Here is a 1,153,433-nt window from a genome sequence, read left to right as displayed (position 1 = left end):
CTGCACAAATTACTGTGACATCAGATTTGATCCTTGGCTCTATTAGCGATCTGCTCATTATACTGAATCAATACAAAGATCAGGGCTTGATAGCAACAGGAAATACAGAGGTGGTAGAGTTGACATCACTTTCTGTAATGTTAGCTCATCACAGAAGACAATAAAAGACAATGAAAATTCTTTCAAAAAATTGCAATAACATTGTGGTGTTAACGTGTTATGTCTGTTAACCCACTGCAGGCATTTTTCAAACTTCATTTTGACTCCCCGTCTTCCAAAAGCCATTACTTGTTTACTTTTACATTCACACAGACAAATAAGGTCTTAATTTTTGGAAGACAAATTGTAGTTCACAATGGTACCATTTAATATTCCATGTGAAGTATTGGGAAGCTGGAAAAAAATAATTCAGAATAGGGTAGAATTGGAGAAGAACTGAGTTTGATGCAACTTTCTTACTTTCTATACATCCTGTAATAGAAGTGTATGCCAGACAAGCCTGAGAGCCTTGAATAGACTTCCATCTGTAATGGCAATGGATCAGCAGCCCCGGCTTTCAATATGGGGCCAATGATGCACCACGAAATTGCCGCACCCATGCGACTCTGGGAAAATGGAATCCTGATCAACTTTGTCCAAGGTGTGGGGGATGGGGGGTAGCGTGTTAATGCCTGTGATGTGTGGCCAACATATTTAAATACCTCATATCCTTGATGCTATAATGGCAGATGTTGGGAAAGGATTAAAGGAAACAGGTTTACTGAAGGACTGAGCCCATGCCAGAGTACAAGAGCTGGGAAAGTATAATTTTTTTAAATTTTATTTTTATCATGGGTCAGGATCACCAGATGGCGATGAAAGAGGGATATTTGGCAAACAACCAGTCATAGGTCCGTATGGACCAAGGGTTTAAAGTGGTTTAGATCAGCAAGATAGGTTCCTATTAAACTTTGCTACATCTGTAGTTGACTACCTTGAATTAATGCAGTCTATAGATGCCATTGAAGTAACATATTTACTTAAATATAGGAAGAATATGCAAATATGTTTCCCAAGATGTAAATAGGGAAACAGTGTCTCTGTATTCTGCCCTCTATGGGAAGCTCCCTTGAACATCATGCCCAACTTTTCCACAAGCCTTTGCTGCAATGATGCGGGATTTTGCCAAGTCAGTATCTCGCATCATTGCAGCAAAGGCTTTGGGAAAGTCGGGCATGATGTTCAAGGGAGCTTCCCATAGAGGGCAGTATACAGAGGCAATGTTTACCTATTTACATCTTGGGAAACATATTTGTATATCCTTTCCATAATCCCCCACAGTGGAGCGAAAATGACTTTGTAAGACTCCTCACACCTACAAGGAGGTCTCTTCCTAAGGAGTGACAATATCTCCCTAATCTACTTAAATATATTTATATTTACACAGCAGTCTCTTAATTTATTTAGTCCCTTAGCTTATTTTTTTTCCTAGAAACAATGCTTCTATGGTAGACTAACCCCAAAGTATGGCATCTCATATAGGATGCTCCAAGTCCAACACAATTAACTTCTTTACGCCTCCTTTAAAATTAGAGCCATGGATTTGTCCTCCTTTACATTTCCTCGAGCTAGAAAACAACATAGTTTACAGTCAATACACACATCATTTAAAGAAATGTAATGAACCAAAATAAACAAGTGACAAAGACATGATGTTGCATTCTTGACTTGCTAGAAGATGAGGTGCATATAGATAAGCTGCTGTGCCCAGACTGAATACGGTATATCAAGAATCACTACAGCACACTTATTTTAGTAGCTGGTGCAAATCTTTTCTAAGTGTCCAGTTTATGTGATAAGTAGCTTCAACCAATTTGTTTGTTCGAAACACACAGTCCATATGTACCTAGCTTCTACATTATGTGCTACATATTGAATATACAGTCCTATGAAAATGTTTGGGCACCCCTATTAATCTTAATCATTTTTAGTTCTAAATATTTTGGTGTTTGCAGCAGCCATTTCAGTTTGATATATCTAATAACTGATGGACACAGTAATAGTTCAGGATTGAAATGAGGTTTATTGTACTAACAGAAAATGTGCAATATGCATTAAACCAAAATTTGACCGGTGCAAAAATATGGGCACCTCAACAGAAAAGTGACATTAATATTTAGTACATCCTCCTTTTGCAAAGATAACAGCCTCTAGTTGCTTCCTGTAGCTTTTAATCAGTTCCTGGATCCTGGATGAAGGTATTTTGGACCATTTCTTTCTACAAAACAATTCAAGTTCAGTTCAGTTTGATGGTCGCCGAACATGGACAGCCTGCTCTCAAATGATCTGAAAACAAAGATTGTTCGACATAGTTGTTCAGGGGAAGGATACAAAACGTTGTCTCAGAGATTTAACCTGTCAGTTTCCACTGTGAGGAACATAGTAAGGAAATGGAAGACCACAGGGACAGTTCTTGTTAAGCCCAGAAGTGGCAGGCCAAGAAAAATATCAGAAAGGCAGAGAAGAAGAATGGTGAGAACAGTCAAGGACAATCCACAGACACCTCCAAAGAGCTGCAGAATCATCTTGCTGCAGATGGTGTCACTGTGCATCGGTCAACTATACAGCGCACTTTGCACAAATAGAAGCTGTATGGGAGAGTGATGAGAAAGAAGCCGTTTCTGCACGTACGCCACAAATAGAGTTGCCTGAGGTATGCAAAAGCACATTTGGAGAAGCCAACTTCATTTTGGAAACAAAGATTGAGTTGTTTGGTTATAAAAAAAGGCGTTATGCATGGCGTCCAAAAAGAAACAGCATTCCAAGAAAAACACATGCTACCCACTGTAAAATTTGGTGGAGGTTCCATCATGCTTTGGGGCTGTGTGGCCAATGCCGGCATCGGGAATCTTGTTAAAGTTGAGAGTCGCATGGATTCCACTCAGTATCAGCAGATTCTTGAGAATAATGTTCAAGAATTAGTGACGAAGTTGAAGTTACGCCGGGGATGGAGATTTCAGCAAGACAATGATCCAAAACACCGCTCCAAATCAACTCAGGCATTCATGCAGAGGAACAATTACAATGTTCTGGAATGGCCATCCCAGTCCCCAGACCTGAATATCATTGAACATCTGTGGGATGATTTGAAGCGGGCTGTCCATGCTCGGCGACCATCTAACTTAACTGAACTTGAATTGTTTGTCCAAAATACCTTTATCCAGGATCCAGGAACTGATTAAAAGCTACAGGAAGCGACTAGAGGCTGTTATCTTTGCAAAAGGAGGATGTACTAAATATTAATGTCACTTTTCTGTTGAGGTGCCCATACTTTTGCACCGGTCAAATTTTGGTTTAATGCATATTGCACATTTTCTGTTAGTACAATAAACCTCATTTCAATCCTGAAAAATTACTGTGTCCATCAGTTATTAGATATATCAAACTGAAATGGCTGTTGCAAATACCAAAATATTTAGAACTAAAAATGATTAAGATTAATAGGGGTGCCCAAACTTTTTCATAGGACTGTACACTTTGATCTTTGATTTTATTAATGAAATCATTTGTCAATTATGATTTATTTATAAGACTTAGATGTGTTCTTATTTCTATGTATTATTCTTGTATTCATCTACATCATTCATTTTAATCATTTGCTTTCATTTATTTTGTAGCGACCCTGATAGAGGCCAGACATAGGACAAAGCGTAAAATTGGTCGCAGCCACTGATTATACACATTAAGGATTCGCACCAGCCAAAAAAAATGTGATTTTTCATATGAAGCAAAATAATCAGAATCACTATAGAAAAGATGATTTTCTGTCAAGAAAACTACATCCACTCTTTAGCCTATTCACATTGCACCTTGGATGAACACCTTGTCCATCTTTTATTCGATAACTAACAGCGCAGGTTCCAATTTCCATATTTAAAAGAAAATGACATAAACGAAAAAAAGAATCTTGTGAATCGCTATAGAAAAGAAAACTTTTACATCTTTTACATTCACTTTCATTTCAGATCAGATAACCTCACATGTGCTTAGACCTCAATAACTGGGATCAGACTGGTCTCCTGGAAAATATGCACCAAATAGATTTTTTTCGGTCACTAGGAAATTGCAGGTCACTCTAACTTTTCCACTTCTATATCCTTTTGTGCTTCATCCTTTGGAATATACAGGCACTTAGTCTTTTTTCTTAGTGCTCTCTTCCTCACCATACCCTTGGATGTTTCATCATTCCAATCTTCTAGGACACAGGAGATCAGGAGAGATCACCACAGCAAATTATTCTATTGCTCCTAAAGAAGTATTCCTATCACAAAGATTCTTTCTATACTGCTAGTTCCTTAAATTCAAGAGTTCGCCTAAATACATTGCTTTAGCAATGCTGCTTCGTTTGCCTGATATGTGAAATTAATCCTCCCACTGTTTACACATTATTTTCTTGGTCCCCAGCCTACATCTTTAACATAGGTAGTAGGATGACCCACTGCTTTCTGGAGGTCCTGAGTTCCCTCCCTGCTCTGTAGGGCTGTGTGGTCAGGGCAATTAGGTCAGCTAATTGCAGTTTATGATGAAGGTTCGGACAGTAAAAAGAAAGAAAACTTTGAGTTTACTGCAAGTGTAACCCCCTCACAGGAGTTACTAATGGTTATTTGGCCATAGAAGTGCCTTACATGTTATGATAGATTGTATATGTTGCCATGTTTATTCTGTATTCATTTGTGTAATGTTGTTAAGCTATTGTTCTCTGGTTTCACTTGTCCTAGTGAGCTGTGGTCTCCATAGCAACACACACTATGGTGAGTGGATCTGTAGCTGGAACAGGAAATAGTCATAGCAGGGAGAGGAAGTAGTATTCTGTAATCAGCCAGGGAAGGAGAAGGGTGGCAGTGGCCATCTTGTGTTTCAGACACTGTGCTGTGAGGATTTCCACAGCAGTAGCAGGACAGAGAAGCTGTGTGACAGAGCCCTGCATCACCATCAGTAAGAGGACAGGCTTATATCAGGCTAAGCAGAGCTATAACCCCGGCAGCCTGCACCTACCTCTACTAGGTAACTGAGCCCCTGCAGTAGACCAGAAGCTGGATCTGCAGACATCTTAGACTCTCTGCTAATACAGGGGAAGGTGTCAGCCAGCTACAAGCCACTGTGCCACAGCTCACTGCTACAGGACAAGTGACCAGCAGATGCCTGTTACAATAAAGCAGTGAGGACTTCTACCGATCCTGGCCTGGACATTGCCTTCCTTGCAGCTAAGCCCTGGGCAAATGCTCTTTGTTGGAGTAGAGCACTGGCACCCACATCACCATCTCAGCCCAGGGACCAGCGGGTGTCTCAATACTCCAACTGGCGTCACAACTAACTGACTCTGCCTATTTCCCTGTGCACCTCTCCTGGGAGTTCTGGTGCCTATAAGGTCACCGTGACAGTCCAGCCTCCTGCACGGTTCTCCCGGGGTGGTCGCAGTTGGCGTCACGCACAGGATTGCTGTGCCATTGAAAAAGAAGGGAGGCACTTGAGCTGCTGGCAGGAAAAAAAGAATCTGTGACTGCGACACTGTGCAATATCGCCATCTTGGCCCTGCATCGCACGCTATACCTGAATCTACAGCACAGGCAACAGCAGGTGAGCCACGTACTGCCAGTATGTTTAGGAACAAAGTAAAAAAGGATTTTGTCAGTTTTAAACACCAAGGGTCCAGTAATGAAGATGAGGAAGAGGGGTGTAGTGTTTCAACCCCCACAGCTGCAGTAATGCCAATCACAATGCCTTATTACCCAGGCGTGCCATGGCTGCCACTCTATGTAGGCGAGCCAAATACCCTAAAGGACTTTAAAGAAAAGATACAAGCAACTTTCAAAGTTTATCCCCTCACTGCTGAGCAGAAGGTTGCTATGTTAATGGGTCAGATGGGAGGAGCAGCCCTCCGTGAAGTTAAGTCCTGGGATGTTAAGGAGAAACAAACTGTTAAGCAAATATTTGATAAACTGCGCGCCATATTTGAAACTAAGACTCTGTCAGAACTAAAAGCTCGGTTCTTTAGCCGCAAGCAGAATGCAGGTGAAAGTCTTAGAGACTATGCTCTGAGCTTGGATGAAGCTCTCCGCCAGGTTGCGCAACTAGATCCTCACGAGCTTCACAATTATGATTGCACGCTGAAGGAGCAATTCATCGAGGGTGCTACACCTGATGCAGTTAAAATGCAACTACGTATGCTTAACTCTCAAGACCCTGACCGACCCTTCAACCTATTTAAAGAGACAGCCATCCAAATCCTTAAAGTGGACACAATGCCAGTGGAGCAGCATAATGTGCCCTCAGCTTCTATAGCACCTCTGCCCTGTGTAATCCAACAACCCATTGCTCAGTGCGCACAGATCCAACCTTCTGACTCCAACATTGAACTCCAAGGACAAATCGCTGAACTTTCAAAGAATCTAATTAAGCTTTGCAAAAAAGTGGATGACCTTCAGCTGACACCACCGAGGTCTCCCTCATCCCGGCACTGGCAGCGACCTTCGCCACGTCAGTATTCACGCAGACCGTTATTCCGACCTGGTCGCAGGGTCATGGACCAGTTTGATTCATCCGGAAGGCCCATCTGTCGAAGTTGTCATTTACCAGGACACGTTGAACGAGAATGCCAGCCTTTAAACTAGGCCGTCCTGGGGCAGAGGACCTACCCCCAGGAGACAACCACCACCATGGTCCACTATCACCTGAATGGGGCCGACGCTTCATTGGAGACCGTCCTATCCTTTCCATCAATATGAACAACATCCCACTGACTGCTCTCTTGGATACGGGATCACAGACGACCACCATGCCCCTTGCCCAGTTTGAAAAATATTGGTCTCGAGATCAGCTACAACCATGCAATCCTCATGAGCATGTGACTCTAATTGCCAGCAATGGACAAGAACTTAAACAGGTAGGATACTTCCTAGCCACCCTTAAGATTGGCAAAACCGAACTGAAGGATCAAGGGATTGTCATTGTGGACGTTGCCAAAGACAGAGACACTCCCTCCATCATTATTGGGACCAATGTCCTAGTTAATTGTTTTGATGAAGCCATTGCTGCCTTGTCTGACACTCTTCAAATAGCCGCTCCAAAAGAGAGACACATCTACCATAAGGCCATTAAGGTTTTGGTCCAACAACAACAGGTCCAACTTTCCCAAGGTGAGATCGGAAAAGCTAGGGTGACTGACGCTAGACCCATCATCTTACCACCTGGTCATGTGATGATGGTCTGGTGCCGGGCCAGGTTTGGTGTCAAAGGCAGGGATTACTCCGTGCTCATCGAGTCAATGCCTACGGATCGTACAGTTATTGCTGCCCGTAGTTTGGCTAAGGTGACCCATGGACGAGTCCCTGTACAATTGTTGAATTTTGGGGATTCTGAAGTTACACTACCACGGTATACAGTGGTTGCCAAATTATCCAGAGTTCAGGATGCTGATTGCCTCCAGAGAGTCCATTGTGGAGCTCAGACCACCAATTCACAACCCACATGTAACCCCACTGGGGAGCAAAAAGAATGGTGGCAAGAGATTCACCTTGGAACCCCTGAGACGCCTTCATCTCAGCTGCAAGGGGTATTGCGGGTAGTTCACGAATTCGAACACATTTTCAGCAAGTCCCCTATGGACTTTGGGCATGTCACTGCAGTGGAACACACAATTCAAACTGGTGATCATCCTCCCATCAAGGAAAGACATAGGCCCATTTCCCCAGCACAATACCAACAAGTAAAAGGCTTACTCCAAAACATGAAGGATTCTGGTGTCATAAGGGACAGCCGAAGCCCTTGGGCTGCTCCCTTAGTACTTGTCAAAAAGAAGGACGGTACCATTCGCCTTTGCGTGGATTACCGCAAATTGAATGATATCACCCACAAGGATGCGTATCCGCTGCCCCGGATAGAGGAGTCCCTTGCAGCCCTTCAGTCTGCAGCCTACTTCTCTGTCCTGGACCTTACCAGTGGATACTGGCAGGTCCCTATGTCCCCAGCTGATGCTGAAAAAACTGCCTTCACAACACCAATGGGTCTGTTTGAATTTGACTGGATGCCATTTGGGTTGTGCAATGCGCCTGCCACATTCCAACGGCTCATGGAGTTCTGTTTAGGTCATCTAAACTTTGAGTCTGTCCTGTTATATCTGGATGATATAATTGTTTACTCCAGAACATATGCAGAGCATTTGGATCACCTTGCGAGAGTGTTTGAGTCTTTGGATCGCTATGGTCTGAAACTCAAACCTTCCAAATGCCATCTCCTAAAATCTGAAATCCAATACCTGGGACACATTGTGAGCGCTGATGGGGTGTCGCCAGATCCTCAGTACACTGAACGGATACGCGACTGGCCAACTCCTGAAACGGTAAAAGACATCCGTAGATTCCTTGGGTTCGCCGGTTATTACCGCCGATTTGTAAAAAACTTTGCCCGGATTGCTGCACCCTTACAGGCTGTACTGGTAGGTCAGTCTACCACCCGATCTGGTAAGAGTCCAACTATCCAATGGACCCCTGAAATGCAAAAAGCATTTGATGAGTTAAAAGCGGCCTTAGTCGGTCCAAATGTCCTTGCTTATCCTGATTACAGTAAACCGTTCATTCTGCAAACAGACGCAAGTAAAACTGGACTTGGTGCTGTCCTTTCCCAGAAACAAGAAGGTTTGATTAGACCCATTGCATTTGCCAGTCGTTCGCTTCGGGCAACTGAACGTAATGACTCTAACTATAGCTCCTTTAAGTTGGAGTTTCTGGCCTTGGTTTGGGCGGTTACCGAAAAATTCCATCATTATCTCACCGCCACTCCTTTTGTTGCATACACAGATAATAATCCTCTGACCCATCTTAGCACTGCCAAATTGGGAGCAATTGAGCAGCGTTGGGCTTCACGTCTTGCCAATTATCAGTTTACCTTAAAATTCCGTGCAGGGAGGGAGAATGTTAATGCTGACATTTTATCTCGGTTACCCCAAGAGTCAACTAATGACCTAGATGACCCTGACATATGGGAAGAAGTTGAACTCCCTGACTTCTATGACAAAGTCACTCAACGTGTTAATCAAAATGTCCGGACCAAATATTGTACCCTTCAGACCGTGCAAGTTGAGTCCCTCCATCATATGGATTGGGAACAAGTCCAAAAACAAGATCCAACATTGCAAAGATTAAAAGACCTTTTAAAAGATTCTAATTCAATAGGTCCAGATAACAATGCAAGCCCTGAACTTCAAAATCTTTGGCGAGAGCGCGGTCGTTTAACCTATCTGCAGGGAAAACTGGTCCGCCGTTATGTAAATCCTCGTACCCATGAGCGAGTGTTTCAGATTGTGATACCAAGACAAGACGCTCCTTTGATCTTGGATGCGTATCATAATCAGTCAGGACATTTCAATGCCCAAAAGACAGAACAAACCATTAAGGATCGTTTCTACTGGGTGGGAATGCGCCCTCAAATTGAACAGTGGTGCCGGGATTGTGCACAATGTGCTTTGCGGAGAGGATCTAACCAACGGGCCCCTCTACAGGGCATTGTCACAGTCAGACCACTAGAGTTGGTAGCGCTTGACCACGTCAAGTTGACACCAAGTCGGTCAGGTTACAATTATGCACTAACAATGATTGATCATTTTTCAAAATTCATGGTTGTAGTCCCAGTAAAAGATCTCACTGGTAAAACAGCAGCTCGGGAATTCCAAAGACATTTTGGGCGACCCTACGGTTATCCTGAAAAGATCCTTACTGATCAAGGTCCTGCATTTGAATCAGAGCTTTTTCAAGAGTTCTGCAATCTCTATGGGTGTCAAAAGATCCGCACTACAGCCTACCATCCCCAGGGTAATGGGCTTTGTGAAAAAGCCAATCAAATCATTATCAACATGCTGAGAACAGTTGCCCGTGAAAAACGATCTGAGTGGCCAGAGCTATTGCCAGAGATCACTGAGATCTATAATAACACCAGACAGGATTCCACAGGGTACACTCCTGCATACCTCCTTAGAGGACAGATAGGACAGTTCCCCGCTGATCACCAAATGGGAGTGATTACAGAGGTTAGGTCCCCACCTTTACCAAATGACACTTGGGTAGCAGAAAGACTAAGGGTTAGTAGAGAACTTCAGGAACTTGTGTGTAAATCTCTGGACCAGGCTAGACACAAACAGGCTCTCCAGTATGACAACGGAGCAAATGCTCAACCCTTGCAACCTGGAGATAAGGTCCTAAAAAAACGACATGTTAGGCATCATAAGTTAGAGGATCGTTGGGAAGACAACGCCTATGTTGTCCAAGAGGCACCACATGATAACCCTAAAGTGTGTAAAATTGTTCCAGAGGATGGAGAAGGTCCATCCCAGTTAGTGTCTAGAGATGATCTCAAAGTCTGTCCCTCCTCTTATACAAGTCCTAGAGTGACCCGTCGGTTACCAGCTACTCCACACGCTCTGTCACAACCAAGACGGACATTACCCTGTATACCCATTCCTGGCCAACATGGTACAGAATTAGGACTTGCTCTGGCTTCCCCTAACTTATACTTCTTTGTGAGACCTACGGTTACACCGTTGCAAAGAGAGACTCCTTCTGTGTCAAGGGAAACAAGTGACTCCATTTCCTTAGAGGACTTTGTATCAGAGACTCCGGATACTCAGGTACTCCCTGTTGAGAGAGAGGAGGCCTCAGAGTCTGAAACAATTTCTCAAAGGAGATCCCAAAGGGTAAACAAGGGTAAACCATCAGCTCGCTACAGCCCTTAAAGGAACTTGCCAAGATCAGCCATAGTAGACTGTGCATTTCAGCTGATCATCTGCCTTGGAGACTGTTGTTTATCTTCACTTCAACAAATAAGCCATATACCTGGTGCCATAGTGGCGACACCATGCTTGGACTGCCCAAAGTTCTACCTCTATGTTTATTATTTGTTCCTAACCCATTTAATGTTTATTCCATTTACTTTGTACTATGGGATATTTAAGCCATTGACTGTTTTCTGTGTTATTGGTAGCCCGAGGACGTGCTACATTCAAGAAGGGAGGGATGTAACCCCCTCACAGGAGTTACTAATGGTTATTTGGCCATAGAAGTGCCTTACATGTTATGATAGTTTGTATATGTTGCCATGTTTATTCTGTATTCATTTGTGTAATGTTGTTAAGCTATTGTTCTCTGGTTTCACTTGTCCTAGTGAGCTGTGGTCTCCATAGCAACACACACTATGGTGAGTGGATCTGTAGCTGGAACAGGAAATAGTCATAGCAGAGAGAGGAAGTAGTATTCTGTAAGCAGCCAGGGAAGGAGAAGTGTGGCAGCGGCCATCTTGTGTTTCAGACACTGTGCTGTGAGGATTCCCATAGCAGCAGTAGGACAGAGAAGCTGTGTGACAGCGCCCCCATCACTATCAGTAAGAGGACAGGATTACATCAGGCTGAGCAAAGCTATAACCCCGGCAGCCTGCACCTACCTCTACTAGGTAACTGAGCCCCTGCAGTAGACCAGAAGCTGGATCTGCAGACATCTTAGACTCTCTGCTAATACATGGGAAGGTGTCATCCAGCTACAAGCCACTGTGCCACAGCTCACTGCTACAGGACAAGTGACCAGCAGATGCCTGTTACAATAAAGCAGTGAGCACTTGTACCGATCCTGGCCTGGACATTGCCTTCCTTGCAGCTAAGCCCTGGGCAAATGCTCTTTGTTGGAGTAGAGCACTGGCACCCACATCACCATCTCAGCCCAGGGACCAGCGGGTGTCTCAATACTCCAACTGGCGTCACAACTAACTGACTCTGCCTATTTCCCTGTGCACCTCTCCTGGGAGTTCTGGTGCCTATAAGGTCACCGTGACAGTCCAGCCTCCTGCACGTTTCTCCCGGGGTGGTCGCACAAGTATGTTCTGTCCTCTACAGTATCTAAGTTCCCCCCCCCCCCAAGCCTGTGTAATGTAATATACATTTACTGTGAATATTATTTGATCTGTACTTATTTTAGATGTCTGGTAATAATAATAAATAATTTCTCATGGTAAAGGTAATGTCTATTGCTAGTGAGATACTTCATAGTGTCTTGTCTATCAAATAGCCTGCCTACCAGCTTGCTGAAGTATACAGGAAGTGAGAAGAAGGGAAAGGAGGGACTCACACAGGGTATTTTGGTCAGGATTTTGAGACCAAATCTGCCTCAAAATCCTGACAAAAAAAATGGCTTACATTGAAATCAATGGGAGCCGGTTAGTTCTTTTTTTCCGGTAGCCGTTTGTTCCGGTTCCCGGAAAAAAGAAGCGACATGCTCATTCTTCAGGTGGATTCGCGAGGCGAATTTGTCTGAAGACACTCCAGACTAGGCCCATTAATTTGGGCCTAATCCAGATTGGAGTGCCACGACTGGATGCCGGTGTACTGCACCAATATCCAGTCACGGCTACCTGTATTTTGGACCGGATCCTGAGGCGGCCTCCGCATCAAATTCCAGTCCAAAATACCCCGTGTGAACCAGGCCTTAGCCTTCAGCAGGTTTCTCCCTTTGAACTTCCCTGAGGATCCCATCCTCTGCTTGTCTGGTGTACTTGATCTGTACTGCGTACTTTATTTGATGTGTAAGGTATTTGCAATGATACTTTCAATACCTTATCATGACACTGCACAGACCTAAACCCCACATTACAAGAACCACTAGTTTTGTAGCACCAGTCTAAGGTTTTAGAACTAATTTCTTAACTTCACCATAAAATATTGAAAAAAATACAAGTAAAACAAATACTTGTAGTGTCTCTTACTGTCTAATGGATTTTCTAAAAAATGTGTGACTAAAATACAATAGCTTTAAATTTTTTTTCAGTTTTCGAAATTTACCCTCAATCTCACAACAGGTAATATGTCATTATTTTCCATAATCCGCTACATTTCATATATAGATCTGCCCTCCCGCAGTACTTCTGTAGAAATGTATCCTGCGTGCCAAAGCAGTTTTCTACGCATTGCAGTAATTATCAACCTCGCATTGTGTTGTGTTATAAGAGCATCCGCACATCACAAAACCTACCTATCTACTGCATGATTTCTTTCAGAGAGGGGAGACAAAAATAAGTTAGTGTTCAAAATGAATTCAGGTGAAACACTGCCTCCAAATTTACATCCAGTATACAGAACTTCCTTATTAGCGTAAATGGGTTTCCTTTTTTCCATTCCTCAGTATTATTTCCTCTTCTGTTATTGTATCTCCAATAAACTTCTGTCTTAATAGTGCCACTATTCTAGAAAGATATGCATGACGTACAGATATAGCAAAGTTTAACTTGACCATTGACTACCATGGTGTTTGCAATGAATAGGGTTGAGTGATCGGGATCGGAAAAGATCGGATTCCGATCGGCGATCGAGTAAATTTCACGATAGCGATCGGAATTCCGATCCCGATCTTTTTAAGGGGGATCGAGGTCGGAGGTTATTTCCCACAATGCTTTGCTACTGGCCAAGCATTGTGGGAAAAGCTAACAATGTTAGCTAGGCCCCATAGGAATGAATGGATGCAGCTGACACACAGCCTGTGCTGGCGTCTGGCCGCTTAACCCCTTGCGGGCCGGCTGCGTCCATTCATTCTAATGGGAAACTAGCTAACATCTCTAGTAGCTAACACTTACCTGCACGTTTCCCCGCCTTGTACCCGCCCACACTCTCCTAAGCCACAAGCCCCGCCTTCTTCCTATGTCTGTAACACTAACCTGGGAGGCGGGGGCAGCGAGGCGAGAAGAGGACCAAGAACAGTGGGGACTGTTCCAGTGATCTCTGCAGGTAAGTGGACTAAGTAGTCAGAGAATTTTTTTTAATCACTACACAGCGTGGATTCTAACAATTAAAGCATTCAATTTTTAGACTCCATGCTGTGTAGTGAATAGGATCGTTTTTAAAATCCAATCTCCGATTATTAAAAAAATCCCATTGACTTGCATTGGGATCGGAATCGGGTTCGAATGGAAAATGATAGGAAATCAGATTTTAAAGACAATCCTGAAATCTCAGGATCGGCTCAACCCTAGCCATGAACGAATGTAAAAAAAAATAAAAATGACTTGATATGCGACATGATGTTATGTGCCACGGGTTAGCAGTAGAATGAGCCCACCCATAGGAAAAGATCAATTATTTGGTACTTTTAGTAACTGGTTAGGGAGATCATTAAATGTTAGATTTTCCAATAACTGCTCCTATTGAAATGTGCTCTGCTGGCGATCAACGCATTCCCATTCCCGATCACAGTATGATTTTATATGTGGTTGGCTAGGCTACAGATTCAAGGTACACCGCCTGGGACACTTACACGTTACACCTATACAAGCTTTTATGATATCCCATTCTAATAAATAGACTTGGGCTAAGGCCCCACAGGACGACCCGCAGCAATAAACAGAAAGTTTGCTGTGTTTTCCTCCTTGGACTTTCTGTCACCATTATATCTATGGTGAAACCACCAGCAGTTCCGTAAATATAATTGACATACTGCGATTTCCAAAACTGCACCTTTTGGAAATCGCTTTGTGTCTGCACCACGGTTTTTACCGCAAAGTGACCATTGGATTTGCTAGACTCCCATCCACTTTGATCTTACTGTAAAACTCCACAATTTTCCTGCGGTGTTTGTGGCATTTCCGACCCGTGGGGTCCCAGCCTTAAAGGAGTTTTCCACATCTTATGTAATTGATCCAATGAACATGTCCCAATGAATGTGAATGTTTCTGCGCTGGGTGGATGAGATTACACAACATTTCATTCAAGTTGCTGGTTCTTTGATGGTTTTATACCTTAGCAGAAAAAGATTGTCTGATATTAGTGTTAAGAAATGTGAGCCATGGACAAAAATAATCCAGGGAAAGGAAAGTCAGACTCTACTAAAAGGATCAGATCAGAATGTTGAAGGATAAAAAACAAACTCTGCTCAAATAATGCGGAGAGAAAAAACAGAATGTGGGACAGAATCCCCGAAAGAACAAAAATGCAAGAATTGGATGCAATCTGGATGAAGCAAATAAAGAAATAAACCCAGATGATATACCGCTGCAGCATTGATGACCTACTGATTGTATATTGTCCACAATATGGCCATTTGGAGGATCCGTATTACACACATTTATCAATACTCTCTTGTGAAACTGACCTTACTCTGCAAGATATGTCTTGAAACTTTATAGCCAGGTGATTATAATTGGCCATCTGCGGAGATGTATTTCCTTGAGCTCTGCAAGGGAAGGGCCGGCTATTCCCTACAGTAGTCACGGATTTCTGCACATAAAGGTTTAACGGTTCCCTAGAGACTCGCCCGTTAAAAATTTAAGAAGCAATGTAAATATGCAAGGCGGGAGCTGAGCTGCAATTGAGATATTGATGGAGCTTATTCTAGAAGAAATTCTATGTGTGATGTTTCTTAGAAGAGAATGGGTGTTTAAACCAGGAAGGGTAATGGTCACACAAGCGAGAACAACTCATTTTAAAGACAATCTAATGTTTCTCTATAATCACATTTGCACAGCGCTGTCCTGCGCCGCGGCAAATTATTCAGAAAGCTATTTATGTAGATTACATTATATATTTGCAAAAGTACAAGCCGTGCAAGTATTCAGAAATTGAAATGACCTTGACAGGTGCCGTCAGCCTTTAATCCTCACCTCTCTAGGAGAGATAAAAATGTAACACAGCAATAGTATGTGTCCAAAATGCAGAATGCAAAGCCCGCACCGAGCAGACTCTCAGGCATTCAGCTGAGTAATACAGTAGCCATGCGTAGTGACTACGTATTATTGCCCAGGCTACCTCGCTGTTATCAGCTCCTCTCATTATCTGCAACTCTCATCTTTCAGAAAGGTTATCAGACACACATTGCTCGGGCTTCAAACAGAATAAAAGAAGCCAAACCTTTGCGCGCAATTGTTCGGAAATGAACAGTATTCTTTCAGAGGAAAAGTGGAGCTGTTAGCAGCAGTGAAGACAAGCCTCAGACATCACCAAGGAGACAGGCAGAATGGATTCGCATCTTTTGACAAGGAATTGGATACAGGAAAAAAAATCTCAGCAATGTGGAAGATGCGCGCAATCTGTTGGGAAGAGTCAATGCTGAAATGTCAGTATTATATAGGAAACCAATGATAGAAATAAACTGTAATATTTAACAAATATAACGCTCTTTACCAATGAAATTAGTTACATGGCAGCAAATGTAAAAGTACTGGCCTCCTTGGGATATCTGTGGATCAGGGGCCCTGTAGCTGAGATGTGTTCTTCTTTTGTTAAAGGAAAAAGATAGAGGAACTAGAGATGAGCGTAGTATTCGATTGAGTAGGTATTCAATAGAATACTATGGTATTCGAAATACTTGTACTCATTTGAATTCTACTCCTATTCGCAGTAAAGACTCGATTCAGATGCAGCGTTGATTGACCGAATGCTATACAGTGTACAGCATTTGGCTAATCAACGCTGGTTCTGCAGCAGGCTCGTTTGTGGGGAGGCGGAGTCTAAGATCAGACCACAATGGAGACTGCTGTTGTCCGATCTTAGACTCCGCCTCCTCACAGACGAGCCTCTGGCAGAACCAGTGTTGATTGGCCGAATGCTGTACACTGTATAGCATTCGGCCAATCAACGCTGGTCAATGCATTCCTATGAGAAAAAGTCAGTTCCCGCATAACCGCAAGCTGCCAGCTCTCCAGACTAACAAAGACGAGCCTGCTGCAGAACCAGCGTTGATTGGCCGTATGCTGTACACTGTATACAATTCGGCCAATCAACGCAGGACGAGTAAGGGCCGGTTCACATTAGCGCTTGCCTCCCGTCCGGAAGGAGCCCGCAGGAGGACCCCCCAAGTGGAATATCAGCGCAACTGCAAGCGCTGTGCAGTTAAAGCGCACGGATCCCATAGACTATAATGGGGTTCGTGTGCTTGCCGTGCACTGCCCGCATGAATCATTCGTGCGGGCAGTGCGCTGCTGCACACGGACCCGTTATAATCTATGGGGTCCGTGCACTTTAACTGCACAGCGCTCCTCCTAAACACTCTCCTCCTGCTACTCGTGGACTTGGTGACTCTCCTTTAGTCGAATAGTGGTCTCCCCTGAAACAAGCATTTTTTCCCATCGACTATAATTGGATTCGATATTCGATCGAGCAGTCAAATATTGAGGCTCTACTTGAAATGAAATCGAATCTTGAATATTTCACTACTCGCTCATCTCTAACAGTAACATAATCATCATCAGAGCTTTTCCTATTCCTGGATTCACTCTGGTTCTAGTGAAGTATGGTTCATTGCACGTTTTGCAGTGGGACCCCCTGGTAACTTGTTCTGCCTCTGCTGTTGAGTAATGAGCTGTAAAGCTGCCATAGACATACAGTAAATAGCTGCCCCCTACTGGGCCAGCATTCCAAACATTGATATACGCTTGTGTTGATTTTCCATCAGGAACATTGTTGCAAATAACATTGATATACATAACTGTACATTTCTTCTTCTTGTTCACATTACAAGGCTGAAAATCTGACCTGGTCGTGTTCTGCTCTCGCAGGTGCATTGCACATTACAGCGTATTGCAGATCTGGGATCTGACAGCCTTTGTATGTGACCATGGATGTTCCCATTCAAAAATGTGCGAATTGCAATGCAAAGAACAGTAGTACATAGCTTGAATTTTTATTATACAACGAATAAGCTCAAGATTCCTTTAAGGCAATATAAACACCTCGTGGGTCAGAAATAAACGTGTGATGCCAGATCTGCATTAAACGCTTCCGGTCTGCACAGATGTGATGTACTGAGTCATTTCATTCATTACTGAAATAGACTGTTCTACCATATTTACTATTACTAATACGAATGGTGTACATGTATTATAATATCATACTAAAGATTAGAGGGGGTGTACAGGATTAGGGGAATAGAGAGCCTATGATGTACACATACAAGCTCTGTTCACACCACCAAGTAGCTAAGCTGTGCGCTGTCCATGATCTGTGAAAAGCAGTGCCTGGGCTATTTGCATTTCGAGGTGAATGGGTCCTGGAAAATTGGCTCAGTCATGTGAATATAGACTGACTTTAATGGAACGAAAGGCTTAATCCATATATAATTAAACAGTAATACACATCACTGCATATATATAACACCCCCTCTCATACACACACAAGCATACACTATAAGGGTGCATTCAGACTACGTAACGCCGGGCGTGTATGAGAGCCGTACACGCCGGCATTACGGCAGACTGCCGAGCACTTCCCATTCACTTCAATGGGAGCGCTCGTAAACGCCGCTGTTACGAGCGCTCCCATTGAAGTGAATGGGAAGTGTTCGGCAGTCTGCCGTAATGCCGGCGTGTACGGCTCTCATACACGCCCGGCGTTACGTAGTCTGAATGCACCCTAAGACCTATACCGTACATTGGACAAGGCACAATGTCACAGGTTTGCAGCTACATAGAAATGATCAAGTCACTATACTCACTGAGGAGCTCATGGAAGGTTTACTTGCCATGTGAGATTTGTTAGAACATTTGGTTACAAATATTCCAGAATTCTTCTTTGTAAAAATGGTCACCATTAGGATGAGAATATGTGTATAGGAAACATTTGCAGTTTTTTAATGCGCTCCTTAGGCCTCGTTCACATCTGCGTCAGTGATCTGTACGGGGGGAGTTTGCATGGGATTCCCCGAACGGAATACAGAACGTATTGGCAAGTGGTGTACAGGGAAAGCACACGGACCCCATAGACTATAATGGGGTCCATATGCTTTCCGCATGAGTCATGTGGACAGGAAAGTAGATCGGATTACCAACACAGATGTGAACGAGGCCTTAGGGCCCGTGAACACGGAGTTAACGCGAGTGCATTTTAGCATAATTCATGTAAAAATAAGATTCCCATTGACTTCAATGACATTTTTACACGTGTAAAAACCGCACCAAAAACCGCACCAAAAAACGTGTAAAAAATGTCATTGAAGTGAATGGGATTGTTATTCTTACACATATATTCTTTACACGTGTCTTTCGCTAAAATGAGCACGCGTTTACTCCGTGTGAATGCACCCTTAGGACCCGTTCCCACAGAGTAACGCGCCGCTCATTTGGACACGTGTCAGAGTGAGGGGCTTCTAAACAGATCCCATTGACTTCGATGGATGCTGGCTTCTGCGCGCTACACATTGATATCAATGGGAGGCTTTATAACCTATTGATTTCAAAGTGTAGCACGCATAAGACCGGCACCAATTGAAGTCAATGGGATCTGTTTAGAAGTGCCTCACTCTGACACGTGTATATGTGTCTAAAAGAGTGGCGCGTTACTCCATGGGAACGGGGCCTTAGGCTAAGGCCCCACATTGCGGAAACGCAGCTTTTTTTGTTGCAGATTTTGCTGCGTTTTTTTTTTTTAGCCAAAGTCTGGACTGAAAAGGAATGGAATATATAAAGGAAGCTCTTAGATGTTTCCCTTCTTTTGAATCCACTCCTGACTTTGGCTCAAAAAACCACAGCAAAATCTGCAACAAAAAAAGCTGCTTTTCCGCAATGTGGGGCCTCAGCCTTAGAGTAGGTTTCGGGTGGGGTTGCCGTTATCAGTGAAGTACCATCATCAGCGCTACAATAGTTTTAGTTGTCACCCATGTAGGATGCCCGTACATACACTTTTTGTGCTTGTGAATAGCAGCCTATCAAGAGTAACATGTAGTAATATTGTATTAAATTGATTAAGTGACAAATTGGAGTCCTTTAAAAAAAATCAAGTTTTTGTATGTGCTGACGATAAAACTAGGAATTGTGATTTCCCTTGTATTACTGAGAATTGAAACAGATTCGGAATTGTCTCAAGAAACTCATGGAAACTATGGAAACTCAAACTCAAACGCTAGTGTGAACCTAGTATTGGGGGGCACATACGGAGAGATTAAGAAACATTGTCGCAAACGAATATGTAGATCCAAGATTCTGAAAGAATATACATACAACATAGGTGCACATCACCACCAAATTTACCAATTGAAACTGAGAAACGCAAAAATGTATAAAAGTATATAGGGAAAGTATAGACAATGAATATGCAACAAGGTTTTGGCTAACTAGAGGAATGTGGGGATTACAGGGAGTTGGGGGGCAATTGGGATTCACATGGAAAGTGATGTAGGTGAGGACAATAGGGAGTGTAGTCACAAAAAAGTAGATCCATGTAGTTCATCTTATACTCTACTTAGTTGGACAGGGACATTCAATATCATTTCTAGAGATGAGCGAACAGTGTTCTATCGAACTCATGTTCGATCGGATATTAGGCTGTTCGGCATGTTCGAATCGAATCGAACACCGCGTGGTAAAGTGCGCCATTACTCGATTCCCCTCCCACCTTCCCTGGCGCCTTTTTTGCTCCAATAACAGCGCAGGGTAGGTGGGACAGGAACTACGACACCGGTGACGTTGAAAAAAGTAGGCAAAACCCATTGGCTGCCGAAAACATGTGACCTCTAATTTAAAAGAACAGCGCCGCCCAGCTTCGCGTCATTCTGAGCTTGCAATTCACCGAGGACGGAGGTTTCCGTCCAGCTAGCTAGGGCTTAGATTCTGGGTAGGCAGGGACAGGCTAGGATAGGAAGGAGAAGACAACCAACAGCTCTTGTAAGAGCTAAATTCCAGGGAGAAGCTTGTCAGTGTAACGTGGCACTGACGGGCTCAATCGCCGCAACCCAGCTTTCCCAGGATCCTGAATGGAATACACTGTCAGTGTATTCCCGTATACCCGATATATACCCCGATACCCGTTCCAACGGTGTGCCCCCCCACCTTCACCCCAGAAATACCCTGCAAGTCCCCTAGCAATAGAATTGGGGCTATATACACCCACAATTTTTACTACTGGTATACAGTGCCATTGTCTGACTGGGAATTCAAAGAATATATTGGGAATACAAATACCCTCATTTCTTGCTACTGCCATATAGTGCCAGTTTCTGACTGGTAATTCAAAGAATATATTGGGGTTACGTGCACCCACAATTTTTACTACTGGTATACAGTGCCATTGTCTGACTGGGAATTCAAAGAATATATTGGGAATACAAATACCCTCATTTCTTGCTACTGCCATATAGTGCCAGTGTCTGACTGGGAATTCAAAGAATATATTGGGGTTACGTGCACCCACAATTTTTACTACTGGTATACAGTGCCATTGTCTGACTGGGAATTCAAAGAGTATATTGGGAATACAAATACCCTCATTTCTTGCTACTGCCATATAGTGCCAGTTTCTGACTGGGAATTCAAAGAATATATTGGGGTTACGTGCACCCCCAATTTTTACTACTGGTATACAGTGCCATTGTCTGACTGGGAATTCAAAGAATATATTGGGGTTATAAATACCCTCATTTCTTGCTACTGCCATATAGTGCCAGTTTCTGACTGGTAATTCAAAGAATATATTGGGGTTATGTGCACCCACAATTTTTACTACTGGTATACAGTGCCATTGTCTGACTGGGAATTCAAAGAATATATTGGGAATACAAATACCCTCATTTCTTGCTACTGCCATATAGTGCCAGTGTCTGACTGGTAATTCAAAGAATATATTGGGGTTACGTGCACCCACAATTTTTACTACTGGTATACAGTGCCATTGTCTGACTGGGAATTCAAAGAGTATATTGGGAATACAAATACCCTCATTTCTTGCTACTGCCATATAGTGCCAGTTTCTGACTGGTAATTCAAAGAATATATTGGGGTTACGTGCACCCACAATTTTTACTACTGGTATACAGTGCCATTGTCTGACTGGGAATTCAAAGAATATATTGGGAATACAAATACCCTCATTTCTTGCTACTGCCATATAGTGCCAGTTTCTGACTGGTAATTCAAAGAATATATTGGGGTTACGTGCACCCACAATTTTTACTACTGGTATACAGTGCCATTGTCTGACTGGGAATTCAAAGAATATATTGGGAATACAAATACCCTCATTTCTTGCTACTGCCATATAGTGCCAGTGTCTGACTGGGAATTCAAAGAATATATTGGGGTTACGTGCACCCACAATTTTTACTACTGGTATACAGTGCCATTGTCTGACTGGGAATTCAAAGAGTATATTGGGAATACAAATACCCTCATTTCTTGCTACTGCCATATAGTGCCAGTTTCTGACTGGGAATTCAAAGAATATATTGGGGTTACGTGCACCCCCAATTTTTACTACTGGTATACAGTGCCATTGTCTGACTGGGAATTCAAAGAATATATTGGGGTTATAAATACCCTCATTTCTTGCTACTGCCATATAGTGCCAGTTTCTGACTGGTAATTCAAAGAATATATTGGGGTTACGTGCACCCACAATTTTTACTACTGGTATACAGTGCCATTGTCTGACTGGGAATTCAAAGAGTATATTGGGAATACAAATACCCTCATTTCTTGCTACTGCCATATAGTGCCAGTTTCTGACTGGTAATTCAAAGAATATATTGGGGTTACGTGCACCCACAATTTTTACTACTGGTATACAGTGCCATTGTCTGACTGGGAATTCAAAGAGTATATTGGGAATACAAATACCCTCATTTCTTGCTACTGCCATATAGTGCCAGTTTCTGACTGGGAATTCAAAGAATATATTGGGGTGACGTGCACCCACAATTTTTACTACTGGTATACAGTGCCATTGTCTGACTGGGAATTCAAAGAATATATTGGGAATACAAATACCCTCATTTCTTGCTACTGCCATATAGTGCCAGTGTCTGACTGGTAATTCAAAGAATATATTGGGGTTACGTGCACCCACAATTTTTACTACTGGTATACAGTGCCATTGTCTGACTGGGAATTCAAAGAGTATATTGGGAATACAAATACCCTCATTTCTTGCTACTGCCATATAGTGCCAGTTTCTGACTGGTAATTCAAAGAATATATTGGGGTTACGTGCACCCACAATTTTTACTACTGGTATACAGTGCCATTGTCTGACTGGGAATTCAAAGAGTATATTGGGAATACAAATACCCTCATTTCTTGCTACTGCCATATAGTGCCAGTTTCTGACTGGGAATTCAAAGAATATATTGGGGTTACGTGCACCCACAATTTTTACTACTGGTATACAGTGCCATTGTCTGACTGGGAATTCAAAGAATATATTGGGGTTATAAATACCCTCATTTCTTGCTACTGCCATATAGTGCCAGTTTCTGACTGGTAATTCAAAGAATATATTGGGGTTACGTGCACCCACAATTTTTACTACTGGTATACAGTGCCATTGTCTGACTGGGAATTCAAAGAGTATATTGGGAATACAAATACCCTCATTTCTTGCTACTGCCATATAGTGCCAATTTCTGACTGGGAAATCAAAGAATATATTGGGGTTACGTGCACCCACAATTTTTACTACTGGTATACAGTGCCATTGTCTGACTGGGAATTCAAAGAGTATATTGGGAATACAAATACCCTCATTTCTTGCTACTGCCATATAGTGCCAGTTTCTGACTGGGAATTCAAAGAATATATTGGGGTTACGTGCACCCACAATTTTTACTACTGGTATACAGTGCCATTGTCTGACTGGGAATTCAAAGAGTATATTGGGAATACAAATACCCTCATTTCTTGCTACTGCCATATAGTGCCAGTTTCTGACTGGGAATTCAAAGAATATATTGGGGTTACGTGCACCCACAATTTTTACTACTGGTATACAGTGCCATTGTCTGACTGGGAATTCAAAGAGTATATTGGGAATACAAATACCCTCATTTCTTGCTACTGCCATATAGTGCCAGTTTCTGACTGGGAATTCAAAGAATATATTGGGGTTACGTGCACCCACAATTTTTACTACTGGTATACAGTGCCATTGTCTGACTGGGAATTCAAAGAATATATTGGGGTTATAAATACCCTCATTTCTTGCTACTGCCATATAGTGCCAGTTTCTGACTGGTAATTCAAAGAATATATTGGGGTTACGTGCACCCACAATTTTTACTACTGGTATACAGTGCCATTGTCTGACTGGGAATTCAAAGAGTATATTGGGAATACAAATACCCTCATTTCTTGCTACTGCCATATAGTGCCAGTTTCTGACTGGGAATTCAAAGAATATATTGGGGTTACGTGCACCCCCAATTTTTACTACTGGTATACAGTGCCATTGTCTGACTGGGAATTCAAAGAATATATTGGGGTTATAAATACCCTCATTTCTTGCTACTGCCATATAGTGCCAGTTTCTGACTGGTAATTCAAAGAATATATTGGGGTTACGTGCACCCACAATTTTTACTACTGGTATACAGTGCCATTGTCTGACTGGGAATTCAAAGAGTATATTGGGAATACAAATACCCTCATTTCTTGCTACTGCCATATAGTGCCAGTTTCTGACTGGGAATTCAAAGAATATATTGGGGTTACGTGCACCCACAATTTTTACTACTGGTATACAGTGCCATTGTCTGACTGGGAATTCAAAGAATATATTGGGGTTATAAATACCCTCATTTCTTGCTACTGCCATATAGTGCCAGTTTCTGACTGGTAATTCAAAGAATATATTGGGGTTACGTGCACCCACAATTTTTACTACTGGTATACAGTGCCATTGTCTGACTGGGAATTCAAAGAGTATATTGGGAATACAAATACCCTCATTTCTTGCTACTGCCATATAGTGCCAGTTTCTGACTGGGAATTCAAAGAATATATTGGGGTTACGTGCACCCACAATTTTTACTACTGGTATACAGTGCCATTGTCTGACTGGGAATTCAAAGAATATATTGGGAATACAAATACCCTCATTTCTTGCTACTGCCATATAGTGCCAGTGTCTGACTGGTAATTCAAAGAATATATTGGGGTTACGTGCACCCACAATTTTTACTACTGGTATACAGTGCCATTGTCTGACTGGGAATTCAAAGAGTATATTGGGAATACAAATACCCTCATTTCTTGCTACTGCCATATAGTGCCAGTTTCTGACTGGGAATTCAAAGAATATATTGGGGTTACGTGCACCCACAATTTTTACTACTGGTATACAGTGCCAATTTCTAACTAGGAATTCAAAATGCGCAAGGCTCCCGGAAAGGGACGTGGACGAGGCCGTGGGCGAGGTCGGGGGAATGGTTCTGGGGAGCAAGGTAGCAGTGAAGCCACAGGGCGTCCCGTGCCTACTCCTGTGGGGCAGCAAGCATTGCGCCACTCCACAGTGCCAGGGTTGCTTGCCACATTAACTAAACTGCAGGGTACAAACCTTAGTAGGCCCGAGAACCAGGAACAGGTCTTGCAATGGCTGTCAGAGAACGCTTACAGCACATTGTCCAGCAGCCAGTCAGACTCTGCCTCCTCTCCTCCTATTACCCAACAGTCTTGTCTTCCTTCCTCCCAAAATTCCGAAGCTTTACAGAACAATAACCCAAACTGTCCCTGCTCCCCAGAGCTGTTCTCCGCTCCTTTCATTGTCCCTCAACCTGCCTCTCCACGTCACGATTCCACGAACCTAACAGAGGAGCATCTGTGTCCAGATGCTCAAACACTAGAGTCTCCTCCATCTCCGTTCGATTTGGTGGTGGATGACCAGCAACCCACCCTCATCGACGATGATGTGACGCAGTTGCCGTCAGGGCATCCAGTTGACCGGCGCATTGTGCGGGAGGAGGAGATGAGACAGGAGTTGGAAGAGGAAGTGGTGGATGATGAGGACACTGACCCGACCTGGACAGGGGGGATGTCAAGCGGGGAAAGTAGTGTGGATGTTGAGGCAGGTGCAGCACCAAAAAGGGTAGCTAGAGGCAGAGGCAGAGGTCAGCAGCTTAGGCGAAGCCAGGCCACACCCGGAATCTCCCAAGATGTTCCAGTTCGTACCCAGCCCCGAAAAACTCCCACCTCGAGGGCACGTTTCTCGAAGGTGTGGAGTTTTTTCAAGGAATGCGCCGAGGACAGATATAGTGTTGTCTGCACAATTTGCCTCTCGAAATTGATTAGGGGCTCTGAGAAGAGCAACCTGTCCACCACTTCAATGCGCCGTCATTTGGAATCCAAGCACTGGAATCAGTGGCAGGCAGCAACGGCAGGACAAAGGCCGCCTGCCGTTCACGCCACTGCCACTGCCTCTGCCTCTGCCTCTGCCACTGCCACTGCTGACTGTGCTGGCGATGCACTCCAGAGGACGAGCCAGGACACCACTTCATCTGCCTCCGCCACTTTGTTGACTTCTACCTCATCCTCCCCTGGTCCTGTCTTATCTCCTTCTCCTGCACCATCAAAGGCACCATCAGGCGTTTCTTTACAACAACCCACCATCTCTCAGACATTGGAGCGGCGGCAGAAATACACTGCTAACCACCCACACGCGCAAGCCTTGAACGCCAACATCGCTAAACTGCTGGCCCAGGAGATGTTGGCGTTCCGGCTTGTTGAAACTCCCGCCTTCCTGGACCTGATGGCAACTGCAGCACCTCGCTATGCCGTCCCTAGCCGTCACTACTTCTCCCGGTGTGCCGTCCCCGCCTTGCACCAGCACGTGTCACTCAACATCAGGCGGGCCCTTAGTTCCGCGCTTTGCACAAAGGTCCACTTGACCACCGACGCGTGGACAAGTGCATGCGGACAGGGACGCTACATTTCACTGACGGCACACTGGGTGAATGTAGTTGAGGCTGGGACTGCTTCCCAAACTGGCCCGGTGTACCTCGTCTCCCCGCCTAACATTCCTGGCAGGGACACGAGAAGAACACCCCCCTCCTCCTCCTCCTCTACCGCCTCCTCCTCCGCCACCGCCTCCTCCTCCGCCACCGCCTCCTCCTCCGCTGTTAGATTGACCCCAGCTACGAGTTGGAAACGTTGCAGCACTGGCGTTGGTAGACGTCAGCAGGCTGTGCTGAAGCTGATCAGCTTGGGGGACAGACAGCACACTGCCTCCGAGGTGAGGGATGCCCTCCTCGATGAGACGGCAATATGGTTTGAGCCGCTGCACCTGGGCCCAGGCATGGTCGTTTGTGATAACGGCCGGAACCTGGTAGCAGCTCTGGAGCTTGCCGGACTCCAACATGTTCCATGCCTGGCCCACGTCTTCAACCTAGTGGTGCAACGTTTCCTAAAGAGCTACCCCAATGTTCCAGAGCTACTGGTGAAAGTGCGGCGCATGTGCGCCCACTTTCGCTAGTCGACAGTAGCCGCTGCTAGCTTAAAATCTCTCCAGCAACGCCTGCATGTGCCACAACACCGGCTTTTGTGCGACGTCCCCACACGCTGGAACTCAACGTTTCAGATGTTGAATAGAGTGGTTGAGCAGCAGAGACCTTTGATGGAATACCAGCTACAAAACCCTAGGGTGCCACAAAGTCAGCTGCCTCAGTTTCACATCCATGAGTGGCCATGGATGAGAGACCTTTGTGACATCCTACGGGTCTTTGAGGAGTCCACAAGGAGGGTGAGCTCTGAGGATGCGATGGTGAGCCTTACAATCCCGCTCTTGTGTGTTCTGAGAGAATCCCTGATTGACATCAGGGATAACTCAGATCACACAGAGGAGTTAGGGATAGCATCCGATCCGTCACAGCTGGAGAGTAGGTCCACACATCTGTCCGCTTCACTGCGTTTAATGGAGGAGGAGGAGGAGGAGGAGGAGGAAGAAGAGTTGTCCGATGATGTGATGGTGATACAGGAGGCTTCCGGGCAACTTCGAATCGTCCCATTGTTGCAGCGCGGATGGGTAGACATGGAGGATGAGGAGGAAATGGAGATTGAACTTTCCGGTGGGGCCAGAGGAGTCATGCCAACTAACACTGTGGCAGACATGGCTGAGTTCATGTTGGGGTGCTTTACAACCGACAAGCGTATTGTCAAAATCATGGAGGACAACCAGTACTGGATCTTTGCTATCCTTGACCCCCGGTATAAAAACAACATCTCGTCTTTTATTCCGGTAGAGGGGAGGGCCAATCGCATCAATGCTTGCCACAGGCAATTGGTGCAGAATATGATGGAGATGTTTCCAGCATGTGACGTTGGCGGCAGGGAGGGCAGTTCCTCCAGTAGGCAACCAAGTTCTCACCGGTCCACACAAACGAGGGGCACACTGTCTAAGGTCTGGGACACCTTGATGGCACCCCCTCGCCAAAGTGCCGCCACGGAGGGTCCTAGTGTCACCAGGCGTGAGAAGTATAGGCGCATGTTGCGGGAATACCTTTCCGACCACAGCCCTGTCCTCTCCGACCCCTCTGCGCCCTACACGTATTGGGTGTCGAAGTTGGACCTGTGGCTTGAACTTGCCCTATATGCCTTGGAGGTGCTGTCCTGTCCTGCCGCCAGCGTCCTATCTGAGAGGGTGTTCAGTGCAGCCGGTGGCATCATCACTGACAAGCGCACCCGTCTGTCAGCTGAGAGTGCCGACCGGCTCACTTTGATAAAAATGAACCACCACTGGATAGAGCCTTCATTTTTGTGCCCACCTGTGTAAAGCACCCCAACATGAAACTCCATGTCTGTACTCAACCTCTCCAATTCCTCCGCATCCTCATACTCATCCACCATAAGCGTTGCACAATTCTGCTAATACTAGGCTCCCTCCAACATGATTTCCCCCAACTCTGCTGGTTAGAGGCTCCCTCCACCCTGATTTCCACCAACTCTGCTGGTTAGAGGCTCCCTCCACCCTGCTTTCCCACAACTCTGCTGGTTAGAGGCTCCTTCCACCATGAATTTGCCCAAACTGGGCTGTTTAGAGGCTCCCTCCACCATGAATTGGTCCAAACTGGGTTTTTTAGAGGCTCCCTCCACCATGAATTGGTCCAAACTGGGCTGGTTAGAGGCTCCCTCCACCATGAATTGGTCCAAACTGGGCTGGTTAGAGGCTCCCTCCACCATGAATTTGCCCAAACTGGGCTGTTTAGAGGCTCCCTCCACCATGAATTTGCCCAAACTGGGCTGGTTAGAGGCTCCCTCCACCATGAATTGGTCCAAACTGGGCTGGTTAGAGGCTCCCTCCACCATGAATTTGCCCAAACTGGGCTGTTTAGAGGCTCCCTCCACCATGAATTTGCCCAAACTGGGCTGGTTAGAGGCTCCCTCCACCATGAATTGGTCCAAACGGGTTTTTAGAGGCTCCCTTCACCATGAATTGGTCCAAACTTGGCTGTTTAGAGGCTCCCTCCACCATGAATTGGTCCAAACTGGGGTGGTTAGAGGCTCCCTCCACCATGAATTTGCCCAAACTGGGCTGTTTAGAGGCTCCCTCCACCATGAATTTGCCCAAACTGGGCTGGTTAGAGGCTCCCTCCACCATGAATTGGTCCAAACTGGGCTGGTTAGAGGCTCCCTCCACCATGAATTGGTCCAAACTGGGGTGGTTAGAGGCTCCCTCCACCATGAATTTGCCCAAACTGGGCTGTTTAGAGGCTCCCTCCACCATGAATTGGTCCAAACTGGGTTTTTTAGAGGCTCCCTCCACCATGAATTGGCCCAAACTGGGCTGGTTAGAGGCTCCCTCCACCATGAATTGGTCCAAACTGGGCTGGTTAGAGGCTCCCTCCACCATGAATTGGTCCAAACTGGGCTGGTTAGAGGCTCCCTCCACCATGAATTGGTCCAAACTGGGCTGGTTAGAGGCTCCCTCCACCATGAATTTCCCAAAACTTGGCTGTTTAGAGGCTCCCTCCACCATTAATTGGTCCAAACTGGGCTGGTTAGAGGCTCCCTCCACCATGAATTTGCCCAAACTGGGCTGTTTAGAGGCTCCCTCCACCATGAATTTGCCCAAACTGGGCTGGTTAGAGGCTCCCTCCACCATGAATTGGTCCAAACTGGGGTTTTTAGAGGCTCCCTCCACCATGAATTGGTCCAAACTTGGCTGTTTAGAGGCTCCCTCCACCATGAATTGGTCCAAACTGGGGTGGTTAGAGGCTCCCTCCACCATTAATTGGTCCAAACTGGGCTGGTTAGAGGCTCCCTCCACAATTAATTGGTCCAAACTGGGCTAATTAGAGGCTCCCTCCACCATGAATTGGTCCAAACTGGGTTTTTTAGAGGCTCCCTCCACCATGAATTTGCCCAAACTGGGCTGTTTAGAGGCTCCCTCCACCATGAATTGGTCCAAACTGGGCTGGTTAGAGGCTCCCTCCACCATGAATTTCCCAAAACTTGGCTGTTTAGAGGCTCCCTCCACCATTAATTGGTCCAAACTGGGCTGGTTAGAGGCTCCCTCCACCATTAATTGGTCCAAACTGGGCTGGTTAGAGGCTCCCTCCACCATGAATTTCCCAAAACTTGGCTGTTTAGAGGCTCCCTCCACCATTAATTGGTCCAAACTGGGCTGGTTAGAGGCTCCCTCCACCATGAATTTGCCCAAACTGGGCTGTTTAGAGGCTCCCTCCACCATGAATTGGTCCAAACTGGGCTGGTTAGAGGCTCCCTCCACCATGAATTGGTCCAAACTGGGCTGGTTAGAGGCTCCCTCCACCATGAATTTCCCAAAACTTGGCTGTTTAGAGGCTCCCTCCACCATTAATTGGTCCAAACTGGGCTGGTTAGAGGCTCCCTCCACCATGAATTTGCCCAAACTGGGCTGTTTAGAGGCTCCCTCCACCATGAATTTGCCCAAACTGGGCTGGTTAGAGGCTCCCTCCACCATGAATTGGTCCAAACTGGGGTTTTTAGAGGCTCCCTCCACCATGAATTGGTCCAAACTTGGCTGTTTAGAGGCTCCCTCCACCATGAATTGGTCCAAACTGGGGTGGTTAGAGGCTCCCTCCACCATTAATTGGTCCAAACTGGGCTGGTTAGAGGCTCCCTCCACCATGAATTTCCCAAAACTTGGCTGTTTAGAGGCTCCCTCCACCATTAATTGGTCCAAACTGGGCTGGTTAGAGGCTCCCTCCACCATGAATTTGCCCAAACTGGGCTGTTTAGAGGCTCCCTCCACCATGAATTTGCCCAAACTGGGCTGGTTAGAGGCTCCCTCCACCATGAATTGGTCCAAACTGGGCTGGTTAGAGGCTCCCTCCACCATGAATTTGCCCAAACTGGGCTGTTTAGAGGCTCCCTCCACCATGAATTTGCCCAAACTGGGCTGGTTAGAGGCTCCCTCCACCATGAATTGGTCCAAACGGGTTTTTAGAGGCTCCCTTCACCATGAATTGGTCCAAACTTGGCTGTTTAGAGGCTCCCTCCACCATGAATTGGTCCAAACTGGGGTGGTTAGAGGCTCCCTCCACCATGAATTTGCCCAAACTGGGCTGTTTAGAGGCTCCCTCCACCATGAATTGGTCCAAACTGGGTTTTTTAGAGGCTCCCTCCACCATGAATTGGTCCAAACTGGGCTGGTTAGAGGCTCCCTCCACCATGAATTGGTCCAAACTGGGGTGGTTAGAGGCTCCCTCCACCATTAATTGGTCCAAACTGGGCTGGTTAGAGGCTCCCTCCACCATTAATTGGTCCAAACTGGGCTGGTTAGAGGCTCCCTCCACCATGAATTTGCCCAAACTGGGCTGGTTAGAGGCTCCCTCCACCATGAATTGGTCCAAACTGGGGTTTTTAGAGGCTCCCTCCACCATGAATTGGTCCAAACGGGTTTTTAGAGGCTCCCTTCACCATGAATTGGTCCAAACTTGGCTGTTTAGAGGCTCCCTCCACCATGAATTGGTCCAAACTGGGGTGGTTAGAGGCTCCCTCCACCATTAATTGGTCCAAACTGGGCTGGTTAGAGGCTCCCTCCACAATTAATTGGTCCAAACTGGGCTAATTAGAGGCTCCCTCCACCATGAATTGGTCCAAACTGGGTTTTTTAGAGGCTCCCTCCACCATGAATTTGCCCAAACTGGGCTGTTTAGAGGCTCCCTCCACCATGAATTGGTCCAAACTGGGCTGGTTAGAGGCTCCCTCCACCATGAATTGGTCCAAACTGGGGTTTTTAGAGGCTCCCTCCACCATGAATTGGTCCAAACGGGTTTTTAGAGGCTCCCTTCACCATGAATTGGTCCAAACTTGGCTGTTTAGAGGCTCCCTCCACCATGAATTGGTCCAAACTGGGGTGGTTAGAGGCTCCCTCCACCATGAATTTGCCCAAACTGGGCTGTTTAGAGGCTCCCTCCACCATGAATTGGTCCAAACTGGGTTTTTTAGAGGCTCCCTCCACCATGAATTGGTCCAAACTGGGCTGGTTAGAGGCTCCCTCCACCATGAATTGGTCCAAACTGGGGTGGTTAGAGGCTCCCTCCACCATTAATTGGTCCAAACTGGGCTGGTTAGAGGCTCCCTCCACCATTAATTGGTCCAAACTGGGCTGGTTAGAGGCTCCCTCCACCATGAATTTGCCCAAACTGGGCTGGTTAGAGGCTCCCTCCACCATGAATTGGTCCAAACTGGGGTTTTTAGAGGCTCCCTCCACCATGAATTGGTCCAAACTGGGGTTTTTAGAGTCTCCCTCCACCATGAATTGGTCCAAACTGGGGTTTTTAGAGGCTCCCTCCACCATGAATTTGCCCAAACTCTGCTGGTTAGAGGCTCAATCCACCCTGATTTTCAAAACAAATGTTGGTGCCAACCTCAACTTACTACAAGGGCCAAATTCACTGCTGGTGACAAGCTCTCCTCACTGCAAGTGCCAAATACACATGTTTCAAGGTGTTTTCCTACTGTCAGAGAGGTGGTATTGAGTGTGTAAAGTGTGTAGTTGTTAGGCTGTGATGTTGGGGTAATAGAGGGTCTTTGGTGTGTTAGATGCCCCCAGACATGCTTCCCCTGCTGTCCCAGTGTCATTCCAGAGGTGTTGGCATCATTTCCTGGGGTGTCATAGTGGACTTGGTGACCCTCCAGACACGGATTTGGGTTTCCCCCTTAACGAGTATCTGTTCCCCATAGACTATAATGGGGTTCGAAACCCGTTCGAACACACGAACATTGAGCGGCTGTTCGAATCGAATTTCGAACCTCGAACATTTTAGTGTTCGCTCATCTCTAATCATTTCCTCTAATCTGTATACTTGGTCACATCTTTTGACCTACCTAGCCTTGCTCGGTGTGAAGAGATGGTGGCTAGTAGACTTCTAATGAGTTTCATACGAAATGTGGTGAAAAGCAGGCCAAAACAGAAGTAGGGGTTTGGTCTTACCTGGGGATAAGGGAAATTACATATAATAATCCTTTTATATACTGCTTTAATGAAACTTAGGTCTGCACGTTATGCTTACAAACTTACCTGTGGGAGTAGGCTATAGAGCAGAAGAAGAAGAAGAGCATATTGATAGAAAGTCTTCATGCTCATTCTAGACTTGGGAGTTTCATTGGAGATTCCAGTTCATTTCTAGTATGCATACAGAGAGATCTGTCAAATACTGATATGACTACCCACTCAACCACTATATACCATTAGTGATGAGCGAGTAGTATTCAATCGAATACCTCGCCTGCATAGAATTTGTGTAATTGTCCGAACACCAATATTCGATGTGTTTAACGCCTTGGTGTTCGGCCGATTACACGCATTCCCATGCCATGAGGTATTCGATCGAATACTACTCGCTCATCTCTATATACCATTGCATATCATTCTTCTCCTCTTCCCTAGCGTTTTACAATTCTGACCACATATCAGGCAGGTTCTCTTTAATATTTTCTGAGATGTGAAAATGTAATCATTCATCACTATATAACATGGACATTCAGTACCATTAATAGTTTGTACACCGTACTATCTGCATTTATAACATTGACTACAGACTATCATGTAGCAAGAAATAGTCCAATAGTTGTGCAGTCTGTTTGTGAATTGTTCATAGTACAATTCCCTAATATTATAGTGAGCATACTCTTTACATTTTAACCCCTTCCCAGGTTTTTAAACATGGTGGCCACTTGGGAATTGGGTGGATGCCATAGCTACCGGGTGTCTGCTGTTTTATACAGCAGACACTCAGCACTAATGCCCACGATCGGTGCTTGGTCAAAGCTGACCAAGGCACCATTCTGCCGGTGTCACCATTTTTCCAGGGATCGCTGGCACCCCAGAGCAAGCGATCCAGGTGCGGCTTCCCATGGCTATGACAGCCGGGAGCCTTGTGAAGGCTCCCTGACCTGTCATTGAATAGGTTCTATTGCATACTACTTCATGTAGCTTGCAATAAAACTGCCATATGCAAAAAAAAATAAAAAATAAAAAATATAAAAAAATAAAAATAATGAAAAATTCAAATCACCCCCCTTTCCCTAGAACAGATAAAAAAAAAGTACTTAAATACCATGAAACATATAAACCTTAGATATCCCTGTGTCTGAAAATACCCGAAAAATATTTTACCCATACGGTAAAACTCCGTAGAGGGAAGAAAAATCTAAAGTGCCAAACCGTCGTTTTTTTCACTCTTTCGCCTCTGATAAAAATTTGAACAAAAAGTGATCAAAGCCTTAGCAATTCCCCAAAATGGTATAAATAAAAAGTACTCCTGGTCCTGCAAAAAAAGACATCCCCATACAGAAAAGTATAAAAAATTACGGATGTCAGAATATGGCGACTTGTAGAAAAAATTTTTTTAGCACAGCTTTGGATTTTTGTTAAGGGGTTAAACTGTAAATAAAACCATATAAATTTGGTATCCCCAGAGTCGTACCGAAACATAGAATACAGGTGAAATGTCATTTTGGCTGCACAGTGAACGCCGTAAAAACGAACTCTGTAGAAAAAAAGTCACACAAATGCACTTTTTCTTCAAATCCACCCCATTCTGAATTTTTTTCCAGCTTCCCAGTACATTGTACAGAATACTTAATCGTGGCATGATGAAAAAAAAAATTGTCCTGCAAACATTAAGACCTCATATGGCTCTGAGAGCGGAAAAATAAAATAGTTATCGAGTTTGGAAGGGGAGGGGGGTGTCAAAAAACGAAAATCGGTGGGAAGGGGTTTAAGAAAACGTTTTCTTCTCTGAGCATTCGACACTCTGTTCAATTGCGGCAGATATAGTGAAAGTTAAAGGCTTTTTTTTTCTTTACTTTCTACGAACAAAGGGTGAAAGATGACTCATTGAGTGACATTATGTTTTACATTGCTCAGGGACCTGTGTATTGTGCTCCTTACACCAGGTTATGCAGGATTGTGCATTGTCCTTGAGCCCAAGCGATTTCCAAATTGCAGTCCTGCCATAAATTTCTGTTTTATGGAACACACAATGTGCAGTTTTTCTGTACAGAGGTTTCTGTTTGCACTTTCTGCTTCGCATCATTTTCCTTCCAACATCAAGATGAAGAACACTTCCATTTATAACTGAGACTACAGAGCAGTGTCGGATCCATCCTATGACAGATACCGCAGCACCCAACAGGCTCCATTGACTTACAGTACAATGACCTTGTTGGTTATTAAGATTCTTGTCATTGTGGTGGAAACAGTAGTAATGCATGCCATTCTATTCTCTCAATCCAATGTTATAGAATTTGTCTTGGGCTCTAACACAAACGTTAGGTCAAGTTCACACTGGGTTTTTTGATCCAAGGTGGAGGCCGCCTCAGGTTCCGGACCAAAATACGGGTAACTGCGATTGGATGCGGGTGCACTGCATTGGCATCCAGTCGCGTACTTCACTCCGGATTAGGCCCAAATGAATGGGCCTAGTTGGGAGGGAGGTGTCTTCAGGCGGATGTCGTGAAAGAATGAGCATGTCGCTTCTTTTTCCGGGAACCAGAACAAACGGCTCCCGGAAAAAAAGAACTGACCGGCTCCCATTGATTTCAATGGGAGCCGTCTTTTTGGTCAGGATTTGGAGACGGATATGGCCTGAAAATCCTGACCAAAATACCCCGTGTGAACTTACCCTTAACATAGCCGAAAGCAGTAGACCAGAGTAAAGTCCATACAATTGGCGAACTTAACGCACACATAACTAATTTTATTGAGCTTCAGAACAGGTTCCAGGCTGGCCATGTGATCTGCAGAGTGGCCTACCAATTCCCAAATCAGTAAGAAATCCCTGTGTGCTGTGTAATCTTAGATTCACACAGTGTGCAGATTTATCAATGATGCAACATACTGCCTTAGGGTAAGTTCACATGTAGTTTTTTGGTTCAGAACCTGAGGCGGCCTCCAAAAACCAGGTAGCCATGACTGAAAGCCGGTGCACTGTACCGGCATCCAGCCACGCACTCCGCTCCGGATTAGGCCCAATGAATAGGACTAGTCCGGAGGAGGGAGTGTCTTCAGGCTGAATGAGCACCTCGCTTCTTTTTTCCGGGAGCGGCTCCCATTGATTTCAATGGGAGCCGTCTTTTTGGTCAGGATTTTGAGGCAGTTACGACCTCAAAATCCTGACCAAAAAACTATGTGTGAACTTAACTTCATAGTACGTAGTACGGCACAATATCTTGCTGGGAATCAGGGATTCCTAGAAGTCGATCTCCCTGCACACTCTTCAGGCTGTGAAATCCAGGAACTCACGTGGACCGAGTTTTTACGGGTGAAACTTGGTCATGTGAATCTAGGATACATCTTTGAACATCCAGACTCTCGCAGGCATACATAGAAAATATGACTTCCATCTGGTGTGTGAATTGGCAGCTCAGTCTGCGCATCGTGACCACCCAACAACCTGTTCTGCAGCACAATAAAGGGAACCGTACAAGTACTATAGACAGATTTTTTCATAGCTGTAAAGGTTTTATTCAATCAATTTCTAGCATTTAGAGAGTGTACATATTTTATATTAAGATATTTTTGGTTTTGAAGATGTACATATTACAATATCAGTAAAGTGACATGCTAACTAGAGCTGTATACATCTTCATGGAAAGTAATAGAAGCTGTCTCGCCCTCTCCTTCCACTGCCTTGTATTATGTTTGCATTATGTTGTCCACTCCATGAATACAACCTTTTACTAGGATTGAGCGATCGGGATCGGGAGAGATCGGATTCCAATCGGCGATCGAGTAAATCTCATGATCACGATCGGAATTCCAATCCCGATCTTTTCCAGCGGGATCGAGGTCGGAGTTATCTCAAGATTGGCTCAACCCTAAAAGTGACTTTTCTCATAGAGAAGCATTGATTAGGGTTGAGGATTGGGATCGGAAAAGATCGGATTCCTATCGGCTATCGAGCAAATTTCACGATCAAGATCAGCTGGAAAATGATCGGAAATCGGATTTTAAAATCGATCTTGAAATCTCAAGTTCGGCTCAACCCTACCTTTTACCTTTTTAACATACAGTATCATTGGGTTTCTTTGCTGTCAGTCCATTGCTGCTCTTTAGGGGGCATTCACACAGCACTGATTCTGGCACGATAACTCGCGTACGAATCAGCGCTGCAAAACGGAATCCCATTGACTTCAATGGGTTCCATTTAACACGCAGAACACATTGAAATCAATGGTTTAAAAAGCATTCTCTGGCAGGGTAGCTTATAGCTCTTAGATTTTTTGGTACTATGGGGGTTAAAGTTTATATTTTAACATATACCTAGCTGCCTCGGGCTTTCTAAAATCCAACACCTAGTCTTGAAAGCCAGCCATCAGTGAAGACGCAGCAGACCACAAATAATTTATCCATCTGTCGACAGAAAGAGCAATGTACATGAAGGTTATAGGTGAAGAGCTTACTGATTTGGAGAACTCTGCCTGCAGAAATTCCATCACCGCTGCTAACATTCTGCCCACTTCATTGTGACATTTTAAACCTCAGTATTTAGAGCTCTGGTACCTGGAGATGCAGACAATAAGAGCGATGTGAGGGCACCCACTAAATCAGATTTATCTCGGGAGAGGCAAACCGGGGAGGTCAAAGAAATATTACTGCATAGTGGCACGCATTGTAATACTACCGCTTCTCCAGTACTGTAAGTTGGGTAAAGTCAGATTTATAGGGAAGCGAACAAAGAATGAACCCACAGCCTCCCTGCTGTGAACGGGAGATAGTACACTTGTCAATATTAAAGATTGATGTTTCCTTTCGACTACTTTTTACAATCCAATTTAAGGTGGTTTGGACAAGAATCAAATAATTCTCTTATAGATTATACTCCACCGGTGCCCCTTCTTATGTCTTCCTTGAAAGATGTGTTATGAGATACCACTTTTCCTCGCAGACAGTGATGGTTAAATCCATACTTTGACAGTACACAGCAGGAGTTTCCTTTTGGGCTCTAAAATTTGATACAGAATGAACAGGAATTGAAAAAAATTCAATTTGCGACTAAATATTTGCAAAACACCTTGCATTATATTATCCTATTGCTGTATATTAAGAAGACAAACTTTCTATAACAATGTGTTCTGAGGACAATAACTTGCACAATCCAGCCATCGATTGTACTAGCTGTCTTCCCTAGAAGGGCTAGTGGTGTATCATTAATGCACTTTCTGGCATGTCTGTTTTAAGGCAATGGACCAAATGTATTTGGGTTAGATACTGCTTAGGAATGAGCACAAAATATTCTCTAGGGTGCGGAATCCAACTATTCATCATGAAGACCGAATGACTATAATAAATAAATACAATAGTAATCTGACTTTTTTTTTCTCTCCTAGCTTTCATTTAATGAGATCATTTTTAATATTTCATATTACACAACAGATTGACTTTGTGACTTGGGTTCTAACCTCTGTCTGAGTCATAAATGGGACTAGATCATCTTCAATATCTAATAAACAGGGCTCATTTGCTCTAAAAGGCAATGTTTAATATATTACAAATATACTTTGGGGGAACTTATAATTAAGGAATTGTTTGGGGTCAGTTATGCTCGAGTTTGTGTTGGTATAATCTTCATCAAATGTATCAAATTCTCCATGTTGTTTGATAAATTTGGTGCACATTTAAGCCTAAGGTCCCATGCACACCACAGTGGAAAACAGACATGTATGTTTTCTTAACATCCACTCTACATCTTTTTAACCACTTCCGTACCGCCCATAGACTATATACGTCCGGGAAGTGGTTGCCTTGTTCTGACAGGACGTGCTGGTACGTCCTGTCAGAACACAGCTATTGCACGAGATCGTGCAATTGCTGAAACTGAGAGCTGTAACTTCAGTCGGAGTTCCCAGAGAGATGGCAGGGAAGGTGTATACACAGCTATGGGCACCACCATCATGCGGCTGCCCTCTAACCCGGGGGTCACGTGATCCGCCAGGATCAGTGTCTTGCAAGAGCTGCTGGATCCTACAGGACCCAGATCATCTCTGTATATTGTGTATAGCAGGGGTGCCCAATAGGTTGATCGCAATCTACCGGTCGATCGCAATGGACATATGGGTCGATCGCGGGATGCAGCCAGGGATCCCCGGTGTCTGCTTGTTCACAGTGCAGGCTGAGAGTCGACTCTCAGCCTGCGCTGTGAACAAGCACTCCGGACACTTGCAGGCCGCTCTTAGGGATGGAGGGGGCCGGGGTGCTGCTTGTTCACAGCGCAGGCTGAGATTCCTCTACGGACACTGGCAGGCTGGGGCTGCGGCAGTTTTTCAGTGTCCAGAGATAACTCTCAGCCTGCGCTGTGAACAAGCAGACATCGGGGATCCCTGGGCAGCCACAGAGGACCACTGTCTCCTGCTCTCACGTTCTGCATGGCCCTGCCCACATGCCCAGCCCCGCCCAAAGACACTCCCCACCCACAGGCCCGTCCTGGCCCCACCCACAAGAAGTGGGTAGTAGATCTTTTGACTTGGTCATGTAATAAAGTAGCTCACATGCTGACAAAGTGTGAGCACCCCTGGTGTATAGCAACGTGCAGGAGGCTGTATTCCTCCTGCAACTGGGGCTAAATGTACCAGCTCCAGTTGCAGGGGAAATCAGCCACTCCAACAAAGAAAAAAGTGATCAGATGTCCCCAAAGGTCTCTTATGACCTTATGGGGACACCATCTGAAAAATAAAAATATATAAAAAAATTAATAAAAAAGTTTTTAAAAAATTAAATAAAAAAATTAAAAAAATAAGTAAAATAATATGCCAATAATACGCCGTTATTAAAGGTTATAGCCCCACCCCTGATGTCACCATGTACAATAAAAATTAACGTAATGGAGAGGAAAAACTATTTTATAAAGTTTTTCGGTAGCAATTTGTGTTATTAAAGAAAAAAAGAAAAGTGAAAACCAGACACAATTTCCCTCCTATTTTCCCGGATATATAAAAAAAACTAAACACATTCAAAAATAAAAACAACATAAAAATAAAGCCCTATGTGTCCCCGAAAAAAAGACACAAAAATTAGTTGAATGAGACGTATGAGAAAAATATTACAGCCCTCAAAACCGCACATACAAAATAAACCTAAAACGTGTCTGGTCCTGGACCACAAATTGGCCCGGTACTGAAATGGTTAAAGAACAATGGGACTTAATGGGAACATTCACATGTCCTATTTTTTTACCATTTTAATAGACAGACCAATACAGGTCAATGGGTCCATTTTTAATGTTTGATAAAAATGAATGAATGGAAAGGTGACGAACTGATGCAAAATGGACATTAAAAACAGAAGGCAAAAAAACAAACAAAAAAAACCCGAAAGTAAAATAACCGATTACAACAAACATTAAGAACAGACAGTTTCATCTATTTTAATGTCCGTTTTTGTCTTGTATGTATGTAATAGGCTTATGCTTAATCTTACATTCACACAACAGTGAGAGTCCGCATATTAACCCATTTATGCCAGAGGTTATATTGGTTTTGAGTTCCAATAATGGAACACTAGGCATAAAAGGGTTAATATCACTGTAAAACGCCACAGGAAAAAAAAATCGCAGCGTTTTACAGTACTTGCAAAGTTGATGGGATTCATGCAAATTCCATACCTACTTTGGGGTAAATCCGCAGCGCGGACAGGCTGCGATTTGCAAAACCAGCATGGTTTTGGAGCATGTCAATTATATCTACGAAAACACCGGTGGCTTTCCTGTAGAATAATGGTAAGGGTAAGTTCACACAGAGATTTTTGAAAAAGACGGCTCCCTTTGAAATCAATGGGAGCTGCTCAGGTCTTTTTTCCAGGAGCCGTTTCTTCCGGCTCCCGGAAAAAGAAGCGAGGTGCTCACTCTTCAGGCCATTTCATCTCGCTATTCGGCCTGAAGACACTCCCTCCTCCCAACTAGGCCCATTCCTTTGGCCGAATCCGGAGCAGAGTGCGCGGCTGGATGCTGGTGCAGTGCACTGGCTGTCACTCGCAGCTACCCGGTTTATGGTCCGGAAACCTGAGGGGGCCTCTGCCTCACATTCCAGACCCAAAAACTCTGTCTGAACTTACCCTAACAGAAGGTCTGTGGAGGAAAACTTTGTGAACTTTATGTTCAAAGTGCTTCGGGAAGAAGCATTCCCGCTGCGGTTTTTCCCACAGCGCTTTAGAGCTGCGGAACGTCCCGTGGGGCTTTAGCCTCAAAATGTAATGTTTTTCACAAATAAGCTCAAGAAGTTGCACTTTATAATTCTTTTATATCAGAGTTCTGGAGTTCAGGGCTTAATAAATTCCCGAAATGATGGTAAAACTTCCAGAATCCATAAACAATAACTTTTAATCTTCTTTGTTAAAACATGTATAAAATACCTTCACATGCAAGGATCCATTGACAACAGAAAGTATGGAAGTTGGCTGACATGTTTCAGGACAGAGCGCCCCTTATGGGAGCCTTCACACAAGTAAACACGCGTATATTTTTGCAAAATAAGGGCCCCTTCACACGGCGTAAGTGCTCGGCTCATTCGGAGCCGTACGCGCAAGCGCTTCTAAACACTTCCCATTCACTTCAATGGAGCGCTCGTAAAGCCGGCTTTATCATGTGTATCATGTGACTTTTTGCTCACAGGTTCACTTTTTGCAGTTACTACAGGTCTATAGGATAGGGTGATCATATTGGGATCTGAGTAAGTTGTGTATTATATGCTACATTACAACAAGCTTTGCAGGTGTAATATGCTCACTATGGGGGACTATGCAATGTTGTTCTATTTTTGCATTGATAAGCTCTATGTTTTGTTCTGCTATATGAAGGGTTAATCTGTGCTCCGTATCTTTGGGTGTGACTGTGTGCACTCAGCCTAAATGTTTGAGGTTTCTTCATTCAGTCATGCTATGAGTAAGGGGCTACTGCCCTGAAACACGTCAGCCAAACTTCCATACTTTCTGCTGTCGATGGATCCTTGTACGTGAAGGTGTTTTATACATGTTTTAACAAAGGAGATAAGTTATTTTTTATGGATTCCGGAAGTTTTACCATCACTTTGAGGCATTGGTTTCCCAGCTGCTAATCTGGGCTCTTCCCTGTATCTGCATTGGCTCATACTCCTGTATATTGCACAGTGATATATCAGTGTATGGTTGAGCGGTGGTTTTTGTTTTGGGCGATCTTACATTGGATTCAATTTTCTATATAATTTTTACAGAACAATATTCAGCATGATTATCTACCCAATCAGAATATACAGAGAATTGTCTATAGTGTATGAGTACCTCCAGTTTTAAGCAACTTTTCATAAATGAATTCTGCCTTTCATTATAAGAAACTTTGTAATGAATTTTATTAAACTAAGGTGGCAACACATTGTGGTTTTTCACCTGCGCTTTGCACAGAACATCTACAGAGGTTTTCTCTGAGGACTTTTTGCATCCATTATACTTATAAGGAACCCACCAGAGTTTCCGTAGCTATAATTGACATGCTGCGATTCCCAAAACTGCAATGGTTTTGGAAATCGCAATGTTTCCGCTGCACAGATTTTTGTGCATTTTGTGGATGGGATTTGCCCTGGCCTTAAGGAGATTCATCTTATTATTCAGAGTGCCCATAGGATGTTTTAGGGATCTCTTTATATGAAAGTCCTTATATGGGTAAGTTCACACAGGGGGTTTTGACATGGAGGCCGCCCCAGAATCTGTTCCAAAAAATGGCTTGCCAAGAATGGATGCTGGTGTGCTGCGGCATTCCGCTCCGGATTAGCCCCAAATGAATGGGCGTAGTCAGGAAAGAGGTGTCGCACCGCAGCAAATTCCACTGTGGAATCCGTGACAAGAAAGGGCAGGCCGCTTCTTTTTTCCGCGAGCGGCACAAAACCGTTTGCAGAAAGAAGTGAGCGTCTCCCATTGAAGTCAATGGGAGGCATTTTTTGTAGTGTTTTTTTTTGTTGTTGTTGTTGTGTATTAACCCATAGTGAAGAAATGAAAAGTGCAGTGTGTCATATTATAGAAGTTATCATACTATTGTATTCGTACATTCATTTCTATATAAGTACAGATCCAATTAGAACAATTTTGGGAAGACTATGGAAAATATGTTGGGTTATTGTACATGGCGGACATAATGGTATGGACAAAATTGTCTTGTCATTACTTGTTGGCCACTCAGCTAGCCACTACTGAGGCCTCAAAATTAGGGTTGAGCGATTGGGATCATATTCCGATCAGCGATCGAGTAAATTTCACGATCGCGATCAGAATTCCGATCCCCATCTTTTCTGGCGGGATCGAGGTCAGAGGTTATCTCAAGATCGGCTCAACTCTATTCATGTATATATCCTTAATAGGGTTGAGTGATCGGGATTGGGAAAGAGCGGATCCTGATTGAGCAAATTTCATGATCGGGATCGGCTGGAAAATGATCGGAAATTGGATTTTAAAATCGATCCTGAAATCTCAAGATCGGCTCAACCCTAGTTAAAATACCACTCTATATTCGTTTTGTAAGGTGTAGATGGCCCATCATTGTAGGTAGTAAGAAAAACCTACACAAAGGTATCGCAGCAAGTCTTTTCCACTGTATTTACCTGACATTTAGTTGCCATCCCATTATTTTTATTCATTATATTCTTTACATTTTCCGATTTTTCCTCCACAAGCACAAAGACCTTTTAAGCTTCTCCCTTGAGAGTGTGTGTGATAAGTGCAGAGGGAGTGGAAACAAGGTTGTGTCTTTAGCAGATCTGTAAGGATGTGACGGTTCCCTGTCTTTAATCAATTTGTTCTGCGGCACTGACTGAACTTGCCAGCCCTTGCTAACTTGCTTCTTGTTCAGATGGTTTTACCGACAATCAGGTTTTACTTATAAATGAGGCCTCAAGTTTCAGCTCGTTTGCTGCCTGAGAATCCTTAAGTTTAGAATCTACAAGAGCTTTGATGGAAAGTAAGCAAGTGCAATTTAGTCCTATTGCTGCAAGACTTTCATTGGAAGTCTCTCGTGGTTTTTCCTCTTTACTATCCTAATTTAAGGACTACTGGTTTCTATACGTAATGGACAGAAAATGAAAGAGCACCCAAAAAGTTTTGAAGATCTGCTGCCATATGTAGGTACTAGAGATGAGCGAGTACTATTCGAAATGGCAGTTTCGAATAGCACACACCCATAGGAATGAATGGACGCAGCCGGCACGCAGGGAGTTAAGCGGCAGGACGCCAGCCCCATCTGCGTCCCGGTCGGCTCCATTCATTGCTATGGGTGCGTGCTATTCGAAACTGCCGTTTCAAATAGTACTCGCTCATCTCTAGTAGGTAAATGAATAGTAATAGTATTTCTGGCCATAATATTATATTGTGTATTGTTTTCAGTTCTCCCTTGTGGGCAGAGACTAGTTGCCATATATTTCACAGAGTAAATACAGGGGAATCTGTTCCCAAACGTTATTCCTATCACTTAAAAAGAGAACAATGAAGCAGGACATATATACAGAAGTACCGACTTCATTTGATGTAAATAGAGCACTTGCGTGTGTGATAAATTGACTATACACATTAGATTTTGGAAGAAAGTGATAAAGCCATCTGATCAAAACAATCATACATAAAAAAAAAAATATCGCCATAAACCATTACCAAAGCACAATGCGTTTTCACAAAATGGCCCATAATTGTCAACCACCAGCCAAAAATATCCAGCACAGACTAGGTATTATTGTCAGATTTCCATAGATGTGTTATGATGCATATGACCAGCAGTACTCTACATCTTGAAGTGGACACTATAGAGATTTCAGAGTGAATGTCAGTTTAACAGAGACAGAGGTGAGCCAGATAAGAAGACCCAGCTAGTAGTCACCAGTGGACGCATCTCATGTGAACATACCCTAAAGCTACAACAGTCAATCCATTTCATCCTGATATGCACATGATGTATAAGTCCAGTGTAAAGTATCATATGAAATACACATACTAATGGGTAATGTATTAACACTTAAACAGGTTTTCCCATCTCCCTGTTTTAGCAGTTTTGCCTGCTGTCTCTCCTTCTCACTCCCTGTATTTTTCAGCAAGCTGAGGGTAGGGATTTGCCTGATGAGCAGGAAACTATTATGCATCACAATATAGACTTTGCCTCTACCAGATTATTTATTAGGATTACTAGAAATCTAATATAATTACAGATCAAATAATATGCACTGTGAATGTCTATTACATTACACAGGTAGAACATTTACCATGCTTCTACAGAGACTTAGTGTTATCTTTGAATTTACATAGAGAGATAACATCCCATTGAAATGAATGGAAATTGCAAACAAACCAGCTAGTGTCTGTTGCTAATCCCTTGTACGGACAGTAGCTACGGACACTGCAAAGTGGATACCAATGGTAGTGTGAACGCCCCCTTAGGTTACTCTCTTTTTTTTGTTCATTATAAAACGTTACATTGTAATGTTTTATATTTGTATTAATAAAAGTTCCTGCTTGCAGTTGACTCCATTAAATGGGTCTACATTCTCCACCCATAAGGCTGAAACAACACATTGCAGAAAAATGGGGTTGTGTTGTTTTAAATTTTGCTGTGATTTTTTTTTTTTGAGCCAAAGCCAAGACTGCATTTAGTATAAAGGAGACACATAAGTGCTTCCTTATATATTTCCCAATTCTTCTTGTCTTTGGCTAAAAAAACCCCCCAAATGCCACAAAATCTGCAACTTGTCCTCAGACTTAAGCTGAAATCACACATGCCATTTTTGATGCAGTTTGCAGCTTATATTTCCTTCCGATTTGACTTCAAACCACTTTTGACTTTGGCACAAAAATACCTGTATCAAAACTGCCCAACATACTGCCTGTATGGAGGCCACACAGTGGCTCAGTGGTTAGCACAGTAGCCTTGCAGCGCTGGAGTCCTCGGTTCGAATCCCACCAAGGGCAAAAACCATCTGCAAAGAGTTTATGTTCTCCCCGTGTTTGCATTGATTTCCATCCCACACTCCAAAGACATACTGATAGGGAAAAATGTACATTGCAAGCCCTATGTGAGCTACATAAAGAAAATAAAAAACAAAACAAAAACCAAAAAACATACTGCCTGTATGATCCGAGTCTTAGGGCATATTCATATGGTTCAGTTATATTGCATTTTTTTTTGTGACAGTGAAAACATGACCACGAACTTTCAAAATGACTAAACCGTGTAAACAAGCCCTTAACCCTTTCCCGACATCCGCCGTAATAATATGGCGTATGCTGGGTGTGTAACTATGGCGGCCACCCAGCTCTCGGGCTTTACGCAGTAGACAACCGGCGCTAATGTCTCCGATTGGTTCCCGGAGGCGCCATTTTCCCGGCGGCGCATTTTGCCGGTGATCACCGGCGCACGGAGCAAGCTCCAGCCGACGTCACATTTCCATGACATCCGGGAGCCTTGTAAAAGCTCCCGGGCCGGTCTACATTCACTTTCTTTTGCAGGCTGGTCTATATATATAAAATGGTAGCACTAAAAAGTACGTCCGGCCCCGCAAAAAGAGACTCCCTATACATTCCCCATACATTGACGTATAAAAAAAAGTTACGGCTGTCAGAATATGGCGACTTTTAGAAAAAAAATTTTTAACACAATTTTGGAATTTTTTTTTAAGGTGTTGTAAAATGTAAATAAAACCATATAAATTTGGTATCCCTGGAACTGTATCGAAACACAGAATATAGGGGACATGTCATTTTGGCTGCCCAGTGAACGCCGTAAAACTGAAGCCTGTAAGAGAGTCGCAGAAATGCACTTTTTCTTCAAATTCACCCCATTCTGAATTTTTTTTGCAGCTTCCCAGTACATTGTACAGAATAATTAATGGCGGCATCATGAAGAAATATTTGTCATATGGCTCTGGGAGCGGAGAAATAAAAAAGTTATGGGGTTTAAAAGGAGGGGAGTCAAAAACGAAAATCAAAAAATGGCATCGGCGGGAAGGGGTTAAAGCAAAACCAGAGCTGGGGTAAGGCTCGCCACCGGCGCACATATTCTCTTCTGCCAGGGAAAATTCGGTGGTGCAGAAACACTTTGCGTGCAGAGATACTTTGTTAGTCTGGGACCTATTTTTATAGTTTGACCTAGATCCATCAGTTCCATAGATGTGATTTTCTTGGAAGTAACATGAAAATCTTTAGGGCATTACTTAAGAGGAAAAGCCAGGCACAAATAAAAATCTTAACCGTGTCAAATCGCTTTGGGGTGAATTGGAACATCAAGTATGAATAAGGCCCTATAACTTAACCTCAGTGACAACCCCACTAATGATGTTTTGGCTGAATAATCACCCAAAGCCGTATTCTGAGAACAGCGGCATGTGTAAAGGCAAGTTCACATATGGTAGATTTGCTTCATTTATCTCAAGGGTTGTATCTAATGTTTACATTTTTTTAATTACGGTATATAGTGACGGATATCTAAATCTGCACAGTCCAAAGCTTGTTTCTCCTTGGAAATAACTAAATACTGTAGATCCGAAGCCTCAAAGATAATAGACCTCTGCCAGCAGATGGCGCTCTTCCTTTACATATAACAACTTGTTTATCATCCTGTTGTATCTGCAATGTCTGCGTCAGATCTCAGAAGCATGCAATTTCTCTCTGCCAGACATACAAATATTATAGACAGACCTATATTCCATAAGGTCTGAAATAAATCAGTATCAAACAATCATTTCTGTATTACGTATTGGAATAGGGTATGTTTTATGTATAACTTAATGTAATGTAACAGTAAATCAATACTTAACAGTGAGACAGAAAATCATTACGACCATGCTGAATATGTATATACTGTGTATATACATGATAGGTATGTATCTGCATTTAAATCATGCAATGCAAATATAGAGGAATACAACATTTCTGACTTGGTATGAAATTTGCTTTTTCGATAGATTGAAGAAAATACCTGGAAATTGTTGTTTAAAACAAAATGTCACATGTGCCCATTATATACTGGTAAGAACAATAACCTATAACTGCTTAGGATGATGCCCATAGAATAGCTGATTCCTTCCCCATGCAAGAATAAGCAAACATTTTTAGCTGGATATGCCCAGATATGTGTATCAGGAGATATTAGGTTTTCAAGATAATATTGGTTTGCAAAAACAGTACTATAACAAGACCTCTAAGGGTCTCGGAGCAAATTTTGGATTGCAATCCCCCTACCCTTCCATCCTTTGCACTGTCCCTATCCCCTTGCTGGCAGGCTGTATGAGACATCAAAATAAAGAGCAGCCCCAGGATGTCAAACCTATATTAGAGAACAGTCACATCATGTATTTTACATCCATTTGGCAGATTTGTTTAAAGGAAGCAATAACCAGAAGCAAACAGTTGGTCATATGCATTCTACAATATACACCATATACATACAACATATACACACTGCATAGAAAAATACACCATTCATTAGACCAGGGGTGAGCAATTCATTTTCCCACAGGGCCACTCGAGAAATTGAAACGGGCTATGCGTGCCACTGCAAATTTAGCTCCACCCACTTCTACGTTGACTCATTCTCATCCATTTTTCCATGTACCCCCACAGCTCCTACAGTCACCCTAACATTATATGCCCCCACATTATGATGTTCCCCTCCAAATGTCCCACAGTATTAACTCCCTCTCCTGGTGCTCCAGTTTAAACTGTTGGAAACTAGAGGGGGACATTGAACTGGGGCAGCTGGAGGGGGACATTAAACTGTGGGCAAATAGAGGCAGACATGTCCCCCTCCAGCTACCCCCCACGGTTTAATATGCTCCTCCAGCTGCCCCAGTTTAATGTCCCCCTTCATCTGCTTTCAGTTTAACTGCCCCTCTACATCTACCTCCAGTTCCCCCCTCTTGCTCACACATACTATCTCTTCTCTCCTCCATTCCCGGCAGCTTGATTTTTCTGCGTAACAGCAACCACACTGTCCTGTATGGCTCTACCCACTATGGAATCTTAGCCTATCCTAGTGAGCTAAAGGACCTGTAATGACATCATCACAGGTCCTTTAGCAGACTTCCCATTCAGCATGTACTTTTATCCCACAAGCTATGCGGGCCAGACAGAACCAGTCAGAGGGCCGGATGTGGGCCGTACATTACCCAGGTCTGCGTTAGACTATATATACATACATACACATACAGTACATAAGGAAAGTCAAACATATATTCAGCTTATATATGCTTTATACTTGCATCTATATCTCAAGACCAGTTGTGGTGGGAACTGGTGCATTGTGCGCTGATACATAACACATTAGCCTGATAACTGTGATCGATCTAGTTCAACGAAGGAGAAGACATCAGTAAAGATGGAAGGTGCTCTGTACAGCTTTCAGTGATTGACAGCCATACAGATCACTGGAACTGGAAACAGTAGTCCTGCTACTAGTAGCTACAATGTCATGCCTTGTGCAGTGACCGTGCCGGACCCCCTACATCTCCAGGGCTTGGTCGTAGTCACATTCTGCCTCCACAATTGTGATGCTCCTAGTCACAAAATAATCTTATATATGTCTGTGTCGCCATCCAGTGGTTATTTAGTGGCTTGCAGACTTTCAATGACATTAGTAGCATGTGGCAATATTGTATCCAATTAATAGTAAAAGAAACTGGACTCCTTAACCAATCTCATGCTACTGAAAGTCTTTTATTTTTTATTTTTTTGTTCAATTCCATGACCTTTCCCTTTAAGAAATATTTGCATTAAATCTTAATAAACCCACATACAGTAAGTGCTATATTTTAGTTAGTGACGGATTCAGAACATATCATAGCATACTTAGATATTCTTGTGTTAAATTGACTCATTCATCAGGACTTTGGAGATGAAATGAAACCTGGGAACCCCTACTGACATTAATGAGTGCATGGAAACTTCTATTGACTGGGCTTTCTGCCCCTTGAATCTTTCTATTACAATGCAATTTCTTCGGTAGCAGCATCCTTTCCTTAGTTATTGATCAGGATTTAAATGGCGGTGCACAATGGAGAGAATGCTAATAGTGTTTCATGCCTGAGCGCTTTCATGGCATTACAATTCCAACCTGGTTCTCGCGAACTGTGACACAAAGAGCAACATATGTGATGCCAAAGATTAGGTTTGTAAAGTAATCAGTTCTTAACCACCTATACCGGATAAAACAAGGATCTGTCATTGGGATGTACTTTCTGGCAACAGGATTGATAACTAGGGATGTGTAAAGTCAATGATTAGCTCGGCGCATCACGATAATGATTAGCGCGGAGTCAGAAGAAAGCGGTGAGCAATGTCATTAGGAAAGATGTCAGATTATTGTGGTTCAGATAGTATAGAAAAGGGTCGACACAAATAATCTAGTAAATATACATAGAGAGAGAAGGGCAGGCAGCACTCCAAGTAATGTGAACACAAATCCTGATAAAGGATCCAGATTGTGAGACAAAATGTAGGTGAATAAGAAGAAGTGCGGAGGCGAACTATAAACCTATAATCCAATGAGTACACGCTACAGTATATAGAATGTAAGTAGACCATAATAAAAATAAGCTGATGAATATAATATCAAAATGTATGAATAAAATGACTCCCTAAACAAATATCTTATGAATGATCTAAGATCACATTTAGAGATGAGCGAGTACTGTTTGGATCAGCCGATCCGAACAGCACGCTCCATTGAAATGAATGGATGCACCTGGTACTTCCGCTTTGACGGCGGCCGGCCGCTTAACCCCCCGCGTGCTGGCTACGTCCATTCATTTCTATACGAGCGTGCTGTTCGGATTGGCTGATTCGAACAGTACTCGCTCATCTCTAATCACATTCACTACATTCCTATAATTACAAGTGGACCACTGGATGGTGTCGCCCTGTCTCATATTTCTACCGTTGGTTCCCTCGGTAGAATATCTTTCAGAAGAGGATCATGTGATGTTGTGGTAATCTTTGTGTTCTGGTGACCCTGTAGCTGTTTATGTGCATGTATGTGTATATATGGGTGTGTCTGTATATATATATATATATATATATATATATATATATCTCTTATGCATTTTTACATGTATATGTACCATGGATTATGGATTTTTTTTTTGAGTAGAATTTTATTGTAGTCTTATGTTCACTTGAAGGTATTTATTGTTGCCGATCCCAAAACACGTTGTGCCCTGTTCGTAGCAAATAAAGAGACGCATATTGCCACCTTGGCATCCCCCGGATTTGTTTTCACCTTTGTTTCTGTGAGTGCAATTGGGGTCCCTTCTCTTCTGGTTTTCCTGATTTGTAACGTCTTCCAGAAGACGCTGACACTGGTTGCTGCCACCTCTCACCACTTGTGCTCAATTTGTTATGACGTATTCACAGCAAGTACAGGGGAGGGGCTAGACAGGATTTTTCCATTGTAATTATTGTTATTCTGATGTAAATACAAACGGATCTGGACTATGGTTGGTCGCTCGGTGTCCTCTCTATTTTTCTGCCATTGACTTCAATCGGAGCTGTTCACTTTTTTCCGCTAGTGTTTTTTTGTCACTTGGGGGAGAAAAGTGACCTGCACCTTCTTGCCACAGCGTCTGTGGTGCGAAGACTTTCTCCCGACTAGGCATATTTATTTGGGCCTTATCTGGAGTGGAATGCCACGACTGGATGCCACATGAAAACTGCTGTGGTCCGATCTTAGACTCCGCCTCACCACAGACGAGCCTCCGGCAGAACCAATATTTATTGGCTGAATGCTGTACACTGTATAGCATTCAGCCAATCAACGCTGGTCAATACATTCCTATGAGAAAAAGTCAGCTCCCTCATAACTGCAAGCTGCCAGCTCTCCCGACTAGCAAGGATGAGCCTGCTGCAGAACCAGCATTGATTGGCCGAATGCTATACAGTGTTTAGCATTCGGCCAATCAACGCTGGCTCTGAATCGAATCTTTACTGAGAATAGCAAGTAGTATTCGATCGAGTATGAGTATTTCGAATACCATCGTATTTGATCGAATACTACTCGCTGATCTCTATTTATAACTGTATGGTCCCCCTGGCAATAAATTTAGAAACTGCTTATTGTGATATAATTATACTTCTGTTATTTTTCATATTTGTATTCATCTCCCAACTCCACCTACTTTACATGCCAGCCTTCACCCCCTCCTACAACCCTTTCCTAAATACCCATTTCCCCACTCCGATTCCCTGCAATATCCCAATATAGATCTACCATAGAGTGACACATTTTGATTTTCCATGTGCCCCATTTGAGCACTCCCATGAATTTTTTCGTCATGCCAACAGTACATTATCCTAAAGCTATTCATGTGTGGAGTTGCTTCTCTTCCATGGGAGTGGGCTCACACCCAATCATTTCACCGAATTGTGCCATGAATAAAGAATGGTATCCAATCCTCGTGGATCAGTTTGGTGATGAGCAATGCTTTTCCCAGCATGATGCAGCTCATATCATAAGACGAACATTGTCCTGGATTTAGAGATACAGTTTTGCATATTGTACTATACCGTGTAGGGGCACTAATGATGCATTTTGATTTGGAAGGGGAACAAGAAGGGCACTAAGGGGAAATTATATGGTGGAACATGCTAAGAGGGTATCATACAGTGCGGGGACACTAAAAGGGCATTGCACTGTGGGACAAACTAAAGGGAAATCTTACTGTGTGAGGGGACTAATGGGCCATTATACTGTGTGGTGGGTACTAAGGGGGCATTATACTTTGTTGGAGCACATAATAGGATTAGCACTAAGGGAATATTATACTATGTGTGAGTCACTAGGAGTGTTATACTATGTAGGGCCACTAAAGTGGCATTGTACTATGTAGAAGTAAGGGGGACTATACTGCATTGGGGCCCTAAATGAGGGGATTTATACCGTGTGAGAGCAATAGTACTATGTGGAGCGAGCAAAGTAAACATCATGACTGTGTTACATAAAAAGGGGTCTATTACTGTGTGGGGGTACAATGGGACTGTCAGGGTCAAAGGAGATTTGGGTAGTACTGGGGCTAGGGTTAGGGACACACTATATAAGTTGTGCCTTTGAGTGTCCTCTGATATTTGGGAGGTATGTTACTATTACTATTATGTCTATGCCATGCATGATGGGAAGTCAGGGATAAAAAGTTCTTGCACCTATGTTGATGTTGGGCTTCTAACACTGAAGACACACAGCCCACCAAAGAAGAAGTGCAGCAATATTGGGGCGCTCCTTGGAGGGAAAGGGCGATAGGTGCCATAAAACTATGACTATAACTATGAATACAATCAGTAATGTAAATAATAAGCCCAAGCCTTTGTCGTAGAACTGAGCAAAATGACAGCTACAGTATACTTTAAGGGTGAACACATCTATCTGTATAGATCTTAGAAATTCAGGGTGTTCTCATCCTGTCATATCTTACAGGTGACTGATATTTCCAAATGTAGAGTATGCAGGGATCTCGTTATCTATACAAGCTAAATGCCCTATGTCAGGTTCATTTTTCTAGTTGTTTTTATCATATTACAGATCTGCCCATACATTGTCTTGAGTTGTAAGTGTCCTTTTACACAGTCCAGTCACATTAATGTAACCACCTGTCAAAATCCAGAATAACCACCTTTGGCAGAGCGGACCGCTGCGAGACATGCAGGAAGAGAGGGGATGTTGTGATGTTCACTGGAATGTTGAGCCATGCCGACTCCAGTGCCGTGGCCAGCTGCACTAGGTTACGTGGTTGAGCATCCAGGGTGCGAACAACCCGATCGAGGTGGTCCCAAAGATTCTAGATTGGGTTCAAGTCTGGGGAATTGGCTGGCCAAGGGAGTACGGTAAACTCATCCTGGTGGTCCACGAACCACACACTTACACTGCGAGCTTTATGACACGTCGCATTGTCCTGCTGGTAGATGCCATCATCCTGAGGAAAAACAATTCACATGTAGGGGAGAACATGGTCCGCAAGGATATATGCATACTTGTGTTGATCCATCGTGCCTTCCACAATGATGAGTGCACCCAGATGACACGTGCCTTCTGCGATTGGTTATTTAACATTGACGTCAATAATAGGCGGCGTCACATTAATAGGACTGGACTGTGTAGGTTTTTTCCTTTTAATAACCTTGCCAATAATCCGAGACAGACAAAAGACATCCTAAAGCCTAGTTCACACACATGCAGATTCATGTGACCATGTCTATATCTGTATCACATCACAGCATGTATTTAGCAAGTTGAGTAGCTACAGGTAATGTAAGATTTTTTTTTTTTTGGAAGATACGTTCATCAAACAAATCTGCCGCTGCTCGGTATTAAGCTTTGCCTTACATATTACATTTTAGACTGACATTGTTTCAAGACACAAACGACCTCTAACCTTCCGACAAATGTTTATCTACCCCAGACACATTCTAAATTGTGTTGTTTACCTAAAATAAGCCTTGGCGCTTATGAACAAACTTTCAAGGATACTTCAAGATTATTGAGTGTAAATGAATAAATGAGAATAGTCCATATTGACCGAATTCAGCGCCCCCAGTCCACAGCATCCATCTGAGAATTTTTTTCCTATTGCTTTCTGTCAGTACATCATAAAGCCGATTCCGGCCAAGTGTTTCCTTGAGTACAATATTACAGTGAGACATTTAGGATTTAGAGGTCAGACAGTGACCACTAAGTAACATGTTCAGCTCTCTGCCTTCTGTGACACAGTATCACTAGGCTCGATGTAACATTAGGACTCCGACAGCAGATCCATCACCACGGCTTTCTGAGGACAGCTAAAACACAATGTTACTTGTACAGTGTTTGTTCAATATGAACTAGCAAATATTTCAGTATCGTATGCTAAAATCACATGCAATCAATAAGTGACTAGAGGCAAGCCGAAAGCTTGGAGTCATTCATATAGAACAATGTTTTCACATTCATTATTTCTGTCTTTATTCATCTGAAAATGTACATAGCTGGAGAGGCAAAACAACAGTATCATTAGATGTGCGGTAAAACCCATTGATAAGAACCAAAAAAAAAATTTAAAACGTGAAATAAAAACTGCACAAGCTTATGTTATATACAGTATACACAATTATACATGTCATATACAGTATACACAATTATACACGTCATATACAGTATACACAATTATACACGTCATATACAGTATACACAATTATACACGTCATATACAGTATACACAATTATACACGTCATATACAGTATACACAATTAGTGAAACAGTATAATTCCAAATAAACAATATAGGCTTTAAGGGTCCTAATTAGGGATGAGCAAAACTTGAGATTTCAAGATCGATTTTAAAACTCGATTTCATTTTCCAGCCGTTCCATTCATTTTCCAGCCGATCCCAATTGTGAAATTTGCTCGATCGCCGATCGGGATCTGATCTTTCTCGATCCCGATCGCTCAACCCTATTAATGATATACTGTATACATTAATAGGGTTGAGCTGATCTTGAGATAACCACCGACCTCAATCCCGCCGGAAAAGATCAGGATCGGAATTCCAATCGTGATCGTCAAATTTACCCGTGATCCCGGTCATTCAACCCCAGTCCTAATTACCTTAAAGGGGCTCTATCAGCAAAATCATGCTAATAGAGCCCCACATATGTGTGAATAGCCTTTAAAAAGGCTATTCAGGCACCGTAAATCTTATATTAACCCCCGATCCTGTTTTTAAATAAAAGGATAAAAACATATATGCAAAACTTACTTGAACGTGCACCCTGGGCGGGGGTGCACAGTGTGACGTTATCTTCGGGCACGCCTGCCTCTTCTGTCTTCTTGGAGTAACGCCCTCTTCTCCGTGTCTTCTTCCGGCTTCTTCTCGTGAAATCCCGCGCCTGCGTAGTAGCGCTTCCCTCCGAATTGCTACTGCGCAGGCTCACTTGCCATTTCACTTAATGGCAGTTCGCGATTGTACTGCGCATGCGCAGTACGTCTGTGGGGATTGAGCCTGTGCAGAAGCGATTCGGAGGGAAGCGCTACTACGCAGGCGCGGGATTTCACGAGAAGAAGCCGGAAGAAGTCACGGAGCAAGAGGGCGTTACTCCAAGAAGACAGAAGAGGCAGGCGTGCCTGAAGCTGACGTCGCATCGTATATCCCCGCCCTGGATGCACGTTCAGGTAAGTTTTGCATATATGTTTTTATCCTTTTATTTAAAAACGGGATCGGGGGTTAATATAAGATTTACGGTGCCTGAATAGCCTTTTTAAAGGCTATTCACACATATGTGGGGCTCTATTAGCATGATTTTGCTGATAGAGCCCCTTTAAGGGTAACTACCCTAAGGACATGTTCATAACTTTGTAGTACATTTTATGGTATTACCAATAACTATAGGAAGACCAAAGACAGATACTAAAGCTTGGTTCAGATATATACAGATGTGTCTTTCCTTACCCATCCTCTTGGCTAGATAGGTTCAGATATGTATCACAAATTAAAAACCCAGCATACCTACCAAACCCTAATGGTCTGCTAGATTAGGGTCACTTGCTTGGACAGTGTTTTTCTCTTGTAAGTTGGTGCTTCTGTTAAGATGATATAACTTTTTTGCAACATTTGCTTCTTCCTCAATGGTCCAGTTGTCTGGAATGTGGTACAGGCATCTCTGGTCCATGGGGGACAAAGGGGTGATGGGAGGTTTGGGTAAACAACCTTTTTCTTCTTTGACACTGCCATGCCTTTTGAGCACTTTGTCTATGGGGTCCATGTGCTTTCACTGCACACCACTTGCCAATGCGTTTGGTAGTCCATTCGTGGGGGGTCCCCATGCGGACTTCTCGAAAGGATTACAGACGCAGATGTAAACCAGGCCTTAAAGGGGTCCTACCATTAAAACTCTTTTTTTTTTTCTGCCTACCACGTACAAATAGCCTTAAGGGCTATTCTTCTGGAGAGTTCTCTCACACCCCCAGTGCTGCGAGAGAACTCATTTGCATACCGACGAAAACCGGATTATATGCTGAACAGCAGCGCGGAGATGACATCTAAAGGTAGAAGAATAGCCTTTCTTAAGGCTATTTCTACGTGGTAGGCAGAAAAAATTAAGTTTTAATCATAGGATCCCTTTAAGTACATCTGTATTAGATATGTCTAACCACATGCCTTCAGTCTCTCAGACATGAATACAAGTACTGCTACATATTTTTTATTATGGAAACCTAACCAACTCTCCAATTTTTATGGACTATCTGAATTGAGAGAGATGGCAAACCTAATCATGTCTATGTCCAGGAAATACAACTAAGTATGCTTATTACCATCCATGTGTATAATTTTGTCTTGTGCAGAGCTAGATGTTCCCATCCCTAGATATTAATACATGTGCATTTTGTTTCCTTCTATCACTTGTTCCTTGTCACTGAATCTTTAAATAAAGGCAGATACTAGACTAGGGACGAAGTCTGTGCAGACAATGTTTTTTCTTGTTTTCTTTCTACTGGATTGCACACTGTGCCTGCAAATATATTCTGATTCTAATAGATGATATCATTGTTATTTTTTTTCTGGTAGCAGATCACAAAAGAGGTGGCTTTATTCTAAATTATGTTTACAAAGGTGCATCATTTCTGTTTTTCAACTCTTTTGTTCGCATGTTGTTGTTTTGCGTTGAATTTGTTTAATCAAAAATTACATTATTTTAAGGGAAAGTTTTAAAGAATTTTTGGAGATGATCTATTTAATTTTCCATGTTATTTTGCAAACTCAACTCTTGCCACCAAGCGTTTTAAAAAAAATTGGTGATTCATTATCTCACTTCTGCCAGCACCTGTGCAATATTTATTGTACAGTCGCCGGCAGAAGTGAAGCGCGCATACCACGCATGCGCAAGAAGTCCACAGAAGAAGATAAGGAAGGCTTAGACACCTTGAGCCCATTGTTCCGGCCGAAGATATTAGCAAGAAAATTTTCAGACTTCCTGAAAGGTCTTGTGCGCTGAAGGTAGACACCTCACCAGATCTAGAGGTCTACCTAGGTAATACTGGCACCTTAGGAGTGAATCTAAGGAGGAATCTTAGCTGAACTCTATCTGAAAAGAAGGAAATGTAAGGCTCTTCTGATGAGAAGATCTGTACTTTTCCCCACTCTCTTCACAGAAGTGATGGCCAACAAGAAGGTAGCCTTCTAGGCAAATAGATTTAGCTCAATGTCCTTTAATGGTTCAAAGGGAGGACTGCATAGTCCAGTAAGGACAGTAGGAATGGTAACTGTAACAGAAGATCTTTGTATCATAGCTACTTTCAGGAACCTACTGTTTAGGGCATCCTGTGACACATTGCTACCTAAACAGGCAGAAAGTGCTTCAACCTGCACCTTCAAGGTGGTCTTTTGGTCTTCTGCTATAGGAAAAAGGGTCTTAAACCTTCTAGACATCACAAAGGCCTTCTCGGGTTTCATCCACTTGGTTGATATGGCTTTTCAAGTGTACTGTGAACTTGGACGGTCCTAGGCCCGCTATTGGTGAAACATGAGGCTTCCTCAGGGTCAACATCAGTCATCTGCAGTTTTTGCATCTTCTCTAAAGGAGAGAGGTCTGCCAAACCCCTCAGAGGAATGTGTCTCGTCCAGTATGTGGAACTCTTCATCAGATTGTACTATTGACTGAGACTGTCTAATTTCTGGATTAGGTTTCTTGGTAATATGAATCTCCTTCATGAAGTCTTCAACGTACTCCTTAACCCATACTATAACATCCAGTATAGATAGTTCTTCAGGAGGGGTCAACAGAACTGGCAACAACGATTGTAGTCATAACCATCAGGAAGAGGGATGTCACATTCTCTGCAAGCCAGCTGTTAATGCTTGGAGTAAATAAAACTATTGTTAGAAAAGATGAACGGGAGCCAGACGAAGAGGAACAGCTTAAAGTGACATCATCATGGAAGTGCATCTGCAAAAGAATCTGTCCGGAACCAAAAAAAACATTGACATGAGTTCCGGAAGTGACAACAAAAACGTCACTTCCAGCAGTAGCGTACACAAAGATGATCAGATGAAGTGACAGACTAGAGGAAACAAGCACCAAAGTAAGGGTGCATACAGCAAGTAGAGGATTAAAGGAACCCCCTAAAAACAAAAAAAACTCATCTCCAAGGTGGCTGCAACAAAAGGCCAAAAACCCACAGGAAGACAGAAAAAAAAAAAAAAGTGGTCAGTATATATTGGAGGACAAAGAAGGCCTCCCTCCATCTGTCCCACCACACAGGACAGAAAAAAACACAATGGGCGGAGGTCTCCTTTGGCCTCTTATAGGATGGGAATTATTTAATTATTTAAATTGAAACTTCTGCCTGTCCTACCAGCACACAGGGGCCAAAATACCCCATATTGTGCTGCTGGTAGGATGTAAGGGAATACTTCTTTTTAACATGGGAACCAATGTATGGCATCTGTTGGACGAATACTCTTTTTTTAATCTTGTTCTCTACAGTACGTCTCACTTAAGGGATAGGATAAGGTAGGAGTAGGGTTGAGCAATCGAGATCAGATCCCGATCGGCGATCGAGTAAATTTCACGATCGCGATTGGAATTCTGATCCTGATCTTTTCTGGCGGGATCGAGGTTGGAGGTTATCTCCAGATCGGCTCAACCCGTATCAAGTATATATCATTAATTGGGTGAGCGATTGGGGAAGATCAGATCCAGATCGGCGATCGAGCAAATTTCACGATCAGGATGAAAATGATCGAAAATTGGATTTTAAAAACGATCCTGAAATCTCAAGATCTGCTCAACCCTAGGTAGGACACATCTGTACTATTTCACCACAGGCTTACTGGGATATCTTATAGCCAAAGGAATAAAGTATAAGGGATATAAATCTCATTGTTGTGGTGAAATTTGAGTTGTGTCAAAAACAGATTAATGTCACAGTAAAGAGAAGTAATAGAGTGTGAAAATCTTGAGATCTATGACTCATCATAGGCAATGCACAATGATCCATGACCTGTAATATTACCACCATGGAGACAGTCAGAGAAGGACACTGAAAAAACATGTATATTGTGACATCTTTACATCACATGCAATTTAGATCTTAGAAATAGAGGGCTCTGAAGTTGAACCCTAGATATCGGTATAGTATAAATAGGAGTGAACACTTCTGATCTCTTTGACCTTATTGAAAGCTACTCATGTGGAAAATCCATTTTCCATTCTTTCGCTCGTAAGTTTAATTATCATCACTATTGATTTAAAAGGATTTCCAGGCCAGACTAACATTTCTTTCAAGTACATGATGCACTGGAGTCGAGTAATTGAGAGCATGTGATATAATAACCAAATCATCGCTTTCACTGTATTCCCAAGTCCGAGACGGAATGAGAGCTTAGACGCATAAGCCTTTGATACAAACCTATCACCAGGAAGAGATCCGCTGCCATCTTCTGGTTTCCATATTTGAAAATAATACAGTATATGCCATGAAAAACTACTTTAACTTGTTGTAGTATTTGTTTCCCTTGCAGTTTAACTTTGAAGGACATGTTAACCTTTGAAACAGTGGTTTTTTTTTTTCCCCTTTCCAGCTAATATTTTGCAAATCTAGTACATGACTCTATCTTGAATTTTTTATAAGAAATTTTGTTTAGCGTGAGAACACAGAGAATGATTACACAAGCAAAGTCAGTTACTAGAAACGGGGACATGACGAAAACAAGCCATGAGAATGAATATGGATTATCTTGTGGCAATTGCACCTGTCGAGAGATCTGAATGACATTGAAGGTGCTAAACGGTGATGGTTAGATGACTAGGTCATAATCTCTCCACGTCAGCAGGTGACAGGTGTTCACAGTGTACATAGTTAGTGCTGTACCTACATAAAATGGCCCAAGGAAGAACGAGTGGTGGACTCACAGCAGGGTCATGGGTACCTGAAAGTCATAAAGTCGCAATTGTTGTTGCAAATTATATTTTTAGCCAAAAATTGTGACTTAGTTTTTTGACCCACATGTTACTATCCTTAAAGGTGGCCTGGTTGGGTGTTTGCCCTGTCTGGTATTATTGTTGACACCAGTTTTCTGGAGCCGGTGGAGATTTCTTCTTAGGCACACACACTGTGGAGGATTCACCTAATATACAGTGTTGGCCAAAAGTATTGGCCCCCTGCAATTCTGTCAGATAATACTCAGTGTCTTCCAGAAAATGATTGCAAGCACAAACTCTTTGGTATTAATATCTTCATTTATTTTGCTTGCAATGAAAAAACACAAAAGAGAATGAAAAAAAAAGTCAAATCATTGATCATTTTACACAAAACTCCAAAAATAGGCCGGACAAAAGTATTGGCCCCCTCAGCCTAATACTTGGTAGCACAACCTTTAGACAAAATAACTGTGCACAATCGCTTCTGGTAACCAGCAATGAGTTTCTTACAAGGCTCTGCTGGAATTTTAGACCATTCTTCTTTGGCAAACTGCTCCAGGTCCCTGAGATGTGAAGGGGGGCCTTCTCCAAACTGCCATTTTGAGATCTTTCTACAGGTGTTCTATGGGATTCAGGTCTGGACTCATTGCTGGCCACTTTAGAAGTCTCCAGTGCTTTCTCTCAAACCATTTTCTAGTGCATTACAATGCTATTGCATTGCAAAATACTGGCACTTCTATTTCAGGCTATGTAGTATAGCCTGCAATAGAAGCAATGTAATGACAAGCCGGGGAGCCTTTACAAGGCTCCCGGCTGTCATAGTAATGTGACGTCGGACCCGGAGCTTACTCCAGGAAAATGGCGCCTCGGTCAGCTTTGACCGAGGTGCCGGAAGAGTTAATGCCTCCAATTGGTCCCCAGACATTAGCGCCGGTTGTCTACTGCGTACCACTAAGGTGGATATCGGGAAAGAGTTAATATAGAGACGGTGAGGAATGCCCCGCAGTACTCTGCTATGGACGAGTACTATCAGGGGTAGGGGAGGGGGCTTTCTCACCACTCAACGTCATGGCTGGGTGGTAAGTAAGTAAGCGGCCGTTTTTCTTGTGGTCACAGGCATGCGCAATAGGCTCTGCCCAAGGCCAGAAGAAGACACAAGAAGAGGACGTTCCTGAAGAAGATGGAGGAGGCGCTGGAGAGTTCTCTTGCAACATTGGGGACGCCACCCAGTGCTGTTTGAACGCTGGGGCCCGCCCCCAGTGCTGCGAGAGAACTCTTTTGCATACCAGCGAAAACCAGGATTTCTACAGAACAGCGGTGTGGAGAAGACATCTAAAGTTAGGAGACTAATAGCCTTTCTTAAGGTTATTCCGACGTGTTAGGTACAAAAAATTCCATCTGAGTGATAGGATCCCCTTAAGGTAGCTAGTAGGTTGATAAACTCAAATATGGGTGTTATGATGAGAGATACAGTCCTATGAAAAAGTTTGGGCACCCCTATTAATCTTAATCATTTTTAGTTCTAAATATTTTGGTGTTTGCAGCAGCCATGTCAGTTTGATATATCTAATAACTGATGGACACAGTAATATTTCAGGATTGGAATGAGGTTTATTGTACTAACAGAAAATGTGCAATATGCATTAAACCAAAATTTGACCAGTGCAAAAGTATGGGCACCTCAACAGAAAAGTGACATTAATATTTAGTAGATCCTCCTTTTGCAAAGATAACAGCCTCTAGTCGCTTCCTGTAGCTTTTAATCAGTTCCTGGATCCTGGATGAAGGGATTTTGGACCATTCCTCTTTACAAAACAATTCAAGTTCAGTTAAGTTAGATGGTCGCCGAGCATGGACAGCCCGCTTCAAATCATCCCACAGATGTTCAATGATATTCAGGTCTGGGGACTGGGATGGCCATTCCAGAACATTGTACTTGTTCCTCTGCATGAATGCCTGAGGATTTGGAGCGGTGTTTTGGATCATTGTCTTGCTGAAATATCTATCCCTGGCGTAACTTCAACTTCGTCACTGATTCTTGAACATTATTCTCAAGAATCTGCTGATACTGAGTGGAATCCATGCGACCCTCAACTTTAACAAGATTCCCGGTGCCGGCATTGGCCACACAGCCCCAAAGCATGATGGAACCTCCACCAAATTTTACAGTGGGTAGCATGTGTTTTTCTTGGAATGCTGTTTTTTTTTTGGACACCATGCATAACGCCTTTTTGTATGACCAAACAACTCAATCTTTGTTTCAACAGTCCACAGGCTTGTCCAAATGTGCTTTTTCATACCTCAGGCGACTCTGTTTGTGGCGTGCTTGCAGAAACGGCTTCTTTCTCATCACTCTCCCATACAGCTTCTCCTTGTGCAAAGTGCGCTGTATAGTTGACCGATGCACAGTGACACCATCTGCAGCAAGATGATGCTGCAGCTCTTTGGAGGTGGTCTGTGGATTGTCCTTGACTCTTCTCACCATTCTTCTTCTCTGCCTTTCTGATATTTTTCTTGGCCTGCCACTTCTGGGCTTAACAAGAACTGTCCCTGTGGTCTTCCATTTCCTTACTATGTTCCTCACAGTTGAAACTGACAGGTTAAATCTCTGAGACAACTTTTTGTATTCTGCCCATGAACAACTATGTTGAAAAATCTTTGTTTTCAGATCATTTGAGAGCGGGCTGTCCATGCTCGGTGACCATCAAACTTAACTGAACTTGAATTGTTTTGTAAAGAGGAATGGTCCAAAATACCTTCATCCAGGAACTGATTAAAAGCTACAGGAAGCGACTAGAGGCTGTTATCTCTGCAAAAGGAGGATCCACTAAATATTAATGTCACTTTTCTGTTGAGGTGCCCATACTTTTGCACTGGTCAAATTTTGGTTTAATGCATATTGCACATTTTCTGTTAGTACAATAAACCTCATTTCAATCCTGAAATATTACTGTGTCCATCAGTTATTAGATATATCAAACTGAAATGGCTGCTGCAAACACCAAAATATTTAGAACTAAAAATGATTAAAATTAATAGGGGTGCCCAAACTTTTTCATAGGACTGTACTACTGTGGTTGCTGGTTACTGTTTTAGTGCGGTTTTAGCTAGACTGTGTTATCCTGAGGTTACTAAGGCAGGAATATGTAGCCTGTCTATCAGTCTTATATAGTTTACAGGTATGAATTATACAAGCTAGGCAACAATTTTAAATGGACACGATCATTTTTTCATTTTTTTTTTCCAGATTTATTCAGATTTTCAGTACCGGCAACTATAAACTTTCCTGTCTCTTCACAATGTAAATATGACTATACGGAAGAACACTGAATGATAATACCTCTACTCATCCATTCTACCAATTTTTATTCATTCACATCTTATGTTTTTTTTTCTTCATACGGAAACATGTTGAAGATTTGTCGATGGCTACTATGTAGATAATCCAGAATTTAGGATTAAATGTGTACGTTTGCACAGCGCTGTACGGAGAGTTCCTGCTTCTTACATTACAGCTCTCATCTGCTCATCAAATAGATCTTGGAAATAAGTGTTGGAAAAGTCAAAGCCCACGGGATTACACAAGGCCTGCATGATTGTAGCGATAAGAAAACTTTGATTACATTTTGATACAAAGGCAAAGTATATACATTATATGAGCTTGTAAAATATACATGCATCTATTATATATATACCTGCCGCCTAAGAGAGTCAAAACGCCTTCAGCCTTTCTTTCCAATTTTTGAAACAAAGAATAGTTTCCTTACTTTGGCTTTTAATTTTATTAAGTTTCAACATTAAATACAGTACCATTAGTCTAGTACCAGGGGTGGAAAGGTCCATTAGTTTGGTTGTAGGGGGCAGCCATTTTTGATATGCTTTGGAATTTATTTATTATGCTTACTTATATAGCGCCATCATATGGACAGTCATTGTCCCTATATAGGGCTCACAATCTACATTCCCTATTAGTACTGTGTGTCTTTGGTGTGTGGGAGGAAATCCACACAAACACAGGGAAAACCTACAAACTCCTTGCAAATGTTGTCATTGGCAGGATTCAAACCCAGGACTCCAGCGGTGCAAGGTTGCAGTGCTAACCACTGAGCCACCGTGTAAAGGGCTTCATTCATTCATTCATTCATTCATTTATTCATTCTTTCTTTATTAGAGTTAAAAGGATACATTAGTTCAACCATAGGGTGCTGCGATTTGTGCGTGTGCTGAGATATAGTGTGACCCTAATAATCCCAATTTGAGGACATGGGGGAAAAAAAAAAGTTCAGTCTGCATTTTGGATCTGAGCTTTAGAAGGAAGCAAGGTTTATAATTTTCATTAGCTTAAAACCTATTGTTTCATGGTAATTTCCATTGATTGTATCCATTTATCTTTCTTGCAGTTTTTTTCCTGTAGTGTTGAGGCTTCTGTATTTCCCATAGTACGTGTCTTGTGAAACACCAATCTTGGGTTTCTAGGGAATAATTATTTTACTGTTTTATCCTGGCAACGGATTGGTGATATCGGAAAATGTGTCTTATGGTCTGAGCTATACTTACTGGAGAGGTGAGCACACATGCTGGAAAGGAGAGAAGACTTGCTGGAGAGGAGAGAAGACTTGCTGGAGAGGAGAGAAGACTTGCTGGAGAGGAGAGAAGACTTGCTGGAGAGGAGAGAAGACTTGCTGGAGAGGAGAGAAGACTTGCTGGAGAGGAGAGAAGACTTGCTGGAGAGGAGAGAAGACTTGCTGGAGAGGAGAGAAGACTTGCTGGAGAGGAGAGAAGACTTGCTGGAGAGGAGAGAAGACTTGCTGGAGAGGAGAGAAGACTTGCTGGAGAGGAGAGAAGACTTGCTGGAGAGGAGAGAAGACTTGCTGGAGAGGAGAGAAGACTTGCTGGAGAGGAGAGAAGACTTGCTGGAGAGGAGAGAAGACTTGCTGGAGAGGAGAGAAGACTTGCTGGAGAGGAGAGAAGACTTGCTGGAGAGGAGAGAAGACTTGCTGGAGAGGAGAGAAGACTTGCTGGAGAGGAGAGAAGACTTGCTGGAGAGGAGAGAAGACTTGCTGGAGAGGAGAGAAGACTTGCTGGAGAGGAGAGAAGACTTGCTGGAGAGGAGAGAAGACTTGCTGGAGAGGAGAGAAGACTTGCTGGAGAGGAGAGAAGACTTGCTGGAGAGGAGAGAAGACTTGCTGGAGAGGAGAGAAGACTTGCTGGAGAGGAGAGAAGACTTGCTGGAGAGGAGAGAAGACTTGCTGGAGAGGAGAGAAGACTTGCTGGAGAGGAGAGAAGACTTGCTGGAGAGGAGAGAAGACCTGCTGGAGAGGAGAGAAAACTGGAGAGGTGAGTACACTTACTGGATGGGTGAGAATACTTACTGGAGAGGTGAGTACACTTAATGGAGAGCTGCATTTGTTTTCAACTACCTAAAAAGGGATTACCTGGCTACCATCCTACTCCTCCCACCTATTAAAAATAACATAGCAGATGCCATTTCTATGTACAAGGATGATGCAACAGAATTGGAATGGCATTTCTGCTTCTAAAAACACAGTAACAAACCAGAACATTTTAAAAACCACATTCAAATAGGCTAAAAATGTCAACATTTTGCTAGAAGGAGCATCCTTGCATCATTTGGTGTACCACTCAGTACATTATTATAACATCCCTCTGTTTCAGCTATGTATGAATAAATTGACAGTTACTATTCCTTTTGTCAACAGAAATTGTGCCTGCACTGTCAGACATCTGTAAGGACACATTGTATCAACAAGGAAGATGCTTTAGAATTGCTATCTTATGGAGAATACAGGGATTTACTAAAGCAGACCGATCAGGAGCGCTCACACCACCTCTTCTTTTTAGTTAGTTCTTCATAGTGCATATCTTTAATGGACTAATCTCATGTTAAGAACCCCCAAAAGTTTAAAAGTTCTATCCACGGATCAGAGGAAAACAAATAAATTACAGTAAACAAGAAAATGCCAATAATAAGATAAGAAATGAAAAACAGAGTCTCGCAGTGCGCGGTGATGGCAGCTTAGCTCAGAGCTTTTACATTCTCAAAGGTGCTTAATCCCTATCGAAATAAGCTTCAGTTTAATATGAGAACAATTGCGTCTTACAAAATCAGCGTGACCTGACCAAATCTGGCAACGTGAAAGATTGTAACAAATTGAGATTACTTGCAAGTTAAACCATAAACCTCCCCTAACTACTTTCATTGCCTGAGGACCTTACAATCTTCCCAGATGTAGGGGCAATACGGTGGCTTGGTGGTTAGCACTGCAGCCTTGCAGCGCTTGAGTCCTGGGTTCGAATCCCGCCAGGAACAACAACTGCAAGAAGTTTGTATGTTCTCCCCGTGTTTGCGTGGATTTCCTCCCATTCTGCAAAGACATACTGATAGGAAAATAAATGTACATTGTGATCCCTATATGGGGCTCGCAATCTGCAAAAAAAAAAAAAAAAAAATTCCCCCCCCCCTTCCCCAGATGTGTGCTTTGCATCTAAAAAAAAATATCTAGTAGCTAACTCAACATGTATTTATTCAGTACTAGCAGGAGGACTTGGCTTTGCATGGGTATATTACATTTTCTGTTTGTGTAGTGACCCCATAAGAACTGTCCAATTTTGCACTGGTGTATTTTGTATGTCATTTGTGTGTGTCCATGAGCGTCACGTGATCATGTGTGTAACTCATTTTGGATATCAGTGAAAAACCTGTGATCAGTTGTTATGGATACCTGGAGTAAAGCTGTGTGTATGTGACCTTGTGTAACAGTGTCATCCACAGTGCCCTGCTTCTTTAAAGCTGACATACAGCAGTGAAGAAAAATGGCTGGGTTGCTATAGAAACCTGGAGTAAAACTGTAATGTGTGGTACTCTGTGCAGAGCTGTCTATGTAATCTTCCAGTGTATGGTACTGTGTGCAGATGTGCGTATCTAATCCTCTCCTATGTAGTACTGTATATAAATGTAGGTATCTAATCCTCCGGCGTGTGGTACTGTGTGCAGAGACACATATCTAATCATCCTCCATGTGGCATTGTGTGCAGTGGTGTGTATCTAATCCTCCGGTGTGTGGAATTGTGTGAAGACGAGCATATCTAATCCTCTGGCATGTTGTACTGTGTGCAGATGCGCGTATATAATCCTTCCCCGTGTAGTACTGTGTGTAAATGCACATAACTAATCTTTCCCCATGTGGTATTGTGTGAAGAGGCGCTTATCTAATCCTCTGGCAAGTGAAACTGTGTGCAGACGTGCGTATCTAATCCTATGGCATGTGGTACTGTGTGCTGAGATGCGTATGTAATTCTCCGGCGTGTGGTATTGTGTACAGAGGCAAGTATCTAATCCTGCCCAGTGTGGTACTGTGTGCAGATGCAGGTATCTAATCCTCACCTATGTGGTATTGTGTGCAGTGGCGCATATCTAATCATCCAGCATGTGTTATTGTGTGGAGAGGCGCGTATCTAATCCTCTGGCATTTGGAACTATGTGCAGAGGCACGTATATAATCCTCCCCCATGTGGTATCATGTGCTGTGGCGTGTATCTAATCACCCGGTGTGTGGTATTGTGTAAAGACGAATGTATCCAATCCCCCAGCGGGTGGTAATGTGTGCAGACATGCGTATCTAATCCTCTGGCGTGTGGAACTGTGTGCAGATCCGCGGATCCAATCCTCTGGCATGTGGTACTGTGTGCAGACGCGTATATCTAATCCTACAGTGTGTGGAACTGTGAGCAGACATGTTTATCTAATCCTCTGGCGTGTGATACTGTGTGCTGATCTGTGTATCTAATCCTCTTATGTGTGTATCTCAGATTCTCTGCTCATCAAGGGAGCTTAAGAAGTCAGCTCCAGCAGCAGACTTTGGGCAGAACTTGGCTGGAGAGCTGACAGAGAGGTCCTATTTTTGGAGCTGTGTCCTGAATGATTCTACTGGTTTTGGATTTCTGTTATTCTAGGTGAGGTAACTTATTCTATGTTTAGTTAGAGCCTAGCTGGGCAGGTATTTATTTTTGTATTCTTTCCTTTTGTTGCTGCACTGTATTTTTGAGTAAAAATAAAACTCTACCTTTGTTTTGGACTAAAAGAAACGGGACTTGTGTGTCTCTGCCACCCCACCGAGCAACCCCAGACCCTGACACTACATATACAGTGTAAGTTTCCATTTAATGCATTAAAAACATAGTTAGCTCAGACTAAAAAGTAAGTGACAGCACAACCAAATTATGCGATAACAGACGTGGGGAGGAGATATTTCACCCCAGTATTCTTTATTCTGACGGAAACATCTGGCTATCTTCAAGTCCAAATCGAAAACTGGCAGGCAAATATGATCAAATCCCATCACACCAGCTTTTGTGATGCTAAGGCACTCATTAGAATTAAAATATAAGCAAATTCTGGAAACTATAGCACAATAAGTCGACTTTTTAGCAGTAGTTTTATAAACATTTGGGAGTCCTACCAGAATAATTTCCATCTGTTATGTATCAAATTACAATATCTTAACATTCAGTCTTTAAGGGAAATCATATCTGAAAGGAATAATTAAATCCCACCAGTAGTGTACAGTACGGTATGTCATGTGCGATGCCAAATCTCCAAAATATTAACTCGTAAAGTATTTGTATAGACTCTGGACCTTTTACAGAACAGAAGGACTAGAATTCGCTAGGCAAGAAATGTTGACAGCAAATAAATATGTCACTATATTTTGGGACATTCTTTACATAGAGCAAATCTGTTATTTGTTCTCAAAATGGAGAAAGAGCCAATGACTTGTCTTATTGGCTTAAAGGGAATGTAGAAAAAAGAAATTACAAGGTATCCAAAATAATATCATTTACATTCCTTTAATCCTTCCGTTTCCTAGTATTGCAGCTCTTTTGATGTGCAACTACTGAATGTCTACACATTGAAATTGTTGATATATTTGTCGAAATGTATATCTGAAAGGTTGGTTGCTCTAGGGCCAACTTTTGAAAGGTAGCTCCCTATAGATCAATACTAGAGATGAGCGAACAGTGTTCTATCGAACACATGTTCGATCGGATATCAGGGTGTTCGCCATGTTCGAATCGAATCGAACACCGCGTGGTAAAGTGCGCCAAAATTCGATTCCCCTCCCACCTTCCCTGGCGCCTTTTTTGCACCAATAACAGCGCAGGGGAGGTGGGACAGGAACTACGACACCGGGGGCATTGAAAAAAATTGGAAAAAGTCATTGGCTGCCGAAATCAGGTGACCTCCATTTTAGACGAATAGTGGATTTCAAATCCGGGTCATATGAGAATGTGAACTTTGTGACTAAGAGACAGGGATAGCTATACAGGCAGGGATAGCTAGGGAGAACCTTTATTTAGGGGGGAATGTTATTAAAAATAACTTTTTGGGGCTCTATTGGGTGTGTAATTGTGATTTTTGTGAGATAAACTTTTTCCCATAGGGATGCATTGGCCAGCGCTGATTGGCCGAATTCCGTACTCTGGCCAATCAGCGCTGGCCAATGCATTCTATTAGCTTGATGAAGCAGAGTGTGCACAAGGGTTCAAGCGCACCCTCGGCTCTGATGTAGCAGAGCCGAGGCTGCACAAGGGTTCAAGCGCACCCTCGGCTCTGATGTAGGAGAGCCAAGGGTGCACTTGAACCCTTGTGCACCCTCAGCTCTGCTACATCAGAGCCGAGGGTGCGCTTGAACCCTTGTGCACACTCTGCTTCATCAAGCTAATAGAATGCATTGGCCAGCGCTGATTGGCCAATGTATTCTATTAGCCTGATGAAGTAGAGCTGAATGTGTGTGCTAAGCACACACATTCAGCACTGCTTCATCACGCCAATACAATGCATTAGCCAGTGCTGATTGGCCAGAGTACGGAATTCGGCCAATCAGCGCTGGCTCTGCCGGAGGAGGCGGAGTCTAAGGTCGGACCTGAATGGAGACTGGTGTGGAGCGATCTTAGACTCCGCCTCCTCCAGCAGAGCCAGCGCTGATTGGCCGAATTCCGTACTCTGGCCAATCAGCACTGGCTAATGCATTGTATTGGCGTGATGAAGCAGTGCTGAATGTGTGTGCTTAGCACACACATTCAGCTCTACTTCATCGGGCTAATAGAATGCATTGGCCAGTGCTGATTGGCCAGAGTACGGAATTCGGCCAATCAGCGCTGGCCAATGCATTCTATTAGCCCGATGAAGCAGTGCTGAATGTGTGTGCTTAGCACACACATTCAGCTCTACTTCATCGGGCTAATAGAATGCATTGGCCAGCGCTGATTGGCCAGAGTACGGAATTCGGCCAATCAGCGCTGGCTCTGCTGGAGGAGGCGGAGTCTAAGGTCGGACCTGAATGGAGACTGGTGTGGAGCGATCTTAGACTCCGCCTCCTCCAGCAGAGCCAGCGCTGATTGGTCGAGTTCCGTACTCTGGCCAATCAGCACTGGCCAATGCATTTCTATGGGGAAAAGTTAGCTTGCGAAAATCGCAAACTGACAGGGATTTCCATGAAATAAAGTGACTTTTATGCCCCCAGACATGCTTCCCCTGCTGTCCCAGTGTCATTCCAGGGTGTTGGTATCATTTCCTGGGGTGTCATAGTGGACTTGGTGACCCTCCAGACACGGATTTGGGTTTCCCCCTTAACGAGTATATGTTCCCCATAGACTATAATGGGGTTCGAAACCCATTCGAACACTCGAACAGTGAGCGGCTGTTCGAATCGAATTTCGAACCTCGAACATTTTAGTGTTCGCTCATCTCTAGTCAATACCTTATTTTCCAGAAATGTAGTTGTATTATATGAGATTAAAGCCAACTCAGAATATCAGATCCAAAAGTAATGGGGATAATGTCACTTCCTAAGGAGAGACCACCTTCTCAGGTGTGTGGAGTCTTACAAAAAACCTTTTAGCTCCACTGGGGGGATTGTAGGAAAAATATGCAAATCTGTTTCCCAAGATGTAAATAGGGATACGGTGCCTCTGTTTGCTGCCCTGCCCTTGAACATCATGCCCAACTTTCCAACAAGCCTTTGCTGCAATGATCCGGGATTTTGCCAAATCAGTATCCCAGCTGTGGACAGCGCTGTTTCAACCTGGTTGGATCTCTTCAGCACAGCGTAGGGAAAATTGACTTGGCAGAGGTGAGAGACTTCTAGACCGGGTTATGGGGATAATGTCACTCCCTCACACGCCTGAGAAGGTGGTCTCAAGGGCTTTTTGTAAGACTTCAATGGGAGGTTTTTTTTCAGCGCTGAAATTCCACACCAAATTCCTCACCATTTTCCTCCGTGTGAATGGACCATAAGACCCAGCAACCCATGGAGTTCCCAGGCCCCCCCAGTCATCATGTGACTACCAGGTCTGAGGGCAGCTGCATCATGGTGTTACTCATAACTGTGCACACAGCAATCGGGAAGGCGGGAATGGTAATCAATAGAGATGAGCGAGTAGTACTCGATCGAGTAGGTGTTCGATCGAATACTACGGTATTCGAAATACTCGTACTCTATCGAATACTACTAGCTGTTTGAAGTTAAGATTCGATGCAGAACCAGCGTTGATTGGCAGAATGCTATACATTGCCAATCAACGCTGGTTCTTCTCTTACCTTTAGAAGTCTTCTCCCTGCGCAGTGTCCCCGCGTCCTCTTCCGGCTCTGCATTCACTCTGCTTAGGCATCGGGCCTGGGCAGAGCCGACTGCACATGTCCGCACGGGCGTGGGCATGCGCAGTCGGCTCTGCCTAGGCCCGATGCCTAGCAGAGTGAATTCAAGGCCGGAAGAGGATGCGGGGACGCTGCACAGGGAAAAGAATCCAGCCCGACCCTCATTCATGGACTTGGTAAGTAGAATTTGATTGAATGTTGCGTACCCCTGAAACGAACATTTCCCCCCATAGACTATAATGGGGTTCGAAACCCGTTCGAACAGTGTGCGGATGTTCGAATCAGATTTCGAACCTCGAACATTTTAGTGTTCGCTCATCTCTAGTAATTAACAGTCCTTGCCTTCTCTATGGGCTGTCGGGCTGTAGTAACAACTAACGTCCTGATCCTAATGCCCCACAATATTGTGTAGAATCCTAACCTGTACGTCCTTGCGGGTTAACCAAGGACTGTCCGGATGTATATATTCTGTGGGCGGTTCGGAACTGATTACTAAAACTCGATATGGAAGGGCAGAGAGACATAATTATTATAGAGAGATGGTTTTAAAAATTTTTTTTATTATATTTTAAACTTTTGTTTATATTAAGGTTACAAATAGCCATTGTGGAGCGTTTAAGAGACGCCCTAAGGGACAAACAATATTGTTAAAAAAAAAATAAATTGTAAAACAGTAAATTAAAAATAAAATAAATCAAAATGTGAGGGAGGCCGTAAATAAATGAACTAAAGCTTTTAAACTATTAAAACTGCATGACAGTGAAATGGCACTAAAACCCTTTAAGGAAAGGAATAAATTATCTAAAAAGCAAATTGAACCACGAAAGACAGAAAAGTTCATCGTCAAAGAAAGTAAGGCCGATTTAGCATAGATCATCAATCATGAGCTATGGCTGACGTATCTTAGCTATTTCCTGGAATTGGTACTATCACTAGTTGGCATATAAAGTAATAGAACTTTTTTGAAGGTATATTATTTTTGCAGTTTTTTTATGCTTTATCTTTGTAATGGTCTGGGTCTGGTTCGGAGTATAAAGTTGCTACTACTTGGAAAGGGACTTCACTGCAAGGCTGGTAGTGTAGTCAGGAGGAAGCCAGTGGTCAATGCACAAGATGAGCGTCAGTGTTGGAGGAGAAGGCAAATGCCGTAGTCAGGAGGAAGCCAGTGGTCAATGCACAAGATGAACATCAGTGTTGGAGGAGAAGGCAAATGCCGTAGTCAGGAGCAAGCCAGTGGTCAGTGCACAAAATAAGAATCAGTGTTTGCAGCAGATCTGGAGAGGCTAACTAGATTACAGGCTGGAAGCTCAATAATCTGACAAGGCAGGAAGTGCAGGGCTGGGTTTATATAGGAAGTTCAATTAGAGAACAGGGTGGAGCAAACCAGAGAGGTGGGAACTGAAACTAGAAGTACTGGGAATTAGGCTCAGATCAGCACAGGAGCTGTCCAGGAGGCTGAATAGCTCAGTTGGAAGAGCTGCAGCCTCGGACACTGAAGTCCCTGGTTCAAGTCCTGACAATCATTTACTTACATTATTTACTTGAATACTAAATACTAGTCCACTGGTTGAACTCAAACACATAAATGTCAAGTCCATTCCGGGGATAAGTGATTGTGATCCTATTAGAATATCTCTCTCAAACTGAATATTCCGATAGCCTTTGGGTGTCCTTATCGACTAATTGCCATTCCGAGACAACCGGGTCCCTGGCTGCCAAGGTGAATCTAAACCATGACAAAGATTTCCAGTGAATTACATTATTAAGTATGTTTTCCTGCAATGGTTTTTGGCAGCCGCGTTTGGTCAAGGAAAGTATATCTCGCTAACATTTGGCAGAGCTCCAATATTCACATATCAAGCTGAAACAAACCATACAATTTTTTTTTTTTTTTTTTTTTTTTTTTACTCCTAACTATCCACTGAGATTTTGAGAAGTAACTAACAGTTAATGGAATTATTTCTGAAGAAACACTAGCGCCTGGAAAGCCTAGGTGCACAACAGTATCAGCTCTAGGGCAGAAATCTAACTTGCTAAAGTAATCCCTGAAGAATAGGTCTAACACAAGTTGGCACTTTCCAGATCAAAGCAGTTAACTTATTTATCAAGTCTAGGGCAAAAACCTTTGGGAATTCTAAGACTACGATAACATGGCCTGGAGACACTAAAATAGGATACAGGATTTAACTGTTGTTCATGTCACAAATTAATTCCCTGGAGATGTCCCACTGCAGAACAAAGGTCTTTATTTACAATATGATCTAAATTGTTATAGGCTGGTGTTGCCGCTATAGTATGTTCGACAACAAGAGTAAGCCATGAGTTATAGAAATAAGCTACGCTCTTATGCACTTTTCAGAATGTTGGGCCATTGGTTTTTCTTTCTTTCTTTAGTTATACATATATAGATACAATTGATAAGTAAAATCCTATCCTACTAAGTTTGTGGGTTTGGATGTTTGTTCCTCAATCACGCAAAAACGGCTGCAGGGATTCGGCTCAAATTTGGAACATACATACCTTGGAACCTGGAAAGATACATAGGCTACATATTAAGCCACTAAATGCCCACACAACGCCACCGTAAGCCCCGAATTTGCCGTTCCGCAAGGCTAATGGAGCCGAGATGATGTCATCCGCTCTGCTTCAGCAGCTTTCCAATTGGCCCACGGCATTGTGTGGGCGGCGCTGAGAACGCTGTGCACACTGTAGCACATGCCTCCCGCTGCAAGCTCCGGACCATCTGGAGCGAGCGTCCGTGCTGTAGGTGCGTAAGAAGTCTCTCCGCTGTGCTGACAGTGCGCGCACGCTGGGGGACTCAACAATTCAACCACTGCTGTGGAGGGGTTGCTTGCCCCACTGTCAACACACCTGCAAATACTGCACAGCACGGTGGCATGAGTGGGGGGCAGTGGGCAAGGGGGGGGCCATTTGGGGTGGGGAGCAGGGGGTCCCAGGGTGGGTAAATGGGGGGGGGCACGTGGGAGGGGCTAAAGAGTGAGAAATGGTACCAGGGACACACGGTACTACGAGGGATTCCGGTGATGGTGGTCACACGTACGCGCAAGGGTGCTTGGGGGTTCCCGGACCACACCTGCAAATACGGTGGTGGGCGCCAGGGACGAAGTTGCGGGAAATGCTAGTCATTTAAAAATACAAGTAGTGTAATTATTGGTAATGATGCCAACCTAGATCTTAAAATCAGGGCAAAGGAACATCAGCGGTCTCCAACTGGTTCCATTTACTCGTGACTGGAGCATGAACGCCATTTATGAACAAAACTGTACTAATACCAAGTTTAGGGGTGGTTAAGGGATATCCTTGGTTGGATTTTGTATATTAGCTAGGGCCACTTTCCAAGTTTCTTTGTGCCAGGTAGCCTATCACCTCTAGCCTAAATATTTGCAGAACCTTGTATATCTTCCTTGTATCATTGCATCTGTATCCAAAACCATTGTCTGTCATAGAGGTTTTACAAATTAGACTTGAATAGAGAGAATTAGTCAAGGTCATGAGTTCTGGTGTTAATTAACATATTAATGTATTAGATGAGGTTGGAGAAAGACACAAATCCATCAAGTCAAATCAATAAATCCAACAAGTTGAAGGACTTGTGGGCAAAGAGACTTGCATTGTGTGGGCGGCACTGAGGATGCTGTACACACTGTAGCACATGCCACCCGCTGCAAGATACACCTCTCCAGCTAGAGACATTGCTATTTCTGCCTCTGCACCCCCTATTGCTGGCCCTGGAGCCTCAGGGACCCAAAGTCCTCTTTATAACATAAGATGGCACTAGTATTACAGATAGCACATGGTAAATGGGGGCCCTGTTACATATTTTGCCGAAAGCTGTGATATAAAGGTGGGGGGTGTCCTTTTGGTTAGTAGTGGGCACATATTCTGTGCAGTGGTATCTGATGGAGTCTCATCTTAAAATCTAGCAAAATCGGAGCTCTTCCTCCCTCACAGAGTAGCAGTTTAGTGTAGCCGCAGCTGATATTTGTGTGTCCTTTTCAGCAGCCTTCTCCACTCCCTCAACTCTCCTTAGACTTCTATGTTGAAAAAAAAAAAAAAAAAAAAAAAGGGTAGGGATTATAGATTGATATAACGTCTCTGCCTGTTTGGGTCTCTGCACTACCCTCCACTGCGGCGCAGGAGGCAAGTTGAGTTTGATTCTTTGCTTGATGTTTTTTGTTGCACTGTGTGGACATTGCTCTGTCAGTCCTCTGTGGTTGAAGTCCCAGCACACCCTTATCCTGCACCTTTTTTCCATCTGTTCATAAATTGGTTAATTCTAGTCTGGCCTGTGTTATTGACAGCCTGTCTACCAATCAAGCCTAAGGCAGGTCTTGGGCTTCCTATGTACTGGAGATCAGCCGTCAGTCTTGCTGGCTATTGTGACTCTGTCCTTAGACTTTGTCCCTACTAAGCTCCTCTTCTGCTACTTCTGTATTGCTGACCTCTGGCTAACCCTTTGACTATTATCTTGGCTTTTGATTCTGTACTGTGTTGCTCGACTGTTACTGGACCCTTGGCTTGATGACCTCCCTTTGCTTTTGTTTGTCTTGTCTTCGTTCTGTGTTGTTACAGAAGGAAGACAAGACAAACAACAGCAAAGAGAGATCAGCTAGCCAAGGGTCCAGTAAGAGTCGAGCAACGCAGTACAGAATCAAAAGCCAAGATAATAGTCATAGGGTTGTTATATAAGAAGGGCCCGTCGACCAGTTGCCACCTATTGCTTAGGATAGGACCGGAAAGCACGAAGGGACAGTGGGGGATTTGGCTTATGGCTCACTGTTATTGTGCACTCCCCCAGGGTTCACCAGCAGCTACTGGGGAATTGCTCCTATTGCAATTCCCTTACAATTGATTATGAAGTTTCTTATGTTCATCTGCACCGTTACCTCAAGAAAAGTAAACAATTCTGTTTCTGCTCCTGTTTTTTGCAGGAAAACAATGTGTGCAGTATCTCTATGTTAACTTCAAAATATTACTGGATTTCACTAATAGACTTGCAATAACGCTGTGAACACACAGAGAGTGTTACCCTATGAACATTTTCCTGATCTTTAAAACAGCATAAGATCCCATATATTTAAAATTCCATTGGTATTTAATTTCATCCTACTGTGGTGGGATTGTAATACCATATAATGCAATGTTAGCTGGCTCCCCAATAGAACCACTGGTATTGTTGTAAACTTTAAGAAACGAGACAGCTTAAACTGTGGGACTGCGTTGTGTTGCGGCGTAGCTAAAGAACACCTTTGTGGGCTCTAATTGTAACAGTACAAGACTTTCATCAAGAAAAAAGCCGAGAATGGCGAAGATAAAGTCTGGAGATTGCTCACTTCATAGTGCAGTAAGCCAGTAAACTTCAATCCTACTCGGCAAATGTGTTTCTTCATAAACCTTGGTCATTAAAAATCTCCATCTGTTCAGCTTCCTTTAGATCTCTTGGACAGGCTTTTCCCATTAGGATCGTAACATCCACTTCACACCTGCATGTGAACCAATACGACTGTCTGGTATTACAGCTCTGCAGTCCCTCTGCACCATGCTAAGGATGTGCTGATCAACACATGCATGCCTTAAAATATGTTTATATGCCTCCATCTTAATGATTTTAGGCTGTTGAATAGGAGAATCTCTAGGAAATGCATAATCACGCTCTTTATTCACAGGTGGGGGTATAGTTTGCATTCTAGGCTGGAATAATGAGTAGAAAAGCATATAGTGTAGGTTTATTAAAACTGAATGTTTTTGAGAAAATGTTGCATCTTCGGGTCATGGAGAATAAATATGTAGGGTAATACTATTGCATCCTTACAAGGAAAGAGGATTTTATGAATGTTCATTTCACATGTTGTCAGGACCATTAACAGGAGATAGAAAGGTTCCAAAAAATGGCAGATGTGCCTGTTGCAAATCCACAAAATTATTTTTCGAAGCAACTTATTTTTTGGTATCTTTACAGCCAAAAGCTTAACAACCACCACCGTTATAAGCACCATGATATAAAGCATTAAAATTCCCTTGCCGCATGTAAATGTACAATGCTTTGATTCGAGTGGTTGGCCTTTCAAGATGCCCCTCTTATTATATACAGATTACATTGATTGTTTTTGATCCTAAAGGGGTTTGCTCAGATGCTGCATATTTTCATTGTGGATCCTATGCCAAAAATATGTAACAAATGATAGTACAATACCCCAAAGTGATTAGGGCTTCATAAAGCCTCATATACTGCTGAAAATTGTGCACGGAAATTCTCACAAATATCTGCAACCTAACAGACATAGACTATATCTTTAGTAATTGATAGGGTTGTGCAATCGAGTAAATTTCACGATCGCAATCGGGTTCTGATCCTGCTTAAAAAGGATTGGGAACGGAATTCCGATCCCGATTGCTCAACTTACCTGCACAGATCCGCTGTTGCTCCCCATTCTTCTCGCTCCTCTTCTCTCTCATTCACAGGCCTTCAGAGCACCATGTGTGCTCTGCTCCCGCCTCTCTAGGCTAGTGTCAGAGATGCTGGGAGAAGGTAGGACTTGTGGCTTAGAGTGTGGGCGGGTACTGGGAGGGGAGACGTGAGTGATGCACTCACGTCTCCTCGCCCTGTACCCACCCACACTCTCCTAAGTCACAACAAGCCCCGCCTACTCCCAGCATCTCTAACACTAGCCTAGGAAGGCGCCCCCGCGCACAGTGCTCTGAAGGCCTGTGAATGAGAGAGGAACGAGAAGAACGGGGAGCGGCAGCGGATCTGTGCAGGTAAAAGGACATCAATTTTTGGACTCCATGCTGTGTAATGAATAGGATCATTTTTAAAATCCGATCTTCGATCATTAAAAAAAATCCCATTGACTTGCATTAGGATCGGAATTGGGATCAGGATCAGGTTCGGATGGAAAATGATCGGAAATCGTATTTTAAAAACGATCCTGAAATCTCAACATCGGCTCAACCCTAGTAATTAACCTAAAGGGAATGATAAACCATATACTTTTTGTTCTGTATTTCATTGACACAATATGCAGATGAAACAGTTGGGGCACTTGGAGTAAGAGCAGTGCTGCTTGTATGCCATCCAGGTTGTGCCACATGAGTCTATCCTTCCACTGCCATGATGCCACCCATCCTACTCACCAAAATCTTTGGCAGAAGAGGGGAATTGAAACTGGTAGTTCAGGAACTGAAGTTCTGAATATACCAACTCCTTTGTTTGCGTATCACCAATCTTACAACAGTACTGTAGATAACAAAAGTTTGTTGTATGTAAGTGTAATGTGTGGATGTAATGTGAGTAGTGTGAGTTGAATATGCTGGGGCAGGGTGGGAGACTCCCTTTAGAAACCTCACTCTTACAGACTTTATTAATTTTACTATGGGGCAGAGTAGGAGGATGTCTTATGATCCAAACTGCATTGGCACTGATTCAAGCAGGCAAGTTGGACTTTCTTGGCGCCATAAGAAGGGGAAAGTAAAGTAACGCAGACATATAGCTGGAGGGAACCAGACCAGGATGCAGCTACACTGTATATGCAACATAGCTCAGATGTGAATTAAAATGTTTTACATTTATGCTGTATTCAAATCACATTTAATGGATGTAAGAAAATAATGAAAATACTAACGTTATTTGTATAGCGCCAACATATTCTGTAGCACTTTACAAATCAGAGGACACATGAACAGACAATATGACACTTTACAATGTGACAAAGAAACACTGGCGTAACTACCGCCGCAGCAGCAGAGGCAGCTGCCACAGGGCCCGGGACATTAGAGGCCCAGTGGCAGCCGCTTCTGCTGCTGTCATTGTACTTGGGGTGGGGAAGGGGGGGGGTGTCTTTTCAGACCCCCGAGTATAATGATCGGCGGCCCGGGAGAGGTAAGAAACATAAAAAACACTGTTACTTATCTCTCCACGATCCGGGCAGGCTTCGGCCTAGTCGTCTGACGTCTCATGACCCCAGCCTGCGTCCTGGGTCATGTGATGTCTGATGTCATTGAAGATGGACTACTTTGGAGGCCGACAGCGTAGGAGCCGGGAGATAGGTGAGTAACAGAGTTTTTAAAATGTTTTTCTCTCCCTGGGTCTCCGATTATTATTCTCTGAGGACTGAAACGACCCCAGAGTATAATAATTGTTTATGGGTGTCCACAGTGGGACATAATACTGTGTGCAGGGGCCACTATGGGGGATAATACTGTGTGGAGGGGCCACTAATGGACATAATACTGTGTGCAGGGGCCACTATGGGCTATAATACTGTGTGAAGGGGCTACTATGGGCTATAATACTGTGTGAGGGGGCCACTATGGGGGATAATACTGTGTGGAGGGGCCACTAATGGACATAATACTGTGTGCAGGGGCCACTATGGGCTATAATACTGTGTGCAGGGGCCACTATGGGGCATAATGGAGCGCGCAGGAATGCGTAGGAGGGGGTCGGTCAAGGTCGTCGGTGTTGGTTGGGGGTGGGGGGGGGCCCATGCCAAGGGTTCGCCACAGGGCCCCGCCATTTCTTTTTTTTTTTTTTTATTTTTTTTTATTTTTTATTTTATGTAGATTGTGAGCCCCACATAGAGCTCACAATGCACTTTTTTTTCCCTATCAGTATGTCTTTGGAATATGGGATGGAAATCCATGCAAACACGGGGAGAACATACAAACTCCTTGCAGATGGTTTTATGCCCTTGGCGGGATTTGAACACCAGGACTCCAGTGCTGCAAGGCTGCAGTGCTAACCACTGAGCCACCGTGTTTTTGAGGCAGTCCACCAGCCCAAGAAAGGACTCTCTGCTGGAGAAACCAGGGTTGGCACAATGTTGGAGATGCCATGAGCGGGGACATATTGCTGCCCAGTGCCCATTCACCTCTGAGCCAATGGATTGTGATGCTGGTAGGCGTCAATCATTATTTGCCAGACCTGTCTGTGCCGCGCCACCGGGACTAGAGACTGGGCCTCAGGTCTGCCAAGTTGTGGTGAATGGCCATTCTGTCCTGGCGTTGTTGGACTCTGGTAGCCTGGTCACTCTAAGTTTCACCAGAAACATAGAAGGGGATTCTTCACAGTAAGAACAGTGAGGCTCTGGAACTCTCTGCCCCAGGAAGTGGTGATGGCGGATTCATTAAAGAGGACCTTTCACCACTTTTGGGCACATGCAGTGTTATATACTGCCAGAAAGCCTCGCGGCGCCAATCGCGCTGTGCTGTGGAGCGGGGAGGAACGCCCCCCTCCCTCTGCTCGCAGCGCTCGTCCATAGACGAGCATTATCAGGAGCAAGAGGGGGCGTTCCTCCCCACTCCACAGCACAGCGCGATTGGCGCCGCGAGGCAGAAGGACGTCTCTGGCTAATGGTCAGAAACGCCCTTCTGACCATAGAGCACTACGGTACTGGCACCGTAAGCTCTTTACACCGGGCACAGATCGGGAAAGCTGACTGTGCGCTGAAATCAGCGCACTGTCGGCTTTCTGGCAGTATATAACACTGCATGTGCCCAAAAGTGGTGAAAGGTCCTCTTTAAACAAGTTCAAAGAGGGCCTGAATGCCTTTCTTGAAGAGAAAAGTATAACAGATTATGGACTCTAGATTTTAAGGACTCGTTGATCCAGGATTTTTATACTTACTGCCAGATTTGGAGTCGGGCGTTTTTTGCCTTCCCCTGTAGGGATTGTAGGGTTATAGGTTGGACTTGATGGACTAATGTCTTTATCCAACCTCCTCTACTATGTACTATGTGATAACATCAAACAGAATACCAAACAATCAGAACTTAGGTATTCTCCTTCAAATGTTTGCAACATTTACTATTAGTGATAGAGATGAGCGAGTAGTATTCGATCGAATACCTCGCCGCCATAGGAATGCGTGTAAGCGGTCGATCACCAAGGGGTTAAGCGCAAAGAATATTCGATGCTCTTAACCCCTTGGTGATCGGCCGCTTACACGCATTCCTATGGCAGCAAGGTATTCGATCGAACACTACTCAATCATCTCTAATTACTGATAAAAAAAATTGTGTGATTAAATGACAAATGAACCATATTCATATCTTATCTTGTGCCATTCCCTTGTCTAGCCATCATCTTAATTTTTTTCCACGTTTCTTCATTTTAAATTCAACCGCACTTAGTTTTTTTTTTTTCAATATCTAACTATAACAAGCATGTGTACGAAATTCACTTCATTGGTAAATGAAATCCCAAGCCGCATTAATATGTGTCAATGCCTAACAGAAATTTCCAGCAAGAAAAACAATGTTGACCTTCATAGTTATTACATTTTACTTAAAATAAACAAAAAAATCCACGCGCTCAGTTCATTTAATCTGAATTTATGAAGGAGTTACCAGTGAGAATGCATTTATGCAAATGCTGATGAAACCACTGGAATTATGGAATTAAGGCTCCGGCGAATATCATGTATCTGATTAGATTACCTTTCATCGATTTTTGTTTTCCTCCTGCCGTTTTGTGCAACTTCCTAATATTTTATATGAAATCTAAATGTAGATGATATTACGTGGATTTAATAGACAGATAAAACATGCTGTATTTCTCAATAGCTTTATGTAGAGGTTCAGGTTTTATTATGTCATTTTTAATCCAAAATTGTGTGCTGATAAATTTTGTAATATATCTTTAGGCATGATAGCAGCATGAAATCACCCGCCGCTAGCCAACTGCGATCTTCCGTAGCAGCGTTGTAGACGTGATTTAAAGAAATGTCATCCACATGCTGTGACCGAAACCCACCGTGCAAAGTGACTACCAGTCAATGGCCTTAGCAGTGATGTTGGCACAGGAGGTAGGTAATCCAGCGGGAGCCACCAGAGCATGGGCACTGGAACAGCCAGGAATTTAGCAGTTTTTAAATTTTTTTAGATTTTTTTATTTTTAATGTAGATTGTGAGCCCCATATAGGGATCACAAATCACAATGTACATTTTTTCCCCTTATCAGTATGTCTTTGTAGAATGGGAGGAAATCCACGCAAATACAAGGAGAACATACAAACTCCTTGCAGATAATGTTCCTGGTGGGATTTGAACCCAGGTCTCCAGCGCTGCAAGGCTGCAGTGCTAACCACTGAGCCACCGTGTTGCCCATTATTATTATTATTATTATTATTATTATTATTATTATTATTATTATTATTATTATTTATATATATATATATATATATATATATATATATATATAAATTATTTTTTTTATTTTTTTTTTTTTACTTTAGTCCAGTTTATTACATTTTAGACAATTTCTTTAAAGCTTTGTGCCAGAAAAAAAAAACACAGGTTATAGTAAGGGGGCATTCACATGGAGTTTCCGTGCCCTGATTTGAGGCGGAATTTGCGTCAACATCCGTGTGGAAATAAAGCCTCCCCTGTTTTCTGCTCAGAACCCATTGTAATCAATGGAAAAGAAAAAAATCTCCTATTGATTTTTTTTTTTTTTTTTTAATGTAGATTGTGAGCCCCACATAGAGCTCACAATGTACATTTTTCCCTATCAGATTGTCTTTTTTGGAATATGGGATGGAAATCCATGCAAACACGGGAAGAACATACAAACTCCTTGCAGATGGTTTTTTGTCCTTGGCGGGATTTGAACACCAGGACTCCAGCGCTGCAAGGCTGCAGTGCTAACCACTGAGCCACCGTGTGGCCCAAAATCTCCTATTGATTTTGATGGGTTCCACGTGTAAAACGCTTTTTTTTTTTTTTTTCCGCGTCAGAATCCGTGCCAAAATACTCAGTATGAATGCCCCCTTATAGTGCGAAATTACCTAGCACAGATTTTTCCACCTAGAAAGTTATGATCAAGAGTGCACATCCATTTAGACAATAAAAATAAATTAAAAATTGTTGTTTAATTCTGAGCCATAACAATCTCTCTACCTGTCTGTAGTGGTAAATAGTACATATACATACGACAGTACTATATATAGACCAGGTCAGATGACTTCCTTTCTGATGTTCTCCGTCGTTTCCTCTAGGGTATAGATATTGGCTCATTATTGGAATAAAGATGGCTGTTTTCCATTTTGATTGTCCTTTCTTGTCAACTAATTGATACCAAGGAAAATATCAAACTACTTAGACTTGAAAAGAGTATATCCACATCCAATATCTTCATGACCGACTTGTCAATAAAAGCTCAGTGTCATTATTGTTGTTGTAGGATATTGCTTGTATTGACTGAAGGAAACCTTCACATTCATGCTCCTATGCATCTCTTTTCTTCTGTATGTTGTACATGAAAATCATCCTGCACACAGGGAGGGATATGTAAAAAATTCATGTTAGTAATATTATTATTAGATTGTATGTTTAAATGGATCCTATCATTAAAACGCAATTTTATGTGACTAACAGGTAGTAATAGCCTTAAAGGCTATTCTTCTCCTTCCTTTAGCTGTCTTCTCTGTTCAGTAGAAATCCCGTTTTTTGTCGGTATGCAAATGAGTTCTCTCGCAGCACTGGGGGCGGGCCCCAGCGCTCAAACAGCACTGGGGGTGTCCCCAATGCTGCGAGAGAACTCTCCAGCGCCGCCTCCATCTACTTCTGGAATAGCCTCTTCATGCGTCTTCTTCCGACACTTGGGGTCATACTTCTAGGCCTCAAGCAGAGCCGACTGCGCATGCCCACAGGCCACAAGAAAATGGGCGCTTACTTACTGTTTAAGTGGCCATTTTTCTTGTGGCCGCGGGCATGTGCACTCGGCTCTGCCCGAGTCCTAGAAGTTTGACTCCCAGATATCGTTGGATGTCATCAAATAAAATGGGTGTATATTAGAGCAACCTGCAATGGGGCTCACCATTTTATTCTGGGAAACAACTGCTCATCTTCTGTAACATCTGTAATTGCAACTTTTTTAAAATTATTTATTAAACACCTTTTAGTTTATTATAATCTGGTGCGATTGTAGTCATTCTTTGACCATCTTAGAAATATCTATTACAAAATATTGTTTGCTTACAACATCCATACATTATACACATGCACAACCTTCAAGGGACACTTTAACTGTGTGCTGCCCCAAGACCTCGACACCTTGTGATCAATAAGTGAACAGTTAGTGTATATCTAAGCATTTCACTGTAAGAACACCAGTCCATGACCTCAAACCATAGAGAGGTGTCAGAAGACAATGACTCAATGAATGGTTGAAACAGAAAGATATGTGTTTGGGAATGTCCAAGTCAGACTCATGATCTTAACCCTAAATGATGTGTTATGATCTGAAGAAGGCTTGTGTATGCAAGACATTCCAGAAATACTGAAGAACTAAAACATATTAGGTTGGACTTGATGGACTGATGTCTTCATCCAACCTCATCTACTATGTAACTATATTAGCAAGAGAAATAGTCCGTAATCCCTCCTCGACATTTTACAAATCTCATTTCCAGCAATTGATAATGTAAGTGCAAGACCATATTTATAATTTACAACATTATAATTTTATAATATATTTATTAGTAATTGATACAGAAATCTAGCTAATTCCAAAGGGTTCAGTTACTTTTTTGTATTTCATGTTATGAGTATTGAGCATTGGGAAGATGGTGTCATAGGACAAGCACAGTTCTCAACAAAAAGATTCTGGCTAGAGATGAGTGAATAGTATTTGTTGAATCCCTCGCTCCCATAGGAATGCGTGCAAGCGGCCGAACACCAAGAGGTTAAGAGCAGTGAATATTTGATGCGCTTAACCCCTTGGTGTTCGGCCACTTACACGCATTCCTATGGGAGTGAGGTATTTGACGAATACTATTCGCTCAACACTAATCCTAGCCTATAATACTCCCAAAGAATCTATTTAGGGTGGTAGGTTGACTTCAGAGCAACTTTCTTTGATAATCTTCTTGTTGTTCTTGTTTTACTTGAATAGACTTTTGGGATTGTGTTCTCTGTGCTTCAGACTCTCACAGGATCACAGTTTTCCTCTATTATTCGGATGATTCACCGGTGAGTCCAAGTCCCATTGGAACAGATTCTTTAAATTACAAAACACAAGTACAAACATTCCAAAACACATAGGTATGTTTCATATATATGCATCGTGGTATAATGGGACTGTAACAAAGCTAAGAGATTGTATCAAGAGATACTATTGCTATACAATGTTTTCCCTTGAGTCAATTTGAAGTCTACCTTGGCCTTGGCAGTCTCTAGCTGTGAATGATCTTTTGTTTTGGTTTCTTGACTACAAGCAGATTTGCACTTCAATTGGATATATCCTCAAAAGACAAAGTGACATTTCCCTCTGTCTATATCTAAATCCCTCGGAGATTCTTTGTTGTAAGAAAATGTTTTAATATTTTAGTTTCACCCTCAAACAAATAACCTTTATCAATGGAACTATTCAAAGAGACCCCTGGTTGCAGTGCAACTCAACCCGTAAACTCCTTTCTTCTTTAGATTATCAAAAAGACGTATTCCACTGAAAAAAATAACCAAAATCAGATTCTTGTTTGTGGGAAATATTTAACCCCTTAGTGACCAGCCTGTTTTGGACCTTAATGACCAAGCAAAATTTTTGAAATTTGCCCTGTGTGACTTTATCAATGAATAATTCTGTAACAGTATATTGCATCCAAGCGATTCTGATATTGTTTTTTCGTGACATGTTGTACTTTACTGAGAAGGTAAAATTAGACTGATATAACTTGTGTAAATTTATTAAAAAACTCGCAAATGCTGAAAATTTTGAAAATTTTTCAATGTTTTCCATTTTTAGCTGCGATATCTCACATATACACAATAATACAGGGCAAAAAAGTTAGTAGTTATATATTTCCAAATGTTCCTTTTGTGTTTCAAGCATATTTGAGATAATTTTAGCATATTTGAGTAACTTAGACAATTTACAAGTTTATCAAGTTTATAAGCAAATTTTAGAAATTTTGAGTGTGTGATTTTTTTCCTGTACCAAGCTATGTTTGCAGACAGGAATAGGTGGCATAATGACAGAAACTCCCATTAAATGACCCAATTTGGAAAACTAGACCCCTTCAGGTATTCTTTGAGGGGTATAGTGAGCATTTTGATCAAACAAATATTGTTTTGCAAGAATTATTACAAATGATGAAAAAAATTTCATTTTCATTTTCTTCAAATATGCGTCATATTAAAGCCAGTTTTTTTTGCACACAACACATCAAAAAGAAGAAACACACCCCAAAATATATCACCCCACTTCTCCCGTGTTAAAAAATGTTCACTTTGTGGCCTTAGTCCTATATACGCACGTACAGTAGGGCCTAAGAGGTAGGGAGGGCCAAATGGATTTCAAAGCACAAATTTTGCTTGCAGATATTTTATGTCCATTGCACATTCAAACAAGATTTGAGTTACCAAAGCAATTGAAAACACCCATAAATGACACCATTTTATAAACTAGACCCCTTAGGGTATTCATTGAGGGGTATAGAGAGTACTTTGACCCTATAAGTTTTGAGAAAATTTGCGTCAAACAAAAAAAATTTCATATTTTTTACACAAGTGTCATTTTATAGGCCGTTTTTTTTTGCACATAACACAAGAAAATGAAGAAAAACACCCCAAAATAGATGACCCCATTTCTCCCGTGGTCAAAAATGTACACTTTGTGGCCTTAATCCCATGTACGGACGCACAGTAGGGCCCAAAAAGAAGGGAGCACCAACTGGATTTCAAGACACAATTTTTGCTTCTAAATGTTTCAGGCCCATTGCGCATTCAAACAAGATTTGAGTTACCAAAACAATTGAAAACCCCAATAAATGACACAATTTTATAAACTAGACCCCTTGAGGTATTCATTGAGGGGTATAGTGAGTATTTTGACCCCATAGGTTTTAAAAGAATTTGCGTCAAACAAAAAATTCTCATATTTTTTACACAAAAGAGTAATTTTAAAGGCAGTTTTTTTGCACATAACACATGAAAATGAAGAAAAACACCCCAAAATAGATGGCCCCATTTCTCCCGTGTTCAAAAATGTACACTTTGTGGCCTTAATTCTATGTACGGACGCACGGTAGGGCCCAAAAAGAAGGGATCACCAACTGGATTTCAAGACTCAAATTTTGCTTGCAGATATTTCAAGCCCATTGCACATTCAAACAAGATTTGAGATACCAAAACAATTGAAACCCCCCATAAATGACCCCATTTTATAAACTAGACCCCTTAAGGTATTCATTGAGGGGTATAGTGAACATTTTGACCCTATAGCCGTTTCACAGATTTTACTAACTTAGGGATGTGTAGGTTAAAAATTAGTAAAATGTCCCTTTATCCCCAAAGTTTTCATTTTCACAAGGGGTTAAAGGAGAGAAAGCCCCCCACAGTTTGTTACACAATTTCTCCTGAACACGGCAATACCCCATATGTGGCCATAATCTGCTGTATGGGGACATGGTGGGGCTCAGAATGGAATGAGCGCTATTTGGATTTTTGAGGGCAGATGTTGCTGGAATAGTTTTCAGGTGCCATGTCGCATTTGCTGAGCCCCTAAAGTACCAATACAATGGAAACCCCTCAAATGTGACTCCATTTTAAAAACTACACCCATCAAGGAATGTATCAAGGGGTATTATCATTTTGAGCCTAAAAATGCTTCCCAAAAATTAATGTACAAAATGAAAATTCAAATTTTTAAAGAAATATGCCATTTCGGTGCCCAATACGTTGCACCCACTTTGTGTTGTCAGAGACCTGCACTCCTAAAACTATTAAGGGGCCATCCCGAGGGTCAAAAAATTATATATGTGGGTGTAAACTGCCGCTTGGGCACACAGCAGGGCTCAGAAGAGAAGGAGCAGTGCGCTTTTTAGCTATTGGGGTACAGTGTTAGAGGGACTTTCGGGGCGCCATGTTGCTTTTGCAGAGCCCTGAAGGTGCCAGTAAACTGGAATTCGCCAAGAAGTGACCCCATTTTGTAGGGGAAATTTTAGGGTCTCGGCAAATATGACATGGTGTCCAAAAACCAACAATCTAAATCTGCACTCCAAAAGCACATATTGCTCCTTCACATCTGCGCCCTGCTGTGTACCCAAATGGCGGTGTATGCCCACATGTATGACACTGGTGTACCCCGGATAACAGACTTAATGCCATATGTAGGTAGAAAGGCTGTTTGGACACAGCCGGGCACAGAAGGAAAGGAGCGCTATATTGGTTTTTGTAGCACAGTTTGGTTTTAGGACACCATGCCACTTTTGCAAAGCCCCTGAAGTGGAATCTGCAGACATCTCACCCCATTTTGGACACTACCCCACTGATGGCATTTATCAAGCGGTGTAGCGAGCATTTTAACCCTTGAGGGTTGCATTTATTTGGTTTCCAGAAATGAAATTGCGGCTGATAATGAGAAGTTAAAAATGAAGTTTTCCAGAGATTCGCCATTTCAGTATCTGATATGTTGTGCCCAACTTATGTCAGCAGAGATACACACTCCAAAAACTGGTAAGTGGGTATCCCGGGCATAACAGCTTTCAGAGCATTCATCTCTGATACGAGTCGGACACAACATATTACGCACTGAAATGACCGATTCTTGGAAAAATTGTCATTTTCACTTCTCACAATCAGCTTTGTATTCATTTATGGATAATATGTTATAGCAACACTTGGGGGTTAAAAATGCTCTCTGTACCCCTGGATAAATCCTTCAGGGGTGTAGTTTCCAAAATAAGGTCACATATCAGGGGATTCCACTTTACTGGCGTTTCAGCTCTGCAAAAGTGTCATGGCATCCAAAAACCAAACCGTCTGCGCTCCAAAAACCCAATAACTAGAGATGAGCGAACACTAAAATGTTCGAGGTTCGAAATTCGATTCGAACAGCCGCTCACTGTTCGAGTGTTCGAATGGGTTTCGAACCCCATTATAGTCTATGGGGAACATAAACTCGTTAAGGGGGAAACCCAAATTCGTGTCTGGAGGGTCACCAAGTCCACTATGACACCCCAGGAAATGATACCAACACCCTGGAATGACACTGGGACAGCAGGGGAAGCATGTCTGGGGGCATAAAAGTCACTTTATTTCATGGAAATCCCTGTCAGTTTGCGATTTTCGCAAGCTAACTTTTCCCCATAGAAATGCATTGGCCAGTGCTGATTGGCCAGAGTACGGAACTCGACCAATCAGCGCTGGCTCTGCTGGAGGAGGCGGAGTCTAAGATAGCTCCACACCAGTCTCCATTCAGGTCCGACCTTAGACTCCGCCTCCTCCGGCAGAGCCAGCGCTGATTGGCCGAAGGCTGGCCAATGCATTCCTATGCGAATGCAGACTTAGCAGTGCTGAGTCAGTTTTGCTCAACTACACATCTGATGCACACTCGGCACTGCTACATCAGATGTAGCAATCTGATGTAGCAGAGCCGAGGGTGCACTAGAACCCCTGTGCAAACTCAGTTCACGCTAATAGAATGCATTGGCCAGCGCTGATTGGCCAATGCATTCTATTAGCCCGATGAAGTAGAGCTGAATGTGTGTGCTAAGCACACACATTCAGCACTGCTTCATCAAGCCAATACAATGCATTAGCCAGTGCTGATTGGCCAGAGTACGGAATTCGGCCAATCAGCGCTGGCTCTGCTGGAGGAGGCGGAGTCTAAGATCGCTCCACACCAGTCTCCATTCAGGTCCGACCTTAGACTCCGCCTCCTCCGGCAGAGCCAGCGCTGATTGGCCGAAGGCTGGCCAATGCATTCCTATGCGAATGCAGACTTAGCAGTGCTGAGTCAGTTTTGCTCAACTACACATCTGATGCACACTCGGCACTGCTACATCAGATGTAGCAATCTGATGTAGCAGAGCCGAGGGTGCACTAGAACCCCTGTGCAAACTCAGTTCACACTAATAGAATGCATTGGCCAGCGCTGATTGGCCAATGCATTCTATTAGCCCGATGAAGTAGAGCTGAATGTGTGTGCTAAGCACACACATTCAGCACTGCTTCATCAAGCCAATACAATGCATTAGCCAGTGCTGATTGGCCAGAGTACGGAATTCGGCCAATCAGCGCTGGCTCTGCTGGAGGAGGCGGAGTCTAAGGTCGGACCTGAATGGAGACTGGTGTGGAGCGATCTTAGACTCCGCCTCCTCCAGCAGAGCCAGCGCTGATTGGCCGAATTCCGTACTCTGGCCAATCAGCACTGGCTAATGCATTATTGTATTGGCGTGATGAAGCAGTGCTGAATGTGTGTGCTTAGCACACACATTCAGCTCTACTTCATCGGGCTAATAGAATGCATTGGCCAGCGCTGATTGGCCGAATTCCGTACTCTGGCCAATCAGTGCTGGCCAATGCATTCTATTAGCTTGATGAAGCAGAGTGTGCACAAGGGTTCAAGCGCACCCTCGGCTCTGATGTAGCAGAGCCGAGGCTGCACAAGGGTTCAAGCGCACCCTCGGCTCTGATGTAGGAGAGCCGAGGGTGCACTTGAACCCTTGTGCAGCCTCGGCTCTGCTACATCAGAGCCGAGGGTGCGCTTGAACCCTTGTGCACACTCTGCTTCATCAAGCTAATAGAATGCATTGGCCAGCGCTGATTGGCCAATGTATTCTATTAGCCTGATGAAGTAGAGCTGAATGTGTGTGCTAAGCACACACATTCAGCTCTACTTCATCGGGCTAATAGAATGCATTGGCCAGCGCTGATTGGCCAGAGTACGGAACTCGACCAATCAGCGCTGGCTCTGCTGGAGGAGGCGGAGTCTAAGATCGCTCCACACCAGTCTCCATTCAGGTCCGACCTTAGACTCCGCCTCCTCCAGCAGAGCCAGCGCTGATTGGCCGAATTCCGTACTCTGGCCAATCAGCACTGGCTAATGCATTGTATTGGCTTGATGAAGCAGTGCTGAATGTGTGTGCTTAGCACACACATTCAGCTCTACTTCATCGGGCTAATAGAATGCATTGGCCAATCAGCGCTGGCCAATGCATTCTATTAGTGTGAACTGAGTTTGCACAGGGGTTCTAGTGCACCCTCGGCTCTGCTACATCAGATTGCTGCATCTGATGTAGCAGTGCCGAGTGTGCATCAGATGTGTAGTTGAGCAAAACTGACTCAGCACTGCTAAGTCTGCATTCGCATAGGAATGCATTGGCCAGCCTTCGGCCAATCAGCGCTGGCTCTGCCGGAGGAGGCGGAGTCTAAGGTCGGACCTGAATGGAGACTGGTGTGGAGCGATCTTAGACTCCGCCTCCTCCAGCAGAGCCAGCGCTGATTGGTCGAGTTCCGTACTCTGGCCAATCAGCGCTGGCCAATGCATTCTATTAGCTTGATGAAGCAGAGTGTGCACAAGGGTTCAAGCGCACCCTCGGCTCTGATGTAGCAGAGCTGAGGGTGCACAAGGGTTCAAGTGCACCCTCGGCTCTCCTACATCAGAGCCGAGGGTGCGCTTGAACCCTTGTGCAGCCTCGGCTCTGCTACATCAGAGCCGAGGGTGCGCTTGAACCCTTGTGCACACTCTGCTTCATCAAGCTAATAGAATGCATTGGCCAGCGCTGATTGGCCAGAGTACGGAATTCGGCCAATCAGCGCTGGCCAATGCATCCCTATGGGAAAAAGTTTATCTCACAAAAATCACAATTACACACCCGATAGAGCCCCAAAAAGTTATTTTTAATAACATTCCCCCCTAAATAAAGGTTATCCCTAGCTATCCCTGCCTGTACAGCTATCCCTGTCTCATAGTCACAAAGTTCACATTCTCATATGACCCGGATTTGAAATCCACTATTCGTCTAAAATGGAGGTCACCTGATTTCGGCAGCCAATGACTTTTTCCAATTTTTTTCAATGCCCCCAGTGTCGTAGTTCCTGTCCCACCTCCCCTGCGCTGTTATTGGTGCAAAAAAGGCGCCAGGGAAGGTGGGAGGGGAATCGAATTTTGGCGCACTTTACCACGTGGTGTTCGATTCGATTCGAACATGGCGAACACCCTGATATCCGATCGAACATGTGTTCGATAGAACACTGTTCGCTCATCTCTACCAATAACCCTTCTTTTCCCTTCTGTGTCCGGCTGTGCCCTAATATCAGTTTATACCCACATATGACATTACGTCCGTTATCCCGGGTACACCAGTGTCATACATGTGTCATACATGGGGCATAATCTGCAGTTGGGGTACACAGCAGGGAGCAGAAGGGAAGGAGCGCTATGCGACTTTTAGAGTACAGATTCAGATGTTTGGTATCCGGACGCCATGTCATGTTTGTAGAGCCTATAACGTACCAGAAAACTGGATTCCCCAAAGGAGTCACCCCATTTTGAAAACTGCACCCCTGAAAGAATATATCAGGGGGTGTAGTGAGTATTAGTATCCCGGACGTGATTGCACAGCAGATGGCGAAGAGGGAATATATAAGCTGTGCGGAGGACATTGCAAACACCAAATTCCCTACTATGTCCCATGATTGGGGGAGTCACTCTGGGGTCACTTAGGGGGTCACTTCCAGTGTCTTTTCCCTCGTAAGCTGTAAATCTGGGGTGTCCCCTGATATCCGCTTGCACAGCTTATATATTCCCTACCTGACGCAGCCAGTTGTATTCTAATGATTTGGCGATTTTGGGGTTGTTTGTCTTCACATTACTAGATGCTATATTTTCTTTATTTTTCTGGTGACATGGCCATATAAGGGCTTGTTGTTTGCGGGATGAGATGCATTTTGTAATGACACCATTTTTGGGTGCCTACAACTTATTGAATACATTTTATTAACCCTTTTTTGCAGGATTTTTTAAAGAAAAATCAATCCTGGCATTGCATTCTACCTTTTAAATTTTTCGCCATGCAGCGTACAGTATAAGTAACATGTTCCCTTTATTCTGCGGGTCGGTACGGTTACGGCGATACCTCATTTATAGTATTTTTTTTATGCGATACTAATTCTGTAGAATAAAAACACATTTAGGGACATAAATCAATGTTTTTTGCATCGCCATCTTCTGAGAAGTGTAACATTTTTATTTTTCGGTTGACAGTGTTGGTTGTGGGCTTATTTTTTGCGGGACAATGTGCGCTTTTTATTGGTACTGTTGTGGGGTGTATATGACTTTTTGATCACTTTTTATAGCATATTTTGTAAGGTGAGATGGCGAAAAATCACTACTTCCGGCGGGTTTTTTCCGGGTTTTTTTTTCGACGTTCACCATATACATTAAATATTGTTGGAGTTTTATTGTTCAGATTGTTACGGACGCGATGATACCAAATATGTATTGTTTTTATTAAGTTTTAGGTTTTTTTTAATATAATTCATTTTTTATAGAAAAAAGGAAATTTTGGGGCTTTATAAGTTTATTCATTTTTATCAGACACTTTATTTATTTATTTTTCACTTTTTATTTTTTACTTTTACACTTTTTACTTTAGGACACTTGGATTAGTGATGCTTTGATAAAAGCATCACTAATTCTCTATCAGACGCTGCAGGACACAGCTGTCAGTGTCTTGCAGCGTCTGGAGGAAGTCAGACGCAGGGGCTGCCTGCGTCTGACTTCCTCTTAAAGCAGCAGGATCAACCAGGTATTGGGGGTCTTTTGGAGCTTGGGGTCACTGGCCAGACCCCAGGCTCCATGTTAGAGACATCGGCACCCCTCGATCTCGCCGCGGGGGGTGCAGATTCGGCCGGCACCGTCACGGAACCGCTTCAGTTCCGTGATCATGTTTGATCACGGAACTGAAGGGGTTAAAACCTTCCGATCGGAGCCCCCTCCGATGGGGGGTAATGGAGCAGGGTCTTAGCTGTCAGATACAGCTAAGATCCGCTCCAATTACATCGGCACTGACAGGGAATCCTTCCCTGACTGCCCGACGTAATTTTACTATAGGGCAGTCAGGAAGGACCTGTCAGTGCCGACGTAATTTTACTATGGGCCGGTCGTTAAGGGGTTAAAGGATTTTCGATCATGGTGCACAAGTTAAAGCTAATCTTTGTACTGTATGTAATGAAGAGGTTAACAATGACTTTACCTATTCTAGGCGGCAATAATAAAGTGGCATAAATTCACATGTCCAAAAAATTAATGGATAATTTAAAGGTTTTGCCCTACAATCACACGTTCTATTTGTGACCCCAGTGGCATAACTAGCAGAATGGAATCTGCCCTGGGCCCACTAACTCTGTGGGGGCCAACTCTGGGACTTCAATTAATACAAACTTTTACCTATAAGTAGAGATGAGCGAACACTAAAATGTCTGAGATTCGAACAGCCGCACACTGTTCGACTGTTCGAACGGATTTCGAACCCCATTATAGTCTATGGGGGGAAATGCTCGTTTCAGGGGTAGGCAAAATTAGATAAAATTATACTTACCAAGTCCACGAGTGACAGTCGGGCTGGATTCTCCTTGAAGTCTTCTCCCGGCGCAGCGTCCCCGCGTCTTCTTCTGGCTGGAATTCACTCTGCCTAGGCATCAGGGCCTAGGTAGAGCCGACTGTGCATGCGCGGACATGCGCAGTCGGCTCTGCCCGGCCCGATGCCTGAGCAGAGCCGACTGCGCATGCGAGGGCATGCCCGCGCACGCGCAGTCGGCTCTGCCTAGGCCGGATACCTAGGCAGAGTGAATTCCAGCCGGAAGACGCCGCGGGGACGCTGCACAGAGAAGACTTCTAAAGGTAAGAGAAGAACAAGTGTTGATTGGCAGAATGTATAGCATTCTGCCAATCAACGCTGGTTCTGCATCGAACCTTAAACTTCGAACAGCTAGTAGTGTTCGATCAAGTACGAGTATTTCGAATACCGTAGTATTTGATCGAACACCTACTCGATCGAACACTACTGGCTCATCTCTACCTATAAGTAGATTGGTGTCTGTAGGACACCAATTTAGTTAATATGCATTCTGCAACGGTCTTGCAAACTACAAGCCTTCAAGTGGCCCCAGAGGTAGAAGTCCAAGGGAGTGAGATCCGGAGACCTTGGGTGTACTTATGGCCCACTTGGGTGTATCCATACTTATGGCCCACCCTGTATACGCCTGACCTTTCTCTTCACCAACATCTAAGTCATCGCATTTGTTGGAATATCATGAGTTCAATTTAATAACAAAATGTTCATTTTCATCAACACAGTTATTAGAGATAGGTGACAGATTCCAATATGTACAACATAAAAGAATGCAAAAGCTTCTCTAGAATATTGTTCCTTGCACGAGCTTTTAAACTTGGTTCCAACCCGATGATCAAACACTGGCAGATTTTAGTATATATTAGAATTTTCTATCTTGCCATGTAAAACAATCAAGGTATTATTTATACTCTGCAGTAGCTATTTTGTATCTAGTGTTCTATTGAATGCTGCTTGACAATGAACCCACACCTCATTAAATATGGGATATCATGTACTGTCACCCAACAAGATTTATCAGCCTCTCTTATTGCTGTTTCCTGGCTGTAGTCTGCATCTTATTTTTTCACTTGTGCAATAATGTCAGTCTTTGCTTTGAGTTGTTAGTGCTATTAATACTGTTTAAGCTGACTCCTGATAATAGCTATTTAGCTGGAATATTAATGCTGGCTAGAATAAATATTAATGGCTAGCAGCAGGATATGAAGCTTTGCTCATAACAGACAATCCTGCTCCTGTAGGTTAATCCACGCTCCGGTGAGGATTGTTGTCTTTCCAGCCTTGTGTTCCTATTGACTTTACATTCATCAAATGCATCAACAGTAGACTGTTTCATTATGCAACATTAACAGTATAAAAGCCCCATGCCCTTAGAGACGTTCTATCATTTACTCTGTAAGCAAAAATTAAATGTAAATAGCAGAGGCCTTCAAAGGACATTACTCCGTTTACCTTGACTCTTCCTGGGCAGGATTGTGTGTATTGTGTGTCTATATGTGCAAGGTGGGGTCATTACATATCATCAACAATACTAATAAAGGTGAAGCTCACCTCATACATGGCAGAACATGCTACATGAACCTGCCCTTAACCTGTAATTACCCACAAAGGGGATTTATTTGTGAACTCCAATGAAAACAGTATTTGACTCTTTCATGACCAGAATTGTGACTGAATACAGAAATTCTGCAAAGAAGTCATCTGCATAACAGTGGTATTGAAAACCATTAGAGATGAGCGAGTAGTATTCGATTGAATACCTCGCTGCCAGAGGAATGCGTGTAAGCGGCCGATCACCAACAGGTTAAGCGCATTGAATATTGGTTGGTGATCAGCCGCTTACACGCATTCCTATAGCAACAAGGTATTTGATCGAATACTACTCGCTCAGCTCTAAAAACCATGGGATTACATGAGTGAGTTGGCCAAGGCTGGAGATGGGAAAACAGGAAGGATACCAGGACAGAGCTTGAGGGACAGCTACACAACATAGGGGTGGTGAGCGAGATGCTGAATGTGCAGTTGTTGATGTATGAAAAGATCCAGGAGAAGACCAGGTCTGTGATGCCAAAGAATTAGAGCATTTGTAGAAAGAGGGAGTGGTCAACCATGTCGAAGGAAGAGGAAAAGTCTAGGAGAAGGAGAACAGAGTAGTTCTTTTGAGCTTTGGGAGTGATGGGTAGAGATGAGAGAACACTGTTCGGAACAGCCGTTCCGAACAGCACGCTAACAGCACGCTCCCATAGAAATGAATGGAAGTGGCCGGCATGCGGGGGTTAAGCGGCCGGCCGCCGGCAAAGTCTGTGTGCCAGGTGCTTCCATTCATTTTTATGGGAGCGTGCTGTTCGGATCGGCTGATCCGAACAGTGTTCACTCATCTCTAGTGATGGGGTTGAAAGTCAGATTGTAGTCTGTCAAAGAGTAAGTTGGATCATAGGTAGGAGGATAGTTCAAAGTGGATTTGTGTCAGAATCTGTGTGTGTTAGAACCTGTGAAGATACTGTTCCAAGGATCTCCACTAGTGGCTGCTGTTCTCAAGTTTCATTTTTACTCCCACCACTGGAGGCTGCTGTTCCCTGACTCTTGCCCACTCTTCCTGTTTTAAGTCTATATAAACCCAGAACACATTATGGCCAATTCTTAAGTATTGTGTCTATGCCCAGTCCTTTAGCTCTGAGGTACATCTTGCTCAGATTACCTTGGCTCCGTTTACCTGCTCTGTGTATCGACCCCTGGCTTTGTCTGACTACTTGCTCTGTGCACCGACCCCTGGCTATCCATCTACCAAGTCTCCTACTCCACAGCATCTGCCATCCCTCCTAGCTATTTGGTGTAGCAGAACTCAGCGCACACTCAGCTCTGCTACATCTCAGGTGTAACAGAGCTGTGCGCTTAACACTGCTACATCTGAGATCGGACTGTGGACCGATCTTAGACTCCGCCTCCTCCGGCACTCAGTTCTGCTACATCTCTGGTGTAGCAGAGCTCAGTGCACACTCAGTTCTGCTACATCTCGGGTGTAGCAGAGCTCAGCGCACGACCAGCTCTGCTACATCTCAGGTGTAGCAGAGCTGTGCGCTCAACACTACTACATCTGAGATCGGACCACAATGGAGACTGCTGTGGACCGCCTCAAAACCCTGACCAAAAAGACAGCTCCCATTGAAATCAATGGGAGATGCTCAGGTCTTTTTATTGGGAGCCGTTTCTTCCGGCTCCCGGAAAAAAAGAAGCGAGATGCTCATTCCTCAGGCTGAGTTACATCGCAATTCAGCCTGAAGACACCCCACCTCTGGACTTAGGCCTAATCCGGAGCAGAGTGCGCGGTTGGATGCCAGTGCAGGGCACCGGCTTTCAGTCGCAGCTACCCAGTTTTTGGATCGGAACCTCAGGTGGCCTCCACCTCAGGTTCCGATCCAAGTAACCCCATGTGAACTTACCCAAAATGTGGAACATTGCTTTTTTCCTCCACGCATTTCTGACGCATTTCCATCCTTTGCGTGTCCCCAGACTTGCAGTCATTTACTAATAAGCCTTCTGATGTGTGGCTTTATAATCTAATTTATAATCAGTATACTCAAGTTTTCCTCTGTCATTTCTTTAGGTGATTACCATTTTTAATCTGATCCCTTCATAAATTTCTGCCAAGATATTATATCAAAATTTCCACCAGGAGGCATGACATTTCTAAGCATAGGATTTATCAGCAGGTGCCGTATAGAATAGCCTGAAACCTAGGGGTCTTGCTTACAAATGTGGTGTGTTTATTCTAAGCAGGCCAACAATACATGCCTGTTTTTCAGATATCACTAATGTCACATATTTATGCTCCAAGTCACGTTACCTATTGACAGATTCTGCCTGCATATTCATGGTCAAGTACAGCTGGCTGTGAACTGTTAATGAAATTTCCCTATTTTTACCGGCGCCATTGGGACTTCAACACCCCTTATTAGAGCAACAAATATGTGTATAGTGTAGTGCCTTTGTTTGCTATGTGTTGTTTTTCCCCAATTGGTACTATAACCATTGCCTGGGCATTGTCGGAAGCAGTGCAGTATCTAGAATTAATTTATTAGACTGAAGGCATTCTCTGTTTTATAGGAGATAAAGGACCACATTTCTTCCACCTGCTGTTACTTGCTTTGCAATCATTAAAATGGTATAATGGTGCTGTGGGAATCTTCTTGGTAGAATGAGCCAGCTTGATCTGGCACATCTGCATAATGCATTTCTGTGGACAAACACCAATGAAGGCTCGGTAAACCTTCACAAGAGATGAAACACGTGCAGGAGATTTCCAGTCCCTAAATATAGCATTATAACAATGTTACGAAACAATATTGCCTTGAAAAACTGGTCATCTGGTGACACATATATCTGAACAAGTCTAGCTAAGAGGAAAGATGAGGAAGGATATATCTATATATTGACTTTCTGAACCAGGTGAAGGGAAATGATTTACAGTGGACCTAAAGTGAATAAATAGGATTTAGGCAAAATGCACTCTATACCTTGGTGGACCTCCAATTTTACACATTTTTTTCTAATATTCCAATGTATAGCTAAAATATAATTACTGGTTAAAGAGGTACCAAATTATCGTACAACATAGTGACTCCATAAGCCTCTGTACATGTTTGAAACATGACTCTGGTCCCCGGTGCTCAAACAGCACTGAAGACATCCCCAATGCTGCGAGAGAACTCTCCAGCGCTGCCTCCATCTTCTTCAGGAACGTCCTCTTCACACATCTTCTTCCAGCACAGGCGGTGAAACTTGTAGGTCTCGGGCCTTGGGCAGAGCCGACTGTGCATGCCTGCAGCCACAAGAAAAATGGCCTTTTACACAGTGCATAAGCGGCCATTTTCTTGGGGCCTTTGAAGCAGTGCTGGAGAGTTCTCTCGCAGCATTGGGGACACCCCCAGTGCTGTTTGAGCGCTGGGGCCCGCCCCAGTGCTGCGATAGAACTCATTTGCATACTGAAGAAAACCTGGATTTCTACCAAACGGCGGCGCAGAGAAGACATCTAAAGGTAGAAGAAGAATAGCCTTTCTTAAGGCTATTCCTACGTGTTAGGGACAAAAAATTTGATCTGAATGATAGGATCTATTTAATGCCAATAGCTTCCTATTGCACATGCATTTTTATTTTCCTTTCGTATTTCCATAATTCAACATTGTAATAGTGCAGCATTCGACCTGACAAAAAAAGCGTGTTTGTTTATCCTGTCCGAATTGATCTGGAATAAGAGGAGCGCTATTGCAAACCTTCAATTTTCGATTTTATAATTAAGATGTTGTTTTACAATCCTAATTGGTTTGATCATATTGCATCAACATCTTAAAAGGTAGTTATGCTTAGCTGAGGCTCAGTGAAGTGATGTGTAATGATATGAGGAAAAAACAATTACTGTCGCTCATGACCGAGACCCAGATATATGTTTAGCAGTTTTGAAGTAGGGCACATGTTGGGTGAGTTAAGAATGGGAAAAAAAATTGTTGGCGAGCGCCCTGGCCTTCAAAGAACAAAGCAAGTAAAGCTTGGACAATAAATGGTTAGACGTGAAACGATGACTACATTTCTTTTTTGACATTAGGTATTCGAAATGTAAAATGGATTTGGCTGGCCGTATATTCCAACATTAAGCTGGATGCGTCTGATACTTATGTGTCATTTTAGAGCAATTAATTAAGCCACACGGTGGCTCAGTGGTTAGCATTGCAGCACTGGGGTCCTCGGTTCGAATCCCACCAAGGGCAAAAATCCATCTGCAAGGAGTTTGTATGTTCTTCCCATGTTTGCATGGATTTCCATCCCACACTCCAAAAGACATACTGATAGGGAATATGTACATTGCGAGTCCTATGTGGGGCTCACAATCTACATAAAAAAAAGGCAAAAAATTATATAGATGGCTAAAACTGTGAGCTATCTGCACCTTCTAATAAGTTAAATCTCAACATGTGCAGAGTTCATATCTATCATTTTGTCCTACGTCTACATGAACGTATCTTTATAAATCACTTAGGCTCCTTTCAGATCATGTATTTTTGTTTTTTTAACACGGAAATTGATGGTTATTAGAGATGAGCGAGTAGTAGTCGATAGAATACTACGGTATTCGAAATATTCGTACTCGATCGAATACTAATAGGAAAAGGTTTTAGTTCCTTTGTCATCACTGTAATCCGCAAAATGTTACTTTTAAAGCCATGCTGAATATAAAACCATATGATGTCTAATTGTAGTCTAATGGAATTAGGAAATAAGTCTACATCGTCTGCCACTGGCTATAAAAAGCCGCAGCAGGCCACAGTTGGTTGGTGCCTCTAGAAATCCTAATATGTTGAAGGAACCAGATGACATTGTGGAGTTATGGCTCAGTAATCATCTCACAGCATATTTTAAGGGTAAGTTCACACGGGGTTTTATGGTCAGGATTTTGAGGCCGTATCTGCCTCAAAATCCTGACCAAAAAGATGGCTCCCATTGAAATCAATGGGAGCCAGTCAGTTCTTTTTTCTGGGAGCCGTTTGTTCCAGCTCCCAGAGAAAAGAAGCGACATGCTCATTCTTTCAGGCGGATTCGTGACACTCCCTCCTGACTAGCCCCATTTATTTGGGCCTAATCCAGAGCGGAGTGCGTGACTGGATGTCGGTGCACTGCACTGGCATCCAGTCGCAGCTACCAGTATTTTGGTCCAGAACCTCAAAAACCCAGTGTGAACTTATCCTAAGCCAGTTTTCATCAACTTAAGCTCATTACTCTTCTTCTTCTTCACTGATCGAGAGTGATTCTCCATTTTTCTCAGAAGTGCATGCCAGAAATGTTCATTGTAGCCATCTATATAGCTATGTCTACTGTCCTACATAGGAAGAAGGAGATTAAGACCCTTCCAAGGAAATATGAATGTGACTACATGATCTGGCCATATTTGATGTTTTAAATGCCTTCAGAATGCGTCATCTTGGCTCCTACTGCAGATTGGTGATATAAAGAGAATTAGAAAGCGGACACGGGTTAATGTGTGGAAATTTATCAAATCAATAAATAAAAAGCTGATTATCAAGTAAAATACTGTACAATGCAAAGTATAAGCAGAAAATCTCAAGAACACGCAAGATCTCAAAAACACAGATGTAACAAAATATGCACAACTCGATGCACAGTAATACATATTGGAATAATGAATCTAATGAAGTAATGACATTTTCATAACATGTATTAATCCCATGTATCTTCTTGCCTTGTTATTTCGGATTGTACTGTGCTTCATTTGTACTGTTCTTTATGTTAGAGACTCCTTGTTATGCCATACTGTAATATCTCTGTCTGTTCAGGTCACTGCGCCACCCTCTGATCGCATGCGGCGGTGCAGGAGGCGTGTTTAGTAGAGATGAGCGAACACTATTCGAAACAGCCGTTTCGAATAGCATGCTCCCATAGAAATGAATGGATGTAGCCGTCACGCAGGGGTTAAGCGGCCGGCCGCCAGCAAATTCTGCGTGCCGGCCGCTTCCATTCATTTCTATAGGAGCATGCTGTTTGAAATGGCTGTTTCGAATAGTGTTCGCTCATCTCTAGTGTGTAGTGTAGTTTAGTTCCTTGCTTAGAGTTTTTGGTTGCACTGTGTGAACATGGCTCTAGTTCTTTAATTGAACTTGCACCACATTCGTCTTCTGCCCTTGTCTGCCTCTGTCCATGAAGTAGTTAAATTTGGTCTTGCCCTGTGATTGACAGCCTGACTTCCTGTCAGGTCCAGGGCGGGTTCATCCTCACCTATTTAGTCTTTGCTCACATTCACACTGGTGCCTGTTATTGCCTCGTGCTTGCTGGCTTTCTCTTCCTGTTTTGTTACTTGTGTTCTTAATCCTGACCTTGGCGTTTCCTACTAACTATTCTTTTGGACTTCGATTTGGCACTGCATTGCTCGACTGTTACCGAACCCTGGCTAGCTGACCTCCCTTTGTTGTTGTTTGTCTTTTTGCGTTTTGTGTTTCACGTATATAGGAAGGGATCGTCTCCAAGTTGCCGCCTATTACCTAGAATAGGACTGGAAAGAGGAAGGGAGAGTGGGGGGCTTCAGCTTAGGGCTCACTGTCTCTTGTACCCCTTTCTCCAGGGTTCTCCAGCAGCTATGGAGGAATTGTCATCAAAGCAACTTCCTAACACATACAGTTAACAAACAGAGTAGCGACTGTCTGAACAGGGTTATTAAACTACAGTCCAGTAAACTGAAGAATAGCTCACGTCCTCCCTAGGATTTTGCCCCCAGAGATTGTACGTAGTGTTTCTACTTTTTTCTTTTCTAAAATCTTTTTATAGGTATGATCTATCGATTGTTTTTCTTTTCTTTTTTCAAGTGGGAACAAAATTCCAATCCAAGAAACTCTTGTTGTTCTGTGATCTTCCAATTGACTGTTTTCGTAGCTACTGTATCAGTGTTACATCTTTTTTTTTATTTTATCACAGTTCATCCCTCCAGATTAAAGGGTTTTAAGGAAAGAAATTCTGTTCTTTTTTTGTTTTACTTCAAGTTTTGTTTTGTCCATTATAAGAGTAAGGTCATTTTCATCTACAGCGCCATATATTTCCACCGCCGTTACGCAGTGTTTTAACTTAAAAGGATGTCCATTAGAGAGCGCTTATGCGCGTTCATTTTCATAATGGGACCGGGAAACACATTTGGGTGATTTACACAGACACTTTAATATTGTTCCAATAATTGTTTTTATCCAATTTCTGTGTCCTTGTTATTTCCAGAAGAAAGGGATGCATGCTGTTTCCAAAATTGAGTTTCTCTAATTCCCCATGCTCTTTGTGATTGGGACAGGTGATGAAGCTGAAGGCATGTATTTGAACGTAATCTTTCTTTGGAATCTAAAAATATTGCTGTATGAATTATCTATTCGCTGTTTGATGTACTTCATGCAGTCTTTTGAATTGACATGAAAGGTCCATGTGAAATGAAGAGCCGGTGTTGTTTTGGTTATGTTTGTTCTGGACAGAAAAAAAAAAAAAAATGTTCACGTGTATATACTCCATCTTAAAGTCTTAGCACTGTCTGTACAGGAAAAATATGGGATGCCCATCGGAGTCAGATGGCCTCAGCTAAACTTAGGCTTTTTTATCCTGAAATCCTATTGTGTTCCATCAACGCTGGAAGAGGATCAAGGCCAACAGTGGACTTGGACTTCCAAATATTGCATGTCTCTAAGGGTAAGTTCACACAGGGTTTTTTGGATCGGAACCTGAGGCGGAACTGGGTAGCCGAGACTAAAAGCCGGTGCACTGCACCAGCATCCACCTGCGCACTCTGCTCCGGATTAGGCCAAATGAATGGGCCTAGTCCGGAGGAGGGAGTGTCTTCAGGCCGAATCGCGAGGCGAGTCGGCCTGAAGAATGAACATCTCGCTTCTTTTTACCAGGAGCCGGAAGAAACTGCTCCCGAGAAAAAAGACCTGAGTGGCTCCTATTGAAATCAATGGGAGCGTCTTTTTTTTTTTTTTTTTTTTTTTTTTTTTATGTAGATTGTGAGCCCCACATAGAGCTCACAATGTACATTTTTCCCTATCAGTATGTCTTTTTTGGAATATGGGATGGAAATCCATGCAAACACAGGGAGAACATACAAACTCCTTGCAGATGGTTTTTTGCCCTTGGTGGGATTTGAACACCAGGACCCCAGCGCTGCAAGGCTGCAGTGCTAACCACTAAGCCACCGTGTGGCCCCTGGGAGTGTCTTTTTTGTCAGGGTTTTGAAGCGGATATGGCCTCAAAACCCTGACCAAAAAACTCTGTGTGAAATTACCCTTAGGCTCAATTTTGGAAACAGCATGCATCCCTTTCTTCTGGAAATAACAAGGACACAGAAATTGGATAAAAACAATTGCCCTTAAGCTACATGTACATGAGCAAGAGTATAGGCTGATGACCGTGTCATCTGATTGACTTAAGTCCCCCGTTCTGTTGTGTAGTCATGGATAGGATCATCGTTATAATCATCAGAATTGAGCATCAGACTTCCACGACCTGCATAATTGATCGTGTGCATGAAGTCTTGGGTTACATACACTTAGAAAAAATGTAATTACTAAAATCTGTAAGAAAATGGTACAATTTCATTGTTTTGCAACTTCTCCCCATTTCAGAATTTTTTTTTCGGGTTCCCGGTGCATTTAACAGGCAATTTAAACATGTCCACAACGGGTTAATTTATGTGCCGTAACAAAAACTTTAGAATTTCATGTACGATCATTTAGAATGATTTCCACTCCCACAGAATACTGCCATAGTTGAGATAGTGACACATTTTTGTTACTCAGCACTGTATTACACTACTTTCAAGTGAGAGTCGGAATAACTTTTGGAAAGCAGCCGTTACATTTTTACGATGCTGTTAACTTGGTAAAGTTTCCAGTGACAGAAGCCGTATCACAGTGTTAGGAGTAGAACATAGGCCAACAGATATGTGTTTGTTGAGACATTGATGAGTATCTTGGTCTCCTAACAGCAGAATACCAACATGACGTGCATTTTGCAGTGAACATGGACAAAACCTGTGGGTACCATCTGTCTAATGTCAAATTCGCCAAGCACTAGCAAAGAGTCACATAAACTGGACAAAATGGAACATTGATATTCTCTTAGTGATCGATGTGCAGTGCATAAAGCATATACTTATTTACAGAGAACATGTGAAAAAATCATTATCCATCTGTTAACACCTTAAGGAATTGGTCCAAGGAATTACTTTACTTAGGATCAGTGGCGTAACTACCATGGTAGCAGTGGTAGCAGCTGCCACAGGGCCTGACACCTTAGGGGGCCTGGGCCCCCTCACTAGTTAGAATGCCAAAAAAAGAAATAAAAAATACATTTTAATTTTTGAGGCCCGAGGCCACCTAAGGTGTCGGATTCCAGGCAGGGAGGGCCTCAGAGTGCGTCCTGACAATGGGGGAGAGGTTGAGACATCGTGCAGGAAGAAGATACCCATGCAGAGAATTCATTTTATGGAGTGAGGAGAGCAGTGCTGAAGCCTTGTGGAGAGTGAGTGGAGACTGGTGAGGTTAACCCATGTATGCAGGGCAGGTTGTAAATCACACAGTACAGTGTTGGCAGCTGCCTGCTGCAGTTTCTCCTTTCCAAATAATAATAAGTTTGCTGCCTGGGAAGAAGGGGTTACAAGTGCCACATTCAGTGTCTGTCAAGTGTGATTTAAGGGAGAACTATGAGAACACTCTTCACTGACACTGAATGTGGCACTTGTAACCCCTTCTTCCCGAGGCAAAAAACTTATTACAGTATTATGTATTACAGTACATAATACTGTGTGCAGGGGCCACTATAGGGCATAATAGTGTGTCCAGGGGCCACTAAGGGGCGTAATAGTGCATGCAGGAATGGGGGGATTGGTGGTTGCTGGGGGTCTTTGAGGTGGGGGGGGGGCTGCCATTCCTAGTTACGCAACTGCTTAGGATAGGCCATATATATCTGATCAGTGGAGAGTCAGAGGGAGCTGCCATGTACATCTGATTGGTGGAGGGTTGAAACACATCCCCTATATCAATCAGATATTTTTGGCTTATACTGAAAAGGGTATGTTCACATGGTGCAAAATGAAGAGAGATTCCTTTTCCAACTCTATATTCAGCCATGGTCATGTCACAAGTCCCGATGCAGGGCTTCGTTTACCATATAGCGTAAATTGCATATTATTCTGATTCTATGGGTCAGTACAAATATGGCAATAACAAAGTTACATTGTTTTATGGGGGGTTATTTATTTTACACAATATGAATAGTTTTAGAAAATAAACATTTGCTTTGTGTCGCCATGTTCGTTTTTTGACGACATGAACTTGGGGTACATGTGACTTTTTTATCACTTTTTTATTCCATTTTTTGTGCAGCAAGATCCTCAAACAACAGCACTTATAACTAGAGATGAGCGAACACTAAAATGTTCGAGGTTCGAAATTCGAATCGAACAGCCGCTCACTGTTCGTGTGTTCGAACGGGTTTCGAACCCCATTATAGTCTATGGGGAACATATACTCGTTAAGGGGGAAACCCAAATCCGTGTCTGGAGGGTCACCAAGTCCACTATGACACCCCAGGAAATGATGCCAACACCTCTGGAATGACACTGGGACAGCAGGGGAAGCATGTCTGGGGGCATCTAACACACCAAAGACCCTCTATTACCCCAACATCACAGCCTAACAACTACACACTTTCCACATTCCAAAAAACCTCTATCAAAGTGGGAAAATCCCTGGAAACCTTCTTTACTCCCCAAATGGATGAACACAAACCCCAATTTAAGCTCAACAAACAGTAACAACCACCCCTTTAAATCACGTTCCCCATGACAACCACGGATGGAATAGACAATGGGAAATGGGAGCCCTCACCCTTAACTGTCATTTTGAGTGTGTGTGTGTGATGTGGTAAGACCTTCCAAAATTCACTTTTCTAGCCCTTAACATGAGCCCTTCCAAACAAAGTTACAGGACCTTAAGCTGAGCTACCAGCAGAGATTGAGGCCCTTGGCATGAGTAGAGCCTTGCACCATGGACCGGGTCGCAAAATGTGGTGGACTGACTTGTCTCCCCACACAACATTCCTGGGAGGAGGGCTGTAACACCACCCTCCTCCTCCGCTGTTAGATTGACCCCAGCTACGAGCTGGAAACGCTGCAACACTGGTGTGGGGAGACGTCAGCAGGCTGGGCTGAAGCTCATCAGCTTGGGAGACGGACAGCACACTGCCTCTGAGGTCAGGGATGCCATCCTGGATGAGATGGCAATTTGTTTATCCCCGCTGCCCCTGGGGCCAGGCTTTTTTTGTCTTGTTGGAGGGCTCTGGAGCTTGCCAGACTCCAACACGTTCCATGCCTGGCCCACGTGTTCAATGTAGTGGTGCAACGATTTTTAAAAACATACCCCAAATTAGCTGAGCTAAGGGTGAAAGTGCGGCACTTGGACACCCACTTTCCCAAGTCTACAGTACCTGGAGCTAGCCGCAATACACTCCAGCAAGGCCTACATCTGCCTGAAGCACCTACTGTTGTGCGAGGTCACCACACGCTCTAACCCTAGATACCGTATGTTGAGCAGGGTGTGTGAGCAGCAGAGACCTTTGATGGAGTACCAGCTACAAAACCCAAGGGTTCCTCAGAGTCAGCTCCCTCACTTTCTGCACCATGAGTTTCCATGGGTGGCAGACTTATGGCTAGAGGCACAGGCATGGATAGGGGTGATGTGTAGGGGCAAAAGCAGTGTGGATGTGGAGGCAAGCTAAGCAGCAAAAACTGGGGGTACAAGCAGCCGGTGGCATCATCACTGATAAGCACAGCTGTCTGTCAGCTGACAGGCTGACTTTCACCAAAATGAACAGACAATGGATAGACTCATCATATACATGTCAGTTACATGACAAATTTAGTGCAATTTGCAAGTCCAAGATGGGTTGGAGATCTGCAGAGAGGAATCTCACCACCTCTTGCAGGTGCCATCATTTGGAAGGCAAGCCCTGGGCTCAGTGGGTGAGAGCAAGCGCAGGATAATCGTCGTTTGGCCCTCCACATCTGCCTCTGACACTTTGGGGAGTTCACCCTCATCCTCACCTTTTCCTGCCATTTCTCCTTTTGCCCGCGCCATCATGCGCCTCTTCCCAGCAACTCCCCATCTCCCAAGCCTTTCATTTCATGCTAAAGTACAGCGCAACCCACCCACATGCCCAAGGCTTCAACGGCCTCATCTCAAGAAATCTGGCCCAGGAGATGTTTGAATCCCGGCTGGGGGACACTCTGCCCTTTTTGGGCAGAGTGTCTACTGCGCCACCGCACTGTGCCGTCCACACCAGCACTTTCCCCCAAACATGAGGCGGTCCCTAAATTCAGCGCTTAGCCCTAAAGTTCCACGTGACCAGTTACGAATGGACAAGTGCATGCGGACAGGGACGCTACCTTTCAATTTGGGCACAGTGGTTGAATGTAGTTGAGGCGTGGACCGGGTCGCAAAATGTGGTGGCCTGACTTGTCTCCCCACACAACATTCCTGGGAGGAGGGCTGAAACACCACCCTTCTCCGCTGTTAAATTGACCCCAGCTACGAGCTGGAAACGCTGCAACACTGGTGTGGGGAGACGTCAGCGGGCCGTGCTGAAGCTCATCAGCTTGGGGGCCAGACAGCACACTGCCTACAAAGTGAGTCATGCCATCCTCGATGAGACGGCAATGTGGTTTTTGCCACTGCACCTGGGCCCAGGCATGTTGTCATGTGTGATAATGGCCGTAACCTGGGATTGGCTCTGTAGCTTGGCAGCCTGCAACATATTCCATGCCTGGGCCACGTTTTTAACTCATTGCTGCTAATCATTTTAAAAAGGTACCCCAATGTTCCTGAGCTACTGGTGAAAGTGTGGCGCTTGTGCGGATAGTTTTTAAAGTCTATAGTTGCCGCTGCTAGCCTCTATGCACTCCTACAATGCCGGTATCTGCCCGAACAACGACTGTTGTGCGACGTCTCCACACTGCTGGCACTAAACATATCATGTGTTGAGCAGAGTGTGTGAGCAGCACAGACCTTTGATGTAGTTCCAACTCCAAAACCCTCGGGTTCGTCAAAGTCAACTCCCTCAGTTGCTCAACCATGAGTGGCCATGGGTGGCAGACTTATGTGAAATCCCATCCCATCCCATCCATTGCACTGGACACGAAACATTAGCATGCGCTCAGCACAACTTCGGATATGGCAGCTGCGTTAAGCAGGGTGCAGGGTATAACACAGACCAGGCCCGAGCACCAGGAACAGGTGTTAGAAATACTGCAGCATCCGCCATTTCCTTCCAATTTTGGGGTTTTGGACCCGCCACCGACTTGTCTGGACCTAAGTGGGGATCATGAGACACAGTTGCCATCAGGGCAAGCTGTGGTCATGTGCGGTTTGCAGTAAGGGGGCAGTGCGCAATTGGAAGAGGAGTTGGTGCATGACGAGGCCACCGACCCCACATGGACAGGGGTGATGTCTAGGGGCTAAAGCAGTGTAGATGTAGAGGGAAGCTAATTCAACAAAAAAAACAGGGTAGAAGCAAAGGCATAAACTGGGGTGATGTTTAGGGGTGAAAGCAGTGTAGATGTGGAGGGAAGCTAAGCAGCAAAAACAGTGGGTAGAAGCAAAGGCATGCAAAACTCTACCCTGTTGGAAGACTTATTCCTAGGTCTGGAACACGTTAATGGCCCCCCTGGACAAATTACTGCCACTCAGGGGCCTAGTGTCACCAGGAGGGACAAGTATAGGCGCATGTTGTGGGAATACCTGGCCGACACCAGCTCTGTCCTCTCCGATCCCTCTGTGCTCTACAGCCTACACTTATTTTCTCATCTTTTTTTCTGCACTGCACATCTCTTGCCTGCTTCCTTTGGGATCTTACAAGTGGTGGTCCACTTCCACAGATGGTAGCTTCAATAGACAGTGTAACGGGAGTAGCTGAGGGATCGCTGTCTTAACCACTTTTTGGCACAAAATTAACTTCCAAAGCCAAATATGGTGCAAGTATATGATGCAAGGACACCTACACACCTATCTCTGACACATTGGGGAGTTCACCCTCATGCGCCCTTTTGGCCTGCACCATCATGCGCCTCTTCCCAGCCACTCCACATTTCCCAAGCTTTTCATTGCAGGCAGAAGTACAACACAACCCACCCCCATGCCCAAGCCTTTAACAGCCTCATCGATAAACTGCTGGCCCTGGAGATGTTGGTGTTTGTTTATGCTTCTGGATACCCAGGCCTTCCGTCATCAGATGGCAGCTGGGGCACCTCCCTATGCTGGGCCTAGCCGTTACTACTTCTCTTGGTGTGCTGTCCCTGCCTTGCGCCTGCATGTGTCCCATAACATCAGTCGGGCCCAGAGCTCTGCGCTTTGCTGCAAGGTCCACTTGACCACCGACACATGGACAAGCGCCTGTGGTCAGGGATGCTGCAGTGCTTATCTTTAATGACAGGCAGGGTGAATGTGGTGGAGTCTGGTCCCCGGGTGCAAACTGGGGTGGCCTATCTCCTCTCCCAGGCCAAAATTCATGGCAGGAGTAGACTGAAACCCTACGATGCTGCAACCTCCACCCCAGCTACTAGCGGCAAACACTGTAACACTGGCGTGGGGAGATGTCAGCAGGCCGTGCTGAAATTGATCAGCTTGGGGGACAGACAGCACAGTGCCTCCGAGGTCAGGGATGCCATCCTGGCTGAGATGGCATTTTTTTTTCCCTGCTACACCTGGGGCCTGGCATTTTTGTGCCTGTGATAATGGCTGGAACCTGGTAGCAGATCTGGAGCTTGCCAGACTCAAACACGGTCCACGCATGGCCCACGTTTTTCAACTTGTTGGTGCCATGTTTCTTTGAAACCTACACCATTGTGCCTGATATACAGGTCAAAGTGGGGCCATTTTCGTAAGTGAGAACTAGCCTCTGCTAGGCAGAAAACATTCAGAGCACACTCCTCTCATCTTCGCACCGTTGGCTGGCGGAGGAAGACGAGGGGGTTGGAGTGGCATCTGATGTCCCTGTCCCACACGAGGCTAGAGGGTGCACTTCAGTGCATCTCATTGCTTCACCACAAATGGTGTGAAGGGGAGTGGAAAATGGAGAAAATGGAGAGTGACCCTTACAGTTGGGGCCAGCAAAGGCATGCCAAGTAACACACTGGCACACATGGCTGACTTCATCTTGGGTTGCTTTTCAACACATATTTCACATCATGAAGAACAAATAATACTGGATTACCGGTCTAGGTCTAATGTCTGTTCCTTTCTTATATTAGGGGAGAGGGAAAAAAAATTACTTCAGTGATACGTTTAGCGTACATAGACTGACTATTAATGTGTATCCCACTTAGTGTTGTTAGGGTTACACACCGTCACAACCTGGCTAAAGCTTCTATAGCTGTTAATAAAGTCAACACAACTTTACGGTATCCAAAAAGACAGCTGGTACCGACAGAGAGCAAGACAAATGTCAACCTAAGCTGTGAGCTCTAAACACCCACAGTGACTTTGGCGTCATCATCATTATAAGGGAGCGGGTGGTAATAAATAACTTGGCAGTGCCTAAAACCCAAAAAGCTTTTACAACTATATTTACATTAAGATACACAAATGACACTTTTTAGTAGCATGTCATGAGACAAGCTGATAAGATCTTCCTTTGTGCAGTGCTATTTGAAAGTTAAACGCTGCCTTTATTTTAATTCTGGAGAAGGTACAGACATTAGATTTAGAACATGTCTTCATTGTCCAAATCCTCTATATAGGTAATGTGTTTTTCGGGCTGTCTGGGAACGAGCTGGTGCAGCACTGACAACCTGGGTGAATATGGCAAGAGCCTGAGATGTAGGGTGAATGAATCCCCAAATTATTTGGGGAATTTCCACTCAGAAACTGGCACTATATAGCAGTAGCAAAAATTGTGGGTTCACATAACCCCAATATATTCTTTGAATTCCCAGTGAGACAATGGCACTATATAGCAGTAGCAAAAATTGTGGGTGCACGTAACCCCAATATATTCTTTGAATTCCCAGTCAGAAACTGGCACTATATACCAGTAGCAAAAATTGTGGGTGCACGTAACCCCAATATATTCTTTGAATTCCCAGTGAGACAATGGCACTATATAGCAGTAGCAAAAATTGTGGGTGCACGTAACCCCAATATATTCTTTGAATTCCCAGTCAGAAACTGGCACTATATACCAGTAGCAAAAATTGTGGGTGCACATAACCCCAATATATTCTTTGAATTCCCAGTCAGAAACTGGCACTATATAGCAGTAGCAAAAATTGTGGGTGCACATAACCCCAATATATTCTTTGAATTCCCAGTCAGACAATGGCACTATATAGCAGTAGCAAAAATTGTGGGTGCACGTAACCCCAATATATTCTTTGAATTACCAGTCAGACAATGGCACTATATACCAGTAGCAAAAATTGTGGGTGCACGTAACCCCAATATATTCTTTGAATTCCCAGTGAGACAATGGCACTATATACCAGTAGCAAAAATTGTGGGTGCACATAACCCCAATATATTCTTTGAATTCCCAGTCAGAAACTGGCACTATATACCAGTAGCAAAAATTGTGGGTGCACATAACCCCAATATATTCTTTGAATTCCCAGTCAGAAACTGGCACTATATAGCAGTAGCAAAAATTGTGGGTGCACATAACCCCAATATATTCTTTGAATTCCCAGTCAGACAATGGCACTATATACCAGTAGCAAAAATTGTGGGTGCACGTAACCCCAATATATTCTTTGAATTCCCAGTCAGACAATGGCACTATATAGCAGTAGCAAAAATTGTGGGTGCACATAACCCCAATATATTCTTTGAATTCCCAGTGAGACAATGGCACTATATAGCAGTAGCAAAAATTGTGGGTGCACGTAACCCCAATATATTCTTTGAATTCCCAGTCAGAAACTGGCACTATATACCAGTAGCAAAAATTGTGGGTGCACGTAACCACAATATATTCTTTGAATTCCCAGTGAGACAATGGTACTATATAGCAGTAGCAAAAATTGTGGGTGCACGTAACCCCAATATATTCTTTGAATTCCCAGTCAGAAACTGGCACTATATACCAGTAGCAAAAATTGTGGGTGCACATAACCCCAATATATTCTTTGAATTCCCAGTCAGAAACTGGCACTATATACCAGTAGCAAAAATTGTGGGTGCACATAACCCCAATATATTCTTTGAATTCCCAGTCAGAAACTGGCACTATATACCAGTAGCAAAAATTGTGGGTGCACATAACCCCAATATATTCTTTGAATTCCCAGTCAGAAACTGGCACTATATAGCAGTAGCAAAAATTGTGGGTGCACATAACCCCAATATATTCTTTGAATTCCCAGTGAGGCAATGGCACTATATAGCAGTAGCAAAAATTGTGGGTGCACGTAACCCCAATATATTCTTTGAATTACCAGTGAGACAATGGCACTATATAGCAGTAGCAAAAATTGTGGGTGCACGTAACCCCAATATATTCTTTGAATTCCCAGTCAGAAACTGGCACTATATACCAGTAGCAAAAATTGTGGGTGTATATAGCCCCAATTCTATTGCTAGGGGACTTGCAGTGTATTTCTGAGGTGAAGGTGGGGGGGGGGGCACACCGTTGGAACAGGGATTTGGGGTGTATATATGGGGTATACGGGAATACACTGTCAGTGTATTCCATTCAGGATCCTGGGAAAGCTGGGTTGCGGCGATTGAGCCCGTCAGTGCCACGTTACACTGACAAGCTTCTCCCTGGAATTGAAGTGATATGTAACCCCAATATATTCTTTGAATTCCCAGTCAGACAATGGCACTATATGGCAGTAGCAAAAATAGTGGGTGTATATAGCCCCAATCCTATTGCTAGGGGACTTGCAGGGTATTTCTGGGGTGAAGGTGGGGGGGCACACCGTTGGAACGGGTATCGGGGGTATATATAGGGTATACGGGAATACACTGACAGTGTATTCCATTCAGGATCCTGGGAAAGCTCTCCTACATCAGAGCCGAGGGTGCGCTTGAACCCTTGTGCACACTCTGCTTCATCAAGCTAATAGAATGCATTGGCCAGCACTGATTGGCCAGAGTACAGAATTCGGCCAATCAGCGCTGGCCAATGCATCCCTATGGGAAAAAGTTTATCTCACAAAAATCACAATTACACACCCGATAGAGCCCCAAAAAGTTATTTTTAATAACATTCCCCCCTAAATAAAGGTTATCCCTAGCTATCCCTGCCTGTACAGCTATCCCTGTCTCATAGTCACAAAGTTCACATTCTCATATGACCCGGATTTGAAATCCACTATTCGTCTAAAATGGAGGTCACCTGATTTCGGCAGCCAATGACTTTTTCCAATTTTTTTCAATGCCCCCGGTGTCGTAGTTCCTGTCCCACCTCCCCTGCGCTGTTATTGGTGCAAAAAAGGCGCCAGGGAAGGTGGGAGGGGAATCGAATTTTGGCGCACTTTACCACGCGGTGTTCGATTCGATTCGAACATGGCGAACACCCTGATATCCGATCGAACATGTGTTCGATAGAACACTGTTCGCTCATCTCTATTCTTTAACAATTTTTTTTTTAGTCCCAATAGGGGACTAGATAATGGAAACTTGTTATCCCTGACTTAATACATATGGCTAAAAGCCAGCAAATCAGGTCTGTTCTTGGGCTGGACCTCATGGTCAAATAACGGCGGATCAGGGATCATTGATCAACCCCCATGTTGCCATAGCAGGATATCACCTTCATTACCATGGCACAGGAGTTGCATTTCCTATAGATCACAGTACAGTGGTGTAACCACCACCGTAGCGGCTACTTCAGGCCGATCCTCATTCCTGCTCATAGAGGCCTTCACTTCCCCTTCTCCTCTCTGCTGTGGGACATCATACTATGTGTGGAGGGGCCTCTATGGGAAATGATACTGTCTGGAGGCCACTTTGGGACATTATAGTATGCTTAAATGGGGCATAATAAACATATTGAGGCCAGGAAAGGGGGCATTGTGTCATTTGGGAGTAGGGGGCCCAAGCCAAAAGTTTGATATGGGGCCCAGTCTTTGCTAGTTACGCCCCTGCCACAGTACCTAAGGGGTTAAATACCCACAATTAAAGTTATCTGCAATCGTGTATGCCTCAACCAGGTTTAACTCCAAGTTACACATGTATTGCAGTCTATGGAGAACCCCAGTGCTGCGAGAGAACTGCTGCGAAACCGGAATTTCTACGGAACGGCAGTGCGCAGAAGACATCTTAAGGTAGGAGACAAATAGCTTTCTTAAGGCTATTCCTACGTGTTAGGGACAAAAATTTTTTATCTGAATGGTGGGATCCCTTTAATTATATGTGGTCAGATCTCTAATACCAAAATATTTGCAGTATACATCCACCAAATTATATAATTACAAACATACTAATGTTTTCTGTGTACGCTTCGTATGCAACCCTATCCATGATCACTAGTAGACCACAAATAAACCCTGCTTACAGTGTTCAGATACTATAGGATTAAAAAGTATCCGTAAGGCTGGGTTTATCTGCGCCAAGTGAGCGCTCAGGGATTACGGTCCCCACTCCTTTTGAAAAACGCAGACTTTTCTCTCTGCATTTTTCAGGCAGAAACCTGGCTAACTACATTATAGTTTATTGGGTCCAGGTAACCGCTTTATAAGTGGATTAGGTTTCCGTTTTTCGGGTTCCTAAGTGGACTGGAAACCCGAACGCAAGTGTGAACCTCGAGTCATTTGGATGCCTAAAATGGTGAAAACTCTTTTGTTATACTTCAGATCGCGTTAGTTAGTTCTTATGGCTCTCTTTCCCAGGACTAGCAAAAACACAATGAAAAACACTGCGGAAAAAAAATGTGGTTCTTTCTGCAGTGGTTTTTAGCCATGTTCTGCAATGTTGGGCTTTAATCTTAACACATTTTTTACTGACCAAAAAGACGACTCCCATTGAAATCAATGGGAGCCGGTCAGTTTTTTTTCCCAGGAACCGTTTGTTCCGGCTCCCGGGAAAAAAGAAGCGACATGCTCATTCTTTCAGGCAAATTCAGGTGGACCCTATGTTATACCACAATTAAACACCTGTTCCTGACTACTGTAGGTTTGAGATCAGGCCCATCTGCATATCCAAGATTTACTAAGAGGCTGGAGCCTCTTAATACTGGCATGCATTGCACCTGTTGAGAAATGTAGACGGGCAAAAATTGCCAGTCTTAATAAATCTTCCCCTGTATGTTGTTCCCTAATTTTGGCATATTATATTTTGTTTAAGGGAATATTGTCACTCCTTAGGGAGAGACCACCATTTAGGTGTGTGGAGTGGTGTGTGATGTTAAAGGGAGCGCCCTCTATTGGGCTGCATGACTGAGGCACTGTCTTCCTAATTACATCATGGAAGACAGATTTACATATTCTTCCCATGTTCCTTTACACAGTGGAGCGCAAAATGGCTTAATAAGGCTCCACACACCTAAATGGTGGTCTCTCCCTAAGGAGTGACGATATCCCCTTAACCCTGTCTAGAAGCCTCTCACCTCTGCCAAGTCAGTCTTCTCTGCGCCGGGCTGAAGAGATCCAATCGAAACAGCTGTCCTCGGCTGAGAGACTGTACTTGGTAAAATCCCACATTGTTGCAGCAAAGGCCTCTGAGAAGGTCGGGCATGATGTTAAAGCAGGGGTAGGGAACGTACGGCTCTCCAGCTGTTGCAAAAATACAACTCCCAGCATGCCTACTTGCTCTGATGTTCTTGGAACTCCCATGGAAGTGAATGGAGCATGCTGGGAGTTGTAGTTTCACAGCAGCTGGAGAGCCGAAGGTTCCCTATCCCTGTGTTAAAGGGAGCGCTCTCTATTGGGCTGCATGACTGAGGCACTGTCTTCCTAATTACATCATGGAAGATATATTTGCATATTCTTCCCATGTATATTTTGTTTAACATTAAAATCAATTAATGCAGTATTCTGGTAAAGACAAGTTATCTATACAGCAGACAGGGTTAAATGCTAGACTGGTGTGGTCCCTCCACTTATCACAAGAACAGGGATTCTGAGACCCTTATTTGAATAAAACAATGGTTGAGCATGTGCACTACCATGGTCTACATCACTCTTTAAAAAATGTGTGGGGGTCATGTAATGCCTTTCAGAGGGGCCATGAATCATGAGCTAATTACAGATATGCAGTATTGTATTCCCATTACTGCTACTGATGGATGGTGTGGGTCACATGACCCTCCATCAACGGTCATAGTGAGACCACCCAGAGGGCAGCAAACAGAGGCACTGTTTTCCTATTTATATCTTGGAAACAGATTTGCATATTTTTCCCATAATCCCCCAGTGGTTGCAGGGGCTATTTTTAAAATTGGGAAACGTTTGGGAATCACTGGTCAATGGGAAAGAGAACCAAGTATAGTGTAACAATAAGAACAATACAAAAAACCCCACTAAATATTCTAATACATTCTTGAACATTAAAGTGTTTCTTTGATGTACTTGACCAGTTGTAACTTTAATGGACCTATACTTAAGTGACTGGAGAAATGTGGATGGTACCTATCTGAATCTTAGATCATTCTAGATTTCCGGAGACAATCGACCCTATATCCATAGGATAATACAATAGACTGTTACATGGAGTGACATGGTGTATCTAACTCAAGAAACAGATCAGCTATCTGCTCCTATCACTTGCTGAGACGTGTTTGTGTGACTGCCAGATTGCTAGAACTAGAGAGACAATGACTGAGCTCATGCAAAACCCATCTTTAAGCCTCAGCTTCAGCCCAGTAGTTACTAAGGTTGTGCGTCCATTTTATGGAAGATTGCTGTTTTGTTGGAAACTTCAATAAAACCATAAGTAGTCTGCGCCATTCCTCATTGTCTCTCATGGGCATCCCAACCACCATAAGTCAGGAGTCTTACTGCAGGCAGTACCCCAGAGGAAAATGCTACCACAAGCTTCCACATCGCTGGACTTTGTTCAGCATAAGCCCCTATGGAGTCCCAGAAGCTTAATGGAGCTGACAACAGCCCCCATAAGTTTTTAGGGAGTCCTCAATGGAATTGTGAAACCAAATTGTGCTGCCTGTCTGTCCAGTACATATGAGATAATGTGTTGATACTGCAATAGGCAGAATTGAAGAAATCATGACAAACACTTTTGCACAGTACTGTATATTAAAGGGATTCTATCATTAATAATGCAATTTTTTGTGACGAACACGTAGGAATAGCCTTAAGAAAGGCTATTCTTCTCCTACCTTTAGATGTCTTCTCCGCACCGCCGTTCAGTAGAAATCCTGATTTTCTTCAGTATGCAAATGAGTTCTCTCGCAGCACTGGGGGAGGCCCAGCGCTCAAACAGCACTGGGGGCGTCCCCAATGCTGCGAGAGAACTCTCCAGCGATGCTTCCATCTTCTTCTGGAACGACCTCTTGTTGTGTCTTCTTCCGGCTTACCCCGTTTACTGTGTAAGCGGCCACAAGAAAATGGCCGCTTACACCAGGTGGGCATGTGCATTCGGCTCTGCCCGAGGACTGACGGCAGAGCCGACTTGCACATGTGTAGAAGTTTCAAGCCAAGTCCAGAAGAAGACTCATGAGGAGGCCGTTCCAGAAGAAGATGGAGGTGTCGCTGGAGAGTTCTCTCACAGCATTGGGGATGCCCCCAGTGCTGTTTGAGTGCTGGGACCCGCCCCCCAGTGCTGTGAGAGAACTCATTTGCATACCGAAGAAAAACAGGAGTTCTACCGAACGGCGGAGTGGAGAAGACATCTAAAGGTAGGAGAAGAATAGCCTTTCTTAAGGCTATTCCTACGTGTTAGTCACAAAGAATTGCATTTTAATGATCGGCTCCCTTTAATTAACACAACACTATTTAATAAACATAAAAAAACTTCCTGGCCTTGACTCTGCCATTGAAATCTCAATTCTCACTGTATCTCCATATAATTACTGCTCCTTTTATTCACTTGAACAGTTGACATAACATGTGCAAAGTATTTGTACGAAATAATTCAACTCTTAAATACAAAGTTACTGTAGAATTTCACTAAAGAGCGTGAAAAAAAATCTTACATCCAAAAATTAGGCAAAATACCAAAAACTTCTCGAATAAGCGAAATGAAAACGATTACGCCGCTTGTCTCTAATGTTTCCTAACATTACTAAAGTGATGAAGTCATTAAGAAAAGAATCCGCACGCGTTCCAAAAAATCCGATAATGGCAAGCACCGGTTTGAGCTCTTAACTTCACATGGGTTTTACATTTATCTTCTGCAGTTGTGCAATCAAATATTAATCACGCGACCAAAGGCCCATCAAAGAGAATAGGAAGGTTTTCGAAAGAGGCTACATCTGGAACTCTCTTATGTTATCCTCTAAATTACAGTAGACGCTCCATGTTCTATTCAACGACAGAGATATTGGGCGCCGGTTCAGAATGCATAATGTTGTTCTATACAGCAGTGTGTCCAGCTGGGACTGAGAGTGGTTACATCTAATATTCAGAGCCTAGAACCACGAAGGCATGGAAAAAATGGCAAGGAATACATTGCTGTGACAACTTGAATTTGCAAGTCAATCCGTGAGCTTTCCTTGTACACATTTATTCCGTTTTCTTCCTTCCTACCGCAACCCTACAAGGTAAAGGTGAACTCCTTTCATCTAACGTATTCTAGCAAAATCACAGACACTTCCACAATACTGTTTTTCAAGGAACACAAATGCAATTAAGAATCCTTAAATCTTTAATGCTGCTGAATATTTATTGAATTACAAATGTTCGCTCTTAATGTCAAAGCTTGTGCGTTTTTTTTGGAACTTTTTTTTTTTTTTTGCTCTCTGCAGGCATTTGAAATCGAACTCAAAAGGAAAGGCCTCAAACTACTATTACATTTCCATAGCAACGATCAGAGCGGATTTATGTCAAGATGACAGCCATTTTAAAGAGCTGAGCCATAAACTCTATAGTCTCTAGATCATTCACAAAGAAGAGAAGAAAGAAAAAAAAGAAGAAAAACTTCAATATGGTTCAGTCGTTCATCATGAGCGTTAGTTAGAGAAAAATAACGGAAAAGGTGTCAGCCAAAAGTAGGCAAAATTGGTAATGATTGTTTAGGTATGTAGGCATATAACTGGGCACGTCCCAAATGTTATGCCCACAGACTCACTTTCCAAAGCAGAGGTATTTAGATAATGGGGGGGGCAGCAAACTTGACCTTTGTTTAGGGTAAAGGAATCACTCACGTCTCCCTGTCCTGTACCTGCCTAAAGCACAACAAGCCCCGCCTTTTCCCAGCATCTGTAACACTAGCCAAGGGAGGCGGGGGCACGTACGGCGCTCTACTGGCGTATGAATGACAGAGGAGAAGACGGAGAACAACGGCTGGGAGCTCCGGAGAGCGGCAGTGGTTCTGTGCAGGTAAGTTTGAGCAATCGGGATTGGAATTCCATTCCCGATCTTTTTTTAGGCGGGATCAGAACCCGATTGCAATCGTGAAATTTTCTCCGATCTCGATTGCTCAACAAGTTGTGGCTCTTAGATCAGGTGATCGATTACTGTCCAGATCCCTGCACCTCCTTTCATGTCTTATTCGAAGTGTTCTTGGAAGTAGCTAAGAGACAGACCATAACACAATAAATGTTGACAGCCTAAATTCTCAAAAACTTTAATTCAACAGTGATCTAATCTTTAACCAGCCTAGGTTGTGTACACGTACAAATTCAGGTAGAACTCTGCTGCTTCTGTTTTCAGGAATAAGAGACCATTGGTCACTTGAAACCGCTTTTAAATAGAACCTGTTCAATCTTCTTCGTGTCAAAGATTAGCAGACTTAGAAAAAGTAATAAAGTATTTGAGTGAAATATGTCATGTATCTCAAGATCTAAATAACATATGTACCGTATATCCTTCTGCTAAGCAGATTCACCTTGGCATTTCAAATCTTCTTTACATTATTCGCTGTCTTCACAACACAATTTTTATCAACTTTTTTTTTTTTTTTTTTTGCTTGAGAAAGATTCATAGCGATAAACTACAATAATAAACGTGATCCAAGAAATAACAATGGGGCATTTACGTGGAATTTTAATAATGGGAAACTTAGAATTCCAACTATACTTCGGGATTTATTTGATCTTAGAAAAACATTCTTACATTTTTTCTTTTTTTTTTTTTTTTTTTTTTTCCCCTCTCATTCCCTGATCATTGTGAAATACCATTTTAAAGGGGCTCTATCAGCAAAATTTTGCTGTATGAGCCCCACATATGCGTGAATAGCCTTTAAAAAAGCCCACGTGCCGGATTTGAACCAATGGGATTTGAACCGTCGGAAGAAGATGACAATGAAGCCGGGACCGGAGGGCGTCGCCACAAGAAGAAGAAAGAAGAGGAAGGCGTGCCAGAAGATGACGTTGGATCATGCACGACCGCCCAGCGTGCACGCTAAGGTATGATTTACATCTATGTTTTTATAGTTTTATTTTAAAACAATGGGGAGGTTTAAAATAACATTAGCGGTGCCTGAATAGGCTTTTTAAAGGCTATTCATGCATATGTGGGGCTCATACAGCATAATTTTGCTGATAGAGCCCCTTTAACCACTTAAAGGAGTATTCCCACGTCGCATATTCACCTGTCTTCGTTGCTGTAAAATCTTCTGTCTTCCTGCTTTGTTGCGTCATTGGTGGGCGGGGTTACATATGCAAAGCGGCGAGATGCCGCTGGCCCTGCGTGCTTGCTCATAGATGGTGAGACCAGTCTAGCCTTCACAATGCGAATACAGATCCGGCATCTGCTGTAATAGAGAGGCGGAAGCCGGGGAGTGTAGACGCAGACACAGGTGCCTGCAACATCGCTATGCTCCTGCCCTGCATGAAGCCAGCAGCGGCAGGAGTGATGCTGCTATTCCGCTCTGCACTGTGCAGTAAAAGCACACAGACCCCATAGGATCCATGTGCTTGCCGCGCACTGCCCGCACAAATCATGCAGACAGAAAAGTAGATTGTGAACTACTTTCCTGTCCACATGATCCCTGCAGAGATCTGGCGGCAAGCACGCGGACCCAATTATAATCTATGGGGATCCGTGTGCTTTTACTCCACAGTGCTTGTAATTGTGTTTGGTATTCCATTTGGGGAGGTTCCCATGTGGACTCCTCCGGACGGAATCCAAACGCAGATGTGAATGAGGCCTAGATTATTAAGAAGCTCCACCCTCTTAGTATTTCAGGCTCAATCATGTGTGGCAGAATCGATATCTACTCTTGCCAGGAACTGGCGTAAATTTCAAGTATAACTCAAGCTTTTTGGCATTAGTTATAGTAAATTTATTGGGCTTGGCTCACCTTGGTCTTGGCCCCAGTCTGCCCACTTTCGTAAAAAATTGTTAGAGGAGCATATAAAGGCGCGTTCACACATGGCAAGAGGGGGCGGATTTTGGAGTTGAATCCACGTCAGAATCCGCCCCCTCACAATAGAGGTCTATACAGACCGCTTGCTTCCTTTTTTCTGTTATCAGTATGTTCCCGCTCACTGAAAAAAGTGAGCTGCCCTTTCTCCAGGCGGATTTCGCGGCTGATTCAGCCCCAGATTCCACCTCACGGCAGCACCCTCTGGACTAGGCCCATTCATTTGGGCCTACTCCGGAGGAGGAAGCCGCGACTGTCGGAAGCCACGACAGTTGTGGCAGTTGCATTTTGGTCCTATTCTGACGTGTCAAAATCAGGACCAAAATACACCATCCCGTGCCCCATGTGAACTAGCCCTAAGGAACAATATGGCACATTTTTGCCAACGAAGATGGACCATACCAGAAAACTACTGTAGATAGATTAGTAAATCCTCCCAAGAATGGGAAAGGGCAGCAAAGAAAGAAAGCGGATTAATCTACGGTATGTACAGTAATACAGATCTTACATCGCACTCGGCAAGCATGAAGACAGAATATTGTATGTGCATTTATAGAAACCAGCAGAGTGGGGGGAAAATAACCAAAATATTCAGGTTAGACACATTTCTGCTATCATTTTAAACCTCTACGTCCGACAAGAGGTTGGGATTTTTTTTATTCCAGTCTATTAAATAACCGCTATACATTACCAACGAGAAGCAAAGAGGATATTTAAAACTTAAAAAAAAGGACTTGGCATCGGAGCACAAGGAAATATCTGCTCGTTTCCATTTTCTTCTTGACATTTTCAAGCTAACAGCAGAGAGACATTTAAATTCTTCTCAGCAGGGTTGTCTATGGAGAAGAGAGGGTGATAATGCAAAAAGTGCTATTTTGACCTTCATCATAGCACATTCTCCTCAGAAATAATCAGTCTTGTTTGTTTACCATGACTTGAGAAAATGGAAGTCAAATGAGATTGAAAGATCAGATGATGTCATTAACATGCTGTCATAGCGAGATGTTGAGCTTCAAACCTTCACTTTGCACCATCGTTTATGGACTAAATGCCTTGTAAAGAAACATCAGCAACAGATTTTATGTTCTCTCCATGCACTTCAAGTGCGTATGTTATGGGTAATGCTAGAAATGTGGATACGCTTATGTATGCACAGTTACTGATTGTAAATGCTCGTGTATTGTTAGAATGATACATTTTTGTTTTACCATAAAATGAAACTGTTAAAAATGGAAACAGTTCAGATATCATACACCATAGGAATATTAGCGGTTACTAGGTAAAAGTATCAAGGGCATCATTTTGGGGGGTGCGGAAGTTGCTGTCTCAGTTAGGGTTCTGGTGCACAAAGCAGCTCTTCTGCCTCATAAGAGGACAACAACAAAAGGGTTTTCTTTTGGGATAAAACAATTAAAGGGGCTCTATCTAAGACCCTAAAAATGAATATTCAAATCATACTTACCGTGCATGGTGGGCGGTTCGTGCACTGGTGGACGTCATCTTTCGGTCACGTCCTACTCTGGTGTCTTCTTCCAGCGACGTCCTACTGGGCTCTTTCTTCCACACCTTCATCTTCTTTTCTTCCGGCAGGTTGTGTTGAAATCCTGTGCATGCGCAGTAGCGCATGCCTGTCAATGGAAATTTGCGACCGTACTGCACATGTGCAAGATTTCACCACAACCCGCCGGAAGAAAAGAAGATGAAGGTGTGGAAGAAAAAGCCAAAGTAGGATGTTGCTGGAAGAAGACAGCAGAGGAAGGAGTGACCAAAAGGTGACGTCCACCAGTGCACGAACCGCCCACCGTGTACGGTAAGTACGATTTGAATGTTCGTTTTTAGGTTCCTAATTTAAAAAGGGGGTCTTTAACAATACGATTAGCGATGCCTGAATAGCCTTTTTAAAGGCTATTCAGGGATATGTGGGGCTCATAGGCCATAAATATGGTGATAGAGCCCCTTAAAGAAAAAAAAAAAAGGTATCCGCCTCAAAATCCTGACCAAAAAGATGGCTCCCATTGAAATAAAGAAGCAAAAAGAAGCGAGATACTCATTCTTATGACCAATTCGCCTCGTGATTCGACCTGAAGACACACCCTCCAGCTGACTAGGCCCATTCATTGGGCCTAATCCGAAGCGAAGTGCGCAACTGGATGCCATCAAGTCGAAGCTACCCGGTTTTTTTTGGTCTGATAACTGAGGCGGCCTCTGCCTCCCTTTCCAGGCACAAAGCACCCCATGTGGACCCGGCCTTAAGGTCATGTGTATGGGCCCATAAAAAAGAATGGATTATTGTGCTATCCATGAAATACACAGATAGCACACTGACCCACGCAACAGTCATCTGCAAGGGTTCTAAGGAAGGGATGTCCATCTGAAACATGTCTTCTGCCCCTCAATGAATACTGTTATATCATGTTTTTCACTGCAAGTGGAAGAGTTCTTGTTTTCTAGCACTGGAGATTTGTTCTTTTTGAATCTGTATCTGAAATCCACATTCAGGTTGGTGATCTGGATCTTGGTTGTTATTTGGTAAATTCCTTCTATTGATACATAGATGGTGTTTACAACTTCTTTTATCTCTCTTAATTCTTTTTTTATAGAGTTATGGACTGGATTTACAACACCTTCAACTTATAAATAACCAAGTAACCACTGTTTTGCATTGCTGGCTTACCAGAGGAAAAGCGGGTAGCGACTTTGTCTGAAACCTGCTAGGACTAAAACCACATGAAACGGGGTGAGTTCTTTTTGCAATGTAATTCTATGGTAATCCCATGTATTACAAAGGATGAAAGCTACAATACATAGCACCAGTATTAATGGACATGGCGTTGGTTGGGATTTGGTTAAAATCTCATCTACATTGTTGCTACTGTAAAGAACAGTGGATCAATTGCTGGAAACTCTGCAGAGTACAATCTGCCATGAATATGGGAACCAGCATGCATACTAGCTCTACTGTTCTTGGAACTCCTATGGATGTGAATGGAGCATGTTGGGAGTTGTAGTTTCACTGAAGCTGAAGGTTGCTGAGCCCTGTTCTAGTGGATAAACTTCTGACCATGGTCATGTGACAGTGGCGTAACTACCGCCATAGCAGCAGAGGCAGCTGCCACAGGGTCTGGGACATTAGGGGGCCCGATGACAGCCGCTACCGTTGCTATCATTATACTCGGGGGGTCTTTTCGGATCCCTTAGTATAATGATTGGTGGACCGGGAGAGGTAAGAAACATAAAAATCACTGTTACTTACCTCTCCACGATCCTGCCAGGCCTCCTTCCTGACGTACTTTCTGACGTCTCTGATGTCACATGAACCCGGCCTGCGTCCCGGGTCATTTGACGTCCAACGTCATTGAACAAGGACGGAAGTGGAGGCCGACGGCGTAGGAGCCAGGGACAGGTAAGAAACAGTAGTTTTTTATGTTTTTATTCCCCCGGGTCTCCGATTATTATACTCTGGGGTCTGTTTATGGGTGTCCACAGTGGGACATAATACTGTGTGCAGGGGCCACTATGGGGGATAATACTGTGTGCAGGGGCCACTATTGGGGATAATACTGTGTGCAGGGGCCACTATGGGGGATAATACTGTGTGCAGGGGCCACTATGGGGCATAATACTGTGTGCAGGGGCCACTATGGGGATAATACTGTGTGCAGGGGCCACTATGGGGGATAATACTGTGTGCAGGGGCCACTATGGGGGATAATACTGTGTGCAGGAGCCACTATGGGAGATAATACTGTGTGCAGGGGCCACTATGGGGGATAATACTGTGTGAAGGTGCCATATGGGGCATAATAGAATGCGCAGGAATGCGTAGGTGGGGGTCGGTCGAGGTCTTTGGTGTCGGTCAGGGGGGCCCATATCAAAAGTTTGCCACGGGGTCCCGCCATTCCTAGTTACGCCACTGTCATGTGATATACACACACAGGTGCACAGATTGTTGTAGTCACAGTCATAATAATCAGACATCTGTCTGGTAATGAGCATGACCATGGTCAGAGTTTTATCCACTAGAACAGGGATCGGCAACCTTTCGGCTCTCCAGCTGTTGTGAAACTACGACTCCCAACATACTCCATTCACTTCCATGGGAGTTCTAAGAACAACAGAGCAAGTATGCATGCTGGGAGATGTAGTTTTACAACGGCTGTATTGCCGAAGGTTGCCTACCCCTGCACTAGAAGAAACAGAATGAATGACAGCAAGCAGAGATCTAGAAAACCACAAAGAACTGGAATATTATATGTATCTTTTTATTCTACTAACAATAACATTTGTCTCTCGATATTAGTCTGACAGCGGCCAACCCCTATAATTGGATTTTCTATGCATTCACAGAACACAAATCCGCCATGTGAATGCAAACGTTAACTACTCCTCAAATATGTTATTCCAATGTAAGCGGATAGACAATTGTACTGCTGAAAGAAATGTATTTTCTGAAAAATATTGTCTCCATCAAACAGTGTTGTTTAGTTTTTTGCAAAACTGGAATGAACTTTTTCTTTATTGATTTAACCTGTAAAAAATAGTGTGCTGATAGTTGTAAAAATGTAATCCTTGAGCTAGTACTACTCACATTGTGTCTGACCTTAGGAGAAAGCAAATCCTTTCTGTTACAGTGTGTGCCTATATTTTAACGTCAGACAAAGTGAGATTATGCTCTAGGTTCAAATACTGCTGTTTTAAAAGCATTCTCGGTGTGTTTTCGAGCACAGAACAATTCCTTACATGTACTGACAGTAGACTTTTACCTCTATCCTGTTACATTGTTACATTCTACCTTGGCAGAACCTGGCCTCTGCAAATTGACTTTGTCTGGTGTAAAATGCCTGCTCGTGTTGATAAGGGAGCTGGAAGCAAAAGAAGTTGCAAAGGTAAGCCGGGAGCATCTGCTGATGGTTTGTCCTGTTTACATGGTCTATTACAGCATTTGGACAAGGGAATCCCACTTTGGACACCCTCTATGAAGAAAACCAGATAAGTTTTCCATAGAATGGCTCCCATGATGGCAAACCTAGCTCCTATACGAAATACATGGACAATCATTCAAATCTCAAAACTTTCAGATACTCACATTTTGCTTGCCAGTTATTGGCTATGGATAGAACTTATTACTCACAATAATATATTAAACTAAACCTCTAACGAGCCTTGTTTTCTTAGCTGCAGTGAGGACATCAGCCTTGGCTACCCCTCCTCCACATAATATTATTCCTGCATGCCAACAGGCCACAAGAAAATGGCCGCTTACTAGAGATGAGCGAACAATAAAATGTTTGAGATTCGATATTCCTTTCGAGTAGCCCCTCAATATTCGACTACTCGAATCGAATATCGAACCCTATTATAGTCTATGGGGGGAGAATGCTTGTTTCAGGAGTAGGCAACATTTGATCAAATTATACTTACCAAGTCCATGAGTGAGGGTCGGGCTGGATCCTCCGTGCAGTCTTCTCCGTGCAGCTTCCCCGCGGCATCTTCCGGATCTGAATTCACTCTGCCAGGCATCGGGTCTAGGCAGAGCCGACTGCGCATGTCCGCACTACAAGCGGGCATGGCCCGATGCCTGGCAATGTGAATTCAGAGCTGGAAGACGCCGCGGGGAAGCTGCACGGAGAAGACTTCTAAAGGTAGGAGAAGAACCAGCGTTGATTGGCCGACTGTATAGCATTCGGCCAATCAATGCTGGTTCTGCATCGAACTTTTCCATTCGAATAGTGAGTGGTACTCGATCGAGTATGAGTATTTCGAATACCGTACTACAGTACTACTCGCTCATCTCTACCGCTTACTTACTGTGTAAGTGGCCATTTTTCTTGTGGCCGCGGGCATGTGCCTGTGCCGGAAGAAAACGTGTGAAGAGGATGTTCCTTAAGAAGATGGAGGCATCGCTGGAGAGTTTCCTCACAGCATTGGGGACGCCCCAGTGCTGCGAGAAAACTCATTTGCATACCGACGAAAACTGGGATTTCTACGGAATGGCAGCTCGGAGAAGACATTGAAAGGTAGGGGAAGAATAGCCTTTCTTAAGGCTATTCCTACGTGGTAGGCAGAAAAAAATGTGTTTTAATGATAGGATCCCTTTAATGCATATAGATTTCTGTTCGGGCGGACACCCTGACCAGAAACCAAAACGCAAATGTGAATTGGGCCTAAGACCATAAGTTCACATCATCCCTGCCGCTAAATGAACAAGGCCCAGGCAGGAAGAACCAAGAGGTAGGGAATTAAAGGGATGCATATGTCCCAGTTCACACTGTGGAATCTGCACCGATTTTTGAAGCTGATTCCACCCCAAAATCAGTGGCAAATTCCACCCTGATTCTACATTAGCGTTGCGACACGGAGCGTTGGGGGTGGAAAATTAATAGGAATCCGAGGTGTGTTACCCTCAAATTTCTCTCCATTTTCTGCCATGTGAATATACCCTATTGTATCACAACTCCTTGCTTTGTGTTAATTTCTATAATCTTGGAAAACCCCTTTTAATAATTGAAACTTGGTCTTATTTATTTTCTAAGCCTTTGCCTCAATCAGGTATGAGCACATTACCAGAACAGTTTTGTTCCTAAAACTGAACATAATTTATTCTATCATAAAATTTTCCGAACAACTTGTTCCACCAAAAGTCTTAATAAGCTTCAATTACACCTAAACCTCTGGGATACAATTTATCCCCATTTTTTCTTGAAGATAGAGTTGTTCCATTGTAATTTTATGCCAGCATATGGCTTGAGGTAGCTTTAGCTGAACCTGAAACATTAGGGAGGATTATAAAGCAAATTTCTGAGCTGCATTTTCATAGTAAGCTTCTATCTTGGACGTTTTATTTCATCTGACTGCCAAAAGGTAATATAGCGGCGGAGGTATTTTAAAAAGTCTTTGTGTTGGTAAACAATGCATTTTTCATTTTCAGAATCAAAGAGACCAACTCGCTGCCAATTTGCAAATCCTAATAAGCAAAAGGAAAAAATTGCCTGTGTTTTAATCACTTTAGGTTTACTCAATCTGAATTTCAATATTTTAGTTTTTGAGCATATTTTTATTTTTGAAAATTTGGAGTTAGCACAAATGTTCTAGTGTCTTGTCACTGGGGTTGAGCCGATCTTGAGATTTCAGGATACGATTTTCAATCATTTTCCAGCTGATCGCGAAATTTGCTCGATCACCGATCGGAATCCGATCTTTTAAGATCCCAATCGCTCAACCCTACTTGTCACTTTATCTACTATATATGCTTTAAAGGCATTCTACCATTAAAACATCTTTTTTTTGTGGATAAGACGTTTTAATAGCCTTTAGAAAGGCTATTCGTCTCTTACCTTTAGATGTGATCTCCGCCGAGCCGTTCCTTAGAAATACCGTTTTTTACTGGTATGTAAATTAGTTCTCTGGCAGTGATGTGGGCAGGCCCCAGTGCTGAAAATGCGATGGGGGCGTCCCCACTGCTGCTCGAGAACATGATCCTGTGACGCCTCTATCTTCGGCTGGATCCTCCCCTTCTCTGTCATCTTCCTCCTGCATCACCTCCGACGCCTGTGCAGTTGGCTCTGCCAGTGAGACACTAGTAGAGCCTACTGTGCATGCCGGCCGGCGCCCATTTTTGGGAAGCCGCTCTTGCTCTTGAAGTTCAATTGAAGTCCGGATCTGTAGCTTGTACCAAAATTGTTTGACCGCAAGCAAATCTTGGTCCTGAAACACCAAACCTGCAGCTGCAGCCTCCCCATTGAGATGCAGACCATCCCTCATCCATCATAGAACCTGTTTCTCCCCGCAAAGTCAGCCATTTTTATTCCCCAAACCCCTACTTCCTATACCAGACCTTTAATCATTTGTTTACTTCCATAATCTCCAACTGCCTTTGTGGTACAAGAAGTATTTAAGGTCCTTGACTTCATCTTAAAGGGGTTTCCCATCTCTCTGTCTCAGCAGCTTTGCCTGCTCTCTTCTTTGCACTTCCTGTATTAGTCAGAAACCTGCAGGGAGGCGGCTTTGACTGTTTGATGAACAGAACTCTATGAAGTATCACAATATAGACAAATGTTCGGCTGTCTGTTTTTTGTCCCTGATACAGATACATCAAGCCAATGTAAGTCTATAGATCCAGGAAAAATGATTGCATATGTTCATCCATTTTTCCTGGACTCAAAGACGTTTACAATTGTAGTAGTATATAGAATAATAAAAATAAATTTTTTTGCAGCGCAGACATTTTCTGGTTTATTCTGGGTCATCTCTGTTTTCCAATAAAAGTTTAGTGTTTTTTATTTTTTAATTGACAAAGCGGATTCTCTTCCCCTAGCACCTTATATAATGAAGCCGTTCTGCGGACTTTCCTCCATGCTATACTTAGCAATACTGGAAACCATCCACTTCACGATAATATGTATTTTTTTTAAATCCAGGTCTTGTCTAATTGTTGATCCATTAAAAATGGCATTGTCAGCTGTTGCTTGAGCGTTTCTTGCCAAATCTGTCTACTAATGAGCCTGCTATACTATCAAGAGTAATAATTAGTCGAAATCCTTAGTTCAGTCCTTATACAGAGGTCATCAATTCCACCGAGCAATACAGCAAAAGTGCTAATGAAACCCAGCAGAGATGCCAAGCGATGATGTTCTCGTAACCTTATGTATAGGTGATAATTTGTAAGCTAGAATTTATTCTGGGTGACAGTGTTATGCTGAATCAATATGGGCCAGCCAATATTTTAGCTTGTGAAAGAAGTTCAGGAAACCTAAATCTAATGTGCATTTTTAGTTTGTGCTTCAGACTCTTTTTACCTGTGTCAGGCCGGAGCCCCACGTTGCGAAAACATAGCGATCACGGTACCTGCAAAGTGGATGGGATTCCGGCTACTCCAAAAAAATCCCTGCAATGCCAATTTTCAAAAAGCATCACATATTTATAAATTATGTCAATGATACCTATAGACACATGGAAACGCTGGTGTTTTCTGTATAGGTAGAGTAGGGCCAGAAAGTCCACAGTGGAAAAGTGTTGCGAAAAAACACTCAACGCATTTTCGCTGTCGTTATTTCTGCAGCGCTTTTTGGCTATGGCTTGCTACTTGAAGCCTAAGGGTTTATACATTTTATATTGTGGAATTAAATTCTCAGCAATTATAATATATTTTTTTTTAATATAACACTAGAATGAATAATTTCGGAAGGGGTTGTCATGATCCTGAAGGGCCATGAGGAGTTTTGATAATCGATTCAGCAGAATACAGATGCTATTTAGGGGCGGAGGTTTCCTTTCTGTGCTGGTAATAGAAATCACCGCAGGACAGTACTCTTATGTTGCATCAACTGATATATGTGTCATCTAACAGTATTGAGGCCGCCTCAGGTTCCGATCTAAAAACCAGGTAGCCGCGAATGAAAGCCAGTGAATGGGCCTAGTCCGGAGAAGGGAGTGTCTTCAGGCCGAATCGCGAGGCAACTTGGCCTGAAGAATGAGCATCTCACTTTTTTTCCAGAAGCCGGAAGAAACGGCTCCCGGAAAAAGACCTGAGCGGCTCCCATTGGAGCCGTCTTTTTGGTCAGGATTTTGAGACGGGTACGGCCTCAAAAAACTCTGTGTGAACTTACCCTAAGCATTCACAAAACTTGAGAGGTTGCAAATCTTCCAGGCTTTCTGATGTTCATGCAGTGCAACAAAGTGATAGAATGCATAGGCTTGTTGTAACCATCTTAAAAGGATTTACCTGTTTATATGTTATACTTACAGAATCCGTGTTAGAATCATTACTTATCCTTTCTTAACTGTTAGACTGTTTCAAGATATTTAGAGATTACTACCATGAAGTGACTAACCATAAAGCCCAATGCACATGTGGGAATCTGGGTTAAAAAATCCCCTGTGCACTGACTAGCTTTCCCAGCTTGAACCCAGTTAGGAGACCAGTACCCTGTACTGTATATAATATGGACAGTAGCATCATGGGGAGGCACGGACCACCATCATTATCGATCACTATGATGTAATGAGTCACAGTTTCCTGACTGTTTAGTCCGGGTACTATGGCCATTTCCCACGGATGGGACTTCTATGCAAGGACCCTTATATTATAGCCATTAATACTTGTCTCTTGTTGGAATAAAGTTGAAATTCGAAGTTACAGCTGCAAGTCTGTATATAGATCAGGTCTGCCGTAGAAAGTAATTGTAATAAGTAACCCACATCTACTTCTCTACGTGTTATTTGACATATAGGTGTTAAAAATATTATTATTGTGATAGCTGCCTATGGAGATGTAAGAGCAGGTCAGGAAAACTTGTGTGGTCTTAAATACAGATGCTTAAATACCGTTACTATTTTTTTTTTTTTCACTTAGAAAAATCCAGAAAGCAATGACTAATAATTCCCATTATATAAATAGTCATATTGTCTGAAATATTAGAATACGCTCACCACTGTCTATAAGTGCAGATCTATAGATGACCTTGCTCACTCTTAGACTCTTATGCCTGTACTAAATCAAATGTCATTCATGTCCAGGGCCGTTTTTTCTTGGCAAGCTTGGCTACAACATACAAGGGCCTTCTGCCTTAAGCATTATTGGTGATGAATCAGCACCCGGGGCGCCAATCTGCTGAGAGGTCCCACTGGGGTAGCGGGTGCTGACTATCTCTCTCCCCCCTCTCTCACTTACCAAGTGTCTGCACAGGCTGATGGCTCTCTTCTCCTCTTCCCAGAGTCTTGTTTTTTTTCTCCAATTCCACCTCATTCAGAATTTTTTTTTTCGCCAGCTTCCCAGTACATTGCACAGCATATTGAATGGAGCCATTACAAAGTACAATTTCTTTCGCAAACTCTCTATCAGTCAGATCTGCCAGAGTAGCCAGACCACTGTTTCAGAGGTTACACACAGACACCGGCGGACCCCATTGACTACAATGTTGTCCGCTGTTTGAAAACTGAAAGAGGAGCTTTCACTTCCTTTGGCACCCGTGGTTTTACAGTTTGGAGGAGCAAAACCACCGGGCAAACAGTTCTTTCTATAAATACATATTTTTATTTATTTATTTTAGTCCTGAGCTTTATTATTCCTATTCATTACTTAATTTACAGTACCAGATTCTAATTAGGGAATGTAAGAGAGAAGCTGGAGAATATAATTGGCATCCATTTGATCAATCCATGTTTACATGTAGAGACTGACATTGGTAACAACGGGTCTACAAAATTAGTGTTCAGATGTTTAACAGTTTCGTTGCGTTCTATGATTCTGAGGCACTTATTACACTGCGGTGTAAAGATTGAATACAAATATGCCCATAGCTTTGGTGACAATGAGCGCACAGATGACATTGTTCATTTTATGGATTACTCTAATGCTTCTGTTCCCTCTCTTTTGTGAAATGTATTTGTGCAGCCGCATTAATCAGCAAACATTGCTCAGACATTAGCGGGCTTTATCAGAAAAGTAAGTAATCCAATAGTCATTTATAAAGGAACTTATTCATTCTGCATGTTTATCAGACACCATTGCAACATTTATCTGGGAAAACCAAACCAGATCATCACCCCTTTTAGAAGACCCCATCCCTTTTCAGACTATTTGATTTTTTTTTTCTAATTTCTATTATATGGAATATAAGCAAACCAATGGGAACTCCATTGAATGGATGACCCATTGAACTCACGTGGTTCTACACTGCATCACGTTACTGGATTACTGTGAGTAGGAGCACAAAATTTCTAGGGGACTTTAGGGAATGGAAACTGCCACTATTGTGCAGTCAAAGGAGCACAGAGGGCAAGGTAAGGACCATTAAGGGTAAGTTCACACTGAGTTTTTTGGTCAGGATTTTGAGGCCGTATCCGTCTCAAAATACTGACCAAAATGATGGCTCCCATTGAATTCAATGGGAGCCGCTCAGGTCTTTTTTTCCAGGAGCCGTTTCTTCTGGCTCCTGGAAAAAAGAAGCGAGATGTTCATTCTTCAGGCCGTTTTGCCTCGCGATTCGGCCTGAAGACACTCTCTCCTCTGGACTAGGCCCATTCATTGGGCCTAATCTGGAGCGGAGTGCTTGGCTGGATGCTAGTGTAGTGCACTGGCTTTCAGTCGCGGCTACCTGGCTTCTGGTCCGGAACATGAGGCGGCCTCTGCCTCAGGATCTGGACCAAAAAAGCCCCATATGAACTTACCCTAATGGCCAAAACTTTTTATTTTGTATACAATTATAGAATAGTAGTCAATTTTTACACAGTAAAATTCATTGTTATCCACATTGGTTTTCTCTTAGTTCTGGCCCCACGTTGCGGAAATGCAACTTTTTCTGTTGCAGATTTTGCTGTGTTTTTTTGAGCCAATATCAAGAGTGGCTACAAAAGGAATGAGACATATATAGGAAGTCCTTATACTTCTACCTTCTTCTCAATCCACTCCTGACTTTGGCTCAAAAAACTGCAGCAAATTTTGCAACAAAAAAAAACTGTGTTTCTGCAAAGTGGGGCCTTAGCCTAAAGTCCAGTGTTGCAGAAAAGCAGCGTTTTTCTAGCTACACAAAAGCACAGAAAAGCGCTGCAATTTACAGTACTAGCAAAGTGAATGAGATTTCGGCTAAACCTTTCTACATGTTGCAGAATGACACCGTGGAGAAACTGAGTTTTCCGTATAGGTTTAGTAAGGGAAGAATATCTACAGCAAAAAACTTGCTGCATTTTGCAAAAAGGTCTTTAGTCTTATTCTCATGTCTGTCAAGGAAATTTAGCAGTGGGTGAAACTCGCCTCAATAATGGTCATGCTATTGGTTTACAACCTGCACAGCAAGCCGCCTTGTTCTGCAGGTTTTATATGCAGCAGTGATTGATAGTTTCTAGTGTTGAGCGAATAGTATTCATCAAATACCTCGCTCCCATAGGAATGCGTGTAAGTGGCCGACCACCAAGGGGTTAAGCGCAGTGAATATTTGCCAGCCGCTTACACGCATTCCTATGAGAGCGAGGTATTCGACGAATACTATTCGCTTAACATTAATAGTTTCCTAGTTTGTGGTGGCCTCTGCCATCCCTTCAGGTATGTCCCCAGCCTAATACAGGATTTAGGTTGCAGAAATTATGAAAATGGACCCTTTAACATAATTTCATATACAGATCCAACCGTTCTGTAACGCCGCGACATGGTAGCAGCGCCCTTATACAATGGAGTAGGTCTATTTTACGGGATCCATATTCCCAGTCCCTCCGATTCTAAAATAGAACCATCCCTTTCAATTACAGTCTGTTTACTGCCTGAGAGAGATGATAAAGTTATTTCTTTGTATTTCTAGTTCGTCAAGGAGAACTATTGTACCCTAGAGAGCTCAACATCAAGAGCGCAAAGCTTAATGAAAAAATACAGAACTGTCATTTGGAAGATGAAGAATTTCACCTCATTAAAATGCAGAGTTTCAGAAAACAATGCACAGTGACTTCACAAAGAACTGAAGCAAACTGGGCCCTAATGACAAGGAAAACATTTGTTTCTAAGTCTTTATGGAAAAAGCTCAAACCGGGATCAGACAGCGAAACCTTCCCCTTACACATCAGTTCATTCTTCCGTAACTTTGTCTCCATTTGGTAAAGTTTTATATGTTTAGATTTCACTATAAAAAATGATTTTATGTTAGATAGATTTAAATATTTTTTTTTTTTTAGAAAAAATATCTATCTATCCTATCTATCTATCTAACTATATATCTATTAGAGATGAGCGAACAGTAAAATATTCGATATTCGTTTCGAAAAGCCGCTCAATATTCGACTATTCAATCGAATATAGAACCCTATTATAGTCTATGGGGAAAAATGCTTTGTTTCAGGGGAACCCACCATTCGACTCAGGAGGGTCACCAAGTCCACTATGACACCTCAGCAAATGATCAAATGATGCCAACACCTCTGCAATGCAACTGGAACAGCAGGGGAAACATGTCTGGGGGCATCTAACAAGCCCAAGTCACAGTTTTACCCCACCGTCACAGTCTATCAACTACACACTTTCTACACTCAAAAGAACCTCTATCAAAGTGGGAAAATACCTGGAAACCTTCTTTCTTCCCCAATTGGATGGACAGAAAGCCAAATTCAAGATAAAGAAACATTACCAAGCACCCCTTTAAATCACGTTCCCTGACAACCACAGATGGAATAGGCAATGGGAAATCCAACAGTACCCAGCCTGAACTGTCATTGTGGATATGTGTGTGTGTGTGTGTGTGTGTGTGTGTGTGTGTGATGTGGTAAGACCTTCCAAAATTCACTTTTATGGCCCTTAATGTGAACCCTTCCAAATTAAGTTAGAGTCCCTTAAGCTGAGCTACCAGCAGAGTTTTAGGCCCTTTAACTTAGTTCAGCCTTGCACCAGCAAAGTATTTTGCCCTTTGGGTGAGTTGAGCCTTGCACCAGCAGAGTGTTAGCCCCTTTAAAATTCTTAGCCCCTAAAACGGTGGCTCCAGAACCATCACTCTCATTGTGTTGGATTGATCCAGTAGATTGGACTGAGGACCCAGACATTGACCTTGATTTTGATTGGGAATTTGATAACATTTTGGCATAAAGTCCTGGGGTAACTTTTATTTAGAGGACCGCAAAGGTGGAGAATTGGCTGAAACCACTACTAGCGGCAATGGTCCTTTAATATCGGACTCTACATTACCTCTACAAGGTTCTGATCAGGTGTTAATAGTCCAAACAACATGCTCCAGTACTTCAGATGTAGATCAGAAACCCCTTTCCCTTCCGGCACCAGATTTAACCAAGCTTCACCATCATCATCCTACTGAGATGGAGCCACTAAAGGAAACCTTGCCTTCAAAGGTATGTTCTGGAGCTGCAACTGAGCCAAATCTAAACAGTGTCCACAGTCCTTTGGAACTGAACAAAATTCACCAGCAGTGTTTTTTGCCCTTTGGGTGAGTTGAGCCTTGCACCAGCACATGTCCTGTAACATCAGGTGGGCCCTAAGTTCTGCACTAAGTTGCACAAAGTTCCACTTGACCACCGATGCGTGGACAAGTGCATGCAGCCAGAGACGCTGCATCTCAATTGCGGCACACTGGCTGAATGTAGTTGAGGCTGGGACCGGGTCGCAAACTGTGGTGGCGTGTCTTGTCTCCCTGCCCAATATTCCTGGCAGGACTGCTGAAACACCACCCTCCTTCTCCTCCATGGTTAAATCGACCCCAGCTGGAAACGCTCCAACACTGGCATGGGGAGACGTCAGCAGGCCGTGCTGAAGCTCATCAGCCTGGGGGACAGACAGCACAGTGCCTCTGAGGTCAGGGATGCCATCCTGGATGAGATGGCAATATTTTTTGCCCCGCTTCACCTGGGCCCAGGTGCAGGTTGGCGTATGTGATAATGGCCGGAACCTGGTAGCAGATCTGGATCTCAACAGACTCAAACATGGTCCACACATGGCCTACGTTTTCAAATTATTGGTGAAATGTTTTCTAACAACTTACCCCAATTTACACAAGCTACTGGTTAAAGTGCGGCGCTTGTGGTCCCACTTTGGAAAGTCTGCAGTACCTGGTGCTAGCCTCAATACACTCCAGCAACGCCTACATCTGCCTGAAGCACTGGCTGTTGTGTGAGGTCACCACACGCTGAAAACCCTAGATACTGTATGTTGAGCAGGGTGTGTGAGCAGCAGAGACCTTTGATGAACCTTTGGGTTTTGTAGATGGAACTCCATCAAAGTCAGCTCCTCAGTCTCTGCACCATGAGTTTCCATGGGTGGCAGACTTATGTGAAATCCTATCGCATCCTTTCCACTGGGCAAGAAACATTAGCATGCGTTCATCACAATTGCTGATATGACAGCTGCGTTAAGCAGGGTGCAGGGTACAACGCAGACCAGGCCCGAGCACCAGGAGCAGGTGTTACAATGGCTAGCGTATAATGCTTCCAGCTGCTTTTCCAGCAGCCAGTCAGCCACTACCTGCAGTCGTGTTCATACCCAAGAGCCTGCACCTTATTCCTCCCAACATGCCCAATCTTCCCAACAGTCATCTCACCCTTTCCCCCTCCCAGGATCTCTTTTCGGGTCCTTTTACTGTCTCTCCCTCTGTTGAACCAATTCCCGAATTCCAGGAGCTACCAGACGACTTTGTGTGTACTGATTCCCAAACACTGGATCATCCGCCATCATCTGGAAATGTTGTGGTTGTGGACCTGCAACCAGCATTTTCCGTCCTCAGTGATGATGATGATGATGATGATACACAGTTGCCATCAGGGCATGCTGTTGTCATGTGCAGTTTGAAGTAAGAGGAGAGTGAGCAATTGGAAGAGGAGTTGGTGGACGACGAGGCCTCCGACCCTAAATGGACAGGGGTGATGTATAGCAGGGAAAGCAGTGTAGATGTGGAGGCAAGCTAAGCAGGAAAAAAGGTGGCTACAGGCAGAGGCATGTCCAGAGGCAGCAAGGCCAAAGATTTTCCATGTACTAGCCACTCATGCAAAACTCGCCCATGTTGCCAGACTAATTCCTCCAACAGGCTAACAACTGCCATCCAGTTCACACCCACCAGGGGCAAACTCTCCAAGGTCTGGGACACGTTAATGGCACCCCCTGGACAAACTACCACCACTGAGGGGCCTATTGTCACCAGGAGGGACAAGTATAGGTGCATGTTGCTGGAGTACCTGGCCAACCCCAGCCCTGTCCTCTCCGATCCCTCTGCGCCCTACATTTAGTGGGTCTCCAAGTTGAATTTGTGGCTGGAACTTGTGCTCTACGCATTGGAGATCCTTTCCTGCCTTGACGTCAGCGTGCCATCGGAAAATGTCTTCAGCGCAGCCGGTGGCATCATCAGTTATTGGTGCAAAAAACGCGCCAGAGAAGGTGGGAGGGGATACGAATTTTTACTGCATTTGCCTCGTGGTATTCCATTGGAACACATTATGATTTATTCCAGTGTTTTTCATTGCATTTTTGCTGTTTTTCTCTGGATTTTTTTCATCTTATTAAATCCATATGGAAAATGCGTTAGCTCCCAAAGGTAAAATTGATATGTTGCATTTTTCAAAACACCAGTACGTCTTTATTTTTTCCAGTAGTTAAAAATTACAACACTCAGTAAGTGTTCTCTTTAATATTGTATTATCTATTAAAGCTTATTTTAGATGTTTTAGTATAGCCATTATCTCTAATTCTTACATGTGCTGTAAATCAGAGCTTTCTTTAATAAACTTTTGCTCAAGAGAGTTCTTGTGCGTTGCTCGTAAGCACTTGCCCTTCAAAATGTCCCCTTTTTAGATGACTTTCATGATAACTATTCCAAGTCCGTAAATCGTTGGTGTAGGTAGACTTATGGTGCATTGAATCTGTACAATACACTTGGATCAAAGAAATAGATATCGGTACTGTGTATTTTATATAAGAATCCTAACAAAATTAAAATAACCATGATCGCTGCGTTAATCACGTTTTCATTATCATTATGATTATTTTAGAATTCACTCTTCGCTTTTTCACCTTTTCACTTATTCACTTTATTTTTGTTTACATATATGTAACATTTTTGTCATCTATGTGATTTTTCAAAATAGGAGTTTCGTTTGTATCTGGTACATGCGCATGCGTGTTCTCCGCTGCTGGGATGTGGGTCCTATGTTCTATTCTCTGGACTTCACACATTCGCATTATGGTATTACGATCAGAATCCCGCGATGTACGTATGCAAGAGATAATAGCGAGGTCTCGTGATGTGCGGAGATTGGTAATGTGCATGCGTGGCATTCATTACGAGCAGAAGCACTTTTTCTCTATGTAAAACTCTGCGCATGCGCTGTATTTTTTGTATTGACTGTATTGTCAAGTTGCGCTCTTGTGAGGTGTGAGATTCCCACGGCTTCCTGCGATGGTGAGATATTGGGCTGATGTGACACTCTGCCATAGCGTTTTCTATGCAATTTACATTACTCAGGTGTGTCTTATACATGTGACCTTTTTGTCATCTCTGATTGGAGCTATGTGCACATTTAAACTGATAATTCTGACCATGCCACACGCTCCCTTGATGAAGCCTTAGGGCGAAACCTTTCCCACTTTTCCAACCACATTAGGATTGAGCTGATCTTGAGATTTCAGGATCGTTTTTAAAATCAGATTTCCAATCATTTTCCATTCGAACCCGATCCCAATTCCGATCCTAATGCAAGTCAATGGGATTTTTTTTAATGATCGAAGATCGGATTTTAAAAACGATCCTATTCGTGCATCACTCATATTTCCTCTCCCAATACCCGCCCACACTCTCCTAAGCCACAAGCCCCACCTTCTCCCAGCATCTCTAACACTAGGCTAGAGAGGCGGGGGCACGCACGGCGCTCTGAAGGCATGTGAATGAAAGAGAAGAGGAGCGAGAAGAACGGGGAGTGGCAGCGGCAGTGGATCTGTGCAGGTAAGTTGAGCGATTGGGATTGGAATTCAGTTCCTGATCTTTTTTAAGCGGGATCAGAACCCGATCGCGATTGTGAAATTTACTCGTTCGCCGATCGGGATCCAATCTTTTCCAATCCCGATCGCTCAACCCTAACCCACATGCATTCAAAATTGTAGTGTATTGCATAAAATGTATAAACATATATAAAGTCTCAATTTTTTTTGTGCTAAAGATTCTGTCTCTACGTTTCTGGGTAGGCTTGAAAGTTTCACCAACGTAAGCTACAATATATAGTGTGTTTTTAAGACGCTACATGCATAGTATTTCCCCACTTGGACAATCAGTATCAAATAACCGAACCTGAACATTTTAATTGCTTCTTGAATGCTATGTAGTGTAGTAAATTTATGTTGGCACATTTTTCTTGAAATAAAATATATATTTTGTTTTTACGTTAAAATTTATATAGACAAAAGCATATTTAGAAAAGTACAAACAAGATGCATGACCTGGTTGCCACGGAGGTCTAGGTAGTATTCCTTCAGGGGGTCCCTTGTATGTTTACAAATGGTCTATATGTGGGTTTTTGTATTCATCTATTGATTGCATTAGTATATATGTGTGTGTGTGTGTGAGTGTATATGTATATATATATATATATATATATATATATATATATATATATATATATATATATATATATATATATAAATTTTATTTTACCCACCTACTGTATCTGTATGTTTACATATATACTACTAGGACTCACCATTACCTATGTATATGTCCTTATACCTCCTACCATCTGGTCCGGGTATTGTTTGGTTCCCTCTTGTCTGTTATTTATTTCATTTCATTTCATTTTTTGGTTATTTTTAGTTTTGTCATACTTATTATTTTAATAGTACTAATAAAAATCATAGTTTTATTATATATATTGCTGGGTGTTTTCTTTTGGTATGTTTATTGGTAATACACACCTGCATATCATTATATGTTTTGTGTTATATATTTTAATATATAGGCCTCACTCAGACTCCTATTTGCATGTAGCCGAGCTCTGTTGAATAGTGCGTTCAGCATATGACATCTATGTGCAATCTTTGCCTCCACAGCCCTATTCACTGCTCTCAGTGACCCGGTGAAACAGGCCAGAGTAATCCTGTCCCAGATTAACCCTGGGTATTATTTGACCTAGACCAGAATATACCCCGGGGTATAAACTGGCCTAGGCTAAACTATACCCCGGGGTGTAAAATAGCCTAGGCCAAACTATACCCCTCCAGGCCAGATTATACCTATCTAACATGGAATCTGGGGTTAAAGTGGCCTAGGCCAATTCATACCTTTCAGGTCATATTATACCCCAATGAAATCATTAGCATTGAGGGATTTGGGGTATCATTGCCCTTAATTTCTGCAACTGGCCTAAGCTATTTTACACCCACGGTGTGAGTGTATCACCAGGGGTATACTATGGACCGGGCCAGACTATAACAAGGTTTCACATTTTTGCACACATATTTGCGCAAACTGTGAATTTAAAATGGCCTTGGCTAATTTATACTCTGGGGTATAAATTAGCCTAGGCCGATTTGATCACAGGTGGGTATAATATGACCTGAGAGGTATGAATTGACCTAAGCTCATTTATACTCCGAGATATAAATTGTCCTAGGCCAAAATAAACCCAGGGTTTATTCTAGCCTAGGCCAAGTTAACCCTGGTTATAGTCTGGCCTGATGGTATACTCTGGCCTGTTAGTTTGACCTAGGCTATTTTACACCCCGGGGTATAGTTTGGCTATTTAACTCCGGGGGGTATAATCTGGCCTGGAGGGGTATACTTTGGCCTAGGCTATTTTATACCCCGGGGCATAATTTGGCCTAGGCCAAAGTATACCCGGGGTATAATCTAGCCTAGGCCACTTTAACCCCGGGTATAGTCTGTCCTGAGGGTATGATCTGGCCTGTTACACCGGGTCATAAAACAAACTGGATCAGTCCTGAGTGTTGCCCAGAGTTGACACTGCTATAGATGGGCCTTGTGGTACTTGTGGGTCTTGTGTATGAGGCTATAGAAATGAATGGATCAGTATGGTAGCCATGAAAAACATGAGGCCTAAGACCTATTATCAGCTTGAATACAATTTGATACAAAATTGCAAAATGCTTTCAGTACCATTGATACAGTAGAATCACGAGGTAACCACACATAGACATCTCATGACGGAATATTTTGAGAACATATTTTGGAAAACGTGACACATGTTTGGATATACCCGCCTAAGATAAAAGTTGTGGAAGGATCTAGCCATATAGTTCAATATAAAATGTAATATACAAATTTACTCCAATTTGTATGCACAGTAGACATAATCTTTATGTATAAACTGCAAAATGGTGCGCAGACCTTCAAGGCACTCTCCCCAGTCTTGACTAGTTTGTAATACAAGTACAGGGAAATTCTGTATGTTGTCTATCTGAGCAAGTTTTCGGTAGTTTTTAAAACAGCACAGGCATATTTATTAGCAGAAAATATGTTTCATACTTTTAGACACTTTCAATTTAAGCTTTGATGGCAATGACCTTTACTTTTGGTAACAGTGGATTTGATAAGATACTCAGCGGCTTGCTCATAAAGCAAAATTCTTTTCCATACAAGAAAAATGGGAGCGCTTCAAAGATTCAGACATGTAACCTTTAAAATGGTTTGGGATGTTTTAATTTGCAGTTGAACTGTTTTTCCCCAAAATAGTGCGAACATGGAAGAAAATAGCTTTTGTTTTTTACAGTTTGGATACCAATCAAGCCTATGGAGAATAAATGTTTTACATAATTGGCAAAAATCTGTAAGTGGGTATTGTTGAATTGCCGTTTCAAGATTCTCCGTTTTATGGCTATGAATTCACTAAATTAAAAATAAATAAATAAATGTGTGTATATACACTCACGCTCTTATTTCATTTTTTGGAGTGTCAAATTATTTGAACCATATGACGAGACTCATTGGCATAACTACCGGGGTAGCAGGGGTAGCAGCTGCCACAGGGCCCGGGACATTAGGCTACCACTGCATTTCTTATTTTTTTTCCTAATAGGCCATTACCAGCTGAAGTTACTCCAGCCGGTAACGGGCCCTACTTACTTAAGCACCATTATACTCAGGGGTCTTTTCGGACCCCCGAGTATAATGATCGGAGGCCCAGGAGAGGTAACGGAACATAACAAACTGTGTTACTTGCCTCTCTGAGTTCTGGGCATGCTTGAGGCCTACTTGCGTGATGTCACATGACTGGGCCTGCATCCTTATTCATTGCGACTTGGTCACATGACGTCCCGGCCGTCATTGAAGATGGCCGACAGAGGCGTAGAATGCAGCAGAGCCAGGAGATAGTTAAGTAATTGTTTTTTTTATGTTTTATGCCCCCTGGGTCTGAATAATAATAATAATTGTTTATGGGTGTCCACAATGGGGCATAATACTGTGTGCAGGGGCCACTATGGGGAATTATAGTGTGCGCAGAAATGCGGAGGTAGTAGTCAGTTGGTCAAGATCACTGGTGTTGGTCGGGGCATGTCAAAAGTTCGACTTGGACCCCGCCATTCCTAGTTACGCCACTGAGGAGACTGACATGGGTACAGTGCAAGATAATAATGGCATTCATTTGGAGCAAATCATGAACCAGCCAGCCGCTCGGTCACGTAGGCTGGTCCTGTTTTTGGCTTCAAGAGATCGCCGCTCCCAAACTTTCATCACAAGTCACTTTTGGTTGCACCTTGGCAAAGTTGCTTAAGTGCTGAGTTTATAGGAATGCTATGGTGTCAGTCAATGGAAGCAAGTTCAAAGCCTATGGTGTTTTCCTTACTTATAGGGGTTTTCCTGTGGACACCTAGTGTCTCCTGCTTTTGTTTACAACCTTCTGCTTCCTGCTATTTATATTCCTAACTCCTCTCTCCTCTATCCCCCCTCCTTCCACATTACTCACCCTCGTATAAACCCCCTCCCTGTCTGTCTAGCTATCCTTCCTATGCTAGCTATCCTATATGTCCATCCCTACCTACTCTGATCAAACATTGACCTATATTACTTAGCCTCCATGCTTCTTCCTGCGAGATGGCCCCTCTTTCTTCCTGTACTGGGTGCATGCTTCTGGGAGCCGCCCGAGACCACCATGGGGATTTTACGGACAGAAGTTAGATTAGTACAAGTTCAGAGAACCTAACCTCTCATCCATGCAAATTTTTTGGCGGCTTTAGTCTGAGATGACTTCAACTAGCGCCAAGGTACGTCAAATACGGTGAAGAGATCCCTATGGCTGAGTGGCTTAGTGTTTACATGGCAAGCTGGGAAGGCTATCTTGTGGATGTAGGATCGAATCCCATGGGGATTTTCTCGCTACTTATGCAAGCTTGCTGCCTCTGCCTAAAGATGCCATGGGATTACTTGGATGATTTTTATAAAATGTGATGTTGCCTCGGATCTTGTCTTTGAAAAAGGATGCTGTGTGATGACTGAAGCTCAGTGGCAGACTTCCCAATTCGGGATGTGAGGGTAGAGGTGTCAGGGTGGAGAGATGTGGGCAGAGAAAGTGGAGATACAAGGAGAGAGCATGGTTATGAGACAAAGACATGAGAAAGGAGAGAGACTGAGGATAGAACACAACATCTACACAAACTCTCAGAAGCTGAAACTTACCGGCAGTGCACATTACCTTTGGGCTACGTCAAGAGGCAGCTGCCTGCAGCCATTTCTACTCCCCAAGACATGTTCTCCAACTCTTAGAAGTGGATTTAGCCACATGAGAGAGTTCCGAAAAGTCCTGAGTCACTCCTGAGCTGTTGGCAAGGTGCGTAAGGGCTCTGCAAGTAAGGTGCTAAGCTGTGCATCTCCTCTGTCTGACGATGACTCTCAGTTTAAATCCCAGTGTGTGGCCTTGCCCAAAAAGCTGCCTTGATGAGAGAGCCTATGTGGTGGTTCAGATAGGCCCGAGGGTGTGGTGAAAATGTTGCGGCGTCAAGAGGGAAAGAATGTAAGTTACTTATGGATCAGCTGTCTCTTTATGAGACAGCTGAATTTGTATAGTAGAATACTTCGTATTCCAGCAATAATCTCTTCACTCAGTCACCATCATTACAATCCAACACTCCATAGGTAGGACACACAGGAAGGGGGGAGCTGCCCAAGGCCACCCGGAGGCCACCTTGGGGATTTGAACCCACAGCAGACGGAAGCTTTGTTAGTACAAGCTCAGAGAACCTAACCTGCCATCCATGCAAGTTTTTTGGCTGCTTTAGGTGCTCACATATTTTGCCTTATGAAAGTGCACAACTGGACTTTTGTCAGAGATTACTTCAACTAGCGCCATGGTACACCAAAGAAGGCAAAGAGATCCCTGTGGCTGAGTGGCTTGTTGTTTACATGCCAAGTTGGGAAGGCTATCCAGCGGACGTAGTATCGAATCCCATGGGGATTGTCTTGTTACTTAAGCTTGCTGCCTGTGCCTAAAGATGACATGGTACTTGGATGATTTTTATAAAGCATGTTGCCTCGGACCTTCTCTTTGAAAAAGGATGCTGTGTGCTGAGAACAGACTGAAGCTCAGTAGCAGACTTCCCAGGCGTAGATGTGAGGGTAGAGGTATGCGGGCAGAGGAGGTGGAGATGCGAGGAAGAGACATGAGAAAGAAAGAGAGAATGGGTCTAGAACACAACATCTACACAAACTCTCAGAAGCTCAAACTTACCGGCAGAGCACATTACCATTGGGCTACGTTCCAAGGCAGCTGCTGGCAGCAATTTCTACTCCCTATGACATGTTCTTCCAACTCTTAGAAGTGAACTTAGCCCCATTAGAGAGTTCTGAAAAGCCTCTGATCCACTTTTTTTTAGTAGAATTCCTGCCGAGAGTCACCCTGTTGACTCTCTATATGCAATATTTTCAAATAATCTTTTTGGAGCATTGTGGCTTTTGGCTTAGCTTTAAAATATGAATCGGCAACCCCCTTATTGCATGTATTACACATATTGTCAAAAACATTGTCTTATATTTACAGGCATTACTTTTCAAGAGTTAATCATTAATTATGATAATCTGTTTTCTCTTATTTTTACAACATTACAATTCCTGGAATTGCTTCCTCTGTGTGCTGGTAGGACAGTCAAAATTTTGAATTAATATACTATCAAAGTGACCTTTCCCTCCCCACTCCCTCATCCCCTCCTCCCCTATAAGCTTCCCTTCTCTTTTAGGGAGGGAAGCTTGTGCTGCTGTTAGGACTAAGGGAAAACTGATTAACATCATAATCTTTGATTCCCTTACATCCTACCAGCAGTACAATGTGGGGATGCAGCAAGTAATTCCCTTAGGGAGGATTTCCTCTCTTAACAGAATTTAAGACAGTATGTGCAAAGGCAATTGCCTCTGAACCATGAGAAGTGAATCTATAATGCTTCACGAACGTGAGCTGAGAAGACTAAGAGGTGGCACAGCAAATTTGGTCTAAGAGCAGTGCCTGATTCTTAGCCCAAGACGTACATACAGTCATGGTAGAATCTTCTGTTAGAATTTCGGGGAAGATAACGCCTGAGCAGTAAATAAGTCTTGATGGCTTCCTTAAACAATTTATAAATGATAGGCTTGGGATTCTCTAAGACCCTTGAGCCTACCATACATATTAATAAGTTCTCAGATCTCCTGAAAGAACGAGTATGAGAAAGATAAATTCGTAGGCACATCTACAGTATGGAGCATTTCTTGCTCCTCAGAGGAAGGAGATGGAAAGAAGACAGGTAAGGAACCCCCTTGATGTTGGAAGAAGATGGTACTTTGGGATTGAACTCAGGGAGAAATCTGAGCTGGACCCTGTCTTCAAAGAAAGGTATGTAGGGTTCCTGTGAAGAGAAAGCCTGGAGCGCACTCACCATCTTTGCTGAGGTGATTGCCAACAAAATGGTGGTTTTGTAGACCAAAAACTTCACATCCACCTCTTCCAAGGGCTCAAAGGGAGGATCACATCGCTTCCAATTGCAACTGTATTCCGTCTATGCGGACTCCTTCCGAACAGAATTCAAGCGCTAGTGTAAACCAACCCTTAAACAGCCGCCACCTAGATGTGTAAAGTCAACGGAGTTCATCAAGAGGTAGAAGACAAAAGTTTAACAGTGTGTTAATTCCAACAAAATTACATTTAATAATTGGAAATTTGGAAAAAATTTCTAATTAAAAAAACTTGGAAATATCTATATATATATTTTATATTTCAGAATTTCAGTATTCTAGTCTTATTTTCAATTAAACAACATTAAGCATTTGGAAATTATGATTAATTCATGAAAAGTGTCAACAGATTCATTAGTGTAATTTGGTTTTTTCCCTCTTACTTTGCATGATTAGCAAATATTAGACAGGTGCATCCTGTCTGTATTGGGGGAGGGCTTAAATTATCTCTGATTAAAGCAATGATGCATTTCCTTTTCACATTAGTCTCTCATTATTCCAATTCAGATTCCTTAAGCAAGCAGCCGGTTATACATGTGAAAGGACTCTACTTGTTTTAGAAAGCTACAAGTGAGATCATTTGATTTTATTTACAGCTACTGTCTGGTTAATTGGATGAAGAGACAGCTGAAGGTATGTTGCTTAAGAAGAACCGCCATCCTGTACTATCCTTAGCATATGGTCAGCAAAGGCATTGAGGAGACTGCAGAGTATAAAAAAAAGCCTACACAAGATGGCTGATCTGATTTAATTCCTCTCTTTTCTGTTGATTACTCCCTACAGACCTTCCCTAATTTCAGCACATGGATATGCTCAGAGTTCTAACTACATCATTCACAACCGCCCAACAGTTTGACAAACAGTCCTTGAAATGTGTTACGTATTACTCGTGTATGGCCGAGCTCTGTCTTTCTAACGTTCCAAGTGTTCCAGCGTCGTGGAATTTCAATGTTTTTGTCTGTCTATGTGGCTCTTTGAATTTTTCAGAGGACTCTTTAATAACAGAGCAACCCGGAGCTCCTGGGAGGAGAGTTGAGTTTTCACCTGAATATCGCTTAGACCAGGGTTGAACAGATGGACAAAAAAAAATTTGGAGTCATCTCCCCGAATGAGGAAACCTACTTTCATACTGGGGAAGGGAAGGGGTATGGAGTGAAATAAATAACAGGGACAATTAAAATTCATGGGTATCCTTATTACGGTAATGTACTGTCCAGGTGCCCACAAAGGATTTGAATAATGAACCAGAAGGCTAGCTTTAAAACCTGAAGCAACAGCTACCCTTATAAAATTCATGGTGACCAGAGGAACATTGTCACACATGTGGGGTCAGTCATGCTTTATGTGTGACCATCTTATATTGCTCAGCCCCACGGGATCAGAAAGACTGTAGCTGTAAGTTAAGTTTTCAGTTTTTTCTCTCTTTTTTTTATAACTGCTTGTTTATGTCATTTTTAATTTGTCTCTTTTTGTAAGCACTGAAGCTTTTATATTAAAGTATTAATATTAGTCCATCTGCTAGCCTATACCACTGGTCCTGTTCTGCTATACTATAGACCAGGGATAGACAACCTTTTTATATGGCGTGCTAATTTAAATAAAAAAATCCAAGATGAGGTACTTGGAGTTCTGTACAATAATTGTAAAGCTGAGGACCTCTATACTAAAGTCATATAGCACAAACCATAACACAGAAATGCTGCCGCAAGATGCTTCGGTGAATGCTACACGTACATTTATTTCTCGAGATGCAACTGTACTATCCCATTAGAAGCAAAGAAAATAAACGTGCAGCCCTCAATGGGAGGTACATGTAAGCATCCAGAAGCACCATATGGCAGCACAGCAGTGATACACTATGTACCTGGATGAAGCTATAGCTGCATCCAGTCCTAGGACACTGGTACTTTCAATTCACTGTAAAGCTTCATTCACAAGGTGTGTTTTTGTAAAAAATGTCACAGTTCTGTCAATTCCCAACAACTGTGGTACTGAATGGTACTAGCACTTCTAGGGAAATGGGGTAGGTAAGCTGTCCCTGGTGCTATGATGGCTGACTAGGCCCTGCCTGAGGGTGTTGGTCAGCTGTTCCCGAGCTAAGTTCAGCCCCAACAACTACTGGCTCTCTAAACACGAAGACCTAACAGACAGGTAGGGTGAGAGCTGAAAGAGACTAGGGACTAGGAAACTAGAGGTAGTCACCCCTAGCGAAAGGATAAGTGCAGCTGCAAACAGTAACAACTAGGATGGGAGGTGCTGGAGAACTAACAGGCGCAGCACAACCACTAACACACAACAGGAAATGAGGAGAGGAAGAGTGGAGTAGTGAGGAAAGGGTATCACAGGACAGGGGCAAAACAAACCTGAAACCCAAAACAAAAACTCACTAATACCAAAACAGTGCCATGCAACCAGAAATGCAGGACAGGGGTTGAGTAGGAATGTATGAGGGAAAGCAGACTCTCACACAGAACAAAACTCACACCACTTCCAATTCAGCTCCAGAAACTGTACAACTCCAGTAGACACTGAGGCAGATACCCAACCACTAACTCAACAGCTCAATGGCGAAGAGAACTGACCAAAGAACCATGGGACACCGGCTCAAATCCCCAGACGAACACCACCAAAAAAACACAACCGTTTTATAAACAAATCAGATCCTGACAAAATTTGGATTTGCATTGCATTTTTATGGGAAAACTGCCAGTATTTTTTTTGAGCAAAAACACACTGTTGTACAGAATAATGTCCCATAGGGTAGGTATAATGTCCAATAGCAGCCTCCAACACAGTATAATAATCCATAGTGGTCCCTCCACACTGTCTAATGTTCCATAGTGGTCCATTCACATAGTATAATGTCCCATAGCTATGCTATACCACTGGTTCAGTTCCTTTACACCACAAACTTCACTATGCTATATCACTGATTTAGTCCTGCTATAATACAGACACACCTCTGCTATACTGCTGGCCTACTACAAGTACTCCTCTGGTCCAAGTCAGCACCTCTACATCAAGTGTGTCTAGCTCCACTTCATTGTGTTTTCCAATCTGCCATTTTCTATATCATTGCTACATAGAAGTGGGATACCTGGAATGCTGTAGTATCACTGACTATTAGAGATGAGCGAACAGTGTTCTATCGAACTCATGTTCGATCGGATATTAGGCTGTTCGGCATGTTCGAATCGAATCGAACACCGCGTGGTAAAGTGCGCCATTACTCGATTCCCCTCCCACCTTCCCTGGCGCCTTTTTTGCTCCAATAACAGCGCAGGGTAGGTGGGACAGGAACTACGACACCGGTGACGTTGAAAAAAGTAGGCAAAACCCATTGGCTGCCGAAAACATGTGACCTCTAATTTAAAAGAACAGCGCCGCCCAGCTTCGCGTCATTCTGAGCTTGCAATTCACCGGGGACGGAGGTTTCCGTCCAGTTAGCTAGGGGTTAGATTCTGGGTAGGCAGGGACAGGCTAGATAGGAAGGAGAAGACAACCAACAGCTCTTATAAGAGCTAAATTCCAGGGAGAAGCTTGTCAGTGTAACGTGGCACTGACGGGCTCAATCGCCGCAACCCAGCTTTCCCAGGATCCTGAATGGAATACACTGTCAGTGTATTCCCGTATACCCGATATATACCCCCGATACCCGTTCCAACGGTGTGCCCCCCCACCTTCACCCCAGAAATACCCTGCAAGTCCCCTAGCAATAGGATTGGGGCTATATACACCCACTATTTTTGCTACTGCCATATAGTGCCATTGTCTCACTGGGAATTCAAAGAATATATTGGGCTTACATATAACTTCAATTCCAGGGAGAAGCTTGTCAGTGTAACGTGGCACTGACGGGCTCAATCGCCGCAACCCAGCTTTCCCAGGATCCTGAATGGAACACACTGACAGTGTATTCCCGTATACCCCATATATACACCCCAAATCCCCGTTCCAACGGTGTGCCCCCCCACCTTCACCTCAGAAATACCCTGCAAGTCCCCTAGCAATAGAATTGGGGCTATATACACCCACAATTTTTGCTACTGGTATATAGTGCCATTGTCTGACTGGGAATTCAAAGAAAATATGGGGGTTATGTGCACCCACAATTTTTAATACTGGTATACAGTGCCATTGTCTGACTGGGAATTCAAAGAATATATGGGGGTTATGTGCACCCACAATTTTTACTACTGGTATACAGTGCCATTGTCTGACTGGGAATTCAAAGAATATATGGGGGTTACGTGCACCCACAATTTTTGCTACTGCTATACAGTTCCATTGTCTGACTGGGAATTCAAAGAATATATGGGGGTTATGTGCACCCACAATTTTTAATACTGGTATACAGTGCCATTGTCTGACTGGGAATTCAAAGAATATATGGGGGTTACGTGCACCCACAATTTTTGCTACTGCTATACAGTTCCATTGTCTGACTGGGAATTCAAAGAATATATGGGGGTTATGTGCACCCACAATTTTTACTACTGGTATATAGTGCCATTGTCTGACTGGGAATTCAAAGAATATATGGGGGTTATGTGCACCCACAATTTTTACTACTGGTATATAGTGCCATTGTCTGACTGGGAATTCAAAGAATATATGGGGGTTATGTGCACCCACAATTTTTAATACTGGTATACAGTGCCATTGTCTGACTGGGAATTCAAAGAATATATGGGGGTTATGTGCACCCACAATTTTTACTACTGGTATACAGTGCCATTGTCTGACTGGGAATTCAAAGAATATATGGGGGTTATGTGCACCCACAATTTTTACTACTGGTATACAGTGCCATTGTCTGACTGGGAATTCAAAGAATATATGGGGGTTATGTGCACCCACAATTTTTACTACTGGTATATAGTGCCATTGTCTGACTGGGAATTCAAAGAATATATGGGGGTTATGTGCACCCACAATTTTTAATACTGGTATACAGTGCCATTGTCTGACTGGGAATTCAAAGAATATATTGGGGTTATGTGCACCCACAATTTTTACTACTGGTATACAGTGCCATTGTCTGACTGGGAATTCAAAGAATATATGGGGGTTACGTGCACCCACAATTTTTGCTACTGCTATACAGTTCCATTGTCTGACTGGGAATTCAAAGAATATATGGGGGTTATGTGCACCCACAATTTTTACTACTGGTATATAGTGCCATTGTCTGACTGGGAATTCAAAGAATATATGGGGGTTATGTGCACCCACAATTTTTACTACTGGTATATAGTGCCATTGTCTGACTGGGAATTCAAAGAATATATGGGGGTTATGTGCACCCACAATTTTTAATACTGGTATACAGTGCCATTGTCTGACTGGGAATTCAAAGAATATATTGGGGTTATGTGCACCCACAATTTTTACTACTGGTATACAGTGCCATTGTCTGACTGGGAATTCAAAGAATATATGGGGGTTACGTGCACCCACAATTTTTGCTACTGCTATACAGTTCCATTGTCTGACTGGGAATTCAAAGAATATATGGGGGTTATGTGCACCCACAATTTTTAATACTGGTATACAGTGCCATTGTCTGACTGGGAATTCAAAGAATATATGGGGGTTATGTGCACCCACAATTTTTACTACTGGTATATAGTGCCATTGTCTGACTGGGAATTCAAAGAATATATGGGGGTTATGTGCACCCACAATTTTTACTACTGGTATACAGTGCCATTGTCTGACTGGGAATTCAAAGAATATATGGGGGTTATGTGCACCCACAATTTTTACTACTGGTATATAGTACCATTGTCTGACTGGGAATTCAAAGAATATATGGGGGTTATGTGCACCCACAATTTTTACTACTGGTATACAGTGCCATTGTCTGACTGGGAATTCAAAGAATATATGGGGGTTATGTGCACCCACAATTTTTACTACTGGTATACAGTGCCATTGTCTGACTGGGAATTCAAAGAATATATGGGGGTTACGTGCACCCACAATTTTTGCTACTGCTATACAGTTCCATTGTCTGACTGGGAATTCAAAGAATATATGGGGGTTACGTGCACCCACAATTTTTAATACTGGTATACAGTGCCATTGTCTGACTGGGAATTCAAAGAATATATGGGGGTTATGTGCACCCACAATTTTTACTACTGGTATACAGTGCCATTGTCTGACTGGGAATTCAAAGAATATATGGGGGTTATGTGCACCCACAATTTTTACTACTGGTATACAGTGCCATTGTCTGACTGGGAATTCAAAGAATATATGGGGGTTACGTGCACCCACAATTTTTGCTACTGGTATACAGTGCCATTGTCTCACTGGGAATTCCACAAATAATTTGGGGATTCATTCACCCTACATCTCAGGCTCTTGCCATATTCACCCAGGTTGTCAGTGCTGCACCAGCTCGTTCCCAGACAGCTCGGCCCGAAAAACACGTTACCTATATAGAGGATTTGGACAATGAAGACAACATGTTCTAAATCTAATGTCTGCACCTTCTCCAGAATTAAAATAAAGGCAGCGTTTAACTTTCAAATAGCACTGCACAAAGGAAGAGCTTATCAGCTTGTCTCATGACATGCTACTGAAAAGTTTCATTTGTGTATCTTAATGTAAATATAGTTGTATAAGCTTTTTGGGTTTTAGGCACTGCCAAGTTATTTATTACCACCCGCTCCCTTATAATGATGATGACGCCAAAGTCACTGTGGGTGTTCAGAGCTCACAGCTTTGGGTGACATTTGTCTTGCTCTCTGTCGGTACCAGCTGTCTTTTTGGATACCGTAAAGTTATGTTGACTTTATTAACAGCTATAGAAGCTTTAGCCAGGTTGTGACGGTGTGTAACCCTAACAACACTAAGTGGGATACACATTAATAGTCAGTCTATGTACGCTAAACGTATCACTGAAGTAATTTTTTTTCCCTCTCCCCTAATATAAGAAAGGAACAGACATTAGACCTAGACCGGGGTTCGAGGCTTGAAAAAATCCAGTATTATTTGTTCTTCATGATGTGAAATATGTGTTGAAAAGCAACCCAAGATGAAGTCAGCCATGTGTGCCAGTGTGTTACTTGGCATGCCTTTGCTGGCCCCAACTGTAAGGGTCACTCTCCATTTCCTCCATTTTCCACTCCCCTTCACACCATTTGTGGTGAAGCAATGGGATGCACTGAAGTGCACCCTCTAGCCTCGTGTGGGATAGGGACATCAGATGCCACTCCAACCCCCTCGTCTTCCTCCGCCAGCCAACGGTGCGAAGATGAGAGGAGTGTGCTCTGAATGTTTTCTGCCTAGCAGAGGCTAGTTCTCACTTACGAAAATGGCCCCACTTTGACCTGTATATCAGGCACAATGGTGTAGGTTTCAAAGAAACATGGCACCAACAAGTTGGAAAACGTGGGCCATGCGTGGACCGTGTTTGAGTCTGGCAAGCTCCAGATCTGCTACCAGGTTCCAGCCATTATCACAGGCGCAAAAATGCCAGGCCCCAGGTGTAGCAGGGAAAAAAAAATGCCATCTCAGCCAGGATGGCATCCCTGACCTCGGAGGCACTGTGCTGTCTGTCCCCCAAGCTGATGAGCTTCAGCACCGCCTGCTGACGTCTCCCCACACCAGTGTTTTAGCGTTTGCCGCTAGTAGCTGTGGTGGAGGTTGCAGCGTCGTAGGGTTTCAGTCTACTCCTGCCATGAATTTTGGCCTGGGAGAGGAGATAGGCCACCCCAGTTTGCACCCGGGGAACAGACTCCACCACATTCACCCTGCCTGTCATTAAAGATAAGCACTGCAGCATCCCTGACCACAGGCGCTTGTCCAAGTGTCGGTGGTCAAGTGGACCTTGCAGCAAAGCGCGGAACTAAGGGCCCACCTGATGTTGAGTGACACGTGCTGGTGCAAGGCGGGGACGCCACACCGGGAGAAGTTGAGACGGCTAGGGACGGCATAGTGAGGTGCCACAGTTGCCATCAGGTCCGGGAAGGCGGGAGTTTCAACAAGCCGGAACGCCAACCTCTCCTGGGCCAGCAGTTTAGCGATGTTGGCGTTCTAGGCTTGCGTGGGTGGGTGGTTAGCGGTGTATTTCTGCCGGCGCTCCAATGTCTGAGAGATGGTGGGTTGTTGTAAAGAAGCGCCTGATGGTGCCTTTGATGGTGCAGGAGAAGGAGATAAGACAGAAACAGGGGAGGATGAGGGAGAAGTCAACAAAGTGGCGGAGGCAGATGAAGTGATGTCCTGGCTCGTCCTCTGGAGTGCATCGCCAGCACTGTGAGCAGAGGCAGTGGCATGAACGGCGGGCGACGTTTGTCCTGCCGTTGCTGCCTGCCACTGATTCCATTGCTTGGATTCCAAATGACGGTGCATTGAAGTGGTGGACAGGTTGCTCTTCTCAGGGCCCCTACTCGATTTCGAGAGGCAAATTGTGTAGACGACACTATATCTGTCCTCGGCGCATTCCTTGAAAAAACTCTACACCTTCAAGAAACGTGCCCTCGATGGGGGAGTTTTTCTGGGCTGGGTACAAAAGGGAACATCTTCGGACATTCCGGGTCTGGCCTGGCTTCGGCAAAGCAGCTGACCTCTGCCTCTGGACATGTCTCTGCCTCTAGCTACCCTTTTTGGTGCTGCACCTGCCTCAACATCCACACTACTTTCCCAGCTTGACATCTGCCTTGTCCAGGTGGGGTCGGTGTCCTCGTCGTCCACCACCTCCTCTTCCAACTCCTGTCTCGCCTCCTCCTCCTGCACAATGCGCATGTCAACTGGCTGCCCTGACAGCAACTGCGTCTCATCGTCGTCGATGAGGGTGGGTTGCTGGTCATCCGCCACCAAATCGACCGGAGATGGAATGGAGGAGACTCTAGTGTTTGAGCATCTGGACACAGATACTCGTCTGTTAGGTCCGTGGAATCGCGAAATGGAGGGGCAGGTTGCGGTACAGTCAAAGGAAGGGAGAACAGCTCTGGGGAGCAGGGACAGTTGGGGTTATTGTTCTGGGAAGATTGGGAATTTTGGGTGGAAGGAGGACAAGACTGTTGGGTAAGAGGAGGTAGAGGCTGACTGGCTGGTGGACAATGTGCTTTAAGCGTTATCTGACAGCCATTGCAAGATCTGTTCCTGGTTCTCGGGCCTACTAATCTTTGTACCATTCAGCCTAGTTAATGTGGAACTTTTGTGCAAAGCGCAGAACTTAGGGCCCGCCTGATGTTAAGGGACACACGCTGGTACAAGGCTCAACTCACCCTAAGTGCCAAAAACACTGCTGGTGCAAGGCTCTACTCATGCCAAGGGCCTCAATCTCTGCTGGTAGCTCAGCTTAAGGTCATGTAACTTTGTTTGGAAGGGCTCATGTTAAGGGCTAGAAAAGTGAATTTTGGAAGGTCTTACCACATCACACACACACACACACACACACACACACTCAAAATGACAGTTAAGGGTGAGGGCTTTTGGAATTCCCATTGCCTATTCCATTTGTGGTTGTCATGGGGAACGTGATTTAAAGGGGTGGTTGTTACTGTTTGTTGAGCTTAAATTGGGGTTTGTGTCCATCCATTTGGGGAGTAAAGAAGGTTTCCAGGTATTTTCCCACTTTGATAGAGGTTTTTTTGAATGTGGAAAGTGTGTAGTTGTTAGGCAGTGATGTTGGGGTAATAGAGGGTCTTTGGTGTGTTAGATGCCCCCAGACATGCTTCCCCTGCTGTCCCAGTGTCATTCCAGAGGTGTTGGCATCATTTCCTGGGGTGTCATAGTGGACTTGGTGACCCTCCAGACACGGATTTGGGTTTCCCCCTTAACGAGTATCTGTTCCCCATAGACTATAATGGGGTTCGAAACCCGTTCGAACACACGAACATTGAGCGGCTGTTCGAATCGAATTTCGAACCTCGAACATTTTAGTGTTCGCTCATCTCTACTGACTATGTCTTTAGTAGGGTTGAGCCGATCTTGAGATTTCAGGATCGATTTTAAAATCCAATTTCCGATCATTTTCCAGCCGATCCCGATGGCGATCGTGAAATTTGCTCGATTGGCAATTGGAATCTGACCATTTCTGATCCTGATCCTCAACCCTAGTCAATGCTTCTGTATGGGAAAAGTCACTTTTAGGGTTGAGCCAATCTTGAGATAACCTCCGACCTTGATCCCGCTGGAAAAGCTCGGGGTCGGAATTCTGATCGTGATCGTGAAATTTACTCGATTGCCGATCGGAATCCGATCTTTTCTGATCCCGATCGCTCAACCTTAGTCTTTAGGCTTTGCCAGAGTCATCATAAAATGGCTTAGCAATTGTAACACACTGAGTGTGAACATAACTCGCTGTATTGGTCACAAGGCATGATAACTCTACAATATTGCACAATAAATATAGACAGCATAAGTAATAGCACACTTTTGGGGGCCACACGGTGGCTCAGTGGTTAAGACTGGAGTCCTCGATTCGAATCCTGCCAAAGGCAAAAAAAAAATATCTGCAAGGAGTTTGTATGTTCTCCCCATTAGAGATGAGCGAACAGTGTTCTATCGAACACATGTTCGATCGGATATCAGGGTGTTCGCCATGTTCGAATCGAATCGAACACCGCGTGGTAAAGTGCGCCAAAATTCGATTCCCCTCCCACCTTCCCTGGCGCCTTTTTTGCACCAATAACAGCGCAGGGGAGGTGGGACAGGAACTACGACACCGGGGGCATTGAAAAAAATTGGAAAAAGTCATTGGCTGCCGAAATCAGGTGACCTCCATTTTAGACGAATAGTGGATTTCAAATCCGGGTCATATGAGAATGTGAACTTTGTGACTATGAGACAGGGATAGCTGTACAGGCAGGGATAGCTAGGGATAACCTTTATTTAGGGGGGAATGTTATTAAAAATAACTTTTTGGGGCTCTATCGGGTGTGTAATTGTGATTTTTGTGAGATAAACTTTTTCCCATAGGGATGCATTGGCCAGCGCTGATTGGCCGAATTCCGTACTCTGGCCAATCAGTGCTGGCCAATGCATTCTATTAGCTTGATGAAGCAGAGTGTGCACAAGGGTTCAAGCGCACCCTCGGCTCTGATGTAGCAGAGCCGAGGCTGCACAAGGGTTCAAGCGCACCCTCGGCTCTGATGTAGGAGAGCCGAGGGTGCACTTGAACCCTTGTGCACCCTCAGCTCTGCTACATCAGAGCCGAGGGTGCGCTTGAACCCTTGTACACACTCTGCTTCATCAAGCTAATAGAATGCATTGGCCAGCGCTGATTGGCCAATGTATTCTATTAGCCTGATGAAGTAGAGCTGAATGTGTGTGCTAAGCACACACATTCAGCTCTACTTCATCGGGCTAATAGAATGCATTGGCCAGCGCTGATTGGCCAGAGTACGGAACTCGACCAATCAGCGCTGGCTCTGCTGGAGGAGGCGGAGTCTAAGATCGCTCCACACCAGTCTCCATTCAGGTCCGACCTTAGACTCCGCCTCCTCCAGCAGAGCCAGCGCTGATTGGCCAGAGTACGGAATTCGGCCAATCAGCACTGGCTAATGCATTGTATTGGCGTGATGAAGCAGTGCTGAATGTGTGTGCTTAGCACACACATTCAGCTCTACTTCATCGGGCTAATAGAATGCATTGGCCAGCGCTGATTGGCCAGAGTACGGAATTCGGCCAATCAGCGCTGGCTCTGCTGGAGGAGGCGGAGTCTAAGATCGCTCCACACCAGTCTCCATTCAGGTCCGACCTTAGACTCCGCCTCCTCCAGCAGAGCCAGCGCTGATTGGCCAGAGTACGGAATTCGGCCAATCAGCACTGGCTAATGCATTGTATTGGCGTGATGAAGCAGTGCTGAATGTGTGTGCTTAGCACACACATTCAGCTCTACTTCATCGGGCTAATAGAATGCATTGGCCAGCGCTGATTGGCCGAATTCCGTACTCTGGCCAATCAGCACTGGCTAATGCATTGTATTGGCGTGATGAAGCAGTGCTGAATGTGTGTGCTTAGCACACACATTCAGCTCTACTTCATCGGGCTAATAGAATGCATTGGCCAGCGCTGATTGGCCGAATTCCGTACTCTGGCCAATCAGCACTGGCTAATGCATTGTATTGGCGTGATGAAGCAGTGCTGAATGAGTGTGCTTAGCACACACATTCAGCTCTACTTCATCGGGCTAATAGAATGCATTGGCCAATCAGCGCTGGCCAATGCATTCTATTAGCGTGAACTGAGTTTGCACAGGGGTTCTAGTGCACCCTCGGCTCTGCTACATCAGATTGCTACATCTGATGTAGCAGTGCCGAGTGTGCATCAGATGTGTAGTTGAGCAAAACTGACTCAGCACTGCTAAGTCTCTGCATTCGCATAGGAATGCATTGGCCAGCCTTCGGCCAATCAGCGCTGGCTCTGCCGGAGGAGGTGGAGTCTAAGGTCGGACCTGAATGGAGACTGGTGTGGAGCGATCTTAGACTCCGCCTCCTCCAGCAGAGCCAGCGCTGTTTGGCCGAATTCCGTACTCTGGCCAATCAGCACTGGCTAATGCATTGTATTGGCGTGATGAAGCAGTGCTGAATGTGTGTGCTTAGCACACACATTCAGCTCTACTTCATCGGGCTAATAGAATGCATTGGCCAGCGCTGATTGGCCGAATTCCGTACTCTGGCCAATCAGCACTGGCTAATGCATTGTATTGGCGTGATGAAGCAGTGCTGAATGTGTGTGCTTAGCACACACATTCAGCTCTACTTCATCGGGCTAATAGAATGCATTGGCCAGCGCTGATTGGCCGAATTCCGTACTCTGGCCAATCAGCACTGGCTAATGCATTGTATTGGCGTGATGAAGCAGTGCTGAATGAGTGTGCTTAGCACACACATTCAGCTCTACTTCATCGGGCTAATAGAATGCATTGGCCAATCAGCGCTGGCCAATGCATTCTATTAGCGTGAACTGAGTTTGCACAGGGGTTCTAGTGCACCCTCGGCTCTGCTACATCAGATTGCTACATCTGATGTAGCAGTGCCGAGTGTGCATCAGATGTGTAGTTGAGCAAAACTGACTCAGCACTGCTAAGTCTCTGCATTCGCATAGGAATGCATTGGCCAGCCTTCGGCCAATCAGCGCTGGCTCTGCCGGAGGAGGCGGAGTCTAAGGTCGGACCTGAATGGAGACTGGTGTGGAGCGATCTTAGACTCCGCCTCCTCCAGCAGAGCCAGCGCTGATTGGTCGAGTTCCGTACTCTGGCCAATCAGCACTGGCCAATGCATTTCTATGGGGAAAAGTTAGCTTGCGAAAATCGCAAACTGACAGGGATTTCCATGAAATAAAGTGACTTTTATGCCCCCAGACATGCTTCCCCTGCTGTCCCAGTGTCATTCCAGGGTGTTGGTATCATTTCCTGGGGTGTCATAGTGGACTTGGTGACCCTCCAGACACGGATTTGGGTTTCCCCCTTAACGAGTATATGTTCCCCATAGACTATAATGGGGTTCGAAACCCATTCGAACACTCGAACAGTGAGCGGCTGTTCGAATCGAATTTCGAACCTCGAACATTTTAGTGTTCGCTCATCTCTACTCCCCATGTTTGCGTGGATTTGCATCCCATACTCCAAAGACATACTGATAGGGAAAAAAATGTAAATTGTGAGCCCTATGTGAGGCTCACAATCTACAAAAAAAAAAGTAATATCACACTTTCTCCACTAACAATGACATTAAATTTATAATATTACAGCCACAATAAACTGCACTCTATAGTAGAGCAATTTTATAAAATAGTAACAATAGAGTAGATAAATAATATGTTGTAGCCAAAATGCCTATATTAATAATATAAATGACTATAAACCTCTTTCTGGTTTTTTTTTCTCCTGATTCTTCCCTTCCCTAAAATGATTTTCACTCTAAAATATCTTACAGAGAGTTACAAATATTTGACAAAGTTACAGTCACAGATAGCAATACTACACAGATAAACAGTGTTGTAATTCTGGGGAAGTGTATCGCATTTAGGTGGTCTGCAGAAAAAGATTAGGGACTAGAGTCAATCTGTCATTCACAAAATAAACAGCGATCAATACTGCTGCAGGCACCGACTGTTGTCTCCGTGTCTGTCTGTGCAAATCTGCAGCAGCTGCATCAATTTATCACAATTCTCAAAGACAAATTATGCAAAAAATGTTATCTCTACCGTTTGTGTCCAAAACAAATAATGGTACTAAAACCAAACATAGTATCTGTATTAGAGATGAGCGAGTAGTATTCGATCAAGTACCATATATACTCAAGTATAAGTGACCCGAGTATAAGCCGAGGCCCCTAATTTTACCATAAAAAACTGGGAAAACTTATTGACTCGAGTATAAGCCTAGGGCGGAAATGCAGCAGCTGCTGGAGAATTTCAAAAATTAAAACGGTGGGAGTTTTTGGGTGCAGTAGTTGCTGGGTGCTGGGGAAGGGGAGGGGGTGTTTTGGTTGCCTGTCTGCCCCTTCCCTGAGCTTGAGGACTGTTTTTTTTTCCCCCCACTTGGAATTCAGTCTGGCTAAATATAGGATATCTGCAGTGCTCCTACTAACCCCTTCCCAACGGAACGGGAGCACTGCAGATACCCTATATTCAGTAGACCGGGCACTTTCAGACACAGGGATACCTAATGTGTATGTGGTTCACAGTCATTTTCTATTTTTGCATGTATTCTAGGGAAAGGAGGGATTTAGAACTTTTTTTTTCTTTTTAAAGTTTCTTTCTTTACCCACTTTCATATGGGAGATTCTATACATTGATATTGCAGCTGGTCATAGACCCCCCCCCCCTTAAAAAAAAAATTAAAAAAAAATAATTTTTTTTTGCTGACTCGAGTATAAGCCGAGGGGGGTCTTTTTCAGTACAAAACCTACGTATACACGCATATCACATCACATTGAAACCAATAGGGAAAAAAGCAGCCCATTCATTTCAATGGGGAGCGCTCGTATGCCGGCTCCCACTGAAATGAATGGGATCTGCTTTGTACGCGCTGATTCTGAACATGTTTTACGTTCAGAATCAGCTCAGCGTATACTTAGTGTGAATGCACCCTTATGACAGAAACCTTTTAGGGTGGCTTCTACAATTTCCAAACACGCCTTTCTCTTTATGCCACAGTAAGAACATACAGAAATGGAGATATCAGGTTTAGGACAGTTTTAATTAAACTAGACAACCCCTTTAGGCTTGAGGTCCCAACTTGTGAGAAAGCAGCTTTTGAGCCAAAGCCAAGAGTGGGTTGGGCAGAAGGGAGAAGTATTAGTGCTTCCTATTTTTCCCATTTCTATTGTAGTCACTATTGGTTTTTGTTCCAATTTGGAGTCCAAAAATTGAAGTGTTCAATTTTTGGACTCCACGCTGTGTAGTGAATAGGATCATTTTAAAAATCTGATTTTCGATCATTAAAAAATCCCATTGACTTGCATTGGGATCGGAATTGGGATTGGGATCAGGTTCAGATGGAAAATGAAATCTCAAGATCAGCTCAACCCTACTTTCAGGCCTCCTCATGGAGTTCAGTACTCCACCGGTGATGTCATGTGCCCAGGATCAGGACTGAACTATGTGATTGGGCCACCAGTGGTCATATGGCAATGCTAACTGTGATGTCATGACTCTCAGCATGCCCATGTCACTGCTGAGGTGCAATGACATATGAGGCCATATGACATCACCAAGGAAGCAGAGACGGGGTGCCAGACACCATGAGGAGGCCCAAAAGAGAAAAAAGAAGGTGCGTGTGAAAGTTTTTCTTATTTTTGTCACCTTCCCTGGGCCTCCGCCTATTACACTCTGGAGTCTTAACAGACCCCTGAGTATAATGTGGCGGCTATTTAAGTTCACCCGAGATAAATCTCCATATGTTTGTTTTCTGGGTAAAAACTGAACTATTTGGAATATTCAGGTCGAAACCGGCTTGGTACAAATCAGTTTAATAGTAATGTCATTTTCATTTTGACATAACTTCAGATGTGTATGCCTTAGGGGTGCTCACTGTCTCAGGCTGCAAAACTGCCAACCCTCCTTTTACTAGGCTTCCTTCCCCAGTAATGAATATCAGGAAGCTTCACCTGGGACCAGGGAAAAACCCATATTGGACTAAAAGTGACTGGAAGACTCCCACTGCCACCTTGTCCTCCAGTCCAGGAAATCCAACTCATGTAACTTAAGTAAAGAGTCCTAGAAGACGAATTCCTGCCAAAGCAACATGTATCCTTCTGGTTAAGGAAACCAGGTGAGTTGTCCACACAAACCTTACCTACAATTTATTATATATATATATATATATATATATATATATATACATTCAAAGTCCAATCATATTAATGTGACCACGGCCTACTTTTGACGTCATCGTTAAATATCCAATCGCAGAAGTCACGTGTCATCAGCCATCTGGGTGCACTCATCATTGTGGAAGGCACGATGGATCAACACAAGTATGTATCTATCCTTGCGGACCATGTTCACCCCTACATGCGAAATATTTATCCTCAGGATGATGGCATCTACCAGCAGGACAATGCGACATGTCATAAAGCTCGCAGTGTACGTGCGTGGTCTGAGGAGCAGCAGGATGAGTTTACCGTACTCCCTTGGCCAGCAAATTTCCCAGACTTGAACCCAACCGATAATCTGTGGGACCACCTCAATCGGGTTGTTCGCACCATGGATGCTCAACCGCATAACCTAATGCAGCTGGACACGACACTGGAGTCGGCATGGCTCAACATCCCAGTGACCATCATCACAACATCCCCTCTCTGCCTGAACGTCTTGCAGCAGTCCAGCTCTGCCAAAGGTGGTTATTCTGGATTTTGACATGTGGTCACATTAATGTGACTGGACTATGTACATACTGTATATATAATATATATATATATATATATATATATATATAGACATACATTAGTATATACTTAATAATACATATACAGAATTGGAAAAGTATTAATAAAGAGAGATAAAATTACCCTTATAAAATTACTGTAGAAAAATCCTTTTCTATAGCTGTTAAAAAATTGTGATATGTCATTTTCTTATTGGTCATGTTGACCTCAAAACAAGATTTTGGCAGAAAGGAGAAAGGACTAAGATATGAATGATTGCGTATTACATGCCCCTTAAAAGCATTTTTTGTTTCCTTCTTCGATGAGCCTTCTTTCAACCTCATATTAAAGTGGATTTCATTGAACAGAACCATTAATGTGCCAAAAATGACTCTCACTCTCAGCGAGATTGGAAAGGATTAGGTAATGGGATTGGCCTATACTTAATTTCTTTGTCTGTGAGAAAAAAAGCAACTGAAGTGGAATAGGGTAGAACAGTCCTGACAAAAACATTTTATATAAACACATTCAAGTCCCTGCAAACAATTGTGGTCTGATACAAAGGACTATACATTGCTTCCTGTTTCAATGGTTTTTATATATGATACATATTCATAAAAGTAATGCTTGGTTCACACTAGTTCCGGAAGGAGTCCTCATGAGGAACCCCACCCCCCCTCCCGGACGCAATACAATCGCAACTGCATGTGCTGAACAGTTAAAGCACACGGACCCCATAGACTATTATGGGGTCCTTGTGCTTGCCGCACACTGCCCACACGAATCACCGTGCGGGCAGTGTGCGGCAAGCACACGGACCCCATTATAGTCTATGGGGTCTGTGTGCTTAGCTGTCTAGCGCTTGCAGTTGCGCTGGTATTCTGTTTGGGGGGGCCCTCATGTGGACTCCTTCCGGATGGAAGCCAAGCGCTAATGTGAACCGACCCTTATATTCAAGACAATATGCATACCTCCCTACTTCAAGAGGATTGAAAGAGGAACAAAAACTGCGGACATGGTACGCCTTTAATTCCTACTATGTCTACTTTTGGTATGCCAATTCCCATCTCATCCCTTTTCTTCCACCATGCAGAATATTGCCTCTTTAGTTGTCCCAGTACAGTATAATACCCTTTTAGTGTTCTAATACAGTATCATGTTCCCCAAAACAATATAAAACCCCCTTGTGTCTACCACACTGCATATTCTCCCTCTTTTGAATCCCACATATTATAATGTCCACCTTGCTTCCTCCCAGTATAATTATCCCAACTGGTGCCCCCTCCACTATAATGTCCTCCTTGCAGCTGCAAGCATATAAAAAAATAATACTGAGAGCTGCATGCTTTAGGAAACCGCTGATCTGCAGGTCTCTAACAGTCTAAGAGATATAAAGATCAGTGGGCGTCCAACACCTGGGGCCCCTGCTGATCAATTCTATGAAGTCACTGTGGTGCTTTTGTGAGCGCCCTGACTCCTTCTCTATTCACATTGCAAAGCATCAGTTTTATGATCACCAAACAATGTTATTACATCTTGTAGTAATAGTGCATGGCTACTATAAAACAGATGGCGTGTGATTTGAATAGTAAAGGGGCCCAACACAGTATTATACGCTCCACAATGGTTCCCATACAATGCACAGTGGCTCCCACACAGTATTATATGCTCAGCAGTGTCCCCGACACTGTCCCCACATAGAACTATATGCTCCACAGTGGGCCCCTACACAGTACTATACACTACACGGTGGGCCCACACACAGTATTATATGCTCGACAGTGACCCCCACACAGCATTTATTTGCCCAGCGGTGGACCCTACACAAAGTATAATAATTAGAGGCCCAGAGAAGGGGAATAAAAATAACAAACACTAATACTCACCTTTTCTGGGAATCCTCGATCCGGCTGTTTTCAGCATGTTCCGACATCCCTGTTGAAGTCTGTGATTGATACACTGGGGTACTGGGGACGTCATTACGCCACTGCGCCCCATGTGACCACTAGGGCCTAATAACAGGCCTCAGTCACATGATAGAAGAGCGCCGAAGAGGAAAGGTCAGAAGAGTAGAGCATAACTATTTATTATTTTAAGTCACTTCCCCTGGGCTAGCATTAATTGAAAAGGGACACAGCGGCATGCCCAGCTGGCTGTGAGCCACGGACCCCAGGCGCCACTGGGCCCAGTCACAGTTTTACTCCTTGTGACCACAATTGTTATGCCACTGCGGCAATGCGTCAAGGCATTATGTGGTGAACCAGATTGCAGGACATGTCAGCCTGCGTAATGGCAGCTGTGGTAACGTGTGGCAGTGCTGTAGGACTTTACATGATGAACTACGCCACAGGGCATTTCAGTAGGACAGTGGCAGTGGTGGTACGGTAAGTAAGTTTGGTAACATGTGCGGCAGTTGAGCAGTTGAGCATAACATGATGGACTAAGCCGCAGGACATGTCTGTGGTGACAATGGTGGTAGTTGCAACAGTGCAGCAGGGTTTAATATGACCAGGCTGGAAAACATGTTTGGCTGAGTGGTGGCAGTGGTGTTAGTAGCTGTACAGCAACAGATGTACAGTAAATGGAAGATGATGAAAAAGGGAGATGGTGACACTACTATGTGGAGGCATCATGCAGATGTGTTTGAAAATCCTCAAGGATCCATGTCCGATTAATTTTGACAAAATTAATTTTTTCACACTATGTCTTGTACTTGCAGGTGCAGCCAGTGGGTGTCAGTTGCCTGTTGTCACTCTGATTGGAGCTGCAAGTTGAAAAATGTATGGTCCATCAACTTCCACATTCTGTACTGAGCCTGTCTGCTGCTGCTTTTACTCCTCCTGACACTTTATCAAAAACCAAAGACTACTGTCCACACACAAGGAGTAATAAACTATAATACATTTTATTAATATCCACCAAAAGCAGAATACACATAAAGGACAAATAACTGACAATAAATATGGGGATAAATGTACCAGTATTACCAAGACAGTGTAAGCGCTAATGTGGAGAGTAGAGATGAGCGAGTAGTATTCGATTGAAAACCTCCCCGCCAAAAGGATGCGTGTAAGCGGCCGAACACCAAGGGGTTACGCGCATCGAATATTCGATGCGTTTAATCCCTTGGTGTTCGGCCGCTTACACGCATCCCTATGGTGGGGAGGTATTCGATCGAATACTACTCACTCATCTCTAGTGGAGAGTCAAAAAATACAGTATATATCATAATAATGCAAAGTGGTATACAGTGGTAATCACAAATCTATTTAAAGTATAAGTGCCTGAACACAGTCATACAGTAATAAGTAGCACCACTCCTAGACTACATACATGTACATATGACTCAACACATACCCACACTGTCAGGAAGGTCCGACGTGCGTTTCACCCATGAACATGGGCTTCGGCAGGGGACGCTGATGATGATTCAGTTAGACTATACATAGCTAAAGATCTGATGAAGGGCTACATTGTTCTGAACATTGTAAATGCCGAAACGCATTATCCAATAGAGCTTGAATTATTTATATTCCTTGGAAATCCAGTAGTTTGGTATTGAGGAGCTCAGATCCTGAGGTTTTCTAGGAACTATAAGTTCTGTCTGCAAAAATAAAAGTAGTTAATAAAATTATAGATGTAAAAAAGATTATACTCAACAAGTTAAATTAACAGTTGGAATACATTTTAACTTGACCCTTTTCACTGGTTTTCAAATGTATTTGTTGAGTTTTCAGAGAAAATAAACATATAATTCTGAACGATTGTTTTTTAGAGGTCCAGTTACTAAAACTTTTTGTTTGCGAAGACTCATAGAGAAAACATGTTTACAGCAAGCACATGGATATTTATAAACATGGGACATTTGCCGAAATATTTGCAACAAATCTGCCATGTGGAAGTATACTCCGATGCAACATTTAGTTGCTTGCCTTATCTTAGGGTTGAGTGATCGGGATTGGAAAAGATCGTATCCCGATCGGCGATTAAGTAAATTTCACGATTGCGATCGGGTTACGATCCCGCCTAGAATAGATGGTGAACGGAATACCGATCCCGATCACGCAACTTCTGGCTACTCAGTGCCCCCTGGTGTCCACTCACCTGCATAGATCGCTGCCGCTTTCGCTCCTTGTTCTTCTCTGTCCGGTTCTCTCTCATTTACAGACCTTCAGAGTGCCGTGCGCACCCCTGCCTCCTAGGTTAGTGTTACAGACCTAGGAAGAAGGCGGGGCTTGTAGCTTAGGAGAGTGTGGGCGGGTCCTGGGAGAGGAGACGTGAGTGATGCACTCACATCTCCCCGCCCACACTCTCCTAAGCGACAACAAGCCCCACCTACTCCCAGCATCTCTAACACTAGCCTAGGGAGGCGGGGGCGCACACGGGGCTCTGAAGGCATGTGAATCAGAGAGAAGAGGAGCGAGAAGAATGAGGATCAGCAGCAGCAGCGATCTGTGCAGGTAAGTGGACACCAGGGAGGACTAAGTAGCCAGAGGATTTTTTTTAATCACTACACAGCATGGAGTCTAAAAATTTAAACGTTCAATTTTTGGACTCCATGCTGTGTAGTGAATAGGATCGTTTTTAAAATCTGATCTTCGATTATTAAAAAAAATCCCATTGACTTGCATTAGGATTGGAATTGGGATTGGGATCGGGTTCGAATGGAAAATGATTGGAAATCGGATTTTAAAAACGATCATAACCCTACTTATGCTGTGTAACTTTCTAAGAAAGAAAATTCTTGTGCCCTTTATATTCTCTTAAAATATCTATCCTTTCCTGCTGAAACACATAACAGTGTGCAACTAAGTTAGAATGTGTGTATTCAATTACTATTCATGAAGCAATAGGCAAAGCTTCCTGGGCTGCATGAGTAAAGAACAATTTAAATGATGATAAATTGTACTCATATTGTTTTAATCTTTTAGTATCTAAAAGCTTTACTGCTTCCTAGCTGCTTTATGTTCTAATTCCGTAGTGATGGTAATGAGGCTCTTTGCTTCTTAATGTAATTGAATGTCACAATTAGAGATGAGCGAACACTAAAATGTTCGAGGTTCGAAATTCGATTCGAACAGCCGCTCACTGTTCGAGTGTTCGAATGGGTTTCGAACCCCATTATAGTCTATGGGGAACATAAACTCGTTAAGGGGGAAACCCAAATTCGTGTCTGGAGGGTCACCAAGTCCACTATGACACCCCAGGAAATGATACCAACACCCTGGAATGACACTGGGACAGCAGGGGAAGCATGTCTGGGGGCATAAAAGTCACTTTATTTCATGGAAATCCCTGTCAGTTTGCGATTTTCGCAAGCTAACTTTTCCCCATAGAAATGCATTGGCCAGTGCTGATTGGCCAGAGTACGGAACTCGACCAATCAGCGCTGGCTCTGCTGGAGGAGGCGGAGTCTAAGATAGCTCCACACCAGTCTCCATTCAGGTCCGACCTTAGACTCCGCCTCCTCCGGCAGAGCCAGCGCTGATTGGCCGAAGGCTGGCCAATGCATTCCTATGCGAATGCAGACTTAGCAGTGCTGAGTCAGTTTTGCTCAACTACACATCTGATGCACACTCGGCACTGCTACATCAGATGTAGCAATCTGATGTAGCAGAGCCGAGGGTGCACTAGAACCCCTGTGCAAACTCAGTTCACGCTAATAGAATGCATTGGCCAGCGCTGATTGGCCAATGCATTCTATTAGCCCGATGAAGTAGAGCTGAATGTGTGTGCTAAGCACACACATTCAGCACTGCTTCATCAAGCCAATACAATGCATTAGCCAGTGCTGATTGGCCAGAGTACGGAATTCGGCCAATCAGCGCTGGCCAATGCATTCTATTAGCCCGATGAAGTAGAGCTGAATGTGTGTGCTAAGCACACACATTCAGCACTGCTTCATCAAGCCAATACAATGCATTAGCCAGTGCTGATTGGCCAGAGTACGGAATTCGGCCAATCAGCGCTGGCCAATGCATTCTATTAGCCCGATGAAGTAGAGCTGAATGTGTGTGCTAAGCACACACATTCAGCACTGCTTCATCAAGCCAATACAATGCATTAGCCAGTGCTGATTGGCCAGAGTACGGAATTCGGCCAATCAGCGCTGGCTCTGCTGGAGGAGGCGGAGTCTAAGATCGCTCCACACCAGTCTCCATTCAGGTCCGACCTTAGACTCCGCCTCCTCCGGCAGAGCCAGCGCTGATTGGCCGAAGGCTGGCCAATGCATTCCTATGCGAATGCAGACTTAGCAGTGCTGAGTCAGTTTTGCTCAACTACACATCTGATGCACACTCGGCACTGCTACATCAGATGTAGCAATCTGATGTAGCAGAGCCGAGGGTGCACTAGAACCCCTGTGCAAACTCAGTTCACGCTAATAGAATGCATTGGCCAGCGCTGATTGGCCAATGCATTCTATTAGCCCAATGAAGTAGAGCTGAATGTGTGTGCTAAGCACACACATTCAGCACTGCTTCATCAAGCCAATACAATGCATTAGCCAGTGCTGATTGGCCAGAGTACGGAATTCGGCCAATCAGCGCTGGCTCTGCCGGAGGAGGCGGAGTCTAAGGTCGGACCTGAATGGAGACTGGTGTGGAGCGATCTTAGACTCCGCCTCCTCCAGCAGAGCCAGCGCTGATTGGTCGAGTTCCGTACTCTGGCCAATCAGCGCTGGCCAATGCATTCTATTAGCCCGATGAAGTAGAGCTGAATGTGTGTGCTTAGCACACACATTCAGCTCTACTTCATCAGGCTAATAGAATACATTGGCCAATCAGCGCTGGCCAATGCATTCTATTAGCTTGATGAAGCAGAGTGTGCACAAGGGTTCAAGCGCACCCTCGGCTCTGATGTAGCAGAGCTGAGGGTGCACAAGGGTTCAAGTGCACCCTCGGCTCTCCTACATCAGAGCCGAGGGTGCGCTTGAACCCTTGTGCAGCCTCGGCTCTGCTACATCAGAGCCGAGGGTGCGCTTGAACCCTTGTGCACACTCTGCTTCATCAAGCTAATAGAATGCATTGGCCAGCACTGATTGGCCAGAGTACGGAATTCGGCCAATCAGCGCTGGCCAATGCATCCCTATGGGAAAAAGTTTATCTCACAAAAATCACAATTACACACCCGATAGAGCCCCAAAAAGTTATTTTTAATAACATTCCCCCCTAAATAAAGGTTATCCCTAGCTATCCCTGCCTGTACAGCTATCCCTGTCTCATAGTCACAAAGTTCACATTCTCATATGACCCGGATTTGAAATCCACTATTCGTCTAAAATGGAGGTCACCTGATTTCGGCAGCCAATGACTTTTTCCAATTTTTTTCAATGCCCCCAGTGTCGTAGTTCCTGTCCCACCTCCCCTGCGCTGTTATTGGTGCAAAAAAGGCGCCAGGGAAGGTGGGAGGGGAATCGAATTTTGGCGCACTTTACCACGTGGTGTTCGATTCGATTCGAACATGGCGAACACCCTGATATCCGATCGAACATGTGTTCGATAGAACACTGTTCGCTCATCTCTAGTCACAATCATTTGTTTATATAAAATTAGTCACTTTCTTGGCTTTTTCAAGTTATCGGTGACCCCTGTATGTGTTGAAATTTCAAAAGAGTGTTAGGTTGGCAAAATGTGATTTAAAATTATGATTCAAACTGAACACTATAATGTACTTTTGGGGTTGCTAATGGTAAAGTTGAAAGGCTCTTTGCGCACTTACCTTTCTTAAAACTTCCAAACAGCAGCTAAAATAAACTCGGAACAAACAAAAAAATTATCAAAAATAGATCTAGATAAAGTATTTTAAAAATCCATCAAGAATTCCTAAGACACATTCATGAAAATTTTCAAGCAAGCGAAAGAATAAAAGAAAGAGGGTAAAACTTTAAATCTACCAATCCACTCTATAGAGGTAATTTTCTTGCCTAAAAGCAAGCTGTACTTGGAGTGGATGAAAGTTCATAAAAAAATTCGATACAATTTATATAAAATTTATTTTCTAGAATAGACCATCAATATCAGATCAATGGGGATAAAGTTCCTGACACTCTACAACCCAATCAATCAGTCGATTATTGGATGAAATATAAGCTACTATAATCTAATATAGATGGCCAATCCTTAGGATAGATGCTGACTGCCAAAGTCCCTGAGCACCTCTTTAATGGGATTCTACCATTAAAACACATTTTTTTTTTCTCATTGACACATAGGAATAGCATTAAGAAAGGCTATTCGTCTCCTACCTTTAGATGTCTTCTCCACGCCACCGTTCGGTAGAAATCCTGGTGTTCTTCGGTATGCAAATGAGTTCTTGGGGCGTCCCCAATGCTGCGAGAAAACTCTCCAGTGCCGCCTCCATCTTCTTCAGGAACGTCCTCTTCACGAGTCTTCTTCCGGTGCAGGTGGCCAAACTTGTAGGCCAGAGCCGACTGCGCATGCCCACAGGCCACAAGAAAATGGCAACTTACTGTGTTAGTAGCCATTTTTCTTGTGGTCACGGGCATGCACAGTCCGCTCTGCCTGAGGCCTACAAGTTTGACCACCTGCGCCGGAAGAAGACGCATGGCAATGCCCCCAGTGCTGTTCGAGCGCTGGTGCCCACCCCCAGTGCTGTGAAATAATTCATTTGCATACCAATGAAAAGGATTTCTACGGAACGGCGGTGCGGAGAAGACATCTAAAAGGAGAAGAATAGCCTTTCTTAAGGCTATTCCTACCTGCCAACAAGAAAAAAAAATGTGTTTTACTGGTAGAATCCCTTTAAGAACTGGAGAGATTCAAAGAAACAATAGCAAAGCACTACAGAGATATAGGTGATGTAGAGACTAACACATTACTTTTCCAAAGATGATAGGTAGCAGTACTGTGGTCAAACCCAATTCGTTAGGTCTAAAATTCCTCCAAACCAATAATAGTAACATGTAGAGGCCGTTTAATAGGAGTAGAAACATACCTTTGTGGCCATAAACCAATGAAATAATGTAAAAATAAGCATTTTTTCTGAATTTGCCTCAAGTGCACGGGGGGTGGCCCTCATTTACCAGATTTGCCTAAAGACAATTAGAATTTCTCCTTTGAAATTGTTGCCCAATGTCTCCCCTTTCACTATGATGGACATTTTCAGTCTTTGTTGGAATATTACTGCTATCTGTAGGCAAATTTGGTAATGGCTTGAAGAATTTGTAGGCCAATTTGCACAAAAGTAAAAAAAAGATGATTATTAGAGATGAGCGAACACCGTTCGATCGAATAGGTATTCAATCAAATATCAGGCTCGAGGTATTTGTTCCCAATCGAATACTACGCGGCATAGGCAGTAAAAACTCGTATCCCCTCCCACCTTCCCTGGCGCATTTTTTTGCACCAATAACTGTGCAGGGGAGGTGGGACAGGAACTACGACAACGGAGGCAGTGAAAAACATTGAAAAAACCCATTGGCTGCCGAAAACATGTGACCTCCCATTTATAAGAACGGCCGCCGCCATATTCGCCAATTTTGCGGTCAGAGATAAGGAGAGAAACATATCTGCTGGGGGCTAGATAGGCATTAGCTTCAGATAGGCAGGGAAAAACCGAGGCTATGATTAAGGGGCTACAATAACGCCCCGAAACGCGTCAGTCAGACGCCATTTCATCTCTGCCATCATGCATACTTGTATTTGATTTTATGGAGCGGCTTATGCTCCGGAAAACTTTTTCATAATAAAAGTTACGTTTTATATAAAGGAATAGATGCTGGATTTTTTCAATTCATGGACGCTTGTATTAGCTTCAGATAGGCAGGGAAAAACAGAAGAACAACAACACCTCTTCTCAGAGTTATATACTGCAGGGACATCAGTCCAACCTTCCACGGACGCTGGAAAACAGGGATACAGAACAGTTACTTGTTGCTATATACGTGCACACCAGCTTTTGTTAGGGGTGTCCCCACACAAAATAGCAGGAATCCACAGCAGTTACTTCTTGCTATATACGTGACAAACAGCTTTTATTAGGGGTGTCCCCCCAAAAAATAGCAGGAATCCACAGCAGTTACTTCTTGCTATATATGTGACAAACAGCTTTTCTCAGGGGTGTCCCCCCCAAAAATAGCAGGAATCCACAGCAGTTGCTTCTTGCTATATACGTGGCAAACAGCTTTTCAGGCAGTGTGTAACCCCAAAACAGGGATACAGAGCAACTAGGTCCGGCTATGTACGCTCAATCCAGATATCCAGGGTGTGTACCCCCAAAACCTAGGTGGGAGACACTGAAATTCAGTCAAGCTGTGTACGCTCAATCCAGGTTTTCACGGTGTGTACCCCCAAAACCTAGGTGGGAGACACAGAAATTCAGTCAGGCCATGTATGATCAATCCAATTTTTAAGGGTCTACCCCCCAAAAGTTAAGTGTCATACACAGCAATTCACTCACGCTATATCAGCTCAATCCAATTTTTTGTTCAATCCAGTATCGTTTGCTCTCCATGATCTGAACTATGCCTTTGTCTCTTGAAAAGCGACCCAACATGAAGTCAGCCATGTGTGCCAGTGTGTTACTTGGCATGACTTCACTGCCCCCAACTGTATGGGTCACTCTCCATTTCCTCCATTTTCCACTCCCCTTCACACCATCTGTGCTGAAGCAATGGGATGCACTGAACTTCACCCTCAAGCCTCGTATGGGACAGTGACATGAAATGCCACTTGATCCCCCTCGTCTTCCTTAAGGGCCTCTAACTTAATTTTGAAGGGCTCACGATAAGGGCCATAAAAGTGAATTTTGGAAGGTCTTACCACATCACACACACACACACACACACACACACACACATCCACAATGACAGTTCAGGGTGGGTACTGTTGGATTTCCCATTGCCTATTCCATCTGTGGTTGTCACGGGCAAGGTGATTTAAAGGGGTGCTTGTTAATGTTTCTTTAGCTTGAATTTGGGTTTCTGTCCATCCAATTGGGGAAGAAAGAAGGTTTCCAGGTATTTTCCCACTTTGATAGAGGTTTTTTTGAGTGTGGAAAGTGTGTAGTTGATAGACTGTGACGGTGGGGTAAAACTGTGACTTGGGCTTGTTATATGCCCCCAGGCATGCTTCCCCTGCTGTCCCAGTTGCATTGCAGAGGTGTTGGCATCATTTCCTGGGGTTTGATAGTGGACTTGGTGACCCTCCTGAGTCGAATGGTGGGTTCCCCTGAAATGAAGCATTTTTCCCCATAGACTATAATAGGGTTCGATATTCGATCGAATAGTTGAATATTGAGCGGCTATTCGAAACGAATAACAAATATCGAATATTTTACTGTTCGCTCATCTCAAATGATTATCTCTTCATTGCATCATCAGTTTTTGGATGCAAAGAAATATTTCTTCTCCTATTAAAGGCCTCTATGTTTCATTATTATTTGTTTGGAAGACATTTTAGACCAGACCGACCCCTTTAAGTGAGTGTGAGTATGAGTGGGGCCTGTAGCAATCAATAGTCAGTTTGCAATCAATTAATTTGCAACTATAATAAGCTGTGGCTCTTAACCATCATGACCACATTTTAGCTTTGCCTCATATATTGGTCAATTTTAGGGTTGAGCCGATTTCGGGATCGATTTTAAAATCCGATCATTTTCCAGACGATCCCGATTGTGAAATTTGCTCGATCACCGATCAGGATCTGATCTTTCCCGATCCTGATCGCTCAACCCTATTAATGATAAATACATTGAGATAACCTCTGACCTCGATTCCCCCGGAAAAGATCGGGATCGGAATTCCGATCATGAAATTTACTCGATCGCCGATCGGAGTCCGATCTTTTCCGATCCTGATCGCTCAACCCTAGTCAATTTGCTAATTCATTTGATTCTATAGCAGATTTACAAAGGTAACATATTTTATTTTATGCAACATGCCTGTACAGTTGGAATATAAATTCAGACATAACTTTTATGGAATTATTACGCAACTTAAAGCTCCGTACTTCTCTGTACTTAATTTGACTTCCTTGCATATAAAAAGACTGGTAAGAACTCATGTACAAAAGAAAATTACAAGGACAGACTGTTACAGTTTATTTTTCTTGCTGGATAAATGGCAGAGACCCATGAAGGTTCATAAATTCCAATAAGCTCCTATATAATCTTGAGTAATTTACTGTATTTTTCTTTTGAAGGTCAAATTTGCCACTGAATGTACTAACAAAGTCTATAATATAGCCTGGTCTATGCAGACTATTCCTTCCAATGCATTTTATTGTGAAAATGATTGTTAAATTTTCATAGGCTATTAAAATCACTTACCATTCATGGTGCAAGCGAGCAGTGAAAAGAATAATTGACTATTTGCACATCTGTCGTGTATAATCATCTCATGTTACAGAGATCCACGAAACTCCAGGAGAATGAACGTTTGATTATGAATACATTATCCTAAGATTTCCGGTCCAAAAGTCTTATACTGGGCAAAAAAAAATTTCATGATCCTGACGGAGAAAAGTGAGACAAGTCAATTTTAAAGTGTGTCGTTTCTCCGCATTCAGGTGTTAATAGATAATTTTCACTCATTTATCTAGGTTTAATGGATTTCCACATGTGTTCTTTGAACTACGGCTTTCACTACTAAAGTTAAGGTCACGAAACAATTTACAATGTTGAAACAAAGGCAACTTCTATTTTAATACCATTTCACACTGGCTGCATTCTATTTTATAATCTTCAGATTATCAAGAAATTGCAGTCAAAAATTACAATAATTGGTTTCTTTAATTCTTAAAGGGGTTGTCTTGTAAGGACATACCATCTATCTTAGCATACTCAGCTGTCTTAACTCGTGTTCTCATGTTGTAGTTCCTGACTTCCTTTTGAAGTTGCTATGTATCACCCCCTCCTGCTGTTGCTTCTGATACAGCCCATAGGGTGAACACACCCTCCCTCTTTGAAAATCGAGGGTCAACTTGCCTTTCCAGGAGGAAGCCCTGGTCTATTTATATTGCTCAGTCCTCACTACAGTGCCCCCAAAACGGTTCCCTAATCTCCAGTTCCTGTAAATGTTTTTTATTTGCTCCCGTCTGATATTTTGCTTTGAGACCTTGTCTTGAGTCCCAATTCTGCCTCTGTTACTTTTCTTCCTGTATTTCCATGTATAACCTGTTAGTGGCCCATGACCCTGCATCTCTACTGCCTGCCCCTGACTTTTAGACCGGACTCAACCATGATTTTTTTCTGCCCAATGGTGCTTCGCACCCATATCTCTCTTGTTTTTTGAGCAGCTAAGGGCGGATTCACATCTGCGCCAAGTCTCCAATTTAGCCATTGCGGTCAGTATCCGGCTTCTGCTCCATGAAACTGGACAGGAGACAGAACTTGAATGGGTTTGCAAAGTGACCGCCCATGTGCACCTTCTGCCTGTCCATGGGGAAACCATTTTTTTTAGCCGGACACAAAGTCGGATATGCAGGACTTTGTTTCTGGTTAAAAGAAAAAACGGTTTCCCTGTGGACAGACAGAAGACACACATGGGCAGTCACCTTTACTGACCGCCGGTTTTCCGTCTCCTGTCCAGTTTCGTGGGAAAGAAGACAGAAACCGGACCGATTGGCTAAAGCGGAGACCGGGCACAGATGTGAACCGCCCTAAGCAATACTGCTGCATCAGCGACAAGCAACTTCTCATGACTTGCGGAGTTTGTCGGAAGCATGGCGAGCCAAATCATCTGCAATCTCAAAGAGGTTGTCTTTGATAGGACAACTCCTGTAGACTGGTTTCATAATGCCAAGTTCAAGCACAGAAATTTGGTCTATGTATCAGGTAAAAATACCGATCTGCACACAGGTCAGTTGAAGTGTGCATGTAAGTTGAGTTGAGCTGAGCTGGGTTTTGGCATGTAAATTTGGATGATACATAGACTAACGTTACTTAAACATGGTGGTTTTAAACCAGCCTAAAACTAAAAATTGTCATTTCAAATTCTAATGGTTTCGTATATATGGATATAGCATACATCAGTATAGTATTAGTGTCCTATAGGGAACCCATTGATTTAAATGTATGTAATAAGAGGTGTTTCTTTAGCTGACAAAAATGAGAGACAAGAATATAAATCCGATACAGAAAACTTATCTGCTGTAAGTAAAGATCTTGCTCTGAAACGTTGAGTGTTTTGGCAAATTAAACACAAGTCAGTGAGATGAATTTTCTAAATTTTTTTACAGACAACTCTCACCAAGGTACTGTAATTGTCTTTAGAAAAAAGGAAAAAGTCAGTTGCCACTCACCATATCCAAGAAGTTTCTTCGGGGTGCGCAATTCCAACCTCGGGACTTGTCGAGGTAAGTATTAGATAAATAGGAAGAAGGTGTGGATGCACAGCCTGGCTTCTTAAAAAATAACTTTTAATCCATATTCAATTAAAAATAAACAGTGTACAAAAAGTAGGAAAACATGGTGCGAACAGAGAATAAAACAACCGCAGACGCGTTTCGGGTTTAGTATACCCTTAGTCTTAGCATCTCTAATGAAAAGATGTTCTCCATCTCCATCATGTTCAACATCTTTTCATTAGAGATGCTAAGACTAAGGGTATACTAAACCCGAAACGCGTCTGTGGTTGTTTTATTCTCTGTTCGCACCATGTTTTCCTACTTTTTGTACACTGTTTATTTTTAATTGAATATGGATTAAAAGTTATTTTTTAAGAAGCCGGGCTGTGCATCCGCACCTTCTTCCTATTTATCTAATATTGTAATTGTCTACAAAGAATGACTGAGAGACAGAAGTAGGAGGTAAATGGTAAGGAAACATTGTTGTCAAGTGGACATCTGCAAACAGTCAGTACATGGAAGTAAATTATTTACTGCGTATAAATATTACTTCTACCAAAAACATTGATCAGGTTAATGATGGGGTTGAGAAATTGGGATCGGAAAAGATCGGATTCTGATCGGCGATCGATTAAATTTCATGATCGCGATCAGGTTCCGATCCCGCCTAAAATAGATCGGGAACGGAATTCCGATCCCAATTGCTAAACTTATCTGCTTTGATCCACTGCCGCTGTCGCTCCACGTTCTTCTTGCTCCTCTTCTCTCTCATTTACAGGCCTTCAGAGTGCCGTGCGCGCCCCTGCCTCCCAGGTTAGTGTTACAGACCTAGGAAAAATTTGAGGCTTGTGGTTTAGGAGAATGTGGGCGGGTACTGGGAGGGGAGACGTGAGTGATGCACTCACGTCTCTCTGTCCTGTACCTGCCCACGCTGTTCTGAAGGCATGTGAATGAGAGAGAAGAGGAGCGAGAAGAACGGGTAGCGGCAACAATCTGTGCAGGTAAGTGAACACCAGGGGGGACTAAGTAGCCAGAGAATTTTTTTTAATCACTACACAGCGTGGAGTCTAAAAATTAAAGCGTTCAATTTTTGGAATCCACGCTGTGTAGTGAATAGGATCGTTATTAAAATCCGATCTTCTATTATTAAAAAAATCCCATTGACTTGCATTAAGATCTGAATTGGGATCGGGATCCAGTTCGAATGGAAAATTATCAGAAATCAGATTTTAAAAACGATCCTGAAATCTCAAGATCGGCTCAACCCTAGTTAATGATGTTGAATTGATAACGCCATTGTAATTATATGATTTTGATTCTTGCCTTTCCACTTGTTATATGTTTAATTTTTTTTTTTTTTTTTTACATAAAACCTTGCATAGAGCACAAAAATTCAGACAATAAAATATCCAGGAAGAAGTAATGAGAAACTCCCAGCTCTCATTTTAGCCATATTCATACGAAGAATCCAGGCAGCTTTGCCAGTCCACCTTTTTATCTCTCTCTTTTGGGAATATCTATCAAATGGCAGAGGCTTTGAACTTATGCATGAGCCTCTTTCATCTAAAGCTTTGCTGTTGATTTCAAGGAATACAAACTGCTTTTGTATGAAAAACAGAGAAATAAAACATTTTCGCCTCTTTTATTAGGCCAAGAAATCAGAATGACTAGATTGTATTAACTTTAGAAAAAAAGTTTTCAAATGCAAAATGTTAAAAATAGATTATAAGGAAATAGGTATGTTGACCAGTGCTATGGCTTCATAAACTTGCTTTGGTATGACTGCTCGAATGGATTATGAACGTTTTTAATAACTTAAAAAAAAAAATAGTATTTGCCCAATGACTAGGGTTGAGCCGATCTTGAGATTTCAAGATCAATTTTAAAATCCGATTTCTGATCATTTCCCAGCTAATCTCGATCGTGAAATTTGCTCGATCGCCAATCGGAATCCGATCTTCTCCGATCCTCAACCCTAGTCAATGCTTCTCTTCTGGGAAAATTCACTTTTAGGGTTGAGCTGATCTTGAGATAACCTCTGATCTCGATCCCGCTGGAAAAGATCGGGTCGGAATTCCGATCGCGATTGTGAAATTTACTCGATCGCCGATCGGAATCCGATCTTTTCCAATCTCGATCGCTCAATCCTACCGATGACATCACTGTCACAAAGAAGTATTTTGGTCACTAGTCTTCACCACTAGTGGTTAGTAGAGATGAGCGAGTAGTATTAGATCAAATACCTCGCTGCCATAGGAATGTGTGTAAGCGGCCGAACACCAAAGGGTTAAGTGCATTTGAATATTCAATGCGCTTAACCCCTTGGTGTTCATCCGCTCATTCCTATAAGGAGTTATTAGGGGGCATTATGAGCATAAGGGAGTGTTCATTATGAGGACAGTATTTATATCAGGAGGCCATTGATTTCAATGGGAGGACGTGTTTTTGAGCCAGATTTTGATGTGGATTCCAAGCTATGATTGAGCTATAGTGGTCACATAGTCATGCCGAAATTCACGACACTTGGAGTGCCCATGTGACTACTGAAACCCAATCATAGGCCTCAAGGGTGGTACGTGATGTCCCTGAGAAGACTGAATAAGTGCTCTGGATGCCGCGAGGAGGCCTAAAAGAAGAGAAGGAAATTTAGCATAAATGTTTTTTATTTTTTTCATTTATTTTTTAATTATAAAACTAAATGCTCTGGAATTTTTTTAATTTATGAGAACTAGAAGTATTTGTTAGAATAGAGAAGTCAGAAGAGCTGAGAGGTCCTTTTTAATGCAGGCTATCTATCATAGAGAGTCATTATTTGCAACAGAAAAAAAAAAAGTAAGAATAAAACTGTCTTTTTATATCAGCCAACATTAATCATGCTAACCGGTGTGCTTTGGAACTGTACAACTCCCTTTTCCAAAGACAGCTAAGCTCTCAAATGAATCACTTATTGGATTTCAAGTACATCTAACACACTCTGGCTACCCTTTGCCTTGATCCCAGATGAATATTTCAGTAGCAACTATTAAAAATAGAAGTCGAAGTAATGACTTTCATTGGAAACAAAACATCATGCAAAATAAATGGCGGCTGAGTTATAGAAAAGGCAATTGTTTTCTGCAACAAATTAATAAAGGCAAAGTGAAATGAAGCAGAAATTAATTTGGTTCAATCAGATAATCGGGTACATTTTAGCTTGAATATTACAAGTAGATATTTAATAGAGCTGAGTTGCTAGAAGTGAATTCCTTGTGCACATGGAACAGTACTACTACTGTACAGACCTTATGCCGAACACCAAGGGGTTAAGCGCATCAAATATTCACTGCGCTTAACCCCTTGGTGTTGGGCCGCTTACACGCATTCCTATGGGAGCGAGGTATTCGATCGAATACTACTCGCTCATCTCTACTTCTCCTTTATGTTTTACTCCTACTGGTATGTATGTTTATATTCTGTGAAACTTAATAAAAACTTATCGAAAGAGAATAAAAATTTTCCGAGTCACTTGAGTGTATTAAATATCAAAGAACTGGCAGACAGGGGCGGTGACGAATACGTCTTTTCATTTCTCTACATAACGCCGAAGACGGGAGTAAATTGTTAATAGTTGTGTCGGGAAAAAAGCAAGGCTATAAAGAAGGGAAATATTTAACAACCACTCCCTATCATTTGCATAGCAGACAATTAAAATCAGAATTGTTGTAAAAAGGATAAGTTTAGTGTCAAACCAAACAAAATATAACTGCGCAATATGAGAGTGGTAATGACCCAGAGAGTATGTGTCAATTTGAGATAGAGGCATATGTCTTGGAAAGTACACGCTTACGGCATCAAATGATGTTTTTACCATTTCATAAGCTATATATTCCTTTTTCCCCGTTATTGCTATGTGGAAATAAATGGGCATAGTGGCACCAGCATTCATTTATAGTCTTACATTTTCTTCTGGTGCCACTGCGGTTTATTGCAGTATTTACAGTAATCATAATATGTCATATTCAGAGCATTATTGTGAGCGCAACACCACAATGAAACCTTCAAGATGATCATATTCAAAAGTGTTGCCATAGCAATAGATGCTGGAAGTCCTGTGGGAGACAGTTCCCATCAGTATCAAATACACGTTATGCATGTTTACAGACTCCTAGCAAGTCCTGTGGCAGCTTTGTTTCATCAAATCAATGGCTTTTTCCATATTTGCCTATATACGTTTATGCCGTAAATTTTTAGATGAAATTAATAGTTAACGGTATACCATGACATGCTTGGACATAGGGTTAACATTCAAGAGTACCAACGGTTTCAGAAGAAAAATGATTATATTGCAGGTAGGGTTGAGCGATCGGGACCGGAAAAGATCGGATTCTGATCGGTGATTGAGTAAATTTCACAATCACGATCGGAATTCCGATCCTGATCTTTTCCAGCGGGTTTGAGGTCGGAGGTTATCTCAAGATCGGCTAAACCCTAAAAGTGACTTTTCTCATAGAGAAGCATTGACTAGGGTTGAGCGATCGGGATCTGAAAGGATCGGATTTCGATCGGTGATAGAGCAAATTTTACCATCGGGATCGGCTCAAAAATTATTGGAAATCGGATTTTAAAATCGATCCTGAAATCTCAAGATCGGCTCAACCCTAATTGCAGGGCTTTTCACTATAATCATTGTATTAACCAATTGTGCCGTGAAGCTGCACCATGCACAGGACGAAGTGTTTGCTGCCGTCTACAGTAAGCGCCGCATTGTACTTGCTAGACAACCTTCCTTAGTGCATGAGGCGATGCCATAGAGATTCCCAAGATGTTAACCATTTGGATCACCATGAGGATCACCACTGGATCACCAAAGGAGCACAAACTTCAACCAGTCTGTGCTGCACTATGAAATGTAAAGATTGAGAGTCCTCGGTAGTTGATACCTTTTTTAATGGCTAGCAAAAATTTCTGACAGATTGCAAGCTTTCTACTCAGGTCCCTTCTTCAGGCATGGTATAACACAATTCCTGAAGGCAAGCACTTTTAGGCTGGTTTCACACGGAGTTACGCTCCGCTCATTCAGACATGTAAACACGTGTCAAAGTGACCGCTGTAAAACATAATCCCATAGACTTCAATGTGTGCCAGTCTTACGCGTGCCACATATTGAAATCAATGGGAGGCTTTTAAACCCATTGATTTCAATGTGTAGCACGTGTAAGACCGGCACACATTAAGGCTATGGGATTGTGTTTTATAACGGTCACTTGGACACGTGTTTACATTTCTGAATGAGCGGAGCGTAACTCCATGTGAAACCCGCCTTATACAGGAATAGAGTGTTAAGTGCACAATTGATGGAAAGCAGTACAAGCAAATAAACATAAAATACTGCTTTCCATCAATTGTGCACCAAACACTCTATTCCTGTATAAATGTGCTTGCCTTCAGAAATTGTGTCATACCATGCCGATGAAGTGACCTGAGTAGTCTCGAAAGCTTCCCAGAGCCAAAGTGATTGTATGAATATAGCCTTAGAGAGGTTGCAAAGCCTCAAGATATATTGAGTTATGACACAAAGAGCTCCTGAATGGCAGGATCATTGCTGCCCATCAAGTAATAACACTGATAGTATTGTTCTGCCTATAATAATAATATAGTGTAGAATCACTAATCCATTCGAATGGTTCCAAGTTTGTCCTAATGTTTTGAGGTTTTGGTCTCATACTTGGCAATCTCAGTCCCATCTGTCCTTCCATTTTTGTGTTTAATAACTTTTAATTTGCCATAGAGGAGTCAAAGATAGGGTTGAGCCAATCTTGAGGTTTCAAGATCGATTTTAAAATCCAATGTCTGATAATTTTCCAGCCAATCCCGATCGTGAAATTTGCTCAATCGCCGATCAGGATCCGATCATTCCCGATCCCGATCACTCAACCCTATTCATGATATATATATGAATAGGGTTGAGCCGATCTTGAGATAACCTCTGACCTTGTTCCCGCCGGAAAAGATCGGGATCGGAATTGTGATCACGATCGTGAAATTTACTCGATCACCAATCGGAATCCAATCTTTTTCCGATCCCGATCACTCAACCCTAGTCCCAGACTAATCTTTGGTGGCCTTGGATAATAAAGATGGGTGTAATCTCCTCGACTGCAACAATGCAATTTACATGTATGGGAAGCCAAAGAGGAGTCTGGTATTGAAGTGGAGGGACAGACAGGGCTACGATTTCCAGGTTTGGGACCCTACAACCCGGTACCATAAGGACATGCTGGAGATTTAAGGGCCCTAAACCTGTGGACGGATTCTCTTTACATGAAATAAATTTACTTTAGATGGCATTGAAGATTCAAGGCTTGTTTTCAGTTGAGAAACTAATTTAGTAGATGCAATAAATAAGAATGCAAGTCTAAGAGCCATATTTATTCAGAAAAGCTGTCACACGTATGTGAAATGAAGGACAATTGGCAGCCTTTATACCATAGGCCTGCTGGGTTCTGCTCTGTATCTATATCTCAGATTTTTCCTACTATAAAAACAGTCACTAATTTTAGCTGCAGTGAAACGTACGATATACTGCCGGATTGTCATGCATTACATGAGTGTTCATAAATAAAGAAGGCTTGAAACATGTTGCAGTATAGCTCATAAACAATCTGCTACCTTGACATGTAATGTGGTTATGTACACGGCACAAGCAGCTGTTGTGAAATACATTATGGCTTGACTACTAATCATGAAAATGGCTCACCTTACATGAATAATTTAATATATAAGTAAAAATAGGAAGTTTCATTAAAGGATAGATACAATATGACATAATGGAATTTGACTTTTAATACCATAACTCTTATACAAGCTACTTTCCTATGCATGTGGAGAACCAAGTGAAATGGCCTGCCATTGATACACATGGGGGTGTCCAGAGGTATACATAAATACAACGGCTGAGAATCACAACCCTGCCCAAGAGAAGCACTCACAGGCATCATACATACCTTAAGACTACAATGAGTACTTCTATTCAGTACTGATAGAGCCATTGATTCCAGGGGAGTAAGTGGTGGGCTTCATTCATTATTCACCTCTGGTCTTCACTGTCTCTCTGCTTCAGATACTAAGCATTGATGTCATGAAAGCAAGAAGCACAGTGGTGAGTAATGAATGCAGTTCACCACTTACTGCTTAGTAGGGTTGAGCGATCGGGATCGGAAAATATTGGATTCTGATCGATGATCGATTAAATTTCACAATCGCGAACGGAATTCTGATCCCGAGCTTTTCCGGCAGGATCAAGGTCAGAGGTTATCTCAAGACCAGCTCAATTCTATTCATGTATATATCATTAATAGGGTTGAGCGATCGGGCTCGGGAAAGATCGGATCCCGATCGGCGATTGAGCAAATTTCATGATCAGGATAGGGTTCAGATTTTAAAATCGATCCTGAAATCTCAAGATCGGCTCAACCCTACTGCTTAGACATCATCGGGTGTGAGGGCCATTATGTTACATGTGGGGGCTTAGATGGGGTCATTAGGTTACATGCAGGGGCGCTGAGTGGATCATTTTATTATAGCAATATATACCTATATATAATAAAATGGTCCGCTCAGTGCCCCTGCATGTAACATAATGACTAGAGATGAGCGAACAGTGTTCTATCGAACACATGTTCGATCGGATATCAGGGTGTTCGCAATGTTCGAATCGAATCGAACACCACGTGGTAAAGTGCGCCAAAATTCGATTCCCCTCCCACCTTCCCTGGCGCCTTTTTTGCACCAATAACAGCGCAGGGGAGGTGGGACAGGAACTACGACACTGGGGGCATTGAAAAAAATTGGAAAAAGTCATTGGCTGCCGAAATCAGGTGACCTCCATTTTAGACGAATAGTGGATTTCAAATCCGGGTCATATGAGAATGTGAACTTTGTGACTATGAGACAGGGATAGCTGTACAGGCAGGGATAGCTAGGGATAACCTTTATTTAGGGGGGAATGTTATTAAAAATAACTTTTTGGGGCTCTATCGGGTGTGTAATTGTGATTTTTGTGAGATAAACTTTTTCCCATAGGGATGCATTGGCCAGCGCTGATTGGCCGAATTCCGTACTCTGGCCAATCAGTGCTGGCCAATGCATTCTATTAGCTTGATGAAGCAGAGTGTGCACAAGGGTTCAAGCGCACCCTCGGCTCTGATGTAGCAGAGCCGAGGCTGCACAAGGGTTCAAGCGCACCCTCGGCTCTGATGTAGGAGAGCCGAGGGTGCACTTGAACCCTTGTGCACCCTCAGCTCTGCTACATCAGAGCCGAGGGTGCGCTTGAACCCTTGTGCACACTCTGCTTCATCAAGCTAATAGAATGCATTGGCCAGCGCTGATTGGCCAATGTATTCTATTAGCCTGATGAAGTAGAGCTGAATGTGTGTGCTAAGCACACACATTCAGCTCTACTTCATCGGGCTAATAGAATGCATTGGCCAGCGCTGATTGGCCAGAGTACGGAACTCGACCAATCAGCGCTGGCTCTGCTGGAGGAGGCGGAGTCTAAGATCGCTCCACACCAGTCTCCATTCAGGTCCGACCTTAGACTCCGCCTCCTCCGGCAGAGCCAGCGCTGATTGGCCGAAGGCTGGCCAATGCATTCCTATGCGAATGCAGAGACTTAGCAGTGCTGAGTCAGTTTTGCTCAACTACACATCTGATGCACACTCGGCACTGCTACATCAGATGTAGCAATCTGATGTAGCAGAGCCGAGGGTGCACTAGAACCCCTGTGCAAACTCAGTTCACGCTAATAGAATGCATTGGCCAGCGCTGATTGGCCAATGCATTCTATTAGCCCGATGAAGTAGAGCTGAATGTGTGTGCTAAGCACACACATTCAGCACTGCTTCATCAAGCCAATACAATGCATTAGCCAGTGCTGATTGGCCAGAGTACGGAATTCGGCCAATCAGCGCTGGCTCTGCTGGAGGAGGCGGAGTCTAAGGTCGGACCTGAATGGAGACTGGTGTGGAGCGATCTTAGACTCCGCCTCCTCCAGCAGAGCCAGCGCTGATTGGTCGAGTTCCGTACTCTGGCCAATCAGCGCTGGCCAATGCATTCTATTAGCCCGATGAAGTAGAGCTGAATGTGTGTGCTTAGCACACACATTCAGCTCTACTTCATCAGGCTAATAGAATACATTGGCCAATCAACGCTGGCCAATGCATTCTATTAGCTTGATGAAGCAGAGTGTGCACAAGGGTTCAAGCGCACCCTCGGCTCTGATGTAGCAGAGCCGAGGCTGCACAAGGGTTCAAGTGCACCCTCGGCTCTCCTACATCAGAGCCGAGGGTGCGCTTGAACCCTTGTGCAGCCTCGGCTCTGCTACATCAGAGCCGAGGGTGCGCTTGAACCCTTGTGCACACTCTGCTTCATCAAGCTAATAGAATGCATTGGCCAGCACTGATTGGCCAGAGTACGGAATTCGGCCAATCAGCGCTGGCCAATGCATTCTATTAGCCCGATGAAGTAGAGCTGAATGTGTGTGCTTAGCACACACATTCAGCTCTACTTCATCAGGCTAATAGAATACATTGGCCAATCAACGCTGGCCAATGCATTCTATTAGCTTGATGAAGCAGAGTGTGCACAAGGGTTCAAGCGCACCCTCGGCTCTGATGTAGCAGAGCCGAGGCTGCACAAGGGTTCAAGTGCACCCTCGGCTCTCCTACATCAGAGCCGAGGGTGCGCTTGAACCCTTGTGCAGCCTCGGCTCTGCTACATCAGAGCCGAGGGTGCGCTTGAACCCTTGTGCACACTCTGCTTCATCAAGCTAATAGAATGCATTGGCCAGCACTGATTGGCCAGAGTACGGAATTCGGCCAATCAGCGCTGGCCAATGCATTCTATTAGCCCGATGAAGTAGAGCTGAATGTGTGTGCTAAGCACACACATTCAGCACTGCTTCATCACGCCAATACAATGCATTAGCCAGTGCTGATTGGCCAGAGTACGGAATTCGGCCAATCAGCGCTGGCTCTGCTGGAGGAGGCGGAGTCTAAGATCGCTCCACACCAGTCTCCATTCAGGTCCGACCTTAGACTCCGCCTCCTCCAGCAGAGCCAGCGCTGATTGGCCGAATTCCGTACTCTGGCCAATCAGCACTGGCTAATGCATTGTATTGGCTTGATGAAGCAGTGCTGAATGTGTGTGCTTAGCACACACATTCAGCTCTACTTCATCGGGCTAATAGAATGCATTGGCCAATCAGCGCTGGCCAATGCATTCTATTAGCGTGAACTGAGTTTGCACAGGGGTTCTAGTGCACCCTCGGCTCTGCTACATCAGATTGCTACATCTGATGTAGCAGTGCCGAGTGTGCATCAGATGTGTAGTTGAGCAAAACTGACTCAGCACTGCTAAGTCTGCATTCGCATAGGAATGCATTGGCCAGCCTTCGGCCAATCAGCGCTGGCTCTGCCGGAGGAGGCGGAGTCTAAGGTCGGACCTGAATGGAGACTGGTGTGGAGCGACCTTAGACTCCGCCTCCTCCAGCAGAGCCAGCGCTGATTGGCCGAATTCCGTACTCTGGCCAATCAGCACTGGCTAATGCATTGTATTGGCTTGATGAAGCAGTGCTGAATGTGTGTGCTTAGCACACACATTCAGCTCTACTTCATCGGGCTAATAGAATGCATTGGCCAATCAGCGCTGGCCAATGCATTCTATTAGCGTGAACTGAGTTTGCACAGGGGTTCTAGTGCACCCTCGGCTCTGCTACATCAGATTGCTACATCTGATGTAGCAGTGCCGAGTGTGCATCAGATGTGTAGTTGAGCAAAACTGACTCAGCACTGCTAAGTCTGCATTCGCATAGGAATGCATTGGCCAGCCTTCGGCCAATCAGCGCTGGCTCTGCCGGAGGAGGCGGAGTCTAAGGTCGGACCTGAATGGAGACTGGTGTGGAGCTATCTTAGACTCCGCCTCCTCCAGCAGAGCCAGCGCTGATTGGTCGAGTTCCGTACTCTGGCCAATCAGCACTGGCCAATGCATTTCTATGGGGAAAAGTTAGCTTGCGAAAATCGCAAACTGACAGGGATTTCCATGAAATAAAGTGACTTTTATGCCCCCAGACATGCTTCCCCTGCTGTCCCAGTGTCATTCCAGGGTGTTGGTATCATTTCCTGGGGTGTCATAGTGGACTTGGTGACCCTCCAGACACGAATTTGGGTTTCCCCCTTAACGAGTTTATGTTCCCCATAGACTATAATGGGGTTCGAAACCCATTCGAACACTCGAACAGTGAGCGGCTGTTCGAATCGAATTTCGAACCTCGAACATTTTAGTGTTCGCTCATCTCTAATAATGACCCCATCTAAGCCCCCACATGTAATATAATGGCCCTCACACCCGATGATGTCTAGGCAGTAGGGTTGAGCCGATCTTGAGATTTCAGGATCGATTTTAAAATCCAATTTCCGATCAGTTTCCAGCCGATCCTGATTGTGAAATTTGCTCAATCGCCGATCGGGATCCGATCTTTCCCTATCTGGATCGCTCAACCCCATTACTGATATATACATGAGTGGGGTTGAGCCGGTCTTGAGATAACCTCTGACCTTGATCCCGCCAGAAAAGATTGGGATAGGAATTCCGATACAGAGGTACAGAGAAAGCCATTACACTACATGTGGAGGCACTGTGTGGGGGCAATTTTACTACAATTTTACTACACTGAGGCAGCCAACATACAGTATTACACTAAAAGTACGATTATACTGAGTGTGTGGTCCATTATATGAAATGTGATGGACTATTGTGCTATATACGGGGGCACGGAGTGGATCATTATACTCCACTATATCATTGTTGACAGAGGTTGAAAATGAAGTCTTGTTTTGTTAACATTTAGAAATGATCTCTATTTTGGGGGTCCTCATTTAGGACTCTTTCTCACTATGGGGTATTTCGCATAAAAAAGGTTCAGAGTCATTCCTGTGACATGCCCAGTGCTCTTATATTGTGAAAAACACTTAGGAATTAATTCCTGTTAACAAAGATACCTCGATTTTCTGAATAAAAAAGCTGCTATTAGGGTTGAACGATCGGGATTCCTATCCCGATCTTTTCCAGCAGGAACGAGGTCAGAGGTTATCTCAAGATCGGCTCAACCCTATTCACGTATATATCATTAATAGGGTTGAGCGATCGGGCTCGGGAAAGATCGGATCCTGATCATTTGATTCACAGCTACGAATAAGGAACACTTTCCGAAACGCATCAGCTGCCTTTCTTCCTCTGTATCAAAGGAGTACTGCCTGAGAGATTCTGCCGTGTATTTTTTAATTTGGTCTTTCAATAAACAATAGATTTTTAAGAAGCCGCTGGTTGCTGGATTTCACTTTGAAATATTGTATGCATAGGCACAGAATGCCCTACATCCTAATACATGATAAGGCCAACATACTCTTAAATGGTGCCATTTGAGACCCTTATGGTGACCACTGAGCAAACTTTTTCGAAGATCTTTGCCGGATTTTCCGATATGATTCGATTTGAATTAATTTGCAGCGGATCGCATTAAAAAATAGCTATTTTCTGGCTGCAGAGAGCTTGTATAGTGATGTAGAACACTGTGTCTTGTAGCGGGTGTTAGTGGTGTCCCACTAAGGGACCTGAACCAGCAGTGAACTGATTGCAGGTTCAGCACTTCTATGCAGATGCATAGGCTGACTTTCTAAATTCTGGGCAGAATCAACAAGGTACTGGGGTTTACTAGCAGCCCCCGATGTTACTGGCCTGACCCCGGGATGCAGAACATGTCTATCGCCCCCCCCCCCCCCATGCTACATGTCCCCATGCTACATGTCCCCATGCTACATGCTGTGTAGTGAATATGATCGTTTTAAAAATCCTATCCTTGATCTTTTAAAAAATCCCATTGACTTGCATTAGGATTGGAATTGGGATCGAATGGAAAATGATCGCAAATCGGATTTCAAAAATGATCCTGAAATCTCAAGATCGTCTCAACCCTAGTTCCGACTCATCAGAGCAATCGACATTAAACATTCTAGGTTGATGGATACAAATCAAATACTTCCCCTTTGTATCCTTATGGATTGTTTGCAATGGGAAATTCACCATAAGAAAAATTATATGAGTTACAAACAAAAACCACAAAGTAGTAATAAGAAAGTCTACGGACTGATGTGAGAGATGAATCTTTTTATAGCCCTGTTGGCACTTTATAAATAAAAAAAACACAAACATTTTCCCCGCATGTCGGTTTTAATGAATATTTGCATTCCATATACAAAAACAATACAGGGGCATCTTTCCAAAGAACTCTTCTGTTACTAAGAAAGGATGTGATTAAAATCCGGTTCTTACCATTATCCTTCTTAATGGAGCATGTGCCTACACAGTCTATCTGTCCAGACATTGCTGCCAGTATCAGTCTGTGTAGGGTCACAGTCTATTGACAAGGAGAATGGTAACACCTAGTTCCCGGATAAATAAAATAGGAATGACACAAGTGACTTCTGTGCAAAAATCCACAGTAGATTCTGCCCTAATTGTTTGCAATGGGAGACAGAGATTGGAGCAGGATGCTGAGAGCACACACTTGCATATATACATGCACACATCCAGAAGACAGAACATGTGTGTTTATATATATATATATATATATAATCTCAAGCCTATGGCTGGTCAGGTAATGAAGGGGGTGTACATCTCAGACTACTAAGGTGGGTGAGATGAGAAAACTCCAGAAAAATGTTTCTCAGCAGATAACTATTATCTGCTGAGGGTTATTTCAAAGTTCCAGTTACTGGGCTGGATTTTTAGGAATGGCAGGTAGGTTGGTAGTGGGACCTGTCATTTCACCCCCCTACAGTCCACACTTTGGGGATGTTCTGGCAGCAACTCAGCTGCAGAGAATCTGCTCATCAAGGGAGCTTAAGAAGTCAGCTCCAGCAGCAGACTTTGGGACAGAACTTGGCTGGAGAGCCAACAAAGAGGTCATATTTTTGTAGCTGTGTCCTGAATGATTCTACTGGCTTTGAATTTCTGTGATTCTAGGTGAGGAACCTATTCTATGTTTAGTTAGAGCCTAGCTGGGCAGGTATTTATTTTTGTATTGTTTCCTTTTGTTGCTGAACTATATTTTTGAGTGAAAATAAACTCTACCTTTGTTTTAGACTAAATAAACTGGACTTGTGTGTCTATGCCACCCCACCTAGCAACTCCAGATCCTGACAGTATAAATACATGAGTATAAGCATCCTTCTTGATCTTGCTGTGGATTCTGCAGCTGATTCAACCACAGAGGCCCCAGCATGAGACTCCCCACTTATTTGGGCCTAATCAGCAGTGGAAAGGCGTAACGTGAGCTGAGGAGCAGACAATAACAAGGAATGTGAGGCAGAAGTCCACCTTAAATTGCTCTTTCCTTTACAGTCCACTCCACTAGGTCAACCTTAGAGTTTTTGCTCCAATGCATATGATTTGCTCCAGAAGGGACCCAATGAGGCCATTCAAGGGCCTACACAAACCTTGAGCCAGAGGGGGTAGACTCCCATTCATAAAATAGACATGTATGGGGAATTGGCAGGACCAAAAGACTTTTTGTTAAAGATGCCTTTCACGTTCTCAAGCACAAGTGGTTTTATATACCACTAGAAAGCAGACAGTGCTCTGAATTCAGTGCACTCTCGGCTTTCCCGTTATCTGCCCCGGGGCTGGAGATATCAGTGCCATTACTGATCTCTGCCCACTCTCATGTGGGCATTTCTGACAGTCTAGCTGGGCTGTGTGGAACGCCCTCCCCTTCCCCCCTCGACAGTACCCGTCCATAGCCCTGTACTGTCTTAGGAGGCGTTCCTTACCACCCAACGATGATGCTGATTTGTAAAGAATGCCCCTTAGTACCAGTCTATGGATGAGCACTCTCAGGGGAGGGGTTGTTCCTTAGAGCTTAGCATCATCACTGGGAGGTAAGGAACGCCCCCTCTGACAGTATAGAGCTATGGATGAGTACTGTCAGGGGCCCAGCTAGACTGTCAGGAACGCCCTTCTGCCAGTGGGCAGAGATCGGTGCAGTTATAAAGGCATCCATATCTCTTGCCCCAAGGCACATAACGTGAAAGCCAACAGTGTACAGAATTCAGTGCACTGTCGGGTGTCTAGCAGTATATAAAACCACATGTGCCCGAAGACATGAAAGGTCCTCTTTAAGCAATGCCACCATAAGTAAACAAAAATAAAAGTCGTCCGATTATATTAATTAAAAGAGAGTTAGTGTAAGGTACGGATCTGTCCTAGTGTATGAACTACCGGTAGTCTCGTGGAGTATTTCAGATATTGAGGCACCACTGTCTTGTCACAGACGTGTTGATAGCACTCAGCCCATTCTAACTGGATTGCACTATGCGTTGAGCTGCAGGGCATCGACACTTGAAAGGAATGGTTTCATTCTAAGGCTAAAGTTATAATCTGTTTTCTGATGAGATTGCTAATGCTGCAGAATTGAGTGTCCCTTCCCCAAGGGCTTAAGGCTTTCTAGCACAGTAACTGACACATCCCTCTAAAACAAATCTCTTATTTGTAGATATAGAAATGGAAAAGTGTATTATCTTTTTATTTCTTATTGAAAATTCTTTTGTAGAGAAAGTCCTGCTTGTAATAATAGCTACAAACAAAGAGCAAACATTACTAATATAAAAAGATGGGGGCTTTATGCTCACTGGATTATAGCATTCTATTATAAATCCCATCGCAACATCCTGTACTTTAAATACTTTTAGAACAGGAAAGCTGATAAAAATTCTATGGTGTGACATTAGATTACACGGAGAATTGACTGGAGGAAACACAAGTGCTCTAATATATATATTTTAGGATTTTATTATAGTGCTGTCTTATTTCAGTTACAATGTCATCAGAATGATAATGAAAAAAGAACAGAGTCAATGCATTTAAGGCTATTTTGCACCATATTTGAAAAGAAAACGATACACAGGATAATTCTGCAGTTCCTCTATTGTCCAGTAGAGATCTTCATAGGAATTCCTTGTGCATCTATGATCATGTACAGTACGCTTGGTTAGATTCCCTATTGGATGCAAATATGTACTATGTATAGATGAGAAATAGTGTATTTGTTCTGTCATTATTTCTTCTATCTATAGTCTAGCCCCATATACACACAGTGTAGCAAGATATACAGTTTGGACCATACATATTTGGACAGTGACACGTTTTGGCATTTTAGCTGTTTACTAGACATGAGCGAGTAGTATTCGATCGAATACCTAGTTCCCATAGGAATGCGTGTAAGCAGCCGAACACCAAGGAGTTAAGTGCATCAAATATTCATTGTGCTTAACCCCTTGGTGTTCGGCCGCTTACACACATTCCTATGGGAGCGAGGTATTTGATCGAATACTACTCGCTTTTACCAAAACATATTCAAGATGCAGTTATATAATCAATATAGGATTAAAGTGACAACTGTAAGCTTTCATTTAAGGGTATTCACATTCTAATTAGAGGAAGGGTTTAGGACCTACAGCTCTCTAATATATGACTGCCTCTTTTTCACGGGTCCAAATGGACAATTCATTCAAAACCTATGTCATAGACTGCATGGGTTACTCCCTTGTCAATACATCAACAATTAAGAAGGTACAAAGGTCTTCTGGAGTTTATTCCAGGTGTGGCATTTACATTTGGAAGCTGTTGCTGTGAACCCACAACATATGGTCAAGTGAGCACTCATTGGAAATGAAACAGACCATCATTCAAGAAGAAATCCATCAGAGAGTGACAGAGAGTGGTGGTAAAATGGCATGGTAACATTTTTAAAAAAAGCACAATGATGAGCTCAAGAATAGGATTGAGCAATCGGGAACAGAAAATATCGGATCTCGAATGGAGATCGAGTAAATTTCACAATCACGATCGGGTTCCGATCCCACCTAAAAAGATTGGGGATGGAATTCCAATCCTGATTGCTCAACCCACTTACCTGCACAGAACCACTGCTGCTCCCCGGAGCTCCGGGCCATTGTTCTCTTCTCTGTCTCTTTGTACGCCGACAGAGTGCTGTGCGTGCCCCCGCCTCCCTAGGCTAGTGTTACTGCTTGGAGTAGGCTGGGCTTGTTGTGGCTTAGGAGAATGTGGGTGGGTACAGGGAGGGGAGACGTAAGTGATGCACTCACGTCTCCCCGCCCTGTACCTGCCCACACTCTCCTTAGCCACTACAAGCCCCGCCTTCTCCCAGCATCAATCACAACAGCCTAGAGAGGCAGGGGCACACGGAGCAGTGTACACACCGGGAGAGGAGGCAGCAGGAGTTCTGTGCAGGTAAGTCAGGGGGACTAAGTTGCCGGAAGATTTTTTAATCACTACACAGTGTGGAGTCCAACATTTTTGGACTCCACGCTGTGTAATGAACAGGATCATTTATAAAATCCGATTTTCGATCAATAAAAAAAATCCCATTGACTTACATTAGAATTGGAATTGGGTTCGAATGGAAAATGAAAATCGGATTTTAAAATCGATTCCTGTAATCTCAAGATCGGCTCAACCCTACTCGAGAACTGATGGACAACCACAGAAGACACAGTGTTGGATGATCACAGAGTGAATTTTGCAAGTATCCATCAAGTCTATAATGAACACAAGAAATCTTTCGAAATAAAAAAGTCATGTCAACTAATGCGAAAACAAAAGTTCTTTTCAATAGTTTCGAAGATAAACACTGTATTACAAAATGTAAGAGACAAAACCACAGCGGTTTATCTTCATTTAGATAAACAATTGGCAACCAATACAGAACTAGACACTGTTCAGAAATACCATTAGAAAAACCTTTTTATTTTCTGAGTGAACGGTTATTGGATTGTACAGTAGATGAAAATGCCCCAAGGTGTTACAATACCCTTATAGAGTAATGAAAATACTGTTAAAATTGCAACTTTTCTGTTTGTTTTGACAGTCTAATGTGAGATAAACATTTTCATTGCTTTCCATCTACAATTTTTGTGTGTTTTCATCTTCATGTTCAATCTCACCAGCGATTTATTTCTGATCTTTTAAATTGAAATTTCTACTGAAAATTGTCCACCGTCCTCTGTTATCATTTAGATAAGTCATCTGAATAGCTCTTTGATCTTCTCGTGAACCTGGTTAACCTCAACGTTTATTCAGAAATGAGGTATAATCGAGACTTATCTTTGGAGAGACATTAGACTAAAGCCACTGGTCTCAGCTGGGATTCCAAGAGACTGCAGCATATAGTGCACATATAAATATATAACAAGTGTAATAATGTCACTTATCGAAAATATATAGTCCAAGGTTTTCAAAATAACAATATTTTTGCAATTATTATTCAAGTGATGTCCTTAGATATTTGAATAATATTGCTATTTGTTATATGTGACTTTTCGTCATATAGTTCTGACCACTGAATTTAGGGATCAGTCGCGGTGTAAAATGAAATAGTCAATGTCATTTCAGACTTTGCACAAATCAATATGACAAGTGAATACAAGAAACTTGATTATATATTTTATAGGAGAAAAGTGCTTCTTTCTCTTATCATGCTGATTTTATCATGCTCTTAAACATACTTTATTCTGACATCTCTGCTATATTCATCTTGAGATGGATGGCAGACAACATTATGGAAAGTTACTTGATGAATATTTTAATTCCTGTAATTCTTAAAGGGGTTGTCCCATCTCAAGGATCCTATCTGATAGCTTATGTAAATTGAAACCTTTTCCTAAATATATTGCTTTAGAAATTCTGCTTTCTTTGCCTTCAGTGTGAGATTATATCTCCCATTGTTTACACTGCGTTGCTATAACCACAGACCTGGGAGATAGGACACGTGACGTCACTTACTCAGTCCTGGCAGGACAATCCGTTCAGCTAATTGCACTTACTGATAACACTGAGTCTGATATCCCTGTAAGTAAACACACAGATAACACTGAGTCTGTTCTGTACAAAAATCTGTAGATTATCTGACCTGCAGAAGTGTTGTTTGTCCCATTCAGCAGGAGGGAGAGAAATACAGGAAGTGAGAAGCTGACACTGCATACAGCCTGGCTGAGAGGCTGAGATGGGAGAACCCCTTTAAGCTCTTCAGTGTCAGAAGAGTGTTTCTGACAGTCTTTAAGTACGCCCTTCTTCACAGTGGTTTCTATTGGGATGTACTATGACAGGTAGCGATCCTTACGCTGAGCGATGAGTAATGCCTCCCCTACATCTGATAGTACTCATCCATAGACTAGTACTGGAGGTGGGCGCTCTTCACTGATGAGCATCATTGCTAGGTGGTGAGGAACGTCCCCTGTTACAGTACAGCCCAATAGAAACTACTGTGAAGAAGGGCACTCCTGAGAGACTATCTGAAAAGCTACGGTACCGGCACCGATAGCTCTTCAGTGGGGACACAGAATGGGAAAGCCAATCTGAGCTGAATTGAGTGCACTGTCGGCTTTCTAGTGCACTGCATGTACAACATGTCACAATCAAACATTTATTTGGCATGGGGCTGTCTTTGGACTACAGGAAACACAAATTTTATTAAGTAAATTTCTATATTCCTAGATGTCGTTCAGAAAGAACCAAAGGGACTTGAGAAGCAATACGATATTAAGAGTGGGGATTGAGTATAGATACCTTTCTAAGCACTCCTTTGCCAGAGGTTGAGCCTACCAAGGTGCAGACATTCATATGAGAGTGCCTAACATCTTTGGCCTAGACTATATAGCTACTTTAATTTGGTTTCCTTGAAAGAACACATATTTAATCTGGTTGGATGGGCTGATCTGGTGGCAATGAAAAATGATGCTTCTGATCCACCTACCTAATGTGGTCTGGCTTGCTTTTCACCCTTGTTAGGACCATGGTATTGGATGGGAGGTCTTATGATTGGCAGAAATGCTTAACTCTGTCTAAGAAAGAAATAACAACTCTCCTTACTTCCAACACATTTAGTCTTTTTTCTTCTTCTGAATGAGAATCAGTGCATAGAACCAGCATAAAGATACCTTCCCTTTTTCAATAGCCTATTGAGAGGGAACAAAAGGAAGGAGCCCTAGTATAGTCTTGAAAATAAAATCAGAAAGATCTACAAAGTATGGTTTACTTTAATTGAGAAGTATTGAATTTTATTATCTTGTAAGTCAAAGCAAGCGTCACCAGAAAGAAAATCTTCCAGGAGATGCCCTGTAGAGGTTACAACTTGGCCAGATGTTTAGAGTTTCAAAATTATTTATTGAATGAAGGCACAGATATAGCATACGAGCACAATAATAGTGTTCAAGTCATTCGGAAAACATTAACACATATCAGTGGTAGAAAAGTCAACGAGAAATATAAACAGAGAAAAATAAAGAAAAAAAGACAACAATATTTTATTAAGTATAAAAGTATAGTGATGAAATAACAGCGGCAGATTCTGTTAATACGAATAAAAGGGTAAAGAACCAAAAACAAAAAAAGGATAATAAGTGCAATAATTGGACGTGAGGAGGGAACCACTGCTGGGGGAAGGGGGTACACACGTGGTCCGATCAAAAACAAAAATCACAATTGGAGGCAGTACGACAGACTTGGGACATTAGACCTACTAATCCATGGAGACCATAGCTTGTCAAAACGTGGAAGAGTATCTGAAATGTTAAGATTGATCTTCTTGCATAATATGATCCTGTCTACCCAGCTATTGCCCACCAAAAGAGAGAGGTTCATTTTTTTTTCAAGATTGGGGAAACCATCAGAATATATTGTAATGGATTATACTGCACATGACTCTAACTCTATCTGCCCTAGGGACAAGAAGAAATATCAGCACAGTGAGTGGGATTGACTGGTCTATAAGTCGCTGGACCATCCAAGGTATTGATAACCATAAACAGTGGACTGGGGAGCAGGCCCACCAGATATGGAGAGTATCTCCTATGGCTTTGCATCCCCAAAAAAGCAAAGGGGAGAATCCAAAGGGAAGAAGCTATGTAATCTAGATGGGACTATGTAGGTTCTGTGAAGAATTTTAGGGAGGATTCCATAAAGGTGACCTGCCAGCTGCCTTTGCTAATGAATGTGCAGCAATCCATCCATTGGGCCAGGGTAAGTTCACACTAGGTTTTTTGGATCAGAACCTGAGGAGGAGGCTGCCTCAGGTTCCGATCCAAGAACTGGGTAGCCGCGACTGAAAGCCTAGTCAGCCAATGAATGGGCCTAGTCAGGAGGAGGGAGTGTCTTCAGGCCAAATTGCGAGGTGACTCGGCCTGAAGAATGAGCGTCTCGCTTCTTGTTTCTGGGAGCTGGAAGAAACGGCTCCCGGAAAAAAGACCTGAGCAGCTCCCATTGATTTCAATGGGAGCCGTCTTTTTGGTCATGGTTTTGAGGCGAATACGGCAATCACCAGATCTTATTCCCAGGCACTCATAAAGTCCAACTGCCAGAATTTAAATATTTTTTATTGCCTTGAAGAATCTTTTCACAAGGCGATTTTTGGAGAATAGCCCAATGAAACAGAAATATATGGCTGTAAAATGCACCTAGGGTTATAGGTTAGACTTGATGGACTAATGTCTTTATCCAACCTCATCAACTATGTAATTATATATTTAGGACCTTGAACACCTTCTGCATAAATTGTAGTAACACAAGAGTAAAGATGGGTGAACCGATTTGTTTGCACCCAACATGTGCCATATTTATGCTACAAGCTAATAGTAACCACAAAACTAACAGTAATACTGTAGGACTCAACAATGACTGGGACTTCCATAAAACATAGCAGAAACAAAACAGGATGATACAAGTGAAACAAGTTCTTTGCCTCCCATTTCCTCCAGACTAAATTCAAGAAAAACAACCTACTTTACGCTGTTTACAGTTCTTCAGTGCCGTTTCTAACTAAGAGAGCCTTGTATTTGTCGCACTCGATAGTGGATTAGAGACTGGAAGCAGGGACACTACAATCCAGCAGCTGGGAAAGTTGAATAATAAGCAATTATCGCTGTCATGAAGCTCTTGTTGTGGAGTAACCTACTTGAGATAAAAGCTGCAACTCAGACATTACTCTGGTAGCCGAGTTTTTTTTTCATTGTGTACATTTGCTAGTAAAGCATCCAAGACCAGTGCAACTCTTCCTTCATTCATGGCACGCCTCCCACATCAACATCAATAAACTACAGAGAAAGAGATGCCTGATCCTCTCGCAGCCAGTGCTGCAAGCACAAGCAATTTATCCCGAATGAAAAAGACAGGGCGCTCTGCTTAGCTTGAAAATGTTATTGATACCTGGCATGGCGCATTGGACGCAAACCAATTATAAGGGACAAAGACGGTACAGCAGATGCAGACTGTTAATTATCTGATGTTTGTCATGTTTGTGATAATAATCCAGTCCACCATTATAATTCATTTTACATGGTCAGCGGTCACCTTGAACTCGGGTGCACTGAGAACAATAGAAATACAGCTTACTAATTGAAAGAAATGCCCACATTGAAGCACAGTCACACTTGTTCATTTTAATGGATCTGTGTGCCAATAGTGTCTTGGGCAAACGGCAAACAGAAATATATGACCTGGAATTGCAGGTGAAATGAGATGCAGTCGGCACCAAGCAATACTACCAAGCCACGGTTCACTGCGAAGAACTGAAGTTAAATTAAGTACCGAGCCCTCTGTTGTTGTCTGCAACAAATCTTCATTATTGCCACTAGATCACATACTGAGCTCATCCCATGCACCTGATCATTTCCTAGGAGATATTGCCATCTGCTATAGACCAGCCTGTTCAGGTAGGCGTTATTTCCTCCACGACTCCTTCCAATTCATTACCTGGAAATATTATTGAACTGTCAGTTCGCATTCTCATTTGCATTAGGCAGATGTGTGTCGGAATTTAACGGGAATTAGTTCAATGTGGAAGCGGTCTTGGCGTACTGTAAATTGTGCTGCACATCTTTGAAGTTAGATGGATAGGACTGCAGGAATTTATAGAGGACATTTATAATAAAAAAATAAAAAAAAGTACAATAGAGATGAGCGAACAGTAAAATGTTCGAGGTTCAATATTCGTTTCGAGTAGCCGCTCAATATTCGACTACTGGAATCGAATATCGAACCCCATTATAGTCTATGGGGGGAAAATGCTCGTTTCAGGGGTAGGCAACGTTCGATCAAATTACACTTACCAAGTCCACGAGTGAGGGTCGGGCTGGATCCTCCGAGAAGTCTTCTCCGTGCAGCATCCCCACGGCATCTTCCGGCTCTGAATTCACTCTGCCAGGCATCGGGACTGGGCAGAGGCGACTGCGCATGCCCGCACTACAAGAAAATGGCTGCTTACAGAAAAAGCGGCCATTTTCTTGTAGCGCGGGCATGCGCAGTCAGCTCTGCCCAGGCCCAATGCCTGGCAGAGTGAATTCAGAGCCGGAAGACGCTGCGGGGAAGCTGCACGGAGAAGACTTCTAAAGGTAGGAGAAGTATGAGTATTTCAAATACCGCTCATCTCTAAAGTACAAGCATCCAAAAATACCTGTTTGTGTTATGGGTGTTCTTGTTAAAAATTGAGTAACTAATCATGTCCTGCTGACTAAAAGGCTAGGACTGATGGATTTCCGTGCAACTGCATTAACTAATAATTGGCGACGCAACATTGGTCATTGCAGTGATGGTCAAAAGTCGCTGTGTAGCTCTTGGAGTTCTGGGGAATGGCCAGATGGAACCTGGAAAGGCTCACATGACCACTGCGGCCAAACACGCACACTGGTGATGTCGCCATTGCTGCAACAGTGACTGCTGAGGCCAGTGATTGGCCCCATTCGTTAGGTGAGCTTCTTCACTTTTAGGGTCCATTCACATGGAGTAACTTGTTGCATGATGTGGCACGTATACGACGTGTGAGACTGTGCGCGCCGTAAAAGCTCCCACTGATTTCAATGGGAGCCTGGATCGTATACGCCGCTTTATTTTGTGGACGTAATTTTATTTTTTTATTTAACGGGAAAACACTCACTTTTCCGCAGGTAAAATTAATGTGTTGATGGGATTAACTCAAGCTTGGATCCAATCCTCCTCTTTATGCCAAAGTTTCCTAAGACAGAATAATGTCCTAATGTACCATAATGGCCCCTCCCCACAGTATGATGTCCCACATTGACCCCTCCACACAGTATAATGGTACATAAATAGAGTTGATTGAACAAGTTCTTGTTCCAAATTTTCTAAAAATGTTGGGTTTAAATTTTTGGGGTTCATCAACCACAAATTTCTATTATACTGTAAGGTTTCTTCACAAACCAGATTATAATAAGGGGAGGTGAGAAAACATAACGGATAGAGTTACTTATATCTGCAACTCATCTTCAGGCCTCCAGAATGACGTCAGGGACTTCTGGGGCCTACAATTGGGTGACATGGGTCACGACGGTTTAGTGACGCAAAAATGCAAGCATTTTCTAATCCACCCTGGGCCTTTCCTTTTTACAATCTGGAGTCTGAAGAGTCCCCAGAGTTTAATAATGACAATTCTGATATGGACATATTTGGTCCTAACTAAGCTGCCGGGAGAACTGCCCAAGTATTTTCAAGACTAATATTGTAAGGTTCGCCCAACACATTCTCACGTCCAGTAGACTCCCACGTCCCGGTGGATGCTGTTACAGCTGATTACAAGGGATTATAATGAGGTATATGTGCAATGACTTGCCACTGAGCCCCCTTACTACCTCCGGCAACCAAACATGATACACATATTATAATGCACCCTTGTCTATAATACATATGGGCCCCTGTAGATGCTAACTGTAAACTGTAGGGTATTTTTAATCAAGAATTTTTGTAAAGTTGTTTCTTTTTTTATTTTAGACCTTGTAAAAGGGAAATGGCAGACAATGTCAACGCAACCTTTAACATAGTCACAATGCAGTTGCACAAGAGGAAATTATAAATTGCCAAAAACAGAAGTGCCACTATGTATTTCCCATCATATTCTTTGTTTTCTTCTGCAGCATCCTCTAATCCTGCTGTTATATGATACAAGGATTAAAAGTACCTGTAATTTCAGTCTAGTTATGATAATTTGAGACTAAAATATCTTTCTCCTATTTTGACACATAGTGGTAGAAAAACGAGCTAATGACATCATCAAACGATCTGCAGTTAATTAGTTCTAGGTCCATGTACTGGTAATTGCTTTAAGAAACTCAACAAATCAGTCTCTTTTTTTAAAGTGTTTGCAGTTCTTAAAACCCTCTGGTTCATTAGGTTATATCTGAAATTAATTACTTTATTTCCATCCCGCTTCATTTTATTCAATTAAGTCCTATTTTATAAACATTGGTAACTAATTAGTTATTGTTTACTAATGACTGAATATAACATAGAAACAAATGTATAGCTATTGTTCATATGCAAAACTTTGACTGGAAAATGTCAACAAGCAAGCTAGTTACAGCACAGTCCACAGATATTCCTATTCTTACAAAGTGACTTTATAAGGCATTAAACTTAAGACGGGGGCCCCACAGGACGTAAACGCCACGGGAAAAATTGTGGCGTTTTACAGGAACGGAATGGATGGAATTCCCTTCTATGGAATCCCATGCACACTTTAAGGTAAAAACCGCAGTGTGGACTCACCATGATTACCAAAACTGTCTCGGTTATGGAAATCGCAACTTGTCAATTATACCTACGGAAAACCTGGTGGTTTCCCCATAGGTATAATTGTAACAGAAATTCCACAGAGGAAAAGTCTGTGGGAAGAACCGAGATGCATTGCCGCCATGGTTTTTCCCACAGCTCTTTTTTTGCTGTGGGACAACCCGTGGGGCCCGAGCCTTAAGATGTTTTCTACTATGGACACTTATCTTCTACTTATCCGGTCAAGAAAGCCTCATAGAGGGGAATGATGTGCCAGTCATTAGGGTTGAGCCGATCTTGAGATTTCAGGATCGTTTTTAAAATCCTATTTTCAATCATTTTCCAGCTGATCCCGATCATGAAATTTGCTCAATTGCCGATTGGGATTCGATCTTTCCCGATCGCTCAACCCTACCAGTCACACAAGTACATTATTGCTTCACCCACAGGGGTATTCAGGGGAACTTTTGGGCTCCCATTCTCTTGATGCGGATAGGAAATAATTGCCTTTAAAAGAAAAGCCTTTTCAGCTAAGGTCCCACATTGCTGAAGGCTGCTTATTTGTTATAGATTTTGCTGTGGTTTTTTTTTAACCAAAGTCAGGTGGGGATTGAGCAGAAGGGACATGTATAAGTCTTTCTTTTATGTTTCACATTCCCTTTGAAGCCATATCAGAGTGTGGCTTGGGGGCCTTAGTCTAAAGATGTTCTTCAAGAGTCAAAATTGATGGCTTCTGCCTAGAACAGGGCATCAATTTTGGACTGGTGAGGACCTGATGTCTGGTACTCTCATATATCAGCTGTTTTAAGCAATTAGTTCTTTACACTGTTGGAGTATCGCTAGGTCATTATTGTCTACAATGTAATATGTCTTTAAGGGTGATACAATTTATTTTCCTTTCACAGGCTAGATGATTCAGATTAAAGGGGTTGTCCCATGAAAAGCATCCTATCTATACTGCTAGTTTATGTGGATTTAAGACTTTTCCTAAATGCATTGCTTTATCAAAACTGCTTTGTTTGGCCTCTATCTTAATTTATTCACTTCATTGTTTACACTCCGTTTCTATGGCCCTTGGGATTATCATCTCATTTGTCAAGTGATGTAGCTGCCTGCTCTCAGGGGGGGGGGGGGGGGAGGGTCTGGGAGTAGCTCTGAGCTGTTTGTGTCTGATAAGTAGCAGAGCTTCTCAGATAGGGGAGGTGAGAGCTCCGGGATTTCTGAGCTCTTATCAGTCGGTTTAATTGAATTTGGCTGATAAGGGCTGAGATAGGGAGTCCGTTATCTCTGTATGTAATGCAAGCTGACTCAAATGCAGCTCTGCTACATCAGCTTCACACTGTGGTAATTCATTTACAACCAATCCCGTGCAAGTGAAACCCCGCCCACCTATGTGCTGAGAAAAGCAGGAAGTGAAGAGAGCACAACAGCCTGCAGGTTAGTGAACAAGCGTCATGGGAATACCCCTTTAAGGATTACTTCACATGTGACACTTTTTATGTACTCTATATGATCAAATGGCCCTGTAATGTAGTGTATATGGGAGAAACCGCCAAGGCAATCCATGAGCTGATTTTGAGACTTAATCGATGATCCGTACAATTCCTCATCATTTTCACCAGACCAAACATTCAGATACACAACTTCAAGTTATAGACCAAATCCCCGTACCTAAACGGGTGGGGGTGAAGGAGTGATTGGATACAAGGGCTTAAGCTACGGGAAGCATTTGGCTATTCATAAGCATCATCCCAATAGAGTAATACAAGTTCCTACCATCAACAATTGCCTCTTTACCTGGCATCCTCAGCAACACTTGGCATTGTATCAAGTCCACTTTACTGAAGGTCACACATCCGCAGGTATGATGAGCGTAAGAGGAAAGGAGACATAGAGTAATATAATGAATGTAAACAATGTAGCTCTGTGCACAGCGGGGAGAAAGGAAGCAGAAAGCAATGGGGTTGTTAGGATACAGAGGGTGGTAAAGTAATTTTCTGATTAATGCACTTTCACAGTTACATTTAGTTTGCAGAAATTACCAAGGTCAAGGATAAATGACCTCTAGACTGTATTGCAAGTCCCTCACGTAGTGAGTAAAGATAGTCATGAATTGCTTGCATTACTTAAGCATACCGTCCATAACAATTATACATTACCATTCTGTATTACATTCCACTTAGCTTTGCTTGAACATCTATTCCACTTGAAAGTTTTCGGAAATGTTTAGAACGACTTGTGACTCACACTGCGGATATTTCTATAGCAACTTTAACACGTACGTATAGAACAAGTATTTTAGAAATGTAGCTGCTTGATGAGAAATATAAACTTTAGGTCAAATGGGAAAAATAATCTGTTCTGCAGTTTTCTGTTCCATTTACCTTCTGGAGTGGTTCCTTAGATCACAAAATAGATCTGTGCTACTTATTGCACAGGAGAAAGCGGTTGAAGTGTTTTCGGATCCAGGCGCCACGGATCCCTGCAGGAAAACAAACAAAACGTATTTGTGTTGGTAAAAAAAACATGATTTGTTGTCATGTCCTGATTTTTTACAGATCTCTACAGGACTTTATTCCGAGACCTCACACATAGACTATTTTAAGAATCAATTCTAGGTTGGTCTATTCTATTCTAAGATGGTAGAGTGTTTTTTTTTTTCATTTTTTTTTTGTTCCTGTGATAATTCCCTTGGAGATATATTGAGAGACATTTATGGGTTGTAGAGCATATTGTGTTTTAGACAGAAACGGGTCGCAGAGCTTTTCACAGAAAGTCGGACTTTCTGATTCAATTATACCTAAAGGGAAACCGCTGGCATTTCCGTTGGTATCATTGAAGCATCTGCGCCTATTCCGTGCGTTTTCTGTTGCGTGTATTTTCCTGTGATGTGTGGTTGGGACTATAAAGCACTGCAGTTTTCGCTGTTTTTTTAGTTGCAGATTTTGTTGCGGTTTGATGAGCCAAAGCCAGGCATGGATTGAGCAGAAGGTAGAACTATAAGAACTTCTTATATATTCCCATTCCTTTTGTAGCCATTCTTGGCTTTGGCTCAAAAAAACGCAACAAAATCTGCAACAAAAAAAAGCTGCGTTTCCGCAATGTGAGGTTTGTGAGGTTTGCCCTAACACAGCAGAATTTGAGGGGCTCACTATGTTGTTTTTGACTTGGTGTCTACTGTTGTTGCCCCTGCTATTGCAGATGAGGTACATATGTGTTTCACCTGCAGTGTTGCAGGAAGGTGGATCTGCTTAGCACAGGTTGGTATCTGTATGCACCAAATCCTTCTCCAGATATGTCCTGTTGACACCTCACAGGTAAACTTCATCGATTTATATTGCCTGTGCAAAATTACCACTAATAGATATTTGGATTCAACTGACCAGTGTGACAGGAAAAATGGAAAAGTTTTAGAAGGAGTATACTTTCTCCCAGGTTCTTGTCATATTCCTTCTAAAACCACCTGGGAAAGCTGTGTTCTTTGCTGGAGGGTTTTACCTAAATTAAGTTAAAAGGTCTGGCTGCTGGAGTAGGGAGAGTTGGATGTGTCTTTACTCCATTAAGCCATTTCAGGTTTTGGGATGACTAGGGTTAATTTATGGTATCCTGAAATGTGTGTGCACATAAGACCAGACAGTAGGGTTGAGTCGATATTGAGATTTCAGGATCATTTTTAAAATCCGATTTTCGGTAATTTTCCAGTCGATCTCGATCACGATCGTGAAATTTGCTCGATCTTCGATTGGTATCCGATCTTTCCTGATCCCGATCGCTCAACCCTAGTTACTTTATGTTTATGGAGTAGGGCTGAGCCGATCTTGAGATTTCAGGATCATTTTTTAAATCTGATTTTCGATCATTTTCCAGCCGATCCCAATCGTGATCTTGAAATTTGCTCGATCGCCGATCGGGATCCGATCTTTCCCGATCGCTCAACCATACCAGACAGCACACAGGTAAATGGCTCTCTAGTCCTGGAAAAATAATGTGTGAGTAACACTGCTGTGAAATGTGTTTAGGGAGCTGTGCAGTAGGCCCAGCTCTCAATAGATAGGTTCCTGTGTTGTAGGTAGTGGCCAGACTGCTAGGATTTTATTTTGTATTGTAATTGTTTTGTTTGACCTGAAAACCACTAATAAAACTGGTTGGGGCCAGTTGAATGATAAAATAAAATAAGGTAGGGTAAAATAATATAAGCTAAAATAAAGGATAAGCTAGAATAAGAGAAGATACCAATGTAAGATAAGATGATATAAGATAAGATAAGACAATCATTTAATAGTCCGACATCAATTTAGTAACTTTTTACATTCTGGATTTTTTGCTACTTCCCCAAAAAAGGGGCATTAGCATGTTGGGAGTGGGTAGAAAACTGGTGTAAATAATGATGGAAATAAGCTGGCATAGGTTTAATTTCCAACCACTGCCCAGTGCAGGGGATAAAAAAAATTCTAGGTACACCCTCTGCAGAGGCAATAGATATGAAGATGGGCATTGAAAACTCCAGTCTTAATATATCTCCCCTACGTTGCCTAATGGTAAATACATTCTCTTGTGACAAGTGGGTTGGTCTCCCAACAGTTTTAACAATCTCCACAAATAAAGTTCATTCATGATGAAAAGACAAGTTATCCAACTTTTCAATAGAAGGTATCAAATCCTCTTCTTCAACTTGCAGTCACAGAATAGGAACTCTCAGACATGATTGGCTCAGCTCTGTCCTGTAACAATTAATGCACATTAGTGTTTATTATTAATATTTTTGGAAAAGCTTTTTATCCACTGAAATTAAGGAATAACTAGTCAGATATCTTGTAAAGTGGGAGAAATTCTTAAACATTTTAGAAACTTTCATTACGCAATTAATAAGCTTAATTAGCTAAAGTAAGAATGCATTTCATTAATTACAGTCATTCCATTGCTATGATATCTTCCTGATAATTTTAGTTTCATATATTTTGCAATAAATGTGTTAAGTGGAAATGTCCCTAATTAGAAGTAACACTATTAACCTCTTCCCGACACATGACAAAATAGAATATGATCCATTTCCATACACTGGAGGAATCCATTCTTGACAGACACAACCGTAATTGTGTGTCTTAACCCCTTAGATATCATCTTAACCGGTTAAGGACCGCCGTACGTAAAATTACGGCCTGCGGTCCAGGTACCTAAAGACCGGACTATTGTAAAAATACGTCCTGTCTTTAGGTACCTATTTCGCGGGGGGATGGGTGCGGGGAGGACGGGGGTTAGGTGTTACTAACACCTAACCCCTTCCTCAATAACGTCCAGTCGGAACTGAGTCCGACTGGACGTTTTAACCCTTTCGATCGCGCCGTGAAACATCACGGCGCGATCGAAAGGCATCCGCCGACAATTGAATCAGATCGGCACCCCCCGCGGCGAGATCGGAGGGTGCCGATAGCAGTAAAAGGTAGTCTGGGGTCTGGCCAGTGACCCCAGACTGCCCGAAGCCCCCACATACCTGGTGATCCTGCCAGGACCTTCTGATGTCAGGCTGTGCGTCTACACAGCCTGACATCCTGCTACGGAATGCCATGTGGGACACCTGCATGCTGTGTCTCACATGGCATTCTATATCAGCAAAGTATTGCTGATTGAAGTGTCCTAAATGGACACATGAAAAAGTAAAAAAAAATGTAAAAAAAATAAAATGAAGTGTATGAAAAAAATTAATAAAGTTATAAAGCCCAAAAATCCCTTTTTCTCAATAGAAAATTAATTATATAAAAAAAGAACTAAAAAGTAATAAAAACAATGCATATTTGGTATTGTCGTGTCCGTAACAATCTGTACAATAAAACTGAAATAATATTTAATGTACACGGCAAACGCCGGAAAAAAAAAACGGAAAAAACTCGCCGGAAGTAATGATTTTTCGCCATCTCACCATACAAAATATGCTATAAAAAGTGATAAAAAAGTCATATGCATCCGACAACAGTACCAATAAAAAGCGCAGGTTGTCCCGCAAAAAATAAGCCCTCAACCAACTCTGTCAACCGAAAAATAAAAATGTTACGCCTCTTAGAAGATGCGATGCAAAAAACATTGATTTATGTCCCCAAATGTGTTTTTCCTCTGCAGAACTAGTAACACATAAAAAAATACTATAAATGAGGTATCGCCGTAACCGTACCGACCCGCAGAATAAAGGGAACATGTTACTTATACTGTACGCTGCATGGCGCAAAATTAAAAAAGTAAAACTCAATGCCAGGATTGATTTTTTTTTTTTAAATCCAGCAAAAAAGGGTTAATAAAATGTATTCAATAAGATGTAGACACCCAAAAATGGTGTCATTACGAAATGCATCTCATCCCGCAAAGAATAAGCCCTTATATGGCCGCGTCACCAGAAACATAAAGAAAATATAGCATCTCACAATGTGAAGACAAAAACCCTCAAAAATCGCCAAATTATTAGAACACAACTGGGTGCGTCATGTAGGGAATATATAAGCTGTGTGAGCGGATATCAGGGGACACCCCAGATTTACAGCTTATGAGGGAACAGACACCAGAAGTGACCCCTAAAGTGACCCCCAGAGTGACTCCCCCAATCATAGGAGCTACGGGGACATAGTAGGGAATTTGGGATTTGCAATGTTCTCCGCACAGCTTATACATTCCCTCTTCGCCATCCGCTGTGCAGTCACGTCCGGGATACTAATACTCACTACACCCCCTGATAAATTCTTTGAGGGGTGCAGTTTTCAAAATGGGGTCACTCCTGGTACCCCATGGAATCCACTTTTCTGGTACCTTAAGGCTCTACAAACATGACATGGCGTCCAGATACCAAACATCTGAATCTGTGCTCCAAAAGCCGCATAGCGCTCCTTCCCTTCTGCACCCTGCTGTACGTCCAAACTGCAGTTTATGACACATGTATGACACATGTATGACACTGGTGTACCCCCGGATAACGGACATAATGTCATATGTGGGTATAAACTGATACTAGGGCACAGCCAGACACAGAAGGGAAGAAGGGTCATTTGGTTTTTGGAGCACAGACGGTTTGGTTTTTGGATGCCATGACACTTTTGTAGAGCTGAAACGCCAGTAATTTGGAATCCCCTGATAAATTACCTTATTTTGGAAACTACACCCCTGAAGGATTTATCCAGGGGTACAGACAGCATTTTCAACCCCCAAGTGTTGCTATAACTTTATATATATAACTATAACTGTAGTGGATTGTGAGAGGTGAAAATGACCATTTTTCCAGGAATACGTCCTTTCAGTGCCTAATATATTGTGCCCGACTTGTATCAGAGATGAACGCTCTAAAAGCTGTTGTGCCTGGGATACCCGTTTAACAGTTTTTGGAGTGTCTCTGCTGACATAAGTCGGGCACAACATGTTGCACACTGAAATGGCAAATCTGTAAAATTTTCATTTTTAACTTCTCTATCAGTTGCGATTTCATTTCTGGAAACTAAATAAATGCAACACTCAAGGGTTAAAAATTCTCGCTACACCACTTGATAAATCCCATCAGTGGGGTAGTGTCCAAAATAGGGTGACATGTCTGCGGATTCCACTTTATTGGCAATTCAGGGGCTTTGCAAAAGTGGCAAAAAAAACCAAACTGTGCTCCAAAAACCAAAATAGCGCTCCTTCCCTTCTGTCCCCGGTTGTGCCCAAACAGCCGATTCTACCCACATATGGCATTAAGTACGTTATCCGGGGTACACCAGTGTCATACATGTGGGCATACACTGCTATTTGGGTACCCAGCAGGGTGCAGATGTGAAGGAGCAATATGTGCTTTTGGAGTGCAGATTTAGATTCTTCGTTTTTGGACACCACGTCACATTTGCAGAGACCCTAAAATTGCCCCTAAAAAATGGGGTCACTTCTTGGTGAATTCCAGTTTACTGGAACCTCCAGGGCTCTGCAAAAACATCATGGCGCCCAGAGGGTCCCTCTAAATCTGTATCCCAAAAGCTAAAACGCACAGTGGTCCTTCCCTTCTGAGCCCTGCTGTGTGCCCAAGCAGCAGTTTACACCCACATATATAATTTTTTGACCCCCGGGATGGCCCACTTAATAGTTTTAGGAGTGCAGGTCTCTGACAACACAAAGTGGGTGCAACGTATTGGGCACCGAAATGGCATATTTTTAAAAATTTCAATTTTCATTTTGTACATTAATTTTTGGGAAGCATTTTAGGCTCAAAATGATAATACCCCTTGATACATTCCTTGACAGGTGTAGTTTCTAAAATGGGGTCACTTTTGAGGGGTTTCCATTGTATTGATACTTTAGGGGCTCTGCAAATGCGACATGGCACCTGAAAACTATTCCAGCAACATCTGCCCTCCAAAATCCAAATAGCGCTCTTTCCATTCTGAGCCCCAGCATGTACCCATACAGCAGATTTTGGCCACATATGGGGTATTGCCGTGTTCAGAAGAAATTGTGTAACAAACTGTGGGGGGCTTTTAATTCTTAAACTATTTGCAAAATTAAAACTATGGCGCTAAATGGACAATTTATTGGGAAAAAAAGTAATTTTTCATTTTCACGTCCCAATGTTAATAAAATCTGTGAAACACCTGTGAGGCCAAAATACTCACTCTACCCCTAGACAAATTCTATGAGGGGTGTAGTTTCCGAAATGGGGTCACTTATAGGGGGTTTCCACTGTATTGGTACTTTAGGGGCTCTGCAAATGCGACATGGGACCTGAAAAATATTCCAGCAAAATCTGCCCTCCAAAAGCCAAATAGCCCTCTTTCCATTCTGAGCCCCGCCATGTTCCCATACAGCAGATTATGACCACATATGGGGCATTTCTGTGTTCAGCAGAATTTGTGTAACGAACTTTATGGAGCTTTTTCTCCTTTATCCTCTTGTGAAAATTAAAAATTTGGGGCTAAATTGACAGTTTGTTGAAAAAAAAGTAATTTTTCATTTTCATGGCCCAATGTTAATAAAATCTGTGAAACAGCTGTAGGGTCAAAATGCTCACTCTACCCTTTAATATGTTCTGTGGGGGGTATAGTTTCCCAAATGGGGTCACTTTTAGGGGGTTTCCACTGTATTGGTACTCTAGGGGCTCTGCTAATGCGACATGGCACCTAAAATTATTCCAGCAAAATCTGCCATCCAAAAGCCAAATAGCGCTCCTTCCATTCTGAGCTCCGCCATGTTCCCATACAGCAGATTATAGCCACATATGGGGTATTGCCGTGTTCAGGAGAAATTGTTTAACAAACTGTGGGGGGCTTTTACTCCTTTAACCCTTTGTGAAAATGAAAATTTTGGAGATAAAGTGACATTTTAGTAATTTCTCATTTACACATCCCAATGTTAGTAAAATCTGTGAAACAACTGTAGGGTCTAAATGCTGACTATACCCCTTGATGAATTCTGTGAGGGGTGTGGATTCTAAAATGGGGTCACTTTTGGGGGGTTTCCATTGTTTTGGTACTCTAGGGTCTCTGCAAATAAGGCATGGCGCTGAAAATTATTCCAGCAAAATCTGCTGTTCAAACACCCAGTGTCGCTCCTTCCCTTCCATGCACTGCCATGTGCCCAAAAATCAGTTTACACCCACATGTGGGGTATTTCTGTGCACGGGAGAAATTGCACAATAAACTGTCAGATGCATTTTCTCCTTCAACCCTTTGTGAATGTGTTAATTTTGGGTCTAAATGAATGTATTAGTGAAAAAAAATGAAATGTCTAAATTTCACTGCCATATTATTTTTATTCTTATGAAATGCTTAAAGGGTTAACAAACATCCCAAATGCTGTTTTGAATAATTTGAGGGGTGCAGTTTTGAAAATGGGGTAATTTATGGGGGTTTCTATTATACAGGCCTTTATAATTACTTTCAGAACTGAAGTGGTCCCTAAAAAATTGGTTTGGAGAATTTTCTTGTAAATCTGGAAAATTGCTGTTACACTTGTAAGCCTTGTGACGTCCAAAATAAATTAAAATACAATCAAAAGATGATGCCAATATAAAGCAGAGATATGGGAGATAATATTAATTCATGTATTTGGATGGTATGACTATCCGCCTGAAAAGCAGAGAATTTCACATTTTGAAAATTGCAATTTTTTTCAAATTTCCATCAAATTTCCTAGTTTTTTTATAAATAAATGCAAAAATATTGATTAGTGTTTACCACTAACATGAAGTATAATGTGTTACGAGAAAACCATCTCAAATTCATTTGTGTAAGTTAAAGCGTCTCAAAGTTATTGCCATTTAAAGTGACACATGTCAGTTTTGAAAAAAGAGGCCTGGTCTTTAACATACTTTTGGGCCTGGTCCTTAACCGGTTAATTTGTGACAACAGCATCTAAACCCTTGTGGCACATGACCACCGACATGTTAGAAGGAATGCTACATCACAGAACAGCATAGAGACCGGTGATGTCTCATGATGACAGCTGGGAACATATCAAAGGCTCCGAGATGTGTCATTGCATAGCTTGCGTTACACCCTGCCAGAAGCAGTGTGAGGTTAGTGCGGTAAATTAGAAACAGAAGTATTTCATTACATTGCATGGGTGATCAGGCCCCTAGGGTTCAAACCATCTAGGGCGACTAAAAATAGATATATAAAAAATAAAATGAAAGTAAACATTCAATTCACCTTTATTCCCTAGACCACACATAAAAATGAATAAAAATGATGTTTCAGGATATCAAGACATTTGTATTCTTCCAACATTTTTGGGAAGGACCTTTTCTGTACCAAATGACTATGTCCCAGTACAAAGTATGGTTGGTTTAGTGTGGAAAAATTGGACTGGCCCTCACAGAGCCCTGACCCCACGTTCCCTGGTGTTCTACAGCCTCTGCAGAGTTGCGAAACAAAAAAAAAAAAAAACAGTGGATGTGCTGTGATTTCCAAAAACCATTGCGGTTTTGGGAATCGCAGCATGTCAATTATACCTACGGAAATGCCGACGGTACAATGGAAGAAGTAAGTCTGCGAAAAGTGCTGAGGGAAAAGCTACAATATGTTGCGGCCATGGTGTTTCCAGCAGTGACCTGCTACGTGGGTCGTGAACCTTAAACACAAATAGGATATGCTATCACAAGGAACTGCAAGAAAGGCAAATATTTTGACCAATAGAATATATCTCTGAAAACAAGCAAGACATCACCATCTGCAATTATGCAATCCACTAATGGCTCTGATTTCTTGCCTAGAAACTTGACCCGCAAAAAACTTAAAAGAAATGAGATGATAAAACTGCAGAAGTCCTGCTGTTTGTAAGAGTGTATTCTCCACCTTAAGGGCCCGTTCACACGGGCACAGAGGAGGCAGATTATGGTGCAGAATCCACGTCATAATCCGCCCCCTCACAATGGTGGTCTATGGCGACCGCTAGTGTTTTTTTTTCCGCTAGCGAGCTGCCCTTTCTTCAGGGCATCAACCTCCGGAGTCGGCCTATTCATTTGAGCCTGCTCCAGAGGAAGAAGCCACGATAGTCGTGGCAGGTGGATTTTGGCCCGAGAGTAACATGGCTCCCCACATCACACTTGGTGCCAAAATTCGCCCTTACACCCAAAATCTGCCTTATGCCCCCAGTGTGAACGGGGCCTAATAGGTAGTATTGTCACTAATGTTATTCAGTGTACCTGTGATTAGTTTTAATGTAGAGGAGTAAAGGACCAGAGGTCCGTTATGGGAGAACCGCACTCTCTGGTGTACAGAAGAGGATGATGAACCAGGATCCAAACTCAAACGATTTATTATAAAATATACAGTACAGCATACATCACGATGCGTTTTGGCTTGAAGTGTCTGACCCAATGGGACCTGCTCTCCTTTTTGCACTTGAGAAAGGGCCAGTGTAAGGAACAAAACGTGTCGTACTGTATACTGTTCTGTATATGTTATAACAAATCGTTTGAGTTTGGATCTTGGTTCATCATCCTCTTCTGTACACCAGAGGGCGCGGTTCTCCCATAACAGGCCTCTTGTCCTTTACTCCTCTCCATTACCTTCCCGGTCCTCCGGTGATGGATTGAACTGCTGCCACTCTCACCCCAATACCGTAAGGTTCACAACCCCATAAGGTGAGAGGCCATCTGGTCTATGTCAACATTTACTTGGCCTTAAATCTATTTTTTCACTCTCAGTACTACACTTCATGCTCTAGGTGTCCACTAGAACTCTAGAAGATCCTGGCTATACATGTCTAGATATAGAAGATACATTTTAGATTTTGGTGTAGTCTTCTAGTCCATTACAAAAGGTTCTCAAGCATGTAGGTAGTAAGCAACGAGAAGTATTTTTCTTAACCAGCTTTGACAGGGACTCTATGAATAATAATAATACTTGTTTCCTTTTGAAGAATTTTCAGCTTTTGTAAATAATAGAAGAAGCAAATTCTCCTTTCTTCCTGTCTTAAGCTGTCTTTTACTTTACCGTTTTTTGTTACCGACTCTGTTGATAAAACGATTAAAACGGCATTAAACATTACACAAAATAATAAAATAATAAATTATGTCAACATTGTTAATTCTTTCTCATGTATAATTAATTCATAAGCCTTTAACAATACTCAGGAGACTATCCATAGAAAGAAAAATGGAAACAAACATGAACTTATCTTTAAGGTGGAAAAGAATGAAGAAATCATATACCTTACAAGTCCGCTAAAAACCAACCGATGAAAGAGCTAAAGACAATGACCTTGATTATATTAGGATATCAGAATTACAAAAGGAAACAGCGAATGACATGGACAAGAAAAAAACTACGCGTATGTCACATCTATTTCAAATTTACATGACATTGACATAAAAAGCATGTCATCTTGATAGCAAGAACAGCTGGTGTAGTAAAGGACAAATTCTAAAGACTGAAGGTTTTATAGCACTGCAAAAGAAAAACTTAAAGGATATGTATAAAGGAAAAAGTTAAAGTGGTAGAGTGAATTTTCTAAACTCTAACCTACTATGCATACACTCAATGTGTACCCATACACATTGAAGTCAATGGGGACAGGTTTTGGCAAGGGATTTTGAGGTGGATTCTGTGTCAAAATCCGCTTCCAAAAAACTTGGAGTGAACTGACCCTAAGGCTAAGTTCACATGGGGGGCAGATTTTGGCACCGAGAGTGACGGGGTGAGCCACGTCACTCTCGGGTCAAAACCCGCCTCCAACGACTGTCGCGCCTTCCCCCTCCGGAGTCGGCTCAGATGAATGGGCTGACTTTGGAAGTTGCTGCCGCCAGGCAGACGCCACAGCTCACTGAGCTGCAGAATCCACCTGAAGAAAGTGCAGCCCGCTTCTTAATTCTGCCGCTCATGGAAAAAAGCCCAGCTGCCCAATCCGAGCGTCCATTGGTCGACACACCAGTCCATCAATGAGTCGACCACACCCGGCTGTTGCAAGGCAGGTTAACCCCTGCAACACTGGATTGTGCAGAGGAACAGACAGCGACGCCCATATCATGGCCGCAGTTACTGCACAATCCTAACAGGGGGCGGATTATGACGTGGATTAGGCGCCATAATCCGACACCTCTGTGCCCGTGTGAACAGGCCCTAACTTGACAGTATCTTTGTGCATTGTGGCACGTTCAAGCCACAGCTCCTTTTTTTTGAGAATCCACGCTCACATGTCGATTAATGTTAACCCAAGTTTGATGCGCCACGGGTACGCCACATGTTGTTTATGTCGGTGTCAACAATAGTAAATCTGGGGTTTTTTGACGTACCAATGCAGTTCTTGGTGCAAAAACTAATGAAGCAGAAATAAATAATCCTTCCCTTATGTTTGTTATTACTTTTAGAAATCACTTTTGAAATAATTATTATCAAAATAATAGAAACATAGAAGATTGATGGCAGAAAAAGAATGCATGCTCCATCTAGACTGCTTTTATATCCATATTATTTCTATTTTTATTTTAGGATTAGGGTTGAGCGTTCGGGATTGGAAAAGATCAAATTCTGATCGGCGATTGAGTAAGTTTCACGATCCCGATCTTTTCCGGCGGGATCGAGGTTGGAGGTTATTTCCCACAATGCTTGGCTACTGGCCAATCATTGTGAGAAAAGCCATTAGGCTTGAGCGATCGGCAAAGATCGGATTCCGATCGGCGATCGAGAAAATTTCATGATCGCTATCGGGATTGGCTGGAAAATGATCGCAAATTAGATTTTAAAAACGATCCTGAAGTCTCTATATTAGCTCAACCCTACTTAGGATGAATATGTTTTTATCTCAGGCATGCTAAATTTCACTTACTGTAGATTTCCCAAATACTTCTGCTAGAAGTGTGGTCCAAGCCACAAGTACTCTTTCAGTAAAATAATAATAATAGTCCTGCATTGAAGCCTCAAAATTGAGATCACCTCACTGAGACCCGGTTCACATCTACGCATGGGCCTGAGTGAGGAAAATTCAGGAAGTCCGCTTGGGGACCCCCCAAATGCAAACCTAATCTGCATAAAAAAATGGTTACCTAAGGAAACCTGTGCATTCCATAGACTATAATCAGCAGCCAGCCCTGTGATGTCACAGCCCTTTAACACCTTTGAGACCACCCACAGCATCGGGAGAGGGCGTTAGCTGTAATTGTGGGTGACAACTAACACCCTGGTCAATAACCCTGGTCAGAGCACAGCTCCGATCATGGGATTTAACCCCTTGGATGCCATGGTCAAACATGACCCCGGTTAGAGCACAGCTCCGATCACAAGATTTAACCCCTTAGATGTCGTGGTCAAACATGACCATGGCATCCAAGGGGTTACACCATGCTGTATGTCCCCCTCGGTGAAACCGGGGAGTGCAGATATGCATCTTCTGCAGCCCGTGGTCTAGCCAGTGACCCCAGGTGGCTAGCAGCCCCCAGTACCTATTTGATCCTGCCCAGAAGTGAGGAAGTCAGCCTAAGCATCTGCATAGACTGAATTCCTCTATAGACTGCAATTTAAGTGTATTGTAGTCTATAGTGCTGAACCAGCGATCACTGCGTTGCTGGTTCAGGTCCCCTAGTGGGTCCTCACTAAAAAACACTGCAAAGAATAGTTTTTTACACCACTATACAGGCTCTCTGCAGCCAGGAAATAGCTGTTTTTTTAATGTGATTCGCCTTGAATAATGTGATTCGCCTTGAACCAACTACCTACTACCTACATACTTATATTGACTCTAACTTCTACTTAATTTAACCTGCCTGCGTGAGGCCACTTTTAGATTTTTTTTTTTCCAGGGCCATGTAGGAGAAGCAGGAGTTATATCATGTATAGATATTGAAATTCCTAACACCGCCCCTACAAACAGGATACAGTCATCCGTGTGCAATGTAGATACCCCAACAAGTACCCTGACCTTCCCTAACCAGCAAGAATAAATAGATAAAAATATGCCTAGAGAACATTTTGCCATTGAGAAGAACATATGAAGAAGAAAACTATCAAATTTATATTAACATTATGTAAAGATTTTATAGACGTTGGCTTGATGGTGGGCCAGATATGTAAATGTTAAAACGTAACAGGATTTTATAGTTTTCCATTTTCAAAGCTTTAGAAGTTGGTTGAGCAAGAAAATAATTAATAAATCACCAACACAATTTTCCGAACATGACCCAGGGTTATTGATATGTAATTGTTAATGAACAGTGTTAATATTAAGGTCAATAGAGAGTACAACACAATGTCCACATAGTAAAAGTGAATGATGAATCCAAACCTCTGCAGAATTATACCACTTAACCTTGAATTATCATACATGGAAAAGCTTTTCGTTTACTGTATTTAACTTTTTAAACTAACCTTCCATTTATTTTTTACAAAAAAGCAATTAGAAATTATTTCTGAATATATTTTATCTGAAATTATTTGCAGTTTCTGGAATCTACTGTTCATACTATATACAGGTCCACAGGTATGAAGACTAGAGATGAGCGAATAGTATTCAATTGAATACCTCGCTCCCATAAGAATGCGTGTAAGCGGCCGAACACCAAGGGGTTAAGTGCAGTGAATATTTGATGCGCTTAAACCCTTGGTGTTCGGCCGCTTACACGCATTCCTATGGGAGTGAGGTATTCGATCGAATACTATTCGCTCAACACTAATGAAGACATGTAAATAAATGGAAAACAGTGGTTGAGAGTGCTATTCCGAGTGATGTGTGTTACTAATGCTATGTATGTATCTCTGTCAGCTACATATATCACATGTACACCTTAACATTTGAAAGAAAATGGTTTTGTTCCAAGATAGTGTTTTCAAAAATAGCCACCTTGTTAAACAACACCCATACAGATTTACCCCCTCCGACTCCTACAGCTTAAAATGGTGCTCACTACTAAAGAAAAACTCGGATATGCTTAGAGGAATCCAAACAGCATATAAATAGAGAAAAAACACCCACCTGCTATTTTTTTTTATTTGGGATCACTAAGTTAAAAATGGCTGATAGATTACCTTTAAATCCTCTGACAACTTGGCTAAAGCCTAGAACAAGATTGGAATACAACATCTGGAACTTCATGTCTGTTCTTAAGGAAAACAAGCCACCAACTCTACCAGAATTGAAGACTTGGCCAGTGTCAAGCAAAGTTAAATCACCCAAGCAGATAAAGAAAATAGATGGACCACCAGCTGAACACTTGACCTGCCGGTGGCCCCCCAACAGAGTCATCACGCATTCTATGAACATAGTTATGCAAGTCTGTATCTTTGCCAAAGTTAAGTCTTTTGTCAATGTTATATCAAGTCTCTGTTCTTTTTGTTAATCAATGTGTTTACATGTAGGGACTCATACATACCCAGGCAGGCGTTGCATATTTATCAAGGGCACTATCATGGACTTAAAACTTACTATAGTGAATATTTTTTCCTATGCAAAACTGTCCACAATTGGGGGAAACTATGCTAATAAACCATGTCTCTAGTTGGAAAGGTAGCTATTAGAAATGAGCGAGTAGTACTCGATTGAGTAGGTATTTGATCGAATACTACGGTATTCGAAATACTCGTACTCGATCAAGTACCACTCGCTATTCGAATGTAAAAGTTTGATGCAGAACCAGCATTGATTGGCCGAATGCTATACAGTTGGCCAATCAACGCTGGTTCTTCTCCTACCGCGGGGATGCTGCAAGGAGAAGACTTCTCGGAGGATCCAGCACGACCCTCACTCGTGGACTTGGTAAGTATAATTTGATTGAATGTTGCCTACCCCTGAAACGAGCATTTCCCCCCCATAGACTATAATAGGGTTCGATATTCGATTCGAGTAGTCGAATATTGAGGGACTACTCGAAACGAATATCGAATCTCGAACATTTTACTGTTTGCTCATCTCTAATGCCTATGCATAAATCTTTTTTCCTATGCAAAACTGTCCACAATTGGCAGAAAACTATGCTAATAAACCATGTCTCTAGTTGGAAAGGTAGCTCTCCTATGATTCAAGATCTGACCCTTCAACAGTCCCTGTAAGTCATGATGTAAACCAAACCAGGCACTCATCTGTAGACAGCTGTTTCGGGGTGCTTGCCTTTCATTAGTACAGGGCTGAGTCCTGGTTGGCTGAATGTGAGACCTTTCACATGTTTCGGGGGGTATATTATTTCACCTTTGGTAGGATGATAATTTCTTCTTGATTATACGGTATAAACTTTTACCTTGGAGGTTTTTTTTTCAAGGCTAATATATCTAAGATACATTGCCACCTGCATGTCCATTACTTGACAATAAAGTTGTATTCTTTACCTTACCTTATTCTATTATCATCTTTAACATGCGGTGCCCAGAAGATGATGCTTTCCAAATGATGATCACATTTCTGTTTTTTTTTTTCCCTTCTAGCGATTCAAATTCATCCCGAATTCTGCACCAGTCTCCTGTGAGCAAATATGAAGCAACCAGATAAGAGGAAAGAGACTCGATTTCCATTCAATACCTCATCTTGCTATCTACAGAGGAAATGGCACTGCTTAAGAAATAAAACTGCACTAGCTAACACCTTTGCAGCCTCAGGCCATTGCTCTACTTTACCTTGCAATGAATGGCAGTACCCTCTGGCAGGAGAGGAATATAAAAAGTTTTTTTTTTTTTAATTCTTCTCAATAAAGGGCATTCTAATAATATCCAGCTAGAAATCTACCTCTGTCTTTATTGGATTGTACTGAGAATGTGAATACGAAACTTCCTTTTATTATATCTTTTTCAAAAGTAAAGATAAAGAACAAAGTATAACATAGCAAAATGAAATAGTACCCAATCTACTTGTAGTTTTGCATTGTTTGCCCTCGCTATGTTCACACGCACTGGAAATTTGCAGTTATGGAAATAGACTACAATGTGCTGCTGATTTCTCTGTACAATTTATGCCTTAGGCCTGGTTCTCACCTGCGTTCGGGTTTCCGTTCAGGGGGTCCACTTGAGAACCCCTTAGGGTAAGTTCACACGGGGTTTCTTGGATCAGAACCTGAGGCGGAGGCTGCCTCAGGTTCCGATCCAAAAACCGGGTAGCCACGACTGAAAGCCAGTGCACTGCACCGGCATCCAGCCACGTACTCTGCTCCGGATTAGGCCCAATGAATGGTGTATCTTCATGCCGAATCGCGAGGCGACTTGGCCTGAAGAATGAACATCTCACTTCTTTTTTTCCGAGAGCCAGAAGAAACAGCTCCCAGAAAAAAGACCTAAGCGGCTCCCACAATGGGACCCGTCTTTTTGGTCAGGGTTTTGAGGCAGATATGGCTCAAATCCATTCTGCTCCTAGAATGGATCTCTCAGCACTCTGAGCCACCAACTTTTTCTCAATTCTCTCCACTCTGTTGACCTCACAAACAGTGCTCTCTTTCGGCTTTCTTCCTAACTTTCTGACCATCCATTTAGTGCAGTGATTCCCAAAGTGGTCCAGATGAATTCCCAAAGTGGTCCAGGTGGACCCCCAGGGGTCCACGGGAGACTCGACGGGGGTCATCATTAGATCCAATCCTCACATTTTTTGATGAGTTTTGGGAATATGGTAGAAATGTAGCAGCAGGGGGTCCACTGAAACCAGCAAAATTTTGAAAGTGGTCTATGAGAAAAAAAAGTTTGGGAACCTCTAGTGTATCATTGGTTTGTGCTACTTCTCGTCCTCTTCCTCTTGCTTTTGGGGTTCTTTAGGGCTCAGTCTAGGTTCTCCCCTCTTTTCTACAAAAAAACAACAAACAACCCTCTTTAGTTCAAATATACACCACATATGGGTACAAAGTGGAGAGAGAAAATGTTGCTCTCTGTACACAAAGAGAAAATTATCCATAAAGACAAAAATTCCACAGTTCTGCAACATTGACTATCATCAAAATAAAATGATTTCCATTTACTTTCCATCTTGCGGAAGTCTTAATATATTCACCTACAGTGTACATCATAATCCAAGTATCAAAAAGAGTCTCTGAGGCTTCACCAGATGTCGGCATCTCTAGCCAAGTTCACAAAAGCTGTAGGCTACGGCATCTCCAGATAAATCGAAACATTCACAGGGCAGAGAGGAAGGGCACATTGCTAAGTCACGCTTCTCCTCATCTTCCTGTACGCAGACCAATTTGGAAAATTTACTAGTTGCTCCATTGCTCTGGAATGCTTTACTCTGGACAATAAGGTTAATACCCAACTATGGCAGCTTCAGATGTGCCCCAAAAACATATTATAGGAAGTCTTATCATACTACCTCCTTATATGTTTCTACATTTCCTGAACATTTATTATCATAAGCTATCCTTTCTACTTTATTTCTTAGAACCTGACCCCACCTTATAGAATTTACCCTGCACCCTATGAATTTATTGGGGGTTATTTATCATCTGCCCCTTGTTTGGACATAATTTTCGCGGGTGCACCTTTTTTAGACTAGTTTTACTGTGGTGCTTATTAGAGATGAGCGAGTAGTATTCGATCGAATACCTCCCCGCCATAGGTATGTGTGTCATCGGCCGAACACCAAGGGGGTAAACGCGCTTAACCCCTTGGTGTTCGACCGCTTACACGCATACCTATGGCGGGGAGGTATTCGATCGAATACTACACGCTCATCTCTAATGCTTATTTAAGATGTAGGTATACCTCCTTGTTAAATGTTGTATGCACTTTATAAACCATGCGAATGTTGCCTCTTTTTATTCAAAAAGGTGCAATTGCCCTGTTTTAATGCATTCTGACCAGACAGGATCTTTTACACTTCCCAAAACAAACCTTCACATGGATCATCATTTATGCCATCATTGTCTCAAGTAAAAGGTCCTTTAATAAACATAGCTTAAGGGCTCACAGCAGAGCCATGCAAACCCATGTACAGCAGCCTTACGCAATACACACAGTTGAAAATGCTTCAACCTTCTTATATACAACATCCAATGAAACAAGCCATGATGCAGGTATTGCATGATGTTACCACTGAGGTCAGTGATGTGCTACAGAGGTCAATGCAGAATCAGCTGACACACGAGTGGCGGCACATTTAACGTTTATTTTTACAGTCCTATGAAAAAGTTTGGGCACCCCTATTAATCTTAATCATTTTTAGTCCTAAATATTTTGGTGTTTGCAGCAGCCATTTCAGTTTGATATATCTAATAACTGATGGACACAGTAATATTTCAGGATTGAAATGAGGTTTATTGTACTAACAGAAAATGCGCAATATGCATTAAACCAAAATTTGACCGGTGCAAAAATATGGGCACCTCAACAGAAAAGTGACATTAATATTTAGTACATCCTCCTTTTGCAAAGATAACAGCCTCTAGTCACTTCCTGTAGCTTTTAATCAGTTCCTGGATCCTGGATAAAGGTATTTTGGACCATTTCTTTCTACAAAACAATTCAAGTTCAGTTAAGTTTGATGGTGGCCGAACATGGACAGCCCGCTCTCAAATGATCTGAAAACAAAGATTGTTCAACATAGTTGTTCAGGGGAAGGATACAAAACGTTGTCTCAGAGATTTAACCTGTCAGTTTCCACTGTGAGGAACATAGTAAGGAAATGGAAGACCACAGGGACAGTTCTTGTTAAGCCCAGAAGTGGCAGGCCAAGAAAAATATCAGAAAGGCAGAGAAGAAGAATGGTGAGAACAGTCAAGGACAATCCACAGACCACCTCCAAAGAGCTGCAGCATCATCTTGCTGCAGATGGTGTCACTGTGCATCGGTCAACTATACAGCGCACTTTGCACAAATAGAAGCTGTATGGGAGAGAGATGAGAAAGAAGCCGTTTCTGCACGTACGCCACAAATAGAGTTGCCTGAGGTATGAAAAAGCACATTTGGACAAGGCAGCTTCATTTTGGAAACAAAAATTGAGTTGTTTGGTTATAAAAAAAGGCGTTATGCATGGCGTCCAAAAAGAAACAGCATTCCAAGAAAAACACATGCTACCCACTGTAAAATTTGGTGGAGGTTCCATCATGCTTTGGAGCTGTGTGGCCAATGCCGGCATCGGGAATCTTGTTAAAGTTGAGGGTCGCATGGATCCCACTCAGTATCAGCAGATTCTTGAGAATAATGTTCAAGAATCAGTGACGAAGTTGAAGTTACGCCGGGGATGGAGATTTCAGCAAGACAATGATCCAAAACACCGCTCCAAATCCTCAGGCATTCATGCAGAGGAACAATTACAATGTTCTGGAATGGCCATCCCAGTCCCCAGACCTGAATATCATTGAACATCTGTGGGATGATTTGAAGCGGGCTGTCCATGCTCGGCGACCATCTAACTTAACTGAACTTGAATTGTTTGTCCAAAATACCTTTATCCAGGATCCAGGAACTGATTAAAAGCTACAGGAAGCGACTAGAGGCTGTTATCTTTGCAAAAGGAGGATGTACTAAATATTAATGTCACTTTTCTGTTGAGGTGCCCATACTTTTGCATCGGTCAAATTTTGGTTTAATGCATATTGCGCATTTTCTGTTAGTACAATAAACCTCATTTCAATCCTGAAATATTACTGTGTCCATCAGTTATTAGATATATCAAACTGAAATGGCTGCTGCAAACACCAAAATATTTAGAACTAAAAATGATTAAGATTAATAGGGGTGCCCAAACTTTTTCATAGGACTGTATTTATTTTATGTAGTTTCCAACCTCTTTAATTTATTTAGTTTTTATAAAAGGTATCAGAGTGTTGTATTCAGTAAGGCATACATCTATATGGTGCACAAAGTACCATGGATTCATAGAGTGAAACTTGAGCTGTACCTTTTCTCAACTATAGTTAACCTATTGGGGATAGAATCCCCACTTTGGGCTAGTTCACACAGAGTTTTTTGGCATTGGATTTTGACGCGGAATCTGCCTCAAAATCCACCTGCCAAAACGGCTCTCATAGACTTCAATGGAAGCCGCTTGCTTCTTTTTTCCTTTAGCTAGTAGCCGAAAAAAGAAGCGAGATAAACTTTCTTGCCATGGATTCCGCAGGTGACTCAACCGCGGCGTCCGTAGGGCGAGATTCCCTCCCGATTATGCCCATTCATTTGGGCCTAATCCGGAGCATAACTCTGCGATGGGATGCAGTGCACTGCATCGGTATTCTGTCGCGGCTAGCCACATGGTATGCTAACACGCGTAATTCATTTTCCGCCATCTGAACATACCCTGCTACTTCTACATAGTAAAATAGACAAAAATAAACATATATAGTATGTGAAGTACAAATAAGTTCTTTTCCGTTTCTATAAAGCAATAGTTGTACTATTGCTGAACACTGTTAAAAGAATGAAGCACTAAGATACACTATGTGATCAAAGTATCCAGACACCCCCCAAAACATAAGTCTTTCATATTAGGTGCATTGTGCTGCCACCTACTGCCAGGTACTCCATATCAGACATTAGACATCGTGAGAGAGCAGAATGGGGCGCTCTGCAGAACTCACGGATTTCGAACGTGGTCAGGTGATTGGGAGCCACACATCATGCAGGTCAATGCCAAACGACGCCTCGCTTGGTGTAAGGAGCGTAAACATTGGACGATTGAACAGTACACAATGTGGCGATCCGATGGCAGGGTGTGGGTATGGCGAATGCCGGTGAACGTCATCTGCCAGCATGTGTAGTGCCAAGAGTAAAATTCGGAGGCGGTGGTGTTATGGTGTGGTCGTGTTTTTCATGGAGGGGGCTTGCACTCCTTGTTGTTTTGCGTGACACTATCACAGCACAGACCTGCATTGATGTTTTAAACACCTTCTTGCTTCCCACTGTTGAAGAGCAATTCGGGGATGGCGATTGCATCTTTCAACACGTTCGAGCACCTGTTCATACTGCACGGCCTGTGGCGAAGTGGTTACACGACAATAACATCTCTGTAATGGACTGGCCTTTGGGATGTTTTGGAACCCCGACTTCGTGCCAGGCCTCACCGACCTACATCGATACCTCTCCTCAGTGCAGCACTCCATGAAGAATGGGCTGCCTTTCCCCAAGAAACCTTCCAGCACCTGATTGAACATATGACTGCGAGAGTGGAAGCTGTCATCAAGGCGAAGGGTGGGACAACACCATATTGAATTCCAGCATTACCTATGGAGGGCGCCATGAACTTGTAAGTCATTTTCAGCCAGGTGTCCGGATACTTTTAATCACATAGTGTATATGAAAAGTTAAGCTGGTGTAGGAGGCAACACATCATACTTAGAAAGAGAACAAACAGAAAACCACCATAGGAAATGGAAATAATTGTTGCACTGTCGCTGCATAGCTTGAGATGTGTGTTCTTTAGACAAAACAATATTAAATATTCTAAAAGGATCAGAAGGTCAAACACTCAGTATGCATACAATAATCTACAAAAGTACAAAGATATTTCACTTACAGTAGGCGATGCGATCAAATATTACGACAATACAAAATAATGAAATTTCCATACAATGCTATTATTCTAACATTACATTCTTAACCAAATGATATTGTACTGTGAATGGCACAAAGAGCAATAAATCATTTTATCAAGATCTAGCAAACTTCATTTATAAAGTTTGGAAAGCCTTTCAAAAATATTTATTATAAAATATGTCATGAAATGGTATTAAAGTGGCACTCCTATCTCCAGAATCAAATTAAAACTTTTAGCTTATGCGAAGTGAAGTGTTTTTCCAACTATATTGCTTTAGTTATCTTGCTCCACTTGTCAGATACTGTTCATGATGTCTCTTCAGTGTTTACATCTGTTTTGCTAGGCTTCTGACCACCTCTGCTATCTAGTAGCAGTGGCCAATGACATCAGTCCCTGTTTGCTGCCACCTCTATTCTCCTCTCTTTACAGTGACTAAATCTAATGGAACCTTCTGTCAGTTTTTTAAAGTGAACTTAGCTGCAGAGCCCTGATAAGGGATGGACCCAGGGGTGAACCTAGGGTTTGTGCTGCCTGAGGCAGACATCAGAGACTGCCTGAGGCGGCCGAGCAGAGGGGGCGGGGCTGAGCAGAGGGGGCGGGGCGAGCGTCGATAGCAGGCAGAGAGAGGACCTGCTCTCTGCTAAGCGTGAGGGTGGCCGCTGGAGCAGCGCTGCGTCCACAGGGCCACCCCAATCCACGGCTCGCTTCTCATACTGGGCTGCCGAGACGGTGATGCTAAGCCAGTCCAGGACAGCTTGTCCTGGACTGGCTTAGGTCAGCAAAAATGCAGCCCTCCCCCGGGACCCCGGCATAGCGCCGCCTGAAGCAGTCGCCTCATGGGAGGTCTTACAATTACTCTTGCCCTCACAAGGGCAGTCCCAATCTGAACCCTCAATCAAAAAAGTGATCCCTATCAGTCCCCTATGCATTTCAAGGTGTATTCACACCACTCTTCACGGGACCTAACTGACGTTTTCTAAAAGAGTACAATCAAAAAAACATATACCCAACACAGTGGTGATTGGGAGGTCCTGCACAAAAACACACAGACCCAGGTACATGTACCTCCAATGGTAAGCATTTCCATGGTCTGCTGGGGTGTGGATGGTGCAGATTTGAAGAGATATGGGGGAAAATTCATTGAGAGACTATCTTTTGGGACAAGTACTAAAGCCAATAAATATCACTGATAGATACATACCACCATTTTCATGTGGTTTACTCCTCAAATTTTATTTTTCTAAAGGGGCTCTATCAGCAAAATTATGCTGTATGAGCCCCACATATGCATGAATAACCTTTAAAAAGGCTATTCAGGCAACGCTAATGTTATTTTAACCCCCCCTCCCCCTGATTTAAAATAAAACCATAAAAACATATATGCAAATTATACTTATTGTGCACGCTGGGCAGTCATGCACGGTCCGACATCATCTTCTGGCATGCCTTCCTCTTCTTTCTTCTTCTTTCGGTGACGCCCTCCGGTCCTGGCTCTTCCCCGGCTTCATCGTCCTCTTCTTCTGGTGAGATTGGTTCAAGTCTGGCGCATGTGCAGTATCTCTTGCCTCAAGGACGTGAGCATACTACCATTGAGAAAAATAGCGCCAGAGCTTATGCAGTAGAGGGAGCGCTACAGCTCACATGCCGGATTTGAACCAATACCGCCGGAAGAAGAAGACGATGAAGCTGGGGAAGAGCCAGGACCAGAGGGCGTCGCCGAAAGAAGAAGAAAGAAGAGGAAGGCGTGCCAGAAGATGACGTCGAGTAGTGCAGGACCACCCACCATGCATGATAAGTATAATTTGCATATATGTTTTTATGGTTTTTAAAGGCTATTCACGCATATGTGGGGCTCATACAGAATAATTTTGCTGATAGAGCCCCTTTAAAAAATGCAATAATATTATGTCTAGCAAAGATGAAGAATATGATGTTTTATTCTACGTGGTGTAGTCAATATATACTGTAACTAACATTATGTTGCAAACAGTTTTCCATTTTCATGAAACATTATATTATATCATAACTTATGAGATTTCATCATGGATCTAATTATTTTTGGTAATGCATTCTCACACTAAACATTTAAGAAAGTTCTAATCATAAATTGGCAGACCCGCGCAGGCTAAACTAGCTCAAGTATTTACTGGGAGAGATAACAATGCAATCTTACAGGAAATTAAATATACAGCGATATTTTGATAATCCAGCATGCTCAGGACCATCAGGGTGTTTGTTAGAAACGGTAAACTATTAAAACTTTGGATAGATAAAAATCGATATAAAGATTGTGCCTTGCAAATATTCAGCCTGCAACAAGTCAAGAGTCAAGACAAATACATTTTCAAAATCCTAATTTAATATTTGTCAGCAGATACCATTATGAACATAAATGGATTCTTGCACAGGCATTCACCCAATGAGTTTCCAATGGCACAGTGACAATGAGTAGTAGGAAGTCTGACAGGTCTTGACCCTCCCCTGAAAATTCTTCAGTGTTTTTATACCAACCATTAGATTAGTACAAGTGCAAATAATATCCAACAGATATCCATGGAGCGTATGTAGTCCCAACATAGTTGGCTTTATAGATGTCATCTAAAATCCTGATCAGTATGTCGATGAATTATGGGATGAATATCCAAGTCCACTTAAGGGGAGGGGTAAGTTTGAAGGCTGAATCGTGAGGCGAAACGGCCTGAAGAATGAGTATCTCGCTTCTTTTTTATGGGAGCTGGAAGAAACGGCTCCCGGAAAAAAAGACCTGAGCGGCTTCCATTGATTTCAATGGGAGCCGTCTTTTTGGTCCGGATTTTGAGGCGGTTATGGCCGCAAAATCCTGGCCAAAAACCCTGTGTGAACTTACCCTAAGAATGCAGCCTTCTTGGTCTTCAATAAGTGTGAATGCCTCATGGAAGTACTTCTGACGTGCTGCAAATTTAGATCAGGTTACCTTACTAAAGTTGTGAGAAACTTCTTATGAGGCCTCGAACGTGCCCATCCTATCGTCAGTGTACTTCACCTCTACCTTTATCTCCAGTAACTCTTATCACAGGTGTCAAAGCTTTAAGGAAGAAATATATGTGATAACTTAAAATATATAAATAGGGTTGAACGATCGTATTTGGAAAAGATCGGATTCACGATCGCGATCGAAATTCCGAACACAATCTTTTTAGGTGGGATTGAGATCGGTACTATTTCCCACAATGCTTTGCTTAGCCTTCACACTGAGTATACGCTCCGCTCATTCTGAGTGGAGTGTATACTGAGTGTGAAGGCTCCGCTGCGGTTCCATAGGAATGAATGGAAGCAGCCGGCACACAGCCTTAACCCCCTGCGCGCCGGCTGGCTCCATTCATTCTAATGGGAGACTAAACTAACATCTCTAGTAGCTACTTACCTCCAGAGATGGCTGCTCCGCTGCCCGGTGTTCTCCTTCTTCTTCGCCTCTCTGCCGCTCCACGCTGCTCTTCTCGCCTCGCTGCCGCCGCCTTCCAGGTCAGTGTTTAAAGAGCTAGGAAGGAGGGGCTTGTGACGTGGGCGGGTACAGGGCAGGGAGACGTGATGTCTCTCCTCCCATTACCCACCCACACTCTCCTAACCCACCCACACTCTCCTAATCTGGGAGGCAGGGGGCAGCGAGGCGAGAAGAGCAGCGTGGAGCGGCAGCAAGGCGAAGAAGAACACCGGGCACCGGACCAGCCATCTCCGAAGGTAAGTGGACACCAGGGGGGTCTAAGTAGCCAGAGGATTAAAAAAATAAATCCTCCGGCTACTTAGTGATTCACTACACAGCATGGATTCTAACAATTGTTAGATTCCATGCTGTATAGTGAATAGGATTGCTTTTAAAATCCGATCTCCTATTAATAAAAAAAAAATCCCATTGACTTGCATTGGGATCAGAATTGGGATCGAGATCGGGTTCGAATGAAAAATGATTGGAAATCGGATTTTAAAATCGATCCTGAAAAGTCAGGATTGGCTCAACCCTATATATAAACAATAAATAAACCTTATGTCAAATATGAAAATTCCTGAATTTGCTATTGATTTCAATACACTTCCATGTGAAGAGGTAAAATGTTTTGCTTTGTGTTTACAACCGGTTTCTTCTTTGTAACCTCAGGTCTGGTAAAACCTCCGTGTGAATGTTCTATTACTGTTTCTCATTCCTTTGTTCTCTCATTAGCCCGGCCACCTAACGTTCTATTTTTCTACTCTTTATGACCTTGCCATTTGGAAACATTGTACCAAAACTAAGGAAACGCCGACAACAATATGGATTAATATAGAAGTGTTTTGATTTACAAACCTGCAGTAGTGGAGCTGCAGGGGGCCATGTCTGCTCTGACCTTATAAGAGGCAAGTCTGCTGCAACTCTAGTGTTTTATAGAGAAAAACTCCATAGGGTTATAGGAACTTTCTATGGTATAAAAGCACTCAATCAGACAGCAAACAGGGTTGGTGTTGTTATTTTTACTTGTTGGAGTTAACATAGTGGAAATCCGTGGGACTGTAAAAGCCTGACACGTAAGGATTTTGTTGTGCACAGTACGAATAATTTCTGAGGAATTTTTTTTTTTTTTTGGCTAAAATTGGACTTCCTAAAATAAGCTCTTTTGGATTTCTTTTCATCAATTAAGGTCTTCTTTTTTTTTTTTACATTTCTTACTTCACACTCCACTAAACAAATGTTTCATCAATATAACTGCCTTGCTAACAAAAGTCCCTATGAGGAAATTAAATACCTCCTTTTTATGTAGAGTGTGAGCCCCATATAGGGATCACAATGTACATTTTTTCCCCCTATCAGTATGTCTTTGTAGTATGGGAGGAAATCCATGCAAACACGGGGAGAACATACAAACTCCTTGCAGATGTTGTTCCTGGCGGGATTCAAACCTAGGACTCTGGTGCTGCAAGGCTGTAGTGCTAACCACTGAGCCACTGTGTTGCCCCAAAATTAAATACCTCCTTAAAGCCATATTATTCCAGAAAGGTGAGCTTGGTGCCATTTTCCTACCCTTATATCCTTCACTATACTCCGGACTCTTTGTGCCAAGCCAGTTACAGATAATGAGTTATATTCTTATGAGTCAAAATGAGTAGATTAAAGAGGACAGCTAGGATTTTTTTTTTTTTGTATTGACTATCCTCAGGATGGGGTGCCATGTCTCCTTAAGGAGTCTACCTTTACAGACCACCTTATGGTTTGTAGAGTCTAACAAACCATTCATTCTCTACAATTTTTTCTTGATGGAAAATGTAAATTCACTCTAGCTGTAACATCCGGCCGCATGCTGCGGCGCAGGAGATGTGTTCGGTTGTGATTTTTTTCCGTTTGGTTCTCCTTGCTCTGTCTGAACACTGCCCTATTCTTTCACCTTGGTGATTGATTTTCCACCACACCCATCTCCTTCACCTTCAGTTTGCTCTGATCCTCTAGAGGTTAATCTGGCCTTGCCCTGTGATTGACAGCTGCCTTTCTGTCAACTCCATGGGCGGGTTCTTCCTCCCTATTTAACCTTGATTCCTATTCACACCAATGCTTGCTATTGCCGTGCGCATACCTGCTCTGACTTCGCTGTTTTTGATTACTCACTGACTTCTCTTTTTGGACTCCGATTTGGTACTGTATTGCCGGACTGTTACTGACCCTTGGCTAAGTTGACTTCCCATTGTTGTTGTTCGTTTTGTCTGCGTTTTGTGTGTCACATACTCAGGGAGGGACTGTCCTCGTGGTTGCCGCCTATTACGTAGGATAGGGCCTGGCAATAGGAAGGGAGAGCGGGGGGGCATAAGCCTAGGGCTCACTGTCTCTTGTGTCCCCGTTCCAGGGTTCCCTAACACTAGCATCACATTTTGGTATGCAGTTCTCTATAGATACCTGTTTCTATGAAATGTAGAGACATTGTGGAAAATGTATCATTTCCTCTATGCCAAAAATCTGGAATAGAGGGATGATATTGAGGTACATATTTGGTGCAAGGCCCTTTCTTGCACTAAAAGCCTCAATTACTGACTTGCCCACCACGTTGTGTGAATGTGGGCAGAGCGAGATCTTGGAGAGTCGAGGTGTCCACACTTCAGTCCAACAGATTTATCATAACTCATACCAGTTTTCTAGCCAGTTAGGAAATGGCGTAGGGCTTCCATTCTGATGCAGCGATGAGTGACAGATTTATGAGGTTTCTAAGCAATTTGTCAACCCCATGCATTCTTTCCCAGGAATTCCTAAAATTAATCCTTTTGTCATGATCTTCTCCCTGGCTATGTCAACAAATGGGATAAGAAAAAGGATAAGAGAAATTTCTGCCTTATATCCCTCTGAAGCAAGACAAAACGAACACATCTCCATTAAGATCCATTCCACACATCAAAAGCATTTGAGGTATCTTCTCCTACCTTTAAATGTCTTCTCCGCGCCGCCGTTTGGTATATAATCCGTTTTTCATCGGTATGCAAATGAGTTCTATCGCAGCACTGGGGACGGGCCCCAGCGCTTAAACAGCACTGGGGGTGTCCCCAATGCTGCGAGAGAACACTCCAGTGCCTCCTCCATCTTCTTTAGGAACGGGTCTTCTTCGTGTCTTCTTCTGGCGGTGGCTTCAAAATTGTAGGCTTCGGGCAGCCGACTGCACATGCCTACCAGCCACATGAAAATGGCCGCTTACAATACTGTGTAAGCGGTCATTTTCTTTTGGCCGGCCGGCATGCACAATTGGCTTTGCCCTAGGCCTGAGGCCTAGAAGCCTCCGCCGAAAGAAGACGTGAACCCGTTCCTGAAGAGGATGGAGGCAGTGCTGGAGATTTCTCTTGCAGTATTGGGGACTCTCCCAGTGCTGTTTGAGCACTGAGGACTGCCCCCAGTGCTGCGAGAGAACTCATTTGCATACCGATGAATACTGGATTATATACCGAATGGCGGCCTGGAGAAGACATTTAAAGGTAGGAGAAGAATAGCCTTTATTAAGGCTATTCCTACGTGCTAGGCAGAAAAAAATGAGTTTTAATGATAGGATCCCTTTAACCACGTAAAAGCTGTGCAAAGTACATGGACATCATAAAATACAAGGATGGAATAAACGCATATTACATACTGACACATACAAACCACAACTGCGAGCCCAAAACATATGTTTCACTCCCACGCTTGTTCTGGGGAAAAAATGTATATGGTATACTGACACATACAGACCACAACTGCCTACCCCAACATATGTTTTGTTCCAACGCTTCTTCAAAAATCAAAAACAAGACCAAGTGTGAATATGGTGCAATAATAATGTATACTATTTATACATAAATGAATCTATATAGCAGTCTAGGGGCTAAAGCAAAGATCCAGGACAGAAAGATGAAAGAACACGTTGATCCATGCTTTCTATACTGACTGCCAGATTGGAGTCGGGAAGGAATTTTTTCCCCTGAAATGGGGAAATTGGCATGAGCCTCATGGTTTTTTTTTTTTTTTGCCTTCCTCTGGATTAACACTGTAAGGACTGTAGGGTTATAGGTTGGACTTGATGGACTGATGTCTTTAGCCAACCTCATCTACTATGTAACTATGTGTGTGTGTATGTGTGTGTGTGTGTGTGTGTCTATGTGTATGTGAAGGACGAGTTGCGGTGAGACTAGGACCAAAAGCAGGTCAAGTATAAATACAAATTAATATTGATATATAATATCTAGCTTTATATGATTATGACTTAAAAGTGATATTTTCTTTATGAATGTGTATTCATTACAAGGAACTCTAGGCTCATATATCACACAGTAAACCAAACAGAAGGGTCGGCATGCACTAAACATAGTAAGAAGTTTAAGCTAAAGTGTTTGTTACAAAATATCCCAAGGCAGTGTGCGATTCCCGTCCCGTATCAAGCTTCATGTAGAACGCTTCCTTCTTCTTCACAGTCTGATATCTGAGGTGGTGAACAAGCTCACAGATAAGCTAAGTCAAGCAGACTTTTATCTTCAGCTGTCAGAGCAGCAGGAGCAGGAAATCTTGGTGGGTGGCTTCTAAAACGAGAATTCTGATGCATCCCACAAGCAAATAGTTGTCGAGATTTTTCATTTTAAACTACCAAAAAGTGATATACATTTTTGATGTATAAACGTGACAACCGCCATGGCCTTAGGACCTAAGGAGAGCTCTACATTTGCTAAAGATGTGATCTGGGAAACAAAAACAACTTTAAAAGAGTCCTTTTGTTTAAGGTCACTTTTTTGTTGTAGGTACCTGAGGAGTAACACTATTTCTGGACATTACAAGTATTATATTCTTCAGTTTTTAGCAGTTTCTGCTGCATAATATATATGCCGTTTTTATTCACCTTTAAACTGGCAAGGAACAGATAGGACATTTATAGACCGGGGATTTTCTGCCCTTCTTCTCTGTAGATCTCAAGTCCTATTAGGTTGGATGGGGACAGTCCTTTTGGGGGTTTTCTAGAGATATTCAAAAGGGTTCAAGTCAGGGCCATATATTTTCCAATAAACACCCTTGTGGTCTTGAGCATAAAGTGTTACTATGTATTTGCTACAATTTTCATAAATTTGGGGCAATGGCCACTGCACGGCTGTGATGTATCAATAAATCCTAAAACTATTAGAAATTAAAACTAGTAAAGACTAGAGATGAGAGAACACTAAAATGTCCGAGGTTCGAAATCCGATTCGAACAGCCGCACACTGTTCGACTGTTCGAACGGATTTCGAACCCCATTATAGTCTATGGGGGGAAATGCTCGTTTCAGGGGTACGCAAAATTCAATAAAATCATACTTACCAAGTCCACGAGTGACGGTCGGGCTGGATTCTGCTTGAAGTCTTCTCCCGGCGCAGGGTCTCCACATCCTCTTCCGGGTGGAATTCACTCTGCCTAGGCATCCGGCCTAGGCAGAGTGAATTCCACCCGGAAGAAGACGCGGGGATGCAGCGCGGAGAAGACTTTGTAAAGGTAAGAGAAGAACCAGCGTTGATTGGCAGAATGTATAGCATTCTGCCAATCAACGCTGGTTCTGCATTGAACCTTAAACTTCGAACAGCTAGTAGTGTTCGATCGAGTACGAGTATCTCGAATACCGTAGTATTCGATTGAACACCTACTCGATCGAACACTACTCGCTCATTTCTAGTAAAGACCAATAAGCTGGGACATGCCGTACATTAATTCCCTGAACTTGGACATAGATTAAGGGCAAATACTATCTATCTATACAGTAGGTACACTTTCCTTCCCTACACCACCACCAATAACTTCTTCAGCATTCAAAACTTCTATGTTAAATATATTACTAGAATATATTAAATATATTGCTATATTGCTAGAATAGGCCAGCAGCATCTGATTGGGGGGGTCCGACACCCAGATCCTGCATTGATCAGCTAATTTAGCATCCAAAAGCTGTATATAATATAATACTGGAAGGAGCAAGAAGCAAATCTGTTTCTATTCAAGTAGTAGGCACAGAATTGCAGAGCCTTGATTCCACTGCTATGAAATGGACAGGGCCGCCATTCTAGGCTTATTTCTTAAATTTTCTTCCAGTTCCAGTAGTTTCCATACCCTGAAGCAGCTCTACCCATTAATCATTATGGATTCAGGTGTCCACACCAATGAGTTAAATACTGATGGCCTATCCTAGCCTACTAAGACCAACTCTAGGAGCCCAGAAATACCACAGGAATACTATTACTAACTTCTAACAACACTGCACTATAATATGTAAAATTGTATGGCATCTCAAACCTGGCCCTTCCTTGGATCTCCTCATACCTCATCAACTGCACATTCAACATCTCCCACTCGCATACCACCTCCTCGCCACGCCCTGTCTCCGTAGGTGTCCCCCAAGAAAGAGGAAGACCTCATGGTCATCGTCATAATCATTAGTTCTCTGTGCGGAGTGATCTTCGCTTGGTCTGATGTAGATTATACAGCCTGGTCGCAGTTGGAAGGAAGGACCTGTGATAGCGCTCCTTCTCACACTTGGGGTGAAGCAGACAGTCACTTACAGTGCTGCCAAGTCCCATCAGGGTCCCATACATGGGGTGGGATTTGTTCTCCCGCATGGAGGTCACCACAGACAGTATCCTTCTGTCACCCACCACCTGTACTGGGTCCAAAGGGCTCCCCAGGACAGAGCTGGCCCTCCTGATCAGCCTGTCAAGTCTATTTCTGTCCCTGGTTGATATACTGCTCCCCCAGCAGGCCACACCAAAAAAGATGGCTGTGGCAACCACAGAGTTGAAGAAGGCCCTAAGAAGTGTCCCCTGGACTCCGAAGGCCCTCAGCCTCCTGAGCAGGTAGAGTCTGCTGTGGCCCTTTCTGTGCAGCGCCTCCAGGTGATCAGCCCAGTCTAGTTTATTGCTGAGGATCACGCCCAGATACTTATAGATCCTGACTATCTCAATACATGTTCCTTGGATCTCCACTGGGGTCGGAACACCTCTTAGACTGGTCCTGGGAAGCTCTTAGTAGTAAGTGGGATAGCTTAGCTAGAGAGACAGGAGGGCGGATGCTAGTAGGGGGCTGGAAAACTTAGCTAAGCAGACAGTGAGGGGTAGTGTGGAATGTAGAACAGAAAGCCGCATAGCAGGAAGCTAACACCTGTAAACAAATGCAGAAGATGCCAAGAGCTCCTACAGAAACCCAGAAGTCACTCAAAACACTGCTAAAAGTATATGGATTCACTTTTAACCCATTAATAGAACAGTCCTTTAAAAAAACATTTGCCCAGAAATCCTATTAAAATTATATACATGAAATATACAGTACAAGTATATACAAGTAGTGGAAGCAGCTGAGCATATTCTGAGCATCACACGTGATATTGTCTAATACTATGATAGTACACATTATATACAGCTTTTCTCATTCACAGTTTTTGAATAAAATGTACTTTCTATACTATTCCTTTTAGGATTACAGAGTTTGCTTTAGCAGGGCAATGGAGCACAGAGGGTCCCTGGTAAGGGCTGTAGTGTCTCCAGTTTACAAGTACTGTGAAAACAGATAAGATCTGATAAAATGACTCCCCAATGCTTTCAGCACACTCTGTTCTTTTAAAGTTTAGTAGTTACGAGTTTCAGGTTGTTATATGAGAACAATAACTGTAAAGTACTCTATGATTTTGGTGTCTTATTCTCTGTGACATTCACTAAGTGCTCATACTCTATCATAACTCTTCACCCAGCTGATTCTCGGTTACACCTGCCCATTTACTGATGAACTCTCAGCCAGGCCATACTGCAAGTAATCAAGATACCTGTGAGCTCAATGACCCATATAAAAGGCCCTACAAAGAACTCACAAAGTAGTAAACACTTCTTCTGCCGGTGATCGCATCTCTAAAGAGGAACAAAATATCATCTCTGTCTGCAGCACATGTCCACATGTCTATCATTATACAGCAGAATTAGCCAGGGCTGCATTCATCTGCAACATCAGCACTCCTTTTTTGATCATTTAGGGGAGTCATAAGTCATTGGACCCTGTATTATCCAGCTATTCATCCTTTTATATCTGTTATGCTTACCTTAATGCTGTGTTTACATAGCTCCCAACCATCCCGGATTCTGCAGGACAGTCCCGGATTGTACTTCCTGTCCCACGGTGCCATTCAGCGGGAGGTATGTCCCGGTATGTCCGGAGGATGCAGATGAGTTGAATGCAATAGTGAATGAAGCAGGAGCTGTCTGCAGACGGCTCTTGCTTCACCACTATACTCCATGTGTGCTCCAACCCCAGGAGCTGAAGGTGCGATGTGATAACAGCTCCTGTGATACCTTAATGCTGTGTTTACATAGCTCCCAACCATCCCGGATTCTGCAGGACAGTCCCGGAATGTAGGTCCTGTCCCATGGTGCCATTCAGCGGGAAGTATGTCCCGGTATGTCCGGAGGATGCAGATGAGTTAAATGCAATAGTGAATGAAGCAGGAGCTGTCCGCAGACGGCTCTTGCTTCACCGCTGTACTCCATGTGTGCTCCAACCCCAGGACCTGAAAGTATGTCCCGGTATGTCCGGAGGATGCAGATGAGTTGAATGCAATAGTGAATGAAGCAGGAGCTGTCTGCAGACGGCTCTTGCTTCACCACTGTACTCCATGTGTGCTCCAACCCCAGGAGCTGAAGGTGTGATGTGATAACATCACCCACATCGCGCCTGATGATACCAGCACTCTCCATGACCGAGACTGCAGACATAACAGCAGGAGAGCAAGGAGAGATGAGTACAAGCATTTTTTTGTTAAACTTTGGATGCAAACTGAGGGGAACATGATGAAACTAGGGGCAGATGAAGTGGGGAGCAGATGGAGGAGGACATTAAACTGGTGGCAGATGAAGGGGGATATGAAATTGTGGCAGAAATGGAGGGGGAACATGAAACTGGGGGCAGATGAAGGGGGGATTTAAACTGGGAGCAGATAAAGGGGCGGATATGAAACTGCAGGCCCTAAGTTACAGATCTTCCAATAATGCCACCTCATCAAGTTTACCTTAACGAGAGTCTGTCAATAGTAAATTGGTTATAAACTTCATCATGATACCTTCTACTGATTCAAAAATAAAATTGGAAACTGTAGCATCTGTAAGAAGGTGACAGGCAGTGTGCTGTATTCACAGTATATCTCCCCCAGTTTCCTGACATATGTGTGGTCCAGGGCAGATCTTGAATAAGCTGCAGCCCTGGTGTGGGTTATAGACTTGAGTTATAGAGCCTGCACTTCATGGCAGATCCTGGGAAGAGGAGAAGTGACTGGGTCTGTCTTGAAACCCTGAGAGTCTGGTGAGATGATACTGTACTACTGTTTTGGTTAATTTGTGTGGCTGGTAGTAAGTCACATGTACAGTTAGTATTTTCTATTTAGTTAGCGCTCAGACGAGCAGGTTTTGTGTTACCTTTTTGCCTGAAGTTAAGGTTGTATTTTATTTTGTTTATCCTGTGCCTGACATAAAGGTTTATTTTGCTGGTTTTTACTGCAAGATTTGTGTCTTTGTCTCTAACTGGTTGGGTCTGCACCACTGCTTCTACCGAGCTACCTTCCCCACACACCACAAAGTACCTTGATTAGGTTTATAAATAATTTACTGCTGACATACTGCCTTTAAACCATAGCAAACTGAAAACATGGCCAGTACTGAACTGAAGTTAACCTGACAGGTGAGAACAGCAATTTAATAATTAAAATAGCTGTTATGATACTGGTGATATACAGCTGGAATCCGATAGCTAGGAAGGACAGCAGATGTCGCGGAGTAGGAGACTTGGTCGGTGGATAGCCAGGGGTTGGTACACAAGCGAGTAGTCATACGGAGCCAAAGGTCGGTACACAAGTGGGTAGTCAGACGGAGCCAAGGTCGGTACACAAGCGGGTAGTCAGACGGAGCCAAGGTTGGTACACAAGCGGGTAAGCAGACAGAGCCAAGGTCGGTACACAAGCAGGTAATCAGATGGAGCCAAGGTAATCTGAGCAAGATATACCTCAGAGCTAGAGGACTGAGAATAAACACAATACTCAAGTGTGGGTCATAATGTGCTCTGGGTTTATATAGGCCTAAAACAGGAAGCAAGATGGCCATGGACATGAAACAATACTCACCATCTTGATTGTGGGCAAAAGCCAGAGAACACTAGCCTCTAGTGGTGGGAATAAAAATGACACTTGAGAACAGCGGCCACTAGTGGAGATTCTTGAAACAATATCTTCACATGATGATAAAACACAGCTTCTAGCACACAGCTTCTGACAATAACTTAGTTACACAATTGGGCAAATATATGACAAGATTTCAAGATGACTTTGGGAGAACCGATTTAACCACTCCCTATTAACTGTTACTCTGTAAAAAAATTCATAAAATGTCGTGAAATTGATACAATGGAATAATGAAGTGGTCTACAAAACAGCACTGATGAATTTCTTCTCGTGTCTCAACCTCTGATGACACATTCACTAATAAAACTCATTAGCAAATAGAAAATGAGCAAAATAATTAACAGCATTAATAGAAAATATGCTGTAAGTTTTCTAGGAGGTGGAGGCACCGGGAGTCTATAAATGTGCAGTAATTATTTTAGAGTTTAGTTTGTACATGAAATAGGCATTTAAATTGAATTCAAGGCAACAGGAGATAAGGATATAATAAGGTGAAGATAGCAGTAAGAATTAAATTGAAAGGTCAGGGCTTCATAAAACTGATAATTCAGAGGGATTAGCCAATATCCAATCAAAATGACTTAATGAGTGAGATCAGATATTGGGCTCCCTCACAAGTTTTATTAACTTATTCAAATTTATGGTTTGGTATTGGTATGCACCACTTTAGTGACTTGAAATCCTAAGATGAAAAAGTTATTAACATATGCCTTTGAAACACTGGCGGAATAAAAATTTAGATAATTAGAATAGTAAAGCTTGTAGAAACGAAAACCAAATTAAGTTCTAGTTGAATTAAATAGCGTGCCCATTCTATCAATGGCAATTTAATTGTATGTATGTTTGATTCTTTTTGGCAGATTTTAACATATTTAATTAATTTACAATTCTTATCATCTGCACAAAAGGGCAATAGCCCCAGTATTTAGGAAAGAAATATCCCCATGCGTAAGACAAGCGAACATTACTAAAAGGCACAGTCAAAAAATGGTATTATGGTTGTTCATGTACAATGTACTGCACTTTTTGTATAATCAGCCGGGATTTAACGTTCAACTAGGGTTGAGCGATCAGGATCGGAAAAGATCGGATTCCGATCGGCGATAGAGTAAATTTCACGATCGGAACTCCGATCCCGGTCTTTTTAGGTGGGATCGAGGTCGGAGGTTATTTCCCACAATGCTTTGCTACTGGCCAAGCATTGTGGAAAAAGCTAACCATGTTAAAAACTACTATTACTCCAATGTACAGTAATGCAGATGTAGCAGAGTCCAGAGTCTACTCTTCTGTTCCCTCTCTGCTATGCCATATACTGGACTCTGCTACACCTGTATTACTGTATATTGACTTGTCTATCTACTCTTCTGCTTCGTCCCTGCTTTACCGTATACTCCGCTCTGCTACATCTGAGATGTAGCAGAACTGAGTATACGGTAAAGCAGGGACAAAGCAGAAGAGTAGATAGACAAGTCAATATGTACAGTAGTATCTATCTACTTGCGAACTTCAGCCATGACTACTTATATGGTGAGTGCCTTGTCGTCCTCACAAAGTGATTAAAAAACAATGTTTCATGGCCATTTAAATGTTTACTTGCTCTTTCTATGCATTCTAAGAACTTGTATGTATTTTTGGTAACTTTTTATAGCTTTTGAAAATGATCTTAGAAAAAAAAAATCCCATTGACTTGGATTAGGATCAGAATTGGGATAGAGATCGGGTTCGAATGGAAAATGATTGGAAATCGGATTTCAAAATCGATCCTAAAATCTCAAGACTGGCTCAACCCTACGTTCAATGTATTGCACTTTTTGTATATTCATCCGGGATTTAAACTTGGTTGAACAAGTATCTATTTAGTGTTACCCTTTGTTATTCCATTCTAAGAATCTTGTCAAGCAAACAAAAAAATATGGAATATTCATGTGTTCAGCAAACTGTATTTTTACATTTAGTAAGCCTTATGGTTGTTACCTTAGTGGGAAAATTAGTTATTTAATATGAAATTTGTATTTCAGTCTCTCTGCCTCTTAGGCAAGGTTCATTCCGTTATGAAGGTGTCCGTTAAAAAAAAATAAAAAATAATAATAATGGACACTTATCATAACAGATATTAACGGACACTAAATGATGTTAATGTGTCCATTTTTTTAACTGATGCATTTAATGGATCAATTAAAAAAACAGACACACTAGCATCATTAGTGTCAGTTAGTATCAGTTACTGTCCATTATAAGTCTACTGCCTATTGTTAGTAGCTGTGTTTATTATCTGGTAAAGTGCAGTTTCAAGTGTCTCCACTAGTGGCCGCTGTTTTCAAGGACTTTATACTCCCACCACTAGGGGCCACCAATCTCTAAACTTGCCCTCAAACAAGATGGCCAGTATGGTCTCAGATCAGCGGCCATCTTGCTTCCTGTTTATGGCCATCTTGTTTCTGGTTGGGGCCCATTTAAACCCAGAGAACATTCAGTTCCACGCTTGAGTATTGTGTTAACTCCGGTCTCTAACTCAGAGGTATATCTTTTCCAGATTGCTTCTACTTACTGCTTACCCGCTTGTGCATCGACCTCGGCTCCGTCTGACTACCCATCTTGTATACCAACCTCGGCTCCGTCTGACTACCCATCTTGTATACCAACCTTGGCTCCATCTGACTACCCATCTTGTGTACCGACCTCGGTTTCGTCTGACCACCCACCTCTGTGTACTGATCCCAAGCCTTCTACTGTGTTTCCTGCTGCTCCTCCCAGATCTTGGATTCCAGTTGTGTATCATCAGAATTGTAACACCTATAGACTTCAATGTTAAAAAAATAAAGGACATTTGCTGTTGTGTGAACGCCCCCTTACTCACTGATATTACAAATTGTCATCCCTTCCTTACTTTTACCAATCCACCTTCTCTTTTAGAGTATATTCTTTGATTATCAGTATACTTAGGTCCAATATTCTCTGTTGATTATTTTCATAGTTCCATTCAACTCAGGCAAAAGCTCCAAATCCCTTACATAGAAACCAACCAGTCCCACTTATCATTAAATTCTATTATTCTACGAGATTATATGTGACAGTCGAACAGCTGGGAGACGCACTTCCACATCCGCTACAAATAAGACATGTGGGTGGTGTGGGGTACAAGCTTAAGATCTGTTATGGAATAACATATCTGCATAAAAGATGACCAGACTTTTATAATTGTGTTAGATCAAAAACATATGAATAATACATGACACTCACATTTAATAAAGATACGCGTGACTAATAGTAACTTAAAGTTGATCTAAAAATGTTTTAGCAACTTTGACCCCTTGGCAGCTGCTTAGTCACTGACTACAAGCTGTGCCTTTCCTTCTGTGTGTGTGAGTAACTCATCACATCGATAAAATAGAACTCAAGGTAATACACATCATTACGTTTCAATTTCAAGCATCATGTTTTTATCTTTAGATGACTATTAATATCATTTTATCTGATAAGATCTTCTGAAGGTACCCGAGTAGTTCCTACATTTAGAAATTATAGCGAGCGAAACGGTCTCTTTTTTTTGTTTTCTCCTTGCAATATGCTCAGGCACTCATTAAAAGAAACAGTATGGCCTTCAGTTTAACTACCTATGAGATAATTAACTTTGCAGATTTACTTAGGTGAAGAGGTTGGATGAGCATCTAGATCAGAATCAGAGAGGAAGCGAAATAAAACACTGCGCTCCGACTAGAACTACTTGGGCATGTCCCATGTTAAATGGTTTGTTTTAAATGTTTTCCCCTTTGGCATGCTGCTATTTAGATTCCTTTTGGCATCCCTGAACTTTTTTTGTCAGGTAATTAATTAAAGGAGCATCTAATTAACCCAACACTGAACTTACGTAAAATCATTAGCCGCTGTAGAAAGCCCTATGGGTGCCGCGGCTTTCATATTTGAAGAGGAAGTGAAATGGAAACATTGTATTTTTTAATCAAAGAACATATATTGTGGCTAAAGCTCAAAGTTATTGACAAATACGTTATGTTTTGACAATTTATAAATAAATTAATGTAACATTAAGTTTAACGACTTCCCAACGGATTTTCGATTTTTAATTTTTTCCTATCTGCCTTCCAAACGCTATTATTTTTAGATTTTCTCACTCATGTAGCTATGTAAAGGCTTCTGGGGACAAACTGTATTTCCTATCCGTGTCTTTTAATGTTGCATTACATGAACCACAAAGTCAAAAATAAATTTAAATGAGACAGAGGGGATGGATGGGCTTGCACTATTTTCTAAAGTCTCATACAGACCACAGTAAAAAATAAAATAAAATCAGGAGCGCAGGAGAGGTGAGTAACACTGGTTTTTATGCTCACTCACCTCTCCTTGGCCTCCGATTACTAGGGATCCTACAAATGCTTTTTTTTCTGAGTAACATGTCGGAATAGCCTTAGGAAAGGTTATTCTTTTCCTACCTTTCGTTGTTTTCTCCGCGCCGCCATTCGCCTGAAATCCCAGTTTTTGATGGTATGCAAATGAGTTCTCTCACAGCACTGGGGGCGGTCCTCAGTGCTCAAACAGCACTAGGGGTGTCCCCAATGCTGCCAGAGAACTCTCCAACAATGCCCCCATCTTCGTCAGCAACGTCCTCTTCATCCTCTTCTTCCGGCGCAGGTTTTAGACTTCTAGGCCTCAGGCAGAGAAGACTGCGCATGCCCACAGGCCAAGAGAAAATTGCCACTTACAATACTGTGTAAGCAGACATTTTCTCATGGCCTGTGCGCATGCGCAGTCTGCCTTGCCCGAGGCCCAAGGCCTAGAAGTCTGAAACCTGCGCCGGAAGAAAAGGACGTTGCTGATGAAGATGGAGGCGGCGCTGGAGAGAGTTCTCTCGCAGCATTAGGGACACCCCCACTGCTGTTTGAGTGCACCGCCCCCAGTGCTGCGAGAGAACTCATTTGCATAACAAAAAAATTGGGATTTCAGGTGAACGGCAGCACGGAGAAGACAACGAAAGGTAGGAAAAGAATAGCCTTTATTAAGGCTATTCCCATGTGTTACTCAGAAAAAAAAGCGTTTGTATGATAGGATCTCTTTAAGAATTTGGAGAGAATTAAAAAACAACAATGGAATCCAATGGAATTATTTTAATGAATGTTATTAGTCAAAAGTACATCATAAAGACAAAAAAGCCATATACTGAAGAAGGTACTTAAACTATGAAGACAAGCCACACGCTAAGAGATATAAGACAACTTACTAATTACAGGCAGACATTTTATTGATTTCACAGATATATATGTTTCATTACAAATCTTGCGAGACAACGGAGCACATAAATAGAAACGGAAAACCTATAATTGTGCATATCATTAGGCCAGCAGCAAAGACACATATTCTGAAACAATAGTTGCACATACATAACTTCTTTTACTTTTACAAAGTCCATGATATATCACATCATGTCCAGAGCATTCTATGTTTTGTTTTTTAACACAATGTGCTGAAGTTAAGGGTAAGCATAGTTAGAAAGTAAGTGGATAGAAACCAACACTCAAAATCAAAGAAAAACTTGTGACCCTATATGTGTAATAAACGGCATCAGTAGGAAAGATGGTTCCAAACCTCTGCCAAGTATAACAGATATCTGAAGAGAAGCTACAACACCTGCATTGTGCTCATTTTCCACCAAGGACAGCATGGCTAGTAGAAGGGGCACAACGATCGCAGTTCCAAGGGGGTGTAACTACTACTGGGCCCATGGCCACCATGATAGCAGTTGGGGAAAACCTGGTGATCCTGACTGCCCTACAAATTATTAATGGAAAGTCCCCTTTCCAATAGATGCTTAACCATGTATTGGACCCCCCAAACGAAATACCAAACGCAATTGCAAGTGCTGTGCAGTAAAAGCACATGGACCCCATAGACTATAATGGGGTCCATGTGCTTGCTGCCAGATCTCCGCAGGGATCATTCGGACAAGAAAGTAGTTCACAATCTACTTTCTTGTCCGGATGATTTGTGCGGGCAGTGAGCGGAAAGCACACAGACCCCATTATAGTCTATGGGGTCCGTGTGCTTTTACTACACAGCGATTGCAATTGCGTTTGGTATTCCATTCGGGGGTCCCCATGCGGACTCTCCCCAGACAGAATACAAAAGCAGATGTGAACGAGGGTAAGCGTGTCTGCCCTTTTCAGTGGTGAAATAGGAAAAGTCAACACCCCAGCAGAGGGTTGGGCATTTTGGAGTCCAACAGTTTTGTCCTTTTCTAATTCCCCGAGAGAGCTAAGATAATACTGTTTTTGCTTCCTTTTATTTAGCAAAGGATTTTTTACAGCAATGTCTGAATTAGTAGTTAGCATTCACTAATCACTAACCATATTTTAAAGTATTCCCATGTACATTACTAAAACATATGCACATTTTTGTAAGAATTGCAGTCATGCAGAACATCTCCGTTTTTCTGAATTCTTGCGAACCCAACATTGACAGTATATCTAGAGATATCTTTATTCCTGTGCCAATAGCTTATCACTGTTTCACTGACAATCCAGAATCTGGGTTGATGTTGGAAACCAAGTCTATAAACTCGCTGTCCTTGAAATTTCATGCTGAGCTACTGACATCTGCATTGTTTCTGTCTCAGGATGCTTGCAATAACACGATTCAAACAACTACTTATACCAACTTCCAGTGACATGTACATCTAAACATTACTATCTATATTTGAAAAAAAAAAATCAATGCTGCAATGGCCACTAAACCCAATAATAGGGGGAGTTCACACGGAGTAACATGCCGCGTGATGTGGCACGTATACGGCGTGTGAGACTTTGTGCGCCGTATACGCTCCCATTGATTTCAATGGGAGCCTGGATCGTATACGCCACGTTATTTTGCAGCCGTGATTTTGCGGCGTATATGATCCAGGCTCCCATTGAAATCAATGGGAGCGTATACGGCGCTCAAAGTCTCACACGTCGTATACGTGCCACATCACGCGGCACGTTACTCCATGTGAACTCCCCCATAGACAGACACTTGCCAAATCTATAAGTATTTTCTTACAAAGTAGACAGAATTACAATAAAAGATAACGCCAATGGCCCATCATTACATCCACTACTGATAATAAGCAATTTATTTACTTCCCACACAAGCATGCCTAAACTATAGAGATGAGCGAGTAGTACTCGATCGAGTAGGTATTACTCTACGGTATTCAAAATACTCGCACTCGATCGAGTACCACTCACTATTCAAATGGAAAAGTTCGATGCAGAACCAGCATTGATTGGCCGAATGCTATACAGTCGGCCAATCAACGCTGGTTCTTCTCCTACCTTTAGAAGTCTTCTCCGTGCAGCATCCCCGTGGCGTCTTCCAGCTCTGAATTTACTCTGCCAGGCATCGGGTCTTGTAGTGCGGGCATGCGCAGTCGGCTCTGCCCAGGCCCGATGCCTGGCAGAGTGAATTCAGAGCCAGAAGATGCCGCGGGGACGCTGCACGGAGAAGACTTCTCGGAGGAACCAGCCTGACCCTCACTCGTGGACTTGGTAAGTATAATTTGATTGAACGTTGCCTACCCCTGAAACGAGCATTTTCCCCCCATAGACTATAATAGGGTTCGATATTCGATTCGAGTAGTCGAATATTGAGGGGCTACTCAAAACGAATATCGAATCTCGAACATTTTACTGTTCTCTCATCTCTACTAAACAAGTCTGCCACAGATCTCAATGAGTCAGTTCCAGTCTACTGCTTCCCCATAATCAGGGAATAGCGATAATCAGAAAGCGCTATTAGTAGGGTTGAGCCCATCTTGAGATTTCAGGATCGTTTTTAAAATCCAATTTTCAATCATTTTCCAGCTGATCCCAATCGTTAAATTTGCTCGATCGCCGATCGGGAACCGATCCCGATCGCTCAACCCTAGTTACTTTGTTTATGGAGTAGGGTTGAGCCGATCATGAGATTTCAGGATTGTTTTATAAAATCTCATTTTCGATCATTTTTCAGCCGATCCAGCTCGCGATCATGAAATTTGCTCGATCGCAATCCGATCTTTCCCAATCCCGAGCGCTCAATCCTAACTATTAGAAAAAGTGATATATTTCACTATCCAGTTTTAACAAATTCATTTAAAAAACTGGCAACATGTTCCATCTAAAGTTTGTTCCCAAACATTTCCCAGTATTTTGCTGCATTGACATTTAACAGATCATCATTACTGTATGAGGATGAACAAAGCTTTTTCCATATACAGTTTGCATCTCTTGGCAGCACCACACTCTGTTGATAGAGGGAGATGTACTGATGATGATCTAGCATCTTTCACGTTACATTAATCCCTTGCTACTGTAGCCATTTTTCAATTTTTATTCCCACCTTCCAAAAGCCAGTAGCAGAGCCAAATGAGGACTTATCTTTTGCAAGACAAATTGTACTTAAATAAAAAGTAAAAAAAATTTCTGAGTTGCCAGCTGTAACTTTTTTATACTTCGGTATACAGAGCTATAGAAGGCATTTTTTATTGTGACATCATTATTCATACAATTTTGACAAATGTCTGATGCTTTGATGTAATGTAATTCAAATTTGTATGGGAGACTATAATGAAAATTATTTTCTTTCCCAATACGGTGTTCACTGCATCACTTATACAATACACTGCAATATTAATGCATTGCAATGTATTATAAAATTCCTATATCCCTGTTATAGTTATGGACTGCTGACAATGGCGCCCATACACCACCAGCAAAATGCTGCCTCAGTCAGGTTTGACTGAGAAATCAGAAGGGTTAATGTCTGTGATCAGTGTGGGTACTGATCGTGGGCATTGTTTCTGGGTCTCTGTTGTAGAATACTTAATATTTGAAGTCCCGCCACCACCATAATAGTACAGTAGATGTCAGGAATGGGTAAAGTAGAGACCACTCAACAACTAAGAGAGAGATAACCGAACCAATTCAACCTGAATATTCAAAATTATCACTTTTTACCAAAAAATTCCCCCCAAAAAATAGAAGATAAAATCACCCCCTTTTCATTAGGTATGAGGTAAAACTGCACAAAAACAAATAAATGATGCATCCCCACGTGTGAAAATGCCCAAGCTACAAACATATACAAATACACAAAACATCAGACCTTCCTCAAAATGGTATAAATGAAAGGTATACTTGCCTCTGTAAAATAAGACACTTTTTTGCATATATTTCAGAATATGGTCACTCCAAGAATTTTGTTTTTTCAAAGTTTTGAATTTTTTTAAGGCCGTAAAAAAAAAAAAAAAATCCTATATATATTTGATCTTCCCATAATTGTACTGATTAATTTAATTCAGGTGATACATCATTGTAGCTGCATGGTGAACCTTGTAAACGCAAAGTCCTTAGGGTAAGTTCACATGGGGGTTTTTTGGTCAGGATTTTGAGGCGGATACAGCCTCAAAATCCTGACCAAAAAGATGGCTCCCATTGAAATCAATGGGAGCCGGGCAGTTCTTTTTTCTGGGAGCCAGTTTGTACCGGCTCCCGGAAAAAGAAGTGAGGTGCTCATTCTTCAGGCCATTTTGCCTCGCGATTCGGCCTGAAGACACTCCCTCCTCCCGACTAGGCCCATTCACTGGGCCTAATCCAGAGCAGACTGCACCGGCATTCAGTCACGGATACCCATGTTTTGGTCCGGAACTGGAGACGGCCTCCGCCAAAAAACCCTGTGTGAACTTACCCTTAAGAATGTCACGCAAATGCAGTTTTTCTCTAATTCCACCTCCTTCTAATTTTTTTTTTTTTAGAGCTTCCAAGTACATTGTATGGAATATTAAATGGGACTGTGAATGAAAAGATAAAAAACTTATGGGTTTTGGAAGCCAGAGAGTAAAAAAAAAATAAAATTGAAAAATGGCGGGGACCATTAAGAGGTTAAATAATAAAGAGATGAACTAGACAACCCCTTTAAGTTACGATACATCTATACTACCATATATAGAGCTTTGTTCTTCTGGTTTAAAGACTCTACAGAAAAGGCGCTTCAAGAAAGAATGATGTAACAAACAGCATAGGATGTTTATGAAGGCTACACAAAATTATCTGCAACAACGTAAAGCAAATTATATATCGAGTAGAGATGAGCGAATAGTATTCGTCTAATACCTCGCTCCCATAGGAATGCGTGTACCAAGGGGTTAAGCGCAGTGAATATTTGATGCCCATAACCCCTTGGTGTTCGGCCGCTTACATGCATTCCTATGGGAGCGAAGTATTCGATCGAATACTATTCTCCCAACATTAACATCGAGCACTAAGAGCTTTGGCCATTATCGGCTACAATGATGCATTCCTTCTGTTTCCTTAAAGTAATAAGTAAAATATTTCAATTATTATTATTATTTATTTATTAATAAAGTTAATGATTGTTACACAGGAAGACATTTTTATAACAATATATTCATATTCTTCGCTGTCTTTGATAGATCTCAATAATTCACATGGTAGCAGGTGTTGATACTATTTCGGTAGAGGATATTTAATTTTTAATTACAGTCGTTGACCTGCCCAAGGAAGGTTGTTTGTTTTCCTCTTCTTAAAGCAAAATATCTTTATGTCTACATCTTTAGTCTGCTGTCTTTAAACTGGCAACCAGTGCTTACAAGAGAGAGACCTCAAGTTTATACGTCTTCTAGGTACAACATCCCAGTCAAGTTAGGAGTTAGAAAGTGTATGGTGATGGATATCCCAGAAGCCACACACTAGGAGGCAAAAACACAAGTCCATTACTAAGAAAGTTATCTATTCTAAAACAACCAAACATCTACGGACCACAACATTTTTGTTACTCTCACCGCCTATCCCGCAAATTTGTAGCGCTTTTATCCAACAAAGCAATGATCGCCAATCAAGTTTAAGTTATAACTTTTGACATCGTACGATAGCATAGACATGTAGATCTGGTTGGAAAAGTCTAAACTTTAGACTTTCTTAGTTATTCTCATGGATGCAAAACTCTGAGTGTTTTTAGTAAACTAATGCTCTGTGCACACAGGTTTAGGATCTCAACAACTATATCATCTACAAAACTTCTGATAGAGGATTCGAATATATTCTACCATGTAGACCTTGGAATAAATCCTTCATAGAGGAAAATAAGCATGTATGGTATGTGCATAATATATATTTTTAATGGTAGGATTTTGTCTAAGTTAGGCTCTGTTCCCACGGAGTAACGTGACGCTCATTCTGACACATAAACACGTGTCAGAGTGAGCGCTTCAAAAGAGAATCCCATTGACTTCAATGGGTTCTGTCTTACATGCGTTACACATAAAAATCAATAGGAGGCTTTTTAACTTATTGATTTCAATGTGTTACATGCGTAAGACGGAACCCATCGAAGTCAATGGAATTCTGTTTTGAAGTGCTCACTCTGACACGTGTTTACTCAGTGGGAACGGAGCCTTGAGTCTTATCTTTTTTAAAGGGATTCTATCATTAGAAACCCTTTTTAAACTAAATACACGTAGGCAAAGCCTTAAGAACGGCTATTCTTCTCTTACCTTTATTGTACTGATCCGTGCTGCTGTTCCTTAGAAATATCTTCTTTATGTAAATGAGTTTTATTCAAGCACTGGGGGCGTCCCCAGTGCTGTTTGAAACCTCTGCAACAACGTGACACATGGATCACACGTGTGCACAAACACACACATACATGCGCACACACGCATACATGGACCACACACGTTCATGCACACACACATACATACAAATGGATCACACACATGCACGCACGCACTGACAAAACACATCTGGTATCCTTAGTGGCTGCTTGCAAACTACACTATTTTTCACGGGGCTCCAGGCCATGGATTTGGTGGTACCATAGACTTCTTTGTGCGCAATGCTGTGAATTTTGCAAGCTCCATAGAAGTCTATGGAGCTGTAGAATCCACGGCTCAGAGAGGCACAAAGAAGATATTTCTAAGGAACGGTCGGGAGGTTCAGAATAATAAAGGTAAGAGAAGAATAGCCTTTCTTAAGGCTATTCCTATGTGTATTTAGTTTAAAAAGGAATTCTAATGAGAATCCCCTTAACCATATATTAAAGAGCCACAGTCTGTACATTAATATACGGTGGACCAACATGGTGGATATTCTTTGGGCCCCTGCTTAGTAAATTGAGCCCTATGGATACCTTTAACATATAGAGAACTTAGGGATCAGTTTTTTTAGCCCAAATTTGGCTCCTTAAAAACCAATTAGAACCTAATACTTTCATGTGAACCCTAAAATGTGACTGTCTGAAAGCAACTTAATTGGAATAAAACTTAACTACATAAAAAGACAAGTCACATAACCTAATGAACTAATGGACAGCGAAGAACGTGTCCCATAGACTTTCCATCTGTTTAGAATTTTCACACTTGTCTTAAATGCAGACAAGGCTTCGTTATTGAAAGCTAATCCAGAAAACAAATTCAGAGTACTCAATAACAATTCATTAGAGAAGATTGTGCCAATGAATGCAATGACAGCAGCGGACTTAAACAGCGGAGCCTCATAATTATTTCTACAGCCCTGCTCTGCCATAGACGTGACAATTATGAAACAATTGCATGCGCGTCAATGATAATTGTTAGGTCTGTGGCATTAAAAAGGTTCGACACTGATCGATAGGAACCGGCTTTGGTGGTTGAAGCATTTATTGCTCATATTCCAAATATTGTTATTGGTAAATACTAGTCATAGTATTCAGTCTGTCAAAGACAAAATATGTATGGGGCTAAGAACAATGTGCACAATGTTCTCAAGACACAAGAGGTTTTTCGTGAAATAAATAGTTTAAGTAATGGATTATGTGTTCTTTATGTATATCTTCTTTTTCCATAAACCTATAATAGAAGAAACATGGACCCAGACTAGGACTCAGGTAAGTATATACTCAGGGTGAAACAAATCACAAAACAAACATATTAGCAAGAATACAAAACATAACCTATAATAGTTGTTCTTACACCCTTAAATGCTCATGCCACGATTCTCCCACACATGCATGATCAGTAAACTGAAGTTTGCATGTGTTTTCATGGAAAAAGGAGAACAAACTGTTGCCAGACACCTCTGGTAGCCATTTATCTCCAAGGGGAAATACACAGTCCAGTTACATTAATGTGACCACCTGTTAAAATCCAGAATAACCAACTTTTGAAGAGCGGACCGCTGCGAGACGTGCAGGAAAAGAGGGGATGTTGTGATGATGGTCACTGGGATGTTGAGAAGGGTTGAGCGATCGTGTTCAGAAAAAATCAGATTCCGATCGTCGATCGAGAAAATTCCGAATTCCGAACACGATCTGTTTATGTGGGATCGAGATCGGTGATCTTTTCCCACAATGCCTTCACACTGAGTATATAGTGTATACTCAGTGTGAAGGCTCCGCTGAAGTTCCATAGGAATGAATGGAAGCAGCCGGCACACAGCCTTAACCCCCTGCGCGCCGGCTGCCTCCATTCATTGTAATGGAAGACTAAAGCTACTTACCTCCAGAGATGACTGGTCCGCTGCTCCGCTGCTCTTCGCTTCGCTGCCGGTCCAGCTGCTGTCTTCTTCTACTCGTTGCCCCCTCCCTGCCAGGTTAGGAGAGTGTAGCAGGGAGGGGGCAGCGAGGTGGAGAAGACGGCAGCTGGACCGGCAGCGAAGCGAAGAGCAGCTGACCAGCCATCTCTGGAGGTAAGTGGACACCAGGGGGGACTAAGTAGCCAGAGGATTCCAAAATCCTCTGGCTACTTAGTGATTCACTACACAGCATGGATTCTAACAATTGTTAGATTCCATGCTGTATAGTGAATAGGATTGTTTTTAAATCCGATCTCCAATTAATAAAAAAATCCCATTGACTTGCATTAGGATCGGAATTGGGATCGAGATCGGGTTCGAATGAAAAATGATCGGAAATCGGATTTTAAAATCGATCCTGAAAAGTCAGGATTGGCTCAACCCCAATGTTGAGCCATGCCGACTCCAGTGCCGTGGCCAGCTGCGCTAGGTTACACGGTTGAGCACCCATGGCACGAACAACCCGATTGGGGTGGTCTCACAGATTCTCGATTGGGTTCAAGTCCGGGTAATTTGCTGGCCAAGGGAGTACAGTAAACTCACCCTGGTGCTCCTTGAACCACGCACGTATACTGTGAGCTTTATGACACGTCGCATTGTCCTGCTGGTAGATGCCATCATCCTGAGGAAAAACAATTCACATGTAGGGGTGAACATGGTCCGCAAGGATAGATGCATACATGTGTTGATCCATCATGCCTTCCACAATGATAGGTGCACCCAGATGGCTGATGACACGTGCCTTCTGTGGCTAGTTATTTAACGTTGATGTCAATAGTAGGCGGCGGTAACATTAATGTGACTGGACTGTGTAGGATCAGACTTGACAAAATTCAACATGGTTGATGCTGCTGACTACCTGTGAATATTTGATGCGCTTAACCCCTTGGTGTTCGGCCACTTACACGCTTTCCTATGGCGGCGAGGTGTTCGATCGAATACACTCATCTCTAATGACCAACCATGTCAAGTATAGACTGGCTGGGCCCACCAAGGAAACTCAAGAGTTGGGGATCCCTCTTTGTAAGTTACCCAAAGCATAGGGAATCGAATACCAGAGAGTTTAAGGAAGAATTATAATTCAGCTATATTTTTGTGTCAAGTATCTGTAAGCACAAGACATTACGCAAAATAACAATGAAGATGGTTTTAGAAGTTATAAAGCCGCGGTAAGACTGTGACGGTATTCAAAATAATTATTTTTATTTCTGAAGCTAAACTTAAAAGCGTTGCCGTCAGAATATACCGAACCATTTTTCCAAGCGCATTTTCTTCTCCCGTGCATTATCAACTGCGAACAGATGGAAGTTAAATCTTAAATAAGAGAACTTATTACAAAATCTAACTGTAAGATTTGTACTCTATGTGTAATTTTCCTGTGTGAGTCTGGTTGTATTAAGATCTTGGGTCTGATAGAAAAGAGACAGGTTCATAATATGAGCTCTTGCTTACCGGTAGACATTCTGTTATAGAAAAAAGTTATTACACTACCAGAATGGATATATTTAACCCTAACAGACCCATCTCGAAATCCTAATTTTTTTACCACATTTTAATCCATACAGTTTTGCATTAAAATAATTGTTCAAGATTAGAGATGAACGAGTAGTATTCTATCGAGCAGGTATTCGATCGAATACTATGGTATTCGAAATACTCGTACTCTGTTGAATACCATGCGGTAAACACAGTAAAATTTGATTCCCCTTCCACCTTCCCTGGCGCTTTTTTTTACACCAATAACTATGCAGAGGAGGTGGGACAGGAACTAGGCATTAAAAAAACGTATACAGTAGAGATGAGCGAGTAGTGAAATATTCAAATTTCGATTTGAGTAGACCTCAATATTCGACTATTCGATAAAATACCGACTCGATCGAATACTACTCGCTAGTGATGAGCAAGTAGTGTTCGATTAGTAGCAAGTAGCAAGTAGGTGTTCGATCGAATACTACAGTATTCGAAATACTCGTACTCGATCGAACACTACTAGCTGTTCGAAGTTTAAGGTTCGATGCAGAACCAGCGTTGATTGGCGGAATGCTATACATTCTGCCAATCAATGCTGGTTCTTCTCTTACCTTCAGAAGTCTTCTCCGTGCAGCGTCCTCGCGGTGTCTTCCGGCTGGAATTCACTCTGCCTAGGCATCCGGCCTAGGCAGAACCGACTGCGCATGCGCGGGCATGCCCTCGCATGCGCAGTCGGCTCTGCTCAGGCGTCGGGCTGGGCAGAGCTGACCGCGCATGCGGAGTCGGCTCTGCCTAGGCCCCGATGCCTAGGCAGAGTGAATTCCAGCCGGAAGACGCCGCGGGGGCGCTGCGCCGGGAGAAGACTTCAAGGGGAATCCAGCCCGACCGTCACTCGTGGACTTGGTAAGTATAATTTGATCGAATTTTGCATACCCCTGAAACGAGCATTTCCACCCATAGACTATAATGGGGTTCGAAATCCGTTCGAACAGCCGAACAGTGTGCGGCTGTTCGAATCAGATTTCGAACCTCGGACATTTTAGTGTTTGCTCATCTCTACTACTCGCTCATCTCTATTCAAGATTTCAAAAAAAAAAAAAAAAAAAAAAAAAGAAAATGGTATGAAATAAAATAAAAAATAAAATAAATGCTGTTAAGGCTTAAGCCACATGCAGCAAAAAAAAAAAAAAATTCTGTGGGAAAAACTGCAGTAGCAATACATTGCGTTTGCGCACAAGAAAAATGAAGTTGTGAAATAGACTCAAATAGAATAATAGTGAACAATCATCAGATCAAATATGGGCAATTCATATATTATGCACAAAAATTCATAAATAGTATAACAATCAGTGTTGAGCGAGTAGTATTCGATCAAATACCTCGCCGGCATAGGAATGCGTGTAATCAGTCGAACATCAAGGGGTTAAATGCTTTGAATAGTCAATGCATTTAACCCCTTGGTGTTTGGCCGATTACACGCATTCCTATGCCGGCGAGGTATTTGATCGAATACTACTCGCTCATCTCTAATAACAATTAATAATAAATATGCCAAGTTCAAATCTGTTAAACGCTGTTAGTGGTAAACAATATGTGGTCAATATGCAAATGTGCTCTTGAGCAATGAATGAATTGTTTCTTTGGAGAAATAGAAACACTTTCACTAAGAGGAGCACAGAGGAGGTCAGCGCTCCAGAGGGGAGCACCAAATTTAATAAACCTAGCTATCGCTGTCTGTAAGTTATTCAGTAACAATACACCACAACACACCAGAAAATTATTTACTGAAGTGCTTCTTCCGCAATCTGTTCATACATTATCTTCTATTATGTTTGGCACATGTTCTGAGGAAATGACATGACAGTAGGAGTTAATAGTAATGCTAAGAAATGCAACTACCTAGAAAACAATGGCATACACATTCTACAGGTTCTACAGGTTGTGTGGTTAGTAGGTATCATGTGCAATCTATATCCTAGTAGGTTTGAGCTGTAGGGTTAATATTCCACAGACCCCCATTGTAATAAAAACAAAGCAAACAAAAACACTGGGTGAGATTTACCAAGACTGGCATTTTAAACTATACACTGGTTTTGATTTTTGTCCTCGGCACTAGACGATGCCTAATTTATTACAAAGCACTTGCACATCTCTTGCCCTCTGTGTACCAGAAAGTGAAATCTACTGTACACAGTATTATGTCCCTTAGTGGCCCCTGCACACAGTATTATCCCCGATAGTGGCCCCTGCACACAGTACTATCCCCCATAGTGGCCCCTGCACACAGTATTATGTCCCACTGTGGACACCCATAAACAATTATTATACTCTGGGGTCTTTTCAGACCCCAGAGTATAATAATCGGAGACCCAGGGGAATAAAATCATAAAAAACTACTGTTTCTTACCTGTCCCCCGGCTCCTACACTGTCGGCCTCTGCTGCCGTCCTTCTTCAATGATGTCGGACTTCACATGACCCGGGACGCAGGCCGGGTTCATGTGATGTTAGAGATGTCAGAAAGGATATCAGGAAGGAGGCCTGGCCAGGATCGTGGAGAGGAAAGTAACAATGTTTTTTATGTTTCTTACCTCTCCCAGTCCACCAATCATTATACTCGGGGGTCCGAAAAGACCCCCCGAGTATAATGATAGCAGCGGTAGCGGCTGTCACCGGGCCCCTAATGTCCCAGGCCCTGTGGCAGCTGCCTCATCACTCTAAGGCTAAGGCCTCACTTTGCAGAAACGCAGCATCTTTTGTCGCAGATTTTGTTGCGGTTTTTTTAGCCAAAGCCAAGAATGGCTACAAAAGGAATGGGGGATATATAGGAAGCTCTGATGCTTCTAACTTATACTCAATCCACTTTTGTCTATGGCTCAAAAAAAGCTGCGTTTCCGCAACATGGGGCCTTAGCCCAAGGAAACGCAGCAATTTTTGTTGCAGATTTTGTTGCTTTTTTTTATTTTTTTTATTTTTTTTGAGCCAAAACCAAGAATGGCTACAAATAGAATCAGAATATATAGAAAGCACTTACAATTCTAACTTCTGCTCAATCTAGTCCTGGCTTTGGCTCAAAAAAATGCAACAAAATCTGCAACAAAAAAAAAACTGCGTTTCCGCAAGGTGGAACATAGCAGACAACAGTAGCTTCCAATTAATGAATGAGAAATAAGACGACACCTGTAGAACAAACTCTTGGACTTTAAAAAGAGAGGCTCAAGAAAAGTACGGTACATGCGGATCCGAGAGCATTGTGAATTTTTGACTATTTTTTTCTGTGAAACTAGTAAACCTATCTAAATAATAGTCTTCCTTATTGCGAGCTCTACTAGTCCAAGACTAAGGCAAGGCACGCATCCCTTACCTATTTCTAGCCTTTAGATATTTGTCTCATTTTTATTTAGCAGCATGTAGAATTCAGAACATTTTACATTTTGCAAACAGATAATTTTTTTTTCTCTTTCAGTAGACTAATTTATCTAAAAGATTTGTGTACTTGTATTTTCTGGCAGAAAAAAAATGAAGTATATTAATCAGATTGATTCTATCTCATCTGAAATACTATCTTTTGTGATAAATAGTTAGATTGAACTTATTCATCAATGCTGAAAATGCCTTAAAGCATCATGAATCAATGCAAACATATAATCATTGGAGGTCTGCACAATATTATAGTCTACAGCAGTTTTACAAGTTCTGCTGTAATATTCCTTTATCAGCCAAGGGCTTGGTATCTTACACAATGCTCCTTCTCACTAATCATTGCTTCACCTCGCTGCTCAAATGGAAGAAAAAGAAGAAAATAGAGAAAAGTATTTTACAGAACGGCCATGGACTCCATTTTGTTTGATATGGTGCAATAATATATCACCTGCACTGGCCTATAGGGAGGTGGGTCATGTGCCCCAGATGGGGGATGTCAGTGGGGTCAAAAAGCCATGGTTACACTATTATATATTTAGATGGAGAGTAAGAGCAGTTAACTGAACCTTTGGCCTGGGTGAAGGAACGTCACCTGACCTGAGTTTACAACTATCTGTGAAAAGTGCTGCGGAAAAAAAAACGCGTCAGCAGTACAACAGGAACCGCCAACATTTCTGTAGGTGTAATTGACATGCTGTGATTAGAAATTCCCAACGTTTCTACTGTGCATATTTTTCTGCAATGTGTGGATAGAATTTTTCAGAATCCCATCCACTTTGAAGTGGATAAGATAGGATAATCCTTTAATAGTCCCACAGTGGGGAAATGTCAGTATGTTACAGCAGCATAGTAATACAGATACAGGATGATAAATAGAGATGAGCGAGTACGTATTCGATCGAATACTACGGTATTCCAAATACCCATACTCGATCGAGTACCACTCGCTATTCAAATGTAAAAGTTCGATGCAGAACCAGCATTGATTGGCCAAATGCTATACAGTCGGCCAATCAACGCTGGTTCTTCTCCTACCTTTAGAAGTCTTCTCCGTGCAGCTTCCCCGCGGCGTCTTCCGGCTCTTCATTCAATCTGCCAGGCATCGGGCCTGGGCAGAGCCGACTGCGCATGTTGCCTACCCCTGAAACGGGCATTTTCCCCCCATAGATTATAATAGGGTTCGATATTCGATTCGAGTAGTCGAATATTAAGGGGCTACTCAAAACGAATATCGAACCTCGAACATTTTACTGTTCGCTCATCTCTAATAATAAACAGTAATCTATTACAGAAGTAGACATATGTTTAGAAAAATAAGATATACTAGAATCCATAGCAGCTAAGGAAGAGAAGAAAGAAAGAAGACTTCAGGGTCATTTATTTCTCTGTGCGGCGTGATGTAGATTATACAGCCTGATCACGGTTGGGAGGAAAGATCTCCAATAACGCTCCTTCTCACACTTAGGTTGAAGCAGACAGTTACATACAATGCTGCCAAGGTCTCATACATGGATGGGATTTATTCTCCCGCATGGAGCTTATCACAGACAGTATCCTTCTGTCACCCAGGCTGGCCTAAACCTATCTGTGACAGAGGACTTCTACTCTCATCCTCATGTCTCACTTGGTTTCTACACCAAACTACACCTTCTTAGCCACAGTCCAGCCAAAAATAAGAACAACTTAAGGAGATAAACCCCTGTATTCTCATCTGAATTTCCACAAGACGGTTTCAGAAACGTGCGTACAGTAGGGATCAGAACATCTCTGGTTTACTTTACATTTCAATGATTTCTAGATATATTGTTTCTTAATTCTATATTATGGATCAGATTAAGCTGGGTACATGATCATATGTGAATATTTTTTCAGTTTAACTAAAAATTGGGAGAAATGGCATGATGACAATTCACCAGGCTCTGGAGAAGACCTCCTACTACCGACTCGTTAATTGGAAGAAATGTAGCAAAATAAAGCTCGACTTTTTTTTACCGTTCTTGCAATTTATTTTAAATACCTGTGAGGATAGCTTGACATTTACTTGCAAAACAAGTGAAAGATTTGACTATTTTCTCTCCCTCATTAAGAAACGAGTAGCAGGATTTCAGCGCTTTGCTCTCTCTCTGGTCCCATATTAACCTGAGGCCTAGACAATTGGAAGATCCTAAAACCCAACATTTTTTTTTTTTTTTACTAATGAAACATTTCTAGAATCTCCTGGTTGGAGTTTTGCACTTCAATCAATTCTTATTTTTAATAATATTTAGCCAAAGTCTCTAAAGATCTAATTACTTGAATTGTGTCTCAGATTGACTAGTGGCAACATAAATAAACATAATTGCATACTTCGGGTTTCCTTTCAGGAATAACAACCTGATCTTACACTACTGTTTTATGGGGTTTATTTAAATATTGTTTCAGGCAGGAAAATACTCATTATGGTGAACAGCCTTCTCATTGCCACATGTAAGACATTTGCATACTACAAAAGTTTATGGGATAATGTCGAATGTTCTCAAGGAAACCTAGGAACTATTAACAATGTTCAATAGTAATAGAAAGTGATGATAAATTATCAAGAGATGGATCAAAATGCTAAACAAATACAAAACGGCAAGACAGACGGGGAAAGTAAAGAACCTCAATGCAGTTTCGCAGTAACAATAAACATCTCCTTAAGTGTTCTTTAATATTAAACAATGAATGTAATATTTTCAAGAACTTAAAGGGGTTTACTGTGAATTTTTTTCATTGTGTTACTGCAGTTCTTCTCCATTGAAGTGAATGGGAGATGAGCAATAATAGTGTAGCTCAGCAACTGTACAATGAACAAAGCATTCCAGATTATCCCAGCTAATCGGTGTGGGTACTTGGTGTTGGCTCCCCTCTGATCAGATATATATATGGCCTATACTAAAGAAAGTTTTAAAAAAATCCTGGAAAAAAACAAAATTGTTTATTTCACTATTAGAGATGAGTGAACAGTAAAATGTTTGAGATTTGATATTCGTTTCGAGTAGCCCCTCAATATTCGACTACTCGAATCGAATATCGAACCCCATTATAGTCTATGGAGGGAAAATGCTCGTTTCAGGGGTAGGCAACGTTCGATCAAATTATAATTACCAAGTCCACGAGTGAGGGTCGGGCTGGATCCTCCGAGAAGTCTTCTCCGTGCCGCACTACAAGCGGGCATGTGCAGTCGGCTCTGCCCAGGCCCGATGCCTGGCAGAGTGAATTCAGAGCCAGAAGATGCCGTGGGGAAGCTGCACGGAGAAGACTTCTAAAGGTAGGAGAAGAACCAGCGTTGATTGGCCGACTGTACAGCATTCGGCCAATCAATGCTGGTTCTGCATTGAACTTTTCCATTCGAATAGTGAGTGGTACTCGATCGATTACGAGTATTTAGAATACCGTAGTATTCGTTCGAATACCTACTCGATCGAATACTACTCGCTCATCTCTATTCATTATATATTTATTTACACCATTGTTCCTATTTAATTTTCACTCTTCAGGCATTGCAAATTGGGCCATTCCAAAAGAGATTGTAGTGACAAAGTATCTATCTAGACAGGGGCGTAGCTAAGAAAGACAGGGCCCCATAGCAAGCTTTTGACTACAGACCCACTCCCCAAATGGTATAAAACCTCCCTACAGGGAAAACATTTAAACATAGAGAAGAGGTCCAGCGCTGTCTTCAGTTATTTAAAAAACTTTCTTTATTGAATCCACATATTAAAATTATATCCACAGGGATGATTGGAAAAAGATGTTAGGATACATAGCAATTGTTGCCAAAAACTGACGCGTTTCGAATGGAACGCGTCAGTTACGTAGTTACTTAGTAGACGAGGATGGATGTAGACACAGGTCCATCAAGTTCAACCGATTACCCTACAGTGTTGATCCAGAAGAAAGAGAAAAAAAACTCATGAAGTTTATGTCAATTTCTTCATGTTAGGGAAATAAATTCCTTCCCAACTCCAATCTGGCTGTGAGTATAAAACCCTGGATCAACTTGTCCTTACTGAAATCTAAAACCCATAACCGAAAATATTTTCTGTTGGAGAAAGGCATGCAGTTCCTCTATGAACAGTCTATGTTACTGGTGAAATTTTCTCTTCTTTAGACATTATTAGTAGGTCTTCCTGTAGACGTCTTCTAAATTGAATAACCCCAAGTTTGTCAATCTGTCATGGGACTCCAATCCACCCATTCCCCTAATAATTTTGGCTGCTGCTTTCTAGTTCACTTATGTCTTTCTTGTATACTTGGGCTTAAAATTGTATGTAATTATCTAAGTATGGCCGTCTTACCCTGTAATTTACTATTAAGTACATAATCAGACATATTATTTCTTCAACCAAAATGTGTAAACTTACATTTGTCTACATTATACTTCATTTGCCAAGTCTCCGCCCATGCTTTCAGCTTCCTTAGATCTCGTTGTAATATTCTACTATCCTCCTAATTTTTGATTACCTTACAGAGTTTAGTATCATCTGCAAGTATGGACACCCTCGTTTGTTAACCCTCTATCAGGTCATTAATAAACATAATAAGTAGGAGAGGACCCAATACTGCCCCCTGTGGAACCCCACTGGTGACTTTGACCCATTATGAGTAGAGATGAGCGAACACTGTTCGGATCAGCCGTTCCGAACAGCACGCTCCCATAGAAATGAATGGAAGCACCTGTCACGGCGACCGGCCTCCGGCAAAGTGTACATACCAGGTGCTTCCATTCATTTCTATGGGAGCGTGCTGTTCGGAACGGCTGATCCGAACAGTGTTCGCTCATCTCTAATTATGAGTATTTATCATTAACAAGCACCCTGAGCCAGTCGTGAACCCAAACTTTATATGTGGTACAGTATCAAAGCCTTTGAGAAGTCCAGTTACACCACATTACCCATGTCCAGTCTAGAACTGATCTCTTTATAGAAGTTGATCAGATTAGTCCAAAAAATTCTTTAAAAATCCATGCTGATTGCTTTATATCCGAGGCAGGAATGAAACACTGATGCTAAGACTTGCTTGGAAAAACCTGACCATGGTCAAAACCGAAACAGAACCTGGAATTGTCACCAAAGATGACACAGTCCATAGCAGTCCAGATTTCTCATTCATGACGGCACTTAAAACAAACACACCAATGACTGACTGCCAAAGTCAGGACACATACAGTAATGGGCACCATGACACTAAATTTCCTTCCGTAATAGTATGGCAAGTGTTGGGATATTTCAATATGGCAGCCACTAAGGAGTGGAGAATTATCCTTCCCTGATGTCAACCGGCAAAATATCTTTGATCATATTGTAAAGCCATGGCTAATCAATGATCGATCTCCAAGATGTAAACTACCCAAAAGTAACTTCTGTTTCCTTTTTGTTATAGGGCATTGAAGCGAGCACTTTCGGTAAGATCCCGTGCTGGATTAGCCCATACCTGCAATTATTTACACATCTGCCTGCCATATTTGCAGAAATTCAAAATTTCTAACTTGGCGTATAAATTACATCATGACCATCTAATAGGCACACAACCTTTATGCTAACTTAATATCTGTTGGTCAGAACAGGCTAATGTAATAAAGTGAAGTTGTATTAAAGATGTAACGGTTTTGAAGTGGACGCTTTAAAACATACTTCAGTGATCACGTTTCACTGCCCACACGCATCAAATTTTAATTGAACACTTGACCTTATTAGCTTAACGATACTCAACTGGCTTGTAAAATTGTAACACAGGCACTAATGACAGTCGCCTCTTGTTGGCTGAATGATTTGGATAAAAGATGGTTGCAGTCTCAGGTTAGATCAATGGATAAATGGGCAGAGGTGGACAAAAAAAGGACAGTGGAATGGCAAATACAATCGATTGGAATTTGCTAATATTTTTTCAGTATAAGCATCGTATTAGAATGCAAACATATTAACTTCATACCCGAAATGAAGGTAAATCTATGTGAATATCTTATAATCAATTAATTGATGATGCTGTTAGTTGATCAAGGCCATCTCCAAATTTACTGACAACGGGGCCTTGGGCAAAAGAGTCACAGAGGGCTTCTTTATGTCTGAATATCTTTAACTATATGTCAAGAATGACACGAGTAGTGTTTTTGTCACTGTCTTAATTTTTTGGTATTGTAAAAATATATTTACTTTCCTGACAAAGAATAGGAAAAAATGGAGGAAAATTATGTTTGCATATGGGATTGAGCCGATCTTGAGATTTCAGGATCATTTTTAAAATCCGATTTCCGATCATTTTCCATCTGAACCCGATCCCAATTCCTATCCTAATGTAAGTCAATGGGATTTTTTAATGATCGAAAATTTGATTTTTGAACTGTAGTTTTTATTAAATTTTTAAAATAAGATATACAACCATAAAAAATAGACAGGCAAAATACAATAAAACAAAGGAAAAGCCTGAAACAGTAATGGCCTTCCACAACCGCATAAAACAATTAACACATTACAAAGAGCAGACAAAAGAGACTGACAGAACAGACAAGACGGGGGGGGGGGGGGGGCCACAAGGAACGAAAGGATGGGCAGGGAAGGGGAGGGGATATGAACAGGTGTGAGAGAAGAAGGGAAGGTCAGAAACCATGTGTTATACAGTAAGCATCCCAGGACGACCAGATGGAATCGAAACCCTCCACTGAATGATTCAGCGTGGCTGTCATATATTCGAGGCTACGCACATCCTTGAGACGTGCAATCAATTCAGGTTTGGTAGAAAATTGGATTTTAAAAATGATCCTGTTCACTACAATGCGTGGAATCCAAAAATTGAAGATCTCAATTTTTGGACACCACGTTGTGTAGCGATTAAAAAAATCCCTCGGCTACTTAGTCTCCCCCTCTTACCTGCACAGAACCGCTGCCGCTCCCAGTTGTTTTTGCTCCTCTTCTCTCTAACATGCCTGCAGAGCGCCGTGCGTGTCCCCCACCTCCCAGGCTGCATCACTCACGTCTCTCCTCCCAGGACCCGCCCACACTCTCCTAAGCCACAAGCCCCGCCTTCTCCCAGCATCTGTAACAGTAGCCTGGGAGGCAGGGGTGCGCACGGCGCTCTGCAGGCATGCGGAGTAGAGAGCAGAGGAGCAAGAACAACGGGGAGCGGCACCGCTTCTGTGCAGGTAAGTTGAGCAATCGGGATTGGAATTCCGTTCCCGATCTTTTTTAGGCGGGATCGTAATCCGACCGCAATCGTGAAATTTACTCAATTTCCAATTGGGATCCGATCTTTTCCAATCGCTCAACCCTAGTTGTATACTTATTCAGAAAGACGGATTTTTTTTTGTAGTCATAATGGCGATAACCTTTTCTTTATTTTTTACATTACTATATGAGGCCCTGTTTTTGTCTAGCTTTTGTCTCTTTGGAAGCTATTTTGTCACGTACATTACTATTGACAATATATCACCATTTGTTATGAGGTAAATCTGAATGCAGTTGTGCAGTTTGGACTTATATTTACCCCCAACATAAATGGTTTACTCACTGTACAGGTTGACAAAGATACTGTTGTGTGACATTGATTAATAAAGTGTGTTATAAAAAATGTGTTCTATAGGGGCCACATGATGGCTCAGTGGTTACCAATGGAAACAGTGTAGCTCAGCTGTGCTTGGCTCTTTTCATAGCTCCCATTCTCAATTATGGGAGTTATGGGAACATCATAGAGCAGCACTACGCTACTATTCCTTTAATTCCCAGTAATATGGGATGAGGGGCTATTAATTTTTTTGTATAATAGTAACAGGACATGTTTTTCCATAAAATCATAGTGTATTATTGATGTTATATGACAGGGTTAACATCTTACTGAGCAATCTGTATGTATTTCTTGTGCATGTGTAGGATGTTCACGCTGTAGCTTTTGCCTGTATGCTATGCTGGTCGCTTTATATTGCAGCAGATAATAATTTCTTCAAATACCTGTACCATGAATGGACATGTTATAAGCTGACCAATCAGACCATAAGTTCATCCTCTCACACTCCCCAAAGGCACTATAAGAACCATATGCCTATTGTTTTGGAAGTCATTGAACGATGGGCATGATATATAATGGGGCTCCCCATCCAGTGAGCTATTACATTATTTGTAACCACAGCTATTTTTTCTTTTCATTTATTAAACATTTATTATTTTATTATATTCTGGTACGATTATAGTCATTCTTAGGAAAACCTGTTTGCCTACACCTATCTCATCAGCAATTGGCTGAGAAGGGAATAAACTTTCAATGTCTGAAATCTAACCCTTCATTCACATCTGCGTTTGGTGTTCCGTTGGGGGAGTCCTCATGGGGACCCCTCAAACGGAATACCAAACTCAACTGCAAGTGCTGTGCAGTAAAAGCACATGGACCCCATAGACTATAATGGGGTCCGTGTGCTTGCCACGAGTCATGTGGACAGGAAAGTAGATTGTGAACTACTTTCCTATCCGCATGATCCCTGCGGAGATCTGGTGGCAAGCACACAGACCCCATTATAGTCTATGGGGTCTGTGTGCTGTCACTGGCACACTGCTTGTAGTTGCGTTTGGTATTTCGTTTGGGAGGATCCTCATGTGGCCTCCCCTGGATGGAATACCAATGCAGATGTGAACCAGGCCTTACTGGCGTAGATTTCAATTTCTGACGCATGGGTCACCTGAGATAGGCCAACATTCTTAACTGGTGTATGCCATTGAATAATTTTGGTGCACTTCACTCTGATATACAGTAGCTGTTCATTAAGACTGGCATTATAAAATCAACCCATGATGCTCAAAATGATCCCCCTATTTATGAAGCCTCTAGGTGATATGGAATTTAGGAATGGAACCCTGGAGGAGCCTGTAGTGGGAGTAAAGGTTTTAAAATTTTTACATATGTTTCTTGGCTTCTATTCTGAAGAAACCCCAGAGAATATTAATCAATTTCACCTTACACTTCCATAAACAAATATTTCTGGTGAACCCATATGAATATTATCAAAATGAATTCTGCAACGTTATTGATTACCTATTCCTAGTATAGGATTGTGGGTGTCGTATCCCTACAAATCAGTTGCTCGAGTTGAAGAGACTTCAATGTTTGGGAGAGCACCTTCTGCTTCTTCATTGAATGGGGCTAAGCTGCAAACAAGTAATGTAACAAATTAATACAATGTCACGGGCCTGTGAGCCTTTGAACAGATGATCTATGGAGTCCCAGTTGTTGGACCCCATACAGATCAGATATTGTATCGATAACCTATTGTTACGGTTCAGTGTGTTTATATAAAAATAATAATGAACACAACCAGAACTGCTAAGCTGCAAAGCACTGCAGCGAGGTCCACAAGCTCAGATGGGCAGCCGTATGTCTGAATATGAACCACCAGTTAAACTGCACTGGCAGTGATGTTGTGCGGCACCAATGTGAACAGGCTGCAACAGACTCTCTCCAGTTAACTTCAGTTAACTTCACTGGGAAGTTCGTGCCTATGTATAGCAGTTGAGTGAAGTCAAATGAAGCCTTGCCAGAAGCACCTGCTAATTACAGCAGGGGATCCAGGCCCTAGCATATGCTTCACTCTGCTGCACCAACAAGACTGCCAGGGGTTAAATTCACTCCAGGTCAGTCACACAAAAACTCCTTAACCTGCTAGGAGGTACACAGCGGTTACACAAGGAATAGGCTTATTGATTCCCACTGGCAGAGCCAAGGAATTCTAATTTGGTTCCTAGACAGCTCCTGCCATTGACTGGAACCTAGCCCTAACCTCCTGTCTCAATGTATTTGTAGTCAAAGTGTGAGCACCGGGCGGGCGTCGGCTCACACTATTTAAAGGCTAGTCCCCGCCCAACAGGGGCAGTGGCATGAGGTCACCGATTATGCTCAGTATGGCCAAAATGGGACTTAGCCTCTGAGTGGACCCAAAATGTCTGAGCATGCTCAGTAGGGAGAGAATGGCACTTAGCCTCTGAGCGGCTCCAAAATGTCTGAGCATGCTCAGTGGGCCGAAAGCTGGACTTAGACTCCAGACACCTCACTGTACAACGCCGAGGGCGAGGTTTGGATTTGCCCGCAGGTGGCACTATGCGCTGGACGGGAAGCCTGCGGGACCCAATCCTAACACCTATCCTTTAGATAAGTTTGCAATATTCAACTCCTAGAAAACCGCTTAGTGATCTGGACATAACTTACTGAAAGGTTATTTATATATCCTATGTTTTTCACACTGCAATGGCCCACGTTCAACTCCAATGTCAACTAACTTTACTATTAGTTACTTGTCTTGAAATGTAGGGCTGACCTTTACCTCAAGTTCTAATACATACATTATTTATGTACTCAATTCTCTTCTCTGTTCTGCATTGAGCAAGTCAGAGATAAAATATCCAGCAAATGATAAAGAATATCTTACAGCTAATAGTACTGGTCTTTCAAGGGGGAGAAAAGTCAATATTTAGTTTGCAGGACTATAAAGAATGTCAATTACCTTCTGCTATTCTGCAGATACTGCGGGTAATTCAGAACAGACTATTCTGTAAATAATCCATTTATAGAGTTAACTAGAATACTTCAAAATTTTCCTTAATATAGTATTTAAAGAGGACTTGTGGCTGCCTTACATTAGTGAAGCTAGCAGTGTACTGTATACTCGCAGCCGCTGTTTTACTGATGCCAATGGGGTTTTCTTTAACTTGTACGCTGTGATCAGTGCAGTTCATTAAAAAGAAATCAGCCATGTTTTCTAGTCCCACACATCCCCTTTAAATTTAGACACCAATGATAGCAAATAGCCAAGTATAATCTGCAAAATTTCAAAATTAAGTGTATAAAATTTACAAAATGTCTTACGTCACATAAAATTTTGAGTTAAAAATACATAGATTTCGGATGACACATATCCCATACAGTGCTAAAATGGAAAGTAATTGTGAGAGAGTAGAAATGAGTCAATCACATGTCCTATTAGCCACCCAACACTGAGCTGCAGACATGACTTCTGCGACCACTGAATGACTGAAATGGTCACATGGAATCTGCATGTAAACAGACCATCAATGAGCAGTGCTGGGTCATTAGGGGAGTGGGCAGGCAAGTAACTCTGTTTCGACTTTGCAACAAATTTTAACATTTTTCATAACCCCTTCATCCCAATTACACCCAATAAATGTTTCTGATAACAGAGCCACACTTACTATGTATCTTATTACAAATATATGGTAACATAACCAACTAGAAATAGTAGTAACAGAATACAGAACCAAGCTTACTGAATAGGGAAGGTAACTGAACTATACAGTATGTTCTACAAAGATATAGCATAACCTTATACAGAACATTGATATGGAACCAGAACCAATACCAGTACAGATAAATGGTACCAGAGATGTTGTGAATCTATTCTCTTGTCTTTAGTTACAAGGATAGTCAGCAATTTTTGAACTTATGGAACTAAAATTTTAGTGCATTGGAGTGTCCACAAGTACACATACACTTACCCCTGTATTCTCATAATCTTATCTCAAATATATCTCTTTGGACCACACATAACCTCTCTATTGTCCAGACATCGACAATGTTTAACAGCTGTAGCCTCTTTTTTCTCCTCCTCTAATTTATGGTGCTCTATAAATAAACAATAATAATAATAATCTTCTCTCTTCAGATCTGTCAGTTCTGTATTATATGTCATTACCCTAGTCATAGCACTAGGTCATAATGATATTTTTGCTTCCAAACAATGGCACAAGCTGAGAATAAAAAGAAAACTTCTGCAGCATTCTACCTATGTTTAAGTCTATTATAAGACTGAGAGTTGTGTCTACACTCATACCGCATAAAGGAAACACACTATATTGTCTGTTTTCTACATGGCACCCTCACAGCACTGACCAATTAGTGCCATGCACCTGCCATGTGTGTTGTTCCCAATGTGCCAAATGATTGTGAAAGGCGATGAAATAAAAGCAACTTGACCTGTCAGCAGAGAGTCCAAAAAGCAAATCAGATGTGAAAACCACTGCAAGGTAGCAGAGAAAACAATTACACGGAAGGACATAACGGCCAGATATGTAAATAACATGTAAATAATGCCAACTGAGGCCAAACTAATATAGATTCAGAGATTTACTAATATACACATGTACAGTATATATGTAGTCATATCAGGACATTAAAAATAAAAAACATTTGGCCCTTCAGAGGCCTAAAAATTAGTAAATACAACCTCAGAGGAGCAGCAGCATGTGACACTGATGTGGTATCATGTTTTATTCATCTGTTTGGCCCAAGGTAGATATGAGTAAATTAGTTGTGATTCTCTAAAAGAAAATAAAAGGTTACTACCCACTGGATGAACAAGAACTAATTTACATATAACTTACAGGAGGCCAGATTTTTTGAACATGTGAATGGACTTAAAGGGATTCTACCTTTAAAACAACTTTTTTTCTAATTACCACGTCAGTATAGCCTTAAGAAAGGCTATACGTCTCCTACCTTTAGATGTGGTCTCCGTCGCGCCGTTCCTTAGAAATACCGGTACTTACCGGTATGCTAATGAGGTCTCGGCAGCAATGGGAGTGTCCTTCTTCTTCATCTGCCTCCTCCCCTTGTCTGTAGTCTTCTTTCTTCGTCATGTCTGACGCCTGCGCAGTCGGCTCTGACAGCAGAGTGTTACACTATGTGTGAATGCTCTGTGGACACCTATGGCTGATAGGGGAAATGCACAGCAGACAATAGTTACAGCAAAGAAGAGACGAACTTACAGTCAGTTGCAGCACAGCTGGGTAGCGTTCGGCCGGTAGTAAAAGGCAGGTTGTGTAGCACTAGAGGTTTTCCTGATGAGAGACTGAATCAATCAGGGGGAGCTCATGTGCAGCTGAGGGGATAAGCTGAAGGGCAACAGCCGGGAGGAAGACAGGTATCTAGATGCAGGTATGGTAGGAAATGGCAGAACTCTGGAACAAGAGAACCACAGGACTCTTCACAATAGAGGCGGAGAGCTAGAGGCAGCCGAGACAAAGATCTGACTGATACTCAAGCAGGGAGGAACACAGGTGCATTCATTAATATAGCCTCAAGAGCAGGCAAGATGGCCACCGAAGCTATAGCGGCCATCTTACAACGAGGCAGACTTGCCCACAGACAGGTGAAACGTAAAAACAGAACTGGATCCTTACACTACCCCCACCTTAGGAGTGGCCTCCGGACACCCTATGGGCAGGCTTACCGGGATGTCTTCGGTGGAACCTGGACACCAGACGGGGAGCATTTATATTATCAACAGGTTCCCAAGAATTTTCTTCAGGCGGGTACCCTTCCCACTTGACCAGATACTGTAATTGGTTCCTATGGATTCTAGAATCCAGAATCTCTTCCACCAAAAATTGTTCCTCACCATCAATCAATACTGAATCGGGTGGTTGGGCAGCGCGTCCCGGGAACGGATTAGGGATAGCAGCCTTCAATAGGGAAACATGGAATACTGGATGGATTTTCATGGTGTTGGGGAGCTTTAATCTAACGGCCACTGCACTGATGATGGCACTTATCTTAAATGGTCCTACAAATCTTTGCCCCAGCTTCGGGGAGGGTACTCTCAGTTTTAAATTTTTTGTAGAAAGCCAGACTAAGTCTCCAACTTTGAATATGGGTTCTGGTCTGCGGGACTGATCCGCTGATCTCTTATATCTCTCCTGAGCTGCAGTCAAGGTTTCCTTCAACACTTCCAAGTTTTGCTGAATGATTGCCACACGTTCCGTAACTGCCGGTATGGTGACATCACTTGGCAGCCTGGGAAAAACTTTGGGGTGGAACCCCAGATTGGCATAGAAGGGTGACACCTTTGTAGAAGCACTCTGGGAATTGTTATAGGAGAATTCTGCCAGAGGAAGGAGATCCAGCCAATCATCCTGCAAATGACTGATGAAACAACGCAGGTACTGTTCCAAAGTCTGATTGGTCCTCTCGGTCTGGCCGTTTGACTGCGGATGGTAGGCAGAGGACAAGCGGACTTTAATGTCTAATGCTGAACAAAATCCTTGCCAGAATCTCGCCATGAATTGCGCTCCTCGATCTGAAATGACTTCGTCGGGGACCCCGTGCAGCCGAAAGACATTTTGAATAATTAATTCCACAGTGTCTTTAGCAGTTGGTAGTCTGGGGTAAGGTATAAAGTGGGCAGCCTTCGTTAATCGATCAACCACAACTAGAATGGTATTCATACCCTTAGAGATAGGTAATTCGACAATAAAGTCCATAGATATGGATCCCCATGGACGAGAAGGCACTGGCAGAGGTTGTAGCAATCCAGTCGGAGCAGACCGAGGTGTCTTACATCTGGCACAGATGACACAAGAACGGACATAGTCTTTAACATCCCTCTGATACCCAGGCCACCAGAAGAATCGTGAGAGGAACTCCTGAGTCTTCTGCACCCCTTTATGACCTGCCACCTTGGAGTCATGCATCAGTCTTAGTACTCTTAGTTTGGCAGACTTAGGCACGTAGAGGCATTGGCCTTGGAACCATACTCCATTTTTAAAGGTCAGATGAACGTCATTAGCCGGCTGGGACAAGAGAGGATCAGTGACATAGGCTTCCTTAAAGGCGTTAATTAAGTCTTCATTCTGTATCACTCCCACCACATTGGCGTCGGGTACTATAGTCTCAAATGAGGGAGCCGAATCCGATTCGGTAGAGAACATCCGGGAAAGGGCGTCAGCCTTGCCATTACGGGAGCCCGGTCGATAGGAGATGATAAAATTAAATTGGTTTAGAAATAGGCTCCAGCGAACCTGTCGGGGAGAAAGACATCTTGCGGATCGGACAAACTCCAAATTACGGTGATCGGTGAGTACGACAATCTGCTGAGAAGCCCCCTGCAAATGATGCCTCCATTCTTTGAACGCGGAGATGATCGCCAACAGTTCCTTGTTTCCGACATCGTAATTCCTCTCAGCAGAAGATAACTTTCGGGAGAAGTATGCACAAGGGTGCAAGAGACCCTTCTCTCCTGTTCTCTGAGATAAGACAGCTCCCACGGCACTGTCTGAAGCGTCCACCTCTATTATAAATGCCAACTCCGGATCAGGATGTATTAATACTGGGGCGGATGTGAACCTTGACTTAAGGCGAGTAAATGCCTCCTGGGCTTGGGGTGTCCAACGGAACACTGTCCCCTTCTTGGTAAGTTGGGTAATGGGACTGACAATCTCTGAGAAGTGCTTAATAAAGCGCCGGTAAAAGTTGGCAAAGCCTATGAAACGTTGTACCTCTCGGGTATTCTTCGGGACCGGCCAATCCATGATTGCTTGGATCTTACTGATATCCATATACAATCCTTGTTGTGAGATTACATAGCCCAAAAACTGGATCTCAGTCTTGTGGAACTCGCATTTTTCGAGTTTAATGTAAAGTTGGTTTACTCGTAGGCGGTCCAGAACGATCTTCACATGTTCCTCATGTTCTTGTAGAGAGCTGGAAAAAATAAGGATATCGTCCAAATACACCACCATGAACTGATCCAAGAGATCCCGGAAGATGTCATTAACCAAATGTTGGAAAGCAGCTGGGGCATTGCATAGACCAAACGGCATGACCAGATATTCAAAGTGTCCGTACCGACACCGAAAGGCAGTTTTCCACTCGTCTCCTTTTCTAATCCGCAGTAAGTTGTATGCTCCTCGAAGATCTAATTTGGAAAAAATCTTGGCATGGCGAACTCGTTCCAGAAGTTCGGGGATTAGAGGAAGTGGATAACGGTTTTTAACAGTGATTTTGTTGAGTTCCCGATAATCTATGCAGGGTCTGAGGGACCCGTCCTTCTTTTTCACAAAAAAAGATTGGAGCACCTGCTGGAGATGAGGAAGGACGAATAAACCCCTTTGCCAGGTTTTCATCAACGTAGTCCTTGAGGGCCTTTAACTCCGGCCCGGCTAGAGGATAGATGTGGCCAAACGGTATTGCTGCACCGGGCAAAAGCTCAATTGGACAGTCATATGGCCGGTGTGGTGGAAGTTTATCTGCATTCTTCTTGTCACTCACGTCCAAGAAGTCAGAATAGACTGATGAAAAAAGGTTAGAAGGATTGTCAGGAACAGATGTGACCGGGCAAATGGCTGACTTCTTCTTTGCAGGGAAGCGTAACTCTCTAGTTTCCCAGTTGATAGCTGGGTTCTGCTTTTTCAACCATGGGAGGCCTAGGATTACTGGAAAATGAGGAGAGGAGATAAGCATGAAGGATAGTTCTTCCTGATGATCAGGCGGCATGGATACCCTTAGGGGTCTGGTTTCCTGATCTATTGGCCCCGATACCAGGGGGGAACCATCCACAGTCTCCATAAGCACGGGTGAGGCCCTATGTTGGGTTGCGATACCATGTTCTTTAGCAAAGGCCAGATCCATGAAGTTGCCACTAGCTCCGGAATCCACCATTGCTGAGGTGGAAATCCAACGAGTGTTGGTCCAAATCTGAATTGGCAGGAGGCAATGGGTCTCCTTCTTCCTCTTCTCCAGGTGTGAAGCCACCGACGACAGGGTCTGAATAACTGCATTCAAAGGCTGTGACGCTTCTGAGGCTTCTGATTCACAGTCAGACAAATCTCCTTCGGCCACGGCTGCGACAGTCCTGCGAGGTCGATTCGGGCAATTTATGAGGAAGTGACCGGACTCCCCACAATAGAGACATAGACCGTCACGCAGCCGGCGTTCCCTACGAGCATTACTCTCAGACCTCTGTACAACATCTAGTTGCATTGGCTCAGTCTCCTGTGGGGGCCTATTAGAAGGTTCCTTGGGAAATGCAGGAGAAAATGCTGGTGGGCTGTCCCTGCGATTCATTGCTGCCCATCTCTCTTGTCTTCGTTCGGATAAGCGGATATCAATCCGTATGCAATGGTGTACATACTCTTCAAACTTGGAGGGAGCCTCAGAACGGGCCAGTTCGTCCTTAATGGCGCTGGATAATCCTCTCCTGAACAACGGTAGTTGCGCCTCAGATTTCCAAGTCGTGTCCACTGCCCATCTCTTAAATTCCATGGCATACTCTGTGACCGTACGTCGGCCCTGTCGAAGCGCCAGTAAGTTGGTCTCTGCAGTGGCGCGACGATTAGGATCATCAAACATCAGGGCCATGCCATCAAGGAACTGAGTCAGACTATCTAGACAAGGATCAGCGGTCTCAATTAGCGGGTTTGCCCATGCTAGAGCCTTGTGTGTCAGAAGCATGATGATGCAGAGTACCTTGGCGCGATCATTTGGAAATTGACCGATATGTGCATCAAAATAGAGTTTACACTGGTTTACAAAGCCACGGTACTTGTCGCGGTCTCCACCAAACCTAAATGGTGGCAATTTTGGGGGGCTCAGTACTACGGGGGGAGCTGACTTCAAAGCCTCAACCGCGGTTGTCCGTGTATGCAAGTCCTGCATCGCTTTGCCAAGATCCTGCACATTTTTGTTAGCTTGTATCTCTAGAGAATTTATCTTGGACTTTAGCGACTGCAACTCTGTATACAAAGAAGTTGTGTATTGCTGTATTCTCTTAACACGGGTCTCCAAGTCCCCAGACTCAGCGGCCTCCATCTTGTGGGCTTGAGTATCCTGTTACACTATGTGTGAATGCTCTGTGGACACCTATGGCTGATAGGGGAAATGCACAGCAGACAATAGTTACAGCAAAGAAGAGACGAACTTACAGTCAGTTGCAGCACAGCTGGGTAGCGTTCGGCCGGTAGTAAAAGGCAGGTTGTGTAGCACTAGAGGTTTTCCTGATGAGAGACTGAATCAATCAGGGGGAGCTCATGTGCAGCTGAGGGGATAAGCTGAAGGGCAACAGCCGGGAGGAAGACAGGTATCTAGATGCAGGTATGGTAGGAAATGGCAGAACTCTGGAACAAGAGAACCACAGGACTCTTCACAATAGAGGCGGAGAGCTAGAGGCAGCCGAGACAAAGATCTGACTGATACTCAAGCAGGGAGGAACACAGGTGCATTCATTAATATAGCCTCAAGAGCAGGCAAGATGGCCACCGAAGCTATAGCGGCCATCTTACAACGAGGCAGACTTGCCCACAGACAGGTGAAACGTAAAAACAGAACTGGATCCTTACACAGAGACCCTGTTAGAGCCGACTGCGCATGCTCAGTAATGTCTGTACAGCCCTCTGACACGCGAGTGAACTCATCCAGGCGTCGGATGGATGAGTTCATTCGCGCGTCAGAGGGCTGTACGGACCTTACTGAGCATGTGCAGTCGGCTCTAACAGGGTCTCAGAGCCGACTGCGCAGGCGTCAGACATGACGAAGAAAGAAGACGACAGACAAGGGGAGGAGGCAGATGAAGAAGAAGGACACTCCCATTGCTGCCGAGACCTCATTAGCATACCGGTAAGTATTTCTAAGGAATGGAGCGATGGAGACCACATCTAAAGGTAGGAGACGAATAGCCTTTCTTAAGGCTATTCCGACGTGGTAATTAGAAAAAAAGTTGTTCTAATGGTAGAATCACTTTAAGAAGTAAAATATAATTGCTCAGGGACAAAGCAGCAACCAAATGGATTCTGTAATGTGCAGCATTCCAGAGTGAGCTGCTAAACATTTTTGTGTTTGTCATTGGTACCTGCAGGTTGTCTTGTCTTTTATATGTTTATGGTATATGCAATATACCATACCTTCAAGGTACCCGGGATTCCCTAACAGGACTCTTAGCCTTGCTACAGCTCTTATCTGCTGATTTAGGGAGTGGTATGAGAGGAGAAAAATACGTTTAGTACTGCAGAGTCTAAATTACCCTTGGCGAGTCTCTTAAGTCTAAGTCACTGCATGTTGAACTGTATGCTGTCACCCATCTTGCAAAGCTGCTGAAGAATCTGTTGGCATTGTTAAATAAAGACTTATTTGGTTTACCCTGCACCCCTGGACTCCTGAGTCGTTGCCTGCATCACCATCACGGCAGCTCCTGTACAATACCACACTGGCTCACTACTGAGAGGTCTCCTCTCCAACAGGGAACACCCAGGGGGAAAGCAAGGTCTCTACCGAATCCAACAGGTAGAGCTGCAGGACCCCCTCATCTGTACACAGCCCTGGGGATAGTTCGGAGTGTGTGAGCAGCGTACCAGGCCTAGCAGGTGGCACAGCCCATATTGTTTTTACATGCACTCTCTGAACTCCTCCACTAGGTTGCCACAAATTTAGCATTTTGGACTTGGTTCTCCATAACGCAATCCTTTTCTGGGTCCTTCTTACCATCCCTCGAAGCAGTGACACTTGTGTCGTGCTGGCCTCGCTTCTAGTGTGCCACCACAACTACTGCCACCATGACTACTGCCACCATCATTATCTGCACTTATCCAATCTACAATCTTCACAACCTCCTGTTCTTTTACCTGTAGTTTCTACAGGTCTCCCAAGCATAGTCATTGTCCTGTCCATCCTATCTATGCTCTGTTTTCTCCTGGATCACAGCTTCCTCTTTTACTTGCATAATATTGGATTTTGTAAACTATGCAACCCATTTATCAGGCAGCACCAGATTTACATACTTTTACAACATTCCTTTAGGCAGCTTTCCCCTTGTCCATGCTGCCTCCGCTACCCAAATGATTCCTCCACTACCAGGTTAAGGGAACAATGAGGAATCCATAGATAAGAAGACCCTTCCTCTTACCTGCTTCAGTTAATAACAGAGAACCTTATGGATGCAAAAGACAATTTAACACACAAATAGTACATCATGGACATCACAATGGTAGATTACAGAACACTAAGCAGGACAAAAGTTTTATATGCATATTCAAAGTCAATAACATAGGTTCAGCATCCATTGGGAGGACGGCCAGGAGGATGGGAGTAGTAACATGTAACTAATAGTATGTCTACCTGACCCTGATGGTAATTGTAGTGCCCATGATGGTAGGTGCAGGAATGAGACTGAGCCGACAAGGTTGCAAGTGTAGTAACTCAATTTTTTTTTAGGATTGAAAAAATAACAGCTTCTGGATACTGAAGGTTCCAATCATAGGAGCTTTCCACTGGGACTGAACTTATAGATAGCACTTCCAAAGTGGCAGTGTATAACTCCTTTGCTTTATCAGTGATCTAGATCCACCAAAACCACACATCTGTAATTCCATTCATCCTATTGGCCAGGTGTTTCCGCACCACATAGCCAGAATGCTCTGTGCCCCACGATGTCTGATATGTAGGTTAGGAAAAGGAGAGAGTAGACCTCGCCCTTGAAATACTCACAGCTGAAAAGTGAGTCAATCCTGCTCACCTGTTCCCACTGAAAGACAATGGAAGATCACATGGGGAGAGAATTTAGTCCCAAGAGTGCGGAATGACATGGGGTTCAGCCCGGGAACCTCATTCACTGTACAGACCTCCCAGCACAACCAGACACCATGGATAACTCCCATCGTTACTGGCACTAGCATAGCACAGAAAGAACTGAAGGTAGGTGGGGGCTGTCTCTAAGGGGCGGTATGGGGTAAATGTCTAATTAATATATACTTACATACATTTTCATTTTCTTTAGGTGTCCATGTGGCCCTTCTGCAGGTACAGAACTACTTTGTAGGTAAATGTGACCCTATTGACAGGTAGGCTAGTGAAAGTAACATGTTACAAAGGAAGTCTATGGAATTAACTTGAGTGAGGCTTCTATATAACACCTTAAAGTTTTACTTCCGTCAACATCTAAAATTTTGTAGATCACCACCGTCATTGTGATAGGTGGTATCTAACTGAGGATGCAAGTTGCCACAATGATAACTACACCAGTTACAGTATAATGTATGTAAAGCAATTATTTACCAATGGAGCCGTTAGAAACATCTTTAGCAAAGACAAGTAATACATTTTCCTTACTTTGTGTTGTTTTCCATCATGGGTATCAAGTTTCATTAGTGTAAAGTGTATTTCATTAGGTCTCAAACAGGTGCCTCATTATTATAGTGACAATAGTCATCTGAGTAAAAGTGATTAATTTGTCAGGAATAATAAATACAATTAGCCAGTGAAGCTTTAAGTGGATGATTGTCCAAATGGCTAATTATATCCTAATGTGAACCAAGTCAAAGAAACTGACTTATCTAATATTCAGAGTCCATGGGATGTAGCAACCCTGATGTCCTACCGATAGAAAAGATTAACAGATCACTAGGCAGGGTGATATTTAGGGATATACAGGTAAGATACAATTACTATTCTTTATAATAGCAAAGTCACGCTGAACCTGTGTGCATAGAGAGATTATATTTTTAAGAGGATAGACCTTTCACCATCTCTAGGTCTTATTTTTTTTAACAATCTCTGCTCCTTGATTCCAATGCAGTTGTTTTTTCCATTGCTCCCACAGTTCCTGAGTAACCAGTGCAGTTAGTTTAGGCGCCTGATATACTCATTAGGCTGTAGTGTCAGATGGCCCATGATAAAGGGGTGTGATTCTCAACTCCAATGAAAGGTGAACAGTGTCAGAGCTCAGAATTACACCACTACTCTTGGCCGATTCCACTTTCCTGACAATAGGGAGACTAAGTGGCTTATAAGGTACCAAAACTAACAGGACTTATTGCTCAGGAATGGTGGTGGCTAGAGAAAAAATTCCAACTGTGCCTGAATCAGTGGAGCAGTGTCCTTATTAAATGAAGAAAAGAGATGGACTTGACAGTGGTGGTGAAAGATCCTATTTAAAGGGGTCGGAGCTTGACCGTCTAGCGAGGTGGACGCATGAGCCTGTAGCTCCACGTCGTAGAGGCAGAAAGAGAGCCCAGCAGCCGTTTTTCTGTCGCCAGCATGGTCCGAACGGGCAAAGATAAAGGTGGTGAAGCACTTGCCACCCCGAAAATGGCACGCCAGCAGCTAGATTTACAGCGGTTCGCCCGCAAACAGAGCCCGCACCACAGCGCGAATCCTCACAAGATGGCGCCGGATGGCGCGAACACGGGATCAGCCGCGATGTCAGACCAGGAGAGTGGAGGTGAGGAAGACAGTGATGTGAGCCAGGCTGCATCAATTTCTAGGTCTTTCTTGAAAAAGGCATTAAATCGCGCCCTAACCCAAGCTTTACAGCCAGTGAGAGCTGATCTGGCTGACATAAAAGCCGAACTGACTACTGTGAATACTAGAGTGGATACAGTAGAGGAGGCCTGCTCAACTCTATCAAAACATGCCACGCTTATGGCTTCTACCCTCTCCTCACAGAAAGAACAGATTGATAGGACCCTTACTCTCCTGGAGGACCAGGAGAATAGGGGGAGACGGAGAAATGTCCGTATTAAAGGATTGCCGGAGGATGTAGAACAGACAGACCTGAAGGACAAGGTAACCGCCATCTTTACTGAATTACTAGGCCCCGATCGAGCCTCCTCGATGGTGATTGAGAGAGCACACAGGGCCCTCAGACCTAAGCCGAGACCCACAGATCCCCCTAGGGACGTAATCTGCAGTTTGCTTTCCTTTCTGGATGCCCAGGACATCCTTGCTGCAGCCAGAGCTAAAAATGATTATACATTTGAGACTTATAAGCTTACCTTTTTCCAAGATTTAGCACCTTCCACCCTGGCAAAACGCCGACAACTCCGCCCGCTGCTGGATACTCTTCGCCAGATGAATATTCCCTATGCTTGTCTATACCCCTTTGGACTCTCGATCCACCATAAGGGTAGGAGACTGACGATCCAGACACCAGCTGATTTGCCTTATGTTTAGGAACAACTAAATATTGCCCCGCTGGACATCCCGTCCTGGATGCCTACTCCTGATCTTGCAGACTTGCCAGACTTACCTCCCGCTGCGACCTGGAAGAAACCCAGAAGGGCTAAGTCCCCGAAGTCCAAGAGGGCCCTCCATCATGCCTTGCTTTCCCCGTGAAGACCATTTCCTCGCCTTGGGTGTACCACCCTCCCCTTCTCCTGAATTCTCTACCTGCAATGTGGCCACCGTGATGTTTTTATGTTGGCGGCCTTCTTGTTGGATGGCCGTGGGCTTTACTTCCTTGCATAGTTTGCTTAGTTAGCTTATGACGGTATGGCTAGTATCTAGAGTTATATTGTTGCTGTTATTCTTGGTAGGGGGAGGCCGGGTGACTCAAATGTTATTCATATTGTTATTTTGAGGAAAAGCGTCACTTTAATTTTTCATTTGAATTTATGTGGGCGTTCTTTTTCCTTCTGCCTTATGTTATCAAGTTCTTTTTTCTCCCCAAGTGGTCAATATCCTGGTACACTATTGTGATACCTCTCTGTTGACCTGGTCCCCTCTTACTAGGGAACCTTTCTTTTTGTAGCAGTGTCCTTACAGGCTCGGACACTTATAGCATTCATTGGATTGGTTCTTACCTCTCCAAACCAAAAGTCTAATTGTTTAGCTGTGTGTATATTTGTTACTAATTATCCTTGTGTCTTCTTTCCCAGTGTTCTTTTCTCTCCCATTCACCCGTCTGTTTTTCCCCTACCCCTCTTTCTCTCTTCTGCTCTCTCTTTCTTCTCTGGCTGGCTGCGGGTAGTTCTCCTGGAGTCCACCACAAGATGGCAGTGGCAACGATATCTACTCTCAATGCTCATGGCCTCAATTCCCCGGAGAAGAGGCATGAAGTTCAGATTCTGCTTCGGAAAGCACAGACCAAGATCCTCTTCCTGCAGGAAACCCACTTCAAAAGAGGTAAAATTCCTAAACTTCCAACCAACTATTTTGCTCAGTGGTTTCATAATCCCAGTGATTCCGGTGCCTCTAGAGGCATATCCATAGCACTACATCACTCTATTCCATTTAAGTGTGAACACCGTTTCACAGACTCAGAGGGTAGAGTCTTGTTCCTAAAAGGAAAAATTGCTTCGGATGTTTATACTTTCGTAAATCTGTATGTACCCACCACAGGCCAAGTGAACTGGTTGGTCAAGACCTTTGAATCTTTACGACTATTTGCAGAAGGGGTGATTGTGCTGGGGACAGATTTAAATTTGACCTTGAACCCCCTCTTGGACTCCTCTTCTAAGAGATCTCAGACCTCGCAAAGAGCCCTACGCAGAGTATATAGCCTATTGCAATCTATGTCTCTGGTAGACGTATGGAGAACGCAACACCCTACGACAAAGGACTTCACCTTTTACTCGAACCCTAGAGCTTCATATCAGAGGCTAGACTATATTTTTGTTTCAAAGAAACTTCTGAATTTTTGCAGAAAATCCGTCATTGGCCAGATATCCATATCAGACCATGCCCCAGTACATTGTAATCTACAGTTAGCGCCGATTCCCCGAACAGATATGACATGGAGACTAAATGAAAGATTACTAGACTCCGGAGAGACTAGGGAATACATTTCTAAGCACCTTACTGAATTTTTCCAAATCAATTCAACTCCTGATGTGAGCCCGACGGTAGTGTGGGAGACACACAAACACTACATTAGAGGCCTTCTAATTTCCCAAGGCGCCAAACAAAAAAGGCAACAACAACAACATATAGACTCCCTGCTCCAACAGATAGAGAGTATAGAGAGTCTACACAAGAGATCACAGTTGGAGCTCTATCATAGTAAGTTACTAGCCCTTAGGTTAGAGCTTAGAGATATTCTATCCGTGAAGGCCTCAAAACACTTGTTAAATTACAAGCAGATGCTATACGCCCATGGAAACAAAGGGGGCCGCATGATGACTTCCCTCATAAAAAAGGCACAATCCAGAACGTTCATATCTTCTATTAAAGACAGCTCGGGTAATGTAGTCTCCTCAACTCCAAAAATTGCAGAAGCTTTTAGAACCTTTTATACGAACCTGTATAACCTTAATGCTGCTGCTCCCGATCACACTCCTGAGTCTAGACGGTCAGCTATAAAAGAATTCTTAGCTCCACTTAAACTACCTAGTTTAGAACCAGATAAGGCGGAAGAATTGCTTGACCCGATATCTGAAGTAAAGTCTGTGATTAACACTTTTCCCATGCATAAGAGCCCTGGACCTGATGGTTATTCATTGATATATTATAAGTCGTTCTTACAAAATCTTCTCTCCCCTCTCACGCGATCCTTGAATACTACCCTACAAGGTTGTAGTCTTCCATCACAGGCTCTGGAGGCACACGTTACTTTGATTGCCAAGGAGGGAAGGGACCCACAGTGTTGCAAAAATTACCGTCCGATATCGCTCCTGAACTTAGATTTGAAGTTCTGGGCAAAATTGCTTTCCTTACGCCTTAAACCCCTCCTACCGTCTTTGATCCATGATGAACAGGTAGGATTTATTAAATCGAGAGAAGGTAGATAAAAGTCAACTCGATTATTGCATGCTTTACGGTTTGCAACAGCCTCCTCTATCCCACTAGTCCTTCTCGGCTTAGATGCCGAGAAGGCGTTTGATAGAATTAACTGGGCCTTCATGACACTGACCCTAGAGAAGTTCGGCTTCCCACCGGTTTTCATTTCGGCCGTTTTGTCCCTATATGACGGACCGAGCGCATGTATTAAAGTGAATGGTACCTTGTCTTCTCCCTTCCAAATCTCAAACGGAACTCGGCAGGGTTGCCCCCTCTCACCCGCCCTGTTCATCTTGTCCCTTGAACCTTTTCTACAGACTATTAGGGAACACCCTTCAATCCATGGCCTCCAATTTGATAGATGCTCCCTTCACTCCTTGGCATTCGCCGACGATGTGCTGCTACTCCTAACTAAGCCTGAATAAAGCCTCCTCTCAGTTTTGCATGTCATTGAGATTTATGGCGAGTTGTCTCACTATAAAGTGAATCTGGATAAATGTGATATTCTTAACGTCTCCCTCCCAATACAACAAGTAGTCTTCCTGAAGAGGTCCCTTCCTTTTTCTTGGTCTGATTCTCATATTAAATACCTAGGGGTCAACATCCCGAGTTTGCTTAAAGATGTTTTCAAGCTTAATTACGAAACGCTTATACAGGAGATACGCAAACTTTTGAAGAAATATGACATACCATGCATCTCATGGTTTGGGAGACGCAGTTTGTTGAATACCTATATTACCCCAAAGATAACCTACGTCCTCCGGATGCTACCTATCAAACTCCCCACCTCGTTCTTTAGAACCATACGGTCCATTTTCTCTAAATTTCTGTGGAGAGGAAAGAGGCCACAATTAGCTTATTCAGCACTCTCTAGAAGGAAATCTGAGGGTGGCATAAATCTCCCAGACATACAGAAACTGTACGAGACCATTCAACTCCAGTTTTGGATGGAAATGACATCTGCACCTCTGGAGTCTACACTCAGAGATATACTGCACTCCACTTATGGCAATACTTTGCTCAAGGCGTTGTGGCTTCCATCTAGTTGTTCGACCGCTAGAGATATGGTGCTTAATAAGACTGATTTGCTGCTGGGGGGTGCCATTCATGCATGGGACTTAGTACAACCGACAGCTGCACCTCCTCCATCCCTATGCCTTCCTGCAGGCCTGATACCTCATCTGATTCCAGATATCCTTTACCCTATTGCGGATTTTTGGGACCTGCTTCTACATATCCCGTTAGCAGATTTCTTTGACGGAGAAGGTTTACCCACGCCTGAAGCGGTTGCAAACCTAGCAGCTCTTTCCCAGCATAAAGGATCGCTTACTTTTTTGCACTTCTCCCACTATGCGAACTGCAAACAGAAGTTTGAGAGTCTCTTTGAGTGGAAACGCAGTCCTACTTACCTTGAACAGCTCCACTTTCAGGCGGATTCTTCTAAATTCAAGATGTCTCTTCTTCTAAACAAGGTTGTTCGTCCTCCGTCTGTAGCGAAGCCTTTTTTCCTCATTAGTTGGGAGAAGGATCTTGAGTTAACGCTGACCTCTGAACAGCTTAAAATTGTGATGGACAGATCGTGTGGTACCTCAACGTGTGTTCGAATACAAGAGACACACTACAAGCTTCTCACACGCTGGTACCGGTCACCGGTGTGGTTAAAAGCTGATAAATTGATTGATTCTGCAGTCTGCTGGAGATGTAAAAGAGACACAGGCACGCTGCTGCACATTTGGTGGACTTGCTCAAATATTCGATCGTTTTGGGAGGAGGTTGAAGTCAAGATAAGATCCTTAGGTTTTCAGGACTTTAGAATTACACCTGCCCTTGTCGTTCTCTTGCTCCCAATTCCAAACATACCAGCTAAGTCGCAACGTTTGATTTATCACCTGCTCTCGGCTGCAAAGGCACTAATACCCCCCCTGTGGAAACAGACTGAATCCCCCTCTCTCTCACTGGCTCGCTAAAGTGGATCAAATAGCTAAGTTTGAAGAACTCTTGAGCTGGTCCCGTAGAAACAGAAAGTCATACCTTTCCCTCTGGTCGCCATGGCTGGACAATAGATGATTACACCACGCCAGATCCTGAACGCCCGCAGCCATCCATTCTACTTCGCTATTCTGCCATTCCTTTCTGCCTCCTTCTTTCCTTCCTCTCTTTCTTCTCTTGTCCATGTATTTGTGATGTCTTTATTTGTGTAACCCCCCCTCCCCCTCCCCCTCCCCCCCCCTCTTCTTGTCCTTCCCCTACCTAACCCTACCTTCACCCTCCCCCTCCCCCCCTTCACTATCCTCTTCAAAACCAAAAAACATGTAAAAATTGTTTATTGACATTTACGGTGATGTTTGCTTTGACGTTCAAAATTTGTATCTCCGCATCATCTTGCTTTCTGGAGCTGCGACTCCACTGAACCTAATGTACTATTGCTTTTGTTTATTTTTCTGCTATTTTGTCAATAAACTTAAAATTAAAAAAAAAAAAAAAAAAAAAAAAAGAAAGATCCTATTTAAAAAGCCAGGTCAGTACTACTATTTTTTATTTTTTTTTAATGTAGATTGTGAGCTCCATATAGGGATCACAATGTACATTTTTTCCTATCAGTATGTCTTTGTAGAATGGGAGGAAATCCACACAAACACAGGGAGAACATACAAACTCCTTGCAGATATTGTTCCTGGCAAGATTCGAACCCAGGACTCCAGCGCTGCAAGGCTGCAGTGCTAACCACTGAGCCACCATGTTGTCCCGTATTTTATTAAATTCTTTGTCATCCCCTTAATTCCATAATAATAACATTAAAACTGTAAAAACCCTCCACAAAATGTCCCTTTTTTTAATGACAGATTTTGAAACATTTCAAGCATCTGAATTATTAAGGTTCATGGCGATTATCATATATAATAAATAACATACTAGTTTTATTTCAGGGGTAATTATTTTTGTGGTTCTATCAATTGTGTTTTTAATTTACTTTTATCATTAACAATGGGAAAAAGTCTATTTTTACATTTTTTTTCCGTGTAAAATAATTAGGTCCTATAGCATTGACCACAGCATATAAGAGGTTAAATGACAAGTATCCTTCTGATTGATAATGGGTGAGATCATATCATTAACTAAAGTCCATGGATGTATTTGAAGTGACAGGAGCGTGAGAAAAAAAAAACTAGATTTTCCTCTCCCTGCAGACTGTAGCTACGTGTGTTCTCCTGCAGACTGGTTAAAGTGAAAGCTGTGATTATACAAAGCCTCGCTTTAACCGATGGTATCTTAAAATCCAAAAATCCAGGTGGGTTACAGACATGTTCATTAAACAAATCTTGCTCAAACCTCAAGCAGGGTTCATAACTGTGTATGTGTGTGAGTTGGGGGTTAATATAATAATTCTGGATCATCTTAGAACTCTGTACTGTAATAGATGGAGGTTCCTACACACTCTCACACTGTCCATTTAGTGCTTCCAGTATCAGACTGTTTAGGAGAACACCTAAGGACAAGGGGAATGGTACCACCCAGTTGCCAAATTATTTCTACATCTCTAGCTGGAATATTATAAGAATAGCACAATACAGAATCATAAGAAACGGTTATCTAGAATTTTTTTTTGTGTACCTAATTTGTCAGATTCATATATAAGTCACTAGCCTCTGCCCATGACTTTGTCTGCGTGTTGTTGGCGTTGATGATCCGCCAATATTCAGCAAATTGCTGCCGTTGATGGTTTGCCTGCTCCAGCATTTTGACAGCTCTTAAGCTGTCCTGTGCCTGTGATTGTTCCGGCATCTCAGCAGCTCGCTGGGACGCCATACAATGAGCGTGTTGTTGGCATTGATAATCTGCCTGCTCCAACATTTCTGCTGTCAAGCTGGCCTTCTGCTTAATTTTTTCCTCTCACTGTGCCCATGATAGTTCCGGCATCTCAGCAGCTCACTGGGATTCCATATAATGATCGCGTTGTTGGCATTGATGATCCACCTGCTCCGGCATTTCCTCAGCTGTCAAGCTGGACTGCCTATGAACTCATTCCTCGTGCTTTGCCTGTGATTGTTATGGCATCTCAGCAGCTAGCTGGGACCCAATATAATGAGTGTGTTGTTGGCGCCGATGATCCCCCTCAGCTCTGCTTGAGGAGAACTCTGTGACTTATGGCTTCCTTCATAGCTCTTGTTGTTTTAGAATTTTGCAAACAAATTAGATTTTCTTTTTCCCAGCATATTTAAAGATAGCAAACTGCCAATTTGAATTAAAGGTATTTTCTCATCCAGTGTGTCAACTCTGCCTGGAGCATTTCAGATAATATACAAAAGAATGTACACAATGTACTGAGAGTTAGCTGAGTGTTTACACAGAGAGATAACAGACCTGGCTTTATCAGAACCTGAGATAAGCTGCAGCCAAGAGCAGTGTAATATAGTATGTGAACATAAATTCATAACAGTCATGAAGCCATGTCATTTACCAGGATAAAAAAGTAGCCTATGTTTTAATCGAGGTTGCAATCTATCTATGTGCCACATTTCATCCAAATTCGTTAAGTCGTTTTTGCGTGATTAACAAACAAACGTGTGTATGTATTCTCCTCACTGCAGTACTGCTTGCTACTGTTACTTCAACGTTTCCCATGCCAACATATGCAGTGGTCTCTGATTCTGTAGCTACTCATTACTCTGTGATGCCGAACCAATATTGAAGGTCTGCCTGCTATTTAGTTAATTGCTGTAGTTAGGGTCTAGCATACATGTTTATTGACTGTTATACTGACCTTGGCTTGTGTACCGGATATTCCCTTGTCTTCTGATTTTGACATTGACTGTGAACTCAGGAATTGACCTCGGCCTGGATATGTTTACTCTCTTGATTTTGCTCTCCTGCACGGTTTATTTCTGTGGATTCTGGCAATAACCTGGGCCTATGATCTTGGATTAATGAGAGAATAGCTCATACAGTCCATAAAATTGCTTTGGAGATACTGGTCCAAATATATTTGAGACCTTGAATAAGAGGCAGCTACATATTACAGAGCTATAATTTATAAATCCTTCCTCCAATTAGGATGTGAATACTCAAACTAAAGCGGACAGTCTAAACTTTAAGCCCATATTGATTGTAGCTTGAATATGTTTTGACAGGGGCAACATAGTGGCTCAGTGGTTAGCACTGCAGCCTTGCAGTGCTGGAGTCCTGGGTTCGACTCCCGCTAGGAACAACACCTGCAAGGAGTTTGTATGTTTTCCCCATGTTTGCATGGGTTTCCTCCCATTTGACAAAAGACACACTGATGGGAAAAAAAATGTACATTGGGATCGCAATATGGGGCTGACAATCTACAAATAAAAAAAGAATATGTTTTGATAAATAGCTAAAAGACCAAAACTCGTCGCTGTTCAAATATTTCTGGACCGAACTGTATTCCTAAATGGGACTCAAGACAACAGTAATCCAGTTATATCAATAGATAAGGCTGCATTTGACGCCATTGCCGCACAAATATAGCCTACAGGTACTTGACAAAGGTTATGTCTAGGGTAAAGGAGTTTTCCAGAAGTTGAAATTTATAAATTAGTGCTCTTGTGATGTCATCTTACGCTTCGCCGGTCAGTGTGGTGGCATTCATTCATCACATGGCATGTACGCAGCTTAGTCCCAATCAAGTATGCTATACCAATCATAGACTATGTATGATGTTGGGCTTGGTATTCAGTAAAGAGGCTGCAATGTTCACCTGTATACTGCAATCTATTAAAACAACCATGCAGCGGGGGACCCTGGTGTTGAACTGCCACCAATCTGATACGGATGACTTACTCCAAGGATAGGTCATTAATATTCAACTTCCAGAAAGAGTGAGCCATAAAACATGACCATAAACAAATTCCTGTATTGACCTTGAGCAGAAATGGCCTGAGTAACACCAACCTCTCCATAGGAAAATAAACTTTTCATTGAAGAGAAAATTGTTGTTTGCTCAAGATACAGTATGGCCCGGCAACATCACTCAATGACTGCAAATACCCACAGGCCACAAGAAAATGGCTTAAGCGGCCATTTTCTTGTGGCCTGTGGGCATGCGCAGTTGGCTCTTCCCAAGGCCTGAGGCCTACAAGTTTCACCGCCTGCGCCGGAAGAAGACGCATGAAGAGGACGTTGCAAGAGAAGATGGAGGTGGCACTGGAGAGTCCTCTTGCAGCATTGGGGACGCCCCCAGTGCTTTTGGAGCACTGGAGCCCGCCCCCAGTGCTGCAAGAGAACTCATTTGCACACAGACGGAAAACAGAATTTTAACCAAACGACGGGGCGAAGAAGACATATAAAGGAAGGAGAAGAATAGCCTTTCTTAAGGTTATTCCGACGTGTCAACGACAAAGAAAAAAGTTTTCAATGGTAGAATCCCTTTAATAACTGGTGATACCTAAGTAATAGGTGGACAGATGCATAACTAGATAGATAGATAGATAGATAGATAGATAGATAGATAGATAGATAGATAGATAGATCTTACCTTTTTGATCTAACTTTTTAATGTATAAAAGCCTTAAAGTTAAAATTAGAGTCTTATATATTTAACATTTATTTTCCTTTGACTGTTTTATGGCGCAGCATAAAAAAATCAATATGTGGCGATTTCGATTTTGTTGAGAAATAAATATTGCAGAAGATGCATTAATTCCACTGGGGACAGTGTAAGCTGCACTAAGGGAATCAAATTACAATTCTGTCTAATACTATGTTCCTATAACATGATGGTTGACCTTGTCAAAATGACTCCCCTTGCCTTGGGTGTAGAATGGTATCAAATTGAAATGCATGCATTTCATCTTTGTGCGTACTTAAGGGTTTTCTCTTATATAATAAAGAGACTGCTGAAAATGACGGTGTTCTGGAAAATGAAAATGTATTTGTTGGGAGAAAAGCAAATAAAATCTGTTTCTAGTAGCTGTGCATTTTATATAGTTATTTATTCCAAGTAATATTAAATAGAGAGGTAGGAAAAATATTTAGAGTGCAAAAGAAAAACTCAATATTATTTCTTCAATAGTCACTAAAGCATAAACAAGTACATGTGGTAATAAATATAATATAATATAATTAATATAATTAACAAATAGAAATATTTATTCAGTCATTAAAATACAATTTTCTTCAATATAAAATTCTTATGTGATGTCCACATGAGAGCAACCTCATGCATAGCTATATACAATATATATATATATATATATATATATATATATATATATATATATATATATATATATATATATATCCTACTAATATTATAAAGGTGAAAGTTTGTGTGTTTGGATGTTTGTTCCTCAATCACGCAAAAACCGCTCAAACGATTCACGTGAAATCTTCCACAAACATAGTTCATAGGCAGGGTTGAAAGATAGGCTACTTTTTGGAACAATCACGGACATACGTTCTTGGCAGGGGCTGCCGAAAACCAGAACTCATAGCAGCAGGTCTGCAATCCCACACACTTCTTAGCACAGCAAGCCACAAACTCCCTATTGCCGCCTCCGGGCTAGCCCCTAACCCCAGGCAATAACATTTACATATGCTTTCACGCTTCCCCGCTCACGTTAAGGTTACTCCAGCGGCCTACCTCTTCCATGCTCCAGACGCGGCATCTTTGCCAAATACCAGTGCAATCGGGATCCACGACACTACCCGGCCTGCCACAGCAACTACACTGTATTTGCATTGCTGATGTACACAACTTCTTCTGCTACCACTTTGCGGCTGTAGCCTAGGCTACAGCGCCAGAAGTCCTCGGCAGCCCTCAACAGTCCCCGACGCCGCACTCAGCTTACTGGTCTTGCGCCTTCCCAACCCTCCAGCTTAGTTATGATGAGTGTCATTCGGCAGTGGGACAGTGCATGTGCTGGTAGGGGAGTTAGGGAGTTTTACGGACGGGGCTAAACAGGGGGCTACCCGACAGGTGGGGGCCATAGGAAGGGGGGTCTGCAGAAAAAGGGGGGGTGGGGAAGTTGACCCGGGGTGCCACGTGCCAAGGTAGAGGGGGTCTGGGGCGCTGCAGGGGGCCACAAAGAGGATGGGGGACAGGGGGTGCCGCGGGGGTGTGGCCGGGGCCATGGGAGAGAGAGGACAGCTGGGAGCGCCAGGGCATGAAGGGGCATGAGTGTGGGGACGAAGGTGGCTGCGGGGAGCCAGGAGCAGCCGGTAGGTAAAAAGTCTGTGGGAACAGGCAAGGAGCAAATAGGACAGGGGCGCGCAGGAGTGAACGTGACAGCACACGGCGGATCATAACCAACGGCGAATGCCAAAATATCAGTTCATATCAGCTCAGTGCCAACTCCAACCCACAGACAAAGTCTTGGGCAGATGCTAATATATATTAGCATTACCCGCTCACCCCCTGCGCGACCCACCTCCAGTGCAGCCCGAGCCCCCTCGGCGACCCTGGCCTCTTACCCATGCGCCTCCTGCACCCATGCCGTTCCTCCACCATGGCTCCCCATCTGCTGCCACTACTGCCTGCGCGCCCCACCGGGCCCCCCTCCACGGCACACAACAATGGCCCCCGCCGACTCAACACACACAAACCCCCATGGGGCCCCCACCCCACTCCCCCACGGGCCAACCCCTGAACCCCAAAAGCCCCTCCCTCCCTGAGGTTGTCCTCAGCTGTTTTATTTTTTTGCGGTATGTGGATGGGATTAGCCAGAATGTCATGCACTCTTTGGGTATATTAAAGCAAAGCTTTTTTTTTTTTTTTTTTCTGTTTCTACAGCAGGAAAGGCATTGTTTTTCTGCATTGTGAGACTTAGCCTAAAGGGGTTACGCTTCAACTAATATTTATGCTCTATCAGTAGTATAGAGGATGAATTGCTGATTGGTGGGAGTAGTTACCCGGTAATATACAGATGATGTCTATTATGATGTAGGTAGTGGTCTAACATATCACGGTGTGGGGGCCAAGGAAAAAGGAGGTTATAAAATGTGTGGGGGCCAGAAAAAAGGGCACCATATACTGTATAGTGGCCAAAAAAATGGGTCCATAATATGTTTTGACCAAGGAGGCCAGTAAAGGGGGCATTATACTGGATGTGTGCAAATTAAGGAATTTTTTTGATCTGTAAATAGGGTCATGGCCTACAATTTTAATTAGGGGGTTCCTAGATTACCAGATTGGGTGTTTTTTTATTTTTTGGTGGTGGTCCTTTCTATAGTGCACCTCAGGCTGCAGAGATGTTCGGTTCACTCCTGCCTGCGTCTTTTCATGATTGTATCATTTGTGAACAAATTACTGCAGAGATTTTCTAGTGTTTAGAGATTAACTGGCAGTACATGCTTAATATCATGACAAAGGAAGCTGAAAACCACAAAACAGATGTAGGTTATGCTGCAGAGTTATATCCTATCTTGCGGTTTACCAGCTCGTGTCAGCTTTAATTGGATAGATAGCGACTGCTGCAGCTACTACAGTGTATCTGTTCTAATAAGACATGCTAAAGGGAGGCGCACACCAATCTAATTTTTCAAAATCAAAATTTTCTTCTATATTCTTAATCTTTAATTATGTCATACTGTTTTATTTCATGACTGCCTTTAAAAGACTTTTAGTGTATTCCTTTTCCATGCTTGACCTTGTTTCTCTAAACTTTTCTTGAACTGATTCTTAAAATCCTTTCACACGCGAATGGTTCATTTAATTAAATTCAAGCTCCAGATTGTTAATGATTTTGTACCAACTGCTATTGCCAACTGTACTGTTGACTTAGTACCAATATACAAAAACCATGTTCTAATAAGTATCAATTGGAAAAATTTTAAAAATGCATATAAATTACCCAATGGTTACTATTGCTTAAAATTTGATGATACAGATATTATGGCTGTACATATGTCATGCAATATAATAATAAAAAATGCTGTAAAGCAATATGTAGAATCCATTTTTGCATTGTTTTGTTTCAAGGTAGATTGAAAAAATGTGATTCACATAAAATTTTTTTTTTTGCTGAAAATTTACACTTTAGCTTTTGATATTTTTTTTTTTTTTGAGCCATAAGTGGATCTAGCAGAAAGAAGCATAAGTCCTTCAATTATACTCCACATTCCTTCTGAATTTGGCAAAAAAAATAAAATAAATAAAATTGCATCAAATAGAAGTGTGTTGTTTCATCCAAAATCTGCCGTGTGTGACACCTCAGAGCATTTTTTTTTAACCTAATGTAACATCTCTGCCTGTTCGGGTCACTGCACCACCCTCTACTCGCGTGCTGCGGCGCAGGAGGCAGGTGCAGTTTGGTTCTTGGCTTAAAGTTTTTGGTCGCACTGTGTGAACTCGGCTCTAGTTCTGTGATTGTATTTGCACCACACCCGTCTTCTGCCCTTTTGCCTCTGTCCATTAAGTGGTAAATTTTGTCTTGCCTGTGATTGACAGCCTGCCTTCCTGTCAACTCCAGGGGAGGGTTCTTCCTCCCTATTTAGTCTTGGCTCTCATTCACAGCAGTGCTTGCTATTGCCTTGTGCATACTTGCTCCTTACTGTCCCTATTTTTGCTTGCATTCTAATCCTTGACCTCTGGCTTTCCCTACTGACTATTCTTTGGACTCCAATTTGGCACTGCATCGCTTGACTGTTTACTGACCCTTGGCTAGTTGACCTCCCTTTGTTGTTGTCTGTCTTGTCTGCGTTTTGTGTCTCACATATCCAGGAAGGGACGGTCTTCGTGGTTGCCACCTATTACGTAGGATAGGGCCTGGCAATAGGAAGGGTCAGTTGGGGGCTTCAGCTTAGGGCTCACTGTCTCTTGTGTCCCGTCCCAGGGTTGAACAGCTACCGGGGAATTGCTGTCCTAGCAATTCCCTAGCACCTAATCTAATACATTCAGAGAATTTTTACTTCACATCTCAGAAAACTGCAAGACATACACACTATCACAAAAACAATAGTTTTTTTTGTTTGTTTGCTTGTTTTTAGCAATACACTGGGGTAGATTAAGGAATTTTTTTTAAAAAAAGTGTCTGATTTTTGTGCACATTCTTAAAATACATTACATGCAAGGAGTAGGGTTCAACATCATTAACTAGGGTTGAACCGATCTTGAGATTTTAGGATCGTTCTTAAAATCCGATTTCCGATCATTTTCCAGCCGATCCCGATCCCAATTCCGATCCTAATGCAAGTCAATGGGATTTTCTTAATGATCGGAAATTGGATTTTAAAAAGGACCCTATTCACTACATAGCGTGCATTCCCAAAATTGAACGCTTCAATTTTTGGACTCCACACTGTGTAGTGATTAAAAAATCCCCCCTGCTGTCCGGTTACCTACACAGAACCGCTGCCGCTCCCTGTTGTTCTTGGTCCTCTCCTCTCTCATTCATACGCCTGCATATCGCCGTGCACGCCCCCGCCTCCCTAGGCTAGTGTTACCGATGCTGGGTGTAGGCAGGGCTTGTTGTGGCTTAGAGTGTGGGTGGGTACAGGGCGGGGAGACGTTATGAGCACCTCCTGGAAAAAACTCCTATTGATTTCAATGGGAGCCATCTTTTTGGTCGGGATTTTGAGGCAGATACGGCCTCAAAATCCTGACCAAAAAAACTATGTGATAACTTACTCTCAGCCTTCTCCTACCCCTATAGAGTTCTTTGAGACAAGTATGGAGATGGACTTTATATAAAAAGTGAAGATAAGGAGGAGGGCAGCCTAATAACTGAAGAAGTAAAGAGATTTCTTTAATAAGATATTTTACAAAAGTTTCTCATATTCACATGTACTATTCATTTGTGCTACTCAACTGGTAACATTTTATATCAATCAGAATTCCTATCATGCATTGCAAGTTCCCTTTAAACTTAAGGCAGAGACTGAGGCTTAGTCTCTCAAGAGAGCTATAATAGCACTCTGCTCTGCAAAGACTCTTACTTACTCTCACTTACTTACTCTTTAATGAGTTGTAAATTGTTAGATTTATATCAAAGTGCTCTTAAAATTCTTAATTTTAGCATACAGTATTCTTTCCAAGAAGTTATAAATGCCTCAGTCAGTGAAATCATGCTGCATATAGGGAACATTTTCTAGAATATTAACCACGTTGTGGGAACGGTAGAAATCCTTTTGTGTTCTTAAAGTATTTTAGAAGCATCAAAAATGTAGCAAAGTAGTAGCATCCCACATTGTGTGTCTCCAGCCCCAAAAGGAGTGTTAGGGTTGAGCGATCCCAATCCTGATCTTTTCCAGTGGGATCGAGGTCAAAGGTTAGCTCAAGATTGGCTCAACCCTATTCATGTATATATCATGAATAGGGTTGAGTGATTGGGAAAGATCGGATCCCGATCGGCGATCGAGCAAATTTCACGATCGCGATTGGCTGGAAAGTGATCGGAAATCGGATTTTAAAATCGATCCTGAAATCTCAAGATCAGCTCAACCATAGCAGTTATCATTCATATGATAAAAAGGTGATAAATGTAAGATTGCATCCATTATTGTATAGACAAATGCCACCTACACTAGGACCACTCTGAGAAGTAGCAACCTGGTAGTCTCCCTACACCAAAGACAAGATCCTAGTACAGAATTTAAAGGGTAAAAACCAGGGCAGCTACTTAGATAATGTCCTGAGAGTGTCTAGGTGGCATGGTGGGTCCAAATCCTGCTGCCCAAATTACACATTAAGTAATAACATATTTTTGCTAAATTAAAGTATCTAAAATCCAAAGATAATGACACATTGCAATTTACAGCTTAGGTCTAGTTTTTTTTTTTCCCTTTGTAAATTTTTGGTCTTTGATATGTTTCTTCCAAAGAAAGTAAAAGATTAAGCTCTCAAAAATTCATATAAATCTGTATTAGCGCTATTTGGAAATTAGCTTTGATTTTAGGATTATTGAATACTTTAAAAACCGTAAACTCGGCTGTATTAATCTTCTTAAAATTGGTTTCTGATTATTATCTTAAAAGCTAATACAGTGTTACGTCCAGATTCCAAATGAGACATTGAGTTTTGTTTAAACTGCTTACTCTGCATCTATATTAACATTAAAAACATACTTTATGAAATACACGGATACTTTATTTTACATAACCTTATTTTGTAACGAATGAACATGCAGTTTATATCAACATTTAGATATCATGTATTTAAAATAGTTACTATCTTTTCTGACAACTTAGTCTCATTTCATAAGGCATGTGATCTGAACCAAGATGGTATACACTTCAATTAAATATGTGATCGGTTTCTGCCTGAAAATCTCTCTAAACTTCCTCTACGTGTCTCTATTCTAGCTAATTTGCTGATCAATCCCTATTACTAGGGGAGATCCATCCATAGATACCATTCAAAAGCATGTCTTCACAGTGAGTGGAGAGGGAGGTTCTGTTCTACCTTCACACAATGAATGGAGAGTAGAGATGAGCGAACACTAAAATGTCCGAGGTTCGAAATTCGATTCGAACAGCCGCACACTGTTCGGCTGTTCGAACGGATTTCGAACCCCATTATAGTCTATGGGGGGAAATGCTCATTTCAGGGGTAGGCAAAATTCGATACAATTATACTTACCAAGTCCACGAGTGACAATCAGGCTGCATTCCCCTTGAAGTCTTCTCACGGCGCAGCGCCCCTGCGGCGTCTTCCGGCTGGAATTCACTCTGCCTAGGCATTGGGGCCTAGACAGAGCCGACTGCGCATGCGCGGTCGGCTCTGCCCGGCCCGATGCCTGAGCAGAGCCGACTGCGCATGCGCGGTCGGCTCTGCCCGGCCCGATGCCTGAGCAGAGCCGACTGCGCATGCGAGGGCATGCCCGCGCATGCGAGGGCATGCCCGCACACGCGCAGTCAGCTCTGCCTAGGCCGGATGCCTAGGTAGAGTGAATTCCACCCGGAAGAAGACGCGGGGACGCAGCGCGGAGAAGACTTTGGAAAGGTAAGAGAAAAACCAGCATTGATTGGCAGAATGTATAGCATTCTGCCAATCAACACTGGTTCTGCATCGAACCTTAAACTTCGAACAGCTAGTAGTGTTCGATCGAGTACGAGTATGTTGAATACCTACTCGATCGAACACTACTCGCTCATCTCTAATGGAGAGGGGTTGATTTTCCTCACAACCGCCACACATCTGCAAACTGCGTGCTCTGTGCAAAGGTCAGCACATTCTGCAAATCTCACAGTTTACAATGTAAAAAAAAGTCTCCTATATACTTGTGGTTGCTTGTAGGGCTACAAAATAGAGAATACTCATAGGTTGAAAGAAGCTTTCCTGACTGTGATAACAGTTTGTTTTCCCCCTCTGTTTTAGCGACATATCTGCATATATTTACTCTGTATGTACAGTTCAATTTTCCTGGATCTCCTATAGTATGGTCCCTTGGGCTTTTCTAAGCTATTTGTTGATATTGTACAGTTAGTCTTGCAGAATTATATATTCAGAAAGTAGATTAACCAAAACAATAGGAAACAGATTGTATAGGTATACCTCCAATCTAGGAAATACACTACTCCTACGCAGCTGCATCTTCAAGCAAAGATTCAAACCAAATCAGACAAACAATGCAAAAAGCCTGACAATGTAAAAATCCAATATATTTTATTTAAATACTTGTCAAAAATACAAGTCACACAACAAAAAATCCAAAGAAAGAGGATTCATAGCACTATAATGCAGAGTGTAAAAACATTAATTCTGTAGCATTGAATACAATAGTGCGATTGCACAGCTTCCCAAATGAACCTAATAAATACAGCAGTATCACAAATATATAATTAAGAATACATCAATATATGTAACAGTATTACATGAATGTAGCAAAGTCTCAATGACATATGTGTACATAATCCCCCCCCCCCAAAAAAAAAAAAAAAAAAACAATGAACAATTGATGAACTGTCAGATCATAAATCCCCAGTTGCTGTTGTCACTTCAGGAGACAGCACACATTTACAGTATATGTTGCTGTGGAAGGATGGCCATGGAATTGAATAATTTACTGACAGTTTTATTGTATGTCATTCTTTTTGTAAATCATGTGCTGGTCTGAATCATTGACCACTTCTCTGCTCCTCTAATGCACATTGTGTTTCCTGTGTGGACACGAGGTCACAGTCACAATTTAAGTCCATTAGAGCCTCGGACTACCCTAGACCTGTATATCGAGTTTCACCTCCAGTTTATGTATGCAACACTGTGTGCTCTAGAGCAGAGGATCCCAAGCTTTTTTTTTCTTGTAGACCACTTAGAAAATTTTACTGGTTTTGGTGGACCCCTGCTGCTACTTTTCTACCATATTCCCAAAACTCATCAAAAAATGTGAAGAATAGATCTAATGTAGAGCCCCGTCGAGTCTCCTGTGGACCTCTGGGGTACACCTGAACCACTTTGGGAATCACTGCTCTAGAGGGAAGCTTTCAAACAGAGAGGACTTATTATTTTTACTTTAGTGTTTCTTAAAGAGGACGTCTATGTTTTCTTAAGATAGGGCACGTTAAGTTCCATTACTAAGCTGATGATGTCCTGAATTCAGCACACTTTCAATTTTGCTGATATCTTTCCCATTCCAGGGACATCAGCGCAGTTCATTTTGGATATCTATATTATATCAGGGAGCTAACCTTACAGTCTCGAATCATCACTGAACAGTACAAGACTATAGAAGTATACTGTCAGCAATGATGCTGAGCTGTAAGGTCTACACCAACCCGTACCAACAGTACAGATGTATAGGTAGTCAAAACTAATGGCACCAATATCTCTAGAAAGAAGGATGATACAAGCAAAACAGAAAGTATACTAAATTCATCACACCACAGGTTTGTAATAGTATATAACATGCTCAGTCTTAGAGGACAGGAATGGCCATTTTAAAAGGAAATGCATATGTGCCTTTGTTAGCAACTTTGGAATCCTATTTCTAGAACATAGGACACTTTATATCAAATGACACTGTGCATACTTTTCTTTCTCCCATATACTATATTGGAGTTTTTACTGTAGTATTGCTATGCAATTGTATTTGTCTATCTACAGAATCAACTTGACTTGGTACCCACTGAAGAAGGTGGCAAATCACCAAAATGTCTGGGAGATCCTACCAAGCTTTTCCAGGTAAAATAACATCATTTCATAACATGTTTAGTGTTGTACCTCAGCTTCATGGTAGACAATGGAAATGAGCTGCAATGCCACATGAAAACGGAAGACGGTGGAATAGCTTTTGGATTGAAGTAGTCATGAATTTCTAATCCTAGATAAACCCCTTAAGGCCAGGGTCCTAGTGGATAGAATTCTGGCTAATCCCATCCATACAATGCAGAAAAATATCTGCAGTGGAAATGCCACGATTTCAAAAATCTTCAATTGTTAGGGCTCAGCCGATCTTGAGATAACCTCCAACCTTGATCCTGCTGGAAAAGATCGGGATCGAAATTCTGATTGTGATCATGAAATTTACTCGATCTCCGATCGGAATCCGATCTTTTCCGATTCCATTCACTCAACCCTAGTATAGGTATAATAGCAGCAGAAAGTCCACAGAGGAAAACTCTGCAGAAAAAAACCCAATGTGTTTCCGCCACGGTTTTCTGCTGTAGCTCGCAATGTGGTAGCCTAAAGTGGTGGTGTTAGCAGTGCAAATCCAGTATTATATGCATGCAGCGCTTTGTGTATAGAACAATCCCGATTACATATTGCCTAATGAATTCTTAGAAAAAATAATTAATTTGTTTCTTTGTCCTGGCTAAATATATTTGATCTACAAAATAGCTGGCACCAAGAAACGGTATTCTATTTTCTAAAATATTGCAGAATGTATTGTGCATTAAAAATGACACATGAAAAGATTAATATGCAAATAAGCCTACTACGTAGACTTTTAAAAAGTTCCTTACCAGGTTTTCCTTGCAAAAGCATTTCACTTCATACTTCAATAATTTAGTTCTTTAGAGAGTCTATTAACTTTACTCAATTAAGCAATGATGTATGAGTGTGTATGTATAGTCCCTAAGCCTTCTCCCCAGCTGAGAACACACATCTATTCATTTTCTTGCTGCTTTTAATACTAATGTGTCTAACAGTGAAGACAATTTCAGCTGGTAAATTTATTTCAAAGTAATTTTAAGAATAAAAGCTGAAATCAGTTTTGTCTCATTTGCATAAATTTGGCTAGGGTACAGGGTGAAACGGGGATTTTCATTTTGCTCTCAATGAACAAAACAATCTAATGCATAGCGCTTTCTGAAAAAACAAAAAAAACAAAAAAAAACATTTGTATGGGGCGCTAGAAATGAACAGTTACCCTCATTTTGCAAGAGTTTTTGCCTGATTACGTTCAATATAATCTTTTAATAAAATTGAAATTAGATGCGGTCAATTTATAGTGTTTATCTTTAGTAGAATTGAGCCGATCTTGAGATTTCAGGATCAATTTTAAAATCCGATTTCCGATCATTTTCCATTCAATCCCGGTCCCAATCCTAATGTAAGTCAATGGGATTTTTTAATGATCTAAAATCAGATTTTAAAAACTATCCTGTTCACTGCACAGCATGGAGTCCAAAAATTGAAGGTTTCAATTTTTGGACTTCACGCTGTGTAGAGATTAAAAAATCCGCCAGCTACTTAGTCCCCCCCACTTACCTGCACAGAACCACTGCCGCCTCCTCTCCCGGTGTATACGCCACTCCCCGAAGCTCCGGGTGCCCCCGCCTCCCTAGGCTGGTGTGACTGATGCTGGGAGAAGGTGGGGCTTGTTGTGGCTAAGGAGAGTGTGGGTGGGTGCGTCACTCAAGTCTCCCCTCCCTGTACCCGCCCACACTCTACTAATTCACAACAAGCCCCGCCTATTCCCAGGAGTAACACTAGCCTAGGAAGGTGGGGGCATGCACAGCGCTCAACCGGCATGCAAAGAGAGAGAGGAGAGAACAACGGCCAGGAGCTTCAGGGAGCGGCAGTGGTTCTGTGCAGGTAAGTGTGTTGAGCGATCGGGATCAGAATTTCATTCCCGATCTTTTTTTTTTTTTTAGGTGGGATCGGAACCCGATCTCAATCGTGAAATTTACATGATCGATGATCGGGAATCGATCTTTTCCGATCGCTCAGCCCTAATCTTTAGATACATAATTCTATATAGATAGTATTAGAGTAAATAATATCATGTAAAATGTTCACTCATATTACAATTCTGAAAAGTTTCATTGAGCCATAAAACCAAATACAATGTGACAGTGTGATTACAATTTTTGCCTTATTTTTTATTACTATTATTTCCCCTAATAGACACTTAACAATACATTTTTTATTCTATTTCTATTAATCTCTGATAGTACTGATATATACGGCATAAAAAAAAATCCTTATCAGCCGATAAGTATTATTGATCAGAAAAAAATATATACACAAATTATTGATTGGTGTTTGATTGTTGGACATCTTCATAAGAAGCAATGATCAAAAACATTTCTAAGGTCGGGGCCCCATGGGTCGGAAATGTCGTGATTTGAGGCGTTTTACAGTAAGGGTAAAGTGGATGGGATTTCAGCGAATCCCATGCCCGCTTTGCAGGAAAAATGTGGAGACTCCCTAAAGCAAAGACTAGATCCCCATATGGGAGGGTTAAAGTGGAGTTTGATTGGACAACACCATGGCCAATCCATTTGGGGAGGACAGGAAGTCCAACATCTGCTGTTCTTTATGTATAACATGCATCAATTCAAGTTTTTCTATTATGAAAAGGTCAAAATTTGACAATTTTATAATTTAATACAAGTTACTATTAAGAATGTAAATCTTTAATGCAAAGTGCTGAGCTTCTCCCTAGCTCCTATTCTCTATCTTCTTTTATGTACATTTCGCTAACATCATAGCTGGGGATCGCTGTGACTTCTCCAAACAGTACTCAAGATTAGCTGGAAATGCTGCGAGGTGTTTATGCTTGAAGCTCACCTAGGCATCCTGAATCATCTTTCTCTATGGTCTTCTACCTCTTTTATGTTGCCAGTTAGTCCAAGATGAATCACACAAATTTCAGGTCAAATTTGGTTTGTTATGAATTGGTTTACTCATCTCTAATAAAAATAGATAAGAATCATCCATTATAGGGTCTCACCATTTATGGTCCACAAGTTAAAAAACTTCTTCAAGAAAATTCACTATATATCTTTAACCATAGGGATAGGAACAGACCCAAACACAACAACAATATACTAAAAATGATACATAAAAAATTCAGCCAACATATGATAGTACCAATTAAAGATTCATGCCCGTCGTCTTTAACATTTGTTTGTGTTACTTACTTGCAGAGATAAGTCTTCTGCCATTTTGATAGACATTGAAACCAGTGGGCTTGTCAACAACTTGATTAATTGCGGTGTTGCCCTTTTAGATTTCATGGACATTGAAGCATTGGATGGTTTCATGATTTGACGTGTTTGAGCTGTCTCGGAATAAGCTAACAAGAAAGCCTAGAAACCTGGCATTATCTTTCATAGGAGTCTATCAAGATGGAAACTGCTTAGTCTAGAAGTAGAAAGGTCAAGATATACAGAGACAGAACATGGGGACAGACTTGTCAGTTCCTCTCTTATAAAAATCGTGTCCATGCTTATGCCGCTGTCCTATGAATCCATTTTCTTTCAAAGTCTCTCACTGTCAATGAGCAGATCCTTATTTTAACAAAGTGAGATAAGGAATTGTTTTGAATTATATGGCAAAAGAGATTACCATCAGCCTTAGCTTTGTGCATTAAAATTAGTTTAAACTTTAGGATGTAGCTGGAGAAATGAATGAGACAAGCATACAAAAGTTCACACTGAAATCTCTTTAAAGATACAAATTGCAAATACATATTTAACATTTACGTAAATCTTTTTCTTTCCATATCAGTATGCCTTTAGAGCATGGGAGGAAATCCGTGCAAACACGAGGAGAACATACAAACTCCTTGCAAATGTTCTCCTTGGTTGGATTCGAACCCAGGACTCCAGCGCTGCAAGGCTGCAGTGCTAACCACTGAGACATCGTGCCGCCTACATTTAAGTAAATCTATTTATTGATTTATGCTCTAAATATTTGTGATCTACTGTATATGTCACAGTTGAGTCAATATATTAATCTTGTTATACACAGGAAGGAATACATATGCAGAGGAACCCTGGCAGTCTTGTATTAGTGGAACAGACATGGTAAGAGAGACAATGCTGGATGAGTTCTGGTCCACGTCTAGAATTTCTAGTCTATGTTTATACCACCAATTACCGTTTTAGTTTGTAAAAATTTGGGCACATTTCTGCAACAGATTCTTGCAACTGAACCATCACCCATTTCCTGCTAAACTAAACCCCAGCCCCTTGTTGGGCAAGTGAAAGTCCAAAATACTCGAGTGGGCAACACAACATGCAGGAATGTTTTCTGGTGTGATTTAAGCCAGAATTCCAACATATTAAGCTTAAAGGGGTTGTCCCATCACAAGGATCCTATCTATACTGCTTGTTAATGTGGATGTAAGACTTTTTCTAAGTACATTTTTCAGCAAAACTGCTTTGTTTGTCCACTATCTTACTTTATTCATCTCTTTGTTGACACATCCCTTGACTTATCTGGTCATAAGTCAAGTGATGTATCTGCTGCTCTCAGGGGGGAGGGAGGAGGGGCTAAGTGCGCGGGAGCAAGCCTGGAGGGGGGGGGTAGTTTATACTTTGGGGGAAGGGGCAGCCAATACAGACCTGGCCTGTAATAGAGGGGCGGATGCCGGGGAGGGTTAGACGCCGACACAGCAATGACGCAACAAAGCCAGAAGAAAGAAGATTTTACAGCAGCGAAGACTGGTGAGTATGCGACATGGGAATACCCCTTTAAATCTTTCTCAATGTGTTTTCAAATTTTCCAAGTCTGAGTAAGCATTAGACCGGCTCCAAGTAGGCCACTATGCATTTGTGAAGATCCCTATACACCTTTGAGATGCTACAGTTTCAGACTAACTGGAGAAGTATCATTAGTTGAGGCTTTCAGAAACGTCAAGTAATCTAACTCTCTGTTAAATGCATTTCAATCTATCCTTTTACTACAGTGTATCAGATGAGCAAACCTCCACCTATATATTTTTACTTTTGTTTGGATTTTCTTTACTTTCATCACATTTTAGCATATTAGGATTATATAACTGCAGCAGTTTGGGGTAAATAAATGACTGACTGGCAGAATTATTTGCATATTTGTCAAATGAAGAGCAACCACTTTTGAGTCCAGTTGTTTGAAGACTAAGATTTTCACCTAGGGCATTTGTCAACTGTTTTTTTTTTCTGAAAATTAATGGTCTATTAAGTAAATATTAGTTCTATTTAGAATAATAACCATAATTTTTTTTTTTTTTTTTGTCCCACAGTGACAGTTATCACTGGATCATAGATCAAAAAAATTGCAGGATGCGGAGAGTGACAGAATAAAGTATCTAAATCTCACACAGTGCTGAGAGATAGATCCTGGGCATCCGAAGACCAAAACTAGACTTCATCAAAAGACAGATGGACTCGTGCTGAATTTGCACCCAAGATCTCACCACAGTTAATAATGTCAGAAATAAACGCTCTACAAACTGAAGTCAAACCAGAACCCACAACAACTTCAGAAGGCAGATGTGTCAGTAAAACAGCCTGAACAGAGTTCAGAGCCTATAAGGAGAGTCCAAACTAATAGCAGGCACCTGGGTGGGCAGGAACACAGCTTAAATATTCCTCCTGAGCTACTGATTGGATTGCACAACAGAACTTTGAAAACTGAAAAAGCTTCATATGATGGAATGGTAACCTTAAAGGAACAGCAGATAGCTGCTTATCACACTGAGATTCCTAACAACAGGGTTGTAGTCTGGGAGCCATAATGAGCCATATTCAATACCGCAGGTATGGCAGGGAATTCAAACTGTGTAAGAACTGTGGGGTCTGTGTAAGAACTAATACACACTCATGCATGTTTTATCTGTACACATTTTTCATGGATAGACAACTAACCCATTCAAACGTATTGGGTAATGCATACATCTGTCTTTTTTTGTGTGTTTTTTTAACTGATCCATGTGCCTTTTACATTTATTCCACATTATGCCAATTCCTGCCCACTAGAGCCTAAGGGATCTGTAAAAACAAGCAGACCAAAACTCGAAGGTTAATAATGGATGCACAAATGTAACATAGTGTTACGGTTCTGTGTGTATATATAAAAATAATAATTAACACAAACAGAACCACTAAACTGCAGAGCACTGCAGCAAGGTCCACAAGCCCAGATGGGCAGCCGTATGCCTGAATATGAACCACCAGTTAAAACTGCACTGGCAGTGATGGTGGGCAGCACCAATGTGAACAGGCTGCAAAAGACTCTCTCCAGTTAACTTCACTGGAAAGTGTGCCTGTGTATAGCAGTTTTGAGTGAAGCCAAATGAAGCCTTGCAAGAAGCACCTGCTAATTACAGCAGAAGAACCAGGCCCTAGCATATGCTTCACTCTGCTACACAAACAAGACTGTCAGGAGTTAACTTCACTCCTGGTCAGTAACAAAAAGAACTACTTAACCCATTAGGAGCTATAATGCAATTAGACAGTGAATAGACTTACTGATTCTCACTGGCAGAGCCAAGGAATTCTAACTTGGTCCCTAGACAGCTCCTACCATTCACAGGAACCTAGCCCTAACCTCCTGTCTCAAAGTATTTCCAGTCAAAGCGTGAGCACCAGGCGGGTGTTGGCTCACACTATATAAAGGCTAGTCCCCACCCAACACGGGCGGTGGCATGACGTCACTGATCATGATCAGTACGGCAAAAATGGGACAGCCTCTGAGCGGCCCCAAAATGTCTGAACATGCTCAGTAGGGAAAGGATGGCACTTAGCCTCTGAGCGGCTCCAAAATGTCTGATAATGCTCAGTGGGCCGAAAGCTGGACTTAGACTCCAGACACCTCACTGCACAATGCCGAGGGCGAGGTTCGGATTAGCCCACAGGTGGCGCTAGGCGCTGGACGGGAAGCCTGCGGGTCCCCATCCTAACACATAGACAGGTAAAAAAAAACAGATGCGTGCATGAAATCTCGATATTTTATACATGATGAAAACAGGCAGAACAGTAAAGATTAAATAATTCGAACACATGTTGGGCCAAGTTGGTGCAGTGACAAATAGACAGTACATTGTGTCCATCTACACTACGGTTTGTACAACTGCAAAAGTCTACAAAAAAAAGAGACTTTTGATAACAGTTCCTATCGTTTAATTAATTTATCATATTGATGTTTATCATGCACGTTCACAAAGGGACAAAAGGGGAAAAAAGCCAAAACTAAAAAAAATAATAATAATTGCACAGTAAAACATAAAAGCAATAAATGTAATTCACAATAATTAATTTCTTTGAAACAATTGTAATTTGTAATTACATTTCGCATTCATAATGCTGACACATACTCCGCGTTGAACAGGTACTGCACTTGCTTTCAGTTTTAATTACGAATCTGTGGGTTTCGACGTCTGTGAAATGCTACCGTTCAGCCAGTAAAAGACAGTTAAACAATGTCTGCTGAAAATCATGGAACAATTACTTCGGTTTAACCTTTGCTGCACAATAGTTTTAAAGTGTACAAGGTTAATCACTACAAAAGAACACTCAGAACAGATTTGTTTTGCAGATGATATATCATATAGACAAGTGAGTCAAATAATCCAACAGGTCTGACATTTAAACATTTTTTTTTTTCTAAAAGTTAAAGCTTATTATCACGTACACACTAAGTTATGCCAATAGGACCCCCGACCTATGTCACATACTGCCATTGTTTTTTAAATTTTTTTTAACCTACTCTATATTGTTTGCATAACAAGTTTCTACTATTGTACTGTTTATTCAGGTTTGAAGTGCGAAAAAACTAAAAATTGTATAGAGCGCTACTGTGGAGGGATGAAACCTAATAAGTAACTTTAGGCTGGAAGGCCGTGTTTATTCAGTTCTAGAGATGAGCGAGTAGTGTTCAATCGAGTAGGTGTTCGATCGAATACTACGGTATTCGAGATACTCGTACTCGATCGAACACTACTAGCTGTTGAAAGTTTAAGGTTTGATGCAGAACCAGCCTTGATTGGCAGAATGCTATACATTCTGCCAATCAATGCTGGTACGTCTCTTACCTTTAGAAGTCTTCTCCGTGCAGCGTCCCCGCGGCGTCTTCCAGCTGGAATTCACTCTGCCTAGGCATCCGGCCTAGGCAGAGCCGACTGCGCATGCAAGGGCATGCCCGCGCATGCGCAGTCGGCTCTGCTCAGGCGTCAGGCCGGGCAGAGCCGACCGCGCATGTGCAGTCGGCTCTGCCTAGGCCCCGATGCCTAGGCAGAGTGAATTCCAGCCGGAAGACGCCGCGGGGGCGCTGCGCTGGGAGAAGACTTCAAGGGGAATCCAGCCCGACCGTCACTCGTGGACTTGGTAAGTATAATTTTATCGAATGTTGCCTACCCCTGAAACTAGCATTTCTCCCCATAGACTATAATGGGCTTTGAAATCCATTCGAACAGCCGAACAGTGTGCGGCTGTTCGAATCAGATTTCGAACCTCGGACATTTTAGTGTTCGCTCATCTCTATTCAGTTCCAATGACAGTGGAGACAAGGCTACGAATTTCGACACCGGGCGGTGTCTTTTTCAAGCCAAGCAGGAGGTGTCCAGCAATAGCCTTAGAACCAATAAAAGCTATTGGTTCTAAGGCTATTGCTGGACACCTCCTGTTTGGCTTGAAAAAGACACCGCCCGGTTTCGAAACGCATAGCCTTGTCTCCACTGTCATTGGAACTGAATAAACACGACCTTCCAGCCTAAAGTTACTTTTTGTGTTGGATCCTTCCACAGTAGCGCTCTATACAATTTCCGGTTTTTTTCACAACTCATTTTCTGTTTCCACCACCCTTCTTGGCTGGTGTCTGGGTAGGAACTGCAACTTTCACCATTGGGTCCACACCAGAACCCCCCTACAGGTGCCAGGTTTTCTTTTTATTGGTTTATTCAGGTTTGTCATTCCATTTAGAATTTTATTCCATATTATATTTTTTTACAATGTGGTCCACAGTTTTACATCAACCTTCATCTCTTCCTTCTTCTTCACGTTCTATCCTACCCAAGATCAACATTACACAGTCTAAAAATAACATCTTCCAAAAATTATTTAAGGAGGCCTATTATATTCTCTTTATTATGATCTATTCATTCAGCAATATTACACAGTTGTGATGCCTTTGTCGTTCTGCTCAGAACTGTGCTCATGCATCTGTACTGGTATATATGATGGCTGAATAATTGCACCCAGGTAAGGCTTCAATAAACATGCATCATACTAGCTTACCTGGCTTACATCCTATTTGCATCACACCGTATAGCACCCCATTCTCTCCAACATAACAAGGCATGGGTGTATTATACATGAATGGGAAACATGTGGTACTAGTTGTTATTTTGGCCAAATTACTTTATTGTAAGTTATGGGTCCTCAATATTTTCAAGTTCCTACACTAACATTACAAATGGTGATGAAGCAGATGTGCCAGGAAAAGTTATTATACTCTGAGGCATCTTCAAGTCCCAGCACATAATAGCTGGAGGCCAAAAAAAACCTTCAACTTTGTGTTCCGTTGTGGCAATTTTAGGCATTACAATCCTCTTCCTAGGCCATCCACCATCTTAGTAAGCATCCTATTAAAGGGATCATATCATTATAATCCTTTTTTTCTAACTAACACGTAGGAATAGCCGTAAGAAAGGCTATTCTTATCCAACCTTAAGATGTCTTCCCTGCGTCGCCGTTCGGTAGATATTCTGTTTTCTGTCTTTATGCAAATGAGTTCTTTGGCAGCACTAAGGATGGGCTCCAGTGCTCAAGCAGCACTGGGGGCATCCCCAATGCTGCGAGAGAACTCTCCAGCATGCTGCTTTCAACCTTCTATGCATGTGCAATAGAAGACTGAATGCCAATGCATAGAAGATTGAAAGCCAGGCCGGAAGAAGATGGAGACGGCGCTGGAGAGTTCTCTCACAACACTGGAGACTCCCCCAGTGCTGTTTGAGCGCTGGGGCCCAGCCCCAAGTCCTGTGAGAGAACTCCTTTGCAGACGGAAAACTGAATATTTACCAAACGGCGGGGTGGAGAAGACATCTAAAGGTAGGGGAAGAATAGCCTTTCTTAAGGCTATTCCTACGTGTTAGTTTAAAAAAAAAAAGATTCTAATGATTGGATCCCTTTAAGCAGTCACGTGGATGAGGGAGGGGAAACATCATCGCAGTTTAATGTAACAGCGTCATCTTATATGTTGTAATGTGAAAGCATCAATGGCACATTTAATGCAACAACTAGGCCAGGCCAAATAAAATGGCAGGTAGCACAGAAAAAGATAATGATGGAATCACCGGTTTCCTACTAGCGAGCCCACAAATACATTAACAAAAATCAACAAAAAATATTATGTACCACAAAATTGTGCCATCAATAACTGCAATTCAACAAACTGATATAGCCTTACATGGTTATATCAACTGAAAATGAAAATTGAAAAACAAAAATGTTACCTTAGCTTTAACACCCAAAGTAGTCTTTGACGTTAAGGGGTTAAAGTTCCATTTATCGGTTCAGCGCTACTCTTGCCATCAAAAATAAGGAAAGCGTGACGCGACTCATTGAAATCAATAGGGTTAGTCAAGATTCAATTGTATTCAAGGATCAATTTTACATGTCATTAGATGCTACTGTGAACAGAGTCTTAATAGCACAATTCATTGGGAAATGTGGATCAATGTTCTAAGGTATAGATAAGAAAAACAGTCCCATTCCAAGACTGTCTACAAGATCAAAGTGTTCCTATCATATATAGATATTCCTAATACAAAAATCTTAAAGATGGAGATGGATGGGATACAGTCTTCGAGTTTTTTTTGAGAATATACGTTATAGAAAGGCTGACAATTAATCAGTTATCCTGTAATTGAGGACGATGAGATTTTGATTAGTCAATCAATAATTTACTTCCTGAGCTGTCCATAAAACTATTCTCTGATAGAGCTTAAATGAATTTTGATATTGCTCATGTTAATTAAATTTCTCTTTCATGCAGTGTTCTGTAAAACCATAATTCTCTGTTCTTGTAACAAATTGAAGTCTGGTTAAAGGGAAAGAGCTGCAGTTCATAACCAGACAAAGCTAATGGGTTGTACAGAATGTGATTAATTGCTCTTAATAAAGAAAGGTTGAAACAGTATAAATATTAAATATGACTTTAATGGAACGCATCAGAGTTTAATGGAATATTTTTAGATGTTTGTTGGTTTAGCCAGAAACAAAGTAGATCTGACCGAGTTTCACCTCTAATACTGCAGAAGATAAAATATTCTTCACGCTTGCAATCTTCGTACATTGTATACCATCTACCACACTAGCTTTTGGAGTTTCTAAAATCACTGACCATTCTTATGTGTTGCCAATAAATCCCATAAATAATTAGGTACAATTTTACATGATGTACAATATCAATCAACCTAAATACTAGTGTTGAGCAAATAGAATTCGTTGAATAGCTAACTCCCATAGGAATGTGTGTAAGCGGCCAAACACTAAGGGTTTAAGGGCAGTGAATATTTAGGGTTAAGTGCAGTGTATAGAGATGAGCGAGTAGTATTCGATCGAGTAGGTATTCGATCGAATACTACGGTATTCGAAATACTCGTACTCGATCGAGTACCACTCGCTGTTCGAATGTAAAAGTTTGATGCAGAACCAGCATTGATTGGCCGAATGCTATACAGTCGGCCAATCAATGCTGGTTCTTCTCCTACCTTTAGAAGTCTTCTCCGTGCAGCTTCCCCGCAGCGTCTTCCGGCTCTGAATTCACTCTGCCAGGCATCGGGCCTGGGCAGAGCCGACTGCGCATGTCCGCTTGTAGTGCGGACATGCGGGGACGCTGCACGGAGAAGACTTCTCGGAGGATCCAGCCCAACCCTCACTCGTGAACTTGGTAAGTATAATTTGATCAAACGTTGCCTACCCCTGAAACGAGCATTTTCCCCCCTATAGACTATAATAGGGTTCGATATTCGATTCGAGTAGTCGAATATTGAGGGGCTACTCGAAATGAATATCGAACCTCGAACATTTTACTGTTTGCTCATCTCTAGCAGTGAATATTCCTTGGTTTCGGCCGCTTACACACATTCCTATGGGAGCGAGGTATTCGATTGCATACTACTCGCTCATCTCTACTAAATACAATACAAGATCACCGTTAAATACTTCACTTATACATTCACAAGTACAGATGGCTGAACTTCTCAAAATTTGTCTCAAGTTAGGGTTCAAGAATTGTTTTGGGTTGAGCAAATTTGGCACAAACTACAAGTTAAAATGACTTGAAAACATAGTGTACAAACAGTGTCAGGCCTCCTAGGAACCTACTGATCCAATTTCTAGCCCAAACCAAAAGTGGCAAGTCCTAACCTAGTCCTAAGTGGCAAATGGTACAGGTTTGTTATTCTTGAACGGAGTGTGGGCGCAGATGTGAACGAGCCCTGATATTATAGAGATGTTACATTCAATTGTAATATCTCTGTTTACAAAACAAATCAAACATTAGAAATAATTGTACTGTATGACTACATTCATGCAGTATGCAAGTCATTTTCAGCTAAAGATTAACACAACATACTTACAGTCTAATCTTTTTCCTCTTCAACATCTCCTCAATCCAGAAACTAAATGGGTCCTATTTGCTTACCGATCCTGGCAGTGGCCGGGTAAGTAAGTGATGCCGTGGGCCCACAAGCACCATTATTATACTCGGGGATCTTTTCAGAAAGGTAAAGGAACATAATAAACGTGTTACTTACCTTTCCACGCTCCTGGCAGGCTTTGGCCTAGTTGTGTGACGTCCCTGCGTCCCGGGTCCTGTGACGTCAGTACGTCATTAAAGATGGCCGACACCGCTGAAGACTGCAGCCGGGGATAGGTAAGTGACAGTGTTTTTTTTATGTTTGTATCTTCCGGGGTCTCCGATTATTATACTCGGGGGTCTGAAAAGCCCCCAGAGTATAATAATTGTTCATGGGTGTTCATAATGAGGCATAATACCATGTGCAGGGGCAGTTTGTGCAGGGGCCACTATGGAGCATAATACTGTGTGCACAGGCCACTATGGAGCATAATACTATGTGCAGGGGCCACTATGGGGCATAATACTGTGTGCATGGGCCACTATGGGGCATAATACTGTGTACTGGGGCCATTATGGGGCATAATACTGTGTACTGGGGCCACTATGGGGGATAATACTGTGTGCAGGGGCCACTATGGGGTATAATACTGTGTGCAGGAATGCGGGGGGGGGGGGGGGGGTCGGTCGGTCGAGGTCTACGGTGTCGATCAGGAAGGGGGAGGCATGTCAAAAGTTCACCACGGGACCCCGCCATTCCTAGTTACACCACTGCCCAAGACTTTGACTATTCAATAGGCAACCCTGGTATGCATTCCTCTTTTAGCAGGTAGCAACTTCATCTAGTCATCTAGTTATTGCATGACAACATAATATAACATCAACCTGATATCAGACAACGAGGGACAGGGCAATCCTGCCTCATAGGTGCAATGACTACATGACTAGATGAAGCCCTTCCCATCTACCATTTACTAAATAAGGTCATTTTCCATATGTACAGGTAAGGATTTAATAGCTTATTATTTGACGTAACTTACTTGATGCAAATTACTTGATCATTTTAGGAAGGAAAAAATCCCTTTACAGTTCACCATTTCCAACTATCAAAATCCTAATCTGGTTAGTATTTAAGTGTACACATACTGACTTTACAAAGATGTTCTAGAATTATCTGCTATCCAGATAACCATCAGACACTCTTCTATGAGTCTGTCCACCTTACTTTGCCCTTGCTGGTGGGAACCATTTCTTTTGGTGTAATTACCGGCCTCGAAGAAGGTTTTCCTACAAATGACTCCATTTGATATAAGCTTTGCCAGGGGCTATGGCAGGTATGGACATCTGGTGTGTCACTTTTAGATACTGTTAATTCTAAATGACTCTGATGACATTTTATGCATGTTAATAAGCAGAATAAATTTTGGTGAACAAGACAGCAAAATAGCAAAAGGAGTCATTCTGGTAGATGCTGCAAAGTTCTCAACATATTGGAGCAAATATCAGGTTTTCATCAAATACTTCTCTGTCTCTACATATAAAATATCACCTTGTTTTTGCATTACATTTTTAGCAAAAATAATCCTAAACCACAAGTATATTTAATTAATTGAATGGTTTCCCAATGATAAATATGTATTCCATTGTATTTAAATAAAACACTCGTGAATTATTTTTTATGCATCAAATCTGTACCTCTTGTGCTATATCAGAACCTCTCTCATGGGTTTTGAAAGTCCACTTTTGATGTAGGCCTTGCAAAGATCGTTAGCTTACCTCCCTGCCTTTGTCATTGAAGGGAGAGTCTTCCAAATATTGACCAATGGCCTTGTCTAGAGATGAGCGAATCGAAGCTGACGAAGTGGAATTCGATCTGAATTTCAGGAAACATTCGATTCACATCGAATCCAGATTTCCTCACGCTTCGTGGTAATGAATTGCATTTCATCATAAATTGGCTGTTGCACATGTTAGGACATGGGGCAAGGAACTCTGGGAATCTGTGATCACCCACAATGTCATACGTTTAGCCAGTCATCAGCTACCCAGCCCTGTGATGTCACAGCTTTTTAACCCCTTCGCCACTGCCCATGGTATCAGGAGCGGGTGTTAGCTGTACACTACTCCATATCCCTGGTCTGATTAGGGGTCTTAACCCCTTGGATACTGCGGTCAAACAAGGGGTTCTGCCATGCTACATGTTCCCTTCCCCTAGGCACCCCCCACGTTGAGATTAGGGGGGTGCAGATATGCATCTTCTGAAGCCCAGTGTCTGGTCAGCGACCCCAGGCTGCTAGTAGCCCCCAGAACTTGGATGATCCTACCCAGAAGTGAGGAACTCAGCCTAGCATCTGTATAGGCTGACTTCCTCTGTAGACTGCAATGCAAGTGTATTGCAGTCTATAGTGCTGAACCAGCGATCAGTGCATCACTGGTTCAGGTCCCTTAGTGGGACATCACTAAAAACCACTACAAGGCACAGTGTTCTACACCACTATATAAACTCTCTGCAGCCAGGAAATAGCTGTTGTTTTTTTTTTTTAACTTGACTCAATGCAAAATAATTTCCATTGAATAGAATCAGAAAATTTGATGAAGTTGCCGAATCTAATTTTTGAAAAATTCGCTCATCTGTAGCCCTGTTCTTTATGCACCTGGATTTTTTGATAATATTATGTGGTATATTAAAAGTATCTGTAAATTTACATTAAGGAATAGAGATGAGCGAACAGTAAAATGTTCGAGATTCGATATTCGTTTCGAGTAGCCCCTCAATATTCGACTACTCGAATCGAATATCGAACCCTATTATAGTCTATGGGGGGAAAATGCTCGTTTCAGGGGTAGGCAACATTCGATCAAATTATACTTACCAAGTCCACGAGTGAGGGTCGGGCTGGATCCTCCGAGAAGTCTTCTCCTTGCAGCGACCCTGCGGCATCTTCCGGCTCTTCATTCACTCTGCCAGGCATCGGGCCTGGGCAGAGCCGACTGCGCATGCCGGCACTACAAGCGGACATGCGCAGTCGGCTCTGCCCAGGCCCGATGCCTGGCAGAGTGAATTCAGAACCGGAAGACGCTGCGGGGAAGCTGCACGGAGAAGACTTCTAAAGGTAGGAGAAGAACCAGCGTTGATTGACCGACTTTCATAGCTTGGTGAACATGTGACCATCTTTGCTTCTTATATACAATCATGTGGCATAGTTCAAAAAAAATCTTCAAGCTGTCCACTATAGGACTTTATACTTGGTGAAGGGACATTGCGAAACATTCTACCTGTGTGTAATTGGAGCATTATACCATGTGGCAGCCAGCAAAAGGAGCATTTTACTGTATGGGGCCAGTAAAGGGGTACTATGCCATTTGGGGGGGTGGGGCCCACGTTACACATTTTCTATGGGACCCAGTATTTGCATGTGCCACTTTTATGTCTCAATTTCAGCTATAAAATTCTAGTGCATGTTTAGTCTATTTAGATTGCCTTTTTAATATCTTCTAAGTACTGTTTATACATTCTAGACATACTATGCTACAGAAAAATAAGCTATTTAGCATATTCTTAGCACACTAAAGACGCATGGCCTTTGCTAGATTATTAGCATATCATATTGACTTAAATTCTTTTTAGATCTTGTTCTTTAACTTTCACAAGAGATATGTAGACACAGAAAGTAGACAAGAGCTTCTTGACCCAGATAGAACACTCATTAAAACACTGAAAGAGTAGCATGAAATATCTGTGAAATCATTACAATTGCAAACATAAAACGAACACCACATTTGTAAGTTAAACATGTTTTGGATTTCTCTAAAACTTAAAATATGGAAATTGATTTCCATATTGTGCGGCTTTTTCATGTAATGTGCGTCTACATATACATAACAAGTCAAAAGAAAGCTCTAAAACGGAAATAACTTACACAAAGTGAAATAAAATCATAAAATATTCATCCCTTTAATGTATTGGATACTAGAGATGAGAGAGTAGTACTCGATCGAGTAGGTATTCGATCGAATACTACGGTATTTGAAATACTCGTACTCGATCGAGTACCACTCGCTGTTCGAATGGAAAAGTTCGATGCAGAACCAGCATTGATTGGCCGAATGCTATACAGTCGGCCAATCAACGCTGGTTCTTCTCCTACCTTTAGAAGTCTTCTCCGTGCAGCTTTCCCGCGGCGTCTTCCGGCTCTGAATTCACTTTGCCAGGCATCGGGCCTGAGCAGAGCCGACTGTGCATGTCCGCTTGTAGTGCGGGCATGCGCAGTCGGCTCTGCCCAGGCCCGATGCCTGGCAGAGTGAAAGAAGAGCCGGAAGACGCCGCGGGGAAGCTGCACGGAGAAGACTGCTCGGAGGATCCAGCCCGACGCTCACTCGTGGACTTGGTAAGTATAATTTGATCGAACGTTGCCTACCCCTGAAACAAGCATTTTCCCCCCATAGACTATAATAGGGATCGATATTCGATTTGAGTAGTCGAATATTGAGGGGCTACTCGAAACGAACATCGAACCTCGAACATTTTACTGTTCGTTCATCTCTATTGGATACCATACCGATCCTTTGTGGAGGTCATACAGTAAAACCATAAAATCTAACCCCATTCTAGCGATCAATAGGGATCTAATCATTTGGATATTGAGCACCTATCTGGATGGATGGTAAACAGTTTTCTGGATGGGAACTAAGAACATATGTTATTCTAATCAGATCCCAATGATATGACGACCAGAAATGTGAAAACCTTTCAGTTAATAACATTCTAATAATATGAAGACAAATATTGATTATTAAAATATAATTATGCCTACATAAATGTGAACAGACCGTTGGCAATTCTTCATTGATTCCATATAAAATCCCTAATGATTTCTTACTGGGTCGTAAATTACAAGGATATTAGCATTTATTAACTATGCATTGTGTATTATTCATACATGTTAGGAATTATGTGCATATCCATGGTGATAGTTTGGGAATATTTTCTAGCGGCACAATGTATTTTAATTAAATATTTAAAGGGATTCTACCATTAAAAACTTTTTTTCTCTCTAACACGTCAGAATAACCTTAAGAGAGGCTATTTGTCTCCTACCTTTAGATGTCTTCTCCGTGCCACCATTCGGTTAAAATACCGTGAGTTCTCTCACAGCACTGGGGGCGGGCCCCAATGCTCAAACAGCACTGGGGGTGACCCAATGCTGCAAGAGAACTCTCTAGTGCTGCCTCCACTTTCTTCAGGAATGGGGTCTTGAATCGTCTTCTTCCAGGGGTTTGCTTCAAATGTCTAGGCCTCGGGCCTAGAGCAAAGCCAACTGTGCATGCCCGTGGCCACAAGAAAAATAGCCACTTACACAGTATTGTAAGCGGCCTCTCCGATGTAGCAGTGCTGGCCGTGCGCTGAGCTCGTCTGCATCTTCGGAGTAGTCAAGCTGAGCACGTAGCCAGCACTGCTTCATCTCCAATGTAGCAGTGCTGGCCATGCGCTGAGCTCGTCTGCATCTTCGGAGTAGCTGAACTGAGCATGCGGGCAGCTCTGCTACATCTTGACACAGGAATGCATTTACCAGCATTGATTGGCCGAATGCCATATAGAGTCCAACATTCGGCCAATCAACGATGGTTCTGCCGGAGGAGGCGAAGTCTAAGATCGGTCCACAGCAGGCTCCATTCTGATCCGATTTTAGACTCTGCCTCCTTACGGACAAGCCTCTGGCAGAACCAGCATTGATTGGCCAAATGCTGTCCTCTGCATGGCATTCGGCCAATCAACGCTGCTCGAATCGAACATCTCAAACAGCCTGATATCGGATCGAACATGTACTCGATCGAATACTGTTCGCTCATCTCTATTCATAACATAGCCTTCCTAAAATTGGGACTGAACCTTTAAAAAAGAAAAATAAAGAATAACAAAGGCTACTTTTTAAAGATTTCCTGCCACCTAGGCTTCTGTCCTATTATTAAAGAACTAAAATTATTACTTGTAAAGGTTAGTTTTGTCTGAATCATACTTTGCTTTGCTTTTATATATGTAGGTATCTCTACAGCTGTAGATCCTTGATGTCCAATACTATTAATTTTGGCATATACGTTATAACACGCCTTTTCCTTGCTTTCTGGTGCTCTTCCAAGAAAAGGACAATTTGTAATCCACTCTCTCCTGAATTTAGTCATATGTTTCTAAAAAGTTGCAAAGCTTTGTTGCTATTTCCCTGTTATTATGACGGAGTGGAATAAATTCTCTGCACTGCACTATTAAAAAAATAAAATAATGTACATTTTTTTCCTATCAGTATGTCTTTGTAGAATGGAGGAAATCCACGCAAACACAGGGAGAATATACAAACTCCTTGCAGATGTTGTTCCTTTCGGGATTCAAGCCCAGGACGCCAGGGCTGCAAGGCAGCAGTGCTAACCACTGAGCCACCATGTTCCCCAATTTTCCAAATAATTTGTATTGTATAGGGTGAGAAGACTTTCCTGTTCCCTTTTTGTTCCACAGGGGCTGACCTCTGTGTTAAATATGAAACCTAAGAGTCAGGTCAGAACTAGAGTCAGAATCCACCACAAAATCATTGTGAAGTTCTATTTTGTGAAAATACCCTCGGCACATGCAAAAACCTTAACATTGACATAAGTATAAAATGCATGACTTACAGATTAATGTATCAGTGGGACAGGATAACATCCTCGTGTCGTTGTTGAGAACTTCATCTTACATCAAAATATACCTTTTCTAACCTCAGATTACTTACCGGTACAAAAAAGTCAGTAAATATACATAAGCAACAGTGTACTTGCCGTTCACTTTTCTTTACAGGACTTGACACGAGTCTTGAGTCGTTGTAATGCATTAGTTGTTGTTCAATAGACAAATCTTAGTCACTGGTGTTATAGGCAGTATCGGTGATGAAAATGAATAGGACTACCTATAAACAAAGATACCATTATATGGACAATGCCAGGTGTAGTTATATGAGAATGAGTTAGAAATAGTGGGGGAGAAAAAAGGAAGCCAATAACTAGGTAAAGATGTAGAAATCTTCATATAAACAGCCATCATGCTACACTATTAATACAGGGCTCAATAGGGTTCAGCGATTGGGATTGAAAAAGATTGGTTTACAATCTGCAATCGAGTAAATTTCACGATCTCAATCAGAATTCCGATCCCGATCTTTTCCAGTGGGATCAAAGTCGGGGGTTATCTCAAGATCGGCTCAACTCTCAAAGTGACTTTTCCAATAGAGAAGCATTGACTACAGTTGAGTGATTGGGATTCAGAAAAGATCGGATTCCGATCGGCGATTGAGCAAATTTCACGATCGGGATCAGCTGGAAAATGATCGGAAATCAGATTTTAAAATCGATCCTGAAATCTTAAGATTGGCTCAAGGTGCTCAACAAGTGGTATAAGGGTTAGACTTACCATTGGTTATTCAACAGACATATTGCACTGTGCTGCCCCCACATGACCTGCTTCTGCAGAGGTCATTGTCTTATTCAATGGAGTGGATCTCAGGCTCTCAGTGCATTCTTCAGATAACCTCATTCTCAGTTGTATTGGAATACATAAGCTCTGGTTCAGAGAATAAGACAGTAACCTCTGGAAATCATAAGAAAGTTATGTAGAAGCATCACGAGGCAGTAAAGAGTAATATATCTGCTGAATAACACAACTAGTAAAATTAAACCTTACACTACTAGATATCATATTTGTCAATATGCAAATGAGCTATTTGGGGCAAAATAGTGATAACTCGGCCATGGATGCATTGATTAATAACATGAAAATGCTGTTTGATTTTGGTGACCCTAATCTATGTCCAGGGCCTGATTTTGATCCAATGCATGCCTAATGTTTTATTGGTGAGCTGTATTTAGTGTGAACAGTTTTGTGTTGTCTCTGCTGTAACATAGTCCATAAAAAGGACGGTAGAATACCTATAAAACTTTCCTATAATTTCCTCCTCCCTTCTCCTGGTAGATTACACTCACCGGCCACTTTATTAGGTACACCATGCTAGTAACGGGTTGGACCCCCTTTTGCCTTCAGAACTGCCTCAATTCTTCGTGGCATAGATTCAACAAGGTGCTGGAAGCATTCCTCAGAGATTTTGGTCCATATTGACATGATGGCATCACACAGTTGCTGCAGATTTGTCGGCTGCACATCCATGATGCGAATCTCCCGTTCCACCACATCCCAAAGATGCTCTATTGGATTGAGATCTGGTGACTGTGGAGGCCATTGGAGTACAGTGAACTCATTGTCATGTTCAAGAAACCAGTCTGAGATGATTCCAGCTTTATGACATGGCATTGCATTATCCTGCTGAAAGTAGCCATCAGATGTTGGGTACATTGTGGTCATAAAGGGATGGACATGGTCAGCAACAATACTCAGGTAGGCTTTGGCATTGCAACGATGCTCAATTGGTACCAAGGGGCCCAAAGAGTGCTAAGAAAATATTCCCCACACCATGACACCACCACCACCAGCCTGAACCGTTGATACAAGGCAGGATGGATCCATGCTTTCATGTTGTTGACGCCAAATTCTGACCCTACCATCCGAATGTCGCAGCAGAAATCGAGACTCATCAGACCAGGCAACGTTTTTCCAATCTTCAATTGTCCAATTTCGATGAGCTTGTGCAAATTGTAGCCTCAGTTTCCTGTTCTTAGCTGAAAGGAGTGGCACCCGGTGTGGTCTTCTGCTGCTGTAGCCCATCTGCCTCAAAGTTCGACGTACTGTGCGTTCAGAGATGCTCTTCTGGCTACCTTGGTTGTAACGGGTGGCTATTTGAGTCACTGTTGCCTTTCTATCAGTTTGAACCAGTCTGGCCATTCTCCTCTGACCTCTGGCATCAACAACGCATTTCCGCCCACAGAACTGCCGCTCACTGGATGTTTTTTCTTTTTCGGACCATTCTCTGTAAACCCTAGAGATGGTTGTGCGTGAAAATCCCAGTAGATCAGCAGTTTCTGAAATACTCAGACCAGCCCTTCTGGCACCAACAACCATGCCACGTTCAAAGGCACTCAAATCACCTTTCTTCCCCATACTGATGCTCGGTTTGAACTGCAGGAGATTGTCTTGACCATGTCTACATGCCTAAATGCACTGAGTTGCCGCCATGTGATTGGCTGATTAGAAATTAAGTGTTAACGAGCAGTTGGACAGGTGTACCTAATAAAGTGGCCGGTGAGTGTATATACTGCAAAACTGGCAGACATAATCCGCATTCTTTGGAGTTAGGGGTTCCAACAATTAGGTACATTATTATATAAAACAGAAAACAAACAACATTGAACATCTGAACAGTAAAGTATACTCATTTACTATGGGCCACTAATATATAAATTCTACTTTAACCTTGTAGAAAAGTTAGCCAAAACAGCTGACTTTGCGTAGGATCGGCATACGAATACATATGGGAGTTCCCAACTCTACTAACATGATGTTAATACAGAGAACGATCAGATATGTTCAGACATTCAGTATTTGATCAGAGTTGCTTGTCAACTTCAGATTCTATTGTAGGGAATCGCTCACGTAGATGCTCGGTAGCAGTGCAGGAAACAGGGACACAGAGACTGGGTTGCACTCAAGTTCAGTCTTTATTCTTCACTTGCGGTGCATAAACTCCCTTTGCAAAGGCACAAAGAATAAGAAAAAACCTTCTCAGCTGAGAACTAACTAAACATAAGAAACTGCTCCCTGACTATACAGGAGCCTGACTGCCAGACTCTCGCTCTGGTAACAACACTGAGTGGCACAGTACCTGGTTTGTGGGTTCTGATTGGACAGGTCAGCTCTGTCAGTGTGGTACCACAGCTCCTAGTTCTCACACACAGATTAATATCAGGCCTTGATTAGTCAGCTGACCTCCCTGGTGTGGATCTTTACCAAACACCCTTTAGCTACCTGGCTGGGACATACCTGTCTTCCCAGACCATACCCATCACTTTCTCACACTACATTGAGACCACATGCATGCATGACTTAACATATATACCCAGTAGTGAAAATGAGAATATCGTGTTTTGTATGACATAAAAAACACCATAAACCCCCCCCCCCCCCCCGATTCAGTTTTCCTGCTTTATTACAGTTGGCACTCACGTGTACTTCAGTAAGAAGCCAGTTAGAGAAAGTACAGTACAGTATATGAAGGCAGCCTAACACTAACAAGGCAACATATTCCCTAAGACATTGTAACGGATCAGATTTCTTTCCCTCGCCCTGTTTTATATTAGTATTAACATGATATAAAATTTGTACACTGTGATATTCTGTAATTACAATTTTCTTTACCAATATGATGTCAAAATCTTTAGCATTTAGGAAAGGCTGAACTTCACTCAGCAAAATCTATTGAATTTCTTTAATGCTTGAAAGTCTGGTGGAAATGACACTTAATCAGATGTGTGCCGTGATATGCTAATGTGTTCATTACAGTAATTTAACTTTGAAACTCCTGTGAAGCGAGGCAAGTTTGTGATGCTTTATTGATGCGCCCAAGCAGAATTTCAAAAGCGTTACAGAAAAGTTGTCAATTCTTTTAATGAGGTGCTCGAATCGACTCTTATTCTTGAGATAATACGTTTTTTTTCTCCATTAAATATCTTAATTTTTACATCAAATAACATTTTCCTAGTAATCAATATAAACGATTCTATCTGAACTGACAATTTCTACATCAGGACGCGATCAATACTGTGATATTTTAATAAAAGCATACTGGACTCTATAGAGTTCTAGGAAAAGACTGATGGTATAGCATAGTGGATTCTATAACAATTTGCATTACCGTATTTTTCAGACTATAAGACGCACTGGACTATAAGACGCACCTAGGTTTTAGAGGAGGAAAATAGGGAAAAAAAATTTTGAAGCAAAAACTGGTAAAATATTTAATATATGGGAGTTGTAGTTTTGCAACAGCTGCAAGGCCACATTGACAGGTGACCCTGCAGCTGTATGGGGACGCATAGTGTGTTTTTTTTTGCGGGGCCAGAAGTACTTTTTAGTTTACCATTTTGGGGAATGTCTATTGCTTAGATCACCTTTTATTGAAAAAAAAACCGGTGGTTTATGACATATGATCTTCTACTTTTATATATATATATTCTAGAGACAGGAGGTGATTTAGAACTTTTATTTATTTCAGATTTTTATTATATATTTTGAAAGCTTTTTTTTTTTTTTTTTTACTATTTTATTCCCCCCCCGGGGCTTGAACCTGCGGTCGCTTGATTGCAAGTCCCATAGACGGCAATACAACTGTATTGCCGTCTAAGGGACATTCTGTCTATTAGTATTACGGCTGGTCATAGAGACCAGCCGCAATACTAACACAGCAGTGACAGGCCTGGGAGCCTCATTAGGCTCCCGGCTGTCACCCGAACAGGTCGGCTCCTGCGATATCGCCGCGCAGGAGCCGGCCTGCAACTTTACAGGTACGGGGGAGGCACAGGTTCGGGGGAGAAGGGGCCGCTGATACTGACCCGGCATCCGCTGTACTAGAGAGGCGGATGCCGGGGAGGGATAGACGCCGGGGCCTGAGACATCGCTGCCCTGCCCTGCCCTGCATGAAGCCAGCTCCCGCTGCTGGCTTCATGTAGGGCAGAGAAGCGCAGCGATGTCGCAGGCCCCGGCACCTGTAATGGCGTCTATCACTTGCCGGCTTCCGCCTCTCTATTACAGCGGATGCCAGGCGCCACATTCGGCCTATAAGACGCACCCTTCTTTTCCCCCCAAATTTGGGGGAAAAAAAGTGCGTCTTATAGTCCGAAAAATACGGTACTTACTAATTGAAATATTATTGAGAAATATAAAAACAGGTTTTACCAATAATAACAAATAATTAGGAAAAGATATCTTTACTAGAGATGAGCGAACACTAAAATTTCCGAGGTTCGAAATCCGATTCAAACAGCCGCACACTGTTCGGCTGTTCGAATGGATTTCGAACCCCATTATAGTCTATGGGGGAAATGCTCATTTCAGGGGTAGGCAAAATTCGATGCAATTATACTTACCAAGTCCACGAGTGACAGTCAGGCTGCATTCCCCTTGAAGTCTTCTCCCGGCGAAGCGCCCCCGCGGCGTCTTCTGGCTGGAATTCACTCTGCTTAGGCATCGGGGCCTAGGCAGAGCCGCATGCGCAGTCAGCTCTGCCTAGGCCGGATGCCTAGGCAGAGTGAATTCCACCCAGAAGAAGACGTGGGGTTGCAGCGCGGAGAAGACTTCGGAAAGGTAAGAGAAGAGCCAGTGTTGATTGGCAGAATGTATAGCATTCTGCCAATCAACGCTGGTTCTGCATCAAACCTTAAACTTCGAACAGCTAGTACTCGATCGAACACTACTCGCTTATCTCTAATCTTTACCTAAGCCCTCAAGAAATTGTGCAGTCTTTATAGCAACCAACTAAAATCTAGATCCCATAGGATTATGGGATCTAGATATTACTATTGGTTGCTTCAGATGTGTTCACCCTTAACTTAGCTACAATTTGTTAAGAACTCTACTTTCACGTGCAACTAATTCAATACCATATTGTGACATAATAACAAAACCTTCGAGAGGCTGCAAAGCACAACATATCCACTGGGTTGCCGCATATAGACACATATAGGACAGAGCGCAGACTTTGTATGGCGCAATCATGAAAGACTGCTCACCTGAAGAAAGAAAAGTAAGGAAAGGCACATCTGTTGTTGATGTGATCCACTTTTCCTTTATACTGTACTTTTCTAAAAGACATATGTAAAATGATTTTATTATTTTCTGCAGATCTATCAAATTCATTGTATATGCACGCTTAAAGGGGTTTTTCTGACTCCTAATGCACGATTTATACTGATAATCCATCCACAGGGTAGGATGTGATCTGCACAGATCATCTACTTCCAAACACCAGAATCTATTGCCATGGACAGGGAGCCGAAGTAGTCTGCTCCTATTTAAGTAATAGGAGCTGAACTGCAGTTCTATACAGCTCTATACAGAGGATGGGACTGCTCCTATTACATGAATCAGATAACACATGCTCTACCTGTCCACTGTAGCAGTCTCCCACATGACAGACTTCCTTCTATTCAATGGACCTGTGAGCAGAGGATGGTCTGTGACATCAAAGACTCCAAGCGGCTGTATACAGGGGTGTATTTTAGTAAAAAACAAACAAAAAACAACTAAACAGTACTTGGTATCCACTGGTTATTATTCTCATTTCCCATATAACCCCTTTAATAGAAAGGAGAGCCATTATAAATACAAAAGGATATTAGGGAGCAATATTTATTTGAGGGCATTAGGGCAGTGGGCAGGCATAGGTGAATGGGTGGTGGTTTGGGGTATAATAGTCCTTGGGGTCTCATCTTCCCCTCATTGGGTGGCAGGTGGACACATGTTCGGCAATCTCTACAGTCGATGCCCTTCTCCCAGTAGGATTTAGAGTGTCCTCTTCTTATCAAACGCAATTAAATCAAATCAAATCAGAAGAGCTTTATTGTTACAAAGAGAGTGGTTGGTATGGCAGGGGTTGGGATGTATGGGGGTGGATGGGTGATTAGAGGGGGTGGTTATGTCCGGGGGTGGATAGGTGATTGAAGGGGGAAGTAATGAATTTCAACAGTCCTTGGGGTTTCATCTTCCCCTCATTTGGTTGACAGTTGGACACATTTTGGGCAACGATCTCCACAGTTGACTCCTCTACAACTCTGCAGGATAATCAGTTCAGCTAATTGCAGTTTGCAATAAAGTCAAGTCTGTTATCTATCTATGTAACAAATAGATAATGCTGAGTCCATTCTGTGCAAGCATGTGCATATTATCTGATCTGCATAAGTATTGTGATACTTCAGTGTCCTGTTCAGCAAGCTGGTGGGGGGAGAAATACAGGAACTGAGAAGAAGAGACAACAGGCAAACTGCTGAAACATCCATCATCAATGCCAGATCAGGAGAAGGGAGAGAAAGTGAAGTTTTGTTTTCCTTGCCCTTCACTGCACCTCTGCTTATTATACTCTGGTATCTGAGAAGTTCCTAGCGTATCTCAACTCTCAGGATCAGAACAACATGCTCAGTGGGAACCGGTTTGCTCATCTCTAATATTAACTACCGTTATGACACAGCAAGACCTACAGGTTTCCTCAAGCGATAAAGCTCATTAACTCATATTAGCGTATAAGAAATGGTATATTGGAAGCCATTATGGATAAGTAGATGTTGGAAGCAGTGGTGAGGTCATGGTCCTTAACCCAATTCATCACATTTTTTAAAGCATACAACAGCACTCTCCAACTAAACTAAAACTCCATTGCTGGTAACAAATTCCTTATCCAAGTGACTATACAATCCAAAGTGCCATGTATTCCCAGCATCAGCTTTTACACATCTTGTCTGTGATACCTTTCTCAACGGGTGCTACAAAACATGTAATACTCTCATTCCAGGACCTTAGAAAATAATGAAAAACAAACTCTAGACCCTGGCCAAAATGATAGCAACACACCAAGATTCAGCCATCTCTCCGGCAGCTAAACTGCGCTGGCTCATGTCCAGTTATAAATTGTGATCATTTAGAAGAAGGTTATCTGCAGAGTGAATGCTGAAAGGTCTATATTTCATGGGAAGTGCAGATGATGTCTCTTTAATTTTCAGCAATCGATACCTCTGGAAGTGCTGGCATATAATGATTTTCTATCTCACTTCTGCATCCCAATTTAAATGTTTCAAAGAAATTACAGATAACATAAAATAAGGGAATCCGAAGACAGCTGTCTGCAATGTGGAACAAAACGGGACTTAGCATGGAAAGGTTACTAGATAATTTAGCGAGATTTCTGTTAACCTTACATGGTATATAGAGAGGAATAATATCATGAGCTATAAAGTATAACAATGAATGGGGTATTCTGACAATAACAAGCTACCTAATGGGGTATAATAATGAGTGGTGTAATTCGCTTCTTTTCACCTACTTACAGCAGTTTGTGGGCATCTTCAATTGTGACAGATTCCCTGTAAGGAAAGGCGTTTATCACTGCCCTCAGCTACTTAAAGCCGCTTCCATAGTGCTGTAGATACTGTTATCATAATACAACACACACCTTTCTTATATTTCAGAGCCCCAGGGATGCAGCAAAAAAGACTTTTGATTCTATATTGTAATGAGGATCTTTGCACATTGCTGTATCATCTTTAAACACACCGATCTTGCATTCAGCTTATCCCCCTGGGCAGTATGAGTTGATCCTCCCAGTATCAGTTGGTCCTTACACTGTCTAGGGGAGGGGATGAATGTAGGATGGGTGTGTTTAGTGATGATACAGCAGTGCTCAGAGTTAAACTCCCCCTGTGCTCCAAGATCCTCATTTAAATAAAGAATATAAGTGCTTTCCTGGGATCCTGAAACTTAAGAAAGCTAATTTTTTTTTATTCTGGTAACAGCATCTACAGGACTATGGGAGTGGTTTAAAGTAGCTGGGGCAGTGATAAACTCCTTTTAAAGGGGTTTTCTGGCCCCAAATCATATTTTCATACTAATGAAATACTGTATATGGTGAACACCGCACAGATGATATGTTTTAGCAGCCTCTGGGTGCCAGGAGCTGCTAGTGGACAGGCTTGACTAGGATTACTACTACACACACCACCTTCCACTAGCAGCTTCCGGTACCCTGAGACCCCATTCACACGGGGCGCAGATGATGGATTTTGGTCTTGATTCTGATGTGGGAAGCCACGTTAGAATATGGCCAAAATCCACTTGCCGCGATTTCTGACAGTCCAGAGTAGGTCCAAATGAATGGGCCTAACCCGGAGCGTGCTGCCATGAGGCGGATGCCGAGGCTGAATCAGCCGTGGAATCTGCCTGAAGAAAGGGCAGCTCACTTCTTTTTTCCATGAGCAGCATGTTGCCGCTCATGGAAAAAAGAGCACTAGCGGTCTACATAGACCGCTATTGTTAGGGGGCGGATTATGATGTGGATTCCGCGTCAAAATCCGCCCCCTCTTGCCCCGTGACAAGGCTGCTAAAACAGATGGGGAACCGAGTGTCTGACAACGACAGATCACATACCCAATGGCCTGTTCACAGGATCGGTCATCAATGTGAAAATTCAATTTTGGGTCAGAAAACCCCTTTCATGACCCAATATGTTCTCACATTATTTATTTAGGACCATAAACTTCAGAGCTTGTCATTGCACATGCAGTCAAATATACATGATATGCAACCACAGACGGGTTAAGACGCCAAGAAGAAAACGTGCATGCATATTTTAAAAAATGTGATCCAAAATGGAGTACTTTATTTTGTCGATTTGGTAACCTAATAGGAAAAAGACATGAATTACGAGATATAAACTCTTTGGACTGTAAAATTGGAGAATATGAAACCGCATACGATTCATTGTCTTGCAAGATGTCATGGATAGTTGAACAAACCACACTCCTATTTTATGATTCATTTTGTTAAACTTGATGAATTCTTCATGAAATCCCCACTTGCTTTATGGCCACTTTGCAAAAGAGTCACATAATGCCAAGAAGCTTTTTTTTTTTTTCCTTGCAGAATTCGGTCCCAACTCTACCACTTTCAAGATATCATACTGATATAATGAAAAGGAAGACACTTTTGGAAATTACATATGACAACAGACATGCGATGGTCCCTTTATAACACAGATTAAAAGAAGAAGTAATGTCTGTTTATATTCTATGATGTAAGCTCTTAACACTTCTGTTTAAACGAAAAAATCCATGGCTAGGAAAGGAGTATTAAATTGTTTGATCACCTTTTATATGTCAAACTAGGTGTCTAATCCAATGTTGGCACAGCTCACTAATGCATTGCTAGTAACAGGTAAATTTGTAAAGATTTTACTCTCTCTTTAAACTACAATATTATTTAAACTACAATACAGCAAAAAAAAAATCTCTTTTGATATCCCCTGCAGGTCTGCCCTTATAGGAATACGGCCTGTGCATTCATGAGTCATTACTAAAAGGAGCTTCACTTCCTGGAAGTCAGACCTTCATGCTGGCCTCCTCCCCGCCAACTCAGATAGATCATTCCTGTTTGCACATAAGCTTGCGTTGCCTTGTCCCGGTGGTATCGGTGCCTTGATTTCCTCCATAGAATCTATCCTGCTGTGACTGACCGGTGTTGGCATTGTGGTACTATAAAAGGCACTCTATACCACATCTTGTGAAAATGCGACGCTCTTAGGCCCTTCTGGGATGTTTTTTTTATGTACTTTTTTTTTCCCTATCAGTATGTCTTTGGAATATGGGATGAAAATCCATGCAAACACGGGGAGAACATACAAACTCCATGCAGATGTTTTTTTGCCCTTGGAGGGATTTGAACACCAGGACTCCAGCGCTGCGAGGCTGCAGTGCTAACCACTGAGCCACCGTGTGGCCCCCTCTTCTGGGATGTTGTGTTTGCCTTGTATGCTAAGATGTGTGGTCGTTCCATTGTAATAACTCCTCAACTGGCCCTTATTTCAGTCTTCCCAGGGAGGATTTCTGCTGTGAAGAGGGACCTCCTGAGACATTTTCTTACGACCACTCGAACTGTCATTCCCAGGCATTGTGGAGCACTGGTGCACCCTCCCTTGTTGAATTCCTGCAGGAGCTTCTCTTAATTAGGAGAATGGAGGCCATGGTGGCAGAGGATTACCTTGACCCCTCCAAATTTGAAGCTCTATAGCAGCCCTGGGTGGTGTTCCAGAAATCAACCGAATTCTCTTCCTTCTTCACCTGAGTTAACATGTGAATATAATTCCACCATACCACTCCTCTTCTCCCTCTCCTAGGAGGAGGTTGCTCGCTATTCTACCCTCCTTCTGTTGCCCCTCCTCCTTCTTTTCCCACGTGTTTTCCATGACTGCAGTTCCCCTGTGTGTTTCCCCATTTGTTGGTTCGCCCCTTACTCCCCATTTTGATGTTTTTTTTTTCTTTAAACCCACACTTCTGGACCCTCGATTCCCTTATTAATATATTACATTATATTGTGCTACACAAGCTTGTTCCTTTGTCCTTTTGCTTACAGGTGCGGCCTGCGCGTCAGTGCAACATCTGTTTTTGTGCATTGTTCTCCCTCCTTTTTTTTTCTTTTGTTCTATTTGAAAAACCTTAATTAATACATAAAAGGAGCTTCACTGTCCTGGATGTCCTGTATGCGCATATCCCGAACCCACTATTCTACAATAGGTTCAGAAACGCAAATGCACACATCACAGCTCAATGCCGTAGTTTATTGAATGTCTAAACCGGCCCTGTCTGGTTGCCTAATGTAACCCCCTCACAGGAGTTACTAATGGTTATTTGGCCATATAAGTGCCTTACATGTTATAATAGTTTGTATATGTTGCCATATTCATTCTGTATTCATTTGTGTAATGTTGTTAAGCTATTGTTCTCTGGTTTCACTTGTCCTAGTGAGCTGTGGTCTCCATAGCAACACACACTATAGTGGGTGGATCTGTAGCTGGAGCAGGAAATAGTCATAGCAGAGACAGGAAGTAGTATTCTGTAAGAGCCAGGGAAGGAGAAGCAAGGAGAAGTGTGGCAGTGGCCATCTTGTGTGTCAGACACTGTGTGCTGTGAGGATTGCCACAGCAGCAGCAGGGCAGAGAAGCTGTGTGACAGCGCCCCCATCACTATCAGTAAGAGGACAGGATTATATAAGGCTAAGCAGAGCTACAACCCCGGCAGCCTGCACCTACCTCTACTAGGTAACTGAACTCCTGCAGTAAACCAGAATCTGGACCTGCAGCCATCTTAGACTCTCTGCTAATACATGGGAAGGAGCCAGCTACAAACCACAGCTCACTGCTACAGGACAAGTGACCAGCAGATGCCTGTTACAATAAAGCAGTGAGCACTTGTACCGATCCTGGCCTGGACATTGCCTTCCTTGCAGCTAAGCCCTGGGCAAATGCTCTTTGTTGGAGTAGAGCACTGGCACCCACATCACCATCTCAGCCCAGGGACCAGCGGGTGTCTCAATACTCCAACTGGCGTCACAACTAACTGACTCTGCCTATTTCCCTGTGCACCTCTCCTGGGAGTTCTGGTGCCTATAAGGTCACCGTGACAATCCAGCCTCCTGCATGGTTCTCCCGGGGTGGTCGCACTAAATAAGAGTGATCAAACTGTTTGGCCAAGGGCAAAATGTAATACTGGGCCTCAAATGCTGATATACAAACAACGCCATCATATTTACTGAACTCAGAAGGCAGTTGCAGCACTTCTAGTAGGAAACCCTTTAATAATGTCCCCTTTCTGCCTCAGAACTGTAAACCCCCACCTTTTACCCAGCCCGCACACAATTCAAATGAATACCTTTGTACCAAACAATATATTATGCAGTTAACCCCATCATGTATCTCAGCAGGTACCTGTGTGTTTTACTTTCACTTTATTCTAGCTTCCTCTCCTCGATGCAGGGCAGTGGCCTCCAGGGCTCTCATTTCTCTTACTAGAGAATTGGGAGTGTCCTATATCATTAGTTGTAGCACTAAAGGACCTCCCCCTTCGTTTAATGTATGCAGGTCTTTGCAGGACCCCGAGTTGGACCCTGACTTGAGTATAAGCCAAGGGGGGCTTATACTCGAGTATATTTATAAAGCTTCCCTCTACCCCTTATAATAGCTGTCTTACATAATGTCCACCTTATTATTGGCCTCTTATAAATAGTTCCTTGCTTATAAATAATAGCCAACTTATAAATAAATTTCCCCCTTATAATAACCCCCCTTATAAATAATAACTTTCCCATATAATAGCCCCCTTATATACAATAGTTTTCTCCCTTACAAACAGCCCCACTTTTATATAATAAAAATACCACTAGTGGAAAAAAACACTAGCAAAACCCATTAACATCAATGGGAGGCTTTTCTTTCAGTGTTGAAAACTCAGCACCAAATAATGTGCCATATTCCTCCGTTTTTCGATTTTTGTTTTTTACTCTTCGTCTTCCAAACCTCACACCTTTTTTATTTTTTGCTTTCACATTGCCACATGAGGGCTTAATGTTTGCAGTACAAATTGTTCTTCTTAGGGGGCATTCACACGGAGTAACGCCGGGCATGTATTACAGCCGTACACGCCGGCGTTACGGCAGACTGCCGAACACTTCCCATTCACTTCAATGGGAGCGCTCGTAAACGCCGCTGTTACGAGCGCTCCCATTGAAGTGAATGGGAAGTGTTCGGCAGTCTGCCGTAGCGCCGGCGTGTACGGCTGTAATACATGCCCGGCGTTACTCCGTGTGAATGCCCCCTTAATGGTACAATATAATATTCTGTAAAATGTACTGGGAAGCTGTAAAAAAGTTCAGAATTAGGTGGAATTTGAGAAAAAGTGCATTTGTGCGACTTTCTTACGGCCTTTGTTTTCACGGCATTTACTCTACAACCAAATTAACATTTCACCTGTATTCTATGTTTTGTTAGGATTCATGTTATACCAGATTTGTATAGTTTTATTTACATTTTAATCCTGTAACAAAAATCTAAAACTTTGTAAAAAAAAAAAAAATGTTTTCTCTAGGTCGCCGTATTCTTACACCCGGAACTTTTTTTTTTATATTTCTGTGTACATGGATGCCATGGATGCATAAGGGTGTGTTCACACGATGTAACGTACCGTGTGATCTGGCACGTATACGGAGTGTGAGTGTTTGTGCGCCGTATTTGCTCCCACTGAAATCAACCAGATCACGAGGCACATTACATTGTGTGAATACACCCTAAAGCATCATTTTTTGCAGGGACAGATGTACTTTTTAGCCATAGTACAATGGGGGATGTATAAGGAAATCCCAAAAGTATGGTCACTTTTTTTTTTTTTAGAAATACAAAAAAGTTTACTGATGATTTTTTTTCCTATGCATCATTATTAGAGATGAGCGAGTAGTACTCGAGTAGGTATTTGATCGAATACTACGGTATTCGAAATACTCGATCGAGTACCACTCGCTATTCGAATGTAAAAGTTCGATGCGGAACCAGCATTGATTGGCCGAATGCTATACAGTCGGCCAATCAACGCTGGTTCTTCTCCTACCTTTAGAAGTCTTCTCCTTGCAGCATCCCCGCGGCGTCTTCCGGCTCTTCATTCACTTTGCCAGGCATTGGGCCTGGGCAGAACCGACTGCGCATGTCCGCTTGTAGTGCGGGCATGCGCAGTCGGCTCTGCCCAGGCCCGATGCCTGGCAGAGTGAATGAAGAGCCGGAAGATGCCGCGGGGACGCTGCAAGGAGAAGACTTCTCGGAGGATCCAGCCCGACCCTCACTCGTGGACTTGGTAAGTATAATTTGATTGAACGTTGCCTACCCCTGAAACGAGCATTTTCCCCCCATAGACTATAATAGGATTCGATATTCAATTAGAGTAGTCGAATATTGAGGGGCTACTCGAAACGAATATCGAATCTCGAACATTTTACTGTTTGCTCATCGCTAATCATTAAACATTCCTTATTCAGAGCAGTGTAAGGACTTTCTCATATAACAGTGTAAAACTGCCATGTGATGCCAATTTTTGACACCATGAATGTCTATGGGTCTATTCATACGTCTACTTTTTTCATGGGCTATTTCTCATAGACAAAGATATAGCTGTGTGAATAGACCCATACATGTTTTTATAGCCTGGATATCTTGTGACATAAGGATGACTACCTTTTTATATGTTTATTTATTATTATTATATTATTTATCATCATTATATGTGATCTAAGGAAAAGAAAGTTATATGATCTTTTATATTTTTTATATTTTTTTTTTATTTGTTTTTAACTTTTTCTTACACCCCATCTCCTGGGATTTAAAACTTTAAGTCAAAATTAAAAAAAAAAAATCACTTCCTCTTTCAATATAATTAAAAAACAAACAAACATCTCCTTGCAAGGTCTTGAAATTACGCAAATGCCACCAAACAACAGATTCTCCTGTTTAATTACTTATTTGACAAAAGTAAATCTACACTAAATTAAGAAGCCGGGTTAAGTAAACAAAAGCACAACGTGTCAATATCTTGTAGAAACTCTTCTAGCAGGAAAAAACATGAAATAATTAGCACAACTTTATTAGTATCTCAAATCATTCTGGAAGAAGTTTGGCCCTTTCTACACAACACTGCTTCATTGCGGTTTGTTGGTATTTGTTTGTGGACTGCTCAATAGAGATGAGTGAACAGTGAAATATTCGAGATTCGATATTCGTTTCGAGTAGAGCCTCAATATTCGACTACTCGATCGAATATCGAATCCCATTATAGTCTATGGGGAATAAAAATGCTTGTTTCAGGGGAAACCACTATTCGCCTAAAGGAGCGTCACCAAGTCCACGAGTAGCAGGAGGAGAGTGTTTAGAAGGAGCGCTGTGCAGTTAAAGCGCACGGACCCCATAGACTATAACGGGTCCGTGCGCTTTAACTGCACAGTGCTTGCAGTTGCACGGATAAAAAGTAAGTGTAACGGTTCTGTTTATGTATTTAAAATAATGGTGTGAACACAGGCAGAACCTCTGGACTGCGATAATGGCGGCAGTTGAGGTCCACAGGCCCAGGGGGCAGCCGTGTGTCTGAACAAGGCAGCAGTCACAAACCACACCGCACCAGTTATTTACACAGGCACACTAGTGTGTGCGGACTGGGATACACACTATCAGTTGGCTGCACTGAGTAGGCGAGGTGGTGCGATACCATTATAAACAGATAGCAATAAGCTTCCAACAGTTAACTTCACTGGGAAAATTCTAATGTGAACTGACAGCAATAAATGTTCCCCAGTTGATCCTCACTGGGAAACCGCACCTGTGTGTGTAGATGCTGAAAGGAAACAACTGAAGCCCTGCCTGAGTCCTCGGCTTGACTTCAGCAGAGAGGCAAGGTCCACAAAGCTTCAACGTGCTACAGGCCTAGGCTGCCAGGGGTTAAACGTAGCCCCTGGTTCAGCACTAACAGGGTTCCACAACAGCATGGAGCTACAGTGTGTATCCACAGAGGTCGATGGCTCACAGACCCCTACAGGAAACAAAGGGCTAGACTGTAGAGCAGCCCAGTGAATCAGCCTGGGTCTCCAGTCTCAGAAAAGACAAGTCAGTGAGCTTGCTGGTTGCTAAACAGCAGTGCCCAGACTGGGCTAAGGTCTCCTACCCAGAAGACTAACCTGGCAACCTGCCTACCTCTGGGACCTAGCCCTAACCTCCTGACTTGACAATTTTAGTTTGAGTGCCGGACGGCAGCAACTCAAAGTATGTAAAGGCAAGTCCCTGCCCAGCAGGGCAGTGGCCTAACTCTCACTGGGCATGCTCAATAGGGGAAAAGTGGAACTTAGAATTCCAGAAGGTCTGAGCATGCTCAGTAGGTGGAAAGTGGGACTGAGCCTCCACAGACCTCTCAGCATGCCGCCGAGAGCGAGGGCTGGATAGGCCCGCAGGTGACGCTGTGCGCCGGATGGAGAACCTGCGGGGCCACATCCTAACAGTAAGCTCCCTCCTAACAGCAAGCTGCCAGCGCTTTGCCAACTAGCAAGGACGAGCCTGCTGCAGAACCAGCGCTGATTTGCCGAATGCTATACACTGTATAGCAGCCCCAGTTATAGGAGAAATCAGCCTCCAGTACAAAAAAAAAAAGTGATCAGATGTCCCCAAAGGTCTCTTATGACCTTATGGGGACACAATCTAAAAAAAATAAAAATAAAATAAAAATATAATAAAAAAAGTTTTTTTAAAAATGTAAAAAAATAAATAAAATAAAAATACACTAATAAAACGCCTTTATTAAAGGTTATAGCCCCACCCCCGACGACACCATACAAAAGGAAAAGCTAAAAATAAAGCCCTATGTGTCCCCGAAAAAAGACGCCAAAATTAGTTGACTGGGACATACGGGAAAAATGTTACAGCCCTCAAAACCGCACATACAAAAAAACCCGAAAATGTGTCTGGTCCTGGTCCACAAATTGGCCCGGTACTGAAGTGGTTAAGTATAAATGTCGGATAACCCTAGTTTAATACAAAGATACGACATAATGAAAAATGTTCAAACTATAACATATCATATAACATCACAATAGCCTTAAATTTGTTATGTTGTTTACCGAGTGGAAAAGAGACTTTGTTATTTAGACTCTGGCAATGCTGAAGACTCTGGTTTTAGTTAGACGGATGATTGACAAAAATGTATATCTATCTGCCCCCCCGTCTGTGAGTGCTTGGACTTATCTCTTGAGTCTAAACCTACAATTCAAAAATTGCTTTTATTATCACACCAGGGTCTATGCTATTTGGAAACCTTGAATCCAATTTCTCTCGAAATTACAACAAGGTTTGTTTGTTTAACGTAAGAACGAAGGTCTTTTTCGTTCTCCCTCTGCATGAGGGTTCGGTGGTGTTATATATGGGCAAGTTTCTTTTATCATAGCAACTAACTAGAGAACCTGGCGGAAGGGCATTGTGTTTACGCCTTAAAAAAAGGGGTCAGTGTAGGTAAAAAAAAGGTAACATGGTCATCCAAACTAGATGCAGATTAATGTGCGGGTCTGAGGAATGTTTGCATTTGTGCACAGTGGTATTAGATCTATAGGAACGTGGTATCAATATTCAAAAGTGGGTATAAAAGGGAGCCTGGAGACTATAGACCTGCAAGTTTAACCTCTTTTGAAGGGTTTCTAAGAGATGTGATAATACTATTATAATATTCATAAACTTATATTACAGTACCAATGGTTAATAAGGGATCAGACTAACTTGATCAGCTTTCATGAGAAATTAAAGCTAGCGGACCCCATTTTCACTTTTCTAAGCAAATTATTATTACACCATTGTGTTATGTCACATTCATTAATGTCTCATTCACACTACAGAAAAGAAAGACAAATTTGAGACAGACATCCCCGTGGTGGAATTCCAAAGCAATTTTGGCTTCAATTCACACAATGGCGACTACTAGCAAAAAATCAATCATTTTGTAGTTAGAAGTCACAGAAGTTAGAAGTCACAGATGTGGTCCCATTGAAGTCACAACGCCGCTTCATTCACCAAGCTTAGTGAAAGAGTCACAGCAATTTTTGGTTTTACAACATGAGTCGCAGCCCTAACCTTAATCTATGACAGTGAGACGTATCTGAGAATAACATGAAAAAACTAATACATTTCTTTTTTCCAAACAGTTTACCTTCCGCCAGAGCTTCTAAGCAGAGTCTCACTACTCACAAGTCCACATCTCATTCCTCTCCAGGTGTTCCTGCTGAGTTCCGGCACACCTGTTACTGAGTAGATTCATAGTCACACACTTTGGCATAGACAAGTAGTTTTACTGCAAATTACAATTTTTTTTTTGTTGCAATTCTTGTCGTAGGTGAAGTGCAAATACCTCAATTTATGCTTTTTTTTTTTTTAAAAAAAATTTTACATGCACATTTATTTGGTGCTATTGTCTTACTTATACCTTTTTGCACCAGTATTTCTTGGAAACATCCATGGAAAAATGTTTCATTTAGAATAAGACAAAGGCCCACGTAGCGAGCCGCAGCCAAAGATCGCAGTGGAAAAGAGCACAACACAAACACATTGCATTTTTTTCTCACAGCGTTTTTCATTTCAGAGTTTGCCTCTGCAGACTTTCTGAATTCACACAAGGTTTTTTGGACCAGATTTTGACGTGGGAAGCCACCTCAGAATCCGCTCCAAAAAACGCCTCCCACGGCTTTCTGCTTCGGATTAGGCCCAAATGAATGAGTGTTCAGTTCTGATTCAGCAGCGGAACGCATGACAAGAAAGGGCAGCTTGCTTCTTTTTTCCACGACCGGAAAAAGGAAGTGAACAGCTCTCATTGAAGTCAACGGGAGGCGATTTTTTGAGACGGATTCTGAGGTAGATTCCGCTTCAAAATCTGGAGCAAAAAAAACCAGTGTGAATTCAGCCTTATACTTATATGCAATACACCAGCGTTTCCTTATTGACATACTGTGATCTTCAAAAACACAAGTGTTTTTACAAATGCAGCTTTTCTGCTCCGGATATTGTTTTGTAGTGCGTAGATGGGATTAGCCAGAATCCCATCTACATCCACATTGCAGTATTGTAAACCACAGTGTCACAGTGTTTTTTGTAATGTAGGGCCCCAACCTTAAGCTATGTGAAAAAAAACTGGCCTACAGGAGCAACACGGTGGCTCAGTGGGTAGCACTGCAGTGTTGCAGCGCTGGAGTCCTGGGTTTGAATCCTGCCAAGGACAACATCTGCAAGGAGTTTGTACATTCTCCCTGTGTTTGCATTCTACAAAGACATACTGATAGGAAAAAAAATAAAAATGTACATTGCAATCCCTATATGGGGCTCAGAATCTACATAAAAAATTGGACTACATGCTGCACAACACATTTATTATGTGTTTTATGTTAAGGCCACATCTTACAAAACATATCTACTATATGGGGAGGAGTGTATAGGGTACAATATACTCTATGGGGCAATTATATCAGGTCACTATACTGCATAAGGGCCACTATATGGGGGTCAGTAAACTGTATAGGGACCAATATACCGTATTTTTCGGACTATAAGACGCACTGAGGTTTTAGAGGAGAAAAATAGGGAAAAAAAAATTTCATTCAAAAAATGGTAAAATATTTAATGTATGAGAGTTGTAGTTTTGGAACAGCTGCAAGGCCACATTGACAGGTAACCCTGCAGCTGTACGGGGATGTATAGGGCGTTTTGTTTTTGTGGGGCCAGGTGTAGTTTTTAGTTATACCATTTTGGGAAATGTTTATTGCTTAGATCACCTTTTATTTAAATCAGAGGCAAAACGGTGAGAAAAACCCAGCGGTTTAGCACTTTTGATTTTGACGTTCACTGTACATAAAAATATTAGTAGACCGGGCATTTTCAGACACAGGGATACCTAATGTATATGTTTCACAGTAATGTTATACTTTTATATGTATTCTAGGGAAAGGAGGTGAACTTTTATTTATTTTAAGTTTTTTTTTTTTTTTATTATTATTTTATTATCCCCCGCCTAGGGGGCTTGAACCTGCAATCATTTGATTGTAAGTCCCATAGACGGCAATATAAGTGTATTGCCATATATGGGAGATTCTATACATTACTATCGCGGAGTGTCATAGACCAACCGCGATAGTAATATATATCTATGACAGGCCTGGGAGCCTTCATTAGGCTCCCGGCTGTCATCGGAACAGGTCGGCTCCTGCGGCCTCGCCGTGCAGGAGCTGGCCTGCATCACTAAAGGTATGGGGCCGGTGGGGACCGGCCCTGGGGCTAACTTTAAACTGCCGGGACCTGCAGAGGAGGAGCGGATTTGCAGCATGGCCGCGCTACTGCCACCGCTGGTTTTCTGCAGCGGCAGGAGCGTGGCAATCTGCAGGCCCCGGCAGCTAAGACAGTCCCCGGCATCTGCTGTAATAGACCGGCGGATGCCGGGGAGTGTTTTAGCTGCCGGGGCCTGCAGTATTGTCACGCTCCTGCCGCTGCAGAAAACCAGCGGTGGCAGTAGTGCGGCCATGCTGTAAATCCGCTCCTCCCCCCACATTCGGACTATAAGACGCACCCTATTACTGTATGGTGGATATACTGTATGTTCTGCCTCAAAATTGGCAACAGACTCTGCCCTGATTCTGCCTCCCATTATTTTCAATGAGAGGTGGAGATAGAAGTAGAAAACTGAAATGAATGAATGAATGGGCCTAGTTCAGAGGGAGTGACAAACCTCAGTCTCCCGTGGCTGATTCCGCCGCGGAAGATAGGGCACATCGCTTCTTTTTTGTGTGAGCGGAACAAAACCACTCGCGGAAAAATGAAATGCCCAGCTCACATTGAATTCATTGGGAGGCGGTATTTTAAAATCCAGAATTTGATGCAGAATTTGCGCCAAATTCCGGACTACAATCCGCCCAACACTAATATAGTATTTACACTTGGATCTTGACAGACCCCATTGACCTCTGTGCAAGATTTTTTTCTCCGACAATTTTTGATGTATTCTGCAGTGGAGTTTCCAATGGAGACTCAGGTGCAGATGTGAACGTGGCCTTACTTTGGTGTTTCTTAAAAGTAAAGGCTGACTGCGGGCATATTTTATTTTTATTATCATTCCACATTCATTAATTGTCTTTTAGGCTAAGGGCTGGTTCACACATGCTGATGTGTTGCGTCCGGAAGGAGCCGCATGAGGACCTTCCTGGACGGAATACAAGTGCAACTGCAAGCGCTGTGCAGTTCAAGCGCACGGACCACATAGACTATAATGGGGTCTGTGTGCTTGCCGCGCACTGCCCGCACGAAAGATTCATGTGGGCAGTGCGCGGCAAACACACAGACCCCATTATAGTCTATGGGGTCTGTGCGCTTGGACTGCATAGAGCTTGCAGTTGCGCTTGTATTCTGACCAGGAGGGTCCTCATGCGGACTCCTTCTGGACGCAACACATCAGCATGTGTGAACCGGCCCTAAGGCTGCACATAGTGAAATACAGCAAAAAAAAAAAAAAAAAAAAAAAAGTATGCATAAAAAAATGCAACAGAAACACATCAAGTTTTTTTCCACAGCGTTTTTCATTGCATTTTCACAGAGTTTTCCTTGCAGACTTTCTGCCCCTATTAGACCTATACAGCATTTGTGCAGGTATAATAGACATGCTACAGTATTCAAGACCTCAGGTATCTCTTTTCTGCTGCAGATTTTCTTCTACAATGTGGGATTAGCTAGAACCCCATCCACTTCGCAGGTTCTGTAAAACACAGAGTTTTCGCAATGTGGAACTTCAGCCTGAGGGTAAGTTGACACAGGGTTTTTTGGATCGGAACCTGAGGCTTCATTTTTCCTGGAGCCGGAAGAAATGGCTCCTGGAAAAAAGACCTGAGTGGCTCCCATTGAATTCAATGGGAGCTGTCGTTTTGGTCAGGATTTGAAGCGAATACGGCCTCAAAACCCTGACCAAAAAACTCTGTGTGAAATTACCCTTAAACTTTTTTCAATGGACTAAAATTGTAAGCTCTTATATATTCTGACATCCAGCCTATTTAGTCCTGCTTTCAGCGCGATCTAGTAAAAGGGCAATGATGGAGATCTGGGAGCCTTGACTATGGGGCATATGGGAAATGGTGCCAGTTACACTATTGAGTGGTTGCTTTATAATGCTGTATATTTAAAGGGGCTCTATCAGCAAATTCGTGCTGATAGAGCCCCACATAAGCGTGAATAGCTTTTAAAAAGGCTATTCAGGCACCGTAAATGTTATATTAAACTACCCCCCAGTTTTAAAATAAAACCCTAAAAAAAGAATGTGATCTACTTATGCATCATGCACGCTGGGCGGGCATTCAGGGTGCGCCGTCTTCTTCATCCACGCCTCTTCTTCCTCTGATGTCCTCCGGTCCCGTCCTCCTCCGGCACTCGCGAGCGGACACTGATAAAAAAAATGGCCTGGGCGCCTGCGCAGTAGCCGTAGTAGAAGCCGCATGCTACTGCGCATGCGCCCAGGCCATTTTTTTATATCAGTGTCCGCTTGCGAGCGCCGGAGGAAGACTGGACCGGAGGACAATGGAGGAAGAGGAGGCGTGGATGAAGAAGAAGACACACCCTGAATGCCCGCCCACCATGCACGATCTGTAAGTAGATCATATTCTTTTTTAGGGTATTATTTTAAAATGGGGGGGGGGGGGGGTAGTTTAATATAACATTTACGGTGCCTGAATAGCCTTTCTAAAGGCTATTCACGCATATGTGGGGCTCTATCAGCATGATTTTGCTGATAGAGCCCCATAAGGTATAGTGTGTTATGTGTATACTTGCAATACCCTAAATATACGGCATGGTATATAGGTTAAACTTTTTTTTTTTTGCATTGGGTCCAAGAAATTCACATTCGACATTTTTAGAATTTGGCTGATTTTACATAATGTACGACTGAAAGCCCGATCAATAGAATACATTTTCCTATCTTAGTATTTTTTGAGTCATACAGCATACAAGAGGATTTTTTTTCTCTGCTATAATGAGGAAGAGACCTTTTCCAACTCACTTCACACATAAAATTGCAATCATTTTTTTGGGGGAAATAATCATATTCCCAAATGAAATCATGAATAAATCAAAGCCTTTTGCTCTGATTTTTATCAAAGTGATGGCTGCATGTTTGTGGCAAGTGCTAGAGGAAATTACTTGAAAAATATCACTTTAAACTGGTGATTTCCAACAACATTTCAAAGGATGTATAAATTATCTACCATACACAGTAGACCGAGAAAAACGCAAAAAAAAAAAAGAAAAATCCTCAATGCTGAAATGGTATTTGCTGTTAAGACATAGACTTTAAGTGTAGAAATACAGTTTACAGCTTCCTTCTTGTTCTTGTTAAAAGGATCCTATTAGAGATGAGCGAACAGTGAAACCCCATTATAGTTTATGGTGAAAAATACTCGTTTAGGGAGAAACCAAGGTTCGACTCAAGAGGGTCACCAAGTCCACTATGACACCTCAGCAAATGATGACAACACCTCTGGAAGGCAACTGGGACAGCAGGGGAAGCATGTCTGGGGGCATCTAACTCGCCCAAGTCACTGTTTTACCCCAACATCACAGCCTAACAACTACATACTATCCACACTCAAAAAACCCACTATGAGGGAGCCTTCACACGATGTAATGCTGCGCTCATTCTGATCGTAAAAACACATTCAGAATGAACGCCTAAAAAGCAGCTCCCATTGACTTGAATGGGAGCCGGCATATGTGCGCTCCCCATTGAAATCAATGGGAGGCTTTTTGCCCTATGCTTTCAATGTATTACGCACCCAATTGGATGGACAGAAACCCAAATTTTACTCTAATGAAACCTTAACAAGCACCCCTTTAAATCACGTTGCCCATGACAAGCACAGATGGAATAGGTGATGGGAAATCCAACAATACCCACCCTTAACTGTCATTGTGGATGTGTGTGATCAGGGTGGATTCAGCCTCTAACCAGCAGAGTTTGGGGAAATCAGGGTGGATTCAGCCTCTAACTAGCAGAGTTTGGGGAAATCAGGGTGGATTCAGCCTCTAACCAGCAGAGTTTGGGGAAAACAGGGTGGATTGAGCCTACAAGGATCAGAATTGTGCAACGCAGATGGTGGAGGAATATGAGGAGGAATTGTAGAGGTTGAGCACAGACATGACAATTCATGTTGGGGTGCTTGACACTGGTGGGCACAAAAATTATGGGTCTATACAGTGGCTGTTTCTTTTTGATGAAAGTCAGCCGGTCGGCACTCTCAGCTGGAAGCCGGCTGTGCTTATCCGTGATGATACCACCGGCTGCGCTGAAGACCCTTTCAGATAGCATGCTGGCGGCAGCACAGGACATCACCTCCAAGGCGTATAGGGCAAGTTCAAGCCACAGGTCCAACTTCGACACCTAATACGTGTAGGGAGCAGAGGGATCGGAGAGGACAGGGCTGTGGGCAGACAGGTATTCCCGCAACATGCGCCTATACTTTTCCCACCTGGTGACACTAGACCCCTCAGTGGCGGGAGTTTGGTGAGGGGGTGCCATTAACGTGTCCCAGAGCTTAGACAGTGTGCCCCTTGTGGGTGTGGACCGCATGGCACTTGTCCGCCTCATAGAGGAACTGTCCTTTCTGCTGCCAACGACACTTGATGGAAACATCTCCATCATGTTCTGCACCAATTGCTTGTGGCAGTCATTAATGCGATTGACCCTCCCCTCTACCGGAATAAAAGACGAGATGTTATTTTTATACCAGGGGTCAAGGATTGCAAATATCCAGTATTGGTTGCTCTCCATTATTTTGACTACGCGCTTGTCACTTGAAAAGCACCCCAACATGAAGTCAGCCATGTGTGCCAGAATGTTACTTGGCATGACTTCGCTGCCCCCACCAGAAAGGTCACTCTCCGTTTCCTTCTCTACCTCCTCCTCCCTTTCGCCCCATCTGCGCTGCAAGAATGGGACGCTTTGAACTTCCCCGGTAGCCTCCTGTGTCACAATAATATTGCCACGCCTTCATCCTCCTCCTCCTCCTCCTCCTCCGTCATTAAACCCTGTGAAGCGGACAGGTGTGTGGAACTACTCTCCTGCTGTGATGGTTCTACTGCTATCCCTGATTCCTCAGTGTGATCTGCATTATCCCTGATGGCAATGAGGGATTCTCACATCACACACAAGAGTGGGATTGTTACGCTCACTAGTGCGTCGTCACAGCTGACCCTCTTAGTGGACTCCTCAAACACCGTAGGATTTCACATAGGTCTCCCATCCATGGCCACTCATGGTGCAGTGGGTCAAACCATATTGCTGTGTCATCGAGGAGGGCATCCCTCGATGAGACAGCGGCTCGGAGAAGACAACGAAAGGTAGGAGATTAGCCTTTCTTTAGGCTATTCCAACGTGTTAGTCTTAAAAAAATGTGTTTGAATGATAAGATCTCTTTAAGTGTTTTAAACACTCTAGAACCAGATAGATGGATAGATAGACAGTATATAGTTAAAGCTCTCATACAGGTGAAATAACAGAGAAATCTCAGTGCTGTTGGGAAGAATCAGGTTCAGTTCTTTCATACAGGACATAAATCTTTCATGCAGTAATTGTGACTATGGCAAGTTACTGTAACATTCCAATATTAAATGACTTACCTGGTTATAAATAACTCAAACTCACACACATTGGCACACAACCAAAACGTGCATCTTAAAGAATCACTCCGCTTTTGTTTTGTATTCATTATGTAGTTATTCCACCACCATAAATAAATATCTAGTTTAATTATTATCTTATTTAGTTATCCTTTTTTCCTGAATCCTTCTCCTGTGCTAGGTTATGTGACTCTAAGGCCGGGTTCACATGGGGATTTTTTTTTTCTTTTAATGTGGATTGTGAGCCCCACATAGAGCTCACAATGTACATTTTTCCCTATCAGTATGTCTTTGGAATATGGGATGGAAATCCATGCAAACACGGGGAGAACAAACAAACTCCTTGCAGATGGTTTTTTGCCCTTGGCGGGATTTGAACACCAGGACTCCAGTGCTGCAAGGCTGCAGTGCTAACCACTGAGCCACCATGTGGCCCCTCACATGGGGGTTTTTGGACCGGGTTTTGATGTGGAGGCTGCCTCTGAACCTGGTCCAAAAATTGGCTAGCCGTGACTGGATGCCGGTGCACTGCATGTGGTACAGTCATGGCATTCCACTCCGGATTAGGCCCAAATGAATGGGCATAGTCGGGAGGTGTGTCAGACGCTGCAGCTAATTCCACCGTGGTATCCACGGCAAGAAAGGGCAGGTCGCTTCTTTTTTCCGCGAGCGGCACAAAACCGCTAGCTGAAAAAATACGTCGATTGAAGTCAATGGGAGGCGGTTTTTTTGACCGGAGTCAAAATCTGGCTAAAAAATCCCCATGTGATCCCAGCCTTACTCTTACTATATCAATTGTACAGAAGTTGAAAATCAGTTTGTGAATATCTGTATGATGAACTGTTCTGCACATATTCTCCATACGGGGGTAAACTGAAACATCTATCACTAACTAGAGATGAGCAAACAGTTCCTGTCACACAGTTATAATGATGGAGATCACAGCTCAGCATTCATTCACAGGGAGATGCCTTAGCAAAGGTTTCTAGTCTACTAACGTCTTGGTAAAGTGTCTTTACGTTTGTGCTTCTGACTTACCTGTGTTTGACTTCAGCATGTCATCTATGCGAAGGCTTTCGTCTTCATTGTTCCTCTCTGCCCATTTAATACCATACAGATTCTGTGCTGTTGGAATCACCAGCCAATATAACCAGCTTATACAAGTTCTGCTTGCCCTGACCTCAGCCTGTACCTTGAACACGTTCTTGCCTCTTCCGTCAGTACCACAGATAAATGTCTCTCTACCTGCCAGCTGCCATTGGGGTTGAGCCAATCTTGAGATTTCAGGATCAATTCTAAAATCTAATATCCGATCATTTTCCAGCCGATCGCGATCGTGAAATTTGCTCAATCGCTGATCAGGAGCCGATCTTTCCTGATCCCATCACTCAACCCTATTAATGATATATGCATGAATAGGATTGAACCGATCTTGAGATAACCTCCAACCTCGATCCTGCCGGAAAAGATTGAGTAAATTTCACAATCGCGATCAGAATTCCGATCTTTTCCAATCCCGATCGCTCGACCCTAGCTGCCATTTATACCAAAATTATAGCCCTGCATCAAACCAGTTAGGCTGACACAGTCCAAGCAACATTTTCTTGAAAGTCGAGTATTAGATTAACTATATAAAGGTATGACTTTGCTGAAAGGAATGACATGTGTATGTAGTTTAAGTCTAAGGTCCCACATTACGAAAACGTACATCATGAACCTAATGTAATAAAAATCTGGAAGTCAAGATAAAGCCATCATCAGAACTTGTTAATTTATCTATTTTGTGGGGGGAGGGGGGGGGGGGTAGTTAGGTCGAGGTGGTAACAGAATCAAGAGATAGTGTCACTCCCTTACCTTACTTGCTTACTTACCTGATAGCTGTATCGAAACCACGATTTTCAGTATCTTTAGCAGTTTCAGGTATTGGAGGAAAAGAGGATAATGGGGCTCTCTAAGTAGATTTTGTAATCTGTCATCGTGGAGGTCATCGTGATCCATATTCACACAGGTCATAGTTATCTTACTCTGGTTTAAAACATGAACATTTTCATTCATTAAAAGTGACGACTATTGTTTAAAGGTTTTAGCAGAAGGGAGCGGACAGGCATAAGAATGGAACGAAATGACATGACTACATGTCCATAGTCTCACTGACAAAGGTAATATTGCTTCCCGATGTTACACTTGTACTGCATAGCTTTCAACCACTCAGGTAAAATTTTTATTAATGCACTTACGTTAGTTCGTTGACAAGGTTCCAGTTTGTAACCATTTTTTTTTTTTTTTTGCAGAAAAAGGATCCAACTCTGCATATAATCCTAGAACATGTATCTTATTGCACCCAATCTGCAGTTCATAGGTAGTGTTTCCTATTCTGTTTTCTAAACTCTGCATAGTTGTATCCATCTATCGTTCAATTCTTTGCATTCTACTAAAAATATGTTTGCAAAAATTAGGGTCGGATAGAAAAGATTAAGACTACAGGATTAAACTATACACAAAACATACACCCCCCTCCAAACCCCATAACGTTATTACTTCTCCGCTCTGAGCCATATGAGGTCTTAATGTTTGTGGGCCAATTTTTTTTTCATGATGCTGCCATTAATTATTCTGTACAATGTACTGGGAAGCTGGAAAAAAATTCAGAATGGGGTGAATTTGAAGAATAAATGCATTTGTGCGATTTTCTTATGGGCTTCGTTTCTACAGCGTTCACTGCGCAGCTAAAATGACATGTCATATGTATTCTATGTTTCGGTACAATTCTGGGGATACCAAATTTATGTTTTTGTTTTGTTTTTTTTGCATTTGAACCCCTTAACAAAAATCCAAAATTGTTCCAAATGTTTTTTTTCTAAAAGTCTCCATATTTTGACACCTGTAACTTTTTTATACTTCCATGTACGAGGATGTATAGGGCGTCTTTTTTGTGGGGCCATGTGTACTTTTCATTTATACCATTTTGGGGAATTTTTATCAGAGGCAAAACAGTGAAAAAAAATTGCAAAAAATAGTCATTTCTTTTGCAGGCTAAATAGAATAGGAAGTCATTGCAGACAGACCGGGGGAGCCTTCACAAGGCTCCCAGCTGTCATGCCAATGTTACATCAGCCCTGGAGCTTGCTCCTGATGCCGGTGATCACCGGCAAAATGGCGGCACCCATGTGCCAATGGGAAAATGGCGCCTTGGTCAGCTGTGACCGAGGCGGCAGAAGGGATAATGCCCACGTTCAGTGTGGGCACTGACTGTGGTCATTAGCGCATGGTGTTTGCTGTATGAAAGAGCAGACACCAGGTGACTATGCTATGGCTAAAGATGTTGAGAAGGGGTTAAGACTAATGAGACATTAACACTTGAAGTGATAGACTTATTATTTTAAATATTGATCCAGTATCATCTCAATGTGGCACATCTTTGGCACTATGAGGCGTATCTTTGGCACATCTAGTTTGGGCTAAAGTTTTTCAACATGCAAGGTTCCAAGAAAGAGCTTGTGACTTAAATGCACCAAAAATGTACCAAATAGAGATGGGTGAATCAGTTCATAATGAGTTGGGTTGTCGTGAATTTTCCAAATTGTTTGGTTTTCAATGAAACTGAACAAAGGAAATATAGAGCAGATATAAGTCCATAAGTCTGTAATGTGGTAGCAACATCTGACAGTGTCTCCGCCTATAGACATTGGTAGGTGCTGATGTCATAATTTGTATAAATGCTTTCATTAGCTGTAATGGTGTACATGCAAATAGATCTGTATCACTGCATCATAGGCTATAGGCAGCACAGTTCAGAAAAATTAGAAATTCCAGCAATAGGAAGTCTAAGGCTGAAGCCCCACATTGCAGAAACACAGCTTTTTGTGTTGCAGATTTTGTTGCGTTTTTTGAGCCAAAGCCAGGAGTGGATTAAGCAGAGAGAAGTATAAGTGCTTACTACATATTTCCCATTCCTTTTGTATCCACTCTTGGCTTTGGCTCAAAAAACTGCACCAAAAAAGCTGCATTTCCACAATGTGGGGCCTCAGCCTAAGAGAAGTTAGAAAATCAAGCAATTATTACAGAGGACAATTAGTGCTAGAATTCAATAGACATACTGTAGATAGAACAGGTTTATAGAAAGTGACTGCGAATCTGCGCTGCTGACGCTGCTTACACAGTTTCATTGCCAATAATCTAATATTGTCTGACATTACTTCCAATAGTGCTATTTCATCTTTAAGATACTCATCCAATGCTCCAGCTTCTCTGCCAGTACCACAAGTGTCAAGAGAAGAAAAAACAGCTGCAGACAATACAGTATATGGAAGATGACGAACCAGAAGTTTTTAAGCTTACAGTACCAACCATAGCCACAACAGGCAACTGACACCCATCGACTGCACCAGCGGTCATACCAACAGTCGTACCTAGAGTCCACCTATAGTCCTAGAAGATAAATGTGACCCCATGGAATTCTGAGCCAATAGGTTATGCCCTGTTCACATCTGCATTCGGTATTCCGTTCGGCGAGTCTGCATTGGGACCCCCTGAACGGAATACCAAATTCAATTGCAAGCACTGTGCTGTAAAAGCACACAGACCCCTTAGACTATAATGCAGACAGGAAAATAGATTGTGAACTACTTTCCTGTCCGCAAGATCAGGGGTGAACCTAGCTTTTTTGCCGCCTGAGGCGGACAACAGAAAGCCCCCCCCCCAGGAGGAGGGGGCGGAATGGAGGGGGGCGGAGCGGAGCGAAGGGGCGGAGCAGCGCGTAGGGGCGGAGCTGAGTGGAGGGGGCGGGGCGGACAGGTGGCGTTAGCAGGCAGAGAGCAGCAGGGAGAGGACCTGCTCTCTGCTAAGCATGAGGGGAGGCCGCTGCAGCAGCACTGCGTCCACAGGGCCTCCCCAATCCACCGCTTGCGTCCCGTGCCGGGCTGCCGAGATGGTGACGCTAAGCCAGTCCAGGACAGCTTGTCCTGGACTGGCTTAGGTTAGCAAAAATGCCACCCCAACGCCCCCCCCCCCCCTCCGCCCCGGGGCCCTGGTACAGCGCCGCGGTCGCTTCAGGTCGCCTCATGAGAGGTGCGGTGCTGCGCAAGAGCCCCATGGAGATCTAGTGGCAAGCACACAGACCCCATTATACTCTATGAGGTCTGTCTGCTTTTACTGTGCCACCACTTGCAATTGTGTTTGGTATTCCGTTCGGGGGGTCGGAAGGATTCCAAATGTAGACGTGAACGAGGGCTTAGAGCAGTGGAAGGAGCTGGCCCAGTTTGGCATGGGAGTTTTATCTCATCCGGCCTCAAGTGTCATAGCCGAGAGGGTGTTCAGTGCTGCCGGCGGCATTGCAACACCTAAAAGGACAAAGCTGTCCACAGGTAGAGTGGATATATTAGTGTTATCAAAATGTATCAGACCTGAATCAGTGAGAGCTTTCAAACACCTATAGTTGATTCCTCTAAATAGTGATGTCACTGTTTCCCTTCATCATTATAATTTTATTCTGATTTCCTATTATTATTTTGAATGGGTTCTATTTTTTTCTGCAAGTCATACAATGTTTGAAGTTACTTTTAAGTCTTCAACTCTATTACAAAACACTCGGCTGAAATATGAAGTTCAGAATTCTTGTGAATGCCATCATCTATTTGTAAGTCACTATGACCGCAAAATAGCTGAAAATCTATTTCTTTGAAATAAGTTGCTGGCATCTCTTAAAAACATCGCTAAAAATAAGTCACATTGTATCATCAATAAAAGCAATCACTGAAGAAACAGAATATTCAGATTATAAGTTTATATGGCAACACTACCAATAGGGCTGAGCCGATCTTGAGATTTCAGAATCGTTTTTAAAATCCAATTTCGATCATTTGCCAGCCGATCGTGATCAAGATTGTGAAATTTGCTCGATCGCCGATCGGGAACCGATCTTTCCCGATCCCAATCACTCAACCCTATTAAGGATATATACATGAGTGGGGTTGAGACGATCTTGAGATAACCTCCGACCTCAATCCCGCCGGAAAAGATCGGTATTGGAATTCCGATCGTGATCATGAAATTTACTCGATCACCGATCGGAATCCGATCCTGATCGCTCAACCCTCACTACCAACTATTGCAAATATAACACAAATAAAATACGTCTGTCTGTATGAGGTCTGTGCCATCCTTTATCCTATAATAGGTGGTTAAACATGAACAAAACATTAGAGATGAGCGAGTAGTGTTCGATCGAATACTACGGTATTCGAAATACTTGTACTCGATCGAACACTACTAGCTGTTCGAAGTTTAAGGTTCGATGCAGAACCAGTGTTGATTGGCAGAATGCTATACATTCTTCTCTTACCTTTAGAAGTCTTCTCCGTGCAGCATCCCTGCAGCATCTTCCAGCTGGAATTCACTCTGCCTAGGCATCCGGCCTAGGCAGAGCCGACTGCGCATGCACGGGCATGCCCTCGCATGCGCAATCGGCTCTGCTCAGGCGTCGGGCCGGGCAGAGCCGCGGCGCATGCGCAGTCGGCTCTGCCTAGGCCCCGATGCCTAGGCAGAGTGAATTCCAGCCGGAAGACGCCGCGGGGACGCTGCACCGGGAGAAGACTTCAAGGAGAATCCAGCCCGACCGTCACTCGTGGACTTGGTAAGTATAATTTTATCGAATTTTGCATACCCCTGAAACGAGCATTTCCCCCCATAGACTATAATGGGGTTCAAAATCCGTTCGAACAGTCGAACAGTGTGCGGCTGTTCGAATCGGATTTCGAACCTCGGACATTTTAGTGTTCGTTCATCTCTACAAAACATAACTATATATAAATTTACTATATGGTTCATATTTTTGTTAACATCATACTAGTATTAGGTTCATAGCAATGTAGCTTTATAAACAGAGTTTAAAGATATTTGTGAGAGTTAGAAATGCGTCATGATTTTATTTTATTTTTGCTGTGTTAATATTTTCTCGTTGGGAATGACATTTCAGACATTTTACTCATTGACTGTATATCCTTGAAAAGTTCAGATTTTGCAACGCAAAATGAATTAGATTCTAAATTTCAGCTAAATGGGGTTTTCCAGCAATTAGCCTTCTGTCAAGAACTTAATTAAAAGGGCATCTGGTTCATCCCCTTCACTTCTGCACAGCCCAGAACAGCAGAAAAGAAATCTGTGTTGTAAATGACTACAACACTTTATCCACACAGGAATAAGTACCTGCTAATACAATCAATGCAGAGCTTTAACTACCCAGTTTCCAGTTTCCTGCCATTGCTTGTTCTTCTAGATGGCTCGAAAAGACCAGATATTGGAAGTGCAATGATTAAATTGTCATTTAAAGGCATCCTATCGGTAGAATCCCCTTTTTTCTAACTAACACATAGGAATAGCCTTAAGAAAGGCTATTCTTCTCCTACCATTAGATGTCTTCTCTGCGCCGTCGTTCGGTAGATATTCCGTTTTCCATCTTTATGCAAATTAGTTCTCTCGCAGCACTGGGGGCGGGCCCCAGCACTCAAACAGCACTGGAAGCGTCCCCAGTGCTGCGAGAGAAGTCTCCAGCGCCGCCTCCATCTTCTTTAGGAAGCAGCCTCTACGCGTCATCTTCTGGCCTGGCTTACAAGATTGAAAGCCAGGCCAGAAGACAACGCGTAGAGGCCAGTTCCTGAAGAAGATGAAGGAAGCGCTTGAGAGTTCTCTCACAGCATTGAGGACGCCCCCAGTGCTGTTTGAGTGCTGGGGCCTGCCCCAGTGCTGCAAGAAAACTAATTTGCATACAGACGGAAAACAGAATATCTACTGAACAGCGGTGCAGAGAAGACATCTAAAGGTAGGAGAAGAATAGCCATTCTTAAGGCAATTCTTACGTGTTAGAAAAAAAAGGGATTCTAATGATAGGATCCCTTTAAGTACCAACATCAACTAACGTATCCTACACATATGATAACATTGCAAGCAAATGTGTGCAAGGTAGATGGAGAGAGCGTTTTGTAAAAGAGACTGGCAGCTGTCGTTGCACGTAGAGAGCTTACCTTCGGAGCGCTAAGACCCCCTCCTCCATGTGCACCTCTGAATAATTTGTACTTTATATGCTGTAAGAATCAATAATATGAGGCTTTGTTCAATAGATAAACCCACAGGCCAATAATAATTTCTAAGCTTCACATCAAAGTTCAGTTTGACATTCAAACATGTTATTTTAGCATAGGTCATAGTACCTGGACCTTTGAATGATTCATTCATTTTTCTTTTGTATTCTTGATTTTTTTTTCACTTTGACTTCTTTATTTTCAGAATGGCTCTGTAGATTTTCAATTAGAGTCCAGTAAGGATTCTTAAGCTGACACATGCTAGAGATATTTCCCTTACCTATGTACTTTATTGTGGCACACAATGCATACTTTCCATCTCCCTCCTGTGGTGTGAGATAGTTCACATCGACACTCAGGCTTTTCCTCTTACCTTCTATGACCATTCAGGGCAATGTTTTGTCAGTCTTCTCCCCCCCCCCTCCCCCGCCGCCGCTGATGGAACGATTCTTCTATAGCTTGCTGTCTGACATATAAGAGAATGTGGCTGCAGAACAACAATGTGTTGGGGATCGTAAAGTTACCTTCTACTAAACCTGACAATAGCGGGGATTGTTTGTCGTCAGGATTTTTTAGTTAACCATAGAATTCTGTGCACAATATATTTTACATCATAAACATTTTACATGGTCATATTAATATACTGTAGCCAATTATTTCATACCTAGCTCTCAGTATTGTTCCCAGTAGCCAGTAGGCTGCTCACTTCTTCATTGGAATACTGATAATAGGATGATGTTTCCAGGTCCAGATACACTCAGCACAGCCGTTACAGTAACAGTAGTCATTGCAACAGGGCTGAGCCTGGCTTTCCCAGTCTTAGGGGACATTCACACGATGTAATGCGGCACTGATTCTGGCACGGTAACTCGCGTAAGAATCAGCGCTGATAAAAAGAGTCCCATTGATTTCAATGTGTTACGCGCGTTAAACGGAACCCATTGAAGTCAATGGGATTCTGTTTTGCAGCGCTGATTCTTCCCTAGTTATCATGCCAGAATCAGCGCCGCATTACATTGTGTTAATGCCCTCTTAGTTACAGTACAAAAATATGAGGAAGATCAATATATGAATAACATAGTAAAGCTCACAACTCTCTTTTTGAAGGATTGACTACTAGAGATGAGCGAGTAGTATTCGATCGAATACCTCACTCCTATAGGAATGCGTGTAAGCGGCCAAACACCAAGGGGTTAAGCACAGTGAATATTTGATGCGCTTAATTTCTTGGTGTTTACTCGCTCATCTCTATTGACTATGAAAATAATATTGAAAAATATAAACAAAAATCATTTTAAAAATACTCAGAAAATAATCTCCCAAAAACAAATCCCCAATAATTATTGTCATAAAGGCTAGCTATTACTCAATAGCCTTAAACCAGATATGTAATGCAAAAATAATATTTTCTCTTATTTTTTTCAGTTTAAAAACATGTATTTTTTCTTTCTAGAAGAACATCTCCAATGATCCTCCTGCTTGTGGTTGCGCTGTGTCTTCACCAAGTTTGTTCAGTATCCTGTAGAGATCAATTGGGTTATTAAAGCAGTCATACTTTGCTTATTGCTTATTTTAGTTGCTTTTACATGAGATTAACGTTTTTGGCTCCAAATTTACAGGATTTAAGTTTTCTGTTCTTCACCAACATGTTTCTTGGAATCTCTTCCTTTTGGAACGGATTTAGACAAGTCAAGTCACAAGAGTTCTTGAGAGTTGGGCACTTACTTATAGGGAGTTACCGTTCCAAAAGTATCTGTAGTGTTTCTTTTTTCATCAAAGAAAACTGATCTGCATATCCTTCCTCAGGATTCCTATGGTGTTTAAGTCTCTATACACCTGCAAAAGTGTCCTTCAAAAGCAGACTCCATAAGGAGACACTGTACCCCTCTTAAACCTTGGTGCAGGTACATTCTTAATAAAAAAAAATATGCTAGATATACATCTCTGTTCATAGTCTTCAGGTTCTCAATTACACATAGAGGAAGGCAACTTTGAACCATCATGAAGTTATTTCTGGGCAAGCGAGTCAGTATTGAGGACCATGTGTGAGGAAGAGGCTAAATATAGTTCATGTGTCTGAACAAGTCTTTGAATGCAGGCTGACAATATAAAAATAATATTTCAACCACCGTAGCTATCTCCAAGGATAGTCTTGGACTAGAGTACTTTGGGTCCATCAGGGTAATTGGTTCAGAGCAACCTTCCAACTACACTTTCATAAATATATACTGTGTTTACTCAATAATTAAAATTTATCAGGTCTCAATGTTTCCTAAATCACTTCTTGACTGCTAAAAAATTTCATAACTCAGTCAATTCCACAAAATAGCTGAGAGCAGCGTTCTGATGGCCGAAACGTGAAATATTTGAGCATTAAAAGACACTTGTACGTAGAGCAAAGATTTAAAGGAAGGATATTATGATAAAAGATCCACTGAGCTATTATACCAAACCACAAAAAATGATCTTCCATTTGGTTATGGAGTTATAAGTCGTATAAGTTGTATTTATGAACAGTGGGATGGGCTCATGAATATAAGGAACAAATAGTTGCATGTCAGCTACAATTCTCATCAATAATATAATTTACACAATGTATTTACTAGAGATGTTCAAGCCAAATTTGTTCAGAATATTCCAAATTATTTGCTTCTTAATGAATCCAAGCAAATGGAGATCAAAACGAATAAAAAAACTTGCCATGGTACAAGAAAATGGTTGCCGACATGTGTTGACCCAGAAAATACAGAGCAGACAATCTCGAGTGCAGTGACTTATATATCACGTGATAACAACATCTGATAGTCTCTTAGTCAATAGACAGTGGTAGGTGGACTATATAAGCTTGTGGTAGGTGGACTATATAAGCTTGTGGTAGGTGGACTATATAAGTTAAATAAGCTTGTGCTTGTGATCCCAGCCTTGATTTTCTGTAGTGGTGGAGATTTACAAACATCTATCTCAATATATCTAATTCCCAATGCTATCCTATTAGCTAGGCTATAGGCAGCACAAGTCAGAATTGAAAACTGAGCAATAGTTATAGGAATATTTAGAGAGATTTAAGCAATATATATATATATATATATATATATATATATATATATATATATATAGTGGGGCAAAAAAGTATTTAGTCAGTCACCAATAGTGCAAGTTCCACCATTTAAAAAGATGAGAGGCGTCTGTAATTTACATCATAGGTAGACCTCAACTATGAGAGACAAAATGAGAAAACAAATCCAGAAAATCACATTGTCTGATTTTGTAAGAATTTATTTGCAAATTATGGTGGAAAATAAGTATTTGGTCACCTACAAAATTTCATCTCAATACTTTGTTCTATATTGTTTGTTGGCAATGACAGAGGTCAAACGTTTTCTGTAAGTCTTCACAAGGTTGGCACACACTGTTGTTGGTATGTTGGCCCATTCCTCCATGCAGATCTCCTCTAGAGCAGTGATGTTTTGGGGCTGTCGCTTGGCAACACGGACTTTCAACTCCCTCCAAAGGTTTTCTATAGGGTTGAGATCTGGAGACTGGCTAGGCCACTCCAGGACCTTGAAATGCTTCTTACAAAGCCACTCCTTCGTTGCCCTGGCGGTGTGCTTTGGATCATTGTCATGTTGAAAGACCCAGCAACGTTTCATCTTCAATGCCCTTGCTGATGGAAGGAGGTTTGCACTCAAAATCTCACGATACATGGCCCCATTCATTCTTTCATGTACCCGGATCAGTCGTCCTGGCCCCTTTGCAGAGAAACAGCCCCAAAGCATGATGTTTCCACCCCCATGCTTTACAGTAGGTATGGTGATTGATGGATGCAACTCAGTATTCTTTTTCCTCCAAACACGAAAAGTTGTGTTTCTACCAAACAGTTCCAGTTTGGTTTCATCAGACCATAGGACATTCTCCCAATACTCTTCTGGATCATCCAAATGCTCTCTAGCAAACTTCAGACGGGCCCGGACATGTACTGGCTTAAGCAGTGGGACACGTCTGGCACTGCAGGATCTGAGTCCCTGGCGGCGTAGTGTGTTACTGATGGTAGGCTTTGTTACATTGGTCCCAGCTCTCTGCAGTTCATTCACTAGGTCCCCCCCGCGTTGTTCTGGGATTTTTGCTCACTGTTCTTGTGATCATTTTGACCCCACGGGGTGAGATTTTGTGTGGAGCCCCAGATCGAGGGAGATTATTGGTGGTCTTGTATGTCTTCCATTTTCTAATTATTGCTCCCACAGTTGATTTCTTCAATCCAAGCTGGTTGCCTATTGCAGATTCAGTCTTCCCAGCCTGGTGCAGGGCTACAATTTTGTTTCTGGTGTCCTTTGACAGCTCTTTGGTCTTCACCATAGTGGAGTTTGGAGTCTGACTGTTTGAGGGTGTGCACAGGTGTCTTTTTATACTGATAACAAGTTTAAACAGGTGCCATTACTACAGGTAATGAGTGGAGGAAAGAGGAGACTCTTAAAGAAGAAGTTACAGGTCTGTGAGAGCCAGAAATCTTGATTGTTTGTAGGTGACCAAATACTTATTTTCCACCATAATTTGCAAATAAATTCTTACAAAATCAGACAATGTGATTTTCTGGATTTGTTTTCTCATTTTGTCTCTCATAGTTGAGGTCTACCTATGATGTAAATTACAGACGCCTCTCATCTTTTTAAGTGGTGGAACTTGCACTATTGGTGACTGACTAAATACTTTTTTGCCCCACTGTATATACAGTCTTATGAAAAAGTTTGGGCACCCCTATTAATCCTAATCATTTTTAGTTCTAAATATTTTGGTATTTGCAGCAGCCATTTCAGATTGATATATCTAATAACTGATGGACACAGTAATATTTCAGGATTGAAATGAGGTTTATTGTACTAACAGAAAATGTGCAATTTGCATTAAACCAAAATTTGACCGGTGCAAAAGTATGGGCACCTCAACAGAAAAGTGACATTAATATTTAGTACATCCTCCTTTTGCAAAAATAACAGCCTCTAGTCACTTCCTGTAGCTTTTAATCAGTTCCTGGATCCTGGATAAAGGTATTTTGGACCATTTCTTTCTACAAAACAATTCAAGTTCAGTTAAGTTAGATGGTCGCCGAGCATGGACAGCCCGCTTCAAATCATCCCACAGATGTTCAATGATATTCAGGTCTGGGGACTGGGATGGCCATTCCAGAACATTGTAATTGTTCCTCTGCATGAATGCCTGAGGATTTGGAGCGGTGTTTTGGATCATTGTCTTGCTGAAATATCCATCCCCGGCGTAACTTCAACTTCGTCACTGATTCTTGAACATTATTCTCAAGAATCTGCTGATACTGAGTGGAATCCATGCGACCCTCAACTTTAACAAGATTCCCGGTGCCGGCATTGGCCACACAGCCCCAAAGCATGATGGAACCTCCACCAAATTTTACAGTGGGTAGCAAGTGTTTTTCTTGGAATGCTGTTTTTTTTGGACGCCATGCACAATGCCTTTTTGTATGACCAAACAACTCAATCTTTGTTTCATCAGTCCACAGGACCTTCTTCCAAAATGAAGCTGGCTTGTCCAAATGTGCTTTTGCATACCTCAGGCGACTCTGTTTGTGGTGTGCTTGCAGAAACGGCTTCTTTCTCATCACTCTCCCATACAGCTTCTCCTTGTGCAAAGTGCACTGTATTGTTGACCGATGCACAGTGACACCATCTGCAGCAAGATGATGCTGCAGCTCTTTGGAGGTGTCTGTGGATTGTCCTTGACTGTTCTCACCATTCTTCTTCTCTGCCTTTCTGATATTTTTCTTGGCCTGCCACTTCTGGGCTTAACAAGAACTGTCCCTGTGGTCTTCCATTTCCTTACTATGTTCCTCACAGTGGAAACTGACAGTTTAAATCTCTGAGACAACTTTTTGTATCCTTCCCCTGAACAACTATGTTGAACAATCTTTGTTTTCAGATCATTTGAGAGTTGTTTTGCGTAGCCCATGATGCCACTCTTCAGAGGAGATTCAAATAGGAGAACAACTTGCAATTGGCCACCTTAAATACCTTTTCTCATGATTGGATACACCTGACTATGAAGTTCAAAGCTCAGTAAGGTTACAAAACCAATTTTGTGCTTCAGTAAGTCAGTAAAAAGTAGTTACGAGTATTCAAATCAATAAAATCATAAGGGTACCAAAATTTTTGCACCGGTCAAATTTTGGTTTAATGCATATTGCACATTTTCTGTTAGTACAATAAACCTCATTTCAATCCTGAAATATTACTGTGTCCATCAGTTATTAGATATATCAAACTGAAATGGCTGTTGCAAACACCAAAATATTTAGAACAAAAAATGATTAAGATTAATAGGGGTGCCCAAACTTTTTCATAGGACTGTATATATATATATATATATATATATATATATATATATATATATATATTGGAATATTAGTAATACAGTGCTAAAGTAGAATTGAATAGACAGTAGGGTTGAGCGATCGGGATCGGGAAAGATTGGATCCCGATCGGCGATTGAGCAAATTTCACGATCGTGATTGGGATCGACTGGAAAATGATCGAAAATCTGATTTTAAAAACGATTCTGAACTCTCAAGATCGGCTCAACCCTACTCCATAAACATAAAGTAACTAGGGTTGAGCTATTGGGAAAGATCGGATCCCGATCGGCGATCAAGCAAATTTCACAATCCGGATCGGCTGCAAAATCATCGAAAATCGGATTTTAAAAACGATCCTGAAATCTCAAGATCGGCTCAACCCAAACAGACAGGCATAGATAGACAGAACAGGTTCAGTGAGTGAGTTGGCAGAACAAACAGTTAACTCTTTCATTGTCCAACAATAATCTATCTGGTCTGACAGTACTTGGGAGAGAACAATTCCATCTCTTCGCTATACTTATAACACATTCTTTCTAGCATTGTAAATCTGAACAGAATATTTTAATCCTTTCTCGGCATGTGCAAGTGCACTCTCTGTGCATATGTAATTCTGGTCATATGTCACACACAATAGTAAAGTTGTAGTGGTGGCCATAGTACTACTAGTAATGCATCTTTTGCTAATGAAAAAAAATCAGGTTTTTTTGTGTATTTACCCAATTTAATGTCTTTTTCTGCTCTGGTCTGTTGTGATGTCTGATCTGTACACAATGTGAAGGAGGAAGAGCATTGTTATAAATCTGAACAATATTTTAAGCGTTTCTCTGTATGCACAAGTTCACTGCATGTGCATATATAATTCTAGATATACATCACGCACAGCAGTAAAGTAGTAGTGATGGTCGATGTACTAATAGTAATGCATCCTTCGTTAAAGTAAGAAAAGAATCTCCATTATTTCTGTGGTTTTTTTCTTAATAATTAATCATGGTGTGCATTAAAAACAGGGAAAGTGAAAGACAAAAGGGGGGGAGGAGGAAACACTACCATTACTATCAATAAGAATGTGGGTCGCAACAGCAGCACTGCTTTTAGTTTTGGTGGCCCTGCCAGTAGCCACAGGATTGCTGTACTTCCTCAGAATGTTGCTGAAGTTTTTGAATATATTGCTTACTTATCTCAGTCACATATTGTGTCCAGGAGTAACGTGATCTTGAGTCAAGCTTCTGTGTGTTGCATCACCTGCATAACAAGTAGTTTACCATAGGGTCTTTCTGAACTGTAAACCACTCTCCTTCACATTCTTCATTGACATAGATCGCTGGTAGTAATGCGGCACCTGCAGAGTAATCTACTTCTCCTAGTCCTACTTCTTCCTCTTTTTGATGACTTGAATGAGAACAGTCAGCGTTGTGTGGAAGCAAAGGGAGAAGACATGTTGACTGTTGGTGGTGGTGGAGGTATGTATGTCACGGGATGGTTAGAGTCTATACTATAGGCAATGTGTAATATATATTTCATGTGGAATGTATTCTCTAACCTGTTATATACATCAGTGTGTAGTTGGCTGATTGGGGTCTAGTGTGTTAGCACATTGTATGCAAATACCTCTAACTAGTGAGGACAATGGGTGGAGATAATCTGATCAGTGTCTCCAAGAAGATGTTGGATGGTGCATTGTCCATAGTAGACAGGGAGTCTGCTCTCCTTGGCATAGGTGAGGGGGGAAGGATCTGTGGCTCAGCCCTTCCCACCCCCAGGTATAGGTGTAACAGTTTAGTATATAGTATATAGCTAGCAGTTAGTATGTGTTAGCCGGCCTGTGCACAGCTCTGCAGAGAGCCAGAATTTAGTTACAGGACCAAGGAACCAAAGCTATCATTGGATTGTGACTTCTGTGGACTTATTGTTATTACGGTTGATGTGACCGCCGCCGGCTACTAACTTTGTGGATTACAATAAATTGCTGTTGTCTCCCGACCTCTTGCGTCCCTGTTGATTCAAAAGACCATCCGGAGGAAGACGTATACCTTTGCTCCGTGACAATGTACTACTACGAGTAATTGTTTTGGTAGGGGAGCTAGTGGCACATCTGGAAGTGGAAATTATAAGGGCATGCATGTTTATGATGATATGTTAGAAAAAAGCGAGAAAGAAGATGACATTGCCGATGATGGTTATCCTGTAGATAAGACCTGGAAATCAGGTCAGGGTGACAAAGTGAGATCAGATGAAGAGGGTGGTGGCAGTAGTGATAGTAATACCAACTGGTTCATGCACATTTAAAAAAGCTAAGTGAGGAAAACCTAAAGGAACCACTCAGTGTGGGAGTGATGGCACTGGTGTCGATAGTGGCAGAGTTTCCATTGATGTTGGCAGCAGCAAGTGTACACGATCATCTTACCATTTGAGAATTTTTTGTATATTGCTAAATGATAAATCCATGGCAATGTGCATGATTCCCAAGCAGAAACTTAGCCATGGCCATGAAGGAACAAATGACAAATGTAGGAATGACTTGACAGTGGCATTGGCAGGGAAAGTGAGCAAGACTGTCCTCTAACTCTTCTGCGTGATCTTGGTAGGCAGGCCACATCTGCACGTAGCACTAGCACATAGTTGTCATTATTATGTCAGTCTGGGGAAAGGTGCACACCACTGTCGACATGTGGAGCAGCATTTATGGACACGGACAATACAAGGCTTTCACGGCCCACTGGGTCAATGTTTAGAGTGTCAGCGGGGACAATCTAGAAATTCATCAAGGCCAGGTGCTAGTTTCACTCCATTGTACAGGCCCAGTTCCAACGCAACGCAGGACCCATTCACCTCCTCTAGATCCTCCTCTCTGGACCATCTTCACCAGCGCAAGCCGTTGATTCCACTCCTCTTCCTGGCCTCTTGTTTCACAGGTTTAAGGCACAGCTCTACCATACAGTTTTGCTATTAATGAGCCTGGATCAGAGGAGCCACACAGCTTAGGAGTAGGACCCAAGCTGCAGAACCCAAAAATCTCTAGTAAGTTACAAGCCTAATATACCACCTTTCCTCTTAGTCTTCAATAGATTCATGATCTACTGCCAAACATTCCCCACCTACAAAAATACTGTACCTTTACAATTGATAATATTCATGCTTTTTTCTCATCTTCTTTATATCAAAAAACCTGCAGAACAGAACTGAAGTTTCTGAAATATGTACCGTAAAATTTTCAATTGTAAGCTTACAAGTTAGTTATACCATTTGCATACATCCACCAGTAAATCTCATTGGGAAAGAAAAATATTCAGTGCAATATACAATTTTTTATGGTGTTCTAATGTATGAAAAATCACTTGATTCATGAAATGCTTGATTTAGGTCTTATCATAAATTAGGCCCATCCTCTGGTGGGCCACAAGACTACAATGATATCTACAGCAGATCATATCTGGCTTAAAGTTCAGACACCATTTACTTGAAACCCCCTAGAAATGGTGATAAATTTTATAATTTTTTTTAATACCAGCACTGTCTCCAACAAAATCGACTTAAAAAATTCCCCTCATAATCTGCCTCACTGGGTCCAGATGCTACTGGTTAGTCAATAATAATCTATAAATAGCCTGTATACATTTAGGGAATTTATTAAGATAGTCATTTCTTACTCAGGTGCCAGACTTGCCAAAATTACTAAAAGCCTCTTAAAGGGGTTGTCCCATCTCAAGGATCCTATCTATACTGCTAGTTTATGTGGATTGAAGACTTTTCCTAAATACATTGCTTTATCAAAACTGGTTTGTTTGGCCGCTATCTTAATTTATTCACTTCATTGTTTATACTCTGTTTCCATAACCATGGGCCTGGTGCTGAGCGTAGCTGCCTGCTCTCAGGGAGGGAGGGAGGGGCTGAGTGCTCGGCAGCAGCTCTGAGCTGTGTATGTCTCTGCCACAGACAAGTAATGTAGCTCCTGCTCTCAGATAGGGGAGGGGGAGGTGAGAGCTCTGGTATTTATGAGCTGTCTATCTCCTGCTCTTCCACTTATCAGTCAGTTTAATTTAATTTGGCTGATAAAGGCTGAGATAAGGAGTCCGTTACCTCTGTATGTATTACAAACTGACTCAAATTCAGCTCTGCTACATCAGCTTCTACATCAGCTTCATACTGTGGTAATTCATTTACAACCAATCCCTCATTACTGACTGCAAACATACTGCTATGAAGGGACCTAGCAGAGCAAGTGAAGACCCGCCCACCAATGTGCCGAGAAAACAGGAAGTGAAGAGAGCATACAGCCTGCAAGTGGTTGAACAGGCAAGTTGGGAATACCCCTTTAATTCTTGCACTTGTAGGTGCCTGAACTCAAATCTGTGCGAGCTAGGGGTTTATGTGCACCTTTGTGTACCAAAAATGCACCAGGTTGAGGCCAGTTGCATTTTTTAGTCTTGGCATTTCTTTTTTCATTCCTAGTGTATTTAGCATCTTAGGGTGCGTTCACACCTGTGCCCAGTCTCCACTTTGCAGGTTTCCATTTCCTACTCGAGAAACTGGACAGGAGACGGAAATCGGCAGGCAGTTTTCAAACCCATTCATTTAAATGGGTTCACAAAGTGTCCGCCTGTGAGTAACCCGTGAGCGTCTGCTGCTCTCCGCGGTGAAACCTTTTTTTTTTTTAACCGGACACAAAGACGGACATACAGGACTTTGTGTCCGGTTAAAAAAAAAAAAATGGTTTTGCCGCGGAGAGCAAAAGACGCTCACAGGCACTCACCGGTGGATACTGAATGCCAGGTTTCCATCTCCTGTCGGCAGAATACAGAAACCCACAAAGCGGAGACCGGACGCCGGTGTGAACCCGGCCCTTAGACATTTTTTTTAACTTTTTCCTACATAATTTTTATAGGGCAAAATACATTCAAAAGCACTGTGTTAAGAACTCAAGCAATATTTGCATTTTAAGACATTTTTTGACCAAAAAAAAAAAGGGTAAAATGTAAGTGTGTCTGACACCTTAACCACTAAGTACTGCTCAAGTACAGTGTAGAACTATAGTCACAATTTGACAGGTTGCTATAGGAAGCAGTCAACATGTCCCTTTACAGTTCAGCTGAACTAGAAAAATCCATTGAAGCATTTTTAGGAGATTTCATTTCCGAAGCCCGTATGAGTGTAAATATAACTCGGAACTGGACACTGTACTATACATAATTTCATGTGTTTTCAAAGTTACTCAGTTTTGCATTTGTTTTAAGCAATGCAATGGAGGAAATTTAGTGAGGCAGATGCACTAGAATTCTAACTTAACTTGTACAACAAAACTAACTCAGATTTTTTATGTGTTTAGGCACCATTTTAATTAGCGGAAACGGGTCATGGCCAGGAAATGGGTTACATTGCCAAAATTGCGCCACTATTCTTCCACAAAAGTATGGCACATAGTAAACCAACTAATAGTTAGTATAAACTTGGACAAGACAATCTAATGAGCGACCAAGTGTATACGTTAGCATTAGGGTTGAGCAATCGGGATCGGTTTGGAAAATGATCGAAAATCAGTTTTTAAAAACGATCCTCAAATCTCAAGATCGACTCAACCCTAGTTAGCATCAGATCAATATGTTGAATTTTAAGACTGTCTACTACTAATTTTGCAAAGTCTAAAATTAGGCAGGGTTAATGTTATACCATTATTTTTTCATCTCCCCTTTTGAGAGGACTGTGTGTTGCTTCTTTGCAGATGACTGCGGCCATGAGATTTCACGGATAGCACATTATCCCATTCTTTTCTATGGGCCCATACACAACCATGAATTTTACAGTCCACAAAATATAGAACAGGTCCTATTCCTATCCTATATTGAGGCCCTTGCTTCTGTGGCTCCTATTAATGAAAGCATCTGCAAAAGCACGGCTGGTGCACGGGTGGCTGGATGCAGCACAGTCGTCTGCAACTGGCCTAACTCTTGGGCCTTAGAACAAAAGTTATACTACTTCATAGCATACTTACAGAGATTAAAGAAATTGTGAGCACTGTAGACTCAGGGTCATTCAATGGAGCTTGAAAGTTTGTGAACCCTTCAGAACTTCCAATACTTCTGCATTAATTTGACAAAGAAATGAATAAAAATATTACAATTGACCATTTATTTGCAGAAGAAAATGATCTTGTATCACATATCTGGGAATAGAAATATCCCGTGAAAATTTAAGATTAGTAGAAAATTAGAAGGAGAGAAGGTGTTCTCAATCAATGTGATGTCTGATCTTCAAATCATGTTTGTAGAAGTGTCTCTTGGCATGGACAAAGGACATTTCTGAGGACCTCAGGGGAAGACTTGTTGATGCACATGAAGGTGTAAGGTATCTCAAAGTGTTTAACAATACTGGTGTCCATCACTGCTTCACAAAGTTTCACAAACTTTCAAGCACCCCAGTACTAGCTTCTCTGTAGCACAAAATACCAAGTCTAATAGGGTTTTTGAAGGGTCTATGTGTACCCCTTAAGTCTTTACTTCCTGGTCCCTATAGACCCATAAGAAATGAATGCTCAGACAATCACTAGCCACTGGGGTGTCCAGACTTTTGGGTATTTGATTTCATGTGTTACGCGAGATCAAGAAACAGATTTTTAGGCGCGATAATTTCATGTCAATGTATCTCCATTAGGGTTGAGCCGATCTTGAAATTTCAGGATCGTTTTTGAAATCCAATTTTAAATTATTTTCCAGCCGATCCCAATCGTGATCATGAAATCTGCTTGAGCGATCTTTCCCAATCCCGATCGTTCAACCCTATTCATGATATATACATGAATAGGTTTGAGCCAATTTTGAGATAACCTCCAACCTCGATCCTACTGGAAAAGATTTGGATCAAAATTCCGATCGCAATCGTGAAATTTACTCGATCGACAATCGGAATCTGATCTTTTCCAATCGCGATCACTCAACCCTAATCTCCATACTTCCAAAAATGATAGCATTCTATTATAGAATTTTTCATAGTTAGCTAAAAATATATTGCAGTTCCTGAAAGGCAATCCAAGCTTTCATTAGAATTCACAGTATATTAAATTGTATTGCTGGTCTTCTTCCATCATTTGTATAGATGGCTATAATGATTGATAATAGATGAAAGTTTATGACATTACATTCATCTGTTAAATATTGTCTTTCTGTTGATGTTGAAAAATATTCCATATCAAAAAATACCCCTTGACAAGTTCTTGGTAACGTTGATGTCTTATTTACATTAACAATTTAATAAAGCCATTGTGCGTTGAATAAAATCCAAGGGATTTGCACTTTACAGTGGGTAAACCTATAATGTATATATAATCACATTCGTAGGTCACCTCATCCCAAGAGAAGGATACACTAGGATTATGATGGCTATACTTGTGATTGATCTAATTAAATACACAGAAAAGTCAAAGATCATTCTCATCTCACCAGTGAAATAATGGTAACATACAGGACTATGGTTGGTGTCAACAGCTGAAAACCTTTCGCTACACTTTTGGGATGATTAAGGACAAAAAATAAAAAATAGAGAAATAAAATTGTGGGATATCACTAATAAGAAGCAAATTGATGTTAACTTTTTTTATTTACCAGTTTTCATAATTAAAGTGGTTGTTCTATGATCACAAAGTAGAATCTATCCATAGCATAGATGAAAAGTGTCTGATCAGTGAGGACTCCACTGCTGGGTCCCCAATGATCACAACAACAGGGGTTTCATTCCCCCATATTAATGTGAGTGGTAGTTACGCATGCAAGCTGCCAGTCTATTTAACGTTTACTTGGCTGAAGATCTTTGTTCTCATCTATCTCAATAAGTCCCATAGAAAATAAAAGCAGCAGCAGCAGCAGCCAAGGTTCTCCATTCAAACAGTTTCCATCATACCATTTGGGGAACCATTGGTTAAACCCCCTTTAAGCTTACCATGTGACAACTCTATTCAACTGGTTGTCTCATTCTGGTGACCCTTTTCTATACACTCTGCAGTGAGCCCCCCTCTATGAGACAGAGTATATTTAATGCCAAACAAGTCTATGTATAAATTGGAAAACCATTCATTTTAAGGGAGATACCTGGATGTCTAGATACCTTTTGTTTTTACCCTCTTCTCTACTGTTGCATACGGCGGTCTCAGTACCAATACAGACTAGGATATTGGTAGCATCTGGCTACATGCAATATCGAGGACATTTTTAAGCACACAGTAAATGCTGCAAAGTAATAATTAGAGATGAGCGAGTAGTATTCGATCGAGTAGGTATTCGATCGAATACTACGGTATTCAAAATACTCGTACTCGATCGAATACTACTCGCTATTCGAATGGAAAAATTTGATGCAGAACCATCATTGATTGGCTGAATGATATACAGTCAGCCAATCACGCTGGTTCTTCTCCTACCTTTAGAAGTCTTCTCCACGCAGCGTCCCCGCGGTGTCTTCCGGCTCTTAATTCACTCTGCCAGGCATCGGGCCTGGGCAGAGCCAACTGCGCATGCCCGCACTACAAGAATATGGCCGCTTTGACTGTAAGCGGCCATTTTCTTGTAGTGCAGACATGCGCAGTCGGCTCTGCCCAGGCCCAGTGCCTGGCAGAGTGATTTCAGAGCTGGAAGATGCCGCGGGGACGCTGCACGGAGAAGACTTCTCGGAGAATCCAGCCCGACCCTCACTCGTGGACTTGGTAAGTTCTATTTGATCGAATGTTGCCTAACCCTGAAACAATCATTTTCCCCCCATAGAATATAATAGGATTCGATATTCGATTCGAGAAGTCGAATATTGAGCGGCTACTCGAAACGAATATCGAACATTTTACTGTTCGCTCATCTCTAGTAATAATGATTTCAAAAATAAAAATGGTAATAGTTTATTTTTATACTTTAAGCAAATGAATAAAAGAGAAATCTAAATTAATTAATATTTGGTATAACCGCCCCTTAGAGGAGGAGTCCTGGAAGTGATGACATGGTCCTTACATAGACCTGATCTCAACATCATCCAGTTTCTGTTTACGTGAAAAGATAGGAGGGATTTTTGGTTAGTTCTCCAAAATGTTTGGAGATTCCTTGCCGAGTTCCTTTAAAAAAAATAAGTGTACCTAGAAAAATTGAAGCTAAAGGGCTGTCACACCAATTATTGATCCGCTTTTGTTCGTACACTTAATTTTGATAACTGACCAAGGTGCCATTTTTCATGGCCATCTTGCACATGCATTCAATGTATGGAGGGATCCATAAAAACGTCCAAAAATAGGACATGACCTATATTTTGATGGTCATGTGAATAGCCCTCATTCACTGACCCCTCATTGACATCTGCGTTTGGTAATCCCTTCGGGGAGTCCACATGGGGACCCCCCTGAACGGAATAGTAAACGCATTGGCAAGCGGTGTGCAGTGAAAGCACACGGACCCCATAGACTATAATGGGGTCCACAAATCATGCGGACGTGAAAGTAGATCACAAAGTACTTACCTGTCCGCATGTTCCGTGCACAGACCAAACGGAGAGCACACGGACCCCATTATAGTCTACAGTGTCCGTGTGTTTTCACTGCACATCGCTTGCCAATGCATTTTGTATTCCGTTTGGGGACACCCATGCAGACTCCTCAAATGGATTACTGACACAGATGTAAACGAGGGGTGACAGTCAAATTAATGCTGCTGTGTGATGTCTATTAAAGAAAACGTACGTCACATGGCCAGTTTTTATAGTCAAGTGAATGTAGCCTAGCACTTCTATTTTTGAAAGCATTCTTACTTTGCAACATTGTTCCACACCTAAAATATTGGCATATTACGGTAGTTTATATATTGCTACCCTAAATCAGACTTTTTCCTGCCATTCTCACACCCCTACAAGGTGAACATATTATGATACTGATTTTGCCCTCGCTTAACATGGAGCACTTGTGTTTCCTTTTCTCACTCTAGTCCACAGGTTGATATTTGGGCTTAGAACGAAACGGTTCCATATAACTATGACGTATAAGCTCCTCTGTACGCACAGTGATATGGCAAAGGCCGTCAGTCATTGAGTAAGACCACCCACTAGACTCCGAAGCTCTGAATGAGCAATAAATTACTCATTACACGGAACATTTTCCTACCATATTAGAACAAGTTTCCCATAGAATAAAAAGTTACAAATGATAGACTCCCTTTAAACTTGCAAGAAACCATGAAATAGATATTCAGAATCTATGGTGGTTGAGATGTCTTCTTTAATCTTAGCCATCACCTGGTCAGCCGGTCTCCAGCCCTTGGTGAGAACTAGCACGAAAAATTTAATAAGCATAAAGAGGATTAATGATTAGATTCCCCACAAATGTCCCGATTCAGGTCATTGAGTCTTCACACCAATCCATCTGTAATTTAAGACTGTATAATTGTTTAACAAAACATAAAAGCCAAGAACAAATGAAAATTCCACCAGGAAAAATAAAAAAGCTTAAGCCTGTATTGCTGTTGTGCTATGTTCATAAGTGATACGTAATATACTTTTATTGGATCGACAGATTCAGGAACCACCGCGTTCAACAAGATTTTACTCATCTCTTAGACGCTCCCAAATTTTATAGTCATGGTCAGGCATCTCTTGTGTTAAATAGGCAAGCATGTATTTTGGCACATGTGAATGTTAAGTGTCCAGAAATCAGAAGCATTAAAAATAACACAACAGGAAAACTGAACACACATTGTAACTGTAATTTTTTTTTTTTCATTGGGATAGTTGTGGCATTTTACTGTCATCGTCAATAAAATGATATAACAAAATACAGTTATGGTTTCCGAATGGTGATGCTTTTGGCCCTTTTGGTGGAAAGATCATGTAGACCCCCCCGCCCCAATGTTAGTTTAAAATACTTTGCACCTGGAAGTAAGTTTTAAAGCATTTTGAATGAAATACCCACCAGCATTCAAAGGGGTTCAAAATCAACATAGGATATAGTTTGACACATCTATGTACCCATTGTATGCTTTGCCTCTCCGCGAAACGTTTCTTTCCCTTTAAAAAAATATTTTGTTTAGAAAACACTATGATATGAGGGCGATAGACTATTTGGTTTCTTCTATGTAGATGCTCTTAAATTAATGCATATAAATAATTTATTTCCTTTCATCTTATTTTTCGCACATATTCTGTTACGCTAAGCATCCAACAGCGTGGTCCACAGCCAAAAATCACACATGGAGCATTGAGTCCCTATGCATTTCATTTCTTAAGACAAATTGTGCCTCTGGGTCAATTTTTGCTTTTGGGCTCAGGGGCAGGAAAGCTGTATTTTCACTGGCACTTTCCTCCGTCTCTAGACAGGTGATTTCCATGTCCTCTGACCTTCTTCTTGCATCGGTCAGAATTTGTATCTGCTCTTGTACAGTTTCAAGCAAAATTTTGACTTCTTTTTGCTCTGCTATAAGACAGTTGCTTGGTGTAATGTTCACCTTCACAAGTTCACTGGAATAGGAGTTTTTGCACAGTTTGATGCCTGACACGTCAGAAACATTCTGCATTTGCAGACAGGCATCGTCTAGCTCCACTGAGGGTATAATAGGAATAGAGCTGGCCCTAGATGTTGAAAAACTGACACGGTCCTTTTGATCCATGTTATTAAAATAGGATTGTGTTTGTTTCGAACGCAGTTGCATATTTATTGAATTATTCTGTGGTTGAGTCAAATCAGTGGAGGAGCACCTAAGGAGAAAAAAAAAAAAGAAAGATAGTTTTGTTTAATCATTAAATATGAAATATTTACCAAAAAACAAACAAACAATAAAATAATACAATAAAACAATAAATATAGATGAGCGAGTAGTACTCGATCAAGTAGGTATTCGATCGAATACTACGGTATTCGAAATACTCGTACTCGATCGAGTACCACTCGCTGTTCGAATGTAAAAGTTTGATGCAGAACCAGCATTGATTGGCCGAATGCTATACAGTCGGCCAATCAACGCTGGTTCTTCTCCTACCATTAGAAGTCTTCTCTGTGCAGCTTCCCCGCGGCGTCTTCCGGCTCTGAATTCACTCTGCCAGGCATCGAGCCTGGGCAGAGCCGACTGCGCATGTCTGCTTGTAGTGCGGGCATGCGCAGTCAGCTCTGCCCAGGCCCGATGCCTGGCAGAGTGAATTCAGAGCCGGAAGATGCCGCAGGGACGCTGCATGGAGAAGACTTCTCGGAGGATCCAGCCTGACCATCACTCGTGGACTTGGTAAGTATAATTTGATCGAACGTTGCCTACCCCTGAAACGAGCATTTTCCCCCCATAGACTATAATAGGGTTCGATATTCGATTTGAGTAGTCGAATATTGAGAGGCTACTCGAAACGAATATCGAACCTCGAACATTTTACTGTTCGCTCATCTCTAACAATAAACAATAAAATAAACAAAAATCTACCCATTGTTTCCAGGCTTTATCATAGCATTATAGTAACTGATTGACAGGAAATACCGAAAACAAGGACGAGAGAAAAAGTCATTCAAGTAGTAATAGAAAGACTAAGACAAAATGATGGATTGGATACTATGTGGCCAACAAGATACTCAGAACATAGCTGTAATATACAGTATCAATGATGGGTATTGAATACAGCGAAGTGGTTAACCCAGCTCATTTCGTGATAAGCATTTTTGCAACTATATCACAGATGAATCTACCAACCTAAACATGGGTCTACTGACTCAAACTCATCATATCACAGAAAAAGCTAAGATACACATAAGCATTGTTACGCTGGGTTCACACTAGCATCCAGTCTCCATTCTCAGGTTTCTGTCTTCTGCAGGCAGAAGTCGGAAACCTGTCAGACCGTGAGCGCCAGTGAGCGTTTTGTGCTCTCCACGGCGAAACCATTTTTTTAAAAACTGAACACAAAGTCCTGGATGTCCGACTTTGTGTCCGCTTAAAAAATAAAAAAACGGTTTCGTCGCGAAGAGCACAAAACGCTCACAGGCGCTCACGGCCGGACACTTTTCAATCCCATTCATTTGAATGGGTTTAAAAAATGCCTGCATGTTTCAGTCTCCTGCCCAGTTTCGGCAGGAAATGGAAACCTGAAAGCGGAGACCTGGGGCGCAGATGTGAACGAGCCATTAAAGGAGTTTTCAATCTCACTATTTAAGACGTATCACAATACTTATGCATATCAGATAATATGCACATGCTTGTAGAGAATGGACTCAATGATATCTGTGTGTTTACATAGAGAGATAACAGACTCTGCTTTATCAGCAAACTGCAATTAACTGAACATATTGACCTGCTGGCACAGGTAAATGACATCACAGGTAAGTGACTTTACTTGTGTTATCACACAGGTCTGTGGTTATGGTAATGCTGTGTAAACAATGGGAGGAATAAGTTCACATAGCAGGCAAACAAAGCAGCATTTCTAAAGTAATATATTTAGGAAAAGTCTTCATTTCACATAAGCTACCTGTATAGATAGGATTCTTGAGATGAGAAAAACCCTTTATATGTTAGTTTTAGTTTCTTTCATGTGTTGTAAGCACCTCTGGAAGTCATTGAATGATGGGTATTATATATAATGGGACTCCCCATCCAGTGAGCAATTACATAATTTGTAACTCCTGCTAAATATTATATCTTTTCATTTATTAAACACTTATTTTATTATATTCTGGTTATATTTTGCTGTTATTATATTCAATATATATACATGCAGTGAAGGAAGGAGTACATTTATTTTGGCAGCTGCCATAAATGAGAGTTAATGGACAGAAATGTGTCCATAAACTGGTGTATTAATGTAGTATCATCTATCCAAAGGAATTGACATAGTAGTAGGGAATCTGCATACAATGAAAAAAATATCTATAATGGAAAGTGTTATTATCCTGCCCATCTAATTCTCTATGCTTTAATGATAATGAGATGATTCTGCTGATGGTGCCCCAGTCTACACAACAAAGCAACATAGAGTGTGAAGACTGGGATATTTATAGAAGATTAACAAAAGAGATAGAATATAGATTTTTAAAAGAATAAACACATATGTTATTAAAAGCAAGATTTACATTCCATGCAATTCTCTAATGATGCATTGTCTTTAATGGAACAATGAAAGTCAATGCAAAGAAGCTAAAAATAACCTAAACGATAACAGCCGAGGTTTGTTGTTTTGTAAAGCTGCCATAACAAATGTCCTCATGAAACGCTAACTTCAAGGTTTTCCCATAAGCGATTGACAATGTCATTTGATATACCATATCTGGAATCATCGGGTTCAATATATTGCAACAAGAACAGCTGCTATCCAAATAACACTCGATGGAAACACCTCCCCCTCAATCAAATGTAAACTCTGACATCCTCATATTGCAGTTCCTGACTAATTCCACAACGTGACTGGCATAGAAACACATCATTTGTTTAAGGCTCTCATTAAGCACTGGACTTTCCGCTGCGTAATTAGCAGTGTGCGAAGTGTTAAACTGTTATTAAATCTACTCTTTAACCTCAAAGCTGTCAGATCCCATAACAAATAATGAAGCCTGGCAGTTCTGCAATAAAAGCCAGGCTTGTCAGGTGTGATAAGAACACAGACAGATGGAACTAAATTGTAGAAGTTGAAATATCTAAGCAATTAAAAATGCCAATCCAGACATGTGGCTCTTTGTTGAGAATGTTGCAGACTTTTTTATGATTTTAAACAGATTTCAATCAGATGCCTCCATGACAAGCTAAACAGTATTAAAGAAGAAAAAAACCTACATAGGATTCTAGAGAGGGCAACATTAGAAAAGCCATAACATATAATCTTCAATTTATTTTATATTATCAATTGAATTTCTAGTTAAAGGTTCACATTAAAATACTCTCTCTCTCTCTCTCTCTCTCTCTCTCTCTCTCTCTCTCTCTCTATATATATATATATATATATATATACGTACGTCTTGTGGTCAGTACATTGTAGTTACTAGAGATGTGCGAGTAGTGTTTGATCGAGTAGGTGTTCTTCTCTTACCTTTAGAAGTCTTCTCCGTGCAGCGTCCCCGCGGCGTTTTCCGGCTGGAATTCACTCTGCCTAGGCATCCAGCCTAGGCAGAGCCGATTGCGCATGCGCGGGCATGCCCTCGCATGCGCAGTTGGCTCTGCTCAGGCGTCGGGCCGGGCAGAGCCGACTGAGCATGCGCAGTCGGCTCTGCCTAGGCCCCGATGCCTAGGCAGAGTGAATTCCAGCCGGAAGACGCCGCGGGGGCACTGCGTCGGGAGAAGACTTCAAGGAGAATCCAGCCCGACCGTCACTCATGGACTTGGTATAATTTTATTGAATTTTGCGTACCCCTGAAACGAGCATTTCCCCCTCATAGACTATAATGGGGTTCGAAATGTCGAACAGTGTGTGGCTGTTTGAATCAGATTTCGAACCTCGGACACTTTAGTGTTCGCTCATCTCTAGTAGTTACATATTCCCATCTCAACCATTAATGAGACCCTTTAACCCCACTACTTAATCTGGGTGGTGGGTGAGGCATGTGAGTCACCTGCAAACTGGTCTCGGCAGAGTCACCAGTATATATGCACCAGTATATGATATGAATGTGTTCTCTACCTGGACTCTATACCTTGCTTGAGTTTGTATCCAGTGTCCTCCACATGATACTTAAACTTTCCTGCATCCAGTGAACCCAGAAACTTGAATGTATATTAATATTTATCCTTTGTATCCCGAATATGTTGAAGCCAGATTTTAGTCTATGAATTCTGTAACTTGTTGCTGTACCTTGGAAGCTACGGGAGTATATCTTGTACCGTATAACCTATAGCTTTATCTAGAGTCCTGAATATGAGCCTGCTGAGACAGTGTTACAGTATCTTGATGGCCTGTTTGACTTTCTTTTCAGCTCCGCTGTCTTCCCCATATATTATATACCTAAACTCTATAGCTGTATGCCTGGGGCATTGTATATTAAGGATGAGTCTGCCGAACTATCCTGCTTGCTGTGGACTTCACTGTCTGCGACCTGAACTGAATCCTAAACCCTGCCTATGTTCCCCCTTTCCCACGTTTACATGTTTCCTTACTCTGAATACAATGTATCGACCACTCAGCTCTTCTGTGCTTGAATAACCTGTTCAATTCTGCTGAATCTGCTTATGATACTCTGAGTCTATGTACGGACTTAATGGCATATTACTGTGTAACTTGTCAGCTGTTGCTCATATTGGTCGGGGGGCTTGTAGAATATTATTTAAGGAATTTTATTTGCTTTTTATTAAAAAAGGGCTTAAAGTATTTCCTTAGCAAACCTATAGCTATTAAGCATTGTCAAGGAAAGTATAGGTTAAGAACAGCTATGATAGCATTCAGAGAAGGCTCTGTAACCTCCCTGCTTTAGAAACATTTAGAGGATTTTAACATGGAATATAACATGTATTTGCCTCTCGCTGTCTTCACAAGCACCAGTAGGGATGTCAGCATTGCTTGTCTCTTCTTGTCAGTTAGATAATAAGAGACTTGCGGGGATAGATAGGCAATGAGTTAGCGATCTGTACCACCAGCAAAGCAAGGGAAGAGTAAAAAAAAGGTTAAGAGAGAGACGTATACATTATTGTGATATGATTTATACATCGCACATCACTCTGCCTTGTTGTTAGCACTGATCAGTAACTGCATTGCATAGCTATATCCTATAATACAACCTTAAAGGGGTATTCCCACGTCGCATACTCACCAGTCTTCGCTGCTGTAAAATCTTCTTTCTTCCTGGTTTCTTGCATCATATGGTGGGCAGGGTTTCATATGCAACCTGCAGTTTAGCTCCACCCCCAAATTAGTGTGTAGCTCCGCCCACCATATAGCGTGATCCTATGGGGTGGCTGAAGGGCCTGTGATGTCATCAAAGGTCCTCAAACAACACTATATGCACAATATTGGACTATGAAGTACAGGTAGGAGCAACTGCATTCTGTGTTACATACAGAGACTGCCTGTCTCTGCCATAATAAACACAAATGAATTAGCTAGCCTGATAACTGGGAGAACAGAAGACGAGTTCAGAAATGAAAGCAGCTCCTCTCCTCTATCTGAGAGCAGGAAGCTAGATCACATGTGGTGCAGACACAGGAATAGCTAGAAACACAGGCTCGCTCCCGTGCACTTAGCCTCTCCTCCCTCCCCAATGAGAGCAGGCAGCTACATCACTTGACTTTTGAGCAGATAAGCCCAAGGGCTGTGTCAACAATGAATTGAATAAATTAAATTAGTGGACTAACAAAGCAGTTTTGCTGAAGCAATGTATTTAGGAAAAGTCTTAAATCCACATTAACAAGCAGTATAGATAGGATCCTTGTGATGGGACAACCCTTTTAAGGCTAGGGCCCTATGTTGCAGGAATGTTGCTTTTTAAAAAAATGTAGATTGTGAGCCCCATATAGGGACCCCCATATAGGCTCAGGTTCCAGTCCAAAAGCCAGTTAGCCGCAACTGAAAGCCAGTGCACTGCTCTGGCATCCAGTCAAGCACTTTGCTCCAGATTAGGCCTAATGAATGGGCGTAGTCCAGAGGAGGGAGTGTCTTCAGGCCGAATCGTGAGGCGACTCGGGGTGAAGAATGAGCACCTCGCTTCTTTTTTCCGGGAGCTAGAAGAAACGGCTCCCGGAGAAAATTCCTGAGTGGCTCCCATGGATTTCAATGGGACCCGTCTTTTTGGTCAGGATTTTGAGGTGGATACAGCCTCAAAATCCTGACCAAAGATCTCAGTATGAACTTAACCTTATGGTCAACTTGTACATTATTCTTTCGAGCAGTGATTTGTATTGTATATATTAAGGAATTGCATAAATATAAATTCCTTAACACACACACACACACACACACACATATATATATATATATATATATATATATATATATATATATATATATATGTCTTTGTTCTCTTTGTTCTCAACTCCTTCGGACTTTAGTATTTGGGATATGACGGGGCTACTAGCTTTCACAAGGCTGCTTCTATTTTCCACTAGAGGGTATAGTTTTCTAAGGTCTATCCAATTCTCTGTAATGACAATCACTTTGTTATCTTTTCTTCTCTGCAGAGACAAACTTCATTGAATTTATGTCTGAAAAGTTATCAAAGAAATATGATCTAAAATCAGAGACAAAATGTTTATTTGTCCATCAAGGATGTATGAGCCTTCACCCTCATTTACAACCTATACGGTTACAATGCTGACTTGCTTATTTAACAAGTTGGAAATCAATAAAAAGTGGAGAGTATAGCTCAATCAATAGAGTAGGAAGTGACTTCCTTCCACTACGGCTTGGTTTTCAATAGAAATCAATGTAGTTGGCTGCCTGGCACATAAATGAAAGGGAAGGTGTAGGAGTCGAGACAAATATATACAAATATATCAATCCTATTACACACATGTATAGTTAGAAGAGCAAAAATAAAAAAAGAAAGAAAAGTGTACAATCATGTATTAGTAAAAAATGAAGGAATAAAAGAATGTTCATGAATTTGTTTGTTTCTATTTACTGTCTCTTTTAGGTATATGCTATATCCTCTGGTATATACAGATGTATCTGTATATTCATGCCTTAGCTCAAATTTGTTTACGAACACAAATAAAATATTGCAACAAGCTAGCAAAGATCTCAAAAGATAGGGGCCACACGGTGGCTCAGTGGTTAGCACTGCAGCCTTGCAGCACTGGAGTCCTGGTGTTCAAATCCCACCAAGGGCATAAAACCATCTGCAAGGAGTTTGTATGTTCTCCCCATGTTTGCATGGATTTCCATCCCATATTCCAAAAAAGACATACTGATAGGGAAAAATGTACATTGTGAGCTCTATGTGGGGCTCACAATCTACATAAAAAAAAAAAAAGAGCTCAAAAGATTTCATTCCACAATACAACCACTTGTTAGCTGCAGGTAGCACAGGATAGGCATCTTGTGACACATTATCTTAAAACCATGTTGCTTCCAAAAGCTAATCATCTTTTGACACACATACCTAGAGATGCCCAGGCGAGAGGTAAAGGACATTGCCAGCACTGAAACAATATATTTTTAGAAGTCAAATACATTTAGGTTTAGTTAACTATTGACACACAAGCATGTGCAACACCCAACATTTACCCTTGCAGTTGAACAAACCTTGTGCATTTACTTAAGTAGTTTTAAGTATATTACAAGGTGTATACGATAATCTGAGACACTGGTGATGGTTTATTAAGCAAAATGCACCAGAATTATGACATATTTTTCACTAAAAAACTGCCTAGCATGCGGTCTGCCACATTTACAAAGTGTTTTAGCCACCTTTTTAGACACTTTTCTGACTTTCCGGTGGAAATGGGTATAGCTTAAATGTCTAGCTTTTAGACAAATGGGAAAGATATTTGCACATTCTTCCCATAATCCCCTTCAGCGGAGCAAAAAGGGCTTTGTAAGACTCCACACGCCTACATGGTGGTCTCTCCCTAAGGAATGACAATATCCCTATAATCTGGTCTAGAAGTCTCTCATCTCTGCCAAGTCAGTTCTCCCTAGACTGTGCTGATGAGATCCAATCAGATCGAAATGGCGCCGTCCATAGTTGGGATGATACTGACTTCGCAAAAACCCACATCATTTTAATAGGCCATTACCTGCTGGAGTAACCCCAGCAGATCATGGGCCATATTGACTTACCGATCGCCACTCCTGTTCACAGCCACTTCTGCTTCCTTTTCTGTGTTTCATATCAAGTCTTTGTGGCCTTGTGAAGGGCAGAAGGGGAAGCGGTTGTGTCTGTAAGCGCGACAGTGATTTATAAGTGAGGCTGTGGACCCATGACAAAGAGTATTTATTGGACAAACCCCAACAAATGCTGCTATTATTATTAGGGGCTGCTGTGGGACATAATATTGTGGGCAGGGGCCACTGTGGGACATAATACTGTGTGCAGTGGCCGCTATGGGATATTATAGTGTGTGGATCCAGGAAGAGGAGTGCTTTGCCGTCATGGTAGCCAGAAATGAAAGGTACAATGGTCATTAGAGAACCATGCTAGAAAGATTAAATAGCAGCAAACCTGTTATTTAAGCTTCACCTTATGCAGTTATTGGGAAATATTTATTGTAAATCAGGCGGTTGCTTTAATAATGGGACAGCCCCTTTTACTGCTACCTTAAATTTTCTGAAATGAGTCTTATGCTTATTGGGTGGAAATTTATGGCGCCTCTATTGAGAGTAAAGACAACTATGATATTATGTAAAGAAAGAAATCTACCAACACAACCACAAATTTCCACAACTTTATGAGGAATTACATTACAATACATGATGTACTGCTATAACAACATTTCTATGACTTTGTGAAATTCTTTCATGACACAAATTTGACATAAGCAAAGCCTAAAAGGGTGAAATGTGTATCACAAAGCACTGCAAATCTATTTGTCTAATCCAAATAAGAGGGAACATTTTGTACTTTTGCAGGGTAGAAAATACTTGGCATCAATATAATCATGAAGGTCACACTTTTGTTCTGATACCATTCTGTTTGGAGGAGAGAGTTCTACATTGTGTTTAAATGTCACTATCATAGCAGCTACAATTCAGATTTAACTAACAGGGCGTGCTTGTCTACTGTGTATCCGTATCATTGAAAAAGTCTTTACAACTTTTAAAATCAATTTGCCAAGGAAAATGCTAACTTTTAACATTAAAGGTTTTTTCCAGTTGACACTTCATATAAAATCGAGTCATCTGCAATATTGTTACTTATACGGGACCATAGGATGTTTTTAGAATTCACCAAATGTTATCATAAATACAGAAACATGGGTTTATAGTGCTGGCATGGTTTTGTTTTAGAACCATGCAGAATATATGAAAAGCAAAAAATCCATATGGTTATTTGTATAGGCCAACCAAGGTGTCCTCCCGAAAGATCAACTGTACTCCGGGTTTGTGGCACTCACAATGTATGGAGAATCAATTCCTTCAAAACCGTAAAAATGGATGTTAAGCGGTTAACACTAGAGATGAGCAAGTAGTATTCGATTGAATACCTTGCCGCCATAGGTATGCGTGTAAGCGGCTGAACACCAAGGGGTTAAGCGCAGTGAATATTCGATGCGTTTGAACCCCTTGGTGTTCGGCCGCTTACACGCATACCTATGGCGGCGAGGTATTCGATCGAATACTACTCGCTCATCTCTAGTTAACACTAAATATATTTCATAAAATATTGTCAAATAGACAATAAGTTGTTGAGTATTACAGAGTATTTTTCTATAGCATGATTATTGTATTCTGGACAAGATCTATGCTTGTAAGTGGCATTGATTTATGGGGTCAATTAAACCATTTTATGCCACATCCCTTTCCAGGAATGTCGTGAGGGTGACGCAAAAACATAGCAAATCTTTGCTTTAAAAATCACTTGAAATGTGTAACTTTTTAATGCTTTTTACGCCAAAACACTGACGTATACGGCAAAATCAATTTCCCCGTATTGCATATTTTTTTGCATAGTTTTAACAACTACAAAATTTGTAAATTTCATCTTCACTGAGAAATTGGCAAAATATCATCTAGACAAAGTGACTGAAAAGAGGTATACAGCCCCTATACAGCATTCACCAGGTGGATTTCAAAAATATTCAAATTTATTTGACAGAAAAATTGAAAATTGGACAAAGGCAACCGTTTCCCCTGATTCTACTTTACTATAGCAAACAACCTTACACATTCTTGCTGGCAGAGACAATTTCTCGTACACTAAAATTATCACTTGGACAGAGTAACTAAAAAAGTACCATCATTATCCAGCTGCAATCTTTATAAATTAAGTCAGCCACCAGGATTTTAATTACAGATTAATTTAATTAACAATAAAATTTGCTAGCTTCCTAATTTTTTGCTTGCTCAAGGCTTGTGCATTACTCTTTTGCAAGCCTTCAGATACTTCTAGTGCTGGAAGAAAGATTTGGCGATTTTAGTGTCTAACGATATTCTTCTATTCTATATTTTTATTTTTTATCCAAATTACGCTGGATATGTTAAAAAAAAAAATTAAATTTTGTTGCACTGATTTTGGACACAAATAGATTGAATATGAATTGTAGGATAGGGTGTAAATTTCACGATCGCGATCGGAATTCCAATTCCAATCTTTTATGGCAGGATCAAAATCAGAGGTTATCTCAAGATCGGCTCATGTATATTTTATTAATAGGGTTGAGCGATTGGGAAAGATCGGATCTCGATCGGCAATCGAGCAAATTTGCATGATCGCGATTGGGATTGGCTGAAAATGATTGGAAATCAGATTTTAAAATCAATCCTGAAATCTCAAGATCGACTCAACCCTAATAAATTGTGATTGAGTTAAAGGGCCGCTACAAAGTACAGTATCACATACGTCACTGATACATAATCGATCAAATACGATCTTTTTGAAAAATTTGTGACAACCTCGGTTCAAAATTCTTATCTCTTAAGTTTAAATCCCACATGCTATACATAAAAACGTCTGTAAAGACCTTGTTTTGTTTAATAAATATTTGTGCTTTTCTGTTGGGTATTGATCCGTTGGTCTGGGGTCTTATGTTTGTTTCCTTGCCATTGGGCCATCTGCTTGGGCATTTATGATCAGCCTTTTGAATATACCTGAGGTTCTATGGATCGATAGGAGGAGGGATGGCTTCACCAGTTGCCGGTTTTCGTGGTTACCATCTAGAACTCTTGGCTCAGGGGGGGGGAATATTGTTTGATAGGTTTGCAACTGAATAGGAAGTGGTGTGAGTGTTGCCTTGTGTGTGAGTCTGGTTCCCCCTCCACACTTCTACTCTACCATGTCCTTCAGTTCTGTTTGCCTGGCACTATCTGGTTGTTTGTGAGGTTCTGGGTTAGTTTGTTTTGTCCAGTCTTATGTTAACCCTTTCCTCACCTCTCCACTTTCCCTCTCCTCATTCTCTTGTTGCGTACTGTGTTGTGCTGCGTGTCTGTTGTCCAGCACTTCCCATCCTGTTTGTTTTGTCTGCAGCTGCACCTTGGTTTCTGTAGGGGTGACCACCTTAGTATGCCCAGTCCCTAACTCTCTTGTAGCTCTTGCCTTATCTGTCAGCTAGGCCTTCGTGTTAGAGAGCCAGGAGTTGTCGGGGCCAAGGCTAGCTTAGGAACAGCTGACCAACATCCGCAGGCAGGGCCTAGCTAGCCGCCGTAGTGTCAGGGATAGTCTCCTTCCTCTGTTTCCTTTAGCGGTGCAGTCTGCAAGTCCAGGTTCTGGGTCTGGACATAGACACGAACGTAACAACTTCCACGACTAAGGCATCAGGAAAGGATCGATTTTCAGAGGTTTTCGGATGTGATTCATAAACAAACTACTGCTTTTCTGGTGACCTGGGACACTCAAAGAAAATCAAGACAAAAATAATAAAACTCGTGGTTACAGGTGGTATGGTACATTTCAACACCCACCTATTACATCAGTCACATCTTGATGATCATAAGAGGGGGCTATCAAAACGTCTAGCACCCATCAGGGCCGCTATAACTATAGGGCCTCTGTATGCCAATGAGTTGCAGACAGTAATGAAGTAAGGAGTAGTCCACTCCCTGTTTCACCACCCAGCCACAGTCTTTGCTCACGGCGTCCTGTGAGCAGGAAACACAATATAATGACGTCACTTTCATAGCTGTTGATTCATAAGAGTATGAAGAATGTTTTAAAATCCGTCCATCAATTCTAAAGATATGGCCTCTGAAAGATAGTATGTGAATTAGCTGTGATTCTCCAAGTGGGCGTGAAGCTTTTGTATTTCTCTGAAACAATAAAAGGTTACCACCCACTTGGAGAAGAAAATCTTCCATGGGCCATATCCATTGAACGGGTGGACGGATTTTAAAACAACAAACACCAAATTGTTCAGGGACAACAGTCCAGGGGCACCAGCATCCAGTCGTGGCATTGCGCTCTGGATTAAGCCAAAATGAATGGGCCTAGTCGGGAGGGTGTGTTGCACATGACTCTGTGGTGGATACCACTGGAATCTGCCTGAAGAAAGGGCATGTTGCTTCTTTTTTTGCGGAAAAAGGAATCCAGTGGATTCAATGGGAAGCAATTTTTTGAGCAAGATTTTGATGTGGATTTTGCATCAAAATGCGGCCCAAAAAAAACCATCTGAACCCGACCTAATTCCGCCACTGGTATAAAAACTGAGAAACCTTAAGAGGCTCCCGTTTGTCTGAACTGAAATCTACACCAGTCACCAGTGTAGACTTCAACTATGATTCCTGCAAGTTTTCTGTCGTGAGTTATAGTAAATGTGATGGGCTGATTTCAGCCAGATCGTCCCGATATCTTAGAAAACGTTGATATGGCGCATCATATGACCAAATCAGCTGTCCACCTAAGATAGGCCACTGCCATGCCAGTGTTCTGGAATAGTAGATTACCCTGATTGCGTTTTTGTTGCTTTTTTGTTGCAGATTGTATTGAATTTACGAACCAAAGCCAGGAGCGAATTAAAATAGAAACAGAAGTACTATACATCACCTCGCTGCTAAATCCACTTCTGGCTTTGAAAAACAATAACTAACATACGCTTTAGTTTAATATTGAGTTTCAAGTAAAATAAGTAGTCTTCAATATAAATAGGCGTTTTGGTTGTGTTATGATAAAAATAGAAGAGCGGCTTTCGATGCCTTTTCACAGGGACACATTTGCAGTCTCTGTAAGAGCTCGTTCTACCTTTAATTTTCTACTCTTCCCTGGCTATTAGTCCTAATTATTTATGATGTTTCTGCTTTCCAGGCCCATTTCATCTTAGTACTCAATCCACAGCAAGAAGCAGCGGTAATTTTGTATTCATGCCTTAACAGGCCAGTTTCCATAGCAATGGCTGTGATACTACCGGATATATGTTAGGCCTTCACTGTAGGATAAGTCTGAGGATTGACTTTCATTGAAAAAGACATTATTTAAAGTATAGGCCGAGAAGTATCTGTAATGGAAATGAAATAACAGAAATGATAACGCATGAATTAGAAGTTGTTCTAGATTTTATGGTTCAAGATACAACCTAAGTCTATTGTATTACCATTTATTTTTTTTTCATTATTAAAATCAGATCTGTTTTTTATTTTCAGATTTTTTTAACTCTTTCTGTGTAAGATTATAGAGGCTGCCATCTTGCCTTACAGCCAGTGGTTAAATTGGGATGGAACTCGGTTCCGGAATAATTAAAAAATGTCTGTCAGCTTTCCGGTATAATTTCTTAGTTTGTACCGTATAATATATATGCTATAAGAAATTGTCTGATCCAGAATGTGGAACATAATAAACGCTGTCACTCACCTCTCCCGGCGGCCATTTTTCTTGCGGCCTGTGGGCATGCGCAGTCGGCTTTGCCCGAGACCTAGAGTTTGACCCCCAGCGCCGGAAGAAGACACGTGAAGAGGCAGTTCCTGAAGAAGATGGAGAGTTCTCTCGCAGCATTGGGGACGCCCCCAGTGCTGTTTGAGCTCTGGGGACCACCCCAGTGCTGCAAGAGAACTCATTTGAATACCGACGAAAACCATGATTTCTACCGAACGGCGGTGCGGAGAAGACATCTAAAGGTAGGAAAATAATTGCCTTTCTTAAGGCTATTCCTACATGTCACAAAAAATTGTATTAAAATTATAGTATCCCTTTAACTACATTGAGGCACAGCTGTGATCCCTGACTATAGTTAGGCAACAGTTCCTAGTTTTCTGTAGTCTAAGACACATCCCTGTCTTATCATTGGTTCATTCTGTTTCAGGCTGAACTGATGATGAGTAGAGATGAGCGAGCACTAAAATGTTCGAGGTTCAAAATCCCATTCAAACAGCCGCACACTGTTCGACTGTTCGAACGGGTTTCAAACCCTATTATAGTCTATGGGGAAAATGCTCGTTTCAGGGGTATACAACATTCGATCAAATTCTACTTACCAAGTCTATGAGTGAGGGTCGGGCTGGATTCTTCTCCCTGCGCAGCGTTCCCGCGTCCTCTTCCGGCCTTGAATTCACTCTGCTAGGCATCGGGCCTGGGCAGAGCCGACTACAAGCACTACAAGCGGACATGCGCAGTCGGCTCTGCCTAGGCCCGATGCCTGGCAGAGTGATTTCAGAGCCGGAAGAGGATGCGGGGACGCTGCGCAGGGAGAAGACTTCTAAACGTAAGAGAAGAACCAGCGTTAATTGGCAATGTATATCATTCTGCCAATCAACGCTGGTTCTGCATCGAATCTTAACTTCGAACAGCTAGTAGTACTCGATCGAGTACGAGTATTTTGAATACTGTAGTATTCGATCGAATACCTACTCGATCGAGTACTACTCGCTCATCTCTAATGATGAGGTTTGCTTTAAATAATTTGCATTGTGTGTTATAGCATTCTATACAAACCCTTTCATACCATATACTGATACAGTATATGGTAGGGTATATGATGGTAGATCGGATTCTAGCTGTGAAAGGAACAAAACAAGTTCTTTTAGTGATGGCTTATCCTCAATCATCATTTATAGATTACATTTAGATATAATTCACGTATAACGTTCAGTAACTTCGATGACTTATGATGAGCAGATCCTGTGGAACATCATTCCTGACCTCAAATCTGCCAACAAATCTTGAGATTTTTGCCTTCTAATAAATGTTGTTTATATCTGGCATTAAACAGATGTCTGAAGTAGGAAAAAGAATATTGTGTATCTCTTAGAATGTAATAGATCAAAGTCCACTGCATTATAGGCTCTTAGCTGAGCTTTTAGAGGGGCATTTGTCAATAAAGCTTTTAGGGATTCCAAAAAGCTTCAGTGATTGGATATGAGTGGGCTTTAAGACATGGTGTTACTCAGGAGAAGCTATAAGACATGTTGTTACTCAGGAAAATCTATCTGATGTTCAAACATAACTGACTATGGGACAACCACTGTTAAATAAAAGTACTAGGACTTAAGACCATCTCCTATGAAAAGCTAGTAAGTGGTACAAAATGTCCCAAACGTCAAACAAAAATACGAAAAAAATTAAAAGAATATATGCCAAAAACTACATAAGGGTGCATGCACACTGAGTAACGCCGGGCGTGTATGAGAGCCGTACACGCCGGCGTTACAGCAGGGCTGCCGAACACTTCCCATTCACTTCAATGGGAGCGCTCGTAAACGCCGCTGTTACGAGCGCTCCCATTGAAGTGAATGGGAAGTGTTCGGCAGTCTGCCGTAATGCCGGCGTGTACGGCTCTCATACACGCCCAGCGTTACGTAGTGTGCATGCACCCTAATAGAGGTGAACAATGTCCTCACCGGTCAAAAATGACTTTTTATGTCAAAAGTGGAACTTTTGGCAGGCTTAAGTCCAGTACATAGTGTACCAGAAGCAATTTTCATTTGTGTTAATCCATTAGAGACTAGAACGAAGGACCAAATCTATTAATACTGTCTAATAGCGCAAATCTAAACTACACAGTTTTATCACAGTGGCTATAAGTGGGAGGTGTCTTTCAACTGTGGAGTAGTTTTAGGTAAGAAATGTGACAATAGCACAATACTGCATCTTACGCCATGTTCTTTCCCAGTAAATCCCCCTACACACTTTACACTGAGCCCGGCCTCCTTGCCATAAAAGTTATAAAAAGTGTCTAAACTTATTGATAATTGTGGTGCAAGGCATGTAAACCTGCTTTTTGCAACAGAGTGGTGGCATATTATCAGGGCCACACCTCTAATGAGGCAACGGCCTTAGCTGGCACTATTAGGGGGGGTTGCATGGAGGGGTGCTGGTCTGCGTGTTCTCGTTCTTCTTCACCTTGCTGCCCCCACCTCCCAAGTTAGTGTTAAAGAGCTAGGAAGTAGGCGGGGCTTGTTGCTTAGGAGAGTGTGGGTGGGTACAAGGTGGGGAGACGTGATGTTTTCACTTATAGAATCCCAAGGTTTTCAGTACCATTGTTACACCGACAACACTCAAATATATCTCTCTGGATCAGATATTACTGCTCTGTTGTCCAGAGTTCCACAATGTCTAGCATCCATAACCTTCTCCTCCCACTTACACATACATGGAGAAAATGGAGTTCATTATCTTTGCTCAACCTTGTACGGCCCCCCTACCTGACCCAACAATCAAAATTATTGGTACCACACTTACCCTATTCCCACAGGTCTGATGCCTTGGGATAACTTTTGACTCTGACATATCCTTCGAGCCACACATCCATGTCCTCAACATTTCCTGCCACCTATACAGTAAGTAAGTGGCCATTTTCTTGTGGCTGCGGGCTTGCACAGTCGGCTCTGCCCGAGGCCTACAAGTTTCACCACATGCGTTGGAAGAAAAAGCATGAAGAGCCCGTTCCTGAAGAAGATGGAGACGGAGCTGGAGAGTTGTCTTGCAGTATTGGGGACACCCCCAGTGCTGTTTGTGTGCATGGGGACCTCCCCCAGTGCTGTGAGAGAACTAATTTGCATATTGACGAAAACCAGGATTTTTACGGAATGGCGGCGCGGAGAAGACATCTAAAGGTAGGAGAAGAATAGCCTTTCTTAAGGCTATTCCTACGTGTCAACCAGAAAATGAAGTGTTTTAATGGTAGAATCCCTTTAAGAACATTCATCAATCCACTCCTTCCTCACTCTGGAAACTACAGATATACCTTGACAATTCACTATCATATAGCTTTGTTCTAACCAATTAAATGTTGGTCAGTATTAATGGAGGCATAAGGAAGGGAGGGTTAATATGTTGTATCAGCAAACCATTGGATCATCCCACTGAGGGTATTAGAATGGTGGTAACATGGCTATAGTTAATGATAGTAACATCTGCTACAATAGGGTAAGAGTAAGGTATATATATATATATATATTCCGCTGAGCTATCAGTAGAACATCTCTCATACTTTCAAATGGGAACAGACCTGAAGTAACACTGGAAGGCCACGATACAGTGTACAGAGCCATCTGCTTCTGGTCCCGTACACTGTACAGCACCAAGCCCAGTAGCAGTCTTTGATGGGTGCAGGGATTGGGTGTTGGCCCCTACACTGATCAGATTTTGATGGTATATCCTTTGGATGGGATAAAAATATATATTTTTAAGAATCTGGAAAGCTATTTCAGGCCGGGTCTAACGTGGCTTTTCTGCCGCTATCTTTTCCGCATTGCTTTTTGGCTGTGGCTTGCTACAGCCTTAAGCATATTGTTATTGTGTGCTTTTGATATGTATAATTGGCTTTCCCTAGTACAAAAATGAGTAGGAAAATGGAAGCTGCTCTATAAGGTTTACTTCATTAATTTTTACTCATGTAGGTTTTGCAACTCCTATTCTGTTCCTGTCACTGAGAGAACCAGAGGATCAGATAAATAATTGTGTGTATGTTAGAACAATTCCTTGGAGCTTACAGTATAACAGTTGCATAATATAAAGGCAAGATACTACGAAATTGTATTGTCCTTAATATAGAAATAAAATGTGGTCTAGTGAAAGTATACTTCTTGGGAACTGTGTAATATGTATTCAGTATGTCCAATATAGCCTCTACTTAGTGTCTTAGATTAGAGAAGCTCTTCTACCTTTTCTTCATAAAAAGATGGAAATAAACCCTAGAATAAGCATTAGGCTTTCCCCTGACTTACCCATGGCTTTCTGGTTAGGCTTTCCCACCAACTCCATAACAGTAGGGTATATGAGTCCCTATTTACATTCTAGACACAGCCCATTACAAAGCAATGGAGGCATAAGGAATGGATGGTTAACATTAGAGATGAGCGAACAGTAAAATGTTCGAGGTTCGATATTCGTTTCGAGTAGCCCCTCAATATTCGACTACTCGAATCAAATATCTAACTCTATTATAGTCTATAGGGGGAAAATGCTTGTTTCAGGGGTAGGCAACGTTCGATCAAATTATACTTACCAAGTCCACGAGTGAGGGTCGGTCTGGATCCTCCGAGCAGTCTTTTCCATGCAGCGTCCCCGCGGCATCTTCCGGCTCTTCATTCACTCTGCCAGGCATCGGGAATGGGCAGAGCCGACTCCGCGTGCCCACATTACAAGCGGACGTGCGCAGTCGGCTCTGTTCAGGCCCGATGCCTGGCAGAGTGAATTAAGAGCCGGAAGACGCCGCGGGGAAGCTGCACGGAGAAGACTTCTAAAGGTAGGAGAAGAACCAGCGTTGATTGGCCGACTGTATAGCATTCGGCCAATCAATGCTGGTTCTACATTGAACTTTTACATTCGAATAGTGAGTGGTACTCGATCGAGTACGAGTATTTCGAATACCTTAGTATTCGATCGAATACCTACTCGATCGAATACTACTCGCTCATCTCTAGTTAACATGCTGTATCAGCAAACCATTGGATCATTCCCCTGATGGTACTTAGAATGTTGGTAACATGGCTATAGTTAATGATAGCACAGCACTAGGCCTAGTAGCAGTCTTTGATGGGTGTAGGAATTGGGTACAAAGCAATTTCTTAAAACACTGGAATATGGGCAGCCTTGTGATAAACAGCAACAAGACTTTCACTTGTTTTATAGATATTATATATATTTTGTTTTGGAAATGAAAATACTTTGTCAGATTAAGTTACGTTTTCACGCTCCCCTATTTCCTGCGATTTTACCCAGGTGGTCGGGGTTATTTGTAGGAGAGCCCCAACACTTTGATGGTGTCTAGGTTACCTTCCCTATCTGAACCATTTATAAAAAGGCAAGGAACATGCTACCAGTGATATTTTATAGTATAATTCCACTTATCTTTATATTATGTCCAGCTTCCATTGCCCAGCTCTACTGATTGCAATATATTACTTTAATATCATGTGGCTTTAAATCTAAATAACCAGATCTATGTTAATCCCTGGCATCACATCTATTAAAGAGAATATCTTTTGATTCTCATTGTGCCCCAGAACAATTTGGTATTTTTTTATTTTTAATATTTGTCCATTCATCCTAAAAAAAAATAGCCCCGGACAATTCTATATAAATTTGCTTTGATTCGCCAAAAACAGGAAACAAAATGTTCCCGTTCACTTGGTGAATAAGAGCTCGTTTACAAATAATCTTCAAGAGGTCTTATCTATTTAATGGATGGATATATTTTAGGGGCAGGGCATGAATCAAATAATGCATAGCGTTTAATATTTTGTATTTGGTTACCTTAAGTTAAGAGTAGGGTGTTGTAATTAGGGTTGAGTGATCAGGAAAGATCGGATCCTGATCGGCGATCGGGCAAATTTCACGATCATGATCGGCTGGAAAATGATCGTATTTTAGAAATGATCCTGAAATCTCAAGATTGGATCAACCCTCTAGTTGTAATGTAACGTAATATCGAGATTTATAAAATACACTGCCTGGCCAAAAAAAAAGTCGCGAGTGTTAATATTTAATTGGGCCACCATGAGTACAAATAACAGCACGCATCCGTCGCGGCATGGAGTCTATAATGTTCAGTAGTGTAGACTCAGGGATTTTGATCCAATTCTCGAGTATCAGGGAGCCCAGGTTACGCAGATTCTTTGGGGGTGGTGAGTGACAGTGCAGGTTCCTTTCCAGCACATTCCAGTGTTTCGTGTGCTTCTCGTTGCACCCGGACACGACCATCACTCTGAAACAATGTGAAACGTGATTCATCTGACCACATGACCTTTCTCCACTGCTCTAGGGTCCAATCCTTGTGGTCTCTTGCAAATGACAGGCATCGACGTCTGTTGGTCTCTGCCACCAATGGCTTTTGTGTGGCGACACAACTGTTGAGACCCATTCCTTTGAGTTCTCGTCACATTGTTCGCTCCGAAATGTGTCGCTCCGTCGAGTTGAACATCTGTATGAGCTCAAAGGTGGTTTTCTGGCGTTTTAGGGACCTATGACCTCGAGTTTCGAGTATAGTCTTATGCCCACACTTTCCACAGTTGGAGGGGGGTTCTCCACCATCTTGCCATGCTCGTATGATACGCTGAGCATTTCTCTGTCCGATACCAGTTACTTCGGCTATCTCCTTGGACGATTTGTTGGCCTGATGCAATCCATTGACTTGGCCCTTCTTGAAGGCACTAACATCTCTTCCTCTGGTAGCTCTTCCCTTGGTAGACTTTGCTTCACACCTTTAATTATGATCTGCACTTGACAGGCTACAGCACAATTATATATATAAGAATAGGCAAATTCCTGACATGAACAGTTCATAATTATATCAGGGGTGGAACGGTACCTTGTTGCACAAGGCGACTTTTTTTTTGGCCAGGCAGTGTAGAACATTAACTTATTAAATATATATTTACTGTTGCTAGCTTTCTATTAACATGCATACCTACTGCCAATGAAGGATTGATGTGTTTGTTTTTCATTATGAGAAGGAATCATCTATGAGAACTTGCCATCATGCAGCCCACAAAAATCTGTTGTAAAGCTAAATCCCTTTTTTTTTTTAAAGGTTCAACCATCAGGATAATGTAAGCAATAATGATGACTGCCTTGGCAAATCTCAAGAAAACTTGTTGTTTTTCCTTCTTTGTCAATCAGAATAAGTGTCAATTATGATACGCCACAGTCGGATTTCTTTGAATGTTTCTTGCTTTCTAGATACATTTCTTTACTTTGCAGTAAGCTCCGGAATAAAATAAATCTCCGATAGCTGTTAGATTAATACAGGAAAAAAAGCAAAAACATTTATGTAGTGTCCTCTGTCCCTGGAGAAGGAATTACTTAAAAGACACCCGTAAGATCCCTGTTTGTAGATAACACGTAATTAGATTGGCTAACTGTCTGATTGTATTCATTAAAAAGAAGAAATGTTATTAGTTTTTGGCTTAATCTTTGGAAATTCTATTTGCTCTGAAGTAGTGTTCTTTTTATGAGTGGTCTCATCGGAAGCTTTATAGCAACTGATAAGTCATAAATTACAGATGCAGTCGTGAGAAATGTGTTCCATCCAATTAAGGTGTAGTAAAGATGGAGCTGGAGATAAAAGGGAGCTAGCTAGGGTAAAGATGATTTAGGTTTTGGATTATAGGATGCTGCTTATATCAAAATATATAGAACAAAACCTACTTTGGATTAAAAAAAAAAGGGTAAATTAAAGTGTAGTAGACTGTAATGCCATAAGTTATCTCGTAAAGACAAAAGCAAGAACAGCACCAAGCTCTATAGGGTGAAGTACTGTTGGATAAAACAACAAAGTGGTGACTCTCTCCTGAGGAATTCATAACTACTAGAGATGAGCGAGTAGTATTTGATCGAGTAGGTATTTGATCGAATACTATGATATTCAAGATACTCATACTCGATCGAGTACCACTCGCTGTTCAAATGTAAAAGTTCGATGCAGAACCAGCATTGATTGGCCGAATGCTATACAGTCGGCCAATCAATGCTGGTTCTTCTCCTACCTTTAGAAGTCTTCTCCGTGCAGCGTCCCCGCGTCCCCGCGGCGTCTTCCAGCTCTGAATTCACTCTGCCAGGCATCGGGCCTGGGCAGAGCCGACTGCGCATGCCCGCTTGTAGTGCGGACATGCGCAGTCGGCTCTGCCCAGGCCCGATGCCTGACAGAGTGAATTCAGAGCTGGAAGACGCCGCGGGGACGCTGCACGGAGAAGACTTCTAAAAGTAGGAAAAGAACCTAACCGTTTTGGTAAAACTAGCTGACTTTGTAAAGTGTATGGGGAAAAGAAACCAACTCTTCTCCTTATGATTTAACGCTGTTAGGTCCTATTCACAATTATGGCAGTGGAATGACCATTTCTGAATGACCATCACACTTCTGTTTTTATGATGTGTCTTTTCACAGGTCTACATTTTTGATGATCAATTCTAGTAGACCATTAAAACATAGAACATTCTCTATATTTGTCAATTTTCATAGATCCCTCAATATGGGGAACCATGAAATCAATTTTTTCACATTTTTATGTGAATTTCGCCTTAATTCTCCTGTGCATAACTGTAGTGGTTTTTAGTGTCTGCAGATACTGATTAGGGCAGGTTCACACCTGCACCCGGTCTCCGCTTTGTGGGTTTCTGTCTTCGGCCCACAAGAGACGGAAACCCGGCATTCAGTGTCCGCCCGTGAGTGTCTTCTGGTCTCTGCGGCAAAATCGTTTTTTTTTGTTTTTTTTTTAACCGGACACAAAGTCCTACATGTCCGTCTTTGTGTCCGGTTAAAGAAAATGGTTTTGCCATAGAGGGCAGAAGACGCTCATGGGCAGACACTTTAGAAACCGTTTTAAAACTGTCTACCAGTTTCCGTCTCCTGTCCAGTTTCTCAGACAGAAGACGGAAACCTGTCTGGGTGCAGATGTGAACCCGCCCTTGGACAAATTTGTATATGCCAGGGGCTCACGGCCGCAATAAAAACAGTTGTATGTAACGGACCCATAGAAAATAATGGGTCCATCACTGTTCTGTTATCTGCATTTATGACCTGATAAAAAATAGGGTCATGTGCGTGAGATGATCTCAGAGAAGTCCAGCAGTGGCTTATACCCGCTTCCTACTGAGACACATGTAAGCTTGAACTGCGGAGAGTCAGGACAAACAATTGTCGGATGGACGAGCGTTTGTTCGATATCTAATTTGCATGGCCAGCCTTATTCTCTATCCCTATCAGAAAGGAGAAGGGTAAGTAAATATCTTTATTAGGGTTGAGCCGATCTTGAGATTTCAGGATCGATTTTAAAATCCGATTTCCGATCATTTTCAATCCGATCCCGATTGCGATCATGAAATTTACTCGATCGCCGATTGGAATACGATCTTTTCCGATCCCAATCGCTCAACCCTTATCTTTATAGTCTGTGGAACATTTTTCTATTATCATGAGTTCCAAAATAGGAAATTTTATTTTCCATGTAAAAATCTATAAGACAGGTGGAACATAGAAGTAGCAGCAGAGACACGGCAAAGCAAAGACAGTAAAGAGCGTCCCTTAAGTAAGCAGGAAACGTCTGTAATTAGTATATGTAAAACAAATACATTTCATGTATAGGGATGTTAAGGAGCGCTCACAATAGGATGTAACCACAGCTTAAAAACAAGAGTATGCAATTTTAAATTTTAATTTAATTTGGGATATTTCAATCATCATAAGCAGTTTCAGCCCCCTAGGGGAAGCAATTTTCCTTTCACACTGGAAGTAAAGAGTGCAAAGGGAAATTGCTCACCCCAGGGAACTGGGAAACACAAATTGAATTTCAGACATAGTATAGAAATGCATTGCAAGCATTCTACCAGTCTGTTCATTTCCTGGAAACAAATAATGTATATTATACATTATAGGGGCTTCCATATGGCTGATTGAGGTTGCACATTTTTGTAGCACCATTTAGAAGGATAAAGGAGTTACTTATTGTTGGTTTTCCTGCATATTACATTGCATCTATGGAAAAAAATAAGTCTTATGAGACTCAAACTATCAACATGTAGAAAGCATCTGTCAAGTAGGCATGACTCAAAAATAAAGAAGAAATTAAGAGCTTTGATACTATTTCATGGCAGAGACAATACAAAATTAAAGGGGCTATCTCCTCCAGCCATCTAGGTCTAAAATATTTCTTTGATTTTAATGTTTCATGCTCTAGGAACATGAGAAAGTAGCAGCTCACAAGATTAAAGCAGATGAACTTCTCCTTTTTTAATCTTGAGATTGATATTGTATTTTCATGCTCCAGTAGTTTTCATCGCCTACCCTTGGCAAGGTATTGTGTCCTGATCTATCAGTCCAGGCTCCTCCAGCTGCTGATATGCTGGTCCTGTAATCCCATTGAGGCGACCCCTGGGCAGTGGTGGAGTTCTTCGAAAGGCATTTCTCTGCAGCATCCTACTCCTTTGGCTGGGGCTGCAGCACGTAGAAAGGCTCCTGGAAGAAATCAGATACATAGCATTATTGTATTGTAACTAATGCAGAGAGAGACATTGTACAGACTATACAAGCTAATGTACACAATCATAGTATGATTGTACAAGAGCGTACGTGAAGTTTTAGGGAACCACATGATACTTAGGACTTACCATACAGGGTAGTATATATCGTTTCTGCTGGGCTACATTTAGCATATTTCATCAAATATTGGATTATATAACTAGACCTAGTAGCATCCCATCCCATAATACAAGGTAGAACGGTCAGGACTTTGTATACAAGGCTCTAACCCAGGGGTGCCCAATACGTCGATCGCGATCTACCGGTCGATCGCAATGGACGTACGGGTCGATCGCGGGATGCAGCCAGGGATACCCGGTGTCTGCTTGTTCACAGTGCAGGCTGAGAGTCGACTCTCAGCCTGCGCTGTGAACAAGCACTCCGGACACTTGCAGGCCGCTTGTAGGGATGGAGGGGTCCGGGGTGCTGCTTGTTCACAGCGCAGGCTGAGAGTCATCTATGGAAACTGGCAGGTGGGGCTGCCGCAGCCCCAGCCTGCCAGTGTCCAGAGATAACTCTCAGCCTGCGCTGTGAACAAGCAGCCAGTGGGGATCCCTGGGCGGCCACAGAACGCCACTGTCTCCTGTTCTCATGCTCCACCCGGCCACGCCCACATGCCCGGCCCTGCCCAAAGACACGCCCCATCCCGTACACAGGCCCGCCCCGGCCCCGCCCACAAGAAGTGGGTAGTCGATCTTTCGACTAGGTCATGTTATAGTAGTAAGTAAGCTCACATGCTGACAAAGTGTGAGCACCCCTACTCTAACCCTTTCTGTTTCTCTCGTCTGAAAATGTTAAGATATATCAGTACAAGATGGCAAACTTTCATGACAATGTTTTTCACCTTATGTGCAGATATCCAGAGGTTGTGTTGTGACTTGCAGTCATCCAAGGTTTTTGGTTACTTATTACAATATTGAATTGAACCGGCTTTACGAGAAATTGGATTAACTTTTTTGTGTTTGGATGTTTCATAGGTGTTCTTTTGGAACAGTAAATGCACTGAAAGTGAAGTTCTGCACTTGAATTTCACTTTAAGGCCAGGGCCCAACATGGCGTAAACACCGTGATTTGCTGATGGTGGAAATGCTGTAGAAAAAATCATGGCATTTTACAGTCATAGTGGATGTGATTTTAACGAATCCTATGCCCACTTTGCGGTAAAAACTACGCTACAGACACGCGGTGGTTTCCAAAATTGGCATGGTTTTGGAAATCGCAGCATGTCAATTATACCTACAGAAATAAGGGGCCACATGGTGGCTCAGTGGTTAGCACTGCAGCCCTGCAGTGCTTGAGTCCTGGTGTTCAAATCCCAGAAGGGCAGAAAACCATCTGCAAGGAGTTTGTATGTTCTCCCCGTGTTTGCATGGATTTATATTCCAAAGACATACTGATAGGGAAAAATAAGCATTGTGAGCTCTATGTAGGGCTCACAATCTACATAAAAAAAAAAAAAATAAATTATACCTACAGAAATGCCATCAGTTTTCCCATAAGTATAATTGAAACAGGAACTCCACAGAGGAAACCTTTGTGAACTTTCTATCTAAAGCACTGTGGGAAAATAATAATACTTTACCTTTCTTCTTTTCCAAGCTTAGTAAATTTTGAAAAAAAAAAAAAAAATCAGAAAAAAAATTAAAGAATGTCTAGATCAGGGGTGCTCACACTTTGTCAGCATGTGAGCTACTTCTTTAAATGACCAAGCCCTAAGGTCGACTGCTCACTTCTTGTGGTCGGGACCGGGGCATGTCTGTGGGAAGGGCCGGGCATGTCTGTGGGCAGGGCGTGTCTGTGGGCGTGACCGGGCGGATTGTGAGAGGTGGCCGCCCAGGCATCCCAGCTGTCTGCTTCTTCACAGCGCAGGCTGAGAGTCATCTCTGGACACTGGCAGACTGGGGCTGCGGCAGGTTCCCTTCCCACAGTATAATGTCCAGTAGTAGCCCTTCCACACAGAGTGGCCCTCATGCTAATAAAAACTAGTTCTCACTACATATTTTCCAAAATTTCTGGGTTCTGCCGAACCTGAAATTTTTTAGGTTTGCAACCCACAAACTACTATTATACTCTAGAGCAGGGATATTCCAGACTCCAGCCTCTTGGCTCTTTCATTAGGACTGCCCGCTGTCTCTAAGCCCTGATCCCTTGGACTAGTGGCAGCAGGAATCGATAATCATCCCTGCTGACTTCACACATGACGGCTCTCGAGTAGGCAACCTGGACGATTGCCAATTCCAGCTTTCGTTAGTGTAATGGATTGAGGACAGTGGAGAGAGATGAAAGCTTCATAATATTAATTATATGTGGGGGTAGTTGATTATAAGGGCATATTATAATGGGACAAATGGGCAATTGTTTTTTAATGGGACCCACAAATATAATGGGAACACATTATAATTTCCCCCTGAGAACACGTCCCAATTTTTTCTCACAGATCCAATACAGCATGTGCTAACTGATTTCCGTGGCTGTAGCATTATAGAATCCTACAACACAGATCCAGAATACGCCTGTGCGCATGAGCACTAAGATCAGATCTACATGTCTATTGTTATAAATATAAATACCCTATATGGATCAATACAGAGAAAAAAACAACAGTCTTATATTGAAGCAATCAAGGGAAACATCTGAAAGGTTCCACTAATAATTCTCCCATAACAATTATTCCATCTAATGGAGACAGAGTTAGGTTGAGGATATTTGCTGTGTGATGAAAAGAGAGGTTACGAGATGAAAGTCTTGAGCTTGACATGTCTTATTGCAAACATGTTTTTCTCTCTACAATGACTACAATTTGTTTCTCTGTAAACTTTGTTGTATGACATCAAAGAACATACACTACGCTATATAGGAGAACATAACTCGAGTTAATGTATTTTTTTTTTCTAGATTTCCTACATTTCGGAAGGTGGTAATCCATGTAGCAATAAAATGTTAGGGAACATACTGTGAGGAACAAGCTGTGCTCAGAATACTTGACATTTATTTAAAACATATACTCTCAGATATTCTGAAAATCATGAAATGATGATGCCTTTCAGGTCATCATTCTTTCTTTGTAGATTTATTTTCTTTGTATTATTTTCTAGTATTTGGTGAATACATATATATCTCATATATATATCAAAATGAGTTTCTGACTGTCTGTCTTCACCAAATTTGGCACAAAGATACATGAGGTATCTGGGAAGGTTTTAGCCTGTGCCTCAAGTCTCTCGGACGTACCGTTCCAGAGATACAGTATTCCTAAAACAGTGACCGGCATTAGTCAATACAAACCTGCAAGTCTTTCACGCCTATTCCATCTGCAATACACACGGTTACTCCACATGTACAATCCAACACTAATATCCAAACTGAGACACACGCATCACGCGCCTCAGCACACAGTATCACACGCCAGAGGATTAGATATGTGGATATGATCACAGTACTACACGCCGGAGGATTAGATACGCACCTCAGCACACAGTACCACATGCCAGAGGTATAGATATGCGCATTGGCACACAATACCAGATGCCGGAGGATTAAATACGTGGCTCTGCACACAGTACCACACGCCAGAGGATTAGATATGCACTGCAGCACACAGTACCACACTCTGGGGACCCACCGAACGGACTACCAAATGCATTGGCAAGTGGTGTGCAGTGAAAGCACACAGACCCCACAGACTATAATGAGGTCCATGTGCTTTCCACATGATCTCCGCATGGAACATGCAGACAGAAAAGTAGTTCCCAATCTACTTTCCCGTCCGTGTGACTTGTGCGGACACCACACAGAAAGCACACTGACCCTATTATAGTCTATGGGGTCCATATAGCCCATATAGCCCATTGGTCCACTCGCCAATGTGTTCGGTAGTGCGTTCGGAGGGTCCTCATGTGGATTCACCCGAACCTACTACTGATGCAGATGTGCACGAGGCCTAAACCTAATACTTGTGTGTAAAGAGACTGGAGCTATGTTTAAATTGTGACAGCAAGTGAAACACAAAAAATCTTTATAACACAACTTCTTGCCCTTGTCTAAAATTAACATATCTCCAGATAACCAATGAGTTGAGGTGAGCTCTATATTTATTGCACTTCACATCATGAACTAAGGATTTACAGGTATGATGAATCTCAATCTCAGAGAAGCTATAAATAGCAAAGCTAGGCTAGATCAAAAGCTACTTCTGAGATATAGTGACCTGCTTGGCAATGTCACTAAGACTGCTGACTCAGATGTAACAAATCCAATCTTCAACCTTACAAAAAAAGAAAAAAAAAAAGTGTGTAGACTTAAAAGCATGTTTCTATAGCAGAGAGTGAACTATGTCTTCCCCAGAACAATGCACGAAAAATGAGCACATATCATAGTGGAAGCAGAAAATTATCCTAAAATATATCACTATTATTTGCAACACAAACTTTACTGTTCAGACTGTGTAAAAGTAACTTATATCAGAGTATAAATACATTTTGTCTAATTTGTGGCTTCATTGATGTCCATTAAATGAACTAATTGATATTGCTGCAGAGAACGCCTATTACCCATTGACTGAGCCTCATATTATTACCACAATCAATTGCCTGTAAGTGGAACGAATACCAAGATATATGCCAGTGCATTTTTTATACCCAGATGCTATCTATTTAAGACTTGCCAAAAAGTACAGAGAGCTTCTCGCCAGCTGTCGTATCCAGATATTATTGGGAGCAAGCCTTAGGTTGCCGGTTCTAAATGTAATACTATATTTAACATGTACTGTATGCCATATCTTTTAGTGTATTTTGATTTGTTCCTCTTAGTTCCAATATCTCATGAAACGAATCCAATACAACGTCAGGATACGAAAATACTAAGAAATGCAGAAAACAAAAATGGGTAAATGGGTAACCAATAGGGTTGAGCTGATCTTGAGATTTCAGGATCGATTTTAAAATCTGATTTCCGATCATTTTCCAGCCGATCCCGACCATGAAATTTGCTCGATCACCGATCGGGATCCGATCTTTCCCGATCGCTCAACCCTATTCATGATATATACATGAGTAGGGTTGAGTAGATTTTGAGATAACCTCTGACCTGGATCCCGCCTGAACTGATCGCGATCGTGAAATTTACTCGATTGCCGATCGGAATCCGATCTTTTCCGATCCCGATTGCTCAACCCTAGTAACCAAGTAAAAGTCACAAATAAACCCACATATTGTAATATATCAGTGAGATACTATAACAAAACAATACTGTCCAGAACAATTTATTGTATATATCTTTCAATCCATAAGGAAAGGAAAGAAAAAATCTGTATGTGCTAACGAATTGTAAAGCTGGACGACCCATAGAGCATCGCTCTATCACTACTAGTGTTTCGGAATTTTCAAGCTTGATCTTTGCATAATATCATTATAACACAGTTTGATTAATTTGATTATTATGTTGCAACGTTGATCTAGTGGAAGCAAAAAAATAATAATAAAAAACTAAGAAACTAAAAAATTAAATCTTAGGAAACAGAATAATCGAGAAATAAATCCCTAGACCAACATCCCAACTCCAGGAATCTAATACTGATAACTGGTCATTAGGGTTGAGCGAACGTGTCGGGAAAGATCAAGTGATCGAGCAAATTTCACGATCAGGATTGGCTGGAAAATGATCGAAAATTAGATTTTAAAAACGATCATGAAATCTCAAGATCGGCTCAATCCTACTCCATAAACATAAATAAACTAGGGTTGAGCAATCAGGATCGGGAAAGATCGGATCCAGATCGGTGATCGAGCAAATTTCACGATCGTGATCAGATTCCCATTGATAGGCTGTTATCAGTAACTTATACACAGAGAATGGAGCAGGAAGCAGACAGCCTTGTTCTCTGTATAGTGTTAGGAACAAGTCTCCACAGCTTAGATCCCATTAAAGTGAATGGGAGCTTATTAGCTGTAACCTGGTCTTACCATTACACAGAGCTTCCTTCTCCATTCTCAGTATATAAGCTGCTAAGGACAGACAATCAATGGCGATCCTGGGGGTGCCAGGCCTAAATCAGAACAGTGCATTGGGAGTAACACAGTTATTTTTTAAGATACAGGCGAGGTATGGTGGTGGAGCATGTCCAATACATGGCTTGCTTTTAATGTTTTGGATACACCATAGCATCTATAATAGGGGTGTGAGAAGAATGTATAATCATGTCTCTGTGACAATTGCTCATCCTGTAGCACATGACCTTCTTCAGGTACAAAGAATACTATATATGTCAGTTATTTCATGGTTTTCCCTTTACTCAGAGATTGTAAATAACAAGCATAGTCCGGCATCTCGAGCACTGTGGACAGACATGTCCTTACCTATGATGTTTTATTGTCTGGCTCCCTCTGTCTGATGCTGTGCTGTTTGAGAAGGGTTGTGTTTCTGAAAAACTGGATTCCATAACATTCTCTCTTATAGGCTCTGGGTTGCGCTCAGACTTTGAGTACTGTAGGTGAATAAATAAAGTACATGAATGTTTTTTTTTTTCTTTTAACCTATATTAGCTGAAAACAATTAGAAAGAATAAATTTGTAATTAACTGATTAGCAATGTAAATAGGTGAATGGATGTATGGACAGGACTGAGGGTACCACACATAAAGATTTGCTGCTGGTTTAGAGACCCCAATGCTGGCAAATCGATTCCCTTATAATAAAAATATATGATAATAATATTTTGTTCCTCTGAAAAAAGCAATGAAGGAGAACCTCATGGTGTAGGAGCCACAGATATGATACATCTATATCAGGTGTTATCCTAGTAATAGAAATGGTTTGACTGCACAGTTTTTTGCATTTAAAGGGATCCTATCACTCAGACAAAATTTTTTCTAGGTACCACATCGGAACAGCCTTAAGAAAGGCTATTCTTCTTCTACCTTTCGTCGTTTTCTCCGCGCCGCAGTTCACCTACAATCCCGTTTTTCGCAGTATGCACATTAGCTCTCTCACAGCACTGGGGGCGGGTCCAAGTGCTCAAACAGCACTGGGAGCGTCCCCAATGCTGTGAGAGAACTCTGTCCAGTGCCAATGAAGATGGAGGCGGTGCTGGAGAGAGTTCTCTCGCAGCATTGGGGACGCCCCCAGTGCTGTTTGAGCGCTGAGGCCTGCCCCCAGTGCTGCCAGAGAGCTAATTTGCATACCGTGAAAAACTGGGATTGTAGGCAAACGGCGGCATGAGGAAGACGATGAAAGGTAGGAGAAGAATAGCCTTTCTTAAGGCTATTCCAACGTGCTACCTAGAAAAAATTGTGTCTGAGTGATAGGATCCCTTTAAGGTTAAGGCTCCACATATCGAGCAGCAGCCAAAAAAAAAATGCAGTGGAAATGCTTTCTTCCCCTTTTAAACGTATATGGAGAACACTGGAGTTTCTGTAGGTGTAACTGACAGCTGCTATTTACAAAAACACAAGCTGCATTTCCACTGCAGAATTTTTTTTCTGCAATTTTTGGAACGGATTGGCCAAAAACTCATCCACTTTGCAGGTAATGAAATTTTGTTTCTTTGTATCGATATACTAAGCAGGAAACCATACAATGGAGGACCTTGTGATGAAGGAGGTGAATGTGTATCTACACCTTTCTGCAGATGTCACACCTAAAACATACTCCAGCTCCAGCAGATTATTGGTGCAACTATATTAAAAACGCGTCAAAATAAGTACACTTTAACATTTGAGATGAGCGAGTAGTATTTGATCGAGTAAGTATTCGAACGAATACTACAGCATTCGAAATACTCGTACTCGTTCTCGCTATTCGCAATAAAGATTGGATTCAAAACCAGCATTGATTGGCTGAATGCTATACACAAATCAATGCTGGTTCTGGAGTAGGCTCGTCCTTGCTAGTCGGGAGAGCTGGCAGCTTGCGTTTATGCGGAAGCTGACTTTTTCTCATAAGAATGCATTGACCAGCGTTGATTGGTGTTAGGATGGGGTCCCGCAGGTTTGCCTTTCCGCGCACAACGCCATGTGTGGGCCAATCCGACTCTCGCCCTTGACGTCAGACAGTGAGGTAAGTCCAGCTCTCTGCCTACTGAGCATGCTCAGACCCTTTGGAGGCACTCAGAGGCTAAGTCCCATTCCTCCCCTACTGAGCATGCTCAGTCCTTTTGGAGCTGCTCAGAGGCTAAGTCCCATTCTGCCCATGCTGAGCATGTGCGGTGAGTTATGGTGCCGCCCTGTGGGCGGGGACTTGCCTTTTTATAGTGTGAGCCGATGCCCGCCAGGTGCTCACACTTTGACTAAAATTTTGAGACAGGAGGTCAGGGCTAGGTTCCTGTGAAAGGCAGGTTGTCAGCTCAGGGGTTCTAGTGTAGGATTCCTGGGTACTGCCGATAGGGTCCTGAGTAGCCTGCTTAAGCTGTCCTGTATATTGTAGCTCCAAAGCTGTTGTGGAGCCATTTGTGTTGCTGACCAGGGGTGACGGTTAACCCTTGGCAGCCCTTGGTACACATTGGAAGCTGCACAAACACATTAGCCCAGTGAATTCAACTGGAGAAAGCTTCATTGCAGACCGTTCACATTAGGAGCTGCACAAACACATTCACCCAGTGAAGTTAACTGGTGAACGTGTGTTGCTCCCTGCTCACACTAGGGCTGCACAGACAGACTGCTGCTTTGTTCAGGCACACAGCTGCCCCTCAGTGGCTTTTGGATCTCACTGCAGTGTCTTGCAGTCTAGCGGTTCTGTTGACGTAAAAAATTATTATTTTTATACATATAGACAGAACCGTAACAATTGGCCAGTGTTCAGCATTCGGCCAATTAACGCTGGTTCTGCTGGAGGCTCATCTGTGAAGAGGCAGAGTCTAAGATCGGCCCACAGCAGTCTCCATTGTGGTCCGATCTTAGACTCCGCCTCCTCACAGACGAGCCTCCAGCAAAACCAGGGTTGATTGGCCGAATGTTATACACTGTATAACATTTAGCCAATCAACGCTGGTCAATGCATTCCTATGAGAAAAAGTCAGCTCCCGCATAACCACAAGCTGCCAACTCTCCCGACTAGCAAGGACGAGCCTGCTGCAGAACCAGCGTTGATTTGCCAAATGCTATAAAGTGTTATAGCACTTGGCCAATCAATGCTGGTTCTGCAGGACGATTAAGGGCCGGTTCACATTAGCGCTTGCCTCCCGTCCGGAAGGAGCATTTTTTCCCATAGACTATAATATGATTCGATATTTAATCGAGTAGTCAAATATTGAGGTTCTACTCAAAACGAATATCGAACCTCAAATATTTCACTACTCGCTCATCTCTATTTAACATTATTGATCACAGAGATGTTGGCACCCCAAATCAGGTTTCAATGGCATTCCACACTCTAGTTTATATAGAACAGAATAGATTTGTTCTCCACCGATTTGAAGTGATTTTCTAGCACAAACTGCAGTAGGATCCCTCACATGGAACATCCCATTGAAATAGATTAATACACACGCTGATCAAATTCACAGCACAAGTCCTAGGTTCCACCTTGCTTTTCTGCTTTGGATTTCACATATGATTTTCCCAAATTTCTTACAATTCTTTATAAGCATTTGGTGAGTTATTTAAGGGGAACCTGTTCCATGAAAAATGCAGAGCTGCCTGCAGTCAGTTTTCTATAGAGCTGAAAGAACACAGAAGAATGATATATAGCTCTGTCTGGAAATATTTAGTGTAGCCGGTCATCATTCCATTTAGAACTTCTATACTTCTATATATAGTTATCTAGCCAAGTGATTGACAGCTATCTGTATGCAAGGTCATACATGCAGCATCATCCATGTTAGATCGCCCCAAGTACTAGATGACTGGCTCTCGGGAGCCGGGCGGCTGCCATAGCTGCTGGTTGTCTGCTGTTTTGTACAGCAGATACCCGGCGCTAATGTCCGCGATCAGTGTCTGTACCAGTCGCAGGGATTAATCCATGCCATGATGCCACGGTTGTAAAGGAAAACACTGACAAGGGGAAGCAGCTAAACTAATGCTGTGGCCCCTTTATTCACAGGATCAGTGGATCCTATAAATCTATTTATTCATGTTATTGTAAAACAATAATGTAATGTATCTGACAATCTGGTTTCCATCCAGTAATGTTAATCGACAATTAAAGGAGCAACATGATCATTTTTTCAAGGACATAGATGTTTCCACATTTGGGCAAAAGTGTCATTTACATTTTTTAGCCAAATCTTTAATGCATAGCTATTGTTTTACATAAGACCAACTTCCAATACTTACACTATGCAGCTGAACTCTGTTTTCTCCAAAGTTCTTTGCTTTTGATAACAAACTAGACGCATGAAGACTATAGTTTTTTCCATTTTGCACATCTTTCAATTGCTCCTGAATTATTTTTGTTTGCCTTCTAGATACAAAAGAGAAAAAGTTAATATATGGTATGTTTCAATGAATAGAACAGTAATATAATAATACTAATACTATTACAAATAATAATAATAATAATCAGGATAATAATAGTAATAATAATAATAATAGTAGTAATAATAATAATAATAATAATAATAATAATAATAATAATAATAATAATAATAATAATAATAATAATAATACAGAATAAAAATTACTCAGACTAGACAACCTTCAAATGTTCCAGGTTTATCACAGTAGTTGATACTGGGTGATATGTATTATTATGTAACATTATTTGCCTTGCTTTCTGTTACAAATTTGTATCGACATTTTGGTGCAACACTGGCCTATATTGTCAAATCTTAACCCATGCCCCTTTCCAATAGGTCCCACCCCTTTTCCACCTTTAAAAAACCCAAACAAATTAAACCATAATTCTAGCTTTGTAAATCTGTCACAATATGCAAGCACAATATCTTATTCACACAAATTGAAAATAAAAATTGACACATTTAACAACAATTCTACGTTCATGTTTACTGTTGCCTGTCCGCTGTTCTGATCCATCTTTGGCTCAGAACAACTGATTCAAAACAGTGTGTGAATGAAGGGGTTATTCAGTTTAGAGAAAAGACGTCTACGGGGAGATCTAATAACAATGTACAAATACATGAAGGGACAATACAAAGAACTTTCTAAGGATCTTTTTACTTCTAGGATGGTGACAGTGACAAGGAAACATCCTCTACACCTAGACCAGTGACAGTGACAAGAGGACATCCTGTACACCTAGACCAGTGACAAGAGGACATCCTCTACACCTAGACCAGTGACAGTGACAAGAGGACATCCTGTACACCTAGACCAGTGACAACAGGACATCCTCTACACCTAGACAAGTGACGGTGACAAGAGGACATCCTCTATGTCTGGAGGAGAGAAGGTTTCACCAGAAACATAGAAGGGGATTCTTCACAGTAAGAACAGCGAGGCTCTGGAACTCTCTGCCCCAGGAAGTGGTGATGGCGGATTCATTAAACAAGTTCAAAGAGGGCCTGGATGCCTTTCTTGTAGAGAACAATATTACGGGTTATGGACTCTAGATTTTAAGGACACATTGATCCAGGGTTTTTAAACTGACTGCAAGATTGGAGTCGGTAAGATAATTTTTTTTCCCCTGAAATGTGGCAATTGGCATGAGCCTCATGTTTTTTTTTGCCTTCCTCTGGATCAACACTGTAGAGGATTGTAGGGTTATAGGTTGGACTTGATGGACTAATGTCTTCATCCAACCTCATCTACTATGTAACTATGCGAAGCAGCCTCGGTTTGCATTTATCATCATTGAATGTAATATTAAATAAAGAAGTCGGAAACTTTATTGTGTCTTACTATTATTCTAAAGGGAAGATGAAGTTTTATGTATAGGACTTTTTCTTTGTGGAAAAAGTATTTTTTTAACACTAAAGTCAATGATGATGGATGCAAACAGAAGGCGCCTTGATTCTGTCAACATTTCAATCCATTGTTCTGACCCTATGACAGGTTAAAATAACATGCATTATTGTATCAGAATGTAACTTCTTTTTTTTTTGGGGGGGGGGCAGCTTTTTTGTTTCCTTTCAATACTTTTCATACTAACACTTTTCATGTGCACATTCAGTGTATTTGACAGGGCATTATTATAATAGCAAGCATGAAGTATGTATTTACAATGTATAACTTTTATTTATTAAAACTGTTTAACAAAATAAAATATATACATTTTTTCTTAATTCACAACTTTTTAGAAAAAAAAATTACATTAATTCATCATTTAACTGTGAGTTTTATTTTTAATTTATGCATTTTTGTCTATATTCCAATTGCAATACATTATTGCTAGTGTTGAGCAAATAGTATTCGATTGAATACCTCGCTCCCATAGGAATGCGTGTAAGCAGCCCAACACCGAGGGGTTAAGCGCATCAAATATTCACCACTCTTAACAACTTGGTGTTCGGCCACTTACATGCATTTCTATGGGAGCAAGGTATTCGACGAATACTATTCGCTCATCTCTAATTATTGTTTGTTAGGAGGAAAGGAAGAGACATCCGGTTTCCAAGGAGCTAAAGACGTCCTGAGCAGGGTTGGCCTGATGAAGACACCAAGACATTGTCGAAACGCGTTGCCTTTTTATGTACAGTTTTGTGGAATAATATTTTAAACTATATATACTGGTCATTCCACCGTTATATGCATAGCAGCACCCAAGCGTACCGTTTTTTCTCTTTATTTGTATAGTATAAGGCTATTTATTTGTTAGTATAAGGGTAGCATTACCAGGTCATGTTTTGTCTGTTAGATATGGACTATATGTTGGCTTTTTTTCCCAGACCAAACCCTGATCCGAAATCTGGACACCCAGCATTATAGTCATCCATATTGGTAAGAGTCCCTGCTTCACTGTTTGTCTACTGTCCACATACTTAAAATGTGAGTATGGAAGAGTAGACCCAAGAAATGCAAGCACTCCATTAGTCTGTGGAATACAGCCAACACATGGTCCTTGGTTCACAGACCAATCCTGCCAGTGTGAAGCTGACCTAAGGGTAGTTATATACAATGTATTTTCTTGAAAAAAGCAGCAGTATTTGTGGGAGTTTTTTTGAGCCAACCCAGAAGTGACGTAAAAAGTTTTGGAGGAACTTACGGTTCTTCTTCTCTTCTGTCGTTGGCTCAAAAAACTGCATCAAAAACTGCAGTGGTGTTTTTGGAAAAAATGCTGAGTATGAAACCATCCTAAAAATAACAGACATCCTTTAGATCTTGAATAAATATGGTATAAAACAGACAGCGTTGTATAATGTTATCTGGTGCATCGTTTTAGTGATACGCATATTAAACGGCCGCGCCATGTTAATAGCATAGTATGCGGTCATGTTAATTCTTACATCTGTACTTAGTTTAGCTTACTTTTAGCTAAGGCACTTATAAACCTGAATCTAGTATTGAGCCTTTAAGGAAAAGGAACCATAATGTCTATGTATAGTGGTCTATGTACCAGGAGCAGACATGCTTTGCTGGCTTTCACGAACATCTTAGATTATTTATCTAGAAATTGAAGAACAATTTGTCCATGCACGCATTTAAAACTCTTTGATCTATTAAGATCTGTTTTATTTAAATATGTAGCATAGGCACAAATTGGATTTTAAAAGTCAAGAAGAAATCGGCAAACTGAGATCAAGACCTTGGCAAATCGATCCCTCCAGGAAAATAGTTAACAACTCTACTATTAATTTTCATACTTCTCTTGATCAATTTGAAAACAATGGAAAGGGTGTGAAGTGTCACAGAGATGGAAACAACACTTTTCTCTCTTAGAAGTGTCATGTTTCTAGCAGGGTTAATATCCAATAGCATAGCGCTTATAAGGGTCTGCCTCAAAAGGTTTTCAATTGATAATAATTAGAGATGAGCGAGTAGTACTCGATCGAGTAGGTATTCGATCGAATACTACGGTATTCAAAATACTCGTACTCGATCGAGTACCACTCGCTATTCGAATGGAAAAGTTCGATGCAGAACCAGCATTGATTGGCTGAATGCTATACAGTCGGCCAATCAATGCTGGTTCTTCTCCTACCTTTAGAAGTCTTCTCCGTGCAGCTTCCCCGCGGCATCTTCCGGCTCTTCATTCACTCTGCCAGGCATCAGGCCTGGGCAGAGCCGACTGCGCATGTCCGCTTGTAGTGCGGGCATGCGCAGTCGGCTCTGCCCAGGCCCGATGCCTGGCAGAGTGAATTCAGAGCTGGAAGATGCTGCAGGGACGCTGCACGGAGAAGACTTCTCGGAGGATCCAGCCCGACCCTCAATCGTGGACTTGGTAGGTATAATTTGATCGAATGTTGCCTACCCCTGAAACAAGCATTTTCCCCCCATATACTATAATAGGGTTCGATATTCGATTCGAGTAGTCGAATATTGAGGGGCTACTCGAAACGAATATCGAACCTCGAACATTTTACTGTTCGCTCATCAACATTTTGGACATCTTTGATTAACTTCTGATAAGTAGTTTGGCTTAAGCAAATATTTTTTATTGGCAGCGTTCCCTCGAATTTTGGACAGTTCCTTGTCGAATTGTTGTTCCATGTCCTTCTCAAACCCTCCAGCCTGCTCCTCCTCCCCTTCCCACATTTTCATGGACATTCATTCACGAACAAAACCGAACTAAGTCAAATTTCAAATGCCTAAAGCAACGGCAGAGCAGAGAAGACCGTTGGGTTCATGCTAGAAGCAAAGTGCGCACAAGATCATCGGAGATGCTGCTGAACAAAGTGTAAGCCTGAGGCAACGGCAGAGAGAGACCATCGTATCATTTGTGTGTGGCAGCGACTTCATGCTAGAAGCGAAGCACGCGATCAGTATTGGAGATGATGATGATGATGATGATAATAATGCTGCTTGTAGTGCCTTGCCGAGGAGCCGAAGAAGCGAAGCGAGAATGAAGTTCACCTATTATTTCATACTTTGCCGCTTTCTCGTTCAGCATTGTATAGAATGCCTAGGCAATGTGTGAAATGACGAATAGTTTCATACTTTGCCGGCTAGTTTTAGGCATTCTATACAATGCCGGATTTCATACATTGCCGGTAACATATACAAGGCTATATATTTTATACTTTACATCCAACTACATCTGCTGTAAGTTTGATCCAGACCTTTACTACTCTAAGTGAAAAAATATTTTCTGCTTTTAAGGTTCTGATTTTCCCACTGTTATATTCAATTTTCACTCCCATGCTCTTGTTTATGGGTGTAGATGAAAAGTAAATGTCTTCAACTTTTAACCATACTTAAAGGTTTCAGTTGAATCACATCTCCCTCTATGTCTATGTCTATAGTGCTATATTTTATTCTTTCGACCATCCACCATTTTTATACTGGGCAGTAGTCAAGATTTTGGTCTCCCTAGGGCTTTATACTTCAGGATCACTACTGTGTATCTCTCTTCCTTCCTTCCTTCCTTCCTTCCTTCCTTCCTTCCTTCCTTCCTTCCTTCCTTCCTTCCTTCCTTCCTTCCTTCCTTCCTTCCTTCCTTCCTTCCTTCCTTCCTATCATGCTTTCTTGGCTGCCTGACCACAGTGCTGATTTTGGAGGTCTGCGTAGTCTAGGATCAGAACCCTTAACTACTTCCTTTCTGAAGTCCTGGCTAACATAGAACTAGCATTTCTATACTTAGATAGAGGGTTCCTTTTCCCCAAGTGCGTTATCTCATTTGTAGGGTTGAGCCAATATTGAGATTTCAGGATCATTTTTAAAATACAATTTTCGATCATTTTCCAGCTGATCGCGATTGTAAAATTTGCTCGATCACCGATCAGGATCCGATCTTTCCTGATCCCGATCGCTCAACCCTACTCACTAGTGAAAATATTACATTTCCATTGTTTTGACCATTCATCCAGTAAAGCAAAATCATTTTTATGCTAGAAACATGCCATATAGAAAATTAAAATTTGATTATTAATAATACTACTAATAATACAATAATAATAATAATAATAATAATAATAATAATAATAATAATAATAATTATTATTATTATTATTATCTATCTTGAACATGAACCTGACTGATATAAAGAAATTTTCAGGGATATATATATATATCCTCAGCAGCTGTTTTATTAATAGTGCCAGATAATTCTCTTTTCTTTCTGACATTCTGAAATTCATCATTTGTTTAATATAGAATCCACTCAGGGAAGTGAAGTTTTGCTTGTTGTTTGCTGCTTATATGTATTCTTCCTTTAATGTCTTTGCTTAGTTAAATCAACAGAAACACAATTTAAAAAAAAAAGTTTGACAAGTCAGGTATGGTGTGCTTAAAAAATAGAATAAATTTCCCTTCACCGCAGGCAAAAATTCTCTATTTCAAAAATACTCTATTTCTGTATTCTAATATCTTTTTTACCCTGTACTTCAATATCTTGCCTAAGGAGGAATGAGCTGTTGGCATACTTCACACCCAGCAGCTAGGGGATATGCCCTGCTATATCCTTCAGTGCAGGAACGCAACAGAATGCTCAGGTATTTTAGTAGAATTATTTCCATTAAAATCACTATACGAAGTTGATCACCTACATATTAAATGTCCATCTCGTAAGTTATATTTCCCATACTTTGTCTGTAATAAGAATAGCAACTCACAACAGCAACTGTTCTACAATGGTTAAAGATAAAGAAGCCAGATCTTAAACAATCGTGATGTACAGATCCATTATGTGAAATTTAATTTAGGCCGGGACCCCACGGGCCGGAAACACCACGATTTGGATGGGATTCATGCAAATCTCATGCCCACTTTGCAGTAAAAACCGCAGTGTGAACATGCTGCAATTTCCAAAACTGGTGCAGTTTTGGAAATCGCAACATCTCAATTATATCTACGGAAATGCCGGCGGTTTCCCCATAGATATAAATGTAACAGAAAGTCTGCGGAGAAAAACTCTGTGAACTTTCTGTTCAAAGTGCTGCGGGAAGAACCCACAATGCGTTCCTGCCATGGTTTTTCCCGCAGTGCTTTAGTGCAAGAATTTAAAGAATTTTTTTTCTGCCTGTGATTTTTATAAATGATTGTTATATTAGGTGTTGCTTCTATATGTAATTTAAAGGGATAATATCATTAAAATGCATTTTTTTTGTGACTAACACGTAGGAATAGCCTTAAGAGAGGCTATTCTTCTCCTACCTTTATTTGTCTTCTCCGTGCCGCCGTTCGGTAGAAATCCCAGTTTTCTTTGGTATGCAAAAGAGTTCCCTTGCAGCACTGGGGGCGGTCCCCAGCGCTCAAACAGCACTGAGGGGGTCCCCAATGCTGCAAGAGAACTCTCCAGTGCTGCCTCCATCTTCTTCTGGAATGGCCTCTCTTCGCGTCTTCTTCTGGAGCTGGGTTCAAACTTCTAGGCAAGTGCAGTCGGCTCTGCTGTTGGGCCTTGCATATTGCGCATACAGTAAGCTGGGGAAAGCGCTCAAACAGCACTGGGGGCGTCCCCAATGCTGCGAGAGAACTCTCCAGCGACACCTCGATTTTCCTTTGGAACGGTCTCTCAACACGTCTTCTTCTGGCACTGGAGTGAAACATCTATGCATACGCAAGTCGGTTCTGCTGTCGGGCCTCGGGCAGAGATGACTGCGGATGCCCGCCTGGTGTAACCGGCCATTTTCTTGTGGCCTCTTACACAGTATGGGGGGGGGTAAGTGGCCACAAGAAAATGGCCACTTACACTAGGCAGGCATGCGCAGTTGGCTCTGCCCGAGGCCCGACAGCAGAGCCGACTTGCGCATGTGTAGAATTTTCACTTCGGCACCGGAAAAAGACATGTGAAGAGGCCATTCCAGAAGAAGATAGAGGCGTCGCTGGAGAGTTCTTTCACAGCATTGGTGATGCCCCCAGTGCTGCGAGAGAACTCATTTGCATACCGAAGAAAATCGTGATTTCTACCGAATGGCAGCACAGAGAAGACATCTAAAGGTAGGAGAAGAATAGCCTCTCTTAAGGCTATTCCTACATGTTAGTCACAAAAAAATTACATTTTAATTATAGGATCCCTTTAAGATGCCTCAGCAGAAGTGAAAGCATATATAAACTACCATGTTAAAGCCAGCAATGCATATTTTAGCATTGTAATTTCCTATATGTTTGTGTACATTATAGCCCCGATGTTAATTGTTTGCCTTTAATACACCACTTCAATGCATACAGGTGACTTTTAATGCGCTATAGACCAAAGCCAAATAAAACATCTTACTTTGTCCTGCAGTAGAATGCGGCGCAAATCAGACCCACAGATACAATGCCGAAAACGATGCAGGAGATTGACAGGATCTGCTGTTGGTATACCTCCTCACTCTCTGCAAGAAAAAGCACATTCGTGTTCAAAAAGGTGAGTTGTTTTACAATAAGCACATCAAAGCAGTTTTACTTCCTGGAATACCAGGAACAAGTTACATTCTGAAGGGAAAGATGCAGTAATAGTCACTCATTTCCATATCTATGACTTGCGAAGCTGCAGTCTTGACTTTTTAAAAGCTGCCTTTGTTTGCCTTTTAGAATCTATGTGCAAATGCATTCTTTGTATTCAAATCATTTTGATATTGCATAGAACGCCACAAGAATGAACAATAACCGTGAGTCATTCCGTAATGCGCAGGATAAAAGCAGATTTGGTCTACTGTATATTCAAATGTAAGACATTATGAAGATATACTGCACACAGAAAAGATACTTTATCAGTCAACATGTCATCCCACATCCCATATTGTTACTTAATGTACACATTCTGTAGGTGACCGATAATCTATCTGAGTGTTAGGAAAAAGCTTCCATCTAGCTAATGTGAAATATCATTATGGAAAACAGCCTTCTATCTATCTTATTACCCACCTATTCAAAGTATCTCTCTAAAGAATCAGTTTATCTACAGTATCTACTAGAGATGAGTGAGAAGTATTCCATCGAGTAGGTATTCGATCGAATACTACGGTATTCCAAATACTCATACTCTATCGAGTACCACTCGCTATTCGAATGGAAAAATTTGATGCAGAACCAGCGTTGATTGGCTGAGTGCTATACAGTCGGCCAATCAACGCTGGTTCTTCTCCTACTTTTAGAAGTCTTCTCTGCGCAGCATCCCCGCGGCGTCTTCCAGCTCTGAATTCACTCTGCCAGGCATTGGGCCAGGGCAGAGCTGACTGCATATGCCCGCACTCCAAGAAAATGGCCGCTTTGACTGTAAGCGGCCATTTTCTTGTAGTGCGGGCATGTGCAGTTGGCTCTGCCCAGGCCCGATGCCTGGCAGAGTGAATTCAGAGCTGGAAGACGCCACGGGGATGCTGCATGTAGAAGACGTCTCGGAGAATCCAGCCCGACCCTCACTCGTGGACTTGGTAAGTTCAATTTGATCGAATGTTGCCTACCCCTGAAACAAGCATTTTTCCCCCATAGACTATAATAGGATTTGATATTCGATTTGAGTAGTCGAATATTGAGGGGCTACTCGAAATGAATATTGAATATCAAGTATTTAACTACTCGCTCATCTCTAGTATCTACCTGTCTATCTATCCATTTTCTCTGTCTATCTATCTATCTATCTATCTATCTATCTATCTATCTATCTATCTATTTACTCTATCTATCATCTATCTATCTATCTATCTATCTATCATCTAACTATCTATCTAATATTTCTCTATCCCATGGATACACAACCTGTTCTGAAGACTGTGCCACACTCAAGGGCCACAACACTGTTATTTCTGTTTGAGATATGTATTGTATATTGACACTTTTGACACTTCCATCTGTCAGGAAGCCAGAAAAATAGCCAAGCATATTACAGCAACCAAAAACTATGAAGCAAAGAGCAACATGGATGTATAGTCACCGCCTTACATAGTACTTAGACTCATATGGGTCATCTAGGATTAACACAGATGCACTATCATTCTCAGCTGTTAGAGAAAAGAACATACCGTATATACTCAAGTATAAGCCGACTTTTTCAGCACAGTTTTTTATGCTGAAAAAGCCCCCCTCAGCTTATACTCGAGACTGGGTCCAACTGACCCACCAGGGAATCAGTGAATCCCCAGTGGGCCCCGAGCCTAAACTGTTAATCCTCATTTTATTAATACAAATGCATTGGTCAGGGCCCCCGATCATTTCTTTAACCAATGCATTTGCATTGTCAAAATGAGGCACGGCGCACAAGACCTGCAAAGACCTGCATAAATTAAACAAAGGGGGAGGTCCTTTAGTGCGACAGTAATGATATAGGACACCCCCCCTTCTCTAGCAAGAGAGATGAAAGCCTGGGAGGCCCCTGCATCGAGGAGAGGAAGCTAGAATAAAGTGAAAGTAAAACACACAGGTACCTGCTGAGATTACTATTCCTAGTAATGTCAGGCATTTGGGGTTATTAATTTAGTTTCAGTAACTCCATGTGCTTTACATTAATAGCAGTTAACCCCATCATGTCCCTCATATTAATCCCTGTGTGCCCCATATAAGGGTTACTAATATGTGAGACACATGGGGGTACTAATAAAGGACTTTAATTATGAAGATACCTAATTATTACTTCCATATGTCCCACATATCAGTAAGTCTTTTGTGAGACGCACAGGGGGTTAATGTGAGGGACATGATGGGGTTAACTGCTATTACTATGAGGCACATGGAGATACTAAGCTGTAATGCACACGGCCATGATGTCTCAGTCTATTTTAATTTTTGAAATTTTCCAGTACCTGCTGCATCTCCCCCCCCCCCAAGGCTTATACTCGAGTCAATAAGTTTTCCCAGTTTTATGTGCTAAAAATTAGGGGCCCTGGCTTATTCTTGGGTCGGCTTATACTCGAGTATATACAGTAGTTAATGGTTGGACCTGCAACAATCCCAGCAGGGAGATCTTTGTCAGGCATGAGTGTACCATACACCAATTTTTTTAAACCAATGTAATGGGAAATTAACCCTTTAACAACTGATCATCGACTAAAAATGTCTTGGTGGTCGGAAAGTAACTCTGTAAGGGTATATCTGTACATCCTTGCAGAGTTAGCAGTTGCAAGAGTTGGGTCCTAGAGTATCAACCTCGGTTACAGGGAATGTGAACACATACACAAAAAAATGTAATCTTAAAATGACCCCTAAAAGTCTATTATGACCCTATGGGGGGCGGGGAGTTCAATGTATACAATGAATAAAAATAAACCCTTAGACCCTTTCACAAACTATACTATGGATTCTTCAAACCACCAAAGAACATTTGGTATCCTAAAAAATCCGGGCCAATAATCTCATGTGCCTCTTCTACTACTAGACTCTTTTGTACGTTTCGTGCGCTTAACATTCATTTATTTGAGTAGTGTTAGCACATTCAGTTCACAGCAGTTATTTATGGGAACTGACACATATGGTTTCCAGTATGCTAGATGCATACAAAACACATTTACACTTAATTCAATCCTTTATCATTTTTTTTGTGCTGGAAAATTGACGTAGGACATTTAGATGCTAAACAACTAAAGCAATCTAAACAAGACTGTGGGACAAATTTCAAGCTGCATATGTTATTCTGAAAAGTAGCGCAGTATGCTTTAACTAATCCACTTTTATTACCTAATAAGCTAATTATTAATGTATTGAAGTAATAAAAGTCCAGGTATGAATGGAAAATAGAACATATATTTCAGCTTGTGTAATATTTAGCTACTTTAGTCATCTGGCTAATGTTTTGCTGAGTTACTCTTACAATAGGTGTACCGCAGAGTTATTCTTCACAGTCTGAAGACAAGGGAGGGAGGCCAAAGAGAGGAAAGCAGCCATCTCTTACACAATTGTAAAAATTGGCCTACTAAAAGGTTACGTAACATTAGCCATTGATGCAAGCTAATTGAAATTCATGTAAACTCAAACTCCATATCACGGCTGTGTCAATGTCCGACAACTGTGGTACTGAATGGTGCTAGCACTACTAGGGAAACGGGGTAGGTGAGCTGTCCCTGGCGCTATGACGGCTGACTAGGCCCTGCCTGAGGGTATTGGTCAGCTGTTCCAGAGCCAAGCTCGGCCCCGGCAACTACTGGCTCTCTAAACACAAAGACCTAACATACAGGTAGGATGAGAGCTGAAAGAGGCTAGGGACTGGGAAACTAGAGGCGGTCACCCCTAGCGAAAGGATAAGTGCAGCTGCAAACAGAGTACCAACTAGGATGGGACGTGTTGGAGAACTAACAGGTGCAGCACAACCACTAACACACAATATGGATTGGGGAGAGGAAAAGTGGAAGAGTGAGGAAAGGGTATCACAGGACAGGGGCAAAACAAACCTGAAACCCAAAACAGAAACTCACTAAGGGGTCGTTCACATCTGAGTCTAGGGTCTCCATTCTGCAGGTTTCCATTTCCTGTACGAAACTGGGTAGGAGACAGAAACCTTCATTTGAATGGGTTTGAAAAGCATCCGGCCATGAGCGCCGGTGAGCGTTTTATGCTCTCCGCGGTGAAACCGTTTTTTTTTTAACCAGAAACAGAGTCAGATATGCAGGACTCTGTGTCCGGTTTAAAAAAAACGGTTTTGACGCGGAGAGCATAAAACGGGGTTATAAGCACTAAAGAGAGAGATGCTGATCTGGATAATAAAGGGAGATCTCGTTCTGAAGACCTGGTTTATGATTTAGGTGGGGCAGGTGAACTAGGTTTAATGTCTACCTTTAATTATAAAACCAATTTTCATAAATGAATAATACAGGTAAAAATAAGAAACATTGTTATATCTCATTTAAGAAATTTCTCCATTTATTAGGCCGAGTTATTTTTACATGGAAGTCTATGGAAAGGGGAGGGAGAAGGTGTTAGAAAGGAACACTAATAGCTGCAGTGCTACATTGTAAGCAGCCCTTCTGACAGTGCCGTATCTTCAAGATAAGACTCTACCACTGCACAGAATAAGACAAAAAATCGGTTAACAGTCCTCTCCTCCCCCCTCCCCTTCACTTAGAGTTTTGTGTTAGCTGGATATGGATACAGACTATATATAAACAAAATAAGGAGAAGGAGAGAAACTTAATTCCTTAACAAGATATATTATTAAACGCGGTTATATAATTGGACATACACTGTAAATACCACTTCCATTGTGACGATGATTTCACATGATACAAAGATATTTTTGCAACATTTACACTACTGCTTTGTACAAATCCTTTATGCTCGAACTCATTTCGCAACACATATTTCACAACTCAGATTATAAAAAAAATCATGAAATACATTTCTCCAGAAGGAATGGTATACGCTGTGTGTAACCCAAGTTATTTATGTAAGTGGGTAAAATAAAACCCTATGATCACTCATTTGGCTTTCTGTTTAAAATGCGACGGTTACATATGAAACATGGGTAAAGAGTTATTGTATCTGCAACACTCTACAGGACTATGAAAGAGGGATGTACTATATGACTTGCATCCTTAAATAAAGATTTTGATGTCAGCAATAGGGTTGAGCCTATCTTGAGATTTCAGGATCAATTTCAAAATCCGATTTCCAATCATTTTCCAGCCGATCCCAATCGCGATCGTGAAATTTGCTCAATCGCCGATCGAGATCCGATCTTTTCCGATCCCAATCCTCAACCCTAGTCAATGCTTCTCTATGGGAAAAGTCACTTGAGGGTTGAGACGATCTTGAAATAATCTCCGACCTCAATCCCGCTGGAAAAGATAGGGTTGGAATTCCGATCGCGATAGAGAAATTTACTCAATCTCCGATCGGAATCCAATGTTTTCCAATCCTGATTGCTCAACCCTAGTCAGCAACTGTTTTGTGGTCATGTTTTTCTCTTTCTACATGGCGATGGCAAGTTGACGAAATTGAGTAAAGACCATCAAGTCCAGCTAATAATCGCACCCTGTTGATCCAGATGAAGGTGAAGCAATGCACAGAGTAAGATTGATATATGGGATAAATTGGCTGCAAAAAGTACTATCATATTTAGTATTATCAAATATTTCAGGCAGGTGTGGATGGAAACACTGTAGTGTAAAAATGCTTTAATAAGGGGGCCACATGGTGGCTCAGTGGTTAGCACTGCAGCGCTGGAGTCCTGGTGTTCAAATCCCGCCAAGGGCAAAAAACCATCTGCAATTAGTTTGTATGTTCTCCCCGTGTTTGCATGGATTTCCATCCCATATTCCAAAAAAAGACATACTGATAGGGAAAAATGTACATTGTGATCCCTATATGGGGCTCACAATCTACATATTTTTAAAAAATGCTTTAATAAATACAAGTGGAAATAGTTTATTTTTTGTTAATTAACAAAATGCAAAATGACTGCGCCAAAAAGCATTCAAAATCCCATCAATGTTTGGTGTGACACTTTCGCAGTATTATAGTCATGTTAAATCCATAATTTACAGAAATTGCCGTGGGTGAGAAAAGCAAAACTGGATCAAAGGTAAGATTGTGGTGACAGTTTCATTCCACAGGTCATATACCAAGGCAAGAACGGGCACAGGAACACACAGGGTATATTGTATCAGCAAGGTGTCTCCTACCATAACTTCCACAGTACAGTACATTAGAGAGAAGTTAGCCACATTTTCCAATTTTGGTAAAATGGGCGATGTCTCGTGTATGCAGCCATAGATGTCAAGGAAAATAAGGGAAAAATATGCAAATCTGTATAAGATATTATATAAGATATTATATTATGGCTGAAGCAGATTTTAAAGTCTGCAATCTGAGAAGGTGGTCTCTTTTTATGGATTGACATTATCCCCATAACCTGGTCTAGAAGTCTCTCACCTCTGCCAAGTCAGTTTTCCCTACGCTGTGCTGAAGAGATCCAACCAGATCGAAACAGCACTGTCCACAGCTGGGATACTGACTTGGCAAAATCCCTCATTATTGCAGTAAAGGATTGTTGGAAAGTCGGGCATGATGTTCAAGGGCAGGGCAGCAAACAGAGGCACCATTTCCCTACTTACATCTTGGGGAACAGATTTGCTTATTTTTCCCGTAATCCCCCCCAGTGGAGCGAAAATGGCTTTGTAAGACTCCACACGCCTGAGAAGGTGGTCTCTCCTTAGGGAGTGACATTATTCCCATAACAAGGTAAGTAACGGAATTACATATTGAATTTCAATTGCCCCGTTATATTCAGTGAAAAGCCATTGCCAGATATACAGTATCTGGCAGCCATATTCCAAAACTTCAAAGACTTCCAAGGAGAGTGAATTCTATTATTTCAATAAAGTAGGAAACATGATGGATGACATGGGTGTGATCTTAAGATTTCCACCATCACGTGTTTTACAGATAGAATTTGAGGTTTTCACATGAAATATAATATTACTGCAGACTTTAAAACCTGCTTCAGCCATAATATAATAACCTAGATTAGAAGGATTAGGAAACGTACAGCATTGCAGACTTGACATTGATAGAACTCTTGTTTACTAGGTTTACTAATCTGCTGTAGAGTCTGTTTACTTATTTAATGTGCTCTAAATTATATTTGGATTGTAGAATTTACCTAATGTACTGGACTACAGGAGAGCTCTCTAAGTACCTTGTGATACAGGGAGCAGCTGTCTACATTAAACCTAAAGTCAATACACCATATGTTTTTTTAATGCACAATCAAATTTTCTTTGTTTTTGACTGTGTAGTTTGTCACCGTGACTAGTGATCAGGTGCAAATATCTAATTACACACTGTAAAATAAATTAAAAAGAGAACAGTCCAGGCAGCTTGTCTCGCTCAGTACGACATGTTCTATTTGTCCTTCTAAATGCAATGAAATTAAGTTTTAACACACACACTTATATACAAGAGCCATCGTACCAGAGAATCATACCATACGGCTGCCATGGGGTTCTTAGAAATAGATAACCCATCATTTTTGCTAGTAATTGCTAAAAATCCATGTTTTAGCAACAGGGAAGGGATGTGGATGGAAAACAAACATCACGTCCTTGTGTGGCAACTCCTAAAGAGGACCTGTCACCAGTAGAGATGAGCGAACACTAAAATGTTCGGGGTTCGAAATCCGATTCAAACAGCCGCTCACTGTTCGAACGGGTTTCGAACCCCATTATAGTCTATGGGGGGAAATGCTTGCACTACAAGCGGGCATGCGCAGTCGGCTCTGCCCATGCCCGATGCCTGGCAGAGTGAATTCAGAGCCGGAAGATGCCGCGGGGACGCTGCGCACGGAGAAGACTTCTAAAGGTAGGAGAAGAACCAGCGTTGATTGGCCCACTGTATAGCATTCTGCCAATCAACGCTGATTCTGCATCGAATCTTAACTTCGAACAGCTAGTAGTACTCGATCGAGTACGAGTATTTCGAATACCATAGTATTCGATCGAACACCTACTCAATCGCGTACTACTCGCTCATCTCTAGTCACCAGGTGTTACAACTCCAACAACATACAACATCTGACAGGTGCTGCCAACATGACTATTTTACTCTTTTGTTATAACTAATCCATTCAGTCATTCCAAAAATATAAGTGTTGATGAAGATTAGGATATACTAGCAAAGTGGGTGGTAACTAGGGTTGAACCGATCTTGAGATTTCAGGATCGATTTTAAAATCCAATTTCCGATCATTTTCCATTCGAACCCGATCCCAATTCTGAACCTAATGTAAATCAATGGGATTTTTTTTAATGATCAAAGATCAGATTTTAAAAACAATCATATTAATTTCATTTCAGCTACTTCGTAATGTGAATAGTGTCAGCTTGCACACCTACCACTTCCAGTTTCTACTTCCAAATCCATATCAAGACGTATGCTAAAAATAACCACTATTGTATGATATTTAGGCTTGAGCCATCAGGAAAGATCGGATCCCGATCGGCGATCGAGCAAATTTCACGATCGGGATCGGCTGGAAAATGATCGAAAATCAGATTTTAAAAATGACCCTGAAATCTTAAGATCGGCTTAACCCTACTCCATAAACATTAAGTAACTAGGGTTGTGTGATCGGGATCGGGAAAGAACGGATCCCAATCGGCGATCGAGCAAATTTCACAATTGCGATCGGGATTGGCTGGAAAATGATCGACAATCGGATTTTAAAAACGATCCTGAAATCTCAAAATCGGCTCACCCCTTATGATATTGCATTGTATTTGTGATTAGTTAAAAAAAACATTGTGTACATATGAAGCCTGCCCTTGCTTAGAAAGGACTTAATTCTGATAGGCAGTGTGAAATTTTTTTGCATTACATTTTTTTGATTAATTTTGACGACACCCATTTGTTTTTGCTGCAGCCGAGATCCGTACCAGTAGCGCCCTTTTTTGTTAGCGCCAGTAAAAAATTAAAATTTTATTAAAAAAGATTCCCTCAAAGAATGTTAAATACATTTTTGGGACTTATTCTAATTCAACCCATATAAAGTAACACAAACGTTAACATAACATGGCACCTAAGACATGCCTGAAATGAAGGTGTTAAATGCAGTAAAGACAAGAAACATCTACAAGTAATTATAGCAGAAAACAATTTTTAAACTTCTTCGGTAGTGATTAATAAGTCTCTGTGATCCCTGGACTACTTTAGACTTTGTGCCATCTTTAATCAGAGCTTCCAATCTAATTATCATTATAATCCTTAATTAGATGGTGTCAGTATATTAAATTTGAAAGAGCCCAGACAGAAAACAACAGAGAAGTATCGGGATCAGCAGGGTGCATGCTATTTTTTGTAGGCCTCATTTATTGACAATTCATCAGTTTGATAATGTGATTTAATTATCAGCCGTTCTAGCTCCACGTGGTCATGTCGTTCGCATATCAGAAGATTATCTGAATTCCATCATACTTGTATCATTAACAAGAGGATTTAATCCTCTTGTTTATCTTCTCGGTATCTTACTTGTCTTGTAAAAACCCGATCAATTACATAGCCGAGACAAATGGACATAGCAATGAGAGGTTTGTATCATTAAACTGTAGGTATCAATTTAATTTCCCAAAATTCTTTCATCAAGGATTTACGGTAATTATATCAAGCATCGCCGTGAGCCGTTCTATTGTCAGTGCCCGTCTTTTCTTCTGAATTTCCAAAGTTTAGATTGTAAATTCACCCTTAGTGGTCTTCTTGGAAGAAACAGAAAGATAAAGTGAAGGTTTATATTCCCTTTATCACTGTGAGATTTTCACATTTCTTTAGGCTAAGGCCCCACTGTATGGAAACGCAGCTTTTTTTGTTGTAGATTTTGTTGCGTTTTTTTCAACCAAAGCCAAATATGGATACAAAAGGAATAGGAAATATATAGGAAAGTCTCATACTTCTCCCTTCTGCTCAATCCACTCCTGGCTTTGGCTCAAAAAACCGCAGCAAAATCTGCAACAAAAAAAGCTGCATTTCCGTAATGTGGGGCCTCAGCCTTGCAGAGTTTTTGGAGGTAAGTGCACATTTTTTATTTATTTTTTTATAACAGGACTTGAAACCGACTTGATGGTATGTGGCATAGGAACCTCACATAAACTCAATTAAGTACTCCAAAATATAGTCTTTATTAGTATCCCTAAAATTTATGAACAGCTACCCCTAAAAACATATATAGGCTTGGTAGCTAAAGCTGGGGCTAACGGAATACTAGATAGATTATCCAAGAAGAGGTGTCACTAGAGATGAGCGAGTAGTATTCAATCGAATAGCTCCCCGCCATAGGTATCCGTGTAAGTGGCCGAACACCAAGGGGTTAAGCGCATCGAATATTCGATGCGTTTAACCCCTTGGTGTTTGGCCGCTTATACGGACACCTACTGCGGGGAGGTATTCAATCGAATACTACTTGCTCATCTCTGGGTGTCACCATATAGCCACATTCATTTATAGTGACTGACCCTATGGCTGCCATAAATACTGTACCCAAATATAAGCAATCATGGGGGTCCAGTTTGAAATCTAATTTGGTCAGCAAGGGGTCACCATTACTGCATGCATGTTCACATACACACACACTCTTCTTAGCTAGTAAGTCAGTAAAAGACCGACTGTTCTAACTAACTAGTCACTAACTGGAGGGCCTACATTACACCGCCAACTTGCTATCCATGGATTCCAACACACGCTACACCAAAAACAGGATTGGCACATAAACATAATCCACATGCCCCACCAAACTAGACCCCATGATTGCTTATATGCAGGTACGGTATTTATTGGAGTAATAGAGTCAGTCATTATAAATGAATGTGGCTATATGGTGGCTCACACATCTCTTGATCTAGTATACCATTAGCCTCATCTTTAGTTACCAAGCCTATGTGTATTTTTAGGGGTATAAAACTTTTAGGGTATATTTTAGTGTACTTAATTTGGTTTATTTTAGGTTGCATTTCTGGTACACATGCCCATCATTTTTCTATTACGTTTTGTGTGGAATAGGAAGACTGAAGAAGGTAAGTTTTCTTGTTATAATATCTATAAATGATACGCTTCATTTATATCTCTTGATAGGAGTCCCCCCCCTCCTTTTTAAGGATCTGCTTAAAAATAAATAAAAAAAAAAAATCAATTTTTTTTAAATTATACTCTTAATGTACAAATCTCATTCCTTACCTGTCCTCATGCCTAAACATGTCCAGGGACTTTTTTTTTTTTTTTGTAAAGCAACATGATTTTGTGATATTATGAAGTAGTAATAACACAGTTGGAATTCTTTCTCTAGCCCACACCATTCCAAAACAACCAGTGCATTTGATAGATTGATAATGAACTAGATTCTCTAAAGTCAAGTGGGTAGTGTAAAGCAAGAGCCGGCAATGGGCATAATTCAAACCTCCATTCGGGGGATGACAAAAGAAGATCTAAGAATCCCACCCCCTTGCCTGCTTCTGCTTGACACTACCCATTGGATAGTAGAGCGTCTAGTTAAATGGAACCAACCCTAACTGCACTGATTGCTCGGTAGCGGTAGGGGCTACAGAAAAAATTCCAACAGCACCATAATCAGTGGAGAAGAGCATATTAATGGATGACAAGCGCTTGAGTTGCTGGAGGTAGAGAAAGGTCTACTCTAAGCAACTGTTTGCAGAGGTCTCAAAATTTGGACTTGCAGAAATCACCTGACTGCCGTGGTGGCTCCAACACTAAAGTTTTGTCTTTGATGATAGTCAAAACATGCTGGAGAGTTCCTTTGTTAACTTTTGTTAATAGGTTTGCCAAATATAGGCTGTCTATGGTAGGCCTAGGTTGGAACGAATGTAGTAAAAAATTCATCTGGCGCCTGTGACAATAATCCCAGGGGGGACTTGCAGTGATCAGTTGCAGCTCTTATCAGGACACTGACCTGTCTGGTGGTGGAAAATGATATACAAGATAAGGGATATTGTTAGAGCGCTACTGTCAGAAAATGAGCCAATGGTACAGAAATAAATAAATAAAAATGTGTTTATTGGATTCCAATTGATGTTAAAATTTCAGCAGTAAGAAGGGCTACGCATTTCGACGCCGGTCTGGTGTCTTCTTATGATGAATTCCCACACTCTGACAGCCTAAGATTCTCTTGGCCTGAGGAAGATGCCAGACCGGTGTCGAAACGCGTACCCCTTCTTACTGCTGAAATTTTACTGTCAATTGGAATCCAATAAACACATTTTTATTTATTTATGTTCATGCCTTTGGCTCATTTTCTATCAATATACGTGTTTTTTCCCTATCTTGTAGGCTTAGGTTGGTATATATATATATATATATATATATATATATATATATATATAATCTCCTTTATGTACCAAAATAAAAAAAGCTAGGAGAATTAAAAAATAAAATAAAATAAAAATCAATTGTTTAAAAAACAAAAATCAATTAATCAAATAAATGAATAAACAAATCAAATGAAATGTTCTAATTAAAAACTGTCACGTTTCCTTTAGTTTACTACATGTGGTAAATACAGGACTCGTCTATTAATTATATACCCATAATGCAGCACACAATATATTCAGGCTTTGACCCAGTTAATCTAAATTTACATAGCGTAAGAAAAGCACAACCACTCGACTCTTCAATGATATTTTATGAGAGTCTCCAAATCCATTTTGTCAGTAGAGCTATTTGGGAGGGAGAATACACTACACTGCACAAGTTCGGCATCAGAAAATGATTTGCAGTTGACTACTAGCAATATATTTATGATATACTCTCCCTTTGCTTATCTCTCTGAATTTTTTATGTATGTGGATGCTACTATAATTTCTCCTGTGGGTAGATATTGCCTTGGATATTTTAAAATAAGATTTTCGATCTGACTTTAATAATGTTTGCCCAGGGCTTCAGGTTAAACAATTTGATGTGTTGCATCATAAAATAAAAAGTGGAGCTGCCGTCACCGAAATTAACACTTATCCACCAATTGTGAAATGAATTTCTTTTCATTTTCACAGCCGGATATTAATTTCAAGCTCTTACAAAATAATCTGAAGTGTGATATTTTGTCTCCATAATGGGGTGATCTATAATGTTCTAATAATATTCTAATATCCTGAAAAAGGAGGTCGTGAAATAAAAAAAAAAATAAAAAAAATAAAAAAAATAATTTTATACAGCACCGACATATTCTACATCTAGGGTTGAGCCGATCTTGAGATTTCAGGATCGATTTTAAAATCCAATTTTCAATCATTTTTCAGCCAATCGTGATAGTGAAATTTGCTCGATCGCCGATCGGGATCCGATCTTTCCCAATCCTGATCGCTCAACCCTAGTTACTTTATGTTTATGGAATAGGGTTGAGCTGATCTTGAGATTTCAGGATCGTTTTTAAATTCTGATTTTTGATCATTTTCCAGCTGATCCTGATTGTGAAATTTGCTCGATCGTCGATCGGGATCCAATTTTTCCCGATCCAGATCACTCAACCCTATCCACATCCCTTTATAAATTAGGGGGTACCTGAACAAACATTACAATGTGAGGGCCCTGCACAACAGGATTGAGAGCCCTGCTCATGAGAGGAAATAGGGGGACACAAGAGGTAAGAAGGCTTGGTATAGGCTTGGTATAGTGATCCATCCATCTAGTAATAAATAAGGTCATATAACTGAACCTATATTAACCAGTCATATGATGGTACCTGTGAATATGTGAATACTAAGTGCATTGAATACTAAGTGCAGGGTAACTTCAGATTGAAGGGTTCAGCTTATAAGGACTAGAATATAAATGATAGCTTAGGATAAGAAATGTTAGCCAAGGCCTTCTGAACATGACCACGTTCAGTGTAAAGTTGAGCAAAAATGGTACGGATAACACATCACGGTTTTCACCGATACATACATTGAAATTGAATGGATAGAGATGCAAACATATTCAGATACAAGACTTCCTCCAGTTTTGTGACTTGGCCTGGACACACAGCTGCAAAAACTATGGCTGTTGCAATACACATTGAAATGTATTGGTCCATACTGTTATCTGCAATGGATCCAAGGTCATTGTCAGAATGGAGAGGACAGTTAGGGTGGTAGACATTGATGAGGGAGGAGATATAGGGAGGTGCAGGACTATAGAAGGATTTGTGACTAAATGTGATAATGTTATATTGTACTTTGTGGTCTGTAGGTAACCAGTGCAGCGAATGGCAGGTAGATGCATCAGTGTATCGGCTTGACAGAAAGATGACTCAGGCCGCTGTATTCACAACAGATTGTAGAGGTGGGCTTAGTAAGAGGAAGAACAATTAGTAGAGAATTTTTTTATTTTTTTTTAATTCTGTACAAATTCTGGACAAAAAAAGAGTGATTAAAAAAGTTGCACGTTCCCCCGTAGTCTCCGTACAGTTCAATTGACAGAAAAATTTAAATGCTTTGAAGAATTTGTACAAAAGAAAAGATTTTATGGTCCAAAACAAGAAAAACATAATAAAGTTGTTAGGGAAGATTTATTGCTATATCTAAAGGAAAAAAAAATAAATAAATGTTGCCAATAAAACCAATCTAGCGCAACTTTTATTTTTTATTTCACCATTTAAAAAAAAATAAACATAGGCTCCCTGTGATTTTGTGATTTGTTTCTATAGGCAAAAAACACCGTTTTTTTTTTAATTAGATGTAATAATAATAAATCTATATGGCCAAGGTATTTTGTAGTCTATTTCATACTTCATAATGCTGTTATTTAGATCTAGGCAGTAGAGATGAGCGAACAGTAAAATGTTCCAGATTCGATATTCGTTTCGAGTAGCCCCTCAATATTCGACTACTCGAATCGAATATCGAATCCTATTATAGTCTATGGGGGAAAATGCTCATTTCAGGGGTAGGCAACATTCGATCAAATTATACTTACCAAGTCCACAAGTGAGGGTCGGGCTGGATCCTCTGAGAAGTCTTCTCCTTGCAGCGTCCCCGCGGCGTCTTCCAGCTCTGAATTCACTCTGCCAGGCATCGGGCCTGGGCAGAGCCGACTGCGCATGTCCGCACTACAAGCAGGAATGCGCAGTCGGCTCTGCCCAGGGCCGATGCCTGGCAGAGTGAATTCAGAGCCGGAAGACGCAGCGGGGAAGCTGTACGGAGAAGACTTCTAAAGGTAGGAGAAGAACCAGCGTTGATTGACCAACTGTATAGCATTCGGCCAATCAATGCTGGTTCTGCATCAAACTTTTCCATTCGAATAGCGAGTGGTACTCGATCGAGTACGAGTATTTCGAATACCGCAGTATTCGATCGAATACCTACTCGATCGAATACTGCTCGCTCATCTCTACTAGGCACCACAAGAATTTACTAAACAGGGTAAAACATATTTCAGATTATAAGACTGTAAAACACAAATACATTATGTTAAAGGGGTACTAACATCTTAAAAAGTTAGCCGTTATCCATAGGTACTAACTAGCAGTTTGGTGAAGGCCTGATGGCTGAAACCCCCACCACAAGTGGATTAAGTTTCCATTCTTGGGTTCCCCAAGCGGACTCCAAGAATGGAAACTCGATCACAGGAGTGAACCTAGCGCCAGTGGGTATTCTGGAGATAGTTGAGCAATGTACTTAATCTCAATTAATATTTTATTCAGAAAGGGGGGGGGGAAACTTCCCCTCAGTGAGGGTTATAGATAGACCCCCACCAATCTACACATCATCCCCTAGTCTATGGATACTGGATAATTTCTTAAGATGGGAATGGATCTATTTAAATTGCTGCCCTTATACAAAGTATTGGGTAAATCCAGTGTCTACTGCTGGCAGACAAGAAATACAGAGCTGTCATTCAGACGTGATGATTGCATTATCATGCATTTCTCTTAATAAATTGCATTGAGAATCTTGACAAAACTTGATTACAACATTGGTTGATTGATTACGGACTTTTAAGGAGATAATAAGATGAGCGGACCCAGAGGCACGCATTATTGATCAAGATTATTATCTGGGCCATTTTTAGATTTTTTTTTTTTCCATGCTGAAAATGAAGGTTATTCTCTAACCTTGCTCAAGGGGGCAACTATATATTAACTCCACAACAACCAAACACCAATAGTCAAGTAATTCATTTAATTCAAGCACCAAGTTGGATTGCCATGAAAAACTATGAATATTTGAAAATATTCTGTGACAAATACATTCTTTATATTCGATAAATATATATCAAAATATATAAATATATATAGATCAAAACCTATATATTTATATATAAATATATAAATATATATAGATCAAAACCTTGGAACATGAACATGGATGAACTAATAATTCACTAGTAATACAGTGGGAAATAATATTATAAATGTCAGCATGTTTGTGCTGTTTATGACATCCTCCTTCATGTCTCAAGAAAAGCATGGTTGTCCTTCTCCTCAGCAGAGAATGGGGATTTAAAGCCCTTCATCCTAAAGGTCAGACACACCTAAATCATTTTTATAACCTGTCTTTCATGGGATAACCCATTCAATATTACAAATGCTAGCTGGAGCACCAAGGATGTGACTTAAAGATCTATCAGACAGTATAAAAACGTATAGACTTAGCACAATAATCCTGTGCTATTCAAGAAAAAAATATTGGAACCAGTCGCTTCCTTGGCGATTTTAGCTATTTGGAGCAGGGAAGCTGAATATTAAAATAGAAATTAAATAGAATATTGTTAAAAAAATGAAGGAAACGCTTAAGCATCACATTATAACTGGGGTTGAGCGATCGGGATCAGGAAAGATCGGATCTCAATCGGCAGTTGAGCAAATTTCATGATCGCTATTGGGATGGGCTGGAAAATGATCGAAAATCGGATTTTAAAAACAATCCTGAAATTTCAAAATCGGCTCAACCCTATACATGTATATATCATTAATAGGTTTGAGCAATTGGGATCGGGAAAGATTGGATCCCGATCGGCGATTGAGCAAATTTCATGATCACGATCGGAATCCAATCTTTCCCTAATTTATAAAGGGATGTGGATAGGGTTGAGCGATCTGGATCGGGAAAAATCGGATCCCGATCGGTGATCGAGCAAATTTCACAATCAGGATCGGCTGGAAAATGATCGAAAATCAGATTTTAAAAACGATCCTGAAATCTCAAGATCAGCTCAACCCTAATTATAACCAAAAGTGAAAAGAGGAGGACTGGAGAGGCAACATCAAGACAATTTCCAAAATGGGAATTTTTTTGTGCAAGTGATGCAGATTGACACTTCTCTAGTTTTACATTCTGCTATCACCGTTGTCACTACTGGTAGCATGAGGCTGTAACTTCAGCCCATTCACAGCCATTTGCACAGATAGTCCATCTCCTTCAGGATGGCAGACCCATATATGATATAGAACAAAGGTTTGCTTTGTTAAAAGCATGGAAACTGAGACCAGGACATCAGCTGTTACACAAGAAGAGAGAGAAAGGACCATAGAAATCAACAACCCAGTAGCAGAACCAGTTTCTTCTCCATTGTCTGAGGAGGAACAGGAGGGCATTGCCAAGACTCTAAAACTGACCTCCAACTGGATACTAGTTTGCATATTAATTGTAAAATGGTCATAAACCGACTCCTTAAGGATGGCACATGTGTCCAATTATTTAGTGAAACCTGTAAGGGTCCGACATTCTGAGATGCGATACGTGCTCATAGACCAGTATCATGAAGCTTTATCGGCAAATTGGTAGGTCCACCATTGGCATCATGTTCTATCTATAGATTAAAATAGGTTCACAAAGAGCACATGTGACAGACATGAAATAATCTGGAGACACTGTGGTGTACATTATACTACTTGCAACATCATCCAATGTGAGCAGTTTGACAGTGGGTCACTGTTAGGATTGTGCAGAGACTGTGGCCATGATATGGGCGTCGCTGTCTGTTCCTCTGCACAATCCAGGGTTGCAAGGGTTAACCTGCCTTGCAAAAGCCGGCATGGTCGACTGGTTGATTGACATGTGTGTCGACCAATGGACGCTTGTATTGGGCAGCTGGGACCGCCCCTTGCCTATATAAGGGGGCTGGTCTGGACACCCGGCGCTCTATGATCACATTCTGAAACCTGAAATAATGTGTGTGTGTGTGAGTGTGTATGGGTTCCAGCCTGTAAACATTAATTGCCCTAGCTAGTAAATTACCCCTGAGGTAGCAATGCCACTGTTAGTCAGGCAGCATGCTGCCTTGTATGTGTGGTAGAACTCAGTAGGTTCAGCTAGCATTACTTCTCAGACAGGGTGACTGGGAGTGGGTTTGGCAGTAGTTACCTGGGTGGTTGGGTGGAACAGCTACACACAGGGTTTACTTGGTCTCTGGCTTGTCCTGGAGTTCAGGCTAGCCGGTTTGTTTATTTGTGTGACTGCTCTGACTGCACAGGACTCTGTGATTGGTAACAGAGCAAACCTGGTTGTTTAATTTAGCTGGCAGTGACATAAACTGTCAGACACTGTTCACACCAGGTTTTTAGCAGTCAGTGGCCCAGAGGGCTCCGCAGGGTTTTTCAGTTGTTTAGTTTTTTTTAAATAAATCCTGCTGACCATAGCAGTCACTGATATCCTGGGCAGGTCTATCCTTGCAGGGTCACACAAACCTTCATGTGATAACCAGTGGAACCCTGACTTCTTTTAAGTACAGAGATGAAATCTTCCAAGCCATGAGATGAAATCTTCCAATGTGAGGTTTGAGACCTCACATTGGTGTAGTGGGCCATGGGATCCTCCAGGATATTCATACATTATGTTGAAATTGCCGGGTATAGCTTATGTTACTTTAAGACGTGAAGCCAGGTTTAGTTACTAAATTGACCTAGAAGTTGGATTTTTACAGCTTCACGCGCTCCATACTAATATCTACAACATTTCCCCATTTAAGAATCTGATGAGGAGACGGAGACTTAGTTGCTTAGTATTTACATCCAAGGCTCCCATATGTATCACCTTTTATTATCTTTTCATCTTCCACACTGATGAATTCTTTCTTTATGAAATAATATCCCACTTAAGCTGAAGAAGGTCATTTCTCATCACCGTTAAATCACACTGTGTTTGCGTTCGTGTACTCAATAACTGTGATGAGAAGATATTTCACATCTAGTGGAAATATTATTACTGTTATCTTTATGCACGGTTGTACATTGCTGGATGACAAACTTTAACTACAATTGATTTGTTTGTTCATATTTTTCACTTGAAATGAAGTGGGACCTGACAATTTATCTTCTGTTTCAAAGGATGTAATAAGCACTGCGTTCCGCCAACACTAATATTTATTGATTTCATGTCTACTATCACTGTCGCTTCCACCTTAACCATTTTGGATTTCCTTTAAATCCTCTTTATTGTGGCCTCCTTTTCAGGCCTTTCTTTAAATTATGCAATCTGGAGAAAAATGAAATTGAAGCCATAGTTATGGAACGTCATTGTTGGACTGGGGTGCCAAGGGACCACCAGTAATATTCATTGTGTGGGACCACTATACAGCTACACGTAAGTATTACTTAACACTTGTTCCTAAAATGTTGAAAACATAAATTTATTTTCTGAGCAGTAGCATGCTGCCTAGTTCTTGCCTGTGATTGTTTCTGTCCTAGGGTCCTAGCAGTAGGCTGCTATCTGGCTCTTGTCTTGAACTATGGCCCTTTTATCTCTGTGAACCAGAGATATGTGCCCATACAGCAGCAGGGCTTGCTATAAGATAACAGGTTATTGGTTATTGCATGCAGTCCTCATCACCCACCAGCGGTTCTTCTCAGACTACCATATGACATCACCCTATTATTCTACCCATTTGGACCAATACCTAATGAAGGGACGAGTTCCTGAAACATTAATGTTGCACTTTACAACGAATTGTGAATAAACACATTTTGCAGAAGAAAGAGTGCTGTCACATAATTTTTTTTACATGGTTTCTATTTGGGAGTTGGTCAGTTCGCCAGTGAACGTACACCCACCAATTTTGAGTACTTAGTAGAGATGAGCGAACAGTAAAATGTTCGAGATTCGATATTCGTTTCAAGTAGCCCCTCAATATTCGACTATTTGAATCGAATATCGAATCCTATTATAGTCTATGGGGGGAAAATGCTCGTTTCAGGGGTAGGCAACGTTTGATCAAATTATACTTACCAAGTCCACGAGTGAGGGTCGGGCTGGATCCTCCGAGAAGCCTTCTCCGTGCAGCATCCCCATGGCATCTTCCGGCTCTGAATTCACTATGCCAGGCATCGGGCCTGGGCAGACCCGACTGCGCATGTACGCGCTACAAGCGAGCATGTGCAGTCGGGTCTGCTCAGGCCCGATGCCTGGCAGAGTGAATTCAGAGCCGGAAGACGCCGCGGGGAAGCTGCATGGAGAAGACTTCTAAAGGTAGGAGAAGAACCAGCGTTGATTGGCCGACTGTATAGCATTTGGCCAATCAATGCTGGTTCTGCATCAAACTTTTCCATTCGAATAGCGAGTGGTACTCGATCGAGTACGTGTGTTTCGAATACCGTAGTATTCGATCGAATACCTACTCGATCGAATACTACTCGCTCATCTCTAGTATTTAGCAGTCGTGTGCCGCCCTGTACCCCATTCTTACATCACACACCATCTGTATCATAGCAGCAATTCAATGAAATTGTAGCATTCCAGTGGACACTGCTAAATTACATATTTTGCATTATGTACATAGTTTATCTGTTAACCTGTTTAGTGTTCCCTCAAATGGGCTAGTCCACCATGAGAGGGGAGAATTTGAGCGTTGGTAGAGTCCACACAAGTTCTGGAAGGTGGGAGGAGACTGTGAGTCTTTTTGTAGCTTCCAAGAAGGAAAGGTATGTAAGCAGTAAGTACAAATCTGAGGAATAAGGACTCAAAGCATCGATCCTACTGAATTACTGTACAGATATAAAGACAAAATAGACTGGTACTTGTAGTGGTGAGGAAAGGATTAAATTGCAGGCTGTGGGACCTACCATCCATTGAGCTCACAACTATTCTCATAGTTGACCTCATTTTTTGCATGATCATGGGCCCTCCATCTGACATATGATTCTGGAGGGCTGAAGACTGTTGAGCCATGCCCCAGGAGAAGACTACCATCACAATCCACAAGCCCCCTCAGCTCTGCACTTGCCCAAGATACCTGGAGAGTTCACTAATCATGTTGACCACTGAAGAACTCCCACCCTTCAGGTTCTCTACAATATGTTACTGCATTATTACAGTCTCATCCCATTCACTCCTATTTCCTTTATTTTGTTGGTCATTACAATTATGGCAATTTGGAATTTATGTAAATTTTTTTATTATAGTTGACTTATTTTATTCTTAAAAATTTTGTTTTTAATTTGTTCTTTTTTATCGCCACATTCCAAGACCCACTATAATAATATATCATTTTAATATTCCACACCATTCACTATATGTGACAAATAACGCTTTCATTTTATAGAGCAGTTTTACTTTTTTTTACTATTTTTCTCTAAACTTTTTATTTGACATTTGACTGTAAAACAACTTAGGTGCTGCGGTCAACATTTACCATAGCAGCAAAGGGGTTGAAATCTGATAGAGGGTGAAAGAGGTCAAGAATTACCTTTATTGAAGGAAATGGAGGGCACTAAGAGGGGATGATGAGCACATGAAATGGAGAATAGAATAGACTTTTAGGGAATTAACTCTTACCTCTCCTATTCAGAACAAACAACATGGGAGGATACAAAGATCAGTACATAAGTAGTAAAAGTTTATCACAGAGTTACAGGGAAACCAGAGAATGTATTATTCAAAGGAACTGAGGTGAGGATTAGGGTTGAGCGATCGCGATCGGAATTCTGATCCCGATCTTTTCCAGCGGGATCAAGGTCAGAGGTTATCTCAAGATCGGCTCAACCCTATTAATGCATATATCATTAATAGGCTTGAATGATCAGGAAAGATCAGATCCCGATCAATGACCGAGCAAATTTCACGATCGCGATTGGCAGGCTAGAAAATGATCGGAAATCGGATTTTAAAATCGATCCTAAAATCTTAAGATCGGCTTAACCCTAGTAAGGAAACATGACCACAAATAAGGGAGCGTGGAGAGGTGGATCCTGGCATCCTGCATTCAAAATTTATTACAAAAAACAAAGTATGGAAAGGAGTATCAAAGCTCAGGAAGAGAAGAAAGACAATCAGAGATGGAGCACAGGTAAGGTGGATTCTCCTGTTTCCTCAAAAATACTTTCCCCACACCTTATTTTACTTAATTTTAGCTCTAGCCTGAGCTGACAGAAGAAGTTGCAAGGAGATAGAACTGTTATTACTTACTTTGTCCTGCAAATAAACTGGAGATGTCCAAAACTGTATTGCAATTTCCCAACTGAATGTCCAAATCAGTGGGAAAGGGAGGGCGCTGTACCTCCACTGAACTCTTATTGATGATCTATCCTGTGGATAGCTCCTTAATATAAAGAAGTTGGACAACTCCTTTAAATCACTGCAATACAATGCAAATTAAAGGGAGTCTATCACTGCTGCCTCCAGCTACTTTACACTACTCCCATGGTTTTGTAGATGCTGTTAGCAGAATAAAGAAAAACAAGAACATAGCATTACTGGGGGGAGTTTGGACAATGCAAGTGTAACCAAGTGAAAAATCCCCCATATACCATGCGTTAACCCCTAAATGAGCGTGCTATTACCTCTAAATTTATACCAATACAAACACCACAAACTGAGTTAAATAAAGCACTCAACATCGAATAAGATAAACTGTAAGCAAACCTTTATTGACATACAAATATAAAATGACATAAATGCACACTCAAGAGGAAATGACAGACAACAGCACAGAAAAATTCCCAAAAAGGTCAGTGTGGGAATGGGCAATAGTTACTAGAGATGAGCGAACACTAAAATGTTCGGGGTTCGAAATCCGATTCGAACAGCCGCACACTGTTCGACTGTTCAAACGGGTTTCGAACCCCATTATAGTCTATGGGGGGAAATGCTCGTTTCAGGGGTACGCAACATTTGATCAAATTCTACTTACCAAGTCCATGAGTGAGGTTCAGGCTGGATTCTTCTCCCTGCGCAGCGTCCCTGCGGCGTCTTCCGGCCTTGAATTCACTCTGCCTAGGCATCAGGCCTGGGCAGAGCCGACTGCGCATGCCCGCACTACAAGCGGACATGCGCAGTCGGCTCTGCCCAGGCCCAATGCCTGGCAGAGTGAATTCAGAGCCGGAAGAGGACGCGGGGAAGCTGCGCAGGGAGAGGACTTCTAAAGGTAAGAGAAGAACCAGCGTTGATTGGCAATGTATAGCATTCTGACAATCAATGCTGGTTCTGCATCGAATCTTAACTTCGAAAAGGTAGTAGTACTCGATCGAGTACGAGTATTTCGAATACCATAGTATTCGACGAACACCTACTCGATCGAGTACTACTCGCTCATCTCTAATAGTTACCCCTAGCATGAGGTGCGAGTATACAATTATACAAATGGTGGTCCAATAAAAAAATTAATGGTATCTACCATGCCATGAAAATTTATAATAATCACGATCCCTAAATATCCGAATGTCCTAGTAAGACCATTGACTGGGTTAGAAAACAGGTAGCAAAAAAATGTACCAACGACAGAAACACTGTAAAATAAACCTATGTAAAAGTCAAACCCATCTCGTACGATGTCACTCAAGGTGCCAGTGCTAAACTGCCTGCCAGGCATATAGTGACATACATCCAAGTGAATATATAGATAAGGACACCTTGTTGTTACTAGGACTAGACCTGCTGGTAAACACCAGTGTTAAAGGGGTCAGCCACTTTCAGACCAATTTTGAGAGATATCTTCTGTGGTTTGTATAATAAAAAGATATACAATTTTCCAATATACTTTCTGTATCAATTCCTCACGGTTTTCTAGATCTCTGCTCGCTGTCATTCATTCTGTTACTTCTAGTGGATAAAAGTCTGACCATGGTCATGTGATTTACGGTCCATGGTCATGTGATGAGTATACAGGTGCACAGCTGATTACCAGGCAGAGGTCTGATTGTTGTGTTATGACTAAAACGAGCAGCACCTGTGTGCTCATCACATGACCATGGACCGTAAATCACATGACCATGGTCAGAGTTTTATCCTCTAGAAGTAACAGAATGAATGACAGCGAGCAGAGATCTAGAAAACCGTGAGGAATTGATACAGAAAGTATATTGGAAAATTGTATATCTTTTTATTATACGAACCACAACAGTTATCTCTCAATACTGGTCTGAAAGTGTCCAACACCTTTAAATATCACTGATACATTGACCTAATAAATTGCTTACCCATGTGAGAAGTAGTGCTACTGGAATACCGGGGACGCCCATCGCTGACCACCCGACGCGCGTTTCGGCGTGTCACCTTTGTCAGCTTTCACTTTTCTTGTACATAGCTCTCCTCTCCAACTTGTCCTCTACTTTGCAGGTTGCATGGCAGGAGCTCAGCACTGTAGCAGGCTGGGTCCTTGTGTTGTACAGTGATGAACTCTGCCTTCTGGGCTTCCTTCACTCTTCTCATGGGTGGGCAGAAAGGGAAGCAAGAGAAGAGGGAGCATCCTATATCACTGCTGTAAGAGATGCTCCATCTTCTTTTATTACCTGCAGGTCCCATGCTGGCTGCCATGCCAGCAAAATATGCCACACCTGCCACTCGTGACACATGTGTAAGTATAATCATACATAAGCAGATGTATTACTACTAGCTCGACCCGTCTCATATTCCTTATTGTGCCCCGGCTGTCTTGACGTACATTCTGCCTCATCTTACCTACAAGGTATGATGCCTCCTCCCGAGGAAGACAACACCGTGTTGCTTAGAAGTGCATTGTATTATCTATTTATAAATTGCTTTTGGCATTACCTAGTGTTTGGTTTTGTTGTATCCTTCCAAAATACACACAGACTCATATATATATATATATATATATATATATATATATATATATATATATATATATTAGAAATTTATGCTTTAATGGATATTACAGCTCTGTATCTATAACATAAATTTTAGTTTCTTCTTACAGGATGAATACCAGCTAAGGCTAGGCTATTTGATGTCCACTGCAATACACAAGGAAACATCAAGGTTGAATTAGACACATAGTGTTTGAGCTCACCAGGAAGTACAAGCTGTCCAGAACAAATTCTGTATTGCGATTCTGATTTTATTTGTACGTGCTTTCTTGATATCTTTTTATCTTTTTGATACATTGTATGTCTGTCTTTGAAAATCTTTTTGACAATATATTTTGAAATTCTACATTTAGTATGTTTTGTGTCCTCCCTTACTTTTCCTCATCTTTGTGTCCCAAAATAATGAACATTTCAAGAGAATGCTCTTGTGATATTGTATCATTTAGTGATATTCTATCTTTGTCAACTTACTGTTTGTTTTGTGAGCTGTAGTTTTTCGGGGGGTTTTGTTAGCATTTATCAGTAGTGTATCAAATTAGCTTCTCAATAAATTGGAAACCCTAACCAAATTAGAACTAATTCACATAATGTTTAAGTGTGAACTAAAGCTGAGCGATCGGGATCGGGAAAGATGGGATCCCGATCGGCGATTGAGCAAATTTCACGATCACGATTGGGATCAGCTGGAAAATGATCGAAAATCAGATTTCAAAAACGATCCTGAAATCTCAAGATCGGCTCAACCCTACTCCATAAACATAAAGTGACTAGGGTTGAGCGATCGGGATCGGGAAAGATTGGATCCCAATCAGCGATCGAGCAAATTTCACGATCGCGATCGGCTGGAAAATGAAACAATCCTGAAATCTCAAGATCGGCTCAACCCTAGTGTGAACCTATTTATTCTTACAATTCCTGCAATTCACTGTAACAGTGTAACCTAATCTACCATTATATGTGCATTCCCATTCAGGTGCCATACTGTATGTACAAGGAAAGGAATAACCCATTTGTTCATAGAGAAGATGTCTTTACTGACGTTACGTTAGTTTGATCTGAACCTTCGCTTCACACCAGGGTTACACGGGAGTACAGTAGAAGTCCTAAGCACCACTATTGTAGTCCTGTTATGACACTAGAAGAAACAAGCCTTTATTCACATGGACCTTCAGTTTTAGATACGCTTTTAGGGCTTTTTGTGGTTACGCAGAATCATACGGTATATTGAATCTGGAAAAACGTGATTTTGTGCATGTATCACTCCTTCTGGCCTTATCTTGGCATGTCCTACCATTTAACCAATGCAATCTATAATTACTGTGCTAATATTTTTTCTAGTCTGTGTTTAACTGCATAATATGAATTGTTTTCAACTAAAATAAATGAGATGTGAATGTGGTTTTAAACTGGCTCGCTCATTGCCCATTAAGACTAATTACTTCTCATTAGCTGAATAAAATAGCAATCAATGTGTTAAAATGAAGAGACTAATATCCCCTGTGTGTAGTTTATCTCCTAGCGTTATAGCATGACTGCAGAATTTAGACACATCCAAAATCTAGGCTTCGGTTTTCGTGGGTCAATACAGTGTAGAAACCGATATTTAGAAAATGACTATAGTTAGAGATGAGCGAACACTGTTCGATCAAATACATATTCGATCGAATATCAGGCCGTTCGGGGTATTTGATTGGGATCGAATACCACGAGGCAAACGCAGTAATAATTTGTATCCCCTCCCACCTTCCCTAGCGCTTTTTGGCACCAATAACTGTGCGGAGGAGGTGGGACAGGAACTACTAAGTAATTGGCTGGCTAAATCAGGTGACCTCCAATTTATAGGAATGGTGGATTTAACATTTGATTAATTTGAGACTGTGAACTATGTGACTGTGAGACAAGGATAGATGGGTATGTCACTCACCCAGCTCTTTGGGGCTCTATCTGATCAGGATACCTGTCAGCTTGCGATATGCGCGAGCTGACTTTTTTCCATAGGAATGCATTGGCCAGCGTTGATTGGCCGAATGCCATATAGAGTACAGCATTCGGCCAATCAATGCTGGTTCTGTTGGAGGAGGCGGAGTCTAAGATCGGTCCACAGCAGTTTCCATTGTGGTTCGATCTCAGATGTAGCAGTGCTGACACAGCTCTGCTACACGGAGAAGCAGGAGAGCTCAGCACACACAGAGACGGAGCAGAGCTAAGTGTGCAGCAGTGTTCAGCGCACACTCTGCACTGCTATATCTGAGATGCAGCAGAACTGAGTGTGCAGCAAGGTTCAACGCACACTCAGCACTGCTACATCTAATATGCAGCAGAGCTGAGTGTGCAGCAGGGTTCAACGCACACTCAGTTCTGCTGCATCTGAGATGTAGCAGTGCTGAGTATGTGTTGAACCCTGCTGCACACTCAGCTCTGCTGCATCTCGGGTGTAACAGAGCTCAGCACACACTCAGCTCTGCTACATCTCTGGTGTAGCAGAGCTGAGCGCACGGCCAACTCTGCTTCATCTCCGGTGTAGCAATGCTGGCCATGCGCTCAGCTCGGCTGCATATCTGGAGTAGCTCAGCTCAGTGCATGGCCAGCTCTGCTTCATCTCCGATGTAGCAGTGCTGGCCGTGCGCTCAGCTCGGATGCATCTCCAGAGTAGTCGAGCTCAGTGCACAGCCAGCGCTGCTTCATCTCCGATGTAGCAGTGCTAGCCGTGCGCTGAGCTCGACTGCATCTCTGTAGTAGCCGAGCTGAGTGCACGGACTGCACTTCTTCATCTCTGATGTAGCAGTGCTGGCCGTGTACTCAGCTCGGCTGCATCTCCAGAGTAGCTGAGCTCAGTACACGGCCAGCTCTGCTTCATCTCCATTATACGGGAGCTGACTTTTTCCAATAGGAATGCAATGACCAGCGTTGATTGGCCGAATGCCATACAGAGTATGGCATTCGGCCAATCAACACTGGTTCTGCCGGTGGAGGCGGAGTCTAAGATCGGTCCACAGCAGTCTCCATTATGGTCCGATTTTAGACTCCACCTCCTCACAGACGAGCCTCCGGCAGAACCAGCGTTGATTGGCCGAATGCTGTACTCTGTATGGCATTTGGCCAATCAACGCTGGTCATTGCATTCCTATGGGAAAAAGTCAGCTCCCGCATATTGCAAGCTGACAGGGATCCCGACGTAATACAGTGACTTGGGCATGTTAGATGCCCCCAGACATGCTTCCCATGCTGTCCCAGTTGCATTCCAGGGTGTTGGCATCATTTCCTGGGGTGTGATAGTGGACTTGGTGACTCTCCTGAGTCGAATGTTGGGATCCCCTGAAACAAAGCATTTTTTCCCCATAGACTATAATGGGGTTTCATATTCGTTCGAATAGTCGAATATTGAGCGGCTATTCGAAATGATTATCGAATATTTTAATGTTCGCTCATCTCTAACTATAATATGCCAATGGATTAGTACCACTTGGAGCTGCAGTCAGCTACAAAGAATACAAATTTTAGGGTAAAGTCCCAAGACCAGATTCATCCAAACCATGTCCACATTGGGTGGGGCTTTTGAACAATTTGTTTTTTCCCATGGTACTGCACGTAAAACTTTGGCATGGCTGGCAAAATTGTACAGCCAATTAAGTTATTTGAGAAGCCGGCCCATCAAATATGGGCATGGTCTCGGCCACATGCACCCGCCATCTCATATTCTAGCCATGGGGTCATAACTAGTGTTGAGCGAATAGTATTCGATTGAATACCTCGATCCCATAGGAATGCGTGTAAGCGGCCAAACACCAAGGGGTTAAGTACAACAAATAGTCACTGCGCTTAACCCCTTGGTGTTCAGCCGCTTACATGCATTCCTATGGGAACGAGGTATTTGACGAATACTATTCGCTCATCTCTAGTCATCCCCCTGGGCTAGAGATTGAGCAGAGGTCCATGTTTAGTCATTCACTGAGGATCAAGTTGTCTACCCTTCTTAGGCTACATTCTCATCTGCATTGGGGTCTCTGTTGCAGTATCCTTCAGAAATCGCTGGAAGAAAAAGTCCTGCAAGTCTAACTTTTTCATTCCACAGCTATAGTTGAAGGGGTCTGTCAGGGTCTGTATGTGACGACTGTTGCAGCGGTCCATCTATCTATCTGTTCTTGTCAATACCACTCTCTGGGCACAGATCTTTGGCCACAGTATAAACTTTTTTTTTTTTTACAGAATTAAACAAAATGGCTGGAGAAAGTCTAAAACATGTGCTTGGGAAGTGTCCTCTGTCTCATTGCATATTATTATTTTATATAATTATTTAGCATTATTTTTTGTGCTGAAAATCTGTTGTATAGTATCTATCTATCTATCTATCTATCTATCTATCATCTGTATATCTATCTATCTATCTATCTATCTATCTATCTATCTATCTCTAGTATCTATCTATCTATCTATCTATCTATCTATCTATCTCTAGTATCTATCTATCTATCTATCTATCTATCTATCTATCTCTAGTATCTATCTATCTATCTATCTATCTATCTCCTATCTATCATCTATCTATCTATCTATATATCTATCTATCTATCTATCTATCTATCTATCTATCTATCTTTCTATCTCATATCTATTATCTATCTATCTATCTATCTATCTATCATCTATTTATCTATCTATCTATCTATCTATCTATCTATCTATCTATCATCTATCTATCTATCTATCTATCTATCTATCTATCTCCTATCTATCTATCTATCTATCTATCTATCTATCTATCTATCATCTATCTATCTATCTATCTATCTATCTATCTATCATCTATCTATCTATCTATCTATCTATCTATCTATCTATCTAGCCATCTATCCATCATCATTTGGGAAAAGAACATAAGGACATTACTTTGTGTGAAATGTCATCTCTCAGCATTAGTCACACAGAATCTTAGTTTATAAATGTGCTCCATCTAGTGGATGAATTTGAGAACTGATACTTCCAATGAATTTTTCAGCAAGCTTATCTTTGCATATCCTGAAATCGGGATATGTTTACATTGCACAGACAATCCATACACAAGATAATGAACAACACACTCTTAAAATTATAATAACCGATAAGGGCGGGTTCACACCTGTGCCCGGTCTCCGCTTTCAGGTTTCCATCTTCTGCCCGAGAGACTGAACAGGAGAAGGAAACTGGCAGTCAGTTTTCAAAACCATTCATCTGAATGGGTTTGCAAAGTGTCCGCCTGTGAGCGTCTTCTGGTCTCCGCGGCAAAGCCGTTTTTTTTTTTAACTGGACACAAAGTCGGACATGCATTACTTTGTGTCCGGTTAAGATAAAACAGTTTTGCCGCGGAGACCAGAAGACGCTCGCAGGCGGACACTGACTGCCGGGTTTCCGTCTCCTGTCGGCAGAAAACAGAAACCCACAAAGCAGAGACCGGGCACAGGTGTGAACCCGCCCTAAGCCGCATCATGGTGGCTCCTATAGCTGTATACAGTGCTCATTGAGAACTATATACACAACAATCAGGAAGGTAGGAATGGTAATAAACCTTTCTTGTCTTCTGTGACAGCAGGCACCCTACAGATACAGTTTTGTGCAGCTGCTTAACTATGCAAGGAAGTTATATATAACTATGCACTATAGATATACAGGTATATATATATATATATATATATATATATATATATATATATATATATAGTGAGAAGGTGACACTCAGAGTCCTTAAATCTTACAATATCAGCCCCAGGTTTCTTACATATGCGTGGTCTGAGGCAGATCTGGAGTAGGCTTTATGTGTGCATCATAGTCTCATAGTCCCATAAAAGAGGCTGAAGAGCCTGCACTCAGGGCAGATCCCGGGAGTGAGAGGAGATGACTGGTTCTGTCCTGTTATCCAATAAGACTGTATCGTGCGTATTAGTTAGTTTGTGTGGCTGCTAGTAAGCCACATGTATAGTTAGTTTATTTTTTACTGTTTAGTTAGTTGCTCAGACGAGCAGGATTTTGTTTCTTATTGTTGAAGCTAAGGCTGTAGTTTATTTTGCTCATTGTGAGCCTGAAGTCAAGGCGTATTTATTTTTTCTGTCTTGTTTTCTAAATAAACTTGTTTCCTGCATATTTTGTGTCCCTGTTATTGACTGGTTGGGTCAATAGGTGGTCCAGAAATGGTTATAACTAGAGATGAGCGAGTAGTGAAATATTCAAGATTCAATATTCGTTTCGAGTAGAGCCTCAATATTTGCCTACTCGATCGAATATCAAATCCCATTATAGTCTATGGGAAGAAATGCTTGTTTCAGGGGAAACCACTATTCGACTAAAGGAGAGTCACCAAGTCCACGAGTAGCAGGAGGAGAGTGTTTAGGAGGAGCGCTGTGCAGTTAAAGCGCACGGACCCCATTATAATCTATGGGGTCTGTGCGCTTTAACTGCACAGAGCTTGCAGTTGCACTGATATTCCGTTCAGGGGGGGAGGGGACTGCCTGCGGACTCCTTCCAGACGGGAAGTAAGCACTAATGTGAACCGGCCCTTACTCATTCTGCAGAACCAGCATTGATTGGCCAAATACTATACTCTGTATAGCATTCAGCAAATCAATGCTGGTTCTGCATCAGGCTCATCCTTGCTAGTCGGGAATGCTGGCAGCTTGCATTTATGCGGGAGCTGTCTTTTTCTCATAGGAATGCATTGACCAGCGTTGATTGGCCAGTGTACAACATTCGGCCAATCAACGCTGGTTCTGCCGGAGGCTCGTCTGTGCGGAGGCGGAGTCTAAGATCGGACCACAGGAGTCTCCTTTGTTGTCCGATCTTAGACTCCGCCTCGTCACAGCCGAGCCTCCGGCAGAACCAGCGTTGATTGGTCGAATGTTGTACACTGGCCAATCAACGCTGATCAATGCATTCCTATGAGAAAAAGACAGCTCCCGCATAAAACACAAGCTGCCAGCATTCCCGACTAGCAAGGATGAGCCTGATGCAGAACCAGCATTGATTTGCCAAATGCTATACTGTGAATAGCTAGTAGTATTCGAACGAGAATGAGTATTTTGAATACCGTAGTATTCGTTTGAATACCCACTCGATCGAATACTACTCGCTCATCTCTAGTTATAACTCAAAAAGTGCAGTCTGTAGTGCAATTCTTTAAGTTAACCATACTGGCACGTACTGGATGCTACATTGGTGACATCTTACTTATTTGAGGCCACAACGTCTCCTCAAAGGTTTTAAAATCTAACAAAACCTATATAGCTTAGGTGTCATTATCATACTGATTCGCAGAATACAAATAACATATTTTTGTTTCCCTGTGAATGCCATTCATTCTTCATTTTCCCAACTTCACAGTACATCATACAGAACATTAAATGATACCATTGTGAAGAACAATTTGTCTCACAAAAAACCCTTGTATAGCTATTGGAAGCGAAAACAAAAATGGGAAAATGAAATATGGCGGAAGGAGTAAACATAAAGTGGGATAGCCAAGAAGAGATAGCCAGAGTAGTGTCTAGTATTTTTATTAGCTTTGAAGTAGGGTTGAGCGATCAGGATTGGAAAAGATTGGATTCCGATTGGCAATCAAGTAAATTTCACAATCGCGATTGGAATTCTGATCCCGATCTTTTCCGGCAGGATCGAGGACGGAGGTTATCTCAAGATCGGCTCAACCCTACTCATGTATATATCATTGATAGGGTTGAGTGATTGGGAAAGATCGGATCCCGATTAGAGATCGAGAAAATTTCACGATCGGTTGGAAAATAATTGCAAATTGGATTTTAAAAACGATCCTGAAATTTCAAGATCAGCTCAACCCTACTTTGGAGTAATTTTCCATGTAGGAGCTAAGCTTTTCACTACGTGACAGTGGGCCATACACTATATTGTATAATAGCAACTACCTGATCTAGAGAATATATAAAATATTTATCTATAACCATATATTTTATATGTTGTCTATACCAGGCAATTGTTAGGCATAAACTTATTACACAATTTTTTAGTTTCTTTTAAAACCGGAAATCTTTTAAAGACTAAAGACCATACCAATAACCATACAGACCAGACCATACAGACTGGGGCTGTGGCAGCCCTGCCTGCCAGTGTCCGGAGATGACTCTCAGCCTGCGCTGTGAACAAGCAACACCCCGGCTCCCTCCATCCCTAAGAGCGGAGACCGCGTCATCCCCCGGAGCTGCTGCTGCCCGGCCTGCAAATGTCCGGCGTGCTTGTTCATAGCGCAGGCTGAGAGTCATCTCTGGACACTGGCAGGCTGGGGCTGCGGCAGCCCTTCCTGCCAGTGTCCGGAGGTGACTCTCAGCCTGCGCTGTGAACAAGCAGCACCCCGGCTCCCTCCATCCCTAAGAGCGGGGAGCGCCTCATCCCCCGGGGCTGCTGCTGCCCGGCCTGCAAGTATCCAGAGTGCTTGTTCACAGCGCAGGCTGAGAGTCGACTCTCAGCCTGCACTGTGAACAAGCAGACATTGGGGATCCCTGGCTGCATCCCGCGAACGACCCATACGTCCTTTGCGATCGGCTGGTAGATCACAATCAACATATTGGGCACCCCTGATCTACAAGTACCGGCCTACTAAAGATTTTTGGCTAAAACCAATTGCAATGAAACTAGCATGGCTGTAAGCGGAATCCATGATGCAAGTATGAACTAGGAGTCTAATACCTACAATATTAATGATCAATTTATGGTCAGGTTATAAAGAGAGTCCTTGGTATACAGGCAGCGCAACATTTCAACAATTAAGCATATGATGACTACACATTCAGAAATAGGCCTGGATGTCCTTTATGTGCGAGATAAATGAATAGTTTTTTTTCTTGTTAGCAGAACCGTACCTTGTTCACAATATGTGCCATTACAATATGTATTCAGAGAAGTTGAATAGCCTCACATTCATTCAGTCATACAAAAAGCTTATAAAACATCTGGTAAGAGACCTCTCACAACCCACTGCTTAGCCTTGAGCAGATGCTTTGTGTTCAATGAGTTTGCAGCATTTTTCAGCAATGTAACATCCTCCAAAGCCTGTGCACTATATGCAATTTTATTGTACAATTTTCACAATTTTAAAGCCGGTAGTAAGTCAGAATCTTCTTTAAGGGCGCACTAAATACAGTCCATTGGGCTTATATTAGAAATTATATTAAAACTGCATATCCAATGATCTTAATGGATTCATCAGTGGGCGTCATAACCTGATAGCAACTTATAGAAACTCTAGATGCCAGAAGAAAGTGGTAAAACCCACTACAGAAGTTAATATAAGCTGAGTGTTAGGGAATTGCTAGGACAGCAATTCCCTGGTAGCTGTTGGACCCTGGGACGGGACACAAGAGACAGTGAGCCCTAAGCTGAAGCCCCCAACTGACCCTTTCTATTGCCAGGCCCTATCCTACGTAATAGGTCGCAACCACGAAGACGTTCCCTTCCTGGAGATGTGAGACACAAAACGCAGACAAGACAGACAACAACAACAACAAAGAGAGGTCAGCTAGCCAAGGGTCAGTAATAGTCGAGCAATGCAGTGCCAAATCGGAGTCCAAAGAATAGTCAGTAAAAAATAGGGACAGTAAGGAGCAAGTATGCACATGGCAATAACAAGCACTGGTGTGAATGGGAGCCAAGATAAAATAGGGGAGGAAGAACCCGCCCCTGGAGTTGACAGGAAGGCAGGCTGTCAATCACACGCAAGACAAAATTAACCACTTAATGGACAGAGCCAACAAGGGCAGAAGACAGGTGCGGTGCAAATACAATCACAGAACTAGAGCCCAGTTCACACAGTGCGACCAAACTCTAAGCCAAGAACCAAACTGCACCCGCCTCCTGTGCCGCAGCACATGAGCAGAGGGTGGCGCAGCTACCTGAACAGGCCGAGACGTTTCACTGGGATTTTGCCTTGGTAAAGATGTGTACCACTGATACCAGTGCCACCATAACAGAGAATATATTAAGTAGGAAAAATTACTAAGAAAAAAAACAGGTGCTAACATTGGAGTCCATAAAACATCTAAAAAATTACATTTAGGGTTGAGCGATCGGGATCGGAAAAGATCGGATTCTGATCGGCGATCGAGTAAATTTCACGATCGCGATCGGAATTCCGATGCCGATCTTTTTCAAGTGGGATCGAGGTTGTTGGTTATCTCAAGATCGGCTCAACCTAATTAATGTATATATCATTAATAGGGTTGAGCGATAGGGAAAGATCGGATCCCGATCGGCGATCAAGCAAATTTCATGATCAGCTGGAAAATTATCAAATTTTAAAAACGATCCTGAAATTTCAAGATTGGCTCAACCCTAATTGCATTGAAAGTAGGAGTCGGTTATGACTGTTGCTTTATAACCAGACCTGAGTTATTTCAATATGGTCATAATGTTATCTGCTAGAGATGAGAGAATATGCTCGATCGAATACCTCGGCCGCATAGCTGCCGGTGCAAAAACACTTCCTGGGCTTCAAATTTTTACTGCCCCTCCCACCTTCCCTACCGCTGTGAGCTATGCGGCCGAGGTATTCGATCGAGCATATTCACTTATCTCTATTGTCTGCCATTGTGGCTGCAGTATTGCCACACAAGCAAACACAAATTTGTTTAGGTGAAAAAATAGTCAGTTATAAAATTCTAAGCAGAAGAATTCTTTGGTTTTGGCTCCGAAGTCCTTGAAGTTTCATTGCTGTCTAATCTGACAGTCTCTTTCCTCCTACCAGTAATTTACTGCTGCTCCGGATTGACTGGTTACATGGCCATGTCAGGACGTCTTCACTGCAGCAAGAAATAGAGTCCAACAGAAAACCAGGTAGTATTGTAATGAAACAACAGCAGCAGTGAGGCGAATATAGTTTACACTATTTATTTCTAAGATTTTTTAATTTTTTTATTTTTTATTAATCAGCCTTTAAGATCCTACAGATCTTTGCTCAATTGTTTGCATTTTCTTTTAATCACCATAATTGGCTCTTCAGTAATAGGTCTATGATGCGTACAGGGATTGGCACAATCTTTAACACTAGAGATGAGCGAAAAGTATTCGAAACTCTAGCTTCGAATACCTCGCTCCAATAGGAATGAATGGAAGCGGCCAAACATCAAGGGGTTAAGCGCCGGCTGCTTCCACTCATTCCTATGGAGTTTCAAATACTATTCACTCATCTCTATTTAACACATTTTATTAAACTTTTCTTTCCGCTGACAACGTGATAAAAATTGAAATTCCACCACCACGTGTCAGCCTTGTGTATCAGAATGAATGTAACTCATCACTGTATGTCTGCTGACTCCATTTTGAATACTTTTGGCCAGGACATGGAATTGCACATGACATTCACAAGAAATCTGGAAGAGAACCCTGAGGGAGTTTCAGATACTATGAGGAGGCCCAGGTGAAGGAAAGTAAAATAATAGGTAAGGAACGCAAAAATTTAGGTCAAATTCTGTTTCATCTGAAGTGCTTCACTTATTTCTAGTGAATTTAAAAACCTTTATGGGAAACTGTTTTCTTCTCCAATCTTCAGTCTGTTTTTCTCCTCTTATCTATAATAGCACCTAGATCAGAATCCAGCCTTGTAGAAAGAAGTCTATGGAGAGGGGAGAGGAGGTTGCCTTATTCTGTACAGTGGTAGAACATTATTCTAATAGATATAGCAGAGTCAAAAGAGTTATCTTCGCTACAAAATGTATATATTATATTATTATTATTATTATATTATTATTATTATTATTATTATTATATTATTATACTATTATATAGTATAATACTATACTATACTACATATATATTTATATATATATATATATATATATATATATATAGTATAGTATTATATTATTATTTTATTATTATTATTATTATTATTATTATTATTATTATTATTTGTATTATTTATTATGTATATATTAAAATGTATATAATATTTGCAATACTTGTGTGTTTTTTAGGCATCCTTTCCCCTCTCCATAGACTTCTATATATGAAGTAACTCACTTGATAAATAGAAATTAAGTACTTTTCTTTGATGATATGCATAACAAAGTTATCCTTGTATTCACATGTACTATTTATTTATGACAAGTAAAGTTGAGCTGATCTTGAGATTTCAGGATCGTTTTTAAAATCCAATTTTCGATCATTTTTGTGATTGTGAAATTGCTTGATCGCCGATCAGGATCCAATCTTCCTTAATCCCGATCGCTCAACCCTATTCATGATATATATATGAATGGGGTTGAGCCGATCTTGAGATAACCTCTGAGCTCGATCCCGCTGGAAAAGATCGGGATATGAATTTGTGAAATTTACTCGATCGGAATCCGATCTTTTCCGATCCCGATTGCTCAACCCTAATGACAAGCTGTTTTATAAGTAGAGGGTCTCTTTAAGCTGGGCACTTTTGATAGGCATCAGCTATGCCTTCAGATCCTCCCAGGCACACATATACAACGTTGGACTGAATAGGAAGCGAAGAGAGCCACTGCCCAACAAAAGGTTTTCATACACATTTAATGGTCAGCCATTCCTACCATAAGTGAATGGTCCAGTCTATATTAATTGAATGTACATAACCAGCTTTTTCATAAAGGTAAAATGCCTGGTGTATGCATATGGCGTATTGGAGTGTCGAATGTATAATTATATAATTGACCAACCTACCAACGCGCACCCCAGGCAAATGAGTTAAGTATCGCAGACAAAGAAGTCATAGTGCAAGCCTATAGTCATCAACACGCCGAGTCCCATTTTTTCATTATCTCCCTTTTCATAACATTACAATGTTCTCCATTGACTGCCGAATGAGTTGTCCTTAAACATAAACTTGTTCCGTTCTCGAGCTGCAGCAATTTTCCGCCAAATGTTTACTCCTCGGCTTCAAAGAGAAAGCACATCAGGAGTTAGAGTCTTGTGTGCCTTCCTCCAGAACCAGCTTATTACTCTTTATAAAGGAACCACAAGGTGCTTATTTCAATCCCTCCAGAGTGTGCATACCAATACATTTGTGAGAATAGGCTGTGACTATTCCGATGGCTGTTCACAGCTTGATGCGTCACAGAATGGCTTTAGAAAGCAATGTTATACATTTGTTGTCTGATGATGGCAGAAGTCTCGAGGCATACATAACGCTGTCACTTCCAAATAAGCGACCGAAGACGAGGAATGTTTATTGCGATTTTTTTTTTCGGACCACCTTAACTGTGTAAATGTCCCTTCCACCTGCATGTCATGAACATTTATATTTGCTGCTGAAGCTGATTATGAGACATACTGGATGGAGGCGTGTTGCTAAGCAATCCACCGCGTTATGTTAAACCTATAACCAAGTCAGATGCGCTGCTAAATTTAGCTGTGTTTTTCGAAACTATGATAAACAATGATATTTAAACCGTATCTGCATGAAACGCGCGACTGTATTGTTCTGCCAGTATTGTGCCAGCGAGAGATTGTTACGTTTACCGTGCGGGAACAGATTTGTGGAAGAAACTTAAAGCCAAAAAAAATAACTTTTGTTGTTGTTTTTAAAAATGTGATAATTGAAATTGACGTTTCTTGGCAAATCTTTTGTGGAACGGATACAAATATCCAGGTGGAGTAAATGTTAACTTGGTAAAGGAATACAAAAACTAGAAATGGAGGCTAAAAATAAAAAATAAAAATTTAGTTGTAGTATAGACGTTGTCATTCTGCAGTCTATCAGCATGATCCTGACATACAGACTTGTAGAAACTTAGGGTAAGTTCAGACGGGATTTTTTGGACTGGATTTTGATGCGGAATCCGGCTCCTAAAAAAATGCCTCCCAATGATTTCAATGGGAGCCGTTCACAAAACAAAAAAGAAGGGACATGCCCTTTCTTGACGTGGATTCCGTGGCAGAATCCGCCGCGGTGCAACACCTCCCATTTATTTGGACCTAATCCGGAACAGAATGCGGCGACTGATTTCCGATGCACTACACCAGCATCCAGTCGTGGATAGCGATTTTTTGGACCGGATTCTTAGGCGGCCTCCGCGTCAAAATCCGTCCCCCCAAAAAAACCCCGTCTGAACTTACCCTAACACAAAAGTATCATTTTCCTACTGATCAGTTCCACCATCAGATGGAAATCAGCTGAGGGACTATGGTTTAGCCAAGTGGGTGGAGCTTAAACAGGTTTTTTGTTTTACAGCATAGGGATGTTGGTAGTTGCTACTCCATCAATCTTTTCTGGACAATTTCATGGGTTTTTTTTTTTTTACTACTCCGGCCAGTTGTCTTTCTGCTTGCCATAGGACTAGAAAGAGGGGGACATGACTGATCTCCTGGGACACACTATTTTTTTTTCCAGGTTTTAGAATATATTCAGTTCATGTTATTTACATCCCATTTTCAAGATCAACGTGTAACAAATGCAGAAAATAGTTGCAAATTAATGGCCAGCCAATTATATAAACATCAATGTATAAAAACCTGATCTATTTCTGTCCTTTTTTTTTCGATGGACACAAAGGTATCGTATAGTGTTGAGTGAGCAGTATTCGATCGAATACCTCGCTGCCATAGGAATTTGTGTAAGCGGCCAAACACCTTGGTGTTCGGCCGCTTACACGCATTCCTGTGGCGGCAAGGTATTTGATCAAATACTACTCACTCAACACTAGTATTGTATACAACGTTTTTGTGTCCTTCCATAAAAGTGGACAAAAAAAAAAAATCGAATTTATTGATTTGTTTATCTTACATTAATGTCCACATGACCATCCGTTACATCGGCTTGCGTCCTTTTTTGCATTTGTTAAAGAACATGAAGTGGTTTGTCAACCTTAGTGACTACCAAGTGCAAAGGGAACTTGGTAGTGAATTATACTCTTTAGAGTTGTGCTGGCCCAGAATAGGAGAGGGAATTTTGTGACTGAGAAAGTCGCCATCTGACAAAATGCAAAAAATGGACAATGCACAGTTCACATATAAGCTTGTTTGTAAAGTTTGAGAAAGATAGTCGTGAATCGAGAAAAAGTCAAGTCAATAAAAACATGTGAAATAATCCTATGCTTTGATACAGGTTTGGTAGAGGCAGAGCTACAGAAGCCAGTGATAGTTCAGTGGTCTGAAGCAATGACTGGTTGGATGTATACATGATACATATCATATATATATATATATATATATATATATATATATATATATATATATATATATATCATTGTACTTGTAGTCTCAATACACTTTTTTACAAACCAAAAACCTCCACAAACTAAAGGGGTTTTCCCATCTCAGAGTTTCAGCAGTTTGCTGCCTCTTTTTCTCACTTCCTGTATTTCTCTCCAACCCCCCTCCCTCTTGCTGAACGGGCGTGAGAAGTATCACAACACTGATGCGGATCAGATAATATGCAGATACTTGTACAGAATGGACTCAGTGTTATCTGTGTGTTTACATAGAGAGATAACAGACTCGGCTTTATCAGAAAAACTGCAATTAGCTGAACGATTCTCCTGCCAGCAAGAGCAGTGAGTGATGTCACTTGTCCTATAGGTCTATGGTTATAGCAACACTGTGTAAACAATGGGAGGAATAAGGTCACATAGCAGGCAAACAAAGCAGAATTTCTAAAGCAATATATTTAGGAAAAGTCTTCAATTTGCATAAGCTACCAGTATAGATAGGATCCTTGAGCTGTGACAACCCCTTTAAGACTCCGTTCACAACTGCTTCATAGATTCTGTTATAAATGTAAACCATGACATAGTGTTGGCTTTGTCTCATGGCAGACACCACCTTTACCCAACAGATCCCTTTTACTTACACTGTGGTCTGTTAAGTTTTATCACTTTATGACTTTACAATGGACTTTTGTTGTAATTCTTCATTACAACTACAGATATATACAATCACCGACAGCTGTGTAACATGGATGAGGCACTACAAGTCCCAGGGCAGGACAAATATACAATGAGCAAATTTAGATTCTACTCGGATCATGTTTTTTACATCCACTGTTTTTTTAACATCAATGTCTATTCTAAACAGATAGCCATCCACTTGCGTTTGTTTTTGCATCTATTTTTTGCATGCACTAAATAGTTGTAAAAGCTTGATCTGAATAGAGCCTAACAGGATTAAAACCTTCACTGCTTATCATTGGTCTTTCACATACCAGTTGTTACATAGTGTTGAGCGAGTCGTATTCAATCGAATACCTAGCCGGCATAGGAATGCGTGTAATCCGCCGAACACCAAGGGGTTAAACGCTTTGAACATTCGATGTGTTTAACCCCTTGTTGTTTGGCCGATTACACACATTCCTATGCCGGCGAGGTATTCGATCGAATACTACTCGCTCAACACTATTGTTACAGAAGCACTATACATCACTTGGAGAATACTACAGCTACAGTAGGGTCAGAAGTCATAGGAGGGACATTTTAGGACACGAGGGTTACAGATGGACGACAGCAAAGTTTTAACAAATATTTTGTTAATAAAACTGAGGTTTTCAGTTCTCCGCTAAGCAGTGGCCCCTAGCATCTGGTTTGCTGGGTGCTGACCCTAATGACCTACAGAAGCCTATTAGCAAGATCTGAGAAGTATCAGGAGCAGATGATCATCTTATGCAGGTATTGGCTTAGAACATAATTCTTTAACTCACAGTTTACCGGTTGATTTGGATTTTAACTCACTAGCCTAAATCTTCAAGTAAAGTTTCCCATTTCTTTTTTTACATTCTATACATTGTATAGATGAAGATTAAGATTAGTTGTGATTTACAGACTAAACTTCACACATAAACCAGTAAGATGATCAGACAGTAATGGAGATATGGAAGATGTCCAACCTCTCTAGTACATTGTAACCATAACAACATTACCCTCTAACAATTCCTTGTGAGGATGAGTACAATGTCAAGATGCAATAACAGTGATAATAAAATAGACAAGTACCCGCTTATGTCTTCTGCACAATGCATTACTTTACACGTATAAGACATCCTATGAAAGGATTTGAAATGTAATGAAAACACGGAAAGCCAAGAATAAATAAAATATATAAAACAGATATAAATTGATATAGGATTATGTTTGATATCTATAAATTCAAAAAATAGTCAGAACTCCAAAGGAAAATATTTGTTTTATATGTTTTATACAGCAGACACCCAGCACTAATGTCCGCGATAGATGCTCACGTTGATCACAGGCATTAAAGGGGTTGTCCCATCACAATGATCCTATCTATACTGCTAGTTTATGTGAATTTAAGACTTTTCCTAGATGCATTGCTTTATCAAAACTGCTTTGTTTTGCCGCTGTCTTAATTTATTTACTTCATTGTTTACACTCTGCTTCTATGGCCCTTGGGATTATCTGCTCATTTGTCAAGTGATGTAGCTGCCTGCTCTCAGGGGGGGAGGGGCTGGGAGCAGCTCTGAGCTGTTTGTGTCTGATAAGTATCAGAGCTTCTCAGATAGGGGAGGTGAGAGCTCTTATCAGTCAGTTTAATTGGATTTGGCTGATAAGAGCTGAGATAGGGAGTACGTTACCTCTGTATGTAATGCAAACTGACTCAAATCCAGCTCTGCTACATCAGCTTCACACTGTGGTAATTCATTTAAAACCAATCCCATGCAAGTGAAACCCCGCCCACCAATGTGCCGAGAAAAGCAGGAAGTGAATAGAGCACCACAGCCTGCAGGTTGGTGAACAGGCATCATGGGAATACCCCTTTAACTCTTCTGGTGCCTCAGTCAAAGATGACCTAGGTACCACTTTACCAGCGGTGCATGCACACCGCCATTTTTCCGGTGATCGCAAGCACCCGGAGCAAGGTTGGAATGACAGCCAGAAGCCTTGTGAGGGTTCCCTAGCCTGTCTTCAACGATTTTCTTTTGCAGGCTACTGAATGTAGGAAGGAAGGGGTTAAAACTTACCAAAATGTTTATCTATATTTACAAAAATATTTAACTTTTAATCTAAATATGATAACACAAATACCACGCAAAATATTGCGAATTCCCGATAAATTAATTTGCATATGACTTTTTATGCTTTCAAACATTACTAACTTCACTTTGCTGCAACTGAAAGATTACGCCGATGGAATAAACAGTCTACATAAGGCGCTAATAAAAATAAGTTCACGAAGATTTTAATAAATTATTTCTCCGGCTTGCAGAAGTGAATGCGAATACCTCAAGGTCACTTTTACAGTTGTAGCTCTTATCACTGCAACAAAGTTTCAATACAACATATGTGTTTGATCAGAAAGTGCTTTAATTTCCGAGCAAGTCAGTGCTGTGGTCTTTCAAGATATCACACAATCACTTAAGCTTCAATCCAACCGAGCAGAAGACAATTCCAGGGGTAGGATTATGGAAACAACCCCTTCATAGATAAGATAAAGATGAAAGTTTAATTAAATATTGCTGTTTTGTCAGTTGCTGGGATAGAAATAAAATTTCTGTTTCTGACTCAAAACCACAGAATGCAATATATAGAACGCTGTTGGATGTAAATTTCACGAGATTTTTTGTATTAAATTATCACTTAAGAAACAACATTCCCATGAATGGAATCACATTAAATACCACTATACTGTCGACTGACAAAAATGAGCATTTTATTGGAGAAAATGAGGATCAACTTGATTGCTACAGATTTGATATTGAGCTAAACTTGGTAACGGGATCTTAGAGTTTTCCTAATATTCACATTTTGACCTGTATAAAGAGATTTTTGACTTTGCTTCACGAAATCTTCTGTTCGCCAACTTATAAGTAGTCTCCAGTAACAAAAGTTGAATAGGGTTGAGCCAATCTTGAGATTTCAGAATCAATTTTAAAATCTGATCATTTTCTAGCCGATCTCGATTGCGATTGTGAAATTTCTTTTCACGATCTTTTCCGATCCTGATCGCTCAACCCTATTAATGCTATATACATGGATAGGTTTGAGCCAATCTTGAGATAACCTCTGGCCTCGATCCCTCCAGAAAAGATTGGGATCAGAATTCCGATCGCGATCGTGAAATTTGCTGGATCACCGATCAGGATCCGATCTTTTCCGATCCCGATTGCTCAACCCTATTAATGATATATACATGGATAGGGTTGAACCGATCCTGAGATAACCTATGGCCTCGATCCCTCCAGAAAGGATCAGGAGCAGAATTTGGAGTGAAATTTACTCGGTCACTGATCGGAATCCAATCTTTTCCAATCCCGATCGCTGGACCCTACAGTTGAATTGGTACAAAATCTACAAGTAGTAGATGTACTGTAGTCACAAAGGCAGAGGCAAGAGCTGTCAAGGTTCATTCAACAATAGACAGGTCAGGGTAGGCATTATTAGGTCAGGACGGGCATTTAACAGGTAGATGTAGCCTGAGGACCAAGATGGATCATATGCCAAGAATATGGAACTGAAGAATGCCCTATCAACTATTGTACTAGGATCAAAAGGACCTTATTGCATGGGCCTAAGATAATGGGGGAGAGTTCCTTATAAAACCCAGGACAGTAGGTGGTGAGCGAATGACACTAATATTGAAGCAACTGGCCCTTTAGAAGAAAGAGAACATAGCTTAGTGTAGGACTGGGCGGACATATCTATCCTGGTGGGCAGGAGGTGAACACTCCAGATGGGAATGTCAAGGTAAACACAGCAATATATTCTCAGTATTTCTATGTCATACATAAATATGAATAGAGTATTATTTCATCAGATTCAAAGGTTGGTGGACATACTGGGGATTTATTCCTTCGACAAACGACAAAAAAATCCATCTGTTGATTAACTGATCGCTGCTGGCTCAGGTCAAACTGGTGTCACGAGAGAAAGCTACCGGTGACATATTATATACATTATATACAGTGCATATTCAATACAAATGGAAATTATGTATTACATATAGTCCTACAGGCCACATAAATCTGAGGTTGTAGAACATATTGCAGCCGGTAATCTGAAAGAGATTTGGAGGGGTTTTTTTCATAAAAGAAAAGGGAGGGAAAGAAAAGATATGACTTGTGTAAAACAGCGGACAAGATAACCAAGAATAACATACAAAGTAGACTTAAACTTTATGTGTAATTTCCTGTAATTTTTTTAAGCTTTGGAGTAATCAGTCATAAAGGATCTTTTAGTATATCATAATATTGTGACAAATTGGTACAAATGACCATATTAGAGATCAAATAAATGTAGACACATCTCTATGTGTGCCCACTATAGGGTTGGGGATAATGGTGTGAATTACAACCCCTTAGGACTTTACTTAGACTTTTGTCATATTATTTGGAATGTCATTAAAAATGGCATTAGTTCAGTTAACTGTAGATCCATTAAGTATGGTCACATCTGTATCTGGACATACCTAGTCAAGAGGAAAGGTAAGTGAGGACATATGTGTATCTAAATGTCTGGATAGAAACTAATCACTAATGGTCAGAGAATCTGAAGCTGTTAAGATCAGCTGCTCATAGGACAGTTATTTAGAAAATGAAACAAAAGTTAATCAGTAACTAAACTTGCAAACTTTTGATTTTATTGCAATATTTGTGACATTAATACATTTTGTAATATACTTTTTTTTTTAACAAATTTTGGATCCTTTCTGTGAAATCCTGCATTTTTTTTCCCTGTTCCCCTTTTTTCTGTATTAATAGCTATTTCTTCCTCTCATCTGTGTGTTACTGTGTATGGAGTACAGGTTTGGAGTAGGGACTGGGTAACATGTAGAAAAGATTATGGTAGGGAAGGGTCACAACCAAACTGTTATATCTTGAACATTATAAAACGCACTAAGGGCGGGTTAACACCTGCGCCCGGTCTCTGCTTTGCAGGTTTCCATTTCCTGCCCAAGAAACTGGACAGGAGATGTAAACCGGCAGGCAGTTTGAATGGGTTTGCAAGGTGTCCGCCCGTGAGCATCTTCTGGTCTTCGCGGCAAAACTGTGTTTTTTGTTTTTTTTTTAATGTAGATTATGAGCCCACATAGGGTTCACAATGTACATGTTTCCCTATCAGTATGTCTTTGGAGTATGGGATGGAAATCCACGCAAACACGGGGAGAACACACAAACTCCTTGCAGATGGTTTTTTTTTTTTTTTTTTTGCCCTTGGTGGGATTTGAACCAAGGACTCCAGCGCTGCAAGGCTGCAGTGCTAACCACTGAGCCACCGTGTGGCCCTGAAACTGTTTTTTTTAACCAGACACAAAGTCCTACTTTGTGTCTGGTTAAAAAATAATGGCTTCACCGCGGAAAAGAAGACGCTTATGGACGCTCATCGGTGGACACTAAATGCCGGGTTCTTCCTGTCGGCAAAAGATGGAAATGCACGAAGCGGAGACCGGGCACAGATGTGAACCCGCCCTAACTTGCATTTTGTATCATATGCAAGAGGAGATTCTCTTCAATAAAGCTGACACCAGCGCCGCACCTCCCATGAGGCGACCTGAAGCAACCGCTTCAGGCGGCACTATGCCGGGGCCCTGGGGGGAGGGCGGCATTTTTGCTGACCTAAGCCAGTCCAGGACAAGCTGTTCTGGACTGGCTTAGTGTCAACCGTCTCGGCAGCCCAACACGGGAAGTGAGCGGTGGATTGGGGCGGCCCTGTGGACGCAGAGCTGCTCCAACAGCTGCCCCTCCTCACGCTTAGCAGAGAGCAGGTCTGGGGCCTGCCTGCTAACGACGCTCGCTCGGCCCCGCCCCCTCCATTTGGCCCCACCCCATCCACCACGCCCCCTCCTCTGGGGGTGGGGCGGCTTTCTGACATCTGCCTCAGGCAGCACAAACCCTAGGTTCACCCCTGGTGCTATCTACAGTATTTCCAGAGATATCACTGGGAGGATTGAGATTTTCAATCAGTGATATCTCTAGAAATAATTTTGATAACACTCCCGTTTCTGCATTTTCACTGAGTTCTTGTAAAATAATGACACTCTGTAATTTTGTTATGTTTTGTTGCTCATCTGAAGTTGTGTTTACTTCATTTTAGACCTTCTAAGCAGGGGTGAACCTTCCCCTTTCTCCGCCCGAGCTAACTGCAGAAAGCCCCCCCCCCCCGCCGGGAGGAGGGCGCGAATCAGAGGCGTGGCTGGTGGATTGGGGGCGTGGCCGGTGGATCGGGGGTGTGGCCGAGTGAAGGGGCGGGGTTTAGCCCCGTTCGCTGGCAGAGAGTAGGCCCAGAGACTGCCTGCTCTCTGCCTGAGCGTGAGGGGAGGCTGCTGGAGCAGCGCTGCTCCAGTGGCCTCCCCAAACCACCGCTCGGTGATAAGCCAGTCCAGGACAGCTTGTCCTGGACTGGCTTAGGTTAGGAAAAATGCCGCCCTCCCTGAGGCCCTGGCATAGTGCCGCCTGAAGCGCTCGCTTCAGGTCGCCTCATGGGAGGTGCGGCACTGCTTCTAAGAAGCACATATTCTATATCTTGATATGTAAAACAATGGAATTCAAAGAGCATATAGTTTGTTTCTCCCATGACTATATATTACCCACATCCTTATGTGATTGCTATATTGTTTTGTGGTTAACTTGTTACAAACAAGAAAATACACAATTGTATAAAAATTCCTCTCCGTCAAAGCAGATTACACGACATGTCAGTATTCATTTCACAAATGCTGTGTCATTTACATATAAAGCAATCAATCAATTCTCCGTCTACTAACAGAAAGATGACACCAAATAGAATTTAGTACGAAGAAAACAGCAGAACTCCAGTACATATGTGGACCCCAATGTTGTTTTACAGTGTCCTCAAAGTGGATTCTAGCAAATCCCACTCAAGCATTGCAGGAAAATATGTGCAGCAGATATGCTGTGATTTCCAAAACTGCCACGTTTTTTTGGAAATCGCAACATATCAGTTATTCCTACGGAAACGCCAGCAGTTTCCTATAGGTATAATTGAAAAGCGTTGCCCTCACGGTTTTTCCCACAGAGCTTTTTTTTGCTGTGGCCTCAATGTTGTTCTTTAACCTATAAATAAGGGCATATGTACTATATGAAGAACCCGTGAAGCTGAGTAATCTTTCATTGTCTCAAGATTTCGCGGAAAGCACATGGACCCCATTATAGTCTATGGGGATCCGTGTGATTTCACTGCACGCCGCTTCCAAATGCGTTTGGTAGTCCATTCCGGGGGGTCCCCATGCGGACTCCCCCAATGGATTACCGATGCAGATGTGAACGAGGCCTTAGACCACTGGGCACGCTCCAATATTTAGTCACCCACTAGTACACATAGCCGAGCCTTGTTTCCTACTGACTATTGTTTCTCGCCTTTTATAAATGGTTGTAGATACTTTGTTTCAAATCACAATACCTGAATTAAAATGCACATATCCATGTGCAGTTCGGAAAGCAATAAAGTATGTGAATTACTCTTCAAAGAAATTGTATCCTTAACACAAAACTATGTCTCCACAGAATGGGAATTAATATAGCAATAAAGGTAACATACGCCTACTGCAATTCAAAGGATAAAAATAATGTATTTCCATACCTTGTTATCTCTTCAGAAGGCAGAACACAACCCATTTACTAGGGTTTACACATTGTTCTACCTGACTCTGATTACACAACCTAATTAAGAAAAAAGATGTGGAAATCCAAGCTGGAGGCATTAGTGGGAGGCTGCGCGCACCTTTAATACTCTGCCTTTTTCTGTTATGGATTATATGTTCTCTTTTGAATCATAGTAATAGAAATTCAGGCCTGGAAAGAGAGCTAAAACATGAACCTAAGCATGTGTTGTAGGGCTTATTGTATGAAATGAAAGGACTGCAAAGCCTCCATAACTAATGTAAGGCAATTTATGCTTAAAAGAAAAGAGTAGATCTAAAAATTGGGAAAAAGGAAAAAGCCATCCCATACTTTGGACAATTTTATAGATGAACAATGCAAATTGAAAGAGTGACCGATCTGTCCATCTCTTACAATAAAACCCTTATGTGGATGTTCTTCTCTCAAGTATGAGAATGTGATTTACCAAATTATATTCCAATGGCAAAGCCACTAGTAAATTCATTCTGAACCAACAATGGAAATTTCCTTAGTAGAGATGAGCGATTAGTATTCAATCGAATACCTCCACGCCATAGGTATGCGTGTAAGCGGCCGAACACCAAGGGGTTAAGCACAGTGAATATTCGATGCGTTTAACCCCTTGGTGTTCAGCCACTTACACGCATACCTATGGCTGGGAGGTATTCGATCGAATACTACTCGCTCATCTCTATTCCTTAGGCTAAAGCCCCATGTAGCCCAACGTTTTCTTCGGTAGACTTTCTGCCCCATTATACTTATACAGAAAATGCCAGCGTTTCCATATATTGAAGATTTTCAAAAATTCAAAAGTTTTTGGAAATACAGCTTTTCTGCTTCAAATTTTTGTTGGCAACATGTGGATGGGATTAGCCAGAATCCCATCCACTTTACAGATACTGCAAAACACTGAGATTTTTGCCACAGCATTTCCCCTGCGGCCAAATCGTGGTGTTTACGCTCGTGGGGCCCCTCAACCAAAAACTGGTTCATTGTGTGTGAGATGTATATGGCAAGATAAGCTGTGCTTTAATATTTTATTAATTACTGTATATATTCGAGTATAAGCCGACCTGAATATAAGCCGAGGCCCCTAATTTTACCACAAAAAACTGGGAAAACTTATTGACTCGAGTATAAGCCAAGGGGGGGAAATGCAGCAGCTACTGGAAAATTTCAAAAATTAAAATGGTCGGAGTTTTTGGGTGCAGTAGGTGATGGGTGCTGGGAAAAGGGAGGGGGTGTTTTGGCTGTCTGTTTGCCCCTTCCCTGAGCTTGAGGGCTGTTTTTTTTTCCCCACTTGGAGTTCAGCCTGGCTGAATACAGGGTATCTGCAGTGCTCCTATTAACCCCTTCCCAACGGAACAGGAGCACTGCAGATACCCTATATTCAGTAAACCGGGCACTTTCAGACACAAGGATGCCTAATGTGTATGTGTTTCACAATCATTTTCTACTTTTATATGTATTCTAGGGAAAGGAGGGATTTAGAACTTTTATTTGTTTATTTCTCTTAAAGCTTTCTTACAGTCAAAGCGGTCATTTTCTTGTAGCGCGGACATGCGCAGTCGGCTCTACCCAGGCCCGATGCCTGGCAGAGTGAATGAAGAGCCGGAAGACACCGCAGGGATGCAGCAAGGAGAAGAGTTCTAAAGGTAGGAGAAGAATCAGCGTTGATTGGCCGACTGTATAGCATTCAGCCAATCAACGCTGGTTCTGCATCAAATTTTTCCATTCGAATAGTGACTGGTACTCGATCGAGTACTAGTATTTTGAATACCGTAGTATTGGATCGAATACCTACTCGATCGAATACTACTCACTCATCTCTAGTAGTCAGTGAAAACATTGAGAATCACCCAGTATGTTTTGCTATTTAAGACTATTTAAGTAGTTGCATAAAATTACTTTATAATGTGCAGCAAGATATGAAAAATGGAAAGCTAACAATGCAAATAACGTAAATTGTTGTTAATGATACTCCTACTGTTCCTTTTCACAGGCTAAATAAGAAGGGAGGAATTCATAATAGATATGTCAAAGTATATTCAATAAAATATTGGAACTAGGATTTTTCAAAAATTTCTCAGTATAATTGAGATAAATGCGTGTATTGAAAACTTGGATTGTTTATAAGCAAATATGTCATACAGTCCATAAAATATTACAGCGCTTTCAATAAAATAAACAGGTATATTACATATATCAGAGGAAACCTACCAAGTCTCTTATTTTCTACAAGAGATTGGCGTCAATGAGTAATATCGCTTTTTATACGGATTAGAGATGAGCGAGTAGTATTCGATCGAGTAGGTATTCGATCGAATACTACGGTATTCGAAATACTCGTACTCGATCGAATACTACTCGCTATTCGAATGGAAAAATTTGATGCAGAACCAGCGTTCATTGGCTGAATGCTATACAGTCAGCCAATCAACGCTTGTTCTTCTCCTACCTTTAGAAGTCTTCTCCGTGCAGCGTCCCCGTGGCGTCTTCCGGCTCTGAATTCTTCCGGCTCTGAATTCACTCTTCCAGGCATCGGGCCTGGGTAGAGCCGACTGCGCATGCCCGCGCTACAAGAAAATGACCACTTTGACTGTAAGCGGCCATTTTCTTGTAGTGCGGGCATGCGCAGTCGGCTCTGCTCAGGCCCGATGCCTGGCAGTGTGAATTCAGAGCCGGAAGACGCCACGGGGACGCTGCACGGAGAAGACTTCTCGGAGAAACCAGCCCGACCCTCACTCGTGGACTTGGTAAGTTCAATTTGATCGAATGTTGCCTACCCCTGAAACAAGCATTTTTCCCCCATAGACTATAATAGGATTTGATATTCGATTCGAGTAGTCAAATATTGAGGGGCTACTCGAAACAAATATCGAATCTCAAATATTTCACTACTTGCTCATCTCTAATAAGGGTAACATGGTGACATGAATAGGAACCAGGAATCGGACGTGGGTATTAATGTACTCTTGTAATAGGATATCCCTAGATATATTCTACCTTATATTTAGATTTTAGATATAAAAAAGAAGTCTGCTGATATTGTTTTGTTCTTTTCTCAGCCTTTGCAGTTCTCTAAGTTTTTCAGATTCCAGAAACTTCTTCGAGGCTATATTTCCTCAACATACCATACATTAACTGCTCGGAGTAGACAGACAACGGAGATCAATATTAATTATAGTGGAAAACTAATGTCATGTCAACTGGCTGTAATATTTTAAAGGTTTGACCGGTCTCCAGTCCCTTCCTATTAAACAAGGCTAGTGTCAAAGTGAAATAAAAGATGCAATTCACAAAAAGTCAGCCAAGATCTCTCAAAAGCTGCTAAGACAGAAATTGAAAATTGACATCTTAGATAATGATATGCAAAATGTATATTGCCACCCAATAAGAAAATATTCTATAAATTTTTACATTAACCCTTTTATGTTGCAGTCAAATTTGACATGAGAAGAATACTTTCATGTTTTCCTTACACTTTTGACATTATATTGTTTCAGTGATGGCGATACCTTCTACGTAACATGCTTTATACTGTTTTGGGACATTTAAAGGGATCCTATCTTTTAAACACAATTTTTTCTCCCTAAGAAAGGCTATTCGTCTCCTACCTTTCCTTTTCTTCACCGCACAGCTGTTCGCCTGCGATTCCGTTTTTTCTCGGTATGCAAATGAGCTCTCTTGCAGCACTGGGGGCGGGCCTCAGCACTCAAACAGCACTGGGGGCGTCCCCAATGCTGCCAGAGAACTCCCCTGCGCCACCTCCATCTTTTTCTGTGACGAGATCGGCACCGCATCTTCTTACTTCTAGGACTCAGGCCTAGGGCAAGCCGACTGCGCATGCCCGCCGGCCATGAGAAAATGGCCACTTACAATACTGTGTTTAAAAGATAGGATCCCTTAAAATTTATTTAGAAATATCCCATTGTGGTGTCCAACAAGTCATGCTAACTGTGTCCACAGATACGAACATTCATAAAACTTTTAGCAGATACAACATGATAGGCAGAAAGGCACAGCAATGCTCAGAAAGGAAGGAGGACTGTACTTTTTGACTTTCCAGTGCAGATTAGAGAGACTTTTTGGATATAATTTCACTTTTATAGAGCCCTAGATGTCCCAAGTAAACTACACTCCTCAAGGAATTTATTAAGCAGCATAGTAAGATCAGATACCCCCGCCACTCCTTGAATCAACAAATTGACTGCCTATACACTTTACTCATAGGGAACCTGTGAGCGATGTTCCGCAATACTATGTATGAATCCTAGGTTCAAGTCCGCTTGTGGAACAGTAAAAATTTTTTTAAAAAGTGTAACAAAAAGCATAAAACAAACAATGATAAAAAGTGGTCTATAGCAAGGCAACCTAGAGGTGGTATAAAATTAGATGACATGCCCAAAGATGCATAAAGTATATTATCCATCATGAACCACTGGGATAAATATGGCTCTTTTAGCGGAGATCTAAACTGTCTATATAAGGCACTATTGACAAATCAAACCCATTGTAGTCAATATGTTTCAATAAAAACTAAAATCTTTAACCTCAAGGTAAGGGTGGGCATGTCTGTATAATGTGTGGCAGGAACAGGTTAAGAGTTTAAGAGATTGACTAATAAAGTTACATTTGCCCCAATGTAATTACTGTTATCAAAGTTGATAAGAGAAGCATATAAACATCACATTAAGTAAGATTAAACAGATCAGAGTAGTATATGGATCAAAAGGGGCCTAAGCTTAGGCCTGGTTCACATCTGCGTTTGGTATTCTGTTTGGGGAGTCCGCTTAGGAACCCCCCCATCCCGAATGGAATACCAAACGCATTGACAAGCAGTGAGCTTATGAAAGCACACAGACCCCATAGACTATAATGAGGACCGTGTGTTTTCCGTGCGGTGTCCGCACGAGTCATATGGAGAGGAAATTAGTTCATGAAATACTTCTCTCTCCACATATTCCACCGCACGGAAAACACTCAGACCCCATTATAGTCTATAGGGTCTGTGTGCTTTCATAAGCTCACTGCTTGTCAATGCGTTTGGTATTCCATTCAGGGGGTCCCCAAGCGGACTCCTTGAACAGAATACCGAACGCAGATGTGAACCAGTGAAGATAAAGAATAAGAACCTGTCTATAATGCTGGCCCTGAAATCCACTCTAGACACCTGATGACCATTATAAGTCACATAACTCTTAGCAGTACTATGTAAAAGTTATTACAGGACTCATAACACAAACTCGTTCTACCATCATCAGATAATGCAATTGTAGCAATCTGGCCTGATATTTACAAACAGTATACATCAATCTGCTACACATTGCCAGGTAAGGGGGCGTTCACACTACCGTTGGTGTCCGTTATGAAGGTGTCCGTTTAAAAGAAAAAAAACGGACACCTATCATAACGGACATTAATGGATACTAACTGATGCTAACTGATGTTAATGTGTCCGTTTTTTTAACTGATCCATTTAATGGATCAGTTAAAAAAAAAAACGGACACATTAGTATCAGTTAGCATCAGTTAGTGTCCGTTTTTTATACTGTCCGTTTTTTTCTTCTTGCTGTTTATGCTTTCTGAGCATGTGCAGAAAATAAACGGACAGAAAATAACGGACTGTAACTGAGGGCCATCAGTTACTGTCCGTTATATGTCCGTTGCCCATAGACCTCAATGTTAAATAAAAAACGGACACTTTCTGTCCGTTTTTTCAAACGGACAAAAAAATCCTGCATGTGTGATTTCTCTGTCCGCTTGAAAAAACGGACATGGTTGTTAACGGACCCTTAAGGACACAAACGGACACAAACTGACAACAGATGAAATCCCATTGAAATGAATGGAAATTGTAACGGACAGAGCTAGTGTCCGTTGCTAAAATCTTGAACGGACAGTAGCAACGGACACTGCAATCGGACACCAACGGTAGTGTGAATGCCCCCTAAGTCTCCAATACATGAAAAGCGAATACATGCAAACACAACTACAAAAAAAATTCAAGCTTGAATCCCTACTTTAAAAAACATTAAAAAAAAGTAAAGTTTTGTTTTTTGCTCTGAATAATTTTTTAAAATCATGTAAAGTTGTTCTTACCCCATTGGAAAACATTGTTTGATTTCAATCATGAAGTGCTACATCACATAGTAATAAGAGTACGGACTGATCCGACCCGAGAGTACTGTATAAATAGACAATTAGGAGCTGTCCACCGTGCTAGTGCTGAAATCCATTCTAGATACCTGATGGTCATTATAAAGGCACAAAACTCCCAGCAGGCTATTATACCCCCTCATAATAAATATTCAATCTTTCTTCAACTAACGCAATCCTAGCAATAGGTCTAGATATTCTATAAATTCTATGCATCAATCTGTTCATTCAGTTTATGAAAAGTGCACACATGTAACCACAACTAAATAAATAGATCAAGTGTAGTTCTACGCTTTCAATACACACAGTATAGGTTTAAAATTATTTTTAACTTTGGCGGCTCAGCCACACACCAGTCGCCTCTAAATAGTCTCCGTATTAGAGGACATTATTTGATATTTTTGTAAAGTTCTTCTTACCCTGTTGGAAAACATTTTGCTTCAATTTGTTTGATTTAAATCTTGAAATCTAAAAAAAGGATTTTTATTGTGCATAAGGAAAAGGAAAAAAATCTCGGCTAGTGCAGGACATTCTTTTCATCTTATAGCGCATTTAAAAATGGTTTGAATCTAGGCCTTTTATGTAATGTTACAAAAGACAGATCAGTTCTTGAATATTTTGGCTTTTACTTATTCATGCCTGAGAAGTAGAGATGTAAAGTTCTTTAGAATTAAACAGACCTATTTACACGTAAAATAGACATGACAGATTTCGTAACATTTAAGCAAATACCGTATATACTCGAGTATAAGCCAACTTTTTCAGCACAGTTTTTATGCTGAAAAATCCCCCCTCGGCTTATACTCGAGTCAGGGTCCTGCAAGGACCTGCATTAATTAAATGAATGGGGAGGTTCTTTTGTGCTACAGTAATGATATAGGGCACTCCCCCTTCTCTAGCACGGTAGCACTAAAGGACCTCCCCCTTTGTTTAATTTATGCTGGTCCTTGCAGGTCTCTGTGCTCCGTGGAGAGAGATGAAAGCCTGGAAGGCCCATGCTGCTGTCCTGCATCGAGGAGAGGAAGCTACAGCAAAGTGAAAGTAAAACACACAGGTACCTGCTGAGGTTACTATCCCTAGTAATGTCAGGCATTTGGGGTTATTAATTTAGTTTCAGTAATTCCATGTGCCTCACATTAATAGCAGTTAACCCCATCATGTCCCTCATATTAACCCCTGTGTGCCCCATATAAGGGTTTCTAATATGTGAGACATATGGGAGTACTAATAAAGGACCTTAATTATGAAGATACCTAATTATTACCTCCACATGTCCCACATATCAGTAACTCTTATGTGAAGCACACAGGGGGTTAATGTGAGGGACATGATGGGGTTAACTGCTATTACTATGAGGCACATGGAGTTACTAAGCTGTAATGCACATGACCAGACTTTTCATCTGCAATGGTGGATTCCCCCCCCCTAGGCTTATACTCGAGTCAATAAGTTTTCCAAGCTTATACTTGAGTATATACGGTACATTTTTTTTAAAAAAACTGTAGCATTTCTTAGAAATTTTTTAACATTAGGGCAGCCTTCTTGCCGATCTGTCTAGGGGATGAATTGAGCAGATATGTCAGGGGAACAAGAATGGCTCCCTGTATGAATCCTCCTCCAAAAATATATGATAAAGTGTACCAATCTCAATGAGACAACTCCAACATACTTGAGGAATAGTCAGATTCAGGGAGTGCAGTAAAGCCAGTGTATGATACCAATACATGAGAAGCTTGAACTGCGTCTCCCAGAATGTCACACAGGATGAGGATTTTATACTATACGACCATATAATTTGCCATTTCAAGGGAAATCGAAATCGCTTCCTCCCATCTGGCCATAAATGTGTGTGCTGGGGGGTGGTGCTACCTGCGGACAGGAAAGGAGTTGATAAACAGAAGAAAGTAACCCCTTCATAGAGGTGCCTGCCTTGCATAGTCTCTCAAATATTGTAAGGGGTGAAAACTTTAGAGAGCCAAGGTGGACATAAAGTGTGGGATTTTGCGATAGTATAGCCACTCAGGAATGCGCAACTCCACCAAAAGATTGTCAAAAGGCCTGAGCTCCAGCATCCATGGGTCCACTATATTAGCCAAACGAAATGGGCCTGCTATAGACCAGGGGTGAACCATGTCCCTATGGGACACAAGGAGGAACAATCTAGGACAAGTAACCTAGATGGCCCTTGTAAAGCGAGGGCCCAAGAGTTGGGAGGCAAATGGGGCAGGGGAGTACCCGCAAGAGAGTATTAGGGTGCACAGGGTTCCTTGACTTTATGACCCCTACAATATGTAAAGTTATATTTCCCTAAGCCGCTCCTGCAAAGTTGAGAGAATACAGTTGTCCAAAATGTCCAAAATGTCTGAAGCATTAAGATTTCCTTTCACTGCAACGAACGCAACGGGGCCTAGGTCAAACCCTGAAAACGACTTTATGACAATATCTCTCCTTCATCAACCTTTATAGTTATCACAATGCAGTCAAGCAGGTAACATTCTTTTTATTTGCCAAACCTAGACTCATCCATCAGACTGCCAGATAAAGAAATGTGATTTGTCACTCCACAAACACGTTTCCGCTGCTTGAGAATCCTATTGCAGCATGATTTACACCATTTTATCCAATAGTTAGCATTGTGCCTGGTGATATAGGCTTGCATACAGTCAGAAGGCCGTGTAAACTCATGCCATGAAGCATCTAGCACAGATTTGGCTCTTATTTTAATATTAGAAGTGGTTTGGAACTCTGTAGCGATTGACTCAGCAGAGCATTGGCAGTTTAACACTCAGCGATCCCCACCTATAACCATACATAGTCTTCCATTTCATTACTCAGATGCTGTGGTCCCTAAATGCTTTCAGTTTTCAATACCACAACTCAAAGTTGATTGTAGAATATCTAGTAGGGGAGAAATCTCAAAAACTGGCAGGTTGCCAGTTGCCAGCTTCCCATCCTATTATAATATCAAATGGGAGTTTAGTGCCCGTTGTAAACTATGCCTGATGAAGGGGCCTTAGCAGCCTTGAAAGCTTGCAATCTGTCATCATTTTGGTTAGCCATTAAAAAAGGTATAAACTATTGAAGACTCTCAATTATTATTGCAGCTGCATGTGCTGTAACAAGTAAGTTATAAGTTTAGTAACAGGTTCCTTTACTGCATGTCCTGATAGAAGTTGTATATTCTCCTTAGAGATGAGTGAACTAGTCCAGATCTATCAGTTTTGACATGAATTTTCCAAAAATGTTGGGTTTGATACCTCTGAACTGAGGCTCGGGAGGCAGGCCGGAACCTCCACTGCATTGTGCGGGGGTTGCTGGTCTCCTCCTGAGCTGAAAGGGGGACTTGCAGTTTTTGCGCTAGCGGTGGGCCGGAGCCTATTTAAGGAGGACTCTGGTTCCAGACCAACACTGGCCATTCAGTTGTACCTAGCCATTCAGTTGTACCTAGTGTCCTGGGAGTCAGCGTTTCTCCTGTTCTGATTGCCTGTGTTTCTGACTCCTTTTGTTGACTTCTGATTCTGCCTTTGCCTACTGATTTGAGTACTGTGCCTGCTCCTGTTTATGACCCCGGCTTGCCTCTGCTTCCTGAACACCGTTTTGTAATTCTCCTCCGCTCCTGTTACCGACTCGACCTGACTGACGTTCCATTTGGATTACGCATTGTACTGCGTTGCCCTCTTGCTGATGACCCAGATCGTACAACTATACTTTTACTCTCTGCTGCCACCTGAAGACCTACCAACCTGAAACATCTGCTGTTAAGAGTTCTCAGTGTCTGGTTTACTATGATTTGTGGTGTGCTGTGTGTTGGCGTTTCCCGACCTGTACCTCTCTGCCCAAAAGTGCAGCCAAATCCATCCCCACCATCTGGGGCTCTGGTGAAAACCATTGTGGGATTGGAGTTGGTGTGGTCCGGAGGGTTTTGTAGGACAGACAGCGCCGTGTTTACCATTTTGATCAATGTATCTAGTACTGGTTCTCATTTTGGCTCTGATCTGCATCTGTTATCCTAACACTTATTATTAATAAGCTAATGTGAGCAGCGTAGCTCAGCATGTCACTTCCTACATTGTCTATTATTCCTTCTAACTCACTTCCTATTATAGTTTTTTCCTCTTGGTCAATGGAACACTTTTTCCTCTTATGTTTATAAAGCATTTGTACAATATAACTAATGTATAGTATAAATCAGTCTTGTAATTGCGGCCGCAAAATCAGGGGCACAAAATAACGCGGCGTATACTATCCTAACTCCCATTGAAATCAATGGGAGCCTTTACGGCGCACAAACTCTCATCGCCATATACGTGCCAGATCACGCGGCACGTTACATCATGTGAATGCACCCTTATAAATAAAATCTACACCAGTTCTTGGCTGGCATAAATTTCAATTCTGGTACACAGGAGTTATGAATTATGAAGAGCCCCAAATTTCTTAATAATCCAGGTACATCTTGTGTGATTTGTGTCAATTCATTAAGACATAAGGAATAGCTATCTTATTAAATCTCCCCGAGAGACATTTATAAATTATTTTGGTCCATTCCAAGACTGAAGACGAAGACTTACAAGACTGAAATGGATAAAAAAAACATGCTGTTCTTGGTCTGTACTATACATCTACAACTTCAGAACTGAATTGGGGTCGGATTGTTCATAAGTTACAAGATGGCTACTGATAAATTATGTGGCAAAATTCACTATATTTGCATGCAATACAATGGGTACTTATTAGGGTTGAGCGATTGGGATCGGAAAAGATCAGATTCCGATTGTAGATTGAGTTAATATCGCGATCGGAATTCCAATCCCGATCTTTTCCGGCGGGATCGAGGTCACAGGTTATTTCCCACAATGTTTGGCTACTGGCCAATCGTTGTGGAAAAAGCTAACATTGGGGTTGAGTGATCAGGAAAGATCAGATCCTGACTGGCGATCAAGCAAATTTCACGATCGGGTTTGACTGGAAAATGATCGAAAATCGGATTTTAAAAACGATCCTGAAATCTCAAGATCGGCTCAACCGTAGTACTTATCACACAAAGTGGCCATTCATCTAGATTCTTTTTCATGATATAGAAAAAGATACAGACACCACAGAACATTGGCTTTGTGGTGTCTTGGAATATTGGCTGCTTGGTGGTCCTGCTATTTGCAACAGTGTAATGAATATAATCCACATTATCAGGTCTTTTCTTAACTATCCTGGCCAAGGAACGTTACTAGATAAAATGTTTGCTTTACTTGTTGTAACTGTGTAACAATAGATTTTTCTGTGATGGCTGCATTCATGGTTTGTTAAATCTGTTGTAAACCGAGAAAAAAATGGTAGAAAACTTACCCATAAATTCTATTCCTAAATGGTCAGCTGCACCAGGAAGAACATGCAAAAAAGAGATAAGATAAGACAACATCAATATCACAAAGTTTCTGAATCCTAAAAACGAATAGTATACATACATTGAATTTGTCAACAGTAAATACATGGTATAGCATATTTATCGCAAAGGATATTTTGTTACATAAGACAAAATGAACCATCTGTTAAAGGCAAATATGGTTCTGCTTCTTTTTCAAAAACGTGACATTCATGTTTGCAGACTGGCATTGCTTAGCTTCAATAGTAATGAACTGCACTACTAGACATATCCAATGTAGACACAACCTTGGTTTCTGGGGTGGCTGCAGAGATGTTTTTGCAATTCTGGGCAACCCCATTACTTGACTATTTTAGAATTTTGAAAATATAGGTTTGACTTGAGAGGATTTTACTGACCTTGACTTTTGGTCCCATGAGCTGAGTGATGGGTAACCAAAGTATCTGAGAAAATCTACTCAAACACTGAAAAATATATGTTTGCTCTAATCAATTTTGGACTTAGACCCAATGCCAAGTATTACCGTTAGCTTCTGTAGTTGGGTTAGTTTGGTTTTTACTCATACTGTAGCTGTGTGACCTATGAGTAAGAGCCAAAAAAATCTGCAAATATGGAAGTTGGTGCTTACCATATGGCTTTTAACATGAAGAAATGAAGAGTTTTTTACTTTAACCATATGGTGAAAGCACCATCACTACTTTCATAGAACAAACTTCTTACATGACTTTGCTCCCCCATCGTGGGGAAATATATTGGAAGAATCTTCTTCTCAATCCACTACTGGATTTGGCTCAAAAAAGCTGCATTTCCGTAATGTTGAGCCTCTGCAGGGACGCTGCGGGGACGCTGCAAGGAGAAGACTGCACGGAGGATCCAGCCCGACCCTCACTCGTGGACTTGGTAAGTATAATTTGATCGAATGTTGCCTACCCCTGAAACGAGCATTTCCCCCCATAGACTATAATAGGGTTCTATATTCGATTCGAGTAGTCGAACATTGAGGGACTACTCGAAACGAATATCAAACCTCGAACATTTTACTGTTCGCTCATCTCTAATAATAATAATAATAATATTAATAATAATAATAATAACTTGGTAGTAAGAGCATGTGCCTGACACTGTTGTTAATATTGGTGAAACTACCATTAGGGTATGTTTACACGGCGGAAACCTTTTCCACCTTGTGAACTCTCTGTGCGGCTAGCCGCAATGGGATGCTGATGCAGTGTACTGGCATCGCATTGTGGCATCCCGCTTCTAATTAGGCCTGAATGGGCCTAACCGGACGGGAGTCTCGCACCATGGATGCTGCGGCTGTCTCAGCCGCTGAATCCGCCGGAAGAAGGGGCATGTCGCTAGTGGTAAAAAAAAAGCGGATTTTGAGGCGGATTCCACGTCAAAATCCTCTTGCAAAAAACTCGGTGTAAACTGACCCTAATGTGGGACATAGCAATGCAGAGTTTACCATTTCTACGAATTGTCCTGATTTTGTTCAACATGAAAAAGTAAAACGCTGCTTGATTATAGATGATGCAGTTCCAGATGGCCAGAACATCATGCGGAAAGATCCAGAGAAACTCAAAATCTTTGAGGTGGATATGTGCAGATTGTGGAGGACCAAGGACAAACATGAGGCGATCGGAGCTCTAGGCACCATCATAAAGAAGATCAAAAAAGTCTTTGAGAGTTTCCAAAACGGCACGGGTCGAGAGGTACAGAAGGTCACAGTTATCGGGCCCTGGGCACATCCTTAGAAGAGTATTGGGTTCAAGCCCTATGTTCCTAATTGTGACATGGCCTGTTCTCAAGCCACCAGCAGAAAAATTAGATAATCTAAAATAATAATAATAATAATAATAATAATAATAATAATAATAATTATTATTATTATTATTATTATTATTATTACCATTAATATTAATGGATTTCAAGTAATCTCGATTTCAAGTAATCAAGTAAATGCCCATGATCCCGTGTGTAGTGAAGGGTTGTTGAGATGGTCACATGACTAAGGTCCTGTTTAGTTCTATTTAGTAGGTCCATGTATACTGTACATAGGAGTCATCTACGGACTATACAACACTACTGTTCACAGGCAAGGTTTACTGACTTGTGTATGGAAACTGAATTGTATTACATGTATACCAAAAAGTGTATATTTTGCATTCTATAGAGAAATTAATCAAATATATAAATATTCAAACGCATAAACTTGATGGTTCGATTGATAGATCCTGTTTGTACCATTATTACAGCAAAGATTATGCCAGATATGAAAGGTTATTGTTTCCATACCGGAACATGCAATCTGGAGAGAGAAGGTACTTATTATGGACGACGTTTTGTTAGGTGATGCATGATCCATATTCAGTAGTGGAAGGTGCATCTGTTCTCACAGCTTCCTATCAAATCTTATAGCTGCTTATTTGTTGCTTAAGCTAGTTACGCAAGAGCCGTATTCTGACTGCCATCACACATATCATTGTGTAGACATATATCTATACATATATCATAAATAGCACAATGTGATATGTGATATGACAGATGCCACTGTATGTCATCGAAGTTAAAACAGATGCCATTGGGAGCTGTGTTACATCTCTTATATTAACAAGCACAGACAACTAGGATTCAATTTCGGAATGAAGTCATGACTCTCCTTACTCGTGACTGATCTTTTTCTAATAATTCACTAATGATGCCTGTTCTACTGTCATTGATTTTATGGCAAGTCATTGCTAAATTTTTATGTTTTGGTTAATGAGATTGAGTCAGTTGTGATCACACACAACAATAAACTCTAATGTAAAAGTAATGGATCATGAGAAAGCGTTATGATATTAATAGGAGTGTTGATTACTTTACATTCCGCATAACCTTAGATTATAGTATTATACAATGACATAACACTATTAGCCATGATAAGTGAGTACTCGTCATTTATATGACCTTTGGTGAGCGTAGATTGATACAGCGTATATAGATAATCACCCAAGAAAACAATATATCCTTTAAATGTATCCTACAGGACAAATGAAGAGGTTGTATCAATTTTTGAAGTCATATCCTATTCATAGACTAGGGGATAACTTCATGATTAATCCAACCATTGAGATCCCCATCAATCCCAAGAATGGGGGTCCAATTCTCTTGTCATGATGACTTGGTACAACCCATTTAAATTGTTCAGTTACTCTGGGAACAGAATACAGGCTGCAAATCCATAATCTAGATAAGAATATATCCAACAAAAACAGTCATTGAAAATCCAAACTACTTTATTTTTTTTTTTTTAATGTAGATTGTGAGCCCCACATAGAGCTCACAATGTACATTTTTTCCTATCAGTATGTCTTTTTTGGAATATGGGATGGAAATCCATGCAAACACGGGGAGAACATACAAACTCCTTGCAGACGGTTTTATGCCCTTGGTGGGATTTGAACACCAGGACTCCAGCGCTGCAAGGCTGCAGTGCTAACCACTGAGCCACCGTGTGGCCCCCAAACTACTTTATTGTGAGCTCCCTCGCAGGTTAAACAAGCAGTACTCAATCCAGGCTTGGGTTGTCACGAGGGTTGAGCTGATCTTGAGATTTGAAGATCGATTTTAAAATCTGATTTCCAATCATTTTCCAGCCAATCCTGATCGTGAAAATTGCTTGGTCGCCGATTGAGATCCGATCTTCCCTGATCCCGATCGCTCAACCCTAGTAGAAAGTTAATGATGTTCTGATAAAAAGTTCTGACTCAGATGTGTGTCCTGTCTGTCTATTGACCCAAGATCAAGGAGTTTTTGCACAACTGAAGATTATTGGCAAGTTTATTACCAAGACTCTCATTTTGTAGTGTTTGGAATATGATTTCCTTGTATCTATGATATACATGTTAATTACTATTCTGTGACTGTCACTAAGATCACCTTAGGCTATTCCTCAGATATAATGACTATTACTCACAGATATTGGATAATTCAGATGTTACCTGATCCCTGTAACTTATTTATATTACTTTTCCTATAATTTTTGTCTAATGTGTGATAATTCATTGTGTTGTATGTTCCGATTAGATTTACATTGCTGTATATACAATTACAATAACCAAAGATTTCACCTTCAGGTCACTTTCCCTTATTCATAACTGACACATTTCTAGTTGTTATATATATATATATATATATATATATATATATATATATATATATATATAAATATATAAGTAGATTTGAAGTCACGTTTTTTGTGACACATAGGGCTTTGGTTTTTTTTGTAATTTTTAAATTATAATTTTTTACTTTTTATAAAATATCCTGGAAATTTTAATTAAAAAGGGGGTAGAGTGAGAGAGTGAGGTTTTTTGTTTCATTTTCATTGTTCTTGTGCAATTTAATAGACATGAGCGAGTAGTGTTCGATCGAGTAGGTATTCGATTGAATACTACGGTATTCGAAATACTCGTACTCGATCGAGTACCACTCGCTGTTCGAATGTAAAAGTTCGATGTAGAACCAGCATTGATTGGCCGAATGCTATACAGCCGGCCAATCAACGCTGGTTCTTCTCCTACCTTTAGAAGTCTTCTCCGTGCAGCTTCCCCGCGGTGTCTTCCGGCTCTTCATTCACTCTTCCAGGCATCAGGCCTGGGCAGAGCCGACTGCGCATGTCCGCTTGTAGTGCAGGCATGCACAGTCGGCTCTGCCCAGGCCCGATGCCTGGCAGAGTGAATGAAGAGCCGGAAGATGCCGCGGGGACGCTGCAAGGAGAAGACTGCTCGGAGGATCCAGCCCGACCCTCACTCATAGACTTGGTAAGTGTAATTTGATCGAACGTTGCCTACCCCTGAAACAAGCATTTTCCCCCCATAGACTATAATAGGGTTCCATATTCGATTCGAATAGTTGAATATTGAGGGGCTACTCGAAACAAATATCGAACCTCGGACATTTTACTGTTCGCTCATCTCTACTATTTAAAGATTGGGGAAAAAAACGTCAAAAACAGACATATTTTTCCCCATATTTGATTATTATGGATATAGAGATCAGTAGTAAACCATCCTTGCCTTTTCTGACCGTCACTGACATCCTGCCCCCCCCCCCCACTCCCGACTACATACAGATACATTCTTGATGAGTTAATCGTCTGGATGTTTATAGTCAATGGACAGTCGACATATGGTTAAAAGGAAAATAACTACTTGTTTTTTTATGTATAGGAGACCATTACATGTCGTTTTTTTTTTCACGTAGACCGTTTCTTACTTTCACCACATTATGCTTAGGAAATAAGATCTGGAAAGACCCATTAAATGAGGACAGACTTTAATGGATGCTAAAAGGCTACAACATTCAAAATCAATCACATAATGAATGTTCAAATATTTATAATACAACAGGTGTTCGTTCACATTCCTTAGATGTTTTAATGTATAAATATTAATAACATTTTTATATTCTGCTATCACCATAGCATCCCATTTAAAATGCAAATGACTGAATCTGGGGAGCATATGAATGGAGAATTTTGAAAGTATTTGCAATAACGGATGGACCGGAAATCTCTTTTCTTCATCATCTATTATAATGCAGACAAAACTGCTTTATTGAGTTAATGAGTCTATAAACATTCACGATGAGCTGCATTTCAGCTTATTGAACAATTTCTTTTGTGTCTATACTGCTTTTTACTTCCAGCTCTACATTGCTGTTTGACTGTCATACTCAACCATAATTACACGCGCTAACAATATTACTCTGTGTTGTGCAGCTGTAATAGCAAATTTCCCACTATTGTGTTACTTGCTGTTAGGTGGCGTTTCATTGTACAGTTTATATCAATTACACAACAGATAGTCATGTGGCTGAAAAAAACATAAATAAAGGAACACTCTGGGAAAAGCTGCAATGCCTGAAGCAAAGATTTAGTAGTAACCCGGCATTCACCCCGACTAAAACTGAGCCGTGAAACTCAGTCTGTCTGTGACCCCTCATTCACATCTGCGAGTCCGAATGAGGACCCCCCTGAATGGAATACCGAACACAACTGCAAGCAGTGTGCCAATGAAAGCACATGGACCCCATAGACTATAATATTTGCCAGGTTCACCCACCAGTTTTGTTTCATATGTTATGAGTAGAGATGAGCGAGTAGTACTCGATCGAGTAGGTATTCGATCGAATACTACGGTATTCGAAATACTCGTACTCGATCGAGTACCACTCGCTGTTCAAATGGAAAAGTTCGATGCAGAACCAGCATTGATTGGCCGAATGCTATACAGTCGGCCAATCAACGCTGGTTCTTCTCCTACCTTTAGAAGTCTTCTCCGTGCAGCTTCCCCACGGCGTCTTCCGGCTCTTCATTCACTCTGACAGGCATCGGGCCTGGGAGAGCCGACTGCGCATGTCCGCTTGTAGTGCGGACATGCGCAGTCGGCTCTGCCCAGGCCCAATGCCTGGCAGAGTGAATTCAGACCCGGAAGATGCCGCGGGGACGCTGCAAGGAGAAGACTGCACGGAGGATCCAGCCTGACCCTCACTCATGGACTTGGTAAGTATAATTTGATCGAACGTTGCCTACCCCTGAAATGAGCATTTTCCCTCCATAGACTATAATAGGGTTCGATTTTCGATTCAAGTAGTCGAATATTGAGGGGCTACTTGAAACGAATATCGAACCTCGAACAATTTACTGTTCGCTCATCTCTACTTATGAGTACTAGATTTGTGGAGATAAAGAAGAAGATGCTAAAGGAGGAAAAAAAAGCCCACTGCTAGAGTAATGGTCAGGAGTTGGCAGGTATGTATTAGGTGGTAAGGTTTTTTTTTTTTTTATTTTGAGATCAGAATAATGTCTTCTTTAGGCCATAGGAATGACTAACTTCAGTATCAAGGTGCTTGTCCATCATCAGTGCATAGTAGGAATTGCTGGATATGTGACATTGCTTCAAGAAATTCTGTTATATTCTGCTATAATTCAAGCAGTAAATAGAATTCAGCGATCAGGATCGGAAAAGATCGGATTCCAATCGGCGATTGAGTAAATTTCACGATGGCGATCGAAATTCCGATCCTGATCTTTTCCGGCGGGATCGAGGTTGGAGGTTATTTCAAGATTGTCTCAACCCTATTCATGTATATAACATGAATTCATTCATAATACATGAATTCATTCATGTATATAACATGAATAGGGTTGAGCGATCGGGATCGGGAAAGATCGGAGCAAATTTCACAATCGGGATTGGCTGGAAAATAATTGGAAATCGGATTTTAAAATTGATCCTGAAATCTCAAGCTTGGCTCAACCCTAGTAGTAAAGGATTTCTTTTTACCCTAACATGGAGCAATTGGCATACTGGTAGAGTTTTTATGCCTTTCTCTGGATCAACAGGATTCAGATTCAATAGGATTATATAGGTTTAACTTATTGATCTGTATTAGCTTTGGGATGTTATTATGATGCTCCATGCCATCTGTGTGGAGAATCACAAAACGGTCTCACTCAATATCATATAAGATAATTCAATATCATACAATATCATTGGGGTTGAGCCAATCTTGAGATTTCAGGATCGATTTTAATATCCAATTTCCGATCATTATCCCGATAGGGATTCGATCTTTCCTGATCCCGATCGCTCAACCCTATTTATGATATATACATGAATAGGGTTGAGCTGATCTTGAGATAACCTCTGACCTCGATCGGAATCGGAATTCCGATTGCGATTGTGAAATTTACTCGATTGCCAATAGGAACCTGATCTTTTCCGATCCCGATCGCTCAACCCTAAATACCATACTATCATCTAAGATCATTCAATATCATACTATTGCTCATAATACAGCATATACCTAATACAGCATATACATAATACATCATAATACAGCATATACAGCAATACAGCATATCCTAACAATATGCCATCACTTTAAAATGACCGAATTCATTGTAATTCATGACCATCTCTGGTCTCTTTAGCAGAGAGAGATGAATGCAGTATACTTTAAGAAGTCACTGTTTTTTGTTTTTATCTTGAAGGCGACTGATCCTGTTTTTGCTGTCTTGGATTCTTTAATGCACAACTTTCAGGACCTTGCTCAGAAGTAGCATTCTTTCCATTAACAGATCAAGCAGTGACATGTGCAGTTAAAGCTCTTAGAGGAGGATACCTGATGCTGACCTCGCGTACGATTGCAGGGAAAATGTGTTTTCAAAGATTGTAGTGTATGTGTGAAAGTAAGTCATTTTGCTATTAAAATTACACAAGTGACGTAAAGGTACCATAATACAGCTCGGAGAAAGATGTTGACCTCTATGTAAGTACCTGTGATGGTTTGAAGCAATTCTTTTTCTATACATTTTATTTTTATACATTGTAGATGTGTAATATGAATGTTTGACACAAAGTCCTTTTTATTGTTTCTTTATCATTTTTTCTTCCTAGATGTGCGGCTGTGATTGATGGATGATGCTGACAGGTTGCTCTATAATAAAGACGTGCCATCCTATATCCTTAGGATTTAAAAGATTTACTCAGCAGGCAATCCACATACCATAGAGAGCCTATATACTGTTAACTAAATAGAATGTGTGATCATTGTGTACAAGTGGCTACATATACAATAAAGGTGGCCACCAATAGAAAATTCAAGTGGCTTATAAGTCACCTCATATACCTACTGGAATAATGGAACTGGAACACAATAGGCTACAAGCAGAGATACACAATCAACTAAATGTATCCATCAATAATAAACAAGTAGCCCCAAAACTAATATAAATAAACCACAACAAAAATTGGGAAACACAATAAATAGAAAATATATTTATTGAAAAATAGTAATTAAAACACATACAAAACATATAACACAGCAACACAGAGGGGTCCGACTGTATAGGAACAGTCCGATAGAACCGTACCCCTCTCACTACTGATGAACCGGAGAAAGCATCCCCATATATGGCATCTAATCCCTATTAGTCCAATCCTTATAAAAAGGGGTAAGTGTATACACTCCACTAACAAAATACACACTTGTAAAGTAATCAAGGTGCAAGATATTGACCCCCCAAAAAAGTTGCAATCACATATGACAAGGTCCCTACATCTAAGGTAAGATACACTTATAGTAAAGAGTATCCTGATTATAAATAAATAGGAGGTACAACAATAGATGTCATAGGTCCAATATCAATACATACCCATAGACATAATGGCAGTGTAGATAGACCATAAGGGGTTAACCCCGGAACATCAACAGTGAGGGAACCTCCTGAGGAAGCCACGCAAGGCGAAACGTGCGTCGGGTGTTTTGGTTCCCTCCGGTTCATCAGTAGTGAAAGGGGTACGGTTCTGTCGGACTGTTCTTATACAGTCGGACCCCTCTGTGTTGCCCTCCATTGTATTTTATATGTTTTGTATGTGTTTTAATTACTATTTTTCAATAAATATATTTTCTATTTATTGTGTTTCCCAATTTTTGTTGTGGTACAAGCAGAAATAACCAGAAATGTAGACTAGGTTTGAGCTGATTTTGAGATTTCGGGATCGATTTTAACCCCTTAGCGACCCTTGACGTAACTGTACGTCATGGGTCGCATGGGGATGTATGGAGCGAGCTCACACGCTGAGCTCGCTCCATACACGGCAGATGCCGGCTGGATCATACAGCCAGGACCTGCCACTAACAGCAGCGGTCGGTGCCCGAGCCGATCGCTGCTGTTAACCCTTTACACACTGCGGTCAAACGTGACCGCAGTGTGTAAACGGCGCCGGCGGCATGGGCGCCGCCATGTTTCGCCGATCATCGCCCTCCTGAACGTCACATGAGGGCGGTGATCGGTTGCTATGACAGCCGGAAGCCTATTGAAGGCTTCCAGGCTTGTCTCTGCACTAGATCTATTAGACGATGCCAGAGGCATCGTCTAATAGAAGTGCTGCGATTTTCCTATTCACTGCAATACTGTAGTATTGCAGTGAATAGTATGAGCGATCAGACTCCCTAGGTTTCAAGGTACCTAAGGGGTCTGATCATAAATGTAACAGAAGAAAAAAAAAAGTTTTTAAAAGTATTAAAAAAATAAAAAAAATATAAAAGTTCAAATCACCCCCCTTTCCCTAGATTAGCTATAAAAGTAATTAAAGAACATTAAACATAAACATATTAGGTATCCCTGCGCTCCAAAATGCCCGAACTATTAGAATATTAAAACATTTATCCCGTACTGCGAACGGCGTAGCGGCAAAAAAAATAAAAACAGCCAAAAAGCGTTTTTTTCAACACTTTGCCTCCTATAAAAAATTGAATAAAAAGTGATCAAACCATCGGATCTTTCCCCAAATGGTATCAATAGAAACGTCATCTTGTCCCGCATAAAAAGACACAACAACCAGCTCCATACATGGAAATATGAAAAAGTTACAGGTGTTAGAACATGATGACACAAATTTTTTTTTCTATTTTGCAAAGTTTATCATTTTTTTAAAAGTATCAAAAAATTTCAAATACTATATAAATTTGGTATCACCGCGTTTGTACTGACACGTAGAACACAGGTAACATGTAATTTGTACCAAACAGTGAATGCTGTAAAAATTAAACCCATAAGAAAATGGCGCAAATGCATTTTTTCTCCAATTGCGCCTCATTCTGAATTTTTTTCCAGCTTCCCAGTAGATTGCACAGCATATTGAATGGTGCCATTACAAAGTACAATTTGTCCCGCAAACAATAAGCTATCATGTGACTCTGTGAACTGAAAAATGAAAAAGTTATGGCTCTTGAAATGTGAGGAGGGAAAAACGAAAATGCGAAACCAAAAAATGGCCTGGTCCTTAAGGGGTTAAAATCCGATTTTCAATCATTTTCCAGATGATCTTGATCATGAAATTTGCTCGAGCGACAATTGGGATCTGATCTTTCCCGATCCCGATCGCTCAACCCTATTCATGATATATACATGAATAGGGTTGAGCTGATCTTGAGATAATCTCCGACCTGGATCCTGGACCTGTAAGGTGTAACCATTTGCCTTGTACTAATGGATGTTATATTGGGATGTGAAAACCAGTTCACAAAGAGCCAAATTTGTTTCAAAAACTTTCTAAACATTTTAGGGTTTGCCATTCAAAAACATTTGTTATTCTATGAGGTCTGAAGAAAGAATAGTAAGCAGAGACCCAGGGGAAGCGAGCAAACATAGCCTTTCTTAGACTCTGTTGCAATGTCCAGCAGTCCTTTGGTATCATCTTCCGGCCTCTGGATTGATGTCAATGGCCCCAGGAGACCACTGAGGAATGTGATTGAGTGGTTATATGGGGAATGTTGACATCATGACACTGAGCCATGCTTCATGACGCCGACACACCCAATGTATAAGAAAAGCAGTTCTAGTTTGGAACAAACAAATTTGGTCCAAAACCACCAGGTATACTTCTCCAATATTTGGAAGACGAATCTTGTAATGTATTATATAGAAATTCTGAAATACAGAGATGTATGTACAGAGGAAACCTGGTGCAGCACACAGAACTTAGTATAGATAAACCTATATAGATACAAATAGATCACAATCCCTGAACTTATTAATTAAAAAGTGGGACTCTTAAAGGGGTTACCCAGTGGCATTTTTATATTGTTATAAAAATTAAATTGTTGTCTGTTTTTCTTTATGAAAGGCCAAATGACTGGACCAACGTGCCCCAAATTTAGCACATAAATCAGGTGCTTCAAAAGGTTTTAGCTCTCTCGGACTTACTGTTTTTGACACATTCACAAAAGCAAATATACACCAAGCGGTTTCCACATCAAGGGTCTTTCTCCATATCATATCATATCATATCATATCCTATCAGATAACCTATATTAGCTATCAGAAGCCAAGAGGTGGTGAGCTACCATTTTGTTAGCACTTTTTAGCCATTTTCCTACAATTCGACACATCCTGGTGTCCATTTTGGCACCTCTAATAAGGTTTTAATTTGCAACACTTTTAGTGTCAGATCTAAGTCTCTTTCCCATGCTTTAATGTAATTTAAGATCATTAGGGCTAGGTGTGATGGTGTTTATGACGTGCTTATAGATAGTAATATCACACCTTTAGGTGTTGAGGACTTTAGGATTAGTTACTCGCACCATCTAGGATCTCTATGATATTCTTTATGTTGGAAAACTGTTCCAAGTTGTGTTCTGATATGTTTACACCTCAGTAAATTATATTGCGGTAGCACCTGGGTTGTGTTGGTTCCAGTGTGGATAGATCCATTTTCTAGTAAAACATCGATAAATCATCAGTCTTCAACAAGCATGGGGTCATCTATGTGCTAGCATGGGCAGGAACGGGTAGCAGATCTCCAATTTGTAACATGGAGGATGGAAATTATGTTAAAACCAGTATTAACTTCAATCTTTTCAATGTTGCCCATGTCATCCCGGCAAAAGCTCAGATTTATGTTTTAGAACAAGTTGTCTCAGGAATTAGGTTGAGGATATCCCTGCCCGGTTCCAGTAGCTACTGCATAATAGAGTATCTTTTCCTTCTTTAGGATAATAGAAACGTTATCTTGAAGGGATTGGGGGGCCTTGAGATTTTCTTTAAGGGCGTAGTTGTACAGTTAGAAGATTAGATTGTAATTAGGAATACAATGAAACTCAACTAATCAATAAAGCAATTGAAGCACTTAAAGAAACAAAGGATTTAGTGAAAGTTCCAAGGGGTTTTTATTCCCATACAGTACAGGAATGTCACTAGTTTTATTACGTACATCATCATGATTCTGAAAAAAATAAGAATAATAACGTAATTCTAGACAAAAAAAAAATCAATTATGTGATGTCCTAAAAAAGTAATCATCTTTAATTCTCTTTGATGAGAATGACTGTCCAATTACTTCTTCTCTGCCTCTTCATGCTTTCCACCTTTTTATTTAATAAGTTTTTAATTTTTTTTTTAAACATTTTAGCCCCATTTATCTATTTGAGCATTAGAGTTCAGTTAGGCCTTATACATATGCAAAAATGGCAGACCTGAGACCATTTTTAGACTGCTATAGCGGCCATGACAATCAACCGGTAGTCTTGGGGTACAAATAGCAACACAGAGGGAACCACATCCGTCTGCCCTTACATATGATTAATTGTGGCATTTAAGAGATAGGATCAAAGTTATCATAACTGTCCTCGGGTATCTGTTGAGTTTGACTCAGTGCTACCATCCCAACTTATCAGGAGTTAAAGTTGCTGGTGAATAAACAGACAGACACAGAATTGGGCTAATGCTGGAGAGCTCTAAAAAAAACAAACAAACAAAAACAAGCCCCCTTGCTTTATTTTATAAAGCATCCTTCCTACAGACATTGGTTGCACACTAGTGTTGAGCGGTTGGGAACGGAAAAGATCGGATTCTGATCGGCGATCAAGTAAATTTCACAATCACGATCGGAATTCCGATCCCGATCTTTTCCGGCGGGATTGAGGTCATTGGTTATCTCAAGATAGGCTCAACCCTATTCATGTATATATCATTAATAGGATTGAGTGCTCAGGAAATATTGGATCCCGATTGGCAATCGATAAAATTTCAAGATAGGGATCGGCTGGAAAATCGTATTTTAAAAATGATCCTGAAATTTCAAGATCTTCACAACCCTATTGCAGACCTTTCTCAGCAGTGTTATAACACTGGTATAGGTCTCTCTTCCCTCTTCACATGTCTGGATTGCCGTTCATCTACATTGGATACCACAGTTTCACATCTTTATAGAGCTCCTTGGTGGTTCAACCGTCCCAGAGGCTCACCCACACAGTCTCACAAGCTGCATCAGGATGGTCTAGAACAGAGGTAGCAGTCTGAATATTCCCCTAATATGTAGGCAGATACTTCATTTGCTATGCAAACAGAAAGTCTCCACAGCCATGCTACAAGGGACAGACTAAGACAGGAAAGATGATATGCCTTTCAGGGAAGAACTTACCTTAATGGATGTATAGCACTTATCACAAGTCAGCCAGAGGAGTGAGTATAGCGATTAGCAAGTGCTTACCCTTCACCCTTACTGAACAAATCTGTGACCCTGAGGTGAAGTTCCTCTTTTTAAATAAAAACTGTTATAAAAGAGACCTGGAATAACTACCACCTCCAAAGGCATAGCTGAAGCTTTCCATGACTTCTACCTCAAGCTATAGAACCTAGAAAAGAACCCCTCTACTGCACCCCACATCTTAGATTATAAGAGTCTTATCGATTCTTTTCTCAGATCTATCCTTCTACCGAAACTCAATAATGATGGTGCACCCACTGTGGAGCAGACTTTTACTGAGTAAGAACTTGAAACAGTATTATCAACTATCCTAAAAGGAAGTAGGCCAGGCCAAGGATCAAATTTAACAAGATTTTTAAAACTAAATTACTACCTCACTTCACTATGTAACTCCTTCCTAAAGGGTAACCATCTCTCACAATCTCAAGAAGTCTTTATCATCATCCTTCCCAAAGATTGGAAAGACCTTACATTATGTGGCGGCTACAGACCAATATCTCTGCTTTTTAAGTCCTGGTCCACACTTTTTAATTGGTGGGACAAGGCTTGAGCTCTGCGATTGTTCCTCTGTTCCCAAAAATAATAGGTAGAGAACAAGCCAGTTTTTTCAAAAGCGGACAAGGCAGAGACAACACCTGGAAGGAGTACAGGCTCATTGATCACACCAAACCTACCAAAATTCTCCTGGTCCTTCTTAGCACTGAGGCAGAGAAAGCCTTTGACAAGGTCAGTTGGTCTTTTCTTATATGGGTTCTTAAGGTGTATCCAAATAAGACTCCCTCTTGACTACAATCCATTGATCCATATCAAAGCTGTTGGAGATACAGTCCTATGAAAAAGTTTGGGCACCCCTATTAATCTTAATCATTTTTAGTTCTAAATATGTTGGTGTTTGCAACAGCCATTTCAGTTTGATATATCTAATAACTGATGGACACAGTAATATTTCAGGATTGAAATGAGGTTTATTGTACTAACAGAAAATGCGCAATATGCATTAAACCAAAATTTGACCGGTGCAAAAATATGGGCACCTCAACAGAAAAGTGACATTAATATTTAATACATCCTCCTTTTGCAAAGATAACAGCCTCTAGTCGCTTCCTGTAGCTTTTAATCAGTTCCTGGATCCTGGATGAAGGTATTTTGGACCATTTCTTTCTACAAAACAATTCAAGTTCAGTTAAGTTAGATGGTCGCCGAACATGGACAGCCCGCTCTCAAATGATCTGAAAACAAAGATTGTTCAACATAGTTGTTCAGGGGAAGGATACAAAATGTTGTCTCAGAGATTTAACCTGTCAGTTTCCACTGTGAGGAACATAGTAAGGAAATGGAAGACCACAGGGACAGTTCTTGTTAAGCCCAGAAGTGGCAGGCCAAGAAAAATATCAGAAAGGCAGAGAAGAAGAATGGTGAGAACAGTCAAGGACAATCCACAAACCACCTCCAAAGAGCTGCAGCATCATCTTGCTGCAGATGGTGTCACTGTGCATCGGTCAACTATACAGCGCACTTTGCACAAATAGAAGCTGTATGGGAGAGTGATGAGAAAGAAGCCGTTTCTGCACGTACGCCACAAATAGAGTTGCCTGAGGTATGAAAAAGCACATTTGGACAAGGCAGCTTCATTTTGGAAACAAAAATTGAGTTGTTTGGTTATAAAAAAAGGCGTTATGCATGGCGTCCAAAAAGAAACAGCATTCCAAGAAAAACACATGCTACCCACTGTAAAATTTGGTGGAGGTTCCATCATGCTTTGGGGCTGAGTGGCCAATGCCGGCATCGGGAATCTTGTTAAAGTTGAGAGTCGCATGGATTCCACTCAGTATCAGCAGATTCTTGAGAATAATGTTCAAGAATCAGTGACGAAGTTGAAGTTACGCCGGGGATGGATATTTCAGCAAGACAATGATCCAAAACACCGCTCCAAATCAACTCAGGCATTCATGCAGAGGAACAATTACAATGTTCTGGAATGGCCATCCCAGTCCCCAGACCTGAATATCATTGAACATCTGTGGGATGATTTGAAGCGGGCTGTCCATGCTCGGCGACCATCTAACTTAACTGAACTTGAATTGTTTGTCCAAAATACCTTTATCCAGGATCCAGGAACTGATTAAAAGCTACAGGAAGCGACTAGAGGCTGTTATCTTTGCAAAAGGAGGATCTACTAAATATTAATGTCACTTTTCTGTTGAGGTGCCCATACTTTTGCACTGGTCAAATTTTGGTTTAATGCATATTGCACATTTTCTGTTAGTACAATAAACCTAATTTCAATCCTGAAATATTACTGTGTCCATCAGTTATTAGATATATCAAACTGAAATGGCTGCTGCAAACACCAAAATATTTAGAACTAAAAATGATTAAGATTAATAGGGGTGCCCAAACTTTTTCATAGGACTGTATGTGAAGACATGTGAGACATGTGAAGGTACCATTCTTCACGTATGGTGGCAGTGTCCCCTAATTCTAGACTTTTGGAAAAAAGAATTGGGTAAACTATTTATTTATTTGCTCTACTACTCTACTTCTTGCTAAAAAACACACCCAGATTTCCCCCCCATAAAAATGACCTTCCTTCACATCTACTCTCCCTGGCAAAATGACTCACTTCTCTGCACTGCAGAAAGCCCAAAACCCCTACATTCACTTACTGGACCCATAAAGTCAATGATATATGCAGACTAGAAAAACTAATTCACATGTCCAGGGAGCCTTAAAAACCCAGTCCACATAGCTGGCATTCTTCTATCTGCTCAAGAGAAAACAACACGCATAGAATCATACCCAACTAGTATACTGTCAACTTATACGATTTAAGAAACCTTTGTATAACTCCTTTATATATTACCAAGTCATGTTTATATTTATAACTAATTACTAGGGTTGAGCCGATCTTGAGATTTCAGGATCGCTTTTAAAATCCAATTTTCGATCATTTTTCAGCTGATCCCAATCGTGAAATTTGCTCGATCACCAATCGGGATTCGATCTTTTCCGATCCCGATCACTCAACCCTAGTTATTTTATGTTTATGGAGCAGGGTTGAGCCGATCTTGTAAATTCAGGATCATTTTTAAAATCTGATTTTCGATCATTTTCCAGCCGATTACGATCGTAAAATTTGCTCGATCGCTGATCGGGATCTGATCTTTCCCGATCCCGATCGCTCAACCCTACTGAATACTTATACCAACTTGCATAGGTTACGATTGTTACTGCAAACCCTTGCCCCTCTCTCCCCTCTTCCTTACCTGCTTCACTCCCTCTCCTATATTATTTTTTTACTACTTTTCCTATTACTATTTCTTAGTTTTTTTGTTGTCTTCTTTGTCACACTGTAGCAGTTTAATAGCATAAATTACAGTTAACTCTGCTACTTCTGTAGTTCCCACAACATTGTTCCCATATTAGCCGAATGAAAGGTAACTTAAGGGTAGAAACATCTGTTTGTTTTGTTTTGTTGTCCACCTTTATTTTGCAACATAACTATAGATGATATCATGGCAAAGTGAACGCTTATAGGATACATTAGCTGCTTCTAGTTCTACTTTCTCTAGTTTTTAGCCCCATTTAGGAAGGCAATTTTTTGCTGGCAATAAGAAGATAAAAGATAATACCGCCTCTACTTCATTTACTTGTAAGGCATGCGTTTTATTTATTGGGTTGTTTTACATTCAGCATTTTACCTAAATGGACAACTTTGGTTAGAGCAATATTTACAAAGACTGATAAATGATACAATCTACGGTGGAAATGCTCAAGTACAATACATTCATCTTCATTAGGCATCATGAAAGAATGGCCTGGAAACATTATCTTATTCACCGATATCCATACATGGAGCTAATGTCCGGTACCTTCACGTTCATGTCCCCATAATAATACATCAGGATGTCGCTTTAGCAAACTGATTGTATTTTGGGGGAAAGATCCTATATAAGTAATACGATAGTCAACCTAAAAACATCAATTTAATTTCTATTTTAGCATTTTGTGTAATAAGCATTATATGAGGGAAAAAAAGATCAGAAGAGAAGATTATATTGCATTAGCAAAAAAGAAAAAAGTAGGGCGATAGGATGTTCATGGAGTATGCAAGCAGATTAACAATGAAGTTCAGAGTTTACCAGCATCAGTTCTGCAATCTAAAATTGGGACAAGCTGAGAAATCTGTTAAAGAGGTTATCTGACCTTTAAAAAATAGATTCTAAAGCAGAAAAAAAATTAAAAAACAACCCCAACACAATACCCCAAAAGCTAGTCTGAATGTAACCTGTGGCCTTGGTGGCACCATGCAATACTACTATCATTAAAAACTCAGCAATAGAGATGAGCGAACAGTAAAATGTTCGAGGTTCGATATTCGTTTCGAGTAGCCCCTCAATATTCGACTACTCAAATCGAATATCGAACCCTATTATAGTCTATGGGGGAAAATGCTCATTTCAGGGGTAGGCAACGTTCGATCAAATTGTACTTACCAAGTCCACGAGTGAGGGTCGGGCTGGATCCTCCGTGCAGTCTTGTCCTTGCAGCGTCCCCGCGGCGATATCCGGCTCTTCATTCACTCTGCCAGGCAGACTACAAGTGGACATGCGCAGTCGGCTTTGCCCAGGCCCGATGCTTGGCAGAGTGAATGAAGAGCCGGAAGATGCCGCGGGGAAGCTGCACGGAGAAGACTTCTAAAGGTAGGAGAAGAACCAGCATTGATTGGCCGACTGTATAGCATTCGGCCAATCAATGCTGGTTCTGCATCGAACTTTTACATTTGAACAGAGAGTGGTACTCGATCAAGTACGAGTATTTTGAATACCGTAGTATTCGATCGAATTCCTACTTGATCGAGTACTACTCACTCATCTCTACTCAACAACGGGAGCCATGAGGACAGCAGTATGGTATGTGATCAAGTGATCACCTGCCACTCATTGGCTGCAGCAAGATTAAGGCTTAGGCCCCACATTGGCTAAAAGCAGCTTTTTTTCTGCAGATTTAGTTACATTTTTTTGAGCCAAAGTAAGTAGTGGATGGACCAGAAGGTAGAAGTATAAGAGCTTACTATATATTTCCCATTCTTTATGTAGCCATTGTTGGCTTTAGGTAGAAAAAAAATGCAACAAAATCTGCAACAAAAAAAAGTAGCATTTCCGCAATATGGGTCTTTAGCATAAAGAGCTTGTGTGTCTCATCAGTAGGGTTTGGACACATTTTCTGCTATTTTTGTGTTTTTACAAGATAGAAAGCCTCTTTAAAGAGGACTCTGTCTCTCAGAAAAGAAAAAGCAACATGCTCATTCTTCAGGCTGTTTCGCCACGCGATTCAGCCTGAAGACACTCCCTCCTCCCAACTAGGCCCATTCATTGGGCCTACTCCGGAGCGGAGTGCGTGACTGGATGCCGGTGCAGTGCACCCACATTCAGTCGCGGCTACCCGTATTTTGGTTCGGCCTCCGCCTTAGGTTTCGGACCAAAAAACCCTGTGTGAACTTACCCTCAGTGAGGAACGTTGCTCACGCCGCAGTGATGAAGCTGAGCTATGGGGAACGCCCTTCTGACAGTGGGGAGATATCGGTGCCCAAACTAATATCACTGATATCTCCAGTCCTACGGCACATAGCGGGAAAGCCAACAGTGCACTGAATTCAGTGCATTGTTGCATTTCTAGTGGTATATAAAACCACATATGTATGAAAACATGAAAGGTCCTCTATAATTCTGTTAACTACGGTTTGTATGATGAAAAAATTTCCATTGCAGAAATAGGGCATTATAGCAATAGGGCACAACACTAAAATAAAATATTTGTGAGTGAATCTGTGAAACACATTGGACGACAAACAGACTCATTATATTCAATGGAACCTTTCACATATCCATTGGTTTTTCATGGACCGAGAGGTGGTGAGAAAAAAAATTGCGTCATGCACAATTTTTTTCTCTACTTGTATCAGGTATGCAACTCCATGGGTCTGACATCATCATTGTGCTGTCTGTTATTACAGTTACATTGTTAGGCGATTGCTATAAAATAAGGAAGACAAAATCTTCTGTTAAGGGCCGGTTCACACCTGCACCCGGTCTCCGGGACAGGACAGGAGACGGAAACCGGCAGTCAGTGTCCGCCCGTGAGCGTCTTGTGCCTCTCTGTAGCGAAACTTTTTTTTTAACCGGACATGCAGGACTGAATCAGAGCTCAATGCCCTACACCCAACAATTAGTTGGAGAGTTGTAATACTTGTACCTCTACTTTACGTTCCTTTAAACTGTACAATATGCCTGTGTGATTAATTTTTAATATATGGAAAAGTGAATAAGGAAAACAGATTTTGCAAAGAATAAGATAAAACCATCAGAAAAATAATATCTAAAAAAAAAAAAAGAAATGACACAAGTGATTTGGTTATATTTTATTTTAATGTTTCTGCTGATTCAGCATGTTCTAACTATCAATCTTTTAGCCGACTCGGCAGCCTCGGTGAATACATATTTTACAACTCTAAGGGAAATAATTTACTGGCACAAAAAAGTTGATTGCTGAAATGTTAACAAAATGTACCCATGTATTTTTCTCAGCTTCTATGAAGAATATGTTTCTGCATTTGCAAAGTATGGGTTCATTAAGACTCGAAAACCGAACTTAGGAACGCTGGAAGCAACGTGATGCTGTGCTATGGTGTAATCAGTGGGTAGAAATTAGGATTTTACCATAAATATACTCATAGACATAATGCATGCTTATTCGCTCTCCACTGTTGAGTAAAACACAGGGAAATAGCTTCAGAGTTTCACAAAATGAAGCAGTCAAAGTGGCAAAATACTTCAATTCACCTCTGCTCACAAATAACTAACATCTAAATGTGGAAAGTACTTTAAAAAGTTTTCTAATCCTTCAAAATAGGTTACTGTTGGTGCATTATATATATTATATTATAGTATATTATATTTTATATTATATATTATAAAAAAATTAAGTTTAGGTTAAATATAATATATGATATGTTATAAAGTTCCGGCCACTTCTTGAGGTCATCTTCTTATAATGATGTATCATCAAGTGAAAACTTCTTCTGACCACCGGAGCCAATTACACTACTCGCCCACCACATGCTGTGTCCCTGGAGGAAACAGCATTGCACTCCAAGGAGCAGCTTGAAACCTAGATATTTTAAGATCTTGAGCTTGTAGGAACCGGTTATTAAGCAATCACTAATAACAACCATTACTTGGAAGTTATCAAACCAGACTTTCACATATCCTCAACAGAATATAAATCTGTATTGTAACACAAAAGTAGAAAAAAAATCATCAACGTATCCTGCCGACTGCTGATATTAATACACAGAAATCTAGCTTTTTTCTAGTCAATTAATGCAACGATGGGACTAAGCCAATGTGAACAAAATCTTATTTGCATATGTGGATTTGGAATTACCAGCCTGAACTTCGATAGGATACATGCTGTTGTGACTTATACTGTACACCGAAACTGTAGTGACAATGTGATACAGCAATTAGTGCTTCAGTTCTGCTTCACTTGGCCATGTTTAGCTCCGACTGTAACATATGATTATTATTAGTCTTTATTCATAAAGTGACAACTATGGAAGATATGGCTTGTCTGCGCAAAACCACCAGGAACATTTACTATGATGAAGATGAATTGTATAGAAATATAGACGGAAATGTAGGCTTTGTCTATGGAGCAAATATAGCTCCAAAGCGGGTTCTGTTAGTGGGAAAACACAAGGATTAGAGATGAGCGAGTAGTTAAATATTCGATATTCGATATTCGTTTTGAGTAGCCCCTCAATATTCGACTACTTGAATTGAATATAGAATCCTATTATAGTCTATGGGGGGAAAATGCTAGTTTCAGGGGTAGGCAACATTCAATCAAATTGAAGTCCACGAGTGAGGGTTGGGCTGGATACTCCGATTAGTCTTCTCCACGCAGCGTCCCCGCGGAGTCTTCCGGCTCTGAATTAACTCTGCCAGGCATCGGGCCTGGGCAGAGCTGACTACGCATGCCCGCACTACAAGAAAATGGCCACTTACAGTCAAAGCGGCCATTTTCTTGTAGAGGGGCATGCGCAGTTGGCTCTGCCCAGGCCCGGTGCCTGGCAGAGTGAATTCAGAGCTGGAAGACGCCGCGGGGAAGCTGCACAGAGAAGACTTCTAAAGGTAGGAGAAGAACCAGCGTTGATTGGCCGACTGTATAGCATTTGGCCAATCAACACTGGTTCTGCATCGAATCTTTCCATTCGAATAGCGAGTGGTACTCAATCGAGTATGAGTATTTCGAATACCTTAGTATTCGATCGAATACCTACTCGATAGAGTACTACTCGCTCATCTCTAACAAGGATCTAAATAAGAGCAAGTTATAGAACATCTTTAATCAAAAACTTTTGCAAATTTTTTTCATTTTATATTAATAAAAAAGGGTTGACAATAAAAAAAATGAGGCATGACTGTCCCATATGAGACATATTTAGCAAATGTGTTGCACTTCTTATAATTTTTTTTTCTTATTTTTTCATATGATGACCTTGCGATATGGATCTTTCAATGCTATGAAGAATGTCATTAAGATAGTGTAACTTTCATGGATTTACAACATTTGATCACTGAGGTGTATTTATTAGAGATGTGCCAATCAGTTTGTACCCAGACAGGTTCAATTCAAATAGTCCAAGTTATTAGTTTTTCTTGAACTTGAACTAAAATGGCCACCGCATTATGCTCTAGCTTATGTTTCTAAAGAGATGAAGCTGGGACCTTTTGAGAATCTTTGTGTCTTCTTCCGGTGCTGGCTTCAAACTTCTAGGCCTTGGGCCTAGGTCAAAGCTGACTTTGCATGTCCACTGGCCACAAGAAAATGGCTGTTTACACAGTATTGTAAGCAGCCATTTCCTTGTGGCAGGCAGGCATTTGCCGTCGGCTGCCCGAGGCCTAGCAGTTTGAAGCCAGCGCTGGAAGAAGACGTGAAGAGAGGCCGTTCCTGAATAAGATGGTGGCGGCACTGGAGAATTCTCTGGCAGCATTAGGGATGCCCCCAGTGCTGTTTGAGTGCTGGGGAACGCCCCCAGTGCTGTGAGAGAACTCATTTGCAAACCGGTATTTATACCGAACGACGGCACGGAGAAGACATCTAAAGGTAAGAGAAGAATAGCCTTTCTTAAGGCTATTCCTACATGTTAGTCACAAAAAATTGTGTTTTAATGATAGGATCCCTTTAAGGCCGGAGCTCCACGTTGCAAAAATGCCACATTTTACAGTGCTAGCAAAGTGGATGAGATTTTGGGTTATCCCATCCACACACTACAGAAAAAAACTCTGCAGCGGAGCGTTTTTGTGATGTGTTGTGATGTGTTTCCGCCGCATCTTTTCCACAGCATTTTTCGGGTTGTGGATGGACATGTGGGGCTTTAGATTAATATAATCAAACTGTATTCAAAGCATGCTAAACAGAAGAAAGTATTCTAAATGGAAATGTAAGGTTGAAAATGTTAGATACATGGAAAACTAAAACGGATGAGAAGGAACAAACCATAGAAGAGGCTTATTGTGTTGAGGACAGACAAAAACAATGCTGTGACTTTGGTTCCAATCCCTAGCTCAGATATAGAGGAGAGAGGCTGTACAGTACATTTGGAGTTAAAATAGACATTTGCAAATTTTTTCTTTGTGACAAGGGATTTTGCATGATGGAGGGCCGCATGATATACAGTATGTTATCGGATATACTGCCATTGAGAGTGGCTGCAAGCATGACTAAACTAGAACATTGTCTATTAGATTGTTGGATACCTTCTATTCTCCATTTTGTCTGTATTGCTCTACCATGTCATGTGAAAAACAAAATGTTACCCTGAAAGGATATTGACAACTAGGTTGTAGATCCACTTGGAAAATTGCATTTTCCACATTAGCATTATTACACAGCAAGAGGTTATTGAGGTGCCATTCACAAGCCACATGGACAGCACAAGTTGAATCTGGTAGCAAAATGCATTATAGACAGAGTTCTAATATAGCAGCATATAATGTAATTGCATTTCCTAAGTTCTTACATTGTTACGTTCCAGAAGAAGAAGCTTAAAAAAGAACAATATATATTCAATCCTTCTGGTTATGTCAGCAAATTTGTTAGACACAGGGGTTTGCAATATCCCTATAATATTGTATTCCTGGACAAGTTAGTAAAGTTGCTTGAATTGGTTGTGATAAATAAGAAATGTTATAATTTTCTTTCTGGAATTGCTTTTCATATAATTGCTTAAGGGAAAAATCAAAGATATTGCAGTGCCATATAGATCTTCATTGTGTGTTTTAGTATGGTATCACAGCATGGAGGCATCTATCTAGGGATTACGGTTAAATCCTGGGATGTGAATGTATTAATGTCACACAAATCCAAGGCTACTTTGACACCAAAAATGAGCCAAAACTGCAGAGGGTGCAATAGTTCCCCAACCCTGCTGCCAGAGGGAACCCAAATGGCTCCCTGAGCTACGTAAGAAGATACTAGTATTATAAATGGGACATGGTGAAGATAAAGTTACACGTTTTTCATTGGTATCATTGATGTCAGCAGTGACATCTAGAGATGAGCGAACAGTAAATTGTTCGAGATTCGATATTCGCTTCGAGTAGTCCCTCAATATTCGACTACTCGAATCGAATATCGAACCCTATTATAGTCTATGGGGGGAAAATGCTCGTTTCAGGGGTAGGCAATGTTCAATCAAATTATACTTACCAAGTCCACGAGTGAGGGTCAGGCTGGATCCTCTGAGAAGTCTTCTCCTTGCAGCGTCCCCGCGGCATCTTCCGGCTATGAATTCACTCTGCCAGGCATCGGACCTGGGCAGAGCTGACTGCGCATGCCCACACTACAAGCAGACATGCGCAGTCGGCTCTGTTCAGGCCCGATGCCTGGCAGAGTGAATTCAGAGCCAGAAGACGCCGCGGGGAAGCTGCACAGAGAAGACTTCTAAAGGTAGGAGAAGAACCAGCGTTGATTGGACGACTGTATAGCATTCGGCCAATCAATTCTGGTTCTGCATTTAACTTTTACATTCGAATAGCGAGTGGTACTCGATCGAGTATGAGTATTTCGAATACCATAGTATTCGATCGAATACCTACTCGAACGAATACTACTCGCTCATCTCTAGTGACGTCATGTTTGTGTTAGGTGACATAAATGACAAATTACAGAAGTCATGTTCCATTTGTGAAGATGTCACCACTGAGGACTGTCTTTTACTACACTTCGCACGAATAGCACATCAATACTGACGTCAACTGGATGGAATTCAAACAGAAGATTGGACCTGCTGACCTGAGGATTGGGGAAAGGAGAGTTATTTTTCGTTATTTTTGGTTATTCTTCAGAAAATAAACGAGACACTCCCATCAGTGAAAAATCACTGACATATCCAATATAACATTCTGTGTTGTTAATACATTGTATGATGTTATGTGAGGGTTGTAAATATATCAATCACAAAAACATTGTTATCCTTAAAATTAAATGCAGTCTAATTACTTATGTTTTAAACTGAATATATTATATAACAAGATGGCCTCTATAGTGTAGGCCTGGCCATGTGGTCACAAGGAGTCTACAGGGTCTCCCCTGCTCTTATGGGAGGGCTTGGGATTCCCACAAAAAGTGACATCACTGAAAGCGTCATCACAGGAAGCCACTCCCACAAAAAGTGACATCACAGGAAGTGACATCACAAAAATAGTCATCACAGGAAGCCATATCATAGGAAGGGGCATCGCAGAAGGTCACTGCCTTCTTGGAGATAGTGCCTTGGAGCTGATGTCACAAGAGGCGGATACCCTGACCAACCAATCAGACTCATGATAGAGCTTGCTGTTGCTTTCTTCCTATATTTGGATATAAAAACCTGCACATGTGGAATAAAGGTCTCTTTTTGTGCACTGCTCTGCTGAGGCTAAGAGAAGACCTTATACCAACTCTCGTGTGACAGCTATACTCTGCTACTTCTGTTACGTAAACAAATAAATAATAATAAATTCATCTTTATTATATCTATCCCCTTTTTTCAAGCTTGTCACACAAAGTTTTGTTCTATAACTGTAAAGTTCGGAAAGTGAACCGATGCCTTCAGACTTTGTGATGAAATTGCACTTTTGTCTAATCATAAGCAGTGACCCCTGGTTCTCTGTTCGGTCTCCAATACAAAATATTTATTGTATTGGGCTTTATAAGGGCCATTTATGTAGGTAGAAAAAAGTATCATATTCCCACTTTATCCTTCTTTTCTTTAGACTAAATACATTTAGTGTTTTTAATCAAATCTATTATTACATTTTATAGATGAACCAAGCACACATAAAATTAATACCAAGAAAGGAGGCCACGCAGGGCACTAAGTATGTAAGTACAGAGGCATTGATGCAATAAGAGAACAAAAAGAGCACAGTCATACAGGAGAATATAACATTGGTTTTCAACTTTGGAGAGCGGATCAGTCTCATGATTCTTTTTTTTTTTTTCGTGGATTGAATGTAGATTGTGAGCCCCACATAAAGCTCACAATGTATATTTTTCCCTATCAGTATGTCTTTTTTTTAAATATGGGATGGAAATCCATGCAAACACGGGGAGAACATAAAAACTCCGTGCAGATGGCTTTTTGCCCTTGGCAGAATTTGAACACCAGGACTCCAGCGCTGCAAGGCTGCAGTGCTAACCGCTGAGCCACCGTGTGGCCCCCTCAGTCTCATGATTCTTGACTTGTTAGAAGTGTCAATATTGTTTAGCAAGATGGAGTAAGAAAGGTAATGCAGAGCAGTAAGGAAATTGAATACTGGGGGGTTCAAAAAGGATGGTGCAAAAGTAATCGGATATAGTTGGTCACTAGCCTTTCAGAAAATGTAGTCTCATTTATTAGAACATGTGACTCTGGACCAAAATGTAAAGCACTTTAATTAAAAATGTTGGTGCTTTAGATCTAATTCCTGCCACTAGATTTGTTGCTTCTGGCTTATTTGCTGTTCACTCCCTGTTACCAGGTAAGTTCCATCCATAGATACCATTAAAAAGCAAGTAAGTGGAGAAGGAGGATCTGGTCTCTTCAAGCACTCTGCACATCTCATGGCATACAATGTGAGAAAAGTTTATTTATAATATGTGCTCTGACTTCTTGTGTTATTACAGAGGGTACTGTATATTGTTCATAGACAGCATTCAGCTTTCTTGACTGTGCTTATAGATTCTTCTTTTCCTGCATCAGTTTTGGAGACTTGTTTCTATGTAAGTTGGCCATATTCATATGCAAATAAGGGGTAAAGTGCTTCACTGGGAATCTAAAGCTTAGATCAAAGGCAAGGCAAGTCAAGCTAAGGCACATCCCCAAAGTTCCCCCTATTCGGATAGATAAGAATAAAGCATTGCTTTACGTGAGAATAGAGCTCAAAAGCTGAATAATACAAGTCTATTTGGAAACTGTGCAATCATCTCTACAAGTTACCATGGTAGATTTATAACCAATTTACCACTAGTAGACTCCCTTTAAGACTCATCCATCAATATACTTGTCAAATTGGTTTGGCTACCTCAATTATAACCCATAGACTCACATTTTTGTCTGTAGCATTATCTAATGACTAGATACAGCCTTCTAAACATGTTCCTTTTTTATATTCTGGCTCACGTAATGGATCTATCAACACATTCATCCTATTCTAACTACGGGCAACATGATATTGCATCTGGTACCCTAAATCTTCTTACATGCTGCTTTTTAAAGAACGGAGAAAGTTTTAATAAGTACCAAACTTAGAGAAATGTGCATCCTGGCTAGCTCCCTTCTGACTTCTCTCCATCCAATTCAAGCTTCATTGACAGATCTCTCCCTATGAGTTCACAGGGAAAGACTTCTTAAGCTTCACAATAAGTCAGAAGGCGCCCAGCCAGCGTACCTTTCTCCTCATGCTGCCCATTGAACAATACCACATACTATGCTGTAGCTTTATGTAATTAGGACCCTTCGTTATACAAAAAATTCCCATTAATGTGTATTCAGCTACAAAGCTATTCTACAGTATGTGCTTTAGTGCTTACAGAATATAACAAAACATGCATGTCGTCTCATCCTCCATGATACTAAAACACTTTTATGAGAGGTGTTGTGTGGTCAAGTAATATAAAATGGATAAACATTGTGCAATGTTTCAAAGCTGGCATGGTGGAATCGATTTACCAGGTCTAAGAGATTTGGAGAATCAAAAGAAAATAGCATTTTTCAACATCAATTTATTTAAGGAGATAGTAAAATTGATTCGCCGTGTTTTAGAATAGAATTTTTAAAGATTTTAAGATCCCTGTTTTCTGTGTACTAGAGGTAAATATTAGAGATGAGCGAACAGTGTTCTATCGAACACATGTTCGATCGGATATCAGGGTGTTCGCCATGTTCGAATCGAATCGAACACCACGTGGTAAAGTGCGCCAAAATTCGATTCCCCTCCCACCTTCCCTGGCACCTTTTTTGCACCAATAACAGCGCAGGGGAGGTGGGACAGGAACTACGACACCGGGGGCATTGAAAAAAATTGGAAAAAGTCATTGGCTGCCGAAATCAGGTGACCTCCATTTTAGACGAATAGTGGATTTCAAATCCGGGTCATATGAGAATGTGAACTTTGTGACTATGAGACAGGGATAGCTGTACAGGCAGGGATAGCTAGGGATAACCTTTATTTAGGGGGGAATGTTATTAAAAATAACTTTTTGGGGCTCTATCGGGTGTGTAATTGTGATTTTTGTGAGATAAACTTTTTCCCATAGGGATGCATTGGCCAGCGCTGATTGGCCGAATTCCGTACTCTGGCCAATCAGTGCTGGCCAATGCATTCTATTAGCTTGATGAAGCAGAGTGTGCACAAGGGTTCAAGCGCACCCTCGGCTCTGATGTAGCAGAGCCGAGGCTGCACAAGGGTTCAAGCGCACCCTCGGCTCTGATGTAGGAGAGCCGAGGGTGCACTTGAACCCTTGTGCACCCTCAGCTCTGCTACATCAGAGCCGAGGGTGCGCTTGAACCCTTGTGCACACTCTGCTTCATCAAGCTAATAGAATGCATTGGCCAGCGCTGATTGGCCAATGTATTCTATTAGCCTGATGAAGTAGAGCTGAATGTGTGTGCTAAGCACACACATTCAGCTCTACTTCATCGGGCTAATAGAATGCATTGGCCAGCGCTGATTGGCCAGAGTACGGAACTCGACCAATCAGCGCTGGCTCTGCTGGAGGAGGCGGAGTCTAAGATCGCTCCACACCAGTCTCCATTCAGGTCCGACCTTAGACTCCGCCTCCTCCGGCAGAGCCAGCGCTGATTGGCCGAAGGCTGGCCAATGCATTCCTATGCGAATGCAGACTTAGCAGTGCTGAGTCAGTTTTGCTCAACTACACATCTGATGCACACTCGGCACTGCTACATCAGATGTAGCAATCTGATGTAGCAGAGCCGAGGGTGCACTAGAACCCCTGTGCAAACTCAGTTCACGCTAATAGAATGCATTGGCCAGCGCTGATTGGCCAATGCATTCTATTAGCCCGATGAAGTAGAGCTGAATGTGTGTGCTAAGCACACACATTCAGCACTGCTTCATCACGCCAATACAATGCATTAGCCAGTGCTGATTGGCCAGAGTACGGAATTCGGCCAATCAGCGCTGGCTCTGCTGGAGGAGGCGGAGTCTAAGATCGCTCCACACCAGTCTCCATTCAGGTCCGACCTTAGACTCCGCCTCCTCCAGCAGAGCCAGCGCTGATTGGCCGAATTCCGTACTCTGGCCAATCAGCACTGGCTAATGCATTGTATTGGCGTGATGAAGCAGTGCTGAATGTGTGTGCTTAGCACACACATTCAGCTCTACTTCATCGGGCTAATAGAATGCATTGGCCAATCAGCGCTGGCCAATGCATTCTATTAGCGTGAACTGAGTTTGCACAGGGGTTCTAGTGCACCCTCGGCTCTGCTACATCAGATTGCTACATCTGATGTAGCAGTGCCGAGTGTGCATCAGATGTGTAGTTGAGCAAAACTGACTCAGCACTGCTAAGTCTGCATTCGCATAGGAATGCATTGGCCAGCCTTCGGCCAATCAGCGCTGGCTCTGCCGGAGGAGGCGGAGTCTAAGGTCGGACCTGAATGGAGACTGGTGTGGAGCGATCTTAGACTCCGCCTCCTCCAGCAGAGCCAGCGCTGATTGGTCGAGTTCCGTACTCTGGCCAATCAGCACTGGCCAATGCATTTCTATGGGGAAAAGTTAGCTTGCGAAAATCGCAAACTGACAGGGATTTCCATGAAATAAAGTGACTTTTATGCCCCCAGACATGCTTCCCCTGCTGTCCCAGTGTCATTCCAGGGTGTTGGTATCATTTCCTGGGGTGTCATAGTGGACTTGGTGACCCTCCAGACACGAATTTGGGTTTCCCCCTTAACGAGTTTATGTTCCCCATAGACTATAATGGGGTTCGAAACCCATTCGAACACTCGAACAGTGAGCGGCTGTTCGAATCGAATTTCGAACCTCGAACATTTTAGTGTTCGCTCATCTCTAGTAAATATCTATACTTATATAGGGAATATAGCAAGAACTCTGGATTACATTGGTGTATCTACAGAGGTGAATATGATGGTGCAATGAAGAATCTAAAGCAGTGTCCAGGCAGTGGCATAACTAAAGTTTTGTTGGCCCCATACCACATCCATAATGTGTACAGTAATGTCCCATGGACCTGAAAGAGATATAACAGCTATAACATCCATAAATGCGGATAATAAGAATATGGTGAGTAGGCAGCGCAGTGCCCAGTATGTAAACAATGTTGGGAGTTGCACACTGGAAAACTGATGGGTATGGATTTAATAACATCATACAGCCACAATAAAACTGATGGTGTGCAATGTAAATGGTGAAGGGGTAGCCTCATCAAGTAGCTCTACAGCAGGGGTCTTGATGTTTGGACTCCCAATGAATTCTTAGTGATTAGAGATGAGCGAACAGTAAAATGTTCGAGGTTCGATATTCGTTTCGAGTAGCCCCTCAATATTCGACTACTCGAATCGAATATCGAACCCTATTATAGTGTATGGGGGGAAAATGCTCATTTCAGGGGTAGGCAATGTTCAATCAAATTATACTTACCAAGTCCACGAGTGAGGATCGGGCTGGATCCTCCGAGAAGTCTTCTCCGTGCAGCGTCCCCGCGGCATCTTCTGGCTCTGAACTCACTCTGCCAGGCATCAGGCCTGGGCAGAGCCGACTGCGCATGTCTGCACTACAAGTGGGCATGCGCAGTCGTCTCTGCCCAGGCCCGATGCCTGGCAGAGTGAATGAAGAGCCGGAAGACGCCGCGGGGAAGCTGCACGGAGAAGACTTCTAAAGGTAGGAGAAGAACCAGCATTGATTGGCCGATCTACCTGTAGAGACCTCCATAGTGCCAATCTCTTCTGCCAGGGAAGATAGCAGTTGGATTATTAATTGTCATCTGAACACTGTTCGAAGGCAACAGGGCCTTGGTCATCTCCAGCTGCCGATGGGCCCCCTGTCTAGCCTGCACCTTTCACAATCACAACCTCTTCAACCATGATTGTTATACTCATGATGAGGATTATTGAAAATGAGCTTAATAAACAGAAAGAGAAAAAAACTGCTTTTCATTCAACTTGTAAACTACTGCCACTCCAGCTCTGTTACTCTAGTGGTCCCATCTGTCTTGGTTAATATTCCTATAATGATTTTTAATGAATTTATGACAGATCTGTTAGTGTCCGTTGTTAACATTTTGTAGTAAAGGACACTACTAATGGTGTCCCCTAACAATGCAGTTCCTCCAGTCCTACACAACAACAACATTTGTGGTATAAACTCAAGTCTAAACAAGTTTAACAATAAATCAAACTTAAAGCATGTGCATACGTCAACAAATCCTAAAAGGCTTCTATTTCCCAATAAGTGAGTTAATGTATTACACACAGTGAGGTTAAATATTAGTAGAAAACAGATATGAGTGGATGCATGGAAACATATCACCTTACACCTGTTCTCCGCTAACTAATAGTGAAATGAGACATCTGGGCACAAATGTGTGGCATATGTGAAGCAGATGTCTGCAAACAAAGTAGAATTAATTTTTGAGAAAATTAATTCATGCTGAAAATACACACATGATGTATTGATATTATTCATTTAGGGCATATGACCATAAATTGCTAATCAGTAACGTATACGTTACAGAAATGACATGAGCTGGAAACTCGGAAAATCAACATATGGACTGGAAATGTCATTGCTATAGCAGATATATATAAGCAGTTTGCCAAATAGAAAAATTCTTTTTACATGTTATTTTAAGAAAAAGTTACATACATACTGTAGTTTTACTCTTCATTCATCTGTTCGGTTTTTAGAGTCTGAATATTAAAAGCAGCTTGTCTCCAAGACAGGTCCACTTAGACACTGCTTAGAATAACTAGGGGGAGATAGAAATGCACATATGTTTCATTTATTACTGGATCTTTCCTTCTGGCTCAATATTTCCCAAGATCAGTAACTTGAGATAAGATTTCACAATATTCAATAGTTATTTTTGTTATATGGAGCCAACATTACACCATGTAAAGGGTTTTCAGAGCATAGAAAGAGCCAGTCTTCAGACAGCTGACAGAGCCTTAGGACGGTAACAATTAGGGTTGAGCGATCGGGATCGGAAAAGATCGGATTCCGATCGGTGATCGAGTAAATTTCACGATCGCGATTGGTATTCCGATCCCGATCTTTTCTGGAGGTATCGAGGTCAGAGGTTATCTCAATATCAGCTCAACCCTATTCATGTATAAATCATTAATAGGGTTGAACGATCGGGAAAGATTGGATCCCGATCGGCGATCGAGCAAATTTCACGATCGGGACCGGGATCGGCTGGAAAATGATCGGAAATCGAATTTTAAAATCGATCCTGAAATATCAAGATTGGCTCAACCCTAATAACAATCCTAGGTGAGGACTAGACAGCATTACTAGTGAAAAAAATGTGTATCTCAACGGTTTTAGGAATTTGTACATGTGAATATGTGCATATATCTCTGCAGTTGGTTTTTAGAATTACTTTTGTTGGTTTTTCTTAGGCACCCCATTCTAACTTTGCTGTAATTCAGTTAACTGTGTAGAAAGTCCTCCTCTGGTGTCCCTCCTTACCTTTCTTCGCCTACTCCCATCTCTTCCTTTCCCCTTCTCCTGCCCTCTTGCACCTACGATGACTGGACCTTCCTCGAGACTCCCCTGGTGGTCCGGAGATGTTTTTGTTTGGTATGTACTGCTCGTGCTAATGTTTCTCTTTTTTGTCTCTCTGTGTTTTTGATCTATTTTGTACTATTAAAATTCACAATAAAATTTTGAAATCGAAAAAACCCCAAAACCTGTGTATAAAGTTATATATGTTTACAGTATATGAGTTACCTTCCTATGACCATAGATTGGACTACAGTAGCAGCAGGTCCAAACTGTAAAGAGTGAATGGGTAACACCAAGATCAAGTATAATAATCAGAGGACATGGGTAGGTGAGGAAAAAAAAAACATGGATACTTACCTTTCCTCTCTGAGGCTCCGCCGTCTGGCATCCCCTTTGTTGTGTGGCTTATGAGTCCAGAGTGGTCACATAGGGTGCATCAACATCATGATGATCATTGAAGCCCAATCACAGGCCTCAGTAGTTACCAGGGACTATTTACATCACGGTGGAGGTCAGTCGATGCAGGAAATGCCATTGGGAAGAAGACAGAGAACAGAGACTTGAGGAAGGGTGGTGGTGGTGATGGTGGGGGGTGGCGGAGTAAGCTTGTTTTCTTTTATTTTTTCCATCTCCCCATAGCTTACCATTATTATCATCTGTGGTTTGAAGAAATCCAAGAGTTTAATAATGACTCATGGATGATGAATCCCAAAAATCAATGTGTTTGGAGGGGCCACACGGTGGCTCAGTGGTTAGCACCGCAGCCTTGCAGCACTAGAGTTCTGGTGTTCAAATCCCCCAAAGGGCAAAAAACCATCTGCAAGGAGTTTGAATGTTCTCCCCATGTTTGCATGGATTTCCATCCCATTTTCCAAAAAGACATACTGATAGGGAAAAAAATGTACATTGTGAGCTCTATGTAGGGCTTACAATGTACATTTAAAAAATTTTAAAAAATCTTATGTTTGGCTGAACCTGAAATTTTTGGAAAATTGTTGACAAACCTGATTCCTCCCCAGTGTTCTTTCACAGCAGCTTATTAAATGCCCCATCAAACTGAGGCAGGGTAATCCAATGTTAACCCTTTGTACGCAGGGACATAGTTGAATGACTGCGCATGCACAACTACCACATTGTATACATGCACAAATCACACTGCGTTAGTAATACTAAGTTGTGCCATCTTTATTATCAGAAGTAAAGATCTTTGAAATGTTGAATTAAATTTTTTTATTTATTTTTACAAAATTCACCACAAATTACTATAAATTCATTGAAGGCACAACCCCTTCAAGAACATGTTCACATCTCCTAACCACATTCGCCTGTTTATCTGTTCCCACATGTTATTCTGTAGTATGTTATATGAATATCCAGATAAGGATTTCTGAATCTACTGGAGTTCAGTCTATTAAATTATATTTCGAGATTTAAGTTTAATATTACCGTATTGGATATTCTGCATCTGTCGGATGCTCAGAGATAAGGCCTCTGTTACTTTTATATTTCCAAAGAGCTGTATTTCCTCAGTTAAAGTTATGCAATAAACATGAATTTTAAGCTCTTGATGCCAGATAGATAGTGAGAATGAGTAACCAGCCTTTGAAAATATATATAGCTGCTTTGCTCTTTGATGCAAGGTGAAAGATCCAGTGCACATATCAGCTGTTATCTCGTGTGCCGGGTGACTGAGACGCTGCCTTAAAATTCAGTCATTTGCAGTCTAAATTAACAAGCTGATTAGTATTTATCAGTGAGATGCAGAACCACCTGAGAGCCCGGCAGCCAAGTGTCAAGTGCTTACAACCATTTCGCTTTCGCTGCCTAGACTCTATTATTTCCTGGATGTCTGCTTTGCATCTGCTATTAGAATTCACAATATTTCAGGGACATATGAAAAAGTCATTATCTAGATTATATCTAAAATGACAGTAATGGGTTGGAGAAAGGATACATTACATCTAATAAAAGAAAAGCATGTCCAAGTTATTTGTATAGTGTACAGGATTAGGTTTCCTCGCTTCTTTTAATGAAAAATAACACCCCACATGGGAGACTAGTAAGGCTCCTTTTTGACAATAGAAATATAACAGTTGGGCCACTTTGGTCTATGGAGTAAGACTGGTATTACAGCTCAGGTCTGTTTTGCTACTCATGTATATGACATAACAAGAAATGATGGGGCTCCACAGCAACACTTTTTAATAGGACCCAAATGTACTGTAAGGGAATTGCTAAGACAGTAATTCCCAGAACTGTTAAACCCTGGGAGGGGCACAAGAGACAGTGAGCCCTAAGCTGAAGCCCCCCGCTTTCCCTTCCTATTGCCAGGCCCTATCCTAGGTAATAGGCGACAACCACGAGGACAATCCCTCCCTGAATATGTGAAACACAAAACGCAGACAAGACGAACAACAACAAAGGGAGGTCAGCTAGCCAGGGTTCGGTAACAGGAGAACGATGCAGTGCCAAATCGGAGTCAAGAGAATAGTCAATGAGAAAAGCCAAAGGTCAGGTATAATAGTATAAGCAAACAGGGAACGTAAGAGCAGGTATGCGCACGGCAATAACAAGCACTGGTGTGAATGGGAACCAAGGCTAAATAGGGAGGAAGAACCCGCCCATGGAGTTCACAGAAAGGCAGCTGTCAATCAAAGGGCAAGGCCAGATTAACCACTTAATGGACAGAGGCAACCTTGGCAGAAGACGGGTGTGGTGCAAATCCAATTAAGGACTAGAGCCGTGTTCACACAGTGCAACTAAAAACTTTAAGCAGATTCTCAAACTGCACACGCCTCCTGCGCCGCAGCACGCGAGCAGAGGGTGGCGCAGAGGCCTGAACAGGCAGAGATGTTACATGTACTGTAATAAACCTCAGCCGCAGGTTCAGGATATGTAACGGTATATTGAGTATGCTGGCATAAGGGTCATGCCACACAATGGTGTACAGGTGTGATGCTCACAGTGATGTTATAATGATGATGTCATAATATAAGTATAATATAAACTGATTTTACCATTTTTGGGATATTTTGCAAAGTAATGTCATAGTACAATGATAGACACAAAGTGATGTCACAGTACAGTGATAATACACAGTGATGTCACAGTAACAGTGATAATACACATAGTGATGCAATGGCATAACTAGTAGAGATGAGCGAACTCTAAAATGTTCGATGTTCGAAATCCGATTCGAGTAACCCCTCAATGTTTGACTACTCGAATCAAATATCGAACCCTATTATAGTCTATGGGGGGAAAATGCTCGTTTCAGGGGTAGGCAACATTCGATCAAATTATACTTACCAAGTCCACGAGTGAGGGTCAGGCTGGATCCTCCGAGAAGTTTTCACCGTGCAGCGTCCCCGCGGCAGAGCCGACTGCGCATGTCCGCACTATAAGCGGACATACAGTCGGCTCTGCCCAGGCCCGATGCCTGGCAGAGTGAATGAAGAGCCGGAAGACGCCGCGGGGAAGCTGCACGGAGAAGACTTCTAAAGGTAGGAGAAGAACCAGCGCTGATTGGCCGACTGTATAGCATTCGGCCAATTAATGCTGGTTCTGCATCGAACTTTTCCATTCGAATGGCGAGTGGTACTCGATTGAGTACGAGTATTTCGAATACCGTAGTATTCCATCGAATACCTACTCGATCAAGTACTACTCGCTCATCTCTAATAACTAGTAATGGTGGTGGACCCATGATGAACTTTTTTTTGTTTAATCTTTTTATTGAATTTCAACATTTACAAAGGTTCAGCAATGTGAAACATTAGCCAACATAACGGTTCACCGGGATAGCAATAGAACAATATAAAGCGCAATTATAGTAACACAAAATAGAATGTAGAAATATGCTCATGGAAGCAATGACAAAACTTGGATAGCTCAAAAAGTCAGAGCGTAGGACCACAATCACAATACGGTCAAGCAATTCAATTCACTCCAACTCACTCTGTCGAATGCTTTTTCGGCATCGACACTCAAGAGAAGGAGCGGGCGATTCGACTGCTTGGCTAACTCAATTATATGGAGCCATCTAGAAGTTCTCCTTACCCTCCCTACCTTTGACAAAGCCTACTCGTTTATAAGCTTCAGAATGAGGTCTCGCAAGCAGCTTTGCCCAGACTTTGAGCTCAAAGTTCAGCAAAGAAATTGGCCTGTAATTACTGCATTGTGTAGGGTCTTTCCCTTCTTTATGGATGAGGGTCACGTGTGCTTCTTGGGTTTGTCGCATCATGGGAGATCCCTGAAGAAGAACATAACAAAAGGACGTTAGGTGGGGAACCAGCTGAATCTGAAAGGTATTATAATAGAATGAAGTGAGTCCATCAGGGCCAGGGCTTTTGCCACTAGGGAAACTAGAGATTGAGGCCCTCACTTCGTTTTCTGTAACAGGTTGTAAAAGCACTAGCTTATCCTCCTCTGTAAGGGAGGGCAAATGCAGGGAATTCCGTATGCTAGGAGTGTCGTATGCTAACGAACCATCCTGCTGTTCAATTGCTACAATATGGGCTGATGCTTTAGCAATTAGGAGACCCCTAATGAAAGGCTTGTGAGCCTCCCAAATTAATGTAGGTGAAAGATCTGGGGATTGGTTTGTTTTGAAAAATTGCTCCAATTCCTCTCCAATATACTCCTTAATCTCAGGTTTGTTTAAAATGACCTCATTCAGACACCAAGTCCAAGCCTTAGGTGTAAGATCTGGTAGGGTAAAGGAGGTAGAGATGGGGGCATGATCAGATGTAATTATTAATCCTATTTGCGAGTGGGTGATATGTTTAGACAGGGAATTGGAACATAAAATATAGTCCAGGCGTTGGTGGGAGTTATGTGGCGTGGAACAGAAAGTAGGATTTTGCAATCTCCAGGAATCAACCAAGTTCATTTCCTGGAGGGCTAAATGCACACGTATGGTGGCCTTTTGGGACAGAGTTGATTTTCTCAAAGAAGAATCAATTAACGGGTCCAACAAGACATTCAGATCTACCCCTATCATGACCTCACCTTCTGCAAACTGAGAAAGAGTTAGAGTTCGTAGCAACCAGGCCAATTGACCTTGATTCGGTGCATAGAAGGAAGCTAAAGTTATAGGTCTATTGGCTATACGTCCCTTGATAAAAAAACAGCTCTACCTTCTGCATCCGCATATTGGTGTAAAAAAGCAAAAGGGAGCGATTTTCTCAGAGCAATTGCAACACCCTTGGAAGAGGAGGTGGGATGTGACGAATAGTACACATAGTACACATAGTCAGACTTGTAAGGCTTAGGGATATTATCAGTTTTAAAATGTGTTTCCTGAAACATCAAGATGTCGGCATTCAATTTCTTGGATAAGGTCATAAGCCAATGCCTTTTATTCGGGGAGTTCATCCCCTTGACATTAAACGATGACATGGTGATGGAGTGCTGGCCTGTTGGGGGCATGGTTCCTATGAGGGGATATATGCAATACCAAAAAACAGACCCTCAGGAGGAGGTAGGAATCACACTAGTTTGTCTATCGGTGTGTGGACGCAGAGGGGTGGAGGGGAAGGAGAGGGAGAGGAAGGGAGAGAGAGAAAGGATAGAAAGAAGAAGAGATGAGAGGGAGGGAAGGGAGGGGCAGGGGTGCAGGTGAAGTGCAAAATACACTAATACCTATTAAGTACTTTACTTAACCTGACTTGAGGAAATCAGTAGTAGGTGGACAATATCCCACACAGTCATAAGGTTAAACAGTAATAACTGCAATGAACAATTAGGGGGCGAGAGAGGTATATCTTGATTGGAAAAAGGACTTGGGGCCGTCCTAGAACATAAAATAAATGTGAAAGAGAACCTGCAAAAAACGAGCACGGTTATGCATGCATGTATATGGGTCATCACAAAAAACTAAGAAATTGCTTATCTAGTCAAATGGGACAACAAACAAAATCCAAAGCTTCAGTGGGCCTGAAGCCAGCATGTCCAATTGGTCTGATCCCTGTGGATCCTTTCTATGACTACTTGTGCCGTGCGCTCAGGGCCCAGCAGTTCTAAGAAGAGACCCGCCGCCATCTTAGGTAGTTCATCTGGCACGTAGGTTTCAGGGACCCCTTTCAAACGTAAGTTCTTTCTACGGCTACTATTCTCCTGGTCCTCTATTAGGGAGAAGGAGCGATCGAGGAGATCTTCATGCTGCTGCAGTTGTTCAGAGACTGTATCTGCATTATCCCTCACATGGGAATGTGTCCTCCAGGGCCTGGACTCTGTGCCCCGTAGCTTTAATTTCATCCTTAACGTCAGCCAGCTCAGCAAAGACAGGGTTAAGTGCCTTTGCTAACGCTTTCTCTAGCGTTTTGTGCAGAAAGTTGCGAGAGATCTGTGTGACACCTAGGTGTGTGCGCTCACCTTCTGATGTGCTCTCCATTTCATATTCAACATCCTAGGGGTGCTAGGGGTGTCCCCCTGCATCTCTTTGCTGGGTTTTACCATATTCTAGTAAATAGCTACCATAATGTCTCATGGTCAGGCTCCGCCCCCGTGATGAACTTTTGACATCGCCCCCCCTTACCAAGAGGGGTATGTGGGCATTCAGGCTGTATATGAGCAAGAGTGGGTATGAGGGCACAAGCAAGAGGGGAAAATGGGGGTGCAAGCTGCGTGTGTGCAAGAGGGGAGAATGGAGGTGCAAGCTCTGTGTGAGCAAGAGGAGGAACGGAGGTGCAGAATGTGTGTGAGCAAGGGGGAAATTAGGGTGCAGAATGTGTGTGAGCAAGGGGGAAATTAGGGTGCAGGCTGTGTGCGAGCAAGAGAGTGATGTGGAAGGGGGAACCCCCCATTCCACTACACTCTTGCTCATCAACAGTCTGCAACACCCATTCCCCCTTCTTTCTCACTCACAGCCTGCACCCCCACATCCCCCTCTTTGCTCACACACAGCCTGCAACCCCCATTCCCTCCTCTTTCTCACATAGTCGGCACCTACATTCTCCCCTTCTCACACACCCATGTACCCCTCTTGCTCGTACACAGCCTGCACCCCCCATTTCCTCCTCTTGCTCACAGTCTGCACCCCCATTCCCCCCTCTTTCTCACGCACTGTCTGCATACCCATGTGTGTCTGCCCTCCCAATTCCCTCCTCTTGCTCACAGTCTGCACCCCCATTCCCCCTCTTGCTCACAGGCAGCCTGCAACCCATTCTCCCCATTATACGCTCACCTGTACAATCTGAAATAGCTTTACCCACACAAGACTTTGATCATATATTAGTAGGCTAAAGGGCCCTTGACGACATCATGACACTCATGAAAGGTCCTGTATCCCATTAGGATAGAAACCAGCAGAAGGTATCAGGGCTTAGGGACAGTAGGCAGGAGATATAATTTTCTTCTGGCTGCTGTCATCATGCAAGTGCTGGGTGGCAGGAGCCCATACAGCTGGTTGCCCCTTCTTGGGTACAGTAGTGAAGCCAGCAATTGATGGCTTCACTATTGTTAAAAGATGGACTGTGGAGGAGGCAGCTCTTCTGCAAAACATTGGGTGCTGCAGTAAATAGGGCCATTTACTTGCTGGAATTACTCCGGCAGGTAACGGCCTATTAAAAAAATCTACAGCAGTAGCAGCTGCTGCCAGGCTCCCTGATTTCCTGGGCCAGTGGCAGCCACTACCACTGCTACCCAATAGTTACGCCCCAGTAATGATGTCACAGTACAGTGATAATGCACAGTGAAGTCACAATTTTGAGATAGTTTGTACTTTGATGTCACACTCGAATAATGTTCACATATTGTAGAACAATATCAAGCAAAAAAAAGATCATTTTGTACTTTTGACCTCCTAGAATAGGAAAAAAACAAACAATGATGTCATATGATGGTAAACTGTAGTATATAGTAATGTAGTAATGTGACAAAACTAAATAATGCAAAATGTATTGCCATATGGAAAGGATAACGCATAGGGCTGCATTTTACATGCCAACATCTATCTAAAGTCATCACTAACTGCACCTTATGTCTTAGGTAAATGGGACCCCTAAGTTGTTAGACCCCATAAGAGATGCTACGCTTGCTCCTTCAGCAGTGACACAAGTCCATGCAATCGCTTCAAGACTATAATGTAGAATCGGAACAGAACCACAATACATCCATCATGTGTGGGGCACAATATTTCCTACCACACATTATACATATGAGAGAATAGTTGCAAGGTTTATGGTGCTAATTAGAGATGAGCGAACACTAAAATGTTCGAGGTTCGAAATTCGATTCGAACAGCCGCTCACTGTTCGAGTGTTCGAATGGGTTTCGAACCCCATTATAGTCTATGGGGAACATATACTCGTTAAGGGGGAAACCCAAATTCGTGTCTGGAGGGTCACCAAGTCCACTATGACACCCCAGGAAATGATACCAACACCCTGGAATGACACTGGGACAGCAGGGGAAGCATGTCTGGGGGCATAAAAGTCACTTTATTTCATGGAAATCCCTGTCAGTTTGCGATTTTCGCAAGCTAACTTTTCCCCATAGAAATGCATTGGCCAGTGCTGATTGGCCAGAGTACGGAACTCGACCAATCAGCGCTGGCTCTGCTGGAGGAGGCGGAGTCTAAGATCGCTCCACACCAGTCTCCATTCAGGTCCGACCTTAGACTCCGCCTCCTCCGGCAGAGCCAGCGCTGATTGGCCGAAGGCTGGCCAATGCATTCCTATGCGAATGCAGAGACTTAGCAGTGCTGAGTCAGTTTTGCTCAACTACACATCTGATGCACACTCGGCACTGCTACATCAGATGTAGCAATCTGATGTAGCAGAGCCGAGGGTGCACTAGAACCCCTGTGCAAACTCAGTTCACGCTAATAGAATGCATTGGCCAGCGCTGATTGGCCAATGCATTTTTCAGCTCTACTTCATCGGGCTAATAGAATGCATTGGCCAGCGCTGATTGGCCAGAGTACGGAACTCGACCAATCAGCGCTGGCTCTGCTGGAGGAGGCGGAGTCTAAGATCGCTCCACACCAGTCTCCATTCAGGTCCGACCTTAGACTCCGCCTCCTCCAGCAGAGCCAGCGCTGATTGGCCGAATTCCGTACTCTGGCCAATCAGCACTGGCTAATGCATTGTATTGGCGTGATGAAGCAGTGCTGAATGTGTGTGCTTAGCACACACATTCAGCTCTACTTCATCGGGCTAATAGAATGCATTGGCCAATCAGCGCTGGCCAATGCATTCTATTAGCTTGATGAAGCAGAGTGTGCACAAGGGTTCAAGCGCACCCTCGGCTCTGATGTAGCAGAACCGAGGGTGCACAAGGGTTCAAGCGCACCCTCGGCTCTGATGTAGCAGAGCCGAGGCTGCACAAGGGTTCAAGTGCACCCTCGGCTCTGCTACATCAGAGCCGAGGGTGCGCTTGAACCCTTGTGCACACTCTGCTTCATCAAGCTAATAGAATGCATTGGCCAGCGCTGATTGGCCAATGCATTCTATTAGCCCGATGAAGTAGAGCTGAATGTGTGTGCTAAGCACACACATTCAGCACTGCTTCATCACGCCAATACAATGCATTAGCCAGTGCTGATTGGCCAGAGTACGGAATTCGGCCAATCAGCGCTGGCTCTGCTGGAGGAGGCGGAGTCTAAGGTCGGACCTGAATGGAGACTGGTGTGGAGCGATCTTAGACTCCGCCTCCTCCAGCAGAGCCAGCGCTGATTGGTCGAGTTCCGTACTCTGGCCAATCAGCGCTGGCCAATGCATCCCTATGGGAAAAAGTTTATCTCACAAAAATCACAATTACACACCCGATAGAGCCCCAAAAAGTTATTTTTAATAACATTCCCCCCTAAATAAAGGTTATCCCTAGCTATCCCTGCCTGTACAGCTATCCCTGTCTCATAGTCACAAAGTTCACATTCTCATATGACCCGGATTTGAAATCCACTATTCGTCTAAAATGGAGGTCACCTGATTTCGGCAGCCAATGACTTTTTCCAATTTTTTTCAATGCCCCCGGTGTCGTAGTTCCTGTCCCACCTCCCCTGCACTGTTATTGGTGCAAAAAAGGCGCCAGGGAAGGTGGGAGGGGAATCGAATTTTGGCGCACTTTACCGCGCGGTGTTCGATTCGATTCGAACATGGCGAACACCCTGATATCCGATCGAACATGTGTTCGATAGAACACTGTTCGCTCATCTCTAGTGCTAATACATATTACCAAAGAACTGCTGGCTTTACATGGTAACTGGCAAATCATGGCAGGCGTCATTTACTTACGATCACTCAACCATGTCTGAATTTTTTTTTATTAGGCAGGATTGAACATTAAGGTGACTTACACAGTGTTTCAACTTCTAGTGCATGAGATCAATAAAGCTTGTGAAATCCCCTTCATATTTAATTTATATGCACAGCTGGAGGCTGGTGTCAGTTTTAAAAGGACTTCTATAAAACTCCTTGAGAAATAAAAGTTGGAACAGAATATTTATCAGTCACATTCTAGTCCTGCAATTACTCAAAAAAATAAAATCACATCACATAAAATATAATGAGTGTTCCTAGTTAATGTTGATAGCATTACAGTTCGGAATCGTACGGGATCTTGTTTTGATCCATACTCATTTTGCTATGGATCCCTTGATAAAACCTTATTAAAACGCTCAAAGGGTTCCTATTGAAATGAGTTATCCACTTGGATGTTATTATCGGGGCTACATCTATGAAGGGGGTACAGTACATATACTTTTGGCTTCGGATTGGGGTTGAAATATTTTGGAGGATTCTATGAATGAGTATATGACTATAACTATGGATAAACAATGTATATATAAATAATATTACTTCTGAGATTCGGCATCAAAGTCTCATACAGCAAATCTGGGGCAGCACTAAAAAAATGTGGATTTCATATGTACAAAAGCAAATAAATTGAATCCTGAGGGCTTTTTTTTTTTATTACGGGTTATAGCTAGTAATAATGCTAGCTGTTCCTTGTCCAAGTTTGTTCGTTGTTCTACAAGTATAATAATAATAATAATAATAATAATAATAATAATAATAATAATAATAATAATAATAATAATAATAAATTAGATTAAAGTATTATTATTATTATTATTATTATTATTATTAATTTAATGCCAACATATTCCGTAGAGCTTTACAAATCAGAGGATACATGAAAAGACAATATCAGACATTACAATGTGAAATAAATATATAAATATATCAGACAATATGAGTGAGGACCCTGCTCGTCAGAGCTTACATTCTATGAAGTTTAGTGTAAATGTACATGTAAATGTATTGTATTAGGTGGAATCTCTCTCTCTCTATATATACAGTCCTATGAAAAAGTTTGGGCACCCCTATTAATCTTAATCATTTTTAGTTCTAAATATTTTGGTGTTTGCAGCAGCCATTTCAGTTTGATATATCTAATAACTGATGGACACAGTAATATTTCAGGATTGAAATGAGGTTTATTGTACTAACAGAAAATGTGCAATATGCATTAAACCAAAATTTGACCGGTGCAAAAGTATGGGCACCTCAACAGAAAAGTGACATTAATATTTAGTACATCCTCCTTTTGCAAAGATAACAGCCTCTAGTCGCTTCCTGTAGCTTTTAATCAGTTCCTGGATCCTGGATAAAGGTATTTTGGACAAACAATTCAAGTTCAGTTAAGTTAGATGGTCGCCGAGCATGGACAGCCCGCTTCAAATCATCCCACAGATGTTCAATGATATTCAGGTCTGGGGACTGGGATGGCCATTCCAGAACATTGTAATTGTTCCTCTGCATGAATGCCTGAGGATTTGGAGCGGTGTTTTGGATCATTGTCTTGCTGAAATCTCCATCCCCGGCGTAACTTCAACTTCGTCACTGATTCTTGAACATTATTCTCAAGAATCTGCTGATACTGAGTGGAATCCATGCGACCCTCAACTTTAACAAGATTCCCGATGCCGGCATTGGCCACACAGCCCCAAAGCATGATGGAACCTCCACCAAATTTTACAGTGGGTAGCATGTGTTTTTCTTGGAATGCTGTTTCTTTTTGGACGCCATGCATAACACCTTTTTTTTATAACTAAACAACTCAATTTTTGTTTCCAAAATGAAGCTGCCTTGTCCAAATGTGCTTTTTCATACCTCAGGCAACTCTATTTGTGGCGTACGTGCAGAAACGGCTTCTTTCTCATCACTCTCCCATACAGCTTTTCCTTGTGCAAAGTGCACTGTTTTGTTGATTGATGCACAGTGACACCATCTGCAGCAAGATGATGCTGCAGCTCTTTGGAGGTGGTCTGTGGATTGTCCTTGACTGTTCTCACCATTCTTCTTCTCTGCCTTTCTGATATTTTTCTTGGCCTGCCACTTCTGGGCTTAACAAGAACTGTCCCTGTGGTCTTCCATTTCCTTACTATGTTCCTCACAGTGGAAACTGACAGGTTAAATCTCTGAGACAACTTTTTGTATCCTTCCCCTGAACAACTATGTTGAACAATCTTTGTTTTCAGATCATTTGAGAGTTGTTTTGAGTAGCCCATGATGCCACTCTTCAGAGGAGATTCAAATAGGAGATCAACTTGCAATTGGCCACCTTAAATACCTTTTCTTATGATTGGATACATCTGGCTATGAAGTTCAAAGCTCACTGAGGTTACAAAACCAATTTTGTGCTTCAGTAAGTCAGTAAAAAGTAGTTAGGGGAATTCAAATCAATAAAATGATAAGGGTGCCCATACTTTTGCATCGGTCAAATTTTGGTTTAATGCATATAGCGCATTTTCTGTTAGTACAATAAACCTCATTTCAATCCTGAAATATTACTGTGTCCATCAGTTATTAGATATATCAAACTGAAATGGCTGCTGCAAACACCAAAATATTTAGAACTAAAAATGATTAAGATTAATAGGGGTGCCCAAACTTTTTCATAGGACTGTATGTATTGTATTAGGTGGAATCTCTCTATATGAGGGTCCTATTAAGCAGAAAACCTCACAGATGAGCTGTCTGTATTGAGTGGGGGTCAATGATACAGAAAGTAGATGGGAAAGAAATGTGGCTAAGGCTCCACATTGCAGAAACATATCATTTTGTGGTAGATTTTACTGCAGTTTTTACAGCCAAAGCCAGGGGTGGATGTAACAGAAGAAAGATGTCTAAGATGTCTCATTGTTACCAGCAAACTCATATAACCATTGCCAAACATGAGTTGTCAGAGATTCAGCCGCATGCAATTGTCGGCACATGTAGCTGTTTATATAAATGTACACCTCATAAAAGGAAAAATGTGTACTTGATCCATTGTTCAGGAAATTCTTTGCTCATCTAGAAGGTTCTTGAAGATAGATATACAGTAAACACTGTATATATACACTATATAGACATAAGTATTGGGATACCTACATGTTACTCCTCCAGGAGCTTTGGTGACATCCCATACTAATTCCATAGGTCCTAATGGGATTGCAACTTTACAATTAAAACAGTTTCCAGTTGGGAATTTTTGACTATTCATTCACAAGAGCATTTGTGAGCCCAGATATTGATGTTGGACAAACTTGGTCTCAGTTCATCCCCAAAGTGTTGGATTGGGTTGAGGTGAGGGCTCTAAGGTAGGTCAGTAAATTTGTTCCACACCAAGCTCACCAAACAATGATTTAGCATGTTGTACTATTTTATACCATCACATGTTACCAGCAAACTCATAGAGTCATTGGCAACCATGGGTTGGACTGATGTCTTCATCCAACCTCCTCTACTATGTAACTAGGATATGCCACAGCAGGAGAATAGAGTTGTATCCTTATTTTATTCTACTGAAGTTGAACGGCTACGTCTCATTACATACAAGCTATTTAATATGATAGACTGTGTAAGTAATTGGGGAAACTAGTATAACATGGTGTTGGAATTCAGCATGGTCATGTCATCATTACTACAAGAACAAACCTGAAAAGTGAAAAAGATCTTAAAGGGCCTCGGGACATTAATATATTTAGCAACATTTGTCTCATGGGAAATAAAGTGGCTCGAAGATCAAAGCTGGTCTGATGTGTGAGATGACTGCTGGACTACGGGCTTACGAGAGCTAGGTGATGACTTTATCCCAGACGACCATCATCCATCCAAAGATCAGTGTGTCAACCTGAAATATTCTAACTAATGTGAGTGAATGGGGTCACAGTAGAACGCTGAGGTTGCAGTGACTACGATTCTTAGTCACATAAAAAAATTAATAATCTTTTATTTGCAACTGAATATTACAGTCTTGGAAAAATTTAGGACTGACTGGCCTTAGAAGTAACACAAAGTGAGATTATTTTGTGAGGAAGTGAGTTATACCTTCTTCTGCATGGACCTTTGGAACCCAGTCTCCTGAATTCTTGTTAGGACAACGTTCGAAAACACAAGTCATATAACATTTAAGGTGCCTACAAGCCACGTATGGGTCATGGAAAGTTCAGGTACTTGTAGACTGATTTCTAACCAAAGTCTTAGATATAGGATATGCCACGTCATTTATAAATGATGATGCTCTTAAAATATTTATTAAACATCAGCGTAGATTCTGAGCACTTCACAAGTGATGCATGAGGCTGAAATGAAGTTCTGGCCTAGCATAGTGTTACGGTTCTGTATATGTATATGAAAATAATATTTTAATGTTAACAGAACCGCTAGGCTGCAAGACACTGCAGTGAGGTCCACAGACCCCCAGGAGGGCAGCTGTCTGCCTGAAAGGCTGACCACCAGTAAACTGCACTGGTTGTGGTGTTAGTGCGGTTCAAATGTGAACAAACTGCAAACAAACTCTCACCAGTTAACCTCACTGGGAGAGTGCACCTGTGTAAGGCTGCTGGGTGAAGCTGAATGAAGCCTTGCAACAGACCTCTGCTAAATCACAGCAGAGGAAAAGGCGCTAGTAAAAGTTTCAGCCTGCTACACAGCAAAAGCTGCCAGGGGGCTAAGTGTCACCCCTGGTCAGCAACATAAAGGGCTCCACAACAGCAAGGAGCTATAGAGCAACTACAGTTCAAATAGGCTTTACAGATTCCCACTGGCAGAGCCAAGGAATCCTAACTAGATCCCTAGACTGCTCCTGCCTTTCACTGGAACCTAGCCCTGACCTCCTGTCTCAAAGTATTAAAGTCAAAGTGTGAGCACCCGGCAGGTGTCGGTTCACACTATAAAAAGGCAAGTCCCCACCCACAGGGGGGTGGCCATAACTTCACTGAACATGCTCAGTATGGGCAAAATGGGACTTAGCCTCTGAGCGCCTCCAAAAGGGCTGAGCACCCTCAGTAGGGGAAGAATGGGACTTAGCCTCTGAGCACCTCCAAAAGGTCTGCACATGCTCAGTGGGCAGAAAGTTGGACTTAGACTCCAGGCATCTCACTGCATGATGCCAAGGGTGAGAGTTGGATTGACCCGCAGGTGGCGCTGTGCGCTGGGAAGAGAACCTGCAGGACCCCATCCTAACAAATAGGCCTTTATGAATGTCACAATAGAGTGGAGAACAGGAGGGTAAAAGGAAATGGAACAGGCTGGCAAAATGGATGCAGTAGGCTCTTTCTATTTGCCCTCCTGTTCTTCACCACCTGTAAAGTGAACAGAAGCTACTTTGATGTTAAATAAATACATTTAAGAGCATCATCATTTATGAGTGCTGTAGTATAGTCTATATCTCAGCCACATTGGTGTAGACTGATATTTAGGGTTGCATCGATCTTGAGATTTCAGGATCGATTTTAAAATCCGATTTCCGATCATTTTCCATCCGATCACGATCGTGAAATTTACTCAATCTTTTCCAATCCCAATTGCTCAACCCTACTAATATGGTCTCTTCTTCCTTATTGACCGAGTAGGAGTCACAACCTTAAGGACCTAGAAACTACCTTTTTGTCCTTCACTAATGCATGGGACATTGCTACTATAAGTATATAGTACATATTAACAACCACTGATCCACAATATTACCAGCACCTTATAGACTATGTCAGAGGGTGAGAAGCAGAGTGCTGGAATCTCGCTATATCTCCCCCCAGATTTTTAACTTATGTGTGATCCAGTGCAGGGCTTGAGTAAGCTTCAGCCCCAGGTGTGGTTCCTAGGCTCATTACGGGACCAGAAAAGACTACAGATCCTGCACTTCAGGGCAGATCCTGGGAGTGAGAGGATGCGTCTGGGTCTGTCCTTTTGCTCTGAGTTCGGTGAGATTGTATCGTGCTTATTGGTTTATTCATGTGGCTGTTAGCAAGCCACACATATAGTTAGATTATTAGCTGCTCAGACAAGCAGGATTTTGTTTCCTATTGTTTTGCCTGAAGTTAAGGTTGTATTTTATTTTGCTCATTTTATTTATTTTCCTGTTTTTTTTCTAAATAAACCAGTTTCTTGCACATTTTGTATCCTTGTCTCTGACTGGTTGGGTCTGCACCACTGCTGCTACCTTCCACACAATTGTTATACATTATTGCATATGGCAGTCAATTTAATGAAATGTCAGGATTGTTTCATTACCTCTTATCTCAAATACAAGGACAAAAATAAGAGTTCCTTTAGATGAAACTTATTTATGTGCCTGTGTTCTGTTCACAATCCATGTGCTAATACTCTACATAAAGTAGTTTATTTATAGCAAGTTCGAGCCGATTAGAGCAAAAGACGGGTTAACGCATGCAAAGTATATGCGTCAATCTATCTTCATCATGTGGAGTGAGTCTAAAAAGTATCTAACGGTTATTTAATCTGCTTTTCATCAAAGCAGTGATGCATGGGGTCTCATCTTTTAAGTGTTCCTACTGCCTACAGCTGCCTAGAAGTTGATGTCAGGACCCAAGAGACTGCATGCCAATTATTACACTTCAAATCAGGTTTCATTGAAAATCAAAGGCTATAAAATTATAAAAAGAGTCAAATTTTAGCAATGTGCCTTCCCCATAGGAGGTTGGCAGAGCCACCATTGTCCAAAGGAAAGTTTTTCTTGCTTTTATCTTTTCCTCAAGAAATGGATTTAAGAGATTTCTAATGCCTTTGGCGACACATCTCTCTGCTTGAAGCTTATAGGTAGTCAACATACTTTGGCTAATGACTGATTTAATTAAATATCTTCAAGGTAGCTTTCATGCATATTGCAGATGTAAAATCCCTATGACTACTGTAGTAAATGACAGAACCTACTGTATATTAAAAAAGTAATAGAGTGTCAATGGCAACCATTAATATTTCCCATACAGTATGTCAGCCTGTACATATATTATAATGATCTTTTAGAATGCAACTTGCAATAGCTAAGACAATTTGCTCTAATATTCATAAGCATTCATAATACTTGTAAGCCATAGAATATCATAACCCCATTAGCGCATTCTGCATTTTTTAATGATTTTTCTTTCCCCCATTGTAAGAGCTTCCAGTTTTGGATACATCATCATCTGCACATGCAAGTTGTAATATTCATGGTCAACAGAAACGACAATTGGATTGCTCCATTTAAAGCCCCCTGATTAAATCGAAACACTTGTGGGGTTTTTCTTTTCCTGCAGGGCAGCCTTGACAAGAATTATTCCTCTTCTAGGTGGTAATATGAATATTGGTTCTGGATCATTTGACAACTATGTTATTCATACGCAAATTATTGTATACTTCATTATACATCATGTACAGACATAGCCATCCACAGCTTAAACTTAATAACTTGCTGCAGCGGGATAACTCACAACAAAAGACATTGAAAGCAATGGGAAAAAAGTGAGATTAGACCGGAACCCCACTAGCTACTTGGGGTCACATGAACATTGAGATTGCATGTGGTGCCTTGTTTAGGGTCTGTCGATCATATCAGGGGTTGCACATAGTTTAGGCTTCGCCTGAACTTGGCACTCAACGTCTACCATCTTCTGCCTCCACCAACCCATGAAGTAAGAGTTGATTCTCCCACTGCTTTGATATCAACATCCTACTTGAGTAGAAGGTGCAGTCCCAGGGCTGAAGGCTCACCCCCAGTGCATCAATTGCTTCATTTGCATAAGATTTTAAAGTAAGGCTAGTCAATTATGACCTAAATCAAATTTACAATTAATTGGTTGTTTTACTTGATTATAAATAATGAACAATTATTTTAAGCCACTCCCCTTTTACATACCATGCCTTAAGGGTCAAACTATGATTCACGTCTGTGTTCGGTATTCCATTCGGAGAGTCCACTTGGGGACCCCCAAACAGAATAGCGAACGCATTAAAAAGCAGTGATCAATGAAAACACATGGGTCCCATAGACTACAATGGGGTCCATGTGTTTTCTGCCTGGTGTCTGTACGAATCATGTACAGACAAATCAAGCAGTACTATTGTCTCCACATGATTCGTGTCATTCATTCTAATGGGAGACTAGCTAACATCTCTAGTAGCTACTTACCTGAAGAGATGGCTGGTCCGGTGCCCGGTGTTCTTGTTCTTCTTCGCCTTGCTGTCCCCTGCCTCCCAGGTTAGGAGAGTGTGGGCGGGTAAGGAGAGTGTGGGCGGGTACTGGGAGGGGAGACGTCACGGTTCCCCGCCCTGTTCCCGCCCACACTCTCCTAAGCTACAAGCCCCGCCTTCCTAGCTCTTTAAACACTAACCTGGGAGGCGGGGGCAGCGAGGCAAAGAAGACTGAGAACACCGAGCACCGGACAAGCCATCTCTTCAGGTAAGTGGACACCAGGGGGGACTAAGTAGCCAGAGGATTAAAAAAAAATCCTCTGGCTACTTAGTGATTAAAAAAAATTCACTACACAGCGTGGATTCTAACAATTAAAGCATTCAATTGTTAGATGCCATGCTGTATAGTAATAGGATTGCTTTTAAAATCCAATCTCCGATTAGTAAAAAAATCCCATTGGCTTGCATTGGGATCGGAATTGGGATCGAGATCGGGTTCGAATGAAAAATGATCGGAAATTGGATTTCAAAATCGATCCTGAAAAGTCAAGATCGACTCAACCCTAAGGGTGAATGAAGTAAAAACAAAATTCAAAAACAATTGTTTAGTAATGTTTTTTTTTTTTTGGTTGGGGGGTTCCATGTAATGTATTGTTTGCAACACTGTTTGGAAAATTGGATGGTTCTATAAGAAAATAAAACTTGTCCTGCAAAAAATAAGCCCTCGTATGACTAGGTTTAAAGAAATGCACTCAGGAAGAGGATGGAAACTGGAAAGAGCAAGTGATGATCCAGACTTGTTATGGACACTAATCATAACTATATATAAACATACATGACATTAACATACAGAATATTTTTCTAGGTTGGTTTATGTACAGTGTGACTCCACAGCTCAAGAGTGACTCTCTGAATTTCTAGATTAGAATTTCAAGCTATCGCAAGGAGTGAAAATGAAATGTTTTCTTGACACATACAAAAATGACCAAGGTGACTTGAAAAGGATTCACAAAGAGTGAGCAAATTTACGCAACAAAGAAATATTCTTGTCAATGCTAAGAAACATTTTAACCAGGTCATTTAGTTTGTGAATGCTTCCATGCCAGGAAATCCTGCAAATGGTTCTCTACACTCAATTACCAGTCTATATATCTAAAGTGAGAGGGTTGGGATGGCAGCTTTTAATGGGCTGCAAAGCACTGTTCTGCTCGATGCACAGATGAATATATCACAAACGATGAGCTTTCCATCACGGAGAAAGCCATGCTGCTCTCTCTATTGTGGCAGCACATAAAGCCATAAAAGCTCGGAAAATATGAAGTTTAATACAGCTTTTTCAAGCATCGAGGATGATCTATTTGCCTCCGCTGATAAATAATAACATGGAAGAAACCGTCAGATTATGCAGTATTGTGTACAAGTACATTAACTTATCATTATGGTAAACATCCTATAAAGTTTCAGTGTTGGCCCTAACAGTAGTTTTATGGAAATTGCAAAGCAGCATCAGCAGTCAAAAAAGCAAGTTAATGTAGTGTAGGAGCAATGGGCACCTCAAGCTTAAGGGTCTTACGATTCATCATGTAAAAGGACTGAACCTATCCAAGAAATGTGGATTTTATCTTGTCATAAGAGAGAAGAGCACTGTTCTCTCATCTTACCAGACTCCAACACAGATTTAGTATGGGCTGTTGTCATATAAAGGACTGTGTATAAGACTACTGAGGATGGGTTGTTGATCTAGGAATTTATTGTTATACATTTTTCAGGAAACAAAGAACGTGGAAGAACAAGGGTTCACAGCCATTCCAATATGGTTGCTTTGCCTTTCTCTAGATCAACACTGTAAGAGACAGTAATATAGGAAAATAACATTGCACTCAGGTGTAATCCAGTCAGTGTAGTAAACACCACAAATATTCACATCAAAATGTGATATTGTTAGGGTTGAGCCGATCTTGAGATCGACTCAATGGGATTTTTTAATGATCGAAATCTGATTTTAAAAATGATCCTTTTCACTACACAGCGTGGAGTCCAAAAATTGAACACTTCTGCTGTCCACTTACCTGCACAGAACCACTGCCGCTCCCGCTCCTCTCCTCTCTCATTCACACACCTGCAGAGCACCATACACACCCCCGCCTCCCTAGGCTAGTGTTACTGATGCTGAGAGTAGGCGGGACTTGTTGTGGCTTAGGAGAGTGTGGGCGGTTATAGGGTGGGGATACATGAGGTCATCCCTCACGTCTCCCCTCCCAGTACCCACAAACACTCTCCTAAGCCACAAGCCCCGCCTTCTCCCAGCATCTGTAACACTAGCCTAGGGAGGCGGGGCACGTACGGCGCTCTGCAGGCGTGTGAAAGAGAGGAGAGGACCAAGAACAATGGGAAGTGGCAGTGGTTCTGTGCAGATAAGTTGAGCGATCGGGATTGTAATTCCGTTCCCGTTCTTGTTTAGGGGGGATCGGAACCTGATCGTGAAATTTACTCCATATCCGATCTTTTCCAATCCCGATCGCTCAACCCTAGATATTGTGTAACCCTTTCCATATTAAGATAAATTCTGGACTATAGCACCAAAATGCATCAACCCCAGCAGCAACCAATAATGACAAGAATCAGGGTACACATAATGCCAGACAAGGCGTGATGGAAAAATGGGCCTTGGACTGACAAACTATCCTTGGTCTCTATAATTCATGCCTTGATATTTATTATTATTGGTTGTCATTCGACTTGATACAGTTAGCTGGTACAGTTTATTGCCAGATTATCATATGTGAAAGTGGTTGTCCCACTGTTTGGTTTCCCACAGGATTGGGTTAATAGTCCTACTGGAGGATCAGCTGCAGTGTCCCCTATGCCTTTTCCATGTGAATGAAACACCATTATCCACAGGATGGGGACTAAGTATTTTTAACAGGACAAATGTATTCAATATGGAAACAGTTATTGAATTTTGGATATTTATTCACTCACGATATCAGCTTCCTCACATAAAATGTCTCTTCTGCTCCCTGTCACCTGCCTCCTGTCCCTGCTCTTGGATTCCCTGGATTGTTTGACCCAGTTTGCCTTACAGACCTCTCCTCCGTGATCCTGATTTGGTACCTTCCTGACCTCCTGTGTATGACCTTTGGCTTCCACCTGACCTCCCTTTGGATCCTGATTTGGCTACTCCATTGACCTCTTGTGTATGACTCGGCTTCCCTGACTTCGCTCCTACCTCTGCTTTCTGCTACCACATGACTTCTAGTTATCGACTCTGCTTGTTTGACCATGTATTTGCTTCTTGGGTATCTGCGTTACCTCCATGGATTACGCTCTTGCTCATCAGCACTCCAGTCCATCCTGCTCTCTTGGACCACTCTCAGGTTGTTGTCTGGGTTCCTCTGGGGCCTCTTATTTGGGGTTTGCTGGGTGTGCGTCGCTCTCTAGGCAGTTGTGGGCCTGGGCCTCAGATTCTACCAAGTCTATCTCCACCATCAGGAGGTCTGAGGAAGAACTCAGGGGCCTGGTACCTCTCCGGGTAGGAGAACATAGCACACCCAGGACTGTTTTTGCCTCAGTACCTGGGGTTCCTGGTTACCTGGAACTTACTGAGTTATTTTGTGCATCAGGTCTCTAACACATATAAAGACAAGAACCAAACATTATATGGAAGCTTATCAATATAATAATAAAGGTCCCTTAGGAACAAGGCTATACAGTGATTTTTGTACGTGTGCATGAAGTCTGAAGTGATGAAACGTCTCAGTTGTCACTGAATGGTTAAAAATCAATCACTACTGCTACAAAAAGTCCTTAAGAATATTGCCAGGAAACTGATTATATTTGTCTTCCTATGCCTTTCTTAGTCAAAACTAATTCTAATTTTTCTAACGAGGATCCAGCTGTTAGTGAATCTGTAGAACAACAGGAAAAAAAAAAATATGCAAATCTTTTCAGATTCTCCATGGAGGAAAACTAGTTTGCACATCAATAATTAGTGCAATGGTTAAGTTACTTAAATTTACAAATATTAGATTTTACTGAATTTTCAGATATGGGGCATTGAAGTACATGTGTGTAACATGTATTTAGTCAAAAGAAGTTACATATTTTTGTAAGAATAGTCTGTTCAGTTTATCACATCACTAGCTATATAAAGGTGTAACTTTCACTTACTTAAATATCTTAGCATGCCACATCATAAAAAAAAGTCATGGAATCCATTGAAGTCAAGTTGAAGATGTCTATTTAATATTCTATTTAAGGTTGTTAAGAAACATGTTAAATTTGGCTGTAGAACAGTATTATGAAATCTTGCAGATTCACTCTGGCCTAATAAAATGCTAACACTTTCCTGTTCTGTAGAGATCACTTGTCGGTAGTTATCTCATTATCACAGAATCCATTTTGAGGTGTAGAGGAAATTCAATTCATTCTAATTTTGGAGAACAAAAAGTAAACTAGCCATTGTATTTTAGTAATGTCCGATGAGGCCAGTCAGCAAAGGGTCTAAATGTCACTATCATGGGTTGTCTTCTTGACACCTGCTGAGTCTGCTAATTTGCCTCAGTGGTCACATGACTGCTGAGGACAATCAGTGGCTTCCGCACAACTCCGGAAGAGACCTGGGAGAGCAGACAAACGGGGAGGTGTGGGACAACACTTCTGCCACGTCCACTACCTTGGTTAAGCTTTATATGCTTGTATATTTTTTATCCATACTGTGCAACAGAACGGTTTTTCTATTGCCACCTTTTTCAAGGCACTTGATAGAATTATTTAAAAAGAAGACGTAGAGACATTGGTAGATTCTCATCTAGCTACTGTATTGTGAGGACATTTTAGCATACTGTATTTCACTCATTTTAAAGATTGACAGGGGAAGGATTAGGGTGTAAAATCTAAGGGATAAATGGAAAGTTACACATGAGCACAGAAGGCAATCAAAATACAGAAGCAAAGAAAATGATGTGCATGGAATTTTTCTTGTATCTTTGCCTTAGAATTTACTGCACACGAGAAACAAACAAGATAAAAATATACATACTGTATACCATGGAATCATTTTACTCTGCACAATATAGTGTATAAATGTGAAAAAAGAAGTCCAAGGAGGCCAAAAATAAAATAATTATTCATTTAATGGTTCCAAAAGACAGACAGGAATGGCACAGGAATGGCTACGCGTTTCGACGCCGAGCTGGCGTCTTCCTCGGGCCACTAAATGTACAGACAATAAACAACAATAGTTACATAAAATTAAAAGAAATGTCGTAGAATAAAATAATGTAATAAAAAGTATTAATAAATAGTAACAGATAATAAAAAGTAATAAAAGCGTAATACAGTAACACATAATGACACAAAGTATGTCAGTGTTAATAAATATGCATCAGTGGATGGTCAGGTCCAATATTAAGCTGAGTCTCATTGTTGCAATTGTAGCAGTAATAGTATATCACCTTCAGGTTAAAAGACAAATTGCTATGCTCTTTAGTGAAGGTAACAAATGGTTAAAATTAAAACAGGCTTTTGGGCACATTATAATGTGGTGAAGGTAGCCCAGAATGACTTACATATAGGTTGTGCTGTCGAGGCTTGGAAACCTGTTACAGCCCCCTTAGGGTGCATTCACACAATGTCTTTTGGCACGTAATGTGGCACGTAGACGCCGCGGGAGCTTTTGCGGGCAGTATACGCTCGCATTGATTTCAATGGGAGTGGGGATCGTATACACGGCGCTATGTTGCGGTCGTGATTTTGCATCTACGTGCCACATTACATGCCAAACGACATCATGTGAATGCACCCTTAGACAGGAGGAGAATAAATAGTCTATTTAACATCTGTCAGGGGTGCCATACGTAGGCAGATTGTGACTAATCATCTTATTAAGATGATTAAGATATAATATTATATTTTTACAGATGTGTCTACTCTTAATTGCTCTCCAATTTGGTTAAAAATAGGGGTGAGCCAATCTTGAGATTTCAGGATCTATTTTAAAATCCGATTTCCGATTATTTTCCAGCCGATCCCAATTGTCGCCGTTCAGAATACAATCTTTTCCGATCCTGATCCTCAACCCTAGTCAATGCTTTTCTCTGGGAAAAGTCACTTTTAGGGTTGAGCCAATCTTGAGATAACCTCTGACCTCGATCCCACTGGAAAAGATCGGGATCAGAATTCCAATCGCGATCGTGAAATTTACTTGATCGCCAATCGGAATCCAATCTTTTCCGATCCCGATCTCTCAACATTAGTTAAATACTCTTCTTTCTCATGAGATCAATTCAACACAACGTTACAACAAGCTAACAAAAGCACTTGGGTGGGCACATAGAGACAAATATATGTTTTTTTGCATATCACATTGTGAAATTTTATCACAAAATCAAGTTGCTTAACTTGTGATTCATATATTTGGACATAACCATATAACTAAATGTATTCATTTAACACAATAACATGGCATGCTATAAATACATGAAGTGGTTTAATACACACGTCTTCATTAGAGATGAGCGAACAGTAAAATGTTCGAGATTCGATATTCGTTTTGAGTAGCCCCTCAATATTCGACTACTCAAATCGAATATCAAATCCTATTATAGTCTATGGGGGAAAAATACTCGTTTCAGGGGTAGGCAACATTCGATCAAATTACACTTACCAAGTCCACGAGTGATGGTCGGGCTGGATCCTCGGAGAAGTCTTCTCCATGCAGTGTCTTCCGGTTCTGAATTCACTCTGCCAGGCATTGGGCCTGGGCAGAGCCGACTGCACATGCCTGCAGTACAAGCGGACATGCGCAGTTGGCTCTGCCCAGGCCCGATGCCTGGCAGAGTGAATGAAGAGCCGGAAGACGCCGCGGGGAAGCTGCACGGAGAAGACTTCTAAAGGTAGGAGAAGAACCAGCGTTGACTGGCCAACTGTATAGCATTAGGCCAATCAATGCTGGTTCTGCATCGAACTTCGAACAGCGAGTGGTACTCGATCGAGTACGAGTATTTCGAATACCGTAGTATTCGATCAAATACCTACTTGATCGAGTACTACTCGCTCATCTCTATTAATGTAATATCACAACATTCTAGGAGAAGAACCAGCGTTGATTGGCCAACTGTATAGCATTCGGCCAATCAATGCTGGTTCTGCATCAAACTTTTCCATTCGAATAGCGAGTGGTACTCGATCGAGTACAAGTATTTTAAATACCGTAGTATTTGATCGAATATCTACTCGATCGAATACTACTCGCTCATCTCTAGTCTTCACGAGATGACTAAGGACACAAATAGCACAGTTAGAAAATCACTTTGTGTTAATCTATCATGACAATATGCTGTTCCTTAAACTAGTGATACATATACTTGGACATGTATAGCCAACTACATCCAACTGGACAAGCATGAAGCATGAACATAATAGTTATGGATATGGACAAGCATGGCTATAATAAAGTAATATCTGCATTGTGGTGTATCTGTGGACTTTGGCTTTTAGCCCTCCTTCTTTTTATATATAATGTCCAAGACAAGACACCAATGCAATATCTCTTAACCAAACCCATTACATTATACTGGACAGATTTGGTAGTTCTCCATCTATGTTCTTTGTAACATATTCTGTCTTGCTGGAGATAATAATAATTACATTGCTATTTTCATATAACGTTGCAATGCATTTTGTGTCACCTTGACCTTGCAGATTGTTTTTAGTGCATTTTATTTGCTAATAGGTTGTTATTGCTAAGACCGCTTAACATGTACTGGTAAATATTATCTAATTTTACTAACTACATATATATATATATATATATATATATATATATATATATATATATCTTACATTTTCTCTATAGATTTTCACTATGTGCTTTGGGTAGTTCCTTTCACAGGGTTGCAGTAGGGAAGTCTCTCCAAGAGCAGTTTGTTTGCTGTCGTTGCTTAAATTTCCATTCTGGGGTTTTGTGGTCCTTTAATCAAATGACTGACAGAAACCCAGAGGCAGATATATGTAAATATTTTATAGCTTTTAGTTTTTAACCTTGTAAACTGCAAACAGAATAGAAGAATGAATGCTAAATGTATCTATCATGAATCATTAGATCTGCAATACATCACTTTGGGAGAAGATAAACAGCAGACAGAGCCGAACAAAACCTTTTTTTCTCAATTAATTTTTTTGTTTTACTTTTGTTTAAAAGTGCAAAAATAATATTGGAAAAATGTTTTATTCTTATTCATTCATTCATTCATTCATTCATTCATATGCACTATGATAATACGTAATTAAATATTGCAAATAACAATGTAAGCCATTTTTCGCTTCCCATACAGGGCATTACCCTTAAGCACCTTTCCACATTTCATTGATACCTCGAATAACTTAGTAAATATAATTATTTCTTGATCTAATTCTTTATCGTTCATGTTTTTAACTAGCGTTACAGCCTGTACCATAGTCCATAGATGATTTTATCACTGTTGAGGTTCACTTTGTTGGACATGTCATGATATGTGTTCCACAAGATGACCAGCATTTTCAAATGCGATTTGTGATGTGCATCTATTTGTGGACACTCATTTGTTGAGTATTGCAGACAATGGTCTTGCTAGAATGTTGTGATATTACATTAACATTATTTCATAAGAATTTAGAGTGCTTAACCATATTTTTGACCCCCTGAAGTCTAATGCTAATTATATTATGCATGTGGGGGTGTCCCAACTTTCCCCGGTGGCAGATGCTGTATCAATTGTCTTAGATTAGAGGAAACAAGCTGGCCAAAGTGTCTGGCAATAGCTTTTCATTCAGAACACATACACATTTGGGTGAACAAGCAAAATATGTTTGAAAAGTTCAACTCATACAACTTAACTCTTTCCCGACATGTGCCATACTATGACAGAGAATGTTGGGTCTTTAAAGATGGCTGCCGCTGTATTGTACAGTGGAGTCCCAAAGCTAATGCTTGCAATCATAGTTCACTCTGATCATGCATTGTGCTGTGATGCCCCCAAAGCAAAGAAGAAAAAAAACATCCCCAGGGTCAGTCCTCATGCCCCCATACTGTTATCAGTGCAATTAAATCATCAAACATTACCCAAAATGGAAAAACTAAAAAGAACATCTGGGCCCACAAAAAAAAATAAAAAATGTCTTATTCATCCCTATGCAGGGAAACAAGAAAAATGGGTGGCAGAATATAGTGATTTTTTTTCCAAAAATTATATATTTTTTAAAGGGTTAAAACATAAAAAAAACACTGTAAATTTATTATCCCTGGAATCGTACCGAACCATAGAATACAGGTGACATGTAATTTTGGCTGCAGGGTGAAAGCTGTAAAAACACTACCCAAAAGAAAGTAGCACAGACGCAGTTTTACTGCAATTCAACCCGACCCCAGTAGCACAAACACAGTGTTTTTCAGCTTCCCAGTAAGTTGCACAGAGTATTAAATGGCACCAGTACAGCATATAATTTGTCCCACAACATTAAGCCCTCATATGGCTCTATAAAATGGAAAAATAGCGGGGAAGCTGCACGGAGAAGACCTCTAAAGGTAGGAGAAGAACCAGCGTTGATTGGCCGACTGTATCGCATTCGGCCAGCAAATGCTGGTTCTGCATCGAACTTTTCTATTCGAATAGCGAGTGGTACTCGATCAAATACCTACTCGATCGAATACTACTTGTTAGTTAGGTGCTTTGCAAAAAATATGCAAATCTGTTTTCCAAGATGTAAATAGGAAAACAGTGCCTCTGCTTGTGGCCCTCTAGTGGCAGCCCGCTTAAACATCATGCTCAACTTTTTCAACAAGCCTTGATGCTATGATGCAAGGTTTAGCCAAACCAGTATTTCTATACCTAAAGTAACAGAATCCCAGCAGTGGACAGCGATGTTTTAACCTGGTTGGATCTCATCAGCAGAGCGTAGGGAAATCAGTTTTAGCAGAGATGAGAGAATTTTAGACCAGGTTCTGGGGATATTATCACTCCTTAAGGATTTGCATATTTTTCCCATAATCCCCCAGTGGAGCTAAAACGGATTTTTTTGTAAGTCTCCATACGCCTGTGAAGGTGATCTCTCCTTAAGGAGTGATAATAGCTCCAGAATTAGGTGCTTTGGGCAAGTTGGACTTGTTTTTATAGTTAGGGTTATAGATATTTGTTAAATGTACAGTTTTGGGCTAATCCGTACACTGTAGCATACATGTCTAATCTCATCTGTTCATCAATGGTGACTCTGATGTGAAATTTACATTTAGTATAGAGATCTATCACATAAGGTGTTTTTGTTGCCTAACCACTAAGCTATCATCTTCATTTCCACACATTTCCAAATAGCAACATGTAGTACAAATATAGTTGTACTATATCTTACTGTAAGCCGATGGCTGGTCAGGTAATGGAGGGGGTGTACATCTCACCCAGACTACTATGGTGGGTGAGATGAGAAAACTCCAGAAGGAATGTTTCTCAGCAGATAACTATTGTCTGCTGAGGGTTATTTCAGAGTTCTGGTTACTGGGTGACTTAGCTGCAGAGTCTCCTCATCAAGGAGGCTTAAGAAGTCAGCTCCAGCAGCAGACTGTGGGCAGAGCTTGGCTGGAGAGCCAAAGAGAGAGGTCATATTTTTGGAGCTGTGTCCTGAATGACTCAACTGGCTTTTCTGTTATTCTAGGTGTGGTAACCTATTCTATGTTTAGTTAGAGCCTAGCCGGGCAGGTATTTATTTTTGTATTGTTTCCTTTTGTTGCTGCACTACCTTTTTGAGTGAACTCTACCTTTGTTTTTGGACTAAAGAAACTGGACTTGTGTGCCTATGCCACCCCACCTAGCAACCCCCTACCCTGACACTTACACAGAGTGTTGACTTGACTCTATCTATGTCTTTCGTTGTCTTCCATGCTATAGCTCTATACCCTATTCAGCAACATCAAAACAGAAAACTCATCTGTATTGTAAGTTTCCACAATCGAGATCCAGATTTATTCATGATCACAATTTCTAATAGTCGAATATCTTGATTTTAATGCTTCGTATATCGGAGGCTCACAAGGTGGCAGCATTCCTAGCGTTTTCTTAGTTTTCCACTTTCTGCTAGTTGTAATTCAAAATGAGGTACTTAACTTTCCCGCTGAGGCCATCAAATACCTTGGCTGGAAGTCAATAACTCCCAAGAAGAGTTTTTTGTTATATCCAGGTCACTAAATGAATTATAAAACCCATAAACAAACAACGGCTGGAAAAATAAAACAATGTAAAAGGACATCGGATCAGTACCCACAAGTACAACAATTCTTCAGCGAGGCTCCAGCTTCTTGGCTCGGAGCTTGGATGGTAATGCAAATCTAATACTAAATAAATAAACTTTCGCGAATTTATGATGTTAAGATAAGACAAGGACTTCAATGTTCACCCAATTCATTTTACATTGTGTCATTTCCCATCTACCGGGAATAAATGACAAGTGACTTTACCAGTGACGTACCGAATTCCCAATGGGCGCTAAGCGCTTTACAACTCCCATGTAGACGCTACTGTACATTGATGAAGTTAGAAGGAACACGAATGTAGTCATGTTTATCGGTAATCAAAGCTTCTCCTGACCCCGCGTGCAGTCAGTGCTATATCTATGGGGTTTGTTAACGCTAATGTAAACATAATTATGGATCATTATTAACAATTAAATCCAACATTGACATCTAATAATGACCTATACACCAGAAAATAGACTGTGGTAATGATGGCAAAGGGTAATGGAATAACAAGGATAAGTTATATGTCTTGTGCTTTACTATCTGAATTAACAACATATTAAGCAATTCAATGACTTGTTCAACTGCCTTTTTTTTCATTAAAATGAAAAAGAATTTCAAAATTTTTCTAGATACTATAGACAGTATGGTTTCCAATTGTCCATCAATTTTAATTCGCTTTTTTTTTTTCATGTGATGATGGACTAGTTAGTTAGCTAGTTAGTTAGTGGCAAAGTGTCGGTGATTTTTTTTACTGAGAGATGTCCGCAGTTTAATGTTAAGGTTGTCCAAGATTTTTTTTTTTTTTTTTTTTAAATTCTATCTAGGATAGCAAATACAGATGTGGCCATCAAACTTTTGGAAGTTAATTCACTGAATCCCGACTTTTAAAAAGTGAATATGTTTCCTTTAAGCCCAACTTAGGCTAAGGCCCCTTGGGCGGAAATGCAGCGATTTGGGGCATTGGGGAAACGCAGCGTTTTACAGTATCAGCATAGTGAATGTAATTTTGTCTAATCTTAGCCCCACACTGCTGGGGAAAAAAATGCTGCAGAAAAGCTGCATTTTTCAAAAACGTTCGCGATTTTCAAAAACGCAGCATGTCAATTATAGTTGCAGAAATGCTGAGTTTTTCCTCCATAGATTTCTATGGAGAGTGTGAAAACCGCAGCAAAAACACAGCATGATAAATGTGTTGTGGAAACTCCACAGAAACGCTTTGGAAAAGCATCAAAATCCACAGACAAAAACTCACTGTTTTGCTTGGTTGAGGCTAAGGCTAACTCGAGCAAAAACACGATGAAACACTCAACAGAAACTCATATGAATTTCCACAGCACAAAACTGAAAAACGCGATGAAAACCGCACATACATGTGCGTTTTTTTCCGCAACATAAAACGCAGCGTTTTCTCTGCATTTTTTACACTGTGTTTTTTTGCTGTGTTTCCGCCCAGTGGGGCCTTAGCCTTAGGGTTTCCTCGTATCTTCATAATTGGTTTACTTTGAGAGTCCATTCTGTGAGCGTGAGAGGTTTGTTTTGGAGCTACGTTAGAGGAATTAAGGTTTTCGCTGCAGTTAATAAGTGTATTGAAAACCTGAGGATGTGTAACCACTAGAGATGAGTGAACAGTATTCGAAACTAGAGTTTCGAATAACTCGCTCCCATAGGAATGCATGGGAGCGGCCGTACAGAAAGGGGTTAAGTGCCGGCCTCTTAACCCCTTGCTGTACAGTTGCTCCCATGCATTCCTATGGGAGCGAGGTATTCGAAACTCTAGTTTCGAATACTATTCGCTCATCTCTAGTAACCACTGCAAGGCTTAGAAAATATAATTATATCTATACAGTAGGATCACAGATGACTTATTCAATCTGATTCAAGGACTGAATGATCAAAGGACAAGTCCAACACAAGTGTGAAAATAAGCTAACTTAAGGTTACTCCACGTCGTGAACCGCATAAAAAAACCACTTTTTTTTCCCGTGGTTTTTCCATCAGTGCTTTTCACAGAAAGTTTGAAGAGGTGTCCTGTACAGACTTTCTGCTTCCATTATACCTATAGGGAAATCACCAGCGATTTTGGAAGTCACAGCATGTCCACTGTGCAAATTTTCCGCCAAGGGTGGATGGAATTCTCTAGACTGTAAAATGCAGGGTTTACACCACATGAGCCCTGGTCTAATCAGGTTGTACTGGATAACCACTTTTTTTAATATGAGGTCAAGGAAGGTGAAAAAAAAAAACTGAAAAAAAACCCCTGAACATTGGATCAGCTGGACCAGACCACGAGAGACACCAGCGCACCAGGGTCAAGCGAGTATGAGGATTTTTTTTTCATCTTCTCCAGCCTCATATTAAAAAAAAGTGGTTATCCCAGGCAACTCCTTTAACTTAGGTATTTCCAACAACTGTTATGGCCAGCAAGTTTGTATGCCAATAGTAGTTCATGTATTTTGTACCACCCAGTCAGAGGTTTATAGTGATAAAGAGCACAAGAGAGTAGCCATGAGAATAGCTCAGAATTTGCTCAGTTTCAGAAACGGTGATGCCTAGTTTGTTCTCTCATTACAATAAAAATGCTGGTTTAGTAGTTGCAGTCCCCTCCACCAATACATCCATTAGTTAGAAATTCTTGTTTGAGACTGGATTCCTACCAACCAGAACTTTTTCAAATGGGTTAAGTTGGGGCCATGGCAGGATGTGGGGTCCTCTAAACATAGTTACATAGTAGATGAGGTTGGATGAAGACATCAGTCTATCAAGTCCAACCTTTAACCTTACAGTCCCCTACAGTGTTGATCCAGGGGAAAGCAAAAAACCCCATGACTCTCTGTCCTCAGGTTCAGTTCCTCAATATATGTGGACACGACACCACAACAATCCTAGACCCATAGGTTACCTAAACCAAAAGAATGATACCTCTGGTTTTTACTTGGATATGTGATCCCTTTTAGAGATGAGCGAGTACAATTCAATCGAATACCTCCCCGTCATGGGTATTCGTGTAGGCAGCCGAACACCATGGGCTTAAGCTCATTGAATATTTGATGCGTTTAACCCCTTGGTGTTTGGCCGCTTACATGAATACCTATGACGGGGAGGTATTCAATCGAATTGTACTCGCTCATGACGAGCGATCATGTGATTTCCTTGATCAGCTGATCGGACAGGAGAATGGAGGGACGTCTCCGGAGGGATGAGGATGGGCTAGGCAGGCTGAGACATATGTGATTGGCTGCTTGTCCGTCAGTCAGTGAAATGGGGGTGTGGCCTCGATACGCTTGGTACTATATATTGGTGCGAGCATAGAGGCAAGACATCAGACACTCTAAGTACTGGGGTACACCATTAGTGCCTCAGGAATTGCAGTTATAACTGCACATCGATTGTAGTGCTTTACATTGAGACAAGGAGGTCATTGTGCCTAGTAACAATCTATCTAGCTCCTGATGAGCCTGTTTATATACAGGCGAAACACGTAGAGCCCATATATATTTACTGCTAGCCTGTGGCAGATTGTTGTAGTGCTTGTTGGACATCGACTTTTTAATATCGGTATCCTGGTTGTTCCTGGGGCGTTACTTGTGTACTAGGAGCCAACTACTTTGCCGTCCACTTTACCACTGAGTACACTGTGATACAAAGAGTGTGGCGTTCAAAAATAGGCTACACCCTTTAGGAGGAGTAATACCATATTCTATCTATCCTTGCGGTCAATGTGGGGTTAAGCTGATTTAGAGGCAGCAGCGATATCCATTAGTAACCTTTAGGATATCACACTACTAGTGCTGTCTTCATTTGCTATGGCAGGGTTGTTTGTTCTATATGGCCTTTAACAGCACTGATTTTATCTGAGAGCTGTAATGTTCTTCCAATTTCACCCGTTATGGTTGCTACAAAGTTAATACGGCTCATAAATATATTATAGTGTTGTGCCAGGAAATTTAAAAGTTTTCAGCCACTCACTAGCAGTTGTGGGCTGAATTTGAATGGTGGAGCGTATTATTACACTATTGCTTTCACTGCTGACCCTCACTGACATAGTTTATGAATGTAGGGCTGTATATTTGCAGAGGGGAAGGGGTTACCTTATCCTATCCAGTAATTGTAACCTATACGGGTGTTTTAGGCGTAGTGTTTGTGGACGTTTTTAGCCTAAGAGACAATTAATAAAAGTTATATTTTAACCACTTCCGGACCGCCCATAGAGTATATACGTCCAGATAGTGGTTGCCTAGTTCTGACAGAACGTACCGGTACGGAGATCATGCAGATCATGCATTCCTCCCGGCTCTCACAGCACAGCGCGATTGGCTGTGCTGTGAAGAAGGACGTCTCTGACTGAGTGTCAGACACGCCCTTCTGACCATAGAAGAGCTACGGTACCGGGACCGTAAGCTCTTCACACCGGGCCCAGATCGGGAAAGCTGACAGTGCGCTGAACTCAGCGCACTGTCAGCTTTCCAGCAGTATATAGAACTGCCTGTGGGCAAAATGGTGAAAGGTCCTCTTTAAAGAAGAGCCTGGAACAGTACTAGATTCTGTATTACCATAGAGCATCCCGTGAAAAGCTCTTCCATGTCCATTAGACCATGACAATATGGGCATACTCAACACTGGAATATCTTTTGTACAAAATGGGCAAATATTGTTTGGAGGATTGTAACAGTCCAACTACCATTGTGCATGTGATCTCATATGGACAGATATCTTTTTGGGAATGGAATACATCAAATATGACATCAATAAGAATAGAAACTGGCAAGGCTTAGACGGTGAATGGTAGCAATTTTCTAGCTAAAGCCCAGATATTCTACTCCATTCTACAGTCTATAGCCATACAAGTTGTGAAGAACTTGACTTATTGGCTGAAACGGTAGCATTCAAAGAATCTTTGTAGTCCACAATTTATTTTCATGATTATAGGTAATAATGGTTAAAGGTCATCTATTCACAATCTACCTGACAAGCAGCAGGCAACAGCATGTCGAACCTTCTTACAAGTGATTTCAAGCAGATGTCTTATGTGAAGCATTAGGAGTTATTCAGTAAATCTCTACCCGGCATAATTAATTAGGCAAAATCATCTCTGATTGCTTACACTTTCATGACACTTAAGGTCCTCAAAGTGGCATGAAATGTCAGCTGTTATGAGGGAAATTTTCCTATAAGCCACCAATTTGGCCACAACCCAACTTAAGTGCTTTAGTTTTTGCATTAAAGAGGTGAGTTGAAATACGAAGAAAACTCTTTGCGAACTTGAACAGCATTAAGTAAATCCTAGGCTTACTCTAGATCGTCTTAAGCACGGAGTACAATGACATCAACTAGGACTGGTAGGAGGTTAAAACTAAATTTTATAGAATTCTCTCTAGAGCTATAATTTTATACAGAGTATGATATATCAGATTTCTGGTTTTCATAACCATTATTGGTTGCATTAGTATACATGTTATGTTAATAATAATAAAGTATTGACCTTTCATATTTATGAATATACATTCACATATCGGACATACTGAAAACTGGCATTTTTCACAAAAAAATTTGACTTTCTTACTTCTGTGGCGTGGCAAGGTCAGGCAGGAGGAAGGACCATTGTCCCCACCAGATTTAGAGTGTCATAATCTACACCAGAAACTATGAGCTGTTGTATATTTCCCCCAGAGGCAAATGACTCAAATGTGCATCAGTTAATAATACTAGTCTTCATCAAAATGCCCCAATGTGTTTTAAGAGGGGCAATTTCCCGACTGTTACAAAAACAGCCATTTTTAACTTCTGTGTGAATAAGGCCTTGATCATGCATTCATATATAGTTTGCACCCTTTGTTTATATGTACAGAACATGCTCTGGCAGGGCAAACTTGTAACGGGACCCCACTCTATCATTACCACCTTAAAAAAGACCTTTCATATCGAAAGATGTACGGTATTACATACCACTAGAAAGCCAATAGCACATCACTCCTAGTATGTGCCCCATTGCTGGACATATTTGGTGTTGTTAGTTTTGTCACCGATGTCTCTCCACTGTGAGAAAGCAGCCTTACAGTCTTATGTCATTGCTGGGCTTGGAGGAAGACCCCTTCCTCAAGAGTATTCTTCCATAGCTTTTTACTGCTGGGCGTGCATTCCTCACGGCCTAATGATGACACTAGGCTGTAAGGCCCGCCTTTCTGACAGTGGAGAGACTGTGGTGCCGAAACTAACAGCACCAATATCTGCAGCACCAGGGCACATACCGGGAAAGCGGACAATGTGTTGAGATCAGTGCACTATTGGCTTTCTAGCGGTACATAATACCACTAGGGTTGAGCGATCGGATCCCGATCAAGCAAATTTCAGAATCGGGATCGGCTGGAAAATGATTGAAAATCGGATTTTAAAAACGATCCTGAAATCTCAAGATCGCCTCAACCCCAGTGTACATACATTAAATTACTAGGGTTGAGCGATCGGGAAAGATCGGATCCCGATCGGCGATGAGCAAATTTCACAATTGGGATCGGCTGGAAAATGATCGAAAATCGGATTTTAAAAACGATACTTAAATCTCAAGATCGGCTCAACCTTAAATATCACACATCTTTCAGGAAATGAAAGGTTCTCTTTAAGTAGAAGTTTCAGAATTTGAAATTCTCCTTTACACATGGTGATAACACATATGGGGTTTTTATAGTACAGATAAAGTACAGTTTTGGGATAATGATCACTGTGTTGTCACAGTACCAGGATTATGCGCACAGTGATGTCACAATACAGCAATAATGCACACAGTGATGTCACGGTACAGAGATAATGCCCATTATGATATCATAGCAGATGGATAATTCACACACAAAAAGATCGTGTGTGTATCGAGAGTGTGTATTTTGACAATACAACATATGAGAAAGTAATTATAATGATGTCATATGCAGGCATTATGTTGTCCCAGTAGTTAGCTCTATTAGTTCCTTAGGTCTCGGTGAAAATTTAACCCATTAGTTGTTGGGCCCCATAGTAGAGTCTATGCCTGCTACCACGGTAGTTACACCCATGGTCTGTGTCACAGGTCTAGCTAACATGCTAAGCGTGAAGATACCTTTACCATTATCTGTAAAGAAATAAAAATTAATCTGCTGCTAGAGATGAGCGAGTAGTATTTGATCGAATACCTCGCTCCCATAGGAATGCGTGTAAGCGGTCGAATACCAAGGGGTTAAGCGCAGTGAATATTCGATGCGCTTAACCCCTTGGTGTTCGGCCACTTACACGCATTCCCATGGGAGCGAGGTATTCGATCGAATACTACTCGCTCATTTCTATCTGCTACATAACAAAATATCAATCTACTCCGTTCTTGCTCTATATACTGATGCCTGTAGATCAGACACCATGTTCAACCAGACAAGGTTCACTTTAATTCTATGTGTTGTGACAGCTGTCAGAAAAAATACACTTTTCCCCCCCCCCCCCATGAAATGTCAATAAAAATCTACGGAAATGTGAACTGTTCATTCTTTGACCAACATAAAGTATTCGAGCGCATTCCTATTGTGCCTTCTTCTATTATGTCCATTGTGAATTCTTCTTTTGAAGGCTGACATATAGCATGCATTGATATTTGCTTTGCATGACAGATACAGCAGGTTTATTCCTGGTTTTATTTGTTTATCCTCATAGGATCCTTGAAGAGTTATTATCAGCAGTTTGCTTTCTAATGACTGTGTCATCCTCTGCTCTTTTGCCAATATCACTGTTTACCTGCGGTGACTCTGGGTATCACTCCTAATCCCTCTGGGGAATGGATTTATCACCTTGGAATTGAAAGCAGAGTCAATTTCCTATCGAATGCGTAACAGATCACATTCTTATTTTCAGGTTTTGACATACAGTTCTATAATAAGGGATTCCAGTTACTATAATAATATTATAATTCTATGTTATAATTAACCTTCTGCTGCCTATCTTACACTTATTTCCTAGGTTAAAGGGATAAGGTCACTCCTTGGGGAGAGACCACCTTGTCAGGTGTGTGGAGTCTTACAAAGCCATTTTAGCTCCACTGTGAGGGATTATGGGAAGAATATGCAAATATGTTTCCCAAGGTGTAAATAGAGAAACAGTGCCTCTGTATGCTGCCCTCTAGGGAAAGCTCCCTTGAACATCATACACGATTTTCCCACAAGCCTTTGCTCCCTAGGCTGTGCTGATGAGATCCAATCAGAATGAAACAGTGCTGTCCACAGCTGGGATACTGACTTGGCAAAATCCTGCATCATTGCCGCAAAGACTTGTGGGAAAGTCGGACATGATGTTCAAGGGAGCTTGCCCTAGAGGGCAACATACAGAGGCACCGTTTCCCTATTTACATATTGGGAAACAGATCTGCATATTCTTCACTTATTTCCTAGTGTCCTAATCATGACTAAGGGGACACATCTCCCCGAAACGCATAAGCCAGCACTCCTGTCACATATGGGGGCTTCTTTTTTTTTCCCCATTTTTGTAAAATGTTTACATAATTAAAAGTTCTGTTTTTTTCATTTCGATCTATCGGATGTTGGATTTTTTTCTTATATAACAATTTATACCAAAGCCGTTGAGGATCGTGTAGTCCGTGCAATGGGAGCTCTTGGAAGGACAGTGTTTCAACTAACATCGCAGATTTCCGTGAGTGAGCTGTGTGCTTTATTTTGTACATGCTGTACCATAGTTCATAGGTTTCCATATAAAATAGATAGATATGTATACTGTAACAATTTTTTATTTTTTACTGAATTGACTATATTATTTAATACCATAGACTCATATGGAATACGTTTTGCTGCAAAATCTCTCAAATTTACTAAAAAGTGCTGAATACTCATCCCTAAATTACACAATAATAAATAAAAATAAAAAAAAAACAACAGCATGAATTCATAGTATCGTGGTAGATAAAGGAGTGCGCACTTACTTGGATCAGATAGTACAGAATCAGTTTTCGGTAAGAACTGGTCACAACGTACACCATGGTAGCCCTCTTTGCACCTGCATAAAAATGACAAAAATATGGAATTGAAAAAAACATATAAATGTTACCACATTGTATTTTGATAATACAGTTTCTTGTCCTGTTGACTTTATTTACAATATATTTTTTCTTTGGTCATTTGGCTAAGCATGGGTCATGTATCGCCACATAGGCCATATTACACCAATCCACTGCCGCCTCAATTTGCCTTTATACATTAAGTGTCTCTGAACTAGAGATGAGCGAACACTGTTCGGATCAGCCGATCCGAACAGCACGCTCCCATGGAAATGAATGGAAGCACCTGGCACAGCGACCGGCCGCCGGCAAAGTGTACGTGCCAGGTGCTTCCATTCATTTCTATGGGAGAGTGCTGTTCGGAACGGCTGATCCGAACAGTGTTTGCTCATCTCTACTCAGCACGCTTAATGTATGATGGCAACACGATGCAATATACTGTAGATATGTGACATAGCTATGATGTATAAGATATAACAAAGGATTTACCAGACACGAGATGTTAAACATCTCATTTCCCTTTGCTTTGCATCTCTGAGAGTGTTAGACACCTAGGAGAGATGTAAAGTATATCTATAAATGAAGATGAAAAAGCCAAGCGCTCATATTTTCCCCTTGAGATCACGGCTGACCTGAAATTTACAACTCTGTGATTCTGCTTTGTGTTGTGCAGTCAGGCCTAGTGGCCTTTGACTTCTTCCCAGCAGCCTTTTTATAATGCTTTAATAGTCTGACAAACCTATGACAGCTTATAGAGCCATCAGGACTTCAGCGAACATCCCGTTGACGCCATAATCCAGCCTATAAAGCATAATGTTCTGCACTTGAAAGAATTGAGTAGGAAAAAAGCCCACCTTAGGCCTGGATGCTGATCTACAAGAAAATGACTAACCTCCCCCCCCCCCACGACTTGATAATGCGGCTTCTCACAATTACAATATAACATTCATTCTTTATGTGTTGCCCAGCTGTGCTCCAGCTGTATATAAAGGCCCATGCTATGCTTTATGGTCTGCTGCATGTACATTCCTAATCAACATAGAAAAATATGGTATTTCATCGTCTCCATTAACAACCCTATATCCTCTCCCGGCTTTCCTCTCCATACGCTGCCACGTAAATTAAAAACCTCTTGCTACGGTATGTATTATATATATTTCACCTATTATTCTTCTTCTATTTTACAATGCGGTTCAATGATTACTTGGGTGCTTTATTAATACTTTATAGTGCCCAAGGGAAATAGACTAAGGGCTTGTTCACACAGGGCAAGAGAGGGCGGATTTTGAGGTGGATTCGGCGTCACCTCAAAATCCGCCCCCTCACAATAGAGGTCTATGTAGACCGCTAGCGTCCTTGAGCAGGAAAATAGAAGCGGCAGTCGCGGCGACCGCCTCGCGGCAGCAAACGTTCATTTGGGCCTACTCCAAAGCGGGAAGCTGCAACTGTCAGAAGCCGCGACAGTCATGGCAGGTGCATTTTGGTCCTATTCTAACGCGGCTTTTCGCGTCAAAATCAGGACCAAAATACGCGGTCACTAGCCCTTACACATTATCAGATTGGGTTGGTTCCTTGGATCTAGCAGAGGTGATCATTTAAAGGATTTAATCTTAATCCCTTTAAGGATCATTTTGGAGTCTATATAATTTACTGATTACCTTTAATGGGGGCGATGATAATGAAAAAAAAATGAGTTCAGTGTGCAATATAAAAGAAATGTTTTATCCTTCAGATCAATATGATTAAAGTGATAACAAATATTGCTCCTATAATACAAAACATCTGTATTACAATGTGTCAGGCCTATTAGATAAAATTGACTGGCAGCCTATAAGGCGCTGCTTTCGATGGCAGACCTGGGAACAATGGAGTGATAGAGGCACTTATACATGTTTGGCCAGCAGCCATTCCTCCCATCCACATGTCCATTTGGCTCAAACCCCGAGAACCATAAGATCAGGTATTGAGATTCAAAATGTCCGAGGGGCCACCCAGTGTCCTGGTGTTCAAATTCCACCAAGGGCATAAAACCATTTGCAAGGAGTTTGTATGTTCTCCCCGTGTTTTCGTGGATTTCCATCCCATATTCCAAAGACATACTGATAGGGAAAAATGTACATTGTGAGCTCTATGTGGGGCTCACAATCTACATACAAAAAAAAAAAAAAAAAAGAAATTCAAAATGTCCAACCCTCCTTTCCCATGTCATCTGTCAGGCAAAAGTGAGAATTGTGTGACTCTCATATATGGTCAGCCAAAATTGGCAGAATGACAAAAGAGGGGGACACCGAGCTGTTATATTATAGACAGACAATTGTCTTCTCACCTGACGGAGTTGTGAGAGCGTCACAACAACCCAAAGCACAATCAATATCTGATCCTGGGAAGGTAAACCAGATGGAGGGCAGCTGCTAATGAACGTCACAGGGACGTATCATGTAGCAACAGGAGAAGGACCAACCGACCAGATAGGTCAAGGACAACCCTCACCCAATTATTAGGAACCTTCTATATTGACCAACACTCAAGGGGAATGGTCATTGTGGTTGATTTTTATGGGAGTGCTATGCCCTTTGAGTGTTGGTCAATAAAGAAGGTTCCTAATAATTGGGTGAGCGCTGTCCTTGACCTATCCGGTCCGTTGGTCCTTCTCCTGTTGCTAAAATTGGCAGAATGGATGACTTTGCTTTCATGAGTATGGTGGATTTTATTTCCAAAAGCTGCAGATTATTCTCACGGTAACTATCTCTTGTCTATGGCTGCCCTAGGGACTAGTAAAAGGGTTGCCATTGCTACCTTTATTTAAGAAATTCTAAGAAGTTATTTCTAATTACTTATTATCACTTTCACTGTAGCAATTGCATCGTTTAACGAATAACAAAACCATTCCTAAGTACTGTACAAAGAGGCTAACAACGATTCAATGAACCCAGTCGAATGAAGTCTGTGCACATTGGTGAGTCTATATGCCCTCCTCCAACCCCATATCTTATCACAATCTGTGGAGACAGCCTTCTTGAACTACTGTTGCTGCTACACCAAAAAAAAAAAGCCTAATTTTATGCCCGGAGTTCAATTAGGATTTCCAAGTAGAATGTTAAAGATCAAATGAAATCCAACACATTTTTAAAGGCAATTTAAGGTCTCAAGAGGCAAAACCAAACTTCCTCATTTGATGTGGTTAGCATGTTATTAAGCATGGTCCTTGCATGGTACGTATATAATTATGACTCTAATAAGATGAATTCTTCGTAAGTAAGAAAGGAGAGAAATCCCAACCTTTCATCATAATTAGATTGTTTTTATTTATATCCAGTGATTATTCTGATTATGGTAATTTTATTCACAACTCTTGCATGGTTATGAAGCTTTGTTAAACAGAAATCTAACCTTGTCAAGTAGACTTTATTGAAAGATATGGCTATGGAGGATGTTATTATAATATGGCACCTCATTCAGAAATCAAATATTCATGCTACTGTAATTGCCTGGGAAAGATCAGAAAGGCAGTTCCTCACCTAATTGATCTCACAATACTCGCTTTAGATGGGGAATTTAAATTGGATTTTGCATTTTCCAATTACCATGTTCTTTATTTCAGATGAACACCTCAAAACCATAACAGTTTTATCATGACAGTGATGCGAGATACAATTATGAGTTGATCCCAAGCAAAATTCAGTAACAAAATTTAGTCAAGTTTCTTGTTACTTTTGCTTGTTATGAGATTTTTTTTTTTTTTTTTTAATTCGATAGATCAGGAATTAGTGAATATTGTTGGAAAGATGGAAAGTTACTAGAGATGAGCGAGTAGTATTTGATCGAGTAGGTATTTGATCGAATACTACAGTATTCGAAATACTCGTACTCGATCGAGTACCACTTGCTATTCGAATGTAAAAGTTTGATGCAGAACCAGCATTGATTGGACGAATGCCAACCAATGCTGGTTCTTCTCCTACCTTTAGAAGTCTTCTCCGTGCAGCTTCCCTGCGGCGTCTTCTGGCTCTTCATTCACTCTGCCAGGCATCGGGCCTGGGCAGAGCCAACTGCACATGTCCGCTTGTAGTGCAGGCATGCGCAGTCAGCTCTGCCCAGGCCGATGCCTGGCAGAGTGAATTCAGAGCCGGAAGGTGCCGCGGGGACGCTGCAAGGAGAAGACTTCTCGGAGGATCCAGCCCGACCCTCACTTTTGGACTTGGTAAGTATAATTTGATCAAATGTTGCCTACCCCTGAAACAAGCATTTTCCCCCCATAGACTATAATAGGGTTCGATATTCGATTCGAGTAGTCGAATATTGAGGGGCTACTCGAAACGAATATTGAACCTCGAACATTTTACTGTTCGCTCATCTCTAAAAGTTACTTAAGTCCAAAGCCTCACTTGTAGGCTAAGGCTGGATTCACATCTGCATTCGGGTTTCGGCTCACCTAACGGAAACCTAATCCACATAAAAAAGTGGCTACCTTAGGAAATAAACTATAATGGGGTCCATGTGTTTTCCACATGAAAAATGCAGCTTGCAGCACTTTTTCCCGAATGCAGATGTGAACCGAGCCTGAGATCCCATGTTGCGGAAACGCAGCTTTTTTTGGTGCCAATTTTGCTCCATTTTTTTTCGAGCCAAAGCCATGAATGGTTACAAAAGAAATAGGGAATCTATAGAAAGCTCTTATACCGATACCTTCTACTCAATCCAAACCTGGCTTAGGCTCAAAAAAACGCGGCAACAAAAAAAAAGCTGTATTTCCACAATGCGGGATGCCTGCAAAAACATCCTGAAGTGGAGAAAAAAAATGCAGCCCAAAAAGTGTTTTTTTTTTTTTTTTTTTTTAAGCTTCTGTCCTCGCCTGTTACTGTATTGCAAAGATTGAAAACCATGAAGCATAAATTGACATGTTGAGTGTTTGACACATTGCTCTGCAGTTTTGCTTTGGCGGTGTGGCTACTGCTACCTTGAGGCTAACGTCCCACATTGCAGATTTTGTTGCGTTTTTTTTTTGTCCAAAACCAGTAGTGGACCGAACAGAAGGAGAAGTATAAGAACTTCCTATATATATCCCATTCCTTTTACAGCCATTCTTGGCTTTGGATCAATAAAACACAACAAAATCTGCAACAAAAAAAACTACGTTTGCGCAATGTGGTGCCTTAGGGGAGGTTCACACGGAGTAACGTGCCTCGTGATGTGGCACGTATACACTGTGTATGATTTTGCTGAGAGTAAATAACGCGTTCTCAGCCTCAGAGTAAACGGAAACGTTCTACCAGAGAATTAGATTAAAATCCATAGCAAAATCCAATGGGTACAAGACAGCAAAGCAACGGAAAAATCGCATGCAGTTTTGTTTCTCGTTGCAGATTTTCTGCTGATTCCACAATGCAAAGAGTAAAATCTAAAAATGAACATCTTGCAGATTTAATTTCCACTTGGATTTTTTTCCCTGCAACACGTGCATGACACTTGTTAAAATCTCATCTATTTTGCGACTAGAATAATAGATTGTGGATTTTCTGCTATCTAATATGGATGGAAAATTGACAGCGCATGCTTACTATGCGGATTGCATCGCATCCTAAAAAACATTCTTGGCAAAACTGATACATGGATATAAAACACCAAAGAAAATTCGTAGGCTTTGTCCTGCCACCCTTTCCTGGAACTGGGCGTAGTAAGGGTTAATACTGTTACTTTATCATGAAATATGACACACAACTTATTATTAGGGACGGCAATGTTTCCAGATGAAGCCAACCCCGTGTATTTCTAATCTCATACAACCATTGAAAGGCATTTTCAAGCAGATTCTTCATGCTACTACTACGTCTAATGATATTAATACTTCATAGAATATTGCGCAGAGCATAAAAATCAAATATATTACATTGTCACTGAGATTAATTTATTTCACACTTACTAGGACCCAGCTGAAGAGATTTTAAGGTTTACATTTCGGATATGTCTTTCTTCCCATTTACCGTAGATTACGTGCTAGATTATAATAACTGAATTTTCTGTCATTTATCCAAGTTATAGTACAGTACTAGCTTGGTCTTTTATTCAGAATTTTCATCTATAGTTATCCAGGACCGATTCCTTTCTATCACGAAACATTAGATGTCTTCATATGTATTTGTCACAATTTTTCCTATCCTCTGTATAAACAAATATTCACATTTTAAATAAAACACTAAAGCCGTGATGTGGCTATGGATCTGTGGTTCAGATTCTACACATCGATCCATCACAATGTGCAGTATATGGCCGGGGTCCTATGGAATGGAGGCCCCGCAATTTGCCCATGGAGGAAACTCAGCAGGAAAAAAATGCAGCATTTTACAGTACAGGCAAAATGGATGGGATTCAAGCGGCTCCCATGCCCACCTTGTGGTAAAAACCACCATGCGGACATGCCGTGATTTCCAAAACTGGTGCGGTTTTGGAATTCACAGCATGTCAATTATATCTATGGAAATGATGATGCTAAGGTTAAAATCGGAATCGGAAAAGATCGGATTCCGATTGGCGATCGAGTAAATTTCACGATCGCGATTGGAATTCCGATCCCGATCTTTTCCGGTGGGATCGAGGTCAGAGGTTATCTCAAGATCGGCTCAACCCTATTCATGTATATATCATGAATAGGGTTGAGCGATCGGGATCAGGAAAGATCAGATTCTGATTGGCGATTGGCTGGAAAATGATTGGAAATCAGATTTTAAAATCAATCCTGAAATTTCAAGATCAGCTCAACCCTAGCCGACGGTTATCCCATAGGTATCTTTTTTTTTTTTTTTTTTAAATGTAGATTTTGAGCCCTATATAGGGATCACAATATGCATTTTTTTTTCCTATCCGTATGTCTTTGTAGAATGGGGAGGAAATCCACACAAACATGGGGAAAACATACAAACTCGTTGCAGATGTTGTTCCTGGCAGGATTCGAACCCAGGACTCAAGCGCTGCAAGGCTAACCACTGAGCCACCGTGTTGCCCCCCCATAGGTATAATTGTAACAGAAAGTCCGGAGGAAAACTCTGCAAACTTTCTGTCTAAAGCGGTGTGGGAAGAAACGTGATGTGTTGCCGCCATGATTTTTCCCGCAGCACTTTTTGGCTGCGGAAAGTTCCGTGGGGCCTTAGCCTCAATGGGGTTTTCAGCACACCATTGACATATAGTGTGAAACCTCCATGAAAATATAAGCACTATGAACATTTGATGGCCCACAGAATGCTCATCCTTTTCTGTAAATGCCTAGGGTTTTCACAGCAAATTTCCATTTTTCAATGTATAAAGTGAAATTTGCACATATTCAGGAGCACAAGTTTTAGCACAAGAAGTCTGCAGGTGTGAACTTAGTTCAATAAACAGCGATTATTCCTTCGGGAAAGGCTTAATTCTGAAAAGCATTTAATGTGACTGCCATAAAGTATACCCGCCATATTTTGCTCCTGCATTAACATATAGCATATCTGTTATTTTGTATTCTGTACTTTATCGCGAATGTCAAAACTAATCAAACTTTCATTTGTACAAGAGAATCAGAAGAAGACAAGGTTAAATCCTGTTTAGACCCTGTGATTTAATAGTCATAATCAAAACTCAGAAAAATGTCAAGAATAAAATATTACCATATCAGATGTGATTTTGGGGAAAAAACTCGAAAAAACTCAAAACCATAGCAAACCAGCAGTGGGGCATTGAAATTCAGTATTTGAATATTCAAGAACTACTTCCTATGTACTTTAAGGCTAAGTCCCCACATTGTAGATTTTGCAGAGGTTTTTTGAGCCAAAGACAGGAGTGGATTGAGCGGAAGGGAGAAGTATAAGAACTTCCTAGATATTTCCCATTCCCTTTGTAACCATTCTTGGCTAGGCTGAAACTCTACCTTTTTGCAACGTGGGGGTGCAAGGTCCTAAGGGTATGTTCAAACAGAGTTTTTTGCAGGTGGATTTTTACGCACAAATCATCTAGCGGGAAAAAAAAGCAGCATGCCCTATCTTCACACGAATTCCGTGACTGAATCAGTTGTAGCATCCGCAGCTTGAGACACCCTCCTGCTTACGCCCATTCACCTGGGTATTATCAGGAGCAGGATGCCGCAACGGGATACCGATGCAATGCATTGGCATTCCATCGTTGGTAGCCAAGCCAAAAAGCCACATGGCGCAAAAGGTTTCTGCTGTGTGAACTTACCCTAAGAGAGACAAGTTATTTCAATGTAGGTGCTTATTAGAGATGAGCGAACAGTAAAATGTTCGAGGTTCGATATTCGTTTCGAGTAGCCCCTCAATATTCAACTACTCAAAATGAATATCGAACCCTATTATAGTCTATGGGGGGAAAATGCTTGTTTCAGGGGTAGGCAACATTTGATCAAATTATACTTACCAAGTCCACGGGTGAGGGTCGGGCTGGATCCTCCAAGCAGTCTTCTCCTTGCAGCGTCCCCGCGGCGTCCTCCGGCTCTTCAGTCACTCTGCCAGGCATCGGGCCTGGGCAGAGCCGACTTTGCATGCCTGCACTACAAGCAGGCATGCGCAGTCGGCTCTGCCCAGGCTCGATGCCTGGCAGAGTGAATGAAGAGCCGGAAGACGTCGTGAGGAAGTTGCACGGAGAAGACTTCTAAAGGTAGGAGAAGAACCAGCGTTGATTGGCCGACTGTATAGCATTCGGCCAATCAATGCTGGTTCTGCATCAAACTTTTACATTCGAACAGCGAGTGGTACTCGATCGAGTACGAGTATTTCGAATACCGTAGTTTTCGATCGAATACCTACTCGATTGAGTACTACTCACTCATCTCTATTGCTTATCTAAAAGAGGTTACATTGTTGTGGCTGATGGACTTTATGCAGTTTGATCAAGAACCTCATTTTTATATTTTTATATATTTTATATACATTAGGTATTTGCTGTAATTCTTTCGGTGCTAGCAGAGTGCTGCTGAAATGGATTTTGTAATAAATATGTTACAATACTGGTGACATACAGCTGGAATCTGGTAGCCAGGAAGACATAAGAAGCCGCGGAGTAGAAGACTTGGTTGGTGGATAGCCAGGAGTTGTTACACGAGCGGGTAGTCAGACGGAGTAAAGTTCAGTACACAAGCAAGTAAGCAGAAAGAACCAAGGTACATAACCACCATTGTGACTTATGTATTTGAGTTGAAAGGATTGAATACCCGAAACCTATGATTAGAAACTCCCTCCACTTGCTCTGTTTACTTCTAACCCCCTAAACAAATATATTTAGATCCTTGAGTGAGACTTGACCACCAGCTATTGCTGGTTGATCAAGCCAATTCTCAAATATATTATCGTTGCAATTACATCCGCCTATCCATTTCTCTTGTTCTGTACATCTACCCCAACCATTCAAGTATTAGAACCACTGATACCATCAATGGATAGTGAGCGTCATACCTAATGACTTACCATCCTACCTGTGACATGATCAACTTAACTAGTTCAATATCCGACTTTATATACAATTTTGTATCCACCGGTCTTGCTGAGATGTATGTATTTGTATATTTTAACAGTTCTTTAGCACTTGAAAAAGAATCTTAACGTATTGTGTGTGAACCTTAATAAATCATATGAAGTTAAGCTAACTCTGACGGGTGAAGCGTGGTCCTTGTTGACGGTCCTTGGTACATGTCCTCACACCACTGGTGATTAGGCACTGCAGCTTGGAATCCACCCAGGGAGGAACCCCTTAGCAAACAGTTCTAAAATTCTAACAGTAGTTGTGATCCCTCACAACCCATTCAGGTGAGAGCAGTCTACACATTGGGATTGTCCCTCACTACATTAACCTACTGCACTATATACAGCACGGTGCTGTCTACCTCTTGTTTTTGGACCAGTAAAAAGGCACTGCGCTTACTCCCGGAATGTTCAATAAAATTTACTGAATATTCCGGGAGTAAGTGCGATGCCTCTTTACTGGTACAGGTTCCTACCCAAAAGGTTAATTCATACATGTGGGGAAAACATAGTGGATTCAATTGACCCCTACACCATATATCTGCAAGTCTAAGTTGATATATTAAGTTCTGGTGATAGACTATAGAGATGAGCGAACAGTGTTCTATCGAACACATGTTCGATCGGATATCAGGGTGTTCGCCATGTTCGAATCGAATCGAACACCACGTGGTAAAGTGCGCCAAAATTCGATTCCCCTCCCACCTTCCCTGGCGCCTTTTTTGCACCAATAACAGCGCAGGGGAGGTGGGACAGGAACTACGACACCGGGGGCATTGAAAAAAATTGGAAAAAGTCATTGGCTGCCGAAATCAGGTGACCTCCATTTTAGACGAATAGTGGATTTCAAATCCGGGTCATATGAGAATGTGAACTTTGTGACTATGAGACAGGGATAGCTGTACAGGCAGGGATAGCTAGGGATAACCTTTATTTAGGGGGGAATGTTATTAAAAATAACTTTTTGGGGCTCTATCGGGTGTGTAATTGTGATTTTTGTGAGATAAACTTTTTCCCATAGGGATGCATTGGCCAGCGCTGATTGGCCGAATTCCGTACTCTGGCCAATCAGCGCTGGCCAATGCATTCTATTAGCTTGATGAAGCAGAGTGTGCACAAGGGTTCAAGCGCACCCTCGGCTCTGATGTAGCAGAGCCGAGGCTGCACAAGGGTTCAAGCGCACCCTCGGCTCTGATGTAGGAGAGCCGAGGGTGCACTTGAACCCTTGTGCACCCTCAGCTCTGCTACATCAGAGCCGAGGGTGCGCTTGAACCCTTGTGCACACTCTGCTTCATCAAGCTAATAGAATGCATTGGCCAGCGCTGATTGGCCAATGTATTCTATTAGCCTGATGAAGTAGAGCTGAATGTGTGTGCTAAGCACACACATTCAGCTCTACTTCATCGGGCTAATAGAATGCATTGGCCAGCGCTGATTGGCCAGAGTACGGAACTCGACCAATCAGCGCTGGCTCTGCTGGAGGAGGCGGAGTCTAAGATCGCTCCACACCAGTCTCCATTCAGGTCCGACCTTAGACTCCGCCTCCTTCGGCAGAGCCAGCGCTGATTGGCCGAAGGCTGGCCAATGCATTCCTATGCGAATGCAGAGACTTAGCAGTGCTGAGTCAGTTTTGCTCAACTACACATCTGATGCACACTCGGCACTGCTACATCAGATGTAGCAATCTGATGTAGCAGAGCCGAGGGTGCACTAGAACCCCTGTGCAAACTCAGTTCACGCTAATAGAATGCATTGGCCAGCGCTGATTGGCCAATGCATTCTATTAGCCCGATGAAGTAGAGCTGAATGTGTGTGCTAAGCACACACATTCAGCACTGCTTCATCAAGCCAATACAATGCATTAGCCAGTGCTGATTGGCCAGAGTACGGAATTCGGCCAATCAGCGCTGGCTCTGCTGGAGGAGGCGGAGTCTAAGATCGCTCCACACCAGTCTCCATTCAGGTCCGACCTTAGACTCCGCCTCCTCCAGCAGAGCCAGCGCTGATTGGCCGAATTCCGTACTCTGGCCAATCAGCACTGGCTAATGCATTGTATTGGCTTGATGAAGCGGTGCTGAATGTGTGTGCTTAGCACACACATTCAGCTCTACTTCATCGGGCTAATAGAATGCATTGGCCAATCAGCGCTGGCCAATGCATTCTATTAGCGTGAACTGAGTTTGCACAGGGGTTCTAGTGCACCCTCGGCTCTGCTACATCAGATTGCTACATCTGATGTAGCAGTGCCGAGTGTGCATCAGATGTGTAGTTGAGCAAAACTGACTCAGCACTGCTAAGTCTGCATTCGCATAGGAATGCATTGGCCAGCCTTCGGCCAATCAGCGCTGGCTCTGCCGGAGGAGGCGGAGTCTAAGGTCGGACCTGAATGGAGACTGGTGTGGAGCGATCTTAGACTCCGCCTCCTCCAGCAGAGCCAGCGCTGATTGGCCGAATTCCGTACTCTGGCCAATCAGCACTGGCTAATGCATTGTATTGGCTTGATGAAGCAGTGCTGAATGTGTGTGCTTAGCACACACATTCAGCTCTACTTCATCGGGCTAATAGAATGCATTGGCCAGCGCTGATTGGCCGAATTCCGTACTCTGGCCAATCAGCACTGGCTAATGCATTGTATTGGCTTGATGAAGCAGTGCTGAATGTGTGTGCTTAGCACACACATTCAGCTCTACTTCATCGGGCTAATAGAATGCATTGGCCAATCAGCGCTGGCCAATGCATTCTATTAGCGTGAACTGAGTTTGCACAGGGGTTCTAGTGCACCCTCGGCTCTGCTACATCAGATTGCTACATCTGATGTAGCAGTGCCGAGTGTGCATCAGATGTGTAGTTGAGCAAAACTGACTCAGCACTGCTAAGTCTGCATTCGCATAGGAATGCATTGGCCAGCCTTCGGCCAATCAGCGCTGGCTCTGCCGGAGGAGGCGGAGTCTAAGGTCGGACCTGAATGGAGACTGGTGTGGAGCGATCTTAGACTCCGCCTCCTCCAGCAGAGCCAGCGCTGATTGGCCGAATTCCGTACTCTGGCCAATCAGCACTGGCTAATGCATTGTATTGGCTTGATGAAGCAGTGCTGAATGTGTGTGCTTAGCACACACATTCAGCTCTACTTCATCGGGCTAATAGAATGCATTGGCCAATCAGCGCTGGCCAATGCATTCTATTAGCGTGAACTGAGTTTGCACAGGGGTTCTAGTGCACCCTCGGCTCTGCTACATCAGATTGCTACATCTGATGTAGCAGTGCCGAGTGTGCATCAGATGTGTAGTTGAGCAAAACTGACTCAGCACTGCTAAGTCTGCATTCGCATAGGAATGCATTGGCCAGCCTTCGGCCAATCAGCGCTGGCTCTGCCGGAGGAGGCGGAGTCTAAGGTCGGACCTGAATGGAGACTGGTGTGGAGCGATCTTAGACTCCGCCTCCTCCAGCAGAGCCAGCGCTGATTGGTCGAGTTCCGTACTCTGGCCAATCAGCACTGGCCAATGCATTTCTATGGGGAAAAGTTAGCTTGCGAAAATCGCAAACTGACAGGGATTTCCATGAAATAAAGTGACTTTTATGCCCCCAGACATGCTTCCCCTGCTGTCCCAGTGTCATTCCAGGGTGTTGGTATCATTTCCTGGGGTGTCATAGTGGACTTGGTGACCCTCCAGACACGAATTTGGGTTTCCCCCTTAACGAGTTTATGTTCCCCATAGACTATAATGGGGTTCGAAACCCATTCGAACACTCGAACAGTGAGCGGCTGTTCGAATCGAATTTCGAACCTCGAACATTTTAGTGTTCGCTCATCTCTAATAGACTACCTTTAAATTTAACAAAAATATTAATAAATCCAATTTGTATATTGCCTAGTTCATCTGCAGCTATTGCTGCCTTCTAGCCCACGACAACTGCATTTCTTATAATGAAAAAAGAGCAGCATAATCATAAATCATAAAGTGCTTCCACAACAGCTAGAAATTGTCTGTATTGACATGCAAATGAGCATTCTGCACATAATCCCTTCCTACCCAATAATCTACATAAATCAAACGTCTTATAATTTCATAGTATTGGCTTGCATCCCTCTTCGTTGACAGATTTCAAGTTTCCACAGCTGACTTTTGCTGTTATTGGCTTAATGCTTGTTTTAATCAGCTTGAAACCTGTCCATAATGATGTACCTTGGGGCCTTTGCTTTTCTCTGCCCCCTTTTGGTAATTTAATATCCATTCTTCTCTATTAAAATGATCATTATGTCTAAATATAGCTTTATGATCAGCCTGCGGTGTTGTAACTGAAATGTATTGCGATTTCAATTGCTCACTACTCACTATACAATCTATTAGGCTACTATACTAGTTTTATAGTCGGTGTCATTTTGCCTAGGTTGAACCTGCAGGCGTGGTATTATATTGTGGAATTTCTTAAACAGCAACTATCGATTAAAAAAAATATATATATATATATAGCAAGGCGCAAGTTGGGTGTGTAACTATGGCGACCGCCTGGAAGCCGGGCGGCCGCCATAGCCGCCGGGTGTCTACTGCTTTAAGCAGTAGACACCCGGCGGTGTCTACTGCTTAAAGCAGTAGACACCGCATTAGAGTCAACCGGCTCTAATGTATTAACACCTCCTGCGCCACGGTTAAAGGCGTCGGAGGCGCCATTTTCCCGGCGGCGCTTGGGCACCGCCATTTTGCCGGTGATCGCCGACTCCTGGAGCAGGCTCCAGGGCTGACGTCACGTTGGCTTTACAAGGCTCCCCGGCCGGTCTGCAAGCTCTTTCTTTTGCAGGCTGGTCTATGCAGCCTGCAAAAGAAAGGATGATTTTTTGCAATGCATTAGCATTGTAATGCATTGCATTAATGATCAGACCCCCTGGGGTTCAACACCCCTAGGGGTCTAATAAATGCAAAAAAAATTTTTTTAAAAAAAGTAAAAAAATATATAAAAAGTATTAAAAATTCAAATCACCCCCCTTTCCCTAGAACACATACAGTATAAAAGTAGTTAAAAACTGTGAAACACATACATGTTAGGTATCCCCGCGTCTGAAATCGTCCGCTCTACAAATCTATAAAAATATTTTTCCTGTTCGGTAAACGCCGTAGCGGGAAAAATAGTCAAAAGTGCCAAACTGCTGTTTTTTCACTGTTTTGATTCTGATAAACATTTGAATAAAAAGTGATCAAAGCAATAACATTTCCTGAAAATGGTAGAACTAAAAAGTACACCCGGCCCCGCAAAAAAAACGCCCTATGCATCCCCGTACACTGACGTATAAAAAAGTTACGGCCGTCGGAATATGGCGACTTTTAGAAAAAAACTTTTTAACACAGTTTTGGATTTTTTTTAAGGGGTCAAAATGTAAATAAAACCATATAAATTTGATATCCCTGGAACCGTATTGAAACACAGAATACAGGGGACATATCATTTTGGCTGCACAGTGAACGCCGTAAAACCATAGCCCATAAGAAAGTCGCAGAAATGCATTTTTTCTTTAAATCCACCCTATTCTGAATTTTTTTCCTGCTTCCCAGTACATTATACAGAATAATTAATGGTGGCATCATGAAGAAAAATTTGTTCCGCAAAAATTAAGACCTCATATGGCTCTGAGAGCGGAGAAATAAAAAAAGTTATGGGGTTTAGAAGGAGGGGAGTCAAAAACGAAAAACGAAAATCAAAAAATGCCATCGGCGGGAAAGGAACTTGAACCACAACTTTTATTTTTGAAATTAAAAACTATTTTAAAAAATTCAACGTGCTAGCAAACTGTCTGCCGAGTATGGGGAAAAACAGTCGTCAGCATGGCTGTTCGATTTGATTCACTTCAGGTACTACCTGTACTCATTAACCTTGGGTAGAAAATTAACCATGTCATTTCCTAGTTTATTCCTTGCAATATTCGCATTCACTTTCTTTGATTGCTGTGGTAACGGCATATCTAATCATTAAGAACAGTGAGCATGTTTCAATAATAAAAAATAAAAAAAAATCAATAAATATGCAAATCATTCCTGCTTCGTAGATTAGACACGTTGCACGAATGGCATACTTATCAGTCTTATGCATATGCACTCAGATATACACAGATTTCTTAAATAGATCACAGTATAATAAACCAATGCTCAATCTACCCAGACTCTTATAATGCATTCAATATTTAGAATAAAAATAAATTGTATACAGGTAGTGTTTATACATCCAATAAAACAGGTTCCGAAAAATGAAACATTCTATTAATGTACAGGGGAAATAAAAACGTTCCCAACAGTACTGAAAGCCAATTCTCCATTCTGGCTGAAAAAGTATGTTTTTGACCAGGGGACCCTCCTCTATGATATCCATAGGCTTTAACTGGCAGTAATTTTTAAGAATTCTACAAGGTCAATTGGATTTATTTGTACATTTTTAAATAAAACAGAGAAAAATCTATAGAGCTCGTCAAGGCTTAGACCAATTCCATCCAAATATTGTAGGGAAAAAGACACTGTGGAAAAGCTGTGTATTCAAAAACGCAGTATGTCAATTTTACCTGCAGAAGTGCTCATGTTTTCCTATAGATTTAATAGGGGGAAAAAACTGCAATGAAAAATGTTGCAAAAAATGCAATGAAAAACGCTGCAGAAAGAAATGTCACTCGTTTCCACTGCGTTTTTTAGCTGAGTTCTGCAGCGTGGGGCCTTAGCCCTTATGCAGGTTTCTGGCCAAAAAAAAAAAAATCAGTTAGTGCTGTAATTGGGTTAATAAGTGCACCCAAATACCTTTAGAAGTGTTTTGAGTAATTTCTGGGTTTCTCTGGAAGCTCCTGGCATCTTCTGCATTTGATTATGTGGTGTAGCTTCCTGTTCTTTTATCCTACAACTGCAATGTTGCAATGTACGATAGGGAATACAGAGACTTAAATCGGGATTTTGTTGAATAGTGCCAGCGGAACCAGCTCAGGATTAATGCTGGGAAGACCAAGGAGATGGTGGTGGACTTTAGTAAACAAAGAGGTGCTCCGATCCCGGTGGAGATCCAAGGAACATGTATTGAGATAGTCAGGACCTATAAGTATCTGGGTGTGCTCCTCAATAATAAACTAGACTGGGCTGATCACCTGGAGGTGCTGCACAGAAAGGGCCACAGCAGACTCTACCTGCTCAGGAGGCTGAGGGCCTTCGGAGTGCAGGGGACACTTCTTCAACTCTGTGGTTGCTTCAGCCATCTTTTTCGGTGTGGCCTGCTGGGGGAGCAGTATATCAACCAGGGACAGAAATAGACTTGACAGGCTGATCAGGAGGGTGAGCTGTTCTGGGGAGCCCCTTAGACCCAGTACAGGTGGTGGGTGACAGAAGGATACTGTCTGTGGTGTCCTCCATGTGGGAGAACAAATCCCACCCCATGTATGGGACCTTGATGGGACTTGGCAGCTCTGTAAGTGACCGTCTGCTTCACCCCAAGTGTGAGAAGGAGCTATCGTAGGTCCTTCCTTCCGACCGCGACCAGGCTGTATAATCTACATCAAACCAAGCAAAGATCACTCTGCATAGAGAACTAATGATTATGATGATGACCATGAAGTCTTCCTTCTTTGTCTTCCGTTCTTTAGCTGCTATGGACTCCTAATATATCTTCTCTTCTCAGCATATGTATGTCTACGTCTGTATTATATTACTGTGTATTATCCTGTATCTGTATTACTATGCTGCTGTAACATGCTGAAATTTCCCCAATGTGGGACTATTAAAGGATTATCTTATCTTATGTACTTCACTCAGGACTGACTCACAATACCTCCCCCTCATTCCATCCCTGTCTTCCTAGCTAGCCCACCCACTACTAGTCCTTCCCAACTAACTAACTCAGCCCATTATCCCATCCCCACCACATCATACTTACCTCTTCTCCTGTCCAGGTGTTCTGGGCATGGAAGGTCACTTGTGGGAACAGCTCCTCCTCTTCTTGATGCTTGCTAGCAACTGCACAATAGAGCCAGAGTGCAGTCTGACACCCTTGCGTGTGCATGGCAGGCTGGTACACGTGAAGAAGAGACAAATCCAGAGGAAATGGTGAGTTCAATGGGGCTAAGGGGGGGGGGGGCAAGTCCTTTATACTTCCGTAGTCGATCAGGATATGGATTAGACTGAGGACCTGTTACATCAGCAGAAAGGTAAAAAAAAATAATAATATATGTAGGTCACATGACCTACATAGATCACTGGAAAAACTATAGAATATAGTAAAAAAAAGATATATTAGAAAATGTCTGCCACAATAATTTTGGCTGCAATTCGCTACATGGGGCCTTAGTCTCAGAGTCACTGGTGGGAATTTACTGACCATTGTCTATAAAAGTAGCAGTCCAGACGTAAGAGCTAAGATGTGTCATTGCGCAAGAAAAATGTGGCAAGTTGAAGTGCCAATTTTTGGCCAAATTCTAAGCACAGGCCAGTTAGTCAATCGGGGCCAATGACGTCTAATCCACCACGTTAACATCATACTTGGTACACGTAAATTATTTGAGGCTATATTTAGAAGGTTTTATATTTTCATATATTGGATGGTCTAATGTGTAATAAACATCATCGACTTAAATGATATTGTTCAAAAAGTTCATGAATCATGAGACCTATCTGTACTGATCTACTATAGATCCTGCGGTTGTGATTTCGGACAAAAAAAGGTTGAAAAACTAATGTTCTATATAAATAAGACTGTACGTATTTTTTGTGATTATGTGGCGTCCCAGTCAGTAGGGTTAACGGTAAGACATCCATTACATATAGGGTCGGAATCACTTATGAAAAGGTTTCCTGTGTGTTCTAGAAGTGACAAACTGCATAGATGCTGTGCTTAGTTGTGTACACCTGGGAAACAAGGGGAGATTCTAATCCAAGCAAGAAAAATCTTTTTTATATTCTTCAAGTGCGATTTGGAAGAAGCCCAGCACCATATGGTGCGAACCTACAAGTGTCACTTTCCTTACAAATATGCCTCCATAGGGCTGTGTTTGTCAGTGGCAATGTTTTTCTGCTTACTGTAGCCTTGCTTCTACTTAGCAACTGGGAATCAAATTGCTCTAAAGAAAAATGAACAAGGACCAGAAATAGCTTTTTACTGTTGTAAACATTTTCTAATCCCTGAGTTGGTATAAACTTCAATAAAGTGAAAAATGGAGAGAAAAAAGACATATAAGCTAATGGAAATACTGTATAACCATGGAAATGATACTCAGAGTGAATAGAATGTTCCGACTTCATGTTTCCTGCTCTGCCCACTAATAAAGAGATCAGTCTTCATAGGTTATTCCCAATAGCTAGTACTCAGTGCCCCGATAATGAGCGGAGCAAAATGCTTTATTGTATATATGAATACTAGGGTTGAGCCAATCTTGAGATTTCAGGATCGATTTTAAAATCCAATTTCCGATCATTTTCCAGCCAATCGCAATCGTGAAATTTACTCAATTGCCGATCGTAATCCGATCTTTTTTTATCTTGATCGCTCAACCCTAAAGAATACGTACGATAGGAAGCGTTATTCTGGTACTCTGGGTGCTCCGCTGAAGACAGCAGTACCGGCTACCACAGCTTAATACAGACTGGAGAAAGTTTAATTGAACCTTGAGGATTTTGGGGGGACTCTATGATTCTCATGTGTATGGGTGACTCTCAAATAATTGGGAGCTGAGCTGTAGTACCGACTCCTGGTCACTATACATCGCCAATGGGTCCCAAGAGTAGTCCTGTACAGCTGCCTTCTGCTCCCTGGCGTTCAGATATTTATGACCTTTTCTAATTAAAGGCTATGTAGTCTATTGTCCCATGGTGGGACTATTAAAGGATTATCTTATAAACAAAATCCTTAACAACTCCTGTAGGTCTTGCATAGTTGTTGACTCCTACAAAATATTGGGGCAACACAGTCGCTCAGTGGTTAGCACTGAAGCTTTACAGCACTGGTCATATTATGATTTTCGACACTACAAGATCCCAGGTAACTTCACCTGCAGCACACCTAATGTAGTGTATTTGATATTGTGTACTAAGTGTCCTGAGGGCCTGTATGTAGGTGAGACAGGACAGTCACTTAGGATGAGGATGAACTCACACAGACATACGATTAGAGAGCAAAGAATGGACCTCCCGGTGCCAAAACACTTCTGTAATCAAAATCATAATATGACCCAGGATATGAAGATCCTGGTACTAAGGGGGAATTTCAGAGACAGAAGAGATCGCCTCATATGGGAATTTAAACTTATGGTGAACTTTAACACTCTCCAACAAGGTTTAAACAGGGCCCAGGGTTTTATGGCCTTTTATAACCACTAGACACCACGTCACTGATCAAAGAAGCCATAAACCCAGAGAACTTTCCTGTGAACTGATATATATGTGTTTTTTTGTTTTTTTTAAAAAAAACTGTTTATGTTCTGTTTTCCATCTATTTTGCATCTAACACTCCATTTCTCTGTATATATATGCCTACCGTCAGACATTGTGTTATACCATCCTGATGAAGGGACCTTTATAGTAGTCCCGAAAGCTCGAAATATGTCATCAAAAACTTTTTGAGTTAGCCATTAAAAAAGGTATCAACTACTGAGGACTTCTCTCAGAAAATTTCTTTCATTTCATATCCACTGGCTAACACGGTACAAGGATATATATTTTTTCTTTGGTTAATATTGTTAGTTGTTGATTATGTATTATTACTATGATACCAATATGTTGCTTGCTATATAGAGATTTGTGAAGCAAAGAAGTCAATGGCTGCCATCTTGGTGCCCTTCTCCGAGTAGCCCTTGGGAAAAGGTGAAAGGCAGAGTGCTGGAGTCCAGGTATATTAGCCCAAGGTTTCTGATGTATGTGTGGTCCAGGGCGGGTCTGGAGTAGGCCTCAGGCCAGGTGTAGAACCTTGGCTCATTACTGACCCATAAAAGGCTGCAGCTCTTGCAATGCAAGGCAGTTCCATGAGGTGAAGGGAGGTGTGTAGTTCTGTCCTGTAACCCTGAGTCCGGTGAGACTATATTTAGCCTATTTTGTTCATGTGACTGGCAGTAAGCCACCCGTATAGTTCTGTTTAGCTAGTGGCTCAGACAAGCAGGTTTATGTTTTTTTTTTTTTGTTTTTTTTTTACCTGAAGATAAGGCTGGATTTTTATTTATTTATTTATTTATTTATTTATTTATTTATTTATTTGTGCCTGAAGTCAAGGTTTATTTATTTTCCTGTTTTTTTCTAAATAAACCAGCTTGTTGCATTTTGTGTCTGTCTTTACTGTTTGGGTCCACACCACTGCTACTACCGAGCTAACTTTCTTACAACCTATACACAGATCTTCCAGATAAAAAAAACTACATCAACTTCTTCTAATCCAAAATGTTGCAGTGAGATTAATAACTAAATAACTAACCAAAAAGGCTCCCATAACCCATAACATAGATAGATTGTAACCTGGATTAACACACAGGCTACTTTTTATCCCAGTAAAAGACATGGCTTCACTACTGTTATGAATTTATGTTCATGTATTATATTACGCTGCTCTTGCAGCAGCTTATCTCAGGTCCCAGGTCTGTTATCTCTCTGTGTAAACATACAATAACCCTCAGTGGCTGGTGTACACACTTTTGAATATTATCTGATCAGCTCCAGGCAACATGCTCACACAGTGACATGGGAAAACACCTTTAATCCAAACTGGCAGTTTGCTACTTTTAAACATGCCAGGAAAAAGAAAATCTAATTTGTTGCAAAATTCTAAAACAATCACAGCTATGAAGGTAGCCAGAAGTCACAGAGATCTCCTCAAGGGGAGCTGAGGGGGATCATCGACGCCAACAACACGCTCATTATATGGAGTCCCAGCAAGCTGCTGAGATGCCAGAATAATCACGGGCATAGTGTGAGGAAAGAGTTCAGCAGCAGGACAGCTTAAGAGCTGCCGAAACACCGGAACAGGCAAACCATCGATGGCAGCAATTTACTGAATATAGGTGGATCATCAACGCCAACAACACGCAGATGAAGTCGCGGACAGAGACACACAGACAAACGACATACAAAATACACGAGTGCAAAACTGGACAATTCTTATAGGGCCACTACACAAACAAAAAATGAAATATACCCGTGTGTGCATGTATTAATTGAATTAAGATGTGTGTGCTTTATTTGTATAGTATGTGTTGCTGTGTGTTTGTACATGCGGTATAATTAGTTGTGCCTAATCATGTCCATACCTAATAGGTGATGTGACTTAAAGCTGAACCTAAAGAGCCTATAGATAAAGCATTGACAAACTAAGCTCTGCTACATCTGTACATAAAACTGAAGAGTCATCCAAAGCATTCTTTATTATGTTGATTAATAACACTGACATTAATTCTTAATTGATCTTTGTCTTTATAATAAAATCATAAGCTATAAAGACAAAACTAAGTCAGAGAACATCAAAAATGTATCATTCGCTCCATGTTCCTGTGAGTTTGTTTACAAACAGCAACAGTTGACATTGTATAATAAAGCAAAGGTAACACTGTGAAGAGAATTTTTAAGTATGTGAGTTGTGTTGGTGTGAAATGTCAACATCTGTTCACAAGCATAATGAAGTTGTCCTTCTAAATGACACTTGCTAATTTTATTATTTCATAATGCGAGTGCCTTCGGAGTGACATAGCTGGCAGGCAATGCGGTCAGCTGGTGAATCAAGGTCACTTTAGAAAGGACCTTTACTTGGCAAAACTGGTCACATCTACAAAATGTAAATGGTGCCAATGTGCTTATTGTATACTAAAATAACCTGCAAAAGAACCAATGGGGCTGTCTAGTAAGATGCAATTTTTTTTTACGTGTGTTAAAAATAAAAAATGGCGCGGCATTCTTACCACAAATACCAATCCATCTGGGTGCCATGGTATTCCCTATAGGAAAAGGAACACGGAGACACCTGTGGACTTCACTTAAATTGCTACTCTCCATGACAATCTCATTTTTTAAGCAACCTTATGTTGGACTGAGCTTGGCTTGTTGGAGCAAGTATTTATTTCCTGTGTTTTGGGAGGGATCAGGAAGTAGTAGAAGGAGTGCAGAATAAGATAAGATAAGATAATCCTTTAATAATCCCACAGTGGGGAAATTTTAGTATGTTACAGCAGCATAGTAATACAGATACAGGATAATAAAACAGTAATATATTACAGAAGGAGACACACATATACTGAGAAGAGAAGATATACTAGGAGTCTGTAGCAGTAAAGTAAGAGACAAAAGAAGGAAGGCTTCAGGGTCACTTAGTTCTCTGTGCGGAGTGATCCTCACTTGGTCTGATGTAGATTATACAGTCTGATTGCAGTTTGGAGGAAGGACCTATGATAGCGCTCCTTCTCATGCTTGGGGTGGAGCAGTTGGTCACTTGCAGTGCTGCCAAGTGCCGTCAAGGTCTCATACATGAAGTGGAAAAAAGGACCAGACATGGACCCGCCGGGAAACCAAGTCTCAGGAATGGCGCTTCCACCACAATAGAATTCGTAATGGCTTTATTTGGCAAAACAACACTATGTGTTTTGGGCTTCGCACTGTGGAAAAAATTTCCCAACAATTTAAGATTTTGGTGAATCCAAAACTCTTAGGAATCCTCCTGCATAAATCTTTCAAAATGGTAGATATCATTTTACAAATAAGATGTTGGCAGAGGTCATGACGTTTGGCGGGCCCATGTGCCTACTCTACTGGTGATCCAATCACAAGCCTCAGCTGTGACCCCCCCAGGGTGATGACATGACGGAGGAAAATCAGATATATCCATAAATGTTCAGACAATTCTCTGTTAGCATGACTATGTTATAATCACAATTCCTGTATATGTTGTTAAATTCTGAATGCTACTATCTTGCGTTGGAATTGTATGTTCTTATATATAAAAATTTCAAATAAAAATGAGATTTACAAAAAAAAAAAAAAGAAGACACAGTGAAAAGGACGTTGCAGATGAAGATGGAGGCGGCGCTGGAGAGCTCTCTGGCAGCATTAGGGTCGCCCCCAGTGCTATCTGAGCACTGGGGCCCACCCCCAGTGCTGTGAGAGAGCTCATTTACATACTGACAAGAACTGGGATTGTAGATGAACAGCAGCCTTTCTAAAGGCTATTTCGACTTGGTACCTAGAAAAAATAGTGTCTGAATGATAGGATCCCTTTAAAGTCATTGAAAACTCACATAATATTATTTGCCACCATCATGCTGATGTGCTAAGCTATCAGTTGACGACTATCTGAAGTGTATGGCCAGCAATTCACTTGTCAGTTTTCTAGCATAAGTCCATGCTCACTAGAGGGTAAGAGATTTAGTATTAGTTATGTGGTACTGATAGAAGCCTAGATATGGTAAAGATAGGTAATCAGAATGTGAATGTGTTTTGAAGAGACCTCAGATTGTAATGTAGCAACCACTTCAGTTCCTCGAAGATGAATCTCCATTTCTCTGTTTTAGTTAAAAAAAAAAAAAAAAAAAAAAAAAAAAAAGATTATTGCTAGGAATACTCTAGCTCAGTACCAACTGATTCACTCATCTCCAGCCACTGATCAGCCAGACATGTGCGGCGGCCTTGTCCATCACATTCCACTATATCACACTGTTGGTGCCCCAGTGATGGAATCAAAGCAAAACCATTTTGATTCCCATCTGCTCCCAGAAAGGCATCATTTATGAAAGCAATTAATGCTAAGTACAGGGGCACAAGGGGGCTATATCTGTCTCCAATGTGAGGAGATCAGTAATATGAATTATATATTTTTAGTTGGGGGTGGGCATGATACAGATTTTCCTCTGGCACCCATGATGCTCATTAGAGATGAGCGAGTAGTATTTGATCAAATACCAACCCTACATAGATATTGGTGTAAAAAAAGTGCCAGGGAAGGTGGGAGGGGCATCACATTCTTACTGCGTTTACCATGTGGTATTCGACTGAGTACACCAATATCTATGCAGGGGAGGTATTCAGTTGAATACTACTCGCTCATCTCTAATGCTCAAGTTATACCTCTGACTCAGGAAAATGCTAAAAAAACATTGTGTTAGAAAATGCTACACATGAAACCACCATAAAGGCACTCTGTGCTTGTGGGATTCATTTGTGACATTTATTGTAACTTTCATTGTAACATTGTTGGCTGGAACGTATACTTTCCTGTATCACTTATCTCAACAAGTCTATCTCTCTAAACTCAACTTTTCCCAAGTACACATCACTTAGCAAGTAAATATATTTGTTAATTATCTGTAGCAGAATCGAGCATTATATTGCACACTGTAATTACTAATTTTAACTATATCAAGATGTGTAATATATAAAATGTAATAGACCAGCTGTATTGTAGAATAGCAAGGTTAAGCTACTGTATTTTTGGCTAACATCCAACTGTTAAAAGAACTACAGTGCTCATTGACGCCGGAATGCCTTTTGTATAATAATTACAATTAATATTTTGCTATATCATGAATTTGTCTTCCTAATCACTTGTTAGGGCTTTCTTGACAAGGATTATATTGGTTATTAAGATCTCTTGAGGTCCACTGATTCCAGCAAAATCATAAGAAGCAATTATAGCCTTCTTACCTCCAGGATTCTGTACATTACTTATACGCTGAGGCTAATGCACCATTGTGACTTTGTTCTTAATAGCATCTTACAGAGAAGAACAAAGCCTCCCAGATTGCATTGTAATCTGTAAACCTCACATCGTTTATTTTCCCTGCTTCGGACCTACAGGGCTTTTTAATATGTTGAAAATCCATCTGGCAAAACAAAAAGTTTCTAATGTAAATGCTTTGGGATTAGAGTAAAGTAAAGATCCCCCTGGCATGTTGCTACTTTCACATGTATGTGGTATATGCTATCCAAATGTAATCTCTTCGGCATTTGGTGACACATTGAGACACTGGACTAATTTATCAAATTAATATAATTGTATACAGAGATGTTATTTATGCATTCTATAAATAAAAAAAAAATCACCTAAAAGCCTGAATGCCCAAGTAATCCTAATTTATTGCAGCAAGGGTTGAGCTGATCTTGAGATTTAAGGATCGTTTTTCAAATCTGATTTCCAATCATTTTCCATTTGAACCAGATCCCAATTCCAATCCTAATCCAAGTCAATGAATTTTTTAATGATTGAAAATTGGATTTGAAAAATGTTCCTATTCACTACACAGCATAGAGTCCAAAAATTGAAGGCTTCAATTTTTGGACTCCATGCTGTGTAGTGATTAAAAAATCCGCTGGCTACTTAGTCCCCCCTGCTGCCACCTCTCCTCCTGGTATGTATGCCGCTCTCCGGAGCTCCGGCCTGTTGTTCTCTGTCCATTTCTCTCCTCTCTCATTCAGACACCGGCAGAGCGCCGTACGCGCCCCTGCCTCCATAGCGAATCACTCATGTCTCCCCACCCTATACCCGTCCACACTCTCCTAAGCCACAACAAGCCCTGCCTGCTCCCAGCATCAATAACACTAGCCTAGGGAGGTGAGGGCACGCACGGCGTTCTGCCAGCGTGTGAAAACGATGAGAGGGCAGAAAACAATGGCCCAGCAGCGGTTCTGTGCAGGAAACTAGGGTTGAGTGATCAAGATCAGAATTCCGTTCCCGATCTTTTTAGGCAGCATCGGAACGTGATCCTAAAATTTACTCGATCGCCGATCAGGATCTGATCTTTTCTGATCCCAATCGCTCAACCCTAGTTGCAGCACAATCAGTTATTTCTTACTATAAAGACGGGAAAGGGAACCAATGGTCAAAAGCATAAGGAAGGCAAGACCTCTTCTACAATTTATATTGGAGATTTCATTTACTAAAAAGCCCAATTAGACAAGTCCATATTATATTGAACCCAACCTGTAAAATGCATCTGTTGATATTCTGTAGCTTTGTCATAGGAGAACAATAATGGTTACCAAAGGTATTGTGGATTAGCATCAAAGAATATTAGCCTCTGTATAAAGAATCACCACCATTAAATTGGAATATTTCTTTGTTACTTTCTGACTTGGTTATTTGAAAATTTCAGCTGACAAATTTTCTGTAGATGGAAGACCACTTTAGCATAAAGCTCCATGTGTTGGGTCTGCTGTGTGAAATCCGCTGCCAGCATCCCATTGCAAACCAGCTTGTGGCAACGATGGATGGTTTTTGCTTTGGTTTTCAGCTGGGTGACTGGTCCTGACTTTCAACCTTTGTATTGATAAACTATTTCACATTCTGCATGCTGGAAACCCACAGCATAAGACGCTTTGCACTGCAGGATTGTTTCTGCAGTGTGTGGATGGGATATCTATACTGCTACTGTGTTTTGCAGCAGGTTAACCTATGATTTTGCAGCAGTTAAACAGAGTTTACCAGTTTCCCAAATATATTGTTGCTATACAGTTACTATACTGTTGCTACCGCCACATTACAGAGCACATTACAGTGACAAACAAGTTATTATGTATGCCGCTTTATAGATTTGGAGAAAAATAACTTTGAAGTCTTATGCAAATAAAGCATATGCTGCATTGGGGAGGGTCTTCAGCTGCTGAGGCACAGCTCTTGCCACTCAGTCCTCTACCATCCCATTCCTCATCTCCCCTCCTAGTGCAGTGAGAGTTGATCCTCCCACTGCACTCACATCACCCATCTAGAGTGTCAAAACCCGTGCACCCAAAGCTTAAGGGGCATCCCTAGTGCACAACTGCCTTTTTATATAAGATTTCTGTAATTTTTCCCAATCTATAAAAGTAGATAACAAAGGTTTGATTCTTATTAGAGATGAGCAAGTAGTATTCGATCGAGTAGGTATTCACTATTCGAATGGAAAAGTTCGATGCAGAACCAGCATTGATTGGCCGAATGCTATACAGTCGGCCAATCAACGCTGGTTCTTCTCCTACCTTTAGAAGTCTTCTCCGTGCAGCTTCCCCGCGGCGTCTTCTGGCTCTGAATTCACTCTGCCAGGCATCGGGCCTGGGCAGAGCCGACTGCGCATGCCCACTTGTAGTGCGGACATGCGCAGTCGGCTCTGCCCAGGCCCGATGCCTGGCAGAGTGAATTCAGAGCCGGAAGATGCCGCAGGGATGCTGCACAGAGACTTCTCGGAGGATCCAGCCCGACCCTCACTCGTGGACTTGGTAAGTATAATTTGATCGAATGTTGCCTACCCCTGAAACGAGCATTTTCCCCCCATAGACTATAATAGAGTTCGATATTCGATTCGAGTAGTCGAAGATTGAGGGGCTACACGAAACGAATATTGAATCTCTAGCATTTTACTGTTTGCTCATCTCTAATGCTTATCGCTATAATGTGCTCTATAATGCAATGGTAGCAATTGAATATGTTTAGGGTATATAGACTGTCTATAACTCGCTGCAAGTATACAACACAAGCCTTACAATTTTGTATTTTTTTTTACATCAAATAAAATGTCCTTACAGCAATGTAACTGCTTTATGTTCATTATTCACTTATGTTTAAATACCATATGTTTCCACAATTTTTCACTGTTTCAGTTGGTTGCCATGGACACAGTACATAGAAGCTTAGTTTCGATGCTAATAAACTGCTTTCTATTCTGTAGTACAGAATGATTATCTCTCATTATTGTTCTATATTCATGTAAAAAATCATCTATTTTTCCCCCATGTTGAACTATTGCACCGTTGGCCCACTAAGGCAACATTCACATGATGGAAAAAGTAGAGAAATTGCTCTTCATTCTCCACCGCCATATTCAGGCACAATCAGGACTTACCCCTCGTTCACATCTGCATTGGTATTCTATTCGGGGGAGTGAGCATGAGGATCCCCCGAACGGAATACCAAACGCAATTGCAAACGCTATGCAGTAAGAGCACACTGACCCCATAGACTATAATGGGGTCCGTGTGCTTGCCGTACGCTGCCTGCATGAATCATGCAGACAGGAAAGTAGATTGTGAACTACTTTCTTGTCTTCATGTTCTGTGCAGAGATCTGGGGGCAAGCACACAGACCCCATTATACTCTGTGGGAATCCATGTGATTTTACTGCACAGCGCTTGCAATTACATTTGGTATTCCATTCAAGGGTCCCCATGTGGACTTTCTGAATGGATTAACAAAAGCAGATGTGAACCTACCCTGAATTAGCACAGAATCCGTGGCAAGACTGAGCAGGAAGCTTATTTTTTCAGCATCCTGCTGTTACCTCTGCCTTCCATTGAAAACAATGAGAAGCAGATTTGGGGTGGAAACAATCACGGACTCGGGGTCAGAATCCTCCCACAAATCTGCTGCAAATTCAAATTCAAATTGGCAGACAGTTTTGAGGGCCTACTTCCAATCTCTACATCATATGTAGTTCTTCTTTAACCCCTAGACATCGATAATCTGGCTATTTATGCCCCTTTATCTGATGCTACAGTCACGTTAAAGTCGCACACCCGTGATTCTGTAGAAGATAACTGCTGGAATATCCATGCTGAAGTTACTGGAGTTACACTGTGATAAGGGAAGGTTTTAGGACTTTTAGCAACAAAATATGAACTTGTTCCCCTGCCATTCTCTCCCATCACCTAATACCTGGATGTTGGCTCTGTCTCAGCAGGGAGACTAGCTAGAGATAACACAATCACTTTACAGCCCTCTACTATACTAAACTAATGGGTAATTTACACATGGACTAGAGGTCCAGAAAATAAGCCATGCTGAATATAAAACCATATAAAACCTCATTTTTGTTTAACAACTATATAAATGTGTAGCCCCTGTGGCAAATTTTAACATGTCTACCTGCAATATTATATATAAAAAATATCTTTTTTCACATTTCTATCAAAAAAAATATTCAACTTATTTAAGAAATAAGGTAAGTTATTTGAAGCTGTATGTGTCCTGAAAAAAAAAGAAAAAAAAAACATTGTAAACATAGTTGAAATATGCAAAACCATTAAAAAGATTGGCCTGGGCATTGGGGCAACAATGATGATTGGTGATGAAAGCATTATGTTCTCGGGACTCAATGGAAAATCTGTGTAAATCTGTAAAGTTGGCCCTACCTACAGTGCCATATTATTTGACGTTGAGGGACCTTTTGGAGCCTCTTAGCCTACCATCTAATATGTATGGAGTCCGTATATAGAAAGAACCATTTATCATGCTCAATCTCTTGTTCTCAGGGGTAACAGGCTAGGTGCTGTCAGATAAGTGAGACAATGTAGTGGGATGGATATCTGAAGAGCACGCCCCACTTAAGAGTTGTCTCCGATTATCTAAGATACTAATACAAAAGGTTCCCCATTGAATTAATGTGCCTAAAATATTAGGTAGCATGTTTTCTAGTCCAGGTTTCATATATTGCAAGTAAATTATTTTGTTCAGATGTTGGTTGTTTTGCAAATCTCTATCCTTTTCTCTCTGCCAAGTCTACAGTACATTTCAAATATTTTCTTTCTTTTCTTCACACATGGTTTTCTTTCTAAGGAGCGAGCACCAACAATCAATATCTGAGATGAGACTGTGTTCTACTAAAAGAAAGGTGAGAAGTCTCTTAAGATGTGTAACTTCTCTGCGGGAGCTCTGGAGGAAAGGAAATCTAGATCCTATATCGAGATTGCAGATAAAGTCTGATCTTTGGAGTCTTAACCAGCATGCACAACAGAAATAAATGACTGGAATGACTAGTACTCTTGCTTTTTGCCATACCTATGTGCATTGTACAGTTGAGTGATTTACATATTATAGGATTATTTGTTCAGTAGTTTTATCTTTGTCCTATATAGCTAGTAACCCATAGATGTAACAAAGTAAAAAAAAAAAAAAAAAAAGAAATATATCATGGGTGAGGTTCTGTAAAGAATAGAGCAGCCTGTCTACAAGAGCATATATTTGCCAGAGCCGTTCTAAAAGTCAAATATACAAGGTTTGAATGGGAACTTATATGGTGACATATCATGTCTAGGGTTGAGCGATCGGGATCGGAAAAGATCGGATTCCGATCGGCAATCGAGTAAATTTCACTATCACGATCGGATGGAAAATGATCGGAAATCGGATTTTAAAATCGATCCTGAAATCTCAAGATCAGCTCAACCCTACTCCATACACATAAAGTAACTAGGGTTGAGCGATCAGGATCGGAAAAGATTGCAGTCCAATCGGCGATCGAGTAAATTTCATGATCGCGATTGGATGGAAAATGATCGGAAATCGGATTTTAAAATCCATCCTAAAATCTCAAGATCAGCTCAACCCTACTCAATATACATAAAGCAACTAGGGTTGAGTGATCGGGATCGGAAAAGATTGGATTCTGATCGGCGATCGAGTACATTTCACGATTGGGATCAGATGGAAAATGATCGGAAATCGGATTTTAAAATCGATCCTGAAATCTCAAGATCAGCTCAACCCTAATCCTGTCTGGTGATGTAATACACTCAGTACTGAGTTTTCATAGAAAACATGTACTTCTAAAATTTGATTAAGGTAGACAATGAATGTAGTTGCATTTTCTTCCCCTTTAAGATCAATCAAATGAGATGTCACCTTAAGAACGTTGAAAGTACTTTAGCATCTTGTAAACCATAGGAAAACTTAGAAGAAAAATACAAATTCCAAATTTTTGATTTCAATCAAATTCATTCAAACTTTAATTCTCCAGCTTCATATAAAAAAAAAAAATGGTTATCCTGGACAACCCCTTTAATACCCACAAGATATAAAGTGTTGATGTTTGCGTCAAAGAGATAAGACATATAAGCACCCCAAATGACCACTGAAACATTATTCAATGAAGGGTAATTACTCAAATACTTTACAAATGACCAATGAGGCCAGATAGCAGGCTTTAGTGATCCCTTAGGACCACTGACCTCACCCAGAAGGCAGAAAGGGGCAGAAGATACCCAGGAATAGAAAAATGAATGATGCGAGGGAGCCCAGGAGAAGTGAGTATGACTACTTTATTATTTTTCAGCATCTCCCTTGATCTATCAAGACCTAAGAATATAATAAAATTTGTCAGTGGCCAATGCCCAAAATTTGGGGTTTTGCCATATCCAAAATTTTTGAAAATTTACAAGTGGGTTAGCTCGTTTCTAGCATACACTAAAAAAAAAAAAAAAAAAAAAAAAAAAAAAAGTGTAACCATACACATGTAAAAATACCGTAATCTTAAAAAAAACACCTTGAGATTGTTTGCAGAGACCTTGTGAGTCGAGTGTTTACATTGTTAGAAATATATTGTTATTATGGCGTCCTCACTGTGATTAACTGATTGCTTAGTGATAATGTTTTATGATTTTGTGTGCTTGTGCTAATTAGGAACGTAATAATTATCATAGGAAATACAGTTTCACAACCAGGGCCTATACTATAACTTTACATTTTGCTGATTAACATATATGAAAATTGACACATAGACTAATATATCCTAAGCGAAGGGTCACATGCGCAATCACATAATTATTTCCGTATTGTTTAGTAGTTTTGCTCACATCTCAGTGGGGAGTCTTTGACTTTTACATACATCACTAGTCGCCTTTCAATGCATTTCGCAGTTTGCTTGATTGCATTGTAATTACAACATACTTAATATGGATGGCGAGAGCGAACCATAAAAAGAATCTCTTTTAGACATAATAAATACATAAATAAATCATACAATATGAACAAACTTCATCCCCAAGAAACTTGTTCCTAATGATTTAAGACTAAAGATTTGCATTTTTATCTTTCTCGGTGGTTTCAATATTTTTAGACAAGGCAAAAAATAGTCTTCAATGTTATGGTAGGGGGTGGGGAGCTCTGTTATTGGGAAGGGGAGTTGGGAGCTATCCCTCTGTACTTTCCATACACATTCACACAACTTGAGCTGATCTTAAGATTTCAGGATCAATTTTAAAATCCGATTTCCGATCATTTTTCAGCCGATCCCGATCGTGAAATTTACTTGATCGGCGATCAAGATCCAATCTTTCCCGATCCCTATCACTCAACCCTAGTTACTTTATGTTTATGAATTAGGGTTGAGCCAATCTTGAAATTTCAGGATCAATTTTAAAATCCAATTTCCAATAATTTTCCATCCGATCCCGATCGTGAAATTTACTCAATCGCCAATCGGCATCTGGTTCTGGCTACTCTTCCCAAGAACAATAGGATTGAGCATGTACAATTCAACATGTCCAATCCTTTTTCTCCCAATAACAGCTGTTGAAATTGAGTTTAATTAACATTAATTTAATGTATATGGGTGCTTTAATTTTCATTTCTTCCAGTACAGTGTACACTCCAAAACCAAAGGCAAAACTTGATGATTCTGCGCCCCAATAAAATATATCTTTACCTCTACCTCCTATGTCCTATGCATAACACTGGCTTCTTCTAAAGTGACAGACAGTCCTTTGTACCCAACCAGGGTCTTGGCTTTGACCTACTGTACCTATTGCTAGCTCATAGCTTCTGTAGGAGACTTCTATGGACTGTTAAACCCACGTCAGATCAGGACTGACAAAATTCTAGTGTACAGTAGTTTACTTAAATTCCCTTTCTGGGAAATGTTCTCAAGTGACATAATAATAGCACCTTAAAAATGAGTGCTGTCATGTCATCATAATTGTGACCATCACAAGAGCTCTTCAAGAGGGTTTTTTTTTTTAGGTTCCCCAGGCCTTTTTTTGTTTATATTTAAACAATGGGGGATGAAAGGAGGCTGTGCCACAAGAAGGCGATGGCGCAATAGAAGCTTCCGATTTATGGTTCTGATTTATGGTTCTTGGAGATGGATCAGTTGACCAGCCTATATATACACATCATCAGTATGAGAAGCACCTAAGGTAACTGGAAAAGCCCTTTTAGGGTCCATTCACATGGTGAAAAATGGTGAGGGATTTGGTGTGGAATTTCAGTGATGAAAAAAAAGCCTTCCATTGACTTCAATTGATTCCTTTTTCTGCTAACAGAAAAAGGAACCCATTGAAGTCAATGGGAGGCTTTTTTTTTTAGTGCTGAAATTCCATACCAAATTCCTCACCATTTTCCTCCGTGTGAATAGACCCTAAAGACAAACAGAGGACCACCTTATAACAGAACCCCAATAACAGTGACAACAGGCCGATAATTATATAATCTCAACCTCAATACAATGAGAGTTCCAACAGTACTAAAGACTTTGCCATGAGAAATGGATGATATTTAACGGTACGTTCACACGTCGGAAAATGAAGAGAAATTCCTCTTCGTTTTCCGCTGCCAAATTTGGCCTGTGCGTTGGCAGATAAATGGGCCTAACCAGCATGGAGTCTCAAGTCATGGAATCCATGAATGTATCTGCCGCAGAATCTATGGAAAGATCTAGCAGGACACTTAGTTTTTCCAGTGCCCTGCGGCGATCTCTGCCAGGCGTAATCTGTAGCAGATTTGGGGGTGGAATCCACAGCAAATTCCTACATGTTAACATACCCTTAGGGTAAGTTCACACAGGGTTTTTTGGTCAGGGTTTTGAGGCCGTATCCGCCTCAAAAGCCTGACCAAAAAAACGGCTCCCATTGAAATCAATGGGATCCGCTCAGGTCTTTTTTTCGAGCTCCTGCAAAAAAGAAACGAGATGTTCATTCTTCAAGCGGATTTGCTTCGTGATTCGGCCTGAAGACACTCCCTCCTCCCGACTAGACCCAATAATTGGGCCTAATCCGGAGCAGAGTGCGCTACTGGATGCCGGTGCAATGCAACGGCTTTCAGTCGCGTCTACCCGTTTTTTGGCCCGCCTCAGGTTAAAAAAAAACCCTATGTGAACTTGCCCTACAGTGCTGGCTAAAGTATAGCTTCCCATTCCACAAAGTATCATCAGTCCTAAAGGTATGGATCAGGAAGGGTGCAGGGCAGGGAGATCCCTTCTATTGCACACCAGTCTAGCCAGTGCCAATCTAAACATGGCTTCTCTGGTGATTTGTATATAATACACACAACAGAAATTTCTGCTATTCTTGCCTTTCACGCTCTGACACTATATATATATATATATATATATATATATATATATATATATATATATATATATAGTTTTAATGAGAACAACCAGAAGCTATCACTCTCCCTGACCTTAGCAGAATCCGATGTGATGTGATTAAATTATATCTCACATCGGCAAGAAGTTATTACAGAAGATTTTCAAATGTGGGAAGGGATTTTTCTTATTGCAAAATGTACTAAATTACAATCTCCTCAGATATTAGGTTCCTGCAGTGCTCTTTCAGATCGTTTCATCAATTCCCAGGATAAAGAAGGCAGAATGTGACTCTTGTTACACTGTGTTAGCTTGTTAAAATGCAGATGGGCTTTAATCTTGGGTGTATACGGTAGACGCGGTGGCGGAACGTATCTCAGCTTCTTCTGATTGCCAAGTAGTCTAAATAATAATAATGATAGCAACATATTCTTCTTTCTGGAAGACGTAGAAAATCACTCATGTGCTGATGGAAGGCACATCTATGGAAGACTATTCCTTTTATAGCACACTCATCGCTTTAGGATACCTTCACCTGTATGGGTCACAAATCAATAAAACGGCATTGATTTCCCGAACCAAATGATCAGTGTGTGATACTAGTAGGCCCAGTGTAAATACATAGCTAGGGAGAAGCTGCACAATAATCATGGCTTTTACTGCGTTTAGGGACGACATTACATCTGGGCCTGATCAGATTTTGTCGGCTCTGTTATAAAGCGCACGCCATATATAGCTATCTATTACACATTGATCTTATGTTGATGATTACTGTAAGGATATTTGTCATTCTCCTTGTGGAGCTTGCATGAAAAATGCTCTAGCTAAGGTTTATGGCTTGCTGGATTGAGAAAGAAATATTGAGTGAAAATGAGAAGTTCTGTGTTTTTATACATCTGTGTATCTATCTTAGTGACACTGCCAAACAGCTGATACCCTTAAGAACAGGGGAGTCACCCAACTCCCACTTCCCGGTGTCACAGTGGCATAACTACTGGGGTAGCAGCAGTAACAGCTGCCACAGGGCCCGGGACATTAGGGGCCTGGCGACAGTCATTACCGTTGCGTTTTTTTCCCCTTAATAGGCCTCACAAACACTATTATTATACTCAACGGTCTTTTTAGTATAATGATCGAAGGCCCGGGAGAGGTAAGAGAGCATAAAAAATAGTGCTACTTTCCTCTCCACACAGGCTTCGGGCCTAGTTGTATGACATCTTTGATGTCACAAGACCTGTGCCTGCGACGTCCCGGCCGTCATTGAAGATGGCCGACACCACCGAGGACTGCAGTGGAGCCAGAGATGGGTAAGGAACAGTATTTTTTATGTTTTTATCCCCTCTCGGTCTTGGTCTGAAAAGACCCCAGAGTATAATAATTGTTCATGGGTGTCCACAGTGGGGCATAATACAAGTTGCAAGGGCCACAATGGGGCATAATAGTATGTGCAGGGGCCACAATGGGGCATAATAGTGTGTGCAGGGGCCACAATGGGGCATAATAGTGCATGCAGGGGCCACTATGGGGCATAATAGTGTGTGCAGGGGCCACAATGGGGCATAATAGTGCGTGCAGGGGCCACAATGGGGCATAATAGTGCATGCAGGGGCCACTATGGGGCATAACAGTGTGCGCAGGGGCCACTATGGGGCATAATACTGTGTGCATTGGCCACTATGGGGCATAATAGAGTGTGCAGGAATGCGGGGTGTTGGTCGGGGTCTTTGCCGTCGGTCACGGAGGGAAGGAGGCCCCATGTCAAAAGTTCGCCACAGGGCTCCGCCATTCCTAGTTACGCCACTGCCGGTGTGTTTATGTATTTATTTAGCTTACTCTTATGGCGCCATCCGCAGCACTTTATGGGACAATGATTGACAATGTCTATATAGGGTTTACAGTCTACATTCCCTATCAGTATGTCTTTGGAGTCTATCACATATGCAATTTTAATTTAATTTAACATATCAATATTTCCAGCATGTATTTATCCATCTCATATCTATCTATCTATCTATCTATCTATCTATCTATCTATCTATCTGTGACACATAAATTTAAAATATTTTTCTGGTCTTGAAATGCGTTTTGCTTTTTTTTTTTTTAATTCAATTTTTTTTTTTTTTTTTTAACGTAGATTGTGAGCCCCATATAGAGCTCACAATGTACATTTTTCCTATCAGTATGTCTTTGTAGAATGGGAGGAAATCCACACAAACACAGGGAGAACATACAAAATCCTTCCAGATGCTGCTCCTTGCAGGATTCGAATCCAGGAATCCAGTGTTGCAAGGCTACAGTGCTAACCACTGAGCCACCATGTTGCCCCTGCACTTTTCATACTGATGATCTATCCTCAATTTTACCTCAATATCAGGTCTAAATTCTATCCAAAATCTGCTTCCCATTCTTTTCAATGGGAGGTTGTGTCAGACGCTTGTTTTTCAGGAAACTGAAATAAGAAGTGTCCTGCACAATATTCCTGCAGATACTGCCACGGATTCAGCCACATGACCCATTGTACAAGACTACCACTGATGAACCCCATCGTTTCTGATATCAATCTGCAAGCAAACACATGGTCCATATAAGCTTACTGCTACAAGTTACACAGGGTTTAACATTTGGGAAGGAATCCAAGGCAGAAGACCACTTCCTCAAATACAACTGTGTGAACCTGCCCTAACAGTTATTATTTATTCAACACATAGAACCCTTAAAACTTACAGAATTTTCAACATTTTATAACAGTTGGTATTTCTGCCAAAATATGTTTAAAGGCATTTGCCTTCTAATGAAACTTATTCCCTAGCGACAGGCATGGAACAGCGGTTGGGAAGATATGCTACTGCACCATTGATTTGTAGTGCAGGATATAGCAGAATATAGCTGCACTTTGCCAGAAATGAATGGAGGAGCAGCATGTCTGCCAAACTACGACTTCATTCAGATTAGGGTCAGGCATCACCCTTTTTTTATGTAGATTGTGAGCCCCATATAGGGATCACAATGTACATTTTTTTTTTCCTATCAGTATGTCTTTGTAGAATGGGAGGAAATCCACACAAACATGGGGAGAACAGTATCCTTGGTAGGATTTGAACCCAGGACTCCAGCGCTGCAAGGCTGCAGTGCTAACCACTGAGCTACCGTGTTGCCCTTGGCATCCTCATTCTTGTGATTGGTTGGGACCCCCACAGATCTGCAATTTATCCTGTGGATAAGGGATGAGTTGCATAACTTACCCTTATCCGAGTTAGAGCCTTCTGAAGCCAGACTACCTAATAAATGAACAGGCATGATTATATGTGGAAAATGCAAGGACTTGGTTTTAGAAATTATATTAAAATGCTGCAATGCCACATTTGTATTGTCTACCATGCGAGATACAGTCAAATTGTCCCAGCAATAAAATACATCCACTCATGTAAAATCCATTTTATCATGTCGTACAGAATAAATCATAAAACTGGCACATTGTAACGCATGGCCCTGTGTGATGTGCATAAATTGTCTCTGTAACTTCCAGTTAGTTCCATAAGTTTACAGGGACGGCCTCTAGGGTGCGGCATGCCACTGTACATCATCAGATGCTGAACCTCGTGAAGGCTTTATTGCTTCTCTGAACCAGACCATAGTCATCCCCAGATAGAAACAAAACACAATTTCTCATTCTGCTTAGGTTCGATCGCAAAACAAAGATTGCACATTTTGGGTCTGTTTTTTTTTTTTACAACCAGAAAACTAAATGTAAAAAGAAGAACAGCAATTTATTTTCTTCAAAATAATATATATTCTTAGTTTTCAAAAAACAGAAGCACGGGGAATTAAAACCGCGTCCATCCGAGACGTTTTTATTATTTCACATCAAATTTACACTGCGAAAATATAGTTATTTTGTTGAGGACTCAAATAAAACTAATACGAAACACGTTTAGTGGAAATAAAAGTTTTTAAAAAAAAACATCCTTTTTATTAACCCTTTTAGACCTACTTCATTTTCGGAAATGAAACCTCGGAAAGCCCCTTTAATTATATTTTAGGAAAATTTTAAAACTTTAAGTTAACAAGAATTAATTTTGCATAAAGAGTTTTTCTCTACTTTTACTGGTTTGATAAAATCAGCGAATTTTCGGAAAACCCCCCCACACATTTTCATATTTAAAATATTTATAGATCACTTAATTGTTCCGAATGTGGCCAAAATAAGTTCCGGAGGAGTAAATGGAGATTTTAAGCGATGATTGAGGCTTCTTGATCTTAAATAATTCAATTCCCTTGTTAGCTTCTGTCTAATGTTAACCATGTTCAAAAAGCTTTAGCTTCGTCTGTCGGAAAGAACTCAAAGGCATTTGGTGCATATCAAAAATATTGCTAAAATATGCTGTGTGCGCTATAAGGGTACAAAACATAAATTACCAGCAACCCATACAAAGTCCTGTCATAGACTCATATTTCACATTCAAATGTCTACAGGCATTGAAATACATCTCCTGTTGGAAGAACAGGGATTCAGACAAAATATTAGCAAATTGCCCAATAAGCCATTTTTCAAAACCATTTTCTATAGCTCAAATGTTCAAAATTTAACCAAAAATCGGACACAGAGCAAAAGGATAGGGATGACACAAGGGTAACACGCCTTGGGGTCTCCACCAACCACCCTGTGTTTCCAAGCTGTCACATAGTTATAAAAAATATTTCTTGAAATCTGATTTCATTCAAGAAAATGGGGGTCCCCTGATGACTGTGTGTGATATTACCCAGCCAAGACTTCAATAGATAGGCCCATAGACATACATGACCACCTCTCCTGAATAGGGCTGTGACAGGAGGGTCAACTAGAGTCTAGGTAGCCAAGGATAGATGGGAGCCCACATCAGCCTTATTCCAGCCCAGTTGGGTACAGCTGTTCCCTCTATCCAGACAATGTAATCTATAGTCTATGCTTAGAAGGCTCAATAGAGTGGGCGTTAGGGTTGAGCAATCGGCATCGGAAAAGATCAGATTGAGCAAATTTCACAATCGGGATCGGCTGGAAAATGATCGGAAATCAGATTTTAACATCGATCCTGAAATCTCAAGATCGGCTCAACCCTAGTGGGCATCCAAAGAGGACCATAAAACAAAATATAATTTTTATTATAAACAATAAAAAAAACCATACCATGGCCACAAAACAAATAATGCCCCCTAAGCATCGATAAGTCTGGGAGAACCCCCTACCTGAAATTGTATGTCAGGGAAAAATAAACCACAATATACTGTAAACTCTAAAGCTAGGTTCACACCTGCAACTGATCTACGTTCAAGGTTTCCATCCCAGAATCCTCTTTAAAAAATATGGAAAGAAAAGTCTTGCAAGCAGAACTTTTTTCTCCGCATTTTTGCACCTTTTTTTTTTTTTAAGTGGAAAACAGCCAGAAACCTGGCGTACCCCATTATAGTTTGGGTACACGGGTTTCTGTGGAGAACCAATTTTTTTTAAGCAGCTTAGGTTTCCATTGGTGGGGTCCTCAAGTGGATCCTGGGAACAGAAAGCTGAATGAAGGTGTGAACCTAGCGTAAGGAAGTAAATACCGTAAGGGAAGTCCATGCTACTATGGGAGTATGGAAAAGTGGTGGCCCAGTTCTGCTTGGCTCCAACCTATTTTCTTTAAATGTAGATTGTGAGCCCCACATAGAGCTCACAATGTACATTTTTCCCTATCAGTATGTCTTTGGAATATGGGATGGAAATCCATGCAAACATGGGGAGAACATACAAACTCCTTGCAGATGTTTTTTTGCCATGGTGGGATTTTAAGACCAGGACTCCAGCGCTGCAAGGCTGCAGTGCTAACCACCGAGCCACCGTGTGGCCCCATGGCTCCAACCTATTTGGTACAAGTGATGAGGATGTGCACATACTGTAATTCTAACTAGAGTTACCGTATGTCATTATTAGCACTAAGACCACTAAGGACTGGATCACTCTGTCCAGGCGGTGAATCCTGGTACCGGGTACTGTAATGGTGACATATTCGTATCCATGTCCTCTGCTGCTGGTAGACCGCCATAAGCAGTAATCCCTTATTCAGTGGGGTGTACTAGGGGCAACTACGGGAACTTCAAAACAATTTCCATTCCTAATTTTAATGTTTAGATTGTCCCTGCATGCAGAAAGGACTTTTTGGCTTCTAATAGACCACAAGGAATTGTTTACGATGCAGTTCCCTGATATCTTGATATTTTCTACATCTTGAACACTGCTTGCAAAGGCAGCCTGAGCATTTTGGTTACACTTGGTTTTATATAATAACTTCTTAACATTCGTGAAATAAAGCAATTGCAGGTTTTAGCCTTGATTCAAAGTCATGTCCTGGTTGTTATGGAAACATGCTCTTCATATCATCGCGTTGCTTACCTGTTCCTCAGAAGAAAGATATATACATCGGCTTATCCTACAATACTATTTCTAATGAAACCAATACAAGGACATACAAGATTCTACCAAAATAAGATTTAAACGTTACACATCCTATGTCTGAAGATCTTCATGGAGATGTCAGAAATGTAACTATTGTTTGAATTCAAAAGCTACGGTCTTGTTCCGTCGCACAATTCCAATTTACCCAAAATAATGCATTCACATTTAGCAAGTCAAATACAATTTAGTATGGAGGCTTGAAGTTTACGTTTTAGGTATATCTAAGTATTCTCTATGACAGCTTTGTATTCAAGAAGACAGAAAAAGAAATCACAGATGGAGCAGTGTTTATGACAAGAGAAGCTACAACATGCTTCACGAGCACTAAAGGAGATGGAAAATGCAAGTTCCATGTAGAATATTTTATGTGACTACTTAAATGTTGTTTTATACAAAGAGAAACAGACCCGGATTTCAAAGTGATATAAGAACTGAATCAGGGACTAGATAGACAAGTAGCAGTTGCACCCAAGCCACGGTAAGCACCGCACCTCTCATGAGGCGACCTGAAGCAACCGCTTCAGGCAGCGCTATGCCGGGGCTCCGAGGGGGCGGCATTTTTGCTGTCCTAAGCCAGTCCAAGACAAGCTGTCCTGGACTGGCTTAGTGTCACCGTCACCGAGCGGTGGATTGGGGATGCCCTGTGGACGCAGCGCTGCTCCAGTGGCCGCCCCTCACACTTAGCAGAGAGCAGGTCCTCTCCCTGCCTGCTCTCTGCCTGATAACGCCGCCCAATCCGCCGCCTCCGCTCTGATCCACCCCCTCTTCTCAGCTCCGCCCCTCTGCTTGGCTCCGCCCCCTCCTCCGGGGGAAGGGGGGGCGGCTTTCTGACGTCCGCCTCAGGCGGCACAAAGACTAGGTTCACCCCTGGCCACATTGCTAGGGTTGAGCCGATCTTGAGATTTTAGGATCATTTTTAAAATCCGATTTTCGATCATTTTCCAACCAATCGTGAAATTTGCTCGATCGCCAATCGGGATCCGATCTTTCCCAATCGTTCAACCTTAGTCGCTTTATGTTTATGGAGTAGGGTTGGGCCAATCTTGAGATTTCAGGATCGTTTTTAAAATCGGATTTTCAATCATTTTCCAGCCGATCCTAATTGCGATCATAAAATTTGCTCGATCCAATCCTTCCCGATCCCTCAACCCTACATGGTACCTGAGGTGGTTCAAAGCCAACTCTTACATAAGACGACACCAATGTTATAATTGGCACATTGTTAATTGACTTGCAGTGAGGTCAGAAGCATTGAGTAGGTGATGTACCTTTACCAAACTATATAGTTTATTATATAAAACTATTTTTACTCAATTTATAAGTGACTTTCTCCATTCTCTCAAACTGATCATTTATCTTACAGTTAAAACTTCCTTATGTTAGTCAAGACAACAGGTCACTGAGGGATCACTTTACATGATGTCTAGACAAGTCTATAGAGAGGGGAGCAGGGTGAGTGTGATATAGACGCTGATGGTTCAAGTAAGTTTTCTATCTCACTCAACTGCAGGATTTGCAACTACTCTGCTCTATACTGTTATATGTCTTCCATATTGCTGCTGCAGATAGATTGATTGATAGAGACAGAGGAACAGGAGCTTATATTTGAGCTTTTCTTCAAAATTATTAAACTTCTATGGAGAAGTGTCCTCTTAGACGAAAATGTTCAGATATGTGAGCTATGCTATTTATGTCCGTGCATGGTCACCTGGTGGAGTAGGTTTGTGAATTGCAGCTTTTTAAGACCTTTATTTATATGTCATGAATCTGATATTGTTTCAAATTGGTTTAATAAAATATTGCCTTAGTTAACTAAATGGGGGATCGGCTAGTTCTGGTCGCATGACATTTATCTCAAAGATGAAGCACTGTCCATAGAAACTAGAGACCATTTTATTTTACATGTATAGTTAAAAAAATATATATATATATAGTCACAATGAAGTCACTTATTGATACTTTTTAGTATTATAATATTTTCCAAATCACAAAACGATCATCGTGATCTACTGAATGCTCCTTGCTACGTCCGGAGATCTGTCGGTGACTTCATCGGCCCAGGGTCACCACTGAGACCTCTTATTGAACCTCACTGATGACATGGACATGCTGACATGTGAACAGATCTTAAAAAACTCACCTTATCCTATTGGTGAGAGAATTGAGAGATAGTTTTAATTTTGTTTATTTAATTAATAATATGTTTGATACATTTCTATTAGGCTAAGGCCCAACGTTGCGGAAACTCAGCTTTTTTTGTTGTGATTTTTGGAGCCAAAGCCAACAATGGCTATAAATGTAAAGGGCAATATATAGGAAACTCTTATACTTCTACCTTTTGCTTAATCCACTCCTGGCGTTGGCTCAAAAAACTGCAACAAAATCTGCAACAAAAAAAGCCACGTTTCCGCAATGTGGGGCCTCAGCCTTAAGCCTACTGGAGCTAGTCAACAGTAAGCAGTTAAATATCATTATGGATTTTAGAATAAAAACATTCTATTTCTGATATTATTTTATTCAGCGTCTGGGGCTAACATGTGGAGAGACTCAGATACCAACTAAACATCAAGGCTTTTTGAATTTCATTTTTTCGATTTCTACCATTTTTTTTTTTTGCAAGTATATTGACAGCTGGTATGAATTTCAAGGCTTAATGCTAAGACAAAGGGGTCATCTTCATTCTGTCATTATTCATTCATTCCGGGCTGATTTTTCAAGTGGATGAATTTGTTAATCAGAACCTTCAAATAAATGTACAGTAGGTTTTCTTCTCTACTTATCGCAAATCTAGGTCACACTTCTTTTCTGAAGAACATTCTCCTCTTTCATTTCTAAGTATAGAGAGAATAAGAAGATAATCTAGAATAATATTTTCAGTTCACTGAGGATTTCACTTGGTTGCTGGGTCAGAAGTTGCAGCCAGACAAGAAAAACCCTTTGGCAAAAAACAGTCTGTTAAAAATAATTTTGGGACCAAGTGAAATATCTGACATCTCTCCAAATAGTGGGCAGATGAAAGTTGTGTAGTAAATAATATCACAGAGGGGCACTGACACTGACTGCCCAAGAAATTTAAAACTTGACTTTTATTGGATTGTTTAAAAAACAAACTAATTAAAAATTGCTGACATTCCACTTCAGAGTGAATACTGATTGTGAAGTCATACACAAACCATTTACTTTGAAACATGTGGGGGGACCTGTCTCTGATAAATCCCTAGAGACTGAGAACACCTCACTCCCTCATACACATGTCTTGCGGGGTATAATATTACCGAGCTGCATTCACAGGACCTTGCACAAGGCTCAGCGAGCACCCCCTCCTCCCCTCCGAGGTTACTGGCCTAACGCCACGCCAACAGAGGGAATGGGAGGACTCACTGGCCAGGTCACCTATTAAAGCAGCCGGTATATTTCAACTCCCGCACTAGATATTAGACTCTGACCCTACGCATTTCCTCCTATTATAGATTCATCAGGGGTCACTAATGTAGATTTCACAATTAAAAGCAGTCACAACTGCTCTTTCAGCGGTATAATGGGCTGACCGCCAGCAGGACCGCCGCTCCACATTCAGCGGTGAGTTGCCCTGCACAGACACGGTCTTTTAAACCTCTAGCCCTTCCCACCAAGATCACCTCATCCAATCGTGATGCGGTATAAGGCACACCTATCTACGTCACCCAAACCTATACCCTATTGGGCATCCAGCCAGAGTGTGACAAAGAATACACGCCCCTCTTGGGGTATTACACACGTGCTTGGCCTACACGCATGCGCCAGTACTTAGATGTTGTCAACGTACTGACGAAATGTCATTCAAATATAACACATTGCGTATGTGCTCGCGTGACAATTAGAGCCCCGCCTAGCCCGACGTATTCCTCTTAATACCCGGCCTCCTCACACATGCGCAAGAACTTAAACTTACAAGCAGACGTGTTATATGTCCATGCCTGGCGCATGCGCGATAACTTAGACTACGTAGATCTACTGACATATTATTTGTCATATGTCTACTTCTCACGCATGCGCGAGGTCTTAGATTTTATCTCCACATACCCGGCACTTTTGTACGATCTGGGCTGCGTGGATCCCTTCATATGGCATATCTTATATATCTTCTAACAACGCCTGCATGAAGTGTATAACTAAGCATTCATGTCACTACAGCTGTATCACACCCTAAGCTGTTGAACCCTACAATCAACCATATATACATACTTCTCGGGTTCTTACATGCCAAACTACCATGTACCGTTATACTACTGCCCCAAAAAAAGGGGGGTACATTGTTTTAATAAAGCAACACTGGTGTGCCTATACCCACTTGATGTTTAGTATCGAGTAGAGACTTCTAAACAGGTGAGAAAACAGCAACATTGTTGCCGGACAAAGTTTTTGTATCACAGATCATATACTGATCATTTAAGAAAGAACGAATATGCCTACATGGTTTCCTCCAATTATCCTTTCACATCTCTCCTCAAATAATACAAAGGAGGCAGGGGATATCACACTTCCTCAAATCCAAAATACCTTAAAGTTATTCTATAAAACAGGTATAATCCAACTGTTCATTAAGACCTTTTGGTGACAGTGAGTCCAATCTGTAGATCCATTGGGCTTCCTTCTTTAAAATGAATCTATCCCAGTCACCTCCTCTTGGCGGTGGTTTTACCACCTCAACCACTTGCACTTTAAGACCTGTAACATCTCCTAAGTGCACCGTACAGAAATGGCGAGCCACTGAGGTATCCCTTTCTGCTTCGATGTCACAAATGTGGTCCCTGATTCTCCTCCTCAGCTGTCTCTTGGTCTTACCCACATAATTAAGTGGGCATGGGCAACTGAGGAGGTAAACCACCCCCACCGTGGAGCAGTTTGCAAACTCCCTACATTCAAATGATACTCCTGTGGCAACGCTCGAAAACCAAGAACTGTTGCAAATGAAAGGGCAAGCAGAGCATCTACCGCATTTAAAGGATCCCTTTGGTCTTCTTTTGGACAACCATGTATCCTGTCCAGGACTACGTGGCAAGGCACTGTGAACCAATCTATCCTTCAAGTTTTTCCCACGTCTGAAGGTTATCATTGGGTTTTTCCCAATCACTTTTGTTAGATCCTGATCTGCCTCCAGTATGCTCCAATACTTTTGTAGGACTTTTCGTACTTCTACATGATGTGTGTCAAATGTCCCAATGATTCTTATCGGGCCCTGTTCAATCTCCTTTTTCTTTGGTACCAACAGCCCACTACGTTCCGTACCTCTTGCCCTATCAAATGCCCTAGAGATGACTGGTCTGGGGAAGCCTCTCCTTCGAAAGCGCTCAGTAAGGCCCTTCGATTCCGTCAGAAAGTCTGCATAAGACGAGCAGTTCCGTCTCGCTCTAAGGAACTGCCCTACCGGAATTCCCTTCTTAAGAGGGTCCGGATGGCAACTCTGCCAACTCAAGAGACTATTCGTAGCTGTGTCCTTCCTATGCACCGTGGTGCTGATCCTCCCATTCTCCTGTCTCCTCAACCTGAGGTCCAAGAAGGTCACGGAGTTTCTGTCAAATTCCGCCGTGAACTTCAGCCCAAGGTCATTTCTGTTCAAATTTTCCACGAACCTATCAAACTGACTCCTGGTTCCTCTCCATAAAACCAGAATGTCGTCTATGTATCTGATCCAAAGATCGACACATCCAGACCATTCCACGTTTTCTTCTGAGTGGACCACGGTTTCCTCCCACCAGCCGAGGTACATATTAGCATACGTGGGGGCCACCGGGCTCCCCATCGCTGTTCCCCTCAGCTGGTGGAAGGTCCGCCCCTCAAATATAAAAACATTTCTCTCCAGAATAAATTTCAACAGTCGCATGATAAAGTTATTATGATCCTGCAACTGTATCCTTCTGGACCTCAGGTAATAATGAATGGCTTCATAACCCTTCTCATGGGGGATCGAGGAATATAACGCTTCCACGTCAAGGCATGCGAAGGACACTTCCTCATCCAAAGTTACGCCCTCCAACCTGTTTAACACCTCCATGCTGTCCCTGGTATATGATGCCAGCCCCAGTACAAATGGTCTTAGAATAGTATCGAGGTATCTGCTGGCATTCTGAGTCAAACTACCTATCTGCGATACAATGGGCCTCCCCCTAAGCGGGGTAAGCCCCTTGTGAATCTTAGGGAGCGCATAAAAGGAGGCCATCACTGGATGGTGTGGCCATAGAAAGTCTCTTTCTTTTTTATCAATTAGCTCATTTTGGAACGCTTCCTCCAGTATAGATTTGAATTCCACAGTGAACTCCTTCACTCTCTCTCTATCAATCACAATGTAACAGTCAGTATCATTCAATAGAGCCCGGCACATATCAATGTACCTATCCCTATCCAATGCAACGGTGTTCCCCCCCTTATCTGCAGGTTTCAACACCAGATTATGATCCTTTTCCAATATTAAGAGGGCTTGTGTCTCATCCTTACTAAGGTTTGATGTATATTTTTTACCATTTTTTACTCCCATTTCCCTCAATTCCTTTGTGACAAGTTTCAAGAAGAGGTCAATATGGGTGTAATCACCAGGGGGGGGTAGCTTACGGTTTAGAGGTTTCAATTCAGTAAAAGGACCCTTGTTCATACTAGCCTCAGATTCCTGTAACAATCCCTCTAAAATCATTAACCCATCATAATCCGATAGGTCCAAACCAACTTCCTCACATCTCTCTTTGTTGTTTTTTGTGTGGTATTTCCGCCATTTTAATTTCCTAACAAATAGATTTAGATCCTTTGTCCAGCTAAATGCTTCAAACCGGACCGTGGGTACATAAGATAATCCTTTCTTCAAGAGGGATAATTCTGCAGGTGTAAAGACATGAGATGATAAGTTGACAAGCTGCATATCATCTCCTTTCTCTATCTGCCCACCTTCTGCAGAACATCTGGGAATCTCCCTGGTTCTACACATTGTAGTTAGTTGTCCCTCCGACCCCTCAGAAGATATTTGGATATCGGAGGGTTGGATCCTAAAAAATTTTTTTCCCTTGAATTCCCTCTACCTCTCCCCCTCCTTGTGCGAGATTGACTACGTGCACCCTGCCTGGAGTTATGGGAAGGATCCCTCACACTTTGAACTGGGCCTTCTGAGTCTGTAAATTCTCCTTCAGAGGATGATAGATCAACTGTCTGTACTCTTCTTTGATTCTGCACTACCTCATATGCTCTCCGTTCTCTGAACTCTTCTAAATCGCGTCTGAACTGGTAGTGTTTTCTTTCCTTGATTTGAGTACTAAACTTCTCAATATTTTGCTGTAATTGCTTATCTTTATTTTCAAAGCCCGGTAATTCTGACAACAATTTGGCTTTATCTCTTTCAGAATTTAATGTAGTTTCTAGTGTTTTAAATAAAGATTTTTCTTCCTCAAGGAGTAACTGCATTAATCTGAGTGAACTCCCAGTAATCTCCTTATCCCATTTTTCTTGAAGGGTTTTAGTTCTTAATCTTGGAGCAGGTGTTAGAGTGATTCTAAGTCCCCTGGGAACTATATTATGTCGTATATAATTCTCCAGGGATTGTATCTCCCACCAGCTTCTATAGTAGTCCTTATAAACCTTAGTAAGATTCTTAAACGTCCCTTTAAGCGACGTCCCTCCCCCTGTTGTTAAGGGTAATTCTCCTTCCGAAAACACACATTTAGCTTCGCCTAACAAGCTGTCAGTATTCACTGCATTAAATACAAAACCTGCCATCCCACAAACAATATATGTATGTATATATACACAGGTGTCGTTGAAACACTCACTCACAGAGAGTCACGATCCATGTAAATCGTGTAAATTTCTTATTCAAAAATATCACAGAGGGGCACTGACACTGACTGCCCAAGAAATTTAAAACTTGACTTTTATTGGATTGTTTAAAAAACAAACTAATTAAAAATTGCTGACATTCCACTTCAGAGTGAATACTGATTGTGAAGTCATACACAAACCATTTACTTTGAAACATGTGGGGGGACCTGTCTCTGATAAATCCCTAGAGACTGAGAACACCTCACTCCCTCATACACATGTCTTGCGGGGTATAATATTACCGAGCTGCATTCACAGGACCTTGCACAAGGCTCAGCGAGCACCCCCTCCTCCCCTCCGAGGTTACTGGCCTAACGCCACGCCAACAGAGGGAATGGGAGGACTCACTGGCCAGGTCACCTATTAAAGCAGCCGGTATATTTCAACTCCCGCACTAGATATTAGACTCTGACCCTACGCGTTTCCTCCTATTATAGATTCATCAGGGGTCACTAATGTAGATTTCACAATTAAAAGCAGTCACAACTGCTCTTTCAGCGGTATAATGGGCTGACCGCCAGCAGGACCGCCGCTCCACATTCAGCGGTGAGTTGCCCTGCACAGACACGGTCTTTTAAACCTCTAGCCCTTCCCACCAAGATCACCTCATCCAATCGTGATGCGGTATAAGGCACACCTATCTACGTCACCCAAACCTATACCCTATTGGGCATCCAGCCAGAGTGTGACAAAGAATACACGCCCCTCTTGGGGTATTACACACGTGCTTGGCCTACACGCATGCGCCAGTACTTAGATGTTGTCAACGTACTGACGAAATGTCATTCAAATATAACACATTGCGTATGTGCTCGCGTGACAATTAGAGCCCCGCCTAGCCCGACGTATTCCTCTTAATACCCGGCCTCCTCACACATGCGCAAGAACTTAAACTTACAAGCAGACGTGTTATATGTCCATGCCTGGCGCATGCGCGATAACTTAGACTACGTAGATCTACTGACATATTATTTGTCATATGTCTACTTCTCACGCATGCGCGAGGTCTTAGATTTTATCTCCACATACCCGGCACTTTTGTACGATCTGGGCTGCGTGGATCCCTTCATATGGCATATCTTATATATCTTCTAACAACGCCTGCATGAAGTGTATAACTAAGCATTCATGTCACTACAGCTGTATCACACCCTAAGCTGTTGAACCCTACAATCAACCATATATACATACTTCTCGGGTTCTTACATGCCAAACTACCATGTACCGTTATACTACTGCCCCAAAAAAAGGGGGGTACATTGTTTTGTGTAGTAAATAATATCATCATTACAGCTTGTTCTCTTCTTATCCTACTAGAAATGTTAAATAACAAAATGTTCTACTGTATAAATGACAGAATATATCCCCCACTCCCCTCACCATTGCAACATATAGAGTGTATTTAAAGAAAAAGGTTAAGACTTTGGGAAACTCTTACAAACTCTTAGGCCGGGTTCACACTGTTTTTTTCGGTCCGGAAACTGAAGCAGAGGCCACCTCAGTTTCCGGACCAAAATACAGGTAGCCGCGACTGGATGCTGGTGCAGTGCACCGGCATCCGTCGCACATTTCACTCCGGATTAGGCCAATGAATGGGTCTAGTCGGGAGGAGGGAGTGTCTTCAGGTGGATTTGCGAGGCGAAGAATGAGCATGTCGCTTATCTTTTCTGGGAGCCGGAACAAACGGCTCCCGTTAAAAAGAACTGACCAGCTCCCATTGATTTAAATGGGAGCCATCTTTTTGGTCACGATTTTGAGGCAAATTCGGCCTCAAAATCCTGACCAAAAAACTACGTGTGAACTCAGCCTCACAATGCTTATGCCTCGCATCTACGTTGCTACCTCTGTTTCTTAATCACCTTCATGGTTATGGGCTATTTGTTGTCTTACCAATGAGGATAAAGTAAAAAATTTATTAAAGTAGTACCTTTTATTGAAATCCTACCCTGTGATAATAACATGGATCATTGTAGATGACAATCTATGCTACAGTTTGCAAACATAACACAGGCCATATAACCCTTCAATTTTTGGTAGGACTGGTTGACCATTTAATAGAGATGAGCGAACACTGTTCGGAACAATGAATGGAAGCGACCGGCACGCGGGGGGTTAAGCGGCCGGCCACCGGCAAAGTCTGCGTGCAAGGTGCTTCCATTCATTTCTATGGGAGTGTGCTGTTCAGAACGGCTGATCCGAACAGTGTTCGCTCATCTCTACCATCTAACATATGTTTGGCCTTCTAATTTTCCTATGATGTCATGGAAGGTGAGTATACAATATGTTGGATTTCAACATGCCTAATGCTTTTGTTCTTGAGTAGATAAAGGGGCATTCGCACTTGCTCCTATGTCCACCTGCCGAGTCTCCATTTTATTTTTATTTTTTTTTGGGGGGGGTCCAGAGACAAAGTTGGACATACAGGACTTTTTGTCCAGCCAAAAAAATTGTTTTCCCACAGAGAGGTTGCATATGAACACTGGTGGTTTGCTTTTAAAGCCCATTAAAATGAAAAGTTTTTAAGATTGACCGCCAGGAAACTGTCCCCTATACAGTTTCCCTGAGGAATAGGACAGAGACTCGGTGGACGTAAGTGTGAGCGCCCCTTTAAAGTAAGTACACACAGGGTTTTTCGGTCAGGATTTTGAGGCCATATCCGCCTCAAAATCCTGACCAAAAAGACGGCTCCCATGGAAATCAATGGGAGCCGGTCAGTTTTTTTTCCCGGGAGCAGTTTGTTCTGGCTCCCGGAAAAAGATGCAAGATGCTCATTCTTTCAGGCAGATTCGCCTCGCGATTCGGCCTGAAGACACTCCCTCCTTCTGACTAGGCCCTTTCATTTAGGCCTAATCCAGAGCAGAGTGTGCTACTGGATGCCGATGCACTGCACTGGCATGCAGTCGCGGCTACCCGTATTTTGGTCCGGAACCTGAGGTGGCCTCTGCCTCAAGTTCCAGACCAAAAAGCCCCATGTAAACTTACCCTTAGTCAGCACTAGAAGAGCCTGGCAGCTGTTTGCCCTCCTCTCCCTATTCAGAACATATACCTTCTCAGCCTAGCTTTTGCATGTGAAGAGAAAGCCATTGACCAATTAGTATTTCATGGCATTAATGAGAATAAGAAACAGTCCTTTGTGATCAGTGACCCGTGTGCAAGGTCTTGACAAGGAAATTAGAAAAACATCCTGTTACATTTATGTTCTTAACCATTAAATCTTCATTTCAAATACAGATATTTCGTGACATTGGATGCCTTATAAGCATTATGTAATAACATTTTTACGTAATGCATTATTAATATTTTCTAAACAATTTATGAGGCTGAAACATTCAAATTGAACGGGATTTCATTTTTTATTCAAAAAGTTGCATTGCGTTTTTATTACTATATTTTTTTTTCAAGAATTTTTTTAATGCCTATGTCAGCATAATCTCAGCTATGGCTGTTTATTAAATGTTTAATTAATTTGATTAGAAAATAAAAATTCTCAGATGCGTGCACGCTGAATGTAGGACATCTGTTGAGAATGAATGCGCATAAGGTCAGAACACATGTTGATATGCGGCAAATGAATAGAATCGATGAGTGGAAAATAATCAGGTGATTCCAGTCTGAAATAACTCGGCGGTCAATCAATTAAATTGTAACAAGGAATTTCTTCTAAAAATCAGTTAAGTGGAACTTGTCAATCAGATTAATCCCAAGGAATTCTTCCTTCGTATTATGTTGTTCTTAAGCAACCAGCGCCAGTCCTTGATTGGATTATCTATGAATACCTTTTACATCTGCCGCCTTCCATCTCACATCTCTATTCCGGGTTCTTGGTCTTGACAGATCTGACCCTTGTCATGTCCCATAGCAAGAGTTGCCTTTTACTACCCTAGGAGACAATTTCTGAAGACTGATACATGTGGTGAAAAGAATATAGATTCTAGGTTGCACTAAGAAGGCTGTCACTATTAAGTAAAACAAGCATACACTGCATATCACTTAGCATATAAATGTTTTCCCACGTTTAGGGTTGAGCCGATCTTGAGATTTCTTCAGATTAAAATATGATTTTCGATCATTTTCCAGCCAATCGCGATCGTGAAATTTGCTTGATCGACGATGATCGTGATCCGATCTTTCCCGATCGCTCAACCCTAGTTATTTATGTTTATGGAGTAGGGTTGAATCGATCTTGAGATTTCAGGATTGTTTTTAAAATCTGATTTTCGATAATTTTCCAGCCAATCGCAATCGTGAAATTTGCTCAATCGCCGATCGGGATCCAATCTTTTCCGATCCCAATCGCTCAACCCTGCCCATTTTCAAAATGTAAATTTTGCTCCTTAAAACCCTAATTTTTTTCTTTTAAAAAAGTTTTTTTTTTTTTTTTTTAATTAAAACCTTAGAAATGTATCAACATAACTTAGATGTGATACAAAAAGCATATTATTTTGTAAAATAGCCAAATGGAGACCATATTTTTAATGGCTATCACATGGCTATGTAAAAAAAAAAAAAAAAATTGGAGAAGAATAATGAAATCTTTTATACCCCTGTGCTGGTGCAATGATAAGATGGCACGCGTCCTCTGTGCCAGGCTCTGCACCTAGAATTAAATCTACACTTGGTCAAAGCCGGCAGAGATTTCTATCATTCTTTATGCCACATGGTAATTAATCTGGTAGTGTCTATGGCCCTGAAAACAAAAACTCAGTGGTAGTGGTTGTCTCCGGGCCCAAGCCCTGTAGCCCTGCTACCGCTGCTACCCCGGTAGTTACTCCCCTGTCTATTAGTAAGGACATTTGTATTAGAATGGAAAGCAGCTACAAAAAGCATCTCTTGAACTACAAAACAGTGTATTTATTTCAGTGAGTACTCCTTTTTCTGTAGTGATGGTGCACGGTTAGCACAACCTCTAGCTCAGACTAAACCGTATTGTCCAAGGAAGTTCAAGAAAGATCAGAAATGAACAGACATAGTAGAATATCTCAGTATTTTACTTATCTCACTCAATATTTATTCCTCAATCCAGCGAGCGATAAACCTTAGCTTGTGAATTCTTGATATAAACTCCACAGGAAGAATAACAAATATCCCTACAGTCATCATAAGCAGTCCTAATACCTTTATATCAGATGCAATCCACTACCCATTAGGATACATGGGCACATCCGTCACTACAAAATCTTGATTGTCATAAACGAATGAGGCTCATTTGAATGGAAATGGCTCATAACTCAGTCTGGGGCCCTGGCTTTGCTAAAGACAATTCACATGATATATTAACATGAGTAAAACTAATGATCCACATTGAATATACATGAATATTCACAATATAATAGTCACAGCTGAAGGACAAAACAGAAATATTATGCTAGGTTTTTTTCTTTCTCGGAATAACAGAAAGATGTTAAGCATTTACGGTGTCTTTTAGAACTGATAAAATGATTTTACAATAATGAATATATGTTCTATTATGTAGGTTAGTTGTTACAATGTGCATAAATTAAGATCTTACAAGTCATGGCAGAATGTAGAATATATACAAAACCCATTCGATTTCTTACATTATTAAAGTTTAATCTCTTTGGACAATCTCTCCTTGTGTCAGTTAATAAGGATCTAATCATAACGTATTGAGATTTTTAGAGATTAGTTACAATTAGAGATGAGCGAGTAGTACTCGATCGAGTAGGTATTCGATTGAATACTATGGTATTCGAAACACTCATACTCGATCGAGTACCACTCGCTATTCGAATGTAAAAGTTCGATGCAGAACCAGCATTGATTGGCCGAATGCTATACAGTCGGCCAATCAACACTGGTTCTTCTCCTACCTTTAGAAGTCTTTTCCGTACAGCTTCCCCGCAGCGTCTTCCGGCTCTGAATTCACTCTGCCAAGCATCAGGTCTGGGCAGAGCCGACTGCGCATGTCTGCTTGTAGTGCGGGCATGTGAAGTCGGCTCTGCCCAGGCCCGATGCCTGGCAGAGTGAATTCAGAGCCGGAAGATGCCGCGGGGACGCCGCAAGGAGAAGACTTCTCGGAAGATCCAGCCCGACCCTCACTCGTGGACTTGGTAAGTATAATTTGATCGAATGTTGCATACCCCTGAAACGAGCATTTTCCCCCCATAGACTATAATAGGGTTCGATATTCGATTCGAGTAGTCGAATATTGAGGGGCCACTCGAAACAAATATCGAACCTCGAACATTTTGCTGTTCGTTCATCTCTAGTTATAATCTAGGAGAAAACTTACTCACTTACAGTACGTTGCAGTGCCCCCGGAGGGGAAGTAAAGAATTGTTTACAATTGTCTATATAAATAAATAAGACTCTTGAGTAATGCAAGACAACACATGTAGTATTATAACGTGATAGACTAACTATCCTATTTGTCTATGTGTTACCTTCCAGTGGAGTAGGGTACATGGTAGACTTTTCTTAGCATGTTGTGTTCAATTGGTTTAATGACCATTTGGAATTCTTAATCAAATTAGAGACCAGTAGGGCCGAGGTCACATGGCAGCTTTAACCTGTGACTCCCATCTCACTGATATAACTGAATGGATCACATTCATTGGTGACATGTAAAGTATATAACTAAATACTGTTAACAGAGTAGGGGAGAAGATGAGACAAGATGGAATCTACAGAAAATAGAATTAAAAAAGCCTACAATTAGACTACAGATGACAAAAAAGATGTATATTTCATATGTATCTGCTTTCTTAATAAATACATAAAATGATGATACATTCCTTGTAACTGCAAAGAGGTTTGAAGAGACTGTATAATAGAGTTTGAAGAGGCTGAAGTATATAACAGCTAAGATTCGTATTGCTACACATTAGCATTCATTTCAATGGGATTGAGCTTCACCATGGACATGTCACCAATCAATATGATGCCACTGATCTGAGAAGAGGAAGCAATGCTTAACCAAGCACTGTTACTTCTTCAAAGAGAAATTCGGCAGGGGTTCCAGATTCAGACTCTCCCTAATGTAACACTGATGACCTATCGTAAGGATAACCCATTATTTACAATACTCAGATTTGACAAAATATTCCAATTACTCATAAAACCAAATCGGGAAACAATTTCGTCATGCCAACACAATTCTTGAAAGGCTGAAGATAAGACAATAACTGGGTGGCTGCACGTGGATACATATATGATAGACAGCATAACACTTTGTGTTATATTATCCAATCTTAAATAGGAAAGGTAAGGAAGGACACATCTGCAAATTCTTCTCTATGTCATGGTGATTTTTTTTTCTTCTATCGAAGGGGTTGCACTGGACTTTAAAAACATGGCTATTTTCTTCTCGGGAAGTGATATAATGTCCATTGGTCACATGGCCATGCTGCAGCTGATTCTCAGTCCTTTTAATGAGACGGAGATGTGGAATTGCCATGGGACCATTGGACATGAGTTCACTTCTGGAGAAGAAGAAACCAGCCATTTTCACGAACCCTACACAATGCCTTTAACTTGCACTGTAACTGTTGAAATATTAATGTCTACCAATAATAATACCAATTAAGAGTTCTGCTCTTCTCCAGCTCTCTTATAATTCTATATTTAGACGCTGATTGATTGATTGATTGATCATGCAATCTCATATACTTTTCTACATCTGGTTGGGCAGAACCTTCACTATGGTTCCAGCCATTAGACTCATTTAGAGACAAATAAACTTTACATTAGGGTTGAGCCGATCTTAAGATTTCAGGATCGTTTTTAATATCCAATTTTTGATCATTTTCCAGTCGATCCCGATCGTGAAATTTGCTCGATCGCCGATCAGGATCCGATCTTTCCCGATCCCTCAACCCTACTTTAGACTTATTCAACTGAAGGCTAATAAAAGGCTAATATATATTTTTCTGCTTAGCTCTTCCTTTCTCAAGTTGACTGTAGATTACACTGCCTTTTCCTTAATATAGATTCCTTCTAGCGAAAAATCTACATACATGAGCCAGCCAGATATTTTTGATGTAACATACTAGCTGTTGGGCAAGCTGCATTTAAACATAGACAACTGTAAAGTATCTCACAGTAAGACTTTGTTTAGTGACCATGAACAAAAAGATTAAATTTTTTCTCAAGTGCCATTTGTCAGTTATATTAGCTAAAAAATTGCACTGTCAGTGGGCATAACCATTTGACAAATCATGAACGGATTCAAGATGACAAAGTGACAAACTGTACCCTTAGAGAGTCATGAGCACTGCCAAACAGTTTTTCCTATTCTCTGCTGTTATCATATTGCATATCCAGCATTGAGTTCAACATTGAAATTGTTTAAGATTGACTGGTTTCTAAAGATACAGTGCCACAGGCTAACACACAGAGGTTACATCATTACTAAGTACTCATATATTATTTGTGAGATAAAAGTTACACATTTAAAGGGGAAGTCATTTACTCCATTGTCTGTCATGTTTTCTTTTTTTTTTTTTTTTTTTTTTTTTTGGTCCTGCTATGGCTGATCCTTGACATTACATTCAAACACAAGTTCATGACTAGGGTTGAGCGATCGTGTTCGGAAAAGATCGGATTCCGATCGGCAATCGAGAAAATTTCACGATCGTCATCGGAATTCCGAACACGATCTTTTTATGTGGGATGGAGATCGGTGATCTTTTCCCACAATGCTTTGCTTAACTTTCACACTGCGTATACGCTGTATACTCAGTGTGAAGGCTCCACTGCAGTTGAATAGGAGTGAATGGAAACAGCCGACACACAGCCTTAACCCCCTGCACGCCGGCTGCCTCCATTCATTCAAATGGAAGGCTAAACTAAATCTCTAGCAGCTACTTACCTCTAGAGATGGCTGCTCCAGTGCCCTCCTTCTTCTTGCCTCGCTGCCCCGCTTCCCAGGTTAGTGTTTAAAGCGCTAGGTAGGCGGGGCTTGTGGCTTAGAGTGTGGGCGGGTACAGGGCGGGGAGACGTGACCTCTCCCGTCCCAGTACCTGCCCAAACTCTCCTGACCCACCCACACTCTCCTAACCTGGCAGGGAGGGGGCAGCGAAGGAAGAAAAGCAGCGTGGAGCAGCAGCGAGGTGAAGAATGAAGGCACGGGGCACAGGACCAGCCATCTCTGGAGGTAAGTGGACACTAGGGGGTAGGATTGCTTTTAAAATCCGATCTCCGATTAATAAAAAAAATCCCATTGACTTGCATTGGGATCGGAATTGGGATCGAGATCGGGTTCGAATGAAAAATGATCAGAAATTGGATTTTAAAATCGATCCTGAAAAGTCAAGATCAGCTCAACCCTAGTCATGACTGTCCCAAAAAAGCGAAAAGAGGTTTGCTGAACCCACCACTTTGGACAATTTCCCTCTTTTCGTTATGAACACACTCACATGGTGTGTTACACATGTAGAGGAGCAGTTGAGTGGAGTAGCTATTAGATCACAATAGAGGTCTATGCAGACCGCTAGCGTTCTTTTTCCACTAGCGGAACAAAAGAAGCGAGCTGCCCTTTCTTCAGGCGGATTCCGTGGCTGATTAAGCCCCGGTGGCTGCCTCACGGTAGCACCCTCTGGACTAGGCCCATTCATTTGGGCCTACTCTGGAGCGGGAAGCCACAACTGTTGGAAGCCGCGACAGTTGCGGCAGGGGCATTTTGGTTCTATTCTGACGCGACTTACCGCGTCAAAATCAGGACCAAAATATGCGGTCCCGTGCCCCGTGTGAACAGGGCCTTAAACCTTTTTCTGTAGGCCAAATGCAAATGTTTAAACAAAAATTTAAGACATGTACTTACCAAAAAAAATATTGTGTGAGTGTGATATACAGACGGTAACATACTGCACTGCAGAAAAGTGAGCTATTCTGCACCGAACAAGATAGGGCAAATACTGTAGCTAACGCTTGGAATTAATAACATCCAAAAAGAAGAATTCATTTGAAAAAAATAAAATTATGTGGGAAACTGGTAAGATACAGATTGTTACCAGAAAAGACATACCAGCCACGGACAGAAATGGACTTGACAGGCTGGTTAGAAGGGCCAGTTCTGTCCTGGGGAATCCCCCGGACCCAGTATAGGTGGTGGGTGATAGAAGGATACTGTCCATGGTGAACTCCATGCTGGAGAACAACTCCCATCCCATGTATGAGACCGTGATAGCACTGGGAAGTACTGTCAGTGACCGACTGCTTCACCCCAAGTGTGAGAAGGAGCTATCGGAGATCCTTCCTCCCAACCGCGGTCAGGCTGTATAATCAACATCAAGCTAAGCGGAGATCCCTCTGCACAGAGAAATAAATTATACTGAAGTCTTCTTTTTACTTGTTATGACTCCTATTATCTTTTTCTATTTACTGTTCTGAGCTTGTATGTGTTCTTTTCTTGTACTATATTACCATTAAAGGATTATCTTAACTTACAAGCAGAAAAATGTCAAAAAAATGGCATTGACAAAGGTACGTACTCTACAGCTGCATATGAACAGTTATACACACAATAAAATGGTATTCGAGCTGGTATGTGGGCAGAGGGCAAAGCAATAAAATTGGGCCAATATTTATATTCCCATCAGCTTGAGAGGTTTAGATCGCAGTTGTTCCTCTCTCTTGGTTGACTCACCATTAATGTGACAGTAATAAGTAAGTAGCAAAGGTAGAATTGATTCGGCAGATTCATGATTTGTTACACAATAGAATCAATTGAGAAGATAATTTTTGAGATGCATTCATCTCAGTCGGTGGCGGTGGGGAGGTTTAATAGATTTTTGATCAATCTAAAACAATTACTTTGTCACTACAGATGTGACAATTATATTGACTGCCAAACTAACTATTAGACCGATATCATCTTTTCTTTGTCTATAGAAACTTTAATGTATAGCACACACTACAGAAATCTTAACAATTCTGTATTTGATTAGATTTCATGGGTCATAGAGCATTCTACTATCTATACTAAAGAATCTTATTAGTGGCATATAATAGATGAATTCACAGCTCCATGCAGATAATAGTTTGTAAATGGTTCTACAAAAACATACCTTCTATCATGTCAAATAATAGACAAGATAATGATAAGCCCGCCATAAAGCTTTAGTTTTCAGATTGACATCAATGTTCAGACCAGTAAATACTAATTACATTTTATTGCAAATCCATTTTTTTTTTCCTAAGTTTCAAAGAACAATGCTTCAGAATAGACTTTTAATTAAACTGTCCAATTAAACTCCTTTACCAAGAATTATTAAACCACGGCACGGCTTACAGCCAGTTGATATAACCCATATATTAAGAATACTTCATAAATTAATTTACATCAACTTATGCTTAATTAATAGTTTTATTAATTCCACTGCAAATTACAAATTGTTTCAGTGTTTCTTTAGCTAACATTATAGCTATTTTTTATAGCTGTAGGAACACAAAAAGATAATAAACTTGTAGAGGTAGGATAGCGATTTTAGAATAGACTTTAATGGGTTGGTGGGGGTCCAAACCCGCGGAGCACGAATTAAACGTAGATTATTGAAGTTCTACAATATAAATCTATTAATACAATCAATTGAACTACAAATTGAGAAATGATGGTTAGTAGAGATGAGCGAGTAGGTGTTCGATCGAATACTACGGTATTCGAGATGCTCGTACTCGATCGAACACTACTAGCTGTTCGAAGTTTAATGTTTGATGCAGAACCAGCGTTGATTGGCAGAATGCTATACATTCTGCCAATCAACGCGGGTTTTTCTCTTACCTTTCCGAAGTCTTCTCCGCGCTGCATCCCCGCGTCTTCTTCTGGGTGGAATTCACTCTGCCTAGGCCGGATGCACGTGCATGCGCAGTCGGCTCTGCTCAGGCATCGGCCCTGGGCAGAGCCGCACGCACATGCGCAGTTGGCTCTGCCTAGGCCGGATGCCTAGGCAGAGTGAATTCCACCCAGAAAAAGACACGGGACCCTGCGCCGGGAGAAGACTTCAAGCAGAATCCAGCCTGACCGTCACTCGTGGACTTGGTAAGTATGATTTTATCAAATGTTGGCCACTCCTGAAATGAGCATTTCCCCCCATAGACTATAATGGGGTTCGAAATCCATTCGAACAGTCGAACAGTGTGCGGCTGTTCGAATCGGATTTCGAACCTCGGACACTTTAGTGTTCGCTTATCTCTAATGGTTAGCCATAATCATTTGTGGTGTTATCACTGCATGTAGTGACAAAGGGGATAGGCCTATAATAAGGACTTTTAGTACATGGTAAGGGCTTGTTCACACGGGGCAAGAGGGGGCGGATTTTGGCGCTGAATCCACTTCAGAATCCGCCCCCTCACAATAGAAGTCTATGTAGACTGCTAGCTTACTTTTTTAACATGAGCGGCATGTTCCCGCTCATGGAAAAAAGAAACAAGCTGCCCTTTCTTCAGGTGGATTCCGCAGCTGATCCAGCCCTGGTGTCCGCCTCGCGGCAGCACCCTCCAGACTAGGCCCATTCATTTGGGCCTACTCCGGAGCGGGTAGCCACAAAAGTCATGGCAGGCGCATTTTGGCCCTATTCTGACAGAGCTTCCTGTGTCACTATCAGGACCAAAATACGCCTAACCGTGCCCCTTGTGAACTAGCCCTAAGAGCCACTTTATTACCATCCACAGGACTATGTGTAGGTATCACATATAAACCTTTTGGCACAACTTCTCACCATATTTCATTTCACTGTTTTAGAGATCTGATAGAAACAATCCACGGAACAAATTGAAAGTGTGTGTACTAAAAAGCAGATCAGGTGTACTTAGTCCAGGAACATCGAATATGCCGTCCAATCTGAAGACATGTTATAAAGTCAGAAGAACTTAATGGATTAATATATACAGTAGTATTGTGGGAAAAGATGCAGTATTCATTTCAGTATGAAGCCTCAGTCAAGGAATACATTCTTTATAGAAGTGTGCATGCAAAGATAGTGGTCAATCCATTGAGTAGGATGTCTCACAGAGAATGAACAAAATGAACAGAGGTCTAAGTGAATGAAACATACCCTAAAAACTATGTATCAATCTGCACAGCTACTCCCGCCCTAAACCATACTTCCCATGCATGCTTTAGATCTGTGTATGCAATGCAATTGGCTCCAGTTAAAGAGGTTGTCCCATCTCCTGCCCCTGCTCACTTTCCAACGCTGTGCCTTACCTTACATCCTGGTGGACGGCATAGTCTCTCCTCACTAACAGTTCAGTCCAACAGTCTGCGCTCCTGATGCTATGGAAACTCTCATAGCAAATCCAGGATACTGAGAATCTCCCTAATTCAGCCACCGAACCATGCTCTCTAAGCAATCATAACAACAATAGTGAGAATACTTGTTACGGCCCCCTGTTCCCCTGTGCCTTGACTATTCCCCATAGCATTTGTTTATCCTTTTATAGTTCGGTCTACTTTCTTCCTACACAGCTGTAAATCTTTCATGGCAGCACAAGCATACTGACACTTATAAGGGCTCAGCATCCGTAAATTCTGCCCTATGTGCGCTTCGTAGGGTTCACATACAGCTAAAACGGTAATGCACTGCCATCTCTTTACAGGATGCAGAGATCATAAAGTGAGTTTGCAATGTGAGAAGCCACCCTACCATGCCCTGCTCAACAAAAGAGGAGAGGGGCTTCACTGGCCTGGGGTTCTATAGGCCGGCTACCTAGCTGACAACAATGTGGAGAGATAACGGGACATATCACAAAAGCCAGGCATGTTTCCCAATGACGTGTATTTGCAAACATACTTTATTTGTCATGGTCTACTATTAATAATGTGAGCTTGGAGATGGGAATATCCCTTTAAGGGGTAAATATCAGATTTATTTTTTATCTTCAGTGATAGGCCTTCTTAACCTATTAGCAGAATGTAAATGTATCTCAGTGATACAAATGATACCTATACCTGTGACATTATACAATATTTAGTCGAAGGATATCAACATAGTGAAATGCAATATGATTGGTTCATCTTTTTACACACATTTTGACTTTGGCTAAATATGCATATTCATTTTGATATGTTTCTTATTATTCATCCTATACCGGTCCATACACAAAGATTTATTATCATTTGTTTGTCCACCAATGGGTATTTGCTAGGCTTGAGATTTCAGGATCGTTTTAAAATCCGATTTTCAATCATTTTCCAGCCGATCCCGATCTTTCTCGATCCTGATCGCTCAACCCTAGTGTTAGCTTTTCCCACAATGAATGGCCAGTAGCCAAGCATTGTGAGAAATAACCTCCGACCTGGGAAAAGATCAGTATCGGAATTCCGATCGCGATCGTAAAATTTACTCGATCACCGATCAGAATCAGATCTTTTCCGATCCCGATCGCTCAACCCTAGTATTTACCCAGACCGCTTAATTTAATTTTTAATATAAAGTCAGTGGCTAGTCTGCATTTGTGTCTGTTCCCTGGTTCCATTTACTTGAATGGCCCCTACATTATAGGTATCCTGTGGCTCCAACCTTTACCCTTACTGATCACATAGTTGATATCTATCATCATATTATCGATATTTGACTCTTCGAGAACCACTTTAATTAAAATGACCTACTATGGAATCTATTATGGACGAGTCCAATACAAACAGATGTCCATGGTCAGCTTTACTTTTATTAATATTCAAGAAAACTAGAGCGCCAAGCTATTATCTTGAAAAGTAGTCCTATTAGTGCACCTATTGTACAGTACATTAGATTTAGAAAATGTAAAGTGAATGTGAAAAAATATGACGGATGTTTTATTTTCTAATATTGTGCCTTAAAGGCCATAACCTACAAAGTAAGCTATTAAGACATTTATTGTGTCAAACATGTTTGGATTAATATTAGAGATGAGCGAACAGTGTTCTATCGAACTCATGTTCGATCGGATATTAGGCTGTTCGGCATGTTCGAATCGAATCGAACACCGCGTGGTAAAGTGCGCCATTACTCGATTCCCCTCCCACCTTCCCTGGCGCCTTTTTTGCTCCAATAACAGCGCAGGGTAGGTGGGACAGGAACTACGACACCGGTGACGTTGAAAAAAGTAGGCAAAACCCATTGGCTGCCGAAAACATGTGACCTCTAATTTAAAAGAACAGCGCCGCCCAGCTTCGCGTCATTCTGAGCTTGCAATTCACCGAGGACGGAGGTTTCCGTCCAGCTAGCTAGGGCTTAGATTCTGGGTAGGCAGGGACAGGCTAGGATAGGAAGGAGAAGACAACCAACAGCTCTTATAAGAGCTAAATTCCAGGGAGAAGCTTGTCAGTGTAACGTGGCACTGACGGGCTCAATCGCCGCAACCCAGCTTTCCCAGGATCCTGAATGGAATACACTGTCAGTGTATTCCCGTATACCCGATATATACCCCGATACCCGTTCCAACGGTGTGCCCCCCCACCTTCACCCCAGAAATACCCTGCAAGTCCCCTAGCAATAGAATTGGGGCTATATACACCCACAATTTTTACTACTGGTATACAGTGCCATTGTCTGACTGGGAATTCAAAGAATATATTGGGAATACAAATACCCTCATTTCTTGCTACTGCCATATAGTGCCAGTTTCTGACTGGGAATTCAAAGAATATATTGGGGTTACGTGCACCCCCAATTTTTACTACTGGTATACAGTGCCATTGTCTGACTGGGAATTCAAAGAATATATTGGGGTTATAAATACCCTCATTTCTTGCTACTGCCATATAGTGCCAGTTTCTGACTGGGAATTCAAAGAATATATTGGGGTTACGTGCACCCACAATTTTTACTACTGGTATACAGTGCCATTGTCTGACTGGGAATTCAAAGAATATATTGGGAATACAAATACCCTCATTTCTTGCTACTGCCATATAGTGCCAGTTTCTGACTGGGAATTCAAAGAATATATTGGGGTTACGTGCACCCACAATTTTTACTACTGGTATACAGTGCCATTGTCTGACTGGGAATTCAAAGAATATATTGGGGTTATAAATACCCTCATTTCTTGCTACTGCCATATAGTGCCAGTTTCTGACTGGTAATTCAAAGAATATATTGGGGTTACGTGCACCCACAATTTTTACTACTGGTATACAGTGCCATTGTCTGACTGGGAATTCAAAGAGTATATTGGGAATACAAATACCCTCATTTCTTGCTACTGCCATATAGTGCCAGTTTCTGACTGGGAATTCAAAGAATATATTGGGGTTACGTGCACCCACAATTTTTACTACTGGTATACAGTGCCATTGTCTGACTGGGAATTCAAAGAATATATTGGGGTTATAAATACCCTCATTTCTTGCTACTGCCATATAGTGCCAGTTTCTGACTGGTAATTCAAAGAATATATTGGGGTTACGTGCACCCACAATTTTTACTACTGGTATACAGTGCCATTGTCTGACTGGGAATTCAAAGAGTATATTGGGAATACAAATACCCTCATTTCTTGCTACTGCCATATAGTGCCAGTTTCTGACTGGTAATTCAAAGAATATATTGGGGTTACGTGCACCCACAATTTTTACTACTGGTATACAGTGCCATTGTCTGACTGGGAATTCAAAGAATATATTGGGGTTATAAATACCCTCATTTCTTGCTACTGCCATATAGTGCCAGTTTCTGACTGGTAATTCAAAGAATATATTGGGGTTACGTGCACCCACAATTTTTACTACTGGTATACAGTGCCATTGTCTGACTGGGAATTCAAAGAGTATATTGGGAATACAAATACCCTCATTTCTTGCTACTGCCATATAGTGCCAGTGTCTGACTGGGAATTCAAAGAATATATTGGGGTTACGTGCACCCACAATTTTTACTACTGGTATACAGTGCCATTGTCTGACTGGGAATTCAAAGAATATATTGGGGTTATAAATACCCTCATTTCTTGCTACTGCCATATAGTGCCAGTTTCTGACTGGTAATTCAAAGAATATATTGGGGTTACGTGCACCCACAATTTTTACTACTGGTATACAGTGCCATTGTCTGACTGGGAATTCAAAGAGTATATTGGGAATACAAATACCCTCATTTCTTGCTACTGCCATATAGTGCCAGTTTCTGACTGGGAATTCAAAGAATATATTGGGGTTACGTGCACCCACAATTTTTACTACTGGTATACAGTGCCATTGTCTGACTGGGAATTCAAAGAATATATTGGGGTTATAAATACCCTCATTTCTTGCTACTGCCATATAGTGCCAGTTTCTGACTGGTAATTCAAAGAATATATTGGGGTTACGTGCACCCACAATTTTTACTACTGGTATACAGTGCCATTGTCTGACTGGGAATTCAAAGAGTATATTGGGAATACAAATACCCTCATTTCTTGCTACTGCCATATAGTGCCAGTTTCTGACTGGTAATTCAAAGAATATATTGGGGTTACGTGCACCCACAATTTTTACTACTGGTATACAGTGCCATTGTCTGACTGGGAATTCAAAGAATATATTGGGGTTATAAATACCCTCATTTCTTGCTACTGCCATATAGTGCCAGTTTCTGACTGGTAATTCAAAGAATATATTGGGGTTACGTGCACCCACAATTTTTACTACTGGTATACAGTGCCATTGTCTGACTGGGAATTCAAAGAGTATATTGGGAATACAAATACCCTCATTTCTTGCTACTGCCATATAGTGCCAGTGTCTGACTGGGAATTCAAAGAATATATTGGGGTTACGTGCACCCACAATTTTTACTACTGGTATACAGTGCCATTGTCTGACTGGGAATTCAAAGAATATATTGGGGTTATAAATACCCTCATTTCTTGCTACTGCCATATAGTGCCAGTTTCTGACTGGTAATTCAAAGAATATATTGGGGTTACGTGCACCCACAATTTTTACTACTGGTATACAGTGCCATTGTCTGACTGGGAATTCAAAGAATATATTGGGAATACAAATACCCTCATTTCTTGCTACTGCCATATAGTGCCAGTTTCTGACTGGGAATTCAAAGAATATATTGGGGTTACGTGCACCCACAATTTTTACTACTGGTATACAGTGCCATTGTCTGACTGGGAATTCAAAGAATATATTGGGGTTATAAATACCCTCATTTCTTGCTACTGCCATATAGTGCCAGTTTCTGACTGGTAATTCAAAGAATATATTGGGGTTACGTGCACCCACAATTTTTACTACTGGTATACAGTGCCATTGTCTGACTGGGAATTCAAAGAGTATATTGGGAATACAAATACCCTCATTTCTTGCTACTGCCATATAGTACCAGTGTCTGACTGGGAATTCAAAGAATATATTGGGGTTACGTGCACCCACAATTTTTACTACTGGTATACAGTGCCATTGTCTGACTGGGAATTCAAAGAGTATATTGGGAATACAAATACCCTCATTTCTTGCTACTGCCATATAGTGCCAGTGTCTGACTGGGAATTCAAAGAATATATTGGGGTTACGTGCACCCACAATTTTTACTACTGGTATACAGTGCCATTGTCTGACTGGGAATTCAAAGAGTATATTGGGAATACAAATACCCTCATTTCTTGCTACTGCCATATAGTGCCAGTGTCTGACTGGGAATTCAAAGAATATATTGGGGTTACGTGCACCCACAATTTTTACTACTGGTATACAGTGCCAATTTCTAACTAGGAATTCAAAATGCGCAAGGCTCCCGGAAAGGGACGTGGACGAGGCCGTGGGCGAGGTCGGGGGAATGGTTCTGGGGAGCAAGGTAGCAGTGAAGCCACAGGGCGTCCCGTGCCTACTCCTGTGGGGCAGCAAGCATTGCGCCACTCCACAGTGCCAGGGTTGCTTGCCACATTAACTAAACTGCAGGGTACAAACCTTAGTAGGCCCGAGAACCAGGAACAGGTCTTGCAATGGCTGTCAGAGAACGCTTACAGCACATTGTCCAGCAGCCAGTCAGACTCTGCCTCCTCTCCTCCTATTACCCAACAGTCTTGTCTTCCTTCCTCCCAAAATTCCGAAGCTTTACAGAACAATAACCCAAACTGTCCCTGCTCCCCAGAGCTGTTCTCCGCTCCTTTCATTGTCCCTCAACCTGCCTCTCCACGTCACGATTCCACGAACCTAACAGAGGAGCATCTGTGTCCAGATGCTCAAACACTAGAGTCTCCTCCATCTCCGTTCGATTTGGTGGTGGATGACCAGCAACCCACCCTCATCGACGATGATGTGACGCAGTTGCCGTCAGGGCATCCAGTTGACTGGCGCATTGTGCGGGAGGAGGAGATGAGACAGGAGTTGGAAGAGGAAGTGGTGGATGATGAGGACACTGACCCGACCTGGACAGGGGGGATGTCAAGCGGGGAAAGTAGTGTGGATGTTGAGGCAGGTGCAGCACCAAAAAGGGTAGCTAGAGGCAGAGGCAGAGGTCAGCAGCTTAGGCGAAGCCAGGCCACACCCGGAATCTCCCAAGATGTTCCAGTTCGTACCCAGCCCCGAAAAACTCCCACCTCGAGGGCACGTTTCTCGAAGGTGTGGAGTTTTTTCAAGGAATGCGCCGAGGACAGATATAGTGTTGTCTGCACAATTTGCCTCTCGAAATTGATTAGGGGCTCTGAGAAGAGCAACCTGTCCACCACTTCAATGCGCCGTCATTTGGAATCCAAGCACTGGAATCAGTGGCAGGCAGCAACGGCAGGACAAAGGCCGCCTGCCGTTCACGCCACTGCCACTGCCTCTGCCTCTGCCACTGCCACTGCTGACTGTGCTGGCGATGCACTCCAGAGGACGAGCCAGGACACCACTTCATCTGCCTCCGCCACTTTGTTGACTTCTACCTCATCCTCCCCTGGTCCTGTCTTATCTCCTTCTCCTGCACCATCAAAGGCACCATCAAGCGTTTCTTTACAACAACCCACCATCTCTCAGACATTGGAGCGGCGGCAGAAATACACTGCTAACCACCCACACGCGCAAGCCTTGAACGCCAACATCGCTAAACTGCTGGCCCAGGAGATGTTGGCGTTCCGGCTTGTTGAAACTCCCGCCTTCCTGGACCTGATGGCAACTGCGGCACCTCGCTATGCCGTCCCTAGCCGTCACTACTTCTCCCGGTGTGCCGTCCCCGCCTTGCACCAGCACGTGTCACTCAACATCAGGCGGGCCCTTAGTTCCGCGCTTTGCACAAAGGTCCACTTGACCACCGACGCGTGGACAAGTGCATGCGGACAGGGACGCTACATTTCACTGACGGCACACTGGGTAAATGTAGTTGAGGCTGGGACTGCTTCCCAAACTGGCCCGGTGTACCTCGTCTCCCCGCCTAACATTCCTGGCAGGGACACGAGAAGAACACCCCCCTCCTCCTCCTCCTCTACCGCCTCCTCCTCCGCCTCCTCCTCCGCCACCGCCTCCTCCTCCGCTGTTAGATTGACCCCAGCTACGAGTTGGAAACGTTGCAGCACTGGCGTTGGTAGACGTCAGCAGGCTGTGCTGAAGCTGATCAGCTTGGGGGACAGACAGCACACTGCCTCCGAGGTGAGGGATGCCCTCCTCGATGAGACGGCAATATGGTTTGAGCCGCTGCACCTGGGCCCAGGCATGGTCGTTTGTGATAACGGCCGGAACCTGGTAGCAGCTCTGGAGCTTGCCGGACTCCAACATGTTCCATGCCTGGCCCACGTCTTCAACCTAGTGGTGCAACGTTTCCTAAAGAGCTACCCCAATGTTCCAGAGCTACTGGTGAAAGTGCGGCGCATGTGCGCCCACTTTCGCAAGTCGACAGTAGCCGCTGCTAGCTTAAAATCTCTCCAGCAACGCCTGCATGTGCCACAACACCGGCTTTTGTGCGACGTCCCCACACGCTGGAACTCAACGTTTCAGATGTTGAATAGAGTGGTTGAGCAGCAGAGACCTTTGATGGAATACCAGCTACAAAACCCTAGGGTGCCACAAAGTCAGCTGCCTCAGTTTCACATCCATGAGTGGCCATGGATGAGAGACCTTTGTGACATCCTACGGGTCTTTGAGGAGTCCACAAGGAGGGTGAGCTCTGAGGATGCGATGGTGAGCCTTACAATCCCGCTCTTGTGTGTTCTGAGAGAATCCCTGATTGACATCAGGGATAACTCAGATCACACAGAGGAGTTAGGGATAGCATCCGATCCGTCACAGCTGGAGAGTAGGTCCACACATCTGTCCGCTTCACTGCGTTTAATGGAGGAGGAGGAGGAGGAGGAGGAGGAGGAAGAAGAGTTGTCCGATGATGTGATGGTGATACAGGAGGCTTCCGGGCAACTTCGAATCGTCCCATTGTTGCAGCGCGGATGGGTAGACATGGAGGATGAGGAGGAAATGGAGATTGAACTTTCCGGTGGGGCCAGAGGAGTCATGCCAACTAACACTGTGGCAGACATGGCTGAGTTCATGTTGGGGTGCTTTACAACCGACAAGCGTATTGTCAAAATCATGGAGGACAACCAGTACTGGATCTTTGCTATCCTTGACCCCCGGTATAAAAACAACATCTCGTCTTTTATTCCGGTAGAGGGGAGGGCCAATCGCATCAATGCTTGCCACAGGCAATTGGTGCAGAATATGATGGAGATGTTTCCAGCATGTGACAGTGGCGGCAGGGAGGGCAGTTCCTCCAGTAGGCAACCAAGTTCTCACCGGTCCACACAAACGAGGGGCACACTGTCTAAGGTCTGGGACACCTTGATGGCACCCCCTCGCCAAAGTGCCGCCACGGAGGGTCCTAGTGTCACCAGGCGTGAGAAGTATAGGCGCATGTTGCGGGAATACCTTTCCGACCACAGCCCTGTCCTCTCCGACCCCTCTGCGCCCTACACGTATTGGGTGTCGAAGTTGGACCTGTGGCTTGAACTTGCCCTATATGCCTTGGAGGTGCTGTCCTGTCCTGCCGCCAGCGTCCTATCTGAGAGGGTGTTCAGTGCAGCCGGTGGCATCATCACTGACAAGCGCACCCGTCTGTCAGCTGAGAGTGCCGACCGGCTCACTTTGATAAAAATGAACCACCACTGGATAGAGCCTTCATTTTTGTGCCCACCTGTGTAAAGCACCCCAACATGAAACTCCATGTCTGTACTCAACCTCTCCAATTCCTCCGCATCCTCATACTCATCCACCATAAGCGTTGCACAATTCTGCTAATACTAGGCTCCCTCCAACATGATTTCCCCCAACTCTGCTGGTTAGAGGCTCCCTCCACCCTGATTTCCACCAACTCTGCTGGTTAGAGGCTCCCTCCACCCTGCTTTCCCACAACTCTGCTGGTTAGAGGCTCCTTCCACCATGAATTTGCCCAAACTGGGCTGTTTAGAGGCTCCCTCCACCATGAATTGGTCCAAACTGGGCTGGTTAGAGGCTCCCTCCACCATTAATTGGTCCAAACTGGGCTGGTTAGAGGCTCCCTCCACCATGAATTTGCCCAAACTGGGCTGTTTAGAGGCTCCCTCCACCATGAATTTGCCCAAACTGGGCTGTTTAGAGGCTCCCTCCACCATGAATTGGTCCAAACTGGGTTTTTTAGAGGCTCCCTCCACCATGAATTGGTCCAAACTGGGGTGGTTAGAGGCTCCCTCCACCATTAATTGGTCCAAACTGGGCTGGTTAGAGGCTCCCTCCACCATGAATTGGTCCAAACTGGGCTGGTTAGAGGCTCCCTCCACCATGAATTGGTCCAAACTGGGGTGGTTAGAGGCTCCCTCCACCATTAATTGGTCCAAACTGGGCTGGTTAGAGGCTCCCTCCACCATTAATTGGTCCAAACTGGGCTGGTTAGAGGCTCCCTCCACAATTAATTGGTCCAAACTGGGCTAATTAGAGGCTCCCTCCACCATGAATTGGTCCAAACTGGGTTTTTTAGAGGCTCCCTCCACCATGAATTTGCCCAAACTGGGCTGTTTAGAGGCTCCCTCCACCATGAATTGGTCCAAACTGGGCTGGTTAGAGGCTCCCTCCACCATGAATTTCCCAAAACTTGGCTGTTTAGAGGCTCCCTCCACCATTAATTGGTCCAAACTGGGCTGGTTAGAGGCTCCCTCCACCATGAATTGGTCCAAACTGGGGTTTTTAGAGGCTCCCTCCACCATGAATTGGTCCAAACTTGGCTGTTTAGAGGCTCCCTCCACCATGAATTGGTCCAAACTGGGGTGGTTAGAGGCTCCCTCCACCATTAATTGGTCCAAACTGGGCTGGTTAGAGGCTCCCTCCACCATTAATTGGTCCAAACTGGGCTGGTTAGAGGCTCCCTCCACCATGAATTTGCCCAAACTGGGCTGTTTAGAGGCTCCCTCCACCATGAATTTGCCCAAACTGGGCTGGTTAGAGGCTCCCTCCACCATGAATTGGTCCAAACGGGTTTTTAGAGGCTCCCTTCACCATGAATTGGTCCAAACTTGGCTGTTTAGAGGCTCCCTCCACCATGAATTGGTCCAAACTGGGGTGGTTAGAGGCTCCCTCCACCATTAATTGGTCCAAACTGGGCTAATTAGAGGCTCCCTCCACCATGAATTGGTCCAAACTGGGTTTTTTAGAGGCTCCCTCCACCATGAATTTGCCCAAACTGGGCTGTTTAGAGGCTCCCTCCACCATGAATTGGTCCAAACTGGGCTGGTTAGAGGCTCCCTCCACCATGAATTGGTCCAAACTGGGTTTTTTAGAGGCTCCCTCCACCATGAATTGGTCCAAACTGGGCTGGTTAGAGGCTCCCTCCACCATGAATTTCCCAAAACTTGGCTGTTTAGAGGCTCCCTCCACCATTAATTGGTCCAAACTGGGCTGGTTAGAGGCTCCCTCCACCATGAATTGGTCCAAACTGGGGTTTTTAGAGGCTCCCTCCACCATGAATTGGTCCAAACTTGGCTGTTTAGAGGCTCCCTCCACCATGAATTGGTCCAAACTGGGGTGGTTAGAGGCTCCCTCCACCATTAATTGGTCCAAACTGGGCTGGTTAGAGGCTCCCTCCACCATTAATTGGTCCAAACTGGGCTGGTTAGAGGCTCCCTCCACCATGAATTTGCCCAAACTGGGCTGTTTAGAGGCTCCCTCCACCATGAATTTGCCCAAACTGGGCTGGTTAGAGGCTCCCTCCACCATGAATTGGTCCAAACGGGTTTTTAGAGGCTCCCTTCACCATGAATTGGTCCAAACTTGGCTGTTTAGAGGCTCCCTCCACCATGAATTGGTCCAAACTGGGGTGGTTAGAGGCTCCCTCCACCATTAATTGGTCCAAACTGGGCTGGTTAGAGGCTCCCTCCACCATTAATTGGTCCAAACTGGGCTGGTTAGAGGCTCCCTCCACCATGAATTGGTCCAAACTGGGGTTTTTAGAGGCTCCCTCCACCATGAATTGGTCCAAACTTGGCTGTTTAGAGGCTCCCTCCACCATTAATTGGTCCAAACTGGGCTGGTTAGAGGCTCCCTCCACCATGAATTGGTCCAAACTGGGTTTTTTAGAGGCTCCCTCCACCATGAATTTGCCCAAACTGGGCTGTTTAGAGGCTCCCTCCACCATGAATTGGTCCAAACTGGGTTTTTTAGAGGCTCCCTCCACCATGAATTGGTCCAAACTGGGCTGGTTAGAGGCTCCCTCCACCATGAATTGGTCCAAACTGGGGTGGTTAGAGGCTCCCTCCACCATTAATTGGTCCAAACTGGGCTGGTTAGAGGCTCCCTCCACCATTAATTGGTCCAAACTGGGCTGGTTAGAGGCTCCCTCCACCATGAATTTGCCCAAACTGGGCTGTTTAGAGGCTCCCTCCACCATTAATTGGTCCAAACTGGGCTGGTTAGAGGCTCCCTCCACAATTAATTGGTCCAAACTGGGCTAATTAGAGGCTCCCTCCACCATGAATTGGTCCAAACTGGGTTTTTTAGAGGCTCCCTCCACCATGAATTTGCCCAAACTGGGCTGTTTAGAGGCTCCCTCCACCATGAATTGGTCCAAACTGGGCTGGTTAGAGGCTCCCTCCACCATGAATTTCCCAAAACTTGGCTGTTTAGAGGCTCCCTCCACCATTAATTGGTCCAAACTGGGCTGGTTAGAGGCTCCCTCCACCATTAATTGGTCCAAACTGGGCTGGTTAGAGGCTCCCTCCACCATTAATTGGTCCAAACTGGGCTGGTTAGAGGCTCCCTCCACCATGAATTTGCCCAAACTGGGCTGGTTAGAGGCTCCCTCCACCATGAATTGGTCCAAACTGGGTTTTTTAGAGGCTCCCTCCACCATGAATTTGCCCAAACTGGGCTGGTTAGAGGCTCCCTCCACCATGAATTGGTCCAAACTGGGCTGGTTAGAGGCTCCCTCCACCATGAATTTGCCCAAACTGGGCTGTTTAGAGGCTCCCTCCACCATTAATTGGTCCAAACTGGGCTGGTTAGAGGCTCCCTCCACCATGAATTTGCCCAAACTGGGCTGTTTAGAGGCTCCCTCCACCATGAATTGGTCCAAACTGGGTTTTTTAGAGGCTCCCTCCACCATGAATTGGTCCAAACTGGGCTGGTTAGAGGCTCCCTCCACCATGAATTTCCCAAAACTTGGCTGTTTAGAGGCTCCCTCCACCATGAATTGGTCCAAACTGGGCTGGTTAGAGGCTCCCTCCACCATGAATTTCCCAAAACTTGGCTGTTTAGAGGCTCCCTCCACCATGAATTGGTCCAAACTGGGCTGGTTAGAGGCTCCCTCCACCATTAATTGGTCCAAACTGGGCTGGTTAGAGGCTCCCTCCACCATGAATTGGTCCAAACTGGGTTTTTTAGAGGCTCCCTCCACCATGAATTTGCCCAAACTGGGCTGTTTAGAGGCTCCCTCCACCATGAATTGGTTCAAACTGGGCTGGTTAGAGGCTCCCTCCACCATTAATTGGTCCAAACTGGGCTGGTTAGAGGCTCCCTCCACCATTAATTGGTCCAAACTGGGCTGGTTAGAGGCTCCCTCCACCATGAATTTGCCCAAACTGGGCTGGTTAGAGGCTCCCTCCACCATGAATTGGTCCAAACTGGGTTTTTTAGAGGCTCCCTCCACCATGAATTTGCCCAAACTGGGCTGGTTAGAGGCTCCCTCCACCATGAATTGGTCCAAACTGGGGTTTTTAGAGGCTCCCTCCACCATGAATTTGCCCAAACTGGGGTGTTTAGAGGCTCCCTCCACCATGAATTTGCCCAAACTCTGCTGGTTAGAGGCTCAATCCACCCTGATTTTCAAAACAAATGTTGGTGCCAACCTCAACTTACTACAAGGGCCAAATTCACTGCTGGTGACAAGCTCTCCTCACTGCAAGTGCCAAATACACATGTTTCAAGGTGTTTTCCTACTGTCAGAGAGGTGGTATTGAGTGTGTAAAGTGTGTAGTTGTTAGGCTGTGATGTTGGGGTAATAGAGGGTCTTTGGTGTGTTAGATGCCCCCAGACATGCTTCCCCTGCTGTCCCAGTGTCATTCCAGAGGTGTTGGCATCATTTCCTGGGGTGTCATAGTGGACTTGGTGACCCTCCAGACACGGATTTGGGTTTCCCCCTTAACGAGTATCTGTTCCCCATAGACTATAATGGGGTTCGAAACCCGTTCGAACACACGAACATTGAGCGGCTGTTCGAATCGAATTTCGAACCTCGAACATTTTAGTGTTCGCTCATCTCTAATTAATATACAATTCTTTGGGCATTAAGAAAAAGAAAAATAGATTAGTTATGATTGCTGATCATAGATTAAAGACAATTGTTCCCGCATGCTCTCATAAAAAATGCCACCTGCTGGTACGTTTTACATTAATTTGCATTAAAAGCATTTGCCACAGTGAAATTATTGGGATGAATGCTGATGGCTGTCAGGCTTTTTTTCAATAAGTTGTATTATTACTCTAGAACTCCGGGTAAACTTTCCATTATAAATACAAAGCAACAAGAGATTTCTATAAACCCAACCATTTAGGATAGGTTAGGGCTATCGGAGGTTAATTATACATCATAGAAAAATACATCTTGCAAGGAAAGCAAGTTCCTACAAAATGACTGCATTTCCATTTGTATGACCACAATTAACAAGACTGTTGTGAAGAAAAGTTTTGACTTGAGTTTGTGATGGTGCCTATAGACAATAAGAGAGTAAGAAAGCATCTAATGGTTGTAGGTACCACTAAAAGGCCAAATAACACAGGTGTCTAAACACTATAGTTGGGCAGCACGGTGGCTCAGTGGATAGCCTTGCAGCACTGAGTTCTAGGTTCAAATCCTGCCAAGGACAACATCTGCAAGGAGTTTGTATGTTTCCCCCGTGTTGGCGTGGGTTTCCTCCAGGTACTCCGGTTTCCTCCCACACACCAAAGACATACTGATAGGGAATGTAGATTGTGAGCCTTATATGGGACAGTGACTGACAATATCTGTAAAGTGCTGTGGAATATGATGGCGCTATATAAGTAAGCATAATATAGTACATTATAACCTAGGGGTAGGTAACCTTCGGCACTCCAGCAGTTGTAAAAGTACTACTCCCATGATGCATACTTGCTGTGTTGTTCTTGGAACACCCATGAAAGTGAGTGGGGCATGTTGGGGGTTGTAGTTTCACAGAAGCTGGAGTGCTGAAGGTTGCTGACCCCAGTTATAGCCAATCATCTAATCGCTTCATCTAAGCTGGAGCTAGGGTTGAGCAATCGTATCGTGAAAGATCGAGCAAACGATCCTGAAATCTCTTATTATAACATAATAATTAGGGTTGAGCGATCGGGAAAGATGGGATCCCGATCGGCGATCAAGCAAATTTCACGATCAGGATCAGCTGGAAAATGATCGAAAATCGGATTTTAAAAACGATCCTGAAATCTCAAGATCAGCTCAACTCTAACTGGTGCCTGAAGACCAGCTCAGCTTTTAATCTCAACATCTGTCTTAACAACATTCATGGTTCTCAAAGTCTACTCATCATTCACATAATAGCAAACTGATCATTTCTCAAAGCTTAAAATCATAAATAACATATTTCTCCGAAATCCAAATCTCCTTATGTATGGCAAAGAATGATTATGAAAAATTGTCCTCACTTTGTCCTTATGATTGGGATAGGGATCACTGTTCTTTTATGAAGAGACTGTAGATTAGTCCTTGTGTTCTAAGACTCTTTACAGGTTGGACATTGACTTGAATAAGGTGGTTACTAGGGTTGAGCCAATCTTGAGATTTCAGGATCAATTTTCAAATTCGATTTCCGATCATTTTCCAGCCAATCCCGATCGTGAAATTTGCTCGATCGCCGATCAGGATCCCGTCTTTCCCGATTGCTCAACCCTATTTATGATATATACATGAATGGGGTTGAGTCGATCTTGACATAACCTCTGACCTCGATCCTGTTGGAAAAGATCAGGATTGGAATTCTGATTGTGATCGTGAAATTTACTTGATCGGTGATCGGAATCCGATCTTTTCCGATCCCGATCGCTACACCCTAATGCTTACCCATAGGTGACTTTAAAGAGCTTTTTTTTTTCCTCCTTGAAAACATCTAATTTGTATACCTTGTCTACAAGCCTTCTTATGCATGCCTATGGGTAGTCTCCACAGTCAAAAAATTTAGGCTCCGAAGGAGAGTTTTTTACCATGCAAATCTGTACCTGTAAGTCTTATGTCTCATGTGCAGGGCAGTATTATGGCTCTATACTTATATAATGACAACCATAGACTAGATTATACTCTAATCACATCATAAGCAGACTTGTTTTTATTAAATTTCATCGGAATCAGGCAAAAATAAGATAGCTATTGTCCCATGGAAACATAAACCAGTAGGGCTCCATGGGGCCACAAGAAAAATGGTTTTGCAGTCCCCCCACAACTATACAGAACATGTTCATGTCCACTTTGAATGACATCAGAACCCTTGCTGTCATTGCACACACAAGACATATTGTCATAGATGCTAAGAACGTATTATTTGTTAAATAATCTTAAGAAATAGACCATAGACTCCCAGCTAGATCTTGAGTCACTTTTATGGTTGTCTTCAGCTGGACCTTTGTGGCTTTGGGTTTTTTTTTAGGGCCACCCTCTGGTACTCTGGTGGGCCAGTCCTATCCTGGAGAAGGCCTTACATAAAGCCATCTAAAAGAAAAAATTATGTATCATAAGATGTAAGTAATATTTATCAGGAGAATACAAATACTGGATGCCAGTTCCGTATGTTTAGCTGCAAACAAATGTGAATCATTGTAATTCCATGATGAAACGTGACAGAAGACAAACTCCATTCTGCTACATCTGTAGTGGTGAAATACCAGAAATAAGATAACAATGATGGTCCTATGTAACTCACATGCTTATATTTCATTGCATATTCTGCATTGTTCTATGACTGTTACATGTATTAACATAATAAACCAGCAACTGCAGTCTTTTGTCGAAAACCAGATTACCTGAAAAAGTTATTTGCTGACTTTTGCACTGTGAGTAAGCAGCAGTCTTCCAAGTGACTGAAGCAAAATGTTTGTTTGAAAGCCATATACAGGAAAAGCATTAACATGAACCATTAATTTCATGAGACGATCAGGAAAACAAGCCCATATGACAATGGATTTGTGCCATCAACCTCCATCTGCCTTGTAGCTTCCTACTTGCAAGAGCCTTTCTTTACAACTGTCAATGTGTCAAGAGAAAACCAACACGTCTTTACTGGCTAACTGATGTTTTTCTACAGTCACTGAAAAGACCTTTAGAGCATGTGTATAGTAGACGTGCTGCTGAAAGCGCCCACTTAACACATCAATAGCGGTTGTATTACATGGATGTTATTTGTGCATTACATGCTAGAGATTTCTGGGTTCTTTAAGAGACTGGTTTTAGCTTACATCTGTAGGTCGCTATATTATTAATAGAGATGAGTGAGTAGTATTTGATCGAGTAGGTATTCGAACGAATAATACGGTATTCAAAATACTCGTACTCGTTCGATAATTATCGCTATTCGCAGTAAAGATTTGATTCAGAACCAGCGTTGATTTGCTGAATGCTATAGCATTCGGCAAATCAACGCTGGTTCTGCAGCAGGCTCGTCCTTGCTAGTCAGGAGAGCTGGCAGCTTGCGTTTATGCGGGAGATGACTTTTTCTCCTAGGAATGCATTGACCAGCGTTGATTGGCCAGTGTACAGCATTCAGCCAATCAACGCTGGTTCTGCCGGAGGCTCGTCTGTGAGGAGGCGGAGTCTAAGATCAGACCACAGGAGTCTCCATTGTGGTCTGATCTTAGACTCCGCCTCCTCACAGATGAGCCTCCGGCAGAACCAGCGTTGATTGGCCGAATGCTATACAGTGTATAGCATTTGGCCAATCAATGCTGGTTTTGCAGGACGAGTAAGGGCTGGTTCACATTAGCGCTTGCCTCCCATCCAGAAGGAGTCCGCAGGAGGACCCCCCGAATGGAATATCAGCACAACTGCAAGCGATGTACAGTTAAAGTCTATACTATAATGGGGTCCGTGCGCTTTAACTGCACAGCGCTCCTCCTAAACACTCTCCTCCTGCTACTTGTGGACTTGGTGACTTTCCTTCAGTCGAATAGTGGTTTCCCCTGAAACAAGCATTTTTTCCCCATAGACTATAATGGGATTCGATATTTGATCGAGTCGTCGAATATTGAGGCTCTACTCGAAACGAATCTCGAATCTTGAGTATTTCACTACTCGCTCATCTCTAATTATTAATGATTATTGTAAATATATTTACAAAAAAACTTATTCTGTTTATTCATATGCTTATCTCAGGGCTGGGAAGGAGACATACATATCCATACTCAATATGTCCAAGTGTGCACATGTTGGTATTAAGAGTGATGGAATATAATTCTCTCCTGAGAACAAAAGGACTGAGCATAGATTCTTAGATTATCTGCCAAAAGTGTTGGGCGCCTCCAATACACATATAAGATAGTCATCTGTTCATGCTGAAATTGGCAGCTTTGACTTACGTTACGAGAAACTTAATTGTGTTTTCTCTAGTGCCATTATGATTTGTTTTTATAGGAATGCTTGATTTTGCTTATTATTTAATACAAGTATGATTTGAGGTGTTTTATTGGTGTATTATTTTATTTTTTTTAATTATTTTATTTACATTTTTTCAGCTTTTCTTTTTTTTTCAATTATATTTTTTACATTGTGTAATAAATAGACCATTGGGAACATCTGATCACTGTTTCTTTTGTGTTAGAGGCTGATTTTCCCTGCAACTGGGGCTGGTACATTTAGCCCCAGTTGCAGGGGGAATACAGTCTCCTGCATGTTAGAATATACAGCTTACAGAGCTGATCTGAGTCCTGTAGGACTCAGCAGCTCTTGTAAGTTTCTGAACCCAGTGCATCACGTGACCACCAGGTCAGAGGGCAACCGCATCATGGCGGTGCCCATAGATGTGTATACAGCACTCATTGCATGGTGTATACACAACGATTGAGAAGACAGAGAAGGTAATAAACCTTCACTGCCTTCTCTCTGGGAGTTCCGGCTGAAGTTACCGCCGGGTCCCAATTTGAATTCTGGTAACCTATTCCTGCCATTGTTGTTATTATTATTATTATTATTATTATTATTATTATTATTAATTAATTAATTAATATTTCTGTGGTTTAGGTGTGCTAAGGATTTCATTTAAGTAAAAAAAAAATGTTTGTTTAAAATATCTATTGCTTCCCTTAAAGAAATTTTACAGAACAACACGGACCATATGTTATTAATAAGTATCCCCACGATAAGCGCCAGTAATAATTCCAACAATATACGCTAAAAGGTTTACGTAAAAGGCATTTTATAAGGCAATTCTACGTCTAAGAACCGACCAGGACCAGAACCTTCAATGCAGTTTTAGTCTTAAGGTTCTTCTACAACACATTATATTTCTTCAGTTGTAACAAAAACGACCAAGGAAAAAGGGACAGGATTTTAGTGAGCGCATCATATTTGTCAATCTCTCTTTATGAGGACAGTGACATGATCCATCCAGCTAGAATCACATTTGCATGCATTTCAAAGACTTTATGAGCTTTTCTTGCAGAAATGTGTGTTGAATGCATCTAAACACAATTTTGTAGACTCAAGCTGTTTTCTACCTTCAGAATAGATGACAGTGACATACCACAGCTTTTAATATATTTTTCTACACAAAAAAAGAGATTGTACCCATTGGAGATTTACAATGTCATAAGACCATTATAATCCTGCTTCCTAATGGAATATATTAGCTATTCTAACACTGGGCCTCATGCAGATTTTATTTACTTACTTTAAGCTTCTTTGATTTTCATAAAAGTAGCAATTTCAGATTTAACCTTCTTAGAAGAAATCTATTGTCATATTGTGAATGGAAAATTATCTGCGGCCAATTGTAAAGTTTATTATCATATACAGATTATGGAATGGTTAAAAAAATAACTTAAAGAGGATTCCTTTCTAAATTAAAAAAGGCCCCATATTACAGAAACGCAGTGTTTTTGGCGGGTGCTGAAATGCAGCAAAAATCAAACGTTGCGTTTTACAGTATCAGCAAAACTAATGAGATTTTGGTTAATCTCATCCAAACATTGCAGGAAAAAAAGAGCAGCAAGAAAGGAAAACCCAGCATGTAAAGTTTAGCTGCAGAATTGCATGAGGTTTCTTTATAGGGCAGAGGTGCCCAATACGTCAATCGCGATCTACCGGTCGATCGCGAAGGATGTATGGGTCGATCGTGGGATCGGTGTCTGCTTGTTGAAAGCGCAGGCTGAGAATCATCTCCTGACACTGGCAGGCCGGGCGGCAGCCCCGCCTGCCAGTGTCCGGAGGTTATTCTCAGCCTGCTTTGTGAACAAGCAGACACCGGAGAGCTGTCTGCTGCTCTTACGCTCCGCCCCGCCCACAGGCCTCGCCCCTGACCCACCCCGGCCATACCCCAGCCACGCCCCAACCCCGCCCACAAGAATTGGGTAGTAGATCTTATCCCTTGGTCAGTTTCTAAAGTAGCTCACATGCTCTAAAAGTGTGAGCACCCCTGTTATAGGGGAACGAAAAATCAGAGAAAAGCCCAAAGTCTAAGGCCCCACGTGGCATCCCACAGCAAAAAAAAAATACTGCGGGACAAACCAGGGCGGCAACCCATCCCGGTTTTTCCTACAGAACTTTAGACAAAAAGTTTGCAGAGGTTTCCTCTGCGGACTGTTTCAAGTATACCTATGGGGAAACCGTAGGAAAATTTGACACAAAGTGATTTCCAAAATCACACCAGTTTTGGAAATATCTGCATGCTCACAGCGCTGTTTTTACTGCAAAGAACACGCGAAGAGAGGCAAATACAGACGAAGATCAAGGCGGTGCTGGAGATTTCTCTCGTAGCATTGGGGACATCCCCAGTGCTGTTTGAGCGCTGGGACCCTCCCCCAGTGCTGCGAGAGAACTCATTTGCATACTGACGAAAACCGGGATTTCTACCGAACGGTGGCGCAGAGAAGACATCTAAAGGTAGGAGAAGAATAGCCTTTCTTAAGGCTATTGATACATGTTAGTCACAAAAAAATTGTATTTTAATGATAGGATCCCTTTAAATTCATGTGTATTCATGTGAATAAGGCTATGCAGGTTTTATTTTTATCCATTTTCACGGCGCCCAGCAGGCATGTGAAGTAGAGAGAAGAGGAGCGAGAACAACGGGGAGCGGCAGCGCTTCTGTGCAGTTAAGTTGAGTGATCGGGATCGGACTTCTGTTCCCGATCTTTTTTAGGCAGGATCGGAACCCAATCACAATCGTGAAATTTACTCGATCGACGATTGGGATACAATCTTTTCCGATCCTGATCGCTCAACCCTACCTGAGACCCAATGTAAAATATGTAATGTGGCCCACACATATGTGTTATCTATGATACTGCCTTCTAATTTTTCAGCGAGGCCATTGGGTCCCCTGAGGCTCCTGGGTCTGGTAGTCATTGTTATCTCTGAACCCCTATATATTTCCTAATTTTTTTTCTTAACTTAACATATCCCAAAAACAATGACATGAGAAGACCAACTTTGAAGAAAACAGGATTTTGTACTAGTCTGTCTAGAGAGATTTATACTCCACGTGCCTATTTGTGGAAATCTGCCGATTGCAATGTGAACTGCAGACTAAAAGGAATTTTGCCAGCATGTTGTGATTATGTATTGAATTTCTATAGAGAGATATTCACAGAAAGGTGAGGTTAGACACGTCCGTACTATTGCTAGAAAGTAAAATAATTGACCAGCACACTTGGTGAACAGTCACATAGTCACACATAGAAGTAGCGGCCTGTGGAGAGCTTTGGATATTCCAGATAATATTAGGTTAAGTGTTTCAGGGTAGTTTACAGCAAGTGCGTTTGATGTGCACCGTTCGCTTGTATTTTATTTAGTTAAACAGCTGTAAGAGATGTGACCTTTTGGCGGGAGATAAAAGCAGAAAATCCCTCCCTGTGTGTTTCCCTATTCTACGTTCCTCTGAGCGATTAATTAAAATTACAGTAATTAATTCTTGGTATTTTAAAATGCCATTGCAGCACAATTTTCTAACCGCTCATAGTCGTAAAAAAAATGTCGTAGGGATGGGAATGACATGTATTCCTTGAATAATAGCAATAGAGTCATGAAGGTGCACATCCAAGAAAAAAAATGATACTTAATAACTCTGTTTAGGCTGTCATGTTGTGAAAAGCGCCAAATCAAATGGAAATGCAACATGTTATTTTCTAAGCCAAGCGTGCAAGCATGTTCTTCTTTCCAGAAGTAAATAGCTATTCGCAAATCAATCAAGCCGTGATTAAGATGATGAAATCATTACCATAGATACTGCAAATTAATCTACTAATTAAACTAAAACTTTATTGCATCTTAATCAAATTGATGAAACAAAATCAAAGTCTAGGGATATTAGAAAATAATATTGGTTCATATCATCGTACACTTACTGTAAGTGTGCATGTTTTACTATATTCATATTATGTCCTACATTGATTATCATATTAGCTGACATACGTCGTTAGAATGGTTGTCTGGGATACTAATAATTGGCCGATTCGTAGTCATAACATACATGTAGAGATGGAGTGAGGGAAGGTAAAACAGTTACATGTAGCTACAAATCGGTGATCAAAGTGGAGGGAGTAAGAGGAGGGATCCTTTTGTATTGATTAGAGATGAGCGAGTAGTACTCGATCGAATACCTCGCTGCCATAGGAATGCGTGTAAGTGGCCGATCTCCAAAGGGTTAAGCGCAGTGAATATTTGATGCACTTAACCACTTGGTGTTCGGTCGCTTACATGCATTCCTATAGCAGCGAGATATTTGATCGACTACTACTCGCTAGAGATGAGCGAATAGTATTTGATTGAATACCTCGCTCCCATAGGAATGCGTGTAAGCGACCGAACACCAAGGGGTTAAGCACAGTGAATATTTGATTAGGCATGTCACACAAGTAAGCCCAAAGCCTGTCTGGAACCAGGAGAGGTAAGTAAGAAAAAAAAAACGCAGCTGACATCGGGCCCACTAATGTCCTGGGCCCTTTGGCAGTCGCTACTGCTGCTACCCTGGTAGTTACGCCACTGCTTTATGCTTATCTGTACTCCAAGAATGAATAAATGAGTTCACCTTTAAATAATTTGTTTTGTTTTTTCAATGTGTTTACAACAACTTTACCAATTACTCTTGATCAATAATTTACTTCTATTTTGGGTATACAGCTTATGTGTCTCAGAGGTTCCAGACTACAGACAAACCTGTTCGGTCTGGTCCTGCAGCCATACTATATGTGAGTGGCCACATATATGGTAAAGACTACAAAACATAGACAACTGGAAACATAGGAACTGTAGCACAAAAGATAATCTCAATTAAGACAATTTTTAGCGTATTCTAAACTGTAATACATTATTTCCATATAATACACCCACAAGGATTCTAACACGTCATATACGGGATACTTCTTACCCGATACCTGTAGTGGTCAATCTGTTTTTTGGGTTTTTCTTGCATAAAATTTAGAAATTGCAAATAATATTGTACTTTATATAAAAAGCATAATATAATAAAATAAAACAAAAAAACTGGCAGTGATGGGAACTTACTATAAAGGAACAGACTTTAACAAATACGTATTAGGGACAGTTTAAAATTTGGAATTCGATGTATATCATATTAAATCTAGGTTTGAAAAGTTTACTCTGAAGAGAATTGGAGTTAGTATAGATTATGAAACAGATCAGAGCACATCATTGTTAGAAGATGCCTTCTGGCAATGATCTAAAGCACAAAGTGGAACTTCAAACAGGACTGCTCACATGGATTACAATGTGAACCAAAGCAGATTTTACCAGGATGACAAATCTACCCTGGGTGATTTCTATGATGTAAGTTCAGCTCTAAGAGCATGAAGTAAATGAGCCACTGTATACAAGTATAGTACAAAGAAATAGACCAATATACAATATAGAAATCTCTCTTATACACTTGTAGATATAAATAAAGTCTAACCTTTTTAATAATACTATAATTCTCTGAAAATATAACCAAGTTACGAGCCAAATATTCCACCATTTACTTCCATGAATATTAGTCCAATGTTCAAAAGAGAGAGTAGAACTCAGTTACCGTTCTACTATTAGAGAGGAGTCCAGAAAATTCCATATAGGAAATCCACAGCAATTCACACTATAATACATGGTGGAAATATTCAGGCAGAAATATAACATTAAGGTGGATAGTCATGTATTCATCTATGTCACCTGTCGACAAAGCAAATATAGGCAGATATTGTCCACGTTTCTTGGACAAACTCCTGGTATCATAGTAATTTATGATGCTAAGACTCCATGCCTTCCCTTGGCTCTACTGTCCCCCACTATATACAGAATGGGACAGTAAAACCACAGAGACATGGCGACTCCAAGCCTCAAAAATCACTATAATGCAATGAGTTATAGTCTATGGACCAAATGGAGAACTGTGAAATGTTAGCAGTTTTCCAAACACTGGATACAGAAGGTCATTGAATTATGAAAATGGGTAGTAACAGCAACAAAGAGACCACCAAGTGTCCATCTACTATTAATGGATTATCTTATCTTACGCTAGATTCCATATTATGGTGTGTTGGAGATGCATAGGCACAGTACATAGGTCTCTAAAGCTGAGTTCACACAGATTTTTTTGGACTGGATTTTGACACAGAGGCCGCCTCAAAAAATGCCTCCCGTGGCTAGCTGAGACTGGATGCCTATGCAGCGCACAGGCATCACGTTGCAGCATTCCGCTCCAGATTAGGCCCAAATGAATGGACCTAATTGGGAGGGAGTCTCGCGCCATGGACACAGTGGCTGATTCAACCATGGAATTTGTGGCAAGAAGGGTCATGCCGCTTCTTTTTTTCGCTAATAGGTAGCGGAAAAAAGAAGCAAGCAGCTCCCATTGACTTCAATGGGAGCCGGTTTTGGCAGCGGATTTTGAGGCGGATTCCGCCTCAAAATCTGCTGCCCAAAAACTCTATGTGAACTCAGCTTGAAGGTGCTACCTAGATGTGTTAACTTTTATGAAGATGCAAGAACAGAAATAACTTTTTTGTTTTTGCCGCGTACATTCAACAAGACATATCTACTTTACAGTTAAATGGATAAACCATATTGAGTCTTTTTTTTATTTTGTAGAATTTATATCCTGATTTTCGAACATAAGTTTATTTTAATTTTTGTATTTTATGCTTTTGTTCGATTTCAAAGCAAATTTGTATAGCAATAAATAACATCTGTTATATACTGGCCATTTTTCCAAGTCAAAATCAGTCAAACTGCATCATACAATCAAACAAAATTGGAATAAATTTACAAGTTTTAATTTTTTTTTTGTTTTTTTAATAAAATTATTCGTCACTCACCAAGAATGGAATATGGATCACCTTCAACCCTCATCTTTTCGAACCTATACTCTAGGAGGACACAAAAAATTCAGTGTCCAGATACATGGTACATTTATTGCCCAGATCCAAACCATACAACAATCCTAAATAACTTACTCTCAGATCTTTAGTAGATAGTTGACACTTGGAATGTTTTCCAACAGCTCCTGACTTTGCATGTAAAATAACATGTCAATGACTAATACAAAGGATGTTGTATTCACCGGTATAAACAATCTAAGAATGAATAACTAGTCTTTAGTTTTGTTCATATGACAAAATTTCACCAGATATTTTAGTGTTTTTAACTATAAGAAGGTAGAGGAAATCATAAATTTGCAATGTAGATGTTATGAAAATGGCACTTGTGAACATACCAATGAAGGCTTAAATTGTCAGCAGATAAAAGATGAGTTGTTGGTGTTTCATTGCCTAACAATCCATCCATTTACATGGACTTGTCAGGCACCACATCCCTAGAAACCAGCATACATTACAGATCAAGGTCAAACTGACATAGAAGTATGATGAAAGAAAGATAAAATAGATCTCGAATTACTGAAAACGTGCTTCCACCTGCATCATGTCTATACTATTTGTAGAATTGACTTCCAGAGATGGAACACTCAGCATATCAGAGAAATAGTTCACAGGTTACTGGGCCCGGGATGAAATGTTCATATTTACTATTAGAGATGAGCGAACACTAAAATGTTCGAGGTTCGAAATTCGATTCGAACAGCCGCTCACTGTTCGAGTGTTCGAACGGGTTTCGAACCCCATTATAGTCTATGGGGAACATATACTCGTTAAGGGGGAAACCCAAATCCGTGTCTGGAGGGTCACCAAGTCCACTATGACACCCCAGGAAATGATACCAACACCCTGGAATGACACTGGGACAGCAGGGGAAGCATGTCTGGGGGCATAAAAGTCACTTTATTTCATGGAAATCCCTGTCAGCTTGCAATTTTCGCAAGCTAACTTTTCCCCATAGAAATGCATTGGCCAGCGCTGATTGGCCAGAGTACGGAATTCGATCAATCAGCGCTGGCTCTGCTGGAGGAGGCGGAGTCTACGGAGTCTGCTCAACTACACATCTGATGCACACGGCTCTGCTACATCAGATGTGTAGTTGAGCAGAACTGGCTCAGCACTGCTAAGTCTCTGCATTCGCATAGGAATGCATTGGCCAGCCTTCGGCCAATCAGCGCTGGCTCTGCCGGAGGAGGCGGAGTCTAAGGTCGGACCTGAATGGAGAATGGTGTGGAGTGATCTTAGACTCCGCCTCCTCCAGCAGAACCAGTGCTGATTGGTCGAATTCCGTACTCTGGCCAATCAGCACTGGCTAATGCATTGTATTGGCTTGATGAAGCAGTGCTGAATGTGTGTGCTTAGCACACACATTCAGCTCTACTTCATCGGGCTAATAGAATGCATTGGCCAATCAGCGCTGGCCAATGCATTCTATTAGCGTGAGCTGAGTTTGCACAGGGGTTCTAGTGCACCCTCGGCTCTGCTACATCAGATTGCTACATCTGATGTAGCAGAGTCGAGTGTGCACACTTGGCTCTGCTACATCAGATGTGTAGTTGAGCAGAACTGGCTCAGCACTGCTAAGTCTCTGCATTCACATAGGAATGCATTGACCAGCCTTCGGCCAATCAGCGCTGGCTCTGCCGGAGGAGGCGGAGTCTAAGGTCGGACCTGAATGGAGACTGGTGTGGAGTGATCTTAGACTCCGCCTCCTCCAGCAGAGCCAGTGCTGATTGGTCGAATTCCGTACTCTGGCCAATCAGCGCTGGCCAATGCATTCTATTAGCCCGATGAAGTAGAGCTGAATGTGTGTGCTTAGCACACTCATTCAGCTCTACTTCATCGGGCTAGTAGAATGCATTGGCCAATCAGCGCTGGCCAATGCATTCTATTAGCGTGAGCTGAGTTTGCACAGGGGTTCTAGTGCACCCTCGGCTCTGCTACATCAGATTGCTACATCTGATGTAGCAGAGCCGAGTGTGCACACTCGGCTCTGCTACATCAGATGTGTAGTTGAGCAGAACTGGCTCAGCACTGCTAAGTCTCTGCATTCACATAGGAATGCATTGGCCAGCCTTCGGCCAATCAGCGCTGGCTCTACCGGAGGAGGCGGAGTCTAAGGTCGGACCTGAATGGAGACTGGTGTGGAGCGATCTTAGACTCCGCCTCCTCCAGCAGAGCCAGCGCTGATTGGTCAAGTTCCGTACTCTGGCCAATCAGCGCTGTCCAATGCATTCCTATTGGAAAAAGTTTATGTCACAAAAATCACAATTACACACCCGATAGAGCCCCAAAAAGTTATTTTTAATAACATTCCTACCTAAATAAAGGTTATCCCTAGCTATCCCTGCCTGTACAGCTATCCCTGTCTCTTAGTCACAAAGTTCACATTCTCATATGACCCGGATTTGAAATCCACTATTCGTCTAAAATGGAGGTCACCTGATTTCGGCAGCCAATGACTTTTTCCGATTTTTTTCGATGCCTCCGGTGTCGTAGTTCCTGTCCCACCTCCCCTGCACTGTTATTGGTGCAAAAAAAGCGCCAGGGAAGGTGGGAGGGGAATCAAAATTTTTTGGAGTTTGCCACGTGATGTTCGATTCGAATCGAACACATCGAACAGCCTGATATCCGATCGAACATGTGTTCGATAGAACACTGTTCACTCATCTCTATTTACTATATCTACTAACCAGTTCATCAATATAGGACAGAAAAAAACTTTTGTAATTTTTTACTTCATTTCCTGTCATTCATTGTACTATCGGAAGGGGCAATCCTTACCATCCTTCGAGGACTCTGAGCTGTGAGGAAACCCCACAGTACAAGTCTATGGTCGAGTACTATTGGAAGGGCGTGCCTCACAGCTCACCCATGATGCAGATCTATAAGGAATGCCCTTCTGACAGTGGGGAGATAACGGTGCCAATATAAATCTGTATAAATATATAAGTGGTCTATACAAAAAAGTGTTGGGGAAAGCTGTTGCATATAAGGCAGAAGGCACGTGTCATCAGCCATCTGGGTGCACTCATCATTGTGGAAGGCACGATGGACAACACAAGTATGCATCTATCCTTGCGGACCATGTTCACCCCTACATGTGAATTGTTTTTCCTCAGGATGATGGCATCTACCAGCAGGACAATGCAACGTGTCATAAAGCTTGCAGTGTACGTGTGTGGTTCGAGGAGCACCAGGATGAGCTTACTGTACTCCCTTGGCCAGCAAATTCCCCGGACTTGAACCCAATGGAGAATCTGTGGGACCACCTTGATCGGGTTGTTCACGCCATGGATGCTTAACGGCATAACCTAACGCAGCTGGCCATGGCACTGGAGACGGCATGGCTCAACATCCCAGTGAACATCATCACTACATCCCCTCTCTTCTGCATGTCTCACAGCGGTTCGCTCTGCCAAAGGTGGTTATTCTGGATTTTGACAGGTGTGTAGTTAGAAAAAAAAACAAAAAACTGTGGATGAAGGTTTCTGTTGCAGCAACCTGCCTCTCAGACACAAGCATTGCAGAATGGATGGAAGGAGGTGGTATAAATTATTGGCCCATTTTGTTCTTTGGATTCTATTACAGAAACAAGGAATATCATTTACTATTTTTGTTTATTGTATGTTTTTACTACAGTGGCCTTTATAATAAATAAATAAATCTAAAAAAAAAAAAAACGTGCCTATCCGAATAATTGGATTCGGACAAGCAGGCCTTGGATTTCCGCAATAGTTTCTATATATTTTTATTATTCCCAGATCAGGGAATCAACCTGAAGGCTTTGACCTTTGCTCTAATCCATATCCCTTGATTTGAATACAATAACAGCATCGCCAATATAGCACTGATGTCCTGGGAACAAACATGCAGTTGCTTCATCAGCAAGATAAAAACACAGGCAGAGAAGGGAAGAAAATGAGGAACTGTGATAGAGACAACGATATGCTACACAGCAAAAGCTGTTAGAAACTCATTAGGACAGATGGTGTCTATAAAAAGAAGAAAATGCCATGGAGACTTAAAGAAAAGTAATTGGATGAAATTATCAAAAACCTCATGCTAGTAGAATCTGGCAGCTAGAAGGTGTCTGATGAATTTAGGATGAAGACAGAGGCACATTACAAATGAATTAGGAAATATTTTCTGTCGTATTCAATGGTGGAAGTGAAAATAATATTTAGGTTGTTTGTAAAGTTTAAGATGCATTATGCATGTAATAGGCAGGTGTGCAAGCATCCTTATTACTATTTTATGAACTGGAACAGCTGGAACCACTTCATATTCAGGTGACACGCTTTTCATTGGTGTACCCATTCTCAGCTGTAGGCCACCATTGGAAAAGAGAGCGCCACTGATTTTAGGATTAGATGCACCTGGACACATTGTGACTAAGCTGTGTAACTACATGTATAATACCGCTGCCTGCTAAGCTGCACTTATACTTGTTTAGGTTTGTAGCTGGAAATAAAGGTGCAAAACAGGAATTAGGCCGGACTACAATATTTATAGATATTCTAATAGTTTAGGCTGGGTTTACACTGTGCTTATGTAGATTAATAACTGCGGGTCTTTTTATCTGTAGTACCACGGAGTACATTATACTGTGCATTTCAGTTGTAAATCCAGCCCAAATAATTCTCTACTTACTAATAGCTGCTAATAAGTGGTCAGAATTGCTAAAAAAAAGTTATTGCTACAGTGAAACCTCTCCTAGAGGCCACGTCTTTAAGTAGACCATGACTTTACCCAACCACATTTCTGTGACAACGTTTTAGTTTTTCCATATTAATCAGCTTCTTTGAGAGGACCACCTCTCAAGAAGATCACCGGAAAGATGGTAGACAGACTGGGGGAGGTTTAGGAAGACCGACACTGGCAGAGAATGGACCTCATTTATGACGTAAATGATCATATGTGATGGGGCCAGTGGCTCTGCCTACTTCATTCCTTTTACTATTTCAGGAAAATGGTGGGGGGTGGCATAAAGACTTTTTGTTGTTTCTACAATGAATCTTAAATTTCCCCTACTTTATTTCCCCCTGCCTGTTTGTCTTGTATGTACTTCGTGCTGTCACGAACATGTTTCTTTGCTCTCTCCTATGGAGCAACTGGGGCCTGGCAAGACATAGACGTTCATGTAGACCTAGCAAGACATAGATGGTCATGTACTTGTGGTTGATACGTTACGTGACCATTACATGGTGCATTATATGGGACAATCAGGTGTCTGCACACAATATATGAGAAAGAGAGAGCTTTTGCATTGCTAGTGTATAGCATACAAGGTGTTTTTCTCATGGGATAAGCCCTTTATGTCCCAAAATAGCCCAGATCACCCAGTTTGCGTTGGACTTTAATACACACTGGACCTCTTCCTTGATCAAGTTCCAAAGATTGTCCTGGCAAAAATGGGTAGTTTCTAAATTCTGCAACCAGCTACAATGTACAGCTCTGAAAGTAATTTTCCGAATATTTTTAAAGGGGATTGTTCTTATGGAGACTTCAGTAGGCTTTCTATTTCTTTATGCTAGCCTGACATTCCCGTGATGCTTCATATGATGCGGGTGGGAAAATTAGGCCATTCTTCTCTCAGTAAGATGTTAGTAAATGACAAAGAAGGTTAGAAAAACTTACGAGGTTCCAGCTATTATTTTTATAAGAAATGGAATCAGATCGGCTGCGATGGGAACAGCTGTACTTTTCTTTTATAATCATTGTAGCTCATTGTTTATGGGACAGGTCATAGTTTCCTTCCGTATAAGGTCAGGGCTACATTGAGACATTGTAGCTCTATGGTTTTAGCTGTATTGTGTCAATTTTTCTAGGTACGACTGCTGTCCAAAGGGACATAGTGAGTTGTGACCATTGTCGTGGACTGCAGCTGTCATTCGATCATTACTGTGTAGCTTTAGACAAAAATTCGTCTTAACATCTATGAGAGTTTTTGCCCTTCCCCCCACCTCTGTTGCCTACGAGCAACAGTCTATGTAATTATATAACACAGATTCTAGTGTCTGTATGAGTGACACAGATTTATCCCCATTGACTTAAGTAGAGAAAGCGTGTCATTAAAACCTGATTAAGACTGTTGCTATGCAACAACCTTAGTGTAGCGAATCTGATATCTAGTCACGAAAACAGAAAGAAAAACAGCAGATAGGAGATGATCACTGAAATCCTGCTTCTATGTATTAGGAGGAGCCACTCCTTTGGACTCATTCACACAATGGTGTACAATGGCGGTATGATGGCTGGTTTGGCAACAACAAGAGTAGATGAGTGTGTTCACATGTTGGTTTTACTGATGGAAAGGAAAAACAGAGATGGCGACCAAATAGAAATCAATGGATTGCCGTCCACGATACGGCCATTAAAGATGGATCTGTGAATCGAATAGAAAAAATAACCAGTGAAATTAATCAACATTGAAAACAAATAACACTCGGCCATAAAAAATGAACAAACAAATATGGAAGAAATGCACAAAGAGACCAAGTCATCCATTTTTTCATGGCCAGAGTCACATGACTATAGCCTTAATCCAGTCGTGAATTGGTAGAGCTTTAGCATTACAGTAACTTCGCACTTCCAATTTATCTTGAAGATCGCGACTTAGAATATTATACAGCAATTAATAGCCTATTGGATTAGCCCAATAGCCATATTTTAAGATCAAAGAGAACCTTTCATATCCTCTGCCTTCTGAGGTATTATATGCTCACTGTTAGCTTTGCCGGTATGCACCCCAGTGCCAGAGATATTGGTGTTAGTTTTGGCACCAGTATCCCTCCAATGTTGGGAGGACTATAGAGGAATGCCCTTGGACATTACAAGGCTATGAAAGAGTACTGTCAGGGGAGGCAATCCTCAGAGCCCAGTGATGATGCTAGGCTGTAACGCCTGTCCTTCTGACAGTGGAGAGATATCATGGCTGAAACTAATGGCATCACCAATGTCATCGGAACTAACCACCAAAGCCATAGGAAAAGAAGGATCCTACTGAAGGTCTCTGGTCTTTCGTAGATGGTGACATACAGTATATGACCAAGAGCACTTCAAAAGGGCTATTTTAAAAGCTTTATTTGTGGATTAAGGTTTCCATCATGCTGCACCTTTTTTGGGAAACAGTTTCAACTTTCCTACTAATATTATAAATATGAAAGTTTGGATGTTTGGATATTTGTTACTCGATCACAAAAACGGCTGAACGGATTTGGATGAAATTTGGCACATATAGTTTGTAAACTCTATTAATACATAGGCTACTTTTTATCCTGGTAAATGACATGGCTTCATGACTGTTATGAATTTATGTTCACATACTATATTAAACTGTTCTTGGCTGCAACTTATCTCACGAATTGGAGATTCCTATAAAGCCATGTCTCTTATCTCTCTATATAAACACACAGCTAGCCCTCAGTCCATTGTGTACATGCATTTGCCTATTATTTGATCTGCTCTAGGCAGTGCTGACACACTGGATGGGAAAATACCTTTAATCCAAATTGGAATTTTGACAATTTTAAACATGCCGGAAAAAAATAAAATCTAATTTGTCACAAAATTCTAAAACAATGAGAGCTATGAAGGAAGTCAACAGAGTTCTCCTAGAGCTGGGGGGATCATCGACGCCAACAACACACTCATTATATTGTGTCCCAGCGAACTGCTGAGGTGCCGGAACAATCACAGGCACAGAGCAAGGAAAGAGTTCAACGGCAGGCCAGCTTGACTGCTGTGGAAACGCCAAAGCAGGAAGATCATCACCAACATCACGTTCATTATATGGTGTCCCAGCCAGCTGCTGACATGCCAGAACAGTCACAGGCACGGTGTGAGGAACAAGTTCAGCATCAGGACAGCATGAGAGCTGCCGAAATGCCAGAGTAAACGAAACATCGATGGCAGCAATTTGCCAATTTGCTGTAGGTGGATAATCGAAGCCAACAACACGCAGATGAAGTCGCGGGCAGAGGCTAGTGTATATATATATATATATATATATATTTACAAAACTGATACAACGAAGATGACAAATTTCCAACTGCAAATAGGTTGTATGTGACTGGCCTAGATTTTAGATGTGTGAAAAATGAAAAGCACATGGAAAAAAATTGGTCTTTGAAGGAATACATTAAAAATCAGGAAGGTTTATAGTGTATTGTCAGCATGGACAACACATGTTTATGAAAAACAGACATCTCAATAAGCCCTCGCAAGATTAGACTGTCACATTATATAGAAACATGTGCTTTAGACTAGGGGAATGGCACTGTCCATGTGTCACTTTACTTATACATCTCCAATAGCATTATCCAAGGAACAACAAACAAGAGAATTCTAAGAAAATATGCTCAAGAAATGCCAGATTATGTAGATTGCATGTCTTTGCTAAAAATCGCAAGTCAGGACAGCTATCAGGTCTTCTTTAAGTAAGATAGGGAATGCATGTATGTAAATTGTGTATACACTAAACACATTACATAACTATATATTTTGTATACATCTATAAAATGTATGATTATCTATCTATCTATCTACTGTATATATGCACACACATACATATACATGACTTGAAACCAAAAGCTGGAGCGATGCCATTGCACACACCTCAGTACCGGAGATTGTTTTCTTCTAACATCAGTATAGTAAAGAACACATTTCCAAACAAGAGTGTGAAAAAATATCCTTAGTTAATAAAAAGCTTTAGATTGCTGAGTGACTTTTAATGAAGGACTGCAGATGCTGACCTTTCTCTCGCTCCTTCAAGGACTGGCTGATTTACTGTTACAGACTAAAGAGAAAACCTTGTCTTTTGTGTGCATCAATATCCACATCTTAATCCCTTTTCAACAGCTAGTGCTTAGGAATACGTGCAATAACCATGTTCTACTGTATGCTCACATTTATCTCAGCTTTTAACCCATTGTAGCCAAAATGTTAAAAACGCAACATTTGGAAACAATTGAAGGAAATAGAAGCGTCGCACCTGTGTCTGGATATATTTTACACGTTAGATTTCTGCACAGCACTGCTTGTCTTCTCTCTTTCTCAATGTCACCTTTGCATGGTTCTTAGAGAGGGGTACATTTCTTAATGCTGAGACGACAGCTGGCTTAGGGAGTCTGAAAGGCAATGGTCTCTGGGAAAAATGCAAATGAGCTCTTCTCCAGATGGAAGAAAATTGTCTCTTTAACGACAGCTAAATGAAGCTACCCTCTAAGTCAGCTATTAAAGAGCCTGGAAACATGACTATCAACTAACCGGAGTCTTCTCCAAAGGTAGTGACATTGATCTGTAGACAGCTGCATTGGGGTTCTCGCTCTTCATCAGATATAGAGCAGGGCACTGGTTCCCTGGATAAGAGACTTTTGTTTCTTGCTCATTAAGGTGACTGCGGATTGGCTGATATCCTAGGTCATGTTTCAAGACTTCTTAATGCGTAAAATAGAGTTCCATTTGATGAAGAGATCAATTGGATAATTATTAGAGATGAGCGAGTAGTATTCGATCGAGTTGGTATTCGATCAAATACTACGGTATTCGAAATATTCATACTCGATCGAATAATACTAACTATTCACAGTAAATATTCAATGCAGAGCCATCGTTGATTGGCCGAATGAAAATCAATGCTGGTTCTGCAGCAGGCTCGTCAGGAGAGTTGGCAGCTTGCTGTTACGAGCGAGATTACTTTTTCTCATAGGAATGGAATAGACCAGCGTTGATTGGCCAGTGTACAGCACTCGGCCAATCAACGCTGGTTCTGCCGGAGGCTCATCTGTAAGGAGGCGGAGTCTAAGATCGGACCACAGCAGTCTCCATTGTGGTTCGATTTTAGACCGCCTCCTCACAGATGAGCCTCCAGCTGGACCAGCGTTGATTGGCCAAATGCTGTACACTGGCCAATCAATGCTGGTCAATTCATTCCTATGAGAAAGAGAGTCAGCTCCCTCATAACAGCAAGCTGCCAGGTCTCCTGACTAGCATGGACGAGCCTGCTGCACAACCAGCATTGATTTGCTGCCCAATACAATCTATATATAGTAACCTGGGTAGTTTATTAAATATTCTTCCCAGTTGTGGAGGTATAGACTGTGCGAGATGCTGTATACTCTCCATCTGTATGCACAGAGTGTTCTGTGCTTTGCACTTTTCTGGGAGGGAGCCCACTAGTCCCAGTGGATCAGGGGCCCACAGGGGGATTCAGTCGTGCCCCTGTGGGCCTGTCCAAGTCTGGAGAGACTAGAAATACAAATAATTTGCAGCTAGTCTAAAGGTGACAAAAATGGTTACTTTTTTGATACATTACAGTTAATTATTTCTAAAAACAAATATTTATCGAAATTCGTAGGCAAACCACTTATATGTGCACACTAAAATAAAATGTTATGTCACTTTGCAAAGCTCACTACATGCCGTATGTTATCTTTTTTTTTTTTTTTTATAAAGCATTATCTCTAGAGATGAGCGAACAGTGTTCTATCGAACACATGTTCGATCGGATATCAGGGTGTTCGCCATGTTCGAATCGAATCGAACACCACGTGGTAAAGTGCGCCAAAATTCGATTCCCCTCCCACCTTCCCTGGCGCCTTTTTTGCACCAATAACAGCGCAGGGGAGGTGGGACAGGAACTACGACACTGGGGGCATTGAAAAAAATTGGAAAAAGTCATTGGCTGCCGAAATCAGGTGACCTCCATTTTAGACGAATAGTGGATTTCAAATCCGGGTCATATGAGAATGTGAACTTTGTGACTATGAGACAGGGATAGCTGTACAGGCAGGGATAGCTAGGGATAACCTTTATTTAGGGGGGAATGTTATTAAAAATAACTTTTTGGGGCTCTATCGGGTGTGTAATTGTGATTTTTCTGAGATAAACTTTTTCCCATAGGGATGCATTGGCCAGCGCTGATTGGCCGAATTCCGTACTCTGGCCAATCAGTGCTGGCCAATGCATTCTATTAGCTTGATGAAGCAGAGTGTGCACAAGGGTTCAAGCGCACCCTCGGCTCTGATGTAGCAGAGCCGAGGCTGCACAAGGGTTCAAGCGCACCCTCGGCTCTGATGTAGGAGAGCCGAGGGTGCACTTGAACCCTTGTGCACCCTCAGCTCTGCTACATCAGAGCCGAGGGTGCGCTTGAACCCTTGTGCACACTCTGCTTCATCAAGCTAATAGAATGCATTGGCCAGCGCTGATTGGCCAATGTATTCTATTAGCCTGATGAAGTAGAGCTGAATGTGTGTGCTAAGCACACACATTCAGCTCTACTTCATCGGGCTAATAGAATGCATTGGCCAGCGCTGATTGGCCAGAGTACGGAACTCGACCAATCAGCGCTGGCTCTGCTGGAGGAGGCGGAGTCTAAGATCGCTCCACACCAGTCTCCATTCAGGTCCGACCTTAGACTCCGCCTCCTCCGGCAGAGCCAGCGCTGATTGGCCGAAGGCTGGCCAATGCATTCCTATGCGAATGCAGAGACTTAGCAGTGCTGAGTCAGTTTTGCTCAACTACACATCTGATGCACACTCGGCACTGCTACATCAGATGTAGCAATCTGATGTAGCAGAGCCGAGGGTGCACTAGAACCCCTGTGCAAACTCAGTTCACGCTAATAGAATGCATTGGCCAGCGCTGATTGGCCAATGCATTCTATTAGCCCGATGAAGTAGAGCTGAATGTGTGTGCTAAGCACACACATTCAGCACTGCTTCATCACGCCAATACAATGCATTAGCCAGTGCTGATTGGCCAGAGTACGGAATTCGGCCAATCAGCGCTGGCTCTGCTGGAGGAGGCGGAGTCTAAGGTCGGACCTGAATGGAGACTGGTGTGGAGCGATCTTAGACTCCGCCTCCTCCAGCAGAGCCAGCGCTGATTGGTCGAGTTCCGTACTCTGGCCAATCAGCGCTGGCCAATGCATTCTATTAGCCCGATGAAGTAGAGCTGAATGTGTGTGCTTAGCACACACATTCAGCTCTACTTCATCAGGCTAATAGAATACATTGGCCAATCAGCGCTGGCCAATGCATTCTATTAGCTTGATGAAGCAGAGTGTGCACAAGGGTTCAAGCGCACCCTCGGCTCTGATGTAGCAGAGCCGAGGCTGCACAAGGGTTCAAGTGCACCCTCGGCTCTCCTACATCAGAGCCGAGGGTGCGCTTGAACCCTTGTGCAGCCTCGGCTCTGCTACATCAGAGCCGAGGGTGCGCTTGAACCCTTGTGCACACTCTGCTTCATCAAGCTAATAGAATGCATTGGCCAGCACTGATTGGCCAGAGTACGGAATTCGGCCAATCAGCGCTGGCCAATGCATTCTATTAGCCCGATGAAGTAGAGCTGAATGTGTGTGCTAAGCACACACATTCAGCACTGCTTCATCACGCCAATACAATGCATTAGCCAGTGCTGATTGGCCAGAGTACGGAATTCGGCCAATCAGCGCTGGCTCTGCTGGAGGAGGCGGAGTCTAAGATCGCTCCACACCAGTCTCCATTCAGGTCCGACCTTAGACTCCGCCTCCTCCAGCAGAGCCAGCGCTGATTGGCCGAATTCCGTACTCTGGCCAATCAGCACTGGCTAATGCATTGTATTGGCTTGATGAAGCAGTGCTGAATGTGTGTGCTTAGCACACACATTCAGCTCTACTTCATCGGGCTAATAGAATGCATTGGCCAGCGCTGATTGGCCGAATTCCGTACTCTGGCCAATCAGCACTGGCTAATGCATTGTATTGGCTTGATGAAGCAGTGCTGAATGTGTGTGCTTAGCACACACATTCAGCTCTACTTCATCGGGCTAATAGAATGCATTGGCCAATCAGCGCTGGCCAATGCATTCTATTAGCGTGAACTGAGTTTGCACAGGGGTTCTAGTGCACCCTCGGCTCTGCTACATCAGATTGCTACATCTGATGTAGCAGTGCCGAGTGTGCATCAGATGTGTAGTTGAGCAAAACTGACTCAGCACTGCTAAGTCTGCATTCGCATAGGAATGCATTGGCCAGCCTTCGGCCAATCAGCGCTGGCTCTGCCGGAGGAGGCGGAGTCTAAGGTCGGACCTGAATGGAGACTGGTGTGGAGCGATCTTAGACTCCGCCTCCTCCAGCAGAGCCAGCGCTGATTGGCCGAATTCCGTACTCTGGCCAATCAGCACTGGCTAATGCATTGTATTGGCTTGATGAAGCAGTGCTGAATGTGTGTGCTTAGCACACACATTCAGCTCTACTTCATCGGGCTAATAGAATGCATTGGCCAGCGCTGATTGGCCGAATTCCGTACTCTGGCCAATCAGCACTGGCTAATGCATTGTATTGGCTTGATGAAGCAGTGCTGAATGTGTGTGCTTAGCACACACATTCAGCTCTACTTCATCGGGCTAATAGAATGCATTGGCCAATCAGCGCTGGCCAATGCATTCTATTAGCGTGAACTGAGTTTGCACAGGGGTTCTAGTGCACCCTCGGCTCTGCTACATCAGATTGCTACATCTGATGTAGCAGTGCCGAGTGTGCATCAGATGTGTAGTTGAGCAAAACTGACTCAGCACTGCTAAGTCTGCATTCGCATAGGAATGCATTGGCCAGCCTTCGGCCAATCAGCGCTGGCTCTGCCGGAGGAGGCGGAGTCTAAGGTCGGACCTGAATGGAGACTGGTGTGGAGCTATCTTAGACTCCGCCTCCTCCAGCAGAGCCAGCGCTGATTGGTCGAGTTCCGTACTCTGGCCAATCAGCACTGGCCAATGCATTTCTATGGGGAAAAGTTAGCTTGCGAAAATCGCAAACTGACAGGGATTTCCATGAAATAAAGTGACTTTTATGCCCCCAGACATGCTTCCCCTGCTGTCCCAGTGTCATTCCAGGGTGTTGGTATCATTTCCTGGGGTGTCATAGTGGACTTGGTGACCCTCCAGACACGAATTTGGGTTTCCCCCTTAACGAGTTTATGTTCCCCATAGACTATAATGGGGTTCGAAACCCATTCGAACACTCGAACAGTGAGCGGCTGTTCGAATCGAATTTCGAACCTCGAACATTTTAGTGTTCGCTCATCTCTAATTATCTCCAAGAATGACTTTATGAATGACTGACAACCAGGAGTATTGAGTTCATCTGTTACAGGTGGATGGCTTGTTTGCTAAATAGAAGCGAATATAAAATGCTAACCATTGAGCTAAAAGTAATAACTGCTCGGCCCAGGTAAATATTGCTGCTTTTAACTTACAGAGTAATTGGTAGGTCAAGTTTCCGCAAGAGAGAGTTGCCCATAGCGTGTTTCTACTGTATGTTTAGGTTATTTGAAGCAGGAAGTCTAGTCTAGGCCAGTTTGACTCTTAATATACTCTGATAGAATTTCTCATTTTTTAGCTACCAGTAAAAATTACATTTGTTCAAATTTTACATTTTGGACTCCACAATGTGTAGTGATTTAAAAAAATCCCCCGGCTACTTAGTTCCCCCTGGTGACCACTTACCTGCACAGATCCACTGCCACTCCCCATTCTTCTCCCACTTCTTCTCTCTTATTCACATGCCTTCAGAGCACCATGCGCGCCCCCACCTCCCTTGTTGTAGCTTAGGAAATGTGGGTGGGGAGATTGAGTGCATCACTCACGTCTCCCCTCCCAGTATCAGCCCACACTCTCCTAAGCCACAATCCCCGCCTTCTCCCAGCATTTCTAACACTAGCCTTGGAGGCGGGAACGCGCTCGGCACTCTGAAGGCATGTGAATAAGAGAGAAGAGGAGTGAGAACAATGGGGAGCGGCAACAGCAGTGGATCTGTGCAGGTAAGTTGAGTGATTGGGATCGGAATTCCGTTCCTGTTCTTTTTTAGGCAAGATCGGAACCCGATCGCCGATCGGGATCCAATATTTTCCGATCCCGATTGCTCAACCCTATCTATCACCTTTTCCTATCTACTCTCTTCAGGAAATCTTATTGTGAATTGCCATCTTCTTCACCAATTTTTGTTGTTTGCCATAATAAATTTTTGGACTTGTATACATTGATTTCATTGTTAAGTTTTTTTTTTTTTTTTTTTTTTTTTTAATCGGTGTTTTGTATCAGTGATTTTAAGTCAAGAGAAGAAATTAGATAGGTAATAAGATGTAGAGAAAATGGAAAGTTTGGCTTCCATTCTATGTTTTTGAAGCACTTCTGGTTTTGGCTTGCAACACACACTGATGCTCCATGCACAGTTTTTAGTCCATAACCATTCATTTCTAAGGCCCTGTCCTCACATTCATAGTTTTTTTATGGATGTGTGTCCAGGTTGCAAAATAGAGCCAAAATCTATGGAGCAGATCCAATACTTGTCTGCATTTGCAAGTCATTCAATGCATCCAGATGTATGGGTCAGTGAAAATCATGGATGACACAAGAATACCTTCCTGTGCACCATCTGTTCCATTTTTACTGATGCATACACAGCACACAGAGCATGACTAAGATAATGACATGTGAACAATGCCTTAGTCTTGAGTTTGAGGTGTTCGAACATTCCTCCCATAATATTAGAGAAAATCTGGCCAACTATATTAGAACATTTATTCAACCAAAAGCTATTCCTCTGAACCCCTATGTACTGGACTTATTCATACATATGTATCTGTGGGTGCCTTATGTCCACTCTGTTCATGGATGGAATGCCACTCTGGCTCATTTGTGGATGGTTTACTGTACATATCGGATCCACTTTTCAAGTCTGTGAAACGCATATCTTTTTTTTTGTTTAATATTTTATAGGTTACAAGTCTCTGGGTCCACAAAAAAAGGATGACAAACGGATGTCATCCTTTTTTTTACATGGACCTAAAGGTCTTACTGGCATGGTCTCTGGTAGTAGACAATACCAGGTTGAAACCTATTAGTCTAATAGTTTTAATTTAAAGGGGTATTCCCAACTCACCTGTTCACCGACTTGCTGGCTGTATGCTCTGTTCACTTCCTGGTTTTCTTGGTGAATTGGTGGGCGGGGTTTCACTTGCTGTCTCCCAGACAAAGCCAGATCTCTTCATAGCAGTACATGTTTGGAGTCAGTAATGACGGATGGTTGTAAATAAATTAGCACGGTATCACTGAAAGATGCACAATATGAAGCTGATGTAGCAGAGCTGGATTTGATAGGTGATGAGAATCCCAAATTTACTTGCTACAGGACCAAGAGTCCTCAGTTGCAATATACTCAGTTTTGGGTCTGTGTTTACATACAGAGGTAACAGACTCCCTGTCTCAGTCCTTATCAGCAATGTTCAATTATCCGACCTGATAACTGGAAGAGGGAGATAAACAACTCAGAAATACAAGCTCGCACTGAGCACTCAGCTCCCTCTCCCTCTTGAGAGCAGGATGCTACTTGTCACTTTTCCTGGTTGGAGAGATTATCCCCAGGTGCATGATTATGGAAATGCAATGTAAACAATGAAGTGAATAATTTCAGATAATAGCCAAACAAAGCAGTTTTGCTGAAGAAATGCATTTAGGAAAAGTCTTAAACCCACATAAGCTAGCAGTATAGATAGGATCCTTGAGATGGGACAACCCCTTTAAGTATGATACCAATCCTCTTAAGCATACCATACAGGGAAGTTGAGCTGATACTTTCTGCAATTTAAGAAAAAAAAAAACAAAGCTAAAAACAATTTTAAATTCAAGCTACATGTGAATTGTTCCTTTGTTTATTTATTTATTTATTTTTTTGTCATCTATAGACTAAAAGTTCTGTTAGGTGCGAGATTGGTAAATGATCAATTTATCCGGTTATTTTAGCTAATTATTCCTTCAAAGCAATAGACTCATTAACAACACAAAACGCATGTACATATAGACTTGTAAAGTGACTCTGTCAATGCAATTATGTTAAATTTCTAGTTCTATTTCGGTATGTACACAACAGTTTATTTTCCAAATGAGCTATTCCCTCCTTTGCTAATTTGGTTTACTAAGCTTAATTGAACTAGCTTCACCTTGACAAACAGATTTGTGTCCTAATCAGTAAGGTTATTATTTAGCGGTTTTCACCTAAAAATACCAACCTTAAACAAGCTTATTGAGCCCACAGGATCCCTGTCTCTATACATTCTGTTTCCATGCAGACCTCCTTCCATTCAGATCCCTGCAGCTTGGAATAAATATAATTATAGATGCCCCATATCGTTAATGCTACATTTGTATTTCATTCAACTGATGAATATCAGGATATAAAGGACAACTCAAAGGGTCAAAGGTACTTCCCGACGGATATAAAATCAATACTTAATGTAAACCAAAAGTATTCCCTCTGGCTATGGTCAACTTATATGGCTGGATACAGGAGGGAACACATTTATTTTATTGTAACTGATTTATGTACTGCAGGAGCTTGATATATTTTGCAATAATATATACACATATATATATATCTGGTCTGATTTTAATTTAATAGTTTTTTTTATGCCTACCACATTGGAATAGCCTTAAGAAAGGCTCTTCCCCTCCTACCTTTAGATGTCTTCCCCGGGCGGCCATTCGGTAGAAATCCCCGTTTTCGTCGGTATGCAAATGATTTCTCTTCCAGCATTGGGGGCGTCCCCAATGCTGGAAGAGAAATCTCTAGAGCCGCCTTCATCCTTGTCTGGAATGGCCTCTCTTCGTGTCTTCTTCTGGAGCTGGGTTCAAACTTCTAGGCCTCGGGCCAAGCCAACTGCGCTTGCCTGCCGGGCACAAGAAAATGGCCACTTACACAGTAAGTGTAAGCGGCCATTTTCTTGGGGTTGGCGGGCATGTGCAGTTTGAACCCAGTGCTGGAAGAAGACACAAAGAAAGGCCGTTCCAGATGAAGATGGAGGCAGCACTGGAGAGTTCTCTCGCAGCATTGGGGATGCCCCTAGTGCTGTTTGAGTGCTGGGGTCTGCCCTCAGCGCTTCAAGAGACCTCATTTGCATACCGATGAAAACAGGGATTTCTACTGAATTTGTGGCCTAGAGAAGACATCTAAAGGTAGGAGAGGAAGAGCCTTTCTTAAGGCTATTCCAACATGGTAGGCAGAAAAAAAAAACAATTTTAATGATAGAATCCCTGTAAGAAAAAATTGCACTTTCTGTTTGGCACCAAATTGAACAAGATGGTGCACACTATCTGCTGAATTGAGTGCAATTCTAGACATACACAATGCACACTTCCCATCCTTATACTACCACATATGTATTATGCACTGGAAGATTTGGAGGGAAAAAAAAACACAGACTGGGTGGGCTTCTTTTGTGGCACTGTAAAGATGCAATGATTTGTGGTCAGTGGTCAGACTCTACAGATTTGACCAAAGGACACACTTCCCAACAATCAGGGGTATTTTGAAGTATTAATTTCAACCATTGGGTGGTATGGGGATCACAAAACACAACCGGGGTGACCAACTGGCTCACAATGGCCATATCTTGTCAGTAGACGAATGGTGTAAAAAATTTAACTGACATTCAGTCCAGAAAACACCCGGGGTGGCACACTCCTCGTGGGCACAATACAGGCAAGTGTTGTGAAGAATTATGATGTTTAATTAAACTGATAACACGTTTTGGAGTTAAAGCATCATAATTCTTCACAACACTTGCCTGTCTTGTGTCCACGAGGAGTGCGCCACCCTGTTTTTTTTCTGAAATGAATGTCAGTTTAATTGTAAGCAATTGTACAACATCATTTTGAGGCAGGTTTACTGCAGTTTTTGGGTGAAATCCAGAAGGGAATTGAAAAAGAGTAGAAAATATAAAGCAAACGCTTATACTTCTTCTTGTTGGATTTACCTCTTGCCTTGCTGCAAAAACTACTACAAAAAGAATGTGTGAGACAACTCTCAAGGTTGAAGAACATAGAATTAACAAAAAACATGTTGCAGTGAAAATTGGGTAAGGTTTTAGCTTCTCCCAATCCAAGGATCCAAGCCACTGAACCAGAAACAAATGTTAAGGTGGTCACCCTTCTCTTAACCTGAATATTTGGAAGTGTTGTATTCCTTAACAGTCACAAACAAGACAGATCCTTAACAGTACATAATAGTAACAGTAAAAAAAAACAAAAAAACAAAAAACAACACCCCTCCCTACCATGTTATTGTATTGGTCTGTAAAGTAGTCACACATGTCATTTGTTAGACTGTGCTTTAGCCAATATATGGCATGTAATTTATTTAGACAGTCTATTCTACTTTAATTCATGTCAGCCATAAAACATTTCTTAAATAAAACTGACATAGATAGGTTAGTCCGAAAGGTTTAAGCCACCTTGAAGCAAATGTTGTAGTATAAAGGTCCAAGACGAAAATCTAGATTTTATGTAGATACTGTTCTCTATATTAATACTCAAACATCGGCTCCAATTGCTCAATATCTGATGGGTAGAACACATAACAAACGCAAAGAGCATCTAAGTATTTTACCACTTATTGATGAGAATATTGTGAAATGTTTTCTCTTGTTCCGGTATTGGTTGTGTGTCTCTTAAGTTTATTCCTGGTGGTTGACAGTGGTAATGATATAGATGATTTATTCAGATAAAGATTAGATTTGTGGAATTTTTACTGAAAGAGTCCCTAAAATAAGTGAAGTGTGTGTAAATATACTCTATGAAGATAATCCTTTAATAGTCCCACCATGGGGAAATTCAGCATTACAGCAGCGTGGATAATACAGTAATATATTTCAAGAAAGAACACATACAAACTCATAACAGATAGAAAAGATACTAGGAGTCATAGAAACTAAGAAGAAAAAGAACTCAGGATCATTTAGTTCTCTGTGCGGAGGGATCTCCGCTTAGCCTGATGCTGATTATACAGCCTGACCGCAGTTTTATGGAAGGATCTCCAATAGCTCCTTCTCACATTTGGGGTGAACCAGTCGGTCACTGACAGTACTTCCCAGTGCTATCACAGCCTCATACGTGGGATGGGAGTTGTTCTCCAGCATGGAGCTCACCACAGATAGTATCCTTCTATCACCCACCACCTGTACTGGGTCCAGGGGGCTCCCCAGGACAGAACTGGCCCTAGGTATTGTTGTATGGTTTTGTAGCCATTATTGACATTTGGGGTGGGGCTTTTGAATTACAAATAAGGATACAAATAGAACTCAGCCCCCCCTTACATTTCCATTTGTGACACCAGGTTGGCAAACTTTCAATGCTGATTCATGATATTGTGTCACCAGGAGTAGTGTTACCCCCATGCAACCCAAACAATTGCACTGAACCTACATCCTGATCAGCAGGGTTTTTTTTTTTTGTATTGGGTATTCTATATTGGATTATTTCTATACGCAGTATAAGACATATTACTTCATTAGTAGATTTTAAATTGGTGATACTAATAAGTTTTACGTAGCTTAGCGCAGAAATTCTCTGGCAAAATTGCACAAAAATATATATTTTAAAACTAACTACAACGGCTTTATTAGTAGAACATATGAACATCTCTAGATTGTTTTTGAATTTTTGAATTTCTTCAGAATTTTCATGAGATTTTGTTTGCATTTCTGCCTTCAGTCTTGACCAGCTTACATTTTCCTACTTACAATATCATTTTTCTTACTTTAAAGGCTGATTTGTCAAATAAAAAAATAATCAGTTACAGAATGTATATAATATATGTGCATTAATAATGTCCCTAGGTATATAAAATGTTCTAATTGAATTTAGTTATGACAGATTGCACACAGGTGGTGCCTGACCAAGGGACATTTCGATGGGGAAGCCGAGCATTCTACCAGAGCGGCTTATACTTCCTTTTCCACACTACAGTACATTCAATCTGCTATTAAATCTACCATCTTATACTGGGCAAAGTGATTTGGAAGCAACTCTTTAGGAAGTAAATTCAATACAAAACTAATCTATTTCTAATCATTAACTTAAAGAGAACATTGAAGTCTAATAATAGTAATATTTTTGTTTTTAATTAAGCCAAGAAATTCCCGATTGTTGTCTTTTTGTAATTTCTGAATGGTTTTGGTTGACAAGTGGCAATCCCAAAAAATATTATTCAACGTCAAGGTTGGGCAAAATTGGCGGTTCTGTAGTTTAATAACTTATTGAAGCATATATTATTATTGAAGACAAAAACGCATTGAAAAGCCATTGAAAGTGTTAATATCTGCACCAAAGTGTTGGTAATGCATTGTTATATTACATATCTATTACAAGTGTCAGGGTCTGGGTTTGCTCGGTGGGGTGGCATAGACACACAAGTCCAGTTTATTTAGTCCAAAACAATAGTAGAGTTTTATTTTCACTCAAAAAAGGTAGTGCAGAAACAAAAGGAAATTAATACCTGCCTGGCTAGGCTCTAACTAAACATACAGTAGAATAGGAAGAATAACAAAAATCAAAAGCCAGTTGAATAATTCAGGACACAGCTCCCAAAAAACGACCTCTCTGTTTGGCATTCCAGCCAAGCTCTGCCAAAGTCTGCTGCTGGAGCTGGCTTCTTAAGTATCCTTCATGAGCAGACTCTCAACAGCTGAGTCGCTGCTGGAACATCCCCAAAGTGTGGACTGGAGGAGGGTGGAATGACAGGTCCCACTACCAATCCTACCTGTCATTCCTAAAAATCCAGCCCAGTACTGAGCATTTACCAAAATGCTCAGCAGACGAAAGTTGTCTGCTGAGAACAAACATTCCTGGAGTTTTCTCATCTCACCCACCTGAGTAGTCTGGGTGAGATGTACACCCCCTCCATTACCTGACCAGCCATCGGCTTACAAAGACTATGGTATAAAAAGGAAAAGAAGGCCACAAGATACAGATAATTTGAACTAGCGTATTGTTCATTATCTATTCTAGAAAGTAAAAATGGTTTATGAGTGTTTGGAAAGAAAAAAAAACCCTTAAAATGTAAAGATTTCCCTAAAAAATATTAGTTATCTCCCCAGCAATTTTCCATGCCTATGCCGGTGAGGTATTCGACGAATACTACTCGCTCAACACTAGTACAAAAATTAAACTAGAATAAAGTCTTAATATATTTTACTAACTTTTCTTTCTTTGAACCCACCGATTTTGGCAGGACTGGCCAGACATCTATTGTGTAAGGTAGACTCTTAACTTCTTCACAAAGGTACATGTTGGGGAAGAGAGGGATTAGGCAGTTTTTTTTTTTGTTGTTGTTGTTTTTTTTTTTTTTTTTTTTGGGGGGGGGGGGTGAAGATAGCTGTCAACTATCTCTATATATGTACTGTGTATGGTGGCCTAAACTGACTCTTGAGGACTAAGTTATACACACAAAATGTCCAAAATGTAGTCTTATTGCTTAGAGTGGCTTTCTCATCTTAAAATTTTATATAAGAAGATCTTGGAGGAGTTCCCATTCTGTGAATCAGAAAGGAGAACTACTTACTAACAGTAGACTATTTACAGTATCAATCCTCTTTTATGTGGCAGAGGTCATGTCCTCAGGAACATGTGGTTTGATATACCGCGTCATTGTTGGACGGTAAGTAACGCCGCCCCACACTATAGCGCTAGACACAGTGCTTTCAAGAGGGACTTCAAAGCTAGACTGTCAGGAATGCCCTTCTGACAGTGAAGAGATATTGTTAACGGCACCAATTGCTCTTTCCCCGGGGCACACAACGAGAAAGCCAACTGTTCAGTGCACTGTCGACTTTCTAGCGGTATATAAAACCACATGTGCCTGAGGACATGAAAGCTCCTCTTTAAGGTCCAAGTGTGGCTGTGAAAACATCACTCCCAATAGGCATGTCACTGAATACCCTCAGCAGAAAACGATGCATGAAAAATGAGCACTCGGGAAACTTAACTTGGCAAAAACAGCCATTTTGCCAAATTCTCAGGCGCCAGACTCACAGCGGACATATTATGGTTTGTCTCAAATTAGATTTCCCCTTTAATAGGGAATTAGCAAAATACTTGGTCTACAAATAGTTAAATTGTAAGGGAAAAAAAAAGCAAATGATTTCCCTGTTACGAGATACATTACATAAACAGTAAAGAAGTTACCCATTAAAATATGATCCACACCGACAAATAGAAATAGCAAAGTATTGTTTCACGCAGAACGAGTGGCTATTAAATGTGCCATTTCTTTAGTACGGTTACATATGCAAATTATGTTTGTGGATGTTTTACTTGATTGGCATTCTAAGTCATGTTTATTTCGTTCGTTTCAAGGGAAAAAAAATTACAGCTTGCCCTTGGAGATCTTAAAAAAGTATAACAATCCACATTTAAATGACAAATAATACAAATTACGCAGATTTTTCTTCAGAATACAGGCGCCATTATCTTGCTAAATTTACCATGAATTGGCGACGTTAAAAGAGAAAAAAGTTGGAACTAAAATTCTATATCTAAGACATCTATTTATGTCTTTAAGGATTATAACTTGGTAATAAATGCAACACGTACAATGAAAAGGGTCTCACAATTATCCATTACCAGCAGTGAATGACAAGACACATGTATGAAGCTGGTTACTTGGATTATGCCTCATTTGCTTGATATCAATGTGCAGGCTCTGTCACAGTAGGGGTTACTTGGATGTTGAAAATGAGACAATTGCAAATAATAATAGCACTAGAAGCTTTCCTCTGGAAAAAATGCTTTCTTACATAAATTAGATAAAAATACTTTAAGACAAAAGCAAAAAAAGATATACTTAAAGGATCTTTTGACCTCTTAAAGGGTTTTCTAGGGTAAGCCTTTAGAAGGCCTACAACATCAGATTGCTGATGGTTCGACTAGGGTTGAGCCGATCTTGACTTTTCAGGATCGATTTTAAAATCAGATTTCCGATCATTTTTCATTCAAACCCGATCTCGATCCCAATTCCGATCCCAATGCAAGTCAATGGGATTTTTTTATTAATCGGAGATCGGATTTTAAAAGCAATCCTATTCACTATACAGCGTGGAATCTAACAATTGAACGCTTTAATTGTTATAATCCACGCTGTGTAGTGAATCACTAAGTAGCCAGAGGATTTTTTTTTAATCCTCTGGCTACTTAGTCCCCCCTGGTGTCCACTTACCTGCAGAGAAGGCTGCTCCAGTGCCCGGTGTTCTTCTTCGCCTCGCTGCCGTTCCACGCTACTCTTCTCGCCTCGCTGCCCCCTGCCTCCCAGATTAGGAGAGTGTGGGCGGGTTAGGAGAGTGTGGGCGGGTACTGGGAGGGGAGTTGTCACGTCTCCCCGCCCTGTACCTGCCCACACTCTCCTAAGCCACAAGCCCCGCCTTCCTAGCTCTTTAAACACTAACCTGGGAAGCAGGGCAGCGAGGCGAGAAGAGCAGCGTGGAGCGGCAGAGAGGCGAAGAAGAACACCGGGCCCGGAGCAGCCATCTCTGGAGGTAAGTAGCTACTAGAGATGTTACTTTAGTCTCTCATTAGAATGAATGGAGGCAGCCGGCGCAGGGGGTTAAGGTTGTGTGGCGGCTGCTTCCATTCATTCCTATGGAACAGCAGCGGAGCCTTCACACTGAGTATACACTATATACTCAGTGTGAAGGCTAAGCAAAGCATTGTGGGAAATACTACCGATCTCGATCCCACCTTTAAAGATCGTGTTTGGAATTCCGATCGCAATCGTGAAATTTTCTCAATCGCCGATCGGAATCTGATCTTTTCCGAACACGATCGCTCAACCCTAGGTTCGACTTTTCCACTTCCGCTAATCAATGGTTTTCATGGGCAATGGCTGAGAGTTGCAATCTCTTCATTGTTTACATTGTTCAACCAAAATGGGCAGTACATGACTATCCATCTTCTTATTAATACTTGTGATATAAATATCCCATTATAGCTTTCACTATTTAATGTGTAATGTGTAGACAAAAGTTAAACATTTTTGCAAATATAAATTAATAGGAATTTAGCAACATGTTAAAGATTTTCTTTAATTAACTTAGTCTGTTGTTTCGATAGGTTGCTAATGGATACAATCCGGTGTGGAGGAACTTTCTATGGTTTAACCCCTTCCCGACATGCGCCGTAATAGTACGGCGCATGTCGGGTCTATAACTATGGCGAACCGCCCGGGAGCTGGGCGGCCGCCATAGCCACCGGGTGTCTACTGCTTTAAGCAGTAGACAACCGGCTCTAATGCCTCCGATTGGTCCCCGGACCGATCGGAGGCATTAACCCCTCCGGCGCCGCGATCAAAGGCGCCGGAGGCGCCATTTTCCCGGTGGCGCATGGGCGCCGCCATTTTGTCCGGGATCGCCGGCTCCTGGAGCATGCTCCAGGGCTGACGTCCTGTTGCCATGACAGCCGGGAGCCTTGTACAGGCTCCCAGGCTTGTCTGCAAAGCCTCTCTTTTGCAGGCTGGTGTATACAGCCTGCAAAAGAAAGGATGCTTTTTTGCAATGCATTGCATTAGCGATCAGACCCCCTGGGGTTCAACACCCCTAGGGGTTCTAATAAATGCAAAAAAAAAAAGTGAAAAAAAATATAAAAAAATATAAAAAGAATTAAAAGTTCAAATCACCCCCCTTTCCCTAGAACACATATAAAAGTACTTAAAAACTGTGAAACATATACATGTTAGGTATCCCCGCGTCCGAAATCGCCCGCTCTACAAATCTATGAAAATATTTTTCCTGTTCGGTAAACGCTGTAGCGGGAAAAATAGTCGAAAGTGCCAAACCGCCGTTTTTTCACTGTTTTGATTCTGATAAAAATTTGAATAAAAAGTGATCAAAGCAATAACATTTCCCTATGCATCCCTGTACACTTACGTATAAAAAAGTTACGGCTGTCGGAATATGGCGACTTTTAGAAAAAAAATTTTTTAACACAGTTTTGGAATTTTTTTTAGGGGTCAAAATGTAAATAAAACCATATAAATTTGGTATCCCTGGAACCGTACCAAAACACAGAATATAGGGGACATGTCATTTTGGCTGCACAGTGAACGCCGTAAAACCAAAGCCCGTAAGAAAGTCGCAGAAATGCATTTTTTCTTCAAATCCACCCCATTCTGAATTTTTTCCCTGCTTCCCAGTACATTATATAGAATAATTAATGGTGGCATCATGAAGAAAAATTTGTCTCGCAAAAATTAAGACCTCATATGGCTCTGGGAGCGGAGAAATAAAAAAGTTATGGGGTTTAGAAGGAGGGGAGTCAAAAATGAAAAACGAAAATCAAAAAATGCCATCGGCGGGAAGGGGTTAACACGATCAGAAATCCAGCCATAATTTCTTATTTTGACCAGGTTATTAGTCAGATGCAATTCATGCATGAAAAGATAATCCGGATACAATGAGAAAATAAGGAAACCATGGCTGGGTGTCTGACAACCTACCAAGATTACAGACTGTCACCACTAAAATGGTTAGAGAATATCCTTAAAATTCAGCAACATTTTTAATCCTACTAATATTATAAATGTGAAAGTTTGTATGTTTGTATGTTTGTGTGTTTGGATGTTTGTGTGTTTAGATGATTGTGTGTTTGTTAGTCAATCACGCAAAAATGGCTGAACAGATTTGAATGAAATTTGGCACATAGATAGAATATAAGCTCGATTAACATATAGGCTACTTTTTTCACAACTGTTAAAATGTATATTCATATACTATATTACACTGCTCTTATCTCAGTTTCTCTCTGTGTAAACACACACTATCCCTCAGTGTTTATGTACAGTCCTATGAAAAAGTTTGGGCACCCCTATTAATCTTAATCATTTTTAGTTCTAAATATTTTGGTGTTTGCAGCAGCCATTTCAGTTTGATATATCTAATAACTGATGGACACAGTAATATTTCAGGATTGAAATGAGGTTTATTGTACTAACAGAAACTTTTTCATAGGACTGTATTATCATATTATCTGATCTGGTCCACGCACTGCAGACAAACTGACATGAGCAAACAACTTTAATCCAAATTGGAAGTTTCTCAATTTTAAACATGCCAGGAAAAAGAAAATCTAATTTGTCGCAAAAAACGAGAGTTATGAAGGTAGCCAGAAGTCACAGAGTTCTCCTCAAGCTCAGCTGAGGGGGATCAGCAATGCCAACAACACACTCATTATATGGCATTGCAGTGAGCTGCTGAGATGCCGGAACAATTACAGGCACAGTGCGAAGAGCAATTTCAGTGCCTGGGCAACTTGAGAGCTGCAGGAAACACCGTAGCAGGCGGATCATCAATTCCCACAACACGCTGATTATATGGCGTCCGAGTGAGTTGCTAAGATGCCGCAACAATCACGGGCACGGCGTGAGGAACGAGTTTAGCAGCAGGCCAGCTTCACAGCTATTGAAATGCCGGAGCTGGTGGATCATCAACACCAACAACATGCTCATTATATGGCATCCCAGCTAGCTGCTGAGATGCCGGAACAATCACAGGCACAGTGTGAAGAACAAGTTCAGCAGCAGGACAGCTTAAGTGCTGCCAAAACGCCAGAACAGACAAACTATCAATGGCATCAATTTGCTGAATACGCTCACTATATGGCATCCCAGCGAGCTGCTGAGATGCCGGAACAATCACGGGCACGGAGCGAGGAACAAATTCAGTGCCAGGCCAACTTGAGAGCTGCCGAAATGCCAGAGTAGGCGGATCATCAACTCCAACAATACGTTCATTATATGGCTTACCGGTGAGCTGCTGACATGCCAGAACAATCACAGGCACAGTGCAAGAAACAAGTTCAGCAGCAGAACAGCTTGAGAGCTGCCAAAACGCCGGAGCACGCAAACCATCGATGACAGCAATTTGCTAAATTTTGGCGGATCATACACGCCAACAACCCGCAGATGAAGTCGCGAGCAGAGGCTAGTTATTTATATTTGTTACAATGTTTAAATTTTGTGTGTCTTCAAATTTAAAAATGGCAATCCCCTTTAATACAGAACAGTAGCTGTACCTGAAGCTTTTGTTTATTAGCTATCAGTGTGTGTTGGTCACTATTTCAGATGCAAATTGGGATTATTATAAGTGCCCTTTTCCTGCCCCAACAGATAAGTGGCACTGTTCCTTGATATATTGAGAATATTCAAAGGGACTTTCTAAGATTAGTAAAAAAGGAAAGCACTTTGTATTTAATAAAATATGCAAAACCGTGATTACTAATAAAATCATGACATTTTATAGCTTACATTGTGAAAAGTTCTTGGATCACATTAAGATTCTTTGTTATGACACTGCATGGTTTTACAGTGATCTATCAGCACCATGGAAAACACAGTTTTTCACAGAAAGTGACTATAAATTCTATTTCAGATTGATAGCTGGAAAAAATGAAGCACTCCAAAAAACAGTTTTGACATGATTGACAGCTTAGTCCTTGAACTGAACATGAGAAAATGTCAAGGTGTTTTCATAAGTTTACATTTAGAGAGAATACATACATCTAATTTGTTGTAGAGCTTCCAAGACAAACAGCTAGATAAGAATTACGGCACCATTACCACACTGTCCCTTAACTTCCTTCCATATATGATCCACCCTAAGGGCTCGTTCACATGGGGCAACAGGGGGCAGATTTTGGTGCTGAATCCACGTCAGAATCCGCCCCCTCACTTGGCTCTGCCCAGGCCCGATGCCTGGCAGAGTGAATTCAGAGCCGGAAGACGTCGCGGGGAAGCTGCATGGAGAAGACTTCTGAAGGTAGGAGAAGAACCAGCGTTGATTGGCCGACTGTATAGCATTCGGCCAATCAATGCTGGTTCTGCATCGAACTTTTACTTTCGAATAGCGAGTGGTACTCGATCGAGTACAAGTATTTTGAATGCCGGAGAAGGATCCAGCCCGACCCTCACTCGTGGACTTGGTAAGTATAATTTGACCGAATGTTGCCTACCCCTGAAACGAGCATTTTCCCCCCATAGACTATAATAGGGTTCGATATTCGATTCGAGTAGTCGAATATTGAGGGGCTACTCGAAACGAATATCGAATCTCGAACATTTTACTGTTTGCTCATCTCTAATCCTGTCTACTAAACACCCGACTGAACAGTAATCTTGCTCAATCATTTCCATTGTAATCCCATAGAAACCAACACCCCTGTACTTACTTTAGGCTTCTCACCACAATAGCCTTTATGTTTTACTGGTGTTCACCCCCTTGCTACTTACATACTTACCTCCACTACTCCCAACCCCCTCTCCCCCACCATTCCCCTACTCCATATTCACAACCTGAAAAATTCTTAACCCTTTCCTCCCTCTCCCTACCACTACCACTTCACTTCAACCTTTTATCTATAACTCGGTTTATTCTGACTTAACCTTTTACCTTAAAACACAAAAGCGATTGTATTTTGATATATTGTAATTCCTTTGACTATTACATGCTGTATTGTTTTCATGCCTAATTAAAAATAGTTTTTATAGAGTGATTAGATGATGAGTTTTGGGGTTTTTTTTTAGAATTTTTAACTATCCTTTTCCATTTTTGTTCCCCTGGAAACTTGGAACATAAGAATCTAATAGTAGTTGTTACAGTCACAGTACTTGACCTATCTACTTTGCAATAATCTGCTGAAGTAATACTTGAGTACCAAACCCTTATACTGTATCAAAATTTTAAGCATTAGTTATGGAACAAACTACTGCAAAGGCAAAGCAAATTTATATAATTCATCTTTAATTCATAGGAGAGATTTTTATGAATGTTACACAAATAATGAGAATTACTTTTTAACCTAATTTTACATACACCTAGTCTAATAGGTCTAGATCTAGTTATCATGTAATATATACCAATTATCCATAAGAATCAAATAATTCATATTATGTAGTTGACCCTTGTACTTTAGCTCTGACAAAGAAGGTGGTGACTCCACAAGCCTTCTAAATGTGTCTTGTGGAATTTCTTGAAATTCATTTCGGGTTCATATCGGTCATTGCACCCACCAGATTTGATTCTGTATGGATAAATATCCATATTACAATTGTGCTGATTGCCATGAAAAGTGACGTGACACCCTAAAGTCTCCCAGGACAGTATCCAATCCTTTTCTAGCTCTTGAATGCCAAGACAACATTAGCAATGTCAAAGTGACAGCAATATATATGGCTATGGGTAAATGGATGGTAACAAACACAATGCACCATTGGATTATTTATGCTTTTAAAAATTAAAAATTTGACCCCAAAATGATTCCCTTTTATGGGGAGATTCTCACCACATGGTATTCATACACAAAGTGGGTTAGGAAGGTAGTGTTTGGGTAGGGGTAGTGTTTATAACCACACAGTGTCATTGGGTTAGACTTAAACCATCTAGTCCACAATGTCATTTGCTTTCTCCTTTATAATACGCCTAATAGAGGTCATGGATAGAGATGGACCAACCTCAAGAGATTTGTTTTGATGAATAGTCATATGGTTGGGCCTTTCAGTTAATTTCGGGCATTACCTGTAAGTACTATTCCCATAGTCTCGGGTCTATTCGGACCCCAGAGTAAAATAAGTGGAGGTGCAAGAAAGGTGCTGAATAGGGTTGAGCTGATCTTGAGATTTCAGGATAATTTTTAAAATCCGATTTCCGATCATTTTCCATTCAAACCCGATCCCAATTCAGATCCTAATGCAAGTCAATGAGATTTTTTTAATAATCGAAGATCGGATTTTAAAAATGATCCTATTCACTACACAGCATGAAGTCCAAAAATTGAACGCTTTAATTTTTAGACTCCATGCTGTGTAGTGATTAAAAAAAAAATCTCTGGCTACTTAGTCCACCCTTGTGCCCCCTTACCTGCACAGATCGCTGCCGCTCCCCGCTGTTCTTACTCCTCTTCTCGCCTCGATGTCCCAGCCTCCCAGGTTAGTGTTACAGACCTAGGAAGAAGGCGGGGCTTGTGGCTTAGGAGACTGTGGGCGGGTACAGGGCAGGGAAACGTGAGTGCATCACTCACATCTCCCCTCCCAGTACCCGCCCACATTCTAACCCACAAGCCCTGCCTTCTTCCTAGGTCTGTAACACTAACCTTGGAGGCGGGGGCAGCTTGGCGAGAAGAGGAGCGAGAACAGCGGGGAGCGGCAGCGATCTGTGCAGGTAAGTGTTATCTACTAGAGATGTTAGCTAGTCTAGAGATGAGCGAGTACTATTCGAAACTGCCATCCATTAGAATGAATGGACGCAGCTGGTGCGCAGGAGGTTAAGCGGCCGGACACCAGCCAAGGCTGTGTGCCGGCTGCATCCATTCATTCCTATGGGAGCGTGCTATTCAAAATGGCAGTTTTGAATAGTTCTCGCTCATCTCTAGACTAGCTAACATTGTTTAGCTTTTCCCACAATGCTTGGCCAGTAGCATAGCATTGTGGGAAATAACCTCTGACCTTGATCCCACCTAAAAAGATTGTGATCGGATTTCCGATTGTGATCGTGAAATTTACTCGGTGGCCGATCGGAATCCGATCTTTTCCAATCCCGATCGCTCAACCCTAGTGCTGAAACATGAAAAAAAATCAGTTATATTTTTCTTCACTTCTCCTGGGCTCCTTTGCAACATCCAGCAGACTCTCAATATCTGGACCCCAGACTGATGTGTCCTAGGTTTATTCATGAGGCCTAATATTGGGCCGTAGCAGTCCATTTTGGCCCCGCCAAATGCTGTGAGGGAGGCCATGAGAGGTGAAGCAAGGGTAGTATAATTATTTATTATGTTGCTTCGCCTCCCTGGTGCTTCCACTTACTATATTCAGGGCTCTGAAGAAACCCCAGAGTATAATACTGATTTGAGCTTGACAAACTCCAAAAATTTAGGGTTTAGGGTCAAGCCTGAAATATTTGGAAATCAAATCCAGTTCACCCATCTCTAAAATCTGCCTGCAAGATAGTAGGTGAAGCCCACCAGATCAAGTTCATGCGACCTTCCGTCTGAAATGTGAAACTTTTTGGAAATTCAAACTAAATTCCATTGGTATCAAACTGAGTTGCTCGTCATAAATGGAACATTTAAGCCTGGCAAAGCTTGGTGTTGGTGATGGATTTGGAATAGCTGTTGACCAAAACAAATCATCATTCAGCCAACAGCGATAGAAGTGATATGGCTACCTAAATGCATTTTTCATTTGATACTGTAAATCAACGATGTTATGTTTTTGAGATGTAATTTAGACAGTAGTTAATACATCTTCGCATGCCAATACTGTAATCAGGAGCATGATTAATGACATAATCATCAGCATCGCTATAATAGCGTAGAAAAGTGTTAGTCTCAAACAGTAACATTGTAACAAATAGTTGAAACACAATAATTCTTTTGTAGTAATTATACTGCAGCTCTGTAATTATAAATCATTCATGCACAAAATCATATATTTAAATGAAGTATATTGTTTCCAAAACAGTAATCACATTTTACAATCCTCTATAAAGATAATCCACTTTTTTTTTACTTTCCTCAGGTGAAACATTAAAGTTTTAATCCTCCACGTAAGAAATTGCATCTATTGGAGCATAGAGATTTATTATGGGCCAATAAGACAATGCCACATGTCCCAACACAATGTCCTATTTTGAAGCTAATACTATAAAATCTTTAGGGCAATGCACCCTGGGAAAATTATGCAAATATTTTCACTGCTGCAGAATATATTGTGGCAATGTTGTGCAGTGTTATAAAGGGGTCCTAGATAGAGATGAGCGAGTAGTACTCGATCGAGTAGGTGTTCGATCGAATACTACGGTATTCGAAATACTCGTACTCGATCGAGTACTACTAGCTGTTCGAAGTTAAGATTCGATGCAGTACCTGCATTGATTGGCAGAATGCTATACAGTGACAATCAACACTGGTTCTTCTCTTACCTTTAGAAGTCTTCTCCCTGTGCAGCGTACCCGCGTCCTCTTCTGGCTCTGCATTCACTCTGCCAGGCATTGGGCATGGGCAGAGCCGACTGCGCATGTCCGCTTGTAGTACGGGCATTCGCAGTTGGCTCTGCCCAGGCTCGATGCCTAACAGAGTGAATTCAAGGCCGGAAGAAGATGCGGGGACGCTGCACAGGGAGAAGAATCCAACCCGACCCTCACTCATGGAATTGGTAAATAGAATTTGATCGAATGTTGCGTACCCCTGAAACGAGCATTTCCCCCCATAGACTATAATGGGGTTCGAAACCCGTTCGAACAGTCGCACAGTGTGCGACTGTTCGAATCGGATTTCGAACCCTGAACATTTCAGTGTTTGCTCATCTCTAGTCCTAAATCTTGAATTGGATTATATTTTTTTTTTTACTTTTCTTAAATTTTTTTAAAGAAAATATAAAGAGGTTGTCTCATGAACATAACCCATTCTGTAAAAAAGGAGCCCTAGCGGTCAGCTGAACGTGGCAGCAAATACCTCCTTTCACTTTCGAACATTTGGTTCCTCCATACATTTTCCTGCAGTAGGAGTTGCTTGGATGGAGCACTCCATTCTTGGTACATTTCATGTCTCTACAGGATGTCTCTCCACTGTGATCACGCTGTGCTTTAAATAGGCAACGCAATGTATGATCATAGCCTTGGGATATTATGTCGTAATTTGCTTGAGTAGGGGGTACTTGGCTTGAGAATACTGAGAAACACTAGTCTAAATAATTTCGTTGGTAAAGACTATTCAAATATTGAATGGAAATCTCTTTTTTTTTTCACAGCAAATTTAACTTGATTTATTGTTATTGCCCTTTGGCAAGGATTACATATCAGTTGAGTCGTGGGATATGAAGGTAGCCTTTCAATACATTTATTAATCAATCTAGGTGGGGGATAACCAGTGGCATAAATACCAGAGTAGCAATGGTAACAGCTGCCACAGGGTTCGGCGAGCCTCATGATTTTTTTTTTTTTTTTAACAGGCCATTCGTTACCTGTTGGGATACTCCGGCAGGTATTTGGCCCAATTTACTTACCGATCCCCGCTACTGCTCATGACTGCCTGCGCTTCCCCTTCTGTATAGGCGGCTGTGATCAGGAGCGGAGATCAGTAAGTGAGGCTCACAATATAAATACATCTGCCACATTTTCTGGTTTTATTTGAGATACGGATTCGTGGCATGACAGGAAACATGGTTGCTCACTGGAGAGCAATGTTGTCTTACATTACTGGGTTTGACTCCAGCCACGGACATCATCTGCAAGTTTGGGATTCCTTCACACACATACGGATAGGAAATTATAAGCCCTAACCGGGGCAGTATTGACAATATCTGTAAAGGGCTGTAGCTCATGGCGGCACTATATAAATAACAGAAATAAAAAAAAATATATGGGGGCTCAATAGTTCGCACTGTTGACTTGAATACAATCAAGGAAATCACCTTCATGGAGTTTGTATGATCTCTTTTAGAGATGAGTGAGTAGTATTTGATCGAATACCTCCCCTGCATAGTTATTGGTGTAATCAGTCAAATACCACGCGGTAAACGCAGTAAAAATGCATTGCCCCTCCCACCTGCCCTGGCACTTTTTTACACCAATAACTATGCAGGGGAGGTATTCGATCGAATACTACTCGCTCATCTCTAATCTCTTTGTGTCTGTGTTGGTTTTCAATGGGTACTTCGGTTTAGACATACTGACTTTAGATTGTGTTCTGTTGCATGGTGGTTGCAAGGTTTGGGGAAAAAAAAAAGTGGTTCCAGTTCTCCGAAGCTTCTTATACTGTGTTTCCCTGAAAGTAAGACACCCCCGAAAGTGCGTGCGGGGGGGGGGGGGGGTTTGAATTGCCTAGTCTAAGGCACCCCGCGAAAATAAGGCATGCCTGGCAGTGGTGGGTGGGGCTTAGCGAGGATTTGGGGGGCAGGGCTTAGTGGAGCTTTCGTGGGCGGGGCTTGGAGATCCCCACTTCACTGACACAGCAGCTGTGCTCTGTGTGCACAGCAAAGCCAACTGCTGCCTTTGCTGTCCGTGCTGCTCTAGGATGAGCTCTCCCAGCTCATCCCAGAGGCAGCAGCCGCCATACAGAAGAGGCAGCAGCCGGCTTTCCTGTGCACACGGAGCACAGAGCATGGCTGCTGTGTCAGTGAAGTGGAGATCGAAAAGCCACGCCCACGAAAGCTCCGCTAAGCCCCACCCCTGAAACATCGCTAAGCCCCACCCACCACTGACGGGACGAACAGCAGCACCAGCGCTGCTAGGAAGATGGGAAAGGTAAGTATGATACCTTCTCCTCCTCCACTACACTACACTACACTACCTACAACCGGCAGTCATGCTTATGCTCCACTAATATAATATAAGACACTGTCTTATTTTCGGGGGAAACATGGTATGTTTTTTTATGGGTGGAAATGTCACATGAAGGTTGTGTAACAAGAAACATACCACAAAATGGACAATCAGAGCCTTAGAGATAAATGGATTTTGAAATATTCTTTTCCAAGAATCTAATCTGTTAGAATTCTCAAACCGGACCTGCAGATTCTCCATCTTTGATATTGATTTTTATTAGAGAGTTTTTAATAATGTAACATGACTACTTTATCTAGTTAACAGCTAGAACCTTTGCCCTTATACTTATATTTTAATCTGACTCGTTCTTATTTTGCTCATGTCTTACACTAGTATGATACGAAAACAATGCTTGTTAATAAAGGAGATATGAAACTAATAGCCGGTAGGCGCAGTCACAGCTAATCAATTCCTAGCACTCTAGCATGAGCTAATGTTGGCTGAAACTAAATCAAAGGGCCATCAGACTTGCAGGGTTCAGGGGATGAATGTGCTCTTCTCTTAATGGACTAGTCAGTTACCTTTGGGACATGTTCAATTTCATCCCAAGCCAATAAGCAGAAGCCGGATTTCTTATATATCAGGAAAAGCAAGCTTAGAAAAGGCACACAAAATGCTTACCAGACAAGAAACGACTCTGCGAAGAAAAGCCAGGAATAGCAAATTGTCTTTGGTTACGAAGACAGAAAATGAGCATTTTGTCATTGGTTTAATGTCCTTTTCAGGTTTAAGCAATAAACTAGGAAATAATATTCAGTAAGGAACATGCTTCTATATGTGCAATGCGTGATAAATACAGGAATATGGAAGGCTATGATGATTTCTGGAAAATTATAAATTAAGGTGATGTAATTTCTTGTAGGATTTAAAGATGTAAAATTATATATGTACAGTGTTGGCCAAATGAGAGTGATGGTTCTGGAACCACCGTTTTAGGGTCTAACAATTTTAACCCCTTAAGGACACAACCCAAAAGTATGTTAAGGACCAGGCCTGTTTTTTCAAAATTGACATGTGTCACTTTAAATGGCAATAACTTTGAGACGCTTTAACTTACACAAGTGATTTTGAGAATGTTTTCTCGTAACACATTATACTTCATGTTAGTGGTAAACACTAATCAATATTTTTGTATTTACTTATTAAAAAAATAGGAAATTTGATGGAAATTTGGAAAAAATTGCAATTTTCAAAATGTGAAATTCTCTGCTTTTCAGGCAGATAACCATACCACCCAAATACAGTAATAAATATTATCTCCCATATCTCTGCTTTATATTGGCATCATCTTTTGATTGTATTTTAACTTATTTTGAACGTTACAAGGCTTACAAGTGTAACAGCGATTTTCCAGATTTACAAGAAATGTAACTATGTTTGTTTTGTTTGTTTTACACACTTTATTTATTTATTTTTTTTAAACTTTTTTACATTTGTGCTGTAAGCACACTAGAACCAGTGATCAGAGAGGATCACTGGTTCTATACTAACTATAGACTTGCAATACACGTGTATTGCAAGTCTATAGAGGAAGCCAGCTATGCAGATGCATAGACTAGCTTCCACTCGTCCTGGCATCCAAGGGGTTAACCCTCCCCCCATCGGAGCTCGCTCGCTCCAATGGGGGGAGGGATTAAGGAGCAGCGTGTAGCTGTAAATTACAGCTCACACAGACTCCTGCTGCCGGCACCATGCTTTATAGCCCGGCCAAACCTCTAGGGTGCCATGATCACTATGGATCATGGCACCTTAAGGGTTAAACAGTGGAGGTCGGTGCAATCACCGTCCCTGCTGCTACAGGGGAAGCCTGGCTATCAGATACAGCCGGCCTCCCGTGGAGATCGCACGGGCTCTGCTTCTGAGCCCGTGCAATCTCAATCACGTACAGGTACGTGGGAATGCGGGAACTAACCACATTCCCTGACGTACAGGTACGTGATTTAGCGTTAAGGGGTTAAAGGGGCTAACACTCTGCTGGTGCAAGGCTCAACTCACCCAAAGGGCAAAGAACTCTGCTGGTGCAAGGCTCAACTCACCCAAAGGGCAAAGAACTCTGCTGGTGCAAGGCTGAAGTCACCTAAACGGCCTCAATCTCTGCTGGTAGCTCAGCTTATGGGCCTCTAACTTAATTTGAAAGGGCTCACGTTAAGGGCCATAAAAGTGAATTTTGTAAATTTACAACACACATCCACAATGACAGTTCAGGGTGGGTACTGTTGGATTTCCCATTGCATATTCCATCTGTGGTTGGGTGCTTGTTAATGTTTCTTTAGCTTAAATTTGGGTTTCTGTCCATCCAATTGGAGAAAAAAGAAGGTTTCCTGGTAATTTCCCACTTTGATAGAGGGTTTTTTTTTGAGTGTAGAAAGTGTGTAGTTGATAGGCTGTGATGGTGGGGTAAAACAGTGACTTGGGCTTGTTAGATGCCCCCAGACATGCTTCCCCTGCTGTCCCAGTTGCATTGCAGAGGTGTTGGCATCATTTCCTGAGGTGTCATAGTGGACTTGGTGACCCTCCTGAGTCGAATTGTGGGTTCACCTGAAACAAAGCATTTTCTCCCATAGACTATAATGGGGTTCGATATTCGTTCGAATAGTCGAATATTGCGTGGCTGTTCAAATTGAATAACAAATATCGAATATTTTACTGTTCGCTCCAATTATTAAGCCAAAGGCTGCAGAAGTGATCAATGTATTGACAAGTACTTTTCAAAGGATTCCGGATGTCACAGAGGTTAAAACAAATTAAACATTTAGAGGCTGTTTATGACATCCTCAGGGGGCTTATATGGTGAATTATGGCAGACTTTGAAATGGATGTGACAAAACATTTTCTAAAATCGTTTAATCCATTTTCTCTATAACCTAAATCTTCCAATAAATTGATTAGTCTTTGGTCGGAATGTGGCAGATGCAACTGGTGTCCTGCACAATATGAATAAAGCTTTATTGTCACAATTTTATTTCCTTAAGAGTATGCCAAGGTTTATAAACTGGGAATTTCTGTATCTTGAACTATGTGTAAATCTAAGGGTGGTGTGAGAAAGTGAAGGGTGTGATGTGGGAGGACAGGTATTTTCCAGCCAGGCAGCTGAAGGATGTTTGGTAAAGGCCCACACCAGGGAGGTCAGCTGACTAATCAAGGCTTGATATTAAATTGTGTGTAGTGCTAGGAGCTGTGGGACTACACTGACAGAGCTAAGCTGTCCAAACAGAACCTACAAACCAGGCACTGTGCCACCCATTCTTATTACCAAAGCGAGAGTCTGGCAGCCAGGCTCCTTTATAGTTAGAGAACAGCTTCTTATGTTTAGTTAGTTCTCAGCCAAGAAGGCTTTTGTTTTGTTTGTTTGTGCCTTTGCAAAGGCAGATTATGCACCTCAAGTGAAATAAACGCTGAACTTGAGTGTAACCTAGTCTCTGTGTCCCTGTTTCCTGCACTGCTACCAAGCATCTACCTGAGTGATTCCTCACAAAAGGCCCAACAAGTGCTAAGCATCTCTGGGAACTCCTTCAAGACTGTTGGAAGACCATTTCTGGTGACTACCTCTTGAAGCTCCTCAAGAGAATGCCAAGACTGTGCAAAACAGTAATCAAATCAAAAGGTGGCTACTTTGAAGAACTGAGAATATAAGACATATTTTCAGTTGTTTCACACTTTTTTGTTAAGTATATAATTCCACATGTGTTAATTCATAGTTTTGATGCCTTTAGTGTGAATCTACAATTGTCATAGTCATGAAAATACAAAAAACTCTTTGAATGAGAAGGTGTGTCCAAACTTTTGGTGTGTAGTGTATGTCTTTCCATTGAGAAGTCATGTTGCTTAAAGTACAGTACAATATGCTGCTCTTCACCGCTCTACCTGGTTTTGCCAAAATTAGTGGCGTCAAGTGACTTTTGTTTTTTATTAGAGATGAGCGAACACTAAAGTGTCCAAGGTTCGAAATACGTTTCGAACAGCCGGACACTGTTCGATTGTTTGATCGGATTTCGAATCCCATTATAGTCTATGGGGGGAAATGCTCGTTTCAGGGGTACGCAACATTCGATAAAATCATACTTACCAAGTCCACGAGTGAGGGTCGGGCTGGATTCTGCTTGAAGTCTTCTCCCGGCGCAGCGTCCCCGCGTCCTCTGGAATTCACTCTGCCTAGGCATCCAGCCTAGGCAGAGCCAACTGCGCATGCACGTGCGGCTCTGCCCAGGCCTGACGCCTGAGCAGAGCCGACTGCGCATGCGGGTGTATGCGCGTGCATGCCCGCGCATGCGCAGTCGGCTCTGCCTAGGCCGGATGCCTAGGCATAGTGAATTCCACCTGGAAGAAGACGCAGGGACACTGCGCAGGGAGAAGACTTCGGAAAGGTAAGAGAAGAACCAGCGTTGATTGGCAGAATCTATAGCATTCTGCCAATCAACGCTGGTTCTGCATTGAACCTTAAACTTCGAACAGCTAGTAGTGTTCGATCGAGTACGAGTATTTCGAATACCATAGTATTCGATCGAACACCTACTCGATCGAACACTACTCGCTCATCTCTATTTTTTATGTATGGACATGTTAAGTCAGAATAAACTCAGTGCCTATACAATTGTGAGGCTTATATACGGTAAAAGTCTTACTTGTAAGATCAAGAAGTTGTTTATGATATGGAAAGTAAATCTGTTTAAGCAATTTCATTTTGGGGAAATTGGTTCATACATAGAGCTGTGGTTTAATGTATATAATAGGAATGAAACTCAACTTGCCATGTATAAACTACTATCACATGACATTTTATTACTAGGAAAGTCCAACAGTGAAAGGACCAAACATACATTGTATGGAATAGTTAAATAGAAAAAAAAAAAACACATTAGGCGATAAGACTGAAGATCGATAATGTACATATCAGCAGATTCTCTGGAACTGCGGAAAGGCTTCAATGAAAGTTTTATCTGAGATTTGCTGACCATTGCCTATTTGATCTGTGAAATCAATCGTTATTTTTAGCAAATTTATAGCATAACTGATCAAGAAAACTGCATGCATTTGCAGAATACTCCCATTGCTGTATGGAAGAAAGATCATGTTTCTTGACATATCTTTAACAGACTCTTCACAGTATAACAAAGAGTGTAAAAATACATTAAGATGCTTAAAGCATAGGGTAACCAGACATCTCACCGAGTTTACAAGACAACATGATGACTTTGACATTATGTCAAGACCACAACATTTTTCCGCAAAATATCCCATCAACCAAGCAATAAATAAACAAGCTTTACTTTCAGGCCACTTTTATCAAGACTATTATTAGAAACTTAAGAGACTTCACTACCACATACTTTTATGCTATAACAGAAGACTGTATAAGCTATAATAAGCCAACCCGGTATCTCCTGTGTCAAAGGGGTTGTCCCATCTCAAGAATCTTATATATACTGGTAGCTTATGTAAATTTAAGCCTTTTTCTAAATATATTTCTTCAGAAATTCTGCTTTGTTTGCCTGGTATGTGAATTTATTCCCCCATTGTTTACACAGCGTTGCTATAATCACAGATCTATAGGACAAGTAACGTCGCTTACTCAGTGCCAGCAGGGCAATCTGGTCAGGTAATTGAACTTTGCTGATAAAGCCAAGCCTTCTAAGTAAACACACAGATAACACTGAGTCTGTTCTCTACAAGAATTTGTAGTGTTCTTTGTCCCATTCAGCAGGAGGGAGGGGGAGGGAGAGAAATACAGGAAGTGAGAAGAACCCACATACTTTTAGAAGTGTTTTGAATGATCTCTGGGAGCTCCTGGTATCTTCTACATTTGTTTTCTGTGTAACTTCCTGTGTACCTTCCACACTACCTCCCTCTCATTGACTCCCCTCATCTCTCACTCCATTACAAGCCTCCTTATCTCCCTAGCTATCCTGCCTACTACTAGCCCTAACCAACCAACTAACTAACTAAGCCCGACCACCACCACATGATATTTATCTATCTTCCTCTCTTACTGCACGCAGGCTGAAGACACCTCTCTTCTTCTTTGTGCCAATTCACAAGGGGAAAACACGGTTTGATTTAGGTGACACTAACTGACCTGTATGCAAGACTGGACTCACATAATACTTGGTCTGGCAACAGACTCCCTATATAAAATAACCTAAGTTCCTTAATTTTTAAGGATTAGTAGAGGTCCACAGGAGTTCCACAATTGGGATTCAGTAAATAAATAAAGAAAACTTTTTTGCAGTACAGGATACATTTTCATCCTTCGCTCTTAACCTATAGCTCATGTCCACATTGAAGGACCAGGATTTATTCGCATTTTCTGTGGAACCTGGTGAGGATGAGAAGCAGATGAGGAATTTTCATTCAGAGCCGATTCCACCAATTTTTTTTGTACATTAAAATTATTCTTTGATAGAAAACAAATTGAGAGATTTTATTTTTAATATGGGAATGTTAGATTAAAAAGAGGTAGTGTTACCTTGAGAAGAACGTCTACTATACACCCCGGAATACGGTGCTTACCTTGTAACATTATGTAAAGACACAAGAACCTTCTAGCAGTTACAGCCCTCCCACCACCGGTGTACACACTATAAAAGATTCATGTTCAACACATGATTTTACTCTCGTGGATATTGGCCATTGAAAGAAGAAGAGCTGTACCTTAGAACTATTTTTCGGGTGGTCTCCACTTTCCTGTACTTTAAGCACTTTTAGTTTCACGTTAAAAGTTACAAGAAAGCTATAAATTGACAATTGACTCTTCCTTGGTTTTAAAGCATTTTCTCAACTATTTCGCAACAATCTACTGTCCTGTAAATTTTAGTTTCCTTACTCTAGACTAACATGATAGTATTACAGATTGAATGTAATAGATTGTGTTTTTTCAACCTTATTAACTATGCATGATAGACTGTATTTTAATTGAGAAATATATCAACAGTAGGGTAGAGCCGATCTTGAGATTTCAGGATCGTTTTTAAAATCCGATTTCCAATCCATTTTCCAACTGAACCCGATCGGATGGTCCGAACCCGACCCGAACCCCGTGGGTACAGGGCGGGGAGACGTTAGGGCATCACTCAAATCTCCCCTCCCAGTACCTGCCCACACTCTTCTAAGAAACAACAAGCCCCACCGACTCCCAGCATCAGTAACACTAGCCTAGGGAGGCAGGGGCAAACACGGTGCCCTGCAGGCATGTGAATGAAAGAAGAGAGGGCCGAGATCAATGGGGAACGGCAGCAGTTCTGCACAGGTAAGTTGAGCGATCGGAATCAGAATTCTGTTCCCGATCTTTTTTAGGCGGGATCAGAACCCGATCGCGAAAATTACTTGATCGCCAATAGGGATCCAATCTTTTCCAATCCCTCAACCCTAATCAGCAGTCAACAAGCTAAAAAACATTTCTAGATGAAATGACTTACATGGTGAACTATGGGTTATAGCACATTATGTTATTCTCTGCATGAGGGTACAGAAGCATGCCTAGAATGTATTAAATAATCATAAGAGTGCGTAATAATCCAGCACAAGGGTCAATACACAATAGTATGGAATCAATTAATATGTAATTGTGATTGTTGCATTTACAGTATAATATTCATGAATCACCAAACCTGTATATTGATCAGCCATCACATAACAAAATTAAGTTAATAGTATTACTTATCTTTCTATAGAGACACTTGTCAAAGGGTATTATGTATTAGGCAGCAAATGAACAAGTTGATATACTGGCAACAGGGGAAAAAAAATTGCCAAGCATAAGGATTTCTGCAGCTTTGAAATGGCCAAAATGTAATAGTTGCAAGGTGGAAGACTGGTTCATTTCATGTGCCCATGCTTTTCCCAAATTGCTGGTGAGCTTTGCTTAAAATAGATTAAAAAAATCTTTTTCCAGAATGAATGATATATTTATTAACATAAATTATTTTGCTTGCATGAAATACCATTTCTGCATAAAATATTGTGGCTCCTGAACCCAGAGTATGTAAAATATTTGAAAATCATCCATTTCCAAAGTCCATTGTTTAGGTCTAAAAGGCAGCTAGGAGGGTCTCTCAAATAAGTGAGGGAAATTCACTGCAATAGCCCAGCATGGCCACTACTCTGAGTATGGAGAGGTTTGCTTCTACGTATAAATACTGCCCAGTTCTGGTAGCTATGGCTGCTGATATCAGTTTACTGGTGTTACTGACAATATCAAATAGTGGAATGGCCTGCTATTAAAGATGACCTATCCTATTTGACAATCTGTTGACTGTTTTGATGCACTTCTCAATTAAAACACAGGACAATGGTAAGTCATCAATATCTTACCTTTCGTTTACATCTACAACTGCCAGCGCTGTGCAATAAAAGCACATGGACCCTATAGACTATAATGGGGTCAGTGTGCTGGCCACACGACTCATGCAGACAGAAAAGTAGGTTGTGAACTACTTTCCTGTTCGCATGTTCCCTGCGGAGATCTGGTGGCAAACACATGGACCCCATTATAGTCTATAGGGATCCGTGTGCTATCACTGGCACACTGTTTGCAGTTGTGATTGGTATTCCATTCGGGGGCGGGTCTTCATGCGGACTCCCCCGGACAGAATACCAACGCTGATGGAAATGAGGCTTTAAAAACAGAAATTCCTTTTTCTTGGTTTCTTGAATAAAGATGCCTCTGCCTTTGTCTGCTGTTCTTACCACTACTTCACTGTTATTTCTTAAACTTGCTACAGCCATCTTTTCACATAGATTTTTCAATGTTTTTTTTGTTGTTATTTCATTGTTCAAAACACACTGAAGACTAAGGAACAGAAAGTGGTGCCCTCTATGATGTAGAGGGATAAATGTTAGATCTTGCTCTGACATCTTTATGGATGTCCGTATCTTCCTCATCCAACACAATTCATTGTTCTTTGCCTTTAGTTTGCAATTTGGAAAAATGATATTGTAATGTTAGCTTTCAAATAAAACTGGAAAGATTGATAAACAAAGATTGGGGTCATTTGAACTTTAAAAGGGGAGAAATTCAGCCTTTTGGCAAGTGAAGAGATTCCATTCATCTTAAGGAAGCATTCTTAGGATTTACAAGTGTTTACAGTTTGAGTTCACCATTGTTTTTTTCTTTTTTTGTGTGCAAGCTTTTCGTCTTTTTTTCCCCCATTTGGCAATGGCCTGTCTTTTCTCTTTTTGTGTTTGGCCAGTTCAAAGGAATTAAGTTTTTCCAGATTATATCTGGGGATAGATTGGGAAGGTTTATGGGGTTGCACTCACACCTAAAAGAGAAACAAAAAAAATTGTGAGTGATGGAGTCAATTGTGCAGACAAAATGCCTCCCAGTAATGGGAAATGTTGCATACAACCATAGTATGGCTTTGATTGATAAGAATGGTATTGTTTCTATAAATGAGCGAGTAGTTTCAGTCGAATACCTCCCCTGCATAGTTATTGGTGTAAAAAAAAAAGCACAAGGGAAGGTGGGAGGGGAATCAAATTTTTACCGCGTGGTAGTCGACCAAGTACACCAATAACCATGCAAAGGGAGGTATTCGATCGAATACTATTTGCTCATCTTAATTTGTTTGCCATTTGTTGTTTCCCATTTTTGCTTGTTGGCACACTATTTCTGAAATAATCACAGCTCTCCCATGTAAATTCTCCTATATGATGTGTTTGAGACACAAGTTTTTAATCCTAGATAAGGCAAGGAAGTGATGGTGTGCTGTGGAAACATAGGCAAGGCTACTCATCCTTCCTGTATTTATACCCGATGAAGGCTCCGTGTTAGGGAATTGCTAGGACAGCAGTTCCCCAGCAGCTGTTGAACCCTGGGACGGGACACAAGAGACAGTGAGCCCTAAGCTGAAGCCCCCAACTGACCCTTCCTATTGCCAGGCCCTATCTTAGGTAATAGGCGGCAACCGCGAAGATGGTCCCTTCCTGGATATGTGAGACACAAAACGCAGACAAGATGGACAACAACAAAGGGAGGTCAGCTAGCCAAGGGTCAGTAACGGTTGAGCGATGCAGTGCCAAATCGGAGTCCAAAGAATAGTCAGTAGGGAAAGCCAGAGGTCAAGGATTAGAATGCAAGAAAAATTAGTGACAGTAAGGAGCAAGTATGCATAAGGCAATAGCAAGCACTGGTGTGAATGAGAGCCAAGGCTAAATAGGGGACGATGAACCCGCCCTGGACCTGACAGGAAGGCAGGCTGTCAATCACAGGCAAGACAAAATTTAACCACTTAATGGACAGAGGCAACAAGGGCAGAAGACGGGTGTGGTGCAAATACAATCACAGAACTAGAGCCATGTTCACACAGTGCGACCAAAAACTTTAAGCCAAGAACCAAACTGCACCTGCCTCCTACATCGCCGCATGCGAGCAGAGGGTGGTGCAGTGACCCGAACAGGCTGAGATTTTACACTCCATTTCTTAAAACTTGTCTTTGAGTTTCCTTCACTCCTTTGAAGCAGCTGTAGAAGTTATTTTCTTATGTTATTACATAGACATTCCATTAAGAGAATAAAAGTTCATTCTACTGTCCTGCAATGTCTTTTTCCTTTTTTATTTTTTTAATTTTATACTGTATAGTAGCGTTTAGCTGGACACATTCTCTGCTTGGCTTACTCTTCCTTTGCTCAATGTTAAAATTCATTTCCTTGATTTTATCAGCTGGCATTTAAAGCTAAGCAATTCAGTGAACATCTGAACGTTTCTCATTGTCATTCTGTGTTTGCTTCTTGATTCAAACCATATTATAACTTCTGTGCTTATGTCTATATACTGTATACTGTGATGTATCTCAATGGTGTAAGTGGATGGATCAAAGCGAAGCTATGTACCAGTGAATAATTTTATTTTACAGGTCTTTAATGGAGATTGAGCAGGGTGCTTTTCAACTTTTCTTCATTGGGAAACATCTATGATCATTACTATCTATCTATCTATCTATCTATCTATCTATCTATCTATCTATCTATGTATCTATTTATATGTATGTATGTATGTACACATTAGTGCACTGGTTTCAGTTGGAACTGTCTGCTATATTACGTCAAATCCAATATTTTGTTAATGATCGGGATCCCTACCCATGCATTAGACTGGATATTCTGGTTGTAATGTTGTTTGCGGTGTAAATTTAGGAATCTATGCCAAGAATGAGAACACTTGCATTGTAACTGTGCAGCAGTAAATGATATTCAATATAATGTAAATACATTTTACTAAGACTCCATTCACAGTAATGTGTATCAAAACCATGAACATTGTGCCAAATCTATTATCCATAGACTTAAATGAGGTTCATGGCGGTGCTAATATTCTGACCATTCTTTTCAATGCCAGGAAGGTTAATGGAAACTCATATAGAGATCTCTTGTATAATGTTGATCAAACACTACAAACCAATACAAAACCACTAGAAATGAGCAAGTAGTACTCGATCGAGTATGTATTCAATCGAATACTACGGTATTCGAAATACTCATACTCGATCGAGTACCACTCGCTATTCGAATGTAAAAGTTCGATGCAGAACCAGCATTGATTGGCCGAATGCTATACAGTTGGTCAATCAACGCTGGTTCTTCTCCTGCCTTTAGAAGTCTTCTCTGTGCAGCTTCCCTGTGGCGTCTTCCGGCTCTTGATTCACTCTGCCAGGCATCGGGCCTGGGCAGAGCCGACTGCACATGTCCGCTTGTAGTGCTGGCATGCACAGTCGCCTCTGCCCGGGCCCGATGCCTGGCAGAGTGAATGAAGAGCTGGAAGACACCGCGGGGACGCTGCAAGGAGAAGACTGCTTGGAGGATCCAGCCCGACCCTCACTCATGGACTTGAAATATGAAAAAAAACAAAAAAACTTTTTAAGTCTTCAGTAGGTGATACCTTTATTAATGGCTAAATCATAATGATGACAGAATATGACGTTTCAAAGCTTCCTCTGAGCTCCTTCTTCAGATATATCTAAAAACACTTTCTAGAGGCTGCATATTTATAACTGGACATAGGGGTAGGGTTACAGGAGGGAGGGGGGAAGAGGCTTATTACTATATACTTATAACAACAAATAATCAATTGCCAGATCCCAGGTTATCTTAATGGCTGTCTTACTGATTTGTATAAAAAGACATAAACCCACGTGAGACGTTAATTCCATTGTCCAGCGTCTGGAATAGGGTCATGGCCTTGTACTCATAAATCAGTCGCTGTAAACCTTGATTTAAAGTTCCCTTTTAAGATCAAGATTTTCATGTCATTGATGATGTTATGGTCTTCCTGGCAGAAGTGTTTTGGCACGGGAAGATCAGTTCTCTGTTGTTTGATTGTATGGCGATGTGAATTAATGTCAATTTCATGGACTTGGTAAGTGTAATTTGATCGAATGTTGCCTACCCCTGAAACGAGCATTTCCCCCCCCATAGACTATAATAGGGTTCGATATTGGATTCAAATAGCCGAATATTGAGGGGCTACTCGAAACGAATATCGAACCTCGAACTTTTTACTGTTCGCTCATCTCTAAAAACCACCATTTTTATTTTTCCGGTCTTGAGTTAGTACAAAGTTGTCATCAGCTGGGGCGGGGACCCCATATGTAAAATGTATTGATGGGACAACCAGTATTGAGTTTACTTCTACCAGAATCCTATTTGTATGTTACTCATACTTTTACTTTATATGCTATGGATGTCCTGCTAACCTTGGCCTTCATTTCTCCCTGGATTCTGGGAACATACTAGTATTATTAATCTTACGGCTTCTAATATATAAAAGATTCACTTCTCATTATCTGCCTTTAGTTTAAAACTTGGAATTAGTTTTTATCTTAAAATGCCCCCAATAGGAATGAGCTTATCTTTACAGCTGAGAATACCTAATTGATATTACGCCATTCTGGATGATAATCTCTAACAACAATTTGCTGAACTTTTCCAGCATGTATTAGATGAAGAGGCTTCAGAATGGGAATACAAGAGTTTGATATTAACGATGAATAAAATAAACCAAGAGTTCAAAATTAAAAAGTACCAAGACCTTTTGATATCTTAATATCTTAATTATTTAAAGGGATCCTATCTTTAAAAGACATTTTTTTCTAACTAACACGTCGGAATAGCCTTAAGAAAGGCTATTCTTCTCCTACCTTTCGTTGTCTTCTCCGCGCCACCATTCGCTTGAAATTCAGTTTTTTCACGGTATGTAGATGAGCTCTTTTGCAGTATTGGGGGCGGTCCCCAGCGCTCAAACAGCATTGGGGGCATCCCCAATACTGCCAGAGAACTCTCCAGTGCTGCCTCCATCTTCTTCAGGAACAGATCTTCTTCGCGTCTTCCTCCAGCGGTAGCTTCAACTTTCTAAGCCTCAGACCTAGGGCAAAGCCGACTGAGCATGCCTGCTGGCCACAAGAAAATGGCCGCTTACAAGCAGGCCTCTCTTGTGGCCGGCAGGCATGCGCAGTCGGATGCACGAGACCTAGAAGTTTGAAGCCACTGCCGGAAGAAGACATGAAGAAGATCCGTTCCTGAAGAAGATGGAGGCGGCACTGGAGAGTTCTCTTGCAGCATTGGGGATGCCCCTAGTGCTGGGGCCCACCCCCAGTGCTGCGAGAGAACTCATTTGCATACTGACAAAAATTGGATTATGGGGCCACACGGTGGCTCAGTGGTTAGCACTGCAGACTTGCAGCACTGGAGTCCTGGTGTTCAAATCCCGCCAAGGGCATAAAACCATCTGCAAGGAGTTTGTATGTTCTCCCCGTGTTTGCACGGATTTCCATCCCATATTCCAAAAAATACATACTGATAGGGAAAAATGTACATTGTGAGCTCTATGTGGGGCTCACAATCTACATAAAAAAAAAAAAAAACTGGATTATATACTGAACGTCATCACGGAGACATCTAAAGGTAGGAGAAGAATAGCCTTTCTTAAGGCTATTCCAACGTGGTATTATTAGTACTGTCAGAAAAAAATGAGTTTTAATGATAGGATCCCTTTAACTCCACATCAATACTCTGAAAGACATTATAACTTTTTATGTTCTGTCCTCCACTATACAATATTCCTTTTCATAATACAAGGTATATGAGCTACCAATGGAAGTTAGACAGAGTCACTATTCACGTTGGGATATTAATATCGGTGTACAGAAGAGAACTACACTTTTGCTGATTAGGTAAATGAGAACCCAACTTAATATGTGACAGTTACATGTAAGGTATAAGATTAAAAATGTGTGCCCCAAGCAGAGGGATAGTGACAGGTATATAGAACGCCGTTAAAAATAGATATACTGTAACTGTGAATTCATCCTTCAAATTAAAATGTAAGTAGATCACTTCTACAATGGCAGATAAATGGAATGAAGACACACTGTGAATGGGGGCGGATGTGACAGGTCTAAAAGTTAAGTTCATAACATACTGTTAGCTAGGCTTCAAAACAGCCTAGCCTATACCACATACAGACGCAGTAGAGCTGAATTTATCATTCAACTCTTCTTTTTTTTTTTCCTTGCATGTTGTCATAACACATTGAGTTAAGACAGAAGAGTCAGGGTTGGTTCACATCTGCGTTTGGTAATCCGTCCGGGGAGTCCACATGGGGACCCCCCCAATGGAATACCAAATGCATTTGCAAGCACTGTGCAGTAAAAGCACACAGATCCCCATAGACTATAATGGGGTCTGTGTGCTTGCTTCCATATCTCCACACAGAACATGCAGACAGGAAAGTAGTTCACAATCTACTTTCCTGTATGCATGATTCGTGCGGGCAGCGTGCGGCAAATACATGGACCCCATTATAGTCTATGGGGTCCATGTGCTTTCACTGCACAGAGCTTGCATTACTTGGAATTCCGTTCGGGGGGCCCCATGTGGACTCCCCAAATGGATTACCAAACACAGATGTGAACAAAGGGTCAGTGGACTTGCACTCTGAAGGAAATCCATAAGTCGCAAATTATGCCAAATGCAAATTTGACTCTGGCATCGACCTGTAATCCAGCGAGTCAGAACAGTATAACTACACTTGCAGGATTTGTGAATAAATTCATATGAAAGCATAGTTGTATGACTGTAAGCAGGACAGTATTTAGAAGACAAGTCCCCTCGCTCCCTGAAATTAAACAGTTGTCAGATGGACAATCATTTATTTAACTGTCCCAACCAATCCATTGTATTCTCATTAAGAAAAGGATGGGATTAAAAATGTAAAGGGCACAGCGCTGCTTTCTTTTATTTTTTAGCTCCATGATTTGTTGCCTACCAACCTTTATAATGGTTCCTTAGGTGACCATCTACTCCATCTGAAAACTGCACTGCCATTGGTTTCAGGTGCTAGGATTCCATTGGCACCAATGATAACTCCCATAAGCTGAAAAGTCAGGTTTTTTTTTTTTTTTTTTTTGCTGGATTAGATGATCCCTGAACTCCCCATAGGGAAGGAAGATAAAGTTTGTTTCCTTCTCTGTCTTTCTGATCACTGTATACATAGAACTCCATGAACTACACTATATAGTGTAGGAAGCTTCCTGTTCCTATCTCAGTAATAATGTGCATATTGAGTAATAGGTACCTGCAGGTGTTATTCCTGTAACTGGGGTGGATATGGAAACCTCAGTTATAAAAGTAAACAGATTTAAAAAAAAATAAAATAAAATACATTATATATACACAGTCTAGTCATATTAATGTGACCACCGCCTACTTAAATAACCAATCGCAGAAGGCACGTGTCATCAGCCGTTTGGGTGCACTCATCATTGTGGAAGGCACGATGGATCAACACAAGTATGCATCTATGCTTGTGGACCATGTTCACCCCTAAATGTTTTTCCTCAGGATGATGGCATCTACCAGCAGGACAGTGCGACGTGTCATAAAGCTCACAGTGTAGGTGTGCGGTTCGAGGAGCACCAGGATGAGTTTATTGTACTTCCTTGGCCAGCAAATTCCTAAGACTTGAACCCAATCGAGAATCTGTGGGACCACCTCGATCGGGTTGTTTGCGCCATGGATGCTCAACCACGTAATCTATCACAGCTGGCCACGGCACTGGAGTCGGCATGGCTCAACATCCCAGTGACCATCATCACAACATCCCCTCTCTTCCTGCACGTCTCGCTGCGGTCCGCTCTGCCAAAGGTGGCTATTCTGGATTTTGACAGGTGGTCACATGTAATGTGACTGGACTGTGTATAAACACACACACACACACACACACACCTACACACACCTACACACACCTACACCTCTGTAGCTGTAAACAATTATTTAAATGTCATGCAGACAATATTCATGTATATCCCTTTTGTGTCTGTTACAATATTTTTCATTTCTGTCTGGAGACGGATTAAAAGCATATTGGGTTATAGGTCAAAAATATACAAAATCAATACACGTTGGTGGCCAATTATCATATCCCAGTAGAACCGATAAGTAGAAGAAATAATGAGAAGTTTGTGGATGATCACTTCTATAACAAGGCATTTAGATAGAAAAAGTAATTGTTTACTTTTAGAAAGGATCACATTTTGCATAACATATTCCTGGCCCCTGGGTGATTGAGAAGAGATATAGGCTGCTAAAAGCCACTTGGATAGTTTAAGTAATAAGAAAATAGAACAGTAAGTAAGTTATTCCTTCAATGCTCATATTGACATGGTACTCTATGTGTAAGAAGAGGCCGTCTGGTGAGTTACGGGAATTGACAGCACCAGGCAGGGCATGTAAATACTACATGTTCCTATGTACCTTTGTGGTTACCAAATTGCTTTATGCAAGGTTTATTGATGTGACCTTAAACGCTTGCCATTCTTCGGACACCCCTAAGGGCACTCATGATCTAATTTGTATAATGGGTCTCAATCCAAAACTGGGAGCTCACTAATCACCGGAGAAGAGACCCATAATATTCTGCTTAAGACTATGCTCTACGTTGAAACAAGTGTTCTCTTTGGATACATCTTGCAAATGTACTTCCATATTTTGTAGCTCTTTTTGAATGCACATTTTTAAACAGACATTGCTAAGATTAATTTCTACATCTTGTTTTTCTTACTAACTCAAATAAGGAGATACTTGAACATCTAAATTGAATTTTTAAACATTATGATCTGCAGCTTAGGGGTGGTGTATCTGTATGGAGCTATAATATATGCAAAAGAAACCCCCCTAATTTTATTGTCAAACTCAGAAATTTGACAATAAATGGCTTCAACCAACCACTAACCATGAGTGGAGAAAAGGTTTTTGTGTCATCATTCATATTCTCTGAAAAAAGGCCAAACCCCCCAAAAAAATCTGGTATGTAAAAATTTTTAGCACAAATGTATTTTATTACTGCTTCTTATTCTTTACTTCTCTCACTAGGCTGGCCAGCTAATCCTTTATTTGTTTTACACTTTCTGGGAACAATATATCAAATTAAGTAATTGTTCACCCAGTACTGAACCCTGGGGTACACCACTTATAACAGAGAATCCAGCACTGAACCCTGGGGTACACCACGTATAACAGAGGACCCAGTACTGAGCCCAGGGGTACACCACTAATAACAGAGAACTCAGCACTGAACCCTGGGGTACACCACTTATAACAGAGAATCCAGCACTTAACCCTGGGGTACACCACTTATAACAGAGGACCCAGCACTGAATCCTAGGGTACACCACTAATAACAGAGAACTCAGCACTGAACCCTGGGGTACACCACTTATAACAGAGAATCCAGCACTGAACCCTGGGGTACACCACTTATAATAGAGGACCCAGCACTGAACCCTGGGGTACACCACTAATAACAGAGAACTCAGCACTGAACCCTGGGGTACACCACTAATAACAGAGAACTCAGCACTGAACCCTGGGGTACACCACTTATAACAGAGAATCCAGCACTGAACCCTGGGGTACACCACTTATACCAGAGGACCCAGCACTGAACCCTGGGGTACACCACTTATAATAGAGGACCCAGCACTGAACCCGGGAGTACACCACTTATAACAGAGAACCCAGCACTGAACCCTGGGGTACACCACTTATACCAGAGGACCCAGCACTGAACCCTGGGGTACACCACTTATAACAGGAAGCCAGTCTGAACTGCAGTCATTGACCACAAGTCTCTGGATACGATTATTTAACCATTTTTAAAACTAATTACAAACTATATTTTCCAAGCTAATGGACTTGATTTTACCCATTAAATGTACAAGTATATGAAGGACAGTGTCAAACACATTTGCAAAGTCCACAGCCTCCACTCTTTCCAAACATCTACTCACCTCTTCATAAAATCATGTTCATTTTACAACTTCTGTCCTTAGTAAAACCATGCTTTATATAATTTATAATGAAGTATGGACGAATCCCAGAAGATTCATTGGGTATTGTGGCCCAGAGGAGGTTATAAAAGTATATAAAAAAACACTTATACTCATCTTCTGTTACCTCTTCTGGGTCTCCTCGCTGCATCGAGTGCTCCTCTTGGATGTCTTGTGCCCGAGGTCACAGCCGAAACCTGTGATTGGGCCAGACATCTCAAGGTGGACGTGCTGGACCCTGCGTGGAGGCTGAGAAGTGGTTATGGAAGGGGAGTATACTTTTTTTTTTGTCACCTTCCCTGGACCTCCATAGCTACTATACGCGGGGGTCTAAAGGGATCCTCAAGTATAATAATTCACCAGCTGCAGCCATTTTAGTTAATCTGAGATAAATTCCAAATTATTTGGCTTTGTTAAAAGCAAACCAATTTGCCCATTTCAATTTATAATATTATATGCTGTCACATAATCCTGTATATAGTCCTTTAAGCGTCCCACACAATCTTTACACAATGGATTTAACATTGTGCTCACTGGTTCCATGCTGGTACTTGTCAAGCCTATAGTGTCTACGATCTGACAATGGCCACATTGAATAACCCCCAGTCTAATGTAGTATCTCAATTATTAAAGATCTACCAATTTTCCATTTTAAAAACATGTAAACAACTTTTTAGTCAACCAGACAATCCCATTACCCAAGAAACGGATATGTTCAGTACATTACATTTTAATAAATGTCTTCTTTCACAAGTCATGTACTGTAACTGATAGCTTTTACTGTACTTAGAAATTAATCTTTATTGTTTAGTATAATTTTCCATGAACAAATGGTTCAGCATGATTTTCTTGTCTAAAGTGTATAACCCTCGCTCCCCATTCCACAAAGGAAAATGGAAGGGTTTTAAGATTAAATAAATAAAATCATTTACGACCTTAAGCCTTTTCAATAAAACACATCTTTGTTCTTGTATCAATTGCCACAGTAAGAGATAATCCCCTTTCCTTTAGAAATGGAAAATTAATTAAAAATGATAAAAGAGAAATCAAAACTTTCATTCAAAAAATGCAAAAACATAGTATTAACATTTCCATTTGATCCAATCAAGTGCTCCTAGACCGAGTTCCATCCCTGGTATTTTATGGTTTAAAGAGCTGGAATGTATTCAGAAGAAAGAATATCGAGTACAATGGCTCATAGTTTGTTTTATGTATGACTCAGAGACAGATGTGTCCTTCCTTACCTTTCCTCTTGGCTTGAAATACAGTATCCTGAGATGAACAGCATGAAAATACCAGCTTTCGGAAAACAAAATATAAAAAAAGATTTACAAAAAAAAAAAAAGTTTGGTGGTACTCTATGGGAAGTTGTTTAAGTATAAATATCTATACTTGGCCACCCAATCATTGTTATGTGAATAGGGTTGAGCGATCGGAAAGATCGGATCCCGATTAGTGATCAAGTAAATTTCACGATCGCGATCAGCTGGAAAATGATCAAAAATCAGATTTTAAAAACGATCCGGAAGTCTCAAGATTGGCTCAACCCTAGTCCATAAACATAAAGTAACTAGGATTGAGCGATCGGGAAAGATCGGATCCCAATCAGCGATCAAGCAAATTTCACGATCGCAAGCAGCTGGAAAATGATCGAAAATCACATTTTAAAAACGATCCTGAAATCTCAAGATCGGCTCAACCCCATATGTGAATTGCTACCTGTGAAGTATATACTGAATTTGTATCATTAGAAATAAGAGTTTGGCAAACACAAATCATTATTATAGTCTGGGGTCTATTCATAGGTGGAGGTAAAAATAGAAAAATCCCATACTAGCCTCTTAATAAGTCCCCTTGCGCATGACCATACAAATACTCAGTGTGCTATCCGGGTTTTACGCAGATAGCACATGGACCTAATCATTTCTGTGAGCTTGTACACATAAGCGTGGATTAAAAGTGGTGAAATAAAAACATAAATACTTGTGTATCACTGAAACAAAATAATCTTGAGCAAACTAAAATAGCTACTGCATTATACTCTGGGGGGTCTTCAAATCTCAGAATATAATAGGTGGAGACACAGGGGAGTTGAACAAAATTAAAATACACTCATATCACCTTCATCCAGTGCTCTTCTGTGATACCATCAGCACAGGATCATCACGCCTAGGTTTCAGCTGAAGTGAAATTACAGGCCGTAGCAGTGACCACTGCGCCAATGACATCTCCAGGAGAGTGAGACACTGCAATGAGTCTCAAAAGAGGTGATGGATGGTGAGTATTAGAGATGAGCGAGTAGTACTCGATCAAGTAGGTATTCGATCGAATACTACGGTATTCAAAATACTCATACTCGATTGAGTACCACTCGCTATTTGAATGGAAAAGTTTGATGCAGAACCAGCATTGATTGGCCGAATGCTATACAGTCGGCCAATCAATGCTGGTTCTTCTCCTACCTTTAGAAGTCTTCTCCGTTCAGCTTCCCCGCAGTGTCTTCTGGCTCTGAATTCACTCTGCCAGGCATCGGGCCTGGGCAGAGCCAACTGCACATGTCCGCACTACATTTTCTTGTAGTGCGGGCATGCGCAGTCGGCTCTGCCCAGTCCCGATGCGTGGCAGAGTGAATTCAGAGCCGGAAGATGCGGCGGGGATGCTTCAAGGAGAAGACTTCTCGGAGGATCCAGCCCGACCCTCACCCGTGGACTTGGTAAGTGTAATTTGATCGAATGTTGCCTACCCCTGAAACGAGCATTTTCTCCCATAGATATTCGATATTCGATATATATTCGATATTCGATTCGAGTAGTCGAATATTGAGGGGCTACTCAAAACGAATATCGAATATAGAACATTTTACTATTCGCTCATCTCTAGTGAGTATGAATACTTGGGTTTTTTTTTTCTCGCTGGGGCTCTACCAGTTATACTCTGGGAGACCCCAGAGTATAATAATGTCACTTTCACATTGACATAACTTTGGAGAGCTACAAATTAGAAAGATAGGTTCCTTCGAGCTGTAAGAGTGTTCTACATTATGTTTTAAGCCAATGTAAAGCATGGTCCAAAACAAATCAGGGACCCGAGCCGCCGAACACAAAACAAACCTTTAGGAGGAACGGCCATCTCTGTTGTTTAAGGAATAGTTTGTGAAAATTTAAAGGAAAGTCATTTCATATGTCCAGGATTCTAAACTGGCTAAAACTGAATAAATGTTACAATTAATCCTTAAATATTTTATGGATACAAATATATTATAGCTGATCTGTAAGCAAATTCTACAACTACTCATGTGAATCCATTTTGTATAATCAAATTTCGCTTATCTTTAGAGACAAGGATTCTGTATTGTGCTAAGAGAATTCCATTTTGCCGGCTATTCTGCATTATAGATAGCAGATCTCTTGAATATAAAATCCAATAACATCTGGAAATCCTGTCTCATCGTATGTTTTCAGTTTTTTAACAGGTTTTAGCAATGCTGCAGCATGCATTAAGTCAACGACAAAAGATTTTATGTTATTGTTAAGATCTGCACAAATCGTACTGACTATAGTCGTTTCTAATATATTGTTGTTATTATATATATGAAATGGTCAATGCAACCAACCTATCTACAGATTACCATTGGCAGGGGTGGTCTCAATGGGACCACTTAAGTATATTGGATGATTGTCAAATTTAAAGATAAAGACATGAGTCAATGATGCGTTCAACACAGAGACAAATTGAACCTGGGTAGAAGCATACCTTTATTGCATACATCATGTCTTCTTATACCAATTCTCAGTAGGCGTATATGGGTGTATTATAGAGTAATCATTAACTCGGTAGGCTTGTAGTGCGGGCATGCGCAGTTGGCTCTGCCCAGGCCCGATGCCTGGCAGAGTGAATTCAGAGCCAGAAGACGCCGCGGGGACGCTGCACGGAGAAGACTTCTCGGAGGATCCAGCCCGACCCTCACTCGTGGACTTGGTAAGTATAATTTGATCGAATGTTGCCTACCCCTGAAACGAGCATTTCCCCCCCCCCCATAGACTATAATAGGGTTCGATATTCGATTCGAGTAGTCGAATATTGAGGGGCTACTGGAAATGAATATCGAATCTCGAACATTTTACTATTTGCTCATCTCTACTAGAGATGAGTGAGTAGTATTCGATCGAATACCTCGCTCCCATAGGAATGCGTGTTAGCGGCCAAACACCAAGGGGTTAAACGCAGTGAATATTTGATGCGCTTGATCTCTAATAAATACCAGTATCGGGCAAATGGAAAAAGTTAGATAAAGCAATGTATTTGGTAAAACACTACAGTTAGCTTAAGCTACAGTTTTAAATATGATACAGGAGATGGGAATATCCCTTGAAGTATCATATCCAGTTTTAAGAAGGTGGATAACCCTTTTAGTGAGTGGAAGATATAGTCCTCTCCAACTGCCCATTGAAAGCAGTAGAAAGAGTTGATTTAGGCTAAGGCCCCATCTTGCAGCGGTTTTCCACAATGTGAGGCCTCAGGCTTAAATGGATAAACAGACTGTTCACTTAACACATTCACTGTGTTAACCTTGACCACATCCGTCTTTTTCAATAGTCTTCTGTGATAAGATATCATACCGCAGCGATTTTACTAAATCCTTTATTAACGGAAGCTAGAACACGAATGTGCATAAGGTCAGAAAGAGGTAAGAGGAGCATACCCTACTGTGGCCAAAGGGTTAAAATGAGTCTCGGCCAGCACCTACCTCTACATTATGTTTTTTGGTGGAAATGTTTCTATAATGATAAGATTTGAAGCTATGATCATGTTGTGCTATTGATTTTCTTTTATGACCAGGTGATTTCTTGGTTTTTCTCGAACCACAAATTATTTGTAGAAGAGTAATGACATCACAGCAGATCGGTTTTGAAGCAGGGTACTAATTGCATCCCAAGAGGCGGCTGTTGTCTATTCCAAATGTGCTACAAAAGCAATAAGAGGCATGTTTTGGACAGATGTAACCTTAGGAGAAATCTTTCAGACAAAACCAGAATTGCTGGCTAATCAGTACAAAATGACTAAATGCGTATACATTTCCCAGATGTGAGAAAGGTTACCCATCCTTCATAGAAATGCATCGCTATTTGGAAGCACTGTACATAGACAGGCTTTACTAATCCGCTAAATGTCTCAATCCTTTTCATCAAAAAGGTTTTCCCATCACAATGTTTACGATTTAATGATAATAAAGGTATACAGGGTTCGGCCATGAGGCCTGATCCTGAGAACAAGCTGGTTGTAATCCCATTTCCAACTGGAAAGCAGATTGTGCGAGGTGCCAGATTTGTCCTTGGTAATAAATAGCAAAATCTCTAACGAGAGGGAAAGTAGTTAAATGCTATTAATGGGCTCGGATGAATGGTTGGCAAGGTAAGTAGCCAACTAGGATTCGATTGAAGGATGGTTGTTTCTGTATTAAAGACCAACGCTATGTTAAAATGTTTATATGTAGTCAATTGCACACAATGCCAAAGTGCCAGGGACATTTGAGTGCATTGGTAAGGGAATAAGATGAGGAAAGATTGAGTATACTATGGCTATACTTTACAGTATTACCGGGAAAATCACACACTGGACTGCCCATAATGGGCAAATATGTAAATTCATTAATGTCATGTTATACTGAATCTTTTCAGACAGATTTTCCAGCAACGCCTCTGTGTTTTTCTCCCAACACATCTTCACCGCGTCATCAGCCACATCATCAGCTGGCAGTTCGGCCATTTTCCTGTGGCCGAATGGACACTTGGGTAAGAGGCCACATAAGAATGGCCAAACGGACATGTGAAGTGAGCTCTTCTGGCTGATGACACATCGGGAGAAAAATACAGAGGCATGTAAAATTCTGTACCAAAATCCACTTTCTGGCCATTATTTACTATGCTTCTTTCATTGCTTATCATTGGAGTACAGAGAGGTGGGTGTTAGAGATGAGCGAACACTAGTCGAAACTGCTGTTTCGAATAGCACGCACCCATAAGTAAAGTAAAACTGAGACTTTGATCTCATGTTCTCATGATACCAGCAGTTCTACCTTTATTATTCCTAGAGATATCCTCAGTTGGAAACACAGTCAGGATTTGCATATTTATATGCAGCTGTAGTTGCTCTCAAAATGCAACCCTTAGGTAATATGGAATCTGGAAATCTCATCTATCATGTGACACCAGACACTAGGGTTGAGCCGATCTTGAGATTACAGGATCGTTTTTAAAATCCAATTTTCAATCATTTTCCAGCCGATCCCGATCGTGAAATTTGCTCGATCACCATTCGGGATCCGATTTTTTTCTGATGGCTAAATACAAGTAGAGAACTTTTGTTTTCTAAGCATTTCAATGGGCGATTTATTTTTTTACACTGTCTGAACCAAATAATGAAAAAGACTCTGGCAGCCGGATAGTTAAGAAGCTACAAATAACCTATATTTTCTGCAAGTGAAATGGAATTTTACAAGTCAACATTGTAATGTAATTTTTTCGAGTCTATATATTTTTCCCCCTCACATCTCTACACCCTGTGATTAAATTATCTTAGACAGGACTGCAAAGTTGCTGGTAATGTGTGTGAGACATGCATGACTGGCCATGGTGTGTGAACAACAGGCCGAAGGAAAATATAAGAAAGCAAGGTTAAATATTTAAGTCTGCGCTCATGCTCAATGCAAGCCATATGACTGCACCAATCTAGAAAAAAATATATATATATATGTCCACAAAATGAATAAAACCATTTAGCTCATGCATGACATTTTGTCACTAGGTCATTTGGAATCAGAAGCGCAGCTGCAGGCAGTTTTACAGAGAAGATTATACGTGTCTGCAATTTTCCCATGGCGTAAATACAGTACAATTCATTTTTCCTCTCTAGATTTTTCCTCCTGTAGGCAAATACAATTGCGGGTAGAATATCTTTACAGAAAATAATTACACAATGAAATCATTGATACCCAATGTATATATATACCCAATGTATATATATATATATATATATATATATATATATATATATATATATAATTGGATTTGAAGGCTGTGACTAAGTGAAAACTCCAAGACTTGGAAAATTAAAGGAAACATTAGCAAAAATATATTTAGCATTATTTTTTTATTATCCATTAAATTGTAAAAAAAAAATAACGGGCTACCAAGATTTTTTTCACATAAAAAAGTTTCTGTATTACTATGTTAAGCTACAGCACTAGTTTTGGTGAATAGATAGAGATGTTGCACCACAGAATTAGGGTAATACACTGATCTTTATGCATACACAAATTTCAGCCCCTCATAACTTGGCAAAATAGGAGATGAAATTGGTGTTAAACATATTGTTACCTTACCCTTAGAGATCAGCTCCCCAGCTGTGGAAAGTGCAAGGGACTAGGCCTCAAGCTTGAGGTGTGGCCTACAAGACTGGAAAAGATCCAATAGTAGCATGCTGTTGTGGCGGAAGACCCATGGAGGCCATATAACAGAGAAGTGGTACGTAAATGGAGACCAGTTTTGCAGGTGACCAATAAGTGACCGGAGTGAATGATGAAGCCTTAGGCTAAGTTCATATGGGGTTTTTTGGTCTGGAACCTGAGGCAGAGGCCACCTCAGGTTCCGGATCAAAAACCGGGTAACCGTGACTGAAAGCCAGTGCACTGCACTGGCATTCAGCTGTGCACTCTGCTCCAGATTAGGCCCAATGAATGGGCCTCGTCGGGAGGTGTCTTCAGGCCAAATTGTGAGGCGGAACGGCCTGAAGTATGAGCATCTCGCTTCTTTTTCCTGGGAGCCGGAAGAAACGGCTCCAGGAAAAAAGACCTGAGAAGCTCCCATTGATTTTAATATGAGCCGTCTTTTTGGTTAGGATTTTGAGGCGGATACAGCCTCAAAATTCTGACCAAAAAACTCTGTGAGAATTTAGCCTTACAGGTACTGAGGGATCTATGGATCTTCAGGATCGATTTTAAAATTGGATTTTGGATCATTTTCCAGCCGATCCCGATCCTGAAATTTGCTCGATCGCCAATCGGGATAAAATCTTTCCCGATACCTCAACCCTAGTATATTGTGATTTTGAGTTGAATTGCACTAGTTAACTAAACTAGAGACCAGTTCAATGTGGTCTCATCTGTATATAACAATCTGCTCAGCTTGTTTTGGTACCGTGTTAGCCAGTGGTTATAAAATATAAAAAACAAAAAAACTTTGCAAGTCTTCAGTAGGTGATACCTTTTTTAATGGCTAACTCATAATGATGACAGAATATAACGTTTCGAAGCTTCCTCTGAGCTTCTTCCTCAGATATAACTAAAAAACACTCTGTAGAGGCTGCATATTTATGACTGGGCACAGGGGTAGGATTACAGGAGGGAGGGGGGAAGAGGCCTCTAATAAGCCTCTTCCCCCCTCCCTCCTGTAATCCTATCCCTGTGCCCAGTCATAAATATGCAGCCTCTACAGAGTGTTTTTTAGTTATATCTGAAGAAGAAGCTCAGAGGAAGCTTCGAAACGTTATATTCTGTCATCATTATGAGTTAGCCATTAAAAAAGGTATCACCTACTGAAGACTTGCAAAGTTTTTTTGTTTTTTATAATCTGCTCAGCGTGAGCTTTATAACATGATGCTTGCAGATCAGACACCATGTTCAATAAGACAAGTTCCTTTAAAGGGAGCTGTAAAATGTAGATTCCTTTAGTTATAAGCAGAAGCTTACTGAGTTGGTCAAGGTAATGAAAATATTTCATAGCTAAGGGGAACGTTGAACCATAAGGTTATTACATTGTGACCATAAACTGATGTTTAGTATTTGTTTTGCACAGACTCTACTTAATACTAGATTTATATCAACCTACACAGTTTAGGTCAACACATGGCATCTTGCACCGGAATTCTAATTGGATTTTAGAAGAAGAATTATTAAGCCCTTAGGAATATATGCAAATTAACTCATAGCAGCTAAACTAGAAGTAACCATCTCTAGACATCAGTGTTTGGGTGTTCTTGCCCTGTGTCAGGATGGAACAAAGATAGTGGATGACTGGATGAAATGCCCAAGACACAGCTCAAGAACGCTACTATTTCTCATAGATAAAGTAGTGTATGGAGCCTTTTTATGGCAATGATTAACCTATGCCTAAAAATGGTTTCTCTGTACGCTGCTGTGTCTAAGACATCTCATGCCACCATTCTGTAAACCTATACAGTGCTGATATGAAGCAAGACCCAAACAGTACTATCTACAGATGGAGGCCCCTGGGTTGGCTCCAAAGAGTTAATTTTCTTCCCACAGAGCATTGACTGAGAATAGATTTCTATTCACCACTGTGTTACTTCCATGAGAAACAGTACCTTTCTTTTAGAAGCCCTTAGGAATAAAAATAATGAATGAGGGAAAGACATTTCATGTAGGATAATGTATACGCATTACAGAATATTAATATTGTAATATGCAGAGATACATTTCCTTAGTGTAATAATATCCAGGCCAAATAACTGTATCCTGGATCGGGTCTTAGGTCCAAAAAAACCCTCAATAACTATAAAAAGAATTCTTGAAGACCTTTGCAAGTTTTCTGAATTGCTAATTAATTGTTTACTATTGAAACAAACTAAGGATTGATCTATGGATGAATAGAGACCAAAAAGTAACTTAGGCTGGTCATTGACATTTAACATAGCCTGCATCTGATAAAGGGATCATTGAGCTAAAATTCAGTTTATCACTTCGAGAAAGAAATCTCTGAAGGGGAGGTGGGATCAAAAGAAAAAAAGCTGATATTCGCCTTTCTTCACTTATCTAGGGAATGTGGTCCTTGCCCATGGTGTTTTGTGACCTCTTCTGAGTTGCTCTAGGATCGCCACAGAGGTCTGAGATTGAGCCTCATCGGTTACGTGGGGTGTGCCAACGTCACGGCTGTGGATCAAAGTGCATGACTCTGGCACTCTTAAAGTGTCAACTGAGGCCTGTTATTGTGGGAGTGATGTCATAGAAGAGGCCAAAAGAGGTCACAAAACCTTTCAGATAAAGAACAGACAGGAAGGAAGGAAGGAAGGAAGGAAGGAAGGAAGGAAGGAAGGAAGGAAGGAAGGAAGGAAGGAAGGAAGAAAGAAAGAAAGAAAGAAAGAAAGAAAGGAGGGAAGGAAGGAAAGAAAGAAAGAAAGAAAGAAAGAAAGAAAGAAAGAAAGAAAGAAAGAAAGAAAGAAAGAAAGAAAGAAAGAAAGAAAGAAAGAAAGAAATGAAAGAAGGAAGGAAGGAAGTAGGGAAGGAAGAAAGGAAGGAGGAAAGGAAGGAAGTAGGGAAGGAAGGAAAGAAAGAAAGGAGGGAAAGAAAGAAAGAAAGAAAGAAAGAAAGAAAGAAAGAAAGAAAGAAAGAAAGAAAGAAAGAAAGAAGGAAGGAAGTAGGGAAGGAAGAAAGGAAGGAGGAAAGGAAGGAAGTAGGGAAGGAAGGAAAGAAAGAAAGAAAGAAAGAAAGAAAGGAGGGAAAGAAAGAAAGAAAGAAAGAAAGAAAGAAAGAAAGAAAGAAAGAAAGAAAGAAAGAAAGAAAGAAACAAGGAAGGAGGGAAGGAAGGAACGAAAGAAAGAAAGAAATGAAAGAAGGAAGGAAGGAAGGAAGGAGGAAAGGAAGGAGGAAAGGAAGGAAGGAAAAAAGGAAGGAGGAAAGGAAGGAAGGTAGGAAGGAAGGAAGGAAGGAAGGAAGGAAAGAAAGAAGGAAGGAGAGAGGGGATAAAGAAAGAAAGAAAGAAAGAAAGAAAGAAAGAAAGAAAGAAAGGAGGAAAGAAGGAAGGAAGGGAGGAAGGAAGGGAGGAAGGAAGGGAGGAAGGAAGGAAGGGAGGAAGGAAGGGAGGAAGGAAGGAAGGAAGGACACTCAGGAGAGGTGAAGAAAGGTAAGTATATGTGGGCAGGGGTTTCTATTTTGCTTGTGCCTACTCTGGGCCTTTGTTTATTATACTCTGGGTTAGGACCAATCTAGTTCAATCTGAAATAAAACTTGTAGGGGAACCTCATATATATTTGTGAAACAAATCTCATGAGATTCGCCCATTACTCCAAGTGACTTAAATGCTTTTATCCGGACAGACATACATTAATACGATGCACCACGTCACGTCTAACATACAGCACAGCACTTTTTGCTCCTTGTTTGCTTGTGCTCTTAAAATCATATTAAAAATAATAAAATACCTAAATTTGGTTAAAAAGACATAAAATGGTAACTATTTTTCAAAACAAGAAAATAATTCTCCATAAGAAGTAAACAATCTGTGCCCACCTACATATCTGAGATTGACCTAATAATTGATATGGAATACATTTTTTTTTTTTTCTAAAATGCTGTTTTGACACAATTTTGTTTTTTTGTTTTTTTTACTGCAATTTTGGAAAGGTAAAGCCAGGAGTCAATCAAAAAGGGAAAGAAAGATTCTACTTCTATTTTCATCCAATTCTTGATTTATCTTCAAAAACTACATAAAAACTGCATCAAAATTGCACATTTGATAACACCCTCAGACCAAATGTAGTGTCTACATAGTGTATATACTACCCACCACCATCTGCTTGAAAGACAGTGAATTGATAACGTGTATTTCTGGGATAACTCTAGATACATATGAAATGTCTAATGGTATTGCTCCATAGGAGGAATCTTTTTTCTGTCTTTTATTAACAAGTTCTCCCTATGTTATTGCATACTAAAGGGGTTGTTCAGGTGTTAAGAAAAAAATAAAAACCCAACAAAAAATTGATTAAAATAAATCAAAATGTACCTTTGATCCTGCACTGCATTCATATGTGAACAACATGTGACATCTACAGGGTCAAAGTCCCTATTTCAGACATTGAAGATCAGTGATGAGAGCTTTATCAGTCATAGGACATGTGACTAATGCTGCTATTAACTGGCTGTAACAGTCAACAGTCTACTGTAGGGGTTGTCAACGAGTCCACAATGGGTTGTCAGTGAACAGAGAGTTTATGTAAGTAATTAATCTTATTAATTTTGTAGCTTTTTGTTTTCAAAGCCATGACAACCCCTTTTGATACAAATTAAACAACCTAACAAAATCACTTCTTTACATCACCTCCCAGAATCCATAGAGCGACCAAATACCAATAACTAGAGGACATTAGAGAGGATATTAAAAAAGATATTGAAGCCTTATAGGGACCCTAGTACAATAAGGTTGATTCCTTGTCTACTAAGTGTGGTAGCTCAGTAGAAGCATAGTGCGGACCCAAACAGTCAAAACAAGGACATAAACTATGCAGCAAAGTGGTTTATTCAAGAAAAAAAATGTCAGGCACAAAAATGAGCAAAATACGATACAGCCTTAACGTTAGGCAAAATAATGTCAAACAAAATCCTGCTCGTCTGAGCACTAACTAAACAGAAAATACTAACTGTACATATGGCTTACTACTAGCCACACAAATAAACAAAACACTGTACCATAGCATAAGGTTCTCAGTGTCAGGACAGACCCAGCCACTTACTCTCCTCCCAGGATCTGCCCTGAAGTGCAGACTCTACAACCGTTTACGGCCCAGTTACAAGCCTTAGGATCCACACCTGGGGCTGAAACCTATTCCAGACTGGACCACACATAAGTCAGGAATCTGGGGCTGATATAGCTAGACTCCAGCAGTTTGCCTTTACCTTCTCACATAATGTATACTTTGTCTATGTTATGTAGCAAAAACTGAACAAATTATTTTATGACAATAGGTATAACAAGAAAACATTTGCATAATATTTTTAGTGCACACCATTTTATATGAATAGATGAGTTTTGCTTGAATGTCCTCTTCATAGCATTTTAAATGAATATCTACCATCCTGATTCTCAGCGCCATATCATTCCCACTTCGGAAATATTATAGGTATGAATGACTGTCCTAAATATACCATTCGGTATAGCCGCTACATTGCTGGTGACCGGCCATCTCCTAGAGATTCTCTGCCCTCGGTCACTTAAAGTAATGGATGTTAAGCAAGCACTGACTCGTAAACATTCCATTATGTGTTTGTCTTCTGTCTCAGGGTATGGAATTTAAAAGCTTTTTAGAAGTTCATGCAGATTGTTTTTTTATCCTGAAAATGGAGACTCTGAAGTTACCAACTTGTTAGTGTGCTAAAAGAATTTCCATTAGCAGTTTTTCAATACACATTCCTGATATACAGTATAGCTTCTACATACCCAGCAATCAGCAGCTGGGTTCATTAATACAGAAATATTTTTTCTGTATTTTTTCATCATTGAATTTATACTTTTATATTTTTGTTTGTTCTTGTGAGATTGATTATAGTTTTAGCTTGAAACATATTTCTTTTTAAAGTAAAAGGAGCTAAAAAAGGGTCTCCGTGCCTTTTTTATGTTTTGTGATTTTTTATGCCTTTATGTTTGAGGTCAGCCAGACTCCAAAAAAGAAAATACACTCTGACTAGAGATGAGTGAGTAGTGTTCAATCGAGTAGGTGTTCGATCGAATACTACGGTATTCGAAATACTCGTACTTGATCGAACACTACAAGCTGTTCGAAGTTTAAGGTTTGATGCAGAACCAGTGTTGATGTAATACATTCTGCCAATCAACGCTGGTTCTTCTCTTACCTTTCCTTTCCTTATGCTGGTTCTCACTCTTACAGAGTGAATTCCACCCAGAAGAAGACGTAGGGACCCTGCGCCGGGAGAAGACTTCAAGCAGAATCCAGCCCGACCATCACTTGGTAAGTATGATTTTATCGAATTTTGCGTACCCCTGAAATGAGCATTTCCCCCCATAGACTATAATGGGGTTCGAAATCCGTTTGAACAGTCGAACAGTGTGCGGCTGTTCGAATCGGATTTCGAACCTCAGACATTTTAGTGTTCGCTCATCTCTAACTCTGACCATTAGAAGTCACAAGGTTGCCCAGTAGAGGTGAGTCAAGGAGACCATTTCAAAATAATATGATAACTATCCTATGTGTAACCACCGAACTGGGAGGGTGAATTTCAGCCTTTTAAAATTTTTGTTAAGATGCTCTGTTTTTTTTCAAGCATATGTTAAATATTATATTACAATATTCCTGGCATATATAGGGTTAATATTCTAGTCTGCTGACTTCATGCTACATGGGTGTGGTTACACTATTTTAGAGTTATCCTAATATAGAAACAATGAAGCTTCAGAATGAAGGACAACACCCAATCTCAGGAACATAAATGAGTGACAGACACACACATCCTGGCGGTCATCATGGTCATCATCCCTGGGGGGATCCATGGGGGATCTAGGGCGGGTCTGCTGCTATCTTTCTCTGTCATCCTAGACAAGATGTTGTGACCATCCCAGAGTTCATCAACCAGATGATCCAGCATGAACCATGCTGGAACTCTACAAGATATCCAGATGAAGACACCCAACTATGAGCTTCTCTGATGAGGTAAGCTAATGAGACATTGACTGATATTTTTCTTATTCTGGAAATTTTCCTTGTATCTATTTTTCAGTGGAAAATGCCTTTGACCACTAACAACAGTCCATAACTTTTTGAGGTTAGTCTAACATATTGAGAAGCATTAGCATATGGTCAAGTGATGGACTGCTTTTTAAAACAACATGGTTTTGTGATATCCTGTCACAAGATGTATATTCTTTTTGTGTCAATGTATTGCCATGCAGTGGTTGTATTTTCATTTGCAGACTGGCAAAGGTTTTTAAGTATGTTGTGATTGTATTGAACAGGTTTCAGGAAAATTTCTGTGAACAAAATTGAAAGGGGTGTCTACCAGAATCTAAGGGGGTACCTTAGATTCTGGAAACCAAGTTGTTGCTAGTTTGACTTTGTTTCCATTGCTTAGGAGCTTGAATTCTATTTTAAAGGTGCTTGCTTGTATATATCGCCTGTACTAGAGATAATCTGTTATGTAAAACAGTGTGGGCCTTCGTAATTCCTGATAATTCCTAACGTCATTAAGTTTTTTTTCCACACAATATAACATAACTACTCCACAATGGATAATTCTACTTGTCATTACATCAGCAGTCTTATCTATCGCAACCATGAACATTTTGACATACTTCACTGGCAAAAGGAAATAATTTCACTTTGCTTTTCATTCATCTTATAAAAAAAAAGAAAAAAAAAAAAACTTGAAGCTTTAAAGCAAAGTTGTGGAATGCAACATAATTATTTTCATTCCGAACAAAGACCTATTACTCAGTTCTCCTGTTCACTGCTGAAGGACACTATCATTTGTGCTCTGCTGTATTTGAAAAGCATCTTATTTCATCAGAGATATCAACTTTAGATAGCCAGTATGCCATTGACAAGGTTAAAGTATAATCACCTGCCATCTGTTTCAGATTTTTTATTTTTACCAGAACAGAAATTCCCTTAGAGCCAACCCACAGGTATCTAAACTGTAATGGAAAAAAAATATAAATATTAGAGATGAGCGAGTAGTATTCAATCAAGTAGGTATTCGATCGAATACTACGGTATTCGAAATACTCGTACACGATCGAGTACCACTCGCTATTTAAATGGAAAAATTTGATGCAGAACCAGCATTGATTGGCCGAATGCTATACAGTCAGCCAATCAACGCTGGTTCTTCTCCTACCTTTAGAAGTCTTCTCTGTGCAGCGTCCCCGTGGCGTCTTCCGGCTCTGAATTCACTCTGTCAGGCATTGGGCCTGAACAGAGCCGACTGCGCATGCCCGCGCTACAAGAAAATGGCCGCTTTAACTGTAAGCGGTCATTTTCTTGTAGTATGGGCATGTGCAGTCGGCTCTGCCCAGGCCCGATGCCTGGCAGAGTGAATTCAGAGCCAGAAGACGCTGCGGGGACGCTGCACGGAGAAGACTTCTCGTAGGATCCAGCCCGACCCTCACTCGTGGACTTGGTAAGTTCAATTTGATCGAATGTTGCCTACCCCTGAAACGAGCATTTTCCCCCATACAGTAAAATAGGATTCAATATTCGATTTGAGTAGTCAAATATTGAGGGGCTACTCGAAACAAATATCGAACCTCGAACATTTTACTGTTTACTCATCTCTAATAAATATGCATTGAAAAACCAAATAAGAAAATATTTGCTCGCAGATTAGAAGGCCAAGTAAAAAATATTTAAGATCATATACAAAAACAAAAACAACTTCCCCCCCCCAAAAAAACTGGTCATTAGTTGTCATTCTATCACTGCATTCCATTTTGCTATCTAACAACCCATTGATTTCATGTTGTATATAAATCCTATATTCTTCCATTAAAGATAAATCTTGCATTCAACATCCATCATATAAATTTCCACTGATGGATAAATACATTTTGAGTGCATTTTGCGCACAACAAGTTCCATGGAAATCAATTGGATCTATCGTGACATGTGTCTTTATTAGAGATGAGCAGATCTGTTAAATTTGCCTTGCTTGCATTTCATCGATGAAAGATTGTTATATCATGGAGGCAAACTTGCCAAAAATGGACAAAGCAAATGTTAAAAGGTTTACTTGGTATCTAGTCTTTAGCAAAGGTTTTTGAGATTACCCTATTGTGACCAAGAGATGGACAAAAGGAAAGGACAATTTTAAGCATTAATGAAATAACATGGCTTGTATGGGGGGAAAATGTGTACTGTATCTCTGACAAAGTCCATTATTGCACTCTAATTCTGTCCTGGAAGATACACTATTAAAGGGAACCTTTCAGCATTACCAACACCATTTTTTTGTACTTTTAATAGGCAATACTTCCTTCAAACGCACTGTGTTGGAGTTAGCTCGGTAGAAGCAGTGGTGCGGACCCAAACAGTTAAAGACAGGGACATAAAACAGGTTTATTTAGAAGCGAGAAAATAAACCATGACTTCAGGCACAAAATGAGCAAAACAAAATACAGCCTTAACTTCAAGCAAACACAAAAACAAAATCCTGCTCGTCTGAGCAATTAACTAAACAGAAATAATAACCAAACTATTTGTATGGTTTACTACCAGCAACACGAACAAAACAAGCACAATATTGTCTCACCGGACTTAGGGCTACTAGACAGACCCACACACCTCCTCTCACTCCTTGGATCTGCACTGGAATGCAGGATTTTCAGACTTTTTCTGGCTCAGTTATGAGCCAAGCACTCACACCTGGAGCTGAGGCCTACTGAAGATCTGCACTGGACCACACAAGTTAAAAACCTGGGGAGATATAGTAAGATTCCAGCACTCTGCCTGTCACCTTCTCACAACACTTAGAATTCTCATTCTCTAGCCCCCCTCCCATTACTGAGAAATTAGCTAGTTTGGGTTCCTGATATGTCCCTTAGGCTCTTTACTGTGTGATATTAATTCAGAAAAGTCAAGGGAGTAAGATTCTGAGCTCTGTCAAATTGAAATAGTACCTGCCTATTATCCACCCTTAAATAACAATGATATGGTGGTAATATGGGGGTAATATGTTTTTAGGAAAAGATGTTCTTGCATTTTAGGTATGGATACTATATAAGGGGAATTTCTGTTGCCATGTGCAATATGAAGCTCTGAACCTGTCAGAGGTTAGAATCACAACCCCTTATCTGTTCTGACAGCAGGATTTAATTAGCATATGAGGCACCAAAACTAACTGCAAGGATTGCTCAGGAATGGAGGGAGCAGGAGAAAAAAAGTTCAACTGTGCTGGAATGGTGTCTATAAAATGATGCAAAGAACTTGAGGTGGTGGAGTTGGTGAAAGATCCTTTTTAAGGGATTGTCCCATGATGGCAACTTTATCCACAGGATATAATAGGTAATAAGTGTCTGACTAATAGTGCTTCCTTTGCTTCAACTCAGACCAAACATGATAACAAAAGTCTTGTGACTTCCATTTGAAGGAAGCAGTAGTTGTGTGTGTGCATTGCTTTGCCATTTAACTCTATGGGACTGATAACCGAGTACCATGCCTGGTTGTTTTTGTCAGTCTCATGGACTTTAACAGGACATTGGGCACGTGATAATTTTGGTAGCGGTACAGTCACTTTAATTGAGATGTTCCTCTGCAGAATTACCAACTACTGTACAATGTATACTGCAAGTTTCCAAATGAGACAAAAGGACTTCAGACAGAGGTAGGTCTGTACTTATTATTGTCATTTACCCATAACACACTTTCATTCACTCTATATTTCCTGAATAGTTCATATTAATCTTATGTAGTTGTTAAAGGGACAAGTAAAGGTCCTCATACTCATTAGAGAAAGGCTGGCCAAATCTAATGGTTCTTTAGAACATTACAATTCTCTTACGTGTGTTGGGACCACTGACATGCCAAGGAACTGACATGCTAAGGAACAAATGCAAACTCAGACCAAGGAACTGACATGCCAAGGAACAAATGCACACTAAGGCCAAGGAACTGACATGCCAAGGAACAAATGCACACTCAGGCCAAGGAACTGACATGCTAAGGAACAAATGCAAACTCAGACCAAGGAACTGACATGTCAATGAACAAATGCACACTCAGCCAAACTGAGCCTATATGTGTTTCAGAGAGCAAGGAGGAAAAAACTGTATGGACACCTTAAAGGTTCATCAGTAAATTTTGTAGCCTCAAGTGTTACAATAGTTGAACAACTGCTTTTCTATTAAGATGTAGTATCACTTTAAATCCCTGACACAAAGAAAAATCACAAGTAAAAACAAGTCAATAAAGTAGCAGGAAAACGTAAAGGGTCAGTGATGAATATATTGACTATGTATTCATTTTCCTTTTACATTCTCCTGCCATGTCTTTCCATAATGGATGATAGATATGTGTGTATAAAAGTTATTTTCTCAGCATCAGTAAAATTTGTTACATAAATCATTTATCTGCCTCTTTACAGTCAAGACAAACCCAAAACCTTTGCTCCTTATAATGTCAATGTCATTTGTATGTATGACACAGAATGAGGAATTACTTTTTGGCAGATGAAAATTAATCATTTCATAACCTTGTTGTAAACATATTTAAGAATTTTAGAATACCAGATTACCGTATTTTTCGGACTATAAGACGCACTTTTTTTCCTCCCAATATGGGAGGAAAATGTGTGTGCGTCTTATAGTCCGAATGCAGCGTGTGCAGCGTCTGTGTCCCGTCTGTGAGAATCAAAAGGAGAGCAGCACGGTGCCTGCCTGTTCTGCCCCTCCTTCCCTGTCTGTGTCGCATGTTTGCAGGTGCGAGATATGAGAGGCAGGGAAGTAAGGGCGGGCCAGACAGGTGAAGGAAGCGTGGTTTCAAGCTTGCCGAGAAAACCACGCCTCCTTTTCCCGTCTGGCCCGCCCCTCCTTCACTGCCTCTCAGATCTGGCTCCTGCAATGATGCCACACAGACAGGGAAGGAGGGGGCGGGCCAAACGGGAGGAGGAGGCGTGGTTTTCTCGGCAAGCTTGAAACCACGCCTCCTTCACCCGTCTGGCCCGCCCCTACTTCCCTGCCTGTGTGGCATCATTGCAGGAGCAAGATCTGAGAGGCAGTGAAGGAGGGACGAGCCAGACAGGTGAAAGAGGCATGTTTTCAAGTTTGCTTAGAAAACCACACCTCCTTCACCCGTCTGGCCCGCCCCTTTTTCTCTTCTTGCATAGCTTCACTGCAGGGTCTCTTTCCATCCATGGATGAGATTAGATAGATAGATAGATAGATAGATAGATAGATAGACAGATAGATTAGATAGATATGTTCAAATCACCCCCATATCCCTAGAATACATATAAAACAAAAACATTACTGTGAAACACATACACATTTGGTATCCCTGTGTCCGAAAGCCCCCGGTTCTATTTACATTGGTGAAATATTATATTATTAGGTTATTAAATATTTCACCAATTTTTTTTTCCTTAAAATTTTTTTTTCTCTATTTTCCTCCTCTAAAACCTTAGTGCGTCTTATGGTCCGGTGCGTCTTATAGTCCGGAAAAAAAAAATACGGTAGCTAAACCTAAGGTGCAATAGGTGTGTTATGTGGGGTTAAATGGGTATTGCCATTGCAGATATTTATTATAGATGTAGATACACCTAGGAGATCAACACCTTCAGTATCTCAAAAACAGAGGTCATCCAACTCCCATAATGATAGGTACCATGGCCTCAACAGAGTGTGACTCTCCCCATTTGCTTCTATGGGTGTTTCAAGAACAGCAGTGTATATTGGGATCCAATAGAAATAAATGGAAAAAGCTGCACATGTGGAAGTCCCATAGCCATCACCTCAATAAGCAGGATGGAAGTCATAAGACCCTTATTCTGAAGGTTGGACTCACATCAATCAGGCATGTAAGTCTGAGTTGGGAATATCCCCTTAAGCCACTAGCTACTTCTTACTTTTATAAACGCATTATAAAGAACCCACTACAATCAATGCCCCAACTCACAGCCTTGTAATACAAGAGTAAGGTACATTCTTTAAACAGTCTGGGTAGTGGAGTAAAATTGGAAACTCCCTTTAGGCTAAGGCCCCACGGGATGTCCGCAGCCAAAAAAGCACTGTGGGAAAAACCATGGCAGCAACGCAAGGCATATGTTTATCTAAAATAGCGAAAATCCAGTGATAGAGCGCAGAGATGAGCGAAACACTATTTGAAACAGCAGTTTCGAATAGCACGCTCCCATAGAAATGAATGGAAGCGTCCGGCACGCAGACTTTACTGGCGGCCGGCCGCTTTACCCCCCCACGTTCCGGCTACGTCCATTCATTTCTATGGGAGCGTGCTATTCAAAACAGTTGGTTCAAATAGTGTTCGCTCATCTCTAATAGAGCCCCTTTAATGGACTAGTTTGCAAGAAATTACAGGCTGACTTGTTAGCTAATAAACTATAAATGTTATAAAAATGAATTCATATAAATTTGTACTTTCCCAAGGACAGAATATATCACGTCCTTTGAAGGTGTGAATGTCAGAATGTTCAAGAAGTTTAGAGCGTTATATCTTAACCCCTTCCCGCCGATGGCATTTTTTGATTTTCGTTTTTCGTTTTTGACTCCCCTCCTTCTAAACCCCATAACTTTTTTATTTCTCCGCTCCCAGAGTCATATGAGGTCTTAATTTTTGCGGGACAATTTTTTCTTCATGATGCCACCATTAATTATTCTATATAATGTACTGGGAAGCAGGAAAAAAATTCAGAATGGGGTGGATTTGAAGAAAAAATGCATTTCTGCGATTTTCTTACGGGCTTTGGTTTTACGGCGTTCACTGTGCAGCCAAAATGACATGTCCCCTGTATTCTGTGTTTCGGTATGGTTCCAGGGATACCAAATTTATATGGTTTTATTTACATTTTGACCCCTAAAAAAAATTCCAAAACGGTGTTAAAAATTTTTTTTCTAAAAGTCGCCATATTCCGATGGCCGTAACTTTTTTATACATAGGTGTACGGGGATGCATAGGGCGTCTTTTTTTGCGGCGTCGGGTGTACTTTGTAGTTCTGCCATTTTCGGGAAATGTTATTGCTTTGATCACTTTTTATTCAAATTTTTATCAGAATTAAAACAGTGAAAAAACGGCAGTTTGGCACTTTTGACTATTTTTCCTGCTACGGCGTTTACCGAACAGGAAAAATATTTTTATAGATTTGTAGAGCGGGCGATTTCGGACGCGGGGATACCTAACATGTATGTGTTTCACAGTTTTTAACTACTTTTATATGTGTTCTAGGGAAAGGGGGGTGATTTGAACTTTTAATACTTTTTATATTTTTTTATATTTTTTTTTACTTTTTTTTTTATTTTTTTTTTGCATTTATTAGACCCCCTAGGGGTGTTGAACCCCAGGGGGTCTGATCACTAATGCAATGCATTACAATGCTAATGCATTGCAATGCATTGCAAAAAATCATCATCTCTTTTGCAGGCTGTATACACCAGCCTGCAAAAGAGAGAATTTGCAGACTGGCTGGGAGCCCTTAACAAGGCTCCCGGCTGTCATGGCAACGGGGGGTCGGCCCTGGAGCATGCTCCAGGAGCCGGCGATCCCTGCCAAAATGTCGGCGCCCATGCGCCGCCGGGAAGATGGCGCCTCCGGCGCCTTTGACAGCAGCGCCGGAGGGGTTAATGCCTCCGATCGGTCCGGGGACCGATCGGAGGCATTAGAGCCGGTTGTCTACTGCTTAAAGCAGTAGACACCCGGCGGCTATGACGGCCGCCCGGCTCCCGGGCGGTCGCCATAGTTACAGACCCGACACGCGCCGTACTATTACGGCGCATGTCGGGAAGGGGTTAATTGAAATTTCAAGGAAGAAACCAGATTTTTACTTTCAATAAATTTGGAAATAGAAATATAAACAGTAGGGTTGAGCGATCTTGAGATTTCAGAATCGATTTTAAAATCCGATTTCCGATCATTTTCCATCCGATCCCGATCGTGAAATTTACTCAATCACCGATCGGAATATGATTTTTTACGATCCCGATCACTCAACCCTAGTTACCTTATGTTTATGGAGCAGGGTTGAGCCAATATTGAGATTTCAGGATCGATTTTAAAATCCGATTTCGATCATTTTCCATCCGATCCCAAAATTTACTCGATCACCGATCGGAATCTGATCTTTTCTGATCCCGATCGCTCAATCCTAATAAACTGAAACAGACAATTTCTAGTCTAAAAATTAAATAAAATTGTCTGTCTTGTTCATACTGTGGACCATGAAAACATTGGTGAAAACACTTGTGAAATCAAAAATAATCTGATCAAATTTCCCAATGTGTAAGTACATTTAACAATGTACTTGACACCCTTCTACCTCCATCAACACCACATGTAAACTCAGGGTAGAATATGTTCTTATTAGAGATGAGCGAACAGTGCTCTATCGAACTCATGTTCGATCGGATATTAGGCTGTTCGGCATGTTCGAATCGAATCGAACACCGCGTGGTAAAGTGCGCCATTACTCGATTCCCCTCCCACCTTCCCTGGCGCCTTTTTTGCTCCAATAACAGCGCAGGGTAGGTGGGACAGGAACTACGACACCGGTGACGTTGAAAAAAGTAGGCAAAACCCATTGGCTGCCGAAAACATGTGACCTCTAATTTAAAAGAACAGCGACGCCCAGCTTCGCGTCATTCTGAGCTTGCAATTCACCGAGGACGGAGGTTTCCGTCCAGCTAGCTAGGGCTTAGATTCTGGGTAGGCAGGGACAGGCTAGGATAGGAAGGAGAAGACAACCAACAGCTCTTATAAGAGCTAAATTCCAGGGAGAAGCTTGTCAGTGTAACGTGGCACTGACGGGCTCAATCGCCGCAACCCAGCTTTCCCAGGATCCTGAATGGAATACACTGTCAGTGTATTCCCGTATACCCGATATATACCCCGATACCCGTTCCAACGGTGTGCCCCCCCACCTTCACCCCAGAAATACCCTGCAAGTCCCCTAGCAATAGAATTGGGGCTATATACACCCACAATTTTTACTACTGGTATACAGTGCCATTGTCTGACTGGGAATTCAAAGAATATATTGGGAATACAAATACCCTCATTTCTTGCTACTGCCATATAGTGCCAGTGTCTGACTGGGAATTCAAAGAATATATTGGGGTTACGTGCACCCACAATTTTTACTACTGGTATACAGTGCCATTGTCTGACTGGGAATTCAAAGAATATATTGGGGTTATAAATACCCTCATTTCTTGCTACTGCCATGTAGTGCCAGTTTCTGACTGGTAATTCAAAGAATATATTGGGGTTACGTGCACCCACAATTTTTACTACTGGTATACAGTGCCATTGTCTGACTGGGAATTCAAAGAATATATTGGGGTTATAAATACCCTCATTTCTTGCTACTGCCATGTAGTGCCAGTTTCTGACTGGTAATTCAAAGAATATATTGGGGTTACGTGCACCCACAATTTTTACTACTGGTATACAGTGCCATTGTCTGACTGGGAATTCAAAGAATATATTGGGGTTATAAATACCCTCATTTCTTGCTACTGCCATGTAGTGCCAGTTTCTGACTGGTAATTCAAAGAATATATTGGGGTTACGTGCACCCACAATTTTTACTACTGGTATACAGTGCCATTGTCTGACTGGGAATTCAAAGAATATATTGGGGTTATAAATACCCTCATTTCTTGCTACTGCCATATAGTGCCAGTTTCTGACTGGGAATTCAAAGAATATATTGGGGTTACGTGCACCCACAATTTTTACTACTGGTATACAGTGCCATTGTCTGACTGGGAATTCAAGGAATATATTGGGGTTACGTGCACCCACAATTTTTACTACTGGTATACAGTGCCATTGTCTGACTGGGAATTCAAAGAATATATTGGGGTTACGTGCACCCACAATTTTTACTACTGGTATACAGTGCCATTGTCTGACTGGGAATTCAAAGAGTATATTGGGAATACAAATACCCTCATTTCTTGCTACTGCCATATAGTGCCAGTGTCTGACTGGTAATTCAAAGAATATATTGGGGTTACGTGCACCCACAATTTTTACTACTGGTATACAGTGCCAATGTCTGACTGGGAATTCAAAGAATATATTGGGGTTATAAATACCCTCATTTCTTGCTACTGCCATATAGTGCCAGTGTCTGACTGGGAATTCAAAGAATATATTGGGGTTACGTGCACCCACAATTTTTACTACTGGTATACAGTGCCATTGTCTGACTGGGAATTCAAAGAGTATATTGGGAATACAAATACCCTCATTTCTTGCTACTGCCATATAGTGCCAGTTTCTGACTGGGAATTCAAAGAATATATTGGGGTTACGTGCACCCACAATTTTTACTACTGGTATACAGTGCCATTGTCTGACTGGGAATTCAAAGAGTATATTGGGAATACAAATACCCTCATTTCTTGCTACTGCCATATAGTGCCAGTTTCTGACTGGGAATTCAAAGAATATATTGGGGTTACGTGCACCCACAATTTTTACTACTGGTATACAGTGCCATTGTCTGACTGGGAATTCAAAGAGTATATTGGGAATACAAATACCCTCATTTCTTGCTACTGCCATATAGTGCCAGTGTCTGACTGGTAATTCAAAGAATATATTGGGGTTACGTGCACCCACAATTTTTACTACTGGTATACAGTGCCATTGTCTGACTGGGAATTCAAAGAGTATATTGGGAATACAAATACCCTCATTTCTTGCTACTGCCATATAGTGCCAGTTTCTGACTGGTAATTCAAAGAATATATTGGGGTTACGTGCACCCACAATTTTTACTACTGGTATACAGTGCCATTGTCTGACTGGGAATTCAAAGAATATATTGGGGTTATAAATACCCTCATTTCTTGCTACTGCCATATAGTGCCAGTTTCTGACTGGTAATTCAAAGAATATATTGGGGTTACGTGCACCCACAATTTTTACTACTGGTATACAGTGCCATTGTCTGACTGGGAATTCAAAGAATATATTGGGGTTATAAATACCCTCATTTCTTGCTACTGCCATATAGTGCCAGTTTCTGACTGGTAATTCAAAGAATATATTGGGGTTACGTGCACCCACAATTTTTACTACTGGTATACAGTGCCATTGTCTGACTGGGAATTCAAAGAGTATATTGGGAATACAAATACCCTCATTTCTTGCTACTGCCATATAGTGCCAGTTTCTTACTGGGAATTCAAATAATATATTGGGGTTACGTGCACCCACAATTTTTACTACTGGTATACAGTGCCATTGTCTGACTGGGAATTCAAAGAGTATATTGGGAATACAAATACCCTCATTTCTTGCTACTGCCATATAGTGCCAGTTTCTGACTGGAAATTCAAAGAATATATTGGGGTTACGTGCACCCACAATTTTTACTACTGGTATACAGTGCCATTGTCTGACTGGGAATTCAAAGAATATATTGGGGTTACGTGCACCCACAATTTTTACTACTGGTATACAGTGCCATTGTCTGACTGGGAATTCAAAGAGTATATTGGGAATACAAATACCCTCATTTCTTGCTACTGCCATATAGTGCCAGTGTCTGACTGGTAATTCAAAGAATATATTGGGGTTACGTGCACCCACAATTTTTACTACTGGTATACAGTGCCATTGTCTGACTGGGAATTCAAAGAGTATATTGGGAATACAAATACCCTCATTTCTTGCTACTGCCATATAGTGCCAGTTTCTGACTGGTAATTCAAAGAATATATTGGGGTTACGTGCACCCACAATTTTTACTACTGGTATACAGTGCCATTGTCTGACTGGGAATTCAAAGAGTATATTGGGAATACAAATACCCTCATTTCTTGCTACTGCCATATAGTGCCAGTTTCTGACTGGTAATTCAAAGAATATATTGGGGTTACGTGCACCCACAATTTTTACTACTGGTATACAGTGCCATTGTCTGACTGGGAATTCAAAGAGTATATTGGGAATACAAATACCCTCATTTCTTGCTACTGCCATATAGTGCCAGTTTCTGACTGGGAATTCAAAGAATGTATTGGGGTTACGTGCACCCACAATTTTTACTACTGGTATACAGTGCCATTGTCTGACTGGGAATTCAAAGAATATATTGGGGTTATAAATACCCTCATTTCTTGCTACTGCCATATAGTGCCAGTTTCTGACTGGTAATTCAAAGAATATATTGGGGTTACGTGCACCCACAATTTTTACTACTGGTATACAGTGCCATTGTCTGACTGGGAATTCAAAGAATATATTGGGGTTATAAATACCCTCATTTCTTGCTACTGCCATATAGTGCCAGTTTCTGACTGGTAATTCAAAGAATATATTGGGGTTACGTGCACCCACAATTTTTACTACTGGTATACAGTGCCATTGTCTGACTGGGAATTCAAAGAGTATATTGGGAATACAAATACCCTCATTTCTTGCTACTGCCATATAGTGCCAGTTTCTGACTGGGAATTCAAAGAATATATTGGGGTTACGTGCACCCACAATTTTTACTACTGGTATACAGTGCCATTGTCTGACTGGGAATTCAAAGAGTATATTGGGAATACAAATACCCTCATTTCTTGCTACTGCCATATAGTGCCAGTGTCTGACTGGGAATTCAAAGAATATATTGGGGTTACGTGCACCCACAATTTTTACTACTGGTATACAGTGCCAATTTCTAACTAGGAATTCAAAATGCGCAATTCTCCCGGAAAGGGACGTGGACGAGGCCGTGGGCGAGGTCGGGGGAATGGTTCTGGGGAGCAAGGTAGCAGTGAAGCCACAGGGCGTCCCGTGCCTACTCCTGTGGGGCAGCAAGCATTGCGCCACTCCACAGTGCCAGGGTTGCTTGCCACATTAACTAAACTGCAGGGTACAAACCTTAGTAGGCCCGAGAACCAGGAACAGGTCTTGCAATGGCTGTCAGAGAACGCTTACAGCACATTGTCCAGCAGCCAGTCAGACTCTGCCTCCTCTCCTCCTATTACCCAACAGTCTTGTCTTCCTTCCTCCCAAAATTCCGAAGCTTTACAGAACAATAACCCAAACTGTCCCTGCTCCCCAGAGCTGTTCTCCGCTCCTTTCATTGTCCCTCAACCTGCCTCTCCACGTCACGATTCCACGAACCTAACAGAGGAGCATCTGTGTCCAGATGCTCAAACACTAGAGTCTCTTCCATCTCCGTTCGATTTGGTGGTGGATGACCAGCAACCCACCCTCATCGACGATGATGTGACGCAGTTGCCGTCAGGGCATCCAGTTGACCGGCGCATTGTGCGGGAGGAGGAGATGAGACAGGAGTTGGAAGAGGAAGTGGTGGATGATGAGGACACTGACCCGACCTGGATAGGGGGGATGTCAAGCGGGGAAAGTAGTGTGGATGTTGAGGCAGGTGCAGCACCAAAAAGGGTAGCTAGAGGCAGAGGCAGAGGTCAGCAGCTTAGGCGAAGCCAGGCCACACCCGGAATCTCCCAAGATGTTCCAGTTCGTACCCAGCCCCGAAAAACTCCCACCTCGAGGGCACGTTTCTCGAAGGTGTGGAGTTTTTTCAAGGAATGCGCCGAGGACAGATATAGTGTTGTCTGCACAATTTGCCTCTCGAAATTGATTAGGGGCTCTGAGAAGAGCAACCTGTCCATCACTTCAATGCGCCGTCATTTGGAATCCAAGCACTGGAATCAGTGGCAGGCAGCAACGGCAGGACAAAGGCCGCCTGCCGTTCACGCCACTGCCACTGCCTCTGCCACTGCCTCTGCCACTGCCACTGCTGACTGTGCTGGCGATGCACTCCAGAGGACGAGCCAGGACACCACTTCATCTGCCTCCGCCACTTTGTTGACTTCTACCTCATCCTCCCCTGGTCCTGTCTTATCTCCTTCTCCTGCACCATCAAAGGCACCATCAGGCGTTTCTTTACAACAACCCACCATCTCTCAGACATTGGAGCGGCGGCAGAAATACACTGCTAACCACCCACACGCGCAAGCCTTGAACGCCAACATCGCTAAACTGCTGGCCCAGGAGATGTTGGCGTTCCGGCTTGTTGAAACTCCCGCCTTCCTGGACCTGATGGCAACTGCGGCACCTTGCTATGCCGTCCCTAGCCGTCACTACTTCTCCCGGTGTGCCGTCCCCGCCTTGCACCAGCACGTGTCACTCAACATCAGGCGGGCCCTTAGTTCCGCGCTTTGCACAAAGGTCCACTTGACCACCGACGCGTGGATAAGTGCATGCGGACAGGGACGCTACATTTCACTGACGGCACACTGGGTGAATGTAGTTGAGGCTGGGACTGCTTCCCAAACTGGCCCGGTGTACCTCGTCTCCCCGCCTAACATTCCTGGCAGGGACACGAGAAGAACACCCCCCTCCTCCTCCTCCTCTACCGCCTCCTCCTCCGCCACCGCCTCCTCCTCCGCCACCGCCTCCTCCTCCGCTGTTAGATTGACCCCAGCTACGAGTTGGAAACGTTGCAGCACTGGCGTTGGTAGACGTCAGCAGGCTGTGCTGAAGCTGATCAGCTTGGGGGACAGACAGCACACTGCCTCCGAGGTGAGGGATGCCCTCCTCGATGAGACGGCAATATGGTTTGAGCCGCTGCACCTGGGCCCAGGCATGGTCGTTTGTGATAACGGCCGGAACCTGGTAGCAGCTCTGGAGCTTGCCGGACTCCAACATGTTCCATGCCTGGCCCACGTCTTCAACCTAGTGGTGCAACGTTTCCTAAAGAGCTACCCCAATGTTCCAGAGCTACTGGTGAAAGTGCGGCGCATGTGCGCCCACTTTCGCAAGTCGACAGTAGCCGCTGCTAGCTTAAAATCTCTCCAGCAACGCCTGCATGTGCCACAACACCGGCTTTTGTGCGACGTCCCCACACGCTGGAACTCAACGTTTCAGATGTTGAATAGAGTGGTTGAGCAGCAGAGACCTTTGATGGAATACCAGCTACAAAACCCTAGGGTGCCACAAAGTCAGCTGCCTCAGTTTCACATCCATGAGTGGCCATGGATGAGAGACCTTTGTGACATCCTACGGGTCTTTGAGGAGTCCACAAGGAGGGTGAGCTCTGAGGATGCGATGGTGAGCCTTACAATCCCGCTCTTGTGTGTTCTGAGAGAATCCCTGATTGACATCAGGGATAACTCAGATCACACAGAGGAGTTAGGGATAGCATCCGATCCGTCACAGCTGGAGAGTAGGTCCACACATCTGTCCGCTTCACTGCGTTTAATGGAGGAGGAGGAGGAGGAGGAGGAGGAAGAAGAGTTGTCCGATGATGTGATGGTGATACAGGAGGCTTCCGGGCAACTTCGAATCGTCCCATTGTTGCAGCGCGGATGGGTAGACATGGAGGATGAGGAGGAAATGGAGATTGAACTTTCCGGTGGGGCCAGAGGAGTCATGCCAACTAACACTGTGGCAGACATGGCTGAGTTCATGTTGGGGTGCTTTACAACCGACAAGCGTATTGTCAAAATCATGGAGGACAACCAGTACTGGATCTTTGCTATCCTTGACCCCCGGTATAAAAACAACATCTCGTCTTTTATTCCGGTAGAGGGGAGGGCCAATCGCATCAATGCTTGCCACAGGCAATTGGTGCAGAATATGATGGAGATGTTTCCAGCATGTGACGTTGGCGGCAGGGAGGGCAGTTCCTCCAGTAGGCAACCAAGTTCTCACCGGTCCACACAAACGAGGGGCACACTGTCTAAGGTCTGGGACACCTTGATGGCACCCCCTCGCCAAAGTGCCGCCACGGAGGGTCCTAGTGTCACCAGGCGTGAGAAGTATAGGCGCATGTTGCGGGAATACCTTTCCGACCACAGCCCTGTCCTCTCCGACCCCTCTGCGCCCTACACGTATTGGGTGTCGAAGTTGGACCTGTGGCTTGAACTTGCCCTATATGCCTTGGAGGTGCTGTCCTGTCCTGCCGCCAGCGTCCTATCTGAGAGGGTGTTCAGTGCAGCCGGTGGCATCATCACTGACAAGCGCACCCGTCTGTCAGCTGAGAGTGCCGACCGGCTCACTTTGATAAAAATGAACCACCACTGGGTAGAGCCGTCATTTTTGTGCCCACCTGTGTAAAGCACCCCAACATGAAACTCCATGTCTGTACTCAACCTCTCCAATTCCTCCGCATCCTCATACTCATCCACCATAAGCGTTGCACAATTCTGCTAATACTAGGCTCCCTCCACCCTGATTTCCCCCAACTCTGCTGGTTAGAGGCTCCCTCCACCCTGATTTCCACCAACTCTGCTGGTTAGAGGCTCCCTCCACCATGAATTTGCCCAAACTGGGCTGTTTAGAGGCTCCCTCCACCATGAATTTGCCCAAACTGGGCTGTTTAGAGGCTCCCTCCACCATGAATTGGTCCAAACTGGGTTTTTTAGAGGCTCCCTCCACCATGAATTGGTCCAAACTGGGCTGGTTAGAGGCTCCCTCCACCATTAATTGGTCCAAACTGGGCTGGTTAGAGGCTCCCTCCACCATTAATTGGTCCAAACTGGGCTGGTTAGAGGCTCCCTCCACCATGAATTGGTCCAAACTGGGTTTTTTAGAGGCTCCCTCCACCATGAATTGGTCCAAACTTGGCTGTTTAGAGGCTCCCTCCACCATGAATTGGTCCAAACTGGGCTGGTTAGAGGCTCCCTCCACCATTAATTGGTCCAAACTGGGCTGGTTAGAGGCTCCCTCCACCATGAATTTGCCCAAACTGGGCTGTTTAGAGGCTCCCTCCACCATGAATTTGACCAAACTGGGCTGTTTAGAGGCTCCCTCCACCATGAATTGGTCCAAACTGGGTTTTTTAGAGGCTCCCTCCACCATGAATTGGTCCAAACTGGGCTGGTTAGAGGCTCCCTCCACCATTAATTGGTCCAAACTGGGGTGGTTAGAGGCTCCCTCCACCATTAATTGGTCCAAACTGGGCTGGTTAGAGGCTCCCTCCACCATTAATTGGTCCAAACTGGGCTGGTTAGAGGCTCCCTCCACCATTAATTGGTCCAAACTGGGCTGTTTAGAGGCTCCCTCCACCATTAATTGGTCCAAACTGGGCTGGTTAGAGGCTCCCTCCACCATGAATTTGCCCAAACTGGGCTGTTTAGAGGCTCCCTCCACCATGAATTGGTCCAAACTGGGTTTTTTAGAGGCTCCCTCCACCATGAATTTGCCCAAACTGGGCTGGTTAGAGGCTCCCTCCACCATGAATTGGTCCAAGCTGGGTTTTTTAGAGGCTCCCTCCACCATGAATTTGCCCAAACTGGGCTGGTTAGAGGCTCCCTCCACCATGAATTGGTCCAAACTGGGCTGGTTAGAGGCTCCCTCCACCATGAATTTGCCCAAACTGGGCTGTTTAGAGGCTCCCTCCACCATTAATTGGTCCAAACTGGGCTGGTTAGAGGCTTCCTCCACCATGAATTTGCCCAAACTGGGCTGTTTAGAGGCTCCCTCCACCATGAATTGGTCCAAACTGGGTTTTTTAGAGGCTCCCTCCACCATGAATTGGTCCAAACTGGGTTTTTTAGAGGCTCCCTCCACCATGAATTGGTCCAAACTGGGCTGGTTAGAGGCTCCCTCCACCATGAATTTCCCAAAACTTGGCTGTTTAGAGGCTCCCTCCACCATGAATTGGTCCAAACTGGGCTGGTTAGAGGCTCCCTCCACCATGAATTTCCCAAAACTTGGCTGTTTAGAGGCTCCCTCCACCATGAATTGGTCCAAACTGGGCTGGTTAGAGGCTCCCTCCACCATTAATTGGTCCAAACTGGGCTGGTTAGAGGCTCCCTCCACCATGAATTGGTCCAAACTGGGTTTTTTAGAGGCTCCCTCCACCATGAATTTGCCCAAACTGGGCTGTTTAGAGGCTCCCTCCACCATGAATTGGTCCAAACTGGGCTGGTTAGAGGCTCCCTCCACCATGAATTGGTCCAAACTGGGCTGGTTAGAGGCTCCCTCCACCATTAATTGGTCCAAACTGGGCTGGTTAGAGGCTCCCTCCACCATGAATTGGTCCAAACTGGGTTTTTTAGAGGCTCCCTCCACCATGAATTTGCCCAAACTGGGCTGTTTAGAGGCTCCCTCCACCATGAATTGGTCCAAACTGGGCTGGTTAGAGGCTCCCTCCACCATTAATTGGTCCAAACTGGGCTGGTTAGAGGCTCCCTCCACCATGAATTGGTCCAAACTGGGCTGGTTAGAGGCTCCCTCCACCATGAATTTGCCCAAACTGGGCTGTTTAGAGGCTCCCTCCACCATTAATTGGTCCAAACTGGGCTGGTTAGAGGCTCCCTCCACCATGAATTTGCCCAAACTGGGCTGTTTAGAGGCTCCCTCCACCATGAATTGGTCCAAACTGGGTTTTTTAGAGGCTCCCTCCACCATGAATTGGTCCAAACTGGGCTGGTTAGAGGCTCCCTCCACCATGAATTTCCCAAAACTTGGCTGTTTAGAGGCTCCCTCCACCATGAATTGGTCCAAACTGGGCTGGTTAGAGGCTCCCTCCACCATTAATTGGTCCAAACTGGGCTGGTTAGAGGCTCCCTCCACCATGAATTGGTCCAAACTGGGTTTTTTAGAGGCTCCCTCCACCATGAATTTGCCCAAACTGGGCTGTTTAGAGGCTCCCTCCACCATGAATTGGTCCAAACTGGGCTGGTTAGAGGCTCCCTCCACCATTAATTGGTCCAAACTGGGCTGGTTAGAGGCTCCCTCCACCATTAATTGGTCCAAACTGGGCTGGTTAGAGGCTCCCTCCACCATGAATTTGCCCAAACTGGGCTGGTTAGAGGCTCCCTCCACCATGAATTGGTCCAAACTGGGTTTTTTAGAGGCTCCCTCCACCATGAATTTGCCCAAACTGGGCTGGTTAGAGGCTCCCTCCACCATGAATTGGTCCAAACTGGGGTTTTTAGAGGCTCCCTCCACCATGAATTTGCCCAAACTGGGGTGTTTAAAGGCTCCCTCCACCATGAATTTGCCCAAACTCTGCTGGTTAGAGGCTCAATCCACCCTGATTTTCAAAACAAATGTTGGTGCCAACCTCAACTTACTACAAGGGCCAAATTCACTGCTGGTGACAAGCTCTCCTCACTGCAAGTGCCAAATACACATGTTTCAAGGTGTTTTCCTACTGTCAGAGAGGTGGTATTGAGTGTGTAAAGTGTGTAGTTGTTAGGCTGTGATGTTGGGGTAATAGAGGGTCTTTGGTGTGTTAGATGCCCCCAGACATGCTTCCCCTGCTGTCCCAGTGTCATTCCAGAGGTGTTGGCATCATTTCCTGGGGTGTCATAGTGGACTTGGTGACCCTCCAGACACGGATTTGGGTTTCCCCCTTAACGAGTATCTGTTCCCCATAGACTATAATGGGGTTCGAAACCCGTTCGAACACACGAACATTGAGCGGCTGTTCGAATCGAATTTCGAACCTCGAACATTTTAGTGTTCGCTCATCTCTAGTTCTTATTACAAATGATTTTTTGAGATTTGATGCAAGTAATTTTTTTTTTTTTTTTTTTAATCATAATGATCTCCCCAAAAATATCACCAAATATTTCCCCTCATTTATTTTTGGGATATGTGCGATCCGCACAAAAACATAATGGAGAGAAATTTGTAGAACAGGATGTGATATGGGCCTTATTTGTTAAATCTTTACCAACCATAAAAGAGAAGATTTTTGTGGTATTGCAAAAGAATTTGGGATTTACTTTGTGAATGTTACAGCTTCTCATGGCCCATATAAATCATCATCCTATACAAGTCCGTGAAACATAGTCCTGATGCAGTGAGGGATTTTAGGCACTTTCATGAACAAAAGGAATACAATACCAGTGTATGAGCCAATGATGAATAGATCTCTTTATCTATGTAACAGTTTCTGCAAGCTTCCTGGGAACATGCCCATTAGCTATAGTACATGCTGTCAAATAAAATACTTCATCTAGGCAGCCATTACCAACACCTGCAGATCCAGAGTGCCTGCAGAATGGTAGTCACATTATCAACATTAAATATGGCATCACTAGATATTACATCTTAGAAACAGGAAACCTGGCCACCTGAGTGAGGATGATTATGTACATCATACAATTAATACTAAGTGCTGTAAACATCCTATAAAATTACATATACTTATTCAACTATAACTATAAAAGGAAGACAATTTACAGGAAATATAACGTAAAAATTCTTCCTGGAAAGAATGAGATAAAATAAGACACATTATATTTTTAAACTACTATATATTTAAGGAATTGTCTCATTAAAGGGGTTGTTCCATCTCAAGAATCTTATCTATACTGGTGGCTTATGTAAATTGAAGACTTTTCCTAAATATATTGCTTAGAAATGCTGCTTTGTTTTCCTGCTATGTGAACTTATTCATCTTATTGCTATAACCACGGACCTGGGAGATAGGACAAGTGATGTCACTTACTCAGTGTGGGCAGGTCAATCTGTTCAGCTAATTGCAGTTTTCTGATAAAGCTGAGTTTGTTATCTCTCTATATAAACACACAAATAACACTGAGTCCATTCTCTACAAGCATATGCATATTATTTTATCTGCATAAGTATTATGATACCTCATAGTGTTGTTCATCAAGATGGGAGAGGAGGGGGATACAGGAAGTGAGAAGAAGGGACTGCAGGCATATCTGAAGCAGTGATATGGGAAAAACCCCTTTCAGACTGAAGCCCCTTGCAGACGACCGTGGGCAAGATCAGTGTGCGGTGTTTTTCCCAGATAGCACACTGACCCGTTCATTTCTATGGGCTCATGAACATGATCGTGATTTCCACAGATCAGTGTTTGGGCTGCGATTCTGTGGCACTATTCAGTGCTTGTGGCATGGATGAGCCCATAGATGCCTATGGGAGACTAAAAACCACTAAACAGAAATGTACTCTGGGTAAAGTCAGCGTTCAGTCCCAAACTGACAAGGAAGCACATCGCACTGATGGTTCGCCACAACAGTCGCAACAGGTGTCAGGTCATATTGTGCAAAGGACATTTCCTGCTTCATATCCAATTGTCATGTATGGGTTCTGCCTGTTCGGGAGAGTCATCATGCAACCCTCTTTCCATAAAATGTTACATCAAAAAAGGCGCAATGACTAAGCAGTAAATGAATGAAATTGTAATTGAAACACATACTTAACATACAGAATATGTTCTAAGACCACCTACAGCCATACTTCTGGAAGAGGAAGTCTTCCACCACCCAACACGTACCCCATTAGTCATTGTTTTTGATTTCGCAGTGAGTATGTGGATTAAGTCTTCAATATGTGGACTTGGAATTGCATTTAAAACTTGCATTTATACAATTTATACTTTGAAAAGGCAATAAAATGTTTCAACCTTCACATGTATCTGCTTTTTACACGCACATAGAAAAGATGTATATTTATCTCAGATAATGCATCATCATTTCCCATTGTGGTCTGCCACGTGACAAAGTCAATCTTGCTGCAATGAAACTTCATTCCTGTAGCATATTCTGTACATATTCATTTATAATTCATTATTATTTCAGTAACCACTTTCTCATTACCAGAGAACCAATAAATGTTACGTATGTCTGACTAAACATCTGCAGCCCATCCATATTGCTAAAACAATACAGTTAAGTAGCCTGTGCTATGCCTACCTGATGGTAATCCAGCTTATCTTAATGGACCACATCCACTCAGTCACAAGGCATGGCCAATAAAATACAATTATTTATATTATGGCATGTATTCATTTTATAAACTATATTTGGCTATTACCAGAATGAACTCACACTTTGCAAGAAGAATCAATGCTCTAAAGGCTCTAAGTCTTATTTACAAGATATTATAAAGCATGGAGGAGCTGCTAACCCAACCAACCAAATCCCAGTTGTTCTAGAGGATCCAGATCATCTCTAAGAGTTTGCATTATATATAAGCCCCATATACAGAGGAAAAAGCAAAAAAAAAGGTCCCTCTAAGATCTGTTATGGTAGTACAAGTCATAAAAACAAACTAAATATAAAAATTGAAAAACAAAACATTAAGGGTCAATTCACATGGGGCAAAAGGGTCAGGATTTTGACACGGAATCCGTGTCAAAATCCTGCTAAAAAAAACCCGCCTACCATTGAAATCAATGGAAGTCAGTCAAGAAGCGAGCTGCCCTTTCTTCAGGCGGATTCCATGGCTGATTCTGCTGCGGACGTCCGCCTCTCGACACCTCCCTCCTGACTAGGCCCATTCATTTGGGCCTAATCCGGAGCGGACAGCCACGACTGTCGGAAGCCTCAACAGTTGCAGCTAGCCGCAGCAGGTGCATTTTGGTCCAGATTCTGACGCGGCTTCCTAGTCAAAATCTGGACCAAAACACTACGTGTGAACTAGCCCTAAGGCTAAGGCCATAGCAAAAAATTGATGCAGGTAAAACCACTTTGCAAAGGTTCTTTTCACAGAAATTCTGCAGAGTTTTCCTCTGCAGACCTTTTACTTCAATTATACCAATACAAAAACTGCTGGCATTTCCGTAGGTATAATTCACATGCTGTGATTTCCATAACCGCAGCTTTTCTGCTGCACAAATTTTTATTGCAATGTGTGGATGGGATGCATTTTGCAGGACCTTTAAGCACCATGGTTTTTGCCGTGATGTTAATGGTGCAGCCGATCCGTGGTGTTTATGCCATATGGGGCCCCGGCCTAAAAAGTAAAATAAAAAATAATGCCACCACCACACTCACATCACAGGTTCTAGCTCCTTCCCCAGCTGCATAAAACTACATGAAAATAGCCATAACGAAGGCAGAAAATGTGCAAAATTAAAAATGACCTAAAAATAAAATGCTATGAATAACAGAAAAAGAGATGCAAAAATTAATTGAATGACCTGAGACAATTTTTTTTTGTAAACACATGGTCAACAGGTCATAAATCAGGGAAAACAGCCTAGTCACGTACATCTATCTTAACGATTAACAAATTGCTGTAATTTGGATTGTTGATCTCAGTTTGACAAAGAGCCCATTGATACAGCCCTTAGACACAAAAACTTTGACACTATCAGCAATGTGTGTCAATTAATCAAATTCTCGACCTTTTTGACCTTTTGATCTAGGACGCCATGTCATAAAATAAGTAAAAAAAAAAAAACTCTCTTGCAGCCACAATTACATCAAATATCTTTCAAATAGTGATAAAATAATAAAAACGAATAAAAAAAAATACATGCAGATCTATTAATATATAAATCATAAGATTAAAAGGGGTGTTGCATTATAGATATTGGTTAATGAAGTGGTATGAGGGGGGGACACATGGACATCGATTGACATTATGTAGGGTTGAGCCGATCTTGAGATTTCAAGATTGATTTTAAAATCCGATTTCCAATCATTTTCCAGCTGATCTCGATCCCGAAATTTGTTTCATCGCCGATCGGAATCCGATCTTTTCCGAACCCGATCGCTTAATCCTAGTCGATGCTTCTCTATGGGAAAAGTCACTTTTAGGGCTGAGCCGATCTTGAGAACTTCCAACCTCGATCCCGCTGGAAAAGATCGGGATCGGAATTCCGAATGCGATCGTGAAATTTACTCAATACCGATCGGAATCCGAACTTTTCACTCAACCCTACCTACTAGATATTTGGCCAAATTATTTTAGCAATAATTGGAATTCATGATGATGAGCGAAAAACCCTGAATAGGAAGATATAGGGAAACCCTGAAAAACATGTCATTCTGGCATTATCTTTCTGTCAACAGAACTGATGCAACCATGAATTTTTGGCACCGCTACTATAGATTGGCTTATACCCATGAAAAATAATTTCTTATGCTATATGAAGTGAACAGCATGACTAACAAAGGCTGACTTAGTCTAAAAAAATCTGAATCAGACGCTTCACCAAATGCCTGAAGCTGGAGCCGCACGTATAATTTTTGTGGCAGTTTTTGTAAAGCCAAAACCAGAAGTAGATCAAAAGAGACAAAAAAAAAAAAATGATAAAGCCTAATATTTCTCCTTTCTTTAGGATCCAGTTCTATGTTTGTCTCTAGAGACTGCACCAACATCTTCCGCACTGGTACCAAGAAACGCAATATGTCCTTGTATTGAATCAATTTCAGAAAAAAATTGACCCAAAAGATAAATTGGAAATTGTGTCCTGTTAGACATGTACATAGTTTAACTTATACCAAACAATATTAATGTAATGATTAGGGTTGAGCTGATCTTGAGATTTCAGAATCGTTTTAAAAAATTGGATTTTCAATCATTTTCCAGCCGATCCCAAACGTGAAATTTGCTCGATCCTCGATTGGGATCCGATCTTTCCTCAGCCAGATCGCTCAACCCGAGTAATGATTTACATTTCCTAATAATTGTATATATTTAATTATGTAGATGTGACTTCTGTATTTCTATTAGGAGGTTAACTATTCTAGGTACAATATTATACCACTGTAAGTAATAAAGGATTCCCACATAGACCATTGCAAATCACAAAGTTACCAACGAAACTACAGTTCTAAAACAGTTAAACTGGCTATACACCTTCAATAGTCGTTGGCTGACAGTATTGCTCCCAGAAGGGGCCACATGGTGGCTCAGTGGTTCGCACTGCAGCCTTGCAGCGCTGGAGTCCTGGTGTTCAAATCCTGCCAAGGGCATAAAACCATCTGCAAGGAGTTTGTATGTTCTCCCCGTGTTTGCATGGATTTCCATTCCAAAGACATACTGATAGGGAAAAATGTACATTGTGAGCTCTATGTGGGGCTCACAATCTACATTTAAAAAAAAAAAAAAAAGTATTCCTCCCAGATGACCAATAAACATGCATGCTCAGTCAGTTAAGGATACAAGTATTTTCAATTAGGGAGAGTAGCGTAAACCAGAGCCAGACATCTCTAGCTTTTCTCTTCTCAGAACAGAGGGTGTTTTTGGGAACCTCCCTCCCATACACTTTAGGGCTCGTTCACACGGGGCGAATTTTGACAGCGGATTTCGCTTCAAAATCCGCCCCTTTACAATGGTGGTCTATGCAGACCGCCGGGCTTCTTTTTTCCACTAGCGGCGGGCTGCTGCTAGCGGAGAAAAGAAGCGACATGTCCTTTCTTCAGGCGAAAGCCGCGGCGCACTGGACCGCGGCTTCCGCCTAGCGGCAGCACCCTCCTGTATTAGCTCATTCATTTGAGCCAACATAGGAGGGGAAAGTTGCGACTGTGATGGTCTCGGCAGGCGGGTTTTGACCAGAGAGAAATGCGGCTTGCTGCGTCTCTCTCTGTGTCAAAACCCGCGCGGGTGCCCCACATGTGAACTAGCCCTAAGAGTCAGCCTCAGACCAAGTGGCTTAAAAACAAACAACAACAAAACCCCATGTCCCCGTTTCGACGTTGACACTTCATCATGAAGGTCCAGAACAGTCTTCTCTGGTTTATCGAATGCATTGATTTATATATAGAAATGAATACATTGCACCAAGATAGTGATATTCTTTTCTCACACATAGTAGTGTTCCCACTTTTATTACATCTTTCTATTAGGTGTTCGAGAAGGGAAAAAAACAGTGTAAGTAGCCTACAGTAGTTTTGTAAAACAGAAGAAATACCCCTGCCAAACAAATAGGGGGCATAGCACTGTTCACTGGTGATAGATAATGGCTGGAATGCAGAAAAAAGTGACTAGCAGAGAATAATCTTTAAACATATAAAAAAGCTTCCCAACGGGACCCAGCCGCAGCTGCAGATCTCGACTGCACTCACAGTAATTCTCCATTCAGTCTATCAGCTGTTACTGCTCAATTACAAACACATTGCTGCAGAGACTTGGTACAATTCCACTATTTTACTGATGCCAGATGGTTGTGAATTACCATTACTGGGAAAAAAACAACAGTAATTAAAAAATGTTGCAAGGAATGGTAAAAGTAGACAGAAGATGTCATGACTTTATTGACTGATTGATTTGTTCCTTTGTGTGCAAATAGGATTTTAAGTGAACTTCAGTTTTTATGTATGGTGCAAGGCTGAGACCCTTTAAAGAGAACTCTATGGGGATCTGTAGGTCATGCATTCAGGCACCAGAATTTTCTGCATGATGAAATTGCATAGACTGTATCTAGAGATGGGTGAACTAAAATAATAGACAGGGCTCCCTCATGGCTTTCAATGCTCCTTTGTGGGTGTCTGTGGTCCTCTTCTAGCCTCCTGGGTGACATTAGCGGTTAGGGTTGAGCGATCAGGAAAGATCAGATCCCGATTGGCGATCAAGCAAATTTCACGATCGCGATCGGCTGAAAAATGATCGAAAATCGGATTTTAAAAACGATCCTGAAATCTCAAGATCGTCTCAACCCTATTAGCGGTCACAATCACAGTACAATGACACACAATGACAATATACTTATGGTCTCTTAGTGTGTTTAGGAACATAAAAAAGGAAGGATGATGACACTGTCTTCCCAGCATGCAGAGATGGTCCAGGCTCCACCTGCCTGTGTAATAATGTGCAGAAACATCATGGGATAGATAGCAAAACACAGGAAGAGAAAGCAGGAGAAACTAAAAGCCAAGATGGAGATAATCAATGAAGAAAAGAGGCTCAACTGAAGGGAAATGTTAGGGAGAGATAGACAGTCAGGTAGGAGGGTGAGGGATTGATAGATGAGCTTCTGCTGAGGGTCTTCCTTCAGGCGGAGGGAGAGGACACTAGTGGAAGTAGAAGTGGCCACCACAAATTCATGGATAGCTAAGGCTAGCTTCACATCTACATTTAGAGATTCTGTCCCCATTCCACTTGAAAAATGTGGAAAGAAAAGTCCTGCAAGATATGTATGTGATGGAACATTCCACATAGACAATCAATGAATGGTATAGTAATGTCCCGTGGATTTCTATAGGAAATGTACAAGACAGATCTATAATAAAGTCATGTGCAAGAGACCTGCACACTTATGTATGAAACTGAACCTCCAGTTATAGGTTGTGGTCTGCAGTTTTGATCTTATTGGACTAAAGGTTATCAAATGAGATATAAGCACACAATCTAATGAAAAATAATCTGCTAATGGTAGGACTGATGATTCAGTCAATGGGAACAAAAACAAAATCCAAGCTCTGGTAAGTACTGGAATATTCTCACTATAAACTCAAAATGTTGTATTGTCTTATGTAGTCTCTTCCTTAGTGGCAAAAATGGCAAAAACTTGAAATTATATTTCCTTTATAGTATCAGACATCTCTACACCTGATGACGTTGGTTATAGGTTTACAGACGCTTAGTCACCAACTTTTCAACAAATTTGAATAAAGGAATAGTGCCGAAAAATTCAACACCTGCATCTTCATTGTCAGTCAATTTTTCCTAAGCTGTGATGTCTTCCCATAAACCCCCCCCCCAAAAAAAAAAAAAAAAACCACAGTAGATTCTTCAACTCTTATTTTCTCAGAAGCAGCATGGAAGACATTATAGAACAGCACTGAACAATATTGATATTGGTATTCAAAAAACTTTCTAGAGTCACTACATTGGTAACACCGAATTGTCAACTTACTTATACATTTCTAGGAGGATTAGCAGAGGAACAGCTTCAACTGGTATCATTGGAAGAATGCTGCAGAATTCTCTCATGAAGAATTACATGTATTTACTAAGGGTAAGGGGGGTATCATCACTCCTTGGGGAGAGACCACCATATAGGTGTGTGGAGACTTATTGAGCCTTTAGCACTCCACTTTGCAAGGGACTATGGGAAAAATATGCAAATCCGTCTTCCATGATGTAATTAGGAAGTCACGTGCCTCAGTGTTGCAAACCAATAGAGGGCGCTCACTTGAATGTGCAAGCTTGTCTTCCCTCTTGGAAGGTCGAGCATGATGTTAAAGGGAGCAGCCTTTATTGGGCTATTTCACTGAGATTCTGTTTTCCTAATTACATCAGGGAAGACAGGCTTGCACATTCCAGTGAGTGCCCTCTATTGGTTTGCAACACTGAGGCACCTGACTTCCTAATTACATCATGGAAGACAGATTTGCATATTTTTCTCATGTATTTACTAAATGAAACATAGTTACATAGTAGATGAGGTTGGATGAAGTTAAGAACCCATCAAGTCCAACCTATAACCCTACAATCCCTCCAGTGTTGATCCAGAGGAAGGCAAAAAAACAGCATGAGCCTTATGCCAATTGCCCCATTTCAGGGGAAAATATCTCCTTCCCGACTCCATTCTGGCAGTCAGTATAAAAACCTGGATCAATCTAGAATCCATAACCCATAATAATGTTCTCTTCGAGAAAGACATCCAGGCCCTCTTTTGAACTAACATGTCAGAAGTCATTGCAGGTCATCTTTATTAAGTTATAAAATGGCTAGATGTAGACTTGCTCTGAAAATACTTACGGCAACTTGTTGTGAAAAGTCCTCTGAAGAGTTAGGTACACATTAACAAGAACTTATCATTGTGTTATTTACATGCGAGCAGTGTTGGTGTGGTGTGGTGACTATTTATAGAAGCACAAGCCAGGATGTATATATCTAGGACAAGCTCAAAAATATTCTGAGAAACACGCTGTTACTATTCCCTCCATCCCCCCATTGTCAGTATGTTGTGTAAGAAATAAAGCTTGGATTTTCATACACTGGTGAGTGCTGTATTGTCAATTCACCATAAAACATATTCCGAAAGGCAGTGAAAGGAAACATAGATTGTATAGTTTACTTTATTGTAACACGACTCTGTAACAAGAGGGAAAGAGACAGTTGGGAGTTTATCAACCCATCTACCTCTGGTATACATGGGTGTTAGGGGGCATTCACGTGGCACTGATTCTGGCATGATAACTCGCGTAAGAATCAGCGCTGATAAAAAGCCTCTCATTGATTTCAATGTATTACGCACGTTAAACAAAACCCATTGAAGTCAATGGGAGTCTTTTTATCAGCGCTGATTCTTATGCGAGTTATCGTGCCTCAATCAGCACCGTGTTACTCCGTGTGAATGTGCCCTTATTGTGGCACCTTTTTGGTGCACAATAGGGTTGAGCTATCGGGATCGGAAATGTTCAGACTTTGATCGTAGATCGAGTAAATTTCATGATCGCAATCGGAATTCCAATCCCGATCTTTTCGGGCGGGATCAAGATTGGAGGTTATTTCCCACAATGCTTGGCTAATGGCTTAACCCTGCTTAACCCTCTGCGTGCCGGCTGCGTCCATTCATTCCTATGGACGCTGAATATATGGTAAAACAGGGATGAAGCAGAAGAGTGGCAGGCTGCGGTAAATCACTGTCTGCTGCGCTGCTGTGAGGACGACAAGTCAAGTTCGCGAGTAGATAGATACTACTGTACATTTTCTTGTCTATCTACTAGACAAGTCAATGTACAGTAGTATCTCTCTACTCGAGAACTTCGCTCAACTTACCTGCACAGAAGTGCTGCCTCTGCCCTCTTCTGATCCGATCCTCTCTCCTTCACATGCCTTCAGAGCGCCCTGCGCCCCCCCCCCCCCCCGCCTCCCTAGACTAGTATTATAGAGATGCTGGGAGAAGGCGGGCCTTGTGGCTTAGGAGAGTGTGGGCGGGTACTGGGAGGGGAGACATGAGTGATGATTTCACGTCTCCCCGCCCACACTCTCCTAAGCCACAACAAGCCCCGCCTACTCCCATCATCTCATCACTCTGAAGGCCTGTTTGTTTTTAGAATGGTGCTGAAAAACGATTCTTTCGAAATCCTCATTGACCACATTAAAGTACTTACTATCCATAGGTACCAGCCGGGATCAAATGGATCCAAGATAACCATTTCTGTTCCAAATGAACCCATGATGGTAGTGTGAACAGAGACTAAAAAAACTTAAATATTTAAGACATTGTTCTCAATACTGTATATTTTTTCCAATAATTGTCTATTTAAATATTAGGAGGTATCATGCTGCTGATATTTCTCGGAAACTACATAATTGTGTTTTAACAAGTAACTTCAAGTGAAGCAAAGTAACGATTTTCTCTTGTTAACACATATTAAATAAAAGTTTCCTGTTGCGTTTCCTTGTAAGAAATAGAGAAGAAAACAAAGAGCTATGAGTGCTACCTCTCAGCATTAGAGGGCTCATTACTGAGCAGTCAAGTTCTATCTTTGTCATATCTAATAATTTCAATGGCTTCATTTGTTTCCCTTAGTGTTGTTTTCTATTGTGGTCTTCATTTCAGCTAGCATAAAAAGAAGGAAAATTAGGTAAGCTATTCCTTTCACTTTTTTTTTTTATATATAAAGATTGAACTCTATTAGACTGTAAGAAAAGATTTTTGGATTTTTTATTGTTTTTTTTTTCTATATTTTACCATACATTTTAAAGCTATCATTAAGTACAATTTACACATCAAGTCCTTCAAAAATGAATACTTTACATTACTTTATAATTGTCTGAAGACCATTTTTAACTTGAATGGGGCACGTCTGGGATCCAATACTATACGGGCAGGGAAAGGCTATATTCACACCACAGTGTCTTTTTACTCGGCCATGTAAAAGAGACGAATCAATCTATTTTTAGATGCCCACTTTACAACCATTGTACATCTGTTCTGTATTTTCATGTTAACATTTGTTAACAGCAGGTCCATTGATTTCTACTGGGTTCATGTAGCAGTCAAAATGGACAAAGGTAGAGCAAGTCCTTGTTTTTTACAAAAAAAAAAAAAACAGCTGTCAATAGACTTACTTACAGTCAATTGTCATTTGGATATAGGCTTAAATACAGTTTGATTATTATTTTTTTTTTAAAAAACATATTTAATGTCGACGTTAAAAAACGTCAACGTTAAAAAAACCAATCGCAGAAGGCTCGTGTCATCAGCCATCTGGGTGCACTTATCATTGTGGAAGGCACGATGGATCAACACAAGTATGCATCTATCCTTGCGGACCATGTTTACCCCTACATGTGAATTGTTTTTCCTCAAGATGATGGCATCTACCAGCAGGACAATGCAACGTGTCATAAAGCTCGCAGTGTACGTGTGTGGTTCGAGGAGCACCCAGGTGAGTTTACTGTACTCCCTTGGCCAGCAAATTCCCTGGACTTGAACCCAATGGAGAATCTGTGGGACCACCTTGATCGGTTGTTTGCACCATGGATGCTCAACCGCGTAACCTAGTGCAGCTGGTCTCGGCACTGGAGTCGGCATGGCTCAACAACCCAGTGACATCATCACAACATCCCCTCTCTTCCTTCACGTCTCGCAGCGGTCCACCCTGCCAAAGGGGGTTATTCTGGATTTTGACAGGGGGTCACATTAATGTGACTGGACTGTGTATGTAAAGTGTATTTCTATATAGTTTATTTGCAGTTTGATGATAGCAGAGCGCTGCTGTGACTTGTTATGTTTGGTAGTGCTGTCCTGACTATTTCAGTCTGTTGCACTTGTGCTTTTGGGGTGTGTGGCTGAACTTCATTTTCGTTAAGGCATGCCACCCATCTATCTAAGGCTGATCATGGCTAGATCATAATATGGGTGAACCACACGCCCCTATTCATTCAGAAGCCCCAGATCCCGAGAGGGGAGACTGTCTGTGATGTATGCTAGGTATAATATGGCTAAATACATGTGCCCTTCAATCCTGGAGTCAAAGATCATAAGTAGTGATTGATTTTAGTGTAGAGACCCATCTAATAGAGGTCACCTTGTCATTGTCTCATGGGCTTAAATACAGTTTGATCGAAATCTAAAATATAATACCCTAATATTCATGTATTTTTATATTGTATTTGCAATTGTGACAGCTGTTCATGTGACAAAGGCCTAACGCTGAAGACAATAGTAAAGTAACAGGTAATCTATTCTAAAACAGAAGTTACAAGAAAAAAGAAAAATTGTTTTCACACAGATGAAAATAACCAAATTTAGGTCACAAACTGAGCTTCTGCAAGCTGTTCAACATTTGAAAACCATTTTGACATTAAGACGGGTGTTTTATAAGTAAATGTTCATCTAAAATAAACTAGAATAAGATAGAGCAAGGGCCCCTTCACACGGCGTAAGCGCTCGGCTCATTCCGAGCCGTACACGCAAGCGCTTCTAAACACTTCCCATTCACTTCAATGGGAGCGCGCTTAAAGCAGACTTCACGAGCGCTCCCATTGAAGTGAATGGGAAGTGTTTAGAAGCGCTCGCGTGTACGGCTCGGAATGAGCCAAGCGCTTACGCCGTGTGAAGCGGCCCCAAGAGATGCATGACTCTTAAGGCTAAGGCCCCACGTAGCAAAGCACAGAAAACAAACAAAAAATCTACAGACTAAACTGTGGCGGAAACGCATCAGATTGTATCCCGCAGTGTTTTTCATTGCATTTTCGCAGAATTTTCTTCTGAAGACTTTCTGCCCCTTTTATATCTTTATGGAATATGTCAGAGTTTCTAGAGCTATAATTGAAGTGCTGCCATTTTTTTCTGTAACATGTGGATGGGATTAGGCAGAATGCATGTCTATCATATGTATAGATATGTAGATTTTTTTTTCGCTGCCCTGATCCCTTCCACTAAAATCTTACCCATAAAAAATAGAGATGAGCGAACACTAAAATGTTCGAGGTTCGAAATTCGATTCGAACAGCCGCTCACTGTTCGTGTGTTCGAACGGGTTTCGAACCCCATTATAGTCTATGGGGAACAGATACTCGTTAAGGGGGAAACCCAAATCCGTGTCTGGAGGGTCACCAAGTCCACTATGACACCACAGGAAATGATGCCAACACCTCTGGAATGACACTGGGACAGCAGGGGAAGCATGTCTGGGGGCATCTAACACACCAAAGACCCTCTATTACCCCAACATCACAGCCTAACAACTACACACTTTACACACTCAATACCACCTCTCTGACAGTAGGAAAACACCTTGAAACATGTGTATTTGGCACTTGCAGTGAGGAGAGCTTGTCACCAGCAGTGAATTTGGCCCTTGTAGTAAGTTGAGGTTGGCACCAACATTTGTTTTGAAAATCAGGGTGGATTGAGCCTCTAACCAGCAGAGTTTGGGCAAATTCATGGTGGAGGGAGCCTCTAAAAACCCCAGTTTGGACCAATTCATGGTGGAGGGAGCCTCTAAAAACCCCAGTTTGGACCAATTCATGGTGGAGGGAGCCTCTAAAAACCCCAGTTTGGACCAATTCATGGTGGAGGGAGCCTCTAAAAACCCCAGTTTGGACCAATTCATGGTGGAGGGAGCCTCTAAAAACCCCCAGTTTGGACCAATTCATGGTGGAGGGAGCCTCTAACCAGCCCAGTTTGGGCAAATTCATGGTGGAGGGAGCCTCTAAACAGCCCAGTTTGGACCAATTCATGGTGGAGGGAGCCTCTAAAAACCCCAGTTTGGACCAATTCATGGTGGAGGGAGCCTCTAAACAGCCCAGTTTGGGCAAATTCATGGTGGAGGGAGCCTCTAAACAGCCCAGTTTGGACCAATTCATGGTGGAGGGAGCCTCTAAAAACCCCAGTTTGGACCAATTCATGGTGGAGGGAGCCTCTAAACAGCCCAGTTTGGGCAAATTCATGGTGGAGGGAGCCTCTAAAAACCCCCAGTTTGAACCAATTCATGGTGGAGGGAACCTCTAAAAACCCCAGTTTGGACCAATTCATGGTGGAGGGAGCCTCTAAAAACCCCAGTTTGGACCAATTCATGGTGGAGGGAGCCTCTAAACAGCCCAGTTTGGGCAAATTCATGGTGGAGGGAGCCTCTAAAAACCCCCAGTTTGAACCAATTCATGGTGGAGGGAACCTCTAAAAACCCCAGTTTGGACCAATTCATGGTGGAGGGAGCCTCTAAAAACCCCAGTTTGGACCAATTCATGGTGGAGGGAGCCTCTAAACAGCCCAGTTTGGGCAAATTCATGGTGGAGGGAGCCTCTAAACAGCCCAGTTTGGGCAAATTCATGGTGGAGGGAGCCTCTAAAAACCCCAGTTTGGACCAATTCATGGTGGAGGGAGCCTCTAAAAACCCCAGTTTGGACCAATTCATGGTGGAGGGAGCCTCTAAAAACCCCAGTTTGGACCAATTCATGGTGGAGGGAGCCTCTAAAAACCCCAGTTTGGACCAATTCATGGTGGAGGGAGCCTCTAAAAACCCCAGTTTGGACCAATTCATGGTGGAGGGAGCCTCTAAAAACCCCAGTTTGGACCAATTCATGGTGGAGGGAGCCTCTAAAAACCCCAGTTTGGACCAATTCATGGTGGAGGGAGCCTCTAAAAACCCCAGTTTGGACCAATTCATGGTGGAGGGAGCCTCTAAAAACCCCCAGTTTGGACCAATTCATGGTGGAGGGAGCCTCTAAAAACCCCAGTTTGGACCAATTCATGGTGGAGGGAGCCTCTAAAAACCCCAGTTTGGACCAATTCATGGTGGAGGGAGCCTCTAAAAACCCCAGTTTGGACCAATTCATGGTGGAGGGAGCCTCTAAACAGCCCAGTTTGGGCAAATTCATGGTGGAGGGAGCCTCTAAAAACCCCCAGTTTGAACCAATTCATGGTGGAGGGAACCTCTAAAAACCCCAGTTTGGACCAATTCATGGTGGAGGGAGCCTCTAAAAACCCCAGTTTGGACCAATTCATGGTGGAGGGAGCCTCTAAACAGCCCAGTTTGGGCAAATTCATGGTGGAGGGAGCCTCTAAAAACCCCAGTTTGGACCAATTCATGGTGGAGGGAGCCTCTAAAAACCCCAGTTTGGACCAATTCATGGTGGAGGGAGCCTCTAAAAACCCCAGTTTGGACCAATTCATGGTGGAGGGAGCCTCTAAAAACCCCAGTTTGGACCAATTCATGGTGGAGGGAGCCTCTAAACAGCCCAGTTTGGGCAAATTCATGGTGGAGGGAGCCTCTAAACAGCCCAGTTTGGGCACATTCATGGTGGAGGGAGCCTCTAAAAACCCCAGTTTGGACCAATTCATGGTGGAGGGAGCCTCTAAAAACCCCAGTTTGGACCAATTCATGGTGGAGGGAGCCTCTAAACAGCCCAGTTTGGACCAATTCATGGTGGAGGGAGCCTCTAACCAGCAGAGTTGGTGGAAATCAGGGTGGAGGGAGCCTCTAACCAGCAGAGTTGTGGGAAAGCAGGGTGGAGGGAGCCTCTAACCAGCAGAGTTGGTGGAAATCAGGGTGGAGGGAGCCTCTAACCAGCAGAGTTGTGGGAAAGCAGGGTGGAGGGAGCCTCTAACCAGCAGAGTTGTGGGAAAGCAGGGTGGAGGGAGCCTCTAACCAGCAGAGTTGTGGGAAAGCAGGGTGGAGGGAGCCTCTAACCAGCAGAGTTGGGGGAAATCAGGGTGGAGGGAGCCTAGTATTAGCAGAATTGTGCAACGCTTATGGTGGATGAGTATGAGGATGCGGAGGAATTGGAGAGGTTGAGTACAGACATGTAGTTTCATGTTGGGGTGCTTTACACAGGTGGGCACAAAAATGAAGGCTCTATCCAGTGGTGGTTCATTTTTATCAAAGTGAGCCGGTCGGCACTCTCAGCTGACAGACGGGTGCGCTTGTCAGTGATGATGCCACCGGCTGCACTGAACACCCTCTCAGATAGGACGCTGGCGGCAGGACAGGACAGCACCTCCAAGGCATATAGGGCAAGTTCAAGCCACAGGTCCAACTTCGACACCCAATACGTGTAGGGCGCAGAGGGGTCGGAGAGGACAGGGCTGTGGTCGGAAAGGTATTCCCACAACATGCGCCTATACTTCTCACGCCTGGTGACACTAGGACCCTCCATGGCGGCACTTTGGCGAGGGGGTGCCATCAAGGTGTCCCAGACATTAGACAGTGTGCCCCTCATTTGTGTGGACCGGTGAGAACTTGGTTGCCTACTGGAGGAACTGCCCTCCCTGCCGCCAACGTCACATGCTGGAAACATCTCCATCATATTCTGCACCAATTGCCTGTGGCAAGCATTGATGCGATTGGCCCTCCCCTCTACCGGAATAAAAGACGAGATGTTGTTTTTATACCGGGGGTCAAGGATAGCAAAGATCCAGTACTGGTTGTCCTCCATGATTTTGACAATACGCTTGTTGGTTGTAAAGCACCCCAACATGAACTCAGCCATGTCTGCCACAGTGTTAGTTGGAATGACTCCTCTGGCCCCACCGGAAAGTTCAATCTCCATTTCCTCCTCATCCTCCATGTCTACCCATCCGCGCTGCAACAATGGGACGATTCGAAGTTGCCCGGAAGCCTCCTGTATCACCATCACATCATCGGACAACTCTTCTTCCTCCTCCTCCTCCTCCTCCTCCTCCTCCTCCTCCATTAAACGCAGTGAAGCGGACAGATGTGTGGACCTACTCTCCAGCTGTGACGGATCGGATGCTATCCCTAACTCCTCTGTGTGATCTGAGTTATCCCTGATGTCAATCAGGGATTCTCTCAGAACACACAAGAGCGGGATTGTAAGGCTCACCATCGCATCCTCAGAGCTCACCCTCCTTGTGGACTCCTCAAAGACCCGTAGGATGTCACAAAGGTCTCTCATCCATGGCCACTCATGGATGTGAAACTGAGGCAGCTGACTTTGTGGCACCCTAGGGTTTTGTAGCTGGTATTCCATCAAAGGTCTCTGCTGCTCAACCACTCTATTCAACATCTGAAACGTTGAGTTCCAGCGTGTGGGGACGTCGCACAAAAGCCGGTGTTGTGGCACATGCAGGCATTGCTGGAGAGATTTTAAGCTAGCAGCGGCTACTGTCGACTTGCGAAAGTGGGCGCACATGCGCCGCACTTTCACCAGTAGCTCTGGAACATTGGGGTAGCTCTTTAGGAAATGTTGCACCACTAGGTTGAAGATGTGGGCCAGGCATGGAACATGTTGGAGTCCGGCAAGCTCCAGAGCTGCTACCAGGTTCCGGCCGTTATCACAAACGACCATGCCTGGGCCCAGGTGCAGCGGCTCAAACCATATTGCCGTCTCATCGAGGAGGGCATCCCTCACCTCGGAGGCAGTGTGCTGTCTGTCCCCCAAGCTGATCAGCTTCAGCACAGCCTGCTGACGTCTACCAACGCCAGTGCTGCAACGTTTCCAACTCGTAGCTGGGGTCAATCTAACAGCGGAGGAGGAGGCGGTGGCGGAGGAGGAGGCGGTAGAGGAGGAGGAGGAGGGGGGTGTTCTTCTCGTGTCCCTGCCAGGAATGTTAGGCGGGGAGACGAGGTACACCGGGCCAGTTTGGGAAGCAGTCCCAGCCTCAACTACATTCACCCAGTGTGCCGTCAGTGAAATGTAGCGTCCATGTCCGCATGCACTTGTCCACGCGTCGGTGGTCAAGTGGACCTTTGTGCAAAGCGCGGAACTAAGGGCCCGCCTGATGTTGAGTGACACGTGCTGGTGCAAGGCGGGGACGGCACACCGGGAGAAGTAGTGACGGCTAGGGACGGCATAGCGAGGTGCCGCAGTTGCCATCAGGTCCAGGAAGGCGGGAGTTTCAACAAGCCGAAACGCCAACATCTCCTGGGCCAGCAGTTTAGCGATGTTGGCGTTCAAGGCTTGCGCGTGTGGGTGGTTAGCAGTGTATTTCTGCCGCCGCTCCAATGTCTGAGAGATGGTGGGTTGTTGTAAAGAAGCGCCTGATGGTGCCTTTGATGGTGCAGGAGAAGGAGATAAGACAGGAACAGGGGAGGATGAGGGAGAAGTCAACAAAGTGGCGGAGGCAGATGAAGTGGTGTCCTGGCTCGTCCTCTGGAGTGCATCGCCAGCACAGTCAGCAGTGGCAGTGGCAGAGGCAGAGGCAGTGGCAGAGGCAGTGGCAGTGGCGTGAACGGCAGGCGGCCTTTGGCGGTGGACAGGTTGCTCTTCTCAGAGCCCCTAATCAATTTCGAGAGGCAAATTGTGCAGACAACACTATATCTGTCCTCGGCGCATTCCTTGAAAAAACTCCACACCTTCGAGAAACGTGCCCTCGAGGTGGGAGTTTTTCGGGGCTGGGTACGAACTGGAACATCTTGGGAGATTCCGGGTGTGGCCTGGCTTCGCCTAAGCTGCTGACCTCTGCCTCTGCCTCTAGCTACCCTTTTTGGTGCTGCACCTGCCTCAACATCCACACTACTTTCCCCGCTTGACATCCCCCCTGTCCAGGTCGGGTCAGTGTCCTCATCATCCACCACTTCCTCTTCCAACTCCTGTCTCATCTCCTCCTCCCGCACAATGCGCCGGTCAACTGGATGCCCTGACGGCAACTGTGTCACATCATCGTCGATGAGGGTGGGTTGCTGGTCATCCACCACCAAATCGAACGGAGATGGAGGAGACTCTAGTGTTTGAGCATCTGGACACAGATGCTCCTCTGTTAGGTTCGTGGAATCGTGACGTGGAGAGGCAGGTTGAGGGACAATGAAAGGAGCGGAGAACAGCTCTGGGGAGCAGGGACAGTTGGGGTTATTGTTCTGTGAAGCTTGGGAATTTTGGGAGGAAGGAGGACAAGACTGTTGGGTAATAGGAGGAGAGGAGGCAGAGTCTGACTGGCTGCTGGACAATGTGCTGTAAGCGTTCTCTGACAGCCATTGCAAGACCTGTTCCTGGTTCTCGGGCCTACTAAGGTTTGTACCCTGCAGTTTAGTTAATGTGGCAAGCAACCCTGGCACTGTGGAGTGGCGCAATGCTTGCTGCCCCACAGGAGTAGGCACGGGACGCCCTGTGGCTTCACTGCTACCTTGCTCCCCAGAACCATTCCCCCGACCTCGCCCACGGCCTCGTCCACGTCCCTTTCCGGGAGCCTTGCGCATTTTGAATTCCCAGTTAGAAATTGGCACTATATACCAGTAGCAAAAATTGTGGGTGCACGTAACCCCAATATATTCTTTGAATTCCCAGTCAGAAACTGGCACTATATGGCAGTAGCAAGAAATGAGGGTATTTGTAACCCCAATATATTCTTTGAATTCCCAGTCAGACAATGGCACTATATACCAGTAGCAAGAAATGAGGGTATTTATAACCCCAATATATTCTTTGAATTCCCAGTCAGACAATGGCACTATATACCAGTAGCAAAAATTGTGGGTGCACGTAACCCCAATATATTCTTTGAATTCCCAGTCAGACAATGGCACTATATGGCAGTAGAAAAAATAGTGGGTGTATATAGCCCCAATTCTATTGCTAGGGGACTTGCAGTGTATTTCTGGGGTGAAGGTGGGGGGGCACACCATTGGAACGGGTATCGGGGGTATATATCGGGTATACTGGAATACACTGTCAGTGTATTCCATTCAGGATCCTGGGAAAGCTGGGTTGCGGCGATTGAGCCCGTCAGTGCCACGTTACACTGACAAGCTTCTCCCTGGAATTTAGCTCTTACAAGAGCTGTTGTGGTTGTCTTCTCCTTCCTATCCTAGCCTGTCCCTGCCTACCCAGAATCTAAGCCCTAGCTAACTGGACGGAAACCTCCGTCCCCGGTGAATTGCAAGCTCAGAATGACGCGAAGCTGGGCGTCGCTGTTCTTTTAAATTAGAGGTCACATGTTTTCGGCAGCCAATGGGTTTTGCCTACTTTTCTCAACGTCACCGGTGTCGTAGTTCCTGTCCCACCTACCCTGCGCTGTTATTGGAGCAAAAAAGGCGCCAGGGAAGGTGGGAGGGGAATCGAGTAATGGCGCACTTTACCACGCAGTGTTCGATTCGATTCGAACATGCCGAACAGCCTAATATCCGATCGAACATGAGTTCGATAGAACACTGTTCGCTCATCTCTAATAAAAAATAAATAAATAAAAATCACATTAGTTCATAAACATTTGCACAAATATGGCTTGTGCAAAAATGTGTTGCATTTTATGCCATAAAACTGGTACAATTGTATTAATAATCTCACTATCTTTTTATTTTTGCTCATCTTCTTGCGCACAGATCAGCCAAAAAGAACACAGAATATGGTAGATACAGCATAATAATGTTATCAAGAAATTATTTATTGGAACGGAGGAGGGGGAGATGTGTCACTTTAAAGAAACAAAAAGTCAAGCTCCATCACACACACATCCATTGCAACTCGAGTATTACGTGATATTAAAGGCTGTGTTAGTCCCTGACTCAAGGCAACTCTGTTAAAAATCTGACCTGACATGTTGGAATTTATTCAGATGTTGTCAAACGCTGTTCTTGACACTTGTAAATTTGTTTTTTTTGCCAAACAGATTTGCAACCTTTCCATAGAAGAGAAGATCACAGATCAAGGAAGAAGCCAAGAATATCAGATTGTTGGTTTAACTTATGATATTGTTATACAGAAACTTCAAAGAATAAACTTAACAAAGAACAAACTTTCCTCAAAAATTTGGGGACAATTCACTGTTCCCAGTAACCCCTCATTCACATCTACATTTGGTAATCAGTTCGGGGAGTCCGCATAGGGACCCCCCCAAACTGACTACTGAACGCACTGGCAAGTGGTGTGCAGTGAAAGCACACGGATCCATAGACTATATGGGGTCTGTGTGCTTTCACTGCACACTGCTTGGCAATGCATTGGTATTCCATTTGGGGGTGCCCATGCAGACTCCCCGAACGGATTACCATTATCTTACCGTTAATTATCTTTGTAGCAATGGCAAAGATAACTTGAAATTCTGGGTCATACCAGCTGGGTAACCGGCTGTCTGGAGGACTGTAGCCGCTGTAGTAGTATATAGGTGGAGGCTACATAAGCCAGAATTTATAGCATAGAGGTCTGACAAAGGGGTGTTTTGTTAAATATCGCGATACCCCGAAATGCATGATCTCAAAAAACGTTGAACAATTTCCTCTTCGCAATCATTTTTTCCAATTGGACATCTGATTATTTGAGTTGGGAGGAGCGCAATTTCTGGTTTTGGCTACCTGGAGGCATAGCCTCCACCCTTATACTATTATTTAAAAATAGGTAATTTTCAGATGACACACTCCCATTAAGCCACTGTAATCTACCCTCAACTTCTCAAATATCTATTAGAAAATCCTGATCAGCTGTTTACCTTCAATATTGAAAAGACTAAATTCCAGATGAAACCTTCTACCGGTAGTCAGGTCAGGGTTTTGCTAGACAGTTTTGCCGTCCATCTATATAAACAGTCCAGTCCTATTAATGTGACCACCGCCTACTTTTGACGTCAATGTTAAATAACCAATTGCAGAAGGCACGTGTCATCAGCCATCTGGGTGCGCTCATCATTGTGGAAGGCACGATGGATCAACACAAGCATGCATCTATCCTTGCGGACCATGTTCACCCCTACATATGAATTGTTTTTCTTCAGGATGATGGCATCTACCAGCAGCACAATGCGAGATGTCATAAAGCTCACAGTGTACGTGTGTGGTTTGAGGAGCACCAGGATGACTTTACCGTACTCCCTTGGTCAGCAAATTCCCTGGACTTGAACCCAATGGAGAATCTGTGGGACCACCTCGATCGGGTTGTTCGCGCCATGGATGCTCAACTGTGTAACCTAGCATAGCTGGCCACGGCACTGGAGTCGGCATGGCTCAACATCCCAGTGATCATCATCACAACATCCCCTCTCTTTCTGCACGTCTCACAGCGGTCCGCTCTGCCAAAGGTGGTTATTCTGGATTCTGACAGGTGGTCACATTAATGTAACTGGACTGTGTAATTCACAGTAAGACCATAAATACAGGATACAATAATCTAAAAGAATATTTGTAGCATGAATAAGAAGTCGCCCTAGCCCTCACTATAAACATTAATTTTGCAATCATGTTACTGGTCAGCATGAGTTAGTATTACTTAGGATTTTAGGCACTTTCTGATTTTAAATAGAGGGTCAGATGTAATATTGCATATACTTTATACCACATTTGTTAACTGTTGTATATACTTATTATTATTACTGCTATTATTACTATTATTATCCTCCTTTACCAATAACATGTATTATTATAACATTACAAAGTACAGACATCGCTCACATTTATGCCAAAACTCAGCAATCATACATTCAAAGCACCAGTTCAACCCAAGGTGAGGAATAAAAGCAATATAACCTGCATAACACAAAGCCCTATTTCTATATATTTATGACAACAACGGTGACAAACAATCAAGAAACAGCTCCGGGACAAAATTTATGTGTTGCAATTTTTCAGAAATTATAATAAAATATCAGCAGAGCAAAAGAACAGAAAATCGGAAGGAAGAAAGCGTCTAACAAGAAGAAGATAACGATCAACACAAGAAAAACAAAGGTTATCAGAGGTCCGGCTCTACAAATGAAAAGTCATCTTGCAGCCTGAAAAAGAAGCTGGTGCTGTCAGAGAAGCCATGTATAGACTATAAAAAAAGACAGACTGCTGTTTTTGCCGTGGTTGTGTACTACTTGAACAAATACTGCACCATAGAGATAACACTCTTTCTACTTTCGAGTGCATTCAGCAGGCCTTCTCTTTATCCCGGCAAGATCAATATCTCATTGATGCATGTTCTTCTATTAGAATGATGCCACATTCTTACACTGTTCAGTAATATAGCCTGATTTACTGTTCCATGCTTTAAAGAATCTTTACATTTTGTTACAAATACTATTTCCGAAATGTACATTTCACGTAAACGTCCTTGGAATGGAAGGCAGGTCTTTTAAGAAGTTAGATCTTAAACTAAAAAAGTTGAAACAATGTGTCAAGGTTACATAGGGAACTACTCGCAACACTTAAAGAAAGGAAATAAGTGAAATATTTTTGTAATATTTTCAGGGTTAATACAAGCAAATTCTATTGGGTCATCAATCAATGGGTCATACATAGCTCAGTTTTTCCTGAGCACCAAAAAAATAAAATAAAAAAAAAAGGTAAATTTTTGGCATGGTGTCCAAATTTAATGTGCAGTCCAACATTCTCTTCCTTGAACATATTGATGCACTTCAGCCATGCATCATTTTTTTTTTTGCTTTTTTCATTCATATGGTATTTAACCACTTCAGTACCGGGCCAGTTTCTGATCCAGGACCAGACACATTTTAGGTTTTTGTGGTATGTGTTCTCAAATGTTCACTTTGAATAACCTAGCAGAGGAAGGAAGTGGGTGGAGCCTGACAGAGGGAGAAGGAAGTGGAGACTGAAATGGCGGAGCTGTGAGGAGGAGTGGGTAAAAAGAATCCTCTATCTGATCTTGGAGTAGCCTTGGAGAGACTGTTTCATCATGTCTGAGGGAAAGAGAAAAGACTCCTCCATTTCATTTGAAGCAGAGAGAGTGAGAAAGAGGAACAAGAGCAAGTGTCATCTGAGGTACAGTGAGAAAGCAGTCACCATTTTACATAAGGCAACCCCTGAGATACAACCTTCTCCATTTTCTTTTTGAGACACTTAAGTCACAGAAATCCCCCCCCCCCCCCCGCAAGGGATGAAAAGACTAACCATCTCTGACCAGAGCTAATATAATAGTGAACTAATCATTAAGAGGAGAAGTTACTCTTGGACATCTGCATTATCCTATCTGCGTGGAGAACCTCCAGAGCAAAGCTTTGCTATCTCAGTTTATATCACAACATATCATATTAGGGAGGACATCGCAACGGGTACATCCTATTGAAGGGATTCTATCATTGGGAAAACTCATTTTTAACTAAGCATATATTTGCTTAGCCTTTAGAAAGGCTATTCCAGACATACCCTTTGTTTGTTAAACCTCTCTGCCGCTTTTGAATTAGCCCATTTTTATTGATAATTAGCCAACAAGGTTTACCGGAAGTTCAGTGAGCATTGTCTACTATGTGTTCACAGGGGGAGGTGAGAGCAGGGAGGCGGCTGTTGCTAATGACTTATCAGCCTCCCTGCTCTTACCTTCCCCTTTGTACATATAGCAGACAGTGCTCACTGAACATCAGGGTGCACCTTGCTGACTAACTTGCTGATCAAGCTGGTGAAGAGGTCACTACTATAACCATTTCTGTAATCCTTAGGGTATGTTCACACAGTGGAAAATGGCTTCCGCGTGTGAACATACCGCATGGTTAGCCATGACTGAATGCCAGTGGAGTGCATCAGCATCCCGCTGTGGCATTCCGCTCTGGATTAGGCCCGAATGAATGGAGTGTTGCTCTGTGGTCGCCATGACTGAGTCAGCCGTGGAATCTGCAAAAAGATAGGGCAGCCCGCTTCTTTTTTCCGCTACTAGTTAGCAGAAAAAAGAATCGAGCAGCTCCCATTGAAGTCACTACATATGCATTTTTGGCAGTGGATTTTGAGGAGGATTCTGCGTCAAAAGCCACTGGCAAAAAACTCTGTGTGAACAGACCTTCATTGTCCTCCAGCGTATTCCCTCAGTAGTTGTTACGTATGTAACTATGTATTGGTCAATAAATAATATGTAAAGAGAGTAAAAAGAAAATAACCTGGTGCCCATGCTGGTGGAGTACAAGGCTCTATCTTGGAGCCCAAAACTTAAATTGCAGCTCTTACTTGGACACCATCCTATGACATAGGTGATGGAGTAAAATGAAAAGAATAGAAAAAAAAACAAAAAAAAAACAGGACATTGTAGAGAGCTACTGAGAGATAGGTATTGGCTGACAGAGATGAGCTTGCGTTAAAAACACCGAATAGGTTTCTTCATCAGGCAATGCTGTATCCAAATTGGGAGTAAACCAACTGCTCCTGCATACATACTGGAAGCTATCAGTTGTAGGATACCGTTACAGTACATTTACAATGGAAGGTAAATTGTAATTTGAGTCCTATATCTTGGCATTCAGTGGTGGGCTCTTCTGCCAGCTGGCACTAGCAAGGTTCCTGTATAGCGCTGTTTCTGTTACTTCCTTCAAAGTAACAGATTTAATGTTTTTTTCTTGTTTTTTATATTTCAGAGGAAGTTCTTTTATCTTGTCTGTTCTTATAGGAGTATTGATAAAATGAAAAAAATAAAATTAAAGAACAAAACAGAAATATAAATCATAATACTTGATGTGACTGCCCTTTGCCTTCAAAGCAACATCAATTCTTCTAGGTACACTTGGGCACAGCTTTTTATTGAGCTCAGTAGAGAGGTTGTTCCAAATATCTTGGAGAACTAATCACATATCTTCAACTCTGTTTCTTCATGTTATCCCAGACAGACTCAATAATATTGAGTTCAAAGGGTCATCATACCAAATACTGATTTGATTTAGGTTCTTTCACTTCATTTCACTTAATTTTAATTAATTGACAAAAATAAACTATTAACACTTCTATTTTTGAAAGCAATTTACCTTGAAGGTCAAGTCCCTACGTTGCAAAAATGAGGGGTTTGTATGGCTAATCCCAACCACCCATCGCAGAAAAAAATCTGCAGCGGTGCAACAATCTCAAAATGAGTATGCAATGGCTTCTATTTTAATATAGAAAAAAAATATTTAGAAATCAGACAAATTCCCTTGAAATTCTTCTTTATTTTGTTTTCTTTGAATCAACACAATTTGTTGTCAGCCAACCCTTCCATTTTCTCAGTGATAGAAGTTGAAATGAATATATCTATTATTAAACTGTCTCACAAACATATTCAAAAAAGGAGAGAAAGCATTTGAGTCTACAGATGTATTTAAAGTGATACGAATGAAATAAAGACAAAAAAGTTTGATGTTGCCTCAAAAACTTTCAGAACACAATTTTTTTTTTTAAATCAAATGATGAGCCTAACAGTAAGATATCATTTTAGTAGATCTGTTTGTGATAAAATGAAAAATAGAATAACTTGTATTAGGATTTTATCAGCAGCTGGGTCAAGATTTATAGACTGTATTTGTGTGATCGATTATATCCACAGGTAGCCTTTTCCGAAACATTCTAGTCTCATCTAGTCTAGTCATTCTAGTCTTATCAAGAATGCACCTATCCTGAAATTTGCTCCATCGCCGATCGTAATCCGATCTTTTTTGATTCCAATCGCTCAACCCTAATGTTAGCTTTTCCCACAAGGATTGGCCAGTAGTCAAGCAATATGGGGAATAACCCCCGACCTTGATCCCACCGAAAAGATCAGGATCGGAATTCCGATCGCGATTGTGAAATTTACTCAATCGCCGATCGGAATCCGATCTTTTGCGATCCCGATCTCTCAACCCTAATTGTAAGCCTACGGCTGGGATAATACTGAAGGGGCTGTAAATCTCACCCAGATTGCTTAGATGGGTGAGGTGGTGAAAATCCAGTTAAGTTGTTTTTTCAGCAAAACAGCTTGGTTTGTTGAGCATTGTTTAGTGCTGTGCTGGATGTTTAGGGAATGACAGGTAGGTTGGTAGTGGGACTTGTCATTCCCAACCCCTCCAGTCCACACCTTGCGGACCCTCCTGCAGTAGCCCAGATGTGTCAGGTTATCCTTGTTAGCGAGGTGTAAGAAGTCTGCTCTCTTAGCAGACTGGGGTCAAAGCTTGGCTGGAAATCCACCTAGGAGGCTGTTACTACCTTAGAGGTTCCTGACTACTTGAACTGGTTTCTATTATAGGTGAGGCAACCATCTTTTGTTTAGTTAGAGCTCAGACGGGCAGGTGTTTATTTTGTGTCTTTAGTTGCTACTGCATGCACTACTGACTGGAAGTGAATAAAGCTCTACATCTTGGACTGAAAACTTGTAGTTTGACTTTGCAAATCACCTAGCAACCCTCGAACCAGAATATGATTAAATAAATATATATATTTGCAAGTAATATCACTTTAAAACTTACAAAAAGTTTATGGATGGCCTTATTAAGGCCCTTTCATTGTATTCACACACCTTTATTTTGCATTGTTTCTGCAATTTGAACAATAAAAAAATTGAACAATAAAAAATGCACAAAACACCCCACAGTCTAAGATCATTCCAGATAACAGACAGGTAATCCTAGTTTGGTTAAGCAGAACACCCGTACTACAAAGACGAAAATGGGGCATCATAAGAGGAGTTTTAAGCTAGCTATATACAGTATATTTAGTGATGTGTTGGAAATTGGAAACTGAAGAGTCTTGGGAACATTACACAGTACAATATTACCGTTTGTACCGGGCATGACTTGGAGCTCTTTTTCACAGCTCTAAACCAATTTTGAATCATCACCTTTCTCAATGACAAGTCAGTACAATTTATTTTATATTGCAAGCCACACCAAATGCCCTGTACCAATCGCGAAGGAACCTGGCAGACAAAGAAACTTAAAAAGTAACAAACAATAAGCTTGTTTTATGGTCATAAAATTTTAAGAAATGGCTTTTAAATTGGAAAGATAGAATGTTATACCCTAAGTGACACAACTTCACATCAATGGCTATAAAGGTAAACCTGTCAAAATTCGAAAGTTCTATCGACAATTATTATACTTACTTGGCACTCTCTCAAGTGGTTCTTGCGCATACGGCAAATGTTTAGTATGTCAATACACTTTACATTACATTGCAATTTTGTGTTGTTCCTAAATTCTTGGGACCTGCGGTTGTACAATTATCATAGTTTGAATTATACTTTAGTGCCTGGTCCCACAGCTTTCTATTATGCAATGTAGGACGGTCTGTGCACTGAGTGTACTTCATGAGGTTATACATTTTTCCGTATTTGAAGCATTTTAAAGAGTCAATTTTTCCTAATATATATGGCTAAATGAACGTTGAATAATAATAATAATAATAATAATAATAATAATAATAATAATAATAATAATAATAATAATAATAATAATATTTTGGTATACTATAGTGATATAATATATGGATGATTTATGTAATAATCAAATTAATAATAAAATAAATAAATAAAAAATATATGCTTATAGAATGCTCGCTCACACCCCATAATTCTAATAATTATTGGGGATATTAATTAAATTTTAGAACACATTCATTTCAATGTATCTATTCAACTCTGTTACTTTGGCAGTTTTTTGACTGCCTTTAAGAAAACGGACATGCTCTATCTTTGTCTAATTTCACAGACCCAATTGAAATCAATGGATCCATTTTTTATTTTTGATTGTAGATTGTGAGCCCCATATATAGGGCTCACAATGTACATTTTTCCCTATCTGTATGTTGGAGTATGGGAGGAAATCCATGAAACCTCGGGGAGAATATACAAACTACTTGCAGATTTTTTTTGTCCCTGGCAGGATTTGAACCCAGGACTCCAGCGCTGCAGTGCTAACCACTGAGCCACTGTGTTGTCCTCAATGGATCCATTTTTAATGTATGTAAAATAGATTGGTGGGTGGGATAAAAAAAGAAAGATCAATGAAATCCATCTGTTTTTTTCATTGACTGATGCAAAGCAGACGACACTTGGTCATTAAGAACAGAAAATGTAATAGAATAGATGCAATGGTCGTCAAAACCAGATATTGGTGACCATTCATAATGGACGTTAAATTAGTCAAAAAAGTCGCTGTTGTGTGCATAAAGTTAAAATAAACTTGCATCCAAAACACATGCTTGGCATCGTATATATAGAACTTTAGATACTTCTGGCGCCTTGTATGATAAGAGGGCAAGGGGGCTTGGGAAAAGCAGTGTGGCTTAAAACGTACCAACATTCACAAAAAAATTTGAGGGAAAAGATTGGTGCAATTTAAATTAACCAGGAAGGTGGCAAAAACTTTGGATAGATAGATAGATAGATAGATAGATAGATAGATAGATAGATAGATAGACAGTAGGTGATTGTAGGGTTATAGGTTGGACTTGATGAACTGATGTCTTCATAGACCTCATCTACTATGATGGATAGATAGATAGATAGATAGATAGATAGATAGATAGATAGATAGATAGACTGTAGGGGATTGTAGGGTTATAGGATGGACCGATGTCTTCAACCAACCTCATCTACTGTGATAGATGGAGATGGATGGATGGATGGATAGATAGATAGATAGATAGATAGATAGATAGATAGATAGATAGATAGACTGTAGGGTATTGTAGGGTTATAGGATGGACCGATGTCTTCAACCAACCTCATCTACTGTGATAGATGGAGATGGATGGATGGATGGATGGATAGATAGATAGATAGATAGATAGATAGATAGATAGATAGACTGTAGGGGATTGTAGGGTTATAGGATGGACCAATGTCTTCAACCAACCTCATCTACTGTGATAGATGGAGATGGATGGATGGATGGATGGATGGATGGATGGATGGATGGATAGATAGATAGATAGATAGATAGATAGATAGATAGATACTGTAGATAGATAGATAGATAGATAGATAGATAGATAGATAGATAGATAGATAGATAAACTTTAGGGGATTGTAGGGTGATAGGATGGACTGATGTCTTCATCCAACCTCATCTACTGTGATAGATGGAGATGAATGGATGGATGGATGGATGGATGGATGGATGGATGGATAGATAGATAGATAGATAGATAGATAGATAGATAGAATGATTTTTTCACGGGAATGTATCATAGTAGGTAATTTTATTTCATTTTCCTGTTATACTGTATATGTAGGATGTTTTACTGAATGCTTTTTTTTATTATTTTTATTCGTCTACTAGCTGTCATTTCTATTTCGTAAATTTACAGAAAAATATATAGCGACAACACATCCAGAAGTCACGGAATACAAACTATGCCGGATGAAGATTCACCTTAGACTACCTAATATTTTTAAGCACTCTTTTTAGCACATGAAATTCATTTTCGCCCGGTATTAAGTTGCTTCCGTTGATCAGACAAGGAGCATTAAATTCTATCTTCTACAGAAGTGACTCAGTCCATCATCCCTCCGTTGAATCTTTGCAGCAAACTAAAAACGTTCCATAATGAATACACTTTCGGTTCACTATGTAATATTACCTCGTTTCTTCATCCTTGGCTTTGGCCTACCTAAGCACAGAGACAATAAACTAAAGGAATATTCTTTAAGTATCTGGCTATTTTGTATCTTATTATTTCTCTATTATCAGCCATAAGAAATACATAAATGCATAAAGCTTGAATAAATCCGGCAATCCCTGAACCTTTAGTTTGCTGTTTGTTTGAGAACATTGCATACACAGTGTGAATTAGACTTACATTATTACTCTTGTGCACTGTTCAATGCCATCTGGGGCAACAATGTTAAGATAAGAATTTTCATCTCAGAAGAAAAAAAATGGATTACCATAATGTATTTACTTTGTGAGAATAAACTGCTGAGAGCTGAATTGACAGAAGTTTAGGAAATAGTTACAGGGAATGACAAGGAGATTTAAGTGGAAATTAGAGTCTGATTTTCACACGTTGTATCTTAACATAAAGGAAGCTCTCAGGTTTCTCAACCTTCTTAAATTGAATTTACAGTTGAAGTGGACTTAGAGCTCTGTGATGATTTCCAAGAGGTCATTGTTTTTATTCATGGGCTACTTAAGATGCCAATTTGTTAAAGAAGAGCTTCTTTTAACCTTGGTTATAGGGCTTTAGTTTTCCTAATGTCAGATTGACACTAATTGATTAAAAAAATTGTTACCCTGCTTTTTTTTTGACAAAGAAAAAAAGGTAATAAACTTACCGTATATACTCGAGAATAAGCTGAAATTTTCAGCACAGTTTCTGTGCTGAAAAAGCCCCTTTTGGCTTATACTTGAATCAAGCCAAAAAAAATAAAAATAATAATAATTATTATTATTTTTATTTATTTATTTATTTATTTTTTTTTTTTGGGGGGGGGTCTATGACCAGCCGAAATAGTAATGTATAGAATCTCCCATAAAATAGTGAGGAAGAAAAAAGAAGCTTTAAAAAAATATTAGACACAAATAAAATAAACAAAAGTTGTAAATCCCTCCTTTCTCTAGAATACATATAAAAGTAGAAAATTACTGTGAAACACATACACATTAGATATCTCTGTGTTTGAAATTGCCCAGTCCTCTGAATATAGGGGATCTGCAGAGCTCCTGTTCCATCGGGGAGGGGTTAATAGGAGCATTGCAGATACCCTATATTCAGCCAGACTGAATTCCAAGTGGGGGAAAAAAAACAGTCCTCAAGCTCAGGGAAGGGGCAGACAGACAACAAAAACACCCCCTTCCCTTCCCCAGCACCCATCAACTACTGCACCCAAAAACTCCAACCATTTTAATTTTTGAAATTTTCCAGTAGCTGCTGCATTTCCCCCCCCCCTCGGCTTATACTTGAGTCAATAAGTTTTCCCAGTTTTTTGTGGTAAAATTAGGGGCCTCGACTTATATTCGGGTCGGCTTATACTCAACTATATACGGTAACTTAATACCAGAACTGGGTACAAATAAATTGTATCGAACTTGCCAGCAATCCCAGTTATCAGCCACTCAGTTTTTTGGTGTAGAAAAAGTGGTCACAAATGAGGTTCAGATTGTACAGAATAGACAAAAACAGATATTTTTAGCCATTGGGAATGACATGATCAGGGATTTACGTATCTACAATGATGGATTTAATATTGGCTAGTGTGATTGTATGAGAACAGGAGTTCTTTGTCTCCTGCTGATACCATAAAAACCTATTAGGATGAGTGTACACGGGGTATTTTGGTAGGAATTTTGAGGCTGAATTCGCCTCAAAATCCAAGAAGACTTCAGAAGATTTCAATGGGAACCGGACATGCTCATTCTTCAGGCCGATTTGCCTCGCAAATCAACCTGAAGATGCTCCCTCCACCCGACTAGGTCCATTCATTGGGTATAATCCGGAGCGGAGTGCGCGACTGTACGTCAGTACCATGCATTGGCATTCAGTTGTGGCTACCCGTTTTTTGGTCCAGAACCTGAGGCAGTCAAGACCCCTAGAAAACCAAGGGTGTCAGGCATAAACACACGCTGCATTTCAAGGGGAATGTCAAAGAGAAGTCTGCGGACCACAACAAAAGAGATACACATAAGAAGACAAATAGCAAAGCAACAAAGGCATCATGCAACCTACAGCGCGATCAAAGTCCATTATACAAAAACTGTATTCTAATAGGCCACATGATGACAATTTTTGGGCACCAGGCACCATAGAAACCTGAAGATGAAGTGAAGGAGTATAAAGCTCCAGTGGAAGAAAACAAATGTTGCAAGTAGCCTAGCATCTGCACGCTTGCATTGAAACCCATTCAGAAGAAGGGGAGGTGGAGAGTGTTGGCTTCTACTGGAGTCAGGACACATGAAGCAATAAATGTACAACTCAAGTCAATGTCATGGCATTTTATGGGCTACTGACCTAGTTAATGGGTTTGAACATGAATAAAATCCAAAATAAAATACAATGCCAGTCTTGCATACGGTTTGAAAACTTGGATTTCATTAATAATAATATTACAGGAATACTTAGAATATATTGGTCTTTACCATCGATTTAGCTTAGGAGAGGGAGGACGTTTTCAGAGAGTTATCTTTCCACATTACAAGCATCCAAGTCAAGTGATAAATGAAACAGCTGTATATTTCAATTAAAATACAAGCTCAGTTTTCTGTTTGTGGATCCTCCCAGGTATTAAAGTTAATATGCACTCTGATTAGTTCTCTATGTAATAGAGCAACCTCGCCTTTCACTTTCCACATTCTGTGGAGGAAATTTCTTTAACGATTTCCCTCCGGATAACTTTGTTTACCAAACACTTTAATTTTCTGAATCCCTTCCTGTTTCATCAGCAGTGAAGCCTGCAGAGTCCCTGTCCTGAATCCACAATGAGAACCTCACTCTCATCCAGCGGGGCATCTTGCATTACATAAGAAAAGAAATTAAGGATTTTGTATCAAGGAACGGAGGTTTCTAATGCATGATCGTATTTTCTATGTTCGTTGCGTTGCCTATCTAACTGTGACAGATTATTCTAGAAAACATTTTACTAAGCCAAAAAGTAGCAAATAAACAGCTACCGTGTCAGTATTATGTCAAGATTTAATATATTTAAATGGATTTTATAATCAGACAATGGAAAAACAGGGCTCGGTTTTTTTCATTCTTACAAGTAGGGTTGAGCAATCGGGATCGGAAAAGATCGGATTCCAATTGGCGATCAAGTCAATTTCATGATTCCGATCCCGATCTTTTCCGGTGGTATCAAGGTCGGAGGTTATCTCAAGATCGGCTAAATCCTATTCTTGTATATATCATTAATGGGGTTGAGCAATTGGGATCAGGAAAGATCGTATCCCGATCAGCGATCGAGCAAATTTCATGATTGGGATCAGCTTGAAAATGATTGAAAATCGGATTTTAAAAGCAATCCTGAAATCTCAAGATCGGCTCAACCCTACTTACAAGTAACACCACATGCGTCTACAGTTTGTATCTGGTGTTGCAGCTTAACCTCATATATTTATGGTGAAGCTTTTAAGAAAAAAGTAAAGTCTAAGAATCTAAAAAGTAAAAAAAAAGGAAAAGTAAAAAAAAGTGAGGAAAGGGGGTTAAAGCCGTCAACATACAGTAAGTATATTGCAATATAGTAATGCATTGTGTCCTAAAAGTTTAAGTCCCCTTGTGTTTTTTTTTTTTTTTTTTTAAATGTAGATTGTGAGCCCCACACAGAGCTCACAATGTACATTTTTTCCCTATCAGTATGTCTTTTTTGGAATATGGGATGGAAATCCACGCAAACACGGGGAGAACATACAAACTCCTTGCAGATGGTTTTTTGCCCTTGGCGGGATTGGAACACCGGGCCTCCAGCTTTGCAAGGCTGCAGTGCTAACCACTGAGCCATCATGTGGCCCCAAGTCCCCTTGTGTTTAAAAAAATAAAAATAAATAAAAAATAAAAAATTGTTTGGTCACAAAACAAAGTTTTATGGAGGGTTCACACGGTGTAACGTGCCGCGTGATGTGGCACGTGTACGCCGCGGGACCCTTTGCGGGCCGTACACGCTCCCATTGATTTCAATGGGAGCAAGGATCGTATGCGCCACGCTAGTTTGCAACATCACGGCTGCATCACGACCGCAAACTAGCGCGGCGCATACGATGGGAGCGTGTACGGCCCGCAAAGGCTCCCGCGGCGTACACGTGCCACATCACGTGGCACGTTACACCGTGTGAACTCTCCCTTATTCTTTGAAAAATGTAGAAAAACAGATTAATTATCTATGTTTTTCTACATTTTGATGACATCATAGATCACCCATACTATAAAGAGATTGCTAAAATACATAAAATTTATCCCGGAATGATAACCATGAAAACCACAGTGCATCCCACAAAAAACAAACCTACCTAAAGCTATGTAAAGGGGAAAAAAAAGTGAGAAAATAATTTTGAAAATGATGAGAACATTTATTAAATTGTTCGAAGTCACTTGTATCGCTTGCCGGAACGAAGCATGATCGGAGATGCTAGTGCCTTGCACTATCAGAGTTGCTAATGCGGTGCCGTAATGAACAAAGTGATCGGAGATGCTAATGCCTTACCGTAACAAAGGAAATGACCTTCGGAGATGCTAGTTACTTGCGCGATTGGAGTTACTAGTGTCTTGCTAGAACGAACAAACTGATCCTCGGAGATGCTAGTGCTTTGCCGGAACGAACGAAGCGATCCTCGGAGATGTCACCTATTTCATACTTTGCCGCTTTCTCATTTGGCATTCTATAGAATGCCTAGGCAATGAATGAAATGATGAATCATTTCATACATTACCGGCTAGTTTTCGGCATTCTATAGAATGCCGGATTTGATACATTGCCGGTAACATATACAAGACTGAATGTATGTTGTCAACAGAGCACTATGGACACGTGAGTATGCCTTCTTATATATTTCACACCTTCACAGCCTTCACACCACTTGTTCCAATTCCTAATATTCTACTAGTAGTCTGCTCCACATACAGATGTAGCTATGTTTATCTTCACTCTTGAATCGTATATGCTGCAAGATAACCAACTATAAAAAAAGACGTTGAAAAACATTGAACAAGCTAGTTTTTTTTTATCAGAACTATTTTCAAAGTTGCTTTACTTTTTTTATATATATATATACTGGAACAAATGAAAGGAAAACTAAAAAAAAAAAAAAAAATCCTTTAAATAATAATGTGTTGATTGAATTGGGTTTTATTAGTGGTGGCATCTTTGTGTCTATATATTTTGCACCGCTATGAAAATGAGAAATTATTCCGTATTATTCACAAGTGATTTGTGGTGTAGGTTATCTTTAAAGAAGGTAAATTTATCCTTTCGAAAACCCAGATTTTATTTTGTTTTAAAGCATCGAAGTGGATTGACAACACAAAGCACAGCTGCGTGGTTTATATGGGTGGCAAGCTGTGATATAATACAGGATACTTCTATGTCAAGGGCAATCAGTGCGCCTCCTGGAAGGAAAATCATTGGTTTATAAGCAAATTACCAAAATTACATAAGATAAGAAGCAAATATTATCAGCTTGATGTTTTTTTTATTATTTATTTACCATGAAGAAGATTAGCATAGAATTGATTATATTTCAGACATAGATCATCAGAACTCTGGATTCTGCATAGTCTCAGATGACGAATAAAATTGTTACACTCTTAAATCCATTAAATGCTTACATTCCGCAGTTTTCCCCCAATGAATACCTTACCATATGTTTTAGTAATGGGAAACTCAAGGATACATGACCTTGATCTTGATCTGTAAAACACGCAGCACTTTTTGACCCAAAGTAATTGTCCTAGCTATCGGTCATGAGTAGTGTTGAGTGAATAGTATTTGATAGAATACTTCGTCCGCATAGGAATGCGTGTAATCGACCGAACACCAAGAGGTTAAACACATCGAATTCCTATGCGAGCGAGGTATTCGATCGAATACTATTCGCTCAACACTAGTCATGAGAGATCTTGTGGTTTAGTTTGGGGCTCCACGAATTGCCCTCAGCGGAAACACCGCAGGAAACATTTTACAGTCAGGGCAAAGTGGATAGGATTCTAGCGAATCCCATGCCTACTTTGCGGTAAAAACCGTGGGGCAGACATGCCGGTGCAGTTTTGGAAATCACAGCATGTCAATTATATCTATGAAAATGCTGGTAGATTCCACATAGGTATAATTGTAACAAAGTCCGCAGAGGAAACCTTTGTGAACCTTCTGTCTAGAGCGCAGCGGGAAGAACCGCGATCCGTTGTATTTTTTTTGCTGTGGGATGTCCTGTGGGGCCTTAGCCTACAACAGTATTATTTCCTTAGTTTTCTAATCAGCTTTTTAGGAATCACACAACTCTCATACTCTCATTTATTCATACTGAATTTCCAAAAAGTTTTACATTTTTAAAGTTTTTGAGCCACTCAAGTGGTTGCCAGTAGAGAAGAGCGAACAGTAAAATATTCGATATTCAATATTCATTTCGATTAGCCCCTCAATATTCGACTATTTAAACGAATATCGAACCCCATTATAGTCTATGGGGAAAAAATGCTCGTTTCAGAGGATCCCACTCTTCGACTCAGAAGAGTCACCAAGTCCACTATGAAACCCCAGGAAATGATGCCAAAACCCTGGAATGCATCTGGGACAGCAGGGGAAGCATGTCTGGGGGCATCTAACATGCCCAAGTCACTGTATTATGTTGGGATCCCTGACAGCTTACGATATGCGTGAGCTGACTTTTTCCCATAGGAATGCATTGACCAGCGTTGATTGGCCAAATGCCATACAGAGTACTGCATCTCTAATGCAGCAGAGCTGAGTGTGCAGCAGGGTTCCGTGCACACTCAGCTCTGCTGCATCGTTGATGTGCAGCAGGATTCAGTGCACACTCAGCTCTGCTACATTTCTGAGTACAGCACTTGGCCAATCAACACTGTAGCAGAGCTGGCCATGCACTGAGCTCGATCTCCGGAGTAGTCGAGCTGAGTGCACAGCCAGCTCTGCTTCATCTCCGGTTTAGCAGTGCTGGCCATGCGCTCAGCTCAGCTGCATCTCCGGAGTAGCCGAGCTGTGCGCATGGCCAGCTCTGCTACATCTCGGCATAGGAATGCTTTGACCAGCGTTGATTGGCCGAATGCCATACAGAGTACAGCATTCGGCCAATCAACACTGGTTCTACCAGAGGAGACGGAGTCTAAGATCGGTCCACAGCAGTCTCCATTCTGGTCCGATCTTAGACTCACGAGCCTCCATCAGAACCAGTGTTGATTGGCCGTGTGCTGTACTCTGTATGGCATTCGGCCAATCAATGCTGGTCAATGCATTCCTATGTGAAAAAGTCAGCTTGCACATATCGCAAGCTGACAGGGATCCCAACCAGATAGAGCCCCAAAGAGCTGGGTGAGTAACATTCCCACCTAAATAAAGGTAATCCCTAGCTAACCCTGCCTGTACATCTATCTTTTCCGATCCTGATCGCTCAACCCTAGCAATGAGCCCAAGTTCCTTTAGAAGTAGGCATTTATTCTTTCCGAAATAGTTTGGCTCCAATATCAAATGCTCTGGTACTTCTTACATAGGTGGACTGCTTTTTGCTTCTTTAATCCAGGCTTAGCGGCACATTTCTCATTTACAGATTGAGTGAACAATGGACACCTGTTGTCGTCACCAGGGAATATGTCAGAAAATAAAGTTAAATTGTAGAAAGGCTCATCTAGTCTTTGATACCCATTACCGAACACGTGTTTTTCATGCTGTGTCCTCCCCTAGTGGCTGGAGGGGTTAATACATTAATATGGAGCTTAAATCACCAGCTGTCAACAGGAGACAAAATAAACAAGCTAAATAGCATTACCGGTCTGCCAAAAGGGACATATTGTAAACCAGTTTTTTTCATAAACCAAATAAAATGCAATTCAGTTTTGCTGTTGAATCTGCTGCTTAATGGCATTGTATCAGTCTATTGCACAGTAATTCAGACAATACTGTTAAACGCCTGCACTGATAGAAACGTGAGACTGGATGCAATGAACCATTGCCTCTGATAAACTTGCACGGCCGGCCGAAAGAGCGCAACTTAACTTACCATTGATGGTTTTATATTACTCATCACTGCAACTTTAAAGTTCTCAGTCAGGAGATGCTTCGCAGAATACAGAATGAGGTGCCCTGTGTTTCTGAGATTACTGTTTGATCATAGACATTGCTATGGGGAAGGTCATCAATGCAGACAGAAAAGAGGAAAGACAGCAGCAGCGCGGCCATAACAAGCAGCGGTGGAGGAAAGTAGAAAGAGATTCCTAGAGCTGCAGCTAGCTTTCCCAGGTTACCTTTATCTGGACAATAGAATATAGACATCATATTGTATCCATTTTAATTAATTTTGTTGTTTATTTTTTTAATGTTGTATTGAACATTATTAGCAGCAGTTTCCAGCAAGCTCTTAAAGACTAGATATCCTGAACATATGGGTAACTAAAGTCAGCTTCAAAGGAGTTGTCCACTTTATTGTTATAAAGGTCACTCGATGACAAGGTGATAACTGGATGTGTCTTAGGACAGGATTAGGATTGATCTGATCTTGAGATTTTAGGATAGCTTTTAAAGTCTGATTTTCAATCATTTTCCAGCCGATCCCGATCGTGAAATTTGCTCGATCGACAATCAGGATCCGATATATACATGAGTAGGTTAACCGATCTTGAGATAACCACAGACCTCAATCCCGCCGGAAAAGATCAGGATCGGAATTCCGATCGCGATCGTAAAATTTACTCGATCGCTGGTCAGAATCCGATCTTTTCCGATCCCGATCGCTCAACCCAACTCAGGATGCCCAGTAAATACCATTAATAAGGGAGGAGAAACCCAGAAACAAATGTTCAAGTCCCCCATGACAATACCATAAGGGAAATAGACAGATGTAGGAGTCTTTCAGAACAAGTAGATTCTTTTTATATAGAAACCAATGATTGAATTAGTCTTAAGGGGGTTATCTCATAAACACAATACTTTCTTACATAATAGTGAATGCTACAGATGATTGCACTGGGTAGATTTTATATATTCCCTGGATATATTTATCATTACATTCCAGCTATTAAAGTAATGTCTGACTATGATATATGAATGGTGAGGGTCTACTGTAATAGGTGCCACTCCATTGATTTTAGCATAGATAGCAATTTTTTCTCTAGACCCTACTGTTTCTAAAATTAACTTCACTAATTGTTTGATGCCTGATATGCTAATTTGGCTTTTTAGTCTAAGCCAATGGGACCCAATTCTGATCCCTCTGACCCTGTTCAATCAAAGCTGGATTGTATCAGAAATCAGAATCATATCCCCTTATCTATTCTGACAGCAGAGGGATTATTTATAACATTAAGGCATCAAATCGAACTGGACCGATTGCTCAGGAACCGTGGGAGGATGGAGAAAATACTCCAACGGCACCAGAAAAGTGCTGCAAATGATCATAGAAACAAGACAAGGAGAGAGCAAAATATTGATCATGTATAGAAATGAAACAAGTAAATCAAATAGAAATACAGCTGGCTAGCCTGTTCACCTGCTGGCGTTGTACAAAATAATTCTGTCTGAGCTCAATACGCGTTGTCTTATATGAGAAGTAAGATATTTACCTTGAACCTACTTTACTAAATCTATTGTCTTGAGACTGGCATCAGCACTGTAAAGTGGCACCTATTAAATGATGCAACAAGCTTGAATTGGTTGAGGTTGCAAAAGCTTATCTTTAATGTGACCATACAAGAGAGAAACATTGACTGAATCTGCTTTTGGCTTTACAGATCAACCACCTGATGTGTATGGTGTATCCTGACATTCTCAAGACAGCAGATGTGAAGGAAAAGAAGAGTTTGCTAAGTTGGATTATAACATGTTACTTTGTTCTCGAGGGAGATGAGCCAATACTAAAGTATTTTTCCCGTAAAGAAAACACCTACATGCTCGACTGAAGGAATAGGTGTTCTGCTGACAACTATTTAGGGCATAAATAAAATCTGTCTCTCTGTCCTGGCTCATAAAGAGGTTTCTGAAGGGATTCTAGGGTTGTGCCGATCTTGAGATTTCAGGATAGTTTTTCAAATCCGATTTTCGATCATTTTCCAGCTGATCGCGATCGTGAAATTTGCTCGACCGCCGATCGGGATCCGATCTATCCCAATCGCTCAACCCTATTTATGATATATACATGGATAGGGTTGAGCCGATCTTGAGATAACCTGCTACCTTGATCCCACCGGAAAGATCGGGATCAGAATTCTGATTGCGATCGTGAAATTTACTTGATCGCAGATCGGCATCCGATCGCTCAACCCTAATGGATTCTCACTATATAATATCTATATGTCTTATTATTAGAACATTTGGAGAGGGGTTGTTCTTCTGGGACAATGCATTAATATCAATAAAAACTACTATGTAATTATTATTAGTTACCAAGTCTTCTCAGTATACCCAGTCTATGTAATGGATATGGTCCCTTTAGTAGGTAATAGAGAAGAGCGAATAGTATTCGAAACTCTAGTTTCGAATACCTCGCTCCCATAGGAATGAACGGAAGCGGCCGAACACCAAGGGGTTAAGCGCCGGCCGCTTCCATTCATTCCTATAGAGCGAGGTATTCGAAACTAAAGTTTTGAATACTATTCGCTCATCTCCACAGTAGTAGGTAACATTGGGGGCATAGTATTCCCTAATACCTACATCCAGGATGGTAGCTTGCATGGTGTTGTACAGGAGGACGATTCCCAGTACTATATCCTAAGAGGGTGGTTTTATTCCATCTTAATGGTCACTGTATTTCTTATAGTGTTTTTAACCATAAAAAGAGCAGGTTAAAAGCTAAGTGTGTTGGATGCTCAAGTACCATTTCCTATAGAACTCAGTAAAAAGTGATGTTTTCCTGCACAATAGTCACAGCTAGTTAAATGAAATGTATAAGTAAATCACAATCCATAGAATACAACACTTTAGATTTTTTCACCCAAGGTATCATGATGAGAAATTCTATACATTTTAATCCATTTCAATGCACTTTTTTTTTTCACAAGCTTTTTTAGAAAGGCCCAAGAAATCAAGTCTCTGTTCTTTTTGTTAGTAGCCTGCTGTGCCTTTTATAAATACACTGGACACCAAAAGAATGGAACATAAACAGAATGGACTCCAGATGCCCATGTATACGCTGAATGCTAATACTATGAAACGACGCCGTCGGAGCTATTGGCATAGTTTCCATCCATTTCAAATTGAATAAAAGACTGAAAAGGTGAAAAAGATTTCAGGAAAAAAATTGAGTATTTATCTGTTGGACTTAAACCTTTTCAGACTCTCTTTTATAGAAAATCCTATGTAGGTAAACAAAAAGTTAACTAATCATGACTCTTCTGTATTTGCTGGTATCCATGGTCAGACTAAATTCATACAATCTGTCTTTGTGTTAGCCAGATTTACCGGTCTGGACAGTAGGCCGAGAAAGGGATTCTTAGCATAATAGTTATATATGATTCTCGGAGTCACTACCTACCAGCTAAATAATGTCCCGTAATGTAATCGTTACAGGACAGTATATTACTGGGAGACAGGGATTTCTGGCATCATAGATAACTATGATACTATGAGACCCACTCCTCGCATATGGTTCAGGCTGGTAAATCCAGCTAACACATGGAACGCGTTTCACATTTGCCTCAAGTGCCTTAGTTCTGCACTGCATGTACTACTATATTCTAACCTATAGGGAATGTTTTCAAGAGAAAAAGAAATTTTTGCACAATATGTTAAGTATCAGATAAAGAATATCACATTTTTTGCTGGATTTGTACAGGATCAGAAAAAATTAGGGTTGAGCCGATCTTGAGATTTCAGGATCGATTTTAAAATCCGATTTCCAATCATTTTCCAGCCGATCCCGAAAGGAATCGTGAAATTTGCTCGATCGCCGATCAGGATCCGATCTTTCCCGATCCTGATCGATCAACCATACTCTATATGCTTCCATATGAAATCTGAGGCATATAGAGGTATAGGACTCATGCACATCTATGGAAGTTCGATCTCGACTGTCTAGAAAACAGAGGTGTAACTTGACTTGATCCCAAAAGCAATCGCAAAATTTACTCGATTCGTGATCAGGATCCGATCTTTCCCGATCCTGATCGCTCAACCATACTCTATATGCTTCCATATGAAATCTGAGGCATATAGAGGTATAGGACTCATGCACATCTATGGAAGTTCGATCTCGACTTTCTAGAAAATAGAGCTGTAACTTGACCATGTCAATATGGTTGGCTTAACACAATCAAGTCCTGTTCGGGAAACACACAGACCCTGTGTGGGTGCCATACATCTAAAACAGAACATTGTGGTGTAAATTGAACTCAGTATAATAGCAGTCATATCTCAGTCCTTAAGATAATGGACCAATATTTTACTTAATATCCTGAATAGGGTTGAGTCGATCTTGAGATTTCAGAATCGTTTCAAAAATCCAATTTTCGATAATTTTCCAGCTGATCGCGATCGTGAAATTTGCTCGATTGCCAATCGGGATCCAATCTTTCCCCATCACACAACCCTAATTGTAGCAGGACAAATTGATAATTCCCCCCAATGTGTTAATAATAATGTATGAGGAACAAAATAAATCTTATTCTTTTCTTGCAAACCGGTTTGTATCTGCTAAAATTTCAATAAATGTGATGAAAATAAAGTATTGATTTTTTTTTTTTTTCAAATTTTAACTTTGTTGTTGAAAGCAAATTCTGAAAAAGTAGTCAAAGGTTATGCGGAATTGATCTGACTTTGCATTAAGATATACAGAAATACAAATCCCCTGAATGCTATTTTTGCAACAAATTTTATGGTCACAGATAAAATAGCTATCACAGAGAACTTGTCACTTAAATTAGGTCACGCACCATAAAATTACGTTGAGTACTTTATGCAGATTCAAAACAGATTCCTTGAGCATTTGGGATACCTTTCGAATCCAAGTAATAAAATTATTTCCAATGTATCACACCATTTCTGAATATAATGGCACTTGAACAGTCATGGGCATGGAAAAAAGTAAGAAAACCCATTACGGAGGGATTATCTAAGTGGCCTCTTAAGTCAGTAGGCTTTTTGGATCTTTCACATGATTACCAGAGTCCCTTTAGGCCTCAAATTGAGAATGGAAATTATACTTCACTACTGAGTACCTATAAGTATTAATTTCCATGCTTATTATATTCATATGTATGGCTGTATTTTTTTTTTCCCTTTCTTTTTTGGAGTCTCCTAATGTTCATAGAAAAAAATTGTAATATTCTTGATATTGTTGGTATTATTGGGGTATTATTATTTTTCCTGCTGATATGGGATGGTCTTTAATTGTTTATTTACCTGATTTATGTAATGCTATCCATTTTGCATGTCTTGGATGACTCACTGTACTGAGATCAGTGTTGTCAATTCTAATATTCACCATCAAAGTTTTGAAGAAGTTGATAAGTGTTTTGTAGAGCACCAGCACATTGTACATGCTTTACAGCCATATGCCTTTATGAAAGTCAATCTGTTGTACATTAAGCAATGGTGTAGGTTAAAGTTGAGCTAATCTTGAGATTTCAGGATCATTTTTAAAATCCGATTTTCGATCATTTTACAACCGATCCTGATCGTGAAATTTGTTCGATCGCTGATCGTGATCCGATCTTTCCCGATGCCTCAACCCTATTACAGATATATACATGAATACGGTCGAGCTGATCTTGAAATAACCTCCGACCTCGATCCCGCCGGAAAAGATCGGGATTGGAATTCCGATCGTGATCGTGAAATTTACTCGATCGCCGATCGGAATCCAATCTTTTCCCATCCCGATCGCTCAACCCTAGAGTAGGCGCTTCCACCTTGGAGCTATCATACTCTCATCAGCAAAACGTTGGTATTTACTCAGAATACAAATATTATTAGGGTATTATTACTGGTAAAGAATATACAGTGGTTGAAAAGCTTGAATGGAATTGAAACATACAAATCAATGTTAAACGCAACTTAGTTATATATCTTTCTGACTCTTTTTAATAGAAGTCTATGGACAGGAAATGGAGAGGTTGGAGCAGGACCTGATTGAAATGGAATAAAGTTATATTCATCTCATTACTAGCAAGTAGATGTCTATATGATGTTATATTCACCTAATTACTAGCTAGTATAATGTTCTATATGATGCTGCTGATGCATAAGCCTCATGGGTTTTTTGCCTTCTCCTGGATCAACACTGTAAGGACTGTAGGGTTATAGGTTGGACTTGATGGACTAATGTCTTCATCCAACCTCATCTACTATGTGACTATGTACTGAGTTAAAGAGAGCGAGTTATATCTTACCTTACCCCTTGGACTGGGCATGCCCTGATGTCATGTGAGTTATGTGTTGTGAGAGTAATAACGTTACACAATATACAATGTTGTGAACTGAAGCCATGGGTTTGGTAACATAGTACCATATTGTATTGAATTGGCTTTATGAAAAATTGGAGTCTTTATGTACAGTCAACTTTATCCATACCCAACTAAGCTTAAAAAAATCTAATTACAGGTTATAAAGACAATACTTCCCATTCCCACCATTAGAATATATAGACATTTTAAAGGAAAATCCCTAATGGGGAAACCAAATCTATGAACCAATGTGAGGAGTCGATAAGTAAGAGCATCTTGTGTTCTGGTGGACCTACCCAACACGTGTTTGCTTGGCCAACCATTCATTTGTAAATTAATATGTATGGCCTGCAGTAGATAATGCTCACCACTTCCAAAACATTCTAGACTAACTCATATCCTTAATGATTACCTTTACTTTATTCGCATTACAAAGATATGAGGCTATCTCCTATCACTCTGCTACAGCTGGGGATCATGGTGTAATTGATTTTGCGTATGCTTGTGACCACACACAAACTTATTTGGGCCTTGGTCTTCCAAGATTCTTTGTTGCATACAGTAGATACCCTTAAAGAAGTTTTTCAGACTATAAATTCTGTCTGGTGGGGCCCACACTCTAATTGTACACCTATCAGCTATTCAAGACTACTGCCCGGCCTGGTCCTATACAGTGAATGGCATACCACATTACTGCAACTCAGTAATATCATGGTTACCTAGAATAATTTACCTCTTGTCTTTTATTATTATATGATTGTACTCTCTTAATAGATCTTTACTAGGGTTGAGCGATCGGGATCGGAAAAGATCGGATTCCGATCGGCGATCGAGTAAATTTCACGATCGAGATCGGAATTCCGACCCGATCTTTTCCAGTGGGATCGAGATCGGAGGTTATCTCAAGATTGGCTCAACCCTAAAAGTGACTTTTCCCATAGAAAAGCATTGACTAGGGTTGAAGATCGGGATCAGAAAAGATCGGATTCCGATCGGCGATCGAGCAAATTTCACGATCGAAATCGGGATTGAGATCGGCTGGAAAATGATCGGAAATCGGATTTTAAAATCGATCTTGAAATCTCAGGATCGACTCAACCCTAATCTTTACTGTATTTTGGATTTACTATATGTACATTGGTTTCTTTGCAATAAATATTAAGATACAGTATTAGATTTTTGCCATAAAATTACTTGTCATAATTGTCATGTTGAACATGAAATTCTATCCATGAATACATTTTTTATGTTAAAATATCATGCGTCTCAACTTGAATTATCTGGAATTTCTACATTCCCTATCTAGAGGACTCCCGTGACAATATGCTGATGAGAAATTGTCTCCCTGCTGGGACCCTCAGACATCAGTTGCAATCTGTAGAGAGACCTGGCAGTACATGTTCATTTTGCCTGCAGTGGCACCGCAGGGGAAATTAAGCATTACATAGTACTCATACAAATCAATGGGTATTCTGTGTCGTAGGACAGTAGAAGTCCTCCAGAGCAATATTATAAAAATTCTTGTTTTTTTTTCCAAATTGGACAACCCCTTTTATTTCACAAATTCTATACTGCTGTTAGCTGTCCTTCATGTTAAGCATTCATTGATAATGATTCCATTTCCGTTATTGGAATTTAGTTCCTATTGTTGTGGAAGGTTTCACATCAGAAGTAACTAAACATATATCACAGACATATCCAACATAGACAAATACACAATGACTGGATGAAAAGCTTTGAATGCCCCGGGCTCGGAATTATGATGAGCTTTGAAAGTTTCAGGACTGCAAGGAAATGATGGGAAAATGACCACCAGGGAAGGAGTGAGTGCTAAGAAATTATATATATATATTTCAATTGTTACCTTTTAACTGCAAATTCATATCAGTCAAACCTAGTTCTCTATTCAATGCAGGATTGCCTTTTACAGCAAAAGTTGTATATCCAAAAGCAGCTTGATCTGTAGCCTGGAGAACAATTGAAACCCCTGCCAATGTACTTGAGGAACATCACATACTGCATATTGATTCATAACATAGGTAATAGATGTAACAAGCCAGACAAATCTGAATAACCAGAAACAGTGTTAAAAATTGTGTCTTTTATGTTACTATCCAAAAATACATCTTGAAATAGTCCAGTTTTTGGCTGCTTTCACACGGAGTTAACACTCCGCTCATTCTGACACATAAACACGTGTCAGAGTGAGCGCAGTAAAACATAATCCCATTGAGTTCAATGGGTTCGGTCTTACACGTGCTACCCATTGAACTCAATGGAAGGATTTGCTACCTATTGCTTTCAATGTGATACGCGTGGAACCAGGTGTCTTTTTATCAGCGCTGGTTCTGCCGTGAGTTATCGCGTCAGAATCAGTGCCCCCTTAGCATCCCCTCAGGATCCTGGGCCTAATATTGACTGCCACTGTTGCATCTCCTATAGCTACACCACTGGTTATACCTTATTGAAAGATAAGACATTCATCAACCAATTAACCTGATCAACAATTGCAAATGTATAGGACTATAAAAGTTATTGTTTGTGGCCATATCTTACCATTCAGTTAAAGAAAGCGCCCCTCTGAGTCTAATAAATGGGCAGATGAATGACACTTATTGATGAAAGCCATGTATACACTCCCTGTTATCAATTGTCCATTATTAGGTTGTGACATTTCTTCACCATCACTTTAGCAGCTATAAAACACATGCACTTTGCTAAGGTATATATTTCAACCAATTCCATACAATAACGGTATCCCTTCAATATGGTTGCCATATAGAAAAACAAACAAAAAAATATATAAATCTTGCACTCAGAATACACGGTAAAGAAATAAAAATAAAAATTTATTCAGCTACAATATTTAAAATTGGAAAAACGGAACGTATCTGCATTGCATTAAAGTCATGAATTTTCCTAGAAAAAAAACAAAAAACATTGGGTAATTGCCCATCGGTGACTTACCGACAGTGTTTATGAGACGCTGTCAATGTCTCTATAACAAAGCATTCCCCATCGTTCAAGCAGTACGCTAGGTCTTTATCTTTGCAGGGTTTAAAGTGCTCGGACCTCTCCGTGAAATAGGTGGTAGTATCTGCAAAGAAGAAAAAATACTATTTACAAAAACAATATCTTGATACGTTCAGATATAACTTCCTTTTATAACATCTTTTCATGTCCGTAAATGGCTCGAACAATCTGGACTGGGAACAAAAGATCAAATTCATACTGTATGTTCAACCATGAATAGATTTACAAGGACACTAAATATGAAAAAAGTAATACTACTAGCAAAAATAAATTTAATGGAAAGTAAAATAATGCGGGTTCAAACAATATTGCGAACGTTTTACATATATATTTAACTGTTACAGGTTAAGTCATGAAAGTTACAAGACCATGTGAGAAATACTCTATCAAGTATCGCCACAAAGATCTCTTTACCCAGCTATATGGTCTCTGTTTGCACGTAAGTGCTATCGTGGAGAGAAACTCGCATTGTGTTTTTTATTGCAATTTTGCTGCAGTTTTTCCATAGCTATTTTTTTTTCCACATTGTGTGGATGAGATAAACCAAAATCTCATTCATATTGTTGGGAGTTTCCTGATCCAGGAGACAAAGTAATGGAAATGTATTATTATTATTATTATTATTATTATTATTATTATTATTATTATTATTATTATTATTATTATTATTATTTATTTATTTATTTATATAGCACCATTAATTCCATGGTGCTTCACATTTGGGGGTTACATACAATACATAAAATATACAGGTAGATATAATACTAACAATGACCGACTGGCACAGGGGGGTAGAGGGCCCTGCCCCCGAGGGCTTACAATCTATAAAATTAATGGCATCATTTACACAAAAAACAACTGTTTTAGGCTGTAGCCCCAAGTTACAAGAGCACTGTGTTTTACAGGACCTGCAAAATGGATGGGATTTTGGCTAATCCCATCCACACATTACAGAAAAAAGATCTACAGCAGAAAAGCTGCATTTTCAGAAACACCCCAATTTTTGAAAATGGCAGCATGTCAATTTTATCTGCAGAATTGCTGATGTTTTCCATATAGATATAATAGTGGCAAAAAGTCCGCAAAGGAAAACTCTTTGAAAATACAATGAAAAACCCTGCGGGAAAAAAAACAAAATGTGTATATTGTGATCGCTGGAGCGCTGCTATAGTTTCTCCTGGTTTTTGACATATGTATGGTCCAGTGCAGGCCTTGAGTAGGCCTAAGCCTCCCTCAGATGTGAGGGCCATAAAACACTGCAGAGACTACACTTCAGAGCAGATCCTGAGAATGAGAGGAGGTGCCTGGGTCTGTCCCAAGATACTGACTGGTGAGACCAAACTATGCTATCTGTTTGTTGGTGTGGCTGTTAGTAAGTCACACTTATAGTTAGTTTAGTTCTGTTTAGTTAGTGCTCGGATGAGCAAGTTTTGGTTTGATGTTTTGTACATGACATAAGGTTTATTTATTTTTTCCTATTTTTACAAATAAATCTCTTTGTACAAGATAACGTGTGCATGTCTCTGGTTGGGTCGGCACCATTGCTGCTGCCAAGCTACCTTCCCCACAATATATATGAGTATGCAGTATGAAACCAGTGCTTTGTCTCTATGTTCAGGATTGACAGTGCCCCAGAAGCTGGATCTCCAAAGATCATTAAGTGGTGACCTTAATATCTACTTATTTGAGAATTAATGTAACTTAATTACTGATTGTTGTACTATAAAAAAAAAATGTAAATAATCACTTAATAAAAATTATTGAAACAAAAAAAAAAGTGGTAACATATTCTAGAAATATATCTTCAATTTCTAAGATGGAAATACTTCTTTAATACCTAATTTATTATTTAATCAAAATACATGGAACGGCCACGAAAGCTAAACAAAATAATCCTTCATTTCGACTTACAAGAAATTAAATGTTTCTAATGTAATTGCTATCTCTCAATAACATGTCATAAAATTAATGCGGGGATTCTTTCAGTTCTTGGCAAATAGTTTCAGAAAATGGCATTTATAGTGAAAAACAGCGGAGTTAATTAAGAGCATCCTCTGCTCCTGCCACCCTCCAAAAAGCTGCAGCCATAAATCACAGATAAAAAGGTAAACATAGCATTCTTCAATTTTAGCATCGACTGCAGAACAATTATTGCATTCTGCTTTATCCAATTAGCACTTTGCAGCCGATTCTCTTTTTTAATGCTGGTTGCAAGTCACAAGCAGATACCAGTGAAGAAGTCATCACAGCTCCTTGCTAGAACTTAATTTCTTTTTTGTCTTTGCAGAACTGGGAAGGTTTCTCCCTAAAGATCATGAAATAACTGGAAAATGTACACTTAATGATAAAAATAACTAGCCGGTGACTACGCTGGAAGAAGAGAAGTCTAGAGATTAATGGGGTATGAACCGCGGTTACAAACCATCCAAGTCAAAAGTCTAATGTCTGGTTCACATCTGCGTTTGGTAATCCATATGGGGAGTCCGCATGAGGACCCACCAAATGGAATACCAAATGCATTGGCAAGTGGTGTACGGTGGTTCACATCTGCATTTGGTACCCCCCAAATGCAATACCGATAGCATTGGCAGGCGGAGAGCTTATGAGAGCACACAGACCCCATATAGACTATAATGTGGTCCATGTGCTTTCCACAAGGGTCTCCACATGAGTCATGAAAGTAGATCACAAAGTACTTTTCTGTCTGCATGTTCCATGCGGACACCATGTGGAAAGCACACGGACCCCATTATAGACTATATGGGGTCTGTGTGCTCTCATAAGCTCTCCACCTGCCAATGCTTTCGGTATTCCATTTGGGGGGTACCAAATGCAGATGTGAACCAGGCTTAACATTGGAAATAAATATTATATGATGTCAAATTGCCCACACGTTTTAGACTGAAGTCACTGGTAATGGAAAATTCAAATATGGTGAACTTTCAGCCAGTGAAATTTGACAAGAAAAAAATGTAATTTAGCTAGCTGGTGACATGACGATGAATATGACAATTGTTTGAGAAATTTGACAACCATTTTAGTCACTAGGGATTGGCTAAAACACAGATTGCTATTTTTCCTTTATACTTTGTGCCTTTGTTGTCTGCACTACTGTCTGACTCACAATTGCAGATGCAAATCTCTGACCAAAACACTGAAGTGTGAACAAGGCTGCAACGTAATGAGTTTTTTAATCCAGCTTTTGGCTTGAAAAGTGGCATGTTTGGCATACCGCAAAATATGCATGGCTGCAACTGCAAAATCGTTGTTCTCCAGATGAAGGTTCATTCAACAATTATTCAACCATCAACCTAAGTCCATAATAACTCAACTGCACAGCAACAATGTTTTTCTTGACACTTCTGTATTGTTGCTGTAGCCACCTGTGAGTTTCTATGTTACCCTTTTCATTTTCAATATAAGCACAAACAATGGGCATCTTAGGCTAGAAAAAGATATAGTTTATAGAATAAAGATAGTTTAGTTGACACCCTCCATGACTCTCAACTGCTCAAATCCTGAACCTGAGTCAAGTAAGCTTGTAGGAATTCATTCCCAAAAATGGTGTTCATTCAAGGAATATGTTGGGAAGGGATTAAAAGATACTGTTATTACCGTATTACAGTATCAGATCTTGGAAGTCTTACACCGCCGGCAATCAGTTCAGGGTTGTGGAGCTCATTGCTACAGTCTCTATAATAGTTGCTTTAGATCTCTAGAATCTGTTTGTACTATTGAATATCTTCTGTAGTGGAGATGAAGGTTACTACAGCCCACCAATATGGTATTGATGGTCTAGTAGGGTTGAGCGATCAGGAAAGATCAGATCCCGATCGGCGATTGAGCAAATTTCAGGATCGGGATCGGCTGGAAAATGATCAAAAATCAGATTTTTAAAACAATCCTAAAATCTCAAGATCGGCTCAACCCTACTCCATAAACATAAAGTTACTAGGGTTGAGCAATCAGGAAAGATCGGATCCCGATTGCCAGTCAAGCAAATTTCACGATCGCGATCAGGTAGAAAATGATCAAAAATCGGAAATTACAAAACGATCCTGAAATCTCAAGATTGGCTCAACCCTATGGTCTAGTCTAAAGATAGGTTATGAATTTTTAGAAAAGTTGAACAAGTCCTTTAAGTCCATTAGAAGGAAACATCTCTTTGTCTTATTGGTTGTTAAAGAGTGTAAATGAAAAGGGGTTGTTTTTAAGAAAACTTCTTTCACTTACAGTATGTAAAAAGTTGAACTTTTTTCCTAGAATTAGATTTTTTTTTTATATGCATAGGAGTCATCTAACAAAGCCACAGTAATTTTTTCTGTAATCTATCTTATCTTATTGTACTAGTGTAATTGAAATATTACTATTATTGAGGAATTTGTGTTAATGCAGTTTCCTAACCTTTGGGGAATAAAAAAAATTCTTGATGTTAACAACTGTGAATCATTGCTATATAAAGAATTTTTTGCATATACCCTTCATGATTGGAGAAATAGCATGACCAGACCCATATTATTTTTTTTTACACGCCATTACAATATCATCATATATAGAGTAATAACAAAGTCTTTATATTTTCAAACAACCAGGCCAGATCGTGTCAAAATATGTATGTTAGAGATGAAACGCACAAAAATTAATGTCAAAATATAGCATGACAGCAAATCATTTTGTGAATTGCACTAAATTATACGGGGGTGTGATTATACATGCCAATCATCACTTAATACTTTGAGGTATGTTTCCGTCTGACTACACTAGAAAAAAAAAAAATCAACCTCTAGCTACTTCTAATTTTAAGTCAAATAAGAAAAATGAACAGATGCAAAGACATACAAAGATAAGAAATACCTTGACACAAGGATCCAAACATTATTTTTAATTATTTTAATTAAATATATTTATTTTGAAAAAATATATTTATAACTAGAGATGAGCGAGTAGTACTCGATCGAGTAGGTATTCGATCGAATACTATGGTATTCGAAATACTCGTACTCGATCGAGTACCACTCGCTGTTCGAATGTAAAAGTTTGATGCAGAACCAGCATTGATTGGCCGAATGCTTTACAGTCGGCCAATCAATGCTGGTTCTTCTCCTACCTTTAGAAGTCTTCTCTGTGCAGCTTCCCGCGGCGTCTTCCGGCTCTTCATTCACTCTGCCAGGAATCGGGCCTGGGCAGAGCCGACTGCGCATGTCCACTTGTAGTGCGGGCATGCGTAGTCAGCTCTGCCCAGGCCCAATGCCTGGCAGAGTGAATGAAGAGCTGGAAGACGTCGCGGGGATGCTGCAAGGAGAAGACTGCTTGGAGGATCCAGCCCGACCCTCACTTGTGGACTTGGTAAGTATAATTTGATCGATCGTTGCCTACCCCTGAAACGAGCATTTTCCCCCTATAGACTATAATAGGGTTCGATATTCGATTCGAGAAGTCGAATATTGAGGGGCTACTTGAAACGAATATCTAATCTCAAACATTGTACTGTTCACTCATCTCTATTCGTAACTATAGTATGAGATGAAATAGAGAAAATTGCCAGGAAAGACAATTAGAAAGTTAGATTCCGTACAACTGACCACTGTTCATCTGTCTTCATTGCTTCTCAAAAAAAGCAAAAATTTTAAAAAGTCGCACATTGTTAATAAATTTGCCAAATTTCATAATATTTCTTAGACGCACCCCCTTTTAGAAAATAAACTAGTCCAAAACGACATTGTACAATAAGGTTGAACTTTCCCAAACGGTCCAGATGATTAGTTGTGGGTTGGGTTGAGCCGATCTTGAGATTTCAGGACAGTTTTTAAAATCTGATTTTCGATAATTTTCCAGCTGATCCCGATCGTGAAATTTGCTCGATTGCCGATCGGTATCAGATCTTTCCCGATCCCGATGACTCAACCCTAGTTGTGAGTCATTGGGATACAGGAGAGCGAGGAGATCAGACAGAGAAACACAGGATATATAGAGCAGGATAGTGTCAGTGAATGTGTTTTATGGCAAAGAAAAGTGTATAGACAGTTTACGTTAACAGTAACTTGATAGAGGGATTTTGGAGCTTTTAGAAAGATATAGGAGTCAGTGTCAGTGTTTTAGCTCAGAACGTAAAACATGCAATGTTTTCTGAAAATAAAGTAGAACCTTTTCAAGTCTGATATAAAACTCCAAAATTCTGCCATTTTTCAATTCATACCGTTACACCAACAGTAAGATTGCAATAAGAAATGAACCTCGCGTCTCATTTACAGTGCCTTGCAAAATTATTCATAACCTTTCATCACCTTACAATCACAAACTTAAGTGAATTGTAGAGGCAAAAATGGACAACCCTCTGACTTTTAAATCAGAGGGGGCATTAACAAAAAATATATCATACTCACCTGTCCTTGATGCTCCAGTGTCCTCCTGGTGCAGTCCAGTCCTTCTGCTGAGTGGGTCACTTCCGAACTTCTGCTGAAGCCACTGATTGGCCTCAGTGGTAACGTAACCGTTGAGTCTAATCAGTGGCCTCAATAAGAGACCCATGATGTCATAGATGGTGACATCACAAGCCATTCACTGATTGGCCTCAGCAACTCAAAAAAAAAAAAAAAACTCAACAAAATCTTCAACAAAAAAATTAACTTTTCTGTAACATGGAGCCCCAGTCTACACTAGAAGAAAGCATGTCTTTGGTTCTTACTTCGAAAGCAGATGGGAGGCTATTTTATAATTTGAATAGAGCATAGTTCTGGATCCTACTTTCCCTGTATTCATTGTAGGTTAGTTCTGAACCCAAAAGATGAATTTAGTCTAGGGTCCATCTGAATGTTTGAATAATGTTGCCTTGTCTGGACAGATGGGCTTTTATAATTTTATCAAGCATGTACACCCAGAACCAAGATACAGTCCGGTTATATTAATGTGACCACCACCTACTTCAACGTTAAATAATGTCAATGTTAAATAACAAATCTCAGAAGGCACATGGCATCAGCCATCTGGGTTCACTCATCACTGTGGAAGGCACGATGGATCAGCTTAAGTATGCATCTATCATTGCGGACCATGTTCACCCCAACAGAATGATGGCATCTACCAGCAGGACAATGTGGCATGTCATAAAGATCACAGTGTACGTGCATGGTTAGAGGAGCACCAGAATGAGTTTGATGTACTCCCTTGGCCAGCAAATTCCCCGGACTTGAACCCAATCGAGAATCTGTGGGTCCACCTCGATCAGATTGTTCGCGCCATGGATGCTCAACCGCGTAACCTAGAACAGCTGGCCACGGCACTGGAGTCGGCATGGCTCAACATCCCAGTGAACATCATCACAACATCCCCTCTCTTCCTGCACATCTCGCAGTGGTCTGCTCTTCCAAAGGTGGTTATTCTGGATTTTGACAGTCGGTCACATTAATATGACTGGACTGTGTAGATAGATCAAAAATTTGTGCAGATTTTTTATTCCAACCACGACATTCCAGTCCAATAAGCTCAAGGATTGAAAAAGGTCCTACACTTATTGTAAAAATCTTAACCTGTATGCGTCTATATACAGTATGTTTAGTGATTTATGTGTTTAGTTCTGTGACCGACTCTGAGCTTTTAAAGCAAGTAGTTATTGCGGTGCAAGATGCTAGAAGTAGGAGCGGCAGGCATGTAGTAAAAAATGGCTGAGATAGAGCTGGAGTTGCTCTGTACCTGTAAAATGCCAGTGAATTAAGGAGAAGAGGAGGTCTGAAGCACAAGCACTCAGATGGGAAAGACTGTGAAGGTCTTGAGCATGAGACTCTGAGATTTGTTCAGTTTGTAGGTTTCAGAATGTTGGTTCCCAATTATCAACAACTGGAGTTAATAAAGGACCTCATTAGTAACATTTCAATCAATTATATTCTTACTGGTGGATCTAACAAACACCTTTGAAAATAAATAAATAAATAAAATAAAATTAATTTAAATCAGATTTTATTTTGGCAACAAGTACATTTGTTCTGATTTATTTTACCATTTTGTTCCCTTTTATTATGTTGTTTTCTACAGAGAAAATTAAGTCACAGGATAAATGCCTTTAGGCTACCATCAGACAGGGCGAGTTTGTGCTGCATTTTTAATGTAGCATTTAATTACTCCTTTAATGACACAGTAATGAATACAGTTTCAAAAATAGCATTTACACAATTGGGATCTGTCTGTTCCGAAACGCACTTCATTATATTCTTGTATCCAAGCAGAATTGTTGAAGTAGCTCATCTACACATAAAAAATAAAGAATTGTTTAAATGTTAAATCTACAAAATAAAATTAGACTATATTGTTGAAATGGTAAAGTAATAGTAACTTAAAAATAAATAAATAAATAATAATAATAATAATAATAATAATAATAATAATAATAAATATTAATGTATCATAGGAACTGTAAAGGTATAAACTATTACCCATACATAACTCATAGTATCGTATTAATATAGACTTCAATACAGTTACATAAGAAACAGCTAATGAAAGGTTCAATTCCTTGGGGGGCTAAAGGTTTTTTTAAAGTTAAAAAACAAACAAACAAAAAAACAACAACAATATATAGTCATTGAAATGTAGATTTCAATTCAGACACAACAGATCCACCTGCAATGACTAAGTCTTATTAAATCCCCCCCCCCCCCATTGTTTCCTATGCCAACTCGTAGTGGTTTCCAGATTTTTCTTGTGAAAAAAAAAATCCCTTTAACATTTTCTACTATAGATTCTTGTGGGTCAAGTCTTTCAGGAAGATTTTATTGATTAAAATACTTACCAAAATGGTTTAGTCATATTTAACTCACTTCAATAGTTTATGTACATCCTACTAATATTGTAAATGTGAAAGTTTGCGTATTAGTGGGTTTGGATGTTTGTGTGTTTGTTACTCTTTCACGCAAAAACAGCTGAACGAATTTGGATGAAATTTGGCACATAGATAGTTTGTAACCTTGATTAAAACATAGGCTACTTATTATCCCAGTAAATGACATGACTTCACAACTTATGAATTTACAGTCCTATGAAAAAGTTTGGGCACCCCTATTAATCTTAATCATTTTTTGTTCTAAATATTTTGGTGTTTGCAACAGCCATTTCAGTTTGATATATCTAATAACTGATGGACACAGTAATATTTCAGGATTGAAATGAGGTTTATTGTACTAACAGAAAATGTGCAATATGCATTAAACCAAAATTTGACCGGTGCAAAAGTATGGGCACCCTTATCATTTTATTGATTTGAATTCCCCTAACTACTTTTTACTGACTTACTGAAGCACAAAATTGGTTTTGTAACCTCAGTGAGCTTTGAACTTCATAGCCAGATGTATCCAATCATAAGAAAAGGTATTTAAGGTGGCCAATTGCAAGTTGATCTCCTATTTGAATCTCCTCTGAAGAGTGGCATCATGGGCTACTCAAAACAACTCTCAAATGATCTGAAAACAAAGATTGTTCAACATAGTTGTTCAGGGGAAGGATACAAAAAGTTGTCTCAGAGATTTAACCTGTCAGTTTCCACTGTGAGGAACATAGTAAGGAAATGGAAGACCACAGGGACAGTTCTTGTTAAGCCCAGAAGTGGCAGGCCAAGAAAAATATCAGAAAGGCAGAGAAGAAGAATGGTGAGAACAGTCAAGGACAATCCACAGACCACCTCCAAAGAGCTGCAGCATCATCTTGCTGCAGATGGTGTCACTGTGCATCGGTAACAATACAGCGCACTTTGCACAAGGAGAAGCTGTCAGGGAGAGTGATGAGAAAGAAGCCGTTTCTGCACGTACGCCACAAATAGAGTTGCCTGAGGTATGAAAAAGCACATTTGGACAAGGCAGCTTCATTTTGGAAACAAAAATTGAGTTGTTTGGTTATAAAAAAAAAAGGCATTATGCATGGCGTCCAAAAAGAAACAGCATTCCAAGAAAAACACATGCTACCCACTGTAAAATTTGGTGGAGGTTCCATCATGCTTTGGGGCTGTGTGGCCAATGCCGGCATCGGGAATCTTGTTAAAGTTGAGAGTCGCATGGATTCCACTCAGTATCAGCAGATTCTTGAGAATAATGTTCAAGAATCAGTGACGAAGTTGAAGTTACCCCGGGGATGGATATTTCAGCAAGACAATGATCCAAAACACCGCTCCAAATCCTCAGGCATTCATGCAGAGGAACAATTACAATGTTCTGGAATGGCCATCCCAGTCCCCAGACCTGAATATCATTGAACATCTGTGGGATGATTGGAAGCGGGCTGTCCATGCTCGGCGACCATCAAACTTAACTGAACTTGAATTGTTTGTCCAAAATACCTTTATCCAGGATCCAGGAACTGATTAAAAGCTACAGGAAGCGACTAGAGGCTGTTATCTTTGCAAAAGGAGGATCTACTAAATATTAATGTCACTTTTCTGTTGAGGTGCCCATACTTTTGCACCGGTCAAATTTTGGTTTAATGCATATTGCACATTTTCTGTTAGTGCAATAAACCTCATTTCAATCCTGAAATATTACTGTGTCCATCAGTTATTAGATATATCAAACTGAAATGGCTGTTATAAACACCAAAATATTTAGAACTAAAAATGATTAAGATTAATAGGGGTGCCCAAACTTTTTCATAGGACTATAAGTTCATATATTATATTACACTGCTCTTGCCAGCAGGAGAATCAGCTAATTGCACTTTGATAATAAAGCCAGGTCTGTTTTCTCTCTATGTAAATACACTGATAACCTCAAGTCCATTGTGAACAAGTATTTGCATATCATCAGATCCGCTCCAGGCAGTGTTGACACTTTGGATGGGAAAACCCCTTTAATCAACATTGGCAGTTTGAAAATTTTAGACATGCCCAGAAAAAAGAAAATCTAATTTGTCCCAAAAGTCTAAAACCACGAGAGCTATGAAGGAAGCCAAAAGTCACAGTCACAAGAGGATTGAGCAAGCTAGGCGTCAAGCGGCTCTTAGAGCAGGCAGATTTTTGACACCAACAACACGCTCATTATATGGTGTCCTAGCCAGCTACTGAGATATTGGAAAAATCACTGGTGCGGTGCGAGGAACAAGTTCAGCGGCAGGCCAGCTTGAGAACTGCTAAAATGCCGGAGCAGGCAAACCATTGACAGCAGAAATTTGCTGATTACAGGCGGATCATCCATGCCAACACCACACAGACGAAGTTGCAGCAGAGGCTAGTACTGTATATTACAAAGTGAAAATTGAAGACACAACATACACAAAATGTTCAAATGACAATGCTGAACTACTAGGTCAAACTTAAGAAGTTGCCATTGGAATATACACTCTTCTGCTACTGTTTCATCTGGAAATATTCCTAACTACAATTATAATATTCTTGTACTTATGAGCACTTAGATGTTACTTTTACACAAATGTAAATTTTATCAGGCTCCATTTGAACTCTGTAAATCCTTTGCTCAGCAATGTTCTCAACAAACAATAAAAAAAAAAATAGAATTTATCTAGGACAGTCATTTCCTATCTTTCAATACTGCTTTAGAAGAAATGAAGCTTTAAACAAATAACTTATTAATGACCCTGAGTTTATGGTTTTTATTGTTGAGACTCCAAAAACTGTCCAACTGGAAAAGTAATCAGGAGTCGCTGTGTACTTCAATGAAAGCGGCATGTCTGAATATAATGACCTCTGATAGACAGCACACACTCATTTTATCCACTCAATGGCTTTTACTCTCCGTAATGACAAATGCCATGGAAATTCACACTGAGATTAGACACAGCATGTAAGAAATTGCTCTCCCAAAGTTCCCCACTAAGATTTTTTAATTTAAATTTTGTTTTGCCAGGAAATATAGCAGAAAGTTTAAATTCCTGAAACAAGATGGAAAAGTGCACTTAGAAATGTCATCATTATAGATACTAATGATGCTTACAAGGATGTAGAGCAAAAAGAACAATTCAACTAAGGCAACATGACATGGTATGAGAAAAAAAGCTAGGACTCATTTATTGTGGTTTTGTAAGATTTGTAAATGTTGTATTATGGCGCCTTACAAATTGTATAACTCCATAACAGAGCAACTAGAGGCTCTAGGAGGTCATGTTAAAACCCAAAAATGTAATTTAAGCTCCTAAGCTACATTGTTATGTCTATAACACAGTTATTTTCCATTACCCATGAAGTGTTCATAACACTGGCCCTTTTCACTCCGTCAGGCATCAGTGTCCAGATATTACTGTTACCAATCGATTGTCTACAGATATACTCCTATCTATACCTCTGCTTGGCTCCAGTTTAGGGTTGAGCGATCGGGATCGGAAAAGATCAGATTAAAAAGATCGAGTAAATTTCACAGTTGCAATCGGAATTCTGATCCCGATAACCTCTGGAACTGCCAGAAAAGATCTCAAGATCAGCTGAACCCCATTCATATATATATATTATTAATAGGGTTGAGCGATCGGGATCGGGAAAGATCGGATACCGATCGGCGATCGAGCAAATTTCACGATCGCAATCAGCTGGAAAATGATCGAAAATCGGATTTTAAAAACGATCCTGAAATTTCAAGATTGGTCAACCCTACTCCAGTTTCATGCAGATACTTTGATACTTCATATGAACCTGATAGACTAATAGTTGTAGTACATGTGGCATTACCTTTCTCATGGCAGAAATTCAGTCCTAAAATTGTGACAACAAAAACCACACCAAGCTAGGATTCACTTCACAACCCACAGTTTAGTGCTTTGTAAATGCACTTAAGTTATTACAGTATTGCATCTTTTTTTTCAAAGCTGATCATCTTATACCACTCATCTCAGGATGATCTCAGTTGAGGTAAGAAATCCAACATCTGTATGCGCCATTGTAGTCATACATCCCATTGGTTCCAGCAAAGAACCGTATTGCAGTACAGATAAGTCCTCCCCTATCTTTCCCTTTGGATGTGTATGTTACAAGTTGCCTAGTTTTTCTCGAAATAGCATGATGTCCTGATACATTTACACAAGGAAATATGCTAACTTAACTATGTGTATATGTGTAACCACCCTGTATGGGGTGGGATAGGAACTGGAGAATTTTGAAGACTTTGCAGGTTGTGATATTGTGTGGCATTTGGTTCCATTTAACCTATCTGGAGATCAATTTAGTCTGTTCACATCTGTATAAGGTTATATAACATGGAGCTATAGTTGTTCCACATGCTTCAACACAACGTCCTGCACTTGTATGGAGTCAATATTTCTTGCCATAATGGCTGAACAAATGTATATTGAGAATTTTTTTGTTTTACCTTGCTACTCGTTAATCAAACATACACATTGTAAATGGGCTTTAGTTAGGAACATTGAACATAAATCATGATAAATGTCTATTGCAATATATCCAATGAAGAATAATTTGTGATGTTTCCAAGCAGGCAGATGCCAGGAACATCATCAATTTAATTATCACCCCTGTATTGTTCTTTGGAGTCCTGTTGAGTTGTATTGGGTTATTAAATAACTATCGTGTCTGTTCAGTTTATTTGCTATATACTGTTAACTAACATAACCTGAATGATAACATTTATTGAATTAATGTAACCACACTTAAAATATTCTGCCTGTGAACTATCCCCTACTGAGATATGTGACTGGCTTCACAATGACTATATGGTAATGAGGAGGATTATTGTAAGCCTCATGGGTTACCAATCAATTAACACGATAACAAGCTGCAGCAAGCAGTCGTTTCTAACTATTTTTAGAACTCTCGGCAAGAGCTATTACTCTGTCACATTCTGGTTGTGATCCATCTGCAATATCTGCAGAGATTTGTTATACACACTGACATGGAATGCAAAATTAAATACTGAGGAGTCAAGGACATATCCTGCCAGAATATAGAGCTCCAAAAATATGGCTGCCTATTGCAACAGAACTTTTCACTTTCAAATGGCAACTCCACACACCCGAAAGTGAATCTGTATTTATCTTAATGGCTTAAGGCTTTAATGTACATATACATTTTATATATGTACTGTATGCACACTATATACATATGCCACTATGTCCTTCCTTATTGGTTATCTTGGCTCTTGTTAGCATATTACAATATTTGAATGGAATTCTTAACCAATGTTTGGATGATTGAAAAGTGTGGACACATCCGTACATTTACAAATGTATCCATACATAACTGATCTCCTGTTTGGTTAAGCATCATTTTTTCATGAGATCAATACAACACAATACCACAACACGGCAACAAAAGCCTTGAAAGACTGATATTCATTCTCCCTCCTTGGGGGTCCATTAATTTATCATGAGATCATGTTACTTTTAGAAAAGTTGCTTAATTTGCCGCCAGATCTCCACAGGGATCATGACGACCGAAAACTAGTTCACAATCTACTTTCCTGTCTGCATGATTTGTATGTACATGATTCCTATATTAAGGACTATTTTAGAAGAAAATTTCTTGTGCCAGGAGTAGTAGTAAGAGTCTATTGTTAGTGACCATGTAGGATAAGTATAAAGGTCTCTCAGTGTCTTGTAAGTCTTGACAGAACTGATTCTGCCTTTTACTCATAAAACCCACACAAAATTGTACTAGTCTATATTCCACAGAGATCAGAATCTCCTTACCTTAGGCCTCATTCACATCTGCATTTGGACCTTCCCGAACGGAATACCGAACACAACTGCAAACAGTGTGCCAGTGAAAGCACATGGACCCCATAGATTATAATGAGGTCTGTGTGCTTGCCGCCAGATCTCTGTAGGGATCATGCAGACAGGAAAGTAGTTCACATGATTCGTACGGGCAGCCCATGGCCAGCACACAGACCCCATTATAGCCTATGGGGTTTGTGTGCTTTTACTGCACAGCACTTGCAGTTGCGTTCAGTATGCCATTCGGGGGTCCCCATGCAGACTCCTCGAATGGATTACCAAACACAGATGGGAACGAGCCTTTATCCCGCTAAGAAATAACTTGTATGGTTCACTTTAACTAGCCATTCACAAGGTATGGATATCTGTAATTGTGTTATTCTTCGTTTATTCTCTTGTTTCCATTTGTATTTTGTTTAATGGATTACAATGTTTCACAAACTTCCAATAACAAATAAAATAATATTGCATTACATTTCTGTATCACTATTAACATTGGCTTTTTTGGAGAAATGTAAATGGTAGGCATCCGGTAACAGGATATTTTCTATTTTACTGGATGGCCAAGAGCCCAAAACATTTAAAGTGGATCCCTATAATCTTTGACTTCAAAAGTGCAGCATAAGAATTCAAAAGCTGAAGTCGTACAGCAACTTGGATGTCAGACAAAAAAGTAAAAGGTAGTAAAAATAGATCCTTCTTGTTTTGCAGAAAGAAATATTACTATTGTTCTTCTGGCTGCTTCCTAAGTGCTAGAGTATTATACGTATTGTGAGAAGACTACAATGAATGCTGTTCACAGACCAATAGCTATAATAAAATGTACGAAAAACTACTACTACCATACTATTAATGATATTGTTCCATTTATTATTCAGCATTCAATAACTTGACATAAAAAGAGGCGTAGTTCTTTTTCTACACATTATAATTTTCCATTTCTCTTCTGTAATAAAATAAACCTTGAAATATTGCAATTTTGAGCTCACACAATACTTTGACACTTCCACTTTTGTAGCGATAACTGCACGGCTTGTTTTGTGTACAATGGGATAAGAGTCAACTGTAGAGAAGATTATATCCATTTGAAAAATCTTATTCAATTCAAAATTTCCCAAAAGCTTCAGATTTTGAAGAATTTGGATTTGTCCTGTAGATATTGCTCAAAATGGCAACCACCTCGAAAGTGGTCGGATACAATGTAGAAATAGAAAGTGTGTTGACTTACGCTTACCACATAACAATGAAGTTTTCGGGGTGCATAACCAAGCCTCTGGACTGTAGAGGACAATCAATGATGAACAAAAGTGAAAGAGAGGTCTGCATCACGCCAAATCTTCTAAAATGTAATTCTTTAATTCGTCTTCATTAAAATATAGATTCCAAACAAAAAAAGTGATAGTAGGTAAAAAACACACATGATAAGTGAGGTTAAAAATTCAGTGTCCAGTACGCTATGATTAAGGGGCGAAATAACCCCAAAATACATCAGGGGAATTTTTAACCTCACTTATGTGTGTTTTTTCCTACTATCACTTTTTTTGTTTGGAATCTATATTTTAAATGTGGATGAATTAAAGAATTACATTTTAGAAGATTTGGCATGATGCGGACCTTTCTTTCACTTTTGTTCATGGTTGGATACAATCCTAGGAGATCTCAGATGTCACACATCTGAAAAAAATCACTTTTTATTTGGCCCCAAACAAATTTGAGCTGCAATTTAATTGAACTGGAACCAAAAGGAATTTTAAGAAATTTGCTTATCTCTGGTCATCTGCAATATCACATAGCAATCACAATTATGATGAAGGGTAGCACCTCTAATCTAATCTTCATACTATGCCAGTAAGACTATTAGCATAGTATGGCCCCCCATTATACATTGTATAAAAGTAGCCATGTTACACAATTGGTGCAGCAAACCGTACTATAAAACAAAAGCTTAGTAGTGCACATATCTAGTTATGTCCAGATAAGATGACGGTTAAAGGAGGAGATAACTCTTCTCAAAGTTCTTACATTTCAACAATCTTGCAGAAAAATTACTAGAACACCGATTGGCTGATTTGGTCATATGGATAGACAGACACCTCAACACTCCATTGAAGTCAACAAAGATCATCTCGGGCTGCCAGAGGTAGTTATAGGAATTTTGGCTATTTATAATGAGCTAACCATTTGGTTTTCCTAACTAAAAGGAAACAACTCTATAAGCTTTCGATCAACTTTTTGTAAAAAGTCAGGAATGCCTCTCGACTAGGGTTGAGCCGATCTTGAGATTTCAGGATCAATTTTAAAGTCCAATATCCAATCATTTTCCAGCCGATCCCGATCGTGAAATTTTCTCGATCGCTGATCGGGATCCGATCTTTCCTGATCGCTCAACCATATTCCTGATATATACATGAATAGGGTTGAGCCGATCTTGAGATAACCTACGACCTCGATCCCGCCGAAAATGATTGGGATTGGAATTCTGATTGCTAAATTTACTTGATCGCTGATCGTAATCTGATCTTTTCCTATCCTGGTCGCTCAACCCTACTCTCCACTCTACCTATTAACCTGATGGTATGACCCCCTGGCTTATGCCAGTCACATATCATAGAATCTGATTAAAAGGGGCAATCTTAGGTTTGTTAGCAGCTCTAACCCAGGAGCCAGTGCCTGTTATTGAGTTGGTGGAGTGGGGTAGTCATGAATGACACATCACCAGCCAGAGCCATAGCATATACAGGTGGGAGTATTGATCATATATTCATTTTTGGCATAGTCCCTGCTGTTACATTGTTTTTCCCAATAAACACATTAACCTTAACTAGGTGAAGTGAATGGCAGGACTAAGATTGAATTACTTGATACATATTCCCTATCTACTCTGGACTGAACAAAAGCTTTTGATGTGTCACAGTAAACTCGGAGGTGTTACATTTTTGTTAATATACACAATGATACTATATCACTGGACCCTGCCTAAATAATGCAGAGCTCATCTATGCAATGGGTGTATCAGGTGGTGGGAAGGAAGAATTGGTTGTTCCCACTTCTACTTAAATTTTACAGTAAATGTGAAAACTTGGTCCTATTGATGAAATTTACTAACATTATATGTAAAATGGTTTGTCATCTAACAACCTTTTCCACCAGGATAGGGGACATTTTAAGCCCCTACATTTTCAAGTTTACATACAACAACAATATGCAAAAAACTAATTTTTCAGCTATTTAAATAACCATTTCTAGTATAAAAATCAGTGTTCTGAATATTATTTTTTTTATATACTATTGCTTACGCAGAATACAGCCTGCAGTAGTTATAAAACTCTTATTTTGCATGTTCAGAATACAGGTACTTATTAATGGACATTGAGTGAGAAAGTGAAGATACATTTTCAAGGTTCCTAGTACTGGCAGAACTTAAGTGTGAACATCATTAACATGTTTAGGAGTCTGTATCTTGTCAGAAAGAATACCGGATACCATGGTAACATCCATTGAAAGCCTGAGTCAATTCTACAGCACAAAAAAAACAAACTACAACAGATAAAATGCCACAGTCAAGTATGATAATGTAGAATATGAATATCAGAGAAAAAGCTATACATTACATTCATCATATAATATAGTTAAACAATAACCTTTAGCTTCTTCCATACAAGACAAGCTTTAAGTATACCATGCAATAAAATAAAAGGTTGGATTCAGTATCAGCCAGTAGTAATAATAGGAGATGGAAGAAGCAAACACAGAATAAGAAAAACACCAAAAACACAAAGGATCTCAATACCACAAACCACAATAAAGCCATATTAAATACAACCAAACTGTATTACCTTTTATAAGCCAATGACTGATCAGATAATGGAGGGGGTGTACATCTCACCTAGACTACTAAGATGGGTGAGATGAGAAAACTCCAGAAGGAATGTTTGTTCTCAGCAGACAACTTTTGTCTGCTGAGCATTTTGGTAAATGCGCAGTATTGAGCTGGATTTTTAGGAATGGCAGGTAGGTTGATAGTGGGACCTGTCATTCCACCACCCTCCAGTCCACACTTTGGGGATGTTCCGGCAGCGACTCAGCTGCCTAGAGTCTGCTCATCAAGGGAGCTTAAGAAGCCAGCTCCAGCAGCAGACTGGGGGCAAAGCTTGGCTGGAGAGCCAAAGAGAGAGGTCATATTTTTGGAGCTGTGTCCTGAATGACTCAACTGGCTTTTGATTTCTGTGATTCTAGGTGAGCTAACCTATTTTATGTTTAGTTAGAGCCTATTTTTGTATTGTTTCCTTTTGTTGCTGCACTACCTTTTTGGGTGAAAATAAACTCTACCTTTGTTTTGGACTAAAGAAACTGGACGTGTGTGTCTATGCCACCCCACCTAGCAAACCCAGACCCTGACACTTTTTATATTTATATTTTGTTGACTATATATTTTTAAATCACTAGAAAGCTGGTTCTGGTTTACTAACTGCCCATATTGTACATCTCATATTGGTATGAAACCAAAGGCTCATACAGCTCAGATTTACTTACTATACTCTTTAGGCTGCGTGCACATGGGTTTTTTTGGTCCGGAACCTGAGGTGGAGGCCCCTTCTTTATTGAATAGCAGAAAGTGGAAATGACACAACGTGTTGTGCAAAAGTTCTAAGCCATCCACGCCAGTACATTTGCACTTGGCAAAGGACCTATGGGTCTGAAACGCGTTGTACCATTTCCACTTTCTGCTATTATATAAAGAAGGCTCTTTGAATATTCTGGGTGAGCGTTGTTCTTTGGCCTTTATCCAGTGAGGTTGGTCCTATTCCTGCTGCTATACAGTACGTCTTTGTGATGTCCATCAGTTGCTGCCTCTTGCCTGGTCAACCTTCCCAGGATTATATGTCTTGTTGCCTTTGGGTTGTTGTGACATTCTCACCCCCCTTCCCTTCCAGGTGAGCAGACATCTGTCTGTTTGAATTATTTCCATCATCATCTTGACATACTACACGAGGATCGGCTCAGTATCCCCTTTTGTTCTTCCAATACTAAGAATAGGTCATCAATGTATTCCTAAAAACTTCTTGTATAATACTTTAAAAAAAAGAGAAATTCCAGAAAAAGAAAGTTTTACTGTAAATCTACAACTATTTTCTGAAAATCTTTCAACATCCTAAAAAATACTGACAGTATCAGTTTCTACCACCAAGCAGCCAAAGCACAAGGCATTTATGAGGGAGAAACATGACAGTGGCTTGACCCTCAACTGATGTACGAGTCTGATCTGTGCTTTTGAAACTTTGAAACCATCCCATCTATAATCTGTTCTCATCATCTTCCGGAGCTGACAAATGGTATAGATCATTTCTGACAGGGCAGCCACTACATACAGAGTGCTGCTCGAGAGGATGAATATTTGGATGAACAGTCTGTTCTTTGATTTATACACGGGTTCTTCTAATGCATGTGTCTATGTGATAGGAAAACCTTAAATAATACAAAAAGCAAAAAAGAGCCCTTATAATTACTGTTGTGTTTGATAAAATAGTTGACTAATGATCACATGAATAGAATGGTAATATTACTTAGACATCAAAGCCATAATATAAGGCATAGTGTGATAAATATTGTCCAAAAATAAAGAGGAAATTGGAAAAGAGAGACAATCGAGGTGTGACCCCAATACTAAACTTAGTGTAACGCCGAATAATAACAACATACAAAGACTACATTGTCCACCTTGTATAATTATCATTGTATCTTAGGTTCGATACGCGTTTTCCCAGACATGCTTACATTCATTTACTGTAGATGTCCTAAATACATCTGCTGGAAGGTTTTTTTTTGTTGTTTTTTTTCATCCTTGTCGCCTCAAGCTATATTCTGGAACTTTGTAGATCTTCCCAGGTTCTATGATGTGATTAGGATTGAGTGATCAGAATCGCAAAAGTTCAGATCCCGATTGGCGATCGAGCAAATTTCCCGATTGGCTGGAAAATGATTGAAAATCGGATTTTAAAAAATTATCCTGAAATCTCAAGATCAGCTCAACTCTACTCATAAACATTTCATTACTAGGGTTGAGCGATCGGGATCAGGAAAGATCAGATCCCGACCGGCGATGGAGCAAATTTCATGATCAGCTGGAAAATGATCGAAAATCAGATTTTAAAGACAATCCTGAAATCTCAAGAGCGGCTCAACTCCAGATGTGATGGTAACCTCTGCACCTTCTATAGTTTTCACATTTTATACCCCCCAAAAAAGAAAAAACAAAAAGCTTACCCCAACAATTAGTTGTCATACTAATGGTTAATGTTTATAAGACCTTACAGAATTCATGTTGATATTTCCTATATATGTATTAGGCTTTCAAAAGCTTATAACCATCTAAGCAGATAAGTCAGCCCAAACCAGTCACTTGAGTTTATGATGCCCCTACTGTTGGCGGTCGGGGTGGGGGCTGAGCACTAAAAATAGACTATTCAATAGAACATAAGCAAATGCTTCTTCCATTATAAAAGTCTTGTATGAATGCAAACTTTATCTGTGGTCATTCAACCGAACAAGGATCAATTACTACTAAAGCCATTTTCCACTTGTCTTCACCGCCATTAAATGAAGGTTTCTCTAATGGCAGTCTATCAATATAGTGATTACACTGGAAGATAGCGCAGATTTGTGAAGCTATTAAATTCTTAACAAACACTAGATACTACAGCGTATATGGTAAATCAACTTTACCCAGTTCAACTAAGTGACATAAAGAAAGAACACGCCAGAATGCAATTGTAGGCTAGACCTGTGAAGAAGCTTGTCCTGGCAACTAACAGATGTGCGGCTTCAGGCAACCATTACAAGTAACCAAGCGCTGAACACTGAAATCTGAGATTATTGAATCACCAATGGCTGTCTGTCTCCTTCCTTTTATTAATGTCAAAGCGGTATATCATTATATAAAAAGACTGGTAGGCTAAACTTACTTTATTCCCTGAAACAAGGGGGCACATATGTTCATCTTGAAGGGGTTATAGGAGGTTAAAATAAATGGTCATCTTCTTTCACAACCAGTACCATTCGCAATGGGCAAACATGGCACCTATTCTGGATCAATTTGTAACGTAAAAAGAATATATCACTGATTATGAGAGGTTGTATGGGGGAAGAACCTGGTTGCTTCATACAGAAACTATATCAATTAGGGCTAGTTCACACAGGGATCGGGATGGCGTATTTTGGTCCTGATTCTGATGCGGGAAACCGCATCAGAATTGGACCAAAATGCACCTGCCATGACTGTGGTTTCAGACAGTCATGGCTTCCCCCTCGGGAGTAGGCTCAAGTGAATGGGCCTAGTTGGAAGGTGCTGTCGCGAGGCAGACGCCGGGGCTGAACCAGCCGCGGAATCCGCCTGAAGAAAGGGCAGCTCACTTCTTTTTTCCGTGAGCACGAACATTCCGCTTACGGAAAAAAGGAAGCTAGCGGTCTACATAGACCTGTATTGTGAGGGGGCGGATTATGACGTGGATTCAGCACCAAAATCCTCCCCCTCTTGCCCCGTGTGAACGATCCCTTACAGTATTTTGTCTATGCACTATATGGAAGCATTACAGCTCAGACCCATTTCAATCTCATAAACCCAATTAATAATGTATCTTATACAATCCATCTAATCCCTTAGTAGCTGCCTATATGGCTATTTATAGTAGCCTTTAAGTAGGTTTTCTAAGACTTAAATATCGATTAACTATTTTTAGAATAGGTCATCTGTATCAGATCTGAATCCTGACACTTCCATCAGTAAGATGACTAAATGGGTTATGTCATGAACATGATTTATCCTCGATCTATAGCAGAGAGGATTAATGGATTGGTGGTGGTTTGGCCACAGAGACCCCACAGACCTTGAAACCATCAGGTCTTTTAGTCACATTGACAATGTAGCTATGGATGTGGACTCATCTCTGCTACATATATTACATTGCTCGGCTATCTCAGGGACCCCCATTGGAACAAATGGAACATAGTTGCATTTTTGTCTACAGCTTCACTCTCAAATTGGAGTGTGACACAGCTGCAGTCAGAAGTGAGTGGAATTTGTTGCAATACCAATCACAACTGTTGTGCAATGTGTTTGTGCTGTGACTAGAATTCAATAAAGAGACTCAAGCGCCATAGTTGCTTCCATTAGCTCTTCCACAAGGATATTGTTAATCGGACACCACTGTTCTAGAAAAATTCTTTTAGGCTAAGGCTCCACGTTGCAGAAATGCATTTTTTTATTGCAGATTTTGTAGCCAAAAATGGCTACAAAAGGAATGGGAAATCTATAGGAAGTTCTTATACTTCTACCTTCTGCTCACTCCACTCCTGGCTTTGGCTCAAAAACTTCAGCAACATCTGCAACAAAAAAGCTGTGTTTCCGCAGCCCCACATTGCCAAGAATGGCTACAAATGGGGTCGTAAGTAGAGATGAGCGAGTAGTAGTCGATCGAGTAGGTATTCGATCGAATACTACGGTATTTGAAATACTCATACTCGATCGAGTACCACTCGCTGTTCGAATGTAAACGTTCGATGCAGAACCAGCATTGATTGGCCGAATGCTATACAGTTGGCCAATCAACGCTGGTTCTTCTCCTACCTTTAGAAGTCTTCTCCGTGCAGCTTCCCGCGACGTCTTCTAGCTCTGAATTCACTCTGCCAGGCTTCGGGCCTGGGCAGAGCCGACTGCACATGTCCGCTTGTAGGGCGGGCATGCGCAGTCGGCTCTGCCCAGGCCCGATGCCTGGCAGAGTGAATTCAGAGCCGGAAGACACGTGGGGACGCTGCACGGAGAAGACTTCTCGGAGGATCCAGCCCGACCCTCACTCGTGGACTTTGTAAGTATAATTTGATCGAATGTTGCCTACCCCTGAAACGAGCATTTTCCCCCATAGACTATAATAGGGTTCGATATTCGATTTGAGTAGTCGAATATTGAGGGGCTACTCGAAACGAATATCGAACCTCGAACATTTTACTGTTCACTCATCTCTAGTCGTAAATATATAGAAAGCTCTTATACTTCTAATTTCTGCTCAATCTTGTCCTGGCAGTGGCTCAAAAAACTGCAACAAAATCTGCAACACTAAAAGCTGTGTTTCCGCAACGTGAGGCCACAACCCCATGTAGAAAGCCACAGCCAAAAAGACAGCAGTGGAAACACAATATGTTTTTCTTCCACAGCATTTTTTCTCCATAGACTTTCTGCATCTATTACACCTATACATAAAACACCAGCATTTCCATGGGTAAAACTGGCATACTATTTACAAAAATACAAGTGTTTTGGGAATTGCACCGTTTCCGTTGCAGATTTCTTCTTGCAATGTTTGAAGGGGATTAGCCAGAAGTTAATGTAAAACATTGGGACCCTAACCTTACAAATTCTTCTTGGACACGAACATCTTCTCATGGCACTGCAAAAAAGTCCTGCATATGCTCAGCCAAGACGGACTAACTCGTGCTCTATGACATGTTACAACAGATTTCTTTTCTGATTTGTTGCGGCCTCACATTTTGCAACAACAGGAAGAAAGTCTTGTGAATCCATTTGTCTTATGACAGATGTATTTCAGATTTCATACTGCAATTTCTTCTTTTTTTCGATTCTTTCGCCGGTTGGCTTTATCTAAACAGAATGATCATTGTGCATTGCAATTGCTGCTTGATTATTCCATTTTTCTTCGGTAATGTCGTCCGAGCCCGTACTTGAAAACTCATGAAATTAAAATGCTTTCCGTCATTGTCTTTAATATTAAATCAAGCATGGCTATATGTGATATATGCTCGCATTACGAACAAGCGTAGTCATCGAGCTTATTCAGTCTTGAGGACTTTCATTTGAGCAGAAAAAGATCAGATGTCCTTTCATATAGAATTCTTTCCAGTTGATATTATAATTGTGTGTGAGGTGAAATTTACATAAATTTTGTGCATTCATTAAATGCAAATTACAACCAATATAAAAGCCTTTGGGAGATGTATCCATGTAAAAAAGGAATGGTTTGAAATAACACTTTTGTGAAGCTGGAGACAGAGCCGGGAACACTATTTTCACACCCCTGCAAGCCACAGAAATCTAGCCATTCCAGCAGCTACAGAATATGAAACCTGCAAATTGATGTTAAATTCCTTTTCTTTTTACTAATTTTCTATTTTTTCATTGGAGCAGCATGAGAGGATATGTTAGACCTGTAATTAGAAATAACATTCAGCTCCGAGTTTTCAATTTTCGCATTGCCAACAAAATACTTTAAATGTGTTGTTAATAGGGACTACACTTGATGGCTTTGTGTAATGCGTGCCAGCCAGCCACTTATGAAATATTTCTCATGTTTTGTTAGATATTATTACAGAAAACACACAGACGATTGATCTGTTTAGAATCGGAGAATTGCAAATAGGTCTCAAGAATGACTGTCAAATCTGCCAATAGGCAAGCAGAATTCTAAAAGCATGGCACCTGAGACAACACCTTTAACCGGTAGCCCCCTTCTACATTGCCTCTCATTGTGATCATTTCCCCAAGCTCTCTTTTTGAGAACTTCCTTAAAGAGGACCTTTCATCACTTGGGGCACATGCGGCTTAATATACCATTAGAAATACAACAGTGAGTGAATTCAGTGCACTATCGGTTTCATGTTCTGTGCCCCAAGTGAAGAAGTATCGGTGTTGGTACCGTAGCTCTTCACTGTCAGAAGGGTGTTTCTGACAGTCAGTCAGGAACGCCCTTCCTCACAGTAGTGCTATAGCGCTGTACTATGAGAGCGGGGAGGAACTTGGACGAGTACTATCAGGAGGGGAGGGGGGCGTTCCTCACCGCTCTCAGAATACAGCGCTATAGGCACTACTGTGAAGAAGGGCATTCTGACAGTGAAGCGTTATGGTACTAGCACCGATGGCTCTTCACCCGGGGCACAGAACACGAAAGCTGATAGTGTGCTGAATTCAGCGCACTGTCGGCTTTCTAGCGGTATATAGAAAGCCAACACTGGTCCATACACTGTCAAGAGGGCAGTGTTAGGCAGGAGCAGGCAAGGGGTGTGATTCTGAGCTCTGACACTGGCTGTCTCCAATTGGAGCTCCCCTGTCTGACACCGCCCTTCAGACATTACAGACATTAAATATCACATCATGCAATAAAACTAAGGGTAAGTTCAGATGGAGTTTTTTGGTCTGGAACCTGAGGCAGAGGCCGCCTCAGGTTCCGGACCCAAAGCCTGGTAGCCGCAACTGAAAGTCGGTGTACTGCATTGGCATCCAGCCACGCACTTTGCTCCGGATTAGGCCCAATTCATGGGCCTAGTCCGGAGGAGGGAGTATCTTCAGGCCGAATCGTGAGGCGAAACGGCCTGAAGAATGAGCATCTTGCTTCTTCTAGAGAGAAAATTCCAACTGTACCAGAATCAGTGAAGCATGCCTATTAATTGACATTAGGATCTAGAATTGGTCAAGGAGGTAAAAGGTCCTCTATAATGGGAAAAAAATAGCCAAACATAGCTGTGTGTGACCACCTAGGATTAATCTAAGCATTCTCCTCCACACTTTGTCTCCCATGATTTTAGTTGTTTTTTTATGATACAGCCAAACAATGGAAATCAATAACACAGATGTGAAAAGGTCTTTATAGGGCTTGACCAGATATAGCTACTTATTGCTACTTTTTTAGCATCAGTTAATTATCAGTTATTGCTTTAACTAACGGTAAGTGTTTAATCAATAATACTGTCTTTGTTTAAAAGAGTTTATCCAGGATTAGAAAACATGGCTGCCTTCTTGTTCTCGGGAAGTGACATCACATCCATTCTAAACTAAATTGATGTCACTTCCTGAGAACAAGAAAGCAGCCATGTTTTTTAATCCTTTTAGTAATTTATATGTATAAATGATCATGATTGACCCCTTTCAATGACACCCTATGTATTTTTATACCTAGTGTACTGATATACAGAAACCTATGGAAAATTACTGGATTTTTACATACTATTATATCAGGGCATAGACTCCAAGGCTGATATTTGATATGATATGATAAAATTTAAACAGCTGACAAATACAGATGCCATTTCTCTAAATGTGACAATTTTTGTCTGCATTAACAAGTGTTTACTGACTGGTAATGTTACAGCTATTGACCTGGAGGCTTTTTTTTTTTTCGCAACGAGCATTCGTTAACTGAATTGGTGACATATTTTTTTCACATTTACAACTCAGCTGCTAAAAAAAAAAAAAAAATCTAAACATGTAAAATGTTGAAACATTAAAAAATACACACGGTTTTATTGCTTTGTTACTGAATCATTCTTCAGAATTGAATGCACACCTTATATTTAGAACTGTGTATTTTAGAATTAAAGGTCATTGTAATTTGCAACATAACTATAAGAATTATAATAAACCAATTTTACAAATTGAGCATTTACAAGGTGAACTTTCTAATATTTCTTCAGCTTTGAGAAAATCTTCATTTCATTTCCAGCTTAAGATAAAATTAGTAAAGAGAAAAATCTAAATACACAGTTTTGCTGTATACTGGTACACAATTTAACCGTATGATTGCTAATCCCACCACTTATGATCCCTTTGCCATAAAGAAGGTCTATGATGGTAACTAGTAGAGTATTTTCTAGATATAATATTGTAGCCCGTGTCAAACATTGTGATATGAAAATAGCTCCGAAGTTACCAGGGGCAGTTTTACCCACCAAGCAATTGCACAAAGCAGAATAGATCAGGGAGTCCCCACATACCAACCATTGGTAGCACATATGCGGGTTATAAACCGTGTGGGGACAGTAATGTAGCAGTATGCTATGTGTGGGAACAATAAGGCAACGCTATACTAAGTGTGGGTGCACTAAGGCATCAGTATTAAGGAAGGTCTAGACGTAACGTTGCTTGGAGTTACAAAATACCAAATCTGTTAACAGCACAACTGGGGTTGAGCCGATCTTGAGATTTCAGAATCTTTTTTAAAATCCGATTTCCGATCCTGATCACAATCGTGAAATTTGCTCAATCGCCGATCGAGATCCGATGTTTCCCAATCACTCAACCCTATTCAGAACCTTTAACTCTTGTACATTGTAATGTAGAAGCGCATGCATCTGACTTTTTTTTGCAGGTCACGTCAACTCCCTGTCATGGTCCTCCAACCATTTTCAAAGTAAATGATGTTGATAATAAATGCCAAGGCCCAGATTATTCAATTTACTCATCTGTCCAACGTAAAGAGGACCTTTCATGTCCTCGGGCACCTGCAGTTTTATATATTACTAGAAGCCTACACTGCTCTGAATTCAGTACACTGTTAGCTTTCCCGTTATGTGCCCCAGGGCTGGAGATATCGGTGCCATTACATCAGCAACGATCTCAGCCCACTGTCAGGAGGGTGTTCCTGACAGTCTAGCTGGGCTCTGAGGTACGCCATCCCCCTCACTGTACTCATCCATAGCCCTGTACTGTCAGAGGGGGCATTCCTTACCACCCAGCCATGACGCTAAGCTGTAAAGAATGCCCCCAGTACTAATCTATGGATGAATACAGTCAGGGGAGGGGCAATCCTCTCAGCTTGGCATCACCCTCAATGAAAGTACAGAGCTGTAGACGAGTACAGTCGGGGGGGTGTTCCTCACAACCCAGCTAGACTGTCAGGAACACCCTTCTGACAGTGGGCAGACACCGGTAATGTCACAGATATCGCCAGCACTGGGAAACATAACAGGAAAACCTACAGAGCGCTTAATTCAGTGCACTGTCAGCTTTCGAGCAGTGTATAAAACCGCATGTTCCCAAGAACATGAAATGTTCTCTTTAAAATTGGTGTATAAGAAAAGTGGAACTTTTGCTGAACCATTCAGATTTCACTTCCAGTAGTTCAGAGGTTCTTGGGTAACTACCTTACTTTTTTATTGTCAATTTGGCGGCCGCAAGTTTACAGATGAGATGCCAGAAAAGAGTTATCACCTGACTAAATATGGAGGACCTGCGAGCTCCTTTATAATGCATTTTTTTGAAGGAGAGATCCACTAGCAATTGAAATAGATATAAATCTAGACAAATTTCTAGTGTTGAATTTCACCATGTCCGATGCTTTTCACCACCCAAAAAATAAGCCTTACCAGATTGGTCTGGGATCAGTTCATTGAATGATCCTATGAAATATTTTGAGATACCCAAACCGCATATTCTGGTCAGTCTTAAAGAGATTTTAGCTACCAAGCCTATATGTTGAATCACACATGCGTAGACTATGCTCGATGATACTTACAAAACCTATTCGTAACCATACCATGCTTTCCATTTTTACTTCTAATTCTAGGACTACTTATACGTCTATTCCAGAAATGGTTACAAAGATATAATGACTGCAACCTTTACTCTACATATTCTTCGCCCGTGTGTAAAGCTATAAAAGTAATAGGAAAGATGAATGTGAGCCCTGACAATGTCATGTTGTGCAATATAGGCGTCTCGTAAAAATAGAAACTTCTGTATCAAAACCAGGTCAGTGTCACCGCATGCAGCCCCTGATTGTCATTCCATGCACCGAGCAATAAACAAGCTATTTCGGACAAAGCCATCCATCAATTCTAAATGTTTTTCAAAAGCACACCTCCAGAATTCTGCCATATCCTTTCAGCAACCTCCTAATCTCCATAAATTGCTAGTAAGAGCTGCATTAGCCCAGAGTGCCATCGATCCTGCCTTCACTGCCTCAATTCACAGATGATGCACAATTCCTATTCCTCTCTGACAACCTAGTTCTCGGAGGCTGAGTGTATTGAATATAGGTGGTCATGTGACGCCTGCCATCTTCTCACTATTTAATAGCCTCATGATATGATACAGCCTGAAAATAAGTGTTATTACTGCAAACCGAAAAAGCAAGTCATGGAAAGGTTACATGAGATAGCTTCCTATAAGCTGCAATGTACAGCACATCCGATAAAGGCTTGGGTTATATGTGCGACATATGTGATAATTATATGTAGCTTCTATATAGCTGTGCCGAGCATCAGAGCCAAAAAAATGTTTAGTATTCTTAATGTGTAGTTGCATTTTATGTCTAGCTTAAAGAATTACTTAACCATTTTAAAGGATATATTATATGTAAAGCTAGAAAAACTCTTTAAGCACATGCAAAGAATGCTATAAAGTTGACCCTAACCTTGTCTAAGCCTCTCACCTCTACCAGGTTAGTCTTCTCTACACCGGGCTGACGAGATGCAATAACATCGAAATTGCAGTCCTCGGTTGAGAGACTATACCTGGTAATAATCCCAGCATCATTGGAAAACAAAGGCCTCTTGGAAGGTCGAGCATGATGTTAAAGGGAGCAGCCTTTATTGGGCTATTTCACTGGAGTTCTGTCTTCCTAATTACATCAGGGAAGACAGACTTGCACATTCCAGTGAGCGCCCTCTATTGGTTTGCAACACTGAGGGACCTGACTTCCTAATTACATCATGGAAGACAGATTGGCATATTCTTCCCATGGTATTTATACTGTACACAGTGTACTGTATACAGTATATGATGCAGCCAGTAATTAACATAGCACCTACATGGGATAAGCCATGGCTATGTGCTACCTCAGTCTCAAATCATTACTAAGATTGACATTTCATAGGCAAAGCATTGCACCCAACAAAGGCCCACAGGGCTGCACAGCAAATATACTCTTTAAGGCAAAGCAAATCATAAATATTTGAATACAAGGCGCATCTCTGCTGACTGATCCTGGTACAATATAGTGTATAAAGACCAATTAAAGGGAAATGCCACATGCTTTTCTACCCTTCACTGACCCTAAGGCTACTGGCCTACTGAAGAAACGCGTAGGTCTGTTTGAAAGTATATTTAGCTATATACTCTGCATCTAGTCCTTTGGAGTGGTTTAATCCAGCCTTGTGGGATCACACTGAGTCCAATGCCTGTTGGTATGGTGTTAGGCCAGTAGCCTCAGCATAGAGCTTGGTGTGCGCTCCCTTTAGTTATTATAAGGCATTGGATATGGCTATTGGTTCCACTCCATTGGATTTAAAGGCATGCATTTGTTTTGAAGGAGTTGAGGGAATTAGTTATGATAAGAGACAGTTATCATTAAAAATCCTTTTCTACATCCCTATTTTTTTATTATTTTTTTTAAATGTAGATTGTGAGCTCCACATAGAGCTCACAATGTACATTTTTCCCTATCAGTATGTTTTTGGAATATGGGATGGAAATCCATGCAAACACGGGGAGAACATGCAAACTCCTCGCAGATGGTTTTTTGCCCTTGGCGGGATTTGAACACCAGGACTCCATCACTGCAAGGCTGCAGTGCTAACCACTGAGCCACCGTGTGGCCCCCTTACATCCCTATTTTGTGCACTTTGGGTCTTAGGAGTCATAACAGTAAGTGCATGCGTCTCTAGTAGGTTATGGTCACACGGTTACCGGCACATTATAGTGGTGTGATTTTTAGGTTTTCTAGCCCCTGTCTTAGAATAAAAGAGGTGTTGAAGCACCATCTTTTTTTATCCAAATATTATTAAAAAGTGAAGTTTTATTATTTTTGGTAATTTCGATAATTTGTTACTGTGAAGATTTTGTAAGAGAAATTACGTGGGTTCTACTGACTATATATTGAGCTTTCCTCAAGATTCTGCTATGCTACATGATGAAGCCCATAGAGTCACAAAAAATGGAAGAGAAAATGCACATTTACAACCTGGGGAAAGGGAGTCCAATAAGAAAAAGAAACAAAAAAACATCTATATATCTTTATACTATTCATATGCACATGGAGGCTCTGCAACTCTGTCTCAGTCTGAACAGTAAAGCTTAAAAAATGACCTGTGACTTCTCAACTGTCCAAACAATCATTGGGTTGTACCATTGGAGAACATACAAGTTTTTGATGTTTGATCCATTTGCATATTATAATCAAGTCATAGATAAGTATACTTGGTGTTAGATAAGAAGTAAAAACACAAGTCGAACATGTTGGACTGTATTCTTATTCTCATGCTAACGCAGCATATATGGTTAAGCGACTTTCAGTTGTCTAGTACGTTGGCTCATTCCTCAGGCTACAGCAATCAGATACTAATGAATTGGGCAACATTGGATCTGTAGTTGGATATGAAGTTATTATTTAACAAATGACAAGGTTCCGGAAACTTGTACAATAAGTTTTAAATGATGCTTTTTTCTGGAGGCTGCAATATTTTACCCATGCACCTTATCCAACAGTGAGTCAGTAAACAGAGAAACATCTGTGTGAATACAAGGAAAACATGATTTATTCAGATCAATACCATCAATCAAGCAGGTATCTAATCTGAAATGTAAGCACATTTGGAGAAAATTAGATGTGGAGCAAAACATGATTATTTTTAGCAGCTGCATAAGAAATCATGTTTATGTTATAATCAGTCATATGTTATAAGATTCGGCATGTTCGGAAGACTCGAGACCTTTATCTGAAATAACAAAATATTCATTGAAAGCAGCAGCTTGTTATTTATTTACTCGTCTCTTTATCTGGAAATTAAAAGTGATTGATTTTTTTATGGCATCACTGACGTCAATTGGTTCACACTGCGCCAGCAATGTTGTTTCACTGTGTGGTTTATAATGTATGCTGAGAGTTTCCAGATAGACAGTCTAAGCACTGTGTGTAGCTAAGTCCCACAACTTTTTGGGTTGGTTCTCTTAGCCATATTTGCACTTGGTCTGTTGAAACCTACAACAGTGATGGCCTTAGGGCGGGTTCACACTGGGTTTTATGGTCCGGAAACTGAGGCGGGTAGATGCGACTTGATGCCGATGCAGTGCAGCGGCATCCAGTAGCGCACTCCGCTCCGGATTAGGCCCAATGAATGGGCCTAGTTGTGAGGAGGGAGTGTCTTCAGGCGATTCACGAGGCGAATTTGCCTGAAGAATGAGCATGTCGCTTCAAACCGCTCCTGGCTCCCCCTCCCCTCCTTGAGAGCAGGGAGCTACGTCACTTATCCTGGGCGGAGAGATAAGCTCAGAAAGGCAAGCTTGCTCTGAGCACTCAGCTCCCCCTCCACTCTTGAGAGCAGTGAGCTACATCACTTGTCCTAGGCGGAGAGATAAGATCATCCCCAGGTCCGTGGTTATGGAAACGCAGTGTAAACAATGAAGTACATAATCTCAGATAACAGCCAAACAAAGCAGTTTTGCTGAAGCAATATATTTAGGAAAAGTCTGAAATCCATATAAACTAGCAGTATAGATAGGATCCTTGCGCTGGGACAACCCCTTGAAGTCTTCGAATCTCTATACCTCTACGACCTCTCCTTTTTACTGTGTGTCTTTTCTTGTGTGCTCTTTATATACTCTTGAGTCTTTCCGTAGATTTTCATAAAACTATACATAAAATGAATAAGAAATGTTAAAGGTCACACTTCAATCTTCTGCAAGTACTATCCCACCTTAGTTCAGTGCACCCCAAGCTGTTGTAAAATTCCTGTCCAGGTCAAAGGTTTTCTTCTTCTTATAAGATTAGCCATGTGAATACTGAATCCATAATGTTGCTATTTTTCACAATGCAATCATACTTTACACATCCATAGGTAGAAAACATCACGGTGGCAAGCATCATTGGGTCCTTTTACTTAAACAAGACTAAAGTACACAAATCTGGAAGCTTATGGAGTGAAATGGTGGGCCAAAAAGTGATATCACCTCTAGGTACCATGTCACCAGTTTTTTCATATCCAGCATCAATTTTCTGTGCAGGAGCTCAAGATAAAAATATTAGAGCTCATTCACACGGGGGGTGGTGGGGCGGATTTTGTCCATATTTTGACTCAGGGAGCCAAGTCAAAATATGGTCAAAACCCGCCTGCCATGATGCCGCGGTTGCGGCTTCCCCCACCCCGGAGTTGGCTCAAATGAATGGGCCGATGCCCATCCGCCTGAAGAAAGGGAAGCTCGCTTCTTTTTTTCTGCTATCGGCAGCTGCCGATAGTGGAAAAAAGTACGCTAGTGGTCTCCACAGACCACCATTGTAAAGGGGCAGATTATGACGTGGATTCCACTGTCAAAATCCGCCCCTTTGGCCACGTGTGAACTAGCCCTTATATTTTTTTTAGATATCTTATTATAGTATCCAATTGTTTTTTTCTCCCTTTCTGCTTGTTGCTTGTATCCTAGCTTTTCTAAGCCTTAACTATTCCTTGTCAGTTAAAGAAATGATAAGGTCACTAAAAATGTATATTTACACCTTGGACATGCAATATACAAGTCATGTTTGACTCCATGTAACATACAGAATGACCTTTGAAACAATTCAGCCAAGCTTTAATGTATAGAAGTAACATTCTAAGTCAAATGTCAAAAATGGAACACATGATAATAGAAAGTAAGATTAAGTGGAATACACAATTCTAATGTCACCATTGTTAGGTTATGAGTGTTGTTGTATGGATACTGTAACATCTCGGATTGGCTAAGCTAAGGGAATAAATTGATGATGCCATCAGATTATATCTAGTCTAATGCATAACTTAATCTAAAAACACTTCTGCGCTAAGAGAGGCCCATTCCAAAATGTCATTACTTATCTGAGCCTTGACGTTTGTCAGCCGAGAAAAGATTACCACTTATCTATCCACTAACTTTCATTACATTTAGATTCAGACCCTTAGGTAACTCAATGCCTTCTCAGCATCTGAAAACTTATAAATGTGTTTAGTGCCATTTTACGAGCCTGCATGGGCTTTAATTAATTTAAGTCCCTTTGGCTTATTTTGTTATAAATTATTTTTTCATAACTCCAGCCTACAAATGTTCTACATGTGACTTTATCTTCTTCTATATTGTACTTGCAACTTGGCAGCTCTAAATTGTTTACAGTCAGAAGAAAATTAATAGTGCAATATAAGCTTTCAGCGGTCTACTGGAGAAATTGTTCTTTTGCATGATGAAGATATGCAACAAAATTTGCAAATGGCTGCTTGTACCGATAGATCATTGCAGGTTCTCGTCTGCCAGCTTTTCTGGACTTAATAGCTTTTGCATTTACGAACAACAAGATAAATATAATCTCAATGCAAAAATGCTTATTTGGAATTCCGTTTCGACCTACCTATGGTTTATAGTTTTGTTCAGTATGGGTAAGCACTATGCTATGTTTTCCAAGGGCAAATTGCTGGGCGCTCTCTATAGAGCAATTCATTACCGGTGCCAGGTGTTTACTGGTGCCAATTGCCCAGTAATAGTAGATGTAGGTGAAAAGGAGTGAGCCCCTTGGCAGTGGCCACCCAAGTGGACAGATTACACGTATACTATATCCAACTCTAAACTATTAACCTTGCTAAGGCTTTTTTATCACTAGCATCATTGATCAATTTGTGTAGCAATTAGAGTTGATTCGAATACTAGATTCAAATACCTCGCTCCATAGGAATGAATGTTAGTGGCCGGCGCCACTGGCCGGCGCTTAACCCCTTATTTTTTGGTCGCTCCCATGCATTCCTATGGGAGCAAGGTATTCGAAACTCTAGTTTCAAATACTATTCGCTCACTTCTAGTAGTAATGATGGCACCTACAGTGATCCATAACTGATAATGTGCCACAACTCTACAGGAACAACTAACAGTTCCCAATATAGTTGTTGTGGTTCATGTTTTCGTTTTGTTCTTACCATTTTAAAATGGCAGGTCAACAAAATGGCCATTTTAAGAGGAATTGATTGTTTGCTATTTGATATCAACTTTAGGCCGAGACCCCATGTTGCAGAAATGCAGCTTTTTTGTTGTTGATTTTTTTTTTAGAGCCAAAGCCAGGAGTTGTTTAAGCAAAAAATTAGAAGTATAAGAACTTCCTATACATTTCCCATTCCTTTTGTATCCATTCTTGGCTTTGGCTCAAAAAACCGCAACATAAAAAAGCTGCTTTTCCGAAATGTGGGGTCTTAGCCTAAAGTAAATTTTCTTTCTTGGCCAACTTTTCCCATTGCTTAATATACAGTGTATTAGTATACTAATACAATCCTATACACTTGAATAAGGAAGGCACCCAATTGGTGCAGCCAAATTTGACAAGTGTATAGCAACTAGAGATGAGCGAACAGTAAAATGTTTGAGGTTCGATATTCGTTTCGAGTAGCCCCTCAATATTCGACTACTCGAATCAAATAACAAGCGGACATGCGCAGTCGGCTCTGCCCAGGCCCGATGCCTGGCAGAGTGAATGAAGAGCTGGAAGACGTCGCGGGGAAGCTACATGGAGAAGACTTCTAAAGGTAGGAGAAGAACCAGCGTTGATTGGCCGACTGTATAGCATTCGGCCAATCAATGCTGGTTCTGCATCGAACTTTTACTTAGCGTGTGGTACGCGATTGAGTACGAGTATTTCGAATACCATAGTATTCGATTGAATACCTGCTCGATCGAGTACTACTCACTCATCTCTAATAGCAACCTTAAAGCAACAGATATGGGCCAGATGCCATACAGAATATCCCCCAGTCGAATCACGACTACTTGGTGGAGCCAGTAGGAGAACAGGCATTTAGTTTTACTAACAGTCCCAGATTTTGCACACAAGACTTCTACAAACTGTAAATAGTTCCTTAGGGAATATAAAAGATCTGACGTCACTATAATGCTCAATTAGTGGAACCCTTTAATTATTGGTAGATCAAAAAGGTGTATGGCATTCTTCTAAGCTACTGTCTCACTAAAATGGAATAACCCATCACTATAAGATTAGACTACAAGAGCTGTAAAGACAAAAACAATAGGAGAGGCAAACTAACCATGGAGACCATCATTGCAACAAGTGGAAACTGTTTCATTGAGGGAACACTTTGATAGAAGAATGTGTTACCTTAAGGGTTGAGCGATATGGTTCGGATCCCGATCGGTGATCAAGCAAATTTCACGATCATGATGGGGATCAGGATAGGCCGGAAAATGATTGGAAATTGGATTTTGAATTCTCAAGATCAGTTCAACCCTAAAAGTGACTAGGGTTGAGTGATCAGGAAAGATCGGATCCCGATTGGCAATTGAGCAAATTTCACAATCGACTGGAAATTGATCGGAAATCGAATTTTAAAATCAATCTTGAAATCTCAAGATCGGCTCAACCCTAGTTATCACGATGAAGAATGAACAACATTGGACATTACAAAGCTACTTGACTAAACGAACGGTTATGTTTGTTGACAGAGACATTATAAGAAGGACAATTAGCAAAGACATCCGTAAATAATTCCCAAACCTTAGAAAAGTGGATTTGCTCCTTATGAAAAGTCGCTTCTCTCTCATATCTGATATGGAAGTGGGAGAAAAGAAGATTAGAAGCGATGCAGTAAGCCCAAGAACTTGCCTAATTAATGCAAACTTTGTTCTCAAGTACAAATGAAACCCGTATTTATTATAATTCAAATCATGTCAAGAATTCATTTGGCCTAATTTAATTTTGCTTGGTACAAAAGATAAACTTGGAGTGCTAGATTAACTTTATAAAATATAATTGTGTTCCCTAATTAATCGCAGCGCAAAGCTTTGGCAAGGCCAAATGAGATAGATTTCAACAAAAGACAAAAGTCTTGGGTAACATCCAAGGTGATAGTACAACAGTATCATGAAGAGAAGAGGGATGATTACGAACTATCTTCTCTTATCTTCCTCCATTCCAAACTCGGGTTTTTTTTCGTTTGTTTGTTTTTTTTTACTTTTGTTTATTAGGTTGTATAATTAATATTTATCAGGTTGTTGTCACAACACAGTAGTTAAATGCGATGATGCTTTTATTAGCCGCCGACTTTAGACCAGCTAGAATTTTGAAGTGCTTACTTTATTATCCTAAAAAAAAAGTCATAAGCAAAGGGGACAGAAGTATTCACACATGCAGTTTTGTGATGCAGTATTTTAAAATTCTTCTCTCTTTAGAACAACTCTTGCGATTCGGTGAAAAATATCTCCATTGAAAATGCAATACAAATTTGTCGTTTTGTTATCTTTGCTCCTGATCAACTAAAACAAAACAAAACACAAACAAAAAAAAACCTCATGACGACTAGAAATGAGCAAGTAGTATTCGATCGAATACCTCGCTCCCTTAGGTATGCATGTAAGCAACCGAACACCAAGGGGTTAAGCGCATCGAAAAATCGATGCGCTTAACCCCTTTGTGTTCAGCCGCTTACACGCATTCCTATGGGGGCGAGGTATTCGATCGAATACTACTTGCTCATCTCTAACGATGACATGTTTACAAGATGTCTGCTTGTGTGGCCATCCAGTTTGTCAGGGGCTTAACTAGCAAATTGCAATATTATACTGAGGTTTTTTTTTGCAATATTATTTAGAGGATTTTTTTCCTAGTTTATTTTTATTAAAACAAATGGATATTCTATAGTCTAGTGTATTTCTGGGTTTGATCCATGTGCTATCTATGTCCAATCCATGGGTATTTGCCATCGGTGTACAATTCATGTGTCAATCACCTGTGTGACATCTTTATGCTGTTTATTTTGTGGTACGATTTTTTTCCCAAGAGTCTCTCAGTCTATGAAAAAAGTTCCATTTGTTATAATGGGTCCATGTGCTGTCCATTTTTTTCACATACAGACGCAGATAAAATCATTGTTATAGTCCATCCACTGAGTTTTTTGGCACTTATTCTGAATCTGAGTCAGAATCCACATCGAAAAAAAGCCTCCCATTGACTTCAATGGGAGGCTTTTTTTCCAAGTGGATTCAGCATCAAAATCAGCGCCAAAAAACTCTGTGTGTATGGACCCTTAGTGTGAAGGGGCCCCGGGGCTCCATGCAGGCTGCTGTAATATGAAAACCCCACCTGACCAGGCATCTATAATGTTCAATCTTTGGGATATTGGACCTTAAATTGAGACATCATTTTAAGTTGAAATATGGACTATATAATATTAAAGAGGAATCCATCTCATGCCAAGTATCCAGTACTAAGTCAAAATTAAAGGGTACTAGAATGCTTGGTTCAGGGTAGTGAATCCGTGAAACCCGAGATACTTTGCCATACCACAACCTCAAAAATGTGCCCTCATATACATATGTAAGACTTGCTAAAGCCTCGTTCACATCTGTGTCGATAATCTGTTCGGGGGAGTCCGCATGGGAAACCCCTGAACAGTCTACCAAATGCATTTACAAGTGGTGTGCCGTGAAAGCACACGGATCCCTATAGACTATAATGGGGTCCGTGTGCTTGCCGTGAGCTCTCCGCAGGGAACATGCGAACAGGAAAGTACTTCACAATCTACTTTCCTGTCTGCATGATTCGAGGCGAGCACACGGACCCCATTATAGTCTATGGGGTCCGTATGCTTTCACTGCATACCACTTGCAAATGTGTTCAATAGTCCGTTCGGGGGGTCCCCATGCGGACTCCCCAAATAGATTACCAAATGCAGATGTGAACCAAGGGTAAGACTCATAATAATTGATGAGAAAAAAAGAAATAGGATTATTCTAAGTATGCTGTAAATATATAGCCTGACTTACACAATATGGGTCCATGTGGATAAGGAATTTTAAAGTCGAAAATAAAATTTCTTATCCACAAAGTTAACTTTTGTATCATTGGGGGACATTGCTATATCTATCAAATACAATTTTTCTACTGAGAAAAATAGGTGGAATTCCAATTTGCTATGCCAGAATGCCATCATCCATTGCAGCTCTGTAGTAGCAAATGTCCTATATTTTACACACTCACAATTTCCACGACTTGGTCTAACAATTACTGAAAGTCATACCAACTCTTCTCTTTAGCTTCTTATATACAGATCAAAATTAAATCCTAATTTGTTTTATCACAAATTTTATTTCCAGCTCAGGGCAAATTATATTTCTGCTCTTATCTTCTATGGAAGCGTGGGCCATAAAACCAAGCGATCATATGGCATTTCTAAGTGCAATTGTACAAGTCAAGCTGGAATTTCAGCATGTTTGGCATGTGCTCTCCAGGGCTCGAAACACATCATTACAGAACATTTAAATTCAAAGGATGCATTAGGAGATTCAAGACAGCTGCATTTTACTGATTATTTTTGAGGTATAAACAGCACTGATGAAGCCACCACTGCAATTTGCCAGAAAACAAAAAGGGACACAAATACCAAACAAAAAAATACACAAAAATGCATCTTCCTGAATGTGCCGTTCGGAATCTCGTATTAAAAGATCTAATTATTTTTTTTACTTCCTGCCAAAACATTTTTGGCAATACGAGCAAAGCAATTTAAATCAAATTATATGCCTAGAAAAGACCTATTCATAAATCATGAGTATTCAGCTATCATGATGCTATCTATTTTCACAATCTGAAATTGAAACAAAAGAGAAAATGTGGGCAGAACACTGGCACAAATGTTTCTTGTAAATAAGCAATGGGTTAACCAAAACATGGCTGACGTCTGAAGATTCCTCAGCTCCGATCCATTTGCAACGTCAAGATGGTCGAGAAACAGGAGATTTTTTTTTTTTCCTCACCATGAAGGTGGGAAACATTATTGGGGTCATCAAGGATTTTACAACACATGGCTTAGGGTAAGATCACATGTAGTTTTTTGGTCCAGAACCTGAGGCGGAGGCCGCCTCAGGTTCTGGATCAAAAGCCGGGTAGCCATGTCTGAAAGCCAGTGCACTGCACCGAGATCCAGCCGCACACTCCGCGCCAGATTAGGCCCAATGAATGAGCCTAGTCCGGAGGAGTGAGTGTCTTCCGGCTGAATTGTGAGGCGACTTGGCCTGAAGAATGAGCATGTCGCTTCTTTTTTCCGGGAGCCGGCTCCCAGAAAAAAACTCCTGAGCAGCTCCCATTGATTTCAATAGGAGCCGTTTGTTTGGTCAGGATTTTGAGGCAGATACGGCCTCAAAATCCTGACCAAAAAACTATGTGTGAACTTACCCTAACAGTAGTAAAATTAATAAAATCAAATAAAACTGCCAATACTTGTCTGTCAAATACACCCAAGATCTAGCCCTGCTGCTTCGGTGGTCTTTGCCAGTCTTTGTTATACATTTATATCATGGCTGCAATCACGTTGGCTTTACCAGGGATTACTAGATGTATAGCAAAAGCCACGTGGATATATGGACTGCAGAAAAGAAACAAGACCGAAAAAATGGGATTGAATATGAGTATTGATTACTGCACATGATGGCGTTATGTAACATAGCTTACCGTATTTTTCGGACTATAAGACGCACTTTTTTCCCCCCAAATTTGCCGAATGTGGCGCCTGGCATCCGCTGTAATAGAGAGGCGGAAGCCGGCAAGTGATAGACGCCATTACAGGTGCCGGGGCCTGCGACATCGCTGCGCTCCTCTGCCCTGCATGAAGCCAGCAGCGGGAGGAGTGATGCTATTCCGCTCCTCCGTCCCCCCGCCGCTGGCTTCATGCAGGGCAGAGGAGCGCAGCGATGTCTCAGGCCCCGGCGTCTATCCCTCCCTGGCATCCGCCTCTCTAGTACAGCGGATGCCGGGTCAGTATCAGCGGCCCCTTCTCCCCCGGAGCTCGTCCCACCGGCCCTGTACCTGTACAGTTGCAGGCCGGCTCCTGCGCGGCGATATCGCAGGAGCCGACCTGTTCGGGTGAGAGCCGGGAGCCTAATGAGGCTCCCAGGCCTGTCACGGCTATATTATTATTGCGGCTGGGTCTATGACCAGCCGTAATACTAATACACAGAATGTCCCATAGACGACAATACAGTTGTATTGCCGTCTATGGGACTTGCAATCAAGTGACCGCAGGTTCAAGCCCCGGGGGGGGGGGAATAAAATAGTAAAAAAAAAAAAAAAAAGCTTAAAAATATATAATAAAAATATGAAATAAATAAAAGTTCTAAATCACCTCCTGTCCCTAGAATATATATATATAAAAGTAGAAAATCATATATCATAAACCACCGGGTTTTTTTCAATAAAAGGTGATCTAAGCAATAGATATTCCCCAAAATGGTATAACTAAAAAGTACTTCTGGACCCGCAAAAAAAAAACACTCTATGCATCCCCGTACAGCTGCAGGGTCACCTGTCAATGTGGCCTTGCAGCTGTTGCAAAACTACAACTCCCATATATTAAATATTTTACCAGTTTTTGCTTCAAAATTTTTTTTCCCTATTTTCCTCCTCTAAAACCTAGGTGCGTCTTATAGTCCAAAAAATACGGTAATTGTATTCTCATTCTGAGGCCTTTAGAATTATTATTACGATACATAGACTTTCAGCACTTTTACTTTGCAAATACATATAAAATAAAAACATAGATAGGTTTGCAGTCTGGTTTGTACAAAAGAAGCTGTCATCTTGTGTCTACAACTTCCACGCACGACTAGCTGCCAGTGTAAAGACTCTGGGTAGTCTGATCTTACAATACTACAGTGAAGACAATTTTAAAAAGGATACACAGGATTTTATATACACAGGAATTTGTCAAACAAAATAGCTACAAACAGAAAAAGTGATAAAAAAAAAAGACCCACACACAGCATTCCCAGGGATGGAAATAAAGACCAGCTAGGTCCACCGAAGTGCCAGTGCTGGATTGGTGAGGGATCGGGTTGAGCCGATCTTGAAATTTCAGGATCGTTTTTAAAATCCAATTTCTGATCATCTTCCATTGGAACCCTATCCCGATTTTAAAAACGATCCTATTCACTACACAGCATGGAGTCCAAAAATTGTTTCAATATTGGGACTCAACACTGTGTAGTGATTATAAAAAAAAAAAAAATCCCCCGGCTACTTAGCCCCACTGGTGTCTTACCTGCACAGATCCGCTGCTGCTCCCTATTCTTCTCGGTCCGGTCCTCTCTCATTGACATGTCTTCAGAGCGCCGTGCGTGCCCCCACCTCCCTAGGCTAGTGTTAGAGATGATGGGAATAGGCAGGGCTTGTTGTGGCTTAGGAGAGTGTGAGCGGGGAAATGTGAACGTATCACTCACGTCTCCCCTCCCAGTACCTGCCCACATTCTCCTAAGCCACAAGCCCTGCCTTCCCCCAGTATCTCTAACATTAATCTAGGGAGGTGGGGGCACGCAGGGCGCTCTCAAGGCATGTGAAGGAGAAAGAAGAAGAGCAAGAAGAATGGGGAGCGGCAGCACTTCTGTGCAGGTAAATTTAGTAATCAGGATCAGAATCAGGATCAGATCTTGAGATTTCAGGATCGATTTTAAAATCCGATTTCTGATCATTTTCCAGCCGATCCTGATTGTGAAATTTGCTTGATTGCCAATCGGGATCCGATCTTTCCCAATCCCGATAGTTCAACCCTATTAATGATATATACATGACTAGGGTTGAGCAGAACTTGAGATAACCTCTGGCCTCGATCGGGATCGGAATTACGATCACAATCGTGAAATTTACTCGATCGCCGATCGGGATCCAATCTTTTCCGATCCCGATCACTCAACCCTAGTGAGGTACTAAAAAGGTGAGTTTGGGTTTAGTTCGTATTTTTGTTCCAATTCTTATGCATAGCCAACTCTTTTAAAAACCTGAACAGCCCTCTTAGGGTTACAACAAGACACTGATATAAATGTGGCACATATCGGTGCATCTTGGTACATCTAGCTTGTTGCTAGACTTGTAGGCTTGGCTTCTCAGAAAAAGTTGCTGTAGTGGAAAGCCAAGCCAAAATGCTCCAAAATTACTTTGTAAAATTCTGGCTCAAGGTACGCCATGGTATAAATTTAGACTAGGCAGACTAAAGATACAGCAAATTTATCATCCCGCATCAGCCACTTTGATAAGTCTTGCATATTTTCAGGCTGCCTGTCTACATGCACATAACCAGGTGTCTTGTCCAAACGGGACTCCAATGCTCTCTTACCATAATTTTGAAGCAGGTCCTATCCTGGTCCGTGTTATCGGTTCGGAATGAGGACCCCTCCGTAGTAAAGAATGAATCATGGAAGGCGCTCGTATGACATTCAGGCCACCGTGTTCTACTAGTTTTACTCTTACTTGCCCATGGGATTATCTGAAGCCATTTTTGTCTCCTTTATTTTATTACTATTCAATATAAGTAGAATACATTTTAAGCCATTTCATATGCGCTAAATAATAAAAAAAAGAGAGAGCATATTTTTCTTTCTCCTGAGATTTCCGAGTATGCTGAATGTTCAAAGCGAAATGAAAAAAAACAGGTCACAATAATTTTAGATCACAAATCATTTTACAAATAAGACTGCATGGCACTTATTGCACTTTCTATGGCTCAGGTTTTACCACTTGTGAGCAATAAACCTAGATTATTTCATCTTTATCACAGTTTATGGGAGAGCAAAAAGATAGTATTGCCTTTAGGACACTGGGGATGAGTTTAGTAAGAATCACAAGACTTACAAAACTTTAAAAAAAAAAAATAATAATTGCATTATTATTATTTTATTTTGCATTTATTTTCACAATTTTTATTTTTATTCCTGTTTTAACCAATTAACTAATTAGTTGGGGGCCACACAGTGGCTCAGTGGTTAGCACTTCAGTCTTGCAGCGCTGGGGTCCTGGTGTTCAAATCCGACCAAGGGCAAAAAACCATCTGCAAGGAATTTGTATGTCCTCCCCATATTTGCATGGATTTCCATCCCATATTCCAAAAAAGACATACTGATAGGGAAAAAATGTACATTGTGAGCTCATAATCTACAAAAATAAATAATGAGTTTAATAAATCAAATATGTATTTTAAAGTTTATTAGCAAGGAGTGGGATACTGGTGAGGAAAATACAAGTTTTGCAAATTCAGTTTGTTACTGTAACTGGGAACACAGTGCTTCTCCCTTGTCTTCTTCCCACCAACCATTCAATTGCAGATATGAATGTGTTAGGAATATTCAAATAAGTCCTCATCGATGATAGAGTAATTTGCTCTCAGCACCACTTTATTGGTAACTCTCTATACATTAATACCAGGTAAGAGAATAATTGTCAAGGCATGCATGGTCTAAATGCCTGATGACCTGGTGATAGGTCCTCTGTAATCGGAGAGCCGTTATATGTGGACACATCTGTGTGAATAGTAGGGATGGTCCTGTGAAGGTGCATTTGCTCTACAACTTCATTCAATGTAGATTGCAATGATGGAAACAACAGGCTTTTGACTATTCCCCATGAAACAGAAAAAAGGCCTTGGAGAGGACCTGTAACCAACTTCCTCCACTCCCAACATGCCTGTATTGCTTGTATTTCTTGTGAGATAACAATTCTGGAGCAATTCTTATAATAACTGTACTGTGTGGTTTCTGAGTTATGTCTCCTGAAGCAAACACCACAAAGTTCTAAGAAAGGATGCTTCAGACTTGTTATTTCATGAAGAATCCAAGTATTTATAGAACATATATGTCAGGTAAGTTTACAGTCCTCTATAACGGTCCATTGACATGGTATTTAAAGGGTTTCTATCATTAAAATGCTATTTTTTCTCACTAACACATAGGAATAGCCACCTCCATGTTCGTCTGGGACGACCTCTCTCCACGTTTTCTTCCGGCACTGGGTTCAAACTTCTACGCATGCGCAGTCGACTCTGCCATCAGACCTCGGGCAGAGCTGACTGCACATGCCCGCGGCCACTTTTTTGTGGCCGCTTATGTTTCGTACTCCATTGAACTACAGGAGTGTATGGTGCATGCGCAGTATGCTCGTGTAAGTGGCGACAAAAAAATGGCCTTGGGCATGTGCAGTCGGCTCTGCCTGAGGCCCAATGGCAGAGCCAACTACACATGCATAGCAGTTTGAACCCAGTGCCTGAAGAAGATACGGAGAGAGGCCGTTCCTGAAGAAGATGGAGGCGGCGCTGGAGATTTCTCTCGTAGCATTGGGGACGCCCCCAGTGCTGTGAGAGAACTCATTTGCATACCAAAGAAAACTGGGATTTCTATCGAACGGCGGCCCGGAGAAGACATCTAAGGGTAGGAGAAGAATAGCCTTTCTTAAGGCTATTCCTAAGTGTTAGTGAGAAAAAAATATCATTTTAATGATAGAATCCCTTTAATATGTTGAAGCTCGGCAGGTCACGTCCTGTAAGTTACCATTCTGGTTTTATATACCACAGTTGACATGACGTCGGTTCCTTATACATACATTGCACAGACACAAGGCGCATTTTTCTCTACAAATACGAAGATAAAATACAAGCCTCTCTCTCATCTCGCATATGACTGAAAGCTAAATAATTGTCAGAATGTCCTCGCCATGGCTGCTTTTGGGATTCAGAAACACAATGAGCTTCAGACCTCTCCAGCTTTGAAGTAAATTGATTGTTCCACTAATGAGAAGCATTTTTAGAACAAGTTTACCCGGTACACTAATTATCAGTGTCAGTAATAGAATTAAGACAGATAATTGTAATAAAAGCTTCATTAAACAATGCAATGAAATGTATTCCATTTGCATTGTATTAACATAATGTCATCCCTTGCTTTATGATGCAGAATAGTCAATGTTGCATATGCATTTGGTGTACATTAAAATATATGGACATTTTGTGTACCATATATACTACCATGCTGAGGCCATTTTATGGTAATTAAATCCACATTACCCATATTATTTTCTGAAACTCAAAGAAATTCGCATTCTAAGACTTAATTGCCATATTTGCGGGGAAAAAAGATCACTTCTAGATGACCAGAGCGGAATGCCCAGCTTTATTAACCAATAACTGAACATGTTTGCAGGTTATTAATGCTCAGCAAAGCGTTGCCATATTCATACACTGAAATCTGACCTCTGGTTAAACTCATTACTCTATGCAGGGAGTATGTTAAGAGTGGCATACATAGAGGATGAGATTGGCTATATACTGGATATACAGTTTCCAGGAGCTGCTGGGCACCATTAAATCCCCAGCGACCTGCGACAGAAGGACCTGGTGCCCACAACCCATTTTCTGAATTCCAAGAAGTTTCCTATTTCCTTGCTTGCTAACGTTTCGACATCTGAGGACGTGTAAAGTATAAAATGCATTGCAGCATACAAACTTCACTTAAATGTTCTATATTGTATGGAATATAATATGTAAGCTACATAATCTGTTAAATGTTATTGTTTTTGTCAAAGCCGTAACACTAATTCAATGTTAAGCTCCTTGTTTTATAGCAACCTACGACCTATATATGGCTACTTTTCTTCTATGTGAAAATAGGACATTTTATTCATAATTTACTGACATAATGGTTTGCACTGGACCATGTCCAAATACTCTCATAGAGCTGTACACCAACCTTACATGACACTTGCATCTGTAGCTGCAATTAAACAACAGCAGGGTCATTTGGGTAAAGTAAATTATTGTGGATCATAATCCCTATTATCTCTTTACAGCCCTGCACATTTTGGCCTTAAAGGAGTTGTCCCATGAAAAGCATCCCATCTATACTGCTAGTTTGTGTGGATTTAAGACATTTCCTAAATACATTGCTTTATCAAAACTGCTTAAATTGACCGCTATCTTAATTTATTCACTTCATTGTTGACACTGCGTTTCTAAGGCTACTGGGCTTATCTGTTCAGTTTCCAAGTGACATAGCTGCCTGCTCTGGGGGGGAGGGGGGAGGGAGGGGCTGAGTGCTGGGAGCAGCTCTGAGCTGTGCGTGTGTCTGACAAGTAACAGAACTCCTCAGATGGGGATGGTGAGAGCTCCGGGATTACTGTGCTGTCTATCTTCAGCTTTTCCACTTATCAGCTGGTTTAATTGAATTTGGCTGATAAGTGCTGAGATAAGGAGTCCGTTACCTCTGTATGTTATGCATAGCTGACTCAAATCCAGCTCTGCTACATCAGTTTTCACATCAGCTTTACACTGTGGTAATGCATTTACAACCAATGCCTCATTACTGACTGCAAACATAGCAGATAGCAGAGCAAGTGAAACCCACCAATGTGCCGAGAAATCCAGGAAGTGAAGAGAGCTGGCTGCAGGCTGCAGAACAAGAGGTATGGGAATACCCCTTTAAGGACATTTGATTTCAATTGTAGTAATTGCTTCGGCATTCCCATGACACATATAGTTGACTTCTGGGATCCCAGCAGTGGCACGCATTGTGATCAACTGATCGGTGCGCTTCAGCTGTAAAAGCTGCATGGCCATAAACCACATCTCAAATCCAAAGCCATTTGCAATAAAACAGTGTGCTATAAAAAATACTGCTTATCCTGCATCTTTTAGTAGGGGAACAAGAGGCCCATATGGATTACCTTCATATACTGTAGTTTTTAATACAAATAAAGGCCATTAAAATATAATATTTTGTCAATTTATTATAAACTTCAAGCAAAAAAAAAAAAAAGTCATGGGACTGAGTTACTAATACTGGCTAAGGCTGAAATTTTGCGGGAACGTAGGATTTTTTGTTGCAGATTTTGTTGCGTTTTTTTGAGTCAAAGCCAAGAATGGCTAAAAAAGGATTGGGAAATATATAGGCAGTTCTTATACTTCTACCTTCTGCTTAATACACTCCTGGATTTGGCTCAAAGATCCGCAACAAAACAAGCTGGGTTTTCGCAATGTGGGGTTTTAGCCTAAGGCTGGTTTCACATGAGGATTTTTGAACTGGAATCCGCCTCAGAATCCGGTCCAAAAAACACCTCCCATTGACTTCAATGGGAGCCATTCAGTTCTTTTTTCCGCTTGGGGTTTTATGCCACTCATGGAAAAAAAGAAGCGATCTGCCCTTTCTTGCCGCGGATTTCATCACAGTGTCCGTGGCGTGACACCTCCCTCCTGACTAGGCCCATTGATTTTGCCTAATCTGCAGCAGAATGCCGCGACTGTTGGACAGTCACCTCTAGCCGGCATTTTTTTGGTCTGGATTCTGAGACTACTTCCCGTGTCAAAATCCGGTTCAAAAATCCCCATGTGAACCCAGCCTAAGGCTGAGCCCCCACATAGCGGAAATGCAGCTTTTGTTGTTGCAGATTTTGTTAAGAATGGCTACAAAAGGAAAGGGAGCTCTATAAAAAGTTCTTATACTTCTCACTTCTGCCAAATCCACTCCTGACTTTGGCTCAAGAAACCACAACAAAATCTGCAACAGAAGAAGCTGCATTTCTGCAATGTGGGGCCTTAGCCTAAAAGTTAGATGTGCAGATTTAAACTGCACCAGATTTATCATGGTGTGTAGGTTTAACTTATGCCAAAAAATGCACACAGTAACACAATTTAGGCCATGTGCAATTTCCCCTAAGCCACACCCCATTCTCCTGAAGCCCTACCTCTTCTTTTGAACCATTTGTAATAGTGTTTAAAACACAACATCATTTTGGCACATTTTATTTAGTAAATAGAAATGAGCGAATAGTGAAATATTCGATATTCAATATTCGTTTCGAGTAGTCCCTCAATATTCGACTACTTGAATCGAATATCGAACCCTATTATAATCTATGGGGGAAAAATGCTCGTTTCAGGGGTAGGCAACATTCGATCAAATTGAACTTACCAAGTCCACGAGTGAGGGTCGGGCTGGATTCTCCGAGAAGTCTTCTCCATGCAGCGTCCCCGTGGCGTCTTCTGGCTCTGAATTCACTCTGCCTGGGCAGAGCCGACTGCGCATGCCCGCACTACAAGAAAATGGTCGCTTACAGTCAAAGCGGCCATTTTCTTGTAGCGCGGGCATGCGCAGTCGGCTCTGCCCAGGTCCGATGCCTGGCAGAGTGAATTCAGAGCCAGAAGACTGAATGGAGAAGACTTCTAAAGGTAAGAGAAGAACCAGCATTGATTGGCCGACTGTATAGCATTCGGTCAATCAACGCTGGTTCTGCATCAAATTTTTCCATTCGAATAGCGAGTGGTACTCGATCGAGTATGAGTATTTCGAATACCGTAGTATTCAATTGAATACCTACTCGATCGAATACTACTCACTCATCTCTATTAGTAAATACCCCCAATGTGTGCTTAAAACATGGGCAAAATAACACAAAGCAGATCTAAACTAATAGGAAATATAACCCAATGCCCTCAGACCAGGTAAGAATCGAAACATTTCCTTACATATTTTATGTAGATTTTCACTAACGTTCTATGTGAGGAATCCATTGCATACGAGATGGTATTAGATGAATAACCTGCACAAGCATTGGTTGGTAATTGCCAATTGATTACACACTGGGAAAATCAAAAAGCGTAACCAGTTGAGAGGACTGGTCTGACTAGGAGATACTTGAGAAATTCTTCATAAGGAGCCGCAAATTACATTAGGTAACCAAATAACATTTCTAGAAGAAAAGTACTTGCGAAGGAAAATGGGACTGTCACTCAAATAATAGGAAATTAATTTTCCGCTTTGATCATTTTTTTTTTTTTTGTGCCAGAATAAAAGTGAGGTTCACTAATTTAGTGCCAATTATCGTAAGGAACATCAAAAAGAAAATATATATATCTTACGTAATGAAGATGATTTTCTTCATCAGGTAATACAACTCTTGTACACTCAGATCTCTCGTTCTGTATTCATCAGGGCCTCAATGGGAAGATAAATTATTCATTATTTTCCAAGAAATCTCGTTGGCTATTTTGCTGTCATGAATCACTAGAAACAAATCTATTAATGCAAAGGTGTTCAGCCCACAAATTTAATATACCGTATGCAGAGTCAATGTAGAAATGCTGCACAGATGACAGAGGTCAGGTGTGTGCAAAACGGATATGAAAAATACTTTTATTTGGTTTGCTTACTCGTACAGTGCCAAAATATTCTGCAGTGGTTTACTGACATTGTTGGTCACGGTCCTATATAGGGCTCGGAGTCTAAATTCCCTAATTGTAGGTCTGCGGAGAATGGGAGGAAACCCAAGCACTCAGAGGAAACCTACACAAACACGGGGAGATCATACTGTACAAACTCATTGCAGATATTGTTCTTGGCCATTTTCAAACCTAGGACTCTAGTACTACAAGGCTACAGATGTGAAACACTGAGGCATCATGCTGTATGCCCTTAAAGAGGACCTTTCACCACTTGGGGTACATGCGGTTTTATATACCGCTAGAAATGCGCTGAATTCAGTGCACGATTGGCTTTCATGTTCTGTGCCCTGGGTGAAGAGCTATCGGTGCCGGTACCGTAGCTCTTCACTGTCAGAAGGGCGTTTCTGACGTCTATAGCGCTGTACCGCGAAAGCGGGGAGGAACGCCTTCCCAGTACTTGGCAATGGACGAGTACTATCAGGAGGGTAGGGTCAGTGCCGCACCTCCCATGAGGCGACCTGAAGCGAGCGCTTCAGGCGGCGCTATGCCAGGGCCTCAGGGAGGGCGGCATTTTTGCTAACCTAAGCCAGTTCAGGACAAGCTGTCCTGGACTGACTTAGCACCGAGCGGTGGTTTGGAGAGGCCACTGGAGCAGCGCTGCTCCATCACCCTCCCCCCACGCTCAGGCAGAGAGCAGGCAGTCTCCGGGCCTACTCTCTGCCGGCGAACGGGACTAAGCCCCGCCCCTTCACCCGGCCACGCCCCAGATCCGCCCGGCCACGCCCCCGATCTGCCGGTCACGCCCCCGATCTGACCCCTCCTCCCGGGGGGGGGGCGGCTTTCTGCAGTTAGCCTCGGGCGGCGAAAGGAGCAGGCTCACCCCTGGGTAGGGTCCTCATTGGTCTCACAGTACAATGCTATAGGCGCTACTGTGAGGAAGGACGTTCCTGACTGACTGTCAGAAATGCCCTTCTGACAGTGAACAGCTACGGTATCGGCACAGATTGCTCTTCACCGGGGGTACAGAACATGAAAGCCAAAAGTGTGCTGAATTCATGCCAAGACCAAAAGCTCACCAATAGAGACTTAATGGTAGACACTTTAAGACATCTTTCACGTACCATTTTGGCATCAGGGGAGATTCATTATATCTCCTTCACCATTTTTGGGATGTAAAATATTTTACTGATTTGTGACTATTTAATGCCATTTGCAACTAAAATAGTCATAAGTGGAATTTTTGCAACTGCCTCACCCCTTCTCTGAGAGTGGACATGGCTCTGCCTCCACCTATGCCATATTTTTGAATATTTACATCATAAGTGGTACAGAAGTGGCCAGAATTGAGGTGCAAGGGCGCTAAAGGGAAGCACCTAACTCATGATGAGTCTTACTGAATCTCCATAGATCCAGGAATGGTCACTTAGGGTAAATTCACATGGGGCTTTTTGGTCAGGATTTTGAGGTCGTATCCGCCTCAAAATCTTGACCAAAAAGATGGCTCCCATTGAAATCAATGGGAGCCACTCAGGTCTTTTTTCCGGGAGCCGTTTGTTCTGGCTTCCGGAAAAAGAAGCGATATGCTCATTCTTTTCAGGCGAATTGACCTGAAGACACTCCCTCCTCCTGACTAGGCCCATTCATCCAGAGTGGAATGCGCCACTGGATGCCAGTGCAGTGCAACGGCATTCAGTTGTGGCTATCGTTTTTTCTGGTCCGGAACCTGAGGCGGCCTCCGCCTCAGGTTCCAGACTAAAAAATCCCGTGTGAACCCAGCCTTAGGTTGGAAACCCCAGATTCCTAGTAAGAGGCATGCTAAAATCCCTGAAGAGTAAGTCATTTTTTGGGGGCCTCACAGTGGCTCAGTGGTTAGCACTGCAGCCTTGCAGCACTGGGCCCTGGTGTTCAAATCCCACCAAGGGGAATAAAGACATCTGCAAGGAGTTTGTATGTTCCCGTATTTGCATGGATTTCCACCCATATTCCAAAAAGACATACCGATAGGGAAAAAAATGTACTTTGTGAGTTCTATGTGGGGCTCACAATCTACATTAAAATAAAAAGAAAGTCATAGTTTGTCTATTTTTTTTTTGCTTATTTGGTATCATGGCCCAAAAACATGATTGGTCTTCCTGAAACAGTGCCCTGTCTATAAAAGACTTTTGTTTGGTATTGCTACACACAACTCATGTATAGTTTTGGTACTCTTTATGCAAAAAAACAGCAAAGTTTTTATTTGTTTTTTTATTGTGAGGAAGTCTTCGAAATATATTTTTCTCTTCTCTCTGACACGGAGCTCAAAATCCCCTGTATAGGCAGAGATAAATGATAAAATTCTGACTGCCTCCAGGCGTCACTGGGGGGCTTAATGTATACTTTTATACAGTGAGCTCAATAATAAATCAGTGTTAAGTAAGACTCGGTTTTCCCTCCCTCTAGCGGCAGATGCAGGCAGTCAGTGTGTTACGTTTTACTATAAATTATTCTGAATTCTTTACCTAAAACCAACATTCACTTTAAGGCTTTAAATACTCCAAACAATCTGACACACAACAGCACACTGTACTGTCTAAAGACCCTCTAAGACTAAGGGCCGCCATGGTGAAACACAGCAAAAAAAAATAATAAATAGATAAAAAATGAAGCAGAAAACATTACTTTTTTCCCCAAAGCAGATTTTTTTTTTTTGCATTTTCACATTCTGATATTCTGTCCATTATACCTATATGGAAATGTCAGCATTTCCGCAGGTATAATTGACATGATTGTTTTCTGCAATGTGTGGATGGGATTAGGCAGAATCCTACATACTATAAAACGCTGCATTTTCGGAAAGTGGGCCTTCAGCCCAAGGCCGAGTCCTCGCAGGACAGATCCACTGTGTAATTGTCTGATTTTTCATAGCAAATATCAGTTGTGATAACTGGGTGTCCAGCCAATCCCGATCGCTCATCCCTAATTACTTTATGTTTATGGAGTGGGGTTGGGCTGATCTTGAGATTTCAGAATCATTATTAAAATCTGATTTTCGATAATTTTCCAGCCGATCTCAATCGCGATCGTGAAATTTGCTCGATCGCCGATCGGGATCCAATCTTTCCCGATCCCGATTGCTCAACCTTAGCTATGCATTGTATTGGTGTCACGATGGCCTACACCAGCCTGGTATGTTAAAGGAACTACTTTACCTATAGATGTTATAACAGGCATACACTGGCAATCCCATGTTAGAGAAATTTAACATGTCTTAGACCTGGCCCCATATAATGGAAGAAATTTGTCGGGATGAGCAGTGTTCGGGCATAGTAGATGGCAAAATAAGGACTGTCCTTATAATAGATAGATCAGATATTCTGGGGCCTTTTTATATCAGCTTATGTGTAGAGTTGAGCCGATCTTGAGATTTCAGGATAATTTTTAAAATCCGATTTTCAATCATTTTCCAGCTGATCCCGATCGTGAAATTTGCTCGATTGTCGATCGGGATCCGATCTTTCCTGATCACTCAACCCTAGTTACTTTATGTTTATGGAGTGGGGTTGAGCCGATCTTGAGATTTCATGATCGTTTTTAAAATCTGATTTACGATCACTTTTCAGTCGATCCCGATCCAGATCGTGAAATCGGGATTCGATCTTTCCTGATCGCTCAACCCCACTTTGTGGCATTATGTGGATCTCATTCTCCCATATAATTAGTTAGAAGACCGAGAAATTAAGAGAGTTAGAGGGTTGTCTTGTCTCTCAATTTTGTGTATTTTTAAGACCAATGAATTGATTTTTAATGGATTAATTTTATATCTTTTATTAAATGCTCTAACTGTTTCCCAACACTGGTCCTCAACTCTGACGAAAATAACCTGCGGTGAACTCTCCCCACGTTCTCCATGCCTCATGCCTAAGAAAAGCATTCACTAACAATGTTGGTGTCCGCAGTGTGTCAGCAAAGGTCTTGAAATATCTGCAGATGAACTATGAATGAAAAAAAAATACATATAACAATGTTCTGCAGCTGAATGGAGAGTTTTCTGTCTTCCTGATGGAGCCAGACATTAAATGAATGCTGTTCTGTTCACTAATGCAAATGCCAGTGCTGATTGTACATAAATTGACTTCTAATGTCTTCAAAGAGTCCTCAAATGACTTCTGAAGCTAAAAGCAGAACTCACAGCTCCACTAAAGTGCAAGTACTGCAAGTCTAGGATGCTACAAAAGTCTACAGAACTTTATAGGGAGACATTACTTAAATCTACTGGGTCCTAATGAAAGATCCGAAATCTGAAACTACTGCAGTATATGACACTTATAATATTGGTGGTAGATGATTTTTTTGGTTTGATCCATTGCAATAGGATTCAAACAGCTCAGTTTTCCTTCTGACATGCTGATCATGAATGGAGGTGGGAACAAAGTAAATGTGATCCATGAGAAAAAGGGTCATTCAAAGTGATTCAAGAGCATGTAAACACACAGCATGATATGATACCACTGCAACACCAACATAGTAGAGATGTCTTTGAATACATTTTAATTGCAAAACATCTACTTAGGCAGCTTGATGCACAGATCAGATCGGCATTTCAGCTTGTTCTATATGCATAAACACGCATCTTAAATGTGAAGGGCTCTAATTACAGATATGGAAATTAGCAGGAGATTTTTCTTAGAGGGGGGTCCTATGGTTTCTGTCTCTTGAAATATTCAGATCACAATTTGCCATTCCCTCTGGAGGCATAAATGACAGTGACAGATAGCGATTGTTAAGAAGGAAGGTATAAAGCAGTGATAGATTATTGGAATGGCCCCGACAACCATTCCATGCCTACTGTTAAAATACCGATGTGTCCACACTTAACTTATCTCCAGTTTGGTGGAGGATTCCAATTTTACTTAAAACCAATTCAATACAATATCACAACAAGGAATCAAAATGTTAAATACCCATTCTCCCAATGGTTTAAACATCAGGTCTGATTTGGCTTATATTTATTAAGCCATTTTTAGTTATTTACCCTAGTTTAATGCTACACTTACATCATTAGTACCTACCTTGTAATATGTTGCCTTCTCCGATCATGTGACTAAGCAGTCATGTGTGATAGTCTGGGATCACATGAGGCCAACTTGATCACGTAGGAATCATCTGAATTTAAGTGTCGTTACTACTTTAATCAGTTTTTAGTAACATAAGGAGTCGTTATATTAACATCGATATTGTTTCATAACTATAAGACTCGCATAACATCTTTGAAACAATTCATCATTTTTTGAATGATGTATGTATAGATTCATTTGGTCTCTATGTGTTTTGTGTGGTATATCAATGTATTTGTTGTGTTTTTTTGTTTTTTTGGTTTTTGTTTTTTGGTTCTGATATACAAAGTATGGATTTTATTGATATGGATTTAATAGTAGCATTAATATCCATACATAATGTCTTTATAATTTATGGCATCATTGTCAGTATATCCATCTTGCATGTACATCAGTCGGTGGTAACGTTATTTTTTTGTTTCTTTTTTTGTACTTACCTTTTTATGCACAAGTAGTCTTTACAGAGTAAGTTGTCATATGACCAATAGGTAGTTGTTTTCTTCTTATTTGACCACTGAATATTAGAGTGTACTAATGACACGATATTTTTCTTTTATCGTCGATTATCACACTCTAATTATATTTTTCTCTGGGTTGGTTATTATCCGACTTGATCCAGTTTCATTTTACCTATAGGATTGCTGTATGGATCCAAGATCTTAGTGGTGCAATGTATTTGACCTTGTTCATACTTAGCGATTTTTGATCATTTATTAGCTTTTTGGCTTTGAATAGAATTTACATGTATTCTCGTTCATAACCCTTAGTCTATTACTAACCTAATTGATGTTATTATATAGTGAAACATGTTCATGTTTTCGTATTTATATTTAAGATTTTGTTGTTTAATAGACATACATTATGGGGTTAATCTTTTGTAAGGAGGCGGAACCTTGCCTGTCAGGTTTTGTTTTTAAGCACTTGTGTCAGTCTATTGAGCTGAACCCAGACGAAGGAACATATAGTTCCGAAACGCGTCGCCGTGTGTACAGCAGGCCAGACTCCAAGTTACGATGTAACTTTTTTAACTGATGAATGAAAATAAAAGTTAAATTTTAAGCTACGGATATCCGTCTTCTATCAAACGTCCTTTTGGCAGTAGCTGGCTATTTTTACCTTGGTTGTATTGGAAGCTATCACAACAAGGCCAAAGCCTTGAAATACTTCTACTTCTACATCTACGCCAGGTGAAGACACAAAGAGGATAGTCAATATAGGACTTCGATAATTTGTACTGAAACCATGTTTTTTTTTTTTTTTTTAGAAAAGCTGCTTAGCTTGTGATACAGATATGTGGAGTCAGCCAAGAGAACAAGTAAGGGGCTTCAAATATTCGATGCATTAATCCCTTGGTGTTTGACCAATTACACGCATTCCTATGCCGGCGAGATATTCGATCGAATACTACTTGCTCATCTCTAGTAATTTGTTATTAAACATGTGCTAGAAATTGTATAAACTTATCTAGAGTGAGGACTTCTATTAGTCCTGCACTTAAAGAGGACCTTTGACCACCCCAACAAGTCCATTCTTTACATAATTTAATAGGAAATACTGCACTGATTCTGGCACATTTGGAATTTTCCCTAGCTCCACCATTTCCAACAGGAGGGCAGTACAAGGCAGGAAGGAGCAAGCAACAGGTGGGATTCTAAGCTTTGACACTGATCAGAGCATTGGACTTCTAAATCATGCCCCCCATCTCACCCTGTCTGACACTACCGTTCTGAAATTACAGAGCTTTAATACCAGATCAGGGACCAAAACTACCTGCACTTCTTACTCGGGATTGGTGGGGTCTAGATTGAAAACTCCAACTGAGCTAGAATGAGTGCAACATCACATATTGATAGATGGTAAGAACTTGAATTAGTGAGAGGTCCTTGTCAAGGCACAAATGTGGAGGAGGTAGCTTTTGCCACCTTACCAGTATATTTGATATTTCTATTCCATTTCTTTTGTTTGTACAGATCTGTTGTGTCTACAGAAAGTGCAACATGTCCAGATTCCCATAGAAGTTGAAGGGTTAATCTCAGTAAATTGGAATGTATCCTATAGGGTATAATAGATAGATGTTGAAATATGTTATTAAGCTGTTTAGAACAAAATGTATTTACATCATTATCCATGAAACACTACTTGACCTTAATGGAGACCTTTAGCGTTGCTATTTAATCACTTGTAGCAGAGCCCCCATGCTGTCAATGTTTGGACACTTCACATGTGGAGAGACACAATATTGAAAAATTATGCAGAAGTCATTTGACTTCAGAACACGAGCAACATTACGTTTTAGTGTTTCCTACTAGAGATGAGTGAACACTGTTTGATCGAATATCAGGCCGTACAAGGTATTCGATTCCAATTGAATACCGCGAGTTAAACGCACTAAAAATTTGTATCCCCTCCCACCTTCCCTGGTACTTTTTTTGCTCCAATAACTGTGCAGGGGAGGTGGGACAGGAACTACGACAACGGAGGCATAAAAAAAAAATCGGAAAAAGTAATTGGCTGGCTAAATTAGGTGACCTCCAATTTATACGAATGGTGGATTTAACATTCGGTTAATTTGAGACTGTGAACTATGTGACTGTGAGACAGGGACAGATCTACAGGCAGGGTTAGCTAGGGATTACCTTTATTTGGGTGGAAATGTCACTCACCCAGTTCTTTAGGGCTCTATCTGGTTGGGATCCCTGTCAAGTTGTGATATGCGCGAGCTGACTTTTTTTTGTTAGATGCCCCCAGGCATGCTTCCCCTGCTGTCCTAGTTGCATTCCAGGGTATTGGCATCATTTCCTGGGGTGTCATAGTGGACTTGGTGAGTCAAAGAGTGGGATCCCCTGAAACGAGTATTTTTTCCCCACAGACTATAATGGGGTTCGATATTCATTCGAATAGTCAAATATTGAGGGGCTATTCGAAACGAATATTGAAGATCGAATATTTTACTGTTTGCTCATCTCTATTTCCTACAACTAATAAACCTCTCCCTGGATGCAGGATAAACGCATCTGCCATTAGAAGTTTGGAAGTTCAAGGCATAGATATGACACTTTCCTACTCATGGAAATGTGGAGCAGTAATAAAAACATTATATGCCAATTATCAATCCATTGTCTTTTGTTTTTAAAATTTGTGGTCACAAAAAGGGTCAACGTAGTCTTATCATCTGTATCATGTATTGCTTCAGCATCTATGTTTCAGTCTGATTGTAGTAATTGCAGGAAATGGCAACTTTATACAGTTATAAGTCATCACATAGGGAAGTAGGGCCAGATCCATGGCTGAGAGATCTGCCCCATGACTACATGACTGCTTGTAAGCAAATAGTAAAGGTATACATGAATAAATGACAAGTCATACAGAATTGCATTGTATTTTCGTGGTGACTGGTTGACCTAAAAGCTGGTGCCCCACATGGCATAAATGATGTGGCGTCAAAATCCACAGCATGTTGCAATACCTGAAAAGTGGATGGAACTCTAAGGGATCCCATCCACACATTGCAGAATCAAAGCATGTCCATTATACCTATGGAAACACCGGTGGTTTCCCTATAGGTATAATTGAAGCAGAAAATCTGCAGAAAGACACTCTGTGGACCTTCTGTGAAAAGCACTATGGGAAAAACATGGGTTTATGCTCCGGTTTTTCCTGCAGCACTTTTTTACTGTGTCCTGCTATGTGGAGTCTTAGGGTTACCTCACAAGGGTTCTTTTGGATCGGAACCTGAGGTGGAGGCCACCTCAGGTTCTGATCCAATAAACTGGGTAGCTGCGAATGAAAGCCGATGCACTGCACCGGCATCCAGCCACGCACTATGCTCCGGATTAGGCCCAATGAATGGGCCTAGTCCAGAGGAGGAAGTTTCTTCAGGCCGAATCGCAAGGTGACTCCACCTGGAGAATGAGCACCTTGCTTCTTTTTTCCGGGAGCCGGAAGAAATGGCTCCCATTGATTTAAATGGGAGCCGTCTTTTTGATCAGGGTTTTGAGGCGAATACGGCCTCAAAACCCTGACCAAAAAACTCTGTGTGAACTTAGTTGGTATTGGAGCTCAGTCTATTCATTGAATGGGACTGAGCTGTGAACAAGCCATGTGACCGAAGAACGTGATGTCACAAGGCTTGTGAGGCAGAAGAAGTGCTCAGTAAGGATAGGTCTTAGAAGACTCCTTAAAGCCAGGTTCACATGGGGAATTTTTGGACTGGATTTTGAGGTGGAGGCTGCCTCAGAATCTGGTCCAATAAATGGCTATCCGCGACTGGATGCCAGAGCAGTGCGCACAGTGCACCGGTATCCAGTCGCAGCATTCCGCTCCGGATTAGGCCAAAATGAATGGGCCTAGTTGGGAGGGAGGTGTATTGCCATGGACTATGTGTTAGCAGTGGCATGGACTACAAGACTACCTGTGAAAAACCAGAAGACACTATATTTCTCTCCGGTGTTTTTTTCTAGAAAGCCGTATTTATTTCTTAGACCTTTCTGGAATATTTTCAGGATAAATTGTTGACCGGTGCGGCGTGTCATATTCTATTCTAAACAAATGGTACAATGGGAAATTCTAGGGGGCCACAGGGATATCAACGTGGTAGGTTACTACTTATTGCCACTCTTATTTTAGAGGATTACGGCCAATGTAAAAACGTGAAAAAAAAGAAAAGGCAGCCTCAGTAAGCCCGACTCGGGTTAATAAAGACAGTCGAGACTGAAATTGCAGACGAAATAGAAGAGTTTATTGACAAAAATGACTCACTTTTCTGCTTGCTTATAGATTGCAGTTGTGGAATATTTATCTGTGACAGCTAGATTATTATGACTGATGCCTGGAAGAAAACGTTGATCTGGTTGATAAGAGATCAAACAATAAGGAAACAAGCAATGACAAAAAACAAATACTCCTAGCAATAAAGCGAGACAATTTCATAGCAAAGCTTGGTCAGAAACGGAATGTGACAAGGATAAGGTGTTTAAAAGAATAAGGAATCACAAAATCTTACAAGAGTATACAAAGCTGTTCACAAGCCCTTCTTGTAGCGGCTCAGAAAACCCCATCTCTGCACTGGCGAACAATCCAGTGAGGGATCCCAAGTAATCTGTCCATGGCAGATCAGTCCCGCACTGCATATCCCAAGTGATCCAGCTTTAGGAATATCTCAGAATCACAGCTTGTCTCTAGGGTTGAGCGATCGGCATCGGAAAAAAATCAGATTCCGATCGGTAATTGAGTAAATTTCACGATCACGATTGTAATTCTGATCCTGATCTTTTCTAGCGGGATCGAGGTCGGAGGTTATCTCAAGATCAGCTCAAGCCTAAAAGTGACTTTTCCCATAGAGAAGCATTGACTAGGGCTGAGCGATAGCGCCTGTCCGTTTTTTGAAAAAAGGAACGTCATAAAAATTAACATGTGTATGGATACAAAAACATCCATCACATGCACATTTTTCACTATCATGTGCAAGTGGCCTAAGTGTAATTATAAGGAGCAAAGCAACCATAAAAAACATCACTTTATCATGCATGTCTTGCATCCCAAGGGCACCTATTGTAACGGAATCCCCATACATGTGAGTGTATGGTGGGTGTTGTGAAAATGGAGAAAAATCGGAGATGGCATAATGGTGAGTAGCCCCCATTCACAAATATTAACTTTAATGCTCCATGTGATGTCTATTAAAAAAATAAAAAACAAACAAACATCATATAACCTTTAATCAGAGTCGTGTGAATGTAGCTTTAGTTTCTGATTACTGTGGATTTCACTGCTGGGAATAGATAGGTAGATGTTCTTGTTTTCCAGTTTTTGTATTTCTTTTAAGAAAAAAAAAACTTCAATAAAAACTTTTGAATGTAATGTTATAACAGATTGTACCCTGCGATTTTGTTACTTTTCCCTTGAGTATATTCACCTGGCTGGGGGTTGACTGATCAGTCTCTGTCTGTATCTCTGTAGCTCCCTGTGTCTATCTCCCTGTAGATCTATGCTATGATAGACACAGGGAGCTGCAGCCCCTGCTCTGTATAAATCACTACTTAGAAGACGACGAAGGACCTTGTAGTGACGTCATCACAGGTCCTGCGCCACTAGCAGGGAAGAGACAGTTAGCAGCAGTGAATCAAAAACAGGAGGAGGGACTTACATAAAAGAACCACAGAGGAGGGTGTGAACAGAATATGACGTGAGGGGTGCACAGGAACCCCCACGGTGCACAGAGGGCTCATTTACATATATGTTTAAAAGGTAATTCATTATAACGGGGGAGGGGGGGTCTTTTAACAATTGATTAGCAGGACTTGAATAGAGTTAGATGAAATAGCATGAGGGATATATGTCTCATATTATTGTACTGGTACTATTTCGACGGATGACAAATACCCAAGGGGGTCACTTCCATGCTTGCCAGAGATGGCTTTCCCAAGGATTTTTAGCTGAATCCCTACCCATGTCCACAAGGAACAAGGAAGCAGAGAGCAGAGGAGACCCAGTAAGTATTGTAACATTATCTCAATGAGACAAAAAGAAATCCCGCAGACAACTTAATAAAATGTAATCTACAATAGTTTCAGCACATACATTTCTCAGCTTTAGAATCATATAGGAATCCTATATAGAATCATATACACAGATGTAGGAACTAAATTATTTGTATGCATGTATCACCCAAGTCAAGCAATAAAACCATTGCCTTTGTAGACAGGAAGAGGATACAGTTCACAGGATCTTGATGTAGTGATATACTTTGACAGAATAAAATAAAAAATGACATTTATCAAACCAGTTCTTGTGCTGAAAGGGACACCCGTGACACTTGTGCTTCCAGGAGATTTATGTGCCTTTATAAGAACCTCTGCTTAGAGATTGCCAAGGAGGTTGCGATGCGTTCGGACCACATGTTCAGATAATCAGCTATCAGCACACCACACTGTATGTAGGCTGCGGTGATTTGCGAGGCATTACTCATGTTGTTTTTGACAACACGGCTTTATTTCTTGCTTCAATTTTGACATTGATATAACACACAGCAATTTGTACTTAAAGGGGTTCCAAACATTTTATATCTGGCCTCCTAAAATTTATTGATTCTCCTTGTGAAGATTTGGAAAAGTAGGGGGTTCTACGGGGCAATTCTTCCAGGTAAAGGTAAAAAAAATCTAGTGCCAGGAACCATAAGCCATAATGTATCTGGAATTTAGTTAAGGACTGAGGGTAAGTTCACACGGGGATTTTTGGTCAGAATTTTGAGGCCATATCCGTCTCAAAATCCTGACCAAAAAGACGGCTCCCATTGAAATCAATGGGAGCCGCTCAGGTCTTTTTTCCGGGAGTCGTTTCTTCCGGCTCCCGGAAAAGAGAAGCGAGATACTCATTCAGCAGGCGGAGTCGCCTCGCGATTCGGCCTCAAGACACTCCCTCCTCCGGACTAGGCCCATTCATTGGGCCTAATCCGGAGTGGAGTGCCCGGCTGGATTCCTGTGTAATGCAACACCTTTCAGTTGTGCTACCCAGTTTTTGTTCCTGAATCTGAGGCGGCCTCTGCCTCAGGTTCCAGAACAAAACCCCCTGTCTGAACTTACCCTGAGGCTACATTCACATTACCAAGGTGCAAAATGTCCAGGTTTTGCACCTGAGGGTTCCCATTTTCACAGATTCCCCATAAATTTGAGTGTATTGACAAAAATAGACAAAAATAGAAAGTGTTCCATTGACCCTTCCTGGAAACAGACCATCAATAAAAAGCGGTCATTTTAATAACCCCTATTCACATACATCACAACCACTGCTATCCGCCATCGTGTGAATATAGGGTGAGACTTCTCATGTAAACAATTCAAAATTACAACATGCTACCAACACCCTTGAGAGGCTGCAATTCACTACACAACCACTTGGTGATGGAACATACAGCATATCACTAAGTGAAACAAAAGATTAAAACAACATTTGGAGAGATTTATTAAGGAAAATGTCCCATAATTCTGGTGTAATTTGCATAAAAGAATTGTCTAAGGGTGGAGTCACACTAGCATTGGATATTCATTATAATATACACTTATCATAACATACATTAACAGAAGCCTCCTCTTCTTCAGCAGCGTCATCTTCCTCCTATTCTTCCGGCGGTGGGTTGTAACTTCTAAGGCCCCGGGCCTTGGGCGGAGCAGTCTGTGCATACCTATATATTTTATTAAATTAGACACCTGCATCATTTTCCCAATGCCACTTGGTACAGTATACGAACAGGCACCTTCATGCAATTTTGATTTAAAGTGAATGTTTTATGAAAAAATGCAAATAAATGTATATTAGTTGTTAAAAGTGGAACCCAAACAATAAATTATATGCACCAAAGCTCCTAAAAATAAGAGTTCAACATGTGCAGAGTTAATTCATATCACTATAGCCTAGACCCGCATGCACGTGTCTTGAGAAAATCACCAGAACCAGAAGGAACAAAAATCTGCTTTGAAGTTGGAAATGTTACAAAAGTATCATCCTATAAAATGTAGGGATTACACACCATGAAAAGTAAGTGAACCCCTAAACCCTACACAGTATATACCACACATGTATATATTTACAGGGGCAGGTGTTAAAGAAACGCCAAAATTGCAGAAATGCGCCATCCCATTTTGTGCATGCAAATTAAATTTCAACCCTATAAAAATTTTCGAAACCTATACGTTCATCTCTAGTGATAATCGTTATTACTATTATTTTAGCATGTAACAGACATCGCTAAAGGCGTATTTTACTCATACCTCCCAACTTATGAAGAGCCGCGGCAAATTTAGCTCCACCCACTTTTGTTGACCCCACCCATTCTCGTTCATTTTTCATGTGCCCCACACAGTATAATCCTCCTACAGTCACCCGTAAATTATTTGTCCCCCTCCATCTCTCCTCCAGTTTCATATAACCCCATCACCTGCCCCCAGTTTCATGCCCCCCTCCATCTCTGTCCCCAGTTTCATGTCCCCATCTCTGCCCTCAGTTTCATGTCCCCATCTCTGCCCCCACTTTCATGTCCCCCACTCCATCTTTGCCCACAGTTTCATGTCCCCCATCTCTACCCACAGTTTCATGTCCCCCATCTCTGTCCCCAGTTTCATGCCCCCCATCTCTGCCCCCAGTTTCATGTCCCCCTATCTCCTCCCCCAGTTTCATGTCCCCCATCTCTGACCCCAGTTTCATGTCCCCTCATCTCTGTTCCCAGTTTCATGTCTCACACTCCATCTCTGCCCACAGTTCAAGTCCCTCCATCTCTGCCAACAGTTTCATGTCCTCCCTCCATCTCTGCCCCCAGTTTCATGTCCCCCATCTCTGCCCCAGTTTCATTTCCCCCCTCAATCTCTGCCCACAGTTTCATGTCCCACCATCTCTTCCCCTAGTTTCATGTTCCCACATCTCCACCCACAGTTTCATATCCCCATCTCTGCTCAGAGTTTCATGTCCCCCATCTCTGCCCCCAGTTTCATGCCCCCAGTTTCATGTCCCCCATATATGACCCCAGTTTCAAGTCTCCCCCTCCATCTCTGCCCCCAGTTTCATGTCCCCCCCCATCTCTGCCACGGTTTCATGTCCCCAGTTTCAAGTCCCCCATCTCTGCCCCCAGTTTCATGTCCCCTCATCTCTGTCCCCAGTTTCATGTCTCCCACTCCATCTCTGCCCACAGTTCATGCCCCCCATCTCTTCCAACAGTTTCAAGTTCCACCCTCCATCTCTGCCCCCAGTTTCATGTCCCCCATCTCGGCCCCCAGTTTCATTTCCCCCCTCCATCTCTGCCCTCAGTTTCATGTCCCCCATCTCGGCCCCCAGTTTCATTTCCCCCCTCCATCTCTGCCCTCAGTTTCATGTCCCACCATCTCTGCCCTTAGTTTCATGTCCCCGATCTCCATCCACAGTTTCATATCCCCATCTCTGCTCACAGTTTCATGTCCCCCCATCTCTGTCCCCAGTTTTGTGTCCCCTATCTCTGCCCCTAGTTTCATGTTCCCCCATCTCTGCCCCCAGTTTCATGTCCCCCATCGCTGCCCCCAGTTTCATGTCCCCCATCGCTGCCCCCAGTTTCATGTCCCCCATCGCTGCCCAAAGTTTCATGTCCCCCCATCTCTGCCACCAGTTTTATTTCCCCCCCTTCATCTCTGGCCACATTTTCATGTCCCCCCATCTCTGCCCCCAATTTCATGTCCCAACATCTCTGCCCCAAGTTTCATGTCCCCCCATCTCTGCCCATAGTTTCATGTCCCCATCTCTGCCCACGTCCTCAGGGCACCGATGCATTGAAACCAGGACCTACCTCCCGCTGACCAGGACTGTAGGACAGGACACCGAATCCGTGAATGTCCCACAGAAATCGGGACAGTTGGGAGGTATAATTTTACTCTACAAAGCTCAGGTATAGACAGGACAGAGATTGAGTGAAATGTAAACTTTATTCATGATTTTGTGTATATGTTGTGTTTGGTGTGACTTTTTTTTGGCGTTGCGACCTGGATAATGGTAAATGTTTGGATAACAGCGCTAATAAACTTCCTGGTTATGTTCAGGGGGTATAACATAAGAATACCCCTCTAGTAAAGCTCAGGGGGGGAATTACATTATACCTGTATGTGACAATCAGAGAGCACAGTACAGTATGCACTCTGATTGACAGGAAGGTGGAAATAGGGACTAAATCCTCTTCTCCCCCCTCCTGGGGGTCACATACAGGTTGTGCACAGAAACAGAGAAAATTCTTCTGTGTCTCTGTGCACACTACAGGGCTCCTCCTCCCCCCTTCCTGTTACAGTTCACTAATGCTTCCCAAGATGAGAATCTCATCTTTAAAATGATACCAAGATCTTCATAATAACCCTTACAGATTTTTAGCAAATTGCTGTTAAATACGCTGTCAGGAATTGAGATCTTCAATGAGATCTCAATCCCCAATAGCATTTTCAACAGTGAATCGCTTTGGCACAGTAAGGGTTAACATGAAGACCTTGGTATCATTTTAAAGATGAGAGTCTCATCTTTAAAACTAATCTAAAACTATATTCATAGTCCAAATAAGCCCAGAGATATGGGTATTATAAATAAGCTCGTAGTAGCTACGTCCTCGGCTAAACAAGTGACACCCTGGGAGGACGTAGAGCTACGTGTTTGGCAAGAAAAGGGTTAAAATTCAAAGAAATATGTAATATTGGGACAACGTAATACAGCAGAGGTTACGTTAACATTTCCAGTTATCTACAGGATAATTGCATATTATGTTGTATTATAATAAATTATATATTATATCATTTATCATATATATTATGTTATATTATATTTTATTGGTAGTTTTACAAATCATATGTAAGCTGTCTGGGGAGAGGCAGAGTAGTTTGTAAGGCTTATTGCTACCATGATAGGAGGATATTTTCGGATAAATATAATTGCAAGGCTTAGCCTGACAGTGTAAAGATCCACATAGTGTAGATTATTTAGATACTGGTGGAAAACAAAGTATAAATGTGCTCGGCGCACAGTGAGGAACTCACCAAGACAGCGGGTGTACTAGATATGTATCAGCTTGCACAGCCTCCTTTCAATCTGCCCTCTTGTAGATACTGACAGCTGTAGCCGTACTCTGCAAAACTATTCCCAATTAACCACTTGCAGCTGTCTGTATCTACAAAGCATGTACTACATGGAACCAAGGGATTCATTTCCTTCACACTGACACTATTCAATAACAAACTGCTTCAATGCTGTGGATATGGAAGTGAAATAGAAAGATAGAAAAGTGGTGAGGGACAAATAAATCATTATTTAAAAGCAGATCTGCTGCATTGCTCCACATACAAAAATGGCCCTGTTTCCAAGCTTACCTTTAGGAAAGGAAACATTCACAAGTCATGCTCGTCTTGTAGTTGTTAGGCCGGGTTTTTTGAGCCGGAATACGAATCAGTATCTGGCTCAAAAAAATGCCTCTCATTGAATTCAACGGGTTCCTTTGGGAACAAACCGCTCGCGGAAAAAAAGAAACGACCTGCCCTTTCTTGCCGTGGATTCCGTGGCGGAATCTGCTGCAGAGTCTGTGGCACTTACTCCCTCCCAACTAGGCCTATTCATTTGGACCTAATCCGGAGCGGAATGCCGCGACTGGATTCCAGTACACTGGCATCCAGTCGCGGCTGGCCATTTTTTGGATCGGATTCTGAGGCAGTCTCCGCCTGGTGTTTGCTATGGTTTTTTGAGCCAAACCCAAGATTGGCTACAAAAGGCATGGCAAATATCTTGGAAGATCTAAGGCTAAGGCTCCACGGGACGATCCCGATTCTTCCCGCAGTGCTTTGAACAGAAAGTTCAGAGAGTTTTCCTCCGCAGACTTTCGTTTACCATTATATCTATGGGAAATCCGCTCGCAGAAAAAGGAACCCATTAAATTCAATAGGAGGTGGTTTTTTGAGATGGATTCTGACGCGGATTCCGAGACAAATTCCGGCCCAAAAAAACCCATCTGAACCCGGCCTAAGATAACCACTTTTTTATACAAAACAGAAACCTGAACGCAAATATGAACCTAGCCTAAGGTAACCTTACAAGAGCGAGCACTAACAACATAAAAAGACAAACATTATAACCATAAAAATAGAATAGAAATATGTTTAAATGTCATTGGCATTATTGAAATTTCCGAAATGTTTGACCTCAACAAACCAGAGATTAAAGCGAGCCTATGAATATGTTTGAGGTTTTCTGCTTCTTCACCTTTTACAGTAATAACAATCTGTTTCATAGAAAACCATTTTGTGTCTGAACCTGTTACAGCAGTTACTTTTACAGGAATATATACTTGCAAAAAGCTGTATTTAGTCCCTGGGGTGTCTTTATCTTTTTCCCTAACATTTTCAGATGCATATGTACTCGAGTCTGGTTAAAAGTTTCCTCGTATATTTTCCATTTCTAGAGTAACCAAAGGCATTTTTGAATAAATCTTATTTGACCTTAAGACGTTTTCACTTCCAAGTAAAGTTCAATGCTTTTTTCTAATCTTTAGGGAGCTACAGCTGTAAGAAGAAGAGTTTTCCCTTGACATTTTTTTTCTCAAATACATTGAAAAGGTTGATCTATTGTTGTTATAGTCAGACAATACATTCCTTAATGAATAGGGGTTTGGTATTCATTGATGGGACAATATGTAGTGGGTACATAGGCAGGTAGGTATGAAGATCAAAATGCTGTAGTCGTCCGTGGTCACTTGTAATTCAGATCATGTTTGACCTCGCCATTTTCTGTCGCAAGGGTAAACTTAATATACATAGTTGTTCTTAGATTCATCCAGATGCAGGTAAATCCTATTGTCTTAGGAGAACCAAGTGTGTTGTCAGGATTGAAAGTGGTGTTTGCTGGACAATTAGTTCACACACAGTTTTTGGGTCAGGGTTTTGAGGCCGTATCCGCCTCAAAACCCTGACCAAAAAGACGGCTCCCATTGACATCAATGGGAGCCGCTCAGGTCTTTTTTCCAGGAGCTGTTTCTTCCAGCTCCCAGAAAAAAAGAAGCGAGATGCTCATTCTTCAGGCCAAGTCACCTTGTGATTCGGCCCGAAGAAACTCCCTCCTCCGGACTAGGCCCATTCATTGGGCCTAACCTGGAGCAGAGTGCGCAGCTTTCAGTCGCCGCTACCCGCCTCAGGTTCCGATCCTTAGTTCACTTACCCTTAGAACTCCAGGGTACGAAGCTCAGGACGCAGAAGATCAATATTCAAAACAGTACATTTAGATGTAGTTTACTAGCCCATCACTCCATTGCAAACTCTAAAAAGGTTTCCACCAGTCTCTTTTTAGTCTTATCACGTACTGTCATACCCATTTGACTTGCTACAGCCAATCACTAGCCTCAGTTGTCTTGTTTGCAACATATTAACACCAGGAGACTGGTGGAGACAACTGTATCAATAGTGGGAATTTAAACAGGTAAATATTGTTTTTTTGCTTTAACCAATACCTGCATTTAGAAGAAAAATGTACACTATGGACAACCCCTTTAAAGGGAATCTATCTAATTGGTTAGGGTCATGTGAAAAAAATAATGTTTTCCCCATGTGAAACTGTACCGTTGCCAAGATATCACTGTTTTGTCACTATGAAAATTAGCTATTTTAAGCAATGAGGACGTCCCATTGGTGCATAGAGGTAAACCACAACAAATGTTTTTGCTCTAAAGAGCTCATTTGCATATTGACAAAAAAATAATACAACAATTTCACAGTCTCATATGCCACAATTTTGCCTATTCCTTAACGCCATAGATGCAGACTTGTGTCTAAGGAGTCATTTGAGTATAGATAAGGGTTGAGCATTCGGGAAAGATCGGACCCAGATCGGCGATCGACCAAATTTCATGATCGCGATAGGGATCTGCTGGAAAATGATCGAAAATCAGATTTTAAAAATGATCCTGAAATCTCAAAATTGGCTCAACCCTACTCCATAAACATAAAGTAACTAGATTTGAGCTATCGGGATTGGGAAGCATGGGATACCGATCGGCGATTGAACAAATTTCACGATCGAGATCGGAATCGGCTGGTGAATGATCGAAAATCGGATTTAAAAAATGATCCTGAAATCTCAAGATCGGTTCAACCCTAAGTTGAGATTTTTTATTCAGCTTACTGGTCTGCACTTTATTAGTTATTTATTCAACAAAATGATACTCATTAGTTTGGCTATCATTGGGAACCTTAGGGTATGTTCACGTGGAGTTTTTTGTGCATTTCACCTCAAAATCCACCTCCCATTAATTTCAATGGACGTCCGCTGCTCAAAACTCCCTCCTGTTCAGGCCCATTCATCTGGGCCTAATCAGGAGTGGGATGCCGCGACTGAATGCTAATGCACTGCATCCCATTGCGGCTAACCGCGCAAAAAACCTGGCAGCAGAAAGTAATCTGGGTCTGGGGTTGGGGGGTTTGGGGTTAGTAGTACTAACACGCTCAGCTGGGCTATTCCTTAGTACTACTAACACGCTCAGCTGGGCTATTACACTAAGGAATAGCCGAGCCAAGCATGTCAGTAGTCCTAAGGAATAGCCAGCTGAGTGTGTAGGAGAAGTAGGAGAGCTGGCAGATATGCAGCAGACTAACACGCTCAGCTTGGCTATTCCTTAGTACTACTAACACGCTCAGATCGGCTATTACACTAAGGAATAGCCCAGCTGAGCGCATTAGTAGTACTAAGGAATAGCCAAGCTGAGCTAGTCGTGTTAGTACAGGAGGAGTAGCTGGAGGGATGGTTGGGTGTAGTGCAGAGCTCTTTCATCTGTCCGGAGTAGCCGGGCTAACTACACGGCCAGCTCTGCTATATCTCGCTATAGAAATGCATTGACCAGCGTTGATTGGCCAGTCTATGGGATTCAGCCAATCAATGCTGGTTCTGCCTGAGGAGGTGGAGTCTAAAATCGGACCAGAATGGAAACTGCTGTGGACCGATTTTAGACTGCCTCCTGAGGCAAAACGAGTGTTGATTGGCCGAATCCGGTAGACTGGCCAATCAACACTGGTCAATGCATTCCTATGCGAAAAAGTCAGCTCCGGCATATCGCAAGCTGGCAGGGGATCCCGACATAATAAAGGTGTTGATTCCCCCAGACATGCTTCCCCTGCTGTCCCAGTTCCTTTCCAGGGTGTTGGCATCATTTCCTGGGGTGTGATAGTGGACTTGGTGACCCTCCTGAGTTGAATGGTAGGATCCCTGTAAGCGAAGCATTTTCTCCCATAGACTATAATGGGGTTCAATATTCGAATATTGAGCGGCTATTCGAAACGAATATCGAATCTCGAACATTTTACTGTTCGCTCATCTCTAGTGACTATACCTTTACTATATGTCTCATTTAAAGGAAACCTGCGTTTTTTACATAATATTAATAATTCAAAAAAAAATTCTGGCTACATTAGGGAGGATTTTTCTACTCCAACGAATATAATTGTCTGCCGTCTCATTCTCACATCTAGGAGGATTGCATGTGGTGCCACTTCTATGACATTACTGGGGACCTTTTTTCTTTTTTTGGATTTGGTCATGATCTTAATTAGCTGTAATTTTAATACTAATTAAGAGCTTACTAAAACGAACATTAAAACACAGTCATGTTAGCAATGTTAATTAAACTTAATAATTAAAATACCAATGTAATCACTCCTAAATCTTCTTATGGTTTTATAATCCTTAGACTTCATTAGTCTCTATAATTCTTGGAGTGTTTCTAATATACTGTACTTAGAAAGTCAGCATTTCTAAATCAGTCTATATCAACTTCCCTTATATGTTTACACTTTCATGGAACTATTTTATGTCATTAAATATTCTGTACTTATTTATGTTCTTAAAGGGATGTTTCCACTTTAAAGAGTGATACCATATTGCTAGAATATACTTTATGACCATCTATTGTGAATAAAACTGCAACACAGTGTGATTCGGGTGACTAGGGTCCTACAGCAGCTCCCTGCAAATCCAGGAGGTTCGGTGCACCATTGTCAGGGGCAAACTTAGAAGGGGATTCATCACACAACCATCTTTGCATTTTCTTCAGTTTCTACAATGACAAAGGTCCCAAATTAGTGGATGGATTCCAGTGATCATAAGGCCATAAAATGGTTGACTCATCGTAATTAGAGATGAGCGAACAGTGTTCTATCGAACTCATGTTCGATCGGATATTAGGCTGTTCGGCATGTTCGAATCGAATCGAACACCGCGTGGTAAAGTGCGCCATTACTCGATTCCCCTCCCACCTTCCCTGGCGCCTTTTTTGCTCCAATAACAGCGCAGGGTAGGTGGGACAGGAACTACGACACCGGTGACGTTGAAAAAAGTAGGCAAAACCCATTGGCTGCCGAAAACATGTGACCTCTAATTTAAAAGAACAGCGACGCCCAGCTTCGCGTCATTCTGAGCTTGCAATTCACCGAGGACGGAGGTTTCCGTCCAGCTAGCTAGGGCTTAGATTCTGGGTAGGCAGGGACAGGCTAGGATAGGAAGGAGAAGACAACCAACAGCTCTTGTAAGAGCTAAATTCCAGGGAGAAGCTTGTCAGTGTAACGTGGCACTGACGGGCTCAATCGCCGCAACCCAGCTTTCCCAGGATCCTGAATGGAATACACTGTCAGTGTATTCCCGTATACCCGATATATACCCCGATACCCGTTCCAACAGTGTGCCCCCCCACCTTCACCCCAGAAATACCCTGCAAGTCCCCTAGCAATAGAATTGGGGCTATATACACCCACAATTTTTACTACTGGTATACAGTGCCATTGTCTGACTGGGAATTCAAAGAATATATTGGGAATACAAATACCCTCATTTCTTGCTACTGCCATATAGTGCCAGTTTCTGACTGGTAATTCAAAGAATATATTGGGGTTACGTGCACCCACAATTTTTACTACTGGTATACAGTGCCATTGTCTGACTGGGAATTCAAAGAGTATATTGGGAATACAAATACCCTCATTTCTTGCTACTGCCATATAGTGCCAGTTTCTGACTGGGAATTCAAAGAATATATTGGGGTTACGTGCACCCACAATTTTTACTACTGGTATACAGTGCCATTGTCTGACTGGGAATTCAAAGAATATATTGGGGTTATAAATACCCTCATTTCTTGCTACTGCCATATAGTGCCAGTTTCTGACTGGTAATTCAAAGAATATATTGGGGTTACGTGCACCCACAATTTTTACTACTGGTATACAGTGCCATTGTCTGACTGGGAATTCAAAGAATATATTGGGGTTATAAATACCCTCATTTCTTGCTACTGCCATATAGTGCCAGTTTCTGACTGGTAATTCAAAGAATATATTGGGGTTACGTGCACCCACAATTTTTACTACTGGTATACAGTGCCATTGTCTGACTGGGAATTCAAAGAATATATTGGGGTTATAAATACCCTCATTTCTTGCTACTGCCATATAGTGCCAGTTTCTGACTGGTAATTCAAAGAATATATTGGGGTTACGTGCACCCACAATTTTTACTACTGGTATACAGTGCCATTGTCTGACTGGGAATTCAAAGAGTATATTGGGAATACAAATACCCTCATTTCTTGCTACTGCCATATAGTGCCAGTTTCTGACTGGTAATTCAAAGAATATATTGGGGTTACGTGCACCCACAATTTTTACTACTGGTATACAGTGCCATTGTCTGACTGGGAATTCAAAGAATATATTGGGGTTATAAATACCCTCATTTCTTGCTACTGCCATATAGTGCCAGTTTCTGACTGGTAATTCAAAGAATATATTGGGGTTACGTGCACCCACAATTTTTACTACTGGTATACAGTGCCATTGTCTGACTGGGAATTCAAAGAGTATATTGGGAATACAAATACCCTCATTTCTTGCTACTGCCATATAGTGCCAGTGTCTGACTGGGAATTCAAAGAATATATTGGGGTTACGTGCACCCACAATTTTTACTACTGGTATACAGTGCCATTGTCTGACTGGGAATTCAAAGAATATATTGGGGTTATAAATACCCTCATTTCTTGCTACTGCCATATAGTGCCAGTTTCTGACTGGTAATTCAAAGAATATATTGGGGTTACGTGCACCCACAATTTTTACTACTGGTATACAGTGCCATTGTCTGACTGGGAATTCAAAGAATATATTGGGAATACAAATACCCTCATTTCTTGCTACTGCCATATAGTGCCAGTTTCTGACTGGGAATTCAAAGAATATATTGGGGTTACGTGCACCCACAATTTTTACTACTGGTATACAGTGCCATTGTCTGACTGGGAATTCAAAGAATATATTGGGGTTATAAATACCCTCATTTCTTGCTACTGCCATATAGTGCCAGTTTCTGACTGGTAATTCAAAGAATATATTGGGGTTACGTGCACCCACAATTTTTACTACTGGTATACAGTGCCATTGTCTGACTGGGAATTCAAAGAGTATATTGGGAATACAAATACCCTCATTTCTTGCTACTGCCATATAGTGCCAGTTTCTGACTGGGAATTCAAAGAATATATTGGGGTTACGTGCACCCACAATTTTTACTACTGGTATACAGTGCCATTGTCTGACTGGGAATTCAAAGAATATATTGGGGTTATAAATACCCTCATTTCTTGCTACTGCCATATAGTGCCAGTTTCTGACTGGTAATTCAAAGAATATATTGGGGTTACGTGCACCCACAATTTTTACTACTGGTATACAGTGCCATTGTCTGACTGGGAATTCAAAGAGTATATTGGGAATACAAATACCCTCATTTCTTGCTACTGCCATATAGTGCCAGTTTCTGACTGGTAATTCAAAGAATATATTGGGGTTACGTGCACCCACAATTTTTACTACTGGTATACAGTGCCATTGTCTGACTGGGAATTCAAAGAATATATTGGGGTTATAAATACCCTCATTTCTTGCTACTGCCATATAGTGCCAGTTTCTGACTGGTAATTCAAAGAATATATTGGGGTTACGTGCACCCACAATTTTTACTACTGGTATACAGTGCCATTGTCTGACTGGGAATTCAAAGAGTATATTGGGAATACAAATACCCTCATTTCTTGCTACTGCCATATAGTGCCAGTTTCTGACTGGTAATTCAAAGAATATATTGGGGTTACGTGCACCCACAATTTTTACTACTGGTATACAGTGCCATTGTCTGACTGGGAATTCAAAGAATATATTGGGGTTATAAATACCCTCATTTCTTGCTACTGCCATATAGTGCCAGTTTCTGACTGGTAATTCAAAGAATATATTGGGGTTACGTGCACCCACAATTTTTACTACTGGTATACAGTGCCATTGTCTGACTGGGAATTCAAAGAGTATATTGGGAATACAAATACCCTCATTTCTTGCTACTGCCATATAGTGCCAGTGTCTGACTGGGAATTCAAAGAATATATTGGGGTTACGTGCACCCACAATTTTTACTACTGGTATACAGTGCCATTGTCTGACTGGGAATTCAAAGAATATATTGGGGTTATAAATACCCTCATTTCTTGCTACTGCCATATAGCGCCAGTTTCTGACTGGTAATTCAAAGAATATATTGGGGTTACGTGCACCCACAATTTTTACTACTGGTATACAGTGCCATTGTCTGACTGGGAATTCAAAGAGTATATTGGGAATACAAATACCCTCATTTCTTGCTACTGCCATATAGTGCCAGTTTCTGACTGGTAATTCAAAGAATATATTGGGGTTACGTGCACCCACAATTTTTACTACTGGTATACAGTGCCATTGTCTGACTGGGAATTCAAAGAATATATTGGGGTTATAAATACCCTCATTTCTTGCTACTGCCATATAGTGCCAGTTTCTGACTGGTAATTCAAAGAATATATTGGGGTTACGTGCACCCACAATTTTTACTACTGGTATACAGTGCCATTGTCTGACTGGGAATTCAAAGAGTATATTGGGAATACAAATACCCTCATTTCTTGCTACTGCCATATAGTGCCAGTGTCTGACTGGGAATTCAAAGAATATATTGGGGTTACGTGCACCCACAATTTTTACTACTGGTATACAGTGCCATTGTCTGACTGGGAATTCAAAGAGTATATTGGGAATACAAATACCCTCATTTCTTGCTACTGCCATATAGTGCCAGTGTCTGACTGGGAATTCAAAGAATATATTGGGGTTACGTGCACCCACAATTTTTACTACTGGTATACAGTGCCAATTTCTAACTAGGAATTCAAAATGCGCAAGGCTCCCGGAATGGGACGTGGACGAGGCCGTGGGCGAGGTCGGGGGAATGGTTCTGGGGAGCAAGGTAGCAGTGAAGCCACAGGGCGTCCCGTGCCTACTCCTGTGGGGCAGCAAGCATTGCGCCACTCCACAGTGCCAGGGTTGCTTGCCACATTAACTAAACTGCAGGGTACAAACCTTAGTAGGCCCGAGAACCAGGAACAGGTCTTGCAATGGCTGTCAGAGAACGCTTACAGCACATTGTCCAGCAGCCAGTCAGACTCTGCCTCCTCTCCTCCTATTACCCAACAGTCTTGTCTTCCTTCCTCCCAAAATTCCGAAGCTTTACAGAACAATAACCCAAACTGTCCCTGCTCCCCAGAGCTGTTCTCCGCTCCTTTCATTGTCCCTCAACCTGCCTCTCCACGTCACGATTCCACGAACCTAACAGAGGAGCATCTGTGTCCAGATGCTCAAACACTAGAGTCTCCTCCATCTCCGTTCGATTTGGTGGTGGATGACCAGCAACCCACCCTCATCGACGATGATGTGACGCAGTTGCCGTCAGGGCATCCAGTTGACTGGTGCATTGTGCGGGAGGAGGAGATGAGACAGGAGTTGGAAGAGGAAGTGGTGGATGATGAGGACACTGACCCGACCTGGACAGGGGGGATGTCAAGCGGGGAAAGTAGTGTGGATGTTGAGGCAGGTGCAGCACCAAAAAGGGTAGCTAGAGGCAGAGGCAGAGGTCAGCAGCTTAGGCGAAGCCAGGCCACACCCGGAATCTCCCAAGATGTTCCAGTTCGTACCCAGCCCCGAAAAACTCCCACCTCGAGGGCACGTTTCTCGAAGGTGTGGAGTTTTTTCAAGGAATGCGCCGAGGACAGATATAGTGTTGTCTGCACAATTTGCCTCTCGAAATTGATTAGGGGCTCTGAGAAGAGCAACCTGTCCACCACTTCAATGCGCCGTCATTTGGAATCCAAGCACTGGAATCAGTGGCAGGCAGCAACGGCAGGACAAAGGCCGCCTGCCGTTCACGCCACTGCCACTGCCTCTGCCTCTGCCTCTGCCACTGCCACTGCTGACTGTGCTGGCGATGCACTCCAGAGGACGAGCCAGGACACCACTTCATCTGCCTCCGCCACTTTGTTGACTTCTACCTCATCCTCCCCTGGTCCTGTCTTATCTCCTTCTCCTGCACCATCAAAGGCACCATCAGGCGTTTCTTTACAACAACCCACCATCTCTCAGACATTGGAGCGGCGGCAGAAATACACTGCTAACCACCCACACGCGCAAGCCTTGAACGCCAACATCGCTAAACTGCTGGCCCAGGAGATGTTGGCGTTCCGGCTTGTTGAAACTCCCGCCTTCCTGGACCTGATGGCAACTGCGGCACCTCGCTATGCCGTCCCTAGCCGTCACTACTTCTCCCGGTGTGCCGTCCCCGCCTTGCACCAGCACGTGTCACTCAACATCAGGCGGGCCCTTAGTTCCGCGCTTTGCACAAAGGTCCACTTGACCACCGACGCGTGGACAAGTGCATGCGGACAGGGACGCTACATTTCACTGACGGCACACTGGGTGAATGTAGTTGAGGCTGGGACTGCTTCCCAAACTGGCCCGGTGTACCTCGTCTCCCCGCCTAACATTCCTGGCAGGGACACGAGAAGAACACCCCCCTCCTCCTCCTCCTCTACCGCCTCCTCCTCCGCCACCGCCTCCTCCTCCGCCACCGCCTCCTCCTCCGCTGTTAGATTGACCCCAGCTACGAGTTGGAAACGTTGCAGCACTGGCGTTGGTAGACGTCAGCAGGCTGTGCTGAAGCTGATCAGCTTGGGGGACAGACAGCACACTGCCTCCGAGGTGAGGGATGCCCTCCTCGATGAGACGGCAATATGGTTTGAGCCGCTGCACCTGGGCCCAGGCATGGTCGTTTGTGATAACGGCCGGAACCTGGTAGCAGCTCTGGAGCTTGCCGGACTCCAACATGTTCCATGCCTGGCCCACGTCTTCAACCTAGTGGTGCAACGTTTCCTAAAGAGCTACCCCAATGTTCCAGAGCTACTGGTGAAAGTGCGGCGCATGTGCGCCCACTTTCGCAAGTCGACAGTAGCCGCTGCTAGCTTAAAATCTCTCCAGCAACGCCTGCATGTGCCACAACACCGGCTTTTGTGCGACGTCCCCACACGCTGGAACTCAACGTTTCAGATGTTGAATAGAGTGGTTGAGCAGCAGAGACCTTTGATGGAATACCAGCTACAAAACCCTAGGGTGCCACAAAGTCAGCTGCCTCAGTTTCACATCCATGAGTGGCCATGGATGAGAGACCTTTGTGACATCCTACGGGTCTTTGAGGAGTCCACAAGGAGGGTGAGCTCTGAGGATGCGATGGTGAGCCTTACAATCCCGCTCTTGTGTGTTCTGAGAGAATCCCTGATTGACATCAGGGATAACTCAGATCACACAGAGGAGTTAGGGATAGCATCCGATCCGTCACAGCTGGAGAGTAGGTCCACACATCTGTCCGCTTCACTGCGTTTAATGGAGGAGGAGGAGGAGGAGGAGGAGGAAGAAGAGTTGTCCGATGATGTGATGGTGATACAGGAGGCTTCCGGGCAACTTCGAATCGTCCCATTGTTGCAGCGCGGATGGGTAGACATGGAGGATGAGGAGGAAATGGAGATTGAACTTTCCGGTGGGGCCAGAGGAGTCATGCCAACTAACACTGTGGCAGACATGGCTGAGTTCATGTTGGGGTGCTTTACAACCGACAAGCGTATTGTCAAAATCATGGAGGACAACCAGTACTGGATCTTTGCTATCCTTGACCCCCGGTATAAAAACAACATCTCGTCTTTTATTCCGGTAGAGGGGAGGGCCAATCGCATCAATGCTTGCCACAGGCAATTGGTGCAGAATATGATGGAGATGTTTCCAGCATGTGACAGTGGCGGCAGGGAGGGCAGTTCCTCCAGTAGGCAACCAAGTTCTCACCGGTCCACACAAACGAGGGGCACACTGTCTAAGGTCTGGGACACCTTGATCGCACCCCCTCGCCAAAGTGCCGCCACGGAGGGTCCTAGTGTCACCAGGCGTGAGAAGTATAGGCGCATGTTGCGGGAATACCTTTCCGACCACAGCCCTGTCCTCTCCGACCCCTCTGCGCCCTACACGTATTGGGTGTCGAAGTTGGACCTGTGGCTTGAACTTGCCCTATATGCCTTGGAGGTGCTGTCCTGTCCTGCCGCCAGCGTCCTATCTGAGAGGGTGTTCAGTGCAGCCGGTGGCATCATCACTGACAAGCGCACCCGTCTGTCAGCTGAGAGTGCCGACCGGCTCACTTTGATAAAAATGAACCACCACTGGATAGAGCCTTCATTTTTGTGCCCACCTGTGTAAAGCACCCCAACATGAAACTCCATGTCTGTACTCAACCTCTCCAATTCCTCCGCATCCTCATACTCATCCACCATAAGCGTTGCACAATTCTGCTAATACTAGGCTCCCTCCAACATGATTTCCCCCAACTCTGCTGGTTAGAGGCTCCCTCCACCCTGATTTCCACCAACTCTGCTGGTTAGAGGCTCCCTCCACCCTGCTTTCCCACAACTCTGCTGGTTAGAGGCTCCTTCCACCATGAATTTGCCCAAACTGGGCTGTTTAGAGGCTCCCTCCACCATGAATTGGTCCAAACTGGGCTGGTTAGAGGCTCCCTCCACCATTAATTGGTCCAAACTGGGCTGGTTAGAGGCTCCCTCCACCATGAATTTGCCCAAACTGGGCTGGTTAGAGGCTCCCTCCACCATGAATTGGTCCAAACGGGTTTTTAGAGGCTCCCTTCACCATGAATTGGTCCAAACTTGGCTGTTTAGAGGCTCCCTCCACCATGAATTGGTCCAAACTGGGGTGGTTAGAGGCTCCCTCCACCATTAATTGGTCCAAACTGGGCTGGTTAGAGGCTCCCTCCACCATTAATTGGTCCAAACTGGGCTGGTTAGAGGCTCCCTCCACCATGAATTGGTCCAAACTGGGGTTTTTAGAGGCTCCCTTCACCATGAATTGGTCCAAACTTGGCTGTTTAGAGGCTCCCTCCACCATTAATTGGTCCAAACTGGGCTGGTTAGAGGCTCCCTCCACCATGAATTGGTCCAAACTGGGTTTTTTAGAGGCTCCCTCCACCATGAATTTGCCCAAACTGGGCTGTTTAGAGGCTCCCTCCACCATGAATTGGTCCAAACTGGGTTTTTTAGAGGCTCCCTCCACCATGAATTGGTCCAAACTGGGCTGGTTAGAGGCTCCCTCCACCATGAATTGGTCCAAACTGGGGTGGTTAGAGGCTCCCTCCACCATTAATTGGTCCAAACTGGGCTGGTTAGAGGCTCCCTCCACCATTAATTGGTCCAAACTGGGCTGGTTAGAGGCTCCCTCCACCATGAATTTGCCCAAACTGGGCTGTTTAGAGGCTCCCTCCACCATTAATTGGTCCAAACTGGGCTGGTTAGAGGCTCCCTCCACAATTAATTGGTCCAAACTGGGCTAATTAGAGGCTCCCTCCACCATGAATTGGTCCAAACTGGGTTTTTTAGAGGCTCCCTCCACCATGAATTTGCCCAAACTGGGCTGTTTAGAGGCTCCCTCCACCATGAATTGGTCCAAACTGGGCTGGTTAGAGGCTCCCTCCACCATGAATTTCCCAAAACTTGGCTGTTTAGAGGCTCCCTCCACCATTAATTGGTCCAAACTGGGCTGGTTAGAGGCTCCCTCCACCATGAATTGGTCCAAACTGGGCTGGTTAGAGGCTCCCTCCACCATTAATTGGTCCAAACTGGGCTGGTTAGAGGCTCCCTCCACCATGAATTTGCCCAAACTGGGCTGGTTAGAGGCTCCCTCCACCATGAATTGGTCCAAACTGGGTTTTTTAGAGGCTCCCTCCACCATGAATTTGCCCAAACTGGGCTGGTTAGAGGCTCCCTCCACCATGAATTGGTCCAAACTGGGCTGGTTAGAGGCTCCCTCCACCATGAATTTGCCCAAACTGGGCTGTTTAGAGGCTCCCTCCACCATTAATTGGTCCAAACTGGGCTGGTTAGAGGCTCCCTCCACCATGAATTTGCCCAAACTGGGCTGTTTAGAGGCTCCCTCCACCATGAATTGGTCCAAACTGGGTTTTTTAGAGGCTCCCTCCACCATGAATTGGTCCAAACTGGGCTGGTTAGAGGCTCCCTCCACCATGAATTTCCCAAAACTTGGCTGTTTAGAGGCTCCCTCCACCATGAATTGGTCTAAACTGGGCTGGTTAGAGGCTCCCTCCACCATGAATTTCCCAAAACTTGGCTGTTTAGAGGCTCCCTCCACCATGAATTGGTCCAAACTGGGGTGGTTAGAGGCTCCCTCCACCATTAATTGGTCCAAACTGGGCTGGTTAGAGGCTCCCTCCACCATTAATTGGTCCAAACTGGGCTGGTTAGAGGCTCCCTCCACCATGAATTTGCCCAAACTGGGCTGTTTAGAGGCTCCCTCCACCATGAATTTGCCCAAACTGGGCTGGTTAGAGGCTCCCTCCACCATGAATTGGTCCAAACGGGTTTTTAGAGGCTCCCTTCACCATGAATTGGTCCAAACTTGGCTGTTTAGAGGCTCCCTCCACCATGAATTGGTCCAAACTGGGGTGGTTAGAGGCTCCCTCCACCATTAATTGGTCCAAACTGGGCTGGTTAGAGGCTCCCTCCACCATTAATTGGTCCAAACTGGGCTGGTTAGAGGCTCCCTCCACCATGAATTGGTCCAAACTGGGGTTTTTAGAGGCTCCCTCCACCATGAATTGGTCCAAACTTGGCTGTTTAGAGGCTCCCTCCACCATTAATTGGTCCAAACTGGGCTGGTTAGAGGCTCCCTCCACCATGAATTGGTCCAAACTGGGTTTTTTAGAGGCTCCCTCCACCATGAATTTGCCCAAACTGGGCTGTTTAGAGGCTCCCTCCACCATGAATTGGTCCAAACTGGGTTTTTTAGAGGCTCCCTCCACCATGAATTGGTCCAAACTGGGCTGGTTAGAGGCTCCCTCCACCATGAATTGGTCCAAACTGGGGTGGTTAGAGGCTCCCTCCACCATTAATTGGTCCAAACTGGGCTGGTTAGAGGCTCCCTCCACCATTAATTGGTCCAAACTGGGCTGGTTAGAGGCTCCCTCCACCATGAATTTGCCCAAACTGGGCTGTTTAGAGGCTCCCTCCACCATTAATTGGTCCAAACTGGGCTGGTTAGAGGCTCCCTCCACAATTAATTGGTCCAAACTGGGCTAATTAGAGGCTCCCTCCACCATGAATTGGTCCAAACTGGGTTTTTTAGAGGCTCCCTCCACCATGAATTTGCGCAAACTGGGCTGTTTAGAGGCTCCCTCCACCATGAATTGGTCCAAACTGGGCTGGTTAGAGGCTCCCTCCACCATGAATTTCCCAAAACTTGGCTGTTTAGAGGCTCCCTCCACCATTAATTGGTCCAAACTGGGCTGGTTAGAGGCTCCCTCCACCATGAATTGGTCCAAACTGGGCTGGTTAGAGGCTCCCTCCACCATTAATTGGTCCAAACTGGGCTGGTTAGAGGCTCCCTCCACCATGAATTTGCCCAAACTGGGCTGGTTAGAGGCTCCCTCCACCATGAATTGGTCCAAACTGGGTTTTTTAGAGGCTCCCTCCACCATGAATTTGCCCAAACTGGGCTGGTTAGAGGCTCCCTCCACCATGAATTGGTCCAAACTGGGCTGGTTAGAGGCTCCCTCCACCATGAATTTGCCCAAACTGGGCTGTTTAGAGGCTCCCTCCACCATTAATTGGTCCAAACTGGGCTGGTTAGAGGCTCCCTCCACCATGAATTTGCCCAAACTGGGCTGTTTAGAGGCTCCCTCCACCATGAATTGGTCCAAACTGGGTTTTTTAGAGGCTCCCTCCACCATGAATTGGTCCAAACTGGGCTGGTTAGAGGCTCCCTCCACCATGAATTTCCCAAAACTTGGCTGTTTAGAGGCTCCCTCCACCATGAATTGGTCCAAACTGGGCTGGTTAGAGGCTCCCTCCACCATGAATTTCCCAAAACTTGGCTGTTTAGAGGCTCCCTCCACCATGAATTGGTCCAAACTGGGCTGGTTAGAGGCTCCCTCCACCATTAATTGGTCCAAACTGGGCTGGTTAGAGGCTCCCTCCACCATGAATTGGTCCAAACTGGGTTTTTTAGAGGCTCCCTCCACCATGAATTTGCCCAAACTGGGCTGTGTAGAGGCTCCCTCCACCATGAATTGGTTCAAACTGGGCTGGTTAGAGGCTCCCTCCACCATTAATTGGTCCAAACTGGGCTGGTTAGAGGCTCCCTCCACCATTAATTGGTCCAAACTGGGCTGGTTAGAGGCTCCCTCCACCATGAATTTGCCCAAACTGGGCTGGTTAGAGGTTCCCTCCACCATGAATTGGTCCAAACTGGGTTTTTTAGAGGCTCCCTCCACCATGAATTTGCCCAAACTGGGCTGGTTAGAGGCTCCCTCCACCATGAATTGGTCCAAACTGGGGTTTTTAGAGGCTCCCTCCACCATGAATTTGCCCAAACTGGGGTGTTTAGAGGCTCCCTCCACCATGAATTTGCCCAAACTCTGCTGGTTAGAGGCTCAATCCACCCTGATTTTCAAAACAAATGTTGGTGCCAACCTCAACTTACTACAAGGGCCAAATTCACTGCTGGTGACAAGCTCTCCTCACTGCAAGTGCCAAATACACATGTTTCAAGGTGTTTTCCTACTGTCAGAGAGGTGGTATTGAGTGTGTAAAGTGTGTAGTTGTTAGGCTGTGATGTTGGGGTAATAGAGGGTCTTTGGTGTGTTAGATGCCCCCAGACATGCTTCCCCTGCTGTCCCAGTGTCATTCCAGAGGTGTTGGCATCATTTCCTGGGGTGTCATAGTGGACTTGGTGACCCTCCAGACACGGATTTGGGTTTCCCCCTTAACGAGTATCTGTTCCCCATAGACTATAATGGGGTTCGAAACCCGTTCGAACACACGAACATTGAGCGGCTGTTCGAATCGAATTTCGAACCTCGAACATTTTAGTGTTCGCTCATCTCTAATCGTAATAAATCCCTTTAGGGTAAAGCCTCAGAATCCAGTCCAAAAATGGCTAGCCGCGACTGGATGCCGGTGCAATGCACCCACATGCAGTCACGGCATTCTGCTTCAGATTAGGCCCAAATGAATGAGCCTAGTTGGGAGGGAGGTGTCACGAGGCAGACGTCCGCGACTGAATTAACCTGAAGAAAGGGCAGGTTGCTTCTATTTTCCCGTGAGCAGGAAAAAAATGCTTTGCATTAAAAAGAAATGACCGGCTCCCATTGAAGTGAATGGGAGGAGGTTGTTTGAGCAGGATTTTGACGCACATTCTGCCTCAAAATCCTGACCAAAAAACTTCCGTGTGAACTTAGCCTTAGCCTAACATCAGTTTGACTCCAGAGATGCCGGGCTCTCTGTATAGTGCATACCAGAGCTACTTGCTATCTCTTCCCTCTAGCTCATTGAGGAAAATCCAGATAAGGGCTCGTTCACATCTGCGCCCAGGTGTCCGTTATGCAGGTTTCCGTTTCCTGCATAAAACAGAGCAGGATATGGAAACCTGCAGGAGTCTTTCTCACCCATTCATTTGAATGGGTGAGAAAGCTGTCCGGCCGTGAGCGGTGGTGAGCGTTTTATGCTCTCTGCCGCGAAATCGGGTTTTTTAATCCGGACACAGAGTCGCACATGCAGTACTCTGTGTCCGGATTTAAAAAAACAGTTTCGCGGTGGAGAGCATAAAACGCTCACCGCCGCTCACGGCCGGACAGCTTTCTCACCCATTCAAATGAATGGGTGAGAAAGACTCCTGCAGGTTTCCATGCAGAAGACGGAAAGCACAGAACGGACTACTGAACGCAGGTGTGAACCTAGCGTAAGATGAGACTTCTCTAGGACACATTGAGGAATATTAACTCAACTGCTATACAGTACAGCTATAGTCTATAATGTTTCTCAATTATTATAGCGTTATAAAAATCATACTTGTATGCTAAGTAACTATTTGTTAATATTAGTAGAATTAGAAATATTGTCAGAAGAATAAATAGTCAAAGTTAAAAATAAGCAACCCCCCCAAAAAAATAAGACAAATATATACCATATTCTATTACCATGATCATCTTCACTACATAATTCTGAGCTTTCCTATAGCACAATCCAATTGGCAAACACATTTTAGAAAATGGATTTGTCTAAACCGTACGTGTGCCAGGCTAGAAAACAGCTTGCTGCAAAAAAAAAAAAAAAATCTTATCCTACTGCTCTGTCTGAAATGGAGATTAGGTAGATAAACGTTCCATTTTACTCAGTCATATTAATGTGACCACCGCCTACTTTGATGTCAGTGTTAAATAACCAATCGCAGAAGGCACGTGTCATCAGCCATCTGGGTGCACTCATCATTGTGGAAGGCACGATGGATCAACACAAGTATCTATCCTTGCGGACCATGTTCACCCCTACATGTGAATTGTTTTTCCTCAGGATGATGGCATCTACCAGCAGGACAATGTGACATGTCGTAAAGCTCACAGTGTACGTGCGTGGTTCGTGGAGCACCAGGATGAGTTTACCGTACTCCCTTGGCCAGCAAATTCCAATCGAGAATTTGTGGGTCCACCTCAATCGGGTTGTTTGCGCCATGGATCAACCACGTAACCTAGCGCAGCTGGACATGGCACTGGAGTCGGCATGTCTCAAAATCCCGGTGAACATCATCACAACATCCCCTCTCTTTCTGCACGTCTCGCAGCAGTCCGCTCTGCCAAAGGTGGTTATTCTGGATTTTGACAGGTGGTCACATTAATGTGATTAGACTGTGTAGTTAAGCATTTGTATTGCCAAATACTAAGGTACAAATTTGCTTGTTTCATATTCTCATAGAGAATTTTGCAGGTAGCAAATTTTTGACAATTGTGACAAACACAAACCTGTAGCTAGGCTTTCCATAATCCAGAGCAAAAGTTCATTTCATTTAGTCTGCTTCTAAACACATAAAATTGGCTTGTAGGCTCCCGCTGACAACTAGCACCCAAGGAACATGCCCAGTTTGCCATCCTCTCCCCAGCCATGAACTAACAGTTACACATTTCATTATTCTCTTTCTAATTAACTTATCTGGTCTAAAGTCTCTTTAAAAAATAAAGGAAAATTATACAGAAACTGAGATCCACATATAAAATGGTATTGTTTTGTTGATCAATATTGTAGAGCAAGGACGCAGTCAGGGTCAATATTTTCATACTACTGCCAACTATCCTCAAAATCTGGGACTGTTTCCAGGCACTCGAATTATGTTATAGTATAAAAGAAGGGAAATTTTGCAGTAAATTGAAAACATCCAGACATTTACAGAACTTGAATTCTATGTCTTATTAAGGAGTATTATTTCCATTACTTACATATTATTCTAACCATTATTATCATCATCATCATAATTTGATTTAATTTGCAGACTAAGGACGAGTGTGCAATGCAAATGTTTATCATGATAATTTTTTTCTATGGTGTTTTTACTAGAGATGAGCGAGTAGTACTCGATCGAGTAAGTGTTCGATCGAATACTATGGTATTCAAAATACTCGTACTCGATCGAGTACCCCTCGCTGTTCGAATGTAAAAGTTCGATGCAGAACCAGCATTGATTGGCAGAATGCTGTACAGTCGGCCAATCAACGCTGGTTCTTCTCCTACCTTTAGAAGTCTTCTCAGTGCAGCTTCCCTGCTGCGTCTTCCGGCTCTGAATTCACTCTGCCAGGCATCGGGCCTGGGCAGAGCCGACTGCGCATGTCCGCTTGTAGTGCGGGCATGCGCAGTTGGCTCTGCACAGGCCCGATGCCTGGCAGAGTGAATTCAGAGCCGGAAGATGCCGCGGGGACGCTGCACGGAGAAGACTGCTCGGTGAATCCAGCCCGACCCTCACTCGTGGACTCGGTAAGTATAATTTGATCGAACACTGCCTACCCCTGAAACAAGCATTTTCCCCCCCATAGACTATAATAGGGTTCGATATTCAATTCGAGTAGTTGAATATTGAGGGACTACTCGAAACGAATATGAACCTCGAACATTTTACTGTTCGCTCATCTCTAGTTTTTACATTTGTTACTTCAGATAGGCTACAAGCCACTTGTAATTGCACTTGAGAAAGGGTCCCAACCCGAAACGCATTGTTCTTGGTATTAAATAAAGTTATTGAAGATCTTTTGCGACCTATTTGGTTTGTGCGTGCCACCCCTTTCCTTCTCACCCCATCGGTCCAGTACCCTGAGTGACTCCTGTAGTATGTCGCTGGGAGGCAGGAATTCCTGGCATCGTATATAACCATTATGCTACGAGAACCTCTCCCTCTATACTGTTAAGGCTGGTAAATCTGGCCAACATACATGGCTGAAAGTCGGTCATGTGAATATGGGTTTAGTTTTGACATGCTGTGACAGTTATATTGCTTACAATGTGCCCAAAATGTCTCCTCTTTGGTATACCTTCCAAATCTTTCTATGTCTATTAGCAGTCACGTACAGTTTAAAGTGACCAGCTATAAATTTCATGTATTTATGTGTAGTGATCCATTACCCATCATGCCTTGTCTCATTATAATGACATAAGCAAAGAGTAGAAGTTGGCAACCTCAAAATACAAGACCGTAGGCTCAACGTATCTGAAAATAACTGGTGAAAGGTGACCAGCTTCATTACCAAAGGAAAAGAAAAGGGTGATACTGTGTCACAGGATAAGATTAGTATCCTAAAAATCGAATGGTTATGCAGTGAACTGCAGTCAGTCAATGGCTTTATATGTGATGTTATATTAACTTTGTTTTAAAATAAATTCAAGGTAAGATCAGGGGAACTTTACGAAGGTGCTACCACCGATATAGGGTGCATGGACAGCATCTGGTTCCATCATCTATGCATGTCCCGAACATTACTGTGCATTTTAAGCAACAACCAGAGATTGGATTTAATGGAAGATTTCCATTCCCATATGAAAGCATGATGATCAGTAACATCATTAGAAAATGTTCCAAATGCAAACTTTATATTTTCCAACAAAAACATTTCATAATTTCTTGTGTTCCATGTCCCCAGCTGTTTTCATCAAACTACAATTTTTACAGAAATTCGGATTGTTATCTACCTAATGTGTGTTCACCTCAAGTAGAAGAGAAAGCATGCTTCAACATCTCATCCCTTTATCATTTAACAATGAGAACTCAATGGGGTGCAGCGAGCACTGCTTAATAGAGATGCAATAGCATCAGTCAACAATTTGAGGTGAAGGCAACACATTCTCTCTGGTTCTCCCATTCCAATGTTCCTGCCAGATATACAAGAGAAGATACTGTAGATAACATCTATATTAAAATAGATAGCAATATACAATATTGCCTTTCTACCATAATTTCTTGTAGAAAAGAGCTACATTAAAAAGATATCCCTCCTCAAAAAAATAAAAAAATTAAAAAAAAAACCTCTGCAAAGCACTGCAGGGAAAAACACGATGCAATGCCACTGGTTTTTCCTGCAGCACTTTTTTTTTTTGCAAGATGCCACATGGGGCCTTAGCTGCGAAAACACATGCTTTTATTAAAAGAAATAATAATAATATTAATTTTAGCTGCATAAATATGAAAGGGAAGAAAAACAGCATAAAGTTAGTGAAAACCTTGCAGAAAAAAATGCAACACATTTTTACAGTGTGTTTTGCTAAGGTATTTTTTGGCTCCTTTTCAGGGTTGAGCGATCGGGATCAGAAAAGATCGGATTTCCGATCGGCGATCGAGTAAATTTCACGATCGGGATCGGATGGAAAATGATCGGAAATCGGATTTTAAAAACAATCCTAAAATCTCAAGATCGGCTCAACCTTAGTCCATAAACATAAAGTAACTAGGGTTGATCGATCGGGATTGGAAAAGATCGTATTCCGATCAGCGATCAAGTAAATTTCACGATTGGGATCGGATGGAAATTGATCAGAAATCGGATTTTAAAATCGATCCTGAAATCTCAACCCTACTCCTTTTCACTACGTGGGGCCTTAGCCTAAGGCTGGGACCCCGCATAGCATAAATATGGGGAAACCTCTGCAAACTTTCTGTTAAAAATGCTGCAGGAAGAACCGCGATGTGTTGCCGCCACGTTTTTTTTCTCCACAGTGCAGTTTTGCAGAGGGACACCACATGGGGCCTTAGCCTTAAGGGGATCTTGTCTATGTAAACAATTCATCCAAAAAGGGAAAAAGGAGGATTATAAGAATTGGGGTGTACAGTCAAGCAAATTTTAATGGAATATAGCTGGTGCTACAGCATCATTTCCATATGCACAACTCAAATAGCATGAATAAGCTATAGCAGGGTATAAAAGAAATTTACTATAAAATCTGAAAATGCCATTCATAGCTACATGGGTATAATTATGTTGTGATTCTACAGAGCTGAAGCACATAAAACTGTCTGTGCGTATATTTGGCATGTCAAGCCCATCCCCAATATACCGGCAGACTGATTTACATATCCATAAAAAGTTTATTTTTCTACATTGCTTTATCTGTTTATAACCAGAAAGATATGTTTCTGCTACTATCGAAACCCACTACATCCCACTATTATTGGTTTATTTAATATACCATTATACTGACTTTCACTTCTGGTGCTTTTGTTAATGGTTTTGGCTCGATTCTACCTAATCTTGACCATGGCTTTGTTCCTGCTAGGGTTGAGCCAATCTTGAGATTTCAGGATCGATTTTAAAATCCAATTTCCGATCATTTTCCATCTGATCCCAATCAAGATGGACACCATCCAACCAAGAACTAATGGACACCAATGCATTCTAATCTATTGCAAATAAAATGTAAATATTACATACTGTATGTACTATAATTGCATTATATAGTGTCTACAAGTGTTCATTTTGCAGTAGTCATTTTTTTTTTTACTAGTAAACTTTTAATTATTACACCTCTGGCTGAAATCATTATTAGAGATGAGTGAGTAATATTCGATCGAGTAGGTATTCGAACGAATACTACCGTTTTCAACATACTCGTACTCATTTGAATACTACTAGCTATTCGCAGTAAAGATTCGATTCAGAACCAGCGTTGATTGGCCGAATGCTATACAGTGTATACCATTAGACTGGTTCTGCAGCAGGCTTGTCTTTGCTAGTCGGGAGAGCTGGCAGCTTGCGGTTATGTGGGAGCTGACTTTTTCTCATAGGAATGCATTGACCAGCGTTGATTGGCCAAATGTTATACAGTATACAGCATTCGGCCAATCAACGTTGGTTTTGCCGGAGGCTCATATGTGACAAGGCGGAGTCTAAGATCGGACCACAATGGAGACTGCTGTGGTCCCATTATTGTCTATGGGGTCCGTGCGCTTTAAAGAGGACCTTTCACCACTTTTGGGCACATGCAGTGTTATATACTGCTGGAAAGCTGACAGTGCGCTGAATTCAGCGCACTGTCGGCTTTCCCGATCCGTGCCCAGTGTAAAGAGCTTACGGTGCCGGTACCGTAGTGCTCTATGGTCAGAAGGGAGTTTCTGACCATTAGCCAGAGACGTCCTTCTGCCTCGCGGCACCAATCGCGCTGTACTGTGGAGCGGGGAGGAACGCCCCCTCCCTCTGCTCACAGCGCTCGTCCATAGACGAGCATTATCAGGAGCGGGAGGGGGGAGTTCCTCCCGGCTCCACAGCACAGCGTGATTGGCACCGCGAGGCAGAAGGACGTTCCTGGCTAATGGTCAGAAACGCCCTTCTGACCATAGAGCACTACGGTACTGGCACCGTAAGCTCTTTACACCGGGCACAGATCTGGAAAGCCGACAGTGTGCTGAATTCAGCGCACTGTCAGCTTTCCAGCAGTATATAACACTGCATGTGCCCAAAAGTGGTGAAAGGTCCTCTTTAACTGCACAGCGCTCCTCCTAAACACTCTCCTCCTGCTACTCGTGGACTTGGTGACTCTCCTTTAGTTGAATAGTGGTTTCCCCTGAAACAAGCATTTTTTCCCATAGACTATAATAGGATTCGATATTCGATATAAGCTAATCTGTCCTTAGGTTAGTCACCTGTACTAGAAGTAGTAGATGTAATAGAAAATAGATTTTTATAGAAGACAGATTGTATACTTCAGCTTTTGTCTAAGTGTACGTACTAAGCTCAGTTACTTTTATATTAATAATAAAAATTGTGTTTAAAAAACCCGTCTAGATGTCAATTGCTTGTTATACGCATTATTTAAGAAAAAACAGGATAGAAAACAAAAGACATCAAGACAGAGAATGTATTTCTTTTCTTGCAACCTGTAAATAATAAAATTAAGAACATGTTCTTCTCAAGAAGTAATGGAAATTCACTTTGAACTTTAGAAGGAATCACTTGCTGTATTGGCTGTCAAGGTTTGTAACATGGATAGACATTGGCTGTCAATACAAATGTCTTCTCGCACATAGTGGCTTAGTGCCCTTGTGAAAAAAAAATATTGCTATACAGACCATGTGTGCCCCCTTTATGGTGGCTTTATAAGGTATAGTTTTGAAGTTGATCAGAAGATGAACACTGAAAAATATCAATAAAAAAGATCAGAATTGGACGTTTCTGTCACAATGCTTTAACCCATTTATGACTAGAGTTCCATCATTAGAACTCAAAAAATCCAATCTCTGGCATAAATGGGTTAATACTAGAAATGAGTGAGTAGTATTTGATCGAGTAGGTATTCGATCCAATACTACGGTATTCGAAATACTTGTACTCGATCGAGTACTACTCGCTATTCGAATGGAAAAATTTGATGCAGAACCAGCATTGATTGGCCGAATGCTATTCAGTCGGCCAATCAACGCTGGTTCTTCTCCTTCCTTTAGAAGTCTTCTCCATGCAGCGTCCGCGCGGCTTTGACTGTAAGCGGCCATTTTCTTGTAGTGCAGGCATGCGCAGTCGGCTCTGCCCAGGCACGATGCCTGGCAGAGTGAATTCAGAGCCGGAAGACGCCGCGGGGATGCTGCATGGAGAAGACTTTTTGGAGAATCCAGCCCGACCCTCACTCGTGGACTTGGTAAGTTCAATTTGATCGAATGTTGCCTACCCCTGAAATGAGCATTTTTCCCCCATAGACTATAATAGGATTCAATATTCGATTTGAGTAGTCAAATATTGAGGGGCTACTCGAAACGAATGTCGAATATCGAATATTTAACTACTCGCTCATCTCTAGTTAATACCTATTCAGAATCAATCCTGAGTACCGATGGGCGAACCTCTGAAGATTTGTTTCAGGTGTTCTGACAAAATGATCCTCTGGTTCGGTTCAGTCCAGTCCGAATCTGTCTGGATAGAACCAGATGTGAAATTACTATACTCTGGAGTCTCTTCAGATCCCAGACTATAATAGAAGTAAGACCAAGGGAGGTGTAAAAAATAAAAAAAATACTTACTCACCTTCCCTCACTTATTTCCCTCCCTCACTCCCCCATAGATTGTACGCCCTCGCGGGCAGGGCCCCACTGTGCTAGTCGGTCACTGTTAGTATTAAATCTGCCTGTATATTTTGTGTATTGTATGTAACCCCCAAATGTAAAGCACCATGGAATTAATGGTGCTATATAAATAAACAATAATAATAATAATTTTGGGCCTCCTCATGTCCATCAAACAGTCATAGCCCGTCAAACAAAACATGTTGAAGAATACAGGAAGTGAGAAAAAGTGATAGAAGGCGAACTAGAACTTAAAATTTGCAAAATATATATATATATATATATATATATATATATATATATATATATATATATTTGAATTTCTATATTATGCTCCTTTTTCCTTAGGTGGTGATGGATCAGTGCTTTCAAGAGGATAAAATGTAATGAAATACAACAGTTTTTTGGCAGAATCTGCTCTTTTTGTCTTATGTGAGAAATGATATTGGGAAGCTGACTATTTATGAATTACCTTTATAGTAATGTGTTGCCACAGATAACAATAAGGGAAAACTGTGAACTTTTAAAGAATTAAGCAAGGAACAGTGAGACACAGTCAATACTTTTATTTCTGCCATTTCATTGTGACAAGGCTAATTTCCTTTGATATGTAATAAAAACAACCCTGTACAATTAGTCAGATTATAAAAGCACCAGCAGCATCCGAGACTTCCTAGCTGTCATGGCAGCTGTGAATGAGAGTTTCTGTCGGGGGCCTAGTCTGTCTGCTGATTAGCACACAGCGGATACTGTCATTTCCCAAAATCATTATCTTGAAATCGCTTGACCGTTTTACTGCAGTGTTGTAAATTACCAGCTAGTGCTCCTGTATTGTGTTCTGCTTACTTGTCTATTCTTAAGAAAATATGATGAGAACAAGAAGGGAAACACAGAAGAAAAAAGGATTACAAGCGTAAGGGAAGAAATAAGACTTAATAATAGAAATAATAATGGCCGTGGTGAACAAATCGACAAATAACCAACAAGCAACATACTGTTTAAGGTTAAGGACCCATGTAGCAAGCCACAACCAAATAGCTCTGGGAAAAAAATGTTTAAAATGCATTGCAGTTTTTCCCGCAGTGCATTTCTCAGAAACTTTAGAGTTTCGGCTTCTATTATACCTATATGCCAGCGTGGGTATAATTGACATTTTGCAATTTACAAAAGTGCAAGCATTTTTGAAATTGCAGCATTTCTGCTGCAGATTTTTTTCTGCAATGCGTGAATGGGATTAGCCAGAATCCCATCCACTTTGCAGGTACTGTAAAACGCAGCATAATCGAGGCTGATGAATCATTTGTCAATGAATACACAGGGACTATCTCTATATTTAGATTACCATTACTGTTACACCAGCATGAAACCATCACCAAGTCTTGGCCAGAATCTCCTCTCTTTTGCGTTTTATGAAACATTTCCTGGCATCATCTATTAATATTTAATAGTTGTATTGAAGACAATAATAACATTCAATAGGGCGTATAGGTGGATAGATAACACACTCCTATTGATCCATTTATAGCGTGATATCACAAGACTCTTGGCATGTCAAAGATTTGCATTGTAGTATTTAAATTGTAAATGGCTTTGGAGCACTTGGAAGGTTTCGAGACCTTTATCTGGCACACAGAAGAGTAACATATTCTGTAATGACTTACATTTGAATAGTGAGAGGTGCCCTCATGTTGTTCATTATGCGCATATATTTGCCAAATCAGAAGCACATTGTGTTTCATGCTGATGCCTCTCTGTGGCTGTAGCAGCTTGTTTACACTGAGGTTAACGGGGCTATATTTTCAGCCTGCTTGCTTCTCTGATGTGTCTGTTCTGCTATTAAATGCTGTGATTGCTGTACTTTATACTGCACAGCCATTGAGGATAAAGACATTTAACAAAACTAAAAGTATCAGCACATGTTTTTCTAAGGCCGTATATCGCATATAGTAGGTAATGCTCGTAGAAATCGCCAATTATCCAAAAATACAACAAAATGTTTGACCAATTTTAGGGTCAGTGTTTTAATCATTGTATAGTACATAGCCCCTGGAAGAAACTAATAAAAGAGTCTGTCAGCAGTTTTGATCCTATAAAGTGAATGAAGTACATGGAATCTGCAGACAGCATGTTATAGAGAAGATTCATATATAGTTTTATGAAAAAGATTCAGTATAACTTGTCATTTATCCATTGAAAGCTCAGATCACCTGATGTGCAGAAATCAATTACTAGAGATGGGCAAATCTGTTAAGATTTGTTTAGTTTTGAGCTGTGTCCATAGCTTAAATTGGCTTAAACATGATGTATAATACTGTTAGGGCTCCAAGGAACCTATCTATAAAACATAGTGTATGACACTGTCAGAAGTCCTAGGAATCTATCAATAAGACATAGTGTATGACACTGTCAGGGCTCCTAGGAACCTATCTATAAAACATAGTGTAGAACACTGTCAGGACTCCTAGGAACCTATCTATAAAATATAGTGTAGGACACTGTCAGGGCTCCTAGGAACCTATCTATAAAATATAGTGTATGACACTGTCAGGGCTCCTAGGATCCTATCTATAAAACATACTGTATAACACTGTCGGGACTCCTAGGAACCTATCTATAAAACATAGTGTATAACACTGTCAGGGCTCCTAGGAACCTATATATAAAGCATAGTGTAGAACACTGTCAGGGCTCCTTGGAACCTATCTATAAAACATAGTGTAGAACACTGTCAGGGCTCCTAGGATCCTATCTATAAAACATAGTGTATAAAACTGTCAGGACTCCTAGGAACCTATCTATAAAATATAGTGTATAACACTGTCAGGGCTCCTAGGGACCTATCTATAAAACATAGTGTATAACACTGTCAGGGCTCCTAGGAACCTATCTATAAAACATAGTGTATAACACTGTCAGGGCTCCTAGGAACCTATATATAAAACATAGTGTAGAACACTGACAGGGCTCCTTGGAACCTATCTATAAAACATAGTGTAGAACACTGTCAGGGCTCCTAGGATCCTATCTATAAAACATAGTGTATAACACTGTCAGGACTCCTAGGAACCTATCTATAAAACATAGTGTAGAACACTGTCAGGACTCCTAGGAACCTATCTATAAAACATAGTGTATAACACTGTCAGGGCTCCTAGGAACCTATATATAAAACATAGTGTATAACACTGTCAGGGCTCCTAGGAACCTATCTATAAAACATAGTGTAGAACACTGTCAGGACTCCTAGGAACCTATCTATAAAACATAGTGTATAACACTGTCAGGGCTCCTAGGAACCTATATATAAAACATAGTGTATAACACTGTCAGGGCTCCTAGGAACATATCTATAAAACGTAGTGTATAACACTGTCAGGGCTCCCAGGAACCTATCTAACCAATTTCTTGCTCTTTAAGGCAAATACAGCCAAAGTGGATGTGACATGTATGTCTATGGAAAACAAAAAGGTAAAGAGTGGATAGAACTTTGAGTTTAGCCATAAAGTGCACTGACACTCTCTTTTATTACATTTTAAATGCTCCAAAAATTAACTTTTTTTGCGGAAATTTTGCTTGCCCATTTTTTATTTTTTATTTTTTTTTTTACACACAGTAGTTATATTGCAGAAGCAATGGCTTTATAGAAAAAAAAATGTCTGTTTTGAGGAATTGTAAGAGCTAAAGGCATGTTAATTTTGATGAATTTTAGTGGCTGTGTACCTAGTTAAAAAAATGAATAGGTAGTAGTAGCTTCTAAGCAAAAAGCCATCAAAGTTATCCCTTCATTGGAGCAGATGCAAAATCAAAATGACGTTGGCACTGAAAAGTGCAATGGCAAATATATTTTAGTGTATAGAAATGGTAGGTGCCATGGCAGCTGATGTATGGACTACATTGTAGCATTTTGTACAACACATAAAGATTAATAATTAATTGTGAAGTTATCACTAAGCATCTATAATAATTGCCTAAGTCACTACTGGTCCTGAGCATACATTTAGCGGATTACTCATGCCTCTAGTGTATTAAAATGGGATTATGTAATGCTATTTGTACTGGAAATTCAATGGAAAGTTTTCCAAATGTGAGAGATAGTACAATGTTAAAAATTCATGTCATTATGTAAAGGCAAAGTCATGCGAATGATAAATCTGATTTAAGGTGTTAGATGGAGATGTTCTTGTGTTCATCCAATTCTATGCAAGTTTATTAAATCTCTAGAAGTTACAATGTACGGTATGGTACATGCTACAGATTGTATTAGATTTACTCTAGAGATCTACTTCTAGAAGCCGCACCACTCTTGTTCATGGGCTGGCTCTTGCTTCCTCCTGTCTACATTAAGGGCAGCATTACTTCCAGAAATGTGGATAGCATGTATTGTTATTCCAGTATGTTGCATGTATCATCAATGTCATCACTGACACTAGGCTCACAACCCAAAAGATAGAGACCCCGATCACTTAAAATTGGTTAGATTATAATGGGGTCCAACTCCTTGCAGGACTTCATCAAACATTCTTTAAAAAATAATCTCATGTTTAACATAAAAACTTAATTTTAACACCAAATTGGAAAAACAGGTACATTGTTGGCGACATATTCCCTTTAGGCTGAGGCCCCACATTGCGGAAACGCAGTTTTTTTTTTTATTGCAGATTGCAGTGGATTGAGCAGAAGGGAGAAATATAAGAGATATAAGAGATATATTGTCCATTCCATTTATAGCCATTCTTTGATTTGGCTCAAAAAATGCAACAAAATCAAGAAAAGCGAGTAGTATTCGATCAAATACCTCGCCGCCATAGGAATGCGTGTAAGCAGCCAAACACCGAGGGGTTAAGCGCATTGAATATTTGATGTGCTTAACCCCTTGGTGTTCGGCCGCTTACACGCATTCCTATGGCGGCGAGGTATTCGATCGAATACTACTTTCTCATCTCTATTGGAGATGCATGATGAGTAGAGATGAGCGAGTAGTATTCGATGGAATACCTCGCCGCCATAGGAATGCATGTAAGCGGCCGAACACCGGGGGGTTAAGAGCATTGAATATTCAATGTGCTTAACCCTTTGGTGTTCGGCCGCTTACACGCATTCCTATGGTGGCGAGGTATTCGATCAAATACTACTTGCTCATCTCTAATGATGAGCTCTTGTTGTTTATTTGGTTGCAGATTTTGCTAAGCCAAAATCAGGAATGTGGGATTATAGGATTGTGAAATATAAAGAAAAAAACTCCTGCATACACTACAGGCTTTGGCTCATAAAACTGCAGCAAAATCTGCAACAAATACTTAATGTATGTCTCCAGCCTACGGCAATAGCTTTCTCTAGGAATGCAGTTATGTGAACACTAGCAATCTTTATATTGCACTTTAGGGTTATATAATAGTGCTAACATCTATATGGGGGACTATAGTGTAGAATAATGGAAAAAATGGGGACTTGGTCATATTTGCAGCACAGTTTAGTTTTCTGCCCAGTGGTATTTCATCAAATACAACAAAGGTAGTTGTAGGCTTTGGCAATAGAAATCCAGACATCACATTAATTGTCCCTTCGAGACAAAGCTCACTCCTGGATCAACAAAAATCCTACTGCAGGGAACACATTGTATTAAAAAAATAGAAAACAAACACAGAATACTAAAAAAAAATGCGCTTTTGAAATGCTTAGATGCCTCTTGCTAGAAACATCCATTTTTTATGCCCGGGATCTCGGTATTGTTTTTAAATATTCATCAGGCTATGCTAGGCAGGGGATTGATGGATTTTTACATGCAACAATAGAGATAGGACTTGTGCGCTCATTGCAATTTCGAGCCATTGTGTTAGTAGACATATTAATTGTGTGCATTTTGTACAACACATCACAGAGTGTCCATGTGTTCTCTCCGAAATCGCAAATGAGCTTCTCTATAAACTTAATGAGCGTATTCATTAAACCTCACACTACATGCATTTATTTTAATTAATTAAATTAAACCACTGCATTGCAACACTCTTAAATTGAGTAATTGCTATGAAAAAAGTCTAATCGTCGGAAGACTGTCATTCTGTCACTCCCCCACACAGCTTTCTGCAAAATCATTAATATTAAAGGGTAAATTATCAGCAATCTATAAGATGGCATTCATTTCAGCAACATTAAATGAAGTCAAGCCTTCAAAATAATACATTACTGTAAAAATATAAGAGGTTTTTTTTTTATTATTTAGTTGTGATTCATTATCTCGGTATAATAAGTAACATACGATTCAGTAAGCAACACAATATGCTTAATGGGATTCCCTGCAACAAACTTTATGGCATGTCCCTAGGTAATTTGGGGCCCAAACTTGTTCAAGTAAAATCTGCCTTAGGCTAAGGCCCCATGTTGCAGCTTTTTTTCTTGCAGATTTTGTTGCCAAAGCAAGGAGTGGATTGAGCAGAAGGTAGAAGTATAACAAGCTTCTTATACATTTCCCATTTCATTTGTAGACATTCTTGGCTTTGGCTCGAAAAAACGCAACAACAAAAAATCTGTGTTTCCGCAACGTGGGGCCTTAGCCTTTTAGGGGAGCAGCACACGTCCGTGTTTCACCCATGAAACATGGTATGTGTGTCAGCCAGATTTACCGGCTTGAGCTTTGTGCTAGCAGCGGGACTCCTAGCAGTATAGTTATCTATGATTAGGGTCGAGCCCATCTTGAGATTTCAGGATCATTTTTTTAAAATCCAATTTCTGATGACAGAAGACATCAAATTTGATATCTGAATTTTAAGATTTATGGTGTTTATCACTAATTTTATTTTAGGGGTTCCTAAGGAAGTGGTGATACCGATGGTGGGTAGGGCAGAGCAGTTTTTAAAATCTGATTTTAGATAATTTTCCAGCCGATCCCGATTGCGATCATGAAATTTGCTCGATCGCCGATCAGGATCCGATCTTTCCCAATCCCGATCACTCAACACTAGTTACTTTATGTTTATGGAGTAGGGTTGAGCCAATCTTGAGATTTCAGGATCGTTTTTAAAATCTGATTTTTGATCACTTTGCTTGATCATCGATCGGGATTCAACCTTTCCCAATCCCAATCACTCAACCCTATCTATGATACTTCGAGTCTCTGCTTCCCAGTGACATATTGTCCCCTACTGTAAATGATATGAGACAGTATGTTGCCAGGAGGCAGGGACTCCTACTATCATAGATAACTATAGTCCTGCTTCCAGCACGAACCTCAATCCGGTAAATATGGCTGACACATGGACCATGTTTCAAGGGTGAAACTCGATCGTGTGCTGCTACTCTTAGGATAAGGCCTCTTAAGCAAAAAAGCGTTTTTCACATAAAGCCCCTACGGATTTTCTGTTTCCATTATATCTATAGGGAAACTGCCAGTGTTTCTGTAGGAATAATTGACATGCTACGATTTTCAAAACTGCTACGGTTTTGGAAATCGAAGTGTCTCCGCTGCTCGTATTTTTCTGCAAAGTGGGGATAGGATTTCCTAGAATGATGATGTGTATGGTTGTGTTTAGGGGCCTCCAGATTATTCCTCAAAATGGCACTAGGGGAAGGAAGGAACAAGTACAGTGAATTTCAATGTCCTATCATTTTATTCCCAGAGGAATACGGTGCATTCAGATGTATCTGTTCTGTACTGCCCACTTCCATTCCCATTCAATTGGATGATCCGAGTGTCCATATGAAAGGGAAAGTTGGGAGGAAAAGTTATCAGTTGAACGGGCTATAAAAAAACAACTGGGTTATACTGATAAATAAATCAGCTATACTTAGTTTTATCTCCTATACTCTATTCATTACACCCTAATGACCATTCAGGCGTCACACCATAAAAACACTGGAGAATACTTTTAACATTTTATAAAGTGCTTAAAATTGTATTCCTCTCGTTCTCATTCTCGCCGCCATCTCCTGCGCTGACCTCTTATACTGCTGATAAATTGAGGTTACAAAATGACACCAATATCATTTGTTAAGAAATGAAGCTGACTGCAAAATGACCTTGGGCTTCCATCTAGGATTATATGAACATGATCTGACAGGCTGGTAATTACTAATAAGGAAGTGGCATCAAGTCTTGGTACTTTCGAAACAGGGCAACAACCTTACTTAGCTGGGCAATGAGCTTGTGTTGGAAAAAAAGCTTACAGAACAAAATAAAGACCATTGTGAGGATTAAACAATGAAGTGACCATTACCACTGGATTTTCCAAGGGTCTTCCTTTGAACTTTGGATTCTAAAGATTTATAACTGTTGGTCAGATTTTTTTTGCTGAGTACATAAAATGAAGACTTCCTGTTACTCCACTTAAGAGTCACGACCATATTCCTTGTTAACCAAGTGTATCAGCTTGTATAAAAACACACCTCTTTGATCAGGTATCTAGTATCACCTTGTTATCACTGCATTGCCCATATACACTGTTGGCCACATCTTCATTGAGTCAACACTCTTCCATACACCTGTAAGCTCAACCGAGTTTGCATGCAATTTATAATGGAATAATAAGAAGAAGAAGCCGGGGCCAGGCACCTATCATTGACTTGATTCTTAATTCCCTGGCAGATATGGGTAGATACAGGACATCTTCATACACATTAGATGGTCAGTCCAGCCTAAACCTAATTGCCAGTATTTCATCTAAATATGCTCTATAATTGATATTTTGTGGCTAATCATGCAATTGAGAGAATCCAGAGATAGCTTGTAATAACATTGCAATTTTATAAACCATTGTGAAACTGTTGCCATCTACCTTGATATCCTCTGGTTCCAGATACGTTTATATGCACAATAATGATAGGTACCGAACAACACGACTAACGCCTGCTCAGAAGGTCATCCAGAGCATGGGAAAACTTGGATACTGGTGAAGTGGAGAAATGAACAACAGCTGGGGAACACTACATCCACAGGGGATGATGAATAGGGTTGAGCGATCGAGATTGTAAAAGATCAGATTCCGTTTGGCGATTGAGTAAATTTCACGATCATGATCAGAATTCCGATCCCGTTCTTTTCCATTGGGATCGAGGTCGGAGGTTATCTCAAGATCGGCTCAACCCTATTCATGTATATATCATGAATAGGGTTGAGCGATCGAGATCGGCTCAACCTTAATGATGAACAACAGAAGATTGACAAGAATGGAAAGGCATCGCACTCACTCCAATGTGTTAAGAAATCACATGTAGCTTTATTTTGACCAACACAAACAGATAGGTGTATAGGTAACACAGAGACAACTTCTGTAACAGATTGGGGCAGAATAAAGCAACCAAGTCAGCAATTGGCAGAGTATTTACAGCTTTCAGTTCAATTTATAAATGCTATTAAATATTTGATCAATGGGGTACACAGATCAGCAGTTTGGGGGTACATCTGGTTCCTGTATTATACAGTGCATAGAGCTAGAATCATATAGTTCCGTGCTCTGTTTAGTGGCCAGGCGCTGTTATTGCAACTCTGCTACCATTGACTACAAGGGAATCTGAGTTGCAGTAAAAGTCAATATGCAATCTGCTTGCGGCTCCATGCATTGTGCTGTTTGGGATGATCTTTAGCTGACGTACCCCAAACAGCTGATCTGCATGGGCGACAACTGCCAGCCGATTAAAGGATAAGGCCATAAAAGAAACCTTGAACAATCCCTTTAATGATGTCTCTGTTCACCTCAATGATTGTTCACATATAATTAATATATGAGTTATACAAAGAGAACAAAAAACTCACAGTCATCGAAAGATCCATAATTCTTCTTCTATTGCGTGTATTACATAATATTACTCCTTCAATTTTGCTATTGCTCAATGCCTATTCATTCTTTTACAATATAACGTGTACTATGGCTTTGTCTCTGTATCTACATGCTTGAATTGGCACTATCCTTCAACTCTAAACAGTTTTCCAATAAATTGATATCAACATACTTCAATTCACAAGGTAGCAGTTTGTTTCACACATTACGAGATAAAAGCCACATAAACAAAGAGAAAATGGACAAAAACAAGGATTGTAAGCAAGGCAAACTAAGTGGACAGCCCAAGGTTTCTAAAGTGCTATTACCGCTGGTGGAGCCTTTCAATTAATTGTCCCAAAGGTGCGAGCCGGGTCACTCATCACACGTCATTTAACAATGTTGTTCCTTATTAAGATATAGATCCGTGAAACAACCTCAAGTCAGAAGTTGTTCATGTTAGCCCACTGATGGAAAGAAAATGGATAAGTAGCACAGATAGGTCACGGTCACACAAGTTCATCTGCAGTCTGACTTATCCAGTCTGTTACTTTCAGGAAAATTGCACTTTAGTTCAGATTTAATCATATAAATGTAAACTTTTTTTTACAAATTAATGAATAATTGATTGATAGGACGAAGGAAGTTATAGAGTATATAGATTATATCCAATAGTATCGATATGTCCTTAATATTACATCACTATTCTAGACACACCATGATGTTGTGAGAATTAGGGTTGAGCCGATCTTGAGATTTCAGGATCGTTTTTAAAATCGGATTTCCGATCATTTTCCAGCCGATCCCGATCGTGAAATTTGCTTGATCGCTGATCGGAATCCGATCTTTCCCGATCCCAATCGCTCAACCCTAATGTTAGCTTTCCCACAATGATTGGTTTTTCAACAGTCCAGTTGTTGTAATAATTAAACTCCGAGAGTTACTGAGTACAAGGGAGACATGAAATTTACTCGATATTCCGATATTTCACGATCCCGATTGCTCAACACTAGTTACTTTATGTTTATGGGGTACGGTTGAGCCGAGCCGATCTTGAGATTTCAGAATCGTTTTTAAAATCGGATTTTCAATCATTTTCCAGCCGATCCCGATCGAGAAATTTGCTCGATCTTTCCCGATCCCTCAAACCTACTTGCAAACTAAGTAAAAGTAAAGCATATTCTGAGAAATGAACCATAAAACTATTTTTTCTTTCAATCAGATGAAAGGATTGTATATTGGAAATTGTAATATTTCAGGTCAGATTAGGCAAAACATTTTACATTCAGCACTGCACTGTGTAAGCCAGAAGAAAATATGATAGATGATGTGGAAACCAAGTTCAAGGTCTGTATATGACCCTGAAAAAACACTAGGCCTCATTCTTCAAAACTGTCTAATAGAATAATGGCCATGTTTCTCCAAGCACCCAATAGCAGTACAAGTATCTAACTTTTTTTTAAAGCGGTTTAATATTTGATTGGTTGTTGTGTGCAACGAGGCTAAAGTCTTACTTAGGCTGGGACCACATGTGGTCTGAGCAGAAACGCAACAAGGAAAAAGGTAGTATTTTACAGTTGCTAGATTTCTAGCGAATCCCATCCACACGTTGTGGAAACATACACGCAGCAGACACGCTGCGATTTCCAAAACTGTTGCGGTTTACAAATCAAAGCATGTAAACTATACATACGGAAACTCTGGCAGTTTCCCTATAGATAACATGTACTATAACTTCAAATAGGTCTGACTCCAGGAATCTTAGCTTTATAATAAGACCAAGATCATAATCTGGAGCCCATACAGTGCAGGGAGACGAGAAAATTATATTAGGATTTTTCTATCCCTGTGACATCAGATAACCCCAGGGAATGGGGTAACAAGATCTTGTGTTTATGATATCACCACTAGATAGGTTATAACTTCTGTTTAGTTAGTTGCTCGGACGAGCAGGAATTTGTTTTATTTTTGCCTGAAATTAAGGCTGTATTTTTGTTTTGCTCATTTTGTGCCTGAAGTGGTGCGGACCCAAACAGTCACGACAGGGACACTAAAATGTGCAGCAAACAGGATTATTTACAAAAAAGGACAATAAATAAACATTTATTTTCTTCTTTTTTTTTTAATTATCCTGTTTGCTGCACATTTTTGTTTCCCTGTCGAGACTGTTTGGGTCCGCACCACTGCTTCTACCAAGCTACCTTCCCCACAAAGGTTACAAGAAAAGAGAGAACCCCAATTTGCTGAAGAGCGGCTAAAATAAGTCTCAAAGAACTGGACTGCTTTCTAATTTTTATCCCGATACAAAAGATCTGAGTCTGTGATTTGGCACCATATGTCAGTATATATTTATCATATATTCTATATCTGTATCATCCTTCAAGAGGATGAGAAATAAATATTTATAAAAAAAATATTTTGCAGCCAGAATACGCATGTTCCCATTTTTTTGATCCTTATGTGTCTTTTCTCTGCTAACCTCATATTTCTCTGTACCTTATTGGCCACTTGGCTTGTATCCTTGGTACGGTATCCAGACTTCGTTAGGATGGATAAGCAATGCCAATGAAACCCTACTGTGACACTTGAGCCCTCTATTCTGTTCCCGCCAGGCACTTGTCAACAACTCGGCAGGAAAGTACTTACTTGACATTTGTCACCTTAGGTGGGAATCTCAAAAGAGAGGTCACTAATTGAATTATCAGTAGACAGCACTGACGCTCATGGAGCGAAAATCGCCAGTGGAGGTACTAGGAAATATGTTGAGTCAAGACCTAAAGTAAAGAATTATAGAAAAAAAAAAACTGACATGCCGTCGTATATTCCTAGCCTGCTGCCGTCTATATTTATAAACCCGTGATCAATTTGTTTCTAAACATTTCACAGCACTTACTATTACGACTTGCACATATAAAATGCATATTCCACTTATCACTCTTCTGCAACAACTATGGTTTATTGGAGTCAGTTTTGGAATTTTGCTTCAATATATTTAATTTCTTGAAGGGGAAAAATTAACTACATGTCGACTTCTCAATACCTCTATATATTATATATACTATATAGTGACACAACTCTGCAAGGAAATAGCTGAACACGTTTGTTAGAAACTACACAAGATTGTGCAGCTGCAAGAGCAGGAAGCCATCGGTTCTTAAGGCCTAGTTCACACGGGGCAAGGGGGGCATATCTTGGTCCTGATTTTGTCACAGGAAGCCACGTCAGAATAGGACCAAAATACGCCTGCCGCGACTGTCGCGGCTTCCGGCTCCAGAGTAGGCCCAAATGAATGGGCCTAGACCGGAGCGTTCTGCCGCTAGGCGGACGCCACAGCAGATTCAGCCGTGGAATCCGCCTGAAGAAAGGGCAGCTCGCTTCTTTTTTCCATGAGCAGGAACATGCCGTTCACGGAAAAAGTAAGCTAGAGGTCTACATAGACCACTATTGTGATGGGGTGGATTCTGACGTGGATTCAGTGCCAAAATCCGCCCCCCTGTTGTCTCGTGTGAATGAGCCCTAACAGTCCGATACCCCCAAGAAGACAGATATGCTTTTTTCTTACTAATCCTGCCTTCCTGAAAGCTGTATGAACACTGAGTGTTGTCTAAACAACTATAGAAGCTGCCATGACTCGGCTACTTGCCTATCCAGCGGTCTAATTCTAAAAGATCCAGATCTACACTGTATACTAGTAGGATGTATTACACCTGTAACATAGGATAGTCTATCAGCACCAGGTACTGAGAAAATCCAAAAAAAGAGATGAGCACAATTTGTAAATATACAAAAATAAAAAAAAGAGATCCTACATCACAGGTACTAGCACCGATTCACACAAAACTATTGTCCAGAGGGTCAACTACTTCAACCAGCTTGATATAAAGCGTTCTAGTGTCAGTCTTTTCCAGGAAAGCCATATACATGAACCTAGCCTTTCACAAGATGGAAAAGCAGCAGCTCTTCTATTGGCTCAGACGATACTTGATGCAACAATGACCGGGATCCATTCACACGGAGTAAAGTGGCGATGATTCTGGCGCAATAACTCGCGTAAGAATCAGCGCTGAAAAAAAAGACTCCCATTGACTTCAATGGGTTCTGTTTTCCACATGAAACCCATTGAAATCAATGGGTTAAAAAGCCTCCCACTGATTTCAATGTGTTTCACGTGGAAAACCGGAACCCATTGAAGTCAACGGGAATCTTTTTCCCAGCACTGATTCTTATGCGAGTTATTGTGCCAGAATAAGTGCCACTTTAGGGTCCATTCACTCGGAGGAAAATCCTTTGTGTGAATGGACCCTTAGGTGTCTATTATAAGATTCCTGGTTAACCAAATGTTCTTCCTTGGACTACTTTTGGTAGGTACTTAATAGTGAGGTCTGGTAACAGCTCACAAGACCAATCATTTTTGGAGATGTTTTGACCTAGGGTTCTAGCGGTTACAATCAGGACCTGAAGAGATTTACTCTGATCCTTACACTTGTCAATATGTTCCTTCAATATAGCCTCAACAAGTGTCTATTTGCTTACTGCCTTATATATCCTAATACTGGACAGCTGTCATTGCCATGAGATAATCAATGTTATTCACGTCACTTGTCAGTGGTTTTGACCGATATGCTGTACAGAAACAGAGCCGTGGAATCCTATTAGCGTTCATACAGGACTACCACAATTTCAGTGGACACATCTACGTATTCATTCCCCAAAGACAACTTCTGTACAATCAATCTCTATAACCTTTAGAGGCTTATACTTTAAGGTTTACAGATTCTTGAAGCCTTTCACTGAAATAGCCTCTGTTAAGTCTCGTACTGTCACTAAGTATATAACAATAAGCCTACGACAGTAACAATAAGTCTCTAGACGAAAATTTATAGTCTTACAGAAGATATGTATGCTTAACCTTCATTGTGCACGTAGACCATATCACCGGTAAGGTCTGATACTGTAGGTAATTTGTTAATAAAGGACCCCCCAGCAGGTAATGGTTCTATGGTTGTTATAAATGCAGTGGTTGTTTCCAATGGTGGAAAAAACAAGGCAACATTGTAACAAAACCAGAATGGATAAAAAAAAGCCTTCAAAGTTTGTGCAAAATGTGCAATGCATATAAATATTTGCAATATTGTAACAAGTTTCCATTGATCTTATCCAGGTTTTTTTCTAATCAGACACTGATTAATAATATAGGTGAAGTGTCCCATATATGGTTATTGCTTCTTATGGCCAAATCTAGGAAGTCAAATTTGCATTATACATGTTGCTAAAAAAATCCCCATCTATATACTCAAGGGAGAAATATAAGGAAAGACGTTTCAGTCTTGTCTGTTCCAGTAACATCTGCCAGCTCAGATCAAGTAATGAACTCTTCTTAATGCTACAAGTCATAATCTACAGGGGTTTATAAAGAACGATAATCCACTGTATTGTAGACATATCACATACAGTTATGCTTATAGTGGCAGTGTCCTTATTATTAATCAGTTTTATTTCATTAAGTTAATGTTGGATTTAGAATGCTAATAGTCATATTGTAGTCCTTGTTTTTTTTCACAGGCCACTTCATTTTAGCAATGCCTAATGGTCCCAGACATATAGTAAGATGGCCACTTACCTGTCTATGCACTGTCTTTGTATTTGCTAATATTCAGCAGATGTGGCCAGATGTTAGAGAAGCAACTTAGGGCGGGTTCACACCTGCGCCCGGTCTCCGCTTTGCGAATTTCCGTCTTCTGCCCGAGAAACTAGACAGGAGATGGAAACCCGGCAGTCAGTTTTCAAACCCATTCACTTGAATGGGTTTGCAAAGTGACCGCCCGTGAGTGTGTGCAGTTCTAAGGGGTGAAAGGAGGTGTGTGGTTCTGTCCTGTAACCCTGAATCCGGTGAGATTATATTGCCCTTGTGTTGGAAGTAAGCCACACGTATATTTGGATTATCAGTTTTGTTTAGTTAGTTGCTCAGACGAGCAGGTTTTTATTTTATTTTGTTTTTGCCTGATGTTAAGGCTGTATTTTGTTTTGCTCATTTTGTGCCTTCAGTCAAGGTTTATTTTTTTTTGTCCTGTTTTTTTTCTAAATAAACCAGTTTGCTGCATATTTTGTGTCCCTGTTTTGACTGTTTGGGTCCGCACAAACTTCCCCACAGCATAATAGAAATGCTTTGAACTTGTTTCCTTTCCTTGGCCAGGCTTTTTCCACTATACAGATAAAAGAAAACATTATTTTGTTTTATTATTGCACATACATTGTTTTGCAGCCATTAGCCTTGGCAGCAGCTATACGTTTCTTTTGACTTATTTTTATTGTGATCACCCTTTTTAATACACTTTTAAATTAAATGCATTTAGAAAAATAGACAATGCTCTTTTTTCCCGTGCAATGTGGTTTATAATAAAGTATTAATCCAAAAGAAGTACTAAATATATTAAAATTATGCAAATTCTCAAATGTGTGTATCATTGCTAACCGTAAAAAGAAATATTTCTTTCTTCCTTGTACTGGAGTAAACACAAATAATGCAAATAAAATACAGGCAAATGTGAACGCAACTCCCTAACTTATTCCATATTAGCTTACATGAAATTATAAAGTCGGGTACTGGCAAAACGAGTAAAGTTTGTAGTCTCGGAAGGCTAGATGGCCAAGTTTATCATATTGAAACATTAAGCAAGTTATCTTGCAAAACATCTTCTGGCCGCATGATGTGCCGTTCCAAAACTTTGCAAAATGGTTTACTAAAATAAGAAATTGGAAGTTAAAAAAAATAAAAATAATAATAATTCATTAACCGATCCCTCAATGTAGTTTTATGCTACAATGGTCAAGGAAAGTTATATTTATAGGTAGTGCTGGGGTAATAGTCTTACTGCTTCTTGAGAAAATTCAAAGATCCCTCCGGTGAAATAAGATATCACCATCAGCAAGTGGTGGCCATATTGGCCTACAAACCAGTTTACCCTTTAAGAATATTGTGCATCTGAACGTCATCATGGGGAGGCTGCAAAGTTGACTTGCCACCTTTTGAGTAGGCCGTGGTACTGGCAGCAAGCTGGATCATCAGGCCAAGAGGCACTGGTGCTAACCACCAGGGGTCAGGCTAAAGAATGGTCAGGTACAAGTAGATAGTCCTGGTGCAGGTTGCGAGGGTGCAGAGGTAAGGTGTAAGTAATAGTTAGGAGACTAACAACAAAAAGGTACTTGGTCTGGAATAATTCAAGTCTCAAATGACATGTCAAGTCAAAAAAACACTTTACAGTGGCTTTTGCATACTAAGGGACTTATTACTCAGGGGTCAAACAGAGAGATGAGCACATATATAAAACGAATGACCAGCAGGGATTGGCCAGGGACAAAATTACTGGTATGTGCACTGAGCCTTTAAGAGACAGAGTGTCAGAATCCTATTGTCAGAATCCTGTATTTTGCTAATCTACCACTAGTGGCCACTATTTCTCTCACGTTGAAATATTGTTGCACTTCCACTCCTCACCACTGGAGCCTGCAGCGTTCATCCTAGGAATTGCCTTTAACAAAGATGACTGATCTGTACCAATGTGAAGCCATCTTGTTTTCTCATTGGGTCTATATACCCATGAGGCAGTTCAGCCTTTTCTTGAGTATTGTGACTTGTTCCCTTCTCCTGCTCCTCATAACTGTCTTTCCCAAACTGTTTCTACTCCTTGCTGTATTACCCTTGCGATCTACACTTCAAGCTGCACCTTGGACTACTACTCTTCAGTACCTAACTGCTCCTGGCTTATTTCATCTGGCCACCGGATTCCAGGCATGTATACCAGTATCGTAACACAGAGAATGCTGATACAAACACACTATGGGGACCATTAGTACCAGCAAAGCAAAAAAAGGACTATACTAGATGGGAGTGGGGATGAGTGGAGTGATGGGAACGTGTCAGAAATGAGCCTGCACTTATTGCCACTAGGTGGAACACAATGCTGACGACAATACACCACCAGGACATAAGACGCCACTAATAATATAAGTGGCCCTTGGTAAGTGGGGGCCCATTAAATAGTTTGCATTTATGTCTTTGATTAATTAGACTGTAAACTGAAAAGTTTTTGACTTGAAGCCTTTGCTTGGGGATAATAGAGACTTAGTAATGGCAGCCATGGGTGACTTTATTGGGCTATAAGCTGCTATAGAATACAATTGATCCCCTTGATCACATCATGAGAGTCCCTAATGGGTTGATTAATGGAGTCCCCTGTTTTTTTTTTGTTTTTTTTTTAGACTTTTAGGGGCTACGGTCACGATTCATTGCATTGTAGGAAAGATAAACATAGTATTTTCCTTGATTTCTTTTTTTCGCTTTGGTCTATATTTATTGTTCCTTTAGTCCATCAAACTGTTGACTTTTCAGAATCTGTCTCTCTTATTGAAAATGAGTTTAGCTTCATTACTGCAAAGCTTTCACTGTAGCAGTACACAGCTATTAAGGGTAATTGCTGGACAGCTATGATAATTTTTATAGTAGAAGCCTTCATTCTACGGGAATAAGGGAGATCACCTTCGGCTTCAAGGACACTGGGCTGTTCCTGTCTTTTTTTTTTTTTCATTGCTGGAAAGCAGAAGATTTAGCATTCAATCCATGTTGGAAATCATTTCTGGAAGGAAGTATTCATTTAAAAATGCCTGAAGGTCACAGGTTTCCATGCGACCTTCTCTATTAGATGGATACGTGAGTGCAGTCACTGGTATTTGTATAAAGCAAGATACAGCTGCATCATAGTAGGATGTTGACTGAGCACTATAATACGATTTTATACTAAGACAGAGAGATTTCTGCAGCATCTGGATGGTTTTCTGCAAACCCTATGATCTAGAGATCTAAACATGTTTGAAATAAATTTGCCACATGGGAACATACAGTAATCTTAGCATTGCTGAAAAGTTTTTAATTTGGTTTTTCTAGAATCTAAAAAGACTAATTTTGCATGATTTTTTTGGTGCAGTAGACATACTTATATTCAGTGGGAGCTCTTGGGTGACCATAGCCTCATAACATAATAAATATATGAAACCATAAGGATTGCAATCAGTGGCATAACTAGGAATCTTAGTAGGTTAAAGGACCTTTGATGACTTCGTGACACAGGTCCTGTAACCTACTAGGATAGATGCTGGCACAAGGTAACAGGGCTTGGGGACAGCGGGCAGGAGATAGAAGTTTCTCCCGCCCGCTGTCAACATGCAAGTGCCAGGAGACAGGGGCCTGGACAGCTGGTGTCCCCTGCTTGGGTACAGTAGTGAAGCCAGCAATTGCTGGCTTCACTACTGTTAAAATATGGACTGTGGATGAGGCAGCTTCTCTCCTCTCCTCCCCAGCTTCAGGCAGCACCTGGTGCTTCAGTAAATAGGGCCCATTACCTGCTGGAGTTATTCTAGCAGGTAATGGCCTATTTAAAAAAAAATTGCAGCAGTTGTGGCTGTCACTAGGCTTCCTAGTGTCCCGGGTCCTGTGGCAGCTGCTACCACTGCTAACCAGGTAGTTATGCCGCTTATTGCAATGTAAAGGACACATTATGTTCTTTGTGTACATAAATCCTGAAAAGGTTAAGAGTTCTAAAATAGGAACATGTGAAAAAAAATTAACACGTCTAGTAGGGTTATTACATAAAAGAAGGAGCAGACTACTGACAGTAGCGGATCAATGAGTCACATCATAGCATAAGCATAAGGGTGCTATATATAGAGGTAGTCTAGTAGGGTTGTTATGTCAAAGACAGGATAGACTATGATTCAGAATCCCGCCAAGACCTCTGATAGTTGACTCAAGCAGTTTCAGATCCCGTAGAATGAGGCAATGAGTAGGCGGACCAGTTTCTTGGAAAAGCGAGTGCAACCTCACTTTAGTTAACATAACCAAGATGATCATCGTGAGCTTGATGTCTTATTAGGAAAAAAAAAAATAGAAAGACACAGAAAGATAGAGAAAGTTACCGCATACTCTCTGTGGTACAGATATAATAATTATATTTGGCAGATGTACAATGAGTTCTTGCACATCACAATTCATGTTGCAATATACGGGAAGAAAGGGCTTGAAATTGCATTCTAGTTAGAAGCAGTGTTTAGGCAAGGTACGGGTACGTTCAGAAAAGACTGTCAAATTGATTTCCTGGCTTTTAAGTCCCTATGTCATTTCTTCTGCTTGCCGTAGTCCGATTTTGATGCTATTTGCTGTGCAGGCAAATTGCTACAACGCCACCAAGACGACCGGCTTTAATTGATCCTTTTCATCGGTCAAACTCTTAGACCAGAAACAGATTTTTATCAATGGATTCTGTGGAAAACACTCATTGCGAGGATGCGTGGGGGGATATAACTCACTAAAAGTTGAAAAGCCTGCTAAAGACCATGTATCAGCTAGCGATTTCCCATAACCAGGCAGGCTTTAAATACGGCACTTCAAAAACCAATTCATCACAGCAGTCATCTTATTTTTGGAAATAACAACACTCATCTGAACTCAGACAATGCCAAATGTGTGAACTGTCGTGAGAGTCGGGACCCCCTAGAACACTAGGGATTACGGGTTTAGGAGAAAATAAAATACGTGCAGACAAGCAGGCGCGCACATCAGTCGGCTACGGCCGTGTGCCGGAGAATACAAGTGCTTTGGAAACTAAGCAAACACTTTCCTAGAGATTATAAAGCAAAGCCAATATGATTTGCATAAGACCCAGTTTAATTAATGGAAAAGGGCTGTCTATGTGTCCATATCCTAAAGGATTGGAGAATTTGGATGTCACTGTGATCCTGCTTAGGCTGTAGCACGGAGTGTCACAGAAATGAATTGGTTTGGATCCAATGCTTCTCTCTTGTCCTAAGGGAGGATCTCTGCAGTATTTACTCTGCAGTGTCAAGCACATTAAATATGACGGGATTATTTGTGTGTGTTGTTTGCTGTAAGTGAAATTTTAGCTTAAAGAAACAAAATATATTTGGCTGGAAATAAAATCAAATATCTTATAAACGTAGAGGGGGGGGGGACTCCTTCGGAAGATTTGTCTTACACATCAGATAGCTTCTTCTATTAACCATACACTTACACATATGGCTCAAAACAGCATCTCGAAATTGAAGTACTGATCCTCCTCCAGTTGGGAGGCCACGTACACGTTATATTGGTGGCTGGTCCTGATGAAATCTCTGGATTTGCCAGACATTAATCTAATGGGTGTATCTAGCTTCAAGGGATTGTACAAAATCTACGGCACTGATACCAGATCTGTGGGGGTCAGACAACTGGCACCCCCTATCGATCAGCTATTTCCAGAACAATTTAGGGAGCTGGAAGCCGACAGTTGGGTTGGACGTGTAGTGGTCATGCTCCTTAATTGCAAGCCGTGATTTGGAGCTGTGGTTCACTAAGGCCATTACACAGTGTACTCCTTCCTGCTCCGTATACGGTTCTCGGGATTTGTGGGAGTGAAGGGTGTGTATACTCGCTGATCTGATATTGATAACCTATCCTAAGGAAGAATACTAGGGTTGAGATTTCAGGATCATTTTTAAAATCTGATTATAGATTATTTTCCAGCCAATCCCAATCGAATTTGTGAAATTTGCTCGATCGCTGATCGGGATCCGTTCTTTCCCAATCCCATTCGCTCAGCCCTATTAATGATATATACGTGAATTGGGTTGAGCCGATCTTGAGATTTCAGGATCGTTTTTAAAATCCGATTTTTGATCATTTTCCAGCCGATCCCGATCGTGAAATTTGCTCGATCGCCGATCAGGATCCGATCTTTCCCCATCCCGATCGCTCAACCCTAAAGTATACACCATCAATATTCAGTCATCTAGTGTAACTCCTCTCTCTTTGGGGGATCTAATTGATTTAACTGGGCAAAATAAAAGGCATCGATTTTTCGTGGGGTGGTGCGACAGGAGACCAGAAGACTTCTACAGGTTACGATCACTATAAAGGTTTATATTATAGGGAGAAATGCAGCGCTCTGTGATATGTGTGCATTATATATAAATGTTTATGTGATTTGAAATAGAATTTCACAATTAAAGGCAAAGTAATCCACATACAGAGATTGACAGCCTTCTCTCCCTCTAAAAAATAGCCATTAAGCATCTGTATAGATCGTTCTTAGAATGGTTAAAGCAACAAAGCAGGAACTCTAGATGTCCCCCATTTACACGAACTTCAGAAATGTCATTGAGCAGTCAACTATATAATTATGCCGGCTGTCAGGACAAATAAAGTAATTCTCCTTCGAAATTGGATTGCTTAAATGACTCTGCATACATATTGATCGGCTCCATTTTAAGAGCAAGGCTGAATATTGCTATTCTCTAGTAAGATGAATCCTGCTACAATTACATCTTTGCACACGTGTCACTCTGTTGGTAACATAGTTTTCATTCAGTTTTCAGGGACGAGGAAAGCATCCACAGGTTAAAAAATATATATTCTATATATGAGTGCAGAGCATGCATCGTACAGGGAGGGACTGTGCGGGTCACTGGGCAGGGCGACTATAGTTCAACCATGAGAGAGTAGAAACCCTTTGTAACTTTGATTTCCCTCATGAATGCAGGAATTTTCTAAGGGTCCATTCACACGGAGGAAAATGGTGGGGAATTTGGTGTGGAATTTTCCACGCTAAAAAAAAAAATCCTCCCATTGATGTCAATGGGTTCTGCTAGCTTTTTCTTCTATTATCTAGTAGAACCCGTTGAAATCAATGGAAGGCATTTTTTTCAGCGGGGAAAATTCCACACCAAATCTCTCACCATTTCCCTCCATGTGAATGGACTCCAAGGTCAGAAAATCCGCTGTGATTTCCTTATTGTGTTCAGGTTACCTTCTCATACATGTAGTGTCCCTGTCTAACAACCCAGCTACTACAACAAAATCATAGTTGGGTTCCTGACAAGTCCCAGACCACAGAAATTTTCTTCATTTGTGGTTGTAAGTAGAGATGTGTGAATAGTATTCAAAACTGCAGTTTCGAATACCTCGCTTCATAGGAATGAATGGGAGCGTTCGCGTGCCAGCCGGCGGCCGGAGCTTAACCCCTTGCAGTTTGCCCACTCCCATTCATTCCTATGGGAGCGAGGTATTCGAAACTAGAGTTTCAAATAGTATTCCCTCATCTCTGGTCGTAAGCATTGGCAACCGATCAAGACAACAGATCTTCACCACTAAGATAGTTAGAGAAAATCTTTAAAACTCTGCAGAATTTTTAACTACTTACAATTGCAAAAATGTTTAACTTTTAGTTATCTACAAATATAGATATGATTATGTACATGGGAATACCCCTTGAATTCAGAGTCATGATGTCGTGCATCCCACACGACTGCTGAGACCTCAGCACTGACCCAGGTGCACATGACTTTAGCCAGGGGCCTGGAGACGATGCGGGGTACCAATGGATGCCCAGGAGACTTGAGTATAACTGTCAATTTTACTCACCACCCCGGACCTCCACTTATTATTCTGAGGAGACTATACAGTATAATAACAACCATTTTGGTTCATGTCGAGTTGAACTTCATGATTATATTTTGAAGCAAACCATGTACAGTGTGCCCATCTTTACTAGGGGCACAAGAAAGAAATCCTTCTGTGGTGGCAACTACCAAGGAAAAAATCAACCAAAATCGTCTGTTTTAATCCAATATACTGCTCTGCTATTGTACATAACAGTGGATTAGCTGGTGAGGATTCTACCACTGCAAATCAAGTGTGACTCTGCCTTATACAATTTTCAAATATTGGCATAATGGGCAAAGACAGAAGTGTAAGGGTACATTCACACAGGCTGGGTATGCTCCATAAATGGCTCCATAATGGATTTTGGCGGGGATTTGATACTAGATTTTTTGCAGAGCAGTAAAAAAAAAACAGACATAGAATAGTATTTTGAACATTATAGCTAAGGGGTATGGAAGCAGGAAAACATTGATTCTGTATGTGCTGTATACTGTATATCTAGGATGTCTCCTGTGCCTATGGCCTGGAGCATAACTTGAGGGGGGTGCAGTCACACTGGGGCCCAGGATCCATAGCGGACCCATAAGCACTGGCATCAGTATTGAGATTGTAGCTTCCATCTGGCCCAAAAACCAAGAAGACCCACAGATTGCCCTAACCACACTAAGGGGGATTGTACTCCTTAGCACCCATAATCATCACTATCAAGAATTCACTGTAAGGATGAGGTAGGGGGCCAGGACAAAAGATTGCACCGGGGCCCACAAGACTTTAGTTATGCCACTGCCTATGGCAATACACTGTCTACCAATAAGTATTTGGACACCTGTGGTAGAATAGAAAAACAACATTTATTCCTATTCAATAGTTGGTAGAACCCAGAAGATACTTCCTTACGGATAGTATTGATGGACACAATACTCACGGATACCTGGTGAAACTCCTGGTGTATGTGAGCCATTGGTTGGGTGCGGTTTCTCTGGCCAGCACTCAGCGCTCTCTATCTCACAGTTTTGGGGGTCTGCCTACTGGTGGCACTTTCTGACAATCACCGTTCACCTTCCACTTCGTAATCACATAGCTCAATGTCGATTTGAGGTAATTCAGTTTGCTTGCTATGTCCCTTAAGGATCAACCATTTCTGTGGTACCCCACAATTACTCTTTATTCGAAATCGGGCAACTCTGCACTTCGTGGCACCTTGTGTGTGACTAATGCCAATTCTGTTTCCTATGTCACGGAGGAAGGCGTGACGTACATCACGACCGCAGATATTTTCATTTGGATGGGTGTCCAAATACTTATTGGTAGAGTGTGTATAAATTAACATGTGAATGCTTGATTTTTATTTTTTTTTATTTTTGGCATTACAGACCATTGCAGCTTTAGAGTTCTGGGTAATGAGAATTGAGCTCTAGGTTTTGCTGATGGGAGTGTCTGGACATGCCTCAAAGGACCAAAAAAGTGGTTCACTGGATTAGGAAATGGTGAGTTAATGCATCATAAGAACAACCAAAATGCATATTTATCTGGAATAGATTCTTATTAATAACATATTTTTCACTACGTAGTTTATGCTGATAATATGGGTATTTCACTATGTAACTAAAAAATAAAGAAAGGGTTAAAAATAGTAAAAAAAAAAAAAAAAACCACTCTCTCTCTCTTACAAAAACTGAAATTGTTCCAACAAAAATGATTAATTTTGGAGAGGATGAACAGGCAGAGGTTTAGAATGAGCCGCCATTTTGGCTTTGTGTTTACGGCTCTGTCTTGTCTGAAAAAGTGAGGCTTAATTTGTTCCATTTTTATAACTCTCTGATCTTGTGAGGTGCAGCACAAGGAAAGAACCTTTGTGAATTATTAATGTGCTTATCTGCCTTGCTGCAGAAACATTAGCGCGTTTCACCCAGGAAGCTGCACAGAAACGTTCAGCCCTGGCTCCAATGTCTTGAAATAAATAATAATTAGACATGTTTATTGTGTCTTTGCAAGGAAACTGCTTTATTAAAAAGATGAAATTATGCAATTAATTGAACTCAGATGGTATATTTTTCTGCCAAAGTAATACAAAGAAAAAATATCACCCAAAGATTGTTCTAATAACCTTGGTATAGACTGTACTAGCTTACTGCATAAGAAAAATGTACAAAGATTTCCAGAAATGGAAAAAATTTCCTTGACAATGATATTTTTCTGCAGAATAGCTTGCCAATGAATAGTGTTGAGCGAGTAGTATTCAATCGATTACCTCGCCGCCATAGGAATGCGTATAAGCGGCCGAACCCCTTGCGCTTAACCCCTTGGTGTTCGGCGGTGTACACGCATTCCTATGTCGGCGAGGTATTCGAGTAAATACTACTCGCTCAGCACTACCGATGAACACAACTAAACCTTTAAAAAAAGTCAAGTTAAGGTACTGGGACCATGTATTTAATGGGGTAGATTTATCAATGAAAATGAACTCCAAATCTGGTGTAATTTGCACTAAAAACATTGATGTGCTTCCCGCGTCAAAATCAGGACGAAGTATGCCATCCCGTGCCCTGTGTGAACGGGGCCTTAGTCATATTTAACAGTGTGTATGTTTTTGAGTGCTTTGCACCAGTTATGGGGAGAGCTTGGGTGTTAGTAGAATGAAGTAAGAGTAGGTTTTCTTCTTCTACCCCAGCAGGAAGTCTCAGCATAAGCACAAACTTCAATCAGTGGCTTAATAAAGTCCAACCAATTAGCCATGCATGTATATTCATAAAGCATCGATTTTCTATATTACTAAGGCTATACTAAATCTTTTTTTTTAACATTTTACATTAAAAAAGCATTGCCCATAGGAATGGATTGTGCCATAAGAGTTTACAATTAAAATAGTTAACCTATTGGCTAAAAGCTTTTTACTAGAGATGAGCGAGTAGTATTCGATCAAGTAGGTATTCGATCAAATAGTCGAATATTGAGGTCTACTTGAATCGAATTTTGAATTTTCAAATATTTCACTACTCGCTCATCTTTACTGTATACGTTTTTTTTTTTTTTCTTTTTAATGCCTACGTTGTCCTAGTTCCTGTCCAACCTTCCCTGCATAGTTATTGGTGTTAAAAAAAGTGCCAGGTAAGGTGGGAGGGGAATTTAATTTTTACTGCATTTACCACGTGGTATTCGACCAAGTACGAGTATTTTGAATACCCTAGTATTCTATCGAATACCTACTCGATCGAATACTACTTGCTCATGTCTACTTTTTGAATGTTTTTAGCTGTTTTTGCTGGAATTTTTTTCAGTAATAAATCTCCCCATAATGCCTTATCTCCGCCATCTAGCTTGCAGAGATATGATCAAAAGGGTTACTTTTTGACTCAATTGTATAAAATAAGATATATTTCCACTAAATATATTGTTACCAATGAAGATGATTTTTTAATCTAAGCCTTCAATTTCAATTTACCTGACACCAGGCATCCCCCCCCCACCATGTCACTTTCACATTGACATAACTTTGGCTGTGTTTGCCTCAAAGAGCTACAAATTAGATTAATAGGTTCCTATGAGCCCTAAGACCATTATACACTATTTTTAAGCCAATTTAAAGGTATTCTACCATTAAAACACTTTTTTTTTCTGGTTGACATGTAGGAATAGCCTTAAGAAAGGCTATTTTTCTCCTATCTTTAGACGTCTTCTCTGCACTGCCGTTCAGTAGAATCCCGGTTTCTCATCTGTATACAAATGAGTACTCTCACAGCATTGGGGGTTGGTCCCCAGCGCTCAAACAACACTAGGGGCATCCCCAGTGCTGCAAGAAAACTCTCCAGCACCGCCTCCATCTTCTTCCGGAACATCCTCTTCACAGCGTCTTCTTCCGGTGCAAGCAGTGAAACTTGTAGGCCTCTGGCCTCAGGCAGAGCTGACTGCGCATGTCCATGGCCACAAGAAAAATGGCTGCATACACAGTAAGCAAGCGACCATTTTCTTGTGGCCTGTGGGCATGCGCAGTTGGCTCTGCCCAAGGCCTACAAGTTTCAACGCCTGTGCCGAAAGAAGACACGGTGAAGAGGAGGTTCCTGAAGAATATGGAGGAGGCACTGGAGAGTTCTCTCACAGCATTGGGGACACCCTCAGTGCTATTTGAGCACTGGAGCTGCCTCCACTCATTTGTATACCGATGAAAACCAGGATTTCTAGGGAACGGCGGCGCGGAGAAGACATTTAAAGGTAGGAGAAGAATAGCCTTTCTTAAGGCTATTCCTACGTGTCAACCAGAAAAATAAAAATGTTTTAATGGTAGAATCCCTTTAAGATATGGTTCGTACCATACTTGTTCAAGCTGAAGCAAATCAGAGACCTGAGCCAGTGAACCCGAACAAGAAACAAATCTTGAGGGGTTCGTCCATCTCTAGTGTTAGTCAGAGAACCACCCTTGATATATATTAATGATCTATTCTAAAAATGGCAGAATAAACCCAGAATATTGCAACGAATAAAGTCTGAAAAGGGATATAGACAAATAACTGCACCTCTTTTGTATGCTGCAAACTTTAAAGCAACACTTTCATAATAAATACTGTTTTGTTCCTAGCTTTAGTGATCCTGGTATACATAGAATAAAAGAATGACTATTGTTATTAATATAATATTTATTCAGCAATAGCCAGGGTGGAATTTATAAAAAAAAAATGGAAGGTTAAAAAAAAAAAAAGGACAAATTGTGCCCCGTATCCTGTCAAAGCGGGAATCATCTGGTGACTCTACCTACTGAATTGATTCACGGGCATCCTGCTGCTTGGCAGAACACATCTATGCTTCAAGGAACATTCAGGAGTTATACACTGGAGACTGCAATTGCTGTCAGCGGAAAGATGCTGAAAGGTAGAAAAGGTTCAGTCTCTTACAAGAATCTCACCTGGAGCTCTCCACATAGTTTGACTGATTTACTTTTGGCATGCTTAACATAAAGCATTGGAAAGTTGAGATTGTTTAGAAGTTAAAAAAAAAAAAAAATTCTAACAATATATCCATTCCTAAAAAGAAAATATTAGAAAAAGCAAAACTATAGAAATGGGATTCAATTATTGAACTGCTAACCCAAGGGAATAGATTCAATAAACATTTCATAAATGTGACGGTAAATGAAATTCAATACCGTATTTCTGTACAATAAAATTAAATTACAATTAAATTTTCTGTAATTGCTGATGCAAAGTTAAAGTTGTTCACAGAATCCATATACTGTACAAAAAAATGTCTGAGAGTGACAATACTAGTTACAGAGATATCTATTACTTTAAAGGGAGAGTATGGCACATCATGGAAGTAGCCTAACACAAAGCAAATACGTAGGTCACAACGCACAATACATAAGGATTTGTAACACAAATCCACAGTGTGTTCCACCATTAAAATTCTGTGCATGCCTAGAAACATACAGCCACAAAATAATTCAAAACTATTGAAATTTTCTTCTTATTACATATTTAATATAAAGATATTGGATAGAGCCTAATCAGAAAAATGACTTTTTGGGCCACGTGCTGTCCATGATCCATGAAGAAAATTGATCATGTTCTGTCTCACGACCAAGTCTAGGCTTAGACATTTGAATTGATCATTACTCTGTATACGTGTCTCAAAGACAAAAAAAAAATGACCACGTTCTGGGGATATTATCACTCCTTAAGTAGAGATCACCTTCACAGGCGTATGGAGATTTACAAAAGCCTTTTTCACTCCACTGGGGGGATTATGGGAAAAATTTGCAAATCTTCTTTCCAAGATGTAAATAGGAAAACAGTACCTCTGTTTGCTGCCCTCTAGAGACAGCTCTCTTAAACATCATGCCCGACTTTTTCAACAAGCCTTAAAGGGGTTGGCCACTTTCAGACCAATATTGACAAACAAATGTACAATAAAAAGATGTACTATTTTCCAATATACTTTCTGTATCAATTCCTCACGGTTTTCTAGATCTCTGCTTGCTTTCATTCATTCTGTTACTTCTAGAGGATAAAACTCTGAGCATGGTCATGTGATTTGCGGTCTATGGTCATGTGATAAGCACAAAGGTGCACAGTGGATTACCAGGCAAAGGTCTGTGACTATAACGAGCGGCACCTGTGTGCTCATCACATGACCATGGTCAGACTTTTATCCTCTAGAAGTAACAGAATGAACGACAGCAAGCAGAGATCTAGAAAACCGTGGGGAATTGATACAGAAAGTATATTGGAAAATTGTATATCTTTTTATTGTACATTTGTTTGTCAACATTGGTCTGAAAGTGGCCAACCCCTTTAATGCTATGATGTACGGTTTAGTCAAATCAGTATCCCAGCTGTGGACAGCGCTGTTTCGATCTGGTTGGATCTCCTCAGCACAGCATTGCCCTAGAAGGCAGCAAACAGAGGCACGGTTTTCCTATTTATATCTTGGAAAACAGATTTGCATATTTTTCCCCAAAAAATGACCATGAATTACATATAACCTTGAAGTTCGGACTACAATTCGTATCAAGGGGTGCAGTACACCAGATGGGGAGATCGGGGCGAACATTGTATAATCACTTACTTATTCCTCTTCTCCTCATCTTGCCATGAAGTAATAACTCAACAATTCTGTAGCCTAAGGCTCACTACACATTAGATGAGATAAAGGAGTGTACGGCTGACAGCTAACTCTCCAGACGTCCCCACAAACATTCACACCTGGCCCAGTGAAGCATGCATGTGTTTCGAATGGGAAGAGGTATGAAATTCTTTGACAAACACATCTGATCCGTATTTCTCCTGACATCTGTTATATGGGGAGAGACCCCATACACATTACATCGTTGACCAGTCCTGTTGTTCAACTGGTGCAGTATATGGTCAATTTATGGTCATAGGAGGCAGCAAAGTGAGATATTGAGCTGCAGGAACTCCATGTGCCCTCATATGGGGTTGTTACAGAGGTATAAAATAGAATAGAATCAATATGAAAAATTAGGGGCAGATAAAGATACAATGGGGCACCAAAGATACTAAGGGTGGCGTAATATGACTTTGCTTAACTTAACAGTTACACAGATCTGAAATAGGGCTTTGGACATGATATTTTACTCTTGTTGTAAATTTGATGAGTAACAAAAACTTTACAAGGAGATTTCTACTTTATATGGGAATACACCATATTGGTATTTCCTTTTAAAAGAGATTTGCCACTTTTTATGAACTTGTTTTGTCCCAGAGACTGCACAATTTCGAAGGTAATGTGTAGAGATGCTGAGACCTGTTTTAACACATATCCTTCATTGCTTCCTTCTCCTGTGAATTTGATGTGATCTTTCTTTGACCCTTTAAAAGAACATCCATACTCAAAATCATGCTTTCAGCACCAAGAACATTAAAAACCTTTTCCGTGTTATAGGTACCCTAGAGATCTCATGACGGTTTGAAGACAGACTTCAACTAGTTTTCTTGGTCTGGTCAAAGCACGAAAAAGTCATTTTTCCAAAGGAACAGGATACAAATTTAACCCCTCGTTTCTCTATAAATCGTAGTATTACAATTATTCTATTAAAGTCTTGGTGACCAAAGTATATGAGAAAGTACAGTTTATATACTTCTATCTGGGTAGGGAAAGATGTAACAGGACATCATTTCCTATGCTTTTGGTTTTCCAACAAAGATCCAACAATAATCCCTAAAGCTTGCCATACACATTAATGACACTTAACTGCCAATTCTTTGAGGGTTTCCTGACCAAGTGATCGAGATCGGAAAAGATTGGGTTCCGATCGTCGATTGAGTAAATTTCACGATCGGAATTCTGATCCCAATCTTTTCCGGCGGGATCGAAGTTGAAGGTTATCTCAAGATCGGGAAAGATCGGATCCTGATCGGCGATCGAGCAAGTTCAATGATTGCGATCGGGATCAGCTGGACAATGATCAGAAATCAGATTTTAAAATCGATCCTGAAATCTCAAGATCGTCTCAACCCTAATCCTGATACATTTGAATGGTTTGTCAAGTCAAACTTGCATCTAGAGAGGAGTTAAAAAAATTCTACCAAAATTTTGGGATATTTTTTCTTTGTTTGTAATCCACAAATTCCTATTATACTCAGCGTTCTCTTAAGATCCCAGAATGTAATAATTGAAGACTAGAGGTTAGGAGAGGTGTGGAAAAATAAACAGCCGTACTCACCTTCCTTCTCCTCTCCTGGGTTACCTTATAACATCCAATGTTAATTCCCTGGGTCTTCTGGCCTCCTGGGAGATGCCAGTTACAATGGAGTTGCTGCTGTCCCCCAGGAGGCCAGAAGATGGGGCACATCATATGGGCCGCATCAACATCAATCAGAAAAAGTGGCTTGAAAACCTTGTGAATATTCATAAAGTAAATCTTGTTAAGTTCATCTATCTACTTGCATGTATAAGGAAGTTATTAAAAAGAACAGCGGTTGACCAAGTAAGTGTGAAGCTGACAGCTATCAAAAGTGAATGGCTGAATTTAAGCACAGCAGACACACTTTTATGAAAGAACTTGTTTTTGACAGTGGGCTAAAGGGAATCCATGAGGAGGTTGATTTCCTTCAACCTTGTCAAGGGTGTTCCCAAGGAACATTGCTTCTAAAATACCCTATGCCAGTTGAATATCTCTTTATGAAAAAAAACAGTATTTCCCAAGAGCTGGTCAAAACTTTCTTACACAACATGACTTAAAATGTATCTAAAAAATGCTCGGAATGTCCAACTTGTTATTTTAATTATTATCATGTACATATTACTCATGTTCTCTAGCTCCATAATTAGCCTCTATGGGCCCTGCACATCTGCTAGAAACCAAACCACACAACTTGTATCATTTACATGCAACAGTAATTGGAGTGATGAGCTGGGAAAACCATTCACTTCCTTAGACAAGTCTGTACTATTACTAACCTAATACATTTTTCTACCCTAACCATGTCTATTAGTACTGAAATTGGTAATAATAAGACCTTTCAAAGAACATATATGCTTCCATGATTATGATGGTCTTTTATGACCCCCAAGGATCCAAAGGTCATATTATGACTCAATTCTATATAAAGCCATAAGTGAATAGGCTCTCTATTCTACGTACATATGGTGCAGATTTAATACATGGCTAAAAATAGAGGCATACACCATGGACCTTGCTTTGTACTCTATTCTATAAGCATTTCTTTTAGGGAAAATATATCTTAATACTTACGAAAACCTACACAGCACCACATGAAAACCCTATGGCCCTATATTATGGAGCCACACAGTATGCACTGTTTTCATGAGCCATAATGCAAGGAATACAAAGATAGGTTTAGCCAAAACAATACACATGCTATAGGTTTCGGTAAACACTTTTAATTTCTGTTTCCTATGTTTTTTAAATTTGATCACTGAGAATATAATCCAGAATCCACTCCTTCATGAGCAGCGAGTGCCTTCCTGAATCTTGTCTAGACATAGCTATTGGGATACTATTGTCTTCATTCTTTCTGAGAACTATGACCAGGCACAAGAGGGCATGGTTACATAATTTACATTGGTAATAGGGTTGAGCGATTGGGATCGCAAAAGATGGGATTCTGATCGGCGATCGAGTAAATTTCACGATCGCGATGGGAATTCCGATTCCGATATTTTCCAGCGGGATCAAGGTTGGAGGTTATCTCAAGATCGGCTCAACCCTAAAATTGACTTTTCCTATAGTGAAGCATTAAGCAATCAGGATCAGAAAAGATTGGATTCCAATTGGCGATCGAGCAAATTTCATGATCGGGATCGGCTGGAAAATGATCGGAAATCAGATTTTAAAATCGATCCTGAAATCTCAAGATTGGCTCAACCCTAATTGGGAACTTTCAGTTAAACCTGTACACCTTGCCCTTGAAAGATAGACATGTCCATACATTACTATGCTTGAGTCCCAGGCCCATAAATAAAACCTGAGCAAGCAATTTCGCCCCTGGAGCCTCGGTTCCTGAGATCAATGCTTGGTGACCAAAATGGAATTGAAACAGACAATATATTAGAAAATTACAGCAAGTCTAGAGCTCCGTTAGCCTAGCACTATTTATGTTGTCCCGGAGGAAACCTCTAAGCCATGGAAAATTGGATAACTAAAGTGCAAAAATGGAGTATGTGATCTTAAAAGTAACTGGTGTTGCTTAAAATTTAGATTAAAATTATACACATAAAAATGGTGGATATTTTTGTACTTAAAATGCGTGTAATTGCTGTGACCCGTATGCTCATCTAGACAGAGAGACGGAGTATTATGCCATGGTATAGTACAGTATTTTTTTCATACCGCAACAACAGAATGAGTTTTTTTTCCTGTTTAGCTGAAAGCTATGTGCGCTCGATAATTACTCTGTCATTGGGGTGGAAATGATTTTCTTCCTACACAGCACACAGTCTACTTCTAGACCTAAATGATTGATTAAAAAGGTGCAAAGAAGCAGCATGAAGACTAGCTGAAGATTAACTTTGTTTCATTTTCTTTAGAGTAATTTGTGCACACACCCTACATTCAGAAACAATCCCAGGAGCACCCAAGGCTAACACAACACAGACTTATTTCTTCTCTAAGCAGAGAGACTGGCTAATATAGGACATACCGAAGGCAATAAACTGCAATGCTAAATGCAATGTATGAAACCCAAGAAAAAATCCATTGAGGACAACATGGTCTGATACACAAAATCGTAACTTGAAGCTCCTCGACCTCAATGTACACCCTGAAAAGGTGACCATACATATTTAATATCTGTTGGCGGAATGCTTGTGTGGTTAAATCGTATTCCTACCAACTTCTCGATACGTACGTACTTGGTTTGGCCAAGAGAATATGTGCTAGGGTTCATTTACGCAGCCTGATGGGCGCAGATCAACACGTAAGGGAGCTATATTCGGTTGTATATGTTTTTTGTACATCTTATTGTCCACTATATGATGTAAAATTATCTGTTTACTACTGTGTATATCCTGATGACTTATTGTGCTGTATGATGTAACACTATCACTTGTATTTGCTGCTAAGACACCATGCCTAAATCGATCTGCTAATTTTTGGGAAGAGAGTGGTAGAATCTTTACAACCAAATGTAAAATTCAATTGCGCTTATTCATTGTGCTACATGTGGTACCGCTTACGCACACTACAACCTGAAACCTTGTAGTCACATTGGGTGGAAAAGTTCCCATATAACAGGGAGGGTTTCCCTTATGTCCAGAGCACTGCTGCGACTACCCATTCGCCAGTGCAAGTACCAAGTCTTGTGGGTGTCTGAGAAGCAGGACCTGAACTCAAAAACCCTGTGAGCACTGGGAAATCACTAAATGTTGTCACAGGACATCTGTGAAGTGGCTGCATCTGTGGGAAAGATCAGGATTGGCACCTTATGTGCCAATGTGTTAGTATCACATATGTATCTAGGTCCACAGCATAGTAGCAGATGGGAGGCAGAAGAGAGAGTCGGGAGGCAGGAGGCAAGACTCTGGAGCTGGTGAGCGGATTTTGCCCTGTCGTGGCTGGAGGTAGCAGGGCACTTGTCCAGGACAGTTTGGAGTTACAATATGCTTATTTTTCATCTCTATGACATCACATGACCTAACCTAGCACTGGAGGTGATGACTATAACTAGGGCTTATTTTTGGAGTAGTGTTTATATTTCAAACCCTTCAAAATCCAGCTACGGCTTATTTTCGATTTCGAGCTTATTTTTGGAGAAACAGAGTAGTTGTCAGCACATTCATAAAACCAAATGATGTGTCTATATTGTCTAAGCCTACATCAGTTTATAAAAATGTGTCTTTTTTTTTTCAAAATTTTTCATGTTTAAATATGATTTCCATTAATAATTAAATGACAGATATTTTTATTCGTCTTCAGTGGTGACAAATTTTGCATTTCATAAGTTATCTTTTTGCAGCTTTAAGCATAAACTATATAGTGGTTAATATTCTGTTGTTAAATCCCATCGTGCTGTTGAAGTGCCACAATGTGTGACTGGCGGCCACCTGGCTACACAGTGCATCATTTTTCACTTATATTCTCACTCCCAAATAGGTTGGATCACCAACAAAATGGCTTAGACATTACTCCAGAGTTCTCATTTACAGACCTGGGTTATTCAGAGCTATCATACTGAGAACTATCAAGCCCTGGGCTACTCTTCTCTGAATGGCCTTAAGGCAACATACATGGAAACTGTAATTAATAAGTATGGAACAAATTGATCTAGGTCATGACTTTTCATGGTACATACAGCCCAGAGGTAACTTCAGTTTTTTCTTTTTGTGCTAGTGAATTTAACTCAAGCTTCAACATATTAAAAAAAAAAAAAAAATAGAAAACATGAAATTGCGTGTCATAAAAGTCATTACACAAACATTTGAAATTGCCCCCTTCTCATATACTCAATAGTCTTTGGCTTGTGAATGTGTTGACTTTATTGGCATAGTCTATTGGTCTTTGCTCAATATAATGACAAGATGTGCAAGTGTAGCATGTGATCTTCCATAAATCTGTCGAGCAGAGCAGACGTTCCAACATAAAAATGAAAATGGACCCCCAATATTTACCACTTGGTACATATTCCCCTCTTTTTGACCTTGTTCATGACTTCACATTACTTCTTTGGAAAGGGGAGTCTTGTAAGACCTCGTTCACATCTGCATCAGTAATCCATTTGGAGTCCACATGGGGACCCCCTCAAACAAACCACTGAATGCATTTGCAGTGAAAGCACATGGACCCCGCACGGAACATGTGGACAGGAAAGTACTTCATAATCTACTTTCCCCTCCGCATGACTCATGCGGAGATCTTGCGGAAAGCACTTGGACCCCTTTATAGTCTATGTGCTTTCACTGCACACCGCTTGCCAATGCGTTCGATAGTCCATTCGGGGGGTCCCTATGCGGACTCCCCGAATGGATTACAAAATGAAGATGTGAACCAAGGGCAAGGGTTATTACCACCTAGCAGGATAACAGGTGGCACCAAAACAGGGCTCAGATTCTACTTGGGGTATTGAAGAAGATTACAATAAAATCTATGATAACAATGCACTGCAGCTACTTTTACTACTAGTAGTATAACACCTACATGGCTTTCTTACAGGTGATTCTTCTACACCATGGAAGAATGTTACGGAATTCATTTTGGTTGGAATATTTAATGCCATCTAAAGAGACATTCGATATACAGGCAAATCATTTTCATTATTCGTGAAAATTTCTAATTTCATACAAAGACAAAATGGGTTTAAATCAAAATATTGAACAAGCAACAAGGAAAATGAAAATGTAATATATGATCAGGTAGCACGCTAAAGAAAATAGATATCTAAAAATAGTACTGAGCTGAGTGCAATATACTGTATTCCCAGCTGAAAGAGATGCAGACTAAAAGTTTTAACATAATGCATTCAGAAAAATGAAGCATACATCAATCAGGCAGCATGAAGTCGTTGACACAATGACTTTAACCTTATAACAGAAAATGGTGCACAGACAGGATTCAGCAAGCTGGTTTCTGAATTTCTGGCTACACATGAATATTTATTCATAAAATGTGTTTGAGAAGAACAAAAAAGCAATGGGATTTCTCTTTCAGAGACTGTAAGAACAGACTTTGAAATAATTTGGTATTATATGAAGAGAAATAGAAATCTACCCACTCTCTCACACTGTATCTATGGATATTAATATAGAAAGAAATATAGGCGCCGATGGGTTTACTCTACCGCTCTTTTGGAACAGCAGATGGAAGGATGGCTTATCAATTTTGTCAAAATTGTTGGAAATGCAGACAAACTAAACCTGTGAATTGCAAAAGGAAATAGAAGATGAATTTTGTTAAAACTTTTTTTCTGATAAAATTCCAAGTAATTTTTTGATTGCCCCAATTTGAAGTTGGAGAACACAAACGGAAAGGGCTTAAAGTTCTCCTCAATCCCTTATCTCCTAATGTAGGAAAAGCAGTGGGGAAGGGCTCATGTTGAAGCCAGTTGTCTTAAACCTCATGTATATGTCCCAAACACATTGCCAAATGGTGTCTAAATGCCATAGAGTTGGTCAGTATACATTATCTGAGATTGCAATGAAAAGTTAAAAAAAAAAAAAAACTATGTTAGGCTGCATTCACACGGAGTAAACGCTGGCGTTTTTTGTGTGTTTTTTGCACATAGCGCCGCGTTTACGCCGCGTAGCGCCGCGTTAACGCCGCGTATACGCCGCGTTAACGCCGGGCAACGCCACCGCTAAATAGCGCGGCGTTAACGCGGCGTATACGCGGCGTTAACGCGACGCTACGCGGCGTAAACGCGGCGCTATGTGCAAAAAACACACAAAAAACGCCAGCGTTTACTCCGTGTGAATGCAGCCTAAAAAAATCAAAGGGAGTTAAATATAGAGCTGTAATGGCATATTGTTGCATACATCTATGACACAAGATTAGGGTTCAGTGATCGGGATCAGAAAAGATCGGATTCCGATTGGCGATCAGGTAAATTTCACAATCGCGATCGGAATTCCGATCCCGATCTTTTCCGGCGGGATCAAAGTCAGAGGTTATCTCAAGATCGGCTCAACCCTACTCATGTATATATCATGAATAGGGCTGAGCGATCGGGATTGGGAAAGATCGGATCCCAATCAGCGATTGATTAAATTTCACAATCGGGATTGGGACCTGCTGGAAAATGATCAGAAATCGGATTTTAAAATCGATCCTGAAATCTCAAGATTGGCTCAACCCTACACAAGATCACTACAGACAATGGCCCTACACAAAAAGACAAATTCCAACCATGACTGTTCTGAACATATCTATAATGATCGAAAATATATATGCAGGGTATTAAAATAAAGAACTTATATTGTTAATTTTGCTGCATGGTCTCTGAGATAAGTAAGTGATCACGGGATCAGAATTTTCGTAGACTTTATGACAAATCTCAGATTTAAGCACTTTGCAGACAACCATGGGAGAGGTCAATGTGCTGTTTGTGTTTTTCTCGGATAGCATACTGACTCATTAATTTCTTTTTTAATGTAGATTGTGAACCCCATATAGGGATCACAACGTACATTGTTTATTTCTTATCATTATGTCTTTTGTAGAATGGGAGTAAAGCCACGCCAACATGGGGAGAACATACAAACTCCTTGCAGATGTTGATACTGGTGGGATTTGAACCCACGAAGCCAGCGCTGCAATGCTAACCACTGACCCATTAATCACAACAGTGATATCCACGGATCAATGTGCGATCTGTGATGTGTGCCAAATACAGAGCAGGTCCTATTCTGTTTAGAGTTTGCGGCATAGACTCGCCCATAGAAGCCTTTGGGAGACTAAAAACCACAGACTGCACACTGATGTACTCCATGTGTCATTAGTGTGGTGTCCATATTCGTGGACAAGTTAAGTTTTGTTTTTTTTTTTTTGTGGATTTGCAAATTCGGATAACACACTGTCCGCAAAAAAGGAACTCCGATTACTAGTTTGTGGATCGCAAAATACACACAGCCATCTCCAACTAGGCTTAGTGATCCATTAAGGTATACCCAAGTGACCCGTACAAAGAGCAAATTGTGATCCAAAGTCTGACACATTTGGTGATGTGGGAAAATGTTAAGTGATCTAAAAAAAAAAGATCCATCCAACCATCCGGTAGCAATAAAAGCAAAAAAGAGAAACCTTCCCAATTTGCATACAAAAGACGATGCAAGCAGTTTTTAATCATAAAAAAAATCATCTATTTTAGTAGCTTCACAAAACCACACAGGGCAAGACGGCTGAAACCAAGAGGATTTGTAAAAACACATCTAAGGACCTGCTGACATCCACTGCCTTAGAAAAGGTCAATTTCTTTCAGGTTAAAAGCCCATCATCAGCAACACGCTTCATTACCAAGGAGAACAGCAGAAGTCACTGCTGCTAATAATATCATTGAGCATCTACGGCCGATATTCACCTGAATAATCATCAGCTAGAGAATAATTTTCGTGCATACCCTGTTATGATATAGACGACAACCTATTCATGTTATCCCGAACACAAAGAAACCAGTACACCATGCCTGTGCTCACTTATAATATGGGTTTGCCTGTATAAAAGTAAGAACTGGTTTCCACTCTAAAACATGTAATTATCTGAAATTCATGCGGTTATTTAATGAAATGCCATATTTTACACTTACTGACTGAATTCATTTTTTTGCCCAATTAGTTTCTCATCTGTAAAGTTTTCGAAGCTTTCTGCAATTCCAAGTTATGAGATCTAGACCTTGCAGAAATGCAGCTTTTTCCGTTGCAGATTTTGTTGCATTTTTTGAGCCAAAATCAATAGTGGCTACAAAAGGAATGGGACATATATGGGAAGTCCTTATAATTCTACCTTCTGCTCAATCCACGCCTGACTTTGGCTCAAAAAACTGCAGCAAATTTTGCAACAAAAAAAGCTGCATTTCCGCAAAGTCGAACCTTAGCCTTAAAAGGTTTCCCTTATCCTGTCTGACTGATGGGGGTAGAAACCGTAGAAATCACACAGATAGGGGTCCCTGAATCTCCTGTATAAATGGAGTGGTGGTGGCCATGACCACCAAAAGGGGTGTTGGATAACCATAAGTCTATTATCACGGAGCCCTGTTGTCCCTCTTTACAACCCAATATTCCCCTTTTACCTCCCACAGTAAAGGAATCATGATAGGGACTTCTATGAACGATGTTTGGTCAGTGCACTCAATTTCTCATGAAAGGAAGTTAGCTATAAAAGCAGGGCACAGGTCGGGAGAATGATTTGCACAACCATGATTAGAAAATAAGTTTATAGTTGGGTTGAGCCGATCTTGAGATTTCAGGATCGATTTTAAAATCCGATTTCCGATCATTTTCCAGCCGATCCCAATTGTGAAATATGCTCGATCGCCGATTGGGATCTGATCTTTCCAGATCCCGATCGCTCAACCCTATTAATGATATATGCATGAATAGGGTTGAGCCGATCTTGAGATAACCTCTGACTTCGATCTCGCCGGAAAAGATAGGGATCAGAATTCCAATCGCTATCGTGAAATTTACTCGATCGCCGATCGGAATCCGATCTTTTCCGATTCCGATCGCTCAACCCTAGTTTATAGTCCTAATACTAGGTATTCAATTCAAAATAAGGTAAGAGCCTCAAGAGTGGGATTAAAGCTTTCTTAAAACTTTTAAATATTTTTTAATACTATAAATTCCAAAAATTAACATATGCATAAATATATATATATATATATATATATATATATATATATATATATATGAAATAACACAACTACTGAATAGGTTAAAACGTGGCTCCAGTTACTTAAAACTTCAGCAATCCTCAAACTTAGGACTGACATTAGGAGACACACAGGGCCGGCAGGGGGGTCCTATGACTAGGGCATCCATTGAGTACCAGAGGACCCTCAACAGCTCCATTCAGATACACAAAACTTTGGGGAGAAGAAGGGCTTCACAATTATGGCCAAAAACTGGACATGGATCTATTCTCCCGCCTAGCTGCCGTATATATAAATCTTACTCGTCCTACAGCCTTAGCAGTATATTTCAGCTTATCCATCTGAAAAATATGTATTTAGTGCAGTACAGCTCAGCGGATGTCAGTCACTGAATATGACAGATGTTTTGTGACAAATGCTTTTTTGACAGACAACCAGTTTTAAATCTTTCCTCTGGCTTTTATAGTTTTACTCTGCCTTCAGAAAACAAAGATTAATGCCTAACAAAAACAATGTACGGTATGTATATATCTTATGATACCGTCTACCATATAAGTAGCTGAAATTATGAAGAATAAAAGAATACTTGACACAGCTTTATATGGTACGGTATATATGAGTTTAGCATAATCTGGGAATAAGAATTGGCACCGGCACCAAATGTGTACAAAAATCTAAATGACCTCTGTTCTCATCCACTCCTCATACAACCATCTCCAAGATTTCTCCCGTGCATCACCCATACTCTGGAACTCCTTACTACGCCACATAAGACTGACCCCCACAATCACAGGCTTCAAGAAGGCCCTGAAGACTCACCTATTCAGGAAGGCCTATAACCTCCAATAACACTATCACCGCACCGCCATCTGTACAGTCTCTCCCCTCACCTTCTGTCTCTATCCCCCTTCCCTCATAGATTGTAAGCCCTCACGGGCAGGGCCCTCTACCCAGTGGCGTAACTAGGAATGGCGGGGCCCCGTGGCGAACTTTTGACATGGGGGCCCCCCCCATCCCAACTGACGCCGAAGACCTCGACCGACCCCCTCGTCCGCACTCTATTATGTCCCTTACTGGCCCCTGCACACAGTATTATGTCCCTTACTGGCCCCTGCACACAGTATTAACCCCAATAGTGTAGCCTGCACACAGTATTAACCCCAATTGTGTCCCCTGCACACAGTATTATGTCCCTTACTGGCCCCTGCACACAGTATTAACCCCAATAGTGTCCCCTGCACACAGTATTATCCCCAATAGTGTCCCCTGCACATAGTATTATCCCCAATAGTGTCCCCTGCACACAGTATTAACCCCAATAGTGTCCCCTGCACACAGTATTAACCCCAATAGTGTCCCCTGCACACAGTATTAACCCCAATAGTGTCCCCTGCACACAGTATTAACCCCAATAGTGTCCCCTGCACACAGTATTAACCCCAATAGTGGTCCCTGCACACAGTATTATGTCCCTCTGTGGACACCCATAAACAATTATTAAACTCTGGGGTCTTTTCAGACCCCAGAGTATAATAATCGGAGACCCGGGGAATAAAAACATTAAAAAAAAAAAACACTGTTGCTTCTTACCTGTTCCCCGGCTCCTGTGCTGTGCTGTCCTCCTGTGCTGACCACCGCTCGCGTCCTTCGTTAATGACGTCGGACGTCACATGACCCGGGAAGCAGGCTGGGTTCATGTGACGTCAGAGACGTCAGACAAAGTAGGACGGAGGCCTGGCAGGATCGCGGAGAGGTAAGTAATAGTTTTTTATGTTTATTACCTCTCCCAATCCGCTGGTCATTATACTCGGGGGTCTGCAAAGACCCCCGAGTATAATGATAGTATTTGTGGGGCCCGCTGTGTCACTTACCGATCCCGGCCCAGCCAGGATCGGCAAGTGAATAGGGCCCGTGACAGCCTATTTAAAAAAAACGCAGCGGTAGAGGCTGTCACCGGGCCCCCTAATGGCCCGGGCCCTGTGGCAGCCGCCTCTGCTGCCTCTACGGTAGTTACGCCCCTGCCTCTACCCCACTGTGCCAGTCGGTCATTGTTAGTATTATATCTGTTTGTATATTTTGTGTACTGTATGTAATCCCCCAAATGTAAAACACCATGGAATTAATGGTGCTATATAAATAAATAAATAATAATAATAATAATAATAATAATAATAATAATAATAATAATAAATCCTATAATATGACACATATATTGTTCTGAAACACAATGTATAATATGAAATCTTTTGTGTATATTATACAGACTCTGGAAACAAATGGTCTGAAGATTTTATTTTTTAATTCATCTCACCAATAGACATGGAGTACACTATCCCTAAAGCCAAGGGTCGAACAAAATTTTTTACATGCTTTTGAAAAATATTTCAAGACAAAATCAGTTTTCTTTCCAAAAAAATACTGTAAAATCTTTCTGAATATCTGTAAGTAAGTACTAATATTGTACAGTAGCCATGAGGGCAGAAGACACAAAGCCCAACACCCCAAGGGGAAAGTAAAGGGAATGATGAGTGTTCACCTTTACTCAGGTTTGAGTCCAGGGATTGATATGCACATCATGACAACACGTATTTGAACTTGTTATAGTGTTCATGAGTTCTCAAAGGGAAAATTGTAGCAAATTGCAGACAACTCTGGCGGCATCTTATGTTACTTAAGAACAAGGGATCGAGTATGTTTTGAAATCCAAAATGCCCAATCCTCCTTTCCTCTTATTATTTGTCATGGAGAAATAGGAACGTCCCTACAAAAATAAGATAGTCATCTAGGTCCAACAAAATTGTCAGGTTTGTTGAGCTTTGCACATGTCTTAAGACATTGGACATGTTATAAATATAAATAAATAGTAAAATCAAACTGATTGTTTTACTATTGTGTTTTTTTTTGTCTCAAACGTCAACGGTTTACTAAATATTGTCCACATCACAAAAATGACAGCCGCTATCTCACAGAAGCTTCTTGCAGATATCCTAATAATGCTGAATCCAAGGTGCAGGAACACCTAATAAACAGCCTTGAGAGGTGTGAAAAATAGCACAGTATAGTACAGATGTTCTTTACGTCTCTAAGACACGGAGCTGAGCTAAGATTTTGCAGCTTTAACTATTTAGAAACAAGATAATATCAAGCACAAGTTCTGTTTTCCTTCCTCCTTATTGGCTGGTCGGGTTAAGTGAACGGGAAAGATCGGATCCCAATAGGCGATCGAGCAAATTTCACGATCGCGATTGGCTGGAAAATGATCAAAAATCAGATTTTAAAAACAATCTTGAAATCTCAAGATCGGCTCAACCCCACTCCATAAACATAAAGTAACTAGGGTTGAGTGATCGGGATTGGGAAAGATCAGATCCTGATCGGCGATTGAGCAAATTTCACGATCGGGATTGGCTGGAAAATGATTGAAAATCGGATTTTAAAAACGATCCTGAAATCTCAAGATCAGCTCAACCCTATTGGCTGGGCTTTCATATGAAAACCCCTGTGGGATCCCCAGCCAAGCCTCTGTAATATGATGTAGACAATGTCTCAGCTAGCCACGTTTTTACTGATATTATGTACTGTGGTTACACGACCTAGTTATATGGTGCTGTGGTAACAAGGTAAGGTCACGTGATCACAGCATGTGAGATCTATTCAGGGGAATAGTTATCCTTGGGGGCCATATTCTACAACCATAGTACAACAACCCATGTATTCTTAACTGAAGCGGTTGCTATGGGGCCAAAAACCACTAGACCACAGTTCCTTTTTGTGAGGAAAAGTCTATTCTATGGAACTGCTATATTATTATCCGTCCCCTCCTTATAGTACTCATCCACAGATGAGGACTGGGGGTGTTCCGCACCATTCAGCGTCATCGCTGGGTGGTAAGCAATGCCCCCTGTCAAAGTACAGTGCAATAGACACTACTGTGAGGAAGGGTGTTCCTGACTGACTGTCAGAAATGCCCCCTTCTGACTGTGAAGAGCTATGGTACCGGCACTGATAGCTCTTCACCGGGGCACAGAATGTGAAAGCTGATTTCAGCGCACTGTCAGCTTTCTAGCGGTGTATTAAACCACATGTGCCCCAGGAGGTGAAAGATCCTCTTTAAATAAATGATATTCATCCATATTATTGATATGCTCTTCTACTATAAGATAAGAAAATCCTTTAATAGTCCCACAGTGGGGAAATTTCAGTATGTTACAGCAGCATAGTAATGCAGATACAGGATAATATACAGTAATATATTACAGAAGTAGACACACATGAACTGAGAAAAAGAAGATATACTAGGAGTCCGTAGCGGCAAAGTAAGAGAAGAAAAGAAGGAAGACTTCAGGGTCACTTAGTTCTCTGTAAGGAGTGATCTTCGCTTGGTCTAATGTAGATTATGTAGCATGATCGTGGTTGGACCAGAAGTAAGAATACTATTGTTTACGTTACGTTATTGTAATTTTGTAATTTTGTATCGTCATCCCCACTTTGCCATGGAGCCCTGCGAATTGTAGCTATGCCTCAACAGATCCTCCAAACACTTCTATTTCCAAAAAATCCCTTTACCTATTCCTACATAAAGAAAAAGTTTTGAGAGAGTGGCGAAAGTTGGAATAAAATTGCCTTTTTATTTGCATTTAAGAGATAGATCAATATTTCATAGCAAGTACGTTCCGCAGCGTTGTGTATAGAATACGATGAATATTTTGCAGACAGTAGAAAGATACAGTGAGTGCTATTTTACTTTTACCATCACCTCTAAAATCTAAGCCTTTATTCTGCTCCAGTAAAGTGACATTATAAAAGACCACGGTGACAGAATGTTACGAACCAACAAAACAGCTCTATATAGATATTATATTTAAGGATGATAAAGTGAGAATCATTTTACAAAAGTTTCCTTTCTAAGTTTCCTTCATAAAAGGTGTACAAAATGTGATTTAAATAAAAAGAAAATGGAACTCCGGGCCTTTTTATAGCCATCTCATAACAAATGATCCACAAGAAAGCGCGGGGATATGCTGACTCGCTGCAATTAAGGTTACAGTTTTAAAGCCCTTGGGCCTTTTAGAAACTCATGACTTGCTCATTTTTTTCTTTGCATGAGACTACACAAAAACAGGCTTTTCTTATCCACATGAGTCAATGCAGCTGATCAATGTTTAGTGCTACACGTTGCAATGCCAGATACCTGCTCTGTTCTATATTCCCGAGAGCAATGCATTGTAAAAATAACATTTCTATAGCACAAAAGATATTAAAACCATTGGTTAGTCAAGAAAAAATTCCAATGAGACCTTATCAAACAATAGAAGAAATGGATATATAGGCTGATCAACACGCCTGGGGGTGCACATAAGCAAAAAAAGAAGATTATCTTGAAAAGTCTATGATTATTCGGGTGCATAACAGTGGCATAACTACCAAGGTAGATGTATTTTTTTTCTTTTTTTCTTTCTATATCACAGCTAGTATGATGTTATGAAATAATATAGTTTTCTGTAAAAAATAATAGAACTTCACCATCATAGCATGCGTTTATAAAAACATAATACGCATATAGAAGTGGGTACTTATGACACCAACAAGCCAGAGTGAGGGTAAGTTCACACGGGGTTGTTTGGATCGGAACCTAAGGCGGAGGCTCCAAAAACCAGTGGGCCGCGACCGAAAGCCGGTGCACTACACCGCACTGCATTCAGCTGCGCACTCTGCTCCGGATTAGACCCAATGAATGGGCCTAGTCCGGAGGAGGGGAGTGTCTTCAGGCTGAATCGCGAGGTGACTTGGACTGAAGAATGAGCATCTCGCTTCTTTTTCCCGGGCTCCCGGAAAATACTCCTGAGCGGCTCCCATTGATTTCAATGGGAGCCATCTTTTTGGTCAGGATTTTGAGACGGATATGGCCTATGAAACTACGTGTGAACTTACCATAAATCTGTTCTGCCCTCTCTCCAATATCAAGAGGGTGGGCAATGTAATATACATCAACAAGAACCTTAGCTCAAGACGGGATTCTTGTAAGGGTCCATTCACACAGAGGAAAATGGTGAGGAATTTGGTGTGGAATTTCAGCACTGAAAAAAAAAGCCTCCCATTGACTTCAATGAGTTCCTTCTTCTAAAATGAGCTCAATAAAGTCAATGGGAAGCTATTTTTTTTTTTAATGCAGATTGTGAGCCCCACATAGAGCTCACAATGTACATTTTTCCCTATCATTATGTCTTTTTTGGAATATGGGATGGAAATCCATGCAAACACGGGGAGAACATACAAACTCCTTGCAGATGGTTTTATGCCCTTGGTGGGATTTGAACACTAGGACTCCAGGGCTGCAGTGCTAACCACTGAGCCACCGTATAGCCCCTGATGGAAAGCTTTTTTTCAGCGCTGAAATTCCACACCAAATTCCTCACCATTTTCCTCTGTGTGAATGCACCTTAACTCAGATGAAAACAGTAAAGTCAATGCAGAACCAGTTATACTTAACACGAAGCAAATGATGGTTTAAAGGGAACATAGAAATTGATCACACATTTTTTTCTACGAAGCCCATGTGATTAAACTTACAATTCCTACAAATACTACATGAAATTCAGAATGTATTAAAATACATTTTGATCATTTTCCAGTCGATTTTAAAATTTACTTGATCACCGATCGGCATCCGATCTTTCCCAGTCGCTCAACCCTATTTATGATATATACATGAATAGGGTTGAGCCGATCTTGAGATAACCTCCATCCTCGATCCGGCCGGTAAAGATTGAGATCAGAATTCTGATCACGATCATGAAATTTACTCGATCGCCGATTGGAATCCGTTCTTTTCCAATCCCGATCGCTCAACCCTAGTTTAGACACTTTATTCACATTAAATTGTCCTTAGAATTAAACTATAGTAGTTGTTGTAGTATGAATCCTATGATCCTATGATCATTTGGATGGCTGCATCAGTTATAGAATTCTGTAGAAATGTTTTATTTATTTTTATTTTTTTTGCTTATTAACTACTTTCCATAAAAATAGTCAAACTTTTTAAAATCATTTGCTCTATTTCCAATATATATCAGATATAAGATTATGGTAGGCCCAGTTAACCGCAGGCTATGAGATTGTGTTGGCCGGTTAAAAAAAAAATTGGGAATATAAAATTTAATTAAATAGAATAAACCAATCCATACATCCAATATCACAGAATGGCAGACAAGGGCAAGACAATATATTGAGTCAATTATTAAAGCCCTGCTTTATAAGCCAAGGGGATCAGATTTTCAGACGCTGGTCATGATTTTGTCTTGGCTAGCTTTACAGCTCCTCAAAACAACTCATTGCAATATTCCCCCATTGTTTTAAAGTGGGAGCCGCTGTTTTTGCCGATATAGGGCAGGTCTGTGCGGCTTCACCCATAAGACAGATGTGTGTTGCCGTCCCCTTGCCTGAAGATAAACCATTACCTATGCAAGACATGTGTTTTCAATTATAATCCACAACTTGCACTCAATGACATACAGTAACCTACCCCTGCACTGGAATTCTTCTTGCCGCAATTGGCATATACACTTGTTAAGGAAAATGGAATCACTGAAAATATAAGAGGACAAATGGCCCACTAAATATTTCAGTGACCCACATAGAGAAGAATTACACCGCAGTCACCAGGCATCTATTGTCTTTATTGTTACATTAAAGCCGCATTAGTAATGAATAGGGAGGGCAGGCTAGCAAATTATTCCAATTAATGGGAGTGTCTTGTGTCCACACCAACATGTTCGCTCGCTGCTCCCTAGAAAGTATGCATTTATGTGAGCAGTCAAATGCCCGCAGCCCGAGGTTAATTTATTATCTTTCCTTCCATGTTCATTGATGCAAATGTAATGCAACAATTAAAATGACTTATGTGCTTATTCTTCTCCTTATGTGGATGGCTGAAGAACTAAATTAAATTAATGTCACTCATTAACTTTCTTTGGTACATTTCATTTATTTTGTTTTATAATTTGTGTCATTTGCTTTTTATTAAGTAATGCTATTTAGTGATTTTTCTCATTTTTTCCTTATTTTTATTTATTAATTCTGCTGTAAGAAAATACAAGTATACAGTATATGTAACACAGGAGTTAATGGACTATAATGTAAACCAGAAACAATACAATGTAAGATGACCCCCAGCAACAATAAACAGCATATATTTACATAGGATATGATATATGATAGTATTTTACAGCCAATTATAATCATTAAAGCAGTAGTAAATCATTTTATATTATATTATATTATATTATATTTCATTTCAGGTACAAAAGAAGTTTGGCTACAAAAAAGTTATTGCCACCCACAACTGTGTTCGGCTTCTTCATTTTTATTTCAAGACTACCTATAAATGCCTTGGGATAGATTCACATTGCTTTTATTATAGTCCATTGCTCTCATCTGTCATAGGATCAGAGCAATGGACCATAATGGCGATAGAGTGACTTATGAAGGTAGAGTTTCCTCAGGAGCTACAGCATACTGAAAATATAAAGAAGCCAAAATATGGGGTAGTTAAAGGGGTTATCCCATCTCAAGGATCCTATCTATACTGGTAGAGTACAGTCCTATGAAAAAGTTTGGGCACCCCTATTAATCTTAATCATTTTTAGTTCTAAATATTTTGGTGTTTATAACAGCCATTTCAGTTTGATATATCTAATAACTGATGGACACAGTAATATTTCAGGATTGAAATGAGGTTTATTGTACTAACAGAAAATGTGCAATATGCATTAAACCAAAATTTGACCGGTGCAAAAGTATGGGCACCTCAACAGAAAAGTGACATTAATATTTAGTAGATCCTCCTTTTGCAAAGATAACAGCCTCTAGTCACCTCCTGTAGCTTTTAATCAGTTCCTGGATCCTGGATAAAGGTATTTTGGACAAACAATTCAAGTTCTGTTAAGTTAGATGGTCGCCGAGCATGGACAGCCCGCTTCAAATCATCCCACAGATGTTCAATGATATTCAGGTCTGGGGACTGGGATGGCCATTCCAGAACATTGTAATTGTTCCTCTGCATGAATGCCTGAGGATTTGGAGCGGTGTTTTGGATCATTGTCTTGCTGAAATATCCATCCCCGGCGTAACTTCAACTTCGTCACTGATTCTTGAACATTATTCTCACGAATCTGCTGATACTGAGTGGAATCCATGCGACCCTCAACTTTAACAAGATTCCCGGTGCCGGCATTGGCCACACAGCCCCAAAGCATGATGGAACCTCCACCAAATTTTACAGTGGGTAGCAAGTGTTTTTCTTGGAATGCTGTTTCTTTTTGGACGCCATGCATAACGCCTTTTTTTATAACCAAACAACTCAATCTTTGTTTCCAAAATGAAGTTGGCTTCTCCAAATGTGCTTTTTCATACCTCAGGCAACTCTATTTGTGGCGTACGTGCAGAAACGGCTTCTTTCTCATCACTCTCCCATACAGCTTCTATTTGTGCAAAGTGCGCTGTATAGTTGACCGATGCACAGTGACACCATCTGCAGCAAGATGATGCTGCAGCTCTTTGGAGGTGGTCTGTGGATTGTCCTTGACTGTTCTCACCATTCTTCTTCTCTGCCTTTCTGATATATTTCTTGGCCTGCCACTTCTGGGCTTAACAAGAACTGTCCCTGTGGTCTTCCATTTCCTTACTATGTTCCTCACAGTGGAAATTGACAGGTTAAATCTCTGAGACAACGTTTTGTATCCTTCCCCTGAACAACTATGTTGAACAATCTTTGTTTTCAGATCATTTGAGAGCGGGCTGTCCATGTTCGGCGACCATCAAACTTAACTGAACTTGAATTGTTTTGTAGAAAGAAATGGTCCAAAATACCTTCATCCAGGATCCAGGAACTGATTAAAAGCTACAGGAAGCGACTAGAGGCTGTTATCTTTGCAAAAGGAGGATCTACTAAATATTAATGTCACTTTTCTGTTGAGGTGCCCATACTTTTGCACCGGTCAAATTTTGGTTTAATGCATATTGCACATTTTCTGTTAGTACAATAAACCTCATTTCAATCCTGAAATATTACTGTGTCCATCAGTTATTAGATATATCAAACTGAAATGGCTGTTGCAAACACCAAAATATTTAGAACTAAAAATGATTAAGATTAATAGGGGTGCCCAAACTTTTTCATAGGACTGTATGTAAATTGAAGACTTTTCCTAACTATATTGCTTTAGAAATGCTGCTTTGTTTACCTGCTATGTGAACTTATTCCTCCAATTGTTTACATAACGTTGCTATAACCACAGGCCTGAAGGACAAGTGGCATCACTCACTGCTCTTGCCGTCAGGACAATCGTTCAGCTAATTGCAATTTGCTGATAAGTCTGCTATTTCTCTATGTAAACACACAGATATAATTGAGTCCATTCTCTACAAGCATGTGCATATTATCTGATTTGCATAAGTATTGTGCTACTTCTCAGGTCTGTTCAGCAAGAGGGAAGGGGGATAAATACAGGAAGTGAGAAGAAGAGACTGCAGGCAGACTGCTGAAACAATGAGAGGGGAAGACCCTTTTTACAAACACTTGGCATTAAAAAACAGGTTGTGTACCAGTCTTATTTTGAGATTTTGGCTTGACTTCTATGATGTTTTGAAAAGTGCCTAGAAAGGGGGCATAGCTAAGAGGTATATGTGCCAGATTTCTTAATGGTATGTGCCATTATATTGATGCAAAATATCGGTGTGAAGAAATGCAAGCAAGAGGTGGCAACAAAACTGTCAGACGTGTAGCATGATGTTGCAAATGTATTGCACCGTATGCACCACCATTCTTGTCCACTTTTATGCCCTCTAAACTTAAGAGGCAGTTTTAATAAATTTTCCTCAATTTTCTTCACCTACTCAACACATTTAGGTCTAAATACAGTGCAGAGAAAGAGTTAAGCCATATTTGAATCAACAACTCTATCTGTAGCATTTACAATTTTAATGCACCAAATTCACTATTAAGACAAAATAAAAAAATGAGATTGGCAAAGATGTGATGGCACTATATTCATATAAGATCACACAGACTTGGCTTTTAATGCCATGCATGTTTCCTTCCTTACAAACCCTCTTCCCTGGACATGTCCCGATATGGATATCTCAAGAAATATGACAAGGTTTTGTGACAAGTTATCCCATCCAATTATACCATTGTGTGAAACCCAGTAGGGTAAGGTAAATTGTAGCATTTTAGCATGGACTGCAGATTTTATGATCCAGAGTTTTTATACTGACTGTCATATTGGAGTAGGGAAGGAATTTTTTTCACTGAAATGGTGCATTTTTTTTTGTTTTTTTGCCTTCCCCTGGATCAACACTATAGGGGATTGTAGGGTTATAGGTTGGACTTGATGGACTGGTGTCTTCATCCAACCTCATCGACAATGTAACTATGTAACTTTAAGGCTTTTGCTCACATAATGTGACATTGTGTGTAATTGGTTTCAAGATAAATTGGAATCTATAACCAAACTGGAGATCAGTTGATCCATAACCCTCATGATCTCAGTAAACACCTTTACATCATGTTTTACTACATCTTTGCATTTCAGTACAGGTTGACTAGAAATAATGTGGCAACTTTACTAAATCTCACTATATAGTTGCAGAAAAAGAAGAGAGGTTCCAAGAAGGCTCCGGCAACAAGCTCTTTCTGCAGCCCCTTTGTATTAAAATGTAGAAGTTAATCTCTTAGATGCGAGATTAATCTGATCTTTCTATGACGCGTTTTGGGGTACATAGACCCCTTTCTCAAATAGGTATTATCTGTTTACTTATTTGCCGAAACGCGTTGAAGATCTAAAGATTAGGTTAATCTTGCTGCCAAGAAATTAGCTTCTGTTTCTTAATATTAAGGGGTTGTGGGTGTTTCAGAAAAAGCTTTTTTCTTCTTTCTTGGAAGCTCTTTTCCTTTCCTATATCCATATTTACACTCTTGGACCAAAAGGGAGAAACCAAGGCAAGGCAACATCCTCAAACATGTGGGTATCTAGATGATTAAGTTTGCTTGAACCTACCCAACAATTGGTGAGTACTAGAGATGAGCGAGTAGTATTTGATCGAATACCTCGCTGCCATTGGAATGCGTGTAAGCGGCTGATCACTAACGGGTTAAGCGCATCGAATATTCACTGCGCTTAACCCGTTGGTGATCGTCCGCTTACACGCATTCCTATGGCAGTGAGGTATTCGATCGAATACTACTCGCTCATCTCTAGTGAGTACCCATCAATATGCCCTCCTTAGGGTCTGATATAACTTTATTACCCTATCAGCGCTTTTCTTTTTATCATATGCCCGTACTGTGAAATAGATAGTTATAGCGACCCAAAAGTTTTATAAATATCCTTTAAATAACCTTTAAGTTAAGAGTACAGTATGATTAATAGCAAGGACAGGACATCATTATTTTTGGGAAAAAGATAGTACTCTTTTAAAGAAATTTAATTTGAAAGGAAACAAACTCATTTATACAGATGAAGAATTCTGGACACCATTCTAATTTTAAAGCTCACATTGCAAAGTCTGCATGAATTAATTAAATTAGCCTTATCTTACTAGAGAATTGGCAAATACATTAGAATAATACAAACTATCCAAACTGGCAAAGAACGTGCATTTCCCTAATGCTACAAACATTTAATCCATTAAACCCATTATCAATCCCCACTTGGAGAAAAAGAAAATGTGAGAATCATAGGCAAGGAGTCAAGACAAGCAAGTCTAGTGCTGAAATTAAGAAATTCAAATCTTACTTCTGGCAGAGCGGAGAAAAAGTGTCTGTGTGAAACTAGATAATCTTGGTCCTGCGTTAAATCAATAATCTTCCTGGAAAACATTTTCCTTTGCCGGTTTTCTTTTCAGGTTAATGACTGCGTCTCACATATGGTAACGGAACCATGAGATCATGTGACTTGAAAATCCATAAAGGAGGAAATCTAGTGAAATGAGGATTTTTATCTTTCAGAAATATTTGACATTTTGATCTGGAGTCAAATACTATCGAATGGTCATTTGCCATAAAATTAGTTCCCTTGTCAAAATGCAAGTAGTTTTACATAAACCTTTTTTTCAGGAGGTCGTCTGCTTTTATAATGTCTATTTATTAGAGGACCATTGGGATCAATTGCCCTATAGTCAGTGTTCATTGGTCCTGTTGCCTATATTACAAAGTCAACCCATATTATTATAATAAAACCCAACTGTGTATTGTCTGTAGATTAAGCAGTGCAATACATTTTTCTCATATACATGTAATACAAAAATCCATTAAGGTAGGGGTAACATGGTGGCTCAGTGGTTAGCACTGTAGCCTTGCAGTACTGGAGTCCTGGGATCAAATCCCCCCAGGAGTAACATCTGCAAGGAGTTTGTATGTTCTACCTGTGTTTGTGTGGATTTCCTCCCATTCTACAAAGGCAAAAAAATGTACATTGTGATCCCTATATGGGGCTCACAATCTACATTAAATAGAAAAAAAAATCATTAAGGTGCCCATATCCATGAGAAAACAGTGGTCTGATCCTGCAATCTACAGCAGTACAAACTGAATTTCTAATATGCTTGGCTAGGGATGGACATACTGACTTATTTAGAACCAGTTTCAGCACAAATTTTTGTCCAAAGACAAAATGTGTGGGCTTGTCACCTGAAAAACACTATTAAGTCGAGGTCACATGAGGCGGAGGCCCAAAAAACGGGTAGCTGTGACTTGATGCCGGTGCAGTGCACCGGCATCCAGTCGCACACTCTGCTCCAGATTATGCCTAATGAATGGGCCTACTTGGGAGGAGGAAGTGTTTTCAGGCTGAATCGTGGGGTGAATCCACCTAAAGAATAAGCATGTTGCTTCTGACCAGCTCCCATTGATTTCGATGGGAGCCGTCGTTATGGTCAGGATTTTGAGGCAAATTCGGCCTCAAAATCCTGACCAAAAAACTATGCATGAACTCAACCTTATACTCTGGGCTCTGTATAACATGTGGAGGCTCAGGGGAGGCAACGAAAAATAAACACTTAATAACCTCTCATAGGCATCCTTACATGGACCGATTGTACCTCTGTGTCTTCTTCAGGCCTCTTCCGGTCTCAAAGTGATGATGATCCAGGGTCATCCATGAGGCCTGTGATTGGGTCTCAGAAGTCACATGGGGATGTGTTGATGTGACAATGCTGGGTCTTAGCATAGTGATGTTGACACAAGCTATTTCCTCACCTCCACTTATTATACTTTGGGGTCTGAGGAGACCCTAGAGTATAGCCATAGCACTTCTAGATCTACCTGAACAAGTTCAGTATAAAACGAACCAGAGTCGAACCTCACAATAACTCACGTCAAAAACTCTACCAACCCAGGGGTCATGCAGTGGCTCAGTGGTTAGCAGTGGGAGTCCTGGGTTTGAATCCTGTCAAGGGCAAAAAAAAAACATCTGCAAGGAGTTTGTATGTTCTCCCTGTGTTTGCATGCATTTCCATCCATACTCCAAAAACATACTTATAGGGAAAAATATGTACATTGTGAATCCTATGTGGTGCTACATTAAAATCTAATCTACATTAAAAAGAAAACAACTCCAACAACCCCTATCGATGTAGATATTAATATTATGTATGTTCCACCTTTCTATAATAACATTAACAGCAATCTAAAGAGCGGTCTCCTGCCATTTCTAGCTCATTAACAATTTAGTATGTTGTATAGTGTAAAATGCCCAATCCCCCCTATACGAATATTGTAAGTGTGGAAAATCCATTAGCGCATTGCACTTGGGGATAATGTATTTTAAAAATCCATTCAGCTCTATTCCGTCTGATTTTCCTTACGTCAGTAGATCAACAGTTACAAGAAAATAAACATTTCATTCATATTTACGACACGTGAGTAATGATTCCTATTAACTACCAGCCCTATCCGGTAATTGAGTTCCTGTCCTTCAGCGGGGTTGAAGTGAATCACTAAGTTTGTTGTGGCTGCAATTATATTGTACTTCACAGATTGTATCTAAGAAGGTAATAATAACTCTCGCACAATAAAATGAATTGCACTTATCTTACTTTTTATTCAACGTATAATTATTTAATCTGAATACAAAGAGAAAAGAGAGATTTGCTATCATCTTTAAAATCTAAAAGACGGCGATCTTAACCCAACATTTTTTTTTTCCTTCTTACAAGTAGAAATAAGTAAAAGGTAATTGAGCATTGGAAATTCCGGTAACCGTACCAATATATTTTAATAAACATACAATATGCTTATAAGTAGAGTTGAGCGAACACTGTTCGGATCAGCCGTTCCGAACAGCACGCTCCCATAGAAATGAATGGAAGCACCTGGCACGTACACTTTGCCGGCAGCCAGTCACCATGCCAGGTGCTTCCATTCAATTCTATGGGAGCGTGCTGTTCGGAACGGCTGATCCGAACAGTGTTCGTTCATCTCTACTTATAAGTGATCCGTCCCAAGTGTTGGGTGACAATGGAGGGCTCCGATAATTTACTTTGGCTTCGCCAGGTTATTCAGGTTCACAATTAATGCAAGAAACAAGGCGACAGATGGATGACGGCTATGACCAAATAAAAGGCACGGTTGTCCAAATTTTTATAGACTTGTCAACTTTCATAGATGCTATACTGGCATACTAGTCTACTGGTAGTCACCCCATGAAGATCAGTTCTAATGTGGTTTGTGGTAATGTGTATGGTTATACTTTTATGTATTACTACAATGTTACTGCACTATAGTCGATGTTTTAATTACTTGTCATTAGGGTTGAGCGGCGATCCAGCACATTTCACAATCGCGATCGGAATTCGAATCTAGATCTTTTCCGGTGGGATTGAGGTCAGAAGTTATCTCAAGATCGGCTCAACCCCACTCATCTATATATCATTAATAGGGTTGAGCATTCGGGATCGGAAAAGATCGGATCCCGATCGGTGATCGAGCGAATTTCACGATCGTAATCGGCTGGAAAATGATCGGAAATCGGATTTTAAAATCGATCCTGAAATCTCAAGATCGGCTCAACCCTACTCGTCATCTAACATTTTGCTACTTAACCACATTGTAGATCAAGTTAGTTAGTGAATAGTTAGGCCAAATACTGATTTGCCCGTATTAAAATTTGGCTAAGGATTCTAATTTGTCTTAAAACTAACTCAATACAATATCGTAACATGCTAACATAATATCTTAACATGTGAACCATTCCATTATGTATGTCAACAAAATATACAAGTGACGATTTATTTATCTATTTTTATTTATTATTATTATTATTATTATTATTATTATTATTATTTATTTATTTATTTTTTATCAAAATGGTATCTCATTGGAATCAATGTCAATCTTTAACAAGGCTCCATTTTAGTTATTTTTGGAAATATAATCATTCCATTAAAGGTTATTTAAAAAAATCTTAGCGGTACTTAACTAATTGTATCTTCATTTACATTTTCCTTAATGTCAAGATTTCAATTCACCACTAAGCATTTATACCAGAGGTTCCCAAACTTTTTATTCTCATAGACCACTTCCAAAATTTTACTGGTTTCGGTGGACTCCCTGCTACTACATTTCTACCATATTCCCAAAATTTGTCAAAAAATATGAAGAGTAGGTCTAACAATGACCCCCGTCGAGTCTCCCGTGAACCCCTGGGGGTCCACCTGGACCACTTTGGGAGTCACTGATTTATACTATATACATTGAACCAAATCCACTTCTCCACCTCAGAAACAAAGAATCTATGTCATGTCTACACAGAATTATATGCAGTCCTATGGGTTAAAAAATACTTCCCAGATGGTCAGAAAAGTCTACTCCCTTCTTGTGTTCCTGCAAGAAACAAACAGCTTAAATCATTATTTTGCTCAATTGTCTTTTATTGTTGAGCTATGAGACACGGAGACGGCTTGCAGCTTTTATTTCTTTGAATACCACCTCTTGGATTTATTGTAAATGTATGGTTTATTCAACTCGTACAATGGCGGTTTTTGAAAGGTTATTATTTTGCACTGTTGTTGCCTCCATTGTTTACACGCCATTAATTGAATACTATGTATACAGAGTGAAGGTGTCCACTTACCTGACATGATTTTCCAAGCAGCTGCTATTCTCAACAGTTACATTTTTTTCTAAACATATGTTAGAAAGTATAAAGGGACAGATGAAAGGGTCTGTCAGACTATGCAAGGTGTGTTTGTAGTCTGTTACCATAGCAATGCCAGAGTCTTCCAAGAAGCTGTATACAGGCAATGGTGGCAGATTGTTAATAATGGAAACCATATGCCAAACTATTTTATTTTACTTAAAGGGATCCTATCATTTAAGATGATTTCTTAAGATTTAAGAAAGGCTATTAGTCACCTACTTTTATCAGTCGCCTCCGGCCCACCGTTCGGTAGAAATAACGGTTTTTACTGGTATGAAAATGAGTTCTTTCGCAGCACTGGGGGCATCCCCAATGCTGCCAGAGAACTCTCTCCAATGATGACGCCATCTTCAACAGCAACCACCTCTTCTGCATCTTCTTCTGGCTGGGGTCACACTCCGGCGCTTGCGCAGTCGGCTGTGCCATCGGGGCACAGGCCAGCCGGTGGACATTTTTTTTGGAGGCCACTACACGCGCATGCACAGTACACTCCTGTAGTTCTATGGAGAACAGGAGCGTACTGCGCATGCATGCGTAAGCGGCCTCAAAAAAAATGGCTGCCGGCCGGTGCACTCGGGTCTTGCCTGCGTCCTGATGGCAGAGCCGACTGTGCAGGCGCCAGAGTGTGACCTTAGCTGGAAGAAGACACAGAAGAGGTGGTTGCTGTTGAAGATGGAGGCGTCACTGGAGAGAGTTTTCTTTGGGGATGCCTCCAGTGCTGAAAAAGAACTCATTTGCATACCAGTAAAAAAATGGTATTTCTACCAAACGGCGGGCCAGAGGCAAGTGATGAAGGTAGGAAATGAATAGCCTTTCTTAAGGCTATTCCGCCGTGTCAGCTAGAAAAAAAGTGCTTGAATGATAGGATCCCTTTAAAAATAGATGCAATGGACCAATAGGGTTGCAAGGTGAACATGCATCTTAAGACAATATCCTTATTTATTACTTAAAGAGAACATTTAAACGACTCATCAAAAATAAAATATAGACCATTTTTGCTTCTTTAAAGGGGCATTCAAGGAATTTTATATTAATGGCCCATCCTTAGGATTGGGCTCAACTCCAAGCATCATCCCTGATATGTTACTATAACATGCCAAGGCTCTTGGGCAAGATCTTGGGTCTTTTCTTAGTGACCATGTTCACAACCATTAGTCACATAGTCCCTTTGCAGAAATTACACATTCAAATCAATGAATCTCAGCTTCAATACCGGGCACAGATGCAATGCAATGTATGATACTGTGCCTAGTGTGCGGTAAGGAATCTGCAACACACTCCAAAATGCCATGGCTAGGGTTGAGCGATCGGGATAGGGAAAGATCGGATCCCGATCGGCGATCGAGCAAATTTCACGATTGGGATTGGATGGAGAATGATTGAAAATCAGATTTTAAAAACAATCCTGAAATCTCAAGATCGGCTCAACCCTAGCCATGGCCCATTCGTTGGGCTGAAAGCACACGTACGGTGTGAACAGAGTTTTAAAATGATAAAGATGGTGATAAAGTTTCCATAATTTATTAGTTTTAAACAAGATCCATCATGGATAGGGTTAGATCTTTTAAGGAAATTTAACATTTTATATTTACTAGGCAAACAATTTATTTCTTAGTATATGAAACATTTCAATTGGTCATGGCTATGTTTGGGATTTGGTCATCCCAAGACTATGTACAGTATTACAAGGATTGATAACAATGCTCAAGGATAGTTGATCTCGATTTCTAGCAGCAATTGTGATTCATCATGAAATCTTCCTAAATTTTGCACAAAGACACAATCCAGATACTGTAAAAATGTGTCACCATTGATTTAGTGATACAAATGTACACATTCACATTGCAGCTTTTATATTTAGCCAAAAAAATTCAGTTGGAGAATAATTAAACAAAGAAGATAGAGATAGAAGTTTGTAAATTTTAATTTTACTATTCTTGATTTTTTAAAGACCCAAAGTGGTGGAATGAAATTGTGGGATAAAAAAACATCTGGGAATGAAAATGACACAAAAGAAAAGGACATTTCTAGCAGTGGTGAACGTAACAACATTCTAGACTGGAGAGTTTTTGATAATGTCTAAATTTGATCCAGGATTACATGCTGTCTGAAACACAAAGAATCAAACCCAGAGAGAAGAAATTTGGACTGATTCCAGGTGTGGCTTGTGGATAGAGGGTAAAGACGTTGTATGTCAAGCTTCCAAAACTTCATTGATGTGTATACAGCTTTGCAAAACTAAACAAGCTCCTCCTTCAGTATTAGATATATAAGGCTGAAGCCAAAAAGTGACCAAGCTTATCCGCCATCATCAAGATGTACTGGTCTGTGCTCTCAAGTCTTCTCACTTATTGCAATCTACTACAAAGTCCAATCATATTAATGCGACCACTGACTACTTTGACGTCAACGTTACAAACCAATCGCAGAAGGCACGTGTCATCAGCCATCTGGGTGCACTCATCATTGTGGAAGGCACGATGGATCAACACAAGTATGCATCTATCTTTGCGGACCATGTTAACCCCTACATGTGAATTGTTTTTCCTCAGGATGATGGCATCTACCAGCAGGACAATGCGACACGTCATAAAGCTCGCAGTGTACGTGCGTGGTTCGAGGAGCACCAGGATGAGTTCACCGTACTCTCTTGGCCAGCAAATTCCCCGGACTTGAACCCAATTGAGAATCTGTGGGACCACCTCGATCAGGTTGTTCGCGCCATGGATGGTCAACCGTGTAACCTAGTGCAGCTGGACACGGCACTGGAGTCGGCATGGCTCAACATCCCAGTGACATCATCACAACATCCCCTCTCTTCCTGCACGTCTCACAGCGGTCCGCTTTGCCAAAGGTGGTTATTCTGGATTTTGACAGGTGGTCACATTAATGTGACTGGACTGTGTATTTGTGGCTTTGTAGAATGGGAGGGCTTGTAGTTACATTCTGAGCTCTAATATGACATATAAAAACTGAGTTGGATGGGCTTTTGGCTTAAAAGATTTTGCCTGGGGTGAAATATTATATCAATATCATACAGACTTGGTTTTGTATCATGAATAAAATGTAATTATTGCATGTTTTCTAAATCCAAATCTAAGGTATATTTGATCATATGTTTTAGAGAATGCACCGCATAGTAAAAGATCATGATGGACATCTGCAGCTGGTATAGTGAGCCTGCTTTATATAGCTTCAATGAAAGCAAATATCACGTTATTTTTATACAATATTCAATATGGTGATAATGCAAACCTCTAGCTGACTGCTTGTTGGAGCATGCTGAAAGTTCAGAGAACTGTAGATGAACCCTTAAGTCATGTCTTATTTTACAGAACATGAAAGTGTTGGACTTTTACATACACATAAGTGCAAGAGAAAGCACACCCCTGGAAGGTCAAAAGGTAGAAAGGGCACACGCATTGTAAAATCTCAGGAACTACATAAATCATTAATTCCACACATTGAAATACAATAGAAACAGTTTATATAGACAACACCAACCATATACACTGTAGAAGCTGTATACATTGACATTCTGACTAGATTGACCAAAGTGCATGCACATTTTTGGAACCAATCCTCTAAAACAAAGTGCTAAAAATTATTACATTACATTACAAAGAAATGATGGTAACCATTTGGTAACTCACCAATCATATGCCAATTTATACAAGATGTATCCAATGGAACTTAGCAATGCTAAGGAAAAAGTGAGCTGAATAGGGTTGAGCGAACGGGATCGGGAAAGATCGGATCCCGATCTGCGATCGAGCAAATTTCACGATCGCGATCAAGATCGGCTGGAAAATGATTTGGATTTTAAAAACAATCCTGAAATCTCAAGACTGGCTCAACCCTAGAGCTGAAATATTACATCTTACAGGTTTTCTGCTGCTTTTCATGATACATAGTTTTGAAAAGATATGAGAAATAAGATAAGATTAGATAATCCTTTAATAGTCCCACCATGTGGAAATTCAGTGTGTGAGTAAATCGTAAGTAATCAGGGCTGGTAAATAGACAGAATAGACTGTCGGCTTATCTTTATATACTCAATTGGTGTCTTGAGAATGTATTTAAATGTAATCTGTCACCATCACGAGATATAGACTTGGGTCACCTCAATCAAATGGTGTTTCCCCTTGTGAATCATTGCCTCCATTGCTAAGATATCACCTTTTTGTCCATATACAAATGAGCTCCTTGGCACAACAAAAGTTACCTTTTGGAGCAATGACAACACCCTTATTGCTTCAAATATTTATATAGTTTTTATCAATATTAAAATGAACTATCTCTTTTCTTTCTCAGAGGTCAACAGAACCCTATATATGATTGGCTTTAGCAGTCATATACGTTATGTATGTTATAAGAATGATCGCTACTAGGGTTGAGCGATCGGGGTTGGGAAAGATCGGATCCCGATCGGTGATCGAGCAAATTTCACAATCGGGATCGGCTGGAAAATGATCGAAAACCAGATTTTAAAAACGATCCTGAAATCTCAAGATCGGCTCAACCCTACTCCATAAACATAAAGTAACTAGGGTTGAGCGATTGGGAAAGATCAGATGCCGATCGGCGATCGAGCAAATTTCACGACCCGATCTGCTGGAAAATTATTGAAAATCGTATTTTAAAACGATTCTGAAATCTCAAGATCGACTCAACCCTAAGCACTACAAGATGAAATCCAGATAACTCCACTAAGTCTATCTGGAGAGATAATAGTTAGAGATGAGCGAACAGTGTTCTATCGAACACATGTTCGATCGGATATCAGGGTGTTCGCCATGTTCGAATCGAATCGAACACCACGTGGTAAAGTGCGCCAAAATTCGATTCCCCTCCCACCTTCCCTGGCGCCTTTTTTGCACCAATAACAGCGCAGGGGAGGTGGGACAGGAACTACGACACTGGGGGCATTGAAAAAAATTGGAAAAAGTCATTGGCTGCCGAAATCAGGTGACCTCCATTTTAGACGAATAGTGGATTTCAAATCCGGGTCATATGAGAATGTGAACTTTGTGACTATGAGACAGGGATAGCTGTACAGGCAGGGATAGCTAGGGATAACCTTTATTTAGGGGGGAATGTTATTAAAAATAACTTTTTGGGGCTCTATCGGGTGTGTAATTGTGATTTTTGTGAGATAAACTTTTTCCCATAGGGATGCATTGGCCAGCGCTGATTGGCCGAATTCCGTACTCTGGCCAATCAGTGCTGGCCAATGCATTCTATTAGCTTGATGAAGCAGAGTGTGCACAAGGGTTCAAGCGCACCCTCGGCTCTGATGTAGCAGAGCCGAGGCTGCACAAGGGTTCAAGCGCACCCTCGGCTCTGATGTAGGAGAGCCGAGGGTGCACTTGAACCCTTGTGCACCCTCAGCTCTGCTACATCAGAGCCGAGGGTGCGCTTGAACCCTTGTGCACACTCTGCTTCATCAAGCTAATAGAATGCATTGGCCAGCGCTGATTGGCCAATGTATTCTATTAGCCTGATGAAGTAGAGCTGAATGTGTGTGCTAAGCACACACATTCAGCTCTACTTCATCGGGCTAATAGAATGCATTGGCCAGCGCTGATTGGCCAGAGTACGGAACTCGACCAATCAGCGCTGGCTCTGCTGGAGGAGGCGGAGTCTAAGATCGCTCCACACCAGTCTCCATTCAGGTCCGACCTTAGACTCCGCCTCCTCCGGCAGAGCCAGCGCTGATTGGCCGAAGGCTGGCCAATGCATTCCTATGCGAATGCAGAGACTTAGCAGTGCTGAGTCAGTTTTGCTCAACTACACATCTGATGCACACTCGGCACTGCTACATCAGATGTAGCAATCTGATGTAGCAGAGCCGAGGGTGCACTAGAACCCCTGTGCAAACTCAGTTCACGCTAATAGAATGCATTGGCCAGCGCTGATTGGCCAATGCATTCTATTAGCCCGATGAAGTAGAGCTGAATGTGTGTGCTAAGCACACACATTCAGCACTGCTTCATCACGCCAATACAATGCATTAGCCAGTGCTGATTGGCCAGAGTACGGAATTCGGCCAATCAGCGCTGGCTCTGCTGGAGGAGGCGGAGTCTAAGGTCGGACCTGAATGGAGACTGGTGTGGAGCGATCTTAGACTCCGCCTCCTCCAGCAGAGCCAGCGCTGATTGGTCGAGTTCCGTACTCTGGCCAATCAGCGCTGGCCAATGCATTCTATTAGCCCGATGAAGTAGAGCTGAATGTGTGTGCTTAGCACACACATTCAGCTCTACTTCATCAGGCTAATAGAATACATTGGCCAATCAGCGCTGGCCAATGCATTCTATTAGCTTGATGAAGCAGAGTGTGCACAAGGGTTCAAGCGCACCCTCGGCTCTGATGTAGCAGAGCCGAGGCTGCACAAGGGTTCAAGTGCACCCTCGGCTCTCCTACATCAGAGCCGAGGGTGCGCTTGAACCCTTGTGCAGCCTCGGCTCTGCTACATCAGAGCCGAGGGTGCGCTTGAACCCTTGTGCACACTCTGCTTCATCAAGCTAATAGAATGCATTGGCCAGCACTGATTGGCCAGAGTACGGAATTCGGCCAATCAGCGCTGGCCAATGCATTCTATTAGCCCGATGAAGTAGAGCTGAATGTGTGTGCTAAGCACACACATTCAGCACTGCTTCATCACGCCAATACAATGCATTAGCCAGTGCTGATTGGCCAGAGTACGGAATTCGGCCAATCAGCGCTGGCTCTGCTGGAGGAGGCGGAGTCTAAGATCGCTCCACACCAGTCTCCATTCAGGTCCGACCTTAGACTCCGCCTCCTCCAGCAGAGCCAGCGCTGATTGGCCGAATTCCGTACTCTGGCCAATCAGCACTGGCTAATGCATTGTATTGGCTTGATGAAGCAGTGCTGAATGTGTGTGCTTAGCACACACATTCAGCTCTACTTCATCGGGCTAATAGAATGCATTGGCCAGCGCTGATTGGCCGAATTCCGTACTCTGGCCAATCAGCACTGGCTAATGCATTGTATTGGCTTGATGAAGCAGTGCTGAATGTGTGTGCTTAGCACACACATTCAGCTCTACTTCATCGGGCTAATAGAATGCATTGGCCAATCAGCGCTGGCCAATGCATTCTATTAGCGTGAACTGAGTTTGCACAGGGGTTCTAGTGCACCCTCGGCTCTGCTACATCAGATTGCTACATCTGATGTAGCAGTGCCGAGTGTGCATCAGATGTGTAGTTGAGCAAAACTGACTCAGCACTGCTAAGTCTGCATTCGCATAGGAATGCATTGGCCAGCCTTCGGCCAATCAGCGCTGGCTCTGCCGGAGGAGGCGGAGTCTAAGGTCGGACCTGAATGGAGACTGGTGTGGAGCGATCTTAGACTCCGCCTCCTCCAGCAGAGCCAGCGCTGATTGGCCGAATTCCGTACTCTGGCCAATCAGCACTGGCTAATGCATTGTATTGGCTTGATGAAGCAGTGCTGAATGTGTGTGCTTAGCACACACATTCAGCTCTACTTCATCGGGCTAATAGAATGCATTGGCCAATCAGCGCTGGCCAATGCATTCTATTAGCGTGAACTGAGTTTGCACAGGGGTTCTAGTGCACCCTCGGCTCTGCTACATCAGATTGCTACATCTGATGTAGCAGTGCCGAGTGTGCATCAGATGTGTAGTTGAGCAAAACTGACTCAGCACTGCTAAGTCTGCATTCGCATAGGAATGCATTGGCCAGCCTTCGGCCAATCAGCGCTGGCTCTGCCGGAGGAGGCGGAGTCTAAGGTCGGACCTGAATGGAGACTGGTGTGGAGCTATCTTAGACTCCGCCTCCTCCAGCAGAGCCAGCGCTGATTGGTCGAGTTCCGTACTCTGGCCAATCAGCACTGGCCAATGCATTTCTATGGGGAAAAGTTAGCTTGCGAAAATCGCAAACTGACAGGGATTTCCATGAAATAAAGTGACTTTTATGCCCCCAGACATGCTTCCCCTGCTGTCCCAGTGTCATTCCAGGGTGTTGGTATCATTTCCTGGGTTGTCATAGTGGACTTGGTGACCCTCCAGACACGAATTTGGGTTTCCCCCTTAACGAGTTTATGTTCCCCATAGACTATAATGGGGTTCGAAACCCATTCGAACACTCGAACAGTGAGCGGCTGTTCGAATCGAATTTCGAACCTCGAACATTTTAGTGTTCGCTCATCTCTAATAATAGTAGATTGCTATGTTTAAGTACATGGACTATACACAATGGAAATGCTCTTGATCTGCAGTCAGTATGCACCATGATCACAGGGGGAGCCTATGTCAGCTATTGCTTATATCTATTGTATTCTTGGTAAACTTTAAGCCGTTATTTACCTGAAAGATGTTACATCAAAGTAAGATTTTTCGCCAAGCTCTCCTGTTATCATCAGTGCGAATTCGCCATAATTGGCATGTTTATTCTCTTCATTCTAGAGGTTAATTAACTTTCTTGTTTTTTGAAAACTGCTACAAGTGATTACCTGATTACATGATCAGGTTACGTGATTTAGCAATAAGACATACGCTGCCTATCATCTTCAAGATGCCTAATGAAGTGAGATTGATGAATATTAACTGTTTTTCCATCTATCACTTTTAAACCAATTTTTGCACAGTCTTCCAAAGTTAACATTATAACAAAACAACACAGAAAAACATCGCAACAATACAAACACTTAATGAGCAGTTTGGAAGTAGTTTATATTGGCTTTATAGATCCAGGCCATTCCTTCTCGACACTGAAAGGATGTATATATGTATGTCTTGCGATACTGTGCAGCTGTAAGAAAAAGGGGAGTCGGCTGTTATTACCGTTAGATCTCCTATAGGGAATGCAGCGATGGTTTATTATCCTCCCCGCTTCCCGATACTGTTTACACAACTATGAGACCCACCCACTCCTGACTTCATGGTCACATGACCACAGGAGGCGGGATCGACACGAGCAGATGGGTTCTAGAGGACTCAAATGATCTTCGCAGTAAGCTATAGGAGGCTGTCTTCCTCCAATAACTGGGGCTAATGTATCAGTCTCGAAAAGCAGACCTAATATGCCTCCCCAAAGGTCTATTTATGACCTTATGTGGGCAACGGGACCAATGTTTAAACTAAATGTATAAAGTGTGTGTGTGGGGAACACCATTATCACATCATGTTATAGCCCCTCCCCATCGACACAATAATAATTTTCACCTATATAAAAATTACTGTAACAGAAAGGCAAAGCTATATTTTTTTTTAGACGCATTTTATTACCCACATTTGACCGCATTCCTTTTTTGATACATTTTATTGGATATTATAATAAAGAAAAACATAAAAACATTAAAAAAACCCAGAAATATAAAGCCTTATTTATCACTGAAAAAAATTCAAAAATTATTTGAATAACCTAAAGGAAAAAAAAAGTCCTCAAAACCGCATGTATGAAAAAAACCTGAAAATGTGTTTGATCCAGAAATAGTTAACTAAATGTCTCTCTGACTCTGTTAAACATTTATTCTGTAGGGTTGAGCCGATCTTGAGATCTCAGGATCGATTTTAAAATCCAATTTCCCATTATTTTCCAGCCGATTCCGATTCCGATCGTGATCGTGAAATTTGCTCGATCAGAATCTGCGATCGGAATTTTCTGATCCCGATCCTCAACCCTAGTCAATTCTTCTTTATGGGAAAAGTCACTTTTAGGGTTGAGACGATCTTGAGATAACCTCCGAACTCGATCCTGCTGGAAAAGATCGAGATCAGAATTCCGATCATAATCATGAAATTTACTCGATCGCCAATCAAAATCCGATCTTTTCCGATCCTGATCACTCAACCCTACTATTCTGCATTGTAAAGCAGATGGTGGCTCAGATTACTACATATATCGGGCAACGTTTTAATTACTTTCATGCCTGATGAAGGGCAAGTCCTATTTTGAAAAACGAGTCATGCAGGTATCAATGGGTCATCTTATGCCAGAAAAAGTTGGAATTTTTTATTGTACTGGAACGGATCAAATGAAAAAAAAAGTATTTTACTGTGATTTTTGTTTTAATTAGAGCTTGGGGTGTTCCACATTTACACATAAATGGTGTCTGCATTCATGTATGAAATGTGTATTAGGTAGACATATTCTTTACGCTTGACTAGGGCAGAGCTAGATCAGTTTTGGGCCGCAGCCAGCTTTGGCAACTCAGCCTTTATGCTTCTGCTAAAGCAAAGACAGCTAATGACAAAAACATCACGATGGGAGATTGATGTGAAGGAGAAGATGAAGACGACGAAGAGGATGATAAAGAAGAACAAGACAAAGTAAACAAAAAAAAATTAGAAAAAAAAAAGACAAGTGAAGACGAGAAAAATGAAGAAGATGGCATTCTCCATTTTAACTACGTCTTCAATAATTTACTTGTCTGAAATAATTGATTTTCCGGGCAATAGTATTTATAATAGTAATTTTCTTTTTATACCCATTAGTAAAAAAATAACCCAGGACTTCCAAATCTGCACCAGAATATGAATCTTTAATCCATCCTTTAATAATGCATTCAAGTCAAAATGGCTGCAATCACACTTGTACAGCCGCGTTTACCTTGATAAATGACTGCCCATTTATCTTGACAAGCAGGAAGGATCAGGAAAGAGAAGCTCTCTGCCTACGATATAAAAGGTGAAGAGAATGAAACTTGTTTCTTAGGGAAAAATATGGGGGTGGCGAACGGGAAAACGGATTGTAATGGGGTTATTTGAGCAGCGTTAATTATTTGACACCTACTTCTTCTTACCTACTTATTCATATCATCATAATGGGAGCCCAGTTATTTCACGCACATAGTAGCTCGCTTTATGCAATGTGGGATGAGATTCTGCTAATGTCTTTATCATGTTAATGTCCATCATTGATCAAAGTTTCGACTTTGTTATGTGTTTTTCCATCTTAAGGCAGCAAAACACTTGTTCACAATGTAGGATAAATGGATTTTGTATAACATTCTAACAAGCACCAATGAATGCTTAATAGAGATGAGCGAGTAGTACTAGATCGAGTAGGTATTCGATCGAATACTATGGTATTCGAAATACTCGTACTCGATCGAATACTACTTTCTATTTAAATGTAAAAGTACGATGCAGAACCAGCGTTGATTGGCCGATTGCTATACAGTCGGCCAATCAACGCTGGTTCTTCTCCTACCTTTAGAAGTCTTCTCCGTGCAGTTTCCCCGCGGCGTCTTCCGGCTCTTCATTCACTCTGCCAGACATCGGGCCTGGGCAGAGCCGACTGCGCATGTCCGCTTGTAGTGCAGGCATGCGCAGTCGGCTCTACCCAGGCCCGATGCCGGAAGATGCCGGAAGATGCCGCGGGGACGCTGCAAGGAGAAGACTTCTTGGAGGATCCAGCCCGACCCTCACTTGTGGACTTGGTAAGTATAATTTGATCGAATGTTGCCTACCCCTGAAACGAGCATTTTCCCCCCATAGAGTATTATAAGGTTCGATATTCGACTTGAGTAGTCGAATATTGAGGGGCTACTCGAAATGAATATCGAACTTCGAACATTTTACTGTTCGCTCATCTCTAATGCTTAATGAAAATTGTGACCAAATTTATGCATTTGCTAACAGGTATTAATGTGACACAATACAGTACGTTTAGATACCAACAACGAAATATAATGGGGACAATTCAATCCATTAACACTGGATGTCAGAGACTGAGCATAACATTAGCAGATAAAGCAAAAACATAAAATGGCCTCCGGTGTGCCGGGTAGTACATTTCACTTGTTTTGACAGGGCTCGAAAATATGTTTTCCTTCTTCGATAGATATTTTCCTTTAGCCAATTTTTGCAAGGTCAATTAACCTTACAGTACAGAGTGTGTTATGACTGACTGTCCAATAATTTTAGGACACAGTAATCACCTATACCGAAACCATAAATTTTTGCAAGACTTTCTAAAACCTTACTTTCGGCAGTTTTGACTAGAAACACATTTGCACATGATCGTGGCGTTAGCTAAGATGCCTGAATATATAGAAAGTGATTGATGAGGTCAGTGAATGGGTGAAGCCAATATATGGAACATCATGGCTGCAGGAAGTAAGCAGAGACTGGTGGGACTACACGGGCAATAGTACGGGAGAAGTTAGGGAATACAACGGGGGTATAGTTGTTGTTTTTTTTATTTACTTCAGCTCATTCCCTGCTTTTGAGGAATTTTCTGTTTATCCTAGACAACCATTTTACAAGAACAATTTATCTTTGTACCATATTAGCCAGTGGATATAAAATGTAAAGATTGAAAGTCCTCAGTTAGGGTTGAGTGATCGAGATTAGAGATGAGCGAACACTAAAATGTTCGAGGTTCGAAATTCGATTCGAACAGCCGCTCAATGTTCGTGTGTTCGAACGGGTTTCGAACCCCATTATAGTCTATGGGGAACAGATACTCGTTAAGGGGGAAACCCAAATCCGTGTCTGGAGGGTCACCAAGTCCACTATGACACCCCAGGAAATTATGCCAACACCTCTGGAATGACACTGGGACAGCAGGGGAAGCATGTCTGGGGGCATCTAACACACCAAAGACCCTCTATTACCCCAACATCACAGCCTAACAACTACACACTTTACACACTCAATACCACCTCTCTGACAGTAGGAAAACACCTTGAAACATGTGTATTTGGCACTTGCAGTGAGGAGAGCTTGTCACCAGCAGTGAATTTGGCCCTTGTAGTAAGTTGAGGTTGGCACCAACATTTGTTTTGAAAATCAGGGTGGATTGAGCCTCTAACCAGCAGAGTTTGGGCAAATTCATGGTGGAGGGAGCCTCTAAAAACCCCAGTTTGGACCAATTCATGGTTGAGGGAGCCTCTAAAAACCCCAGTTTGGACCAATTCATGGTGGAGGGAGCCTCTAAAAACCCCAGTTTGGACCAATTCATGATGGAGGGAGCCTCTAAACAGCCCAGTTTGGGCAAATTCATGGTGGAGGGAGCCTCTAAAAACCCCCAGTTTGGACCAATTCATGGTGGAGGGAGCCTCTAAAAACCCCAGTTTGGACCAATTCATGGTGGAGGGAGCCTCTAAAAACCCCAGTTTGGACCAATTCATGGTGGAGGGAGCCTCTAAACAGCCCAGTTTGGACCAATTCATGGTGGAGAGAGCCTCTAAAAACCCCAGTTTGGACCAATTCATGGTGGAGGGAGACTCTAAACAGGCCAGTTTGGGCAAATTCATGGTGGAGGGAGCCTCTAAACAGCCCAGTTTGGGCAAATTCATGGTGGAGGGAGCCTCTAACCAGCCCAGTTTGGACCAATTCATGGTGGAGGGAGCCTCTAAAAACCCCAGTTTGGACCAATTCATGGTGGAGGGAGCCTCTAAACAGCCCAGTTTGGACCAATTCATGGTGGAGGGAGCCTCTAAAAACCCCAGTTTGGACCAATTCATGGTGGAGGGAGCTGCTAAACAGCCCAGTTTGGACCAATTCATGGTGGAGGGAGCCTCTAACCAGCAGAGTTGGTGGAAATCAGGGTGGAGGGAGCCTCTAACCAGCAGAGTTGTGGGAAAGCAGGGTGGAGGGAGCCTCTAACCAGCAGAGTTGGTGGAAATCAGGGTGGAGGGAGCCTCTAACCAGCAGAGTTGGGGGAAATCAGGGTGGAGGGAGCCTAGTATTAGCAGAATTGTGCAACGCTTATGGTGGATGAGTATGAGGATGCGGAGGAATTGGAGAGGTTGAGTACAGACATGGAGTTTCATGTTGGGGTGCTTTACACAGGTGGGCACAAAAATGAAGGCTCTATCCAGTGGTGGTTCATTTTTATCAAAGTGAGCCGGTCGGCACTCTCAGCTGACAGACGGGTGCGCTTGTCAGTGATGATGCCACCGGCTGCACTGAACACCCTCTCAGATAGGACGCTGGCGGCAGGACAGGACAGCACCTCCAAGGCATATAGGGCAAGTTCAAGCCACAGGTCCAACTTCGACACCCAATACGTGTAGGGCGCAGAGGGGTCGGAGAGGACAGGGCTGTGGTCGGAAAGGTATTCCCGCAACATGCTCCTATACTTCTCACGCCTGGTGACACTAGGACCCTCCGTGGCGGCACTTTGGCGAGGGGGTGCCATCAAGGTGTCCCAGACCTTAGACAGTGTGCCCCTCGTTTGTGTGGACCGGTGAGAACTTGGTTGCCTACTGGAGGAACTGCCCTCCCTGCCGCCAACGTCACATGCTGGAAACATCTCCATCATATTCTGCACCAATTGCCTGTGGCAAGCATTGATGCGATTGGCCCTCCCCTCTACCGGAATAAAAGACGAGATGTTGTTTTTATACCGGGGGTCAAGGATAGCAAAGATCCAGTACTGGTTGTCCTCCATGATTTTGACAATACGCTTGTCGGTTGTAAAGCACCCCAACATGAACTCAGCCATGTCTGCCACAGTGTTAGTTGGCATGACTCCTCTGGCCCCACCGGAAAGTTCAATCTCCATTTCCTCCTCATCCTCCATGTCTACCCATCCGCGCTGCAACAATGGGACGATTCGAAGTTGCCCGAAAGCCTCCTGTATCACCATCACATCATCGGACAACTCTTCTTCCTCCTCCTCCTCCTCCTCCTCCATTAAACGCAGTGAAGCGGACAGATGTGTGGACCTACTCTCCAGCTGTGACGGATCGGATGCTATCCCTAACTCCTCTGTGTGATCTGAGTTATCCCTGATGTCAATCAGGGATTCTCTCAGAACACACAAGAGCGGGATTGTAAGGCTCACCATCGCATCCTCAGAGCTCACCCTCCTTGTGGACTCCTCAAAGACCCGTAGGATGTCACAAAGGTCTCTCATCCATGGCCACTCATGGATGTGAAACTGAGGCAGCTGACTTTGTGGCACCCTAGGGTTTTGTAGCTGGTATTCCATCAAAGGTCTCTGCTGCTCAACCACTCTATTCAACATCTGAAACGTTGAGTTCCAGCGTGTGGGGACGTCGCACAAAAGCCGGTGTTGTGGCACATGCAGGCGTTGCTGGAGAGATTTTAAGCTAGCAGCGGCTACTGTCGACTTGCGAAAGTGGGCGCACATGCGCCGCACTTTCACCAGTAGCTCTGGAACATTGGGGTAGCTCTTTAGGAAACGTTGCACCACTAGGTTGAAGACGTGGGCCAGGCATGGAACATGTTGGAGTCCGGCAAGCTCCAGAGCTGCTACCAGGTTCCGGCCGTTATCACAAACGACCATGCCTGGGCCCAGGTGCAGCGGCTCAAACCATATTGCCGTCTCATCGAGGAGGGCATCCCTCACCTCGGAGGCAGTGTGCTGTCTGTCCCCCAAGCTGATCAGCTTCAGCACAGCCTGCTGACGTCTACCAACGCCAGTGCTGCAACGTTTCCAACTCGTAGCTGGGGTCAATCTAACAGCGGAGGAGGAGGCGGTGGTGGAGGAGGAGGCGGTAGAGGAGGAGGAGGAGGGGGGTGTTCTTCTCGTGTCCCTGCCAGGAATGTTAGGCGGGGAGACGAGGTACACAAGGCCAGTTTGGGAAGCAGTCCCAGCCTCAACTACATTCACCCAGTGTGCCGTCAGTGAAATGTAGCGTCCCTGTCCGCATGCACTTGTCCACGCGTCGGTGGTCAAGTGGACCTTTGTGCAAAGCGCGGAACTAAGGGCCCGCCTGATGTTGAGTGACACGTGCTGGTGCAAGGCGGGGACGGCACACCGGGAGAAGTAGTGACGGCTAGGGACGGCATAGCGAGGTGCCGCAGTTGCCATCAGGTCCAGGAAGGCGGGAGTTTCAACAAGCCGGAACGCCAACATCTCCTGGGCCAGCAGTTTAGCGATGTTGGCGTTCAAGGCTTGCGCGTGTGGGTGGTTAGCAGTGTATTTCTGCCGCCGCTCCAATGTCTGAGAGATGGTGGGTTGTTGTAAAGAAGCGCCTGATGGTGCCTTTGATGGTGCAGGAGAAGGAGATAAGACAGGAACAGGGGAGGATGAGGGAGAAGTCAACAAAGTGGCGGAGGCAGATGAAGTGGTGTCCTGGCTCGTCCTCTGGAGTGCATCGCCAGCACAGTCAGCAGTGGCAGTGGCAGAGGCAGAGGCAGTGGCAGAGGCAGTGGCAGTGGCGTGAACGGCAGGCGGCCTTTGTCCTGCCGTTGCTGCCTGCCACTGATTCCAGTGCTTGGATTCCAAATGACGGCGCATTGAAGTGGTGGACAGGTTGCTCTTCTCAGAGCCCCTAATCAATTTCGAGAGGCAAATTGTGCAGACAACACTATATCTGTCCTCGGTGCATTCCTTGAAAAAACTCCACACCTTCGAGAAACGTGCCCTCGAGGTGGGAGTTTTTCGGGGCTGGGTACGAACTGGAACATCTTGGGAGATTCCGGGTGTGGCCTGGCTTCGCCTAAGCTGCTGACCTCTGCCTCTGCCTCTGCCTCTAGCTAACCTTTTTGGTGCTGCACCTGCCTCAACATCCACACTACTTTCCCCGCTTGACATCCCCCCTGTCCAGGTCGGGTCAGTGTCCTCATCATCCACCACTTCCTCTTCCAACTCCTGTCTCATCTCCTCCTCCCGCACAATGCGCCGGTCAACTGGATGCCCTGACGGCAACTGCGTCACATCATCGTCGATGAGGGTGGGTTGCTGGTCATGCACCACCAAATCGAACGGAGATGGAGGAGACTCTAGTGTTTGAGCATCTGGACACAGATGCTCCTCTGTTAGGTTCGTGGAATCGTGACGTGGAGAGGCAGGTTGAGGAACAATGAAAGGAGCGGAGAACAGCTCTGGGGAGCAGGGACAGTTGGGGTTATTGTTCTGTGAAGCTTGGGAATTTTGGGAGGAAGGAGGACAAGACTGTTGGGTAATAGGAGGAGAGGAGGCAGAGTCTGACTGGCTGCTGGACAATGTGCTGTAAGCGTTCTCTGACAGCCATTGCAAGACCTGTTCCTGGTTCTCGGGCCTACTAAGGTTTGTACCCTGCAGTTTAGTTAATGTGGCAAGCAACCCTGGCACTGTGGAGTGGCGCAATGCTTGCTGCCCCACAGGAGTAGGCACGGGACGCCCTGTGGCTTCACTGCTACCTTGCTCCCCAGAACCATTCCCCCGACCTCGCCCACGGCCTCGTCCACGTCCCTTTCCGGGAGCCTTGCGCATTTTGAATTCCTAGTTAGAAATTGGCACTGTATACCAGTAGTAAAAATTGTGGGTGCACGTAACCCCAATATATTCTTTGAATTACCAGTCAGAAACTGGCACTATATGGCAGTAGCAAGAAATGAGGGTATTTATAACCCCAATATATTCTTTGAATTCCCAGTCAGACAATGGCACTGTATACCAGTAGTAAAAATTGTGGGTGCACGTAACCCCAATATATTCTTTGAATTACCAGTCAGTAACTGGCACTATATGGCAGTAGCAAGAAATGAGGGTATTTATAACCCCAATATAGTCTTTGAATTCCCAGTCAGACAATGGCACTATATACCAGTAGCAAGAAATGAGGGTATTTATAACCCCAATATATTCTTTGAATTCCCAGTCAGACAATGGCACTATATACCAGTAGCAAGAAATGAGGGTATTTATAACCCCAATATATTCTTTGAATTACCAGTCAGAAACTGGCACTATATGGCAGTAGCAAGAAATGAGGGTATTTGTAACCCCCATATATTCTTTGAATTCCCAGTCAGACAATGGCACTGTATACCAGTAGTAAAAATTGTGGGTGCACATAACCCCAATATATTCTTTGAATTCCCAGTGAGACAATGGCACTGTATAGCAGTAGCAAAAATTGTGGGTGCACGTAACCCCAATATATTCTTTGAATTCCCAGTCAGACAATGGCACTATATGGCAGTAGCAAGAAATGAGGGTATTTATAACCCCAATATATTCTTTGAATTCCCAGTCAGACAATGGCACTATATACCAGTAGCAAGAAATGAGGGTATTTATAACCCCAATATATTCTTTGAATTCCCAGTCAGACAATGGCACTATATACCAGTAGCAAGAAATGAGGGTATTTATAACCCCAATATATTCTTTGAATTCCCAGTCAGACAATGGCACTATATACCAGTAGCAAGAAATGAGGGTATTTATAACCCCAATATATTCTTTGAATTCCCAGTCAGACAATGGCACTATATACCAGTAGCAAAAATTGTGGGTGCACGTAACCCCAATATATTCTTTGAATTCCCAGTCAGACAATGGCACTATATGGCAGTAGCAAAAATAGTGGGTGTATATAGCCCCAATTCTATTGCTAGGGGACTTGCAGTGTATTTCTGGGGTGAAGGTGGGGGGGCACACCGTTGGAACGGGTATCGGGGGTATATATCGGGTATACGGGAATACACTGACAGTGTATTCCATTCAGGATCCTGGGAAAGCTGGGTTGCGGCGATTGAACCCGTCAGTGCCACGTTACACTGACAAGCTTCTCCCTGGAATTGAAGTTATATGTAAGCCCAATATATTCTTTGAATTCCCAGTGAAACAATGGCACTATATGGCAGTAGCAAAAATTGTGGGTGTATATAGCCCCAATCCTATTGCTAGGGGACTTGCAGGGTATTTCTGGGGTGAATGTGGGGGGGCACACCGTTGGAACGGGTATCGGGGGTATATATCGGGTATACGGGAATACACTGACAGTGTATTCCATTCAGGATCCTGGGAAAGCTGGGTTGCAGCGACTGAGCCCGTCAGTGCCACGTTACACTGACAAGCTTCTCCCTGGAATTTAGCTCTTACAAGAGCTGTTGTGGTTGTCTTCTCCTTCCTATCCTAGCCTGTCCCTGCCTACCCAGAATCTAAGCCCTAGCTAACTGGATGGAAACCTCCGTCCCCGGTGAATTGCAAGCTCAGAATGACGCAAAGCTGGGCGTCGCTGTTCTTTTAAATTAGAGGTCACATGTTTTCGGCAGCCAATGGGTTTTGCCTACTTTTTTCAACGTCACCGGTGTCGTAGTTCCTGTCCCACCTACCCTGCGCTGTTATTGGAGCAAAAAAGGCGCCAGGGAAGGTGGGAGGGGAATCGAGTAATGGCGCACTTTACCACGCGGTGTTCGATTCGATTCGAACATGCCGAACAGCCTAATATCCGATCGAACATGAGTTCGATAGAACACTGTTCGCTCATCTCTAATCGAGATAGATCGGATTCTGATCACGATCGAGTAAATTTCACGATCGTGATTGGAATTCCGACCCGATCTTTTCCAGCGGGATCAAGGTTGGAGATTATTTCAAGATCGGATCAATGCTCAAGTGACTTTTCCTATAGAGAAGCATTGACTAGGGTTGAGGATTGGGATCGGAAAAGATCGGATACCGATCGACGATTGTGCAAATTTCACGATCGGGATCAGGATCTGGCTGGAAAATGAGTGGAAATCAGATTTTGAAATCGATCCTGAAATCTCAAGATCGGCTCAACCCTATCCTCAGCAGTTTGATACCTTTGTAATGGTTAACAAAAAATGAGGACATATTGCGAGCTTTCGGAACTGCCATAAGGTTCCTTCATCAGATATTGTGTTATACCAGCCTGATGAAGGAACCTTATAGCAGTTCCAAAAGCTCGCAATATGTCACCGTTTTTTGTTAGCCATTAAAAAGGTATCAAACTACTAAAGACTCTTTACAAACCATTTTACAGTAATTTCCATTGTTTAATTTCCGTAGCCATCACCCGTAAAAGGATAACAGCAATGGACATTAAAGGACAGATGTAAATGGAGCACCTTCTTTCAGGCATCTGTCTGCCTTCACCCCAATGTCATGTCATGTTTTTTACTTTTTTTTTTTTTTTTGATGGAGGAAAAACTTGACATTTTCTTCCATTACATAAGTCAACAACGATGAGGGAAGAAATTGTCCGTTATGTTGTTTACAATGTTGTCAATGCGAAGAGACAAAAACAGAAAGGGCTCCATCTGTGTCTGTTGAGTTGGAAAAATTTGCTCGATATCAGACATCTAAGCTAAGTCTTAAAATAATTTATTCCCATGGGCATACTCTCTGTCATGTGCTGGGATACTGCGAAGAGACAGGGACGAGAAAGTTGGAGGATAAACTGCATTTAACTCCTTTTATTCTATGGTGCGCTCTTGTGCTATCTGCCTTCATGACTTGATAGATACTACATAAGATCTCATGGACATTTACATCAGAGCAATCCTCAAAGTGATGTCACTGTTGTTCAACCACGGCTCTTACACAAACAATGCGGTAGACACTTCTGTTTTCTGCTTTTTGTTGAAAACGTCTTCGGTGTTTGTAACCTTCTCCAGAATAAAGGGTTATATTTCTGCCGTCCTGTAATCCCTTGGAGGTTTGATCAGGGTTACAGTGTCAGTGAAGGTTGCCATAATTCTCGGTGAGCTATATTATTAGCTTTCTGAAAGTCACTATTTTCCAAGAAATATTTTAAGCTAACTCTACCATTTATACATCTAAATGCTTTTTTTCCTGTTGCCGAGTTTTATGGTAATATAACTGGCCTCTTGGGCTGACTTTTTGCTCGACGATCATCATATCCTTAAACTGTAAACAACGATACAGAAAATTATCCACAGACAAAATTTACGATGGGAGAAATGTACCAAGAAATCTCTTCTCACTAAATAAAGTAAAACCAAAAAATAGTAACAAAGTAACTATTGTCTCTTTTCATATAAACTACATGCAAAGGGGCTGCCCTCAGTAAATTTACAGGGTTTTTACCCACTGATTTACGCGTCCTTGATAATGTTTTCGTACAATTAAAAGTAATTCATAGGCAATATTCCATGATTTTTAAAATAATTCAAATGATCAATTTAATTATTGTAATTTTTTAATATTTTTATACCAGTATTTTTATTTGGCATATATAAAGAGGCCTTTGACAGCATCTCAGAATTAAAACTATAGCCAAAGCAGGCTGCGTTTAGAAAAACTGCACTGACCCGATATGTTAATTTTACATCTGGCCACAAAATGAAACCCAACTCCTTTAAAAATATTTTTTTTTAAACTGCAGTTTTTTTACATGTTCAAAATCTTCAAGTATTGTTAATCTGTTTGATGACATGTAATATAAATAAGCAAAATCAATCTGTAGCAGAAAAAAAAAAAGAAAACAGATTTAAGCCAGGGGAAAAACTTAAAGGGGTTGTCCCATCGAAAGGGCCTATCTATACTGGTAGCTTATGTAAATTGAAGACTTTTCCTAAATATATTGCTTTGTTTGCCTGCTATGTGAACTTATTCCTCCCATTGTTTACACAGCTGTAACCACAGACCTATAGGACAAGTGATGTCACTCACTGCTCTTGCCAACAAGACAATCAGCTCAGTTAATTGCAGTTTGCTGATAAGGCCAAGTCTGTTATCTCTCTATGTAAACACACAGATAACACTGAGTCCTTTCTCTACAAGCATCTGCATATCATACTATGCTGATCTGCATAAGTATTGTGATACTTCTTAGGCCCGTTCGACAAGTAGGAGGGGGTTTGGAGAGAAATACAGGAAGTGAGAAGAAGAGTCTGCTGTCAGACTGCGGAAACAGTGAGATGGGAAAACCCTTTTAACGTAAATGTTGCTGTACAATAATGTTTTAAAGTGAACATGTCCCTTGACCTTAATTGTAATGATTGAAGTGATTGGAGTTCATTGAGGTTTTTTTTTTTTTTTTTTTTTTTTTTTGCAGATTATATGACAGAAGAGATTTAAAGTAAAATATAAAACACAATTTTAGTTTCAAATAATTTCAGACTAAAACTTGGTATCAAGCAAAGAGAGTTATCCAACATACGAAATTACCTCTGAAAATAATTCTAGAATAATTTGAGATCAGTCTGCAGATTATAAATAAGCAATCTTACATTCCATTCATGTTGTAATAGCTTTTCTTTAAGATGTCATTCCACTACATTAACCTAATAGATCGCTTATGTGTCATTAAGCTTATTCTACTAATTCTTGATTAACTCACACATATGTTTAATTAAGTAGATATCAGTAGATAACAATGAAGAGTATACCAGCTATAAGAAATATAAGACCATGATTGCGAAGCTATGGCACAGATGCCAGAGGTGGCATTCAGAGCCCTCTCTGTGGGCACTCATCTGTGGAACATTTTATACTGTGTGAGGGTGACTGTGGAGCAAATTATACTGTGTGGGGGCCACTGTGGAGCAGATAGGACTTTGTGGGGGCCACTGTGGAGCAAATTGAACTGTGTGCAGGCCACTGTGGAGCAGATTGGACTGTGTGGGGGTCACTGAGGAGCAAATTATACTGTGGGGGGGGCACTAAGGAGCAAATTGTACTGTGTGGGCCACTGTGGAGCAGATTGGACTGTGTGTGGGCCACTGTGAAGCAAATTGTACTGTGTAGGGGCCACTGTGGAGAAAATTGTACTGTGTGGGAACCACTGTGGAGCAAATTGTACTGTGTGGGCCACTGTGGAGCAGATTGGACTGTGTGGGGGCCACTGTGAGCAAATTGTACTGTGTGGGGGCCACTGTGAGCAAATTGTACTGTGTGGGGGCCACTGTGAGCAAATTGTACTGTGTAGGGGCCAGAGCGGACAGAAGAGGAGATGCCAAATAAGATTGAGGCTAAGGCCTCACGTAGTTGGTTGGAACTAAAAAGAATTGCGGGGAAAAATGCTGTGTTAATGTATTGCAGTTTTTCTTACAGCGATTTTCACAGAAAGTCCGCAGGGGTTTCATCCTAGATCCAGCATACATAGCAGCTTTGATGAGTCACATAGTCCAAAGATAGACCATAACAATAACAGAAATGCAAGATTTATGGTTCAGTAGGGCATCAAGTTAGCTACTGCCAGCTATATTAACATAAAGAGGGTTATCAAAATTTTTAAAATTATGGTTTATCTGGATTATCTTGTAACCCATGTCACCACCATTGAGCATCTGTATGAATGTGCTATGGTGCTTATATGAGCTGAGTCTCTTAGAACCTACAGGCTAGAATAGGTTAGTAAGGACCTCTGGAATCACAGTTTCCTCTACATGGTTTGGCATGCATTAACTTTTGATACATTTATCACAGCTTTTCAAAAAAATTGGGGAAGGCTAAAAATGAAGATACAGTTGAAGCCACCAACTAGGCTGCAAAACCTAACCAGAGCCTGAAGAGGTGAAATTTTGGCCAAGTAATAAGTTCTTATATTGAATAGATATGGTAGGCCCATAGACATTTCTTTATTCCTTTTGCCAATTCAAGGTTGGCTTAGTTTCCATATTTGTTTTCACAAAAAATTTTGCCAAATTTTACAAATTAAAAGATCCAAGCCCTTGTGTCTAAAATGTGGAATCAATCTGATGTTCAACTAAAAAAAAAGTCCCCTATTTCCTTTTGTAAACCCTCCCTATTGTGTATAAACACTTGAACACGCAGGACGTACAACGGTACGTTAAGGTATTAATGAACTATAATTATGCACAATTTTCATCATTGGAAGTATTTGTATTCCTATATTATGTCATAGGATGTATGATAGTGGTACGGAGGCTGGGTTATAGCGGTAATTTTTCCATGCATATACATTCTTCCCTGCTAAAAATGTTATAAGTGAACTTCACTCCCAGGTAATTATGAAAGCCATATTCCTTCTCCGCAGCGGCTTCACATAGCCCGCTCGTACACTTTGATGTTGAGTCACAAATTATGTTTCTCATCTAATCAAAAGGGGAACTTTATTTATTAGCCGTCCCGGTGTTAGGTGGCTCATTAACAAGAACATAGCCACAATTTATTAATACGTAGACTTTTTCTGCCTACCGCAAGACTAGTTTTAATTCTGCACTTAAATCAATAGACGCTACAGTATTTAGTTTTGTATGAAACCAGTAAATCTTTCAAGATCTTAATAAAGCTCAAAAAAGGAAGAATTACAAGAATTACTTAGTAGTCAGGGAGGCTATGTTAGTTTTATTGTCCTGTTTCTATTCGTCATCGGAAACCTACTGACATATGACATCGTCAGAGTACTAGACATATGGAACATGGGTGAAAGCTAGGACAGGATAATGGGCCCCTCATGCAAGAGGGCCTCAGAGAACCCAAATGCAATATTTTATAATAAAACATTTTACAGATTGAATTTCAGCAGCCATATTTTTGTTTTTAGAGGAGATAACAAGTCATCATAATTGTGTGGTAGCAGTTTATTAGTTCCATGACTAACTATTGTGCTCAGTAGCAGCAATGGTGCAGACTAGAGATGAGCGAATATGCTCGATTGAATACCTTGGCTGCATAGCTCCCGGCGCCAGGGAAGGTGGGAGGGGCAGTAAAAATTTGATGCCCTGGAAGTGTTTTTGGTTGAGGTATTCTATTGAGCATATTCGCTCATCTCTAGTGCAGACCCAACCAGTCAGAGACAGGGACACAAAATATGATATGCAGCATACAGGTTTATTTAGAAAAAATGATGTGAAACAAGATCCTGCTCATCCGAGCTCTTAGCAGTAATAATAAACTAACTATACGTGTGGCTTACTACCAGCCAAAAGAACAAACAAATTAGCACAATGCAGTCTCACCAGACTCAGAGCATCAGGACAGACCGAGACAACTCCTCTCACTCCATGGATCTGCCCTGAAGTGCAGGCTCTTCAGCCTTTTAGGGGCCAGTAATGAGCCTATGACCCACACCTGGGCTGAAGCCTACTTTAGACCAACCCTGGACCACACATTGGTGGCTGATATAGCACTACTCCAGCACTCTGTCTGTCACCCTCTCACACTATGCATATATGTGTAAAGTAGAATCACATGGAATTTGTTCAATTAACAGTTATCTAAGGTATATGGGCAGGGCCATCAACGTTTGATCAGAGTATGCTGACCCTTTATTGAGCTCTGATGCCCTTTGACCCTTCACTTAATACTGCAACAAAGTTGCAGCATCAAGGACATGATGAGACAGCATAATCCGTAAAGGGTTTGCACCTTGCAATGGAGTGTAACACTTTGTGCTTACTGCTGATTCCAGGATGCCAAGGCTATATCCTGACTATTCATGTGTATAGGCCATAAACACACTAATTGCTGGAAAACTATTTTAACACAAATGTTCTCAGCAGGTAAAAGTTAAGCAACAATCCCAATTCCTCCCTGTCATAGGATTTTATCTAAGAAACACAGCTTAATTGCAAGCCAGCACTGTAAGATGTCTTTAGTTCCTTACTTCATACATATCTTGATATCCTGTACTTTCCTTGGCCGATAAAATGCTTGCGAATCAATTAAAATCAATTATAGTTTAAAGACGATTGTCTGTAAATTCAGTGATTTACTTGTATTGCTGTAACCTCAGTAGATAGGATAAAGAGGATTATATTCATACAAATTTTACATTGTTCATAGTGTGCGTCCAATTATAAAACCAGGCGAATATAAGAAACTTTGTTATATTGAATTTTAAGGAAATAGGTTTCCTTCTCCACTTATTAACCACTTCCGGACTGCCCATAGACTATATACGTCCGGGAAGTGGTTGCCTAGTTCTGACAGGATGTACCGGTATGTCCAATCAGAACACAGCAGCTGCACGGAGATCGTACAGCTGCTGAAGCTGGGAGCCGGCTGCAACTTCAGCCGGAGCTCCCAGAGAGATGGCAGGGAAGGTTTATTCCCTTCCTTGTCTTCTTGGAATGAGTGCTGTATACATGGCTGTGGGCGCCGCCATGATGCGGCCACCCTCTGACAAGGTGGTCACGTGATTCGCCGGTGTTAGAGTCTTACAAGAGCTGCTGGGTCCTACAGGACCTAGATCAGCTCTGTAAGTGTAAAGAAGAGTGTGCAGGAGGCTGGATTCCTCCTGCAACTGAGGCCAAATGTAGCAGCCTTAGCTATAGGGGAAATCAGCCTCCCTAATAAAAAAAAAAAAAAGTGATCAGATGTCCCCCAAGGTCTCTTATGACCTTGTGGGGACACAGTCTTAAAATATATATATATATATATATATATATATATATATATATATATACAAAATAAAAATTACCGTAATGGAGAGGAAAAACTATTTTTATAAGGTTTTTCAGTAGCACTTTGTGTTATTAAATTTAAAAAAAAAAAAAAAATTATAATAAAGTGAAAACCAGACACAATTTCCCTCCTATTAGGTTTATATTTTCCCGGATATAAAAAAATATTAAAACACATTTGAAAATAAAAACAACATAAAAAATAAAGCCCTATGTATCCCCGAAAAGAAGACACAAAAATTAGTTAAATGAGACATACAAGAAAAATGTTACAGCCCTCAAGACCGCACATACAAAAAAAACACAAAAATGTGTCTGGTCCTGGACCACAAATTGGCCCGGTACTGAAGTGGTTAAATTGCCCCCTCCCTCCTTATTTCCAATCACTTTGTTTACATAGAGCCCCTATCCAGCTCACAGACATGAGACTTGATGTATTGATTCATTTTGGGTAGTGGTGGAGTCTTATCTTGAAACATTGCAGTGTTATAAACGTTCCCCCCCCCTCACATTGTAGCAGCTGTAGCTATTAATGTGCCTTTTACAGCAGCCTCCTCCATCCCCTCTATAGATTAATAGCACAAACTCTTGCACATGCATAGCCACATACGCACCACATGATTGCACCTAACCAACACTACAAGTGCATACTTCACATGCTCAAGATTCCGTTGAGGAGATAATAACATCACAGATCATTTCCATTGGCCAGGTGGCGGCACAAAGCCTGAACTTCAGGGTAGATCCTGGGAGATGTCTGCATCTGCCCTGACATTGAGAGCTTTGTGTTACGGTATAGTGTTGTTTTGGTTGATTTGTGAGGCTGGTAGTAAGCCACATGTACAGTTAGTATTTCCTGTTTAGTTAGCGCTCAGACGAGCAGGATTTTTGGTTTGACATTATTTTGCCTGAAGTTAAGGCTGTATTTTATTTTGCTCATTTTTGTGCCTGACGTAAAAGTTTATTTATTTTGCTATTTTTTCTTAAATAAACTGCTTTGCTGCAAGATTTGTGTCCCTGTCTCTGACTGGTTGGATCTGCACCACTACCAAGCTACCTTCCCCACAACAAATGCAGCAAATATCATAAGTTTTATGTTTAGCTTTTGGGTAGGGTTGAGCAAACGGGAACGGAAAAGATAGGATTCTGATCAGTGATCGAGTAAACTTCATGATCATGATCAGAATTCCGATCCCAATCTTTTCCGGCGGGATCGAGGTCAGAGGTTATCTCAAGATTGGCTCAACCCTATTCATGTATATATCAATAATAGGGTTGAGAAATCAGGATCAGGAAAGATCGGATCCTGATCCGAGATCGAGGAAATTTTACGATCGCAATTGTAATCAGCTGGAAAATGATCGGAAATCGGATTTTTAAATTGATTCTGAAATCTGAAGATCGGCTCAACCCTACTTTTGGGCTGTGTGCCTTTAAGCTTATTTCAGTGCTGTACTCATTAACTTGCAGCTGTATATGAACGTGTGATAGGATTTAGTGTTTTACTGAGTTGCTGTAGCTGGGAGGCCATCATGAAATGCAGAGGTTCTCTCCCTTACCAATATGCATACAATATCATTTTCAGATCAATGTATCAGAGCTGGCACATGGTATGTACATGACATACTTAACTTGTAATTATTGTTTATAGTAATATGTTTTTTACAGCCCAAATTATTTAGAATAATAGGTGCAGAAAATTGCCAACCTCCTTACTAACCACTCTCACCCTTTAATTTCCGCTTCTATACTTGGCCGCAGTCCAAGGCTGGTACATAAGAAGCCAGAGAAGGATGCTGTCAGCGAACAGCGGGTATAAAACTGTGGCGAATGCAAAAGAACTAGCACTGTTCTGACACTGTTCTGAAGAAATACAAGGAATGGAGTTTGTACTGTATTTTTGACATTATGAAAAGGCAGTATACATTACTCTGAAAAATAATTCACTGTAGCAGAAAATTCCTGTACACTATCGACAGCAACAGGACATATCTACCTGTCTATCTATCTACCTATCTATCTATCTATCTATCTATCTTTAATTCTATTAAATTAGAATTTAAAGTGGTTTTACAACTTATGCAAAAAATGGCAACCCCCCCCCCCCAAATAGCAATGGGGGAATGTGGTAATATAACAGAACCATCACTTCCCATTCCTCCAGGGCCCCCACTCCTGTGATGTCCTACGCAGGCTGTAGTAACTCATCTATTTATTCATGTATCATATCTATCTGTAGCAACACTGTATTTCCCTGTTTTAGGCATTATCAAATGTTTCTGTTAGCTTAAGGTGTAGTTCACATGGGGCAAGGGGGCGTATTTTGTTCCTGATTTTGACGTGGGAAGCCACATCAGAATCGGTGCAAAATACGCCTTCCGCGACTGTCGCGGCTTCCTGCTCCGGAGTAGGCCCAAATGAATGGGCCTAGTCTGGAGGGTGCTGTCGTGAGGCGGACGCCGGGGCTGATTCAGCCGCGGAGTCCGCCTGAAGAAGGGGCAGCTCACTTTTTTTTCCGGGAGCAGGAACATGCCGCTCACGCAAAAAAGTAAGCTAGCAGTCTACATAGACCTCTATTGTGATTGGGCGGATTCTGCCGTGGATTCAGCGCCAAAATACAAAACTTAGTATGATGGAGCAGTTGCATGCTGTAAATATAAAGGCAGCCACAGGTGGTGACATTTGACTGGGGGAGCAACAAGGAGTCAGAATATACTACTTAATACTTTCCTTATGCCAGAAAGGACCCATCTGCTTATCAAACACCAAGTAGGAAATGAGAAGACCCAGAAGGTTCTTGTTAAACACAACATTTTTGGTTGGAATAAATCTAATATACATCTATGGCTTCCACAGGAGTAATTAGAAGTTCTTCCTCTGTATGATAGCTTCATTTTAAGTCCAGTATTACAGAAGTGCTGACATTGCAGTGGGGATCCAATTATTCCTTTATACACCAGAAATCAAAAGCATTTTATGATGGAATATCTTGTGTAATACGGACAGATTGTGAACATCAGATAGACTTGACTACTCATTTTACGCAACTGGCTTGAAATAATGATCTATGTGACAGCTCAGATTCACTTACTTGCATATATATATATATATATATATATATATATATATATATATATATATATTATATATATATACAGTATATATATATATATATATATATATATATATATATATTCAACAAACTTACCAAAGCTGCAATTTCTTTTATATTTTTTTTTCCATGTTTTTGATAAATAGATACATCTCAGGTTTACACGAAAACCGGACTGAAACTAAGACAGCAACTCAATACTACTTAAAGGACACCACTGCTTATCCTTGCTAATATCTGTTTACTTCTCTATTTCTAGGACTTCTTTGGATTAATTATGGTTGTGTAAATCTCTTGCGCTACAGACAGATTATTTCATTGATTTACATTTGGAACATGATCCCTTGAAATACTGAAATTCTCTCCAACTGGCTCATGACTCATGAGTGATCAACCCCCAAAAGTTTTGGAAAATTTGCAACAAACTCAATTTGGTTACTGTGTAAGCGGCCATTTTCTTGTGGCTTTCTTGTGGCCACGGACATGTGTAGTCAGCTCTGCTGAAGCCTGATGGCAGAGTCGACTGCTCATGCCTAGAAGATTGAAACTGAGGATGGAAGAAGACACAGGGAGAGGGTGATCCAGAATAAGATAGAGGTGGTACTTGAGAGTTCCCTCGCAGCATTGGGGACACCCCCAGTGTTGTTTGAGCGCCCCAGTGCTACGCAAGAACTCATTTGCATATTGAAGAAAACCCGGATTTCTACCGAACGGCAGTGTGGAGAAGACATCTAAAGGTAGGAGAAGAATAGCCTTTCTTAAGTCTATTCCTACGTGTTAGTCAGAAAAAAGGGTATCCAATGATAAGATCCCTTTAAAGTCAGTTCATGTAAAATATAAGTTAAAAGATGTAAATGAAATGAAAGAAAAAAAACAAAATTTACAATTAAGCAGTAACAATATTTATTCTGCGTAAGAGCCCTAGAATCAGCAATGGGGCTGAACTAATAATATAACCACTAGTTATAAGAAATATAGCACCCAATAACGTATGAGCTATGAAGGCGGCATATGGATTGCACATATTCTGTAAATGATTGCAGTTAGAAGCAATACCGCATAATTTATTGTTACACAGAGAAAACATTCTAATAAAAGACATTGTTAGCTTAATAAATTTCTATGTTACAAGGCAGCTGGGTTTAACACTGCAAGATAATAGGCATGCCTGGTCAGCAGGTATTATTTTCATAAATCATAAGCTACTTTACAGAACATTCATGTTGGAAATAAAATAAATGGAGCAGAAGTGAATTTTTCTAGAAATGTGAATATTTCAGACAAGATGAACAATACAAATAAGAGAACGATGAAGGGTTGCCTCGAACAAAAATAGACTTTATCCTAGGACAAAGTAAAAATTAACTATGTTTTGTTGTGTTGCAGTGGAATGAAATGTAGTGGTATAGAAAGGGATCAAAAAATTTTAGGCATCGTTTCAAAAAGTAGCCCTTTAGAAAATTTAGAACATTCGTTGGTAGTAACATATTGTTCTGAAAATATCATCTATTTCAATAATGCATGAGTAGAAATCACTTTTGTAGATATATAGCACATTGCTACCACTTTCGAGATAACATTGCTGAGTCATACATTTTATACTGGCGTTGTTGGCATAACTTTGGCATAAAAAATAGATACCATAGATGATAATAAAAGCATAAAGCTGTGACATGGCTCATAATAAACAAGGGATCTGCCTCTGACCAATTGTACATCCCATGGACTCTGCACAGTTTTACATGGCTCCTCTGCACTGCAAAGTACAATAGTATCAAAGAGTGAAGAGATTGGCAAAAGATAATACTTAGAGATGAGCGAACAGTAAAATGTTCGATATTAGATATTCGTTTCGAGTAGCCCCGCAATATTCGACTACTCGAATCAAATATCGAATCCTATTATAGTCTATGGGGGGAAAATACTTGTTTCAGGGGTAGGCAACATTCGATCAAATTACACTTACCAAGTCCACGAGTGAGGGTCGGGCTGGATCCTCCGAGAAGTCTTCTCTGTGCAGCGTCCCCGCGGCACCTTCCGGCTCTGAATTCACTCTGCCAGGCATTGGGCCTGGGCAGAGCCGACTGCGTATGCCTGCACTACAAGAAAATGGCCGCTTACAGTCAAAGCGGCCATTTTCTTGTAGCCCGGGCATGCGCAGTTGGCTCTGCCCAGGCCCAATGCCTGGCAGAGTGAATTCAGAGCCGGAAGACGCTGCGGGGAAGCTGCACAGAGAAGACTTCTAAAGGTAGGAGAAGAACCAGCGTTGATTGGCCGACTGTATAGCATTCGGCCAATCAATGCTGGTTCTGCATCGAACTTTTCCATTCAAATAGCGAGTGGTACTCGATCGAGTATGAGTATTTCGAATACCGTAGTATTCGATTGAATACCTACTCGATCGAGTACTACTCGCTCATCTCTAATAATACTATCTCTTTCCGAAGGGCATAAGTGCCATACACACAGCTCATGTGCCTGCTGTAGAGCATCTAGAGAGAAGGAGCCTGACCATACCCCCTCTACTCTTAATGATATGTTTAGAATTGCCTAAACACTCAACATTTGGTGTTCGTCACCCATAAAAGACTATCATACTCTAATAATAATAAATGGAGGCCCAGAGGAGGTGAAAGGAAATAAACCCTTGTACTCACCTTGCCTCAACGGCGTGTCTGTTGGTTACTGTGTGCGCTCTTCAGGCCTCCGACTGGCGTCACATTGTTGGTTCTGAGAATCGTGACATCGAAGGACCCATGTGACCACTAGTGCCCAATCACAAGCCTCAGAGGTGACCCCAATGCTTGCAACTGGATGACAGGGAGAACTGGATGCTGCATGGATGTCCAAGAGACTTGAGGCAAGGTAAGTATTTGTTATTTTTCCTCACCTCCCCACTTAGGGTCCATTCACGTGGAGGAAAATGGTGAGCAATTTGGTGTGGAATTTTCCACACTGAAAATAAAGCCTCCCATTGATTACAATGGGTTCTGCTAGCTTTTTTTTCCACTAGTGGATCATATGTGATGATAAAGACTTTGGTGATAGTAATGCCAATACAATGTGCCCTGCATGTCTAGGACACACAGGTTTGTTGCAGCTGCAAATGGAACCAGCAAACTGTAGCGGCTTCTGAATAGGGCCAGGATAGGGTTAATATTACAGGGAATACTGTGCTTCCTAATGGGCTTGTGTTCCATAGAAAAAAATTTAATTTTACATTTCAGTAAGATGAATTTTCAATTTTGCTTTAAGATTATTGGAAAAGTTAAGCACATGTTGAAGTCTAAAAGCCGAGCTAAGTGCTAATCATTGCTACTGTAATAATGTACAAATACATGAAATGGTGACTCAGGCTTTCTAGCACCTTGACATTTTAAAAATGAGGCAACATTAGTTACGGTAACATTTACATTAAAAACTGAGACTGTTCACGTCAGCCTTTATGGAAGCCACTACGATGTGCTAGATCTGTCACATGATAAACCCAATGGTGCCCGATAGACTCCATTGATTCATAATGGGGCCTGTGAAGTTTTGCCAAGTTGTCAATTATTTTTATGAAAATTGTCATTTATACAAAACCCCCCCCAAAAAAAAACCGCGGAATGCACTGCTATTTTAGTTGGCACAGATCTGGTGAAGGATTGAAAGTAGGGTTGAGCGATCGGGATCGGGAAAGATCCTGACCGGCGATTGTGCAAATTTCACGATCGGGATCGGCTGGAAAATGATCGAAAATCAGATTTTAAAAAAGATCCTGAAATCTCAAGATCGACTCAACACTACTCCATAAACATAAAGTAACTAGTCTATGTAGAGGGGATGGGGGAGGGGAAATTCAGGTTCAACTTGCAGATATTTAACAAGAGATATTTCCAAACTCACGTTCCTGAAGACAGCCAATGCATGGAAAATCTTCACGGCCTGAAGACATGTATCCAAGAAATTCGCAGTGTAAAAAGTCCAGCAAAGACTTCTTCTATAAAAGTTAACTTTTAATAAAGATGCAATTAAAAATCACAAAATTCTTCAGCAAGCATTTTTACATAGGTGGAGTTATGCAGTGAGCCACATGGGTGACTAGCTAGCTAATTGCATCTTTATTAAAAGTTAAATTTTATGGAAGAAGTCTTTGCTAGACTTTTTACACTGCAAATTTCTTATAAAGTAACTAGAGTTGAGCAATCGGGAAAGATCGGATCCTGCATCACTCACGTCTCCCCTCCCAGTACACGCCCACACTCTCCTAAGCCACAACAAGCCCCACCTTCTCCCAGCATCTGTAAAACTAGCCTGGGAGGCGGGGGCGTACATGGCGCTCTGCAGGCATGTGAAGTAGAGAGAAGAGGAGCGAGAACAATGGTGAGCGGTAGCGCTTCTGTGCAGGTAAGTTGAGCAAATTCCATTCCCGATCTTTTTTAGGCGGGATCGCAATCGTGAAATTTACTCGATCGCCGATCGGGATCTGATCTTTTCCGATCCTGATCGCTCAACCCTAGTGATATTCTCAGTTCCCCCATTAAGTACCAGAAATGAAATCAGTTAGGATTACGAGCGGCTGCATTTTCATCTGATGACATCTGTGGAAATAATATAGGTATATCATCTTTCATATGACATCAAAACTACTATTCTAAGTTTCATAATGCCAAAGATATCACTGTTTCAAGTGACACCCACCAGCCTTAGCTTCCCTGCATTACACAAGAGCACCCTCAGTTGCACTCCAATAAGAAACAAGGGGAACATCAGATTTTAGTGCAGGATTTCACAGAAAAGAGACAGAATATGCTAATAAAGTATTAATACAACATTTACTAATGTCACAAATACTGTCAGAAAATCAAACGTTCTTCGGAATTTTGGGTATATTTAATGGATGACTAATGCAGATTCAGAATTGTTATTAGATTAAACGTTTTAGGAAAATAGATGGTTTTAGGATTTCGACAATCAGACAGGGAAGTAAACATAAGATATGACAGCTATATGGAAACCATCATCCCGCTAGAATCTGGTGATTAATCCAGCAGTCATAGGTGGCGTCAAACCTGTTATTCAGTGCTAATCATTTATTCTCTCCAAATAAACACAAGTGTGCACATTATGTGCTCCGCCATGCAACTCATTTATTTCTCTTCTGCTTCAAGAACAGTGCAAGTCAGCTTAATAGAAAGACCAATTTTCAGGGCAAACCAACTGTGGTAAAAACAATTGCACTGGATATTTCTTTATGGCTTGTTCATTTATTTTGCATCGTAAACAAGTGAAAAAAGCTGATGGATGGATGGATGGATGGATAGATAGATAGATAGATAGATAGATAGATAGATAGATAGGCAATAGATAGATAGATAGATAGATAGATAGATAGATAGATAGATAGATAGATAGATAGATAGATAGATATGATAGAACAATATACAGATAGACAGACATGCAGGCAGATATTCCAAAATACATATACTTCTATATTTCATCATGCTAATGATTCCTGAGGGGTAAAGTCAGTGTTCACACTGAAATGCAGAGTTATATATAATATACAGTAATATACAGTGTCCAGCCCTACCTATCTAGTTTTGTTTGACTGGATGCTGTAGTCACCACCAGGCACTTCCTAATTTTGCCTATGCAGTGTTGTCTTGTATTCTACAAGCCCGTGCAGTGCAGCGAGGAGTTCTATGATGAAGCCAGGCACAAGACATCTTATTGCACAGCACATGGTAAGGGAATAAAGGACAAAGGAACACAAGTAGGGTTGAGCTGATCTTGAGATTTCAGGACTGATTTTAAAATCCGATTTCCGATCATTTTCCAGCCGATCCCGATCGTGAAATTTGCTCAATCATCGATCGGGATCCGATCTTTCCTAATCTCGATCACTCAACCCTATTAATGATATATACATGAATAGGATTGAGCCGATCTTGAGATAACCTCTGACCTCGATCCCGCCGGAAAAGATCAGGATCGGCGATCGCCGATGGGAATCCGATCTTCTCTGATCCCGATCGCTCAACCTTAAACACAAGCAAGATTTAGATGACTAAACACAGTTGGAGTGATGTCCGTTAGGTCGGGAGAAGTGTGGGTTTGACACTGGACTGCAGGACTATTCTGTATAGAGGCAACGCCCACCTGGCTCTTTACAAGTCATCATTAAGAAAGTTGATTTTTATCAAATTTTCTGCATCTGAACAAAAACAGGGACATATTCCGAAATGTTGTCAGGTCTTCTATTACAACATGGAATGACCATTATCCAGAACAGCAAATGTATGGTGAAGGTTTAAACCATACTGGAAACTTAAATCAGGTTATGTAAGGCAATCCATCTACTCCTGTTCCTATGTACACGCATTTATATACCATTCCACAACATGAAATCATAAAACATGTCGCTGGTCGCTCTGCAATATTTTCTCTCTGACATATGCAGCTGAAGTGATCTATCACAAATGGCCCTGCACACCATGAGAGGAAAGTGGCATAAATTCTGCTGACATACAAAATAGACTGGAATCTCTAAATGTGTGTATATGTCCAGTCAACAGTAATAAACTATGATTAGACCTTCAACCATGACTGTGCTCACCAACAGAGCCAGAGAATCATAGGAGCCATTTACAATCCTTCATTTCTGGTACTAGACTCATTTTCGAGAGACGTTTGCCTCTGAGATATTACCTTACAGGTTCTTACTACACTTTACGATACCTTTAAATAGAGGTTATGTATATAATAATTAATAATTAATCTGCAATTATGAAAGGATCTCAGCTGTCATATTGGAAACTAGAATCAAGACTGCTCAAGGGCTTGGTTTAGTTCTGTAACTCATCCCCAGTAATGGGAAAGAAAACAAGGTGCAATACTATACATGCCAACGTGGAAAGGAGAGGCGCTGTTTCTGGTTGAAAAAGCAGATCCTTTTTCATAATTATGGACATTCACTTGAATGACTGACTTCTACAACGTGACATCTACAACGTAACATCTATAACCTGATAACTATAACGTGACATCTATAACGTGACATCTACAAGGTGACATCTATAACCTGATAACTATAGCGTGACATCTACAACGTGACAATTATATTGTCACATCTACAACGTGACATCTACAATGTGACATCTATAACGTTAAATCTATAACCAGGGGCATAACTTGAGGGGTTTCAGAGGGTGTAGTCGCACCAAAGCCCAGGAACCTTAGGGGGCCCATAAGCACTGGCATCAGTATTGAGATTGCAGCTTCCATTAAACTCCTTAGCACCCGTAACCATCACTATCAATAATTCACTGCAGGGTTGAGGTAGGGGGCCCTGGACAAAATATTGCACCGGGGCCCACATGACTTCAATTATGCCATTGTCTATGCCAACATGACATCCATAACGTGACATCTATAACATGAAATCTATAACCGGGGCGTAACTTGAGGGGGTGCAGAGGATGTAGTCGCACCAGGGCCCAGGAGCCTTAGTTGTCCATAGATTGCTACTTCCATCTGGCCCATAAGCCAAGGAGACCCACAGATTACCCTAACCCCACTAAGGCTCATTAAACTCCTTAACACCCGTAACCATCACCTTGAAGAATTCACTGTAGGGATGAGGTAGGGGACCCCGGACAAAAGATTACGCCACTATCTATAGCGTGACATCTATAACGTGACCATCACATTACCATCTGAAGTCAACCTAAAAAACAAAACCATTGAACCTACATACTGGCCATTACTAGTGTAGGCTTTTGATCTGCCCGTTAAATATATATTTCCATGTCTATTAAAAAATGTATTACATACTACTGATGATAATTACTTAGATTAATAATATTAAAAACACATGCCAAATTAATTACCTTTATTAATAATTGGTGTCATATATTTATGTTAATTACTAAATCTTCTCTGGCCACTTCATCAGCCTCCGGAATAGAAGGCAATTTCATTTAATTTCTATATAGTATTTATAGTATTAATATTACTGGCCGCAGTAATACACAGTATATAGAAAACGCAACTTTATGGTGGAATATAGGGGATTAATATTTCATACACCACATATTAGATTTGCCTCAATTAGATTACATAAATATCTTCTACATACACCAATGAACCGTAACACTAAAACCTCCAACACCAAAACAGTTCCGACCTAGGGCGGTTTCCTGTTGTATCTGGCACCAAGACATTAGCAGAAGATACATTAATATAATACACAACACCGTCCAGTTGGACATGCATCAATGGGGTATGGGGACCATCATTCGGTCACGGTTGTATATATATATAGTCATCTATACTACGTCTTTCTGAAGACTAGCCATAATTGTGGTCATGGTGTCCAGATTGTTCTATCTTGTGTGTGTGTGTGTATTTGTGTACGTACATTATGTCTTCTGTGTGTACGTACATGTTCTGGCTTCTGTGCATGTGTACATATGTGTCTTCATGTTTTATCTTCTTTGTATGTACATGTTCTGTCTTCTGCATGTATATATGTATATATAGAGGTATGTACACTGGTTCACCTCCAGCTATATGTCCTGTCTTCTGAGTGTATATATATTATATACATACACACACGCACACATACAGGTACAATCTGGATGTTCCTCTTCATTTTATGACATCTGAATAGGGCCTAACGTTTATACACTGCCCCTGTATTACGTTTATATACAGTTCTATCTACTTCTCATCCTCTCTATTACAGTCCTACACTAGGGTTGAGCCGATCTTGAAATTTCAGGATCGTTTTTAAAATCCGATTTTTGATCATTTTTCAGCCGATCCCGATTGTGAAATTTGCTCGATCGTCGATCAGGATCCGATCTTTCTCGATTGCTCAATCCTATTAATGATATATACATGAATAGGGTTGAGCCAATCTTGAGATAACCTCCGACCTCGAACCCGTCGGAAAAGATCGGGATCGGAATTCCGATCGCGATCGTGAAATGTACTCAATCGCCAGTCGGAATCCGATCTTTTCCGATCCTACACTCTATTACTGCCTCTTGGAAAAAAAATCTGGCGCTGCATGAATTACACCACAAAGGACCCACTGAGGCTGTGTCACCCCCAGGGCCCACACAAACCTGGAGCTTGCTCTGAACAGCACCAGACACTGATAAATCTGGTGTGTCTGTCTAATACATAAATACTATTAGCAAATCTACCCCAGTATATCCAGCTATGAGATGACAGGCCATAATTCCCAGCAATGTGATGTAATACGCTGCTCTTTTCAAATTGATTTGGTACAGTAAATTTTATATCGCCCATGAAATGTCACTGCAGAGAGTGCGCATTACCCCTCAGCGCCTGGACTCTATATTACAGAACTTTTCTAAGTGATGAGAAGTAGTATCTTAGAGCAGAATACAAGGATGACAATACAATACAAGTCTTTATGAATTATTTTATATAACTACTTCAATAATTCAGATTGCACATTGAGTTTCTTGAATAAGACGTATTCATCTTGCTTCAAAGTTATGACTATCCAAAAAGCAAAATTGCTCATAGTATGACTACTCTAATTACTTATTAAAAATCTGTAAAACCGATATGCTAATGATGCTCGCTGAGCATCCTGGGCATTCCCCAGGGCCAGTGAGCACCCCCCCCCCCCCGGGTCATACCTTTTTCATGCCCCTCCGTGGCTTATGCTCCGTTATGCCCTCCTCCTCCACACTTGCTGTAACCACCTCTGTTGTCTCGGTCCTGCACTTCAAACCTTGTGCATGCGCAGTAACACTCTGTTCTGAGCGCCTAACAATCGGGCAGTTCTCTACAAGAAAATGGCACTTGGGCATGCGCTCAGAATGGAGCGTTACTGCGCATGCACAGGATTTGAAGAGCAGGAGCGAGACAACAATGCAGAGTGTGAGCCCCATACAGGGATCTTAATTCCTATCAGTATGTCTTTGTAGAATGGCATCCACGTGGAGAACATACAAACTCCTTGCGGATGTTGTTCCTGGTGGGATTCGAACCCAGGACTCCAATGTTGCAAGGATACAGTGCTCATCACTGAGCCACCATGTTACCCCGATTCATTTTTATCCATAAAAAAGACAAAAATTTCCTGTACTTTTCAATGTTTCCGGGGGCTCCATGAGAAATGGATGATACCCAGGAGGTGCCCTTCATTTTTTTTGCACTAACACATAGATTTGCATTGAAGTGATGAATCCATATAGGTATTAAAAAAAAAATAGAGAGCTGAAAACATGCTTCTGTTTTTCGTTCACAGACCCGTAGCTCTTGAAAACATGGATCTCTGAATGAACTCATTGACATGAATGGCTACATAACCCATCTGTAAAAATTTGAACAGCACTGCAGCCATGTGAATGGGGCCTATACTGTGCAGCAATGAAAGCTACTTAAAGGGCTTTTCCTATCTCCCTGTTTCAGCAGCTTCGCCCGCTCTCTTCTCACAATGAAATACTTACGGTAAGTCCTGTGATTTTGCTGTATCCATGTGATAATAATAATGATCATAAATTAACACAGATTGAACCATATTCTATCCATATGTTTTGCTGCTTGACAAATTTTATTTATGCTTCATATGCAAATTTTTATTAACTAGGAAAAGATTTATTACATGCATGTTAATAAAACTGAGGTGTAACAAAGACATGGTCTGACAGCTCTAATTAAAGGGAAGTCAGAGACTCTACATACAAAGCAACTGACTGATCATGGGTATTTGTGTTGTCAAGATGTCTTCCACCTTCTATCTATTTTCCAGACATAGGGGATGAAGAAATGAAGCGTGTATTGTGCCATGTTCTCCCGGTCTGTAATATGTTTGATAGTGTAAACATCATAGTCTCATACAATTTGCATCATCAATTACATATTGAAGAGAAGGATATGTGTGGAAGGACAGCTCTGCTTCAAATACGTGGAATTACTGAGTTATTGGCGAGACATGACATTTACATAATAAATGCAGAGAAGATCTCCATCATTTGTCAAGGTAAAGAGACTACTGTACATAGAAAACCGTTTCTAAACATGGCACTTAGAAGAAATACATTTTTTTTTTTTATAAAAAAATGTTGGAATAATTTGCATAAAAAACACATATGAAGGAGAGGAGGGGCATAGCAGCAATACAATTCTACTAGCAATACCCAGTGGCGCCCCCTGCAATCTTTTGGGCCCCCTAACTCATTCCTACTGCGAATTCTTGATAGTGAAGGTTATGGATGCTAAGGAGTTTAATCCAACTTAGTATGGTTAGTGTAATCTGTGGGCAGGGTCGGACTGGGGTGTCTAGGGCCCACCAGTAGAATTGTTTCTAGGGGCCCACCAACAGAACCCTGCAGATCAGCGGTACTGAGATACAACGGCTAAAGGTAATAACATGTTAGGAGCCATGCTGCTCATGCACTATACAATGGGCATCACTGCACTACGTAAACCTACTGCTATACACTGTATGGCAAGTGAACTGCATGGCTCCTAGAAATGTTACCTTTACCTGTAGCTGCGCTGTCCTGGAAACTGATCTATAGAGGTCCTGGCTGTTGTATCATCACAGATGTAATATTGATGGCCTATCCTAAGGATAGGCCGTCAATATTAGAAACATGGATAAATCCTTTAAAGCGGTTGTCCAGGAATTGGAGCAACTCGTGCCAGGCAGGAGGTGTAAAATAAAAAACAAATAAAAAAGCATACTTACCTATCTCCATTGTCCGCTGCCAGTGTCCGTTCAGTCTCGTGCTGGCGCCTCCTTACTGGGAGTCCTGCATCTCATATGATCACTGAGACCAATTAGCTACAGGATTTCCAGAAATGAATTGCCACCATGAGACTGAACAGATACAGGAGGGGGACAACGGGGTGCTGGGGACAGGTCAGTATACTTTTTTTTTTACACCTCTCTGGTGGCCACTACAGTGATAACTCCTGTTTATAGACAACCTATTTTAAGGGGTTTTCTGAGCCAAATCTTGTATGGCCACTTCACTGCTCCCCGTCATACAGTGACTTCTTCACTGCTCCCCATCATACAGTGGCCTCTTCACTGGTCCCCCATAATGTATGGGGAATAGTGATGGGGCCATTATATTGTGTGGGAGCCATGATGGGGCTGACATCCTGTGTGGAAGGAGGATGTTAAAATGTTAAAGGGGTTGTCCAGGGTTAAACTTTTTTTATGGCCTATGCTCAGTATAGGTCATAAATACCTGAAACCACACATTGCAGAAACACAACGTCTTTGGCTACTACAGAACAAAAAATGTGTTTTACAGAATCAACAAAATGAATGAAATTTACCTCATCCAAAATAAGATGTGGGATAGCCGCAAACTCTAAAATGTGTGTGCTTCAAAAAAACATGGCCGGTTACTTTCAGCTACGCAATCGGGAGAAAGTGCAGGGAAAATGCATCAAAAGTGCAATGAAAAACACTGTGGAAAAAATACATTGTGATTCACCGCTATTTTTTTTTCCACAGGGTTTTTTGCTGAGTCTCGCTGTTGGGCCTCATCCTGATCATCTCAATATACATGGAGGAAAATGGGGCTGAATTTGGCGTGGAATTTCAGCGCTGAAAAAAAAAAACTCCCATTGATTTCAATGGGTTCCTTTCTCTACTATCAGAAAAAGGCATTGAAGTTAATGGAAGGCTTCCCTGGTGGGCCAGGCCGACCCTGTCTGTGGGTCTCCTTGGCTTATGGGCCAGATAGAAGCTGCAATCTCAATACTGATGCCAGTGCTTATGGGCCCCTCAAGACTCCTGGGCCCTGGTGTGACTGCACTCTCTGCACCCCCTCATATTATGACCCTGTCAATATCTATATTTCCCCAGACAACTCCAATAAAGACAAAGCTCCAATAAATTGCTCCATCATTTGACAACGCTGGTGGAGGACTTTTTTTTAACTTTAGATAGATAGATATGATAGATAGATAGATAGATAGATAGATAGATAGATAGGAGATAGATAGATAGATAGATAGATAGATAGATAGGAGATAGATAGATAGATAGATAGATAGGAGATAGATAGATAGATAGATAGATAGATAGATAGATAGGAGATAGATAGATAGATAGATAGATAGATAGATAGATAGATAGATAGAGAGGAGATAGATAGATAGATAGATAGATAGATAGATAGATAGATAGATAGGAGATAGATAGATAGAGAGGAGATAGATAGATAGATAGATAGATAGATAGATAGATAGGAGATAGATAGATAGATAGATAGATAGATAGATAGATAGAAGATAGATAGATAGATAGATAGATAGATATGGAATAAATTTTCACCTTTTTTAATTTATTTTTGGATTGCTGTTCATTTGTTGCATTAGATAGATAGATAGATAGATAGATAGATAGATAGATAGATAGATAGATCCCAGTAAAAAAAAATCACCATAAAAGTGTATCTAGATGAATGTACAAGACTTACATAATATGCTAGAAGACATTTCTATGCAAGAGGGAAAATGGCTACTAAATACATTTACATAGTAAGAATAAATTATAAGAGCAAGTTGGGGCCACAAGGTGGCTTAGTGGTTAGCACTGCAGCCTTGCAGTGCTGGAGTCTGGGTCTGAATCCTGCCAAGGGCAAAAAACCATCTGTAAAGAGTTTGCATGTTCTCCCCGCGTTTGCATGGATTTCCATCCCATACCTCAAAGACATACTGATAGGGACAAATGTACATTGTACATAACATAATATTCCCTTCAATGATTTTCTGCCATTCCCATTGAAGTTATTTCTGGGGATCGCTATCAAACGCTACTTTCTGGTCTGTCTCAACAATGAAATGTGTCTTCTCTGCTAGTCACTGGCTAAGACATCTCATCACTGTGGCCGGTTAATAGCTAATCAGTCATTTGCTTTCTGCAGAGAAGGGTCAGGAATTAGAGACCAAGGGGTAATCCAAGAAGCAACGGACAAGGAACGGTGGGGAATCCGTGAGTAATACTTTATTTTTTTAAGCCGTTCGGAGTCCACAGGCAAACAAAAGCATACACTATCCGTGCCCCAGATGCGGAGCACAAATTTAACATTTGCCCTGGGTTAAGGAAAGCTTAGCTTTAACTCCTCTTCGAATGAGAGCGCAAGGTGAACTGGAATTAAAATGTTACTTCTTAAGAAGACGCCATCAGTGTAGCTTACTGTGGAACATCCTCTTGAAAATCCTTTTGCATTCGCTGAAACCCATCTGCCAATTCCTATAGATTTTCATAATTTGTTCTCAGCGATCGATAACCATAAAACAGTCCAGGATGATGAACGTTGTGCGGCCCGTGGTCATCAGCAGCGGCCGATACAATAACAGTCTTGAAGACGTGATGTCCATCATCAGCACTTTAGCTCATTAGCCATTAATATTTATTTACCTTGTATTTCATTTCCTTTCAGGAGAGCCCGTCAGAAATGATTACACAGCATCGAGAATGGAGTGGCACAATAGAAATCGCTTTTCTTCCCAGTGCAGTGTTTGTTGCCGCTCCCACCTGAAGCATATCAGCGTGTAGCATTTTCTGTTCTATACAACAGCATGATGAGTTTCATTTATGTATACATTCTTGCCTCCAGCAATGTAAATTTCAAAATCAATGACACACAATGCATTAGCGATATAGTTTTATGTCACTGCGAGAACCTATTATTTGGAAGCAACCATTAAGAAGGGTTGAGTTGTGCTAATAACACTCTCATCAGACCTTATACCCTTGGCTGACCTTGTGACCCAATTAAAGGGACACTCTTGGTGGACTCTCACTATACACATAACATATTCCACCACTGGTTTCTGTCGAAGAACGTACTGGCAGCTAAAACCTCCCACTGTGATCACAGCAGGTAACATGTCAATAGATGTCACCAAGATGTAAGATTCCCAAGGCGAGGTTGCTATATTTTGTGAGATCTCATTATTGTACAGTAATATGACCTTGCACACCCACACGGCCCTCTTATAGTCTCTCTTGATATTGTCTCTGTAGTCAGGCGCCCTGCAGTTCTTTAATGATAAGAGCCAACAGTTAAAATTTATGCAAAACAAATTGCCAAGCCATGCAAAGAGGAACTTTCACCACCTCCACCAACTCCAGTTTTTGCTTCTAATAGGTGTTACTCCACTGACTTCAGCACAGTTGGATTTTTTACTGTAGCCCCCACCATTTCTGACCAAATGTTGGTACCTTAGGCCCTCTACTGTCTAGTGGGTGGTCGTGTCCACAGTAGACAAGTGGGCATGATGCTGAGCTTTGACACTGTATGGTTGGAGATCAGAATCATGTTACCTTGTCCTCTATGGCCCAAAACCACCTGCTTGACAGTAAGGGGCCTAATTACCATAGAAAGCACAAGAATAATGAGAGCTAACGAAAAACTTCAACTTCACATTAGAACACCAGCTGTTAAAGGATGCAAAGAACTAGAGTTGGTGGAGGTGGTCCTTTTTTGTTTGTTTTTACATTTATATTGTCTGAAAGACCACCCTCTCAATAATAATAGTTGTCTATTAGAGTACCCGGTGTTTCATTTTCTTCAGTAAGTCACATGATTACAGTGGGACCTCTCTATTTTAACCATGGATTGCTGTTTAAACAGCAGATCTTAGTCCTGGTTCACACCTGCATTCGGTAATCCGTTCGAGGAGTCGGCATGGGGACACCCCTGAACGGAATACCAAACGCATTGACAACTGGTGAGTATTGAAAACAAACGGACCCCATAGACTATAATGGGGTCCGTGTGTTTTCCACACAAGTCATGCGGACATGAAAGTAGATCATGAAGTACTTTTCTGTCCACATGTTCCGTGCAGACAGCATGCGGAAAGCACACGGACCCCATTATAGTCTATGGGGTCCGTGTGCTTTCATAACTCAATGCGTTTGGTAGTCCATTCTGGGGGATCCGACTGCATACTGTCCAAAAGAATTACCAAATGCAGATGTGAACCAGGCCTTACTCTACTGTCCACAGATGCTATTGGGAGCTACCATGTGTCCCTTGTTCTTCCACAGGGCTTCTTTTTTACAAATGTCTTCTCAGCACAGGTCACAAAGCATACCTAAAATACTCTTCCAGATAACTAGTTTTCTAGTCCATATCACTACGGTAAAGTAAATCCCAGAATGCTGTTAAGATGGCCCCTGCCATCATCATGTGTGGGAAATACAGGTAAAAAAAATTGTAGTTAGAAATTAAACCAATTAGAAAAAGGAAATGTATCAATATCTGGTATTAACATAGGTGATATGTCCCTTTAACCCTTCCTCATCCATGGGTCATAGCAATGCTTAATAAAGAGGGAGGAGGTACAGACCTCATGGGAAATTAGAATAATAGATGAAATGCCAGAACTGAATGCAGGAAACCTTCATAGAAGACAACAAAGTCCTCCCCTCTTTCTGTCACTATGCTAGTACAGTGTTAATAGCGTATCGCCTCTTATTCCATATACTGGATTCTCTATGGCGACCCACTGTTTAACAGCCTCCCTGCATCACAGCTTTCTAACCTTTAATCTCCTCAAATACTGCTGTGAGGATAACAACCTTGTGCCCACAATCAGTGTTTGCTTCCATCTGAAATATACCAGAGTCTCTCTGCTGGTCTCCACATTAAACTTCACATTCTTAACAATTTTTATTTTCCAGCTTCCAGTACGTGGGTGGATAAGATGAGAATCTTCCTCAACACCCCTTGTAAGGAAGCCTAGCGTTCGTAAAACAAAGAGACTCCACACAGCTCAGTTCTCGTCAATTTTGCACTTCTGCAGTACCACACACAGCCACACGGAGTGCTGCAGTAAAGAAGTGGTGAATCCTGCCGATCACCAGGACTAATCACTCCTTATTAGCCCAGCCTGAAGAAGCAATTTACTAAAGCTAAAGGCACAAACAGCAAAATGCAGCAAAAATACTTGCAGATTTTGTTGCTTTTACACTTTGTTTCTACTTCCCCCATATAAGTCTACAGGAAAAATGCAGTTTTTTCCATGTAAAATTAAAATTCAGTGTTTGTCAATATGTGTGTTTTCCACAGGAAATTACATCTAAATAATTTAGTTTGCTGGGCCTGTAAAAAGCAAACAATGCGATTGGGAAATTTGCGGCCTTAGCAAGTAATACTAGCAGCAAATTGGCCAATGCAAACTCACCAGCGTGATGTACAATAGAAGTAGGTGAGAAGTCTACGAATGTCACCCATATATTGTGACTAAAACACATGGCGCACATTAATTTGTACTGCACAATCTCGGTCAATTATTGCTTTGGGTTTCGTTCACAGCTATGAACGTATACAATGCAGATTCATGAAGTTGAGCAGCAGCAAAAAAATGGCTTGGGTGTTTCTCCAGATGCCTAACGCTAAGACCCCATGTGGCAAGCCGGAGCCAAAAAATGCTTCGAAAAAGATTTTTGTTGCAACGCGTTTCCAATACGGCCAAAACATTGGTTTTTCACAACATGGGGCCCCAGCCTTAGACTGCAATCACACGTGCAGTTTTTGATGCCACCTAGGATTGGATCCAAGATGAATGAAGAGTTGGGTTCACTTTAGAATTACATTTCCTTCTGAATTCAAACTTGGTTCTGGCTTAAAAAACCGCAGGTGCGATTTCAGCCTGACCCTTGGTTCTCATCTGCATTTGGTAATCTGTTCGGGGAGTCTGCACGGGGACCCGCCAAACGGACTACCGAACACATTTGCAAGTGGTGTGCAGTGAAAGCACACGGACCCTATAGACTATAATGAGGTCCGTGTGCTTGACGTGCGCTGCCCGCAGGAATCATTTGTACAGGAAAGTAGATAGTGAAGCACTTTCCTCTCCGCATGTTCCCTGTGGCGATCTGGTGGCAAGCACATGGACCCCATTATAGTCTATGGGGTCCGTGTGCTTCACTGCAGGCTGCTTGCCAATGCATTTGGTATTCCACTCGAGAGGTCCCCATGTGGACTCCCCGAATAGATTACCAAACACACATGTGAACGAGGGGTAAGGTAAAACACAAAGAGGGAAAGGTAAGCGCATGCAGCTTTTAATGCAATTTGTCAAGTCACAATCAGAAGTGGATCCAACTTGAAGGAATAGTAGGGTTACCTTTATATTTCCATTCCCTTCTAAATCCAAATCCGTTTTAGCTTAAAGAACTGCCCCAAAACCTGCAGGTGCGAATTCAGCCAAAATGTAAAAAGCACACAAAGCAACTTTGTACCCATTAGATCAACAACCCTATAATTTATTAATCAGGACAGAATCCTTGGCTCCGTGCTTACACAAAGAAACGCTTTGCTATGAGAACATTGTTTTCCAGGAAGAATTGTTACATTTCGAGAAAAAAAAAAAAATCCCCAAAGAGAAGTCTCTTGCATAACCACAGTAATAACGGTGGATCAAAGAAAAAAGCAGGACTGAAAATCTCCCTTTCATCACATTCATCCCCTCCAGGAAGGCAGTTTGCATCAGTGACCATGATTCTTAGTCCTGAACGTAGAATATCCATCATGTATCTACATGTATTTGTCCTGCTCGTAAAATATACAGACACCCAATGATCACAATCGGTGACAAAATCTTCCAGAAATCTTACTAGTGAAGATTCCATCAAGACAAGCTCCCTCGTCTCCCTGGATGCGTTGATCCGGTTTTGCAGATGCCAGTTTTTTATCTGCATACATCATATCATGCTTGTATTTGTGTCATATTTATTCACACGGCGTTTCCAGCCTGCACTGCACTTGAGGCGTGTCCTTTGGAGATATGCAGAGATCTGTACTCAGCAAAGCAGGGAAGAGAGAGCGAGATAAGACTTCTCATTCATCTCACAGCACATCTTACATCCCACATTACACCTTTCCAGCACATATTCAGCCTACAAGACATTTCTGCTCGGTGTTCTAAGTATAATCATTGCTATCTCCAGTTTTATCACATTTCCATATTGCTAGAATGATCTGACTTTATTTAACGCTCCTGATTAAAATACAAAGCTCTGCAGATGAATTTCTCTCTCGGTTTCCAATCTGCATGTGCTGGATGCAATTCACATCCCAGACGCGTGTTGTGTATCATTGTGTACATCAGATAATTGTATCTTCTAAGGATACCGGTTGTAAAATGAATATACTATTGAGTCACGATGAAGCGACTAACTAGATTACAGAGATTACGTGGCCAGCTCCATAGGGAGCCTATAATTGCGTATAGGTATTCGTTAGACTGGCTATGATATGATGATACGATAGAACATTTCACTTTTATTACAGGCACCTTTTTGGCATGACTTTCCATGAACACATATTATGTTTTATTTGTTATATTTTTCTCATTTTTTAACATGATTCCAGTTACCTGATAACTCGCTGTCCCCCACCATTCTTTAGGTTGCCATCCCTGATTATTTACATCACATCCTTGCCTAACCAACAAGGTTCTCTAATTCTAATTTTGTAAATGTCTTTGTTTTCTTAGTTTTGATACCAATTGTTAATGGTTACTCTGATCACTACTTATCCTGAGAGTCCTGACCCATGCCTGCCATCTTGTATCTCACGCACGTCACAAACTCTGCCTACATTCATAAGATGTAGGTGCCCCAGCTTTCCTGGCATGAACAATATACTGGGAGAGGGGCCCCTGGCATTATAGTTATCTATGATGCTAGGAGTCTATGCCTCCCAGTGATATACTGTCCTGTACTACAATCACTGGGTAACAGTATACACTAGTAGACAGGGACTCCTAGCAGCATAGATAAGTAGAACATTAGGAGTCCCTTTCCAACCATATGTTCAGGCTAGGAAATCCAGCCTCTCATGGGTGAACCTTGGCCTTGTGAATGTAGGCTAAGACTGCCCATGCCCTCTCAATGATCTATCATTAATGGAGACTACTTTGGGCAAACGACTTTGGAGTTCCCTCTAAAAAAGTTCATTTCTTATTTCAAGGTGAAAATATGGCACTCTCTTAAGATGGCCATACACAGGCTAATACTGTTGCTTTTGAGTATAAGGACCTTCTGACTTTCCCTCTTAAACTAGAATAGGCTAATATTAACATTAGGGTTGAGCCGATCTTGAGATTTCAGGATTGTTTTTAAAATCTGATTTTCGATCGTTTTCCAGCCGATCCTGAACGTGAAATTTGTTTGATCGCCAATCGGGATCCGATCTTTCCCTCAACCCTATTAATGATATATACATGAATAGGGTTAAGCCAATCTTGAGATAACCTCCAACCTCGATCCTTCCAGAAAAGATTGGGATCGGAATTACGATCGCGATGGAGAAATTTACTCAATCACCGATCAGAATCTTTCCTGATCCCAATCGCTCAACCCTAGTTAACATGGGAGATAAGCCAAGGCCACCACCAAATGTATCTGGCAGCAACTTTCCCCATAGAGAACACATGCACACTTGGGCAATGTCATAGGCCACTCTGTACCCCAAAACTGAGAATACTGTAAACATAAGTGACAAGTGATGTATGGCTCCTTGAGTATTTTACAATGTATTGGCTTAGAAAATTTATGCAAATCACAAGCCCTGATTTACAAAATTGGAACAAAAAAAAAGCCTGTTTGGGAGGTAAATGGCCAGAGATTAGCCGATTCCTCCTTTTCTGTAAAGTTTGTGATAAAGTTGAGGGTTTGCCAGTCCTAAGAGACATTAATATGATTAGCATAAAGCTGGTAATGTTATCATGGTACTTTATTTGCTCATGCTTTAGGCCTCAGAAGAGCATAGAGTTGCTGACACGAAGCGAATCTTATCCTATAAAACCCTACTGAATGCCATGTCCACCATAATTCATCTATTATTTCAATATATTACATTTTTTAAAAAAAATATAAATCTAATACTTAGTAAATGCTAATAATCATATACCTAAACTATTTCCAAAGACATATACGCCACTTATTTCCGGAAAAAAAACCTCGAGAAGAGACTCAATCTCCAACATTCTTGAGTTTTCTATCCCTTTAGGTCTTTTAGAGATGATGTTTTCCACTTTCCCCTTAGGCTTTGTCTTCAACCTCTTTTCCTTTGACAAACATGGCAGGTAAGCTTTTTTCACCTACCACAAACGTTGTAAACCGTCTTCTGTCTTAGCTGAAGTCGAATGTACCCTTCCGTCCTTTACCATGATAGAAAACTACAAGCCTTTGTGGGATATGGTTCATCTAATTTCATTTGGTTCTGCTTTGATAACCTCCAGACACATATTCTCAGAATCCCACTAACTGGAGGGGATATTATGTGAAATAAAACCACCAGGAATATCCATAGGAAGGCCAGTGGTTGCCTAAAAACCTTTTCCTATTACCTTACATTTTTAAGAAGCCAGTACTCTCTATAGTATCTTCTCAAGACGAATTTTGCTTCAATATTCCAGTATATCCATGGTGAATTGTAACCATTTACAATCCTTTGTCTTAATAGAAGAGGTAGTATGGAGTTTTCCTTTAATTCATTGCTTCCCTCTAAATACAGTTCATGGCCCAGTAGCCAGCACAATGTTATGGCAACATGGCAATTGAAAAGAGTGATGACTACCCCTGGTGGTTCGTGTAATACATATATTCTTATTTTTAATATCGTATACATGCTTGAGTAACATAGCTGTGTACAACCAACATTTACATCCCATATCTAAGCAGAATTTTGTGGATAGGCAACATAACCATTGGACTAGGCATATAAAATGGATACGTTATTTTTTATGATTTTTGCAATTTCAGAATTCTAATTCAGATTTCATCAATGCCATGTGTTCCATTTCCATTCATGTTCATCCCATCGACATGACCAAGAACCCACCCTGTAGGGTTAAATATCTCCAACATTGGGATGTGAAGCCACATCAGAAAATACATCAGAACTAGCACAGCCTGCCTATCTCATACCCCAGAGTATCGACAATCTTGACGTGAAGGACAGCAGACTGGTCATTTTTATCTGTATGCACACGACAGAGCAAGATCCGTGATAACTATCATTTTAACAGCAGCGACAACAATGAGTTAGAAAAGCAGCAAACTTGATGGAATACAATAGGCTTTTCACCCTATGCATTGTGCATCCCTAGAGCAAAGGATAGATGCAGATGTTCCTTTGGCAGATAGACATTTCCATATGCTACAACTTGACAATTAGGCAAAACAAAAGCTGCAAATCTTGTGTCCTGGAGTCGAATGGCTTCCACTGACAAAGATTACATGAATCAAAGCACCCCATCTGCGTTCACTAAAGCACCGTGCCCATGTAGTAGGCACCTTGTATTCTATCTAATCTACGCCTTGCAGAATCACCAGTGCTCTGCCCAGAGTCAATGTCTGCCCTTCTCTGCACTTCTTAAAATTCATCTTGTGTTAACAACTCTCCGCCGCCTCCTGCAAAAAGCTCACAGTGACCAAAATGAGATTCCTAATCTGTTGCAGTTGTTGGGTGCTGCCATTTGCATTTTATTTCCTGACAACAGAGGGTGTAGCCATCCATCCATTAATTATTTATTAATCAGGGATCTGTCTAGTCTCTATACCACAGCCATCCGGGGGGGAGTAGAGAGCCTGCAAAGGGTCTTCCCGTAACGTTGACCCTATGTGATTTCACCCCGGTTTAGGAATACAGTATGTGCAAATATTTCACCTTTAATTGTTCTCGCTTTGGAAAAAAAAAAAAAAAAAATCAGAAAGACAGCTGCACTACGTACGCCTCATTAACCTAAAATCATGCATTATGTTTTTCGGCAGGAGAAAAAAAGAAAAATTATGTGTATTACCTGCCAAGTAAATGTTTGCAAAGAATAAGGCTAGGGGAGGAATTGATACAGATTGCAGATATTTGAGCTGACCCATATACAGTATCAGCAGCATGGCCTGTACCGTGCTCACATTCCCCATATCCTGGGGGCAGAATCGAGCGAGATGAAATGATACCCAGCAAAACGTCACCAAATGAAAGTCAGGTCCAACTTCCAACACGGATAGATATACCGCAGTTTATTTGTCATTAACTGATTACCTCGACGGATGGATCTCCCCCCCTCCCCACCTCCTCCCTTGGCCCTTGCATTTGCTGGCCAGTAGTGTGGACTTATTGCCTTGTTTGCCGGGGTGATTTAGCAACAGCTTTTCCCAATTTTCCTCCTCTCGATGACTTGAGTATAATTTTCTCTGCAGATGGGTTTATGTGTCCCGGGGCTTATGAACAAATGGATTTAATCAGGGAAAAATAAACAACAACGAAAAAAAAAAAAAAAGCACCGGAATGAATAAACGTTATTACTGAATCCTCTAGCAAAATAATCACAGATTATCATCCAAGAGACACAGCTGGGATTACCCTATCAAAAATGATACTCAATAGCTTTTACCGTCATAAACATCTAGAAGGCATATCAAGGATCGCTCAAAGCTCTTTAATAACAATCCAGGAACAAATCCTATTGACGGACTCGTTCAGAGAGGTTACTGGGTTCCTTCATTGTCCTTGTCCCAAATAACCTTCATAGGTTGCAGGGTTCTCATCTTAAAGGTTAGAAGCATTGCTAAGTACAGCCATCATCCACTCATACAAGGCTGAGATTTCTCCTAAAAGCCACCATATTCTGCCTTATAAGCATATCAAAGACGGCTAGAAATATATACCCGGAGGAACATCTGCAAATTAATGGGGAGATGGAAGCATCACATATGGTAATAGCCATTCCTGTGCTTCTCCTGTTATAATATGGCGAGGATTAGAACTGATCAGAATATCTCCTCTATGGATCAATGTAATAATACAGGAAATATTGGTGACCGGAGGACACACTATGTATAGCTCAACTGAACGATCCACCGGATTGTCTATAGGATAGGATGATATCTAGGTGTCGGTTTGATTTTCCCATCAGTATTATTCGATCACTTGTATTTTTTCTCATTGCAGAGATTTTACACCTCCCCGGATAGTGGGAATTTTTTTTTATCATTGCTGCAGGATTGAACATGCATCACTTGAATAGCAAAAATGTCTTGTAATTTCATCTTGAAACTTCACCAAAACATTAAGCCTATCTGCAGTGACAGTGCAGTCATTTCACTGTAGCAAAAGGAGGCAAGTTAACCCATTAACTGCTTAGGACAAGTGCACTAGCCTGCTAAATAGTACCGGTAGTCACTCTCCAGCACAGGATGTGTTAAAACAAGACATATTTTTTGATCATTTTTATTTTTTTTATGCAATTTTTTTTTTTTTTTTACCCAGCCCATCACTCCTAAACCTGTGTGAGAGGGCATCTTAACCTGATTTGTAATGTTTATTTGGAGGTACTACTTACGATGTTTGGGAATAGTGGTAGTTTCCGGGGTGGTGGTGGTAGACTCCTGAAAACGAGACTGTGTCCAGGACTGGGTGGAAACATGAAGATAAATTTTGTAAGAAGAGGTAGAATATTCCGCAGTGGGCCAGATGGGCATTGGCTGGGTGGTTGGGGTCCCTGGAAGTGGGCGTGAAACAAAAGTGGTCGTGCTAAGGGGGACAGTGGTGGAGATAATTGTAGGAGGGGCGACTGTATGGCGCACTGTTGTGGTTCTAGTATTTACCCGGCTAGGTACTCTGCTTCCTGGGACACGAGTAGGCGCCCGCGTAGTAGTAGTTAAGCGGGTACTAATTTGATTGGGAGTCCTGGTCGTGGTGGTAGTAGTTGTAGTCTCCATACTTTTTGGAAAAGAGCTCGGTTTCGAAAGGAAAATGGGGTCCTGGCCAATACCCTTCGAATCTATTAAATCAGTAGGGACATAATCCTTTACAGATCCCACTACGATCCACTTTAGGAGCATCAGACTCAAACCCAAGCCAATGAATCCAATTAAGAGAGGCACTACACATAGCCACGTTTGCTGCCTGTTCCATACAATGCAGTCACTACACCGCACCTCCCGAGGGTTTGGTGCCCCATCCTCTTCTTCCGTAGCGTTTCCACCTGCAGCCTCTTCAGCAGCTGCCGGACGTACAGGTGGTGAGGTGGAGGCAGCCACTTCACTCATCCTATATTCCTTTCACCCCCCAAAATACATGAGCCTTAAGAAGCTGGATCATCAGCACGGCTCCCTACGAGAAAGGGGGGGGGGGGGCGGATATCAGCATTCAATTGTCACCGATCAGAATCAGAAAACATTCCTCCATTAGATTCTTGTCCGGAGCAAAATGCCAGCAGCGGCTGCTGAATCAGCTAAAAAAATTCCATCCATCCAAGGTTTAGCACAATATGCATCCTCGCATTCCCTTCACTTTCCGATGCGTTTCCAGCTTTCCATAGAAATAAACCAGCCTTCTTTTTTTTTCCTTTTCTTCCCAAGCATCCGTGTGTGTCCCCCCCCTTGTCTATTCGATTAGCAACATTCCTGCACACAGGAGCTGTCTTCCCTCTCCTTTGCTTCTCTCTATCCACAGAACAGATGCACCAGCGTTCCTCGGCTGCTTCTTTCAAAGGCGACAGAGCAGCAAAATGCACCTGTTATTCAGCAGTCCCTGCAACCAACCCTTGGCCAGCACTTTAAGAGAGAGACCAATCCGCAGCTAGAGCTAAGGAGAGTCTGAGCTCTGTAAACCAGCAGCAGTAGCAGTATAGACACCAGCATAAGCATTCAACAGAGCACAAAATAAGCCATACCATGAAATTCAGCACCTAAAACACAGTATGTAGGCATGCATCTATGTAGATGGTCACAGATCCATTCATGCTGGGTTTCAGGATAATACAGCCCAATAAAATAGTAAGTAGCATCTCCGACATCAATTCAGCATGCCTCTAGCGCAGTAAAAGGCAGACTGGGCTTGGGGAAAGCAAAAACGAAAAAAAAAAAAAAAAAAATCAAGGCACCTCCCCCTCGTGCTTAATGGTAGTTTCTTAATGCGTACAAGATAAATAAATGATCCAGGAAAATCCCACAGGAATTGTCTGGCATAACCTTTTTTTAGCACGTTTTAAAACCATCTACTAATATAATAAATGACTGCACCCTGAGAAGAAACGCCATAAAGAGACCTGCAGAGTATCTAGAAGGATGTCTGGAGCTATATAGGACAGGGGGATGTTAAAATGAAGCATTGCAATGAATAAACCGGGAAGCTACAGGATAGGAGGGGGGGAAATCCTAATGCCGGTAAAGCAGCCCACGGCTAGGATTGCTGTTGGAAGGGAGGGGGTTAACCCCGTCAGTGCTCAACCCTTCCAATCCCGTGACGACTAGTGCACAGTTAACTAGATGCATGTCTGCAAAACCGCAAGGAATAGTGTTATGTTTTTTGGAAATAATCAAAATTTTTGCCTAAATTCTATAAGATGATACATGCATGTACTGTATGTAGGTGCGGGGTTACGACTTTCATAAGGACATTACTCACTGCTTAATGTGACTTCCCTCCTTGTCTTCCATTACTGCATTTTTAATGCCACATGGAAATATCAATACATCTTAATTTGTTTGTTTCCTCAGTTCTAGCATCGGTAACATGGGATGGAGTGTTTGATCCTGCAATGAAAAAAATAAAAATAATAATAATAAAAAAACACATATGCAACAATATATCAGTTTCTGGTATCGCTGATAAATAACATAACCATTATTAGAATTGCTACACATGACACAACTTTCCTAGAATCCGGAATATCTGTTTGTTACTATAAAATACATAAGAATATATATATTAGTTTGAAGCTATGACTATTAGTATCATTTGCATAGAAAGACAGGCAGGTTTTTTTCTTCTTACAAGCACAGACGTTGTTGTTAGTAATCATACAGAACCCCTATTAGGAATCTAACCTATCCCTAACCTAATTCAGTGCACTGTCGGCTTTCCCATTATGTGCCCCAGGGCAAGAGATATTGGTGCAGTTACTGATATCTCTTCACTGTCAGAAGGGCGTTCCTGACAGTCTAGCTGGGCTGTGAGGAAAGCCCCTCCTGACAGTATTTGTCCATAGCTCTGTACTGTCAGAGGGGGGCGATGATGCTAAACTGTAACGAACGCCCCCCCCCCCCCCCCTGACTGCATCATCCATAGAATAGTACTGGGGGTCGTTCTTAACAGCTTATCGCCATGGGTGGGCAGTAAGGAACGCCTTCTCTGACAGTACAGAACTATGGACGAGTACTGTCAGGAGAAGCATTCCTCACAGCCCAGCTAGACTGTCAGCAACGCCCTTCTGACAGTGGGCAGACATTGATAACGGCACCAATATCTCCAACCCTGGGGCACATAACAGGAAACAGCATGTACCAGAAGATGTCATGATGGCATGGTATTCATGGCATGTATAGGAAACCATGTCTTTTGCCAAGTTATAAAATGAAGACTCCTTACAGAACGTTGCACTGAATTCAGAGCAATGTCGGCTTTCTACCGGTATATCAAACTGTATGCGCCCGAGGACATGGAAGGTCCTCTTTAAGACCCATGCAAACAAGCATATTATAGATCTGTACATGAGCTTTATATAGTATTTATACTCATGGATAGGGTTGGTTTCCATTCCAAAAGCTATTCTGCTCTCACGGGATGGCATCTGAATCTACCATTGGTTAAACTGCTGCAACATAATATCTGATCACAGAAGATCAATAGAAATTACTTTTTGTTGTTTTTTGTTGTCTTCTGTGATAAGATATCATGCTGCAGCAATTTAACCAATTGGAAAAGTTTGTGTTAACTCTATGACATCTGTATATGTATACACACACATAAGACTTAGGCTAGGTTCACACTAGCTTTCGGTTTCTGTGCTTTAGGTCCAGTTGGGGACCCAAAGAATGTAAACTTAATCCACTTGAAAAGCGGTTACCCATGAAAACCTGCACAACCCATAAACTATAATGGGGTCTGCTGGGTTTCCGCACCAAAAAATGCGGAGATGGTAGTGCAATGGGGGACAGAAAACCCCAACGTAGATTGAGCAATAATGTGAGGCTAGCCTTGTTGACAAAAACAGATTAGACACAGAGATAGAAATTATGGATTGCTCCAAAACTTGACATGCAGTTGCGTCTCAGGCAGATATTTAAATAATCACAAGTGTGATTGAATTAGACATTGGATATAAAAGTGCCTTCCTCACTGCCCTACTAAAAGGCTCTCAGACAATACTTTTGGGTAGTCTACCTCTTGGTGAGAGATCACTGATTGCTAAACACGCCTTGATGACCAAGTCAAAGACATTTTGCCTAGTTAGCAGACTTTAAGAGGGTAGACGTAATTGGACATGTGACCTAGCTGTTAGGAGCTGTGGTTAGGTGGGAGCATGCACACATGGTGAACAAGCTCTGGATAGCCTAGACAGACCACCAATAGAGAGGATCATGTGACCTACCAACAAGTATAAGCACCTCCCACAGTTTCTTTGTCTACCATCAACTGGTGGCATATTCATTGCACACCCCTGTCTTTGGATAATGTCCAGGTACTTAGCAGAAGAAAATTAGGTGTCACCGTGCCCATTACGTGTCCTGCCATTGACTACCAGCCATCGTTGTTCTAGTTCACAATGGTTAGATTAAAGAGAAACCTGGACTGCCACAGACTCGGACTGTGTTGTCTTCAACAATACATCTAGTTCATTTGTGGGATCCAATGATGGTTGGGTTTGAGTATGGAGGACTTAAGGAGAGTGCTTTAATTTTGCTTTTGATGTGGAGTGACAGATTGGCCCAACTGCTGGTGTAGTGATCTGGGAATCCTTTGCATATGAAAGTTGGTCACCCCGAAGCAGTGACACGAGGGACACTAACCTATGTTACATACAGGACATCCTGTGACCACATGTGCTACCTCTTATGGCAGAGCGTCCAACTTGCATTTTTCAGCGTACTCACTACAAGGGTTTAAATTTGACACAAAAAAAGACTAATTTCTCCCTATAACTCTGACACCTTTGAATGGTTTAGGTATTTTCACATGCACATTTCATAGTTCTATAAAAATGGTGAATTATACAAATCTGTCATTCAGCTCCCATAAAAGTCTATGGAGTATGTTGTTATGTAAGGAGTCTTCATTTTATAACTTGGCAAAAGACATGGTTTCCTACAGATACACACAGAATCTTTGAATACAAGCCATCATGACATCTTCTGGTACATGCTGTGGTACTTTCCTTATGCAGCATTGCATGTAGGATAAAGTTACTTTGTAGTGTGTTGCATATAAAGGGATTATATAATGTCATAGGTAGCACATACACTATAGCTTAATACAGAACTGTACGGCCATCTTGTACTGGCAGTCAGGATCTGTGCACCTATCTCTGACAAATGGCACAAACAACCCGATTGAGGTTGTCTTACAGATTCTCGATTAGGTTCATTCCAGGGAATTTGCTGGCCAAGGGAGTGCGGTAAACTCATCCTGGTGCTCCTCGAACCACGCCCGTACACTGCGAGCTTTACGACATGTCACATTGACCTGCTGGTAGATGCCATCATCCTGAGGAATAACAATTCGCATGTAGGGGTGAACATGGTCCGCAAGGATAGATGCATACTTGTGTTGATCCATCGTGCCTTCCACAATGATGTGTTCACCCAGATGGCTGATAACACGAGCCTTCTGTGATTGGTTATTTAACGTTGACGTCAAAAGTAGGCGGTGGTCACATTAATATGACTGGACTGTGTATAACTAGTTGATGATTGGGACTTTGGATGTGACAAGAAGTATGGTGGTCTTCCCTGTTTGGAACATTTATGGACTGTTATATTTCTCCCCCAACCTTGGACTGTCCCTGATAATCTTTGCTCTGTCTTCTACTATACATGAAACTCTTGCTGAGTCATGTTGTAAGTTTTTGCATTGTGTATTGCATAGCATTGTGATTGAAACGACCATGGGAAGTGTTATCTGTCAGGACACTGGTGCAGGAACAGGGTGCTAACCAACTCCTCCATGACTAGTCTGAATTGAATTAGAGGTTTGAGATATGAACAGTTAGGGTCTAAGTAACCACATTGGGGTGTTTGTTAGGTTACTGTAATGGGCACCTCCCAGGAGGAGTAAAATTGTATTGGACCATTGTTACTGTGCTACGAGTCATGTTTAGAATGAGCTTCTGCAAAGTCTACTTGTGTGTAAATAGCGGGAAGGGGAAATATACTGTCTGCAGGGGTCTGCACTGTTCCTAGGGCTCCCACTCCCCAGTCTAGTCAGAACATGTTCTGGGAAGATGAGTAAGAAGATGCTGCTGGTGGTCACACTACAAAGTATGTGCTACACTACAGTATATACAGCAGCTGTCATGAGTTACATTGTATATGTCATTGGTGTCTGCTACAGTAGCTGCAAGGGATGTAGAAAAGTGTTAATAAATATGGTTTAAATCACCGTCTATGGTCTTTAAGACCTTCTTAGACTACATTCCTAAATGCCATCTCTGATTTAATCCTGCAGGGGTCAAAGAGTATTGCTGCACAAGCAGATGAAGTATGGTAGTAAATGATTTAAAAAAAATAAAAGAAGACAGTGTGGCCGAAAATACCTTTCTAAAGGATGTTTATTTCAATACCTCATTTTACCTATTATATGTGAAAACTGTGGCATAAAAGTGTGTGTGTGTATATATATATATATATATATATATATATATATATATATTTATAATGTGAATGTAGCTTCACAGAACAATCCCTGGTTCTTACTCCTGGGTGATCCTTATCTTTGAGCATCACTGTGCTGGTTCCATAGCGCCCCAACCCTCCGTATAATGCTCCTTAGTGCACCCATGCACACTATGCCACGTTAGGAAATGAGTTATAATGGCCAATAGAAAAAAAAAAAGAAGCAGGGGCCCACCGGGCACCATAAGGTCATGTACCCTGAAGCAGCCAGTATAGCAGTAGCTTTGGGCCTCATTCACATCTGCGTTGGTAATCCATTCAGGGAGTCCATATGAGATCTGTGTGCTTTCCGCACGGTCTCCACACAAGTCATGTGGACAGGAAAGTAGATTGTGAAGTACTGTTCGCTTGTCCCATGCGGAGACTGTATGGAAAGCACACGGACCCCATTATAGTCTATGGGGTCCATGTGCTTTCACTGCACACTGCTTGCCAATGCATTCGGTAGTTCGTTCAGGGTGTCCCCATGCGGACTCCCCTAAATGGATTACGGACGTGGATGTGAACCAGGCCTTAGAGACATAGCAGAATTGCACCTCATGTTTATATAACTTTTAGCCTTTAGACAGCAGGATAGGACATTTTGCAAACTCCTACAATCACTACTGCAGGAACTCAATTGACTCAAAAGATAATGTCCTCCTAAAACTCCTGTGGACTGAGAGTTTTTGGAACCACATACAGTCCCAGTTACGAAATCATACTTCCGCATTGAGAGTATCTGTGGTCATATCATAAAATTGGGGACAGAACTCCCAAGGACATGTGACATTAACAGGTTCAGATAATGTAACATTATCACATATAGGTATTGATGAAGTCACTTATTGGTGTTGACAAAGTTGTGTAGTCCAAATCAAGTTGTGTGCTGTTCCTACACCAGGTGAGGCGGTTGTAAATTTTTATTGATATTCAACTTGCGCAACAACTGAAGGCCATTCTCCCCAGCTTTATTAGGCATGATTTAGTCCTGTGGGGAACCGTTTATGAATGGAATAGCATTCCAGCAGAGGATAGTAGTTATCGGATTGAAGTCCCTTCTAGTTTTTAGTGTGGCTGCTGATAAATCTACAAATAGCTTAAGCATGCTGTAGGGAGCAGGTAGTGGTTGTAGTTTTCATGTGCAAAAAGAGAAAAACATGGCCCGCACATCCCAAACTTATACATTGATCTAGTAGTGCTTCTCAGCAAATTTTACAATGCTGAACATGAGGTTCTTAGTATACATATTGTTCAATGTGCATAAGCCCACTAGACACTTCACAGCGACCTCTTTATAGTGGGTCCCTACTCAACAAGGCGTGGCGCTGCACAGCGACCGCCACAACTGAAACACAGCGCCTGCAGGGCGAGCGACCTAGTGGTCTGGCAACACTCCTGCCACCAGACCAAGCCCCCAGGCTCTGGCCCATGCCACCCCACAGGCACAGCACCACAGTAGCAGCAGACACCATACAGAACCTCATGTTCGGTATTGTAAAATTTGCTGAAAAGCACTAGATCATGTATAAGACTGGGATGTGCGGGCCATGTTTTTCTCTTTTTGCACCTGTATGGTCAGTTTCTTCCTTCGCCACTTTTTTTGTTTGTTTTTGCCTTGGTACCAGCACGCCCCCCATTTTGCCCAGGTGTTTTTAATTAACAGGAGACTGCAAAAAGGGACCCACCTACTAGCTCTCAGTCCTGTGACTGGGGCAATATGGTAAGGTGAATTTTTTTTAGATCTGTTCAGACTGTGCGGTGCTGCATGATGTCTGCTGCTGCTGTGGTGCTGTGCCTGTGGGGCGGCGTGGCCCAGAGCCTGGGGCTTGGTCTGGTGGCAGGGGTGTTGCTGGATCACTGGGTTGCTCGCCCTGCGGGCACTGTGTTGTGGTTGTGGTGGTCGCTGTGCAGTGCCACGCCTAGTAGAGTAGGGACCCACTATAAAGAGGTCACTGTGAAGTGGCTAGTGGGCTTTTGCACATGGATCAATATGTATACTAAGAACCTCATGTTCGGTTTTGTAAAATTTGCTGAGAAGCACTAGATCTATGTATAAGGTTGGGATGTGCGGGCCATGTTTTTCTCTTTTTGCACATGAGAGGTTGTAGTTTGTGAGCTTGTGATAGTAGCTAGTCCTTAACAAAGTACCATACTGTAGTGTAGTGAGCTACAGTACTGGGCGATTTTGGGGTTTGGGTAGTAATAATCAACTAATTCTGGTAGTAATGTCTATGTTAGTTGCTGAACATAAACTCTGGGTTAAAATATTGGGATTGACTCGAGGATATCCCAAATTTAATATTGTTCCTCCAATCTCTATATTCTCCATCAATTATCTTTCCTTATACTTTAATAACTTGCATCTTTAGAGAGTTCTGAGAGTCCACCAGCTCATGATGAGCTGTTGTGAAGGTGGCCATCTTAGTCTCCATGTGTGTTACTCTGTCGCCCACCTCGTTCAAAGCTTTCAGTAGTTTGAAATCTTTGTGTTAATAAATTTGCAGTGCTCCAGGTATATTTTTCAATATAAATTTTGAAACCTCTTTGTCAGATGTTTGAAATTTGGCAAAGGCGTTGGAGGTTTCTAGAGTTGGTGTAACATCTTTGCCCGTCCGGGCTTTGGCGTCATCGTCTGGCTGCATGCTGCGGCACAAGAGGCGTGTTCGGCTGTGATTTCTTTCCTTGGGTCCTTCTTTCATTGTCTGAACACTGTCCTATTCTTTCACCTTGGTAATTGATTTTCCACCAGACCCATCTCCTTCAACTTCATTTCCCTCTGCTCCTCTAGTAGTTAATTTCAGTCTTGTCCTGTGATTGACAGCCTATCCGCCTATCATCTCCGGGGCGGGTTTTTCTCCCTATTTATTCTAGGCTCACATTCACATTGGTGCTTGCTATTGCCTTGTCCTTACTTGCTTTTTTCTGTCGCTGTTATTACTTGTATTCTAATCCTTGACCTAGGGCTTTCCCTACTGACTATTCTTTTGGATTTCGATTTGGCACTGCATTTCTTGACTGTTTCCTGACCCTTGGCTAGCCGACCTCCCTTTGTTGTTGTTCGTCTTGTCTGCGTTTTGTGTATCACATATATAGGAAGAGATTGTCTTCAAGTTGCCACCTATTACATAGGATAGGGCCTGGCAATAGGAAGGGACAGTGGGAGGCTTCAGCTTAGGGCTCACTGTCTCTTGTGCCCCTCACAGGGTTTCCAGCAGCCACTGGGTAATTGCTGTCCTAGCAATTCCATAACAGTTGGTGTATGGGGAAAGACAGATTGGCTTACTTCTGTAAGGGCTGAATCCGCTTGCAGCTGCTGCTTTTGCTTTCTTTGGCTTGTGGACAGAGAGTCAAAGTTAACCGTAGAGTTATACATTACATATACAGAGCTATACATACAGGTGAGTGCAATATAGGTGAGTTAGATCCTGAGTTACTCTGAGATCATAGCGTTAGCATGCTGCATTCATCCTCCATCATAGCTAAGTTAGGTGCTATATTGCTGACACTGGGACATGGGATGTGAGACCACAGAGTTGGATATATGATCTCTGGTAACTTGGAGACAATGAAGTTAATGCAGCAAGAATTTTTAAGTTTTTTTGATCACAAGCCTTGTTGTGAGTCTTTGGGGGGAGCTAGGCACCAGCAAAAAGTACCATATCGTAATCTTATCCATTTCTTTAATGCTCTTCTTCTTTCCCATGTTTAACATTGAGATACCAGGCGTCTGTACGCGATAAGCAAGAGTTTCTGTTGGGCTGAGTCTCTTTAGGAATCCCATAGTGTGGCCATTCTGCTACATGGCCAAACCACTGACCCCAGTCTTAAGTGATTTTGAGAGGATAGATTATGTTTAGGGTTGAGCCGATCTTGAGATTTCAAGATCGATTTTAAAATCCGATTTCTGATCATTTTCCAGCCGATCTCGATCCCGATCTCGATCGTGAAATTTGCTCAATCGCTGATCGGAATCCGATCTTTTCTGATCCCGATCTTCAACTCTAGTCAATGCTTTTCTATAGGAAAAGTCACTTTTATGGTTAAGCCGATCTTGAGATAATCTCCGATCTCGATCCCACTGGAAAAGATCGGGTCGGAATTCCGATCTCGATCGGAATCCGATCTTTTCCAATCCCGATCGCTCAACCCTAATTATGTTATCTCAGTAAAGGTCATCCTATATATTCCATTACCACCAATATATAATGTCAGTCATGTACTCCATGTGAATGATCAAGCAGCTTGCCCGGACCCCTAGAGTCTCTAGGGGATTGGAAAAATAATACAGATAAATCGAAAAAGTTTCACTTGGTTTCTTACAACAAATAAATAACACACAAGCCATTTATTCATTCAATCCCATCATAATGACATTCACATAATAAAATTATTAAATATCATATGGTACACTATCCAAAGCTATGAGCAGAACCTGGTTTCTTTATTTTCCAGATTTGATCACTTATCCAGTACCCTGGTAAAACCATTGTCTAGCCAACCCCCTTCTTGAAGAAAAGGAAGCGCACGCATAGAAACAATGGCACTTTACAGTCTGTCTATTTATTACAAGCGCTCACATCAATCAATCTCTGTGTCTCCCAAACCCAGCATGCTTAACATGTTTACTGACCCACATTGGCAGTGCATGGATTAACAACACATGAGGCCCTTTTAGTAGCTGAGTCTGCTCCCAAACTCTGGCTTTGTATGCTGTTTTCTATACATATGACTTCTTAATCTTCCAGTCTGCAAGAGCAGAAATCTCCATGAGAAAAAATGATTTTATCTAGTTTATAAAACAGTAAACATAATTCAGTCACTATCCAGTGGATATGCTCAAAAAGGACCAGTAGTAAAAGGTTTATTAACACTGTAAATCCATTGCCTTGCTGTACCAATGCTATATTATAATCCAGAGCTGCATTCCTAATTCTGCTAATTTCTGGGATTAAATCTCACTGCATTTACTGTTGTACGGAATTTAAGGATTAGCCTTCTGGAAAGATTAGTCTTGAAACTAGTTTTCTTTATTTGATTTATGATAAGGTTATCTTAGATTCTGTCACCAGGATGAAGCACATTAAACCAACAACACAGATAAAGAGGCCAGGCTCTCCTGAATGTAACGCTCTTTACTAGGGTTGAGCAATCGGGATCGGATGGAAAATGAACGGAAATCGGGTTTTAAAATGGATCCTGAAATCTCAAGATTGGCTCAACCCTACTCTATAAACATAAAGTAACTAGGATTGAGCGATCGGGATCAGAAAAGATTGAATAAATTTCACGATCGCGATCAGGATCGGCTGGAAAATGATCGGAAATCTAATGTTAAAATCAATTCTGAAATCTCAAGATTGGCTCAACCCTACTCCATAAACATAAAGTAACTAGGAAAAAGATCGGATCGGAAAAAGATCGGCTTCCGATCAGTGATCGAGTAAATTTCACAATCGCGATCGAGATCGGCTGAAAAATGATCGGAAATCGAATTTTAAAATCGATCCTGAAATCTCAAGATTGGCTCAACCCTACTACATAAACATAAAGTAACTAGGGTTGAGTGATCGGGATCGAAAAAGATCGGATTCCGATCGACAATTGAGTAAATTTCACGATTGCGATCTGGATCGGATGGAAATCGAATTTTAAAATTGATCTTGAAATCTCAAGATCAGCTCAACCCTACTTTTTACCCAATGAAAATTTGCTCCTCCATTGCAGAGATATTCATTTACTTTAGAATATGCATATGAGCCGTTTGGAGCACCGGGGGTGGTTCTGTTGCTCTTAATGTCCCACCTTGCTGTAATACACCCTAATTCTCTCTTTCCTGCATTCAGTGACGGTTCCCGGTCTCGTCTAGCTCTGTGTTGTCACATTTGCATTGCCATATTACAGGACATAGCTGGAGCACACCCTCGCTGCTCCAGACTCCAGAATATTTTTGAGTCATTTGATTTCATTTTTGTTACCTACTTTTAGGACTGTGAAAATCTGATGTAGCATTTGATTCAATTATTCAGATATAGAAAATTCAGAAGGATTCACAAACTCCCAAGCAGGATTACATGTAATCTAGGCCCTCTTATACATAGAGAGATGTCAGTGACTAAATAGGACCTCCTATTGAACCTATGCATAGTAAGAACATGTACTGGATGAATAAAATGCACATTAAACTGCATCATTTAATACTAGATTATATATGAGCATGCTCAGATCTTTATACTATATAACACGCTGCACAATAGACACCATGACAAGCTCCCTTTAAAGAAATTTAAGCCCATTTTCTAAGTAATGTTATGAACAGGATGAACCATTATTGGAAAACCATCATGAGTTTGCATGTATTTCTCTCGTATAGAGGTCAATGCCTCTGTTACTACTTATTACACTTTAAGAGAAACTCCAGTGAATTGATGACATTGAAAGTCTCTTCTTCTGCACTGTAGGATAAGACAGGAATTTGCCTAGACCCTTGGATATCAATAGTCCATGCATGAATCAGTCCATCATCTGGCGTGATCTGCCTGTGTCTCATTCTAGCCTTTCTATATAACATATGGCTATCGCCAGATTTTTAATCTTTTTTTTTCCGAAAGTCATTGATTCTCCGTGACAGGTCTGACGCATATAAACAATAGGGTGGTCATGTAGTACTTTATTTTACAGCAGCCTTGAATTGACTCTGCTGCAAAGAACATATACAATAAAATGATTTACTATGATTACAGTCAAAGCCAAGACAACACTCCAAGATATGAAGGAAGTTAATAGATTGGATTAATCATCTGCATTTGTACAGTGTTGGCCAAAACTATTGGCACCCCTGCAATTCTGTCAGATAATACTCAGTTTCTTCCCAAAAATGATTGCAAGCACAAACTCTTTGGTATTAATATCTTCATTTATTGTGCTTGCAATGAAAAAACACAGAAGAGAATGAAAAAAAAGTCAAATCGTTGATCATTTTACACAAAACTCCAAAAATGGCCTGAACAAAAGTATTGGCCCCCTCAGCCTTATACTTGGTAGCACAACCTTTAGACATAATAACTGCGCACAACCGCTTCCGGTAACCATCAATGAGTTTCCTACAAGGCTCTGCTGGAATTTTAGACCATTCTTCTTTGGCAAACTGCTCCAGGTCCCTGAGATGTGAAGGGGGCCTTCTCCAAACTGCCATCAAGAAATCTCTCCCCCACAGGTGTTCTATGGGATTCAGGTCTGGACTCATTGCTGCCACTTTACAAGTCTCCAGTGCTTTCTCTAAAACCATTTTCTAGTGCTTTTTGAAGTGTGTTTTGGGTCATTGTCCTGCTGGAAGACCTATGACCTCTGAGGGAGACCCAACTTTCTCACACTGGGCCCTACATCATGCTGCAAATTTTTGGACTCCACGCTTTGTAAGTGAATAGGATCATTTTTAAAATCTGATTTTCGATCATTAAAAAATCCCATTGACTTGCATTTGGATCGGGATTGGGTTTGGATGGAAAATGATCGGAAATCGGATTTTAAAAATGATCCTGAAATCTCAAAATCGGCTCAACCCCATCAGTGACTAATGGCTGCTTGCTTTTGTATTGCTTTGCAGTTACGGTAGATTTGCATTTGATGATGTATTTCATTTTGTTAGGCAGTACCAAACATCTATGTATTTTGCATAGTACTTGCTATATATTTGTGTGTAGCGAGAGGGAAAGAGAGGGAAAGAAGTATACATGCTGGCATTGTTATTACAGTGAATGTATTCCTGTCTGCCATATACAGTAATAAGTGTTTCCTGTAAGAGAGGATGAAACACTCAATAAGCGCTGGCACCTACAGCATTATCATCTGCTTGGACACCGCATCCCATTATCTGTACAAAGAATGTTATTATCACAGTGTTATTTTCTTTCTTCTAACATTTTTCTAATCCCCTCTTCAATATGTAATGTTTAATCCAGCTATCCTCATGTGCCAGCCGCACATGGAATATCGTGTACCGCTTTGGGAAGACGTAGTAGAGCTTGAGTGGACAAGGTGGGCAACCAAAATAATAAATGGAACGTATTCACTGAGAATATCAATAACATTTTCTACGCCTACTTGGAAGGGAGTTCTTTATTGTAAGAGCAGTTACACTATGGAACTCTAGGCGAGTAGAACTGGTTATTAAGTTGCACCTCTCCTGGGCCTCTCCTTATTAAACTCTGGGGGTCTGAAGAGACCGCACAAAAATCTTTGGGTTCTGATTGAGTCCAAAGGTTTTGGAAAATTTGGGTCAAATCCAGTTCAATCCAAACTGATATGCTCATCTCTATCTAAAACTAGATGTGCAAGTGATATGTGGAAAATGGCAGCAACACTTTTACTTTTGAAAGATGTCAATGGGAAGTACTTGTTTTTAAGGGAGGGTAGGTGATTGCCTTGGAGTGGGTGTCCTGTCAGCATGCCATGTGTACCTTTTACTTGTGCAAGGGGTGGCTAATATGCTCTCTGGAGTGTTCAACCCCTTACGTTTGGGGACACTCGTCCACATCAGGGAGAGTGTGTGCCTACATAGGCAGTACGGAGACTTACAAGTCATTCCTGCTCCGCTAGGGATTATGGGTAAAAAATATGCAAATCTATTCTCCAGGATAGAATTAGGAGAACAGAGTGCACTCTGTACACCACCCTATAGAGGGCAGCATCCTTAACATCATGAACGACTCAGTTATAAAGCCTTTTAATCATGTTAACTCTGTTCTCCTAATTCCATCCAGGAGAATAGATTTGCATATTTTCAACCCCTTACGATGATGGAGGCCAACTTAAGGGAAGCAATCGGGCCAATGCCCCAAAATTATGTTGTATCAAGATATGCTCTGAAAACGCTGCTAGAAACATAAGAAAAGAGAAAGGGACTACGGTTGAGCCGATCTTGAGATTTCAGGATCGATTTTAAAATCCCATTTCCGATCGTTTTCCAGCCGATCCCGATCGTGAAATTTGCTCGATCGCTGATCAGGATCCGATCTTTCCCGATTCCGATCGCTCAACCCTATTAATGATATATACATGAACAGGGTTGAGCCAATATTGAGATAACCTCTGACCTCGATCCCGCTGGAAAAGATCGGGATTGGAATTCCGATCATGATCGTGACATTTTCTCGTTTGCAATCCGATCTTTTCCGATTCCAATCGCTCAAAAGGGACACAAAATGTAATAAACATGGATTCAGAGATTTGTCTGCATGTTAGATTTGGAATCTTTTTTTCTGCGATAATTTTTCTACTTTAAGGAGTTTTTCCTTCTTTGCTATGAATATTTCAAGAGAAGTGATAGAGATGGATAGATTTTAGATTATGGAAAATGATTGCTCATAAGTTAGATAGATAGATAGATAGATAGATAGATAGATAGATAGATAGAACAGTCTTGAGATATTCTAGTTTGCACAATAGACTTATGTTTCTTGTTTTATATGACTTACTTGCTGTGGTAACTGGGACACGATGAGCTTATTATCGATAGATGGCGGAAGATTTAATGATAGCTCAGTTATACTGCTGGAGACCTACTTTACACAGGATTAGATACACAGGTAAGGTCTGTATGCATCTTTTTTATCACTTACTGGTCTCAGGGGAGGAGGTTTTACTCTATTACTTCATCCATACTGCAATTGATGGCATTTCTGTCAATTGACACCTATTCATTTTGACTGCTTCGGTACCATATACACCTCCTGTTGTGTTTTCTATACAGACATAACGGGAAGACAGTAACTCCAATTATGTTGTCTAATTGGTAGCTATTAGAGATGAGCGAGTAGTGTTCGATCGAGCAGGTGTTCGATCAAATACTACAGTATTCGAAATACTCGTACTCGATCGAACACTACTAGCTGTTCGAAGTTTAAGGTTCGATGCAGAACCAGTGTTGATTGGCAGAATGCTATACATTCTGCCAATCAACGCTGGTTCTTCTCTTACCTTTAGAAGACTTCTCCATGCAGCGTCCCCGCGGCGTCTTCCGGCTGGAATTCACATGCGCAGTCGGCTCTGCTCAGGCGTTGGGCCGGGCAGAGCCGACCGCGCATGTGCAGTCAGCTCTGCCTAGGCCCCGATGCCTAGGCAGAGTGAATTCCAGCCGGAAGACGCCGCGGGGGCGCTGCGCCGGGAGAAGACTTCAAGGGAAATCCAGCCCGACCGTCACTGTTGGACTTGGTAAGTATAATTGTATCGAATTTTGCGTACCCCTGAAACGAGCATTTCCCCCCATAGACTATAATGGGGATCGAAATCCATTCGAATAGCCGAACAGTGTGCGAATCGGATTTCGAACCTCGGACATTTTATTGTTCGCTCATCTCTATTTTGTCAATTTCTTAATGTACAAATTGACCTTGACGCTAGGGTTGAGCGACCGGGATCGGAAAAGATTGGATTCCGATCGGCGATCGAGTAAATTTCACGATTGCAATCGGAATTCCGATCCCGATCTTTTCCAGCGGGATCGAGATCAGAAGTTATCTCAAGATCGGCTCAACCCTAGTCATGTATATATCATTAATAGGGTTGAGCAATCGGGAAAATTTGGATCCCGATCGGCGATCGTGCAAATTTCAAGATCGAGATCGGCTGGAAAATGATCGGAAATCAGATTTTAAAATCGATCCTGAAATCTCAAGATCAGCTCAACCCTACTTGATGCAAAACATGGTAAAATTAAATTTTTTAGCAATATTTTTCTCATAGAAGTTGTGCAGTGTGTACACAGCTCCATTCCTTTCAATGGGATAGCAAAGCAACAACTGGCACTACCATAGAAATTCATGGAGTGGTGGTCAAAATGTTCTCACATGAGAACACATGTTCTCCTGATCACTGTGGTTCCGAGTGGACAAAACCCCATGGAATTGCAAATTGTCCCTTGTTCTATGAATAAGGGATAAATTGCTTGAATAGGAAAAACCCATATAAACTAATAAGATTCCATCTTTAGCAGGAATTAAGAATATACAATTCATTATTTGGTCTTTTACATCCTTGCGGAGGAATTTTCACCCACTCTTCTTTGCAGAACAGCTCTCATTCAGACACCCTGGCAGCAGAATCATAATTATGTAATAATGTGGGAAACTTGTATTATTAATTTATATGACTGAGAAAGTGGGCTGCAACATGAAGGAAGCAAAAGATTACTTGTGCTCCGAGTTGTAGGAAAGCGCCGATTCCCTTTAATTGTATTTGAGGCCTTTTTCTCAATCGTCTCATCTCATCCCATCTGCTATAATGATGCTTTTCTCATCTTAAATCAATGCTTTTTATGACATTTTTGATGTGTGATTCAAAACAATATAGCGATATAACATCTTGATACAGTAACGTTAACTTATATATTCACATCTAACCAAGACGGGGAAAGGTATATCAGATAAATTTGCAAATCACATTTCTGAGCACCATTCCAATACCTTTCCAAGGTGCAGATAAATAAGGCGCACACATCTGCTGTACATTACAAAAGAACACAGACTAGGGGGGGGGACCAAATAGACAAGACAAAAGTGCATGCCGTTGTGTTATATACCATGACAAAGGGGTATTCCGGTTTCAACATTGATCCCCCCTATCCACAGGATGGAGGTGGGGGTGGGTAACTTGTTCATTGGCAGGGATCTGACTGCTGGGACTCCCACTAATAACAAAAATGGGGTCCCTTGTATATTAAAGTGTATGAAGTAGCTGGCTGTACATGTGATCATTCCATTGACTTCTATGAGACTTCCACAGATAATCCAGTACAACACTCGGCTATCTCCATCGCTCCTATCTATATATATAAAACTCAAATTCTGTAGTAGTCTGCTCTATACAAATCCACAGTTCTCGTCCAATTTGAGTGACATTTGGCACGCCCCCTCTCCACCCACAGGAGCAGAATACTGTGCATGTTACATCTCGCTAGCATCCCCCCGTCATGAGATTTGGGCACCCGAAGTTAGGCCCTATACATATAATGGGGAAATGTGAAAGTACTGAGGTAAAAACAACAGCTGTGACTGACAGGGAGCTATTATAGCGACGGTGCCAAAGAGTCACTGCTAAAGGGGCCGCACCAGCACACACAACACACAAACATGTCACAAACACCATATAAACATCACACATACACCAACCCTCTAGCACAACACCACACAAATGCCACAACACACCACACAAACACCAGACCACTCTAGACACACACAACACAAACACCACCCCACAAATACCACATGCACACCACCCCATAAATATCACAACACCACCCCATAAATATCACAATACCACCCCATAAATAACACTTGCACACCACACACACGCACGTATTCACACAAACACACTCAGATAGATGTACACTACACACATGGACAAACAGAGCACACACAACTACTGCACGCATAGACACCTGCACTGCAGATGCACAAACACAAGGATCACACACGCACATACATGCATACATATACATGGACCACAAATGTGCATGCACACATGCATACATGTTCATGGATCACATGCATGCACGTGCACACACACACACTTTCACATGCACGCACTGACAAAACATGTCTGGTATCCTTAGTGGCTGCTTGCACACTATAAATACGGGCCTCCAGGCCATGGATCACATGCATGCACAGACCCATTCACAGACCACATACGTGCACACACACACACACACAAAATCATGCACACACACACAAAACATGTCTGGTATCCTTAGGGCCCCTTCACACGGAGTATATGCTCGCTGATTCTGAACGTGTAAACATTCAGAATCAACGGCGTTAAAACAGATCCCGTTGCTTTCTATGGGAGCCGGCATATGTGCGCTCCCCATAGAAATGAATGGGATGATTTTTTCCCTATTGCTTTCAATATGATACGCCTGTATCACACTAACATGAAGTACAATGTGTTACGAAACAACAATCTCAAAATCACTTTGGTAAGTTAAACCATTCCAAAGTTATTGCCACATAAAGTGACACATGTCAGTTTTGAAAAATCGAGCTTGGCTCCGCTGCACTCTTCGGTGGTGTCGGCCATCTTCAATGACATCCGGGATGTCACATGACCTGGAATGCAGGCTACGGTCATGTGATGTCATGGACATCACAGAAGTAGGCCCGAAGTCTGCCTGGAGCCCAGAGAGGTAAGTAACACTGGTTTTTATGTTCCCTTGCCTCTCTTGGGCCTCTGATCATTATACTCGGGGGCCTGAAAAGATCCCCGAGTATAATAATTGTGTTTGTGAGGCCCGCGGTGCCACTTACTGATCCTGGCCCAGTAATAGGGCCCATTACCTAACAACCTTTTAAGAAAAAAAAACACGCAGCGGTAGCGTCCCAATCACAGGCATTAACCAGATATCACAGAAGAGGCAGGAATAGAGTGCTGGAGGCCATTAGGAGGCCCAAAAGAGGTAAAGGAAGGTGAGTATGATTTTTTTTTTTTTTTTAATTTTTACACCTCCCCTGCACCTCCACCTATTATACTCTGGCGTCTGAAGAGTCCCCAGAGTATAATGATTTCAGCTGTTTTCTTCTTAGGCCGGTTACAAATGGCTGTGAATTAATGGGACAAGTGGCACACGGGGGATATCTTCCGTGTGCCACACGTGCACTGGTCGTGCTTCCATGGCCCCTTTAAATTAATAGGAGCCACAGAAGCAAAGGCCACAAAATAAGACAGGAATAGGACCTCTTCCATATTTTGAGGCCTGGATGTCATGACCGTGTAATTCATGGTCATGTGTACGGGCCCCTAGAAATGAATGGGTCAGTGGGCTATCCGTGAAATACACAAATTAACATTTTCCCCGCACGATTATTTCTGTGCCACACTACTCTATTGTTTTATTAAAATAATCTAATCATTTGACATTGTCTACTTTCTCATTTCTGTACAGTTGCAGTTTAAGCCGTACAGAATGAAGCAAGCAATGTACGTAAGAGACAGCGCAAGCATTTTAAGGGGAAAATGTCCCTGAGATGGCTTTTGAAAAATTACAACTATTAGTTACAGACATCTCCAAAATACCTCATGAAAGGACTGTCAAAGTGCCATAAATCATCAGCAAAGGATACAACAATGTTATCTTAAAAATTCCACTGCATGGATATGCGAGATGATCCAAATCCCAAAAGTCAGTGTAATGATAAAAAATGAACAGCTATTCATATAACTCTACAATGACTCTCTTGTAGATGGGAAACAAACTCACAACTCACTGCAATGGTTTTTACATTAATTTATTATTCATTTAAGGTAAATGAATCACTTTTGCACAGATTATTCCAAGATTTTTTTGGACAGTACTGCTTGCTTGGTGGGAAATGTCCCCCACTCCACCAGTGATTGGGGTTACTTATGTAGAGTCTTATTACTTAGATGGAAGATGTAGTTATAACCCTACATTTTATCTGGATAACCTACTTATTCTACTCTTGGGTACGGCTATTCATATGGGATTAAAGGGATTCTATCTTTAAAAACACATTTTTTTCTCGATCACACATAGAGATAGCCTTAGGAAAGACTATTCTTCTCCTATCTTTAGATGACTTATCCGCACCGCCTTTTGGTAGAAATATCGGTTTTCATCTGTATGCAAATGAGTTCTCTTGCAGCACTGGGGGCGGTCCCCAGCGCTCAAACAGCACTTGGAGTGTCCCCAATGCTGAGAAGAAATCTCCAGCACTGCCTCCATCTTTTTCAGAAATTGCCTCTTTGTGCATCTCCTTCCGGAGCTGGAGTCAAACTTCTACTCATGCGCAGTTGGCTCTGCTGTCGGGCTTCAAGCAGAGCCGACTGTGCATGCCCGCCTGTGGTAAGCAGCCATTTTCTTGTGGCTGCTTACACAGTAAGCTGGGGTAAGCGGCCACAAAAAAATTACCACGCGTATGTTCAGTCGGCTCTGCCCGAGGCCCGACGGCAGAGCCGACTGCGCATGCGTAGAAGTTTGAACGCAGCTCTGGAAGAAGACACGCAGAGAGGCCGTTCCTGAAAAAGATGGTGATGGCGCTGGAGAGTTCTATCGCAGCATTGGGGACACCCCCAAGTGCTGTTTGAGCACTGGGGACTGCCCCCAGTGCTGCGAGAGAACTCATTTGCATACAGAAGAAAAAACGAGATTTTTACCGAACAGCAGCGTGGAGAAGACATCTAAAGGTAGGAGAAGAATAGCCTTTCTTAAGGCTGATGTGTGATTGAGAAAAATAATGCGATTTTAATGATAGAATCCCTTTAAAGGGGAGTTCCAAATCTCTTTTTCCTCCTTGCAGATGTGTAAAAGAATCAAACATATATTCTCACCAGTCTTTTTGGCTGGGGATACAGTGAGAATCTCTGTTTGGGTCCCCGGTCTACCTGACCATTGGACCACACATGAATGATACAGTTGAGCAGTGATGCTCCATTCATACATAGACTCATTGCTCAGTCACTTATTGGCTGTAGTCATGGCTGTGGGCAAAAGATTAAGAAAAACTGGTGACCCCAAACTAAGACACTCAAAACTACATGTACAAAAAAACAACAACTTTAATTTGTCCGATCCTGAACCGGGGAAAATAGCCCAGTCCTAAAGTGGTTAAATATATCTATGTTCATAGGAAAACCCTTTAATGAATTTGGCTTATTATTAGCCTGTTTGTTCACCCCTAGTCACTTTATGAAAATCCCATGTCATTATGTAATAGGGAAATTTATACATTCAGAACTGTTGGCGTCTAGCATGTTAGCCATCCGCAGAAATAAGAATTGCAGTTGTGCGCAACAGTTTTTATCCGAAAAGTAGAATCTAAGTTTTCAAGACAGTTTAAGTCTCTTCCAAAAGGGTGGACAGGAATAATTTGCATATTTTCCTCCACTTATTCAAAATGAAGACTTATTCTTTGTGTGGATCTGTGCTAAAAGTGAGCATGTAAGTATCTGCTATTTTAAGATGGTCTTGCTGTTTTCCAAATGATATTATAATAGATATCCTCAACTGACCTCCACAGAGTGCACAAAATTCAGTCTTCAGCCTGGTGACTAATGACAAATTGTAATGTATTTTCTAATTATCTAGATGAGTTTCCATTTCCTTACTCAGTGACTTAAAGAACATTGCATACAAACAGGAATGTTAATATTTCCATCAAATATACATGTACTAAACCCACTTAGCTGTTCGCCTTTATAATGTTATGGTATATCTTAATAACTAGAGAAGGGTAAACCTCTAAGGAATTGTTTCGGGTTCTATTGGTTCAGGTCCCAGATTGGTTTCAGTTCAAATCACACCTGAAATTGGCTTAAAACATAGTGTAGAGCACTGTCAGGGCCAGGGGCGTAACTAACGGGTCAGCAGCGGCAGGCGCTGCCATAGGGCCCGAGACTTTAGGAGCTCGGTGACAGCCGCTACCACTGTGTTTTTATTTTTCTTAATAGGCCGTTACCGGCAGGAGTTACTCCAGCCGGTAATGGGCCCTATTTACTTACCGATCCTGGCAGGGGCCAGGATTGTTAAGTGACGCCGTGGACCCCAAAAACACTATCATTATACTCACGGGTCTTTTCAGACCCCCGAGTATAATGATCAGAGGCCCGGAAGAAGTAAGAGAACATAAACACCACTGTTACTTACCTATCTGGGAAGGCTTCGTCTGTGTCCCAGGTCATGTGATGTCCTGGATATCAACGAAGATGGCTGACACCACCGAGGAATTCAGTGGAGCCAGGGATAGGTAAGTAACAGTGGGTTTTTTTATGTTGGTATCCTCCTTGGTCTCCGATTATTATACTCTGGGGACTTTTCAGACCCCAGAATATAATAATTATTGATGGGTGTCCACAGTGGGGAATAATACTGTGTGCAGGGGCCACTATTGGGGCATAATAGTGTGTGTAGAGGCCACTATGGGGCATCATACTGTGTGCAGGGGCCGCTATGGAGCATAATACTATATGCAGGGGCAACTATGGGGCATAATACTGTGTGCAGGGGCCACTATGGGGCATAATACTCTGTGCAGGGGCCACTATGAGTAATAACAGAGAGCACGGGAATTCGAAGGGGTAGTTGGGGTCTTTGGCGGGCATCGGTCAGGGTGGCCCATGTTAAAAGTTTGCCATGGGGCCCTACCATTCCTAGTTACGGTCACTGGTTAGGGCTCCTAGGAACCTATCTATAAAACCTAGTGTAGAAAACTGTCAGGGCTCCTAGGAGCCTATCTATCCAATTTCTAACACTCTAAGACAAACACCACTGCTTTCAGGGCTTTTCTTTATGCATATTTCAAGCGGAATCAGGGACAAAGTCCCCAAATGGTCACCCAACGCAGGTGTGACCAAAGCCTTATCCATACAGGTAGTCCTAGGTAATACTTCAAAAACAGAGATCATCTTCTCTGCCCGCAAATAGAGATCTCAAGCCTATCAATTTCTGTGGGCAGAATAGAGTTGCATAATAAACCGATTAGAAACCAGATTAGCAGAATATTAAGTAAAGTAAATGTTAAAAGCATAATTTATTTTTTTTTTTTTAAATTAAAATCGCAATACTGTATATATAAACAAGGTAGCCCATATGTCCCACTCACATGCCCTAAATAGGCATGACCACAGCCCAGACAAAATGACCTACAGGTATGGTGTCAATTTTATCCTGCTTTTACCTGTGCTGTAAATAGCTGACATTATGTCTTTCATGCCACATATATTAAATAGGTGAACAAATTATGTAGTATCCTCATTTTAGTTTCATTTTGTTAACATAATTAACAAAATGAATAAATTATGAAACAAATTATGTTTCATTTTGTTAACATACAATCTAGAATCTATAGCAGGGGTCGGCAACTCCTGGCATGCATTCCACTATTGGCATATGTAGCTGGGACGGCAGCCAACACGAGACCCTCATACAGTAAATGAAGAGGGAGCGTCCCTTCAGTGCTCTGCTAGAGCTGATGTATAGGACACTCCCCCTTTTCTCACTGCCCACCAATGAGAGGATGTGAGGAAAGTCCAGAGGCGGAGCTCATCATTACAACACAATCATCGTGCGTGGACCCTGCTGCTACAGTGATGAGCTCCTGCCGCAGTACAGCAAAGTGAATGTTAAAAAAAAAAAAAAAAAAAAAAAAAAAGGTACATGCTGGGATTACTATTCCTATTAATGTCAGGCATTTGGGATTATTTATTTAGTTTTAGTAACTCCATGTGCCTCACATTAATAGCAATTAACCCCCTCATGTCCCTCACATGAACCTCTGTGTTCCTCACATAAAGGTTACTGATACCACAATATATTAATAGTTTGTGGGTGGTGTACCCCAAAATGTTTGCAATGAACACTGTAGGGGACATGATGGGACATAATACTGTTATAGGGAAGGAAGCTCGGCAGTAGCAATGGTGCAGACCCAACCAGTCAGAGACAGGGACACAAAAATTGTAGCAAACAATTTTGTGTTCGTTTTTTTTTTTTTTTTTTTAAAAGCAAAATAAATAAACCTTCACATGAGGTACAAAAATGAGCAAAATAAAACACAGCCTTAACTCCAGGCAAAAGAATGTCAAACAAAACCCTGCTTGTCTGAGCACTAACTAACAGTAAATACTAAGTGCACATAGGGCTTACTACCAACCACACGAATCAACCAAAAAGAGCACACTACCATCTCAGCAGACTCAGTGTCAGGACAGACCCAGACACTTCCTCTCATTCCCATGATCTGCCCTGAAGTGCAGGCTCTACAGCCTTTATGGTCCAATAACGAGCCTTAGGACCCACCCCTGGGGCTGAAGTCTATTTAAGACCTGAATTGGACCACACATATGTTAGAAATCTGGGGTAAATATACCAGGACTCCAGCACTCTATCTGTCACCTTCTCACACTGTGTGGAGGGGCCGCTATGTGACATTATACTGTGTAGAGGGGACACTATATGGTATTATCCTTAGTGGAGGGGCTGCTATAGTGCAATATACTGTCTGGAGGACACTGTTGAACATTATAGTGTGTATAAATGGTGAAGTATACTGTTATAATCACTATCATACAGTTTGCTATGGGGCCCAGTCTTTGCTAGTTACTCGCTTGAACCTGTTATGACTCTCATCAGCTTTTTCACTCTATTGACCACAAGCACTTTAAGCCATTATTCGTTGGAATTCTCATGTCATGTCTTGTCCCCTTTTCATCTATCAAACATTCTGAAAAAAAATGGCCTAAAAATCGATGGAACAGTGTGCACCTATTTGGGCGAGAATTCAGGCGCAACCATCATAGTAAATTTTCCCCTGTTGCATCAGGCTCCTCTTGTAGTATAAATTGTGAGAATTCTCTCACTTTTTGTTTGATAAACACTGATGATGTCTGATATACAAAAATAAAGATGGCGATGATGATGACAATGATGACTAGTCTATTTATCACACATAGATCACTTTTACAAGTAAAATATATTTCATCAGGATGTTACATTGTTTCACTACGGACATAGGTAATGATGACTTCAATAAATCTTTTCACGTGTGAGACAAATACAAAAAACCCTGCTTGAGGCGACTAGGAAAACGAAGTGCAAAAATGTGGCGACATTTGCACAGAACAGTTACATGGAGTGTTGCTAAGCCACTCAGCCCAGAAAGACAAACGCACAGAGCTGGATTGTAGCCTTGATACAGCTACATCAACCGCTCTGAAGGACAACGCTGAAGTGCTTTATGACTGAATGTCTTGAATACTGTAAACAGAGGAAGCTTTTGTGCTTCCCATTAGTGATCAATTTGCTGCATGCCCTATTACCATGGAAATGATAGCGTAGCATTTGCTTTAAGTAGCAGCTACATCTCCCACATAAATCTGTGCATGCGGTGTCATATGTATTTAATTATGGCTGGAATGAGGAGAAGCAAAATCTTTATATTACTGGTACTCGTGTCTAATTATTCACGTACATGCCAGGATTTTTACAACCAGACAGTACAGTCTCCTTGCACAAATATATATATATATATATATATATATATATATATATATATATATATACTTGTTTGTATTTCCAAATGGTAGTGATTCACATCTTTCGGAAATCAGTATGCCGTCACTTTGCACATACGGTAAGCAGAATGTAGTACAAGGCGTTCCATTCTGGTATTTGTGATTGAGGTTCTTAAGGTCCCAATTAGAGTTGGGTTCATTACAAATTTTCCAAGAGTTCGGGTTTGGCTGAACCCAAAAATCATTATGATACTCTGATGTCTCTTCAGATATCAGAGTATAATACGCAAAAGTCCAGAGGAGGTGCAGAAAAATAATAAAACACTTATACTCACCTTCTTTCACCTATCTTGGGCTCATTCGAGGTGACTAGTGTTCTTTCATGGGCATCTTCGGTCCTCTTCTGCCAACCTACATGACGTCCGCAGGTGGCATCAAAGCATCATGACATTCACATGCCCCGAGTGACTGCCAAAGCACAAGGATGCACTGAATGTTGTAAGGGAGCCCAAGAGAGTCAAGAGAGAGCATGAGTGTAATATTTTTCCACATCTTCCCTGAGTCTTCACTTATCTTACTCTCATTTTCTAAATAGGGTTGAGCAATCGGGATCAGGAAAGATTGGATCCCGGTCAACAATCGAGCAAATTTCACAATCGCGATTGGCTGAAAAATGAACGAAAATCAGATATTAAAAATCATACTGAAATCTCAAGATCAGCTCAACCCTAGATTACATAAACTCCTAAATAGGGTTGAGCGATCTAGATCGGGAAAGATCGGATCCCGATCGGCGATCGAGAAAATTTCACGATCGGCTGGAAAGTTATCAAAAATCGGATTTTAAAAACGATCCTGAAATCTCAAGATCAGCTCAACCCTAGAATACATAAACTCATAAATAGGGTTGAGTGATCAGGATCGGTAAAGATCAGATCCCAATCAGCGATCAAGAAAATTTCACGATCGGGATCCGCTGGAAAATGATCGAAAATTGGATTTTAAAAACGAACCTGAAATCTCAAGATCGTCTCAGTCCTAATTTCAAAACCAATCTGGTGAACCTCAACTAATATTCACAAAAGAAATTTCACAAGGTTCGCCCAGCTCTAGTCCCAATTCAAATTCTGTAATAACAAAGGTTGGCTTAACTAGTCGATTTTAGTAGGCGGATTACTTTATGCGCATGGGAAACCTCCTAGTTATCCCCCGACAAATGATGTTAGCGAAAAGAAGGATCAGACATGTTCAGCTTCAAATTCTGGTCCTTTTGTTGCCTCTACCACATCAGTCTGGCAGTAACTTAATCTCTTCCCACCGACAACAACATATGGACAATCAGCTAAATGACATATGTGGGATTTCAGGAGCAATGGCAGTTGAGGATCCAGCTCTTTTGGCCAATAGCTCTTTAAGGTGATGATGCACCTTAACAAGGTCTGTCACAATATGTAAAGCTGTGAATATTGGACAATTCTAGTGTTTATGGGGTTTTCCACTAAGGACAACCCTTTTTTGCCTACCAAGGTCTACTTACAAATCACATGATGTCTTGGTGCAGAGTCATGAGCAGCGGGCTCTGGATTCCCTGTGTCACCTAACCAGTTTAACTTTGGGACCTCCCTAAAGCATTATCTGTTCACACTTACTTCTAAGTCAGGCTAAGTCAAAGTCAGTAACAAGAATCAATCAGCTCAGGATGTACAGAAAAATTGTCAATATACAGGAAATGGTCAATGGTCTATACACAGTATGAATACATCAGAATGCTGAACAAAGTAGCAGATTCCATCACAAGTGTAAACTATGCTGTGAACCTGTATTACTCAGGCAATACATGGTTGGTGTAGCAGGGCAACTGGGACTGGCTGGGGTAGACTCAAAGGTGTGCACGCTAGCCCTCCACATTACAAGGGGGGAAATAATCTCCGAACTCGATCCCGCCGGAAAAGATTGGGATTGGAATTCCGATCGTGATCGTGAAATTTACTCGATCACCGATCGGAATCCGATCTTTTCTGATCCGATCTCTCAACCCTAATGTAGAGATAGGAATTGAATAGTGTGTAACAGAAGTGATCTGGTAGCTATGTCTGCTGGAAGAGATCCAGAGATCTGACCTCGATCCTGCTGGAAAAGATTAGGATCGGAATTCCAATCGCGATCAATTGCCGATCGGAAACCGATCTTTCCCGATCGCTCAACCCTAATATAGAGATAAGAATCGAACAGTGTGTAACAGAAGTGATCTGGTAGCTATGTCTGCTGGAAGAGATTCAGAGAGATCCAGAGATCCAACCTCGATCCTACCGGAAAAGATCGGGCTCGGAATTCCGATTGCGATCAAGAAATTTACTTGATCGCCGATCGGAATCTGATCTTTTCCGATCCCAATCGCTCAACCCCAATGTAGAGATAGGAATTGAACAGTGTGTAACAGAAATGATCTGGTAGCTATGTCTGCTGGAAGAGATGCAGAACGCCAGGGTGTCAGCAATGTTTTTTGTTCCTATATTACCACCATAGGGTAAGTGAAAGTAGTCTGTCCAACTAATACACAAACAGTATGGGTTCTGCAGGTCCAGGCATGCTCATTGTAGTGACTTATGGCTGCATGATATTATTGAGTAACTTTAGTATCTAAAAAAAAAAAAAAAAAAAAAAAAAAAAGGCAATTTTTTAAATGTTTAATAGAAGTCCCTTTACAATAAAAAGCCTCTGTATATGCCAACAGACTATGGTCTCATTGTTATCTGACAACTTATCATTAGAGTGAATATATTGAGTCCAGTCTGGGACACCACAGCCCTACAATTATCTCCTGACAAGCAGTTACTTCTGGAATAGCTCATGAAGCCTCAAATGGTAAGTAAACTGTTGGGGTCAAATCTGAAAAATAGATACACAGAGCAATTCAGAAGATCCCTGAGAACAATCAAAACCCAAGAGCAATAGAGTAAAATAAAGGTTACAGTTTGATTCCTATACATGGTGCCATTATCTCCTGCGGCATTGTACAATATGGTGCAAATTAGATAAAAAATAGAATAAAAATACAACTGTCAATGAAAAATATTAACAAATAGAACAGAAATGAAACGCGTAATGCAGGCTAGAGGTGAGATATGCTAGGTAGGATAGATGATATTACTCGTAAAACAGACATCTATGATTCTATGGATCTAAACTTCTCAATGGCTTCCACCATTCCACCAGAGACCTGACCATTCACAATTGGAAACATGAAAGGAAAGGAAACATGTTGGTATAGCATTTAACTAGGTGAGTAAGTTTCTGTGCATCAGTTTCTATATCAATCCACATTGAATTGGGAAAATCGAGTGATCTCGGTGACTTCAAGTCGGACATACGTAGCAACCAAGGGCAAGGACCGTGACTGATGATGGGGTCACATCAGTGAGGGTTCCCCTGAGCCACCCCCTCCTACTTGTCTCCCATCTGATGGTATTTTGGGATGCCTTTGGTGTTAGGTTTGAATGAAAGCACAGAAGATAAGATAGCAGTTGAAACAGGTGATACTCATGGCTTGGAAAGGTTTATCAAGGTACAAGACAACATGGAGTCTCATTAACTTACTGCGTGCTGGTTCCATAAATATGGTTGTTGCTCTTCACCCCAATCCTCACATCCTCTGACTCTTTCCATCATAGTTATCTGGGGTGAGCCCTGTGACTTAGTCCTCTCTTTCTAACCAACTCTTGGGGAAATTCAGATCAAGTTTGTTGCTGTAGACACAAGTTTTCTCATTGGCACTGCAGTGAAAAAGTTGAACCTAGATCAGTTAGAAGATGGCTTAAATTTGGGAGTTGGAGGCCTGATGATATGTGGCTGTAAAGCCTTAGCTAAGCCCCCTTGCAGACGACCATGTGCTATTTCAGTGTGCTATCCATGTTTTTTCCGGATAGCACGCTGACCAAATCATATGGTCCAGAGCATGGATCCCCATGTGGATGCTTTGGGGCAAGGACTCGTTCATAGAAGCCTATGTTAGAATAAAGACCACAGAAGTCACATGGATGTATTCTGTGTATCATCCATATTCTGTTCCTTTTGGAATAGAAATACTAATTTGGGATTTAAATCCGCATCATGTTAGTAGGCTTATTAACTGAGTCATGCATGATGTTAAGGAGGCTGTCCTCTAGAGGGCAGCATACAGAGGCACTGTTCTCCTAATTACATCCTGGAGAATAGATTTGCATATTTTTTACCCAAAACAATATAAGACAGTGTAAAACACAGTATAGGGCCAAAGGAGGATGTCAAGAATCGCTCTGAACAGGTGGTGCAAAGTCAAGTAAATTGTTAATAGAGATGAGCGAACAGTGTTCTATCGAACACATGTTCGATCGGATATCAGGCTGTTCGATGTGTTCGATTCGAATCGAACATCACGTGGCAAACTCTAAAAAAATTCAATTTCCCTCCCACCTTCCCTGGCGCTTTTTTTGCACCAATAACAGCGCAGGGGAGGTGGAACAGGAACTATGACACCAGAGGCATTGAAAAAAATTGGAAAAAAGTCATTGGCTGCCGAAATCAGGTGACCCCCATTTTAGACGAATAGTGGATTTCAGATCCGGGTCATATGAGAATGTGAACTTTGTGACTATGACTATGAGACAGGGATTGCTGTACAGGCAGGGATAGCTAGGGATTACCTTTATTTATGTGGGAATGTTATTAAAAATAACTTTTTGGGGCTCTATCGGGTGTGTAATTGTGTTTTTTGTGAGATAAACTTTTTCCCATAGGAATGCATTGGCCAGCGCTGATTGGCCAGAGTTCATAATTCGGCCAATCAGCGCTGGCTCTGCTGGAGGAGGCAGAGTCTAAGATCGCTCCACACCAGTCTCCATTCTGGTCCAACCTTAGACTCGCAGTGCACGGCCAGCTCTGCTATGCCGGAGATTGAACTCTCAACTACGCCGGTGGCATAGCCGAGAGTTCAGTGCACGGCCAGCTCTGCTATGCCGGAGATTGAGCAGAGTTGGCCATGCGCTCCGGTGGTGTAGCAGAGCCGAGGGTGCAGAAGGGTTCAAGTGCACCCTCGGCTCTGATGTAGCAGAGCCGAGGGTGCAGAAGGATTCAAGTGCACCCTCGGCTCTTATGTAGCAGTACCAAGGGTGCAGAAGGATTCAAGCGCACACTCGGCTCTGATGTAGCAGAGCCAAGGATGCAGAAGGATTCAAGCGCACCCTCGGCTCTGATGTAGCAGAGCCGAGGGTGCAGAAGGATTCAAGCGCACACTCGGCTCTGATGTAGCAGAGCCGAGGGTGCAGAAGGATTCAAGTGCACCCTCAGCTCTGATGTAGCAGAGCCGAGGGTGCAGAAGGATTCAAGCGCACCCTCGGCTCTGATGTAGCAGAGCCGAGGGTGCAGAAGGATTCAAGTACACCCTCAGCTCTGATGTAGCAGAGCCGAGGGTGCAGAAGGATTCAAGCGCACCCTCGGCTCTGATGTAGCAGAGCCGAGGGTGCAGAAGGATTCAAGCGCACACTCGGCTCGCCGAGGGTGCAGAAGGATTCAAGTGCACCCTCAGCTCTGATGTAGCAGAGCCGAGGGTGCAGAAGGATTCAAGTGCACCCTCGGCTCTGATGTAGCAGAGCCGAGGGTGCAGAAGGGTTCAGTCCACATGGAGTCCACAGCAGTCTCCATTGTGTTCCGATATCAGATGTAGCAGTGTTGACAGCATCAGCATGGCTACATCTCCGGACGGAGTGTGCGCTCTAACCCTTGTGCACACTCAGCTCTGCTACATCAGAGCCGAGGGTGCACTTGAACCCTTCTGCACCCTCGGCTCTGCTACACCACCAGAGCGCACGGCCAACTCTGCTCAATCTCCGGCATAGCAGAGCTGGCCGTGCACTGAACTCTTGGCTACACCACCGGTGTAGTTGAGAGTTCAATCTCCGGCATAGCAGAGCTGGCCGTGCACTGAACTCTCGTCTACACCACCGGCGTAGTTGAGCACAGCACACACATTCAGCTCTGCTTCATCACGCCAATAGAATGCATTGGCCAGCGCTGATTGGCCAGTTTACAGAATTCGGCCAATCAACGCTGGCTCTGTCGGAGGAGGCGGAGTCTAAGGTCGGACCTGAATGGAGACTGGTGTGGAGCGATCTTAGACTCCGCAAAGCCAGCGCTGATTGGCCGAATTCTGTAAACTGGCCAATCAGCGCTGGCCAATGCATTCCTATTGGAAAAAGTTAGCTAGCGAAAATCGCAAGCTGACAGGGATTTCCATGTAATAAAGTGACTTATATGCCCCCAGACATGCTTCCCCTGCTGTCCCAGTGTCATTCCAGGGTGTTGGCATCATTTCCTGGGGTGTCATAGTGGACTTGGTGACCCTCCAGAGACGGATTTGGGTTTCCCCCTTAACGAGTATATGTTCCCCATAGACTATAATGGGGTTCGAAACCCGTTCGAACAGTGAGCGACTGTTCAAATCGGATTTCGAACTTCAAACATTTTGGTGTTCGCTCATCTCTAATTGTTAACAAACATAACACCAGATGGACTTTAATACCAGATGACCAGTTAGAGTTCTGCCATTGTCAAAGAGAAAGAGAAAGTTTTCCATATAGGACAGCCCGCTAAACTTCGATACATAGAATGCGTAGGGATTATTGTGATTATATGACATGTTCTACTGTATAATTTCCCACAAAACTATATCTCAATCTGCTCAGCTACTGTTGCGCTATAATATGCAGTCCACAGTAGCAATAACTGCGGCTTATAATACAACTGCAGGGAAACCTATTGATTTATCTTTCCTATTGGTGTTATCGCAAAGTAGTTTAACTTTTTGGTTGGCATTGTCTGTAGAAAATAAAAGATTGCAAATTATCATGCAGATCTACAAACAAATGAAGAATTAAAGTACAAATTCTCAGAAATTAATTTTACAGGTGAATAGAAACTTTGTATAATATATCTTATTAACCCCTTCACTCGGTTCATCGTACTATTACATTTTGCCGAGTGTATAGTTAATGCTCAGTGCCATAATAGTACGGCACTGTAATGCCGCGGGCACAGGAGTTGTATATGTGACATTACTTCTGGCACTCGGCTGTGTTAAACACACAAGGCCGAAGGCTAGCCTTGGGAGTCGTAAAATACTATGACTCCGTCATATTAACTCTTTGGATGCCATGTTCAATAGCAATCACAACATCTTGGCATATGGGGGCAAGATTAGGGTCCGAGAGGTTTCCTCCTGACTGCCTATACAAATTACATACAGTATAGGATACCAGTAGATCACTGGCTCAAGTTCCCTGAAAAAGTTCAAAAACTTCAAAATAAAGAATAAAAAATAAGTTAAAAAAAACACCTTCAGGCTGAGGCCCCATGTCGTGGAAATGTAGCTTTTTTGTTGTTGTTGTTGAGTTTTTTGAGCCAAGCCAGGAGTGGATTGAGCAGGGAGAAGTATAAGAACCTCCTATATTCTTCACATTCCTTTTGTAGCCATTCTTGACTTTGGCTCAAAAAACCGCAACAAAATCTGCAAAAAAAAAAACGACATGGGGCCTTAGCTTTAAACTTAAAAAACACATAACATAAACCAAAAAGGTCATACATACAAACATTGTTCCGGAACAATGTATCTCAAAGCTATGCTGTCGCTGTACAGATGGGCTATAGCTGAATGTCTTCTCAACAAGGTTGTGGCTCATTTTAGAGATAGGAGTGCGCCCTAGAGGTGAGACCCACATTTATCATAGCCGGTGGGTTTGCCATAATGTCTTCCATGGAAACACTCCTATATTGCCACATTCTGTACAGTGATAGAGCATTATCTTACTAGATGTAGTAGGGTCAAGGGAGTTACCTTGGTTATTAAGCATAGCAGAGTTTAGCACTAGGGTTGAGCGATTGGGATAAGAAAAGATCGAATCCCAATTGGCGATCAAGTAAATTTCACGATCGCGATTGGGTTCCGGTCCTGCCTAAGAAAGATCGGGAACGAAATTCCGATCCCGATCGCTCAACCCTAGTTACCTGCACAGAACCACTGCCACTCCCCAGCGTTTGGTTCGTTGTTCTATGTCCTCTCGTTTTTAAAATCCGATTTTCGATCATTAAAAAATCCCATTGACTTGCATTAGGATCGGGATCGGGTTCGGATGGAAAATGATCGGAAATCGGATTTTAAAAACGATCTTGAAATCTCAAGATTGGCTCAACCCTACTTAGCACCTTCAGTGTGTGTCTTTTCCTGCTGCCTTTTCCCCATAGACTTCTATGTTGGAAGTAACTCTACCTGATAAATAGAAAGCATAGCATTTTAGTCTAATAAGATATATTACAAGATTCCTCATGTTCACTTGTACTATATATTCATGAAAGGTTGTTTGATAATTGGAGGTCCACTTTGATGCCAATATTCGGTGTACCATGCACTTCTTAATACTAGTATTTATAGATCCGGGGTTAATAAAAGGCATGCATTTCTCCTTCTCCTCCTTTGCTGAGCCACTGAGCATTTCCAGTATATTCATTGTGAGATCTGAGAGTGGTAATAGGAGAATGAAGACCACTAGCTCCTGAATATCGAATGCTCGGAGCATCTCAATAGCTGGAAGAGCTTCCCAGCTCTGATTAATCTCATAGATCTTGGTAAGCAGTAAGCGCTTAGTCATTTCTACAGTAAATAATTTCCTCCGCAAGACTGGCCATTATCCAACTGCCACTAGATAGTGAGCTAACCTTCATCTGATACATTCCAGAATGCCGAGAACCTATTCATTAATACTATTACATAGGACAATAGGCAAAATGAACAAAATGGAAATGTGTGCAACCAAAAACAAGGAGTGCTCATATAGATCCTATCAGCAAGATGATCTTGTTATCTTGTGTATCATTCTCAATCCTGGAGCCTAGGGGGTTGAGTGATCTATTATTAGATGTTAACCCCTACTGTACTCTGAAACACCACCATGGAATAATTTATTATCCCGTCTTCAACCTTAGGCAACTAAAGAAGGGGGCTAGGGTTGAGCCGATCTTGAGATTTCAGGATCGTTTCCCGATCCCAATCGCTCAACCCTATTAATGATATATGCATGGATAGGGTTGAGCTGATCTTGAGATTTCAGGATCGTTTTTAAAATCCGATTTCCGATCATCTTCCAGTTGATCCCGATCATGAAATTTGCTCGATCACCAATTGGGTTCCGATCTTTCCCAATCCCGATTGTTCCACCCTAAAGGGGGCGCTACTCTGGACGACTTACACTCTCTACATTACCTTGGACCAGCAGGGAGCTTTTTATGAAATGCTTTTTTCTTTTCAATGTAGAAATTAAATTTTTACCTAACCCTAGACTAGTGAAGCCAGAAGAAGATGGTTCATTAGTATATTGTATATAGTATGGACCTCTGAATCTTATACACTATAGTGCTATGGTGTAGCCTATGATATTTTTTGATTTTAGATGGTGGCTATGCAATATCCCATAGTCATTGCAAAAGGTTTTTGGTATACACATAATGTATGTGTCACATGCGATTTGTACATAATTTTCACGTAAAATGTGTTTTTCCCTATTTGGCTGACACACTGTGGGAGGGGGATTGAAATTTCAGGATCGATTTTAAAATCTGATTTCCGATCATTTTCCAGCCAATCGCGATTGTGAAATTTGCTCGATCACCGATCGGGATCGGATCTTTTCCGATCGCTCAACCCTATTTATGATATATACATGAATAGGGTTGAGCCGATCTTGAAGTAACCTCTGACCTCGATCCCACCAGAAAAGAATTGGATTGGAATTCCGATTGCGATCATGAAATTTACTCGAATTCGATCTTTTCCAATCCCAGTTGCTCAACCCTAGTCTTAGAACTGGTTCACATTGTGTTCTGGCCATTCCATTCCACTCTCCAAGCAGTGCAAGCAGCACTTTTCTCTCCACATTATTCGTGCAGAAACCAAGCGGAAAACACACAGACTCCATTATAGTCTATGGTGTTTGTGGGTTTCCTAAGGTAACTGCTTTTTTATGTGGATTAGGTTTCCATTTGGGGGGTCACCGAATGGAAACCCATGAGTAGATGTGAACCGGGCCTTAGTATGTTCCACCCAGGTAGTTCTGAAGTGCGGGAGGAGACCAGGAGCCTTCACTGAGCTTCCTAAGAGAAAGTTTGGAGGAAGTACACGAGTAGAGTCAGACTATTGATGCATTTATTAACTTAGAAGACTTAGAAGTCTAAAACAATTAAGAGAGTGCTTTTTCTGGAGTCTAAGCATAAGTTGAGAAAGGGCCTCAGAGCATCCACCCTGTCCGAGCCAAAGGACGGACTGGAGCATCCTGGTGAATCCTAACTGGGATATTGATGAGAGTGAAAGAGATTTGGTGATTGAAAGAGATTGGCACCTGTTTACGACAAGTGCAGACTACCATGGAGTAGCTATCTGTAGGCTCACCCCATACCTACAATGCTCAACTATTACAATATATACCTACATTACTGGAAGTTGTTGGTAGTCCTACTTCTTTTTTTCAAGTAAAGTTGTGAGTTGTCAGTTTTCCTGCAATTATGAGTTAGGAGTGTCAGTCCTGTATCACCATCAGCCATATGACTTGGGGGCAATGGCGTAACTTGGAATGGCGGGGCCCGGTGGTGAACTTTTGACATGCCCTCCCCCCGAACAATCCTGAAGCTGAAGACCGCAACTGACCAACACCCCCCCCCCGCATGCCTGCGCACTCTATTATGCCCCATTGTGACCCCTGCACACTGTATTATGCCCCATAATGGCCACAGTACACAGTATCATGCTCCATAGTGGACCCTGCATTCAGTATTATGCCCCATAGGCGCCCCAATATACAGTATTACGCCCCATAGTAGGGCAGCACGGTGGTTCAGTGGTTAGCACTGTAGCTTTGCAGCGCTGGAGTCCTAGGTTCAAATCCTGCCAAGGGCAACATCTGCAAGGAGTTTGTATGCTCTCCCCGTGTTTGCGTGGGTTTCCTCTGGGTACTCCGGTTTCCTCCCACACACCAAAGACATACTGATAGGGAATGTAGATTGTGAGCCCTGTATGGGACAGTGACTGACAATATCTGTAAAGCGCTGCGGAATATGATGGCGCTATATAAGTAAGCATAATAAATAAATAAATAATCCTGCACACACTATTATGCTCCACTGTGGACACCCATGAACAATTATTATACTCTGTGGTCTTTTTAGACCCCAGAATATAATAATCGGAGACCGAGAGGGGATACCAACATAAAAAACCCTGTCACTTACCTATCCCCGGCTCCGGTGCAGTCCTCGGTGGTGTCAGCCATCTTCAACGATGTCTGGACGTCACATGACCCGGGACACAGGTTCCAGTCATGTGATGTCAGGAACGTCACACAATTAGGCCTGAAGCCTGTCTGGAATGCGGAGAGGTAAATAACACTGTTTTTATGTTACCTTACCTCTCCTGAGCCTCCAATCATTATACTCGGGGGTCTGAAAAGACCCCTGAGTATAATAATAGTGTTTGTGGGCCCGTAGCATCAATTACTGATCCCAGCCCCTGTCAGGATCAATAAGTAAATATTAAGAAGAAAAACAAGACAAAAACGCAGCGGTAGCGGCTGTCGCTGGGCCCCTAATGTCCCAGGCCCTGTGGTAGCTGCTGCTGCTACCCCGGTAGTTACGCCACTGCTTGGGAGAAAGATTACCACCACCATCAGGTATCTAGCAGGCCCCCTGAGGTCTGCACCAGCCCAGGAGGAGAGCTGGAGGAATTTAGGTTTCTATCTACTGTGACAAGTCCTGTTTTCAAGCAGTACTACTCCCAGCCTCGGGGTTCCCTCCAAAAGATTTCTGCAGATGCTGGATTTTCAGTAGGGTTTGCATGCTTCATATCACACTTCTAAAAAAATATATGCTAATATTTAATTCATTTCTTCTAAAGTACAATCCAATTATTACACTACTAAGAAGACTTACTTTCTTGCTTGCAGTCGTACTTATGCTTACGCTTGTATATGGCGCATGACAATGTATATGAGCACGGTAGCATCGTATTTGACATGCTGAACCCCTTAAAAGCCATTCATATCACAAGACAAAGTGAGAAAAAAATAGAATTACAGCTTCCTCACCATTCATCATGTAGTCTTGTGTATGTATATATATATATATATATATATATATATATATATATATATATATATATATATATATATATATATTGAGAGCTTGATGAAATATTTAGAGACCGGGATTCCACATGAAAGACACTCAGCAAAAATAACAATCTAATGAATTGCATGGCAGTAAATCTGGCTCTGTTCTGGAGAGAGAGCTCCATTACTGCTCACATTAATAACTAGGAGGAAGGAAGAAGGAGGGACACTGCTTAAATGGTTTTTAGTGCTGCGGTTGGAATATCAGCAGCTTTTCGGCTGGTCAACAAAGGCTCTGCGGGAGACATGGCCACAGTGGAGCTAGAAGGTCATTTCCTAAGTACATTTGTCTTAAAGGAACAGTTTCCATAATGAATGAGCATATTATTTGTTGTTATTTTTGTTTCCTTTTTTAGCATAGTATCGGAGGGTATAAATAACTACAATTATTACATAAGGCTGACTTTACATATATTACTATATTTATCAGTAGCACAGAACTAAATATATTCACCGTCTTTACATTAGGATTAAATCCAACCATTTTCATATGTTGTTTATGTATCAAATATCACCATTAAGTAAACCCATTCAGATACGGCAAGATCTACAGAATGCAATAGACATCTACAGGCTGAAAGCGATATTACACAACAGCTAATAAATAAGATTATACATTACTTCTTATAATGACTCATTGTAATAATCTAAACAAATCATAGACTGAAATAATTGTATCAGAATTCTAAGAATACAAAAAGGAACATTTTATATGACAAATGTTTGTAATGCTTTTTTCTTATACAAAGGAGTCAGTGCAGGGAGAGTTATGGTGCAAATCCTTATGCTTGGTTCAGTCCTGGCCAATCACAGGTCACAGGGCGAGCTTGTAGGAGACCTAGGTCTTTAGGGTGTCCACTGAGACTCAGTCTGGTGCCAGTCTAGTTTGCGGAAAGTTGTTTTCATTCTTTGTGCAGAGGTACTCACATAACTTCGGGAATGGATGTCAACAGCAACCCATATATCCTCTAGGAAGATTATTCTTTGCCCCAGGCTCATCTAGAGACAGCCACTATCCAAATTATTGGGCATTTTATTTTCTGTGCCAGGAGGAGCAGGAGAGGACTCTAATAGGAGGAACACTGGTGTGTTTGGACATTCTGGGATTGGACATTGTGCTACTACCCCCATTTGGAAGCTGTCATTTACATCTGTTCCAGTTGCTGTAATAAAGCTATTACACTGTTCAACTTCAACCTCCGGCTGCTTTACCGTCATTGCCCTTCTGAACACCGTCCCACCCACTCAGAGAGGAGAGGTCCCCTCTCCAACTAGATGCACCCTGGGGAAAGTACTACCACCGCCATCAGGTAGCACAGCAGGCCCCCTCTCAGCGGTGTCCTTCACAGGAGCGGGGCCGGAGTGCTTGCTTACAGCACATTAACATTCCAAAAATTGATAAAATATGGAATATTTTATGGAATATGGAATATGGAATGCAACTGGCTGTGCAAAAAAAGACATCTTATACAGCTCAAAACATGTGAACACAGGGGCAACATGATGGCTCAGTGGTTAACACTGCAGCCTTGCAGCACTGGAGTCCTGGGGTTGAATCCTGCCAGGAACAACATCTGCAAGGAGTTTTTATGTTTGCATGGATTTCCTCCCATTCTACAAAGACATACTGATAGGAAAATAAATGTACATTGTGATCCCTATATGGGGCTCACAATCTACACAAAAAACCAAAAACATGAAAATATAAAAAAGTTAAGCGTATCACAATATGGCAACTCCAATAATTCTTTTTAGTCAATAGTTTGGACTTTTGATAAGGAGTTAAGACATAACAGACACTATTTACATTTGGAATTGGCATAATCATAATGACCTGTAGAATATAAGTAACGTCATTTTGGCTGCATAGAGAACACCCCATTCTGAAATCCACCCCATTCTGATTTTTTCTTTCCTTTTGCATTTTTCCCAGCACATAAAACAGAGTATTAAATAGTATCGCTGTAAAGTACAATCCATCCCACAAAAACTAAGCCCTTATTCAGCTCGGTAGTTTAAAAAAAAAAAAAGTGATGAAAAAAAACATAAGTCAAAAAGCGTTGTGGGAAGGGGTTAAGTACTGCACAAGGCTTTGCTTAAATCAATGTGTTGGCTAGACAAGGCAGGACAGGTCCCCCCTAGAGAGAGAAGAGGTGCTCTTTGTAACCACAAGCTAAGGAATAGAGATGAGCGAGTAGTATTCAATCAAATACCTCCTCGCCATAGGTATGCGTGTAAGCGACTGAACACCAAGGGGTTAAACGCATCAAATATTCGATGTTCTTAACCCCTTGGTGTTCGGCCGCTTACACACATACCTATGGCGGGGAGGTATTTGATCAAATACTACTCGCTCATCTCTACTAAGGAACCTCAATAAAAATTAAATTAAATTAAAATACCCCCCAAAAGGGTAAATTTATATGGGTTTCAAAACTAGGCAGCCCTTTAAAAGGAAATCTAGGAAAGAAGGAGTTAAAATATTAGTCCCAGACTGTACTATGAAGTGCTGAATGGACAAGTAGCATTATGTTATCTGGTCAATATTACGTTACTGCAGAGCAATTTCCGGTTCTATCTGCAATCGTACAGTCATCTCTATGTAATGGGCATTTCAGTAATGTGAAGGTAAAAAAGTTGTTTAAAAACAGCATCACATTGATATGTTTGCTATCACTGCTTATGCGTCAGCTTATATGGTGTGAATGAACACAAACAGCGAGTATACATGTTTGTCTAGCGGTATCAGAATAGATACATAGTGTTGAGGGCCGTCCCTGCACACAGAGATATCCCAAATCTATAACAATTGATTTCATGTCACGGTGCTGTTTAAACCTTTCACCGCTGGATAGAACTGAAGTCCAAAGAGAGAAGGTTAAATAGGTTTTAATTATGGTTATTTTCAAAGGAAAATTAGCAGTTTACTCTCATTTCTCCATTATAACACAGCATAAGTAATTCTCGGTTTGACAAAGGGAGTATGACTGTGGAGCAAATCATGACATAGTAAATATCATTTCTATTGATTTCTACTGTAAGGCAAATGGAGCAGAATGCATAGAAAACAAACAAGAGGATTATCCAGGCCGGGTTATTTTCTGTGTATAATGAAGACTAAGGACAGGAGAGTGGTAACAACTCTAGATCTCAGGATGGGGGAATAGGTTACCAAATTATTAAAAAGGGGTTTTGTACAGGATTGTCGCATGGATACGAGTTTGCACGCCAATCGATTTGTATAATAAAGGTATTGCCTAAGGCTTGAGTATCAGACTATATTCTAAAACTGGCCATACGCATGAGCAATGTCCTTGGGCTAGAAGTGTGATGATGGTGCAAGGGTAGAAGGCTCATGGTGGCAGCTACATTCTCATGTCACGGTGGTTTTAGTGCCAAATCCGCTTTCAGGCCTTGAAATGACACAGTGATGTAGCGGGTCACACTTAGGCTAAGGCCCCACAACAAAAAAGCTAAGGCCCCACAACAAAAAAGCATTGCAGGAAAAACTGCGACGGCAACGCATCACGGTTCTTCCCGCAGTGCTTTAGACAGGTTTCCTCTGCAGACTTTCTGTTTCAATTATGCCTATGTGGAAACTGTTGGCATTGACATTATGCAATTTCCAAATCCGCGCCATTTTGGAAATCGTGGTGTCCGCAGCACTGTTTTTACCGCACAGTGGGCATGAGATTTACTAGATTCCCATCCACTTTGCCCTGACTGTAAAGCGCCACGATTTTTCCCATGTCATTTCCACTGCTGGTAAAGCTTGACATTTACACCACGTGGGGCCTCGACCTTAGAAGGCTCCCCCTAAAGCACTCATTGTTGTGGGTCTCCTGTGTCTTAGGGTTTTGGGTGCCAATGAGACACAGAAGACACTGTAGCAGTTGAAAAGGTGATGTATAGTTCACTTAGAGTAATATAGAGGGACAATTCAATGACACTAAGCTCTACTTATACTTTGGGCACTGTTCAAACAAGGGTCCTCTGTTGAGCTCACAGTGGTGAAAATTGGTTGACCTGTGGGCTTGGTCCTTTCTTTGAGCCACTTTTGGGGAAGGGCAGGTCATTTTTCGACCATGAATACCAGATTGTGATACTACAGTGGAGATGTTTAGCTACAAAATAAAGTTTTACTGTAAGTAATAGGGTTCATTGGCATGGGATTAGGGTTGAGCGATCAGGACCAGAAAAGATCGGATTCTGGTTGGCGATCGAGTAAATTTCACGATCGCGATGGGGATCGGATGGAAAATGATCGGAAATTGGATTTTAAAATCGATCCTGAAATCTCAAGATCGGCTCAACCCTACATGAGACCTAACTACCACTTACTAACCTAGAGAGCTGAAGGTGCTCTCTCACCAAATATTATCCTCAACTACAGCTTATGACACACTAACCAGAAACTACCCCAAACTCACTAGAGACTGAGGGGTTGCTAGAAACTTCGGAGTATGTGCCACCCCTATTTACACAAGAGCGAAGGAAATGCTGGAAAAGTGCAAAAGCTCATATAACACTATGTAAAACACCCTTGTACAGGTGTGGCATGCATCTATGGGTCCATACGTGGGATAGGGTCCCAAGCAGTGGCGTAACTACCGCCATAGCAGCAGAGGCAGCTGCCACAGGGCCCGGGACATTAGTGGCCCAGTGACAGCCGCTACTGCTGTTATCATTATACTGATAATGATTGGCGGACCGGGAGAGGTAAGAAACATAAAAAACACTGTTGCTTACCTCTCCACGATCCAGGCCTCCTTCCTAATTGACTGACATCTGGCCTGCGTCCCGGGTCATGTGATGTCCGACATCATTGAAGAAGGCTGACAGCGGAGAAGACAGCGTAGGAGCCGGGGGACAGGTAAGAAACAGTAGTTTTTTATGTTTTTATTCCCCCGGGTCTCCAATTATTATACTCTGGGGTCTGAAAAGACCCCAGAGTATAATAATTATTTATGGGTGTCCACAGTGGGATATAATACTGTGTGCAGGGGACACTAGGGGGATAATACTATGTGCAGGGGACACTATGGGGATAATACTGTGTGCAGGGTCCACTAAGGGGGATAATACTGTGTGAAGGGGCCACTATGGGGCATAATAAAACACGCAGGAATGTGCAGGAGGGGGTTGGTTGAGGTCTTCGGCGTCAGTGTCAGTCGGGAGGGGGGGGGGCAGGTCAAAAGTTCGCCACGGGGCCCTGCCATTCCTAGTTACGCCACTGATCCCAAGCCTTGAATTCAATATAATGTAGAAATTATTAAATCGTCCCAATACCGAGAATGCATTGATCATACCTACACCGTCTGATACTTGAGCTTCTGAGTCTGAAGAGGGCTTAACCAGCCGAAACATCACTTATTTGTACTCTGCAATCCTACTTGTACCATGTTGTAGTAATAAATACATTTTGGACAACAGTATTATCTCCAGTGGGATCCTTCTACATTATACTATCTAAAACACGTTACACATTAATACAATGACTAAATACAACACTTTACTTCTGCACATGCAAAAGCTGTCAAATAGTTATAGGCTAAGAATACATTTTTTGTAGTGGGGAAAGGAGAATACTACCAACCTCATGACAGCTGCTGAAATGAAGCACATCTGTCTTTTCAGATAACTTTTCAGGATATTCTGCATATACATGAAAAATGAGCCTATTTCTGACCACATTTCTAATATTTTTCCCTCTGCAGGCTCTAATTGTCAATTCCGTCTCAGCCAGTGGGATTACGATTAGCTCCACACATGGAGAAAATAGGAGATTCTGCTCCTTAAAGAATAGATCACTATTGAAAGATCAATTCAGGAACCCCAATGATGAGATGTTTGAAGGGGCTGTAGAGCTTGTAAGATTTATGTGATCTCTTCATTATTTACATTATACGCAGTCTGTTTCATAGTGTCTGTATAATGTGATTACAGCCTCGTCCCAATGAATGAATGGGACGCAACCAATTACACTGCAAAACCACTATGGAGGAGATGTAAACAGTGAAAGGTCATGGTGAAAGTGTCATGACTTTGGTAAAGTCCATGTGGCTGCTAAAGCCTAATCACAGGCCTCAGCATTGAACTTGGGGTGCATGATGTCATCCAGGAGGCTGGAAGAGGATCCAGAAGAAGGCCACAAGGATGGTCAGTAGAGGTAAACTGTTGTTATCTGGAAGAGGACTCAGAGGTACGAAGAAGAGGCGAAAGAAGGCCTCAACCTATTATACTCTTGGGCTGGACAGACCCTAAGAGTATAATTATTCCATATCCGGTTCACAGATGAACCCCCAAAGTTTTGGGTTGCAAACCTTATCTTTGTGACATTTACACCACTTTTCCGGCATGGGGGTTAGATAAGTTTCTCAGCCAATGATGGTTGTAAGTAGGGTTGAGCCGATCTTGAGATTTCAGGATCGATTTTAAAATCTGATTTCCGATCATTTTACAGCTGATCCCGATTGCGATCGTGAAATTTGCTCAATCGATCGGGATCTGATTTTTCCTGATCCCTCAACCCCATTAATGATATATACAGTATATGAATAGGGTTAAGACAATCTTGAGATAACCTCCAACCTCGATCCCGCCAGAAAAGATTGGGATTGGAATTCCGATCGCGATCGTGAAATTTACTCGATCGTCGATCGGAATCCAATCTTACCTGATCCTGAGCGCTCAACCCTAGTTGCAAGTTGATGATGGTAGGGAACTTGGGGAAATGTGTCACTTGGGTGTTGGAGAAACATCCAGCTAATGCCTTATAAAGGAGCAATGCATCAAAATTATGCATTAAGCATTGCATGCTCCTCATTAAAATAAAAGGGGAAAATAAAATAAATGGATGTCCCTAGCTCTAAGTTTGTTTTCAAAATGTTTATACTTAAAGGGATCCTATCATTAAAACTTTTTTTTTTCTGCCTAACACGTCAAAATAGCCTTAAGAAAGGCTATTCTTCTCCTACCTTTAGATGTCTTTTCCGCGCCGCCGTTCGGTATATAATCCAGTTTTTGTTGGTATGCAGATGAGTTCTCTTGCAGCACTGGTGGCGCGCTGACTCCATCTTCTTCAGGGACGGGTCTTCTTCACGTCTTCTTCCGGTGGCTTGTAACTTCTAGGCCTCGGGCCTAGGGCAAAGCCAAATGCGTATGCCCGCCGACCACAAGAAAATGGTCGCTTACACAGTATTGTAAGCGGCCATTTTCTTGTGGCTGGCAGGCATGCGCAGTCGGCTGCCCGAGGCCTAGAAGTTTTAAGCCTCCGCCAGAAGAAGACCCGTTCCTGAAGAAGATGGAGTTCTCTCGCAGCATTGGGGACGCCCCCAGTGCTGTTTAATCTTTTCTAAACTCATTTGTTGCATGGGAAATACGTAAATGAATAAAGAAATATATTAAAAGGACAAGGTTTAGACCGTCACGAAAAAGCTCCCCATAGATGTAGTATAAAACCCAGGCGGTATTGCCATTTATCGTAATAACACTTTTTTTTTTTATCTCATTCAATTTGTTGTTATATTTCACCGCTATTAAAATTTCATCACACAGTCAAATATTTATTAATAATGATTTCCTTTTAATGCCTTGTGCCTGGGAATAAATATACAGCTTTAGCATATAGAACTGTGTTGCGGCCTCGAAACGCGCAACTATTATTTTTTGTAATAAATATAAAGAACATAATATTGCCTTTCATTTAACATATTATATAACAATTTAAAAGGCTAATTGCTCAAATAAAGCCAGGCAGATGCATTGTTTCTGTGCTGAATGCTGCATTAATCATCCCGGCTCCGCGTTCCTGCACCCTGTGGCTCACAGAGTTATTATTAAAATAATTACTGAATTGTTACAGTTTTAAATAATTTGAGCAACAACAACAACAAGCCGCAGCAAACAGTGACCTTGAAGGTGCAGCCACTCCGAGCGCAGAAAAATGAATCGTATGCATTGCATGCAAATCCCTCGGCTCCTTCTTGACTTGCCGATATCCAGGAGTCACCTTAATGCTGACATTGTGTATGAGGTTTTATTTATTGACTGACGCCTCTTGCAAAGATCTCTATTTTCTAAATTGAGTGTATGCTGTCATAATCATCCCGGCACTTGGTGGTTTGTACAGACAGATCTATTGTGACATAGCTCAATTTACCATAATTATTCAATGTTACTCCTTTACACTCGGTGCCTCGTGGAGATTGTGTACGTTTAACCCCATAACCTGGCTTGCCCGTTTTGCCAGGATTTGCATACAAGCTGTCATATTTTTACTGGAGGCTTTCTTCTTGTAGGAGGAAAGCAATTTTTTTTTCTGCTGTGTTTTAAGAACATCTACAGTAGAAGACGTCTACAGTATAGACAAGGGGGGGATTTTTCTTTGTGGTATTTATTTCAAACAACGTCAGAATAACTTTCTTTCCCTTATTATTCCTCCTGGAACGGTATGGATAAACTGACAATGGTGTCACTATTTTTCTTTCTTTACTAGTAGGGTTGAGCAATCGTGTTCGGAAAAAATCGGATTTCACGATCGCAATCGGAATTCCGAACATAATCTTTTTAGGTGGGATCGGTAGTATTTCCCACAATGCCTTCACACTGAGTATATAGTGTATACTCAGTGTGAAGGCTCCGCTGCGGTTCCATAGGAATGAATGGAAGCAGCCGACATTCATTCATTCTAATGGGAGGCTAAACTAACATGTCTCGTAGCTACTTACCTCTAGAGATGGCTGCTCCTCCTTCTTCTTGTCCTCGCTGCACACAGTGTGTGCCCAGTACCCGCCCACACTCTCCTAACCCGCCCACACTCTCCTAACCTGGCAGGGAGGGGGCCGCGAGGCGAAGAAGACTGCAGCTGGACCGGCAGCGAGGACAAGAAGAAAGAGGAGCAGCCATCTCTAGAGGTAAGTGGACACCAGGGGGACTAAGTAGCCAGAGGATTAAAAAAAATCCTCTGGCTACTTAGTGATTCACTACACAGCGTGGATTCTAACAATTGCTAGATTCCATGCTGTATAGTGAATAGGATTGCTTTTAAAATCCGATCTCCGATTAATAAAAAAATCCCATTGACTTGCATTGGGATCGGAATTGGGATCAAGATCGGGTTCGAATGAAAAATGATCGGAAATCGGATTTTAAAATCGATCCTGAAAAGTCAAGATCGGCTCAACCCTATTTACTAGGGTTCTGTGACATCACTGTGTGTACTATCCCGGTTCTGTGACATCACTGTGTGTATTATCCCTGTACTGTGACATCAATGTGTGTAGTATCCTGGTTCTGTGACATCACTGTGTGTACTATCCAGGTTCTGTGACATAACTGTGTGTATTATCCCGGTTCTTTGATATCACTGTCTGTACTACCCCGATACTATGACATCACTGTGTATACTATCCCGTTTCTGTGACATCACTGTGTGTGCTATCCCGGTTCTGTGACATCACTGTGTGTGCTATCCCAGTTCTGTGACATCACTGTCTGTACTATCCTGATTCTATGACATCACTGTGTGTACTATCCCGGTTCTGTGACATCACTGTGTGTATTATCCTGGTTCTGTGACATCACTGTCTGTACTATCCTGATTCTATGACATCACTGTGTGTACTATCCTGGTTCTGTAACATCACTGTGTATACTATCCTGGTTCTGTGACATCACTGTGTATACTATCCCGTTTCTGTGACATCACTGTGTGCATTAACTGTATTGTAAAACAGCTAAAAGTGGGTTTACATCTGCGCCCAGTCTCTGCTTTAGCCAATCCATTTTCTGCCCTGAGAAACTGGACAGGAGACGGAAACCCGGCAGTCAGTTTTCAACCCATTCACTTTAATGGGTTTGCAAAGTGAACGTCCCTAAGCGTCTTCTGCCTGTCAGCGACTAAACCGTTTTTCTTAGCGGGACACAAAGTCGGACATGCAGGACTTTGCGTCTGGCTAAAAAAAACTGTTTCACTGCGGACAGGCAGAAGACGCTCGCAGGCGGTCACTTTGCAAACCCATTCAAGTGAATGGGTTGAAAAACTGGCTGCCGGGTTTCTGTCTCCTGTCCAGGTTCTTGGGACAGAACACAGAAACCCACCAGATTAGCTAAAAGGGGAGACAGGGCGCTGGTGTGAACCCACCCTAACTATTTATCCCTGTATGTAAAAGGAGACCAAAACATCTGTAAATTTTGCAAGATCGTTATGGAAGCATTTTTTTCCCCTTTAACTCTTTACGCCCCTGGACAGCATACATGAGTATTCGATGTATGGATGTAGCCAAGTTTAATATATTAAGAATCAGCTAGCCACTCCAATTTGACTTTTTTTTTTATTGTAGATTGTGAGCCCCATATAGGGACCACAATGTACATTTTTTCCCCTATCAGTATGTCTTTGTAAAATGGGAGGAAATCCACACAAACACGGGAAGAACATTCAAACGCAATGCAGATGTTGTTCCTGGCTGGCTTCGAACCCAGGACTCCAGCGCTGCAAAGCTACAGTGCTAACCACTGAGCCACCGCATTTCCCCCCAATTTGACGTTTTAGTACAGGGGTGCTCACACTTTGTAAGCATGTGAGCTACTTCTTTAAATGGCCAAGCCCTATGATCGACTACCCACTTCTTGTGGGTGGGATCGGGAGGGCCTGTAGGCAGAGTGGGGCGTGTATGTGGGTGGGGTGGGAGGATCGTGAGAGGTAGCCGCCCAGGCATCCCCGCTGTCTCCTTCTTCACATCGCAGGCTGAGAGTTATCTCTGGACCCAGCCCCCGCCTGTCAGTGTCCATAGATGACTCTCAGCCTGCACTCTGAAGAAGCAGCACCCTGGCCCCCTCAACCCTAAGAGTGGCCTGCAAATGCTTGTTCACAGTGCAGGCTGAGAGTCATCTACGGACACTGGCAGGCGGGGCTGCCGCAGCCCCAGCCCCAGCCTCAGCCTGCCAGTGTCCAGAGATAACTCTCAGCCTACGCTGTGAAGAAGCAGACAGCGGGGATGCCTGGCTGCATCCTGTGATCGACCCATACGTCCATTGCGATCGACCGGTAGATCGCGATCGACGTATTGGGCACCCCTGTTTTAGTATATTGCTTTCAATGGCTTATGTTGCGAGCTATCACAGTGCAGGGAGCTACATATATATATATATATATATATATATATATATATATATATATATATATATATATATATATAGCTATAGATGTAGCTCCCTGCACTGTGATACCTCGCAACAAAAGATCGGCTCAACCCACTCCATAACCATAAAGTAACTAGGGGTGAGTACAGAATACACCTAAAAAACATACAGTGATTATTGTATAGGATTCTGGTAAGCAATGGTTCTGTACACAACCATCTTCAGCACATAATATCGCAGCCAAGCAGTAAAATATCTTAGATCATAAATTAAGTAGAATTATAGAACAGATACCGTATCACCAGACCCAAGAAACAGATCTACAGTTAATTGCATAATTAGCTGTAAAAAAATGAATTTTGATTGGCAAAAATATGATGAGACTGTTAATCAGTTTTCTCTGTGGGCAGAGCAGTGGTATGAGTGTGAGAATTGCATTTCAGATGCAAGGTATAGCAATTTTTCATACTGCTGACAGCAACCTTTACACAGTTAATCATGTCACATAGAAGAAGTTAAGAAATAAAATGAAGGAAAAACCACACAGAGATGCCCAGGATTTTCAGCATTAGAAGCTCCCACTTCACTACCAATCCTGTTAAAGGGAACAGCTGACGATGAGAACAGATTTTACATCTCAGCTCTATCTACCCATCCATCTATCCTCAGTCACACCTGTCAATATATGTCATATCAAAACTATCTACCCATCTATCAATCTATCTCATACCCCGGCTCTCTCATGCTAATGAAATCATGGCAAGTGCTAAGAGTAAGGAGTTGTGAAGAATTATAAAGAGATGCTAATTTATTGCATGTATTACAATACAATATGTAGAGAAGAGCACGCCTTGCCTGGTCACTAGGAAGTAGGGTTGAGCCGATTTTGAGATTTCAGGATCGTTTCTAAAATCCGATTTTCGATCATTTTCCAGCCAATCGTGATCATGAAATTTGCTCGATCGTCAATCGGGATCCAATCTTTCCTGAGCCTGATCACTCAACCCTAGTTACTTTATGTTTATGGAGTGGGTTGAGCCGATCTTGAGATTTCAAGATCGTTTTTAAAATCCGATGTCCGATCATTTTCCAGCCAATCCCGACCACGATCGTGAAATTTGCTCAATCACTGATCGGGATCTGATCTTTCCCGATCCCAATCGCTCAACCCTAGTTACTTTATGTTTATGGATTAGGGCGGAGCCGTTCTTGAAATTTCAGGATCGTTTTTAAAATCTGATATTCGATTATTTTCCAGCCAATCCCGACCGTGATCGTGAAATTTGCTCAGGATCCGATCTTTCCCGATCCCGATCGCTCAACCCTAAGTAAGAAGGAAGCTCCCCGTACAGGCCAGGTGCCCGAAAGTTGCAAATGAGAGATGTTAACATTATCTTGTTTGTTCATTTATCTTTCGACTATGCTCTCAACTATTCTATATCAGTAAACTACTTCTAACTCTCCAATCCAGTTGTTGTTGTGTCCGTCACCTGCATGTTAAACAATGCAGATTGCTCAATGACATTCTATGATCAATTCTATCTTTCACTGCTTTGTCTACAGAACTCTCTGACCTCTCCAGTAGAGATGAGCGAACACTAAAATGTTCGAGGTTCGAAATTCGATTCGAACAGCCGCTCACTGTTCGAGTGTTCGAATGGGTTTCGAACCCCATTATAGTCTATGGGGAACATAAACTCGTTAAGGGGGAAACCCAAATTCGTGTCTGGAGGGTCACCAAGTCCACTATGACACCCCAGGAAATGATACCAACACCCTGGAATGACACTGGGACAGCAGGGGAAGCATGTCTGGGGGCATAAAAGTCACTTTATTTCATGGAAATCCCTGTCAGTTTGCGATTTACGCAAGCTAACTTTTCCCCATAGAAATGCATTGGCCAGTGCTGATTGGCCAGAGTACGGAACTCGACCAATCAGCGCTGGCTCTGCTGGAGGAGGCGGAGTCTAAGATAGCTCCACACCAGTCTCCATTCAGGTCCGACCTTAGACTCCGCCTCCTCCGGCAGAGCCAGCGCTGATTGGCCGAAGGCTGGCCAATGCATTCCTATGCGAATGCAGACTTAGCAGTGCTGAGTCAGTTTTGCTCAACTACACATCTGATGCACACTCGGCACTGCTACATCAGATGTAGCAATCTGATGTAGCAGAGCCGAGGGTGCACTAGAACCCCTGTGCAAACTCAGTTCACGCTAATAGAATGCATTGGCCAGCGCTGATTGGCCAATGCATTCTATTAGCCCGATGAAGTAGAGCTGAATGTGTGTGCTAAGCACACACATTCAGCACTGCTTCATCAAGCCAATACAATGCATTAGCCAGTGCTGATTGGCCAGAGTACGGAATTCGGCCAATCAGCGCTGGCTCTGCTGGAGGAGGCGGAGTCTAAGATCGCTCCACACCAGTCTCCATTCAGGTCCGACCTTAGACTCCGCCTCCTCCGGCAGAGCCAGCGCTGATTGGCCGAAGGCTGGCCAATGCATTCCTATGCGAATGCAGACTTAGCAGTGCTGAGTCAGTTTTGCTCAACTACACATCTGATGCACACTCGGCACTGCTACATCAGATGTAGCAATCTGATGTAGCAGAGCCGAGGGTGCACTAGAACCCCTGTGCAAACTCAGTTCACGCTAATAGAATGCATTGGCCAGCGCTGATTGGCCAATGCATTCTATTAGCCCGATGAAGTAGAGCTGAATGTGTGTGCTAAGCACACACATTCAGCACTGCTTCATCAAGCCAATACAATGCATTAGCCAGTGCTGATTGGCCAGAGTACGGAATTCGGCCAATCAGCGCTGGCCAATGCATTCTATTAGTTCGATGAAGTAGAGCTGAATGTGTGTGCTAAGCACACACATTCAGCACTGCTTCATCAAGCCAATACAATGCATTAGCCAGTGCTGATTGGCCAGAGTACGGAATTCGGCCAATCAGCGCTGGCTCTGCTGGAGGAGGCGGAGTCTAAGGTCGGACCTGAATGGAGACTGGTGTGGAGCGATCTTAGACTCCGCCTCCTCCAGCAGAGCCAGCGCTGATTGGCCGAATTCCGTACTCTGGCCAATCAGCACTGGCTAATGCATTGTATTGGCGTGATGAAGCAGTGCTGAATGTGTGTGCTTAGCACACACATTCAGCTCTACTTCATCGGGCTAATAGAATGCATTGGCCAGCGCTGATTGGCCGAATTCCGTACTCTGGCCAATCAGTGCTGGCCAATGCATTCTATTAGCTTGATGAAGCAGAGTGTGCACAAGGGTTCAAGCGCACCCTCGGCTCTGATGTAGCAGAGCCGAGGCTGCACAAGGGTTCAAGCGCACCCTCGGCTCTGATGTAGGAGAGCCGAGGGTGCACTTGAACCCTTGTGCAGCCTCGGCTCTGCTACATCAGAGCCGAGGGTGCGCTTGAACCCTTGTGCACACTCTGCTTCATCAAGCTAATAGAATGCATTGGCCAGCGCTGATTGGCCAATGTATTCTAATAGCCTGATGAAGTAGAGCTGAATGTGTGTGCTAAGCACACACATTCAGCTCTACTTCATCGGGCTAATAGAATGCATTGGCCAGCGCTGATTGGCCAGAGTACGGAACTCGACCAATCAGCGCTGGCTCTGCTGGAGGAGGCGGAGTCTAAGATCGCTCCACACCAGTCTCCATTCAGGTCCGACCTTAGACTCCGCCTCCTCCAGCAGAGCCAGCGCTGATTGGCCGAATTCCGTACTCTGGCCAATCAGCACTGGCTAATGCATTGTATTGGCGTGATGAAGCAGTGCTGAATGTGTGTGCTTAGCACACACATTCAGCTCTACTTCATCGGGCTAATAGAATGCATTGGCCAATCAGCGCTGGCCAATGCATTCTATTAGCGTGAACTGAGTTTGCACAGGGGTTCTAGTGCACCCTCGGCTCTGCTACATCAGATTGCTACATCTGATGTAGCAGTGCCGAGTGTGCATCAGATGTGTAGTTGAGCAAAACTGACTCAGCACTGCTAAGTCTCTGCATTCGCATAGGAATGCATTGGCCAGCCTTCGGCCAATCAGCGCTGGCTCTGCCGGAGGAGGCGGAGTCTAAGGTCGGACCTGAATGGAGACTGGTGTGGAGCGATCTTAGACTCCGCCTCCTCCAGCAGAGCCAGCGCTGATTGGTCGAGTTCCGTACTCTGGCCAATCAGCGCTGGCCAATGCATTCTATTAGCCCGATGAAGTAGAGCTGAATGTGTGTGCTTAGCACACACATTCAGCTCTACTTCATCAGGCTAATAGAATACATTGGCCAATCAGCGCTGGCCAATGCATTCTATTAGCTTGATGAAGCAGAGTGTGCACAAGGGTTCAAGCGCACCCTCGGCTCTGATGTAGCAGAGCTGAGGGTGCACAAGGGTTCAAGTGCACCCTCGGCTCTCCTACATCAGAGCCGAGGGTGCGCTTGAACCCTTGTGCAGCCTCGGCTCTGCTACATCAGAGCCGAGGGTGCGCTTGAACCCTTGTGCACACTCTGCTTCATCAAGCTAATAGAATGCATTGGCCAGCACTGATTGGCCAGAGTACGGAATTCGGCCAATCAGCGCTGGCCAATGCATCCCTATGGGAAAAAGTTTATCTCACAAAAATCACAATTACACACCCGATAGAGCCCCAAAAAGTTATTTTTAATAACATTCCCCCCTAAATAAAGGTTATCCCTAGCTATCCCTGCCTGTACAGCTATCCCTGTCTCATAGTCTCAAAGTTCACATTCTCATATGACCCGGATTTGAAATCCACTATTCGTCTAAAATGGAGGTCACCTGATTTCGGCAGCCAATGACTTTTTCCAATTTTTTTCAATGCCCCCAGTGTCGTAGTTCCTGTCCCACCTCCCCTGCGCTGTTATTGGTGCAAAAAAGGCGCCAGGGAAGGTGGGAGGGGAATCGAATTTTGGCGCACTTTACCACGTGGTGTTCGATTCGATTCGAACATGGCGAACACCCTGATATCCGATCGAACATGTGTTCGATAGAACACTGTTCGCTCATCTCTACTCTCCAGCAAATACTCTGAGCTCAAAAACAAACAAAATAAATAGCACAAAATCAAACAGAATTTGCAGGATAGAAAAACTTCTGGAGAGGAGTAAGGAGCTGCAGACAGAGAGATCATTTGATGGAATGAGGACAGAACTGAGAAGACTTAACTGTGCTGTAAATATTAAAGAAATTAATAAAATTAAAAAAAAAAAATAATAATAATAATAATAATAATAATAATAATAAAAAAAGGTGCACATACTGTACCCTATAAAGCTAAAATTAAATGTTTAGCTGCTGAATTTTGAGATGTATGCTCACATGGCTATGGAGAAAAATGGCTATAGATAAACTGACCGGCCAACCGATTGCCCCTGTCCAGTGGCAGATTATAGTTCTATGCATCCAAGTCTTCGACATATGTGTCATTTAAAGAGACCCAGTACAAGCTTCAGTTGCATTAGTGTCATACCCTCTTGCATTCCTTAAATTCTGTTATTCCCTCAGAATGTTGGCGTTGCGGTTCTACTGTGGGTACACTCCACCACATCTTCTGGGCAGAAGTGAAGGAAAACACTGACAGACTCTTCATACAAGGTGTTCCACTAGATCCCTTCATGTACTTGTTCAATTTACCTCTAGACAACTGGGCAATGGGTCCTATAAGTTGTTTCTTTGCCTATGCATGGCAGCTAAGACCTTCATAGCGTTACATTGGAAAAGTATCAACCCTTCTTCTGGCATGGATCTCCTTGCCCACATGAAGGCTATCTGTTGTCTAGAGAACTTGACCGTTACTCTGAATAACATGGTGGAGGGCTTTGGCTCTGCTTGGTCTCAGTGGGATGTTTATTGTATATTGCGAGGTCTTTGATGGGATCCCTTCAAGTGTGGAATAAGTCATGTAATTAATACACATTTCTACATTCTGGAGATCACTTCCAGGACTTCTCCAAAGGTTGGTCACGCTAATTTTTATGTGATTTAGATTTCTCTTTTCTTATTTACTTCACATCTTGCTCCATGTGCAAGAAAATGAAGGCTTTCTTTCTCTAAATCATAATTCTTTGTCAGATATAGAAGCAAGCAGGGTGTAGTGGCAAGTGCGGTCATGCAACATCTACTAGCCAAAGGAGAAGGATAACAAGGTGATTGTGAGAACGGGCCAATGTTGTGAGGCATAGGGAATATCAGAATGTTTCAGATGTTTTTTTTTTAATGATGTTAGAGTTCACTTACGTATATAGTAGATATGTGGTCCCTTTTTTATCGAATAGCATGAGTAGAAGAAGGTACTGTATGAGTGCTTGAAGGTGCACAGATGTGTCTTTACACACATGTTGACTGTGCCTAGATGTTGAAAAGAGGTCTTTGAAGACCAAGTATACATTTACATGATCAGGGAAAAGGGATACATAGAAAAATTACCCTGGATTTGAAGATTATCCATGGAGTGTTGAACAGGAACCCCTAGAAAAAAAACAATTGGTCTCTTTACAGGGTAATTTTAGGTCAAGTGATCATGGATGCGGGTAAAAGGATAAGTCTGAGCAGGGATACATGGACACATGTTTTTCCATATTAGCCTTTAACATTCCATATAATGCAATTTGCCCCTGATGTTCCCATACTCTAGAACAGACCTGGGCATTGTATGGGCCGCGGGCCACATCTAGCCCTCTAACTGTCTCTGACCAGCCCGCATAGGGTGTAGGATAAAGGTAGATGCTGAATGGTAAGCCGCCTAAAGGACCTTTGATAACGTCATCAAAGGTCCTTTAGTTCACTGTGATATGATAAGACTTGTTAGTGGGCGGAGCCACATGGGACTGTGTGGTTATGCTAGACAGAGAGAAAGCTGCCAGGAAAGGAGGAGAGAAGAAATAATATGTGTAAGTAAGTGGGGAGAACTGGGGGCAGATGTATGGGGCAGTAAAACTGAAGGCAGTTGGAGGAGCAGCATTAAACTAGGGGGCAGATGAAGGGTGACATTCAACTGGGGCAGCTGGAGGAAGATATTAAACTGTGGGGGTAGCTGGACGGAGACATGATTGCCTTTAGTTGCCACCAGTTTAATGTCCCCCTCTAGTTTCCGACAGTTTAAACTGGGGCACGAGGAGAGGGACTTAATACTGTGGGACATTTGAAGGAAAACATTATGTGGGGGCATATAATGTTCGGCTGACTCTAGGAGCATTATACTGTGTGGGGGCACATGGAAAAATGGATGAGAATGGGCAGAGTCAATGTTGAAGCAGGTGGAGCTAAATTTGCCACGGTGTGCATAGCCCTCTAGAACCATTTCAATTTCTCATGTAGCCCCATGGGAAAATTAATTGCCCACACCTGTTCTACAATGACCTAGATACAGGATGTTCCCTGTCGTCCGTACCAGCGGCACAATGTGGGGTATTTCTGCCCCTGTGTGCTGGTAGGACAGGCGGATTTTTAATTAGCCAATCAAAAAAGCGTGGCTGGCCCTATAAGAGGGCACAAGAACCTCCCCTCTGCGTGTTTTTTTCTGTCCTGTGTGGTCAAGGACAGGTGGGGAGGACTTGTGTCCTCTTATTTTGGGCTCTATGGGTTACTTACCTTTGGAGCATAATTCTTCTTTCTTTCAGTTTCAGACCTTCTTGATTGAAGGTTCCCTTCCCCTGTCTGGGGAAAAGGTTGTTAGCCTGCGTTGGCTCCTTTCCTTCCCTCCCTCCCTCCCTCCCTCCCTCCTCCCTCCCCTCCTCTTTCTCCTCTGGCTCACCTGTCAGCGTGTCGCCATACCGAGCTGGTGAGTTGGGCCGGCACTCTGCTTATCGCGGGGCGCCGCTCGCTGTGCGCTCACGGACGTGCTCTGCCGGAACTAAGCTCCCGGCGGAGATTCGCAGCGTCCGCATTTGCCGGGCGCACACTTCCGGTTGTGTCCGGAAGTATAGCGGCGCCATTGAAAGTCCTGGCGCCGGCGGGAGGTATTTACTCCGGCACTCTGCTTATTGCAGGGTCTATGGATAGCACGCAGGTTCGGGCCGGGAATTGGAGGGGTAGGCGCCCCTGCCGGGGCTGGTTGGAGAGGGGGGGGGTAACTTTTTTCTATTTCCTGGAGGGTGCATGTGATCATGGCCCCTCCCATTTCCGGCCGGCCGGTTTGAAGGTCAGGCCGGCCGGTTATTAGTTACCTTCTCCTTTTCTAAGGCGGAAGGCTGTGCATTAGAGATTGTTGCATAGCTTCAAGTCTCCTTTTGCCTCCAAACCAAACCTTCAGGTTTCTTGTCACCTTGCTGTCCGGTCTGGACACGGTAAGATCTACCCCTTCTTTTTGATACTTGGTAGGATGTTTTGGTGACAATATTGCATGGTCTATGGTCTCTCTGTAGGATATGTCTTCCTCTACTACCCCCCCTGGGGATTATAGGAGGAAATCTACTGCCAAAAGGAAGCACCTTTCCTGTTTTGACTGTGACACTCCGCTCCCTGATGGTAGGTAGCGGCTTAAAGAGTTATCCCCTCCGGGGTACTACCGGTCCTATAACCCGCCTATTATTTTTAGGCTATGAATGGGCTCGTTGTCGCGGTTGCAGAGGCCCTCCACCTGAGGAGCCTTCTCCTAGAGATATGATGGCCTGGGTCAAGGAGATGGTGAGTTGGGCATCGCTTGGGTAAAGATAATTCCCTTGCTTGTACTCTCCTTTTATTTTGCAGGATGATTCCCTTAAAGGCATACAGTCTACCTTGTCTCAGCTCGCCAAGAGACCATGCACTGAGCATCGTTCCTCGTCCCTCCCTCCCCTGGAACATCTACGGGTGGCAGAGGATGTTTCCTCCGAGGACGACTCTGTAGTTTCCAGCAGACCTGTGTTCCACTATGAACAAACAGGCAGGCTGCTGAAGTCCATCCGGTCTACAGTGGGCCGAGATGTTGACGGGGAAGCCTCCACGTCTGCCTCTGGGGGACATATTGCCTTCCATGCGGACGCCACGCTGACCGACCTCATGGTGCAGCAGTGGAAGCAGCCAGAGAAAGGACATTCATTATCCAGGATCTTTAAGTACCTGTTCCCTATGGATTCGGCTCAGTGGGATTCCTGGGGGCCTCCCCCGAAGGTGGATCTAGCCGTGGCGAAGTTGTCTCGTAGAACCCTGGTGCCCCTTGAAGATGGATCAAATCTTCAGGATCCTCTGGATCGCAGGGCTGACGCCACTTTAAAGAAGGTTTATTCTGCTTCCTCTGCCCAAGCTTCAGTAGTCATAGCCTCTACCACTGTGGGCGATTTTCTTCGTAACCGCCTAGCCACCTTGGAGCGGGATATTGATTCCGGTGTGGACAGGGATGACATCTTGGCTTCCATGAAGAATATTCATAGGGCTGCAGATTTTTTGGCAGATTCTTCCCGCCATCAGTTAAGAATTTCAGCCAAGTCGATGGCGTTGTCCACTGCGGCCCGTAGACCCCTGTGGCTAAAGCCTTGGCGTGCAGACTTTGCATCCAAGGCTGCTCTTTGCGCGCTCCCTTTTGAGCCAGGAAGAGTATTTGGGCAAGGCTTGGATACCATCATAGAGGGATTAGCTGAAGGTAAGGGGAAGTCCTTACCTCAAGCTGCCAGGGGCAGACGTGCCCCCTCTAGAGGCAGAGGTTCTGCCTCTAATTATAGACGCCCAGCCCAGCAAAGGCGTCCCAGATATCGTCCTAGAGGATCTGGACGAGGCGCTTCTAGGGAGGACACCAAGAGGAAGCCGGAATTTTGACGCGGGGCAGCTCCCTGTGGCCCCCCTTCCTGTGGGAGGACGTCTTTCGGCTTTCTTCAGAACTTGGGTCACCCATATTCAAGATCCATGGGTGTTAAGAATTATACAGCACGGTTATCTTATCAAATTCCACCTTCCACCTCCAGATCGGTTTGTTGTCACCAGAACCCTTCCACCTTCTCAACAGGCCAGTCTAGAGGCCTTGGTCGCCGAGTATGTTATCAAAGGCGCCCTGGAGAAGGTCCCAGCCTCAGATCTCGGTCAGGGAGTTTACTCCCCCGTCTTTCTGGTCCCCAAAGTCACCGGGGGCTGGAGAATGATAATAGACCTGAGGTACCTCAATCGCTTTATCAGGAAGAGGTCATTCCGTATGGAAACCGTGGATTCCGTGTCTGCTTTTCTCCAGCCAGGAGACGTGATGGTTACCCTCGACCTGAAGGACGCCTACCTTCATGTCCCTATTGCTCACTCCCACAGGAAATTCCTCAGGATTGCCGTTTCTATGGCCGGCCACAGGGAGCACTTTCAATTTACAGCTCTGCCGTTCGGCATCACATCCGCCCCCCTGGTATTTACCAAGGTGATCGCTCCGGTCGCTGCGGCCCTCAGACTGCAGGGCCTCTTCATCGTTCCTTACCTAGACGACTGGCTACTGAAAGCTCAGTCTCCTGCTGCTCTCCTCCAGCAGCTCAACCTTGCCATCAGTTTCCTACAAGAGTTAGGATGGATCATCAACTGGGAGAAGTCCGAAATCGTTCCTTCCACACGGAGGAAGTTCCTCGGGTTCATAGTAGATTCAGAAACGATGCAGATCTTCCTCTCCAGCCCAAGGAAGGAAAGGATCCAGGCCGGTGCACGGTTTCTATTACACACCCGGCGGGTAACTATCCGCACCGCCATGAGAGTCCTCGGCCTAATGTCATCCTCGGCCAGAGCAGTCCCTTGGGCTTTATGGCATTTGCGTCCCCTGCAGATGGAAGTGTTGACAACCTGGAACAGGTCTCCACGGGGACTGCACAAGAAGATCTGCCTTTCTCCCGCTACCCGTCTTTCCCTCAGATGGTGGATACACCTGAAAGACGGAAGGTCCACGGTCCCGACATTGTGGACCCTGTTGACAACAGATGCATCCCAGTGGGGATGGGGAGCCCATTGCCAGGACAGGACTGTACAAGGACGATGGAGACGTCCGGAGCTGGGATCTTCCAATCTCAAGGAACTCAGAGCTGTGTACTTGGCCCTAGTGCACTTTGCCCCGGAGTTGAAAGGCAAGTCTGTCAAGATCAGGTCAGACAACATGACGGTGGTAGTCTACATAAACAAACAAGGGGGCACCAGGTCACCAACCTTACTGAGAGAGACGAATCTCATATTCGCCTGGGCAGAGAAGAACCTAGCCCAGTTATCCGCTGTTCACATAAAGGGCTCCCTGAACATAGTAGCGGATCGTCTGAGTCGGGGTATTACCGTATCAGGAGAATGGTCTCTCAATCCAGACGTATTTCAACAGATCGTCCAGAGATGGGGTCTCCCGGAGGTCGATCTAATGGCTACCCGACTCAATGCCAAGGTAGGGACCTTCTGCTCCCTATACCAGGAGGACAATACCTTGGCAGTGGATGCCCTGTCCATCCCATGGAGGTTCAGGCTGTTTTACATATTCCCTCCAATTCCAATCATACCGAAGGTATTGATCAAAATAAGACAGGACCAAGCCTCGGGAATAGCCATAATCCCGTTCTGGCCAAAAAGGGCTTGGTTTGCTCAGCTCATACAAATGAGTCAGGGCATATATTGGAGGCTTCCCCCTCTCCCAGATCTGGTAACCCAAGGAGAGCTGAGATGCCAGGATCTGAGGAGACTCAACCTGACAGCCTGGAGGTTGACCAGTCCCTATTGAGGAATAGAGGACTGTCACAAGCCGTCTTGAAGACCCTATCCAGCGCCAGAGCGGATTCGACTAACAGGAATTACCGTCGAATTAGTAACATCTTTAATGCCTGGTGTCTGCAGCATCAAGTGGACTCCACTGGTCCCCCGACGGAGGCGATCCTGGACTTCCTTCAAGACGGACTAGACAGAGGTCTTGCTGCGGCCACACTCAAAGTACACGTAGCGGCCCTGTCCGCCTATCTGGGGAGGCGTTTGTCTCAGGATCCTTTAGTGAGCACCTTTATTAAAGGAGCAACTAGGCTGAGACCGGTGGTGAACACCCCTGTCCACCAATGGGACCTTATTCCGGTCCTGAACGCTCTTTGTGACCAACCATTCGAACCCCTGGAAGAAGTCTCACTTAAGTTACTGACCGGCAAAATGGCACTGCTATTGGCAGTTACAACTGCCAAAAGAGTTAGTGAGCTACAAGCCTTATCTGCTGAAGAGCCATATACTATATTTTTTTCGGACCATGTGCAGCTTAGGTTCCTCCCAGGGTTTCGTCCCAAGATTCCATCCGCTGCAAATAGGAACCAAACTATTTCTCTTTCACCATTTTTTCCCTTCCCCTCTTCACCTGAAGAGGAGAGATGGCACAGGCTGGATGTAGTCAGATGTCTGCAAATTTATCTGCAGCGCACTCGCCCTTTTAGGCAGGCCGAAAACCTGTTAATCAGCTATACGGGGAAGAATAAGGGCGCCAAGGCCGCCAAGGCCACGATATCCCGCTGGGTCTCCGAAACCATAAAGGTCGCCTACACCGCCCAAGGGCGTCCGGTCCCATCTTTTCTTCATGCCCACTCGACCAGGGCAGTGTCCACCTCTCGGGCTGAGAGGAGTGCGTTGTCCTTGGATCAGATTTGTGCAGCTGCCTCCTGGGCATCTGAGTCCACGTTCATTCGGCATTACCGCCTGAGGGACCGGGTGACAGATTCCTCCGCCTTTGCCCAAACTATTTTAAGCTCTGTCATGGAATAATCCCGCCCATCTTTGGGCCTACTTGCTATATCCCCACATTGTGCCGCTGGTACGGACGACAGGGAACAAGTGATTATGAAGATAATCTTGTTTCCCTTAGTCCTAACAGCGGCACAAGATTTCCCACCCTGGGAATCATATCTTATGTATAAAACTGTGTATAAATATGGAGGTACTTTTGTATTAACACGCAGAGGGGAGGTTCTTGTGCCCTCTTATAGGGCCAGCCACGCTTTTTTGATTGGCTAATTAAAAATCCGCCTGTCCTACCAGCACACAGGGGCAGAAATACCCCACATTGTGCCGCTGTTAGGACTAAGGGAAACAAGATTATCTTCATAATCACTTGTTCACACCTTTCCACCTCCTGAAATCGGCTCTAATTTAGTATTCAAATTTTAGCTATAGTTGATCAGTTTCTCATGGAATATGCCATGGCTTTAAATAATTTTACACATACAATTACTACACTTTACAGGGAAGGTAAAACCTTAGAATTTTGTGGCCTGAATAAATTTATAACTAAAAAAATATTGACTTTGAGTTATGTATTTAATGATATTATCCAATTCAAGTTTATTATATACTATATATGAAAACATTATTCACATGTCGTGATCATTATAAATCCTGCATAATAGTATGGTAGATGCTAAGGTTCTTTGCTGACCTTGATATTAAAGGGCCATTCATTAATTTCCTGACAAGTCTGAATTTTGTTCACAAACCTTTACAATGCAACATACAATTCTAATAGATGCTAAAATATATTAGGCTATGTATACATGAATGTGTGTCGTGTGCAGATACGTGAAAAATGGAATGAATGCTATCCATGTTCTTTCCTGAGACCCATTCATTTGAATGATCTAAAACTAACTTGATATAATGGACATCATGTTGATAAAGGGGTTGGCCACTTCCAGCCCAATATTGAGAGACAAATATTATGGTTTGTATAATAAAAAGTTCTACAATTCTCCAATATAATTTCTGTATCAATTCCTCATGGTTTTCTAGATCTCTGCTTGTTATCATTCATTCTACTTATTTCTAGTAGATAATAATCAGTCCATGGTCATGTGATATACAGTCCATGGTCATGTGATGGACACACAGGTGCACATTATCAGGCAGATGTCTGAGCTTTCACTATAATGAGCTGTGCACCTGTGTGTCCATCATATGACCATGGACTGTACATCACATGACCATAGACTAATTTTTATCCACTAGAAGTAACAGAATGAATGACAGTGAGTGTCTGACATTTTTGTTTTCACATATAAAGCCCATCTTGGCTGAAAAATTTCATCTACTTTTGGGTCCAAAATAACATTCTAGTCACCAACTCAGTGGCCTTGGATTCCAGGTAAGAATATGAGCCTGAAAACTCCACTTCAATGAATAGTGATGGACTGTTCTTTAGTAGCAATGCCTTACAAACCAGAAGAGCTCACCACTAGTCTTCATCACAGTTCTGGCAAAGTCACAAAAACTTGGTAGGAAGATTTCATCGCTACACATGAATTTATCGCCATTCTCTTCCCCAATGGTGTTCAATTTCTTTAATTCTTTTAAGCCTTGGTAGCATTGCCTGACTTTTTTTTTTTTTTTTTTTTTTTTTTAAGTTGTGGAGCCTTTGTTGACCTGGCCTGAGCAATGTGGTAGATTTCCAATTTATTACTTAAAGGGGTGGAAATCAGTGCTTTGTCTGACCATTAACGAACTAATTAGTCATGTTGACCTAGCCTTCACTTTGAAGAGGATGCTGGCTAATGGGAGCCATACATTCCCCAACTTTTGCTCCAAATGGTCTCTTTGGTCCTACTACATGGAAACTAGGAAATCATCCTCCCCTTCTCAGCCCCAGCCTGGTCCCATGATGACTCCCTAATTAGTATCTGGTACCAGATGGCTCCATCTGATTTATATAATAGGACTGGTGGCTGATGTGCATTCACCCTACGACTCTCTTGCATCATAACTTGTGTGCCCTTGGTGGTGGCAGATTTTGTCCAGGTGTACTGTTCTATTAGTGTTTTTTTTGTTCTCTCTTTATGTCTTTGTTTGGTTAATTTTACTATCTTCCTCCCCTTGTCTCTCTCCTGTCTCTCCCCGGATCTCGCCCTTTCCCTATCCGCTCCTGATCCCACCTGGCTTCTCTATTACGATCTAGATAAATGGTGCCTGGGCAACTCATGTGGGTCCTCCTCTTGGTTTTCTTATACAATTTCTCTTTATTTTGCATGGGCGAACCCTGCATCTTGAATATTGTTTATATTTTTTATGTATAGTTTCTTATTGATTTGTTCTTCTGCTCCATATATATTGTAAAACCTTATTTTTTCTTCTCAATAAAAATCAAATTTCAAATTAAAAAGTAAAGCAGGTTACGACTTTGCACTTTCTCAATATCTTGCGCCCCCTGCAGTCACTTTATTTCTCTCTGGGTGATCTATGACTCCTGCAGCACTGCAAATGATTTGCATACATTGCAACCTACAACCTACCTACAATTTACAAAAACACATATGACTTTATCTTGGTCATTTTTTGAGTTTGTGCACAAACCATTTTTCAAATTTTTTTTTCTAATTTAATAAAAATCTATCCAAAAATGAGTTAAAATTTTTTCTGTTGAGTAACCAGTAACATCTGGCTGCAGAGCTATTCGAAGCATTTTTTACGGTAATAAAACCCTATGAATAAAAGCTGCTAAAATGCCCAAAGCCAGTGTACTGTGCAACCACCCATAGTGTGTGAATAGACTCTGAGTACCAATATTATCCAGTCTCCATGTAAATATGTATCTGTCTTTAACTCTTTCAGAACACAAAGATTTTACATTTTTAGCCATTCTTATCTGCCTTCCAAAAGCCACAGCTTTATATTTTTCTGCTGACATAGTCGTCTTTTAACGGACCATTTGTATTTTCAAATGGCGCCATTATATTTTTCATATAATATAGTGCGAAGCATTAAAAATAAAACGACCTAAAATAATAAATACTATGCATCTGTGCCATCATCTAGACCAATTTATGTCACCTTCAAGAATCCAATAGTTGCTGTCTTTCAAGAACTGCAGAAGACATCTTATCAGCACAAGTTGTTACCCCTCAGCAGTCTGTCAGACGATACACATGGATACAATGCATTCTTTCATTCCAAATGGTTTTCTATCATCACGGGTCAGGTTAAGCTGGTATTGCCAAAGCATCACATACACAAGCAACCTATATAGAAATATGAAAAAAAAATTTGAATCCTTCTTAATTATATATGCAGATTTTTGCAAGTTTTCAAATGCATTTATAAGTTACGACAAAGTAATGTGTGTCCAAATTGAAAAACTCTTAAATTAACTTCAGTTTTCACAATAGCAGAATGTTATTCTTGGTACCTGTAATACTCTCTGTTTCAGTTCATTGTGAAAATTCAGTTAGACTAAGGATGAGTGCACACAGGGTTTTTTGGTCCGGAAACTTAGTTAGCCTCCGCCTCAGTTTCTGGACCAAAAAACGGGTAGCCGCGATGAATGGGCCTAGTCGGGAGGAGGGAGTGTCTTCAGGAGGATTCACAAGGCGAATCGGCCAGAAGAATAAGCATGCCCATTCTTTTTTCCGGGAGCCAGAACAAACAGCTCCAGTAAAAAAACATCTGACAGGCTCCTATTGATTTTAATGGGATCTGTCTTTTTGGTCAGGATTTTGAGGCGAATATGGCCTCAAAATCCTGACCAAAATTATTATTATTATTATTATTATTATTATTATTATTATTATTATTATTATTATTAATTTATTTATATAGCACCATTAATTCCATGGTGCTTTACATTTGGGGGTTGCATACAGTACACAGAATATACAGGTAGATATAATACTAACAATGACCGAATGGCACAGTGGGGTAGAGAGCCCTGCCCGCGAGGGCTTACAATCTATGAGGGAAGGGGTAGAGACAGATATGTGCACTAGCCTTAAATGTGAAATGTTGAAGGTCTGACTACAGTAAGTTAGATTTTTACCCTTACTCTGCTACAACCTTTTTCAGACTGTTTGAATCAAACACAAATCAAACTGTGTAGTGTTAAAATTACACTATAAAGTAAAAAAAAAAAAAAAAAGTTGAAAATGGGGTATTAGAAAATGCATGTCATGACTCCATTTAGGACACCCAAGCACTGTATTTCACCTATGTCCAGATGTTCATTCAGAGGGGCATCCATTTACAACCACTGCCTCCATTCAAACCAGGGTTCAATGATCGGTAGGGGTCCCAGTGGTCAGACTGCCCCTGTGGATTAGGCAAAGTTGTTGTGACCAGAATAGATTACCCCTTTGGGTCGGGGCGTTTTACAGTCCCTGCACGGTGGACTCTATCTAATCCCATCTACGTGGCAGAAAAAAAAAGCAATGGAAATGCTACGATTTCCAAAATTGTCATGTTTTTGGAAATTGCAGCGTGTCAATTCTACTTACAGAGACACCAGCGGTTTCCTTAAAGGCATAGTTGACTTTCTGTGAAAAGCGCACAGGTAAAACAGTAATGCTTTTCCACCGGCCGTTTTTCCTGCACCACTTTTCCACTGTGGCCCACTAACCTAGGGAAATTCTAAAAAAAAAAAAAAAAAAAAAGATCATCTTCCTCCAATTTTTCCAGTGTCTATAGAAAATTTAATGTGCGTTTGACATCAAACTAAAACTTGTCTTTCGTGGTCTTTTTGTAACTTACGCTTCATCTCAGTGACATTGTTGCCTACTGATTTGTATGCAAGACTTTACACCCAAAGGAAATATAAAGTTTCATATTAACAGCGTACATTTTGATTGCTAACATAATGGATTAATTGGTGACATCTGCATGGTTTTCCCAAAGATGTTCAGCGCAGCTCATTAAGCAGCTCTGTCTGAGTATTGCTGAGAAGAAAAAAAAAACATAAAATAAAAAATTAATAAACCCCACCAAAAAAAACGCCATTAGTCTAACATTACATTTACCTGTTTCTATCAGCTCATCATACATTAAGACATGTGACCTTTTTCCTGAGTATACAACTTGACAAAGAAGTAAAAGTTACCTTCATAAAAACATAAGAAAAAAATCTCTTCATTTGACCAATTCTTATATGAAATGTCTGATCCAGTGTTGTCTTAGGTATGTTATGGTTACTTTTAGATAATGTACCACTTGGCAACAGACAAAGACATTTTTCCAAGTTTAGAGACGTTGAGAGCACATGGTTCAATTGATCTAGCTAATAGGAAGTGTTGTGAGCATTGGTTACATCAAGGCAGACCACAAGTAGAGAGGATCTTTAGATCTGTTGTACAAGCATGAGCAGCTTTCAAAGATTTATTATCCATCACTAAGACACAGATGGCATCATCAATCCAATGGGATGGGCATTGAGGTAGTCAAGACCTATAAGTACCTGGGTGTGCTCCCAATAATAAGCTGGACTTGGCCGATCACCTGGACGCGTTGCTCAGAAAGGGTCACAGCAGACTCTACCTGCTCAGGAGGCTGAGGACCTTTGCAGTCCATTGGGCACTTCTTAGGGCCCTTTTCAACTCTATGGTAGCATCAGCAATCTTCTTCTGAGTGGCCTGCTGGGTAGCATACCAGCCAGGGATAGTAATAGACTTGACAGGCTGGTTAGAAGGGCCAGCTCTGTCCTGGGAAGCCCCTGGTCCCAGTACAGGGGATTTTTCACAGAAGGATACTGTTCACGGTGAGCTCCATGCTGGAGAACAACTCCCATCCCATGTACAGTATGAGACCGTGATAGCACTGGGAAGTACTGTCAGTGACCGACTGCTTCACGCTAAGTGTGAGAAGAAGCGTTATCAAAGATCCTTCCTCCCAACCGTGATCAGGCTGTATAATCAACATCAGGCTAAGCATAGATCACTCCGCACAGAGAATTAAATGATCCTGAGTCTTTCTTTTCTTTTTAGTTGCTATGACTCCTAGTATCTTTTTCTATCTGTTCTTTCTTGTAATATATTACTATATTATCTATGCTACTGTAACACACTGAAACTTCCCCATGGTGGGAATATCAAAGGATTCACTTATCTTATCTTACTGTCCATTTCTAGGAGCTTGGCAGAATATAATTTGGTGTCACAGCGGCCATTATGTGTTGCACCATTGACAGACAGACACCTTTATTTGCAGTGGTGTTGTGAAGGATCAATCTGGACCACTACATATTGGAGTATATTATCTTTAGTGAAGAATTCTGATTTTTTATGGGAACAGTCAATGGTCGGCTACAAGTATGGAGGCCTTGTGGCACGTACTTCCATCCTGCCTTTGTAGAATGAGACACATTCCCCCAACTACTGATGTGATGATCTGGGAAATTATTGCATACCCCTAGTTATGGTATGAAGGACACTAACAGCCAAATGTGTTGGCTCTAATGTCAGGGCTTCCAAATGCCAACCCAACAAAAGTTTCTCAGGAATGTCTATTCCAGATTGCAATGCTTCCTTGGCCTGTCCTATCACCAGATTTATTTCCAGATAGGATGCCAGCTTAAGCAACATACACATGTGTAGGATCTATACAGTTGCAGCATCTGTTGGTGAATGTGCCATAGGATATCATACAGAATATGTATACCGCCATATTGTATCTAGTATTCAGGTAAGAAGTGATCCAACAAGGTCAAGGTGCTACAGCCTCCTTTCAAATTTACAGTTTTCCAGAATAGATTGGGGTTGAGCCGATCTTGACTTTTCAGGATCGATTTTAAAATCCGATTTACGATCATTTTTCATTCAAACCCGATCTCGATCCCAATTCCGATCCCAATGCAAGTCAATGGGATTTTTTTTATTAATCGGAGATCGGATTTTAAAAGCAATCCTATTCACTATACAGCATGGAATCTAAGAATTATTAGAATCCACACTGTGTAGTGAATCACTAAGTAGCCAGAGGATTTTTTTTTAATCCTCTGACTACTTAGTCCCCCCTGGTGTCCACTTACCTCCAGAGATGACTGCTCCCCTGCTCTGCTGTTCTTCACCTCGCTGTCGCTCCAGCTGCAGTCTTCTTCTCCCTTCGCTGCCCCCTCCCTGCCAGGTTAGGAGAGTGAGGGGGCGGGTTAGGAGAGTGTGGGCGGGTACTGGGAGGGGAGACGTCACGTCTCCCCGCCCTGTACCCGCCCACACTCTCCTAACCCGCCCACACTCTCCTAACCTGACAGGGAGGGGGCAGCGAGGCGAAGAAGACTGCAGCTGGTGCGGAAGCGAGGCGAACAGCAGCGGAGCAGCAGAGCAGCCATCTCTGGAGGTAAGTAGCTACTAGAGATGTTACTTTAGTCTCCCATTAGAATGAATGGAGGCAGCCGGTGCTATATACACTATATACTCAGTGTGAAGGCATTGTGGGAAATACTACCGATCTCGATCCCACCTAAAAAGATTGTGTTCGGAATTCCGATCGCGATCATGAAATTTTCTCGATTGCCGATCGGAATCTGATTTTTTCCTAACACGATCGCTCAACCCTAATAGCAATACATTATCAATCTAATAAGGGAAATTCAGTAACAATAACAGTAGCCCTCCCCACCCTTATCTAAAATAGATATAACAATGGGTTAAAAAACAACTTTTGTTAAAATCATCTTAAATGACTTAAGATGTCCCATATAATGGATGATTGGAACTCCTCACAATGGACACCAATGTCAATATTTTTATGTAGATTGTGAGCCCCACATAGAGCTCATAATGTACATTTTTCCCCCTATCAGTATGTTTTTGGAATATGGGATGGAAATCCATGCAAACACGGGGAGAACATACAAACTCCTTGCAGATGGTTTTATGCCCTTGGTGGGATTTGAACACCAGGACTCCAGCGCTGCAAGGCTGCAGTGCTAACCACTGAGCCACCGTGTGGCCCCTCACCAATGTCAATATTCTCATCTCCAAAATCTAAAAAAATTACTCAGGGTCCTGCCAAGTACCAAATTGGCTCTTTTAATTATCTTCTATCCAAAATTGAATAAAAAATTCCAGCATCAAAAAATATAAAAAGTAACTGTTCATCCATGTTCTTTAAAAGAAGTACAACATCAAGGATCCATGAATAAAACCCATGTAGCTCACCTACGTGTTTCAGGGCACCAGACCCCTTACTCATGGCTTGTGAGCTACATGGTTTTATTCATGGATCCTTGATGTTGTACTTCCTTTAAAGTACATGCATTAAAAGTTACTTTTTATATTTATTGATGCTGGAATTTTTTATTCACTTTTGGATGTCTGCTATTTATCCCTTTGAAGTCGGGGATTTTTTTTTACTTCGCGTGCATTGCTGATAACTTTCTTTTTTATTATATCATAATTCGGTTGTCCAACCTATTGCCACCTATCTCTTTAATCTCACTTCCTCAACTAACCACTGCAAAGAAAATTGAACTTTCCAATATGTTCTGGTAAAATATTTTATATTTTTTATTCCAGACATTAAATTATCATACCAGTGTTTCACATGCCAGTGTTTTGGACAGTATTTTGCATCAGTATTTGTGACTCAAAAAGAAGGGTGGCTCGAAAACACAGCAGAGGCAGCTACCCCTTGGAATTGTTCTGCTGGGGCTTTCCTTCTTTTCCACTGCTCACTATCCATCACAAGTACAGATCCCGGTACTGGGGCCACATGGTGGTTCTGTGGTTAGCACTGCAGCCGTGCAACACCTGAGTCCTGGGTTTGAATCCTGCTACGGACAACATTGCAAGGTATTTGTATGTTCTCCCTGTGTTTATGTGGATTTCCTCCCACACTCTAAAGACATAGATATAGGGAAAAAATGTGCATTGTGATCCCTATATGGGGCTCACAATCTACATTAACAAAAAAAAAAAAAAAGTACATATCCCGGTAGTGGTAACAAGCAGGGTGGGTTATGATTGACAAAATTAACCGCTTAGATGCCCCATTCAATAGGTATCTAAGGGGTTTTACAGTTATAGTGAAACCCCTATCTGATGATGGTCTAACAATGGCCTTCAGGGCTACCATCTGTGAAAGCCAAATTAACCCAGCCATAGGCATGTTATCAGATTAAAGTTGAAAAGGGCAGAATCATTTTCCTTTTATAAAATATACTGCAAAGTTTCTTATAATCACCTTACTATTGCTATAGACAATTGTTTTTCAATATATTACTAACCATTTAAAGGGAGTCTGTCAACACAAAATTGAGATCTAAACTAATGACAGTATCTTGTAGAGCGGTCAGTACAGATTACAATTATGTATTTCTTATTCTGTACTGCTGCTCCATTCTTGTAAAAAAAAATCCTTTTATCCCTACGCAAATGCGCAGAATAGGGGCTTAGGGGAATTACTTTCCATCAGTGGGCTTCACTATCTGCTGCTCTAGTCATTACCCATACTGTACTGTGCATGTTTGATGATGACACACTTCCCCCATCTGAAGCCAGCACTTTTGGGTGCATTGTGTCATCACAAATCAACAGTACAATTGGCATTGTGTGCTAAGGCTGAGAAGAGGGATATTAGTCAACTAGCAGGGACAGAGTAGAGCAACAGTTAGCAGCAGCAGATAGTGAAGCCCATTGATGGAATACCATGCTTCTAAAGCCCTTTTCTAGTCATTTGCATAGGGATAAAATGATTATTTTTACATGAATGGATCAGCAGGCCTGAATAAGTACAGCATTGACTGACAGTCCTACAAGGTAATATAATTACTTTAAATAAAACAGATTTCAATTAGTTAAGTTTTTAAAAACCATCCAGTTCTCTTTACATAATGGCCAATAGATAAGAGATAAAACAATGTGTACAATAATATATAATTTTTAATCTTTTTCTGGTTGTTTTATTAGCTCCCCCCCCCAAAAAAAAAAAAAAAAAAGTCTGCTTTCAGGTCAGATATACTGTAGCACTAGCCTGATCAGCAGTAGTCCTTTCTAGAGATGAGCGAATACTATTCGAAACGGCAGTTCCGAATACCATGCACCCATAGAAATGAACAGGAGCAGCCGGCGCGCAGGCTGTTAAGTGGCTGGACGCAGGCGCTGGCTGCATCCATTCATTCCTATGGAGTGAGGTATTCGAAACGGCTGTTTCGAATACTATTCGCTCATCTCTAGACTCCTTCCCTGCAATGCCTGGACTAGCACCTCTTCTGCCCACTGTAAAATTTTCTTCTGTGTCTTATCTGTGTTTACAGTCCAAATTTGGGAAGATTTATAGTATCAAATTAAACACTGAAGCAAATCTTAGTTCTATAGAATGTTGGTTATTTAAGGTCTGGTAACAATGTTTTTTTGCACAGATGTGACTCCAAATAGCCTAATAGACACAAATAGCTGTATTTGCCTGCTAATGTCAATGACACAGACCTAACCCACAGCACCGCTACTGATTTATGTGCAACAGATACTTTGCATCAAGACTAGAGAACATTGGGAAAGACAGCACTTCAGTTTGGAAAAATCCACGAGGGATTTGCTGGAGAGGAAGAAGCACAATAGAATATTAAAACACACATAAAAAAATGTGTAATAGAAAGTCATGACTTGTACAAACACAAATCATCGTTCTGTAAGAGGTCATAGGAATAGCTTCACTGCATAAAATGATAACGGGAATTCTCAAAAAGTCTGAAATGGAAGGGGAGTTGAGGAAGTCATTTAGATTAGATGACCTTTAAATTGAGTAGACACTCCGCCATGACAGATAAGCAACCGGAGAAATTATTGGACCTGATAAGCAGCCATCAGGAACTGGATTAATATCTGTCCGTGTTGTATCCTTCCTGTGTCTATGTTGTAATTCTATTCAGTGACCAATATTTGTGCTCTGACCCATGGACCAACGGACTGAAGTCAAGTAGAATAAATGAACACATTTTTGAGCAGCAAGGACAGACAGAACAATAAGAGCACATTCTTAAAACATACAAGAGGTCACGTGTCTTTCAGTGCTCTGACAAGTGATAAATACATATGCATTAAACCTTTAAAGGGAGTCTGTCACCAACCCAGCCTATCAACCCAGCCCTGTAGATTGGTCCAGGTGGTCCTAACCTGACAATGGTTTCCCCTTGTGAATTGGTTCCTCCATTGTCAAGATCGTGCCACTTTTGTCAACATGCAAATGAGACATTCCATAGAGATCCAATCTCTCAACCTAAATGATCATCTGCTAATGCCTTGTTGTTATATGGGATATGATATCTTCAGAGATCTTACAGAATTCACGACTTAATGGACCAGAGGTGTTTTGGGGGCCCAAACAGGTTATTTACATAATCATGTATATTATACATAACTGTTATTGCTTTAATAGCATTGGATCACGTTCCTACTAGAGATGGGCGAACAGTAAAATGTTCGAGGTTCGATATTCGTTTCCAGTAGCCCCTCAATATTCGACTACTCGAATCCAATATCGAACCCTATTATAGTCTATGGGGGGAAAATGCTCGTTTCAGGGGTAGGCAACATTCGATCAAATTATACTTATCAAGTCCACGAGTGAGGGTCGGGCTGGATCCTCCGAGAAGTCTTCTCCGTGCAGCGTCCCCGCGGCATCTTCCGGCTCTGAATTCACTCTGCCCTGGGCAGAACCGACTGCGCATGCCCGCACTACAAGCGGACATGCACAGTCGGCTCTGCCCAGGCCCGATGCCTGGCAGAGTGAATGAAGAGCCGGAAGATGCCGCGGGGACGCTGCACGGAGAAGACTTCTAAAGGTAGGAGAAGAACCAGCATTGATTGGCCGACTGTATAGCATTCGGCCAATCAATGCTGGTTCTGCATCAAACTTTTACATTCGAATAACGAGTGGTACTCGATCGAGTACGAGTATTTCGAATACCATAGTATTCGATTGAATACCTACTCGATCGAGTACTACTCGCTCATCTCTAGTTCCTAACCATAAATCCCAACACTCCTGATAAAGAAGAGCCAAAGTTTATAGAGGAAATAAATCAGTGTAGCCCAAAACATATAAACAGCTTGGACTATGTAATAACTTGGGTCTCCTATACAGAAATATGCCTTTGTACTGCCAAGCCGACTCCATGTTCCCATCTATGACTAATCTCAGAGTAGCGAGGAGATCTAAGTCATAGAAACACTAACTGTAAAAAAGAAAGAGCAACATCGGATCCCTAATATGAAACATTTACTAAAATGTTCTAATTAATCTTCTATTTTTTTAATTATGCAACAGGAGTCACTTATACAATTATTCCCTTACATTGACCTATTCAGATATTGGAGGGGCGGACTATGCACTTGATGAATTGATGTTTTCTTATTAGAGAATAATAGCTTTTGCATTGTTATTTCATTCTATCTTTCATGTTTCCTAATGACTCTTCTCATAACCACTGCGTGAGTAAGTCATTATCGTGGAGACTAGTAAAAGGTGAGACATGCCTACAGATCATTTCATGTTGTTTTCAGGAACCATTATGGCATTGATGTGATTTTTTTATGGAGCTAGGTTCTTATAGCTTAATTCCGGTATCAAGATTACATATTAATAAAGCATTGAATGAAAAGCAATGAAATAACCAGGCCCGGATATTAACAAACAACTGACCCTTTGTACTACCGCAAATGCATCAATTTTACTTGTGGGAACAATATCACAATATCATGTTCACACCTTTAGACTGAATACTGATTCTGTAATCACATTGACAAGAAAAATACATACAGGAGTCCCTAAATCAGACTAAGAAAATTACTCGTCAGTCTACCCAATCATTAACGTATTAAGAACTACACGAGAATATACAGCACTGAAAGGGGTACCAGGTGTAAATTTTATTTTACTGTTTTTTTTTTTTTCCAATTCAAATTTTTATTACAATTTTAGAACAATATAACAAGGTCTGAAATAGACCAATAGTACAGAAAAAATACAAACATACAAACAAAACAAAGCAGGCCGGAGCCACCAGGGGAGACCCCCAATATGGTCCGAGCCAACAAGTCACAGAGATATTGAGATGAAAAGGAAGGAAATACAAAAAAAAAAAAAAAAAACGAAAATAGGGGAGGAAAGAGTGAAAGTGGAAGGAAAGGAGAACTAGAGGAGAGGAGGAAAAAAAAAAGGGGGGGGGGATAGCTGAAGAGTGTGAGTAGGGGATGAACAAAGAAAACAAACCATACAAGGGCCCGGAGAACCAGTTGTGTCAGATCCCCATGAGAAGTACCAAAAATCAATAAAATGAAGACCGAGATTAGCATAACAGTGTTAGTATGAGGGTAGTCTGAAAAGTTTCCGACCTCCACATGTAGATGGCAACACTCATCAACCAAAGTTGGGGAATGTGTTCGCGCATGGGTTGGAATGTACTCACAAAATCTCAGCCATTTTGCACCAGCAGTTTTTCTTTGACAGACGTTGTAGTGAGTCCATGCAAGTGATTTTGTGAAAATGGAGAAAATTGATGTTTTTGACTGTTTCTATGTCCACCAGCGGAAACCCTGCACAGGGTATACTGATCAGGAAAAGAGGAAGGCCCAGAGCCCAGAAGGGTCTGATATTCACCAAAATGTTGGAATTCCAACCAATAAAACCAGGTTTTATTGAAGACTTCAACTGTGTCATGCAGGAACTTTTTCCATGCGCTTGATCTCATTGAGGAGGAGGTTCAACTTGCTTCAAGTATTGTAAAAATGCAAGCATGGGCCTGTTACACACCTCAGAGCGTGCTCTGATTATACTCCCTTATGCACTATATCTAGCTACTCCTTAATGGCAACTATTCCCTTTGACCATACAGTCAGTGGCCCCTCACATCGTCCGCAATGTGGAGCCATAGAGAAACTTGCAAAGTCTAAGGTAAGGACTACAGGGCAATTTGAGCCACAATTCCTGTTGCACAACCAAAAATCGCTGTGTTGTCCTGCAACTCCTTCACTCATGTTAGTGATTGTAGTCGCACTGCGACTAGAGGGTGCTGCACAAAAAAGTTAAGCAATGTTCAACTTTTTGTGATTGGAAGTCATGGTTATAGCACCCTCAGTAATATGAGTGAAAGAGTCTCAAGGTGACCTGGAGATCTTTGTTCATGCAATGAGCGTCACAGTCAAAGTTGCCAAATAGCCCTTGAACTAATAGTACTAATTCATGGATTATTGGACTAACAAAGCCACACCTGAGAATTGCTTCCTATGGACATTACAACACACTGGGGGGATAAACTAATGGAAATACACCAGGATTGTGGTATAAATTGTGCTAAAAAATAAAAATGGCATACATAACTTACCCTTATATCTAACAGTTTCTTTTTGACAAGTAGCGGAACATAGAAAAAAGGCGGAATTTTTGAAAATAGATGTGGCTTAATATTAGGGTTGAGCGATCAGGATCGGGAAAGATCGGATACCGATCGGCGATCGAGCAAATTTCATGATCGTGATCAGCTGGAAAATGATTGAAAATCAGATTTTAAAAATCATCCTGAAATCTCAAGATCGGCTCAACCCTACTCCATAAACATAAAGTAACTAGGGTTGAGCGATCGAGATCGGGAAAGATCGGATCCCGATCGGCGATCAAGCAAATTTCACGATCGTGATCGGCTGGAAAATGATCAAAAATTGGATTTTAAAAACGATCCTAAGCCTAGTTAACGTAATGTTAGGCTACACAGCCTAAAAGTACACCAGATTTATCAAACAGACTAGAGATTATGGCACAATTTAAGGCTTTCTGGTCTCAGTTTGGACAATATCAGTCTATCTGCCCCACTTTTTTCTGTCCGGGAATGTATTTTTTCTATATTCCTAAGAAGGAAAGCTCTGCAGTATACACCTCAGCAGCTTGATGAAAAATGAAGCCGCAGACTATTTTATAAGGTGTACTGTGCAGTCTACTATAAATGATAAGAACAAAATCCATTCACAATATGAGGTATCTATCCCATAAATATATTATAGCTGGAGTTTAACCACTGTACAGTACATCCGGAAATAAATTACCTCCAAATTGCATAGAAATTATAAACCATCTGACGCTCACCAACAAATATTTCCAGGCTACATAAAACTACATAAATCTCTACACTTTAGCATAAAATATTGGTAAACATGTCAACCATTGAGGCTGAATATAACAAGATTAATAGCCCTGTATCTTGGAAGCATTCAGCAAGTCCTTGCACTGTACATGTGTAGCTAACCGAGACAGAGAAGGGATTACAAACACTGACTACAGGCATGTTCCTAGAAATATGTCTTTGGCTTTCATTAACAAAATGTAATACCCAGCTATATAATAACCAGAGATGTACAGTGACAGCAAAGGGCCCCTGTGTAGGAAAAGTGGCTAACATATACATCATATACATAAACACAACAGATATGACAAATGTAGTGTCAATTTATATTTGTATCCCTTTTTACAGTAAGTCAACGGTAGGGTTGAGCCGATCTTGAGATTTCAGGATCGTTTTTAAAATCCGATTTTTGATCATTTTCCAGCCGATCCCGATCGTGAAATTTGCTCGATCGCCGATCGGGATCTGATCTTTCCCAATCTCGATTGCTCAACCCTAGTTACTTTATGTTTACGGAGTAGGGTTGAGCCGATCTTGAGATTTCAGGATCGTTTTTAAAATCCGATTTTCGATAATTTTCTAGCCAATCCTGATCGCGATAGTGAAATTTACTTAATCGCCAATTGGAGCTGTGCTTCGACTGGGGGTTATGGAGCAGCTCACAGCAGTCACAGCTAACACCCACTCACAATGCTGTGGGTGGTAGCGAAGTTGTTAAAGGGCTGGGACATCACAGGACTGGCTGATTGGCTGCAGCATGTGCTATCATGTGCAGAAGCAATTTTAGGAAAAGCGTGAGGAAATCCAGATTCAATGTGAATCAAATATTTCCTGAAATTCAGATCAAATTCCATTTTGTCAGCTGTCGCTCGTCTTTAATAATAATTCTCCCTTTGCGCTAAATGATGTAGCCAATGCTACACCAGCAAAACACAGCACAGTATTGTGGAATTCCCTAACATAATCAACTGATCTGGTAGATTCCTTTCCTGTATTAATTAATTGTACTAATGTATATGGGCATTTTGCACAGTCCAGTCACATTAATGTGACCACCTCTCAAAATCCAGACTAACCACCTTTGGCAGAGCGGACTGCTGCGAGATGTGCAGGAAGAGAGGGGATGTTGTGATGATGTCACTGGGATGTTGAGCCATGCCGACTCCAGTGCCATGGCCAGCTGCACTGGGTTACACGGTTGAGCATCCATGGCGCAAACAACCCGATCGAGGTGGTCCCACAGATTCTCCATTGGGTTCAAGTCCGGGGAATTTGCTGGCCAAGGGAGTATGGGAAACTCATCCTGGTGCTCCTCGAACCACGCACGTACACTGCGAGCTTTATGACACATCGCATTGTCCTGCTGGTAGATGCCATCATCCTGAGGAAAAACAATTTGCATGTAGGGGTGAACATGGTCCACAAGGATAGATGCATACTTTTGTTGATCTATCATGCATTCCACAATGATGATGGCTGATGACACGTGCCTTCTGCGATTGGTTATTTAACGTTGACGTCAAAAGTAGGCGGTGGTGACATTAATATGACTGGATTGTGTATTTAATTAAGCTCATAGGTGCCAGTCCACATAATTGGATAAAGGCTCCAATAACTATCATTTGAGCCATTGATCAACCAACCTCTCATGGACTTTTGATACAAAGTACCAGACAGACTTTCTTAGTGGAAAGGGGTAAAGTTTTTTTTTACACCATTCTTCTTGTCAGCAGGCTTTCTTCTACAATTCTTCCCAAAAGGCCTGTAATAGGGTTGAGCCGATCTTGATATTTCAGAATCGTTTTTAAAATCTGATTTTCGATCATTTTCCAGCCGATCCCTAGCCTGTAATTGATTTTAATAAATAGGAGTTTTTAAGAGGTTCGGTGAGTCCAGCTCTTGTGTACTTCTCTTCTAAATAGAGCTGAGCGAGTAGTACTCGATTGAGTAGGTATTCGATCGAATACTACGGTATTCAAAATACTCGTACTCGATCGAGTACTACTAGCTGTTCGAAGTTAAGATTCGATGCAGAACCAGCATTGATTGGCAGAATGATATACATTGCCAATCAACGCTGGTTCTTCTCTTACCTTTAGAAGTCTTCTCCATGCAGCTTTCCCGCGGCGTCTTCCGGCTCTGAATTCACTCTGCCAGGCATCGGGCCTGGGCAGAGCCAACTGCACATGTCCGCTTGTAGTGCGGGCATGCGCAGTCGGCTCTGCCCAGGCCTGATGCCTAGCAGAGTGAATTCAAGACCGGAAGAGGATGCGGGGACGCTGCGCAGGGAGAAGAATCCAGCCTGACCCTCACTCATGGACTTGGTAAGTAGAATTTGATCGAAAGTTGCGTACCCCTGAAACGAGCATTTCCCCCCATAGACTATAATGGGGTTCGAAACCCGTTTGAACAGTCAAACAGTGTGCGGCTGTTTGAATCGGATTTTGAACCCCGAACATTTTAGTGTTCGCTCATCTCTACTTCTAAACATAAAGTACAATATAACTAATAGCAACTCAGTTGTTTAAACTAGATTTACCGTATCTATGTACTAACTGTAAGATGGTGTTCAAAGATTGATCTACCACTTAGGATTAAAAAAAAAAACCACCACTCAGTAAATGGGATATCTTGAAGCAGATTAAATTTGTTTTCAGAAAACCCATCCACGATAGAACTTCTACTGGTGTCAGCCTTTTTAGCATGTTGCATGAACTAAACTTTCTTTAAGTCTCAGCCAACAGCGTTAATGATTTTTTGAGAGACTAAAAGCTGAGGTAGTGACGGAAAGTTCCTTAAATAGAAATATTGAAGTCCACTTGACAAATGAGTAAGCTGTAAGATAGTACAAAGCAGTTTAGGTAAATTAAAATCAATGATCCAGAGTTTTATAGGACTCTATAGTTTAATCAGTCCTCGATGTATGACTTGGTATTTTTCTAAAAAGAAAGGTTATACAACTTCCCAGAAAAAATACAAGCCTCGAAATAGATTACTTACTTAGTGTTTGTTATATAGGTAACGTGCTTAAGATTTTATAGCATGTGCTAATGGTTTAAAGGGGAAACCGTATGAAAATGACATTAGTCGTATGAGAAATTCACATTGCTAAAGAGGACCCTTCCTTATTTCCACAACAAAAAGACAATGGAGTTCTTAAATTCTCTGCCATGGCTCTGATCTTCTTTTACGAAATTCATAAGCGTTCTAAGTAGACCAAGCCATCTGCCAGTGGTTTACTTTCTTTATTGCATTTATTTACAGGAGTTTTCTGGGACTTAAATATTTATGACCCATCTGAAGGATAAGTCATTGAAATCAGGTCAGATTGGTGGAGACTCTGGAGGAAGAGTGTTGTGTCCTCGTCACTGCCTTCTAAGCAAAACATCATGCATTGTTTAGAACCTATACTTAGTATCGACCCTGTGCTTAGTATTGTAGCGCAGTCTCAAGCACTTTGATTGGATTGAGGTGCATATGGATCATGTGACTGATGAGCATGCTATTACATCGCCAGTAAAGTGAAAGCTCTTCCGCTCCAACACGGAGGCCAGTAATTCATTATTATTTACATTGCCCTATACCGCTTGTGACTACTATAGCCATGTATGTGATAGGTTAATGTGAAATTCTAAGCTGTATGGTATCAGCAGAAAGTGTAAAAACATGTTCAGTCCCACAATGTGATTTTAGGATGTTAATGTGTTGTTATGATAAAGGTTAGTGTAAGCATCCCCTATATACATTACATTGCAGTACAGAAGCATTGTAGTGTACTAATAAATATAGAATTAACCTAAGTATGCCTATTAATAGGATAGACATTGCAGACTTAAGCCGGAAGCATGTGTACTGTGGTGTTGTACAGTCCCTGCAAAGTGGATTCTAGCAGTGGTGTAACTAGGAATGGTGGGGCCCCGCAGTGAACTTTTGACATGCCCCCCCACCCACGTAGAAGACCTCATATGACCGCTTCCCCCCCCCCGCATTCCTGCATGCTCTATTATGCCCCATAGTGGCCCCTGCACACAGTACTATGCCCCATAGTGGCCCCTGCACACAGTATTATGCGCCATAATGGCCCATGCACACAGTATTATGCCCCATAATGGCCCCTGCACACAGTATTATGCCCCATAGTGGCTCCTGCACACACTATTATGCCCCATAGTGGCCCCTACACACAGTATTATGTCGCATAGTGGCCCCTACACACAGTATTATGTCGCATAGTGGCCCCTGCCCACAGTATCATGCCCCAATAATGGCCCCTGCACACAGTATTATGCCCCATAGTTGCCCCTGCACACAGTATTATGTGCCACTGTGGACACCCATGAACAATTATTATACTCTGGGGACTTTTCAGACCCCAGAGTATAATAATCGAAGACCCAGGGGGGATACCAACATAAAAAAACACTGTCAGTTACCTATCCCCGGCTCCGCTGCAGTCCTTGGTGGTGTCAGCCACCTTCAATGACGTCTGGACGCCACATGGCACACAGGCGCGGGTCATGTGACATCAGGGATGTCACAAAACTACCCCCGAATCCTGTCTGGAGCCCAGAAAAGTAAGTAACACTGTTTTTTATGTTCTCTTAGCTCTCCTGGGCCTCCGATCATTATACTCTGTGGTCTGAAAAGATCCCTGAGTATAATAATAGTGTTTGTGGGGCCCGTGGGGTCACTTACTGATCCTGGCCCCTGCCAGGATCGGTAAATAAATAGGGCCCGTTACCGTCTGGAGTAACTCCAGGCGGTAACGGCCTATTAAGAAAAAAAAAAAAAAAACGCAGCGGTAGCGGCTCTCACCGGGATTCTAATGTCCTGGGCCCTGTGGCAGCCGCTACCCCTGCTACCCCAGTAGTTACACCACTGGATTCTAGCGAATCCCATATGTTTTACGGAAATGCTGCAATTTCCAAAACTGATGCATTTTAGAAATCACAGCATGTAAATTATACCTACAGAAATGCCAGTAGTTATAATTGAAGTAGAAAGAATAACTCTACAGACTTTTTGTGACAAGCACAGCAGAGAAAAAAATGTAATGTGTTTCTACAGCGGTTTTTCCTGCAGTGCTTTTCCATTGTAACCAGCTATGTGTACAAGTGTTTGACGTTATTTTCTTTTTTCTTTTTTTTTTCTCCATTTGATTCAAATCATTATAATGACTCCTGACCACAAATTTTCTCATTAGCCATGTGGATGAATGAAAATATTCATCACACTGTCCTCCTAAGTAAAAACTATGAGCCACACACTGCATCTACACTACAATAAGCTCCATCTTGTGTGCCCCAAAAATTAAAAGATACCCTACACTGTGTGCCTATAAAAAAATAAGCACTCTAATGTGTCTATGAAGTAGCCCTGAACAAAAGAAATGTACAATGTCCTCTGAATAAAAATATATCCTACATTACATTCTAGACTGAAGCTGAGCATCAAGAGAGGAATAACCACCTGACAATTTTCTTTATTTTTTTTTTTTAAGGTAGATTGTGAGCCCCATATCGGGCTCACAATGTACATTTTCCGTATCAGTATGTCTTTTTGCTGTATGGTAGGAAATCCACCCAGACACAGGGAAAACCTACAAACTCCTTGCAGATGTTGTCCTTGGCAGGATTCAAACCCAAAACTCTAGCACTGCAAGGTTGCAATGCTAACCACTGATCCACTGTGTTTCCCCTACTTGACAAATTTCCTCCCGTATAACGTAATTCCGCTGAAGCCTGGACTCTTCTTCGATGTCTCCTGTAGGAAAACAGAGGTAGAGACAATGAGTGCACCAAGTGTAGTATTTTAACTGTATAGGTGCAAAATTAAATGTTGAATTTGACCAGATGGCCTCTCACCTTATGAGGTTGTGAAATAGTCACAACTTGCTAGATCGCTGATGGATGCAAATTCCTGGCAGCAGTTCAACCTGTACACCGGAGGACCGGAGAGACAATGAACAAGGCAGCAAGGACCAAAGGTCCATGGCAGGAGATCCATGCTCGCTGGTAATGGTGAAGAGGCACAAGCCAATGGTTCTCAATTAAGAACTTTTTATTGAGGTAAGTATACAGATAGATCAGAATGACGCATTTTGGGCCAAACACTGGCCCTTTCTCAAGTGCAAAAATGAGTGCATGGTGCTCAGCTTGGTGCATGTATTCTGCATGAATTAGAGGGAGTACACAGCTGATGCACAAGGTTACATCACCCCTTAGACCAAAAGGATCGGGGTTGAAATTCAACGTGTTGGGATCCCACCATGCACTCATTTTTGCACTTAAGAAAGGGTCATTGTTTGGCCTGAAACGTGTCGCGCTGATCTATCTGTATACTTACCGCAATACAAAGATCTTAATTGGGAATTGTTGGCTTGTGCCTCCTCACTATTACTTGCGAGTGCCGATCTCCTGCCACGGACCTTTGGTCCTTGCTGCCATGATGTAGGTGGCACGATGATGTCAATGTGCTGCCTGCACCACAAACAAAGGCACCGAGCACTATTCTTTCACACCATACAGTATAATGATACTGCTACAGTACACCAATTAAATTAAAGGGAACGGGGCCACACAGTGGCTCAGTGGTTAGCGCTGCAGCTTTGCAGCGCTGTAGTCCTTGTGTTCAAATTCCACCAAGGGCATAAAACCATCTGCATGGAGTTTGTATGTTCTCCCCGTGTTTGCATGGATTTCCATCCCATGTTCCAAAGACATACTGATAGGGAAAAATGTACATCGTGAGCTCTATGTGGGGCTAACAATCTACCTTTAAAAAATATATAAATAAAAGTAAATTAAAAGGAGCAAGAACAAATGCACAGGGCATCTCAACTATCAGCAAACCCAACTCTTCCACCCCCTGCACAAGAAAATATTTTTTTTACCATAGTATTTTCTTTTTCTGCACATATTTAAGGATTGTAAAAAAAAGTGTCAAATACTGTAAATAGCTACCTGTTCATACCTAGTGGAATATTTTTGGATCTTAATATGGTTTTGTGTGATTCATTATTCATGAAAATGTATGAAATTCTCAAAAATAAACAATAATGGAAAATATAGTCACAAAAATAATGTAAATGTGAGCAGGCAACCAAAGCAGGTAAGAAACCATTCTCGGCTGCAAAACATCTACTGTAAAAGTACCGGAGCTGCAGTTTTCTAAAGAGTTGATATGAACTTTTCCAGAGAGTTACATTTTGAAAAATTTAAGTTGGAAAGTTTCTAGTTCTTAAACCCCTGTTTGGAAAGTTGTATCAGACATTAAGTAACAGAACTCTAAGCAATGTCAAGGGATTTTTTTTGCTCTATAGAACCATTAAATTTCTTAAAGCAGTTTTGGCTGAAGAACATAGCTTCACTAATGTAATCATATTCCGTACATAATTGTGTCTGGATTTTTCTGAATTGTTACTGCACATCAATAAAGAACGGAATAAAAATGCAAAAAATGAACACACATTATCATTTCTTTATTATCTAAGAATCTTGAGTTTTAACTCATTCCCGCACTGCAAAAGTAAAGAAAAAAAAACAAATACAAGTTTATGTCACCATTAAGGGAAGGGAGTTGTAACTGTGCTAACAGTGGGGTAAAAATATAGCACATATTGAGTCCTGCAGTTAAATGGGGTTATCTCATGCTTAACACTTAACCCCAGTCCACAAAGGGTCTATATATGTACCTCTATCTATCTATCTATCTATCTATCTATCTATCTATCTATCTATCGCCAAACTACATCTATTGTACTTCCAAAAAGAAGATCCCTGATTGTCCCCAGAGAAGCAAAAGGAGTAGTATCCATACATGTGCACTACATCTTCATTAACATGGGACATTCAGGTGCATTTGCACCCATTCTCATAATGACTAGGAGTCCCAACATTTTTATCAGCATATAAGTGTTAAAAGTGAGATCAACACTCAGCTAACCCTCAGTATAATCTGTACATGCATTTGCATATTATCTGATCAGCTCCAGGCAACATTCTTACACTTTAATTTGTTGCAAAAATCTAAAACAACGACAGCTATGAAGGTAGCCAGAAGTCAACAGAGTTCTCCTCAAGCGGAGCTGAGGGGGATCATCAGTGCCAACAACACACACATTATATGGCGTCCCAGTGAGTCGCTGAGATGCCGGAACAATCACAGGCGCAGCAGGAGGAACAAGTTCAACGGCAGGCCAGCTTGACAGAGTATTGTTGGCGGATCATCAACGCCAACAATACACTGATTATATGGCTTCTCAGCGACTGTAAGTAACAGTGGATAGTTTGGAGGGTTCCATTCACATAATACTACTTTAAAAGTAGCTGAAGAATGAGCAAGGTGCATTATGTATGTACGGTATGTTCTGCAAAAAAAGTACTGCCAACTTTCAATCACCTACGGTATAAGATAAAAAGTGACCCACATAAGTTTGTATAAAGTAGTTAAAATGGAGACAACAAATAATGAATAATTAATTCCAGGCAATTAACAATAAATGGTTGGTGATTAATGAAAATCCAATAATTATTACTTGTAGCTGAAAACAATTTATCAATTTTTTTACCTCTTAAAAATGTGTTGCAGGACCCAGCATACCGAACCCTTGACTGTTGCACGCTCTGTTTACACAAACAGTATCTTTCATTAAGATGAATCTTTGGAAATTCTTTCTGTCTCTCGATTCATTTTTCTTACTGACACATAGCCTTGAGCCGGAATATACTCTGGCAAAATAAATGGCTATTCCCATTGCTTATGTCCGGTGGACGCTCACAGTAACAAGCCAAGAAGTAGTGGGGATATATTGCGGCAATTTTGTGTATAGTTTCCTTTTAGGCTTTATAAAAATAAAAAATATTGGCGTAGAGGCTTGGATATTACATGTTTCTGAATCACAATCATGCTATAGGAGAAGCCTACGTAGTCTAAATGGCAGGCTTGTGTTTTATAACTAGTGTTCGAAGAACTTAAGAAACGGTCACCTTTATTTTTGTCTTTGGAGGGTGGCAAAAAAATCTTTACTGCAAGGTGGATATATGAAAAAAATGGAAAAGAATCACAAAAACTCAATTCCAAGAATTCATTTGATGGAAAACATGAAGATTAGCTTCTCCCTCCTCTCTTCTTTCAACAAACTGTCTCTGGCCGAGGGTACTGGAGTGCTATGGTCCCAAAATGGAAGGGATCAGTAGGAAATTAGACAGAAATACTTGTAGATAGTGTTGAGCGATTGGGAAAGATCGGATCACGATCGCGATCAGGGTCACCTGGAAGATGATCGAAAATCGGATTTTAAAAACGACCCTGAAATCTCAAGATCGGCTCAACCCCACTCAGGTATATATCATTAATAGGGTTGAGCGATCGGGAAAGATCGGATCTCGATCGGAGATCGAGCAAATTTCATGATTGTGATCGGGAAAGGCTGGAAAATGATCGAAAATCAGATTTTAAAAATGATCCTTAAATCTCAAGATTGGCTCAACCCTATTGGTAGACTCCAGCACATGCTTTCACTGTTTATTTTTAGGTTTATTATATCTATTTTTTATTTTAATCTCACGAAATCGTGAAGACAGTCACTGGTCACTAGTCCTAAAGAGTGAAACACCTGCAAAACCTGAACATCCTAGAGGTCTGTAAAATAATATTGCAGTTTTATGATTTTATAGCTAAAAACTGATATTTTGAAAACTTTGTTTCAACATGTAACCAAAAAAAAAGTTGTTGCCAGTTATTCACCTTATTGTCAAACATTAAAAGTCTACCAAAAATTCTGATTTACTATTGGGCTTTTAGACTGTGTCTCTTATTGGGAAAGGAGGGGGAAGAATCCTGTAAATCGTTATCTTTGTAGATCACCCTAGGAATCCCAATAATTATCTAATATATACAGGGTGCACACAGAGGAGCGAATCCTAAGGCTAGATAACAGTATAACATCTATAGTTCTGTGCAATAGGCCACGTCAGCAGAAACTTCACACCTATGGATTCTATTTATTGCGGCAAAATAATTTAGTTTTTAATAGGCAGAGGCTCCATGTGGTATTAACGCCATGGAAGCATTTTACAGTCACTATGTAGTGGATGGGATTCTATTATACCTACAGAAACACCGGCAGTGCAACTTTCTTCGCAAAATGATATGGGAAAAACCGTGATGCATTGCCACCGTGTTTTTTCCAGCAGTGCTTTTTTGCTATGGGATGCTAAGTGGGGTTTTAGTTTGAAGCAGTCACCTGTTTTATTGGAACATGTCACCATTAGGATTGAGCCGATCATGAGATTTCAGGATTGTTTTTAAAATCCAATTTTCGATCATTTTCCGGCAATCGTGAAATTTTCTCGATCGCCCATTGGGATCCGATCTTTCCCGATCACTCAACCCTAGTTACTTTATGTTTATGGAGTAGGGTTGATCCAATCTTGAGATTTCAGGATTGTTTTTAAAATCTGATTTTTGATCATTTTCCAGCCGATCCCGATTGCGATCCTGAAATTTGCTCGATCGCCGATTGGCATCCGATCTTTCCCGATCCTGATCGCTTAACCCTAGTTACCATTGTCCATAGTGGGTTAGTTTTTGTTAAACCCACCCGGGAACCCTTTATAGATTGTTACACACGAAACCATTCCTTATCACTAAATATTTAATCATATTACAACTAGAGATGAGCGAACACTAAAATGTCCGAGGTTCGAAATCCGATTCAAACAGCCGCACACTGTTCGACTGTTCGAACGGATTTCAAACCCCATTATAGTCTGTGGGGGGAAATGCTCATTTCAGGGGTATGCAAAATTCGATACAATTATACTTACCAAGTCCACGAGTAACGGTCGGGCTGGATTCTCCTTGAAGTCTTCTCCCGGCACAGCGTCCCCGCGGCGTCTTCCGGCTGTAATTCACTCTGCCTAGGCATCGGGGCCTAGGCAGAGCCGACTGGAGCATGCATGGATTCTGCGGCTGATTCAGCCCTGGTGTCCACCTTGCGACAGCACCCTCTGGACTAGGCCCATTCATTTGGGCCTACTCCGGAGCAGGAAGCCTCGACTGTCAGAAGCCATGACAGCCCTATTTTGATGTGGCTTCCCGCGTCAAAACCAGGACCAAAATACGCCTAACCGTGCCCCATGTGAACTAACCCTTCCAGAGCTACCTACAATAATACACATGAAACCGAAACAATTTGGATACAATCATATACAGATCCACTGCAGATATTCCATCTACAACATGCAGACATTTTGTGGTTCCCTATAAAAAATAACAATATGCGGCATTTCTTTGTAAATAAATTTTAAATGATAGCTTGATAACTATAATTATTATCTAGATATCTGGATAAAAGAAAGTAATATTCTGAATAGGTGAAAGAGAGATATCAGCACAATGCACACAATTCTCATTTTACAGCCTGTTGAATTTTATCATCTCATTAACAGTTTATAATCTGTATTGCTTTTGCAAGTGTTACGGTTATTCGTATCTTCCGACATGACTCCGGATACTTAATTTTGAAACATATGAAATTTTACCACATTATTTATGAGTCTTACAAATCTATTTTACATCGTGACAGTGAAGGCATTCATCATTCGCATGGTCTGTGTCACATGGGTGATTTGTGTATTTGCATAGGTGACCCTTGCACTATAGGAAAACACTCTCTGTAATCATCGGTTACATTGTAATTATGAAGCAATTAAATGAAGGATTGTTGAGATCACATAGACAGAGTGATTACAGGATGGTACAGAATTACAGTCAAGCGAAAGACCTCCTGTACTGTACTGTATGGTGTCACTGGTAAAATGGTTTTCTGTGGATGCGCCTCCATACGAGGTCTGCACACATGACATTGCTTTGCATATGAGGCTATTATTGCAGAACAACTTCTTTTTAAATCACATTTAATAAGATTATAATACTCCTATATAAATTCCTTAAATGTTTATTTTTATTCTCTGAATCTATGAACCCCATTTCCTGGGATCGTCAAAAACATACGACACAGAAGTACAGCAGGGTCTATCGTCCATCAGCATCGTAGTGAGGCTAAATACGGCCATATGGATGAGGATTTATGTTAGTTATATGCTAAATTAGATTAACTGCTCTCAGACAGCCCATTGGCAGGCATGATGGCAACTTTTACTACTAATGGACCTCATATAAGGGAGGACAATTTATTACCGTCCATACCATCTTGACTGCTATGTACAAAGCACCCAATGACCATAGTGTACACAGCTATGGGAACCATGATATGACTCTACTTTCAGCTCTGCAAGTCACATGATATCAAGGTGTAGTAAGTGCAGGAGCTGCTGGGTCATGGTGGAATTCCTTTGCAACTTGAGATAGGAGGCTGCAGAGCCCTGGTAAACATGGCAAGCTGTATGCTCCTCTACTTGCAAAGTGACAAGCGTATTGTTTGCATCAAGCAAAGGGATGGCAATGTTCTTAGATAGAGATGAGCGAGTAGTACTCGATCGAGTAGGTATTCGATCAAATACTACGGGATTCAAAATACTCGTACTCGATTGAGTACCACTCGCTGTTCGAATGTAAAAGTTCGATGCAGAACCAGCATTGATTGGCTGAATGCTATACAGTCGGCCAATCAACGCTGGTTCTTCTCCTACCTTTAGAAGTCTTCTCCGTGCAGCTTCCCAGCGGCGTCTTCCAGCTCTTCATTCACTCTGCCCGCATCGGGCTTGAGCAGAGCCGACTGCGCTTGTCCTCTTACTACTGGCATGCGCAGTCGGCTCTGCCCAGGCCCGATGCCTGGCAGAGTGAATGAAGAGCCGGAAGACGTCGCGGGGACGCTGCAAGGAGAAGACTTCTTGGAGGATCCAGCCCGACCCTCACTTGTGGACTTGGTAAGTATAATTTGATCGAATGTTGCCCTCCCGGGGCCACACGGTGGCTCAGTGGTTAGCACTGCAGCCTTGCACCGCTGGAGCCCTGGTGCTCAAATCCCGCCATGGGCAAAAAACCATCTGCAAGGAGTTTGTATGTTCTCCCCGTGTTTGCATGGATTTCCATCCCATATTCCAAAAAAAAGACATAGTGATAGGGAAGAATGTACATTGTGAGCTCTATGTGGGGCTCACAATCTACATTTAAAAAAAAAAAAAAAAAAAAAGAATGTTGCCTTCCCCTGAAACGAGCATTTTCCCCCCATAGACTATAATAGGGTTCGATATTCGAATATTGAGGGGCTACTCGAAACAAATATCGAACCTCGAACATTTTACTGTTCGCTCATCTCTATTCTTAGACACTCGCTATAATGACCAAATTGGGGAATTCTTCCCTGCTACCCAAGGGAAAAAATATTTGAATATTATCAGGATAGGCTTTATAGTCAGCCTCCTGCAGCATTTAGTGAGAGCACTGCAGCTGCCAGTCACATGCATACCCAAGTGGCCTCTGCCTGCTTCTACCTCCTCTGCCACGCTCCACCTTCTCTGCCAGTGCTACAAGAAGAATAAAAGCAGAAGCAGACAGGCTCAGTACATTATCTAGAAGTCAAAAATTCATGAGCACTTACAAGTCATCATAACTGGCTAATTTTTCTACAAAACCATTGTTTTTTGTAATATAACTGCCATGTGTGTCTAAAAATCCACGAGCACGCACATTGCCCTAATAAATGGGTAATTTTTGGAACATTCTAAATGTTAAATGCACAAAAACGAGTGTTAAACTCTCGGTTTCTATCAGTTTCTATCCACTACTTACCATTCGTTTTTCAATAGACATACTTGTCACGTTCACTTTGACATAACTTTGGCTTTGTTTGCCTTAGAGAGTTAGAAATTGGATAGATAAGTTCCTAGGAGATTTAAGAATATTCTACACTATGTTTTAAGCCATTTTTAAGTGTGGTTTGGACCAAAATTGTTTGTCCTGAAATTAACTGGGGACCTGAGCTGCTGAACCCGAACATGAAAGTAGTCTAGAGATGTTCACCCATCTCTGGTGCTTATTGATGTGGATGCTGAAAAGGCATTTGGTAATGATGACTGAGTGACTTTCATGATTTCAGTTCTCCAATAACAGCCATCACTCATCAGAGCAGTCTTCACAATGCACTCCCAGACTCAAACCAGACTAAATATGAATTGAATGCTTTCATCCTTTTTTGTTATAACAAATAGCACTTTCTGGTGGTACCTTCTGTCTCTATTCTTCTTTATACTTCTTGAGTCACTCTTATAAGTGATCAGATAAGATATGGAAATTAGAGGTCTCAGCTTAGCTTAGCTGTAGTTGGTTACATAATTAGGCTTTGACATTCTATAACTTGTAAAGGTTTCTAATACACCTACCCATTTCAAATTAGGCCCCGTAGTCTCTGCTTTCTAGGTACATCTGGGAAAATAAGAAGCCGAGACTAGCTTTAGCTCTTCTTTGCCTACAAAAATATTTATGAAACATAAATCTACCTGGTATGCAACCAACTATTAACCAACTATCAACCAACTATCTACCTGATATGCAAGCAACTATCAACCATCAACCAACTATCTACCTGATATGCAAGCAACTATCAACCATCAACCAACTATCTACCTGATATGCAAGCAACTATCAACCAACTATCTACCTGGTATGCAACCAACTATCAACTAATTATCTACCTGATATGCAACCAACTATCAGCCATCAACCAACTATCTACCTGGTATGCAACCAACTATCAACCAACTATCTACCTGATATGCAACCAACTATCAACCATCAACCAACTATCTACCTGATATGCAAGCAACTATCAACCATCAACCAACTATCTACCTGATATGCAAGCAACTATCAACCAACTATCTACCTGGTATGCAACCAACTATCTACCTGATATGCAAGCAACTATCAACCAACTATCTACCTGGTATGCAACCAACTATCTACCTGATATGCAACCAACTATACTCTTGGCTAGAACTGACCAATCTGGCTAAAAACCTGATCATGCAACAGATAGCAAAGACTTCTGGAGCCTAGACCTTATACACAAAATGTCAATCCATTATTAGATGGAATGTGTGAGATCTGATGGGACCAGCAGCAAATTCTAGTGTCTAGTTCATTGTTATGCTTCCCCGATAGTCTTTTCCCTTGTCTAGTTCCAGACACGGGGGAAACATAAAATTTATGGGACTAACTTCTGTCTATCAGTATGAAACGCCATGTTTCTCAATTTCTGCATGGGGGTCTTTCAAATGTTTTCTACCTATGACATTATAAAGCCTAAGGCTCTAAGTTTTTATCTTAAATCAATTGAGTAGGAGCTTTCATTGCTTTTGAAAAATATACTGTATATACCTTCAAGAAATAATTCATCAGGAAGACTTCTATTCTACTTAAAACATTGCACCTTTCCAAGCAGGAAAGACCAAGGACAGAGCAATAGACTAAATCCCTTATTTCTCATTAAAGGGGATTTTCCCATTTCCCTCTTTCAGCAATTGGCCTGCTGTCTCTTCTTCTCACTTCCTGTATTCATCAACAAGCTGGTTGTCAGGCTTTGACTGGAAATGACATTGGACTGGAAAGGGTACTATGAAGTAATGTAGTAGAACGCAGGAGAGAACAGACTTGCAGTAAACTCAATGTTATCTTTGTGTTTACATAGCGATGTGTACGGAGAGGAAAAAAGCAGAGGGTAACTGCGCTTCCTTTATAGTGGGAATGACACTGGCGTCAATGGAGTGGATTCCATAGCTTTTCCTCTGAAGCACTAGCCACTCTTTTAACCTTTACGGTAGTGAGATAGAAGTTTCCAAGGCTGAATCACCATACACGGTGGTCGCCACAACCTGGATGACAGCTGCCACTAGGGACAAAGCTATTTGAAGAATCGACAAGTTGTAGAACAGGGGTAGGGAACGTATGGCTTTCCAGCTGTTGCAAAACTACAACTCCCAGTATGCACACTTGCTCTGCTGTTCTTGGAACTCCCATGGAAGTGAATGGAGCATGTTGGGAGTTGTAGTTTCACAGCAGCTGGAGAGCCGAAGGTTCCCTACCCCTGTTGTAGAATCTGATGGGCTCCACCAACCCAAAATCCTGGTGGGCCCACAAAAACAACAACTGTAGCTTGAATAGCGTATAATGCGACTTTTATTGGTGAACAGCTTACGCGTTTCAGGATTTAGGTGTCAAACATGAACACCACCCCTTTGTCAAATTTGTGTTAGATGTTTGGAGTGAAGCAGAAATATTCAGGATGATCACTGAGAAACAAGTATCCTCCTGGAAGACAGAGAGAGTCCGCATGAAGCAGATAATCCAGAGTAGGCATCTGTTTGGCTATACACAGTTCCTAGCACTATGGTAAGTTAGGGCAGTACCCATTTAACTCAAAAATTAGATACAAAGAGTGTGAATCAGGTCATTACCAATCACATATCCTGAAAGGATTTGGATTCCAGCAACATATTGTAATAAAAAATTTTAATAAAAAGGTTTACCGAAATCAGCATTGAACTGTCTTACAACACAATAAACCAAATAAGCCATAAAAAAAGAAAAAATGTTACGTGCGTAGCTTAATCTGTGTGATCAGTGACTCATTGAAGCGCATTATTTCCTGTGATTACAAGTCATCATATTTGCTGTCTGCAGGTATTGTAAATTACAAGTTCCATTTCTAAAAACACAATTCTAATTGTCGAAATCAACTAGAACATAGCTAAATGGCAGTAAGTTTTCTCATGTGTTTTTTTTTTTTTTTTTTTCCTTCCTGGCTGCAATTTGTTAAAGGTATTTTTAGCCTTTTACGAAAATTATAAAAACCCCACATTTTTCCAGTTTTTGTGAAGACCACTGTTTGCATTTTCGCTCAAAAAATCCCAATGAAAACAATAATTATCTCAGACAATATGTGCCTGTAGTCTGCAATTCTTACATATTTTCTCTGTAATTTTCTGCAAGAATAGACTTGAATTGTGTAAGATTCCCTCCCCTGTAATTTACATTTTGCTGCCATTTGAGGTTTTTCATTATCTGTCAATGATTGTGTTGTGTGGAAAGGGTATGGGGACTAATTAAACTTTATTGTACTCGGAGGCTCGCAGCTCTTCTTCAGGGTTATCGACATCGGCTGGACATGTCCTATAATGCTTCTCCAAATACTTTTCATAGAAGCTGCTCATGGACCAGAGATGGGTTTTCCTGCACTGTATATTATGACATATTTTGCAAAGTAACACAGTGCTTCATTATGTTCGCTAGAATTACTTAGAAAGATTTACTTTTATATTCCCTTGTCTATGTAAGCAAGAAGAATGCAACAAAATAATGACAGCAACAAAATGACAACATTACATATGGTAAGACTACCGAGAGAAATATGGAGCCTATGGAGACAAAATATCAGGGTCCTTGGGTTCCCTTCCATTGTCATTTTTGATCATGAATCTCTTCTTGGTACACGCTTTGGGTAATATAACTAGCAATCTGATAGGCCTATGCTATTTTATGTTAATTGAGACAGAAGGCTAATTGGGGCTTATTCTAAGTACATTTAAAATTGGCCCCCTTTTTTTGGAAATTGTTGCCTATTAGGGGGCGTTCACACTACCGTTGGTGTCTGTGGCTATTGTCCGTACAAGATTTTAGCAATGGTGTTTTTTGCAATTTCCATTCATTTCAATGGGATTTTGTCTTGTGTCCTTTAAGGTCTGTTTACAACCATGTCTATTGAGGCTAGTCATAGACCAGCCGCAATAGAAATATTGCTATGACAGGCCTGGAAGCCTTCATTAGGCTCCCAGTTGTCACAGAAAAAGGATGGCTCCTGCGTTCTCGTACGCAGTAGTCGTCCTGCAACATAGAAGGTCCAAGAACGGTTTGGGGGGCTTACAGGTAGTAATGCCATGATCAGAGTGGACTCTGATCATGGGCATTAGCTCTCGGTCTCCGCTGTACATTACAGCAGAGACCCAGTAGCTATGGCTACCACTCTGCAGCAGAGTGCCCCCCTTTTTCTATACAGACCTGGTATCCATCCGAAGTAATAGCACAACGGATGCCGGGATGGGTTTGCACTACCCAGGCACCCTGCCCTCACAGCCCAGGACCCACAGCATTGTCCTACTACTGCCGCTGAAGGAAGCTGGCGGAGGCTCGATTGGGCCAAAGCTATCGGACTATAAGATGCACCCCCATTATTTTCCTCCAAAATTTAGCATGGGGGAGAGGAGTGCATCCTATAGTCTGAAAAATACAGCACAATTTTTTTTCTTTAATGTGGAGTACACTGGTTTTCATTAACTGCAATACTGAATGCTCCTATAAATGACTGAAGAGGTCCTAACCAACGATGAAAGCTTCTGATTAGAGATGAGCGAACACTAAAATGTTCGAGGTTCGAAATTCGATTCGAACAGCCGCTCACTGTTCGAGTGTTCGAATGGGTTTCGAACCCCATTATAGTCTATGGGGAACATAAACTCGTTAAGGGGGAAACCCAAATCCGTGTCTGGAGGGTCACCAAGTCCACTATGACACCCCAGGAAATGATACCAACACCCTGGAATGACACTGGGACAGCAGGGGAAGCATGTCTGGGGGCATAAAAGTCACTTTATTTCATGGAAATCCCTGTCAGTTTGCGATTTTCGCAAGCTAACTTTTCCCCATAGAAATGCATTGGCCAGTGCTGATTGGCCAGAGTATGGAACTCGACCAATCAGCGCTGGCTCTGCTGGAGGAGGCGGAGTCTAAGATCGCTCCACACCAGTCTCCATTCAGGTCCGATCTTAGACTCCGTCTCCTCCGGCAGAGCCAGCGCTGATTGGCCGAAGGCTGGCCAATGCATTCCTATGCGAATGCAGAGACTTAGCAGTGCTGAGTCAGTTTTGCTCAACTACACATCTGATGCACACTCGGCACTGCTACATCAGATGTAGCAATCTGATGTAGCAGAGCCGAGGGTGCACTAGAACCCCTGTGCAAACTCAGTTCACGCTAATAGAATGCATTGGCCAGCGCTGATTGGCCAATGCATTCTATTAGCCCGATGAAGTAGAGCTGAATGTGTGTGCTAAGCACACACATTCAGCACTGCTTCATCACGCCAATACAATGCATTAGCCAGTGCTGATTGGCCAGAGTACGGAATTCGGCCAATCAGCGCTGGCTCTGCTGGAGGAGGCGGAGTCTAAGGTCGGACCTGAATGGAGACTGGTGTGGAGCGATCTTAGACTCCGCCTCCTCCAGCAGAGCCAGCGCTGATTGGCCGAATTCCGTACTCTGGCCAATCAGCACTGGCCAATGCATTCTATTAGCTTGATGAAGCAGAGTGTGCACAAGGGTTCAAGCGCACCCTCGGCTCTGATGTAGCAGAGCCGAGGGTGCACAAGGGTTCAAGTGCACCCTCGGCTCTCCTACATCAGAGCTGAGGGTGCGCTTGAACCCTTGTGCAGCCTCGGCTCTGCTACATCAGAGCCGAGGGTGCGCTTGAACCCTTGTGCACACTCTGCTTCATCACGCCAATAGAATGCATTGGCCAGCACTGATTGGCCAGAGTACGGAATTCGGCCAATCAGCGCTGGCCAATGCATCCCTATGGGAAAAAGTTTATCTCACAAAAATCACAATTACACACCCGATAGAGCCCCAAAAAGTTATTTTTAATAACATTCCCCCCTAAATAAAGGTTATCCCTAGCTATCCCTGCCTGTACAGCTATCCCTGTCTCATAGTCACAAAGTTCACATTCTCATATGACCCGGATTTGAAATCCACTATTCGTCTAAAATGGAGGTCACCTGATTTCGGCAGCCAATGACTTTTTCCAATTTTTTTCAATGCCCCCGGTGTCGTAGTTCCTGTCCCACCTCCCCTGCGCTGTTATTGGTGCAAAAAAGGCGCCAGGGAAGGTGGGAGGGGAATCAAATTTTGGCGCACTTTACCACGCGGTGTTCGATTCGATTCGAACATGGCGAACACCCTGATATCCGATCGAACATGTGTTCGATAGAACACTGTTCGCTCATCTCTACTTCTGATCAGTCAGTATATCATTGTAGATATAATTACTATATATAACAAATAAGACAATCTAAACATTCTAACATTCTATTAGATGGATGGATACACAGACAGACAGACAGACAGACACAGCTAGATAGATAGATAGATAGATAGATAGATAGATAGATAGATAGATAGATAGATAAATAGATAGTGTTCTTTTTTAGATCAGACATGTTTATAAATCCTACTTTATTCTCAGTGACTATCTCCTAAAAAACTCTTACATCAGGGCTATAGACATATTGGCATTGATTAGACATTTCGGTTCTCTGTGTACTACATGTTCATGCCGAAACTTCTTGTCCTTTAAAAATCCTGCTTGATTGATCTAAGATTTAGGCTTAAAATCCTATTATACAATGTGATCCTTTCTGCTTTACCAAAACTCTGAAAAGGTTACACAAGTCAATAATAAAGGCTAAACTCCATCAACATAAGTTTATGAAAGTCATAGAATGTCTTCATAATCCAAACACGCTCCAATATGTTGCGGCCACGTAAATGATCATTTCAGCTTCAATCAAGTTGCTGTTAACTCCTTTAGTATCCAAGACAGGTAGATTGTTTATTCAGTATTTCCTTATACTACTTCTTTTTTACTTTTTAGAATTATAAAGTCATACAGCTAATTGGGGGGGGGGGGATCTGACAGACCCTTAACTCATTACTAGAGTTGAGCAAGCTGGATCAGAAAGGATCGGATTCCGATCAGCGATCGAGTAAATTTCACGATTGCGATCGGAATTCCAATCCAGATCTTTTCCAGTGGGATCAAGGTTGGAGGTTATATCAAGATCGGATCAACGCTATTCATGTACATATCATTAATAGGGGTGAACTATCGGGATCGGGAAAGATCCCCTCAATTTTCGACTATTCAAACGAATATCGAAATCCCATTATAGTCTATGGGGAAAAAAAGCTTTGTTTCAGGGGAAACCACTATTCGACTCAAGAGGGTCACCAAGTCCACTATGACACCTGAGGAAATGATGACATCACCTCTGGAATGCAACTGGGACAGCAGGGGAAGCATGCCTGGGGGAATCTAACATGCCCAAGTCACTGCATTACGCCACTAATAATGGGGGAGCTGACTTTTCCCCATAAGAATGCATTGACCAGCGTTGTTTGGCCGAATGCCACACATTGTACAGCATTCGGCCAATCAACGCTGGTTCTGCTGGAGGAGACGGAGTCTACGATCGGTCCACAGCAGTCTCCATTGTGGTCTGATCTCAGATATAGCAGAATTCAGCTCTGATACATCTCAGGTATAGCAGAGTTGAGTGCACAGCGGGAGCTGACTTTTTTCTATAGGAATGCATTGACCAGAGTTGATTGGCTGAATGCCATACAGTGTACAGCATTCAGCCAATCAGCGCTGGTTCTGCCGGAGGAGGCGGAGTCTAAGATCGGTCTACAGCAGTCTCTATTGTGGTCCGATCTCAGATGGTGCAGAGTTCAGCGCACAGCTCTGCTACATCTCAGATGTAGCAGAGTTCAGCACACAGCTCTCTCAGATGTAGCAGAGTTCAGCACACAGCTCTGCTACATTTCAGGTATAGCAGAGTTGAGTGCACAGCAGGAGCTGACTATTTCCCATAGAAATGCATTGACCAGCATTGATTGGCCGAATGCCATACAGTATACAGTGCTGGTTCTGCCGGAGGAGCCGGAGTCTAAGATTGGTCCACAGCAGTCTCCATTGTGGTCCGATCTCAGATGTAGCAGAGTTCAGCGCACAGCTCTGCTACATCTCAGGTATAACAGAGTTCAGCGCACAGCTCTACTACATCTCAGATGTAGCAGAGTTCAACGCACAGCTCTGCTACATCTCAGGTATAGCAGAGTTCAGTGCTGAACTCTGCTACACCTTAGATGTAGTAGAGCTGTGCACTGAACTCTGCTACATCTGAGATCGGACCACAATGGAGACTGCTGTGGACTTATCTTAGACTCCGCTACCTCACAGACGAGCCTCCAGCAGAACCAGCGTTGATTGGCCAATGCTGTACACAGTATGGAATTTGGCCAATCAACGCTGGTCAATGCATTCCTATGAGAAATAGACAGCTCCCACATAATGCAAGCTGCCAGGGATCCTGACTAGCATATAATGGGCTGCCACGAGATGTGCTTGCAGGTGAAGTTTGAAAGTGATGAGACCTTGCCAGCCAGAGATGAATGCGAGAGTGTTCAATGCAAACACATTGTGGCAGCGCACCATATGCTAGTCGGGATCGCTTGCAGCTTGCGGTATGCGGGAGCTGACTTTTTCCCATAGGAATGCATTGATCTCGGGCTGGCGAGGAAGGTATATAGAGAGCCCCAAAGAGCTGTTTGAGTAAGATTCCTACCTAAATAAAGCTAATTACTAGCTAACCCTGTCTAGTTCACAGTCTCATATGAACCAAATCTGAAATCCACTATTTGTATAAAGTCGAGGTCACCTGATTTAGCCAGCCAATTACTTTTTCCTATTTTTTTCGATGCCTATGTTTTCCTACATCCTATCCCACCTACCCTGCACAGTTATTGGTGCAAAGAAAGCGCCAGGGAAGGTGGGAAGGGATACAAATTTTTAGTAAATTTGCCGCGTGATATTCGATAGGAATCGAATACCTTGAACAGCCTGATATTCGATTGAATACCAATTCGATCGAACACTGTTCTCTCATCTCTAGTCACCAATTAAGTCCTGGAAAATCATGTTTAGCTGGAGGTGGGATTTTTGACAACAGATATTTTTAGCATTCTATTTCCTGCATCGTGCCTTTAAGCAAACTTACCATAGCCCTGAATTGGCAAAAGTAGAAAATAGTCATGTATGTTCATGACAATCTAAATGGGGAGTTACAAAAAAAAACAAGGATCAGGTTGGACAGGCATAGACTGAAGCATGCTAAGCATGTACAACACACAAAGTCTAATAGTGTAAATACATTTTTTCACCTTGAAGGATTTACTTCTTATTTTAGCGATAGAAGTATATACTTAAACATATTCTTCTACATATGAAAAGCTTCTGGCAGGAATCAGTTCATTGACACACTGTTAAAGAGCCTGCTCAACCAACCGGATTGTAATAGAGTCTTGTTCAGTAAGCATAGCTAATCGCTCCTGATCGATGCCGTACTCGTACATGGTAGAAGATGGGCCTTTTTGTGAAGTCTGTGGGGCAATTGTGCTTGAAGAAAAATGATACTTTTACTTCGTATCAACAGTAGAAATCATGAACATATGAACAAAAAGATAGTTAAATATTTAAAGAGTCAGTTAAGCTATTGTTTGCAGCAGTCATGTATGTGATATGGCCTCTGTAGGCTCTGCACTGCCATAGACAGGAACCGGTCGTGGTTATGCAGTTTAACCTACAAATAGTATTCTATAGGGCAGGAGAAGCTGAGAGGATTAATACATAGTTTTTTGAAAATAAATTCATTGTAACTTGTATTATATGAATGTTAAGTTTTGATTAGAGATAAGGGTCACCCACAAATCACTATTATACTCTGGGGTCTAGAGTATGATAAGTGGAAGTGCGGATATAACTGGAGACTGAACAGCATATTAAGCATCTTATGTTTCCTTTAAAGGGATACTACCATTAAAACACAATTTTTTTGTGACTAACACATAGGAATAGCCTTAAGAAAGGCTATTCTTCTTCTACCTTTAGATGTCTTCTCTGCACTGCCGTAGAAATCCTGGCAGAATGTTAGGCACTTGAGGTGAGTAAAGCCTTGCCCCACCAGTGTTTTTGGCCCTTGAGGTGAATTGAGCCTTGCACCAGCAGTGTTTTACTTTTTGGCCCTTGGGGTGAGTAGAGCCTTGCCCCACCAGTGTTTTTGGCCCTTGGGGTGAGTTGAGCCTTTAACCAGAAGAAAGTTTAGGCACTTGATGTGAGTAAAGCCTTGCAACAGCAGTGTTTTTGGCCCTTTGGGTGAGTTGAGCCTTGCCCCACCAGTGTTTTTGGCCCTTGAGGTGAGTTGAGCCTTGCACCAGCAGTTTTTTTGGCCCTTTGGGTGAGTTGAGCCTTGCACCGGCAGTGTTTTACTTTTTGGCCCTTGGGGTGAGTAGAGCCTTGCACTAGCAGAATGTTAGGCCCTTATGCTGAATTGAGCCTTGTAGCATCAGAGTGCTAGGCCCTTTGGGTGACCCCTAAAACATTGATTTGCAGGCACTTGTGGTGGAGCCCTAAAACATTGAATTGCAGGCCCTTGTGGGGGAGCCCTAAAACATTGAATTGCAGGCCCTTGGGGGAGGGGAGCCCTAAAAAATTGATTTGCAGGCCCTTGGGGGGAGCCCTAAAAAATTAATGAGGTAACCTCAGTGAGGTTTTTTAAGTATTACATTAGGATGAAGGGGCTGGGGTTGGAGGAGGAGGATGAGTGAAGTGGGTGCTGGCAGCCCCTCTCCAGTACCTGGACTTTGGAATGGATACCCAGCTGGATATCCACGTCCACGTCCTCGCCCCCTTCTGCTACTGATGAGGGGCACTGCTGGCAGCCCCTCTCCAGTACCTGCCCAGTTGGATATCCATGTCCTCGCCCATGTCCTCTGCTGCTACCCTGCTGCATGATTGGCTGGTTCACTGTATGTGTACAGTGTTCCTGCAGTGTAGCTCTGAAAAGAGCTGTTTTATAAGAATAAAGCTGAATTGTATTGCCCTGAGACCAAGCTCTCCATATCTCTCCAAAACTAAAATGAGATGAACATGGCGGCCACTATTCTTATGAATCAGAGGTCACCTGATTTTGGCAGCCAATGGCTTTTTCCGATTTTTTTCAATGTCTACATTGTCGTAGTTCTTGTCCCACCTCCCCTGCATAGTTATTGGTGCAAAAAAATTGCCAGGGATGGTGGGAGGGGATACAAATTTTTACTGCATTTGCCGCGTGGTATTCGATTGGAATCGAATACCTCAAACAGCCTGATATTCGATCGAATACCAATTCGATCGAATGCTGTTCACTCATCTCTACTTAACATACTATTATCATTCCACTATAATTAGAATTGAACTTCAGAACACTGTATATACTGTATGAAAGGTTGAAAAAAAGGTCACTGTTCACATCTGTACGTAAAAGGCCCAGATTTATTACTATGGTTACAAATAGACTCTAGTATAAACATGGAACATCTTTGGCACAATGTGGAACATTTTGGAGCACCAACTTTGGGATTAAATTGTTTGACTTGCAAGGCACGTGGGTGTGGATTCTCAGAATATGGGACCATGGTTAAAATGTGTCACATTGCACTCAAAATTGCGTGGAGAACCCATAGGTGGCAATCTTAGAAATTACTTTTTTACCCTTGGTTCACATCTGCGTTTGGTAATCCATTCGGGGGAGTTTGCATGGGGACCCCCATAAACGGATTACCAAACATATTTGCAAGTGGTGTGCAGTGAAAGCACACGGACCCCATAGACTATAATGGGGTCTGTGTGGTTGCCGCAAGATCTCCGCACGAGTCATGCGGAGGGGAAAGTAGATTGTTAAGTACTTTCCTGTCCGCATGTTCCCTGCAGCGAGCACACAAACCCCATTATAGTCTATGAGGTCCGTGTGGTTTCTTAGCTAACCACTCTTTAATGCGTTTGGTATTCCGTTTGGGGGGGGGGGGGGGTCCCCAAGCAGACTCCGAATGCAGATGTGAACCAGGCCTTACTCAGCAGATAATACTACTTACTAATACACATAGCCAGTCAGTTCAGTGCAGGAACATTCTGGAATAGCCTCCATCACAGTGTTCCAAGTGCTTGATAGACTGCATAATGAACTACTGTATAGAAACATTAATACACCAAAGCCCCAGAAAAAAGTTAGACTTCATGAACATTAAAATGAGAAACCTGGAGGCTTTCCTAATTTTGTGGTGCATTACAGAACATTTTCATCACTAAAAGGCTTTGATTTTAATGACACCTTCAAGGAAACGCCAGCAGCTATTTCCCATTGATATGATTTCCTCAACTTTCCTGACATGCCTAAAGTAAGAAACAAACACGGTATATGAATTAATTCAATTTTATAAAATACATGTCTCACTAAAAATCTACATACCCTGAATATTTCTTATTTAAAATGATGTTTAATACAGAAACATATTAGAATAGACAAAGAAATTTGATAGCAATGTATCCAAATCAGTAATCTATAAAAGTAAATTTACCATGGCTGCTTCCATCTTTAAACACAACGTCAAAGTATCGAAACTTACGGTATATATTTTCTGCTTTTTGCAATGATAGCACAATTTTTTTCCCAGAAACAGCGCCACTCTTATCTATGGATTCTGGTATATTAATTATCTAATTATTTAAATTTTTGAAGGTAAAGGGATTCTATAATTGAAATCACATTTTTTTTTTCTCGATCACACATAGGAATAGACTTAAGAAAGACTATTCTTCTCCTACCTTTAGATGTCTTCTCCAGGCAGAGCCAGCCATTTTCTTGTGGCACACAGTAAGTTGGGGTAAGTGGACACAAAAAAATGGCCGCGCACAAGTGCTCTGCCTGAGTCCCGATGTTTAAAGTTTGAATCCAGCTCTTGAAGAAGACACGCAGCGAGGCCATTCCTGAAGGCAGCACTGGAGAGTTCTCTCGCAGTATTGGGGATACCCCCAGTGCTGTAAGTAAGAATAATAAGTACAGATGAGCGAGTAGTGTTCGATCGAGTAGGTGTTCGATCGAATACTACAGTATTCAAAATACTCGTACTCAATCGAACACTACTAGCTGTTCGAAGTTTCAGGTTCGATGCAGAACCAGCGTTGATTGGCAGAATGCTATACATTCTGCTAATCAACGCTGGTTCTTCTCTTACCTTTAGAAGTCTTCTCCGTGCAGCGTCCCCGTGGCGTCTTCCGGCTGAAATTCACTCTGCCTAGGCATCCGGCCTAGGCAGAGCCGACTGCGCATGCGCGGGCATGCCCACGCATGCGCAGTCAGCTCTGCTCAGGTGTCCAGCCGGGCAGAGCCGACCGCGCATGCGCAGTCGGCTCTGCCTAGGCCCCGATGCCTAGGCAGAGTGAATTCCATTCGGAAGACGCCACGGGAGCGCTGCGCCGGGAGAAGACTTCAAGGAGAATTCAGCCCGACCATCACTCGTGGACTTGGTAAGTATAATTTTATAGAATTTTGCATACCCCTGAAACGAGCATTTCCCCCCATAGACTATAATGGGTTCAAAATCCGTTTGAACCATGTGCGGCTGTTCAAATCGGATTTCGAACCTCGGACATTTTAGTGTTCGCTCATCTCTAATAATAAGGTATAACTAGTGTCCATTAATAAAAAATGCTTTGCACATATACATTTGGTAGAAGAGGACACAGGTTTTTACAAATATAGATTAATACAGATTTTTTTTTTTTTTTTTGTATATCGTTTTTCCCTCTCCCCATTTCAAGAGCCATAATTTTTTTTCATTTGTCAGTTCACAGTCACATGATGGCTTATTGTTTGCTGTACAAATTGTACTTTGTAATGGCACTATTCAATGTCTTATACAATGTACTGGGAATCTGGAAAAAAAAATAATTTATGCCAATATATTTTGGATTTAACTTTTATGGCATTCACTATGTGGTAAAAATTACATGTTGCCTGTATTCGGCAGGTGAGTATGGTCACAGTGATACCAAATGTACATAAAATTTGTAATGTTTTGAAACATTTTAAAAAAATTATAAATTTTGCAAAATACAGTGAAAAAAAATTGTGTTGCCATATTGTGATGCCAGTAACTTTTTATATTTATGGAGCTGGGTAAGGTGTCTTTGTATGTGGGACAAGAGGACATTTTTATTGATAAAATTTTTGGGAAATTCTAATGATTTGATCCATTTTTTTTATACGAAGCAAAGTGTTGAAAAAAAAATCACTAAAAATGTTCCTTGAATGATTCCTGATTTCATACAGCTGCTAAATACTGCTGGGACATACTGGTACATCCTTGCAGAACAAGGCAGCCAACCTTCTGGACATATATACCAAATTGGTGGTCTGGAAGTGGTTTGTCAGGATTTGAACCTGTGACCTGCCCGGTGTCTCCTTGCTTCCTGAGCTATTCAGCTTGGTGATTAACTGCCTGTTGGACTTCTATGTGGAGCTTATGCTAGAGGCTTCTAATGATTGGAACCCGCCCTGTATTACCCTAATTGGGTTGTATATATATATATATATATATATATATATATATATATATGTGACTCTGACACTTCCTGCTGTGTTGGTATTGTGTTCTGTTTATCCGAATACAGCCTGGACACCTAGGAGACCTCTTTGCTGGAGATCTTCTTTAGTTCCTAAGAACTTCACCTGCTGGCTGCAAGCTCACCGTAGCTTTAATACAGCTCCTGAACTTCGACAGACTTCTACCTGGTATTGGCTCCTCTGCTCTTGGACTATTACCTCAGCCCCCCTCTGGGCTCCCCACATGCTGTCTCCAGCCTCCTCCTCGTTACCCAACAACTGGACTCCTGATCCTGTGCCACTAGTACCGTTACATGGTTAAAGTGCACATAATTGTGAATGATGATGTGGGATGTAACAAACTCTAGCACAAAAATGTTTAAAAGTGGACATACAAGTACATAGATGTGATAAATTCATTCACTCTCCGATAGAGTGGTCAAAAAAGTCAACCAAAGAAATTTCTCTGGGAGATATTGGTTAGAGATGAGCGAGTACTATTTGAAACTGCTGTTTCGAAAAGCACGCACCCATAGGAATGAATGGACGCAGCCAGACGCAGGGTGTTAAGCGGTCGGCCACCGGCAAAGTCTGCGTGCCGGCCGCTTCCATTCATTCTTATGGGTGCTTGCTATTCGAAACGTCCGTTTCGAATAGTACTCGCTCATCTCTAATATTGGTATAGGAAACAGTTGTATACATTCTGTAGATACAGTACCTGACTTCAAGCCTCTACGACTTTTATTGAACGCTTCTTTTTTTTATTTTTACCCCATCTCGGTAGAAGACATTTCACACATTTTTATTGTATAACAACACCGAAGTGTATCGCTTCATCTTCTTCTATCCTTCCTAGACTTTAAATATAACTTAAAAGAAGAAATGGAGCCTGAGACATATTTTTAATCCGAGACGGCCGCTATGTACTTTTATGATTTACCTTTATGATCCAACCAAACTCAACACAGGGCAATACATAAAGCTGTTTAGAATACATTCTGGTGATCTTCTGCTAAAAGAGATCAAAACGAAGGCAAATAAAATAGTTGTACCGCAGTGAAGAATGTTCCCTTTTTTATGTTTCAATTACAGCCATATAAAATATTTTCAGATTGAGTGGAGTATCCAGATGTACCGTCTATCAGTCATTCCGAGAGGAGACAGTGCGAAAGTACAAAATATTCACAAAGGAGTCAAAAATTTATAAAGGTCATTCAAAGGCTATCTGTGCATGTCCAATGTAAATCTAATATCAACAATGTAACAATATAAACTAAGGAATAACATTGCTCATCTCCATAAGTTTCATTGCCGTTCTTAAAGCCTAACACTTTACAAATAAAATAAAACTTGACTAAGCATCAAACATTAGAACATTGCCAACATTTTATATTGGAACCTTCTGGAAGAGCAGTCTTTGAACGATGCCCTCAAACATGAACGAAAAAAAATTAAATTTTTTGAGGACATAAAAATATCTTTAAAAGGTTGCCCAACCCCTTGAAATCTTTACCAAAAGCTATGACTGAGATGTTTGTGGTAGTCATGGATTGACAGTAGAGATGAGCGAATAGTACTCGATCGAGTAGGTATTCGATCGAATACTACGGTATTCGAAATACTCGTACTCGATCGAGTACCACTCGCTATTCGAATGTAAAAGTTTGATGCAGAACCAGCATTGATTGGCCGAATGCTATACAGTCGGCCAATCAATGCTGGTTCTTCTCCTACCTTTAGAAGTCTTCTCCGTGCAGCTTCCCCGCAGCGTCTTCCGGCCATCAAACTTAACTGAACTTGAATTGTTTTGTAAAGAGGAATGGTCCAAAATCCCTTCATCCAGGATCCAGGAACTGATTAAAAGCTACAGGAAGCGACTAGAGGCAAAAGGAGGATCTACTAAATATTAATGTCACTTTTCTGTTGAGGTGCCCATACTTTTGCACCGGTCAAATTTTGGTTTAATGCACATTGCACATTTTCTGTTAGTGCAATAAACCTCATTTCAATCCTGAAATATTACTGTGTCCATCAGTTATTAGATAGATCAAACTGACATGGCTGCTGCAAACACCAAATTATTTAGAACTAAAAATGATTAGGATTAATAGGGGTGCCCAAACTTTTTCATAGGACTGTATATACACATATGTCTCTGGGTGCATCTTTTACCTTTTTAACCATTAAAGGGATTCTTTCATTAAAATTGTATTTTTTCTGCTTACCACGTCGGAATAGCCTTAGGAAAAGCTGTTCTTCTCCTACCTTTAGATGTCTTCTCCATGCTGCCGTTTGGTAAAAATCCCGTTTTTTGTATGTATGCAAATGAGTTTCCTCGCAGCACTGGGGGCGGTCCCCAGCCCTCAAACAGCACTGGGAGCATCCCCAATGCTGTAAGAGAACTCTCCATCACTGCCTCCATCTTCGTCTGGAATGGCCTCTCTGTACATCTTCTTCCGGCGCTGGGTTCAAACTGCGCATATACCTGTGTATGTGGCCATTTTCTTGTGGCCGGCGGGCATGCGCTGTCGGCTTTACCTGAGGCCTAGAAGTTGAACCTAGCTCCGGAACAGGACGCGAAGAGAGGCAGTTCCAGACGAAGATGAAGGCAGCACTGGAGAGTTCTCTTGCAGCATTGGGGATGCCCCCAGTGCTGTTTGAGCGATTTGCATACTGCTGAAAACCGAGATTTCTACTGAATGGCGATGTGGAGATGACATCTAAAGGTAGGAGCTTTTCTTAAGGCTATTTCGACCTCGTAGGCAGAAAAAATACAATTTTAATGATAGAATCCCTTTAAACTAATCAATTATTTACTTATGCAAAGCTACACCCTACTATCTTTCTGGCCTGATGGAGACGCTAGATGAGTGTCGAAACACGTAGCCTAATACTGTTTGTTTGGATTGGAATCAATAAAATGTACAATTTTATCTAAAAACCTGGTCTTTCCATAAATACCCTGATGGCATTATTGTGACCTGCAAGGCTCTATATGTTATCCCAGTTTTTTCCTCTTGTTCATTTGTCCATATAGAGGGTGTATATACTGTGTATATGCAATACTGCAATACATATATATCAGACTTCTGCAAAAATTGGCATTCAGTTATGTGTCATGCCTCGTTCACATCTGCGTTTGGTAATCCGTTTGGAGAGTCTGCATGGGGACCCCTGAACGGACTACCGAACACACTGGCAAGCGGTGTTCAGTGAAAGCACACGGGTCCCATAGACTATAATGGGGTCCATGTGCTCTCCGCATGCTGCCCGCGCGAATCATGCGGACATGAAAGTAGATCATAAAGTACTTTTTTGTCCACATGTTCAGTGTAGACACCGCGCGAAGAACAGATGGACCTCATCATAGTCTATGAGGATCCGTGTGCTTTCACTGCACACTGATTGCAAATGTGTTTGCATCCCTATATTGCACAAGTTTACTATTTATGAAGTAAAAAATGTTTTAAAAGCAAAAATAGAAGAAGTTAACAAAGATGCCATGGGAGAAACTGTTTTTTGACAAACGGAGATGTGTGGGGGATTATTGCCTACGGGCAACACTGTGCACATTGGCACAAAAATGTAACTATATGGAGTAACATAGCAGATAGATACAAAAGACTCTGTATTGATAAAATGGAGGGAGTTAGTATGCTCCCTCGTGAACAGAATACAAAGTACAAAAATGACAGACAAAAAATTAGTAAGTAATATAAATTTAGATAGCGTTATCTTTTTATACGCTCAGTCTGCATCTCTCACCAAAATACAGTCTGTAAATAAATGGTCCAATTCCAAATATCAGTCAGTTAGTAGATAAAACAGAATAAAAATATGCAATGTAAGTAATAATAATAATAATAATAGTGAAAAATAACAGAACAGCACACGTATGATCCAGACAGCCTAAATCAAACATAAATCGAATATATTACAGTATATACTCGAGTATAAGCCGACCCCCCCTAATTTTATCACAAAAAACTGGGAAAACTTATTGACTCGAGTATAAGCCGAGAGGGGGAAATGCAGCAGCTACTGGAAAATTTCAAAAATTAAAATGGTTTTTGGGTGCAGTAGTTGCTGGGTGCTAGGAAAGGGGAGGGGGTGTTTTGATTGTCTGTCTGCCCCTTCCCTGAACTGTTTTTTCTTCCCCCACTTGGAATTCAGCCTGGCTGATTATAGGGGATCTGCAGTGCTCCTATTAACCCCTTCCCAACGGAACAGGAGCACTGCAGATCCCCTATATTCAGTAGACCGGGCACTTTCAGGCACAGGGACACCTAATGTGTTTGTGTCACAGTAATTTTCTACTTTTATATGTATTCTAGGGAAAAGAGGGATTTAGAACCTTTATTTTATTTTTTTGTTATATTTTTTAAAGCTTACTATTGCAGCTGGTTATAGACACTCCCCCCCCCCAAAAAAAAAAAAAAAAGTAATAATAATAATAATTTTTTGCTTGACTCGAGTATAAGCCGAGGGGGGCTTTTTCAGCACAAAAACTGTGCTTACAAATTCGACTTATACTCAAGTATATATTATATTCTTTCACTGATGGAATAGTTTGAAACAATTGGATGTTGTAGTGAAGCACAGATGAACTTCACACTTCTCTCACTTCACTTTTGGTATTCCATCACATCCCGTACGTTTGCACTGACTCTTCTTTCTGTCGTGGATGGGCCAATGTCCAATGCCATCAGTTCAAATGGCACAAATTGGGATTGGTGCTGCTGGTGCTTTTGCCTGCTTGGCTCTGTGATGATGCTGATGACTACAACAGTGATGATAACGACGATTGTGATAAGAAATGGGCAATCTAAACTAAGCTCACATAACATGACTGACAACTCACCTGTGTGTTACGGTTGTTGTGAGCTCGTAATGCACAGTGTTGCTTCAAAGACACAAACACTTTACTGTCGATATATTATTGATATGGCACAAATAGTACTTCTTACTATACTATTCTGATAGTAAAAATAATATTCGTCAAAGATTATAAATCACGGTTTCTGAAAAACTTTATCAAATTTTATTGAATTCGCAATTCTGAAACAAGCAGCCAATCACCACCTTTCTATGAAGTATCCATGACGCCTGTTAGTAAAGTTGTCGCTGATTGGATAGTATTTGAGTCCACAGTAGTCCCCAGATCTCAAAACTTATTAAGGAGTTTGGTGCCTGAAAGCTACACCCGACATATTAACTATTTCTTAGTATGTTGCCTCAGGGACCCACTGTGTAATATAGGGTTAAGACTAGCGAGCGAACAGTAAAATGTTCGAGGTTCGATATTCGTTTCGAGTAGCCCCTTAATATTCGACTACTCGAATCGAATATCGAACCCAAATTATACTTACCAAGTCCACGAGTGAGGGTCGGGCTGGATCCTCCGTGCAGTCTTCTCCGTGCAGCGTACCCGCAGCGTCTTCTGGCTCTTCATTCACTCTGCCAGGCATCGGGCCTGGTCAGAGCCGACTGCACATGCCCGCACTACAAGCGGACATGCTCAGTCGGCTCTGCCCAGGCCCGATGCCTGGCAGAGTGAATGAAGAGCCGGAAGACGCCGCGGGGAAGCTGCATGGAGAAGACTTCTAAAGGTAGGAGAAGAACCAGCGTTGATTGGCCGACTGTATAGCATTTGCCCAATCAATGCTGGTTCTGCATCGAACTTTTACATTCGAACAGCGAGTGGTACTCGATCGAGTACGAGTATTTCGAATACCGTAGTATTCAATCGAATACCTACTCGATCGAATACTACTTGCTCATCTCTAGTTAAGACTTTTGCACCGTCACTGTAGAACGTTTCATTGGATTCCTGCCCTCTGTTTCAGTGTGTATGTGAGTGTGTTTCCAATGAGCGTATTATATATTCGATCCTAAATCTAAGAGTCATTTTACTTACTGACAATAAATGTTTTTTTTTCCAAAATATATTGTATATGGAATGTCTTTATCAGTGGCCAGAGGCAACCATTTTGAATTCTAACCTTGCACATTGTCCGCGGTTTTATCTTCCAAGAGTAAAACACTTTTCAGATTTGGAAATCTGAAAATATAAACCACTTTAAAAAAAGAACAAATAAATAGGAGGCATCCAAATATCCTCTTCTGTCAATGATAGAAATTCTACTCATTCAACCGTGTCTTAGCTGTTTTTTTTTTTGTTTTTTTTTTATATTTTTTCTGCGGAAGATATTCTTATGTTCATACAGCTGTATTGGGCTTGCTTTTGTGGGACAATTTGCACATTCTCATAGCATAAAACAGCATGTGTCTTAATAACATACAATGTACTGGGGAGATTAAAATCATGTTTGAATGGTGTGGAGAGACTTGGTGGAAGCAACGAAAGGTCCTATTTAAGCAGTGGATCGGCAGACAAGGGTGGATTGTCAATGTATGTCACCAGGAAAATCTCCAATGGGCTGACCAGAATATGGGACACTGGACCAGCAGGCTACCTGACCCGAGGCTCCTTCGGTTAAATTCACACAGAGTTTTTTGAACCGGAACCTGAGGCGGAAGCCAGCATAGGTTCCAGTCCAAAAGCCGGGTAGCCGCGACTGAAAGCCTCACTGCACCGGCATCCGGCCGCGCACTGTGCTCCGGATTAGGCCCAATGAATGGGCATAGTCTGGAGGAGGGAGTGTCTTCTGTCCAAATCGCGAGGTGAAATGGCCTGAAGGATGAGCATCTCGCTTCTTTTTTCCGGGAGCCGGAAGAAACAGCTCCCGGAAAAAACTCCTGAGCAGTCTTTTTGGTCAGGATTTCAATGGGAGCAGTCTTTTTGGTCAAGATTTTGAGGCGGATATGGCTGCAAAATCCTGACCAAAAAACTGTGTGTGAACTTACCCTTACTCTAACTACTACTGAAGAGTGCAGACCTATGGCCCCCACTCCATACCTGTCAAGCAGAGGACACCAGGTGACACAGAGTATTTGTTGGACAATCCTCACAAGATTATTTGTGCAAGGTTCGCCCAACGAACCCAATGAAATAGATCTGTACTGAAAGTGCTATTATACTCTGGGGCCTCTGGAGATGATATCAGTCATATATGTCACCAGCCCCTCTCCAGCAATCGCTGAGGCTGTTGATTGGCTTCAGTGGTCACATGGGGGGCATGAATTCCGAAGCACAGTGTATGAGCAAGAGGGCTGTGGAAGTGGACATGACGCCAGGGAATATGTTTTTATTTTTTTATTTTACACCTGCCCTGAGACCCTCTGGAGTTTGTCCAAATCTCGAGCCTCTAGATCAGGGGTAGGGAACCTTCGGCTCTCCAGCTGTTGTGAAACTACAACTCCCAGCATGCTCCATTCACCATGGGAGTTCCAAGAACAGCAGAGCCAGTATGCATGCTGGGAGTTGTAGTTTTGCAACAGCTGGAGAGCCGTACGTTCCCTACCCCTGCTCTAGATTGAGGAGTCAGTGGACTGAGTGTGATGGCGGCTGCTGCTGCACCGACACCCCACCTACATGCAAAAACAAAGGCAGTAACCCTGCCCCCAAAGTCAAGAGGGAGGGGCTACGAGGTCAGATGATTCAAGTAAACAAAGAATATCGCACGGAGGGTACATTCACCTGCCCTTCTCCCACTACCATTTTTCATCCCTTAAAATAATATCATTGCTCAATATTAAAAATATAAAATGTATGTCCGACTATATTGTTTTGTTTACTTGTATCATCATCTGACCTTGTAGTTCCTCCCCCTTGATTTTGGGGGCGGAGTTACCACCCATATTTTTGCATTTTTTTTTTGCCTTTAAATATGTGCAAAGTTTGCTTTGTTATTTACTGTCATATTTACATTCGCAAAAGGGCCTGTGTGTATGCCAATAAAAAAGTCAATTATCTGGACCATTGCTATTGACCCTCATTTTTTTCTTCCTGAAGAAATTCTTCTTATAGTTGAATGGTAACTTACATAGGACTGCTGCCTCTTCCATTTTTTTTTACGCAGGACCTACTTGTGCTGGCCCTGCCTACTTGTATTGACTGCACCTAGAGGCACAGAGCTTGCCTATAATATGGGGCCACTCTTCCTGCCCATTACTAGCCCCTCCCTGTCTCTCTAAGCTAGCGATCCCGCCCAATACTAGCCCCGCCCACCGTCCCCTGTCTCTCTGGCTAAGGTCTTCCTCCCACTGCTAGAAGACAGGAACCATTCCTGGACACAGGAAGGCTTGGTAAGTATTGATGGGGATAGGGGAGAGGGGAATAGTAATGGTTACATCCCATTTTGGAAGTGATAAAACAGAACATCACCGGAATATCAGAAAGTGTATATGGGTAATTATAGATTTTTTTAAAAATTGAAGTAAATTAGAATTTAGGCAGGGGAGGGAGTTTAGTTTTGGGGTTAATTTGTAGTTTATCCTGGACAAGCCCTTTAATTCTCTAGCTAAGGCTGCATTCACAATGAGTTACATTGGCGTTTTTTGTGCTTATTTTGGCACATAGCACCGCGTTAATGCCGCGTATACGCCGCGTTTGCGCCGTTTAATGCGACCGCAAAATAGCGCGGCGCAAACGCGGCGTTAACGCGGCGCTATGTGCCAAAATAAGCACAAAAAACGCCAACGTTACTCTGTGTGAATGCAGCCTAAGAGTGTGGCGACCCCAGCTTCATCATTATTGAAGGTGAAGCAACCAGTGTGGCTGCGGTTTATCAGCAACTCAGGAAGAAATTACTTAAAGATGATTTTAATAATCAAATAAAATCATAATTTCCCTTCATAGAGCTATTCTTTCTCTAATACTGCCTGATCATCCAGACATCATATAATCCTGGCTCCTATTCACTTTATTAATACCGAGTCACATTTTAGCTTCCGTTGTTTTATGTGAATCTCTGTTCTAAGCTTTAAGTTATGCCAACTGACGGAAACGAGAACGAGACGGTTGGCATGAAGAAAAATTGTCAGACTAGGTTGGCACTTACTTTTTTACTTCTCAATATTTTTAAGGCATTCAGCTAAGTAAATTGAAACATCCACTGTAGATTCTTTTGTTGTTCTACAAAGGATCTATAATGTAGTTTTCTAGGTTCTTTCATCTCGAACATCTGAATGGCTTGCTGTGTTAGTCTTTTTAAGGATACCATACCTGACTCAATGCATTTCATTCATTGATATTACTTTTACAATATATACTGCTTCTACCGAGATAACTTCCCCACTATATATATATATATATATATATATATATATATATATATATATTATAATTGTGATGACCCACCAGAAAAAGATAGAGGCACACGCTTTAAGAGATATGTTTTGTCTCCTCATACCCTCATACCCCCCAAAATATATATAGTGGAGACAGCATAATTGTAATGCAACATGTCTAACATGGCAGCTTAGATATGTTTGTCTGGATCTATATATGACAGAGTACCTCTTTAATGCAGTCATCAAATAATGGTCAAATTCTATGGGAAGTGATTCTAGTGCATTTACATCTGGTGATTAGAGATGAGTGAGTAGTATTCGATCGAATACCTCGCCGCCATAGGATTGCGTGTAAGTGGCCGGACACCGAGGGGTTAAGCGCATTGAATATTCGATGCGCTTAATCCCTTGGTGTTTGGCCGCTTATACGCATTCCTATGGCGGCGATGTATTCGATCGAATACTACTCACTCATCTCTACTGGTGATGTCTTTTCTGATTGTTGTAGTGGGAATGGGGCAAAATCTTCTGTATAGCTCAACAGTCTCCTCTATACAAGCATGCTATAAGAATGCTGTAATCCTTGCAGTGTCCAGCCTGAATTTTTGTTTTGTTTTTTCAATGTATATTGTGAGCTCCATATAAGGATCACAATGTACATTTTTTTTTCCTATCAGTATGTCTTTGGAGTATGGGAGGAAATGCACAAAAACACAGGGAGAACATACAAACTCCTTGCAGATGTTGTTTCTGGCAGGATTCAAACCCAGCACTCCAGCGCTGCAAGGCTGCAGTGTTAACCACTTGGCCACCATGTTGCCCCTAGCCTGATTTTTTCTATGCAGCTTCCCTTATGTGATATAATGACATACCTGCTACTTTTGACATTAAAATGTTAATGTTCTCATGAAAGGTCTGGGGTGGGAGCATATCCAGAATCCTGTGCATCAAAAACATCAGTGGGGAGAGCAATAGAAAAGGATTTATGATACACAGACTTCTAAATCAAAGCCTCGTGAAAAGGGACCTGTGGGCCCCATCAGCTTCTAGATCCAGTTGTAACTATGGCCCCTATAGGTAGTTATGTATCTGGTAGAAAATATAATTTTTGGTTTAATTTGGAATTAATATAGTCACCACCTAGAACTCAAAAATAAAAAATAAAGTAAAAAACATGTTTTATAAGCAGGTATGGATACAGGTGGGTGCCACAGGAGATGTTTGCTAATGGAATTTTCCTTTACAACTGTCCATCCTACCATGTTTCCCCGGAAGTAAGACAGTGTCCTACATTCTTTTTACCCCCAAAAGTCCCACTATGTCTTACTTTCGGGGTATGTCTTATATTGTCCCCTGCACACACTATTAACCCCAATAGTGGCCCCTGCACACAGTATTATCCGCAATAGTGGCCCCTGCACACAGTATTATGTCCCTCTGTGGACACCCAAAAACAATTATTATACTCTGGGGTCTTTTCAGATGACAGAGTATAATAATCAGAGACCCAGGGAATAAAAACATTGGAATAAAACACTGTTGCTTACCTGTCCCCCGGCTCCTAGGCTGTCGACCACCGCTCATGTCCTTCTTTAATGACGTCGGACGTTACACATGACCCGGGAAGCATGCCGGGTTCATGTGACGTCAGAGACGTCAGACAAAGTAGGATGGAGGCCTGGCAGAATCGTGGGGATCGTGGAGAGGTAAGTAGCAGTTTTTTATGTTTCTTACCTCTCCGATCCGCCGATCATTATACTCAGGGGTCTGCAAAGACCCCCGAGTATAATGATAGTCTTTGTGGGGCCCGCGGTGTCACTTGCCGATCCCGGCCCAGCCAGGATCGGCAAGTGAATAGGGCCCGTAACGGACTATTTTAAAAAAAAAAATGCAGCGGTAATGGTTGTCACCGGGCCCCCTAATGGCCCGGGCCCTGTGGCAGGCAGCCGCCTCCGCTGCCTCTACGATAGTTACGCCCCTACCGGTGCTATGGTTTATATTTTTCCAACGTACAGTTTGCTATGTCTTACTTTCGGGGTACGTCTTACATTAGCCCACCCCCCTAAAACCCCACTACGTCTTACTATCGGGGGTGTCTTACTAACGGGGAAACACGGTATGTTGTGCTAAAAATCTTTTTGCCCAGAAAACATGACTTGTACGTGACCTTCGTTGAGCAGACTTAGATACCTCTGGGTGAAAGCTTTAAAGGTTATCCTCTAAAAAGCAATTCCTATTTCCCACTTTCTCCAACAACCTACTAACAATGACAAGTGATAAGACAGAGAAGAATTGTTATATAGGTTCACGAAGGAATTCCAGGCTACCGAGTATTTCCAGATGGTTTAATCAGCCCCAAAGTACAATATGGCTGCTGTAAGCGCTGACATGGGCATGTTCAGAATATAACCTTTTATGACTGGTAGGTAATTCATTAATGTAGCTTTTGTTGTAACATTCTGTATCTTCAGGGAACATCAGCGGTATACCACATGATAACACCGTTCGGTACTCTCTGTTGCCGTGACGGAGTTTAATTCTAGAATTTGTACGAATGCCTTCTAACAAAGTAAGTACTTGAATTAACAATAGAGTTTTATCAATTCATTTGACCTTTTCTGGGCTTCAACTGCATTAGCAATTCACCTTCCTTATTAACGCTTGCAGATGAAGCTGGCATGTATCATCACTTTAGTAATGAAATGACCTGCAAACTCCTTAGAAACATATCTGCTATTTCTAGTTCGGTGACATACAGGCAAACCGTTAAACCTTTTTTTTTCCCTTTTACAGAACAAAAAATGTAACTGACATAAAAATAAAGATGGCTAAGTCCTTGTGCACATGGTGAAGTAGAAGGCAAAACATCAGTAGCTTGTTATAGGGCTGTTATGGAAGAATAACTATTAGGGTTGAGCGATCGGGATCGGAAAAGATCGGATACCGATCGGCAATCGAGTAAATGTCATGATCGTGATTGGAATTCCAATCCCAATCTTTTCCAGCGGGATCGAGGTCGGAGGTTATCTCAAGATCGGCTCAACTCTAAAAGTGACCATAGAGAAGCATTGACTAGGGTTGAGCAATTGGGGATGGAAATGATCAGAGATCAGTGATCGAGCAAATTTCAAGAATTGGCTGGAAAATGATCGGAAATCGGATTTTAAAATCGATCCTGAAATCTCAAGATTGTCTCAACCCTAATAACTATAAGACCCCAAACTCACAAATGTGTTTTTGATCCTTTTTTTTTTTTCTTCTTAAGTTTTCTATGGCCCCAAATGCACAACCTTGTTTTTCAATGAACCAAATGCAAAACTTAGGGCAGATCCTATTCCTTTCCATTTTGCAATCCAGACTCATTCTTTGAAATGGGAAAGCATGGACGGCACATGGATACTAACTTTGCAGTTTTCTCATAGATGATAGTATGCATGTAGCCTAAGGCCAGGGAAACACCGTTTGAACATGCTGTTGAATTGCTGTTTGGAAAATTCTGCAAGCTACAATGACAAAAAACATCTGAAATCAGCTGGCTTTTGACAATATTCACCTGCAGGTTTCTCTGACTCTGACTGGAAGAGTTGAAAGCTGTGAGTAAATCCCATAGTGAATTAAAAACCACAGCACAATTTACTTTGTAAATGATCTTTACTAGAGATGAGCGAGTAGTACTCGATCAAGGAGGTATTCGATCGAATACTACGGTATTCAAAATACTTGTACTCGATCGAGTACCACTCGCTGTTTGAATGTAAAAGTTCGATGCAGAACCAGCATTGGTTGGCCGAATGCTATACAGTCGGCCAATCAATGCTGGGTCTTCTCCTACCTTTAGAAGTCTTCTCCATGCAGCGTCCCCGTGGCGTCTTCTGGCTCTTCCGGCTCTTCATTCACTCTGCCAGGCATCAGGCCTGGGCAGAACTGACTGCGCATGTCCGCTTGTAGTGCGGGCATGCGCAGTCGGCTCTGCCCGGGCCCGATGCCTTGCAGAGTGAATGAAGAGCCGGAAGAGCCGGAAGACGCCGTGGGGACGCCGCAAGGAGAAGACTGCACGGAGGATCCAGCCCGACCCTCACTCGTGGACTTGGTAAGTATAATTTGATCGAACATTGCCTACCCCTGAAACGAGCATTTCCCCCCCATAGACTATAATAGGGTTCGATATTCGATTCGAGTAGTTGAATATTGAGGGGCTACTCGAAACGAATATCGAACCGCAAACATTTTACTGTTCACTCATCTCTAATCTTTACTGAAAGAAAAACTAGGAACTCTGTTTGAACCTTATACTCTTCCTCTTAGGCCTGGTTCACATCTGCATCGGTAATCTGTTCGAGGGAGTCCGCATAGGACCCCCTGAACACACCTGCACCCGGTCTCTGCTTTCAGGTCTTAGCTCCAGAATCAAACTAAGCCTCTGTATCTCTCTATGCCTATGTTCTTTCATCCATCTGCCCCTCTCCATAGACTTCTATAGACATATGTAATGTAATTATGTAGCCTGCATTCAATTTCGAAACATAGAAAAGATATTTAGCGTAAAAGAAGCCCGATGAGAGGAGAAAGAAGCATTATTCTCTGATTATATATATATATATTACAGAGCTTCTTATATTTGCCTGAGCGACTTATTTACATAGAGTTTGCTGAAACAACAGACAATTGAAATTTGCTGAAGCTTTTATTAAAATGATTCCGGATTGAGACTATTATAGGTGATCATATACAGAGCACTGCACCATAGTACCAGAACTACAATTTCCAGTGTGATCAAGTACCTCCCTCACACAGTACTAGAACCATTAATAGGCCACTTATATTGACTTTTATTTCAATTACTGCATTAGATGGAGGCACAGAGTTATAAAAATGGTGATATTTTCTGCAAACAACAAGAGCATGCTTTTCTATTAATAAATCTTTCCATTTATCTGTAGAGGAGAATGATAATAACCAGGATTCACTTTCACCTAGCCTGTGCTTTGTTGCCTGATTTATGGTCTCATACGCCATTTGATCCAGTTACAGTACCCTATCTGTGTGAAACATGGGGATTTAGTGAATCATGGCCTATTTCTTTCCAGAAGCATTCACTTTTAGGTGAAAAGTACTTTACCTTTCTGGTGGGAAATGGCTTGTGTATGCTCTTGAAGCAAGGCATAAAACCTCGGCTGTCTTCGTCATTTGTGAAATGATTGTTGACGTGGAGTCATATCCCAGGGAATTCTCTATATACAGGGAAGAGATTCTTTAGCAGTGCCTAAAACATTGTATTGTCTCCTGCTATCACCATGAATGTAAAGCTGCCTACTGATGTTCATTGCTCATTGGTTCAAGATTAATATCCTCCTTTCTGTTATTTTCTGTGGGTTGCCCTATATATTAGAGATGAGCGAACAGTAAAATGTTTGAGGTTCGATATTCGTTTCGAGTAGCCCCTCAATATTCGACTACTCGAATCGAATATCGAATCCTATTATAGTCTGTGGGGGGAAAATGCTCGTTTCAGGGGTAGGCAACGTTCGATCAAATTATACTTACCAAGTCCACGAGTGAGGGTCGGGCTGGATCCTCCGTGCAGTCTTCTCCTTGCAGCATCCCTGCGGCGTCTTCCGGCTCTTCATTCACTCTGCCAGGCATCGGGCCTGGGCAGAGCCGACTGCGCATGCCTGCACTACAAGCGGACATGTGCAGTTGGCTCTGCCCAGGCCCGATGCCCGGCAGAGTGAATGAAGAGCTGGAAGATGCCGCGGGGAAGCTGCACGGAGAAGACTTCTAAAGGCAGGAGAAGAACCAGCATTTATTGGCCGACTGTATAGCATTCGGCCAATCATTGCTGGTTCTGCATCGAACTTTTACATTCGAATAGCGAGTGGTACTCGATCGAGTACGAGTATTTCGAATACCGTAGTATTCGATCGAATACCTGCTCGATCGAATACTACTCGCTCATCTCTACTATATATATATATATACATATATATATATATATATATATATATATATATATATATATATATATACACAGTGGGGCAAAAAAGTATTTAGTCAGTCACCAATAGTGCAAGTTCCACCACTTAAAAAGATGAGAGGCGTCTGTAATTTACATCATAGGTAGACCTCAACTATGAGAGACAAAATGAGAAAACAAATCCAGAAAATCACATTGTCTGATTTTGTAAGAATTTATTTGCAAATTATGGTGGAAAATAAGTATTTGGTCACCTACAAACAATCAAGATTTCTGGCTCTCACAGACCTGTAACTTCTTCTTTAAGAGTCTCCTCTTTCCTCCACTCATTACCTGTAGTAATGGAACCTGTTTAAACTTGTTATCAGTATAAAAAGACACCTGTGCACACCCTCAAACATTCAGACTCCAAACTCCACTATGGTGAAGACCAAAGAGCTGTCAAAGGACACCAGAAACAAAATTGTAGCCCTGCACCAGGCTGGGAAGACTGAATCTGCAATAGACAACCAGCTTGGATTGAAGAAATCAACTGTGGGAGCAATAATTAGAAAATGGAAGACATACAAGACCACTGATAATCTCCCTCGCTCTGGGGCTCCACGCAAAATCTCACCCCGTGGGGTCAAAATGATCACAAGAACGGTGAGCAAAAATCCCAGAACCATGCGTTGTGGACCTAGTGAATGAACTGCAGAGAGCTGGGACCAATGTAACAAAGCCTACCATCAGTAACACACTACGCCGCCAGGGACTCAGATCCTGCAGTGCCAGACGTGTCCCACTGCTTAAGCCAGTACATGTCCGGGCCCGTCTGAAGTTTGCTAGAGAGCATTTGAATGATCCAGAAGAGTATTGGGAGAATGTCCTTTGGTCTGATGAAACCAAACTGGAACTGTTTGGTAGAAACACAACTTTACGTTTTTGGAGGAAAAAGAATACTGAGTTGCATCCATCAAACACCATACCTACTGTAAAGCATGGGGGTAGAAACATCATGCTTTGGGGCTGTTTCTCTGCAAAGGGGCCAGGACGACTGATCCGGGTATATGAAAGAATGAATGGGGCCATGTATCGTGAGATTTTGAGTGCAAACCTCCTTCCATCAGCAAGGGCATTGAAGATGAAACGTGGCTGGGTCTTTCAACATGACAATGATCCAAAGCACACCGCCAGGGCAACGAAGGAGTGGCTTTGTAAGAAGCATTTCAAGGTCCTGGAGTGGCCTAGCCAGTCTCCAGATCTCAACCCTATAGAAAACCTTTGGAGGGAGTTGAAAGTCCGTGTTGCCAAGCGACAGCCCCAAAACATCACTGCTCTAGAGGAGATCCGCATGGAGGAATGGGCCAACATACCAACAACAGTGTGTGCCAACCTTGTGAACGTTTGACCTCTGTCATTGCCAACAAAGGATATATAACAAAGTATTGAGATGAAATTTTGTTACTGACCAAATACTTATTTTCCACCATAATTTGCAAATAAATTCTTACAAAATCAGACAATGTGATTTTCTGGATTTGTTTTCTCATTTTGTCTCTCATAGTTGAGGTCTACCTATGATGTAAATTACAGACGCCTCATCTTTTTAAGTGGTGGAACTTGCACTATTGGTGACTGACTAAATACTTTTTTGCCCCACTGTATATATATATATATATATATATATATATATATATATATATATATATATATCATGTTCAATAAGATATATTGACTGATGCAACTAGTATATGGGGGCACTGGCCAACATACAGACTACAAGCTCACAGCATCAGATTCTTATTATAATGTCCTTGGATACATAACGTAGGGTTGAGTGTTTGCATCAAGACTGCTTAGATAGTGTCCTAATGGATTTCCATGCTCTTGCAAAATAGACAGGTTTTAGAGGAGCAGCTGTAGAGTGTTTAGCAGACATAGAAGGTACTATGATGCTCGGCAACTAAGGAAAACCATCTTCAGCTAACAGTAAAGTGTTCTGTGTAAAAGTGTGTTATAGTGGATGATGTTTTGGATTAAAGAAGCAGTGGACAACTCCATTAAATTTATTTGAAGACCAAGGAATGGACATAAAGACCAGTCAAGCTGTCATGTGGGGGCTAGTGATAAATTGTTACACCTCTAATGAATCATATCATCATTGCATTATGGAGGAGAATCCCTATGTTATGGCCCAGTCTTGATAGTCTCAGTCTGTTAGGTTTAGGTGCAGAGTGTCTCAGTGAATCATCTGACACACTGCAGGAGAATGTTCATGCTGGGCATGCGGTCTCTGCAGTAGCACTCATGGGTGCATCACATTATGAGTTGCATAGCGAGTCAGTGCTTTAGTGTACAGTTCTATGAAAAAGTTTGGGCACCCCTATTAATCTTAATCATTTTTAGCTTTAAATATTTTGGTGTTTTTCTTGGCCTGCCACTTCTGGGCTTAACAAGAACTGTCCCGATGGTCTTCCATTTCCTTACTATGTTCCTCACAGTGGAAACTGACAGGTTAAATCTCTGAGACAACTTTTTGTATCCTTCCCCTGAACAACTATGTTGAACAATCTTTGTTTTCAGATCATTTGAGAGCAGGTTGTCCATGGTCGGCGACCATCAAACTGAACTGAACTTGAATTGTTTTGTAAAGAGGAATGGTCCAAAATACCTTCATCCAGGATCCAGGAACTGATTAAAAGCTACAGGAAGCGACTAGAGGCAAAAGGAGGATCTACTAAATATTAATGTCACTTTTCTGTTGAGGTGCCCATACTTTTGCACCGGTCAAATTTTGGTTTAATGCATATTGCACATTTTCTGTTAGTACAATAAACCTTTTCAATCCTGAATTATTACTGTGTCCTTCAGGTATTAGATATATCAAACTGAAATGGCTGTTGCAAACACCAAAATATTTAGAACTAAAAATGATTAAGATTAATAGGGGTGCCCAAACTTTTTCATAGGACTGTATCACATCTTTAACTGAGCTCCTACCACAACATACATTTATGGACAGAACCCTCGCAGAGTATAATATCAATAGGCCCATCCCTTTCCCCATCCCAAATGTGCCTCTTTATTACCTCGTCATTATGTGTCAAAAAGTTGAGCCCTTGAAGAATTGTAAGTCACTAGCAGACATTATTTAAGTATTCTTAACTTTAAAGATCATTATATTATGTTCTGTATTATTGCTGTCAGTACCCTATCTGCTCTGATCATTTTTGGTGTCTTTTTGATATTTGATGACTTTTTGATGTAATGTGTTCAATCCAATGTTTATTCTACACAATATTAATAAAAATATATTTGAAAAGAATCATGGAGGAACGGTGTAATGAATGGTATTATTCGCACGAAAAAGAATCTGGCTTATGTCAGAAGAATGCACGCTGACAAAATACAGAATGCCTTTGTGGGAACATAATAGTACTTTGCTATTTGTTTTTAGTTTTTTACTGGATCCTTTATGAGTAGTCTTTACTATATGCATGTTCACACAGGGAAGGAAGTCAATCATAAAGCAAAATCTATCTCCAAACAATATAAGATTCTGTTGCCTCTACCTGCTCTGTCACTTTCTGATCAGACACCATTTTCAGGGCAACAGTTCCATTTGCAATGATATAAACAGTATTAGACTAAGGCCCCACATTGCAGAAACGCAGCGGTTTTTGTTGCAGATTTTGTTGCGGTGTTTTGAGCCAAAGCTTGCAATGGATTGTGCAGAAGGCATAAGAAGAAGTAATTTATACATCTCCCATTCCTCTTGGAGCCATTCTTGGCTTTGGCTAAAAAAAAAACTAAAATAAATCTGCAAGAAAAAAAGCTGCATTTTTGCAACGTGGGACCTTAGCCTTAAGGAGGAAATGTGAATTAAATCAGAGAAATGTAGTGGAATATAATGCTAAGGCAAAGGGAGCCCTCAGCCCCCTGGAGCCACTGAAGTCACCACGAAGGCTGGAAGAGGATTGAAGATGCATGGGAAACGTCTACTAGTTCTCAGTCCTCTGGTCGGCCTGATGAACTTTTTGAGACTTGTTCACATGTTGAAGTGTTGAATAGTGTCTACCCTTTCCGTAGTATTGCTCTTGTGGTTGCTCTGCAGTACTGTATATAGAGGTCACTGTGAGGTAGCTAGTGGACTTATATACCTTGATCAATGTATATATTGTGAGAAGGGGACAGGTGAGATTCTGAAAGGTCCCTATATCATCCCCAGATAACTCACTTCTGTGTGGTAAGTAAGGCTACAATTCAGGTAACACCTTAGCTGTGAGATGGCTCCTTCTCTTAACTGCCTCATGTCCTACTAGGGAGGAGCCTTCATGTACAAGTGGAAGTTGGGCCTCATTAAAGGCCTATAAAAGATTGCCAAGACCTCAGTCCTGGGCAGTTCCTGGGGGACAGAGGAGGAGCCGGGTTCTGTCCTAACACACTACAAACTGATGGGAGTCCAATCTGAACTGTTGCCGTTACTGTGCTCTGTGTGGACCATGTGGCTGAAGCAAGCCATACGTACAGTTAGGGGTTTTGCTGTATAGTTAGTAGCTCAGACGAGCAGGATTTCTGTTATTGTTTTGCCTGGAGTTAAGGCTTATTTGTTTTGCCATACAGGGTAAAACCTGTTTGCCCCTGATTTTCTGTGTCTGTCTTTGACTGTCTAGGTCAGCTGCTGCTGCCCCTGAGCCTTTCCTCCCGCAATACTAAGAACCTTGTTTTCTTTGTCGTAGATTTGGCTGAGAAGGATAAGATCAATACGTAATATTGTCATGTGCAGTTCATATCTTTCCTTTTTATTTTTAATGTTACATTCCTATGTTTGTTTTCAAGGCGTTTAACCCCTTAAGGACCCGGCCATTTTTTGGTTTCGCATTTTCGTTTTTCCCTCCTCACATTTCAAGAGCCATAACTTTTTCATTTTTCAGTTCACAGAGTCACATGATGGCTTATTGTTTGCGGGACAAATTGTACTTTGTAATGGCATCATTCAATATGCTGTGCAATGTACTGGGAAGCTGGAAAAAAATTCAGAATGAGGTGCAATTGGAGAAAAAATGCATTTGCGCCATTTTCTTATGGGTTTAATTTTTACAGCGTTCACTGTTTGGTACAAATGACATGTTACCTGTGTTCTACGTGTCAGTACAAACGCGGTGATACCAAATTTATATAGTATTTGAAATGTTTTGATACTTTTAAAAAAATGATAAACTTTGCAAAATAGAAAAAAAAATTTGTGTCATCATGTTCTAACACCTGTAACTTTTTCATATTTCCATGTATGGAGCTGGTTGTGGTGTCTTTTTATGCGGGACAAGATGAAGTTTCTATTGATACCATTTGGGGAAAGATCTGATGGTTTGATCACTTTTTATTCAATTTTTTATAGGAGGCAAAGTGTTGAAAAAAACGCTTTTTGGCGGTTTTTATTTTTTTTGCCGCTACGCCGTTCGCAGTACGGGATAAATGTTTTAATATTCTAATAGTTCGGGCATTTTGGAGCGCAGGGATACCTAATATGTTTATGTTTAATGTTCTTTAATTACTTTTATAGCTAATCTAGGGAAAGGGGGGTGATTTGAACTTTTATATATTTTTTATTTTTTTAATACTTTTAAAAACTTTTTTTTTTCTTCTGTTACATTTATGATCAGACCCCTTAGGTACCTTGAAACCTAGGGTGTCTGATCGCTCATACTATTCACTACAATACTACAGTACTGCAGTGAATAGCAGAATCGCAGCACTTCTATTAGACGATGCCTCTGGCCTCTGGCATCGTCTAATAGATCTAGTGCAGAGACAAGCCTGGAAGCCTTCAATAGGCTTCCGGCTGTCATAGCAACCGATCACCGCCCTCATGTGACGTTCAGGAGGGCGACGATCGGCGAAACATGGCGGCGCCCATGCCGCCGGCGCCGTTTACACACTGCGGTCACGTTTGACTGCAGTGTGTAAAGGGTTAACAGCAGCGATCGGCTCGGGCACCGACCGCTGCTGTTATTGGCAGGTCCTGGCTGTATTATACAGCCGGCATCTGCCGTGTATGGAGCGAGCTCAGCGTGTGAGCTCGCTCAATACATCCCCATGCGACCCATGACGTACAGTTACGTCAAGGGTCGCTAAGGGGTTAAAGAGTATATATTTACGTGGATATGTAGATCACACTTCCTGATCATTCCAACTACAAATATTTCACTCTTTTTCCCCACATAAACCTAAAAGTGACTGAACTATAATTATAGTATACCTATTTAAGTCATAAACCTCAAAGTTAAGAATTGCTCCGACATAAAACCTCGAAGAGCTGATCATCGGTTGATAACATTCATTGAAGTTCTAATATTTCTTCCTAAGAACAGGAACAGGGTAATCTCATTGTACCTGAAAACAATATTCCTGCTAATCCCTTTACTAGAATGAAAGTGCATTGATCGGGTCTGCGAGCCAGCAAGGGCATTTATTTCAGTAGTAAATTCACATAAAAATATCCTGGGGGATGGAGCATTGGCAGTTCACTCTATGACATACTATACATGATGGGATAACCCACTGATATTTGATTTTAGAATAAATAAAAAGTCTGACCCCCCCAGAGCTCTAAATATCTTACGTTCCAGCAGACGAAACAGCTTCCCCAATCACGAGAGGTCAAAGCTGCTCCGTAATTTTGCAATACACAAATATTCATTGTAAGCAATGAATTAAAAATCTTTCAATGCACCTTCCATTTGCTATGAAGGTACGGGAAGTAATCACACCACGCACAGAGCCATTCGCTGCCTGACAATACCAGAATTTACACTCCTAATTTTACACTTGGGATGTCACATTTGTGATATTCTAATAACATTACAATAGGATTTTATCATGTGCCGTGTTAGATTATACTGGGCTAAAAATAAAACTGGACTGAATTATTAACAGCTTTTTTTTTTGTATTTTGGTCTCCACCGTGGCCCGGAATGGCTGTAGGGCATGACACACATTACATGAAACTAGCGAGATTTTCTAAAGGCTTTGAATAAGATCAATGGTCATTTACTAAGAGTCAGGAAAAGATATTAAAGAATCAGAAACAGTATATTAAAATTTATTACTGGATAGGAGGAAGAGAAATACAATTAAAACTTTATTGTAGGAAGGTTTTCCAATAAAACTAGAAAGTTATAGCCTTTCTAAATAATCATAGCATGTTATTATATTAAATGGAAGCCAGTTGGCTGTCAGAGTGTCACCATGAGAGCATAGCCAGGACATGCCACATCTGGTTACAGAGAGGACTGAATTATGGTTGGTAGAAGCACAATGTTATACATGTGTAGTAGCGACATATTACGGAGACACTTGACTGTGGTATATAATAGTTTACCCTTGGTTCACATCTGCGTTTGGTAATCCATTTGGGGAGTCTGCATGCATTTGCAATAGGTGCATGGTGAAAGCACATGGTTCCCTTAGACCATAATGGGGTCCATGTGCTTGCCGCAAGATCTCCGCATGAGTCATGTGGACAGGAAAGTAGATTGTGAACTACTTTCCTGTCCACATGTTCCCAGCGGAGATCTGGTGGCAAGCACACATACCTCATTATAGTCTATGGGGATCCTTGTGCTTTCTGTTGGTATATACATTTTATGCAACAGATTTAGACTTATTGTATTACACTGTGTAGGAGGAACTTATAGCTTCCGGACACTAGATGACTATGTTATTATTGTTATGTGCTGAATACATGTAATGATATGCTATGGAGACTTGTCTATATCTCACATTGCTGCATCTATTCTATGGTTAGTTCTTTCCAGTGTGTTCTTGTATTGCTATGTAGACATGCTGCTGTTACCTCATGTTCTGAGAAGTAAACTGAAGATTAACCCATATAATCTACTCTGAAGCTTTCTTCTGCGACTGCACTCTGCAACACTTTCACTGCACACCACTTGCAAATGCGTTCAGTAGTTCGTTTGGGGGGAAGGGGGGGCATGCAGGCTCCCCCGAACGGATTACCAACGCAGATGTGAATGAGGCCTTACTGAAAAGTCAGTTTAGCACACAGGTAAACACTCAAAAAAACCAAATATAACAATTCTGTCTGTAATAATTCAACTTTATTAGTGTACCTGTAAGGAGGAAGTCTCCCTCTCCTCCCACGAATAGTCTTCTGGTTATACATTGGCAACTTCTGGTAACTGGAATCTATATCAAAGAATTTCTGCTAAACAACTTAATACACTTTATCAAAAAGAAGTATTTGACTAGGTATTTCACATCTCATAACAAATCTGGTACACCAACACTTAACATTCAAAACAGCAACAATGTGATACAATACTGTGCAAGCGGCCATTTTCTCGTGGTCTGTGGGCATGCGTAGTCTGCTCTGCCCAAGACCTGAGGCCAGAAGAAGAGGCTGAAGAGGACGCTGCTGATGAAGATGGAGGCAGCACTGGAGAGAGTTCTCTCGCAGCATTGGGGATGCCTCCAGTGCTGTTTGAGCGCTGAGGCCCGCCCCCAGTGCTGCAAGAGAGCTAATTTGCATACCGAGAAGAACCGGGATTGTAGGCAAATGGGAGCTTGGAGAAGACGACGAAAGGTAGGAGACGAATAGCCTTTCTTAAGGCTATTCCGACGTGGTACCTAGAAAAAATTTTGTCTGATTGATAGGATCCTTTAAAGGGCTAGAGAAAATGAATATTTCCCCTGGGGTAAAGGAAAACTTGGCTATACCTCTGAAAATACTGCCAATAAATCTAATACACCATTTATTTCTAACTACTGAGTACAATTTGTATTTTTGTTTTATTATGGATCATGTACTTCTGGAGAACAGATGCTCTCACAATACAGTTCCTTCCCCTTTTCCTAGATGCCTTTTCCCTGATACTGAAGTATTCTATTTTTGCTGTCTGTCTCGGAGTGTTCTGTGTATCTCTGCTCATCATTAGAGGAGTTATATGAAGTATGAAAAAAGGAGCCCTGCTGAGAAAGCTTCCTCTTCACAAGACATAGCTACCTACATCGAGCAGTAGGGTCAACATTTACAAAATTGATGCCTCTGTAACAGCATTTTGAGATGTAAGACATCTTTACCAGAATTTCGTTTAAGGATTTTTTTTGACTAAGGACAGAATCTGGTATGAAGATGATACAAATTGTTATGAAAAAAAAAAATAACAAGCTGTACACTCTTCTGTGTAGATGATGTGGAATATATCTGAAGCATACAGACATTTATTTTTTGCATTCTATCTTTGACAAACAATAAATTTATAGATTATATAGTAAAATGTATTATTTTAAGTGTTTTCTTTTCCAATACAGAGTAGTGATGAGGAGTGAACCTGCCAAGGTGAACCTAGCCTCTCTGCTGCCTGAACCTATAGAATGGCACTCAACTCGGTCTTTGGTTTTGTGATGGGGCCCTTCTAGTTAAAATTGTAGGCCACACCTTCCATATGCAAATTAAAAAAAATCCCCTTATTTGGACAACACGTAGTAGAATGTCCCCTTTACCTGTCCCCACAGTATATTACCCCCTATTGGCCCTCAAACAGTATATTGCCCATTTACTTATCCTCATACAGTATATTGCTCCCTTTACTAACCCTAACACAGTACATTACCCCTTCACAGTGTATTGTCCCTTATACTGGTCCCCTCACGGTATAAGGCCCCTTTATTAGCCAGCTTACAGTAATCTATAACCTTTACTGTCTCCCACACAGTCTCTTTAAGGTCCCCACACAGCATATTGCTACACGCACGCACGCACGCACGCGCGCGCGCGCGCACGCACGCACACACACACACACACACACACACACACTCTGTTATGTTAGTATATCTATATCACTAAACCAATAGGTAGCAGCTAGGGTTGAGACGATCCTGACTTTTCAGGATCGATTTTAAAATCCGATTTCCGATCATTTTTCATTCAAACCTGATTTCGATCCCAATTCCGATCCCAATGCAAGTCAATTGGATTTTTTTATTAATTGGAGATCGGATTTTAAAAATCTAAGAATTGTTAGAATCCACGCTGTGTAGTGAATGACTAAGTAGCCAGAGGATTTTTTTAAAATCCTCTGGCTACTTAGTCCCCCCTGGTGTCCACTTACCTCTAGAGATGGCTGCTCTGCTGCTTCTCCTTCTTCTTGTCCTCGCTGCTGCTCCAGCTGCAGTCTTCTTCTCCCTTCGCTGCCCCCTCCCTGCCAGGTTAGGAGAGTGTGGGCGGGTTAGGAGAGTGTGGGCGGGTACTGGGAGGGGAGACATGAAGTCTCCCCGCCCTGTACCCGCCCATACTCTCCTAACCCGCCCACACTCTCCTAACCTGGCAGGGAGGGGGCCGCGAGGCAAGGAAGACTGCAGCTAGAGCAGCAGCGAGGACAAGAAGAAGGAGAAGCAGCGGAGCAGCCATCTCTGTAGGTATGTAGCTACGAGACATGTTAGTTTAGCCTCCCATTAGAATGAATGGAGGCAGCCGGCGTGCAGGGGGTTAAAGCTGTGTGTCGGCTGCTTCCATTCATTCCTATGGAACCGCAGCGGAGCCTTCACACTGAGTATACACTATATACTCAGTGTGAAGGCATTGTGGGAAATACTACTGATCCCGATCCCACCTAAAAAGATTGTGTTCGGAATTCCGACCGCGATCGTGAAATTTTCTCGATCGCCGATCGGAATCCAATTTTTTCCGAACACGATCGCTCAACCCTAGTAGCAGCCAATTTAAAAAATGCCGCCATCACATATCCAGGTACTGGAAGCTCATCCAGTTTTATTGTGACTTTTCACAACATCAAGTCACTTTCATTGCTCTAATAGCCTTTGTGGCACCTGAAGCTGTTATCTCTATACCTCTAGTACAAAAGAGAAAACAGAGTCAGGAAGAGGACACCGATAATGCTGTCATTAATGACACATTCACATGGCACTACTGGTATCCCTTGGAATTCTAAGAAGAGCCCCACTAATTCAGTATATACAAAAATGTGTCCAGCAATCCAATTTTCATAAAATATAACTTTTACTTCATTTCATATCATATAAAAATGAAACATCTTACATATGGTTCCACGAACAGCAAAGAAGATATAAAGAGTTGACGCGTTTCTGGACATGGTATTCAGTCCCTTACTCATAGCATACTGAATCAAACATCAGACTTCACATATATAGTATCCATGACCACACCCAAGAGAGTTACCATATTTTTCGGACTATAAGACGCACTGGACTATAAGACGCAGGTTTTAGAGGAGGAAAATAGGGAAAAAAAATTTTGAAGCAAAAAATGGTAAAATATTTAATATATGGGAGTTGTAGTTTTGCAACAGCTGCAAGGCTACATTGACAGGTGACCCTGCAGCTGTACGGGGACGCATAGAGTGTTTTTTTTTTGCGGGGCCAGATGTACTTTTTAGTTATACCATTTTGGGGAATATCTATTGCTTAGATCACCTTGTATTGAAAAAAAACTCGGTGGTTTATGACATGTGATTTTCTACATATATATATATATATATATATATATATATATATATATATATATATATATATTCTAGGGACAGGAGGTGATTTAGAACTTTTATTTATTTCATATTTTTAAAGCTTTTTTTTTTTTTTTTTTTTTTACTATTTTATTCCCCCCTTGAACCTGCGGGGCTTGAACCTGACTGTACGAGGCTTGAATACGACTGTATTGCCATCTATGGGACATTCTGTATATTAGTATTACGGCTGGTCATAGACCCAGCCGCAATACTAATATATAGCAGTGACAGGCCTGGGAGCCTCATTAGGCTCCCGGCTCTCACCCGAACAGGTCGGCTCCTGCGATATCGCCGCGCAGGAGCCGGCCTGCAACTTCACAGGTACGGGGCCTATGGGGACCGGCCCCGGGGGAGAAGGGGCCACCGATACTGATCCGGCATCCGCTGTACTACAGAGGCGGATGCCAGCGAGGGATAGACGCCAGCACAGGTGCCGGGGCCTGAGACATCGCTGCGCTCCTCTGCCCTGCATGAAGCCAGCGGCGGGGGGACGGAGGAGTGGAATAGCATCGCCGCTGCTGGCTTCATGCAGGGCAGAGGAGCGCAGCGATGTCTCAGGCCCCAGCGTCTATCCCTTGCCGGCATTCGCCTCTCTATTACGGCGGGTGCCAGGCGCCACATTCGGACTATAAGACGCACCCTTCTTTTCCCCCCAAATTTGGGGGAAAAAAGTGCGTCTTATAGTCCGAAAAATACGGCAACTCTATCTTTTAACTAATTCAGTGTCAGAGTTCAGAATCACGCATCTTGCCCAATATCGCCCTACTGAAAGTACAGAACCTAAGCAGCATATCAGGTACCACAACAAACAGCATTGATTGCTTGGGAATGGTGGGGGCTAGAGAAAAAAATCCAAGTGTGCTAGTATCAGTGGAACAGCAGCTATTCATTGATGTAAAGAGCTGGACTTGATGGAGGTGAGGATAGTCCTAAAAAAATCTGTCGAAAACTTGTCTGTGCAGACAACATATAATATAAAGCAGACAATGAACAGATGAGTTACAACCTTACCTGATTCTAATTATTTCTGTCATATTTTGTGATATCCAGACAGTGTAATCTTATTTAATTGCAGAACACCATCCAAATTAATTCTAATACACTGACATATCATCAGTATTTTTTAGCCAGTCTTTGCATCAGTAATTTTGATATGCAAACAGACACAATAACAGAGGGCAAGAGGAAATACAGGTCTGACAAAACAGTTTCCAAAGTTTTGCTCTGAATAAGTAATTCATTAAAAAGATGAAACCTTTCTAATCACTCAAATTGTTAAATCCCTTACCAGAATGTAAATCAACTGAGAAAGGAAGGAAAGGAATGAAAATGATACATGGTTTTCAAAATTTGAATTGACTAAAAATCTGAAAAGTGTCATGTGCAAAAGTATTCAGCCCCCTGTACTCTGATACCCCTAAATACAATCCCATGTGCACAATTGCCTTCAGCAGTCACTTAATTAGTTAATAGAGTCCGGCTGTGTTTAATTTAGTCTCCATATAAATACACCTGTTCTGTGATAACCTCAGTGGTTTGTTAGAGAACACTAGTGAACAAATAGCATCGTGAAGACCAAGGAACTCACCAGACAGGTGAGATATAAAGTGGTGGAGAATTTTATAGCAGGGTTAGGTTATACAAACATGCAATAAAGAAATCTGCCCATGTGTTTCTGACCGCACTAAGAAGATCTTCAGTTTAGTTAACTAATGCAATTTCACAACATGTTAAAAAAAATCCATTGAAAGGCTGAAAATGAAAGAGAAGACACACAAACACTCAGTAGGATAGTTAGTATGTCTTTGTGTATCCTATCAGGGCATCACTTTACTTTGCTTAAAGATGAGGACACACATTCTAGAAACAATGAGGTTTTTGTTGCAGAAAAGCTTTTTTAGAATGAAATCTAGGAGTGGATTTAGCAAAAGGGAGATGTATAAGAGCAAAAAATCTGCAACAAAAATTATAGCTTTTCATGGTTTATGATCAAGATAGGCAATTCCTATGTGATCTGTATGAGGGCTGACATCCAGTCTCAGTATTGTCCAGTAAAGCTACAAGTATTAACATGATTCTGGGGATAAGAGCGCTCCTTTAACTATACTCTTAGCCAGACATATCCAAATATATCGATCACGGGTAAGACTGCTCTTCTAAACACAACATGGCTTCATAATTTGAATATTTTTTTTTCCCCATGGGGCATTGTATGAATAGTAAGTCTCCATACTCCACTGTTTTTCTCCAGCGACTAAAAGTAACCTTCATGCTGCATTTAAGGCATCTCATTAATAATGGGGTCCAGTATGTTGCCAACAGTGAATGCAACAGGGCGACAAATGTGAGCAGTATGAAAATAGACAAGGCTGCCAATGGAAAATGTAATGAAGAAAACCAACAAGTTGTTAATGATTACTTCAACAGAAGCCTATACATTAATCCCAACCTTATGGAGAAGCAACCGATCCTTTTCAATAAAGCTGTATTAAAGGTTAATGATTAGAGATGAGCAAGTAGTATTCGATCGAATAGGTATTCGATCGAATACTACGGTATTCGAAATACTCATACTCGATCGAGTACCACTCACTATTCGAATGGAAAAGTTTGATGCAGAACCAGCATTGATTGGCCGAATGCTATACAGTCGGCCAATCAACGCTGGTTCTTCTCCTACCTTTAGAAGTCTTCTCCGTGCAGCTTCCCCGCGGCATCTACCGGCTCTTCATTCACTCTGCCAGGCATCGGGCTTGTAGTGCGGGCATGCGCAGTCGGCTCTTCCCAGGCCTGATGCCTGGCAGAGTGAATTCGGAGCCGGAAGACGCCGCGGGAACGCTGCAAGGAGAAGACTGCTTGGAGGATCCAACCCGACCCTCACTCGTGGACTTGGTAAGTATAATTTGATCGAACGTTGCCTACCCCTGAAATGACCATTTTCCCCCCATAAAGTATAATAGGGTTTTACTGTTCGCTCATCTCTATTAATGATCTATGCTTAAACAGTACCTCCATAAGAAACGTTACAATATATCTTATTAAAGAATTGTGCTTTCTTATATTTTAATAGGTTGCTACTTTCTACATAGAAGCTTATGGAGACAGGAGGGATAGGTAGAAGCTGCTAGAAAATAAACCCCACACAATTACACTACAAGCAGAGATAGCCGTAGAGGGCATGCCACACAGACTTTTGAAGGGTGGAAGGGAGGAGGGACAAACCTCCTCCTTTTAAGTACAGAAAGGGCAGTTCACCATGAAAATTTTCAGTCCACTCCCACTCTAACACAAAGTAACACATCCTTTTGGAACACCCCACAATGCTCTCATCACCTAGAGTATTCCCTGCCCCCCAGGGGTTATAAATAGAGATGAGCAAACGCTGTTCGATCGAATAGATATTCGATCAAATATCAGGCCATTTGAGGTATTCGATTCCAATCGAATACCACGAGGCAAACGCACTAAAAATTTGTATCCCCTCCCACCTTTCCTGGCGCTTTTTTTGCACCAATAAATGCATAGGGAAGATGGGACAGGGACTACGACAACGGAGGCATTGAAGAAAAAAATCAGAAAAAGTATTTGGCTTGCTAAATCAGGTGACCTCCAATTTATACGAATGGTGGATTTAACATTCGGTTAATTTGAGACTGTGAACTATGTGACTGTGAAAAAGGGACAGATGTACAGGCAGGGTTAGCTAGGGATTACCTTTATTTAGGTGGGAATGTTACTCACCCAGCTCTTTGGGGCTCTATCTGGTCGGGATCCCTGTCAGCTTGCGATATGCGTGAGCTGACTTTTTCCCATAGGAATGCATTGACCAGCATTGATTGGCCGAATGCCATACAGAGTACAGCATTCAGCCAATCAATGCTGGTTCTGATGGAGGCTCGTCTGTGAGGAGGCAGTGTCTAATATCGGACCAGAAAGGAGACTGCTGTGGACCGATCTTAGGCTCTGCCTCCTCCAGCAGAACCAGCATTCGGCCAATCAACACTGGTCAATGCATTCCTATGCCGAGATGTAGCAGTGCTGGCCATGCACTCAACTCGGCTACTCCGGAGATGCAGCCAAACTGAGCACACGGCCAGCACTGCTACAGTGGAGAATCACTGAACCCTGCTGCACACTCAGCTCTGCTGCATCAGAGATGCGCTGAACCTTGCTGCACGCTCAGCTCTGCTGCATCAGAGATGTAGCAGAGCTGAGTGTGCGCTGAACCCTGCTGCACACTCAGCTCTGCTGCATCTGATGCAGCAGAGCTGAGTGTGCAGCAAGGTTCAGTGCAGAGCTGAGTGTGCAGAGCTGGCAGCTTACAGTAATGTGGGAGCTGACTTTTTCTCATAGGAATGCATTGACCAGCGTTGATTAGCCGAATGTTATACAGTGTACAGCATTCGGCCTATCAACGCTGGTTCTGCCAGAGGCTTGTCTGTGAGGAGAAGGAGTCTAAGTTGGACCACAGAAGTCTCCATTGGGGTCCGATCTTAGACTCCGCTTCGTCACAAACGAGCCTCCGGCAGAACTAGCGTTGATTGGCCAAATGCTGTACACTGTATAGCATTTGGCCAATCAACGCTGGTCAATGCATTCCTATGAGAAAAAGTCAGCTCCTGCATAACCACAAGCTGCCATCTCTCCCGACTAGCAAGGACGAGCCTGCTGCAGAACCAGCATTGATTTGCCGAATGCTATACAGTGTATAGCATTCGGCCAATCAATGCTGGTTCTGCAGGACAAGTAAGGGCCAGTTCACATTAGTGCTTGCCTAAAGTCCGGAAGGAGTCCGCAGGTGGACCCCTCCCCCTTCCCGAACATAATATCAGCGCAACTGCAAGCGCTGTGCAGTTATAGCGCATGGACACCATAGACTATAATGGGGTCCGTGCACTTTATCTGCACAGCACTCCTCCTAAACACTCTCCTCCTGCTCTTCGTGGACTTGGTGACTCTCCTTTACTCGAATAGTGGTTTCCCCTGAAACAAGCATTTTTTCCCATAGACTATAATGGGATTTGATATTCGATCGAGTAGTCGAATATTGAGGCTCTACTCGAAACGAATCTCGAATCTGGAATATTTCACTACTCGCTCATCTCTAGTGATTATACATATTTTTTTATTGAGGTAAATTAGAAGTTAGGTGGGGAAGAGTTTAGTTTAGGGGTTCATTCTCACTTTATCCTGGACAACCCCTTTTATTATTATTCTGGTTCTACGATGGACCAGAAAAATAGGTTAGATGATGCACCAACTGGGAATCCGAGAACCATAAAACCAGACAGGTGGACAACCGTTATTGTAACAAATTATGGATCATGCTTTCATTATAAAACTTTTTTCTTATGTAGACACTTGCGCTAATGAGAATGAGAAAGTTAAGAAGCAAATGTTCTTGGATATTTGATGCCAAAAATCTCTTGTTTACAATTTTCCTTCCAACTCCAACCATAGAAAATTACTCATTACAATATTTTGCTAGCATTCTACCAAAAGAAATAGAGTAAGAAAATGAGTATTGCACCCGAGTATTGCACATTCCCTGTTCTCTATAGTAAAATGTTTTAAGGAACTGACAGTATTGAAATGTTTGCTATCATTAGAAAAGCTGTTTAGTATAATATGACAAGTCATACCATCTAGACTGACAAATAGGATCTAATCTGAACTCGCTATATGGAAAAATAGGAAGAAAGTGATGAAAGTAATTTCTAACATTAAGAAAAAGCATCAAGATTTTCAAAAGAAAAACTCAAACCGAATGAAATACAGCGGTTATCTAGGAGAAACTCAAAGCTACTTTAACCTTGAAAAGTCAGCGAAAAAGGAATTTAGTCAATAAGAAAAATGTACGCCTCAGCTTTTAGAATTACAATAAATAACCTAAATCGATGACTTTTGAAGGAAAGATTTTTGTCTTAATATTCATCTGCGGGGTCAGGGTTAAGGGTCAATACACAGACGGCTTTTAATAAAAATGTTATTATAATCTTCACACGAAAATACAATACTTATTTTATTTTTCCCATAAAATCTACTTAAAATGCAGCACTGGCAGTTGTATTATCAGTGTAAAATTATTACAGGGACCGTCCAATATTGGAGAAATTACTGTTTTTACAAGAACGCCATTGCAACTGGCCACAGGATACATGAATATTCAGTATATGAACACATATGTGCCCATGAGATACATAGTGGAGGGTGGATTAATGAAGGGGTGGGCAGAGTACATGGCTAAGTTCTTCCTAATAAGTAGCATGGAGCAAGAGCAACCTCTAAGGGTAAGTTCATATGGGTTTTTTCGGTCCGGAATCTGAGGCGGAGGCCGCCTCAGATTCCAGACCAAAAACCGGGTAGCCGTGACTGAAGGCCGGTGCACTGCACCAGCATCCAGTCGCACCTTCCACTTTGGATTAGGCCTAATGAATGGGCCTAGTCCAGAGGCGAAATGGCCTGAAGAAAGAGCATCTCGCTTCTTTTTCTGGTAGCTGGAACAAACCAGGTCCCGGAAAAAAAAAAGTGATTTCAGTAGGAGCCATCTTAATGGTCAGGATTTTGAGGTGGATATGGCCTCAAAATCCTGACAAAAAACTCCATGTGAACTTACCCTAAGGCTAAGGCCATACACTGCAAGTGGAAAAGTTCCCCAAACAAATACAGAGCAGGTGCAAGGTCCACAATAGTACAACCAGTGGCGTAACTAGGAATGGTGGGGCCCCGTGGCAAACTTTTGACATCCCCCCCTCCTCCTCCGCATTCCTGCACGCTCTATTATTCCCCATAGTGGCCCTTGCACACAGTATTATACCCCATAGTGGCCCCTGCACACAGTATTAAGTCCCTTAGTGGCCCCTGCACACAGTATTATGTCTCTCAGTGGCCCCTGCACACAGCATTATATCCCTCAGTGGCCCCTGCACACAGTATTATGTCCCTTAGTGGCCCCTGAACACAGTATTATGTCACTTAGTGGCCCCTACACACAGTATTATGTCCCTTAGTGGCCCCTACACACAGTATTATGTCCCATTGTGGCCCCTACACACAGTATTATGCAACACTGTGGACACCCATAAACAATTATTATACTCTGGGGTCTTTTCAGATGAGCGAGTAGTATTCGATCGAGTAGGTATTTGATCAAATACTATGGTATTTGAAATATTCGTACTTGATCGAATACTACTAGCTATTTGCAGTAAATATTCAATTCAGAGCCAGCGTTGATTGGCCGAATGCTATACAGTATATAGCATTCGGCAAATCAACGCTGGTTCTGCAGCAGGCTCGTCCTTGCTAGTCAGGAGAGCTGGCGGCTTGCGGATATGAGGGAGCTGACTTTTTCTCATAGGAATGAATTGACCAGCGTTGATTGGCCAGTGTACAGCATTCGGCCAATCAACGCTGGTTCTGTTGGAGACTCATCTGAGGAGTCTCCATTGTGGTCCGATCTTGCTGTACACTGGCCAATCAACGCTGGTCAATTTATTCCTATGAGAAAAAGTCAGCTCCCTCGTAACAGCAAGCTGCCAGCTCTCCTGACTAGCAAGAACGAGCCTGCGGCAAATCGACGCTGGTTCTGTAGCAGGGTCGTCTTTGCTAGTCAGGACAGTTGGCACCTTGCTGTTACAAGGGAGCTTACTTTTTATCAGCGCAACTGCAAGCACTGTGCAGTTAAAGCGCACGGATCCCATAGACTATAATGGGGTCCGTGTGCTTTAACTGCACATCGCTCCTCCTAAACACTCTGCTCCTGCTCATGGACTTGGAGATTCTCCTTTAGTCGAATAGTGGTTTCCCCTGAAACTAGCATTTTTTCCCTTAGACTATAATGGGATTCGATATTCGATCAAGTAGTCAAATATTGAGGCTCTACTCGAAACGAATATCGAATCTCGAATATTTCACTGTTTGCTCATTTCTAGTCCCGATATCTTCCCGCAGTACTAAGACTAATAGTTGCAGCCAGTACTAGGTAACGCGGGGTATAATAGTTGTTCTACGTGCACTCTTATGAGAACGCTTCCATTTACAGGATGTAGTCCTGGTTTTTATGTCTTCAACCCATCACCTTAAGTGGGCTGGTTGTGAAAGGGGCTAAATATCTGTTTATCTGAAATTCCAATAATATCTATAGTGCTATAGAATCAGTAAATGAATACTACATCTTTTTATTCCACCATGTGATTTGTCTGTGTATTAATAGAGGTGCTAAATTCTGCAGGAATAGGATGCGGCGGGAAAGGGTGAATACATTAAAATGTTTGTGGATACCATGATGAAGAGTAACCCATCATTTACTTTACATGCAGATCATCACACATCATATGTTATATAATTATACTGTCAGGAATGCAACTTCACGTACTTGCTGACGTATGTTCTTTTGGCCTTGTCCTGTCTACCGCTGCGAATGAATAGGAAATGTCATTTTTACACTTTTTTCACATCCTCAGAGGAAGGAATGAAAATGTAAAGTGAAATCTGGGTAAAAAAAAAACCAAACAATTACTATGTGTATACTCCATGTCGCAATTGTAAACGGGCCTATTGATTTAGTCCATAACGTGACTCATCAATAATACATACAGGACCACAACACAAATAGTGTAGATTCTTCATTCGGTTATCCTAGAGTGTACTTACCATGTTCTCATTGATTAAAAATTGCCCACCCATTACAAAATGACCCCCACACGGCACCCTTTAATTAACATATGGCCCCATGCTTTGCCTCTCATTAAAGTACGACCCCTGAACTTTGCCCCTGCATAAAAAGTTCATGCACAATCAATATCATGAGGTGGAATGACATTCTCAAGATGGAGGACAGTTCCAGAAGAGGACTGGAGTATATGAATTCAAGGATAGAGCCCAGAAAGGTAAGTAATTCTATTCTCTTAAGTTTTAAGCACCTTAAGGGCTAGTTCACACAGAGTTTTTTGCAGGCGGATTTTGACGCAGAATCCCTTGCAAAAAAAGAAGTGAGATGGCCTATCTTGCCGCGGATTCCGAGGTTGATTCAGCCGCGGCGTCCGCAGCTTAAGACATTCATTCAGGCCTAATCAGGATGCCGCGATACAATGCCTATACTTCATCGGCATCCCATCACGGCTAGCCGCGCGGAAAATTTTAAGGTTTCCGCGACCTTTCCTCTGTGTGAACATACCCTAAAGGAATTTCCAGGCAATTTTTTCTGTTAGTGCTTTTAATGGGTTAAAAGTACACCCATATACTTTTAGCAGTGTTTTGAGTGATCTCTGGGTGTCTGTGGGAGCTCCTGACATCTTCTCATGGAAAAAATAAGCGAGGTACCCTTTCTTCAGGCGGTTTCCGACTAGGCCCATTCATTTGGGCCTAAACTGGAGCGGAAAGTAGCAACTGTTGGAAACCGTGGCAGGCGCATTTTGGTCCGGATTCTGACGTGGCTTCAAAATCCGGACCATTTTACTCCGTGTTAACTAGCCCTATGGCCCATATACATAATCAAAAATGGTCCTTCCTCTGTCTTAATCCCTATGATCTTTCCAGTTCAATTTTGGTCTTAAGAATGACTTCACTTTTAGTCCTGGCCTCTAACATGGCCTCTCATGTTTCTAATCACCAGAATGCCCACCTTTCATTCCTAGCAGGACTCCCCTTATCATTCCTATGACACATTTCTCAGTTTTCCTCTTTCGCTACTTACTTTAACTATAGTTGCTGACTAAAATCAGGACATTTCAACCCAACCAATGGTAATATCTAGAGGTGAGCGAGTAGTACTCGATCGAGTAGGTATTCGATCGAATACTACAGTATTCGAAATACTCATACTCGATCGAGTACCACTCGCTATTCGAATGGAAAAGTTTGATGCAGAACCAGCATTGATTGGCCGAATGCTATACAGTCGGCCAATCAACACAAGTTCTTCTCCTACCTTTAGAAGTCTTCTCCGTGCAGCTTCCCAGCGGCGCTTGTAGTGCGGGCATGCGCAGTCGGCTCTGCCCAGGCCAGATGCCTGGCAGAGTGAATGAAGAGCTGGAAGACGCCGGGGGGACGCTGCAAGGAGAAGACTGCTTGGAGGATCCAGCCCGACCCTCACTCGTGGACTTGGTAAGTATAATTTGATCAAACTTTGCCTACCCTTGAAACGAGCATTTTCCCCCCATAGACTATAATAGGGTTCGATATTCGATTTGAGTAGTCAAATATTGAGGGGCTACTCAAAACGAATATTGAACCTCGAACATTTTACTGTTCGCTCATCTCTAGTAACATCAATTTTTTTGGTGGACATAAATTTTGCCCATTTCCTAGTATTGTCTAGGAAAAATTGGGATAATAGGAATGCATGCTCAGTAGAGATGAGCGAGTAGTATTCGATCGAATGCCTTCCCTGCATAGTTATTGGTGTACTCGGTCGAATACCACACGGTAAACGCAGGGAATATTCGATGCCCCTCCCACCTTCCTTGGCACTTCTTTTTACACCGTCCATTAACTATGCAGGGGGAGTTATTCGATCAAATACTACTCGCTCATCTCTAATGCTTAGTATTTCAGTAGTAGTTTGCAGATTCTCTGGGCTGTACAGAACAACATGCCACAAAATGCACCCCTCCCCTCCTCCTTCCTGGATTGTCAATGGTGCCGGCATTAATCCTCCTCCCGCTGTCTCTGCTCCAATAATTTGGCTCAATGCTGAAATTTTCTCCTCCCAATGTCCCTTGTCAGATGTATACCCACATACACATTGGACTCACAACAAGTGAAAGTCTGCGGCGTGGCCATTACAAATGGATTCCAATGGAGAAATTTGCTTAAAAAAGCAATTATTGATTAGAATGGAAAAGATTTGTTAATAAAGGAGCAGCTGTCCTAGAGTACAAATCAAATTAGTCAAAAATTGGTCAATATAAAAAAAAAAGGTCTATTTCAATAAATTCTAGTAAGCCATTTTCTTTTTCCGGCTACTTTGGGGTGTAAAAGAGCATGTTCTGTATTAATAATGCATATAAATCTGCCCCTGTTAAGCTATTTAATAGACACAGATCTTGTCTTTATCCAGTTAAATAAGGCAACATGAACTGCGGATTTCGCATTAATGCAACATCTTCAAAATATTATTTTAACAGATTCGAGACAAGATATGCATAATATATAATGAAATCACGCCGAACATTAATTATGTATGGAAAGTTTACACCAGATGCAGTTTCCTCTTTCTGCTTTAACAATTTAATTTGCAAAGAAACGGGGAAATGCTCGATCTCTCCAAGAACCTTCATTGAAGGCAAAAAACAGTAAAGCCACCGTGCTGACGAGGATTAAGGGAAAAGATTCAATCAATATTATTTTTCACATGAACTCCTTATGCTTGTATAATGAGCAATTCCTGTTTACTATGCCTTGCTCTACATAGAATATGCTAATGTTATTGTGCTGTCAAAGAAAGTATGTGCGTTATATACAATTAAAATCCTGCTTGATACACAGTGTAAATCTTTGCTATGCAAAGAGATGTGCGTTTCGATAATAATAATGCACAATCATACATGAGAATCAGGAATCAAAAAAGCGTTATTGGCAAGTTCAAATAGATATTTGGCATTGCCAAAGCAAAGTAAAGTGGGTGGGAAGAGCTGGGGTTCGGGGGGAGGATGGTAAGTATTGGTGGGTATAATAGTCTTTGGGGTCTCATCTTCCCCTTAGTTGGTGGTAGGTTGACATGTATTGGGCAGCGATCTCCACAGTCGACTTGTCTTCTCCCGGTAGGATGTAGAATTTCCTCTTCTCATCCAATCAAATCAAACAAGTCAGAAGAGTTTTATTGGTGTCAGAGGGAATGGTTGGAATGGTGAGGGGGAGGGGGGTAATTAGAGGGGGCAGAAATGGGACATCCAGGGGTGAATGGGTGATTAGAGGGGGAGGTAATGGGTTTATAACAGTCCATGGGGTTTCTTCTTCCCTCCATTTGGTTGCATCTGGACACGTATTGGGCAGTGATTCCCACAGTGGCCTCTTCTTCTCCCAGTAGGATGTAGAGTTTCCTCTTCTCGTCTGCTGATGTGAAGTTTGGGACGTGGGCAGAGAGTCCTTGGCCCTCACAGCTGAGTATTTGGTGAGAATAATGCTTTAAAGTGATCCTTTATAGTGACTTTATTCCAATGTATGTGGTAATCCCTAGACTTGTCTTCGGCCGGTCTGTCCATGCTTTTATGAGTAGTACTTTGGTAGGTTTCAAAATATACTAAAAACCTTGCCATCATTTTTTTACATACATCGTTGACCTACATGGATAAAACTTCCTCCATAGTAGTTTTCTGGCTTGCGTAGCAATAGAAAAAATACAAAATAACTTGTATAGTCTGTTTGGTATTGTATATCCCTCATTCAAGTATTTCAATTTCAACAGTCTGCATTTTGGAGCGTCACCTATAACTTCTAGTTTGATGGTTTTTTTCCCCTTTGTTTTACCAATATGTATTGGTATAAATGTATTGATCATGATTTAAAGGGATTCTATAATTTAATTGTTTTTTTTTTTTTTTTTGTCCCTAACATGTAGGAATAGCCTTAGGAAAGGCTATTCATCTCCTACCTTTTGATGTCTTCTCCACGCCACCGTTCGGTAGAAATCCTGGTTTTCTTCGGTATGCAAATGAGTTCTCTTGCAGCACTGGGGGCGGTCCCCAACACTCAAACAGTACTGGGGGCGTCCTCTATCTTCGCCTGGAACAGCTTCTTCTTCTTCTGGTGCTGGCTTCAAACTTCTAGGCATGCCCAGTCGGCTTTGGTCTCAATTATAAAAATTAATTTCACCATACTTTTTGTCCATTTAAAATAAATAAATAAATGAATAAATAAATATTTAAGTCGTGGGTTGCCTACCAAAACAAAGTGTGAGCCCTGATGTCATAGGTATTTTCTGTAATACCAAAATACAGCTGGGTGAGTGATGGCAATAAAAACACATTCAAGATCTGAGGGGACCCCAACTTATACGCATGTTCACCACTACAGAGGTGCATTCTACTTAAAATTGGACATTATAGACATTGCATTTTCTGTTATCTGTGTTCTAATAATTCTGTTGGCCAGTCTATGCCAACAAAGAGGCTGGTGAAGATTTCACTTGAGGTGAGAACCTGAAGGCTTTTACCTTCTGGGAGATTTTGGCAGCTGAAGGAGATTTGAAAACTCTTCCGGGAGTCCTGAAGATTCTGGCTGCCTTATGTGACAATATTATATGGTTTTGAAAAGCTGTTCGTCTCATTGCATACATATTTGTCCAGTAAAGAAGAAATAACTTATGTTAGGGCTGGTTCACATCTGCGTTCGGATTTCCATTCAGGAAGTCCGCTTGGGGACCCCCCAAATGGAAACCTATCCATATAAAAAAGAAGTTACCTTGAGAAACCGACGGACCCCATAGACCATAATCTGATACATGTGGTTTCCGCACAAAACCTGCGGAGAAAGAAGTGCTGCTTGGAGATAGGGGAATGGAATGGCCAGAACGTAGATGTGAACTTGGCCTTAGTCCAAGAAAATGCAGTAGTTAAGAGGTATATGGATGCTAAATGTAGCAAGGTATATTTTCAGATTGATTCACCTCATCTGGCCTTGTTTTGGAAAAAAAAAATCAAAAGTCAGTGGAAACTCCAGTATAATAGAGGTACTTCTCAGCCCCAGGCATTAATAGTACAGTAACAGTATATAGTAGTATGTGAATCCTGAGCAATCACTTTATGTTTCTGGATGGAAGGCATATCAGACAGGATGTCCTTATTAATAAAAAAAAAATCTGGTAAGTCTGACTATTATTGGTATATAGGCAGCACGTAAAAGTCTGTAAAGGCCTTCTAAAGCAATTTTAACATCGAAGAGTAGTTGTTAAAATAGAAACATACTGCTGCTTATGATAAAGATTATATTCATTTCAAAGTACAGTATTAGATGGTAGACGAGTGGCAAAAAATTACAGTGTTTCAGTAAAGTGTATTGTGAGCACCACAAGTTGAAGCAAAGTAAGAAGTAAATATTAAGCTTAGTATCATGCCCCCTTAAGATTGCACTAATCTCACAACCGATTTGTAGCTCAAATCTTCTTATACCCATCAAAAGCTTTCAAATACTGAACTATAAAGCTAAACAATTTCCCAGCACAAAAGAGATACAAAAAGGTACTCAATCAGGAATGGCTGATTTGATGTGAATACCATTGGCGGAACAATAAGCTCATAGTCATGTAAGAATAGGAGGCTCAAATTTCTACTGTGCCTGATGGTCTCAACATTTTAGAAAAATTATTTCAGGTCATCGGGTCATATCTAATTATTATAATTAGCAAAAACATAGAAAATACAATAAATATAAATTTTGGACTGAAGGAAACATTTTAATTTTGTCAGGAGTTTATTGAATATTTTCTTCCATCACACATATTGTAACGTGAGATAACATCTCATCTCATGTTATAGAGGGATACTGTTATGACCCGGTCTCAGCAGTCTCGGCCTGTTAGGTTCAGGCGCAGAGTGTCCGGACGGCATTCAGCGCATGAACCACCTGATGCACGGCAGGGGAATGTTCACACCAGACATGCTGTTTCTGCTCTGGCACTCGGGCGTGGATCACATGGTGAGTTGCCTGGTGGATCAGTGCCTGGTGTGTCTTGGCCTCTGAAGGGGTTAAGTTCTCTGCAGTGCTGAATACTTTACAGGCCATGGGCGAGGCCTTCTCTTACTATATAAGGCTGTTGCACATGCTATCTGATGCCGGTCTTAAACTTCTGTACCTGTGCTCCAGTAATGGTCTGTTGTCTGAAGCTGCTACCATCTGCATCCCGGCCCATCCATTTTCTTGCTCCTGTTCACACAGGACTGGTTCGTTAAGTATTGAGCTCCTATCCCGAGATAGTGTTCCGGGCGCAGCGAGCCCTAGGTATTTTTTCTGTTTGGAGGTTTGGAATTTTTTTTGGTAGGGGTTTTTTATCATGTGTGATACTCAGTTCTGTTTTTTAGTCTGTATAGTCTATGTTGCCTACCCCCCATAGACTATAATAGGGTTCGATATTCGATTCAAGTAGTTGAATATTGAGGGGCTACTCGAAACGAATATCGAACCTCGAACATTTTACTGTTCGCTCATCTCTATTGAACATTGGAAAAATCTCTTTACCATACCATCCATTTATTTGTGCATTGCAATAGGTCACCCCTGGACTATTGTTATCTCTAATGGAGCAACTTCAAGTTTCATTATGTATCTTTCTACTGTAATCCAATAATCCCCTTTTGGACATTGGTCAACAATCTTTGCACTGCTCCAATTCAGCTGTCTTTTTTATAAACCGATGCCCAAAATTGTGCACAGTATTCTATCTGTAGCCTGACTAGTGCTTTGTATATAAGCAAAACTGTATCCTTAACAAGGACATCTATTCTTCTTTCAATACATTCCATGATTATTTTTGCCTTCGCAGCAGCTGTCTCGATAGGTTTCCAATAGCATGAGTACTTAATACCTGTGTTAAGGGGATTTACCATTGGATTTCCAACAACGATACTACAATGAACTTCTCCGAGATTTTCAGTAGCAGATTTATTGAGCATTTTATTATCCAATACAGAATTGTAAAACTTGTTTCTACACCCCAGGTGGATAACTTTGCTTTTAGTAACATATAAAGAAATACACTTTATCTCCTTTATCATGTCTATACCGGTCAGGACCCAGAAGAAGACCCTTATGACCTGGTAGTGCAAACCATTCATGGCCCTTTGGTTCTGATGATCCGGACTCTCATCAATCAGAAAACCTATTTAATTGAATGTAAAAGTAATCAAACCAGACCAGGTCAAAGTAAGCAGACTAAGAAGATTTGAGAGGTCACATTTTCCGGTTTCGCTTAAGTATGGTTTGTCTTTTTCAATCCGCCATGGGGATAACAAGTTATTAATTTTAAATTTTTTATACATAAACTTGTGAGCTGTCTAAAAGAATTATTTGGCACAGTTACGGTACTCTACACTAGATCAATGAGTCCAATAGGTGATCTCTTAAAATTAGAATTTTTTGTAAACAAGGCTTATTAAATTTGTCAGTTGAAAGGTTCATTGGAATAAATGATATTTTACAAAAATAATATGCATCAGACATCAGAGCAGATTTTTGACTTGCAATTTCAACCTCTTTACTATCGGTAGCTCTATCTCTGTTGTCACAGTCCTGCAGCTTTTCTGGTTACCTCAGTCCTACAGCGAATTCTTGATAGTCATGGTTACGGGTGCTAAAAGTTAGGTTAGGGTAGTCTGTGGGTCTCCTTGCCTTATGGGCCAAGGAGACCCACAATCTCAATACTGATGCCAGTGCTTATGGGCCCCCTAAGGCTCCTGGGCCCTTGGTGTAACTGCACCCTCTGCATCCACTCAAGTTAAGGCCCTGCTGGTTAGGAAACCAGAATATCAAATTTGATTTAAAGGGGCTATCCATAAAAAAAGGAAAATGAGAAGAAGAAAAAGAAAGAGCAAATTTAATAAAATAGAATTTGAATGAATGATGTACCCTAGTAGCCTGTGACCTCTACAGCCACTGGCCTTCACAATCACATGTCATATTAAGTTGCATAATGGTCTTGCACTGAGCAGTGATGCCAGTATGGCACATGACAACCAAGGCCACTGATTGGCAGCTTGTAAACAAAGACGGTCAGGAACTCCCGAAGCGTCTACTCAAATATGGAAGATATGATTAGCGAATTTTTAGTTTTTTGGGATGCTATTTATTTATTTACATTTCAAAAAAATCAGATATACCCTTTAAGTTTAAAGTATGGTTCAGACTGAGGTCATACAATCAGTGGTTAAATTGGATTGGAATGTGCTTAATGTGGAACATAAAAAACACAGATACTTACCTCTCATGGCTCCAGAAGGCATCAGGCCTACTTGGTGATGTCCCAGACATCATAAGGGCTGGAGCTTGTGTCCTTATGCGTTACAACACAAACCCCTGCACATGTAGCATTGGATGTTCCGTACATCAATGAAAATGGCTGACATCTGTGGGAGTGCGCTGAAGCTAGGGAGAGGTAAGTAAGTGTGTTTTTTGTATCATCCCTGGGCTCTGGGCATAATACTGTGTGCAAGGGCCACTATGGGGTGCAACTTATGCCCCATAGTAGCCCCTACACAAAGTTCAGGGTGGGGAAAAAGTATGGATACACCCAAATAAAATGGAAGTGGTTGCTGATATCACCTTACTGTTTGTGGCATATTAGTACATGGGAGCGGGTAAATATTTGAGGCCTGGTGACGTCCATGGCGGTCCTCTGCAGAGCCGCCATTTTTAATTCAACGTTACTTTTTTCAATGGGAAGGGGGTCATCTGACACATCAAACACATGGAGAATTGCACAATAAAAACAATGTTGTGCTCATTTGTAACGTAGCTTTATATATTATCGAATTATTGATACGTTTGTGACATGGAGCAATGGCAGTAACCCATTAAAAGATGTGCTCAAAGTGCATCTCACTGTGTTGAATTGTCAATTTGATTCTCTTATCCTACTCTCGACACACTGAGAGAAAGTAGCTGGATCTTCTAAGGGCGCCATCTGTTTGTAGCCAGTATCTGTCGAATGGACATTCGACTGATGCCAAACTCAAGGGACATACGGTGAGTGCTATGCTGTGGTCTCGTGGTAAATTCTGTCAAGACAGCCACTAATGTTTCATCACTGGTGACAGTTTTCATACGTCCAGATTTGGGCTTATCCAACACCGAACCAGTTGCATGAAATTTGGCAAGCAGTTTGCTAATTGTGACCTGGCAGATGGGTGGTCTCGTAGGGTTTCTTGCATTGAAGTCTGCTGCAATGACCCGGCTACTGCATTCACCAGATATCAACACAATGAATGTCCGGTCCTCGTCGGTTAACCTCTGCAATATGTCAATGGCTGTAACAATAAGAAATGTGTCAATAACTCGATAATGAATAAAGCTATGTTAAAAATGAGCACACAATTGTTTTCCTTGTGCATTTTTCCATGTGTTTGATGTGTCACATGACCTCCTTCCTATTGAAAAAAGTAAAGTTGAATCCAAAATGGCAGCTTTGCAGAAGATCGCCATGGTCATCACCCAACCTCAAATGTTTCCCCCTTCCCATGTACTGATATGCCACAAATGGTAAGGTGATATCAGCAACCACTTCCATTTTATCTGGGTGTATCCATAGTTATGGCCCAACTTTGTGTAGGGGCCACTATGGGGCATAATTTGTACCCCATAGTGGCCCCTTTGCATATTATTGGTAGTGGCCACTGCACATAGTATTATGCCCCATTATGGACACCTATGGGCCCGGGGAGGATACAAAAAACACTGTTACTTACCTCTACCTAGCTCTGGTGCACTCCCGCAGATGTAAGCCATTACCTTGATGTACGGAACACCAAATGTTACGTGTGCAGGGGCTTATGTTGTGATGCATAAGGACGCAAGCCCCAGCCCATGTGATGTCTAGGACGTAAAAATTTCCCAATTTAAGCACTGCATACAATAGGTACTGGTGCCCATGTATAATGCCATTTAACCTTATCACATCAATCTTCTTGTGTGAACATCATATTTTAGACTTCTCTAATAAAATTAAAAATAAAATAAAATTATAAAATTATAAATTATATTTTCACACTTCCATAACTTTCGAAACATTGGTCGCTATCTACATTAAAATGGTCAGTGATGCTAAAAAATATATTATTTTTTTTATAATTTAAAATGAACATTTTGATTTCATATATTCAGCTTTTTTAACATGAAACATTTTTTTTTCATCCTGATATAAATATTTCTGCGATCAATCTAAAAAGAATAGCAATTTCTGGTCTCAAAGGAATTGACTGAAAGTAGCATGGCCAGCCTAAGGGTACGTTCGCACATCACATTTTTAATGCAAATTGGGTACTATTCCGTTATCGGGCCAGCAGCAGCGCAGTTCAGCAGCAGCTTTCGGGACAGCAGTTCAGCAGCGGGAATTACAATGACATCCGAGGACTGCTGGCCCGATGCTTGTGCCCAGTAACCAGTACATCGATGACCCCCCTCCCCCATCCTTCTCCTCCTGCCAGTGCTGCCCCCCAGCTCTCCTTACATCTTCCCCGTACCCTCTCCCCGCCACACGACTAGGCCTCACCTCAGCGCTAGTACCGAGACCGAAAGGAAAGACACCGGGGCTCAATCCAGGCCCTGACAAGAAACACGCCGACTATAGGAACGGTGAGCTACAGCGAGCCGGAGGGACAAACTTTCTGCAGCGTCCGGCGGCTATCTAGTAGCATTCATTGCTCAAGATTTACGGTGAGGCCTATTACAGGGAGAGGGTACGGGGCAGATGTAAGAAGAGCTGGGGGGCAGCACTGGAAGGAAGAGGAGGATGAGGGCATCGATCGATGTACTGCCTACTACACACAAGCACGGCCTCTATCATCGGGCCAGCATCGGCTTAGTCATGTGGCGGGGAGAGGGTACGGGGTAGATGTAAGGAGAGCTGGGGGGCAGCACTGGAAGGAGGAGGAGATGGAGGGGGGGTCATTGATGTACTGGCTACTGGGCACAAGCATCGGGCCAGCAGTCCTCGGATGTCATTGTAATTCCCGCTGCTGAACTGAACTGCTGTCCCGAAAGCTGGTGCTGAAATGCGCTGCTGCTGGCCCGATAACGGAATAGTACCGCAAATTGTAATTTAATTTTAATTTCCCAAAACAAAAAAGCATTACAATACGGCATTTGAATCTGTTCCAATCATTCTACGTTTCAAGCAGAAAGAAAACATTTGTACATGAAGATATATACCATAGAGACAACCCCAGCAAATTGATATGGAGTCCATTGAAAGGGAAATCTCAGCAAATGTTGGCCTCATTTCATGTCCCCCCATAGGCATTAGGAATCTTTGGACAAAATCTTTCTCAAAAGACACAGAAACAGTTGCAAGCAAGGAATCTAGGAACTGGCTAAATAGGAAACTTGCAGGAAATAATTATAATAGATGGTAGGTATGGCGTGCTCAAATATTAGTCTGAAAATAAGTAGGTGAGTTACCCTATAGACTGGACGCATTAAAAGTAGAGAAGCGAACACTGTTCGGATCAGCCGATCCGAACAGCACACTCCCATAGAAATGAATGGAAGCACCTGTGACGCCGGCCGGCCGCTGGCAAAGTCAGCATCACAGGTGCTTCCATTCATTTCTATGGGAGCGTGCTGTTCGGATCGGCTGATCCAAACAGTGTTCGCTCATCTCTAATTCAAAGCACTTCTTTATTAAGAACTCATTAAAAACCAAACTCCCAAAACAATCACAAGAAGAGTGGATATAAAATATTATGCAATAGACTACCACCCTCAAGTTAAAAGAATAATTTCAACTTTTAGTAAAAGGACTAGGGTTGAGCGATCGGGAATGGAGAAGATCGGATTCGATCGGCGATCAAGTAAATTTCACGATCGCGATCGGGTTCCAATCCAGCCTAAAAAAGATTGGGAACAGAATTACGATCCCGGTCACTCAACCCTAGTTACGTGCACAGAACCGCAACTGCTCTGGCACAGGGGAGACGTGAGTTATGCACTAGGGAGGTGGGGGCGTGTATGGCGCTCTGCCAGCATCTGAATGAGAGAGGAGAGAAACAGACAGAGAACAACGGCCCGGATCTCTAGGGAGCGGCGTACACACCGGCAGCGGTTCTGTGCAGGTAACCGGACAGCAGGGGGGACTAAGTAGTCAGTAGATTTTTTAATCATTACACAGCGTGGAGTCCAAAAATTGAAGCCTTCAATTTTTGGACTCCACGTTGTGTAGTGAATAGGATCATTTTTAAAATCCGATTTTCAATCATTAAAAAATCCCATTGACTTTCATTAGGATCGGAATTGGGTTCGGGATCAGGTTCGGATTGAAATCGGATTTTAAAAACAATCCTGAAATCTCAAGATCGGCCCAACCCTAAAAAGGACCTGCCAACTTGCGTTATCACGTATTCAAAATGATTACAGGGGCATATATCTCACATATCGCAATGACTAGTACTCACACAGTGCGATATCAACTTTTGCCAAATAATGGTGTGTCAAAAATGACCCTATGCCCAGGAGTTAGATTACACCACCTCAACCCCCTCGAGCATAACTATCCCTAGATGAAAAGAAAGTGGGGACAATGTAGATATTAAACACCCCTCACCGACCAACTATAATATGTTGAATTCACTCAATTCCCTAGGGACTACTCTATGGCTCAGAGAAGTAATTAAAGCTGTGGTTAGTATACAATTAAAGCTGTGGTTAGTATACCAATGTCGGTTACACAGTAGCTACTATTGTCCTTGAAGCTGCTGTAAATGCTGGAGAGGAGACTATTGTAACCCCCTCACAGGAGTTACTAATGGTTATTTGGCCATAGAAGTGCCTTACATGTTATGATGGATTGTATATGTTGCCATGTTCATTCTGTATTCATTTGTGTAATATTGTTAAGCTATTGTTCTCTGGTTTCACTTGTCCTAGTGAGCTGTGGTCTCCATAGCACCATACACTATAGTGAGTGGATCTGTAGCTGGAACAGGAAATAGTCATAGCAGGGAGAGGAAGTAGTATTCTGTAAGAGCCAGGGAAGGAGAAGTGTGGCAGTGGCCATCTTGTGTTTCAGACACTGTGCTGTGAGGATTCCCATAGCAGTAGCAGGACAGAGAAGCTGTGACAGCGCCCCCATCACTATCAGTAAGAGGACAGGCTTATATCAAGCTAAGCAGAGCTATAACCCTGGCAGCCTGCACCTACCTCTACAAGGTAACTGAGCCCCTGCAGTAAGCCAGAAGCTGGATCTGCAGCCATCTTAGACTCTCTGCTAATACATGGGAAGGTGTCAGCCAGCTACGAGCCACTGTGCCACAGCTCACTGCTACAGGACAAGTGACCAGCAGATGCCTGTTACAATAAAGCAGTGAGCACTTCTACTGATCCTGGCCTGGACATTGCCTTCCTTACAGCTAAGCCCTGGGCTAAAGCTCTTTGTTGGAGTAGAGCACTGGCACTCACATCACCATCTCAGCCCAGGGACCAGCGGGTGTCTCAATACTCCAACTGGCGTCACATCTAACTGACTCTGCCTATTACCCTGTGCACCTCTCCTGGGAGTTCTGGTGCCTATAAGGTCACCGTGACAGTCCAGCCTCCTGCATGGTTCTCCCGGGGTGGTCGCACTATCACAGTATATGCCTAAAATTCGGCGGAGGAAAAAGTCATGCACTGAGAATACCCAACAGACCCCATTACAGTCAATGGGGTCCACCTGTGGCCCATCAGGCAGGGAAGCATCTACTATGAGGAGAGTCCTTGAGGTTGTGGCACTGGCAAGTGGTTTGGGAGCAGGCAGTGACTGCGAATCCTGCCCGCCAGATCATTGCGCTGTAAGTATAACATAATTGAGTAAAGTGCTACAGAGTATTGAGTAATGGTATGGGGGAGTGGAACTATTAGGGCACTATTACAGTAATATTGTCTCTACACAGGTAAAAGCATTATGGGGGGGAATATTATGGTTGACATCACCCTTACGGTTACCGGCCATGGGCTATAAATGTAACTCCACCTAATTGGCATAACTACATTTATACGGTCACAGAATTACTAACAGCCCTTTGAAAACAACCATGTGGTCCTCAGCGAAAATAAGCCCATCAACCCTACACTTAATAATTTGTGGGGATAATGTCACTCACTAATACGTTGATCGCGATCTACTGGTAGATCACAAAGGACGTATGGGTCAATCGCGGGATGTAGGGATCCCCGATGTCTGCTTGTTCACAGTGCAGGCTGAGAGTCATCTCCGGACACTGGCAGGCAGGTCTGAGCAGCCCCAGCCCCAGATAACTCTCAGCCTGCGCTGTGAACAAGCAGACAGCGGGGATCCCTGGGCAGCCACAGAACTCCGCTGTCACGATCCAACTGGCCCCGCCCACTTACCAGGTCACGCCCACAGACATGCCCGCCCCACCCAAGGCCCGCCCCGGCCCCGCCCACAGGATCCCCCCCGCCCTGGTAGATCTTCTGCCTTGGTCAGCTAAAAAGTAGCTCACACGCTGAAAAAGTGTGAGCACCCCTGCACTAAGGAGAGACCACCTTCATAGGCGTGTGGAGTCTTACAAAAAAAAGCCATTTTAGCTCCACTGTGCGGATTATGGGAAAAATATGCAAATGTATTTCCCAAGATGTAAATAGAGAAACAGTGCCTCTGTTTGCTGCCCTCTAGGGGTAGCTCCCTTGAACATCATGCCTGACTTTCCAACAAGCCTTTACTCAAATGATGCAGGATTTTGCCAAGTCAGTATCCCAGCTGTGGAAAGCACTGTTTTGATCCGGTTGGATCTTTTCAGCACAGCGTAGGCAAAGACTCCACATGCCTGAGAAGGACGTCTCTCCTTAGTTAGTGACATTATCCCCATAACCTGGTCTATAAGTCTCTCACCTCTGCCAAGTCAGTTTTCCCTAGGCTGTGCTGAAGAGATCCAACCAGATCGAAACAGCACTGTCCACGGCTGGGATACTGACTTGGCAAAATCCTGCATCATTGCAGCAAACGCTTGTTGGAAAATCGGGCATGATGTTCAAGGGAGCTTCCCCTAGAGGTCATGCCCGATTTTCCAACAACCCTTTGCTGCAATGATGTGGGATTTTGCCAAGTCAGTATCCCAGCCGTGGACAGTGCTGCTTCCCTATTTACATCTTGGGAACATATTTGAATATTTTTCTCATAAATAATTTGTGTAACATAGAAAAGCATTTTGCTCTCATGTCCCCCTCTATGGTTTTTGGACCGACTAAAAACTAATTTTCGGATGCATCCCTGTGTACCCTAGACAGGAGTGGTTCATTACCATGCCATGAGACTCTTGGAGAAAATAAACTGAACAGAATTAAAGAAGGGATTTGGTTTGGAAAAGGAGCTTTTGAATTTTGAATGTTTGGTGCTAAAAGTGTCAGGAGTTTGTATGCAAGATTTACTTGCAGCTGTTCTTTACTTGTAAAGTCTCAGAGTTTGCAAAATGCAGTGAATATTTGACTGATTTTTAGCATAATGTTAGTGACTATAATAAAGAGTAAGATAAAATGCATCCCAGTCATAACTAAATTGCCTGTCTTTTCTGTGTCTTCGGCGGCACTTGCTGAACTAAAAATTATGTGAATGTTTTCATAATGAGGATGCTTTCAGATTGCAAATGTCTTCTGCTACCGAAATCTACATTCAGTAATTATGATGGAATGGCTTCTATCCACTTTCATTAGCAAACTCATCACCATTATCCAAAGTGTGTAAGAGTGTGTACGTGTGTGTGTGTGTGTATAAGGTAACTACCTAGTGTCACTTTTGTGTCATTTTTTACATAACGGCAGAACAAAACTGTTTTTGTCTAATAATATAATCTAGCTTGTCACTTTTTATAAACCTATTGCTTCTACTCGTGAAATATTATCCGAGTACTGAAATTTTAATAGAAGTTTTGTTTACTGATTTAATCTTGGTTTTGACTCTTCTTTTCATTAAAAATAATGTTATGAAAGTATGTCAGGCTTCCTTCCACCGTTTAGAAGGAGTTATGTGTTACTAATTTTGTAGCTCAAGTCCCTCATACACATTAAAGAAAAGTCACACGACTGGCTGACTAATGTGTATAGGGGTATCCTGACTGACCCCGAGATCACGTATGGGGAATTTCAATGTCTGCACTGTAATACACATCAGGCATAAATTGCACATCAATTTTAAAAAATCACTCCAGAAATATAACTTTGGCTACACTTGCCTTACAGAGCTAGAAATTGGATAGGTTTCTCATAGCCCGAGAGTGTTCTACACTTTAAGGGCGGGTTCACACCTGCGCTCGGTCTCTGCTTCGTGGGTTTCCATCTTCTGCCGACAGGAGATGGAAACCCGGCATTCAGTGTCCGCCTGTGAGCGTCTTCTAGTCTCCAGGGCGAAACCATTTTTTTTTAACTGGACACAAAGTCCTGCATGTCCAACTATGTGTCCAGTTAAAAGGGACACAACAACACACTCATTATATGGCGTCCCAGCAAGCTGCTGAGATGCCAGAACAATCACGGGCACAGTGTGAGGATTGAGTTCAGCGGCAGGCCAGCTCGACAGCTACTGAAACACCGGAGCAGGCAAATCATCAACGCCAACAATACACTCATTATACGGCATCCCAGTGAGCTGCTGAGATGCCAGAACAATCACAGGCACGGCGCAAGGAACAAGTTCAGCAGCAGGACAACTTAGGAGCTGCTGAAACGCTGGATCAGGCAAACCATCGACAGCAGAAATTTGCTGAATATAGGTGGATCATCAACGCCAACAACATGCAGACAAAGTCACGGGCACAGGCTAGTCTACTATAAGTGTGTGTCGTGGATTTCTTTTCTTTTTTTTTTTTTTTAAATGTAAATTGTGAGCCCCACATAGAGCTCACAATGTACATTTTTCCCTATCAGTATGTCTTTTTTTTTTGGAATATGGGATGGAAATCCATGCAAACACGGGGAGAACATACAAACTCCTTGCAGATGGTTTTTTGCCCTTGGTGGGATTTGAACACCAGGACTCCAGCACTGCAAGGCTGCAGTGCTAACCACTAAGCCACCGTGTGGCCCCTATCGTGGATTTCTTATACTGGTTCTTGTCTGAAGAGATCCTTGAGTATAATAATTTCACTTGCTGTTTATGACTAACTTATTCAACGCCAAACGAATCTTTGAGCCAAAGCCAAAAGGAATCTTCAGAAGTTTGCCCATCTCTACATATGGTATGTTAGATTATTTAGGAAAATATCCACAGTAGAGAAATTACAGACAGTGATGGGTCCAGCGCTAGCTATCCATGTTTAGCTTTGCAGAGCCATCATGGGACTTATAGCAGTGGGAATTTAAAGCAATGTGACAAAGTTAAATTTCAACACTCAATCTTTGTATTCTCACAGCACCAATGGTATCTGTGAGCTCAGTGGTGTACTCTCCCGCTAGGCATCAGCTACTGAAGGTGTCTGGAAACATTGATACTGACTATTATAGTCAATGCTTAAGGATAAGATGCAATTTTATTTATATTTATTTATTTATTTTTGATGCCCCTTCAGTCTTAAGCAATGCAGACTGACTAAGGTGGACCTATAAGACTACGGAGTGTGAAATTTTCAAGACTAGCTCACAGCATCACCGTCTTTCCTGGTTTACACTGAATGGCACAACAATAATTTCAGTCCAATCAACAGAATTTTCTGTTTTAAACTGTCCTCAGCCAGTTCATTCCACAGGTTGCATACAGAAAATGAACCATATAGGCAAAATCCTAGCCTTATTCAGGCACTAACTAAACTGATAATAGTCCCAGACAAATTGGATCAAAGTGACTTTATCTCAGGCACAAACCTAGTGTGAATGGCAAATATTTGCACTTGCCCAAGATTTCAGCATTGTCTCCTCAGGGAAATGTGTCCTTTCCTCTTCCTCCAGGCTGAGACATGTCTGAGTTATGAACTCCTTTCTTCAGGAGACTTCTTAGCCGACACCTACTGAGGTTCCATAAGTGTTAGAATGGAAGGTTGCGGACGGTAGGAGCAAACCTATGACTGTGGGGTGAGTTATAAAATATATATGTACCCTGTTCCCCCTCCCCTTTTCTTTCCCTTTTTCAGGATGTGTACTTACCTGTTTGTAGAAGTTTTGGTATGCTCCACTTCCCCTCCTCGTGTCCTGGCTGTTGGTGCAGTCCCCCTGTTTGTATGTGTGTTGCTCCGCCCCTTCTGTCTCTTTCCCGGTTGCCTCAGCACAGGACGGACCTAGGATTTTCATGTCTGCTGGAGGTAGGCCGAGCGAGCGCTCCCTCCTGGAAGCGCTCCGGGAGGGAGTACGGTTGGAAGGGGACTCATTCCTGACTCGCTTGATAGCGGGTGTCAGGGATGATTCTGCCCCTGGTTCTGTGCCGCCTGCTGGCGAGTCCCGTCGGCGTACTGTGAGACGCTCCCGACCTCCGGAGCGTCTCAGTCCTAGTTATTCCCCGCCCCTTAGGAGACGTGGCGGGGAGCGTGCGGAGGGGTGGGCGGTGCCTTCGGCACGGCCTGCGTCCTCTCCTCTCCCGCCCGTTGTTGGCCCCTCCCCTTCCGGCCCAGCGTTGTCGGCGGCCATTTTCCCCTCAGGCCCTGCACAGATCACATCAGGTGCAGCAGATATGGGCAGCCGAGAGTCTGCAGCAGCCCCCCCGGCCCCCCCTTGACTCCACCGCCCACACAGCGTGTTGAGAGGAGCGAGCCTGCTGAACCTATCATGGAGGGGCCAGCCCCGCAGGCGGGGACTTCTGGCCAGGCTGCTCAATTTATTCACCCTCCTATGTCTCCTCCATCCCAGGTGTTATCCCTATACAGTGCCCCGGTGGCCTTGGAGCAGTTGTCTGCGAGTGGCTCTCAGCATCGCAGGTCCCATAAGAGGGATAGATCCCAGTCTTCCTCTTCCTCTGATTCTTCTCGGGATCGGTCACGGCGTAGGCGCCGTAGGGAGAAGCGTAGACATGCCCGCGGCAGGAAGGGTTCCAGATCCTCCAGGCGTTCCACTCGTTCCAAGCGGTCCAAGTCATCTCGCCGCCGGTCCCCGTCCTCTTCTTCCGGTTCGTCTTCCAGCCCCCGTGGTTCCTCCCGTTCGTCTCGTCGTCGCAGCCAGAGGCAGGTGCCTGATGCCCCGCGGGAGCGGGATTCACGTGAGGCCAGTCGGGCCGGCACGGCACCACGATCGGTTCCGGCAGTGGACTTACCTGCTGTGCCTCCGAGTGGTGAGTGTGACTTTGCTGGGGCTTGGGGGGCGGGGGAGGGGGGTGACATGCTTCCTACCTTGAGAGCTTTGGTTTCGCAGCTAGAAAAGAAGCGGGGGGTTGAGTCTAAACCTCCCCCTGCTAGTTTATTTAAGGAATCACTGTTTTGCGGTGTTAGCCCTTTAGGGGCCCACCTGGATGAGGAGACCAGATTGAAAATATACGGTAATCAGTATGTTGATATTTGGTCTCTCTTGTCTGTTGACCAGCATACAGTGGACAAAGAGAGGCGGGTAGCCACGGAGCGGGCGGTCGATAGGCGCCCCCGAGTTGCAAAGACCATAAACAACTGGATCCAGGCTTTTGCGGTCTTAGGTTGTGTTATGGGCCAGCGCCATCCGGAACGTTGCTCGGAATTGTTCATCTATATGGACACGATCTATGGTGCGTACAAGTCGCATGGCGGCAGCGCCTGGTGGCGCTATGACGAGGAGTTCCGGAGGCGCTTGTCCATGCAACCTGAGCTGGGTTGGGCCGTTCAGGCTACTTCGGTCTGGCTGCGTTTAATGATGTCGCAAAGGCCTTCGCCCTTTCAGTCCGGGGCCGCCGGATCGGGAGCCTCTGCCCCTGGTCCGGTGGCCGTCCGTAGGCCGGGAACGTGCTGGCTCTTCAATGAAGGCCATTGCCGTTTCTTCGGACTCTGTAAATTTAAGCATGAATGTTCCTCTTGCGGGGGACCTCATGCAGCAGCCAGGTGCTCAAGACCCCCTAAGCCGTCGACCAAAGGTTCAGCGGAATCCAAGGACTCCGGTGAACGTAGTAAAGATGCTACCGTGGCTAGACCACTACCCTGACACTCAGGCTGCCGCTCAGTTGAGATTTGGTTTTTCGTTTGGGTTTTTTATTCCCTTTGTTTTTTCTAGATCCCCGGTTATAGCTCCAAATTTAAAATCTGCTCGGGATTACCCGGATGCCCTTAGGGATAAGGTTTGGAAGGAGGTTTCATTGGGGCGTATGGTCGGTCCTTTTGATTCTCCTCCTTTTCCGAACCTCTGGGTTTCCCCTCTGGGGGTGGTTCCAAAGAAGGAACCAGGGAAGTTTCGATTGATTCAGTATCTCTCATTCCCTAAGGGCTCCTCCGTGAATGATGGCATTCCTAAGGACGAGGCGTCTGTTTCATATGTTTCCTTCGACAGGGCGGTGGACGTAGTTCGCCGCGCTGGCCGAGGGGCCATGTTGGCGAAGTCGGACATTGAGTCGGCTTTTCGCCTCCTCCCCGTCCATCCGGATTGCTATCATTTGCTGGGGTGTATGGTGGATGGCAGGTATTTTTATGATACCTGCCTCCCCATGGGCTGTTCTATCTCGTGTCATTATTTCGAGATGTTCAGCTCCTTTTTGGAATGGGTGGTGCGTGTCGAATCAGGGTCCGTTTCCATCACTCATTACCTGGACGACTTCCTTTTTGTTGGTCCTCCGGGTTCTGGGCTTTGTGATCGGCTCCTGAATACTTTCCGGTCCCTGATGCAGGATTTTGGTGTCCCGCTTTCCGCCGAAAAGACGGAGGGCCCTTGTTCCCGTCTTTCCTTCCTCGGTATCGAGTTCGATACCGAGGTTATGGTGTTTCGTCTCCCAGAGGATAAGCTTGCAAAGCTTCGGGACCTGCTGTTAGGTTTCCTGTCGGTTCAAAAAGTTACGCTGAAGCAGCTACAATCTCTTCTAGGCCTGTTAGTTTTTGCTTGCAGGGTCATGCCTATGGGTCGGGTCTTCTCTAGGCGCCTTTCCTTGGCTACTAGGGGGGTTTCTTCCCCTGGGCATCACATTCGTGTTACCAAGCCGATGAAGGCTGATTTGTCCACGTGGTTGTCCTTCTTAGAGAACTATAATGGTCACACGTGTTGGCAAATGCCTGAGGTGTCCAATTCTGATATTTCGCTCTTTACCGATGCTGCCGGCAGTCTGGGTTTTGGGGCGGTCCTCGGTACACAGTGGTGCGCGGAGCCGTGGCCGGATTCCTGGCGGGATGCCGGCTTGTGTACCAATCTTACGCTTCTGGAGCTTTTCCCCATTGTGGTGGCTATCGAGGTGTGGGGAACTGAGCTCCGGAATCGTAGGGTTCGCTTTTGGACAAATAACTTGTCTGTGGTCCATTGTGTTAACCGGTTAACTTCTTCCTCTCTTCCCGTTCTCTCTCTGCTGCGGCACCTGGTGCTGAGGTGTCTTGAGCTGAATATTTGGTTCAGGGCACGTCATGTCCCCGGTGTTGAGAATGTAGTGGCTGATCCTCTCTCACGCTTTCGTTGGCAGGAGTTCCGGGAGGCGCTTCCGCAGGCTGCGCAGGAGGGTGTGCCGTGTCCCTCCCACTTGTGGGGATTTGGTGGTGAAAGACTCCTGCCGCTGATACAGTCCTCTGTTGCTCCGGTCACTTGGCGTGGACACGGTAAGGCCTGGGGTGAATGATGTGCCATGGCCCAGGGTGAGATTCGGTGGGGTGATCGCACGTTTTTGTTACGTTTGACCATTGATTATCTGCTCAGTTTGCGTCAGGATGGGGTTTCTGCGTGCGTGGCTCAGCGTCGCTTAGCGGGTGTGGGTTTTTTCCTCAAATTGTCAGGTGTGGAAGATGTTACGGGATGTTTTTGCATTAGACAAGCCTTAAAGGGTTGGAAGAGGGAGCACGTGAGTAGGGATAGCAGGCGTCCGATCACGTACGAGGTCCTCACGCGTTTGGTGTCGGCTTCCCCCTTTTTCTGCGGTGAGCCTTATGAGTCCAGCCTATTTTCGGCGGCGTGTTGCTTGGCGTTTTTCGGGGCTTTGTGGGTGGGCGAACTGGTGTCCCCTTCCCTAAAACGGTCGGGGGGTTTGTTAGAGGGCGATGTGATTTTGTCCCACAGCTCGATTCGGGTTCGGGTACGTCGATCCAAGACGGACGTTTTGGGTAAGGGGGAGTGGTTGCTGCTTCAGGCAGTTACAGGCTCGGTTTGCCCGGTGCAGACCGTTGCGGCTTATGCACGGGTCCGCCCGGCGTCCACTGTTTTTCTTGCGCATAGTGATGGTTCCCCCTTGTCTAGATTTCAATTTGAAACGCTTTTGAAACGGGGCTTGGTGTACATTGGTTTGCCGTCCTCTGATTACGGCACTCATTCGTTCCGGATTGGGGCCGCCACTGAGGCAGCTCGCGCCGGTCTGTCTGAGAAGGAGCTTAAGCGCATTGGGCGTTGGAGATCTGGGTGTTATGCCCGGTACATCAGGCCCGAATTGGTTCTTTAATTCTTTCTCCTTCTTTTTCAGATCAGCGGGATCCTGTCGTGTTCTTATTGGGACATTCCTTCTTTTATTGGGCTGAGCAGAGGGCTTCATCTCGTCCGGGTGGTAGCAGCCTTGGCTTCCAGCGTATACAGGTTGTTTGGAGGGGCATTCGCGGCATGAGGTGGTCCCAAGTTCTTCCCGAGGCAGTGGAGTTCAGTCGTGGTGTCGACGGCTCGGTGATCCTGGTTATACATGCCGGCGGGAACAATCTTTGCTTTGTTCGCATGGCCGAATTGCTTGCGGTTATGCGGACAGACTTGGAGCGGTTACCCGGGTTTTTCTCGGACCTCGTCTTAGTTTGGTCCGAGATTGTTCCTCGAGTCCGTTGGCATGGTTCCAGGGATGCCGAGTCCGCCGAACGGTGTCGGCGATCAGTGAATTCCCGTATGGCGCGATTTGTTCGTTCAAGGGGGGGTGTTGTTATAAGGCATCGGCAGCTTGAGGGTGACAATGCTCGGCTCCTCAGGGAGGATGGGGTTCACCCCAATGATATTGGCCTTGACATATTCCTGTCGGGCCTCCAGGATGGCATCGAGCAGGCTCTATTTTTGCTGGGTGGGGGTCGGCACCCGGTGTAGCCACGCGGGTACCTCCGTGGCGGTGATGAACAGGAAGTAGGGTGACGGCGAGATGATGCCCCTCCGCGGGAGGGGGCCGGGTCACCTGTTTCCTGACCTGTCTATGTTGATCAATGGGTTATGTTTACATTTTGGTTGCCATGGTGATGGTTGCTATGGCAACCCAACGTTGTTCTTACCTCATGTTATAAATGATGTTTACATTTGTGGTTACCATGGGGTTGGTTTCCATGGCAACCCAACTTTGTTCTTATCTACTGTTTTATAAATAAATAAGCTGTGGCCGACTTTCACCCACACAAATGGTTAAATGTTGTCCGTATGTTATTTATCGCCGGGGTGTTTACTTTAACAGGGAAGGGGGAATGTATGTTGGTAATACGGTAAATCCCCACAGTCACAGGGGCCTTTGTGGTCACCTGTTCAGTAACTGTGAGTGACTATGGCTGGCCAAATTCAAAGACTAATTTGCTAGCAATAATGAAGATTCCACACCACACAAAAAGAGTTGATATAAGACCTTCTCTCTTAGCCACAGCAGTGCACACAAATAGACCTTTATTACACACGTGCAGGTTTTTATATCCAAATACAGGAAGTAAACAACAGCAAGCTCTATCATGAGTCTGATTGGTTGGTCGGGGTATCCGCCTCCTGTGACATCAGCTCCAGGGCACTACCTCCAGGAAGTCAGAGACCTTCTGCGACGCCCCTTCCTGTGATGTGGCTTCCTGCCTGCCATGTGGTTTCTTGTGATGTTATTTCCTATGGAAGTGGCTTCCTGCCATGTGGTTTCTTGTGGGAGTTCCAGGTCCTCCCATGAGAGCATGGGAGACCCTGTAAACTCCTTGTGTCCACATGGTCGTCCTGTACAATAAAGGCTATCTTGTAATGTAATGTATTCAGTTTCAAACTCAAGTAATTATACTGCATTTAATTTTAAGGATAACAATGTTTTTGTGATCATATATTTACAACCTTCACATAAGAAGTCCAAACCTTGTACCACTTTGGTAGATTGAGTGGAATCTACTCTTTTCTTCTCACTCCAGCAAATCAGCAATTTTCCGGGTTTGATATCCAAGTGAAAGTGGAAATAAGTCGCCTTCTACATGAACATATTCTTATTTTCACATTTCTTGCTAAGAACCTGCCTTGGGATAATTGCACTGCCTCAGAGAGATACAAAAACTTTATAAGAATTGTCACCATCATCCAAAATTAACACTGTCCAACCAAAGCCCATAACTTACAACTTAATACCAGAATTGAGCCGATCTTGAGATTTCAGGATCGTTTTTAAAATCCAATTTCTGATCATTTTCCATCCGAACCCAATCCTAATGCAAGTCAACGGGATACTTTAATGATCGAAAATCGTATTTTAAAAACGTACCCATTTACAACACGGCATGGAGACCAAAAATTGAAGGCTTCAATTTTTGGACTCCACGCTGTGTAGTGATTAAAAAATCTGCCAGCTACTTAGTCCCCCCTGCTGTCCAGTTACCTGCACAGAACCCCTCCCAGTGTGTACGCTGCTCCCTGGAGCTCTGGGTCGTTATTCTCTGTCCGTTTCTCTCCTCTCTCATTCAGATGCTGGCAGAGCACCATACGTGCCCCCGCCTCCCTAGTGAATCACTCACATCTCCCCTCCCTGTACCTTCCCACACTCCCCTTAGCCACAACAAGCCCCGCCTACTTCCAGCCTCACCCCGTCCCCTTCCCTCCTCTAAATGTGATTTACAAGTGGTCCCCACTAAGACCTTATTTTCAATTCCCCATATATTCAGTTATCCATATTTTATTATCTATGCATGTGGCTATAAATTTTCTCGCCTTCCATTTCTCTCTGTCATTGACCCTTCATCAACCACTGGGTTGTGGGGAATTTCAATCTTCAACTTTTTTGTATCTGGCGAACACCAATGTCATTTGTATCAATTTGTATCCATTCAGAGCACAATCTGCTATTGTGTTACATGTTTACCACTACTGTTTTATATTTATTTGCATTCTATTCATTCATAATACTGACTGTGGGTGCGCACTATCCACCAGTTGGATCACTATTTTGATCATTACAAGATATGGCACACTTGTAGCTATATCTATATTGTTGTTTGCGATATAATTTTTAATCTACTATATACTTAATGTCACACCTATTATAGTTACATCCTTCGAGCTTGACACTTGTCATCTAATTAATTTTTTACAGAATGTCATAACCAATTTATATTTTCTTTTAAATGTATACATATGTATCTTTCAATATATGTTGATGCATTCTAATGGGTCAGATGCCCTCTTGTTCATTTGATTATACCTTGATGGTCCCCTTACATTATTTTATGTTTTTATTTAGTATGTTTTATTGTATCATCCTACAGCTCTCGTTTTTTGCACTTGAGAAACGGCCAGTGTAAGGCCAGAAACGTGTCGTGCTATATGCTGTATTTTTAACTACCCAATAAACCCTGTGTGATTGGACCCTGGTTTACCATCTTCCTAAACATACCTGTGTGCGCGGTTCTCCCTCAACGGACCTTTGGTCCCCTTTTCCTCTTCAGTATTTCCTCCGGTTCTCCGGTGACGGATTGAACTGCTGCCACTCTCACCCTAATACGATTTCAAGTGTTGTGACTGTTCACAACCTCATAAGGTGAGAGGCCATCTGGTCCACGTTAATACTTACCCAGTTTTTAATCATTTGTGTACTCTCAAATACTACACTTAGTGCGCTCGGTGTCTTTGTTTTGTTTTATATACTTCCAGCCTCAGTAACACTAGCCTAGGGAGTAGGGGCGCGCACGGCACTCTGCAGGCATGTGAATGAAAGAGGACAGAGAACATCGGCCCAGAGCTCCGGGGAGCCGTAGCGGTTCTGTGCAGGTAACTAGGGTTAAATGATCAGGATCGTAATTCTGTTCCCAATCGGTGGGATCAGAAGCCGATCGCGATCGTAAAATTTATTCAATCGCCGATCGGGATCCGACCTTTTCCGATCCTGATCGCGCAACCCTACTTAATACTTCTATCTAATAAACAAGTTACATGCAACTATATTTTATACAATTTTCTAAATTTATGGATGCTAGGCCTAGTCATTTTAAGAACAGATTATGACCTGACCTGGTCTATCGTTAAGTCGTAGTTGAGTAACACAGCAGTTAAAGATTTCTTGGAAAAGTACAATAAAGAGACTATGATGTTCAAGCTGAAAATGGTTTGATGTTTTCAGATATCATCTTACCTTTCTATTAATAGTCGAAAGCCATTGTAGATCTTAAACATAAAGCTAATGAGTTTTCTTTATTCAGCTCTTCAATTCTGTGTTAAATCCTTCACTTTTGCTCCGTCCTTGATCATATTCTTGTAGTTTTTTTTTTTTTTTTTTTGTATTTGCAGCTTCTAAACTGAGAAAAAAATTGTATATCAAAGTAAATCACAGAAGTTGACCAAGCATACACAAATTTATTACAACATAAAATGTCATAATAAACAATGTTTCTGGTTGTAAAACAACTATGTTCAAGTGAAAACTCTACTGCACCTCTGTTGAGATGACATTCATTTTATTAATGTCAGGTACTGTACAAGTTCATAAATTTGGATGATGTTTCTGCAAGGATAATAGCTTTTCTTTCCGAGAAACAAAGTCAATGGTGCATTGCAATTATTCACAAAACTGATCACGATCGTGATTAAAATATTCTAAGATCGCCAGTGCAATTGATTGTTACATTTTTCTGAACAATTTTTTTAGGTACATGGTCTATCCTATCGAAATGTACCCAAAGAATTCTGTGGGTCGGGACCCACCTGGCTTGGCTTGACTGACAGTTCTCCCCTTGCCTCTCACCTCTACCAGGTTATAGTCCTCTCTACATCGAGCTGATGAGATGCAAGTACATCGAAACGGCCGTCCTTGATTAAGAGACTATACCTGGTAATAATCCCAGCGTCATTGCAAAACAATGGCCTCTTGGAAGGTCGAGCATGATGCGAAAGGGAGCAGCCTTTATTGGGTTATTTCACTGGAATTCTGTCTTCCTAACTACATCAGGGAAGACAGGCTTGCACATTCCAGGTGAGCGCCCTCTATTGGTTTGCAACACTGAGGCAGCAGCTGACTTCCTAATTACATCATGGAAGACAGATTTGCATATTCGTCCCATGGTCCTTTGCAAAGTGGAGTGTTAAAGGATTAATAAGTCTCCACACACCTATATGGTGGTCTCTCCCCAAGGAGTGACAATATCCCCTTAACCCAGTCTAAGCCTCTCACCTCTACCAGGTTATAGTCCTCTCTACATCGAGCTAATGAGATGCAAGTACATCGAAATGGCCGTCCTCGATTAAGAGACTATACCTGGTAATAATCCCAGCGTCATTGCAAAACAAAGGCCTCTTGGAAGGTCGAGCATGATGCAAATGGGAGCAGCCTTTATTGGGTTATTTCACTGGAATTTTGTCTTCCTAACTACATCAGGGAAGACAGGCTTGCATATTCCAGTGAGCGCCCTCTATTGGTTTGCAACACTGAGGCAGCAGCTGACTTCCTAATTACATAATGGAAGACAGATTTGCATATTCTTCCCATGGTCCTTTGTGAAGTGGAGTGCTAAAGGCTTAATAAGTCTCCACACACCTGTATGGTGGTCTCTCCCCAAGGAGTGACAATATCCCCTTAACCCAGTTCTCCCCTTGTCAATCAAGCCAAGCTGGGGAATGGGGAGCCCTTGAGGTCACTTATTCGTAGTCTCCCTAGACATTGATATTTCGGTTTGTTCTGAAGAAGGGGGATCTTCTTTTGTGCATCCCAAAATGCATGACATAAATAAAATAAAGCCAAAGAAGGACCATGGAAGATCCACCCGAAAATTTCCAGAAGGACCGCGCTTCACTCACTCTGCAGTATTGAATAAAACTCTTCTTCATTAACCCGTTTATGCCTAGAGTGCCATAATTGGAATGGCAACCTCATTGCACACAACTCAAAAATTTCAACCTCCGGCATAAATGGGCTAATGTCACATCACACGACGTACGTTTCGGGGTGAGAACCCCTTTATCAAGTGTAAATGACAAGCGCTAAACCATGTATACACATAGACTAACATATAAATGAACACTGCCTTGAAGACACGCCCACCTGACTAGCAAGTGGGTGTGTCTTCCCAATAAAAACATAAACAGTGTATTTAGTTTCAATATCCAGTACATTTCTTTTTTACGTAGCAGGTTAAATCTCTCGGTAGAGAAAGTTGGTATATGGTCCAGCAGAGTTAAAATGAAGCCATCGAATGGTCCATTATGGGTAGTGGCTGCACGCTAGGTTTCAAAAATGTATTATTCACATTCAAGCAATGTTTATTTAATCTTTCTCATAGTGCGGATGGTGCGGACTATATATTATAGACTGCATGGGCATTGTAAAACCTATATGACATAGCTAGTAGAACAGGACAAGTGAGGTGTGATTGGGGGGAACTCACCTGTGGAAGTACTCACAACCTGTTGGACATTATGAGAGATCTTCAAACAACATGTACAAGTAGACAACCACATTAGCCAAAACCAGGCCAACTACCACACAAGAGACAACATTATTCTAAAAATGTATAAATTTATTGAAAAATATATTAATAAATAGTGAACATGAATTCAGAGATAAGTGGTGCACCACTTATCTCTGAATTCATGTTCACTATTTATTAATATATTTTTCAATAAATTTATACATTTTTAGAATAATGTTGTCTCTTGTGTGGTAGTTGGCCTGGTTTTGGCTAATGTGGTTGTTTTGATAGTACTACCCGGAATTGCCCTATATTTTTGTTTAATGTACAAGTAGACATTTAACATTGTCCATTGTCACAGAATCAGTAAGGGTCGGTTCACATTTCTGTATGTATTCCGTCTGCTTAGAGTCCACATGGAGACCCCCCCAGGCGGAATACAATTGCAACTTCAAGTGCTTTGCAGTTACAGCACACAGATCCCATAGACTATAATGGGGTCCGCGTGCTTGCTGCGCGCAAATCATTTGTGCGGGCAGCACATGGCAAGCACACGGACCCCATTATAGTCTATGGGATCCGTATACTGAAACTGCACATCGCTTGCAGTTGCGTTGGTATTCCGTTCAGGGGGGTCCTCATGCGGACTCCCCCGGACGGAATCCAAACGGTAATATGAGCCAGGGGTAACAGAGCTGGATTTAGGCTTTCTTAATTGGCTTAATTTGCACCCGGGCCCACAAGACACTTGTTACGCCACTGTTCATGGCCATTTTCAACCAGATCAAGTTATATGCTGTTTTTTTATGTTCATTGGCACGATACATCCCCACATGGCTAGATAATCTAAATGTTTCACTGGTTGTAACTGGTCAACACAACGAGGTACAAGTTAGTGTTGCGATCATTGCACTTAAGAATACATGTGAGGTTGCATGGGTGGTGACCTTGACTTAGCCAAGTCCATAGAAATACATATGGGTTTGCATATAGATAGAGATAGATAGATAGATAGATAGATAGATAGATAGATAGATGATAGATAGATAGATAGATAGATAGATAGATAGATAGATAGATAGATATGAGATAGATAGATAGATAGATAGATAGATGATAGATAGATAGATAGATAGATAGATAGATAGATATGAGATAGATAGATAGATAGATAGATAGATAGATAGATATGAGATAGATAGATAGATAGATAGATAGATAGATAGATAGATATGAGATAGTTAGATAGATAGATAGATAGATAGATAGATAGATAGATAGATATGAGATAGTTAGATAGATAGATAGATAGATAGATAGATAGATAGATAGATAGGGTATTATACATAATTCTGTTCACTTCTATTGAATAACCAACATTATATAACCGAGGTTAGTTTATTTTGATAGCATTAAGGTAGAAAAGATGCTTTTAGTGTGCTATGATACCATGTTTACTGTGATCATACAGTGTAATTAAATTGTGCTCACAAATACTCAGGTTTTCAAGACACGAGTAAGGCAAACACAAATCAGTGCTGTCATCTTAATGCCACAACAATTTGATTTAATGTTCCTGTTCTCAGCACTACTAGCGTGCTATTATTAGCCTGTCTCCGGCCATCTCATGAACCTTTATAAACTCCTGAAGAATACTAAATAAAAAGTTGGTAAATAATTACAATCAACACCAAAGTTATTAGCACCTTTTATAGTTCCGAGCAAAAGCCAACAGATTTAATAAACCACACATGCAATGGGTGATACTTTGTAGGTAAGCGAAGGAATGTGCTAAAGAATTTCTATTTATACAAAGTGTTTTTGATCAAAAAAAAAAAGAAAAAAAAAAGAAAAAAAAGTAAGCCGGAGAGCTTAAAGGGATTCTATCATTAGAATGCCTTTTTTTGCCTCTCCATTTGCCCATGTGATGCTTGTTTAAGTTACATAGTGAGGCTGAGGCTGGGTTCACACCAATGCTTCATTTCCATTTGAGGATTCCATCCCTGAATTCGCTTCAAAATGTAGAGAGAAGAGTTCTGCAAACAGGACTTTTTTCCCTGCATTTTTCGGGCGGAAACCCAGTGGTCCCCATTGTAGTCTATGGGGTTCACAAGTTTTTACTTTCAACCGCTTTGTAAGCAGATTGGGTTTCTTTTTTCAGGCCCCCAAGCAGATCCAAAAAATAGAGACAAAAGATAAATAAATAAATACATAAAAACAACAAATACAATGAAAGTAAAGCATTCAGTCTCCTTCTTCATCGCAACACAGATATGCGGACAGATATGATTACTCAGAAGTAGCCCAGTGGAGCAATGCACTGGCTGAGCTAACCCATTGGCTATGCCAAAAGGGGCCAGACCCAGTGGAACAGCCCAAATACATGGGATAATTACATAGCAATAAGATAACTCTATGCATGTGGCACTTTACAAAGCTGTTCAGGAAATATAATGCAATATGTGGATAAAACAGTGTCCACTGTGATGTTGCATAGATACTAGGGTTGAGCGATCGGGAATGATCAAATCCGATCGGTGATCGAGCAAACTTCACGATCGGGATCAGTTGGAAAATGATCAAAACTCGGATTTTAAAAACGATCCTGAAATCTCAAGATCGGCTCAACCCTAATAGATATCCATTAAAATCAATGCAAGCGTATTGAGACTGTGATTTCAATAGACATCACATATGTACTGAAAGCAGACACATGAATAAGCTGAATGTGAGGCTCAACCTATTGATGGAGCCACAGAATACTGCTAAAACTGCTGTAGCATAGAGTGTGGTGAATGGAGAGCCTGCTGTAGGCCACATGGCTTTACCATACACAGTCACAACTGTGACCACTGCGACCTCCATAACTATGCCAGTGATGAATATGCTATTAATATCCTTGACAGGTTTCAATTAGCAAAAGTAGCCATATATAAAATGTTTAGGGGATCACAAAACACTATTGTCTTGAAAATCTAACTATCCCACACTGCACATATCTGGGCATGTCAATGGTTCACTCAAAGAAAGATAGGTAAATATTAGGCTTGAGCGATCGGTTTCGGAAAAGATCGGATTCCGATCGGCGATCGAGTAAATTTCACGATTGGGATCGGTTGGAAATCGGATTTTAAAATCGATCTTGAACTCTCAAGATCGGCTCAACCCTAGTAAATATACGTCTGTATCCTATATTAGGATATCATGTTATTATGAAATGAAATAGGAATATTTGCTTGTAGGAGTTAAAGAAAAACTTCCTCTGCCTCATTTTTCTTCATAGGTAATAAAAATCTTCTTGTCACCCTGTGCTCATTCTGTATCACAAAGAATCAATGAAGCTGGCATGCCAGAATGATACAGATGTTTGTCTGGGATTCAATCATTTTAGGCTGCAGGCTCACAAAATGTGTGTGTCTCATCTGCCGGGTGTTCGAGCATTTGCATGAAGGATTCCTAAAATCCGCCCTAATGGTGTTTGTGAAATGTTTGGAGCCCAGATAAAGTGAAGGAATACAATTATTTTGCACAGGTTGATATGCCCAGTTGGCCAACCTGGTGAGAATAATTACTTAGTTGACTTGTGCAATAAAAGATAATCAAGTAAATGAGACCCAGGATGCTGGATGCATGCTCTGGAAATGTTACTTCTGATAAGTAATGAACCTGTCAGCTTTCAGGTGGATGTCTAGCGTGATAGCTTATTGATGGAAAGCTTGGTTTGTGCATGCAAATTAAGCCCTATTTTATGGTTCCTCTTTGAAGAAAGGATTTTGCAGGCTGGGTGACTTTCGCTACAGTATTTCAGAAGCGTGCAGGTAATCAGCCTTACCTTTTAGTTCCAGTGGTAAGTCCGTAAAATATATTCACCGTAGCCGACTGTAACTGATTGGTAAACAGCCAGGATATTGCTAGACAGTATAAAAACTATGGCAAACAATTATGCTTTTCATCTTATTATCGATGACCTGTATTTCTGGTTTATAAAACATACAACATATGGCCTGACATAACAGCTAGTATTCTTATGGGGTGTTCTTGCACAGGTTTATGAAAATTGTTCCAAAAGTCATCAGGTGCAAGAGCTGAATATATGCTTATTGTGGGTGCGAAGATCACCATATAGTGTTGGCCAAAAGTATTGGCATCCCTGCAATTCTGTCAAATCATAAATTCTTTGGTATTATTATCTTCATTTAATTTGTCTTCAATGGAAAACCACAAAAAGAATGGTCAAAAAGCCAAATTGGATATAATTCCACAGCAAACATAAAAAAGGGGGTGGACAAAAGTATTGGCACTGTTTGAAAAATCATGTGATGCTTCTCTAATTTGTGTAATTAAAAGCACCTGTTACTTACCTGAGGCACCTAACAGGTGGTGGCAATAACTAAATCACACTTGCAGTCATTTGAAATGGATAAAGGTTGACTCAACCTCTGTCCTGTGTCCTTGTGTGTACCATATTAAGCATGAAGAAAAGAAAGAAGACCAAAGAACTGTCTGAGGACTTGAGAAGCAAAATTGTGAGGAAGCATGAGCAATCTCAAGGCTACAAGTCCATCTCCAAAGACCTGAATGTTCCTGTGTCTGTGTTTAAAGCCCATGGCACTGTGGCTAACCTCCCTAGATGTGGACAGAAAAGAAAAATTGACCAGAGATTTCAACGCAAGATTGTGCGGATGGCGGATAAAGAACCTCGACTAACATCCAAACAAGTTCAAGCTGCCCTGCAGTCCGAGGGTACAACAGTGTCAACCAGTACTATCCGTCTACATCTGAATGAAAAGGGACTGTATGGTAGGAGACCCAGGAAGACCCTACTTCTTACCCAGAGACATAAAAAAGCCAGGCTGGAGTTTGCCAAAACTTACCTGAGAAAGCCAAGAACGTTTTGGAAGAATGTTCTCTGGTCAGATGAGACAAAAGTAGAGCTTTTTGGGAAAAGGCATCAACATAGAGTTTACAGAAAAAAAAAGAGAGGACTTCAAAGAAAAGAACACGGTCCCTACAGTCAAACATGGCGGAGGTTCCCTGATGTTTTGGGGTTGCTTCGCTGCCTTTGGCACTGAACTGCTTGACCATGTGCATGGAATTATGAAGTCTGAAGACTACCAAAAAATTTTGCAGCATAATGTAGGGCCCAGTATGAGAAAGCTGGGTCTCCCTAAGAGGTCATGGGTCTTCCAGCAGGACAATTACCCAAAACACACTTCAAAAAGCACTAGAAAATGGTTTGAGAGAAAGCACTGGAGACTTCTAAAGTGGCTAGCAATGAGTCCAGACCTGAATCCCATAGAACACCTGTGGAGAGATCTCAAAATGGCAGCTTGGAGAAGGCCCCCTTCACATCTCAGGGACCTGGAGCAGTTTGCCAAAGAAGAATGGTCAAAATGGTAAAATTCCAGCAGAGCATTGTAAGAAACTAATTGATGGTTACCGGAAGCGGTTGTTCGCAGTTATTTTGTCTAAAGGTTATGCTACCAAGTATTAGGCTGAGGGTGCCAATACTTTTGTAGTTTTTGGAGTTTTGTGTAAAATGAGCAATGATTTTTTCTTTTCTTTTGTGTTTTTTCATTGCAAGCAAAATAAATGAAGATATTAATACCAAAGAGTTTGTGCTTGCAATCATGTTTGGGAAGAAACTGAGTATTATCTGACAGAATTGCAGGGGGCCAATACTTTTGGCCAACACTGTATGTGAGTGCTGAGATCAGCATTTGATTAAACATCTTAAAGGGATTCTACCATTACAATCAAATTTTTTTCTCGATCACATGTAGGAATAGCCTTAAGAAAGATTATTCTTCTCCTACCTTTAGACATCTTCTCCGTGCTGCCGTTCGGTAGAAATCCCGGTTTTCGTCTGTATGCGAATGAGTGCTCTCGCAGCACTGGGGTCGTCCCCAATGCTGCAAGGGAAATGTCCAGCGCCGCCTCCATCTTCTTGAGGAACGATCTCTCTGCGCATCTTCTTCTGGAGTAGGGTTCAAACTTCTACACATGCGCAGTTGGCTCTGCCATCAGGATTCGGCCAGAGCCGACTGCGCATGCCCGCAGACTTTTCTTGTGGCCGCTTACCCCAGCATACTGTGTAAGTGTCCACAAGAAAATGGCAACAACAACAACGGGTGGCACAGTACCTGCTTTAGAGGTCCGGTCTGGACAGTTCAACTCTGTCAGTGTGGTGCCACACTGCTAGTCTTCACACTCAGACTGTTATTAGGGCCTGATTAGTCAGCTGACCCCCCCCCCCCCCCTGGTGTGAACCTTTAGTGTGAACCTTTACCATCCACCCTTTAGGTGCCTGGCTAGAATGTACCTGTCTTCCCAGACCACACCCTTCACTCTCTCACAGTGGTTAAGCATCCATGGCGCGAACAACCCGATCAAGGTGATTCCACAGATTCTTGATTGGGCTCAAGTCTGGGGAATTTGCTGGCCAAGGGAGTACGGTAAACTCATCCTAGTGCTCCTTGAACCACGCACGTACACTGCGAGCTTTATGACTCATCGCATTGTCCTGCTGGTAGATGTCATCATCCTGAGGAAAAACAATTTGCATGTAGGGGTGAACATGGTCCGCAAGGATAGATGCATACTTGTGTTGATCCATCATGCCTTCCACAATGATGAGTGGCTGATGACACGTGTTGTCTGTGATTGGTTATTTAACGTTGACGTCAAAAGTGGGCGGCGGTCACATTAATATGACTGGACTGTGTAGTTTAGTAATGAACAGATGTTGAGCACCCAGCAAGAACAGAAGACTATTTTTATACTGTAAACACCTTCACGTGTAAATTTGTTGGTGGCTTCAACCATGTCAGTTTTTCTAGTAGGGAACTGACATTTGTATGAACAGGTTGACAAATCCTCTGGCACTCGTTCTAACCTGTGCTTTGCTCTAATCCCATCCTTTGCTCCTGCACTTTTTATCTTTTCCTTTGTTGCTTTTCAGAGGCCGCCAGGACACATTTCTCTCTGGGCAAGGAAAGCACTGGCAGTCCAATGGCCATGGAAATGATCTATATGATAAAAGCTTATCCGCAGATGTTTCTATCATCTTAACCAGACATTAAGGCAATGGTATAATTAATAAACAGAAATGCAATAACTTAACAAGCTCGGTAGTAATGTAAGGCTTTGTCATCATGATCCAATCTTTCAGTTAAACATGATAGAAATAAGTTGAGAAATTGACAAATATGTTCCGGCTGTTTCTGGTTTCGGCTTCACTGCTGCGTTTTCTATGTGGCATGAAGTCATGGCTAAGTGTCTAAACAACAAGACAAATGAATCCCCTACAGCAAGAATTCACAAACAAGCAGAAAATAAATATATGCTGTCACAAGAACAACTAGGAAAGAAGGAAGATCTGTATTCCTCTAAAGTATCAACAAATTGCAAGAATATTAATCTATTTTACCTGTATCGGTATGTATGTTTGCATTTGCGATATAGTCAACAGGTTGTAACGTATTAATGCTCGAGTCAATGTTGCGGTGATTGAAAATTCCTTCACTCCGTCTCATCGCTCTCTGAAGAATAGCTGTCTAATGCCTGACACATTATAAACCGTTTTAGTATCTTCAGTATAGAAACATGCGCAACACAATGCATTATCTTAAAAGGTATACTGTAATAATAAATTACTAATTCTTTTTCAGAAATTTACAGCTACAATAGTAAGATTACAATCTTCACAGCAAACCTTATGTATTAAATATGAGCCCC

The 1,153,433-nt window shown here is 41.8% G+C and overlaps 1 protein-coding gene across 1 annotated transcript; it reads right to left on the bottom strand.

Moving 5' to 3' along the window:
- Window positions 1–373,960: 373,960 nt before the first annotated feature.
- NRG3 (neuregulin 3) lies at window positions 373,961–977,449 on the bottom strand. Its single transcript, XM_075257841.1, has 9 exons — window positions 975,929–977,449; window positions 771,820–771,949; window positions 549,830–549,903; window positions 477,839–477,865; window positions 417,652–417,754; window positions 409,719–409,845; window positions 405,808–405,935; window positions 399,221–399,391; window positions 373,961–375,221 (listed from the first exon to the last, which is right to left on the bottom strand). Exons 1-9 carry the CDS (start codon window positions 976,635–976,637, stop codon window positions 374,711–374,713), a joined length of 1,980 nt encoding a protein of 659 aa, XP_075113942.1. The 5' UTR covers window positions 976,638–977,449; the 3' UTR covers window positions 373,961–374,710.
- Window positions 977,450–1,153,433: the final 175,984 nt, after the last annotated feature.

The sequence above is a fragment of the Leptodactylus fuscus genome, chromosome 10 (assembly GCF_031893055.1).
Source record: "Leptodactylus fuscus isolate aLepFus1 chromosome 10, aLepFus1.hap2, whole genome shotgun sequence".
NCBI lineage: Eukaryota > Metazoa > Chordata > Amphibia > Anura > Leptodactylidae > Leptodactylus > Leptodactylus fuscus.
Note: the sequence above shows the minus strand (reverse complement) of the source record. Positions and strands in the feature narration are given on the sequence as shown.

What these genes read in the sequence shown, in the direction of transcription:
- NRG3 (XM_075257841.1), bottom strand. Translation starts at nt 976,637, where the DNA reads ATGAGTGAAGTGGCTGCCTCCACCTCACCACCTGTACGTCCGGCAGCT. An exon ending in GCATTCTACTGCAGGACAAA is followed by an intron (nt 409,846 to 417,651) that starts GTAAGATGTTTT and finishes TTTTGTATCTAG; the next exon opens with AAGGCAAACAAAAATAATTC. An exon ending in GACACAATACCTTGCCAAGG is followed by an intron (nt 375,222 to 399,220) that starts GTAGGCGATGAA and finishes TTTTCTCCTTAG; the next exon opens with GTGCTCCTCCACTGATTTGA.